Source organism: Lissotriton helveticus, chromosome 10 (assembly GCF_964261635.1).
Source record: "Lissotriton helveticus chromosome 10, aLisHel1.1, whole genome shotgun sequence".
In the NCBI taxonomy this organism is placed as follows: Eukaryota; Metazoa; Chordata; class Amphibia; order Caudata; family Salamandridae; genus Lissotriton; species Lissotriton helveticus.
The window spans coordinates 1025054400-1026207832 of record NC_136071.1 but is presented as its reverse complement, the minus strand read 5'-3'; the positions used below and the strand labels follow the sequence as shown (position 1 = coordinate 1026207832).

Below are 1153433 nucleotides of genomic sequence, written 5' to 3'. Positions count from 1 at the left end.
CATTGATGAACTATTCTTTCTTACATTTATGGTAACAGATGCAGTATTTCCAGTTGGGTCATGGGTGGGGCATCTCCAGATATGTCATGGTGTTAAAGACACCATTAGGCCTACCCTGCAGACACTGTGACAAAACTCGACATTATCTGTGACAGTATGCTGTGTTCATAAAATATTTCTTGATAATGCATCCGTCAAGTTTAAACATTTTTCTTTTATGTTGTAAATTGGGATAGTCTCTCTCTTAAATCAAAATGTGTGCAAACTTCGGTTAGACCTAATACATATAATCCACAAGCCTCTGCCCCAGGGAGACCCTCTGAAAAAGTGCAGGACCAAGCCTACAAACACTGCTCTGCAGAGCAGACCCTTTCTAATGTATGGCTTGAGACTTTTCACTGTGGAGGGAATATAAATGTACCTTTCCACACAGGTGATGGCATTTATGCGATTATGCCTTTGAGGTTAAAGGAATTATCAAAGATTTCTATGAGGGCTGCTGGAGACCTGTGACTATAACAGCCATAAATTTAAATGTGCCCCACCAAGTTGTATTGGATCTGCAGAGTGCGAAACACTGTGTTTTTTGGCGAACTAACTCCTGTGTGCAGTTTGTTTATTGATTTGTGGAGCATTGCCTTGTCTTATATCATTACTGGCTTTATCGTAGAAAGGACAGCTTCTCCGTTAGTGTCGGCTGGCATAGGTCAACTAAACTCAAAAGCGTCTTATGAATACTTGCAAAATCTCCAGACTTGCAGAAAACTCTTGAAGGATCCCTGACCTCTAATCAGAAGGTGGGGGTAGGTAGGCCTCTTTCAAAAGGCTGGTTTTCAGGTTTTTCTTTAAGGTAATTGCTTATTGTGCATCCTCCTTTGGGTTTCTGGGAGAATCTGTTTTAGGTGATGAAGTTTGCTTTGCTTGATCTAAGACTCCTACCAGGTTTGTAAGTTAAGGTATGTTCTTGTTGGTACTTGTTCCATCCATAGATTTGAAGACTTTGCATTAGAGTTTGAATTTCTCCTCTCTGCTAATAGGACCGAGTAGAGATCTTTGTGGTGTGATATTGTTGGGGTTGTTTTCAAATTAAAGCAATACTGGTTGCTTGATTCCGTATCCTGTAAATTTTGTAAAGATCTTCTGTATGTGCACCTACGTGGGCTTCATTGCAGTAGTCGAGTCACTATAAGACTAGAGCCCTGGGTAGTGCAATCAAATGTCTTTGTTGTAGAAGAGGAGCAAACCTTTTGATTATCATGGGTTGGTGGTTAGTGCTTTTGACAACAGTTGCAATTTGGTGTTTAAAGGCAGGGGTGTTGTGGCCCCCCAATTTACAGCTACAGTGTGGGTGGGGTGAACGAGTGGATGCATGAGCAGGTGAAAGTATGAGTGGGTAAAAGGATGGGGTTGAAAGGATTGATGGATGAGTGGGTGAAAGGATGGATGGACGAGTGGGTCTCCCACTCATTCGTCCATCCATCCTTTCACCCACTGGTGGGGGGATGGATGGGTGAATTAAAGGTTGAGTGGGTGAAAGGATAGATTGGTGGGGGGAAGGATAGGAGGGTAAAAGGATGGATGAATTTGTAGGTAAAAGGATGGAAGGAAAGGTTGGTGAAAGAATGAGACGGTAAAAGGATGGCAGATGAGTGGGTAAAAAGATGGGTGGGTGAGAGGATGGGTTGGTGACAAGATGAGTGGCTGGGGAGATGGGGAGATTGGTGGATGAATCAATGTCAGAATTAATGGAAATTTGAGAAGATGGATGGATGTATATGATTGGAAGGATGGCAGAGTAATTGGAAAATTGAGAGGATGGATGGGCGGGTGAAAAGATGGTAGATTGAATGGAAAACTCAGAGGATGGATGCCAAAATAAATGGAAATCCGAGAGGATGGATGATGGATTGATAGATTGGATGGATGGGTATGGGTGAAAGGATGGCAAAGTAAATGGATATCTGAGAGGATGTATGAATGAATGTATGGACAAAAGGATCAATTGATGGATGAAAGGCTCTATTGATGGATGTCTAAAATGATTGATGTATGGTTAAATGGATTTACGGATACGTGAATGGATGGATAGATGAAATGGCCAATGAATTAAAGGAATGGTGAAAGATTGATTGATGGATGACAGAATATAACGATGAAATTATGGATATTAAAAGGTAGATGGAAGTATGAAAGGATGAATGAATATATGCTTGCATGGAAGCGAAAAGGGAGGTCTTGCAGAGAGGTTGAGGCTCACTTGCTTTGTGACATCAGAGCGTTGGTTCCAAGTGGTGGGAATTTTAGTTTTGTGGCTACTCCCCTTTTTAGAGGATAGGTGTTTATTAAACCAAATCTCGCGTTTTGTCACAACTTGAGTTGGTTGGGAAATCACCTAGTTTTCCAGGCCATCTGAATGGTAAGCAACATATTGTGGCCTTGCTGGTTACTAGGATATGTTTAAAACATGTTGGAAGGTTTGTGGTTTGGTTTGAATGGTACCCTAGTTTGAGGTGGATTTGTAGGTCATTGTAGATTTGGAATTGAAGTTGGTAGAGGGAGATAATATTGTGTTAGGGGCCTCATGCAGATGCTGAACTGTATTGGGGAAAGGATGAGCCTTGGCGAACCCCATAGCTAATCAATTAAGTGGTCGAGGAGAATAAACTCATCTTGATTTTCTCGCAGTAGTTTAGGAATGAGTTACACCACTGAAATGCTGTTCCATTTCTCCCAACCCGGTTTTCTAGTTGGATAAGAGGTATATTTTGTCGTGTTGTGTTGTATACCGCTGATAGGTCAAGTACGATAAGAATTTCAAAATCTACTGCATCAGGAGAGGACAAGAAATCTTCCCTGATGTCTAAACTAACACTCCTCTCAAATCTGAAAGCAGGACTTCAGAGTTGGTGAGTTTCAGTTAAAACTAGCCTTCCCCACTCTACTCTCCGCCCCAGTTTGTGAGAGGGAAGGTTGGCTAGCCCTTATGGTACTATAGGTACACAATCCGTTGACTGGACATATTTGTGTTGTGCGACAGTGCTCAGGTTCCCTGCGTGACCTTGGATGTGATAGCAATTCTTTATGCAGGTGACCGTGTATTAGGTGATGTTTACCCAGCTCCATACTGGTCCTCAGTTGTGCCATCATTCTCTAGAGAGCTCACCTAACTCTGGCTTTTCCATCGTAAAGCAAATTGGATGGCAATGTATGCTATGATGACCAGTGTTATCAAAGCCATCTGTGGTCCGACAGACATGGACAGACATACACATGCATAATCCACACCTTTCCTCCAACCCACACACAAGATTCTCAAGGGAGATAAATTGGTGCACTCTGGCAAGAATTAATGTGCCCTGCTTGAATGAGGATCAATTAATCTCTATACTCTTTTAGTGAAAAATCAATGTTGTGTATTGTTCTACAATCCGTTTTATAACCGAAGTATTATATAGGACAAACCTTAAGAAGACCGGTGGCTCAGGAATACTTCTCACTTGACAATATCCTTTGTACATAAGACCGTTCTTACTGTTAAATAACAGTGCTCCTTCAAGCCATCAGCGTTTAGTATTGATCAACTAAAGCTCCCTTCATGACCATGACATCCAGTTTTGCCACCAGCAGGGAAAGTTCCCAATAAGCACTCAGCCTTGCAAGTCCCCCTCAAATTCGCTTGCCTCTGGGTTCTTCTTGTTCTTTTTATTTTCCATTTAACAAAGCAGTGGGGTGCTCTGGTTCCCAGAAAGATAATGTCTTGCCTTTATGGCTTAGTTTCAGGTTTGCAGAGAAGGACATTTCTACCTGTTTCAGTATTTCTGGGAGCATATGTAATCGGTAGAAATAATTTCTATCTGCTTTCTATAACTTGCGTCACAACTGGAAGAATATAGATCCTTTCCAGAATCTTCTCAATGGACATTGTGAAGTTTGGTCAAGCCATTTTCTTTTCTATTGCATCCCTCTGATGGTCCTAGCTTAAATACAATAAAACTGTATTATTGGGAACTGTATATCTCACTTTGCGAGGTAGGTTCGTTTGAAAACCCAGGTTTCACTAAGACAAGATCTGCTCTTTCCGGCCCTAACGGCAACTTTATAATATAGGACCTGATTACAAGTTTGATGGTAAGGGACCAGCTGTTGAAATGGCTTTGGAAATCCGAGCGCCTAGTTGGTGGTCTGCCCACTGTATTACGATATTGGCAGTTTGAAGAACAAAAGACTGCCGGAGCACTTCCGCCACTGCCAGGCATTTGCTCAACGCCTCGAAGGTGGCAGGGGGAAAGCAGCTACAAGAGGGCGGGACACACAAGTTCACTGCTGTTGGAATTATGAGTTGGCTTTCCGTCTAGTTGACCATGGCAGTAAGACCACCAGCTTCGAGTTGGCGGAATCTAAGGAATTGGGGTGCATACTCACCCATTTCCTTTTCCTCCCTTCAGTCTCCCACTTGGATCTCTTCCTCCAGGGCCCCTTCACAGCAGCATCTTAACCCTGAAGAAAGCAAATGTGTTGGCACCGAATTACAGGTAAGTCAGTTTTGCACTATTTACCCATTGACTAGACTGGGCAAATATGTCCAGACTCCAGCAATGGGCAAGTACTGGTACTAGCTTTTTTTCAATGTGTCATGTATACATGTACATTAAACACTGTGCACATAACATATACACATCTGCATCGACACGTATGAAAAAATATTCCTCGCTGTCAGAAACACTGCAGCTGGCCCAGCGGTAACATTGTTATGCAACGGGCAGGTGGGAGACTGCCGCCGCAGGGGTGTTCTTGGGACCACTGCCGCGGAGTTATGGCGGTATGGCCGCTGAACTCATAATCTGCCCTTTAATCTTCACACTGGACGCCTCATTTGGTTTTCCAGCTTTTCAGCTGCCTTTCTCATCATTTCACTTATCTCTCATTACATCATACTTTAGGCTAAGTATATATTTTAGAATATTTTCCAGCAATTGAGACATAACCTGTTGCTGTATTCATGTTTCTTCAGATTGCTGTCTATAAGAATTGATTTCACTTGTCTGTCTTTACATCCATTACCCAACTAGTCTTGAATTATTAAAAACTATTTTCATTAATGAACTTGTTGACTGAAAATAGACTTGGTTTCATCTCTTTCCTGGAAATTCATCGCCTTGTGCTCCCTGGGTGAGAACAAGTAGAAGAACAACTATCCTTAGCAAGGTGCAGTGAACCAGGTGACCTCTCCCAAAATATTTAGACCTTTGAGCATGTGTTATACTGTCTTAACCCCTCTCTTAACTAGATGAAGAAGAATATGAAGGGTAGTGAGATGTATTCCCCTCACCATCCCGGAGAGAGGGATGGAATGTTGGTGAATCTCCTCTGGGACAGGGGGTTCAGAGTTCATAGGGAGCTTGGTCCTCTGGTTTGGGATATCATTTCATATTTAATATGTGCTTGCATGGCTCTTTGATTTCGCTTTTTCTCCCTTCATGGCCCCCCATAGGTAACTCTGAGTTTTCTCAAACATTGCAAGATTGAGCATATAGTCAGTTCGAGGGCTTTTCTTAAATGCACTGGGGTGCATTTTTTAGAACAGAGGATTCCTGCCAACTACATGAGGAGGGAACCCAGTGTCCGGAGAAGGCAGTGAGTGAAACACTGGTAGTTCCAAAAATGAAGAGGCTGAATATTCAATTCTGCTTGTATTTTTGTGAACATATTAATGTTACCTTCCTCCAGTAAGTGATCTTGTTCAAGTAGTCTTTATTGGTTTTATTACAATAAAAAACATAAAGACAGTAATAAAACTAAATTAATCAAAAGAACGCCTTCATCCTTAAGAAGCATATCACATTGAGCAATTATATTTTTAGGCAAATGTAGATAAGGGGTACAGAAAAAAAGAAAGGTGTTAAAGGCTGTGCATAGGTCTACACTTAGATCCTGATCTGCAGTCCTTTTGGTATCTTTATATATCCTATTCATATTTATACAAAATATATATATCCTCATCATAATGACATTAAGGTGCACATAGTGTATTTATATTCATTAAGGTGTACCAGATATAATCTTCCCATGGTTGAGTGCACAGTGAAGAGAACTGTCAAAACACGACTGTTCGGTACCGCTGGTGGATATCGAGTGATTACCAGGGATGTATAATTCTCATGAGGGACAATAAGTGAAGGCGCAGTTAAAAGGTGTCTTGAGATAATGGGAATGTAGAATGAAATGTTCCGCATATAGGGAGTATCTCTGCTTTTAAGAGGGTTTGAAGTTAGAGGCAGTGTCAAGTGATTCCCACATAGGTCTCTGTGGTGGGCGGCATGGGGAGAGTTGCAATGAGGTGTTATCTGACCTCTAAGAAAGGTGACCCGTTCTAGCTATAACTAGAATGAGACTTTGTTGAAGTTTTTCCAGTTAAGAATTAGTTTGCATGTAAGGATTTAGTGAGCATCGGTCATTTTCAGATTTCAGCTGAGTATCGAAGTGACCCAGCAGCAATGCTTCATTTGAGCAGGTGCTTTCAGGTGCTCAGCACCGGCACTTCTTTCACAGGGCCGGGGCTACAATTTCTAACCCTGCAGGTGGTGGTCTCAATATTAATTGTTCAAACTCAAAATAAAAAGAATAAAATACATTGCAGGGTGACTGGCTGGTAAATGTTCATAGACAGGCTAGCATACGCCTGTCCACACAGGCTTGATTGTGTATCACCACGGTAGTGATGATGTCATCACGCCGATCACAAATCCAAGAAATCATCGACAAATTATAACTTGCATTTCATTCCCCGAGTCTGCTGCATCCTGCAACTGCCTGAGCCTCCCATTGGATAAATGTAGCTGGGGTCTGGCTCATGACGGAGTTGAGGCAAGGAAGCTGCGAGAGCGCATTTGGAACTTGGGAGTGAGGGCTCTTGAGGAAGAATAAACGAAAAAAAGTGTGGGCTTTCCACTTGCTGCGTAGAGAGGGAGATAAGACGGAACTAAGTAGAAGAAAAGGAGACCAAATCAGATACAAAGAGAAAGCAGCCATGATGTGAAGAAGAGAGCGTTAAGAAGAGAGAAGATAGAATGAAAGGATGTAGAGGACAGGACAGAGGAAAAAAAGCAGACAAATGATATAACAGAGACACAGCTAATCACTGCTAGAGGAGTTATAGTAAAGAGCCAAGATCGAGGGGAGAAAGAGCAGAGCATGGATAAAAGTGAAGAGGAAAAAGGGCAGGGATAGAATGAATAGAGGGCAAATCAGAAATACAGGGAATAAGGTAACACACCAATTGTGTGACAAAGATAATAGAAAACAATTAGAGAGGTGAGAAAATAGACTCTTAGAGCAAAGACGTAGCGGACAGACAACAGATCAAGGTTAGAAGATAGAGACTGAGGCAGTGAGAGTGTTGAAAGTGGGGTTCACCGGAGGAAGAAGTGAGTTGTGTCCTTCTTCGCAAAATTTTCAGCACCTGCACTTCTTTTTTTACAAATTAAGCACTGCCCAGCAGTGCATATGGGAATTTCTGGGTGGGGTTAATGTTAAAGGTGTGTTTTATGCATCTTAAGGTGCCGCTCGCCAAGAGGTTTCTTTTGCCCTGTGCTCGTTTCACGCCGCTACAGGAGTAGCTGTGAAGACTTTCCTCAGCCTGTTTGCTTCCAAGTGGGAGGAGGAGACCAACTGTCCGGCCGCAGAGGAGGCGAGAGGCGCGGCTCCGGGACTGCGAGGACCAGTATCCACCACCACCAGCTGGGTCCTCTTCCCGTGTGAGCCGCGCCCCCTCCCAGTGCCGCGCCCCCACCGGAATCGTTCTTCACTCCTCGCGGCCCCCGCTACGCGGGAGCCGCTCGCCAAGAGGTTTCTTTTGCCCTGTGCTCGTTTCACGCCGCTACAGGAGTAGCTGTGAAGACTTTCCTCAGCCTGTTTGCTTCCAAGTGGGAGGAGGAGACCAACTGTCCGGCCGCAGAGGAGGCGAGAGGCGCGGCTCCGGGACTGCGAGGACCAGTATCCACCACCACCAGCTGGGTCCTCTTCCCGTGTGAGCCGCGCCCCCTCCCAGTGCCGCGCCCCCACCAGAATTGTTCTTCACTCCTCGCGGCCCCCGCTACGCGGGAGCCGCTCGCCAAGAGGTTTCTTTTGCCCTGTGCTCGTTTCACGCCGCTACAGGAGTAGCTGTGAAGACTTTCCTCAGCCTGTTTGCTTCCAAGTGGGAGGAGGAGACCAACTGTCCGGCCGCAGAGGAGGCGAGAGGCGCGGCTCCGGGACTGCGAGGACCAGCATCCACCACCACCAGCTGGGTCCTCTTCCCGTGTGAGCCGCGCCCCCTCCCAGTGCCACGCCCCCTCTCCCACATTAGGAACATTAGTAAGGTTACTAACGCGCACCGCGGGACGCGCGCGGGTCGCAGCCCGGGGCGAAGCCCGGGCCAAGGGCGGGCCCGTGGTTGCTCGGTAGTGCCCGGTAGAGTCCGGTCCGGGCCACTCCCCTTGGTTCTCATTGTTAAACCTACCACCTCACAGCGCACAGGGCTATCTCACATGTCTACCATGCCTGGTAGAACCAGAAGTAAAACTAAAACCAAAACCAAAACAGCCCTGGCTGTAGCTCAATTAACCGGACCAATAGACCAATTTATCTCACGGACCAACGAGGTAACCGATCACAGTATCTCTCTTCTAGAACGAAGAGTGTCAATGGACCTCATGAACGCAAAACGCTCGTCCTTGGGCCTTCTAGCAACCGCAGTTTCCCCTATCCAGCAATCCCTACCAATCTCTTCCCTTCCCGTGTCTGTGACTGTTGCCGACATCAATACAGTCCCTTCCACAGTTGACTTATCTGTAACCCAACTCAATTCTGATTCATCATCATCAGATGACTTAGAAGCAACTCCCGACTTAGTAGCCTGTCAAACACTCGAAGGGTCAGATACTAACATAGATACCTACCTCCGAGGAGTAAGGGAAGGAGCCATTCCCAAACAAGGTAGTACGAATCCATCTGATAACGCAGTACTTCCTGTTATCCCTACAGGATATGAGAGGGAGCCTGGGAGGGATCAATCTAACCAGTCAACAAAACTCGCACAACTTACGACAATAACTCCAATAGAAACTAACCTCTTATTCCCTACTATCCCCACCGAGATTATAGATAACCCCTGTAAAACCTGTAAAACCACTTCTCACATACTAACCTCAATCAAAGACCTTCTGTCTCACCAGTTGCAACCCATACAAATAAGTATAAGAAACCTGGAAGCCCAACTGGCAATTTTATCTTCCACGCATCTTAATACAAATTCACATTCTGCTAAGCAAGGGTCAAGAAACGTTATTCAGCCCTCAAAAGCACCTCTCCAACCGCAACCAACTATAGCAATCAATCAATCAATCAATCAATCAAAGACATTTATAGAGCGCGCTACTCACCCGTAGGGTCTCAAGGCGCTAGGGGGGGGGGGGGGGGGGTGCCGTTACTGCTCGAACAGCCAGGTCTTGAGCTTCTTCCTGAAGGAGAGGTGGTCTTGGGTCAGGCGTAGGTCGGGAGGGAGGGAGTTCCAGGTCTTGGCGGCCAGGTAGGAGAAGGACCTTCCTCCTGTTGTCGCTCTTCGGATGCGGGGGACGGCGGCGAGGGCGTGGCTGGTTGATCGGAGGTGGCGCTTGGGAGCGTAGAAGTATACTCGGTTGTTGAGGTAGCTCGGGCCTTGATCGTGTAGGGCTTTGTGTGCGTGGGTGAGGAGACGGAAGGTTATTCTTTTGTTGACGGGGAGCCAGTGCAGGTCTCTCAGATGTCCGGATATGTGGCTGTTTCGTGGGATGTCGAGGATGAGTCTGGCTGAGGCGTTCTGGATTCGCTGGAGTCTCTTCTGGAGCTTGGCGGTGGTTCCGGCGTAGAGGGCGTTGCCGTAGTCCAGACGGCTGGTGACGAGGGCCTGGGTGACCGTCTTCCCGGTCTCGGTGGGGATCCACCAGAAGATCTTCCGTAGCATGTGCAGGATGTTGAAGCATGACGAGGAGACGGCGTTGACTTGTCTGGTCATGGAGAGGGAGGAGTCCAGGATGAAGCCTAGGTTGCGTGCGTGGTCCGTCGGTTTGGGTGCGGTGCCCAGGGCGGGGGGCCACCAGGAGTCGTCCCAGGCGGAGGGCGAGGAGCCCAGGATGAGGACCTCCGTCTTGTCTGAGTTCAGTTTCAGGCGGCTGGTCGTCATCCACTCGGCTACATCTTTCATCCCTTCGTGCAGGTTGGCTCTGGCGGCGGCGGGGTCGCTGGTCAGGGAGAGGATCAGCTGGGTGTCGTCGGCGTAGGAGATTATGTTGAGGTTGTGTTGTCTTGCGATGGCCGCGAGGGGGCTCATGTAGACGTTGAAGTGGGTGGGACTCAGCGAGGATCCTTGAGGGACGCCGCAGATGACTTCGGTGGCCTCTGACTTGTACGGTGGTAGGCGGACTCTCTGTGTTCTTCCGTCGAGGAAGGAGGTGATCCATTCCAGAGCCTTCTCCTGGATTCCGACATTGCCGAGGCGCTGCACTAGGGTGCGTTGGCAGACAGTGTCGAATGCCGCGGAGAGGTCCAGGAGGATGAGGGCCGCTGTTTCTCCGTTGTCCATCAGGGCTCGGATGTCATCGGTGGCAGCGATGAGGGCGGTCTCAGTGCTGTGGTTGGCTCGGAAGCCAGACTGAGAGGGGTCGAGGGCTCCATTCGTCTCGAGGAAGGCGGCCAGCTGTTTGTTGACGGTCTTCTCGATGACTTTGGCCGGGAACGGGAGGAGCGAGATGGGACGGTAATTCTTGAGTTTGGTGGGGTCCGCTGTAGGTTTCTTGAGTAGAGCGCTGAGTTCGGCGTGCTTCCAGCTCTCAGGGAAGGTGGCGGTGTCGAAGGAGGTGTTGATAATGTCCCGCAGGTGGGGTGCGATGACAGCGTCGGCCTTGTTGAAGACGTGGTGAGGGCAGGGGTCGGTTGGAGATCCGGAGTGGACGGAGTTCATTGTGCGGACGGTGTCTTCGGTGCTGATCGGAGTCCAGGCGCGGAGGGTGGTGGTGGGTGGTGTTGCTGTGGTCGTGGCGTGCGTCGGTTGGATGCTGAAGCTGTTGTGTATGTCCGCGATCTTGTTGTGGAAGTAGGAGGCGAGGGAGTTGCAGAGGTCTTGCGATGGGGTGATGTCGTTGTTTCCGGCGTTGGGGTTGGAGAGCTCTTTCACGATGTTGAAGAGTTCCTTGCAGTTGTGTGCGTTGTTGTCCAGCCGGTCCTTGTATGCGTTTTTCTTGGTGGCGCGGATCAGTTGGTGGTGTTTCCGGGTGGCGAGCTTGAGGGTGGTCATGTTGTCCATTGTTGGTTCTCTTCTCCATACTTTCTCGAGGGCTCGGCAGTTCTTCTTGGAGCTCTTGAGTTCGTCGGTGAACCATGGGGCTTTTCTGCTGCTGGGTCTGCCCAAAAATCTCAAACAAAACGTCCCCCTGCAAAACCTGCAAAACGCAATGCAGAGTGCACAAAAGGCTAAAATATCCTCGGAGCTGCCCCACTATACGTCCAGTACAGGTTTGGCAAAACCAGGAACAACAGGGAACACACCAGGCAACGTAATCACAAATCACACTATAAATAAATCGATACCCTTACCCTCCAAATCAACGGTCATACCCCAGTTGCTATCCAAAAAGACCCCAAAAATGACACCAGCAGTCAGGCGTCCAGTTCATCTGCCGCCAGAGGCCACTCCTTATACAATTATTCTTACTGGTGTACCTGAACTAATGGAAGGTACGTCAGAAACTGCCTGGTCACTTAAAAATAAGGTCATGCAATGGCTAAGTTTCAACAGGCCACTAGAGCCTCACCACTCCGGAGGGATCTCCACAGTCCGTAGAGTAGTATGGGTAGGTGAAGTACCTAAGTCGACCCGCGGAGACTGTGTTATAGTAACATGCAGAGATCCTTCTACCGTGGAACACATTTGCTCCTGGCCCTCACTGGAGAAAAAAGGTGGAATAGACGCCCAACACCTTTCTTTCTTCTATCCGCCATTGAACTCACATCAATATATCCCAGCCTGGAATTGGCACCATCCCAAAGAAGATCAGTGGAAACAGGTGGGATATACCTACGACCATGAAACCAGAAACAGATCTAGAGACTGGCAAAGGCAGCCCTGGCAAAGCAGACCCTATCATTCACAGGAGGGCTGGCAGGGTTTTCCAACAAGAAACCGCTTTGACTGCCTAGAGATGGTGGATTGACCGTTTAGGTCCCAACCAAAGAGTAAAAACATCAATACCACTCCCCCTCTAGTAAACTCTGGACACCAGCCACCCTCATGTAAATCCGGTACCCAAGCAAAACAAATTCTCCTTACTTACAAAAACCCTAAGCTAGCGACTATGATAGACACCTCTTACATCTCAACCAACGGCGCGACGACTAGAGCTTCCGTTTCTCTTAGGCATGGGATTGATCCAAATTCCCATCAACTGAATTCCCATCAACCAAACGATCCGAAAGATCCAACTAACCCTTCTCTGATCTTGATAGAGATTCCGACAGTGAACTCTTTGAGGGAAGCCCCTGTTCCGCACGTATCCCCTGATTCCAACAAATTGAACCTTTCCATTATGTACTGGAACGTCGCAGGACTGTCCTCCAAAATAACATCAGAGTCATGGCTTGATACAGTAAGGGAACACCAGATACTCTGCCTCCAAGAAACATGGTGCACAACCCCAAAACATCTAACGGGATACAAAACCTTCTTCACCCCAGCAGTGCAGGGAGCCATGGGCAGGCCAAAGGGGGGTCTCACGATCTACGTTGCTAACACTCTCCCCTGTACATCCACAAAAATGTTAAAAGAATCCTCGACTTACCAAATTATGCAAACAAACCTTACAAACAACTGTACCTATATTCTCATCAACTATTACAATAACTCTGGTACATTGGACTGTCTGTCAATCCTAGCAGAGATTGCTACATTTCTAACAACCCTGCAAAACGACTCTAACCGAAACACAGCACATCTAATATGGGGCGGTGATTTTAACCTCAATCTGTGTCCCAACCACAAAAGAGGAATCTGTGGATTGCAAAATGAACTTGGAAATCCCATCCCCCATTTTGCCCACTCGATAGGTGGAAACAAACTATACGAGATTATATTCTCTTTAGACCTGGACTTTGCAAATGAACTAGTAGAGGCACAGCATGACTTTTTGCCAACCTTTCATGGAAGAGGCTTCCTAACAACTATAGATTATATACTGTCCTCCCATTCACTTAAGGGGCAACTAACAAACTTTTTAACTGGGACAAATGTAATGAGCGACCACTATCCACTCAGTGTAAGAATCACCTCAAAATTGGTAAATGCACACCCTGTAACATCAAGTCTTTTAAACCAGCAGTCACTAAACATGAATAAACTGAATGGCTACACGGTCAAATGGGCCAAGATTGACCCGGTGGAGATGACAGAGAGGATCCTTGAAAAATCTAACCAATGGATACTGGAATGCATGTCCTCAGAGACGCCACCTCAAACAATCATTAATAGCTTCCACAATATCCAAGAAACAATAACTAACGAACTCTTTGTCAAGCTAAAGAACAATAAGCCCTCTACTATGAGATGGTTCGATGCAGCTTGTCGGAAGGCTCTTTCAACCCTAAAAGAAGCCTTGCACAGACCTATAAGAGACCATGTGGAAATTTCTAATCTAAGAAAATCATACAACTCAGCCAGAAGGGAACGTAAAAAACAAATCAAACAAGAACTATGGTCACAACTGCATGACAGCAGCCAAAGGAAGGATAGTGCCTCATTTTGGCAAGTAATAAGATCCCCTTTTTTGGCCGACACTACTGAAGGAAAACACCTAGATGTGGCAGTAACTGAAGAAGACTGGGTCACGCATTTTTCCAAAATTTTTGGTCCATCTCCCAAAGTAGCAGCAGATACTGGTCCAGAAACAAGTGAAGTCCACATATCGAAGAATAACACCTACCCGATAAAAATTCATTTCCAACTTAGCGAAGTTATCAAAGCAATCAAGGCATCGAAATCAGGCAAGGCTCCGGGCCCGGACGGAGTTCCAATGGACATCTTCCTCCATAATACAGAATTCTGGTCACCGATAATCACCCGGGTTATGGCAGCAGTTACCTCGGTTGGGCTTTTTCAGTCATGGTCGACATCAACCCTTTTACCCATCTTCAAAAAAGGCGACCGTAACGACCCAGCCTGTTACAGGCCAATCTCCCTTCTGGATTCCATGGGTAAAATTGCAGGTCGAGTGCTCCTGGACCGTTTACAATCTTGGGCCCAGGAAAACAACATCATAACCGACCTGCAATACGGCTTCCAGAATGGGCTTGGGACCGTGGAACAGGCCCTCAACCTTGCCCTTCTGACCGGAAAATATGTTGGCGCCAAAGGAGGTAACATCTTCCTCGTCTATGTCGACCTGAGTGCGGCATTTGATTGCGTCCAACTTGGGAAACTCTGGGAAATACTCAGTGACCTTGGAGTCGACCCCTCATTAATAGTTTTTTTACGTGAACTCTATTCGAATGCCTCAGGGCGAGTAAGATTTGGTACCAACGGCGAGCTGTCCCGCTCATTTCCAATAACAAAGGGAGTTAGACAGGGTTGTGTACTGGCTCCCTTCCTGTTCAATCTTTACACCAATGGACTAGAGCAGGCTATGCTGGAAGGGAGCCAGGACTTACCCCAGATAGACCACCGTCCGATACCTACACTGTTATACGCCGATGATTCAGTCATCTTAGCCCGCACTTTGAACGAACTTCAGAAACAAATTAACAAATACGGCACCTTCATGGACTCACTTGGCCTCAAAATAAATATAAAGAAAACCTTCACAATGCACATTGGCCCCAGGGTTAAAAACCATAGATCGATAATGGTGGATAACACGAAGCTGGAAAAAACCTCAGTTTACCCCTATTTAGGAATTCTGGTGGACGACGCGTTAAATTGGCGTCAAGCTATTACCGCCAGAAACCTTCATTTTCGTCGCGCAACATCGGCCTTGATCTCATTCTCGAGGAAAATGGGGAAACCTGCGCCACCGGAACTTCTGAAAATATACTACGCCAAGTGTCACAGTGTGGCTACTTACGGAGCAGGCGTATGGGGATACGGCCATATAGACCACCTACAAATAACGGAGAATGGCTTTATTAAATATGTTCTAGCCCTCCCGCAAAGTTCCCCGATCCTTGCCTCGCACTGTGAGCTCGGCATGGAATATATTACAGACACCATTCGCTCTCAACCCGTCTTACTGTGGCAACGTGTATGGACTAAACCCGAGTGTCACTTAACCTGTTCCCTCATTACAGACTGTTTAGCTTTATCTAATTGGCATAAGATCCCATGGCTTGCTTACGTACGGAACTTTTTTAACGACCTTGGTTGCAAGTCCTACTTTGAAGATCCTGCCTCGATCGAATATATCTCCAGGAAACACTTAAAATCAATGTGCTTGGCACACCTGAGAGAGCTTCGTAACCAAGCTGAGATCATAAAATCTTCAAATGAACAAATCCATGCAATACAACTTTTCAAAGGCATGCAACCATATCTGTTCTACTTTTTGTCAAACCATGAGAAATTCCTATTAACAAGATTCCGTTTTAATACCTTCTTTCGTTTAGTCTCTTTTCCGGAAACTCATAACTGGTCCCTCAACCTGTTGAACTGTCCATGTGATGGAATTTCTCCACAGACAACGATCCATGTTACCCTGTTCTGTAAATACTACAAATCTCCACGCAAATCCTGGATTATTCCACTTCTTCGATCCAGTGGCCATAGACAGTGTTATTCTGCATTCCTTTTTTTGCAGTCCTTGAATACCCCACACAAAGCTAAATTCATAGTGACTTTCCTTGAAGCAACCATCACAATACGCCAAAAAATTTTAAACTAACCAGAAACATTTAAATTGTAAACTTCTACAAACTATGTCTTTTTTTTACACTGTTTTTCTTCTTTAAACTTATGCTTATGTTGAAAACTGTTTTACTATGTACTTTTTATGATTATACAATTGATAATCGAATAAAAGTTATTGAATTGATTGCATCTTAAGATATTGTCCCAGTAATTCTGCAAGATGGGGCAATAAAAGAGCATGTGGGGCCTGTATAAGGTTAAGTTTGTGGAGTTTAAAAGACAAAAAGCTTTGGTGCACTCATATAAATAAGAAGGTACAAGAGTGGGGGGATTAGTGAAGTCACAAATTCAAAATCAATACTCCAGTTAGAATTGAAGTGGGTGAAGAGTAGTAATATTCCACCAATGTACACTTCAGAAAGATCATAAGTCAAATACATTTAAGCTATCACAATGCTCCTGTTATGTTCACATTTGTGCCTCTTCCCTTACCACAGTCCCTATCTGCATGCAACAGTAAGCAGAGTGCTTCAACGGGGATAAATGTTGTGTTTCAAGATGGTATATCTTAACAGAAATATGAAATAGATGTCTTTAAAATACAATGCTACTTAATAAGAGTAAACTGTGAACTACATAAACTGTAAAAGAGTTGGTAATGGCTAGACAAACCACCATAAGCTGTTTGGTACCTCTTGGTAATCCTGGGGCCTTAATTTGTAATATTTCACTTTTGGGGCTTTTACGTGGATTTTGCCTTTGCCAATAGCTCATTAATGCATTCAAAGGGTGCGTACATCGTCTACGTTTCAGAGACCAGCACTTAGTATTGTTGTAGAGATTTGTTTGGAGTTTTTTTCAAACGTTTATCTGAAAAGTGACAACTATGCACATATACAAATATGTGATACGAATAATGTGGAGTGTGTAGTTCATTATAACTGAATGAGGGTGGAACTTCTTTGTAAGAATCTACAGTTCATTTCCTTCATACAGGACTGCAAAAACCATGGAAATATTGTAAACATCAGGCACTTTGAACATACTGAAATATCCCAATAGATGTAAGGCAAAACAACAATTTCTCATAAAAATTGTTACCTTTTTCAATGATACATCTGAGGTCTCTGTCTCCACGCTGTGGGAGACACTAAAAGTCGTGATTAGAGGCCACTTTATAGGCCTGGCCACAGGCTACAACAGAGAGCGGTGAACCAAATGCCGCCAGTTGGAGTCACAGGTCAAAGGATCTAGAGGCCGTCTACGCCCGGTCAGGCTCGGTGGCTGTCCGCCGTCAATTGACAGCTGCACAGAAACTATTACAGGCAGTGGATATGGGGAGAGTGGAATATGCCCTGCTTAGAATACGCCAGAAATACTATGCAGGTGGTAACAAGACGGACCCATGCTGGCGCACCGCTTCCGAACCCAGGCGCTGGATCAAAGGATCCCCGAAGTACAAGGGGTGGACGGTTCCTTGTTTTAGAAGGATGAAGCCATAGCTGATGCTTTCGGGGCTTTTCATAAGACCCTCTATACTGCCGACCCCCTGCTGGAATGTAATGTCAGGGTATACCTCTCCCAGATGCTCTCCTTCAGTGCCAATTTGACTACATTCACGACCCTGGACATAGATATCACGCCGCAGGAGGTCCTGGCCACCATTCAAAAACTACAGCCCAACTAGGCGCCAGGACCAGATGGCTATTGTGCGGAATTTTACAAGGCCTTTGGTATACTGCACCTCCTGTTTTGGCAAGGCTGTTCAACTTGTTCAGTCTGACAGGTGCGCTACTTGACTCTATGCGCTTAGCCACCATTGCGGTGATTCACAAGACCAGTAAAGACCCCAAGTGCTGCGCCTTCTGCCGCCTGATTTCACTTATAAATGTGGCCGCAAAGAACTTTACGAGCATTCTGGCCCATAGGCTAGCCCCTTACGTTCTGGGATTGGTTGATTTATCCCAGAGCGAGGATTTAGCGACAACTCAAAACGACTGTGCTACCTCTTGGACAAGATACAATGCCTGTGAATACTGGCCCTACTGCTATCATTTAATGCTGAAAAAGACGTTGATCGTGTGCATCGGCCCGCGGTTCCACAGTTGGGTCTGTTCATGTTAGGCAGCTCCCCAGACTAGAAACTACATGAACGGCTGGATGTCTCCTCCATTTCCTATAGGGCAGGGAACTTGGCAGGGTTGCCCCCTTCTGATTCTCACCGACCCAGATAACTCTTTGACAGCCGTCATGACGGAACTGGTTGTGTTTGGTGAGGCCTCCAGGTTTAAGACCAATCCACAGAAGTCTTCAATCCTTGGCCTGACCACCACTGAGCCAGGCCAAGGCCCCTTCCCCGGACCCAATCCCCCTTCCAGTGCGCCGAGGGTGGGATCCCATATCAGTGGAAACAGGTTCATTCTACTCTCATGGCCACCACTGCCCACAACTATGGGAGCCTGCTAACGACTACACAGGCCGACCTCACCAAATGGAAATCTCACTGCCTCTCCTGGATCTTGCAAATAGTGGTTGTTAAAATGATGCTTCTCCCTAATTTCCTCTATCCCATGCAAACTCTGTCCCTCCAACTCCCTGCATGGATATTGGACAAATTACAATCGCTGACCTGGGACTTCATATGGGAAAGTAAACTAGCGCAGATGGCTAGAGGCCGTGCTTTCCTTCCAGTGTTGACAGGTGGGCTGGGAATTCTGAATTTGCGCTGCTACTACCAGGTGCTCAACTACGCTACATGGTGGAATGGTCTTGCACGCCTTACTGGGAAACACTGGTGTTTCATAGACCAGTCAATTGCAGCCATCCATATCTGTAAGGTACCCTGGCTACCAAAACCCCACAGGCCACCCGGTGTTTGTCTCCCCAGTAGTAAGGTCGACGTTTGGGATTTGGTACAAGGTACAATTGCGGCATGGTCCTTCTACGCCAATTTCCCCAAAGACACCATTGACAGGTAACCCACACTTCCCACCAGCCTCTATGGGGCTCAGCATTTGGGCCTGGCAGGAAGTTAATTGTAAACCAGTGAGGGACTTGTTTGATGCCAAGGGATTGGTGGATTTCTCTACATTGCTTATGCACTATGAACTCCCTAACGTGGCACGATGGCAGTATCTAACAATAGCACGTTGGGTGACTCAACCCTGGAGTCAACCACACGCTAGTAGGGTACTTACACCTTTTGAGAAGTGACTACTCACTCACTCCATAGACAAGTAACTCCTATCGGACCTCTATGTCTTTTTGAATACACCTCAGAATCCCCCACAATCACCTGCACAAGGTAGATGGGAGGGAGAATGTGGACGTCCTTTCACAGATAGAGAGTGGAGTGACATACTACACCGCGCACAAACCTCTGCTCTTCACACTTATAGTAAAGAAATGTTCATGAAGATCGCCCACTATTGGTATCTCACCCCAGCCAGGACCGCCACTTGGTATCTGTTAGATTTGGGGGTCTCTAGTTGGCATAGGTAGGTACCTGTGACAAATAGGGACCCTGGCGCCTAGTCAGGGTTAGGGGGTAAACTCCTAAAATAACCTTTGCTCACCCTGTTGGTAGCTTGGCGCGAGCAGACAGGCTTCTACCATTGACACGTAACCCAGACTTGTCGCGAGCAGACAGGCTTATCTCAGAGGCAGTAAAGCATTTGTGAACACATACAGTAATCAAGTGACAACACTACGGATGGACAACACCGGTTTTATATCAAAAATAAGTATTCGTTATATAGACTTATCACAAGACCACAAATGACAAAAATCCACAATACTGTACTTAAAATGGTAGAATTAGCTTAGTTCTCTTTAGATCTTAAGACGCAGCACTTTGAGTCAATTTACCTTAAAATGCGTGACGCAATCCAACAAAAGTGTTGCAGGGAAGGTGGTGCGTCAGTTCCTTACTGCGCTTCCGTGGCAACGTGGCGAGCAACGCCGTGATGCGATGAAATTTTGGTGCAAAGAAATAAAGATGTTGTCGTCTTCTTGATGCGGGCTGCGACAGGCCCTGCGACACGCTTCTCGGGGATGCGGCAGCGTCTGCTGCGAAGTGGATCCTCTTAGACGATGCAGGGCGTGTTGACAATGATGCGAGTCGTGACGGGCCTTGCGACATGCTTCCTGGTGATGCGGCGGCATCTGCTGCAACGTCGATCCTCTTCGGCGATGCGTGGTGCTTCAACAACGATGCGAGCTGCCATAGGCCCTGCGACACGCTTCCCGGTGATGCGGCGACGTTGATACTCTTCTCCGGCGATGCGAGGCGCTTTGTGGACCCTGCGATAACTCAACGGTTCTTCTGGGCCGCGACAGGTCCTGCGACACGCTTCCTGGTGATGCTGCGGCGTCCGCTGCGACGTCGATCCTCTTCTCCGGCGATGCGAGGCGCTCTCGTGTTGTGCAGCGGCAGTTCGGCGTCACGCTTCTTGCTCGTGAGTCACGCTTCCAGCTCCTTGCGATGCGCAATTCCTCAAAAAGTCCCGCACTACTGCAGGCACTTCCAAAGAACTCTTGGGGAGCTGGTGGGTGAAGTCTGTTTTCCCTGAGACTTCAACAGGAGGCAAGCTCTTTTCTCAAGCCCTTGGAGATCCTTACAAGTTGATGAAAGTACACAAAGTTCCTCTCTCCTTTCTTTGGCAGTCAGGCAACCACTGCAGGACAATCCCCCAAGCAGCACTTCAGCTTAGGGATAGTCTCTCCTCAGTCTCTCTGGTTCCACTCCTCAGCAAAGGTTTCTTCTTCTTGTCCAAAAGTGATGTTAAGTTCTGGGGTTTGGGTCCCCTCTTTTATGCACAGTCTCTCTTTGGTCTCTGAAGGCAGAGAGGCCTTTGCCTAGTCCAAACCAGTTCTGGTCAGTCCTGGAGCACTCTGTTTACATGACTCCTTCTTTCCTTTCACAGTGCAGGGCAGAGACATCAGACACACCACAGGAGGTGGAGCCAGCATTGTGGAGGGAAGGCTCAGCCCTATTCAGGTCCCAGGTGCAACTCCTCCCTCCCATCTAGATGCTGATCTCTCTATTCACCACTGGGCTGACTCACCCTGTCTCCTGGAATCCCCCAGCCCCTACCACTCAAATTCCAGACAAGGAATACACAACTAGCAGAGGCAGGCTTGGATAGTTAGACAAGAAAATACCTACTTTCTAAAAGTGGTATTTTCAAACACAGAATGTTAAAACCAACTTTACTAAAAAATGTATTTTATCATTCTGAGTTAAGGCATACTAAACTCGAATTTCTACCTAGTTCCCTGAGTCAGTTAGGATTATAAGATGTAATAATAAAACTGCCCATTCTGGCCAATGGGGAATAGGTAGCCTTGCAATAGTGAAAAACTAAAAGGGCTGTAATTCACTATTAGGTCATGCCACACACATCAGAGCTTCTCCTACCTTATACTTACAATGCACCCTGCCCTTGGGCCTACCATATGGGTGTCTGACATGAAAAAAAGGGAAGGTTTGGGGACTGGCAAGTGGGTGCACTCACCCAGTCAACATGGCAGTACCAGACTACCCACAGGCTCTGCAGTGGCAGACCTGAGACACACGTTTACAGGCTGCTTCTGTGGGTGGCACAACCAGTGCTGCAAGCCCAATAGCAGCATTTGATTTACAAGCCCTGGGCACACTCAGTGCACTGTACTAGGGTCTGACCAGTAAACCAAATCAGCCAATCATGAATCACTAATCCATACATCAATTTACAATATGGAGCACTTGCACTGTGGCACTGGACAGCAGTGGCACAGTGCCCAAAGCATCTAAAACCAGCAAAAACACACGAGGCAACAGCAAAAAATGGAAGGGAGGCCCACGCCAAGGTGCCAGGTCTAACAGGATCCTATGGGTGGCGGACATTGCTGGCGTCTCAGTGGACATAAGGGTACTCTTACTCAACTCTTATGGCAATGCCCTTAACTGGAATCTTTCTGGGCGGGGACCTTGGATGCAGAAAACGTTATGTTTGTGACAGATATTCCTAGATTTCAGAGTTATGTTCTCCTGGGTCTCCCTAACTCTTTCACCTACCAGCTATGGTCCAATAGAGGCAGAACAATCACTCTTGCACTGTAAGCAGCTAAACAGATTATCCTTGCTAAATGGAGTACAAATGCCATAGCTACACAGTTGGACTGGGTACACAAATTATGGGATATACTAGGGATGAAAAAGCGGACCAGAGTGGCTACGTATCACCTCCCCTGCGATGATAAGATGTGGCAATCCTGCCTTCAATACCTGTCTTATGAGTTCCGTGAGCTATCATGCCCCGATACTTACGAATACAGCGCTTAATCTCAGCAACTGTACCTTAAGAACGCTAGAACATCTTAGCTCACACATGAAGCCCTCGACACCTGGTGCTAGCCCAAACGGTACTTCCTCCCTGTCCTAAACCCCTCTAACGCTTCTTTCTTCACTCTATCCATTCTGTTCTACCTTATCTTGATGCATGCCTACACTGCCTATTATTAAGATCACCGCCGGCCACTGGATGTAGGTGGGTTGTTATCGCCTGTTCTATATAGAATCAATAAAATAGATCTAAATCCTAAAATTACTACCTTTTGCCTAAATTGTCTAGTCTACAACCAAATTCAGAATCCGCTTCAGTATCATACGACTTAACACAGAGGAGCTCGAGTGGGGGGCATAATTCAGATTTTCCTGTCTTTGCATTACAGAAAAAAAATCAATGAGTGAATGTGCCATTTTTAGAATCTACTTTTTGTGTTGAAATTAGAATCTACTTTTGTGTCAACATACAGGAATAAGGTGGCAAATAGTTCAGAAAATCAAACAGTGGGACATGGACCACTGCAGGAATCCTGGTGTTGCTCTGCCTCAGCCACCCCGCACAGACCACCCTGAGCCCGTATGATCTGATTGTCTACCGAGCAGCAAATATGAATTACCTTAATACAGAACCTAAATCTAAGGTGGCCTATCAGAATATCTTAAGCAACCTGCTGTTTCTGTCTGCTTGGTAGGTCCCTAACCAATCAGTATTTGTCTTTGTGGTTAGACCTTTCTGGTTGACAGAATCGATTACCTTAATGCACCATGTTGTGGGCATGGAAAGTATGGGCAGCCTAAGAATTACTTTTTACTGATAGAGGAAAATGTTGTCACCCAAGAAAAAAACAATCTGCCCCACAGGTGAATACTAAAAGAGGGGATTCCCTTATAGCTCCCAGTCAGCAGCACTATTGAAAGTGTAACTTCATGCACATATGATAGCAGTAGAAGGATGGAAATCTGGAGGTGTTTCACATGCACATAAACCTCTACCCACACACTCCCATGGTTTTACTAAGCAACCACTGGATTTTAGCTACAACAGAACTTCTATTTCTGGATCAGAGGCAGTGCGGATGCTAGCAGACCAAAGCGCTCTGCAACAACCATGCTTTGCATCTGCCCAAACCTTTCCTTCTTCATCGTCAGTTGGGCTTTTTGGTACATTTATTGTATCTATAAGTAAGTTTTGGCAAATAATTGAATTACTCTTCAAAGGCACAGCTTCCTGATAACTTGTTAGTTCCTACAGCTGAGGTCTTTGGTGACATTTTAATATCTCCCTTTCTTTCCAGATTGCTGTCCCTCATAATGATGAGTGGAGCCGCTTCGCCCGGACATTGGCTGAGATTCAGGCCAATAGATCAGATGGTGAAGAAGATGGAGCTGTACAGCTTTCAGCCTAGCAGATGGAGGTCCATCCTTTCAACCACTGGGTTGCATCTGATTGCCTTAACTCTTCTACTGTATCACTAGTTTTTCCTGGTCTCTCTATTGCCCTGTGCTACTCTCCCATGCTTTTGTACGATTACCGTATGACTCCATGTCACAAGAACAAGAACTCACATTTTCCAGTCCTGGAACTTCTTTGTGAAAATCACTGTTAAATGTGAACAATCCAAATTAACTAGACACACTACAAGTCCCTGAGTGCGCCAATGTTGTGAATGAAAGCCTAAGCTTCAAAGCAAGGTGTTCTTGGGACGTAGACCCATAAGATAAACCTGGTAGGTAAGGTTAGATCGAATTTACAAAGAAGTAGGATAACAATCTCCTTAGTCTCCTGGAAGCCCATATTTAATCTCGTGCCTGGGCGCACCATGGTCCCACGGTATTACTTCCACATGCAGACAGGTATGATCATCTGCAGATGCGGTGTGCTTCACTGCAAGGCACTTGATGAAACACGTTAGATGTGGTGTTTTACACTGTGACTTGCGGTATGAATGGTTGTACTATATGAGCATTTCTGTTCTTTATTTATTGCAACCTGCTGTATGGAACATATTTATATGTGAGCATAAAAATAAACGATCCTAAAGCATGTCCCTAACGAGAGCATTGCATCGTCTTTCTGTCACTGTAGACGCTACATTTAGTCCAGGAAACAATCGCAGTAGCTCAGAGGAAATAAACTATGAAAGAGCAGTGCAGCAGATTGAAGACTATTCCTTTAAAGTCTGCCATGTCTTTTCTCTTGATCAATATTTGAAATAGATTTGATACTTGTGATGCAGCTTAATAGGAACAGTACCTTGGGTTTCCTTGGCCACTATAATGAAAAGAACAGGCACTGGCAAAGCCATTATGTCATGCCTGTGGAATCTACTGGCCTTGGAAATTCCTTTTAAGATGCTGTACAGCATCAGCAAGATATTGTACAACCTGGCCAAATGTTTAAAATAAATCAATACAAATTTTAATAACGCGATGAAGCGGCGAGTCACGCCATTTTACAGACATGTGTCACCATACATGAGTGCCTATGAAATGACACAGGTTTTATTTTTTTTGTTTACCAATCTGAGATGGATCAGTAAAAAAAAAAATTGAAATTGAAGTAGCAGCCGGCAATTTGCTAACTGGCTCTTGGGGGAAAAAAAAAAAAGACCAGGCGGGTAGGGTTCGGGTGAAAGCAACGTGGATTGGACAGAGATGGGAAGCCAGGGGATGTGGGTGGGATAAAAGCAGCACCACAAAGGTTGAAGGGAGAAGCACACACGAGAAAGCAACAAGGGGGAGGTTGGTAAGAAAAACAAGCACACAAGACAACTAATAGCACACGAGGGAGACAGCAGCACTGGAAGGGGGTCAGAAGCACAAGGAGGGAGCTCTCATGCATGGCTAATGCAAAACCAACAATTGATGGATGGAATGTTGCACAATGGCAAAACATTCACCTCCAGTTAGAGATCTGGGATTAATCCATCGTTATTTTGCTCACCACACCACCCCAGTTCAGACATGGCCATATGCAAATCAGTCTTGACCCTGTGCCTCATGGGAACAGTCCAGCCCGAACTGCCAAGCCATGTCTTCCCTGGACCGGAATCAAGCATCCTAGGACCGGTTTCTGGCTATCAGTCGTCATCAGCCAGGATAGCTTGATTCCAGTGGCATAGAGAACTCTGGACTCACGTCTGAGCATACCCGTCCCACTCGGGGAGACAAATGCAAAAACAACAATTGATGGACGGAATGTTACACAGGGCTGCCTCAGGAAACTTTCAAGTTTATTAATGTTACTAAGTCCTCTGTCTGCCTCCAATATATAGGATTATGAATCCGAAACTGGTCCCAGGATGCTTGTTTCCGGTCCAGGGAAGACATGGCTTGGCAGTTCGGGCTGGCCTGTTCCCATGAGGCACAGGGTCAGACTGATTTGCATATGGCTATGTCTGAACTGGGGTGGTGGAGTGAGCTAAAGAATGGTGATGGATTAAACCTAGATCAATTGACTGGGGGTGAGTGTTTGATTTTCTCAAACGCTCCGTCCATCATCCCCTTTGGTATCGCTTTGTTCGCCCTAAATTGGAAGAGTATACCCAGACTTGGTTCCCTTGCTCACTCTACCACTGGATTCAAGATAGCCTGGCTGATGAGGATTATGAATCCAAAACCGGTCTCAGGATGCTTGTTTCCGGTCCAGGGAAAACATGGCTTGGCAGTTCGAGCTGGACTGTTCCCATGAGGCACAGGGTCAGACTGATTTGCACATGGCCATGTCTAAACTGGGGTGGTGGAGTGAGCTAAAGAATGGTGATGGAATAAACCCAGATCAGTTGACTGGGGGTGAGTGTTTGATTTGCTCAAACGCTCCGTCCATTATCCCCTTTGGTATAGCTCATGCATGGCTAAGCCCAAAAAACAAGCATTGGCAAAGCCAATAGGTCTTGCCTATGCGGGAACTATTGGTTTACGCAAGGTGTTTTAGCTATGTTATACACCACTGTAGTTGCTGTTCAGCATGGTTCAAAGGGAGTGGGGGTAGAGTGGGGTAGAATGGAGTGGGGAGGATTGGGGTAGGTTGGAAAGGGTGAAGTGTGGTAGATTAGAGTGGGGTACTTTGAATTGGGGTGTTGGTGTGGGGTGGACTGGAGTGGAGTAGATTGTGGTAGCGTAGATTGGTGTAGAGTGGAGTGGAATATATTGGGGTAGAATGGAGCTGGATATATTGGGGTAAAGTGGAGTGGGGTAGATTGGGGAAGAGTGGAGGTGGGTGGATTGGGGTAGAATTGGAGAGCAGTGTGGTAGATTGGGTGGATTATAGTAGTATAGAATGGAATAGAGTGGGCGTAGTTTGAGGTGGAGTAGATTGGAATGTGTGTGGAGTATGTATGGTGTGGTAGCGCACTGTCTTTACAGGCAATACATTTTCAATTGAAATTACCATTACATTTGCACCAAAATATGGGTTTACTGCACACAAACGATCATGTGTGCTCCATTTGTACTACCTCTGATATATTCTGAAAATCAGCACAGTTCACCTTTTTTTGTTGTGTGCTAGAAAAAAAACCATCTTACACACTCTCCTCTTATATGGGTACTCAGCAGGATTGTCACATAAATGCTCTCACTCTAAAGTCTGAGATTGCAAAGTAAATACCAAGCTCCCTCAGCTTGACATTTGATCTCGGTCTTTGAATGCACAGCAAATGTGACAAGAGAACCCCAAGATTTAAATACCCATTTACAAAAATCTATTTCGTGGAAGAGTACTGTAAACAAGTTTAAACAAGTATGGGGCAACAAGAGGGACAAACTCAAGCTGTACAGCCTAAAACAAATAAAGCTAGCAAATTGAAACCCAGGAAATTTGAGTTAAAACCACTAAGCCAATGGCCAGCATCGGACGGAATGCATTCCTAAGTCAGCTTTCTGAATGTGCCCAAGATGTCTGTAGACTTCCCCCTAAAAAGTAATTCCCTAAAAGTGAGCAGTGGAATGATGGAAGCCAGACAATAAGTGAGATAATAAAGATGCTATGGTTCAAGGGCTGGATAAACACTAGATGGACAAGCTGAGACAAGGAAAGTCATTTAAAAAGAAACAAACCGATGAGAGTGACGATAAAGGCAACCATTGGTAAGCAATGGGCAGGCTGTAAGGTATTGGTAAGCCCACAATAGGTATTTTGCAAGCTGGCAGCTGAGCTGTCTGCTAGGATCAACTAAACAAACATTTGGGCAGAAAGCATGCTGAACTGTACTTATGGTTGTGAGCATGGCTATTGTTCAAATTTGAATCATGCATAAATCTGGACTTCATCGTGAACAAAGATTATCATTTGGAAGCATGGTGCATAATAATTGGTAGAGTTCCTGTGTATAAGTGTCAGCTTATTGTCCAGCATTATAATGAAAATGAATTTGTAAATAATATATCGTAACTGCATTATAAAATATAGAAAATAAGATACGGCATCTGTAATTCATATTTTCTCTTCTGTACATTGAATGGCGTCTCTTGTATCCATTGACGAATTCTCTTCACAGGTGACCTTGCCGCAGTACTAAAAGGCAGAGAGTAAGGGGAACAAGGGTGTGTCCTGGGGCCCAAGCGTTTTTTTGGGAGCCATGTGGCCCGTGCTGCTGAATGTTGGAGATGCCTAATAAGGAGGCTGCCTAGTCTTTATTTCCAATTCATGCTTCCTTCTACAATATAATACTTCCTGTCTGTTTATCTCATGATTGCAGGTCTCTATATACTTTTTTTCCTCTGTCACTGTTTTCCCATCTTGATATTCATCCTTCCTGCTTGCTTTTCTGTCTATCCCTTGCCTGGGTTTTAGACTTTTGATAAAAAAGACGTCTTGTTCTCCATTACACACCATCTGCGATCACAGGCTCAAATTAAGCATTGAAGAAAGGAAGTCAGAGAGAGTGAATTCAGCAAGATGTGGGCCAAAAGGAGCATATGTTACGATAGATGAACTCTCGCAACTTGACAGCAGAAACAAAGTTGGACTATTATTTTCTGTTAAAGGCAGAACGACATCTAGGGCATCAAACTGTTTGAAGTGAACGCATTAACGAAAATGTGTCAACAATGAAGAAAGTAAAAAAATGAAAAATGTGTGGTAGAATTACTGTAGTGACTTCACCTGTTTTCCATGCAACCAGTCCTAGTGCTTCTGAGAAGATGGCTATAGTGGATTGCAAGCAGCTAGAGTGCACTGTGGATTAGCAAATCCTCCAATGAATTCCTGGTCTCATGATATCTAGTGACGAAAAGGAATAACCTAACCATACAAAACAATGTATTTTTAAAAAGTACGGTAACACAAAACAGTTTCACCATAAATGTGTGTTCAGAGCGACCTGCTGTTGTGTTTTTGTAATATGTTTTGTTAGTCCTTCATTTGTTTTATCATAGAACTCTACATATGCAGAGAATGCTGACAGCTTGTGATCTGGACAGGTTCTTAGAAGTTCAGTTGCTGACTGGAGGCTGAACTGAGATCACCTGTTGGAGATGCTGTAGTGAACGTAATAAATCCTGCTGTATGACTCCTGCTCTGTGTGGCCTTCGTGCAACCCAACAATGGCGACGAGTTGTGCCTGATTGGGGACAGTCAGATTTCATCATATTGTACCCATCAAGAGAAATGTTGTTACTGTAGCCTCTGGTTGCTCCTGTAGTGTGACCAAGTTAGTAATGTATCAGGTGAGGCTGATGGTGCGTGTGCTTCAGGTTGTAACCAGGGATTAGCATTAGAACCCAAGGTTGATGTTCGGAAACTAATAGATCTGGACATTTCTAGGTCAAGAAGGTACATTTAAGTTCGAACCATGTTATATGAGAGAGCACAACTCTTTTGGGTTTTAACTATGCTATGTTAAAGGAACTTCTCTGTGTTTCTCTTAAAGGCAGCTGTATTTCTGTTCATATTATCCGTTGATTAATGCATGTCTATTGTTCTTATAGTCATTCCATCATATTATTGATATGTCTGTTAGTTGTTCTCAAATTTCTGGGGGATGTCTTGTGGGTTTGAACTGTTTTGTTATTCCTTCTTTTGAGTTATCATAGAACTCTACATATGTAGAAAATGTTTACAGCTTGTGATCTGGACAGGTTCTTAGAAGTTCGGTTGCTGACTGGAGGCTAAACTGATACGACCTGTTAGTGATGCTGTACTGAGCCTAATAAATCCAGCTATATAAGACAGCTCTGTGTAACGTCTGCTCTATGTGGTCTTCGTACAGCCCAACACCTGTATGGAATGTGCTCAGAATCTATTCGAACTGCCCTACTCATCAGGATCATGGATTCCTTACCAGACTACTATCTCTTCTTCGGCAAGGGGTGATTGAGAATCAGAACTATATTTTACACTTCAGAAACTTGCAACATAGACAATATAATATTGTTTAAAGTGAAGTATATTTTTGTGTTCCATTCCAGAGATAAATAGGGGAGGAGATGCGGTCACATTTCTTTCCCCTTTTACAAGTGGTCCCAAATATTAGCCACCAAATATCAGTCATGGTCCTTGCAATTTCCTTTTATACCTTGAGTGCTTTATTCTATTGATAAAATGTCTTACTTGAGAATTTGGTTTTTTTTTTATTTTAGACTAGTTCTGCTTTTATTGATCACTTGCATGGGTTCTGCTTTTATTGATCACTTGCATGGGTTCTGCTTTTATTGATCACTTGCATGGGTTTATTTTCCGTTCTGATTTTCATATATAAAAAAACCAGAATGGTCAATATTGTGTTTTCTGGAGATGAGCAGAGGAAGAATTTCTAGTATTTGAGCAATAATGAGAGGAGCGTTAGGCTTCTAGCTACCTGAGATTAGTGTAGTTCCTTAGTTTCAACTGCATTATTTGCTGGTAACCTTGTGTCGCTTGATAAATCAAACTTAAGACCTATGTAGCTCTTGCGCCCTGTTGTGTGGCTCAAGTTCGACACAACTCTTCCATAATATATGCCCCTAAATATATAGACTTCTTTTCAAATATCGTTTCTCAAAATGATCTAAGTTTGAGTTTGTTTCTCCCAGTACGCACCCAACTATGATTGTTCTACACAGAAAAGGGCACCAACAAGTAAAATATCTCAATGGATGATCCTATTATCCAAAGCCACATGAAATGATTAGCTCGATCAGTGCAGACACCTTACATATTATATTTGAAAATGTATTTTTAATTTCTTTGGTTTTTGTTCCTTCTATTCAAATATAGCCTTTCCTTTACTAACTCCCTAATTGAGTCCAATAATGTGTTTGACCTCATTGTGTAAGAATTCAGTACCCAATTAAGGGTGGGAGGCGCACTCAATTTTAAACTCTTTATACTAACTAACCAGTTTAAACACAAGGGTGCTACACTATAATTATGTGTTGGAAGTGTGCGTTTGGAAGGGCGGCGCGCGAGCAGCAGTTGATGAGACACCAGTACACGTTGAGGGCCGTAGCGGGATTTTGTAGAAGTAAGTGTGCTTTGATGAGGGGATACTAGTTATTCACTTAATAGTAAGATTGGATAAGGTTGTAATACGGCAATATATTTACCGTTTAGGGCGGGAGATGAGAGGATTTTGAGACGCGGATAGAGCTACGAGGTAGACTGGAACTCACGTATTGAGACAAGGGTCGGAATTTTGAAGTAAGTTGCGAGGAAATGTTCCGTTTTTTCCACATCATTATCTTAAGGTTTAGAATACTAAGTAGCCTTCTATTCATTTTTAGCACTGGATCGCATCGTATAGGATTCCATGAGATTGCAGCACATTGCCACGAGTAATTAGAGGAAGCGACACGGTTGCATTTTACAACGGGTGAGTGTACCCGTTAACACAAACACTGATTATTCCACAACCTGTAATTGCAATAGGACTCACGACAATTCATATTCAGTTGCAGAGAGTAGACACGCACTGTCCTGAATAATCCAAGTACCCAGACCGTCCTGAAGGATTTCATGGTTGTTTGTAGCGGCGGTGAGTGTCAGTCATAGTCGTGTATATGTATCATGGAGGGTTTTTAGGTGTAGGAAATCCAGATCAGGTATATGGTAGGCATGTATATCTAATGATGGAATGACATGTTAGTTGTTATAACACTTAATAGGGAATAGAGTTGTGATGATATGGTTAGGAACACAAGCATTACAGGTGTTACTCATTTATTATTCCACATATGGTTATGAAGTAGTACAGCATGTATTCAGACATGTACCCTCAATATGTGATGACTGTAAGGATACCTGCAGGAGCTATTCCAGATATTAGCGTGGAGGATGTATTATTGACCAATTTTTAATGATCTAGTGGTGGACCCCACACAGATAGATAACAATTGAGTGCCTTTGTTCACGATTGTATATATGTTTAGTAATGGAAATATTTTCATTTGCAGAAATATTTCCCCTGAAGAAGGAACTCATGTTCCGAAATGCATTGGGCCAGTAACTACATGTGGTTCAACAGTTATTTTGGATTCAAAGCGTAAAAGGATGAAGTAAAAAAGTGATAACATTCATGCAGTGCATGTTACAATTAAGGGTTTATTATTATATGTGATGTAACAACATATAAACGATTTATGAATCTATAAATGTGTTAGAAAATGTATTTGTGATATGGTATAATACGGAAAATGAAATAAATCAGTTGATTTGAATTATGATGTGTATGAAAAATTATGAATACAGCTAAAAATTGGTGAACGGTTAGTTCCAGAGGAACAGTGCACACTAGAGCAGGGTATTCCTGTTCATGGTTACAATGACCTCATTGTGTATCCCTATTTTTATGCTACTTGCAACAGAAACAAGTCTGTGACAACCTAGGGTCACATCCATGCTTTACAAAATCACTAATAATGTTTTCTTTAACGGTCCCATTACTTATGCAATAAACTGAAAGCACACCCTTCTATGTTGGATATCTCCTCACTGCCGGTGTATGTTACTATTTGGATCCCTACACAGGTGTAGTTTGAGACCTCTGTGGAACCGTTCACAATTATTTGAGATCCTCCTGAAAGGAACCACTTCATGTGGACAACAGTGGGGAGTCTTGGTCTGCTGTTCTAACCACAGATTGTAGAGGTCTTTGTGAATCCAGTTCAAATTCTAGTTATTTCCAACATTTACAGGGTTTGCACTCAATGCCTCAAAGAGCACACAATGTCAGCTAGAGCCCTGACTCTTGTTGCTGGATGAATGGAAGCCCAGAAGGTGATATTGTGCATATCCTGCCCAAATCTCTAAGGGTACTGGAGGAAGATGGGATCTTCAATTTTGTGAACTGGGGACATGGATTTTTTGCTGGACTCTGTAGAGATTCTATGTGATACCTCCACTACCCAAAGTATATTGATCCTTCACAAGAGATGGGTGCATTTAGAACTGGTATTGGGTCCAGCTCAGTATCTTAGTGGAGGTGGCATCATACAAGAGAATGATATACAGACTACATGATTACATTCAGAGAGTTGAAGAAAGTTGGGGCCTGTTTTTGTTAAATGTTTCTCTGGCACACTACATGCTAGATTTAGATTTCATGATGCATAGTGCATTGCCTGTTAAATGGCCCACTGTCCCTTCTCAAACAGTAATGATGTTTCCATAGCTATTTTAATGTGGAGTATGGACTGTCCTCATATATTAAGAAACACTAGCATGTTTACCTCATCACATGCTTTCTTACTAGACATATATATCTGGCCTTCTACAGTGTCCCCTCTTCCATATATGTATCCATATGGTATATCTATTGCGCAAACCTAGCCAAAGAGCAGCGGAGTGCTGTAATGGTAAAACACAAGCATAAAGTGTGATAGGAGAGATAACTGGGTTGTGGACTGTTAATTCATTGGGATGTAGTGTTCTTTAAAAAGGTGAGTCTTCAACTCTTTCCTGAATTGGAGCAGCATTGGTCCATTCGTGGGTGATATGGGGATGTTGTTCCAGCCCTCAGTTCATATGTGGAAAAGGTATGTGGTCTTCTTTTTACCCTTCTTAGTCTGAAGTCTTGTGGTGTCCTGGCTGCGAGTGTCCTGAGAACAACCAGAGATGGTGAGCTTGTCTGTAACATAAGTGTAGGTGCTGGCCATGATGGCTTTGTAAATGACGCAGCTGGTTGGGAAGATGGTGCGTCCGGCAGATCGAGCAATTGGAGTTCCATCAAGATAATAGTGATGTGATCATAATTCTTCAGGCTCTAGTTGAGCTTTGCTGCAGGATTTTGGATGCCCTTAAGCTATGCCAGTGTGGAATTTGGGAAACTATGGAGCCAGATATGAGTACCAGGGCTTGAACAGCAGTTTTGATGTCGCCTTCTGGAAGAAACTGTTTCCCTTATTTTAGAAAAGAGAGCAGGTACCAGGCTATCTTTGTTTTTTTTTTTAGCAGTCTGTTCCTTGAGGATGAGGTCGGTGTCCAGTGAGAATCTGAATGAATTTACATTGGTTGAAAGTTGGGTTCAAAGCCATCAAGGTTATGTTATAATGGTTTATATCGCGCACAAATACTCAAGAGTGTCCTGGCGTGCAAAATAACAGTGACCTACGGGAGCAAAGACTTTAAAACGGCTGCTTGAAGAGGAAGGTTTTAAGTTGCTTTTTAAAAATTCTGAGGTCCTGAGTGTTTCGTAAATTCCAGGGGCAGAGAGTATCATGCCATGGATACTTTAACGGACAGAGACTGGCCCCCTAGCAGCGTCTGCGGAATCGTGGGATCGCCATCAGTCGGTGGGTGGCTGAGCGCAGCGATCTATTAGGGACATAGAAAGCAAAACGCTTCCTGATGTACATTGGTCCAAGATCGTGCAGGGTTTTATGTGCCAGAGTAAGAGCTTTAAATTGCACTCTGTGAGTCACAGGCAGCCAATGCATATCGAGTAAATGCTGTTTTATGCTAGATCTTCCAGATGTTAAACAGAAGTCTAGCCGCGGCATTCTGTATGGTCTGAAGTTTTGTTTGTAAATATCCAGGCATACCCAAATTCAGAGCATTTGCATAATCGATGCGGGAGAGAATGAGAGCACGAACGACCATTTCCTTGGCCGGTCTCGGAAGCAAAGGAAAGAACCTTCTTAGTGACTTGAGGGTGCCAAAGCAAACTCCAGTAAGTTTCTTAATTTGCACCGCAAACCGCAGGGCCTCGCCAAACCAGACCCCCAAGTTCTTTGCTGGAGCACCCTCTGAATTAGGTAGATGGAAGTCTGGAGCCTATAGAGTTTCTCTGAAGGCGGGTGGAAACTGACCATATAGAAGGACCTCAGACATGTCCTCGTTGCATTTCATTTGGGCATGGGCCAACCACTTAAACGCAGACGAGATACAGTTCTGGGCAAGTACGGACGCCAGGTTGGAGTCCTTCCAGGTAAATAGGAACTGGGTTCATGTCATTAAGTGAGATTTGTAATGTTTCTGTAACTTGAACAAACTATCTTTTTAGTACAATCCTCCACTGTTGCTACTATTAAGTATTTGATTCTGATCCCCCTTTGTTATTACTTTCTTATCCCCTTGTTATCCTCCCACCCCTCCACCTGCTTTACCCCCGAATACAATTGTATGAGACAAACCCACTATATTGCCCCTGGGCCATCTATATTATGCTCTTAGAAGGTTCATACTGCGTTAAAGTTGAGCAACACATGTCTTCACAAACTAGACTCTTTTGTGGGACAGAAAACCCATTAACCTGGTTGGAAAACTACAAAGCACTATACACGTTGTTAAAAGGTCAAATTGAATGCCATAAAGAATATTACTTCGTTTATAGGCTTGTTTAAATGTAATTCTAGTATATTTTTTCTGGACCTACTGGTGGATGATTTATTGGAATCGTCTGGTTACTTCTACCTGGTTTCATAATGCCTAACCACAGTCCCACTGGCGAAACAAAACTTGAGGGGGCCCCCATGCAAAGTACACAGACGTGGCCACCCACCTACCACTTTTGCTGAGGCGGCTGTAGGAGAGTAGGATCTGCTCACTATTGTTACCCCCACTTTTTGCTGGTGTTTCACTGTTTTTCAATTTTAGTCTAGCTGGAGCCCTGCTAACCAGGACCCCAGCCTAGCTCCTTCCTCTCTAAATTGATTGCATGTACATTAGGTACACTCCAGATTCGTTACTGGGTTACCCTTGAGAGTCCCTAGTATATGGTACCTTAGGTACTAAGGGCATAGGTACCCCAGAGGCCTACCAGGGGCTGAAGCACGTATTATGCCACCCCTGGGAAGCCTTCCAAAATGGCACCACAGGTCTGCTACTGCAGCCTGGGTAAGGTGGTGCATGCCCCCCGTACTAAGATATAGGTTACCTATATCTACCTTATATCACTGACCAATATAAACCTATAAGTCACTCCTATGGCAGGCCTTATCAATCCTGAAGGCAGAGTGCTTGGTTTTGTGTGAGAGGGCACCCATGCATGAGCGTGACCCCTCTGCAGCTTTCAGAATCACTTCTCTGTAGCTGTTTTGTGATGCAGCCAGACCATATACTCCAGTTCTGGTGGGGGGGGGTGGTAGAATTCCACCCTTCTAGAGGGAGAGACATGTACTCACTGACCTAACTGGTAATAGTTTAATAGAGCCCCAGCATCACAAAATGGATGCTGCAGCCACAGACAGGAGTCTGACCTGCTGCTGGACGAAACTCCGGCAGGGGAGGCCTGGACAATAGGTTTCCTGTCACAGGGAGGTGTAACCACCTCCCAGACAGGCTTTAGTGCATTGGGGCTGGGTGGGTGCATTCATAGAATGCTTTTCAGACACAGCTGGGGGCACACTTGGTGTCCTTGTGCATATCCCAGTTCAAACCGGTTGCAGGGGCACTCAGCCCGTGCTCTGGTGCGAAACTGGACAAAGGGAAATGGTTCTAACCACCCCCTCCCTTGGTCCTCCCATAGGTGGGACCCTAGATTAAGTCTAACCCCTAAACTTAGTATAAGTGTAGGAACCCAGTCCTTAGGACTTCAGATTACACCTGGACTAAACTCTGCAGCATATATCCTGGAACTTCGACATTCGATATCGACTAGAAGACCGAAGAATCTCTGTTGGGGTCAAGGAGTGACTCCCCTGTTCAAACAGGCACCAAAGAAGCATCTTGCCGGTCTGCATTTCCAAGGCTCCTGCCGGATCCCAACAGATTTGCGACTCAGGACACAGACTTCCAGACTTCTCAGAGGCCGACACGAGATCCCAGCAAAGCTGAGACCCGCAGCCCTCAGGAGTGACATGGAAACGGAACTCCTGGTCACCGTGCTCATTTGCTAGTGCATCGACTTCCCAAGCTTTCCAGAAGTTGTGCATTGGGCTACTTGTAGTCCAAAGCTCCGAGCACCATCTGCACCGAAGGTTGTGGGCCTACACTCCACGAGTGTTCTAGCATTTCCGCTCAAGGCTCCTTCGCGATCCCTAGTCCATCGACTGGTGGGTCTCCACGAGGGTAACTCTTCTGTTTCTTGAGCTTACCTGGTTGCTCTAGACGTGCCCTGACTCCCCTCAGAAAGAGTGAGTCCCCCAGACCTTGCTGGTCTGCACCGAAACCCATCTTTGCTTTCTGCATGGGTTGTTGTTGCCAAGGCTTGTTGGGTCCAATCCGGAAACCGACACTGCAGCACTCGACTTCCTTTGTGGGACATCCCAAATCCAGCTCCTGGTCATCCTCGACGCCTCCTGGTCCTCGTGGCTGAAGAGTCAAGCTTCACCTTCACCTGAAATCACCCGACATTGGTTGGCATCTTTTCATCGCCTTCCTGGTCACTGGCTAGTGACCCAGACTCTGTCCCCTCTGCTTTCAGGTTCTTCAGATCGCCGATCCACCCTTGGATCCACCCTGACACTTTCCACTTTGTCACCTGTAGCACTTTTCAGCAGCTCGCCATTGAAATCCACGACGAAACTCAACACCTATGCACCTGGCTTCCCTGGATGAGGTAACTCGAGTACTCCGGTGCTCCCATGGGTATTGACTCTAGAACTGCCTAGTTCTAAAAGGGTTTTCTCCAAGTCTTCTTCTAAGTGTCCTTAATCTGTAATTTTCCAACCGTGACTTTCCCCATAGAAGTTAATGGTGATTCACGGCTCTGTTTAGACACTGCACACATCCCCGTGAGTCCCCTGTGTCACTACCTTGGGTGGTTCCTGGTGGCCTCAGCGGTTCTTCAGGCTTTAGGCCTTGTATCTATGTCAGTCGTGGTTCTTGTATCACTTTCTTAATATATGGTTTGGTACGCCCCTAGGACTAAACGTATACTGTGCTAATTTACTGTGTGTTGAATAAGTTTACTGAATGTACTTTTGCCTCTAGCCTCATAAAGAGACTAGAGGGATGTGTATAGTGTGTGGAGTAGATCAGTCCTATTTTTATACACATGCTGGCGTGTTTCCGGTTGGTGTTTTTTGAAGGTGGAAGATATCGCGCCGTTTTCTAATTATAATACGGGCGTATATACGGCTGCCGGCTTTCGTAAGATTGTTACCAGACACTGAGTGAGGAGCTGGGACCCGTTATATTGTGGAAGCGTTACTGAAAAGAACAGTTATGCTTGTTAAATGGGTTTTTGTTGTTGCATTTTTAGAGGCTTGTTGTCGATTAGCTTGCAGGAGTGGTAAGTGCACGGCAATTGTGGTTTCACCGAGGGGCTCTTTCCTAGTTTGTTTTGAATAGTGGGATTATGCTGTTTTCATTTTGACATCTTTTCGTTTCCTACGAGAGAGCTTAGGCCAGAGCTAAACAAGAACCATGATGGCTATTAAGAGTTTTTGTGTGTAAATGAGAATATTGGGAAAGTTTGCGTTGTTAGAATATATGCAATCGAGAGTGTGTAGCCTGATTGTCTGTCTTTCTCCTATAACAGAGATTAAAAAATTACCAAGTGAAACGCCAAACCAGAGAGGTGGCAGGATCACTGGCAGGAATATTTATGTGAAGAAATGCAGAGATCTGGCAAGTAACTTACGTAGGTCAGTATTGATGAGATAAAAAATATAGGAATTGGGAAGAGATCAGTAGGACTTGGCTGAGTTTCATTGAAGGAGCCTTAATGCTTATACACCGTGTTTTCTTTTTTTAGGCTATATTGGGTCTATGATATATGTATGAGACAATGGTGCTAACCAGGTTAATTTTAATGTTGGCCATGTGATTCTAACACGGGTAAGATCTTTTGTATGGGGATGTTAGACTACATTCCACACGAAAACTAGAGAACCCTCTCTAATAAAAAATATTTTCTTATCACTGTTTATTCCTAAAATAGAAGATTTCTCTAAGAGACGTAAGGATAATTCGATTAACTATTCAGACTTCAGGATTATTTCAGTCATCTAGCTTTTGTTGTAAGTAAATATGTGAAATAAGACACAGAAAAGGTTCATTCATAGCTAGGATCTGCTCTTATTAACCCCTTTTTTTCTTTCTCTTTTTTATTTTCCTTTTCCTTTTTAAAAGCATGTCTTTTGAGACGGTGTTGGTGAAGGCTCTTTTCTAGACTGGTGGTTGGTATTCTGGTACTTTGTTACACCACAGAATTTCTTTGATTTTTGGCACCAAGGGAGTTCGTGACAATGATGTGTGTAGAGTACTGTGTTGTCTTTTGCTTGTCATAATAAAATAGTTAGTGTCTCTTGACCTTCAGCTTTACTGTGTGCTCATGGAGTGCCATATAAATTACTCATAATGTATTTTCTGGGATTTGTACCCACAACAGTGTTTTTTATTGTTGTTTTCCTTATGTGCATCTTTTAGGGTCACTGGGAGCTGTGTACTGTATGTTGATATCTGTCAAGTCCTGATGAAGGTGGTCTAATTCCCTTTATACCACCGAAACGTGCATCGACCCTTTGTTGAGCCTTGTGCTCTAAACTTTTACAGCTGTGTTACGCAGAGGCTCCGCTGGTCATCTGTAAACATCTACCATGTACAGATGCAAGGTGTATGAAGTTTTGTGAATGTGTGGATGTGTATGAATGAGTATGATATGTGTATTTATTGAATACAGTCCAGGGATATTGTTGTAATTGTTTTTGTATAGGCCTGTTTAAATGATATTGATTGTAATGATTGTATTTATCTTTTGTATTTGTTACATTTTTGGCTCTGAAATAACCAAAAGATATATAGAAAAAAGAAAGAAATTAAAAGAGATTAAATAATGAAGTTATGAGAGAAAATAAAGACAATGAAAAATCTTTTTGCTTACGTCACTGTTGTAAGCGTTTACATATTATTAATTAAGGAGAACTATGTCTTAATGTAAAGTATTGAAAGACTACGAGGGAGATTATTGAGTAGTATGTGTTTAGAATAAATACATATATTTTATATATACCTGGTGTGGTTATCCTTTCATTTGGTCATTCATGAGATTATGACTGGTAAAACAAGTTGTTTTACATTCCTTCAAGACTTAGCCTAAAGGCTGCTCTCCACAGCTAACTCCAAAACACATATTTACAAAAAAGGGTCCTAGGGAAATATTTTTTAACGACCCAGTAGTCTCTGATCCCCAACTGATACTGAAACAACAAAAGAGGGGACCACCGGTCAACAAACATCGAGACAAGAGAGATTGGATAAAAAGTCGTGGAACACGGAGCAGTTCATGTTCAGCCTCACTGAGTTGAGATAAATCCCATCAGCCCACCTCACTGGCGGAGCATCGTCATCTGGGAATGAACATGGTTGTATGAATAAGTGCAGTCCACACCTCACAAGGGGGGAACCACGCTGCACTTAGTTCACTTCCAGTGATCGGTCCAGGCAAGATGAAATCTCAAACAGTGGTGCCAATGATTTGCAGTGCAAAGAAAAGTGAATGTGAAAAGTTAAAAATTACTACAAGGACACACAAATAAATTTAATAGAAGCTATCCCGGTGTCAAGATTAAAAACACCAGCTGATAGTTTGAGAAAATAACTATCTATGGCAATAGGACAAAGGTCGACATGTTTCAGCCTTATAGGTGGTACTAACCTGGCTTTCGTCAGGACCATAAGAAGTTAACGCTACTGCAAAGTTTATTACAAATTTATGGAAAAGAAAACGAAAAAATGTTTACACTACACTCTACCAGAACCTGTTTGACGCAGATACATATTAGTATTCTGTATTCACCGGTGGTGTAATTATCTTCCTGAAAAAACAAAACACATTTTTTTTTGATTTAGTATTAAGCTCCGATGCACCCTTGTTATACCAATCTCTGTCTCTTATCACATACTGTCTGGAATGAAAATCACAACAGTAGTTAACCCAGTCTGTGGCTACAAGTAATACAATTCAACGCACTGTGTGCACATTAATTAGTTTATTAATTTAATGAGTACTCACCCAGCTATATGTGGGAATACGCCTCACCTCACCCGGCAACTGCTCGGTAAAGAAGGCCCGCTCTGTATAAAAATAAAGAAAGGGGATGGAAAACTCACGTGCCCCCTTCTCATATCATAACATTTATAACCTGATTTTTGATATAAAAATGAACTGACCATAAACCCAAAACAGAGGCCCAAGTTTGATAAAGAAGGGGGCCAAATGGTATGTAGGGGAAAACTCCTGGAGACTCCTGAGGGGAACCTCTCTACTGGATCACTCACTATATATGAGTATAGGCATTTGACCACAGCCATACACAATACACAAGGCATTGATGTTATTTTAAGATGGAACGAGAACACCCTTTGAAATGTGCGAGGTTGGTAGTGTCTACAGGGACAAAAGGCAAAGTTAGACCTCAGGAATACTAAAAACAAACCCACAGTCGAAGATAGGCTCTGATGGACTAACCTGTCCTTCGGTACCTCCGGCAGGAACCAAGCCGAATGGGAGGTAACCAGATGGCAGGCTTAGCCTCTTTAAATAGCTCAGTTGATTGGGTAGTTAGGAACAGCTGAGTCTCTCGTCGTCACTCCCAACCAAAGAGATGGCGTTAGTACTCCTCCGCGCATGCGCGTTAGTATGTGCGCGATCTACAAGGCAGCCGCATGCGCATCTGCGCATGCGCCGACACACGGAACACTGATCCTTGTTAATGCCCATGCTCTGTTTGTCAGACATTGTGCCGACCTGCTGGGAATTGTAGTTTTTTAGCAGGCCGCGCATTACAAAAGAAAGGCAACCGATGTAATGACAATGTGATGACGGATACAAGGGAGAATCTCCTTCATCAACACCTGCTAGATATGCAATTGTCAGCTAAACCTCATGACTGTTAGTTGGCTAAATATTGCTGATAAAATCATACGGGTGGGCAAAGGCGCTCGCCAGGGAATCTAGGCACAAGCGCATTGATTGGCTGTTGATCTCCGCTTGTTTTCCTGAGGTGTCATTAGAATCTCAGCGACTGCGGGTTTGATTATATAGTCTCAGGTATGCTGACTGTTACTGGATCGTCCACTGGCATCCTACCGATAATCTATCTGTAACTAGTGCTAATGAAGAATAACAGGCCTAGAATGTTACAGATGATGCGAACCGGATAATCGGTTCTTACCTGGTAGTGCTTTGCAGACTGACCCGCTGATGTGACAACACGACTGGCAGGCTCAAGATGTAAATTTATATATAGTATTATTTATAATTTATAATTATGTCCTTATCTCTCAAAGTGAAAAAAACGTCCTGGATAAAGAAAGAATCTTTTAATGCAATAACAGAGCGATAAAATAAAAATATAAATATAAAGTAGTTGGTGGACCATATAGCTAGATGTATAAGTCAAAGTACTCTTATGGGAAAATAGTATTAAACATCTGAACAATACAGAAGCTGAATCAGAAAGTCTCTCATGTATAGAAGTGATCCAGTTCTGATCACACTGGACTGACACGCTCATAACGTCACCCAGTGAATCTCATCATTAAGGCCCTCACTGTCACATTTTAATTTGTATATCCATTTTTGTTCTTTAACAAAGAGGAATCTCGAGATGTCACTGATATGTGACGGGATAAACGGTCGCTCGAGCACTACCCACTTTCGGTCTTCCGCCTTATGTTTAAGAGTGAGAAAGTGATTTGTAAGACGTGTAGAATGTTTACTACATCTAATAGTGCTCTTATGCTCGCTGATCCTCAGCTTGATTTTCTGTGTGGTAAAACCGATGTATCTACGCTAACAAGGACAATTTATCATGTAAATGACTCTGTCAGAGTTACAATTGATGTGTGTCTTCAGAATCCACGGATTCCCAGTACCATTGTCAACGTATTCTGTTTTCTGAGTTTGTGGACACGCATTACAGGAACCACAAGGGTGATGGCCGCGAACCGCAGGGAGATTCCAGAGTGTGTTGGTAGCCTCATGGGTCCTGATCATAGGCCTTGTATGTACCAGACTGTCTATCAAACTAGAGCCCTTCTTAAAGGAAAACAGTGGAGTAGGGATATTGTCAGTAGCCACATTCAAAATCCTCCAATGTCTCCGTACTGTCTTCTGTACCTGGTTGGAAAGTGTACTGAAGGTGTTCACAAAAGTGAGCCTATTTAAAGGTTCTTTGGCCACCCTGACATCCAATAAGGCGTCTCGATTGTTATTGGCAGCCCGTTTCCATGCTTGGCGTACCCGACGTCTAGGATAATCTCTATCCTTAAGTTGTTCATATAAAGGCTTAGCATGTCTTTCAAAGTGTTGTTTCACCGAACAATTCCTGCGAATACGTAAGAATTGTCCAACGGGCAAATTCTCACGCAAGGCTTTAGGATGGTAACTTCCATATGTCAACAGTGAATTTCTTGCCATGGGTTTCTTATATAGCTCACATCCTAGTTTCCCAACCAGTGGAAAAATCAGGATGTCTAAGAATGGTAATTGAGAGTTGCTATATTCTACTGTAAATTTGAGGAAACTGTTCTTGCTGTTAAGCCATCTATGGAAATCTAGGATCTCGTCTGTAGAGCTACGCCACACCACCAAGATGTCATCTATATCTCTTCCACAGCAACACCCGATGGACAAAGGGGTTGCAGTGGTCGAGAGCATATTCTTGTTCGAATAAGTGGACATAAAGATTGGCTAGGCTGGGCGCAAAAATGATGCTTATCGATGTACCGGAGATCTGTAAGAAGATCTGATCCTCAAATCTAAAAAACTTTTCCATCATGGCCAGGCGTGCACATTCCAAGATAAAGTTCACTGGAGTAATGCTATTCAAATCCTGTGTGTCTAGGAGACTTCTGATACACTCCAAGGTCTCCTCCTGAGGGATACAAGTGTATAATGACTCAACGTCAAAACTCACAAGAAAGTCAGTGGTGACATCGAAGTCGATATCCGGGAGTAATCTCAAGACATCAGTGGTGTCTTGAAGGTAGGTGGGCATTTCCTTCACCAGGGGCCTCAAGAAATGATCAACAAAAGTCGACCTTTACAAAGTTGATCCCCTCTTGTAAGAAAGACCGGAGCAAAATGGAATCTTTGGGGAAATTTTGCAGAAGTTCTGAATAGGCCAGAATCTGTATGGCTCTGGGACAACCAATCGGGGGGGAGGGAAGTCTGCCACACACAGATAATTTTATTCGGCGTTCAGAACACAAAAATAAATGGTTTGCTATGTTAACTTACCATTTATTAGAAACCACTCACCTGTAGGAACCCAAATCATTTCTGGTATCCCATACAAGGCAAGACCCAGAAGATCACATCAGGAGATTGCATGTCACAACTTACATGTTCCTGTGCAAGGTAGGCAGCAGAAAAGTGAGATATTCTAGTGGATATAAGAGAAATGTGGAAGGTTTCTTTGATTTATCATTGCCTGTCCTAATGAGGAAGACCTGTCACTCACTAATAGTTTTGTCTAGGGTTGCAGAGAGGAATGTAAGTTGTCAACTGTTTGGGGCTGATTTGGGGGGCTCGTACTCTGTTACCATACTTTGGGACCTACCTTCCTCCTTTGTTGGGCACAAGGGGCGGTAGATTGTGACCAATATCCACGGGGCTTACTGAATGTCTTAGGGCCTCCAGCGTATGCTCCCCGGTCACCACCGCTGATTGAGTGGAGGGAGCGCCACGCTACAGTTTCACTCACTTCCAGTGGGACAGTCTCGGCCGCCATCTTTGTGTAAAAGACGGTCTAGTCTCTAGCTCCACCCATCATAAATGGTGGGCTGGACGTGAAAGCGCAGCGGCGCGCCAAAGACAAGCCCGTCTGCACCCGTCCGCGATCAGCGCCAGCCACCCTGCCTGTTTAGAACCAGGTAGGAGGTATTCAGCTAGACAACTACTAGATATATATCCCAAAACCGAGTGCGCTCACTCCTTGGATGTGGACATAATCAGGGGTCCACTGACATGCCTTAAATGTAAGACCCAGTTTTCCTTTTGGGCTAAGGAGAAGAGAGTAGAGGAAGTCAAGGGAGATGGCCCTCATTAAGGGTCGTTTGATAAACACACGCTCTTTAGGCCTTCATGCCCTAGAGGTCAGGGAGTTGATTATGGACAATGACCTGGATTTCTTGGGTATAACGGAATCCTGGCTAAAAGAAGTCTCAAACCCAGACATCGCAGTCGCTTTGCCGCCAGACTTCACAATATGTAGGGTGGACAGGAAAAATGGGAGAGGGGGAGGGATAGCAATACTCCATAAGAATACTTTGCCCTGGAAAGTTATTTCACTCCCAGGTATCAGTGGAGTCGAACATATGGGCTTCAGCTGTAACATTACACACACCTTCTCCTTTTCAGGGGTATTGGTGTACCGCCCTCCAAGCAGCAGCAAAGCCTTCTTGGATTCCCTTGGTGATGCGCTCAGTGAGGCTCTGCTTAGGTGTGCCAACTTTACGCTCCTTGGTGACGTTAATCTTCACCTGGAACTTAGCGAAAGCCCAGGGGTTTCACCATTTGTGGAGACGATACAGCTTCTGGGCATGGAACAATTGGTCCAGGGCCCAACCCATAGGGCAGGGCAGATGCTGGATGTAGTTTGCTCCAACCTCAGCACGCTCCAGATAGGAAAGCCATCCCCACAGATCTGGTCCGACCACAGTTTCATTCCACTATACATCCCGGTCCCAGGGAAGGGCCATAGAGAAGGGAAGTTAGTGACAGAACCCCCTAGGAAAGAGTGGCAGCGTCTGCTTACAAACAACGCGCTGCATACAGTGGCGTAAGATAAGGCTCCTACCCTCACAGGTGTTCCAGGTGAGGACTCCAGCAGGTTCCACGACTGGATGTAGTCAATAGGGGAGGAATTTCTTCCAGCTGGTCGCCCATCTGGTTCAAGTAAAAGAAAACCCCATAGAGACCCCTGGTTCTCAAAAGAACTAGAAGAACTCCACCTGCAATCCAAGCAGTTGGAACGCAGATGGTGAAGGGGTTATGAGGAATCCGATTGCTTGATTTTCAAAAAAATTTGGAAAACATATCATGCAGCCATTAAATCAGCAATAAAGTATTACTTTTATGCTCAAATCACCAGGGCAAATCACAACCAAAAAGAAATTTTTACAATCGTAAAATCATTCATCGACCCCAAGGGGGTACATGCTGAAATTCCCCCCTCTCAAAAGTTATGCGATGACATTGCAATTTACTTCAAAGAAAAAATTAAGGCCATCCAAAAGAACTTTGTGACCCTCGACCACCTGGGGCCTTAGGAGGCACAGGGAACCCCGAATGGGGAGGGTAGTGCAGACCTCCAAGCTTTTGAACTGCCACTCTCTCCCAGATAAAGGAAGCAATCCTGACCTGTAAATCCGGCTCCACTTTGGACGCTTGCCCACCGTTGCTCTTACATCATATAGTTGACATCGTTGGCCCGGTGATAAATGAGATTGTTAATTCCTCCCTAGCCACAGGGACAGTCCCAGACGAATGGAAATTCGCCATAGTAAAACCTTTAAAGAAGAAATCAAACGTTGACTCATTAGATCTTACAAATTATAGACCCATATCTCTGTTACCCATCTTGGGTAAAATTACAGAGAAAATTGTTTACAAGGAGCTCTCAAATTACCTAGAGGCAACACAGGCTTTTCATCCCCACCAATCTGGTTTCCGACCAAAATACTCTACTGAGTCGGCATTACTGGAAATATCAGATACTATTAAATTTATCCTGGACGAGGGCAAGAGGGCAGTGCTGATCCTCTTAGAACTGTCAGCAGCGTTTGACTCGATCTCACATAAAATCTTGCTTAACAGATTAAGATCGTGTAGCATATCAGATCAGGCCTTGGCATGGATTACATCTTTTTTGACAAACAGGACACAATCAATCGCGCTGGGACCATTCATGTGACCTGTACAAGTTATCACCACAGGGGTGCCGCAGGGGGCTTCATTGAGTCCTCTGCTGTTTAATGTATATATGGCCCCTCTTGTCACTCTGATCTCTAATCATGGAATTGAGATCACGTCATACGCCGACGATACCCAACTGATCCCTTCCCTGGATAAGACCTCTACTAATGTAGAGGCAAAATTTAAAGCCTGTCTGGGACTGTCCCTGGGTTGCAATGGATGAAGGAAAACCATCTTTGTTGCAACACCAGCAAGACAGAAATTTTACCGATAGGGAAAGATAATGCCTTCTGGCCAAAAGATTGGTGGCCAGACAACACCACAGCACCGCCATCAACGGTAGAAATGGCCAAAAACCTAGGCGTGTGGTTTGACCCTGCCCTTTCCTTCAAGACCCACGTCTTGAAACTGACCGGGACCTGTTTTGGGTTCATAAAAACCTTGAGAATTTTTTTTAATTTGAAAACCGTAGCAGTGGCCCTCATATCCAGAATGGATTACTGTTATAGTCTTCTTGCAGGAACTAACAAATCTATCCTGAGGAGACTTCAAGTAGTCCAGAATGCAGCGGCCAGACTGGTTTTAGGATTTCCACGCAGGGCGTCGGCCTCGGCTGCACTGGAGACCCTTCACTGGGTCCCGGTCTGTAAAAGGGTCCTGTTCAAATTCCTATTGACAACTTTTAGAGCCCATCGTCACCTAGGCGCAGGATACCTTTCAGCAAGATTTAGGCCTTCTATCATGGCAAGACCGCTATGGTCAACCACAGCCAACCTGCTCAGTGTGCCAGCATTTCGGCTAGTTACCAGAGGTGGAAGATCAGCAACCGTCTTGGGAGCTAAAGCCTGGAACAGCATGCCCAATGAGCTCAGAACCATGGGCAGTTCAGAAAACAGCTAAAGACGTGGATCTTTGGTCTACCACTGGCTTGTTGCCAAAAGCTTATTTAGACTCTTGTCACCCACCCGACCTGTTGTTGAGAGCGCCAGGAGACTCCGTTAGGAGTGGCAGTTAGCGCTTTATAAATTACCTTTTCATTTCATTTCAACAGGTTAGCAGTGTGTGGAGATCTAAGTGTTGGAAAATCATGGATCAGCCATGCACCATATCACTGCAATCAGAATAACTGGTATTTATCTGGATTCCTTTTTTTTGTCGTGGCTCCAGCACAAAATCCTTTTTCATTTTTTCTTTTGAGCAGTGCTGGGATTGGTAAAAAATAACTTATGAAATCCCTAAATTAGGGATCAAGCTGTGGCAGAGCAAAGGGGTGTAAGGTTGGAGCTTGAAAAACAGAGTCTGACAATCAAAGTACACATTCATTTAAATTTAAAAAACATCTGCTGCAAAGAAATTGACAACAAGGATATATGTGGCTGTAAATCTGTTCTGGATTACTTCATTGGGCAGAAAGAGGCTGCATTTTAAAATATCTTACAGGGTTATTACGCCTGCTGCAGAGATCAATGTGTGCCCAGGAAGTTTGAGGAGTAAGATATTGCTTGTGGTTAACACTGTTCTGGGAGAATTTGGTGTTTTGTACAGGTAGTTTTGACTCAAAAAGTAGCATAGAAGGTTTATTTATTTATTTTATTTATAAAGTTTTATATAGCGCGAACAAGATCCCAAAGGATATCGGAGCGCTTTACAGTAGGCAGGAGGAAAGAAAAAGGGGGTAGTATAAACATCAATTGGGAAACAGCAGCAAGAAGAAAAAAAAAGGAAGATTGTACAGAGGAGATGATCCATTGTAGCTGGAAGCACCAAGGTGAAAAGAACAAAGTCAGACGAGTTGGATGTACCTCCTCCCCTTACGGAAAGAATTTGCTCATCAGGAATCATTTGGCTTCCAATTTGGACGCTGTCGTCGAGGAGAGGCTGCGTGCATCAGGTGGCAGAGAGTTCCATATCTTTGGGGCAGCCCCGGAGAAAGCTCGGTGACAAGTTCTCTTTTTGTTAAGGACGAGAGGTTTCAAGAGGAAAGCAGAGGCGCTTCTTGATGCCCTCTCACCACAAGATAGTTCAAGTTTTTGCGCCAGGAAAGTAGGAGTATTGAGGTGAAGGGCTTTGTGCGTCAGGACTGCAAACTTAAACTGAATTTGGGCCTCAAAGGGTAGCCAGTTGAGAGATTTAAGGACTGGGGATATATGCTAATTTCTTTTGGCTCTTGTAACCAATCTAGCAGCGGTGTTCAGTGATGCCCTTAGTGGGGCCAAGGCATATTTGGGTAGGCCGCATAGAGTAGCACTACCATAGTCTAACCTTGGCAAAACAAGCGCTTGGACTACCTGCTTGAAATCACTTAGACATTATCAACAATGGGGTAACCCAAAATGGTCCTGGAAACGCACTGAAATCACTTAGAGGCAGGAAAGATTTGATATTTCTGAGTGTTCTCAACAAGTGGTTTGCACCCTTACTTACATTGCTGATATGAGACTTCATATTCAGGTGCTTGTCTAAGGTAACCCCGAGCGATTTAGCTGAGTCAATGATGATTGGAATGCAATTGAAGGCAGTGAGGTGAGACAGCCAGAGACCTAGCTTGGGGATGTGGTTCGGGGGGGAGATGAGCCAGAACTCTGTTTTGGAGGCGTTGACTTGGAGATGGTTCTCAGTTAACCAATTTTGTGTAAACGTGAGTATCGAGTTAAGTGAGATGATGCTTTCTGGGGATGAAATTTTCAGATAGTTGTGTGTCGGCATACATGTGGAAGAGAATGTTCGTGGAGTTTAGTGCGTTAGCTAGCGGTTCCCAGAAGAGGTTGAAGAGGATCTGTGAAAGGGCGGAGATCCTTGGAGGACCCCCATGAGTACTGGAGAGGGCTGAGAGAGAGAATTATTTGCCTTGACTCTTTGTATTCGATGCCGAAGGAAGGATGAAAACCATCGAAGCACCTGATCCGAGAAACCCATTCTGTTTTGTAGGATGGATAGGAGGATGTCATGATTAACCGTTTCGAAAGCTGAAGAAAGGTCAAGGAGGATCAGTAGGCAGGATTAATTTTTGTATAGTATTTTCAGAATGTCATCCATAACGAGTGTGAGGGCCGATTCGGTGCTGTGCCACTTCCGAAAACCAGATTGATGCTGGTCATGAAGTTGGTAAGTCTCTATGTGAGCACACATTTTTCAAGAAGTTTGCTAGAGTGGGGATGTTGGAGATAGGACGGAAATTATTGAGATCAGATTTGTCAGATTGTTTTTTTTTTTAGAATGGGTGAGACGTGGGCTGCTTTTAGACAGTCAGGGATCGAGCCTTGAGATTAAGAGACATTTACAATCCTAGTCCAGGTGGGGATGAGAGCGCTCTTGATTTCCTTGAAGATGGCCGGAGGCAACGGGTCACTGAAGTGGTTAGACAGGTTAATAATCTAGAGAACTTTTTTATGTCACTTTCACTAAAAGGGGAAAAGGTGCACCAGGACGCATTGTTCTTGGCTGTCATGAGGGTCGAGTTGCACTTTTCAGAGAGGTCAAGGGATGAGGCAGCAATAGAGTAGGGCAATAGCGCCTTTTTAAAGGCTAGGTCGATAGTAATAAGTTGTGATTTCTCCGTGAAAAGGACCGCAAATTCCTCACAGGAGGGTGTGTTGCCACAATGATCAGAAAGGATAGGCCCGTTAGCCGATTGCTGTTTGACGAGTTCGAAGAGTTTCCTGGGACGGTTTGCTGCTTGGTCTAGTTGTAGTCTGAAATAGTCACACTTAGCTCTCTTGACTTGTTTATTGTAGAGGCTCCTGACCTCTCTCAGGAGTTTTAGTTGGTCCGAAGAGGGATTGGATCGCCAGGAGCGTTCAACAGCTCTAAGGTTGCGACGTTCCAAGTTTAAGCTCTCATTGTACCAAGGTTTGGATATTTTTGATGCAGTATTTTTAAGCTGGAGTGAAGCAGCGTCATCCATGATGACGGCCATGGTCGAGTTGTAGGAGACCGTGAGAGTTTGCACATCGACCAAGTCGGCTTGGGAGGAGAGAACAGATTCACATTGGGCAGTTAGATTGTCAAGGTTTATTGATCTGAGATCCCTTCTCTACATCTTTGATTTGAGAGGTTGATCCTTCTTCAAAACCACCTCCCTGTTGATGTAAAAGAGGATGCTGTGATGGTCCGACCAATCACACCGGGTTGTAGATTCTAAGGAGATGGTCTGTTCTATGTAGATGATGAGGTCTAGAATTTCACCTTGAATGTGGGTTGGTTGGTCACAGTGTGGAATCAAATCATGCTCATTTAGAAAGGATTTAAGGCAGGATACCGCAGGGTCATTGTGGTTGGACCAATGCAGGTTGAAGTCCCCAAGAAAGATTTGTGACACCGCAGAGTCAACATTGCTAGCGATGATATCAGTTAATTGCTCAATGAAAGGGAGATTGTCTCCCGGTTGGTGGTAAAAGGTGTGTAGCTTACAGATCGGTTGGTTCTTACTTGCAATACTAAGACAGAGGTATTCACAAGAGGACGAGGGGACGACTCCAAGTGTGAAATCGAGAGAGTACTCCTGTAAATACAGGCTAGACACCCACCCAGCTTCAGAATTCTGTCAAGCCTGATGATGTCATGAGTGGGAGGTACTAGGAGGACTAGGATAGGATTGGAGGCTGGATTTAGCCAAGTCTCCGTGAGAATGATAATATCTAAGTCATTGCGTTGGATGAGGTCAAAGATATGGGCGTGTTTTCTGGCTGATCTGCAATTTAATAATGCACATTTGAGATGTGGGGGATTTGCGGGGGAAGGGGTCTGGGTGACTTTCACCCTGGTCAGGTTGTCAAAGTTGCTAGATCTCAGATTGCGGGGAGGGACTCTATTTGTGTTGGAGAGGATGGAGTGTTTAGGCCTCGGCGGGGTCAGGATAGAGTTGGTCTGCGAAGAGCAAGAGTTGAGATGATCTTGGAGATCAGTGGATGCCGAGAGGGACTCATTGCTTCATGGCAAGGGGTGGAATTTGGCGAGGGAATGTGTTTCGAAAGGGAGGGGGCTAACAAATGACCTATGTGTTCCATGTCCTCAGTGGGGCCTCTGGGCCAATTTAAAGAACTGAACATGTTGAAGAGATCACTTGAGAGGGCTTTTTAGGTCATGTATCTCGCCGTAAGACAGAGCAGTTGTAGAGACATATAATCTAGGCGACTTGCTAGGTCTGAATTATGGGCGAGGGAAGTAGTGTGTGCCGGAGAGGCAAGTGGCGTCGGAGGGTCTTGGTGAGTGTCAGAGGGGACCACGTTGGTGGTGATAAGTTCCAGGATAGGAGACTCATCGAAGAGTACCAGAGGACATTTTGATGGTGAAGTTGGAGCCATTGCAATGGAGGGGAGGCAATTGTGCTGAGGGTTGGGTAGAACCAGGCCTATGAAGTCCACTGTGGGAAATTCATGGATAGGAGACTGATCGGCGAGTACTAGAGGGCCTTTTGTTGGCGAGGTTGCAGTCTTGGCAAAGGGGGGATCAATGCGCTGAGGGTTGGGTAGATCCGGGGCAGAAGGGGAGCGTTGCACAGGTTCTAGCCTAGCAGAGGGCAACATAAAGAGGAAGGTGGGAAGGTCACTTGACGGGGAAAGGTTCAGGAAGAGTGAGGAACTCACAGCTGTTAATGGCGGAGTACTAGGTGATCCCATTGAAGAGATGGTGGATGAGCAGGGAACAGTGGAGTCGGCGTATACTGCTTTTCTGAGGGTGGCGTAAACAATAGCCATATTAGCAAGGTGGTCATTGGAGGCTTGTATTAGAATGATCACATTATTATGGAGGGTTCAAGTTCAAGTTCAGGCATTTATAAAGCGCACTACTCACCCAGAGGGTCTCAAGGCGCTAGAGGGAGGGGTTCACTATTTATCGAATAGCCAAGTTTTCAGTTCTTTTCTGAAGGAGATGTGATTCTGAGTCAGGCGGAGATGGGTGGGGAGTGAGTTCCAGGTCTTGGCAGCCAGGAAGGAGAAGGATCTGCCACCCATGGTGGTTTTTCGAATGCGCGGGACTGCGGCGAGGGCTTGATTGGATGATCTTAGTTGGCGGGTGGGATAGTAGAAGGACAGTCGGGTGTTGAGGCATTCGGGTCCTAGATTATAAAGGGCCTTGTGTGCGTGGGTAAGAAGGCGGAAAGTAATTCTTTTGTTGACGGGAAGCCAGTGGAGGTTTTTTAAGTGACCGGTGATGTGCTCTTGGCGCGGGATGTCTAATATGAGTCTCGCTGATGCATTTTGGATGCGCTGGAGCTTTTTCTGCAGTTTTGTTGTAATTCCGGCATAGAGTGTGTTGCCATAGTCCAGTCGACTCGTGACCAGTGCATGGGTGACAGTCTTTCTTGTTTCGAGGGGGATCCAGCGGAAGATCTTTTTGAGAATGCGAAGGACGTTGAAGCAGGAGGACGATACGGCGTTGACTTGTCTGGACATTGAGAGAGAGGAGTCTAGAATGAATCCCAGGTTACGTGCATGGTCAGTGGGTGTGGGCGCTGATCCCAAAGCGGAAGGCCACCAGGAGTCGTCCCAAGTTGAGGGGGAGGATCCAAGGATGAGCACCTCCGTTTTGTCTGAGTTGAGTTTTAAGCGGCTTTGTTTCATCCATTCGGCTACTTCTTTCATACCTTCGTGAAGGTTGTTTTTGGCGGTGTTGGGGTCTTTGGTGAGGGAAAGGATTAGCTGGGTGTCGTCGGCGTAGGAGATGATGTTGAGGTTGTGTTGACGTGCGATGGAGGCGAGGGGACTCATGTAGACGTTGAAGAGGGTGGGACTGAGTGAGGAGCCTTGAGGTACGCCGCAGATGACTTCGGTGGGCTTTGAGTAGAAAGGGGGGAGTCGGACTCTCTGTGTTCTCCCGGCTAGGAACGAGATGATCCAGTCCAAGGCTTTGCCTTGTATGCCGATGTTGTTGAGGCGCTGTATGAGGGTGTTGTGACAGACAGTGTCGAAGGCGGCGGAGAGGTCGAGTAGAATGAGGGCCACTGTTTCACCGTTGTCCAGGAGTGCTCGGATGTCATCGGTCGCCGCAATGAGGGCGGTTTCGGTGCTGTGTTTGGCTCGAAAGCCGTTCTGTGAAGGATCCAGGGAGTTGTTGGATTCAAGGAAGGCTGCGAGTTGGCTGTTGACGGCTTTCTCGATGACTTTGGCCGGGAAAGGGAGGAGGGAAATGGGTCGGTAGTTTTTCAGTTCTGAGGGGTCTGCTGTTGGTTTTTTCAGAAGTGCGCTGAGTTCGGCGTGTTTCCATATTTCTGGAAAGGTGGCGGAGTTGAAGGAGCAGTTGATGACATCGCGGAGTTGGGGAGCGATGATGGAGTCAGCTTTGTTGAAGATGTAGTGGGGACAGGGGTCAGAAGGTGAGCCAGAGTGGATTGAGTTCATGATGCGAATGGTATCTTCAATGGTGATTGGGTTCCAGGAGTTGAGGTAGTTAGTTGGAGGGGTGGGATCAGAAGGGGGTGGGGTGGGTTGGTCATTGGGAGTATTCTTGAAGCTGTTGTGGATGTCGGCAATTTTGTTGTAGAAGAAGGAGGATAGCGCATCGCAGAGGTCTTGGGAGTTGGTGATGTCGTTGGATGTAGCGGGAGGGTTGGTGAATTCTTTGACGATATTGAAGAGTTCTTTGCTGTTATGGGAATTGTTGTCGAGACGGTCCTTAAATGCTGATTTCTTGGCGGATCGAATCAGTTGGTGGTGTTTGCGGGTGGCTGTCTTGAGGGAGGTCATGTTGTCTGAGGTTGGTTCTTTTCTCCAATTCTTCTCCAGGGTGCGGCATGTCTTCTTGGATTTTTTAAGGTCATCATTGAACCAGGGAGCCTTTTTGCTGAATGATTTCAACTGGTCTTTTTTCAGGGGTGCTAGTTCGTCCGCACTGTGTGTAATCCATTGCCTGAGGTTTGTGGCCGCTTGGTCTGGGTTCGTTGTTAGGGTGGGAGTGTTTTGGCTGAGGGATGCGAGGAGTTGGTCGGTGGTGATTTTGTTCCATTTTCTTCGGGGAATGGGTTGTGGACGGTTGTGGGTCAGGGTTGTTTTGTAGCTGAAGTGAACACAGCTGTGATCCGTCCAGTGGAGAGCTGTAGTGTGATCGAAGGAGATGTGCTTGCTGGAGGTGAAGATAGGGTCGAGCGTGTGTCCGGCTGTATGAGTGGGGGTGTCAACAAGTTGTTTGAGTCCGAGATTGGACAGGTTGTCCAGAAGGGTGGTGGTGTTGTTGTCGAGAATGTTGTCAAGGTGGTAGTTGAGGTCTCCTAGAAGAATGTAGTTCTCGGAGGCGAGGGCGTGCGGGCTGACGAAGTCAGTGATGTCTTCGCTGAATTGAGATCGGGTGCCTGGGGGCCTGTAAATGAGGGTGCCTCTAAGGGTGGTCCTGGGGTCGGTGTGGATCTGAAAGTGGAGGTGTTCGGCGGATGCAAGATTGTCGTCAGAGCTGGTTGTAATTTTGATGGTGTTTCTATGGACGATGGCGATGCCTCCTCCAGTTTTTTTATTGGTGCGGTCTTTTCGAATGATCTTGTAAGTGTTCGGTATGGCTATGGCGATGTCGGGGGCAGAAGATGCATTCATCCAAGTTTCAGTGAGGAAGGCGATGTCAGGTGACGCAGTGTCGATTAGGTCCCAGAGTTCGGTTGCGTGTCTGTGGACCGGTGATAGTGGTGGAGGCTTTGAGGGAGGGCGAAGGAGACGACGTTAGCTTGAGACGTGAGGAGTTCTCTTAGCACCTGAAATACGCAACTTGGAGTAGCACGGTACGCCAACAGGCACGTTTCCTGGTATAAAAGATGAGGTCATTAACCTCAGTGCCCTTATTAGTGCAGAAATAGGGGTCAGAGATTAGAGGTTCTGGATTAGCTTTGAGGATTCGATGTTTGTGTTTTTTTGATGCATTCTTAGAGAGGTTAGGTGGGTAATTGATGATGAAGGCGTTGAGACTTTTGGGATCTTGCCTTATCTCCATTTTAAAAAGATCACCTAGCGAGGAAGGGAGCTCATAGCGGAGAAAATGGAGGAGAGAGGACACAGCATCAAATCTAGAGGTCTCCGTGGAAAAGGTGAGGTGGCGTAAGGTTCACACTTTTGTAGGCGCTGAGCAGTTGCTGTGCAGGTCCAGTGACAGAACCACCAAATTAAATTAGTGGAGGAGTACCCCTCAAGAGAAGTATATATTACATCAATGTCTATACAAGAAAGTAAAACTGAGAATATCCAGGAAAGGATCCAAATTGTTTTAAAAACCCTTTAAGTTTGTAGATTGGTGGGAAGCAGCTCATGATATGCAGGCATAGCAACAATAGAAATTCCAGCAAGAGAGGGAGAAAAAATAAATAAATACAAAAATAAAAATAACTGCAGATGACACCACGAAAGATCCAATTTTAAGGTCCAATAGAAGGCTTCCAGAGCTTCCGTAATAGAGACGGGCTTGATATTGAATCAGCCGTATAAAGTAATGCATCCATATGCCCAAAAATAAAAAAAAGTTTTTGACCGGCCTGAGAAGCCAGCATCAAAAATAGACCGAGAAAAGGTATCCCATTGGAGCCATCATTTCAAAGGACAGGCACTATGGGGCGATTTCAATGCCTAAAAAAAAAACACCTCCCTTTTAAGGTCAGGCAGTGATCACAATCACTAAGACAAAAAAATGTATTGCCTTCCCTCGGCGCTTGCATAGAGAATTGTCTTGCAAAAAAAAAAAACTGCCCCCCACGAGCAGAAGACAAGATTTTGTAGTTTATGTAGATAGGTAATTGGGTTACTGCTTTTGTTACTGAGATCATTTTGATACTTGGAGTTCATAAATTGCAAGCCTTCTAATATAGCACAGTGATCTATTTACCAGCATCAATGAGATGCCTGCAAACTATAAGTCATTTGTTTAGATCCCATTAGGGGAGAGGGGTTGGCCTAACGGCTAAGGCGCTCGACCTCGGACCTGGGGAACTTGGTTCGAGTCTCGGTAACGACGCCAAAAAACCCCTGTGATTCTGGGCAAAGACGACGCCAAAAAAAACCTGTGATTCTGGGCAAATCACTTAATCTCCCTCGGTTCGGTTCAAGTTCGCGCTATATAAAACTCTAAAAAAAATAAAAATAAAAAAATGTTTTTTTCTCAGTCTGTAGTTATTCTAAGATTGCAAAGAAGGGTTCCTATGGGAAGTTATAAAGTCATATTAGTGCAGACAATCACTGCATTATGTTTTATATCCTGACGTTGTATTCCTCCCGACCATTCACTCTTAACATTTGGAGGGAGAGTCCAAAGTACTTTGTGCTGGGTTAGCATAACAAAAGGAACATTAGCCAGTGCAAAATGTTTTTTCCTGCTTTACTTTCCAGTGCAAAACGTGTTTTGCCCTGGAAAGTACCTTAAAGTAATGCAAAGCAGTGCGAAACGCTGCTTTGCATTACTTTGCGTGAAGGGGGCATTACATAGGTGGTACATGAGCTTTCCAATGCAAGCACCCATGCTTTTTGACTTTGAAACCCTATCTACTAACATCAGTAGACAGGGTTTAGCACTAAAAATTAGCACAGCTGACAAGAAGGCGTTAAAAGGATAAATGTTTTATGAACTGTGCAGTGCACGTAACAAAGTGGAAAAAAGGTTTTTCACTTGTCTAGCCATAGTATTTTGTAAATTAGGTTACCCTTCCTGTCCAAAACCGATAGTAGACTCAGGAACGCAGTCTAGCACTATAGCGCTACGGTGTGTGCCTTGTGCACAGCAGCTGAAATCAGCACCAGCTCTAGTGAGAGGGAAAGGGAGAGCCATATCGCTGTGAATATGATGTTCTCCTGCTTTCTCCTTGTCACGCAACACAGCATTTTTGGCTGCTGTGCTGCATTCCGTGACACCTTTGAGAATCTGGGCCATAATGTCTACAAACATGGATGCTAAGTGGTTCATACACCTTATAAGTTATGACCCTCATTGTCTTATGTACCTTTCCCTGTATATTGATTTACACACATGTATGATTTATTGTGTCTGTGTGTGATGTAAAGCACTCTGACACCCGCAACTTTGCAATAGTAGGGCTATAAAAGTATTTTAAAATAATAGGGGTCGTTTACTTCACTATTTGTGTAATTGGTCATACAAACTGGTAAGTCTTTCATTCTTACAGTGTAAGCACATCTTTTACATAGAGAGTTCAACAAAATTAAAAACCCTCTTCCAATAGTTTCTCCTAAGCACTTGTGAAGTGATAACACTCTGTGCACCTGTGTTTTCTTTTAGTGCATTGGCGTCTAGCTGTTAGGTGCCAGATGACTCCCAGCCAGGGTGATAATTGAACAAAAGCAGGCCTGATGTCCCTTTAAAACCAGGTCTTTGGTTGGGGCCCAGCTGGTTATTAAAATAAGGAAGTTTCCTCTCTGCATGCAAATTGCTGCATTGACCGGAATTCTGACAACATATGGGTGCTGATGAATTATGGCCCGATATTGGAAAATTACACCAGAACAAATTCAGCATGTGTCCCTGGGTCAGCCAGATCCAGATCCGGGCCAGAAATAGCTGCCGGAACAGGGACCCGGTGTGATCCCCCTACTTCCCGGCACTGCCTTTGCCTGCACTGAAATATATGCTCACTGACCAGAGAAAAAAGGTGGTGGTTTGGCTTCTTTTCATAAAAGTCACTTGAAATATGTTGAACTGTTTGTTAACAGCAATGCCCCCTCCCTTGGAAACTCTCATGGTGAAAGTTCAGGCTGGTTTTGGCTCCTCGTGGATTTTTTCCATTAGGTTACAGACCCCCTCATGGAGGTATGGATACAAAGGTTCTATTAACTGCAGCACTGTTAGTCATCAAAGGTAATTGTTCTAGGAGATTTTTGGATTCATTTTGACACTTGTCACTTTAACCTACTTACAAATACCTTTAATGAGCTTTGGGACTCTTAACTTTATCATCGGTATTCCCCCACCCAGTTCATATCAAGGGTCATGTACTAGACATATTATGTTCCAAGTCTCTCTTGTTTATCTCTCTCATCCCTCTTCCTATGCCCTATAGAAATCCCCTTTATATGTAGACTTCAAAAGAAGCAGCAATTGAGTGTGTGTCAGACTCCATAAACTAGACACGTAACGGGACAGTGGTTTCAGCAGAAACTTTAGCCTCCAACCTGAGTACTGAACTTAAGGACACAGTAGATGATTGTCAAACTAAGTTGAATATCTGAATATTTATTACAAACAGCTTGGCTCTGCCTTGGATGTAATGGACCCTTCCATCAAAAGAAGACCCAAAACTTCTCACGTATCCTTCACTTGGTACAGTAAGAAATTGAGAACCCTTATCTATGACCTGCTGTTGGCAATGCAACTATGACCCTATTTCTAAATCTGTATAGCAGAAATTTAAGTATATTTAAAAGCATACTATATGCAGTACTAAAGCAAGTTTTTACTCTCGGCTCATTTTCACAAACATCTCAGCGGAAACATTTTCCTCCATTTCCTCCATTAGAGAACTGACAGAAGTGGCTTCTGATGCTTAATGTAACCTAATAGCTGATCACTTTGTCAATAAGATCTGTGCTATCACAGAATGTATGTCATTAGATGAACCTTCTTATCAGATTCCCGAGTTACCTGGGTAAGTTCCAATAATGGCAGCTATTTACGAAAATATGCTTTGCTATCGGAGAAGGACTTTTTGAAACTCGTGAGTGAGAGTGAAACCTCCGGTTCCCCTAGAGACACTTTGACTTGAAGAATTTGTAAAGATCTGTTACAGTTAGAGTTTTCTTTTACCAAAGCCATTATTAACATCTCTTTATCGTCGGGAAGGGTTCCCAAGTGTCTCAAACATGCTTATGTAATGCTGTTGTTAAAGGAATCATCATTGGACCCTGACGACTTGTCAAATTACCACCCAATCGCACAGAGAACGGTTCACCTTCAAAATGCATCGTTTTTATAGGCAAATCTACAATAGAAGTGAATGGAAATTGCACAGAGTCAGGGTGAGCACATGTAATGAACTTACAAATCACAGTTTAGAATTATGCATCACCTAATGCCTCAATTCTAGCACTAGCCACAACTGAATCTTAATGTGCCCTATTTTAACCTAATGTCATTGGAGGTGGCAGTACCAATCTAGTTACACAAACAATCGAAGTCTTATAAACAATGATACAGGCAGGAAAAGCCTTGAATGTTGCAAAAAGGCTTTCTCTGCAGTTCTTTGAGAACAGCATGACAATACAGAGCATTTTTATACGTGCAGTGTCAGAATGAGAAATGAAAACACACATCATGGCTGCTTTAGAATCCCAGATGAAGTTAAGCCTAGTTTGGTCCTCGTTTAGGCTAACACAGGAAAATACAGATCTGCCAAGTGCAGTGTTTTCGTTTCAGTAGAAAAATGCTCATAATCTTTAGCACACATTTAATGAAGTCTATATCAGGTCCTACAAGGTCAGCATCTTCGATTAATACTTATGTATGTGATCTGGCTATGAGACTGCTCCCCACCTGATATTGCTGCTGCCATTCCTTCGGGCTTAAGCATCTCCCAACCGCCAAGGTAAATGCGGAGGTGGAATTGCCATTATCTACCATTATTCATGTTTTTGCTCTGCTCTGATAATCACCCATGGGGAATTCATCATATTCACGATTACATTTCACCCCTTTCTACTACTGAGGAACTCTAGTATCACCATCTTGTTACCAGTTGCTCGTCAGCTCTTACTGTCTGTATTTTCTAGTATGCCAACTTTCAATTATAAGATATGTCAACATCCATCTTCACAACTCTGATCCAGTCTGCTTAACAGATTCTCTAAGCACATTTGTACTCTCTTGTTCGACTGTCTCTTATTCCTTCTGACCCGTGTCATGAGGCTATCAATCACTTATACACCATCCTAACTAACCTATTCTGCTCAGAGTCTTTTCACTTGTGTCTCTGTCATGGTCAGACCATTTTGTAGTTCCTATTCTACATTTCTACATGGATTCCTCTAATGATCTATCTTGCACGGTTAGACTACCCTATGATCCATTGGTAACCTTCCTAAATTTCCTAATACCCTTCTCACTTTCCCTTTCCACCTTCAGCAGACATGACAGATCCTGGCTTGACGAAGTACCTAATCCTTTTCTGTCAGCAAAATCTAGGCATTCTCTCCGCAATACGCTGTCTGCACCTTGGTACAATAATGCCCTTACAGCTACCAGGAAAGCATGTAAACAAATTGGAATGGCTTTGGCACAGCTCCTACAACTCCTACAACAAAGACATCCATGAGCTGCCATTAAAGGTTTTTATCACCTTCTTGCTACTAACGTTATTTTTACTTGAGCAAAATCGAAATTCCGACTAAAGCCCCCAAAGAAATCATCAAGGATCTGATCAACCCTGCAGCAGAAATATTGTGCCCTCACAGGAGCTTTGCTCTAAAAGTTCCTTTTTTCCCTTGACAAAATCACTTCACTTGAAGACCACATCCCACCTCAACTGCCTCTGAAGACATGATTTATTCGCTCACTCTTCTACAGCCACTCCTCCGTCCCATTCTCTCTGAATTTAAGTCAAGGAGACTGAAAAACGTTTAGGCAATATTAAATCTGGACCTCCCAATGACTGTGCCCTCCTCATATCATTACCCTTGCACCTTCTATCTAATGTCCCATTTTAACAGAGTTTTGAAATCTCTTTATCACTGCAGCTTTGGATCCAGCCACCTGAAAGCACACCTATATAGTTCCTTTATCAGGGAAGCCTTTGGCAGACCCCAATTCACTGAGCAGCTTTCACCCCATCTCTCACCTCCCACTTCCATCCATCAATTATACAAAAAGCCATCAATTTTCAACGTACACATTTTTTAGGAGGAAATACACAAAAAACACACATACACAATAAAACACACATTGCTGTTACCAGCAACCTTTGCATGCTTTTAGGTTCAGTCGCTTTGGGTTCACCTGATCGCGCCACATCACTCGATAAGGTCTCTCATGTCTCCCTTCTGCCTTCCTTATTTAAGGGCAGCATCGGCTAGGCTAATTTCCCACCTCCAGATTTTAAACTGTTGCTCTGCACCCTTTTCGTCTGTGGCCCATCAGGTGCGTTTTAGGGTCCCCTAAGTTTCTCCTGTTAATCCTACCCTATTAAACTTGTATATTTCTGCCCTTAGTTTCTTGCTCTAAACCCTTGGATTTGATACAGTATTATAACCTGATGAAACTCAAATTCTGAATCTTCCTCATGCTTGCTCTATCACAGGTCATAACAGATCTACATTGGCTGCCAATTGAAAAACATGCAACCGCCCAAGGCTATCCGCAACTCCGGTCCAACATACTTGCAAAGTTTAGTCAAGCCCTACTCACTTCCCGACTCGCAATAGGCAGTCTATGTCAAGAGGTAGAGCCTTCTCTTACATGTCAACTAAACACTGGAACTCTCTTCCTCTGGACCTCACAAACACTACTATTCATTCAGCCTTCCACAAGAAACTTAAAACTTGCCTCTTTTAATCGTTTTCCCCTTTAGTCACTGCTTTTCTCCTTTTAGCTTCAGGACAGAATTCAGGGTCTTCGTACGCATTTTAGATCCCTTTAGCATAACACTCGGGAAAGGCTTGAAGATGTGGCTGTTCAAATAAACTCTTTCAATATAGACCGATGGCTGTAATTTGGAATTGTCTGCAGCTGTTGTACTTTAATCTTGTAGGTATGAGGGTCAGGATACCCCAATAATGGTGTCAATTTGTGCTTTACAAATGCTATAAATAAATATAAATAAGTTTATGCGCTGCTAACTGAGCATTTGGATGTGAAGCGAATATTTCAAGAAAATTAGGGAGAGTTAGGCAATATTCTAAGGGGCAGATTTGCCATTTTTGCAGGAAGGAGCACAAAACAATCCTTAAAGGCATATTCCTCTTTCTACCTGTGCTGCAGAATGCAGCACATCTGGAAAGAGGAATTAGTGAGGAAAAGTAAAGATATTTCTCCTCGTTATGCCTCTATGGGGTATGCGCATCATTTTGTCACAAACCCAGATTTACAAGTCCTTGCAAATCTTGGTTTGTGTCAAAAGGCATTAGTGAATGCATGGGAATGCCCATGTAACACCTATCAGACGCAAAGTAACTCAAGGCATTGCTATGCGCTGCATTGCGTTAGTTTGTATTTACTAAACCTAGCTTAGTAAATCCCAGTTAAGGACTTGTCGTGCCTTGCAATAACTTGTGAAGCGCAAATCCTTAGTAAATCTGCCCCTAAGTGTTTTTGGACCTAGGCTTCTCCTTCTGGGCACGATACTATCACACTGCGTAAAAAATACAGTTTTAACACTCTGGGCAGTAGTGGATTACGCGTATACAGTTCTGCATTGCAATAAAGACATTAAAGAAATTTTTGAGTGAAGTTTGTTGTGGTTGTTTGTTTTGAGAGAACAGCAACCTTTTGGCTGCCTTGCTGCATTAGGGTTAGTATTTTTTGTTATAGTATATTTACATGATGTCACGTCCACTAATAACTGGTCTTTGCATGCAGATTCAATGTTGGGATTTCCAAGCAGAAGTTATTAATGGAAGGCTTACCTCAGTCTCCAAGTAGTGAGGGCCAATGTGGTTTGGAGGGTGTGTACTAGACCCACCAATGTGCGTCGTTCATTTGACACATAGGGGCATATTTATGTGGGGTTTGCATCGCAACGGGGTGCAAGGGCAAAGCTAAACCCAAGTCGGATTTATCAAGTCATGCAAGGACACCTTGTGTGGCCCTGTATGGCTTGATAAATCCAGAGAAACGCAATGCAGTGCAAATCTGTGCCCCAGGGAGGCGTTCCATGGGTTGAGCTTGGGAATTCGGACGCATCCACCCATGGATTTTAGCTCATTCTCAGATTTACCAACACTGGTAAACCTGGGAATGCATCAAAATGTTACACCTCCCATATATTTCTCCTCGTCACTTCCTCCGTGTGCTGCATTCAACAGCACACATAGAAAGAGGAAAATGCCTCTCAGGATTGTTTTTTTTGCAGGAAGAAGTCTCTTCCTGCACAAAAATAATCCTGCTTTCAACACGCACCCTTGCACCATGATGCATGGGTTCTTGCATTGGGGCTAGGCAGCACATTGTGTGCCAGCGCAGGGAAAAGACACAAATGCGCGTTACAATGCTAAGTACATTGCATTCCTGCCCTTTCCCCATCACATAGCGCAGCACGGGGACTTTCTGCGCTGTGTTATTTCTTAATAAATAAGCCCCATATTATCTTCCATATCCTGCACATTACTTCATTCTTGAAGTGACTGGATCCATTGAACTTAATCCTCGCAGGCAAAATAATTCTAAATGATATGATGTACATCAGGATGGCAGCCACGTCTACTACAGAGTGGTTGAAAAGCAGGTAGAGATAAGCACCTGCGTGATTTACCTAGTAGAGACAGACAGACCCAAATAAATAGACCTGTAGATTTGAACAGTTTACAACAGATCAATACACTGGATAGCTAGTCTAAAACTGAGTACAAATAAGGCAAACTCAGTAGTATATTTCAATACGTTACACAGTGTGAGAATAATTACATTCCTCAATATAATGGTCTTCTTAGCTCGTAGGTGATCTTCCATGACCAATACAGTATTTAACTGGTGAAGGATTTTGGAACAATTTATTGAACTACACAGGATAGGTGTTTCTGCAATAATAATCTGTCCAGAAACTGAAAGGTTAATCTTTCAACTTGATATATGTATCAAATCTGTTATTGAGGTACGTAGACTCAATTTAGTTGTGTATTTAGATTCTTTCAGATATAGATCAAGTGATTGTAGAGTTTTACATCATCTTGCAAGAGGCGATCTACTTTAATGAATTTACCATGTGCCAGGTGATCTGTGTCATTTCTGACTTTAGTGTCCCCAACTTCCCAAAACACACCTTTTTTCTCTCTCGAGTACCCTATAGTTATGTTTGCATAATGCCATCAATGACTTGGATTAACCTGATGTGAGAAATTGAGTGTTTGGTTGGAGGGGGTGCAACAACCACAATCCTTGTCAGGGTGAACCACAAGTCACTAAAGTAACTTGTGCTTAACCCCCTGTTACCGTGGCACAAAAGCAGTCAGGTGTAACTTAGAGGCAAAATGTTGGGTATATGCAGCATTCAAACAGAAATAAAGTAAAAACACAACACATGGAAAATCTCAAACCACATTAGAACAATAATTATGTTTTAATCAATAAAATGAGACCAAAACTACAAAATCCAATCACTAGAACTGGAGATATCAAGTTTGAAAGGTTTAGATAAAAGTAGCGCCAAAAGGTGCAAAGCGTCAACTGAAGGTATCTGGTCGCGCTGGACCGCAGCAAAGTCACAAGTTCAGGCTGACCACGAAGGATTGCAGGCCGGTCACAGAACCAAGTGTGACCCGCTGAGAGTTGTACCTTATGTCATTGATGCAAATTCTGCATGCCATTGCAATGGGAGTCTTCAAGTCAGCCATCGTAGATTCCAATAAGGCTGTGTGGGGAGGCTTTGTGTCACTCTGTGTCTGTTCAGATAAAGCTTTCAGCTGTGCGCTGAGGGTTTGTGGGACTTCCCGTCACTCTGTGTCGGTTTGATGAAGGTAGCAACTGTGCAGCGAGGATATGTAGGGCTTCGAGTTGCACAGCAGTGGTTCCGGTGAAGCTTTCTGCTATGCGCTGCAGGTTTGCAGGGTTTCGCTTTAGTCCGTGTCGGTTCTGATGAAGCTGGCAGCTGTGCGGTGAGGCTTTGTGGAGCCTGCATTGCTCAGCATTGGTTCTGATGAAGTTTAAAGCAGTGTGGTGAGGCTTTGCGGGGCTCCTACCGGTTTTGCTAGTACGTTCAGCTGGGAAAGGAAAAGTTCTCTCTGATGCCTACCAAAGGGCCAGCATCTGGGGAGCACCTCCTGGGGCGCAACTCACTCCGGCAGAGGTCAGCAGGGCTCATGCAGGTCCAGGAGCAGGAGGAGATTATTGTGTCGCTGTACCGTAAAGAAGAGGTCAGCCAACGGACCTTTGGTGTCACTCTGTTAGTCCTAGGTTCAAGGAAATGTTCCTCTCTCCTTCAAGCAGCAAGTCAGACCTCCAGCAGCAAAGGAGTCATTTGAAGAACAAGGCAGGCCTCAAGCAGAAGGGCAGTCCTCTTATCAACAAGACAGGCCTCAAGTAGCAGGGCAGTCCTATGAGAAACAAGGCAGGCCACAAGAAACAGGGCAGTCCTCCTAAATACAATGTAGTCCTTCTGAAATCTTCCACATGTCCAAGAGTGCACCAAAGAGTTGGTCTGAGGGTCCAATATTTATATTTGGCTCCAGCCTTTAAAGTGGGAGAAACTTCTAGACTTTCCCCTACATCTGGTTCTGGAATTTCCTTCCTCCACTGTCCAGGATCCAAGTGGTCGAAGGGGAGAATAGACTGTTGTCAAGTTCTGTTTGAGTGTGCTGAGGCAGCCCTTTGAAATGTGCGTGGGGCAGGGAACAGCTCCGCCCCTCCCATTCTGGCAGAATGGACCATCCTGCCAACACAGAGTCCCCCCTGTCTTACTGTTGGGAGGAATACATAAAGGCCAACTGCTAACCTCACCCAGGCATGTGGCCTAAGAAACAGGCAACAGGCATCAAGTGGTGAGAACAAGAAAATACCAACTTACTAAAAGTGGACTCTCCCCATTGCTGGAAGGCATCCACCTTTCGATGCAATTGCCATTTTATTCCACTAGGCACCTCAAGCTGAGTTTGTCCAACCTTGCATCTATTGTTCCCACCAGGTGGTGTACAATCACAACTCCCCCCCCCCCAGTACATAGTGGTATAGATTAGCAAATTTAGCAGCACAAAAACAGGAATTTAGCAGCAAAAAAAACCTGAATATTAGCGGCAACTTAATTTGCTACAGTTACACATTGCCTCCAAGTTAAACCTGTCTGCTCTGTGCCTTGACTACCGGGGGGTTGATCTGAGGTTTAATAAGTTACTTTAGTGGTGCACCTTGACAAGGATTGCGATTATTATTTGAGGTTGGTATTTATACCCCTGAACTAATGATTCAATTTCTTAAAGTCGTCCTCATCCTCGGCTCCAACCCTTCAGCCTGGGACGACTCCTGGTGGCCGACGGCACGGGAGGCAGCCCCGACACCCACCGACCACAAATGCAACCTGGGAATCATCCTCGACTCAACACTCTCAATGACCAAGCAAGTAAACGCCGTCTCCTCCTCCTGCTTCAACACCCTCCGCATGCTCCGACAGATCTACAGATGTATCCCGACAGATACAAGAAAGACAGTCACCCAGGCCCTTGTCAGCAGCAGACTCGACTATAGAAACGCCCTCTACGCAGGAGCCCCAACCAAGCTCATCAAACGACTACAACGCATCCAAAACGCCTCGGCACGACTGATCCTCGACGTACCACGACACAGCCACATCACACCCCACTTGAGAAACCTGCACTGGCTCCCCGTCAACAAGAAGATATCCTTCAAGCTCCTCATCCACGCACAAAAAGCACTCCGCAAGACTGGCCCAGCCTACCTCAACAGACTGCTCTCCTTCTATATCCCCAACCGCCAGCTATGCTCCGCTGACATCTCACTCGCCACTGTCTTGCACATCCAAAGAACAACCACCGGCGGGAGATCCTTCTCCCATCTCGCCGCCAAGACACAGAACACCCTCCCACTGAGCCTACGACAGACTCAAGACCTGCTGACCTCCAGGAGGATACTCAAGACCTGGCTGTTCGATCAGTAGCCCCCCCCCCCACGCCTTGAGACCCTTGCGGGTATGTAGTGCGCTTTACAAATGATTGAGTGATTGATTGATTTTGGATACAGAATGGCAAGATGGGGGATAGTGTTTTGGGTTATGGCCTGGAAGGGGCATTGCTGTGTGGGTAGGAGTGAGGAGGGTTGGGGCGCCCACTGCAGGCCCCACTTTGTTTTGGGTATTGATGGTAAGTAAGTAAGTAATACTTTATTGTACAGTTAAAAAAAACAATACAAAGCCAGCAGCAATAAAAACAGTTATAAATATCTATAGCAGCATGGGGAATAATACTTGTGATAAGTAAAAAATAAATTGGAAAAAAAACTTAAATTAGACAATACTAAAAATTAGAATTTAAAATATAGTTAGGGAGGAATGTTCGTCCGCCACTAGGGCACTTCTGTATTTCCTTGGGGGAGGTTTCTTGTGATTATCCTGTCCTCCTTTCCCATTCTGAGTGTGTTTGCAGTCACCATTCCTTATATGAGGCAGGCCGTTCTTTTCCCTGTAGGCTCGTACCTTTTAGTAATCTGTCCTTGTTTGATCTTATGAGCCAACTGTGCCTCTATGTGGTCCGAGTGTTTTGGCTCTGGGGGTGAGGAAAGTGCACTTTCTTTATCCGATTGTTCTTTCTGGTATATTTTACCAGTCGACAGGCCATTTGGACTTCATCAAGATCTTGCTGCAACTCCTTGTAGATGGTGATGAGGTGTAAGATGTTTTCCTCAACATTCCCGCACAGGCGGCCTTTTGCTGGTTTTGGAGGACGCAGCCAGGGTAATGATGGGATAGAGGGCCTCAGGTGTGGGAGTAGTGACTGGGGCTCTTTGCAGCCCCAACGTGCTTTAGGGCAGGTGAAGTGGAAGGGGCACTACTGCCTTGGGCGGAGGGTGGGGTGATGTTGTGGTAAAGTGCCTTGGGTGGCATCTGAAGCCTACGCACAACTAAACACAGAAAGAAACATGGCATCTGAAATCTACTCACATCTAAAGTGCAGAAATGTGGCCTGTAGATCTTCCCCACACCTAAAATACTGAAAAAAAGGCTTCTGTAATCTGTCCACACCTACAACATAGAAATTGGACCTGTGAGGGCTGTCCACAAATTTTTATTGATTGAGGAAATAAAATGTGCACCTTTCAGCCTTGAGTTCCCAGTTGTGTTTTTTTCCAATGGATTTGTATTTTTTAGCAACAAATGGAAAGTACCAATGGCAGTCTTGCTTCCCATAACAGGTGTTCGTTCACGCATCCATTTTATTTAGTTCTTGATCCTAATCTGACATCAAAACTCTGCAAACTAACTAAAGAAAGAGGTTTCCATCTTCAAAATGTTTGCCAGAAAGGAATGTATTTCTGTCCAAACTCTCCATACGGATCCTATTATATTCAAGTACTCAGGTGATTAAATTGTATGTACTGCTAATGCGATCATGAACTAACACTGCGCCAATTGGTCCTTCATATATTTTTATCCGTTTTCTCTTCAAAATCTGATACTGAAGAGACTGTCTTGCTGCTTCCAGTTCCACCAAAGGCACCATTGAAGCCCCAGGGAGGAAAAGAATAGTTATCAAACAAAAACCGAGTCAGCGATGGTCCGAAAAATGCTGCACTTACTGGTACACCACTTCTGATATAAAATATTCCGAAACCTACAACTTCACTATTGAACGGAGATGCCGTAAGTGTATGGTTTAATTGAATGCAGTGAATATTGTCTCAAGTCAAGGAGAGAATCCAAGCACAAGGAGAGAATGTGGCGTAACAGCCACAACCCGCGACTTTGGAACTGGGGAACCAGGTTTGAGCGTCTTATCAGTGCAACAAACCTCCTGTGAATGTGGGCAAATAACAATCTCCTGTGCCTAAAAAGAAAATGAATGTGTGTCCTGTTTTAATGTAACTGCTGCTCACGGAAAGCCATCCAATACCTTTGGGTCGAGTCTGTGCTATATATATATATATATATATATATATATATATATATATATATATATATATATATATATATAATATAAACTCACATTTGTAGGGCACTTTTGTAAAATGTGGGACTTTTACACAAGTGTGGATTTTGCAATTTATTTTTTGCAAACTGCGACATTGCTATTTCCTGTGAGGTCTGCCTTCCGATTCTGCCAGGGCCAGAGCCACAGGGCCACTTGGTCCTGAGTCCAGGACTCCAGTCTTCACTGATTATTGCAAAACCACCTGCTAGTGGTGGTGTTTGTGAGAACCTGAGCCAGCCTCACCTTGATGGATAGCAGGAAGTCGTTCAACAGCAAGCGATTAGCCTGCAACTCCAACAGGTTGTTGTGAAGGCAGGCCTCTGCCAGAAATCTCTGAGCTCCACCTCTCCTAGGTGACCCCCCAACCTACCAGTGATGTGTTTGTCACCACAGACAGCTCTGGGTCTGCTGTAGACAATAGTTCTAGAAGCCTCAGAGCACCCTTACTGAGACCCAGGACTGAGGGTGGAACAAAACTCGAGGGTCTTGGTCTTATTGTTCTGGAGGGAAGGCTAAAAAAATGCACTGAATCCAGGATGGCCAATGAGTAGACGTCAGATGTGGCTTCAGCACAGTGATCGTGAATTCCAAAGATGTAAAGATTTTCCCCGTCGTCCGGAAATGGTTTACGACTGACTGAGGTGAACCTGCTTTCAGCAACCAGTTGTCAAGATAGGAGAACACTGGTACTCCCGACGTCCGAAGAATACTATGGCCACTGCCATCACCTTTATGAACACCTGAGGGGCAATGGTGAGGCCAAAAAGGAGCACAGCAAACTTAAAATGTTTAAGGGCTGCCTTGAACCGCAGGTAGCGTCTAAGGGCCTGCAGGACGGTGACTTGGAAATAGGCATCATGCAGGTCAAACAACATCATCCAGCAGCCTTAATCCAGAGTAGAGAGAATCTAATCCATTGTGAGCATCTTGAATTTGTCCTTCTGCTGGAAGAAGTTGAAGAGTCAAAGATCTTCAGCCATCTTTGGCACTAGAAAATAGTGGGATTAATACCCAGTTCCTATTTCCAAGGCCAGGGACCTTCTCAGTGGCGGGCAGGGGAAAGGATTGAACTAAATGAGCATTAGTCAGGGCCTTGTTAGAGGGCAGCTGAGGATCTGATGAGGCTTGTCCAGATTGCAGCACCTCCATGAGGATATTGGTCTTTACTTCGACTGAACATAGTTGTCTAGGACTTTGGCTGAACATATAATCGCCATGCAATGGAAATTAACTCTTCTGTGACAGAAACCAACCCTGTATCTCGAGAAGTATCCAGCCCACAGGCTTATTCTAGGATCCTGTAAATATAGACTTCATCATATTGTGGGGAAAATTCATCCCCATTATCACCATCATCACCAAAAGCTGGTTGGCTCTGGTCAGAGTCTGACCCAAAAAGTTGTTCAACTACTGGAGGAGGGCTCTAGGTAAAAGTAGTGTCTTGTCGGAGTGAGAATTAACAGGGGCGGGGCACGTAGAAACTGATCTTGCAGGTGGCTTCGGCTTAGGTTGAGATGGGTTCAGCTCGGAGTCAGTGAACCAGGGGTTTGACATCCTCCTCTGGTGTAGGATGTGGTGGGAACTGTCATGATGCTTGTTGTGGATTTGCCTCCAGAATCAGAGCAGAACCGGAAATGGGCTCAGAATGTACAGCCAGTGCTGAGGGCGGAGCCATCAGTGGTAACCTGGCTGGAGACAACAGTGGATTCATTCCTCTGGCCTGGGTTTGGGCCCCATGCCAGAGGGATCTGGTTAGGGGCCATAAATACAAGGCATAGCCTACTTAAGCACCTCCATTTGTTGCAGCAGCGCTGACTGGCATGGGAACTCAGGATAAAATGTAATCAGCTGTGGAATTGGCTCCTCAGACCTGAAGGAAAACTGCAGGGCATCTTGACGTCCTTGCAGCTTTGCAGGCGGAAAGGGGCGAGGCTGGGACAAGGCTTGCTTGGACATTTTGTGCTTATTGACCTCAACTTGCCTAAAGGTTTGGAGCGCGACAAAGATCTGTCACATGACCGGCCCCGAAAGCGAAAATGAGCATATGCCCTTGACTTCAAGTGGGAGCTGCCTTTATGCAACTTCCGTCGGTGTTCTATAATATATAGCTTGTCTTTTACAGTCCCAAATCGCCTTCATTAGGGCAAATTCAGCACACAACATGGGAGTCATGTCTCGACCCCAAATGTCAGAGGCATGCATTGGGAGGATCCGCCACAGATATTCATTTGCAACATTCCCTACAAGGTTTAAAACTTGTAGTTTTAGGAGGAGACATATTCTCTTCCATACTTGTAATATTTGGAAGAAAAAAATATGATCAACTAATGAGAATAAAGTAGGAGCTAGCCCTGGATCCATCCACGAGGGTGTAGAAAGAAACTGATATCATTGTGCTTGGGTGAAGCCTATATGCAGTCATCACTACTAGGGTGGAGTAGAGTCGACAAGGAGCCGCATGACGCCACCTATCTGCACATTGGAGCCACGCTAAACAATCTTCTGGATCCATTCTGGCACCTGGGTAAAGGCGTGGCCCGTGCAGGTGATTTGCAGTGGGGCAGAGGGGCGGGTTGGGGGCGGGAGTTGACAGACGACGCGAGGGAAACAAAAAAAAAGAAAATCACTTACCTTGCGCTCGCGGCATTGCATGCCTGGGGATATACTAAAGGGGTGGAATCTGCAGTTAAAAGCATCCGTCAGAATGGCCATTATAAGTCATTCAATCAGCCATGGTAAAATTCCTGATCATTTGTCTTTGTTATCACTAAGGTGTGACCTCAGCAACATCCTGAGACCTGATGAAAAGGCATCAGCCACTGTAAAGTTCCCAAACCATTTATTTTTGTGACTACCAGGTTGTGGCATCTGTCCCTTGAGGCCTGAAGGTAAGGCCTAACCCACCAGATGCTCTCTCCATCATCAGGTGATCAGTTATGGGACCTTGAAAAAGAAGGAATTTTACCTTTTAGTCCAGAAATGTTTTTTAAGCTTTAGACAGTTCGTTTCAAATGGCCCCCCTTCTCTCATTAATATACTACGTACATGTTAATTATTTTTTCAAGCTAAGTATTGCAGCTTAAGTGTACTATTGCCTGAAACACAAACATCCAAAAGTAGCTTATGATTGGCTCATTTCCTTCAGAACATATTTGACATTTAGGGCCATACTTATCAAATCGCGACGCAGCTCAGCATGTCATCTTGCTGGCACTACGTTACAGGGAAATGGCAAGAATGCACCATATTCACCACAATACAGCACATTCCTGCCTTTTCCCGGCACAGGGGCACAATGTGCTGCCTAGCGCTAGCGCACTCACTCTTGCATCATGGTGCAAGGGTGCCTACGTTGTAGGCAGGATTGTTTTTGTGCAGGTAGGGGCAATCCCCTAAATCCTTTTCAACTTTCTATGTGTGCTGCAGAATGCAGGACACCCACGCACCACCCATGGAACGCAATGTAGCAATTACTCTGGATTTATCAGGCTACTCAGGGACACTCAAGGGGGCCTTGCATGGCTTGAGGAATCACATCTTAGAGGTTGCATCCCTTTTGCATCACTTTGCATGGAGCAAAAGCTAAGGCACCCCTTGCTAAATATAGCCCTTAATATTTTCCCCAGTCAGATCAGTCTAGTGAATAATTAATTACCCAGAGCAGGGGAGTGTACTCCATATCCCTTATGCTGATGGACACAGATACGAGTAGCCAGTAGCTTGTAACGTAAACGGTTAGCATGAAGGGCGAGTTGAGAAGGATGAAGGGCGAGATGCACATAGACTTCCATTTGCGATTTCCTAATTGAGAATGTTTGCGATTCACAATTAGGAAATCGCAAACAGCTATGTTCAACAGTGTCTTAGATACTGTTTGCAATTCCCAATATGTCGCAAATGGATCTGCTTTATCAATATTCATGAGGCAGGTCGCATTGGGAATGGCTACAATCACAGGGATGGTGGCCTGCTGGGGTCAGCAGACCACCATGTCTCTCATTGCTTTTTAAATAAAGCAATTTTTTTGTATTGCAGGCCGTTTTCAAAACGGCATGCATTACAAAAATAAAAAGGAAAAGTTTTCTTTTCATTTTTTAAGAGTAGGCATTGGTCTGTGGGACCAATGCCTGCTCTTAAAAAATCTTTTCACCCACATCCACAAAACGGTTTCTTGGAGACCCCTTCCCATTTGCGAATGCTTTAGCCCCTCTTCGGTAAATTATGAATGTTTTGCAACAGCATTCCGATTGCAAAACATCCTTACATACCAGTGCTATTCGGTATTAGTAAGGGATGTTTTGAACACGCCCCTTCCTAATACTAATACTAATACTGAATCGCAAAAGCAAAATGCAATTTGGTTTCAAGTTACCGAGTCGCATTTTGCCTTTTGTACATGGCAAAATGCATTTTACTGGACCGTTTGCGACGGTAAAATGCTTTGTACATCTGGCCCTAACTTCCCTCTGCCTGCAATATTCCAGTGGTCCACGTTCATCATTTCTGTTCACTGTGGCGAAAATCTCTAGGAAGGCTTATGTGGCCCTTTCAGAAACGCGTGGAATGTCTGTATTTTCCGGATGAAACATCTGGTTTAGTAGTATTTTATCAATTGTTGACAGTCTCTTTTCCAAGGAGGAAGCCCTCTGGCGTTTTTGTTATACTCACATGTCCTCTGTGTAATTAACCAGCCTAGTACCAAACATCACAAGACTAGTATGACATAATTGTGCTGTGAGCATTGATGTTTGATGTTTGGAACTGGCAATGTGCACTCGTGGGAATGCCTTCCCGGTGACAACCTTTAATGCTTGATATATATGGCTGATCATGGAATCTTCTAAAATAAGCCTAATCGTCTGCAGCCCAAAAGCAACATTCTCCTGGTTGGTTCCGCTGATGACTTTAAGCTGTGGAAACACGTTCCATTGTAGACAACCCGGCCAGGAAGCACCAATTACAGCTTGACCCAATGCACTTATGAGTCTTCTAGATTATTGCAAATATCCTGCTGTGTTGTTCTGCTTATTAGGAGACAGAATTTCAAGGGATACTAACATTTGCAGAGATGGCAAACCATTATTTGAACAAATAATGTACATTATACATTTCACTAATGACAGAAGTGATGGATTCAAAGAAGGAGAATCATCTATTCAGCAGTATTCAAGTATGGACATTGGTTAGGGTAAAGTACACAAGGGCATATCAAGTGTCACCAACCAATATGAAGTTATGAAGAGGAGTGGGCTGTCTGATACCACTCCTACATCTTCTGGTGTTTCCGAGGGCAGCGTCTACCCTTACAGATTAGGCCTTCAATGAGCATGCATTCTATTCACGCCACGTCGCCATCCAGTTAGAATGGTAGGGTCTGCTAGGCACCACTGTAGGACAATGCCTCACTGGGTTAGTACCAGTCCCAGGTTTCATTACTGTTTTGGAAACAGTTGGCCGCTAAGGTGGAGCAGGTCTACTTTAGGGGAGTGCTAGATTCACTACCCATTTGCCCTCAAGAATGCTCCGTGCTCTGAGATTTGGAATTTTGGTTACGAGTAAAGCCTCATCCTTGACATTCTCAGATTTATGGAATTCAAATTTGAGACAGCTGGAGTTTAAGGCCACCGAACATTTTTTTCTCCACGGCTGTGTCAAATCTGAATGTAGAAATAGTTAAGGGGACAACCCCTTATGCATATCCAATGGATACGCTTGCAAGTGGGCTAAAGAGAGTGCTGACCTCCTGACCATTCCCTCTGGACGAAGAATATGTATTTATTTATTTCAGTTGATTTTAAATCTAATGCCAGATGCCATTTATTTTTACTGGTGTTATTTTCCATAATTTATGCGTTTCCATTTTTTTTATATATATGTGAAACGTTTTCACCATTGGTATTTAATAGTTATATTTTCCTTACCCACTACTTTTGTTCTCCAGATATGCCGTCCTTTAATTTTAGAATATTTTTTAAACTAGTAAACAGGTTTGTAACACCAGGAGACAGCTTTTGAGTACTGATGGCAAATTTGATAACATGCTGTTGATATGGACTTGATTTTGAAAGTTCAAGATATGGACTACATAAATAGAGCATGCTTAGAGATTCTCATTTTTATTGTTATTTGTGAATTCTGGTGGTGTTCAAAAAAATAAGAAACATAACTAAGGAGCATATTTACAAGGAGCTATCGCCCCTGCAGCATCAATTTTATGACACTGCACCAGCTTTTTTTGCCACTTTATTTACAAAGTGATACTAGAGGACTGTAGCGATATTTTTTCCACATCCAGCGCCTATTATTTCTAACCCCAGATCCTCTAGCAGCAGATTTCACTAATGATATGCAAGGTAGGCGTTCCCCCAGAAAAAGCATCACATTACTTTTGAAAAAGAGATGCAGAGTCTCAAAAGCGGCAGTTTTTTACAAATATGGAAATCTGTGCGTTAAAATGACGCATGGACACTGGTATAAAAGCAGAACATAACACAATCACTCTGGCAAGGACAACTATGCCATGGACTTACTACTATTGCAGTTCGGAGCACCAAGAAGACCAAAACCACCACAGAGGCAGTGCAGGAGAAGGGAGCAGACATACCACCAGAGGATTACCATCATTGACCTCAGGGATGAGGAGGTCATTGCCCATTACAGGCTCAGGAGGGAGTTCATTGTCCACCTCCTGCACCAGATAGCACCAAGGCTGCAGTCAACATTGCATCACTGCACCTACATACCTTCACAGGCCAAGATACTAGCTGTCCTTCACATGCTGTTGTCTGGAACTTTCCAATTCACCACAGCCAGAGTGGCAGGAGTATCCCAGGCATCCATCTCAAGGTTCCTTTCCTTCGTCCTGGATGCCATCATAATCCTCACACTCCAGTACTTCTACTTCCCCATCACAGCACAGCACCAACAGGAGAACAAGCAAGGCTTTTATAAAATTGTAGGATTTCCACATGTGTTGGGGGCAATGACCTGCACCCATGTTCAACTTGTGCCTCCAGCTGCAACATCACACCTCTACTGCAACTGGAAGCAGACCTATTCGATTAACGTGAAAGCAATCGTGGACGTTCTGGGCCACTTCATGAATATCCTTTCGAAGAACCCTGGCAGTGCTCATGACTCCTTCATCTACCGGCCTTCCACCATCAAAGAGCGCTTCCAGAATGGTACCTATGGGAATGGCCTACTGCTTGGTAAGTACTTCTCAAGCACATGACAGACCACATGACAGTCAATTATGTAGGAATACATTGACATATCAGTCTTGGGTTGAATTTGACTGTGCATATGTAGTTTTTGTGCGCCTACATACTTGTGCCTTACTACATGGTGTATGTGCAACACAATCCTAGAAGTCAAACATGTTGAGACTGCCTACGCCACTGTGGGCCACATGTACAAGTGAACTGTGCTGATGAAGTATCACTTTTCATGATGCTCTGGTGGAGTAGCTCCCCAAATCATATCAATGTGGCAATGCAAAGTCTGTCTGCATGACATTGCATGGCATCATAGGTATGCAGTAAGGCAAGCAACCGCGAAGTGCAGCATTCCTTCCCCCTACATTATGGATGTGTACCATGGGCCTTGCTCCTGGGAGGTTATGTACCTCACCCTGTATAAATAAAGACAAATCTGCCTTTCGGCTTGCAGAGAGTGTTGTGTGTGCCAGTGTAGCCTTTTGCGAAGGAGATTGGCCGTGCTGCAAGCTTAATTAGAGTACAAAGAGAATTTGTCTCAGTGACCCAGCATGCCCGAAAGAGGGAGGTGGTCGCCAGGGTCAAATGTAGTTCCTGGAGGAAGCCCACATCTATATGATGCCTGTTAAGGTACGCATGAACTAGTTGCGCCTTGTGCTGGTCATTTAGTTCCCGGATGTTACAATTTATGCATTTAAAGGATGTCATGGGGGACGAGGAGAGTGTGAGTAAGTCATATCCGTAATGGGGGGGATATCCATGGCTAACGCAGAGGTATCCTGAGGGGGACTTCTCCATCATATCATGTATGGTATGTAAAGAAAATACAGGTGACATTCAACAATAATCAAACTACCACCCACTTCAACCCTCCCAACTGGAGGAAATAGCCTGACCCGACACCCATCTAAGCCCATTTCCACATATAGTACACTGGGAAACATCCCTCAGGGACAACAGCGGGCCAGGCGTACACCCCAGACTAAGATAGCCCAGGTGGCCGAAGAAAGCTGATAGAACCCCCGCTAGAGTCGGTGCAGGAACACAAACATGGAAAATGACTGGTGGCCATGACCCAGCCATGGAACCAACACCCACACCCGTGGATCAGAGAAAATAACAGCACTACAGGGGGAGTGTCCATGCAGATGAGCCACAATCTCCCCCATAGCGTAAAGACTCTGAGATGTAGAAATAAAAAATGTTGGGTTGCAAATCATTATCGCTGACGTGTCAGCCCCGGCAGTTGTGGGGTCAGGTAGGGGGGTTGTCTTAGTGGTTGTTAGGCATCAAGAAAAGTTCATGGCATCCTTGGAATCCCTGAAGTAGTGTTGTTAGCCTTTAAGTTGTATTCGTAACTTGGTTGGGGAGAGCAGGGAGTATGCACTCTCAGACTTTTGAAGTAGGCGTTTCACTGGGAGAAACTCTCAGCGGGCAGTCTGGACCCCGATAGTGAAATCACGGTATTGCCCTGATGCTGAATCGCCCAACGTTCTCTGGTGATCCGCAGCATAGTGTCCCTGTCCCTGTAATTGAAGAATCTGTCTGAGATGGTTCTCGCCAGCATGCAAGGAGGGGAACGTGGGCTCAGTGCGCTGTGCATCCGTTCAGCAATGAAAACAGACAAGAGTGCATCAGCAAATAGGGAGTGGAACATTGTTTTGATGTTGGTTTTCATCTTGTCGATAGCCGTGGACGCTAGAACTCTCAGGATATGTAGACTGTTTCACCTGGAATGCACTTTAAGGGCTTCATCCTTGAGCTTGATAACCTCCAGTACTTTCTCCATATGTAGGAGGTGTTCACCAGAAGTGGTGTGAGAGTATTCAGTGTTAGAGGTGCGGGTTTCCAGGCGATCAAGATGTTCATCATGTTTGTCCACTCTTTCCTTTATGCGGTTAATTTGGCTGGTCAGTAAGGCTATTTTGGAGTCAACAGTACAAAGGCTGTTCTTTACGTCAATCAGCATCTCCCTGATCTCTTGGTCCAACGCATCAGGGTCAGGGGCTCTTATCTGGGTTTGACAGGCACGTCTGCTGTTTGTTCTGAAAGGGAAGCTTAGATTGCTTGGCATCCTCCTTGCCATATTGGCTGGCCACTGCACACAGTGGCTTGGCGAGTCCCTCCTCACCTGAGCATAGGGACTCTCAAGGGATCCGGGGCCATGAAGAGACTCAGTTGTAATTCTAGGTGACAATGTTGAGCAGAGGCAATCAGGGCTCAGGTACTCTGCCACTCACACAGATATTGAGGGCTGGGGCACTTCACTAGATACCATCAGTCATGTGGCAGGAAGAGTGTAGGCCAGAGACATCCCTCCTGCCTGACAACAGCCATTCACAGCTCCTCAAGTCCCACCTCAGCCCGGAACCCTCAAGGAGAGGAATCAGGGGGACCAGCAGACCTGAGGCATTGGGTGCTGGAGGGCCTACCACAGTATGCAGTCACAAGGTCATGCGGGTATAATACACATGGCTCTTGGTGTAGGCCAGGATGGAGGGTGGGAGACGCATGCCTCAGAAAAGGACTGAGTAGGTCGGCCCGCTCCACTGTGCTGACATGCTCCCCAGAGTGCTCTGACGTCCGATGGCCACGGGCACCAGAGAAAGAAATACCTGCTCCAACCACCCCCACCCGGTTGATGGCAGCAGCTGCCTCTAGCATGTTTCTACAGGGACCTGGTGCGTGAGCCCAGATTAGCCTCCGGGTCCCAGTGAGTCAAATCGTGGCTGGAGCATCTTCGTCAAGGTGCCTCACCTGGCAGCACACTGGGCACCGCGCATGACTCCAGGGTCCCAGTGCCAATCGCAGCACGGGAGTCAGGCCCATAGCTGCCTAAGTGGCAAAAGCGCAAAGCACTCCTCAGGAAGCGACAGCCAGGAAAATCAGGGGACGACTACTCTGCGCTGCAGGTGTCACTTAGTGGGGATATAGAAGATTAATTCTTCGGCTGGCGGAACCTTGCTAGGCTGGGCTGTCTGGCACCCCCAGTTCACAGGGGTGGCTCCTCCACTAGGGCGGAGGAGCTTCGCCCCACTGCTTTCTTGCAGTGCGAGAAGCAGAAACATAAAATGGTAACTACCATTTTATGTTTTTGTTTCTTGCACTGCGAGAAAGCAGAAGATTTGGTTGGGGGATGGCGGGCGGGTGGGTGGGTCTGCTCTAGGGCAGGGGATCAATCAATCAATCAGGAGTTTGTTAAAGCGCGACTACTCACCCGTAAGGGTCTCAAGGCGCTAGGGGTGGGGGGGGAGGGGGGTGCAGGTTCCATTCCATCAAGGAGGGGGTCTGTCGTAGAGCCAGGTTTTGAGGTTTCTTGCGAAGATGGGGAGCGATGTTGTCTGTCTGAGGTGGAGCGGAAGGGCGTTCAATGCTTTGGCCACGAGGAAGGAGAAGGAGCGGCCTCCCGATCTGGCCTTTCTGGTGCGGGGGATCACGGCGTAGGAAAGCTGGGCTGATCGTAGAGTCCTTTGGGGTGCGTGGAATTTGAGTCGGCTGTTCAGGTATGCTGGTCCGGTGCCGTGGAGGGCCTTGTGTGCGTGGGTGAGCATCTTAAAGGTGATTCTCGCCTCGACGGGGAGCCAGTGGAGTGTGCGCAGGTGCTGGGAGATGTGGCAGTGTTTTGGCAGGTTGAGGACCAGTATTGCGGCGGCGTTCTGGATGTTCTGTAGCTTGCGGATGAGGTTTTTGTTTATTCCGGCGTAGAGTGCGTTGCCATAGTCGAGTCTGCTGGTGACCAGGGCGTGAGTGACTGTCTTTCGGTGTTCGAGGGGGATCCATTTGAAGGTCTTACGAAGGAGGCGGAGGGTGTGGAAGCAGGAAGATGAGACAGAGTTTATCTGGCGGTCCATTTTGAGCTCGGAGTCCAGGATGATTCCCAGGTTGCGTGCGTGGTCTGTGGGGGTTGGCGGGCTCCCGAGGGCGGTGGGCCACCAGGTGTCGCTCCAGGCATCGGGGTTTGGGCCCATGATGAGTACTTCTGTTTTGTTGGTGTTTAGTTGTAGGCAGCTGTTTTTCATCCATTTGGCGACGGCTTCCATGCCTTCTCGAAAGTTGTGTCTGGCGGTGTTGGGCTCGTTGGATAGGGAGAGGATGAGCTGGGTGTCGTCTGCATATGACACGATGTTGAGTCCGTAGGTTCTGACGATGGGGGCAAGTGGAGCCATGTAGACGTTGAAGAGCGTCAGGCTGAGGGAGGAGCTCTGGGGGACTCCGCAGGTGATAGGTGTGGGGTCCGAGAGGAAAGGGGGGAGTCTGACCCGCTGCGTCCTGCCGGAGAGGAAGGAGCAGATCCAGTCGAGGGCCTTGTCCTGGATTCCTGCATCATAGAGTCTGCGTATTAGGGTGCGGTGGGAGACTGTGTCGAACGCCGCTGATAGGTCGAGGAGGATGAGGGCTACTGTTTCTCCTTTGTCCAGTAAGGTGCGGATGTCGTCTGTTGCGGCGAGGAGGGCGGTTTCCGTACTGTGGTTTTTTCTGAAGCCGGATTGGGAAGAGTCGAGGATGTTGTGTTCTTCAATGAATGTGGCGAGTTGGCTGTTGATGGCTTTCTCGATGACTTTCGCTGGGAACGGGAGCAGGGAGATGGGTCTGTAGTTTTTGAGGTCGGTGGGGTCCGCTGAGGGTTTCTTTAGGAGGGGGTTGACCTCGGCGTGTTTCCAGTCGTCGGGGAACGAGGCGGTCGCCAGGGAGCGGTTGATGGTTTGGCGGAGCATGGGTGCGATGGTGTTGGCAGCTCTGTTGAAGATGTGGTGGGGGCAGGGGTCCATGGGGGCCCCTGAGTGGATTGACTTCATTGTCTTCAGTGTGTCTTCGGTGGTGAGGGCTGTCCAGTCATCAATCGCTGGTTTCCGGGTGTCGGGGGTGGTTGGTGAGGGTTCAGTGTGTTGGTTGTCTTCGTCGAAGTTGTCGTAGATGCTCTTGATTTTGTGGTGGAAAAAGATGCTGAGTTTGTCGCAGAGGTCTTGTGAGGGAGGGATGTCGGTAGACTCGCTGGTGGGTTGGGCGAACTCCTTGATGATGCTGAAGAGTTCCTTGCTGTTGTGTGCGTGGGTGGAGATTCTGTCGTCAATCGCTTTTTTCCTCGTTTCTCTGATGAGTTGATGGTGGGCGTTGGTGGCGGCTCTGAAGTTGTTGTGGGCTTCTGTGGATTTGGTGTTTCTCCAGGCCTTTTCGAGGCGGCGGCATGTGCGCCTGGACTCTCGAAGTTCGGTGGTAAACCATCTGGCTTTCTTGGCACGGGTATTGTTGTTTTTCTTGAGGGGGGCTATGGTGTTGGTGCTGTCCGAGATCCATCTATGCAGGGTTCGGGCTGCGGTGTTGGGGTCGTCGTTTTCCGCAATGGTTGGGGTGGAGTTGTTGAGTGAGGAGGTGAGCTGGTCATCGGTGATTTTGGTCCAGTTTCTTTGTGGAAGCAGGTGCTGGTGTCTGTGGATGGTGGGAGTTCTGAAGGTGAAGTGGACGCAACGATGGTCGGTCCATGGGAGTTCGGTGGTGTGGCTGAAGGTGATTTAGTTTCCTGTAGTGAAGAGGGGGTCGAGGGTGTGTCCTGCTGAGTGCGTGGGCTCGGTCACGATCTGGCGGAGTCCAATGGTGTGGAGGTTGTCCAGGAGGGATGTGGTGTTGGGGTCCAGTTGATTGTCGAGGTGGAAGTTGAGGTCTCCCAGCAGGGTGTAGTTGGTGGATGCGATGGCCTGCGGGGAGATAATGTCCGTGATGGAGTTGGCGAAGGGTCCGCGGGGTCCAGGGGGTCGGTAGATGAGGGTTCCGCGGAGGGCGGCGGTGGGGCTGGCCAGTATCTTGAAGTGAAGGTGTTCCATCAGTTCTGTGGACTCGTCAGGGAGTGTGCTCAGGCGGAGGCTGGATTTGTGGACGATGGCGATTCCTCCTCCTGGGTGGATGGGGCGGTCCTTCCTGGAGATCTTGTATCCTTGGGGGATGGCGATGGCGATGTCCGGTCCCGAGGTGGTGTTGGTCCAGGTTTCGGTGAAGAATGCTACGTCTGGGGTTGTGCTGTCGAGGAGGTCCCAGATTTCTGTGGTGTGTTTGTGGAGGGATCGGACGTTGAGGAGGATGCATTGCAGGGTCTTCGGTTCGGCTGTGTTCTTGTGGGCGGGTTGTGCTGGATCCGTGTTCTTGGCGGTGCTGCAGGTGTGCCAGCAGCGGTGACAGCTGAAGGGTCCATGGGTGTCGGCTGGTGATGCTAGCTTGCAGTTGTTGTTGCAGCCTGGGTTGAGTGCGTGGAGTGCTGCTGGGTCGTAGCGTTGGCGGGACGGAGGTCCAGGGTTCCTGGTGCTGGTCGCGGACGGGTCGCAGACAGGCGCAGACGTGCTTGCCTTTGACGCGCCTTCGGTGCACCAGTGGCTGCCATTAAGTAGGGGTCGGGGAGGGCTGGACAGCTGTGAGGCGGGAGCGGGGAGGGGAGCTGGATTGGGCCGGTCGTGCTGGGGGGTGAGGGGCCGCGGGGGCAGCAGCGGCGGGGAAAGGTAAAGGGAGGAAAGAAGGGATAAAGAAAAGAGGGAAAATAAGCAGAAATAAGGCACAAAAGAGCAGAGATGCAGAAAAGAGCAGAAAGGTGAAAGATAGAAAGGGTAAAAAAACGAGTGAAAACGAGTGAAGGAGCAGAGGGAGAGAAAGGGAAAACGGGCAGAAATAAGGCACAAAAGAGCAGAGGTGCAGAAAGGTGAAAGATAGAAAGGGTAAAAAAACGAGTGAAAACGAGTGAAGGAGCAGAGGGAGAGAAAGGGAAAATGGGCAGAAATAAGGCGCAAAAGAGCAGAGGTGCAGAAAGGTGAAAGATAGAAAGGGGAGAAAAACGAGTGAAGGAGCAGAAAGAAAGAAAGGAGACAGAGGTCCACTGGACCACCAGGGATGAGGCGCAGGGAAACCTGCGGGTGGAGGAGGGCCTCGATCACCAACACTCAAGAGTGCAGGGGCAGGGGCACCTCACTTAATGGTGGAGCTGCGAGGGTGGGAGAGCAATTTCACTGACAATGAGTCAGTGGTCTTGCTCGCCTGTCCCCGCAGTGGCCGCCATTAAGTAGGGGTCGGGGAGGGCTGGACAGCTGGGAGGCGGGAGCGGGGAGGGGAGCTGGATTGGGCCGGTCGTGCTGGGGGGGGAGGGGCCGCGGGGGCAGCAGCGGCGGGGAAAGGTAAAGGGAGGAATGAAGGGATAAAGAAAAGAGGGAAAATAAGCAGAAATAAGGCATAAAAGAGCAGAGATGCAGAAAAGAGCAGAAAGGTGAAAGATAGAAAGGGTAAAAAAAGATTGAAAACGAGTGAAGGAGCAGAGGGAGAGAAAGGGAAAACGGGCAGAAATAAGGCACAAAAGAGCAGAGGTGCAGAAAGGTGAAAGATAGAAAGGGTAAAAAAACGAGTGAAAACGAGTGAAGGAGCAGAGGGAGAGAAAGGGAAAATGGGCAGAAATAAGGCGCAAAAGAGCAGAGGTGCAGAAAGGTGAAAGATAGAAAGGGGAGAAAAACGAGTGAAGGAGCAGAAAGAAAGAAAGGAGACAGAGGTCCACTGGACCACCAGGGATGAGGCCCAGGGAAAACCTGCGGGTGGAGGAGGGCCTCGATCACCAACACTCAAGAGTGCAGGGGCAGGGGCACCTCACTTAATGGTGGAGCTGCGAGGGTGGGAGAGCAATTTCACTGACAATGAGTCAGTGGGAGGAGTGATTTGCCCACTGCTGGGGGCGCTGACTGTTTGGTCGACCCTCTGGGGCCGCCCAAACCAGTCATGCACACTCTATAGTTCTCCATGCAGGCTGCACAGCAGCCTACATGAAGAACATGGCCTCCCCGTAAGCCCTTTCCTGGACAGCGTCCCGACCAATCACAATGCTTCCCTGGAGAGTTGTGATTGGCTTAAGTGAGGGGAGAGAGACTGCCTACTTCCTGAAGACGCGGGGCCCGGCGACAAAAAGATAGGTTTCATTTAAAAAAATATATATTATTAATTAAATTAACACCCCCGGCGCGACTCCCCCCAGCCCGCATGACCCCCCACCCATGAGACATTCCAGCTGCGACTGCCAGTCCATGGCTATTCTTCATTTCACCAATAACAGTTCCAGGTTCATAACAAACCTGCTTTTATGCTTAATGGCTCCTGTGTGTGGAAAACCCAATATGCAAACCCTGCCACAAACGTCTCATCAATATATCCTAGCTGATAACTTAGGTTAAACACTTTGGGGGGGTTGAGGAGGAGAGGTGTAGGATAAGACCTCCCACTTTAAACAAACACTAACCACAATGTGTATTGCCAAGGATTGTGAACCTTATAATTAAAGGAAGATTGTTTGACCTGGTAAGGAAACTTCGATTGCTTTTTTGTTAGACCCGCACTCACTCTATTAGTGGCATTCTTCCTCATTGGGTCTCTTTCTGGTCCCTAAAAGCCAGGAAGCATGTTGGATAATTTCCTGCCATGTTTCAACCCTATCTAAATGGCCCGTAGGTGCCCGGTCTTTCGTCAGGACTATGTGTTTTGATGCCCTAGAAATTGTATTCTTTGAGGTTTGTCAGTTTGCCTTACTATGTCAGTCAGGACATATCCACACTCATAACATTTAAAACATGCAACAGACCAGGACTGAATCACCCTATCCTAGCAACTTATTTGCTCAGTTTCTCACTTATGGGAATGTTTTTTGTCACATAGAAGGAGAGGGGACGTACCCTGTCACCTCCTGACTGCCCTCGCCTTCTCCGTGACAAAAAAACATTCATCATTTAATGAAAAGGTTGTCAATCCTTGGCAACATAACTTGTAGGGTACCTTGTGGTTAGTGAACACTGCCAATCAGCCATATCAGTGCTGCATAGGACGGTGTCACTAGCCCTCCCCAGAATTCAGAAGGTATCCAGGGCATGACACTTGTTGCAATTCCATGATAAGTACACTCACAGGAATTCTGTATTCGCTTGTTGCCTATGCTACTAACTGGAGTGCGGCGAAACGGACTATGGCTAGACAAACAAGTTATTTATTTTTTAAGATCCCTCACCCACTCTAGTGGGATGTTTCATCACCAAGTCATATCCTGTCCCTACAAACCATGATGGACTCAAACCTATCCCAGGGAACACTTTTGACAATGAAAGACGGGGATCCTTATATAAAAAATACCTTAGATATGCCCCAGTTTCCCTTTATTATTGGGCGACCGAGGCAGGGTTAAAATGGAGGATTACTGCCCAAGCACCCTTTACGGTGTCAACATGTTTCACTCTCAGAATTTGGCCTCTCTGAGTCCTAAATATTTATCAGGATGTATTTCCCTGTAGTCAGGCTATTGTTGTATCCATTCCCTATCAGCCAGGGGACATTTGTAAGAAAAGAACATAATACATAGACAGATATACAGACTTACTTTGCCAGATGTAAAGGATAACTATTAGTGCCTGGAAGGAACAAGGATATTGGTCACCATAGGTCCACATCTGACAACACATTAAGTAACATTGTCATGCTACCAATAAGTTACATACATTGTGTAGTCTCACAAGTAACATCAACACATGCACTGCACACTACATGCAAAGAATGCACGTTTGATCCCATTTCTCTAGGGGGTCATTCATGCATTGTAAGAGAGAAACATACGCATATAAATTAAATACATATATTGTGCGGACTACAAAACTTGGTACAAACTACTGCAAACAGGTGAAAACCTAGCATAGAAAAGTCATTGCATAGTCTCTCACCCTTATTAGTCATTGTGTGTTGCTTCATTGGAATTGAGGAGGAACATGACCCTGTAGTCACACTTTGAGCACAATATAATTGTGTAACAAGGATATGAGTATCGCCAAAATGTTACATATTTAAATCAAACATTAGTTACTTCGTCCATCTTTCTCACCCCAGTCTTGACTAGTGAGCTATTCCATGGCTCCTGTACAGTATTCACACCTACAAGTAAAAAGACTAATGCACATCAGTCAATCAATCAGGGCTTGTTAAGCATGGCTACTCACTCGTGAGGGTCTCAAGACGTTTGGGGGGAGGGGCTGCTGATCTGTCTGTGTCTTGGGTTCAGCCGAAGAGCCAGGTCTTGAGATCCTACCTGAACTGGGTTAACGACGGGGATTTTCTGAGGTGGAGAGGCAGGGTGTTCTAGGCCTTAGTGGTGAGGTAGGAGAAGGATCGCCCTCTGGTTCTAGTCTTGTGGATCCGTGGGATAGTGGCAAGGGCCAGTTGGGCGGAGCGGAGGTGTCTGGTGGGTACGTGAAATGAGTGAAGAACCGGGCCAAGAAGGGCCTGGCGGCGCAGGGCACGCCTGAAATCTCCGAGTTCACCTGCCTTGTTGTACAGAGACACAGAATACTCTATTAGCGTAGAAAACCAAATTTATTAGCTGCAGCTATGCACAGTTGTCCCAGAAGTACACCAATAGTAGGTTCTCAGGAGACTGCCCCTTCACTCCGTGCCTCACAGTCTTTTATAACCATATACACCCACAGAAAAATACTCTCCATGCACCAAATATTAGCCAATAGGAAAACATTCAAAACAAGACACCATGTGACCAGAACGTCCCCCTTGACTTGTGTTCTTGCCCAACACCATTAGTCAATCAATGACAGCACCTATAGGTCAATCAGTAATGGCAGAACGTGTTTGTGTGCTTCAAAGGACAACTTGAGAAATAGGATAATGCAGGGAAAGAATACCAAAGGCCAACAGATAAGATAGGGCAGGGAAAGAATACTGAAGGCCAACAGATAGTTGGGACAAGGATTAGTCAGTCTAGACAAGGATTAGTTAGTTTGGCTAGTTCCTGGAATTGGCTTCACAACAAGGAAGGGGGGGTTATTTGACACGTAGCAGTACAAAGGGCAAAAACACTTGGTTTGCCAAGCTGCCTGAGTGAGGGTAACACAAAATGGCGACGGAATACAAAATGGAGTCGAAACTGAATTACCTCAGACCCTCCTTTTGCCATTACGCAGGCAAAAATCAATGTTAATAGCCATGAGGTCGTCAAGCTGTTGCTGCAACATCATTTTCATAATTTCTGCTTTCTGTGAGACAGGTCTTGGGACCCACAGGGTGGCACAAAGGCCGCAGATAGCGGGACCACATTTTAGACAGAGGCAACATGAAAAGATAATAGCCAAAGTCACTCCAATGAAAGTCAGTACCTTCCATCCCCATGTGGACAATAATCCCCAGAACCATCCTGTCAAAGACCAGTTTCCTTCGTCCTGGTGAATGGACTCAGCGATCAGGTGCAATTTAGAGATGGCCTGGTATACTGTAGGGGCGTCGTCAGGTATGTAAATGCAACAGCTGGATCCAATCAATTTACATACCCCACCACGGTCCGCAAGAATGATATCTAAAACCATTCTGTTCTGTAATGTCATAAGGCGGTCCGCCTGAAGCTCGGCTGTGAGGTTACTCAGTGCCCCCACAGTTTCATCTATCGTTTCCTCAACAACTCGAACAAGATGCCTTATGTTTCTGCTATTTACCATAGGGCCCCAGAATGGGAGGAACCCTTTGAAAAAGTCGCCTCCCTCTTGTCCTGCTGTATCTTCTGGATCAATGACGCCTCTCCTGTACCTATTTCTGTGATGTCCTGAAGGGGCGGTATATGTCGGAGGGAGGAGAAAAGCCACGTAACATGACCCTGAGAAATTAGTTGGTAACCATGTATAGGCCCTGTCATGGCAAACAAAATATGTTCCCTGAGATGCCACTAACGGTGGAGAAGTCTGGGATGCATAGGTATATGTATGTGCACAAGAGGTCTTTCCCAATTGGGCCTTAGCATTCTGACCATTTTCTTGGAGAAACAGGTGGCCTCGGTGGGGTACAGTCCATATGGGTGGGGATCTTTTCGCCTGGCCCTATCTGTAAGGCTAGTAACGTAACGGGTCACGTTCCAGCCAATGTATGCCCGTCATTCGTCGGTGGGGAACTCATTAATTTTACTATAATGCTTAGACATAGCCACCATTCCCTTCGCCAGAGGGTCATGACTAACATCAACCCCACCCCCATATGGACCAACAGGGTGCCGGGGTTGGTTCTCGTAAGCATTAGAGAACATAGATGTATAAGCCCAAGCGGACCCCTTCAGGGAAAAAGGGAAAACTAAATATGGCATCCCTTTAGCCGTAGTATGGGGCAAGAGTCCACAAATCCAACAATCGGTGGTATTGACTACCAATTGATGTTGGTGCAACAATTGAATGAATGAATTATTAAAATATTCCATTCTCCTACTTTGCTCATGTTCTGGTAATGTATGTAACTGGTGCGGGTAGGCAGTGGTGCGGATAGGCACGGAATGAGAGGTAGGTGTAGGTGTCTGCTGCATAGTATAAGTAACCCAACCCACACAAGCTAATATAATACATAAAAAGATTAAAATACACAATGTTATACCACATCTATTATATAATAATTTGCAATATTTCTTCTTCAATTTATCCTTCTTATCATTTTCCTTTAGTATAGCAGAATCCATCCTCTAAATGTTGCTCGTGGCAGTCTTCCTTCTTCACTCAGCTGTGATTATCAGCCGTCCTATGACACTGCAAGTCCCGCAGGCCTATTGCCACTACTCGGGTCACAAACTAAGACCCTTACCACGACCCTGCAACCTAATTGGATGGTCAGTGTCACTGTAAAGTGCAATCAAAAGAAAACAATTCTCAATTGTCTCTAGCCACTCTAGCCCTCAAATTGTATCTCGTCTTATTTGGCACAGTCTGGTCCTGAAAAAGTGTCTCTGGATTGGTTGTGTTCAACCTGAGATGTGGTGGTACAGCTTCCTGTAAAACGTCATCATCCTCTTTCTCAGATCGAGTCCAATCTAGGCGTGCATTGCTAAAAGGTACGAATCCAGGCACCCTTTCACCTTCAAAATCGCCAATACCTTCACGGACCCACTGGTCATAAGGCAAAGGCAAGGGTACCTTCTTACAATGCACACCGTGGATCCAATTTTTCTTTCCGACCACCTTCACAGCTGTGCGTGTTGTCAACAATACTTGACGGGCTCTCTCCAGCGAGGTTCCAAATTCTTTGATCTCTGGAAGTTTTTCAGGCACACCCAATCACCGGGTTGTATGGTATGGCCAGGATCAGTGGAAGCCTGAGGCAAGGCGTCTTGTACCTGTTGGTGAAGGACACGCAATTTAGTGGTGAGGTCATGCAAATAATCAATCAACAACTGATGCTCTATCTCGGAATACTTCTTTGGCCTTGGGACTCCCCAGACATTTGCTGGACGTCCAAACACAACCTCGTAGGGACTGAGTCCCATACGGGAATGGACAGTTGTTCGAGTAGACAAAAGAGCCAAGGGTAAAGCATCGGGCCAGACAAGACCCGTGCTGGCCTGTATCTTCGCGAGCTTGAGCTTAAGAGTACCATTATAGCATTCCACCAAACTTGCTGACTGAGGGTGGTTTGCCGCATAAAATTTCTGTCTGACACCGAGACATGTACACACTTTCTGCATTATCTGACCCACGAATTCGCTTCCGTTGTCACTCCAAACAATTGGAGGTAAACCAAACCTCGGGAAAAACTCCTTCAAAAGGACTTTAGCCGTAGACAGAGCAGAATTTTGCCTTTAGGGGGTAGGCCTCTATCCATCTAGAAAAGGCACACACCACCACAAGGACATACTTCAGATTGTTACATCGCTCCATGTGAATGTAATCTATTTGCAACACCTCAAAAGGGTATGTTGGAGGAGCAAAATGGCCTGCTGGGGTTGGTGTTCCCTTCCCTGGATTGTGCATCAAGCAAACAATACAGTGCTTAACCAGATTATCTGCGCATTTAGGGATCCCCACATTCTGCCATACAGGGGCCAAAAGTTTGCATACCCCTTTAGCACTAATGTGGGCTGGACCATGTGCCATGGTAACTACTGGAAGCACATAGGCGTCTGGTAACAGCCAGCGCTGATGTTCCGACAATTCTCTCCAACACCCTGTCGCGTCCAACATTCCTGTACCCTCTCTCCACTTACTCAGTTCTTTCTCTGTAGCCTCTCCCTGGATAATTTTTACACTTTCTTTTGTGTCCTCACACATCCCTCCTTGTCTGACCCATCTAGCATGGCCCGCAACATACATGCGGCTTGTAACGTCTCTGGCTGTCTCTTTCGCTATCTGATCTGCAAAAGCATTTCCTCGACCCACATCATCAGTAATCCTCTTACGCGCACTACATTTAACAATTGCTATCTGAGTGGGCAAGGCAAGTGAAATGAGAAGGTCATTTACCAACTGGCCGTGCTGTATCTTAGTGCCGTGGGAGGTGAAAAACCCTCTTTCCTTCCACAGACGGCCAAAACTGTGGGCCACTCCAAATGCATACTGGCTATCAGTGTACACATTCACTCTTTTTCCTTCAGCCAATACACAAGCTCTTGTCAGAGCTATCAATTCAGCTGCCTGGGCTGAATTGTGCCTAATGCATGCTGTTTCCACAATTGTGTACAAAGTAGTGACTGCATTGGCCGAAGTCGTTTCACCATTTGGGAGCTTGAAACAGGAACCATCCACCTATAGGATCCCATCCGGGTCCAGGAGTGGAGAGTCCTTTAGATCGACTCTACCTTTTGTCTCCTCCTCTGTACGGAGGAAACAATCCTGCTGTTCCTGAGTACCTGTTTCTACTGGGATCGGTAACAGCGTGGCTGGGTTTAGGGTATTGCATCGTTTGATATGTACGTGGCTGGCCAAGAGCGTCAGCTCGTACCCTGACAAGCGGGCACTCGTAAGGTGCTGAGTCTTTGTTCTATTTAGGAGGGTATCTACTGCATGTGGTATCATGACAATAAGAGTATTATCCAATACCAATCCAGCAGACTTGCGAAAGGAAACTGCTGCTGCTGCTGTGGCTTTCAGACAACTAGGTAACGCCTTGGCCACTGGGTCTAATGTGGCCGAAAAATAGGCACATGAGCGCTGCTTGTCTCCAAATTGTTGCGTTAAAACTGACAATGCGCAACCTTCTCTCTCGTGGACGTAGAGTGTGAAAGGCTTACTGTAATCAGGAGTACCTAACACAGGAGCAGAGCATAAAGAAGTACGTAAGTCAGTGAAACTTTTCTGACATTCCGCAGTCCAAGGGAGAGGTTGGGGTGTATCTTCGAGAGTGAGTGCCAACAGAGGTTTCGCTAGCAAAGAAAAATTTGGAATCCACAGCCTACAATAAGAGGTAATGCCCAAAAAAGCACGCACCTACCTTTGTGTACATGGTACAGACATTTGAGCAATTGCTTGGATACGTTCTGGGGTCAATCGCCGTCTCTCCTACGACAAGAGATGACCTAAGTAGGTAACCTCTTGGCGACAATATTGCAATTTAGAGGGTGAAACCTTGTGATGAATGTCAGACAAGTGACGCAACAGTGAAATAGTAACCTGTTTACAAATGTCCTCAGAATCAGCAGCAACCAACAAATCATCTACGTATTGAATAAGGTTGGCACCTAGGGGCAAAGTGAAAGCATCGAGCTGAGTTTTCAGAGCTTGACTATAAATGGAGGGACTCTCACAATAGCCTTGAGGAGCACGCTTGAACCGGAAGCTTCGGCCTCCTAAAGAGAAGCCGAAAATATCCCTACTTTCCTCAGCAATGGGAATGCTGAAGAAAGCATTCTTGAGGTCAATAACAGAAAACCAAGCAGCCGAAGCAGGTATCATTGTCAATAGGGCAGTGATATCTGGGACGACAGGGAATTGGGGTTCAACAATCTTGTTGACCTCCCGGAGGTCAATCACAAAACGATAAACGGGTGGCTGAGAAGAGTCAGTACGTTTAAGAACAGGTAAAACAAGACTATTGCATACATTTCCCCTTGTCTCCTCACCCACGTCTTTCTGAACCAAATCATAAATAATAGCCAAGAGAGCTCTTTCACCATCACTGGAAATCTTATACTGGGGAATGCGAGGTAACTTAACATTGGATTTGAGAGTGACGATGTAGGGCGGAATCTGCAGGAGACCTACATCATTGGGGCCTGTAGCCCAGAGGGTGGCAGGAAGAGAGCGCAATTCAGGGGGGGGTTGGTCTTTAGACAAATACGCCGGGGAAATCAATTTCTTACCTAAAGTGAGGTGTACACCAGAAGGGGAACAATGCAATGTTGCGTACAGTCTTTTTAATAAGTCCAAACCTAACAAATTTTCACCACAACCAGTTGTTAAAATAAGCGGAGCCTCCAAATCATAAGGACCTATTGAGATGGGCAGAGGACAAGAAACTGGGTTATGAACTGGGACGCCAGAAAATCCTACAGAAACATTTGTTAAGCCAGACAAAGGTGCCCCAGGGAGTTTAGAGTGGATGATAGAACTCTTCGTTGCACCAGTGTCCAATAGAAATGGCTCTGAAACACCTAGTGCAATGACTTCAATATAAGGCCCATTTTGGTCCACTGGAACTGATATGACTCCCTCACTTTGTCTATGGTTGTCCTAGCTAGTATGAAAACCTTGACTTTCATCCTCGGTATATAATAATCATCATTGTAATAATGGGCAGACTGAGCATTCTGCTGATCAAAATAATTCATGGAGTTTTGAGGGGGAAAGGAATGCTGGTCTTGAGATGATGTACCTCGCCCCCTACCCCTGGGTGTTGACTGGTAGCCACCTCGGCCTCGCGGCCCAGGCATACCATCAGCACGCTGCAACAAAACCGGGCAACTTTTCTTAAAGTGACCTTCCTCCTTACAATAAGCGCATTGATTTGGACCCAATGGGGGCCGGGGAACAAAGGGCTCAGGTTTTTGTAACAGCTTCTGGAATTGGGGAAGCGGCTGGAACTGGCGCTGAACAGGACGAGGGGATAAGCCTGTTGCAAAAGAACTTTCGTTTTTAATTCCTTAGTTTTTTTATCAAGTTTGTCCTTTTCCTCTTTATCCCTATTTTCATAATACTGAGCAGTAGCCAATATCTGAGCAGAAGAAGAAACGGCCCATAAACTTTCAGAATCCTTCAGTTTATTAGAACGTTCAGGGAGCAAATTAAACACAAATTTATCTACAAACAATCGTTGGCCTTCCGTGCTCATATCCTGACCACTGTGATCAAGAAACGTCTCCTCAAATCGAGTAAAGAAGTCGGAAACGCTTTCATCTTTCTTTTGCTTACAGGCAGCTAACTTATCCCAATTAACTCGCAGAGGGGGCATCATAGTTTTCATCAAAGCAATGATCCTAGCGGGAAGGTCTGCAATTAAAGCATCAGGTTTAGCACCACCCACTTGGAGTCCATCTGCGGCAAGGATAGCAGCCCAATCACCCCCCAATTCTTGAGCATGGTCTTCTTTCCGAATCCTAGCCCATAATGGTTGTGGGACCACATTTCCCATCAACATGTCTATATCGGCTAAATTCATAATGCATGCATCAACAGTCTGGGACAGCTCTTTGTAATAACCAGCAGGATTTTTATGGGGGTCTGGTAAGGATTTTTTTGAGGGCCAGAACCTCAGATCTTTTCAAAAGGAACATGTACCCATACACGTTGAAAGTGAGCGGGTATACCAAGATTATTGCCCTGGGGTGCAACCGCTTCTCTCCACACTGGGGGAACCTCTCTCATAGGATAGTGTTTCGGTTTCCTTTTAACAGAAAGATCGGGTTCAGACAGAGACCGGTAGGTAAACATTGTTCTAAAGGTGACAAGTATCCTTACAGCATCCTCAACCTCAGCACCCACAATTATCCCTTTGTTAAAGTCAGCCTGAACATCTAGCAGACCCTGGGGAGCTAATCCTAATCCCATGTCCTCCCACTCTTGTCCAAGAATGACACACATAATATCAAAAACATGTCTTTGCGTTGACGCATCCCGCTCCTGGAAAGGGGACATGATATACCATACTAGGGACCATTCATGATCCACTTGCGGGCAAGGAGATCTAACGCATCACGCTCTTCAGGACCTGGGAGCTGACTACGGGTCTGCCTACGAGGAAGAACAGGAGTCATGTTGAACGACCCAAAGAAAGGGGACAAAAAGCCAGAAACGGTGTCAACCATCCGCTTACGAACTGAGGGGGAATTCGACATCAGGACAGGGTACAAGGAATTAGGCGGGGCAGAAGAGGGGGTAGAAGAGGGGGTGACAGGAATAAAAGGGAGTCTGAGGCAAAGGAGTCTGAGGCAAAGGAGGTGGCGGGATTGGCATTACCGGAAGGGGCAGTGGCAGAGGTGCAGGGACCGGCTGGGGAACAACAAGTGGCTGAGCGGGTGGCAATAGTAGGGGTGCATTAGCACCCTGTGCATAGGGCGGGGGTAATCTCAAAAGGTGGGACATTAAAGGATCCTTTTCGGGGTCAACATCTTTGCCTGCAGGGGAAGTTGACAACACCGGATAACACTTATCTATTGCCATACGATGTTGTCTATCTGAGACCTCAATCGCATAATCAGTCTCATTGTCTTTGAACTGCTGGGCAGCCCTTATGCAGTCATGCCCTTTTGCTTCCTATCTCTTTTCATTTGTTTAATTTCATTCTGTTTGGCTTCCTTGCGCCAAAGGCGAAAGGAGTCAAACATAGCCGGTCGGGCTTTTCTCTTAAACAATGTAGCTTCGAAATTATCTAATATATCGGGCTCAAAACTACCATTCTGTGGCCACTGTAAAACACCATCTTTTCTCGTATAACAGAGCCACACTTCATTAAAGGTGATGGGGCCTACACCATGTTTAGAATAAAGGTCATAGGTGGGAGTTCCAGCCGGAGGAATTGGACAAGAGTCCTCCAGTCGGGAATCCCTATCACAACAACAACAACAACACCATTTTCTAAACTTACTGAAACCAGGCATCATTATTTCACTGGCTCCTTTACAAACATCAAGGGGTTAATCAATCAACACAGCACAAATGTACTCACCCCTCGGCTTCGGCTTTTGCAAGAGCCGAATCAAAAATCAAAAACAAAGAAGTGGGAGCTACCCACTATTAATTAACCAAATGTTCTCTTACGCCAACAGAGGTCCGTCTAACATCTCGCAATACCAGTCATCACCAAAGGAACCAAGGCAGGGCGGCAGTCAGAGCAGCAGTCAGAGCAGCAGTCACCAGCAGCCGTTGGAAAGGAGAAACCGCGCTGCAAAGACCTTCGGTCCACTTTCGACATGCAGGGGTCAATCATGTGGTGCTCTTCCTCCAGAATTTCCTTGTGGGGCTCCTCACGACCCTCTGGCTCGACCGCTACCTCTGAAGCCGCCCCACGTTGGGCTGCCAGTTGAAGAACCAGGCCTAGAAGGGCCTGGCAGCGCAGGGCACGCCTGAAATCTCAAAGTTCACCTGCCTTGTTGTACAGAGACACGGAATACTCTGTTAGCATAGAAAACCAAATTTATTAGCTGCAGCTATGCACAGTTGTCCCAGAAATACACCAATAGTAGGTTCTCATGAGACTGCCCCTTCACTCCGTGGCTCACAGTCTTTTATAACCATATACACCCACAGAAAAATACTCCCCATGCATCAAATATTAGGCAATAGGAAAACATTCAAAACAAGACACCATGTGACCAGAACGTCCCCCTTGAGTCGTGTTCTTGCCCAACCCCATAAGTCAATCAATGACAGCACCTATAGGTCAATCAGTAATGGCAGAAAGTGTTTGTGTGCTTCAAAGGACAACTTGAGAAATAGGATAATGCAGGGAAAGAATACCGAAGGCCAACAGATAAGATAGGGCAGGGAAAGAATACTGAAGGCCAACAGATAGTTGGGACAAGGATTAGTCAGTCTAGACAAGGATTAGTCAGTTTGGCTAGTTCCTGGAATTGGCTTCACAACAAGGAAGGGGGGATATTTGACACGTAGCAGTACAAAGGACAAAAACACTTGGTTTGCCAAGCTGCCTGAGTGAGGGCAACACAAAATGGCGACGGAATACAAAATGGAGTCGAAACTGAATTACCTTATGAGAGACAGGGGTTCAGGTGTGCTGGTCCTGCGTCATGGAGGGCTTTGTAGGCATGTGTGAGGAGCTTGGAAAGTGATTCCTTTGGTGACTGGGAGCTAGTGGAGTTCACAGAGGTGTTCAGTGATGTGGCTTTCACAGAGGTGTTCGGAGATGTGGTAGGGAATGTTGAGGACCAATCTGGCTGCAGCATTTAGATTGTTCTGTAGTTTCCTGTGGAGTTTCTGAGTGACGCTGGCACAGAGTGCGTTGCCATAGTCCAGTCTGCTGCTGATGAGCGTGTGGGCGACCGTTTTTCTGGATTCTGTGGGGATCCATCTAAATGTCTTCTGAAGTAGGCGAAGCGTATGGAAGCATGGTGAGGAGACGGTGTTGATCTGACGGTTCATTGTGAGCAAGGAGTCCAGCATGAAGACAAGGTTTTGTGTGTGGTCCCTGGGGGTAGGGGCGGTTCCCAATCTGGTGGGCCACCAGGAGTCATCTCAAGCTGAAGGGGTGGGTCCCAGGATGAGGACATTGGTCTTGTCCGAGTTTAGTTTAAGGCAACTGTTTTTCATCCAGTTGGCAACGGCCTTCATCTCTCTGTGGAAGTTGTTCTGGTGGTTGTGGGTTTGTAGGTGAGGGAGAGGATCAGTTGGGTGTCGTCGGCATAGGAGACAATGTTGAGTCTGTAATTCCAGATAATGGCCCAGAGTGGAGCAATGCAGATGTTGAAGAGGTTGGGACTCAGGGAGACGCCCTGGGATACTTCACAGCTGATCTCTGTAGGTTTGAAGAGGAACGGAGGTGGTCTGACTTGCTATGTACGACCGGTGAGGAAGGAGCGGATCCAGTCAGGGTCTTGTCGTGGCTGCCGGAATCGTGGAGTCTCATGATTAGGGTGCAGTGAGAGACGGTGTCGAAGGTGTCAGAGAGGTCTAGAAGGATGAGGACTGCAGTTTTGCTCCGGTCGAGGAGGGAGTGGATGTCCGTGGTGGCTTGATGTGCGGTCTGTGTTGTGGTTACTTCGAGAGCCGGATTGGGAGATGTCAGTACATGCTTCGACCAATATTGTCTCTACAGGAAGTCACACTTACTTAGCCATAAAGGCGGGGCCATCCATGTATGATTCCTGTTTTTTTACTCTGTGTGCCAATGGTTCACTTCTATGAATGATCTTCTGTTCAGGTACATGATTCTTCACTGGTATTATCTGTTTATGTTGTTGCAAATGGTGAAGCAGTGACTGTTATTTATTTGGTAAAGGCGGCTTCGATGCGTCTTTATTTTGGGCTGCCTCCCCACTGAGCAACTTGGAGGCAGTCATGATTACGGCCAGTTCCTGGGACTTGTTTTAGCAGTGTCGGACCTCAAATTGTCAGTTCAGTTCTTAGTCATATCAAGGATTGAATATGGCTGTACAACATTAACAGGTCTACCTAAAATCTCCACAGCACCACTAAAAGCCTGTCTCAATGCAACCACGAGACTCATTACAGGTTCAAGAAAATATGACCTCATTTTCCCACATCTGAAGGCATTAAACTGGCTACCATATGAAGCTAGAATTTAACTTAAACGGGCATGTATTACCCACAAAGCGCTCCGCTACAAAACACCAATGTACTTAGCCCAGAAAACTGAGCTATCCGGTGGAAGTAGACCATCCCGGAATGCCAGAGACCTGTTGCTGAAACATCCCATCTTTCAGAAGAAGAAAACGTATGATAGAGCATTCCCCGGAGAAGCCCCCAGATTCTGGAATTCACTCCTTCCAAACATTAGGAAAATTCAAAACACGTCAACCGTCAAGAGGGAAGCGAAGATCTACCTAATGAGCAAGTTCCTATCCTAAACAATGATTGATCCTCATATGCATCATGGTTAATTGCCAGATGCTGCATAGTCTTGTCAAATATGGATGCACCCTGCACAAGAAAGATAACAAAGACATCAAAACAACCCAAAGAGTGGTGCTAACTAGATCGGATGTAGCTGTTTACCTCAACAGGTCAATAAGAATGTAAGGATAAACTCACCAGTTAGCTGCGAAGACACCTTAGACTGTACATTACTACAATTAATGGATCTTATTTGTAATATTGATGTAAAAGATACGAAAGGTACACATCGGAACCATATGTATAATACTATGGTTATATCTTTTGTACACCAAACTGATCCTACTCTTGTTATTGTTGAAACTGATACGAAAGGCATGTACCGGAACCATATGTATATTACCTTTGCTATACCCATTGTATTCTAAACGATTTACCTCATATAACTGTGATGCGCTCTGATACCCATGGGTCATGTTCGCGCAATATCAAACTCTATAAATAAAATAAAATGCTTTAGCTGCTGCTTGTACTGGGAGCCGGGCCATGCTGCGCTACTTCAACTTGTTCGCTTCTTCATAGAGCATTGGGAGTCAGCCATGGTGCCTCAAGGAGGGAGCAGGCACCGAGCAGTGCCTCTTTTGAGTGTGTTGTATGGTGGCGGCTGTCCTGCGATAATTTCATTACAAGAACGGAGGCTACATTATGCATATTCTTTTAATGCAGTCTCCAAGCAGCTGCGTACATCACAATATTAAAGGTTCCAGAATAGAAAATTGAAAATGCATAAAGGGCATGAGCCATCAACAATCTGCCTCTTTTAAATGAGTCTCTGAGCAGATAAATTGGCTCCACCTCTTTTACCTATAATTATTTAAATGTTACCTCTTCTTGCTATTTTATGTATGGGTTAATCTCACCCTTCCCCTTCCCTCCCTCGTATACCGATTTCCAATTTATGGATATCCACACCCCCTTTATCCCCCCACCATCGCGTGAGAGTTTTATTTCTCTCTCTGCGCCTATTTTAGCCCCCCTTTACCTCCGAGGTAGGTATTCCCTCGCCCTCTACCTCCTCTATTGTTTCAGCTTAGCGTTTTATATATTGAGGCTTTAACGTTTTAAGGCTTATCTCTGATAGCGCTTTTGGCACTTATCTTTTATTTATCTTCTAACGTCTTTAAATACGCTCCGCAGCAGTGCAACGTTATTGGCAGCGACCCCCTGGCTTCTACGCCTCCCGCTCTTCACCCGATGCAGGCCACAGACTTGTTCTTAGGCCTGCATTGCTTCCCAAATAAAAGAAGAGATCCTTGGCAGCAGAGACGTCAAGTCCTCCTGTTGCCAAGGGCCCTTCCCCTACACACCCATTGTTGTGGTAATGCTGTCCTCCAGCTGATCGCTCACGCTCGAGGCTATCCCCCTGACAACGGGATAGCACAGCAGCTGATCGATTACACGCAAGCATCGGTTACTCGGGTTCGGAATCGCGATCGGCTGCTGCCATCCTTAACGAAAGTTGCATTTCATTTCTGCATTAAAGAAAGGAAACAGGGTGGAAATCGATTCCTGATACTAAATAAGCGGATTTGCAAATGGATATCTAATATACCCATATTTTTTAGCTTACAACTACTGTAATTTATTATCACAGTAGTAAGAGCTTCATTTATTATTACATTTCTTAGAGTTTTCTACCTTTTGACTCTCTGACCTGCGCCATGTCTGACTCAGAGTCAGATGACGCTACCGCCCCTACAGCTAATGTAGACAGCGAAAACCTTAAAAAGTTCCTGCAAAAGGAGATTAGGACCTGCATGATTGAGACCCTGAACCAGGTCATGTCCTCAAAAAGGTCACTCCCAACAGAGGATGATGAGGTCACAGAGATCCTCTTTAATGATACCACCAATACGAGGGGCAAAAGCTGTGTGCAGCCACTTCACCTAAGCGGCGCAAACTGCATGCACTTCTTTTACTTTACGCGCGGCGACAAGTAGCTATCCGATGGGGAGACAGAGGGTACCAAAGTTTGCAGACTGGTTGACTGATGTGACATTTAGCCACACACAACTCTGAATATTTTGGGATCTGATGCCCCCGACTTCAAGACAAAAAGATATAGGGGAGCCCTTCTTGCAATGGGAACGTACTAGAGCTGTGTCCCCTGGGCCCAACCCCGATACAATCCCTTAATGCTATGTTTCCATTTCACACTAGACCGGTTTGCAACGGGGCTGCGTGGCTGTCGTAAGACATCCACTTGATCAGACATATGCAGATAATATATGCTCTCTGTTCGCCTCACTTTTTATTTCTTGGATGTATTATTCTTTAAGTTTGACTTGTTTTATAGAATTCTGTAACTTACGAAAGACATACTGGCTGGTTCTTGCTTGGAACTGTGTTCCTATTGTTTGTACCTGAATAATGCATAAATTCAATAAAAACAACTTTTAAAAAAATACGAGGAGCAAAAGACAAAAGAAAAGTAAAAATATAGATCCTACCCTCAAGAGCACCATGGGAGGTCTCAGCACCTCATCAGATCTGGGAGGTCCTAGCACTTCAATTTCTAATGGAGGTCATCGCACCTCCAACTCCCTGGGTGTCTCTAGCGGCACAACATATCTGGGTGTCCCAGCGGCACAAAATATCAGAATGTTCATCATAATATGGGAGACAATGATTCTTACGACGATAATTTGTCTCTTATGCCTGACGAATATATTCTTGACATAGATGAGGACAACCAAGAATTCTATAACTAAGAAGAACTCTCATCATCATCTAAGACTAATATTGACCGAGATGAAATGTTCTCACCCCTAAACCTTAAACATCCCAGAAGCTCGGAGTGGTGGCCCCAAGAACACGTGGCCAAATTCATTAAAAAATGGGTTCAAAACCTCCTTGAGCGAGACACTAGAAACATACTTAGAACTGAGTGCTCTTCAATCGAAGACAAAACATGCCATACCCCTAACTTGGACCCGGAACTGATCAACTTCCTTTTCAAAATCGGACGGGATCCAAGAAAAGGCATGGAAAGATCCCTTTAAGGGTGCCAGGACTGCCTCCTCGAGGTCCTGGAGCCCCTAGCAAGGATCCTAGACTCAGCTGAAGAAAGCCATATTAATGGCACCCCTCTAAATACAGAACTTATAAGGGAATGGAGTCAGAGAGCATTAATTCTACTCGGAAACACCAATCCAAGCCTGAATGCTGCAAAACGAAGGGTTGTTCTGACAAAAATCAACCAGAAACCCTCTGACATGGCGGATAAGGAAACTTCATCAAACCCCAAGGGTTTACTTTTTGGAGAAGACCTCATTAAATCTTTGGGGGAAAATGTCTCAACATTTACAGGCCTGGATCAGGCCCAACAAAATATGTGCAAGGTCTTTAACCCCAACCTTTTTGGCAGGGCTGGAAGAAGGGGCCTCTCTTCCGGCCTCTTCAACCAGAGGCCCTTTTCAAGATCAACTGGTTTCGGAACAGGCTATCAACAGTACAACACGCCTCAATTCTACCCTCAAAGAGGGAAAGGCTTTCGGTCCAGAGGTTTTAGATCCAGTGGATCGTCAAATACCACCAACCTTCCAAGTGAGTACTCTCCCCCTCCCCCTTCTTTCCCCCTAAAAGTGGGAGGCAGACTCAAACTCTTTTACCAGGATTGGAGCCTAATCACAGTGGGTTCTAAACACTGTGAAGGGTTTCATGATAGACTTTACAGAAACACCTACACAAACCTCTTTCCCACAAGACATTCCTCTCTCCCCAGATCACAAACACATAATAGAGGAGATCTCCTCAATGCTCCAGAAAGGAGCTATCATAGAGGTCCATCTAGAAGACTTAAGATTTATAAGTGCACTCTTTCTCGTACAGAAAAAGGAGAAGGGTTGGAGACCTGTCATAAACGTAAGGGAATTATACAAATATTTGGTGTGCAGGCACTTCAAGATGGAAGGCATCCACCTTCTGAGAGATCTGCTACAAGAAGATTGGTTTGCCAAACTGGATCTCAAAGACGCTTATTTTACCATCCCTATGGCCCAAATCCACCAACCCTTTTTCCAGTTCTTGTGGAAAAACCACCTATACCAATTCAAAGCACTTCTGTTTGGACTATCTTCCGTTCCCTGGTGTTTCACCAAGGTTATGAAACCAATTACCTCATTCCTGAGAGAAAGAGGCATCCGTCTAATCATATACTTAGACGAAATCCTTATAATGTCACAAGACCCCTCACAAATACTGCTAGATTTGAAGACCGTAATGGATCTCTTAGAAAGTCTAGGGTTCATTATAAACAAAGAAATATCCGTCCTGACTCCCTCCAGATCTCTGGAGTTTCTCGGTTTCACCGTAGATACCTCCTAATGCCTATTTCTACTAACTTCCAAGAAGATAGCCAAAATCAGGAAAGAAATAAAACACGTCTTGAAACAACAAGACCTTCCCCTGTGGAAATTAGCCAGGCTACTCTCCTCCTCCATTCAAGCGATCTTTACCCGCCCTCTAAACTATCGGGCCCTCCAAAGGATAAAAGCGAGAGCCCTAACATCCGGTCTCTGGTACAAAGAGCGGATTACCCTGGTTCAGGGAGCCCAATCAGAACTAACCTGGTGGCCAGACAACCTAGACGCATGGTATGGCAAAGCAATCTTTGGCTCCAAACCAGAATTTGACTTAGAGTCCGACGCAAGCCTCCCTGGTTGGGGAGCTTGCTTTCTCGAGCAGAACACTGGTGGGATCTGGTCGCAAGAGGATTCCTCTCACCACATAAATTACTTGGAACTAACAGCTGGTCTTTATGCCTTGATGAGCTTCAAACACTCTCTACAGGGCAGGTCAGTTATCTTGAAGATGGACAACATGTCCGCGGTAGCCTATATCAATCGCCTGGGAGGTACCAAATCTGCGAACTTCTCCAATTTAGCTAAGAGACTTTGGATGTTTTGTCTGGGGCGCAAAATTGCTCTCAAAGCAGAATACCTTCCTGGGAAAATGAACATCTCCGCCGATTGGAACGTCAGATTCCTGTTAGATCACAGCGATTGGAAACCCAATGTTTCTGTGTTCAGGAACCTGAACAGAATTTGGGGTCCCCTGGAAATAGACCTATTCGCAAGCAGACTAAAGTTTCAATTGGAAAATTGTTTCAGCTGGATGCCCGACCCGGGTGCTCTGGCAGTGAACGCCTTTCTCCAGGCTTGGAAAGGAGTCAAAGCCTACACCTTTCCTCCCTTTGCCATGATTCAAAGGGTTTTACTAAAAGTGAGACACAAACAATGCTCCCTTGTCCTAATAACTCCCTTCTGGCCATCGCAAGCTTGGTTCCCCACCGCTCTGGAACTAGTATGCAACCCCCCTTCTTAATCCCTACCCAATAATATCTCCTAACAGACGTAGATGGAGTAAGTCACCCCCTAATTCAGACAGGCAGTTTAAACCAACCTTCTTGCTTGGAGAGTGTCAGGAGATTCAACAAAATCTCAGGGCTTTCGTCAACAGCTGTAACTCTCCTCAGAGAGTATTAGGCCCCAGGCATTCATTACAAATACAACAACATTTGGAGAAGCTGGGTTCATTGGTGCCGGTAAAGGAACCTGGATTCCTTGGAGGCACCTATCGCTGACATAGTAAACCTTCTTGTTGAACAATTTGATAGGGGTCTCAGCTAGAGATCTATCAATTGCTATAGATCAGCTATCTCTGCTGGCCATATCCTTGTCAACCTTAAAATGGTAGATAAAATGTAATTGTTTGCAGAGTAATGAAAAGCATTCGTCCAAGAAGGCCTCCTAAGCCCAAATATGAGACTCTCTGGGACATTACGTTAATTCTAGACCTTTTCACTAACTGGCTGGATAATACTCTCCTGAATAGAAAATACCTTTCAACCAAGCTTGCAACCCTGCTAATTTCCTGTCGAAGAGTCTATGATGTCAAAGCTCTAGAGGTTTCAAATAGATCATATATTATGTTTGGTGTTAAATTCAAGATTTATAGAAGAACAAAAACAATGTCTGATTCAATATTCTATCCACGTTTTGATTTCTGCCCTAAACTTTGTGTAGTTGATTGTATGAGAGAGTATGATCGCAGAATGTCTGACCTTCGTACCCGGGCATAAACCAATTGCTCATATCCTTTGTTAGACCCCACAAAGCTATAACTCCAACCTCCATTGCTAGATGGGTTAAAACTGTCAGAAACTTAGCAGGTATTGACTTAAGAAAATTTCAAGCTCATTCTCTTAGAGGTGCTATGGGCAGTAAATCTCTCTGGTGTGCAGGTAAGTTGGATGGCATTCTCAAAGCGGCCGACTGGTCGAATGCTAGCACTTTTGCACGACACTACTGCAAGCCTATCGAGCATATGTCTGATGTAGTCTTACAAAACTACCAACATGCATAATGTAGCCTTCGTTCTTGTAATCAAATTCTGGTTCTCCTATTACCATGACTAGAGAATCTGGATTTTATTAATGACACAGAGGCTAAAATTATCCCACCCATCCCACCCTGGGATGACTACTTTTACAGTATAATATTTATTTGCCTATTTACTTACAGCGCTAGTATAACTTGTGATAAACAGTACTAGTATAATTTGTGATGTCTTCATACAATGTATTTCATCCAGGAAGTATTTACTTCTTCTCTCTTTCCAGGTAACCCTTCTTAACTACGAGGCGTCTCGGATCTATCTTCGCATTTCCTTCTATGTTCGTGTTGTGTACCTGAGGATCCTTTTGAAGTTCTAAGTCTAGAAGTTTGGACATTTAGAAGTTTATTATAAATTCATGGACTAATTTATTCTCTTTTCCATATTTAAAAGAGGCAAATTGTTGATGGCTCATGCCCTTTATGCATTTTCAATGTTCTGTCCTGGAACCTTTAATATTGTGATGTATGCGGCAGCTTGGAGTCTGCATTAAAAGAATATGCATAATGTCAGCCTCCGTGTCTTGAAATCCAGATTCTCTAGTCATGGTAATGGGAGAATCGCAATTTCAAATGAAGCATCCTCATTGCTAAGCAACGTTTTAGATGCAGGAACTGCTGCACCTACAAATGTCCAAACACAGACACAAAAAAGAATGCATTTTTTTTATTTTATCATAATTTTGATCACAAATGAAGATTTACTTTTTACATCATAACTTTGATCATGAATACATTTCTACGATTATAATTATGTAGTATAGTTGCTCAAAAGAGGGAAAGGTGATTGAAAAGAGTGCTCTTGAAGAAGATTAAGTGAAAGGCAAAGGATTTATACATGAAATGAATATATACAAATTAATACAAAATCAGCCTATCTGGGAACTTCCTTATCCTACTGATTAGTGACGTCTTCCTTAACACACTATATGTTTAAAAGTAAGGTAAGACGAGAATTGTAACTCTGGTACAGGTGAGAAATATGTGTTGAGGTTTCGACCCCAATTGGAAAGTAGGCCAATAAACTCCTTGAGGGGGCGTCTTCATCAGGACATATAACGAGCAATCTGTATAAACATATAGCGTACTAAGGAAGACGTCACTAATCAGTAGGAGAAGGAAGTTCTTGGATAGGCCGAATTTGTATTAATTTTTATATATTGATTTCATGTATAAATCCTTTGCCTTTCACTTGATCTTTTTAACAAGCACTCTTTTCAATCACCTTTGCCTATTTTGAGCAAATCCACTACAAAATTATAATCGTAGAAATGTATTCATGATCAAATTTATGATGTAAAAAGTAAATCTTTATCTATGATCAAAGTTATGATCAAATTCAAAATGTTTGCATTCTTTTGAATGTCTGTGTTTGGAAACTTTGGGTACTAGTAATGTTCAATAATCCCATTGGGACCAATTATTTTTTTTGTACTATTCCATACTCAGGTCCTCGTCTTTTTGTCTGGTTTCCCCCATTGTGGAGTAATGGCACCTACAAATTAGCAGCACATTTCTCCCTATGTTGGGTTCTAATGGAGGGAATATGTAGTGCGAAGAGAAAGCATTCCTCTGACTTAAATCTGGAGGAGGAGAGGCCGGGTCTAGCTTTCATTGCTTTTGAGCCTCCCCAGAATTTGGATGTACTGCAGGATATGATTAATAAGGCAGTCCCAGCTGCTTTTTCTGCCTGTGAGGATCTTTTTTTATTTTTATTAAATGTATATAGTTATACAATAGCATCATCACACAATATTGTACCAGGTTGCAACAATTTAAGAATCATGAAAAACAAATATCAAATAAAAGTCCAATAGATTTCTCCATGTTGTCAAGTACTTTGTGTGGGGGGGGACAAAGTTAAAAGAAACAAATAGACTGAACATTAATAGTTTAGAGGGACATATTTCCCATAGTGTTAATAACTGAGACAAAGCAGAGTCAGTAATAGGCTGACCAAACATCCCAACGCAAGACTTTAAAAGATGGGGGGGTGGAAGGCGACTGTAGCTAACGTCCCCCTGCGGCGCCTTCCAGACAGACCCACATGTGCGAGAGGAGGCCCACCAAGGAGTATATATTGAAAAGACTATTGGGTCGATCTCAACGGGGAGGTTAAAGATACAGGACATGAGCCCTCAGAGAAGTCAGAATCTCTGCCTCTAAGCCAGATATTAAATGGTTCCCATATGCCTGTGAGGGTTATTTGTTCAAACATCCCATGACTTCTTCACTTGTTGATTCTGATTCAGATTCTTCTCAGGAGGAAGAACACAGAGGAAAATATGTTCATGGCAATAATCTGAAGGTTTAGTCCCACATCAGTGAAAACCTTTCCTTCCCTATTCTCTGTCATCTATGTATGAGGTGGACTTTTTTGGCTAATACAAACGAAAGAGGCCTGAGAGTCTTCCTGTGCACAAAGCCATTCAGTGACTTTTAACTCATGAATGGTCAGATGTGGAAAAGACGAGGTTTCTCAGATTCCTTGGGAAGAAGTATTCCCTGCATAATTTTTCCGTGGTTAGGTTGACTCTTTTAGTGGGATTGTCATAAAGTTGCATGATCATCCAGAGGAGACTTCTCCATCAGATAAGGAGAATAAAAAGGTGGAATCAGAGGTGAAAAGAAAAGATCCAACTCTGCCTCCTATTTCTGTGTAAGGGCAGGAACGTACGCCACCTATACAGTGCAATCACTACTGAATGATTTTCAAGCTCTTGCTGAGGAGTTGCAGCAAGGAAGTGATACGTATATCAGATTGTCCATTATGGAATGGCAGATCTGTTATTAATCAGATAGTACATTTGATTCACTTTCAGTAGCAGCTGCAGCATCTGGAGCTTCCATCTCTTCCCATCGCCACATATGGATAAGATCCTGGAAGGCCAATAATTCTCAAAAAGCTTTGGTTAGCCGTCTCCGATTTACTGGGGCAAAACATTTCAGTTCAGAACTAGAAGATCTCATTACAAACTCCACTGAGGACTGCAAACTGATTACTTCAGTGCAGTTGTGGCTGGTGATATTTGAAGGTGGTGAGGTGTAAAAGTTTGGTATGAGTTTTATGTAGTAAGCGAACTTGCCAAGCTTAATGGACAAATGTGGGGTCCAGGTGGATCCTCCTCCAGAAGAAAAAATTGAAAGAAAGATCTGCACATTTTCAACCACCTCTCTTTCCTCTTCAGCACACTTCTTTTACTCTTCCCCGAATGCACTTCCTTACATCTCCTTCATTTCACCACGTCCCAACATACACTGCACTCCCTCACATTTAAACAATTTATTTTAATTATGTTCTTGCCCTGTAAATATTTTGCCATCTGTGCACCCCCTTCACAAACATTTTCACAAAATTGCAATTATAACTGAAATACATGACCATTGTTCTGTGTGTTTTGCAGAGAGGCCAACCCACTGACGGGCACATTGCTTTGGCTTCAGGGTCAGCATCAGAGCACTCAGCTCAAAGTATGCATGGAAAAAATACAGAAAGAAACACAACATGATTAAATAGCTAACTCTTCAGGGAGGCAAGATTAATTAAAACCAGAAATAAGAATGGAACTAAATCACTGACATGCATTGCCTTAACGTTTTTCACACTCATTGTTCATAAATCAATCCATGTTTTTGCCATTAAACTTGTTAAGGGCATGAAGATCGGGCCAGCTTTAATGTCATACAACTGTCTATTGGAAGCACATATCTTGTCTTTGCCCTTGACTCCGATATTTGTATCAACTTCACAAAGGAACAAAAACACTGCCTGCTCCACTTTTGTATCCATATAACGGGGGAACAAATTCTGCAGCTCCACTTCAAACAGAGAAAGCGAAGTGCAGCCATGGCCTGGGGTGTCACAGTGGGGGAGGTTAGCGTAGTGAGGGGTCTCAAAACAAAATACATAATAGGAGATTAGCATTTAAACATTTAGACACTTATCATTACCGAGGACAAGGCACCAAAACACATGTGCACAGGTGCTTGCATCCACTCCTACGTGTGGTAAATGGGAAAGGGTCGTCGTGTAGTTCCTATATATTCCTATACAGAATCGGCACATTCGGATAACATAAACTATGGGTTTGGTGGCAGACTGGCTCTGAGCACCCCCACCGAGAATGTTAACCTGTTTGCATTAGCTAGCTCACAGTGCCACTAGAATCTCTTATCGGGGAGAGAATAGTTTCTGGCAACCATAGAACTTGACAACCCTGATCCCTCAGAATCGTGGAAACCATGTACTACTTTTCGCTCAGTCATTCGTGCTCCCTTATTCGGTCTCAGAGAGGTACACAGAAGAAACAGTCGGTGTGTTACAATATGAATATTTTGCACAGTTGTTCTTCTAGTGTAAAGTAGATGTGCTGCAACAACCGTTGGACAGTAGCAGATATATATGATCAGCAGTACAGTGAATATAGAAGGATAGTACAATTCTACCATCTTGCAATAGTCATGAATACATACATGAATATAAAACGCATGATAAAAGAAAGCGCGTACTCCTACAATGCCTATCTAGATGTACCTAAGTGTACCTAGCATGAGAGTAGGTGTGACGCCAAGAATCCTTTAGAATTTAGTCTAACCTCATTACCTGAAGCGAGAGAGTGTGGGACCCCGTCCTGGTCTCGACTAGGACACCCTGCGAGGGATGTGTCAGACCACTGTCAGCTGGAGCATCTGCATGCAGGAGCCACAGCGTCTCTGGTCAGTGTGTTGGCCTGGAAGTCTCAGTTCCCTCTAGCTAACACTAGCAAGATGTGCTGTATTCATACAGAAAGTATCTAGGGCTCCTTTGTCCCTTGTTTCTTGTATTAGCCATTGTTGGATTTGAGGCTGACGTATGGGATGAACCTTGTACGTAGATATTATGCTGGTGGTTGAGCCCCTGCCTGCTTTCCAAGAACCCTTATGAATATTCATTCATACTATGCAAGTCTATTGATGAAGTCATAGAACACTAGTGTTCAGGGAAAACCCTCCTTCTGCGCCAGGACTTGAACTAGGTAAAGGTTCCACCCGAAAAAGCTTGTTACTGTGCAGTGTAGGAGAGGTAATGTAGGTGAAAGTGTATGAGAGTAACCGGGCCTATATTAGGGTACCTATATGGAACATAACAGGGTGGGATATATGGTTGTGAATGATGGACGGCTGCTGTCACGCATGGAGGGAGATTCCAACACCCCAAACCATGACGCTGACAGCATCACTGGCCTATAGAAAATACTGCCGTAGACTACAATGGCAATGATTCATTATGTAGGGCTTTAGAACAGTAAGCCCTGTGTTGTGCGTCCCAGTTCAGAAAGTTAATTTACTGCCTGGCTTCAGTCTCCTGATTCAGAGCGAGGCAGGGCAGGCAGCCCGGGACACACAGCCCAGACTTAAATACATCAATTTGATTAGAGATACAATCGTATCTCTAAATAAATTGATTTATATAATATATGTACAGGAATGTGGAGAAAATAATTTAAGGGGGGGCGCAGCCCCAGAGCCCTAATGGAAAATCTGCCCCTGCTTTGGTGAAACCGCTCAGGAGAGGTATAGGATTCCATAGAGCGTTTGGTCAATCCTCCTCCATGGTTTTCCAATCAGCCCTTTTGTGGGATGAGACGTGGCCGTTGCACTCCTTCCACTGACAACTCCTGATAACTTCCTGGTATTTCAGATGCTGTCAAAATCCTGACTATTTGGTGGGGGGAAGGATCTAGGTCTTTCTCATAGCATGGGAGGCAGAAGTTTGAGATTCTTGGGTTCTGCAAGTGGTAAGGGCTACTGAATAGAATTTTCTTCTCCCCCAATTAGGTCTTTCGATGGACTTCAGACACTCACCAATGAGACTAGGAGGAACTGGAATAAACTTGAAGTAGAATTACTAGAAGTAGAACTATTGAACACCCCTACTGAGTTAACAGGTGACCCTAGCCAGGATAACTTCATCTTTCTCCACTGGGCCACATTAGCACTGGATAATATTATCCCTAAAAAGCCAGTAAAGCGTGCTAGGAAGGAACCATCTGCCCCCTGGTTCTCCATAGAACTTCAGACATGCAAAAGTGCATGTAAAAAACTTGAGCGTGTATGGAGAAAACACTACGATATTGCAGTGAAAAACATATAAAATAGAGTTAAAGAAATGTAAGAAACTCGAACATAATTTATTTATTTAAAACATTTATATAGCGCAGCTATCACCTTACAGGTATCCTGGCGCTGAGATAGCTCCTAAGAGAGATGCACTGGGAGAACAACAGTTGAATAAGCAGCGGCTAACATTTTGGAAACAGCCAAGTTTTAACCCGTTTCCTAAAAGGGAGCAGTTCACTTGTTTGACGGACATCCAAAGGCAAGCTGTTCCAGAGTTTCGCTGCAGCAACCCTGAAAGATCTTCCTCCTGTCCTGACTTTTTAAAATCTTGGTACTTTGACAAGACAGGCCGTTGTAGATCGGAGGGCTCTGGTTGGAATGTACCAGTCAAACATCGATTGCAGGGGGCCGGGCCCGACTCCATGCAAAGCTTTAAAAACAAGACAGAGAGATTTAAAAGCAACTCGTTGTTTCATAGGGAGCCAATGAAGCTCGGCCAAAGCCGCGGTGGCCGAGTATCTCCTAGGCCAGCCCAGGGCCAGTTTGGCAGCGGCAGTTTGAACTCTTTGGAGTCTGTCTAGCAGCACAGACGGGGCCTCAAGCAAAAGCGCATTGCAACAGTCAAGGCGACTAAGAATGGTGCACCTGACTATTAAGGCCCGGGCCTGTGAGGGAAGGAGTGGCAAGATCTTACGAAGTGATCGAATAAGGACGGAGCAGGTGGACACTGTTTTCGCAACCTGGGCTTCCATGCTGAGTTTGTTGTCCATCATAACTCCCAGATTGCGAACAGTGGTGACCGGCTGTGGCTTTTCCAAGGTTTCAGGGGGCCAAAACTCTGCCGGGAACGGGCGTGGAATCCGACTTCCGGCACAGAACAGAACCTCGGTTTTAGAGATAATGCTATCAGGGATTATATTGCAGAACATATCAAATCCTCTAATAACTCTACTAAAGAGATTTTCAACCTAGTGCAAGGATTTGTCAAACCTTGGGCATTAAAGAGCTCGGTCACCCCTTCACCTACTCTTTGTGAAGACCTAGCCAGCTATTTCCAGGAGAAAATCCAAGCAATTTATAGTTCCTTCTCACGGTAGGAGAAGATAGAAAAGCCCCCCCGTCTTTCCCAATCATCTAACCACAGGTCAGAATTCTGCCCTTTTAGCCTGGATGCTTCACTTGCTGATCTAAAGAGCATAAGCTCTGGCTCACCAACCGACCCTTGTCAGGCCAGGTTTTTTAAGCTACTAACCACTTGCCTCAACCCGATCCTGAACTCTATTTGGAACTCCTCTTTGAGATCAGGCTCCTTTCTTGCATCCTGGAAGGCAGCATATGTTATATCTATTTTAAAGAAGGAGGATGCTGATCCTGCCAATCTCAAAAATTACAGGCCGATCTCTTTACTCCCCGTACCCTCGAAAATCCAGGAGAAAGAGGTCCAGAGACAGTTATCAGCCTACCTGGTGTAATTCCCTCCTACATGACTCTCAGTCAGGCTTCAGGGCTGGCTATAGCACAGAGACAGCTCTGCTTGAGGTGGCAGAGACTGTGCGTGCCACAGTTGACCAGGGAAACTGTGCAATGCTGGTGCTACTGGATCTCTCCGCGGCCTTTGACATGGTCTCTCACCGGATACTGATAAAAAGGCTGGAAATGATGGGAATAAAGGGTACTGTACTTACTTGGTTCAAATCATTCCTTGAAGACAGGTGCCAGCTAATCTCCCTTCATTCCCATATCTCATCGGCAAAAGCCCTAACATGTGGTGTGCCTCAGGGGTCGGCATTGAGCCCGACCCTCTTTAATGTCTATCTGGCCCCCTTGGCCTCTCTGGTTGAGGAATGTGATCACAAGACTGTCTCCTACGCTGACGACACCCAGCTGGTGTTCTCCTTTAAGGAGCACACTGAGGCAGCCTTCTCCAACTGCAGGCAGTGTCTGCTCAATATTTCATCCTGGATGACAGACAACTGCCTGAAGTTAAACATCTATTACACAGAGGTCCTATTTTTCAACCAGATGCAGCCACCAAGATCAGAACTATGGTGGCAGGTTGAGCTCAATCCCCCCCCCCGAACCTGTACAGGTGGCAAAAAACATAGGGCCTCAGTTATGAAAAGTGACTTATCGCTGCGTGAAAGCAGCGATGCGTCACTTCTCAGTGCGCACTCCTTGCGACATTCCTGATGTGTCATATTTAATGTATGACGCATCATGTCGCAAGGAGTTACAGATACGTCAGTATTTCTGACGTATCTGTAAGCGCAAAAGTGACGCATTGCTGGAGTGTGTCACAAAAGTGACGCAACTCCAGCAATGCGTCCTTTCACATGGGGCAAGCCCCATGTGAAAGGGCCTGCGGCAGTCTTACGCCTGCTGTGAGGCAGGTGCAAGATTTTGACGCAACGGCGTCCTAAAAGTGACGCAATGAAATCTCATAGATTTCACTGCGTCACTTCTACGACCCTTGCTTGAGTCAATACGCCCCCCTTGCATACATTATACCTGGCGCAGGTATAATGTGGCGCAGGGGTTTACAAAGTGACGCATCTACCTAGATGCGTCACTTTGTAAATATGGCGGAACAAGGTGCATTTTTTACGCCACTGGTGCGTCACAAAAAGTGACGCACCGGCGGCGTAAAAGTGACGCACAGCCTCATAAATGAGGCCCATAGGTTTTAAATTTGACTCTGCACTCACTGGCAAAGCACAGGTCAATCATATCTCCTCTCAATGTTTCTGGAAACTACAAACTTTACGTAGGTTTCTTCATTTCCTCCCTATGGACAGCAGGACGACGGTGGTTCATGCTCTGATCACCTCACAATTCGACTATGCCAACAGTCTGTATTTGGGCCTTCCTGCATAGTTAATTAGGAAACTTCAGATCATCCAAAACTCCGCCGCAAGGTTGATCAGGAACATCCCACTCATTCATCACATCTCCCCCCACCTACTGAGCCTCCACTGGCTTCCAGTAAAGAAAATAATAGAGTTTAAAGCACTAACCATAGCATATAGGGCTCTGAGGGAGAGGGGCCCTAACTATCTTAAAGCAAGAATACAGAAATATACCCAGACCAGGGCCCTAAGATCCAACCTCCAGGAACTATTAGTAACTCCTCGTTACAAAACAGCAATAATCGGTGGATGCTCGTACTCTGTAAAAACAGCTGCACTATGGAAAACCATACTGATACGCATCAGGAATGCTAATACAGAGAGATTGTTCAGGAAACCATTGAAAACATGGCTGTTCAGCCTTCCCTGAACCGCTCAGCTATCGCTATCCCTACTGCTGCTAGCGCCGGGACACCTCCGTTGGGAGTAGCTGTGGGCTTTATAAGTGGTAATAATAATCGAAAGCTCCTGGCATTACGCAAAGGGATCCAGGACCTTCAAGCAAAGGGTTCCATCATACTTCAGGATAGCTGTATGCACCACTGTTAGTGCTAGATGGAAGAAAGGCTACTCAATGGCTCTATTCCTACCTCATTCATTGGTCATAAATGGATAGCTTCATCCAATACAGCACCAGCGGATATCACTCTGGAGTACATGTAACACTTGTGGCAGATCAGCAGCAGCGTCTGCAGTGACTTCCTTGTTTTGCACGAGGCAATCTGTGCCGGGATGAATGTTCTGCATTGTTTTACCCCATGAGTAAGTGATCAGTATAGTTAGCGCAGACCCATAACACCGTAGACCTGTTATGGACAATGAAGATGATGGGCATTTATGATTATTTAACAGGAGTAATGAGATTATGATCCTTACTTGGCACAAGGATCAGATGGACTTCACCACTCAAGAGTAAGTAGACACTTGGTATAGCTTGGTAATACAAATGTTAATTGGCAATAGCATTGAGTATGCTTTATGTTTCTACGGCAGAACACTCATTTTATGTGGATATATTTATTGAATCTCTGAGGTCATGGTTAGCCCAAAGTTTTGAGTAAGTTGGCGCCGGCTACAAACAAGCCGCTTCACTCATGGTGTGAGCTAGCTTCACGATAAGGTGCATGGGCACATCCGCTTACGCAGTGTGACTCTGGTTTTGTCATAGTTGATGTACCACAGTAATGAGGTGCATGATACTCTCAGCATGATGAGGTGCCCCCCCTTTAGTAGAGTTTAGGCGCGATTTACAACTGCTCAGGACATGATGTTGGTGGAACACTGGCTGAACCCTACTATCTTTACAAGCATGATATTCATGATACGTAGGTGAGAAGCTTTAAACCATGGAGGCACATTGAGAGATGGTTATCACAAGCACATGCAGCTCAGTGGTGTTGACACACTTGTATTGTAACATTTATGTATACAGGAAGATGCCCTCTTTAGTGAACTAATTGTGCACACCCCGATGTGGATAAGGTGCACTATCAATCATGTCTAACTAGCCACAATCGACGCCGTCGGAGTATTCACATTGAATCACTTTGAGCGTGTTGGTAGTAATGTAGGTTTAAAATGCTCCTTTTCCCTCTAGAGATATCAGTGGTTTGATATGTTTTGCACTACATGGGAATTGTTTAACAAGCGCTTAATATAGTGTGAGGACACAATCATTGTGTGTCTGATTACAGCATTTACCAGATTGTAATGGAATTTTCATTTGTTTAACCGTGGATTTTTTCTTCTTGAGACACACGATTTTTCATGTACAGGTGCGTGACTGTATATAGCTGTAAGCATGGTGTAATCTGTACCACTTGCTGTGCAACTATTCACGCACATGCATATCACTAATCATGTATTCAACCAGGCACCTTGTACAGTGTCTTATGTATATTTGTTTTGCATTCATGCACTCACATGAGCACTGCGTCATCTGCACTTTTTATATACTGTGATTTTTCATATAATGTGGATAATATTTACTAGCTACAGGAGCACTTTAAGTCAGTTAGCTTTTTGTTATATGCAATTCAAGTAAGAATATATTACTGGATTGTTTATTGAATACATTGTTTGGTGGACTCCCCGAATACTTGAAAGGCTTTCGGGCATGCTAAATGATACCCTGACGCATTGTAAATATAGCTAATCCTGACCCCGTGGGCGTATAGGGTTATCCTTGTGATACTTTTCTTCATACCAGTTCAACAGCATCAATGAGGGCAAGGATGTTACTTGAGTATGTTTATGGTCCAAAAGTCATCAGGAGAGTTCAGGCCGGTGGTGGAGGTAAAGACTGGCAATCGGTTTATTCCTCATCTCAAGTTCAAGATGGTGAGTCTACAACAGATTCTTCCTCTCATCTCAACTGGCATATTTTTGCCATCAATTGATCTTCTTGATGCTTACTTCCACATTTCTATGCACCCTTCTTCCCAACAATACCTCAGGTTTTGTGTTTTTGGAATCCACTATCAGTTCTGTGTTCTCCCTTATGGGTCCTCTTTGGCTCCTAGTCAGTCAGTCAGTAACTTTATTACGATCACAAGGATCCTGAAAAGTATACAGCACAACAGAGACCAGAATGTACCGCAATGAAAAGCTAGACAATATAAAAAGTTACTAAAACAATTACACAATTTAAAAAAACTCCATAGGACAAAAGTGCAATATGCAATAGCAGCCAATAAAAGTCTGATTGATCAGAATTAAAGTGCTTAATGTGCTCGGCTCCTAGAGTTTTCACAAAGGAGTTTGCTTCCTTGGTGGGTAACCTGCATACCTTGGATCTGTTGGTCTTCCCATATCTAGATGAATAGCTAATTGCTAAATCTCCTTTTTTCAAAGGGTCTCCACGCCCTTCAGACAGTCCACAGGTGCCTGGAGGATTATGTATTTGTATTGAACATCAAGACATCCCAACTGGATCACTCTCAGACTTTTCAGTTCATTGGAGCTCTTTTCAACACAGAACTAGGGAAGGTGTTTCTTCCTCTGCAACGGCAGCAGAAGTTACTTTCCCATCTGTAGTCAGAGGATCTTCCGGCAAAGAAGTGGTTAAGGGTTCAGGGGGACGTGGTGGCCTCCCTCGTTCTGGTCCCCTTTGGCTCGTCTACGCTAGTTTCATCTGGTGGATCACCTCCTGTCTCACTGGGCTCCTTTGCACCAGAACTACAAAGCTCCAGTGCAGGTTTTTCCAGCAATAGCCAAGCAGCTCCAGTGGTAGCTCGATCCATCGAATCTCAACAAGGGAGTTATACAGTCTCTCCCACTTTCTGTGACATCCACAATGGATGCCAGCAATCTGGGGGTGGAGAGCAACCCTGAAGGACTCATCTGCCCAGGGGATTTGGACTCTGGAGGAATCTGATCAACCTCCCAACTGGAAAGAACTGGCAGCTGTTTTCAAAGCTCTGTTAGTTTTGACTTCTCAGATACTAAACAAGCTGGAACAGAATAGAATAGACAGTCAAGTGACAAGGGCATATGTGAACCATCTGGGTCGTACCTAAACATTGGGGTTGGTGGCCTTGGCAGAACAGATTGGATAGTGGGCAGAACAAAACCTCCTCTCTCTGACACCGATCTATATGCCGAGGATGGAGAATGGGCATGCAAATCAGTTGAGCCGCACATTCCCCTCCTCTGTTTCCCTGTCTCTATGTCCAACAGCGTTTCAGGGGATCAGGAAGCGGCTGGGGGATTCAAAGTTAGATCTTTCTGCCCAGTATGCTCTTCTCCCACATTTTTGCTTTCTCCTTCTCTCACATTTTTGCTTTCTCCTTCTCTGTCAGAAGGCCTGGGGACTGGATGCAATGAGCTTCAGGTGGGCCCAGAGTCTTCTTTATGCTTTCACCCCATTCCTTTGATCAGCAGAGTCCTGTCCAAAATCAGCAAGGAACAAATGGAAGTCCTCCTGGTGGTGCCTTCCTGGATGCATCAACCTTGGTACCCTTGGTTACTCCATTTGGGATCTTCCTGATTTCCCATCTTGTCTGAGTTTCCCCTCTCTTCCTGAAAATAATTTTTGCCACCTCTCATTAGGGGTCTGGAGATTGAAAGGCAAAGATTACTAGCTCTAGGTTGCCCATAGGATATTGCCTTTTCAATCCAGAACTCTAGGAAGGATAGCACTTCTAGGCCCAGCTTCTCAAAAGTGTTACAGAATGCAGCGCAGCAGCCAAAAATGCTGCACTAAATTGTATGAAAGGGCGCGAGCAGGAGATATATATATTCACAGCGATATGGCACTCTCCTCCCCTTTCCCTAGCGCCCACGCTGATTTCAGCTGACGTGCGCCAGGCACAAACCTAAGCGCCATAGTACTAGGGTGCGTGCCTGAGCCTACCATAGGTTTTGTACAGGAAGGGTAGCCTTCCTGTACAAAATACTATGGCTAGACAAGTGAAAAAAAATGTTCTACTTTGTATGTGTGCTGTACAGTGCAACACACATGCAAAGTCGGAAAACAAACAAGAAATTATAATATTTTTCCTTTTAAGTCCTGCTTTTCAGCGTCGTTCATTTTTGGTGCTAAACCCTGTCCACTAATGTTAGCACAGTGCCCAATCAATCAATCAATCAATCACGGACATTTATAGAGCGCACTACTTACCCGGAGGGTCTCAAGGCGCTTGGGGGGGGGGTGGGGGTGCTGCTACTGCTCGAACAGCCAGGTCTTCAGCTTCTTCCTGAAGGCGAGGTGGTCTTGGGTCAGGCGCAGGTCGGTCGGGAGGGAGTTCTTGGCGGCCAGGTAGGAGAAGGACCTTCCTCCTGTTGTCGTTCTTCGGATGCGGGGGACGGCGGCGAGGGCGTGACTGGCTGAACGGAGGTGGCGTTTGGGAGCGTAGAAGTTGATGCGGTTGTTGAGGTAGCTCGGGCCTTGATCGTGTAGGGCTTTGTGTGCGTGGGTGAGGAGACGGAAGGTGATTCTTTTGTTGACGGGGAGCCAGTGCAGGTCTCTCAGATGTCCGGAGATGTGGCTGCGTCGGGGGATGTCGAAGATGAGTCTGGCTGAGGCGTTCTGGATCCGCTGGAGTCTCTTCTGGAGCTTGGCGGTGGTTCCGGCGTAGAGGGCGTTGCCGTAGTCCAGTCGGCTGGTGACGAGGGCCTGGGTGACCGTCTTCCTGGTCTCGGTGGGGATCCACCGGAAGATCTTCCGTAGCATGCGCAGGATGTTGAAGCATGACGAGGAGACGGCGTTGACTTGTCTGGTCATGGAGAGGGAGGAGTCCAGGATGAAGCCCAGGTTGCGTGCGTGGTCTGTCGGTGTGGGTGCGGTGCCCAGGGCGGGGGGCCACCAGGAGTCGTCCCAGGCGGAGGGCGAGGAGCCCAGGATGAGGACTTCCGTCTTGTCTGAGTTCAGTTTCAGGCGGCTGGTCGTCATCCACTCGGCTACATCTTTCATCCCTTCGTGAAGGTTGGCTCTGGCAGCGGCGGGGTAGTTGGTCAGGGAGAGGATCAGTTGGGTGTCATCGGCGTAGGAGATGATGTTCAGGTTGTGTTGGCGTGCGATGGGCGCGAGGGGGCTCATGTAGACGTTGAAGAGGGTGGGGCTCAGCGAGGATCCTTGAGGGACGCCGCAGATGACTTCGGTGGCCTCTGACTTGTACGGTGGTAGACGGACTCTCTGTGTTCTTCCGTCGAGGAAGGAGATGATCCATTCCAGTTCCTTCTCCTGAATTCCGACATTGCTGAGGCGCTGCACTAGGGTGCGGTGGCAGACAGTGTCGAATGCCGCGGAGAGGTCTAAGAGGATGAGGGCCGCTGTTTCTCCGTTGTCCATCAGGGCTCGGATGTCATCGGTGGCAGCGATGAGGGCGGTCTCGGTGCTGTGGTTGGCTCAGAAGCCCGACTGTGAGGGGTCGAGGGATCCATTTGTCTCGAGGAAGGCGGCCAGCTGTTTGTTGACGGTCTTCTCGATGACTTTGGCTGGAAACGGGAGGAGCGAGATGGGGCGGTAATTCTTGAGTTCGGTGGGGTCCGCTGTTGGTTTCTTTAGTAGAGCGCTGAGTTCGGCATGCTTCCAGCTCTCCGGGAAGGTGGCGGTGTCGAAGGAGGTGTTGATGATGTCCTGCAGGTGGGGTGCGATGACAGCGTCGGCCTTGTTGAAGACGTGGTGAGGGCAGGGGTCGGTCGGAGATCCGGAGTGGATGGAGTTCATCATGCGGATGGTGTCATCGGTGCTGATCGGAGTCCAGGCGCGGAGGATGGTGGTGGGCGGCGTTGTTTTGGGCGTTGTGTGCGATGGTTGAATGCTGAAGCTGTTGTGTATGTCCGCGATCTTGTTGTGGAAGTAGGAGGCGAGGGAGTTGCAGAGGTCTTGCGATGGGGTGATGTCGTTGTTTCCGGCGTTGGGGTTGGAGAGCTCTTTCACGATGTTGAAGAGTTCCTTGCAGTTGTGTGCGTTGTTGTCCAGCCGGTCCTTGAATGCAGTTTTCTTGGTGGCGCGGATCAGTTGGTGGTGCTTCCGGGTGGCAAGCTTGAGGGTGGTCATGTTGTCCGGTGTTGGTTCCCTTCTCCAGACTTTCTCGAGGGCTCGGCAGTTCTTCTTGGAGCTCTTGAGTTCGTCGGTGAACCATGGGGCTTTCTTGCTGCCGGGTCTGCTGGGCGGGGTCCTCAGAGGGGCGAGTTCGTCCGCGCAGTTGCTGATCCACTTCGTGAGGTTGTCGGCGGCCTGGCTGGGGTTCGCTGAGCTGGCGGGAGGGTGCTGACTCAGGGAAGCGGCGAGCTGGTCGGCTGTGACCTTGTTCCAGCCTCTTCGGGCAACCTGTTATTGGTGGTGGTGGCTCGTCGTTCTTCTGAAGGTGAAGTGGACGCAGCTGTGGTCCGTCCAGTGGAGTCCTGTGGCGTGGCTGAAGGCGATGTCTTTGCTGGATGAGCAGACGGCGTCGAGTGTGTGTCCGGCTAGGTGGGTGGGGGTGGTCACCAGTTGCTTGAGTCCGAGGTTTGCGAGGTTTTCCAGCAGGGTGGTGGTGTTGCGGTCGTCGTTGTTCTCCAGGTGGAAGTTGAGGTCCCCAAGGAGGATGTAGTCGGCTGAGGGGAGGGCGAGCGGGCTGATGAAGTCGGCGATGTCCTCGCTGAATTGTGTGCGTGGTCCCGGGGGTCTGTAGATGAGGGTGCCGCGGAGGGTGGTCTTGGGGTTGACGTGGATCTGGAAGTGCAGGTGTTCGGCGGGTGCGATGGTATCGTCGGTGTTGGTCGTGATGCGGATGGTGTTCCTGTGAATGATGGCGATGCCTCCTCCTGTCTGGTTGACGCGGTCTCTCCGGATGATCTTGTAGCCGTCCGGGATGGCGATGGCGATGTCGGGCGCTGAGGAGGCGTTCATCCAGGTTTCCGTGAGGAAGGCGACGTCTGGGTCTGTGGTGTCGAGCAGGTTCCAGAGCTCGACGGCGTGTCTGTGGACCGAGCGGGTGTTGAGCAGGATGCACTTCAGGTGGTTGCTGCTGGTGTTCTGCTTGGTGGATGCTGGTGCAGTGCAGGTCCGGATGCAGGAGAACTTGCAGGACTGGCACAAGGCCCACAAGGCTGCCATCTTGTCTGAAATAAACCACTCCTCCACTAGCTATGGAAGATGTTCCAGGTTTAAGCTTTGATGAGGAAGCAATAGCTGAGGCCCTAAGGATCGCTCCGTCACTCCTAGGGGTGGGAGCACCTGCCGCCTCAAGCAGTACAAATGATGACTGGACAACGCTCACTACCCTAAAAAAAGAATGGCTCCGTATCACCATCCACGGAGTCATGATGACCGAATATTTAAGACCCAAGATTGCCCCACAAGGCTTAATAGTCAACATCGTACCAAGACTTTTTCTTGAAGACGGTCAATTCAAGGTAGACTGGTGCCAAGTATCATGGAAGTGTACCAAAGATCTACTCTTCCTGATTACACAAACTGCAAAAAGACTGGCAGATGCACTTATGGTCAAAATCACAGCCATCGAAGTGGCCATTCGGGGAACGATGAATAAAACCCCGTTTTCAACAAAACTAGCTGAAATAAACCAGGAGATTGCAGAGAACCAGGAATTCCTGCTAAAACAAAAGATGACTAAACTCCAGAAAGATGTGGCTAAGTTCGACAAAGAGAAAGTCTACCCTTACCTTAAGGACGGGTATTCAAATAACAAGAATAGCTACTCTTCTGATGAGAGTACAGACAACGGAAGCCGGAGGGGATCCTCTAGCAGTGACTCTAGCGGCAGCTATCCAGCCAAAAATAACCGCAACCAGCGCCGTGGTAATTGGAACACAGGGTATAACAACGGACCCATGTTCCATGGTCCCCCACAAATGATGCAACCCTGGCATTACCCTTTTTACCAACAGGGACCCCCGCAATTCTACCCCTTGAACCCCCCTTTTCACGACAGAGGCTGGGACCGAGGAAGAGGGCGCAAGCGAGGGCCACAAAAGTGTGTACAATGGCAAGATCAAACAGCCACAACATCATCAGTAGAAACCAGGAGCACGACCCGGGGCAAAAAAGCTTGATTGTTAATCTTTCTGACAGGACACTCACCTCCATTGAGACCAAGGTCCTTGAGAAAGGACTTGGCTTTGTACCTACCCCCAGACCAGACAGTTTTACCGAAATGATTGAGGTGAAACAATTGTTCAGGAAGGTCCGCCTACGCTCCTTCTTCCAGGATAGACCAGACATTGAAAATACCGACACTGGCTTAAGGAACCCCTCGACTTTTACTCCAACTGACAGCATGGTTCCTCCAGCAGTGTTAGCTTTCGAGGGGGCGGTCCTTAAAAGCCTTGATACTAGACCTATGACCAAGTGCTTTAACAACCTAAGCACGATGGAGAGACAAGCAGTTCAATCACTAGCGAATGACACCTCGATAGTCATTAAACAGGCGGATAAGGGGGGTGCCACTGTTATCCAGAATAGTAAAGACTATGATACAGAATGCAAACGCCAACTGGCTAATAACTCTCATTACCGCCCCCTTACTGTAGACCCTACTAAAATATTGACTACCACCATCACCGGTCTCATCCTAGAGGCTGAAACCAATGAATGGATCACAAGGAATGAGGCAGGCTTTTTACTGACTACTGAACCAGTAACACCCTATTTTTACACTCTCCCCAAAATACATAAGGGCGTGACACCGGTCCCGCGGAGACCCATTGTCTCAGCAGGGCCGGCTCTAGGCTCATGGTGGCCCTGGGCAGGGAGCGTAGGTAGAGGGCCCCGGAAGAGGGGGTCCGGGCAGGGCGGAGAAACGCAGGCGCAGAGGCCAGTGAAGAGGAGGGGGGTCAGAGGTTTGAAAGTGGAACAGAGCCGGAGGCCGCCAAATCCCTGCCAGGGGCCGCCTCGCAAATATGTATCCATCCTCAGAGGATTATTATATTAGGGATATATATTGCGTGGTGGCCCCTGGGGTTTGGTGGCCCTGTGCAGGTGCACAGCTTGCACATGCCTAAGGCCGGCCCTGGTCTCAGGAATAGGTTCTCTCCTTGAACCCCTTTCCAAATTTTGTGACTCCTTTCTACAACCATTGGTTAAGAAAATCCCCTCTTACCTCCAAGATACCAGGGATGTACTCCACCTTCTAGACAATATCGAAGGAAGAGAGGGAGTTGACCTGTTGCTAACACTTGATGTGGAAGCACTCTATACTAATATTCCACAACAAGCAACACTTGAAGCTATAGAGACCGTCCTCCAACAAGAAGAATGGTCTTCACCAACACCTATCTCCTTCATCATGGCGTGTGCCACCATAGCTCTCACTGAGAACTTTTTTCAATATGGGACACAATTATACCATCAACTCCAGGGAACCTCTATGGGTTCTACATTTGCTCCTAGTCTGGCCTGTATTTACATGGCGACATTTGAGGAGAGAATAATCAGAAATCCTCAGAACCCATTTCTGAATAATATAACACTGTGGCGTCGCTTCATTGACGAGATCCCCATTTTCTAGAAAGGAGACCGTCTTTCCTGTGAAACCTTTTGTTCCTGGATTAATGAGCAAAATCCTTACCTAAAGTTCACAGGTACTATCTCTAACACGTCAATCCCTTTTCTGGATCTAAAAATCTATTTGGAAATGGACAGTCTGAACACCACACTTTATCGCAAAAACACAGACAGAAATAGTCTACTTCCATACAGTAGCTACCATCCAAGAGCACTGAGGGATAACCTCCCATTTGGACAGTTTCTTAGAATTCGTAGGAACTGTTCTACCCTGGCTGATTTCAAACAGGAAGCTACCACCCTTCAACATAAATTACAGGACAGGGGCTATCCCACCAGATTAATAAAAAACTCCTTCAAGAGGGCAGCTAACAACCCAAGAGAAGCCTTACTGGAGACTAGAGTGAAAGAACCAGAGGATGTGATCACGTGTGTGACCACATTCACTAAGAACTCATCCTTTGTAAAGAAAACCATCAATAAACATTGGGGCATAATCAATTCTGGTGGTATGAACCTTCCAAACCCTAGGTTTGCATTTAAACGCACACAGAATCTTAAGTATGCATTGGTCCACACTAGACCAAAGAGAGTAAACAACAACAACCAGAGCACATTATGGGACCTCCCACGGGTACAAGGTCACTTTCCTTGTGGCGGATGTGTAGTTTGCCCTCAGAACAGAATGACTAAAGAGATCCAACTGACTGATACCTTTAAATGGGAAATACGCAAACATACGAACTGTAATAGTACCAAATGCATATACCTCCTCACCTGTCCCTGTGACCAACACTATATAGGCATGACAATGAGACAGGTAAAATTGCGTATCCAAGAGCATAAAAGCAATATAAGATGCCTCAAAACACACACCAAATTGTACCAACACTATACCCAAAAGGGTCACACAGCTGACAGCATCCGCTGGTTGGTACTTGAAAGTCACCCTGGCATCACCACCCAGGGTCTGTTCAGGATTGAACAGAGGTGGGTACACCGCATGAGACTGGATATAGTGGGTCTTAATGACTCTGTACCTTGGTCCTCATTTCGGGACTAAACCATGGGATGTATCACCCGCTCTCTGCAATGATAAGCCTGTCCTATATTGGGCATTCCCTGTAATCTATGAATAGACAATCGCTGCGCACTAGAATGTTCTTGCAAATTTCTCGCCCTTGACGATACGATCATGACCTAATAGATTACAGTGGTTGATAATAGACAACTTTACTATTCCACCTCACTAACCTTGCCCCGGTGACTTAATACACAACAGACAACCGCGTTGTTGTTATCCTTTTCCAACTCCCTTTTTCAACTCCAACATGGCCGACAGATAGACCCAACTTTTAGTGTCTGTCTATTCCACCGTCGACCAACCAATGCGCACACGCGGACATTGACCGTGCAACCACGGCCACCGCAATACTCCTGGGATCATGGCGGCGGAGAGTACAAGAATCACTCGCACCTTGCGATTTCAGAACCAGCTGCTCCAGATCCCTTCCGGATGACGCGTGGGGGGTAGGTTTGTAGGCTCAGACCGCACACCGCTTGGGTAAGTACCATCAGACCTGCGCTGTACCTCTTCGTGTTTCGGATCATGTTACCGGTCGAGGCCAATGTTGCTCTGATTCGCTGGGGTTTGTTGTACTAACTGTTAACACCTATCTGGGGGCAACACAACCTCGGCTGGATCTTTGGGTCCGCATGTTGTTACTTGTTTACATGCGGCTCGCTTAGTGGCTGGACACGGGCACAGTCTCTACTCGGGTCCTCATGTTCGCCGTCTTCAGGAGTGGCATGGGACCTGGGGAGCATGAGGGTGTCCCTTGCTTTGCCCTAGCTTACTCCGCCATAACAGTGGCACTTGCCTCCTTAAAATCGATTCGCCAGACCCGGTGTAGCCAACACTGGTGGTCTGCGGTGTGTACAGACGACACCTGCAGTGCTGTAGGGTAACCTGACCCGGTCGGTGGTGGTCCCTACCACTACCTGTTACCGACACACGTTTGAAGATACAAACTGTCCCTTTCCCTCCATTTTTCCCAGGTCCCTGACTCTTCTGTGCAGGTCCCACAGAGCAGACTGAGAAGCACCTTAGGGACACATCTAGGGTGTGCGTCTTGTTCTGTTTTTCCTTAACCAGTCTCCTTCTGATCCTTTCTATATTCTTTTAAAGAGTGTGTATATTGTTTTATGTAGAAGCATGCACCTAATCGACATAGGAGTTTTATGCTGATTCTCCTCCTGTTGTACTTCCTCCCTAGGTTGCATCACTCAAGGCAGGACCAATCGGCCTGTCACACTACAGACCTTAAGAACCAAGGTTGTATGAAGTTTTTAGTTTCACTGTGTAGTACGAGCACTAAGGTCCTGAGGAATTGCTACCTAAAGCATGAAACATGTCGACCTAAATTGAGGGTAGCAGATATTTCGCCACATATAATCGTGACATCTATCTCCCCTCCCACTATTGTAATGAAGGGAGTTAGCCACGTTAATAAATTCCATTGTGGACTAACCCACCTTTTTTAATCGATCACACTTATCCACGACTACACATTCACCTGCCCTCTCACATGCACGCATCATATGCCTGGAACAAAAGATCTCCGCTAAAGAGCCCCTTCAAGGGTGCCCGTCGGACATTGCAGCGCCAGTCTGACGAGGAGCAGGACCCATATGATGAAGCATGACACCTAGCTTGCTGGGTGTGTGAGGGTTCTAGTTCCCAAGAGGGAATTTTCCCACCCCGTCTCCCCTCCCCTTCCCTCTTGGTTTTGGCTTCTACACCACACCATACACACACACTCTCTCTCCCTTTATAACTAGTCCTTCTGGGGAACTGTGTGTACCTTCCTTGCTGCCACTAATGTTAGCGTAAAAAAGCATGAGTGGTTGCATGCGAACACCCATGTACCAACCATGTAATGCTCCCTTAACGCTTCTTTGCATCAATTTTGGGTACTTTCAGTGCAAAACAAATTTTGCATTGGAAAGTGAATCAGAGAAAAAAATATTTTGTGCTGGTTAGCTTCACTTTTGTGACCCTAAACCAGCTCAAAATGTTTGAGAGCCTCCCCCTTTGAGTCTACGAGAGACAATTGGGTACATTGGGCAGATTTACGTTAACTGGCGCATCCCCAGGGATGCGCCAGTTAATGTGCGCCACAGTGCGCCACAGCTCCGCCACCCATGGTGCGCCGCATTTACAATGCGGCGCACCATGGTGCAAGGCAGGGAAGATGTGTGACGTATCTTTCGGCGTACGGGCGGCGCATTGCTGCAGTCATGTCGCAAGTGCGACATGACTCCTGCAATGCACAGGGGCCACCCCTACATTGCATGGTGCATCACCCTTACGCCTGCTTCAAGCAGGCGTAAGGAATTGACGTAGAAAGTGACCCAGTGAAATCTTGTAGATTTCACGGAGTCACTTTCCAGGGGCGTTCCTGCGACGGAACGCCCACCCCTGCACCGTAACGCCTACATGAAACCTGACGCAGGTTTCATGTGGCGCAGGGCCTTACACTGTGACGCATCTCCATAGATGCATCACGTTGTAAATGCCTCGTAGGGATGCGCCACGTTTACGCCACCTTGCGTGACGCAACAGTGGCGTAAACGTGGCGCAAGGGCCTCATAAATCTGCCCCATTGTTTTTATGGTGTTCAAGTAGGGAAGACATTCCTTCCTCCTGTCAAGTACGTACAATTCTGGAATTCCTGGGAGACGGGTTTCAGTTGGTGTTGGCTGTCCCTACTTTGAGAAGGCAGTAGACTGCTATTTGCGCCATCAGGGGCCCGTCCATTTCCTAGTTTAATCATCTAGCTTCCCGACTGATTAAAATGTTTCTGTTGAGAAGGCCTATGGTCCATGCTTCTGTTCCTTTATAGGACCTTCCATTGGTTCTTTCCTGCTTGCAGAATTCCCATTTTGAGCCCTTCCTTCAATTTCTTTAAGAATCTTAACTGTGAGGTATTTTTACTCGTGGCTCTCACCTCAGGCAGGAGGTTGAGGGAGATAGGAGTCCTTCTTTGTCATGAGTTTTATTTTCGGTTTTTTCTTGATAGGGTTATCCTTTGTCCAGACTTGGTATTTTGTTCCCAAGGTGGCTACAGTTTTTCATGTGTCTCGAGATTAGGTTCTTCCTGCTTTCTTTCCTCGGCTCGAGATTTCTTGGCATACCCATGATCTGATAAGGGCAGTGACACTTTTGGTCTGGGCAATAAGGGTCAACATCTTACAGAGTTTAAGCTGTTGGATCAAGTTGGTTATTTGTTTGGCATTTCAGGCACCTAATGTGTCTCTTCCTTCTGCTGGTCAGGGACAGTGCACAAGGGCTGTGTCCTCTACATGGGCTGCCTTCAATGGGGCAACTCTAAAGGATATCTGTGTATCTGCCACTTGGGCGGACCATAATACCTATATATCACATTACAAGTTGCAGATGGGGGATGTTTATTCAGCAGCTTTTGAGATAGCTGTTTTTTGGCAATGATAATGTCTCTGCATGTTTTTCCGTTCTTTTGAACTTGAACCAATTAAGTCATTTTGTGTAGCATTGATATGCTCCAGCCATTTGTTCCCAGTCTCATATTTGATATAGACCCGCTACTCAGGACTGGGGCAAGGAAGACAGGCAAGGTAGGTAATGACATTTACTTACCGGAAATCTTCATTACTCTGAGTCACAGTATTCCTCACCACAGTCCTACATTAACATCCTTCCCTCTCGATGTGTGAGGGGGAAATAAAGTTATGGGGAGGAATTTTAAGAAGCACACATGGATGGCCCGCCTTTATGGGTAAGTGTCACTTCCTGTAGGGGCCATATTAGTTGAGGCATGTGTGTTCTCTTTTTTTACTCATAGGGGTGAATGCTGTGCAGGAGCCACAGAGTAGCTCACTAGTCAGGACTGTGGCGAGGAAGACTATGACTCAGAGTAATGAAGATTACCGGTAACTAACCAAGTTACTACCTGTTCAAAAGGTAAAGTGTTATTAGATACTCACTACTCCAAGTCTGCCATGTCACCTTCTCACCTATGCCGGCCCATCTGTATTCATGCTCACACATTCATAAATGTGATAAGCGTTTTCTGCGTTCTTTACGTGCTCCTTCCCGGAGTGTGTAACATCAGATATTACATGTAGCGTGTGTGGTATCAAGGCTGATGAAAAAAGTAGTTTCCTTGCTTCACATCTTTCTTGAACACTGTTTAGTGATCATTGTTGATGGATCTCGATGGGGTCCTTACAGCAATGGAACCTTTCCAAAACCAATCAAATGTGTCTGTTATTTAACTTTTATTAGCATTATCGTCCTGTATCAAACCGATTCTACTCCACTAGTTTAAAATTTGGAAAAAAGGGGAGGATTCTTGTTTTATTTTACCGGAATTTTATGAGTGCTAGTAATTGTGGATCGTGCATTCACAACAGCCCTTCTAATAGGTAACTAGCATTTAAAGACTGTTGGTGCAAAACAGGGGTGAATCCACTAATGTCGTAAAAGATAATTTTTTTCTACAACATAAATCTTGTTATGGTTATAAAGACCATTACGTATCCTGTTAATATTTCAAAACTCCTTGGCCAACAAAGTCATATAATAGAGTTCATCTGATTCCTTGAGATGTTGCCATTCAGGCACAATATAAGTGTTTTAAGTCTGTATACACGTTCTTGTTTTTGTAATTTTTCAAGGTGTTTGTATTCTGGATACGTTTCTCTACCTAGCCCAGTATAGGTAATTTTCCTAATGGACTGCTGTTAAAAAGTGGCCTGTCGTTCTTGCTGTGTTTCTTTGACACCTAAGGGTATATTTACAATGCCCATGTGGCACTTTTATGCCGCAGGAACGTCACTTTTGGGACGCTTTGGAGGCGCAGTCTGCTGGCCCATATTTACAAGGCCACGCAAAGCCACCCTGCATGGGTTTTTATGGCCTTGTAAATATGGAGTAAGGCAGCGCCTTAGTGAAGGGGCATGTTCCATGGGTGTTGCTGTGGGTGTTCCCACGCAATACCCATGGTTTTTGACACTGCCTCAGATTTACACCGTACCATAAATCTGGGCAACGCCAAAACTGACGCCTTCCCAAATCAGGCAGAACAAGTTTACATTTCTCCTTGTTTTTTCCTTTTCCTCTGTTCACGTGTGCTTCATTTGAGAACGAGAAAAACGCCTCTTTTTGCGCTGTACCTTGTAGATATGGTGCATTCCTGCCCTTTTCTTTTGACATAGGGTAGCGCTGCTAGAAGGCTTGCGGTGCTGCCCTACACCAAAATATTGTAAATATTGCCCTTAGTGTTATTTCAATGTTCTCCTTGTCTGATTTTAACCTTTCTAGAGGTCATACCGGATGTACTTTAGCCAAAGGAACAAGTAATCAGATAGTAACATTAGTAGAATTGCAGGTAATGTGATTGCGTTGTACCCATTGACGTGGAAGGCGTGGCCTATGGTTTTCGTAGCGGCCATGAACCAACACACAGTACATTGCCCGTAGGGGAAATGCCCTGTTACAGTTGGCAAATTTCATGTGGTATTCATGTCTGAAGAGGTAGTTTCTCTTGGTCTTGTGTGTATCACTATATCTCTCAAAGTTATTTATATCCCATTCCTATGAAAATAAACGTTTCTCATAATTTAGTTTGGGGGAAATTGAAGATACACCAAAGTCTGTTGATGATGTTTCCCCTTATTAAAGTGGTTACTCTATGTACTCACACAAATCAACTGTGCAGGTTCTGTTCTCTCTCTGTATTCTAACAAAGAGTCCTTGTTGTTGTTTTTGGCACATTTTTCTTCTCGCTCTGCTAAGTACTTTGGATAGCATCTGTTTGTAAATTTATTGGATGGTTTGTGCGCCTCTATTTAGAAACCTTGCATGTGAGAGCAGTGTGCACTTCAAAGTGACATAAATAGTATTTATCCGTAGGTTTATTGTATACATTATTCTGTATGATACTATTGTCTGACCTTGTGGATGGATCAAGAAAAGAGACATCTTTATTTATCATAGTCATCGTAAAGTTCAGATACTTAGCGCCATATTTACCTTTACACGGAGCAATCCTGTCCTTTTCTAGCGCTGGCGAACTTTTGGCTGCCTAGCGCCAAAGCAGGCACCCTTGTGTCATGTTGCAAGGGTTCCTGCATTGCAGGCAGGATTGTTTTTGTGCAGGAAGGAACACCTTCCTGCTCAAAAACGATGCACAAAAACAAGGCTCAGAGGTAGCACACATAGAAAGTGGAAAAATGAGAAATAAAGATATTTCTCCTTGTTGCGCCTCTGGTGGGAAGGCCTACAATTCTGACACATTCCCAAGTCTACAGATGGTAAATCTTGGAATTTTTCAGAATCCAAGGGTGGATGCATGGGAACACCCATGCTCCATCCCTGGCTTGCCTCCCCACTGCAGAGCAAAGCACAGCAGTGATTTGCACTGCCTTACTTTACTCTAGATTTATCAGTGCACTCAGGACCCCACAGGGAGGCCTTGCATAACTTGATAAATCTCATTTAGGTTTTGCGTTACCCTTGAGTCCCCTTGCAAGGGTGATGCAAAACCTTGATAAATATGCCCATTATTGTTTAGCCACAAAAGAAAAGTGTCTGCGTAGTACCTTTTGTACCCTGCTATAATACCTGTATGCAGTCAACAAACCATCACCAAACATGTAGGTTTTTTGGTAGGAATTATTCGCCCATATGTTTTATTCCTCAAATTTGGAGACACATAGGCAGGCAAGACAGGGAGCAAATGTACTGCCCATTAAGTTCCATGCAGTTGCAAGTAGATGGTTCCTTCAAGTTCAAAATACTTTTTTGTAAATGCTAATTCCCAGAGGCGTTTGCAAAGCTGGTGTAAGGTAGGTACAATGTAGGTAAATAATCTGGATCAATTAAATATCTAATTTTAGAGGCTTGTGTCACCTGCTAAATTACACTATCCCATTCTTCATCTACAATTGCCCTGCTGTCGACAGCTTCCCATTGTGTGTGTAACCCTATCAACAGTTGTCCTAAGGAAGTGATTAGTCGGATGTACATTTGTGATACTATGTTACATCCATAGCCCTATGTTAGTAGGTTCTTTTATTCTATGGGACAGAATTACGACCCTGTCACACAACACACTGCAGCACCCAAAGCTGCTGCACTGTGCTGCATGACAGGCAGAAAAAAGGAAAGCGCCAAATCTACAGAGATATGGCACTCTCCCTTGCGCTGGCGACACAGACTGCCGAGCGCTATGCACAAACCTTTGTGCCATAGTGCAAAGGTGTCTGTGGGAGTCTAGCATAGGTTCTGATAAATACTTTACCTAGGCAAACTGTAAACATTTTCCTACTTGATGTTCTGTACAGTGCAGCACACATTCAAAGTCAGGAAAGAAAGAAGAAATACAATTATTTCTCCTTTTAATGCTTTCTTCAAAGTTGCGTTATATTTTGGTGCAAAACCCTGTCTACTATTTTTATTAGATAGGGTTTTACGTAAAAAACATAAAAGGGGAGCACGGAAATGCCCAGGTACAACCAATGGAATGCTCCACTCATGTAGAATAACTCAAAGAAGTACTTTGAGCTGTGCCACTTTTAGGCAACTTTCCAGAGCAAAATAAGTTTTGTGCTGGAAAGTAAATACAACAGAAAACATTTTGCGCAAAAGGTTTGTAATATCTGACACTCTCTTCGTCAATAGTTCACTACCATGCGACCTGGCCCAGGTTTAGCCCAGTCTAGCTCTGTATTTCCTTGCCAGTGCATAGGACACCAGAATATTATAAATCCCTTACCATCTGCAGTGCATAATTCTCCCGCACGGACATATTCACAGAGGTTATTGGAGTTTCCTGATTTACCAAGCAGGCCAAAGGCTCCTCAGGCGCATATGGACAGCCTGTCCTGCTTAATTTCACCATGGAAATAAACTGAGGGACGGATTCTGGTTCCCAAATTTGATTATTGGTGTTGAGGGGTGGGGGCTGATGACATGCAAGCGCACTTGAGATTCGGTTTGGGTTAGAGGGGCCAACCATAGAGAACTTCTGTCTCCCTAGATCCTTGTGGGTATTTGGGTAGGGGCAGCCACCAAAATCAAGAATACCTCCCGACCTACCTCCTTGTCAAAACCCAATGGCCGAGGTGGAAAAGCTGGGGGACGAGGAGCCCTTACGTTTTTGTGCTCCTCTGTTAAACTCCCAGCTCAGTCCTCCATCACATTAAGCATGTGGAGGGAACATCATGGTGCAAGGCCTGCTTGTCTGAATTTGACAGCATAGACCGTGAAATGTTATGGATTAAACTGGGTATAGATATTTCTAGACCACTGTTATGTGCTAGTCAAACTTTGTCAAACTAGACACCCTGAACATTGAGATTCATCAAGGACTCCAACAGAGATGTGTGACATACTTCTCCTTTTTAGCCAGTACACAGGTGGTATGGGACCACCAATCAATTCAAAAACAGTAGATCAGCACATCCTAGAATAGGCGGTACCACCGCCCAACTCCTTCAGTATACACGTGTATCAGGTGGTATGGGGCCGCCAACGAACCACAAATAGTTCATCAGCACATCCTGGAATCGGAGGGACCACCGCACAAGAGACTTACGGACTATGAAAAAGTACACAAAAATGGGTAATTAAAATCGATACTAAAACAAATTATAAGGACATAGTCAACCTAGACGTATGCGACTTTGAAAGATAAAAAACACAACATTTACTCTGGATTTTTATATGGTGGTGGGTTCTTAACACTTTTGAATACGTCGATTTGTTGGATGGATGAACAGATATACTGGACCGACCTGCATTTGGAAGGTTGAGAGGTTTGTGTGTTCATAGTATAGTCTTACTGAGATATATGCTATGAACGGATTAATAAGGACAAGCATTGTCTTAGCCAATAGGTCACGCCTTCGAGACCTTATACGTGTTTAGCCAGAGCTATTGGAATTGCAAATGTCTTTAAACTATGTTGTCCAGCAGTGTGGCTGCTATGCAGCATGTTGAAAAGTTTTTTGTTTTTTTTAAGTTTGAGTTTATTAAAGAACAAAAGAACAGGAAAAAACAGGTAAAATGATGAAACCTTACAGGTTATACAATAAAAAGATAAAATAATAAAGGAATTTACAAAGCATATAAGAATAAATGAGAAATGCAATCAAAACTGTGCAAATAGAAAAAACAACGTAAGCATAACAATGTTCAAGTAACAGTAAATAACAATCAGTTAGAGTAATTGATAAAAGGCATTGGGAGAATCAAGGTGGTTTTCGTACTTCATCTGATCTAGTGTGAGAGGTGGTGATCGAGGGAGCAAATGAGGATAAATAATTTACCAAAGGAAGCCAAAGGAGATCTCTTTTAATTGCCAGTGAAATGGGAGAAACATAATTAGTATCAAGTCGGTGATGAAAGCAAACCGCATTCCACCAAGAGTGAAATGTAACATTATTAGCTTGCTTCCAGTTGGAAGTAAGAAGGTGAAAGGCAATAGCTATCAAAAGGTCAATGCGTATGTAATGTTGTGCAGATTGAGGGTAAATAGGAGAAAGAGAACCTAGAAAAATACGAGTAATGGAAAAGGGGATTTGAATCTGAAAAATCTTTTGTATTTAAGACCAAACGTTTCCAAAACTGGAGTATGGAAGGACATTCAAATAACACATGTTTTAAATCTGCATTAGGGCAGGAGCAAGACCAACAAGTGGAGGGAGTATCCGATGAAAAAGTCTATAAGACCAATGGAGTAAATAAAATTTGGTTATAAATGAAAAAAAGGGTTTGGGTGGTATAAGCAGCTCTAGAGGTTTTATGAATGTTGGACCAAATCTTATCCCAAAAGGCAATTGGCCAATCTTGTGAAAGGTCCTTTTCCCAAGCAAGTTCAATCTTAGTTTTGGGTCTAGCTAATGAAAGTTGAAAAGATTTATAAAGAAATGAAGCGGAGGGAGAGTCATCTAACGCAGAGGATATAGGTTGATATATATTCGGGATATCATTAGTAATAGGAAGGGACTGAAGGTATTGAATAAGAATGGGAGAAAGCAAATTATACTGTGAACGAGAAGAGGAAGGTAACGAGAATTGAGATTGGAGTTCAGAAAAGGACAGAGGCTGATTTCGGGAGAGGAGTTGAGAAATCCATCACAAACCTTTAGAGTACCAAGTCTTCCAGAAAATAGAACGATTACGAATCTTAAGTTGTTTAGTATGCCAAATAGGCTGTACGTGCGACGAGTTGAGAGAGGGATAAGAAAAAGACAAAAAGGGGATAAGGAGTTTACGAGAGTGGGAAATAATAGGGTTGCGGAAACAAGTCAGAATGGATGTAAAAGATATGATTTCGCAGAATTCAAAGGGAGCAATAAATGAAGATTCTATTTTTAGCCAAAGAGGAGGATAAAAAGGAAGAGCAGGTGAGAGCCAACGGGAAGCTTGTTTCATGGAAAAAGCGCGATGGTAAGCTTTAAAATCAGGGAATCGAAGTCCAGCCTTAGATTTATCTTTCTTCAAGTAAGCAAGAGCGATACGAGAGCATTTACCATTCCATAAAAATGTAAGTAGAGTAGAATCGATCTTCTTAAAATAGTAATCAGGGATATGAATTGGAATCATGGAGATGGTGTATAGTATAAGAGGTGATAACATCATTTTTATTGAGTTAAGACGACCCCACCAAGATAAAAAGAGAGGGTTCCATCGGGTAATGGCAGTATTCAATTTTTTAATTACAAAATCAAAGTTTATTTTAAGAGTGTCAGACAAGAGGGGAGCAAACCAAATGCCTAAGTATTTGATCTTGGATGGTTGCCACGAAAAACCATAATGTTCAAAGAGGTGTTTCTGACAAAGAGGATTTAGGGCCAAAATTTCATATTTGTCAACATTAAGACGGTATCCAGAAACATCTGAAAAGGAAGAAACCTGTTAAAGGAAGGAGGGAAGAGAAGAATGCGGATCAGAACAATAGAGAAGAATATCATCAGCATAAACCGAAAGTTTAACTTGCTGGGAACCAAAGTGAAAACTGGAAATAGTATCGTCCTGTCGAATCTTGGTAAGAAAAGGTTCCAGGGCTAAAACAAATAATAATGGAGACAGTGGACAACCTTGTCGAACACCTCTGTGGAGTGCAAAATAATCTGAAACCATACCATTAACAAATATTGACGCCTGAGGGCCAGAATAGAGTAAGGAGATAACAGAAATAAATTTAGGGGGAAAACCTGCCCATTTAAGAGCCTGGAACATGAAGTCCCAACTAATCCTATCGAATGCTTTCTCAGCATCTAGAGAAATAGCGGCCAGAGGACGATTTAGTGAAGATGCCTTACTTAGAATATTGAAAAAGACTCGCGAGTTATCAGAAGAGAGTCGTCCCTCAACAAAACCTGATAGTTCAGGACCAATTAAATTAGGTAAAAGAGGATCTATTCTAAGAGCCAAAATCTTGGCAAGAATCTTGTAGTCAGTATTAACCAAGGAGATAGGGCGGTAGTTCTTGCATAAAGAATGATCCTTATCATCTTTAGGAATTAAACAAATCAAAGCTTGTTGAAACGTGTCACTCGAAGAGCCTGTGTCAAGAAAGGATTGGAATAAAAGTAAAAGCTTTGGCAAAAGAAGTGAAGCGAAATGATTGTAAAATTCAATGGTGAATCCATCAGGACCAGGGGCCTTCCACGTCCTAACACCGAGACGGCATGAGAGATTTCTGTGAGTGAGATATCAGATTCTAGGGTTCCAAAATCAACGTGATCAGAAGGAGGTGAAGGAGTAGATTGAAAATAGGAGAGAAGGTTGGTTGAAGTAGGAATGATTTCCGGATTGTAAAGCGTTTTGTAAAAGGTGACAAACTCATTTAGAATGTCTTTGTCTTTGAAAAAAGAGGCACCAGTAGAACCCTTAATGGATTAAATTTTCGTTTGCTCTTTCGGTATTTTCAAGTAATTGGCGAGTAGTTTCCCCATTTTATTCTGACCTCCATAGTAACGGGAGTTACACTTTAATAAGAAGTTGGAGGCAGCATCTGTGGTTAATTTATTAAAAGTAAATTTGGCCTCAATAAGGTCTTTAAGAGAGGGTCCAGTATTGGAGGAATAATAAGCGTGTTCAAGTTGTTTAACTTTAGTAAGGAGTTGGGTAGATTGAGCTTCCAAGAGCTTTTTCTTCTGTGAGACAACATTGATGATAAAACCTCTAGAAGCTGCTTTGAAAGAATCCCATATCATAACAAAAGGGGAATCAGGGGTGTGATTAATCAGAAAAAACTCAGTGGCAAAAGCATTGAATTTTGTACAAAAAGTGGGATCAAGGAGTAATGAATTATTGAATCTCCATCTACCTGGATGGGGGGAAAAGGGAATGAGGTCAATAGCAACATGAACAGGAGCATGATCTGAAATTAAAATGGAGCCAATGTCAGAGTGAATAGCATGTTGAGCTAAAGATTTGCTAAGAAAAATATAGTCTATACGGGATTGTGAGTGATGGGAAGGAGAGTAAAAACTATATTCCCTAAGGTCAGGATGGCATAATCTCCAGATATCTACTAGTGCATTATGGTGAATAGAAGTAGTGAATTGGGAGTGCATTCTAGATGGAGAGAATTTAACTTTGGAATGTCTGTCCAGGATAGGGTCAAGAATTTGATTGCAATCACCACCAAAAATAATATATTCATCATTAAGTGTAACCAACTTATCAGAAATGGAAGGCCAAAAGGATTTATCAACACCAGTAGGAGCATAAACATTGAATATAACAATAGGAATCTTATCTATAAGTAATTTAAGAATCACCCAACGACCATCAACATCGCATTCATGAGAAATTATAAAAACATTCAACTTTTTATGGCACAAAATCACAACTCTGTTTTTCTTACCCACTGCAGGAGAGATAAATACATATCCCACTCAACAACGTTTGAGTTTCAAAGCTTCAGTCTTTGAGAGATGGGATTCTTGAAGAAGGGCAACATCAGTTTTAAGCCTGGCTAGATGAGATTACACCCGTTGCCTTTTAATTGCGTTATTTAAACCTTTAACATTCCAAGTAGTAACCCGGAAAGTGAGTCAGAGAAAAAATATAAGCAGTAGCATGCTTACTAGTATAAAAAAGAGAAATTGTGGAGAAAAATGCAAGAATAAAGAAGAAGGAGCTGAAATGTAGGGAGAAAAAAGGAAAAAAGAAGGGAGAAGAGGCAGAGTAAAAGCAATGATGAAGGCAAAGAAAAGAAGGAAAAAAGATTGATGAAATAAATAAAGAAGAGAAAAGGATAAAGAACAAGAAGACAGTACAAGTCAAAAATAGACGACTGAAAAACATACTTACGGAAGCAAACGAAGAATGAGGGTGACGGCGCCAAAAGACGACGACAACAACGAGAGCAAACACCAGACATCCGCTACAAAAACTTCAAAAAAATCACGAAACTAATGGGACACACCAGGAGAGATAAGAGGAATGCGACATCTGTAAAAAGAGAAAGAGAGAATAATAATAGAAGAAGAGGAAACATGAAATCAGGATATAACTCGACAAGGGATAAACACAATGGGTAAATATAACGACAGTCAGTACAGGATCAACATAACGAGGACAAAGCCAACAGGACCAAACTTTATAAAGACTAATTAAACATTTCTGGAAGTGTCCAGAAAGAGGAAAGAAGCATGAAATGTGGAATGGACATTCAAAAAGGTGGCAAATCCAGTTCAAGAAGAATGTTTGAGGGGGAAAAAATGTGCAAAGTCCAGAAAGCAGCAAAGTGATTAATAGAAAGCCCAATTTAGAAAAATACAGTTGAAAAAGTCACTTGTAAATCATTGCAGGACAAGAAAAATGTGGCAGACAACATCGCGCCTCAGAGGAAAATCACGCGAAAAGAAAACAAAATGGCGTCCGGAATCGGGAGAGCCGAGTCGCACTGGATTCCAAGGTTACAGAGCAGCCAAACATGAAGAAATAAGAGCGCTGGGCTCACCTCATGTTTAAACTTCGAAAAAGTTGTTTTTAAGGAGAATTCCGCAGGTGGAGCCGCTGAAAATCAAATAGGAGCGGAGGTCGGTGTCGGAGCATCGTCCCTACGCCGCCATATTAGACGGTGTGCAAGCCACGCCCCCAGCATGTTGAAAAGTTATAAGAAAAAAGTGTTATATGCTTTTTTGTTACCTTAATATAACCAAGAAGACACTATGTACAACTGAACAACTCTATTTAAAAATAAAAAAAAAGTACCTATAAATTTCTTGTAGTTTTTGTTTCCTTGCAATGCTAGCAACATCTTTCTGCCTGTTCTAATGCTCATTTGTTATAGCTTTTTTGTTATGGGTGGGAGGGTGAGGACATAACTGGAGGGAGGGGGTTGGGGAAAAAGTACCTGAATTGCAACATGAGCAGCGAAGGGAGAATCAACAGATGCCAGATTACGAGGGGGTACTGAGGTGGTGTACTGGTGCAGTCGTGATGCTGTGGTGGTGAGTGATGCTGAGCAGATGCTGCGCTCCTGATGAGGTAGTGCTGTGGTGCTGCTGAGTCATGCTAAAGTTGGTGGTGCAGTGCTGATGCTGAGGTGGTGCTGCCCTGATACTGACGTGGTGCTGTGCTGGTGCTGCACTGGTGGTGTTGGTGCACTGATGAGGAGATGGTGCTGATGCTGAGGTAGTGCTGTGGTGGTGCTAAGTCATGCTAAAGAAGGTGGTGATGTGCTGGTGCTCAGGTGGTGCTGAGTCATGCTGAGTTGGTGCTATGCTGAGGTGGTGCTGGTAGTGCACTGATGCAGAGGTGGTGCTGTGCTGATGTTGAGGTGGTGCTGCCCTGGTGCTGAGGTGGTGCTGCACTGGCACTGCACTAGTGGCGGTGCTGAGGCAGTGCTGTGGTGGTGCTGTGCTGATGCTGAGGTGGTGCTAAGTGACGCTGAGTGATGCTGTGGTGGTGCCAGGTCATTCTGAAGTGGTGGTGCTCCGCTGGTGCTCAGGTGGTGCGGAGCTGATGCTCAGGTGATGCTGTACTGAGGGGATGCTGTGCTGAGATGGTGCCGAGTTGCTGCTGAGGTGGGGCTGCACTGGTGGTGATGCACTACTGCAGAGGTAGTGCTGAGCTGGTGCTGAGATGATGCTGTGCTTATGTTGAGGTGGTGCTGCACTGGTGCTGAGGTGGTGCTGTGCTGGTGCTCTGCTGATGCTGAGTTGCTGCTGTGCTGAGGTGATCTGTTGATGCCGAGGTGGTGCTGTGCTGATGCCGAGGTGGTGCTGTGCTGATGCCAAGGTGGTGCTGTGTTGGTGCTGGAGTGCGGTTGTGCTGGTGCCGAGGTGGGACTGCGCTGCTGGTGGTGCACTGATGTGGAGTTGGTGCTGTGTGGATGCTGAGATGGTGCTGTGCTGATGGTGAGGTGGTTCTGTGCTGGTGCTCATGTGGTCTGTGCTGATTCCTAGGTGGCGTTGATACTAAGGTGGTCCTGCACAGGTGCTGAGGTGGAGGTGAGCTTGTGTGGAGGTGGTGCTCAGGTGGTGCTGTGTGATGCTGAGGCAGTGCTGTGTTGGTGCTTAGGTGCTTAGGTGGTGCTGATTGATGCTGAGTCGGTGCTGCATTGGTGGGAGTGCTGATGCCGAGATGGTGCTGTGCTGATGGTGAGGTGGTGCTGTGGCTAAGGTAGTGCTCTGAGGTGGGATTGATACTAAGGTGGTGCTGCGCTCATGTTGTGCTGAGGCAGTGCTGCACTGGTGCTGAGGTGGTGGTGCACTTGTGCGGAGGTGGTGCTGCATGATGCTGAGGCGGTGCTGTGCTGGTACTGCTGATTGATGCTGAGGAGATGCTGAGGAGATGCTGCACTCGTGCTAAGGCTGTGCTGCGCTAATGCTGTGGTGGTGCGAAGGTGATGTTGGAGAGACATCGAGGAGGTGCTGAGTGAAGCTGAGTTGGTGCTGTGCTGGAGTGATGCTTTGCTGGTGCTAAGTTGCTGCTGAGGTGGGGCTACGCTAGTGTTGAGGTGGGGCTGCGCTGGTGGAGGTGCACTGATGCAGAGTTTGTGCTGATGCAGAGATGGTGCTGTGCTGATGTTGAGGTGGTGGTGCGCTGGTGCTGAGTTTGTGCTGCACTAGTGGTGGTGCACTAAAAAGGTAGTGCTGTGCTGATGCAGAGATGGTGCTGTGCTGATACTGAGGTGGTGCTGTGGTGGTGCTCAGGTAATGCTGAGTGATACTGAGTGATGCCATGGTGGTGGTACTGTTGCACTGGTGCTCAGTTGATTTTGAGTTGGTGCTGTGCTTAGCTGAACATGCACTGATGCTGAGGTGTGGTTGTGCTGGTGCTGAGGTGGGGCTGTATTGCTGCTAAGGTAGGGCTGTGCTGGTGAACTGATGAGGAGATGGTGTCTTGCAGAAGCTATGGTGGTGCTCAGGTGGTGCTGTGCTTAGGTGGTGCTGTGCTGATGTGGTGCTGCGCTAAGGCTGTGCTGAGTAATACTGAGGTGGTGGTGTGCTTATGCAGAGGTGGTGCTGAGTGTTTCGGAGGTAGTGCTGAGTGATGCTTTAGTGGTGCTGAGGTGGTGCTGTGCTGGTGCTGCACTGGTGCTGTGGCGGGGCTGCGCTGGTGCTGTAGTGGGACTGCGCTGGTGGTGGTGTACAAATGTGGAGGTGGTGCTGAGTAATGCAGAAGTGGTGCTGAGTGATGTTGTGGTGGTGCTTAGTCATGCTTAGATGGTGGTGGTAAGCTGGTTCTCAGGTGGTGCTGTGCTGCGGTGAGGCCTCGCTGATACTGAAGTGAGGCTGTGCTAGTAGGGGTGCACTGATGTGGAGGTGGTGCTGTGGCGATATTGATGGTTCTGAGGGTGGGGCTGTGCTACTACTGAGCTGGTGCTGCACTGATGAGGTGGTGCTGTGCTGCGATTGTACTGTGCTGATGCTGAGGTGGTGCTTAGGTGGTGCTGTGCTGATGTGGTGCTGAGTGATGCTGTGGTGGTGTTGTGTTGGTGTTCTGGTATTGCTGAGCTGGTGCTCAGGTGGTGCTGAGTGATGCTGAATTTGTGCTGTGTTAAGGTGATGCTGCGCTGACGATGAAGTGGTGCTGAGTTGCTGCTGAGGTGAGGCTGCGCTGGTGGTGGTGCACTGATGCGGAGGTGTTGGTGTGCTGATGCTGAGATGGTGCTGCGCTGATGCTGAGGTGGTGCTGTCCAGGTGCTATGCTGGTGCTGAAGGGGTGCTGCACTGGTGACACTGAAGTGCTGATGTGCTTGTGCAGAGGTAGTGCTCAAGTGGTGCGCAGTGATACTAAGGTGGTTCTGAGTGATGCTTTGATGGTGCTCAGGTGATGCTGTGCTGGTGCTCAGGTGGTGCTGAGTTGGTGCTGAGGTGATGCTCTGCTAATGCTGAAGTTGTCCTGCGTTGATGTGGGGTTGCTGTTGAGGTGGTGCTGCTCTAGTGCTTAGGTGGTGCTGATGCTTAGGTGGTGCTGCACTGAGGCTGAAGTGGTGCTGCGATGGTGCTCAGATGGGGACACTGAAGGTGGTGGTGCACAGGTACGGTGGTGGTGCTGTGCTGAGATGATGTTGCTCTGGTGCTGAGCTGATGCTGAGTTGGTGGTGCACTGGTGGTGGTGCACTGATGAGGAAGTGGTGCTGTGCTGAGGCTGTGCTATGATGGTGCTGAGCTAGTGCTCAGGTGGTACTCACTGATGCTGAGTTGGTGCTGTGCTGAGGTTATCATACATTGATGCTGGGGTGGTGCTCAGCTGATGCTAAAGTGGTGATGCTGAGGTGAGGCTGCTCTATTGGTGGTGCACTGATGTGGAGGTGGTGCTGTGCTGATGTTGAGGTAGTGCTGCACTGGTGCTGAGGTGGTGCTGTGCTGGTGCTGCGCTGCACTGGTGCAGAGTGATACTGAAGTAGTGCTGAAGTGGTGGTGTGCTTGTGCGGAGGTGGTACGCTGTGATACTACGTTGGTGCGGAGTGATGCTTAGGTGGTGCGGAGTGATGCTTTGGTGGTGCTCAGGTGATGCTGTGCTTGTGTTCAGGTGATACTGAGCTAGTGCTGCGCTTATGCTGAGGTGATGACGCACTCGTGCTGAGGTGGTCCTGTGCTAATTCTGGAGTGGCCCTGCGTCAGTGCTGAGGTGGTGCTGTGCTGATGCTGTGGTGGGATTGTGCTGATGCTGTGGTGGGATTGCACTGATGCTGAGTGATGCTGTGCTGGTGCTACTCTAATGCTGAGGTGGTTTTGCTGCACTGATGCTGAAGTAGTGCTGCGCTGGGGATGAGTGATGCTTAGGTGGAGGTCGTGTTCAGGTGCTGCTGAGTGATGCTCAGGTGATGATCTGGTGGTGCTGCTGAAGTGGCGCTGAGTGATGCTGACTGGTGCTGTAGTGGTCCTGCGGTGGTGTTGCACTGTGTACTTACAGGATATATTGTTAAGTAACCTCACATTACATGCCGCATTTGGAGAGCACGAGGAGGCATCTCTTGATATTGGTCTTATTTCACCAACGATTGAAACCTAAAAGAAAGAATCAAAAGTTGAAAGTGTTCAACTTAAAGCCGCTTCTATTTTCATAAAATGGATCAATAACAGCATGCTTACCTCTCTATTTGTATCCAAATAATCACACTGTCAAAGGCACAATGTAATTAGGAAAACCAAACAAGCCAAGGTAAAAGAGAAAGTAGTGTGCAAAACCAACATATGGCCGATAGTGAAGTGATATATGTAAAAGGGCCAGTCTCTAGAGCGTTGCCGTAACAGCGGAAGGAGGGATAAATGTAAACTATTCTCCAACAAAAATGGATGAGCGTGCTAAAAGCTCACACAGTAGATACATCATGTCTCGAGGGACAGCGAATGCGCTGCCTAGGCAAGACCTAAAAAAGGCTGGTACAAATTTTCCATGACAGTAAAGAGGGCGCCTAATGAAGCAATTGTGAGACCAAGTAATTGCTAATCGGTCAAAGACACTAGCACATTCTCCCTTGATTTCAACTTAGTTGGCAATGTCTAAGGAAACCTTTCTGATGCTAGGTACCTAGAAAAAAAGTCTTAGTGCTCGCTGTTCCTGCCTGCTAATGAGTGATGAATTGTTTCTTGAAAGGATGGCCTACCGAGAGGGGAACATCCTTTACAATGCAACTTTTACAACAAAGTGCCTTTACAACGCAACATTACAACGCAACTTTTACAACGACTTGCGCTGGGGGGGCTCTAGGATAGGGAATAGTTTCCAACACCTTCCCTACTATCCACGGGGACTGGAGTTGGAATAGTAAATTATAATTTTCACTATCCAGCGCCCCCCAACGCAAGTCGTTGTAACGACTTGCGTTGTAAAACTTGCGTCGTAAAGGCATGCGTTGTAATAGCATGCGTTGTAACGTCATACATCCCTACTGAGAAGGGTTACAAAGAGTTAAAAGTTAAAACCCTGCAGGGCAAGAAGTTAAGGAGAAGATTCCTCATCGTCATCTATAGAGACATGTATTAATTTCTTCTCCTTTTTTCCCTCTTTCTATGATAATGATAACTGGACCCAGTAAACAGAACCTACAGACTGGGTCCAGTTATCATTATTATGTCACATTACAAATCGTGGTACAGCTTTCCAAAAGATTTTAACTACGCACAATAAAGAATAAACACAAGGCTGACCACACCGCCTCCCGTGGATTAACTGCTACAACTAGCTGAGAGAAGGATAGAACCCTTGCCCCTTCGAGCTTGCGAACTACAATTCCCATCTCCTACGAATAAACACACGAGCTCCCTATTGGCTAGTCAGATTATCTGCTGTTAGGCCTGATGGGATTATAACACATCGGCATAAACACTCGGAGTGCTTTTAGTTTAGAAATCGGCCTCCTGTTCCGATATCATAAGCCAGAACGAGATAGAGGCATGTGAAACATTCAAAAATAATAGACCCAGAACCGAACACCATATGCGGCGGACTACATTTCCCACTTTTTGTAGTTCTCACAAGAGATCTCGCGATAATACGCTTCATTACACACTAAGATTACGCCGAGCTGAAATGAATCTCGTCGGTCGGCCGTGACCACATTTTTTGAAAACAGTAAACGAAGCTTATCCACAATGATGTCATCAAGTGACTCGCCCAAATCAATTGAGACTTCTTGGCGCTTCTCCATACATGTGTTGCTCCACCCTCGCTTTGATTGGTGGATTCATGAGGAGTTGCACCAATATATGACGCTCTTTTTCTTCGAGCGGTGCCTCCCCCAACCTCAGACATAGGTCGGGGCAACGACGGAGAGGTGAGTGTAGCCACTAATTTGTGGTCTCTAATATTCTGTGAATTTGAGCCTAAAGTCCCTATAGTGAGACAGCTAAGTTCATTCTCCCACACTATGTAGTTGGAGAGTCTGTGGGTGAACACAGTTGGGGATTGGCTGAGAGATTGTGCTTCAGAGATAAGACACCTATCAGGGACTCCCTGTAGATAGAAAGGAATAATTCTTTTTCTGCCTCTCAATTTGGGTTTCCCCTTCTTTTCTAAACTCTAGAGCGTGGCCTCCCTTACTCTGAGCTTGGTCCAGGTGAGGTGAGGTATTTTCCCCTGTCAAGAAGGGTGAGTAAGGAACTGCATTGGTCCTTTTTAAATGGACGTGTATTGTTGAATATTCAATGTACTTACACCACTTTGCATTATTATTTTAGGTGATTGATACACCAGCTGACATGGAGGAATAGAAATATATATCCTTTAAGATGTCACTGTATTTATTTTCTTGATTATTTTTGAGTGTGGTTTGTGCACTAGCAGTAGCAAAAGTTTTTTTAAGAACAGAGGCCCTGAAGAAAGCCAAGGGAGTATTTCCCCTATTTGGCAGAAACATGTCGGCCCCTAAGCAGTCATTTGTTTATACTGCGTGTTTGCGCTGTTCTGGTTTTTAAATAGAAAGAGGCTTACAGCTATTAAAGTTACCTTACTGTTCGTTCTCTATTCCATATTAATTTCACTTTCCCTACACTTTCACTCTTTGCACTGCACCTGGTTCCATTTAGTGATCCCACGCATGGTCTACAAGCGATTGTGGGCTTGACCCCAGTCCTGACAGGTGGATCTGGAAGTAGTCTCAATGGTCCAGAGACACCCCAGTCCAACCCTGTGGATGACCAGATGAGAAAATAAGATCACTAACAAGATTTTGATGGTAATCCATCTCTGGATCTTGGATCTCACCTACCTTTGCAGGTGGTCACATGCGTTGGATTATCAACTCTATAATAGACCATTTAGACGTTCTAGTTAGTACTTTGTTGACGTACTGATCCATATGGTTTTTTTGAGCACATTTGTCTCTTTTGCTGTGTAGACCCCCGGGTTTTTTTTGTAGTTGCATTACGTGTATCAGGGGATGACAACCTGGGCAGGTCTTTAAATTCCCTTAGACCCTCCAACCCCCGTCTGTGTTTTCCCACCTATGCCTAGTAGTCAAAATGGGGGAGAACCTGCAAAAAGCCTGTTTACTCCCATGGTGTTTACAATATTTTCGGGACTTGGGACAGAGATGCCCCTCAGCTACAACGAATCTAGGGCAAGGTGCAGTCATAAAGGCCATATTTATGACACAGTTTGTGTCATAAGGTACTGTAAGCATGATGCGAACCTAAAGCCATCATTTTGAAGCCACTCAAAGTCACTTTGCGTGGCTTTGAATGGTTTCAAAAATATGGAGTAATGCAACACACTGCAAATCGCTGTGTTGTATTACTCTGCACAAGAGAGGCATTCCATGGGCGCTGTGTGGGTATTCCCAAGCAACTCCCATAGTTGACGCTTTCCCAGATTTATCAAACGTGGTAAACTTGAGAATGTGCCAAAAAGATACGCCTCCTCCGGTGAGGCGTAAGGAGGAGAAATATCTTTTTTGTCCTTGTTTTTACCTCAATGTGTGCGGCACACATTGAAAGAGGAAAAGCCTCTCAGGATTGTTTTTGTGCAGGAAGATCCTCCTTCCTGCACAAAACAAAAGAGAATCCTGCCTACAACACAGGTACCCTTGCACCATGGTGCAAGAGTGTCTGCGTTGGAGCTAGGCTGCTGAAACAGCACCAGCGCAATGGGACAGGAATGCTTTGTATTGGATAAATATAGCGCATCCATGCCCTTTTCCTTGTGAAGCAGGGCAGTGCAGGCTGTCCTGCCCTGCACCACTCTGGTTATAAATATGTTTGACTAGGGACTGTAAGCCAAGGCCTAGTAATGACCAAGTCATACTAATGCTGTTCATACATCTTTGTTACCTGTGTTGTCGTACCTTTCTGCAAAAGTTTCTATAAATGAAATTCAGATGGTATATTGACCCCAAAAACGTGCTAAAACCCTAGTTTATTCTCTTGTTCATCACTTCTACTGACCTAATATTTTTACAAGTATTTTAAAATCTATTATTTTTTAATGATGTATCTCTCACTGGGCATTTAATTTATTGAGTTTGATTAATGTGTTAAATTCTACCTCGGTTACAAACATAAGCCGACCACTTAGAACAAGCTCTGGCTCGGCTGCTTCACACTGAGAGTGCAAAGAGTAAATGGAATGTAACATGCTTTTCCAGTGAAAGTGTCATAGTACTTGCAGTACCAGTTGTAAAGAAAGGCGTCCACAACAGACACTGCCCAGTAATAATGGGATGCATAAGGACCCTTAGAATGGGCCTCGCATATCTTTTCACACCAATGTGTGCAGTGATCTGTAATGCAGGCATTCTCAGGTCATAGAACAAAGCTGTATATCTGGAATTGATGTGTGTGGAAGTAATGCCCTTAGTTTAAAGGCATCAGCATGACGACTTTAAAAATTAAAAAAGATATGCAGGTTTTCCAGATAGTTCATTAGGAACTTATCAGATATAGTTATCAGTGTATCCAATTCAGAAACCTCCATTTTGTGGCCCCAGCTACTGTGAGCCCCAAACAGCCCAGAGAGCCAGCTCAAACCAAATGTGGTAAGAGATCACACTGTGCAAGGCAATTTTACTTTCAGTTTTGCTCTCTGCAGGGCTGTTCAAATTTATTTTCTTGTTTTAAGCAATCTGTGCTAAGGCTACTGGAAGGCAAATCCCCTTACACCCCCCTCCCCACCCCCCCCCACACACACTAGAATCTAAAAAGGCAAATCAAATCCCTAATCTGAGGGTTTAAGAGACTGATTAACTTGTTTTGTGGTTAGAAAATGTTTTTGTAAAGTGTATGTAGGACTCGTTTTTTTACTAGAAAAACAAGGTTTTTAAGTGTGCAAAAAGCATTATTTATTTAGTAGCCCTACCTGCAGAGTTGAACAGGACCTGCAATGTGGGAATTGGACCGGTCTTTATCCAAGGAGATTCTGAGCTAAGGTACAGCTGCCACTTCCCTGCTTACAGTTTCAACTTTACGGATTGGCCCACAGGGCAACTGAAACTACTCGGTGCCTGTCCCTCTGCCCTCCCCTAACAACTTGTGTATCCCTTTAAGTTTAAGATCACATGCTCTTTAAGTAGGTTTTTTATTGGTTGTTGCATCCATGTTGTGATTGGCTCCTAGGGCCAGGGTTTCTATTGGACCCAGGGATTAGGGTATGAGTTCTGATTGGCTGATATGTCTAGGTTTCTGATTGGTTCCTTGGGCTTGGGGTTTGAGTTTAGATTATCTAGGGTTCCGATTGGTGTCTAGGATTTCAATTAGAGCTAGGGTTTAGGGTTGCGTTCTGATTAGCTGATGGGGTTTCTATTGGGCTTGTGTTTAAATTGGTGGCTAAGTCTCTGATTGTGTAATGGGGCCAGGGTTCCCATTGACTCTAACTTTTAGGGCTAGGGCTAGAGCTCTCATTAGTTAGGACCCCCATTGAAGCAAGGTCACCCTATCAAGGGCTATTTAAACTTAGGGCTCAGGGCATCTCAACTAAGGGCAGAGAGGACAAGAGCAGTTCCCTGTTTGGGACACGTTTGGCCTAAGGACAGAAAGGCTGCCCTTTTTTCCAATTACCAACCACCATCATAACCCATCCACATCATTAAACATACAAACACATCATCAGCAAATGCATACTACTCATTCACCACAAACACACTGAATCCACAATTCAATCTCTCGAAAATACTACAAAAGACATCTACACCTACTGCCTCGCAATGGCACCATTTTCTCACACAAACCACTACTCTGCCCTATACCACACCACAATCAAACACACATATCACCAACATAACACAAAACCACACCACACAAATAATAAACATCCTACACCAACTTTGCACACATATTTTCGAACATTTACAACACAAAACTCCTAAAATACACAACAATACTCATCCACTCGCCTTTCATCCATTGCACAATTTAGAGCCTTAATACATGACCCACATGCTCCACTACCCCCCACACACACACATCTTCCACCCACAACATACGTAAAAGACAAACAACACACCCCTGTTCACAACTTTGCATCTCCTTGTCTATTACGCAACAAGGATACACCACAAAAACAACTCCACTGCCCACCACCTCACTCTAAACCTTTACTCTCCCCACCTGCACACACATACCCAACAAAATGCCTTCTAGGCCTGTTGGATGAGGATAATGATATAGACAACCACTTTTGAAAATCCATAACAGTTAACATCACCAATAATCCACCTACTACAAGCCCAAAGATACTAATCACTCTTCCAGAAAACAAACTTACACAACCACTAAAATACAATTTCTAAACCGCCTACTAATAAATGCACGATCCCTTTCTAAAAAACAAACACCACTTCTACGACCTACTCACAGACACACAACCTGACTTGCTATTCATAACTGAATCATGGTTGGGGGATGGCATGGCACTAGTATTGTACAAAGCTCTCATAGGCAGAAGGAGTCCGTGGACTAGCTGTTTATATTCAAGCAAACATTAAATCTCACCAAAGCTGGAGATGTTTCCATACAAGGTCGTGAGACCCTCATCACCAGATGCAACCCTACACCAACTTTCTTCTGTAACGGTCTCCGCCTTTATTATTATTATTAAAATTTGTATTCGCCCAACGAATTATCCCCAGAGGGATCTCTCGGACCACACCTTGAAATGGAACCTCCCTAGACCCATTTTCCAACCTTCTGACACTACACTCGAATATATGCATCCTAGGTGACCTAAACATATGATTTGATAAACCTAATATAACCCATCCCAATACTATCATCACTAACCTAGACACACTGGGGCAGATTTACAATAACTGTGCATTCCTGCATATCAGCAGGGATGCGCCAGTTATTGTGCGTCACGGAAGACACCCCTTGTGCCACCATGGATGCGCCGCATTTACAATGCGGCGCACCATGGGGCAAGAATAGACAGATGCGTGACGCATCTGCTGTCGTAAAGATGACGCATTGCTGGAGTCGCGACGCAGCTCCAGCAAGGCTCGGGGTGCCCTTATGCATAACATGCTGCGTCAATCCTTACGCCTGCTTCAAGCAGGCGCAGGGTTTTGACGCATCATGGCCTTAAAAGTGACTGAGTGAAATCTTGTAGATTTCACTCAGCCACTTTTAGGAGGCGTTCCTGCAACGGAACGCCCCTCCCCCCCCCCACGCCGGGCTTTACAACGTGACGCATCTCCCTAGATGCGTCACGTTGTAAATACCCAGCAGCATGACGCTGGCTTTACGCCACCGCTGCGTCACAAAAGTGACGCAAGGGCTGCGCAAATGTGGCGTACTGGGCTTGTAAATCTGCCCCACTGAGACTACATCAAATCACCCCCAAACTGCTGAACACATCCTAATGTCACTTCTGCCATCCTAATGTTATTTATGCCAATCCAGAACTAGTCACTTTCCAAAGGATTACTCTAGTCATGTGGTTGGACCACCATCTGTCGCGTCCAACACAAGACACCACAACTCTTCACACCTAAGGCCACCTTACCAGCAAGCACATATCGAACTTGAAGCAAACTGAATTTTGAGAAACTAGAAACACAACTAACATCCAATACAGATCTGGACAAAATAAATCCAGTTACAAAACTCTAGGAGTGGCTACTTGAAGCTTTTGATATTCTTATTCAGCTAACACCTCATGCCAAAATAAAACAAGTACCTTGGATGAATGCAGAACTAAAAAATAGATAAAACAAATTGCAAAGCTGTAATGCATCTGGCTCAAAACAAACATCACTCAATAGAAACTTAGCCTACACAAATACAACAGAAAATACAAGTCACCTATCAAAAAAGCTAGCATTCAAAGAGAATTCAGAATACAAAAGGTGCAAATAAAGAATTTTATAAAATTTCATAGACCCAAATGCACAGAAGCAAACCATCCTATTTCTCAAGACTTTACTGACAAACTGGCAAATCATTTACACAACCAAAGTAGACATGTGGATTTCCTATGTAAACCTAAGGAAAACCACTAGCACCAGCCCTTTTCCATCAGCCCCCCAGGGGTAAGTTAACCTAGTCTCTGAATTCCCTCAAACAACTATCAGAAACTGATTTTATGGATCTTGTCATAGCAAACTGGCCACCTGGTTGCCCCTGTGACCCTTGCCCACCACAATTTTTCAAGAACATCCTTTAAACAACCTCTGCAGCCACACCAGTCAGAACAATCATAAATCATTTCTTGACAACAGGGATTCTTACAAAAGACTTTAAAAAGACATACATATGCCCATTATGTAAAAAAAAAAAACCTGGACCCTTGAAACCCAAACAACTACTGAACTATTGCAAATGGACTATTCCTCAGCAACTAACAGAAAGAGTAGCATTCATACAGGAGATTGCTCTTGACCGGATCATATCCTAACTTCAAAACAGAACAAATGTCATCCATTCTACTCCTTTATTATCTAAACCCTATATCATAAACTATGGGACCTCAAGACTATCATCTTAACCATGCTTTTCAACATCTACATGAAGTCATTAGCAGTAATGATCAGTTCATTTTCACGTACCTGCTATAACCACAGAGACGACACACATACTTCGTAAACTAGAAAGCCACAGAGACATTAGAAACTCAAAAACTCTTCAGTTGCTTCCGAGCCATTGATAAGTGGATGACATGGAGCCATCATGAATTGAATGCGTCCAAAAATGAAAGTTATCTGTGTGATTGGAAAAATTATGACCCACACTCTACCTGGCCTGACAATCGGGGACCACCTCCTAAAATATCCAAGGAGGTAAGCAACGTCAGAATTACCATGAACTCTAAGCTACCAATGAATGACCAAGTAGATAAGTTAGCAAAATAAGCTTCAATACTTTGAAAACTCTGTGACGCATATTACCCCACCTAGAATTTCCACACAAATGTCTAAACTTGATTACACCCATAGCCTTTTCCATGGATCACTTCTGTCAACTATGAAAAGACTACAACAAATTCAAAACTCTGCTGCCAGGCTACTGCTCCATATAAAGCCACAAGCCGACATATTCCCCACCTTAAAGGCCCTACAATTGTTACCAGTTCCCGGAATATATATTTTCAAACTGCTTTGTCTCACCCAGAAAGCAGTGCATGGAACAGGACCACTTATCATCAGAAAGACAATCACAAAATACATACAACAAAGAAGCGTTCGCACAGTTTGGCGCCCCATCTCAAACTGCCAGCATACAAGAAAAACCCATGAGGGGAACATCTTTCTCTGTTCAAGCAGCCAGATTATGGAATTCATTACCCTCAAACAAAAGAAACATAGGTTACCATCTTATTTTCAAAAGATTACTCAACAGCTGCCACTTCCCTACATGACTACCATATTTAAAATACTAATGTACAGCAGTAGTATGCACAAGACACCAATGGTGCATATGTCCATTTGTAAACTTAGATTATATGTATGTATTCAGCTATGTGCATCTCTTTGTACAAATGCACCTATTATGAATAAAACTATATAAATATAACTGCAATAATCTATCCAACTTCTTCACATCAAAATCACAAACATCTACAGCAACTTCACACACCCACCCAACCCTAAAGGACTCTACACTAATCTATGCACCTCCAACCAATACAGCCACCCAACCGAATGGCCAACCCTCATCAGAAACGACACAGTGCCAGTCATGAAGACAAACCACTCAGGGCCCCAGTGGGCCCATGAACCTACCACATTTACAACCTGGGAACATCACTAATCAGCACCACCATGACCCACATCATCAACACCTCCAATCAGGACCACCACTTTCCTGGATGAATGGAAACTTGCAGAAATTAATGCCTTCCTCAAGAAGCCCACAGCCCACCCAAATCAACTGATTAACGTCTGACCCATCTCCCTGCTTACCTAGCCTGCCTAAGTGATTGAGATGTCATTAACAAGCAACTCTGAACCCACCTCGAATCTTGCCATCTTCTAGACAACACATTCAGAAAGGACCACAGCACAGAAACAGCACTCATCGCAGCCACCAACAACATTACAATGATCGTGGACCGAGGAGAAACAGCGGCCCTCATCCTGCTCAACCTCTCTGCGGCCTTCAACACTCCCACAACACCCTCATCAGAAGAATGGCATACAAGGATCCACTCTCAAATGGAACTGTTCCTTCCTCACTGGAACAACCCAACAGTTCAGGATGCCACCTTTCACATCAGAGACCAAGAAACTGATATGCAGAGTCCAACAGGGAACGTCTTTCAGCCCCACCCTTTTCAACATACACATGACACCGCTCTTCAACATCATCCGATCACAAGTTATCACCATCATCTCATACGCCAATGACATCCAACTCTCCCTAATGGACAAGACAATCACCACCAGAACCAACCTTGCCAACTGCATGGTAGCAGACTGGATGGGGAACAACTGCCTGAAGCTCAAATCTGAGAAGACGTCAGACAAGTTACTTATCTTCAGTAACGCCTTATCTGCTAGTCATGATCTAGCCACAGATTCCTTACCTTAGAATTTCTCAGGAGTCAGACAGGATCCAGAAGACTTTTCATTGAGCAAAACCCTTGAGCTCTATTAGGTAGCATCTGTCGGCTCCACTTGACGCCATCAGCGTTGTCTCCGCTGTAGTGACATTTGCTTCACCTATATAGGCGCAACTTCGGTGCGCTGACATCAGTTTCTTTTCACAACTTTGTACACCAGGAGTGCGGAGCCATGAAGTGCACTGACATTGATGTCATTAGAATAACTAGGGCCCTGAAAGGAATCAGCCCTGACCCTAGAAACCTGTCCATAGCACAGGGAGGTTTGGTGGGTCGGTAAGGAATCTGCAGCTAGATCATTTCTCTACCAGTTAAGGCATTACCGAAGGTAAGTAAGTGATAGAGGCATCCAGCCTCAGATTCTTTAACTTCGAATAGATACCCAAGCAATACCATCTCCGTAGAAGACTGTCCAGGCACTAGAGCTTGGTAAACGTGTGCAGGTATGCCCACGTTGTTGCCTGACAAATGTCAAGGACTGGAACTCCACATTACAATGCCATGATAGCAGCCTTAGCTTTGGTGGAATGAGCCCTTAAGCCTTCAAGAGGCTGCTTTTTGGCTAGAGTGTAGCAAATTCTGATGCAGAGGACGACCCATTGTGAAATAGTCCTCCTCTGCACCACACAACCATACCTTAATCCAACGTACCCCGGGAAGAGTTGGTCGTCCACCAGGAACTTTTTTATACGATCAAGGTAGAATGACAAAGAACGTTTTGGATCCAAACGGTGGAGTCGCTCCTCTTAAGAGGGGTGCGGAGGAACCTAGAAAGTGGGCAAGGTGACTGATTGATCCTCATGGAATGGAGTTACCACTTTCAGAAAGAAAGAGGCTCTAGTGCGAAGGTAAGGAAGCTTAGATGACAGAGCATGCAATTTGTTAACCCTCCTGGCAAGCGACATTGCCACTAAAAAGTTTGTTTTGTTGGTAAGTAGCCGGAGGGGGCAGTTGTGCAGAGGTTTGAACGGCGCACACATCAGGAAGATGAGAACCAAAATAAGGTCCCACGGAGGCATGATGAAAGGGGCAGATGGAAACATATGTACAAACTCCTTAAGAAAGGGGATTTAAATAAAGATGGTAGTGTTCTGGTAGTCTCAAGAAGGGAGACAGGGCCGAAAGGTACCTTTTGAGAGTACCCAGACCAGAGTCCTGCTGGGCAAGGGTCAAAATAAAAAGTAGAACTTGAGAGAGAGGAGCAGAAACAGGATCAATAGATCTTTCTGTACAATATTTTACAAGTTTGTTCCACCGGCAGGCATTTACGGTCTTGGAAGAGGTGTGCCTGGCTGCCAAAATAACATTACAGACTTGGGGAGGAAGGCTGAATGCTATCAACTGCGGCTGCTCAATCTCCACGCAAGAAGGCGTAGAGTTGACAGGTTCGGGTGAAGAACCCTCCCCTGCTGCTGCGATAGAAGATCCTCCTGAAGGGGCAACCTGGTCGGAGAATCAATGTTCAGTTGGAGAAGCTTGGAATGCCAGACTCTCCGTGCCCACTCCAGAGGCACAAGAATGACTTGGACCCCGTCGCTCCTGATCTTCTTGAGCACTCTGGGCATGAGTATTATGGGCAGAAAGGCATATAGGAGGCCTGAGCTCCACTTGAGGAAAAAAGCATCTCCAAACAAAAGTCGCCTTGGAAACTCCAACACGCAAAAGCGCTAAAATTGCAAGTTCTCTGCGGAGGCAAACAGGTCTAACCAAGGCTCTCCCTGCTGCCGAAAGAGATCTTGATCCACCCCCAGATGAGGATGCCATTTGTTATCCGCTAGGCACCGACAGCTGAGTTTGTCCGCCCTGGTGTTCAGGAAACCTGCCAGGTGTTGAACCACCAGGGATATATGCCCTGCTGTTCCAGCCATGTCCAGAGACGCATGGGCTTTTAGCAAAGGGTTTACGACCCCACCATGTGTGTTGCCGTACCACATGGCAGTAGTGTTGTCTGTTAACACTTGAACCAGCTTTCCCTTGATAGAAGGAAGAAAGGCTTTCAATTCTACGGAGCTCCAGCAAGTTGATGTGGAGTGCAGATTCTGAAGGAGACCAGAGCCCTCTGATCTCCACCTCTCCAGATGGCCGCCCAATCCCAGGAGTGACGCATCTGTCACTACTGTGTGATTTGTTGGGGAAGCAAGAGGGGTCTACCCCTGACCCAATCGCAGTTGGTCAGCCAGCACGCCAGGTCCTGTGCAATTCCCTCTGAGATCTCGACATGTCAGAGACATTCCCCTGATGCTACGCCCACTGGAACTTCAGATCCTACTGTAGAGCCCGCATATGCCACCTGGCATGTGCCACAAGTTGGATGAAGGAGGCATAAGGCCCAGCAGCTTCAGAGTCATTCTCACCGAAATCTAGAATTGAGGCTGAAACATCTGTATCATAGTCTGAATATCCTGGACTCGCCGCTCGGGAGGATAGGCCGAAAACTGCAGTGTGTCCAGAACAGCTACAATGTAAGGGAGCATCTGAGAGGGAGGCAGGTGTGACTTTGGCACATTGATAGTGAAAGCCTGCGAATGCAGTTTCTATCTAGTCTGGAGGTGGAAGTCGACACCCCGAGGAGACCCGTCTTCAACAGCCAGTCATTGAGATAGGGGAAGATTGGCACTCCAGATCTGCGCAAATAAGCTGCGACCACCGCCATCACCTTGGTGAACACCCAAGAGGCGGTGGTAAGGCTAAAGGGGACCACCATGAACTGAAGGCGCTTGTGGTATACCATAAACTGCAAGTAGCGCCGATGAGCTGGCAGGATGGGAATGTGAAAATAGGCATCCTGCACATCCAACACTACCACCCAGCCTCCTGGGTCTAGGGCAGACAAGAGCTGAGCCCGAGAGAGCATCTTGAACTTTTCCTTTTTGAGGAAGTAGTTGAGGGCTTGAAGATGTAGGCAAGGGTGCAGGACCTTTTCCTTCTTTGGGACCAGAAAGTAGCGGAAATAACAACCACAGCTGCCTTCTTGTGCCAAAACCCTCTCTATGGCTCCCTTGGCCAATAGAGTCATGACTTCCTCCTGAAGCAAAGTTAGGTGATCCGCCGTCAGCAGTCGTAGGTTGGAGGCCTGGAGGGAGAGGCACTCTTAAAGGGGAGGAAGTAGCGCCTTTGGACTATCTGAAGAATCCACTTGCCCAACGTGATATTTTGCCAATGGTGGAGGTGATGGCTGATCCTGCCACCAACCGGCCGCCCATGAACTTGAAAGGCCGGACGAGGAGTGTTTGGAGTCTGGAGTGGCGGGGGTGGTATACTGACCCGACCTCTGGCCTCTCTGACCCATAGCGTTGGAACGTGTCGCGCCCATGGCTGTGCAGAGGTTGCTGAACTTGCGCTGTTTTCTAACTGGGGTATGGCTGGTGCGGCTGAAAGCCCCTTCTGTAGCCATGAAAAGCAGATGGGATGTGTGGCCTCTTAGAGGCCCAAGGACTTGGCCGTAGCCCGTGAGTTCTCAAAGTGCTCCAGTGCATGCCATCAAAGGGCATGTCCATGAGGAAAGCCTGTACATCCCCAGAAAAGCCTGAAGTTCTCAGCCAAGCGTGGCATTGAACAACCACCATCAATGGCATTGCTCTGCCCAGTGAGTCGGTCACGTCAAGTCCAGAACGATTGGTGAACTTTGCCTCATGTCTCTGATTTGATACTGCATTGGAGAGGATGTCCCTGGCCTCCTCTGGTTCCTGTGGCAGCACTTGTGCAACAGTTTCCCATAGGGAGTGGGAGTAACAGGCCAATAGGCATGCAGTGTTGACTGACCGCATTGTAAGGCTGGTGGAAGAAAACATTTTCTTGCCCCAACTACTCATCCTCTTGGATTCCGTGTCCGGAGGAGTAGAAGGGAACGTGCTTTGAGAGGTAGAGGCTTGGACCAACAAGCTCTCTGGGGTATGGTGGTTGGGGAGGAAATTTTGGTTGCCCGGTTCAGGGCGATGGTGGCGGGCAATTGTCCTATTCAAAGGAGCCCCTGTGCTGGGCTTGGACCAGGTTCTAAGAAGGACTTCGGTCAAGGCCTCATAGAATGGCAGGAGGGGTTCAGAGAAGAAGACATCCCACTGCAGGTCCACTGTCAAGATCTATGGGCCTCATGTAGGTAAATAGTATTTACAGATTCGTAAATACCGAATTTTACCGATTCGGTATTTACGAATGGGTAAATGCTATGTAGCTAAAAAATCGGTAAAAATTACAGAATCGTGAAGATTCCGTATTTACCGATTCGGTAATTGCCATTCATTCCTATGGTCCTGGAGGCCCATAGGAATGAATGTCAATTGCCGAATCGGTAAATACCGATTCGGTAAAAGGGGGAAACCATTGAAGGGTGGCAGGGTGTCACTTTGACACCCTGTTGCACCCCTCAATTGTTTATGGGTGCACATGTTGCAGACATACATGCCCTAAGGGCATGTATGTCTGCAACATGGCACTGAAGCAATTTCCATTCAATTGCTTTTTGTTTTTTTTCCGTTATTTTCCACCAACTTGTAGTTGGTGGTAAATAACGAATCCTAACATGGGATAAGCACTCATTTAAGTGCTCCCTAAATTAGGAATTCGGTAATAAGCATGGGCGGATTTTGCGAATTGGCAATCCGCGAACTTGCGTATTTACGGATTCGCAATCCGCGAACTCTCGCGAATTTGCGGATTTTTTTTTTTTTTGTGTTCGCAAGGATTTCTGCCAGTTCGCGAGGGTTCTGTACCAGTTCGCAATTGCGAACTTACTTGTCGGCTCACAGCGGCCGCGACTGTTGTTTCTACATCTGGTTCATCATCACAGGTTCACAGCACCCTCTGTTTCACCACTGCCACCCTCTGGTACACCCATGCCACCCTCTGGTACATCACTGCCACCCTCTGGTTGGTTTATCACTGTAGATTATGGGGGTGAAAAAAAGCAAGCACACCTGCCCTGCTTCAACTGACATGAATTAATTTGGGGTTGATTAATGTGTCACTGAATTTAAACTTCCAGTCTGGCTGGCACCTGCTTCCTTATCTGTAATTTGCTTTCTGTTGCAGTGCACTTTTTTTCACAGGACCTTTGTGGCCTATAGTTGCAAGTAGGCAACTGAACTCTGAAAGGGCCCCTCAGGAAGCACTACAGGGAATGGTTACTAATGATAAGATTGAACTTTTGCACCTGCTGAGTGCTTTCAGTTTTGTCTGTAATTGCTTTCTGTTGCAGTGTAATTTTTTTAACAGGACCTTTGTTGTATACTTGTAGCTATTCTCTGAGCCTGCTGTGAGGGTCAGAGCAGGGTCATAGAATAGTTGCAAGTAGGCAAATGAACTCTGAAGGGGCCCCTCAGGAAGCACTACAGGGAATGGTTACTAATGATAAGATTGAACTTTTGCACCTGCTGAGAGCTTTCAGTTTTGCAAAAATCCAAATATCCAGCAGCATCCACAAAAAGTAATCCTTCCAGGTCAAGATCCAAATCAAAGTGACCAGCACATGAAGAAAGCACTGGGAGGAGCCTGGTGGACAGGAACAGGAAGTTGGAGACTGTCGGGCACTTCCTTCCTCCCACCCCCACCCCCCAAAATGGACTCCTTGCAAAGAAAAAGTGCAGGCAATTGTCAACATGAGGAGTTATTCTGATAAAAATCATAATTTTCAAGGTTTATGCTGCCTGCTTGTGGATTTCTTATGTGAAATTGCAAATTTTGCAATCTCGCGATTGCGAGATTGTCGCTGCCCGCCGCATCTACGTGTTCGCAAGTGTTTACTCCCGCGAAATTGTATAGTATTCTAGTTGGCAAGTGCGACCAAGCAAAAAATCCGCTTCGCACGGATTTTACGAATTTTCGGCAAGTTCGCAAGAGTTCGCGGATTGCGAATTTACCAAAAATCCGCAAAATCCACGAGCGGAACGGATTTTACGCCCATGCTTATTCGGTAATTTAGCGAATTGGTATTTAAGAAATTGGTAATTTACCCATTCCTTAAATTACAGATTCTGTAAATTACCGAATCCTTAATATCGGACCCCTACATAAGGACAGCCGAAATTCGTTAATTTCAGCCGTTACCGACTGGTAATGAGCCACCTACATCTGGCCCTTAGTCTTGACCTCCACCAAAGGGAACTGAGGGTCCAGGACCTCAGTTGCTCTTCTCACCACCATAGCATAGGAAGCTCCCTCCTTCGTAGTCACGGTAGGGGGAGAAAGCAGGCCAGAATCTGGAAAGGTATCTAGTGCACTGGCCTCACCCAATTCATCATACCAGTCCAGTTTGTGTTAAGGCTGGTCTTGTAAAGGATCCAGCGACCCCTCCTAATCTTCCTCCATTCCTAGCCCTTCAAAATAAGGAAAAGGAATGGACCTAGGATGCAGGGTGTGATTGGCGTCTGAATCAGCATCAACAGGTGTCGATCAGGCTCCGGGTTGCTGGGGATAAGAATGGGACTGGTGCGGCCAGGGGGCACCGGGAGTCTCGGCAATGGGTAAGGTCACAAATGCATGCCCGGCTTCAGTCCGGATTCACCACCAGATCCATTGGGGGACATTGGCAATGGGGCCGGAGCCGCCAGCACAGAACCCGATGGAGACCTCTCTTAGCCTCCAGATCCCGAAGGTGCACCGGGAGCGTCAGGTCGCCGAAATATACAGGACATGGTCTCATAGAACTCTTTGAAATGGGCAGGGGTCGCTCTGGCTCCGGAGAGGTGAGGATCGACATGGTGCTGAGGCGGGCGCTGCAAGGCTCGAATCCAGAAGTCTACTTTGACATGTTGGAAAAACCTACCCTAGTATATCAACTGTGAGGTATGTAAAGTATGTTACTGTGATTGCCCTTCCTCATCAATCCCTCATGTCAGCATCCTAACTTCACATTTGGCAACAACTGGTTTACTTTATCTTACTCCCAAGTGCTCGAGTGCCTTAACCCCTTTGCGTGTACGTGCGTCAGCTAACGGCCATCGCAAGCACAACCTCGGTAGTGCTGCGCACGTCCGTTGGCAGACGCGGCCCCGCCCACTCAATAGAACTCCTGAGGCGGAATTTGCGCCGCGGTTACGGAGCTAAATCTACAGGCTGCCTCCTCGTGCCAGGGTGTCCCTCGCAATTGCAGTACGGATTACTTGCAAGCTCATATTAGTGTTTGAGACCTTAATTCCATGTGCAGTCTTCTTGCACTCTTCGGCTTGTGCTGTCTTCTCTGTGTTCTGGTCAGAGCACCTCTCTGTGGATCCTGTAGTGAGTGGGGGTTTGGACGATACCGAGGACTAGTATGGGCACATGGAATAACGAGACAACCACACTTCTTCTGAGTCTGTACCATCAGCCATGAGTGCTGACGTCACCCTCAATTTATACCTCCTGGTCCGTGCCCGGCCCAGGAGGGTGAATGTGTTACAAAGTATGGGATGGGTAGGGTGGCTCACTGCAGATACACCCCTACTGGCAGTGCAATTCAATCAAGCACATCTCCAGCTACTCAGTGTTTAAAAGCACAAAATTAACCCTGCACCCGAGAAGCACAAACAATCTATTGTAAAGGTAATAGTGCATCATATTTCAAAAACAGAACCGAATATAAGGAGGTAGCTTCCCAAATAAAAACACCAGACGATCGTAATATTTGATTGTAGAAAATGTTGTCCTTTTTATTCCAAACACTTCATTCTTTAAAATACACGACAGAATTGCTTGCCTCCGCGTTTCGACCCTCATAGGACTGCTTCAGGGCTCAAAGTATTCTGTACCTGCTGACGTTCTGTATCTGCAACATTTTCTACAATCAAAGAATACGATCGTCTGGTGTTTTCATTTGGGAAGCTACATACTTATATTCTGTTCTGTTTTTGAAATAGGATGCACTATTGCCGTTACAAATAGATTGTGCTTCTCGGGTGCAGGGTTAATTTTGTGCTTTTGTTAGTGGTGGTTTTTATTCCAACTTTTTGGGATGTATGTGGGCCACTTCCTAGCCCTGATGCACCGAGTCTTAGTAAGGAATTAAAGGCCATTACATGTAGCCACGTCTTGGGCTGGATCTTCAAGCTCTGACCCTCTTCTTTGTTTGTACTCTGTGTTTAAGCCTGATTTACACAACATCTTATCTTGGCCTGCTTGCAAGTTTAAACTAATGCTACTCTAACTTAATTTTCATTCATTTTTAGCTGGATTTGGGTACTTTTGTGGGTACCAGTGATAAATGGATTTTTCTTTTCTCTTTTTTATTATTTATTGTGATATTACTGTTATATTTATTTCTTGGTTTTTGTCTTTGTTTTTTCTTCTGCCATTAACACAATGCAACACATTACACTGCCACCTTTTTTCCTAACAACACCAGGTTCACCTTTGCACGTTAAGGTAATCCCAGGAGCATTTTGACTGATAATGGGGTGCAGTTTTAAGGCGGTGGAAGAGTTTCTGGAGTCTAGCGGCATCTTACATAAAAAATGTGCGTTGTACAACCCAGAGACAAAGGGCATTGATAAATGATTCAACAAGGCACTGAAGGAAATTATTCAAATACCTACACTGAAGGCCGTAGATTGGATTAAGATGCTGAGATGTAGAGTCTAAGAGTATAGGTACACACCACACTCCCCCACAGGGATTAGTCCTTCAAGCAATTCAGAAAACGTGTTCCACACACCATTGTCTGCATTGGGATTGTGCCCGACTGATTTCGTGCACTCCCGCAGAGTATGTTGTCCCTTGGATCAGCTACCTCACAGTGCCACCATAAGCTTCCCCAGCCTAGACAGGGAGGGAACAGTTCTGGAAACCACCATGGTGACAGACCTAGAACCTTTCACTCATACACTTGTGCTCTCGTTTGCTCAGAGAAATATACAAAGAATACACAAAGGGGCGTTTTCAATGTTTATTTAACCAAAGTGATTCTTGTATAAAAAAATATGAGCTGCAAAGTTCAATAGATAGAAGCAGATGAAAGTTATCATAAGCGTCAGGACAGTGAACAGAACAGAAAGTTTCACCATTGTGCTGAAACAACATACAGTTTTGTTTAAGAAAATCATTTATTATGGAGTTAAACAGGCCCTAAACAAAGCCTCAGTTCCCTGAACCTTCCAGTCTTTAGTTCCCTAGATAAACTTCACATCTATTGTGTCCCTCCAAAAGTTAAACCTTTTTCAGAGAGCTGGGAAAGAAAAGAAGCAGAGTAAATCAGTTTCATTTGTGTTAACATATTTTTCTTTGCAGGTGATGATGCAAGCCTATAATAAAAAATGGCTGGGTCAGATGTGTCATACTCAGAAAAATATTCAAACTTCTATGCAAATGCTTTTGAACTACCCCTTCTGGTGTAGGCCAATGTTCCTATTGTGTGAAGTTAAATACCTCACATGGAATAATAGCTTTTGGCGATATGTATCAAGCAAATTCGCATTCGCAAAAGCAGAAATTCGCAGAATTTCGGCCTTTGCGAATGCGAATTTGCTAAATGGTATGTATTAAACAAAACGTGGGTCAGAATAAGGAATCGCAAAATCTGCGATTCCTTATTTTGCGATTGCATTTAAGGAATCGCAAATTTTGCGATTCCTTAAATGCAATGTAAGAAGCAAAAAATAATAGCAAATTGGCCTTAAGGAATTGCAAATTACCACCAACTTCTAGTTGGTGGTAAGTTGCGAATTCCTTCCAAAATAATTTTTTTTTAATTTTTCAAAGTGCCCAGTGACGCACAGACATGCCCTTAGCATGTATGTGCGCCACATGTGCACCCATGCAGATTTCAGGGGTGCAACACGGTGTCCTTTGGACGCCCCTGCACCCTTGAAAATATTCACAATTTGCGATTTGCAAATTGCGAATCGCAAATTTCCCCTTCATTCCTATGGGCCTCCTGGCCCATATTCATCTGCTAGTGGAAAACCACTGGTATACCAGGTGCACTGACTGAGTAAAGTATCGTACTAGAATTTAAACAATTTGATTCATCATTGTTATCATTGTTTCTGAAATAATCAACAAAACTATATTCTCGTTATCATCTTTCTATTTATATTCATGTTGGAATTCTGAAACAAAAACATTCATATTCTAATTGCTAATATCATGCAAAATAATTATATTATAATTCATATACTTCAAAATTTACAAAGACTCATGAAATAATAGTCAATATGAAACACTGTTGCATGTGATATAAAACAAATTTACAACTGCTTCTTTTTTGATGCCCAATGCATTTCGGGATAAACTCCCTTCTTCAGGGGCTCTAATGTGGAAGAAAACAATATGTAGAACAACATGTTACGTACATATACTCTCATACAATAAGACACTTATATCAAAATCACTCGCAGTTAATTCCACTACATTGTAATAGTCAAAGCGTCAAAGCACCGCATGTACCTACTCATATTCAAATGTCAAACTTATTCACCAGTGCTAAATGCATTAAAAATAACCAACATGCAAAAAAGACCTCACCCAAGTGCAAATTAAGAATCCAAAAAGAGAAACAAAGTGTGTGCAGACCAAAATGTTCAACATACTGTTAGCTCACAGCTGAACTAGTAACCACAATGTAGCACTCCATGAGTATAACCAATAATTTAACTATCACACTCACGTCGCGATTGCAGCTGTCTGGAACTGCTCGGTACAACTAATATGGGAATTTGAGGACGGTAAATGAGTACTGCCAAATCTTAAATAATCACTGAATGGCCAAATGCCTAAAATAATAAGCAATGCTTAGTAAAACATGACCACTCATCTGAGATATGTCATCACAACAGTATGATTGCATCTGGAAAAAGGTTTTATAGTATACATGTGAAGAATCAAACACTCACCATCTGATCTATAGATGCATGTCAGCACCAACTTTCAAATGTTGGGCAGGTATCTCTATCCCAGAAGAAAATACTGCTTGAAAATAACTCTGTCAACAATGGGAAACAGCGCTTACTAGATAATCATGCAGTGTACCTAATCAGTGTAATGAAATGATCTCTAAACTTGAATTCCTTTACCTTCTAATATACTCTTCTCACTGTCACTAGTCAAGTTCCAACCCTCGATCTTGGTGGTCTTCTGTCGTGTTGTTTATAACTCTGCAAAAAGTGTGAAACAGACGTTTACTACAATCTGTTTCCCTCTTCATAAAACACGGAAATTATGCGGTTGCAAAGATAAACAATTCTCTGTACCTTAATGCCTTGTCTCTGTGCTGGAAACTGCCATACGCCAATATCGAAAATGCCGCTGCCTCAACATGCGGCGATCATGTAATGCCTTAATCCGTACCCGCTAGACTTATTCGTTTGGAAAACAAAAGAGGACTGCTAGCAGTAGCCATCTTGTAATGGTCAATGCCCGTGTAAACTACGAAAATCAAATGAAGTAACTGCCGCTGGACTGACTTGTACTCCAATGTTGGTAACTTAACCAGTTTATCCTGTGCACCTTACTCTAATTTCATCACGCATTAATCTTGTCAACAGAGAGCAATTGTTACGGACTGTACTGCACTGACTACCACTGTGCATGCGATCTAACCATACTAGCGCCAACCTCGTAGGGATTACCAAAAATTTACCATAACTAAAATGAAATGTGTTGATAAAATAAAAAAGAATGAAACAAATATTTTTAGAAATTAAATTAAAAACATAAGTGGTTGAAAAAAATGTTAGTCAACACCATCAAAAGACGTTGATTATTGCTCACCAAACGAAAAGAAAAATGAATTGTGAACTAAAAGTGCCAAGATACCCAACAATTAAGTGAATGAAAAGCTATGATCCAAACCACCAAAACCCTTTGGATTTGACTCTTTTGTAGATACATTTACAAAACTGACAACAATGCGAGGTGGACATAGTTAAGACCACTCAACACTGGAGAGACAAATGTACAATCATTCCGTTATTGAACAATGATGTTACATTCCACAAGCGACAACTCAGAGAAAACATAACAATTCCATTCTGTCATTTTAACCTCCCGGGGTCAGTGTCCCAAGGTATTTTATCCACCATGCTTCCCTCTGAGCTAACTGATTGTGAGGATTTTGATCTGTAGTTACAGCTAAGATTTCCAGAATAGTGAACCTCAGTTGTGCGTTTGAGTGCTGTTTCTCTAACCAATGAGAAGCAAAATGTGACTTGGTGGATTTGGTACGAAATGTGCTTTTATGTTCTGTAATTCTTACTTTTATTTTTCTTGATGTTTTCCCTACATATAATAGTCCGCATGGACATTTTATAGTGTAGATTACATTTAGAGAGTTACAGTCACCATTGTGTCTTAAGAAAATAGTTTTACCAGACTGTGGATGATGAATGACATTGCCTACCATGATATTGTTGCAATGGACGCAGTTGCGGCATTTCCGCATACCTAAATAATTTTGTTCTTCTCTTTTCTTGGTAGATAAAATGTCTTTGATATTCTTACTCCGCGTATAAGCGAACAGAGGTTCTTTGAAAAGTTCGTTGAAATCAGGTTCTTGTCTGAGAAGGTCCCATCGTGATTTAATGATTTTCTTTATACAATGTGATCGTGTTGAGAATTTGGAGACAAAAACTTGAGGATTCGATTCACTTTTAGTTTTAGAAACCATTAAACTTTCCCGATCTCTGCGAGAGATCTTTTCTGCTGCTTCAGTCAGGATGTCATCAGGGTATCCGCGTTCCACAACTTTCTCTCTTTGTTTTAATAAACTGTCCTGCAGTTTAACTTCCTCGGAAACTATACGTTTAATTCTCAAAATTTGCGAATATGGCAAGTTCCTGATCAGCGATGGTGGATGAAAGCTTGAATGTAACAAGAGATTATTCCTGTCAGTTGCTTTTGTAAAAACAGACGTTTCTAGAATGCCATTACAATTTGTAATCATTACATCCAAATAAGCTATCCTCTCTTGGCTTATGGAATGAGTGAACTTAATTCTCTCATGTTTGGTATTTAAATCAGAAATTAGTGATTCCAATGATTCTCTGCTGTTTTTCCAAATCAGAAAAATATCGTCTATAAACCTGACGTAAAACGCCAGGTCTACATTCCATTTTTCCTGCTTGAAAATATGATCATTTTCGAATTGAGCCATAAACGTGTTGGCGTAGGCGGGAGCCCCTGGAAAGCCCATCGAAGTTCCGCTCACTTGCAAGTAGAATGTATCACGCCATTTAAGGTAACTGTGTTGCAAACAGAAGGTGAGTAACTCTAACACAAACACTTTGTTGACACTGATTTCAGGCATTTGTAGTAGGGCCCACTCACATGCTTCAACTCCTTCTTTCAAAGGAATTGAAGTGTACAATGAAGTCACATCAATAGTACACATGTACCATGATGGCTGAAAATGATCTTGTTGATGTTGCAATAGTTTCAAAAAATGAGTAGTGTCTTTGACATAACTGTGCCAAGATTGCACAAATTTCTGCAAAAAATGATCAACTAATTGCCCTGCTGGTGCACAAATGGACTCGCAGCCAGAGACAATGGGTCGAAATGGCAGATTTGTTAAACTTTTATGCACCTTTGGAAGCATATAAAGTTTTGGTCTTCTAGGATATTGTACCGTGAGAAAATTTCTTAAGGATGTATTGATCCATTCCATGTTCTCTGCCTTCTCGAGTATTTGACTAAGTGTGTCCATTATCATCATTGTTGGATCCTGTTCCAATTTAATGTAGGTGGAGGTATCTGAAAGATGTTCCATTACCTTAGCTTCGTAGAAACTAGTGTCCATGACAACTAGAGCTCCACCTTTGTCCACCTTTTGGAAAATGATGTCTTCATCAGCGCTCAGTTTTTGTAACATGCTAATTTCATCTTTCCTTAGATTGGTTCTAACATGAGGACGTAAATTGAGTTGGGAAAAATCGTGACGTACCAATGATTCAAAAGTATCTAATAATTTATGAGAAACTGGAGACATGAATATGCTCTTGGGTTTAAAGGTTCTCAGTTCTGGATCTTCTACGATCATTGGTTCAGATATAGTAGTGTCTAGATTTGGTACCACGTTCGTGAAAAATTTTTTCAATCTCAAATTCCTCATGAATCTGAAAATGGAAATTTCTAGCTCCAGTTGATTTGTATGATATATTGGTACAAAGGATGAACCCTTGTTGAGAACAGCTTGCTTGTGTCATTTGTTTGGAAGAAATATTTATGACAAGGGTCTGCCTTTGCTTCTCATGCTCCGTGCATCCACTTCTGAATCCTTCCCTTCCTTGTCCACGTTTTTGGCTCCTCCTTGTTTTTTTGCGTCCGGTGGTTTGCCACTGGTGGGTCCCTTCTCTAAAAAAGCAGAGGTAGCAGGAGCTGATGCGGATGCAGGTTGACTGGTTGTTTCTTCCACTCTGGATGTAGATGATGCCCCTGATGTTAATTGGGCTGCTGCTGGTGGCCTTGAAGGGTCTAATTCAGTATCTGACACAATTGATTCTTGTGAGGAAGTGTTTGGTTTCTGAAAAGGACGTTTACGGGCATATACCTCTGCCCAGGTATACACCTCGTTTAATTTATAATCAATTGTATCCCTACGAAATTTGCGTTCTTGGATGTCTTTACTGTAGGAATTTAATTTGTTGTTGATGTCGTCCAATTTTATCCGCCAATATTCAGCATTGCAGCGAGTGGATAAGTCTGTTTTAATGGTGTGAATCTCTTCCTTTAATTCACTGACTGTTCTGGACAATTCTTCTATAAGAAGAAGAATCAAATCTAAGGAGCATTTATTAAGCACCGCCTGCCATTTATCCATAAAGGCTTTATTGAATTGAAACTTATATAGGAGAGGTTTCATTGGTAATCGAAGACCTCGCGGGATTCTTTGAACTTTGTGGTATTGAATCAACGTGGATGCATGTAATCTTTGACTCAAAGCTCTGCGAGTGATAAATTCAAGTTGGCCCATAGAAATGAATGGGAAATTATTCCTTAATTGCGATTAGCAATTTGCTAATCGCAATTAAGGAATATTAAGGAATCGCTAAAAAGAAGCGATTTTGTACATACATACCATTTTGCGATTTCTAAATAGCGATTCCTTAAAAATCGCTATTTAGGAATCGCAAAACGGAATGTTGATACATATCACCCTTTGTGTGGAAAACGAGGTCTGTAATGTTGAAAACAAAACATCTCTAAGTTAGATGTACGTCATATAACTCATCAGATGAAAACACCGTTGAATGTTCCAGATCTTCTAACATTTTATACACTGTATCAATGTCTCAATCATCAGAAATAGCACTAGAGGTGATAATGTAATTTAAAGACATTTTAAACAAATGTGGAATTTGTAAACGTTCAGTGGAACCGGGCACATCAAATGATACCTTATCCCATAAAATCCCATCTGGACCTCGAACAGTTGAAATGTTCACAAGGGACAAGTCGCTTTGTTCATGGTGTGCTGATGCGTATGGTTTTAGAATCAAGTTTACCCAGTGTACTGCAGAGCATTCTGTGATAACATGTTCGTTCAGAAGCAGAAAGAACACTGTCACAAAACTAGGGGTGGGCAGAAAACTACGCTCGGACAGCGTAGTGGATGAAGGCAGCCACACCTGCTCCCCGGGCCCGGTCCCAGCTTCCGAAAACTAGCCAGGCCAGGGAGAGCCTCCCCGGGCCCCGGTGGGCCCCCGTCCCCAGCGCCCGGACCCTCTGATGGCTTGCAGGACGATCGATTTGCACGTCAGGACCGCTACGGACCTCCACCACAGTTTCCTCTGGCTTTGACCCTGCCCAGGCATAGTTCACCATCTTTCGGGTCCTATCACGCACGCTCATGCTCCACCTCCCCGACGGAGCAGGGGAGATGGGCCAGTGGTGCGCCCTGCCGCTGGAAGCGCGGGGAATCCCACCTCAGCCGGTGCGCGCCGGCCCTCACCTTCATTGCGCCACAGGGTTTCGCTCGGCCCTCCGACTCGCGCACGTGTTAGACTTCTTGGTCTGTGTTTCAAGATGGGTCGGCAGGGTAACCGACATCGCCGCGGACCCCTTGCACCCTCCCTGGGGCCCTCAGGGGCCCCGGATGGAGCTCCTGAACACAGCCGAGCAAGGGGAGGCTCCCCGGGCACAACAGAACCCCAGTCCTGGGCCTTTGGCAGTGTGGCAGGCCAGGGGACTGGGCCCAGGACCGGAGCCGGGGAGCCTGGACCCAGCCGGGGCTCCCAGGCCCAGAGGCGCAGGAGACGCCTCCCCGGGCCCTCCGGACCCCGTCCCAGGCACCCTGCCACGCGGCAGGACCGAGGACAGAGCCCCGGGTGAGGAGGCCACCCTTCCCGGGGCCCCGGGACCCTGCCCATCCGTGGGTGTCTCCCCGGGCCTGCCGGAACCCATCCAGGGCAGCCTGCCATGCGGCAGGCTGAGGGAAGGACCCAGGGCTGATGCGGCATCCTGGCCCGTCCAGCTGCCGGCTGAGGCTAGGCCGAGAGGGGTCCCAGAGTACCCTGCCCCTAGTAATCCGGAGGAAGGCTACTCCTCTTTCTGGGAACCCACATGCAGAGAGTGACAGAGGGGACCCAGGGAGCGAACGTGCCCGACCTCCTGGGGTCCTCGCTGGGATTGGGGAGGCGAATGGCACCTCATCGGGACTTCCAGGGAAAACCGGCCATCTGGTCGCCCCATTGGAAAGCATTGCGTGCGACCAGATGGCTAAGGGGAAAGGTGCGACCAGATAGCAGGCATCGACGGACTCCCAGCTTCCCACCCCGAGCCTTCGCGGTAGGGCTCCTGCCTGCCTGTGCAGGACAGGGCAGGGCAGGGCTCCGGGACCCCGGCTGGGCCTCAGGCACGGGGAGGACTACCGGAGCTCTTGGGCCCGGACGCCCGGGGAGGACTGCCCAAAGCCCATGGAGCCCGTCCCGGGCACTTTGCCATTCCGTTGGCCTGGAGATGGATGCCCCAGATGGCCGGGGAGGACTGCCCGGGACCCATGGAGCTGTCCCGGGTACTTTGCCATGCCGTTGGCCTAGAGATGGGAGCCACGGGGGAGGACTGCCCGGTACCCATGGAGCCCGTCCCGGGTACTTTGCCATGCCGTTGGCCTGGAGATGGGAGTCCCGGACGCCTGGGGAGGTGTTGCCCAGGCATAGCCCATCTGGTCCCCGGCAGGGAACCGCCAGCCCAAGAGGAGTGTATGGGCATATCCTGTCCCTAGTAATCCGGAGGAAGGCTACCCCTCTTTCTTGGAATCCGTGCGCACCGAGTGATGGAAGGGGCCCAAGGCGCGCAGGCGCCCGGCCTCCTGGAGACCTCGCTGGGATCGGCGAGGCGAATGGCACCTTATTGGGACTTCCAAGAAAGCCCGGCCATGGGTCATTGAAAAGCATTGCGTGCGACCAGATGGCCGAGGGGAAAGGTGCGACCAGATGGCTGGGACCGAAATGACTCCCAGCTGCCCACCCGAGCCTTCACGGGAGGGCTCCCGCCCCGCCTGCCCATGTAGGGCTCGGGGGCTGCAGGGCTCGGTGGCTGCAGGGCTCGGTGGCTCCAGGGCTCGGGGGCTGCAGGGCTCAGGGGGGCTCTGAAATCCCACGCTGGGCCTCAGGCATGGGGAGGCCCGCAAGCGCTCCTGGGGCCCAGCTGCCCGGTGGAGGACTGCCCGGAAGCCTTGCAGGTCTCTGGGGCTCTGCACCAGGGACCCTTGTCCCGGGCAGATGGGCTCTTGGCAGGCCATAGGACGGGGGCTCTCAAACCCAGGCCCCAGGGCTGGTCCCTGCTTTCCAACCCAACGAGGCCGGGGAGATCAGGGAGTCTGCCCAGGCATGAGGGACCCCTGTCCCGGGCACACAGACCCTCAGGACAGGCCCCCATTTTCCACAGTTTTTTCCAAAATTCTGCGTAGTGGCGCTACGCAAACTACGCCCAGCCCTACACAAAACCAATCCAAAGGACCAAGAAAAATAATGCAATTGTAATCGAAAAGTGTAACCACGGAAAACAAAGTATGTTCTTTTCAGCCAAAGATAGAAAACATGCACCTTCAGTTCAAAAGGCATTTGCAGTGGGGGGTGGAGTGTGCTCCGATGTGTCGGAGGAGAAGTCATAAAAGTTGATGAAGTAGCCAGAAGCCGCCCGGTCTATCCTTGGCAGCTCAGCAGGTTGTGTTGAACTTGATGAAGTCTCCATCTGCGGTACATTGATGTAGACCGTGTTCTTTTCAGGATTTTGAATTGTAATTTGTTTTTCTGTACTTGTTGACTGTACAGTTGTAGTTTTTGCAACATGTAGAACACATACTTTATTGTTCTTCAGTGTTATCTCTTGATGAAGCGCCTCCCAAAAGAGAACATTAATGATGAAGAGAATAAGCTTAATTTATAATTAAGGCTCCCAAGATTACATCACAGACTTGGGGAGGCAGGTCAAATGACATCAACTGCCGCCGCTCAATCTCCACGCAAGGAAGTGGAGGCTGGACAGGTTCGGATGGAGGACTGTCCCCTGCTGCTGCGACAGAAGATCCTCCTGAAGCGGCAGTCTGATCGGAGGATCGATGGCTGTGTGTAGCAACTTGGGATACCAGACTCTTCGTGCCCAATTCGGAGCCACAAGAATGACTTGGGCCGGTCCCACTTGATCCTCTTCAGCACTCTGGGCAGAAGTGGTATAGGCGGAAAGGCGTATAGAAGACCGCAACTCCACCCGCGACAAAAAGCGTTGCATGGCAAGTGCCGCATTGGAAATTCCAAAGTGCAGAATTGCTGACATTGCGCGTTCTCTTCGGTGGCGAATAGATCTAACCAAGGCTCTCCCCACTGCTGAAAGAGACCTTGCACCACCTCAGAGTGAAGACGCCATTCGTGATCCATCATGCACCTGCGGCTGAGCTCCAGCCATGTCCAGAGACAAAGGTCCTCCTGACATAGGGTCCACGACTCCACCCGCCCTGTGTGTTGCAATACCAAATGGCGGTGGTGTTGTCCGTGAACACCTGCACTACTCTTGCCCGGACAGAGGAAATTAATGCTTTGAGTGCAAGACGGATCGCCTGAAGCTCCAGAAGGTTGATGTGAAGCCCAGACTCTGCCGGAGACCAGAGGCCTCTGATCTCCGCTGTGAGAAGTTGGCCTGATATATGATCTAGTTCTAGTGATCACCTTGTATCAGTCCAAACAACCCTTATGGTGATTGGTTGTAAGTCAACCTTATAGACCAGCCATCCTAATGGTAGCATGGACGAAGCAGTCTTAGGCTAAACTCTTTTGGCATGTGAAGCCAGCTGTTTTACCACATATAACCCCTTGAATACCAGATGAAAGGACACCACACAGGTTGTTATGAAAATAAACAGTATATTTATTTATAACAAACACCTCTGAACTCTTTATGAGATCAGAGGGCTAAGCACATGACAATCTCTTAAGAAAAATACGATAAGTTGCACAAAATTACAATGGTGCCCTAGGGGCACGACAAACCATATACTAAGTAAATGGGTTAAGTAGAACGATTTAGAAAATGAAGATGCCCAGAGGCTGTAGGTTCGCTGGGACTACCCTACCCTAACCTTAGGTAAGTAAAGGGAGGCCCACGGGACGCATGTACAGAGTGTGAACTCACACGTGGGATGCGGAACAAAGTCAATGGGCAGAACAAATTACGAAAAGGTAAGTAAAAGACAGTTCCTACTAGTTACGACTAAAACGACTGGATACCTGGACACTAGGAGAGTCAATCTACCCTTGAGCACCGACATGCTCTTGTTACCTCACCCACGGGCTGCGGGTGCATAGGTTTCAAAGTGTGTCGGGTTTCCGCGTCGAAGTCAATGGAGCCTTGAAGAAAGATGCTGCAGGCGACCAGGAGGAAGATGTCCGGTGCGATCCACGGGTGGATCGAGGAAGATGAAGACCTGAAAGCAGAGGGGACAATGTTCAAAGTCACTAGCCAGTGACCGGTGTGGAACCAGGAAGGAACCAGATGTCGTCGTCGCGATCAGGTGAAGAGTGGACGCTTGACTCTGCAGCCACGTGGACCAGGAGGCGTCTTCGACGACCAGGATGGAGGAACGAGCTGTCCCACGCAGGCTCTTGCTGTCGGCGGTGTCTGTTCCGGATTCGTCGTCAACAGGCCTTGGCAAAGGCAACCCATGCGGTGAGTGGAAAAGGCGTCTGGTGCGGACTAGGAGAGTCCGGGGTGCTTCTCTTTTGGAAGGAAGCAAGGGCCAGTCTGGAGCAACCAGACCAGCAGTGAAGATTTCAAGGATCGTCGTCTAGGAGGTCACTAGCCAGCCGGCAGGTGACCAGACAACGCGTCGAGCAGCAACCAAGCAAAAGTGCCCCACGCAGATCTCGTGGATGCTGGAGGGCTGGTCTTCGGTGCAGGAGCTGCTCAGGGCTGGGTCTTCTCAGTCCCCAAAGCACTTACTCGAGGATACCTCAGAAGTCGTGCTGGAAGCGAAGTGCAGTCTCTTCAAGGTGGCCGGTCCCACGTGTCTCGTCGCACCCACGGGTCTCAGCTGTGCTGCAGATGTGGGTAGAGGTCGGAGAGGTCTGGGAGTCCGGGTCTCGTCGGGCTCTGAAGTCTGGATCCGGCAGGAAGGACGACAAAGTGGACCACTAAGACGCTTGATGGTGCCTGCGGTTGCAGGGTGGACACTCCTTGCCCACAAGGGAGAATCTTCAGTCTTCTGTGTAGCAGAACATCGAAGTCCAGAGTTTCTTCTTGTAAAGTTGTTCAGGATAATCTAATTTGGAGTGGGACCAGCTCCTACCTTTTTTCTCCTAAAGGGGGCTGCACTAGTGACTAGGTCCCTCCCATGGGTGGGACCAGGAAGGGGGGTGGTTACACCCCCTATCCTTTGTCCGGTTTCGCGCCAGAGCTGGGGCTGGAGTGCCCCAGCAACTGGTTTGAACCGGTGTATGCACAGGGCACCTTGTGTGCCCCAGGCATGTCTCATTCCTTTCAGGCCTGTCCTACCTAATACACAAAATCCTGTCTGGGGTGGTGCTAGCACCTCCCAAGGCAGGAAACCCTTTGTCCAGGCCTCCCTCGCTGGAAGGACTCCCAGCAGCAGGAGGTCAGACTTGTGTCTGTGGTGGCAGCATCCATTTTGTGATGCTGAGGCTCGAGTTAACTTTAACCGGGGTTCACAGTTACATACATGTCGTGTCCCTCTAAAAGGGTGGAATGCTACCCCCGTCGCCAGAACTGGCGAGGGGGGTAGTATTCCAATTCGTATGACACCTTACTCGACATGTTTTGATAGTGCTATACCAAAGTTAGCAATAACCGCGAGGATTATAATGCACTTAAGAGTATATGGTATAGCGTTATCATGGAACAGCTATAAGGACTTGGTTCCGCAAGCTGCAGACAGGCTCAGCTCATGCTAGAGCACCATCTCACATAATTCCAAGCACTCTGCCTTCAGGATTGATAAGGCCTGCCTGCATAGGAGTGACTGATAGGAGTATATGTGTCCATTTTAGGGTTAGATATAGGTATACCATATCTACAGCAAAGGGGGGATTACACCACCTTGCCCCAGCTGTGTTAACAGCCAGCTGTGTCAGTTTTGGATGGTCAGCCAGGGGTGGCATAATACATGCTGCAGCCCCTGGTAGGCCCTGGGTACACCTATGCCCTGGGTACCTAAGGTACACTGTACAGGGACTGATAAGGTGACCCAGTATCCAATTAGATATGTACCTAAGGTACATGGAGTCCATTTTAACAGAGAGAGCAGGAAGCCTGGGGTCCTGAATAGCAGGATCCCAGGCCAACTAAGTCAAAAACCAGCAAAACACTAGGCAAAAAGTTGGGGGTAACCATAGTCAGATATCCACCTTCCTACATCCGCCTCTCCCATGTGGCTGACCCTTCCCAGAAGGGATACGTCTGTCACTACTGTGTTGGGGAAGGGAGAAGGATCTGCCGTTGACCCAATCGAGGTTCGTTAGCCACCACTGCAATTGTCGTTCAGTGCCCTCTGAGATCTGGACGCAATCGGACAGATTCCCCTGATGCTGCGCCCACTGGAACTTCAGGTCCCACTGCAGAGCCCGCATATGCCACTTGGCATGATCTACCAGCAGGATGCAGGAGGCCACGAAACCCAGCAGCCTCAGGGTCATCCTGATCGAAACCCGAGATAGAGGCTAAAAGATCGAAATCATAGCCCGAATATCCCAGACTCGCTGTTCAGGATAGACCCGAAACTGCATTGTGACCAGAACCGCTCAGATGAAGAGGAGCATCTGAGAGGGAGTCAGGTGTGACTTCGGCATGTTGATGGAGAACCCCAGCGAATGCAGGAGGTAGGCCGTAGTCTGGAGGTGGGAGATGACAGCCTGGGGCGAGCTCGCCTTCAACAGCCAGTCGTCGAGATAGGGGAAGACTGGAACCCATGATCTGCGCCGATGAGCTGCGACCACCGCCATCACTTTCGTGAAAACCCGAGGGGCGCTGGTAAGGCCAAAGGGGAGCACGGTAAACTGAAAGTGCCCGTGGCCTACCGTGAATCATAGGTAATGCCGGTGGGCCGGCAGGATGGAGATATGAAAGCAGGTGTCCTACAAGTCCAACGCTACCACCCAGTCTCCAGGGTCGAGGGCAGACAGGACCTGAGCCAGCGTCAACATTTTGAACTTCTCCTTCCGGAGGAACCGGTTGACGTCCCTGAGCCTGAGATCCAAGATAGGACGCAGGCCTTTGTTCTTCTTGGGCACCAGAAAGTAGTGGGAATAGCAACCACGACCTACTACTGGGACAGGAACTTACTCAATGGCACCCTTGGCCAGGAGTGCTGAAACTTCCTATTGGAGAAGGGCAAGATGATCCTCTGACATGTGATGGTACTGAGGTGGCATGGATGGAGGGGTAGTCTTGAAGGGGAGGGAGTAGCCCCTTTGGACTATTTGCAAAACCCACCTGTCGAACGTGATGGTGCGCCAGTGGGGATTGATGGCCCTAAAAGGTCAGACTAAGAGGGTTTGGAGGCTTCTGCAGAGGGGGCTGTGGTGGACTGGCCCGCTTGCTGGCCCCCAGAACCACGGTGTTGGTTCCCACGTCCCTGGCCGCGCAGGGGCTAAACAGCTTGTGCTGCTCTGTGGCTCTGGACGGGACGTGGCGGGGCACCCCTTCCGTAGCAACGAAAGGGTCGAAAAACAGACTGCACAAGGCGGGTGGTGGAGAGGCCCAAGGACCTGGCCATAGCCAGAGAGTCCTTAAAGCGCTCTAGCACGCTGTCTGCTTCGTCACTGAATAGGCGACAGCTAAAGGGCATGTCCATAAGGGTGGATTGGACATCCTCGGAAAAACCAGTCTACTTCAACCAGGCATAGCGACAAAGGGCTACCGATGTGTAAATCGTCCTGTCTAGTGAGTCTGCGGTATCCAGCCCACAGCGGATGGTAAACTTCTCTGCATCTCTCCTTTCAACAACTGCTCGAGAGAGTATGGCCCGGGCCTCCTCCAGGCACTAAGGCAGCACTGGCGCAACCGTATCCCACACTGAGTGGCTGTGACGGCCCAACAGACATGCCGTGTTTACCGACCGCAGTCCCAAGCTGCAGGAAGAAAACAATCTTCCCAAGATGGTCCAGCTTTTTGGATTCCCTATCAGGTGGAGCGGAAGGAAATGCGCCCTTGCTCTCAGGGGTGGGGTGTTGTGAGAAGAGAAAGTGGGGTTGCCCGGTGTCGTTGGGACATCATCCTATCCACAGGAGCCCCTGTTTTGGGCCTTGACCAGGTGCCTAAAAGGATGTTTGTCAGGGATTCATTAAACGGCAGCAGGGCTCCGAAGAGCTCGCCGCTGGTTGAAGCACCTGCCAGGTAGTTAGTCTTGAATGCCACTGTAGGTAGCTCGAGGTGGAGAGCCTCGGCTGCCCTACGCAACACCACAGAGTAAGACGCTCCCTCCTCTGTAGCCAAGGTAGTAGGAGACAACATGCCAAGATCTGGGGAGGTATCCAGACAGCTGGCTTCACCCAGTTCTTCTCTCCAGTCTGGTTCATAACCCAACTGGTCCGTCAAAGTGTCTCCAGACCCCTCCCAGTCCTCTTCACCTTCGTCTGGCTGCCAATCTGGTCTCAAAGAGCCAGGGAAGAACACGGGCACAAAAGTACCCATTGGCGCCGGATCCTGCGTCAGTAAACGCTGGTCAAAGTCCGTGTCTACCTTGAGGTGGAGGCCGGGCTGACGTCGTCTGGGGACACAGTCGAAGCAGGCTGCAGACGTGGTGCCGGTGGAGTCGGAGCCGGTGGAGGTGTTACAAGGTCGACCAGCGCCGATAGGGATCCAGGCCTAGATCCAAGGGGACCCTGCGGTGCCGAGGCAGAAGCCGCGGCGTCGGAGGCCCAGGGCGCCCTGCTGAGTCCGCTGGGCATGAAGGCGTGCCAGCGGAGTCGGGCTGCCATAAGATGGCATGCATCGCTTCGTAAAATTGACAAAGCTGGGCAGGAGTCGCTCTGGGTCGCGGAAAAGGGGGGAGCCGGAGTCGACCCTTCAGGCCTTGCACGCGGCGCCCCGGGAGGGGCACCTTCCGCATCCCTTGTCGCGTCGGCCAACTGACGGGGAGAAGTCGAAGAGCGACAAAGCTTCTTTGACTTCTTCTTGTGCTGCCACTTACCTGACACCGAGTGCGAAAACTCGGACGAAGAATGATGGTGGCTCTGCGACGGATCCCTCGACCTCCTACACGACCGGGATCTCAAGCCGACTGCCGGGCCTCAAGAAGTTTTCGGAAGCGCTCCTGCAAAGACTTCAGAGTCAAGATCCGGCAGTCGGGCACCACTTGGGGTTGTGGTGGTGCCCCCGGCAGAAGAGACACACGCGGTGCGGATGCGTCACAGGAACTGCAAGTTTGAAGCTGGGCATCCCTCGTGCACCAGGAGTCGATGGACTTGAAAACGATGTCGACAAAAGGTGAGAAAAAGTCAGTCAAAAAGTGACTGAATGTACCGCTTTCTCTGGATCTGCGCAAGCTGGCGCAGAAAAAGAAAGAACTGACAGCGCGCGAGGGCTGCCTCTATGTAGCTACTGCAATGTCATCCCGGCGACCACGATGCTGAACACAGAGTCGACCGACGCCACCTTTCGACGCGCAGGGGTACTGCTGACGGAAAACTTTCCGGATCCAGTCTGACGCCGGGGGGTAATTCTAAGGTAAGGAATCTATAACTGTTTCTTTCAGATAAAAGAATTTAGATGTTTTTGTACTACCAGGACATGCCAAACTAGATTCCACATGTCCTTTTTAATTACCATGCACCCTGCCTAGTAGGATTTTAGGGTCTGCCTTAGGAGTGACTTATAAGTATTAAAAAGGAAGGTTTGTGCCTAGCAAAAGATTGTCCCAGGTCGAAATGACACTACAGTCTGCAATGGCAGGCCTAAGACATGTTTAAAGGGCTACTTTAGTGGGTAGTACAATGAGTGCTGCAGGCCCACTCATAGCATTTACTTTATAACCCTGATTACATGAAGTCATATACTAGGGACTTACAAGTAAATTGTGCCAATCACATGTAGGACATTTTTATGTTTTAGAGAGAGTAAAAGCACTTTAGCACTGGTTATCAGTCCTAATGGCAGCAAAACCAAATTCAGAAAACAGTTGAAGCAAAAGATTAGGGAGAATAGCACACCAAGGACCCAGAAATTCCTCAGTAGTACCTATACGCATCAGTAGGTGGCATTGTGTGGCTCTGCGTCAATGTCATTCCACTCCAGAAGTGATGTGCTGAGCTGCATAAACCATCACCCATGCGTGCAGACAGTGTCAGTTTCTAGTCTGTCCACGCCACTAGACACAGGGGCACATCAGCAGATTGGTTTTACCAGTGTGCAGATCTCTAGACTTGGTCCATTTTCTAGATGAAAAAGAGTCCTGTTCAGAGGTGGCAGTGTTCGCGAGGAATCTCTGATTAGACAGGATATTCACCAGAAAGAGGGACACTGTAGTTAAGTAACTGGTTCTTCTATAGATACTTCTGATTCCTCACCTTGTGAATAGATAAAAAATCAATACCTCAGATGGTGGGTGACTCAACTGGGTCCGACCAAAAAGTCCTGAAGGAGCGAGCAGGCACATTGTCTGTCTCAACAGACCTGGTTGTTACAGACAGTAGTGCTTTGTGAACGTATTTACTGACAACCATTTAGCACAACGCAGATGTTTAGGACAGACATTCAGTGTGCCAACGGAGTGGTAACAGCCATGACTCTGGTGGGATGAGTCTGCAAGCCCTCTGAGGGGGCTGCCTCTTAGCCAGTGCATAGCAGATTTTGATATAGAGAACAATCTAGTGGGAGATTGTCCTTTCCACACTGACTTGCCCCTCTTCGCTCTAGCAAATCCAACAATGAAGGGATAGTTCATACAATGTTCCTTGGTACGATCAATGTGGCAACTTAGGGCTCTTAGGAACCAGCCTATGGTGACTCTCCTCCTTCGTAAGAGGGTGAGGAGTAAAGAATGCTGGGAGGGCGAACAGTTGCCTGACATGAAAAGGAGTGACCACTTTTAATAGAAAAGAATCTGTGGTCCTGAACACCAGCTTATCTGGAAAGAATGTTATGAACAGCAGGTTGACAGAAAGGGCTTGAGCTCACTCACACGTCGTGCTGATATCGCAATAAGAAACACAGTCGTGAGAATTAAGAGCCGCAGTGGACAGCGGGTTAGCAGCTCAAAAGCAGCAAACACTGGGAATGTGAGGGCTAAATTCAATTCCCTCTGAGGCATGTTTTTTTATTTTCAAAACCTTTATTGTTCTCTTCAATGTGTACACAGCTATTCAGCCAACAACCCGGAGGCAGGCAGCTTGTTTACGTAGCGTTACCACGCTGATGCAGATTAATGACGTACACTTGTGCATGTTCTCATCATATGTATATAACTTAGTAACCAACAGAAACAACTGTAAGCGAGTGTCGTAGAATAGCGAGTATTGCCCAGAGTGAATGTTCAAGGATTAATCTCCCATTGTCCGCTGTTCCGTATGGCTGGTCATGCACTATATCCCAATCACACACATACCTCAGTCTAACCTACCCTTCACAACTCAATCACTGTCATTCTCTTCCGCCCCAGCCAGCCAGTCCACCAATGGTTGCCATATGTCCGCCGGCCTTGAACGCTGCGGCATCAGATCCCAGTAGGCAGTCAGTTGGTCCTTACAGTACAACGCTGATCTTACCCAACTTGATATTTTTGGCGGAGCCTTTTGTTTCCAGTGAATCGCTATTTGCCGCTTGGCCAGCAACAAAAGAAGAGCTACCAACCTCCGGGAGGCGCTTGGCACTTGCATTACAAATCCCAGGAGAGCCACTAGCGGGTCTGGGCCTATATTTGCACCTACTATCTGCCCTATGTTACGGAAGACTGTCTCCCAATATCTATGGATTGGTCCACATACCCATGTCAGATGATAAAACGTAGCCTCTCTCTCGCCACATCTCCAACAAGTCGCATAAGCCTGCAGTCCCATTTTAAAAAGCTGTTTGGGTGTGCGGTATGTCCTGTGTGAGTAGTTAAAGTGTATCAGCCTTAATCTATAGTTAGGCGATAGGTGTTCAAGTTGAGTGCAGCAAAATGTCCATTGTTTTTCTGTGATGCTAATGCCTGCTTCCACCTCCCACTGCGATCTCGAGTCAGTGTGCGCAACAGGTGTTGCATTCTGTGTAGCCCTATAAATGCGTGTTATCAGTTTATGCGTGGAGTTATTCGAAAGTATGTCCTCCAGAGCTGCCAACGATGGTGGGGCCTCAGGGAACATAGGGTACCTGTGTTTGCATGCCGCCCTCAGTTGATGATATAGCAGTAGCTCTGAGGCCATCGGTTCAGAGGATGTAACCATATTTTGTAATGTGAGGAAGGTGTCGTCAGGATACAGATCGCCTGCTACCTTCAGGCCACAGTCGTACGCCCTCCGTACCACTGCCGCATCCATCAATGGCCCCAGCAGCAGATTGCCCTCTAATGGCATGCTCGGGGCATATAGTTCAGTTATACCCGCTCTTTTCGTGATGTTAGTCCAAGCCCAGCGCACCACTTCTACAGTGTCGATGTCCTCCTGCGGTCGTTTGTATTTCTGGTACCCCGCTGTCGTTAGGGGGCAGGGTGCCGCCACATCGGTCTCTATTGCCCCGTGAGGCTGGTAAGGGATCGGGTGTTGCCAGTAATGTATGTATTGTGCCTGTGCACTATATGCGAACAGCTCAAAATCCGGGGCTGCTAGACCTCCTTGGTGGAAGGGAAGTGTAAGGAGATTCCAGGCCACTCTGGGCTGCCTACCCGCCCAAACCAGTTCAATTATAGCAGACCTAAGTCGCGAAAAAACGCCATCGTTAAAGGCAATGGGATGTTGACAAACAAATAGAGAAATTTGGGGACCACCACCATCTTGGTAATAGCTATGCGGCCCGTCAAAGACACCTGCAGTTTTTTCCATTTCTTCACTTTGCTTTCGAGCCAATCCATGGCCACCCCGAAATTCGACAGCCATATATCCTGGATAGAGCGGCTTATTTTTATACCTAGGTATTTGACTTCCTCTGCTACCCAATCTATCGGGAATTCCGTGTGGCATTTGTTTGTACCGTCAGTTAGGGGCAGCATCGCTGATTTCGACCAATTTATAGTTATACCGGTGAGACCACCTCCCTCATCAGCGGATCGAAATTCTCTGCCGGGTTCATCATGTATATGGTAACATCGTCAGCATACATGGATATGAGCAGACCGCGTGACGTGAAACCAATGCTTCGCTGAGTATGGTGTTGTCTCATGGAAGTGGTTCCATCGCAATAGCAAACAATAACGGTGACAGAGAACACCCTTGTCTAGTCCCTCTGGTTATTGAGATGGGAGCAGAGATCTGTCCATTTATCCGTACTCTGGCGGTCGGGTTATTATAGAGTATGCCGATTCTTTTAGAAAACAGCGGACTAAATCCCATGCGGGTAAAGAGTGTAAGAAGAAACTTCCACTCTAGGGAATCGAATGTCTTTGTCGCATCCAATAATGCGGCTGCGGCCTGCACCTTAGGGTCCAGGTAGTGCAGGAGCCCAAACAGTACTCTTAAATGATGCGAAGTGGACCTCCCCAATACAAATCCTGATTGATCAGAGAGCGCTATCTGCGGCAACATATATTTAAGACGGTCTGCAAGCAACTTCGCATATATTTTGGCATCTAAATTTATTAGCGAAAGTGGGCGATAAGAATCCGGGTTAGTGGGGTCCTTATCGGGTTTAAGTAGCGTGATTATCATCACTTCGCGCATCGATTGTGGGAGTATGCCAGATTCAACTGCTTCTTCAAAGACCCTGAATAGATATCAAGGACCCCCTGAGGAACTAAATGCTATAAGTCCTAGGTCAGGGAAAATACAACAATTGAAGTAAAACAACCTAGGTACTTGAACGTAACACTAGTCAAAGCTTAATATTGCACAGAAAGAGAGGTTACAAAAAGTATATACTCAATATTTATTAGATTCTGCATAAGAAAACAAATATCACATACAAGCAAATACAGATTAAAATGTATCGCAATTCATATTAAAAACATGAACATCAAATAATATAACAGTAAAAAAAGGGTGGCAAATGTAATTAATCTCGACGGGCGTTTCGGCGACCAGCGCCTTCTTCTGGAGAAACCACGTTTAGCCTATACATAAAAGAAAGAAAATTAAAAAATATATAGAGCAACAATAACAAAATTCAAATCTTCATATACTATTCAAGGAATACACACACAATATCAAATAAAACTATTTATATCCTCTCAATTTTGACCAGTTTACATATAGTATTATTAGCCCTTGTTGTGGGCTTTCATTTCCTTATTCATTTTGAAGAACCCTGGAACACTGACTTATATTAATGAAAAAAAGGGGGGGGGAGGGGAAAAAACGAAGGGGGTAGAATGACAAAAGCCTCCTCCTAAGGCATCAGTTGAGTTGATTAATAATAAGCTATTGGCATCAATTATATTAAATGAAATTTAGTTGCCTTAATAAATCGAACATGACATTATAATGATGTCTATGAATTGAAGGGCAGGTTATTAGTCTATAGATAATCAAGGATATAAGATTTCATCTAGACCTGCTGTCAGTGGGTCTTAGTAAGGATTTGAAACTAAGACAGTGCTTTTTAAACACTTACATACTATTCTTTAGTGCAGTAGATAGTGTATGTTATGTCTTCGCCATAGATCAGCAAATAATTCGTAAAAACTGCAGGAAAATGTTAACAATATTTCAGTTTTTATTATTATTGATAGTAGACATTTTACCCAGGATTTTAACGATGATTTATTGATAACTCTAATTTCTTTAGCCGAGACAAAAGTGGTGTACTTATCGATCTATGTTTTATATAAGGTGACGTTGTTTCTACATAACGTGTGTTCCACCTGTGCTATAAGGAGACCCCAATTTTACTCGTGTTACTCATTCGTTATAGGTGAACTGAGTACGAATGCATATTCATTATTTAAAAATACATACAGCAATATTGCAGCCCAGCTGATCTGGTTGGCTCAAGTCAAGTTGGCGAGATTGTAGACATCAAGATAAATTCTGCAGAATGGAAGATAATTGAACGATCACTCCTATCTGATTATGTGATCGAGATGTCAATTTTTTAAAAAAAAACATATATGTTACCTGTCGTGCTTTTTCACAATTTATTCAGTTACTCTGCTTTCATAGCATAGTCACTTGCTTCCAGGACTTGCGGATATATAATGACATAAGAGCTAAAAGGTAATAAGTATAAACCATATTATTATTAACCACCCTCCTCATGCGAGCACTAATATGAATTTAATCGGCTCATTTACATTAAGGACGGAATGTACCTTTAATAACTGCAGCAGTGGCAGAAAAGGAGAGGGGAAGTTGTTCCTGATATGGAGAGTTCCCTGTATTGGTTATTCTATTCTATTAAAGAAAAAAGGAAAAAAAGACATTTTATCCTAACTTAAGGTTAGAACGTGAAGACAGCAGTATAAAATATGCTGTCACGAAGTTGTAACACGAAGCAATGATTACCTTTTAGCTCTTATGTCATTATATATCCGCAAGTCCTGGGAGCAAGTGACTATGCTTCTTTAGATCAAAAAGGTATTTGATTTCTGTTTATTTCAACCTCATTATAATACATGGGACTATATTTAGAAAGTACCGCTAATGAACATTAAATAGATGATTTATGATCGTTTTTTATCTTTAGAATCTCCGCATAATTGGAAATTAAATACCTGGTTCTACGTAACCGCAATAAGTGAAAGCAGAGTAACTGAATAAATTGTGAAAAAGCACGACAGGTAACATATATGTTTTTTTTAAAAAGATTGACATCTCGATCACATAATCAGATAGGAGTGATCGTTCAATTATCTTCCATTCTGCAGAATTTATCTTGATGTCTACAATCTCGCCAACTTGATTTGAGCCAACCAGATCAGCTGGGCTGCAATATTGCTGTATGTATTTTTAAATAATGAATATGTATTCGTACTCAGTTCACCTATAACGAATGAGGAACACGAGTAAAATTGGGGTCTCCTTATAGCACAGGTGGAACACACGCTATGTAGAAACAACGTCACCTTATATAAAACATAGATCGATAAGTACTCCACTTTTGTCTCGGTTAAAAAAATTAGAGTTATCAATAAATCATCATTAAAATCCTGGGTAAAATGTCTACTATCAATAATAATAAAAACTGAAATATTGTTAACATTTTCTTGCAGTTTTTACGAATTATTTGCTGATCTATGGCGAAGACATAACATACACTATCTACTGCACTAAAGAATAGTACGTAAGTGTTTAAAAGGTACTGTCTTAGTTTCAAATCCTTACTAAGACCCACTGACAGCAGGTCTAGATGAAATCTTATATCCTTGATTATCTATAGACTAATAACCTGCCCTTCAATTCATAGACATCATTATAATGTCATGTTCGATTTATTAAGGCAACTAAATTTCATTTAATATAATTGATGCCAATAGCGTATTATTAATCAACTCAACTGATGCCTTAGGAGGAGGCTTTTGTCATTCTACCCCCTTCGTTTCCCCCCCCCCCTTTTTTCATTAATATAAGTCAGTGATCCAGGGTTCCTCAAAATGAATAAGGAAATGAAGCCCACACAAGGGCTAATAATACTATATGTAAACTGGTCAAAATTGAGAGGATATAAATAGTTTTATTTGATATTGTGTGTGTATTCCTTGAATAGTATATGAAGATTTGAATTTTGTTATTGTTGCTCTATATATTTTTAAATTTTCTTTCTTTTATGTATAGGCTAAACGTGGTTTCTCCAGAAGAAGGCGCTGGTCGCCGAAACGCGCGTCGAGATTAATTACATTTGACACCCTTTTTTTACTGTTATATTATTTGATGCTCATGTTTTTAATATGAATTGCGATAAATTTTAATCTGTATTTGCTTATATGTGATATTTGTTTTCTTATGCAGAATCTAATAAATATTGAGTATATACTTTTTGTAACCTCTCTTTCTGTGCAATATTAAGCTTTGACTAGTGTTACGTTCAAGTACCTAGGTTGTTTTACTTCAATTGTTCTTCAAAGACCCTGTGCAACCTTGGGACCAGGATGTCCGCATACTCTTTATAGAAGTCTGCCGTCAGCCCATCTGGGCCTGGTGCTTTGCCGAGAGGCAGGCCAGCTATTATCGCTCTAATGTCCTCTTGTGTATACGGTAAGTCCATATACTGTCTGGCCCCATCATTAAACCAGGCTAAGGCTATAGTGTCCAGATAGTCTTTGAGGACCTGGTCGTCTGGCGTCACCCTGGAAGTGTATAGCGTCTCATAGTAATTTGTCATGCGTTCAAGTATGGCCTGGGGCTCCCTGACCGTGTCGCCTTCTGCATCCCTGAGTTCCAATACATAGTCCATCCCTCTAGGCGCTCGCAGCATGTTCGCTAGTGTGCGCCCAGCTCGGTCGCCCTCCCCATATCGTCTAGCCTGACTGTCTTTAGCCAGATACGCCACTTCCCTGTCCGCCTCCTCCTGATATTGATTAAGTTTCATACTGAAACCCGCACGTATTCTATCTGTTGGCGCTGCTGTTAATGCAGCTTCAAGCGTAGCTAGTTCCGCCTCTAATCTACTTAGGGTGTCTTATGGATCGCAGTACTCCTGCTTTCAGCGACATGCAATAGCCTCTCGTCACCACCTTGCAAACCTCCCACAGCGTGCCTGGGGAATCCATGGTACCCTCATTGAGCTCAAAGTATTCCTCCAATTTTTCTCTCAGCTCCTGCTTAAAAACCTGGTCACGCAGTGCCCGAGAAGGGAAACTCCAACTAAACGGCTGGACATACTGTGATGGTGTGGTCAGTGTCAGACAGACCGGGGCATGATCAGACAAAGACCTTGGCAAGTGTGTTACCTCAAGTACCAAGGCGTGGATGTCTCTGGACAGTAACCAATAGTCCAACCTGGACCATGCAGCCCTATGCATCGTTAAGCACGTACCCTCACGATCCTCAGGGTGTAACATTCTCCAGGAGTCCACCAACTCTGCATCTGTTTTGATATCGCCTAGCGCTTCTGCTGCCCTAGGGTGGTGTTCTCTGACTGCCCCGTCTGTCCATTGTGTCCGAGAGTACAACATTGTAATCCCCCCCCCACATAATCGCTGCCGGACCACGAGCCTGAATCCTATGCCATAGATCACAGTAAAAATCGGGGTTATCGTCATTTGGGCCATAGACATTCACCAGCACTATTTTCATACCACACAACGTACCCACCAGCAGTATGTATCTGCCTCCCTCATCTCTGACCTCCTCATGTGTTTTCCATTGTAGCCCTCTTTTCACCATTATCGCCATCCCTCGTGAGTAGTTGGAGTATGATGCGTGTATAATCTCACCCCACCTATTGTGCCTGAGCAGGTGTGTGGCATTAGCAGTCAGGTGGGTCTCTTGCAGGAAGCATATGTCTATCTCTTTTCTAAGTAGGAAAGCTTGCACCAATCTGGCTTTTCGTCTATCATTCATGCCTCTCACATTCCAGGTGAGACATTTTATGTTCTTCACGTCTGCAGTGGTTTTGAGATATATTTTCCCCACAGCATGTCGCATCCATACAATTCCCCAGTCGTCCGTCCCTGTGTGAGCAGTGTTACGCATCGTAATGGTCTTTCTGGCTTTATCATACCCAACCAGCCATAGTGCATTGAATGACATCGTTGCCTTCCGGGCAATCCAGGGTGCCCAGCATCTAGCGCAACATAACTACTCGCTTCATTTGACACAGCACTTTGAAACAACCATACATCATAACGCCCCGAACTTGAGTCATTGCAGTCCCCACCCGCTCCAACCCCCCAACTAGGTTGTGCAATTCCCCCCCTGATCGCCCCCTCAACTACCAGAACAGTGTCGAAAGTCATTCTCAGCAACCAAGTAATGGGAATCATCCCCTGGGGTACGCAGGTTGGTCTCCTACTGACCCTGTACTTTTGACAGGGTGATCGAGCGCTGGCCTGAGCGTGTCAGCTCGAGGACCCCCCCCACACCCCCCAAGCGCGTACATTTGCACATTCTCACCTCCACAATTGGTTGACCCTTAATACTCCAGTCAGGCATTATGGCTCCATTCCGTCTATTACAATTTAGTCACAGTGCAATGTCTGAACCGTACCTCCAGCATTCACTCTATGTCACTTAGCCTCTCCTGCGATTCCGGTTCTGCAGAGTCTGCCTGGTTCTTTTGATCTCTTGCTAGTTGTTTCGCATATTGTAAAGCCACTTTTGCGTCCACGAAGAAAGATGGTCTGCCTGGGCCCTGTACTCTAAGTTTCGCAGGATAAATCAGCAAATATTTAGTCCCTATTTGTTGGAAGATCTTCTTCGCTGGTATGAACTCCCTCCGAGCTGCTTGTACCTGGATGGTGAAGTCCGGGTAGATTGCGATGCGGTTTCCTTTATATTGCACATCTTTCATGTCTCTTGCCAGCGCAATATCGTGTCCCGGTCTCTGTAGTTTAAGACACGTGCTATGATGGACCTAGGCGGCGCACCTGGTTTGGGTTTGGGTCCCAGTGTCCTGTGTGCCCTTTCCACCAGGAACATCGGCGACAGTCCTGATCCGAAGAGTTCCTTCATCATCTCCTCGACATACAGTTCCATGCTGGTTATGTCTGTCGATTCCGCCACATCCGTGAGCGCGCCTCCAAGTCCTCATTCTTCTGTTGGATTAGCGCCAGTACTTTATCCATGCCACGTACTTTCTTGTCCAGGTCCGTTTGGCTTTCTTCTGTTTCAGACACTCGCGTTTCCAGCACCCCTACTCTTCCCTCTTGTTTGTTCATTCTTTTGGTGATGCTGTCCATGCGCGCAACCAGGTCATCCATCTTATGGTCTATGCCCCGCAAGCTCGTTTTTAATTCCTGGAACATGGATTTTATATCAGCTGCCTGTGAGCCTCTTTGTTCTTCCTTTGACATTTCATCGTCTTGCTGTTCTTGGCCAGCCGTTTTCTGTTTGGACTTATCAAAAGTGAGTCTCGGCTGCCTCGTGTCCGGTTTGCCCATTGCCGCTTTCCAATGCAACTTTTAGGCACTTGCGGCTGTGTCTCCGCAGCGGGTATCAGAGGTTCCGCCTTGTCGTAGATCACTCCACACACGTCGCCTATGGAGTTCAGCAGCAATGGCAAGTGACCACAGCGGACAGCAGGGCTCTCTCGTCTTTGTCCTTGTAGCACAGCACCTCTACAGTTTTACACGTTACCACGGTGTGGCCTTGGAGCAGTCTCTACAGCGCAGGTGGCCCCCTTCGCAGCAGCTCTTGCTGTTTCACACCTCCTACAGTGGCGCAGCCTTCTAGTGCGTCTGTGGCCACACACTTTGCCTCATCTCCCCTCCACGTCGGCTTGGGTGTAAAACAAAATGGAGGTTCGCGCCTTTTTCTGGGGCGCCGATCGCGTGTGTTCTGTGCCGCAATGGACAGTAGCGCTGACTGCCTGGGTGCCACACTGTGCCAATACGCCGCTTTTGTTTCAGCCCCAGTGCCTCTGCTGCAGTTCCCAAGTATTATCCCGCTGTAGACTGTCCGCAGCGTGTACCCGCCAACAGCTCCGCTGCCCCAACCAATATGGCCGCTTGATCGTTTTTATCCCAGGGCCCGGCTCTGTCCCGATGTCACAGCGCATACACTAGTACCACTTTAGCGTAGGGTTGTAAAGCACACTGCGCCTATCGGCGTGGCCCCAACTTAGGTCGCAAGCTAGCAGCCACCACAGTCCGCGGTGTCCTGCTCTTACCGCGTGTCCACTCTGACTCGTCCGGCTCCTCGGAGCGCAGTGTGATGCAAGGTCTTCACCGCTATCCTCCACCTCCCTTTCGTCCGTTATTCGTAGCGCCGTGCAGGCTTCTGGCTGCCAACGACTACGGTGTTAGGGTTTGTCTTGTCAGTCCGGGGCCTCAGGATCAACCCATGCGGCAGCCTGCTCCTGTGCAGTGGAGCTCTACCTCGGGCTGTGTGCCCACGCAAGCCCCCGGCTTCCGTTAGTGCGCCAGGCCTCTTTGCCGCTCACTTCACGCTGGTAATTTCTGCACGTTAGTTCCAGCCACAGGTTCTAAATTTTGGCCAGGCAGTCCCAGCAGCTCACGCTCACTCCTGGGGTTAGGGGGTCCGAGTTCCCACACCAGAATCGCCGATAAATAACGGATTTATTAGCTCGATCAGCGGAGCTGCAGTTTCAGGCAGCCATTCCGCTCTGCTGCCAAGCCACGCCCCTCTGAGGCATGTTTAAAGGTGTATGTGGGAACAAATCCAACCCTTGCAAAAAATGCATCACAACAGTTGATTTAAATAAGGAAAGCGGATCCAGTAACTACAAAAAAGTCAAAGAGCACATAAGAAACCCTTAACTGTGCCCAAAGCTAATCCTTGCTGGGCTAAAGACAACACAAAAAGCAATAATTAGGATAATTTGTGCTGAACTGGGTCGACCTGCTAAATGCCACACCAAACCACAAACTTGTCTCAACAGCAGGTGTATGCTGATTTCGTGGAAGAATGCCTTATTACCAAGATGACATTTCCTTTTTAACATTTGTTCATATAGCTTTTTGTTTTTTACAATTCTTTTTATTGGACTTTTATAATTGTATACAATATCAAAAACAAAATATAAACTTTGCTGCACGTACATCGGCTTCACCCCTTCTTGCGAGTAGCCAGTGACCTGAGTCATGAAAAGTGTTTTATCCATCAAGAGGGAGGCTGCCCGGGTGAGTCATCGATTTACCTTAGATCTTCTCATGTTCATCTGGAAACACTGGATTTGTATATGGTTTTTTTTTTGCGAGGGCACAGTAGTCCATCCCACGTGCCCATTCTTTAATAAGAGGGGCCTGCGCGGAGTGCTAGTGTCTTGCAATATCCAGATTGTCTATGGGGAATCCCATGCCAACTAAAGATCTCACATACCAGCTCCCTCCCCATTCATCCATCAGCCTTAGTAAAATCAACTTCGGTTTGGGTATTATTGTCCTGCCCACAAATTGTAAGTGTGTGGTTCAAATGTTCTGCCAGTAATTTTGTACATCCTAGCACTCCCATATTGTGTGGTAGAAGGTGCCTGGGGCTTACTGACCCCTCAGGCACCGTGGATCTGATTTGCCCTTCATCCTATGTAGCATGTGGGGCTATAGCAAACACAATGTAGATATTTAAGTTGAAGAGCCGGAGCTTAGTGTGTATCGCCAGTACTATGGGAGCCATCGAGGCCTCCACCCAGTCCTCCTGCTCCAGGGGATCCACATCCCATTATCATCTGCCCCGCTATGCCGTCATCGGATCGGGTGTATTATTTACCAGGATGCTATACAATGTGGTGATGCCTTTTCGGGCCATTTGTGACTTCATGACGTGTTTCCAGGGGACTCTGTTACCTGGATTCCCACCAAACGCTCCCACAAGACTCACATGCATGGCGCAGTTGCAGATATCGCTAAAATTATGACTTGTATATGGAATAAGTGTTGGCTAGGTGCTGAAATGTGCACATAGATTTGCCCTCCCAGTGGTGTCCCACATGTTGAAACCCCAGAATGCCACTGTGTGCTTAAGTCAGCTCTTGACCCCCCAGAGGTGTTTTTGCTGTTGGGACACCATGCTACCTGACCTAACGTAGTGCCTGATGCCAACATGTAAGGTTTGTTTGCATTTCAGGTGGGAGGGATGAGGGTGTAACTGGAGCCATGCAGAAGATTGAATATGCTATGATGTTCAAGAGCACTGATTTCTGCTGCTATGGAGGGGTTGTCTCGTCCCGCAAACAGCCAGTCATTTATAGGGACCAGGTGGCTTGCTCAGTAATATAACTGTATATCCGACATTCCTACACCTCATTCATATGGGTAAAGTACACATTAACTATAAGAGATGTGGGGCTGACCTCCCGCCCACGGGAATTTCATTGTGCCCGCTTGAAAGGTACGAAAAAAGGTGGGTGGTGTATAATGTGGGTAATTTTGTGGTGTATAAAGGAGCCTGGGCAGGGCCATCATTTTGAATAAGGTGGTCCATGTTCTTCCGCACTCAAATTATTAAAGGGGAGATGTTAAGGTCCCATTGCTGCTGCTGGGTGAGGGCAATTTGCATTCCTAGGTATTTGATGTTACCCATTGTATGGAGTAAGAGGCCTGGAGGTCTTGTTGGGGGTCAGTTAACCTCTTCGATGCGTTTGACGGCCGTCCGTCACAGTGGGAGTGTGCAGAGGACGGCCAGGGGCCGTCCAAACCACGCACGTGTCATTTTTTTCAGCACCACGGCAGAAGGTCCGCTGCGGCAAAGAGGTTAAGGGAATGTAAATGGATTAGGGCCAGTGCACAGTGAGATCCGACGCATCAACATCAATTTGGAACACTGATAGGAGACTTGGTGAGGAGGGTGGTGGTGGGTTGTGGGGAGATTTCCAGGTTGCTAATAAAGAGCAGGAGGTCATCAGCATACAATACTCTGTCCTCGCGTCCGTTGGGCCAGCAGACCCACCAAGATGACATTTCCAACTTCAGGTGGAGGATTGACTGCAGTCAACTGCTGTCGCTTAATCTCCAAGCATGAAGGAAAATATTACAGAAGCGGCTGTAACAGAAGATTCTCCTGAAGCAGAAACCTGATCAAAGAACAAATGCATATGTCCAGGAGTTCTGGGTACCGCGCTCCCCCTGCCCAATCCGGTGCAACTAGGATTATTTAGACCTGGTCATTCCAGAACTCTGGGCATGAGAGGAAGCAGTTGGAAGGCATACAGGAATCCAAAGCACCACACTAGGCGGAATGCGTCTGAGAGATCCATCTTGCTCAAAAGACAAATCTCAAAATGACTGACATTATACATGCTCAGCTGTAGCAAAGGGATCAAGCCAGGTTTCTCCCCATTTGCGGAAGGTACCCTGTGTCACTTCTGGCTGTAACTGTCATTCATGATCCGCTAGGTGTCTGAATAAGTCTTCCCTGGTTAGGTCTCGCCTGAGCCAGCGCATATGCTACTCTGACGAGACATTTAGTAAGTGGGCTTTTAAAAGTCCAACCACACGCTTTTGCTGTCCTCAAGCTTGCGGTTGCACGCGCAAGCACGCACAGAGCCGCCATCTGCTTTCTGTCATGGTTCATTAAGCCTTACAGTGCGCAAATCACTTTCATTTCTATGCTCCTCCACCCCCTGCTCTCACTATCCACTTCCTTCTCCCCTTCCCTCCTCGACAATTTATTTACACCTTCCCCACTGAGCCATTCCTAGAAGATTGACGCCCGCGAGATAAGCTTTTAAAAACAGTGGACGCTGTGAGAGTTCATCACCACAGAGCTCCAGAAATAAAAGGCTACGAGTCATATTACTCTGACAAGAAAAGGTGCGGTTAACAAATCCTTTACTCAAGGTGCACAAGTCAGGGTTTTATCTTTGTAATCCGATACTCGTTCTGAAATTATAATTTAATATAGAGGACTACATAAAGGACATGTTCACTTAATACAATTTAACAAACCAGAAATTTTGGAATACCTATGTTATACAGTGCAGCAAAAAGTGACACTGCGAGACCTTTTACACAAACTAAACTGCCTTTCTAGTCATGCTTCCTCGTCCATGAGTCAGGCAGTCTCATGTATACCATATGGCCCTCCCCCAGTAACAAGATGCAGGTTCTCTTACCTCATGACTCACATATTAGATGTGCCTCCATGATCTACACGCCTCTGAAGCAATAAACTCATCCCCCTCAGCAAAACAAGGGTCATTGAGTCTGTTCACAAACCCACGCAGTTCTCCGGCAAAGACTGGGTTACGTCACGGATGTCGGCCTCGTAACCTGCTAATGGCTGCTGGAAATATATAGGTAATGGGTCGCTGAAATGGGAAGAGGGGTTTTAAAGTCACCACAGCTCATTCCACAGAGGCGATACGGGAAGAAAAGCAGAGACAAGACACGGCGAGAAGCAGAAAGGTAAACTAGCGTCTCAGTGCAGGGGCAGGCCAGCAGCAGACTACCTCGCCTCGCACGAATGAGCAGAGGCGCACGCTTTCTCCTCTTTAAAGGCAAACCGTCTCTTTACACCTGGTTCACATAAAGCAATTTAGTAATGCACACAAGTCAATGTTTGTTTGGCTAAAAAACAAGGGAACCACCACATAGATCTTTATTTACGACGATGCCAATCCCTACAGCTGTAGTGACACATACTGACTAGAGGTCGATCAATGGGGAACTTGACTTGATAACCGGAAGATCTGTCAGGATGTGCGATAATATTTTGGTTTAAGCTGACGTTTAAACGTCATTTTCACTTAATTTGCAGAAATAAAAGGTTTTTTTATTCTACAAAAACCAAGCGATGTAATCCCTAGAGTTGATAATTTGTGTTCACTCTTGAACATACTACTTAAGAATACGTTCCAAGTCTTTTCTGGGTGTCAGTTCGGAAACCAAAATAGCATTTCTAGAGTTGTAGAATACTTGAGGTTCTTCACTGAATCATGCTACAACGAATACAGAAAAAATACACCCGTTCACTGCCCATTCTTGCAAGAGATAAATTCAATCATACATATACTTTTTGCAACTTGGCCGGTACTGCCCAGAAACCTAATGCAACTTTCTTCCACGGTGAACCCTATAAAGCTCTGGAGGACATGAGCGACCCGGCGCTGTTTTGGGAACTTGCCCCCACCATTCAACACTATCTAAAGACTTACACACGTTCATTTTGTCATTCTGACAGAACCAACTCTGAGGCATTTCCCCGTCCAACTCTGGAACATCAGAGCGGAAGGCCAGGTTAATAAGCGGTGTTGTTATCGCGGTGCTCTTGGCTTGAGACTGTAAATCTCTTAAGATTATGGGCAGACTATTGCGGTCACTTCCACCTTCTTATGTTAATTTCCTTATTTTCGAGATAGTAAACGTTCATTTAATTGTTTTCCTTATACTTTCAATTGATATTTCAAGGACACCTCTTGGTTTTATTCAATCCAGTGTATTACAATTGTGAGACACTACCAAATAATCAAAATATTGAGTGTTCGAGTAAATACATTAATTTGATTAGACATTTCAATAGAAAATGAGAGACCTGTTTTAGGTCTCCGAAGATCCTTGATCAAGGAACATTTTGGATAAAGACTTTTTACTTGCACTATTTAATTCAAATACAGAGTATTGTGCTCAACAAGAGTAACATAGGGTTTTCACACACTTACAAACAGTCACAACAGACCAGTTTTGATGACCAGGTTACAGTAAACTTCACCAGCATTGGCATAGCCAATAGGTCTTGCCTTTGGGACCTTATAAGTGTTTAGCCATGCAACAGGTGATGTTGTTGCACCAAGGATATTGTGCTGCATAACTAAATACTTATAAGGTCCCAAAAGCGAGACCTATCGGCTATGCCAATGCTTGTTTTTAAAGAACCTGCCCGGCGGTATGACACCAAGAAAATCCTCTGGCGATCCAGACACTTCCAGAGGCATAGCACCTCTTTACACAGGGCCCAAGATCCCACTTTGTCCTGGTTGTGCAGTACCACATTACAGTGGTGTCGTCCATGAGAACCTGCACCCACCCCATTGACGGTTGGCAGGAAGGCCTTCAAAGCCAACTGAATGGCCTGTAAAACCAACAAGCTTATGTGAAGCTGGGCCTCTGCTGGAGACCATTTGCCTTTGATCTACATTTCTGCCAGGCGACCTCCACAGCCAAGATGTGGTGCATCTGTCACACTGTCAGCCCTTGATAGGTAAAGGAGTGGGGTCTGGCGCTGACAGAATCGTGATCCAGCAGCCACCACTTCAGATCTTTCGTAGTCTCCTGGATGTGATTGGAGAGATCCTCCTGGTGCTGTGCTTACTGGGACGTGAGATTCCACTGCAGAGCCTGCATATGCCTTCTGACATGCTTCGCCTGCAGGATGCAGGAGACCAATAGTCTTAGCAACCTGAGAGCCATCCTCACTGAAGGCACTGGTGAGGCTAAAGGGGACCTCTGTGGCCTGAAAATGATCTTGCTCCACTGTGAAACACAGATGCTGCCTGTGGGCCTGCAGGACAAGAATGTGGAAATAAGTATACTTCAGGTCCAACACTACCATCCAGTCTACAGGGAGGGCTGAGAAGAGCTGGGGCCAGGGTGAACATCTTGGATTTGTCTTATCACAGAAAGGCATTGAGAGGGCGAAGGCTTCCATCCTTCTTCTGCACTAGGAAATAGCAGGAGTAGGATCCAGCACCCGCTTCTAATGCTTGGAGTCTCCTTATGGCCCCTTTGGCCAGAAGGACTCTGCCCCTACCAGTGACTCTTGAACTGCAGAGAAAGAGTGAGGGCGTCAACCTGCTTCTCTGTTTCACTGCAGGACTATCACCTTCAGAGACGATTCTGATTCTAATGTCAAGACAACTCAAATTTCCAGGCCCGACGGCCATGTTGCAGCAGATAGAAGAATTCCGTCAAGCCATGGTGTATCATTTAGGACCCTACTGGCTCCCTCTAGTATTCCTCCAAGCCCCAAGGAACAGCAAATCTCAAACTGGAATCCCATTGATGCGTCTGCCAGCTACAACATCTGAACCTGCTGCAGGTTCTGTAATAGCTTCGGTGTGGTCCACAGTCCCTGCGCCACCACCTGTGCCTTTTTTGCGTTTTTTTTACTTACCTGATGACTTCAACTGCGAAGGTGATCTGTCGCAGAAATGACTTTGGGAGCGGGACATACCTTTCGACCTGAACGGCCTATGGCATGCAGTCATTTGATGTTTGCCAACGTATAGCTTCGTTTCAAGGTCCCATATGGCATTTGGCTTCATCTGGGCGCAATTGATAAAGGTCTTCAAGCTGTGTTTCAATCTCTAGCACCAAAGGTATGCCTGATGGGAATCTGTCACAGATATCTGTTTGTGATAGTCCCCAGAAGGCTTGGACCCTGTAGTCTTTTTCGAAGGGGGGGGGGGGGGGGGGGGGGAGGGACATTTCCCTTGCATACTGGTATATTTTACATTTTTGAGAGAACACATTGTCTCGTCAGAGTCAAGAGGGTAGCTCTAGATCCATGTCTGGTGGTGTAGAAACAAAGGAACTGACATCACCACTAATGGGCGGCGTTAATATTCAAGTCTGCATGTCACTTTCGAAGCAGAACAACATTGACACCTAATGGCGAGCAGACGTACTGCTGAAAAGATTCCGGCTCCAATCCACTGCCTGGGGAATATTCACAAGGTGAGGAATCTGCGGTTGGAAGTTTCCACCAGAAGGAATCACTCACAGTGAAAGAGAGCCAGCTGTGAAGTGAACAGACCTCCTACCCCATGCTGCATGAGTTGTTTAGGGGAAGCAAAATGTTAATGAGAATTGAACAAATCAATGTTTGAAGACAGCTCAGCCCAAGCCTTTCCCTATGTGTGCATATATCATGTATTATTCATGTTTTATTTTTATTACATGAGGCTTGCGAGACAGCTAAAGCGGTCTATGGGCTAAACCTAAAAAGGCCAACACCTATTGTGCTTAGCCAAACCTAAAAAGATACATACAGCATTATTCAAATCTTACTTACTGCAGATGACCAAATCAAACGCAGATGTCTTCAAGAATCATTAGTATAAATGAAGTATTATTAAGGGACAAACACATTCAGAAATATCACTGGGATAAAATGTTCAAATAAGGGCAGACGACATAGCACACTGTCATTAACTCTGAAAATGATGCAAGGCGGTACTATTTATTCTGTAGTTTGACGGGTTTATTTCTATGCTCACAAACACATACCCTTCTAAACATCTTTCAAGGCACCGGAATGTGCTAAATGTAAATATAATAGACTGCGAACCACCCACATGATTTCATTGCCAAAGCCAAGGACATTATGTTCTAAATTACATTAAGGCAAATGACATCCATACAGTACATGGATTTATTATACAATTTATTTTACTAAGCAGCATTTGGTGTAATACAGTATACAAATATGAATCAAAATATCTGCACATTGTACATGTGCACTGGACCTTTAAATACCAAAGTATGGGTAACAAAATTCTAAGTGCTGAAACAGTGGATTGACGTCTTAATTTTACCACCAGTAGAACATATATCGCCATATTATTATTGCAAAAGTAGTTTCTTCAAGAAAAACATAGTTGACATACAATCCAAAAACGAGACCTGTGCGTGCAAACATTTGTTAAAATGATGAGGCCAACATGGCTATTTTATTAACTCACAATTGCTAGTAATACTTATACATTCAGTGTACCACCGATTAATCTCTTTATTACATATTCTAAATAATTCTGCTTTCACCGCCATGATCAGTGATGTGTTAACACAACATTGTGTGCAATCAATTTGCCAACCACTTTGGAATATAAAGTTCAATTTGGTAAAACATTCACGTGGCTGCAAAGGACATTCCACTTCTGAACTGCTGCAGCACCTTATTTAAATCTCTTTCCTATGAGCAAAAAAAACACAAAAAAACGAAACATCCACATGACAAACCAGGGTTTCTTTGAAATTCACCAAAACGTACATAATTGGAATGAATACATCCGAGAGCCTGACCCGCGATGTGGTCCATCAAGGCTTTCACAGTGATCTCTCTACGGAAGCACGGAGAAAGAGGCTCATTCATTAAAAGCTACTATATTAAAATCTTACACAAAACAGATGACTAAAGTGACAAATGAAAACTATGCCATGGAATATTGACAGGTGAAGAGATGCTTCTGGCCAACCTCAAGTCATCTGGAAGGGAAATCCTTGGCTAGAAGATCTCTTTATGGACTTGCGGCTTCAGCTGCCACTGAGGTAGGAGTCGATGGCTTGAATCGTGGAAGATGAAGTCCAAATTTGCTCTCAATTCCTGCAAACGTAGCAACAGCCAGTTTGTAGCCACCAACGTGGTCGGGATTTGGTGCAGGCAGTGTGATTCTGGATTTTGGAACTGGTTCCGATCCCGACGGCTTCCTACAAATTTAAAAACAAATCAAGATCACGTTCGATCAAGATTAGGTTATGAACATTTAAAAATATATTACAACTGGAATCCATCTGCCATATCATCTAAAGATGTGTAGTAGTACACAACCTGGAGCAAACAATTCTCTCGGAGCACGTGGGCAAAAAATGGGGTCAAATGATTTCGCAATATTTGTGCTCAGTTTACATTGTAGAAAATGAGAAAAAGATCTTGTTTCTTCTATAAAATATGGAAAATCTGCTTGTTTCCATCCTTATTAAGTAGGCAGCAGATCAAATGTAATTTACTTTGTTCCATAAGCAATTACAGGCCTAATTTCTATTACAAGTTTACATGTTTTGCAATGGTTTGCCATCTGTTTTCTTCATGGTTGGCCTGTAAAAATATTTAATTTATATTGGAATGGAAATAAAATCTGTATGCATAGTTCCCTAAAATGCAGGGTCCAAAAATGGTGCATTATCGATTGTCTGTTTACACCAGGGAGGAATTTTGTGAAATGTGGTCCATGATAGAATCAATGTATTTGATTATAGGAAGAGTTCAAAAGAACTAGTCTCAACGTATACTTGCTCAAAAGACTTTATGAAACACTTCTGTCTCATGAACATGCATTTACTATATACTCACACTCCGCCAAAATCAAGATAGAACCATCTCTGCAGTAGCTCGTAAGTCAGTAGTGTCACGCCAAACTGTGGAGACGATCGAAAAACGCGGGCTGGAAGCAAAAGAAAAACGGTTGCTCATAACAGATCAGCAAAAAAGGTTAACATCACAGTGAATTTCATGTTCAAATGATTTATTTGCCTACCTCCAGCCCCCTTCCATAAAGCTCTTTGGCCCTCTTCGCGAAGTATCTTTCGGAAACAGTCTATAACTCCAGTGTAAGTGGTCTGACCAGCACGTGCTGCCACCTGCAACCTAGTCTTGATGACATCAGCAGGAGTGACCAACGATGCAGCAGGCATGCCTAAAAAAAGACAAAGATAGTATATGAAGTGTAGTAATTATGCCTTTAAAATTGTTAGTGTTCAACAATGTATTATATTTATTAATTTAATTCAGTTCATTAAGTACAATTAAGTAAAAAGTTACATCATCTAATTAAAAGAAATCACTACAGGAGTAAGAGGCAATCTTTTTTTTAAAATAAATTAGCTGAACTCAAAAATTAATTACAAATTTCTACAAGCAACAAAATGTATTTTAATGTCATATACAAATTTGATCTGTTTAGTACAATCTTGTTCAATAATATCAATGTTCCTGCCATAAAAACACTTCATTCCACCAATAAACGAAAGGGTGAATACTTCTCTAAGTCCTTTTTAGGTCTCGCCTAGCAGCGCTTGTGCTGTCTCTTTGATACATGCTTATGGACTTGAATCTCAGCCCACTTTCCACTCATCTTTTTAATTGGCTCCTGTCACTGTCCTTTGTAAACTGTGGCTTTTCATTGGACAATAGGCTTAGAAGTCCCTCCTTAGTACCGCCTTGTCTCATCTGGAACCTCCCATTAGGACACTCCCTGTTACATGTATTGTTACTCAGTAGGCTTTAATTACACCCTCCGAGCACTATTTTGTTAAATGGTGTTCTCCTGTCTGCTGTTGCAGGCAGGACACGCTCTATCGCAATGCCTTCTTTTTTTTTCCATAGCACAGCACGCTTATTTGCGGCACGAATGCGGCAGCATGTTTTTTTCTTCCTAGTTATCATTTTATTTGGTTTTAAAGTGTCCCACTCTGCGCTTTTATTTTAATGGTGGCACCGCCCCTTTCTTTAGGCACGGCTTGTCCAAAGAAAGGCGCGCCGCTGCTATTAAAGCCAAAGTGCAGAATGGGGCACTTTCAGAAAAAAAAAGCATTGGTCCGTCAACTTCAGAAACAAATACTTTTTTTGTGCAAAAGCGCCCCATACCGCGTTCTCACTTTAACGGCAACCGCATCCCTTTTTTTAGGCAAGCTGCGAATGAAGAAAGGGGCGTGGAGCCCATTAAAGTGAAAATGAGGCATGGGGCGCTTTTACATTAAAAAAGCATTTGTTTGTCAAGGTGACAAACACATTTATTTATTTTTGTTGTAAAAGCGCTCCATACTGCGCTTTCACTTTAATGGGGGATGCACACCTTTTTTTAGACAAGCCGTGTATGCCACACATGCCTCCCCTTTGTTTTGATCAAATCCTCCTCACTTACTGGAGATCCCTTGTGCCCTCCCCCTCACTCATAGGCTCTGGTTTCTTTGTTTACAAGTCAGGCGCTGGGTGGTTTGTGGGGGTTAATACCTGCTCTAGAGCTTAAGAATTTTGACCGCAGTTCATTATTTGAGTAAACACCCTCCTCCACATCACCCATACCCCTCTGGCTGCAGCCATGCAGGTGCGTGCCCTCAGCCTGAGGCGCCAGTTAGACTGCTAACAGCCATTAATAAGGCCCAGAGTTCAGATGAATGTACAGCCCCATATTTTACAAAGGTGCAAGTGCTGACACCCTAAGCCACCCAGGTTTGATTTTTAGCCAGGGGCATGTTGCATTCTGAAGCTTGTAGTCTCGCTAAAAAAAAAAAAAACAATCTCCAATTTCTATTGGCTTTTGGCCAAAAATCCAAACCGTACTAAAAGTGTCACACATGACGTGGAGTAATTTGGAAGCTGTGGTTGAGGTGAACCTTACCACAATTGAAAAGGGTTCCTCCATGGGCTGGGTAGGAGGGTTAGGAATAAGAACAGATTTGCTTTCGATTAAGTCGACTAAAATACTCACATGTCCAAGGTCCCCTAGCTGCAATGTCTTAGCAAGACCAGCTTTTCTTTGAATTCTAGTAGTTGTAATCCTGAACTTATATTTGGATTAATACGGCTTCGTAGTCCCAGATTGTAATGGTAAACCTCGACTGGATGATCTACTCCAACATCTGCATAAAGTTATGAATTCTGACCTTTCCCCTAATCTGGACCAACTCCCCTCCTAACCCATCCCATCAATGGTTCGGTGGTTGTGTCATCGGTCCCAAAAAGTCTTAACGGTTGGCATTGGTTCTGGTAGAGTTTGCTGGTCTGTCATTGGTCCTAGAAGGTTCTGTGTTTGTTATTGGCCCAACAGGTTGCTTCTGTTCACAGTTGAGGGTTGTGGTTGGTTCCTACGTTGTCAGCCTCTGCTCCTGTTGGTTCCTGTGCATCTGCCACCTGCTCCATCGATCCAGCGAGCACTATGACTCTGTCTTGTGTGAGTGAGCCCTGTTGTTCTGTCGTGGCCCCCTTAGGTGAAAGCGTGGCATGGGGCACTTATACAAAAAAATAAGCATTTGTTTTTCAACTTGACAAACAAATACCTTTTTGTAAAAGCGCCTTATACGGCGCTTTCACTTTAATGGCACCTTTCTTTAGAAGCGGCTTGTCTAAAGAAAGGGGCATGGCTGCCACTAAAGTGAAAGCGCGGCATGGGGCACTTTTACAAACAAGCACCTGCAATGTAATAGGTCTCGCATTTGCGAGACTTTAAGCTATTGGCATTGTAAATGACAATGCCTCTTATTTATCGGTTTCAAAAACCAACACATAAATAAAAGGCATTGCCATTTACAATGCCAATAGCTCAAACTATCGCAAATGCGAGACCTATTGCATTGCAAATGCTTGTTTATTAACTAGGCCAGCCCTGGAAGAGAAAAACACACTTTGTGCTATCCTTTGTCACCACAATCATCTCCAATAAGAATTCTATAATATTGCTTTTGTTTGGTGACATCTGCTTGGGTTTGAGACATAAGGTGACATCATTCACTGAACGGTCCGAAGTTCAACATCCTCTCTACCTAAAAAAAAAAGATAGCACGTAATAGGATGAGCATTTGTTGTTTCTAAAATTACAATCAGAAATAGTGGATCTGTTTAATAGTAAAATTAATATAGGCTCAAAACCTAATGTTCAAGTTATGAAACCCCAAATGAAAAACACAGGGACAAATCGTCATCTGTCGATGTATATTTCGCGGTCGCGAAAACATGGGGTCTTAACATCGTTTCCTATGCTGACGATACGCAGCTAGTGGTCGCCCTAACTGAAGGCTCTGCTATGGATCATAATAGCTTCAAAACAGGACTGACAGCAGTTGCTAACTGGCTAACAGCTAACTGTCTCCAGTTAAATGCTGCTAAGACGGAAGTGTTGCTGGTTGGTAGGAAGGTGCACCTGTGGGGCGACCATTGGTGGCCATCCTCTTTGGGGACTGCCCCGATACCAAAGAATGAAGTGAAGAATTTGGGAGTCTGGCTAGACTCAGAGCTAAGTTTCTCTATTCATACCAAAAAGGTCGCAGCCACGTGTTTTGGCATCTTACGCAGCCTTAAGCCAGTTCTGAAATTTTTCGACCCCGCTACCAGACAACTAATTGTCCAGTCGACGGTGCTTTCACGGCTGGACTATGCGAGCTCATTACTTATTGGTGTTAATAAGGCGGAAATCACCCGCCTTCAACGCATTCAAAATTCTGCTGCTAGAGCACTAATAGGTCTGCCGCGTTTTAGCCCAACATCGGCCATTATCCGGAAACTTCATTGGCTTCCAGTGGCTCAACGGATACAGTTTAAAACCTTGTGTATCGCATTTAAAATCATCAGACTTTCCACCCCTAAATTGCTGAGCCCTCTGCTTAACCTGTACATGCCTACGCGGTCTCTGCGGTCGGCAGGACAAAATCTGTTGGCTGTACCCCGGTTTAAGCGTAGTAGAGCAGGAGGCCGTTCCTTTCGTTTTCGGGCGGCCAAGCTTTGGAATTCACTTCCTGTTCATATTCGAGAGATAGAGGAGGTGCTGCTATTCAGAAAAGCCATCAAAACGCACCTATTTCCACAGAACTAGTGGTTCTCCGTCTTTCTCTACCTCAGTTATGTTTCTTCACTTGGGACCAGTGCCGGGACGCCCTTTTGCTGGGGCAGCTGTGCGCTTAATAAACTGTATAACATAACATATTTTAATGGGGATTCGGTAATAGACCTATGACAGGACTTTGGCAATTCATCACGATTATTCCATCCACTCAACTCACTTGAGACAGCAAATACAACAGAAATTGATGTTATATGTGGTTCTAATGGAGACCAAAGTGCCTATACTGGATTCTGAAACTGCTTATTCACTGCTAGGTCACAGCCATGGAAAACAAACATTGGTTCCCTCTATTGTGATATTATAAGTGGGAGCAGTTGCTTCCCCTGCGGCAAATTTAAAATTTACCTAAAAAGAGAGAATGTAGAACTGCAATGACATGAATTTCAAAGCTGCGCTAGCATGGCTCTCAGAAAGCTTGCCAGCGTGGCACCTGTGGAGAGCAGAGAACCCAACTTTGGCAGTGATTGGGAGGGGGGGATGCAGCTATATCATGTGGGTACTTAACTGCAGATTCCTCACCTTGTGAATACTCGTAGGTGATGCACTGGTTCCTAAGTTTTCTCAGTATTGCTACTGCATGCCAGCATGTGGCATCACGCGGCTCCATGTTGGCTTTGTCTTACTCTGTAAGTGACATCAGAAGAGGATATAAGAACCACCCCTATGTGCAGACATCAGTCTCTTTCTAAACTCTGTCCGTGCCATTGGATGTGGAACTTAACATTCAATCAGATGAGACAGCGCGCATATTCCTAGTTTAAGTCCTTTTTAGGTGGAAAAAGACAATTCCACAGGGAGGTGGGAGGGTGGTGAGGAATCTGTGGTTGGATAGATTAGCCACAAAAAAAAGAGCATTAACAAGGGTAAATAAGTTGTTCTTCTGAAGGATGCTTCAAGCCGCAGATTTCTTTCTGAATAGATACCAAAGCAGCACCTCCCAAGGTGGTGGGTCTGTGAAATGGCTCAAACCATAAATTCCAGCATGACCGAATGAGCAAAGTGCCCTTCCTGCCAGATATGACTATCAAGGATGTAATGCTTTGTTAATGTGTGAATTGACACAACTGTTGCAGCCTACCAGTGGTCTAGAAAATGCACTCTGTGTGCAATAAAAGAGGTAGCAGACTTGGCTGTGGTCGAATGAGCCTAAGGCCCACTTGAGACTGCCTTTTGGCGTAGCAGATCTTAATAGAGGACTATTCATCGCAATATGGTCCTTTTCTGCACTATCTTATTATTCTTTGCCTCAGAGAACCCCACAAAGAGCGGATCGTCCACACATTAGTGCTTGGTATGATCAATGTAGAAATGTAAGACTCTTCTGGGCTCCAAATGATGAAGTTTCACCTCTTCCTTCGAGAGGCGAGGCAGAGCAAAGTATGTCAGAACAAAAATGACCTAGCCAATAAGAAAGGGAGAGTCAACCTTCGGAAGAAATGCCTCCAAGGTCCTCAACACAAGTTTGGGAGAGAGCCTGCAGTTTACTCGGGTGATATGCTCAAGTTATTGCAATGATAAAAGACTGGTATAAGAGTCAGGTGACACAGAGCAAAGATATACGCTGGCTCAAATGGGGTAACATAAGGAATGTGAGAACCAGTTGAGGTCCTAATGTGGCATCACAAAAGGCTTGGGTGGGAACATATGACCTAAACCTTTAAGAAAACGAATCACAAAAGGCAAATTAAATAAAGACAGTTGGTCCGGCAAATGCAGAAAGACTAAAAGAGCCAACAAATAACCTTTTACTTTGCCTGTGCCAAATCATTGATGTGCAAAAGACAACACAAAACATCCAACAACTTTGCTTGCAATGAGTCTGTATGGCGGGAACGACATCAGGCAGCAAACTTAGATGTCGTTAGAATGACATCCATGATTTGGGGATGGAGATCAAAAACAATCAACTGTTACTGCTCAATCTTCATACATGGAGGTGTACATTGCTCAGGCATGTGCAGGACCCTCCCCTGCTGCTGTGACAGGAGGTCCTCCTGAAGTGGCAGCCTGACTACAGGACAGATGCTCATGCCCAAATGTTACAGGCAACACACTCTCCCAGTCTAATCTGGAGCCGCTAGGATGACTTGGACCTGATCATTCTTGATCTTCTTCAGGACTCGAAGCAGGATAGGCAGAGGAGCATACAAGAGCCCTGAGCTTCACTACAGATGGAATGCGTCTTCGAAAGAGAGGCTTCTTGGGAACTCCAGCAAGCAAAAGTGTTGACATTGCACGGTCTCAGCACTGGGGAATACATCAGGCTAGGGTTCTCCGATTGCCAGAGAACAACAGCACCGCTTCTGTGTGTAACTGCCATTCGTGATCCGCTAGGTTTCGGTGGCGCAGCTCATCTGCTCTGGAGCTTAAAGATTCTGCCAGGTGGCTCATGACCAAAGAAATGCTTTGATGGCTCGGTCAGTTTTAGAGGTGCATAGCCTCCTTGCACAGGACCAGAACCCCACCCTACCCTGATTGTTGCAGTATCACTCGGCGGTGGTGCAGTCCCTGAGGACCTGAAGGAGTAGTTTCTTACCTGTAACTCCAGTTCTGTAGTAGGGGTATCTCTGTTATAGTCATAATCTAGTGAATAGTCCCACCCATGTGCGTGGGCCCCGGAGCAATCAAAAATAATCTCTTAAGTCGTCTTCTTTGCAATCCTGCATAGACACTTAAGAGAAAATTAAAGACAATAATGCAGCCTGTACCTACAAGGCTACACTGTCCAGTACTTCAACTAGAAATGCCAAGGATATTTTACCAACATCACATTTACCATAATGTGTCAAGTTCCATCCATAGAGAAACTTCCCCTTCACAAAAATCTTGGAATGATAGAGAGGAAGAGATGGACAGACAAGCCTCCATAGGCTGCCATTATGTGTCTGGAAAAAGGATACCGTGCCTTTAAGGAACTCTCCAGAGACCCTCGGTATCCCAGCATGCAAAGCCAAGTCCTTTTACTTTGTTCTTTTTGAAGGTGCATAAAGCAAGGCCTGTAGCATAAATTACAGTACCATTTTCTCCACCGGGGAGGAGGGCGGGCGCTTAGGACTATAACAGAGATACCCCTACTACAGAACTGGAGTTACAGGTAAGAAACTACTCCTTCTGTAGTAGGGGATCTCTGTGTATAGTCATAATCTATTGAATAGAATGGCAAGCCCATCCCAAAAACCAACCCTGCGGTGGAGAAAAGACAGACAACACCACTACTGTGCAAACAGATTTCGCAACGAAGCCTGCCCAACCTGTGCATCTGCCCTGGCAGAGTCCAGACAGTAATGCTTAGCAAAGGTGTGGACTGACTTCCAAGTGGCCGCCCTGCAGATCTCTGCAATGGGAACATTGCGGAGCAAAGCTGTTGTAGCTGCTTTGCCCCTGGTAGAATGAGCCTTAAGCTTACCCCCTAAGGTCTTGTTCGCTTTCTGATAACATAGCTGGATACATGACACAATCCACCTGGAGATGGACTGTTTAGATGTAGCCAGACCAGTCCTGACCGACCCATAGTTGATAAACAATTGGTCGGACCTACGAATATCCTTGGTCTTATCCAGATAGAATTTCAACCCCCTCCTGACATCCAGGGAATGGAGAGAACGCTCCGCTGGAGTGGAATGGTTCTGAAAAAACGTTGGTAAAGTTATAGTCTGATTACCATGAAAATCAGAGATCACTTAAGAAAGGAACTTCGGGTGAGTACGCATAACAACCGTAGAAGCATGAAACACAGTATAAGGTTCCTGGCAACACAATGCCTGAATTTCACTCACCCTGCGGGCCGATGTAATGGCCACGAGGAACTCCGCCTTCCACGATAAGTGCTGCAGTGAAGCCTTATGAATAGGTTCAAAAGGTTCCTTCATCAACCTGGACAGCACCACCTTCAGCTCCCATGAAGGCGAAGGACGCCGAACAGGAGGAAACACTTTCTTCAATCCTTCCAAAAAATCTTTAAACACAGGAATCTGGAAGAAGGATGTCTGTGAAGGGCAATTCCTATACGCAGTCAAAGCTGCAAGGTGAACCTTAATAGAATGAAAATTAAGGCCAGACTGAGCCAAATGCAAAAGGTATGGAAGAATGACATCTTCCTTGTAGGTCGTCAGATCATAGTTCTTGGAAGTGCACCAGATGCAGAACCTCTTCCACTTGTAGGCATAGGAAGTCCTAGTGGAAGGTCGCTTAGCCTCCTTGAGTATATTCATGCAATCGTCAGGCAGATTCAGGTGTCCATATTGCACTATTTCAGGAACCATGCCGCCAAACTCAACGATGAGAGGTTGGGGTGCACCATCTGCCCCCCAAACTTCGTGAGAAGGTCCGGCCGACACGGCAGCCGCAGGTGGGGTAGGAGAGACCTGTGAAGCAGGTCCGCGAACCTCCACTGTCGGTGCAACTCCAGAGCAATGCGGATCATCCGTGCTCTGCTGAGACAGCTTGATGAGTTCCGCCGGAATCAGGGGAATGGGTGGAAAAGCGTACAGAAAGCTGTTCGACCAGCTGATCCATAGCGCGTTCCCCAGAGTCCCCAGTTGGTAATACCTGGAGGCGAAATCTCGGCATTTTCAGTTTTCGGCGGTGGGGAACAGATCTACGTCCGGAGTGCCCCACCTGTTGAAGATGTTTCCTAGCACTTCGTCGTTTAGAACTCACTCGTGGTTTTCTTGCACCACCCTGCTGAGTGCGTCTGCCTGAGCATTCTGCACACCTGGCAGATGGGTAGCCATTATCGTCAGTCCTCTGGCTAGCTGCCTTCCACGATAAGTGCTGCAGTGAAGCCTTGTGAATAGGCTCGAAAGGTTCCTTCATCAACCTGGACAGCACCACCTTCAGCTCCCACGAAGGCAAAGGAAGCCAAACAGGAGGGAACACCTTCTTCAATCCTTCCCAAAAATCCTTTATCAGAGGAATCTGGAAGAAGGACGTCTGTGAAGGACATTTCCTGTATGCAGTCAATGCTGCAAGGTGAACCTTAATGGAAGAGAAATTAAGTCCAGACTGAGCTAAATGCAGACGGTATGGAATGATGACATCTTCCTTGCAGGTCGTCGGATCATAGTTCTTAGACATGCACCAGATGCAGAATCTCTTCCACTTGTAAGCGTAGGAAGTCCTAATGGAAGGCCTCTTAGCCTCCTTCAATATGTCCATGCAATCCTCAGGAAGATTCAAGTAGCCATATTGCACTATCTCAGGAGCCATGCCGCCAAACTCAACGATGAGAGGTTGGGGTGCACCTACTGCCCCCGAACTTCGTGAGACGGTCCGGCCGACACGGCAGCCGCCGGTGAGGTAGGAGCTACGACCGGTGAGGCAGGTCCGTGAACCACCACTGTCTGGCCATTCCGGAGCGATGAGGATCATCCGTGCCCTGGACTGGGACAGCTTGATGAGCACCGCCGGAATCAGGGGAATTGGTGGAAAAGCGTACAGAAAGCTGTTCGACAAGCTGATCCAGAACGCGTTCCCCAGAGTCCCCGGCTGGTAATACCTTGAGGCGAAGTCGCGGCATTTTCTGTTTTCGGCGGTGGCGAACAGATCTACATCTGGAGTGCCCCACATGGCGAAGATGTCGTCAAGCACCTCGTCGTTTATGACCCACTCGTGGTTTTCTTGGATCAACCTGCTGAGGGCGTCCGCTTGAACATTCTGCACACCTGGCAGATGAGTCGTCGTTATTGTCAGTCCTCTGGCTAGTAGCCAGTGCCAGATCGCCTGCGCTTCCTGTGACAGTGTGCGCAATATTGAGCCCCCCCTGCTTGCTGAGAGAATACATTGTGGTCGTATTGTCCGTCTGCACAAGCAAGGAGTTGGTCTGGAAGGATGGATGAAAGGCCTTCGGTGCCAAGTGAACAGCTCTGAGTTCCAGGAAATTGATGTGATCCGTGGACTCCGCCGGAGACCACGTTGCCTGGATCTGTAGATGGTCTGAATGCGCTCCCCAGCCCTGGAGAGACGCATCCATCACGATAGTTTGAGTGGGGATGTCCTTGTGGAAAGGAACCCCTCTGAGGAGATTCTCTGCTAAGCACCATCATCTCAGGGACTGTTGGGCGTGACGAGACAACTGAATCCTGTCGTCCCAGCACCCTTTCCTCTGGTCCCACTGATCCTCCAAGCATTCCAGCAGCGATCTCATGTGGAGGCGCACATGTGGAGTGAGGAAGATGCAAGAGGCCATCGACCCCAGTAGAGAAGACACCGTCCTCACTGTTGTAGATGGAGCAGTTATGAGAGCCTGAGCCTTCCGAAGGATCGATAAGCGTCTCTCCGCCGAAGGAGACACGCTTGCTGACAGCGTATTGATGGGGGCTCCCAAGTACTGCAGGCACTGGACAGGAATCGGGACAGACTTGGACGTGTTTATGTGCCACCCCAGCCAGGGTCGGATTGGGATCACAATTTGGCCCGGGCACTGACGAAAAAAGTGGCCCACATTCAAGGGGTGTGGCCCACAATTAAGGGGCGTGGCCCACAATTAAGGGACGTGCCCTTTCATGGAACACCATTTGGTTACTCTTTGAGGTCTAATTTGTAGAGAAATATTTAGTAAATTAAGCTTTTTAAAGCTTACAGAGCAAGTAACATTGGTAAAGACTAGGAGCACTGCAGTTCTGATAACTGAATACTTACTTGCAGTCTTAACGCCCTGCACAATGCCGTTAGATACTCTTTCCCAACCAGCTATGTCCTAGACTCTAATCATCACATAAATCAGAAATCTAGCACAAAGTCAAGGAGAAAGGGTAAGACTGGAATCTCTGGGAATAGAACATGTAATAACAAAATTCAGAATTCACAAACGAGGAAAAGGCAGTCTGGGGTGTAAATAATGCTGGAAAATGTATCTGTACAATCTAGTCATAAATGTATTTCACAACCAGCAGGTGATGTCCATGTACAAAAAACACAGTTCTATTTATGAGTACCAATTACAGTACACATGATCCGATTTTTTATTTAAGGGCCTGGGCGATGAAGTGATCTGCCCAGAATCATAGGTTGTTGAGCAGACGCTGGGACTCAAACTTGAATCCCGATCTCTGCAACTCTGACGTCAGGCCACATATGCCTATGCACAGACCAGAGACGTTTTAAGGCATGGGCAATGTGGGCTCTGGCCCAGGGCCCCAGCCTTTCAGGGAGCCCCCTGATAGAGCCAGCTCTGTTCTGCATAGAAGCTTGCCCTAATGACCATGCATACTCCTTAAACAGATTGTTTTAAATACCATTTTTTCAAATTTATTTTTAATATGGGCGATGAGTAAGAACCTATCACAGAGATTTTGCAGAAAAATGTGTTTATGTTCAATGCAAAATCCATAAAAAAATGTCTTTGAGATCAAACAAGCCATCACATATGAGAAATGGGAGGATGTCACAGATTATTTTCAGTAATTTTAGTGAGCTGCTACGGTGTTGTAATATTGAAGACACACGTCATTGTCCTTGAATATTAGATGTAAATACATTAAGAATTTGGTCAAGTATGGTAGTGCTCTGTCCAGTGACCAGCTGAAAGAGGGCATCAAAGAGCATAAATTGGATTATAAATTCAAATCTGTTCCGAATAGGGGCCCAAAAATATGTTTGGCCCAGGGACCCCAAAATCCTTAAAATGTTTGGCACAGACAAGGAATGAAAGTGAGAGGATACTCTTCTTGCACAGGACAGAGGACCAAGGTGACAATGGCCTACATGCTGAGCAACTAAAAAAAACAGCAAGGCCCCTTTCTGTCACAAAATTATTTGAGCCCTCCAGGGAAGTGGCACCTAATAAGCAGGAAGCCCCTGCTATTACTAACCTACTCAGCCCTCCCCAGACCTTCAGCTCAGGAGCACATGAACAGCAGTAAGGCCCCTGCAATTAGTAAATTAATCCGCCCTCCCCAGCCCTCCAGGCCTCAGGGCAATGTCCGGGCAGGGGAGCACAAACCACAGCTGCTGGGTCATCCACTGTAGCCAGGGGGAAGCTGAGGTGAAGATGGTGCAAGTTCCAAAAATCACCTGGCCCCCACAGCGAGACCCATTCTTCCTCGCCCACTATGCCCTGAATGTGAAGGGCTGTGGGCGAGGTGTTAAAACTAACGCTCTTTATGTGCTGGGTGGGCCCTTTGGGGGGCCGAGGAGAAAATGGCTCAAAGGCCTGAGCAACACCTGGCCTCCAGGGAGGCCGATTTGGCCGCACAGTGAAGCTGCATTCATTTTTTCTGTCTCTGTCTCCATGCCCTCTGTGGGCCGTTTTTTTTTCCTCCCCTTTCCTAGTCCACAGAGAGCACGGAGACAAAGAAATGAATGCAGCTTCACTGTGTGGCTGGGAAAGGGGAGAAAAAAAACGGCCCACAGAGGGCAGGAAGACACCGGCCCTTCGGCCCATGCCCGAATGCCCGCATTGCCAATCCGCCCCTGACCCCAGCTGGCTCAACAGAACAGCCGTCTTGTTGAAGTGCAGTTGCGTTTCCTGGAAGGTGGAGGCTTTGATCAACCAGTCGTCCAGGTACGGGTAGACAAACACCTTGTTCTTTCTCAGGTGCGCTGCCACCACTGCCAGGCATTTGGAAAACGTCCTGGGTGCAGACTTCAGTCCGAACGGTAGTACGGTGTACTGATAGTGATTGGTGCCGACTAGAAATCGCAGGAACTTCCGGTGTTTCTGTGCAATGGGCACATGGAAGTACGCATCTTGCAGATCTATCGCGCAGAGCCAGTCTCCCCTTTGGAGCTGAGGATAGATCTGATGCAAAGACAACATGCAAAACGTTTCCCTGTGAATCCATTTGTTTGCTTGTCGCAAATTCAGAATGGGCCTGAACTCGTTCTTGTCCTTCTTCTGTACCAGGAAGAAATGTGAGTACAGGCCCTTTCCCCTTTGAGACAGAGGGACATCTTCGATCGCCCTTTTTCTTAACAGGGTATCGACCTCGGCCTGGAGCTCGCGCAGGCGGAACTGCGAGCAAACCGGTGGAATTGCTGGAGGCGGGCTGGTGAAACGAAGACTGTATCCATTGCAAACAATATTCAGCACCCACTTGTCCTGAGTCATTTTTCTCCACTCTGCCAAGTAATGTTGGATGCTTCCCCCCACCAGAGCAGGTAACGAACGAGGGGGAAGTACCACCTCAGGGCCTAGACCCGGCCAGGCCTTTGGGCGTCGAGGAGGACTGCTGGCCGCCTCTGCCCCTTTGTCGCTTCTGGAAAGGTCGCCTCTGATACTGCTGCTGCTGATGTTGCTGCTGGCCAGTTTGATGACCTTGCCCCCTGCCCTGGGTACCAAAACACCTCTGGAAGGGGCGGAAAGACTTCTTCTGCTCCTTTGGCTTCTCTAACCCGACGGCCGTCAGGGTTTCAGCCTCCGCCTTCATGCGGGCCATCTCCTCATCAGCGTGTTTGCCAAACAATGTCGCTCCAGAGAACGGCAGGTTGGCGACCCTCTGCTGGGCCTCTGGTTTCAGCGACGTCGGGCGCAACCAGGCATGACGTCTCAAATTTATCCCGTGGCAGTAGCCATGGGCAGCCAAGAGCGATGAATCCGCCGTCGCACTGATCACCTATTTGGACACCATCATGCCCTCGTTGATGATCTCTTGAAAATCATCCCTCTTGTCCCTAGGGAGATGCTCCAGAAACTGCTGTAGGGAATCCCACAACGATCGGTCGTATCGCCCTAGGAGAGCCGTGGCACTAGCGGCTTTCATAGACGTAGCAGCCGTACCGCAGACCTTTAGACCCGAAGAATCCATCTGCTTACTCTCTTTATCAGGGGGTACCGTGGATGATGGAGCAGTAGCGTGTTGTTTCCTGGCGCCCGTAACGATCACCGAATCTGGGACAGAGTCCGATCTGAGAAACGCCGGATCGGAGTCTGGAGGCCTGTATTTCTTCTGCAGCCTGGAGGGGGTGGATCTTGTTGACGCCGGCGTCAGGAAAAGTTCCATCGAAGGTTCCTCCAGCCCTGGCACTAAGGGCAACAGTGGTGGTGACAGTTGCCGCTTATGGAGGGTCTCGAAGATCCCCCTTCACAATAACACCTCTTGAAACGACACAATGTCGTCCACTGGTGACACTCTCGTGTGGGGTGAATCTGACAGTGGGTGAATACCTCCGAGCACTGGACGAATTCGTATGACGGGATCTCGACCAATCTCGTCTGTCACGCCGCTGGGACCTTGTAGATGAACGACGGTCACTCCTAGAACGGCGTCTTCGCCTGGATCGCGACCTGGATTGTGATCTGGACCTCGGAGGTCGTGGACGATCCACCGGCCTGGTCGGGGGTGAATGCTGCGGAGGTAGAGCCGGAGTCTTCGGTTGTGGCGTCCACTTAAGCGGTGACGGGAAGCACAGCAGCGAGACTGACCTTGGAGGAGGCCGTGGTGGAGGAGGCGGAGGACGATGAGGAGGAAGTGTCGGCGGAGGAGGAGTCTTCGGAAGAGGAGGAGGAGGAGGAAGAGGGGGAGGAGGAGTCCTCGAAGTGGTGGAAGCGGTGGAGGAGTGGGACTCTTCTGCGGCAACGTAGGAGGCGTAGATGACCTTGGCCGAGAAGGGGAGTAGGTTTGAGAGTACTCCGAGTCGGAAGATCTAATCACTCTCTTCTTCTTTGCCGGCCTTCGCGGCGAAGTCCGAGAAGCAGACCTTCTACTGGACGAGCGCCGGCGCTGCCCCGACCGGGGGCTCGTGGAAGCAGAAGACAGGCTGACCACCGAGCCCGGGGACGCCGTCCTTGTCCTTGCCCTGGATCGCCTCCTGGAGGTTGACTTCTCCTTTCTAGACGTCGACCTCTTCCTTGACGTCGAATGCCTCGACGTCAACACATCCCTCGAAGGCGATTTCCTTTTCTTCGACGTCGAGTGCCTGCTCCTCGACGTCGAATGCCGAGTAGACCTCGACGGCGAGCGGCGGTGTCGCCTCGACGGCGAGCGCCAGTGCCTGGAACCATCACGACGTCTCTGACTTCTCGACGTTGATGTAGTTCTCGACGTCGACCTCGTCTGAGGTCTCGACGTCAGCCCCCTCGGTGTCAAACGGTGACGCCGCTTCGACCCAGAGCCCTGGGTCGACTGGTAGCACATGGTGGTCAACCCTCTCGATGCCGACGTCGAGGCCATCTATGTCGACGGAGAAATGTGCAGTTTCCTGGCCTTCTCTTGACTGGGGAGCCCCCCCGAGGCCTCAGCACAGGTAGAGGACTCAGATCCAGCCCTCCCATGCCCAGACCCACCTTGATCTTGAAGTTTCCTGAGCTCTAGGCCTTGGAGCCGGATCTTCTCCTTCTCTCTCTCTCTCCTGGTCCTCTTGGAAAAGGACTGACAGATTTCACAATCATCAGGGACATGGGATGAAGGGAGACAGAGGATACACACTCTGTGGCCGTCCGATTTGGCCTTCTTTCTGGCACACTCAGGGCATCTGTCGAACAATGCAGGCATTTTCGCCAGAAAAAGTGCCAAAAACTGGCAAAAAAAACTCCAGCAAATGGAAGAAGGAATAGGTAGACGTCGAGTGAAACAAAAAGAATTAAACCCAAAAAGGGAGAGCTCAATGCGGAAAAAAGAACTGAAACTAAAAGGACTTAGCTGTGCATGCTGGGATACCGAGGGTCTCTGGAGAGTTCCTTAAAAGGCACGGTATCCCTTTTCCAGACACATAATGGCAGCCTATGGAGGCTTGTCTGTCCATCTCTTCCTCTCTATCATTCCAAGGTTTTTGTGAAGGGGAAGTTTCTCTATGGATGGAACTTGACACATTATGGTAAATGTGATGTTGGTAAAATATCCTTGGCATTTCTAGTTGAAGTACTGGAAAGTGTAGCCTTGTAGGTACAGGCTGCATTATTGTCTTTAATTTTCTCTTAAGTGTCTATGCAGGATTGCAAAGAAGACGACTTAAGAGATTATTTTTGATTGCTCCGGGGTCCACGCACATGGGCGGGACTATTCACTAGATTATAACTATACACAGAGATCCCCTACTACAGAACCTAGCTTTCCTTGATGGTCGGAAGAAAGGCCTTCAACACCAAGTAGATGGCCCACAACTCCAACTCGAGGCTAGTCTGCCGCCCGTCCAACTACGGTGGAGCAGCCACCACTGCAGATCTTTGCAATCTCCTCAGAATCCTGGATGGAATCAGACAGGTTTCCTTGGTCTTGAGCCCACTGAGACGGCAAATCCCACCCGTGATATCTGGTGTAGTCCACAAGCAGGATACAGGAGGCCAAGAAGTCTCAAAGCCACTCTCACTGATACCCAGGAGCGAGGCTGAAACATCAGGATCATAGTCTGAATATCCTGGACTCGTTGAACCAGAACAAAGGCTCGAAACAGCACCGTGTTCAGAATGGCCATGATAAAAGGGAGCCTCTGTGAAGCAGTCGGGTGTGGCTTGGGTACGCAGATCAAGAACCCCAAAGATGTAAAGAGATTTGTGCAATCTGGGGATGGTCCATGACGAACTGCGGTGTGACTGCCTTCAACAGCCCGTGGTACAGGTAGACTAGTAAAGCCAACCTCTGAAGAAGCCTAGCCATTACTTTCTTGAACACCCGACAGGCACTGGTGAGGCTGAAGGGGAATAGGAAGAACTGAAAATGCTTGTGGTCTACCTTGAACCGCAGGTAACCCTGTGAGACTGCAGGTCGGCCATTTGAAAATAAGCGCCCTGCAGGTCCAACGCTACCATCGAGTCTCATGTATGGTAGCACTGGACGATTGTATGACTAAACAACTACTGCCTTAACCACAACTGCCTTAACCACGAAGGCTAAACAACGAGCATTGCTAATCCACTACTGTTTAAACAACGACTTCCTGAAGTACTAACAATCTTTACGGTTCTCTTTTTCCAATTACGCTACTATGTACTTTTTTATTTAATCATGTCCTTGACGATTTATTTTATCTTTATTAAATCTTACTTTGTCTATTTAAGCCATACTTTTCATTACCGGACGTACTTTAAAATGTCAATTATTTAAGCAAGGAGACACAAAATTAACATTCCATCATTTTTTTTCCCGAAGCGGTCTGCATTAATCACTAAATTAAAGTATTACAAAAATTAAACATGCGTTACCACATATGTACAAAAACATAACACCTAACAATTTTTCAAAAAAAATGCCGCCTACCTTTTAAAAAACTGTGCTTTCTTAAATACCCTGTTCCCACGACCAAAGCATGATGTGATCATACTGCTTGCTCACACTCCATACTGTCCGCCAGCCTGAAGTCAACATTTCCGATTCCGAGTGGGAGGGTGCTTAGAGAATTCCTGATTACCCGCCTTCCTGTTTGCACCAATGTGAAGAGGTGCCGGAACATTGAGCCAGTGCCATAGAGTGTATCAGTTTGACCTTCGGAAATGAGATGACTGACGTGACGAATCAGCTTCTTTGAAACATTGCTTTGCTGGCAAATGTAGGATGACGTGACTGTCTTCCTCGGTCTTCGAATGCCCGGAAGCAGTAGGATGAGATACTCGGTCTTCTTGTTTGAGAAAGTCGTGGTTCAGGTCTTCGTGGTTGGAATCTTCGTTGTTTGAGATTCGTCGTGATTCAGAATTTGTTGTAAAGAGAAGTCGTTGTTCCAATTTCGTTGTTCAGGATGTTTCCCGAACTGGACAGTCCCTACAAGACTCAAACTCTGTGGCTTTTGCTGGGAACAGGTTTCCTTGCACACTGTAGAAATAATTGTTTGCCTCAAAAGGCAGGGACAGCTTACAAAGGCATCAGGTCTTTAAAGCTTTCCCTTTGTGGACCCAGCCCATCCTGGGGGAGGAGGCATGACACCTCTTCCCAGGATGAGCTTTGTTCCTGGACCCAGATAGCAGAGGCCCTCTACCCAGGGGTCCACAAACCTGTCTTAGGTAGCAAATGGTGGGAAGCAATTCAGGAAGCACACCAGTTTTGGTAATTTTTCAGGGGGTATTTCTTAGATGCCCTCTACGTGCATTTTACATTAAATCCCACACCGACATCAGTGTGGATTTAATGTGCTAAGAAGTTTGCTACAAAACTTCCCAGTTTTCAATAAAGCCATTATGGAGCTGTGGAGTTTGTAAATTTGAACTCCCAGACCATATACTCTTTATGGCTCTACTGCACTTACAATGGCTAAGAATGGACCTAAACACTGTAGGGGTGCAGTGCTCATGCAACTGTACCCTCACCTGGGAGCTAGTGCACCCTGCTAGAGGGGTGACTTACCTAGGCAGTGGGTTGAAGGTATGGCATACACGGATGTGGCCATGTCGACTCTTCACTTTTATTTGTACCAAAACACACAGCCTGCAATGGCAGTGTGTGGGCGTAGATTGCAGGGTCCCTAAGGGTGGCACAATAAGTGCTGCAGCCCTTGGAGGCCTTTCCTGGTCACAGTGCTCTTGGCTCCCATGGTACCTTTAACAAGGGGTTTACCCTGTGGTCATCGATGTGCCAATTGTGGGTAAAAAGGTAGTTTTGGAAAGGAACACAGGTCCTGGGCACCTGATTGGCAGGGACCCAGGGTACATTGAGTCAAAGTGCATCAAGTGTCCGGCAAAAAGTGGGAGGGTTACTGCAACAGAAACTCACTTTCCTACACCCCCCAACCCCTCGGGAGCCGGTCGGACACAATTAACAGGGCTGCTTTGAGTTTCAAGTGCAGCCCTGTCCATAGGACCATGACTTATTCTTAAAAAAAAGTTATTTTAACATTCTCGAAGGGGTCCCCAAGGAACCCTGTTCACAGTTTTAAACTGGTGGTAAAGTGTTATTGTTTTGCGATCGGAATTTGTTCCCAAAACATGAATACATACCATTGTGATTCGGTATTTGGAAGGGACATCCCTTCCAAGAACTGTATTCGAATTTGGTAGCAAATGCAACTGGGATTAGATTACAAATTACGGAATCACAATTTGCCTTTTGTACATAGCAAAAAGATTTTTTGCGGTCGCGAACGCCCGATTCTGCAAATGGTGTTGTTTGTGACCACAAACAAGTTTTGTACATCTGGCCCTAAGTTCCCTGTTGTTGTCCCCAATTATATGCATCAATCATGCACGTTTTCATAAATAAGAACAATACACTAGGCAGCAAACAGGTTAATTACCATTGTGTTTCAGCTTTTTAAAAGCATATTGTTCATATGATTTTGTCTCAAATTACAGTAAGAGGTCAAAAACCTACAATAGGGTCATATCATTTCTCCATTCAAAACCCTGTGCAATTTAAGAAAATAGTGAACACTTTTTATATGTATGACAATCGTTGCCGAAATGAATATGCCTCTTTCCTAGAAACCTCATCTGTGTTGATAGGCAAACCCATGTTTACATACTAGATAAACCAATTTCACGGTGCAACGGTATTTCTGGCTACCTCAGACTGCAACATTTTATGAAAAGAAGTGGGAACTCTCACAACTCGGTCAACTAGTGGCTAAAAAGGGGCCTAGAGAAATAATAAGTGTATAGGGGATAAAGTGCGGTATTGCTTCCTATTATTCCGTAGCAAGTGCTCCATGTTGCACAAAGCACTAATTCACAAAAGACAAGAAAAATCAGGAGTTATTTTTTTTAAATAGTCAATAAACCATCGCGTGTAAGCACATTCTACATTTTATTACTTGTTCAAGTCATTTTATTGGGACAAAAACGCCATTATTCTAAATCCTATTTTAAGTCTGGAAGACAAGTGATTTACTAGACTTTTTTATTCTTCTCCTGCCTATGGTAGCGATTTCAGACTGAGATAGCTGGCGCTTTGAAGTCCCGCACCGAAGCGTTCTTTATAGCTGCGATATAGGATTGTAAATTCACAAGTCTGGGACTTCTTTTCTCATTCTTAAATAAAGAAAGCCACAAACGATCTTACCAACTTGATAACCTGTACTTTGATCTATGACTTTTCTTTTAGCTTTACACCACGTATCCAATGCTTTAATAAATACGGACTACCAATGACCTCATGCAGACAGCTGCGTCAGTCAGAGCACGTTTTACGCACAAGCAAGGAATGCAATGTGCATCCTAAGGTCATCTTCGATGAACTCTGGCGATCACCCTTTAGTGCCTTTCATGTTGCTTACCTCATCAACAGGATATACGGAGTTTCTCCATTATTTTTTTTTAACTTGCTCTACCACTTTAACAAAGAGCGCTTGGTAGGGAAATAAAATTAGGACTCTCAGTTTTATGTTTTTTTGTTGCATTTTCGCCTGTATTTTCCAAATTAGTTTTTCTAATTTTAATGGTATTTATCGATATTCATATTTTTGGTTGGTGAAAAACTTAAGCCGAGCCTGGGATATTTCCAGATTAAATTAGTTGATAAATAAATGTGCACTCACACTTTGATGTCTGTGCGATTTTGGTGTACTAAGTAGTTAAAGAAATGAAAAAAGCCAATTTGTCTACATCGAAAGCTGTTACATCCTTATTACAAAATTATCTTTCAATAACATCCCATACCCTGAGCCCTACACTGTTCAATCTGTATATTTCCCTACGTGCCAAACTCATACTTTCTTCTGGATTGAAGGCTGTGTCATGTGCTGTTAACACACAGATTACTGTGTCCTTCTCCAAAGATTCGGAGGAGTTTGTAGCTCATTTCAATCTCTGTATGAGGGCTATAACTGTATGGATGGGCAAGCCCTACCTGAAACTTAATGGAAAGAAGACGCGCCAATCTTCGGTCTGGAATAGCACTTGGTGGCCGGAGACATTAGAAACCCTATCGAGGCCAGCCGAAACAGTGAAGAACCTGGGCACTGTCTTAGATGGCGAGCTGTCATTGGACAGCCATATCAATCGTGTCAACTTGCTTTTGGACGATCGAAATGTTAAGGAAATCCTTACCCTACAGACCCGTCAGGGCTGGAAACGGACTGTGCTTGAACTGGTTACGTCTAGGATAGATCACTGTAACGCCCTCTACCTCCAGGCCAACAAGACGACCATTGGAAAATTGCAATTGGTGCAGAATGCAGTAGCTAGACTCATAATGGATATACCCAAGTGTCAGTCAGCACCAAAAGGTCTTGGTGATCTGTTCTGGCTCTTGGCAGAAAAGCGCATATTGTTTAGGGTTCTCTGCATAGTACATAAAGCCCTCTACTTTGCAGGCACAGCAGATTTTAAAGCCATGTTTCAGTGGTATGTATCAGCTAGAATCTCTGCTCTGCAGATCGCAATCAGTTGATCGTTCCCAGAGTCCGCAGGAAGAAATGGTAGAGCCTTTTTGGTTGTGGCTGTAAGGCTATGAACAGTCTACCCCTTAATCTTACCTCCATAAGGCCACATCTTCCTTTTAGAAAGACGTTAAAAACTTGGCGCTTCAGACTTTAGTAAGACATAGGAGAGTGTGGGAATCTTTTCTCATCTCGTTCCCGTTTTCAGCTCCTGCCTAGCAGCCTAGAAGGACTTCAGCGCCTTGACACCCATGGGTATTTTTTTGCGCTCTAGCAATTTTCAATCAAAATCATGTTATACTATCAATGCACATAACTATTTGGGCTGCCACTCGTGAAGGAACACATGACGCGACACTCAAAAAGGTCGAATTTCTAGAATTTTCCAGTTTTAAAGATAAATGCCAACCGGGATGTTTTTTGTCTATATTTATGTGTAAAATCAGTAAAAATGGGGAACTGTGAGCCTTAATTTAAATTGTTTAATTTCGGTGTCTGAAAAAAACACAGCGCCTGACTAACAAAGATTACAACGCACATAGATGCCCATAGCATGCACAAAACATGCTTGAGCAATTTAGAATTATATTTCCGCATCAGCAGCTCTTCGATGTTGAAGTCAACTACAGACTGGCCATTTCCAGACATGCTACATAGAAAATCTTTTAGAACTTCAGAAAGGAAGAACTTTAAGTGGTTTCAGAAATTTAACTATGCCAATAATGTGTGGAAAATGGGCATGCTCACAGAAGTGGAACAAGCATTGCTAAAACCAATATGGGTGGCTTTATAAGTAAAAGTGCTTCCTTACTGATGGGTGATGTTCTATATGGATGGTGGTGAGTGAGGTAATGAGTAGGAGTCAATGGATCAATGACTGAATGCATAAATGGATGGACGAGTGAGTGAATAGATGAATGGATGAAAGAATGGGTGAGCGCGAGTACGCAGATGGACTTATGAACAGGACTTTCTAAAAATGTTGAAATTTTATAAGAGTGTGGCTTGTTTTAAGAAAATAAGGACCTTAATTAAACTTTGAATGATGTCCTGACTGACCTCTTTAGAATGCGCAGAGGCACTCTATCCTCCTACATAGGGAGGAACATTTACCGCTTCTTGTTGGATGTCCCACATCTGCCAAACTCTAAATAGGGTCCAAAGACCTTCAGGGATATTGAGGCACATTTACACCTCATATATATCCCGCCTATGTTTTTACTCGCGCCCTAGGACCCTTACATTAAAACTTTTACAAGGGTATTTCCTATAGGCATTTTTATCATTCAATTTCACTTCACATAGCACTTCACTTCACACTAAAAACCTGCTCCGCTGTAAACGGGCGTCGTAGCACAGCTGGATTGCATTCGGCAATCCGGCTGGACCCCGATGATGAAGCATGCCACCAACTAGGTAAGTGGGTGAGGGGTGTCATAAGACAACGACCTGTTGTCAGCGTTCCTCTACTAGGTGACATGTGAACAACCCTGATTTTAACCTGCTATAGGACTTGTCCACATTGTTTTCTATACATTATTGGGGAAAAGGACAAGTACCAAGGTCAGTTCCAAGCTCTCTAGTTGTTATATTGTATTTGTTCAGAGACATGGCATGGACTCAGATTTCATAAGAACAGCTAACGATCATCAAATAACACACTCAAGAGAGGAAATTGCCGTTTATAGGAGTTCAGAATGTCTCGTTTAAACTCCTCTAGGGCAAGACGGCTTGGCAAGTTAAGTGCCAATGCCTAACCTCTGGCGTGACAGACAAGTTGCAAACAATTCCCAGCAGAGCAACAAAAGGGAGAACCATTAAATTGGGTTACAGTAACAACTATTATTTGCAACTCTTAGAAATGGCAAAACGGGGTATTAAGTGCTATATAAGAATATGCTATTATAATCATCACTCAGCTAAAAGGACTTTGAAGCAAACTGCAAGACCTCTCTCTTCCAGGCTATGATACAGCAATGTAATATTATCACCGAAGCATGACTTGAAATGGACAGCAACTCTGGAGCAGGGTGAAGGAGGCAACATACTGAGTCTATGTAAGATTCACAAGGAGATGCAAGATACCACCCTCACTCGCCACTGGCCACATTAGATTATTTGGCTGAAAATAACAGCATATGGGGTTTGATGCGACCTCAACCTCATTTGGCAGGCATCTGACTGTGAGGTGATGCAGGAAAAACGATGCGTAGTAATGAGTCAAGCACATTACGGTGAAAATGAACCATAAAAGTGAGCTCATAAATTTCTAGTTCACTAAATCTGAACATTCTCAACATGCACGCTATATACATTTTTCGGCAAGGGCAGACAATTACATAAACTAGATAGGCACCTGATAAATTACTTCAGCTTTAATGAAGGAGCTCTAGTATTTAAAGATCAACTTTGTAATGCACATTGGGTAAATTGAACATTTTCTACAGGGGCAACACCTGCTGGTGGAGGTGGTAGGGTACGGTTTCTATTTTTATTTAATGGTGTTAACAGACAAAATATGATTAAGATGTGCACCAGTATGATTTTCATTGTGCACCAAATTACGTTATTGTACTGTGTGGTAGGGGTCTGTAATGTTGGAGGTAATGAGGGCAGTAACAGTGGCAGACCATGTGTTTTCAATGAATCTTATATGATACCTTTAACAGTTATTTTCACTGCCAACTATTATAGTATTGAATGGAAAAAAGTAAAATTTCAACACCTAACATACTGCTTTTTATGCAGTACACATTGAAAGACAAAAACCCTGTAAATGCTTTGTCATTGGCCAAAACTAAAGAACAAAGCTGGTGCTGTACCTGGCCTGAAGGTGAATCCTAGGAATCTACAGATGCTGAGATATGTCTGCCTGGTGCTGGCTCTGGACATGCACAAATATCTGGGAATTAGGATACATAATACCTGGGGCGACCTGATGGATGGTTACCTGGGGTGTCGGTATACACGGTGGTCGGTCTATCATACATCCTCACAAAGCTTCAAACATACAACCAAGGTATAATGTTCCGAAACTACATCTGTTTTGAAGTTGCCCGTGATTAATAGGTTGATGAGGCTATGTTGAGAACACTTCCTAATTAAGGGGCGTTCCTTGTTAGGATGACGGGGCCCTTAGCCACCGGAGTGGCATGCTTTCTCACAGGCTCCTGCACTTCATCGGGTGGGGTATGTAATATGCAACGAGAATGCTATTGAAGTTCTTTATGGAGATCTCTTATCCTGAGTTCAAAGAACCAATGTGGCATATTGTTCTCCCTTCTGAGCTTTTTTTCTTACATCCAGAGGGTTGGTAAATGTAGATTGGGATAAATCATAGGGTGAAGTTTTAAAATTAGCAAAGGAAATCCGTAATAATAGAAATTAATTAGCAACTGGTCTTCATGATAAAAATTAAAAACAATGAGGGACTCATTGGACAAAAGTATGCTTTTAGTTCTAATGGATAACCTGGACCGAACACTGCTGGCTCTGCGGAGGTCAGAGAGGCTCTGGTGCACACTTCTACTATTGACTATATGGAGGGTTCCTCGTTCCAAAATGGTTATTCTAGCTGTCCTCCGGTATCTCTTTGCAAACCTCCCAATAACTGTTCCAATGTGCTATTTGTGGGAGCTAAAGTCGCTGTTGGAAGTTTTGATCTGGGATGCAGGAAGAAGCAGAATTGTGAATGGGAAAGTTTAGTTGTCGCTAGTGGATAGTATTCGGGAGTGTGGCAAGGGTGTCAGAGGAAACCTGGAACAACAGAACTGATAGGCCAGAGGTGTATCTGATCCTGGAACGAATGGGCCATGGGATAGTGGGAAAGCTGCTCCAACATGGCAGACTGGACTGGACTGTGATACGACTCAACTGTGAAACAGACACTAGTGTGAGCTGTCGATGAGTAATCAGGTTAAGGGGAGACAGTTTGTTCAAAATTTCTTCCGCAATGCAAATTTGACTGAGAAGGTTGAAAAAGATGAACACAAAAGTTAATAAAAATGTGTTAGATGGAGCCAGATGGGAACTGGGTTCTACCATAAGGAAAGGTGTGGCGCAGCGGCCAGGGCGGCTAACTCCAGAGCGCAGGGCTCACGGTTCGATCCCCAGCACCGGAGGCATATCAGCTCAGCATCATGTAAGACTGGGCAATAGCTCACAATCTTCCTGACAGCCCCCAGTGCCTTGAAACCCTTAGGGGTGATTCATTTGCGCTTTACAATACCAGGCTACTTACCATATGGTCTGGAACTGTTTTTTGCTGCAGCCTTTTCAAAAGAAGTTACTGACACTAACTCTCAACTTATAGTATCTGTCCGTTGCACCACTTTCCCAAATCCCCACCAAAAAAATAACACTTTTTGGTTTGCTGAGAGTTTCCCTGTTGTAGCAAAATAATGTATAGACATGAGGAGGAAGCCCAAAAAGGCCCAGGAGAGAGAGGTCTGGAGATGCTAGGAGTCTGAGTAGGGACCCGATAGTGATAGACTGGGCAGACTGATGGGCTGCAAGCTGACAAAGGTGATGTATGTTTCACAGCCCTGACCGGTGGGAAAGATGAATGGATAACGGTTGCTGGGTTTGGTGCCATGGACCCTTGCCATGATTTACATGCCACATTGACCCCGATGCAGTAAACGGGAGACCCTGGAAACTGCCCTAATCAGAGTAGGAGACTTTATAGTTGTGTGTGACGTGGAATCCCCACTGGAAAGATGGTTTGTATAATTAATGGACTTGGGTTATCTGAGTCTGTAGAATCATACGTCCCTGTCCAGACCATGCAGGTAAGCCATAAGCACATCGATCTATTACCTATAGTGCATATCTAACTGTACCAATGAAGCTGTGTGTGTACAATATAAAGGAAACAAAATGGTTGAAAACAATTATCCCACGTCAAAGCTAGAGCGCCAACCTCACCATACACTGCTGCCCCGGTGCGCAACTCTCTCCCGATCAGTTTCCACAAACAGGAAAGGGAAGGACTTCCTTCCTGCTCAGTGGACACCAATACAACCAGTCCTAAAGCTGCTCTCATGCTTCTTTTTTGAGTAAGCAGTTGAGAGCTCACAGATCTAGAACAGGACAATGGTCCTTGACTTTTTTTTGGACCAGAATGTAGTGGGAATAGCAACCACAGCAGACTTCTGGTGCCAGAACCCTCTCTACAGCTCCCTTGGCTGAGAGAGTCCTGAGTTCCTCCTGAAGCAAGTTCAGGTGGTCCTCTGTCAGCCAGACGCAAATCGGAGGCATGCAGGAAGAGGTAGTTTCGAAGGAGAGGGAATAGCCCCTTCAGACTATTAAGAACCCACTGTCTGATGTGATGTTTTGCCAGTGGTGGAGATAACGGCTTATACTGCCACCAACTGACCGCCCATGATCATGAAGGCTGGACTAGGAAGGTTTAGAGGCTGCATCGTATTTGAATACATCAAATGCAGATTTACATTGAGAAAAGAACAAACATTAACAATGGTTAGCCGTGCAGGTTGTGGGTAAAATGCATAATATATGAATTACGATTTAAAAAGATCAACAAATGTGAATAATATATGGGACGTGAGTTACGATGAATTGAACAGCTATGTGTTGGAGAATGGGACGTGACACTAATAATATACTCTTACATGGTAGTATAATATAATTTTCGTATGGCAGACAGTGGTTATAAACGTCTTTGGATAAAAATACGTAGTCTAGTCTTTTATCTATGGAAGCTTGCAAATTTATGTTAGTTATAATTGATGTTGACCTACCAAAAATATTTTAAATGGTGACATGGTTAGTTTGTGCAATAGTCTCTAGCGCATGAGTCGATAAATAGGTAGGAATGTCAAAGGTTCGCTTCTGCTCCATTACTTTAGGACGTCGGGAGGAATGTGGGGAAAGTTTGGCCGTGCAAGCATACTCAACTGCAGGTAAGATCTCATACAGAACACTAATGAACGGGGACATTGAAGCTTCACTAAAAAACATTATACATTTGAAACTAATGGTGATATTTTTCAACTTCAGATAATACATTACAAAGTTTCTGAGCATACTAAGGGACAGAAAGGGCACGAATCATAACACTGACACAGAGAGTACTAGACGGCGGACACTGGTGAGACATGACTCCTTATTACATCCTGTACTGATCTATGTACAACTGGGAAATATAATTAGGTTTAATCATTTACAGATACACATATCATATAAAATAAATAGAAAAATGAACTGAGACAATACCAGGACAGAAGTAGAATCGGCAGTAAGGTAGACATTTACGGATTTAATGAAGAAATAAATTGACTTGGGGGTGCTGATTCCTTATTAGAGATGGCGACAAATTGGCATTATATACATTGCAGGTTGAAGTGAGAAAGGTAGGTGGACTAATTAATTGTAAACACTGTGGAATAGAAGTGGTATTTTAATAGACTTACAATTTCAACTTCCATACTAGAAATTAAATTATTGGCACATCCTATCCCACTGATAAGGAAAAGGTGATATGTTGTTATATGTACCAGGAACATAAGGATATAATCATGACAAATCAAAGATAATTGAATTGTATAGAGATTTTGAGCATGGGTTTCCACATGTTCACTTCCAGTAATGTTACTAAATGACCGCACTATGTCACAGGTACAATGGGCTACATTATGCAGGCACACTGCAACCAGAATGGTGTTGTTTATTGCATCTTTTAGCCCTGAAGAAGTCATGGGTGAATCCTGACAGGATGAAACACATGTTGGCTAAAGGCTTAATAAAGATTGACAATAAATACAACTACAAATATTGATTGCATGTGAAATGAATCACCTAATCAATTGTGTTTTTTCCCATAAAGTGTGAGCTCAGGGATATGGTTAATATTATTAGGATTCTTTGTGTAGGTCTTGTTTGGCGGGGTTGAAGGGTGATTACCTCCTCCCTTTGAGCACCTCAAGATTACATTGCGAAGGTATAAACAGACATGACATAGTGAGTGCTCAATCATTCACTCATCTTAAATTCACCCCTTGGAGATTCTTCTAATTGACTGACTGGACCTCTGGCCGCCTGACCCACAGGGTCGAAAGGAGCCACACCCATGGCTGCGCAGAGGTTGCTGAACTTGAGCTGTCTTGCAGGTGGGATATGTCTGGCATGGCTGAAAGCCCCTTCCGTGGTAACGAAAGGGGCGAAAAGCAGGTGGGGATTGGTGGACACTGACAGGCTCAGGGACTTGGCCGTAGCCCGCGAGTCCTTAAAGCGCTCCAGAGCCATGTCTGCCTGATCTCCGAAGAGATGGGTGCCATCAAAAGGCATGTCCATGAGGGAAGCCTGGACATCGCCAGAAAAACCAGAAGTTCTGAGCCAGTTGTGGCGTCGAACGGCCATGGACGATTACATAATTCTGCCCAGTGAGTCGGTGTCAAGCCCACAACGTATAGTGAACTTTGTCGCATCTCTCCCTTGACCCTGCACCCAGGCAGGTCGCTCCCCACGCCGCGTAGCTCCACCGGTCTGCGCCCATCCTTCCACCTAGCTGCTGTCGAGTTCGAGGCCCACCTGGTAGGCCCCGATCTGCTCTGTCCCTCTCTGCTTTGTATCTTGTGCCCGTTAATACTATCTAATTCTCTCTTTAATTACTGGTTTTGTGCTCTGTCCCTCACTGTTTTGTTTTGTATCTTGTACCCGTCAATATTGTCTTATTCCCCCACTAATTACCGGTTACTGCGCTCTGTCCCTCGCTGTTTTGCATCCTGTGCCCGTTAAAATTGTTTAAATTCTCTCCTCATCTACTGTTTTTTGGTTCCCTTCTGCCCTCTGTTCCACTCGCTTTTCCCTTGTTTTTGTGCCTTTCTGCCCCGTTCCACTTGCTTTCCCCTCGTTTTTTGTGCCTTCCGGCCCTCTGTTCCACTCGTTTTTTGGTGCCCTTCTGCCCTCTGTTCCACTCGTTTTGTGCTCTTCTGCCCTCTGTTCCACTCGTTTTGTGCTCTTCTGCCCTCTGTTCCACTCGTTTTTTGTGCCCTTCTGACCTCTGTTCCACTTGTTTTCCCTGTTTTGTTTTGTATCTTGTGGCCGTCAATATTGTCTTATTCCCCCTTTAATTACCGGTTTCTGCGCTCTGTCCCTCGCTGTTTTGCATCCTGTGCCCATTAAAATGGATTAATTCTCTCCTCAATTACTGTTTTTGTGCCCGTGCCCCGGCCTGTGCCTGCCTTCTCCCGCGCCCGCTCACCCTCTGCCCCCCTCGCCAGTCCCGCTTCCCGCAGCTGCGCCCCCGCCCCCATTCGCCCGTCTCCCCCACTCAGCTGCTCCTCCCTCCCACCTCCCCTTCTTATGGCGGCCGCTACGCGACAGTGAGAGCGACCCTTGACCCTGCACCCAGGCAGGTCGCTCCCCACGCCGCGTAGCTCCACCAGTCTGCGCCTGTGCTTCCACCTAGTGTAATGTATTATTTTAGGACCGTATTGTAAATTTCCCGATTCATGCCCTTATATAGGTATAAATCACCATATCCTTATATAGGCATAGAAATCATAACCATATTTAGGCATAGCTCATGCAGTCCAAATACGGCAGGGCTACTTCCACTAGTTCCAAAAATCCACAACGATTTCTTGGAAAACTCAGCTTCAGCAGCTAGGGACTTCCCCTTGCTTGAAAATTGATTTGTCCAAGAACTCATGGAGTTTTCAAAGAACTGAGTCTCTTTGATGACGTTATTATGTCCAACTGTATGTCAAACTCGGCACCTTCGCTGTATAAATATGCCCACACTCGCCTAAGCAAACACACGGTGGTTTGGAGCAGTTTGACTATCTACTTGTCCGACGCGCCCTGCTACAGCAAGTGCTGAGGGAAGCCGACCCTACAGCAGATGCACTGAGAGAGACGCTGTCTTTTCTCCTGCCGAGAAATCCAGCTCCAGTGTTTCCAAGCTACCCTTGCTGGTTGTTAGGAAATCGAGTCCCGAGACCGACCTTCTCCACTCTAAACTAAGGTACAGAGCTGATTAGACCCTTAGAGAAATCTTGGACAGATTCTTGTCAAAAGAATACTCCATTTATGCTACACCTCACTTACTTCTTCCCTCGTACTAAGCTTAGGTTAGGTACACCGGAGTAGGCGTATTTTAGGAGCACCAGTTAAGTACTTTTAGCCTCTGTTATATGGTTTAGGAACCATACAATGCTCTTACAGTATTATTTTATCCTACTCTTTGTACTGTATGCATTATATTTTATAAACAGTTTTACGATTGTAGCAGTTCATTTCTTATGCTTGAGAAAGAAGACTGTTCAATTAATCCTTTTATTGAAAACGCCCGTCTTTCTACTTTCTCTGCACCTCTAGTGAAACGAAGCATGCACGATTGAGTGAAATATCTATCTATTGTTTCCACGACACTGAAGATACGTTTTATCTTGGGGAAACAAAGTTGTCATGTTTATGCGGTTGTCAGAGACTAATCCCTTCTTGTGAATTCAAGAAAGTTTCTAGTGACCTCTGAGCTAGCTGGCACACACAATTAAGTCTAGTATATTCAATAGAGACCTAGTCGACCTCAGTCCTACGTCGAATCTATAGGATATACTATTCCAATGCGCAGAGCCTATTGGGAATATAGGAACTACACTACATGGCGCCCAACGTTTGGTAAGGCACTAATTTATCGCTAGATACTAGAGTAACTCAGTCGTGCTTTTCACAAAGACCCCTTTTTCCCGTAAATACTCCAATAGATGTCTGGAGTGGGTCAAAGGATAAAATATCCGCCATAACCGAGTAGGACGAAAATCCTATGTATTAGTTTTTGGTTTGTTCAACGTTGAAGGATACAGTGTTCCAAAATATTGTGCACCTTATCTTTATTTCATTGAAACTTGCTCTGTAAAATTCTTAAACAAAATGTCAGACGAATACAAACCTGGAGGCAGTGGAACTGCAGTAACTGCAGCCCGACCAGGTTTTGACACTACAGGTTTCCAACAAAATGACCCGGATGCTATAATCATCCCGGAAAACGTGAGGAAAACCATAGCTATAAAGCTTATAGAAAATGGCCTATCATCAAGAGGTGGTAGAGTCATATTTGTCATAGAGGCACATGAATATCGGCAGACAGAGGTATTCTATTCATGGATTGTCTTTCCACAGGCAAATCGAACAACACGTGTTCCACTTCTACAAGATAGAGGAACCTCCAGCGGAATACGTTCCTTTCAAGGACATTGAAAATCCACTGACTTACCAAGAGCATCAGCTCTGGTTTAAAGGCGCCCCACAACATCAAAATCACATTACCAGGCTCGGTCCATTAGGTAGACCAGGAGCTACATGGCCGGTACTAGCCAGCTATACATCACATCCTGCCATTGAACAAATGACAGGTCCAGAACTATTAGCTCAGCTAAAACAATTAATTAAAATACATAGACAATTTGTACAATATGTCATGCGGACTCTAACAATCCAACCTGCTATAAGGATTCCACAGCACACCCCTCCCAAGGGGAACACAAACAAAATCACACCACAGACTATACAGTCAGTAATCTGTAAGTTGTCCGCAAAAAGGGAACAAATTCCATTCTGGTTAGCCCAGAAAATTACTAAAATAGAGGCAGTATTTCCCGATAGTACACCTCATGAGAAACACAGGATTCTAACAACACGTGAAGGACTGTGACACTTGGGGTACAGTCTTTGCTTCAATTTACACAAAAACACATGGTGTCCCGTCTATGGCGGTAATAACAGACGTTCTGAGACAGATTCAAAATGAATACGGTCCAGAACCGGCCTTAAATCTGGGTATAAAATTACTGAAAGATTTCAAACAGGTCTCCGCTATCTTATTAGCGAACATTAAAGGTGAAGCAGCATCAGTGGTAATCCGCCAGAAATTAAAAGAACTTGATATTACTGAGCAACCGTATGAACTTGCCAGAATTATTGAAAAATCCTAAGATGAACTAGGAAGAGACAGTTTGGGAGGGAAACCTGTAAAGCCTGAACTAACAGAAAATCCTGAAAAAGTTTTTATCAAAAACAATCTAACTACTCCTAAAAAGAAATGGGAAAATAGTAGACAGCCACTTCCTAAAGAGAAGCGCTCTCAGTCCAGAGGTAGATCTCCCCAAAAGGAGCACTCTGAAAAGAGGTATAACCTTAGAAATAGGGATAATTTAAGAAAACCTGATAGATATCAAGATACTGATACACGATCCTCTCGTACCTTTCAGACTTCCTCGCAGAAATCCGAACGAAGAGGACGATAAGTACACAAGGAAGAACGAGTGAAGTCTAAAGACGATCAACATGTTCCAAAAAATAAGAAAACTCAATTCTCCAAAAAGAATGTAGCAAGTCTAAAAATCAGACTTGCCGAGGATCTTGAGGACACAACTCAAGAACGGGGAGTGGGCCCAGACAATGCTGGACAGCGCAGCAGAGGTCACTATAGCTCGCAGGATCCTGAAAGATCATCTGGAGACAGTGGATCTGAATGAATACATTCAGGTTGAAACTGCAGACACCAGGGTTAGTGTACCCATAAGTTATACAAAGTAACACTCCGGATAGAGGGGAATATAACTAGGAAGGTAAAAGCACTCTTTTAGGAAAAATTATGTAAAGGTTATGACATCCTTGTAGCTGAAAAATACTGGCCACCTGAATTTGTCAGGGAGTGCCCACATGGCGAAGAGATCATTATGCCAGCCTTCTCTAATCATATTCCTATTCATAAAAAATACAACTATGCCAGAAAATGGGCTGTTGCCCAGGCTCCAGCATTATATAAAAATCATGTGGGATGGGATGAGGACTCTCCTCACCATAAAATTCAGTTACAAAATCAACCAACTGCTCAGAGACAGTATCCAGTTAAGCAGGAAGCTAAAATGCAATTCAGGGAGATCTTAGATCAACTTGAATACCAAGGGGTGATTGAAACATGCACCTCGTCAATGAACAATTCTTTGTTTCCCGTCTCCAAACCAGAAGAAACATATAATCTACTTTTGGATTACAGACATTTAAACTCTTGTTGCAAAACTTTTGAAGTACAAAATTCACACAGTGAAGCACTAATGAATAATATTGTTCGGAAGAAATATAAAACTACTTTAGATATTTCAAACGTTTTTTTTGGTCAAAACATTGCACCAGAAAGCACGTACTTGACCGCTTTCTCAATAATGGGGATATAACAACACTTCTGTCATCTCCCCCAGGGATTTAAGAACAGTCCTGGATTCTTTTCAGCCAGAGTAACAGAGTTACTACAAACGTATGATGATGAGGCATTATCTTATGTCGATGACATCTACCTTACAGATGATGATTTGGACAGGCACTTGAACAGGGTGAACACCATAATACTTGGGTTCGCCTCAGAGGGGTATAAATTCAACTTTAAAAAAATCAAGAATTGCCGCCCTCAACGTCCTATTCTTAGGATAGGAACTTTTGAGTGAAGGCAAAAGCCTGGCAGTGTGGTTCTGAAGATTCTGGATTCATGTGATCGTTCTGGACTCATGAATTAAAACTTCATCGAGACATAACGAATTTGGTATCAAAAGACCGAGAATGACAAGCACACCATGTACATATATTTTCAGCGCATTCGAGTAACGATTTCTCCTTGAAATCGTCATTATCGTTCAGAACCCTCGGCTTCCATTTTATATACTGCAGCCATCTTGTGTGTTGCCCTTTACATAGGCTTTAATCCAGCCAAATTCATTTCAGCAAGGACACGTACTCCTTAATCGACTTTCCTATGACCTGTGCAAGTTGGAACCATTGCCCCAGGCCGAACTCGTTTGGTCAGTTCCCCTCCCAGTGGCCGAATAAGATAGCATCAGGGCTCAACAAGTCATAAAACCATTTCAGCGCGCACACCTGCCGTATCTTGCTCACATCTACCTCTGCTCCTTTGCTTCACTTGCTTTATGGTGGGGAGGTGCCCGTTTTTATTGGGGGTCCACCTATATCTGATGAAATGTTAGGCCTTGCCGGATGATTTGTTGTAGGCAGCACGAAGTGAAATATGGACATGTCATTATGACTCTGCTTTTTCTTTGTATTGGAAATATGTGAACGATTTACTTTACAACCAAGAATGTTTTGCCTGAAGCCTAAAATTGTGTATAAGAAGAGAAGCCTGATTCTGTAAATTCGAGCAGTCTCCTGAGAATATACTTCCCCGTGTGTTGTACTTCTAGGACACTTGTTACCTTGGTTGCAGCCAATAAATCGATCTATGACCTCACCTAGAAGACTCTGAGTTTCTGTGGTCTGAATCAGGAAGAACCCGAGGTCTCTGGGTGTACCCTGACACCGCTGGGTTACCGGTTCTGTGCCGGTTCTTAAAAACCCAGTACCTCAGTTGGCGCCCAACGTGGGGCGATTCCAGTGGTACCAGTCAGCCAGAGGTTCGTGAGGAGCTTCGTGTGAAAATTCCGGAGGACGGCCAACCACCTCATCGACCCCTGCATGTCGACGTGGTCCGAAGGTCTTTGCTGCGAGGTTCCCCGCTTCCCGACGGCTACAAGGACTGCTGCCCTGGCTATCGCCCTGATTTGGACCCTTGAAGTTTGGTAGAGCGAAACACTAAGACGAGTCTTCTGGTGACCTCATCGACATTTCAGTTAAGTATAAGTGGAGCGTCTCCCAGTCCTTAGTTGGTCTTAGTCTTGGGTATCCTTTGGGATAATTATTGGTACTTGCAAGCACCAAAACCGAAGGACTCGTGTATTCACGAGAAATATCGTAATCGATAATCCTTTGAAGTTTGGAACTAGACTAGAGAGCGAAAATGCCTAGTCTTAGACTTGGAAATTTGTTTTGTATTGGTGGTAATAATAGGGACTCCCGATTGGAGGACTCATGTCCGGTTCCTCCAGTTGGAACTCCAACTTACGAGTTATATGTGAAACATGGGGTAGGCCCCATCACATACAATGAAGTGTGGATCAAATACACGAGGAAAGATGGTGTTTTAAAATGGCCCCAATATGGTAGCTTTGATACCAAAATCTTAGATAACCTTGAAGTTAAACTGTTCAAAAAGAAAGCCCGGCCGGCAATGTTCGACTCTTTCCGCCTATGGCGTAAGGAGGCCAGACAGAAAGAAATCAAATTAGCTAAGAAAAATAAGAGAGAAGGAGGAATTTCAGTAATGCAAGCTGCTATGCAGTTTAAAGACAATGAAGAAGAACAGCTGAGTGAGCAGTTGCACAGGCAACGTAAAATGGCGATAGATAAGTGTTATCCAGTTTTGCCGTCTCTTCAGCAAGAGGCAGCAAAAGAGCGTGAAAAAGATCCATTAATGTCACACTTATTAAATTCACCACCTCCCTATGCACAAAATCCCACGGCACCTCCACAACCCATAGTTGCACAACCTGTGGTTGTTATGTCTCCTGCTCCTTCACAGCAACCGCCAGCTACTCTTCAGTTGGCTCCTACTCCTTTGGTGCAGCCTCCTCAAGGCCCACCGATCACACCTGTACTTTCTACAATTTTGCCTACTGTACTTTCTGCTTCTCCTAATGCTCCCTCTGCGATTTTGCCTAGTGCTCCTTCTATTTCTCCTGATGCCTCCTCTGCTGGTATCTCTGCCTCTGCCTTATCTCACCCCATCTTTTCGCTCGTTCTTCCTTCAGTTTCACCTTCAATTCGGCAGAAAATGGCCAGCACTGTCACTAACCTTCTTTCTCCTCTTTTTGGGTCGCCTACTACGACCCCTAAAATAGAACGAAGACAGTTGCGAAGTCGACTGCCTGACTATCAGGAGAGAGACTCACTGAATCGTTTAGCACGAAAGTGGGTTATGGACACCGTAAAATACGATGTAGAGTCGGTCATGGAAGCTTTCCATCAATGGGAAGCACCGACACAGAGATATGTTTTTGAACAGATGTGTGTTTTCCTTTGCGAGGATTTGGAAGACAATGATCTGGAATACATCCCGCAAGAGATGTGTCGTGTACGGTTTAAGTTTGGGGAGGGCATGATTGTAGGTCCAGATGTGGAAAAAGCAGTTGAAATGTTATCATATCGGAGTAAGGGAAGCAGTTCTGGGTCACCATCTGAGCCTAGTGCATCTAGTAGGAAAAAGGCGCGACAATACCCGATGAGAGAAGTTCCCCCACAATGGAGAGAGGGCGACAACTGCTAACCCACCTATTCTGCCACACTTTCAGCGTGTATGGGTACATGTCCCATGGAAGCGAGCTGAAGTTTTAGCACTTAAACAGACATTACCTGATCCGCGTAAAAATCCTGCAGGATATTATAAAGTGTTGTCACAGACTGCTGGCTCATGTATAATGAATTTAGCCGATATCGATATGTTATTTGGGAATGTTGTTCCACAACCTTTATGGGGTAAAATTCGTCATACAGATCATGATCAGGAATTAGGTGACTCATGGGCAAATATTGCTGCTGCAGATGCCCGACAAGTTGGTGGTGCTAAGCCTGAGCCTTTGATAGCAGAACTCCCTGGTAGAATAGTTGATTACATGAAAACGATAATGCCTGCAATACGTGTAAATTGGGACAAGTTGTCTGCATGCAAACAGAAGAAAGAAGAAACTGTTTCAGATTTCTTCACCAGATTTGAAGAAACATTTGTTGACCACAGCGGTCAAGATATGACCACAGAAGGTGGTCAGAGGTTGTTCGTCGATTAATTCGTGCACAATCTGCTTCCAGAATTGTGTAAAAAGTTAAAGGATTCAGAAAGTTCTTGGGCAGTCTCATCTTCAGCGCAGATATTGGCTACTGCCCAATATTACGAAAATAGAGACAAGGATGAGAAAGATAGAGTAGAAAAGAAAACCAAGGAATTGAAAACAAAGGTTTTATTACAGCAAGCATATCCGCCACGTGGTGGTGGTAATCAAAATAATAATGGTCATAATAACTATCAGAGTAATTTCCAGCAGCCTCAACAGTATCAGAGGAACTCGCAAAGAGTCGAGTACATTCAACCCCGTGTACCTGTAGGCCCCAACCAGTGTTCGTATTGCAAGGAAGAAGGTCATTTCAAGTATAGTTGCCCTATTTTGTTACAGCGTGCCAATGGAGTTTCTGGTGTAAGAGGTCGTGGTAGTCAGCAAGCACCTAGAGGTAGAGGACGTGGAAACGTCCCTCAGAACGCACGACCCCTTCCACCACAAAATTCTATGAATAGGTTTGATCAGCAGACTAACGCATCTGACAGGACAGCTCAATACTACGTTGATGATTACTATACAGAAGATGAATATTTGGAGAATAATGATTGCTAGGACAGCCATAGACAAAGAGAGGGAGTTGTTTCAGTTCCAGTAGATCAGAGTGGACCATACGTTGAGGTGATTACATCAGGTGTGTCAGAACCTTTTCTGTTGGATACTGGTGCTACAAAGAGTTCTATTATGCACTCCAAACTCCCTGGCGCACCTTTGTCTGGCGAAATGAACGTTTCTGTAGGTTTTTCTGGCGCCCCAGTTAGAAATCCGATTTCTGACCCTTTGTCTCTTTCTGTTGGTCCTTGTGAATTCGAAGCACCCCTCATTCTGACAACAGGTTGTGGTGAAAACTTGCTAGGATTGGATTTTTTAAAAAGGTTGCATGCGACTTTGTACTGTTGTCCTTCGGGAGTACACCTTACTTTAGGTAAGAAAGTAGTTTCTCCCATGTATTTGTCGAGGGACAAACTTCCAGCAGAATTGTCAATTCTTCCAGATATTCTTTGGGCCACTGGTCCTAATGATGTAGGTCTCTTAGAAATTCCACCATATGTTGTAACATTGAAAGCCAACGTTAAAATGCCACAAATTCCCCAATACAAAATCTCGAGTGAAGGTGAAAAAGCTTTACTAGCGATCGTTTACGAATTGATTGAAAAGGATGTGATTGAAGAAACACGAGGCAATGTTTGCAATAGTCCTGTTCTGCCTGTCTTAAAACGAACTGACCCTTCTCAGCCACCTGTGTACAGATTCGTGATTGATCTGAGAGAGGTGAATAAAATAGTCGTGCAACAATTCCCAGTTGTCCCCGACATTACCACATTATTAACTATGATCCCAGCATCTGTATCTTGGTTTTCGGTGATTGACCTGAAGAATGCCTTCTTCAGCATCCCGATTGCTGAGGAAAGCAGGGATATTTTTTCCTTCAGTTTAGGAGGTCGCAGCTTCTGCTTTAAACACGCTCCTCAGGGCTACTGTGAAAGTCCATCAATATACAGTCAAGCTCTAAAAGCACAGCTTGATACAATTATTTTTCCTGAAGGTGCTACTCTTGTACAGTATGTGGATGATTTGCTCATTGCTGCAGACACTGAGGAAATTTGTAAAAAGGCAACGCTGTCATTATTACGTCATCTGTGTGAACTACATCACAAGGTGTCACTTTCCAAACTGCAATATTGCCGACAAGAAGTGACCTACTTAGGTCACCTCTTATCGAAAGAGTGAAGGAAACTGACCCCAGAAAGAATTCAGGCAATAGCGAAGTTGAATGCGCCAAGAACACAGAGAGAAGTGCGTGCTTTCTTGGGCATTACATCATACTGTAGACAGTGGATTCCAAATTTTTCGTTATTAGCCAAACCCTTGGTGGCATTAACGTGCAAAAATACACCCAATCCCATCCCTTGGTCTGAAGAGTGTCAGAGAAGTTTTTCTGAATTGCGTGATGCATTATGTTCGGCTCCTGTGTTAGGTACCCCCAACTACAGTAAGCCCTTTACATTGTATGTCCATGAGAAACAAGGTTGCGCATTATCAGTACTGACACAGTTATTTGGAGACATACAGCGCCCATGTGCATATTTCTCATCGACTTTAGATCCGGTAGCTAAAGCATTGCCAAGTTGTTTAAGAGCAACAGCGGCAGCAGCTGTTTCTATTCGACAGTCTGCTGGTTTAGTGATGAATAACACCTTGATCGTTATGGTTCCGCATGCAGTAGACATATTGTTGTACAGAACCAGGACACAGCACTTAACTAGTGCTCGATTGTCAGGTTACGAATTAACATTATTAGCAAGTCATGTGCACATACAGAGATGCAAAACACTCAACCCAGCTACGTTGTTGCCAATGGTAGAGGAATTAGATGCTTCAGAACAGCATGATTGTTTCCTTAAGACAGAAGAAGAAACGAAAGGGAGAATAGACCTCCTAGACACTCCTCTTGCTGAATGTGATGGTACATTATGGGTGGATGGTTCGTGTTTCAAGCTCCCGAATGGTGACACGACTGCAGCATATGCTGTCACAACTCTGCATACGATTGTTGAAACTACACGTATTCCACATAATTCAGCTCAAGCAGCAGAATTAATTGCACGAACGAGAGCATGTGTGTTGTCTAAAGGGATGAAAGTGACTATCTACACTGATAGTCAGTATGCATTTGGAGTGGCTCACAGTTTTGGGCGATTGTGGAGAGAACGTGGATTCCTGACTTCGCATGGAGCTAAGATTCAGCATGGTCAGTTGGTGAATGAGCTTCTTGAATCACTGACCCTGCCCCTGCAAATGGCGATTGTGAAATGTAGTGCTCACAAGAAGGTGACTGATGATGTTGGTCGTGGAAATGCGTTTGCTGATGAAATCGCGAAAGAAACGGGAAAAAATGTAATGAGCCGAATGTTCGTTGCAGGCCCTGCAAGATGGACTGGTGATGTTGGAATGTGTGAAGACACAGTAGAGAGCGTGAAGTCCATTCAAGCTGAGGCCACAGAGAAAGAGTTGAGTACGTGGAGAGAAAGTACGGGTAGAATGGATGCAAATGGTTGCTGGATTGAATGATCAGAGCATCAGAGATGGTTGTTACCCGATGCATATGTGCTTGCGGTGGTTACAATGGCTCATGGAATGGCTCATATCAGCGTGAAAGGGATTTGCGAGTTGTTGGCCCCAGTATGGAAGAATTCAGGGATTCCCAAGTGTGCAGAGAATGTTGTCAAGAATTGCATGGTATGTCTGAAGCACAATCCTGGTAGGGGAACCCCAACTCCAGCTGGTCATTTTGCACCTCCTACGTATCCGTTCGAGGTTTTGCAGCTAGATTTCATTCACATGGAGAGGTGCAACAATTTAAAATACGTACTCGTTGTTGTTTGTGCCTTCTCAAGATGGGTAGAAGCCTATCCCCTAAAAGACAACACTGCCTTGTCCACAGCAAAAGCCCTTGTGAAAGAGTACTTCCCCAGGTTTGGAATGCCTAGAATGGTCTGGTATGACAATGGGAGTGAATTTGTGGGTCGTGTGTGAAGGGCTAGGTATCCGGCAGAAGTTCCACGCTGCCAATCACCCCCAATCAGCTAGATTAGTAGAATGTTACAATGGCACTCTAAAACTTAAACTGGCCAAAATCCAAGCGAGCACAGGTCTTAAATGGCCTGACGCTCTACCCTTAGCACTCCTGTCCACTAGAATGACTGTACATTCACGAGTGAAACTTAGTCCATATGAAATAGTTTTTGGCCGGCCAGCCAACATATGGGGAGTGCCTAGACCCACCAAGTTCAGCGAGCTTGAACACCCTATTTTGCTTAATTATCTGTATGAATTGACGGCTAAATTGCGTGTTTTGCATCAACAGGTCCACAACACCCTGCCTCCGGTCTCTGAGACTCCGGGTCACGCCATTGACCCCGGTTCCTGGATACTTGTCCGCAACTTCCAAAGAACGAAGAACGACCAGCCCAGGTGGACCGGGCCTCATCTCGTCCTTCTTTCTACAAGGTCAGACGTCCGGGTGGAGGGGAAGGCCAACTGGGTCCACGGGATCCATTGTAAGAAAATCCCTTTCCCTCTGCCCTATGACCAGTGGGTCCAGAAGGGTGTCGCTGACCCAGAATCTGATACCGTGTCACATACCGTCCCTTTTCATGACTTGCACGTAGAGAGAACTGACTCTGAACAAAAAAATGAGAACATTTTGCACAAGGCTGTGACACCATCCAAGTTATTGAACACCACAGAGCCTGACCTTTTGTTCCAGGACCAGACAATACCTGGAAAGGAGCGATACAATTTGAGACCGAGAAAAACCAACTAGTAAAACACTTTCTTTTTGCAATTTGAGACTAAGATCCCTGGACTAATAAAAAATGATATTTTCCTTTTCCCCCCCCAAGTACTATTTTTTGAAAGTGCAGCTCTCCCATCTAAGAAACTTGCTTATTTTTGTTTTTCGAACCGCCATCCGGGTTCCGCTGCTAGGGCCGCGGTTGATTAAAGTCTTTGGGGTGCAGCTGACGACGTTAGGTCGGTAGTTCTGGTTGGTCCAAGGGAGTTGCCCTAGACTGACAGAAGCATCCCTTAGCAGAGGCAACCTCCCACCGCGGGCAGCACTTTAGAGAGGATGGAGTTTCCCGATGTGGAGAGACCTACCAAACGGATGAATTTTAAGCATGACTTGTGCAACGTGATGACAAGGAAAAGTTTTATAATATTGTGTATTCTTATGCTATTCAGTGTAATGATATTTTTGATCAGCTATGTTTTACTTTCTTTTCGTGTAACATTTGCACCCACTGCATCACCCATACCTCCTCCTACTGTTTCCTCTCATTCTTTCCACCCTCTGCCTGACCACGAATCAAATAGGAGATTGGAGTTCACCAATAACTCCTTTGTTCAGTTGTTACACCAACACCAACTTGTAATGAACAAAACTAACTGTTGGGTATGTGGCCTTATGCCTCACACAACGGATAAAGGTATCCCTTATTTGGTCCTGCCATTTAGTCACAATGGTTCTGTATGGGCATTTAGGACAATGTTCATATATGCACACGAAATCTACCCCCTACGTTCTGTAACAGACAATACTAGAAAGAGTGCTCTAATCAAGGGTATAGTAGACATGATTAAGGAAGGTATTTCTTATGAGACTATCCCTAGAGATGAGACACTATTATACATAGGATGGAACATGACTGGATATGGAACTACTCTGAGTGAGAAACAGCAAGCTAAGAGATCGTCCCCGATTTGGATTGTACCCCATCAGGGTCATCTGTGTCTGCAAGGTAATGGTACGAATCCCAGGGCTCAGTTAGGGAAGAGTGTCTGTACTGAAACGTATGTTTTTGGATCTCAGACTTCCCCTGCGTTTTTAGCAGCTAAGGGTACTTATTTCATCTGCCACGATAGAGCATATACATGGTTGCCCCCTGACTTTTCGGGCTCATGTTTTGTTTCCTTCCTGTTGCCTCCCACCTACACAGCAGCAGCAGACTACCACAGGACAAGGATAGTTAGAGGTGTTTTGAGTGAAGAAGACACTGCAGGTCAAGAATTTGGAGACTTTGCAAAGGGTTTTCTGCCGTTCTGGGGATCCATGGCTAACAGCAGGAACATTAGGCAATTGACAAGGGTAGTTGAGTCCACCGTGATTGAAACTACTGGTGCCCTTAGTAACTTGACCGCTGAGCTCCAGTCGGATCGACTTATGACCCTTCAGAACAGGGTCGCTTTAGATGCCATACTTGCAGACCGAGGTGGGGTATGCAGATTGATCCAATCTAGTTGCTGCATCTTCATCCCTGATAACGCTCCAACAGTATACCAGGCCATCTCCAAACTACATAAGATTTCCGAATCTATTCATGTGGATAAAGGAGATTGGTCGTTAATGGGATGGTTCTGGGAACTGATATCTGCCTGGGGATGGAAAATCCTGATGGTCATTGGGATGGTCTTAGCCATTCTTTTTCTGTTCTGTCTGTGCATACAGTGTGCTCCTGCAATATGTGGCCTCTGTGTCACATCATGTGTAAGGAAGCCTGTATCAAGAGATGAACTGAGTACTAGAATAATGTTACAGCAACATCTCAATGACTTTAGGAATATAGATCTGGACTCAGATTAACATGAGGATAGATTAATTGCCTATGTAAGGGCAAAAGGAGGGTTTGTGGTTCTGAAGATTCTGGATTCATGTGATCGTTCTGGACTCGAGAATTAAAACTTCGAGACATGACGAATTTGGGATCAAAAGACCGAGAATGACGAGCACACCATGTACATATATTTTCAGCGCATTCGAGTAACGATTTCTCCTTGAAATAGTCATTATCGTTCAGAACCCTCGGCTTCCATTTTACATACTGCAGCCATCTTGTGTGTTGCCCTTTACATAGGCCTTAATCCAGCCAAATTCATTCCAGCAAGGACACGTACTCCTTAATCGACTTTCCTATGACCTGTGCAAGTTGGAACCATTGCCCCAGGCCGAACTCGTTTGGTCAGTTCCCCTCCCAGTGGCCGAATAAGATAGCATCAGGGCTCAACAAGTCATAAAACCATTTCAGCGCGCACACCTGCCGTATCTTGCTCACATCTACCTCTGCTCCTTTGCTTCACTTGCTTTATGGTGGGGAGGTGCCCGTTTTTATTGGGGGTCCACCTATATCTGATGAAATGTTAGGCCTTGCCGGATGATTTGTTGTAGGCAGCACGAAGTGAAATATGGACATGTCATTATGACTCTGCTTTTTCTTTGTATTGGAAATATGTGAACGATTTACTTTACAACCAAGAATGTTTTGCCTGAAGCCTAAAATTGTGTATAAGAAGAGAAGCCTGATTCTGTAAATTCGAGCAGTCTCCTGAGAATATACTTCCCCGTGTGTTGTACTTCTAGGACACTTGTTACCTTGGTTGCAGCCAATAAATCGATCTTTGACCTCACCTAGAAGACTGAGTTTCTGTGGTCTGGATCAGGAAGAACCCGAGGTCTCTGGGTGTACCCTGACACCGCTGGGTTACCGGTTCTGTGCCGGTTCTTAAAAACCCAGTACCTCAGCAGCAAACTTTTTAGAAAAATATGCGCTGCTCTAAACTCCCAAAACGCTGAAAAACTTAGAGTCAATTCTAGGATTCCTAAACTTCGGAAGCACTTACATTCTGAATTACGCAGAAAGGGTTAAACCTCTACGAATTAATCAAACCTGATTTCAAACAAACTAATTGGAATCAAAAACACACAGAAACTTTGCGTTCAGTACAAACAGACTTGTTGGCAACAACACACTTACAAACACGCGACAATGTACGCAACCTTGTTATCGAATCATCCCAGGGAGATGCGGATTCACATTCCAATAGCTTACAAATCACACTTGTACACACAAGCTGAAATGAAATTCACTTCAACAGAAAAAAATTCTGAGAGCGGTTCAGACTGCTGTATTAAAGGAGAGAGCCCTAGCACAGGGCAAACATATTAAAGTTGTTACACCTGTACCTGCCTTAGAGGCAGTCACGAAGGCAAGCATTCCAAATGCAAAAGCTCTACATCCAAGATGGATACAATGGGTTAATTCTCTTGCTGCAACAGACGTTGAATACGTTTTTGACCCTTACTTGAGGACACAAGAATTTCTCCAATTCGAACAAGAATGTCCTCTGCCTACTGAAATTCTACCCCTAGAACATTACGGCTGTATAATATATACAGACGGATCAGCACAGCCCGCAATTGGGGGTAAACAAGCTTACAGTGCTGCGTGCGCGATTGTTAAAGGTCGCTGGCGCGATAGTAAATTCAGACCTATGGTCACAAAAACTCAATCACTAGGAGACTGTACAGTTCAGCGAGCTGAACTCCAAGCATTCAAGATGGCGCTTGAAAATACCGATCGCGAATTCCCCACACTCATAGTGTGAGATTCGTACTACTGTGTCCAGTCATACAATGAATATTTGCAGACCTGGGTTCAAAATGATTTTAAAGACGCAAAAGGTGGCACAATCAAGCCTAAAATGCTTTGGGAACAAGTAGTTCTTTTACAGAAAGAACTACAAAAGACTCATGTGATCCATACACTGATTCATCAGCGTGATGGCGTTCACGTTGAAGGGAATTCATTGGCTGATGAAGCCGCAAAGGCAGCTGTGCAAACGGCTTCCGTAGCTGCAATTACTCGCTCAAAAACAAAAATAGACAGTGGTAAAACACTTCCAAAAGGCTTTCCACTCAAGTACTCATATATAACCGATACAAATAATGTTCCTTTTGCTAGAATCCCTGGAGTGAGGGATAGAGTAATTCCAAACATGGAACATAGATTAGGACTAATCTTAGCAGCACATGAAGGGCTCACCTCTGCACACGCAGGTGTTTCCGCCACAGTGTTATTAAAACAAAGATACTGGTGGCTGCGCATGAGGAAAAAGACCCGAAACTATGTTTTGGAATGTGAAATCTGTCAGAAAATAAAAGTTTACACAGTGAAACGTCCTGCGCAGACACCCCTTCTTATTTCAGACAAACCACTAGCGTGCGTTTACGTGGACCACTGCGGTCCCTTACAAAGGGATGGCAACTATAAATATATCATGGTCGCAGTAGATTCATGCTCAAGATTCATTTGGATGTGGCCTCAGCGCTCAGCTGACGCCCGAACTGTTATAAAAGATTTGCGAGTCTTTATCTGCACATACGCAATCGGCACGCTACATTCTGACCAGGGTCCTGCCTTTAGCTCTAGGGCTTACAAGGAGGCCATGGCCAGCTTGGGTGTTGCATTACGATTTTGGAGTCCATTCCATCCTGAGGGAAATTCGGTTGTGGTGAGAAAAAACTGACATACAGCAATCTATAACAGCTAGGGTATTAGGTTTGGGTGATGGGTGGGTCAAACATCTAATAAATGTCTAATGTAGTCTTAAAAACCTGCCAAGAAATTCTCTGGGTGGAATCACTCCATATGAAATCCTTTTTGGTACTAGAATGTTGGTTGAAGACCTCGATCGTCACACTTCAGTGGTGGATCAAAAACCCTTTGATATCAAAGATTGTTTGGCTGTTTTACTGGACTTAAATGAAACAAGAAGAAGTCTAAGCAATACCAGCGAAAAGCCAACGACCCCTGAAGAAAAACCACCTGTCCCAGCAAGACCTGTCTGGATTCCAAAGATTGGGGACCTGGTCAGGGAAAAAATAGCGGACAAGAAGGAATTTGGGCCTTCTTACAGAAAACCAGTATCTTTACTAGCAATCCACGGATCAAGAACAGTACTACTGCCGCCCCTTGCTGGAAAAAAGGAGAACCGGTCTGTGTCAATTGACCTGGTAAAACCACACCATGTGGCCGATAATAAGTAGTAGGCCCAGTGGACTCCCAAGATGTAGCAGACGACCAAATCTTGCTACCATCCAAGAGGTTCAACCTGAAAGACTCATCACCTTTGAAGATTCTAAAGTGAGAAAAGAAGGACTATGCAACAATGCCATGGAACTTGTGCCTCTTGAAACCCAAATAACAGTTTGTCAAGAAACTCCAGTCTACAATGATGTAGCATCTGACTATGCAAACATGTCAAGGAAACAAGCAACCCCAGCGATTTCAAAGAATCCGGATGCAATACCAACTATTGACAGAACTGCCTCTGGCTATTTTATCTACTTTGATAACTTTTTTGAGGATCATAGTAAACCTGAAACTACGCCAGCAAATAAAACTTTCAAGGAAAAAATAAAGGAAATTGGTCAAGAGCTTACAAATACATATCTGGTTTCACCTTGGGTTGAACTTTGGATAGTGTTAGGTGTACTTTATCTCCTGCTATGGCCCCTTCTTGTTTTAAGTTTGGGAAAGCTGATAGATGGAAAGCACATTAAAATGGACACAGCAAGTAAGAACATCAACTTGCTCCTGAAGCCACACAAATCATCTAATCGTTTAGAACGAGACCGGTCATCAGTGAACATCACAGCGGTTCCTCTATCTGGTGGAATAGCATGGGAGACAACTGATTTTGACATTTATAGCCCTGTCGAGCGGCTGAAAATTCCACACCAATTTAAAGTTTCCATGAGTGATTTTGTTTCACTCAGCACATTTTCTGATGATTGGGACTTTGAGACTGTTAATAACATGATGGCAGACTTAGAAATGTCAGCAAAATTTACAAAACATGAATACTTAGAAGGTTCAGCAAATTATGAAGAAATGTATTGTTTTAGTCATTTTGGCCATCATTACTTGCATAAATCTGCAAACCCTAGAAATGTTTTAACTTATAATCAATGGGAACATTGTCCAACTCCTCCAAAAGGTAGCTGTAAAACGTTTCTTAGAAAATTTCCATATTTCAAAGGTTTTAATGTAACAAACCCAGAAAGTTTTTACTTTAAAAATATGAATAGGACAGGCATGAAAAGTATGTTGACAAACACTAAACAAATTTATTCTGCAACCTTTTATGCTCAATTGTCCATCTTAGGCTTTGACTTTTGGAAAGACAACTTTGAGACAAAAACAGTTCGGGGCACAAAAGAGTGGCAGGTACAAGGTTTAGAAGCATTGTTCAGAGCCTGCATCGTCCCAGAACAAATGATGTTTTTAAATGACACTGTTCAACAGACATCTTGTCTTGGCATTGCTAAGATAAAAGATTTAAACAAACCGTCCATACCTAAGCCCACACCTGATAGTAATTTAACTTCAGATGAGGAGGTAGACGTAAATTATATTTTTCAACAGAAGAAATCCTGAATGGAAAAAATGGTTAATCTGGCCCACAGACACGAATAACTGTCAAGACAGATTCCTGAATAAGACACAAGGGTTCACAGTAACTCGACCAGATCTAAGATTTATCCAAAGACAACATCCAGGGATAATAACAACTTATAGTGTAGGAAAACTAAGCCTTGAGTGGCTACAGAGATCCACACTTCCAGACATAAAACAACACTTATCTTTGCTTAAATATGACGTTGATTTACGGGTATTCTTACTGGGACCTCGTAATCCACATCAAACGTTTCATATTCGCCGGTATATACGCTGCATACAATGAAGCATGGAAAGTCACGCAAATTGAAACAGCTGAAAGAATACGAAAAATTGATCGTATTAATTTAGAGAAATTACTCTCTGTAGTTGACAATGGGTTAACAACTCTGTCATCCAGAATATATTCTTTGGACAGCATTGTATCCTCTGCCATAGATATAATGGAACAGGACTTGCTGATGTTACAACATGGCCAGTCTCAATTACGTTCTATAATGCTATTAGGCTGGACGTTGCAAAACCTTCGTTCAGGCTATGTGCCTTGGCGTCTAATCAACACTACGTCACTGATTACTGTATTTAACCTTACAGATAAACTAATCTCGTTGGCACAGAGGGGAGCAGACTATACCGTGCTGAGCATAGAAAAACTGGAGAGATTACCATTGACCGTTTCTAAGAAACCATCAGTTGAATGGATAATACATGGCACCATCACCATACCAGTGACGACTTTCCAGTTTCAGTACTGCTTAAAACAAATACCAGCAGGCCTGTATGGAAGATTGGGTAAAGAATACATTAAGTCGACCTGGAATTTACCATACACACACAAATGTTGGAGTGGGGGAAAGGAAGTATTTCTTAGGGGTAAAAATTGTGAAAACTCACTAAGCGGAACACTATTGTGTCAAGGTATAAATTTACACGGAGCTTGCGAAGGTTCTTCCAATAACATTTCTTGCCACCGGCAGGGTATGCCCACAGCGGTGATCGATCCAATTTTTAGGCAGCTTTCCAATGGTAGCTACCTTATGTTAAATGATCACAGCTGTTGTGGAATGATGCCAGGAATAAGCTATCTCGTTACTGTGTCAGCCAGGGTCACATGCTGTATGCAAGTATTGTTTCCTAAAACCCAGACAGACGGGGAGTCGCCACTATGGCCTTCACTGAACATCTCTTCTATACGAATTGATACTTTAAGCAGAATGAAAGTCATTCTTTTGCAAAAAACTGTGCCACTGACCTCGTCCAAAGAGACGTATGATCTGCAAGTTACAAGGACTTCTGCAGAGATACATGCATTATTATCAACAAACTGCCCAGTACATTTCGCAGAAATGTTAGGTTGTATCTTGAACATGTCTGATACCAGTGGTATTGCACATGTATTTAAGACAATTTTTTCGGGACTGTTAGAATCCTTTGAAGCAGTCCTGGGCATTTTTCCTAACTTCATCCACTCTGTGTTCGGCGGCCTGCCTCTCATTTTGGGACTCGTAGCAGGGATCATATTTTTATTCCTCCTGCTGGGTTATGGCACATCCGGCCACCAGCGATACCCAAGCCAGCATGGAAAATGCACTGCAGGCTATGAGGTACCGTGACAGAATAACACAGATCCTTGGCTTGGCTCGTTTGAGAGCTCTGAATACCACATGGTTCCTGTCATTCAGACCAATCTGGCAAGATTGCATCTTACCTGTTCAACGATGCCTGCTTTGTGGAGAGTATTGCGTGTTAGATGTCTGTCTAACACTACCATCGGTTATGCCAATGGATGCTGACGCATTACTGGGTCAGGTAACGGCTCATGTGTTGTGTTGCCCCCAGCAGCTACCGATCCTGATGACGGCATTCATTGAGATCTCACAGGCAAATCCAACTGGAGGTGAGATACGCGGACCATCATGCCCACAGGTACCATCTGCTATGAGCATTGCTAACGCGGCTGACGCGGACGGCGATGCTTCACATCTGTGCCCAATTGACCTTCTTAATGAAGTAGTTGAACTTTCACCTACTGTGGTAGACGATTTCTTTGCCAGCCTTGATGACTTAATGTTTTCTCCTGACACCGAGAACAACTTTTGAAATTAGCACACAGCGTTCTTTCGAACTCTGAAAATTCGACCCTCAGGTTTCTTTTTTTTCCTTTCTCAAAACAATTCTACCAAGTGTGGAACTCTATTTTTACGGCAGATTTATTTGACTTTTTCCAAAAAAACAAACATAACTTTGGCACAAAAAAGTAATCTGCTTAAAGTAGAACTATTCTTAGAGAACAAGAATTCCTTGAACACTTCCTAGAAACAATATTAGCCTAATCCACAAACCAAAACAGTTTGTATATTCTGCTATGGGATGGTCTCGACTTTTTTCTTCTGTAACTAAGAGCCATTCCATAAATGTAATTTTCGTGATTCATTCAGTTAGCATTGCTAATATCATATCATATGCTTAAAATGAAATCATTGCCTTTATGTTTAAAATATTTTTATTATTAGAAAGGTACAGTGGAAGAGGTAAACAATCATGCAAAGGGTCAGTGCTCGCGCCAGAGGCGTCTCCGGAATGCAGTTCAAATGTCCCGGCCTCTAAGGCCGCCCAGCACCCGACCCAGCAAGTCGTAATATGCAAGAAACAAAGGCTTAGAAGCCATACCCAAACCAATCGAACCCTTCATGAACAAACAAACACCCCCCCACAGTCCCTCCCCCCTCCCAACCCTACTCTGTCCAGCGCTATGTAAAACAAAAGCCTAGGTGTCGTCTCGGGCACTCACCCTCCCTTCAGCACTACCTTCCGGTCACCCTCAGTCGCTCCGCTCAAACAGCTCCTCACATCGGCGGCACAAGCCTCATGAGCCTCAGGTATCTAGGGCACGTTATTTCCTTGAATTCCGTGGACAGCAATGCGTGAAAAGGCTGCCACAGCTCCTCAAAGCTGTCCACCTCCCCAGCCAACGTGAGAGAGAGCTTTTCCATCCCCAGAACATGCCACAGCCTGTGAAGCCACCCCGTTAAAGAGGGAACGGTGGGCGTGCGCCAGTGCAGTAAAATATTCTGAACCGCTGAGCCCAGCATGATTGCAATCTGTCTCCCCCGTCTAGATTTCAAAGGATACATTAACCTATTGGGGAGGCCTAGCAGGGTATAAGCAGGAAATCTGGGCAGTTCAATCTCAAAGCACACATCAATCTCATCAAGTATCTCCGACCAGTACACCTGTATAACTGGACAGTCCCACAGGATATGTGTTAGAGTGCCTTTCTGCCCACAGTTGCGCCAGCACCTATCATCAAGCAGCCGGTTCATCTCGTGTAGCCGTTCTGGAGTGCGGTACCAGTAAGTAGAGACCTTGGTGAACGTTTCTGTGAGGCCAACATGGTAAGCAGAGTGTCGTGCTCGGTATGATATTTGTTCCCATTCCTTATGGCTAAGAGTCCTTCCCAACTCCCTGTGCCACCGCTCCCTACCGGGGATATGGAAATGTGAGGGTGGAAGCTGCAACATCTTGTACAGATCAGATATTAATTTCGCGTCCGTGGAGCGTGTCACTAACCATTTTTCATACGGCAACAGTTTCCTGTCCGCAGATTCTCTAACCTGTGGGTGAAGGGCCCAGTGCCTGACCTGCCAATATCTCATACGGTCCGTTTCGTCCATCTGGAAATCGTCTTTCAGGCTCTGAAAGGGGACAATCCCGTCAGTCGTGTACATGTGGTATAGTGCCTTACAACCCCTCTCCCTCCAGCGCGAAAAGCCCCCAGGTTCTGTCCCCGGTGTGAAGTCGGGATTGCCCACGATGGGCGTGAACGGGGAGGGGAACGTGGTGAGATCAAATGCACGATTGGTGACGTCCCACACCCGTAGCGGGACCCGTGTGACATGAGAGGCATAGAGATTCGGGGGACGGTGCGATCTGCGGAGAAACGGTATATCTTGCAATGGGCGCCCGGCCACTGCCTGATCCTGGAAGAGCCAGTGTTTGTCAGACTCCAACCTGCTCCATTCCACCAGGTATCTCAATTGAGATGCCTGGAAGTGAAATCATTGCCTTTAAAATGTGTACTGTACAAAATGCTCAATTTTTTCGTGTGCAACTATTTCAAATGCATTTTGTATGATTTTTGGGGGTTGTAAACACATGCTCTAGATTATATGTTTTAGTGCTTGAACTTAGATGAACATGATAACGTGTATTATTTTAGGATCCTATTGTAAATTTCCCGATTCATGCCCTTATATAGGTATACATCACCATATCCTTATATAGGCATAGAAATCATAACCATATTTAGGCATAGCTCATGCAGTCAAAATACGGCAGGGCTACTTCCACTAGTTCCGAAAATCCACAACGATTTCTTGGAAAACTCAGCATCAGCAGCTAGGGACTTCCCCTTGCTTGAATATTGATTTGTCCAAGAACTCCTGGATTTTTCAAAGAACTGAGACTCTTTGATGACGTTATTATGTCCAACTGTACGTCAACCTCGACAACTTCGTGGTATAAATATGCCCACACTCGCCCAAGCAAACACACGGTGGTTTGGAGCAGTTCGACTATCTACTTGCCCGACGCGCCCTGCTACAGCAAGTGCCAAAGGAAGCCGACTCTCCAGCAGACGCACTGAGAGAGACGCTGTCTTTTCTCCTGCCGAGAAATCCAGCTCTAGTGTTTCCAAGCCACCCTTGCGGGTTGTGGGAAATAGAGTCCCGAGACCGACGTTCTTCATTCTAAACTAAGGTACGGAGCTGATTAGACCCTTAGAGAAATCTTGGACAGATTCTTGGCAAAAGAATACTACATTTATGCTACACCTCACTTACTTCTTCCCTCGTACTAACCTTAGGTTAGGTACACCGGTTTAGGCGTATTTTAGAAGCACCAGTTGAGTACTTTTAGCCTCTGTTATTTATGTATGTATTTATATATGGTTTAGGAACCATACAATGCTCTTACAGTATTATTTTATCCTACTCTTTGTAATGTATGCATTATATATTATAAAAAGTTTTACGATTGTAGCAGTTCATTTCTTATGCTTGAGAAAGAAGACTGTTCAATAAATTCATTTATTGAAAACGCTCGTCTTTCTACTTTCTCTGCACCTCTAGTGAAACGAAGCATGCACGATTGACTGAGTGAAATATCTATCTATTGTTTCCACGACTCTGAAGATACATTTTATCGTGGAGAAACAAAGTTGTCATGTTTATGCGGTTGTCAGAGACTAATCCCTTCTTGTGAATTCGAGAAAGTTTCTAGTAACCTCTGAGCTAGCTGGCACACACAATTAAGTCTAGTATATTCGATAGAGACCTAGTCGACCTCAGTCCTACGTCTAATCTATAGGATATACTATTCCAATGCGCAGAGCCTATTGGGAATATAGGAACTACACTACACTAGCTGCTGCCGAGTTCGAGGCCCGCCTGGTAGGCCCCGATCTGCTCTGTCCCTCTCTGTTTTGTATCTTGTGCCCGTTAATACTGTGTAATTCTCTCTTTAATTACTGGTTTTGTGCTCTGTCCCTCACTGTTTTGTTTCTTGTGCCTGTCAATATTGTCTTATTCCCCCCTCTAATTACTGATTTCTGCGCTCTGTCCCTCGCTGTTTTGCATCCTGTGCCCGTTAAAATGCACCCACTCACCCTCTGCCCCCTCGCCAGTCCCGCTTCCTGCCGCCCCGCCCCCCAGCTCCCATTCGCCCGTCCCCCCCACCCAGCTGCTCCTCCCTCCCACCTCCCCTTCTTATGGGGGCCGCTACACGGCCGCGCAGCAGGCGCGCGCAGCGGGCGCGCCGCTGGCGTGCCGAAGGTGCGCCAAAAGCAAGCCCGTCTGCGCCTGGACCGCGCCCAGCGCCAGAACCCCTGGACCCCGAAGACACCACAATATCCAACTGCACTACGACGCCAGCACCCTCCACACACTCAACCCCGGACGAGAACACACCTGCTACCGGGCCACCCTGAAGCGCACCCAAGGGCCCTTCACCTGCCGGAACTGCAGCTTCACCAGCATCCGACTCGCAAAACCACCTACCAACGAACCCAACTACCTGAGATGCATCCTCCTCAACACTCGCTCCGCCCGCAAACACACCGTCGAACTCTGAGACTTCCTCGACTCAACCGCCCCAGATGTCGCCTTCCTGAAGGAGACCTGGCAGAACCCTGCCTCAACACCCGACATCGCCATAGCCATCCCGGGAAGGCTACAAGATCTCCCGCAGAGACCGCACCAACGGAGTAGGAAGTGGAATTGCCATGGTCCACAAAAACACCCTCAGAGTCTCGACCAACACCAACGACACCCTCAGCACCGCCGGACACCTGCACTTCCAGATCCACACCGACCCCAACACCACCCTCAGAGGAACCCTCATCTACAGACCCCCTGGACTCAGACCACAATTCAGCGACTCCATCGCAGACCTCATCAGCATCTACACCCTCGCCTCCACAGACTACATCCTCCTCGGGGACCTGAACTTCCACCTCGAGAACAACAACGACGTCAACTCAGCAACCCAGATCGCCAACCTCGGACTCAGACAGATTGTGACAACACCCACCCACGCCGCCGGTCACACACTTGACCCCATCTTCTCTGCAAGCCCCCATGTCTCCATCAACCACATCACTTAACCCCACTGGACTGACCACCGCTGCGTCCATTTCACCTTCAGGAAGCCCACCACACACCACCGCACCCAACAGATGCCTCGTCGCTGCTGGGGCAAAGTCACCGAAGAGCAGCTAGTCACCACCCTCGCCCAGAGCCCTCCAGCTGACCCTACCGAACCCAACACCGCCGCCCTCAACCTCCGACAGTGGATCGAGGACTGCGCCAACACTCTCGCTCCGCTCAAGACATCCTGCAACAGCCACACCAGCAAGAAAGCCACCTGGTTCACTTAAGACCTCCAGGCCTCCAAGCGTACATGCCGGAACTTGGAGAAGAACTGGCTCCGCGAACGATCACCAGACAAATACACAGCCCTCAAGAACGGCACCCGCAGACACCAACTCAACAGAACCGCTTTCAAGGATCACCTGGATAACAACGCACACAACAGCAAAGAGCTCTTCAGCATCGTGAAGGAACTCTCCAACCCCAGCTCCATCACCAACGACATCCCCCCTTCGCAGCACCTGTGCGACTCACTTGCCACCTTCTTCCACGGCAAGATCTCAGACATCCACAACAGCTTCAACGCCACGACTCCCCCGCCAACCACCGAGACCTCCACCCCCGCGACCACTAGCCGCCTGATCCAACATCAACGACGATGACACCATCAAGATCATGAACTCCGTCCATTCCGGATCCCGGTCTGACCCATGCCCACACCACGTCTTCAACAAAGCCAGCACAATCATCGCTCCCCATCTCCGGAAAGCTATCAACATCTCCTTCAAGTCAGCAACCTTCCCGGAGAGCTGGAAGCACGCAGAGATCAACGCCTTGCTCAAGAAGCCCAAGTCGGACCCCAAGGACCTCAAGAACTTCCGTCCCATCTCCCTGCTCTTGTTCCCTGCACCAAGAAATTCGTCAACAAACAACTGACCCGCTACCTCGAGGACAACAACATCCTGGACTCATCCCAGTCCGGTTTCCGCAGCAACCACAGCACCGAAACCACCCTCATTGCCGCCACCAACGACATCAGGGCCCTGCTAGACAACGGGGAAACAGCAGCCCTCATCCTCTTGGACCTGTCAGCCGCCTTCGACACAGTCTGCCAGCGCACACTACGAACACGCCTACACAGCGCCGGGATCCAAGAGAAGGCCCTGGACTGGACCACATCCTTCCTGTCCGGCTCTGTGCGTCCGCCTCCCACCCTTCCGCTCCACCGCCACTGAGATCATCTGCGGCGTACCCCAGGGCTCTTCCCTAAGCCCAACGCTGTTCAACATCTACATGGCACCCCTTGCCCACGTCGCCAGACAGCACGACCTCAACATCATCTCCTACGCCGACGACACCCAGCTGATCATCTCCCTCACCAAAGACCCTCACACCGCCAAAACCAACCTCCACGAAGGAATGAAGGCCGTCGCCGAATGGATGAAGAACAGACGACTGAAGCTGAACTCGGAAAAGACGGCGGTCCTCATCCTCGGCTCCACCCCTTCAGCCTGGGACGACTCCTGGTGGCCGACATCACTGGGAACAGCCCCGACACCCACCGACCACGCACGCAACCTGGGGGTCATCCTGGACTCCACCCTCCCCATGTCTAAACAGGTCAACGCAGTCTCCTCTTCCTGCTTCAACACCCTCCGAATGCTCAGCAGGATCTTCAAGTGGATCCCCACCGAAATGAGAAGAACAGTCACCCAGGCCCTCGTCACCAGCAGGCTGGACTACGGAAACGCCCTCTAAGCAGGAGCGTCAACCAAGCTCCTGAGACGGCTGCAACGCATCCAGAACGCCTCGGCGCGACTGATACTCGACATCCCCAACTGCAGCCACACCACACCCCACCTGAGAGAGCTACACTGGCTCCCCGTCAACAAGAGGATAACCTTCAAGCTCCTCATCCACACACACAAGTCCCTCCACAACGCCAGCCCAGCGTACCTCAACAGACGACTCAGCTTCTACACCCCTACCCGCAAGCTCTGCTCTGCCGGCCTCGCCCTAGTCCCCCGCATCCTAAGAACGACCGCCGGCGGCAGATCCTTCTCCCACCTCGCAGCCAAGACCTGGAACACCCTCCCAAACCAACCTACGGCAGACCCAAGATCTACTGGCCTTCAGAAGACTTCTCAAGACCTGGCTCTTCGATCAGTAGCAGCACCCCCAGCGCTTTGAGACCCTTAAGGGTATGTAGCACGCTTAACAAATGTCCTGATTGATTGATTGATTGTCTGACCTGCTTGGGAGAGAATGGCCATGGCCTCCTCTGGGACCTGTGGCAGCACCTGCACAACAGTTTCTCACAAGGAGCGAGCGTAATGGCCCCGTAGGCATGCAGTGTTAATCAACCACAATGCTAGCGGAAGAAAAAATACTCTTGCCCCAACTATCCAGTCTCTTGGATTCTCTGTCCAGGTGGGTGGAGGGAGAAACACCCTGTGAGGTAAAGGCCTGGACCACCAAACTCTCGGGGATAGGGTGATTGGTAAGGAATTTTAGGTCGCCGGAGAAGGGCTATGATGGCGGGTGACTGTCCTATTCACAGGGGCCCCCATGCTGGGCTTGGACCAGGTTCCCAGAAGGACATCAGTCAAGTCGTTGTTGAAAGGCAGGAGGGGTTCTGAGGAGGAGACACCGGGGTGCAGGACCTCTGTCAAGAGGTTTGTCTTGACTTCCACCGAAGGGAGCTGAAGGTTCAGGACCTTGACTGCCCTTCTCACCATCATAGCATATGAAACTCCCTCCTCCGTAGCCACGGTAGGTGGAGAAAGCAGACCAGAATCTGGGGAGGTATCCAAGCCACTTTCCTCACCCGATTGTAATTGTAATTTATATTTATATAGCGCATTATCACCAACGGTCTCTAAGCGCTTGCTTTGGGAACCCGTCCTGGTTTTTCCCTGTGAGATAACCCTTACTGGGCACCCCCAAGGTGAAAGCCGGGCATCCCGCCACGGGGGGCCATAGTGGAGATTAAGCAAGCTATTGCCCGGAGTTGCAGAGTGTGAACCCGTGATTCGAGCAGGCACCGAAGCGAGAATTATCGAGTCCGTGGACATTTTGGGCTCAAGACCCTGCCGCGTCGGGAATTGAACCCTGGTCCCGGGTCTGACCTCTGCTTCATGGTCTGCCTCTTCTAACCATTGAGCCACACTTCTCCACCTCATACCGCATCATTCCTCATACCAGTCCATTTTGTGCTCAGGCTGGTCTTTTAAATGGTTCAGCGACGCCTCCCAATCATCCTCCATTCCTAGCCCCTCGAAAGAAGGATGAAGAATCATTGATGCCGGAATCGGTGTCGATAGGCGCCAATCCAGCTTCTGGTTGTTGGGGATGAGATTTGGGCTGGCGCCAGGAGTCTTAGCATGGGGCCGGGGAAGTTCGCAGGGGAACGGTCAGCACCGGTCCGTATCCACCACCGTATTCACTGGGGTGCCGGAGGCACCAGAACGGAACCTGATGGAGCCCCTCCTGAGCCTAAGGGGCCCGAAGGTACGCTGGGAGGGTCAGGTTGGCCAAATATGAGGCAAATGATGTTGTATATGTTTTTTAACTGGATGGAGGTCACTTCGGCCCTGGAAATACCTCTTACTTGGCTGGCTCTACGACTTCGAGAGGGAGAATGACGACTTGGGACTCAGGAGCAATTCCAGGACCTGCCACTCAGCCTCGAAAGAGACCTCCTGGTTGAATGACGTGGGGTCAAACGCAAGCAATCACCTTTAGGGACCGCTCCCTCAAAGCCTTTAAAGCCATGGCCAGCAGTCGGAGCACAACTTCAAGTCATGGTCACCCTCCGGGCACCCTAGACAAACTAAGTGTGGATAAGTCTCCAACACAATGGCAGGCGCTGCATGGTTTGAATCCAGAAATCTTTTTCAACATCAAGGCAAAACCTACACCAAATATTTTTTACAAAATGTTTGAAAATAAAGCCTATCAAAAAGTGAGAGTTTAGTTCTCTTCAATGATCTGCGCTGGCTGGTGCGGAAAGAAAAGAACTGATGTTAGAGCACCTCGGAGGCGCCTATATAGGTGATGCAGACATCACTTTGGCGCGTATGACACTACGTGGAGTCGACCAATGTCATCAAACGATGAGCAAGAGTATTGCTCGACCAAAAGTCTTCCAGATCCAGTCTGATGCCTGGGATATTCCATGGCAAGGAATCTACAGCTAGATGTCTCTATCAGTTGCACCTATATTATTTTGTGGTAACGTTCTGCAGATGACAACTGAAACTCCACCTGTCATATCGAATGTTAATAAGGCACCTCCAACATAGATGCCCAGAGAAATATTTTCAAGGTATGTGTTACAAGCTAACTTACCAGCAATAGCTCCTGCCAAAAGCAGATATCCTGGGCTAACTTGCCCATCTTCATTTGCAAATGAACTCTTCAGATGTGCATAACATGGAAAATAAATGGCAGAAAAGGGGATGTCACGTAGAAAACATGCCTTTGCACCCTGGAATTAAAAGAACAAATGTATGAGTTTACATGTACATTTAAAAATGAAAAATGCAGCAAACGGTTCGAGCAATATTTAATTTAAAATGAACATTTTAAATTAAAGGGATAAAAAACTGATTCAAATTTTTTGCTGCATCATACTTAGCATACCCATCAATGTCCACATCATGACATATGATAAAGAAACAGAACTATAATATTGGAATATGCAAATTCTTTATTAAGGATACTAGTATGAACAAATACTGGTCTTTCTTTGCATGTGATCCAACCTGTACAAATGGAAAACAACCTTAACAATTAGGGGTATCCCAGAGGCCCTCAATAGGTCATGTAAACTTCAAATTCAGATTGTGGGAAGGTTCACAACAGACCTCAAAATAATTGTAACGCAATGATGGCATGTGAATGTCTTGGGTGAGCACATGTGCATAATGAATTGTAAAGAGAGGAAGGTTGCATTTCTTTATAAACTTCCATAATTGTGTGCTACAAACTGCCTGCATCAGTGACAGCTCACCAAAGCATGTGCCCCGAGTTGAAGACACGTAACAATGAGGAAAGTCTTTGAACACTGATAAAAACTGTTCCAAGGTCTTTAATGATATCACGGAACCAAGTTATGCATTTTAAGAAGTGCATACTGGTGTCCCACTGTGTCTGAATCAGTTTGCATGAACGTGGCACATGAACGCCCCATACGGAGGCACCAATTTCAAACAGCGAGCTCTTCTGACACAGTGAGGGCAAGGTGCAACTAGTACAGTGGTACAGGCTTTCCTTGAGTTGTTGCAAGACATTTCGTGAATCACGGGCACTGTGCCAAGACAGCATCTCTTTTGGATTCGTTGTTGAGGATGCATAGAAGGTTTCAAGCCATTATCTAATGGATATAAAGTAACAGTCCGTTTTGGAATTTGGGTTACTGTTTGAGGGAGGATGAAACCCTACTCAATACTCAAGCAGTAACCCCAATCTCTGTCAGTGTGAGACACAAGCATACCCCAAATTAACTTTTGCTCAACCTCTGGTAGCTTGGGTCTAGAGATGTGGTAATGTGGTTGTGCCAGACTTGAACAAAGTCACAAGTTTAGGCCCACCGCAACGGAGCGTGAGTCGGATACAGGGACCAAGTTAGGCCCACTGAAAATAGTACAATAAATCCGGGATGCAGAGCGTTGCAGATCCCCCATTGAAGATGCGCAGTGCACCTCACCTATGGTTCCGAGTATCTGCGGGCTGTGATGAGAAGTTCTGAGTCGTCGTTGATGATTAGGTCATCAACGAGGGGCTTGCGTTGCAAAGGCTTGTGTTGAGGATGTGTCGTGCAGCAGCAGTTCTGAGGAGACTATGGGCTGCAATGTGAGGTTCGCTTTGGTAATGCATGGCACTGCAGTGGTTCTGAAGCAGGGCTGTGAGGAGATGCGTTGTGCTGCATCGGTTCTGCCCACAAGACCACAGCTGGGCTGGCAGAGCATCTTCAGGCTCACTTCCGAGGGCGGCACCACTTGGGGATTAGGACTCACAGCACAGAGTCCCAATGCTGGGGTTCAAGGTGGCTGGAGCCTGTTCTGTCCCTGAAGCTCTGATCAGGAGGCGAGACAACTTGCCCTCGAGTCACTCTGGTGGTTCTGGGTTCAAGATGCAGGCCCAGTCCTTTCACCTGGGCAACAGAGTAGTAGGGCAACAGAATAGCAGTCCTTCTTGCAGAGCAGCACAGCAGTTCTTCTGAGTCCTGCACAGGTCCAGAGGTGTACTGAAGCCTTAGGTCTTAGGGTCCATTATTGATACCTGGTGCCCACTTTGAAATAGGAGAAGGTTCTGGAGGTTTCCACCCCCAGAGAGGCTTGGAATTTCCTAACTCCCTGCTCTGGCCCCAGACTGCCTGGGACTACCATAGACTAGTGTCAACCCTTTGTGAGTGTGCCCAGGCAGAGGTTTTGCAATATGCAAGTGTGGTCAGTGACAGCTCTATTCTCCTCATCAATTCAGGGATGGCCCATCCTGTCAACACCTATTTTCCTTTGCCTCACTGTCGGGGAGCAATATACAAAGGCCAACTGCCAGCTACACCTAGTCATGTGACCCAGGCTGCAGTCAGCAAATGGTTAGGACAAGAAAATACCAACTTTCTAAAAGTGGCATTTTCAGAATTGTGACTTAAAATCCGTCTTTACCAATAAAAGGGTTTCGATTACAATTTTTTAGACACCAAACTGAATACTTCTACTTGCTCCCAACTGAAAGTTAGCATCTATTAAATGTAATAAGGCAACTCAATGCTATCGTACGGGAGAGGTAGGGCTTGCAGTAGTGAAAACAGAATGTAAGAGTTTTTCACTACCAGGACATGTAAAGCTTAAAGGTACATGTCCAACTTTTTAAATACACTGTACCCTGCCCTCTGGGCTGTTTAGGGCCTAACCTAGGGATTACATATATATTAAAAAGGTAAATTTAGACTGGGCAGAAGGTTTATTTTGTTAGGTCGAAGTGGCAGGTTAAACTGTATACAGGATGCAAATGCAGGCCTGGGATGTCTAATTGGCTACTAAAGGGGGTGGCAGAATCAGTGCTGTAGGACCACTAGTAGTATTTCATTTTCAGTACCTGGGTACATGTAGTATCACTTTACTAGAGAGTTACAAGTAAATTAAATGTCCCAGTTGGGTGTAAGCCAATGTCAGCATGTTTAAAGGAGAGAACACAAGCATTTTAGCACTGGTAAAACAGGAGGACAGAATGCAAAAAGTTGGGGGGAAATCACGCCAAGGATGTCAGGTCCAACAGTCCTGATGTACAACAACACTATCCTTGCACACTGAGACAGAGAATCTATTCTGAAGTCAATCACTTTGCCTTCTGTAATTTAAAAAATGCTCAGCCCCATTCATAATACACATATAGGGCCAGATTAAGAGTGGGTAATTTTCCAACCTCTGCCTAAACCCCTGTTTGTGCAGGACCTTGGAATTACGAGTTTGGTTGCATTTAACGCATCAGATACGTATCAAGCGTGTTAAATACCTCAAACTTCATTAAAATTTGAACACGGGAACAATATATGGCATTTTCTGTATCATGCGGATTTTAATGCGTTAAACACCAAAAGCTGTATATTATTCCCCAAAAACGTTTAACAGGCTCCATTTATCGCAACCAATAAATATCGTTCCCTTAGGCAACATTTATGAGGAGCGATATATAGCACCTTCACTAGTTATCAGACCCATTGAGGCCATTTCTCTTCTTCATCAGTATATCACGATAGAGGAGAAATGTCAGAAGTGAGAAGAAACTGGATTGAGATAAGGAATGGAGAGCCTTGGAACAAATTTAAAGATTACATTTTCGTCACCCATGACAAAGCAGACACGCAGAAGGCAAAATATGACTCAGTCATTCAAAGTGAGGAAAGAGAAAGCCAGATGTCTGGAGAAAAGACAGCAAATCACAAACGAATGTAGAGGTCTGTACACAAGAGCAGAAAATGGAGATACATCTACATACAATTTGATTTGCAACAGAGCAGTTACAAGTAATATTCTCATTCACAGTATTTATGAATTCCAATAGACAGACTCGATGCAAAAACATGTTACTTCAATCTGTTAAAGCCACAGACAACCATTTCTCCTTACCTACATGAAATCACAGTATTTGAGCAGCTTCCTCTTCTGCAAAGTTGCAATTATAATAAGAAAGGTGGCCTTAGATCCATTTATGGTAAAGATGTAGAAGCCCATAACAGTAATTTGACTAAGCCTAGTGCTTAGGTAAGAGACAGCAGACAAAAAGCAATCATATCCAACAGGTTTTGTTTAAGCACAAAGTAACGTTGGTGCCTTCCTAGGTAATGGCACCATTCTCTTTCATAACTGATCATCGAGACTTAGAAAGCAAAGTTACAGCTGTTGGGTAGCATGTTGAAAAATGATCCCAAGCTTAGCCCAGGTGGAGGGGCGGAAGCCCGAGCAGAAACGCTGTGTAGTGAAATAAGATACTGTGCATGTCTCTTAAATATTAATAAAACTGCCAAGCACACTGAAAGGTGGTGGGGCAGGAGGTTGGTTGCATCCACACATTAGAAACAAAATGCACATTTTTAGTTGACAAAAGAACTTGAAACTAATGATATCGATACTAAAGGCAATGAAAAGGCAAAAGACGTGGCTTGCCACACAGGATGCTGGACACACGTGGTTTGAAGAGACATCCGTTGGCATTGAGCAGGTGCTAAAATTCACAATAACTTAGCAGTACAAACCACTCTTAACATGGTCTACATCTAAACATCACCTGGTAGCTGGCAAAATGCAACCACATGAATTTGTAATATATGTGAAATGGAAATGTGGCTCATTCTCAATATTAGTCTCTTAAGTGCAAACTGTGGTATGATTCGTGGGGCTGGGTGTTCAGGGTAATGCATTTGTTGCCTCACAAAATGTGTTTTTGTTCAAGAGACAAAGCAACACAAAATACCGGACGTAGGCAATGGATATAGGTATTCTGACATCAATTTAAAACAATAATACTCTTTCTTTAAAACACAGCTTCTCCAAAGCAGGTGTGAACACTGGGGATTAATGAGATTAACAACACGGAATTACCTGGAGTATATTTTTTTTTAAATGTATGATGTTTCTTAATCCCCTGATAAGAAGATACGAGGCTGATGCCTTTGGAGTTAGGTAAAATAAACTTATTTGAACACTGTATCTGACCACATTTGCTCTATCGTGCCAAAATGCCACTGTTAACAGGGAGAGTTAGTCTATATATATATTTTTTGTTTCTGAAATTATTATGGATTGTATGAATCTTATCCATATGTCGAAATCAACTAGTTAATTTCTACATTTAATCATGAATTCTATAGATTGTAATTTCCATATGAGCACGTTTAAAATGAAATCCCTATATCTCCACAAAGGGAAAGTCATTGACGAACAAGTTACTTACCTTCGGTAACGCCTTATCTGGTAGAAACACTATCTATCTGTAGATTCCTTACCTTTAATTATCCCAAGGCATCAGACTGGATCCGGAACATGTTTAGTGAGCAGTACCCCTGTGTGCCGGTAGGGCGCTGTCGGCCGCGTCAGAAGTGAAGTCTGCGTCACCCATATAGGTGTCACCTCGGCGCGCTGACGTTGGTTACTTTTCAAGACTTTCCACGCCAGAAGCGCAGAGCCATGAAATGCACTGACACTGGTGTGTAAAACTTGGGCCATGAAAGGGATCAGCCCTGACCCTAGAAATCTGTCCGCAGGGAGGATGGATGGGTCGGTACGGAATATCCAGCTAGATATTGTCTCTACCAGATATGGCGTTACAGAAGTAACTTGTTCATCTGATATAGGCATCTAGCTGCAGATTTCCTATCTTTGATTAAATACCCAAGCAATACAAGCCCCGGAGGTGGGTCTGCGGACAAATTTACACTAAGATGTCCTGAAGGCCCATATGGGCGGAATGCCGGTCCCTGCAGACCGGACTGTCCAGGCAGCAATGCTTGGTAAACGTGTGCAGAGTAGCCCAAGTTGCTGCCTGACAGATGACCAGGACTGGAACTCCACAGGCTAACAGAGTGGGTGCAGCCTTAGCTCTGGTGGAATGAGCTCTTAAGCCTTCAGAAGGCTGCTTCTTTGCCAATTCGTGGCAGATCCTGATGCAAGAGAAGGTCAGTTTCGCACCTCCTGACCTTTCTTAGCACCAACATACCCCACAAACAGTTGGTGGTCCACCCAGAACGCACATGTGCGATCAAGGCAGAATCACAATGCCCTTTTTCGGTCCAGACGATGGAGTCATCTCTCTTCTTTACAAGGAGGTGGGGGAGCGTAGAAAGTGGGTAAGGTGACAGATTGGTCCAAATGAAATGGTATTACCACTTTTGGCAGGAAACAGGTCCTGGTGCAAAGCACTGGATTATCAGGAAAAACTGATAGAAAAGGAGGCTCAGCTGATAAAGCTTACAGCTCACTAACCCTCCTGGCCAATGTAATGGCCACAAGAAAGGCTGTTTTGATGGTGAGCAACCTGAGGGGACAATAGTGTAAAGGCTCAAAGGGAGTACACATCAGAAATGTGAGAACCAAATTAAGGTCCCACTGAGGCATAATGAAAGGGGAAGGTGCGAACACATGTACACAACCTTTTAAAAATGTATTTACAACGGGAGATTTAAATAAGGAGGGTTGGTCAGCCAACCGCAAGACGGCAGATAGGACTGAAAGATACCCTTTCAGAGTGCCCAGAGCTGAGCCATGCTGGGCAAGGGTCAAAATAAAAAGCAAAATATCAGAAAGGGAAGCAGAAAGAGGATCAATAGACTTTTCTGAACAATATGACACAAACGTTTTCCATCTACAGGTGTATACAGTCTTGGTGGAGGAACGCCTGGCTGCCAGAATAACATTACAGACTTCGGGAGGAAGTTTGAAAGCTATCCACTGCTGCCGCTCAAACTCCGAGCAAAAAGCTGAAGAGTTGACAGGTTTGGTTGGAGGACCCTCCCCTGCTGCTGCGACAGGAGATTCTCCCAAAGGTGCAGCCTCTCGGAGGATCAATGCTCATATTCAGAAGCTCGAGATACCAGACTCTCCGTGCCCAGTCCGGAGCCACAGGATGACTTGAGTCTTATCGTTCCGGATCTTCTCGAGAACTCTGGGCAGGAGTGGTAAGGGCGGAAAGGTTTACAGGAGGCATGTGACTAAAAGCATCTCCGAGTGAGAGCTGCCTTGGAAACTCCAACATGCAAAACTGCTAACATTCCTAGTTCGACAGAGGCGGACATATTTAACCAAGGCACTCCCCACTGTTTAAAGGAACCTTGCGCCACCTTCGGGTGGAGACGCCATTCGAGATCCATTAGGCACCGATGGCTGAGTTTATCCGCCCTGGTGTTCAGGGTACCTGCAAGGTGTTGAACCAAGAGGGAAATGCCCTGCGGTGCCAGTCATGTCCAGAGATACAGGGCTTCTTGACAAAGGGTCCATCACCCCACCCCACCCTGTTTGTTGCAGTACCACATAGAGGTGGTGCTGTCCGTGAACACCTGTACCCGCCTTTCCTTGATGGAGGACAGAAAGGCTAAGCTCACAGAGCTCCAGCATGCTGATGCGGAGTCTGAATTCCGCCGGGCACAAGAGACCTCTCCCAGATGGCCACCCCATCCCATAAGTGACGCATCTGTCACTACTGTGAAATTTTATGAGCAAATTCGTCCCAGAAAAACAGTAGACTAGACTCAGTTAGGTTGCTTTACTGATCACACACCTTGTTAATACAAATCGATCGCTAGTAATCACCAGGACTTATATATAGGATGATGAAAGCACAAATGTTTCTCTCTAAAATCGATGCACATATACATATGATCTTCTAAGCACAATCGTTCTCTCAAAGTTTTGTACGGTTGTTATTGGCTTATGATTGTGTCAAACTTACTGTACTAATTGTAAGACTATGTAAATGTGAAGCGCTCTGACACCCTATTGGGTCATGTCCGCGTTTTAAACATTGAATAAAATCAATAAAATCTGGTTGGGGAAGGGGGAGGGGTCTGCCTCTGACCCAATAGTGGTTCGTTAGCCACCACTGCAGGTCCTTTGCAGTTCCCTCTGAGATCTGAACCATGTTGGAGAGAATCCCCTGATGCTGCGCCTACTGGAACTTCATGCCCTACTGCAGAGCCCACATATGCCACCTGGATTGTGTCACAACAGGATGAAGGAGGCCATGAGGCCCAGCAGCTTCGGAGTTAGTCTCACCAAGACCCAGGATAGTGGCTGAAACATCGGTATCATAGCCTGAATATCCTGGACTTGACGTTTGTGAGAAGTCCAAAACTGCACTGCGTCAGGAACAGCACTGATTAAAGAGAGCATTTGAGAGGGAGTCAGGTGTGGCTTAGGCATTTGGACAGTGAACCCCAGCAAATGCATAGACTGGAGGTGGGAGATGACAGCCTGGGGAGATCCCTCCTTCAACAGCCAGTCATCGAGATGGGGGGAGACTGGCACCCCTGAGCTATGCAGATGAGTTGCGACCACCTCCATCACATTGGTGAACATAACATAACATGTGTATTTGTAAAGGGCACGTTTACCTGTAGGCATCTTGGCGCTGAATAAAAGATGTTAATGGTTACCCAACTCAATGGCACTCATTTTATCGACCTCAGATGGATGACGGGCTGAATGGACCTGCCGGGATTTGAACCTGTAACCATGAGGTCGAACACTGACCCCTGCAATGGATGCATTAGTCAACTGAGCCACCAGACTCGGCTGAACACCCGAGGGGAGCTGGCAAGGTCAAAATAGAGCACGGTAAACTGAAAGTGCTCATGGTCTACCGGAAACCACAGGTAACACTGATGGGCAGGCAGGACAGGCATGTGAAAACAGGCGTCCTGCAAGCTCAACACTATCATCCAGTCTCCTAGGTCCAGGGCAGACAAGACCAAAGCAAATGTGAGCATCTTGAATTTCTCCTTTTGAGGAAGTAGCTGAGAGCTTGGAGATCTAGGATAGGACAAAGGCCCTTGTCACTGTTCAGGACAAGAATGTAGCGGGAATAGCAACCATAGCTTACTTCTGGCACCAGAACCCTCTCTACGGCTCCCTTGGCCAAGAGAGCCATGACCTCCTCGCAGAGTAGGGACAAATGATCCTCCCTCAGCCACTCGTAAGATGGAGGCATGGAGGAATGGGTAGTGTCGATAGGAAGGGAGTAGCCCCTTTGGACAATCTGCAGAACCTATCTGTCCAGTGTTAGGGGCTTCCAGTGGTGGAAGTGAGGCTGCCAGGGGTGGTGGTGGCAGCTGGACCAGACTGCTGGCTACCCGACCCAAAAGGTCAGTAGGAACTGTACACTGGTTCAAGCAGAGGCTGGGAAGTTTGCGCAGAGCGGCAGCTTCGAAAGGGTTGGCGCCGTTGAAAGCCCCTTCTGTGGCTGCGAAAGGCAGACTGGGGACATGGGTCAGCCGAGAGGCCCAAGGACTAGGCAGTAGCCGACGAGTCCTTAAAGCCCTTCAATGCCAAGTCTGCCTCGTCTCTGAAGAGACAGATGCCATTGTAGGGCATGTCCATGAGAGAAGCCTGGACATCCCCTGAAAACAGATGCTTTCAGCCAGGCATGGCATCTGAAGGCAACCGCCAGCAAAACCGATCTATCCAGCAAGTCGGTCGTGTCCAAGTCACAGCGTATAGTGACTTTCGCTGCATCTCTCTCATCTGTAACTGCTTGAGAGAGAATAGCCAGGATGTGTAGCAGCAATTGTGCAACCATTACCCACAGCGTGTGGGAGTAATTGCCCAATAAGTATGGGATGTTCACTGACCAAAATGCAAGACAAGTGGAAGAAAACATTTTCTTTCCCCAGCTGTACAGCCTCTTGGATTCCCTGTCCATGGGAGCAGCTGGGAACGTGCCATTGGAAGTGGAGGTTTCGACTACCAACCTCTCCGGGGTAGGGTGTTGGGTGAGTGAATTTAGCTGGAGTGGGGTGGCGGCGGCAGGCAATCGTCCTATTCACAGGAACCTCTGTGCTGGCCTTGAACCATGTTCCTAGAAAGATGCCAGTGAGGGCTTAAGTGAAAAGGAGTACAGGTTTGTAAGGAGGAGACTCCTGTTTGCAGCAGCTCTGTCAAGATGTTAGTCTTGACCTCCACTAGGGCAACTGAAGGTCGAGGACCTCAACTACCCTCCACACCACCATTGCATATGTTGCTTCCTCCTCCGTAGCCACGGTAGGGGGAGAAAGCATGCCGGTATCTGGAGACTAGTTCAGACGCTGACATCACCCAGTTCCTCACACCAGTCCATATCTTATCGCACTGCTATTCTAAAGGGTCCAGGGACTCCGCCGATTCCTCCCCGATGCCTAGCAGTTCAGCATAAGGCTAAAGCTCAGGCTCCAACCTAGGACACGTGCACCTGTCGGTGGCGAAATTGACATCGGTCGACATGGCTCCCGGTCATCGGGGATAACAATGAGGCTGACGCAGCTGGCGAGCTCTGGCGGGGACAGGAGCATCAGTGAAAGCACCGCTTTTGGGGAATGACACAGTGGGACGCCCATTGGAGCCAGAGGTGCGGAACCAGATGGGGCACCCTCCAACCCCGCGAGGCCAAACGTGCGCTGGAGTGGTTAGCCGCTCAAAAATTATTCTCATGGCCTCATAAAACTCTCATTTGAGTGGGGAGGGGGTAAACTCAGGCTCTCGGAAAACTGGGAAGTTACGGAGTCAGCCCAGGCGCAGGTTCCATGGAACTAGGTCTGGAACGCTGATGTTCCTTCGTTGCGTCGGGTGAGGAGAAATCAAAGCGTCGACTTGTAGTGTTTTTTGTGCCTCTTACCCGAGTGCCTGGACAATTATGAATAGAACAAAGAGGACTTAGGACTCCTGGAACAGTACCAAGATCTTTCTCTCGAGCGGGACCATGATTTCTGAGTCGCATGCCGGCCCGCTAGCAGCTTCAGGGACTGCTTCGTCAAAGTCTTCGGCGCAATGGCCCGGCAGTCCGAGCACGACATGGGATGGTGACAGGCTCCTCAGGGTTTTAAAACCTGTCTTCCTAGATGACAACCTCGACACACCAGAAGGAAAATTCCTCAAAAAGGGTTGACAAAATGTCATAAAATCCTGCCAAAAACTGACAGAGCTCTACTCTCGGATCAGCCCTGGCTGGCGCAGAAAGAAAAGTAGTGATGTCAGTGAGTCGAGGTGACGCTTATATAGGTGATGCAGATGTCACTTCTGGCACGGACGACGCCACATGAATCCGACTGATGCCACCTACTTGCGTGTGCAGGGGTACTGCTCACAAAAAATCTTACGGATTCAGTCTGATGCCTGGGGGAATTCAAAGGTAAGGAATCTGCGACTAGACGTCCCTATAAGATATTAATTTACATATATCATGATTATGCTGGTATTTACACCTAATATTTTTTTTTAAATTATTTTAGCAAATAGAGATAATAAGAGCATGAAATCTTTTGATTTTGAAACACAGGTAGCGGTGGTCTAGACAGTTACACGTCTAATTCTATGATGAGTCCGAGTTTATGCTAATTATTTCTGGACGGATTTCTATAGGTATGGAATCGGTGCCCCTCAAGGTAACATTGACATCCCACTACCACAGATGTCGGCTTCAACAAAAATCCCTCGGGATCAGTTGTAATGAACTTTCTTTGAAAGGTTGTACCTCGGCACTCCAATATTTAATGTCATAAAGTTATGTGCTTTTAAGGGAGTTTATTCCCAGTCCTGACCCGTTTAAAGTGTCCTGACTATTAATCTTACGTACGGACAGTACAAATACATATGTGTGAAAAGAGAACATCAAAGATGTAACATTCCTTTAGTACTTTAATATCTTGTTTGGTACAGTGTTTTTTCAATTCGATACTTAGGAACAATACATGATACAAAATTATTGTTGTGAATTCATCTGTGCTGTTGATCACGGAGAAAAGATGCAGGCAGCCGACACGTGTTTCATCACTAGAAGTAACTTCCTCAGGGCTTATATGTATTGTGGTTTGGAAAACGTCAAGAGCTGGTTGGAAATTCTTCATGTAAAAATGAAATATAGAATCTTATGTAGATAAGGCCTCCTTATCCTGTAAAATGGCTGGAGATAGCCCCAAACTTCAGATAAATATAATTCTCTTCTGAAATTTTACTTGTCTATGTAGGATTTTGTTTATCCAGGAGTAAGTTGCGAATAATAGAGAAGCTCAAATAGTAGTCCTGGAAGAACGATGGTGTGAGTAACAGTTCCTTTCAAGTATGGTACTTCCAATAGGTCCCATGTATTTTACTTCGTGATAACATGTAACCACCCATATAGGCATTCATTACTCCAGCTGCTTTATACTGTTTGACAGTCATAATGGTTTTAATTCATTAACATTGATATAGAGTCGCCCTACAACACAGTTGTAAGAATTTTTCAGGCCTTAATCATTTCACTTTCCCAAATTAATTTGCATTAATGTATGTTGGGAATGGGGGGAGCAACTACGTTATGGCACAAACAGTGTTTACTGAGAAGGAGGGGGAATATCGAAATGGGGCACTAAAATGCTCTGCCCTTTGGCAAGGTGTATGAGGGAATTCAGGGAGTTGATTGGGGGGAGGCGGAAGTAAAGGTAGAGCTCCACAGCCAACTGGCAACAGATGATTAGTTATTACACACCAACCCTTTCAAAAGGTGGGATGTAATTTTAAACCTGTGGTACTGGTCAGGACCAGGGAAATAGACCTTCACTATCTTTCTCAGGCTTTTTGAAAGCATATCTCAGGCCACCAAGTATGCCCAACGCAGTACTGCGTCTTTTGTTGTGCTGCTTTATTATTGCCATCTTTATTTCTTTAGATGTTACTCGGCATCCAGAGGGGTATAGCATATTTTTTGACGGGTCTGCAACTTATTGTATTTATTTTGCCTCCTCGGTCTGTGAGCATCCTGATCGCTTTCAATCAAATGTGAGGTTAACAAATTGGCTTCCATCTGAAATTCATTCACAGTGATTGCAGAGAATCTCATTCAGGGCTATTCTAGAACATCAGGAAAATTCAGTTAGAAGGCTTTTCCTTTTTTAATTTTCTGATGTTTTCAAGCAAAACAAAACATATATGTCTACAATACACCTAAGCAATTGGAGAGCTACCTTTTTTCTTTTTACTTTTCTCAAAAATGGCTGTACAAATATTAACCAAAATGGGGCTGAGCTCTACATTTCAAATTTGGTGCATTTTGTTCAGCCCTTTTTGAGAACATGCGAGTAGGAACTGGATGAGATGGGAGACTTATCGCCCCTAATTTTATGGCGGAGGGAGACACAGGAGACCAAGAAATCCTCTGGCTTGCTCTCACCACATCTTTCATCCACATAGTATACCTTATTTAACAGAATTCAATTGTATGCATTGCCATCTGCTGCCCAGCAGCCAACTAAAAAGCAGACAGGAGTGATGCTACATCACCGCTTGGGGCACTCCACTTGCACCCTAGCTGGTAATCACAACATGATAGCGGCTACATACCTTGCAACCACTAGCTGGCTCAAAGGCTAGGAAAAGCGCAAATGTGACAGGGGATCGATAAAAAACTCCAAGTGCCTATCCAATCTTTCAGGAGTCCGGCTCAGCGGCAGCACACCGATACTGTTTGATACCTCCTCAAGACTATGGTGGTGGGACTGACCTCATCCTAGGACCACAGGCAGTATTCGGTCTATCGTGCTCCATGATGTCACTGCACACCAGCCACTGTGTCAGTGAGCGGTGTCTGGTCTGCGGCCTGTACCAGTGGATTAATATCTTTAATTTTGGCTGAAGGTCAGCCTACCTGCCCTGGCTAAACGCATATTTTTAATAAGTCGAATAAAGACTATTTGAACTGAACTAAACTAATAACAAGTCATAACATTCAAGCAGTAAGCATCTCTAGACTCTCCCTAAGCAGAAAACAGCACTTAAAAAAAAGTCAGGTGGGTAGTTTGCCACTTTGCCTGAGATTCAGGTCCTGGCAGTGGTGGTTCTGCCTTCTGGCCAGTGTAGAGAGAAGAGGAGAGAGGGAGTGACTGATGGGAGAGGCCAGAAGAAAGAGGATGAAATTTAAAACAAAAACTACAAAACAAAACAGAGTGAGGCTGCAATCTATTTAATGTCTTAGTTAAAAATTGAAAAATGTAACAAATGAATACACTTGTGCACTACATAGAGCTGTGACGGGCTTTTCGGAGGTGAGGACAGAAGTAGCAGCTGCTGTTTTTACCTGCGCCCTTGAAAAGGAGCCTACAGCTGGAAGGCAAGGGCAGGCCCACAGCTTCCGGTTTGCCGATTCCACTCCCAAAACAGACAGGAGGTATGGTATTTTGTTAAATTACACTGATATGTCACAATAAATGTCTGTGGAGTGCTGTTGTGCTCATGAAAGAATGATCAGGTGCAACCAAACAGTTCACATTTCAAGCACCAGATTATTGTGTAGATTCGTCTAAGTTAATGCACGCACCCATCTTGTAAATGCAACGCCATTCGATCTAACATCTATTGGAAACACAAAGCTAAGAGCTGTATCTATAACAATACAGCCAGTGTCCGTCATCAATATGTGACCACTGATGAGTGCAAATTCCTCTTCTCTTTTGCAGCCAGTACCTCTCCCATCGCCACACGCATAGACTGGTCCCCAGTGCCGCAGAAGCCTTATGTGCTGGTAAGAGTCTCCAGACTGCCATCAGTCCAGCAGCGAACAGCCATCAAGTGGCGCAATATATGTGCAGGACAAGACAAAACCACTGCTACTACCTTCACAAAGTGTATTATGGTGCTGGGTCTGCTGAAAATCACAAATACCCTTTTACCTGATACATTTACCAGCACCATGCTGTGCTTGTTCCAACTTGGACAGAAATCAAAAGCCTTGCAGAGACATTGTTTCCCCACAGCTTTCTTGCTGCCAATTACACAGAAGTACACAGGCTTTTGAGGCCTGTTTGACCCAAGTGTCCATTTCGTGTAGCAAACGGACAACTTTCAGGTAGATTTCTCAATCGAGTGTAAAAACACATGCTGCCATCTTAACAGCTGGGTCTTCAGTCAGGTAGTCGCTGACTAGAGTGCTTTTCTTGCTGTGGAAACCCTGCATTGCCAGCTGAACCAGCTTCATAGACTTTCTAGCAAGCCTTCACACACGCTTGCATCTCTTCTCACCGTCATATCACTTTCAATGTGAAGCCTTACGCTGGAGGAGTATTCTACCCCCTTCACTCCAAGTGTTGACTATATGTGAGGATGAACATACACATACAAGACTTTGCAGCTCTCAAACTGCTAATGAGCATTCTTTATGTTACCAAATATTAATGTGTGCATGCCCCCCTCCCTTACCGGACATTTGTAAATTCTCTACAAGGAAACGGCAGCGAGAAGTGAACCAAGGTTGAAATAAAACAAACTCATCATATTGTGAAGATATGTGTGAGCCGCAATCTAGTATTCAATACACTCTTCAGGCTGTAGATTTTAAAGCACCAAGACATATGGAGCTGCCACCGCTACAGATGAGTCCATGAAAAGTTATTGGGGAGCAGTCTCTAGTATAGCGAAGCACTAGGAAATTGTGCCCCAAAAACATTTTATGGATTTTTCTACTGCTACAGAGGAGTCAAGCAACAGTGTTTTTGAACCAGAGCAGGCTTCACTATGGAGAGGAAGCACTTCCAAGTTCAATTTTACCAATTCAACCATGCAAGGGCACCATGGTAATTCAAACCATCCCAACACATTTGAAGACTATGAAAAAGTGCATAATGCATTTCAAAGGAAGATGGTTCAAAGATATCCCCCAGCTGCATTACAGCAACGATGACAAAAGAGCTTTGCTTTTACTCTGCCAAGCTGACAGAAATTGACTATGTGCTCAAAGAACGCAGAGCATTTTTTATATTACTAGAAGAAGGCATGACAAAATTTCAAAAAGCATCATACCAGTTAAGCTCCATAAGTCAACAGGTATAATAATGAAGCAGGCCAGCCAATCAATGTCCAACTGCCACAGTATGTCCAAACAGCTGAAAGCCTGGTTGTATCCTGACAAATTTGTAGACTATGCTCGGCTGGAAAAACCAGGCCTTGTACTTTGAGGGCACGGAGACAAATGAAAGTTGATGTTTGTTTCTCACAGCACAAGCCGAGCCTGTGCCTCCTTTAAAACACGGGATTAAAGAGAGTCGAGCAGAATATCTCAGTCCAAATAACCAAAATATTCTACTCTTATTTCTAAGGATTGCTTTTAGAATTCCACGATTTGGTACAATAAAGATGTATGGATTCGTAATGGATCCCTTTATTGGAAGACTTGGAGGGACAGGGGTTTGATATGGATTCGTCAATTATTCTTAAATTCAGAATTTCCGCCCTTTGATACGCTCATGCAGACATTCAACTTACCAACCTCCTTTATTCATAAATACAACACTTAAGCGAGCAGTATTGGAAGTTTATTCTCATCTCCCTGACACGTCACCCACTCCCAATGGATTAGAACCTTCTTCACAACTATACGCCTTGCTGTTAACCAACCCCAAAGCCTCTAACATTTACAAACACCTCCAAGGCATTGACATTGATAGACAGAAAACAAAGACCGAAACTGCCTGGGAAGAAGATTTGGAGGTATGCTGGCCACTCTTACTTTGGAAAGGCATATGGTCCAAATTACGTAAGGCCTCCAGGGCAGCAAACACGATACAAACATTATTTTTTGTTTAGAATAGGCTTTTATTCACACCTGAGAAGGTATTCGCGCGCTGCATCGCGCTTTGCGCATCACTGTGCCTCGCTACTATTTTAATTAACCTGGTATCTATTTGAGTTCATTTTTGTTGCATTTTCCCCTGGTTTTAACGGGACTTATTCTAACCCCCCTTATCTGCACTTTAATCGGCTCCTCACCGCTCTTTAGGCGGGTCCGGTTCCTGGGGTGGGATTCTCTTTGGGCGCCATCTTGGAGTGGTGTGCACTCTTTGGGCGCCATCTTGAAGTGGTGTGCACTCTTTGGGCGCCATCTTGGAGTGGTGTTCACTCTTTGGGCGCCATCTTGGAGTGGTGTTCACTCCCTGGGGCTGTCACTGATGAGCGTTCTAGCGCTCCAGCTGAGTGGAGGGACGCCTATTTAAGGCGACCTGCCCTGTGGTCTTCCCTGAGAAGGTATTCGCGCGCTGCATCGCGCTTTGCGCCTCACTGTGCCTCGCTACTATTTTAATTAACCTGGTTTCTATTTGAGTTCATTTTTGTTGCCTTTTCCCCTGGTTTTAACGGGACTTATTCTACCCCCCCTTACCTGCACTTTAATCGGCTCCTCACCGCTGTTTAGGCGGGTCCGGTTCCTGGGGTGGGATTCTCTTTGGGCGCCATCTTGGAGTGGTGTGCACTCTTTGGGCGCCATCTTGGAGTGGTGTTCACTCTTTGGGCGCCATCTTGGAGTGGTGTTCACTCTCCGGGGCTGTCACTGATGAGCGTTCTAGCGCTCCAGCTGAGTGGAGGGACGCCTATTTAAGGCGACCTGCCCTGTGGTCTTCCCTGAGAAGGTATTCGCGCGCTGCATCGCGCTTTGCGCCTCACTTTGCCTTGCTACTATTTTAATTAACCTGGTATCTATTTGAGTTCATTTTTGTTGCATTTTCCCCTGGTTTTAACGGGACTTATTCTACCCCCCCTTACCTGCACTTTAATCGGCTCCTCACCGCTGTTTAGGCGGGTCCGGTTCCTGGGGTGGGATTCTCTTTGGGCGCCATCTTGGAGTGGTGTGCACTCTTTGGGCGCCATCTTGGAGTGGTGTTCACTCTCTGGGGCTGTCACTGATGAGCGTTCTAGCGCTCCAGCTGAGTGGAGGGACGCCTATTTAAAGCTCCCTTCAACGCGCAGCGGTATCGCGCAGCGGGTGCGCCTTCGCTGCGCCTGAGTCGCGCCAGAGTCCTGCCCGTCTGCGGCCGTCAGCGCTAAGGCATCGCGGGTCGTGGCAGGACTCTATGCCCCTTCCTACCATTATTCCATCACCTATAATTAGGTATCAAAGGGAAGAGCTGTTGGCCATTCGGGGATTGTGCACTGTCTGATCTCCCCCCAGTGGCCCCGACTTGTGGCCCCTATCGTTGCACCTGTGGCGTTTGGGCATTGGACACTCCGTCGCGCATTCGTTCCTTGAATTTACCATCTGGCGAGAAACACATGCCATGGAAGCGGGATCTTGACATCTGGAATTTGAATGTCAGGTCACTGGTAAAACATTATCAGGAGATATATGATCTCCTTAAAACAGAGGCACCTGATGCGCTTTTTATGACCGAAACGTGGCTGCAGGACTCGGACTCCTCCATACTGAACCTCGCTTTTCCCCCTGACTATGCTATCTTTACGCTTAATCGGGGTACGAGAGGATGGGGAATTGCGATGGCTGTTAAGTTGTCTTACCCATGTGAATGGAAAGCCCTTAAACTTCCCGGATGTGAATGTGCTCTGTTTAAAATTTCGTTTAATCATCACTTCACCTTTTCGGGCCTTTTAATTTACCGCCCTCCGGGCTGCGATGCTGCCTTTAGGGCTGCTCCCCCGGATCTAATTAGTACGGAGGCACTAGGATGTGCGAATTTTAATGTCCTTGGTGACCTCAATCTCCATTTGGACTGTTTATCTTTGCCCGCTATTCGGACTTTTTCTGCCGATCTAGAGGCCTTGCAGTTTTCCCAGCTGGTGACCTCTCCTACTCATCGAGATGGCCACATACTTGACCTGTTTTTTACCAACTTAGAGGGTATTAGAGTACTTTGTCCCATTCAGATGATTTGGACCGATCATAAGCTGGTGAAGATGGTTGTCCCTATGTCCGATCCTCCTTTTAGATCTAAGGATAAAAAAATCCTTAAACGCCGTTGGAATAAATTAAAACTGGAAGACTTTTATCGTTTTTTGGAGAAAGCGCCCCTGGGCCCGGTCATTAATGTCGATGATGGGTACGACGCTTTCTGTGTGTGGATTTCTCGTGCTCTGGACTTTTTGATCCCTTTGGTATGGTCTAAACAGGGCTCTAAAGAGCATAGCCCTTGGTATGACGATGCCTTAGCGTCCCTTAAAAGAGCCTGTAGGCAGGCTGAACGGCTTTGGAGAAAATCGTTTGACCCTGATCTTAAGGCCCGCTACTTTGCTAAAACTAAGATCTACCACAGAGCAGTATGCAGAGCCCGTGCAGCTTATTATGCTCAGGAGTTTCTGAATAGCCCTAACCCCTCGAAACTTATATTCAAGGTTTTAAAGGACTTAGTGGCTAAGAGGACAACGGCTGTAGAAATATGTTCAGATTCCCATTGTGAGGGTCTGGCCTCTTTTTTTCTCAAGAAGGTGCAAGCCATATATCGAACCTTCCCTATGGTCTCGTCCAATTTAGTGCGAGACAGGTGTATCGTGAGAGATAGTGAGTGTCTCGACACCCTGCCTTCCATAACAAGTGAGGCTTTTGACCACTTGAGTTTAAAAATTAAGTCGGGCTCTCCTGCAGATCCGCTTAAACCGGCTCAGCTTAGGACTATGCTGCCGCTATGCAGCACTCCGGTGTTGTCTTTAATCAACCTGTCATTATCCTCAGGTGTAGTGCCTACTAGGTGGAAGCAGGCCATAGTCACACCCATATTGAAGAAGGCTACCCTCGATCCTCTCAAACCTGAGAACTACCGCCCGATCTCCTTGCTTCCCTGGGCCACAAAAGTTGCTGAGGCCCATGTGAACGGTATCCTGGCAGACCATCTTACCAGAGCTAACATCTTAGACCCAACTCCGAATGGGTTCCGTGCGGGCCACAGCACGGAGACGGCCCTACTTTCCATGGTCGAACATCTGCGATCTGTGCTTGATGCGGGTCGGACAGCGGCACTATTATTATTAGATCTGAGTGCCGCGTTCGACACTGTATCGCACAGGATCTTACTTCAGCGACTGGAGGAAGTAGGAGTCAAGGGCTCTGCCCTATGCTGGTTTCGATCCTTTCTTACGGATAGGTCGTTCCAGGTTGCGATTCCACCTGGCAAGTCTAAACCGTACCCGTTGTCTCTGGGGGTCCCACAGGGGTCTTCGTTGAGCCCCACGCTTTTTAATCTTTACGTGAGACCGCTGGCTGCGGTCGTCAGGCAATGGGGCCTGACTGTGGAAAAATACAAACTGGGGGGGCACTACCAACCAGAATATAAGATCCTTAATTATTGCCCGGCGATGTCGCCTCTTGAACCCACCAAGAAGTTAAACCATTGAAGAGGCAGGCGCTGGAGACTGGAAGGCAGGAAACAAGGTTTTTATTCTCTCCGGAGGAGAACACAACGAAACGGACAGAAGGTATCGTTCAGAGGTGCTCTAACTGCATCCCGGAGGCCTGGCCTCTTATACATGAGTTTATCTCTTTATTACATGTAACACATTCTCGTCGATACTTTGATGTACGGAAAGACATCCTCAGAATCCCCCCTTCCCAGCCCGTTCCCATGCAAGGCTACAGTGGAAGTCCCCGCCCCGTTCACAACAGGTGATGATCATTGCGCAGCTGGGTATTCCGCCGATTCACGGAGTGTGCGGGTTTCGATCGGATCTCGTGGGATGGGGGGGGGGCTTTGATCATCTCGGGGGTCCTTTGAGGAGGGAAGCTTCCTATTGTATGGGGAGGGGCAAGAGAATGGTATCGGCAGAGCTAGGTGTCGGCCTGGGAACGGGGAAGACAGACGGGCACACGGGAAAAAGGGGTTTGCATCAAAAGGGCCGGAGGTCATGACGGGGAAGCAGGGAGATGTCGCGCTGGGAACAGGATGAGAGCCTGGGGCAGAGCAGTGCCGAGGAGGGGTTTATGACTCAAGGCAGGTGCAAGCAGGGGGGGGGGGGTTTGCCAGCGAAGTTAGGAGAGAGAGAGAGAGACGCGCTAGCTCTCGGCGAGAGCGGGGAAGCCATGGTGTCCAAAATGGCGGCTGTTTACGCGCACAAAAGGTTTAAGGAGAGCAAGAGGGCGCCGATAATGTTGACGGTTTTCGGCCTAACTTTTAACAGTCCTCCCTTTTCAACATATCTAGCCAACTTGCTTATTCAATGTCAATTTTCATCAAATTCCTAACTTCGGTATCATATAATGCCCTCATATGTTCGCTTCCAATGTCCACAGTTTTGGGAAAAATACAACTCGCACATAAAGAACACAGAGGTGGCAAACATTGAATTCCTAAGCATAGGCCACATATTACAACTACGGGAATCAGGATAATGGTGAGCAGTCTCCAGCCCCAGCTTTTGACGGTGTCCCAGAACCAACCACCAAGCGACCATTCTTCTTGCTCTTGGTGGACTTCCGAAGAGAGTCTGTGAAGATGTTCGATGGCTTTGTACACTGAGGGTGAGTTGTCCGGTATGTATGTACAACAGCTGGCCCCAATAATGCGGCATGCTCCTCCACGGTCCGCCAGAACTACATCTAGAACGAGGCGGTTCTGAAGGGCCACCAAACGGACCGCTTGGAGCTCGGCAGTGTTGTTGGCAAAGATGCCCGCTGTGATGTTCATGGTTGTCTCGACTGCCTGAGTCAAATGTCGGATGGCACGGCTGTTTGCCATCGGGCCCCAGAGGGGGACGAGTCCTTTCATAGCATCGAGGAACTGTGCTCCTGTTGAGTCGGCTTGCTCAACGTCTTTTGCTCGTTTTTGCCTGTGGTGATTCGCTGGGGCCACATAAGTTGGAGGAAGGACGAAGGAGATGTAGCAAGTGCCCCCCCAGCCTTTGGGGAGCCAGGTGTAGGCCTTCGTGCCACAGATGAAATACATGTTTGGGGAGGACACAAAGGAAGGTGGATCCGTGGAGTCCAAAGTTCTGGTAAAGCGGCAAGCGCTGTGACCCACCAGCTGTGTCCCAAGTCCTTCTACACACATGTGGCCTGTGACGTTGATGACCGTCAGGGCTACAGTCAGAGTGGCAGCCGTTCGTTTCCGCAGATAGGAGAAGGTGGGTCTGGTTGGATTGTGGAACACCTGCATTTCGATTCGTTCTTTGGCCGGAATGTCCATTTGGATTGAGTCGCTGGGTGTCAGCGGGCAGAAGTGTGTCTTTGTCTTGTTTCGCCCGGCCCCATGAGAAGAATGTGCTGCAGCTCTGCTGGAGGTGGCATTTTCCGTATAGCTCTCTTGCAGGAGGATCAGCCAGGCAAGGCAGGAGCCGTGGACGGAGAAGGGTGAAGGGATGAATGGTATTGAATGTCCAGTGGCATGGGGTAGCAACCCACAGATCCAGCAGTTGGTGGCGTTGGTGGCAAGATTGTGCTGGTGAAGTAGCTGCACGAAAGAGTTGTTCCAAAACTCCTTTCGCCTCTCTCTTAGTTGAGGAGAGAGTGAAATTAGATAATGTTCCTTCGTGGTGGTAGGCTGAGCAGTGGTTAGGAATGTTTCGTGAGCAGGTGCGTGTTCTTCCATAATCCAGAGCGTAGTCATGAGGAGAAAACAGAGGAGGATTACGATGAAGAGTGCAATTGTCTTTGAGCTATGGAGCCTGTCTGTTCTCGGATTTCTGTAGTGGGTATTTCCTGTTGTCTCAGTCGGCTTCTTGTTTGGCGCTTCCATCACCTTCTTATCTGGCGCTTCCATCATCTTCGTCTTCAAGGTGCTCGGTAGTGGGCAGGACCACAGACTCGGTCTTAGCTTCTCTCCAGGTAACCCTTGGTAGTTTGGGTCACCGTTCTGAGATTCTTAAGCGTAGTCCGTGGCCTACTTAGCCGAAGCTCCCTCCTTTCGACGCAGGAAATACCCTTCTCGAGATGGCACAGTGGGGTCAGGATGTTTTGAAAGTTCAAGTGTCTCTGTATCAGGGTAGCAGCTCAACGATGGTCGGTCCCGGTTCAGGAGCTCTTCTTGGGTGTTGACGGTGTCTGTCGTGGCCAGGGCTGGAGAGATCTTTTTGCAGTGATGAGCGTGCAGCCAGTGTTTCTTCCCCTCCACTCGAAGTGCGGTCCGAGTGGTGATCAGCACTTGCCAGGGGCCCGTCCACCGGGGTTCCAAACTCTTTGATCGCTGAAAGTTTCGGATCAGCACGAAGTCCCCCGGCTGGATGGCGTGACCCGGACCCCTGGAAGCATCGGGGATGGCCTGCCGCACCTGCTGATGAAGGACAGACAAAGTTTCAGTCAATTTGTACAGATAATCAGACATTAGGACATCCGGAACGTCATAAATGGACGTTGGTTTCGGGGCAGACCAGACGCTCATGGGTCGGCCGAAGACAACTTCATAAGGGGTTAAGTGATGTCGGGTGGGGGTAGAGCGCATCGATAGCAATGCCAATGGGAGGGCGTCTGGCCATTTCAGGCCCGTCGTAGCCACTATTTTGGCCAGTTTAAGCTTTAGCGTGGCGTTGTGTCGTTCGACCAGCCCAGCAGATTGAGGGTGGAAGACTGCGTGGAATTTCTGTTTGATACCCAGCCCATTTAGGATGAGCTGGATAACGTTGGCTACAAAGTGGGGGCCATTATCACTCCATAAAACACGACAGAGGCCATAACGGGGGAAAAACTCTTTTAACAGGACCTTTGCAGTGGCCATAGCGGTGTTGTCGCGGGTCGGATATGCTTCCACCCATTTGCTAAATGCGCACACCACGACAAGTACATATTTCAGGCCTTGGCATCTGTCTAGCTGGATGTAGTCCATCTGCAGGACTTCAAATGGGTGGTTTGGGACCCCAAATCCCCCCCGGGGGACTACAGTTCCCTTCCCGGGGTTGTGTTGCAGGCATATTAAGCATTGTTGGACCAGGCGTTTGGCGGAATCTGGGATCTTGTCATTGTGCCAAACCCTGGAGACAAGTTCGATCATGGGGGCTGATCCTATGTGGGCTGGGGAGTGTGCCATGGATAATATGGGAATCAAGTATGAATCAGGTAGCAACCATCTGTTCGTGTCTTTTGTCCGCCAGCAGCCTTCATCGTCTTTCAATCCCACCCGTGCCCATTCAGTCAATTCATGTTGTGTGCTAGCCATTTGTATGTCTCTAATTGTGTCCTTGGTGTCAGTCCAGTTTTCTGCTTGTGACCTGGTCACGTACATACGTGTTGTCGTTCTATTTTCTGCTGTCGTTCGGGCGGTGATGTCGGCTAGTGCGTTTCCCTGTCCAATAATGTCTGTCACCTTCTTGTGTGCCTGGCATTTGATAACGGCAAGTTTGTTGGGGAGGAGGACAGCTTCGATTAAGGCGGAGACTAAATCCCCGTGCAGGATGGGTGTGCCGTGTGAGGTCAAGTATCCTCTCTCCCTCCAGAGGAGCCCAAAATGGTGAACCACCCCGAAGGCATACTGGCTGTCGGTGTAAATGTTCGCCGTGGTTCCTGTTGCCAGGATGCAGGCTCTCGTCAAAGCAATCAGTTCCGCTGCCTGAGCAGATCGCTGGGTGATGCGGGCTGTTTCTACTACAGTTCGAGCTGTGGTGACTGCATAGGCAGCGGAAGTGGTACCATCGGAGAGTTTGATGCAAGAACCGTCCACCCACAACTCCCCGTCGGGGTCAGGGAAAGCTGTGTCTCTGAGATCGACCCTACTCCTGGTCTGTTCGTCCATAAGAGTCACGCAGTCATGTACGGGGTGCACATTGGGGTCGTTCTCTGGCAGGGGTAACAGAGTTGCTGGGTTCAGTGTGGTGCATCTTTTCAGGGTGATATGGGGGGCAAGCAAGGTTAGTTCGTATCCAGTCAGTCGTGCACTCGTCAGATGTTGCGTCTTGGTTTGGTTCAGGAGGGTGTCGACTGCATGGGGTACCAGTACCGTGAGGGAATTCGAGAGTACAATCCCCTCACTCTGTCGGATAGAGACTGCAGCAGCAGCTACAGCTCGAAGGCAGGCAGGCAAGGCTCTGGCGACAGGGTCAAGAGTGGCAGAGAAGTAAGCGCACGGTCGTTGCTTAGGACCGATGGCCTGGGTCAGGACAGATAAAGCGCACCCCTCCCTTTCGTGAGTGTAAAGGGAGAAGGGCTTTCTGTAATCAGGGGTACCCAGGACAGGGGCTGAGCAAAGGGCATCTCGTAGTTCTGTGAAGGAGGTTTGACACTCAGGAGTCCAAGGGAGTGGGAAAGGGACGTCTTTGTTCAAGAGAGAGAGCAGTGGTTTTACAACGAGGCTGAAGTTTGGCAACCATTGTCGGCAGAAGGAGGTGAGGCCTAATAGGGAGCGAACCTGCTTCTGGGTTTTAGGGACAGGGGTGTCTAGAATGGTCTGGATTCGATCAGGGGTGAGTTTCCTTCCATCTTTGGACAGAAGGTGGCCTAGGTAAGTGACCTGGGGTAGGCAGAATTGCAACTTCTTCTTGGAGACCTTGTGGCCATTTTCCGCAAGGAAGTGCAAGAGTTGAATGGTGGCGGTAACCGCTAGAGGGGTGGTGTCGGCTGCCAAGAGGATGTCATCGACATATTGTACCAACACCACCCCGTCGGGTAACCGGACTTGGTCTAGTTGCCTTTTGAGGGCCTGGCTGTAGATGCTAGGGCTCTCCGTGTAGCCTTGAGGGGCTCGGCAAAACCTATATGAGCGGGATTTTAGGGTAAAGCCGAAGAGATATCGGCTGTCTGGGTGGATGGGGATGGAGAAGAATGCGTTCTTGAGGTCGATGACGGAAAAGGTGGTTGCAGTGGATGGAATCAAGGTCAGGATGGTGGTGATGTCTGAGACCACAGGGTACTGGGGTACTACCACTTTGTTGATCTCTCGGAGGTCGATGATGAAACGGTATGCTTTCTCATCTCCCTCTCCCTGCTTCTTGATAATGGGCAAGATAGGGCTGTTGCAAACGTTGCTAACCACTTCCTCTACCACCCCTGCGTCTATCAGTGACTGGATAATCATTACCAATGCCTTCTCGCCCTCTGGCGATATCCGATATTGTGGGAGTTTTGGGAGTGTTGCATCTGGTCGGACAGTAATGTGCACTGGGTCAATTAACATACGCCCTACGTCCGAATCCGCTTTGGCCCACAGATACGGAGGCAGGGTGTCAAGTAGGGACGCGTCGACGTCGGTGATGGAAAACATGTGTCGGGGGGAACAATGTTTAAGCAGAACGGGGTTGTCGTAAAGAAACACTCGAACTCCATCTTGAGAACACCTAATCGTCGCTCGGAAGTGTTTCAGTAAGTCAAGTCCCATAATGGCGTCAGGGCTATTGGAGGAGAGCAAGAACGTGGTGTCGGTGGTGTTGTTTTCTACGTCAAAGAGAATCGGGGCAGACAAAGGGTTGGTGGAGGGCGTTCCATCGAAACCTGTCGATGTTATGAGTGAGCCAGACAAGGGTGCCCTTGGAATCAGTCGTTTAGATAACGCACTACGTGTTGCGCCAGTGTCTACCAGAAATGGAGACTTGGTACCCAGGACCTTAGCAGTGACATAAGGGCCCTGCTGGTCAACATAGAGCTCGACTGGATCCCTCCCTCGCCCTTGGCTGTCCTATGCAAAGGTGTGAGTGTCGTCATAGTCAGATTGTTGATATTGGTTCTGTCTGGGTCGATCGAACGTATTCGGTCTGCTTGATCTGTCATTAGTCGCGTCATTTGGGGGCCCTCGTTGTGTTCCCCTAGGTCTCGGTCCGTTTGCTACCTCCCTGGGGTCTCTGTTCCTGATCATTTCCAGGAGAACTGGGCACTGGGATTTCCAATGGCCAGTCCCTTTGCAGAAAGCGCACTGGTCATCTCTAAGGTCTGTGCGTCCACTGTAGGGAGTCAGAGTGCGATCCTGGGGAAATGCAGTCTTAGGGGCGTTTGTCTGGTAGTTTCCCCGGTATTGGTCTCGTCCTATAGTCACCCCTTGCAGTTTGGCAATCATCACCCTCTCCTTTAAGTCTTTCTTCTTTTTCTCTGTCGCCCTATCGTTTTCATTTTTCTGATGCTCATAATATTGGGCCATTTGAAGAATCGCTGTAGGTTTGGAGGCTGCCCAACTACTCTCGCTGGCCTGTAGTTTCTGGGAGATGTCCAATGATAGGCCCTTAACATAATTCTGGACAAACAGATGGTGTCCGGTTGCAGTGGTCATGTCCTGGCCGCTGTAATCGGAGAACACCGTTTCAAACCGGGAGAAGTATTCCGACACATCCTCCTGGGGTTTTTGGCGACAGGCTGTTACTATCGACCAGTCCACTTTCTTTTCTGGGATCAGGGTTTTTAACTTCTCTACAATTTTATCTGGGAGGTCTAGAATGGATTTCAATGGCTTTTGTCCTGGTCCCCGTTGTTTATCCAAGTCATCGAGTTGTGGCCAGGTATGTCCGAACAGCTCAAGGTGGTCGACTTTCCGGATTTGCTTCCACACATCAGCTGGTAGACATAACCCGAAGAACAAGTCGATGTCAGCCAGGGTCATGATAGTCGAACCCAGGGCTGTACCTAATTCAGTATAGAAGGCAGTGGGGTTTTTACGTAGGTCGGGTAGAGATTTCCGGAATGTCAGTATCTCTTGCCGGTCCCATGGCTGGTAGACCCAGTTGTATACTACCCTTCCCTTCGCATCTTGGTTGTTTGCATCATCGTGAGTCCCCGTACCCCGAGGAGGAACCCAGTAAGGGGCAGCCTCACGTATCGGCATCATGGTGTTAGATTGCTCGGTTGGCGGTTCGGTCACTACGGGGGCCGCGGATTTAGCTCCCGGCTTTCGTTCAGTGAGGTGGCGGAAAACCTCAAGCGTACGCGTAAGGAGGTCCGACACATCACACTCGCCCTCATCCCCGATATCGACCTTCCGGTACAGAGTCCTTAGGCTCTCGGGACCTTTGTCTCGATATCGGTCCTCGTATGCATTCAAGACATGATAACACAGTCGTACGGTAAAATGTCGTCTGTGACTCCCTGTATACGAGCTGAACATATCTGTGATGTACTCTTCATCATCCTTCCTTTCTACCAGTGTCCTTGCTATTTTGTCGATCCCCGCTCGCTCATCTTTGTCTAGCCTGTTTATTCTTGCAAGGCCAGCCCCTCGAGTCTCATGTTCGTCTAACGTTGTCGTTGATGTGGGTTTTAATACCAGGGGTTCGGCTGGCACAGAGGCCATTGGGGCCGACGCTGCGGCGGTACCTTCGCTTGTACCTGGGGGTGGCGCGTGCTGCGCCAAGGGGCGTATGGAGGGGGCATGTAGATGATAGGAGGACCTAACAGCAGGTCCTCATTGGCTTGTCGTTTCGAGGGCAAGTCAGGGTAGAGCATGGAGGGGGTTCTAACCGGACACTGGCTTGGCGTTTCCCTTTCTAGTTTCTGTTTAGCTTTCTCTCTTTCCTCTATCTCCTTTTTTAGCTTCTGAGCAGCTAGGTGGGCTGCTTTTTGCAGCTCTTTTTCCAACCTACTCTCAGTTTTCTTTTTACGCTGTTCAGTTTCTTTTCGCCACATGCCGAAGCTATCAAGCATAGTGGGTGTTGTCTTGTTTTTACCCAGGGCAGTTTCTAGCATTTTTATTTTATCATCATCGAAGGATCCTGTCAGGGGCCATTGACTTTCTTGACCCTGTTTTGTATATTTATGCCATAGTTTACTATAGGCAATAGCGGTCAATCCATGCTTCATGAACATGTCCTTATTAGGGGTGCCTTCCAGTGGGGCTGGATGGTCCATCTCTAATAAGCGGTCCGGGCTAAACAGGCTACCAATCAGTGGGGAGAAGACAGACATGACGGCTCGTAACGAGGGACTAAAAAGTCAGCACTGCCTATCTTATCACTAGGTGCAAAGACTGGACAGAATATTTCTATTCTACGTTGTTTGCAGGCAGTGAATACCTCATGGATCACAATAACCAAAGACCAACAAATAACAATGGGGAGAATGAGTAGGTCCGCAAAAGATCTGCGTTACCTACCTTTTTCGCTATCTGCAAAAAGGGTGGTCTCTTCCCTGTTTGCAGACAGGGAATCTCCAGGAAACAATAATTTTGCGAACAACAGTTCAGTTTCAAGCAATTATAGGGTGAGGGAGAAAAAAATAAGCACGGCTGCTACCCTACCTATCCTCCACTGCTTGCAAAGAGAGAGACCTTTGTTTCTCCGTTTGCAGACAGTGAATCCCTCGTGGATCAAGATAACAAAAGACCGACAAATAACAATGGGGAGAGTGAGTAGGTCCGCAAAGATTTGCGTTACCTACCTTTTTCACTATCTCCAAAAAGGGTGGTCTCTTCCCTGTTTGCAGACAGGGAATCTCCAGGAAACAATAGTTTGTGAACAACAGCTCAGTTTCAGGTGACTATTGAGTGGGGGAGAAAAATAAGCACGGTTGTCTGCCCTACCTATCCTCCACTGCTTGCAAAGGGAGAGCCTGTTGTTTCTCCGTTTGCAGACAGTGAATCTCCAATTAAACAAAAAGGAGCAATACTAGTATTTAACAATCAAGCAAATTTTTCGCAATTTGTCGTGGTAACACGACCTTACCCGGACCGCATGGACAGTTTCCTGACTTCCGAATCCAGCGCCCGATCGTCCTCTCTTCTTCGTTATCCTCGCGGCACTCCTGATGGTTCCCAGTCAGGACCGTAGATCACTCGAGAGAGGTCTGTTCGGAACCAGTGAAGTTCGGATGATCGGCTGTCAGACGAGGGTCTATCGGACAGACGCGTTCCCGATCGTTGCAGTCGTTCACTTTGTCGTCAGGACCTCTCCCACTGGATCCATGGGTCGCTGATGGGCCCCACGCTTGGGACGCCAATTGTGGAAAAATACAAACTGGGGGGGCACTACCAACCAGAATATAAGATCCTTAATTATTGCCCGGCGATGTCGCCTCTTGAACCCACCAAGAAGTTAAACCATTGAAGAGGCAGGCGCTGGAGACTGGAAGGCAGGAAACAAGGTTTTTATTCTCTCCGGAGGAGAACACAACGAAACGGACAGAAGGTATCGTTCAGAGGTGCTCTAACTGCATCCCGGAGGCCCGGCCTCTTATACATGAGTTTATCTCTTTATTACATGTAACACATTCTCGTCGATACTTTGATGTACGGAAAGACATCCTCAGAATCCCCCCTTCCCAGCCCGTTCCCATGCAAGGCTACAGTGGAAGTCCCCGCCCCGTTCACAACAGGTGATGATCATTGCGCAGCTGGGTATTCCGCCGATTCACGGAGTGTGCGGGTTTCGATCGGATCTCGTGGGATGGGGGGGGGCTTTGATCATCTCGGGGGTCCTTTGAGGAGGGAAGCTTCCTATTGTATGGGGAGGGGCAAGAGAATGGTATCGGCAGAGCTAGGTGTCGGCCTGGGAACGGGGAAGACAGACGGGCACACGGGAAAAAGGGGTTTGCATCAAAAGGGCCGGAGGTCATGACGGGGAAGCAGGGAGATGTCGCGCTGGGAACAGGATGAGAGCCTGGGGCAGAGCAGTGCCGAGGAGGGGTTTATGACTCAAGGCAGGTGCAAGCAGGGGGGGGGGGGGTTTGCCAGCGAAGTTAGGAGAGAGAGAGAGAGACGCGCTAGCTCTCGGCGAGAGCGGGGAAGCCATGGTGTCCAAAATGGCGGCTGTTTACGCGCACAAAAGGTTTAAGGAGAGCAAGAGGGCGCCGATAATGTTGACGGTTTTCGGCCTAACTTTTAACATGACGATGGTCTCATATGCTGATGACACGCAACTGGCGGTCACGTTGAGTGGGGACTCTGATGTGGAGGCCCTCAGGTTCCGGGACGGCTTACGGGCAGTGGCCAATTGGATGAACTCTAACTGTCTCCAGTTGAACACCAAGAAGACAGAGGTCATGGTGGTAGGCAAGCAAGTGGGGTTGTGGGGCGACGACTGGTGGCCTTCTGAACTGGGTGTGACCCCCTCTCCGGTATCGGAGATAAAAAATCTTGGGGTTTGGCTTGATCCAACACTTAGTTTTATCTGCCACACCAAGAGGGTGGCGGCCTCTTGCTATGGCGTTATTAGAGGACTAAGGCCTATAATGAGATTCTTTGATTCCCCCACCAGACAGCTGGTGGTTCAGGCATCAGTACTGTCTCGACTGGACTACGCCAGCTCGCTCTTGGCCGGGATAAATCTGGCTGAACTCATTCGGCTGCAGCGAGTTCAAAACGCTGCGGCCAGAATAGTGGTAGGTTTGCCTAGACGGTGCTCGGTCTCCAAGACGATGCACTCGCTTCATTGGCTCCCTGTAACTCAGAGGATTAAATTCAATGTTCTCTGCCTGGCATTTAAAATCCTCAAAGGTATGTCTCCCCAAATTCTGGCGAATCTTCTAATTCCTTATGTCCCTTTGCGGACTCTGAGATCTTTGGGCCAGAACTTGGCAGTGCTTCCACGCTTCAGGCTGAGTAGAACTGGCGGCCGCTCCTTTCGAGTACCGGCAGCGAAGTGGTGGAACCTCCTCCCTTCTGAGACTCGAGCAATTGATGACCTTCTCCAGTTTAGACGCGCTATCAAAACCTTATTGTTGGTCTAAATTTAGGTTCTTCTCTGCGCCAGACTGATGTTGTGTTGTGTTTGCCTTCTCATAGCGCCAGGACGCCCCTTTGCTGGGGCAGCTGTTGCGCTGTACAAATAATAATAACATAACATAACATATGTAAGCATTTTTCAGCCACTCGGTACACATGTTGGACCTGCTCTTCCCCGAATGCTGACCTGTTTCACATGCTATTCATCGGTCCACAGGTTCAAACTTTTTGGAAGCAAGTATGGTTACAGGTTAACTTGATATATGGTACCTCATTTGCTTTTTCTGTTATTCATATCTTTTTGGGTAGTCTCTCTTCTATCTGGGATGGGGTTTCCCTCAATGTAAATATTATAGACTTCTTATTAGCGCTTGCCTTTCAACAAATTACTTCTAACTGGAAAGACTTCTCGAAAATTTCATAGAGAGCTTGGTGGTACACTGTTTACCATAATCACAGATTGGATACTTCCTTTGTATATCCACGTCAAATGACTTGTGGTCACCTGTTACAATGTTTATTGACAATAGTGCCAAAAGATGTTCTTTGCCAAAACCATCTGAACAAGAGGTTCCCAAACCACCCTGACTTCCCTAGTAGTGCCATACGTTTATGTCATATTTTTCATAGTGCATATATGATGCATCTATTGTACATGGTTTTTTCTTTTATATTTCATCTTTGTTTATTAGTCCAATTCCCTTATTTCCAAATAACGAGATTGGAATATGATATTGCAATTCTTATAACATATACTATGTATGGACAGTTGCATTTCTTTTCAATAAAAATTATTTGAACTGAAGAAAAAAAAATAACCAAAATAAAGTTCTGCAGGTTTTATCTCATGCAAGTGTAAGTCTAATCTGTAAATATATTGGTGACAAAAGTTTTGCACTAATTGTTGACAGCACAAACGATACACCTGGTCAGGAACAAGAAAGGTTCTGAATTCGATTTCTATACATTGACAAAGATATATCTCCCTTTGATGATGGTATTGAACTTACGAATACTGCTGATTTCGCAGTCTCTATCTTTGTAAAGGGTACTCTATTGATTACAGAGCACAACCACTATTAAGTTTCACAACTGACCTTGTTTTCAGATATTTTAATAAACATAAATACCACTGAGTGTATACAATGAAGACAGTACTCATCCAGGGACAGAAAAGCAAGAAAACATGTATAATCTTGATTATGTTGACAGAATAAATGTTGTTGATGCAGACCGCCGACACGCGTTTCGTCGTATAGACGACTTTTTCAAGGCTCGAAAAACTATTGGAAGAATCGGAGCATGAATCCTCTGGATCCCTCAATAGTACGGGATATACCACAGCAGTATCGATGAGCCAGATACTTAGGTTTTTTAGCTGTAAAGTAGGACTTCAAAACACTTTCCAATGTCAAAAGTTTTAAAATGTAGTCTGTGCGTTTAAAAGTTCAGTCTGTTCAATTTTTAAGTATGAGCTCTTGTGATGCATAGAGAGTCAAAAAGACAGAAACGCTTGTATTGAACCGGAACGAGCCCCAAGCTTCACTAGTGAAAATAGTGGTACAGCATCAGGGTTGAATGTAGAAATGCATTTTAACTTCAAACGGAGAAGTCCTCAGTGTAAAGGGTGTTTTATGCCACCATGGTCTTTTCTGTCGAAGCTTAGAGCAGAAACCGGAGATGGTGCAGCAAACATGGCATGGAAGTATATGGTGCACAAGCAATAACACATAATGAACAATCGCGTGCACTTTGTGTCCACTGTGGATTGCTTCGCACAAATCAAGTCATACAGGGTAATGGAAAAATCACTTCTTTAGGTTCAAGAACTTGGGCATCTGTCTGGCCAATCTAGGACACGCCACACACCATTCTCAGACCTCATTCAACGGATTATAGATGGTCCAGCAAAAGGTCTGAAAATAAAAACACTTCAAAGCACTGGTAGGTCTAAGTAAAAGCTGTTCAAAAAGTATTGACTAAACATGAACCTATTCTGCAAACCTTGGAGGAACTGTCAGCTTCCAAGAGCAAGGCTCATACATCTTTTCCGGTATATGGCTTGTTATTACAAGTTAACAAAGGAATAACTGCTGTAGGGCTACAGACGTCTGTCTCTCCAAGTAATGATGCAGATTCTAGATTGTTTCAAACTTGTTATGTAGGGATGCCGGCAAATGATATCCGTGCTGCTACAGCTGTTGTGAATGCTACAAACTGTGGCACATTCAAGCTTTGCACTGAGCACTCGAGTGACTGCGCACCTCCAAAAACTACATGGCTGCTAAGTATCATCTTAATGCCACTGAAGTGCCAAAACCGTAGGTCAGGGTGAAAACTTCATCTTACTGTTAAAGACTCCGGTCGCCCAAGCAACATCTTACATGGTATTGCTATTCGACTAAATGAGCGCTTTGACCAGAAAGCTTTCCAAACATGAAAACCTTGAACAGATGCTCTTAACAGACAAAGGCACTGAAACAACTGCTCATTCACGTTAATTGTTCTCAGCCTGATAAACCGCATTATCAAGTGTGTACAAGTCCTCATCCGTCTCGAAATTAGCAGAAATACTCTGAAAAACGCTTCTGACAGTGAGAGCTGTGTTTAAACATCTAGAGAAGTTGGTACAGATTCTGTTAGTCATCCCATTGCTTCAGTGAGGCTCATATTGATAGAGAACTTTGTTTTGTTTCTTACCCACAGACATTTTTCAAAATAAATGCCTAGCTTAGATTGTACCTTTCTAAAACATCTTTCACTGATTCTAATATTATGAACACCACTCAGGCTGCATTGCGCAAGGCTATTAACATAATGTCCAGTTCTCCTGAGAGACTTTAAAACATGTCAGACATCTACTCCTATTGATTTTCACTAAGTTTGAAGTAGAACTCGTATTTTGCGGGTGCGGGGGAGAATCACAAATTTCGGAGAGTACTGATGACAAAACACAGCACGGTAGTGTTACAGAATGCCAGGAGTCATATAGCATACAATTCACTCAGGCAGATTTTCCAAAGGGTGGAAAAGACGAGTGAAAGAATCACGCATTTGAGGCGTTCCCTTCTCTTTGCACCACTGAAAGGCACTTGCTCCCATATCTCACAGGGGTAGTTTTAAATACATCTCTTTGGCTGGAAACCACCAGCAAAACGTTAGTAATAAAAAATTCCCAAATACACAACTTTGTGGGTCTTCTAATATTTAAAGAGAGAAGTTTCCTCTTCCCCGCAATTCCGTCTTTCATACCCCAAAATCAATATTTATAATGGTATAAATCCAATCCGAACTTCCACTGTATTATGCATAAATTTGCGGTCAGAAAATGTTACTTCCGTTACTCGAAATGAGCAATTCAATGTTCTGCTTTCATTGCCACAAAGTTCAACGCGGATGTGCAAAACAGTTTTTAAATTGGACAACAAAATGCCTAACTGGGAGAATAACAGCATCTGATACTTCAGGCTTTTGGAGCACTACTGGACAAGAGCTGGTGTTAGACCTTCTGGGCATTCAGGTTTGATGCTCAAACATGCTATCTAGCTCCCAAATTTACATTTGTGCTGTATGCGAATGCTGTCCAGTCCCTTTCAACGTTTGACAAACATCTCATCGATGTAGAGTTGTGGTGGCTGCAATTATAACAAGCATTTGCAATGTAATAGGTCTCGCATTTTGAGAGTTTGAGCTATTGGCATTGTAAATGACAATGCCTTTTATTTATGTGTTGGTTTTTAAACATAAATAAAATGCATTGTCATTTACAATGCCAATAGCTTAAACTCTGGCATATGCAAGACCTATTGCATTGCAAATGCTTGTTTACTAATGCATCTTCAGAATCACACTGGGAAGGGGTGAGGGGCAGAAACAAACACAAGTCCATATTAAGATGTGCATTAAGTTAAAAGATAGAATGTAGCTTCTACCGATAACATGGAGGCACTTCTCAGCTCGAAAACCACTGCTAAATGCAGCACTATGTCTTCTACCAATTTGTTGGTTTATGCATTGAGTGAAATCAGGTGTGAATGTGTGCAGTGTGAGATGCCCCCTCCCATCCTCGGGACGTCCTACAATGAAACCCACCTAGCATGTCAGACCTGGGAAAGAAATGTTTTCTCTAATGTCTCTAGCACAGGCGCATAGAAGGACGCTCATTAATCATCTCTAAGCCATGTTTAATTATTGTCCAATTAAGCATCCATTTCGTTCAGACATGCACTTTGTCTTTCCTTAAACATTGTTTATATTCAGTTCCGCAGAATCCATTGTGATTAGTTCAGTGCTTTGTCTTCCCCATTGTACTTCGTCTTGAGCAATTTGCTTCTATTTAAACATTTGAAATTATTGTAGTAGCCAAGCAAAAATACTCCCCACTACCCCTGATTGAAATGTAATCAACGGGGATTAAGTTACTCCAATTCACAGATGTTCGTCACAAGTGGATAGTGTGTGGTAGGGTCTATAGGTCCTCCAGCTTGAAATACTAAAAGCAATAGAAGGCATGTGGGCTCTGCTGAACTTCTGGGGTCTTATGGCAGAGAGCTGCCACAATAGGGGACTCATGGGCCAATAACCTAACAACTATATTCACAACCTCAATCCACGTTGTGCGCTGCACCCCAAACTGTAGAGTCACTGCATCATAGTAGCCAAGACCAAGTCTCATTAAAGAACCACCGCCTGGTTCAGTGGACCCGTGCCCACATCACGTATTCAACAAAGCGACGCCGCCATCGCACACCAAATACAGAAGATCATCAACATCTCCTTCGAAACAGACACAATCCCGGAAAGATGGAAACACGCCGAAATCAACGCCCTCCTCAAGAAGCCCAAAGCGGACCCCAAGGACCTCAAGAACTTCCGGCCCATCTCCCTGCTCCGGTTCCCGGCAAAGGTCATTGAGAAAATCGTCAACATGCAACTGGCCCGCCACCTGGAAGACAACAACATATTGGACCCGTCCCAGTCCGGGTTCAGACGAAACCACAGCACCGAGACAGCCCTCATCGCCGCCACAGACGACATCAGGTGCCAACTAGACAACGGCGAAACGTCAGCCCTCATCCTCCTGGACCTGTCAGCCCCCTTCGACACGGTCTGCCATCGCACTCTAAAGACACGCCTCCTAGAAGCCAGAATCCAAGAGAAGGCCCTTGACTGGACCACGTCCTTCCTCTCCGGCAGAACCCAGAGCATCCGCCTCCCGCCCTTCCGCTCCGAAGCCACCGACGTCGTCTGCGGCGTCCCCCAGGGCTCATCCCTCAGCCCTACGCTGTTCAACGTCTACAGGGCTCCCCTCGCACGAGTGGCCCGCCAACACGACCTCAACATCATCTCCTACGCCGACGACACCCAGCTCATCCTTTCCCTCACCAAGGACCCGCACACCGCCAAAATCAACCTCCACGAGGGTATGAAGGCCGTCGCCGACTGGATGCAGAACAGCCGTCTGAAAATGTACTCGGACAAGATGGATGTACCCATCCTCGGACTCACCCCCTCAGCCTGGGACGACTCCTGGTGGCCGACCACACTGGGAACAGCACGACACCCACCGACCATGCACGCAACCTAGGATTCATCCTCGACTCCTCCCTCTCCATGTCTAAACAGGTCAGCGCCGTCTCCTCCTCCTGCTACAACACCCTCCGCATGCTCTGCAGGATCTACAAGTGGATCCCGAACGAAACTAGAAGAACGGGGACACAGGCCCTCGTCAGCAGCAGACTGGACTACGGCAATGCACTCTACGCAGGAATCCCAGCCAAACACCTACGACGACTACAACGCATCCAAAACGCCTCCGCCCGACTAATCGTCCCCCGCCGCAGCCACATCACCCCCCACCTGAGAGACCTACACTGGCTCCCCGTCGACAAGAGGATCACCTTCAAGCTCCTCACTCACGCTCACAAAGCACTCCACAACGCCGGACCAGCCTACCTGAACAGCAGACTCAACTTCCACACCCCAACCCGCCAGCTCCGCTCCACCAGCCTCACCATCGCCGATGTCCCCCGCATCCAACAAACAACCTCCGGCAGCAGATCCTTCTCCTACCTCGCCGCCAAGACCTGGAACACCCTTCCTACCCATCTACGTCAGACCAAAGACCTGCTCGCCTTCATAAGACTCCTCAAGACCTGGCTCTTTGAGCAGTAGCAGCACCCCCTCCCCTCAGCCCCTTGAGACCCTCACGGGTAAGTAGAGTGCTCTACAAGTATTCTGATTGATTGATAAGTTCATGCGGTTTCATCGGATTTCAATATCAACTGGTTTTTGGAACTCTACTAAACTGGTTCCGGTAAACTTCCAGTTGTATCGTGGGACTGGTTATTTATTGCGTATTTATCTTGTGTGACGTGCTTCTAGTGTGCGTGTTTCAGACGGGTAGAATATTTTATTGCAGGTTCGGAGGAGAGGGGGTAACTTTTTTGCATGATTATATAGCGCGAACTCGGTCTAAAGGCATCATAGTGCTTTAAATGAGCACTAGTCTTATTACGCAAGTTCGGATTCATGTATTTGTTAAACACAGAGAAAATAAGTGATGTGCTCAGAATCACAGGATGTTGTGCGACGCCAGGACTCAAACCTGGTTCTTCAGTTCTAAAGTTGCAGTTAACTGCTCTAGTACGGCTCGCACAGTTAAACCCCTCCGCCCTTAATTCTAACGTTGTTACTTGTGACCCTGGTGTATGTAGAGTGGTGCGGATAGCCATACAGCTGGCACGGGCCCAGCCGTACCCCAGCATCCCAGGAGATCTCAAGTGCAATTCAACAGCAGGATATATCGCACTGCCAGGTGGGCGGCAGTATGTAATGGGGGTGGGGGAGGAGCTGTGGGGCTTTCAGTCACGTGCACCAAGAATACTCGAAGAGGCATCTCTGAGCCACACACGTTGTATTGATAGCAGCACTGGATACAATTTAGCGCCTAGACGAAATTCTGAAACTCGCAATTTGGTTTACAGAGCAAGTGAGGAGGGTGTGTTTTAGGACGCTGCTCTGTGAAGTAAACCTCCTAGTGGCACGTCTAGGTTAACAAGTGCTGGCCAGGCAGCTGCTGTAAACAAGCAGCTGTGTCTCAGAGAGACAGACGGAAGGGGAAACAAATAGTGCTTCCCCATTAATTAAAGGCACTAGTGTAACGCCGCGGGTAAAAGATCCAATCCCGCTAAAAGGAGACAGGGTGGCAACAATGAGGGAGTGACATGCCTTCAGTGAAACCATTACACTGCCTTTGGCATAATTCGTGATGCATAAAAACGCGCACAAATCGAATGTTAAGGCGGAGCTGGGATGAGGCTTCTGGAATCGTATCGATTCCAAGAAGCCTCGTATGACGAGAGCAGCGCATGCGCTGCTTATGTCAGGCCGAGACCTAAAAATATGGTGAGACGCTAGCGCCAAACTCACTATATACTGCTTCCCCAGGTGCGCACATCTCTCCCGCATCAGCGTCCACAAGCTGGAAAGGAAAGGACGTCCTTCCTGCTCAGTGGACACCAATACAACCAATCCTGGAGCTGCTCTCATGCGGACAGCAGCGCTAGGATTGGTGGGGGCAGGCTAACCCAGTGCTCATTTTGAGGCTAGGGGTCTGTGCCAGCAATCCCCTGGCTTTTTCACAGACAGGGGATTGCTGCGTTTACAGTGCGCATGTCCGGTTGGCCATAGCTACAGAGTCAGCCAACCCGACATGCGCTTTGAAGGGGCAGGTGTAATCATGCAATTGCAGGATTCAACCCAGCCCGCTGCCCTCGCACTGTGGTGTTTAAGTAAAACGGCACCGACATGTCATTTTACTTATTTGTCTGTGCCTGAGTGCAGCAGGCAGGGTGACGCTCCTCAGCTCAAACGGAGGAGCCGCCCCTGGTGTAGAGACTGCTAGACTAGGAAGTAGGCATACACATACTTTTTAGAAATAAAATAGGTGATCAATGATAGACTGCACTGCAACACAATATTATACTAACTTCCTTCTGGGTTTTGTTGCTGCAGAAAAAAGCTGTCTTAAGGTACAATTCCTCAAGTGAATTGCAGCCTGCTGTTGCATGCCCTTGCTAGATTATGTGCATTTGTATTGTGCTTAGTGTTGTTTTACACACATTTGTATACTTACAGAAATTTAACATGGCTACACTCCTGGTACCACGTTATTATAACTCAAATTCAATACGCAGAACCAACACTGTCTTCTCATATTTCTGCAACGCTATCAGTTATCTGTTAATATAAACCCCCCCCCCCCCCACACTTTTTACATAATCATTCTTAGGAATCGTAGTATGACTAATAACAGTCAGAAGAGTAACATTGCTTGACATTATCGCTAATATCGGCTTGCCAGGGCCGGCGTTTAGTGTCATGTATATATGGATAAAAATGTCTGTCAGGGGTGCCCAGTCCAACAAACAAATGGGCCCTTTAAACGCATTAAAAGGGGCTTTAGCGCAAGATCCAGTCTTGGATCTTGTTCTTTAATAATCCACTTTGGCACACGTCTTGTATCGCAAAAATCTTAAATAACCCTCTTCACTCTGCATTAAAGTGTTCAAGGCAGGCTTCAGTTAACTTCCAAGGTAATCATGCAACAAGCCCAGGTCAATTAGGTAGGCTTAGAGGGATTGGCCCAGTGTCCAATGACATTATGTCTTACACCTTTCGGAGTGGCAACCACACGCCATGAAACTCAGCAGGACTCCCAGGGCCAACTAGCTCTCTCATCCAACACCTTCGGTGACCTAGGCAAAAACAGCACTCTTTACCCTGCCCTGCATTTCGAACAATCACAGACCATAATAATTCTACAATGCCCCCTTCCTTGAAAAGATCTGCTTGCGTTCCAGACGACTGTGACACCGTTCAAGGAATGCCCCTTTAAATATGCATTCGTAAACAGCTGGGTGCATCAGCAGGAAAAGCTGCCTGCTCAAACCGAGCTGCAGGCAGTGAAGTAGCAGGTTCTTTAGCATGCTAATGCCTGTTTCTTCCAGCCCAGCCATCACATACGGCTCTAAACAAACTATTTCTACTACAAGGGGAGGGTAATTACACTCACAAAGGCACCTCTGTGCTGGGCTGGGCGCGAGGAGCCAGCAGGTCTGGGAGACGCAGGCTTAACCTCGTCTCCTGCCGTCAATGCACATTGTCTCGTGCAGGGGGAAGAATGCCAGACTGGGAGACCTGCAGGAATTCAAGACAGAGGTGCACCTTGTCTGGCGGGGTTATTTAATGCTTCTGGCACCTGCGCCAGCACCAGCCCCCTTCTTTTTTTCCTACCTTACAGGTTTAGAATTTATTTGGCATCCGTAATTGTTATTTTGATCCTATGGCTGTTTACAATAGGCAACATGTCATCTCTTGATCCGTTCGCGTTCTTTATGGCATTTCTTTTTAACTAGCCATTTAATCCTTGCTTTTCCTTATTTGTGACTATGCCACGGAGCCAGGAAGCACAATGCGGAGAGTGGGCTGCGCATGCGCGTTCGTGGAAAAGAGGGGGGGGGGGGGATACACACGTATTCAAGACATGTTGTGTAGAGCTGATTAGATTGAGCGTGTTTCCCACGGGAAACATCATTTACCACGAAGGCATTACCACTACTAACATTTACCACGTGACACTTACCACGCAGGGTGCCTTCCACGCAGGGTGCCTTCCACGACGTCTTTACCACGGGCTGGGGGGGGAGATGTGGTATTCCTTCGAGTCGTTCTGCGTGGGCTTGGGGGGCAGAGGGGGGCTGGGGGGGTCTCCCCCCCCAAAAATAACAAGCGGGGGCAGAGGGGGGCTGGGGGGGGTCTCCCCCCCAAAAAATAACAAGCAGTTTACTTTAAAAAAAAAAACGAACATAATTTTAAAAGAAAAAGGAAAGAGCCTCCCCCAAAGACGTGCCGTGTACGTCAAAAAAACAGTCCTTTTTTTATTTTGGTATACGTGTTTTGACGCTTGTTTCAATGGAGGATGGAAGTAAGGGCTCGTAGAGAAAGACGTGCAGGTAAGACGTTTCTAGGCGTAGTAAAATCCTACGTTGTAAATACCAGCGTGGTAAAGCCACTTGCGATGTAAAATTCGCGTGGTAAAGCCATGCGTGGTAATTGAAATCGTGGTATAATCATATATTCGTTTCCCACTAGGAGATTTGGTCGTGAGTTATATTGACGGTGTTTAGAAAACAGAGAAGTACAGCTTCCAATTTGGAGGGGTGGTTCCTGTGAGATTAAAAATCCTTGAACTAAATGTTTTAAGCATGGTTCATGGATGTATTGATGAATAAACCTGTCCTCTCCTTGATGAAAGCAAATGAGACATTTTTAACAAAAAGCTTAGGGGAAAAAGTGTCTTGGTCTGACCTTTTCCTGTAATGCAAGAGCACTACCACAGGTACCGTGAATGACGCATGTTAAAAACACCAGTCACTTGAAGCATAACATTTTGCGGTGTATTGTGGTTAGTGCTTGTAGCAGGGTGTAGACATTTCTAAGCAAACCAGTTTCGTTTCTGCCAATAGCTGGTGCTGGCAGATGGTACCATCAAGGTTGCGAGTGTGTCCATGGAGTCTTGTATTAGACGTAGATGTCTAAAAGTTAGGACCTCAGGAAGGGTTGCGATTTAAGACTCTGAAATGTCTTTGGAGTTGAGCTTGGAATGTATACAGACACAGACGCTTCTCTGGACTGACATCTGAAACAGGACTGGATACAGAGTCTGCTCTCCCCATTTGGGGGCAATCAGAATAATCTGATGTCACATCTTTAGCTTGTGAAGCAACCACGAGAAGCAGAATAAAACGGTGCATACAAACTCTTCAGTCCAGTCAATAGAAAATACCCAGCCTCTGGAGTCCATATCTTTGCAGGTGAAGTATAGTATTTTTTTTGTTTCTGCCAGATACAAACAGGTCTATGTGGGAGTGGGAGGCCCACAAATGGAACATAAGATCCCACCACTTCTTGGTCCAGTTCCTGCCCTTATTCTGACTTGCTTAGAGTATCTGCTCGTCTTTATTTGAGCTGTCCCTAAGATAGCGAAGAACTGTGTGCCACTTTCTTTGAATACATAAAACATTTCGCAGTGTTGCCCATCTTCACTACCAAACTCTTTTCTTAAAAAAAAAAAGGATAGATGTTCTTCACAAGCTAGCTGACCACCTTCAGCTCAGAGGTGTATAAGTGCAATTGCCAACAGATCTCCAGTTGAAATCAGCCTCATGTGTGTAATCCAGCCCTCCACTGACGAACTGGTGACCACTGCGACAAGTGACTGAAGTGGATGGAAGGTCAACCTACAAGTTTGGGGAGAGGAGTTGGCCTAACGGCTAGGGCGCTCGACCTCGGACCTGGAGGAACTGGGTTCGAGTCTCGGTAATGATGCCAAACATGCTGTGATTCTGGGCAAATCACTTAATCTCCCCGTGCCTAACAAAAAAAAAAAAATGAACGTCTGTCCTCATGTAACGTAACTGGTGCTATGTAAAGCGCTCTGATACCCGATTCGGTTTGGGTCTACTTCGCGCTATATAACACTCTGCAAAAAAAAAAAAGTTGGAATATGAAAGGCATCTAGCAGGGGGGATGCTTTGGTTTCATTTGCGCTGTGGATAGTATTCGGCCAATCTTTTTTGCACTATCTCTTTCGAAGAAGTTCATCTTGCAGAATCTATATTATGAGCCTGCACAGTGACACCAGGATTATTTGAAGCCCAGGACGGAAATAAATGTATAGAGCTTAACAGTTGCAGTCTCTGAAACTTTACCTGCCATTGGTCCAATGCCGGAACTCAGTATTGCACTGGTAATCTTCTTCTCAACCTTAAGTTCATGCAGTACCCAAGAGGACAATTCCATGTGATCACTTCATTAAGAACTGCTGGTAGATTGCCACTAACCATAGATCTTGGAATAGTTACTGACAATTGCGCATTGCTTTCCACCGATGTAAAAAGGTATAAAGACGTACTTCCCGTCTGCACTGATCTATATTATTGGACACAAGTACAAGATGGAGGGAAGGTCGCTTGGGGATCAGCCCCCTTCAACCACAGTAATTTCTGAATAAAGAAATCACTTGATTTATTGAACAAATATAGTTCCTTTCTTGAAGGTGCTATTCGAGGGTCAGTAATCACATTGAATAGTTGATTTTTATACACTTATAGAGACCAGATGCACCAGGAAGCATGAGTAGTTGTTTTGGTTTCCCTCATAGAACCGTACAGTCGCTACGGCTCCAATGCAGTGCAGTATTAGGACCTTTTTCTCCAGCAGCTCAAGAGGTTGAAGTCTTTCAGGTAGCTAATTATGTAGTAATTCAGACTACACAGGAAGTAGGTCCAAGTGGATTTATTCATATGAAGAACAGCTTAACAACCACAGGTAGCAGGAGAAGTCCTCACAGCATCAGCAATACAGTAACAGTAATAATATCAAGGGAAAACATTCTAAGTTACACAGAGTATTCCAAATGACATAGAAAGATTCCATATGACATCAAGTCATGGAATACCACACACCTCCCCCCCTTTAAAAAAAATTAAAAAAATAAATAAATAAAATAAAAAAAATGCATAAATAACAAAACCCCAAAAACAACAAATAAAAACAAAACAAAACCCCAAAGAACAATAATACTACAATAAGTTAAATTCTAATGTAATCTTTATACTTCGAAGGAGCACATTTCACGCGCTCACTGCGTCTCAAGGGAATTTCTTCATTCTCTATATTTGATTGATTATCAATTTCAACACACGGATCAGGTCGAACATCAGAATTAATCACATCATCAGAATTACTTACAACCTCATTCTCTAAATTATCATAAGCTTCATGCGTACCAGAAAAACTTCCTGAATTATGGTATGTCATTAATTTTCCCGGAACGGTAGTTTTCTGAGTGGAAGAAGCAACAAAAGGAGCAACAGAAGACTTGCATAAGGAGACTCTTCTCAAATTCCATATTTTACCTCCTTCCACTCTGATAGCTTTGCTAAAGTTTTCAGTGACCTTGACCGGATCAGACCATCTGGAAACCCTCTTGTGAAATAATCCACCCATTTTTACACGAACTAGATCACCAATCTTTACACTGCAAGTATTATACTTCTCTTTGGCCGAATGTTGAATCATTTTCTCCTGGTACTTCCCAATTTTATCCTTTAACTCTTTAAAATCTACCTCATAAGGAGAATTACCTTTTAACCACCAGGGTAAAAGTCGAGAACCTGGTTTCCTCCCTCGTAACAACTCAAAAGGAGACAGACCAGTCACTGAATTGGGAGCCAACCGATAGGTTAACAAAGTGGCCTGAAGAGCTTTTTTCCATTTCAAACCACTCCTTACGGCTAATTGACAAGATTCCTTGATAACCCTGTTGAACCTCTCAACTTGGCCGTTGGCCTGTGGAAAATAATTCGAGGTTCTTTTATGCGTAATTCCACAATTCCTTAGAAAATCTTCAAATTCATCACTTATAAACTGTGGACCATTGTCTGAGATTAGTTCCTCTGGTAAACCTTCCCTAGCAAATATTTCATCAAGAAAATCAATTACCTGCCCTGAAGAAGTTTTCTCAACAATTTTCAATTCGGGCCATTTTGAGAAGTAGTCAACAAGAACTAATGCATACATTTCTTTACCAGATTGGTAACTGAAAGGTCCAATAATGTCAATGGCTAATCTCCGCCACGGGCCATCAGCATACTCAATGGGAGTGATGTCGACAGACAAACCCTTTACAGATTTGTCGCTCAAGGAGCAAGGAGAACAGTTCCTGACCCAACTATCCACCATGGCATCAACACCAGGCCACCAGTAATGTTCCCTAATCCTCCTTTTAGTGGTGGACATGCCCATGTGCCCTTCATGTGCTAATTTACAAATTGTTTCTCTCAAAATCATAGGAGGGACAATTTTATCAGATCTAACAATGATGTCCTGACATAACATCAAATCGTGTTTGACTTTAAAAAATGATGCCAAATCACCGGAAAGTTTCCTTTCCTCAGGCCATCCTTTAATTAAGAACCGTTTGACTTGATTCAAAACAGCATCATTTTCCATAGCTTCTGACCAAACTTTTTCAGAAAGAACCAAAGAGTTCTCTTGATTTGAAATTATATTAACGTCTGCAAACGAATATGCAACGTCACAATCAACCTTGTTCCCTACATCTACACTTGCTGGAAAACGTGACATGCAATCTGCATGGACATTCAAACGTCCTGGAATATATACAACCTCACAACGATATTCCTGTAATTTGGCTGCTAATCTCGCTAAGCGAGCAGTAAGAACTCTTCCACCTCCTGCAGCTAACATAGTGATCAAAGGTTTGTGATCGGTTCTCAAAGAGAATTTTGTTCCCCACAAAAATTGTCTAAAGTGCTGGGAAGCCCAAGTACAAGCGAGTAATTCTCTCTCAATAGTTGAGTAATTCTTCTCAGCATCACGTAGGGCTCGAGAAGCATATGATACAACAAACTCACCAGATTTGTCTTTTTGCATCAGAACAGCACCTAGGCCAACATTGCTAGCGTCAACATAAACTATACACTCCTTGCCCACAGAATAAGGTTTCAAAAATGGTGCTTCAACAATTTTGCGTTTCAAAATTTCAAAAGAATCCTGTTGTTCTTTGCCCCACTCAAACTTTGCATTTTTTTTCAATAAAATTCTCAAAGGGTGAACAATATCTGAATAATTTTTTACAAATTTACCATAAAATTCAGTCAGTCCTAAAAAAGAAAGTAATTGTTCTTTTGAATTGGGGAAGATGCATTGACAATATTGTGAACATGGTTAATTTTGGGTTTAATACCATACTTTGAGATTTCATGTCCTAGGTACTCAACTTTCTGTTGTCTGAACTTGCATTTGGTATATTTCAGGGTAAGGCCCCTAGATCGAACTTTCTCCAAAACCAAAGTTAAGTTCTTATCGTGTTCCATATAATCTTTCCCAAAAATCAAAATGTCATCCTGGAAAGCTACTGCTCCCTTGCAATCTGTCAGTAACTCTTTCATTAGACACTGGAAGACAGAGGCTGCACTTGCCAACCCAAAAGGCATGCGCAAATATTGGAACATACCTTCAGGGGTAACAAAAGCAGTTAGTTTTCTCGAGTCTTCATGTAATTCTACTTGGTGGTAGGCACTAGCCAAGTCAATAGAAGAAAACACAGTAGCACCTGATAATGTTGCAATTAACTCATGTATGTTTGGCAAGGGATGTTTATCTACCCATATTTCCTTATTGAGACTGCGAAGATCCGCACATAAGCGAAGTTCGCCAGAGCTCTTAAGTGATATCACAATGGGCGAAACCCAAGGAGAGGATTCAATTGGCTCAATTATGTTTCTTTTGACTAGGTCATCCAGAATTACTTTTAATTTGGGTCTATACGCTAAAGGAACATTCCTTACCCTGTGCCTGACAGGAACCGCATTATCATTTAGAATAATTTTGTGCTTGAAATCAACATATTTCCCCAACTTGTCATTGAAAATCTCAGGAAACTTTTCTAACACACTCTTAGTGAAACTAACATCGCTAGATGCATCTAAGGTTAAGTTTACCAATGAATTGGTAATAGACTTTTCAAGTCGGGGTTCATCAACATAAACTGGTGGATTGGCATTGGGATCTAATTTGATTCCTAAGTCATGTTGGTGAGGCCAACCAAGAATGGACACACCCTTGGTAGCTACATAAACTTTTGCTCTGATGTCCCAGTTCTTAAAAGATAACTTGGCCCAAAAAAAACCCTCTAGAGCAATCTTTTGTCCCGTGTACCCACCAGGATATATGTCTGGACTCAATAATTCCCTCTGATGCCACAATTGTTCGAAAATATTCTTACCAATAATGGTGTACCACGCACAAGAGTCAACAAAAATCTCAATAGGTTTGTCATCCACAAAAATTGTACAAGAAGGAAAACTCTTTTGAAAACTCTCATCAACAGAAAGAATGCAATTCAAGCTATTAAGAACTTCTTCTTCTTCAGGTGAAATGTAATTAATTTTTTGACCAGACTTACACACATTACCAAAATGCCCTTTTTTCTTGCATTTGATGCACACTTTGTCCCAAGCAGGACAACCCTTGTAATTGCCAACATGGTTGGAACTACCACATCTATAGCATAATATCATACCTCTCTTAACAAAACTCCTATTGTCATTCGCATTTCTTGCATATTCTTTTTTGAAGCTGGGTTTAGTGTTGAAAGCACTCAAAGTGGGATAACTGGTTTGATTTTTAACAATAGCTACTTCAACTTCAGGAACATGTGTTTTCTGATTTTTCCCTCTAATTTCAGAAACAAATATTTCAGAATGTTCTATACCTTTGGCTATATTTACTACTGCAGCTAATGTAGTCTCAGTCCCTAACCAGAGTCTTTCTTGGATCTTTTTACTTTTCGTCCTCATCATGATTTGATCCCTGAGGACTTGCTCATATGATATGGTTTCGAAGGAACAGGTGCAAGCAAGTGAACGTAACGCTGCGACATAATCTTCGATTGTTTCATCAGATTTCTGTTCACGAGAATAGAATTTAAACCTTTCCATCACAGTGTTTATCCTTCTACCAAACCGAATCTTCATCTGTTTAGAAGCTTTATTAAATACATCTAAGTCACCAGCATCCTCCAAAGGTGGTAGATTATCAAATTCCTTTATTCCTGCACCACCGAGACAATGCCTTAAAAGAGCAAGTTTCCTTTTTGCAGAGCAATCCTCTTTTTCTAAGACATCCACATATGCAATAAACATAGGAAACCAAAGGTCCCATTCTATAGGAGGATCACCTGCAACTTGAAGAAAATGGGGTGGTGCTGCAATATTAGACATCTTGGCAATAACAATCAATAACAAGATACAATAGAATACTATTAAAGCAGTATAAATAACTAAGTAAATGAATGTAGAAACAGAAAACTTTTTATACTTTTTTTTTTTTTTTTTTTTTTAAAAAGGTGTGCAAATCACCGTGGAGATTTGCAGGAAAGTGTTTCAAGAGGGTGTGCAAATCACCGTGGAGAGTTGCAGCAAAGCGTTTTGAAGATTCGTGAAAACAATTTCCAATTTACACTTTAAATTCAAGAAAACACGAAGCTTTTGCTTCAAACTGCACCAAAATGGCCGCCGTGAGCGTCTAATTGTGCGCGATGACGTGCATGGTGACGCTGGTATCCCAGAATGCAGCGCAAATGGTCGGTGAAGCAAACGAACTCAGGGACGCTCAAGGTGAGTTCTTGAGTATACTTTTGAAAATAAACAAGCCAGAGAAAAGCGTGCAAGTAGACAAAACTTCGGATTTTAAGAGTGAAAACCGCTCGATAAATGCGGTCGAGTATCAGTAATGAAAGCCAGACATTGGGTGATCAGTAATGAAAGCCAGAAATTGGGTGAGGATAGAGGAAGCGTAGCGTAGTAACAGTCTGAAAAAAGGCTCACCGTCTGAAAGAGGCTCACTTACGTTTGAGAAGTACTGCCCAATAAGTCCTTTATGGCTGAAAAATGCGTGAAGGAGCTTCTTAGCGCTGAAAAGGAAGAACTTTCCTTTAATGTCCTTTGCATTTAAAATGAAGAAAACAGGTGAACGCTGTCTTCAGAAATCCACTGCTCCCAACGTCGCCAGTAATTATGTAGTAATTCAGACTACACAGGAAGTAGGTCCAAGTGGATTTATTCATATGAAGAACAGCTTAACAACCACAGGTAGCAGGAGAAGTCCTCACAGCATCAGCAATACAGTAACAGTAATAATATCAAGGGAAAACATTCTAAGTTACACAGAGTATTCCAAATGACATAGAAAGATTCCATATGACATCAAGTCATGGAATACCACACAATGGTTGTGGTAATGGTATTTCTGTGAAATCTTGTGTATGATTTCAAGATGAGATATCCTGGAATCAATTTGCCAGGTAAGATTTATTTTATTTTGATTCAACTAGGCATATCCTCTTTTTTTTGTCAGTGAAACTGTAGAAAACTGGAGTAAGCTTCTAGGTGGCCTCTGGATGGGCTTCCGAGGTGGAGGGCTCAAACAAATGATTCACCCTGTAGCAGGGAGGAAAGCAGTGCTCTTAAACTAATCTTTCCCTACACCCAAAAACTATCTTTTTCTAATGGGAGGCAGCATTTCATCTACAGGTGGCCTAGAGACAGCAGGGACTTCATGGACCAATTACTGGACCTCCTCACCCACTCATCGATGCAACAGACCCACACCACCCTCCTCAGTGGCTTCTACCTTCAATGATAAAAACCAAAAAGAGAAAACCTCCTCAACCTTACGAACACGTCACTCCTGAATGACTTTTTTGAAACTATATAAACAACCATACTACATCTAAAAAACACAAGTGCAAGCTGAAACAATCACCACCCTGGAACTCCAAAGAATTTGCTAACAAATACTCTGTATGCAAATAGAAAAGATAACGAATAAAAGCACAACACCAATTACCTCACTCTATTGAATTCACTCTGAGTAACACACATACATCTCACATCAGTCAGTGCTCAGTACTTTATAGCACCTTCACTCCTGGCTTTCATCACAGATCTCATCAACATCCTCAAGATCCTCATAGACACCTTTGACAGAGATATATTACCCTTGTCCTTCATTAGCGTCCTTTTTTGGAGAAACTCACTCATCCCTGCTCGCCACTGTCAACTCCTCTTTCACTCAAGGAATGTTCTCAAAAGCTCCGAAGACAGGTCTAATCCTCCCACTCCTGAAGAAACCCACAATTACTCTGTGGCCGTTGCCAAGCGCTAGCCCATTGCTCATGTACACTATAGAGGGAAGATGATCAAAAAGCACTCTATACACAACTCTAAAATCACATCAATGCCAACCATTTACTGCATAACAGACAATCCTGCTTCAGATCATGGTGCAACAAGGAGACAACTGCAAATCATTGATGACATCCGGCTGATGACAGAGAACGATGACACCTGCTTCCTGACATGGTTAGGTCTTTCATCTTTCCTGGAAATTGCCGACCATCAGGCTTCCATTCAAATTGTGATGTCTCTAATGTGATTCACAGACAAAGTTCAACACTGGTTCTAGAATAAATGAATGAATTTGTAGAGTGCTGGATTCACCCCCCGAGGGGTATCTCCGCACTAACAGTGAAGGAAGAAAGGAGGGGGGGCACTCTGTTATTGAAAAGTTCAGTTTTTAAAAGTTTCCTGAACTTAAGGAAATTAGGGCACTTGCGTAATGAGATGGGAAGCAAGCTCCTAAAACGTTCGGCAAGGTAGGCAAAAGACTTGCCACCAGCTCGTAGTTTATTAAACCGAGGGACAATGAGCATAGCCTTCTCTCCATAGCGTAGAGATCTACTAGGATGGTAGTGAACAATTTTTTCATCCAGATATCTGGGCCCCTATCATTGATTGTTTTATGGACCAAGCAGCAAATTTTAAACCTGATTCTGTCATGGATGGGGAGCCAGTGGAGGCGTCTCAATAACGGCAGAGATGCCTATCTAGGAGCCATATTAAGAGCCAGCCATGCTGCTGTGTTCTGGACCACTTGCAACATGTTTAACACAGCATCATTTGCAGCACCCAAAAGTGCATTACAGTAGTCAAGTCGACTGACTACCAGAGCTTAGATCAAGGTCTTACAAACAGATGGAGGGAGAAGGTGGACAACTCTCTGAAGGAGCTTCAGCATGTGAAAACAGGTGCCTGAAGTGGTTGCCACTTGGTCTTTCAAGGATCAGAAGTCCAGATAAACCCCCAGAGTTTTTGCCTGGCTTGTAGGGGTGGGGGCTGGGCCTAATTCTGACGGCCACCAATCGGGGGACCACAGAATTTGTGATTTGCTGAACAGAAGACCGTCTTTTTTTTGGCATTCAAGTAGAGAAAATTCTTCGTCATTTAGTCAGATAGCTTGCATACCATCTGCAAACAGCTCTTTTGTCGCAACCGTATTATTATCAAACAAAAGAAGAAGTTGTGTATCGTCCGCGCATGAAAAGGGAACAAAGCCATGATCTCTGATATTTGCAGGGGGGGCCACATATATGTTAAATAATGTAGGACTAAGGCACAAGCCCCGAGGAACCCCCTTCGTAAGGGATTTAGCACCAGAGTGAAAGGGACCCAAATTGATGGTTTGTGTGTGCTGCTCTAAAAAGCTGGAAAGCCATTGAAGAGCAGGACCCACCATACCAATTTCCATCAGTCTTTGCAGTAGCATATGGTGAGTTACATTACCAAAGGCTGAGGACAAGTCCAGCAGCACTAATGATACCGCCTTCTTATTATCTAGAGAAAGTTTAATGACGTCTGTCACATCAATAAGGGTGGATTCAGTAGAGTGTCTTGGTCTAAAACCAGACTGTGAGGGGTCAAGACATACTTGGGATTCAATATGTTCCATAAGCTGCGAGTTGATATATCCCTCCAAAAGTTTGCTCATGAGCGGAAGGAGTAAAATAGGGCGGTAGTTAGATAACCCTGTAGAAGGCACGTTAACCTTTTTACAAATCGGAAGGATCTTAGCAGATTTCCACACCAGGGGCACTCCCCCTCGCACACATAGTGGTAGAATAAAGTGCATATTGAAGGGACGAGATGCTTTGCTAGTAGGGCGAATAGTCTGGCTCCCATGATGTCAGTAGGGGAACCAGATTTAGCCATTTCTAGCATCTCTTCTACTTTAGAAACCTACAGGTGTGGAAAGCCTACTAAGATGACAGCTTTCTTTCTGGAAGCTGTAGAAGAAGGAATGGGGAAGTCTAAGATACTGGAGTCCCTAGGGAATTTGTCATAGATTTTGTCAATTTTTTCATTTAAAAAATTGGAGATATTATCACATGAACTCTGAGGGATAGGATTAGCACAGGCAGTTGGAGATGTAAATGATTTGAGAATCTTATAGAGTTCCTTTGGAGAATTGACTGCTGCGCCTAATTGCGCATAAATATATTCTTTCCGTGTTAACTTAATGTTTTATGGTAGGAAGTTACAGTCGATTTAAATGTTTCTTTCTCTGCCTGTGATTGAGTTTTACACCAGATTTTTTTCCAACATTTTACACTTAGATTTCTTCTCCTACCTATCCCACCAATACCTTTTCACACGGGTACCTTGAGGTACCTTAAGCTTGATATCACCTGCAAAGCGCCCAGGGTTCCATCTTAACCTGTCATCTTTACCCTTTGGACAGAGCCCCTTGGTTCTGTGCTGTCCAATAATCACATCAAATTTCACTGGGACAATGACGACTCTCAACTCTACTTGAAAGACACCTCCACTCCAGACATCCAATGTCTCATGCAGTGTCTGCATAGCTAAGCCCCTGAGCACTGACTGAAATGAAGAGATAAGGTTGGAAGAGGGAGTCTCCCCTTTACACTGGTGGCTATCCCTTTGGAAAGATCCCCCACCAGGCCTGGCAAATTGCTCCACTCCCAAGCACTCAACAGGTTTTCTGCCCCCTCTCAGGTGGGCAGGGTGACGGGTTGCCCCCCACCCCCACACACAATATTTCCACAGCAGGGGGTAGAAACAATTACTAGACACCAAGGACCTTTGTTGTTGAGCAGGGGGCTAGGCCATATTGGCATCAGGCTGAACCCATCCACCCCAACAGCTCATACACTCTGCCCCCAGCTAAGCAGATTGGGGCATTTACCTCCTATCAGCGCATGGGAAACTTTTTTTACTTATAACTAGAAACAACCTCGTCAGACCCAAAACATTTAAGTTAGGCAATTGCTCTGATATTATCCAAAACTATTTGAAAACCATGTTTAATGGTATTATTGTATCTGTGTTGTACATATAATGGATAATATCAGAGCAATTGCCTGACTTAAATTTATTGGGTCTGACAAGAGGTTGTTTCTAGTTATAGTTTTCCCTTTTTCCCCCTCCTCTTGAACCCTGAAGTAACTAGGGGGTGCCTTAGCTTCACAGCAAAACTTGTTTTACTTTGCATGGTGTGGAGAGGCTGGCCCATGTTACTATCGGGCTGCATCCATCCACACTTGAGCTGCCAATTTTTCTGCCTCCAGTGGTGGTGAAGATAGGGTTTATCTTAAATCTGCCCACTCCAAGAGGGTAGAAAGCACCACTAGACATCAGGTACTTTTTTCTTGGGAAAGGCGAGGGGATGAGGGGGAGTGACTCATTTCGTCAACAGTCCACACAACTTCACGCTGGGACCTTCACACTTTTTCTGCCACGGTGGGAGCCAGGCTGGAGAGTATGCCCCCAATCAGTACATCCTGTGGCACAAAAGCACAACTACATTTTTTTGTATTAAGTATGGAGTCAGGTTACCAGAGGTGTTGGTACTAGGCTGAAACCCTCCATGTCAGAGACCACACTACCTGCCTGCCTCCAAGGTGCATTCAGCCCTATACTGCTACAGAGATGTGAAGGTAAAAGACTAGCATCCACGGAATTCCTTTTAAGTGATGGGAGGTGGTGGACCTCCCAACATGGGCAATTATTCTGCCCATTACTTGGATCATAGCACTTTTTGCCCAAAGGAGGAGGGCAGAAGGGTTCAAGCCTGCCCTGAATTTGGGTTACACCACTCAATCTCGGGTCACAGTCAGTCATTCTGCTCCTGTTTAAAAGGTAGAGAGCGGGAATGCATGACAAATGACAAAACTATTCCTAATTGCCCCAAGTTCTCACTTTTTAATGGTGATGGCTTCAGTATTCGAGCCTAGCCGGCACACAGGTAACCCTACCAATACTTGGTATTTCTTACAACATAGGACAGCAGGGAACCTATGTGGTGTGACTTCCCTGGATTCCTACAAGTGTTCTTCCCTGCAATGTGTGCAAACGTCAACAACACGCTTAACAAAAACCCAGTTCCCTCAGTTTCCATGAGGGCTGGCAGGGCATTTATGAAGAACTACAGACACTAGGAAGTCGTTGGTAGTGTGGCTTCTAGGGAATTATGCACATTTCCTTACAGAGAATGCCTGCAAATATCAAAATTATGCTTAAAACTCCAATAAAGTATACAAAGTTGATGGCCGCAGTATTTTGGCCAGGGTCAGCTGCTACCTAGAGAACCCTAACATTGATGGGCATTTCTCAAGCAACAGACTTGAAACACTGTTGCGTGGGGGCGACATGAATCCTACAACATTTCCCTACCCAATATTCTCCATGAATATCAAAGTATGGTTGAAGAAACACAATTTCCTCAAAATTAAATGACAAAAAGCCTAGAGTCAAGGTTCTACCATACTTCATTGCCACTCTTCCCCTAACGACAACAGAGCCCCACATGTGTGCATAGGGACATCTCGCACAACAGGAAATGACCTGAACTGTAACCATGTGACACCACATTGACACTAGATTGACTTCACTTGGTCACAGTTTTGGTACATTCGTGCACGTACAATAGGCCCATCCACAAATCTGGATACCAGTTTGCATCAGGAGAAAGGTGTAATTGCAGAATGGAAGGACCTCTAGCTGGAAGCTACAAAGTTTTCTGTCACATCAGTGTCAGGAAAGTGAGTTTCTTTCAATACTTTGACATTTGCAGGACATTCTTGGATGAAAAATGGGGTGGATTCCATACAAGGCACACAACCGGATTCACCAGTATATCTAGATATCAGAAATGCCTGAGATTGGTAGGTTTCCCTTGGTACTGGCTGACTCCGAGCCAAATAACACAACCATCCACCTAGAAAAGTGTTAACAAAATAGGTTTTTGTCAGGCACATGGTTGACGTTTTCTGGTCATTCTGAGAAGAATGCATGCAGGGATCTGTGCTAGCTTTGGACACACACTATGGATTCCTGCGTCTCTCTAATAGTCGGAAAGGTTCATGTTTGGTACAGTTTCCTGGGCGCCGGCCAACCCTGTACCCAGATTCTGCCATTATCTCCCATAGATACTGAGAGCACATTGGGCTTATTTGTGGCATGCAATAGATATTTGCAAGACATTCTAAGCAAGCAAAAGTGCTGACACCTATACAAGCCACCATACACTGGATTACACTCAGTCTATGGTTTGAAAAAATGCGCAGAACTGGTAGAAATTCCTGTGTGCCAGTCCACCCATGGCCTACTACCACATCTATCCACATCCACAAGAACAATATTAATATACACGCTTTTCCCATCTAAGGTGATGTGCCCCTCCACAAAAGTGGGGCACTGTTTTTATAGGGATTAGTGTAGAAATGTTGGGTAGTAGAACTTTTGATGCTTCCTGCAAATTCCTGAAGGGTGTTGGCTGAAGCTTCACCTAAGTGTACAGTGTTTTCATGTTGTGCCTGAGTCCTGGAGATGTGCTTCAGACTTATTGCAGGAGCATGAAGTGACATGCAAAGGGAGTGTGAGGAACTGGTTCAGTGGCTGTGTATACAAACCAGTATGTCTTGCAGACTTAGTCAGCCAAGACTTAATTTTGGGACAGGCCAGGTTTTCACTTCTGCTTTGGATTCTAGAAGGTTGTAGGTGATTCTTATTCTCTTTTGGAGTGAGATCCAGAGCTTGGATGACAGTACAGAAAAGGAGCCGGTACCAATGCAGGTTTTGTGAAGAAAAAAAAGAGAATGATTACTAGAGCCATTCTCCTCCTTTGCTGTACACTTTGAGTTTAGATTGTACCAAGACTGGTCCTTTTCTATGGGTCACCCAGTGAAAAATGCAGAGGCCTTTCAAGGAAATTCTTCTTGGGATTGTAATAAGTGAACAGCATTGAAGCCATGGATAAAGTGGCCCTGTCTGGTCAGGTTTAGAACTGGTGTATCAGCAGTATTCTCAATTTGTTGTAGTCTGTACATTTGGTGAGCTCATTTACATAGTCATGGTGTGACAAAACTACTGTTATTGACGTCCAAACCTGTAAGAAAGGCCTAAAGAAGGGACGATACATTGTATCTTTGTCAATGTTTAGAAAACATGTCTAGTAACTGTTATTTTGGGTTTTGAGTGATAATGTGTAATAAGGTACCAGCCTTCACTTGGTGTACGGAAGGAAGGCATTCAGAGCCAAGCAGATAGCTCTTAGCTTCAGAAGGTTGATATGGAGATGGAGGCCTCTGATCTCCACCTCTCCCAGATGGTCACCCCGACTCAAAAGCAATGCATCGATCACTGCTGTCAGCTCTGGATGGGGAAGGGGGAGGGGTCTGCAGCTGATCCAATTGCAGTCCAATAACCACCAATGCAGATTTTTTGATATTCCCTCCAAAATCTGAACATGGACAGAGAGGTCGCCTTGATGTTGGGCCCACTAAGACTTCCAATCCCACTGCAGAGCCAGCATATGCCACCTGCTCAACCAGCAAGATACAGGAGGCCATCAGTCACATCAGCCTTTGAGTCAAAGAGTAGGCTACTCACCCCCCTTTCACATCACCTCCTCACACACAACACTGTGATGTTACTCACCAATCCATAATATTCCTTCCCTATTCAACATGTACGTAACCCCCTTACCAAATAAGATTAATGGATAACCCAGAAGACCTCTGCAATTCAAAACTGGATTACTGCATGGATGACTGGATAATGAATAACCATCTAAAGGTCAATACCGTAAAGACGGAGATCAAAACATGTGGACAAAGGCAAAACTGCCAGGCTAATGCCACATGGTCTACGGAAATTGAAGCCCCTACCACAACATCAAGAGCAGGCAGAAACCTAGGAGTACCCATGGATTCAGACCTATTCTCTATACTGCATGCTAACAACTTTGCTTCTCTATCAATCAGGATTTATAAAGCACAGCTAATCACCCGATAGGGTATCTAGGCGCTTGCCTGTCCTGGAGGCTTATTCGAACAGTCAGGTCTTGAGGGCCATTCGGAATTCCAGAAGTGAGGCGATGGTCCGGAGGCGCATGGGGAGGCTGTTCCAGGTCTTTGCTGCGATGTGGGAAAAGGAGCATCCTCCACTTCTGCTTGGGTACATGCAGGGAGTATGGGCAAGTAAAAGGGAAGCAGAACGTAGTCTTCTAGATGTTTGGTGGATGTTTAGGCAGTGGTTAATGTATGCGAGTACTTGGTCGAGTAGAGCCTTGTGTGCGTGGGTCAGCTGCTTGAATTGGCATCTCTTCTGTATGGGGAGCCAGTGGAGTTGCGTAAGGTGGGGTGTGATGTGGGTTCGTCGAGGAAATCCGAGATTGAGAATGGCTACGGCGCTGCGTAGGGTCTGAAGTCTCTGTAGGAGGTGTGCAATTCCTACGTAGAGGATGTTGCATTAGTCTAGTTGCCTGGTAATGAAGGTCTGTGTCAAGGTGCGACTGGTGTGTAGGGGGTAGCCACTTGAAGATCTACATAGCATGCGCAGAGTGAGGAGCAGGCGGAGGAGACGGTGTTGATCTGTGATTTCATGGTGAGCTCGTTATCAATGATTCCAAGGCTTCTGGCATGGTCGGAGGGAGTGGGTATGGTTCCTAGGCCTGATGGAAAGAGGCATGGGGGCCCATTTGTTGCTGCTGTTGCCAAAGATCAGTACTTCGGTCTTGTCTGTGTTCAGCTGCAGGCCATTGTTCTTCATCCAGTTGGCAGGATGGGTGCAGGTGAAAGGTCCTATCGTGGAGCCTAGCAAGCTAGGTGTTCAAGTGCCAACATACCAATAAACAGCAAACCATCCTCATACTCAAAATCTCCAAGCTTATCTGTGCCAAAAGCCTATACCTTGGTATGCATAACCCAACTCATACAAAATGTTGCTGCAAGGCTTCTTCTCCTCCTTCACCCAAGAGAACACATGACTAGTCCTGCAATCGCTCCACTGGCTACATATAGTTAGAAGGGCAATGATCAAGACACAGGCCTCCCCAGCAAAAGGACTGCTATACCTACGAGTTAAATTCAAGCAATACAAACCAAAGAAAACACTGCGCTTCAGCCGGGATAGACCGGACCCACCAACAATTACACAAATACATAACCCATTGGGCGCCCTAGTACAGACTCAATCCGACATTAACCGGGCATTCCACGACCACCTGAAGGCACTTTATGCTCCTACAGGCCTAGAAGACTCTATGCAGATAGCTGAGTTTATGCGTGATCTCCCCTTCCCGTCCTTAGCAGCAGACACACAAAAGGCGATTGAGGGGCCTATCACACAACATGAGATACGCGCCGCGATTAAACACTTAAATAGAAATAAGACGCCGGGCATGGATGGGCTCCTGGTGGAGTTTTACTCGGCTTATGCTGAGATTCTGGTGCCGGTCCTGGAAAAGATCTACAGAACGGCGTTTGAGGAAGGACACTTGCCGAAGTCAACCATGCAAGCCCTGGTAATCTCCATAGCTAAGCCGGACAGGGAGGTTTTAAAACTGACAAACTATAGACCTCTATCCATGTTGTCTACAGAATATAAAATATTGAGTAAAGCTATTGCCCTGCGGATCCAACCTCACCTGCCCGCTCTTACACACCGGGACCAGTGTGGATTCCTCCCTGAGCGTAATACTTCCCTGAATACGAGACGCCTGCACGCATTGATGGCTGCCTCACCAACGGAACTGAACCGAGTGGGGTGCATCGCACTGGACCTGAAGCAGGCCTTTGACTCCCTTTCCTGGCCCTTCATGTTCGAAGCTTTGAAACGCTTTGGTTTTCCTGCTTCTTTATTGCAATGGATTCGGTTGCTATACACCGATCCCACCGCCCGGGCACGAACGGGGCGACATGTTTCGGCGGAATACCTAGTGCATAGGGGTACCCGGCAGGGCTGCCCCCTATCCCCAATGCTGTTTGTTCTGGCGCTCGAGCCCCTGGCCATTGCCCTCCGCATGCGCACCGAACAGTTGGGTATCCCAGTGGCAGGGACGTACCACCTACTTTCCGTATATGCGGATGACATGTTGCTTTACCTCCGGGATCTGGAGGCGGACCATACACAATTGTACGACACATTCCACAGGTTCAGAATAGTGTCGGGATTGGCCATAAACCCAGATAAATCGGTCGGCTTTTATTTCTGCGACGCACCTCACCCTACTTTCATACCCTTCGGGGCCTATCAGATCCCGGTGGCGCAATCCACCTTTAAATACCTGGGGATTCGAATATATAGGACAACGGAAGACCAGATTGACGGTAATATCTCCAAGGCCATTACCGGTCTCCGCAGCAGCATTGGGTTCTGGACCTCATTACCTCTGTCCGTCATGGGTCGCGTTGCGATAGCCAAGATGGTCATGCTCCCTCGCCTGCAGTATTTTTTTGTTAACCTGCCGGTATGTCTCCCACAGCAGGTATTTAACACAATAAACACTCTGCTGATCACTCTCATATGGGGGACGGGCAGACGGCGGATAAGTCTCCGCAAACTCCAGCTCGGTACCAGACTGGGAGGCCTGGGAGTCCCGGACTTCCGAGCTTATTATTACGCCAGACAGCTCCAGTGGTTGTCATTCTGGCTGGCAGGTAGGAACCTCCACGAGATTGGACTCACGACGGACCGATTAGATCGGGGAGAATTACATAGTTTACTGCTGCCAAAAAGTAAGATACCACAGATATGTCACCCATTACTTCGCACGGCCCTCACTTGCTAGAAGAAGGCACTAGCGTACACTGCGTCAGTAACACCCTATGCAGGGAATATCCCCTTACTGGGCATCCCAACACCACAGGGGAGACTCACGAGGCAGACACTGCACCACTGGACAGAGAGTGGGGTTGAGGAGATAGGGAGCTTCTTCGGAGATGACACACTTCTGGATCACGACACCTTTGTACAAGTTACGGGGACCTCTGACGGACAGTACTTGTTGCATGCCACGGTGTCCCACTATATTCGGACGACTTGGGCGCCACAACGGACCCAACCACCTAGACACGAGCTCGTGCACCTGACGTACTATATGGGGACGGGAGGCCACTTGGTGCGTTGGTTATATACCGGGATCAGAGCACACGCAGCGATATCCCTCACCACATTACGGGGCACTTGGGCACGGGATACTGGGGAAGAACTACCAGATAATATGTGGCGAACTGTACTCGAACACCCTAAAAGAGTCTCACGGAATATAAAATTTAAATTTATTCAGTCCATGGTTCTTCATAGGGCGTATCTAACCCCGGAGTGGATCCACCGGATGTTTCCAGACTCTCCCCACTGCTGCCCTAGGTGGCGGGCGGACAAGGCGGGCCTCCTCCATATGCTTTGGACATGCCCACCACTGAGGTGATATTGGGGAGAGGTATGCCAGACACTAAGAGAGGTTACACACAGGCGGATACAGGAGACTGCCTTATATTGCCTAGTGGGAGCCCGCCACCGCCCTAAAACACTGAAAGCCAAACTGAGATTTATAGATCAAGCGCTTCTCTTGGCTATCAGAGTAATCATGAGATGGAAATCCCCCAGAGCGCCCTGTGTGGAGACATGGAGGAGGGATGTTGTAAAATGGGGCCAGATAGAGAGTAATTTCAAAAAGGGGGTGGTGATGGACAGAGTATCTGAGTTAATCAGAACACTCCTACCCAGTCAACAGATCAGGGCTTGATCCATCACCGTTTTTTAGCTCACTGCACCATCCCAGTTCAGAACCTGGCTATATGCAAATTAGTCAATAGATAGAGAGTGTCACCCTTAAAAGAGAGGAGGACACTGGAAGGCGGAAAATCCCATAGCTATGGATTGGGAGGTCATGATACTGGAATTAGATAGACGGGACTCGGCACCATCCCAAGAAGATAGACCACAGGCTACACACTGAGTAGAGAGGTCCATGGACAATCAGACCAATGCCAGATTTGGAGTTTAGGTTTCAGTATGAACACAGTAATGAAGTAGTCGGTACTGTTGACCGGAGAATCATACCAATCAGAGACTCCTGCGCCCAGGACACAGGGGGGGGTTGAGGGCGGGATAGTTGGGGGGGAGTGGGAGGGGAGGGGTCTTCTTCTTCAGACACATGTATGGATATAGACGTTCTATGTCAACCTTCCCGAAGATAGGGGGCCATATTGAAGGTATAGAAATTACACAGATTCGTAATTATTGAAGGGGATTACAACTGTATTTTCTACTGTTGGGGTGAAAATAGAAAACCGTGAATGTTGACTATGTGATGATTATAGGTATGCAGGGGAGGATTGGCACTGCGGGCATTCGGGAATCGGCCAAAGTGCCGTTGTCTCAGTGCCCTCTGTGGGCCGTTTTTTTTTCTCCCCTTTCCCAGTTCACAGAGAGTGCTCTCTGCTGTCTGCTCTCTGTGGACTGGGAAAGGGGAGGGAAAAAAACGGCCCACAGAGACAGAAATGAAAGCGCTTCACTATGCGCCATATAGTGATTATTAGCTGTGGCCTCTACTTCACCCCCTGCCCCTGCAAAGCAATCACGCCAAGGGTGGGCTGGGGAGGGGTGATTGTTTGCGAAAATCGGCCTCCCTGGGGGCCAGGTGTTGCTCAGGCCTTGAGCCATTTTTACCTCGGCCCACCTGGGGCCCACACAGCCGAGAAACAGTGTTAATCTTAACACCTTGCCCACAGCCCCTCAGATTCAGGGCATAGTGGGCGAGGAAGAATGGGTCTGGCTGTGGGGGCTAGGTGATGTTTTGAACTCGCACCATCTTCACCTTAGCCGCCCCCCCAGGGCTGGGGAGGGCTGATTAATTTACTAATTGCAGGGGCCATACTGCTGTTCATGTGCTCCTGAGCTAAAGGTCTGAGGAGGGCTGAGTAGGTTAGTAATAGCAGGGGCTTCCCTTCTTTTCAGGTGCTCCTGCACTGGAGGGCTCGAATAATTTTGTGACCGAAAGGGGCCTTGCTGGTTTTTTAGTTGCTCAGCATGTAGGCCATTGTCACCTTGGGCCTGTGTCCTGCGCAAGAACTGTATCCTCCCACTTTCATTCCTTGTCTGTGCATAGGCATATGTGGCCTGATGCCAGAGTTGCAGAGATGGGGATTCAAGTTTGAATCCCAGCGTCTGCTCAACAGCCTGTGATTCTGGGCAGATCACTTCATCGCCCAGGCCCTAAAAAATCGGATCATGTGTACTGTAATTGGTACTCATGAATAGAACTCAAATAGCCTTTGTCTTGGGCTGAATTTACACTATATAAAACTGTCAAATGGTAAAACAACTATAAAAAATAACCATTTGTTCATGCTTTATGATTCTGCAAAGGGACCATGATAATTAGAGAGGACACTTTATAAAAACATGTCCATATTTTTAACACAGCTTTTCCGATACAAAATTTCCATTTAATTCCCCTTAGTGCTTCACTGTCCGGTTTTCTTATGTTGTGGAGGCTGCGCTCTGACACCCAAGTCATTCGGCACCTCTTGTTGAGTGCAACATTCTACTTCTATGTTCTTTTTGTTATTCTGGGAGAGTCTAAGCTTGCCCTAAGATAACATTTCATAGTATTCATAATTTCCAGTGACTCCCTCCTCAATGGGGGATCTTGTTGGCTGATGTTTGTGGTAGCTGGTTAGGAAAGAGTATCCAACTACATTGTGCAGGGCGTTAAGACTGCAAGTAAGTATTCAGTTATCTGAACCGCAGTGCTCCTAGTCTTTACCAATGTTACTTGCTCTGTAAGCTTTAAAAGGCTTAATTTACTAAATATTTCTCTACAAATTAGACCTCAAAGAGTAACCAAATGGTGTTTCATATAAGGGCACGCCCCTTGAATGTGGGCCACGCCCCTTAAATGTAGTCCACGCCCCCTTAATGTGGGCCACTTTTTTCGTCAGTGCCCGGGCCAAATTGTGATCTCAATCCGACCCTCTAGGTATGTTTTGCCTTGTACGTACATTCATGAATAAAGAATTTAATTTTTAAAAAAAACCACTGTGCTTCAGCCTTGCACCCCTTAACATCATAACACCTTACCATAAGAAATCAGTAGTAAGCACTGCTTTGTCAGTACAAGTACCAAAGTTCTAGAACTCACCACCAATTAGTATTAGAATCACCAAATTGAATGGGGAGAAGACCGAAATTTTGGTCTTTGGTGGAAACACTAACATCTGGATGGCCGAATGGTGGCCCCCTTCGCTGGGAGTTTGCCCTACACCTACAGATTCTGCGAAGAATCTGGGAGTAATTATTGACCCAGATCTCTCAATGGTACAGCAGGTCAATAGAACAGTCGCTACCTGCTGGGGCATTATTAAAATTCTTTGAAAAATTAAGCACTATTTGTCCCCTCAGGCTCGCAAGCAGGTCGTCGTTGCACTGGTTGCCTCGCGACTTGACTATTGTAATGTTCTTTATGCTGGTGCTAATAAAGGTCTGATGCAGCGCCTACAGACTGTCCAGAACGCGGCAGCCAAATTTGTACTGGATGCTCCTAGATTATCCTCCGCCACGGCTGCCAGGAAAACCCTGCACTGGCTCCCTATTGAGTCCAGGATTGCCTTCAAGACTCTCTGTGTGACCTATGGGGCGCTTGCTGGTAATGGGGCTGAGGGCGTGAGGAAACTGCTGCGCCCATATGTACCGGAGAGAGCTCTCCGTTCCTCAACCAAGAGTCTGTTGGTGGTCCCTCGCGCTCGTAGAACTAAATGGGGCGGGAAGGCGTTTTCAACAGTAGCCCCCAAGTTGTGGAATAGCCTTCCCTTTGAAATCAAATCCCAACCGTCGGTCCTGAACTTTCGGAAAGCCCTAAAAAAGTGGTTTTTCTCCAAGGCGTATCCGTAGTGCTGGTTATTTGGTCATTTTGATTTCTTTTTTAGGCGCCTTGATGCCTCCGGGCTTAGTAGCGCATTATAAGACTCATTTCATTTCAAGAACCAAGAACATTTCCGAAGACGGCTGAAACTTGACTATTTCTTAGATAACTGCACCACCAGCTACCCGACAACAAAGCCCAAACAAAAGTAACACCCTCAAGAGCAATCCTCAGCTTATAACCCACTAGTTGCAAACAACTTAACCATCAAACTGCTTTCATACGCAGGTAAGGACTGACCTGCAGTTCGCTGTGGCATCATATAGTTACATACTTTCGTATATAAGAGTTATGGCCCACAATAATACTAAAACCATAATATGCAGTGGTTACTGACAACTTGTAAGTTATACCTATTATATTTGCACAGGACATGTTTGCTATGAGGATTGTCCATCACCAGCACTGTACAGCCAAACATCACCAAATGAACAGGCATGGAATAACTGAAGAGATCCGTCACACATTACTGAATAACTTGGAGGGCTTTAATACAGTACATTCGCTGCAAATCCCAAATAACTGCACAAGCTGACCGCATCTATACATTGCACAAACACTTAGATATAGAATGCAAATAAAAAATGTCCATTCCAACAGATCTCTCTGCTTCTCACATCCTCCAACCATGCCAGTTTAAGACTACAACTGTATTCAAATCTCAGATTGGACAACCCACTGCAATAACCAGATAAGCACACTGTATCATGTGAAATACCATAAAGGTACCTGCAGAGCTATTCAAAGATGCTAACACTCTGAAAATCATACACCTGCATGTCTGTCTCTTACACTTCACCATCCAACACACTGCTGTGTGCTGCATCTTATAGCACGATAACCGCACGGGGATGGTCATCACGCACGACATGTAACACTTTCCACATAGGACACAACAAAAACATCATTCCAACCACACACCCCACATTGCGTAGCGTGCTACTCGCGTAGGCAAGCGCTTCAGGGCCCCACATAGGGGTAGTAGGCAATTTATAAGCAATGCAATACAACACAATACACTGTAGACCAGAGGCCTCGGATCTACATCTCGCCGACGTGGCTGCCCAGCCCAGGAGTCACGCACCTATCAACACAGTTAGATCTGGTTGGGGAAGGGAAAGGGGTCTGCCTGCTGACCTAATCGAGGTCCAGTAACCACGAGTGCAGATATTTTGCAGTCTCCTCCAAAATCTGAACTTGGTTGGACTTCAAATGCCACTGTTAGGCTCAAACATGCCACCTGGCCTGCTTGACCAGCAGGATGCAGGAGGCCATCAGTTCCAGCAGCCTCAGAGTCTACGTCATTGCAATCCAGGACTGAAGTTAAAAGATCGGGATCATAGATCATATGAATGTCCTGGACTCTCTAATCCAGGGGGAAGGCATGAAACGAAACCACATCCAGAAAGTCTCTGACGGAGGGGAGCATCTGAGGAGAAGTCAGGTGAGACTTCCACACATTCAGATTGAATCCCAAGGATGACAGGAGGTTTGCCGTAATCTGGAAGTAGTGGACGACTGCTTGAGGCGAACCTGCCTTCAAGAGACAGTTGGCGAAGTAGGAGAAGACTGCCACCCATGAACTCCAAATTGTATGCTGCCACCACTGGCATCACTTTGTAAACACCTAAGGGGCACTGGTGAGACCAAAGGGGAGCACAGCTCCTGTCCCACCACAAACCGCAGGTAGCGCCGATGAGCCGGCAGGACAGGTATGTGGAAATAGGCGTCCTGCAGGTCCAAAGCCTTCATCCAATCTCCAGGGATGAGGCAGACAAGACTCTGGGGAGGATCAGCATTTTGAATGTCTCCTTCAGGAGGAAGGCGTTGAGAGGGTGCAGATCTACAATGGGTCAAAGACCACCATCCTTCTTGGACACCAGAAAGTAGTGGGCCTAACAACCACACCCTACTTCTGGTTCAAACACAATATCAACAGCCCTTTTCACCAAATGGGCTTGAACTTTCTGCCGCAAAATGGAGAGAGGGTTCTCCGTCAGTTGCTGGGTGGATGGTGGGAGGTGCGGTGTAATGAAAGGAAGGGTAAGGCATAACTTTTGTAGACAATCTGCAGGACCGGGACCCAACTGTTAAAAAACTTGCTTGCCAATCTAGATAGAATCCATGGATTCTGCCTCCTTCCGGGTGGGCTGTGACCATCTAAGGGTCCCCTAAAACGGTTTGGCAGGTGTGGCTGTGTGGTTGGGGAGCAGGAAGAAGTGGACCGGGCAGCACACCGTTTTTGGCCACGGGAGCAGCGGCAAACTTGGCCTCTCCCACAAAAATGCTGGGCTCCCTGCCGAAGAGGAACAGGCTGGCAGTAAAGGACACTGCTGCCACAGTCACAAAAGCAAGTAACATTGTTGTGACTGGCAAGGTTGGGCAGAGAGGTACAGAGAGCGAGCATTAGTCCTAATCTCCTTGTAGGGTACAAAGGCAGCCAGCCTAGTCCCCAGACAAAAGAGTCACAATGAACGACAAGTCCATCAAGGAGAACTGGATGTCGCACAAGAACCCAGTATATTTCAGCCAAACATGGTGTCAAATGGCAACACTGTTGCCTATTTCTCACTCAAAGGGGTCAGTGGTATCCATACACAACAAACTGTTAAATTGCTGCATCAAAACCATCTTGGACTGCCTGCAAAAGGAACTTGGCTAAGGTCTTCGGAAATACCATGGAAGACTTGTGCCTCCAAGTCCCAACGGTTCTGGATCGAGTCTGACTCCTGGGAAATATTCATAAGGTGCAGATTCTACGGGTGGACGCCTCTATCAGAATATCCAATTGTAAGACCAGGTCCTCACCTCATGGGGGAGGAAGGGGCTGCCAAGTGCCAACAAAAACCCATACCAGATCCTCCTAGTTAAGGCTGGGGTGATCAAAATTAGCTGGGCCTGCTTCTCTCCACATCTTCTTTTGGGAACAATTGGTAAAGCCCAAGTCATGCAGAAGAGTCATTGTGCAGTGAGGATATTATTTGGCCATTGCCAGGGACTCGGACTTCGGGTGCTTATTTTGAAGGCTTTTTAAGTGAAGCAGCTGGTTTGGAAGCAAGAGGATCCAATGGAGTTCCGTCAGGATGGGGTGATGTGATCATATTTCTTCATGTCCTGGAGGAGATGTGCTGCGACGTGTAGGCTGTTAGGGGTGACATTGTGAAGTCTTGGAGGCCATGCAGTAGAATGTTATCACCATACCGAAGCAAGAGTACGTGGGCTTGAATAACATTTCTTAAGACGCCTTCTGGTGTAAACAGTTTCACATTCTTTTTAGCGAGCTGGTATCCGCTTTTGCTTCCTAGCTATATGTTTCTACAGGACAGGTAGCAATAACTTTACATAGTTTTGCAGACAAGCACATGTAAAAAATGCTTTTTTTAACCAAATTTATTTCTGATCAAAACAGCCTGCTAAACTACTGATGGAAGCATCAACTAATATGGACAATTTTCTAAATTCTTACACATTATCGTGTTAGATGAGACAAAAAATGTAGAAAACAAAATACTAATTGTCATTTAACTCTGAAAGTAAAAACCTATCTCTCTATATATCGCTGCTTTGAATCGGACTACTGATCAGTCTTGCTGAAACAGCCAATCAAAGAGAGGAGATAACTAAGCTAAGGCGAGACCACTCCCAGCTGCTAAGGTACCACCGATCTGTGCTTTCAGAACTTTGATGTACATCCATTGTAGTTTATCAAGAAACAGTTTCCAGTTTGCTTAAATATTACAAATAAACAGAACATTCTCATCTGAAAGCACTTATCCATACCTTGCCAAGTAAGCAGCAGTCTACAAGAGTTTGAAACGTGCTCCAATTATCAAAAATAACATTTCAAACAAAATGAAAAATGCTGCAGGTCCAGAGTCTAATGGCATCGGGCTCCCTTCGTCACAGCATGCAAATGAAAAATGGTGCTGGGTGTGCTCTTTGTAAGTTCGCCAAATATACTTCCATGTACTACATGTTTGTAATTACAATAATTGCGCCACTGGTTGTCAGAAGTCAGATTTTGGCTGCAGCATGAAATACCTTTGTGGGGCTCTAACATAAGCTCATGAATCAGGGTAGTAAAAACGGTTCTGAATCTTGGATAACAGAAATGACTGCTGTCATCTCTTCGAAAGTGGAAAGCAGTTCCCCAGCACCCGGGAGAGGTGTGGCGCCGCGGCCAGGGCGACTGACGCTGGAATCTGGGGACCACGGTTCGATCCCCGGCTCCGGCGGCAGGTTAGCCCAGCACCATGTGACTCTGGGCAATAGCTCGCTTAATCTTCCCGACGGCCCCCCAGCGCCTAGAGACCCTTACGGGTGATTGTGCGCTTTACAAATGTGGACTTTACTTTACTTTACTTCACCCGCAGAATGATGAAGATCTGGCCACGCAGGGGGTAGCGGAACTCGAGGAATTGCAATCCACGAAATTTCGCAGAATTACATAAACATTCGGTGAAATTTCACTGAGTTTTGTGAGTGGGCAGAATTCGGCACATCGCGCTGCTCAAGTTGAATTTTAGTGCAGGGAGCTTGTTCCGCACTGTGAAATCAGCATGAACAGCAGCACGTGGCATGCATAGCTGCCAAGGTTTCAGATTGCCATGTGTGACATTTTCAAAATTTGAGTGAAATTATGAGTGACATTTCAACGACTATGAGTGACACTTTCTCGCCAGCAAAAATCATGCAATGAAGACGAGGGAAACATCTAAGTATCAGAAATTACAGCCAATTGAGCAACAAGAAACTCCAAGAACTTCTTGAAACTGTTGCAGAGCACCAGCAATGGATGGAGACTAACCCTATTGCTCCCTCCTGTAAACGGACTGTACTGTAAACTAATGCATAACCATGAAATTACACAAGTTAAGTTTTCCAGCAGCAGTACTCGGTATTAGGTAAAACTAAACCAGGACTGAGGCAGCAGGCTCTCTGACTCCGGAAGGATGATCAGACAGAGCAGCCCTGCAGATCGATGCTTTTTATTATGTAAAATTATTTTGTTTCACATCATGACTCATGTTAGTAAAGGTCACGGTGGTGCTAAGGCGGGGCAAGTAGATGTGAATACCTGACGCTGTGCTTTGTAGAAGGACTAAGGGGAATGGGCTGTAATAATGCTGAAGGGTTCCTCAGTTCTTACCTCTCTGCGTAGGTGCTGTGTGACAGTGTTTCACCTTCTGGCTGGCCTACCGGTACCCAATTTCTTTGAGAACAACTGTTCCTACATTCACAGCCTAGGCTTTCTCATTCTGCCTTTTTCTTTAATAAACGCATGTCAATGGAGGTAAGCGGCTACAAAGAAGTTAACAGCTCTGAGCTCTTGCTGAGTGTAATGACTGCTGACAACAGGCCAATGTGATGTCAGCACAGTGAAAGCCTTATAGCCAGTCCGAGTTTCAGGCAACATTAACAACTGCAATGTTTTTTGATGGCAGTTTCAAAACTCACGATGGAAATAAAATTGTCCAAGAACTTAACGCCGAGAATGGAAAGTGATGAGATGTTGCTTAGACATCTTCCTGTAGTCTTATACTGCATAAGCATATCCGGTTTCAAAGTCTGTAGTAACATGCAGCTTCAGTGACGTTTTACTTTTTGTACCATCTAGTGTCAGCCAGCCTTGCAGCGCTCATAATGGCTACATAATAGTCTGGATTTGATTGCTACCTAACCTACATACATACAGCATCTCCGAGTCAATCAACAGTGCTACCTGATTAAACACAAGGGTTTCGTTTCCACAGTTGCCACTTATTTTAATCTTGCTTAGTTATGCTACTACCTGTTGTACCAAAAAGTTTTGCAAGCATTGATGCACGACGTGCTGTGGCGGTGCATCAATGTGCAATGTGCGCTGGGGCGCCTGGCACAGGTGGCAAAATGCGTGACAAAGCATTTCAGTGCGGTGATGCGGATCACCGCACTGAAATGCGTGAGCGTCACACCTGTTGCGTGACGCTTGGCAGGACTGGGCGTGACAGAAGGTGCAGCTTCTTTCTGCCGCCCAAGTAGATTTTCTCTCAACGCGAACCGTTTAGACATGCTGCAACTACCCCTGTTGAAAAATAGCGCCGGAGGAATTCTCGAGCCTGAAAATCATGCTTGAGGATGCAAATTCTTGTCGCGTGCACGAAAAAACTATTGTAACGTGGAGTGGGCAAAACTCCGCCGGCGTAGCAGAAATTTTTGCCCACCCCCGCATCGGAGCAGAGTCAGACTGGGAGAGAAAATAGGCATGGGCACCAAATTAAAAGTGGCCCACATTTGTATAAAGGGCAGTTTAAAACTTGTAAAGACAGGGTATTTTGCAAGGTATGGTAGACTGCATGTATTTGTGATTTCTACATGCAATGTTTGTGGTAATATCAGGGAAAGCAAGAAAAAAAACGGCCCACCAGACCATAAAGCAGCCTCAGAAACCTCGAAAAAAACAGCCCACGCTGACCAATCAGAGCAGCCCCTCTGCCACTACCTGTTTGCCCTACAGGACCTTCCGACCCTGCATCAGAGGTAAGAAGGTTAACCAGGCCGAGGGATGGGGTGCCCCAAGGTGGCGCACAGGGGTGTGCATTAAAACAACACTGGAGAGGAGCGTCCTGAGAGAAGGAGGGGAGAGGAGCTATCTACCAGAGACAAGGGAGGGAGTGTCACCAAACAGAAGTGAAGGCAAGGAGTGACACAAAGGCTGCCAATAGAGTAGTGCCAACTAAAGAGTGCAAAAGCACAGGATAAAATAACAGGCATGAATCCCCTGAATTAGCCAAAATGAGGCAGCAAGAGGTAAATGTAAGTATCCTCCTTGAAAAGGTGAGCCAGAGTGGCCACCCACTCGTGCCTAATGGATAAGAAATACGGTTAAATCGTAGGAGTGACATAAGTGGTAATCTAGTGACCAGGCTTGTGGTAATGGGAGTCAACCAAGCCTGCATCCTGTCTGGTCGGGGAGGATGGTTTCCAACACCTTGTTTGGGATGCTATATGGCAGGACAAGGTACAATGGAGGCAGGTGTGGTTACCCTAAAGTAGACACTGACCCCACGGGCCAGGGCCAGGCGTGAAACCCACATAGGTCTACAAGGGCTTCACCCCTCCCTCCCCCACACCTCCTCCATGTGTCTCAGCCCGAGCTGCTGTGGGATCGGCTGGGCAGTGTCTGGAGTCTTATCTCCGGCACACCTTAGTTTTTCACAGGTCTTTAAAGACCATTTAAATACTTACATACCTTTGTAAACTGGTTACCGAGGCTTAGTTTTTTTTTCTGGTTCCAGTACCCCCTGGGCCCCCACTCTGCCTATTCCTTACAATTATATTTTACTTTTTCTGCCGTAGTGTGAGAATGCATTTCATTAGTGTGAGAATGTAGTTCATGAAAAGGAATATAAAGTAGGGTTGCCAAAAGAAAAATGCCAGCCATGTGTTGTTTAAAGAGCCGGCAAAGACCTCGTCTTGACACTAAATAGGGTTATAAATTAAAAAGTAGGAATTCATTTGTAATGTGACTTTTCTGTCTTTGTTCCCTTTAATTATCAGTCAAGGATCATTCAGGCAGCCCTATAACACAACTAAAAGTGCTTTCTATTTATATTTGCTGTTCGAAGTATGCATAGATAAGTGCTGAAAATACGGCTTTAGGTCTCTGTTTATTTTTGTACCATCTGGGACATCAAAATAATGAGCTTGCAACCCTAATCGTAAGACTGGAAATTTGTTGCAGTATCAGCACATTATTTATTCCTTCCACCCTCGATCCCCGATTAATGCCATAATAGCAATAGTTTAACTTGTATCTGAAACCCTACGCCGCGTCAATAACATGCTGAGTTACTTAGTGTCTGGAAAAGCACCCTGCATTCAGACAACTCACTCCTCACTCTCGCCCTTCTCTTTCACGCTCACCCTGCACTCACAATGCACTCACACTGATCATCCTGCACTCACACCATTCACCCACTCACCCTGCACTCACACTGATCACTCTGTATTCACAATGCACTTGTGCTGTTCACTCGGTACCTCACCCTGCAGTCATACGAGAAAACTACTCACCCTGCACTCATGTGACACTTCACTCACCTGCCCCCTCACTGCTCACTCTGTAATCTCACTCAAACAAGCCCATCACAAACCATGCATTAATTCGGCCCACTCTGCACTTACATCCACACCCAAATTCATATGGTCACCTCACTCACCCTGTAGTCCCTCCTCTTACCCTACTCTCACACTGTTGCATCGCTCACTGTGTACTCACATGGGCACTCCTGCCACCCACACAGCACCGAGGGTTATATGCCTGATATAAAGAACGTGTACCATGCAGACCACAGAACTGAGTGCGAGTAAACTAGGAGTAGCGCTATAAAAAAATTAAATGTTTGTCAGAAAGATGCTATAGTGAGATGAGGTGCGCTGTTGGTGAGTGGTAGTGAGGGAATTGATGGAGGAGGAAATGGGGAGGGGGGGCAAAAAAGACTGTTGCACCGTGTGAGAACAGTCCTAGGGGCCAGCCGTGGCTGAGAGTACAAGCCCCCCCCCTCCCCCTCACCTAAGTTCGGGTCTAGTTGCGACGCTGGCCAGGCCCAACTTATTGCTGGCTACCAAGTACTAGGGTTAGCAAGTTAATGCTGCTACCTGGCGCTGGGGGTTCCTTCAAAAACACAACAACACAGGCTTCAACTTCGCTTGGTCATTGGAAGAGGATTATCGCCAAGTTTGCAATTATTTTCATCACAATTAAATATTAAAACTGCTTTACCCTGCCTACGAGCGGGCCGTGTATTGAGAAAATGTAAATAAACTGTGGCTTCCAGCACGTTTAAGTCTCTGCATCCAGGGCTTTAAGTAGGATGAAAAACTGGGGGGGGCGGGGGTGTCTCTCAAAGGGGCGTGGCCAACATGATTAAGGGGGTGGCTTAAAACACACAAGCTAAAAATCTGTGCTTAGCATGGTGTGCCGACCGACTTGTATTTTGCTGTTTCTGCATCCAGATATATGATACAAGAAGTAACATCATACCTACAACAAGTCAGGGCTATTGGCTTTGTCGGTGGTTGTTGTTAGTTGCATAAGATGAATAAGCAGTAACTATGGCTTGTATACAATTTTGAAAAAGCTTCCACTTAAAGCCCTGGTGACACCACAACAATGTTGCTTCTCCCGAGTTTCGTAAAGAGAAGGGAAATCCAGAGAGAAAATGACCCTCTTAAAGGATTTCCCTTCTCCTACAACCCTCACCTGGCATGATGTCATGCCGTAACTTCTCCACTAGTGAGAAGTGAGCAGTGTGAGCACTCGCACATCGATGTGCTTGCTGTTACGGCATTCCGGTAAAAACACAGACCGCCAAACAGAGCCCGATAGAGACCCGTTTGTAGGTTTCCTTTAAAAAAAACTGCCTGTGCTCAGCACCGGTGAGACCCGGCCCACTTCCAGCCCTGTCTGCATCCTTAAAGGATATAAATGGGGTTATTGACTGAGAGTCCCTAGTGCTTGGGTTAACCAAATGCTCATTAAAGCGCTTTGTTTGCTGCACCTCGTCCGGGCCGAACACGTCAATCCAGGCACCGTCAAGGTGTCCCGATTCAATGTGCATCTTTAGCTCGTTATCTCCCATCTAAGCCTTGGTAAAGCCCAGCAAAGATTTGCATTTATCGGAGCCTTCCCACTGTATTCGAGGAATGCAGCTGCATTGTCATTTTAACAAACCATGAATAAAGACAAGCATCTCGCCGTTAGGCCGTGTTCACCACAGTGGTGAGCACAGCAGGCCAAAGGAAACATCCACCCGCCCCCTCGGGCGCGCTCACTGTGCCGCTGCAGAGAACGCAAGGATTCGGGCGGATGCAAACTGAGAAGAAGTGTAAACAAACCGAAGCCTTCGGGCTGATCTCCTCACACCTTTTTTAATTCCCTTTAGTGTTTATGGGCCTTCTGTGTTGTGTTTCTGCGACACTTGCAACGCCCTCGCCCACAGCAGCACGTGACCTACTGGCATCGCGCGTTGTTATGCAAAATACAAGCCCTGAAAAGGGGTCACGTCACTGGGCGCCCTTACAAGCAACAGGGGCGCTACTAAAAACTTGGATGCTGCCTGGCAAGGAGCCCTTTCCGGTCACTAAGGGGCATTTGCACGAACTCATTTTCCCATGACACAGAATGGGCAAAACCCGTCATACATCTGGTCCTAAGTGAAGAAATGCCGCTAGTACACCAGATGCTAATGGAAAATGAGTTGTGTTGCCCTATGGACACAGAGAACGACTGCATCCCATTTAAATGCGTTCTTTTTCATTTCACAAAGTTTTCATTGGAAATGATACAGAAAAATATATAACAATATCCAAAAACAAACACATTTGCAAGTGTTTATAGCATATGATGCACGAGTCGTTCCACATATAATGCAAAGGACAGTATAGTATCAAAGGTTTTGATATGTTTCTTTGGTGAGTGGTGATGTCTAAGTGCAAAAGGAAGTATTTTAATAACTTTTGGACATGTTGAATTAAGACTACAGCCAAGAATCTCCAAAGCAAAACGGAGGGGAGGGATTGGGGGGGGGGGGGGTAGACGGGGATGGAGTGGTCGGCACGGATTTCAATGCGTTGCAATTACAATCTTTCGGATTTAAAGCGTCGATGCAAAAGACACATTTAAAGGACTAAATTAGGTGGCCACCAAAGGAATTTCGCGAGGCAAACATGACTATTTAAAAGAAACTGCATAATGAGACACTTGAGACAAAACAAGTCACACTGGGGAGGGTAAAACCGGACAATGCAATGGTCGCCTTGCACAAAGACTCGGAACGAAACCCGGTTCATTGCGTAGTAGTATCAAATGCAGGGACAGGTGCGTAGCTTCCCGCAGGAAACACTAGAGGGCCATAACATGCCATGCTTGGCATCTCACACCTGAACACACAGAGCCTCATAATTTACACCAGCAGTTTCAAAATAATAGCATTTTGCACAACTTAATAAGGTTTGGGTCGGGAAGGAGTGCGGCGGGTTAGTGAACCTCACGTTACTGTGCAGTCTGACCACAGCTTGTGGATAAGTTACACATTTCAAGCACACAGCGTCAGAACGCGGACCACGAGTCGACTACATAAGGGTAAACATGCGGATTTGATTGGACGCAGAAAGATGGAATCTGAAACCAGGTGAGTACAGACACGCAAAGCACAACCAACAAAAACCTGTGGATGTTTACAACACTTCCAGTTTGACAACAAAGCAGTCAACACCGATTTTTTATAATTTTACACTATGCAACGTGAGAGTTGCATAAGTAGCAAGGCCAGAGGTAGAACTCCAGGCGGAGATGGGCTCTCAGGGCAACTTAACCAGGAGTCTGCACAACTGTTGCCACCTGACGGTTGCAGGTCTAGGAGGAATCCAGGAAAAGGACATCCTGAGCCTTTGGTAAAGGGAGCTGTTATTTTGCTGCTAATGGACCTCCGGCGTTCGGTGTCATACACAGCACATCAGCACAAAATGCCGAGAAGATGCTAAGTAAAATTATTTATGTGAATATGGGAACATTTGACCAAACTGGTGCAGAGGACAAATAACGTTTCACGCCTGAGAAGAAAACTGATAATTGGGAGGTTTGCGCACATCTATCAGGAGGCACCATCACTCCCAGAGGAATGCATGAAGATTTGTATCGTGCAAACCTAGCTGAAAGCAATGGAGAACTGTACAGTAGCGGGGATAATACAAAGCTAACAAGGTTATACGAGGGGAAGGTGAACACTGAAAGATTTTAATGCAGAAAGACAGAGGGAGGAGGACAACGACCATTGCAAGCCAGCAGAGTGGGGCTCTCGATTCTGTGTTTGAGTTTCAGGTGAGAAGGACGAGCCCGCCTCTTTAGTACCTCTTCTATGTTGATATACATTCACATGTAACCTGCGTACAGATTCTTATACAAGCTGCACAGCAAATGCACTCATTTTAAAAGGTAGGCACTGGCGATTATCGCGCAAACCCATTTTGACAGAAGCTTGAAGTGGGTGTGATTTATTTACTGAGACTCACGTAGGGCAGATATATATATATATATAAAAAAAACAGGTGGAACAAAATCAAAACAAATCTAATGGGGAGGGGGAGTTAAATGGGTCAGAACCCACTTCCCCAGAAGTTCTCAATGTAGGTGACTGAATTAAAAAGGCTAATATATGCTTTGCACATTTCAAAATCATAACTCTCAAGGAACATGGCAGTGTGTTCATATGCAACTGTACTATGATGCTCTGGTAAGAAAATGTTGACCTTGGTTGTTTTACGTTTCTTAATCTTTTCCTTCCGTTATATGGTTTGAATGCAGCAGAGTCAAGAAATATAAAAACAATGTTTTACTATCTCTTCTATTTCACTATTTCAGTGCTGTAAAGAAGCATTATTTTCTTTCTTAAAGAAGAAAATATTCACTATGAACACATTAAACAACTGAATGTACATATGGTATGTTGAGCCATCTCAAACGTACTGTGAACACAATTCCGAATCTCTCAGACTGGAACTCTGTGTAACATTAATTTATTACTGTAGGTACTATAGAAAAGTGTGCACCTCAGGGCAATGGTCGGACTGGTGCTGCTTGGTTTCCATCCACCAAGCACTCTGCTGGGAGCCTCCCACTAGTCTGAAGTGAAAACTCCTGGCTCCAAAACGATAAAACCCCCATAAGAATATGCCTGACCTGCACTACGCTTCTTACAACCAAACCAGCCCAATATGTCAGCAGTCCCCCTCAGGCACACCCATAGCCCGCACAGAAGACTCTTCTGAAACTCTCCCAACAGCGCACACACCCTTGGTTGTCCTTGACAGCACCTAACGGTTTTCTGTGCCTCTAGGACACAATTTTCTGATCCAGAATCTCTCACCTTGGGATACAGTGGAATAGGAATTGTTTTCTCAAAGAGGATCTCATACTTAATTTAGAACTAAAAACATATGACGGAACTGCAAACTTATCATGAAAAGAAAATGTTATACATTTAATACTTGATTTTCCATGAACCTTAACTTTGATTTAGAAGTGCCCTAACACTTGCATTAATCTTCCCAAATAATCTTTCCTTTTGCTTCTTCATGTCAATTACCTGAAGGAAGGCAATCATTCTCTTCACTGCACATATCAAACCTATAACTCCAGCTAAACCTTTGTAGATATTAGAGTAATCCGTTCAGACAACTTTGAATGTTTTTTTCTTTATAAGACTTCATTTATCTGCCTCAGGAAACAGACAGTCACATATTACACAATGCCGCCTACACATATTACATAGTGCCAGTTGAAACGGGCTACTTGTGGTTCAGACGCACTTTCCATTAAAAAGGCATTTTTGATTGGACTATATCTTTTGACCCCATGGATGCATCTGCACAAAATCTAGTGACCATTTGGGGCAGTCAGCTGAAGTCCAGCACGCCAATTTTACCAAGCTATTGTACATTACACTTGCATGTAATCATGCAATGAAATAATCAGAATGATTACGTTTGATTGTGATGTGTATTGGTAGGTGAGGATGGGCATTTCACTGTCAACAGCAGAGGATGCAAGTGCACAACTATAAAGCAGCAGAACCACCAACTCTCAATGCAGGCTATAGGGGCAAGATGGTGGAAGGAACTCCAATTAGTGTTCAGAAAGGCCTCTGCTATGGTGAGCATTACTAAAAGTATAAAGACTGTAGTTCTTGTTCAGTCGGGGATGAGCATCGGTGCCTGAAACTAATACTACAGACACCGGCTGGGACATTTCATTTACAAAAAATACTTTTGCCTGAAACCGGTATATCCAAAATACAGACCGATCATGCATAAATGAAAATACAAAACGAGGCACCATTATCCAGCCTTTGTCTTGCATATAAAAATAAAATGCTACAGCTATGGTCGAAATTGCTAGGGCAGTTTAAAAACTGGTTTAAAAAAGATTTGCTTTAAATAAAATTTTCTGCGTTTTCTAACATATGCTTTTTAGGTCTCATCTACAGACAGCTTTATGTGTTTGTTGTCGAAGACCTACTGTGAACAATGCAATACACTGAGTTCTGGGTCCGTCCAATGCTCATGATTAGATGGTGTTCTTGTCTATCTTAGTTCCCTGGTCATGATTAAATGGTTTTCCTCTCTACCCTTGTTCTTGTCCTGCCCTGAGAACATATCTTCCTTACCATCCTTGTTACACAATTAATTGCATCCTTGTTACACAATTAATTGTATCCTTCCACTACTGAAACGAGGAAACTACTTTTCATTTATTTCAGCATCCTTGGGAATATAAGTACCTTCCTTGCTCCTGTCCCAATCTGCTCATGCTCCATTACACCTTCACTATAAACTTTATCTTGATGCTTACACCCCTCTGCAAGTCTGTTACTCTTCCACTTCTCTTTTCCGTGCCAAGATTTGTTTTCTTTCATGATTTTTTTTATTCAATTAGTTTGGCGAGGACATGCAGCTGAAACACTGATTTAAAACTACCATGAGCACCGAGGGGTCCACATAATCAGACCATACCTGACTGCAATTTTATCCTTTTGACGTATTTCTGTGAGCATTTTCTTTGGCTGACATATCCTTTTTTAAGTCCACTTCCCCACTGCTATCTTCAGACCCATGCGACAAATAGGTAGAGTGCTGTGTTTGGTCCAACGTGCATCAACACCTTTGATGTGTGTAGGAGTGTGTGAGGGGCTATGGCTAAACGATAATAAATCAGTTAAATACATTTGATTTTAGTGACAACTGGTTTAACAGCTTTCAAGATGTATTTTATTACATTTTATTCTCTTTAGGATCATCATAACTCAGGTTTTGTCTAATAGGACTGTAGCATTAATGACGCAGTACAATGACATTGGGGTCTTTTATTGTCCTGATAAATGCCTCTTAGAAATAATAAGTCATTTTTACAGGCAGACATGTCAACTTTTTTTCTTACAACAGCATAGGGTCCTAATGCATTCACAGACGTCATCGTATAGTGTTTAATTTTGTGCCAAGGAGAAGAAAAATAAGCCGCTTCATCTATTCCGTTGGCGGAAAATATTTTTATCAGGGAAAAGAGGTTTATCTGTTGAAATTGAAAAAAGCTCGATGTGGACCACTGTTTACAGTTAGGAGCGGGTTTATTGATGACATGTGCCACATAATGTGGATGAATGTCCTGCTTCCTTAAAAAGAGATTTCTGCCACAAAAAGTTCCTCATAAATATGTTAAAAGGATACAATCGCCATAATAACAATGTCTAGGAATCAGACCACGTGCTAATCTGTTGTCGTGCTGTATCAGATGTATACTTTTAATTAACTGTTGGAAAATGACTGTGGTCATCGTGGAAATTAAAGTAAAAAAATATATGCCAAAATTCTGCCAATTGTAGGATTAAAGATGCGATCTTGAAATTCTTTAGCTTGAAAAAGCAATACGATGGCAACCCATGCATTAACATGTCATGATGCACCAATCACTAGTCTATTTTACTTTTCCCGATGCCAATGCTAACAAGCATTGTCAAAGCAAACACCAGGAGATAATGGACGGAGCGCTGACATTTTTCAGATACTCACCCCCAGTTACAGATCTGGGTTGAATCCATCATCGTTCTTTAGCTCACTTCGACATCCCAGTTCAGACCCAGCCATATGCAAATCAGTTTTGACCCTGAGCCTCATAGGAACAGTCCAGCCTGAACTGCCAAGCCAGGTCTTCCCTGGAGTGGAAACAAGCATCCTGGGACTGGTTTCGGGTTAACACTTCCCATCAGCCAGGCTAGCTTGAATCCAGTGGCAAAGTGAACAAGGGACCCACATCTGAGCATACCCTGCCAACTTAGGGCAAACAAAGCAAACACAAGGAGGTGATAGACGAAGTGTTGACACTTTTCAAACACTCACCCGCAGTCACACATCCGGGCTGAATCCATCATCGTTTTTTAGCTCAATTCGCCACCCAGTTCAGACCCAGCCACATGCAAATCAGCCTTGACCCTGTGCCTCATGGGAACAGTCTAGCCCGAAATGCCAAGCCAGGTCTTCCCTGGACCAGAAACAAGCATCCTGGGACCGAAATCGAGGTAACACCCCCTCATCAGCCAGGCTAGCTTGAATCCAGTCACACACTATGTCAAACTGTTTATAAATAACCAGATAAGGTATTGCAATTAATTATTTTTGAAACACATGCCTTGTTCAAGCCTGCATGCCTGTCTAAAAAGCGGTTGTGTTACATCAAACTAAGTATGTGAAAGCCTAACTCCATATTATAGGAGGCTGGTGGATGGCACACACTAAACCACAGTCCTACTCTCAATCCTGGTGTTAAAATGGTCTTTTTTAAATTTATTTTTAATTAAAAGCAGACGCTTCAGTGATAGTATTTCAAAAGGAACTTAAAATCATCTTTTTCACCCTGGTTTTAGAGCTCAGTGAGCTATATTTGTCCAGTTAGCCTAATTGAGTCTAATTTCTGGATATTCATCATCCTCAGTCTTTTGGTAGATATAGATCCGAGTACAGTTTTTTTCAGGTATTTTGTCTGAGATGGATGCACATTCAGAATATCTGGGAATTTCTGCTGTATGTGCTTATTATATTAACATATTGTACGACCATTTTGTCTACAGGCTTTGTGTATGTTATTTTAACACGTACTTAACACCCTTTAACTGTGTATAGTGCTTAGCATTTCCTGTTAAGGAACAGCATTTTTATGAAATACCTAAAATTAAGAAAACCAACAATTTCCAAGAGGACCGATTCGTACTGCAGTGTTTTGATGTCTGTAGAAGAGAAAATAAAAATGACCTGCGCACGGTCAATAAACAGAAACATAGGTATACTGAAACCTTACCTTGTAAAGTCCAAAAAAGCCAAGATCGCGCAGAACAGTCAAAGCGCTAACACGAGGGCCCGTGGTGATCTCTCCAGCCACCTGCAATCGGATTTTGACAATCTCCAATGGATTTGTGAAAATCACCTGGGATCCTCCAGCCTGGAATAACAGAAAAAAATTATTAGAACACGGGAACCAGCAAAAGAAAATGGAATTCATAACATGCTTAGCGCATACTGGGAGCCAACTGAAAAGAAACATGCAGGATCAATAAGGAACTTCGAAACTTGCGTTTTGGTACAAAATCTGCCCCGCCATTAAGAACTCTTAACACTTCATGGGGATGAGCTTGTAGGATAGATCTTATGGTCTATGTTAAAGAAGGATGATGAAGCAGAAAATATGCAGGTTTTGAAAAATACCTTAAGTATATGCAAGATACTTATTTTCTGAGAGAGCCTCTTGTCTAACTCCATGGGATATATGCATTCCTACCTACCAACAACAAGTGTGCTCCTATTACATTCCCTGTGCTATGACATTTGATAGGGAGTTTGGTCTAAAATAATAAAATAAGTATAAATTGCACTGACTGTGACGCAACTCATTTTCTTGATGTTGAATTTGCTGCAAGATCCCAACCATCTTTGTGATCGTCTTTGTTCATCATGTTTTAAGGTTCTCTTAAAGATGCATCCTCATCAAGCCAAACAAACACTAGTTGAGCAGAGATTTCCTTCCTTTGCTAGTTCATCATTCTCACTCCAGTATGAAAACACTGCATTAGAAGAGCAAAGTACTTTCCTCTTCCTATATCGAAAAACAGAGTTCCTAGCTCATAGGGATGAACTAAATGTGAAAGACGTACATAGTTCGTAGTCATCTTCATTATAATCCTGCGTAATATTGTCTAAGAAAAAGGAAAGGCCAAATCTCGTAAGCCAAGACCTCTATCCTGCTGCCCTCAAACAAAGAGTCCAAGTAAGGCGTCCCTTTAACAAATATTTTAATTGGGTACAGTCCTCGTACTGAGACAGAACATTAGGTCAGCTGTTCTGTGTTTATTTATTACATAGCTAGGGGATATATCCATGGAGAATAAGATTACAAACATATTAGCGAATGAGCACACTGTACTATATGAAGTTTATTGGTCGCACTTTGACGGATCTCTCGGACACACTGGTTTGGGCTTACGAGTCTCTGGTATGAAAAACGATAGAATTAATCTATGTACAATATTCTATCTATGTCTGTACACCATGTGAAATGTACTGTCAGTGTAACGCTAAACGAAATGTTAATAAAATTGTTTATAAAAAAAACAACTGTAGGAGGCCTTTAAAGCATAAATCTGCTCACCTGATGAATTTGCACACATTGGCGTGAGGAGTAAGAATTTGGAATCAGCCTGGGCACAATAACCAATGCAGAAGATTTGCCTTATTTTTCAGGACTAGCAATGAGGGTGTGCAGTTCACCCATGTTGGAATAGAAGGAGTAGGGCGTACATTTGTTACTTATGGGCTCAGTAGTTGATTATCGACAGGACACAGTCAGATTCAATCTACTTACACGTGATTAAGCAACCATTAACTAGGCAGGTCAAAGTAAGATACACCTTAAATCTTGCAGACCTGGAAGGCAACTATGAAAGACGAACTGGGGCGCTCTGTTAATAAGGAGCAGGTGATGGCACTTTGTATAGACCTGCCTCAAAATGTGTTTACCAACCTTATGAAATACTATAGTGATATAAAGCAGAAGGATTAGTTACTTACCTGTAATCCTAGTTCTCTTCCAGGGGTATCCTCATCAAAGTCATAAGCATTAGAATATTCCCGCCCATGCGCGGGACCCCGGAAACAATATATTATATGTGCCCCACATATATTATAGACATATATATAAATATATATATATATAAAAATAAGCAATTGCAGCCAAATAAACAATAGAGCTGGAATATGCAGTGAAGAATTTCCACAATACAGTGAATTCTGTATTAGAAACATGAGAAACAACACCAATGCTTGTTTAGAAACTGTTTTAATGTACAGAAAACAGTAGAAATTCTCATAACACACTGTAAGCATATACAGCTCCCAGGCTGCATTGCAAAATCCCAGTCTAAAAAGACTGAAAAGCTAACCTGTAGCTGAATGCACTAAAACTGACGCTGTGCCTTTAAGGCACCTCTGCCCCTAGCTTCCCATCATGCCTCAGGGGTTACAGTTAGGTCAGTTGTTCTTTTCGGAGACTGAAAACCAAACCATGGTAATAAGAGGTTAAAAAACATCTCCTATTAAATAAACAAAGTCCTTTGCCCGGGGAGGCGGGAGGGGTGCTTATGACTTTGATGAGGATACCCCTGGAAGAGAACTAGGATTACAGGTAAGTAACTAATCCTTCTCTTCCAGGGGATCCTCATCAATAGTCATAAGCATTAGAATAGAGTAGCGAGCCTCACCTCATCCCTGCGGGCAAAGGAATCAACAGATAACATTTATATCCGTAGGCCCAAAAATAGGCCTTTTTCTACCCAAATAGGTTTCTCAAGGAGGCTTGCCCTACTTGAGAATCCGCTCTGGAATCAGACTCTAGGCAATAATGCCTTGTAAAAGTATGGACTGATTTCCATGTCGCAGCCTTGCATATTTCTGACATAGGAATGTCATGCAAAAAAGCTATTGTGGCTGCTTTCCCTCTAGTGGAATGAGCTTTGGGTGATTGCAACAAAGGTTTGTCAGCCAGCTGGTATGCTAGTTTGATACAAGAGACAATCCATCTGGAGATGGATCTTTTGGCTGCTGCAAACCCGGACCTCATTGCACCATAATTGACAAAGAGTTGGTCTGTCTTTCTGGTGTCCTTTGTTCTTTCTAGGTAAAACTTTAGCACCCGTTTAAGATCTAACGAGTGCAACGACCTCTCAGCTGGGGTCGATGGATTAGGAAAGAACGAAGGAAGGGTAATCGTTTGATTTATATGAAAATCCGATACCACTTTTGGAAGAAAAGAAGGGTGAGCCCTCATTACTACTCTGTTGTGGTGAAACACAGTGTAAGGTTCCTTGGTGCAGAGTGCTTGAATCTCGCTAACCCTGCGCGCAGAGGTTATTGCCACCAAGAAGGCCGCCTTCCAAGTGAGATGCTGCAAGGAGGCCTTGTGTATAGGCTCAAACGGTGTAGACATCAGTCTGGAGAGAACCAGGTTCAACTCCCAGGGAGGAGAAGGATTTCTCACAGGGGGATAGACCTTCTTTAATCCCTGAAGGAAATCTTTCACCACCGGGACCTGAAAAAACGATGTTTGTGTAGGTGATTTTCTGTACGCTACTATGGCAGATAGATTAACCCTAATAGAAGCGTATTTCAACCCTGATGTCGCTAAGTATAGGAGGTATGGTAGGACTACCTCTTCTTGCCCTTTGGTGGGATCAAAGCCATGGTCCTTACACCAAATGAAAAATCTTTTCCACTTGAACGCATAAGACGTCCTTGTGGAAGGTCTCTTCGCCTCTCTTAAAATATTCATACATTCCGGAGGCAGATTTAAGTGTCCATATTGCAAGACCTCAGGAGCCATGCAGTCAGGTTCAGCGACTGGAGGTTGGGATGCAGGATCCTCCCGTCCATTTTGCTCAGCAGGTCTGGCTTGCACGGCAGCCGTCTGTGTGGACACCGCGACAGATGTAACAGATCTGGATACCACCATTGTCGCGGCCAATCCGGAGCAATTAGGATCATGTCCATGCTCGATCTGATGAGCTTGGCCACCACCTTCGGAATCAGTGCCAGAGGGGGAAAAGCATAAGCGAACATTCCTGTCCACTCCAGCAGGAGAGCGTTCCCTTGCGTCCCTGGCCGGTGGAACCTGGACGCGAAGGCGTGGCATTTGGCGTTTTCGTCGTCCGCAAATAAGTCTATGTCTGGACGACCCCAGCAACGGAAGAGTTCTTCGACCACTTCGTCGTTTAGCACCCAGTCTGGCTGATCTTCGAAGTGCCTGCTGAGTGCGTCTGCTTTTGTGTTTAACTCGCCTGGAAGGTGCACTGCCACCACCGACAGTCCCCGAGCCAGAAGCCAGTGCCAGATCGCCTGGGCTTCCAGAGACAGAGGGCGAGATCGAGTTCCTCCCTGCTTGTTCAGATAGAACATAGTTGTAGTGTTGTCCGTCTGAACCAGGACTTTGTCCGTTGTTATTGCTGGAAGGAACGCTTTGAGCGCCAGATGAACCGCTCGAAGTTCCAGCATGTTGATGTGGTATGTCTGAAGGTTGGTCGACCAGCGACCCTGAATCTGAAGATGACCCATGTGAGCACCCCAGCCTTCTAGAGATGCGTCCGTTACCACAGACAGAGAAGGCAGAGGTTGCTGAAAAGGGACTCCCTGCAGGACATTCCGAGGGCGAGTCCACCACTGTATTGAGGTCAGCGCTGCTTGAGACAGGATGATTCGATCCTCCCAATCTCCAGACGCTTGGTCCCACTGATCCTCCACCGACTCTTGAAGAGGCCGCATTCTCAACCTGGCGTTCGGTATTAGGAAGATGCAGGACGCCATGGAGCCCAACAGAGACGCTACGTCTCGCACCTTTGGACGAGGAATCTGAAGTAACTTTTTGCATTTTTGTCCCATGGAAGAAAGTCTCTCTTGCGAAGGAAACGCTCTTCCTAACTTTGTGTCTAGAACTGCTCCCAGATAGTGGATAGTTTGTGTGGGCTGCAGGATCGATTTTTCTGAGTTTACATGGAGGCCGAGCCTGTGTAGCTGTTGGAGACACAGGTGACAGTCTTTGGTGGCTTGCCGAGGCGACGGACTCTTCAGGAGCCAGTCGTCTAGATATGGGTACACAAAGAGACCTTTTTTGTGTAGACACGCCGCTACCACTGCCATGCACTTGGTGAAGACCCTTGGTGCGGATTTGAGTCCGAAAGGGAGCACTTTGAACTGGTAATGCCTGGACCCTACCAGGAACCTCAAGTACTTTCGATGACCTGGTGTAATAGGAATGTGGAAGTACGCGTCTTGTAAATCCACCGAACACATCCAATCTCCGATCTGTAGATGAGGACATATTTGATGGAGTGCCAACATGCGAAACTTCTCTTTGACCACCACTTTGTTGAGGAGTCGAAGATCCAAAATTGGTCTGAATTTGCCTTCTTGGTCCTTTTTGGGAACAAGGAAATATCTTGAGTACACTCCTTTCCCCCTTTGGGAGAGGGGTACCACTTCGATTGCGTTTTTCTTTAAGAGGACGCTCACCTCCTTTTTGAGGAGCTCCAGTTGGTACGAGCGAGACTTTTTTGGAGGAGCCGGTTGTGGTTTCTTCCTGAAACGTAGCACATATCCATTGCGCAGTATATTCAGCACCCACCGATCTTTCGTGATGCTGACCCACTCTGCCAGATGTTGTGCAGCACTTCCTCCCACTGGAGTGGGTAACGGCGACAGAGGAAGCCACTGCTCAGGCCTTGCCTCCTCTAGGTGTGGTAGAGGATTGATTATGTCCGCCTCTACCTCTGCTTGACCTTCCTCCTCTGTATTGTGGCTTTCCTTGCGGCTTGTTTTGAGACCATTGAGGGGTTTGAACCCTCTGTTGGCCTCCCCGGTTCTTGTTGGTCTTGAAGCGTCGTTTGAACGGTGCTTTCTGTTTCTCCAGACCTACTGCCTTTACTGTGTCTAACTCGGTCTTCATCCGGGCCATTTCCTGATCGGCATGCTCCCCGAAGAGTGAAGATCCGGAAAAAGGCAGATTGAGTATGCGCTGCTGGGCATCTGGCTTGAGCCCAGTTAAACGCAGCCAAGAGGATCTCCTCGCACATACTCCATGCGAGTAGTTATGTCCAGCTAGAAGGGCGTTATCTGCTGATGAACTAATCATTTGGTTTGCCACCAAACAGCCCTCCGTCACGGTCTCCTCAAAGTCCTTCTGGTCCTCCTTGGAAATTTCTCTTTGAATCGTTCCATGGAGTCCCATAGGGCTCTATCGTACCTTCCCAGAAGGGCTGATGCACTAGAGACTTTTAGGGATGAAGCTGCTGTGTTGCACACCTTGCGTCCCCAAGAATCTTGCGTCTTGCTGTCTTTGTCAGGAGGAACTGACGAAGAAGGAGCGACCGTGTGATTCTTCCTAGCTGAGGCTACAATAACTGAGTCCGCTGCAGGCTCACCTTTAACGAAGATAGGATCTGAGTCAGCCGGCCTATATTTTATCTGGATACGTGCCGGAACTGCTCTGATCGTTGCTGGCGTGAGGAAAACCTCTTTGATTGGGTCCATTATTCCTGGAACTAATGGAAGCAACGGCCGTGCATATGATTTGTGATGAAGAGTCTCAAAAATCACAGTAGTGGACACCTCTGGAGTGGTCATTTCTATATTCAGCTTGTGAGCACCCCTTTGCAAAACGTCCAAATACGTGTTGACGTCGTCCAGAGGGGAAGCTCTTGAGCGAGGGCTGTCTGCCAGCGTCGGAGAGTAGTCCCCTTTAGAAGATCTAGGCGAAGCTGGAGGAGAGGATGAAGGAGTTCTTCTTCTCCTGTGGTGAGAATGCTCCTTCCTCACCGGAGATCTCCTAGGTCGTTCCTCCCTTCGAGGAGAACGTGATACCCTCTGATGTACTGGAGATCTCGATCTCACATCTCGTACCTCCTTTCTCGGTGTTCGAGATGTGGGTTGCTCCCTCCTTGGTGATCGGGAGACCCTAGGGGCATGTGACCTGTCCACTCTTCTCTCTCGTGAGCGTGATCGCTCTGTCTCTTCTGCTTGCTGAAGAGGAGACCTGTGGATTGGACTCAAGTACCTTTGAAGTCTCTCTGGTGCCTTAGAATCCTTCCAATTACTCAAAGGAGCGTACCATCTTGGCGAAAGTCTTATATGTGAAGTGTAACCCCGATGGGGATTCTTCTGAACCGGACTCCTACTCCTCGAAGATGACCCGGTTGACCCCGAGGCACTTGAGGAGGAATGGAGTGAAGCAGATTGTGTCACCAGGACTGTCGAAGGCACTGAAGGTGATCTCCGTCTCACCGGTGTTGGAGGACGTCTCAAAAGCCTTTCCCTCGACGTCGAACGCCTCTGTGGCGTCGACGGGGCGATAACTTTCGGCGTTGAATGCCTCGACGATGATCTGTGGTCCCTCGACGTCGATCGGTGATGATGTGCCGACGACAGAGTCATCTCCTTCGACGTCGAACGGCGTTGTCCTGCCGTCGACGGAGGTCTCGACGTCGAACGGCGTTGTCCTGCCGTCGACGGAGGTCTCGACGTCGAACGGCCTAGTCCTGCCGTCGACGGAGGTCTCGACGTCGAACGGTCTAGTCCTGCCGTCGACGGAGCTCTCGACGTCGGCCGACGTTGATCTGTCGGCGACGGAGATGTCATCGACCTGGCATGTGGCGACGGCGGAGGATCGGACATCCTCGACGACGAGCGCCGACGTGCCTTAGATGATCCCTTCCTCGACGACGATCGTCCGAGGGGGCTCTTGCTCCTCGACGCCGAGCGCCTCCGTGGAGACGTCGACGGAGGTGTTACACTCTTCGAAGCCTGTCGACGTCGAGACGACGGCGAGTGTGATCTGTCTCTCGACGCCGACCGTCGCCTGGTTGACGGCGGCGGAGTTGACTCATGTCTTGAAGCCGAACCTCTCGTCGACGGCGATCTCGTGGCTTCTCTCGACGCCGATCGTCGCCTAGTTGACGACGGCGGAGCTTTCCTCGACGACGGCAGTCCTCTTTTCGACGACGATTTCCTCATCGACGCCGATCTCGACGCCGACGGAGCTTTTTCTCTTGAACTGTCCATCAGATGTCGTTTTTTCAGCGCCGAGCCCGGTGCTGAGGTTGATGGACGTTCTGACTTGCCTTTGGAGGGAGTTCTGGGTCTCTTTGAACTCTTTCTCTCCGCAGATCTTCCTCTCATGGATTTCTGGGCCAGACTATAGAGTCTGTTCCTCTCTCTGTCTTTAAGTGTTCTGTCAGACAGCTTTTTACAATGAGAACAGTCTTTAGGATCATGATCCTCTGGCAAGCATAAAATACAGACCTCATGAGAGTCTGTTTTTGCCTTCTTGTGGCCACAAGAAGGGCAATCATCAAAAAGTGAGGGCATCCTGAAAGGAAAAACCTCACAAAAAATTGACTGCTAAGCAGTTATTTACTTGACTATGATGTGAAAAGTCAAAGTAAATCAAAAAAATTGTTCTTTAGAAGATTTTCTGACTGAAAAAGGCAGAAATGTGTGGAGCTGTGTATCCAGGGTCCTTCCTGAAGGAGCCGGAAAGAACAACTGACCTAACTGTAACCCCTGAGGCATGATGGGAAGCTAGGGGCAGAGGTGCCTTAAAGGCACAGCGTCAGTTTTAGTGCATTCAGCTACAGGTTAGCTTTTCAGTCTTTTTAGACTGGGATTTTGCAATGCAGCCTGGGAGCTGTATATGCTTACAGTGTGTTATGAGAATTTCTACTGTTTTCTGTACATTAAAACAGTTTCTAAACAAGCATTGGTGTTGTTTCTCATGTTTCTAATACAGAATTCACTGTATTGTGGAAAGTCTTCACTGCATATTCCAGCTCTATTGTTTATTTGGCTGCAATTGCTTATTTTTATATATATATATATTTATATATATGTCTATAATATATGTGGGGCACATATAATATATTGTTTCCGGGGTCCCGCGCATGGGCGGGAATATTCTAATGCTTATGACTATTGATGAGGATCCCCTGGAAGAGAACCGCATGTTAACCTCACTTGGCTTCAGCATTGGACAGAACACAAAATTCGAATTACATGTCGTGAGATAATAGATTTACAAGTGGTAGACCTATAAAGCAAACAATTGAAGCAAAGAAACCAAATAAAAAAATAACCTCAAATCTTAAATGGAGGCAAGTGCGCAAGTACAGCAAAGGTTAAGCCGGAGTTTAGGAGTATTCCAGCTGCGCTGCAAGAAAAGATTGCATGATTACTTTTCATTTAATCCAGAAACACTGAATGCAAATTAAATTCATTACAAAAGTCCCCCTTCAGTCCACTTGCAGACATTCTTTGTCCACTTTTGTCAGCTAATACATAATGCTAGAAGCAATCATCTTGACAGGAACCATGCCTGAAACTTTGGGTGGGCTGGGTCTCCTTTCATCTAAGAGCAGAGTTTTGGCCAAAGATGCTGTCTCATTACAGCAAGACATTTATTGTTCCTTCCAAAAGTTTGTCAATTTCGCTTGGGGAATTTTAGGGAAACACCCGTCAACGCAATCTGCCAAATAAAAAGGGGTATAGTTGTAAGGTTCAATCATGCAGTATAAAGACCTTGTTTGCCTCTCTGAGGCACATCATCAGCAATTATCCCGTAAAAGACTGGCATCTTGGGTCAGCACGAGGACTACGTTTACAGAATTATTATGCTGATGGCATACAAAATGTATGACTGCATTTTCACTAGAATATGGATATAAGATCACAAACTTGTAAGATCTTGCAAGGTTTGCCAGTATATTTACACTGGAAGTTCAAGCATGTTTTACTGATCTTAACTTCATGTAGTTGCAATTCTGAATCCTCTGCCACCAAACAGCTTTGAAGCTAGTTTTCATTTGTCCTAATGAAAGAAGCTATTTTCAAAGCCAAGCATACCATTTTGGACGTCTAGCGTTGCAAGAGAATTATTTTTGTGGGTGTTTCCAGTTATACCCACATGCCACATTTTAGCAACTTCATAGCATAAAAGTGTATTTCTTAAGTACAGTGTGTGCTGCTGTGATTGGGTAAATTGTATCCCAACATGTGATGCAGTATGATTTAGTATGGTCACGAAATATAAACAAAGTCCAGTAATTAGCTCACTGGATGTTATATTTATGTCCCGAATAGGAAAGCTGTTAGTAATGAGGTTACAAGTGAGCAGACCAAGTAGTCGGGGGCAGCACACATTATTAGTGGATGGCTGAGTATGGCCATGCACATTTATACAGTCACTATTTCTTGGAATCTCAGTTGGGGTGTGGCCAAGCAGGCCATCATGGTGGACGTGCAGTGCTGAGGCTCCTCGGCGGGCGCTCCGTCCTGCCATTCCACGGCGTCGGACCCAGTCATTTTTTAAAACAGATGCTACCACCGGAACCCCTATTGACTCCTGTGGTGCGGGGCCTGCACCGCAACGAGGTGACATTTGGGCCGAAGTTGGAGCGGACAGTGCTGCCCGCGATGCGGTGACAACATGGCGGCCACATACCTCTCGGCCTAACGTCCGGAGGCTGGGACGTTCAGGTGGCGGTGTGCCTGGTTCCTGGCTCGAAATCCCGCAATCCCTGGCCGCGCGGGCATCGCGGCACCCCTCCCATCGGCAGCGGACCTGGGTACGAGCGGCGCTGCTGCGCACCACAGACCGGCGGACGAGTTCCGACAGACCCCGCCATTTCGGACATTGCGGGAGACGCCTGGCGAGCGACCCGGCTCCCACACAGCTGGACGGGGCCGCGACTGTGCAACGCGCCGTTGGGAGGCAGCTGAGCGGCACTGATCGGACTTCTGCTGTAAATTACGGGGAGCGTCCTTGGAGCCGAGGCCGCCTGACCCCATCATGGCACCCGGCGATCGGTGACGTTCCCCCGGATGCGGTCGTGAGGTGCTGGGGGCAGCGAGCCCCATATAGACTGTGAGTAGAAGTGAGATTTCCCCCCCAGGGGTTGCTATATGCCGGGGGGGGGGTGCGGAACACCTGCCCATCACTGAGGCCCCACTAGTATTGTGCCTGCCCTCAAAATGGCGGCTTAGCTAGCCACCGACCACCTCCATTGGCAGCTCACCATTAAGCCGGCACGTCCATGGGGACCGGGGGGAGGAGGGATCGGTCCCAACAGTGTGTTCACCCAACTCGTCCCTGGAGTCCTTACACGCAGGAGAGGGACTGCGCTGACCCCCTAGCCAGCTGGATCTTCTAGGGTGCATTTCTGGCTCAGTACATAGCGGGGGTGAGAAGCGGTGGCCGTCCTCGGATCCCACAGCTAAGACGCTGAAGCGGGCACCTCCACGAACAGCAGCAACAGAGGTCCGGACCCTCTGTAACTTAGGTCAAGGGATAGAGCCGCCCTGCTCAGTGCCTGCCTGGCCTTTGCTGCACGTGACCCCAGCGCCTCACGGCCTATCTCAATCGCGCAATGGGTAGGATGCCGCGTCGTCTTCCTCCCCCCCTGGACCAGTCAATCTCGGACAAGCTAGACCGTGTCCTCGCCGCCATCGAGCACTCCCGCGTATCTATGGAGGAACGGCTAGGCGCTCTAGCCACAGACCTCAGTCTCGTCAAAGATGACCACGGGAAGCTGGCGGACAAGGTCGCCGACGGGAGGAAGATAATAGCGGATCTACAAACGATGCTGAAAGACCACCAGCAGACGATCGGCAATGTACTGACGCGCCTGTCCACCATAGAGGAGCGCGTGGGTGACCTGAAGGGGCGTTCTCGGCGCTGCAACATCCGGGTTCTAGGCCTGCCGGAGGGAGTGGAGGGGCAAGACCCGGTGGGCCACATGGAAGCATGGACGAAATCTTTCAACCCGGCAGCAGATCGGTCTGCGTTCTTCTCCATTGAGCGCGCCCACCGGGTTCCGGCGTGTCGGCCATCTTCCGGAGCGCCGCCGCGCCCGATGTTGGCTAAATTCCTGCACTTCAAGGACCGGGACGCAGTGCTCAGGGCCGCAAGACGATCTGGTCCCCTCCGAGTCGAGGACAAACAAGTAATTGTCTTCCCGGACTACGCCAGAGCAGTGCAGCAGCAGAGGTCGCTCTTCCTGGAAGTGAAGCGGCGCCTCAGGGCAAATGACATTCAATACTCCCTGCTGTTCACAGCCAGGCTCCGCATCGTTTACAATGACTCCACATTGTTTTTCACGTGTGCGGAGGAGGTGAGAGATTGGGTGGAGATGCACTGCCCACGAATGCAGAGACCGGGGCCCGAGCCAGGACAGAGACATAGGGTGCCACGGCCCAAGAAACGTAGTGAAACCAGGAGACGCACTGACAGACCACCTAGAGCGAGCAGCCACACAATCGACTCTCCGGACCTGGAACGTATAATGCAGGAACGCAGGGAAGCTATCCGAACAGTCTCATCACTGCAGGCCTCGCCAAGGTCGGACGACCTGAATGGGGCCCCGCGACTATTTTCTTCTGGGGGAGAAGACGACAGCGACAGCACATCATCCAAGGGAGACTCAGTTACCCTGCCTAGTGTGACTCCCCAGGCGGCGGATCTCATCAGTTAATTGGTCACACAGACAAACTAGTCGATGTCTCTCAGCCCCGCAGTGCCTCTGATCACTGGCGGTACACATGCACAGAGGGGGCCTCACCCTCCCTGGGTAAGCCAGGGGACCCCCCCCTTCACGAATGTAACTTACTTCGGGCACACGCACTACATTGCTATACACCTCTCAGAGGTCCAAGACTCGCATTAATCCTACATAGCCCGCCGCGGACCACCCTCGCATGCACACACCACCACCCCATGAAGTTAATTGTTCGTTGATGCTCTCCTCATTACGGAGGGCGGGTTTGGACGTATCGCTTTCGGCGATAGGTCCCTTGTATTGGGAAAGTTTCCAGACCCCAGTTCTTAGTTCACTTACCCTAATACCCATGACCTCTCACGACCTCCTATGTGCGGGGCAGGGGCGTACACCCACAACCTTATACGGCTTTCCGCAACTCCCACACCAGACATAGATGGGGGATCCTGCTCTAACTGCCGCTGCGCGGCGTTTCGTCATGACATTGCATCTAGTATGGCACATGCAGACGTGAAGTTTCTAACCCTAAATGTACGGGGGATGCACACGGCCAGGAAGTGCTATGCGGTATATGCGTATATTAAGCAACAGCAGGCGCAGATTATAACCCTACAGGAGACACATCTCACGGGGGAGGAACTGGGTAAACTCCAGAAGAAATGGCATGGCATGTTCTGCGGTACCACGTACTCCGCCTTTGCAAGAGGCACATTAATCTGGATTCGACCTGGTGTCCCCTTCCGTGAACTTAGCAGGCGGGTGGACTCAGAGGGCTGCTATGCCCTCCTCGAGGGGCTCTTGGACGGTCAACCCATCCTAGTTGGCAGCGTCTATGCCCAGAACACGGATCAAACACCGTTCTGGGCTACCCTGATGAATACCTTAGCAGGATACACACAGACCCCGTGGGTACTAGGAGGGGATTACAACTGTTCCTTAGACTTGGCATTAGATAGGTCCCCCCCACCCCAAACGCTCCCTGGCCCACGCGCACACAGTCGCCTTCCGGGCCTGGGTGGCCCAATGGTCCCTCACGGATGCTTGGCGCCATGTCCACCCGACCACCAAATTGTATTCTTTCCACTCGATACCACGCAACCTATGAGTCCGGCTGGACCGTTTTTTATGTGCACAATCTATCCTACCGTGCATCACGCACACTGATTACTTGGGCAGGGTTGTGTCAGACCATGACGCGCACACAGTATCCTTCTCGTGGCGCCCACCCACACCGCAGATTCCTACATGGCGCCTTCCCAAGGACTGCCTTCTGGATGCGGTATTCAAAAACGAACAGGCAGATTCCATTTGCCACTATTTTGCAGACAACAGGGGCACCGCGGCGTCTAGGTCCCTAGAATGGGATGCTTTTAAAGTGGTCTTGCGGGGGGCGTGCATCCGACAAATCACGGGAGTGAAAAAGACCTTAGAGAGGGCGGTGCACGCGGCGGGACAGCTAGTAGCACACTTATCTAAAGAAGAGGATAGGCGGGGGATCTCCCGAACACAATTGGCAGAAGCCAAAACCAAATATGAGGAGGCCTGTGCTGACCTCCGGCGCTATAACTTTCGTGCACACACTACTAGAGCCCACAAGGAGAGGGACCGCGCTGGCACTCTGCTGGCATGGCTCCTCCGTCAGGACACTCAAACGCCACCGATCACGGGCATCCGCAATGCCGCGGGGGATATAGTTTACACACAAGCGGATATTGTGTCTGCCTTTTATGCCTACTATACACTGCTATACAGGGAGCCAACCCAAGATAGGGCGGTCCACATCCAGCATCTACTGCGCACGGACGCTCTCATCCAGCTCACGGATGAGGAGCGCACATCACTCGATGCCCCGATTACGACAGCAGAGATCAAACTCGCCATACGCCGTCTAGCGGGTAACAAAGCGCCGGGCCACGACGGTTTTCTGGTGGAGTTCTACGCCACATTCTCCCAACAGCTGGCCCCCCATCTAGATGCGGTCTTCCGGGAGGCGCTAGAGATAGGCCTACTCCCCCAATCCATGTGGGAATCCCTCTTGGTGACGTTCCCTAAACCAGAACGGGACCCGCTGCGTTGCACTTCCTACCGGCCCATCACTCTGCTGACCACGGACTGCAAAATCCTAGGAAGAATACTGGCAGACATTCTTCCCCGGCTGATCCACCCGGATCAGAGTGGATTCGTCCCAGGGAGAAGCATCTCTCAGAATCTGCGCCGATTGTTCCAGGTCCAGGATGGGGTCTGAGATCGGTTCCCGCGGGCAGCCTGTCTAGTCCTGGACCTCGAAAAGGCGTTTGATACCCTGGCATGGCAATATCTCTTCGAGGTCCTGCGGAAGGTGGGAGTAGGACCGCACTTCATTGCATGTACGCGGTTATTATATTCCGACATCTCCACTAGGGTACGAATAGGCCGCTCGGTTTCCCCTCCCATACCAATTACACGTGGGACACGCCAGGGTTGCCCCTTGTCCCCCGTCATTTTTGCCATCGCTATAGAGCCGCTAGCGGCCCGGCTACGGGAGGTTGGCCACCACTGGGGGATCCCGTTAGGGGAACGCATGCACTGCGTCTCCCTCTATGCGGATGACCTCATCTACATCAGAGACTTTGCTGCGGACCTTACAACTATCTGGACCACACTCTCGGACTTCGAAAGGGCTGCGGGGCTGCGAGTGAACTGGGAGAAATCCTCTCTCTACCCCTTGCACCCGAACCGCCAACCCAGAGAAGTTCGCCTGGGGGAAGTCTTTCTAGCGTGGACGGGGGACCCCCCGCGATACCTGGGTATCAGACTCTACCATGTGCCCAGGGACCACCTGGAGGGAAATCATGTCCATGCCCTTCGGAGCCTTAAAAGTCAAATAGGCTTCTGGAGAACACTATCCCTGGCTCCAATCGGGAGGGTAGCCCTGTCCAAAATGATTATGGTGCCCAGGCTCCTTTACTACTTTGCTGATATCCCAGTGCTCCCACCGAGGTCCTTCTTTCGAGAGTTGAACTCGTTACTCATATCCCTGGTATGGGGACGGGGCCACAGCAGAGTGGGCCTGGCGATCCTCCAGCTGCCCCCCGACAAGGGAGGACTAGGCGCTCCGTCCTTCTAAGCCTATTTTCTAGCGGCGCAGCTACAGTGGCTGTCTCGCTGGACGGCGCAGCGGCAATTGGGTGAAACTGAAACCCTGGATGGGTGGCTGACGGTGCCGGAGCTGGCACGCCTACTACTCCCAGGCACATGGCCCAATCCGACTTATCCAATGCTGGTCCAGGTCGCTAGATCCTGCATGATGCGAGTCCACCGTAAGTCCAAGGGGGCACCAGTATATTCCTCATTGCTTCCACTAGCGGGCCTCCCAAAGGGGAGCGAATTCTACACCGCGAGGGAACTCCGTGTCTGGACTGACCTCCAGCTTACCGAGATAGAGGCCTTATTTACCGAGGGTCAGCTGGGCTCGTTTGCGGAAATGGTCGGGGACAGAGGACTCCCGGCTGGCCAGTTCCTGATGCACCGGCGACTAGTGGCGGACTGTAGACGCACGTGGGATCTTCGGAACGGGCAACCCGCAACTCACCCGGTATTGCACACAATACTTCACATGGGGGCGGGCAGACACCATATCACGTGGATTTACAAGTCTATTATTGAACTCACCCAGATATCACTCTCGACTCTACGGCTCCGCTGGGAGCAGGATTTAGGACGCAACCTTCATGACAGGGAACGGCGGAAGGCCCTAGAACACCATAAAAAGGTTTCCCGTAACCAACGCTTCAAAAATGTTCAATTCAACATACTGCACCACGCTTACCTCACACCGGCGCGACTCAAACGCTTTTACCCGACCTCCCACTTTGAATGCCCCCGCTGCAATACCCCAGACGGCCTATTCATTCACAGGTTCTGGACATGCCCCAGACTACAAACCCTTTGGGCGACGGTCCATACTACCCTACGCGCAATCACTGGCCTAGTGGATCTTCATACATGGGAAGCTTGCGCCGTAGGCATTTTCAAGCGTAATAAACATAAGAAGGTAGAGACCAAATTTGCGCTCCTGGCCATATTGTTAGTAAAGCATAGCAATGCACTGGTGCGCGACGGAGGGTCCCCCTTTGGCAGCTTGGTGGGGGGCAGTTAAGAAATGGGCAGCAGCCGAGGAAGACCTTATTCGCTCAGAAGAGGCCCGCGGCATACTCCGGCAACCAATCTCCCTGGAATGGGCGACACTCCTCCACGCTTTCCAGCAAGCACACATAGCAAGTACTGCCCCAGCACAGGACCCTCGTGTGACACCGGGTGCCCCCGCCACCGCGCCGGTCTGCGCGCGTCTCCCCTCAACCCAGCAGCCCCCCATTAGGCTTCCATTCTGACGGTGCGACATCGCCGGTGGACAACACGTAATCCGTACTCAGCGACGCTGACAAGAAACATCTTCAGACTGACCCCTCATGCTGTACAACCCCATGCAGCCCCTCCCCCCCTCCAACCCTGTATTTACCCGGTCTCTCCCCTGGTTTAGAGGCCGATGGCCCCAGTTTGAACTTGGATTACCATTTCGTGGCATCAATCACTAGGGGAATGGACATGGAGACTGCTGTGTAAATCACTGAACGGCGGTTCCTATCCCACCAACTGTATCCTTAACACCTCCCGATACACCCGGCGGGGCAGATAGGAAAGTTCCCCCCTTCTTCATTTCCAAATCCCACTCCACGATACGTTCCTCAGCTTTTGTTGAGTATAATGTATCACAGATGCCAATGCCTGCCTGCTGTATGTCATATCTGAAATGTAAAATCCAATAAAAATCTTGGAATCTCAGTTGAATGACTGAACTGTTCAGTTATCAAACTTCTGGTTGAAAAGCAGACTAGCCTCAAGGTTCAAAGGAGAATAGCAGTGGGCCCAGTATTCCTAGGCATCTGCCACTAGGTCTTCATATTCAGCTGCCCTTTTGAAATTGCAGATCAAAGATTGCACATGGGGGGTGGCCATCTTCTCAAAGTATCATGGGCCAAAGTTTCAAAACACTGCACAAGATGAAAAGTACTTGAATTGTGTCCTTGACGTCTATTGTGAGCATGCAAAATGCTTGCAAGGTAAGTTCATATGGCAATGTTTTTCTCAATCGAGGTAGGGCTGGGCCCAATTTAGCATTCCTTGTAGTTTGTCACTCATATTTTTAGGCATATATTGCGATCTCATCAGTTTCACTCTGTTTGATGGAGTGGTAGGACTTGAAGTGAGGCATTCATTTGGAGTGTAGTGAGGAAGCTACAGCCATCATAGGAAGGTTTTAAGATTTCTTATATATTTTCTTTCTTTTAAAAAGAAAAAACTAGGTCCTTCCTAAACATTTTTTTGAGTTCCCATCAGCCTTTTTACAGATGAGTCCTTCTAGCAATCACCCCTTTACATAAATGATATCATGTAAATAAATATACATGATTGGTTGAAAATGTGGCGGTACACACCAAATGGAGCATTGCCTAAGAAGCATCAATAAAAACAGTTTAGAAACTAAGGCCTGTCACTAAGCCACCGTGAATGGGTGGTCTGGAATCATGCTGGCGTCGTCCTCCTGATCATGGTCATATCTCCTCTTCATGGTCCTGGTGTTCCCGACCAGCTTGGCCTTCCTGGCCATGGACTACTTGGTCCTTCTGCAATGGTCCTCGCCCTGCTACATCAGTTTATATTCCTACTAGGGCTTGCCTTTAAGGTGTTGGCTTCCTGATCCTTTTTGCCCTGGTTCTTGTGCTCCTAGCTGGGTTTCTGTTCCTTGCGATAGCCCTGGACATGTTATCGTCATGCGTCCTGGGTGCTATTTGTCCAGGTCAGGGTCCTGGTTTTACAGCTCCTATTCAACCTAGCCATGGTCCACCTAGTACTGCTCTTCTTACTGCTCCTGCCCATTGTAATCCTTGTTATCAAGTCTTATTCTTTGTGGTCTTTACCCTCCGGTTCATCGTCACCCTGGTCCTCTCCACTCTGGTTCTGCTGCTGGTCAACCTGGTGTAGGGTCTCACTTTTCTGGTGGTCAGGCTCCTGGATTACTTACGATATAATGGTGACACCCTGCACTAGTCTTAGCTACTAATGCAGGAGACTGTCTAATGTAGGGATTTTTGAGCAAATACATATAGCACCCACAATCTTGAGTTACTACCCTGGAAATGGAAGAGTGTTTTTTGTAGCAATTATTAAAAGCAAGGTTACAAACACCAAATTGCTTTCGGCTCACCCAGACCCAACACTTTCTTTATGGGACGATGCCAAAGATTGGAAGTCAGTTCAAGATTCGTACATAGAAAACTGATGTCACTTAGTCCTGAGGCAAGGATTTTTCAGGCTCTATAGTGAATTATTCCATACCAGACTACAAAAGTGACAAAAAGATCAAAACCATCACAAAGAAGCAAATAACAGAGGAACATTTGCATCGGCATGCACAGAAATGTTCTAGGATTAAGAACTATCAGTTAATGGATTCGCCATTGAAGATTGTACAGTTAGATTTTACATAATGGCTCATTTTTACTGGAAAAACAGCTGTAAGTATGGATGTTTTGGCATGCTAATTGACCTTGTAATAAACAAAAACCCTGTAGCAGGTCTATTTGTGATTTCACGGTTAAATTACTTGAAATGCACTATCATGTATGGCTCAGTATTATTCAAAGAAAAAAACATATCTTGTTGGCAACATCAAACAAGAGAAAAATAACAGAAAAGCAAAGCTCAAAACAAGAAACAAGATATAAGAGACACTTGCCTTGCACCACTGTCACTACGGTCTAAACCCACTGTGTAAGCCATGAGGAGCGAGGGGGCTTCTCAAAACGGTAAATACAGATCTGCTAAAGTTCCAGCTGCATAAGGAGAAGAGCCTGAGGCGGTGAAGTAAAGTAAAAAAAAAAACAGAGACACTGTTGCACGTGCCCACACAGTGAGAGCAACAATGGGACACAGGCAGGTGAGCTACAGGGGCACTAAAGAGAATGTCTATAATCAATGTGTGCACTCCAGCGTACTTGTCTTTAACTTAAAAGTGTACTCCAGTCTTTAACAATACAAGAGGTGCTTCTCGAATTTGTTTCGGTGCTGTGTGCGTGCTGCTTACTTTCTCTATGAGTGGCACAAAAGAGCAGTGTGTGCAGGCAGTTAAACATGAACATAACCTTACAGATCCAAGGAGGCTGACAAGACTGAGAGGTAAAGCATCAGAGGGCCTATGTTCTCCCAAAAAAAATCATTACTACAGCTCTAAAGAATGACATCACATTTCCATAACTATCTGGGGTTGCTGAAAGGCCTCTCTCTGTAGCTTCTTGGATATTTGTAGCTGACAAACATTTCTGAAGATTTATATCAATTTTAAGTGAGGCAACCTTTTATTTTTGACCACTTCAATGCTCTACAGTAGCCCTCTTACAAATCCTGCACTGAAACCTATTTGCTTCATTGTAGGAGTGTTGCCATAGACATTCTATTTTTTATCACTTACTTTGAATGCACCAAGCTCCTTGCTGTACTATCGGATACATGTTTATGCTCTAGGTTCTTTTTTTCTCTTTTGATGGGAAAGAATATCTCCAGTGTTCTAGTACTACTATTTTAGAGAGCTCCTGGGAAGTCTACAGTTTATTTGTATCTGTGGCCATTTTAAACCTAGTCTCGTACATGTTGCAAATGTAAATATCATTTACATTGTCGAGTAACCTGATTGAGACTGGTGGTTCACTAGGGATGTCTGGTCATCTTAGAAAGATGAAGCTTAATCAGTTAATGATCTAATCATAGTTAGGACATGTTCTACAATATTCCCTGTTTTATCTCTATGTTTGTAAACTAAGTTGAGGATAGTCAATTGTTCAGTTAGGGGCACTTCACAGCTGGTTGAAGCATATAGTCGCCTCCCCATTTTATCTCACTGCTACGACCAGCTTCCAGATCAAAAGCATCTGCAAATCTAGTGGCAGCTCAAGGAGTCTGCCCAAGAACGTTTTTTACTGGCCTGCTGGATGTCAAATAGCAGGACATGTTTGCATCAAAAGCAGATCTAGGTCTAACATTCAAAATAAAAGCATGGTGTTATTCGGATGTTGGTACATGGTTGCTCCTTTGTGTACACCACTTGCGCCTCCCATCTCTGGTCCATTTCCTGGATGCTTTAACAGAATTTGAACTGCCTACAACTATATTTCGATAAGGCTTATGACAGGGTATCAATTTCCAGAGATCAGATCGTCAGCGTCTAGCGATCTCTACGTACTAGCTGCAGTTTTGTCTAACGTGAGCAGCATTTGGATTTGTTTTGTGGTGTGAGGAAAGACCTGCTTGGTTTTCCTAGTGTTGCCACTCACACGTGTTCTGCGACTGACCAATAGGTTAATTTATGTCCTCATTAACTTTTGTGATCTTACCCCCTTTCCATTCTGTATTCAGGTTAGGGTTGTAGTTCTGGTCTTTGCAACTAGGGTATGAATTTGGTTCTCTGCCACAGCTTCATGAGGCATATGAGTTTCTTAGTCAGTCTTAATGAGGTTTCACTTGTGATTTTTTCCAAGCCAGAGGAAACAAATGTGTGGGGATAGGGATATGGTGATTCTATTGGACTTGGTTGTCGAAATCCTGATGTTTATGGTCTTTATTTTGATGTGTGCAGAAGTTTAGTGGGTTGGAGTGGTTTTGAAGCGTTATTTCCGATTGCTCTTAGTATGATTCTCAAATCAAATTCACGTAGTCTTGCGATATAGTCCTTATCAGTCAGGGGTAACCGTTGCGCTATACAAAAGAATAAATAACATAACATAACATAACATAACATAACATAACATAACATAACATAACATAACATAACATAACATAACATAACATAACATAACCGTGGGCTGTTAATATATTTATTCTGCTCATAGTACATTTTAATGAGCGTGGTGAGTAAAATCGTATATGTATTAAACAATGGGAGAGTACGTTTTTTTTTTTCGGGATTGTACTCCCAGTCCCCTAGGGTCATATATTTGCAAAACAAAGAGCGTATCCCCAGGACTGAGTGTCCTCGTTATCAATAGTTGATGGAGAAAGATGCAGAAGAAAAAAGAAGACAAATTCCGTATTTTTTATATAAACCCCTCACTCATCAACCTAGTTGGTGAGATGCTTCATCATCGGGGTCCACCTGAGTGACGGAATGCCACTCAGGTGTGCTTCGACACCTGTGACTACAGCGGAGCTGGTTTTTGTGATTTGTGAGAGTGTATTGTAAGTGAGTGAATTAAAAGTGTCTGTAATGTACTCCCTATGCAATTTATTCTAGAGTCATAGGACACGGTTAAAAACAGGTGGGATACTTCTACTGGCGTGATTCGACCACAAAGTATCAGAGTTGTGAAGATATGGTCAACATGTTTCAAACTTTTGTAAAAATTGCCAAGGTTTTCGTCAGGACCAAATGTGTTGAATCAAGAGGTACGCACACGCTAAGGCGCACCCTTCTCTGACTCAATAGAAGACCGGACCGTGTACTTACGGTTCAGTGCCCTTACAGCCTTCTGTGTAAGAGAATAAATCTGAAACAATAGAGCAGAACATCAAGGTTTTCACAGTTATATACGTTTTTTACTCAAGAAAACCTTAGAAATTTTTACAAGAGCACATCTGAGTGGCATTCGGTCACTCAGGTGGACCCCGTTGATGAAGCATGTCACCAACTAGGTTGGCGAGTGAGGGGTTTATATAAAAAAGAAGGAATTCTTTTTTTCTTCAGCATCTTTCTCCATCAACTAACATCTTATAGCCATGTACTTTAAATGCTTGATGTAAAAATCAATATATACTAAATAATATTTTCATTATCTGACAAACATATCCGCTCATTTCGAAAATGTGAGAAATCCTGGGAACACATTCCCTGCCAATGACTTAGTAGTGAAGCACAGTGAAAGTTTAGCGCACCGAAAGGGCAAAACAATATTCTACACTCAGTTTTTCTATTGCACTGGCTGGTTGAGGGAATTATGAGTGATGGAAAATGATACTACCACTCTGCATCGGGTGTGCAATAATAAATGTTTTGCAGAAAATGACTGCACTTAGCCTCGAAAATGCACATATAAAATGAGATGTTTCCTAAATAGGCATATTTTCTAAGATCAGAAATCAAAAGAAAATAATTTCCAGCAGCGTGATTAAGCATCGACTGGACAGATTATTTACAAGTTCTGATCAATTTCTCTGTGCAGACACAGTAGGTGATAGTTTTTCAATTTGGATCTATGGTAGTCTCTGGAAACCTCACCAAGCAATCAAAGTAGAATTTGCTTGATTGACAATGTAAAAGCAATTAAGTTCTAAACCTGTCAAATATGTTTTACCATTTCTGCTACGCATGTTGAACATGTCTACTTTGACTGCTGCTCATATCATTTAATAAATTAAAGGCTTGCATTTGCTAAGCAAGCTTTCCAGTAATACTAGAGTGCCTCTCCCAATCGTTATTGAAATGGACCCAGCGTGCATTATATTATTAGATATACTTGTGAACAATTTTTATAGGGAAAAGTGATGCATGAAATAGCATTTTTTATTTCTCTATTAGCGAGAAAGAAGGTCCTCGGAAGAGGATATTGAAGAGTAGGAACTGTAGGGACACAAACAAACGAGCAGGCCAGATCTGCTAACCTAATTACGGGAGTACAACGAATAAGTGACTGCAAGGAGAATTAATAAAAACATTTTTTAAATTAATTCTGAAAGTGATAAGTCTGTTTCTTTGGGTATGCTTGCGAGTGGAAAGGACTAACATATTTCATGATCTAATTATTCTTGGGCATGGGGATCCAATTAACTATTCTATTTCATGGGCACTTGCATACCAACCTCAAGATTTAGAATGTCCTACAAGCTGGCCATCCTTTTCATGCAGTTCTAGGAGTTCAAGTGGTTGTCTATATTGTTTTGGGCGTGAGGGTTGCATTTTGAAAGTCACATTTAGAAATCGTTCTTATTGGTTGGAGTGAAATTAACAGGAGTTTGAGCCAGCTAAAGACCTTTGGAGATAGTTATGTATATGGAAGAATGTGCTCAAGGACTTTGTAATTTTTTTCCAGCTTGAACTGGGAAGTGAGTTGTTCAATGTTCAGCCTGTGCAGTTTGTTTTCTAGACAAGCAGTACTAGCCAGGTATACAGCTGTGATGTAACAGCGGGCACACTAGGGCACAGAATGCTTAAGCTAATGTTAACAGAGAGGTTGTAAGATTTATGATCATTTAGTGAGAAAAAAAAGTGCTGCACTTTGCATCTGTATGGCACTGGTGCGGTCATGTGTGTATGCTGGTGCTAAGGTTCTGTTTAAATTGTTATGTCTGAGAAAGACACATTTATGGAGCATTTGAAAGGTGTTGTTAAGTAGGTATTTTGGGGGAAAGTTCTTTTTGGCATCCGAAGATAGACAATTCTGGCATGCAACAATTGTGCTCAGTGCGTGTAATAAGCACTTTCTCGTAAGACATTGTCAAGTATTTGCAGTCAGCATAAGAGCAGCTCTCACTCTTAAGCAGAATAAAATGCCTATGTACCCAAATCAAACTTCAGAAACCCCACCCAAGCCCTGAATAGGATCACCTCCCTCTCATTCTGATGGACCAACATGGTAATTGTTCAACTTAAATCTGTATTACTTTCAAGACCGGCTCATCACCTTTAAAGCAGTAACAACCACCTCAGAGGCCAACGCAACACAAGGCATCATGACACTGACAGATTTGAAAACAAAAAACATTTAAAAAAATAGGGTTGGAGTCAATCCTTTTCACTCTATGTACTGAGAAAATGGAACAACATCCATCAGCTTAATAGACATTTCCAGATGTTTTTCTCTTCAAAAAGAAGCCTAAGACTTCTCTTAGATGAGTACCTCGTAAGCCAAAAAAAAGGGACCCACTGGAGTCCGCAACATTCAAGTTCAACATGAAAGAATCTCTTCCTCTTTTCCCCTATTGTGGGTGATTATTAATTACCCTCTCCCTTGCAATAAGTCTAGTTTTACCTCTCTCCTATACCTACTGAGAAAGAGAGAAGGGGTGAATTTGCAGTTATAGCTCTTTTTCCACACCTCCTTGATGGTCTACCTGTGCAGCGGGAAGTACTGATATCTGACTTTTACACATCACCTTATGTGTGCCCCACATTTTTTGAGAACTATAGCCTCTTTTACTCGAGTTTCTGCTTGCACTGCCCTAGCTACGATTCATGGTTCATGATTCTTCTACACTAGCTGGAGAATACCTTCTACAAGAGGAATTCCTCCTGTACTGAATTTCCTTGTTAATATCTGCTCCTTCACAGAAATGATGAGGCCAAACGTAATATTTCTAATAGTTAGAATTCTGAATCTCATTTTAATCTTTAACTAGAAGTGCGATTAAGGTAGAGGTCTTTCTAGGACATGATATCACGTAACGTTACAGTGGACAAATTGTCGGGACCATGCATGCTATGAAGCCAGTAGAGCTAGATGGTTTAAAAAATGACTGTTAAAGATTCTTCAGGACGGGCGTCAGCCCTAGGCTAATATCACTTTTCAACATATTTTTTGAAAGGCACCAAAATTGTAGAGAAAACAAACAATAACTGACACTATAGTGGCATAAATGAGAGGGTACAAAAATGTTTGGTACTGTATTGGGTTACCACATGAAATTTATTTACCGAGATCAGAAGGTATTAATTCCAGGGAAAGACTTTGCAGTTTAGACTCAGGTTCTAGCCGGTGGTTCAGACAAAGAAGAGACTGAGGGAGCATCAATGTGGGTTGTGGGATCAATGCTGCTGATGCAGACACCGTTTAAAAGGGTAGCATGGCCATCTGGACTGTTCTGAAGAACATTATTTATCTAGATCGAGCTGCTTATTCATATTACAACCGAGCTGCTTATTCATATTACAACTATTTAACCATCATGGGATTGTACACATTAGCGGATGGTTGCCTTCCTCTCTTATTCGATTGGTCATGACATAGCAGCAAATAGGACCCTATGTTACCAAATCTTTTTGAGCCGTATATAGAATTGTTGGCCCATATTATATAACAAACCCATGAGCTTCAATCCTTCAAATACAAAACTTGGAACAATAAAAAAAAAGAGTGTACTCTATTCACATACATTGGTGTCTCTGTTCCAAGTGATGACTGAGTTTGGTCAACAAAGCCAAACATAAAATCAATTCGGAAAGAACAAAGTTTCGGCACAGCATATGTAAAAAAAATTCACAACACTTGCCACATGTGCAATATGAGACAATCTTTACCAATGTTCTCATAAATTTTCCATGCATACAGAAAATCCGAAATTTATTAGCACTATAATAAGGAGCTGGTCTACTTCCTGCTAACGACAGAGAGGGTTACAAATTGATATTTCGACCACTTTGATATTTTTTAGGTTCTTACTATATATATATGGAAGAATTAGCAATAGCAAGTGAGTCCCAGCCTATGTAGGTATCAGTACATGCAGAGCCGAATCCATGATTAATTTCGAATGAATTAATGGTTGATCATGCATCACGAACAATGGTTTAAAATAGTGAAGAGTGAATACTTCTTTTTAATTTTAATTTTAAAATGCATTAGTAAATATGATGATTTGGGCGAGATACCTTTCCTTTATAATTACAAAATGATCATACTTTATGCATCATGAATAATGGTTTAAAAGAGTGAAGTGTAAATATTTCCTTTTAATTTTGAAATGCATTTGTAAAGATGATGATTTTGGGGGAGATATCTTTCCTTCATGATTACAAAATGATAGCATGTTTCAGCAAAATGATTTATCATGTTTGACTATGCCCATCCAGGGCTCGATATTTTCTTTTCACTTTATTTCACGTGTTTAAAAAGCCACTTGTTTAAAGTAGTTGTAATTGATAAACTCCAAGATGGCCGCATCTTTAGCATGAAATTGAGTCCATCGTTGTTGTTTATCACAGGAAATTATGTTATTCAATCAAAACTTTATTTAAATTTGAATTATTGTGTTGGAAAGTGACAGCTGGAGGAAGGCGCGAAGCCGAAACGCATCCTGTTGCTACAATTTTGAAAAAAGAACAAAAGAATAACTGACCTTATCCATCCGTTCTCTTGCTTGAGAGGGAAATTGAGCGGTGAGATATATATATATATATATATATATATATATATATATATATATTCCCAAGTAAATTATGAACGGACAAAATTCAAAACCTTTGCAGAACAACTAAAAACCAGGTACTCGGACTTCAGTTTATTTTGTAACAAAGATGCCAGCAAATTCTTTACGACTAGATTGACCCAAGTTAAATATTGTTTTGATGCTCATGTCTCTAAATCATTAGTCTATAGGCCAGCTCAGGCACCACCACCACAATTTAAATACTTCTAAAGGCATTTCTAGTTACAACAAATCAGAGCGAAGAAAATTAAATTCCTAGTTTTCTCATGCAACAGGAATTGATAGGCGTTGGAAATGTAAGCACTCAAAAAGTAGCGATTCTACAGTTTTTTTTAAGGTGGATTAAGGTCACTAATAGAATGGCAGAATTACCAAAACATATCAATGAATAAGATGTAGTTTACTAGTTCTTATGGTCTCTTTCCACCTTTCCTTAAAGGATCACCATTAAATTCATCCATGCAAGAAGCAAAGAGGTTGGCCTACCTGAAATATTTAGCAAGTTTTCCCAAAATATTATGATTATGCAAGATAGCTAAAAGAATGGAATGGATGGCTTGGAGCCACGAGTCACTCACTTAATGACAGAATAATTATTGGCAAAAATGTGTTTGTGCTATTACAGCACATTAACACAAATTGCACAGCATCATCTCAGTTTTGTAAGTGGGACATCAAAGTATTGTGAACAACACATTTTGCTAATTTGGTGATACCTTTGGGGAAGAGCCAACATGGTTTTATATTGTGGAATGTTTCTTTGATGTTGCCGGAAAGACTCCCTAATTTTGGGTGTTTAATGTAGTAACTCTTATGGCCATTATTACACTGGCTAGTGAATTTTGTGTAAAATATAATTTGTTCAATGTTACTATTGCAAGTGATAGAAAAACCCATGCAATAACAATTGAGATCGGATAAAAAAAAAATCTCTGGCAAAAATAAAGAATATAGATAATTGACCCAAGTTTACTTATGTTATGTCAAGTAAATGTAGTTTCTACAATTACATGAGATAATCCATGAAGGGATTCATATTCCCCACAGAGAGAATAAGATGTACAGCTTTGAAAATAATGCATGCGCTCAGCTTATGATTTCACAATTTCACACAGTAATATAAAAACCAATCGTGAAGGGTGCTAATGGCAGTTAACAAGGATACTCCTTGAAAGATATAGAAAAACAGATTGGGTTAAGCTGTTAAATAGATCAAGGCCCTGTTCTTAGACTATTCATAATAAATAACTCTGTTTCAGTAGCAGAATGTACTTTGGATTTTGAAAACGCATACAGAATCACAGCAGCATTAGCATTCTTTTACAGTCACTGTGCTACATTTCATAAAGAACCCTGGTATGTGGAGGCAGACGACGCCTGTAAGTCTGCCACTTAGTACAAAAGTCACAGGGGATGATCTTTAGTCAATAGGGCCCCTGAGACTAGGATCAACACTTGCCAACATTTAAAAGTCTTGGGAAATCTTTAATAATCACACAATTAATTATAGATGTTTAATTTCCATTGGGCCGTTCACTAGACAGAGAACTTGAGGCCCACAGAGAATTTAGCCAAGCAGACACATTTAGCCACATGAGGGTTTCGAACAAGTAGATGCACTATGACTTTCAGAAACTTTTATGTAGAAGCAAAATCGATAATTGAAACATTTTGAAAACTAAAATATACCAAGTACCTTTTACTAGCTTGATTTAAAATCATTTTTTAGAAGATTATTCAAAATACAGTTCAACTTCAGTCACTCAAAAAGAGTGATAAAAACACCATTATCAGTGCTTATGTCTAGAGAAGAACTGTTTAGGTGCAGAAAGGTAAAGTAAGAGGCAAAACATAGAACCAAATACAGTCTTTCATTGTGCTCCCTCTTTTACAGGCAACATACCGCTCTCCAATTGTTATATCGTAAGAGTACGAAGTACATTTATGGCTCACACATTTAAAGGTTTTTAAAGTCATTAATAAAGTTTGAACTAATGTATACAACCTCAAAGTTGTAGGTTTATATGTTATACAATTAATGTATGCTGAAGCATTTCCTCTCCAAAACTTCAGGGCTTCTCTTTGGTTAGAGTCAAATCAGTATTTGCATCGTGTGGAAGGTTTTAAGTCCTTAGTAATATGATATATTACAGTTTATGCACAGTGATCTGATCAACATAATTTACCCACCATCCAGCGAAAGTCCTCCAGCAGTCCTTTATCCAAATTTCAGCATTATAATAAAAGAGGATTCATCTGGCATTAAACAGGAGTCTGAGTTTGTAAAACACACACTAAACCAGAGTATGATTACATCAAATTCCTAGAGCAGGTGAAAAGCATTGTGAAAAATATGAAGCAATGGTGGATGTTCTCATGTAAGTGGTTAGTCTTGATCTCAAACAACATCGAAATTGCATGCCTCACGCTACACAATATACAATTTTGCACAGCTTTTATCAACTATTTCAGATAGCTGAACAAGTATAGAAAATATGATAACTCGTATTAAGCTATCATTAAGTTTAATGCAGGTCTGTTGAATGCCTTTTGCAAATGTATTAACCTTTACAAATATCTTAGATTTTCCGGCCAGTTCTAAATTGAGGACTGGGTCGTGTCAAAAGTCAGTGTTCAGTTGCGTCGCTTTGTTATGCTAAAATTACTCAGGAACATTTATTTACTCAATATAAACAATAATTATGCAAAGCTTGGTTGATGTATAGTAGGCACAGCCCGAAACACGAACACAAGTCGAGATGGAAGCAGTAGTATATTAAATTTAATCCTAACAATTTAGAAGGAAGTGATGTTCAATCATTTAAAAGAATGCAGATTTTTTTCCACCAAATGGGGGCCCTTTTTCTTTTTTAAATTTGAAAGATCACATATCATTGTGCTAGCGATTGCACTCTGATGCCTGTCCAAGGGCTAATTAAATGCTAAATGAGTGTCAAATAATAACCAAACTTAATAGATCCAGTATTGTATCCCATACTCAAAGAACATCATGTAAGGTAAATTCGATGGCCAACTGGACTAAGTAATGACAGAGCATCCTCAAAGAATATTTCAGTCAGATAAAATGTCCTACCCAGGGAAAATGTCTACTGAAATAGTGCTTGGGTAACAAGTATCTCTCTACAAATGGGCATTTTCATGTATTTTTTTCCAGGATACAGGGACTAAGTCCCAGAGCCCTAAAATGGCATCGGCAACATCTTTGTTGATGGAAGTCAATCAGATTATCTTTTGATCTGCTGGTCCCACGGTACTACAGTGTTTCTAGATATCTATACATTTTGAATCTTAACTTCTCAAAAACTCCTGAAGGGATTCACCCAAATCTCACTTTTTCGTGGCAAAGAATTCGTTTCCAGCTAAATTAGGTCTAATCCCAATAAGCCAATTTGGTTGTAGAATTGTTTAAAGTTCCTATTGGAAATTGCGGGGGCAAAACACGTTTTGGGGACACCTTTCTAGATAGATTGCTCCTTCAGACTTTGAGATTCAATTGTTTATGTGTGGTTGCTCCCTGTTCATAAAGACACAGTAAAACACAGAAAAGGAGACCATCTTGAGAGGATACATCATACCACAATAGGCATATTGTCAGTACAACATTTGTAGTTGATTAGTGATGCCAGGTTTCACATATGCTCTGTGAACAGCTTAAATTAGACATCACTGACAAAGGCCAAATAGATAGAATCATGTCTAGTGTTACTCATGTGGCTCTGTAAGGATGCCATGGTGCAGCAGATCAGGGTGGCCTCCTCATTTTAAGAGTGAGGTTACATAGACTTATAAATTAGTCTTCTCTAGGAAACTAGCATGTTTGTAACATGCATGTCTGTAATAGTACTTCTACAGTGCAAACCTTGAAAATCATAATAACATGGATCCCCATAATAAGCTTTTATAGAGTTTCTACTTCAGCATGATTACAGACAAATGCAGGCTTCAGGAGAACTGATCCAAACTTGAAGTTATGGACCCAAATCACAGACGAGGGATAAGAAAACTGAGGTAAGTAATTTACCGTTATTGCCCTATACAGCTACGTGTGCCAAAGACGAATTGTGATACAGATCAAGGACATATATTTCATCAGAAGTCACAAAAGGAGGGGTTGATCTAAATGCTGGGCTAACAAAAATTGGCATTTCTATTCAGCTGTGCTACTTTAAATTTCTCCAATGTGGCAGTATCACTCCAGTCCCTTCTACTCGATGCCAACTCCATGCCTTGAGTTTCCTGAGGGGGCATCATGACTGACCAACCTAAGAAGTAGAAAAAATGTATTTCTTTGGTTGGTTGGTTTACATTCTCAGCGAAGTAAATGGTTAAGAAGGTATACTGTAGAGGTAAAGGAAAGCAGCTAGTCTTTCATTTGCAGTACTGGAGGAAGAACAGAAAATTATCTATACACGGTTTACTTACTCTATTTGATCCACATTGTATTTTGATGAGGGACTACATTAAATATATTTATTGGGGAGACTTGCTAAGGGGTGGAAGACGGCCAGAGTCTTAAGGCAAAAGGCATATCAGAACTTTGAAAGGACAGGGAATTCAAAACAATGAAATGCTCCCAGAAAGGACCTACCCAAAACCAGTATTTAGTGCCCACAATGGAAGCACTGTGGCAGGCTGAAATCAATGCTAATATTGATTTGTTCAAGTGTTTATGCTAGCCATGTCAGTGACTGAAGGTATTTGAAGCAAGCAGGTTTGTGGAACTACTATAATACGATTTTATAAAGTGACAAGAACTAGTGGTGTGTAACTAAAGTCGAAATAGAACTGGCAGGGGAACACAGAAGTCGGATTCATACTCTGATTACAAAATAATGCAAAACCCCGTAGGATGCCATACCATAACCAATACTCTAAATATCAAGGTTTGTGCAAAAGAAATATACAACCATTGATGCATCTATATGAAGAAATTATACAGCAAAAAATAAGTGAAACATCCCAAAACCTGCATAGTAGATAGCTGGCCGAAGGAGCTAATGGAGAATGTGTAACCGTGATGCTAAAACATTTCACCTCAACTCCTTCTGAATAGACAAAGGATGGAAAGCACTGTCTCATTATCAAATGTATAGGAAAGCAGACAGGAGTTCAAGGCGCAACATCAGCCAAATATTTATTGAGCAAGCCAAACATAGCGGCCATTACTTAACCAGCCTGGAGTCCTGTGGGACTTGAGAAGCATTTCTTTGCTTTCGGCCTCCGTCCCAGCAAACATCAGACTACCAGCTAAAATGTATATAAATTTTTAATAAATACAGTATTCTGTGTGGTCAAGTTAACAGTATTCTATGTTGCTGAGTTAAGCTGTATTTTTTAAAGAACGGCAATCACAATTTCCCCTTCACACTGAGTTGGGTACTAGAGATATTGTTGGGTGCCCCATTAGTTATCAATACTATCAACCATAATCTTCAAAATTACATAAACAATTTTGGGTTAATGAACTTGGAAAGATAATGACCTGGACTTATTGAACTGATAAGACTTCAAAATACCTAAACTAGGGTGACGGGCATCAATTAGAAGCAGTACAAAAATGTAATAGAAATGACATTTTGGGTAGAACAATTCTCCTTATTCAAGCTTGCAAACCAACTTTCTTCAAGACATTAGGCATATCCAGCTGCATCATACGAAGGTATCATTTACAAAATGAAATCTAGAATTGATATCAGGTAAATCCCAAACTGGAAGATGCTGAAATAAAAATAGTAATTTGGGACAGATACCCATTTTAATGCTATTTAAACTACCAATAATGGAAAGTGGTAAGTTCTTATTTTGGCCAGAGTTTCAGAACATTCACTCAGATCTAAAGAGAAAATCTTATGAATTTTTTTCAGACATAAGAACTCCCAAACCGTTACCTGTATTTGGGTTTACATGAGTAAAGCATCATACTTCTGCAGGATCTGGGATTTGGTGTTAACAGCCTTATATCCAGGAACAGAACTGAATGGGTTAAGGATCTGAATAACCGGAGTACCTTAGAATCAGAAGGTCATCAGTGTAAAGTTTGACCTATCAAAAGAGTGGCCCATATTAGAGACCTGGTAACTCAGAGTTAGCTTGTAGGTGTGATGCAAATGGCTCTAGTAAGAGCCCGCATTAATGGAGAAAGCAAGTATCCTTGCTGGGTGCCATGTTTAATCACTGTTAACTGGAAGTCTATTCACTTTCTCGATCTTACTTTCAGCATTTAACAATTATGCATCAGGTGAGAACTGTGGATGCTTACTAGGCTTTAAGACTAGAGCCATGATAAACTTTTGCCCAAACAGCTGGGATAGACTAAAATAAAAGAAACCTTCTGGCAAACTGTAATGAATGAATACAAACCTTTGAAGGACTAATATTTTCCCAAGTTAATTGGGAGCAGAAGTGTTGATGTTTTTCGAATCATGGAAGTCTTCCCCAAGCCGTTGTACAGTTATCTTCCCAAAAACCACATTTTGTTCAACCTCATTCAAAGTGAGACTTTCCAGGTTGGACATTTCTAGTGTACACTGGCATAGGAAAGATGACTGAGGTGGGAAAATATAGTTGTCTATGTCCTTGTGTAGATTATATTTCTATTTCTTTACCCTAGGAGAGGAAAGTGCTATGTGAAAAGTGGGAAGTTGCAACAAGCATTGGCAAAGCCAATATGTCTCACCTTTGCATGAGCTATTGGTTTTGCCAATGTGTTTTAGCTATGTTGTACACCAGTGTGGCTGCTGTTCAGCGTGAATAAAGGTTAGTGGTGTACAGGAGTGTGGCATGAAGTGCCAGCATCGAATAGAGCATCAGAGAGGAGAGTCAGAGTGTCGCTTACTGGAGTGGCATAGATTGATGTGGGATAGAGAGGTCTGGTTTATAGTGCATTGGTGTAGAGCTTTGCAGAGTATGGTGGCATAGAGTGCAGCAGCATAGAATTCAGCAGTGTGCACTGCAGCGTCGTAGAATGCAATAGGGCAGATTAGAGTGGTGCACAGTAGAGTGCAGAGTGAAGTGGCCTAAAGCACCGTGGAGTGGCAGAGAGTGCATTGGCATAGAGTGGCGCAGAATTCAGTGGCATAGAGTGCAGTGCTGCAGAGTGCAGCGGTGTAGAGTGGAGTGCTGCAGAGTGCTGTGGCGGAGAGTGGAGTGATGCAAAGTAGAGTGGCATACAGTGCATTGGCATAGAATGCAGTAGGGTAGAGTGGCATAGAGTTCAGCGGCGCAGAGTGAAGTGTTGGAGAATAAAGTGGCGTATAGTACAGTACAGTGGTGTAGAGTGCATTAGTGTATAGTGCAGTGGCATAGGGTAGCACAGAAAGCAGTGGCATAGTGTACAGTGGTACAGAGTACAGCGCAGTGGCGTAGAGTACAGTGGTTTAGAGTAGAGTGGCATAGAGGAAAGTGGCATGGAGTGGGGCAGAGTAGAGTGGCATGGAGTGGGGCAGAGTAGAGTGGCGTGGAGTGGGGAAGAGCAGAGTGGCGTAGAGTGCAGGGGCGTAGAGTAGAGCGCAGTACTGAAGAGTACCGTACAGTGTAATGGCGTAGAGTAAAGTTGTGTGCAGTGTAGCTTACAGTGGAGTGGATTGGCACAGAGTGCAGGACCACAGAGTTAAGTGGTACAGAGTCAAGTCAAGTCAAGTCAAGAGATTTATATAGCGCGCTACATACCCATAGGGTCTCAAGGCGCTTGAGGAAGGGTGGGGAATTACTTGTCGAATATCCAAGTTTTAAGTTGCTTTCTGAATGCTAGGTGGTTCTGAGTAAGGCGAAGGTGAGTGGGAAGTGAGTTCCAGGTTTTAGCTGCCAGGTAGGAGAAGGATCTACCTCCCATGGTGGTTTTGTTGATGCGAGGTACAGTGGCAAGGGCTTGTTTGGAGGATCGTAGCTGACGGGAGGGGGTGTAGTAGGACAGTCGTGTGTTGAGGCATTCGGGTCCAAGTTCGTAGAGTGCTTTGTGTGCGTGGGTTAGGAGGCGGAAAGTAATCCTCTTATTTACGGGGAGCCAGTGAAGGTTTTTTCAGGTGACCAGAGATGTGTTCTTTACGCGGGATGTCTAGTATGAGCCTGGCTGAAGCGTTCTGGATGAGTTGGAGTTTTTTCTGGAGTTTTGCGGTGGTACCGGCGTATAGGGTGTTTCCGTAGTCCAGGCGGCTTGTGACCAGTGCGTGGGTGACCGTTTTTCTAGTTTCGGTGGGGATCCAGCGGAATGTTTTTTTGAGCATGCGAAGAATGTTGAAGCAAGATGATGAAACAGCGTTGACTTGTCTGGTCATCGAGAGTGAGGAGTCTAGGATGACGCTCAGGTTCCGTGCGTGGTCCGTCGGGATGGGTGCTTTTCCAAGGGCCTCTGGCCACCAAGAGTTATCCCAGGCAGAGGGGGAGGTGCCTAAGATGAGGGCTTCTGTTTTGTCTGAGTTCAGTTTCAGACGGCTGTGCTTCATCCACTCGGCTACTTCTTTCATTCCTTCGTGTAAGTTGGTTTTGGCGGTGTTAGGGTCTTTGGTGGGTGAGAGGATCAGTTGAGTGTCGTCAGCGTAGGAGATGATGTTGAGATTATGTTGGCGAGCGATGGCCGCAAGGGGGCTCATGTATACGTTGAAGAGGGTGGGGCTGAGTGATGATCCTTGTGGCACGCCGCAGATGACTTCAGAGGCCTCTGACTTGAATGCTGGGAGGCGGACTCTCTGGGTTCTTCCGGTGAGGAACGAGGTGATCCATTCCAGTGCTTTTCCTTGGATTCCGACGTTTCTGAGGCGCTGTAGAAGGGTGCTATGACAGACTGTGTCGAAGGCAGCGGAGAGGTCGAGGAGGATGAGGGCGACTGTGTCTCCATTGTCCAGTAGGGTTCGAATGTCGTCTGTTGCTGCGATAAGTGCGGTCTCAGTGCTGTGTTTGGCTCGGAAGCCGGACTGTGAGGAGTCGAGGGATTTGTTGGTTTCGAGGAAGGCGGCGAGCTGGTTGTTGACAGCTTTCTCGATGACTTTGGCCGGGAATGGAAGAAGCGAGATGGGGCGGTATTTTTTGAGTTCTGTGGGGTCAGCTGTGGGTTTCTTCAGAAGGGCGCTGAGTTCGGCGTGTTTCCAGCTTTCCGGGAAGGTGGCGGAGTTGAGGGAGCAGTTGATGACATCTCGGAGGTGTGGTGCTATGATGGAGTCTGCTTTGTTGAAGATGTGGTGAGGGCATGGGTCTGTGGGGGATCCTGAGTGGATGGAGTTCATCAGGCGGATGGTGTCCTCAGTGGAGATTGGGTTCCAGTCGTTAAGGATGTTCACGGGGGGTGAAGGTGCTGCAGAAGGTTGGGTGGGTTGGTCTCCGGGTCGGTTGTCGAAGCTGTTGTGGATGTCTGCGATTTTGTTGTGGAAGAAGGAAGCTAGGGAGTCGCAGAGGGCTTGGGAGGGGGTGATGTCGTTGGAGTTGGCTGATGGGTTGGTAAATTCTTTGACGATGTTGAATAATTCCTTGCTGTTGTGGGCGTTGTTGTCTAGTCGGTCTTTGAATGCGGCTTTCTTGGCAGATCGGATTAGTTGCCGGTGTATGCGGGTGGCGTTTTTGAAGGCGTCCCTGGTGCTGGTGTTTGGGTCTTTTTTCCAGGCCTTCTCGAGGGAGCGACAGAGTTTCTTCGATTTCTTAAGATCATCGTTGAACCAGGAGGCGTTTTTGCTGCCTAGTTTGATTTGACGTTTTTTCAACGGTGCTAGGATGTCGGCGCTGTTGGATAGCCATTGGGTGAGGTTAGTGGCTGCTTGGTCGGGGTTTGAGGAGTGGGCGGGGGGGTTTAGAAGAAGCGATGAGGAGATCTGGTCGATGGTGATTTTGTTCCAGTTTCTTCGCAGGGTGGGTTGAGGATGGTTGTGGATTGTGGTCTTATTGTAGATAAAGTGAACGCAGCTGTGGTCCGTCCAATGGAGAGTTGTGGTGTGACTGAATGAGATATGTTTGCTGGAGGTGAAGATGGGGTCGAGTGTGTGACCTGCAATGTGGGTGGGGGTAGTGACAAGTTGTTTGAGTCCGAGGTTGGCGAGATTGTCCAGAAGGGTGGTGGTGCTGCTGTCATTGCTCTTTTCCAGGTGAAAATTGAGATCTCCCACTAGAATGTAGTCCTCCGAGGGGAGGGCGTGTGGGGTGATAAAGTCAGTGATGTCGTTACTGAATTGTGCACGGGGTCCTGGAGGTCGGTAGAGGAGGGTGCCGCTGAGTGTGGTCTTGGGGTCGGTGTGGATCTGGAAGTGGAGGTGTTCGGCGCTGGCTAGGTTGACGTCTGAGCTGGTTGAGATGCGGATGGAGTTCTTATGGACGATAGCGATGCCTCCTCCTGTTTGCTTGATGCGGTCCTTACGGATGATCTTGTATCCTTCCGGGATGGCAATGGTGATGTCTGGGGCTGAAGAGGCATTCATCCAAGTTTCTGTTAGGAAGGCGACGTCCGGTGAGATGGTGTCTAGTAGATTCCAGAGGTCGGTGGCGTGTCTGTGGACCGAGCGGGTGTTGAGCAGGATGCATTTTAGGTGGTTGGTGTCAGGTCTCTGTTTGGTGTTGGTGGATGAGGAGTTGGTTTTGGTGCCGTCGAACTTGCAGGAGTTGCAAGAGAAGGGTCCATGGGTGTGTCCAGGAGCGGCTTGGACTCAGTTGGTGGAACGGCCGAGGTTAAGGGCTAGGAGGGTGGTGGCATCGTAAGTGATGCGAGAGGGCTGGGCATTACGGGAACCAGGGGGTCTGGCGCTGGGCGCGGGCCAGTCGCGGACGGGCGTAGACGGGCTTACCTTTGGCGCACCTTCGGCGCGACTGGGGCGCGACCGCTGCGCTTGACCGCTGCACGAGAATGCTTCTGTCATATATGGATGGTGGAGGGGGAGGGGCGAGGGAGGGTCAGCAGGGAGGCGGGGCGGGCTGTGGGGGCCGGTCTCTGGGGCACTAACAACACAACAACAAGCGTAAGATGGCGGCAGCTATGTATAAAGCGCTCCTTGCGTTATGCTGAGGCTGATGTCACTGACTACGCTTGCAGCTGAAGCGTCCTGTTTCAATAAGTGTGCAAAGAGAGAGCGCCGATAGTACAATGCCCCCAAGCGTTCCGAAGTCTATTTAAAAGGTCAATGAGCGCCGAGTCAGCACTCCCCTGAAGTAATTTAAAAGTCTCAGATGCGTGTGGCAGCACTCGCGCTGCAGCGCTATGCAAGCAGATCAAGTTAATGCAGTCAAAATATTGATCAAAGCACATCCAGATAACGATACCACACAGGAGCAGGCAGCGGGAGCGGCCGCTTCTGAACTGGTCAGGGCGGTCACAGCGCGATCGGGTTCAAAGCAGGCAGTGTAGTTCGTGGGAGGGAGGGTCAGCAGGGAGGCGGGGTGGGCTGTGGGGGCCGGTCTCTGGGGCACTAACAACACAACAACAAGCGTAAGATGGAGGCAGCTATGTATAAAGCGCTCCTTGCGTTATGCTGAGGCTGATGTCACTGACTACGCTTGCAGCTGAAGCGTCCTGTTTCAATAAGTGTGCAAAGAGAGAGCGCCGATAGTACAATGCCCCCAAGCTTTCCGAAGTCTATTTAAAAGGTCAATGAGCGCCGAGTCAGCACTCCTCTGAAGTAATTTAAAAGTCTCAGATGCGTGTGGCAGCACTCGCGCTGCAGCGCTATGCAAGCAGATCAAGTTAATACAGAGTAGAGTGCAGTGGCGTACAGGGCAGTTTGGCATTGATTGCAGTGGTGTGGAGTGGCATAGAGTGGAGTTGTGCAGAGTAGAGCGTGTGACCTAGACTGGAGTGGTGTAGAGTGCAGTAGCAAAGAGCGCAGTGAAGTAGAGTAGAGTGCAGTGGCATGGAGTAGAGAGGTGTAGTGTGAAGTGGTGTAGAGTGCAGTGATGTAGAGTGGAGTGGCACGGAGCGCCGTGGTGTGAAGTGGTGACAGTTGAGTAGACCGCAGTGGCGAGGAATTGAACAGAGTAGAGTGTCCTAACCTGGAGGGGTGTTGAGTGCATTGGAGAAAAGTGCAGTGGTGTAGAGTGCAGTGGTACAGAGTAGAGTGCAGTGGTACAGAGTAGAGTGCAGTGGTACAGAGTAGAGTGCAGTGGTGTAGAGTTGTGTAGAGTAGGGGAATAGAGTGAAGTGGCATAGAGTGCAGTCACTCTAAAGTGATTCTGATAACTAGAAAACCAAATGTGCGATTTTAAAGTATGCAAGACAGTTATAGGAATTTTAATGCATACTTAGTACACAACGTGCCCCAGTTCATGCTCAAAACCTCACTGGGCCAAAACTGTCCAACCATGACATTTTTCAAAACTGAGAACACTTTTACTACAGACATGCTGCACTCCCCATTCGGTCGTATGAAATGCTCAAGCTCCAAAGACCTGGTGGTGGATTCACATATGACATTCCCACATTTGCATGGGGCCATTTCCATGCACCCAAAGAAACACTCATTGCCTGGGTGTATGTTCTAATAACGAAAACCGTGGAGACAAAGAAGCCCCCGTGAGAAGGGCGTTACAGCAAACAGATGATGGACGGAATGCTGACAATGCAAACATTCTCCCCCAGTCAAAAGATTTGGGTTAAATCCATCGATCTTTTGCCCACTACGCCATCCCAGTTTGGACCCAGCCATATGCAAATCAGTCTTGACCCTGTGCCTCAAGGGAACAGTCCAGAGTGAACTGCCAGGCCAGGTCCTCCCTGGACCAGAAACAAGCATCCTGGGACCAGTGAGAAGGGCAGCTTGTGGGTTGGCGTACTTTTTTGCTCTCTCCACGTTCAGGGGCTTTGACAGGAGTCATACAATGCACCACTTGCCCTCTGAAGTGCCATCACAAGTGGTACGAAGTAAACGGAGTTGGGCGAGAACTGCAGTTATGGAATTCCAAAGAAATACTGGGACTGCGTGGCATGGGTTGGATCCAGGAAACCCCCCATACAGTCACTGACCAAAGGCCAGGAGCCATGAAGGAAAGTGGGTGCTATCATAGAATGCTATAACAGAATGCAACCGGATGCTTGGGATAAGTGCAGGGCCAATACAGTTATATTGAGTGCCAGACAAGCATGCACAAAAAAATCTATTAATTTCCTTGTTATAAAGCAAAGACACCTTTTGTAAATCATCAGAAACTTATCAAAAATGAGTATTTACACAAATTCACAACCAGAGCAGTGGTCTATTTATACCGTGGGTCTCCAATCTTTTCTGTAATAAGAGTTACTTTTGTTCAATTAAAATCAGCCCGAGCCACTAGTATTGGTGTTATAATAGTGACAGCATCAGACAAGATTACTTCAATGGCCACTCTATGGAAGGTTACCAGCAGTGATGACCTCAGTGGATAAGGAGGATTACCAGCAATACTGTAAAACAGGCGTTGTCAATTTAGAATGCCTTTTCATGGGTAATACATAACATTCTTTGCTGCAATGCCCCGTGCCGTGAGGGTAATAATATTAGTAATAAATCCCCCATCACCACATGATTTATCACTCAAGTATCAGTTTTAAATACATTTCGGGATTTCAACCACGGTTCTCCAAACATCATCTTATGAGTTCGGGAAATACACTCAGTTTTATCTCAAATAAACGCTTTTAAATTTGGGTAAACATATATTCATTCAACCAAGCAAACGTTTCTAACTTATTAGGCTGGGCTGCACACAAGAGAGCTACTTACAGCTAGCTGGAGAACCACCAGTAGCTACTCGTTGGAGAAACCCGATTATCAGTGCTTTAAATGGGAAAGAATAAGTCCAGGTACTCATCAATTTAAGCAGTGAACGGAGGAGGGGAAATTGTGGGCGGGTCTAGAGGCAGAGGTTGGAGGCAGGCATTTAATGGGAGCCACATTTTCTTTGTGCCAATTGTGCTCGATAATACAGAAATATTTCTGCTATCTGTAGAGTATTTGTTTTTTCTGCCCATGCGCAAAAAGGTTATGTTTATTATTGTGGGAATGTCACACCAATGCAGATTGTCTCTGAGCCTAGGCACACATGAAACATAAAAGTCAGGTGCCCAGAATCACAGGATGTTGAGCTGTAGCTGGGACTCAAACCTATTTCCATAGTTCCTTATTAGGCAGCTCTGACCCTAACATTACATCCTCTCAATTTTTCTATCTGGAAAAGAAGCCTCACAGTCTATGCAAACATAACACTCCCCCTCCTCCCGCCCGCCCGCCCGCCTCCCCCCCCGCCCATGGCCTGAAAGAAACTGGAGCGAAGGTGCTAACAGCAGGCACACAGCAAGGCCAATTTCTAACTCTCCCCCTTTCCAAGCAAACTATAGCTTCAAGGCGCTAGCCTGGACAAGCAGGGAAGAAAAGCAGAGAGACCCTTAGGCAGTGTGTGAAATCCCCCCCACCTCCTCGCAGACTTGTGCTGAGAGGTGCATATATCTCCGGTGTCATGCTGTAATTTGATTTGTGGGATAGGGGATAGGGGATAGGATCAGAGCCCCACACCTACAGTGTGATGGACTGGGCAGGGTCTGATAGGACCCTTAATTTTTCCTCACAGAGGGCCACAGGGCATCCACAACCCTAAAAAGCCCTTAAGTGATGCAAATGAGCCGCAGCGTGATTGCTCAGCACACTGCCCCCCCCCCCTCCATTCTGCCTTCTCTTTTTCGGTAGCAGTTGAGCAGAGCACTTTCTCTGCAGCTGCACAGTCCCCAATGCCATCGAGCCTGCCCTGCCTGACTTTCCCCTAAGAGTACCGGTACTGTCCTTGGCAAAGGAAAAATTCCATTACTCAAAGGGAGAAAAATAAAGAGTGGCTGTACTCCATACCAGTGAGTACCGGCCCATTTAAAGCACTGCAGATTATTCACTTCGAGTTTTCAAAAAGGATGACATGTTGTGAGCACCAGGCGTGCAACGCCCATAGGGCTCAGTCCACCCCCGTCGTGTGTGTCAGCCCAGTTTTTGAGCTGCTGTAGGCTGGCTGGTCTGGCGTCCGTCTTATTGCAGCCGCCCGAGTACTTTATAGGTATTTAAAAGACCATTTACTTCTCAACGAGGCTTCGTTGTTCTTTCAGCCCTTCTTAGAGTCCCTGCATCTCCACTCTGCCTATTGCTGGAAGAATTAGCCCCACCCCGAAATTTGGCCCTACTTGCCTCTGGTGAGCACTATGTGATACATATTTATTCAAAGAATACAAAGCTGATGCAATAGGCGAACTTAAACCTACACCATCCTTTCCTTTCAAAAGCTAAACACACGAAAGAGCAAAAGTATAGTGAAAAGCTAACACAACAGACAAAAGCAAGGGAAACTCCCTAACATCTCACCTGATCTAACACTGAAGTATAATATTTTATTAATTATTGATTACTTGGCAATAGGGTGCCTCCCAGTGAGCATCATATGTCGAGGAAAGCCAATTAAGCAACTATAGATAATAAAATCACAATGTTATGGTATTGGTCATTCTTTTGATCAACCTGCCTCAGAAACTACTTCATTGTTTGTTTTTATTGGTAAAATCTTTAAAAACTCTGCCAGGCATAAAAGCATTACACTTTCATCTACACATCAGAAGGGGTACGGAACAGGCTGGGATCTAATTTAAGGCCGCTAGAGCACCGCTCACAAACAAGGAAAACGCTTGTTCGCAGAAACAAGCAACTTAGGTTACAAGTGCCGAGATCAACCAGTCATGTGTGCTAATTCTTAATAATTATAATGCAAGCTGAACTCCCAGGGGACTTAAAAGTCAGCGACTCGCAATGCTTGGATGAACAGCCGAATAGAACAACTCAACTCATATGACACTGACCCTATCAAAAGTCCTAAGCCGTGCCAAGGAACAAACATGCTTGGAAGACTTTCTAGTTCTAATGCACGCTTTTTTTTATCTGGTGTAACCGTGCAGCTGCCAACAGACCTGTTGTTACCAGGTATTTAATATATAAAGAGTGGCCTGTGGCTCTACCCACAGGATTATACTCTCTCAGCTCATGCTATTGGGTGTTTGCTGTACCATTCCACCTGCAGGGAAGTGCTTCCACTACAGTGCATGAGGGACTTGGGGCAAGATGTATTACCATTGGCAATTGCGAGTCGCAAATTGCGAGTCGCAGTTGCCAATGTACAAAAGTGTCTGAGACACTGTTTGCGATTCCCAATGGGGTCGCAAATTGCATGTTTCACGCATATTAATGAAACTGTCTTAATTTGCAACCCCATTGGGAATGTCTGGCCCTCCCAGGTATGGTGGCCTGCTGGGGTCAGCAGACCTCCATGTCTGGGACTGCTTTAAACATTTTTTTTTAAATTGCAGCCTGTTTTTTTTTAAAGGGAAACAGGATGCATTTAAAAAAAAAATAATTAAACGTTTTTGTTCACTTTTTTAAGGGCAGGTAGTGGTCCCTGGGACCACTGCCAGATCTGAATTGTTGTGTGTGAATGGTTTATCACGAACATCACAGGTACCACAGGTCCAGCACCATCGAAATAAATGAAGAAATGTCAGCAGCAGGTTAACACATAGCACAAAGTACTATTAACCTCATTATCAGAAGGAGTAATAACGCTCACTGAAGAGGTATCAGACTGGTTGTGATGAAATCAAAAGTTATGGTGGGGTTGTGCGTGGCGAAGGTGGTTTTCGTGTGATTCCTGAAGAGTAGATGTTTGGGTTGCACCTTTAGGGGTCAGTCTAGTCACTGGGGTCTCCAAACTTTTCTGTACTGAGAGCTACTTATGTTCAATTAAATGCATTGAGAGCTACTAATATTATTTGTGTAGTATAATTTCAATTGTATTATATGTAAAATAATTCAACCAAGCAAAAGTGTTCTAATTTAATAAGCCAGGCTGCACACAGGTGAGCTACTCAGAAGTAGCTGTCTAGTCTCTCTGTGAGCAGCTGTCCTTCCCAGGCAGTCTCCACATTTTTCACTTTAATGTGGCAATGTCCAGGTGCAGCATGAAGGAGATGTCCTGTAGGAGTTACCGTAAATTTCTCCAAGTAGGTGGAGCTCTTGCTCTAGAGGGCCTTATGAAAAGGGCATTCCTTCAGTTCCACCATCAGGCAGTAACTACATTGAGGTTGGATGATGACTAGCCTATTTGTTCTTGGTGAGTCACGGTCTGCCTTAGAGGTCACAAGCTCTTTTTGTTTTTTGAATTGATTATTCAGATAGGGCATGCTTATTTATATAGTTATAGTCTAGCCTGGATAGCTGGCCTGGCCTGGAAAGGTGTTGTACCTTTCAGGGATTATTGACTATGAACTAAGGGTCTCTTGAGGAACATGTTTACCCATGATGGAGGAAAGCAGAGTCAGTAGAAAAATCAAGGTGTCTAATGTTTTATTTTACTATGATCCTTGAATCTCTCATGGAGTGTGAACATTCGAAGGATGGAATACCCCTTTCAGCACCATCGGGCATTAGTATCTAAGATTTAGCTCTCTTTCAGCAGAGGCAACCTTTTTTATTTTAATCCAGAAGTAGAAGTGGACTAGGTAAGCTGTATTGTTAACAGCTTCGCCATATGATCATTAGAACTTTATGGGTATGTATGTAAATGGTAATCGTTTAAAGGAGGCGGCTAACAGGCTTTGAGGTATCTTGCACGATATTCCTTACTTAGTAAATGGTAAGCACATATCCGGATTTGCTGCTGTGGACTGTGAGGCAGGAGTGGCTCCTCACCAGGGCAATATATAAAATTTGTATGCAGCAAGAAGTAAGTTGCAGGACAAGGATTGACTGAAGGGCGATAAAACAGTGGAGGCATCGGATGTGAGATATTTACATACTAAGGGATAATAGGAGGGGGGTACACTGTTTAGTTTTGCATGGGTTAATGTATACTTAAATTAACATGTATTTAGCTCTAACTACTTTAAGGTACGGTCTTGTGGTACAATTATGTGTAGCACAAGACCACACTGCCCCACCTGAACTAATTTCCTTTGGGCCTACCTTTAACATTGTGTTTAGTCTTGTGAAGAGGAAACAGAGGAATAAATTGTGAACAATCCATTTCATGTCGCCACAGTCAAGGTGCTAACTAAAGGTCCACTATTCCAGTGGTTTTGGATAGTAAACAATAAGATGTGAAAAAACAACACTTAAGCAAGATGAAATAACAAATGGTAAATATAGGACAATTTTCTGCTAAATTATATCATGGAAGATATAATTATTATTTTTTTAAATTTGTTTTATTGATTTTCCTAGAACACACAACTGCGGGACTCATCGTTGCATTAGAACAATACACATTATACTCTTATTCAACATTTGACAATCGACCATTGTTGATAACAATACAGACGGGCAATACACACAATAATAAAACATACCGTCCCCTCTTGCATTTGCCCATTTTGGTTAGCTAACAGACAGTCTAGCGTGTTGTGTTAACTTCTAGTAGATAGCAGAGGTCTGTCTTAACCAGAGAAAGAGTACGGATGACCACCTTTACGCAAGTTCTCTAACTATGTGTTAGGAAAGTTGAGTCAGTATCGCCGTTAACAGAAGTGAGTAGATCAATATTATATAATTCCCAAAACTTTTTGGGCCTGTTACGAGGGGGGAGAAGTTCACTAAAAATCTTCATTTGCGTACTGCAGAATGTCATGTCATTCTTTCATTGGGTTAGCGTAGGGAGTGGGACTCGTGACCAATTAATAGAAACCCTGCGTTTAGCCATCAGCATCCCCATGTCAACCAACCTACGCACACCTTTAGGAATTCGCTTAGAGTAACCTAGAAGAGCCAGCGTGGGGGTCAGGGTCTAATATTAGTTTCGTGACTTGACCTATTTCCTTATGGAATACATCATTACTAGCAGCTACAGTCCACTTAAATGTAGAAGAAAAACTGTAGAAGAAGTGCCTTTGCATCAAATTGCCCTGCAGGTGGAATTGCAATATCCACAAACAGAGAAACGCTGGTGCTTCCTCGAACAGGCGGTGGAGGGGATTCATATTTGGAAGATTCCATGGCTCTCGCGACAAAACCATCAACCGGGAGTATACGTCTCTCCAGTGGTTCGGGCCACCATTGGGGCTTAGGATAAATTTTGTATTTCTAAGCAAATTTCAACCCCCATTTCGCCCTTCACCCCAATCATAGGGAACGGCATACTCTCAGTGGCAAGAGGCAAACTGCAAATGCATAGGGGATCCGTTTGATGTACGGGGTCTGCTAGTGTTTCCGCAGGTACAACAGGACTTTGGGCTGCCGATTCCGAACACTGGTATTATGTTACCGTTCACCATTCGGTAACCCATCCATCAATATGCCCACATGCTAGCAGGCCGCTCACCCCATTTAAACGATGGCTTCAATTGAGGCAGGATGATCAGCGTCTGCTGTTGGACATTTATGCCCTCTTGAACACTTCTACTAAATCTCTGATTTTCCGGGCTAGGACATGGTGGGAGCTAGAATGCGAGCGCCAATTATCAGATAAGGAATAGTCTGACATCTTGTGGCGAGCTCGCACCTCGGCTTGCAGCACCTCAGGCAGGGAGACTCTCCTTAAAATTGTCCACTACTGGTAATATATACCCTCCCATCTGGTTATGGGAAGAAGGGAAGTGATGACAGATGTTGGCGTCCCTGCAATCATTCCAGTACACTTTTCCATCTATTGTGGCGCTGCCCTAAATTGAACCACTATTGGTCCGAGGTCCTCATAGATATTGATAACATGTTTAATACTGAACTTTCCCAGCTATATTTCGTTGGGGCTGCCCAACGCCTTCAAGTGCCCATTACACTCTGCAAGGGGGAGGGCCATAACCATGGCACTGTGTGCCACGAAGCAGGTTTTGCTGTCACGGTAGGACACTAGCTAACTCTCAGAAAATGTGGGGCCCCCATTTGAAATACCGGTCTACCAATTTTAGAGAGCTCTCCTGCCCAAGATACCTGCGGGAGCTGCGCCTTATGGCAGGTACAGATCCCAACCCACAGTACTTCTGAATGGTGGGAGGGGGACAGGAGTTAATCAAGGTATCATATGCATGAGCATGGTTTGGTTACTCTGTCCCTCTTGAATTTCCGTCACTCTTGAGTTCCTTGAGGGAGGTGAAGGGGGATGTTGTGCATGGCTCCCACAAGAACACTCTGATCATGCACTGCATATCTGAGCAAGGGAAAAAGATTGAGAAGCACATACATAACAAATTGGTAGCCGAGTTATCAATAATGTCTAGTTTTCCATCTTAGGGTTCAAAGGGAAAGCATACGCCCCATCTTCTCTGTCATTGCCTATTTGATGTCGCTTAGAACCGTAAGCAGAAAACAACCATTTTATAGGCAACTACCCATCTGTAAATTATTCTATGCATTGCTAGTGGTTTGAACATGATGGGACAATATCATGTAAGGTGGAAGGCGAAGATGTTTTGAGGATTGTTAAAGTGAGTGGAATGCTTTTGGGGACATTCTCAATTGACCTTGAGTGCGGGTTGGGTCGATTACCCTCATTCTAGAGGTCTTTTTCTATGGATTTTGCATCCGGTTGTGGACATGCATTATCAAAAGGAACTCCACCATAGTAAGTCTGTGATCTCATGTAGACCACATACGTCTTTGTGAAGAAAATACTTCAAAAAGCCTTTGGAATTCGTGCACAAGTCAAAGAAACATGTTGGGAAAAAGGACTCTCTGTCTATAAGGTGAGGATAATAGCAAAATTAACTTTGAAGATTTCAGATTTGAATTACCAAAGAACTCTTGTAGTCAGATCAGATTCCAAAAGCATGGTATTTGTGACATCAATAATTCTGTTTGGAAACACTGAATATTGTGTAAATATTAAGCACCTCTAGCATTTGCGTAACTCTGAAATTGACTGCGACTCTGTGGGTTGACCAAAAGGGATTGGCAATGGCATGTGGTCCCTGCCAATCTCTTTCTTCCTACTATGGGTTTTATAATGCAACCCCTGGGCCTATGTGCACATAAGGTTGACGTGTGTGCCTGGGTTCTGCATGTAGGTAAAGGAGGAAAATTTACTAAAACTAGGTTTTAAGTGTACTGTATCTTGGTTTGTGTGTGATACCTAGGCGGTTTGATAAGTAGCAAGTGGTGTGACTGTAGCACAGTTTGGTTAAGATGTGAGAAGTGCTGCATTTTCTTTTTCAATTTTCAAGCATGAACACGATTCAGAGTGGCTAATGCCTTAATTAAGATGGTATACAGTGTGTAATATCTTGTGCTAACAGTGGCACAAGCTACCCAAAAGGAGGAGTTGAGTATCAGTTACTTCTCTGTGCCATGTGGGGTGTAGCATTCAGTAGTGTTGTACAGAAATGCTGTTTTTGCAATTTCCTGAGAACATAGAGTTGGGATTTACTTTTGAGTGTCTGAAGTGATATAAGATATGTTCAGGTTTCCTCTACAAGTAGTACAAGATTCAATACAGAGAAAAGCATTTTCAGGCGAGAATACAATTTCCCTTGATCCCAATGTGCAGAAGAGGGAAAGGCATTCTCCTTGGTCCTATATTGATACACAAGGGTAAGTTCTGGCATTGTCTTCATGATGAGCAAAACACACAAGATGATGGACGGAATGTTGCACAATGGCAAAACATTCACCACCAGTCACAAATCTGGGTTTAATCCATCGTTATTTTGCTCACCAAGCCAGCCCTGTTCAGACATGGCCATTGTCTTCATGGTGACAAGGGGAGTGTATTCTCCGATTCTCTGAGCAGAAAGGGGTTGTGTAAGTCCTTGTATTTCGTGCAGCTGGGGGTTGAGAGTCCTGGTCCTTTGAGTCTAGTGGAGGGTAATTGTAGAGTACTCTTTGTCCTGTGTATGTTATAAGGTGATGCAATTATCATGGTTTAGTTTGCAAAGGATGGGCTTTTTGGTCGGTGAAGATGCATTTGCACTTTCATGTGGATGGGGTTGTGTTTAACTATGCTGTCTACATATCATTAACTTAGCCCTAAAAGAGGCTAGCATTGTTACATTGTTTTCTTTTTTTTAACTAATTCTAAGGGAAGTAGTAGCTGCTGAAGCTTTCCAAGTAACATCTCACAAGCTTATAGCCAATTAATCTTGTTCATGCCATGAAGTGGCACTTTTCACAACAATTGCACATTTCTTTTTCTGAAATCAATAAAAGCTTATTTTGCAAATTACCAAGTAAATACATAGACTAAACCACATTTCCCAAGTGCCACTAATGGAAAAGACAACCAAGAAACAAAAACAGTTCCCAAATTACCCTCCAGTGCAAGATTCACCAGTCATTTTCAGTCTAAAGTCCTTGTTTTCTTTGAAGCTAAGATCCAGATAAACACCTTTGCTTCACTCGTTTTTTATGCTTACATGCAAGCATTAGCACTTTGCAAACGTTTTCATGATAGTTTAGATTCGTACTGTAATTACCTAGTTCTGAGCTTATATTTTTCCATCAACACATAAGTGATTTGTCTGAGGAGCACGGTTTTCCTCATCAAGTTGAGCTCAGAGAGCCTCGGGATGTCGCCCTTCACTGAGCAGCTATCAGATGCAATACCACCCGCACCAGATGTTTAAGGAATCAGCAGAGTGGGTGGTCTGCCTATCAGCTCAAGCAGTAAGAAAAAACACAGGATTTGTAGGAAAAAACTTGGCAGGAACAACATGTAACTAGTGAGTCTTTAAAAATAGAGAGTAATTTCGAAATCGAACCGGCATGGAGCCTTGTCTAGTTCCCCTGGGGCAGCAGACAATGACAAAAATATTTCAAAGGGTACTGACCAACCTTTCTTGAAGCGGGGGACAGAAGAGAGTCTACCTCAGATACTTAGTCACCCGCTCCATGTTATCATGGACACTATTTCCAGTCCTATGCTTTCAGTGAACATCTTTATGCATTTGAGGGGGTGCTGTCTTTGCTTCCATTTAAATGATTGGATCCAGGGTGTTCAAAGCTGACACTATGCCAGAATTTTACGATATCTACCTAAAATACAATTGCATTATATGAATCTAAATGTAACTCATTTACATAGTGGTTATATCCTGAAAATCTAGACTGGGTCCAGCCCGACCTAGATAGGGCCCCTGTGAAAGACAAACGCCTAGGGCTGTCCTGATATGTGCTTTGTCCTGATATGTGCTCATAAGCACAGTAAAACATTTGATAGTTTGCAGCTACTGTGGAGAGAGCGCATCAGTGAAAATGTGAAACTGTGACTCCATCTTTCAATGCCAGCAGACCAGGTCTCAATTTGTAAGAGGGAGCTGGGGATCAGAAGCAGATGGGATCAGCATGTGACTACATCTGCCTTCTGTCGATGGATGCTGGGCAGGACTCTACTTCAAAGAGATATATTTGGGGGTGCACTGATTGTGCACCACCTCGTATGAGGTGCACAATCAGTGCCTGACAGCTTCTTTGCCCGAAAGCACAGGCCAGTAGCGGTAGCAAAATTATTCCCCCAAAGTAATGCACATTACAGAAGATGCCACACGTGTTTGCTACTGTTTGTGCAACGTCAATGCGCACAGAAGCACAAAAAGCATTGGCAAATGCTTAATGTGCCTGTTATATAATATGACCAGTGACAGTAATGATTTGCAGGTTAAAAGAACAGGACTAGAATGTTTAGACCAGGCGAGAACCCATCCCTGAAAACTTTTCAACATAATTAAACAAAAATGCTATACAACCACCAAAACCTTTGTCAACGCTCTCAAAAAGATAATTAAACAAAAGTCCTACCCAAACACCAAACTTTTGTCAACATAAAGTTAGACGCAACGAGATATCTATCTTTACTGAAAAGATGAGAACGATAGCACTCTTTTTACCCAGTATAACTACAAGTAGTGTTTTCCTAGCTTGGCTGTATCAAGAAAAAAGCCAGTCTATAGATTTTGGATGATGTTCTTTGCATTCTGGGCAAAGGTAGCTCCTGTCTTCTCATAATCCTCGATCTCTCAGAGACGTTTGATACAGTTTATCACAGCATCTTACTTAAACACTGAAAAAGTAAATGGGTAGAGGGCATAGTTTTAATCAGGTTCACGTCGGATCTGAACAATTCCCAACAAATCAAATTGAACAAACTGTCAAGTCGCACTCCTGTCGTCCTAGGGGTTCCACATGGCACCATACTATTCCCAACTTTCTTTAAGCTTTACATGGAACCTAACACCTCAATCCTAAATCACATGAAACTCGCCTATCATATTTATGTAGACGGTACTCCGCTCTATCTAAATGTTTCTTCCCTGGATAACACACTCCTCTTGAACGAATTGTTGAAAGACATACAAGCTTGGGTGTAATTCACACACAAAGACTAAATCTGCTGCAGACAAAATTCCTCCTCATTTATCCCAAAAATACAGGTTCAAGATTGGTTCGTCTCAATGTACTAAACTGCAAACACAAGATCATTGAAACTCTAAGGATTTCTCTGGACTAGAACCTAATCCTGAAACCTCACACCAGTGCTACTATCAGAAGTGCTCAATACCAACCCGGACTTCTGCAAAAGATAAAACCGTTCATCCCAACTAGATTTTAAAAATGTGGTTCAAGCACTAGTCATTTCAAACCTAGACTATGGCAATGCATGCATAACTGGGCTGATGTCAGCAGCTGATGCTTCGATCACATTACCTTGGTACCGATCTCTCTCAAATGGCTTCCGATTTAAGCCAGGTGCATTTTCAAGGTAGCTTGTAAGACTCTCAAAATCTGTACTATGGCACCCACAAATACCAGTCTCAAACACTCACCATACCTTGGGGAAGGTGATCACTGCGTAGTGACACTCTACTTCTGGAACCCTCCAGCAAAGGCCAACTATCGTTCCTTTTCCAGTTTGGCATCCAGACTGTGGAATTAGATTCCTCCAGGAATTTGCAAAAACCCAATGTTTGATCCCTTAATGAATCTCTCGACTGTGTGATCTATGTAAATAGATTCCATTCTTGTTTCCCCATACTAAGGGAGACCTACTTAGCTATTTAATTTACTCTACATCATGGATTGTGTAAATAGATTCTGGTCAGGCTGAAGTTTGCATGAGAATTTAATTTGTCTCACTTGAATCCCATTTCTTGGTGATTTCATTTGCTTCTGGAATCCCTTGCATTCACTGCACCGTGCTCTAACACCCAAGTCTTGTACGCCCCTTATAAAACTGCTAATTAAAGAGGAACAGCTGTGATCATCAACGTGAAAATAAAACATCATGAAATTGCACTGGAGCAACAGGTAAACCGGTCCAGACAGCTGCAAGTTCACTTGTTCGTTTACCTCCTATTCCACCCAAAAGCGATGCTATGGAAAATCTGTTTATTTCACACTCATGTTTTATTGCTTATACTCAAAATAGGTATTTATCATACAACTGGGAATTCACTCAACTGCTTGGGCTCCTACAACCTGTCGATATACCTCCACACCCTGCAGCTATCTGCTGTCATAACTTATCAGCCATGCCCTAATGCTGTTGGTTTGAGCAAGTACCTTTCGCCCACAATACATACATCCCTTCTGTCGAGGACACCACCTTTTTTGGAGACTCCACTTTTATTGACTCATCTCAAGGAGGTAACTCCAGGTTATATATGCAAACTGTGTATGAATACTCAACATAGAACCACACTGTGTGCACTGTCCTGCAGATCAAAATAAACTTTCAGCACCGCATTCCTAAAAAACCCAAAATGTGTGCTTCTAAAGATCTAACACTTCCCTACTGTCTGTTTAAACAGCTACATCCCCTAAAGAAATTCAGAGCAGCTTCCGGTTTCTATAAAGGGGACTTCACTTGGCAAACAAAGGCAGAACGGTTGAATTCATCTCTGACCAATCATTTGAAGAGCAAATCTAGCAGATAATAAAGTCAGCAAACTCTTCATACTTCTAGCTATTGAACAACAATGTTGATGATTTGCTTATCAACCATTATAACCCACGTTAAGCCTAAATGTTGGAAAAAACAGGCTAATTTTCAATACTCCACTACTGCTGGATGAAAATTTCTGGACACTTAAAGGGCCCGGGTTCTGAATCTGTGGGGGACCTATGATGTCTTGCTGTTTGAATTGCACCTTTGACTGATGATTTATGAACTGTAACTTTTGATCTTTTTGACTTGGTATCATGACCGGTTTAATCACCATATATATTTTTTTAACATTATGAAACGTTGTTAGTTTATTAGGGATTCTCTCATCCATTGCGTGTGAAGTAAGAAAAGACTTCTCACGCATTGTTATTCAGTGAAAAACTGCAAAACCCCTATATTTTATCACAATAAAGAGGATTATCCTACACTGGAAAGCACTTGGAAGTATATTCGAGAGATATGGCCATGTAACTGGATGCCCAGCATGAGGGCCCTGCTCATGCCAGACTAGCTAGAGGAAAGGTATGGGGGGATTTGGATATTCATTTACTGATAGGCCAAATATACAACGGGGGATGCTGCTAGTATTTTCCTATGTTAGATATATTCTTTGTATACAGTCTTTTAATACTTGCTTGTGCTACTGCGCTAACGATGAAAATTATTTTACTTCTGATACTCTAGGTTACTGTATGATAAAGATTTGTAAATCATAAATGCGGTATCTGTTGGCTTCTAACAACCATGATGGGGGAACACTAAACAAAATCCTCGGCTAGGGTCTCTGAGAAGTCTGGAGCAATCTCCATAAGAACTGTCCCAGTGATGGAAGAGATCGAGACAGCATTAGCAAGCCTACCGGATGGCAAAGCCACAGGTATGGATTGCATCCCAGTTGAGTTGTATAAACATTTTTCATCACAAATCAAAGATATCTTCACGGAAGTGGCTATTTCCATCTTTAACGGCGCTCCTCCTCCCTCCTCTTGGTCTCCAGCCAAAATATTATTATTCCTTAAAAAAGATAAATCACCACTGGAAATGTTGTCCTATAGGACAATTACCCATATAAACACACTCTAAAATCATGGCATCAAGAATATCTACTAACATCGAGCCTGTTGTTTCTAAATGGCAGCATGGGTTCATCCCCAAAAAGAGAACCACAGAGCACATACGCAGGACCATAACTCTGTTTGACGCCGCCAGGGTGGCAGGAGACCCGATCGCATTAATTCTACTCGATGCTGAAAAAGCTTTCGATCGGGTCGCCTGGCAATTCCTTTGGGACATCATGCGGCGAATTGGCTGTGGTCCTAAGATAGTGCAGGCCATTCAAACCCTATACAAGAATCCTTCAGCTCTTGTTTTTATCAATAGGCATCTGACGGAACAAATAAAGATCTCACGAGGGACAAGACAGGGGTGTCCTTGCTCCCCATTGCTTTTTGCCCTGTTTATCAACCCGTTTATCAACAAAATAGAACTCAATCCTGAAATAGTTGCTGTAAGTAGGTATGGCATAGACACTAAGATCATGGCCTATGCCGATGACCTTGCTGTAGTAACTCCTGAACGCAAAGCTGCCATTAAGGTTTTGGAGCAGGAGTCACACGAATTTGGAAAGCTATCTGGGTATGCTCTAAACAAAACTAAAACACAGATTATTTTAAATGAAAAAATAAAATGGGTGGATAACAGAATAGTTCAAAAAGCCAAATATTTAGGAGCTAAAATAGTTGCAGACTTCGATTTAATAGTAAAAGAAAATGTGACCTCGTTAGCAGCTGATATTAAAAAATCACTTTAAAAAATTAGACAATTTACACCTGACTATAGTAGGAAGATTCAATGCTATAAAGATGACCTTTCTTCCTAAACTACTTTATTTCTTTAGAACTATCCCGTTAGAGTTTAATAATAGCATTCTTCATTTGTTTGAACACATTTTTTCACATTCACAGTTTATTTCGGCTTATACACAGCCGAGAAGAGCTTTTAAATTACTCTCCCTGCCTAGAGACAGGGGGGGTAGAGGAGGGGCTCTCCCCAATCTAAAACTATACTATTAGGTAACAGTTTTACAATATTGCTCTGACATACTACATGAACAACCAGATTTGAATCCCATGGGGTTACCAAATATATATATATATATATATATATATATATATATATATATATATATATATATATATATATATGAAACAAGCGTCTCCTCTCGAAGAAAGAAGCAGGAGCCTCGAAGGGGATTTAGATGGCAAAGCTCTTTATTTAAATAGATGGCGGATGCATTTCGGCCAGTGTGGCCTCTTCAGCGCCTGCGGTAGTAGAAACGGTGATCCTCGCGCTCAGCAGTTCAAGTGCACCCCCACCGCACTGGATAGGTGCAATATCAGCTCCGCCCCTCTGCACCATAATCCTCAGGTGGTGTAATGAAGGATCTGAGATAATCTGCGGACTCCAATTACCAGGATGCACCAGTGGCAGGGGGGGTAGAGGGGGGGCTCTCCCCAATCTAAAACTATACTATTAGGTAACAGTTTTACAATATTGCTCTGACATACTACATGAACAACCAGATTTGAATCCCATGGGGTTACCAACTCTATATATATATATATATATATATATATATAATATTACTAGGAGAGAGTGTCAGGGGATGCCTGTGGAGGCAGCTAGAATTTGGCTACTACAAGCGGGTACGATTCAAAACTTTGCTGAATACATATAGGGTTTCTCCAACATACGCAGACTATTTGGATTGGGCAGACTAAATCATTATACCCCCATAAAAGACAAAGTAAACCTGCCACTTATCTTTGAAAAAACATACTTTCAAAAATGGTATAGAGCCGGCATTTTAGAAGTGGGGGATTTGGTGACTTCAAAGGGCGTGCAGCCGTTAAGTGAGCTGAAAGACTACTACAACCTAACCGACAATCAGATCTTTTTGTACCATACCATTAAAGACTTTTTCTCGCATAAATCGGGAGGAGCAGGTGACTTTGTGCAGATAGCCCCTGTAACTGGTCTATATGATCTAAGACCACCCTGGATTGGTTACATCTATACCACATTAAATATTCAAAAGCCGGATGATATTGGAAAAATTGGTGAAAAGTGGCAGCAGAAACTGAATACCCCCCACCCCCGAGACACCTTGAGGGGGTATTGCATCAAATTATTTGTTATCATCCAAACCACAGGTGCAATTTTACAAGTTAGGATTCTTCCTATATATTACCCCTAGCAGGATTGCTAAGTGGGGAACCGGCAGGGGCACAATATGTCCCAGATGCTCCGAGTTTTCGGCAGACTCGGTGCATATGTTTGCATCATGCCCAAAACTAAAAACTTTACTAGAAGAAGTGCAGCAGTTCTTGGGGGTAGTCTTGGTATCGGACATTCAACTTTCCCCAATTGTAATCATGTTAGGGCTATATGAAACAATCAATAGGAAAGCGGGGGGTGCTTTGATGTTTGTCGCCATGACTATCTTTAGGATCAGTATTGCCTCACATTGGAAAGACACAAACCCTCCCTCGTTCGCTCAATGGCAGGCCCGGCTGCTGGCTACATGTAAACTAGAGAGCGCTATCTGTGTTTAAAAAGGTAGAAGCGCGCAAAAAAGAGGACTGGACACATGGGAACCTTTAACCAAATGGCTCAACACTATGAATGTAGAGGACATTTAAATCGAATATTTCTTCAGTCATCTATCTTTCTTTTGCTCTTCCTCCTTGCTTATTTGAGTTATTATTGCACCTGCCTCTTCAGACCTAATTAGAATTGAATTCTTAGGTATGGTTAAACTGTAATGAATTTAGAATTTATTATTTATGATAAAATATCCACGGTTTCTTTTCCGTATGGATTATAGCAAAGGGGTTGGGGAGGGGGTGGGACGCCCTAATGAACTACTCTAATTTTGTATTCTATTATATTGAATTTTGAAATAAATAAATAAATAAAAATAAAAGAACTGTCCTAGAGACACAGCCTATGGGTGAGCAGGTGAGTCTGGGTCTATTTTCGACGCTCTTTGGGACCACAAATTAACTACCCCCACATCCTAAGTCTAATTGAATACAATACAAAGAGGTCCTTACAGCCTGTATAAAATACCAACAAGCATTTGCAATGCAACAGGCCTCGAATTAATGAGCGTTTGAGCTATTGGCATTGTAAATTACAATGTCTTTTATTTATGTGTCGTTTTTAAATTTTAACGTTAGGAGAGAGCGTGCCCTCAAAGCTATTCGAGAAAATAGTGCTCATAGGCTGTAATTAAAGCCTACCGAGCAAAAACACAAGTAACACAGGGTGTCACCATGGGAGGTTATAAAATGAGACAAGACGGTACTAAAGAGTGACTACTAAGCCTTTTGACCAATGAATAGCCACAGTTTGCAGTGGACAATGGCATAAGCCATTGAAAAATGTGTGCGGAGGGTAGGCGGAGCATCACTTCCCTACCTTAATACAGCATGCCTTGCAGAGCAGTGCATGCACTGCCCAGGCTCGACCTAAAAAGGATTAAATCACACAGGAACAAACCTAGATCATACTCCATAGTTTTCTGGCATATTTAATGATTTTGTATTTGTTTTTTAATTCTTATTACATACTATGTAATTTTTTTATAATTTCTTTTGTATTTCTTCTGAAGTTTGTCTTCTCTTTGGTAGTGTGATAAAGAATTTGTCTGATACTTCCCCCCCCCCCCTTTTTGGGCTGACACTACTGTGGCTTATAGGAAAATAAGAAATTGGAAATTTGGGAACGTCCGTGTTATAGGTATTCTCTTTCTATATTGTTTAAAATGATTGACAACCTCCCTCAGTATTAACATACTGCAAATTTGGCACAGAGCCTCTGATGAGGATCTCGTGCCTATTTTTTCTCCGTCCAGTGGCTGGAATTACCCCTAAAAAATTCCTTGACAAGAAGACATCTTTCTAAAGCTACAAATGTGAGTGAATGTCACCTGTGATGGGATATATTTATTAGTCTATGGATGTGGTGTTCCTGTGCACTCTAACAGGCCGAGGTGCATTGGGAACCAGACGCATTAGTTAGAAGCACTAAACCATATACTCAATGCAATTTTTTTAAGTCTATCTTTGGGATCTGGGCATGGAGTTATATTGTGGCATGTCACTAGGACACACATTTTCTTCTGGTGAGAATAAGAATATGTGTACAAGGGAAGAAGGTGGCGTTTTCTGTATGACGTTTCTCCTTGCATGTTTATTCCCGCATATTTGTTTTGCACTTGGGTGTTGGGAGAGTCCAATGGCATTGTACCTTGTTGGATTGGTAATAGTATTTTTGGAAGCAATGCTCATTTTAAACAAGTGTGGGAACTACCAAGATTATATTTGCTATTTATCATATGCTTTATTTTAATGTGTATTCTCTATTGTTTGTAGATATCCCTGTTGATATAATAATATATATGTGTGTGAGTGTATATATGCTCCTTCGGGGTTGGAGCGTAGGCGGGGACGCAAGGACCCTCAAGGAGGATAGCTTGGCACGCAGCGCTTCATCTTGCAAGACGCCCGTTGATAAGGATTCAGCCTTTCTTTTCCCCACACACCACCGTCGCATCAGTGAAGCATCCTGGGACTTGTAGTGCCTACAGCGCTGTTTGTGGTGTGTGACCATATGATTGGGGGAGGGCGTTTCTCTCCCCAATGAGAGGACTGCAAGAGTAATTTAAATGAGGGTGAGAATGTGTTCCTTCACAGCAGCGGCATCTGAGGAAGGCCCTACCGGCCGAAATGCATCATGCTTACCTGTTGCTCCAATAAAGGCTCCAAACCGGATTCCCCGTGTGGCCTCTTCCTTTCTCTTCGAGGGAGGTTCCTGGTGCATTTCTCTGCGTCTGCCAGAAGCGTGTCAAGAGGCCCCGCTCTTTCAATTTGGCTGGCTGCCATTCTGGTTCCTGCTCCTGCAGTTTCTTGTTGTCCGAGGTATTGGACGGGTGCCAGCCCACCTCGGAGTGCGTGTTTTGCATGGGCCGCCGCCAGTGGTGGTTTGTGACTGCACATGGAGGTTGATTTTTTTTAGTCACCTCACGGCCCGGCAGAACTTGCTCCTTCGGGGTTGGAGCGTATGCGGGACGCAAGGAGCCTCAAGGAGGACAGCTTGGCACACAGCGCTTCATCTTGCAAGACGCCCGTTGATAAGGATTCAGCCTTTCTTTTCCCCACACAACACCATCCCATCAGTGAAGCATCCTGGGACTTGTAGTGCCTACAGCGCTGTTTGTGGTGTGTGACCACATGATTGGGGGAGGGCGTTGCTCTCACCGATGAGAGGACTGCAAGAGTAATTTAAATTAGGGTGAGACTGTGTTCCCTCACAGCAGCAGCATCTGAGGAAGGCCCTACGGACCGAAATGCATCATGCTTACCTGTTGCTCCAATAAAGGCTCCAAACCGGATTCCCCATGTGGCCTCTTCCTTTCTCTTCGAGGGAGGTTCCTGACGCGTTTCGACCGGGGAACCCGGTCTTGATATATATATATATATATATATATATATATATATATATATATATATATATAGATATATATATATATATATATATATATATATTCACTGAAAAAACCATAGGTTATAGACCATATATAGTTAGGAATTAGCATTTAAAAAACCTTATTTTACTCACACAAAACCATTGAAATTCCATATATAGTTAGTTGCACTAACTATATATTGCGCACCCGCAATCCACTGCTGATGATGTCACATATTACATCATTCATGACATGGTCAGTGACATCACTGATGACATCACTGATGACATCTCAAATGACATCACTGATGACATCACTGATGACATCTCATTTGACATCAATGACCACATCACTGATGATATCATTCATGTGACAATACAATGCATCTCCTCACATTTTAATATAACCTCTGTTTCACCCAGTGTTAAAAACAGAGTATAATTTTTGAAACCATTGACACACCAATACTAGTTACTACATACGTACTCACTGATTCCTACGTCTACACACACATTCACTCATTCACCCATACAATCATTCATACATAGAATCACTCATGTTTAGAACACTATCATATGCACTCATACACCTATACAGACACTCACACTCTGCCACTCATCCATGGAGTTACTCACACACCTAGTCAGTCCTGTAAAGAATCAATCACACTTCCATTTTCTACTCTATACAGTTAAACATAGAGCACCTTACGTTTTCAACCATATACTAACACATACTTACTCTCTTATACAATCATTGATACAAGTACACATTGATCTGTACAGAGTCACACACCTCCCAGCCAGCCACACACACACTCAGTCTCCCATGCAAATACTTGGGCAATCAATCAATAACCCATATAGTTACTCATATAGCTACTGATCAACACATGCAGCAGTTTACAGAACAACAGACATAATGATGCACAAATTAAGACAGTTTAGTCACTAACCCATGCACTCAGTGAGACACATTTAATCACTCACTCATACATTCAGTCATGCACCTACTAAATCCTTCGTCCAGACACTTATACATCCACTCATTCTTCAATATGTAAGACATATTTTAACTTTACAGAAACATAGTCACTGGATGTTGTCATCAGTGATGTCATCAGTGATGTCATTTGAGATGTCATCAGTGATGTCATCAGTGATGTCACTGACCATGTCATGAATGATGTAATATGTGACATCATCAGCAGTGGATTGCGGGTGCGCAATATATAGTTAGTGCAACTAACTATATATGGAATTTCAATGGTTTTGTGTGAGTAAAATAAGGTTTTTTAAATGCTAATTCCTAACTATATATGGTCTATAACCTATGGTTTTTTCAGTGAATTTTCAAGGTTTTGTAAATGCTAATTCCTAACTATATATGGTCTATAACCTATGGTTTTTTCAGTGAATTTCAATGGTTTTTTAATAGCAAATATCATAAGCTGTCGAATGTCAAGTACGTGGTAAGTGAAAACATTTTCGTGTTTATGCACACTGATCTGCTTTGAATGGTGCCCCCCCCCCTCATTTCTATTAGGAGTACTCTCTCTTTGCAGATAGTGAAAGGTAGTTAACGCAGGCCTTTGCCCCCGTTGTAATCCGTCGTGCCTGCTTCTCTCTCCATTTGATTGATTGTTATCCAAGTATTTACTATTTTAGAATTAGTTCTCTTTGGTTCATTCTCTATTTACAAACAAACACAGAGTCGCAATACTCTGTTTAGTCTTTGCAGATAACGAAAAATCGTGTAAAAAAAAAGAAAAGGAATCGAGCAAAATCAGTAGGCCACTAATGGGATCTCTTTTTGACCTCGCTAAAATAGAAACATTAGGAACAACCCCTCATGACAAATACAAAACTAGTGAGATGAACTGAACTCCACACAATGATGGCTGCAAAACAGCTCGGCTCCGCCACCCACCCCGCCCAAAATAACGATAAAGAGCGGCTGCCATGATTGGTTGCGGAATGGCCACGACGGAGCTACGAAATGGTGCTGCTCTCATGCTAACCCCAGCTTCAGTCTGAAACATCCAGAAACACTGTAGACTACCAATTCGATCAGTTCCGGTAGCGCCCCAATGTAACCCGGTAGAGAAGAACTAGCCCTCCCCTCTTTGACTGATGGTTCTTGTTGCCTGTCCCTTCTGTTGTCATTTAACAGAACTATTTAGCCTGCTGAAAGGGGTTGTGTTTCGACCGCTGGTTGGTGGAGACATTTTGACTATATTCTGGACCTGCGTTGTCGCGTAATGCGTCATATGACGCGCCGCGTTAGCGCATCCGGAAGTCATCCGGGGCGCGCAGCGCGTAACGTAAGCATAACAAGTCATGTGACTTGTTAATAAAACTTTTCATTGGTTCATTTTACTTTTCTTATTCTAATGATGAAAGCCTTGGTCATATCACCTAAAAATTACGCTTTTAATTACTTCCGAACATTATTTTTTCTTAAATATATGTTATAATGTTCCAGGCTAATGTACTTTCCCGGAAATTTTACAACTGTCCTGCAAGTAAAATATATTCTTTTTTCGAGAAAAAGAGCGTTTCTTCGTCCCATGACGGAGCCGTTGAGCAAAAGAGGGTCGACCTGCTGTCTTAGTCGCCGATACGCCTGAATATGAGATTCTTATCGATCACTTTATGTTGCAGGAATAGAAAACACAACAGCCCTTGACCATTTATCTTTACTGCGTTCCTTCGTATTATACCTTTTACCCTTCATGTAATTGGTCTGCTTTATTTCACTTGCCTTTTAATGATTCTAAAACAGTGACTATTATTAAAAACTTTACCAATGTATATACTACTACCATGTTTTCTTTTAAAAACATTTATTGTGAAAATTTCATTATACAAATACGAGCCTATAACCACGTGGGCCTGCCACGGAGCAAACTGTAATCGTATATGATGAATAGACATTTACACTGTAGAGGAACGTAACGGGCGGGCCATTAGGTTGCAAGAACTAAGGTGTCTAACAGTTACGGAATCGGTGGACGTACATTTTATAATTAAAATACGACAGGGCCAGTTACAATAAAATTATCTAGATATACATTTGCGGGCAAGTACCATGGGTGACGTTAATTCGAACTTTCAACAGTACAGTAATCAATAACACATCAGAACTTAATATCAATAGGGATGTCGAAATATTCAATCAATTCTCGTCCCCGCCCGCCATGTGCTTCAAAACTGCATACGTATCTCGTGATTTCAAGGTTCTGCAACCAGTACACAACAAGGAGTTACGAGTCCCATTTATTCTGGCGCCATTTTGGGCGAGGACGGGCAGGTCCAGGATATAGTCAAAATGTCTCTACCAACCATCGACTATGATGATGTTCATATGCTGTATTTATTAGAGTAACACTCATCTGTCCACATGAAATTAATTTACCACAATCTAAACATGTCATTTTAATCTTTCCAAAGTTCTTCTAAATATTTGGGACCGTTTCCCTTGCCTCTGAAGCTCTCAGTGCCACTTCTTTGATGAATGTACTAGCAGGTCAGGGGTTCTCCTCCAAATCTCTCTTTTATGCAGCACTATAATTAATTGGTGCCACCTCTCCATATGACGATGCATGGTATAGTTACCACAACTATATATTTTTTCGGTTCCTCTGGAGAGTTCATCGTGGCAGATGAAGCGTGTAACGTACCGGGCATTTACCTTTTTTTGCATGTACAGGAAAGGAAAAAAAAATCGAGCGTCCAAGTTCTAAGGTGTCCCAGGGCCATTTTAGTGGACCAGGCCCAAATCCAAAGAACAGGCCGCCATTTTGAGAGTCCTCTTGCAGCCGCCTGTCGCTGTAGCATCAAGAGCAGCCGAAACTCAGCTGAATGGCAACTGAAACGGTAAATGGGCGCCCCACTACATTTCAGCATTGTAGGATGACCACACCAGTACAGCAACTTGCTAGACATCACCTCGGTGCCATCCGGATCTCGGCGCCCCACTGCAGATGAAGAGCCTCTCAACTATGAAACCACCACGGTGACATCCGGATCTTGGCGCGTTGTGCTGCCTTCGGCCTATTCGCACATCGGTCCGCTACTGACGCCATCTCACAGGCTAATGGGGTGACCCACGCCGAGTTTCAGCATTGTAGGATGACCACACCAACTTGCTAGACATCACCTCGGTGCCATCCGAATCTTGGCATCTCAACGCCTAGTGGTATCTTCCATACAGAAAATATTGTTACGCTGCCTTTGGCCCCATTCGCACATCAGTCCGCTACTGACACCATCTCACAGGCCAATAGGGCGCCCCACGCCGACTTTTACCATTGTACGATGGCCACACCAGTGGCACAACTTGCTAGACATCACCTCGGTGCCATCCGAATCTTGGCATCTCAACGCCTAGTGGTATCTTCCATACAGAAAATCTTGTTACGCTACCTTTGGCCCCATTCACACATCGGTCCGCAACTTAGACATCACCTCGGTGCCATCCGGATCTTGGCATCTCAGCGCCTTGTGGTGTCTTCTACTCCGAAAATATTGTAGAAAATATTGTTGCGCTGCCTTTGGCCCCATTCACACATCAGTCCGCTACTGACACCATCTCACAGGCCAACAGGGCGCCCCACGCCGACTTTTACCATTGTACGATGGCCACACCAGTGCCACAACTTGCTAGACACCACCTCGGTGCCATCCGGATCTTGGCATCTCAGCGCCTTGTGGTGTCTTCAAATCAGAAAATATTGTTGCGCTGCCTTTGGCCCCATTCACACATCGGTCCGCTACTGACGCCATCTCACAGGCCAACGGGGCGCCCCACGCCGACTTTCAACATTGTAGGATGGCCACAGAAGTGCGACAACTTACTAGACACCACCTCGGTGCCATCCGGATCTTGGCATCTCAGCGCCTTGTGGTGTCTTCTATTCAGAAAATATTGTTGCGCTGCCTTTGGCCCCATTCGCACATCGGTCCGCTACTGACGCCATCTCACAGGCCAACGGGGCGCCCCACGCCGACTTTCAACATTGTAGGATGGCCACACCAGTGCGGCAACTTACTAGACACCACCTCGGTGCCATCCGGATCTTGGCGCGTTGTGCTGCCTTCGGCCTATTCGCACATCGGTCCGCTACTGACGCAAACTCACAGGCCAACGGGGCGCCCCACGCCGACTTTCAGCATTGTTGGATGGCCACACCAGTGCGGCAACTTACTAGACACCACCTCGGTGCCATCCGGATCTTGGCGCGTTGTGCTGCCTTCGGCCTATTCGCACATCGGTCCGCTACTGACGCAAACTCACAGGCCAACGGGGCGCCCCACGCCGACTTTCAGCATTGTAGGATGGCCACACCAGTGCTGCAACTTGCTGGACACCACCTCGGTGCCATCCGGATCGGCGCGTTGTGTTGCCTTCGGCCTATTCGCACATCGGTCCGCTACTGACGCCGCCTCACGTGCCAACGGGGCGCCCCACGCCGACTTTCAGCATTGTAGGATGGCCACACCAGTGCTGCAACTTGCTGGACACCACCTCGGTGCCATCCGGATCTTGGCGCGTTGGGTTGCCTTCGGCCTATTCGCACATCGGTCCGCTACTGACGCCGCCTCACGTGCCAACGTATTTTCTCCGCATTTTACACCCTATGCCGCATAACAGGTCATGTGACTTGTTTATAAAACTTTTCATTGGTTCATTTTACTTTTGGTTTCCTAATGATGGAAGGCTTGATCATGTGACCTAAAAACAACACTTTTCATTGGATGAAAACTTTTTTTTTTTCCCAAACGATGAAAGCCCCACCTTGTTTCTGGATGTTTCAGACTGAAGCTGGCGTCAGCATGAGAGCACCACCATCTCGTAGCTCAGTCGTGGTCATTCCGCGAGCAATCATGGCAGCCGCTCCCCACCAGAAGCCTGCAGGAGTCGGAGCCCCCAAAACTTTTGATGAATTCTCAAGGCGGAGGGGACGCTTTCGAGAATGGGGTCCAAGACCTAGCAGACAAGCGTCCGATTTCCAAGGTGTCCCAGGGCCATTTCAGTGGACCAGGCCCAAAAAGGAAACAGCCTGCCGCCATTTTGAGAGTCCTGTGACAGCCGCCTATCGCTGCACCGCAAGAGTGGGCGCAACTCAGCTGAACTGCGGCTTTTGACACAGTGGACCAAAAACGGACGGAATGGCAACTGAAACGGTAAAGGGGCGCCCCACTACAACAGATGACACTCCACCTGGACAGGCCCGTTCACCGCCTCCCCCGGGGCGCCCCGCGCCGTTATTCGGAGCAGCATTGTAGGATACCAAAACCAGTGCGGCAACTTACTGGACATCACCTTGGTGCCATCGTTCTGCTGCCTTGGAACTATTCGCGCAACAGTTTGCTACTGATGACCCACCCCCCGCGACGCCCCATGCCGTTATTTGCTGGGTGGCAACTTACTAGACATCACTTTAGTGTCATCTAGATTTCAGCGCGTTCTGCTGCCTTGGAACTATTCGCACAACAGTTTGCTACTGATGACCCACCCCCCGCGACGCCCCACGCCGGAAATCTGGACGTTGTGCTGCGTTGGGACTATTCGCACAGCCGACCGCTACTTCGTTGTTTTTCCCTAAAAATGTTTATATGTTATTACTATTTTTGTTTTCTTGTATATATTTATAAATTATTAAAGTTTTATAATCTTACTACTTTGTCGGAGTGCTATATATTTTTAATGTGACACATAATTGTAAAAACTTTGATGTACAAAGAGTCATCCCTGGAATCTTCCGCTTCAGGCTCGGTCCCCTCCCCAATCACAATACAGGATGGTTTTCAGATAATAGCAACGCTTCTGCTGTGACGGATCTCATCGAGTGTGGGCCTTGATCTACTATAACTCCTTTGAAGAGGGATGATTCTTTACAGCTGTGGCCATAAACTACATCTGCAGGGCTAGCTGATACCCTAGGACCAGCCTGGACAATCGGACACAGAGGAAAAGGAGTATCAGAGGGTGCGGTAGTGAATAGGGCGAAAGGGAGGTGTCGGGCGGGCACAGGGTGTGATTCTCAGGGAAGAGCAGCGCAGATGGGGGGAGGTTTATTACCCATGCATAAGACAGAGAGCGGGGGTGACCACTGCCTGGGGGAGATGCTTGCGAGGGTGGGGAGCCATGCTAAGGATCGACAGCGTGCACAGAGTGGGTCTGGTCAAGGCATCTAAAATGGCTGCCGTGCACGACAAAAGTGTGGCATTTGAAAAAAGACAAGATGGCGCAGACAATGTTTTTCAACACTTCCTGATTTCCTTCGAATCGAACGTTAACAGACGTTGGGGCATATTACCAAAGTTAAGCGATATTTATCCCTAACGATGCTTAGCAACGATTTTTTTACCGTCAGAAATTATCGCAGATAAACCTTGCTATTATCAAGGTTTATCGGAAATACGATAAAAAACGACCGCAATGCATTAATATCGCTGAAAACTCAGCGATATTCATGCATTACCGAGCTAATGCTCTTAGCCATGTTATCCACCTCCCATTGGATAACATGGCTAAGAACTGCTCAGGGCAGGTGGTAGCTTTTGGAGATATTCGCGCTTATCTCGAATATTTCCAAAAGTTGATAATAGGAGATAGCGATGTTAGCGACTGTTTCCAGTCGCTAACATCTTGGCATGCCCACTTTGCATGTCATTAGTGATAAATATCACTCACATGCAAAGTGGGGCCCAAGATGGTCGCTATCTTCTACTAGCCGTCGCTAACTGGTGTTAGCAACAGCTAGGTAATACACATATAATTTTATCTCCGCGAAGCGGAGCGCTGTTACAGATATATATCTTGTTTCTGAACGTTAATTTCTCAAAATGCACTGAAGCACATATATTGAGACCTAGCAAAGGCACATCGGGCTACCAGTCCCTACAATTTTGCCAAGTTTCGTGCAAATCCATTCAGCTGTTCGATCCTACCGAGAGACAAGATGGCGGCCGCTACGGACTGTTTGGAATGTTTACAGACACCGGAGAGCTAATCAGCTTCGCTTCGCAAAGCTCCGTAACGCGAAAAGTACGCGAAGCGGTGCGCTGTTACAGATATATATCTTTTTTTGAACGTTAATTTCTCAAAATCCACTGGAGCACATATATTGAGATCTAGCAAAGGCACATCGGGCTACCAGTCCCTACAATTTTGCCAAGTTTCGTGCAAATCCATTCAGCTGTTCGATTATTATTATTTTTATTTTTTTTTGCCCCGCGGGGCCCTTTTAAAACCTCCACATCAAACCTAGGGGGTGAGCGACAATGTACTATGCCCCCTTATGGTCATTTGCCCCTTCGCTTTGGCCTCCTCTTGTCTCTCGATCCTACCGAGAGACAAGATGGCGGCCGCTACGGACTGTTTGGAATGTTGACAGACGCCGGAGAACCAATCAGCTTCGCTTCACAAAGCTCCGTTGCGCGTAAAGTACGCGTCCTGGGACGCTGCCAGGTCCGCTGTTACAGATATATATCTTTTTTTAAACGTTAATTTCTCAAAATCCACTGGAGCACATATATTGAGACCTACAAAAGGCACATCGGGCTACCAGTCCCTACAATTTTGCCAAGTTTCGTGCAAATCCATTCAGCCGTTCGGGCTAAAAGTGAGGCCAACCGCCCTATGGAAAACTCAATGTTAAAAACACGTTTTGGGACCCCCCTTTTTTCTCGGCCCCCCCTTGACGAACCCCCCCCAAATTTTCAAGGGATGCTCAGAAACAAAATGTGCCATTTTCCTGAAAATTTCAGCCAATTCCGTCCACAAACGCCAAAGTTATTAGACATAGAATTTTCAAAAAACCCATAGAGAAAAAATCCTAACTATATATACCTACTGGCGACCGCCAGTAGGTAATATATTATATATATATATATATATATATATATATATATAGTATGTCAATATGTGTATTTTGGTGAAATATAGATGTAAATGATTAAATGTAAGTTGTATAAAGAAAATTTTAAATGAAAGCACGGATGGTAATATGAATGAAAAAAAAAATATATATATCCCAAAAAATAGAGAGTATGATCTGAGTTTGTTCCTCTGGTATTTAATCCTTTCTGATGTGAGGGCCGCTTTGTATTGTATTTTCTTCTTCTTTCCCCTCGGTCCATTGACTGATTCAAAAATATTTTTCTTTTGGGTGCGACCCTTTTGCTTTCTATGCCTAGGTCTAATAGATTCATATGCGAGGGGTAAAATCGTTTGCCTCAAATCAGGCTAATCATAAACCGTCACATCATGGCCTAGTACATGTTGCTCAAGGTGAGAAAACAACTATAGACTGTAAGAGAAGAGGTCATCTCCTGCGCTGACCCTACTGAACTGCTGCAACACATTTGATAACATGGACAATTAAATCCTCTTCTACAGAAGTTCTCCTGAATGGGTGTTTTAAGATAGGTCCTAAATTTGATGCGATTACTAAGTCCATTTTTACCAGGAAGATTCACAGTTAAGATGAATTGTTTCTTTCACACAAATAAACTATCACCAAAGAAGTGAAGAAAATGTCAGCTATTTTGCAGCTTTTCATATGTAAACAGACTTGCTACCAGGGTGAATGCATCGTTTTTTCTCAAGAATTAATTGTGTCTGGATGATGCTAAATTGCAGTTTGCTCTATAAGCAGACTCAAGGATCCACTCCAAGGAGCACAAAAATGGAGAAACGAGCATTGGCATAGCTAATAGGTCTCGCCTTTGCGCCTTATAAGTGTTTAGACAGAGCTATTGGCTTTGTTAACGTTTTTAATATGCGTTGTAGAGCATTGTGAATGTTGTGCAGCATGTTTTTTCTCAAGATTTAATTGTGTCTGGATGATGCTAAATTGCAGTTTGCTCTCCAAGCAGACTCAAGGATCCACTTCAGGAAGCACAACAATGGATAAACAAGCATGGGCATAGCCAATAGGTCTCGCCTTTGGGCCTAATAAGTGTTTAGACAGAGCTATTGGCTTTGTTAACGTTTTTAATATGTGTTGTAGAGCATTGTGAATGTTATGTAGCATGTATAAAAGTTATAAGTTATAATAAAAAAAGTGTTATAACCATTTTTGTCACCTTATATATAACCTAGAAAACATGATATACAACTGAAGAACCCTAAAAAAATCCAGAATTAACACAAAAAATGTGTTCTAGTTTTTGCGTTCATGCAATGCTGTCAATTTTTCCCTGCCTGTTCCAATGCTTTTTTGTCATAGTTTTTATTTTTAGGTGGGGGCAGTTCATCATAGTAACATAACATCACGTGTATTTGTAAAGCGCACTTTTACACGCAAAGGGGCATCTTGGCACTGAATAACAGACATCTATTGGTTACCCAGCTCAATAGTACTCATTTTCTTGACCTCAGAAAGGATGAAAGGCTGAGTGAATTTGCCGGGATTTGGACCTTTAACCATGAGGCAGAACACAGTCCCCTGCAGTGAGCACAAATACATGTAAAACCCCAGAAACATGGTGTAAGTTGAGCAGAGTGCATGTGTGTATAGCACAGAGTAAGTGTAGAACACAGGATATACACCACACATGGAGCACATGGTAATATGCTGTAAAATATATGCACAGCAGAGTTCACAGTAGGACCCTGTTTTGGCAATATATACTTAGAGCTTAGTGTACGCAAAGCATGGGGTAGAAAGGATGCATGTAAAACACAGGTAAGAGGGTGGTAGATGTACAGCAACGATACCACAGAACAAGGCACGCCACGAAACACAAGGTATTGGTATATTGCACAGCAAACATGCCAAGCACAAACAGGCGCACACGACTGCCACACAGCACAGAGTACACGTGCAGCATGCAAGGTTGATATGGAAGTCATTCAGGTGGTGGTAGCACATTTAAAAAGGGTGAAAAGACATAGAAACATCCGAGTACACGTAAATCAAGTACCAGTAGAAGAGAGTACACAGAGTTAAGCACACAATACAAGGTAAATGCGGAGCAAATGCTACACGTACAACACTGAGGACACAGAATGGGTGAAGGAATGAGTGGGCGTGGAGTAAGTTAGTATGATGGGGAGAAAGGGATGAGTGGATCTTAGTGGAAGAGAGCTGGGGATGAACAAGGGCAAGTAGAAGTGATTGATGGCTGGTGGAACAGGAAATGGAGAGTAAAGAGGGTGAAGGTGAGTGAAGGAATGGGCGGGGCTATGAAGGATGTGGGGAGGTGGTAAAGGAAGAAATGAGGAATGAAGGAGGCGAAGTAGGGCGGTGAGGATGGGCGGGTAGTAAAAGGAGGGGGTAAATGTACGAGGGGAGGGGAATGGAAGTGAGATGGGGACCCCTTGTGGGTTGTGGAGGCAAGATAGGACTCAAGCAAAGAATTGGAGTGTTGGGGGCTAATGAGTACGGGAGTGCAGCGAAAGGGAGTGTGGGAGGGAATGTGTGGAAGGGAGTTAGAATAAATTTTCAGGGTGATGGGTAAAAGGGTAGTGAGGAGTGGTTTCGTAGAAGCGACGTGGGAGGAAAAGTTAGGGGTTGTGAAGTGGGCGGGGAAAGCGTCTACAGCTGTGGGGGTGAGAGAACACTTAGGGGGATAGAGGTAAGCCGGGGGAGGGGGCAAGGCCGAGCTGAGGAGGTAGGAATTTGTGAGCGGAAGTAAGGACTGAGTTAACATGAGTGGGCAGGGGGAATGAGAGTGAGGGGAAGGAATATGGGGGCATTAATTGAAGTTGTAAAGGGAAATCAAACCGAGAAAAGAGGTGGAAGTGTGAGAATACAGATGTGAAACTGCTGGAGAAGGTTGAGAGGCTGGGGAGCGGGAGGACAGGAGGGAGGCATGGTCAGAGATGAGAGGTGGGTGTGAAAGAAATTAGCGCGGACGCTAAACTGAAAGCGACTGCGCTGTGTTTAATGATCCACAACAAGGAATGCAGCTGGCACCCTGCACGCCGCTGCTCGCTCCCGACAGCTGGATGCCGTGGGAGTGAGGTGGGGAGTGTAAAAAACAATTGCAACTGCTAAACTGAAAGTGACAATACCACGCAAGCCGCCGGTACTCTGACCCTCGGCTGTTGTACCCACCACGATTCACTACGACTGCTGGTCCTGTTATTTTTTCCAGGCCCCTCGCCGCCGGAATCCATTTCCCTGCCGCGTTCTGAACCGGACGCCCTTGCCGGCGCCCCGGATGATTCAGTCCCCTGGCGGCCACACGCAGCGATCAGACGCACCTTGCCGGATCCACCGGACCGGCTCGAGATTTTACAACTCAACAGCACTCAAAACGAGACAATCCTGTCCTGAAGATGGTCCATACTGACTAAGGACCGAAACGTCGTCGACTACACAGCGCAATTATAGGCGCATCTTTCATTGTGGCTCATCTGAATTTGTGAATTGAAAAAAAAGTCACTATTACTTTGTCACACCTCGAGCCACTCACTGTATATATTTCACTTTGTTCACCTTGCGCCGTTCCTCGCTGTTCACTTACACTTGCGTCGCCATACACCCTTTGTATATATTGAGCACCAAGTCTTGTCGGTTGTCATATAAATTGTGGAACCTTGTGCTGTACAGAATTGTTTCTACATGTAATTTTTCCATTCCTTTCTCTTTTTGAATACTACTAATGCAAAAAATTAACTTTGACTTTAAAATCATTTGAAGTAGTGTCTCCTTTCTTTCGTTCTTTGTAATGCCTTGTGCATGCAACAAAAATTGCCTTGTGAATTTTACCCATTGGGATATTGTTTTGCCTTTATACCTTTGAACCCCAATCTCGATTGGTTTATGGGTCACACTCCTGTTTCTCTTACAAAAAAAAAAACCCTGAAAGTGACATCGCTGTGTTTATGATCCACGACGAGGAATGCAGCTGGCACCCTGCGCACCGCTTCTCGCTCCCGACAGCTGGATGCCGTGGGAGTGAAGTGTTACAGAAAAGGTGGGACATGCACCCGCCTTTGGCCAATTGCATGCTTTAATTTTTTATAGCCACAAGCAAAGGTCAATAGAATGTGTGGAAGTTGAAAAACCACACAGACAAGTTTCAAGAAAGTCTGGAGTGATTCCAAGAGGTCTCCCCATAGAGCAGCGCATGCGTGCTGCGCTAGGCTCGACCTAAAAAGACATGGCACAGTTAAACTGAGGGGATATTGGAGATTCTCCAGTAATCTGGTGAACAACCCATTTTGTGGCAGTGCCCATTACAGCAAGTCAGGGACCGGACGATCAACATGTATCCTCTTGGTCAACATAGGTGTAGATGTGGCTGTCTATCACTTTCATAATATGTTTAACGCTTGTCTTCTGTCTAAAGTCACAAACCAATACTGTGCGTTCCAGGTGACAATCTTGTGAGGCATCCTATCCAGCATTTTCAAAACCGAGTGGATTTATGTGGTGTGCACAAGCTGCCTACAGACAACATGCAAAGCAGAATAAGTTATATATATATATATATATATATATATATATATATAGATATATATATATATATATATATATATATATAATGATTCAGCAGCAAATTAAATTTGTGTATGTCATTGTGAATATCTGGAAGGCTGAAGTTCACCCAACATCATGATCAATTGTATGGTAATGACGACTGAATGAGAAATCTGAAAGTACTTTAATATAAACCCAAACTGAATATATTTGAGCCATGTGCTTCAAAACAAAGGTGTGCCCATTTGGAATAAGGTATCAAATGCAATGCTAAAAAAAAAAAAAAACTTTACTTCCATGAACGGAAGGGTCCTAAAACAATCTTTAAGCACAAAACAGGTAAAATGTACTTTAAATATCTGCATTAAAATATGCAAGGAAAATAATAAATGTCTATTCATTTGTTGTGATTACAACTTGGGGTGCATGTTAGCTACATTCTTCGTTATTAGTTATTATAGTGTTCTGAAGCCTTCTCAAATCAGCAGGTTGCGCTATTCTAAACACTCAGTAAATAGACACAGACACTTCTGTCCCAAATATCCCTATGGCCAAGGCAGGACAAAGAGTTACACAGAGGTAAAATTGCCTTCACCCCAGAGGTACATCAAAATGGGGTCTCTTTTGTGGCTATTCAAGTCTCCTTATTCCTGGTCATCAAAGGTTGAACAACATTTCCCCTGCTGTCCCGGACCTACTCCAAAATGTATAAAAAACAATGCCGGAACGCCTCTAGCAATGACCAAGGCAGCTAGTTTCACCTGGCAACCATAAATGAGATTGAACAGATTATGTCTTGCACCGAGTGACAGTCTACTGTGCACAGAGCTTAGGACAATGTACCTAGTAGCTATCAGCCCACAACAAGTCTGCTACTCTCAAATAAAGTAAATGAAACTGTATAAATTAGCTACATACAGGGACAAGGTAAAAGTAGCAGGTGGTGTCTGGGCAGCTACTATGTTAGTGTTGCTGAATCTGTCAACATTTATCCTAGGTGACTACCAGTCCTCCCTTTAGTAATGTGCCTGAGGAAGAGGGCACAGCACAAAAAAAGTTGAGATCTGTACCTTAAGAATGCTTCTCTGCCTAAATGAGTACTTCCCTTTGGCCTCCACAAAAGAGGACATCATCTCATTCTCTATTAACTACTGCTCCAAACTGGGGCTTGTGGTTCAAGTCCCACAATGGCGATAGACAGTACTGTGGATGCATGGCAGCCCCAATCAATATAAAATCTGAATGCATACCTAAGGAGATACACATTTGGATGCCTAGTAGTTAGTTGGCTGCTATTAAATGGTGAACAGACTGAGCGATGTGACATGGGGATAACTAATAAACACACCCACTCAAATAATCTCCAGCACACTTCTTTGGCCTAACACAAATCACTAAGGTAACCAGTATGAATATGAGGAAGAGATGCACTGAAAACGTCACAAGAAGAAAATGTTATAAGATTCTAGATCAGTACTTTCTGAAGAGCATTCATACATTTCTGAACATCCGGAGTTGCTATTTAGACATTCAAAAGCTTTTCAACATTGTCAACAAATGTGGGATCATGCGAACAGAGAATTCTCCCTAGAATTGGTCCATTTGTACATCTGAAGTTTTTTCAAATACATATATATATATACATATATATATATATATATATATATATATATATATATATATATATATATATATATATAGATATATATATATATCTTTAACATGGTTTTCCTGTACAATCCAAGCAGTGTATGGAAAGATGTCTTCAGGAATAAGACAACACTAAAAGGACATAGTGATTTTTCACAAATCCTGTCACTGTCTCCTATTAGTAAGGATCAGTCAACTGTTTTTCTTCTCCTCTACTTTGTTAAATTCCTTTAAGCGAGTAACATAGGAGGGACAAATTTACATTTCTGATTTTACATTACAATTGGGGAGGGGCTCTATAATATCGAAAGCAGTATTTACTCTGGCAAGTTTGCCAGGCATTCACATGGCAGGTCAGGGTACTATTCGTTAGAGCTTTCGATTTGAAGATTTTAGAAAGCACTGCCAACTCAGTCGTAAATATATTAAAAGGCACTTGAAGGGATCCTCTCTGCCCTAAAATATAGAATTTTGCAAATATTATGTAGGAAAGTCCGGATGCTATTAAATATATGAAGGTATGACTTAACACTACGTTTCCTACAATAATTTCCTACCCACATTTCCAGTGATATTTTTGTGGTAGGAGAATCCAACACCGAATGAAAAATCCAGGGTCAATACAGGAGTTTCAGGATAACTTGACACTATGAAAGGGAGTTCCATCCATCCACATTCATTGTATGCAAATGTTTTTACGTGGATATCCAGAATAGATCTGGGTTTCAAGGAACTATGCTGGTTGCCAGTGTTGTATAAACTGAAGAGATCCAGTAGAGGTGTAAATGTGGGGTGGCAATCTTACTAATAACTAATTTTCCAATGCATGGTGGAGAATACAATGGAGGATAATTTTGGACTGTTTTATTCATTTGCTACTGGAGTAACAGTAAAATGAGATGGATCATAACTGTCTGGATGTCCTTTTTTGCAGAGTTTTATATAGCGCAAACTTGACCCGAATCGGATATCAGAGCGCTTTACATAGCACCAGTTGCATTACATGAGGACACATTCATTTTTGTTAGGCATGGGGAGATTAGGGGATTTGCCCAGAATCACAGGATGTTCAGCGTCATCGCCTAGACTCGAACCCAGTTCCTCAGATTCGAGGTAGACGCCCTAGCCGTAGGCCAACTCCTCTCCCCATAATTATGTCCTTAACACAGTTATGATTTTCTAATATGCTAATTGGGAAAATTATAATACGTGCTTATTGAATGAGAAATGGAACAGAAAATTATGCTTATCGAATGTCAGATGTTTCTATACAGAATATTGGAAAAATATCTTGTAACAGAAAAAATCCCCTATTTCTGTACAGACCTTTAGCCCCTCAAAGTACAATTTCATTAAACAATTGCGTTTTTAAAGTACGTGTTTGTTAATAATTTCAATTTACACAATTATCAGCATGACAAATATTTGCCATGCAAAGATTTCTAATGTACATTCCTCTTTGATCTCAATAAAATGGTTTATATACAACTTACTATGCATATCTATAATGTACATGCAGGTTTACTATCGCCAAGATTATTTAAAATTATAATAAAGTATATAGGTTTTCAAAATAAAAATGCTGGTTCCATACAGTAAGCAGCACCTCTGCAAACAAGTCACCATGCAACACAACACAATTGGTACGCATTTTGTAAGCGTATTTGCTACCATGTGGTAACATTTTAAATGAACGCCATTATCAAACAGACCGGTAAACTCGCTTGACTCCCCGAGATAGTGTTCAATATTTCATGCACGAGGTTTTGATTGGAGTGCTAAGGAAGACTTATGCGTTTTGAGATGAATAGAATGCTCAGTTCTTCTATCTTTAGTCTGCAAATATGGATCGAACATTGCAGGACTCAGGCTAATATTTTCAGGCCTTCTACACAAGTTAATATTGAGTCAACACTACATTTATATTTTTTTTTACTCTTCATTTTGGCTACAAAAGACCGCTCAGATTTGCCATCATTAAACAACTGCTTGTGTATTTTTTATACATTTTTTATTGGTGACAACGAAAGCTCAAAATAGAGCTATTTTTCAGTTTAAAATGCAAAATATAAATACTCAGTTTTACCCAACATGTAAAACACTTCTTTTAAAGTATTTAAGCCCTGTAAAACAGGTGCTTCTATTACCCAACGGAATGATGCGCAAAGTGTCAGTCAAGAAAGGATAAAAAGTTGAATTGGCTGCAGGAACTAAAACTCATGGTCTGAAGGTCTCACACAAATATGTGCTTATCTGGTGGAGCCATCTTGCCGGCTAAAACAAAGGACTCTTGAAACGTTCCATGTCGAAATTATCCTCGTCTTTTGCGTGTTTGACAAAGGTTCAAATAGTAAAAGACCGCTTTTAGGCATTGCTGCCAGGCAGATTCACAAACACTTTAGGTTTGTAAGCTGCACTTCAACAAAACAATGTTTAACTGTAGTAAAAGAAATGCAAACTTAAGATTAATCACAGCATGACTGAACTGTACCCACAGTTAATCACTGCCAGTAAAATAAGAACATGTTTATAAATACGCAAAAGCATACACATATAGATGTATACACCGCCCAGATGCCCTGCTAAATAAACATAAGGTCCTTAAAATACGAAAATTGGCCCTCTACAAGCTTTAATGTCCAAAAATAAAGGGCATCAGATTCAAAGCCACGCTTGCTCATCCACCCCCCTAATGCTCCTCGAGTTACAGTACATGCGGATACTACTTGGCAGGTTGGGACGGGTCAGTGATCAAACAGCAGGAGCAGTCAGGCGACAGCCAAACCCTGCCCTCTCCAGAGAATTGCAAAAGGCCAGCGTTGCTCAACCTGCTCGGTTTGCAGCCCGCGCTAGCCGATCCTTCGATAAGGTGCCGTGAGGTCTGAAAACACCACATTAACTCTTTTATCTGCTCTGTTAAAAAGAGAGCGAATGGTAAAAGCACTTTTCTTTGTGCTGTTAAATGGTAATTCCAACACGGACAGTAAATTCCTAGAAATCTACGACCACATATTTTCCAGACCTGGGAACCCTATGTTTGGAAAACTACTACGGATCGTTCTGCAGTAGTGATCAAAGGGGCTGTAAACAGCTTTGGTCTATGAACAAGAGCTAAATGCATAGTTACACGAAAAGCAGTGTACCCCTCGGGAATTAAGCAACCAGGGCACGATTCTCAAAGGCAAACCTACATTTGACAGTGAGTCTACTTATTTTCGGTATTCACATAATACGTTTTGAGTTTTACGACTCCGTAATCCATATACTTGTGTGTGGTGTTCCCACAACTGGCGTCTCTGCAGTCGGGGTCTTAAAACTGCGCAGGTAGTTTGAGAAGTGCATTTTGTAGTACATTTTGTGATAGAACAAAACGTGCTACAAAGTGCAGTTTGAGAATCAGATCCACAGTGTTGTCTCACAACAGGAAAAAAGCTAAATTCATTGCAAAGATTATATCTAAGAGAACATTCCCTCGAAATGAGCGACTTCCTCTGGCTGCGTTTATGTCACATCCTGAGCCTCTCTAACATTTTGAGGCACATATGTACCGGGCCAATAAGTCTGGCTTTCTTACGACGTATGCATAGCCAAAATACACTTAGGCGGCACATACTTGGCCACACATAGTGCAGATGCACGGACACGCACAGTACCCACAGTCAAAAGTGCACAGAGAAAATACGTACATGCACATATTGCAAAACATCGGTCACTTTTTGGAAAGAGCAAAAACTGAAGTGCTTTGGGATTACAACGTCTGGCCTGAAGATTCTTCACTCTCAAAGAGTACATTTTTGAACGACCTTGAAGTTTTTAACTTAAGATTGGCCAACACCAAACCCACTCACAATGAAGACCATCTCTTGGATCATACATAGTCTACACCTTGGACCATATCACTGTCAAAGAATTCATTAATTTCATCTGGACTTATTTCTTCGGTTTTATTCTCTCCATTAAGGTATAAACCTCTAAATTCAATAGACAAGTCTCGATCCAGTGTACTGAAGGGTAGTGGACATATTTTAATCACTCAGCAATTGGTGTGGTACTCAAAACGAACATATTTTAGATTTTGATAACCCCTCATTTATTGACTAAGATCCATGTTCTTTGCTTTGTCATCCGAATAGTAGTGTTACCACGGTGTTAGACAAGTGGTTGCATTTTTTGGTAAGGACTGAATAGCCCCATGGAAATGGTGCACTCTCCAATGGGTTTGCAGTGGAATAAAGCGCTATGAAACTAAAATCCAACTGGCTGAAAGGGAATAATGGCTAAATGTTTCTCAATCAAGAAAACCATTATACTGCTCAGATGTTCATCTAAGAGTAAGAAAATGCAAAAGGCTAAACAAATCTACGTTTCCAACCAGATTTTATTTTCTTCTGATATGTCTAAAGAGCTCTCTTGCACCATGGAGGAATTACAGCCACTCCACTGAATGCTTTCTGTCATCCAACATTATAGGAGCTTATGGAACCAACTGCCCTCCACCTTGGAAGGCAAAGTTAGAAAAATCAACTATTCTACTCTCCATGAAAAAATTAACACTATTGAGAAATATTAATGTAGCGTGTCTTCCTCCATTTTATACAACAGTCAATGTTTAACTTAATCACCAGTGCAGGGCTGGCAGATGTTATATCGCACACCAACCCTCTAAGTTTCTCAAATGCTCTATGCCCTTCCAAGCTTATGAAGCAGCTTTGTCACCAAACAGGAGACAACCCTCTCTTTAATAGGTCTTTCCCAGGGCATAGTCGCTGTAGATTAAATGCAAGCAGTAGTCAAGTCTCTTCTAAAAAGGCCATCAATCAGTTTGTAAGATCCACCAACTTTAAGCAAATTTCGCTCAATTTGCAATTAGATAAATTGCTAGAAAAACTCCTCCGCTGCTTGTTACATAATTTCTTGACAAAGACTTTTGAACAAATAAAAGCACTTCACTATTTGTTTTTTTTGCTATTAGATGATCTCCATAGACTGGTGGACAGTGGTGGTGCACTGCTACGTTTAGATCTTTCCGCTGCATTCTACTCCAACAACAATATTATACTCACTAGTACCTTTGAAGAGCTGGGATAGTCTGGACTAGTGCTAAGGTCTTTTACGATAGACAGGGCACAATTTGTATTCTTGGCCACTTTCTCTCCTAATTCAAATTACTGACTTTTGGGTTTCCACAAGAATCCATTCTAACACCTACTGTTTCATCTGAACAAGCGCCCGCTAGCAAAACTACTCCATCAGCAGAGGACGCAATTCTATATCATCAGAGATGTCTAATAGCTTATGTTTACCATTTTCAGCTCTCCAAAATTTCACTAACCAAACAATTGATGCGGCTTATAAAAAAAACCTGCGTTTCCAGTTATTGAAAACTTATGTGAGAGCAAGCAGTGGTTCTGTGGATCACTACCTAATACTATGAAGCTCCTACTGAAAATCACAAGGGGTGAGGAGTCCAAAGGGCGCACATTCCCTTTTGCAAATCAGTTACCACCCCAACTTGGGAGGCAGTAACTGATCACAAATCCTTGATACATAAGCTGCTGAGTCACAATTTTGAAAGAAAATTCAAAACATGTTCCTTCCAATTTGCAAATGGCGAATATGGGTTTAAATGCGCACATATAAGGGTTTTTGCTGTCACAAACCATGCATTATTACTAAGGGGCCGATTCCGATCTCGGTCGGAAGGGCACCGAATCGGGTTCGGCATTAGCGCATCCGATTCGGAGGATGGATTTCCGTCCGAGTCGTACACGGGTTCGGACGTCGAAGTGCGATGCGAACAAGCGCGAAATCTCAGTCTGAATAGTTTCCGGGTCCGAACCGCTCCGTACGACTCGGTCACAAGCAAACCGTGGCGCGCAATGGAGACCAAACACGACTGAGCTAGTACGATGCTCGATTCGTACAGCCGGATCGAGTCTGAGCGTACGGCACGCAATAGCTCCCGGAGTCGGACTTCGGGGGTCTGCATCAGACGCCCGGTTACCCGCAGCCTTACGACTCGTGTTGGGTCGCCCCAACACAGGCAAGTACGGTGCGGATGGCACTGACGCGTACCCACTGTAGGAGGCGCACTTGTCCACGCCGAACCCATTCAGTCAATGGGAGCACATGTACACGTTGTACGACCGGCTCCCATGGACTCCTATGGAAGTCCGACCGAACAGAGTCAGACGGCGTACGGCCGCATCGTACTCGCTCGGTCGGACTGCAGGAGTCCGGATCGGTCGGAAACCACCCCGGATCCGGTCAGAGTGCTTTCCGACCCAGATTGGAATCAGCCTCCAAGTGGCTGCAAAAATCTTTTGTACACCTGGCTCAATGTTTGTCCACTCATGGCCATCCAGAGACCAACCCCACTCACATCTATTCAAGCATTCAGACACTCCATGCATACACTAATTAAACCACACCATACAGTGAACCATTCGTAACCCATGCATTCATTAAAATACTGGCACAGTGCCATCATCCATTAAGCCATGCACTTAGCCAGGTACCGTTACAAATCTACACAACCATCTATCCAAACACACATATCTACCAACCAATATCTTCATCTACGTAATCAGCCACAATTGTGTGTTCATAAATTCCGCAGCACCGTCAGACACCCATAGATCCTTATGTGTGAATTCAAGATTCATCGGTTTTGTCAATGTTTTACTGTTTAGAGTGCATAATATTTTGAAAAAAAGTGAATCAATTATCATTCATGCAAAATTGGACCTTAATACATTTATCCCTTTTTCCTGTAAAAGGGACAATTCCCACTCTTTGGCAACATTGTATATTTAGTTGAAAGGCCCTATGTAATATTTGTATCTCATCCCTAAAAACAAAATGGAATTTTTAAGCTTTTTATGAAGAGGGAACACTCAATATCAAACAATTGTACCATTCTATACAATGTAAACAATTCCATGCATCATTTCCAGCTTTTTGTTCCAAATATGAAGAGGGAGCCGAAATTTGATTTAAAAAAAAGTAACATCTCTATTCATTTCCATCAATACAGTAAACTTCAAACAGTACAGCCAATGCATTTCATCCTGTCAAGTACCTCATCAGGGATGTACATTAAAAAATACATAAAATGTATTTACCGCTAATATATATACAGCTTGACATAATAAGAAATTTGTGGTGCGCACATAAAAAACATTACATGCATAAAAACACAACCATCCAACCGCTCACCCTGCATTCACTGCATATTGTACATTAAGTGCACTGAAGCACTTACATTATGTAATACCTACAAGTGCAAATAACATCCATTGTCCCATACATATTGTACATGTAAGTAATACTGATTAAGAAGAAATTTTTCGCAATACATAACATTTTTCACATATAAAGTATGTCAAAAACACAACCCTCTAAGTATGCAGAAGTATGTGCTCAAATCGTTTGTAGAACTCAATCAAAAGATAAACTATATAGAATCTCTAGAGATGAGACACAGGATTGATTACCTAGTGCTCCCTTCGGTAAGAGGATGCAACATGTGCACATATAGCGGATGCAACATGTGTCAATATCGTTGTAACAAACTTAAGGAATTCTGTAATAACACAAAGAGAACATATAAATTATCACAATTTATTAACTGTAACAGCACCAATGTGGTATATGCCATCTTATGTATTTGTCAAAAGCTTTATGTAGGAAGCACCAAGAGACCTTTGAAGATAAGGATGCTGGAGCACTGGAGAACAGTTGTCCATCAGGATGTGCGCTAAGCCCTTGCCCAAAATATAAACGAATGCCACCCTAATATTCTTGGCTTCAGGTAAGATTCTAAAGGAGGTTACATGGAGCTAAGATTGCGAGAAACTGAAGCAAGGTGGATAAGTAAATTAACAACAGAACACATGGGATTGTACTTGGAGAGCAAACTGCATTATTTTTTATGATCTTGTGAAGTACTGATTGAATGGGATAGTGGAAGAAGTTTCCAGAATTCACTGATGATTGGTGCGCAGGTTTGGTGTTAAGGTCTTGATGTTCCTTAGAACTATGATTGGATTACTAGTTTTGAGGGTCTTTGAAATTAAAGAAATTCTATAGTTACAATAATTGGTGACTCTGCCTCACTATATATGTTCGGAGTGGTTCATAAGTGGGCCCCAGGTGCCTGATAGGTGACTACATGGATAAGTGGAAATTGAATAGCAGAGGTTTATTTTAGCGTAAGATTCATGGGTAAATACTGTGGATATTACGATGAGTGAAACCGTGGTGTTCATCCTTGAGAGGAAGCGATTTTCCCCTTGGCTAGGTGGGATATACTGGGCTGCGAGTGGCTATTCTACAGTGTATACCACAACACGAGTACTAAGGGCATGTTAGACTGAAGGAATGGATGATACACGTAATCAATTAGCCAGGCAAACTATGTTACAGATGTGTTTTGTTACACGTAATCAATTGCTAAAGTATACAATTTGTCTGGCTGGTTTTAAAAAAATTGATGTGCTGACATCCGTATATTAAATTGAATGTGCAGTTTCTAGCTACCTTGAGAGAAGAATTAATTTCATATGACTATTAAACATTAGTCATTACAGCAACACAAAAGGGATTAACTGATTCGTTGGATAGGGATATTAAGACAGAGCCTTGGTCGCTGTGTATCGTATACAACGGCAGGACTGTTGAGGTCATGTTTTCTCTGTGGAGCGTATACCACTAGTGGATTGGACAGCTCAAAAAACAAGGATGTTTACGGATTGGTGGCTGGCATGGTACACTGTGGTAAGGTTGAGGGTGGCTTTTAATACAAAAAATGTGATTGGTTCATTTTTAATTCTCCAAGCACAGATCGTGGGATTTGTGAACAAATAATATGAAGGGACTCAATGTATTCAACCATGAAGGGTGTTTAAAGGAATGGTATTTCCGGGAGAGCCTCCGCGAGAATTGATTGGATGTTATAACAAGACACTGAGGTTATTGTGTCTATGAGTGATTGGGTAGATTAAATTCTACGGTGATTTGATTGGATAACAAGTGCTCTATATATGACTGGCTTGCTCGGTGATTAGCAGATAAGCTTTTTCACGGAACAGACGCGAGTACACAACGCAGATTTTTGGTTAACAGGCAAGATTAGAGTTTAGTGGCATCCAAGGACTATATTACTAAATTACCATGGAGTAAGTTGGTGGGTCCACTAAACAAGGGGACAGCCCTATTTTCTTTGGATAAATAACAGGATATTGTCCGTATACATTTTGGATTTTGTAAACTATGAGCAGTAATTGTATGTTAGTCTATTAGTCTCTGTGTTGCACTTCGTTCTTCACTTTGGATCCAGCCTCTTTTAGGGGGCTTCTTCAAATAAAATAATTAGTTTGGGGCATGTAGAACTACAGTAAATACTTTTCTATTAGATATCTTTTGTTTTTTCCCTTAGACCTCACAGGGGAAGGGCTACTTGTGCATTTCCATACATATACTGATTGGATTTGGACTGTTGCCTACCTTTATATTAAGTGAGCAAGATTTTATCTTTGAGAATGTTACAGGGTCTGATAGGAGCATTTTCACTTTAATTTGTGAAATTGATGCTATAGTAAGGGGTACTATTTCTCTTTCTGTAGTTGCCACAAGGGTACCGCTGTAAAGTGAGTAGTAAGAACTTGCACCATTTATCCTGACTACTAATAGTACTCAGGAAATGAGTCTATACGTTTTAAGAATAGAGGGATTCCAGGATTGTAGGGGGTTTTGACCTATGTACTTGCATGCCGATAATGTTGCTGTGAGTCTGTGTTTTATTGGAAAGCCTGCTGCAATATTTATTGTTCATTGATGTACCTCCATGCCTGCTATTGGTCACACTTCTTGCATTAACGACTTCTTTTCCCATCTGTAAGTTCTGCTTTTCAGTGCAAAAAAAAAAGAATAAAAAAAAAAAAAAAAGAATAGAGTGATTGAATAAATGTGTTGCGATATGAGGTATAGCCTCTCGATAGCCCTCCATACTGTTTATCTTTTGATAGAGTTTTAGAAACGATTTGAGAGCATACTTCTGTATACCTGGAGATTTGTGTTTTTGACATTTTATATGTGAAAAATTGTGTGTATTAATGTGGAAAATATCTTCTTAATCAGTAATGCATGTATAATACGAATTGGAAAATGGATGCGATTCACAGATTTAGAAAGACCTTTTCATCTGCATCGTACTTTCTTCCTTCAGAGACTGGAATGCTCACACGTGTCACCCAATTTACCAATACCTATCAAATCCCTGCATCTGAACCTCAAAAGTTTACCTACTTCACACAGTCAGCTGATAAGCGTCCCAAACAGGGGTTTCCTTTGTTAACACGTTTTGGCAGCCTAATTGTTTAACTGCTACTTTTCATATCTACAAAACCACCAGCATATAAATCGGTCAGTGTCTATTGTGCGGCTTTCTGTAAATGGTAGGAGGATACCCTCCAGGCTCCAAGTACCTATTGGTTCTGACAGATGGTTCCCTCAGCGAAGTATATGCCCAACCATTAACTGCAACCAATTATATTGCCCAGTAATATTTCCTCACATCTCGAAGAGTGATGCCCACTTCGTAGACTACTCTCACCAGCTGTCTCAGTTCCACATCTATATTCATGAAGTATATATTTAGTACAAAATGGATTCCTCATTCTTGAGCACACACTCACTTGTGACTTCCTGCATTCAGTTTTCTTACACACCCCCCTCTGATCTGTGCATCCTCAGCACTCATACATGGGGCGACATCTGCCATTCCAAAGTGTCACCAGGTGTTGCCTTTTGATCTCCATCTTGAACAAGCAGTACCCCAAAAATGTTCATGTTCAATCGAGATCTTTGAACAGCATTTATAAACTGATTTTGAAATTTCAGCTTAGCTTATTTTACAAGAAACACAAAACCTACTCCTATTTAGTCAACTTAAATGTGTATTAACCATGTATTAAATCAAGTTATAGTGTAGAAATGTAACGTTTTAAAACTTCATTAGGCAAACATGTATTTGACTTTTTTACATTTTAAGGCTTGTTAGACAAACACGACTTTGACTATTACAATAACTAATATTTCAAAAATATTTACTATTTGTGTGTTGTCTGTATGTATGTACTGTATGTATGTATGAGTGGCTGCACAAGTGTGTATTTGGGCTGATATTTGTATGGGTGTCAGCTGTTTGTACATGAAAACCTGCAACCTTTTGCTCTGTACAACCAGGGCATGAATGATCATGAAACTGTACAAAAGTTAAACCTATTGGCTTTGTCAGTATTTGTGCTCTGTCGATCATTTCTGTATTGGTCAGGTTTGTGAATTTGAAACCCCTGCCAGTTGTGAGTAATAAAGCAATAAAAATCGGTTAACATAAAGATTACGTACACATCCACCAGCCATGATTTCTGCTGCAAATGGGACAGAGCCATCTTTGATTCTAAACTTGTCCCTTACAAAATCATTCACCTGAAAAACAGAAATGGGAAACAAAGTTATATTTCAAAAAGTGGAATAAAATAAGATTACATTCCGATTGTTATGCTTCAGGTGAGGGATGTGGTAAGTGTTCATGAATTACAATAAATGACATTAAATCATGATATCTTACATCAGGTTTTAGAAGGTCCCCTGCCACATAAATGACAGCCATTATGGTTGACAATCTCCTCAACTAAAGAAAACATAGGGTTGTGACCTTAGTGAACAATATAATCTTTGATCCTTAAAATGTTTTACATTCGGCAACAGTTGAATACTTTGTCTTGTTTAATGTTCTTCTGGGTTTTTACCTCATATCCACTTCAGAAAAAAAAGTAATTCTTTTACACATGGCCAGAACCAATCTCTATCAAGATTCATTCTCATACATTTGAGCAAGTCTGGGTGGACACTTTATTTAATTGCAGATTTGCCACCTTTAGAATTTTCTCAGGTGTCAGACTAGATCCGGAATATTTTACAACACAGCCTCTGCACGCCAGTAGGATGTGTCATTCAGCTCCATGTCGAACCCATTTCACCCACAAAGTGACGGCTGGAGCCTCATATAAGAGGCACTCGAATATGCTGATGTCAGTCTCTTTCTGGACTCCTCGGAATGAACCCCGAAGACCAACTAACTGTGCAGTTCTGCAGATCTGATTTGGGGCATTATAGATGGAAAAAGAGGCAATTCCACAGAACGGGGAGGTGGTAGGGCAGTGAGGAATCTGAGGCTAGATAGTGGATCCACCAGAAAATGTGTTACAGAAATGAACTTGTTCTTCTGATGGATACTTCTTACCGCAGTTTCATCACCTTTAGAATAGATACCAGCGCAGTATTCTTTTCTGCACTGCCATGCCTTTCTTTGCTCGAGAGAACCCCACAAAGAGCTGATCGTCCACCTGAGGGTCTTTGCTAGTATCGATGTAAAAGCTCAGTGCGCTTTTGGGGTCCAAACAATGAAGTCTCTTCTCCTCCAAGTAGTGGGGTGGGCATAGAAACTCAAAAGTGTAATGGACTGTTTGACGTGAAAGGGAGTTAAAACATTTGGTAGAAAGGCTGCTCTAGTCCTCAGCACCAATTTGTCCAGAAAGGTGGCACGGTGGGTCAGCTGGATTGACCGAGCTTGAAGCTCACTCAAGTAACTAGCTGAAATTATTACAATGAGAAAGACTGTCTGTGGTTTAGGAAGAAATATATAGATTAACCTGTGAGAAATCAGATCACAAGGATGATTTGAATGGACGATTGATCGAGTAAACATAAAAAGATCGAAAAAGACTACAAATAACCTTTAACCATGCCCAATGAAAGTCCTTGTTGAGTCGAAGATAAAATAAACAAGCATCCATCCGGCAGTTTGGCCTGCAACAAGTTCATATTACAGGTTCCAAGCCACAATCTTGTACCATGTCTGGCATAAACAAACTACTTTTTTTGAAGGATGCTTAGTTGCAAGGATATTTTCAAAAGGGGGTGGTGATGGACAGAGTATCTGAGTTAATCAGAACACTCCTACCCAGTCAACAGATCAGGGCTTGATCCATCACCGTTTTTTAGCTCACTGCACCATCCCAGTTCAGAACCTGGCTATATGCAAATTAGTCTGTCCCTGGCCCAGTGCATCATGGGAACAGGGCAGACCAAACTACCAAGCCAATTCTTCACTGGAAAGGAAACAAGCTTCCGGGGACCGGTTTCTGGCATTACAGCCGTCTTCGGCCCGGCTTGCTTGAATCCTGATGGTGCAGTGAGCAAGGGACTCATGTCTGAGCATACCCTTCCACACTCATAGTGGCCAAAATATTTTCAAAAGGGGGTGGTGATGGACAGAGTATCTGAGTTAATCAGAACACTCCTACCCAGTGTTTTGATTAACTCAGATACTCTGTCCATCACCACCCCCTTTTTGAATCGTTTTGGCCACCACAAGCGTGGAAGGGTATGCTCAGATGTGAGTCCCTTGCTCACTGCACCATCAGGATTCAAGCAAGCCGGGCCGAAGACGGCTGTAATGCCAGAAACCGGTCCCCGGAAGCTTGTTTCCTTTCCAGTAAAGAATTGGCTTGGTAGTTTGGTCTGCCCTGTTCCCATGATGCACTGGGCCAGGGACAGACTAATTTGCATATAGCCAGGTTCTGAACTGGGATGGTGCAGTGAGCTAAAAAACGGTGATGGATCAAGCCCTGATCTCTTGACTGGGTAGGAGTGTTTTGATTAACTCAGATACTCTGTCCATCACCACCCCCTTTTTGAATAGTTGCAAGGATGACATCCACTACTTTAGTAGGAAGATTAAATGCAGCCAATTGCTGCCATTCAATCTCCACAAATGGAAGTGTAGATTGGTAGGCCCATGTGCAAGACTCTGCATCCTGCTGTTGTAGAAGATCCTCCCAAAGCTGCAGTTTCTTCGGTGGACAGATGTTCATGCTCAGAAGTTCTGAGTGCAACACTCTCTCGGCCCAATCCACGGTCACTAGAATGACTTGGGACCGGTCATTTTTTATCTTCTTGAGAATTTGATGCTGGAGAGGTACCGGTGCAATGGCATACAAGAGTTCTGAGGTCTACTCTAGGAAGAATGAGTTTCCAAGAGAGAGCGTTCTTGGTAACTCAAGTGCATTCTGCTCATTGGCCAAAAGATCGAGCCAGGGCTGGAAGACGTCCTGTGCCACCTCTGGATACAACTGCTAACCGTGATCGGCTAGGCATGGTCGGCAGAGTTTGTTCCCCATGGGGTTTAAAGATTCTGCCTAGTACTGCACGATTAGGGGAATGACCAGACGAGTCACAATAGCCAGAGGCATGGGGCCTCCTGCAACAAGGCCAGGAACCCACTCTTCTCTGTTTCTTCTAATACAACATAGTGGGTGTGTTGTCCATGAGAACCTGCACCAGCCTTCTTCTGATGGATGGCAGGAAGACCTTCAATGCCAAGCAGATATCCCTAACTCCAACAAGTTGATGTACAGATGGGCTTCCCCTAGAGACTAGAGTCCTCCGATCTCCACCTCTTTCTGATGGCCCTCGCAAACCAGTAGCGGTGCATTTGTCACCACTATCAGCTCTGGGTGGGGTAGGGTGGCGAGGGCTTGGACAAAGTCTGCAAAACCTCAGTGAAGACATGGGTTTTTAGCTCAACAGATGGCACCTGTAAGTCTAGGACTTCAGCTGCCCATCTGATGACCACAGCAAATGAGGCTATATCTTTTGTCAAATCTTTTGTCATACACACACACACCCACTATAAATACATTTACAACTTGAAGCTAATATCTATAACAATTGAATGTGCTCTAGAAAACAAAGTCAAGATAACAATTGGCAAGCTTCAACCGTAAACTGATCATGTCCTATAGACTCAAAATTGTAACTATTTTTGTACATTTAATAAAGCATCATGCGGGGTAAGCTTTCCAAGCTAGATTTTGTGACCCCATACGAGGTCTATAATCTTTCATAAATTACAATAGAAACTTGTGGCCATTCCCCGTTTCACTAGCAAGTGCTTCTAACTCACTTCTACAAACCAAACCCATGCATTATTCAGAAAATAATAGTTCTTACGGGTAATTTAGTTTCTTCTTTACACTTTACAAGTAATCACACTCAACTACCTTCAACAATCTTGAACTTCTTACAAAAAAATCCATTCTATCCAGAATTCAGAAGCAACTGAACGTTCATGGTTTATGCATTCATTCTTCTGAAAATTGACAAACCAGGTTCCAGGGAAAGGATTCACAGACATGATTGTAGTACCGGTTAATCATTTTCAGAAGCACTAATGGTATACAGCAAATGCCCTTGCCATGTGCACATAAAGGCACAGCTTCTGAAAAGCATCTTGGAAAATGGTGCAATTACAGTTTTGTGCAAACACCACAAAGTCAAAATACTGCACAAGCTGACAAATGCTATCTAGGGTAGAAATAAACCACAAGCTAAGAAAAAGTCAATGTCCACTCCTCGTTTATGGATTACAGTCAGGAATTCGTGTTTGACTTGGCTCTGGAGCATAACTATTCCGCAAATTGCTGGTAGACTCCCACCATTACCTAGATTGCAAAAGTATGAGTATAGTTGATGAGAGCTAGTAGAATCACGGACAGCGTCTTCAATGACTAGTTCTATTTCCACGAGACCCCAGCCTCATGGAGAAGATTGCCACCAAATAGACCCTACCGGAGGTCTGAAACATGCATGTTAAGCCTTTAGGAGGCAGTGGCAGGAGGAGGTTTTCCCATTATTGGTTAGATGTTTTTGCACAGTGATCCTGTGCAGCATCTCTGAAATATGTGCTGAACCCACAATTCTGACTTCTAACGGATGAGTATCAATGTCCACCACTGCATGATGGGTCTCTCAAGTGAAGTATGGTCCTGGGCATCACAAATCATAAAGTTGCTTGAAACACCTACTCACGTCAGAAAAAAAAAGACAAGACTAAGGGAGAAAGTATAATTGCAGAGATCGCTCCATACAAACTAAGTCATTTTCTGGTACAGATAGTGTCTTTCCGAAGAAGGTGGCCAATCTGTCCAAATTTCTAAAAGGCATACCGCTTGCAGGTACAGCATGAAATGGACACCAATAAACTGAAGATACTTACACTGCTAAAGATTACACTTAACTTTGTTTATCTCGGGGCGCTAGAGAGCAGTCTGTCAAGATGGCTGCTTGATGGGAGAGCTCCCGTGGCCCGAGCGGTTAGAAACACTGCAGCTTTGCCTCACAAGGCAAAACAACTTTGGTCGATACTGGTCAGGAGAGGCAAGACATTGGCCAAACACCCGGTAATGGTGCCATCCGACTGGACAGGGTGTATCTAACAGGTGAGGTGAGGCTAGCCCAGCGGTGGAGGTGGGGTCTGCGCCTGGAGACACTTTTGATAGATAAATCACTGAAGTTTGATTATGGTGTGAGCAGACGTCACGGCTAGAACCCAGGGATATTCATAGTTGTGTTTTATTCTGTATAGGAAGTGTTTGAAACTAAGCAACGCTGTGTCCTGAGGATGGTCTTATGGATCGGACTGACAAACTAAAGACCGAAACGTCGACTTTCTTACACCCGCCTTGTTTTTGTTTGTTAGACTTGCCGTAACATTTTTATGTATATAATAGTGATAACTATGCTAAGGTGTTGAGTGACCAATACCTTGAAATTGTGACTCAGTTATGGGTACAAGAGGGTGTCGCACTGCAAATGGAAATGTAAAAGAATGTTAGTCATGACAGTGTTGCTAGATAGTTGTTTTGATTTAAATTCATTCTACAAATACAATATTTATGAATTTGTCCCTGTGTTGATATATTTTTGCTTATTCTTAGGACTTATTGAAAGACTGAATGCTAGGTTGAATACACCGATTATCAGTGGAAATAGACGTAGGGTATATTATATTTTGAGAAGACTTGATATTGGAAACTCTTTAGTTACTTGGTTGAAATTGGTTTTATCTGTGGAAATCTAGTAAGCACGCACCCAGACGTCAGGATTATATTCAGAGATTATCTGATATGGGAAGCCTTACAGCAACTTGGTTGAAATTGGTTTTGTCTATGGAAATTTAGGCAGCATGCAAATAAACGCAAGGCAAACTATACTATATTCGTAGATGACTCGAGACTGATCGTTTAACTGACAAGTTCTTAGTTGATATTGGTCTTGTCATCGGGATTATATTCAGAGATGACCTGATATCGGAAGCTTTACAGGAACTTTGGTGAAATTGGTTTGGTCTGTGCAAATCTAGGCAGCATGCACATAAAATGTAAAGACGCAACATGAGATGATCGCGATTACAGGATGCAGACCAGAGAGGGGACCGCGGTCTCGTTTTCATAATACGTTAAGCCTCGTAACAGACTGGAAAGGAGTATTGACGGCGGACGTGACAGGGAACGGAGTATTTGCCTCCGATTGATCTAGTTAAATAGACCAATAGAATGGTGTTAATGATAATGTGGCCGCCTCTTTAATTTTATACAAAGGAAGTTATGTAAACTAACCGGAAGGGAGTAAGGTGGCGGACGTGATGGGAAGCATATAGATACATTCTAAGAGGACGAGTGGTTTTATATAACCAGTAACAAGATTGGTGAGCGTAGGGTTTAAATAGGAATGATACACCTTCGCATTCCGGATTTATCGGGCCGGGAGCCAGGAGCGCGTCGCAGACTTTGAAGTACAGAATCGGTTAGATGAAGGAGGGTAGCTAAGGGGCGACTTGTGATACAGTTTTGAGGATTCGAGAAAGGACTTTTAAATATCCCTCCCCTAATTTTTTCTGGTTCAGAATGATGATATATAGAATTAGGAGCGTTTGGATTTCTTCTGAAGTATATTGCTGGGTTGGCAAGTTGGAAAGGACAACTATCACGGAAATTGTGATGACTACTTTTGGATTCAGGATTATGATTGGTAAGATTACTGTAGATATGTAATGTGGGGACTTGGGTATAGACAGAGATGTTCGAGGTTGATGATTTAAAGAAATGCACAATATTTTTTTTACAGTTTGGAATTGGGGTTGAAGTGGATGGAACTGGAATCATTGAAGGTCTCAAGAAAACCAAACCTGTGCTTGACTCACATGAGAATTAATTTTGATTATGGTGAAACCAATATTAAGCTGAGCTTAGGATTCAGGTATTGTCTAACTATATATCGGTGGGTTCAAATACTCCTCTTATCTATAGGTGGGTTATATGGTCACAGGATTATGTTGATGAATGGGACATATGACGTGCAATAGAAGAATTACTGGTTATGCTAATGTTTTAATACAAGAACTATTTGAAATGTAAATGTTTGAATATTTCCTAATTGAAACATTGAAGGTCTCCATGTCAAAGTCATGATTATAATTTGTCAAGAATATTAGTTGTTGGCTAACACGATTTCTAGATTGTTCAATAGGCAGAGTGGCATCTGTTCAATGTACATTTGGAACATTTTCATTAGAAAATAATGGTGAATAATTTATGATTTTCAGTGTAAAGTGTACTCAAATTTATGATTTTATGGGGACGTTATGTGTTTTTCCTTATTTACAGCCCTGATGATGTCCCGGATAGGGACGAAACGCGTTGGCTGTTCGCTGTTAACTGTTGTATAGGAAATAATTATGCTCTTTCTGGAAGCTGACTGACATCAACATATATTGCAGAATAAAGAAAACAAACTTTACATCTTTCGCTTGGAAGACTGCTTTTTGGAACTGTTTGTTTAATGAAAATAAGAAATTGAAATCAGATTAATTTAAGTTGTAATTTTTACGCTCCTTCTATGTTGTGAGTTTCACTAAGTTTACCAGGGGTTTTGATGGTGTGCCCCTAAAGAGGTTGAGCGTGTCCCCTAGCATTTAATTTTTGAGCACGGTATTTGATGGAATAGCCTTTTGGTGCACACAGCATCAGACCCTAAATCATCTAGGCGTAGAGTAATAGGTTGAATAAACCCTTAAGGTACATTTGCATATATGATATTGATCTTACCAGTTCCTTGAGGTATATTGGGTTGCCCTGTTTGGTAGTTCATTGTAGAAACGGCGCATTACATGCAGACACCTAAGCCTGGCCAAAATCCGTGCTCCATCATTGTGTGATTGCTGAACTATAGGGACAGGGACATTACATAGCGACTCAATAGAGAAATGCCTAAACTATCCTACAAAGGCTCTAGGATTTCTGTTTACCCTGCCTTCACACTAAAAGTCGAAGACTCTTGGTGCTCCTTCTCGGAGGTCAAGAAGATCTTGCGCAGTAGCTCTCTCAAGTATTCCATGTTGTTTCCTGCCAAGCTGTGCATGGAATGTAAAGAGAAACTTCTTTACCCATCACAGTGCTGTACTAGACTTTATCGAATAGTATATTCTGAGGCGGGGAGAATCTCCTTCTGCCTCATCTTGCCCAGGGGCTACAGTGGAAAACTGGCAGAAGTACCACTGCTCTCAGCGATGATTGATGTCTGCATATGAATCTTGGTATTACTGTATATCTGTGTGATGTATAATTTTGTAATGCTTGCAATCAGTGTTTCTACATTTGGGGTCCATTAGGATGTAGGGTGGATTGCCACCGCCTACATGGCGGTGGCGATCCGCCCTACATCATACCGCGCCATATTAGTATGGCGGGGGGGGGCAGCGAACGGGAAGACCGTCCAACGCTTTGCCGCCCGGTCGATGAGTCGACCGGGGGGGAAAAGGGTTTAATATGGTGGCAGTCTGCTAGACCCGTTCTGCTCATGCACTTCACCCCGTTTACTTTTACCCACTACAAGATGGCCGCCCTCATCTTTTTTCACTTGGTGTCCCTCATATATTTTAACCTTCACACACTCTCCCCCGTCGAACTCCGCAGTAACTCCGCGAAGCTCGAGAGATGCAGTTCACAGCTTGAACCTTTTCACAGTAAGTAATCACCATAGCGCGCCCCCCACCTTCCCAACCTCGCTAGGTTTCGATAAGATTTATTAACGATCACATTTCGCCTTCTTGCAGCTCGGATATGAGCGCCCGGCTGTTTTCACAAGCGTAAGATTCGTTTCAACCCCTACCTTTTGATACTTTGATCACCGCACACGAATTTCCCTCACAACCTTTTTTATTTCAGTTTTAATGAAAGCATGCTCACAGATGGCAGTTTCACACGCACTCCCGCATATTTAACAAATGCATGACCCCGTCTTGATTACCTTCTTTAATGCACACTATTGGACTGTTTTATACGCTCATTCACATGTGAATGCATGTTCAAGCACACACCGGGTTTTGTCACCGCAAGCTGAGACTTTTTCTCGCACAATACTTCTGTATTGGCATTCATTTATTGTTGATCTAAGTTGCATTTTTTGTATCCTTCCACAGCGCTCCTTGATAAAGGACTTTTGTTAGTCCGAAATGCATTGGAGCATGCCTTGAAAATATCTTTGGATTATATTTACCTGTTCAGCGTGATGTAACGCTCTCATACAAAATTTCGTGAAATCACTAAAAAAGACTATATGATGAAAACTTACGTATTGACTCTTCATTAACTTTCATTTTCATTGAACTATACTGGAGTCAGTTTATCTGAACTTTTCAAGTGTGCCCACTTCACGGGGATGTACCTACGTACCACGTAGCACACTCACCTTTAAGTCTGCTAGACACCGCCATCCATATTAGTATGCAGGCGGGGATCAGCGGATGAGGATTTTACAATTGGGGGCCGTTTTGGGCCCCCAGGTAGTTGGGGAGGTGCACATGGAGGGTACCTATGGTACCCCCCTGCATTTACATGCACAATATGCATTTTTACCACTGCAGCAGGTGCTGCTGAAAGCACCGCCCGCCGCAATGTTAAAAATGTGTGATGCGCCCGCCAGTGTGGGGGCGCATCCTAATCTCCCTCACGGGACCCTCCGCACATATGGCAGGCAGTCCCGTTTTCCGTCAGGATGGCGGGCGGAAAAGTCCGCCCGGCATCCTAATGATGCCCTTAGTTTGTATACTGTTGATGTCTGTGATATAACTATACAGTATACAGCTGCAGATTGGTGGACGTTCTGCTGGAATGAGACAACCTGGCTAATTTGGGTATCATTGATTGCGGCTTATGTTGAGCCTGACGCCGCCCATGTGTAGTGAGGTTACAGATATACACCACGGAGATACTGAGGCGCGGCTTAGGCTCTGCTGTGCTCTCAGGGTGGCCCCATGCTTGAATCGCACCATGTGCCTCTTGGCTGCCGGACCCCACAGTTTTTGCTTATTCCATGTTTGTAATCTCCTACATGATGTCTGGGAGATTCACCAACAATTAGGGCTTCCGGGGTGGGGGGGAGGGTGTTTTGTTAGGGATCTTTGTATTTCCCAGTTTTCTCATGACAGGTCTACATAGTTATACCAACGCACCATCATTTCATACAGATACATTGCGGTTCCATGGGATTGTGGTGTTGCTCCCTAAGCATCCCCACTACATTGCAAACACACACCGATGGCCAACTTCCGAACATGAGATGATAGGGGACTGAACAACCATAGCAAGGCCAGACGTGTACTAGCGGACCTGACCTGGCACTATATCAACATCGCCCTTCTTCAGGAAACACATTGCACCCCAATAACTAGCCCAGCTTTTGCTACATCGTGAAGAACACACCACTATTTCTCCTCCTACTCCACTTACTCCAGGGGAATGGCTATACTCATATGGAAAATGGTCAATTTTTCTGTGGTGGAAAGTCTAAAGGATTCGGCTGGCAGGATGGTGGTGGTGGTGGCTGGCGTACTCGATAAGCGAAGGCTCTTGATCACTAACATCAACAACCCAAATGCTGATGACTCATTTCTTTGACAGCATATTAGTCAATATGCTGTCGGTTTGAAATACAGGGAATGACCAACCATTTGGGGCGGGGATTTTAACCACACTTACCCCTCAATAGATCAACTTTGGCTTTGCGTCCGGACTTGCGTGCAAATCTCACCCTTCCACACATTATGCAGACATACAGGTTTGTTGATGCTTAGTGGTTACTACATAACAGAGCCGTCAAGTATACTTTCATTCCTCAGTACACAGGTCCTTTTCTAAGCTGGATTTGTGGCTCATTTCAGACACACTCATGCAGCAGACAAGAGTTGTAGTCATACGCCCTTGTACACTATCTGATCACTCCCTGGTGACACTCCCAGCTAGCCAAGCCTTTCTGCCCCTTTCTACTCCTGGCAGATGAAAGGTACAGAAGTACCAGATAAAGTATTTTGCGCCAGAATCAGGGAGGCTATTTTGGAGTATTTCTAACTCAACAAGAACTCTGTGACCAGTGTATCTACAATATGGGAGGCCTTCATGGCGTACATTTGAGGTGTATGCCTCTCCAAATGCACAGGAGTGCTAAAAAAGATACACAGGCACCTGTTGCTCTGGGACAAATGACGCAAGAGCCGTGAAAACAGCTATGCCTTAGATAAGTGGGTCCCTTTAGCACAGTTTAAGGGCACTTTGCTGGAATTTAGAGACGAAGCTCAACGCAAAACGCTATAACTGGGCGAGGCTGCAGAGTGCGAGCTTACAGGAGAGGGTGAAACACCAGACAGAACGCTGGTTTGCATCATCAGGCACGACAGGGGAGGCGTAGGTATCTCAGCATCCATTGTACAGGAGGGGGCATTACCTCTTATCCACTGCTATCCTGGCAGAGTTCTCGCACTTCTATGAGAACTAATATGCACGCACATCTCAAGCGGACCCGGCAGATATATCCAGGTACCTCGACCAGTTCGCATTTGCCTGGCTAGATGGAAAACTTAAGGAAATAGTGATCTCTTTCATTACCCTTAAAGAGATTAAGAAGGCCTAATGAGACTCCCTAGTGGCAAAGCCCCTGGTGGAAATGGTCTACCTACGGAATTTTATAAAGTGATATTGATATACTGTCCCCCAAACTCCTTGATATGTATACTGTGGCCATTAAATCAGGGAGTCTCCCGCACACTTCAATGGAGGCGTCCATAACAGTATTGATCAAACCTAACAAAGAACCCACTGAGTGCTCCTCATACAGCCCCTTGTCCCCACTCAATGCAGACGACAACATATTTGTATACGTCCTCAGAGAAAACAACCATTAATGCAATTCTTAGTCTCAGTTGACCAGTTGGGCTTCACTCCCTAAATATCTACCTCATTCAATCTCTGTACGTTAATGGCTATATTACATATAGTGGATTGTCCGCTTCCCTCGGCCAAGGTACTACTAGATGCAGAGAAAGCATTTGATTCTCTAGACTGGTCTTTTATGAGGGAGGCAGTTTGTGAGTTGAGTCTTGGATGCTATTTCTTATTGCTTATCAACTTAGTATACACAACCGCAACAGCAAGAGTGCATGTTAACAACTTACACTGTTTGCAGTTGGCAAGGGAAAAGCCAAGGGTGTCCCCTGTCCCCTCTTATCTTTGCACTGGCTGTGGAGCCTTTACTTGCTTCATACAAGTGTTACATTTGCATTGTGTACTATCCCTGGGCAATATGTCGCTGACAATCTCATTTTATGCGGACGATGTTATCCTGTATGTGAAGCAGCTGGAGATGAATCTAGCTCCTATTGCCCAAGAATTAATTTTCTTTGGGAGCTACTCCATGTTACAAATGAATTGGTAAAAATCCAAGGTATTCCCTCTCAACGATACTTGTAAGGAACACTCACTGGAACACCCTTTGCGATGGAGCCCTGAAGGGGTGAAATACCCTGGGATTTGGGTCACCCGGGATGTTGATGACCTGATACTCAGTAATTATGGTACTTCTCTCGACAAAATTGAGGCGAGCATAGAGAGGTGGATTCAGCTTCCTTTCCCCTCCTTGGGAAGATTTCCTTAATAAAGATGGTGATATTTTCTAAGCTTTTATATCTGTTTGCAAACATGACTGTATATTTCCCACATTACTTTTTATGGCGACTGTGTCAGACTCAATTTCGACTGCTATGGCATGGAGGTCAACCTCGTATGTCATGGGAAGTCATCATGGCATGCCCTATGCAGCGAGGAGGGCCTGGGTTACCTCACTTTAACATATATATTTCTGGTAGCCCAGGCTCAATACCTAAAATACTGGTCACTAACTCACCATACACCCATGCAAGTCAAGAGTTGAGCGAGTGATAGCTCAAATACACTCATTGCTGGGTCGTATCTGTGTACCGCCCTGAATGGCATGACAAGACATGAATGTGCTTGCCTTGACGAGCAAAGCACGGTGGGATCTAGCCCGCAAATTGCATTACGATATTCTCTACTACTTGAAGCTGTGGATAATCCCCTATTGCCTCCTATTAGTGAGAGGGCCATCAAGGGTCTGCTGCGCTGGACAAATATACATACCATTGGCGACCTATTTGAAAGATAGGTTTATCTCCTATAATAGTTTCAGTGACCGCTCCTATGTTACTCTGTTGTCTTGGTACTACTATCTCAGGCTCCAATCGTCGACTAGGACTAGCCATTCCACATATCCTGCACCACTGCAGACATGCAAATGCTCACAGAATACATAGGTAAGACCAAAGAGTAACTCTCCATCACACATCTCTACTCTGTGTTCCTAGCAGATCCGATGGATAAGTTACCAAAACCTAGACTTAAATGGGAGACCTCTTAAAGGCATTCCCTGTCCGATAAAATGTGAGAATACTGTTGCCCACAAGTAAAAAACACACTGCTTCCTACAAACAAAATTATACAAATTTAAATACTCACACCATTTCTACACACGGAATGCACAACTAAATTTAGTGGGGGCTATGAATTTAAATGTTCTCAATGTGACCTTCCAAATGCAAACTTTCTCCATATGGCCTGGAGCTTTCCCGAACTTACTTCGTATTGGTGTGATGTTTCTTTGTTATTTCTGAGATCATGCAGACCCCAGTTGACCCCGCTCCTCAGACCGCAATACTGGGAGACACCTCCAACCTCCCCTTCTCATACCGGCATCTTGCTATTATTCTCCTTGTTCTGGCTAAAAGATGTGTGGCCATGAGGTGGATGCAGAGAAGTGTGCAGTCTCTGTGGGAGAGGCTAAGTGGTGCTGTTTACGGTCAGGACATGTTGGAACAGTATGATGAGACAATCCACCCAACCACTCACCCCAAGGACATAAGGCACACATTTTTCTCCATCTGCAGCGTGACACTGTCACCTCCACATATCTTGCCTGATCTGGGAACTGATGTGGAGCCCCCTCTAGTGGAACACCAATGCAGCATTGAAATGCTTCACGTTGTGTGTCATGCTTTTCATTGCTTTGTGTTGCTTGCCACATATCTGTCATAACTAAAGCTCATATGTATGTACTGTGTTGTGAATTTTTGCCCCTGTAAAAAATTTACTAAATAAAGCTTTAAAAAAAACTTTGTTTATCACGAAGCAACATGCCACAGACAGATCAGAGTCAATATTTAAAACGTTCGGTATTGTCCTAAGACACTAATGTATCAATCAAGTGTCCCGGTAATTATGAACGCAGATCTCCCCGATCATTCAGGAGCACCAACCACTGGGATAATATTGTCATGTGCCCATCTAGAGGTGAGCAGTTTTGTTGGTTGACCTCATTCAGATTTATAATCATCCAGAAGTGTCAATCAATCAATCAAGGATTCATAGAGCTCGCTACTTATTGTGAGGGTCTTATGGCGCTGGGAGGGTGGGGTGGGGTGTGGAGCTCAGAGGTCATCCGAAAAAAACAGGTCTTGAGTTCCTTTCTGAATATTTGCAGTGTAGGGCTACGTCTGATGCTGAGGGAGAGTTCGTTGCAGGTCTTGGCCGCGTTGTAGGAGAAGGATCTCCCCCCCCCCCCCCGTTCGGACTCTGTGGATGCAGGGGACCATGGCTAGGGCTAGATCGGGGGAGCGGAGGTTTCTCTTGGGGGCGTGGAAGGAGATTCTTTTGTTGAGGTATTAGGATCCGGAGTTATGTAGTGCTTTGTAGGCGAGTGTTGGCCGTTTAAAGGTTATTCTCTTTTTGACGGGTAGCCAGTGGAGGTCTCGGAGGTGCTGGGTGATGTGGTCATGTCGTTGGGTGCCGAGAACGAGTCTGGCTGCGGCGTTCTGGACTGTCTGGCTTTTGCAAAGGAGCATTTTGATGATTCCGGTATACATCGCATTTCCGTAGTCCAGCCTGCTGGTGATCAGTGCGTGGGTGATGGTCCTCCTCGAGTCGGGGGATCCATTTGAAGGTCTTGCAGAGTATGCAAAGGGTGTTGAAACATGTGGAGTACACAGCGTTGATCTGGCGGTTCATGGTGAGTGAGGAATCAAGTATGATGCTGAGGTTGCAGGCGTGGTCACTGGGGGTGGGTGGGTTTCCAAGGGCAGGGGGCCACCAGCTGTTGCCCCATGCGTCTTCCTATGATACTATGTTGAGTCTGTGTTTTCGGACGATGGTAGTGAGGGGGGCCATGTAGATGTTGCGGAGCGTGGGGCTGAGGGAGGATCCATGGGGTACTCCGCATCGGATCTCTGTGGGTTCTGAGAGGAAGAGCTGGGGTCTAATTCTTTGTGCACTGCCAGAGGAAAACAAACAAATCCTGTCTAAGGCAGTTCCCTGGATACCGGCGTCGTGGAGTCTTGTGGCTAGTGTGTGGTAGGAGACTATGTCAAAGGCTGCTGAGAGGTCTAGTAGTACGAAGGCTGCAGTGTGGCTTTGATTGAGGAGGGTGTAGATATTGTCAATGACGGCTATGAGGGTGGTGTCGGTGCTGTGGTTCCTGCGGACTCCGGATTGAGAGAAGTCGAGGATGTTGTTGGTTTCAATGAAGTGCGTTAGATGGGTGTTGACTGCTTTCTCAATGACTTTGGCGGCGAAGGAGAGAAGGGAAATGGGCCTGTAGTTCTTTAGGTCAGTCGGGTCTACGGAGGGCTTCTTGAGGAGGGGTTTGACTTTGGCGCATTTCCAGTCGTCGGGGCACGTGGCTGTTTCGAGGGTGCAGTTGATTGTCCATCGTAGTTCTAGTGCGATGGCGGAGGCGGCCCTGTGGAAGATGTGCGGCGGGCAGGGGTCAGTGGGTGCTTTGGAGTGTATGCTTTTCATAGTCTTTGCGGTGTCTTCTTTGGTGACAGGGGTCCAGGTGAGGAGGGTCGGTTGGGTGGCGTCGCTGGTGGAGGGTGGAGGGTCGGTGCCATGGTCCTGGTCATCGAAGTTGTTGTAGAGTGTTCTGATCTTGTGGGGGAAGAAGGAGCGGAGTGTGTTGCAGAGGTCTTGGGAGGTAGGGACATTGGTGGTTTCGCTGTGGGGTCTGGTTAATTCTTATATGATGGTGAAAAGGTCCTTAGAGTTGTGGGAGATGGAGAGAATTCTGTCCTGAATGAAATTTCTCTTAATTGATCTGATGAGTTGGTGGTGTGCCATGGTGGAGGCCCTGCAGGCAGCCATGCTTCCAGAGTTTTGTTGTTTCTCCATGCTTTTTCCAGTCGTCGGCACGAGCGCTGAGGTCTGTGGTGAAGCACATGGCTTTCCCGTTGTGTCTTCTGTTGGAGTTCAGGCGGGGGCCAGAGTGTTGGCGCAGTTGGCGATTCATTGGTAAAGGTCATTGGCTGCAGTGTTGGCAGGTGGAGGAGTGTGGCTGAGGGCGGAGGTGAGCGATTTTTCGGTGATCTTGCTCCAGTTTCTGGATGGGAGGCGTGGCGTGGGCTTGTGTGTGTGGGTTGAGAAGGGAACGCGGTTTGACTGAAGCGGATTTTGTTTCCTCCGGCGAAGATGGGGTAGAGGGTGTGTCCTGCCATGTGGGTAGGGGTGGAGATGAGTTGCTTCAGTCCAATGTTGGCGAGATTCTCAAGAAAGGCAGTGGTGTTGGGGTCGCTGAGGTTGTCTAGATGGAAGTTCAGGTCTCAAAGCAGTGCGTAGTCCGTGGAGGAGAGTGCGCGGGGAGCGATGTAGTCTGCGATGGTGTTGGTGAACGGGGATGGGAGTCCGTGAAACAATCGCCTACAGACCACCCGGAGTGTCATTCTGGGGTTGGGCTGGAACTGGATGTGTTGCTTGGGCGGGGAAGGGGGGATGAGTCGTCCGAGTTGGTGGTGGTCAGTCGGAGGGAGCTGTTGTGCATGATGGCGAGACCTCCTCAGGGGCGGGCTTTCCTCAGGATCTTGTGTCCGTCGGGAATGGCGGTTGCGATGTCGGGAGCGGAGCTGGCGTTGGTCCAGGTCTCTGTGTGGAAGGCGACGTTGGGCAACTGTGTGCTGAGGAGGTCCCAAGCTTTTACTGAGTGTCTGTGCAGGGAGCGCACATTGAGGAGGATGCAGCCCAGGGGTTTGTGTGCGCGGACATCTGGTGGGTTGGTGGTGGCCGTCTGGGTCCAGAGGTGGGTGAAGGTGCAGCAGCAATGTGAACAGGAGAATGGGCCTTGGGAGTTGCTCAGCGTGGGGACCTGGCAGCTGTTGCTTCCAGGGTTTAGTGTGTGGAGAGTGCTGGGGTCATAGCGGTGGGAGGTCAGGGGACCTGGGTCCCTGGTGCTGGTCGCGGACTTGCTCAGACAGGCTTGCCTTTGGCGTGCACGTAGTCGCCATTATGTAGGAGTCTGGGAGAGGGAGCGCAGCTGGGAGGTTGAAAAACGCTGGGGGTAGGGGCTGTGGGGCGAGCAGTGGTGGGGAAAAAGGCAGAAACGGAGGCAAAAAGGCAAAGGCAGTAAAAAAGAACAGGAAAAAGACAGAATAACAGCAAACAGAAAAAGACTGGAAAGGCTAACAGAGCGGACCAGCAGAAGAGCAGGCTCTTCCACTGAACCACCAGGGATGAGGTGCAGACAGGAGCCTGTGGATGGAGCAGGGCCTCGAACACCTACCTGGCAGACCAGAAGGTGCTGGGGGCAGTGCCTTAAGGACAGAGGTGCGCGAGGTGAGAGCAGTTACCCCAGGATATCAGAGGTCTTGCACACAGTGTCACGCAGCAGCCGCCATCAAGTAGGGGTTGGGGGGAGGTAGAGCAGCTGGGAGGCGGGAGCAGGAACACACTGGGGGGAAGGGTCGCTGGGGTAGCAGCAGCGGGAAAGAAGCTGAAACAGAGGCAAACAGAAAAATGGGCAACAAGTCAAAGAAAGCAGAAACAGAAACGAAAAAAGACAGAACAACAGCAAACAGAAAAAACAGAAAAAGACAGAAAAGGCTGACCGAGCAGACCAGCAGAGGAGCAGGCTGTTCCATTGGACCACCAGGGATGAGGTGCAGGCACGAGCCTGCCGGTGGAGGAGGGCCTCGAAAACCTACCTCGGAAACCAGAAGGCGCTGGGGGCAGTGCCTTAAGGACGAGGGGGGGGAGCAGAAGGGGAGAGCAGAAGGAGAAGAGCAGAATAGCAAAGGTCAGAGGTCTTGTTGGTTCTTTCTCAACTACAAATACCTGAGAGTAGACATGCTTTCAGAATTATGCACAAAAGCCAAGGAAACCGATATAGGTATTTCATAGGGACGACGGATGTGTAACTAGACAAGACACAATTTGGGGCACTTGAAGGTGATCTTTGTGGCACAACACCTATAACTGGACCTCTGTTTTCTGAAAGAGGTCCTTAGAGGGGATATGACTCATCTTTCATCATGTGAGGAGCACAATGGAGGCAGCTACAACTGTCTGTTTTTAATTTTCTCAAGAAAAGCAACAAGAGGGATGTACACCCTAGTATATTCAAAGTTCCAATCTTTAGTTTTGCATCACTTCCTCTCTGGCACTTTCAAAATTAGCTTGTTGTACAAACCTGTAGGATCCCACCCAGCAGAGACGATTACACAAGATCCTGTTAATCTCATTCTAGCAAAAACAAAACATGAATCAAAAGCCCCACTATTCTGTAGACCATGTTCAGGAGGTGGTCTACTGTCATGATGCCTGATTCACATCTTATGTAAGTCACAACCTAAAGTAGCAAATTGAGACTCTGTCCATTGTCTGCAACGGGAATCTGCTAGCTGCAGAAACTATAAAGATCTTGTAGGAAGAAGCAAGACATGAAAAGAGGACAACAGTTCATCAATGAACATGAGCTGCCGTGACTAAGGCTAGCGACTGAGAAGAGGCCGGATGATCCACTTATCTAGGTATTTGTGTAGATGTTTCCTTTCCCAGGGCTGAGCATTACCACACTATGAAATGTTTGAGTGAAGGATGTATGCCAAATTGAGTACTGCAAGTGAATCACTTCACTACAAACCCGATGACCTTCCTTTTCCTGCTGAAATAGAAGTCTGAAGTACAAAACATTCAAGTCCACTGCACTTTGCCAGTTCTACAATTTCAAAAAACAAAACTGTTTGAACCTCTCTAGCTCTAGGAGGTGGTTGACTAAGCATTATTCAAAATAGATCACTGACTACAATGTTTTGGAAAACAAGGCATTGGAATCTAAAGTGGTTTACATACTTCATCTCACATACAGCAACATCAATGCCTCAGTCTCAACCTCAACAAATGAGACAAGGTTATGCTGTCCTAGAAGGGAAGATCACATGTTGTTGAACAACAACAGCCAGACTGTCCAGTTGCTTCCAGGCTTGGTCTCTTGCCCATCTAACTCCTCTGCCTTGCAAGATACTACAGTTCTACTACACGACAGAGAAGTGGGCGACCTTAATCAGAACCATTTACTGTTGAATTGCTCGTGTGCAAGGTTTGTGATGTTCCAACCATTCACGCTGAAATGAGTATAACTAATTTGCCATCTGGCACTAACACGTAGACTTTTTATGATTGTATGTCACAGTTGCATTGTGGCTTCCTCACTTAGAGGTTCAAAATTAACATTAGCCATAGGTATGTGCTATACTAACCATTTACTGCCCATGGCAGGACTGTGCATTTTTGCACTTAAGCACTGTGTCCTGTAAAAGAGGGTAGCTTGCGATTACAGATCTTCTTTGACATTACCTCTGGTACGTGACATTTTTGTGCTGCTCTATGTGATGTATAATTAACAAAGGAGTAGATAGATGTTCATGCATGCAACTGATTACCCACTGTGGCAACATTAGTTGGGTGGTTAAAGTACCTTAGCACTAACTGCAGAAGGGACAGTGGTCTAGGGATTATGCTTTTGAACTTAAGTAACACAAATAATTTAAAGCAGGAAATTATGTGAAATTATTAATACCAAAATGACTGACAGAAAACACCCTGTAGACTGTTAACCTCAAATAAAATTATAGCTGCCGATTATGAGGATGAATGAGGCAAAATTAAAAGGTTTTGTTAGAGATCCATGTTCAGTTCATCATTTCTCTAGTTTGGGCAGATCTCGTAGCAGGTTTGGTGTGTAGTTACGATATGACAGGTGAGTGAAAAAGCAGAGGTTGCTTAAGTGTAAATACCTTTAGCCGCATAATTAAAATGTTATTTATCTGCATTAAAAGGTGCCAACGACATTTGAATTTGTTGGGCAATACACAACTTACTATTAGAGATGGGGCAAGGAGTGGAAATTAGCGCTCACTTTCTAAAAGCGCAATGAAACCGCACTCTTAGTTGGTATGTACGACAGTAATGTAAAAATTGTAACAAATTATTTGGTGCAAAATCGAACACTGCGTAATTTACAAATACCAAATTCAAACAAGTTGATAATTTCTACTATATATTCCATTAATACTAACACAATTATGCTCATGTGATCCAGTCGTGAGAGGAAACATTTTAACAATGTTTATTTGTTTCAGCACTCTTAATCATGTGAGAGGACAGGTTACACAAAATATACTGCAAATATATTTTTCAGGGGGTACTTGAAAACTATTTTGCATCACAACAGCGGTCTTTGTGCATTTGCCAACACCGGTTTATGGCCACTGTGTTTTTTTTTTTTCTTTAAGAGTGGCTCTGATGGGAGCTTTTACACTGCAAACATCTGTGGCGTTCTGCGTATTTCATTCAAGGGAACGTGTCTATTCTGTTTTAAAAAACGCTATTTCAAAGAAGTTAAATGAAGTTGGGCTTGCTCAAAAACGAGCTTAATGAGAAGTGGAAACTGTTAAATTCCACAATGGAATGTTTCCGCCAGTGATCACTTCCTGCTCAAATGATAAATCTTATCTGTGCAAAGGAAACACGCCAGATGTTTGTGATGTTGGCGGGAAACCCTTCTCCCTGACACAACTAGGGTTTGCAAATACTTAAGTAACACATCCCATTACTTTGTGTTTGCATAAGTGGATACCTCCAAGATCTGCATTAAAAAATGACTTTTTCTATTTTAGCCTGAACATTAGTATAAACCATTAGCAATTTTTACTTCTTTGTAAGGTTATAGAGCAGGCCTGCTATAGAGACTGGTATGAAAAGCATTTCAAATTCATAAGGAAAATAATCCCAGCAACACATAATAGACTTACGATTTCAATATTGTACGAGAACCATGGAAGAGCTGGTACAAACAGTCTCATCATTATATTTATTTTTGCAAATATTTTGCTAAAATAATGCTACTTTAAGGATCCAACAGAGTGGCAAGAACATTCTGCCCCCAACCTTCGCTTAATCCTTTCCTTACAACCAAGTTACCCCCACACACATCAATCACTCTACGCATACTATACCCCAACAGAACAACCTACTTACCTTCAGTATCGCTCTTTCTGGTGGATACTCTATCTAACCGCATATCCTCACCTTGTGAATACTCCCATGCGCCAGACTGGATCTGGAGATTTTTCTCAACATTGTTCACACGTGCCATTAGGTTGGTTTAAGCAACTCCGTCTCTGCTTCATCCCGCCCCTGAAGTGACACCGGAGCCACATATACTGATCACCCATGTGTGCTGCTGTAATTTCATTTTTTTGACAATCAGTGCTATCGGAGGTGGAGTTTACCAGGAATCAGATGTGATACAGTTTGCAGATCTTAAATTGGGATCTTTTTATGGATAAGAGTCCATTCCGCAGAACATTGGGGCTGGGGAGTGTGAGGTTTGCTAGAGTATTCACCAGAAAGTGCATTATGAAAGGCGAGTAACTTGTTTTTCTGATGGACACTTATAACTGCAGATTCCTTACCTTGTAAACAGATATCAGAGCTGTATTTCCCAGACTGGAGAGTCTGTAGAAGGCGGAAATATGAAAATAAGGGTCCTGCAGATCCAGCACTACAATCCAATCTCCTGGATCCAGGGTAGAAAGAACCGTGAGCATCTTGATTTTGTATTTTTTCAGAAAGCAGTTGAGAAGGCAAAGATCTAAAATATGCAAAGGCCTTCATCTTTCTTCGACAGTAACAAATAATGGGGAAAAACATTCAGTCCCTATTTCCGATGCTTGAACCATCTCCATGTCCCTTTTCCCCTGAAAGAGCCTGGGCTTTCTGCTGCCGAATGGACAAATGTTCCCTGAATACCACTCTGGTGTAAAAGGAATATGTGGCAAGTCGGACATGAACGGCAGGGCGTAATCCTTTTGACCGATTTGGAGGACCCATTTATCAGATCTGTTGCTCTGCCACCCCTGAGTTAAGAAGATATACTATCTCTTACAGGGTGGCGGTCCTGCCATGGCAAACCGGGATGGGCATGGAACTGGGGAGTACGCTGACCCCATCGGCCTGGATGTTGTCGGTTAGATTCCCAACTCTGGCCGTGAAAGGACTGGTGGTCTGTCACTAGGATGAGCCTTGGCACTATTGTTGCGCCAAACCCCTTACATAGTTGCAAAATGGGCGCAATGGCTGGGGATACTGTTGCATGAGTGCAGGAAGGCACAGGAAGCTCGCTGTGGTCCTGCTTTCCCTGAAGTGCTCCAGTGCCGAGTCTTAGGTGAGTGTTGTCAAATAGCATATCTATTATTGACTTTTGGACGTCACCTGAAAAAACCCTGTGAATCTCATCCACATGTGGTGGCAAAGCACCATGCTGGGACAGGCTGCACTGACTAAGCTGTCAGTAGTGTCCATCTCAGAGTGGATGACTTATTTTGCTACATCTTGGCCATCTTGAACGATCTGCCCCAGATTAGAGAGAAATTAATCAGGCACTGCCAGCAATATCTCGTTGACCATGTTCCACAGTGCATGCTACAAATTCTACTAGAAGAGAGCTGGCACAGACTTCATGAAGGACCATACTGGCTGAGCAAATGCTTCCATATGTTTCGTCTCCCCCTCAGGAGTTGTTGTACGGAACGAGTTTGAGCTTAACCTACAGGTAGATGTCATAACCACTAGGCTCTGAGGCTTAGGGTGCTAATTGAGGAAAGCAGGTCTATGCATCTAGCCACTTGCCTATTTATTGTCGGACAATAACAAGGTTTTGCCCAAGTGTCTATCAGCATACGAGTGACAGCCTTGTTGAAAGGAAGGAGCGGTTCTGTGAAAGTCTGTCTAGGCTGTAGAACCACATTTAGTAAGTTGGTTTTCACATCATAAGTTGGTAACTGCAATTGAAGAACTTTGGATCCTTGCCAGATGACTACAACGAAAGAGGTTGACAATCCTTGATGGGGTAAGAGGGATCAACCCAGTGCTAGGGGAGTTGTTCAAATCGCTGTCAAAAAGATTATAGATGGCTTGAGGGGGACTACTGGGCAGTCATAACATGTCTGTATTAGAATGAGGCTGGATCAGCTGTGCCAGAACATGTATAGTATGTTACTTTGGTCAAGGTCATGGGAGGTTCCTTTTAGAGACAGACAAAACAATCAGGTCCTCCTCCTATGTCTTCAGAGCTGGCATCGATGTGGTAGAAAGTGGAGTGGGTTGCAGCGCTGGGTTCGAAGTCAGAATGAACATCAGGCATAGAGTTTGGACAGCCCCAAAGCGGGTTCAAGAGGCACAGAAAGCATCAAGGTGGGATCCACCAATGATAACCGTACTGGAGGCCACTTTGGATCCGTGGGGTCTGAAGGGGAGTCAGTAGGGTGCCAAAGATCAGCAACATGGCTTCTTTGAAAGCCTTTATCTGCTGAGGCATCACCAACAGACCCTGAAACTCAGGTTGCATCGGGACCAATTGTGGGATTGGTTCCTTGGTAGGAGATCGGGACTGAGGTAGAGAGGCACCTTGACATCTTCACAACTTCTCAGAGTGAGAGTGGCAGGATGGGAAAGAATTCCACTTCGTCTTCATGTGTTTCTTCTTGGACATTGACTTACCTGAGGATTTTGAATGTAAAGAGGTCTTTTGCTGGAACTGGCTAGCGAGCAGGTCTGTGCTCCCAAATTAATTCGATTAGGAGCAGGTCTTACGCTGCTTTCTTCTGTGTTCAGAGACATACAATTTGGCTTTAAGGTTTTAGATCTTCTTTGGACTCATATGGGTACAGTCGGTGTGGGTCCTTGAATCGTGCGCTGGACCCAGACACATACCTGGTGGGGTTCAGTCACAGACGTGGGGTAGATATTCCTGCACACTGTAAAAGAATTTGGAACAAAAAACTTCATCAGAGACGAGTTAAAAGTTTAGGCACAAGCTGTGGATCCGCATGTAAAGGCACGGAGAGAAAGGAACACATCAGCAATGCTGAGAAAAATCTCGAGAGCTGGTCTTGCATCTGGGGGAAGTCACAATGTAAGGAATCGGTGGTTAGAAGTAGCCATCAGAAATTTAAAACCTTTTAATTTTTCCCTAGTTAATGCAGCCACTTCACTGGTGAGAACTTTACAACATGTTTTCTGCTATAGTTTAACAGACCTGCTACTAGTTTTGCATCATTAAAACCTTGCTCTCTACACACCAGTGTCTTTGCTATTCATATCCTTCAATTCTGTTGAACCCAGAAATATGCCAAGTACCAGCATTAGGTTTTGGCATAGTGGAACACTAGTGTTACATGACGACAGGTCATAGGGGAGGGAGGAAGTAAGAGAAAACTTAATATCGCTTGATCCTCTGGCAGTTAAGTATAAGATTGATGCAATTAGCTTTTTTCTACGCAAAGAGATGCATCTACATCTTGGAGTAGGAGATACATCACAGCAACATTAGCAGATGCTGATTTGCCACTGTGGTAACTCATCTTTGTCAAGGATTATCAAGTAGGTGGCCAAAAGTGATGAATGAGCATGCTGCAACAAGATGCACCCTTGATACAGCTAGAAATGTGTTACCATTATTTCCACTGTCTGCCTTGTTTTACTGCATGAATGTCTGGTGGAATCACTGTTTTCCCCCATGGCCCAGGTGGAAGAACATTCAAAATAACTGTTTGTATGACTTGGAATTCAGTGACAGGCTCCCGTCCTGTACAGTTGTGTGGTTTACTTGTGGATGACTTCAGTCCTAGTGGAGTGGTGTGCCGGCACGACAATCGGTCTGTGGCTCATAGGTTACTTTTTATCGCCACACAACCTCTGTCTTTTGACATTGATGGATCCCACATCATCATCACCACTCTATACTCCCCTTTTCAACTATTGAAATGCTAGGCTTAGAAGCTGTAGGCACAGTGTGAACCTCTTTAATTTAAGCACAGGTGCCTGTTCTCGTCGAGCAGTCCTTTTATGTGGTATGTCTGCTGTAGAGTTCAGTGTTGGCTCTGGGGTGCACATCCAGTCAAAGTGAAACAGTTACATTGTTTGGTGTTCAAGGTCTACCAGGCTCAACCCTGCTTGCGCGATGACTGGGTCATCCTGTCACTTTTGCCCACTCCCCATGGATCACCCTCTCAATAATCATGCTCCCGTACGTCAGTCTTTACCTTACAAATGGACCTACTTCTTCAAGCTCACCTTGAAGAATAGTTCTCTCCCAGGTCACTTCACCTCATGTTGATTTTACTCTTGATGAGTCCCAGAATGGCTTTCGTGCTAATCACAGTACGGAGTCTGCCCTGTTAACAGTGACAGAACATCTAAGGGCCTCCCTGGATATGGGCGCAACCTCTATTTTGGTTTTGCTGGATTTGAGTGCGGCCTTTGACACGGTCTCCCATAAGATACTACTTGAGAGACTGTGGGAGATCGGAGTCAGGGAAACGGCCCTGGACTGGTTCGCGTCTTTTTTATCTGACCGCTCCTTCCAGGTGCACGCCCCGCCGTACTCATCCAGCAAGCTCCCTCTTGAATGTGGAGTGCCTCAGGGGTCTGCGCTCAGTCCCACATTGTTTAATGTGTACGTCCGCCCCCTGGCCTTGTTGGCTCGGGAACGTAAGATCTCATTAACATCATATGCGGACGACACGCAACTTATTTTCAACTTTTCTAACAACAATGTGGAGGACCAAACTAAATTCCAGGAAGACATCCTGGCGATCTCAAGGTGGCTATCCAATAACTGCCTTCAGCTTAATGCCTCTAAAACAGAGGTACTTCTGGTTGGCAACGGTACGCAGACTTGGGAAGAGCACTGGTGGCCTCAGGCGCTGGGACCTGCCCCTACGCCCAAGGAGTCAGTAAAAAATCTGGGGGTGCTATTGGACAATACACTCAACTTGGAGTCTCATGCCCAAAAAGTGGCAGGCACCTGCTTTGGGCGTCTTCGCTCTCTTAAACCCATTCTGTTTTTTTTTTAGCCTGCTACTCGTCAGATCATAGTCCAGGCTTTAGTTCTATCTCACCTGGACTATTGTAACGCCCTCATGCTAGGATCCAACATGACTGCAATAAATAGGCTGCAAAGAGCACAGAACGCTGCCGCCCGCGTTCTATTTGCTCTACCCAAAACCTGTCACACGTCCCCCCTTCTTCGTCGATTACACTGGCTTCCTATACAACAGCGCATCCACTTCAAAACCCTTTGCCTCACCCATAAAATCTTGTATAATATTGGCCCCCAAACTCTGCAGGGACTGTGCTCTTTCTATACTCCCACGCGCGCACTCCGCTCAGCGGATGTCTCACTGGCCTGTACTGTCAGAATTCGGAGGAGCACAGCTGGTGGCCGCTACTTCAGGTATTTGGCCCCTAAGCTCTGGAATTCTATCCCCCCTAAAGCTCGGGCTACTTCAAATCATCTGCAATTCCGGAAACTCATAAAAACCTGGTTGTTTGCATCCATCTAGCACCTCCTTTACCATACCAGGATCTGGCATGTCTGCAAGCGCTGGGACGCCCCGTTGCTGGGGTAGCCATGCGCTATACAAGCTGGTATAACATAACATAACATAACATAACTCTCAACACCCCCCCCCTGCATATCGACCCACGACCCTTCATCACAGGTCCCTCACTCGCTCAAGCCTCCCTACCCAGGAGTTAGCCTTTCACTGATCACCTTCCACAAGCATGCCATTCTTCATCTTATGGGCCACCCTCATGTAGTACTGGTCGCATCATCCCTGTCATTTCCATGGTCATCACCAATGCCATGTTGACTATGTTTGGAATCTGAGCCCAACAACAGGGACAGTTTGGCTGTGGTTCTAAATAATTTGTACATTATTTGTAAATCACAGGTAGGTTAATGGGCAACTTGGGAAACGTTTTATGACACAGGAATGTTCAATAGCTGGGTTACCTTGCATCTAGGTCCTTGGTTACAAGTGGTGTATCAAATATTCAATCCCTGTGCATGGATGTACTATGAGCAGTGTCGTGATCGCCAGATTACCTGCAGTTTTTAAAGATGCATTTTGGCAGGTCAAACTTGCCGCAATTTACCAGGAGAAAAATGCCCAGTAAATATTGAAACATGCAATATTCACTGTGTGAAACACCACATTTCTCAAATAATATCTAATTTTCACATGGAAACATCAGAAGTAAAGAGGAATTGTCAGCACCAGCTGAATTAATTTCCTCATCCCCATATGGCCACAAATATCAGGCCCAGCGCCTGCAACTGTACAAATGACACCTGTAATGTATAAATGCAGGACACTGTGTTGCTATAAATGCTGGGGTTAATTCAAAATACGTTAAAACAATATAACCAGGCTTTCCTGTCTTCAGTTTCTATTTTTGGTAAATTCTGGTCTGGTTTTTTCAGTGTTTTCAATATCTTAAAAAACAGTTGTTATCAGTGGTTACACATTTTCGCGCCACTAAAAACAACAGAAAAAGTGTTTTTCTGGTGTTTATGGAACGTTTTGCTTTTATTATTGCTTGCTTTCTGCACTGAAAGAACATGGTATATAGACAGTGTACTTATAGTGTATATGAGTTCCAAATAGATTTTTGCAAATTAATCTTATTGTAGTACACCATACAATACTTCTTCAGTGAGTCTTTGGGATATGTGCGCTCGCTCTTTCCTACCCTTGTAATCTTCAGTGAAAAGCCCCTCTCAGCATTTATAGCCCCTTGGGCTGAGAACCATCAGCTAAGGAACACAGTTGGGATGACTCTTTCTTTGATGCCACATAAAGCATGAAATGATAAATATTTGCGTTTTAGTTCCTGTGCATAAGAAAACAGTGCACTAGAATGGACTAAAAGGCAATAGCATCCCTTATTACCTCTGAAGATGGTAAATATGCTTTCAGCATACCATCTAACAAGTGGCAAGGATCTCCTACATGAAATCACTTCAGCTCGGGTATAAATTTTGACAGGTCATCACACAACTTTTTATAAACGTAGCTGAATCACTGCAAATACAAACAATATCACTCCAATCTTTGTTGAACTTGGAAAGAACCTTTTTTGCAGAGCCTTACAAGTGACACTGAGTTCAATGCTTTCCAAAAGTCTGGTGTCATGTTTTCACCACCATCCCAGATGCTTGGTGATATATATACTTGTCACTATACCTTGCATTGAATGTTTAAAGACTGAGGTGTTGGCAATTCACCTACTCTGAATACTGACCCACTAGAAACTATGGTCTGATGTATTAAGGGTTTTTACCCATTCTCTGTGGGTAAATGTGATGATACATATTAGGAAAGATTTTTATGAAACCAGCAATTTTACCTATCAGTGAAAGAATAAAATGCAGCCAAAATATCAAATATGAGTTTGATATTTTCTGATTCTCTACAGTTTATACAATAATTAAACTAGACCTAAAACATGAAACTAAACCCTGCATCTTTAGACCAAAGGCCACAAAACTGGAAAAAGTAATAGGAAGAAGAAACAACATTTTAGTGGCATCCCTAAAGAACAAAACTCGAGCAGAATAATGTTAGCCAGTCTTCCTTACTGCTAGCTTGTATAACAAAGTTACATTGTATTGACACCTTCAGGGAGAAAAAAATGGCTCTTTCACTCTCTTTTTCCTTTCTTTGAATAGCATTTAGTTTTTGGTTGTGCAGGTGTTTTTTCAGTGTTTATATGTGTTCACCGGTGAGGGCTATTTATCTTTCAGTGGGGTTTTATCAGTTATTATAGGTTTAAACCTAAAACCCCACAGCCTAAATATAACTAACCGCTCTTAAAAGGTGGAAGTCAATTGCCTACTATGTTGTCTTGAAGACGTTGAACAAAACCAAAAAAACAATGGGTGCGTTTGCTATATCCTCATAAGCATTCACTTTTGTCCAACCCCTATGTGTTTTACTGGCTGGCTTTTAAAACAATACCACCAACAGCTGGCGATAGCTCTGAGAGCGTCCCTAAAGCTGACATTTTCATCTAAAGCCATTTCCAAATATGTGGCTGTTCCTGATTGGAAGTAAAATAAATAATATTCAATATAATGCAGGAAGGAAAATCACTGATAGAAGAGCAACTACTACTGTGTCATCAGCACCCTGTGTCCCTGCCGCTGGGGATGGGCGGGCTGGTGACTTCCTGAGGCAGGTGGTTCGAGTCCTCTAAGCCTAATGTTGGTGCCATCATAGTGTGTCATCAGCTATGTAAACGTAATACGGGGGCTGGAGAAACCTTGTAGAAACAAAGAACGTTTGATGAAAGGGAGTCAACAGCAGCAGAGAGTCCCTATTACAGCTGGAGACGTTATTTTGGCTAAAGCCTAGAAGGCAACATTACTGGTGAGGTTTCCAGTGACTTCAAACAACTCGCCTGATCTCCTTAATTTCAGCTGATGCCAGATTGCACTAAAAAATGTGGATACATCAGAAAATGATGATGACTTAAGGGCTTAAACTCTTCATCGATCAGGTAGTGGAATGGTCTTTACAGTGCCAGGCATCTCCCACACTAAGTCCATCATCTTAGAGCAATCTTACTGCAATGTCCTACGTTCCAGGGGGCAACCTCTTGGTAACCTCGGGGCTTTGGAGATCTCTGCAGCTTTGCCTCATATAGTTGCGTCTGCTGCTTTGTCAGGTAATGCCTGGAAGCTGTAGGTGCTCAACGTGATGATGTAAAGGGTCTTCACCACGCTCCTGTTTGTGAAGCTCTGGATTAAGTCTTTGTGGGAGTTTAGCTTAAGTATGTCAAAACTCCACCTAGTTTTGTTAAATTTGTGGAGCATAGTAACACATGTTCGAAAATAAATGTGTTTCCACAATGTCTTACCTTTATGGATCCCTACAAATTGACACAATTTTATGACAAATGTGAATGTCTTATATGTTATCTCTCCTTTTAACTTATGGAATCTTTGTTCCATTTGTTTCTAGATTGATTTGAACTTTACTGACCAATTGATTTGAGATAATATTTGTTATTAAATTTGGTGATATAGAGCGGTTTGTTATGTATTTGGCTCTCTCAAGACAGAATGTATGAATGGGTGGTGACTGAAAAAGTTTGTGGAAGTCGAGTTGTGTGATTCAAATTCTCCAAGGGAAATTATTTTTGACTGTTACTTCAAATCTCTGGCCATTCTCCAACCCCTTAAGAGCGAGTCACTTTCGTGCAACTTAACCCAAGTAACACAGATTGCTACTCATTTCGTGCCTCACCAAAGCAATTCCATTTGTACATCTTTGCTGGGGTAGAGGGCAGAAACCACAGAAGGGGTTCATGAGAAGGAAAATATCCGCCTTTGGAAGGAAGTGAGTGTTTAGGGGAATGAACAATACTCGAACCAAAAGGAAGGCCACGGGACCTCATTTGGGACTACCTGATGCAGGGAAGCAGGTGATCGAACTCTTTCCCACTGCCATTTGCTGCTATGAATGATCGATTTTACTCAAACGTTCCATTTATAGGTAGCTCTGAGAATTTCATCAAAGAACAGCATTCTGGACGTTATTTTAGTTTTTTCTGTCAATGCAATTTAAATGACCGCTGAAAAGGGTCTCTCGCTTTCTTGACAACAGACACTTGTAGACTAGACAAAATGCAATATTAAAGAACCTGGCATGATATACCACTAGCAGATCTTGCACGTTGCAGGATTTATTTTTAAACGAAGAAACCAGCATTTTTGAAAATCAAAACAAGCAGAAGGTATGGATATGAATATAGAGACTTAGACTTAATACAGCACTTAGAAGGTTCACGGGAAATATTTACATACAATGGAATGTGTAATTTTTGTTTAAAAAATGTAAACAAAAGCCTATTTTTGACAATCTTTGCTAACACTGAAAGCATGCAGAAAGTAAATGTGCAACAGGAAACTTGTGCTCAAATCTCAACTTCCAGCCTTGTACAAATCGTGTGATCCAAGGCAAATCGCTTGGAATTCACCATGTATCAGTTCACTTAACCAAATAATTTCAGAGAAAATTGAAGTAATTAGCACCTCTCTGGGTAACTCATGTCACACATCAGGACATGGGGTAATTCTTTAATTTTTCACGTTTGAAAAAATATTACATCCAATATATATCACTTGAAGGACTAATATCTTCCTATTAATGAACCACTTTAAAGCCGAAAACATTGTTTTCCATTTTAAAGAGTATTTATCATATTGTTCATGAATTTCTCTCTGATACACATGCTGAACCATATGGCTGGGCACGTGCTATGCCTATTATAGGCAAGACTGCCCACTAGCTCGTCCTTGGCTTGGCTCCCTCTTCGAATGCTCAGCAATAAAGGCTTTACTGCTAAGCAGGAAGATGAGAACAGCTGTTCTAATTGGGAGTCTATGTTGCTGCCATGAAGTCGCTGTAGACTGTAGCCAGTGCAATACAATTTTCCCAGCAGAGGACATTAAATGTGCAAATCGTGAAATGCTGTTTTAGTACAGTATAAAAAAGGAAATACACAATCAGCACAAGACTTACTGTAAGTTTTATGGCTTTCTCTGGGGCAACCCCTAAAAGCTGTGGTAGAAGACCTAAAAGAGAAAAAAAGAAAGAAAAAATCGTAATACGAACTAGCAAACCATCAGCTAGAAGCAAGGATCACCAACCAAAAAAGCAGGTCACATTTTCTGCAATTTCCTACTATTAGATTTAATGAAGGCATTTGAGTTGGAATGTGAGGCATGAATGTGTACCGGCTAAATACAGAGCTAACTTCCGGTCCACAATGTCACTAATTTGTTGGAAAATGCAAGTAGTGGACATAAAAATGTTAGCACCCTATACTTTCTTTGCAGACTGATCAACTGTTAAACATAGGTATTTCAGGGCACAGTTTGAGAAGAAATGTGCATGGAGAAAAGGGTGTGTTTTTCCGAGTTTATCGAGAAATAAAGTTTTGTAGCAATCCTAGGATTAAAAACAGCTGTCCGATACACATATACATAGAATGCAGTTCACATTAAGAGTTCTCTTGTGCAAAATATCCGGCAATGTCTAGGCAGGTAAAACAGGTCGCCATGCTATCAAAACTATTTAGTTCGACAATTATATAAACTGAATAAAAAAAATAAGCAATTCAAATGAGAAAGCATCGGAAAAAATTACAGTAGCTAATTTTAGACAAAGACAAAATATGAATATTCTTCATTTAAAGGTTCTAGCAAACACGATGCTTTAGATAGTACAGAAGACAGATTTTTTTCACCCTCCAAGTCTCTAACGCTGGAAAATAACCCGATCTTAGTGTAAAGCAGAACACATCAGAGATATTGAAAGCCAACCTTCAGTAGTGGATAGAAAAAACGTGGAATCAGAAGGCACATCTTTTACTGAACAACAGCATTAGCTGACAAGTCCCTGTGGAAAAAAGAAAGGGAACAAATCCCAAAAGTATATCATGTTACACAACTACTGGTTCCCTTTCAGCCTAATTTAAAATTTTGTTCAATGGTGACATACTTCCGCCTTTGTACACATACAATGACATTCTGCGATAGCGGCGTTCAAAGGTTTGTCCATCTTTCACTCAGAGATGAAAGCAATCTTCTTCTCACACTTTTCCACAGCTTGTTGTGCACTCAACACAATAAAATCCAACTCCTAATTAAACAATAAAAGCAACTGAAGCCCCTTAAGACATCTTCAAAACCTACCCACTTTGAAAGCTTAAAAACAGAAGGAAGCGTTTGTTCAACCATCAAATATTGTTGGGCAGTTTCAAATACCAAGCCCTCCTCTGCTGATAAAAGAATGTATGCGAAAAGAACAATGAAGTGCTTCAGCAGCACCCTTCATAAGAAATAGTTTTAAATAAATGATACATTTATGATGCAGGAAACGTACAATGGTATGAAACATCAATATTTTTAAAAGGTAGATTATTTGTATGATATCAGAATTCCAATGGCACTCCCCCTCCCTCTCTCCCAACCAAATCTCAGGTGTGCCTATACTGAACATTTACTGTATCATAGAGGTACCTCCTAGACCCCTTTAAAGAGATAAACATTGCATGTTTAGGGGGTTTAGGACTACCAACTGGGGCTGTGTTGGTGTTAAAATATGTATAAAAATTTAAAATAAAGCGTTATGAGAGAGTGTGTCCTGCCTGCATCAGCAGGCAGGCTAAAGCTATTTGAGAAAATAGTGCTCAGAGGATATAATTAAAGCCTACCGACGTGTGGCCATGGGAGGTTACAAACTGAGACAAGGTGGTACTAAGGAGGGACTACTAAGCCTATTGACCAATGAACAGCCACTGTTTACATTGGGCAATGACACAAGCCAATGAAAAATATGGGCGGAGGGTGGGCGGAGCTTCAAGTTCCTACCTGAATACAGCATGCCTCGCAGGGCATGCGCTGCCCGGGTTCGACCGAAAACTGAAGAGAGCACTTCCATTACTGCTCTTTTACAAGAGGCTCACAGGTTAACTTCAACCTAGTCAGTAAAATAAGTGGCGTTTCTCTAAGGGGTTTGCGGTATAGGGGAGAAATGTGGCAGTAAGTAGAGGTCAGATTAGACATACAAAGTTGTATACAATAATGGACGAGTGAGTGGGGTGCCTGACTTGGTAGTACACACACATAACTCAATATAAATATTGTGACAGGGAATGAACTATTTCACTATTTGGAATCTTCTCTGGCACAAATTGAATATTGGACTGGGGTTGCAAATACTCTTAGCCCAACATTAGCAGTCCCGCAGACAGAAAGGAGGCCCTACAAAAAATAGTTGCATTCATGCTGCCTGTTTAAACATATAGACTACAAATAGCAGAGCAAGTCCTCAAACATTAAAAACATAGGTAACAGTTTAAGACAAATTAGTCTAAGAAATAATGGATTCTGTCCAGTCCAACAAACTTGCATATACAGTCTAGATGCTAAAGCAGTTTTTAGAGACCACTGAATTCTGTTAAATAGAATTCCATTCTGCTAATCGGCTACAACTGAATCTGCACCTGGACTGTGGGACCACATGCACATGCACATGCACAATATGTGGAGTGGTGGAGTGGTGTGGCTCACTGGTTAGAGGCGGCAGACCCGGGAGCAGAAGTCAGCCTGGGACCAGGGTTCAATTCCCGACGCGGCAGGGTCATGGACCAGGGTCAGGGGACTCGACAATTCTCGCCTCGGTGCCTACTCTAACCTGGGGTCCCACTCGGCAACTCTGGGCATTAGCTTGCCTAATCTCCACAACGGCCCCATCAACGCCAGGGATGCCTGGCTCCACCTTGGGGATTCCCAGTAGGGACCATCCCACAGGGAAAGCCAGGACGGGTTCCCCAGCGGTATACAGCGCCTGGACGCCCCTTTGCTGGGGCAGGTGTGCGCTTTACAAGTATACGCCATTTAACATTTAACACATTTAACATATGTTATGCAAAGCAAAAATGCAAGCTTTGATACATAAGAAGAAAAAGATGCTGGACTCTGGTAATAATTGTGGTTAAGATATAACATTCTAACAGATTCCTCACCTTATGAATTATCTCACCGGGCTTCAGACTGGACCAGTAAACCTTTCCCCAGCAATGGTTTTCTAGCTCGGCAACATAGCACCACTTGACTTCAGCTGCCATTACGCCTCCAAACATGATGTCATCTGAGTATATTAGGCATAAACTGGTGAACTGGCATCAGCTTTTAATCTAGGCTTATTCTGTGTCCCAGTGAGCATGTGATGAAGGAATCCAAAAACCAGAGACAGCGATAATACTCTGCATAACCAGAAATACCATTACTGGATGTAAGCAACTTTTTCTTCTGAAGGATACACGTTCCAGAAGATTTTCCACCTTGTGAACACATCTCAAAGAAATACCTTCCGAGAGGTGGCAGAGTAGTGGCAATTAATAAAAGAATTTGTATACCACAACTCAGGCACAAGTACCCATCACTGTGTGTTGGGCGCCAAAGGCAGTAGTGTTTGGCAAATGTATGCAAGAATGACTATTTAACCGCCTTGGCAGATGTCAACATCTTTGGCAACTCTATAGTGGATCATGAAGGCAGTCATGGCTGTAGCACAGCACACATGAACGCCCTACAGAAAGGTCTTTACTGGCCAAGGAATAGCAGATTTTGATAAAGAGTATGACCCAGCATCAAGTGCGAAGTTTGGTCACCTCTTTCTCCTTGTTGGCTTCAGCAATGCCTATGAAGAGCCAATCATAAACCCTTTCCTGGCAAACGCAGACACCACATGCCTAGGGTCCAAGGCATATAAAATTCCGAAACCACATAGGGTTAGAAGGGGGGCTGGGTACAAAGGACCAATGTAAATATTAAACTGTAAAGTGTGGGCAGACTGATACAGCCCGAAGTTCTTTGACCCTACACCCCAAACGTATTGCCACCAAAAGAACAGTCATAAGGGTAACTAGAGACATGTGCACCGGCTCAAATGGGGCTACCATCAAGAAAGTTAAAATGAAGTTCAAATCCAAGTGAGGAACAATAAACAGGTGGATTTGGTAGTAGGCTTCTTGGCCACCTAGATGATGTTTGCAATCTCATCAGGAAGACAGAAGGCTCTGATAACTGGCATGGCTCAATCTTGCATGTACAGCCACAGTGTTTGCATACTAAGAATGGAGGACTGGACTACCCTGATGCAAGAGTTGGTCTGCTATGCACCAGAGAGGAATGGGCAGCTTAGTGTTGTGTGGCAACAGATCAGAGTATCAGATCCTTTTGTACCCAGTCATGGGCAATCGGAATCAACAGAGCTCTAGACTCCTGCACCTTTGCAGTAATTTTGATGGATGCAGAATCAGCACACATATCATGTCATCCAGATCGGCACCTCAGCCAGTGAGGAGGGGTCCATGACCATGGTACCTGAGCCTTCGGAGGGATGAAGGGGCAAAACTGCAAAATGTTGAAGGGGTCCATCTAACAGTGCAGTTCTGGATGAAGAGAAGGGGAGCTCTGCGCCTGAGCAGTGAGGCCCTCCTATGCTTGTGCCAGTGGGACCTCAGGTATCACTGAAGGGCCTTTAGGGATTATCACATATGTGGAACCAACAGGATGCACAAGGCCATGAGGTCAAGCAGGTGCAAGATATGTATTACCAAAATCGAAGTCTGAGTCAGAAACCTCAGAATCGTATGAAGGTTAACTTCTGCATTACAAAGAGGTGAAGCTTCCAGACATTACTGATAACACCTAAGCAGAGTAGAGTCCCTGTGTGTCGAAGCTGTTCTCTCCTTGTGCACTCTGCTTTCACTAACCAGTCATCCAATTTTAGAAATAAAGTGACCACTGACTATCACAGTAAAGGTGTCAAAACTGCTATTACTATCATAAGGACGTGTGGAGCAGTTGTCAGCCCAATTGGTAGAACTGTGCTTGATAGAGCTAGGATCCCACATAAACATCATGTAATGTTTGTGGGTTGGAAGAATCTGAAGCTAGGAATTGTTGTCCTGAAAATCCAGGCATGCCAATCAGTCCACCGCATTCAGGGTCAGCAGCATTCCGCTCAGGGACAACATCTTAAACTTGCCCTGCCAAATGAGCAAGTTCAGCAGTTGAAGATCTACATGGATCTCAGACCTCAATCCTTGTTGGTGACCAAGAAGTGAACGTATTAGAATCTGGTGTCCTTTTGTTCCAGATAAACTAGTTCTGTGGACCTTTTGTTCAGCAGGGCAAGGATTTTGATCTCCAGAGTCTCAGGATGCACTAGAGAACATATCCTGGTGAAAGAAGGGCTTTCCAGGGGAAGAAACAGTAAGGGTCTTTGGGGTTTAGGATTAAATGGATGACTTCACATTCCGTCCTGATCGCCACCCAACTAATGGAGAAATTAGAGACACTCCCTACCCCATTGGGAAATGCATTTGAGGGTGCGAGTGGTGCTGTTAGTTTTGTTTACTTGTTCCACTCCTGTCCTGAACAAATGTGCCCTGACAAGATGAGGAGATGGTCTGTGACATGACTGTACAGCTAAAATGTTAGACACCACCTCTGGAGATGGTAAGATGAATTCCAAATCTTCAGCTGCATTAAGCACCTCTGTTGTGAATTAGTAAACTTCCTCTGAAGCAGAGCAAAAAGGAAGAGGATGTCACCCTTCTGGTTAAGAGTTCTGGCCTCTTGCATTTAAAAGTACAGATACAATCCAGCATCAGTATTATACGGGTAAGGAAGTTACTGGCTTTCACAAAATCATTATCTATATAGCCATAATCTTTACCAGGCATTGCAGTAGCGTTGGAGCAAAAAGTCTCTTCCATCAGGACAAATCTAAGCGCCTGGGAGGTGCTCTACCAAGGGAACATTTTTCCATCAACATAAGTATATCATATGATGGCTTTGAGAGCACCGTCAGAGTCAGCCCAGTGGGTGATCCAGCATTAGAGTTGAAGGAAGCTCCAACAGAATCAGAAGACTGCAACTTCTTTTTCAGGACAGAGTGCCAGAAGCGCTGAGCCTTCAACAACGCGCTTCCCTTTGGGGCACTGTTCCAGTAAATGCAGAAGCTAACTTGAACAAATTCAACACAGCAAGTCAGAAATCTTTGCTCTGTGTGGGGTCAGCTGATGTACTGGGAAGATGCAATCTCATGCGCGCCAAACCTGGTATTTGCTCATATGACGATGAAGAGTTTGGTGTTGTAATTTGCTCATATGACGATGAAGAGTTTGGTGTTGTGGATCAGCTTAGGACCATTTCCTCGAGGAAGATAACTTTGCATTCCTATCGTGTTTTTTGTGGTAAGGTCTTTTGGGAGGTTGTTCCCTTACATTATGACATATGTCTGGATGAAGGAGATCGTTTGGTATCTCCTGTAGTAACAAGGTCCACAGCCAGGATGTAGTTTTATGTAGATTTATTAAGTTCAGTTACAGGTAGTTGAATTGTAGAGATGCAGTCCCACCTGGAGCAGACTGCCTGCTGCTTAGCCCATACTCCAACTGTCACACTCAAGCATCCAGGCACCCAAACATTCCATTCAAGACCATCACACCAACGTTCCATGCATCACATTCACACTGGCTGAGCAGCTAGGGAGAAGGTAACAGAAAGTAACCGGATAAATATAATACAGGTTACAAAATCGCACTAAATGACCTTGCTAGAAACAATTTGGCCTCCTTATACCTGATAACCTTCAGGTGAGTGGAGCCACAAGACTCACAGGTCACAGAGCCATGTTATGAACTGAGACAACATGTGTCTTGTGGATCTGAAATGGTTTTTCTTTTTTACTCAACTCTTTTGCATGGTGACAAGCCAGTTCTCTGGGGCCTATCCAACTCAGTGGCACATAGGCAATCTTTCTTGGGTGTACAGCCGCTGTATCTGGAAATGCAGAAATCAGCTACAATTGCAACCCCATTGAAGCAACAAGTAACTCTTCTTTAGGTTTTGACATTCAGGAGGTAGCAACACAAGGGTGGCATAGGGTGCATCAGCTGCACATGCATTGCTTGCAGTCAATAGAATGTCCCTTCATCATCACTGCTTTATGAAAAAAAACAAGATTTCTCTTTAAGCATGCCTAATGACTTAAAATATTTCTTCTGCTACATAGCCTAAGCTAGCCTGTAACTTAGTGATTATCCTGGTTATTGTAACACTTCTTCATGTGCATATGCTTAGACAGCAGTTAAGTTAACCTGTAACTAAACTGCAGTCTAAACATAGGTGAATGAAGGGTTACATTCACAAAGTTAATCCTCATTAAGGTGCAATAGCTTAGGACAAAGCATGCTTGCAAGTGTTCAAGTTATCAAAGTTTGACACCAGACAGCCTTTGTCCTTATTGGTGTAGGGGCGGCAGCAGACACATAGTTTGTAGAGTATGTGGATTACAGTATTAGTGAGATCCACAGTTCTGGCCTTGCAGAAGTATAAACAGAATCAGAGATGTGTTTATGAGACTAAAATTCAGTTAGCAATACACAGATAAGAGGAAAGGTGAGCAGGAAAGGGTTGGGGTCTTTCATACTCAACCATCACTCGAAGAAGCTGCAATACATAAAAGTTAGGGGACAAGGGACATTTATGATCATCAGTCAAAAGAGGTGGTGCTTGAAGATGAGTCACTTTAAGAAATGAGATGTACACAAAAGTTGGTGTACAAGGACCACACCTAGTTTCGGTCCCTTTCAAGAATGATGTGGCAAAGCACGGTTTAGCTACTCGCACTCTCTCATAATTATTGGATTCTGTAAGCCAGCACGCACACTAACTGGCCTCTCAGGACGACAGGGTGCTGGTGTAGATGCTTTTGCTTGAACCGCAGGACAATACAGATCTGCTTCATGAAATGCACAAAGGAGAAAGAGGGTTGGGCTAAGCCACGGTTCACAGCTTCCGGCCTAAGAAGGCTCTGCTTCTCCAAGCTCTTTACAGAAAGATGCTCACACTGAGTTTAATATCTGGCTTAATAGGGCAGTTTTTCTATACACTGGGCAGTTTACTTTAAGAGATCCTTATGCAGTAAAGTTTCTTTTCAGTTTTTAAGGTATCCTCTGATGGAGCATGATGTTTGCGAAATAATCTTGCTCCATCAAGTCTACTCATAAGTGTGTTATTAACAAGACCAATGACTAATAGTGTGAAAATAAATAAAAACAGTAGTGTGCACAAATTTGCAAGAAAGATGGCACATTTGGTAGTTTAAAGGCTCTAATAGTTTGTGTAAAAAAAGGAAAAGATTGAAAACATGACGTTTTATGTGTAAATGAGAAGAGACTTTTTTCACATATGCTATAATTTACATAAGTAGCATAAAAGTGCAAGATAATCGAAACGCATTCAGAAAAGTTTGAGTGAATGTTGTTCCTTCTTTGCTTAATAACATGAGAGCATTAATTGTCATTGACAATATATGAAATAATTATACATACTTTAGTCTAGTTAGGATAATGAAAACGCAAGCAATGATTTTCCTCTACATTTTCTTTGTGAACATTTAACTGAAAGGTGTTTTATTTTCCTAGAGAAAGATGCTTTACAATTTCTCCAGAAGGCCTCAAAACGCTGTAGAGTTATTTTCCTTTTCACTAACATAGGTTCATGACGAATGTATTTGCCCTTCGTTATTTCTAAAAGGTTGATTTAATTGTTTAGTAATGTAAAGCGTATCTACAGAACATCATTTCCATCCGGGGAAAATATTTAGTTTCGAGGATGAACTGTGTTGCCAAAATGTTGCAAGTAGATTTGGAATATGCGAGCGTTGGAAGAATACAATGATTTCCTCCTCTCCCAATGGACGATGACGACAGCTTGCGCTAACAAAGAACTTTAGGATTCTTGGATCTGGAGGAGCGATTTAGGTGCTACACTGACATTTGGTTTCCTCAGGGTAGATTCGCTAAACGACAAGGATAGGGCACTCTTAGACCTACTTCTGACAGCAGCGGTTAAGAGTGTACTGATTAACTGGAAAGACATGCGAAAGGCGTCCTACAAGGGCTGGTTAAACTGGATCTCTAACCTAAGGGGTGTTGACAACACTGCTCTCCAGAACTCACAATGGAAGCCCCCCATCAGACACTGCGGAACAGCCTTGACCTGTACTTCAATTCACATAAACCTCCATAAAGGGTTGACATTTACACAAGTTCGCTACACTATACTTGTAGGCAATGATGACACTATACACTTTAGCCCAATAGATGCATACCGGTGATTGCATTTCTGATGCTACGGTATTCTTATTCTTTCTCCTGCTCAGGATATATGTTGTATTATGTATTTCTGTAGTTTTGAACTTTACTTTATTTTACTTTATTGTACAACAAAGGAGTGTCTAAGGTGGGTCCTATAGCCCTACGACTAAGTTATCAGAGCATATGACATGTAACACGAACTACAATGTATAGATTGTCATATTACCACCTCAAACTGTATTGCGTCCTTATTTTATGCGTCATAGTTGTGGTTTGATTTTCTGGAAACTACCAATAAAAACTTTTGAAATTGAATGGGGTGAGATGACCGATCACCTTATCTTTTTTGTGCAATGAGAATCGAGGATTTTATCAAAATGCAACATAGAGAGCGACGGACTAGCATTTAGAGTATAATTACTAGTATATGAAATTATGTTTTTTTTGCAGTAGCTGTTTTCTACGAGAGGAGAGCTTTGCTGCAGTTTTTCTATGCTACTCTGGCTGGCTGCTGTCTTTGCTATACCTGACTGAGGCTTTCCTGATACTTTGCACTTCATCGGCTGTTGATGTTGCCTTAAGCTATACTTTTTCAGCAGAAAGATTAGCTCTTCCTTCCTATTGCACGTTGTGCATTTGTTCTCTAGGTTCGTATGAAATCAAATTTCATATTGATATTTGCAATGAACTATTGCATTTTGTCTCTCTCTCTCCACTCATGCCCGTGATTGATAATGTGATGATTTCGTTATAAGCTGTATTTATCTTACTTATGATTTTACCTGTAACATTGTTCTAATTAAGATTTTTATAACGTTTTCTATTGTATTCATGTATTGACCAATCACATTCTGAAATATTTAAATAAAAGTGACTTGATAAGTTATCAGAGTTTGTCATTTATTGGTCAGATAATTTGACATATTGCAAATTGTGACTATGATTGTTAGTTAGGTATTTCCTTCAGGATAGGTCCTCATGAAGGGAATATTATCTGTCTTTTCATTACCGAGTCCTTATTAGCTCTATAAAAGGTCCATCGGAGAACGCGATAGATGTACGTTCAGTATAAATGAAATAATAATAATGTTTAAGGTTATAGAAAATTTACACTGCTACCGCTGCATCACCTCCTAAACCTTAAGGTTCCTGACTCTGGTCTGCACTTTCTTCTACAATGGTGGGCAGAAGTCACAGAAGTAAAAGGTGGACACTGGTTATGCTAGAGAGGCTGGTTCAGATCCAGCCCTGGGGACATTTGGCACAATCCAGTGTTGTGTTACCCTGACATTATTAGGATCAAATCTAGTAGATTTTATGAGGCAAAAAAGAAATTGCAATTTTTTTGGGGAAAAAGGAAAATTAGCAAGTGGCTCTTCCTCTGTGTATACTATGCTCAGGTAGGTGTAGTGTTAAAACTCGCATAAAACAATCAATCATATAAAACCAATCAGAAAATCTCTAATCCGCAGGTGATATGCGTCAAGAAATCAGAAGGCACATACTATAGTTATTTTACACTACATGGTTAAATATTATACACCATTTGTCAACACATTGTGTGCAGTTGTTCGACTGCAAATATTAATTTAGTAATGATTATACATATTGAAGGTTAGGCAAGCCCCTCTGATGTTTCATCATATATACCTATCCAATTATTCTAACCTGTAAGTTATAGCGAGTCATCTAACAGCACAGAAATCAGTCTTAATATCCAACCCATGTAAAGCCTCCCGAAGTACCTTAATGTGCCATGAAGCCTGAAGTTTGAACATCGTATTTTAGCATCCCTCTGGCTAGTGTGTCTAACCTTGGCACTTTACTGATACATTATATACGTTTTGTCTACATGATGCTCTATAGACCTAGGAGAGGTCAAGATCATGCTCGGCTCCGAATGTGCTGCACAGGATAGTCAACAATGCTTCTTGTTGAACATATAGTAGTACACAGAAGTTTACTGCTACTTTTCTTCCTTCTTTCTACAACATGGCACATCCACGGTCATTTCTCTTTGTAGCCACATTTTAGCTTTCATATTTGTAAAAATGCATCAGAGAATGGAAATGTCCCTCTCTGGCCTGTTAGAACCAGCCAGAGACACCTGTGCTCGACGTTCCATCCTGCCCACCCCGGTCCAACTCGGTAGTTAGTACCGTTGAGCGGAGGGCGGGCCAGGGAGAGCCAGGTGTTTCCGGCCAACTGGAGCGGTTAGCGTTCTAGCTGACACACGGACGGGCTATTTAGCCCTCTTGTCACTAGGAGCGCGCAGCGGTCGCACGCGGGAGCGCCTGATACAGCGCCTGAGACAAGCCAGAGAGAAGCCCGTCTGCGCCCGTCCGCGACTGGACGGGGCCAGGGGCCATGCCCCCTACATCGGCTCTCATGGCAGACTACGCTAATGTAAGGGTAAGATACTCATCTCATGACCTCATGAGATTGTGGACGCCATCTCATCTGGCTTGTGTAGGAGGGGGAGGATTATCGCCTGAGGGTCCTTTCTCCTGTCGTACATGCCGTTTTCAAGCCCAATTTGATAATCCAAAACGTAATCTATCCGATGGCCCTGTCCTGAAGGGAGCCCCACAATGTTCGCTGATAAGTAGAAATCTCTTGTGTAACATTAGGTCCTTATCTAAGCATTATAGCGAAGTATGGGACCTAATCTCCTCCATGCAACCTGAACTCTGTTACCTAACTGAAACATGGCTAAAACCTCATTCAGTCCCGGCTATCACCTTAGGGATCCCCGAGGGGTACAGAATAGCCAGGTTAGATCGTCCAACTAAAATTGGGGGAGGTATAGCGATTGTATATAAGCACAATCTCTCGATCGCCATTCTAGAAGAAAATAGTACTCCTGAATTAGAGATTTTGGTGTTTAAAGTCGCTATTTCAAATAAAATTAGCTACAAAGGGGCATTAGTTTATCGCCCTCCAGGACCTTATGCCAGTTTTAATATCTCATTGCTGGAGATTTTAGCTAGGCACATTGATAAAGAGAGTGAATTCATACTCCTAGGAGATTTTAACGTTCACAGCGACCTGAAGGAATGTTTGGACTCACTCAAGTGAACTCAGGCCCTACTCACCAGGCAGGACATACCTTGGACCTGATTTTTACAAATAAAGCTAATACCATGACATGTGCCCCGCCTAAACAAGTAAGCTGGACAGACCATTTTGTTATGGAATTCCATACTTCCCATTTTGGCAAAATTCCCGCCCAGGCGCAAGCCCTGCCGAGTAGACGCAGGCAATGGCATAAGATAACTCCGGAAGTTTTTCAGTAACAGTTTATTGAGCCCTCTATTAATCCTTCTGAGGACGTGGATAGGGTTTTAGCCAACTTTAACCAAGCTGTGCTTAAAATGATCGACAATATAGCCCCCATGAAAACATTTAAACCCCGCCAAGCTTGGAAACAGGAAGTATGGTTCTCTGAGCATTTAAGAACACTTAAACAAACAGCCAGAAAGATGGAGAAGCGGTGGAGAATGACCCACTGTGATACAGACAAGACCCACTAGTGGGCAGCTCTTACCACCTACCATAAAGAAATTCGAGGCGCTCGAAAAACGCATATTGAATCTCTACTTTCGGCCGCAGGGAATGCCCCCAGAATTCTTTATCAAACCCTCCAATCATTTGTGAAGCCGGCTGCTTGTGAAACCCCGGAAGTAGCGTCCCAACAATTGTGCAATGAAGTTGCTCATTTTTTTACCAACAAGGTAAATAGGATATACGATGACATCACCAGAGTAAACTTGTCCTCCACAGAAGTAATGGCAACACTCCTGGATGAAGGAAAAGGACCAGGACAAATGACTCTGAACACTTTCCCCCCCATCTCTTTGGTAGAGGTAGAATGTTATCTAGGCCAGATTAAGAGTGGTAGTCCTTTAGATATCATCCCGGCTAGGATTATGCCAGTAGTAGGGAACACTCTGAACCCACAGATTCAAAGCCTGGTTAATCTTTCATTAAAGGAAGGTCAGGTTCCAGGTGAATGGAAGAAGGCACTGGTGAGGCCTATTAGGAAAAACTCTTCCATTCCCTGGACAGACATGTCCAACCTTAGGCCCATATCTCTACTTCCCCTCATGGGGAAGCTTATAGAGAAACATGTCAACAAAAGTGTATCCAACTACATTGAACAGACTGAAAGGCTAGACTGTTCCCAATTTGGCTTTAGACCAAAACATGGCACTGAGTCTGCCTTGTTGTCGGTGACTGATGACCTCCTCATGTACCAGGATAAGGGATATTCCGTCATCCTGGTGCTATTAGATCTGTCGGCAGCGTTCGACGCGATATCTCACAAGATCTTAATCGAACGCTTGACCACGATCGGTATTGAGAGCACAGCCTTAGCCTGGTTAAAAAGTTTTATGTCCAACCGCTCCCAAGCTGTTAGCATGGGCCCATTTAGGTCGGCTGAGACTAAGATCTCCAAGGGGGTGCCACAGGGCTCTTGTTTGAGCCCTATTCTTTTTAATATCTATGTGGCACCCCTAGCCGGAATTCGGAGAGAATTTGGGTTCATCCCCGTCTCCTACGCGGATGATACCCAGCTCTTGTTTCCTTTTAAGAATCTCACCGACGAAGTGAGGATGGCTTTTTCCGAAGGCATGAAAGCGGTGGCTACATGGATGGCACGGAACTATCTCCAATAAAATGTTAACAAGACCGAAATCTTGCTTTTTGGGGAGGCTAAAACCCTGTGGACACCAGATTGGTGGCCATGTGAGCTTGGCCTAATGCCTGAGCCAAAACTGGTTGTAAAAAACCTAGGGGTACGCCTTGATCGCGCACTCTCTTTTAAACAGCATGGCAACTGGGTGGTTGGCCAATGCTTTCATGTCATCGGACTCCTACGGAAAGTTTTCCCAATATTACCTGACTACTAGAAAAACCTTGGTGCAGGCATTGATATTGGGCCGCCTTGATTATTGCAATGGACTGCTGTTATCAGCTAATGAAGGTGTGCTTGCAAAACTTCAGGTGGTACAAAATACTGCGGCGAGGCTAGTACTGAATGCTCCACCTAGAACTCCATCCAAACCCCTTTTAAATAAATTGCATTGGCTCTCAGTCCGTAATAGGATCAATTTTAAGATATGCTGCTTGAGCCACATGAGCCTACATGGAGGAGGCCCTCCTTATTGGAAAAATAAATTCATCCCATACAATCCCACCAGGGCCCTGAGGTCCAGCAATCAACTTTTATTGAGAGTTCCAACGGCAAAGAAGGTTAGACAAGGTGGTAATGCTTTGTCGGTTGTCGGACCCACTTGGTGGAATAGGCTTCCCCTTGATCTCAGGCAATGCCCAGAACACCTAAAGTTCAGGAAAAAGCTTAAAACATTCTTATTTCAGATATAGTCTGTGTTTCCTGGATGACCAATGAATTAAACACCAACATGTTGCACTACTTCTTTTCTCCTCTTTTTTCCTCCTATGCGCAGAGATACTCTATTAGAGTCGATTCTAGCGCGTTATAAATCCATAAATAAATAAATAGAACCAGAGTCTCAGTAAAACACAGCAATACAGCACACATTTTAATAACTACATTACAACATAAGACACTGCAAAGCCGTCTTGTCATTATGGCTCTGCGCTGAATCTGTTAAATTTTTTACTCTGGTGGCCTCATATATACACCACCAGTTTACTCTCATGATGGGCGTCCTCCTATTGAAACTGGAGCCCCCCCTATCTACTATACATCATACCGATGGTGAAAGAAGGGAGAATAACGTCTCTTGCTTACCACCCTGCTGAATTAACCTCGACACCTTGTCTTAGCTCACAGTAGTCCTAGATAGTTTTTTTATTTTAATTTGTTTAGGTAGCACCCTAGTCCCGCTTGAGTGAGCCGAACAAGCAAGCCCGGCATTGATGATCTTACCGTATTTAGTTGAAGAGGGATAACACCTATTATAGGTTTATCATTTGATAAATTGCACTTTTAGTTACTTAATTTGCACGTTCATATTGCTACATTAGTAGAGGTTTGGAGGAATTTGACATAGTAACTGAGTAGCTGCTAAAGACCTTTTCTTATAAAATCTGATAGAAGCACTTTGTATTAGCACATCACATTAACTACCCGTAGTACAGGTAGCATGAGCGAAGAGCGCCTCCCCTTCAAATAAACTGCATCCAGTCTTGCCTGGGCAATATTTGCAAAGTATTTTTAACATCTGATAGAAGCCTTTTATAATACACGTACTTCATTGTCAGTTCACCCAGTCAGCCACACAACGGTTTCATTTTAATTGAGGCGAGCCATTGCCCCCTTTTATAAGCCAAGCCTTACCCAACAGCTCATGAATTGCATATTTGTAACAGGAAGAAATGTAATTTTCTTTCCTTTCTAAATGTCCATCATGCTGACTTCGTGCCAGTTTAATAGCCTGGCTTGAGCAGCTAGCCAATTGAATTAAAAGCCAAATTACCATAGCAAGCCGATACTTCTGCCGTAAAAGCAATAACCGAGTTTGCTGAATGACCTGGTATGTCCTATGAAAATGATTTGATAAAACCTATATAGTAGGATTTAATTTAAATGTTGAATCAACGCATGCTTCACTGCGTGGTCTGCAATCGTAATATCGGTCAGTCCAAAGAAAGGTCTATTTGTACGAGAAAGAGATAGAACTTGATCCCACTTCTGTCAAATGCTTTTAGAAGACTACTTTCTAGTCCTTGCACTTATAATACACAATCGTAATACATTTAAAGCACAACATTGACCATCCAACTCACGAACAATGACCCTGTTAGTGTACAACCAGGCCTGTACTGGATTGAATTGGATTGGATGTGCATTTGTAGAGCGCGAATTGCTGCCGGAAGGCGTCCAAGCGCCAGGAATACCATGGCCCCACACAATGGCCCAGGAGGGGGGAGAAGTGGGAGTTAATTAGACTGGATGAAATAAAAAGGTTTTCAGCTGTTTGCGGAAAGCCGAGAGATTGGGGTTGGCTCTGAGGTGCAGCGGAGGAGCGTTCCAGGCCCTGGCGCCATTATAGGAAAACGTCCTGCCTCCGGATCTGGATCTTTTTATTCTGGGAGCCATTGCACGGAAAGTCTGACTAGAGACTAGAGTCTGACTACAGTACTGTATGTAACTAAGAAATAAATTAAGGGGCTTTGTCACACATGATCAGTTGTTGAGTCGGGTTGAAAACCTGCCCTGAACTCCTGAGCGAACAAACCATAGTGAGTTCATTTTCCTTTTGGATGACCATAGGTCCATAGCATCCATCGGCAGATGAAACTGTCACCTTCTTTTTTGTGGATTCCAGGTAGACAGTTTCTGCTCTCTGCACAAAGTGGGGCAGGAACCCCACTTTTTCTGTCGAGGGTTTCATGCCAATCCTTTCAGATTTCCTGGCTGTTTCAGTTTCAATCACTTGCTAAAAAAAAGTCTTTCTTCTGGGTGATGATTCAAAGTCAGACACTTCACGTCTTCACAAATAATTTCAAGAGAGCAAGGATGGAAATGTGCCGCACAAGAGGGGAGATGGCTATATCCGGCTACCAACTCTTTATTTACAACCGTTGAGGTTTATTCCTGAGCCATGAGCTTCTGCCTTTTTAGGTTCTTTTAAGATATCTTTTTTTTTATAGCAACTTTCTCTTCTGATTTAGGAACAATTTGCTCCTTTTCAGTGAGAATCATCTCAATATGGCAGAGAAAGTTCATGTAGGGGTTGATTCGACCATGAGCTCAATAGGTACGTCTAAGCATTTTGGGCACCTTGTTCACTTGGATGTGCTTGATGACCAGTGAATTAACATTTAGCCTCTTGCGTTAAGCGTTACTCTCTGCGTTTTTCGGCGTATGAAGCAAGAAGTCGGCACTCTATTAGGCCAGTGCTACCAATACACCTACAGTACACCTTAAAACATTACCTCTATACAGAAGGGGACCCGAATATGCGTACCAAAAATTACACAAGCACATAAAACTACACTCAATACAAATTCAGGTTTGAATGAAGGGGCCCAGCCATAACATGTTAATCCACGGATTTACCAGGGGAGAGCCGGTAAGCAGTGTCCTCATTGGGGTGCAGTTAAAAAGTCTCCTAACGCACTACCATAATCAGATGCCACCGACTAATATTAGAGTCCTAGCCTGGTCACGGGGTGGCTTTTGCCCATTTTAAAAGGAATATCTCATTGGGAGGGCCCAAAACATGCAGCAGAGTCTAGCAATTCACTGGCTGGTAACGCCATAATCATGCAGCGCAGTGGCCAGAAGCATCATGGCATCTTTCTCCTGCATCTGAAACATACTGAATCTGGCTGTACCTTAAAACAAGGAGTGGGTTACCATCTGTACACCACGTCAAGGACTTTTCGACCCTACACTTATTTCATCAAATGATCCAATAATAGCTTCAGCAGAAGACACCCACCGAGTCTGGAGCTGCGCAGCTATTATTGGCCAATTCAAAGCACGGTAAGCCAAGAGGGAAGAAATATAAAAGCAACTAACAGGAAAGAAAATCTGGCTAAGAAGCAAGATGCAGCCACACCTAAACACATTCTTTTCTTTCAAACTGTGCTCTCATGAGTGCATTGGCAGAGATGCAGTTTCTTTAGAATGCGGTTAAAGTAAGCAAGATTGTAAAGCCAATATTCACTCACAAATCTGTCATCTTTTTGCACTAAAAGTGCTGTAGCAATGTCATTTCCCGCTTCCCTTTGGCACTGATAAGTTTCACCACATTTCTGGTGCAGCACAAAGAACCTTTTCAAGCTAAATCATTTAAATGTAAACATAAGAGTCTGTTGTCCGCAAAGATCAACTATCTCCAACCACAGTGTTGGCAGTAGCTTTGTAGTCTTTGCTTCATGTGTGTAAAAACCTTCACCATCCACAGAGAACAGTATTAAGATAAACATTTAGAGGAACAGTGGTTGTCATCATTCAAAAAAGAATAACATAGAAAACTACTACCGGAAATTACCAGCAGAAGTGAAGCAGCTCAGACTGTTAGGTGGGGGAGTTACCAACACCTTTGTCTGGTATCAGGTAAAACCAGGTGATCAATGCAACACAATTTGGAAACATAATAAGGATTAAAACTTTGGCAAAAGCACCAAAACTAACTGAGCATACTGATGCAAATACAGCTTCAGGTGCACACAACGTGGTTTTAATTACAGATATATGTGTAGCAAAATATGCAGGATTAATTTTGCACTTTTAGCCTGCTAGGTTTCAACAAAATCCTAATGATAAAACACACATTTCAAAAGGAAATCCACGTGGGATAGGTTTTTTGATGTGTAAAATCTATTGAAATAATCATTATAACATATTCCACAGAAAGCTTTCCCCCTATCCCAAAGGTGCTAGCATTTATACTAAACCAGGATGATCAAAATGTCTCCTGATCACACAAAAGCACATCACAGTGGTATCAGGTTATAGTTAGCAATGCTAGTTACTTTAGGTCTCTATAATAAAATACACAGGGAAGTGTTTGTACAAAAAGCAAGTCGGCATTAAAGCTCCATCTTATATACAAGTAAACAGTTGAAAGACTGTGCCGGATTCATACACCTTAATCTTCGCAGTTGTAAAATAAATAAATACATAATTAAATTAGCATGATAAACATGCTTTAGGCAATGAGATAAAGGCGATCAAGGAGATAGGTTGTTTTCAAGAGTGAAGAATTCACTGGGGAAATTAGGCAAGAAGATAGATGTTACTACCAGAGCTTATGAATTGCCTTACTGATATACATTTACCTAGAACAACTGAGGAAGAAGCTTAACCAAAAACACTTTTGGTAAATATGATTTTTTGCTCGCATGGATATCAGATACCGGGAACCAAAATAAATCTGGAATTTTTGCTACTTTACAAAACCCATCCATCCCTCATAACATGGGCTTTTAGACTACATTATCAAATGTTAAGGATATCAAAAATCAATGCAGTGTAACACATTTCTGTTGGCTAAAATGTTCTAGATAAATGTCTGCTCTCTGATCATCACAGCAGCTCACAGCGTCATTGCTTCCTGGAGGAATCTTAGCAGAGTACTTCTTACCTGGAGTGGAAAAACTTAGTGGGCTTAATCGTCAGGTGATACATGAAGAACTTTAGTTACACACAGACTGATTTTTGTTTGAGAAAATATTCAGAACTTTATCTTCTAAGTCAAATTAGTTCAGTTTTTCCAAGGCTAGTTCTTGTGATCCCTTTAAAGCCTCTGCACCACAATAGTCTGAATGATATATAAAAAAATAAATCTACGTGGACAGATACTCAGGGAATCCTGCTTTGATACAAGGAAGAGATATACTTGATTGTAAGAGATATAAGAATTTATTGATCAAATAAAAAGAGGCTATGGACACATCTGGTTCAAGAAATCTAAACAGTTAATGCAGACCTTGGTGTAATCTAGGCCGCTGTGGACTTGCTATATTTTGTCCCCAACAATAATACAATAATAGTCAGAAATCATCACATTTCAAAGACAAGAAGCTTATCTTGCATGAGGAGAGAAAAACATTCTTCAGAACTTATGTTGTACCAGGGCACCTCATGCCGGAAGAACCATGACATCGCCAATTTAAATGATAAGAAGATGTTGACTCTATGCTGAAGCCTTGGGGATGCGTTAGAAAGTCACCCTTTATGGCCTGTTCACCCTATTTGTTGGTGTTGAATGGAACTGCTGTTAGCTGACTGGCTGTGTCCTGGGCTCTGCTAGTCAGGCCCAGGGGCAGTGCTATGTTAAAAACAAAGAAAATACATAGATTGAGGGACACTTCTTACTGGCATGACCTACCCTACAAGTCCCTAGTAGATAATAGGGCATGGCATTTTAGAGGCCAGCAGTCTTTGTTGCACTTGCATGTGTGCAGTGCTGAGAGCCTGAGGTCATTTTAAAAGCAGCCCTGAGTTGCAGCTCTGCTTTTAAACAGGTTATTTCACTGCAAACTCTACTTTGGTGGTATGGGCCCTTTAAAACTGATAATCTACCTTACATTTAGATTGTGGGTAGCCCCATGGTCTCCTCTAGGTGTTCCAGGGGTGGGAGTCATATAACTATAAGCAGGGTTCCTATACAAGAGGTTTTATAACCCCTGACAAGTGACAGCTGCCAATGTATTTTTTACAGTGTAGGAAATTCACTTTGCCACTGGATTCAAGCTAGCCTGGCTGATGAAGGGTGTTACCCAAAAACTGGTCCCAGGATGCTTGTTTCTGATTCAGGGAAGACCTGGCTTGGCAGTTCGGGCTGGACTGTTCCCATGAGGCACAGGGTCAAGACGGATTTGCATATAGCTGGGTCTGAACTGATGTGGCGAAGTGAGCTAAAGACTGATTATGAATTCAACCCAGTCCTGTGACTGGGGGTGAGTGTCTGAAAAGTTTCAGCACTCCGTCCATCATCTCCTTGTGTTTGTAATGTGTTCCAATGCCTTTAGACCAAGTTCACAATAAATAGAACTGCAAAAAACAGAACAAAATACACTGTATTCCAATGTGGTTTTGTGAAGAACTGCCTGAGAACAAACCCACATGCATCCAGTGTATTGGTGTGTGAATTACATGTTTTAGTCTGGCAGCTAATATTTTTTGGAGTATCTTTATGTCCACATTGACAAGCCAGACAGGCCAATTGTTGGGACAGTATAGCGGGTATTTACCTATTTTCAAAAGGACTGTCAGAGACTTATTTGAGCAGAGTGTCAAGGTATTGGTCATCTCTTCCTCCATATACATCTCATAAAGGGCATCTTTCACTTGTTCTATCCTTATTTTATAATACTACCCAGGAAATCCATCTTCCCCAGGCGCTTTGTTGGACTGCAGATCAGTAACAGCATTCGCGGTTTCATCTCTCCCCATATAAATTCACTGTCTTCTATTGACAGACTCCACATAGCTAGGGATGAGAGAAAGGTCTTTTCTGTGGATATAATGGGACTGATATATCGCAAATGTATCTGCTGTTGATTGTGGGTAGGTTTGCAGATTCGTTTCAAAGTCATATTGCTGTTATATCCACCTGTATTTCCCTGGTCACAGGTGCACTGCTAGTGCCACCTTTTTTTCTGCTCTTAGCGATAGCGTTACAGGTAGGACAGAGTATATTACATTGAGCCGGTGGAAAGGTTATCCAGGACATATTTGCTCATTCTAATCATCTTCTATTTGTGACTAAACATTGAATCATATTTTTTCAGAAATTACCCAATCTTTTCCTTTAAATGTCGGTGTTTTTCCTTTACCCTTATTTTTCTGCCTCTGATCATTTGACCTCTTACAAAGTTTTTGACAGCAGACAATAATATTTGGGGAAAGTAAACAGTCCCTGTTGCAGTCGAAATAGGATGGGATAAGCTCTCTCAATGCCTTTTTTCCTAAGGGCAACTTGCATTTGGTTCATGCATCGGACCTCTTCAGGGTGAGAACTAGTCCACACTATCGACAAAAGAATGTGGGAGTGATTTGTTAAGAGTCCTTCAAGAATTTGTAATCAGAATATCAGCTATGGGTTTGCAGATTTTAACAAGCATTGAAAATGCAATAGGTCTCGCAATAGAAGAGTTTAACTTTTTTCGTTTTGCAAATGGATGAGTGGCGTTGCGTGGATGAGTGGCGTTGCGTGGATGAGTGGCGTTGCGTGGATGAGTGGCGTGTGAGAGTGGCGTTGCGTGTGAGAGTGGCGTTGCGTGAGAGAGTGGCGTTGCGTGAGAGAGTGGCGTTGCGTGAGAGAGTGGCGTTGCGTGTGAGAGTGACGTTGCGTGGGTGAGTGGGGTTGGAATGCAATAGGTTTCGCATTAGAAAAGTTGTAGTTATTGGTCTTGTAAATGACATAATTTATTTATTTTTTCGTTGTTAAAATTGCTAAATTGATGGCTTTGTCATTTACAATGCCAATAGTTATAACTTTTGCGAATGTGACACCTATAGCATTTGGAATGCAACATGTTTTGTATTTATGTGTCTTATATGGCAGCTCTGGTCGTTATGCTACATCTCTAGATAGTTTTATCTTTCGCAAATGTGACACCTATTGTAACACAATATGTGTTGTGAGTGAGGGTGAGGGGTTGAGGGTGAGTGAGGGTGAGGGGTTGAGGGTGAGTGAGGGTGAGGGGTTGAGGGTGAGTGAGGGTGAGGGTGAGTGAGGGTGAGGGTGGGTGAGGGTGAGTGAGGGTGAGTGAGGGTGAGTGAGGGTGAGTGAGGGTGAGTGAGGGTGAGTGAGGGTGAGTGAGGGTGAGTGAGGGTGAGTGAGGGTGAGTGAGGGTGAGTGAGGGTGAGAGGGGGTGAGTGAGGCTGACTGATGAAACCCCTCTCTGATACTTGTTGATCTACTTCTGGGAAAGCTTACCTCCACCAGACAACCCAGTGTGTGCTGCACAAGAAGTGTCCTCACTCTCACACTTAATTTCCTTCCCTTGGGCCCACAACAGGGTCTTGACCTCCAAAGAAATCAAAGTGAGTCACTGTCACTGAAAACGTGCGGATTGCATAGTGCTGATGCATCACGTGCTTTCTGTTTCCACCATGTTTATTTCCGTCCCTGCTTGCAGTGCAACGCTCTGCGCTTATTTGTGCCCGTGCTCTTCTTCACAAGCCTGTCACATGCCCCCCTTGCTGTTTTTAAGTTCTGTTTCTCAAATGTCTCGGGGGATTAGTACCTTTGAAGGCTTGCACTTGAGGGGGTGCGCTCAAAATTCATAATCCCCTGAGAAATGTGCCTAACAAAGCACGGCCGGGGATGTGCACAACGCTCCGGGACAGGCGTCTTCACCTTGCGGGGAGCAAGGCTGTGTGCGAAGAATTTCGTTGCTTCGTGAAGGCAAATAACAAGCAAATTGGCCCATTGGGGAAATGAAGTGTTGTAAAATGACCAAGAGTGTGTTGTTAGAATATTAAAGTAACTGTTTGGTATTATCGTATTATCCTCTTTAACTCTTAAGACTGGGAGGAGGAAAGGAGGCTTCGAGGAAGTAATGGAGTGAGTAAAGGTTTTCTTCCAGGAATCATAATACGCCCACAATGCAAAAGTTGTGTTGTTAGAATATTAAAGTAACTGTTTGGTATTATCGTATTATCCTCTTTAACTCTTAAGACTGGGAGGAGGAAAGGAGGCTTCGAGGAAGTAATGGAGTGAGTAAAGGTTTTCTTCCAGGAATCATAATACGCCCACAATGCAAAAGTAAATGACAAGCTGCGAACAAAGCATCCGAAAGCAGCCTAAAGGGGAGAAAGGAGGGGTGAGTGTAAGCCGAGGTCACACGGCGGGCAGGGGAGGGGGCGGAGCGGGGAGAGCGAGAGCGGCATGTAGGTGTGAAGAAGCCGGGCCGGGCAGGGGAGGGGGCGGAGCGGGGAGAGCGAGAGCGGCATGTGGGTGTGAAGAAGCCGGGCCGGGCAGGGGAGGGGGCGGAGCGGGGAGAGCGAGAGCGGCATGTGGGTGTGAAGAAGCCGGGCCGGGCAGGGGAGGGGGCGGAGCGGGGAGAGCGAGAGCGGCATGTGGGTGTGAAGAAGCCGGGCCTTTGAAGTGAAGCTAAGCTTCACTTCAAAGGTGTCGGAGGAATGCGGGCGGCTGTGCACGCGCTTTTAAGCTCAATGCACATGCGCATTGAGCTTAAAAGTCACGGGCACTGCAAGGAATCGCCACGATTCCTTGCTTTGTAGTTAAAGGTTGTTTAAGCCGCAATAGGCTCGCAAGCTCGATGCGCATGCGCATCGACAGGCGAGACCTAAATATGAGTGTATGCAAGGCATAGACGTACAGTTCTTACTGTCTGGGTTTAATAAGCCCCATATACCTGTTGGGCCATTAACAGTTATATTGTCTCATACAATCCTTTTGTCACGTGTTATGTGCATCAGTGAAATAGCCCCCTATTGTAATGGTGTGTGTGGCTCTGAATTATGTGAGAATTCATGAGAGACAATAGAGCAAATGTACCATTTCTTTATCAGGTGAGTAAATGGAGTCCCTTTCCCAGTGGTTTGTGTCAGTTTGGCAAACGTGTCTTACTCCTGGGTCTGTCCAGGTCTTACTTAGCTAATCTGCATGCAAGGGTCTTTTTAATGAGTTCAGCTATCCCAAATATTTAGAACATTTTGCTAGGCAGGTGGCGGGATCTGTTGGGTCTATCATTTTACAGCTTTATAACTATTTTCCCACCCAATCCTCTTAATTTTTCAGACTCAATTTGTGACCGGTGGGTTTCTTGAACTTGTCCAATGTCTGGGTTTGTGGTGGCCTAACAGAGTAGCATTTATTATGCCATAATGTAATGGTTCATGCAGTTGACACACTGCCTTAATTATGGATTTGGGCCCAGATCTCTGTACTGGGGAGAATGTGTGACATTGCTCAGCATTCTGTCTATCAATAGTTCTTTTTGCATTTGTCACCCAGAGTGGGACGGGTATGCCCAGTCGTGGGTCCTGTGCTCGCCATGCAACTGGAGTCAAGCTAGCCTGGCTGATGAGGGGTAATGACCCGAAACTGGTCCCACAATGCTGGTTTCAGGTCCAGGGAGGACGTGCCCTGGCAGGACGTGCCTGGCAGTTCAGGCTGAACTGTTCCCATGGTCAAGACTGAATTGCATACGGCTGGGTTTAAACTGGAATGGCATGGGGAGCAAAAACTACAATGGACTTTGGCCCAGATCTCTGTACTGGGGTGAATGTTTGCCATTGATCAGCATTCTGTCTAGCAATTGTTCTTTGTGCATTAACATTAAACTTCTGCATTTTATGAGCTCCGCTGTTAAACAGTGGGAAAGCCACGTTTATTTAAGAGCCAATCATACTAGAGAAGTTAAAATGTTTTTACCTCAATTTTAACCTTGCGAACCTAGCAGTAGGAGAAAAGATTTTGCTGACCAGTAATGATGGTAAGAAATATCTGGGCTGCCTATTTTATTCTTTCAATGTCCAAGATTTAAATCTTGCATTGTTCTTTTGTCCGGGTCTCTTAACTTATCAGAAAATGTATGCTTCCTTTATTGAAGAGACAGAAGGTGCAAACTTTTTTGATGCACTATGTTTAATATTTTTTCTGAAAACAGTGAATGTAATATCCTGAGGGCTAGAGTTTGTTTACGGTGAATCGTTGTGACATGCTTACAGCTAGAGGTTTTTTATCTTTTACCCTGTTGAGATCTGGGTTCTTTTTGGTCGATCCTCAAAAGCAGTGTCACTTCATGTCAGTCCAACTTAATAGTGATGTGTGCCATCAGGTTTAGAAGTGAGGAAAGGAAGAGCGTGAAAGTTTTTAATCTGCTGAGGATGAATTCTTGAATTATACATGGGGTTTTGAAGCTGATGTGCATTCTTGGAAAATAATTTAAAGTCATTCCAGCTTTGAACATGACTATTTTTGACCTCAGCTCCCATGTCATGGCCTTCCCTGTTGTGGTTTGAATTAAGGCCAATGCTCTATTCTTTAATAATGCACCTAGCAGATAGGTGTGCTCATTTAACATTTGTATTACTTTCAAAATATGAAGACTATCATTTTTGTATTAATAACACATTTTATTTGGTTTTCCTGATGAAATCTGGGCCTTAACCCTACAAGTACCAGTAGGATACAAAATGAGTCAGGATTAACATAGCATTTAAACAATTGTACTCCTGCAGAACTTGCAGGTTAAACAATATAAACACAGTGAAGACAGTTCTGGATTCCAGTGGTTGTATAAATGTCACATACGTACAAAGGCAGACTGTTACATGATACAGAATGATATGTTCAATAGACATTTGTTTGTGTGGTGCTTTTTATCAGGCATCCAAAGATTGGGGGGGAGGGGGGAGGGGGGAGGAGAGGTCTATCTCACGGTACGTCGCCCAACGGGTCCATGTTTTTCTATGTTTCTAGGGGCAGCCACAGGCCAGAAACACCGTGATCTCCGCACCCATACACCTGTCCAATTCAGCCTTCTATTTCCTATGGTAGGAGGGGAGACCCCCTGCCACGGCTGGGCTATATCGCGTTTCGCAATGGTAAGTGCCAAAAAGAGCAGAGGTTCTTTGTACTTGTTACCCCCTATCTTGTCAGTGCTGTGTAAAAGAAAAAGTCTCAGATCGAGTGGGAGCTCCCATGAGAGTATGTTGCTAAGGCAAGAAGCCACCCTCCTCCAGAACGGCTGCAACGTAGTACAGCACCAGACCGTGTGTGGAAACATACCCTCCTCCCTTTCACATCTCAAGCAGATAGGGGACTGGATAACCCCCATTTTCCAGAGTCGGGTTCGGTTGTAGTATGTGCAATGTATATACTTGAATTGTATGAGGCCGTAGCGTGTGGACACAGCGGCGCCCCGAGGGCTGGCTATGGATTCAGCCCAGTCATCCTTCGTCAAGTCAGGAATGTCGTCTTGTCATGCTCTCCTTGTCTTAAGTGTTGTTTGAGTGTGCATCGTCAGTGTTTGATATATTTGCCTGATTTTATGCAGCCCCAGGTCTCCCATTAGTAGGCGGCCTTCAAGTGGGTGGAATTCCAGTAGGGTTTCTAGAGCATTAATCAGGGGGCCTAACGCATGGCGTAGTTGGAGATGTTTATAAAATTGTGTCCTTTGTAATTTAAATTTCTCTTCTAACTGTGGAAAGGATTTCAATGTAGTGTCCTGCATTATGTCTCCCAAAGTAGATATTCCTACCAAATCCCATTGATGAAACCCTTAAAGGCCATCACCAGGCGCAAGTATGTGCCTTACCACAGAGGTGCTGCCTAGGTTAAACTCCCGCACCACCCCATTCGCCTCACCGTGTACCGCCAGAGCTGAATAACAGTTCTACTTGCCCGGGGTAATATATTTAGGTTCCTGGAGCTATACAGGAGCAGAAGGGGAGCCCCGCCCATTGCTGCATGCTCCAGCTCAAAGGCCGGGTTGGTGCGAAATTATACCACCATTCATTTATTATTAACAGGTGAGAGGCAACATAGTACGCGTATATGTCCACTGCTGAAATTCCCCCACAATACGTGGATGGTGCGCATGTGTGTGTAGGGCCACCCGGATTGCCCCACCATTCCACAGGAATTTATGGTGTATGGCATTGACTTGTGCAACCCAGGATCGTGGTATGTTGTAAGGGAAGTTTTGTAATCGATAGAGAAATCTAGGCAGATAGACAATCTTAAAGATGGCAGACCGCCCAAGTAACGATAGTGGAAGTGAGAACCATATTGTTGTTTCATTATTGACTTGTAAGTAGCGGGTTAATATTGTGTGCCCATGAAATCTTTGGACAAGGCGATAAGAAGATGCCCAGACATTTAAAAACCCCAGTGGCTTGTGATAGCTGCGTCGCCCAGGTGCCCCGCCCCTGGTTTCCTCATACTGGAAAAAAGCACGGATTTAGCAGGGTTAGTGTGAAGGCCTGTAGTTTCCCTAATCAATGAGGATTTGTAAGAGACGTGAGCCCGAGAACCACGGGTCAGTCAAAAAGAAAAGGACGTCGTTTGCATATAGCACAATGCGATCGAATCTGGCCTGAGGCCATTCAAATCTGCAGAACACCGGGTCACTCCGAACCCATGCTGCCAGAGGCTCCACTGCCAAAGCGAATAACAGCTGGGACAGAGGGCACCCCTGCCTCGCACCACTGTATATAGGGAAGGGGTCTGAGCGATGTCCTGCGATAAGAACTGAGGCCATCAAGTTAGTGTAAAGCGAACGGACATATGCTATAAACCGAGGGCCAAAATTAACCGCTTCGAGTAATTGGAAGAGATAGACCCAGCTTAGAGAATCAAATGCTTTGTCTATGTCGGCTAATAGTATAGCCGCTAGGGGCCCTAGTTCTGGGGTTAGTGCCATGACATTATGCACCCTTCGGATGTTGTGACGGGTGGCCCGGAATAGCATAAAGCTGGATTGATCTGGGTGGTTTAAATCCGACAAAAAAGTCGGTAGGCGATCTGCCAGACCTTCCCTAAAAGTTTTGGTTCGAAGTTAATAAGGGAAATAGGGCGGTATGAAGAGGGCTCCTCCGGAGGGCGATCCGGTTTGAGGAATAAAACAATCTCCGCATGACGCAACTCCCGGGGCAGTATACTCTGTTCTTGGGCATCCTGTATTGCCGCCAGCAAGTGTGGGCCCAACGTGTGCATGTGCTGTTGCAGGTATTCTTTGGGGAATCCATTCAATTGTTTACAAAAAGCAAAAAACAACACAACAGCTGACCAGGGTCAAGCACTTCAATTCTACAGTTTCATTAATCAAGGGATAAGTGCCAATTTAAGCCAAAAGTTCATACAACAGGAAGGTGCACTTGATAGAAGTCAAGCAGGCGACAACTTTATGATCCAGAAATAATTCTTTTTATTTTAATCTTGTTAAAAAACCGGCACACAGCCAACGCATTTCATTCCCCAGTGCCACAGGAACTTTGTCAGGGCTGGTCAGATAGTGAATTTCAGGAAGGATCACAAACAGCTTGAACAGTACTTCAAGTAATATCTAAAACAATTCTTAACAAGGTCAGTTCCAAGAAACCACAATAAGGTCCCCGAGAGGGGTTGTGCCCATCTGTGCGGTCATCCCGTATCTATAACACTGAGTGTAATACATCGGGGTCTAAATAATGTGTCTGCACGTATAAAACCAATGAAACTGCCCCCATGGACCACCCGCCAAAATTCCCTTAACAACTCCCTTCCCCCCACCCGATACTGCCATGAACTAGGAGCATCTGTCGAGGTGAAGGGCGCACCCGGCCCCCCATGGGGCGAACCAAGGCCCCGCCGCTAAAAGTACCCAACCCGCCCACAAAACATATAACAGGGGGAGGCAAAAATGTCCTGGGTTAGGCAACCCCATGGCTAGGCATCCACGCCCGTTCGGAGGTCAGTGAAGAGCAGGGTAATTACAATAAAACGTATTCTATGGCTACGGTAGTCAGCCAAACATTGGCTGTCCGGCTAGTTCAGGATACATGTTCTGGACTGGAGAAGCGCCTGTTTGAACCAGATCTATGACGCCGTTTTGATTTGGTCCGTCGGGGTCTGGTCTGTAGCGACCCCAGGGACGAGTCAGAGTCCTGTGGCGGAGGCGTATGCAGCTTGAGATGAGTGCGTTCGTCTGTCCATGAAAACACAGCTTTCGGCGTAACAAAGAAATGTGACTGGGAGTTAAATATAACTCTCATCCTGGCTGGGTACAAAAGCATGTATTACATGTTGAGGTCTCGTAATCTACGCTTTGCCGCCACAAAAGACTGGCGTTGCTGTTGAACCAAGCGTGTGTAGTCAGGAAATATCATGATGGGCTTCGAGTCATAGTGGAGTTTATCTTTATGTGATCTAGCATACTGCAGGATGGCATCTCGATCTGCATAGCTCAGCAGCAGTGCGACCACTGGTCTAGGATTCTCGCCTGGGGGAGGTTTCTCTGTCAGTTCTCGGTGAGCCCTCTCAACGGCAAAGCAAGAGGATAGCATTTCCTTTGGCATTAGATCTTCAAGCCACTGGGCGATAAAGCGGGTCATGGAGAAACCTTCACATCCCTCCAGGAGGCCCACAAAGTGGAGGTCTTTGCACCTTGACGTTATACATTTTTAAGGAGAGAGGTTAGTCAACATTACCAACAACGAACGAGTGTCTCTGCTGCTGTGATTCAATTGTCCACTCATGTCTGCGGTATGCTATTCTTGAGGAATGAATCCTGCAGTTGGGTTGTTCTGCCGATGCCTTGTGTTTGTCTTTGTTCTTTCTTTTTTTTTTTTAAAACCTTTATTAGCGTCAAAAGGATATACAATTCTAGGCCTACAACCAAATCGGCCGGCCTCAATATGGAAAGCGGTCAGAGGTTCCAAGGCAAACAGTACAGATTCAATCAATAAGAAGCAGAGGCAATTCAATCGGAAAAAGGGAGAAAACACATAGGAACCAGACGGCCAAGAAAGAGGAGCAAAAAAGGTTAATTATATAATATGGGGATAAGGAGTACGATAGGCTCACTTTCAATATAGAGACGTCCGAAATCCCAGAACCATCCTCAGCGACAATAAGGGGGTATGGGGCCGTAATACAGGAGAGGCAACACAATACACACAGGGAGATAGGGATAATTTAGACATAATCGACACGTGATCATTATCATCTTTACATGCCCACCACCCAAACCACAGCCAAGCCAGGACAGAGGGATCGGATAAACATTACATCAAAACTAACCCGTCATAGTGACCTCTAGGAAAAAGGGGGGGGGGGGGCGAGGAAAAAGGGGGGAGAGGGAGGAAAGAGGGGGAGGGGAGGGGACAAGGCGGAAAAATGATAAAAAGAAAATGAAATACAAAAACGAAAGAAAGAGGACCACTCCGAAACAGGCGTCCCGTGGCGAGAGTACAGTAGAAAACCGGAGTATCAGCAACAAGGAGGGTACAGCAATCGAGATGAAACGCAACCGACCCATAAGAGGAGGATCAACGACGCCAACACCCCACCCCGAACATACCACGGGAGGCAAGGACAGACGCGGCATTACTATAAAGAGATACAAAAGGGCCATAGAACCATAAAACAAACAACAAATAGAACCCAACCCACCCATCCCACCCTGCACCCCTGTAGAAGGCTATGGCCTACCCTTCAGACAGCGTGCCTGTCGCCCTAAACCAGAACCCGAAATATAGCAAGAAAGAAAGAGAGAAGAATGAGACAAAAAGAAACAGAAACATAAATAAAGAAAACGGGAGCGAGGAGCATGAGAACAGAAATCAATATGGTCGGCCGCAGCCCTCCACCCAACCAGACAATCGCAGCAAAAAACAGACCAGGACGACACCCCTTCAAGCGCCATAAAACTTACAGAGGAGGGGACCTCCCACCGCGCTATGGGTACAAACAACTGCGCCACAAAGTCGTACACCAACAATCCACCAGGAGTCGTGCATATCACCCCCATCCCTTCCGAACCACAATTCCCACCCACCACATGACAATGTAGAAGGAGCTACTCAATACAAGACCAGCACACAATCGAAAAAAATTATGACTACCATGTAGACAAGGGGGGGTCAATCGGTCCGCAAGTGAGCAAAAGTCCGAGTAGAGAGTTTAAATGCATCAGCAATCGCAGCACGGGTGATGAAGAACAGGAGTTCAGTTTCGCTGTTTGGGAAAGCGAGGGGTTCTCTGCAATAGACAAATGCGAAGCCATCGGTGCAGGTGCAGGCGGCAGTCCACCAATATTTCTAGGCATCTGAGCCGAACAGGGCCGCGGCACAATGTCCAAGTCCCCGGGGTCAGAACCTCGAAAAGCAGGGAGCTCCAAAGTCACCGGCACACCAAATGATCGTCGATCAGCAGCAGCAACACTTGCAGCCGTCGAGGGGGGCGAGGCAGTGGAGTCTCTGAAACAAGAGGGGGGCAAGAAGAAACGGCTGCTCAAAATGGCGGCAGGTTGTGGCGGGCTCACAGGGACATCAGGGGCCAGGGATGCGCGCAGGGATCTCAGAGCTTCCAGGATATCTCTGACTGTAAGCTCACGCTCACCAGACCGGACCCCCGCGCAATCAGGCAACCCAAGCCCGCCGCCACGAGGCGATACAAGTTTCAGAGGGTCGGCCGCCATTTCGCGAAGTCAGCCCAGTCGCCACCCTCCGCGACTCTCAAACAACAGTTCAAAAATGTAGGACTTTACAGAGCACCGGGGGGTTCCCAGCAATGGCAGCCTTGGTGCAGAAAGGATGTCCGCCCAATGCGGGTCTCCGCCTACAGCAGCACCGGCGCCCCCAACAAGCAGAGTCCGGGCGCAGAGGTCCAGGGCCGCCAGACACGGCAGCGGCGGGGGGGGAACCCCTTCACAGAATCAGTCCCCGGTGCATCTCACCCACATCAGCCTCGCGGCCACCAGGGCAGGCCCGGATCAGGATCGCCGGGATGTTCGCACAACGGCTCTCATCATTGGTTCACTCTCTCGACCGGGGCCGACAGTCTTCGGATCCCACAGGCTAGGTCCCGGTCTAGGTTCCACGGAGGCCCCGGTCTTGCGGAGGGCACAACTTCGGAACCGCTGCACGTCGAAACCTCCGGGCCAAACGGTGAGTACAAGCGAGGTGTTCCGTCTCCAATTCTCCGATAATGTGTCGTCTCCGGACAGGATATGATACAGGATATATGATCAGGCCGGAGGGCTGCGGGAGCCGAGCTAAAAGGCGACCATTACGCTCGCGAGCTTGGCTCCTCCCCCTCTTTGTTCTTTCTTGAGGATCTGTTTCAATCTCTCCTCAGTTCGTCCAGGATCTTGTGTAGGCTTTCTCAGTTTGAATGTTTCTGGCTGTGCCTCATCGCTGATGACTTCCAGTTACCTATTGGTTTTGTGTCTGTACTGGTCTTGGTCATAGCTGGAGTACTCACTTCCGTACCCGAAGTTTCTAAGCTGTCCAAGAATCTCTCAAGGTCCTCTGGTTCTGTGTACTTTGAAAATCTGCACATGTTGCTGGTTCATAGAGGCTGTACTTTAGGACCCTTTTCTAGAGTTGCGGTCTCATGGTTTGGAACTCTTAACTTCTTGACCATCTCAATGAAAAATCAGCCGATATACTAACGGAGTCCATCAAGCTTATATGGACTGTGTTTTTGGGCTGCTTGTAGGACTTTCCTTCATCATGTCTCAGAAAACATACTATTATGTGTCTTGGAAAGTTGTCACATTTATAGGTCGTATTCTGTGTGCACTTTGAAATTCCAGGGCTGAGTTGACTGAATTTGAAATAATGTAGGTAAGAAAATTGGTTAAGAAAACATCACATTAGTTGCTTCTAATTTTTCAGGTGTACATAAAAGAGCATGTTGTTTAGCCTTGCGCGATATTCCAAGTTTATTACTTTGTTCTGTGAAACCAGAGTTCTCCTTTAGAGTGAAGAAAGTCTTCTGTTAAATGGTGCGAGCTCAGACCTAGTCAACCTTATCTTAGAGGCCATAGTTGCTATTTTGGATTCCACTGTTCCTAGTTTGGTTCCTATTGCTGACATTTCCTGCATACCAGCCTCTAACGAAAGCCTGTGCCAGTGGCTGTTGCCACAATTTATGGCAGTCACTGTTTCCGTAAACAGATCGAAGGCTGTATTCGATGGTGTAATTCTTTAACACGTTCAGGGCTAGTCACAGATAGTGGTCAACCACGTCAGCCCTGCGATCACTAGGTACAAGAGTAATCCATGGAAAAGAAGGAAACTTAGGGGACTTCATGCTGCTCATACGTGGGACTCAATCTGACTGACTGATATATTCATAAAGCGCACTATTGCCGAGGCGTCTTGGCGCTAAGGTGAGGGGAACCCAGGCAAACGCAGACAGATCTAGAGCTTGGCAAAGAGCCTTGTTATTTTCATTTTCCTGAAAAGAGTCCTGTTGGACTGTAGTCGGATCTGTACAGGGAGGGAGTTCCACAGTTTAGCTGCTAGGAATGAGAAACCCTTTCCTCCCCATCTGGCTCTTCTTATCTTAGGGGTAGGTACCAGACCAGCGTTGGTGGACCTGAGACAGCGTAGTGGCACATACTGTGGAAGTAGAAGTTGAATATCCGCAGCTCCTCCTCCATACAAAGCCTTATGCACTAGGCATAGGGCCTTAAAATGCACTCGCTGCCGAATAGGAAGTCAGTAGAGCTGCTTAATACTAGCGGACGTGGTATCATGTTTGGGTAAATCAAGCAGTACGTGAGTGGCCGCATTCTGAAGTGACTTAAGTTTGGTAATCTGGCTTGTGTCTTTCGCTACAAGGACTTAAGTCCAGATTTGCTCATTGAAAGAGTGTATTGACCTGAAAAGATACAGCAGTAAATTTGTAGGTTCCCTCCTCCAACATTAGGAATCCAAAATCTCACCCAAACAATATCTAAAGTGAAGGAATAGGCCACAAACATTGAGAAAAGGTTTTGGTATGCCATGTCAAACGCTTACATGAACTAGGCATTACACAATGTTAATGCAAAGCGGTTGCCAAAATAAATGTCATTTTTGTAGAATGGAAACTACTAAATGATTGCTTCAAACGCTGCATCACGTTTTCTGTGTTGTTGCAGCGCAGAAGGGATCTGTGCATTTCTCTGTCCTCTGGAGCACACACAACCGCGAAATAACTTCAAATTAGTGTGCTTTTGCTAACAGCAGCTTAGAAACAGAAAGTCACTTACTGCCCTGTGTTTCTGTGCATTTGTGGTCAGCAAAACATACACTAACTCGGAGATATTGTGAGTTAATTGATGTGTTAAAAACAGTAATAAGAAGCACGCAAACAGAAAACAGGATGATTGGCTGCAAGTGTTCACAATACTGTGCCTCCTACCACTCCTTAATTCTTCTTAAAGGAAACTGACAAAATTACCTTGAGATTTCCGGGGGGAAAAAGATGTTATAAAAAGGCAGTCACGGTAGGTGTCTGGGCGGCCGGTGTCTGGGCAAATTGGCGGGGCGGGAGGTGGAAAACTTACCTGAATCCCACTGCATCGCTGCTCTTCTGGCTCCACTGACAGCACAGGCTCCCAGACTACCCTGTGACAAATCCTAACGCTGCGCTCACAGCATCAGGATTGGCCTGAGCGCCCTCAGTTTTCTCTACCAGGGAGCAGAGACGTTTTAATGCATGGGCAAAGTGGGCTATGGCCCAGGGCCCCAGCCTTTCAGGGGGCCCCTGATAGAGCCAGCTCTGTTCTAGGGAGAGTCTTGCCTTGATGACCATGAATAATTCTTCAACAGATTTTTTTAAATCTCGTTTTCTTTTCATCTATTTTTAATGTGGGTGATGTGTGAGAGTCTATTACATACATTTGCAGAGAAATGTTGTGTTTATATGTTATGCAACATCCATAAAAATATTCCTTTAGAACAAAACAGAACCTCATATATGCGAAATGGGAGGGTGTCACAGATATTGTTTTCCGTACTATTAGTGAACTGCTGCTGTGTTACTAGATTGAAAACACACGTCACTTCCCTGAATATTAGATGTACAAAACATTTAGAATTTCGATGAATGTGCCTGTCAGTGACCTGGCCAGAGAGGACATGAAATACCTGAAATTGGACCATAAATTGTAAGCTGTTCTGAACAGGAGCCCCAAAATATGTTTGGCCCAGGGCCCCCCAAATCCTTAAGATGTCCCTGCCAGGGAGCCTATGTCTGCTGTCTCCAACCCGGCAGTTTGGTGACCGCTTCAGAGTGCATCGTGGTTTGGCCGTCCTGAGAAAGTCGGCCAAACTGTCATGCGCACTGACAACAGTGCAACTACCCCTCCCCTTTGTGCTCGTCATCCCCATGGCCCTACCCCCTAGACTTCACGGTATGGAGAAAAATAAACAATAATAAACATGCTTTATTATCGTCTTATATTTCCAGTTTTGCAGCTGCTGCTACTAATGGCTGGGCAGGTGGCGACTCTCCTCCACCATAGCGGAGGAGCCGCCGCTGTAAAAAGGCCTCGGAAAGCTCTGGCTCTCAAAGCTGGCGACAAGGTACATGCTGCCAAACACCAAATAAAAACAAACAGCTAAGATGTGCTAAAATATAACTTAGAGCAAAGAAAACAGGAAAAACGCATGAGGGAACCAGAGCAACTGTATAGTGTTGTGGAATAGAATGTAAAGTTAACGTACAAATATTGGATCACAGCCACACCATCACACAAACCCCAAACCATAAAAAAAAGTCCAAAGGAGGAAAGCAGGTGCATATTTGGTGTGTAAAGTACTGAATTTGATTAGCTGATTTGTCAATCTTTACAAAGCTCAATACTTAGGCTTAAATGTCAGCAGATATCTGCGATATATATTCTGCTAAATAGGGAACCTAGTCATTGGCGTGTGGTATAATTAGCCCAGCACACTAAGTTGTTTCAATTCTGTTGGGCAGACAACTGGCCTCTATATGTAGATTGTCTATTAAAAGTCGAGGTTTCCCTGAGCACAGGATTATAAATTATTATATATGGCATTTCAATGTCCAAAAGGATTCAGCAGTATACAGTGCAATAGCGTTATCTAAAAACAATTGCATTGTAAAATAGCATAAATAACTCTAGAGCTGCACTTAATTACACTTAATTAGAAAACCTATTGTCTTTTTACCTCTCCTATACTTCTCAATCTACACCTGACGACCTGCCACTCCTGATTGACAACAGAAAAAAACTCATCTAAAGAATGTCTATTTTTTGCATTTAAAAATAAATACATTAAAGAAAATAATTTGTTTTCGGTCTGTATTTATCTGTAAAAATCATTAAAAACGGAAAACTGGGAGCCCTAATTATAATCCAAAGAAGTCTGTGTGGAAGGAAGGCAGCAAAGGTCAGTGGAAAATATTACAGACCTTCACTTGTGAGACCGTTTGTCTTACAAAGGAACGGAAAACAAAATACATTTTAATAGAGATGGGAGAGACACTGGAAGCTGGGGCCAGACTCGAGCCTGGAGCCTGAACCCTGGCTGAGCTCGAGGTCCTGTAAGAACCTGGGGCCCATAACGAGCTGAGCTTTCAAGTGGCTCCTGCCTGCCACCCTCCCTTCACCAAAGACATGGCGTTATAAAATCATTTAATCTACGTGTAGCTACAAAAACATAATTTAATTTGACTTTGTGTAAAGTAACCAGTGCAGAGATCTTCAGGTCGAGTTTGCGCTATACATAAACATCAGAAAAATGTACCAAGACAAAAACACAAAGCGTTAACATAAAAAAGAAAAACAAATAGATGTCCACGTAGTGGCTTATTTGTACAAAGTGAAACCTGAAAGCCTGCATAAATCGTGGCTTACTCGCTTAAATTTAAAGACATATTTTACAACATCTAACTGTCATCAAAACATTGCTATCTGCCTAAGTGGTAGCCTACGGTGCAGTGGTACTTATGAGACAGCAGTAAAAGGTTTTCTGAACATCACTGAAAACCGTAATGAGCAGAAGTACAGATAACCTACCGTCTGACAGGAAATAATGACTAGAGATCCAAGAATGGAGGCACTAACGCGACAAACCATCGGGCAAACCATACTTTAGTGAAGCCTACATAGGCAAACTCCTGACTCCCCTTGAAAGCTAGCAGGCGCAGGCCTGCACATTGTCAATCACATACCCTCGAGAGGGGGTGATTGGGATGTCACTGGTTCCTAAAAAGCTCGTAATCCTGTATCATGAAACTCACATCTTCACAAAAAAATGCCAATAGGTCAAGCCTATACAAGAGCTATTGGCTTTGGTATGGTGTTTTTGTGATGTTATACATGAGTGTGGATGCTGTTCAGCATGGCTAAATGTTAGGTGCGTGGAGTATTGTGGAGTGGGAGAGTAGAGTGTTGTACAGTGGAGTGGGGTGTAGAGTGTTGTACAGTGGATTTGTTGGAGTACAGTGTTGCAGAGTGGAATGAGGGTGCAGAGTGACGTAGAGTGTAGTAAAGTTAAATAGATTAAGTGGTAGAGAGTGGCGTAGAGGGCAGTGGCATAGTGTGTGGTGGGGTGGAACAGCGTGGAGTGGGTTGGGGTGGATAGAGGTAGTGGGTTGGACTGAACTGGAGTAGAGTGGAGTCCATTGTATGGCGGTAGAGTGGGGTGGATTGGAGTGGGGTGTTCTGAAATGGGGTGAGTTGGATTGGAGTGGGGTGGACTAGATTAGATTGAGGTGGATGCATTGGACTGAAATGATAGGACTAGGGTGGACTGGAGTGGGGTGGGGTTGTTTGGAGTGGGTTGGGGTGGTTTCGAGTGGGGTGAAGTGCAATGGGGTGGATTAGACTGGATTGGGTGGATAAGGCTGTAGTGGGGTGGATGGGAGTGAGATGGGCTGGACTGGCGTGGGGTGGGGTGGACTGAACTGGGGAGGGGTGGATTAGTTTGGGGTAGAGAGGGGTGGATTGGGATAGTGTGTGGTAGATTTGGGCAGATTGGGCTGGATTAAGTGTGGTGGATTGAGTGGGGTGGATTGGAGTGGTGCGGATTGGGTGGATTGGATTGGGTGGATTGGATTGGGTGGATTGGATTGGGGTGGATTGGATTGGGGTGGATTGGATTGGGGTGGATTGGATTGGGGTGGATTGGATTGGGGTGGATTGGATTGGGGAGGATTGGACTGTAGTGGGGTGGATTGGACTGGAGAGGGGTAGATTGTAGTAGGTTGGGCTGGATTGGATTGGGATGGAGTAGGGCGGATTGAATTTGGGTGAGGTGGATTGGAGTGGTGCAAATTGGACTGAGCTGGATTGGATAGTTGTGGGGTGAATGCGGATGGAGTGGGGTGGATTAGATTGGGGTGAGACGGATGGAATTGGGGTGAGGTAGAAGAACAAGTTCCTTAACTTCGGTATTGCCTTATCTGGTAGAGACATGAACTAGCAGCAGATTCCTTACCTTTGAACTTCCAGATATCAGGCTGGATTCAGAAGATATTTCTTAGCAGTACCCAAATGTGTCAGTAGGTGGCGTCTGTTGACTTCGTGTGATGTCATCAGCGTCATGTTAGTCGTCGTCATGACATTCACATCGTCAATATAACTGGCACTCTGGCCCCCTGACGCCAGCACTTTTCACAACTTTACACCCCCGAAGCGCAACACCATGAAGTGACAGACCATGGTGTGTTAAAAAATAAACTAGGGCAGTGAAGGGAAACAGCCCGGAAACTAAAAGGCAATTCCGCAGTGCGGGGAGGTCAGGAGGGTCGGTAAGTAATCTGCAGCTAGATAATGCCTCTACCAGATAAGGCGTTACTGAAGGTAAGTAACTTGTTCATCAGATAGAGACATCTAGCTGCAGATTCCTTACCTTTGACTAGATATTCAAGCAATATCTTCCTCGGAGCTGGGACTGCCGAAAAGCTTTAAACCAGGAAATCCTGTAAAACAGAGCAGCCGAACAGGCCCTCCCTGCGAACCTGAGAAACCAGGCAAAAGTGTCTGGCAAACTTGTGCAGAGATGCCCGCTTGGCAGATGTCATTAACAGGAACACCATGCTGGAGGGCTGTGGTGGCTGCTTTCGCCCTGGTGGAATGGACACCAATGCCTTAGGGAGGCTGCTTCTTTGCCAAGGCATAGCATGTTTTGATGTAGAGGATAACGCAGTGTGATTTGGTCCCTTTTTGGACAGCACGCCCCTGCTTTGCTCCCACATATCCTATAAAGAGTTGGTCATCCACCCAGAACTCTTTTGTGCGATCAAGGTAGAACGTTAACGCTCTTTTTAGGTCCAGATGCTTCTCTTCCTTGGAAGGATACGGAGGGGGATTGAAAGTGGGCAGAGTAAGGGACTGTCCAGATGAAAGGAGTATCAACCTTGGGCAACAAAGATGCTCTAGTTCTCAGTACCATTTTGTCAAGGAAAACTGTGAGGTAAGGAGGCTGTGATGACAGTGTCTGTAGTTCGCTCACACACCTAGCAGAGGTAATAGCCACCATAAAAGCGTTTTTGATAGTGAGTAACCGTAGAGGACAATTGTGCATCAGCTCAAACGGTGTGCACATCAAGAAAGTAAGGACCAAATTTAGGTACCATTGTGGCATAAGAAAAGGAGACGGGGGAAACAAGTGAGTTAACCCCATCAAAAATCTCTGCACCAGAGGGGACTTAAAAAGTGAAGGCTGATCTGGCAGCTGAAGAAAAGCAGAGAGGGCAGAAAGCTAGCCCTTCAAACTGCCAAAGCTGAGCCCTGCTGGGCCAGGAAAGGGATAAACAGGAGGATATCTTCCTGGGAGGCAGATAAAGGCGCAATAGACAGTTCTCTACAACATTTACAAAATGTATTCCATCAGGAGGCCTGAGCACTACTCGCGATCAAGAGTGTCACTGAATGAGAGCTGCCTTGAAAACCCCAACTCTCAACACTGCTGACATTGTGCGTTCTCTTTGGAGGCCAACAGATCTAACCAAGGATCTCCCAACCGCTGAAAGAGACCTTGTGCCACCTCCGGATGGAGATGTCACTCTTGATCCACAAGGCACCTTCGGCAGAGTTTGTCTGCTCTGGCTTTCAGAGAACTGGCCAGATGCTGAACCACCAGAGAAACGCCCCATTGTTCCAACCAAGTCCAGAGGAGCAGGGCCTCTTGACATAGTCCACAACCCCACTACGCCTTGCCTGTTACAGTACCACATGGCGGTAGTGTTGCCCCGGAATACCTAAACAAGCCTTCCCTTGATGGATGGTAATTTGTTTAGTGCAAATGGGATCGCTTGAATCTGATCAACAGGTTGATATGGAGCCTGGCTTATGCCGGAGACTAGTCTTCAGATCTCCACCACCACCAGATGACCGCCCCATCCCAGAAGAGATACATCCGTCACTACTATGAGATCTGGGTGGGGAAGGGAGTGGGGTCAGCCTCTGACCCAATCGCGGTTTGTTAGCCCCCACGGCGGTTCTTTCGCAGCGCCCTCCAAGATCTCAAACAGGTCGGTGAGATTGCCTCTAAGCAGTGCCCATTGGAAGTTCATGGCCGACTGCAGAACCCGCATGCGCCACCATGCATGGTCCACCAGCAGGATGCAGGAGGCCATGAGGCCCAACAGCCTCAGAGTCACTCTCACCGATAGCCAGGATAGAGGATGAAACACAGTTATCATAGCCTGAATATCCAGGACTGGCCATTCGGGAGACTAGGCCCGAATCTGCCCAGTGTCCAGAACTGCCCAGATAAAAGAGAGCATCTGAGAGGGAGTCAGGTGTGACTTCAGCATGTTGATAGTGAACCCCAGCGAATGCAGGAGGTTCGCCGTACTTCGGAGGTGGGAGACGACTGCTTGGTACGAGCCTGCCTTCAACAACCAGTCGTCGAGATAGGGGAAGCCTGGAGCCTCTGATCTCCGCAGATTGGCTGCAATCACCTCCCTTCAACCTTTGTGAACACCTGTAGGGCACTGGTGAGGCCGAAAAGGAGCACCACAAACTGAAAGTGCTCGTGGCCCACCGTAAACCACGGATAGCGACGAAGGGCAGGCAGGATAGGGATATGAAAACAGGCATCCTGAAAGTCCGGCACTACCATCTAGTCTCTCTGGTCCAGGGCAGACAGGACCTTAGCTAGGGGGAGCATCTTTTACTTCTCCTTTTTGAGGAAGTAGTTGAGGGCTTAGAGTTCGAGGAAAGGACGAAGGCCTCTGTCCTACTTTGGGACCAGAAAATAGTGAGAAAAAGAACCACCGCCTATTTCTGGCCCGAGAATCCTCTCTAAAGCCCCATAAGCCAATAGATTTTTTAATTTTATGTGGAGTAGAGCAAGGTGATCCTCCATCAGACTATCGTACACTGGAGGTATAGATGGAGGGGTAGACTCGAAGGGGAGAGAGAAGCTCCTTCGAACTATTTGCAATACTAACCCATTAGATGTTATGTTTTGCCAGTGGTGGGAATGATGGCGTATTCTGCCACAGACTGGCCGTGAAGGATCCCGGGGATCGGACTAGGAAGGTTTTGAGATGGGGGAGGGGATCGTGGCTTGGCTTGACTTTTGGCCTCCCGACCCATGGGGTCGGGGTGAACCGCATCCATGGCCCCACAGAGGCTTCTGAACATGTGGGGCCCTCTGGCCAGAATAGGGTTGGCGCAGTTGGTAGTCCCTTCCGTAGCCACAAAAGAGAGAAAAGCAGATACAGGCCGGGGCGTTGTGGCGAGGCCCAAGGACTTGGCTGTAGCTCACGAGTCCTTGAAACGCTCAAGGGGGGCATCTGCTACGTCTTCAAAGAGAACAAAGCCATTAAAAGACATGTCCATAAGGTTAGCTTGGACATCACCCAAAAAAACAGATGTCCTCAGTCAGATGTGGCGAAGTACGGTCACCGTCGTGGAAATCGATCTGCCCAGCGAGTCTGTTGTGTCCAAGCCAAATCGGATGGCAAACTTTGCTGCATCTCTCCTGCCTGAAATTGCTTGGGAGAGTAGGATCTGATCCTTCTCTGAAACCCTGGACAGGACCTGCACAGCCATGTCCCATATCAAAAAAGAATAACGACCCAAAAGGCAAGCAGGTGTTCACCGACCGCAATGCCAGACTGGTGGAAGAAGTTATTTTCTTCCCAAAGCTTTCCAGTCTCTTGGATTCCTTGCCCGGAGGTGCGGAAGGGATGCGCCACGGGAAGTGGAAGCTTGAACCCCCAAGCTTTGCTAGGTGGGATGGGCGGTGAGGAAACTTGGTCTCCCGGTGCAGGGCGATGGCGGCAGGCAATCATCCTATTCACAGAAGCCCTTGTGCTGTTCCGAGCTGGGGACACCAGGCTGTAGGACCTCTGTCAAGAAGTTAGTCTTGACTGCCACAGTAGGAAGCTGCAGGTCCAAGACCTCCGCTGCCCTAGGCACCACCATAGCAAATGATGCCCCACCTCCTCCGAAGCAAGGTTAGCTGGAAACAGCATGCTAGAATCTGGAGAGGTGTCCTGATCACTGGCATCACCCAGTTTCTCATACCAGTCCATACTTGAGGTTGCAGGATTTCTAAGGGATTCTGCTCCCCCTCCCAATTCTCATCATCCATTCCGAACCCTTCAGAATGTGGCAGGTTGAACTGCATGGAGCCGTACGACTTAGTTGGCGCCGATCTCGGCATTGGAGGACGCTCGACCAGCTCTGTGTCATCGGGAATGAGGATTGGAGAGGCGCTGGTGATGCGGAGCACCTCGGCGGTGGACACGGCGCCGGGCAAGGACGCTGTGGAGGTGCGATCGGCGCCGGTCCGTAACTGCAAATGGGTCCAGTAGGAGGCAGTGGCACCGGAGTTGAAGGCGCGGAACCTACATGTACTCCTCCATCATCTGTGCGTGCGGGGCCTGAAAGCACACTGGCAGGGTCAGCCCGCCCAAATATGGCACACAGGACGTCATACAACTCCTTAAGCTGGGTGGGGGTCGCTGCCATGCACAGAAAGGCACGGAAACGCAGAGCCGACCAAGGTACCTGCTCCGTGGAGGAGGGCCTCGAACGCCAAGGGTCCTCTCCATTATTGCAAGACGCAGGGTGGGTGGGGCGAAGTCGTAGCACACTTCGACTTCTTGTGCTATTTGTGGATCCTCCTACCTAACTTCGACGACTTCAACGAAAAGGACTTTGACTCACTGGAGCAGTTCTCAGACCTTCCTCTGGACCAAGACCCGGACAAGGATCGAGATCGAGATCGACGAGGTGACCTGGGCTGTGATCAGCTTTAGGGACCGCTACCTCAAAGCCTTTGACGCCATGGCCCAGCAATGGGAGCATGACTGTGTTGTGGTCGCGCTCCAGACATCAGAGACACACTAAGTGGTCCGTGACCAACATGGCGCAATGACAGGCTCAACACTATTTGAACCCCGAGGTCTTCCTACTAGACATCCTACACACCAAAAAGAGTCAACAAAAGTAAAAAAAATGCCTTCGAAGCATCTGCACTGGCTGGTGCGGAACAAAAATAACAGACGTCAGCACGTCAGAGTGGTAGTTATATTGACAATGCTGACGTCATGACGACGATGAACACAACGCTGAAGACCTCACATGGAGTCGACCGAAGCCACCTACTGGAGCGATGGGCTACTGTTAAGAAAAATCTTCCGGATCCAGTCTGATGCCTGGAAGTTCAAAGGTAAGCAATCTGCGGCTAGATGTCTATCATATTCTTTTGCACTGGGATAGGGTAGACTGTTTTGGATTGGAATGGGACAGAATGTTTTGGATTGGAGGGGGGCAGATCGTTTTGGATTGGAGGGGGGCAGATCGTTTTGGATTGGAGTGGGGAAGATCGTTTCGGACTGGAGTGGGGCAGCTCGTTTCGGACTGGAGTGGGGCAGCTCGTTTCGGACTGGAGTGGGGCAGCTCGTTTCGGACTGGAGTGGGGCAGCTCGTTTCGGACTGGAGTGGGGCAGCTCGTTTCGGAGTGGGGCAGCTCGTTTCGGAGTGGGGCAGCTCGTTTTGGAGTGGGGCAGATCGTTTTGGAGTGGGGCAGATCGTTTTGGAGTGGGGCAGATCGTTTTGGAGTGGGGCAGATCGTTTTGGAGTGGGGCAGATCGTTTTGGAGTGGGGCAGATCGTTTTGGAGTGGGGCAGATCGTTTTGGAGTGGGGCAGATCGTTTTGGAGTGGGGCAGATCGTTTTGGAGTGGGGCAGATCGTTTTGGAGTGGGGCAGATCGTTTTGGAGTGGGGCAGATCGTTTTGGAGTGGGGCAGATCGTTTTGGAGTGGGGCAGATCGTTTTGGAGTGGGGCAGATCGTTTTGGAGTGGGGCAGATCGTTTTGGAGTGGGGCAGATCGTTTTGGAGTGGGGCAGATCGTTTTGGAGTGGGGCAGATCGTTTTGGAGTGGGGCAGATCGTTTTGGAGTGGGGCAGATCGTTTTGGAGTGGGGCAGATCGTTTTGGAGTGGGGCAGATCGTTTTGGAGTGGGGCAGATCGTTTTGGAGTGGGGCAGATCGTTCTGGAGTGGGGCAGATCGTTCTGGAGTGGGGCAGATCGTTTTGGAGTGGACAGATTGTTTTGGATTGGAGTGGGGCAGATTGTTTTGGATTGGGGCAGATTGTTTTGGATTGGGGCAGATTGGGATTTGAGTGGGGCAGATTGGGATTGGAGTGGGGCAGATTGGAGTGAGGCAGATTGTTTTGGATTGGGGCAGATTGGGATTGGAGTGGGGTAGATTGGGATTGGATTGCAGTGGGGAAGATTGTTTTGGATTGGAGTGGGGCAGATTGGAGTGAGGCAGATTGGTTTGGATTGGAGTGGGGCAGATTGGGCTTGGAGGGGGGCAGATTGTTTGGGATTGGAGTGGGGCAGATTGTTTGGGATTGGAGCAGATCTTTTGGATTGGAGCAGATTGTTTTGGATTGGAGTAGGGCAGAATGTTCCTTATTGGAGTGGGAAAGAATGAAGTGGGACAGATTGTTTCGGATAGGAGTGGGGCCTGGAATGGGGCAGATTGTCCTGGAGTGGAATTGGGCAGATTGTTTTGGAGTGACTGGTGTGGGTTGGATTGGATGGGGAGAACTGGGATGGGAGGAGGTCAATTGTACTGGAGTGAGGTCGATTGGATTGATGCTGCGGGGCAAATTGTTTTGGACTGGGGACGATTGTTTAGATTGAAGTGGGGCAGATTGTTGTGTGACAGATTGTTTTGGATTGCAGTGGGGAAGATTATTTTTGAGTGGGGCAGATTGTTTTGTATTGGGATGGGCAGGTTGTTTTGGATTGGAGTGGGGCAGATTGTTTTAGATTGGAGTGGGGCAAGTGGCACAGATTGTTTTGGATTGGAGTGGGACAGATTGGGGTGGGATGGGATGGGTTGGGTAGGGAGGATGTGTGTATGGCAGACTACATTGCATTGAGGTGAGTGGGTGGACTGGACTGGTCTGGGTGGATTGGATTGAGTGGATTGCAAAAGATTGGAGTGGGGTCGGTTGGGGTGTGCTGAATGAATTATTTTGAGAATTACATATAAGAAAGAAACAATGTCGCTTGGCAATATATAGAAGAAGATAATCATCTTTTGAGAACATAGCCCACAAGCAAAAAACAAGACAAAACATTAGTGCAAAATGAGAAAAGAAGGATTGGCAAAGTAACAGAAAGTTAACTATAGAAAATTCATCTTATCTTTTGAGAACAGATCTCACGAGCAAAAAACTGAACAAACAAAATGAGTGCAAAGTTAGAAAAGAAGAACTGGCAAAGTAAAAGAAAGTTAACTATAGATAATATAACTTTGCTTGTCCTACTGAATGCAAATTTGCCAGTCACACGCCCTCCGTTTGCAGGGCACTGAAAGTTAAAAAAACCATTGTACCTCGATCACATCAAGAGCAGGGGACGGGCACTAAAGAACGGAAATTATGTTAGGCCTGCAGTTACCAGTTACTAGGCTGTAAAGAAGAGTGCCACACAAACCAAAACTTGTAAAAAAAACCAAAAACAACAACAGGGTGGGCTGCAAGCTCTTTTTGTTAACAGCATCTCGCAAGTGATACCCATTTATTTTATTTAATGCATTTTTATATAGCGTGGACTTTACCCGAAGGTGTCAGAGTGCTGTACAATAGAACCAGTTACATTATATGAGAGAAATGTTACAAAATAGAACGTTACAAAAACAAACAGCAGACTAGAAGAGGTAAGATAAAACCAAAAAAGGCAAGAACACAATATTAAACACATCAAGCAAGGGTGAGGAATGCACAAAAAATATTACAAATTTACAATGATGCACAAACTTCCTGAAAGAGTCTGAAAATGAAGGTATTAGTTCTGAAAGTGTCTTTGGAAGAGAAGAGATTTGAGGTCAGCTTTGAAGATCCGGATAGAGGTGGTGGCACGGAGCAATGGAGGAAGCAAGTTCCAGATTCTCACCGCATTACCCGAGAACGATTGAGCCATCGATATTTCCCTTTTGAAGGAGTGGGGCTCAAGCAGAAACTTATCCGCATTCAGAGAAAGTCTCGAGCCTTCAGACATTTTCAGTTTATTAGCCAGGTAACGAGGGGAAGAAGTGTGCAAGGCTTTGTGGGTGATGCAAGCAGTTTTGTAAATATATCTTGCCTCAATGGGAAGCCATTGAAGAGAAGACAGGATAGGAGTGATGTGGTCACTTCGTTTGGACCCAGAAATAAAGCGAGCTGCTGAATGGAGGACGGATTTGAGGGGGGAGAGGTGAGATTTAGGTAGGCAAGTCAGAAGAGAATTGCAGTAATCCAGTCTAGATAGAACTAGCGATTGGACCGAGGTTTTTAGGGCTCTCTCCGGGAAGAACCAACGAATACCCCACAGAAGGCGCAGCTGGTAACATGCGTTCTTAGCAATGGAGTTGATGTGGGAGATTAGGTTGAGTCTTTTGTCAAGTATGACACCTAGGGATTTAGAGATGTCGACAATGATGGGTTTATTGTTGAATACATTCAGTTGATACATCCAGGATTGAACAGGAAGAGGGGAGAGAGAGGTAAATAGGAGGAGGAATTCAGTTTTGGAGGGATTGAGAATGAACCACATCAACAAGAATAAACACAATGTATCCCGAGCAGGACTGAGCAGTTGAGGTATACAAATCATGAATTAGAAGTAAAACAATATATTCCAAATTAAGTGACAGTCTTCTTCTTTATTGTTCAAAACAGCATCCCTTTGATTATGCCAACACGTGTTTCGTCTAATAAGCAGTGTATGCATTAGACTTCATCAGGGCAGCATATGTAATTACGAGGCTGGCGATGCCACCGATTATCAGTTCCAAGTGGCACGAAAAGGGAGTAAGTTTGGAGTTTAAAACTTGTATTCCACGAAGAAGTAGCACCTCAAATAAAGATTTAACGATACCCTCGTCTGGGCAAAGTTCGGTCCCGCAATCACAATAAATTTAGTGTTCCATATTTCTGTGGCAGCACGAGTACGGCGTCTTGCAAGACGCCGTACTCGTGCTCGTGCTGCCACAGAAATATGGAACACTAAATTTATTGTGATTGCGGGAAACTTACTCCCTTTTCGTGCCACTTGGAACTGATAATCGGTGGCATCGCCAGCCTCGTAATAACATATGCTGCCCTGATGAAGTCTAATGCATACACTGCTTATTAGACGAAACACGTGTTGGCATAATCAAAAGGATGCTGTTTTGAACAATAAAGAAGAAGACTGTCACTTAATATGGAATATATTGTTTTACTTCTAATTCATGATTTGTATAACTCAACTGCTCAATCCTGCTCGGGATACATTGTGTTTATTCTTGTTGATGTGGTTTTTTCTGCACTATTTGGTGACGATAGATAGACGTCATCTTTATCCCGAGTAGCAGCTCTAATAAGTTCCATTGAAGTTACTGTTGACAATTGAGCGCAAGCTTATAACCTTCTATCTGCTGTTTCTTGTACGGGATTGAGAATGAGTTGGTGAACTAATATCCAGTTGTGAATAGAGTTTAGTGTAGAGTTGAGTAGTGAGATATCGTGTGCAGAAGACACCTTGAGGTAGATTTGAGTGTCATCCGCATAGAGATGGTAGTGGATCCCAGCTTTACTTAGGAGGTTCCAGATAGAGATTAAACAAAGTGGGTGCACGGATAGAACCTTGGGGGATGCCTTGGCCTACCGCTAATGGAGACGAAAGACTGTTTGCTATCTTGATCATTTGGGATCTGTTCGAGGGGAATGAGGCAAACCATTTGAGCAGTGTGCCTTCCACGCCCATTCTCTGTTGAAGAGTGTTAAGGAGGGTGTTGTGATTTACAGTGTCAAAGGCTGCAGAGAGGTCAAGAAGAATCAGAAGGCACGATTCTCCAGAATAGAGTATGTGCAGTGCATCATCAATCACTTGCAGCAGGGCTGTTTCAGTGCTGCAATTTTGAAAGACTTTTTGAAAACAACAAGGGAACCCAAAGAAGTCGGCAAGGGACCTTGGGAGTCAATATTATTAAGGTAACAGTGGTCCCTTACAAATAATAATGCTTAATCAATGAATATAGATGAAGTCGTTGCTATATTTGAAAGCGACATGCCCAGCCGGGCAGAGGTCTTGATATTTACTTTCAGTCAATGTAAAACATGAATAACACACAATATACAAGACAGGGCACAAGCCTGTACCCAGTCAATCACACAAGAAATATCAGGTCAAGGAACAATTAAATGGAACAAACAAAAGGGCTTAGGCAAGAGCTTAACGTTCTGTAAACTTGTTAATCGCACAGTTTTGATTATAAAACAGAACAATATTGACACCTTCACACTTTAAAAAGGGCAAATAAATGTATTTATTTATTTATTTATTATAGGTTTTGTATAGCGCTAGCTGGACCCAAGGGTATCAGAGCGCTTCACAGCAGGTAAAACAATGTACCTTAACGGCGATGGAAGATTGATAACTGGACAAGTCAAGGGCATTGCAAATAAAAATCATACAGATCATAATGTCAACAAGGGTGAGGGGTACTAAGAGCATCCCCATGCAGTTCAGGTGGCCTCAAGGAAGAGGGCTTTGAGTAAAGTCTTGAATTTCAGGAAATGGGAGGTCATTCTGATGTGGGGCGGGATGGCGTTCCAAATCCTGGGTGCATTGCCTGCAAAGGATTTACTTAAAGTTTTGCGTTTCCGCGCTTTCAAAGGGATGAGAAGAAGCGTGTTGGAGCTTCTGAGGTTCCTGGACTGGCCAGCCCTTTTGAGTTTCGCGGCCAGGTATTCTGGTTTGCCTGTGTAAAGGGCTTTGTGCGTAAGACATGCTGTTCGAAAGTTGGCTCGTTGTTCAATAGGGAGCCATTTCAGATCCTTGAGCGCGGGGGAAATGTGGTCGAATTTCTTGGTTCCTGTGACCATTCTAGCCGCGGCATTGAGGGTGATTTTCAAGGGGCCAAGGTATGATTTGGCTGAGCCGGTCAGGGCTGCAATTCCATAGTCAATTATGGAGAGCACCAGTGCTTGAGTGGCCTGTTGAAGGTCCTTTGGAGGCAGGAAGGGTTTTATTTTGTAGAGAAGTTTCAGATTGAGGAAAGCGCTTTTGGCGGAGTTCGTGATGTGTTTTTTCATGTTAAGGTTTGGGGTCTAAGGTGATACCATGGGACTTGACAGATTCTTTTGGTTCGAGGGTGCCATTGAGGGCGTCGATGGCTTTGAGCCATTCTTCAATTTGGGGGTTTTCATCTCTGTGGGAGATGAGTAGAACTTCATTTTTTTCTTGATTAAGCTTTAAGTGGTTTTGTGAGAGCCATTGTTGAACGTCTTTGAGCGTGTCGTTGAGTTTGAGAATGTCGTCCATAAAGGTGGTTTCCAGATAGAGCTGCGGGTCATCAGCGTAGAGGTGGAAGGGGATGTTGGAATTCCGGAGTATTGTGGTGAGGGGTTCCATGTAGATATTGAAGAGTTGGGGGGAGAGTACTGACCCTTGTGGGACTCCTCTACTGACGGGTAGGGGGTCGGATTCAACATTTTTGATTTTTACTCTTTGCGAGCGATTGTGGAGAAAAGAGGAGAACCAGTTCAGTACCGTCAATTCCAAGCCTGCTCTTTCTTGCAGGACTTTTAGGAGCAGTGTGTGATCAACAGTATCAAATGCGGCCGAAAGGTCAAGGAGAATGAGAAGGCAGCATTGGTCTGAGTCAAGTGATTTGTGTAGATCGTCTATGACGTTTAGGATGGCAGTTTCAGTGCTGCATCCTTTTCTGAAACCCGATTGGTGGGGGTCAAGGAGCTTGATGTTCTCTAAGTGTTGGGTTAGCTGCGGGAGAACACATTTTTCCAGTGTTTTGGATAAGAGAGGAAGGTTTGAGACGGGTCTAAAGTTGTTCATATCTTCCGTGTCCAATCCTGTTTTTTTTTAGTAGCGGCATGACTTGGCCGAACTTGAGGCAGTCTGGGATAATTCCAGAGCTCAACGAGCTGTTGATGATTTTGCACCAAATTGGGGATAGGGTGCGTTTCAGGACTTTGGCCAGGTTTATAGGAAGCTGATCCTGGGAGTGGGATGATGGTTCGGCGTTGGCGATCAGGGTGAATATTTTCTGCTTCCTGAATCGGCGTGAAGACGGAACATTGAGTGGGCGGGGTCAATAAGGTGTGGTCAGTCAGTGATGGAGTCTAGGTCTCCCTGAGAAAAGAGGGGTTTGTGCTGAGAGAGAGGTCAATCAAGATGATTTTTTCGTTAAAAAAGTTGGCGAAGTTGGCGCATTGTTTTTTGGAGGACACTGAAACGGATGTGATAGGTTTGGAAGTTTGGCTTCTGATGATGCTGAAGAGCTCTTTGGGACGGTTTTTTGCGTTATCTAGAGCGGAGCAGAAGGAAGATTTTTTTTCCTTGATGAGTTTGTAGTAGTTTCTGCGTGCCGTCTTGAGTTGTTCGCAGTGTAGGAGGATGGATTGCTCCTCCAGATTCTTTCAAGGGATCTGAGTAGTCTTCCTTCGTCATTGATGTCCGTGGTGAACCACGATCTTGATGGAATGTTTCTGTTTTTAGTTTAAATGGCGCAAGGCGGCCAAGGTTGGTCTTCATGTTGGAGTGGTAGAGAGAAGTGAGGTCAGTGGTTGAGAGGTGCTCCGTTGAGTTCGGAAGGAGAGTGCTTAGTTCTTCTTCCAGGATGATCTGTGGGACTTGGGCAATGTTCCTTATCCATTTGAGGGGAGCTTGTTTTATGTGTCGAGTTGGCGCTTGTTGGTTGATGTGGAAAAGAATTAAGTGGTGGTCTGACCAGTCTACTGGGATGATATAGTCGATGGTGATTGTGTAATTGTCCACAATGATTGCGTCGAGTATCGCTCCTCTGTAGTGTGTTTCTTCAGAGCAGTGTTGTGTCAGATCGTTTTCTAGCAGAAGGTTGTCGAGGGATTGGATGAGCGGGTTATTTGTTTCGTTCCATCTAATGTTGAGATCGCCCAGGATTATTTTATTGGCGTTGTTGAGCGCGCATTGGGTGATTAGGTCAGATAGTTGCATTCCGAATTCCTTTGAATTACCTGGTGGGTGATAGAGGAGATGGCAAAGTATTGAGCTGTTTGCGCAGGGTTTGATGTTGATAGAGAGGCATTCGAAGGAGCTGCACAGGTATGGTGCACTTTCCGTGATGGCGAGGTTAGTCTTATGAATGATAGCTACACCTCCACCTCTCTGCTTTTGGCGGTCTTTGTAAGTGATTGAAAATCCTGGTGGTACCAGCATGCCCATGATGGGGGCTGACAGGGAGTTGAGCCAGGTTTCTGTGATAAAGGCTACATCAATATCATGTGAGAGGATAGCTTCTGCCAGTTCTGTTGCGTGTTTGGAGGCAGATCTGTTGTTGATGAGCATGCATCTGATGCGGGGTTCTTCCTCGGGCAGCGCCTTGCTGGGTTGGGGTCTGGTTAGAGAGGTTAGGTGTGTCGGGGGTCTGGGGAGTCTGAAGGGGGGATGTTCCCTGCCCACTCGTGTAATTACTTGAATAGAGGACTTGAGTGAGGAGATCAGCCTGGGGACCAGTGTGAGGGTAGGAGGGGTCCCTATCTGTGAATGTTGAGAGGTGCTCAGGTCGGGGGTCGCGGGGTGGGCGTAGGAACAAGTGTGGTCACTTCCTGAGGGGAGAGGGAGGGTTTCGCTCTACTCGGTCTGTCTGTTCGCTTCTCTGCCTCTGGAATGGTGACGTGTGGGAGCGATCTGGTGGAGGCGAGGGTCGGGATGGGAGGAGGTGAATTGGGCAGATTGGGAAGGGCGGGGGTGGGGGGTTCATTGGGCTGTTGGGTGGGCACTTCGATTTTGGCTAGGGAAGAAAGGGTATCGTTCATGCCTCGGACCAGCGTTGCGAGCTGAGTTTCCAGAAGGGTGAGACGGTGCGATATATTCTTTGTGTGAGTAGAAGGGGGAAGGAGGATGGTGTTCTGTGTAGGGGGTGTGAGTGCGCAAGGAGCGGTGTTACTGTTAAGGAACGGGGGGCGTGGGTGAATTGGTGTCGACTCATCTTGAGGGATATGTGAGGGTGAGCCACGGGTGAAGATAATTTTAGGGGGGATAGAGGTGGGAGGAGGCGCTCTTTCTGGTTGGGAGGTAGGCTGCAGTGTGGGGGGTTGGGTGTGAGGGCCGGGGAGCCATTGGGGATGGGAATGTGATGGGCCTCTTCTCTAGTGATCTGAATGTCACTTTTGGGGGTGTGTGGTGAAGCGGTAGTGGGAGGACTCTCTAGTTGAGGATGTGAATAGGGCTCTACTCTGGAGTGATGATTATGATTGGTGGGGGGGCGGGATTGGACGGTGGTAGGAGTTATCTCAAGAAGGGTGGTAGGTTGCGCTGTCGGAGTATATGTGGGCGGGTTTTGTGGCCGTTGTGGGAGGAGAAGGGAGTGGGGCTCTATTGTAGTGTGTTGAGTCTGAGTGGAGGGTGGGTAGAGTAGGGTGGCGGTTGGCACTTTCATGGCGGTGGACGGTTGGTGCAGGTTGGCATTCGCATGGAGGGGGTGCTCGAGCTGGGTCCTGTGGCTTGCTAGGGGTTGGAGTTTAGCCAGAGACGCGTTCCGAGCTTGAGGCGGGGTAAGGGCGGAGGTCTTCTTTAATGTGAGGAAAAGGGAGTCAAAGAACTCTAGGTTCTCATTTTTTGCCTGAATCAGGATGGTGCCATTATCGAAAATGGTTGTGGAAATGGAGCCGGTGAGAGACTGTTGTTTTTGCAGGGAGATGGTAAGTTTGCGACTGAGAGCTGTGATGGTGGTTTTGGCGACTAGGAGGTGGGCATTAAGGCTGTTGATCCAATGGTCCGGTCTGACCGCGTAAAAGATGAAGTCCATTTTAAGCGGACCTCTAGATGGGCAGTGGTACGTGTCTACGATAAGTGTGTTTGGGAATTGTCTGATAATTTTCAGTTTTAGGAGTTTTTTCGCCTTGGTAGATAGTCTATGAGGGCAGGAAATGGCGAAAGCATTTTGACCGTGGGGAGTTAGGTAGTTCGTGGTTAGGCATGGGTAATCGTCGGAATGTATGGCTGGAGGCATCTTGGTTTGGTTGAGGAAAGAAGAGGGACTATCGAATGTAGAGGGGGCGGTCGGAAGTTGCAATGCAGGGGGTTGAAGATCTAGGCATGGGTTCTCCAGAGGAGAGTGTAGTTCAAAGGGAATCAAATTAGAGTGAGGTCAGGGAAATAGATCATCTGCCGGGGGGGTGTAGATCTATTGGGGGGGGCGGGCGGAGGTGCTGTGTTCTCTAACTAGTAGGGGGTGGTGATCTGCTCCTCTCCTTCTTAGGAGATCCTGAGTGAGGGCGTCTTTAGTTGCTACAATCAGGCATAGTTGGGGGCCATTTTGGGGTCAGGCGGCCCTAGATAGAGAACGGAGAGGGGGTTAAACCTCCCAAGAGGCTTACTTTGTCCTGTCTCCTGATTTTAGACCACTATGGGGGTCGTGTACAAGTCGGCAAGTTATTTGTGCAAATTGGTCATTTTTAGTACTGTAACGCGCCGAGTTAGCTGGTAATGTTGTCGGGTGGCGGCCATCTTGAGGACAGGCGTCCCGGGATTATTGAAGCAAGACGGAGGTCGGGAGCTTCTTTCAGCGAAACTACTGTGCAATCATGGGAGAACGATTGATCAGGGGCGGTCTCCTCTTCTTGACAATACGTCGATCTGCTGGCTGGCTTGGGATACCGTTATTCGTAGTTCCTTAGATCCCGCCGAGTTACCAGGACCGGTCCGGGGCTTCTTCCGCTTTTGGTAAGTGAAGGGTGGTAGCGCCTATCTTATTCATGAGCTACGTGTAGGGAGGGATGTGCGCTCCGGAGTGATTCAGGAACTGAACACCGATCGGATAGCCAGTTCAGTCATTCGTTATCACCCTGTTTGTGGGGACTCCTCTGGTAGCTTCATCTCAGTGTAATTGTCGGTGCGGATCACCGCCCATTGAGCCGGGCTGAGGAAGGGGGCTCCGGGGGTTACTCCGGGTCGGCGATTGATCTCCTACCTTTCTCGGCGATACGGGGAGGGGTGGAGTGGCGCTCCGGATTCATCGGAGCCCGCCGGTCAGCTCTCTAGAGGCAGTCCGTATTTTCGGCGTGGCTTCTGGGGACTCCCAAGTTCCGACTCCCGGGTCAACTTCTTACCGCTGTCCCTGGTGGAGATCACTTGTGAAGCTGGTCTGAGGAGGGGTCCGGGGGGGGGGGGGGGGGGGGGGGGCATCTGGGTCGGGATGTACACTCTTGTGATCCCTCGTCCCCGGAGCTCATCCCATCAGCTCTCTCCATGTGTGTAAGGTGCTCATAGTTGTCGACGGCGTTTCGATCCGTTTAACACATTCTACGGATCTCATCAGGACATTTAATGTATGCCTAATAGTAAAGCAGCCTCATTTGCCTAAAGGGAGGAAGGGAAGGAAAATACCAAAAGACATCCGTAAGGACAATTCGGAAAGGACGCATGTATACATAGCGTGAATTTTGTGGGCATGCACTCTGTGGGAGGAAAGGTTCGAGTGCGACAGGCTGATATCAAGTACTGAACAAAGGATACCTAAACACATGCAAGAAAACGAAATTGAGTTCGGGGCATGGGCATGATGTGAAAATTACATTCGGCGCAAGGAGTGAAATAATTACATTCGGCGCAAGTGCTGAGGCTGGTTAAAAAGGTTAAAAAAGGGGGGAAAATGGGTGTGACGACGCGTTCATCCATGCTAGTGAAGATGACATTGGAGAGAGTCAATATCTACAGGAGAAGGCTAAAGCTCACCAAGAGGGAAGCCAAGTTGTCTCAGAGCCACCGATCAATGGAGCTCCAAAACAAACAAAAAAATCCAAATAACAGACTAACATGTCCACCACTCAAAAAAAATCATATTTCAGTATACTAATTCGCCACTAATCCATTATGGGTACCGGAGTGGCGTGCTACTTGTCGAAAAAGCGCTTTAACACCTCATCAGGGGTAGCAAGCGCGATATACATGCAAACCTTTTTCTCTCTTCTATCCCTCCGCTATTCTTCTCAATCCAAATAACTAACATATCCACAACTCAAATTACTTTAATATTTTACTATACTAATTTGCCACTAATCCTCTATGGGTTCCGGAGTAGCGTGCTTCAAAGCCTCTAGGGGTAGTAAGCGCTATATAAGGAAAATGCTACTTACCCAGTGTGCATCTGTTCTTGGCATGTAGAGCTCAGTGGCGTCACACGGGTTGGTGTCACCCGGTGCGGGTAACTCATGGTGTCACCCCATCACGACTTACCGCATGGACCTCCTCTCCTCAGAGTCCGCCAATTTCCATTTGTATTTACATTATCAATTCTTTCTGAGAATTTTAATCTTGGTGTAAATCAAATCAACCAATTTCACTATCACACATGAAAATTGTGAGGAAAAGTCCAGAACTGGAAAAGTTATGTTCTTGTGGCATTGAATCATTTAGTACTGCACTCTGTGTGCCTGGTCTTATTTATTTCCTTTCATAGCGCAAATTCCACTCAAGCATAGTGTTATAAAGTAGTGTAACTTCACCTGTGCTTTTTTAAAATGTTGCCAACATGCCTAATTAATGTGCGCGATAAACCTTGGGATTACTAATGATAGCTGGACTACATTTCCCAGAATCCTCTGCTGCGAGTTACAAGTTTAACGCGTTTGCCCACAAACAGCAAAAGCCACAGCAGCTCCTACATCTGTGTACAAAATGGGTCGCACTCCGACTCCACCCACCAGCAGGTGTGCCCCAGGAGCATCATGGTCGATGCAGTCTTTAGATAGCGAGTGCGCTATATCGAAGAAAAAGTGTGTCGTAGCAAGGTTGCAGCACCAACTCTGGACACCGGTGTTTCGGAATAGTTGTTCCTCATCAGCAGAGTGTAGGTATTCGGGGTTAGCTGTGCAGGCTGCCAAATGTTCTCAGGTATGTACCTCTCACGGCGCGGGTGCGGGATCCGAGCTCGTCAGCCCAAGCTCGAGGGAGCTTATCAATGTACAAAATGGGTCGCACTCCGACTCCACCCACCAGCAGGTGTGCCCCAGGAGCATCATGGTCGATGCAGTCTTTAGATAGCGAGTGCTCCTACATCTGTAACAGCCGGTACATGCCAAGCACTTTAAGAAAAGGGTGCGCCCTTGGTCCAAATTGCATAGAATTTTAATCTGGCCCCTAGTCCAAGTGAACCAAGCTAAAAACTCCCTCTATGCACAATGCTGCGACATGAAAGTCCAGAACACGGTGATCCGATTAGCCAGGGCTTTAAGTGTGATGAAAAAACTGGACGGTCTCTCAAAGGGGAGGGAGTGGTCGATATAATGAAGGGTGTTGTTTAAAAACACCTGAGCTAAAAGTCTTTGCTGAGCATAGTGTGCCACCGCACTGGTATTTTGATTTTTCTGTCACTGCAGTGCATCCAGATATATGACACAACAAGTAACATTACACAACAAGCCAGGACTATTGGCTTTGTCAATGGTTGTTAGTTGCATAAGATAGATAAGCAAAAACGATGGCTTTGTCCTTTGTTGTATATAACGTTGACAATGCTTCAGTTCTGAAATGATGAGACTGTGCATAACGAGTCTCTTTGAAGTTACATCAAAGGCTGTGAAGGATAGCACTGCTGCAGAGTTTAGATTTATTTTTCATCCAAGTGTGAAAAAGGAGAGCCCGATAGGGTCCCTTTTTTGGCACCTACTATTTAGAATTGACGGTGCTGAGCACCAGCAGGACCCGGCCCACTTAAAGCCATGCGATTAGCACATGTGTTACATTAGGATCATCTTTCTTGTCAAACTGTATATCACATTTAGAAATACCAAGCCAAGCAGATGAATGATTAACTGTAGGTGTGATGACATTTTACAGCGTGCTTTCTTTTAATGCTGCTTTAAGAGATTTCTTATGAAGGGTTGCGGGGACGGCCGGGTTGGGCAGCAATTTACGACACAGGCATACTTGTGCTTCCTGACGTGTCAGGTAAGAACTGCGAGACGAGCATTAGAGGAGCGATGCTGCGATGGTGTATCCTACGGGGGCGGTGAGTGGACGCGGACGGACCCCCTAATCCTAATGCAAAGATGGATCATCAATAAAGTCGTAGAGGGTAGGTTTACACAGCCTTACTGCAACCACCAGAAGCGGGGCTGCGGTGCCCCCCTCCCGCCTTCCAGGGACAAGAAAGTGCCCCCGGTCGTAGCGCTCTCTCGGGCACTGTTGATGGAACAATCCTGTACATGCCAGCTCTCCCCTTGCAGGGACTGTTCGGCTGCCAACTGGTTTATCCCGTAGCATTCTCCTTCTTGAAACTTCTTCCACTGACAAATTAACGGGCAGTTCCATTCCTCCGGCGTGTCTCTCAGCAACATCAAAAAGCCTAACCCCTTGCCCCTTTCCTTTAAAGTTTTCTCTCCTTTGGCCCGAGCCCTGCAAAATTTGGAAATCACACCAACCGGATGGGCTTGCACCGTGCACTAATAACTGCATGTAAAGTGAGTGTGCACTGTGCCACCGCCGCCCCCAAAATAGTGCCGCCTGGCAGAGCATAGGCGAGGCTGCAGACCTGCGTTACACAGCGTAAACAGATTGGTGTCACCCCATGTGATGGTGTCACCCGGTGCGGTCCGCACCCCCTGCACCACCCTAGTGACGCCTCTGGTAGAGCTGTAGATTCACATGCTTTGCATAGTGCCATCTAGTATTGGGTCCGGATGTTTGCACTTTGTTTTGTTCAATCGAAGAAGTCTTTTCCAGTCACGAGGTAGGTGACTCCTCCTTTCGGTGATAGTGCGCATGGGCATTGGCTCCAATGTTAGATTGTTTGCCGCAGAAGGTGATAATGGAGTTAGTAAGAGTAGTAAGAGCTGTCCATGTATATATGTATCCAAGTAAGATATTACTGCAACAGGTATAGGTACCCGGGGAGGCGGTGGGTGCTTATGAATCTACAGCTCTACATGCCCAGAACAGATGTATACTAGGTAAGAAGCATTTTCCGTTTGAGGCATGTGAGCTGTAGATCACATGCTTAACATAGACTATACAGCAGTTATCTCCCAAAGTGGTGGCTAACCTGTAGCTGTTGCAGTCGTCTGAAATAATGTCTGTAAAACTGCTTGGCACACACTAGCTTGCTGTCTTGCTAACACATCTACACAATATTGTTTTGTGAATGTGAAAGATGTAGACCATGTTGCAGCTTTGCAGACGTCATGTATGGATATATTACCTAAGAATTAGCATAAATATGGGACCCCCTCTACAAATATTTTCTAGGTCAGGGAAAGAGGGGAAAACAACAACAAAATACAATATTTCCCTCACGACCTATTTCAATTTCAACCAGACACTTTTATATCCGCTTATTTACCATACACAAGGTGACTCCAAATATAACTATTTTTAAATTTTTTTATTTTATTTATTCATTTTTTGTCATTTCTGTTAATTATTTGTTCATTTCACAAAGACATAGATTTACAAAACAGCATTTAAAATCTTTAGAACAATTCATCAATAGACATCGTACAAAACAAAGGGAGAAAGAAACCTAAATATTCATTTATAGTACATGCATACATTCATTATCATTCATACAACATTCATACTGCAATCTATGTTAGAGGGATCACGTATGGTTGTGTGATCTAATACGCAAGGTCGACGCGTTTCGGTGGGTTTGTGACCACCTTCCTCAGGACCTCTTGAAAGCACAATCGTTCAATCCACAAAACATCAAACTTTCTGTATCGACATCTATAGAAATACAGGAATGTGGTTCCACTAGTCTGTTCTGATTTTGGTTTAAGAACCAAATGCAAGCCATCCACCAAAAAGATATAAATATACGACTCTGCAAGTCAACAACTTGCTACTTGGATTTTATAAATTTCCATGGTAATGAGGAGCGTCCAGAGATGGGTGGATTCCCTGAAAACGATATAAATATATATCTTGCTTAACGCAATCTGTCTTTGCACGTATTTCTAGTAACCGCCAGGTATATCCGAGTCGGCTAAGTCGGCTTGTGGTTCCAGGCGTGTCTTTTTTTGTCCACAATAGGCTGGGGGTCGCGTAACTTCGTGAAAATAACGAGCCGCCTACAAACGCCTCCTCACATATGGATCCAACAGATTTATATCTTTTTGGTGGATGGCTTGCATTTGGTTCTTAAACCAAAATCAGAACAGACTAGTGGAACCACATTCCTGTATTTCTATAGATGTCGATACAGAAAGTTTGATGTTTTGTGGATTGAACGATTGTGCTTTCAAGAGGTCCTGAGGAAGGTGGTCACAAACCCACCGAAACGCGTCGACCTTGCGTATTAGATCACACAACCATACGTGATCCCTCTAACATAGATTGCAGTATGAATGTTGTATGAATGATAATGAATGTATGCATGTACTATAAATGAATATTTAGGTTTCTTTCTCCCTTTGTTTTGTACGATGTCTATTGATGAATTGTTCTAAAGATTTTAAATGCTGTTTTGTAAATCTATGTCTTTGTGAAATGAACAAATAATTAACAGAAATGACAAAAAATGAATAAATAAAATAAAAAAAATTAAAAATAGTTATATTTGGAGTCACCTTGTGTATGGTAAATAAGCGGATATAAAAGTGTCTGGTTGAAATTGAAATAGGTCGTGAGGGAAATATTGTATTTTATATTACCTAAGAATGCCATAGAAGCCCCTAGTTTGCGTGTGGAGTATGCTCTAGGGGGAATTGTCAGTGTTCGTTTTGCCTTTGCATAGCATGTCTGAATGCACATGATCATTCACCTTGCAATGCCCGATTTTGATATAGGATTGCCTTTATCTGATGGCGCAAAAGCGACAAACAGTTGTTTTGTCCTTTCTACATAGTAAAGTAGTGCTCTTTTCACATCTAAAGTGTGTAAAGCACGTTCTGCCACAGAATCTGGTTGAGGGAAGAACACAGGCAACTCAACAGATTTGTTAATATGAAAGGCAGAAATTAACTTTGGTAGGAATTTAGGGTTGGTCCGAAGAACCACTTTGCTTTGGTGTACTTGTAAAAATGGTTCTTCTATGGTTAGTGCCTGACGCTCACCCACTCTCCTCAGTGATGTGATAGCTATGAGGAAACGTACCTTCCAAGTGAGAAAGTGCAGTTCACATCTATGCAATGGCTCAAAGTGTGGACCCATCAGTCTGGTAAGGACAATGTTGAGATTCCACACTGGAGCAGGTGGAAGTCTTGGAGGAATGATTCTTTTAAGTCCCTCCATAAATGCTTTAATGACAGGCACTCTAAAGCGAGACAGATGTTGTCTGTTCTGTAGGTATGCAGCTATTGCAGCACGATGAAGGCATATGGAAGAGTACGCTTAATTGGAAATCTGCAGATGTAATAAATAGCAAATTATGTTTTGAACTGAAGAGTCCAGCGGATCGATTTGATTGTTATCGCAGTATATCACAAATCGCTTCCACTTTTCTGCATAGTATGCTCTTGTGGTAGGACGCCTAGCCTCTTTGATGTTGTTCATGCAGTCTGGCGGGAGATTAAGATAGCCAAACTCCAAGATTTCAGGTGCCTGATCGCAAGATTGAGATGACTGGGATCTGGATCTATTATCTCTCCATGGCTCTGAGCAAGAAGATTGGGAGTGAAATGTTGTTTTTGGTGAGGAACTACTGAGCGCTTCAACAGTGTTGTGAACAAGGCTTGCCGAGCCCATGTGGGAGCAACTAGGATTAGGGTCAGGGACGTCTGTCTGAGCTTCCGAACCTCTCATGGAATGAGTGGAAGAGGCGGAAAAGAGCAGGCAAACATCCCCGACCAATTCATACATAGTGCATTGCCGTTGGACAATGGGTGTGAATGCCTGGATGCGAAGCTTGGGCATTTAGGTTTGTGGCGAACAGATCTATGTTGAGAAAGTCCCACATTTGGAAGAATGGGAGGAGAACTTGAGGGTGGAGTTCCCATTCATGGATCTGTGGTCTGTGATGGCTGAGCAGATCTGACTCCCGAAAGATGTTCAGCAAGGAGATATATTTTGTGATGTATAGCCCATTTCCAGATGGTCTGTGCTAGTTGTGACAGCTGGAGAAAGTGTCCCCCCCCCCACCCAATTTTTGTACGTAGAACATTGCTGTCATGGTGTCTGTACAGATCAGGAGAGCTTTGCCTACTAGATGTACTTGAAACGCTTTGAGCGCAAGAAAAATCGCTAGCAGCTCTAGGCCTGCAACAATGCCGTCCTGCATTCATAGTCATGCAATCCCTTGGAAAAGAATATGCAATTTTTTCTGTTTCGCTGTTTTTAAAGTCTGTTTATAAGTGCAGAAAATCTATTCTGTTGTAAGATTTTTCACTGTATAACTTATTCCATAATTTTGTGGTTTCCAATCTTACTGTAACACGCGATTTTATTGTTTTATAAATATGCTTTTATGATTATTATATAAGCGAATAAAGCTTAACTGGCTGACTGATTTATGTGAAGCTGCTTTTGCTGCAGGCTCAACCTCCCCTGAATTGTATGCATCTGGAGATGAGCTCCCCAACCAGTGAGCGATACGTTTGCATTAGCACTATCTGTGGAACCGGGTCTATGAAGGGCCGCCTTTTTGAAAGGTTTTGTGTATTCCACCACTGCAGAGAGCTATGGTGCGGCCGTCCACCAACACTACATCTGATATGAGACCCTGAGAGCATCATTCCACTGACATGCTAAGCACTCCTGGAGGGGATGCATGTGGAGTCTTGCATAAGGGACTATTAGAATGCAAGACGCCATCATCTCTAGTAACGCCATGAGCACTCAAGCTGGGAAGGAGTGTTGAGGTTGAAACTGACAGAGTAGAGTCTGCATGTTGCGGATTCTGGCCAGATTGGGGTAGGCCAAAGGCTTTTGTGCATCTATTGTGGCTCCCAGATACACCTGTGTGTTGGATGGATGCAGATGGGATCGGGGTCGGGATTTACACTCTTGTGATCCCTCGTCCCCGGAGCTCATCCCATCAGCTCTCTCCATGTGTGTAAGGTGCTCATAGTGGTCGACGGCGTTTCGATCCGTTTAACACATTCTACGGATCTCATCAGGACATTTAATGTATGCCTAATAGTAAAGCAGCCTCATTTGCCTAAAGGGAGGAAGGGAAGGAAAATACCAAAAGACATTCGTAAGGACAATTCGGAAAGGACGCATGTATACATAGCGTGAATTTTGTGGGCATGCACTCTGTGGGAGGAAGGTTCGAGTGCGACAGGCTGATATCAAGTACTGAACAAAGGATACCTAAACACATGCAAGAAAACGAAATTGAGTTCGTGGCATGGGCATGATGTGAAAATTACATTCGGCGCAAGGAGTGAAATAATTACATTCGGCGCAAGTGCTGAGGCTGGTTAAAAAGGTTAAAAAAGGGGGGAAAATGGGGGTGACGACGCGTTCATCCATGCTAGTGAAGATGACATTGGAGAGAGTCAATATCTACAGGAGAAGGCTAAAGCTCACCAAGAGGGAAGCCAAGTTGTCTCAGAGCCACCGATCAATGGAGCTCCAAAACAAACAAAAAAATCCAAATAACAGACTAACATGTCCACCACTCAAAAAAAATCATATTTCAGTATACTAATTCGCCACTAATCCATTATGGGTACCGGAGTGGCGTGCTACTTGTCGAAAAAGCGCTTTAACACCTCATCAGGGGTAGCAAGCGCGATATACATGCAAACCTTTTTCTCTCTTCTATCCCTCCGCTATTCTTCTCAATCCAAATAACTAACATATCCACCACTCAAATTACTTTAATATTTTACTATACTAATTTGCCACTAATCCTCTATGGGTTCCGGAGTAGCGTGCTTCAAAGCCTCTAGGGGTAGTAAGCGCTATATAAGGAAAATGCTACTTACCCAGTGTGCATCTGTTCTTGGCATGTAGAGCTCAGTGGCGTCACTAGGGTTGGTGTCACCCGGTGCGGGTAACTCATGGTGTCACCCCATCACGACTTACCGCATGGACCTCCTCTGCTCAGAGTCCGCCAATTTCCATTTGTATTTACATTATCAATTCTTTCTGAGAATTTTAATCTTGGTGTAAATCAAATCAACCAATTTCACTATCACACATGAAAATTGTGAGGAAAAGTCCAGAACTGGAAAAGTTATGTTCTTGTGGCATTGAATCATTTAGTACTGCACTCTGTGTGCCTGGTCTTATTTATTTCCTTTCATAGCGCAAATTCCACTCAAGCATAGTGTTATAAAGTAGTGTAACTTCACCTGTGCTTTTTTAAAATGTTGCCAACATGCATAATTAATGTGCGCGATGAACCTTGGGATTACTAATGATAGCTGGACTACATTTCCCAGAATCCTCTGCTGCGAGTTACAAGTTTAACCCGTTTGCCCACAAACAGCAAAAGCCACAGCAGCTCCTACATCTGTAACAGCTGGTACATGCCAAGCACTTTAAGGAAAAGGGTGCGCCCTTGGTCCAAAATGCATAGAATTTTAATCTGGCCCCTAGTCCAAGTGAACCAAGCTAAAAACTCCCTCTATGCACAATGCTGCGACATGAAAGTCCAGAACACGGTGATCCGATTAGCCAGGGCTTTAAGTGTGATGAAAAAACTGGACGGTCCCTCAAAGGGGAGGGAGTGGTCGATATAATGAAGGGTGTTGTTTAAAAACACCTGAGCTAAAAGTCTTTGCTGAGCATAGTGTGCCACCGCACTGGTATTTTGATTTTTCTGTCACTGCAGTGCATCCAGATATATGACACAACAAGTAACATTACACAACAAGCCAGGACTATTGGCTTTGTCAATGGTTGTTAGTTGCATAAGATAGATAAGCAAAAACGATGGCTTTGTCCTTTGTTGTATATAACGTTGACAATGCTTCAGTTCTGAAATGATGAGACTGTGCATAACGAGTCTCTTTGAAGTTACATCAAAGGCTGTGAAGGAAGGCACTGCTGCAGAGTTTAGATTTATTTTTCATCCAAGTGTGAAAAAGGAGAGCCCGATAGGGTCCCTTTTTTGGCACCTACTATTTAGAATTGACGGTGCTGAGCACCAGCAGGACCCGGCCCACATAAAGCCATGCGATTAGCACATGTGTTACATTAGGATCATCTTTCTCGTCAGACTGTATATCACATTTAGAAATACCAAGCCAAGCAGATGAATGATTAACTGTAGGTGTGATGACATTTTACAGCGTGCTTTCTTTTAATGCTGCTTTAAGAGATTTCTTATGAAGGGTTGCGGGGACGGCCGGGTTGGGCAGCAATTTACGACACAGGCATACTTGTGCTTCCTGACGTGTCAGGTAAGAACTGCGAGACGAGCATTAGAGGAGCGATGCTGCGATGGTGTATCCTACGGGGGCGGTGAGTGGACGCGGACGGACCCCCTAATCCTAATGCAAAGATGGATCATCAATAAAGTCGTAGAGGGTAGGTTTACACAGCCTTACTGCAACCACCAGAAGCGGGGCTGCGGTGCCCCCCTCCCGCCTTCCAGGGACAAGAAAGTGCCCCCGGTCGTAGCGCTCTCTCGGGCACTGTTGATGGAACAATCCTGTACATGCCAGCTCTCCCCTTGCAGGGACTGTTCGGCTGCCAACTGGTTTATCCCGTAGCATTCTGCTTCTTGAAACTTCTTCCACTGACAAATTAACGGGCAGTTCCATTCCTCCGGCGTGTCTCTCGGAAACATCAAAAAGCCTAACCCCTTGCCCCTTTCCTTTAAAGTTTTCTCTCCTTTGGCCCGAGCCCTGCAAAATTTGGAAATCACACCAACCGGATGGGCTTGCACCGTGCACTAATAACTGCATGTAAAGTGTGTGTGCACTGTGCCACCGCCGCCCCCAAAATAGTGCCGCCTGGCAGAGCATAGGCGAGGCTGCAGACCTGCGTTACACAGCGTAAACAGATTGGTGTCACCCCATGTGATGGTGTCACCCGGTGCGGTCCGCACCCCCCGCACCCCCCTAGTGACGCCGCTGGTAGAGCTGTAGATTCACATGCTTTGCATAGTGCCATCTAGTATTGGGTCCGGATGTTTGCACTTTGTTTTGTTCAATCGAAGAAGTCTTTTCCAGTCACGAGGTAGGTGACTCCTCCTTTCGGTGATAGTGCGCATGGGCATTGGCTCCAATGTTAGATTGTTTGCCACAGAAGGTGATAATGGAGTTAGTAAGAGTAGTAAGAGCTGTCCATGTATATATGTATCCAAGTAAGATATTACTGCAACAGGTATAGGTACCCGGGGAGGCGGTGGGTGCTTATGAATCTACAGCTCTACATGCCCAGAACAGATGTATACTAGGTAAGAAGCATTTTCCGTTTGAGGCATGTGAGCTGTAGATCACATGCTTAACAGACTATACAGCAGTTATCTCCTAAAGTGGTGGCTAACCTGTAGCTGTTGCAGTCGTCTGAAATAATGTCTGTAAAACTGCTTGGCACACACTAGCTTGCTGTCTTGCTAACACATCTACACAATATTGTTTTGTGAATGTGAAAGATGTAGACCATGTTGCAGCTTTGCAGATCTCATGTATGGATATATTACCTAACAATGCCATAGAAGCCCCTAGTTTGCGTGTGGAGTATGCTCTAGGGGGAATTGTCAGTGTTCGTTTTGCCTTTGCATAGCATGTCTGAAATGCACATGATTATTCACCTTGCAATGCCCGATTTTGATATAGGATTGCCTTTATCTGATGGCGCAAAAGCGACATACAGTTGTTTTGTCCTTTCTACATAGTAAAGTAGTGCTCTTTTCACATCTAAAGTGTGTAAAGCACGTTCTGCACAGAATCTGGTTGAGGGAAGAACACAGGCAACTCAACAGATTTGTTAATATGAAAGGCAGAAATTAACTTTGGTAGGAATTTAGGGTTGGTCCGAAGAACCACTTTGTTTTGGTGTACTTGTAAAAATGGTTCTTCTATGGTTAGTGCCTGACGCTCACCCACTCTCCTCAGTGATGTGATAACTATGAGGAAACCTACCTTCCAAGTGAGAAAGTGCAGTTCACATCTATGCAATGGCTCAAAGTGTGGACCCATCAGTCTGGTAAGGACAATGTTGAGATTCCACACTGGAGCAGGTGGAAGTCTTGGAGGAATGATTCTTTTAAGTCCCTCCATAAATGCTTTATTGACAGGCACTCTAAAGCGAGACAGATGTTGTCTGTTCTGTAGGTGTGCAGCTATTGCAGCACGATGGAAGCATATGGAAGAGTACGCTTAATTGGAAATCTGCAGATGTAATAATTAGCAAATTATGTTTTGAACTGAAGAGTCCAGCGGATCGATTTGATTGTTATCGCAGTATATCACAAATCGCTTCCACTTTACTGCATAGTATGCTCTTGTGGTAGGACGCCTAGCCTCTTTGATGTTGTTCATGCAGTCTGGCGGGAGATTAAGATAGCCAAACTCCAAGATTTCAGGTGCCTGATCGCAAGATTGAGATGACTGGGATCTGGATCTATTATCTCTCCATGGCTCTGAGCAAGAAGATTGGGAGTGAAATGTTGTTTTTGGTGAGGAACTACTGAGCGCTTCAACAGTGTTGTGAACCAACTTGCCGAGCCCATGTGGGAGCAACTAGGATTAGGGTCAGGGACGTCTGTCTGAGCTTCCGAACCTCTCATGGAATGAGTGGAAGAGGCGGAAAAGAGTAGGCAAACATCCCTGACCCATTCATACATAGTGCATTGCCATTGGACAATGGGTGTGAATGCCTGGATGCGAAGCTTGGGCATTTAGGTTTGTGGCGAACAGATCTATGTTGAGAAAGTCCCACATTTGGAAGAATGGGAGGAGAACTTGAGGGTGGAGTTCCCATTCATGGATCTGTGGTCTGTGATGGCTGAGCAGATCTGACTCCCAAAAGATGTTCAGCAAGGAGATATATTTTGTGATGTATAGCCCATTTCCAGATGGTCTGTGCTAGTTGTGACAGCTGGAGAAAGTGTCCCCCCCCCCCCCACCCAGTTTTTGTACGTAGAACATTGCTGTCATGGTGTCTGTACAGATCAGGAGAGCTTTGCTTACTAGATGTACTTGAAACGCTTTGAGCGCATGAAAAATCGCTAGCAGCTCTAGGCCTGCAACAATGCCGTCCTGCATTCATAGTCATGCAATCCCTTCGAAAAGAATTTGCAATTTTATCTGTTTCGCTGTTTTTAAAGTCTGTTTATAAGTGCAGAAAATCTATTCTGTTGTAAGATTTTTCACTGTATAACTTATTCCATAATTTTGTGGTTTCCAATCTTACTGTAACACGCGATTTTATTGTTTTATAAATATGCTTTTATGATTATTATATAAGCGAATAAAGCTTAACTGGCTGACTGACTGATTTATGTGAAGCTGCTTTTGCTGCAGGCTCAACCTCCCCTGAATTGTATGCATCTGGAGATGAGCTCCCCAACCAGTTTGCATTAGCACTATCTGTGGAACCGGGTCTATGAAGGGCCGCCTTTTTGAAAGGTTTTGTGTATTCCACCACTGCAGAGAGCGATGGTGCGGCCGTCCACCAACACTACATCTGATATGAGACCCTGAGAGCATCATTCCACTGACATGCTAAGCACTCCTGGAGGGGATGCATGTGGAGTCTTGCATAAGGGACTATTAGAATGCAAGACGCCATCATCTCTAGTAACGACATGAGCACTCAAGCTGGGAAGGAGTGTTGAGGTTGAAACTGACAGAGTAGAGTCTGCATGTTGCGGATTCTGGCCAGATTGGGGTAGGCCAAAGCCTTTTGTGCATCTCTTGTGGCTCCCAGATACACCTGTGTGTTGGATGGATGCAGATGGGATTTGGACAGATTTACTATGAATCCAAGATCGTGGAGCAATTGCACTGTTTTGTGAGTGTAATGCAGACAGCTTTTTTTGCGAGCTGGTTTTTATGAGCCAGTAGTCCAAATATGGAAAGATGTGAATGTGTTGTCACCGTAGATGAGCTGCGACTACTGCCAGGCACTTGGCAAAAACCCTGGATGTGGTAGTTACTCCGAATGCGAGCACCTTGAACCAATAGTACTGGTCTGCTACTACGAAACTGAGGTACTTGTGGTGAGAAGGGTGTATTGGGATATGGAAATAGGCGTCCTCTAAGTCCGGAGTGGACAGAAAGTCGCCTTGTTAAAGGAGCGGGAGCACTTGCTGGAGTGTGACCATGTGAAAGTGATCCAACCAAATGTATAGATTTAGTACACTGAGGTCCAATATAGGCCTGAGCGCCATCCTTCTTGGGAATCAAGAAGTACAGGGAGTAGACCCCGGCCCCTTGATATCTGAATGAGACTGGTTCTATAGCTCCTTTCTCTAACAGAGAGATACCTTCTTGCTTTAGAAGGGTAAGATGTTCTTGGGACATTGTGCATGATCTTGGAGGAATGTTTGGGGGAATGTATGCAAGTTCCAGCAGTAACCATATTGGATAATTTGTAAAACTCAGTTGTCTGGGGCGATTGTGTTCCAGATAGGGAGAAATTGGGAGAGATATCCCCCGACAAGTGGAAAGTTGGGGGGTAGCGGAAGGAAGTCCCTGCTTGTTGTTTGTAGGGAAAGCGCATGTGAAGTTGCCTCTGCCTCTTCCCTTACCATTGTTTCCTCTAAAACCTCCCCTGGAATGGCCTGTTGACGAGGGCGATTGGTTGTTGCCCTTGTAAGAGGAGGAGGGATTTTCTATGGAAATATTTTTGGAGCCACCCCTGTAAAAGGAGCGACGAAAGGAACCCCTATTCGCAGGTAACTGCAAAGCCCCCATGGACTTTGCAACCTCAGTGTCTTTCTTCATCCTTTCCTGCGAGGGGTCAACTGCTGGACCAAAGAGGTGTTCCTTGTCAAATTGCTGGTTGAGAATGGAGGCCTGTACCTCAGGTTTGGACCCTGAAATTCTCAACCATGCATGTCTGCATAGCAGTACGCTGGTGTTTATTGCACTTGCTGCTGTCTCTGCTGCGTCTAGGGCACACTTGATGGAGGTATTGGTGATAAGTTTGCCCTCCTGGATAAGATCATTTGCCTTAGATTTATGCTCATCAGGCAGAAATTGCATACGTTTTTCTAACTCATCGTAATGAGCCGTATCATATCTGGCTAACAAAGCCTGAGTATTGGCAATGCGCCAGTGATTAGCTGCTTGTGAGGCTACCCTTTTGCCAGAGGCATCAATTAACTTGGACTCCTTATCTGGAGGAGGGGCCTCATCTGTGGTCTGTGAGTTAGCTCTCTTGCGAGCAATAGAAACCACAAGGGCAGCCGACCCTTAATGTAGGCAGGGTCGGTAGGAGTTGGTTTATATTTCTTTTCAACCCTGGACGTGATGATTCTTGCCCTCACACGATCTTTGAAAACCTCATCTGCATGATTAAGCATTCCCTTAAGCATTGGCAGTGTATGTGTAGTTTTTTTTTTTTTTTTTTTTTAGAGAACTTGGGGTCTCAAACAAGAAGTCCTCCTCAAAAGCCTCCTTATGTAATCCCCCCCGCCCCCATGGTAATGAGAAGCCCTGTTAAGAAGCTCAAAGTAGCCTATATTGTCATCAGGTACGGATGGCCTGGACGGGTACAAATCAGGGTCAGTATCTGTGTGTGGGTCAGTGTCATAATCCTCCCATGGGTCAACATCTTGTGGTCTATCCTCATCCCCACCCCCTTCATCCTGTGGGTCAGGTGATAGTGGTGGTGGTGAATTAGTGAGTGTGATAAGTAATTGAGGATTAGTAGGTGAAGGAGATGAAACAGAAGGTGGTGAAGGGTTAGTACCCACATTCCTTTTCTTCAGGGGCTAGTGGTGCTCATCATGTTGGCCCAGTTTCCTTTTTTCAGGCAGTTTGGTTTATGTCCAGTATCTGGGTTAATAACCAGTTCTTTCTGACTCGGATCCTAAGGTGAAACATCTGACCAAGGCTCTTTTGTCAGAGTCTTTTTATCTTTACTTGTCGTTTTCGGTGTCGAAAGCTTCGGCTCCGAACTCTTCTGTACCAAAGATTTAGTCTTCCACAAAGATGGAACATGGACCAGGACATGCTTGGATTTCGGCGCCGAGGATTTCGGTTTGGCGCAGTCATGGGGCCGACTTGGTCCCAAGCCAAAAGGCTTCTGTTAGTGGTTCGGCGCAGGCAGAGGTAGGACCGGAGCCTTTTTTCTCTTGTGTTGTTGGGGCAAGGGGGTTTCTGTAGTCACGGTACGCTGACCGGGTGTAACTTGCTCCTCTTCTTCCATGTCGGAGTCGGCCTCGGACATGGAGATGTGGTCTTTCTCAGATCCTTGAGCTTGTGTTTCTTCTCGGTCAGAATCTTCGCCGAAGATGTCCGGTACGGAGCCACCTCGGAATTGCATCTTGTGACGTCAAGCCCGACGGTCACAAAGCGCCTTCTTCGATCAAAATGATCGGCACGCGTCGCAATCTTTCTCGTCGTGTTACGGGGAAAAACAGAGGTTGCACACTTCGTGCAGGTCGGTGCGCAAAACGTAGCATGACACCCAGGACAGAGCTTGAATGGAGTCCATTCCAGCAACAGCTAGTGAACCCGACACTGGGAGGTCCAAAGGCCCTCCAATAGTTTTTCAATCAAAGATTTTTGGAGTCGAAACAATACGCTGAGAATGGGAAACGCGATTGAGAAACAATACAGTCGAGGGTAGTGGATTGCGTGTCGAAGGGAACACAAGAAACGGAGCCAAACCGGAGCGCAGCAATTCACATCCGAACCCGATGGCGGAAAAAAACTATCTAACAATGGAGCCGATGCCCATGTGCACTATCACCGAAAGGAGGAGTCACCACCTTGTGACTGGAAAATACTTCTTCGAACAAAACAAAGTGCAAATATCCCGACCCAACACTAAATGACGGGCTATGCAAAGCATGTGATCTACAGCTCACATGCCTCGAACATGCAATTATTATACAATACATTGTATTTGACCGAGATGATCTTGGTTTGCTGTATACTTCTTGCTTATGCTGCTTCTGTGTTTCACCATTGTACCCTACGTAAAGAGCCATGCTATCGATCTCTGGGGCTTGTGTATGCCAGAAAGAACCTCGAAAATAAGGTAGATGAAACAAAAAAATAGGGCTGTATTAGACTGTATACATCACATGACATACTTTGTTTTTATTTATTTACCATCAAACTCCATAGTGTATTTGAAATGAATACAATTACATATACTCTCTCGAACAGAGGGGCTGGAAGTGACTCCGCTTGTAAGTTTTGAGCTGAAGTTAGTGTTGATTAGCTTCAACTATTTTAGATGTAACTAAGAGAAGACAACACAATATGTCCATTCTTATGTATGTAAAATGTATTCTCATAACTTGCACCTTTACTGCTTACTGTTCTATAAAATGATATTGATACAAAGGTTTACACACACACTATCAGCTTTGGGAAAGACCAGCTGCAACTTGTTTCCAGAAATACTCCTAGCATGATATGTGTGTACACCAAGTACAACAGACTGTACAAGAAGCATTGCAGTCATAAAACATCATATTTTCCCTTACATGCATCCCCTAATCAACATTTGCGTTTTTCCAGTATGTGCAACTTTTTGCATGGTAAACCATTCTTGCTTCTTCTACAATACATGGTATATACCAAAAACAAGCTTTCCGAGTTCACATGATAAAAGCGAATGCACTGGGCCCACAAAGACTACAAATGTCTGGATTTCTGCAACGCTGGCTATCAACTTATGATTGCCCTTTGGGAACTAAACCCATGAGTAATGTCCTAGCAAAGTCACAAAAGGCATACTTGGGCTTCCAAACAAAGATGAGCAAGACAAATGAATACCACTGTACAAACGTAACTTGTCCATTGTTTGTGTACCCTTGTTCTCGCTTTAATTTCACTCATCTCGAGAAGCAGGGCACTTAACTGATCGCTCAAAGATAACAAACTTTTCTTCTCTTCACATTAAAAGAATAATTAAAATAACTTAGAGAAGTTATTGGTTAAAGATGTGGAAACTCATTTTCTCAAACTGCGGGCTGTAGTTAGGCTACATTTTTTGAACAGCTCTGAAACAAGGATGCTTATACTGCGAGGTAATAATACAAGGACAATGTATGTCTATTGCACAATTAGAAGGTGGCACAAGATTGTCTCTGGAAGTACCAAATACGGCTGCATTAATAGTGCCAATTGGTGCGAAAATGTGTCTTTGCCTTGTTTGATGAAAAACACAGCAGCAGTCTAGCCCTTAGTGTGTCTCAGGGAAAAGCTGTATACATATAGGACCCCAGAGGCAAGTTATTCAAAGAATCGGAAGTCGGCAGAGCTCCAGCAAAAAATAACAGTTTCAGAAAAAATAGTTTACACATAAAAGAAATTGTTAATTGTTTGTCAGCAAACAAGCAAGTAAACACTGGGCCTCATGATGTTTAGTCAAACAATTACATTTCGAAACCTAATAAAGGAAATAGGAATTATTGCAGTAAGAAAACATGAAAATTACAGGTTTCTGAAATGTTAGGTGGCAGAGTGATACCCTTACTCTTGCTTGGCCTCATACATATGTCTACTGACCTCTATAAAGTCCAAAGAAGCCTTCGTAACGCAAAACTTTCTTGAAGCAATCAAAGCTGTTCTTGTACATAAGTTCTCCCACAAATGACCCGGTGGATCGCTGGTTCTGCATTCTAGTTTTTACAAGATCAATAGGATACACAGCAGTAGCTCCAACAGCTAGAAATAACATAAGACATAACAGAAGTAGAATTCAGGAATGGGAAGAGCACACTTTATAAATTACAATAAAAAACTAAATTCACATTGGACTTATGATACAGCAATACAATATCAGAATGACATTATATGTTTATACATTTTTGTCTTTGCTTTAGATAAGCAATTACCAGCTATTCAGCTTCAATCATGTTACCCAAATTGGGTAAATGGTTTTCTCAAATTGTTATGTTCAAAGCTTATCACTGCAGATGCTCCCTTTGATTCCTATACTTCCTAAGTGAGTGAGTTCACCCATGGGGTCTCCTATCCTGTAGGCTAGTGGCTCCCAAACGTTTTAGAACTACGAGCCACATTTTAGGCCAAAAAACTCTAGTGACCCACCTACCTTTATTGAATATGAGGCAGGCGATTTTTCAATGTAACTAAAGCATCTGTGGTAGCACGTTGTCCAATCCATTGAAATTGCCACTAACTTTGCACAGACAAACAGCTTTACTGATAAAGATTTACAGCATACAGCGCACAAATGATATTGTGTGGAAACGGGGTTTCTGTTAATTTTTATCATTTGTGCATCACCAATTAAATTGGCTTCATTTGATTTGACCCTATTAAAATCTGTTTCCAGCACAATTCAGAATTACGAAAAATGTACTTAATTTTTGCTTCAATGACTGCTGAATGCATAACGTTCATTTACAGGCATTTCATGTTGCTCTGTGTTGCAAAAATACATAATTCCCTTTAAAAACTCCTCTCTTTGCAGTCATAGAAAATGAGACAGTAAGCACCAATCCCGCATTAAAAGAATAAGCAGCAACTTGTCAGAAGACACAGCCTGACATTTGTCGTTAAACAAAGCAAATATAGCAAGATAAACACATAATTTGAAGGCATCTTTACTTATTGCTAGGACTTTACTAGCCCACCAAAAATCGGCTTGCGACCCACTAGAGCACGGGTACTCAGAGGACCCGCGGGCCGCCAGCAGCCCGGCAAGCCTTCCCTGGCGGCCCGCAGACCTCGCAGAAATCTACCAGTGTGACTCGGAGACTCTGCTGCTCTGTGGGGGCCAGCCATAGTCAGAGTGGAGCTGTGGAGCTAAAAGGTGAAAAACAATACAGCCTCATTAACACGCGAATGGTCTTTTAAAGACCTGTTAAGTCCTGGGGTGCGGCTGGGTGTGTGTGTGTGCCCGGAAGCTGTCTCGGCCCAGGCAGGGTGAGATGACAGAGGGAGAGGGAGGGAAAGGGAGAGAGACAGAGGGAGGGGGAGGAGGGAGAGAGAGGGAGAGGGAGGGAAGGGAGACCGAGGCAGAGGGAGGGAGGGAAAGAGAGGGAGACAGAGAGGGAGGGAAAGGGCGAGACAGAGAGGGAGGGAAAGGGCGAGAAAGGGAGGGAGGGAGAGGGCGACAGAGGGAGAGGGAGGGAGGGAAAGGCGACAGAGGGAGAGGGAGGGAAAGGGAGACAGAGTGAGGGAGGGAAAGGGAGACAGAGTGAGGGAGGGAAAGGGAGAGTGAGGGAGGGAAAGGGAGAGTGAGGGAGGGAAAGGGAGACAGAGAGAGTGAGGGAAAGGGAGACAGAGAGAGTGAGGGAGAGGGAGAGAGGAAAAAAGGGAGACAGAAGGAGAGTGAGGGAGGGAAAGGGAGACAGAGGGAGGGAGAGTGAGGGAGGGAAAGGGAGACAGAGTGAGGGAGGGAAAGGGAGACAAAGGGAGAGTGAGGGAGGGAAAGGGAGACCGAGGGAGAGGGAGAGAGGAAAAAAGGGAGACAGAGCGAGTGAGTGAGTGAAAGGGAGACAGGCTGAGGGAGGTAAAGGGAGTGAAAGGGAGACATAGGGAGAGTGAGGGGGGGAAGGGGGAGGGAAAGGGAGACAGAGGAAGAGGGACGGAGGGAGAGGGGGAGAGGGACAGAGGGAGAGGGACGGAGGGAGAGGGGGAGAGGGACAGAGGGAGAGGGACAGAGGGAGAGGGACAGAGGGAGAGGGACAGAGGGAGAGGGGGAGAGGGACAGAGGGAGAGGGACAGAGGGAGAGGGACGGAGGGAGAGGGGGAGAGGGACAGAGGGAGAGGGACAGAGGGACAGAGGGACGGAGGGAGAGGGACGGAGGGAGAGGGAGGGAAAGGGAGGGGGAGGGAGGGAAAGGCAGGGAGACAGAGGGAGAGGGAGTGAGGGAAAGGCAGGGAGACAGGGAGGGAGGGAGGGAGAAAGGGAGGGAGGGAGAAGGGGAGGGAGGGAAACAGAGAGGGAGGGAGACAGGGAGGGAGAGAGAGACAGGGAGGGAGAGAGAGAGACAGAGAGAGACAGAGACAGAGACAGAGACAGAGACAGAGACAGAGACAGAGACAGAGACAGAGACAGAGACAGAGAAGAGAGAGAGAGAGAGAGAGAGAGAGAAGAGAGAGAGACAGAGATGTGGGTATGCCGGGTCTCGTGGCTCAGTGGACGAAGGCGTCCGTTGCAGGGACCAGTGACCAACATCATCCCCCACTGACCTGACCCTCGGACACAAACCACACTGTAAATTTGGCCACCGAGAGAAAGTTTGTGAGTACCCATGAACTAGAGGGTTGCTTCCTACAGTTTGGCAAATAGTGCTGTAGATACTCCGGCATGCTAACATTGCACAATCCCATACCTTCTGTGTGTACTGTCTTTTAATTCTTTATGTCAGGACCCGGAGGGGATGGCTTTTCTTTCTTCCTTCCATTTCTCCAGCAGCCGTTTACATCAATGATTTATTTAAACACAAACTACATTTCCCATGAGTCCTTGGGAAAAAAAAACTAAAAACAGACTATCGAATCAGAACTCCTCAGATCCATATACCAACTGGTGCAGGCACTTTATGCCCCTCTTTCTTCGCTGCTACAGCAACATGGAGATAAGTACCTTTTATTCCCCGACCTTCTAAAAACGTTGCCATATATATTGTGTGAGCGGAAATGATAAAACCTGCTGAGTTGTATGGCTGAACTGTTTAGTTTATTGTATTGCATTGCTTGTCCACGTACACGGGAATGTTCTCATTCCCATGCGATCGAGCTGCCCTGCTCTCATAAGCGGTGCGGCACGGGGCCGTAAGGGGGTACCGCGCATTTCTTGTCACACGTTCAGCGCGCCTCTACCTCCTGGAGGGTGGTGCACTGAGTGAGGCGACGCGCATCCCGCTGCAGTGTTAATTACAGGGCGAAGACTTCTTAAATAAACATTACGGCAGCCCTTAGCTTTTTCACATAAGAGAGCCACCGCCTGGAGACTGCCATCCATGAAGCGGATAAGACTGCCAGAAATTAACTATTATAGTTGTTGTGAAAATGATTTGCTGATTGGGTTTTACCCAGCCAATATTGCCTTCTTAAAATTAACTCCACAGAGAGTCATTTACATACTGTCCCAATGGAAGAGTTTTAGGACAGAGGACTACATGGAGGATGGTGTCACCTAACTGCCCATTGATGACCAAGTTTGCCAAGTAATGAATAAGTCCATAGTCAAGACGGTCCCGCAAGTGGTAGGACCCCTGGAGAAGAAGTTTATGCAGCTGCCAAAGACTCCTCCAACAGAGGGAAGAACATTTTGGGCCCCAAGCCCCTGTGCCTCCAGGGCAGTTGGCTTAACCCCCAGCAGATAAGTGCACAGACGATCAGGGGGTACATCTAGACACCTTTGCCCACCTTAAAAAGGGGTTTTATGGACTCCCAACCACTACAACCTGACCCCAGGTCCCTGGTACCACAGGGGGTGACCTCCTTGGACCCCACACATGGATCATTGAGAGGGTGATGATTCCCCCAATACGTCTGATGGAGATGGGAACCATAGAAGACCCTGGTTCCTGTCCTCTGTCCTTTTCAAGGGCAATGACCTGGTGACAGATAATAAAGCCCCCCTGACACAGACCTGCTAGATCCTGATGACCTTTTCATCCGCGCTCAGCAAAATGGTGTCCTGCACTTAAGATAGCTGCCTACATGGCGGACGATTGAGGAAGCTCACAGACAAGGAGGTGAGGAGCTGCTGTCTGGCAGAGCGCCCCAGACCATCCCTGGAAGGCAAGTAGCCCTCACACCCGAAATAGACTCTAAAATGGCCACCTTCCTTAACAAGTTTGTCCGTGAACCATAGAGGGGAATCAATAGGTCCTGGCATTCTTGCCAGGATAAGCTCTTGGATGTCATGGGACCCATGGCTAAAATAATGGCCTGGCCTCCGAGTCCCTGGTTTCGCCTGAAAGTTTGTCCAGTAGGGCCAAACGGGCTGTCAGTTTCCTCGGGAGCGCCAAATGTGCTATCTCAAGGGAGCAGTGCAGGTCGCTGTCATTCAGGCCATTTTCCCAGGGCCTCTTCATTTTAGAGCTCCCACCTCCAACGAGGGCCTTACATACTCCCAGTCTGTCCCGCATTCGCCAGAATCCCAGGAGGAAATGCAGTGGCGGGTAACACACATGGAGGCCTGTAACGGCCGGGCGATCTTCGGCTTTCAACTCGATGAGTGATAGAGTCAGATGCCTGCGGGTCGGGAAGCTCGCAGCGGGGAATTTACTACAGGAGGAAATTGGTCCACTACAGAACAATCCCTGCATATCAATTGTCTGGAATGGATGGCGGGCTCCTTCGGCCTCAAATGTTGGACCAAGTACAAAGGTCAGTGCCGAGGTCCTACAGTACAGTACATTATGTCAATCATCTGGGGGGCACAAAGACAAAGACCCTATCTGACCTGGCTCGTACCCTTTTGGAGTATTGTGTTGACAATCACATCTCTTTTTCAGCGGAACACCTCCAAGGTCAATCCAATCAAGTGGTGGATTAGTACTCCTGACACTGGTGGGATGTCACTCCATGGAAAATTCATACACAGGTAGTTCAGAAAATTCTGAGGAGATGGCGCTGGTTCTTCATGCATCTCTTTGCATCTCGCCTGGACTTTCAACTGCCCCGGTATTGCAGTTGGAGGCCAGACCCGGATGCAATAGTCATGGACACATTTCTCCAAGATTGGAGCAGGGAGTCAGCGTACACATTCCCTCTTTTTGCGATGATAATGAGGGTCTTGTTGCAAGTCCTCATGTATGAATGTGTCCTCATGTAATGCAACAGGTGCTATGTAAAGCGCTCTGATACCCGATTCGGGTCAAGTTCGCGCTATATAAAACTCTATTTAAAAAAAAAAGTCAGCAGACTGCGAGCCAATCTGGTGGTGATGACCCCATTCTGGAGGTCGCAAGCTTGGTTTCCACCAATGATGGAACTTTCTTGGGATTTTCTAATCCCTCTAGCCCTGTTTCTGGATCTCCTACGGGATCCCCAATACAATCATCACCCCCTAGTAGTGGCAGGCTCCCTCTGTCTCATGGCCTGGAGGATTACCAGGAATGATTAAAAGTCCCTGGCATTTCACCAGAAACTGCCTCTTCACTTGCCAAAGCTTAGGCAGATAGCACAAACAAAAGATACCGCTCCACTTGGTCCAGATGGCTGGGTTGGTGTCTCCATCATCAGGTGGATCCCTTGGGGGTGCACACTGTCCATGTTCTGCATTTCCTAGAGCAGTTGGCTTCTGAAGGTTTGGCCTACAGGTCAATAAACAGTTTCAGATTGGCAATCTAGGCAGGCCATCTGCCCATGGAGGGTCAGCCGGTAGGAGAGCACCCTTTGGTATGCAAACTCTTGAGAGATATCAGGTTCTCACTTTCTCCAGAACCCAGTACTTCACCTTGTGGGATGTGAATAAGGTATTGAATTTTCTCACGTCTTGGCCTTCTGACAAATATCTGTCCAGGAAGCAGTTGTCGGCAAACTGACCATGTTATTCTGCTTGATTTTGTGCCGGAAAGTCTTGAGGGTCCAGGCATTAGACCTAACAGGTAAGAGTATTCACACCAGAAGGGATGACTTTTCACATTGCACATCATACGAAGTGTAATTCAAAATTGGCGTCATACCCTGCTTTCCCGGGTGTGCCCAAGTTATGTGTGGTTAGAGCAATTAAGGACAACAAGGCAGTAACGGTGGACATGCGTACTCATGGGGAACCACAATTGTTGATCGCACTAACTAAACCTCATAAGGCGATTTCTTCCCCTACGATTGCCAGATAGGTCAGCTGGATAATGCAAGAAGCAAGTATTGAGGTTTCCAAGTTTGGGGCCCACTCAGTGAGGGGGGCCATGGCATCCAAAGCTTTTTCTTTGGGAGCTAGATTACAGGATATTATCAATGCTGCAGACTGGTTGTCTGATTCTACCTTTTAAAGGTTTTACATGAGGGGCGTGGCCAAGATGGCAGTGAGATAGGACGTGTCTATCTGTCTCTCCCGTCGGCGGCCCGGCAAAGCACCGGCCTCGGGCCATCTATAGCAGCTGGAACTTCGGGGGAAGGTGCCCCAGAGAAGCGGCTACTTCCGGGACCAGGGAAGCGTCTGGTTGCCGTTCGAAAGTGCCGCCATTCACTGCAGAGAACGGAGCGGCAGGACCACGCTCCAAACCTCAGGAATGCAGCCTAGTGAAGCAGACGCAGGAGCCAACATCGCGGCTTGCAGGGGTAGCCTGGACCCCCGAGGAAGACATGAGAGGCAGCCGCTGGTCACACTGTCGGCCCAGCAATTGAACGGAGGCGGAGCGCAGGTGGGGGTGCCCCAGGCAAGGTCCTGCAGCCGCGGGACCCCGCCGAGAAGACTTTTGGAGGGGACACGCCAGTCATTTTGTAGAGCAGCCCTGCAGCAGACCTGGACCCGGGGGAACGTTCAGGACTCGGCTCTGCTACCGGAGGCTTTCCCACGGCGAAACACTGCAGGCAAGTGAGGGGGCAACAGGGGAGTCACGCAGTGCATGATTGGCACAAGGAGCGGGCAACGTGAGTCGGATCAGCTCAGCAGTGCGTCCCTGGGAGCCCGGAGAGTGGCCACTGCAAACAAGGCTCACATCGCCCCCCCCCCACTGGCCTCAAGGTGAACGGCACGACGGAAGACTTCACATAGGAGAGAGGGTAGCGCGGGCATCCGTGCACAGCGCAATGGGGGTGACCCAGCAGACCAGACGCCGGCTGTGGTGTGCCCAATCTTAACAGCCACGGTAGCATCCAGGCAGGAACACCTGCAGCACTTCGGTGGTTCTCCCATCTGTTGGACACACCTGGCATCAACAGGGCGGCAGCCCACCCACGCAGGAGTCCACGGCTGAGACGGGGTGTTTTCGAGCGAGGCCGCCATTAGAGGTGGCCGCCGAGGGTGGGGCCTGGCTAGGCACGGGTGTGGCTTGTGGGCATACTGTGCGGCTCCCTGCTCGGCCTTGGTGCCAGATTGGAGCCTCGGGAGTGCTCACTCGCTGCCCCTCCACTGGAATCTAGCGGCCACCAAATAAGAGGCACGCGGGTCTGAGACCCATCAGCGGGGTTGGATCAACATAGCAAGGAGCCAGCCACCAGATAGCACCACGCCCGCAGGGCTTTACCAGGGGTGAGGCTCCATAACGCTTGGCTAAGAGGAGCACAGGCTTTTTGGGAGGCAGAGACTTGCGGTCCCTGAGGAGATGCGCCACCTGGCAACCCTCAACAGGGACCCCCTACAGCAGTTGGTGCCTGCCAACGTGAATAGGGACACAAGAGAGGTCGCTAAAGCCTATCAGCCTTCCACTGCAACATACTGATCTCGCCAGGACCCACACTGGGTCTCCCCAACAAGATACACTCAACAAAATCCCCAACAAAATACACTCAGAGAGAAGCCATGCGGAGTCTCCATGCACCCACGATATAGCCTGGGGCGCTGATCGGCCCTGACCTACCACTGCACATCCCATTCTGCAAGGGAAGAATATGTCCTTTACCCAAGGGAAGAAGGACAAAACGCTAAAGGAGCTCTTTGCACGTGCCCAGGGTGGTGCCACAGTGGACCCCTCATCATCGGGCGACACCTCCTCCTCACAGATGGATGAACCCAAAGAGGAACCAGTGACACAGGCTTTCCTGGAGTACCTATTTACGGCACTACTTGATGATCTATAAACGGTCAAACGCAACCTCACCTCTGAAATTAAGGACATACGCAGGGATGTGGACGGCATTGGCGAGAGAGTTGCAGCATTGGAAGATGAGACACTGAGATGACGGCCCTACAACAAGAGGTTATTTGCATTCACGATCAGCAAGTGGACCTGCAAACCCAACTCGAGGACTTGGAGAACCGTTCCCGTTGTCATAACATCAGAATTTGCGGGGTGAGAGCAAATGAGGAGGCTGGCGACATCTCACTTACCTGAGAGAACTTTTTAATCACATTCTGGGCAATCCGCTCGATGCAGACCTCAAATTAGACAGGGCACACAGGGTGGGTCTGCCACCCTCCGACAAAATTCCCCTGTTGGACATACTAGTATGCGTCTAAGACTTTCGCACTAAGGAGGAGATTATCCGCAGGGCCAATCTGATGCATCTGATCACATTCCGCAACCAGAACTTAGTTCTATACCAGGTCTACCTGCACTCACCCTGCAGAAGCGGAAGACTTTCTGGCATATCACCGCACATCTACGCCAGCGCAACAGCTCATATAATTGGGGTCACCCATTTCAACGCATTTTCCAACTGGATGGCAAGATCTACCAACTCCGCTCCCTCTCCGAGGCAAGCCGGCTGTTAGGCGTCGACATCCCGGATGATGAAGAGGGTAGTGGCAGCCCCACTTGGGTTGGGAGACACACAACCGCGATGGCGGCAACAAGGACGACAACGCCGCACCAAAAGACCGGACCCTGTGGAAATCTCGAAAGGACAACAAGCGGTGTTGGATGCCCTGCCCGAGGCACTGGCAAAGACGCAGAGCTCGTGATCGACACATGGTCCACTGATTTTTCCTAACGTTGCCACTAGGGCGGCTGGCGGGCGGGGGAGGGGGACGGCCTTGGCTCCGACATGGCTCCCATGAAGACAAACTGCGGATAGTCTACGGAGGACGGAACTATGATTCTCAAACATTTTTCGGCACCTGTTGCGCCAATCATTTTATGGGTTTTTGATTTTCTCTTTTTTCTATCATTCTTGGAGTTTCCCATCCACTATCCCCCGAACTCTGTAGCCACGCCATGGGTATATTAGGTGCAGCTACGCCACGGGTATAGTAGGTGTATCTTAAAGTTGCACAATAAATAACACGCACAGGCTCTATTCCAGTATCCTCCACCGCACGGCAGTCCTAATGTTCTAAATGCCGCTTAACAGCCTCAAAGTCCTCACGCTTAATGTGAGATGCCTCAATAACCCCGTCAAACGCTGGGCAATCCTTTCCTATTTGGAGAGTATTGGCCCTGTAATTTGTCTCCTTCAACAGACGCACCTCCTTCCGAAAGATTGCCTTCGACCCAGGTCCCGCATGTTCCCCACACAATTCTTCTTGTCGATGCCCTCCAAAACAGCAGGGGTAGCAATCTTAGTCTCCTGGACATTGAAAGGGAAGGCGACACACAAGGTTGCAGAAATCAATGGCAGGCTGGTTACGTACCAGTCCGTAACTGTGGGACACGCTCTAGTCATAGGGTCCATATATTCACCCAATGAAGGACAGGAATGGTTCTTGCATGCGGCGCTGACTGAGGCTACTGCTAAGACGGGGTGGAAAATTTTGCTAGGGGGTGACCTCAATTTGGTATTCAACAACACCCTAGATAGGTCAGCCCAACGCACAGGTCAGGTTGGCGCTCTGTCCCACGCTGGGTTGGCTCGGCGACTTAGGCTTTGTAGATCTCTGGAGATGCTTTCACCCGCAGCTCCGAGAATACTCCTGCTACTCTAGCGCCCATAAAACCTATGCGCGTTTTGACTATTTGAGAAAGCAAAAGACAACAATTGATGGGCCGAATGCAGAACAAATCAAAACATCAGTCTTGACCCTTTGCACAGTGAGTCCTGGACCCACACGTCTGGGCACACCTAGCGCACTTGGGGCGAGAAAGCAAAAGACAAAATTGATGTATGGAATGCCGAACAAATCAAAACATTCACCCCCAGTCAAGAGATCTGGGTTAAATCCATCATTCTTTTGCTCACCATGCTACCCCAGTTTAGACCTGGCCATATGCAAATCAGCCTTGGCCCTGTGCCTCATGGGAACAGTCCAGCCCGAACTGCCAAGCCAGGTCCTCCCTGAACCGGAAACGAGCATCCTAGGACCGGTTTTGGGGTTTCACCCATCTTCAGCCAGGATAGCTTGATTCCAGTGGCACAGTGAGCCCAGGATTGTCCATCAATTGTTGTTTTTGCATTTGTCACCCCGAGTCGGACGAGTATGCCCAGATGTGGGTCTTGTGCTCTCCATGCCACTGGACTCAAGCTATCCTGGCTGAAGAGGGGTGAAAACCCGAAACCGGTCCTAGGATGCTTGTTTCCAGTCCAGAGAGAGCCTGGCCTGGCAGTTCGGGCTGGACTGTTCCCATTAGGCGCAAACCAATTTAGGTAAAACCTTGGTCATGAAAGTGGGTAAAAAAAGCTGCAAAATGTCATACCATTCAAATCGAGAACGTCACTATAAATCATACACCAACGTTCTCGTACTTAGGGATTTTATTTGATCGGGAGGGAAGCTGGAAAGACACAGTGAACTCCAGGCGGCTTCAGTTCGTCAAATCTATCACGGCCTTACTCAATTTTTCTCGGAAATTAAGCATTAAACATCCAAAATACATAATTATTATGTATTATTCTAATTGTCGATCTATTGCAAAGTACGGTTCCCAACTTTGGGCTAATGTAAATGTCGATTCCATGCAACTGATAGAAAATGCCTATTTTAAAAATCATTAGCTCTTCCTAAAAGTTGCTCTACCTTCGTTTGCCACTCGGAACTGGGAGCTCCATTTTTGGTAGACCTGATAAAAGTCCTGCCAGTTTTGCTCTGGCATAAAATCTGGACATCGGACCATAAGGAGTTTAATCAAGCCATCATAAAGGATTGCCTTGGATCAGATTGTGTATCCAAAGTTCCTTGCCTGAAGTATGTCAACTAATTTTTAACTGACATAGGTCATTCTGAATATTTCGATCAACCACAAACGCCGAGTAGTATACCTAGAAAAGCGATAAAACTGCAGTGCCTAGCATTGCTCGAGGAAACAAGGTTGTCCACTGAAATTGTTAAACCATCCGTACTTAAAAATCAGATGATTTTAACCACCTTTGATTTAAAACCATTTATAGCCAGCATACATAATGCTCAACATGGATTTGTTTTGACATGATTCAGGCTGGACATTTTTCATCATTTAACCAGCTTTCCTAACATTAACAATTGATCACGTGAACTAGTGCATTTCCCTTGTGACAATTTATCTAAACAGTCTACTATGCACATATTTATTTTTGTACATTTTATCCAGATTATCATTAAGCCACTAGTAAAGCCCTTAAATTAAATGCAATGTCGTCCAGCTTTTTTATATTTACAATTACTTCCAAATGTGTATATATGTGCTGTTTTACCAAAATATTTATGGGGACAGAGTATTGTTGTTTCTCTTTAAGCTGAATCTGCAACTGTATTTGTATCTGTTTTTTTTAAACAGCTTATTGTATATTATCTTGCACACTGTATATTGGTATTATTGTGTATGCTTTTTTGATTCACACTGTGATATCGAATAAAGCTTATTTTGTTGTTGTTGTACCTAGTCTGTGCAGTAAAAAACAAGCCATGAAAAATGCTTTTATGCCCTCCGAATTTTTTTAATCAATTTAGTGTAATCAATTTAAGAGGTCAGAATCTGTCTCATGTTGCCCCAATTTGTTCTAATAGTGAAATTCATTTTTTAAAAACTTTGCTTCTAATTGGCGACAGACTTTATCAAAGAAGACATTGTTTTTTTCCCCCTTTTATTTCCCATGCTGCGGAAATAAAAACGTGATTACTTCCATAATCACTGGTTGTCAATGTTGAAACAAAATTAAATGAAATACCAGCATTTGTAAAGCGCACAGCTACCTTCGGAGAGGTGTCCCGGCGCTGGGGGCCCTCAGGAAGACAAAGCAAGCTATTGCCCAGAGTAACATGGTGCTGGGCTAACCTGCCGCTGGTACCAGGGATGGAACCGTGAACCCCTGTGGTCCGGAGTCGGGCACCCTGGCTGCTGCGCCATACCTCTTCCAGTAAAGACATTTTCAAGAAACAGTAGCTATTTTATTTATTTTAACATTTTACAATGGTTCACACTGATCATTGTGTTTCAGGAATAACTGTAGGTAATCACATGGCCGTGTTTCACTTATGTACTAGGATTTGAAGAAATTGTTTATGAAATAGGCAATCAGGTTTAGTAAAGCATTGAAAAAGCACATCCTTGATTACAGGAGAGCGAGAAACTTGTATTGGCTGATGTCACCAAATGCAGATTGCAGTCTAGACCACGAGAAAACAGGTGAAGATAATTTGCAAAAAAGAGAGTCCTTTTTTCTAGGAAAGCAACTTCCTCTGTGTGGCACAAAATCTGCAAGCTGGGCTGATTAGTGCCAAGAAACTAAGAACAGGGGATGTATTTTCAAAATCAACGTCTTATGACAATTGTGTCTATGAAGAGAGGTTTGGTGATCAGAGGGATAGTTTTCTGCAGTTTGTTTCTTTTCAGTTTTGTTACTTATTCACATCTCAAGATCTAGGTGTTGTGCCACACTGAAGGGAATGGTTGCTGTGCACATTAGTTCCATGCTGTTGAATGGTGTATGTACATTCTCTTGTCATTTTTTAGAAGTGTTATATGTGTTTTTTTCACTAGGATTACTAAATTACTAAATCTCGTTGGACACTGGGGATGTAGTAGCCTTCTGTTTTTCATGAGTGCATTGATACACGATTTTTGTAACATCCCACGCATTGGCTGGTTGGTTCACTTCTTCTCGCTGCACGGTTATTTTTTTTTGGTTTTTTGTATCTAACTGTTTATAAAGGGAGCATTTTGATTCACAACACGTTGATGGCAAGTAAAAAAACAAAGCCATATAAGTAATCTAATACGGTCTCATACTCTAAAAGCACGAGCAGCAACCATCAAGAAGGAAATGTTTCAATCTCACAACTCACCTCCTGCAATGGAACCAAGGCCAAACCTATAAGCGGACTCTGCTATTTGGATGAGAATGGACCTGGACACATCAGCTGAAGCTTGTTGCTTGGCAGGAACAAAGAGAAACAAGAAGTTTGAAAAGTGAATATTTAAATGGCCAAAAGTGAAAACATATAAACATTTTCATTACAATCTTTCACGCAATACAAAGGTCACTACGTTTTCAGTGATATGAACAGAAAAACATGATTATTATTATTATTAATAGTGTTTTGTTAAGCGCAAGCAACCCGGAGGCCTCGTAGCGCTATATTGTTTGAGTCAAGAGAGGGCCAGAGAGCCAAGTTAGATAAAAAGGAGCGTTTTCAACTCTTTCCGGAACTTCAGCAGGTTAGATTCGCCGCGAAGGGTATCAGGCAGGGAGTTCCAGGCCTTGGCGGCATTCCAGGAGAAGGATCGGCCGCCCCATCTGGCCCGTTTGGTTCTATTGACAGTGGCCAAGAAAGCTGAAATAGATCTCAGGGTTCTATGGGGGAGGTAAGGGTTTGCCAGGGAACAGATCATGGATGGAGCGGTCTTCCACATGGCCTTGTGCATAATGCACATAGATTTGAACACAACTCTGGCCTTGATGGGCAGCCAGTGCAATTCCTTCAACGCTGCTGTACCAGAATCTCGCCGGCTCAAGCCTAGGAGGAGGCGAGCGGCTGCATTTTGAGTAATCTGGAGTTTTCTTGTGGTGGAGATAGGAGCTCCCAGGTATAGGGAATTTCCGTAGTCCAAACGGGATAGAATAATGGCTTGTACCATGATTCTGCGTGCTTGGAAGGGTAGAAGAGGCAACACTTTCCTGAGCATCCGCATCAGGCCAAAGCAGGTGGCGGACAGGGCAGTAGCTTGTTGCTTGAAGTCTAGCTTTGAGTCCAGCCACATGCCCAGACTCTTTATTTGGGTCTTAGGTTGGGGCGGGTTCCCCATGCTAGGGGGCCATTCTAACATAGGACCAGGAGTGAGTGAGTTGCCCAAGATCATAAGCTCAGTATTCTCACCATTGAGCTTTAGGTGTGAGGAAGTCATCCACTGATTTATTGCTACCAAACATTTAGTAAGGTTAGGGGGGGAGGTGTTAGGCTGGTTCATGGATACAACCAATAGTGTGTCGTCGGCGTAGGTTACAATATCTAGACCAAACGAGTGCACAATGTCAGCAAGGGGTTGTAAATAAACATTAAATAGGGTAGGGCTCAAAGACGAGCCCTGTGGTACGCCTTGATCAAGGGGCCAGATTTTTGAGTGGGCGTTGTTCTCGACTACCTCAAAAGAACGGTTCTCCAGAAAAGATTGGAGCCATAGTATGGCCTTCCCTGAGATTCCTATTTGGCGTAGGCGGTGGAGAAGAATGCTGGTATTGATGGTGTCGAAGGCGGCACTAAGATCAAGCAACATAATTGCTACAGTGCCGCCTTGATCCATCTGTTTCCTTGCCACCTCAGTCACAGTCAGAAGGGCCGCTTCCGTTCCTAGCTTTGGGCGGAATCCTGCTTGGGATTCATGAAGCAGGAGGTTATTTTCCAGGTATTGAGTAATGGAGGCATTAATGTGTTTCTCCAACAATTTGCTGACCCAGGGGAGGAGTGAAATTGGACGATAATTGGCCATGTTATCTGGGTCCAAGGTTGGTTTCTTTAATAGTGCTCTAACTTGAGCGCGTTTCCACGCCGTTGGGACTATACCTGTGGTGATAGAAGAGTTTAGGACCTTGAGAATAACAGGCCTAATAATGTCTGTGATCTTAAGTAGATAGCGAGGGGGGGGCAGGATCAGTGGGTGACCCAGATTTGACCTTCTGCATCAGGATATCAAGTGAGTCCTCATTGAGTAGAGGGAATTCATCCAGTGTCTGAGGCGTCGAATATAGTGGAGTAGTGCCGTTATCAGTGGCCCCAGTGGGTGGTTCGAAAGTCGAAGTGATGTTCTGTATTTTCTTGTAAAAATACTCTGCCTGGTTGTCACACCGTAGTTGGATTTTATTGGGATCGAGGGGAATGGTCGGGGTATCAATGAGGAATTTTGCGATTTTAAAGATTTCACTTGAGGAATTAGAGGCACTGGTAATTTTGCTTTCGAAATAAAAGGCTTTTGAATTCCTAATTTCTGCTTTGTATTTTTTAATTGCCTCTTGATGGTTAAGTTTGTCTAAAATATTGCGGGAGACCCTCCAGGTTCGTTCCAGTTTCCTGCAGCCTCTTTTCAACTCTTTGAGTTGAGGGGTGTACTATGGTGAGTCTCTTGATTTAGTTTTTTCCTTGAGCTCTTTCAGGGGTGCGACATGGTCCAGAGCTGTACACAACCAATTGGTATAATTGTCATAAAGAGATGTAGGGTCTGTTCCCAATTGGGGGGGGCAAGGGACAAGGATTCAGTCCACTGGTCCATGGAAATTTTTGACCATTCTCTCCCCTGCAAGATAGTGCGGGGGACAATTGGTGCTGAGATAACTGGAGTCCATTGTATCGGAATCAAATAGTGGTCTGTTCAGTCGAGGAGCAAAGGTGTCCCTACCTCTAGTCTTTGGTCATTGCTAAATACCCAATCTAGGAGATGACCTTTTTCATGAGTGGGTTGGAAGCCCTTCTGTGTAATTTGAAGGGCTGCCAGATCCTCTACTAGAGATCTGGCCGTCATGTTGCTGGGGTCATCCAAATGGATGTTAACATCTCCTAACAGTGAGAAATGGGGACAGGTGATCACGTATTCAGCGATGTTTGAGTGGAGTGAGTCGAGAAAATCTCCTATTTGGTTAGGGGGGCGGTAAATAAGAATGCCTGAGAAAGTAGCGGTGGGATCGAGATCCAGGGAAAAGTACATACTCTCACAGTTAGATATCGTGATCGGGCTGACCCTACATTGGTAGTGGTTTTTAAGAAGAATGGCTAAGCCCCCTCCTCTACCCTGTGGTCTGTCCATCCTATAAAGGGCATATCCCAGTTGCATAAGGGAAGTAATGTCCGGGTCCGATACATCTTTAAGCCAAGTCTCTGTTAAAAATATTACGTCAGGACTGGTTTCTTCTAGAAGTAGCGCCATTTGCACTGCATGTTTAGTTAGGGAGCGACAATTTAGGAGAAACATTTTATAGTGTTTGACGCTGTGGGGAGTATCACTATGACTGGTAAGTGTGTAGTTGCAGTGGGAGCAAGTACCAGTGGTTGAATTCGGGTGAGACAAACATACTAAGCTTATATAGGAGCATTTGCTGCTAAATTATCTGGCTAATTCCTAGGATCTATTTCATACTTGAACCTTAGCAGGGATGCATGATAGAGTGGATTTTGACGTGCAACCTGCAGCTGAGACATATGTATTCCTAAGTCTCAAGTGAGTTTATGTTTTTTCTTAAGTGTGCATCCATTTGTTTAAATATGTGTGCAAAACTGTGTGTACATATTCGCTAAAACAGTTTGGTGTCCCCAAAATAGTTTAACCTAGGGTCAAATAGTATCTGGCATAAAACTGTACCCTATAACTAGCAGAACTATAGACTATATGAAAACACAGTTGACTAAATAAACAAAACACTTGAAACAACGCACAGAATGTTACCCCTCTGCAAGTCTTTTAAAATGATACAAGAATTACAAATTTGGAGAAACTAAACTACAAATGAAACTGCAATTGAACTAATTTTCAATAAAGAATGCTGCAATGGGCAATACAAAGTACAATATCAAAATAGAATTTTTAAATTCATGTGAAAATTGAGACAAAATATTTTTTTCTTAACTTTCTTAAATGCCACAGAGAATGAAGAAACTTCAAACATGGAATTCAAGCAAAAGTCTAAATTTGAATCATCTATTATGCAAAGAGTACTATATATTTTTGCAAAACTTGTAAAGACAAGAAATCTCTAATTTACTTTACACAGAAAACATGTTTAAAAATTAAGTGTTTCCGGGACTTAGCGAATAACGAGGAATTAACGTTCAAAATATCCAAAAAAGGTGGCTCTGGGGCCATGTACAAGACATTTGCATGCATGCCACAGATCAGAACCGCACCGTTGATTTCATAGGTATACTCAAAATGAGTCTGGGGTAGGCATTAACCTTAAAGTGGATGTCTGACTGCAGCAAAAAAAAAAGGGCACAATCATTTCAAAAGAAGCCAAATATATATGCTACTTAAAATTCACAAAGATTCCAAGAACATTACAGGAAGACCTAACATTTCAGCCACTGATCACTTCAAGAAGCGCTAGGTAAATGTATCAACGATTGATTAAAAAAGAGGCTCAAACATACGTGCAAAACACTTCACAATTTTTCTGCAAGATTAATGAAATGTAGCTGCATTACAGTGTTATGCTTCAATACCATATGAATAAGGCATATTATCTAGTGAGGATTAATTACATTTAAGTGAACTATTCCTGCTGGGACTCATGGTTTTTATACTATACTTGAACTATTGTCATTCCATTGATAAATACTACCTTTAAGCAACAGGGACTTCAATGAACTTATACACAGAGCCTTAATATACTATAAACTCCAGGTTTTATATTGAAGAGGGTAACATTTTCAAGTAGATAGTAGTGGAAGACTAGTTTTAGAGTCATATTCAGATCAGGGATGTGGAATTCCTATAGCCCGACGCCCAGGACATATTGTTTGGGGTCAAGGGCAACACGTTTTAATGTGTATTTTGTCCTTGGGACAAGTAGACCCATCCCTTGCAGCACAAGCCCTTTGGCTGCCAGTTTGCAGTACCACATTAAGGGTCGGGAAGGGCACTGCCTGCAGCTAAGTTAATGTTTGTGTGCATATGTTAATGTTGTTCAAACTTGTATTCATGGTTTATTATTTGAAAGCCTTTATTATTAGGGTGAGCTCTCCAAGTAAATGTAAGTTCTGACTGCACTACTGACAGTGGTTCTAGTATAAAAATGTGTACACACGGTTTCAAAGTTTAGCAATATGAGGCTATGCATAATACTCCCAGAATGCTCTGATTAGATGTGCATATTAGCAGAAGCTTGAAAGCAACATTAATGATTCTTTGCTTTCAATATAAAATGTTCCTAAACAAATGAAAGTAGGGAAAAAAACATTTTGCTAAACTACTGTAAAATTTCCGGTACCCTTTCTTAGCAGAATCCTTTAGCAAAATGTGTTGATGCATGCTAGTATTTCGCAAAAATATTTACATTGCAAAATCAGTGTAACAGTTTCAATAAGGTTATGGGAAACATAAAATTAAATGAGCATTGGCAAAGCCAGTAGGTCTGAAATTGGTGGTCGGCCTTTTAGTTTTGGCAATGCGTGACTTGTTTTGGCATGGTTTTTGTAAAACCTTATTGATGAGAGAGCTTCCAGGCCCTCACCATTATAACAAACATTGGCAAAAGCAAAAAAAACGTTGTTCTCAAAAAAGCACAGACTGCCACATTAGTATTGGCACTGAACAAAACTACTCTGTGTGCTGATATGCTCCTTGTAAAATACAGAATGCTGTCACCACAGTGAAGCCAGCCGATACAGAGGGAGTTTTAATAAACACAAACGGTCATGGTTAACGCCAGACAAAATTAGGGGCCCAATTATTAAAGAAAGTCTCAAAAGTGCACCCTTGCATTAAGTGCAGCTTTATGTCTTTCGTGAATTCACAAGAATTTACAGAAGTAGGGCAAGAAATTGTACTCCTAGGAAATATTTGTGAACTGCATTTTAGCATGAGCAAATATGCATGTATAGATTTGCTAATGCGAAAACCTGAGTGTTTGCAAGTTCATTTCCCTCCAACCACTTTTATCCCCAACTCTGGAAGAAGTTTACCTGTGCCATTGTCAGGAGTACATTTCCAACATTTCTCAGTATGGGAAAATATTAGAGAAGAGTTGTTGAAAACCCTTAAAACATGCAAGTTTGTAGGTTTGCACAGACTCATGAGGGCATTCCAACCCTGGATCTATTGCTTGCCACTACCTTTAGTCCCAGTATGTATATCTGCGGAAACGTGGCAACATATAGGGATTGCTAGTATTCAAACACTACTATGGTATGAGCCCTGCATAATCAGAGAGGCTATATAAGAGCTCCAACATAATGAGATTGGTGCCATAATGTGTTGCTGGCACTACATGGCACCAGAGGGACAAGTGGATTTTGTTACAGGACAAGTAGATTCATGAAGCAACCTGCCCCATGGACAAGTAGATATTTTAATAAATTCCACACCCCTGCAGATATATTGATATTTTGTGGTGTGGCAAGGCCAAGAGAAGACCAACTTCACATCTATTCTATACAAATTAATTGTTAAATTCCAGACATCAGTATTAGTCCATGAAATAAATAGTGACCAAATCTATACACTAAAACAATAGACAAAACAACTTGTTTCATGCTTTTAGATATCACCACACAAACTTTTTGAACATGTACGGTACTCTCACCTAAACTGGCTGATTAATAGATTCAAACAAAGAAACTGTTGAGAGAATATTATGTAACACAGACAAAAGACTTCAATAAGTCTAGTGGAAAGTTCTTTTTTTATTCCAAAGTAAAAAAAAAAAAAATTGAAAGACTCATCTTTCTTAACAGATCGTCCAATCTAAATCAGAAAATTAAAACATTCTGTATAAAGACTGGAAACGGATTGAGTCAGATGTCAAATTGTCCAAACCTTTCCCAATACAACCAATGATTGTTTTAAAAAAGAATAAAAATATTCAGAACTTTATTATGACAGACACTACAATCAAAATCATCAGTATTTTCATAGGTGAAATTAGACACAAGCCCATACTTGAATTGCATACACTGCCCAAATATCAAAGGTGCATTTGTAAATTATCATTCTATTGGTGAACAGATCAAATTTAGGCAATATGTGACAAGTGGCACAATTAATTAATTTGATTCATAGGAGAAAATGCCCATGTGGTAAGGCATATGCCAGTAAAACCTTTTGTAAAGTCAATGATACATTTTTCTGCGCATAAAATTAAAACATGGACAATAAAATCTCTGTAGCAGCACATTGAATTCTATGAACATAATCTGAATCAGATCAGAACTCAGCTTCTAACAATGACGCCATACTGAATTTGCCAGGAATGTAAATGTAAATGTATGTGTCTTGTAAAGCGCACTGCTGCCCTGAGGCGTCGTGGCGCTGTAGACCGCTGGGGAACCCGTCCTGGCTATCCCTGTGAGATGGCCCCTACTGGGTATCTCCAAGGTGAAACCAGGCATCCCCGGCGAATGTGGGGGGCCGTTGTAGAGATGAGGCAAGCTAATGCCCAGAGTTGCCGAGTTTGATCCCTGGTTAGAGTAGGCACCGAGGCGAGAATTATCGAGTCCGCTGACCCTGGTCCACGACCCTGCCGCGTCGGGAATTGAACCCTGGTCCCGGGCCGTTCTCTGCTTCCGGGTCTGCCGCCTCTTACCAGTGAGCCACACCACTCCAGGGGGGGAATGCTACCAGATAAATATGTGTAATACACCGGAACCATCAGGACTGAACGATGAATTCGAAATTAAATGTTCATGACGTTCAGTATTAACTCCAAAAGTATTATTCTCTAGCATTTAAATGTTTGCTTCCAGAAGAAACAGTTTTGGAAGCATTGAGGTTTTTGAACAAATAGATTTTGTTCCGTACTATGAGTTTTCAACACATGTTTATACAGTTGACCTGTTTTATATGTGTTAAGTGACCAGAACAGATAAAACCTTCCCATTTCCAAAATGTTTGTTACATACGATACAAATTGCTGCGAGAGTTAAACGCTAACATATGTTACCAATATGCACCTACTGATCAGGTACCTTGATCATTAATAAGCATCTACGTGTAAGGGCCAGTACACTAACATGCCTATACATTTTCTTTGGAACCTACATAACTTTTTATTCACATAAAAAATACTATTTCTTGTTGATCTATTAGAGCTTACAACAGTACTTCTCTTTACTTATTTCCCAGCCTAGCCTGTCTTTTATTATTCACAACATCTGGATAGACCTATTCCATAGTCTACATTCTAAAATGCATAACACAATGATGCTTAGATTAACTATGCTAAGCATTTAAGTAGTGTTTTGAACATCAGCAGGTGACACGCTGCATATATATATATTCCCCACCCACTGAAACACACCACAACCATCCAGAGTGTGCCTATGTCACAGTTGTCCATTGTTTATATTCATTAGGTTTAGCATATAAATACATTAAAACTGAGAAGGGAATTAGGCTTTGTTTTTCTGCATCTGATCCATAATGGATCATGAGCATTACCCAGCCGCCAAACCAGAGCTCTACTGTTAACTCTGACATGTTAGAACAATGTGGACATTTCCTATCTGTTGGGAACTTTTACACAGGTCTGTATTAACGCATCTCCAAACAACAAGGGGCCCAAAGGGGATTTGGACTGGGTACAGGCTGCCCCCTAATCACTCAACTTCTCAAAACAATGTGCCTGCCCTTACAACAAGGTGAACTATCCCTTCAGTTAGGTTATTTTGAACCACTCGAAGTAGTGGGTATATTTTACTCCTACTACCGAGTTCAGTGTCTCATGTCACTCTTTCTTTACCTGTCCATGTCTAAAAACACGTGTGTGTGTGTACCGATTAGTCCCATGTGCTATACTTCCCTCTTACTCAAACCTTTTTCTAGTGAAAAAAGGGGAGGGGGGGTTGGCAACGCCTCACGGGAGCAACCACCAAGGAGGCTGTGTCAAACTGGTTCTCGCTTGACTCCCCACTATATCATCATCAGCAGTTGCCAACCTTGAAAATAAAGGGGATAAAAATTGTGCCCAGAAAAGTAACTCTGTGTAGTTATGTGAATGACCCACCTAAGTGATAGGGCCTAACCTCCAAATTATGAGTTATAGGACCTATTCGGTTAAAAAGAACTGGGCTCCACTAGCACTTTACACTTTATTCTTTGCCGTGTGCCTGTTCTAATAAAAACCAACATGTTTCATCGCCGCGTTATACATTACCGGCGATTTCATCAGGGTTGTGTTTGGGTCAGCGTACTTCTTGCACGTATCGTATCAGTATTCTCCCTTTATTGTACCAGGTAGCCTTGTGTTGAGGTGCATACCAGGCTCCCGTAGAAGAAATTGCTGTTAAAAGAAACCCCCTTTATCCATAAGTGGGTTCGCGTGTTCGCCCTTGGGTCGATATCGCTTGTGCAAGCTGATGTGGCCTCCGCTCACCCTTCTCGCTCGCCATGTATTAACGCATGACATAACATTTTATAGTGTATCTGTCAGTAAATTGCAGAAGGTGGACGAAAGTGTTGGTACAACTGCTAATATGAACAGTTACCATGTTCATGGCTGAATGTATTTGAGGTGTTAATAGCCCTTCCAGATATATATTTGTTATGAACTTATCACTTCGAGATTTGTCATAAATTACTCATAATAATTATAAGATATTTCTTAATGATTCTAGTTTCTACATGTAAGCACAGTAAACTTATTATAATTTAGACTATAATTTTGTTTATTCTCTCAAGAATATGTTTTGCCACCACATTCGATAAGATATTCTCATTCTGTTTCACATTTATGTAAAACAGGCTTCTCCAACCAGTAGCTTTAAGTACCTTTCCTGTGTTCAGCCCAACCTACTAAATTAGACGCTTTTGCTTGGTTGAATTAATATATATATATATACATTAAAATTGACAGTGTATTCAAGACAAAAATTTGTGCATTTTCAGAACTCATAAGCTGACCTTTTAGGAAAAGTGTCTCAATTTCAGAAATATAGTTAAAGCTGATATTTGAGTGGTACATTATGTGACATTGGGCATACTTATAATTAATACCATAACTTTGCTGCCAGAGGCAGTGGGTTATGTATTATCTATGATTATGCATTTGAAATTTACAAAACATGTGTTACATTACTGCTGGACACCCTGCATGATGTACCGTGATGATCACCGCTTGTAATCTTGCATATGGTGGTGACAGATATAATCTTGACTGGCATGCCACCATTAAAGTACTGATAAAACTAGGAGCTCAGATGATTTTCATTAAAAATTAGTAGCTCTTGTTACAGAAATAGTTGGACACCTGTAATGTAAACACGATGTATACTATTAAAGTAGGGCAAAATGTCAGGAAATGCATAGAGAAAAGAAATCTATAGACAATGGCATTTGTTTCTTTGAAATAAACCCGCTTGAAACAGAATTAACTTTGGAACTTTATTTTTTATCAAAAACAATAAAAACAAATTACTAGGTATATGAAGAACAAGTTACTTACATGTGGTAACACTCTCTCTGGTGAACACTCTAACTGCTGATTGCTCACTTTTATAATATTTCCCAGGCTCCAGACTGGATCCGGAAACTTTTTGTAGCAGTCATCCTGCAAGGTGGAGCAGTTTCGGTCAAAGCTGGCTTTGATTCACACCAGAAGTGACTGAGTGGCACACCTGTGCACCGTCAGTTTCTTGCTCTACTCTTTCCACAACCTCAGACGTGGAGCACAAGAAAATTCCAGAATCTGTGTGCATCTCTTTAGTATGGGACCTTGTTAGATGGTAAAGAGAGACCAGTCCACAAACGAGGAGGCATGAGGTCAGTGAAAAATTAGTGGTTAGATAGAGTATCCACTAGAAAAAGTGTTTCCTAAAGGTAAGTAACTTGTACTTCTGATGGGATACTTCTAACCGCAGATTCCTCACCTTTAGAACTGCTGCCAAAGAAGTACCTGCTGAAGCTGGAAGGGCTGTGGAGTGGGCTCAGACCAAACCGCCTTGTGAGATTGAATGTGTGAAAAGTCCTTTCTGTAGGACCTGGTTGTTAAGATAGTAGTGCTTTTTTAATGTATTTACTTTATGTATGTCACAGCCAGACAGATGGCAAGGGCAGGCACTCCACATGCAAATGCAGTAGTGGCAGCCTTAGCCCTGGTGGAATGGACTCCAAGACCTTACGGAGGCTGCTTTTTGATTAATCTGCAACATATCATACAGAGGGCTATCCAGCTTGGCAGAGTGCTTTTCTGCATTGCCTTTCCTTTCTTCACCTCAGAGAACACCACAAAAAGTTGATCATCCACCTTTGGTCTTTGGAACGATCAAAGTAAAAGCTTAAAGTTGGTTTGGGGTCCCACTGATAGAGTACCTCTCCCTCTTTCAAGGTGAAAAGCAGAGCAAAGAATACTGGGAGAGTGATGGGTTGACAAACTTGGAAAGAAGTCAACTTTTGGCAAAAAGTCCGTCTGAGTACTGAACACCAGTGTGTCCAGAAAAAAGGTGGTGTAAGGCAGTTCTACTAATGGAGCCTAGAATTCACTCATGGTATGAGCTGAAGTGATCCCAATGGGAAAGGCAGTCTACAAGGTCAGAAGACACAACAAACAGGGGTGCATCAGCTCAAAGGGAGTATACATGAGAAATGTCAAGACAAAGTTATGGTTCCACTATGGCATCAAAAATGGCCTGGGAGAGAGCGTACACGGCAAACCCTAAATAAAGGGCAGGTAAGTAAAACAAAGACGGTGGCCTGGAAAATGCAGAAAAGCAAACAAGCTGACAAATAACCTTTAACAGTAAACACTGCAAGGCCTTTCTGGGTCAATACAAAACAAACAATATAAAATGTTGGCTTGTAAAGTGTCTGCCCTTTGGACACCACACCAGTCCACATAATTTTCACAGGGCCAAGCATAAATGGGCTTTGTACATGAATGCCTGGCAGCAAGGACGACATCCACAACTTCAGCTGGTAAATCGAAAGCAGTTAACGGATGCTGCTTACTCTCCATACATAGAGGTGTAGATAGCACAGGGTCCGATTTAGAACCCTTCCCTGCTACTGCGACAGAAGATTTTCCTGATCAGTGGGCAGACACTCAGGCTTTTAAGGGTCGAGGTAACACAACCTTCTGGCCTAATCAAGGGTAAAAAGGATGACTTGGGCATGGTCCTTCCGGATCATCTTCGGAACTCAGGAAGGCATACAGAAGCCCCTTGTTCCACTCCACCGCCAACTACAAATGCATATCCAAGCAAAAGCCTTAGTGGCAATTCCAATGCGCAAAAGTATAAACACTGCACATTGTTAACCATGGCGGAAAGATCTAGCCAGTGTTCTCCCCAATTGCTTGAAGGTTTCCTGCACCACCTTGGGATGCCGATGCCATTCGAAATCCACCAGGCGATGCCAGATGAGGTTGTCCACCCTGGCATTCAAAGATCCCACCAAGTGGTTCACAATCAGGATAAAGCCTGATGTTCCAACCAACCCCAGAGATGCAGAGACTGTTCACACAGTACCCAAAAGCCCACTCTGCCCTGTTTCTGTATTAGCACATTGCGGTGTTGTTGTCTGTGAGAACCTGCACCAGCCTCCCCTTACAAACTGTAGGTAGGCCCTCAGCACCGCATGACTGGCCCGAAATCCAAAATATTGATAAGGAACCGGGTGTCTGCCAGAGACCACCTCCACAACCTCAACTGATTACCTCTCCAACCCAACTGTGATTCATCTGTTACCACCATCAGTTCTAGATGAGGTAGGGAGAGGGGTCTGTCGCTGGTCCAATTGCAGTTTAGCAGCCACCATTGCAGATTGCATGCAGTCTCCTATGAAAACCTGGATGGCATCTGACAAGTTCCCTGGTCATGGGCCAACTGGGACTTCAGATTCATCAGCCGAGCCTGCATATGCCACCTGGTGTAGTCAACAAGCAGCATGTAGGAGTCCAACAGGCCAAGAAGCCTCAGGCAGCTCTCACAGAGATCCAGGAATTAGACTGAAACTTTAGGATCACAGCCTGAATTTTCTGGACTCGTTGCAACGGAGGAGAGTCCCTAAACTGAAAAATTTCCAAAGCAGCTACTATAAAAGGAAGCTTCTGTGAAGGAGTCGTTGTGACTTAGGTTCATTGATTGAGAACTTCAATGATGCTAGGAGGCCTTTAACAGCCAGCAGTCAAGGTAGGGGAAAACTGGTGTCCACTTGGAATCCTCAACCTCCGAAGATAGGCAGTAATCAACACCATCGCTTTCCCGATCATCTACGGGGGAACTGATGCAGTCAAAAAAGAGCACGACAAACTAAAAATGTTTTAGGCCAAACTTGAACCACAGCATCTGTAGGATTGCACGACTGGTATACGCAAATATGAATCCTACATATCCAAGGACACTTGTTTGCAGCCTGTATCGAGAGCCAAAGGAACCTGGGCCAGTGTAACCTCAGTCCTCTTGGAGCCTTGGCAGTGGAATTGGGGAAATTCCCAGAACCAGATGTAGAAAGGCCTAGACGTTACTCCCACTGCACAGGTTGGCACCAAGTATACATACTGGATCCTGAGACCAACAGTTCAGTTCACTTCTGGACTTGTGGAGGAACCCTGAAGGACTGCCTTGTATTTCAGAGGACTGCTCTGCTGCTCGAGGCCTTCTTTGTACCTCAGAGGACTGCCCAACTGCCACCAAAGGACCGCCCTGCTGTTTGAGGCATGCCTTGCTGCTTGATGCCAGGACTACCAGAGTGACACTGAACACTAGCTGGCTGGCCTCCTGTTCTGACACAAAAAGTTACAACAACCTTGAAGCGGCACCTGGACCCTGCCGCCTGAAGTGAGTCATGTCTTCCAATTGGTGCCCCTCTGGTCCTGGACCCTTGAAAGTGGTGCTAAAGGTGTCCAGACCACCAAAATCTGAATCTTGGGACTTAAAAAATGTTCTACCAAAAAGTGGCCTGAAACCGACAGGACACAGGGGCACTCGCTGATCAGTCCAAGGTGCATCGCCGGTCGTCTGGACTTTGTTGTAGATCTCATCACGTTCTTCTCTGCAGTGCCAAAGCCTGTTCAGGTGGCTCCTCTCAGGAAGGGTATCTGGCCTCGTGAAGCCCTGATCCGACACAGGCTGCAGCTTTGTCCTAATGGAAATTTTCTACTTCCAAAAAAGTACCAACGTAAAAATCTTCACTCAATTTTGTCCAGCAACTTCCCAACAATAACGCCTCCTCAGATACTGTTGGCTGCCTTGCCCCACTGAACTTTACCTTCTCAGGAACTTTTTCCTCAAAATTTTGTCCAAGTCCGAAGATAAGCCTAGACTGGGCCCAATCCACCTTGTGTAGACGAACTGCGATCCATCGTGATAGGCCATAACTTTTGGCTTTGCCCCGGTCTCGTGTGACTAGATGCTTAGGGTTGGTGCTTTGATCCTTTAGGTGCTATTTGTCATTAAACAAAATTCATAACTACGGTTCTACTGATTGGATTTCGTTTGTTTTGGTGTCAAATTATTTATTCAACTGTTCTTTATTTTTCTCAATTGGTGTGGGATTTTTATTGTGTTGTGTTTCCACTATATTACTGGTAAAGTGTTTCATAAAAACTTAACATATTGCCTGTAAGGTAAGCTTACTGATTTAGTGCTCAGGTACCAGAGTAATAAGCACAAGTTATTAAGTGACTTTTGAAGTTCATCCCAACAGGAACTGTGGTTGTAGCTTGAATATGGTTTTCACCCCCTCAATAAAAAACCTAATTTCACACAGTACTCAATATATTTCTTTTGCATGTTCCAACTACAGCCACCCCTTCTCAGACTCCTTCTAGTGATGTCTTTACATGCTTGCTGCTTATATAGCATACGAAATGCCAACTCTTGCGCCTTTATTTCCATAGCTTTAAATCTTCTTCAAATTCTTGTAAGTGGTTCTAATAGTTCTGTGAGAGCGTCAGAGAAATGAGCAGCAGGCTCCTGTGTTTCACACTGCGATACTGCTTCCTGTACTGCACCAGATCTTTATCTACCAGTACAATGAGAAAAATCAGCAAGCCGCAGAATGTTACACAAACTTTATCTCCCTTAGTTGTATTCAGACGACTTCTGTGGAGTCGGTTAAGTTGTAGGATCTGTGTCTAACCTCCCAACTTCTTTTTTTATTTATTCTGTCCTCATCCAAGATGCAATTACCTTGATGTATTTCAACAAAGGTTTGAAGCCAATGACTGCATCCAGCCTGCTGTGTCTTTCTAGAGCAGAGTTATTGAGCTTGAGACTGGTAGCCCCAGGAAAGAGGTTGGTAATAACACTCCTGACCCATGTGCCAGAAGCATGGTTTGGAAAATGGTGACTTTTTAGAGTATAGTCAGTTTTTTTGAGACCAAAAAGGAAGTGAGAGGATAAAGACTCCCTGTTAGGAATGGGGGTCTCTAGTTGGCAATGGTTTGCACCTTTGTCCAGATAGGGACCCTTCCTTCTAGTCAGGATAAGGGGAATATAATACTAAAATAACCCCTGCTCACCCCCTTGATAGCTTGGCATGAGAAGTCAGGCATTTGCATATAACCAACAGTCATACAGTGAAAACACTACAAAAGGACACCAGACCGGTTTTAGAATAATAACCTATATTTATCTGTGCAAACAAGACCAAAACAATAAAAAGCCAATATACAGTAATCCAAAATATGCACTTTGCAAGAAGGACTTTAAAATACAGTTCCTTGAAGTCAGTAGCTTCGTCCAGACCTACCATGGTGCTGAAAACCACAGAATCCAACAGTTCCGGGCGACCGCATCAATGCAGACTGGCATTAGTGTCAGTAGACTTGCAAACAGTACCTTTGGTTTCGTACGACTGCGTCAAACAGGTGGTTGTGACAACCATCATGGTTACGATGTGTAGTATAGCGGTATGACATGCGGTGCCCTGAAGTTGCATTGCAGGCAACGGCTTATTGATGGTCATCCAGCGGCATCGGTGAGACCAGGGCTGCGGTGTGGAGTGAGGTTGAGCCGACAGGCCACGGTGCAAACGACAGTGCCAGCTGATGAGAGCTGGCGTCGGCCGGCCCTAGACTGTGGTAGGGCGGTGCATCATGTGACTTACAAGCGGTGGCCCCACACCACGGTGCAGTCAAGGTCAGTGGGCAGTGTTGTAGTCGGTGAGACCAGGGTGGTGGAGTGAAGCAAGGCAGTGCGGAGTGTGGTGCCCGCAAGTCGTGATGCAAATAACTGTTTGGTGGCGGTCGTCATCAGTGAGACCAGTCTTGTGGTGCCTTCAGGACACAGAGCCCGTAGTGGTCGGCTGCTGTCCCCCTCTGTGGCAACTGAAACCCATGGTTCTAGAGGCGGTACTCAAAGGTAAGTGAAGTCTTTGCTGTCCCTGAGACTTGGTTACAGGAGGAAAGCTCTATTTCAAGCCCTTGGAGATACTCAGCGACAAGTGAAGAAAGTTCCATCCAGTCCTTTCACTGCCCAAGGCAGAAGCAGCAACTGCAGGCCAACCCAGCAAAGCAACAACACAGCAAAGGGGGCAGTACTCCTCCTGGCAGTTCTTCCAGCTCTTTTTCTTGGCAGGTTCCTGGATCCAAGCAAGTTCTAAAGTTATGGGGTCTGGGCCCCAATATTTATACTCAGTTTTATTTGTTCTTTTGGGTAGAGTGTCTGTACTCAGTCCAAACCAGTTTGGTCCTCTCTGGCCTAGATTCCCGGCACCAGGTGGAAACTGCATTGTCCAAGGCAGACCAGGCCCCTTCTGGTCTCCTCCCAATAGGCTAAATGCGGCCCAGGTCTATTCAGCCCAGCCCCGACTCATACAGGAAAGGCAGGACCCACCTCGAACCCCCGTAGCAGTTTGAAGAGAATGCACATCCCCAGCTCCTGTCACTCAAAAGCCAGACAGTCAATCCACAACCCAGAAGAGACACACAGGATGGCTAAGCAAGAAAACACCTACCTTCTAGAGGTAGTATTTTCAAATAAAGGACATAAAAATCATCTTTATTAAAAGATGCATTGATACATTCCGAGTTCAGGCATACTAAATTCTATTTCTCTATCTTGCCCCAATTGGAAGAAATACTCGAAAAAACCAATTATTTCCCATTCTTTCCTTATGGGACAGATATCCTTCCAACAGTGAAAAACAAATCACACTGTAGTTCACTATAAGGACATGTCACACACACCAGGACATGTTCTACCTTTCAAATACACTGCATCCTGCCCATAGGGGTATCTTGGGTCTACCTAAGCGTTGACTCAGATGTAATAAAAGGGAAGGTTAGTACTTGGCAAGAAGGTGCACTTGCCAAGTCAACATGGCAGTAAAAACTGCATGCAGACACTGCAGTGACAGGTCTGAGAATCCTCTGAACGGCTGCTCATGTGGGCGGTACAATCAGTGCTGCAGGCTCACTAGCAGCATTCGATTTACAGACCCTGCCACTCTCAGTGCACTTTACTAGGGACTTGCCAGTAAATCAAATATGCCAATCACGGAAACACCAATCCATAATCTGATTTACAATAGGAGCACTTGCACTTTAACACTGAACAGCAGCGAGAAAGTGCGCAGAAACAGTAAACCCGCAAAAACAGAGTCAAAACCAGGAGGTGACAAAGCAAAAACACAGGGGAAACACGCCAAAAGATGCCAGGTCTAACACTCCACAGAGGGTTGTCATTCCAGAGGGTGAAACATTAAGGATTTGGACTGGAGAAACTTTCAGTTCTTAGAAGGTACAATACATCACTTCAAATCTGTACCAGCAAAGCAGGGGCGGCGGCGATCTCAGACAACTACTTATCAACAACTTCTTTACATACATGAAAGAGCAGGAGGAAGTGGCCAATCAGAGAAACATGTGCCGATAACCGCCCAAAACTCTTACCCCCCCATATTTTCCAGTGTGTGTCAGATGGGAAGTTGTTAAATGCATCTATTAGTAACAACAAAGGGGTGAAGCAATTTACTGAAATCACACTGCAGTGACGTAATATATTTTAACTGAGTCAGTCTTTAAAACTTCAGGAACCTTCTTCCATCTTAACACCTAATGCAATCACTCGTCTTAAGCCTGATGTATTGTCCCTTTTTAAATGTCTAAGTGGGAATTTAACAGTTGATGACTTGCACAACATCTTTTGAATTTGCCATATTTCAGTGTTTAGGAGTTTTACTAGAGCCTCCCTTTCTTTATATGATGGTCTGGACTCCACAAAGACATCTCACTAGGGAGGCTAGAACTGTTGGGGATTGCTCCAATAAAAGAGGGAAGTTTTGCACCAATTGATCCACATTTAAACACTGGGCTTGTACGAGTTGTGCTAAGCCTCAAGTTAAAGCCTTCCTTCGTTTAATCATCTTTCTGTTGTCTACATGATTTCATTTGTTGCTCAATTCTCACTCCAGAATTGACACATCTAATTATAAACCGGTCATAAAAAATAACTATACATAGACACAAAAACTGTAAAATGTAGAATAGATACTTTTTTAGCACAGCCAAACAACAGTAACAATTTTCTGCTGGTTAGTGATGGAACCATAATATTTACCCAAAAGTCTTCTTTAGAAATTCTTTACTACCTAGTCAATACCAACATTTCAGCCTCCAGATGCATCACCGTATTCAACTAGGTGTCCAGACAGAAATGCACAATTTGTGGTGCAGCAAAGTACGTTCAGAACTCATTTGGAAACTGTGACTAAAAATATGAAGTTTCCCTTTTCCACATCAAGAGTCCTCCGACGTCATCAATTTACAACACAGCATTTTATTTAATTTTCAGCTCATCACGCCAGCAGAATGTAAATGCCTCTTTGATCCCAATTAATTTAGTAACCAACCTATTTTCTTTTTTCACAAAGGGTACAAAGAAATAGATAGCCTTAATTTCATACATGTAAATTGTAATCCCCATCCAAAAAAAGGATAAAGAAAGAGAAAGAAAAGATAAAAAGAAGGAAAAAGCGGAAAAACAGATGACAAGAAGAAATAGAAAGAATGGATTTACGTCATACTCCATAAAACAAAAAAAGGAAAAATGTATATATATATATATATATATATATATATATATATATATATATATATATATATATATATATATATATATATATATATATATATATATATATAGGGAAGATCAGACAAGCGGTCCCATATACAGTCTAATTTTTGTAATGACCGTATGCCTCTGACTTTGCACGTTCCCTCTTGTATAGGTCTTTCATGAAGGCCAACCATTCAAAAAAGACAGGGGGGTGGGGGGGGGGGGGGCTTGGTGAGATCCACACTCTTGCAATGCAAAGACGAGCGGCGACTAAAGCAACAGAAAAAAAATCTCATGCCTCGATCAGCACGCTCTTTAAGACCTAACATGATCTCCTTGTTATTAGGGAAAAAATCATAGCCCAGACGGTGACCTATAAAGTGCATTATTTTCCACCAAAAAGTACCTAACATGGGACCGGTACAGAACATATGGACAATATTAGCTGCAACCAATTCGCACTTTGGGCAGTGCCCCCCCGTCCCCCATACCCCTGTGTCCTTTGTGCCCATTTCCCAATCCTTTCAGGAGTGTAATACAGCATGCAGATAGTTCAGCTTCAAACTGATAGAATGGATAGAGTTACATAAAATATCTAAAGCAGAGACGATTTCTGTGGCAGCCATATTTATGCCTAAAGCTGGACTCCATTTAACAGCTAGACATTGACTATCATCACTCCTGAATTGACAAAGTTGTAAATACATTGTACTGATTCGAGATTTCAGCTTAAGATTTAGCAAGCATGCCAATAAATCGTGAGTGTGCGGTGGTTGCATCAGTTGTCGTTTTAAAATGTAATCCCTAATTTGTAAGTATTTTAAAAGGGATTATTGCGGAAGATTATAAGCAGATTGTAGACACAAAAGTGCGGAAGCCATCAGAATCGTAAAGCTGACCTAGCCATTCAATCCTGTGGTTTTCCCACCGCTGAGCGGTAGAGTCATGGAATAGGTCCGGGAGAGTAGGATTATTCCATAGTTGGAAATAAGCGTGTTGAGCTACATCTTCAGGGGACAGTGAGCAGTGATGAAGAATTTCATGCCAATAGCGTACTATGTCCCTAACAGTCTTAATTCGGACTCTTTTACAGTAATTTGAATCCTTGATCCTGTAGAGAAACATATTGCTGTCCGCACCAAGTGCAAGAAGAAAGTCAAAGTATGAATTCTTGTCAGTTAGTAAACTTTGGAAGCGCCCAGTGAATGCCGCCCAGTAACCAACCTATTTTAAAGTTGTTTGAACAACTATGTGGTAGATTCCTGGATGTGACTTACCTATAATTTTGCTCAACTTTGGATGATTTCAAACTACCACACATGATCACATGGGTGTTTGGAATGGCTAAATCTACTATAGCCAAATTTTCAAAAGGAGAAAACTGTGACGACATAAGGCCGCATGATATCACCAAGGTTTGTTTATCTATCATGTGCATGCCACAGTAGATGGCCCTCAGTGTCTCTGCATTTCTGACAAACAGATTGATATATATTTACTCTGGACTCAATATCTTTGAGCTAAATGTTTCTCTAACAACCTGGTGCAGACTAGAAAGTTGGATCTATCTGATATATCAAGTACCGCTCTGAAGTGAGAGAATGCTGGAGATTATAAATAAAACTAACAGTTTTGCGTTTTTACAAACATTTCACACAAATACATACGAAAAACAATATGTTCTCTTGTCCGTATTTAGGTTTAGAAACAAGAAAATATGGAAAAACTAGACGGCGATTTAAAACCTGCTCAACCTTTTAAGTAATAACAAAAACAAATAATTTTTGAGCACAGGGGAAATGGAATTCACCTTCCCTTAGGCGATGGAATAAGGTTGAACAATGACATGCACTGTTGAAAGATACAGCGGTAATCCAACCCTCAGACAGAATCCATTCATTTTCTCTTCAATTTAAGAACAAATTAAAAGATTTCTAAAGCACATAGTTACTCTAGAGTGTCCAAGCGCTACATATAGCCAAGCTCACAGACAGAGCTATAAGGTAGGGGAGAAGAGAACAGTTTTAAGAGCTTACTTAAATAAGGATTCCTGTGAAATGGCATGAAGGGATAGTGTGTCCCATGAAGGTAGACACCAGGAGCCAGGATGTATATTTAAGTCTTTATTAATCTTCCAGTTCAGGTTACAACAGTCTTGACTCCAGCCAGTCTAGTGTGGTACCAGACCCACCAGGAGCAACCTGTCTAGCTGCTCAGCCCATCTCTAAATGCCATAATTCATCCCACTTAGACACCCAGGCATTCCACGCATCACAGGCACACCAACATTCCAATGGCCAACTCACACTCTGGCTGAGCAGCTAGAGGCAGCAGGGCTAGAGTACATGGTATACAAGTAAGTAGGGTATAACATTATCCCTTTTTCCTTAAACAAAAGCAAAACGGAAACGGGATAGCTAAGCACAGGTAAAGTAATGGAACAAATCTCAAAGATGTAGCCAAATGGACAAAGCATCAAAGAAGATAGAACCATAAAAACAAGAAAAATCAACAATGGTACAGGGCTCAAGGATGCAGAAATAAAGACAGAACATTGCAAGAGTAAAAACCATTAAGGCAAGAAAGAATGGTTTTAGATACATACATTTGAATAGCAATATCCCCCATCACCCCTAAAAAGAGATTTTTAAACATTTTGAAGCGTAAGCTATGGCGTAACATTACAAGAAACACAGATCGTAGCATTTTGCATCATACACTGTGACGTTAAGTACTATAGCCAAAGGGTGAAAAACCCCGCAACATAAATACTCAAAAGCATAACAGAATAGCGCAAAAGGCAGAAGACCCTGCAATACGATCCCCAGAATAAGGGAAACAAAAAGTAAATGGGTAGTCACCCATAAAACACAAGTGAAGGGATGTACTATTGTACTGCGCACAACTGTAAAAGGTATTAAAACCCACATCCAACCCCGCGTAAGGGTTAACCTAGGTAGATACTTGAAAGTAACACATGTCCCAACCCCCTTGAGGAGATTAAATACCCTCATGTAGGAGTAACTAACAGTGAAACATAAAAGGCAAAAAGCCCACAACCATCCCACGAGTATGGCAATGTGATGACCATACACAGGACAACTAGGAAAAACCATCTTTAGCAAAACATACACCTGTGGCATCACGTCATATGAATATGCAGTAGAAGATAAACTCATAAGCTTATACTAAACATGCACAAAATTGTGTCCACATGTCAACAATAAACCTAAAATTACAATATCCGTAAGACACTACTGAACTGTGCCCACACCGGTGAACGATGTTTAACCAGAGTTGTGGTAAGAAAATATTTTCCCTGCACAAGGAAGAGAAAACACAACAGCACAAACCAAATAGCTAGACTGGTTTCGTCTACACCTGTGAGAAAAGTCTCACACAAAATTTCTACAAACTCTGTGGAAATTATGAGAGAAAAAAAATGCAAAACAACCAAAAAAGTGTTGAAAAGTGCACAAAGGCACATTTCGATATTCACCCACTTTACATTATACTAAATAACACCGTCTCATAAAAATGAACAAAATGCCCCATAGCAATGCCGAACAGTGTGATCTGTAAGTCTAATACCTTAACACAGAACACGGCAATAAGGCTCCCAAAGAAGGCCTAAAGGAAATATGGGTACTGTAAGATGGATCTAGAACTCCAAAAACAGATCTACAGTAAATGTTCCCAAACATGTTCTGCAAAAATGCTACTCCAGGTCCTTGCAACTCATGTGGTCTCCGACATGCTTGAAACGGAGTTACATCACTAGGATCCCATGACGAGAATCCCCCAAGCTGTTACACAACATACGGTGTGGAAGATTGAACATTGCGATAGGTCCAAGATGCACACAAACGCATGTGTGTGCAGACGTGGTTGGCACAAACAACCAGGAAGAATGATCAACAGTGTAGACTGTTGAATACAAACCCAAGATGGCTGCACGCACGTGAAGCGGTGCCGGAAAGCTCACGGCGCGTACGTGCATGCAGATGTCCAGAAGCAGGAATACAGCGCAAGCAGCTTGGAACGTCGGAAGAAATACCAGATGACATCTCAGGATGAACACCACAGGCAAGACTGCCACCGCTCGCGGTGTATGTGTCACGCGCCTGAGTCTTTTGAAAGCCGGTTGGCACGCTAAGGGTCCGCGCGGTAGGCAGAGCTTGTGCGCAGTTCAAAGATGAAAGCGGCAGTTTAATAGATTGGCAGTAAAATAACGTTCAGTGACAAAGTCTCAGCTGGGCCCATAAATAAAAAACAGTTTGGCTCACCAAATAAGTTTTCCCACCTTAGCATTATACGGCAGCACAACATGTAGAAAAGACACATCCCAAGAGCTGAAAGTAAAGCAAAGTCCAATGAAAACACCAGCAACAGAGCTTCTATTGTGACAGAAAAACACTATACTCAGCAAAGTCACACTGCTCCTGTGTAGCTCTAGTGCGCACCCACATAGCTTCTTGTACAAACATGACAAAGTGGGACATCAAGAGTTGTCCGCAAGCAGGCACCTCTAGTGTAGACATCCTGAGATTGACAAACTTGAAGCAGGTCCATTGTTTCTGTAAACAACCAGCTGCTGCAATCTCCTTCTGTGCAACAACTGCACGCTGTTTGTTTTAACATATTTTTAATGAAGAATCACAAATTGTGTCTTTTTCTAGAAGACATTGTAGACTCTGTAGAACGATGTGGCTGGAACACCAACACCTGGTTGTAGAGAAGCTACCCATCCAACTCACTTAACACTTTTGAAGATAACAATGTGGCTGGAACACCAGATGTGGCTGTAGTTGAACTACTCCTCCAACTCACTGTACTCCTTTTGTGGCTGGGACACCAAAAGCGGTTGTAATTGAACTACTCTTCCAATTCACTGTAATCCTTTAGATGGTTGTAGTATTCCCAGGCTGTAGTTTCAGTTGTTGGTGACACTGTTCGTTGGGGCTGTCCTTTGGAAGGACACTGGTGGGGCTGGCTTGCCTGGAAATACTTTCTTTGTAGATGTAGTTGCTTGTAGGATCTCTTGGTTTCTTTTGTAGTTACTTTGTATATGTGCTGTACCAAGAGTCTCTAGGATCCAATCCCATCCGTCGCCAAAATATGTGTTGCCCTGAGAAGGTAGACGCCAGGATGTATATTTAAGCCTTTATTAATCTTCCAGTTCAGGTTACAACAGTCTTGACTCCAGCCAGCCTAGTTATTTGTTATTTGTGGTTTTGTAGCGCGCTCAATTACTCTGGAGTATCCTAGCGCGTAAAAAGCAGAAAGGCATCTGAAGAGTAAGGGAAGCAAAACCGTCATTTTGAAGAGGTGGGTTTTGAGTGCTTTCTTGAAAAGGTTAAAGTTCTGAGTGGCTCGCAGCGCTGGAGGGAGGGAATTCCAGGCAGCAGCCGCCTTTACAGTGATGGAGTGTCCACTAAGGCGTGTGCGTTTGAAGCGGGGGACAACAAACAGATGTTGGGAAGCTGACCTTAGAGAACGGTTAGGTGAGTACCGGGAGAAACGTTTCCTCAAATACAAAGGTCCCTGATCATTGATATCTCTATGGACGAAAGTAAGGGATTTAAACAGAACCCGTTGAGCAACAGGGAGCCAATGCAGGTCGCTCAGATGTTGTCGGACACTGGACTTCCGTGAGATTTTAAATAGAAGTCTGGCTGCTGAGTTCTGTATGATCTGAAGACGATTGGTTAGGTAGGCCGGAATGCCAATGAACAGAGCATTCACGTAATCGAGTCGGGAAAGAATGAGTGCCCCTGCCACTGTTTCTTTGGCCGTCCTCGGAAGTAAAGGAAAAAATCTCCGGAGAGCTTTGAGAGTGCCGAAGCATCCGCATGCAAGTTTTTTAATGTGCACATCGAATTTTAGGTTTTCCCCGAACCAAACCCCTAGATTCTTAGCAGGTTTGCCATCGGAATTAGGGGGAGGTATGTCCGATGGCCACAGGGATTCTCTGAAGTTGGGGGGGAACGGACCATAGAGTAAGATTTCCGATTTGTCTTCATTGCATTTTAGTTGGGCAAGGGCAAGCCAGTTGAAGACAGAGGAAAGACAGGCCTGGACCAGTGAGGTGTCCAGATCAGTGCCGGGCTAAGTGAATAGCAACTGCGTGTCATCAGCATAGGCTATTATTTTGGCGCCCAGTCCCTCCGCCAGAGAGATCAAGGGGGTCAGGTATATATTAAATAGCAGAGGGCTCAGAGTGGACCCCTGTGGCACACCGTTCGAAAGACGTTTAGCCGCGGAAGAGTAGGCGGGTAGCCACACCTGCCGCGTCCGGTAATTCAAAAACGAGGTCAGCCATTTTAAAGCAGAACCAGTGATGCCAATGGCTGACAGCAAAGTGAGAAGAAGCTGATGGGGTACCGTATCAAAAGCGGCAGAGAGGTCCAACATTATCAGAGCCGCTCTGCCGCCAGCGTCCAGACATTCCCTGATGGCCTCAGATATTTCAACCAGGACCGACTCAGTGCTGTACGCAGCTCGAAACCCAGATTGAGCGGGATGGAGAACATAGGACGCTTCAACAAAGGCGTCGAGCTGACGAAATGCGATCTTCTCACATACTTTAGCTAGCGCTGGCAACAGGGAGATGGGCCGATAATTGGCTGGGACTGCAGAGTCCAAACCTGATTTTTTAAGGAGAGGCAGGAGTTTAGCCTGCTTCCAACAATCAGGAACTGTAGCTGTCTGAAAGGAGAGACTGATAATCTCCGAAACCTCGGCACAAACTAATTCAGCCACCCCACCAAGAACACGGGCAGGACAGGGGTCAGCGGGTGACCCAGACTTCATGGATTTCAGAACAGCTAGGGTGTCTGCCTCAGTTGGGGGGGGGGGGGGGAAGACATCTTTGAAAAACTGAGTGGGAGAGGGAAGAAATTGAGGGTGGGCCATACCCTGGATGCTTCGCCCACAACAAGTGGAGCGGAGGCTAGCCTGAATCTCAGCTATTTTATTTGTGAAAAAAGAGGACAGGTTCTCACACCATTGTGCGGAAGAGGGGACCGTTGGTTGTTGGGCACAAGGGGAAAGAAAGCTCTTGACAATAGTGAAGATTTCTTTAGTGTAGTGTAGTGTATTACCAGCCCCACCAGGAGCAGCCTGTCTAGCTGCTCAGCCCATCTCTAACTGCCAACATTCATCCCACTCAGACACCCAGGCATTCCACGCATCACAGGCACACCAACATTCCAATGGCCAACTCACACTCTGGCTGAGCAGCTAGAGGCAGCAGGGCTAGAGTACATGTTATACAAGTAAGTAGGGTATCCATAGGAGGAGTGTTTCTTGATTTGCTAATAACTTTGGCACTGTTTGACGAATCTTCACAAAATGTACAAAACTAGTTTGCCAGTCACCTCCGCTGCTGTCTGAAAAGTTTCGGGGTGATCTTTCAAGCAGGGGCCTTGAATAAGGGGGATAGATGGAGGTCACAAAAGAAATTTTCAACATGAAATTTCCCATAGGGAGTTTAGACACGACTACAGCCCAAACTATGAAATACACCAAATTTGGAAGAAAGCTAGATCTTGGTCCAGAAAGAGTACTTTTGTAATTTGGTATAAATATGTTAACCAGTAAGTGGCAAAGTTCCAGTACGCGTGACATCGTAGGCGTCATCCTGACTGACTAAATGTTTGTAAAGAGCACTATTGCCGAGGAGTCTTGGCTCTGAGGATTGTGCAAAACCGGAACAGCAGGGAAAATTAGAGTTGAGTAAAGAGCCATGTTTTTATATTTTTCCTAAAAAGCGGCCGGCTGGACTGAAGTCTTGATTGGACGGGGAGGGAGTTCCATAATTTAGCTGCTTGGAATGAGAATCGTTTTCCTCCCCATCTTACTCTTTTGATCCTCGGGAGGTGTATCAGTCCAGAGTCAGTAGATCTTAAGCAGCGCGGTGGAGGATACCGAGGGAATAGAGTTTGTAAGTCATTCGCCCCTCCTCCATATAGGGCTTTGTGAACTAAGCAACGAGCCTTAAACTCCACCGCCGTCTCACTGGAAGCCAGTGAAGTTGCTTTATACTGGCAGAAGTGGGATGGTGTTTAGATTAAGCAGTAATCCTGCTACTGCATTTTGAAGTAATTGGAGTTTAGTGAGCAGACTTACGCCAGCGCCTAGGTAGAGAGCAATACAATAGTCTATTCTTGATAGAACTAAAGCTCCGACCACCGTTTTCCTCATAGAGAAAGTGATGAAAGGCAGGATCTACCGTAGAACCCTCAGAGAGAAGAAGCAGGCTGAGGCCACTTGGTTTGTCTGAGAGGCTAGCGTTAAATCTTTGTCAATCAGGAAGCCAAGGTTTCCGAGCCGGGCATGTTCCGGCTTTGGTGGGCCACCATAATTGGCTCCATATTGATGGTTTCTGACCAAATTCTATGACCTCAGTTTTTTCAGTATTGAGTTTTGAGAAATTGGTATTCATCCAAGACATCAGCGATGTAAGCAGTTGCGAAACTGTTCGGCTGTTGTGTCCCCACTTGGCGTTACGGACACCATTAGCTGCTTGTCATACGCGTATGACACGAGCAAAAGACCGCGGCTTTTTATTAATCTGGCTAAAGGGGCCACGTATATGTTAAACATGGTCAGGGACAGAGCCAAGCTCTGGTGGACTCCACCTGGGGGAGTAAACAATTCTGACCGAAGTCCATCCAAGGGAATTATTTGATCCCTACATGACAAGAATGATGTTAGAAGGGCCAGAGCTGTACCACTAATATTGATGGCCTGCAGCCTTCGTACTAATACCGCATGATTTACGGTATCGAAGGCTGCGGTAAGGTCAAGCAGTATCAAGGCGGTCCTACCACCTCCATCCATCACCTTGCGCATCTCCTCTGTCGCGATGATCAGGGCTGACTCAGTGGAGTGCCGAGATCTTAAGCCACGCTGAGGGGAATCAAGGATGTTATGTAGATCCAGATAGGCCATCAACTCATAATTCATAGCTTTCTCCAATTTTTTGAAGGGTAGAGGTAGGCAGAAGATTGGGCGGTAACTTTTAGCCTCTAGGGGATAGAGCGTTGATTTTTGTAGAATAGGTTGAATACAAGCCTTTTTCCAACACAAAGGAAAGACCCCTGAGCTCTTGGCTTGATTTAATAGCAGGGTCAGGGATTTGCAGATCTCCTCCGGCGCCAGATGCAAGATGTGTGGGGAGCAAGGATCAAGTGGGGACCCTGATTTAGTTTGCAGCAATAAGGCTACAACTTTTTCTTCGCTTAATGCGGAGAACAGAGTTAGGCTACAATGGAATGTCTCCTCTTCCTGACCGTCTAGGTGATTCCTCCCCGGTGCTTCAGATGTATTCATGAGTTCATTGTAGACGGTCTGAACTTTATTTTGGAAGAAGACCGCCAATTTATCTACAAAATGTTGATCCGGTACAAATACAGTATCTCGCCGACAGCTCGACAAAGCAGTTACTGTTTTAAATAGTTCCTTTGAGGAGTTTGTGGCCTCCTGAATTTTGGAAGTAAAATAAGCTATTTTAGCTTGTTTTATAGCCATCTTATATTTCTCTAAGGCTAAGCAGTAGTCTTTCTTATGTACCGTACTGTATTCAGATCTCCAAATGCGTTCCTTATGTCTGCATTTGATTTTAAATTGTTTAAGCTCAGCCGAATACCAGGGAGATGACACTTGTCTTCTCCTAGCGTGCTTAGTCACTTCCGGTGCCAGCTTATTTACTGCCCGGTTGAGCCAATTCTCAAAATGAATTGCTGCCTCATTGGAGTCTGTAACGGTTGGGGGCTTCACCATCAGAGCTGATATCAGTTCTTTTTGTTGGATTGTTTTCCAAGAACGTGATTTGATTAGGGGGGAGGGACTATTCCTTCGACAATAGTTGGTGTCTAAGATCTGAACAGTGAAGTGAGCTGCATAGTGGTCTGACCAAAGTAGAGGTCGTACACTCTTCACTTCAATAAGTTCATTATTGGTAAAAAATACCATCCAACGTGTGGCTTGCTTGAAGTGTTGGCTCCAGGACAATCTGAGTAAGCCCGAAACTGGCTAAATTGTCAGTCGGGCCTATTGTGTCGGAATTATTATCAGCTTCTAAGTAAAGTTAAAGTCACCTAACACCGTAAAGGAGTCAGTATCTAAGCAGGAATCCAGATAGGTCTGAAGGGAGGTGATAAAAGAGGATCTCGACCCTGGCGGTCTATAAATCACTAGCCCCGGGAAGAGTTCACGATTATTATTTTAAACACTAAATGACATTGCCTCAGCATCCACTAATGGTTCTGGCACAATTCTCACCGTATAGCAGGATCGATAAATTGATGCAATCCCACCCCTCTTGCCCCTACCCTATCAATGTTCGCAACAAAGTAGCCTGCCGGTACTACAGCATGCCAGTCGGGATCATTTGTTTCGTTTGCCCAAGTTTCCGTATAAAAAAAACAGGTCTGGGTTTTCTACCTGAATCAAGCACTCTAGATCGTATTTGTGTTTGATCATTGACCTTGCGTTGATTAGGTGCAGCTGATAAATTTACGATTCTTGTTAGAGATGTCTTGTGTTAAGACACAGGATTGGGAGACCCTACTGTCCTGGGGGACATTATTGTGCTTATAATTGGAAGGCAAACTACCTTCCCTGTTCCTGCATGTGTAATTCATACAAAGTTTCAGGGCCACCAGGCCACATATGTTGCATCGCCTAGGGTTGCTGTGTATTTTATCCAGCTCTAGTTTAGGATGCGGGCACTCACTGGGATTAAGACTAATAAGTTCGCTTCTCGAGTAAACATACCTCGAAAAACGGGCAGGGGTTCTGGTGCTGCTTAGCTCCGGGCGCAGACGGGCTTGCCTTTGGCGCGCCAACTGCATGGCCGCGGCATCCCGTGTTTTATAGGAAGTGGTGGGAAGGGGCCGGGTGGAAAACTAGAGCGCTGACTTCAGGGTGGGTCTGCTCTAACAGGCATGCACCGCAGTCAGCGAAAGCAGCAGTAAAGGTAGGGTTTAAAAACAGCGCAAAGTCTAAAAGTAAGAAATAACAGTGTTTTTAAAAATATAGCAAATAGAATCTCCCAAGCGCTCTAATCAGCACTGTACCCAGAACCACATTACCGGGTGCGCGGTCACGGCATCCAGTGTTTTATAGGAAATGGTGGGAAGGGGCTGGGTGGAAAACTAGAGCGCTGACTTCAGGGTGGGTCTGCTCTAACAGGCATGCACCGCAGTCAGCGAAAGCAGCAGTAAAGGTAGGGTTTAAAAACAGCACACAGTCTAAAAGTAAGAAAAAACAGTATTTTTAAAAATATAGCAAATAGAATCTCCCATGCGCTCTAATCAGCACTGTACCCAGAACCACATTACGTCCACGCCGGAAATGACGTTCACGGTGCCTATAAATGTATCACCCAGGTGCGCGGATGTCAGTTCTTTTCACGCCAGTCAGCGCAGATCTGGGAAGAGTTATCTCTTAGTCATTTTTTACCAGGTTTTTGTCAATGTTTTGTCAACTCTTTTTGAGGATATCCGACTGGTGTGGCAGGAATATATCATCTAGGAAGGCCGGCTTCAAGCCATGAGCGCCCATCAACGGCAGATGTCAGTGATGGACCCACACGCTGTTTGTCTTTGGTGCCTTGAGCGGGACCACGTCTTCCTTGGGACTTGGTCTAAACCCAGCACAAGGGCTGTCCAGACTGCCACGTCATGCACCCGAAGGCCTTGAGGGAGTCCCTCAAACATCTAGCAGCTCGATGTCGCGACGACCGATGTCCCAGTCGAGAGGAAGGTCTCGGGAGCAGTCGTGGAGCCTGAGGTCATCATTGCACTCCTAGTCGTTGAGCCACTAGGTAAGTCTAAACAGAAGAAGTCAAAGAGTGCCTCAACTTCTCCTCATCCATCGGCTAATGGGATGAGGGACTGTCACCACTCAAGGCCTGGCTACGGTTTAGCCAGCGTCCCAGTCGGCTCTGCGCCTCCCCAAGTTTAAGTGAGTCAGAGCAACCTCCTTCCAGCTCCGATAATTTTATGAGGCCAAGCACCCCATACTTGGACAGCCCATGCCTGCCGGCGTGCCTTTGGACCCCATGGGTTCGGAAGAGACCTCTTCTGGATCCACGCCTGTCGCGCCAGTTGGACCCCAAGGATACACTGATGTATCCAGACCGGCGCTGGTCGTGTTGTCCCAACCTTTCCCGGCACCAGTCCGTAGGAAGACGCTCCCGGTGCCCTCCCCCATGGCAACATCCCAATGGATTTTGGTGAGACTGATTCTGAGGCTGGTGGGCCTCATGGCCTCCTGGATCCTGCTTGTGACATATGCCTGTTGGCATATGCAGACTTGGCAGTGGAACCTGAAGTTCCAATAGGCACAGCATCAAAGGAATCTCTCTAACATGGTCCAGATCTCAGACGGAACTGAGAAGGACCTGCAGTGGTGGCTTACGAACAGTGATTAGGTCTGCGGCAGACCCCTTCCCCAACCAGATCTGACAGTAGTGACAGATGCGTCACTCCTGGGATGGTGCATCCATCATGGATAAGTGGAGATCAGAGGAATCTGGTCTCTGGCGGAATCTGGACCCCACATGAACCTTTTGGGAGCTCCGCATGACCCAATTGGCATTTAAAGCCTTTCTACCCTCTATCCAAGGAAGGCTTGGGCAAGTGTTCACGGACAACACCACCGCCATGTAGTACTGCCACAAACAGGGTGGGGTAGGGCCATGGATCCTTTGTCAAGAGGCTCTGCATCTCTGGACATGGCTGCAATCGCAGGTGGTTCAAAATCTGATGGGCTCTCTGAACCCCAGAGCAGACAAACACAGCTGACAATGCCAAGTGGATCATGAATGGAGTCCCCATCCGGATGGTGCAAAGTCTCCTTCACCAGTGAGGAGAGCCTTGGTTGGATCGGTTTGCCATGGATGAGAACGCACAATGTCAGCAGTTCTACACGGTGGGGTTTCCAAGGTGGCTTTCGTTCAGAGACCCTGTTTGTCTTAGGTGGAACTCAAACCTCCTGTATACATTTCCGCCCACACCACTCCTGCCCAGAGTTCTGAAGAAGATCAAGAACAACCGGACCAAGTCATCCTTGTGGAGCCGGGATAGGCACAGAGTGTCTGGTATACTGACCTGTTGAGCATGGCCATCAGTCCTCCGATCAGGCTACCCCTTCAGGAGAATCTTCTGTCGCAGCAGCAGGGAGGGTTCTCCACCCGAACCTGTCACTGCTCTGCCTTTTTTGCGTGCAGATTGAGAGGCAACAGTGGACAGCTTTCTACCTAGCACCTGAGGTCTGTAACGTTATGTTGGCAGCAATGCAATACCCTTTCTGCCCCCTTTCACAGGTTCTCCTGTTTATTCTTTCCCTTGTCCAACAGGGCTCTGCTCTGGGCACTGTCAAAGGATATCTTTCTGCAATCTGTTTTTCTTTGGTTGCCTGACCAACCTTCCCCTTTCCAATCTCCTATTGTACATAGGGTTTTGAAAGGTTTGCAAAATATATCACCTCCCTCTCCTTTCGTTGTGCTCCAGTGGGACCTCAATCTCTGCCTCACTTTCCTTATGTGCGCTCCCTTTGAGTCTCTGCACAGTTGTCCACTCAGGCTCCTAAGGGTCAGTGAGTGTCAGGCCTTGCCATCCAAGCCTCCTTAGCTTACTATCTACACAGACAACCTGGTGCTTTGTATGATAGCTTGCTTTCTTCTGAAAATGGTCACCCCATTTCATATAGGCCAATCCATCACCTTGCCTACTTTTTTACATTCCGCCTCATCCCTCCAGAAAAGAGGTGCAAAATCAATGCCTGGACCCAAAAAGAGCGTTGTCGTTCTAACTTGACAGCACATGAGAGTTTTGGGTGGACGGCCAACTCTTCTTGGGGTATGTCAGTGCAAAGAAAGGGCAGGCTGTACAGAAGAAAACCATCTCCCGGTGGATTATTCTATGTATCAAAATCTGCTAGCATTGGCTAAGAAGCAACACCCTGAGAGTTTGCACGCTCAATCCACCGGAGCTAAAGCTGTAACCACTGTGTTAGCTCATGGAGTTCCGGGCCTGGACATCTGCAAGCAGCAACGCGGGCTTCCCTGCACACCTTTACCAGGCACTACTGCCTGGCCAGACAGGTCCGTAGGGATGCGCACTATGACTGTTCGGTCCTGCAGAACTTCCTCAAGTGAAATTGGTCTGCGGACCCACCTCCGGGAAGGTACTGCTTGGATATCTATGCTAAGGTAAGGAATCTGCGGCTAGAAGTCAAGCAGATAAACAAGTTACTTACCTTCAGTACAGATCACTATCCATGCTTAACCTAGACTTTCAGATACTCATCAAAATACTAGCAACCAGACACCAGCCATTAACACCTGACCTTATACACTCGGATCAGCAGGGATTCATCCCAAGCCGAAATACTGCGCTCAATATACAGTGCCTTATGATAATCATGGAGGCACAGGGTAGGGGAGGGGATGGTCTTTGCAGTTGATATTGAAAAGGCCTTCGACAGTCTTTAATGGGAGTTCCTGTATGGAGTCATGAAAAGAATGCGCCTGGGACAAGGCTTCTTGAAATGGGTCAGACTGCTCTATACGAGACCCTTGATGCGGATCAGGACGGGCTGAACCATTTCAGAACAGTGCGGAGTGGAGGGGGCACACGACAAGGATGCCCCCTCACCCCGCTGTTATTTGCCCTGGCTATGGAACTATTGGCCTTCCAGCCTGGATGTATTCTAAGTACCGAGGGATACACCTGGGGAACAATGTACTCTATATAGCGCTGTATGCTGATGATCTACTGATGTTTCTAGGGAGCGTAGGAGTAGACTTAAGTGGCACTAAGAGACAAATGGGGGAATTGAGGAAATGTCAGGATTAAAGATTAACCGGCAAAAGCCCAGACTTTTTCCCCAGAGACCCGCCTGCTGATCTCGGAAACCTTCAATGGGAACCCAGATGCCTGGAATAGCTAGAGGTGAAAATATACCACTCTATCCGAACATATTCGAGGGAAACCTGGGGGCGGCCGCCATACGATCTTTGAAGACCTGCATGGAGTTTTGGAAAGGCTTCCTGCTTTCATTAGCGGGGAGGGTGGCGCTATTAAAAATGGTGGCACTACCGCGATTATTATATTTTTTCACTGTGCTTCCAATATGGCTAGCCCAAATGTGGCATACTGACTTGCACTCCTTAGTGATGAGTTGCCTGTGGGGCAGGGGGCATAGAAGGGCAGCCCTGAAAACAATGCAGTGTCCGACTGTGGAAGGGGGCCTTGCAGTCCCCAACTTCGAAAGTTACCTTGCTGCTCAATTTCAGTGGCTGGCCCGCTGGCTGGCAGATCAGCAGTTGCAGGCACATGAAGAGAGTCCGTTCACCCAGACTTGCATGTACTATTGAAGTTGTTGATGAGGGTAGACAGAGGTCCAGTAGATGACACAGGCGATGTACAAGTGATACGGCACTGTTGGAGACGCTGCCTCAAAAAGACGCAAACACATGTCCCTTACTCACCTGACCTCCCCATAATGATATTAAGAATACTACCATGTGGGGGACAATGGGAGGGCCTCGCAGACTGGATAAAGGCAGGGGCATCACGACTGGGAGACCTATATAGGGACATGGGACTCCTCCAATTCGAAGACTTTCGAGAGGGATTCGACCTCCCCCATGGTAATTTCTTTTTGCACAGAGGTTGTGGCGGCGATCCGCCCACACTGAGGGTGTGGGGGGCTAATGTCCGAATCTGCCGCACCATGCCTCTCGTAGCTACATTGGTACTGCGGGGGATAGAATCAAAGCGGTCACCTGCCTGTATGGGGCTCTGGGCAGAGATATCCTTCAACCGCTGACTGGTCTCTGCGATATTTGGGCTGAGGACCTGAATACCCCCCTAGAATACAAAGATTGGGAAAATATACAGGTTGGGATCTCGAGAAATCCCAGGTTTCAATACATTTCTTTATACTACACAGGGCATACCTTACCCATGGACGAATTAATAAATTGTTCCATGGTGAGGATGCGAGATGCCCAAGCATGCGGAGAGGTGGGGGCAGAACTCTTCCATATGCTCTGGACATGCCCAGAGTTAAGGAACTACTGGAATGAAACCACTATCACAATCAGAGCGATTATAGAGCACCCAGTCCCCTGTACCCATGCGCACTGACTCGTGGACCTGTTCCCCCACAACTCCAAAACATGGGTCACCAGCAGATTTCAGGACCTGGCACTGATACTGGCTAAAAGAGAAATAACGCAACATTGGAAGTACCCTGAGGAGCCAGACTTTCAGTAGTTGGAAACATGGGCGGGATGTGAGGGGAGGATTCGCCTTAGAAACACCCATCGGGGGATTCGATCAATTGAGAGAGCCAGGGCCTGGGAAGCATCGGTGGATAATGCAAAGGACCCAGAATCTGCATCAGGGGAACCCGGTGCAACGGATCTTGGACAGGGAGGGACCCCAAGCTAACTCGGACATACCCGAGCATATCTAAAGGCCTGAGCAATAGGGTGGGAGGTAGCACAGATGGGACAGCACTACAAGTGGATATTAGAATATAATTATGTGAATCGCTAGCGTATGGAAAAGGCCTGCAACGGGGGAGGGGATCTGGGAGGGATTACAAAGTTAAGGGGTTAGTTTGCATGCTAGGAATAGCTATCTCAAATAGGAGACACTGCAATCTGATTACATACTGAGAGTGATAATGAATAACTGAACTGAACTGTTTGCCTCATGACAACTGTAAAGACCGATAAAATGTTTTTTTTTTTTTAAACACCTCTTTGCGCTCATCTGATTTTAGGATAGCAAATCTATACTCTGCAAATACTTGCTGCTTTTTGAGTTTCTGATCAGCAAAAAACATGATTGTGTTACAGTGTAGCTCCAATGTTTCTAACGAATGCAATCCTTTTTAAAACTTTTCAAATGTGTGCTTTTCTACTTTCCTGTCAAACTTCTTTCAGGTGATGGCAAAATGCGGGATTCCCTTGCCAATTTAGGTAACAATTCTTGGAAACTTTGGGATATATCTATGGTAACCAACACAAGCTGGTTTTGCAATGCTGCTTCGGTGCAAGAAGCAGAGACGCTTTAAATTATGCGTTTTTATAACCTCAACTGTTTTCAATATACTACTTGGAATAATATCGGAAATTTGAAAATTTTCAAAGCGAACGCTGCCTCAGTGAAGAAAATAAATAAAAGCTTATGATGAGTGGGGTAGTAGTAGAATTAAGTTAGCAAGTTTAATAATGAGGAGGAGGAAGATGCACCATTAGAAAAAAAAGTGGGGACGTAAAATTGGACAACCATATATTTTAGTGGTAAATTTCAAATGTACATATTGCTAAAATAAAAAAAACAAGGGAGTAGATTTGCAGCCACTTTTACTAGGCTGCCTCGAAAGTATGCATATCTTTTTATAACTAACACTTGTGCACAGACACTCACTCACAGACACTCATTTTTGCACTTCTTGAGTGTCAAGTCAACAAGGCTGGAAGCGCCTTAACATAATGCATCAGGCAATGTCAATGTATCCCATACCTGCCTTTGAGCCTCCGCTAGGTTGTAGGGCAGCGCCCCCTCTTCCAGAGGAGCTATCCTTTCAATGTCGGCTAACGTCATACGTCTAGAGGAGAACAAGCAAAACACATCAACAGATTTGACTGGCGTAGCCGAAAACAAAGAAAACCACAACAGCACTTTATTCCTTGTATTTTAATATCTTAACTCTACAATTTAAACAAGAAACAAGAGAGTGCTCCACTCACCCGCGAGGCTCATATAAATCTGCTAACTGGAACAAGATGTCTACTTCCATGGGTGTAACCTGACCAAATTTCTGTGCAGCCAGAACAAACTCCTCTGAAAATAAAAAAGGAAATGAAAATAAGCAAAGGAGTCGTGGGCATCCATCAGAAGCTTTAAAACACGTATCACTTTGTAAATCATGCCCTGGTTAAGATTCTAGAAAGTGAGGCTGTCTGTCTAAGGGGGAGTTGACAGCCGCGGCAGAATGCTTAGGCTTTGCATTACAGCCTGTTGGAAATAGTTTTCCTTGAACATGAGTCATGAACATCAAGGGGAATGAAATAATGGCAACATCTTAGCACAAGCACAGGCAGTGCTTAATTTATAACATAAATACCATACTTAAGTGCTGATGTGCAAAGTATTTCTTAAGAGTCCCACTCTCTTTTCTACCTCCGATATTACCCTTTTGTGAGCCAGCCCCACTTTGCTCAAAGTATTCGGTAAGTTCTTCCTGAGAATACTTGGAAAAAATAAAGTAAAATCAGAAAACGTGCTTCAATGGGGGAGTGAACGACAGACACAATGAGAGCCACTCCCACCCTGGGGTACTGGTGGAACTGCACTTGCTGCATCAATGGTAGCTATACCCCTAGTTTGCACTGTAAAGAAATCTTACACTGCTACTGCGAGTGGGTTTCTCTAAGGAAGGTCTGCACTGTTGCTGCATGTGCACAGCTTCCGAGAAATTTACAATATTGTCAAAAGAGCAGAACATGAATGTAATACATTAATTGACTATGCACAGTAAGGCTTGACTGATTCCTGACAGTTTTAGTACAATCCAGTGACATTTGTCCTCCTGATCCATACATTTCAGCGCTACACTTTTCATTTCTGAAACGGTTTGGCTGAAATAAATAGAGAAGGTTGGCAGTAATCAAAAATAGTCCACTGCCGTTTAAATTAGGTGCCAGTGAGGCACGTCGGAAACTTCCGGCACAAATTAAGTACTGTGCAAGGCCAAGAATGGCATGTTGTTTCTGTTGGCTCTAAACAGGACCAGTTCGAGAAAAAGACAATAATTCTGCATTCTCTGAAACAACAATTCTCTTTCAAGTGGACATCACAGGTGATAACTTTTGTAAAGTGAGTCTCGCGCCAAATTTTCCTGATTTATACAAGGCACATTTCTCTCCAATCCTGAAACCGCTAAGGAGGATCTGTAAAGATGGACACCTTTATTATTTTATTTTTTAGGTCTGCCGTTAGCCAAGGCCATCTGTTTTTTATTTAACCCCTTCGCCGCTGGCGGGATTCCCCCGCTGTGCTGGGGGGCGCGTACAGCGCCCCCAAGCTCATGACGAGGTCTGCTCGTCATGAGCCACGGCGCTACGGTGCTCATGACGAGCTGAGCTCGTCATGACTGCGCCCGTTCCAATGGAACGTTCAGCACAGCAGGGGAATCAGCCCAGCGTGCGAGCGTTCCAAATAACGGGCGCGGCCATGACGGGTTCAGCTCGTCATGAGCACCGTAGCGCCGTAGCTCATGACGAGCTGACCTCATCATGAGCGCTGAAGAGGTTAAAAATCATTATAAAGTACATACATCTATAGAAAGGCTTCTTCATGCACTGGTTTGTTAGGGTGCTATTCACGTTTTGCTTCTGCCCACTACATCATACAGAATGGAGTAGTGGCTGAACCCTCCTCAGCCACTCGGTGTCTGGAGGATTAGGCTCTTGAGTGACAGCACTTGTACCAAGTACTATCTTCTTCCACATTAAGACGAACAGGAAAGAGTCCACAGGCTGATAATATCACCACAACTGTTAGACCTGGCGCCTGGGTGTAGTTTCCCCACTAACTTACTGCCTTCAGACCCCCTGTTTTGCTGACTTAGTTCTAGGACTCTGCGCAATTTACCACTGCTAACCAGTGCTAAAATGCTTGTGTTCTCCCCTAAAACAAGGTAAGATTGGCTTATACCCAATTGGCACATTTAATTTATTTATAAGTCCCTAGTAAAGAGGCACTACAGTGCCCAGGGTCTGTAAATGAATTGCTACTAGTGGGCCTGCAACCCTTATTGTGCCACCCACTTAAGTAGCACTTTAAACATGTCTCAGGTCTACCATTTCAGCCTGTGTGTGCAGTTGTAAACTGCCATTTTAACCTGGCAGAATAAACCTTTTACCAGGCTGAAATCTTTCTTTTCAATACTTTAAGTTACCCCTTGTGTAGGCCGTGGACAGCCCAGAGGGCATGGCGCAATACATTTAAAAAGTAGGACATTTACTTTTAAGTATTACATGTCCTGATAGTTAAAAACGATTACAATTGTTTTTCACTACTCCAAGGCCTACCTCTCCCATTGACTAACATTGAAGTTACCTTATTACATTTAATAAGCTGTAAGCAGTTCATATTTGGTGTCTTTGAAATTGTAATGAAAAATCCTAATGTATGATGAAGACAGATTTTACATTACAATTTTGAAAATGCCACTTATAGAAAGTTGCAAAAAGAATAAATAGATGTACGTAATGCAGAACAATGTCAAACACTCACCCCCAGTACAGAGATGTAGGGGTAACTCCATCATTTATTTTGCTCACCAAGCAACCCTAGTTTGGACCTAGTTACAAAACAAGGGTAACCCCGGAATCACTGGGACCTGGGTACTAGACGGTATATATTAAAGTGGTCCCAGTGTATTACTGGCTTTCACAGGGAGGGGAAAACAATTTTTTTTAAAACATAAATCATGAAAATGAGCAGTCAACACTATGAGAGAGGAAACAATAATGTTCGACCAATGTTATTTAATCACACTGGGAATGCATTTTTATGAACAGTCTTAAGAAAAACCTAACAAGGTATCAAGTTCATATGGGTGGTGCCCAGGTGGAAAGGGGGGTGAAAAGGGGTGTTAGATAGTAAGTGATGGGAGAGAGAGTTTGGTGATGGTGACAAACATATCACAAACAATGTTGGTATATATTGGTCATATACCAGATAGTCAAAGTCCACATCCTATACACATATTTGCCAAATAACATGAAATCACAGTTTATTTATCACTGTCGATTCGGTATTGGCAGATGCTGTAAAGTCGACGTTTCGACCCCTATATTTGTAGGTATCTTGAGACTTACTATCGGGGTCTTCCTCAGGACAGGTGTAAGGTGAGAGGGGCTGGAACACCTACAAGAAGGGAAGGGACGATGTGTAAGTACCTGACATGTTGCTAACCTAGTCACATTCAAATCAATCTTGACCCTCCTCTCCATGGGAACAGTCCAGCCCGAACTGCCAAGTCAGGTCCTTCCTGGACTGGAAACCAGCATCCCAGGACCAGTTTCAGGGTATCACTCCTCATCAGCCAGGATAGCCTAAATCCAGTGACATGGTGAGCACAGGACCCGCGGCTGGGCAGCCCCGTCCCACTTGGGGTGACAAATACAAAAAGAAAGATCGATTGACTTAATGCTGAACAATGTCAAACACGCACCCCCAGTACAGAGATCTGGGCCTAAATCCATAATTTTCTTCCTCACCACACCACCCTATTTTGGACCTAGCCATATGAATATCAGTCTTGACCCTTGTTAGACTTGGCATCTTTTGGTGTGTTTCCCTGAGTTTTTGCTTTCTGACCTCCTGGTTTAGACTCTGTTTTTGCTGCTGTAGAGTTTCTGCACACTTTTCTCACTGCTGATCAGTGATAAAGGGCAAGTGCTCCTGTGGTAAATTGTGTTATGAATAGGTGTTTCCATGATTGGATATAGGATTTACTTGTTAGTCCCTAGTAATGTGCACTGAGTGTGCCAGGGCCTGTAAATCAAAAGCTACTAGTGTGCCTGCATTTCTGAGTGTGCCACCAACGTGAGTAGCCCTGAAAAGGTAACTGTCCCGCCAATGCGGAGTCTGCGCACAGTTTTTAACTGCCATGTCGACTTGGCCAGTGCACACACTTGCCAGTCCCTCACCTTCCCTTTTCTTACATGTCAGCCACCCCTAAGGTAGGCCCAAGGTACCCCTGTGGTCCGGGTGCAGTGTATATGAAAGGTAGGACATGCCCTGGTGTGTGTGGCATGTCCTGATAGCGAATTAAGGCCAATTTTGTTTTTCGCTATTGCAAGGCAACCTGTTCACCATAGTACATAATGGGGAGTTTGTTTATAACATCTTATAAACATAACTGGCCCGGGAATTAGGTAGGAAAATAAAGTTTAGTATCCCTGAACTGATTTTTACATTTTGTGTTTGAAAATACCACTTTTAGAAAGTAGGTATTTTCTTGCTCAGTCAACCCGTGGGCCTTTGCTGGAATGTGGATTGCCAGTCTGGGTTTTGGATGACAGAAGGCTGGGGAGCAGGAGTGGCTCCAGATAGTCTAGGTGAGTCAGGAAAGGGCTGAATAGACCTGGGTTCTAATTGGGGAAGGGGAGGAGATTACCTTGCACATTAACAGGCCTGGTCTGCCTCTCACCATGCCGTCCCCACCTCCTGCCCGGAAGTCACACCAGAGAAGGCAGAACTGGTTCTGGCTGGGCACAGACACTCTTAAAAGGTTTTGGGGCTATAAATATTGGGGCCCAGTCCCCTGAACTTTAGAGCTCTTTTGGATCAAGAAGAAGAGCTGGAGAAGCTGTGAGGAGGAACTACCACTTTGCTGTGTGCTTTGCTGTGTTAGCCGGCAGTGGCTGCTTCTGTCTTGGGCAGTGAAAGGACTGGACTGAACTTTCTGCAATCAACTTTTGTGAGTTCCGGCTGGACTGTTCCCATGAGGTACAGGGTCAGACTGATTTGCCTATGGCCATGTCTGAACTGGGGTGGCGGAGTGAGCTAAAGAAAAATGATGGATTAAACCCAGATCAGTTGACTGGGGGTGAGTGTTTGATTTGCTCAAACGCTACGTCCATCATCCCCTTTGGTATAGCTATAGTATCTACCAGAAAGTGCGTTACCCAAGGTAAATGACTAGCTCTTCTGATGGATACTTCTAACTGCAGATGTCTTACCTTGTCACAAGATACTAAAGTAGTACCTCTCAAGGTGATGGGTCTGTGGAATGGTATAAACAAAATGCTCATCTCAACAGACCTGACTGTCAAGGCAATAGTGCTCCGTGAACATGTGCACAAATGCCCGCGTAGCTGCCTTACAAATATCCAGGACAGGTACTCTTCATGCCAACACAGTAGTAGGGGCTTAGGCACTGGTGGAGTGAGCCTGCAGAACTTCTGAAGGCTAATTCTTAGACATTGCATAGCGCACAGCTTGAAGACTAGTACCTTGGGGGCATAGAGGGAGACATGCCCAGTGGCTAGAGATACATCCGGTCCCCAGTTGATGCAGGGGCAGCATTTAGAGAGCCCCCACTCTGTTTTTGAAAACAGGGGCTGTTGTGGTCTCCCCTTCACAAAACAGGGCCCAGGCCCCTGGCTGCACTTGTTGTTCCGGCACCATTGTGGTCCCCACAAATTGGCTGACATTACTTGATGGCACACCCTGTGGCCGAGTTAAACCCCACTGGCAGAGTTTTAATGCGCCATGGTCCGTAAATATCCCAAGCAACGGATCTTACAGTTTGCAAAATCCAGTGGCGCGCAAGGGTGCTCTGACATTAATAAGTCGGAGGGTGGCCAGGAGTCTGCCCAAGTGGGGCCTTCATCGATCCGTCCTGATTCCCTGATGGTAGAGCTACAAGCACGGTTCAAAGCGCTAGATGGACGCTTTGATACCCTTGAAAAGTGGCTGGGCACTATGGACGCCAGATTAGATGGCCATGACCGCTGCTTAGATGTCGCGGAAGGGAGAGTTTCCGATCTGGAGGAGTGGGCTGCACAATCCCTCAAGCGGCTGGATCGGGTAGAGAATATTTTGAAATCAGTTGCAATGAAAAATGAAGACTTAGAGGCCAGGAGTAGACGTGACAATATACGCATTTAAGGGGTTGCTGAGACAACAAGTACTGGTCGCATGGACACCTTTGTTGTGGCCCTCTTTGGTCGGGATGCCTTTACTTCCAGCTTCCTTGTAGAGAGAGCGCACTTTACGCTTGGGACTAAACCAATTCCTGGCTCTCCACCAATACTTGCTCGCCATCTGAACTACCGCAACAGAGACATTGCGCTCCGCTTGGCCCATGAGGCGGGCACATTAACTTGGCAAGGATCAACAATCACTTTATTCCCAGACTTTACTGCCATGGTCCAGGAGGCGCGGAGGAAGTTCACTGGGGTGAAGGCCAAACCAGGACGCTTTATCATGACAGCATCACCAACTGAGACTTTTGTTGTTTTCACACTTTTTTCAAGTCAAAATGACTTTTCCTTTGCGTACCTTTCTCCTCTTCTTTTTTGTACACTCTCATTATCACATTTACTTTCCTTACCTTTACCCATTTCAACAGTATTTGGAAGTCTACCACTAAACAACACAAAAGGTGTTTTACTGGTAGTAGAGTGGGGTAACAATCTGTACTCCTCAATTTTTTTTATAACTTCACACTTCCAGTCCAAAATTTGCGACTTTGCTAAAGCCATGGTTTCTTTAATCACCTTGTTGAACCTTTCCACCATTCCATTTCCTTCAGGATGGTAAAGAGCACATGTTTTATGCCTAATCCCTTTTGATGAAAGAAAACTTTTCATCTCTTCAGATACAAATTGGACTCAGTTATCCGACAAAATAGACTCTGGAATCCCTTCTCTAGAAAACAAATCTTTCAGACATCGAATTACATGACTCGATTCAATGTTAGACAAAAAGAAAACCTCAGGCCAATGTGAAAACATGCCAATTATTACTAACATATAAACCTGTGAGCTGTTACTGTGAACTGGTCCCAATATACCTAAAGAAATATCTTGCCACGGATGAGAAGGGCGTCTTCTCAACACCATGGGTTGAACCCGCACACACTTATTCTTATCACACAATGTGCACGTCACACAGTCACATACCACCCGTTCAGATTCTATGTCCATTCCTGGCCACCAGTAAGACCCACGTAATCTCTCCTTACATTTTGTCAACCCAGCATGTGATGAGTGAACCATATCAATAAGTTCCTTTCTAAGATTTTCAGGGGGAACCAATTTAGTACCCCTGAATAACAATCCATTGTTAACTGACAATTCATTACGTAATGGCCAAAACTTTTTAGGATAGTTAGAACCTTCCTTATCACTGATCCACCCTTTGTTCATAAGACTCATTACTTCTTTTAAACCAACATCATGAGACATCTCATCACTCCACCTTTTCTCCGAAATAATTTCGTGTGCTATAGCACAAACCCATTCATCAAGATCTTCTATATTGTCATCCTCACTAATACTCTTAGGAGTCAAGCGTGATAAGACATCAGCAACGTTATTCTCTGCACCTGGAATATACTTGATGTCAAAATTATATTCTTGCAAACCTATTATATACTTTGGTATTCTACTAGAAATGGCATCAAGACACTTCTTAGTGAAAATTTCAATTAAAGGCTTGTGGTCTGTCCTTACTTCAAAATTAATGCCCCCCCAAAAATTTTCAATGTCTTTATCGCCCAGAAAATTGCCAAACATTCTCTCTCCACCACTGAGTATCTTGTCTCTGGATCTTTGAGAGTACGAGACAAAAACATAATTGTTTCCATCCCTTCTGACCCTCGCTGTTGCAAAACTGCCCCCAATCCCTTTTCACTAGCATCTGTGATTAAGACAGGTTTAACCCAGGGATCAAAACTTATAAGAGAAGGAGCATGTTTCTACTTCTTTTTAATATCAACAAATTCTCTTTCAAAACTATCAGACCACTCAAAATCAACTCCTTTCTTAAGAAGATATCTCATGTTGATGGCACAGTCTGCAAAGTTCTTAACAAACTTGGAGTAATATTCAACTACTCCTAAAAAGGAGAGCTCATGTCTTGAATAGTATTTACTAAATTCGACTTAGGTCTGACTCCCTCACTAGTAATGTTATGACCCAAATAATCAATAGAATTTGTCTTAAATTTACACTTCTCAGCCTTTATAGTCAGATTATGTTCACTTAATCTTTCCATAACTTCTTTGAGCCGAGCATCATGTTGTTGGTCGTCATCAACCACAATAATTATATCATCTTGATACACGTGAACACCAGTTAATTGTTTTGAATTATGCTCATGTGCTCAGCATTACAATATTAGATAACTCTTAATTCTTAATTCTTAACATTCAGTTACATCTTGAAAGTAGTTATGCAGAATGTTACTGCTGCTCCATTTTTCCTTTCAAGTCCTGATGAACCTCAAATACAGTGGAAGAAATGGAAAGTGGTTTTCGAAAGATATGCAAGGGTGTGTGGATCTTATCTTAGTGCGGAGAGGAAATTCTCTTTACTTCTACATTGCTTGGGATCAGAGGGTCTGGATGTTTTCGATCACTTACCTAATTTAACATCTGAAGAAGAAAGTAATCTTAATGAATACGAAATATGCATTAAGAAATTAAACAAGCACTCCTTGCCAAAAGTAAGCACTATTTTGGAGCGGTATATATTTGCTAAGAGAATGCAAGGTGAGGAGGAAATTGTTGAAAGCTTTGTGACTTACTTAAGAAAATTAGCATCATCCTGCCGACTACGCCAGTGTAATAAATAAAAGTTCAATCTGGACACAGGTATGATGAGTAATCTTCAATTTATTCCAATATGAGGGTCCCATCCACAAGCTTCATAAACCAACAGCAACTGTAATAGTTTATCTTCAAAGCTCAAGAGGTACATCATGAGCTCACAGTGTGACATAATGAATGACACACCAAACATTCCAACAATGACATATCACAGCTCCAATAATCTCTTGAATAGTTACAGAAAGAAATATACAGCATATCACAAGAGGCCTCTCCTCCACACAGTGGCTCGGTGGCCAGTGTTGAACTTTTTTCGACTGAATAACTTTAATCTGCATCCATGTGGTAATCTGCCATTGATAATGTTTTATTGTTTGGTCAATTTTATTAGTTTGCTTTTCAACGTTGAGCAGATGGCAGGGTGTTGCCTCCCCTCAAGTGTGTATCACAGTATATTGCTACGTTACTCAGAATGTATGCTGTTTCACTTTGCTTTTTAGGGTTGGGTATAATTTCGATTGCATTCCACATATTGCTCATTGGGATATCTCCCTGCGGTTGGGCTAGCAGGGTTGGGTGGGGAGGGTTTGTGCACTGCGGTACTTTAATTTGGCACTCATCTACAGTCCCTCAATGTCTCTGTTTTATTGCTCTATTGTCTGCAAATACAATTTGGTTCCCACCTTACTCTATGGCGGTAAGGGATCAGATGTCCTACATCTCTAATGTCACACTGCTTACGTGGAATGTAAGGGGCCTCAACAATGCAAAAAAAAGGTAAGGTGTTAACTTACTTATTGAGGGGGGGGGGGGCTTGGCTACGCAACATGGCCGACAGGATGTGAGCTCCTGCAGCTCCCGGCCAGCCTAGCCCAAAAATCCTGTTTAAGTGCTGATCCTGTGCCCGCTCGGCGGCGAAACTTGTGGGACCGGAGGCCCGACGTCCAGGGGCACACTCCGAGGAGGTCTGACTGCGGGAGGAGCCGAGAGAAGCTTGGGCGGCAGGCGCCAGCGCCCTGTTTACGGGAGGCCGGGGCTGCGGCCTAGCATACGGGCCGCTGCCGGGCGACTTCAGGGACCGCCGCTGCTCCCGGGACCACGGCGGATCGAGGTGCAAGCGTCCCCGGGCCCGGGAGTTTGTGGTGTTGGAGGCGATTCTTCCCCCCTCTGGGGCCCGGATCCTGGCGGGCCCTATCACGTGGCGGCACGGCGGACGGCAGTAGGGCTTGGAGCGGCCGCCGGGGGAACACCGCATTGACCCGGAGAGTGCGGGGCGGAGCGGGGGCCCCTGCTGCCATAGAGGGCCGCCCGCAGAGCCGGATGCACGTTGCCCCCTGAGTGAAGTGGACGCTTGTCCCCCCTGGTCGTTGGAGGTGCGGGGAGGCGCCGTGGGATTGCGCAGCGCGCCTCGTGGCGGTCTAGAGCCTAGTGTGGAGTACCTGAGGGCCCTGGGGGGGGCCGAAGAAGATCTTGCACGGTGGACCCTGCGAGCCGGGGGTCTGGAGCTGCGTGGGGGTTCTCCCCGGGCCCCTGAGTCTTTTGCTGCCCTTGCTCTGGACGGCGGTGCGGTGGAGCTGCCCCGGGGGTGGTTTCCCTGAACTGGAGCAGCTACTTGGGATCGGGCGAGTGGCGACTGAAGGCACGGACTCTGGCCTGTGGATTCCCTCCCAGTTGTGCTTGTGGCGGAGCTGCTGGTCTCGAGTGTGACTAAGGTGGTGAGTGAACTGTCTACCCGTGGCCCCCGCCCCTGCGTGTTGGAGTTTGTGGGTGGTGGTGGCTGTCCAGGCCCGGGCGATACCCGCTACCCGCTCTCGACCCCCTGCTTTGGTCATTGGGAACTGCGGGGGCCCCATTCACGGGGGGCGCCTGAGGGAGGAGAGTTGGTGATCCCCCCCGTGAGGACGCTGCCGAGTGGATTTCTTGTGGTCACACCCTCGCCTCAACATTGCAGAGCCCGGACTGGTTGAGGATTTTTGTATTAACCCCACAGACCGGTTTAGAACTTGAGCGGGGGAACTGAAGGCCTGGAAGCGGCGGCGAGGTCCCCACTGTGTGAAGGACGACGGTCGTCTGGAAACGTGGTGAGCCCGGCCCAGTGCCCTGCAGGATCCTGTGGTCCCCCTCCCTGAACTGCAGGGGTCCCTTGCCGATTTGAGACTTGCTGGGGGGGGGGGCGTTGTTGGGAAGGGCACCTGAGGGGGCTTCACTGGGCATCTATGATGCGGAAGGACAGGATGGCCCGCTCCTCGCAGCTCAATACCATCACCCAGTACAAAACCCCACGCCTCCCTTCGCAACGTATCACCCGCCAGACAGGCCAGGAGGACAAGGGGCAGGCATCCGGTGACTCCTCCGAGCCCTCCAGGGCGGAACTGCTGAAGGCCATTCAAGGATCCCATACCGCCCTTGAACGGCAGATTGAGACAGTGTCCATCGACGTTAACCTGCTGAGAGTGGACCTCCGCAAGGTCACCGATAAAGTTATCGAGGCGGAGGGGAACATAGTTCAGCTACAGGAGGAGGTGGCTTCTCTTAAGCAGACGGTGACGCGGCTCTCGGCCACCACGGGGGAGCTGGAGCAAAGGGCGGAGGATGCCGAAGGACGGGCGCGCCGCAGCAACATCAGAGTCCTGGGCATCCCGGAACGGGCGGAGATGGGGAATGCGGAACGCTTTCTAGAACAGTGGATCCGCTCCACGCTCTGCCCGACAGGGCTATCGGAGGTCTTTGTGATCGAACGTGCCCATAGAGCGCTGATCCCACCACCGAGACCTGGGGCCCCACCACGAGCCCTCATCGAAAAATGTTTAAATTATCGCAACAGAGACTGTATCCTAAGGGCGGCAAGGGAAACTGCGGACCTCACTTTCGAAAACTCTAAGGTCGCTGTCTATCCGGACTACACCAGTCAGGTCCAGGAACAGCGCAAATCCTTTTTGGTGGTTAAGCAAAAACTACGAGACATGGGCCTCCAATATATGTTATTATACCCCGCCAAACTTAAGGTCCTCTCCCAAGGCAAGGCCCATTTTTTCGAAAGACCAGAGGAGGTGTGGGAGTGGCTTGAAATCAGGGGCGATGCACTCCCCCCTGAGGAAAGGGGTCGCTCTAGGGCTACGTGGGGGACGCGGCCTGCGAGTAAGCGACGCTCCAGACGGCGGCGATCCACTGGCGCCTCTGGCGATGCTGAGCGACGACGAGTCACGGTGGGGGGGCGATGGGGCCCTCCGCATGGAATCCGCGGGGGCCGAGGACTTGCTAGCGGCGAGTGCGGACAACCCGCGGGATGAGGTGTTGGTACCGGACACACTGCCGCCGCAGCTGGACGCCCTACCGCCCACGGTGGACACGATACCGGAGACGCTTGCTGATGCGGCGGCTGCAGCAGAGATCCGGCCCTGAGGGACATATCCTTGCATGTTAGCTGGACCTTTGAGCTGTACCCCCCCTTTTTTTCCCTTTTTTTTCCAGGGTTTTGGGTGCTGTGTTTGGTATGGCCTGATTGTGTGCGGGGGGGGGTGCTTCGGGTGCGGGGGAGGGTACGCGGGCCGCAAGTCCTTCGTATTTGGAAGTCTGAGGGGCACGGAGTATGTTCGGGGGCTAGCTGTGCCGGGGGATGCTTGGGGGGGGAAGAGGGGGGGGTTTGTTCCTCAGTACTGTTGGGGTGGTTGCTATGTTTGCAGAGATGGGGTTGCTGTGTACGTCCTGCCACCAGCGGGGAAGGGCATTTCAGCATGTTTAGTTGTTGCAGGAATATTGCTCGTGGGGGGGAGGGGGGTCGTTGGGGGGGGTTTGTTACAGACATCAGTTGTACGAAATGGCACAAAATTGGAGAATTACAGGATGTGATGATGGGGCCCTGGTGGGGCCTGGCGACTGGTCATGGGTTCTACATTTTTAACGTGGAATGTGAGGGGGCTGGGCATGTGCGCTAAACGGCATAGAGTCCTTTCATTCCTCCGTAGACACGGAGTCTCCATTGCATGCCTTCAGGAGATTCACTTAGACGATGAAGGTGCCCGTAAATTGGGTAGAAAGTGGCGAGGCCAATTGTTTCACTCTTCCGTCTCCTCCTATGCCAGGGGGGTTCTTATTTGGGTAGCACCCGGGGTCCCCTTTGCCATTCAGTACATGGAGGCGGATATACAGGGCAGATATTTGCTTTTGAGGGCGAAACTTGATGGGAGAGACCTCACGCTTTTGAATTCCTATGCTCCTAACGTAGATGACCGTGGTTTCTTCCTAACACTTCAGGAGGTGCTGGTCCCGGATCTGGAGGCCCCGCTGTTTTGGGAGGGGGATTTTAACTGCGTCCTGGATCCCATAATGGATCGTCACCCTCCCCGCGCGGGCACGCATGACAAAGCAGCTCGGCGAGGTAATGGGGAACCTGGGGGTGATGGATATATGGCGCCAGCGACACCCGACCCTGAAGCTCTATACATGTTTCTCCCCCACTCATAACACACATAGCAGGCTGGACAGGATTTTAGTCGCCAATGTTGATGCTTCCATCTCGCTGGCGATCAGACATCAGGCTCGCTTTCTGTCTGACCACTCCCCAGTGACGTGCACGGTGACGTGGGAGGGGCGGCCCGCCCGCCCTCGAACCTGGCGGATGCCGGGGGATCTCTTGCAGGATCCGATAGCGAGGGACTCTGTCCAAAATGCACTCAACAGTAACCTAGAGTTGAACTGGCAGGAGGGGTCCATTGCCTATTCCACCAAGTGGGATGCCCTGAAGGCGGTCCTAAGGGGTGAGTGTATGGGCCTCACTTATGAGGTCAGGAAGCAGCTTCTCCGGGAACTGCGGGACGCTGAGGGTGACCTGTTGCACCAGCAAACATTGCTGGACCCGGATGAGGCACAGCAGGAGGCGGAACGGGCGGTCCGAGCCGGTGTACAGGACATCCTAGATCGGCGCGATAAGTACACTTTAGGCCAATTTAGACAGCGGCTTCGTAGGGAGGGTGATAAGGCGGGTCGGATGCTGGCCTGGGTTTTACGCGGGAATTTGCCCCGGAGAGGATAGTGGTGCTGCGGGTTGTAGCGGGGCGCATGGTGCACTCTGAAGAGGCCATACTCCGGGTCCTCCAGTGCCATTTGCGGACGGTGTATGCGGCCGACTCCGCAGTTTCTGAAAACTCATACCTGCCGTATTTGCAGGATTTAAACTTGCAGACCCTGTCTAGGGACACAGTGGAGGACTTAGATGCAGCATTGACGTTGGGGGAGGTGCGGGTTGCTATGGCCGGTCTCCCGAGAGCCAAGGCTCCGGGGAGTGATGGTTTTCCCCGGAATTTTATCAAGCATACGCTGATACAGTTGCCCCTAGCCTGTTGCAGGTGTATGTCGAGGCGTTTGAGAGTGGTGTTCTACCACCTACCATGAACTAGGGAGAGATCTGCATGATTTAAAAACCGGGGGGTGACAAATGTGACCCGGCAGCGTACAGACCCATTACCATGATTAATACGGACGTCAAGACTTTGACAAAACTTTTGGCGGCCCGTTTAGCGCCGCACATGGCGCATTTGATACACTCGGATCAATGTGGCTTTATTCCGGGACGCAATACCGCCATGAACTTGCGGCGGTTGAATCATATTCTGCATGATGGTCGTGATCGGGAGTAACCATTGATTATAGTGTATCGATATCGCCAAGGCGGTCGATACGGTTGATTGGGGCTGCCTCCTGGACGTCCTCCGAGTGGTGGGCATGGGCCCCAATTTTTGTCGCTGGGTCCGCCTGTTGTATACAGCTCCCTGTGCCAGAGTACGGTTGGGCGCGGGGCGTTCTGCGGAATGGCGGCTAGGTCAGGGGACGCGGCAGGGTCCCCTCTCGCCGCTCCTCTTTGCGCTGGCTATAGAGCCATTGGCGGTCAAGGTCCGCGCGGAGATGGCACAATGGGGTATCCTGGTGGGGGATACGTGTAATGTGATCTCTTTGTATGCGGATGATGCTCTTTTCTATTTGAGGGCGCCAGATGAATCGCTACCCGTATTGTTGCACCATCTCGACCGCTTTGGGGAGGCCTCGGGTTTGCGGATCAATCGTAACAAGTCCTTGATATTTCCTCTGGAGGGTTACAGGGATGGACCGGCGGTGGGCTTCCCAGACCTTGAACTGCGCTGGGAACAGGAGGCCTTTCGGTATTTGGGAATTCAGCAGGCCCCGACGGACTCACACGTACTGGCTCGCAACATCTGTCGGATACTTACGTCCTTACAGAGTTCAGTAACCTTTTGGAATACATTGCCGCTCTCCCTTCTGGGACGGCTCGCTGTCACAAAGATGGTGATGCTTCCCAGGACGCTATATGTCCTCCAGAATTCGCTCTGCCCTATTCCACCGCGAATATTTCGCACCCTTAATACCTTGCTAACTTCACTGCTTTGGGCGGGACGACGTAGCCGGGTTGCGCTACACACCCTGGTTCGGAGCTGGGAGGAAGGTGGCCTGGAGGCTCCGAGGTTTGATTTATATTATTACGGAGCGCAACTGTTGCCGGTAGCGAGGTGGTTCGTGGATGCGGACGGGTGGGAGATGCAGCTTTTGGCTGGCAGTGCCACCAAACAGATATTGCAGGTGGCACTGATGAAGGGGAGGGGAGCGAATGCGACCCTAACATATGTGGTGCGCCACACGGCTGCCATCTGGCAGAGGTGTGTGGAACGAGTACTGCGACGGGCCCCCTTTCATAGGGAGTTGCTGGTTTGGATCTTGGTGCCCATTGTGGCTATGGAGGAGCACATGTCCTTTAGGGATTGGAGAGCTGGAGGCTGCGATACCTTGGCTGACCTCTATCCGGGCGACTCGTTTGTCTCTTACGAGGAGGCTGCGGAGGCCTTTGGGTTGGGGGGGGGAGGGGGGGACACAATATTTACATTACCGCGGCATTCAGGAGTGGCGAGGGAGTCGTGGCCCCAATTCCCGGAGACGCCTCAGACTTCTCATACATTGAACATCATTATCTCCTGTGGTAGGGGCCGTAGGTTGATTTCCTTGCTTTCCTCCGCACTGCGTCAGGACTCAGAGCCGCCGGTCCAGCCTGCGTGGAGCGCCTGGGAAACGGATCTGGGGGAGACCCTGGAGGCCGGGCAGTGCAAGCGTATAGCGGGTCTTACACGTAAAGTGTCATGTAATGCACGATTTAAGCTCACACACTTTAATTTTATGCACCGCACTTATATGACACCGGTCTCCTTGCAGCGCTTCTCACCAGTTAGGGAGGACACTTGTCCCAGGTGCGGAGCTGAGAGGGCGGGGTTTTTACACTTGGCCTGGGATTGCGCCTTGGTGCGAAGTTTCTGGACGGAGGTGGTGGGACGTATAGCCGCCGCTACCGACCTTGGAATAGACTTGACACCGCTCCACTGTCTGCTGGCTCTGGTTCCCCGGCCTAGGAAAAGGAAAATCCCCTATAAATTATTACAGCTTATGTTAGTTCTGGTGCGGCATAGGGTGGCCATTACCTGGATGGGGCGGAGGGCCCTAGAGATTTCCACATGGCTGAGGGATGTTCGGGAGTGGTCTCTGGCGGAGGAGACTCCTATGAAATGCGCGCGCAGGGATGAGAGACTGCAGGAAGTCCTGTTGGCATGGAGAGTAATGTGTACTGCTGGTCTGACCTTGAGTGATTCTGAGGGGACTAGTGCAGAAATGTTCACACCTGAGGGGTCGGGAACTGAGGGGGAGGGTAATGGGGACGGTTAGATCTGGGTTGTCGTTTGCACTCGGCTGGATGATGAACAGTCGCCTGAAACTGAACTCGGACAAGACGGAAGTCCTCATCCTGGGATCTTCACCCTCCGCCTGGGACGACTCCTGGTGGCCCCCCGCCCTGGGCAGCGCACCCAAACCCACAGACCACGCACGCAACCTGGGCTTCATCCTGGACTCCTCCCTCTCCATGACCAGACAAGTCAACGCCGTCTCCTCGTCGTGCTTCAATATCCTGCGCATGCTACGTAAGATCTTCCGATGGATCCCCACCGAGACCAGGAAGACGGTCACCCAGGCCCTCGTCACCAGCCGTCTGGACTACGGCAACTCCCTCTACGCCGGAACCACCGCCAAACACCAGAAGAGACTCCAGCGGATCCAGAACACCTCAGCACGACTCATCCTGGACATCCCCCGCCGCAGCCACATCTCCGGACACCTGAGAGACCTGCACTGGCTCCCGGTCAACAAGAGAATCACCTTCCGGCTCCTCACCCACGCACACAAAGCCCTACACAACCAAGGCCCAGGATACCTCAACAGCCGCCTCAACTTCTACGTTCCCAAACGCCTGCTTCGATCGACCAACCACGCCCTCGCCGCCGTCCCCCGCATCCGAAGAGCCACCACAGGAGGAAGGTCCTTCTCCCACCTGGCCGCCAAGACTTGGAACTCCCTTCCGACCCACCTCCGCCTGACCCAGGACCACCTCGCCTTCAGGAAGCAGCTCAAGACCTGGCTGTTCGAGCAGTAGCGGTCCCCCTCCCCCCCAGCGCCTTGAGACCCTCCGGGTGAGTAGTGCGCTATATAAATGCTTTGATTGATTGATTGATTGACCTCATGTTCACTGTTGCTATGTCCGGATTGTAATGTATGGTGGTTCTTATAGTCCCAATGTCCGATTTTTGCCCAGTGATATTTGTGTCCCTAATGTGCCTTAATGAGGTTATCGTTCTGTATGCAACAGTTCTTGTATGATGCCGCAATTGAGGGGGAATGTTTATGATACTTTGCATAACCAAAAATAAAGTTTAAAAAAAAAAATTACTTATTGAGGCATCAGGTTGATATAGCATTCCTGCAGGAGACACATTTACCAAAGTCTATGACAACTCGTTTTGCATCCTCCTGGGGCCCCCACAGGTATTTTGCCAATTATAGTACTTATGCACGAGGAACTGCTATTCTAATACATAAGCGATTGCCTTCTGTCTCTCGGAGGTGCACACAGATGCAGAGAGTAGATACACCATAGTAGTGGGACAGCTTTTATGCGCCCAATGTTGATGACCCTGATTTCTTTCATTCCTTACATACCTACATCCTACAATTAGATGTGGATTACATTGCCATGGGGGACGAATTTAATCTATTGATCGATACCGTGCGAGACAGCACCTCCACATCTCCAGATACAAAACATTGTGCGCGCTCCGCCCTAGCCGAGCTCCGTGAGACATTTGGCCTTGTTGATGTTTGGTGTAGCTGTAAGTCCCAGGATTCGTCGTGTAAGCATTATTCCACCCAACATGACACCTGGAAGAGATTTGATCTCTGGCTGGTGACGCGGAACCAGGCTGCTTGGTGTAATAACACCCTACACCTCCCTAGGACTCTCTACGATCATTCCCCCGTAACCCTTTCTCTTACGATCCCTCTGCCAGAGGGCTGCGAGCGGCAATGGCGATTTCCTAGCCAGCACTTGCAAGACCAGCTTTTAGCTCAGAACTTCATGAGGCCATTATAGAATATTTTGATATTAACAAAAGTTCCGTAAAATCTTGGGTCACCCTCTGGGAGGCTTTCGTGGCGTATGCGCGAAGGGTCTGTATTTCTAAACATGCTGGGGTGTTAAGCGACCTGCAACATACGCTATCTGACAATGAGAAGAGACTGGCCGAGCTGGATCAGCTACGGCAAGCGGGTCATGATTCGTCTCAACAGGGCCGACGGTTGACGATTTTGCATGAGCTCAAGGAGGCAGCTGAGCGCGAGGCACACTTTCTTGGCAAGTATGTCATAGCACGCAGGTATGGAGAGTGAGACAGGCCGGGCCACAAGCTGCTCGATTGTTGCGGCCGTCAGGCTGTAGTTCCTACATAACAAGCTTGCGCTCATCACAAGGGGAGATTCTAACAGGCACGCCTGATATTTAGGGCGAATTTCTTGATTATTACGCACAACTATATACTACACGAGTGGCCCATACCGGTGCGGATCGAGATGCTTATCTGGGCGAAGTGGCCATGGTTTGGCTGGAAAAAAACATGCAACAATTGCTGGCGGAACCATTCTCCTCAGAGGAGCTGATCAGCGCTACAGATGCCATGAATGGCTTGACTGCCCCGGGTTTGGATGGATTCACGGGCTGCTTCTACAAAGCCTATAAAGATATTTTAGCTCCTCACCTCATAGAAGTGTATCATGAGGCACTTGAAAGGAAAGAACTCCCCACTACCCTGCGAGAGGCGGTGATCGTTCTCCTACCCAAGCCAGGCATGGATCTGCTTTTATGTGGTTCGTATAGGCCGCTGTCTCTCCTAAATTTGGATTATAAAATATTGGCTAAAATGATAGTGATGTGACTTGCACTATTGTTAGATCGCATCATTTCACCGGTACAGGCGGGCTTTGTGCCTCAAAGATCTACTGCCCTAAATCTTCTCACCCTCTTTGCCACTATTAATAGAATGGACCCGTCCCTCCCTGCAGTTGCGGTGTTATTAGATACTGAAAAGTCTTTAGACTCCCTCGAATGGCCTTTTTTCCTAGCAGTAATTGGGAAACTGGGGATGCTGAACGGGTTCATCGAGCTGGTCTCTTTGTTATATACCTCTCCCCATGGCCAGACAGAGTTAATGGAACCTTGTCCTTTCAGTTTCGGTTAACGAGGGGTACCAGACAGGGTTGTCCGCTTTCCCCACTGTTGTTTATTATCGCCATGGACCCACTGGTTCAACAGTTTAAGGAGAGACACCTGCATAGAGGCCTGCAGTTTCCGACTGGTCCGCTTTTAGTCTCCTTATATGTGGATGATGTTCTACTTTATGTCTGCCTTTCCCATGAAAATCTGGAACCGCTTATATGTGAAATTATCAGGTTTGGTGAATATTCGGGTCTAGGTAAAAACTGGGGCAAATTGGAAATGTTTCCTCTCACAACCAGTACAGCTAGGTGGGATTGTGAATTCCCATTGAAGTGGTGCGCCAACACCACCAGATATCTGAGGATACAACTACATATTGAGGCTGCTCAAGAAGTGATGCTTAATTATGGCCCGGCCGTGCATACCCTGGAACAACAAGTGGAGCGTTGGATTAAGATTCCCCTATCATTAGCATGGAGGGTAGCAATTATAAAAATGGTGGTTCTTCCTAAATTTTTCTATCCGTTTCAAAACATTCCCATTCCCTTAACCAATAGCTTTTTCAGTACTCTCTGCATACATCTTATCAGGCTGGTTTGGGGAGGGAAGAGAGCCAGAGTCAGCTGGGATACCCTAACACTACCATACGATAGAGGTGGGCTGGGGGTCCATAAGTTTCAGATTTATTATTTCACTGCGCAATGTAGTTACGCACACTCGTGGTATCATCCTGATGCGCGAATCCCAGACTTAAAGCTAGAAGTAGACTTAGTAAGCCCGACCCCATTAAAGACCATACTACCCAAAGGGTTCCCTAGAGATCCGTAGGACATCCAAACGGTGTCCACTACTAGCTGGGCGTGGAGGAAACTCGCATGGCTAATGGAAGGCCACAAGTTATATTCCTCTGCGCTCCCCCTGCTTAATAACCCTTGGCTACCCGCCACCACAGAGAAACTAGTACAACGCACTCTCGGTACAAATTCTCTTGACACTTGTGATGAGTTGTTCCCAAAAGGACACATTTTCCATTGCTCAGAAGAGATTGGATTTAGTGACGCCTCATTTATGGACCGCTTCCTACTTAATAGGCTCCATTGCTCACTTCTGTCTCTGGTACCGGAGTTCCCTCTTGAGCCGGAGTATTTCCCACCCTTGATGCTGGTAATCTCTGATGCTGGGGGGGTGCATTTAATATCCAAGTTATACTGGGCCTGCATGCAACTTATGCCCACCAGGGATGCCAAAATGTGCGCGATCTGGGAACGAGACCTAGGACATTCAATTGAAGACTCCCACTGGTCCTACTGCAGTACCCAAATAAAAGAAGTCTCTCTAAATAGCTGCAACAAGGCGATTCATATAAACTTTTTGTGGAGAGCATATATGTCCCCTGCCAAACTTAACTCGATTGACCCGTCAAGGTCGCATAACTGCCCCAAATGTAAAGCACATTATGCCGACTTTGTCCACATGGCCTGGACTTGTGAGAAGATTAGAGTGTTTTGGAGATCAGTATTTGCGCTCCTCTCTAGGTTGACACATCTGGACCTACTCTCTACACCTGAAATGGCCCAACTAGGCTATGTTAAGAACATTCCCAAAACTTTGCCTCGTTACACTTCTCTTGCACTATTGCTGGCTAAACGGGAGATCGCATTACACTGGGGAGATATATTTACACCTACTGCCAAGGCATGGCTGAACAGCCTCGCTTATTGTAATACTAATGGGAAATTGTTTGCGTCGACACTGCCTGTTACATTTTGGCCCAAAGACATCTGGGGTCCGTTAAAAGACTATTTGTAGGAACTAGGGTCTGCTTCCGCTCAATCTCCTCCTGTAGTTGTTTTGCCCGGTGTGGGTTGAGTCCGCCCCCGATGCAGCCGTCCAAACAAGACAATAGTAAAGGAGCCAGTTGGTGTTTAGATAGCTCAAATTGCTGGATTGTAATGCCGCCATATTTATGTTTACACTGCCTGGTACTTTGGTATTGACTTATATTAAATTTACTATTGATACATGTCCTATTAAGTCATGTTTGTAATTGAACATGGGCAATAGATCCATTATTCATATTGTGGTAAACTGTAGATGACTGAAAACTATTAAATAAAGTGTTAAAAATATAAATAAAACTGGTGCCACAAGGCTGACTTGGGCCTGGACATTCCTGATCTTAAAAACTCAGGGCAGGCAACGTAGCAGTGGAAAGGTGTAAAGGAGTCACGTGCTACACTATGAGTAATGAGTCTCAAAGAGAGCTTTCTTGTTCTTACAACTAATAAAAGATGTCCTGTGCCATCTCTGGATGCAGCAGCCCTTCATGATCCTCTAGGTATTGCCAACTAAGATTATCTGTGCTGGCGTTTACCAATCGCGGCAGGTAAAGCACCACGAGGGAAATGCCCTGATGATCCAGCCAGTTCCATAGGAGGAGCGCCTCCTGGCACACGAGCCCGGACTCTAGCCTGCCCTGCATGCTGCAGTATCACATGCTGGTGGAACTCAGGGTGCCTCGGACCGGAGAAGGAATCAGGTCCCTAGTGGAACTGAAGCAAGTCCGAGAGGCACGGTGATGCCCTTAAGCATTCTCCGGAGAGTGGCAGGAAGGGGTCAAGGCCCATCTGAACTTCTTGTGATTTTCTTTGATTTAACTAAAGATTTTGAACTTAGGGTTGCAGAATCATGTCCTCAAGCTCAACTTCGACTTGGAAAGGACCTGTGCGGAGCCTTCTGTTGCTTTGCCACGTAGAGCTTCACCTCATGATGTCGGACGGCTTTCGAGTTTTTCTAGGGGCAGCTATCACAGGCCTTCCAGGCGTGTGATGAGCCCAAGCACCAAAGACACACCTTGTAGGGATCTGACAGACATCGTTTCCAACCTTGTAGTTTTGGAAGGTGTTTTCTCTTGCCCACCGCACATTTTCTAAAGTAATAATGTCTATTCACAAGTGAAGGAAAAGGAGGAGCAGAGCTCTGGATCCACATCTAAAGGTACAGTAAGAATATAACTATTTTCCTATATCCAGTCTAGCACCAGGGGATATTCACAAGGTGAGGACTCTAGGGATAGAAGTATCCATAAGAAAATATTCTATTCATTGCCCATATATGCATAACTAATGCAAATAAAAGAACATAATAAACAACACGTGCTGATGCACAGAAAGTGATAAGTTATGTATTACTATTGCTGAAGAATGGCAGGGATAGTATCAGCTCTTGTAAGATAGAGCCTCGCCCCACATTTAACAAAGGTAATAAATAACATATTAAACTCTATGGATCGGCCCACATATTTATATACGAGGCAGTGATGATGCCTCTGTAGCTCTGGTTAGCTGAAGCTTTCCATAGGTAAAGTGTTTTAAGGTTTTGCTCACCACTTTGGGGAAGCTTGACGAATCTGCAAGAGATTAAAAAAAAAAAAGAAACTCATTATTCCCCCTTTTGTCGTTTATGCACACCAGTTCTGATATGTGGGAAGCCAAACAATCTTATTGGTTTTAATGTGGCCTGAAATGTTTTTATTGCGTCTGCCCTTAGGAGACAAGGTTTGTGACCCTACCCACCCACGTTTTTCAAACACAATTGTGTTAGGGCCAAAGCCAGCACACCAAATTGCGAGGAGAGGGTAATAGGAGGAGACCCCAAAGGGGTGAAATATGTAACAGTAAAGAAATGTTAAAAATAAGCAAGTGGTTTGCAAGCCCTAAAAGGAGGATGGTGGAATCGGACATGCATGTTTGATAAAATGATCACGACTCAAAGTATGCAACAATTCAAGGACATCTATTCTTCCCAATTCAATTCAGAATGGCGATGGTTCGACTTAATGCTTGTTTTTCCATTTTTCCCCTAAAACTGTGTGTGTGGGGGGGGAGTGGCGAGGCCCTAGCAAATTTGGCTAAACGAAATATATTTTTTTCCTCAGAAAGAACATTGTCAACGCAGTCAGAGGAACTAAAGGGAACTAGTTTGTGTTCAGACGTGTTTTTCGAGAAGAAACAGAGAGCAGGCATTCACAGTTAAGGGAGACAACGGCAGAAATGGGCTGACACATTGCTGCATACTGCAGTAGATGGAATAACAATCTGAATTACACAATAACATACAAATGAATTAAGATGGGTGGTTGAAGACGTCTATGACTAAGTTTATTATAGATATCATTTTCATATCAAAAGTCTTATCAAACCCCAGACCTAAACAAATGGAACTTGCTTAAAGTCCATTCACTTTATTTGGTCCAGTAATTGTGTGAAAATTCCACTGGTGCAAAAATACATTCATCTGTAATCATTTCCATCTCTTCGACTTAGCTGACGTACCAGTGAACCATTGCTTGCCAGTATGGCTGGAAAATAACCCAATTAAACTCTAAAGTACTTTGATAGCTAGCTGCACACCATGTGTGTTCTAGATACTCACCTGATAGGACTGCTTTGCTGGTGAGGACCCCTGCAGTACTTATTATTATTAAATTACACTTGTATAGCGCTATCTACCCGGAGGCCTTGTAGCGCTTATGACTGAAATTTACTAGCGCGGACTCAGGGCAGATCAGCATGACTTCGCATACAGGTGTGTTTTCAGGGCTTTCCTGAAGGAAAGATGATTAGTAGTTTCCCGGAGGGGTAAAGGGAGGGTGTTCCAGAGCTTGGCCGCAGTGTGTGAAAAAGAGCGGCCGCCCCAACGGGTTTTCCTAACTCTGAAGGAAGTAGCCAACTGGAGGGAACCAGAGCAGAGGGAGCGAGACGGGACGTAGGGAGTAACCAAGGACTGTAGAATTGCAGGGCCAGTGTGATGAAAAGCCTTGTGTAAAATACACATCGCCTTGAATTGTACTCTCGCCGCAATAGGGAGCCAGTGAAGTTCCCTTAGGGCATTCCTAGCCGACTGCCAGCGAGGAAGATTGTAGAGTAGACGGGCCGCACTGTTTTGGGTGACTTGGAGCTTCTGGATAACAAAGGAGGGGGCTCCCATAAAGAGTGCGTTCCCATAGTCCAGGCGCGATAATATAAGGGCCTGGACCAGGATCCTCCTAGCCTGAAATGGAAGCAGGGGGAGCACCTTCCGCAACATCCTCATCAACCCAAAACAGATGGCTGCGATCTTTGTGGCTTGTACCGAAAAGTTCAAGGCTGGATCAAACCAAATCCCCAGGCTTTTTATCTGGGGCTTGGGAGTGGGGGGCACGCCCAGACATGGTGGCCAGATGGATGCAAAGACAGAGGGAGAAGAATTACCCAGCAAGATGACATCAGTCTTCTCCCCATTGAGTTTTAAACAGGAAGATTGCATCCATCTGGCGACCGCCTCTAGACAGGGGCCTAAGGTGTGGGACGATCCCTCCGCGTGGTCTAAAGAGACCACCAGTTGGGTATCGTCCGCGTAGGTGACAATACGCACACCGAAGGGTTGGACTATCCTGTCTAGAGGTTCCATGTAGGCATTAAACAGAGTGGGGCTCAGGGAGGAGCCCTGAGGAACCCCACACCTGAGTGGATGTTTAGGGGACACTGCCTCACCCTCAAAAACCTGAAAGAACCGGTCAGCCAGGAAGGATGTCAGCCATTCCAGGGCCGCGCCCGACACGCCCATGTCCGCCAGTCGTTGCAACAGCGTGGCATGGTTGACCGTGTCGAACGCGGCACTAAGGTCCAATAGGATGATGGCGACTTTCCCACCCTGATCCAACACTGCTCTTGCTTCTTCCATGACCGCTAAAAGAGCAGTTTCCGTCCCATGTAGCGGACGAAACCCTGTCTGAGAGGCACGCAGGAGACTATTTGACTCCAGGTAATTCGTCAAGGTGTTATTTACGTGCCTCTCGAGCAGCTTGCTCAGCCAGGGGAGCAAGGAAATAGGACGGTAATTCGCCAAGTTGTTCTGATCAAGATTGGGCTTCTTCAACAACGCCCTCACCATCGCGCACTTCCATGACGGGGGGACGGATTTAGAGGAGATGGAGGTGTTGAGAACGTCCAATATGATTGGGCGAATCACGTCCATAGCCAGATTGAGGGTTTGTGGAGGTGCTGGATCGTTGGGAGATCCAGAGGTAACTTTAGCAGCCAGTTTATATAAAGCCGGAAAGTCCAAAAGTGGAATTGTGTCTAGCCTACAAGGGACCGGGGCATCAGAAGTTGAGGAGGTGCAGGGTTCCAAATCATTGTTAGCATCCCCAAATGAGGAATATATAGTTTGAATTTTTTGTGAAAAGAAATCGGCCAGGTCATTGCAGCGGTTTTGAGCGCCCTCAATATTAGGGCATTCAACAGGGGGGGAAATAAGGGATTTCACAATTTTAAAAATTTCCCTAGGGGCGTTGGCGGCTGCATCAATTTTACTGCCGTAAAAGGAGGCTTGTGCCGCCTTTATCTCTTGTTTATAGAGCCTAATATTGGTTCTGTATTCTTCCTTCCTAATTTGGGAGTAGTCCTGTCTCCATGCTCTCTCATATTCACGACAGGCTAATTTCATTGTCTTAAGTGCGGGTGTAAACCATGGGGCAGCTTTGTTTTTTTTTGTAAAGTTATTGTTTTGAACAGGAAGGACCATGTCAAGTGACGAGGTGATCCAACCATCGAAATTGTTGGCAGCTGTATTGGCATGCGACGCCTTTCTGGGAGGGTCTCTAGCCAAGGCAGCTTCCCATGCAGGGAGGGAGAGAGAGGACCATTTCCTAGCTTGATGTTTGGCAATACAGTGAGTGGAGGGAAAGGTGTTTGTACGCCAAATAAAGGGTATCACAAAATGGTCCGTCCAAGGCAATGGAATGGAAGGCTCAACCGTAATGTCGTTAATGTTACTGAAAACGTGGTCAAGGAGATGACCTCTATTATGCGTTGCATGAAAGGCCTTTTGATGGAGGTCCAACGCTTGTAGGTTGGCACGAAGAGAGTTGGCTGCAGTATCGTGTGGATCATCAAGGTGCAGGTTGAGATCCCCCAACAGGGTAAAATTAGGTGAGGATACAACGATACTTGCGGCAAGCTCAGTTATTTTAGTAATAAAGTTGTTCAGAGCGCCAGGAGGACGATAGATAAGAATGGCAGAGAAGGTGGTAGTGGGGGAGAGTTCTAGCGAAAATTGAAAACTTTCGCAGGTCGATGATGTGGTGGGGGTAATTCGGCATTCGTAGCTGTCTAGATAAACAATAGCCAGTCCCCCACCTCTCCCGGTCTGGCGGTCCAGTCTCTTAAGCGTGAATCCTTGTGGAATGGCCCTGACAATAGCTGGATCATTGTCTGCCTGAAGCCATGTTTCCGTTAGAAAGAGGGCATGGGGATTAAGCTCTTCAATCAGTAGGTGTAATTCAGTGTGATGTTTGCTAAGAGACCTACAATTTAGAAGGAGCATTCTCCATTCCTGAACAGAGAGAGTACTAATAACATCAGGAGGGTTTAAAGAGTTTAATCCGTAAAAACACAGTGGCAATGTACACCATTTTAAGGAAACACCACATACGTTTCACGAGCTAGTCAAATTTGAAGGAAAATGAAGGTAACATTTAGGAGTAAAGCACCCTCAAGTCAAACTGTGACTATGTTGTTTTTTTTTTAGCTAACAACTTTGCATTCTGACAATGTTGGCTGTTTACTATAAGATAGCTAAACTACAAGTTCCAGAATACACCTTGCTGTTGGCTTAAAAGTCAGGACTAGCTAAGGTGTCACGCATAACATACAGCCATCAGTGGTTAAAAACACATTGCTTCAAAGAAAAATGCTCTCAATTTTCAAAAAACTTAATATGTGTAGGCACTATACAAGAAACAGAGACAGACGTAAAGGGCCAGAAACGCAGCAAAGCTCCATCTGAACCCCATATCACACAAACATTTCATAAAGCATATAAAACATGGAAAACCACAGGAAAAGAAAGGTATGCTAACCTTTGGTAACTTCCACGTCTTTTCTGTTGCCAGCCAAAGTACTGTAGATCTTTCTAATGAGCTCCATGTTGTTAAGGAGGGAATTAAATCCATTAAAATAGGAAAAGCTGACCTGGTGGGATATGGTTCCTCCGGCAGCCTTCAGTAAAAAGAGCAGAAAACAAGGGGAGGGGAGAGGGGGGTGGTGGGGAGAGACACTTAGATGTTTTGTAGCACTAAGGATTAGGCAGAGCTTTAGAAATCTTTGAAACAACTGTGTAATTACACAAAGATTTATTCAGACACTAATGAAAATGGTCAGGGAGAAACATTATGCTTAATAATAAAGGCCATAAAAGCTTTTCATATAAAGTGACTTTGAGACTAATCATGACCAGAATGTAGGCTTATTCCCCACAAACCTAAACAAACACACATGCAGGATTACAACAAACATGACCAGTAGGAATTTTACAGAGCTTAAGTTTCAGGATAGGTTTCAGTGGAAACAGTTGAGCTGGTTCACATATGTAATTTAATGAGCAAGAAAAGGTAGTTTTCCAGACCTCTGGATGCATACCTATTTTACAACACAAACGCAGAAATGTAAGCAAAAGAGCAATCTAAACAATATGACTAGCACATGCAGCAGCTATCAGAGAATACATAGCAAAGCGTATTTCATTGCTCTCATATTCAGCCACGTATAAACAATGCAGATACAAACGCTGGACATGCAAAACCTATAACCGGATACTGCACACGATCCGTGCAGAACCAGAATAACACAAAAAGTAGTATTGGGTAGGCAGGCTCAAATGGCGTGCAAAACCATGCTTTTGAGGTACCCAGTGGCGATGAATGAGGTTTATTTATGATTGAATCCTTTTTTCCCCATCAGAAGCACAAAATTAGACTCGCATTTAACGATTGCTATACATCTATGTGTGTGTGTGTGTGGGGGTGTGTGTGTGTGTGTGTGTGTGTGTGTGTGATATCCGAAGATCGCCAAGGAAGAAGAGGAGACTAAGTAGCTGACAACCTAAACCACTATCACTGCACTTAACTAATGGGACAAGGCTTTACACTGTATTATTAAAAGCTCCAGCCCGGGGACACATTTACTTTGACATTTTTGTAGGCCTTCTTTCACTTACAGATAATGTACTCCGAGTAAAACACCTCGTATCTACTTTGCCCCTAGTGGTGGAGACACCTCCCGTCACATCTGGATTGGCTCATCAGGCCTGATCCGGGAATGTGTTCTGCAGGATCAAGTTTAGCTCTCCTACAACAACTGTAAAGAGAACTGGGGAAGAGGGATGCAAAACCTACCACATGCCGGTACAACGATTGAGAAGAAAGGGGGAGGAAGGTTAGGTTGGTGGGCAAAACAAAAACAAGGAATAAAAGAATATGGCAGCTTCAATTATCCCGGACCACCTCCTTTGGTCAGATGAAAACAAAAACAAGCATTTACAATGCAATGGTCTCGGCAATATTATAGGTAGAGCTATTGGCATTGCTCATAATTTTTTTTTTCTGTATCCCTAAATAAATGGCATTGTCATTTGTATTGGCAATAGCTTATTTACTTGCATATGCGAGACCTATTGCATTAGCAGAGAGAGAGTGAGGTAGTGAGATCGAGATAGAGTGAGGTAGTGAGATAGAGAGAGAGAGAGTGAGGTAGTGTAATAGAGAGAGAGTGAGGTAGTGAGAGAGAGAGAGTGAGGTAGATAGTGAGTGAGGTAGTGAGAGAGAGTGAGGTAGTGAAATAGTGAGTTAGTGAGGGAGAGGGATGTTTTGAGGTAGTGGGATAGAAACAGAGTGATGTTGTTAGGTAGTGAGATAGAGAGAGAGTGAGGTAGTGAGAGAGTGAAAGTAAGTTAGTGAGATAGAAAGAGAGAGTGAGATAGAGAGTGAGTGAGGTAGTGAGTTAGAGAGAGAGAGAGAGAAGTTGTGAGGTAGTGAGATATAGAGTGGGGTAGTGAGAGAGTGAGGTAGTTATGTTTTGAGAGAGAGAAGTTGTGAGATAGTGAGGTAGTGAGATTGATAGAGTGGAGGAGAGAGGTAGTGAGAGAGAGAGGTAGATTGAGAGTGAGGTAGTGAGAGAGAGAGAGTGAGGTAGTCCAAGAGTGAGAAGTCTATGGGTCGCACACTTCTGACCTCACCAGCGAGTGGTGAGGTCAGAAGTGTGCGGCCCATAGACTTTTCACTTTATATGGTTCCCTTGAACCTTGGAGCTGACTAGCTCGGACACCGCATCTTCCCGCCACGAGGGGTACCAAACTTGTTAATACTTTGGCGACCTATCCAGTAATCCCTGAAAATACCTACACTCTGCTGATGAGGAACAACAATTCCAAAACACCGGTGTACAGAGTTGGTGCTGCAACTTTGCCTGTTACACGTCCAGAGCTACGAAAGGTGCACACGCCTAAAGACTGCATTTACCATGATGCTCGAGGGTTACATCCGCTGGTGAGATCAGAAGTGTGCGACCCATAGACTTTTCACTTTATATGGTTCCCTTGAACCTTGGAGCTGACTAGCTCGGACACCGCATCTTCGCGCCACGAGGGGTACCAAACCTGTTAATACTTTGGCGACCTATCCAGTAATCCCTGAAAATACCTACACTCTGCTGATGAGGAACAACAATTCCGAAACACCGGTGTACAGAGTTGGTGCTGCAACTTTGCCTGTTACACGTCCAGAGCTACGAAAGGCGCACACGCCTAAAGACTGCATTTACCATGATGCTCGAGGGTTACACCCGCTGGTGAGGTCAGAAGTGTGCGACCCATAGACTTTTCACTTTAGTCCAAGAGTGAGTTTGTGAGGGATAGTGTTAGAGGTAGTGAGATAGAAATAGAGAGTGAGGTTGTGAGGTAGTCAGCTAGCATGCATGCGCTGTTCTACGAGGCTTCTAGTAATCACTTTCAACTCAGACTTTTTGTGTTTTTTTTTTTTTTTTGCTCACAGGCTATTGGCCTTTGCGTACGTCTTTCTTAGAAAGGCAGCACGCAGTTGCCCGAAGGCAGGTGCATGACCCACCTTATCTCTCCTCTGGCCTAGGGAGCTCTGGAGCGAGCAGCAGCGCGTGGGTGCCAGCTGCATACCTCACATTTCTTTCATGGCTGCGCTTGTTCTGCATGAGTGTTTGTGGCTGTTCAGGTGTATTTGTATCTCAGTATGTGCCTCTTCTGCTTTGCTTCTGTATGGGTTGTAACGCAAGTCGTCCGCTTGCCTCCCGATCTTCTGTTCTCCTCCCAAAGACATTCCAAATCTCATTCATAAATGATGTTCCGTGCCCGCATTAAAAAGCTGAAGGTAAAATGCAGCAATGCACCAATCTTAAACTAATTACTCTTGTGGTAGCTTCTAAATGTCATTAGGTATGAACGCTAACTTGTTCTCAAATTCTGCCACCTGCAGGATAAAATAGCTCAACGCATAGCCCAGCAGAGAGTGAAGCATTTCCATGAACCTTGGGCGCTCGTTATCTTATCCTCTGCACAGAGCCTGGCTTGGTGATTTATAGAAATCTTTTTCTGCCACTACGAATTTTAAAAGCCGACGTATCTGGTATTCAGTGAGGAGGGCGGGGCTGGATAGCAGGAAATCTAAACAATTTAGTTAGAATATAGTCAGTCCATTCCATCAGTTTTTAAGTGGTTCAAACTATCCATGTTTCCAGATACTGTGTAGCCTTTACAACAACTTGTCATCTGAGGTTGCACTAAAGTATCTTCTCCCCCTTTCCTCAGCCTGAGCTGAGGTGCCAGTGAGTGAATGAGCACGGAGCGGAGGTCCCTTGGATAGACTTGCAATAGGTGGTGAAGGTCTGCACTGTTGCTTCATCCATACCCTACAATAATAAAAGTGGCGAAAAATGAATCAGTTTACAGAATGTGCGGTGCAAAATGTTGCACGATGAGCCATGCTCTATATGAGGGATTTATGGCAATTGTTTGCTAAACAGGCGGGAAAACGCTGCTGTTCGAATCTGCTCATTATTGTATTTCCTTAGTACATTACGTGACTTACCTTTATATCATTTCTGACCGCCAGTTAATATTATAAATCTGCCCATTCATAGACAGGCATTCACTCCTGTGATGCACTGTGGGAATATTTTATTAACCAGAACCACCCGCTGCGCTTCCATTCCCTTGCCCGTCACCCCATGGAGGGCCCAAGTACTCTAAGCAAGGTAGCACATGAATGGTAAGCTGTGGGCTGACAGCTGCTGGTGTCCAAGCGCCAACCTCCCGTACACTGGACCCCTAGAATGTGGGCTTACAGACGTCCCCGCAGGGGACCCTCATAAGAGGGCGGCCTCTTTAGTGTCACAGGATGGTGCACTGGGCTGCCTAGTGTCCGGAGACCCCTTTGGGGTCCCGCTCGTCACTTCTGGCCTAAGTGGGGAGAGGGGAAAAAATTCCTCCCCCGCCCACCTGGCGGTCTCTCTGTCCCTCACCCTGACGCCATTTGGACGTGTCCCGTGGGAGCCGCTGCATCCATTAGAACGGTGAGTGCATTTCTGCCTCCCCCCCGCGCCAGAGCATCCATCTGGGTGGATCATGGGCAGGACGGTCCAGCCAGGGCTGCTGTAGGGGCAGCAGCAGCACCCCTCGAGCATGCACGGAGTCTCTCTCGCCAGGCTGCCCCTGGGCACGCAGGGGCTCCGGGTGTGCTGGCTGGAAGTTGCGGGGGAGACTACTTGTTTTGTGGCCCCCGTTTCCCTCATGGTGGTTAGTGGTGCCAGGGCGCTCCCCCCTCTCCGTGTTGGTGGGGAGGGCAGGGGCGGACAGGACCACAGGGTTTGCAACCCACGCGGCGATGGGCCCGGTCCGCAGTAACAGTGCGCACTGGGCCTATAGAGCGCATCACCGGGCAGCAGCGCCCACTTTGCCACGACATAGGAGGCAGATAGGATCGTCCGGGCCTCCCGTAATCTTGCCCGATGTTAGCCACTACCGCATATTACCCCGGCCCTCTAGGGGCTAATTTAATCTGTGCCGCTCCCCTCCCCCCCTTGACACAGCATAGAGGGGGGGTTATCCACCCAGAGTACCGTCGGTTGTGGAGGGGAGACGAGTGTGGACAGGGGCGCACCTGGGTCGCCAACTCCCCTTGCGTGCTGCTGACTCCTTGCCCCCCCTATCCCCCGTATGGCGGCATGTTCAGGTTTCGGCAAGGGCCCCCGCGGGATGGTGTAAGAGGCAGGAGTTGCTGCATGGTGACCGGGGCAAAGCACCCTGCTGCCGTCTCTGGGCAGAAAACCCTGGAACAGACAACGTGCCAGCGAAGGCAGTGGCCAGCACTGGCAACCTGCTGGGCACTCAGCGGGCCCGCGAGCCAGCGGCCGTGCCGACGGCTGCGCAATAATTTAAATCCCCCGATAGAGATCTTTGATCAGGGTCAAGCCCGCTACCCCGTACCTGGGTGGCGGCGCCCTAGACAGGCAGGCTTGATTACCCCTGCCCCGCTCCCCATGTTTAACATGAGCGCCCCCTCACACACAAGGCGCTGCGTCTGACCGTGGCCCTCCGGGGGGCCACCTCTATAACAGTGCCAGCTCCCCCCGCTTCTGACACGGCAGGGGAGGGGTCATCGTCTATGCCGGCTTATCCCGCCCCGGTCCCCTACCTGCAGGGTCCACATGGTAGGCCAGCTTCTCCGGCATCTTTCCAGGCCGCGGGGGGTCATCTTGGCCCGGCATCTCCCTCGCCCCCAAGGGAACACTGGAACCGGGTCCAGGCTCCCTCGCAAATTAACTCAGCCTGCGAGGTCCATTTGCAGTTGCGCCGACCACAGACTCCTCCGGCATCGCGATCGTCTTCGTCTGTTCTCACCCCCCCCTCTTCAGGAAAGGCACGCATAAGACCTTTGCCTACAGCCCCCCCTCTGATGTTCCGGGGGCAGCAAGGGCAAGACTAAGGCATCAGGAGGGGGGGGTTGAGCAAGCCCCACTTTCAAGCCCCCTCCTTCCTGTGGGTGTTCGGGAGCTGTGGAGACTAACCGAGCAGGGGGGGCCAGTCTTTCTTGTGGGCGCTTTCCACTCTGTGCAGGGCCCCGTTGGGTGAGCTGCACCATGAAACTGGCAGCATAATGAATGCGGGCTCGGCAGGGCTGTGTGCGGCGGGAGTTTCAATTGCTGTTTCTGAGTTAAATTGGAGGCAATGGCACTTTCTCTTGGAAATGTTGCGAGCAAGGTAAATTGGCAGGGTGCCTCATATAAGATATTGGTACAAGGCGGAATAGAGCCCGGCAGCACAGGCAAGGATGAAGGGAGTCCTGCAGCTCGTCTTCGGGACAAAAAAAAAATGGCGGCCGCAAGCTTCAGTCTTTTTCGGAATGGGGGCGTGGTTTTCTGTTTCTGAGTGACAGACAATGTCACTGTCTAAAGAACAGCAAAACTTACGCCCCCAAATCCGAAAAGGACGGGGCTAAATCGGAGTGACGCATCTCTCCTCCAATGGCTGGCCTCCGTTTAGGAAGCCAGCCAATGGAGGAGAGACAGGGCAGGGAGGCGGGTTCTACAGCCCTACTAAGAAACATTAAATCTCCGACCCCAGACTGCGCAAGCGCAACCTTTAGGTCCTCGACCTAAAAATATGGTGTATACACCAAACAGAGGGATGTGGAAAAGAAAATCGAAGAGGAGTAAGTCCAATCTCCCTACTTTTGTTTTTGGGAAACAGCCTTTACAAAGAGGTTTTTACCACTTAGTAAAAACAAGCATGCTTAAGAATGCGTGGTAAAGTCACAATGTGTATGTCTTTACCACGCATTTAAGGTACGTTGGGAGTGTGGGGGGGGGTCTCCCCATACAAATACATTGTTTTACTAATGAATAACATTGAATACAAGATGTAACCCGTACTCGATGATATTCAGCCAGCTCTTGCCAAAAAGCTCTATTTACAGTTTCGATGTGGGGTACTTCCACTACGTGCTTTTACAAATAACTGGGGTGGTACATCAACACAGGGATGCCCAGCATGCAATAACACACCGGAGACGGATCAGCGTTTTTATATTTTTTTTGTGTCTGGCATATAAGAAGGCGAGACACCGATAGTTACTGCAGCTATGTAGAAACCTGGGAACGAACCATTGCGCTCAGGCTTTTAGGATACTAAAATAAGACACTAGTATGCCTATTGCGTATTCAGTTTCTCGATACTTATTTTCCATGCGCACGTCGAGCCATTTAAAAGTTAGGGCCTGCCTGATTTGATAATTTTATTCGATTATTGAGATTGGTCTCTTTTTAATACTATTCTACAATATTCTTTTCTATGGTGTATGTGTGCTTTTTTTGTATCTATTCTATTTTTAATCTCCATTTTTACAGGATTTTTATAAATAATATTGTAACGCACATGCACTTTATTATGCTACTTGTATCTCGAATAATGAAAGTCATACTGGGATGTTTGAAAGAATGAATTGCATTGTATTTTTTATCTGTGATTTTATGGCCGTGACAGCCGAAATAAAGAATTTCTGACTGACTGACTAATGAATAAACGATGTGTGGTAATGGCTTCCGTTGTAAAAACATACACGTTGGAAAAAAATGTCTGGTAAAAAATGGGTGGTTAAGGGTTGCAACCAATTTGCCTGCGTTGTTCCGTCGTACAACCCTACTTTTGGGCAAACTGTTGGAGAAATTGGCTGCGACCTAGCTTACAGAAGCAGGAATCCCCCTATATGCTTTCCAAGCAAAATGGTGTACATGGCACAGCACAAAGATAACGATCCTGTCATCCTTAGATGATTTAAGATTTGTGGATCCATGGTGAGGAGTTTTGATTTTGTTAAACCTGTATGGGCCCATCAACAATATTGGCAACAACATTCTATTCCAAACGCTGATCAGCATTGTTTTCTGAGATATCCCCCTTAATTGAATATTATCTTTTTTATTTGACAGAACTCCCATGCTTTCCTTTCTTAGGATTGTAAATTGATCTACAGAGTCCCATACGGTTCTATTTTTCCCCCTGTTTTTATTTAATCTTTGCAAGCGTCACCTGGCATTTCAGTGTAATCAGAAATGGCCTCTACATGTATGCTGATGCCACTCTGCTCACCTTCAGACTTCACCGGCACTCTTCTAGCAATTTCACTTAATGAATTTCCAAAGTGCTGTTGAAGTGTCTTTCCATTGTTCCCTTGTAGAAATGTAAATGTTCTCAAATTAGGGCCAACAGAGCTCTCTTTAATTTTACCTTCTCCAATTTACAGGGAACATACACCTTGGACTCATATTATGGGTCTAACAGCAGTCTCAGCCAAGATACAGAGAGCCTTGGTGTCTTTATTGATGCCACGCCCACTCTGGTCATCCAGATCTCAAAAGTTGCCTACAACTGCTGTGTCTGACTGCATATTCTTATTCTAATTCTGCCTTTCATTGAGAACAGTCTTCATATCTCAGTGAGCAATACTCTCAAGTATAGGCTAGACCAGAGGTCTTTAAACTTTTGTCGGCCGAGCCCCCCCCTTCTAAACCTTTTTACACGACGAGGCCCCCCACCACTACCACCACCTGATAAAAAAGTTCTGGAAGCTGGAACTCTGCATCATCGATGGCCATTTCCTCCTGCAGAGCCCAGGATGTATAGGGCAAATAATGTAAGTGTTTAGTAAAGTGAAGTTTTTGTAGTGCATGTGCTTATTCTAAAGTTCAAATGAAAAGAAAACAAGTAGCACAAAAAATGTATTGGTGCTTTATTTTTCACATAAAACACAACATTTAGGATAGATTAGCAAAAACACTCCCAAAACACAAGTTTGGGAGTGCATGTTTTTCTCCACAGAGACAATGTGTGGATGGATTCTTGCTTCTGCCATCCTTAGGTTGTGCTCCACTTCCAGTCTTGAGCAGTGCCTGGAAACGGGAGTGCTCACAAAATGTTGTAATATATTTTTTTCAGTTTTATATAGCGTGAACATGACCCAAAGGTATTGGAGCGCTTTACAGGAGCATCTTTTACATTATGCACTCTTCGTTGGGGTGCGCACACTGTTCAGTTTCATAGCAGGCAATGCCTTTCTCCTTGTAAAACCATCCAGCAGTACTGCCAGAAGTAGTCAACAAGAATTCATGACCCTGACTCAGGCCTAGTCCATATGCATGCAGCATTTGCAGCATGCTGTTCCCTGGAATGTAGTCCCTCCCAATTTTACTGGCACGCAGCTCAGCCCTTGCTTTAAAGGGAATCCAGAATATTGTACTTGTAAGGCTGGTTAGGCTTTATCAGTATTCGTGACCAATCAGCGTTCTTGCAGAATGGAAAACCTCCAACCAAATGTTGCATGGCCACTGGATGATTGGCTCTTGCCAGGGCATAGGCAATAACATTAGCAAAAGGGAGTGGCAGTAAGGGATACTAGAGAGCCGCACCACCAAGCTATACAGATTTGTTATCTACAGAAGCACAATTAGTGTTGCCCACCTCTTTAGTCCACTGCCATAAGACCCAACAATTGTTAAAGAATATTTTTAGATACAGAGGCAACATCACAATTAATTAAAGCACAAATGCACAATACAGTAATCAAATACAGATTCTTTCTTCGTTTCTCAATGACAAATCTTTGTAATCTTGTCTTGTGGTCACACAAAATGCCAGAAGATGTTTCAAAACCAGCAAAAACAGCCAACGCGTTTCGCCTAACACAGGGCTTCCTCAGGGCAAGCTTCACAACGTTCAAGTTCAAACAACAGATTGCTTCTGATTCCCGTTAATACTCAATAGTTTAAGCCCTAGCCCACATGGCTAGGAAAGCAGTCACCGTGGACTTGTCTCTATGTGCAGTTCTGGTATTGCAGATCTCCTGTATTATATTCTTCAAAATGTGACACAAACGGTTCAGATTAACCGTAATTACCTGCCTGGCCTCCTTCTATACCCCTACTAAAAAGTGAGGATGAAGGGGAATCTTCCGTTAAAGGATGAGAAGAGCCCTGTTTACTGCTAGTAAGGGGGGTGCAATTGACCTCCTCGATTTCTACGTTTTGCACAGTCAAAACTGCAGAGGCCATAGTATAGTTATCTGGTTCACTATGGCCTGATGCTGCAATCCTCTGCACGGGCTGGGGAGATTGCAAGGCACCCTCCATATTCAATGGTAGAAAGGAAGGTGGTTTAAAAACCAAAGGGTCCACAGGTTGAAGAGCAGGTACAGAAGCCAGCGGAGATATAACACTAAGATTTTCCAGAAAATGTAACTGTTTCGGGGTATCAAAAGGGCCGGAGGGGGAAAAGACGCACTCAGGTGGAAAGTTATCCTGGACTAAGTCCAATGCCTGGGGGACTACTTTAAAGAAGGAGCGTAGCGAGGGCGTAATCTTAGAGCTAGAAATGGATGCTGTTTTGATGGGTACTGCTTTGATTGCCCTGCTCCCCCTGTATGTGCGCTTAGCCTTAACCTCAGTTACTAATTAGGAGGATGGTTTACTGAGTGCTAGGCCCCCAGATGTTATTGAAGCAGGTTGCGCGAAATCCCTCTGCTCCTGGTCCTGCTCACAGAAGGGCTTTATGGATTGAGTTATTGAGTGAACTTTCACTCCCTTCTTTTCGCGGTTGTTTTTTGGTCTACTGACTCCCTTACTCTGCGATCCTTTAGGTGCGAAAATTACTACAGCAGGGGGGGTCGAAACTGATTCTTGGGCTTGAACTAATTCCCCCCCCTCCTCAGACCCCTTCACCTCACTCTCCAGCGTTTCATCCGCTGTATCTGCTTCTTCCGCGCCTGTTTTCTCCACGGCAGCCTCTGCCAACAGCACAGTATTGCCACAGTGAGTGGTAGATTCCCCAGGGTGAAAGTCTCTTCGGAAGCTCCGAAGGCGCCTTCCACGTCGGAGCTCCAGGGCGGCTCGAAGCCACAGCCACACGCCTCCAGGCGCCTCTCTCTGTGGGGCTATTGGGACCCTGGTACAGGAAGCTGCCGAACCTGCCCATGGATTGGTCTGCACCACGCCCCCAGGCACGTAGCACATCGGTGTAAACGTGCCGCAGGACAAACTGAAGAAAGATGCGGTGAGGTGGAGGTGGATTCGGCGTGGAAGGGGTGAGAGTTTTACCGCGTTTGCGGGGCAGTCCTGAAAGCGGGTTTTGCGGAGCTCATTGCCGCGATGGTTTAATCATCCCTCCGGACTCTCTCTGCTGGGGGCTCGGGACACGGAGCTTCGGAGTGCCGCGGCCGCTAACCTGCCGCCATGTTCCTCGTAACCACGCCCCCCAACCGTAATTTGATCCATCAACGTCCCTGCATCACCATACCACGTCTTTTGGGCAGAGTCTGGTTTTACTTTAGAATAGGGTAGTTTATTACTTTATAAGTTCATATCTTCATATGTGATTCATTCATGTACAGCAGTGTTACTAGACCAACACAGGTTCACTCTTTACCCTCTCTAATATGGCGACCGTGAAGCCTCTATCACAGTCCTCTTTTCATGTCTATCGTGCACGCCACTTGCTATTAACCTTAGTCACGCATAGGATGCACTAACAGACTGTCTCTGAACTACGGTCATCGGAACATATCAGACGGAGGAAACTCCAGTAAGTAACTAACCCAGTTTTCCCTTGTACTTTAATTAAATCGTCCATGAGACACCGTTTCTAACGTTTACGCACCGATCGTTTCTCCGGTCACCCTGAATTTTTTATTCTCCATGCATGCATGCCATTTGAATTCTTTATTGCTCACATACACACTCGCATTCCTCTGATATCGTTACAGAGGAGACCTCTTTGTAACTCACGGGCACCCTGGTCTTAATTTGGTATTTATTCACCGCAAGTTGAACATTTTATTGAACACCTACTTAGCCGGTTCACCTGATTACGTATAGTGCACAGTTCTCACATTCCGTCTAACACTTTTCAGCAAGTTCACGCAACCATGTGCACATTTCTAATGGTCTGGATGAAGCAGGACATAAACCATGCTACATCGCATATTAAACTCATTACTAATAGGTTTTAGGTAGTTAGTAGTACTGTCATATGGTCTCCTCGTGCATTCATATATACTTACTGATCCACAGATACATATTCCCTGATGAAGGGTACTATTACCCGAAATGCATTGGATGGATGTTTAACATGTTTGGAGTGAAGCAAAAACTTGATGTGAGCAACATGCATACCAGTGTTCATATGAAATAAAAAGAAGATATAAATTCTAACGACAACATTGGAGTCAAGACTGTCATTGAAACGGATTAACCCTGTTTAGGGTCATTGGTAGTGCGAAGGGGACGTTCCCCGAGCTGGGGCACGCATTTACTTATCATTGTGTAGTGTACTACGGAGTACATACCCTGTGAGCACACACAACTGAGCAAACTAATGTACAACTAGGTTGTGCGCGTACACACAACATTGATCAAGTTCATAATCTGACAAGTATACGTAGCACGCCAACCAATAACCATGTCTTACGACGAAATCGCAAGTCTCACGGACCAAAGGGCAGACACCTTTCCTTTTCTAATGAAGAAGCATCACGAATATATGCTCTAATACACGAGGACACCACGGAATCTACATCTCACCGCAATAAAGAACAAAACATAAGACTACTGCAACTATCCAAACAAGGGATCAACCAGAAACTACACGCAAGTACCTTAATGAAATACCATTGCACGCAACGTATACTGAGGGGTTTGAGAATCGCACTAAAACCATCATTGTGTAAGACTGCCCAAAAATTTAAAGAAAGATAGTACGCAACCCTCAACAAGTGTTCGCTTGACTTAATCCGATTAATAATAGAGGAGCTGTCTAATATCCTTGAGGAATTATCTAAAGAGATTGTCTCAGTCACAACAGAACTCACCAACTTAATGTCCAAAGAGGACTGGTCTAAAGTTTTAGAAGACATCAATCTACAGCTCAAACACTCACAAGAAGTGAATGAACGGAAAATTAGTAAATTCCACTGAGATACGGTGGACTACAAACTTGGGGAGGTGTACACCTGGGCCGAGGTGTAGGCACGCCGACGACAGAACAGGACCGAGTCACAACAAACAGATACATCATCCTCAGGCAGCGACATCAAACAGACCAAGGGAAGCTTTCCACAAGTCAAGAACCCCAAAACAACACCACAGCAAAGGAACAGCCACACACTTCCGGACAGGTTTACACTACTGGACAGACAGACTTGGATAGAGCCTTTTTTAGAATTAGGCCCACCAGAAAAAGACGACCCGGCGAGGCCAAAGAAAAAGAAACTCTAAATACCAGGAGCACCACAGCAGGAGGGAAGAAAGACAAGGGGAAGAAGAACTGAATCCCCACAACAATTTGATTATTAACATCTCGGACGAACCCATGCAGCAAATTGTAATTAATACATTACAGAAAGACATGTCCTTTGTACCCACCACACGAACCACAAAATTAGAGCTTGAAATAAGCCTGTTTAAACTAATGCGAAAATTACGACTTAGACATTTCTTTGAGAATATGTTACCCGATCAAAGAAATTCCAACGAAGATCAATTGCGAGGTCTCACTCCCAAAAGCACATTCATGCTCCCCACCAGTCATAAAACTCTGAGCATATTCGAAAACCTCGTAAAAAAAGATTTATCTGAATTGAACTTCACAAAAAACACCCGCCAGAACAACCTTACACAAAAGAATTGGGAATACTTAAGAGGATCGCCAACAATCCCAGGATAGTATGCCAAAAAGCTGATGGAGGGGCCATCGTAATCCTTAATTCTACACATTACGATCAAGAAGTAGAAAAACGTGTCGGATCAAACCCTCTACATGAAATTGGAATCTAATCCCACAGAATCTTTTACAAACCTACTCCAATCCATTATCAATAGAGCATATGAGAAAGGCACCATTAACGACAGGACCAAAACATTTCTGGCACCAGCACACCCAAGAAGTCGGATCATTTATATGGTCCTCAAAATACACAAAGACTTACGAAATCCTCCTTTTCGTCCAATTATGTCCACAAAGGGGAGCATACACCAACCCATCGGCCAATTTCTAGATAAATACCTGCAACCCAGTGTGAGTAAAATTAAAACTCATGTGAAAGATACTAAGGATTTTTTCAACAAATTGAAAGCTGTCGAATTGACACAAGATGAATCAATCCTACTGTGTACCATGGACGTTACCCTGTACACCTCAATACCACATCAACTGGGCATTGAATCAGTGGAGCACTCTCTGCTACATACCGATCTGGAAACGGATATGAAGATCTTTTTGATTGAATTACTATACTTCACTCTATTCCAAAGCTATTTCAAGTGGAAGTATCAATACTTCCTCCAACAGTCAGGCACTTCCATGGGCAATTCAGCTGCGCCCTGGTATGCCAACTTGTTCATGGAAAGATACGGAGAAGAGCACATACTCACTAAACAACCATGGAAAACGCATATCAAACTCAACCTCAGATATATAGACATATTCTTATTATGGAGCGGACCCAAAACACTGCTCACAGAGGCCCTTATTAATCTTAATGAAGTGGATGACAGAATACAATTCACATCAGAAATTCAAGACAAAAGGATAACTTTTCTTGATGTAGAAATTACAAGAACTACAACAGGATTCATCACGGATTTATTTCTCAAATCCACAGACCACAACAACATTCTACATTACCAAAGTTTTCATCAGGACAGCCTCAAACAACATCCTCCATATTCACAAATGCTTAGAGTGAAAAGAATAGTGTCACAACCTCAAACAGCCATCACAAGAATAAATGACATGGAACAAAGATTTACGGAAAGAGGATACCCTAAGAAAGTGCTTGAACAAGCCAAAGCGCGGAGAGCACAAAAATCAAGAAAGGAATTGTCCAAAACTCCCAGTACAGAGAACACCAGGACGGTGGTAGGCTCAAAATATTCCACCAAGAGCAGAGCATACCATAAAATCATCAAACGACATTGGCCTATACTGTCCCAGGAACACGAATTCCAATTTTTTTTTATTTTTTTTTTTTGAAAACCTTTATTGATTCGAGTAAAGCAGTACAAGCGCAGGCCAACAACCACGGAGGCAGGCCGCAAAATCAGGAGTTATATGCAAAGGCATTAAACATGTTTACGGCTCAGGAGTATTCACAATACAATCATAACACATGGTATGTATGCGCCACGAAACACTAGGATGGAAAAGGTTTCATTTTTATAGTTTAAAGAAGCAGCCGTGGCTATATCATCGGAGGCATCACACTACACGAGAAAAGGGAGAGATGGGAGGGGCGTATCCTCCATGCGATCAGAAGTCGGTGACGAGCAATACGGTCTAAAGCACGCTACGCCTGCCAGGGCAGGCCAGGAGTATAAAGCAAACAATGGTCCACAATTTAGCGAAAGCATCATCCGAAAAACCCACTCTCACGAAACAAAATAGAGGCAAGCGCAAATGCCCGATAGGGAAAAGGATAAAAGAAGAAGATACAGCCAACTCTACTAAGAAAGGAAGAGAAAAAGGGACCATAGAACAAAACAAGCTAAAATAACAAAACCCCCCCAACACCCGCCACCCTACATCACCGTAATGGCTATGGCCTACCCCACTAACAGCGTGTCTGTCGCCCCAGAAGACTACCCTACAGAAAGGGAAAGAGAGAGGAAGGGAGGAGGAGATAAACACCAAGATGGCGGAATCCATGACTACAGTAAAAGTGATGAGAAACGAAGGGGAGCCCTCCATCTGTCCCCCGGCATCACCCTCCCGCAAGTTCTATGACAGCACAGGGTGTAGAGTCCAAAAATAAAATCCAGTACTAGCAAACAATTCTCAAGGCACATAGTCGGCTTACTGCACCATCAGGCAAGTCAGCTCGGCACACATTCGTATCAGACATCGGCTAGGGTCCACCAGTCCATAGTAGGCACCGCTCATCCCTGTCCCGTCTTATCCGTTCTAACAAAGCGCACCATAGTATCGGCGATGAGGTCAATCTGTACGGGGAGTCGAAGTGTCCAGGCGAGCACGAGCAGCAGCACAGGAGCGTCGATTTGATATAACCAGACATATGCTAGATCTCTCTCACGTTGTTCCAGGGACCCTGGCCCGGCCCGAGAGCACATCTTCCACCCGATATTCAGCAGAGCAGGGCCAGGAAGAAAAGCAGCTATGTCCGACCATAGCCGGAGCGGCCCCCGGGTCATGGGAAGCACGGCCTGGGGCGGACACACCCATCGCGGTTCCAGACCAATGTCCACACGTCGTCCCAGGCACTCAGGATCCTCAACAAGAAAAGGCTCGGGAATAGGATTTTCGAGACCGCCAATGTCGTTTAGTGCAGCCATCTTGTCGCAGCCGGGCAGAGAGTGAGGCATATCATCGTATTCCCACTGACCAGACGTTCTCGAGTGCCCCAGTGTAAACACAATCTCATCCACCTTACTACCCAGGAGTCGGGCAGATTGCACCAAGTCGTGACGCAGGGCAACAATGGCCGCCATAAGATCGCCATATTGCAGGACTCTTCCAAGCCCCCTCTCGATCGAGTCTCCCTTCTCCAGACATCCACGATCACTTTGGGGCTCAGACTCTTCGCGGTTGCAAGGAAGAGGTGTGGCGCCGCGGCCAGGGCGACTGACTCTGGAATCTGGGGATCACGGTTCGATCCCCGGCTCCGGCGGCAGATTAGCCCAGCACCATGTGACTCTGGGCAATAGCTCGCTTAATCTTCCCGACGGCCCCCAGCGCCTAGAGACCCTAACGGGTGATTGTGCGCTTTACAAATGTGGATATTATTATTCCGTATTGCCCATTGTGGTCACAGGCAGGGCCACCCAGATTCGGGGCAAATTTGCAGGCAGAGGGGCCTCAGGCATCTTTGTATCACTCTCGTGTCTGCCAAGGCCCAGTATAAGCTAAAAGCAACTGCCGAGTAGAACGCTGGCCTCGTACGGTATGAAGTAAGCAACAAATCCGGGAGCCGCCCGCCGGTAGTGGGACAATGGGCAAGCAGGTTCTACGATCGTGTAATTTACACCAAGCACCATGTCAGGCACTCCTCGTAGTTGCACCCGTAGCCGACAGGATATGCTGTTCGAAAATCGGCCGCTCCCCGTCAGCCATGACCCGTCCGGCACGTCTCGGTCGCTGGTGGCCGCTGTTGTTCACTCGGTGACCAGCCTTACTGTCCACTCGAGGCTCCGGACTCAGGGCTGTTGCGGGCCGCGAACCGTAGCTGGGTGGATCCTCCAAATTAAAGCAAGCGCAAGCCTCAGGATTGTGCCGCAAGTAGTCGGAGGTGCTCGTCACCACAAGTGCGCCGTTTTAGTACAGGATTACAGGCAGGATGTGGGCTTGGGAGGAAAAGGTCTTCGGAGCCGAGGGACTATGCGGCCGTCCCGATCGCCATCTTGGCTCCTCCCCCAATTCCACAAATTTTTAAAGAAGAACCCTTATTTGCTTACTAGAGAGATCACAACTTGGGTGAAATATTGAAGTACCCGTCCAAAGAAATGGAAACAACCTCTAAAGGTACGAAACCGTGTTACAACTGCAGTAATTGTAATAACGTCATCAAGGGACACAAAATAACACATCCACGGAAAGGTAATAGCATCAAATTAAGAGTGACCGCCACATGCAACACCATGAATGTAGTTACTTACTTAAATGCCCTTGTGACCAAGGTTATGTCGGTAAAATGGAACGAAAGATTAAAACAAGACTCAATGAACATAAATCAAACATCAGCAACAAAAATTTGAAATCCACCGCAGCGAGTCATTTGGTGAAAAAAAGCATATCATCAGCCAACTTAAATTTACCATTTTGGAAGTCATCACGAAAACAGAAGGAAGAGACAACAACAAGTATCTTATACAAAGAGAGAACTATTGGATTAATAGACTGGAAACCATGAAATCTTTTGGGATGAACGATAGAATAGAGTACAGCTGCTATCTGTAGCTTGAATTCTATGAGAACTTTGTCCTAAGTCTCTGGCAGATCTCTCCATTTTTTGTATTAATACATTTATGTTGCATTGCGTTTATGTTTAATGTAATTTGATACAACAACGTCCCTGCGTCACCATACCACTTCTTTTGGGTGTAGAGTCTGAATTTACTCTAGAATAGGGTAGTTTATTACTTTATAAGTTCATATCTTCATATGTGATTCATTCACGTACAGCAGTGTTACTAGACCAACACAGGTTCACTCTTTACCCTCTCCAATATGGCGACCGTGAAGCCTCTATCACTGCCCTCTTTTCATGTCTATTGCCACTTCCTATTAACTTCGGTCACGCAAAGGATGCACTAACACACTGTCTCTGAACTACGGTCATTGGAACATATCCGACGGAGGAAACTCCAGTAAGTAACTGACCCTGTTTTCCCTCGTACTTTTCTTGATTCGTCCATGAGACACCGTTTCTAACGTTTACGCACCGATCGTTTCTCTGTTCACCCTGAATTTCTTATTCCACATGCACGCATGCCATTTGAATTTTTTATTGCTGACGTACACACTTGCATTCCTCTGGTATCGTTACAGAAGAGACATCTTTGTAACTCACGGGCACCCTGGTCTTAATTTGGTATTTATTCACCGCAAGTTGAACACCTACTTAGCCGGTTCACCTGATTATGTATAGCGCACAGTTCTCACGTTCCGTCTAATACTTATTCAGCTCGTTCACGCAACCATGTACACATTTCTAATGGTCTGGATGAAGCAGGACATTAACGATAATTCACCGCATAATAAACTCATTACTAATAGGTTTTAGGTAGTTAGTAGTACTGTCATACGGTCTCCTCGTGCATTCATATATACTTACTGATCCACAGATACATATTCCCTGATGAAGGGTACCATTACCCGAAATGCATTGGATGGATGTATAACATGTTTGGAGGGAGGTAAAAACTCGATGAGAGCAACATGCATACCAGTGTTCATATGAAATAAAAAGAAGATATAAATTCTAACGACAACATTGGAATCAAGACGGTCATTGAAACGGATTAACCCTGTTTAGGGTCATTGGTAGTGCCAAGGGGACGTTCCCCGAGCTGGGGCACGCATATACTCATCAGAATAAAGTTTAAGGCATTAATAATTGTCCACAAGTTGATTCAAGCGGTAGCTCAGATATATTACCCATCTAATTTCTTCCATTTCACTCTACTCATGGTCTACTTTCTTCCAACGATAATCTGTTAACGGCCCAAACTCTAGAATAATCACCTATGGTTAAAGACCTTTGTCAACAGCTGCAGTCAAGTTGTGGAACTCTTTACTGCTGAAATGGCATGCAGACAAAAACAGGCTTCCATTTCAGTAAATATATAAAGCTATGGCTTTTAAACTTTTTATAAAACCTCTTTTTATGTCAGTTGTCCCATTCTATATATAATATGTTAATTTAGCCTATGATGCTTCTAGACAGCAGCAAGAAGCTCTGTTTGTATGTGCTAATAAATACAAATAAAAATAACAAATATGATGTTCTATTGAAGGCCCCCTACTTCCCGCAAAGAAGCAAAGCAAACAAGTTACTTACCTTCGGTAACGCCTTATCTGGTAGAGACTACCTAGCCACAGATTCCTTACTTTGGAATTATCCTCTGGTGTCAGACTGGATCTGGAAACTTTTTCGGGAGTCGTACCCCTGGGTGCCAATATATGGGGTCGTTTGGCTCCGCCTGGTGTCGTCTGCGCTGGAAGTCATGTGCACAGTGCATATATAGGTGCCACACCAGCGCGCTGATGTCAGTTTCTTTGCGCACCCTTCCACACCAGAAGCTCGGAGTCACAAAGAACACTGATCACTAGTATGTGGAACTAGGGCCCTGAAAGAAGCAGCTCTTCCCTATAAATCCGTTTTCCCAGTGGGGAGGATGGGCTGGTCAATAATGACTATGCAGCTAGATAAGAGTTTTTACTATACAAGGCGTTACATTATCAAAGGTAAATAACCTGTTCATCTGATAGAGACTTCTAAGTACATAACATGCATTTGAGAAGCATACGCTCATCTGTAGGCATCTTGGTGCAGAATAACAAATGTTTATTGTTACTCAATTCAATGGTTCTCATTTTATCGACCTCAGAAGGATGAAAGGTTGAGTGGACTAAGTAGGGATTTGAACCTGTGACCAAGAGATCAAACACAGGCCCCTATAGTGAACGCAGTAATCCACTAAGCTACCAGAACTGGCTTTCACATGTTTACCTACTAAAATAGATACCCAAGCAATACCTCTCGAGAGGTGGATCTGCGAACCTGATTCAGACAAGGAAGTCCTGCAGGACCAAAGGGGCAAAATGCCTGTCCCGACAGACGCAACTGTCCAGGCAGTATTTCTTCCTGAACGTATGCAGCAAGACCCACATAGCTGGCTGGCAGATGTCCAGGACCGGAACTCTGCATGCTAACGCAGTGGGTGCAACCTATGTTTGTGGAACAAGAACTCAAGCCCTCTGAGTGTTGCTTCTTGGATAATGCATAGCAGATCCTAATGCAGAGCACGATCCATCGAGAGATGGTTTGCTTCGGCATGGGCTTTCCTTTTTTGTCTCTGACATATACCACAAAGAGTTTATCTCCCCCCCAGAACGATTTTGTGCGATCAAGGTAGAAAGACAAAGCTCTTTTTAGATCTAGCAGGTGGAGTCCCTCCTCTTCCTTAGAGGGATGAGGAGGAGCATAAAAAGTAGGTAAGGTGATGGATTTGCCTTCCACCTTCAGCAAGAAGGATGCTGGGGTCCAAAGGACCAGGTAGTCTGGGAAGGAGAAGACGTATGGAGGCTGAGATGACAACGCCTGTAGTTCACGGACCCTCCGGGCAGATGTAATTGCCATCAGAAAGGGCGTCTTGACGGTAAGACGTTTAAGAGGGCAGGTAAAAAGCGGCTCAAAGGGAGCATTCATTTGAATGGGAATAACTAAATTAAGGTCCCATTGAGGCAAGACGAAGGGAGCAGGAGAAAATAAGTGTAGCAAACATGTGGACTGATGGCCATGCTCAAAAGCTTGGGATGCCAAACTCTGAGTACAGTCCAGAGACACAACGATGACTTGGGCCCCGGTCATTACTCATCTTCTTGAGAATCTGGGAAGGAGTGGTATGGAAGGAAAGGCATACAGGAGGCCAGAGCTCTGCTTGAGACGAAAAGCACCTTCGAGCTAAAGCCACCGTAGGAACTCTAGAGCACCGAAGTGCTGAATTTGCGCATTCTCTGTGGTGGCGAATAGATCTAACCAAGGCTCTCCCCAGTGCTGAAAGCGACACTGCACCACCCCTCCAGATGGAGATGCCATTCGTGAGCCGCTAGGCTTCTTTGGCTGAGTTTGTCCACCCTGGTATTCAGAGATCCCACCAGCTGTTGAACCACCAGGAAAATACCCTGAAATTCCAGCCAGGTCCAGAGAAACAGGGCCTCTTGACAAAGGGTCCACAACCTAACCCTGCCCTTTTTGTTGCAGTACCACATGGCGGTGTTGTCTGTAAACACCTGCACTAGCATTCATTTGATGGCGAGTAGAAAAGCTTTCAATGCCAGCCTGTTGTAAGGTTCCAAAGAGCCCGCGCATAAGTCTACATTCTAGTTACAAGTTTAAACTTGTCATATTTTTCCAAATGGTGACTTTTTACATGTCTTGCACTTGCAGGATAAAAGGATTAGTAATCATTCTGCTTGCAGCACATTTTTTTAGTAAGCATTTTATCATGTTGTTTGTACACTCTGTCGAAGGCTAAGGAACACTGAAAGATATGCCCTTGCATTTGATTGTCCGGTTGGAGACAGCTCTGTGTCTAAAGACAAACAATTACATCAGTGCTGCACCTCTGAAACAATGTGATTGGAATAGTGCTTTCATAATATACACCACCTCTGAGCCAAATTCAGCAGAGGAGCACTTCTGCAGATTATCCTCAAGCGCTGTGCTTGTGACTGAGATGTAGCTCTGCTGACTCTAATCTCCATTTTGCAAAGGACGGTAGCCTGCTTTGCACCAGATCAGCTTCCTGATACATCATACACATGTATGGGGGGATAGGTTATCCCAAGAGATCTGGCAGAGGGTCCTCCCATTATGCTCTCAATAGTATAAGTAGCATTAGGTATGAGTATAAATCTAAATTAATCATGATCAAACTGTAGTTTTATAATGGTTGAACTGTTTATCTTTTTTACCATTCTTGTAATGCTGGTTACAATGTGTTGTTTCATCCTACTGATAACTGCAGCTTAAGCTTTTTACACAAGAATACAATTGCTTCAATAAATATTTAAAAAGCCAATTTGTATCTTTCTTGTGTCTCCCTTTGGGCATGCCTGGGAAACAAAAAAAGGGTAGACCTGTTTCCACGATTTCCTTGGGAAATTAGAGTGGTCTTCTTCTTGGGTTGCAGACACCATCTGGTACCCTGTAAGGTTAGGGGTTCAGATGGCCAACTATGAGCTAGCTAGAAATTAGGCTAACATATGCTGATATGTATAGGCTCAGTCCCCATATTCTGACGTTTATGTTGTCCAGATACACAGTCCTGCGTGACTCGTACAAACCGTATGACATAGCGCCACCAACGTTCTAGGTCCAGTACTTATTTAATGACTCTCCTGAGAAATGTTCTCTCTAATTATTTTTCTCTGTGTGCGGTAACAGCATGTTTGTGTGCACACATTTCCTGATTGTGTGCGCAATTGGGAGTTGTGATGAGCCACTGTGGAGTGATCCTAGGCAGAGTGGTACTTTGCGTGATGCAATTTGCAGTAGTATAAGGCCACACAAAAGGCAAAATAACACTGTACACTGTCAAATAACAATAGTTACACCATTTAATTACAATAATCATAAAGACTGCTTCAGAAGTACTCTAGTGTTCAATAGGGAGGATGTCTCAGTGTTTATCACGGACATAAATGCTGATCACCAGTGCTCGAGCCTAGGTAGGCGTATTTAGAGCCCGATTTAAGCTCAGCAGCACGTTACACCGTCACAAACATGAGGGATATCCTGTCTGTTGTATTTCAAGTGCATCTTAACCTATGGTACTTGTAATATGGCAGACAGGATATCCATCACATTTATGATGGAGTAACCTACCTGTCCACCGAACTCTAAATAAGGCCCCAAATCTTTCATGTACATCATTAATAAGTGGTAGGAATATGGTTGTCTAGCAGTATATCAAAAGCAAGTTATCATTGTAAAGATACACTCAAAAGAAATAGCATGGTATGTGAAAGGGTAAGTTCTGGAAGACAACTCTTGACTTATTACCTACTACTGTATAAAATTGATCCTACTGATCAAGCTAGAGTGGAAAGCTCATGGCGTTTGCACCAGGTCATGATAAAGGTTTTGTTTTCCCTTTCAAAATCATAAGAGAGACTCCCAGCACATTGGCAAATAAGGTACCTAGAAAACCTCACAATAACTCCTAGAAAAATAATGTCCATAGACACCACAAACAGTTATAACATTTGTCTGCAATAGAGGTTAAGCAGAGGTTGAAAAATGTATAAGGCACGAAGGTACTAAAATGAGGTTCATGCATGTCAATGCATGCATGGAGTACATTTTAGGTCTAGCCCAGGGTCAGCTTTAGCTGCCACACAAGCCTCATGTAAACAAATCATAAATAAAAATACAGTTATCAAATCATGGCCATTATTCTGAATGTGTACAAACCCACAGTTCTCTATTGAGGTGTCCCTCATGGCAAGAACCTTTCTCTTCTTTTATTAAATATCTACATGCACCATCTGGCCTAACTGTTGAAGAAAGTGGGTGCGCAATTGTACTTGTACACAGAAGAAATACTATTGATCTTTGGGGTTATGAATGACAAATCCTAGTGAACAGACTTCTGGTATGCCTAGGGATGTCACAGAACTGCTTGAAGTTAAATCCAGTGAAGACTGAGCTGTCAATTATTCCTGAGGGCACAGGGTCCCTGGATTCTCGGACCTGGCCTTCAATAATGGAACCCTGAAAACTACATGAAATATTCTGCCAGTCACACATCATAGACTTTATGCTCCTCTGATCAAAGCATATGTTCAGTTTCGCCTCTATTATGGCAATGTGACCTATCAGACGGTGACACATCACTGAAACAATGTGGCTGCTTGTTTGATTTGCAAGGTTCCAAATACCAAAATATTTTACTTTTCTTAAAACAATTACATAGGCTTAAGGCCCATTAAATAATTGTTATTAGGTTCATAGTGCATAAAGCTGTTTTTGAACACTGCTCACATTTTTTTGCATGTAAATTCAGCTGGGACAAGCACCCCCTGAGCTGAAGGTCGAATGAAAGGTTTCTTCTCATGATTCCTAGAACTGTCACCTTCAGCAACAGCGCCTTCTCAATGGTAGACAGTAGGAGTAATACTTCTATACCCTTTCCAATAATTTTAAATCTTCACTTATTACACTTGAAAATGTACTTATTCTTAAATTAGCTCTGCCACTGTCACTATGATTAGATTAATATAGTACCAAGAAGCTTCAGTGTACTGGAGCTGTATAAGTAACCTTTACAGGGCATTACATACTTTGAGTCATACTTCTTCATCAGTTGGTCTGTTCAGCTCTTATTCATGTTATTTGTACCCACAGCAGCATTCAGCAATGGGCCAGTCCACTGCAACCACTAGCTCTCTTGCAATGTGACTGGCATGGTTTCGCATGTTCACATATACTTCAAAAGAGTGGTGTTTCACTTACAGGGCTGGTGCACCAATATATTTGCCTTCACCAATACTTTTTATATTCCATTTATAATCTTGTTTTTTTAATTCTCGTGCCTTTAAACAAGGTATTCAAGCTGCAGCAATTCAAACGCAAAAGTCCCTTTCTTTGTGCAAATAAGAATCATATTTTCCCATTATCTAAATAACGACTGAAACATGTCTCTATACCTGTACTATGAACACATGCCTTCTAGGAAATATTCCTACTGCTCAATTAAAATTATATGCAATGGTTATTTTGTTACTTGTAAAATTTATATTGCAATCATATGGCTGCTACTTTTGGGCGGTGTCTCTTTTCCTCTGTTTATTTTTGTAGCACAGGCAATTGCATTTGTGTGTAATATATATATTTTTTTAATCTACCATTGCACCAGCTTGACAAGGCCAGAACTATTAGACTTTTTGGTTTTCTGGTCTTCTTCAAATAAGTACTTATTGTTTTCTGACTTAGTCAGTTATGTTTATTTGCGTTTCTAAGTAAAGTTGGTCCACATTTTAACATCTATAAAATGTAAAATTGGTCCTTTCAGAAATAGTGCCATATTTTACCATGTTCATTGGTCCAATGATAAGGAGAGTTATCTTGTTGAAGACGCAATGTGTCTTTTTGAGTAATTTGTCTAACAGAACCTGCACATGCCTTACTGTACCAGACAGAGGGTGAGTTGGGCTCACTTACAGGAAGGTTAAATGCTGCCAAGGAGGGGTCCGGACCTGCATTGCAAAGGCACGCTATTTAAACATTTGCTAATCTTTGGTGAGGCCGGATATGGGGTGAGAGACAGTCCTAAATCAGCAGAGAACTACTCTCCAAGTAGCGTTTAGTGAAGTGTCTGAGCGCCTTAGCTCATGGAACTAATGGCCCATTTCAGGGTGATAATTGCTTTGTGTTCCCGTTTGACTTTTAGATGCGTGCTCTCAGACTCTATGTGCGCGGCAGGAAGGCAGCAATCGTGCACCTAAGAGGATACATGGTTCCGGAGTAGATCTTGCGTGTGACCAAGGTCCCTCTTCACCTCAAATGAAGACGTTCATGGTGCTAGGAATTAATCATCCGCAGCTAAATAGGAAACATCTATTTTTGTCTAGGTTATTAAAGATTGAACCTTTTAAAGGATAGCCCCACTATATATTTTCCCTTCTTCGAATTCCATTCATTAACAAGCATTTATAATGCAACGGTTTCGCCTTTGGAAAAGTTAGAGCTATTGGCATTGTAAATGACAAAATTTGTATTTATGTGATGGTTTTGAAAACAGATAAATAAATGGCATTGTCATTTACATTGCCATTAGCTTAATCTCTCGCAAATGTGAGAACTATTGTACCCTACGGACGAGCTCAGCAGACAGCAATTACTACCACACACACACCCAGAGCCACACACACACACACCCAGAGCCACACCCACCCACCCAGGAGAGCAAGCACAGCGAGGGGGCAAGGAAGCAAGCACAGCGAGGGGGCAGGGAAGCAAGCACAGCGAGGGGGCAGGGAAGAAAGCACAGCGAGGGGGCAGGGCAGAAAGCACAGCGAGGGGGCAGGGAAGAAAGCACAGCGAGGGGGCAGGGAAGCAAGCACAGCCAGGGGGCAGGGAAGCAAGCACAGCCAGGGGGCTGGGAAGCAAGCACAGCCAGGGGGCTGGGAAGCAAGCACAGCCAGGGCGTAGGGAAGCAAGCACAGCCAGGGCGTAGGGAAGCAAGCACAGCCAGGGCGTAGGGAAGCAAGCACAGCCAGGGGGCAGGGAAGCAAGCAGAGCCAGGGGGCAGGGAAGCAAGCAGAGCCAGGGGGCAGGGAAGCAAGCAGAGCCAGGGGGCAGGGAAGCAAGCAGAGCCAGGGGGCTGGGAAGCAAGCACAGCCAGGGCGTAGGGAAGCAAGCACAGCCAGGGCGTAGGGAAGCAAGCACAGCCAGGGCGTAGGGAAGCAAGCACAGCCAGGGGGCAGGGAAGCAAGCACAGCCAGGGGGCAGGGAAGCAAGCACAGCCAGGGGGCAGGGAAGCAAGCACAGCCAGGGGGCAGGGAAGCAAGCAGAGCCAGGGGGCAGGGAAGCAAGCAGAGCCAGGGGGCAGGGAAGCAAGCAGAGCCAGGGGGCAGGGAAGCTAATTTCCTATATTAATATGTATGCTCACGTTTCTCTCCCAAGCATACACTGGTAACTGTAATCTGATGTAACTATGTAACAATGTGCTATGCAATGTCCTAACTCATGTAAAGCGCTCTGATACCCCCGGGTCTAGCCAGCGCTATATAAAACTTTTCAAATAAAATTAATAAATAAATAAAAGCTAGCAAAACCTCTCAGCTTAATTTTACATAGGTTGGCTAAAAAAGGGGTGAAAAAACACAGACTTTACTATTTGATTTAAAATCAGACTATTCATGTTATAGTAAGCGACACACTGCATGCACAAATTCCATGAGCATGCTTAGCAGGTTGAAGGATACCCTCAACAGTTGTTTAATGGCATCCATTTTCTCTTCCGAAAGAAGTGACGTCGAGAACCCACAGTAGAGGGTGGAGCAAACGTCCAATCTCCCAAAACAAAAGGGCTTCTAGCCAGAAAAGCATGCACAATCCCAGATCAATAAGAGGTGGTTGCAGATTCCATTCAGAAGCAAAGATCTTGGTCTAGCAACACATTACATTCTAGTTTTATTGAAAAAATAAAGAATCCATAATACACCCGCCTAAATTATTTACTCAGGAATTTGAAAGAACAAAAGTAAACAACCTTCGATTTTAAGAGGTGCTCTTTCCTTTTGCTTAATCCAGGACTATTTGGTATGTGATGACAATAAAATCTCTCGTACATTTGAGCAGCCCTGTTCCCTCCCCAAGACTTACACACAAGCATGGATCACATTTCACTGCAGCTGCTTTAAAACTAGGCCAGTTCAAATGAAAGTAGGCCAGATTAAACGACTCGCCAGCATTTACTGTATACCTCTTTACTGCTCGCTCCCAAAACACAATATGGGTTGCACTCTCATGCATCAAAGCATAGCAGTGCATATGGGAGAATGCAGGTATCAACGATTGGCTGTAAAATTACAGAAAGGCAATTATTGTGGGTGTATTTTAAAAGCCAGCTAAACTTTCCATCAGGCACGCTGCTCAGAACAGATAATGCTAGCAGTAAAGCGATCAGTTTGAAAGTGCAATCTGACAAGCTACCCAGAAGCCAGGGTGTTTCTGTAACACATCCATAAAGTTATAGCTCGGTTTAAACAGAGAGGGGGGAGGGGTGGGGCTAGCTTCAACAATGCAGAACAATGAGAAACCTGACAGTTCTAATCCATTCAAATCTGGAGACCAGATCAAAAATCCTCGAAATTGCGTCGATATTAAGGGTTCAAAAATCAGCTCTTACATGAGTCTTCAGCCATGTCGATGCCCTGTATCCATGGATTTTATAAAGGTGTACTGCCCAAACCACTGCCCGACGTGGGAATCAAACCCAATTCACTTCCAAACTGTGCTCTTGCTGCAGCGACAGTAAAGTTCAGTGCAGCCAACTCAGCTAGAACCAGAAACCGGACCTGCCCACACAGTCTGCTCGAGGTTATTTTTAGAACTCCCTCCGCATGTGCCAAACTTCTCCAAGCACTCATATGGAAATGCAGCGCCGGCACAGCACTTGCTCGCAGGAAATTCCGGCCCGGGTGCCATTTAGCCGAGATTCTTCACGCGAACTCAAACTCCAGTCCAGGGTAGAAACTGGGCGACAGTTAGACATGGACCCCGATACACATCTGCTCGGGGAGTCGAGAGTAGTCTAGAATAAAACAAAATGGCTCCACGAAAAGCGGGTTTGCGCTATTTCATTGGGGCCTGGCTTTCTACCAACACTGCCTTTTTAGACCCATTCCACATTCAATTGTAGGTTCTGACAACGTTGTCTATCTCTGTCTTATAAGTACAGAATAGAGAGAGCATGTATTACTTATTTTTGGACGAGAACGTCGTGTCACCAGTGCCTTCATGTGGCGTCCTATTTATTCAGTTTACTTTCAATGATGTTGCGTGAATAAAGCCTCGAGGGGAATCTGAACAGCATGCACAGCTTTAGGAATGCAGCAATTAAGAGAACATGCAAGAAAAAAAGTGTTAAGTGAAAGAATTCCTGCTAAACATAGAGAAGCCCTGGGGCGTTCTCCTACTCGGCCCATGAGATGCACTGCAACGCATGCAGGTTAAGACGACACGTTTCCTTTGTTTACCAGGACACGAACTAGGTTTTATCGTATGCTTAAAATACAGGCAATGAAGTGTAGTAACTAAAGCACATACCTTGAACAAGCACTTAAACAAGAAAGGAGAGCACAACCTTCCGGCGGCGGTCGGGGGAAATGACAAAATAAACAAGCACCTACGAGGACACGGACAGCAGGGGGGGGGGAAGCACACGGACAGCGGGAGGGGGGGGGCAAAGACACGGACAGCGGGAGGGGGGGGGCAGAGGAACGCACTCACCTGGACTTCTTCCGGCGGCCGTGGTCGGCATTAAATGAGGAAAACACACAAAAAAAAAAACGAGACTCCGCCAACCACCCAATGACGATGCAAAAAGGGTGGAGAGGGAAAAAAATGCAGGAACGCCCACGAATCTGGTCCGGCCATGACGGACAGATCTCTGTTCCAATGGCTAGCCTCCATTTATGGAGCTAGCCAATGGAACAGAGGGCGGATTCAAGTGTCCCTTACTGAAGACTACAGATTTCTCTGGAGGCGGAGCTAAAGCTCCGTGCTCCAGCGAAACCTAAAAAAGTGAACGCAGCAGTTATACCTATTAATTGCAGACAAGCTGTAACAACAATGCTACAACAACAAGGACTCCCTCTTATAGGGGAAGATGTTACTTCCGTGTTTGAGGCCCACAAAGCGTACAAAACAGAGATATTCTATTCAAGGATAACTTTTCTTGCAGGCAACGCCAATATGCATTTCACACAAACTGCAGCAGCAATACCAGACCAATCCAGTGCCTATTAAGATTTAGAAATATCATTAATGTACGAGTTACTTACCTTCGGTAACGATGTATCTGGTAGAGACATAGTCTAGCCGCAGATTTCTTAACTTAGAATATCCCAGGCGTTAGGCTGGATCTGGAAAATTTTCCGCAGCAGCACCTCTGCGCGCCGGGGGGAGACGCGGCCCGGCTCCGCCCTGACGTCGTTCACGGACAGGACGTCAGCGGAGCCATATATGCCCCTCCCGGCGCGCTGACATCAGTTTTCGTCGGAGAAACATTTCCACGCCAGAACGCGGAGCCATCACCAAAAGAAAGAACTGTGAGAATATAGGAACAGTGTGCAAAAAATGATGGAAAAATTGAAGAAATTGACAGGCGAGACAGAGCAGTGCTCTGAAAAGCCACCCCGCAAGAGTGAAGGCTCAAGCAATGTTAAAGGGAGACAAGGACGTGAACAAACAGCCTGGTTGAGGATAGAAAGTCCACCTCCTGAAAGTAAAACCGTGAAGGAGAACAGGTCTGGAACACTAGATTAAGAAGAGTTCACCACAAGACGTCAACAAAAGAGACGTCGCAATCCCAAATAAAGATCCATAAATGTACATAGCCAATAGACTTGAAGAAAAAGGCAGCAGCGGTCGCAAAGACCAAAAGGCAATGCAGAATTGAAAGCGGGGTGGGGGTGGGGTGGGGGCATGAATACATTTCACACCCTACAATCCAAGCCGAGGTTTGGAAAGAACACATGATCTATTAACATATTGCCTAATTTTTCGGGAATGGGCGGTCAGTAGCAGAGAAACAGAACGAAGCAGTCTGTTTTGGAGTGAGAGAGAGTATATCACTATGCCAAAGAGCAAGCCACCCTAAGGGAGGCGAGTATAGAAAGTTGCAACCTGAAAAGCTCCTCGCAGAACGGGGAGGACTGGTGGGCGTTAAGGAATCTGCGGCTAGACTATGTCTCTACCAGATACATCGTTACATAAGGTAAGTAACTTGTCATCTGATGGAGACGTCTAGCCGCAGATTCCTTAACTTAGAATACATACCAAAGTCATACCCAAAGAGGAGGCGGGTCTACGACTAAACCCCACTGAGTTCCCGAAAGAACGTAGTCATCCATAAGGTAACTTAACAGCACCGTTAACCTTGGGGACAAACCACAATGAGGACCGTAATGCAACGATGTTAACCACCAGACCATGAAGCTCTAAAGGGAGCGGAAAGCCATGGGAGGCAAGAGCATTAGAAGCCATCAAGAGCAGCACGGAAGAAACCCCTTTGTGTATACCGGGTTGAGAGAAGGAAAAACACAGAGCCAGAAAACTCATGGCGAAGTGAACGTTCATAACTTCAAAAAAAGGGATGAACCAACCCAAGGTTTAAAGGTTCAACAGGATCCGAGGTGGCGACAAAGCAAACAGCCATTACCGGTCGACCAAGCAAAACACTGGTAAAAAGCACTGTGGAACCTGTACCTGTAAAAGCATGTGAGGCAGCAGTGGCAATGGGCTGGCCCATACCCAGCAAGTGCCAGCATGGAGAAGAAACTATATACCAGATAAGCTGGAGGTAAGGATGAAGGTTATGACTTTTTAATAAGTGGAGCTGACCCGAGGGTGTGAGAGAACTACCGGATGCAGTGTGCCAATTGCAGCAAAGTCTCGAGAGATGGCAACTGGTATAATAGAGACATGGAACATCGGCCTGATATGCACGACAGCGAAAAAGAACCCTGTTGAAACCGGTACCAGAGGACACAAATGACAGCAGTGGCAGAATGCCAATCCATGGGCACAAGATGCCGGTAGTACAAAAGCACGCCCGGACTAGGCGGTGTTGTCACAATATGTGAAGGGCCAATGACAAGCAGTTGAGCGACAACCAACAAGAGCGAAGACCTGAAGGGACCTAAGCAGGCCGAGTGGACACTGGAACCATACGCAGTAAGCAAAGTAGGGGAGCATAGCGGCTCAGAGGCACACAACAGCAAGAGGGCAAAGGACCAAGAAGGGCACCAGCAAGCCGGACACCAAAAGCGCTGGTGGTACAAGTGGACAGGGCCAGGAACCACGGACACCCTATGAATGAAAGAGCCTGCACAAATCATTTGTGTAAGAACACAGAGCAGATACAGAGCAGGAGGAAAACTTTTAAACAATGAAACAAGACCCAACAGGAGTCTAGAGGACGCTGAACATACTCACAGACATGAGGAAACTGGGTAGGGCAATGTCCAGAGCAGTAAGTAACCCATGCCCCTTGCCTGAGAGCAACCACAGTCCCCTGCAAGACAGAGTAGGAATAGGAACTAGTCACTACATTGGCAAAAGTGAGGACAAATGTAAAGGGCCCGGACGTCAAGGAGCGAGTATCCAGGGAAAACATGCCCCTTTGAGAATGCACAGTATGAATCCAAGCAAAAGCGTGAAAACACTTGTACGGAAACAGAGAACATCTGCTAATCTACCATCTTGGAGGACAAACCCTAAGTGGCCGTACGTTCACGTTGCACCAATAAAATCCGGAAGAAGCAGGCTGCACAGCGGCAAATAGGGTGTCATTTGTGAAAGAATTGCCACAACAAGGTGTCTCACCCATTGCCGACAGAGGAGTCGGGGGAGCAACCACCAAGGGAAGCAGACTCGACGCCGGCACCGGTCGCCGCCGCATTGGAGTCGCCTGGACGTCGATGACCTCCACAGAGTACTCGACTTGGACGCCGACCTACCCCAAGTCCACTGCAACCTGCCTGGAGAGAGCACGAGGTGCCAGAACCGGCATCAAGCCTGTGGCAATATTCAGCGTCGACACGGGTGTCGCCGGCACTGCCTCCGACGTCGTAACTGGAAGCCGCACAAGGCTATGAGCTGACTGTCGGGATGGGCTGGGGTGGGGTGGGGTGGGCTGTGCTCTGGGCCCTGGCTCGGTGGCTTTGCGTCTGCTCCGGAATTGGGTTCAACGTACACAGCCGGTGCCGGGGAAACATCCGCAGAAGAAGACCCGGCATGAGTGCCAGCTACTTCTGTGGGACCCGAAGGCGCACCAGGGAGAGGGGGGCGACACAAAACAAGCCTGGTGTGCCTTTGAATAAGCCTCCATTTGGGCACGCTTTGCCTCAACACCCTGAAAGGGTGGGTGCAGAGAATGAGGCTGCCGTGTGCCCTCACCCGGCGCAGTGCGAGAGGAATGGGCAGCAGCGGCAGTGGATGAAGATCTCCGTAAGTGACGCCTGTGCTTACGCTTACCTGTTGTCGCACGGAGGTCTCAGGAGCGACCTCGGGAACGAGCCCGATCCAGAGAAGAAGAGCGGCGACAGGAGGGAGCCGGACCAGACACCTATGTGGCCAGCAACTCATGTGACACTCCCTCAAGGACTTTGGTTTTATCCTCTGACAGGCGCCACTGTCGTTGGAGTCGTGGTGCACGCCGAGCACCACATACAAATGAGGTGCGGGTCAGTGCCAGACATCTGATGCGCACAGGCTTCAAAAGCCTTAAAGCCGGAAGGCATTGCACACTGTTCCCACGACACAGAGGGTGTCATAGAAGGCCCAAAAACCAGGCCAAGGAACTGCTGGTTTTCCAGGATCCGAGCTGGAACGCGGAAAAGAAGAAAACTGACATCAGTGCGCCAGGAGGGGCATATATGGCTCAGCTTACGTCATGTCCGTGGACGCCGTCAGGGCGGAGCCGGTCGGCGTCACCCCACAGCGTGCAGAGGTGCTGCTGTGGAAAATTTTCCGGGTCCAGTCTGACGCCTAGGGATATTCTAAGTTAAGGAACCTGCAGCTAGACGTCTCTATCAGATATACGAATTGGCCCAAGACACCCGATCACATGAGAAACAATGTAAGGCTGGATCCCTTCATCAATGAGAGAGCGACATGGCTATTCCTACCCCGCTATACACCATATCAAACATCAGCACCACTAAATGTAGTAAAGCTCTGTCCTCTTTACTCAGGTCTAGTCAGACTATATAAACATCTAACACAGTTAGTTATGTGAACAATAACCGTAACCCCATCGAGAGCTGTTCAAACTGCACAACCACATTTAGCAGAGCCTACAATTAGTTCAGTAACCATCAACATAAGTATGGGTAAAGTTGCCGCCAGACAGGAGGAAACTCCGTTCTGGATTGCATAAAAACATACCAGCTTGAAGCAGTGTTTCCCTCTACGGGGACCCCAATAAAAACTTGGAATTCTCACAGTAAGCCTACGACTAAGGACGGTTGCCCCATCTGGCGCAGTTTGTGCTGCAATATATACCATAAAATATGGTAGACCATCTATCGCTGTTTTATCTGATGTGCTAAGACAAATACAAAATTAATATGGGGCGGCCCCTGCCAAGGATTTGGGGATGAAACTGCTTGCCAATTGTGGGATTGTAAAATGAGAGGGGGATAATGGAAGTGTGAGGGAGAGATGAGAGGGGCAGTGTGTTTGTGTGGGGGAGAGTTGACAGGGTTGGTGGAAGTGCAAGGGAGAGCTGTGTTGGGTTGGAATTGTTTGCTGTGGAATTGTGCCGAGTGGAATTGTGTGGTGTGAAGTTGTATAGTGGAAATGGTAGCATGGTGTGCTGTGAAATTATGTGGATTTTGTTTAAATGGTATTAAGAGTACTGGAATTATGTAGAGTGAGAATGTGTGTTATGGAGTTAATTATGTGGAATGGTATTGTGGAGTGGCATGTTGTAGAGCCGATTTATGGGGTGCGCTGTTAACTTTTGTGGCATGATGTGGAAATCTGTGGAGTTGAATTTTGGGGCGTTGCGCAAAAATATGCCTACTGGAATTATGTGTTATGGTGTGGAGTGCATTTATGAGGATTGTTGGTATGTGGTCTAGAGGGCATTTACCTGGGGTGTATTTATGTTGTATTGAGTAAAGTGTAATTATGTATAGTGTAATTATGAGGCAGTGAGTGGTGTTATGTGGAGTCTAATTATCTTGTGTGGTGCAGAATTATGCACCATAGAATTGTATGGGGTTGTGTGGAATTAGGTGGCCTGGTTTATAATGGCATTATGTCATTTTTGGCTTTACTATACAAATATTCAAAATGTGTGAAGTATGGACTGTTTTTGATATGTAAAAGTCATGTGGCTGGCTGCAACTGAAAATCAAAACGGACTTAAAATATTATTACCATATGAAGGCCCATAGGTATTTTCTGATACAAGTCTTGTAACAAATGTATAAATAACTTTTTTAAACAGGCTCCATTTGTTTACTTTTGCAAAAAAACCTTCTCAATTTAAATAGGAGAGAAAATGTAAAGAGGACTAACTTAAGTACCACCCCGATAGCCCTCTATAATCAAGCTCACTGACCACATTATGTGATAGCACAACCTGTTCATCAGATTATTCTGAGTCTATGCTATTATAAAGCCTTTTAACCTTTGCCAGAAATAGGGAGTCCTCATAAAACTGCTTCTCTATTAGTAGATGACCCACAGATTCCCATCAACGATTGTTGGAACAATTAACCTGCACTGCCTCTGGTCACAATACAGAATCTCTGTTGAGAAGACTGACTCACCGAGCATGTCAGAACTGCCTCACGATACAATGATTGCCTAGGGTCAAATGAAACAGAACAACACCAAAAAAGTCTGCCGCTGGTACACATATTGAGGACACTACTTTGAAATAAGTAGGCACTGGCACTGCTAGACATCGAAGCAGAGGTCACAATAGTTCACCAGAATCTTCAATTTCTGATTGCAAGAGCAACTAATGAATTTAAACAAGTTGATACACCAGATCAGCTGGTTAGCCCTCCCAACAGAATGCATACATTGGATATCCAAATTGAGGGTGATATACTGCATACCATTAAAGTAATTTTGGGGGGAAATTCAACAATTACCTATGACATTCTCTTTGCTGGAATGGATTGCCCACCTGAGTTTGATCGGGAAGTCTCATAAGGGGAAGATATAATAATACCTTCTTTCTCCGTTCTTGTTCCTGAATTTGTCAAACAAGCATATGCCATGGAGTGGGCTCCTGCACAAGCCCTGGCATTATACAGCAATCATGTTCCTGGGATAGAGACTAACTTTATTACATTATACCTATAGGGTCCAGCCTGCAAGTGCGACCACGATACCCACTTAAGCATGAAGCTAAATGCCCAGTTGGAGAGATTTGAACACAACTAGAATAACAAGGCATTACTGAGCCTTGTATCTCTCCAATGAACAATCCATTGCTTGCGGTAGCGAAAACAGATCATTTATACTACCTCGTCTTAGATTGTAGACATTTAAACAGTTATACATGCACATTTGCTGTACAAAATTCACACTGTGCAGCACTAATGAACACAGTGCGCATAAATACAAAACCCCATTGGATATTTCAAATGTTTTTTTCTGTCAAAACACAGGACTTGAAAGTAGGGATTTAACCGCATTCACCACTCTAGGGAGTCAGAAACTACTCGGTTGACTTCCTCTAGGGCAGATGTCTTTCAACCAGCAGGACCCGATCGCTGCTTAGGTCATACCGACCTTTTTCCCTTGACAAACAGTCAGCAGGGGTAGTAGCAGAATACCATCGGATCCATGAGCCATAATTAATTCAGAGTCTAAGTACTCCATACAGAGGATTTGTAAGTAAACAATCCATTACACTCACAGCACACTTTAGGGCGTGTGCTGATATTATCTCCACTGTGACCCCGTTTTTGGTCACACACTCTTTTCTGGTCCTGAAGAAAGCCTTATGAACCAACCCAAAGGCTGAAACTAGTAGACCCAAATTTATACAGGGATACAGAGATACATTCAAAAACCTCAAGTGGATCCCAGGAATGTTTTTACCTATGTCCTAGGGCCCTTTCATTAAAACATTCCTAGAGACATTTTTTTTTAACCCATAACTGCACTTCACTTAGCACTTCACTTTCCTTACACAAACATCCTGCTCCGCTGTAACTCAGGCGTTGAAGCACAGCTGGATTGCGCTAGGTAATCCAGCTGGGCCCCGATGAGTAAGCATGCCACCTACTAGGTAGGTGGGTGAGGGGTTTCCTAAAACTACTTGCAGTTGTTTGCGCTCCTCTCTAAAGGTTTTGAGCAGGACCGCAGACTTGAAAACCAGTAGAAGGACTTATCCATTTTGTTTATTCGTATTACTAAAATCTACATTTTGGAGGCACCATTTTATTGTAAAACTCTTTGCACGTTTTGCAGCACTCTACATTAAACTTGCATTACACACACTGTAAGATAAACTTGCATATTTACAGTGCTTTCTGTCATAGGCTGTGGCCTCGTAGCACTAAAAATACATGTCACTATTCTCCACTGCACCAATCAAGATTTAATTCTGTGGCTCTCTGGTTTCACACAGACCTCTGCAGTGCATTAACTAATAGAAGTTTCATAACGTACTATAGTGCATTTCCCACTAACAACTTTTTACACTTATTTTTCATATACGCTGCCCATTATTATATATGTAGATACCTAATAAAGAAAGACCTACAAAGGTACAGAATATTTTGTGGCTCATTTATGAGAGGCTTTCATCACCAGAGCTTCGCTTTTTTAACGGTCCGGCGGCGCCAGCGTCTCAACCGTATCTATGAGGCTGTGCAAAGACAAAGCAGCACAAGTCACTGCGTTGCCTTACTCTGCGTTAAGGAGGTGTTCCATGGGATTTGTGTGGGGTTCCCACGCAACACCCATGGATTTTGATGCTGCTCCATATTTACAAAATCACGTAAACCAGGGGCAGCTCCAAAAACAGACGCATCCCTAGCTGAGGAGAAATGTTTTCATTTCTCCTTGTTTTTTTCCCTCTTTCCATGTGTACTGCATTCTGCAGATTACACTGAAAGAGGAAAACGCCTCTCGGGATTGTTTTATTGAAGGAAGGTGCCCCTCCTGTACAAAAACAATCCTGTCTATGTTGCAGCTAGAGAGCAATTTATGCACCAATGCAAAGGAAAAGGACAGGAATGCACCGCATCTCATAAAAATGGTGCATTCCTGCTCTTTCACATTGGCATAGAGCAGCGCAGCAAGAAGACTTGTGGCACTGCCCTATGCCAATTCCTCATACATTAGGCCCTTTGTTTTTAGCTACAACTTTGACTATACTCCCACGCTCACTGACCTTTGGTTTGCTAAACACTGTTTAATATTATTTCCACACCGTAAACATGATTTGCTGTGGGAATTGGGGGTGTTTACGGTTGTCGATAATTGTCTATGATGAGGAGTACCAGGTTCTAGAATTTTTCGTCAGAGGGGGGTCCTTACGCCTAAAAACGTTTGACAAGGGGGTCTCTACATCAAAATGCTTGAAGACCTCTGCTCTAGGCTATAGGAACCACCCTGGTCAGTTCTCTGTCCAAGTAACATCAATTGTACTTGGAACGGACTCAGAAGCATTGTTCTTTGTTGAGGACATATATCTTATGGATGATGACTTAAATACACACTTAGCCGGAGTAGATTCCACTGTTTTGGGATTTGCTAAACATTGCTACAAATTAAACTTTCAAAAAAAACAAAAATTGCCTATCTCAGTGTCCTATTTTTGGTATAAGTTGTCAAATGAAGGCAAAATTTGTTTGAGAAAATACCACCAAATACAATTATGAAGCTGCAACCAGTAGCTGTGAAAGCTCATCCGAGGTCGAGGGTTTCTTCTTGGATCCTATTGACTCACCAAACAAGGAAACATTTTGGGAGCCTCCTAGTTTTTGATTCAACATCTTGTTTATAATCTGAAATTGATTTTTAATTCACTTTTAACAATTGTGTTTTTAATTGATATTGATATGCATTATGGCTTTCATAATTAAAGTGCATTTTATATTCATTTTATAATCATTAGCCTTATATATTGCTAGAATTTATTTAGTCTAGGTTTTAAGTTTCAATTTGAAGAAAGAGTCTCCCTCCGACCAAGGGAGTGGGTGTTGTAAGCTTTAAAAGGGTAAGTGCACAAGTCTCAATTTTGGTTAGTTTTAAATTTGACATCTTTTTCCAAACAGTGACTTTTTACATACCTTGCACATACACAATAACATATTTAGCCATTATTCTGCTTGCAGCACATTTTTTAGTAAGCATTTAATGATGTCGTTCATACACTCTGTCCAAGGCTAATGAATACTGAAAGTGATCCCCTTGCATTTGGTTGTCCGGTTGGAGAAAGCTCTACGTCTAAAGACAACCAATCACATCAGCACTGCACCTCTGACACAATGTGACTGGAATAGTGCTTTTCTCAGAGCCAAAAATCGGCAAAGGAGCACTTCTGCTGATTATTCTGAAATGCTGTTCATGTGACTGAGATGCAGCTCTGCTGACTCTAATCTCCATCCTGCAAAGGACGTCTGCCTGCTCTACATCAGATCGGCTTCTTGATACATCATACACAGGTACAGGGGGCTGGGTTGTCCCAAAAGACCTGGCAGATATTCTCTGATAGTGTAGGTAGTATTAGGTAGGAATATAAATCGAAATCGAATCACAATCACACCGCAATGTTATAATGGTTGAACTGTTTATCTTTTTCACCATAACTGTAATGCTGGTTCCTATGTTTTGTTTCAGCTCACTGATAACGGCAGATGCTCATGCTTTTTACACAAGAATAAAGCTGCTTCAATAAAATTTTGTAAAGCTAATTTACATCTTTCTTGTATCTCCCTTTGGGCATGCAAAGTAACAATAAAAGGGTAGATGGGTTTCCACGATTTCCTTGGTGGGCATGTTCTGAGATTGCAGATGATATCTGGTACCCTGTAAGGCTAGGGGGTACAGAATGCTCACTCTGAGCTAGCTAGGAATTAGGACACCACACTTTAATGACAGGTGTGGACTCCGTTCTGATATTCTGACGTTTATGTTGTCCTGATAAACAGTCCTACCTAATTCGTACTAACTGGTTGACAAGCCGGATCACCCAAAGCTCTAGTAGGTTGATGTGGAGTCTGCAGTGCTTAATTTGTAAAATATGAAGTGCAGGTGCTCAAATTTTTTTAGGAGGCCACACCCACTTCCACCGGTGGCTCCACCCACTTACTTTAGTTGCTCCAACTACTTCCTCAATTGGCACTGCTGACTACTTGGGAGGTACTTTTCTTCTCTGGATTATGGCCCGGGAGGCCCAGTCTACTCACTGCACCTTTACTCTCCTGGTGACATTTGAAAGTGGGGAGGTGTACTGTACTGTGGGCGAGTGAGCGTAGCAAGCGAGCATGAACAATCTTCAGGGGGTTTCGGGGGGTTCTCACCCCGAGCAAATTTTGAAAATGGGTGGACAAATGGTGCATTTTCAAGCAAACGTTCTTGCTTGATTGGTTGGAGACCAGGGGTATAATGTGGAGTCCATATCATGGGATCAGTGTCTGCTGTGCTCAATTTGTGCCAGTGGTATATAACAACAATAACTAAATAACTACCAAATGTGATTCCAAATACTGACTCGCAAGAGCCTTGAATACCAGTGTCAAGAGGCAATGTGAGTGCTACATAAAAAAAATACGTAAATGACCACCAGAGGTAAATACAATGAATTTTAAATTCTGACAGTATTTGGCGACCTCAACCATCTGTGATGCATGGCCTATTCCGCAGACATATGTTAATGATCTGGAGTGCATGTGGAAATATCAAAAGACAGCCTATTGGGGGGCAGCAAACAATCAGTGAAAGAAAGCACACGTTCCTGATTAAACTGACGCTGCCAATTTGGGACACAGTGATGCTTTCCCTTACTACTACCTATACCCAATTTATGTTAAGGGGAAGATACTATCTAGATTCTGCATTTTCTCTGTCAATCACATTGAAAATGATCTCATAATCTGAGCACAGTAGACTTCCTCGTTCTGATTACCCGTAAAAGTAAACTAGCGACCATAATATTTATCTGAGTAAAACACCAGTATAATCAAACACATAGTGATTTACAGACAACTAGGTAAACACATACACATGACACATCATTTGTAATCTGGTTTAGTAAAGGCATCTCATAGTTCTGTTGACATTTACACACGGTTTAGTGATCGCCTTTGTTGAGTGCAGGGAGAGGTCATAAAATGCTAGAAGCGGACATTAATGGGTTAAATTAGTTCGGTGTTGTGGAGTACCGTACACCTTAGGCGCAGTACTCCTTAAAGCCATTACGGATGTGTATTTGAGTACGGCCTGTCCATATTAACATGTACTTTAAATAACCAGGTCAGTACGGAGTCCAGTGCAATAACTATCAGAAACAACTGGACTTGAGCACCAACAAATGCTCATCTTCAAACACAATGGTCATTTGGACTAAAGCGTGTGTTATGACTCCAAATAATGTATAGCAGCTTGTACATTTGACTTAATGCACCAAAGGAAGCACAACACACACAAGAATATACATCCGGTCCAAAGTCCAAATAACAGAGACAAATTTACATTGTTCTCATAGCAGCGCGTTCACATAAGTCAACACACATGTAATAAGTGAACAGACTGCAAAGGACAAATTTCTTTCAGCAGGGAGGCATATCAGACATGCAACGTACTAAACCGATGTGAAAGCAGCACAAGTCAAGAGCGATAACTGTGGGATGTATTACATAACCCTGCCTGTGAATTCACTGAAAATTACAGGCTGCCCTGGGCATCTCCGCGCAACCACTGCAGGTACCGGACAGGGAGTGCGATGGAGGGGACGGGGACCAGGGCAAGGTTGGACTCTTGGAAGGGACAAAAAAGAAAGGCTGTGGGGCAGAGCTTGGCGGGCAGAAAGAAAGGGGATTAATCAGAGAGATGAATCTAGAGGTGAAATCGGGTTATAAGGCGCATTATAGAAGAGACTTGGGACTTTAGCCCAGAGCTCCAGACAGTGCTGTGGGACGGAGGAGGGTGGGGAAGTAAAGGGGTCCTGTGTCATAGTTGGAAAGTAAGAGCTGTGGAGAGGAGCATAGAGTGTCTGTCAAGCGCCTGCGATGCAATGAGAGTGTCTGTGGGCTTAGGGAAGGGCCGGGTCACACGGGCTAGGAGTTCATGCGATATGTACCATGGGCAACAGACAGCAGAGACAGGCTGTGAGTTTATGTGATATCTGCTATGGGTTAGAAGGGACAGCGTAGACGAGCTGAGAGTGTATGCCCCGGGCCTGCAGTTGTGAGCATGTTGAGTGTGAGAAAGTTTAGCAGTTGTAGGGCAGTGGTGTGCTGGGTGTAGAGCACTCCAAAGCTGTGATAATATTGGATGCCCGAAAATGCTTTTGCTGTAAAAGCTCTCCTGGTGAGAGAGCATTGGGTGTGACAGCTTTGGGTGTGAGAACGAAACAACATGCATGTACTGCTCTACCACCCAGATTGTCTTCACCACCAGTGCGAGAGCATGCTGGCTGTGAGAGTGCAGGTTTGATTGAATACTAGTGAGTGTGCTGTGACGTTCAACAGTTTGCCCCATCCCCCCAAAACACAGTCACACAATTACAACCAGCCTGCTTAAGCAGGGGATGAAATTCAGTATTCACAGCGAAGAGCGCCTCATTTTTCCAGCCAAAATGGGGGTATGTCCAAACTTGATGTGCGCAGAGGACAGTGAGAGGAGGATATATGCTAGGGTCTGAGGGGAACTTTAGCATCGCCAGCGGCTGTGCCTGCTACTACAATTACCTGGGAGAAGGGGTTGGAAAGCATTCTAGGACAGGAAGAAAGCAAACAAAAGTCGTGGAAGGTCGCAGAAAGAGGGTGCATGAAACAGGAGAGAGAGAGGGGATGAGAAGATGGGGAGGAGGAAGATTGAGCGATGGAGAAAAATGATTGTGACAAAAGAAGAGAGAATTACATAATATATATATAAATATATCGTGCACCTAATTTGTGCTGCCTCCGAGCAAGGGACCCTGAATAAGTCATGCATCCTTTCGAAATATTTGTCCCAAGTTGGGTATCTAGATCGAGACAGACTCCTCTACAAGCCTCTGTGCACTGAATGTGTCTAGTTTTCAGAAATGTGCAATAAAATAAAAAAGCTCCGGTTTCTTGTAGCCAGTTCTTTAGAAACCATGGACTCTGCCACGCACTGCTCCATCCCCCCACAGATTCAAAGAACCAAATCCAGCCCGGGCCGGCAACAACACCAAACTAAGGGCCGCGACCGCCACACCATCAACATAAAAGCATCCATGTCTTTTCTGATGACCAGACCCAGACAGTTGGTCGCACCACCACGACACTCACCAAAAAAAGAGTTGGTTTAGCATGGTGATCATGTCATGGCATATTATTGGCATCATCGTTCATGACAACTAATTATACTGTACTTAATTAATTTTACCTGTACTCTTGAACTGTACTGCCACTGACTGACTGGTTCCGTTAGGCGGGCCCCTGGAGGTGCTGCTGCTGCCTGTTAGTAACTAACGGATGACTCACTGTGGAGTGGGGTGCACGCATGCGGGTATGCTGGGTCTGGGGCATGACAATTTGAAAAAAATGTGCGCACGCTGCCTGCCGTGGCCTCCCCCCGCAGAATCAAAATCTTCATTCAGAATCCAATCCAGCACAAATACATGAATTAGTGTGTCCCACGGCGCCGGCACGCGCACGCCCACAACATCGAACTAAGGGCCGCGGCCGCCATTAATACATTTAATCCAGTTATTTCATTTCATGAATCTTTTATTGGCATCGTCGAACATGACCACTGGCTACAATTTAAAGTGATACTGGCCGTGCTTAATTAATGTACCTGTTATTTGGTGGCTTGGCCGCCGGATACAAACTGAAATTGCACTGTGACTGGTTCGTGGTTCCTGCTAGTAACTGTCTGTAGAACGGATGACTGACTCGCGGTAGAGTGGGGTGCGCGCATGCGGGTATGCTGGGGCGTGGCAGTTAGACAAAAATCTGCCCAACAACCAAAATCCAGATTCCAGTGCCCAATGATAAATTAGTGTGTCCCACGGCGCCGGCCCGCCCACCACCTGCAACACTGAACTAAGCCTGAGCCGCGGCCGCCATCAATAAACATTTAAGTGTTATTTCTAAGTAACTGGCACAGCCGTCTCTCTGTCTCACAGCGGCAAGGCCCCGATGCAACACCACTGTTAGTCCGGGACACACACGGATACTCACTCGGGACTGGATGGAGTGTGACCACCACGTGCAGCAGATGGGTGTGTAGAGTGTAGACCCGGCCCTGACAAAAAAGTGCCGGTGCTAAGCACCGGCAAGCACCGGCACAAATTAAGCCCTGGGAGTCTGAATACTGCCGGAGACCAGATGCCTCTGACCTCCACCTCCCCCAGGTGGCTGCCCCAACCAGGAGTTAAGCATCTGTCACTTCTGTCAGATCAGGTTGGAGAGGGGTCAGCCACTGACCCAATCGCAGTACGTTAACCACCACTGCAGATCTTTAGCAGTTCCCTCCAAGATCTGGACCATGTCGGAGAGATTCTCCTGATGCTGCTCCGACTGGAACTTAAGGTCCTACTGCAGAACCCACAAGTGACATGCAGGAGGCCATGAAGCCCAGCAGCCCCAGAGTCCGTGTCACAGAAATCAAGGCTAAAAAAGTGATATCCTCAACTGAATCCTGGACTCTTTGTTTGGAAGGATAAGCCCTTCACTGTGTCCCAAACAGTTCCAATAAAAAAGGAGCATTAGAGAAGGGGTCATGTGTGACTTTCACACATTTATAGTGTACCCTAGCAAATGCAGGAGGTCTGCTGTAGTCTGGAGGTGGAAGATGACTGCTTGGGGGTGAGCCTGCCTTTAATAGGCAGTCGTCAAGATAGGGGAAGACTGGCATCCCTGATCTCCGCAGAGCTGCAACCACCGCCATCACCTTAGTGAACACCGAGGGGTGCTGGTAAAGCCAAAGGGGAGCAAGGTGAGCTGAAATTGCTCATGGCCTACCATGAACCGCAGATAATGCCTGTTGGCAGACAAGACAGTAATGTGGAAGTATGTGTCCTGCAAGCCCAAAGCTACCAACCAGTCTTCCTGGTCCAGGGCAGACTAGACTTGAACAAGTGTGAGCATTTTGAATTTCTTCTTTTTCAGGAATAAATTGAGAGGGCACAGGTCTAGGATAGGAAGAAGGCCTCCATCCATTATTGGCAACAGAAAGTAGTGGGAATATCAAACATATCCTACTTCTGATACCAGCATCCTCTCGTTGGCTTCCTTGGCCAAGAGAGCTGCCCCTTCCTGGCAGAATAAGGAGATGTGGTTCTCAGTCAGCCTGTCACTGGGTGGCAAGAAAGAGGGGTAGTCACAAGGGGGAGTGATTAGCCCCTTCAATCTGGAGAACCCAGCAGTTGGATGTAATTGACCTCCAGTGGTGCAGGTGATGTCAGATCATGCCGCCCACTGGATGCTCATGATGGTCGGAAGGTAAACTAAAGAGGATTGGAAACTGCAGGTGCTGGGGGTGGTGTGGGGACTGCCACAATCTCTGATACCGAACCCACAGGTCTGTGGATTACGTCCTCAGCCATACAAGAGCTGGGAAGCTTTTGTACCGTGGTGGCTGGGCAAGTAAAGACGCTCCTGGAAGCCATGGGCCCAAAAAAAGAAAAGGGTGGACTGGGGTTGGCGAGTGGCCATGGAAAGGCCCAAGGACCAGGCTGTTACTCTAATGTCCTTGAGCATTCTAGCGCACAGAGGTGATTCTGAAGAGCTGCAGAGTCATGCTTTGGTCATCCATTACGCAGCAGCAGTTCCAATGCGGTGCTTCGAGATGTGCCGCACAGAGTCAGTTCTGCTAAAATACCACAGTGGGACTGGCAGAAAACCTTCAGGCATACTACCAAGTTTCCAGGACTGCTGTGGCACCACTTGGGGGGCTGGATTCACAGCAGGCAGAGTCCAGGTGCAGGGTTCAAGGTGGTTAGAGCCCTTTCTGTGCGAGAGGCTCTGATTAGGAGGCCAACCAACTAGCCCTTGGAGTCAATCTCGTGGCCTTGAGTTCAAGATGCAAGCCCATTTCTTCTCCCAGCAGAATAGCAGTCATTCTTGCAGTGGAGCAGCATAGCAGTCCTACTGAGTTCTCCACTGGTCCAGAGGTGCATTGAAGAGTTGGGTCTCCGTGTCCACTACTTATACTTGGAACCCACTTTGACGTGGGAGAAGCTTCTACAGGCCTCCATCTACCAAGGTGTCTAGAAATGCTTGCCTCCCTACCTTAACCCCAGCGTTGCTTGGGGCAAAAAGTCTGAGTGTAACTTTTATGAGTGTGCTGAAACAGGGCCTTTGTGATGTGCAAGTGTGGTATGTGACATCTCTGGCCCCTATCAAGCCAGAGATGGCCCATTCTGCCAAAAACTAGTCTCCCTTTGTCTCACTTTCTGGGAGCAATACACAAAAGACCAACTTGCCAGCGACACCTAGTAATGGGATCAAAGATAAAGGCTTCAGTCACCAAATGGCTGGGGTAAGAAAATGCCAACTTTCTATAAGTGGATTTTTTTGAATTGTGACTTAAAATCGAAATTTACCAATAAAGAGGGATTTAAATGTCAAGTTTTTTTTTAGACCAAACTCGACATTCCTAACTGCTCCAAATTGAACGTTATCACTTATTAAATACAATAAGGTAACCCAATGTTATACAATGGGTGAGGCAAGCCTTGCAGTACTGAAAAACGAATTTAAGAGTTTTCACTACCAGGAAATGTAAATATTAAAAGTGCATGTTCAACTTTTTTAATTCACTGCAACCTGCCCTATGAGCTGTTTATGGCCTACCGGAGGGGCAACATGTATATTACAAAGGAAGAGTTAGGCTTGGCAAACGTTTATTTAGGCAGGGCAAAAAGGCAGTTAAAAACTCCACATACAGGTTGCAATGGCAGGCCTGAGACATGATTAAAGCACAAGTTACTACTTGTGTAACGGTATATCTGTAAGAGACATTAGTTAGTGATAGATTCCTTACCTTAGAATAATCCCCAAGCGTTAGACTGGATCCGGAAAGTTTTGCTTAGCAGTACCCCTGCGCGTCGGTAGGTGGCATTGTGCGGCTCCGCATCCGTCACTGGCGTCGTGATGACGTCATGAAGACTACTTAGGCACCACCCATGCACGCTGACGTCAGTTTTGTACACGACTTTCCGCGCCGAAACACAGATCCATGCAAGATGTTGGTGCATAAAACTAGGGCCCTAAAAGGCGATGACCTTAACCCTAGTAATCAGTTCGCAGAACGGGGAGGATGGGTGGGGCGCTAAGGAATCTATCACTAACTAATGCCTCTGACAGATATATTGTTACACAAGTAGTAACATGTGCATCTGAAAGAGACACATTAGTGATAGATTCCTTCCATTAGAATAGATACCACAGCAATACCAACCCCGGTGGTGGGTCTGCGAACAGGATTACACCAGAAAGTCACGGAGCACAGAACGGCCAAAGAAGCCGTCTCTCCGGACCAGACTGTCAAGGCAGTAGTGTTTGGTAAACGTGTGCAGCGAGGCCCACTTAACTGCCTGACAAATGTCCTGCAAGGGAACACCGCGTCCCAAGTCAGTAGTGGCTGCAGTCGCCCTGGTCGAATGGGCACGCAGCCCCACAGGAGGCTCCTTCTTGGCCAAGGAGTAAAATGCTTTGATGCACAGAACGACCCACCGGGAGATGGTCCGTTTGTGCAAAGCCCAACCTTTTTTGGCACCCACGTAGCCAACAAAAAGCTGATTAGCCACCCGGAACAGCAGTGTACGCAGCAGATAGAATGCGAGCGCACATTTTGGGTCCAGACGGTGGAGCCTCTCCTCTTCCCTTGAAGGAAGCGGAGGCGGAAAGAAGGTGGGCAAAGTGATGGCCTGCCCGATGTGGAAGGGCTGACAACCTTTGGCAAGAAAGAAGGACGGGTCCTTAAAACCACCTTGTCCGGATGAACAGAAAGGAAAGGAGGTTTAGAAGAAAGAGCCTGGTGCTCACTCACTCTCCTGGCAGAGGTGATAGCTACCAGGAAAGCCATCTTCAGAGTAAGAAGACGTAAAGGACAGTTATGAAGAGGCTCAAAGGGAGCGCACATCAGATATGTCAAGACAAGGTTTAAATCCCATTGAGGCATTATGAAAGGCACGGAAGTGTGTGTAATGCTTTTGAGGAAACGGTTGACAACCGGGGACTTAAAAAAAGAACACTGATTAGGAAGCCTCCGGAAGGCGGAAATGGCAGAAAGATAACCTTTGATAGTGCCCAGAGCAGAGCCCTGTTTGGCCTAAGACAGAAGAACCTCAGAAAGAGGGGCTGAAAGGGGGTCCACAGCCTTTGCTGTGCACCATGCCACAAATCTGTTCCATCGGCAGGCATATACCATTTTACTGGAGGGACGCCTGGCTGCCAGAATGACATTACAGACTTCGGGAGGAAGGTCGAAAGCCGTCAACTGTCGCCGCTCAATCTCCACGCATGGAGGTAGAGGCTGGACAGGTTCGAGTGGAGAACTGCCCCCTGTTGCTGCGACAGAAGATCCTCCCGAAGAAGCAGTCGGATCGGGGGATCGATGCTCATACAGAGTAGCTCGGGATACCAAACTCTTCGAGCCCAGTCCAGAGCCACAAGAATAACTTGGGCCCGATCGCGCCTGATGTTCTTCAGCACTCTGGGCAGAAGTTGTATAGGCGGAAAGGCGTACAACAGACAGCAACTCCACTCGTGACGAAAAGCGTTGCCAAGCGAGTGCCGCCTTGGAAATTCCAAAGCGCAGAACTGATGACATTGAGCGTTCTCTTCGGTGGCGAATAGCTCTAACCAAGGCTCTCCCCACTGCAGAAAGAGACCTTGCGCCACGTCCGAGTTCAGACACCATTCGTGATCCATCAAGCACCGGCGGCTGAGTTCATCTGCCCTGGCGTTCAAAGAACCTGCCAGGTGTCGAGCCACCAAGGTAATGCCTTGATGTTCCAGCCATGTCCAGAGGAGCAGAGCCTCATGACATAGGGCCCATGACCCCACCCCGCCCTGTTTGTTGCAATACCACATGGTGGTGGTGGTGTTCGTGAACACCTGCACTACACCTCCCCGGACACAGGGAAGGAATGCCTTCAGTGCAAGTCGGATCGCCCACAGCTCCAGCAGGTTGATATGGAGCCGGGACTCCGCCGGAGACCAGAGGCCTCTGATCTTCACCTCTCCAAAATGGCCCCCCCATCCCAGGAGGGACGCATCCGTCACCACTGTGTTGTCCGGTTGGGGAAGGGAGAGGGATCTGCCATTGACCCAATCGCAATTCGTGAGCCACCACTGCAAGTGTCGGGCAGTGCCCTCCGAGATCTGGACATGATCGGACAGGTCGCCCCGATGCTGGGGCCCCTTGGAACTTCAGGTCCCACTGCAGAGCCCGCATGCGCCATCTGGCATGTTGCACTAGCAGAATGCAGGAGGCCATCAGGCCCAGTAGCCAGAGGGTGATCCTGACAAACCCGGGAGAGAGGTTGAAAGATTGGAATCATAGTCTGAATTTCCCGGACTCACTGCTCGGGAGGATAGACCCGAAACTGCGTCAAATCCAGAACCGCTCCGATGAAGGGGAGCTTCTGAGAGGGACTCAGGTGCAACTTTGGCACGTTGATGGAGAACCCCAGCAAGTGCAGGAGGTCGGCCATAGTCTTAAGGTGGGTGACGACTGCCTGGGGCGAGCCCGCCTTCAACCACCAGTCGTCTAGGTAGGGGAAGACTGATACCCCTGACCTGCGCAGATGAGCTGTGATCACCGCCATCACCTTCGTGAACACCCGAGGGGCACCGGTAAGGCTGAAGGGGAGCACGGCAAACTGAAAATGCTCCTGGACTACCGTGAACCGCAGGTAGTGCCGGTGGGCCTGCAGGACGGGGATGTGAAAGTACGCATCCTGCAAGTCCAACGCCAACATCCAGTCTCCAGGTCAGCCAGGACCTGAGCCAGAGTCAGCATCTTGAACTTCTCCTTCCGGAGGAAGCGATTGACATCCCGGAGGTCCAAGATGGGGCGCAGGCCCCCCCTTGTCCTTCTTGGGGACCAGAAAGTAGTGGGAATAACAACCACGTCCTACTTCTGGCCAAGGAACGCGCTTGATGGCCCCCTTGGCCAGGAGGGCCAAGATTTCCTGACGGAGAAGAGCCAAATGATCCCCCGACATGCGGTGGTGCCGAGGCGGCATGGCCGGAGGAGAGGACAGAAAGGGGATTGCGTAACCGTGCCCGATGATCTGCAGCACCCACTTGTCCGAAGTAATTTGGCACCAGTGGTGGAGGTGGTGGCGGATCCTGCCACCCACTGGCGTGGGGTGCTCCCTGAAGCCCGGATTAGGAAGGCTTAGAGGCGGAAGCAGCGTGGGTGGAAGTGGACTGACCCACACTCTGGTTACCAGACCCGACCCTGCGGAATCTGCGGCTGCGCTGAGGCTGGCTCTGCTCAGGCTTGCCGGAAGAGCATGCCTGGGTGCCCCTGCCCTGGCAACGAAAGAAATGAAACCCAGGCGTGGCAGGGTTCTTTGTGGAAAGACCCAAAGACTTGGCCGTGGCCTGAGAGTCTTTAAAACGCTCCAGCGCTTTTCCAACCCACACCTGATGGCAAACTTCGCCGCATCCTCGTCTTCCGCAATTACTTGGGAAAGGACAGCCTGGACCTCCTCGGAACACTGAGGCAAGACCTCAGCTACTGAGTCCCACACAGCGTGGGAGTAACGGCCCAATAAGCAGGTGGTGTTAACCGACCGCGACCCCAAGCTGGCGGAGGAGGACAACCTCTTGCCAAATTAGTCTAGCCTTTTAGAGCTCTTATCCGGCAGAGCCATGGGAAAGGCACTCTGCGACGTTGAGGCCTGAATGACCATGCTCTCAGGTGTGGGTTGAGTGGTCAAGAAGGCGGGGTCACCAGGCGCCGGACTCCTGGCAACGTTTTTATCCACCGGCACCCCAGAGGCCGGTAGCAAACAAGAGCAGTGGCTCCGACGACGTAGACGCCGCCTGGAGTAGCTCCGTAAGGAGGTTGGTCTTAAGGGCCACCGTAGGGAAGTCGAGATGGAGAGCCTCCACAGCCCGACGCAGCACCATGGTATAGGAAGCGCCCTCCTCCATAGTAGGCGGCGAGGCAAACCCTGGGTCGGAAGACACATCTAGCTCGCCCGCATCTTGAAGGTCGTCCACCCAATCCTGCTCGGAGTCACATTACCAGGCAAAGGGGTCCTCTGAGCTGTCCCAGTCCTTGTCCGGCTCCAGAGTAGAGGGAGCCGGCTGCGAAAGCAGGGCCGGAGCCGGAGAGGGGGCAAGCGGCGTTGGGAACAGCGCCGGTCGGGGCAGAGCCGAGCCGTATCCCAATGCGGACGGAATGAAATAGTCAGAGAACCGGGGCAGGTGTGGGATAAACGGCACCCAGTGCGGTGCCTGTGGCGGAGCCAAGGAAGGAAACGGGGGCGGAGGCAAGGGCAGCACCAGGGCCGGAGCCAGCGGCGCTGCACCTCGTGGCGCTGGGGCCGGAGCTGGCGGCGCAGGATCCTGTGGTGCCAGGAAGTGCTGGTGGCGGAGCAGCCGGGCCAACAGGATCTGGACATGGGACCGCAGGGCTCGAAGGAACGCAAGTGGGAGCCCAGGGCCTAAAAAGGCAGTCCATGGCAGCAAGAAACTCTTGCATTTGTTCAGAAGTCGCTGACGGACCCGGGTATAGCGGGTAGGCCGCGGGACTCCCCGGCTCCAGAGGAACCGCAGGGGCAGAGCCCCTGTCCCCCTCTTCCGCCTCCGGGTAGCAACCGGGGGGGGGGGATGTCTGAGAGCAAGCACGCTTCAACTTCTTTTAATGGCATCGCTTACCGGGATCTGAAGGCGAAGACTTCGAGTCCGAGGAGCGACGGCTCCGGTCCCGCAAGCAGTCCCGGGAACGGCCCCCGCAAGGCCTTCGGGGCCATGGCTCGACTCGGTCTGCAGGCAGTAGAGGCACACATCGTGGTGGTCCGCCACCGACATGTTACACCGGCACGACCCACAAGACTTAAATCCGGGCATCCCTACATGCACCAGGAGACGAGAGAAGACAAAAGTCTAAAAAAAGTAGTCAAAAAATGACTGAGGTACATGCTCAATCCGGTTCTGCGCTTTCGGCGCGGTAAAAGAAAGAACTGACTACTTAGGCGCACGGGTGGCGCCTAAGTAGTCTCCATGAAATCATCTCGGCGCTCACGACGCCAGTGACCGATGCAGAGCCGCTCGACACCACCAACCGACGCGCAGGGGTACTGCTAAGCGAATCTTTCCGGATCCAGCCTGATGACTGGGGATTATTCTAAGGTAAGTAATCTATCACTAACGTGTCTTTCAGATAAGCTACTTAAGGGGGTGGCACAAAGAGTGCTGCAGGCCCATTAGCAGTATTCAATTTACATGGCTTGGGTACATGTAGTACCGCTTTACTAGGGACTTAAAAAAAATTAAATGTGCCAATTGAGAAAAAGCCAATCTGCACGAGTTTTTTAAAGAAATCATTTTAGCACTGGTTAGCAGTGGTAAAGTGTGCAGAGTCCTGAATCAGAAAAAACAGGCTGATTGTAGGAAAAACGTTGGGTGAAAACCATGCCAATAATGTCAGGTCCAACACCCTTTCCATGTGCATTAAAGTCTAAACATGTCATCTGTAGTAGCTAATTCAGAGTGTGACATCAAGATGAAGAACGCACAACCACCAAGGGAAAAAACTTACAAAACAATTCCTTAACACTACTTAGGAAAAACGTTGGGTGAAAACCATGCCAATAATGTCAGGTCCAACACCCTTTCCATGTGCATTAAAGTCTAAACATGTCATCTGTAGTAGCTAATTCAGAGTGTGACATCAAGATGAAGAACGCACAACCACCAAGGGAAAAAACTTACAAAACAATTCCTTAACACTACTTATAGGTCACCCAGTGACTTCAGAAACAGACTTTTTTTTACGGTGCACAATGAACCTACTATGTCAAATGATCAATTGGAAAATCACTTTTCTTAGATACTTAATTTCTCCGTTAACAGAATCAGCTCATACAATTCAATCAATTCTAGATTCTGCCAGAATTTAACGCCACACGTGTAACCTTCGAAAACGTACACTGTGTGCTGGTTGTAAACTTTCAGACAGTTCTTAATCTGCACACATTTGTAGACAGAAAGAGGCTGAAAATGTTTTTAAACAGATTAGTTTGGACTAAGCATCAACCAACTGAATGTACGAGATTACTGAGTAAATGAATGAATACAGAAAGATGCTGCAGCAATTTGGTACTGCAGTTTTAAAAGTTCAAATGGGACATTATTCTCAGTGAGAACCGTAATAAACCACACGTTATTGTCAATGATAAGAATTTGCAACTTACAGCAACTAGACATTGTTCGACAAACGGAGTCAGCACGTGAGGCCGGATGGTGACCATTATATCACGAAAGTCCATTGCATTGACAGTTCCTGTCCGATCACTGTCACGCTGAACAAAAGCTTGTCTCGCATGCTCCAGCTGGATCTCCTGCAAGCAAAGAGATAATAATATTATTTAGATGCCATCTACCAAACAATGTGGTAGCCATCTTGTTTATGTCAAGGGGTGGAAGTTGAAAAGTTTGCATATTGTTAACATTTTCAATGGATACGTTTCTTTATCAGAGAGAGTTGCATTGAACAATATTGGTGAGTACCTGCCACATACCCATTTACTTAACACACATAAGTTGGAATTTCAAGAAGGCATAAATATTCATGTATTCACATTTTGTTTTAATCATGTTGTTCATGGTGCAGACAGAAAATGTACTTTTGCGCAAAAAAGAAAATGCACATCTATATGTCCACACAGGGACATATGCATGATTGAAGTTCAGCACTTTATACTTAAGGCCATTTTTTCAAAAATAAAAAAAATATTCCACAAAACGGGTGGTTAATAGTGAGCAGAAATTCTATTGGGCTTAGTCACAAACTGCATTTTGAAGAACGTAAAGTAGTACTACTGTAATACAACCAATGTACTACAAAATCCTTTTCACAAACTTACGGCCTGAGATCTACACCTCCATAATTCCATTATTTTCTGTGCGGAGATCCCTGCGATGGTTGCGGATACCTCTGCACGTGTATGTATATCCTTTAGTAATGAATGTGTCAGTGGCTAAAAAATCTGTAATACAGATTACTAAATGGGAGCGGTTATGGGACCAACATTCCCACTAACACAAAACACACCCACAAATAAATACGACCATTGATATTCTCAAACTACACTGCTAAAGTTACTACAGTCGTAAGGGTGTAAAAACATGAAAAAATATATTCACACCCAGACTTGGGGTAAGACAAGCAGCAAACAAGGCCACTCACAGGTACTTCAACAAACTCCAGGAAATAAAGGTGTCTGGAAATCAAACAGCTCACAACATAAATGAATGCTGAAATAATATAAGTATTTCAACATAAAAATTTACTACACATTTATAGCAAATTACTTTAGTAACAAAGTGTTCAACATGCCAGAAAAAAGAAATTATATTGAGAGTAGGATTTTTATATATAAATATATTATATTGAATATATTTAAATTCATTATTTAATACACATTTAATTGTATAGTTCATGTTCTGTAACATTTTATTTACATGTATACTTTCCCTATACTTTTCAATAGTGGTATCTCTGCTACGGTGGTAGAAATCTCCACTTACATGCGTAAAATTATTAGTAACTTTATACTCATGAATTCGGTTGTGGGCGACTCCACCCTCTGATTTGAAGGGTAGAGGCATGTAATTCAACACCCAATTGTAAATCTATACTTTTAAATGGGGAATGACAAAAAAGCATACAGTTACACCTCAGTTTAGCAGTAAATATACTGCTGAGTAAACATACACTTCTATATTTACCTTTGTGAATAGGGCCCTATGCCTTTCAGAAATGGAGTAAATAGAGTGAGGACAGACAGCAGTCTTCTAAAGAATAAAATTCCAGTATTTCAATATGAACTGGATTTAATTTTGCAAATATATAAATTTCAATAAAATAAATGTTTGTGAACGTGAACAGTCCATGACGGTTACAAAAAAATAAAAAAGAGCTGCTGAAGTAAATAGTGAAATGGCATCTCACTCGGCTGACCCTAATGAATTGTTTAAACACTAAACAGATTTTTAGATGTGGCCGTAATACCAAATTACAATCACTTGACAATTGAAAAACCTCAGCAACCCAATCTAATGCTTTGTTTTAGGATTTGAATTAATCTATAAAAATCTCTACAGCAAATTAAAAATATTGGCAATAATAATTGTAGTTTTCTTAATTTCAAATTAGGGAGATTCCTGGTAGCTGAATGCTGGAAGCACAGCAATCTTATGACGTTAAAAGGTGAATTAACAGAATCTAGACAGATGATCAAAGAAGAAATAATCTATCCTTTGTTAAGATTCCACATCAAATATGAAACATGTGCTAAGGACCAAGCTGAAAGAAAGAAATGACAAGTACTATTCAGGTGTAACACTTACATGATACTTTAACAAAGTTTGAGTGGTTTATATATTATTTTTTTAATTTACTGCATTTATTTAGGATTTGTACGATGTACCAAGATAACAGCTCACAGAAGATAGAGTATGCGGGTACAACAAAGTAAAATAGTATGTCTGACAAAAAGAAAATTGCTTAGGAACTTTTCTAAATTGGACGAAAATGACAATGGCATGAATCTATTCATTCAAACCAATCCAAAGTTTAGGACCACGGACTGCCAACTAACTTTATGTTGTGTCTCCTTGTCAATCAACATTGAGGCACTTGAAAATACAGCGGATACTAGATCTAAGATCATGTTTTGGGATGTTTGTAGATCTTCTCCATTAAATGTGGTGGAGCCGACCTTAAGATACAGTTGAAGATCCAGCACAAAGCTTTAAAATATAATTATACACCACTACTGACTGGCAGCATGAAGTTTAATTTTACAGAGTACAAGGCCTAAACATACTGCTATTTTGCAACATCTGTCAATGTTAAATCTCACAGAAGGACAGGCCCAGACACAGTAAGTTAGTATAGTCGGTTTAGCATTAATCTGGGCTCCCATTTCTATCTTGTGAGGTTCGGGAAGAATGAAGAGCAATGCTTGCTTCAACTGAATGAGGCTGCCAACACCCCACTGGACCACTATTTAAATGTAGGATCTAGTAGTGAGGACATTCCAAATCACTAAGTGTTTAAACATTTTTTTTTTTTAACATAAGAGCAGCTTTCCAAAAATTGGGAAAGTACAATTAACCAAGGCAGGATATATTTTTCACTATTTCATGACCCAACAACAGCACCTCCATCTTGGCTGCAATTAATGTTAGACTAAGGAATGCTGAAAAGAGAGGACAATACATATACTCCTTATTGTTCACACTACATAAAAAGGTCTTTAAAAGTCAGATAAATGGAGCTTCAAAGCAGACTACAACACTCGTTAAACAATAAAGTACTGTGTAAAGCCAAAACAGAAATCAAGTATCTCTATTACCTCAACCTACATTTCACATTGCCAAATTCGCCGGGGAGAAACATCTCACATATACATAGGATACCAAAAATAAGCAAAGGGAATGCTAATAGTTGTGGCTTTCGAATGAAATTCATCTTCAGTTAATGGTGAATTTAGGCACTTAAGTCACTGCCTATACAATACATCACTCATCCTTGCACTCATGCATCCATCCATTTATTCATCCACCTGTTGACTCATTCTTGCATTTACTTACTTACCTGTTACAGTGAAACACACGCTCAAACTCTACAAGCCAACTAACAATGAATTAAAAGAAAAGAAAATATGCCACCAACTAAAAGTGCCGGGCATATGCTTACATAAAATATTAAATAGAGCAAACAAACAACAACAAAGAGCAGTCAGACCTCTTGTAAAGGTATTTACAGAGTATCGTTTTAAAGTTCCAAAATGGCAGCTAGGTTTAGAAGCAATGTGTTGGTCATCCTGGAGTGGCACAACAATGTTAAATTATGCAAATTCCTAGAAATTGATTTATGAGTTAGGGTATGTATTAGAATAAAGCCATATGTTAAGAAACATATGCCAGTGTCACTGTACAAACTAAAATACACCAGGAGAGATAGTAATTTGTGAGATTCCATTTAACAAATTGTCTGCAGGCTTTAGAAAGTTGTCACACTAAAAGGTTCCTTGCTTTGAAATATGTTTTCCATAATAAATGTGTCTGATCTACTACTTTTGCCTTACTTATTATAATAAAAACATCAGGCCTACAGCATCTGACATAACTTCCTAATGAGCCAATCTGACCTCTAGCCTTTATCATTGGCTTATCACCATACTGTATTGTCCATACGTTTTACCACAAGGCAAAAAATCAAGTAGACATGCATGGAATTACAAACATGTACACAATTACACCCATTTAAGAAGGTTTAACAAGGATCACCAAAGTAAACATCTCCAACCAAGGTTTTTGCACCCTTAAAAGCCTTTTTACTTTAACATATAATTTTCACAACATATTAGTCAGACTTACTTCCTTTGCTATACATTTTTATACTAAAGAGATCATGCCTATGGCGTCTGACATACCTTTTCCCAATGAGCCATCGAGGTCTAAAGCCTTTATCATGGGCTTGTCACCATAACAAGTCAACCCTTCTACATAAGAGTTCCCAACAGGCAACCATCAGGAACACAGCCTTACATGTTCAAATATGTACACAATTACAATTGGCAAAACAATTTAAAAATACTTCTAAAGGACCCTAACAAGGACTCTGAAAGCACACATTTTGTGCCCCTATGATCGGTAAGAAGGGGGTCACCAGCACCAAAGCCCCCCGTTTAATATTCTAATCTGCGAGATTACATGTAATAAAATACCCGACAACAGGCTATATCTTATTATAATAACAACAATCTGCCCTGTAAAAGCCTATCACCATCAACATATGCTTTTCCAAATAAGTAAGTCAGGAATGGGGTTCAACAAGTGCAAGTTTGTTGCCTGTATGGTTTGGCAGAGAGTGTAACCAACACCAAAACTCTGTTCTGCTATCAAACTTTGTGATATTTAATGTAAAAAACACACAAAAAACAAAACGCTTCTATGTAAGCTTTAGCACAGTGGAATATCAATCCACCCTTAAATGAAGATTGACTTCAACATATACTTTTCACCATAAATAAGACAGATCTATTGTTTTTGTCACAATCGATTATAATAAACAGGGAAAGGCATATAACCCTGATCACTGGTTTGCCACTGTAAGCAACTCAGTCCTGCAGTACTGAGCTTCTCCAGTATTAGGGGTGTCTTTCATAGATTCACATGCCTGAATCATTCCCCGTCGTCGGAGTGGGAGTCCCACGGTACATAAAAAAGCAATAATATGCCATAAATATGTAGTAACACCAATAGAAATGAACCAGGAAGTAAAGCAGCCAATGCTACAGTAGGCAAAAAACTTCCACATCTATGACTCTCCTAGTCATTATGTATAGTCCAAACTACAGCCAATCAGGCGCCAGCACCCACCAGAATGTTCTCCCCAGAGGCTCAGGCTCTCAGATTTTCTACCGCACGTCGTGTGAAAGGGAGTCTCCCTGAACTCTGCTCAGTTTTCTTACTTCTAACTCCATTTGTTTCTACTTTTAAGTATGTCTTCTAAGAAATCTCTCTTTAGAGCCTGTGACTGCTGTGGTAAGCTTCGGCTTTTTGAAAAAGATCCACATAAAAAGTGTATCTATTGTCTCTACCCAGATCACCAGGCCTCTGACTGTAAGATCTGCAGAACCATGCCTCAAAAGACTCTCAGGGATAGAGAGGGTCGTTTGCTTCTGTGGTTGAAAAGGCTAAAGGATTCTTCTAATCCTGCTTCTGAGGTAGGCAGCATTGCCTCTGGTTCTACTTCAGCCTCTAGGAAGAGGCCTGCGCCTGAAGGAATGTCATCTCCTAAGGCTAAGCTGACTAAAAAACAACCACCTTCTAAGGGACTGGATAAGCCTTCAACATCTAGGACTGTCCCCACTACCAAGGGCACTGAAAGTGCTGCTGTTTCCAAAAAAGGGACAATCCTCAAGTTTCCGCAGTCTTCTGAGAGGATTTTACCACAGACATCGTCTCCACCTACTACGATGTCCTCTTCAGCTTCCTCGTCGACGAGAACGACGACTACAGTGACATCGACGGTAACATTTTCCTCTCCTAAACCTGGTATGGTTATGTCATCGTCGACGACGTCTCCAACTATGGTATTTGTGTCTGTAAGACCTGTATCGTCGACGTCCGTCGTCGACGACACCTCTAAAGGCTTTACCGTCGACAAAGAAGACTCCGTCGACGAGCTCGTCGTCAGGCTCCACGCCGTCGACGAAGACTGTCCCGTCGACGAAGACTGTCCCGTCGACGAAGACTGTCCCGTCGACGAAGACTGTCCCGTCGACGAAGGGAGTCCCGTCGACGAAGGGAGTCCCGTCGACGAAGGGTGTCCCGTCGACGAAGGGTGTCCCGTCGACGAAGGGTGTCCCGTCGACGAAGGGTGTCCCGTCGACGAAGGGTGTCCCGTCGACGAAGGGTGTCCCGTCGACGAAGGGTGTCCCGTCGACGAAGGGTGTCCCGTCGACGAAGGGTGTCCCGTCGACGGCGAGTGTTCCGTCGACGAAGAGTGTCCAGTCGACGAAGAGTGTCCCGTCGACGGTGAGTGTTCCTTTGGCGAAAAATGTCCCGTTGACGAGAGGTGTTCCGTCGACGACAAGACAATCGGGAGGGGATCCTCCGACGACGCCGCAGTCGTCATCATGCACGGCACTGCAAGTGTGGTCTCCGTCGACGGTGTTTTTAACGCCACGACAAGCATCAGGGCAAATGCGCGAAACAGCAATGCAGCTTTCACCCCTTTGTATTTCACCTCAAAAGGTGTCTTCTGAAGTGCCAGACCAACTTTTGGACTCTGAAAGTGAGGATGAGTTGGTCCAGAATACTTTTGGACAAGCTACTAGTCCATCGGAGTTGCATATTAAACTTCAAGAGGAGGAATGTGATGATTCTCAATCTCCTGTTCATGTATCAATACCAGTGAGTAATCCTGTTGCTCAAGTGCCTTTGGATTTAATATCCAACTTACAATATATGCTGGACGATTACTATCGGAGGTTCCCACCTTCAGAATCAACAGGTTTTGGGCCGGCAACTCCTACTTTGGAAACACCTAAACCCGTGATCCCACCGGTGTGTCCGCCTTCACACCCACAACCTACTCACGAAATAGATCCGCAATCTTCGGAAGATGAAGACCAACGGGAAGAGGGAGAAGTGGATGATTTATCGGAGTGGGAGGACTATCAGGTACAATCTCCTTCAACATCTCCTCAGACTGCGTCGGCCTCCCCTCCGGTGGATGTGGCTAATTTTCACTTATTGATGGAGCGTGCGACTGAACGCTTTCATATAAAGATGGAACATACGCAACAAGAATGTTTCTTATACGATTTCAAAGATCAGCCTAGACGACAGATAAGAACAATACCCATCGTGGAGTTCACCTGGAAGGAAGGTGTTAAGGTGATGTCAACCCCGGCTTCCATTCCTCCAGTCTTGCCATGAATTGATAAAAAGTATAAAGCTCCTGAAAAGACGCCTGCATGTCTAATTGGACAGGCAAAACTTGACTCAGTAATTGTCCAGGCTGCTCAGAAAAGAGCCAGAAATCCGTCCTCTGCAGTTACGGCGCCGCCGGATAGGGATGGCAGACGCCTTGACTCAATTGGAAAACGCGTCTCCACCATGGCTGCAACAACTGTTCGTGCTGCCAATGCATTGGCCATCTTAGGTCGGTACGACCGCCAAATGTGGTCGGACATCGCACCATTTATCGATCTCCTACCTGAGCAATCCAAGTCTGAAGCACTCCAAATTCCCCAAGAGGGTCAAAGGATCTCTGAAGAGATGATAGATTCAGCTGTTGATGTTGCTTCTACGGGATTTCGTCAATTAGCAGGAGCTGCTGTTCTCCGTAGACAGGGATGGTTACGTTCCACTGCTTTCAGGCAAGAGGTTCAGAACAGAGTTTTAGACATGCCATTTGATGGCGAATATTTATTCGGCCCCAAGGTGGAGGAAGCTTTACAACTGATAAAAAAGGATACTGAAACAGCCAGATCCTTGGGCACTCTACAATTCCACAAGCCGCCCTTTCGAGGTGCGAGAGGACGAGGAACGTCCTTCAATAGAGGTGGATACCAACAACAACAACAATCCACATACCGACAAGGTAATCAGCGTTATCAGACACAGCGCTACCAGTCTTATGGGCAGAAAAGATCTCAATACACCCCAAACAGGGGTAAGACTAATTACCGCGGCAAAGACAAGCGACAATGAAACTTTTCACCTGCCACCACCATCTTTCCACCCTCACAATCGACTTGGCGGAAGAATATCAAAATTTTACTCCAACTAACAACAGACAAATGGGTCCTGGATATTGTGGCCAGGGGCCATGCCCTCGAATTCGAAAAATTCCCTCCAAATGTACCGCCAAGAGGACCGCCTCCAGCTCACCTGAAGGAGCTGCTTACCCAAATCAAAATGATGATACAAAAAGGAGCGATCGAGAGCGTTCCTCAGAGGATGAGAGGAATAGGATTTTACTCCAGGTTCTTCCTGATAAGGAAGAAGAACGGGGAGTGGCGCCCGATCCTCGATCTTCGCGCTTTAAACAAATATCTAAGGAAATTGACATTCCGGATGCGGTCTCTTCAGGAAATATTGCATCTTCTAGCAGCAGGAGATTGCATGGTCACTTTAGATCTCCAGGATGCATATTTCCACATCCCCATTTTACCTCGCCACAGGAAATTCCTTCGCTTCAGGGTGGCTGGCAGGGACTACCAGTTCAAGGTTCTTCCTTTTGGACTGCGGTCAGCTCCAAGAGTATTTACAAAGGTGTTCGCTCCAGTGGCTGCACACCTCCGGCTGGAGGGAATACAAATTTTCCCATATCTGGACGACTGCCTTATAAAGGCCAGTTCTCACGAAACCGTTCAACACAACCTTCAACAGTGTCTGCACCTGTTTCAATCCCTAGGCCTGATAATCAATTTCAGCAAATCCCAATTACAATCGTCTCAAAGAAGAGCATTCTTAGGAGCGATTCTGGACACTCAAAAACTCAGAGCTTTCGTCTCCAAGGAGAGACAAATGAAGATAAGTCGGCTAGCACAAGATCTCATGCAAAGAAAGTCAGTTTCTGTCCGACTATACAAATCTTTTCTAGGGATGGCATCGGCTTGTATTCCATTACTTCCAAATTGCCGACTTCGAATGAGGCCGCTTCAGGAGGAACTAACCTTGCAGTGGCAGCAGGTTTCGGGCACTTTCGAGGACCTCATTCAAATCACGCCACTCATGAAGAAGTCTCTTCTTTGGTGGACACAGAGGTGTCATCTGAGTCAGGGTTGTGCGTTCCTTCAAGAAGCACCAAGTCTCACCATCACTACAGATGCATCCCTCGAGGGCTGGGGGGCTCATCTACAAGGCCTCACAATCAGCGGCAAATGGACTGCGCAACAGAAACTGTGGCACATCAACCGTTTGGAGCTGAGAGCCATTTTTCTTGCACTCAAGGCGTTTTGTGCCATCATTCAGGACACCAATGTGTTGATACGAACAGACAACACAACAAGCATGCACTACGTCAACAAACAAGGGGGAACTCGATCTCTTCTCCTGTCTCAAGAGGCGCAGGATTTATGGACATGGGCTCTTCACCACAATGTGCATTTGCAAGCAGTGCATGTTCCGGGGACGGAAAACGTCCTAGCGGACGCACTCAGCAGAACAACGATCACCACCCACGAATGGGAGCTTCACCAGGAGACAGTGGAACATATATTTCATCAGTGGGGTTGGCCAGATTTAGATCTATTTGCGACAAGTACCAACAGCAAATGCCAGAGCTTCGCAAGCTGGCACCCCCACAAGAATTCTCTGGGGAATGCGTTCTCCATCAATTGGTCTCTGACGTTTGCGTACGCTTTCCCGCCGATTCCACTAGTCCCCAAGGTTCTGCGGAAGATGAAGAAAGAACCTTGCCGACTCATCCTGATTGCGCCCAGATGGCCACGCCAGTATTGGTTTACAGAACTCCTCCTACTATCAGAGAGCAAGCCGATCCAGTTACATCCAATCCCGAACCTGCTCAGTATTCAGGAAGGTCAGGTCTTCCATCCGGACCCAGCATCGTTGAGATTAGCGGCCTGGCTCCTGAACACCGTGAGTTCGCACACCTGAACATTCCGGAAGACTGTAAAGAGGTGTTGGCCAAAGCTAGAGCGCCCGCTACCATCTAGACATACAGTCTGAAATGGAAACGCTTCTGTATCTGGTGCCGTTCAGCAGGGGTTCACCCTTTTTTTGGCAACACCTGAGGAAATTCTTCCTTTTTTCCTGCAATTAGCACGAACAGGTCTGTCTCATGCTACTTTAAAGGTGTTTCTGGCTGCAATATCCAGATATCGACAGGATGGTTCCAATTCTCTGTACTCAGCACGAATTATCCAACAGTTCTTTAAAGGCCTCTTTCGTATGTTCCCTCCTGTACGCCGTCCGCCTCCTTCATGGCAGCTGAATGTGGTCCTAGGTCAACTAATGCGTCACCCATTCGAGCCCATCCATAGAGCTGACTTGAAGTTTCTTTCGTGGAAAGTATCACTGCTCTTAGCATTAACATCCGCCAGGAGGGTTAGTGATATCCAAGCTTTCACTGTGCATCATCCTTTCCTGCAATTCACAAGCGATTCTGTGATACTTCGCACAAATCCTAAATACATTCCGAAGGTACCTTCGGATTTCCACCTGAACGAACCTGTTCTTAAATCGTTCTCTCCTGACCCGCAAACTCCTGCGGAAAGAGCTTTGCACTCGCTTGACATTAGAAGATGTCTTAAATTCTATCTGCAAAGAACGTCTACTGTACGCACTTCTGACCAGTTGTTCATTACCTACGGTGCGATTCGTAAGGGGCAGGCAGTATCAAAACAGACTATTGCAAGATGGATATCTGCTGCCATTGCCTTTTGCCATGCACAGGCTGGGAGACCTTTACCAGCTGCGCCCCGAGCGCACTCTACAAGAGCTGTCTCCTCATCTACGGCCTTATTTGCTGGAGTCCCTCTTCAGCAGATCTGCAAAGCGGCTACTTGGGCTAGTCGCCATACCTTTACCAGACATTACTGTCTAGAGTCGATCAGCGAGGCTGATACTTCTGTGGGTCGAGCTGTTCTACGGAATCTGTTTCATTAAGGTGAGCCTCTGTTTCCCACCTCCTTCTTTCTGCTGTCAGACGCTTCTTATATATTATGTTTTTCACATATTCCCATGATTGCATTATGTTATGCTTTATACTATATGTGTATTTTCACTTTGCATTGTTATTTGCATTACTAACTGACAAGTTTGATGTCATGGCGTCTGTTCAGCAAAAAATATGTACTGCTAGCTACTCTGATTCAGGCATGTGAATCTATGAAAGACACCCCTAATACTGGAGAAGAACAATAGTTACTTACCTGTAATCTGTGGATCTCCAGTATTGGTGTCTTTCATAGATTCACATGCAACCCACCCACCTCCCCTCAGAGGCTTTTGGCTATTATGTTTACCTTCACTCCTTGCGAGAAAATCTGAGAGCCTGAGCCTCTGGGGAGAACATTCTGGTGGGTGCTGGCGCCTGATTGGCTGTAGTTTGGACTATACATAATGACTAGGAGAGTCATAGATGTGGAAGTTTTTTGCCTACTGTAGCATTGGCTGCTTTACTTCCTGGTTCATTTCTATTGGTGTTACTACATATTTATGGCATATTATTGCTTTTTTATGTACCGTGGGACTCCCACTCCGACGACGGGGAATGATTCAGGCATGTGAATCTATGAAAGACACCAATACTGGAGAACCACAGATTACAGGTAAGTAACTATTGTTCATAAGCATTCCCACATGGCAAAATGTGCAATATAAGCACTCCTATTCAGTGGAGGCACACAACTTCTGCATAATCAAATCCTGTACTCAAGGCAATAAACATGTGGGCAAAACAAAAGCCCTTCTCTCTGAAGTGCTTCTTAAATCTCTCTCCCTATTAATCACATACGTTAAAACTACAGCTGTCTTAAGTCCGACGTAAAACAATCATTGGCAAAGCTAAAAGGTTTCGCCTTTGGGCCTACTGACTTTACCATTTCTTTTTCAGCAATGCTGTCCGCATTGAGGGGGGAATGAAGCAGCTGCTGTTGGCGGCTGCATCATTCAGTAGATGTGCAGATGTGAGCACATAATGACGTGTGTGCCATTTTATTATCACCTGCTCTATGAAGGCTAATGCCCGTAAATAGGTCTATTTAAAAAAGAACATTTAAGTGTGCAAAAGAGGTTTTACAGAGGGTTGGCAGCAATTTGCTGCCTTGCACCTCATAAAAAATATAGAAATAAAATACGTAGATAAGCGTACACATGCACACACACTCAAATATAATATATCTTTTCTTAAACAGAACTGCATCTATGAAAGAGCTAAGCAACAGGGAGTGGTGGAGATAGGGGTTCAATTAAAAAAAAAAAAAAAACAAGGAACCGTGTCAGCCAGCAATCAAGGGAGATAGTAACATGGCAGTGGTGGGTAAAGCACATGGACAGAGCAATATGGAGTGCAGGCACAAGGAGTCTGGGGGGTTGATAGAGGAAGAAAAGCACTTGGGGAAATCAGGAACGGACTCTAGAGTGAGAAAAAGAGCACAAGGGAGGTGAAAAAAATACATGCGCTCTCATGAAGTGCACAGACTAAGAAAAAAGTAGTTCCCTACAAGGAAGAATACAAGTTAGTCGAGAAAAAGAATGATAAAGAAGCTAATCTTAAGAGGGGGGCAAATATGATGGACCGGGAAAGCCTCTAAATAAGATGCAGGCAAATATGAGTGACTAAACCAACCAATGGTATGGAAAGGGAGGACTAAACACCCACTGACATTTCTTGGTTAGCCCACATATGCCTTTCCAATTGGACAGCCTTTGCTGAACGGTAAAGTAGGCCTAACATTTTAAAAATATGAAGTGCACCTTCCCTTGTTAAGTACCAAGAATCTGCCCTAAAATTCTCATTGACTCACATCTTCAAGAAATACCTAAATAACGAACATCTGTTTGTTTTACTCCACTAGAATATTGCATTCTAACCGTTGCACGTGAAGTGCTCTACTGAACACTACAACCACCACTACAAATTATAAATAATTTAAACAGGTCACCACTGTGCTGAAGATTCTCTTTTGGCTATTAAGATGCTGCTGTATTTAATCCATGTAAAATAATGCATATACCTCAGGGTCAAAATAGCAGCATCAAGGGTTTCATAAAGATGTTAAGGAGCAACAACGTAAAGGGCAGACTTTGGCACCCAGCACTGAATGGTAATGATACAAAATAAGACTTTGACTTAACTTTTTTTCCCCATCCGTGAGGAACATGCAAAAGCAGTTTTAAGCAAGCTACAATTAATACACTGTCTAACATGGGCTAGTACTTGATTGCCACTGACAGGGCAGTGGGCTGGGCACAAACCTGACTGACTAAAATCGGTGTTGCTGTATAATGTAATACTGTTAATATTAATGCCTTTGTGAAATGTAATGTCCGCTTGTTTAGTTTCTTTAGCGACAGCGCTACACTTTCCTCACATCATGGTTATATTTGTATTCTTGCTCTACATGGAACTCCAACAAGCCCTAACTAAGATGGTTAGAAGAAATCTGCTACTGGCTGCCTCCTGAGGGCTCTTTATTAAAGCTTCCTTACTTGATGTAGTTCTTGTGTGTCCTCAGGTAATTTGCAAATCTGCAATTGCCTGAAGCAGGTTCTCTACTACATGTTCCTGGATTTTAAATCTTAGGATTTCTGATTGAGAAGGATCTCTCAATGGTGACTGTAGTGAAGGCAGGTTTTTGTCACACTTCTGATATAAAAAGGGATTTCAAGTATTTATCTTCCTCCCTAGTGACTATCCTGTTTTAGTATTGGCCATATCGAAAATGCAATATTCTAATGGGGCATATTACTTAGCCAAAAGACCTCTTAATGTGAATGCAGAGGCTGTTGCACCTTGTAGCACTATTGCTTCTGCAGATGAAGTGAGAGTACCATGCGTCATGGCTCACTGGTTCCCTATGATGCCCACTGGATCCCAAAAGGGCATAAGATGTGCCCTAAACGGGTGATTTCTCTGCCTACTACAATGAGTAGTTTATAAAAAATGCTTAAAGTTCCTTAGCACCAAGCTGGGGTTGTGTCACGCCTGCAAATTCACAATAGGCAAATATGTTTCAGTAAGGGGGCCCAAAGTTCAAAAGATGAATAGGGTAGAAACACCATGGACGTTGATAGAGTTGTCCAGCAGTGGCTCACATCTTGCCTGAAAACAGGACCCAGGTGGAATCCTGCTAATTACAAACCATTTCTACACCCTAGCAGTCAAAGCCTCAGTTCTTTCATCAGCATCCTTCAACCTCCATTGGGTGTTCTGCTACATGGCACATACCTCAATTGCCAGAAGACACCCAGAAGTACCTCAGAATCTCATTTGGTCAAGGCATAAGAGTCTAAAAACCTCCCTCACAACAATCCAAGCATGGATGACCCTTCATTAAATTGTATTCCAAAAAGATTTACTTTGTGTGCTTCACAAATGAGAGCAAGCTACAAACAGAATGGCTATCAAAGGTAAGTTGAGATAGTTTCTCTCAAATATTGAAATCTGAAAATTCCTTCTAATTGCAAATCACTTTTAACCTCAGTTTGTAGATCCACAACAAATACGATGAAAAGAATGCCCAGCACCAACTCATCTTGCACCATATGCTGATGCTCTTGCTGACAGGCCTACAGTCACTGGTACTGTTCTACCTTTACGGTGGCAATGCCTTGCTGCAGTGTCCCAGAGACCCATCTAATGCCACCAAAGAGCATCCTTTATGCAATAGTCAATCTCATCAATAGCCTTTACTACATTCACAGAACTACCCATACACTAAAAAAGCCCCTAACAAGGAAGCATCGCATTCAAACGCGCCTGTATCATCTACTAGACCAATAATACTGATAGGCTACATTTCCTCACTACCAAGATCAAGGCGATAAGTGAAACTCCAGGTTAAAAATGAAAACATTGAAACTAAGAAAGCACAAAAGGCCAATCTTTTTTCTGTCTCCCAACCAGAATTTTGATCATCATCTTAATCCAAATCTAGCAAGGTAGTCTCTTCCCCAGCTCCACAAAGAGTTGAAAACTAATCGTTACACAGAACAATCTGTTTACCTCACTCTGGTGTTCCCTGAATCGCATCCTATTGGTTTTCCTACCATCACTCCTCATCAATCCCAGAATACCATTTCTCCTCTGAGTCCCCCTTTCACACCTCACAGCCAACCCTAAACCTTTCCCCCTACTGAACTCTTTTTTAATGCCGAAATCCAATACAAACATATATACAAGGTAAGGTACAGCCTTTCTGGTTCAGGCAACAAAAATACAGAATGACCTTCATCTTAGACCAAAAGGAAATACAAAGCATATCAGTTAAAGAAGCAAGTGTGATTTTTTTCCACTGAACTTCTCTTTAGTAATTAACTAATAACCTTATTTATGACGAGACATTTTGCAAGTTGGAAACAGCAGCAGCAACAGGACCCAAGTAGGGATTTACATTGATCTTACAAAATATAATCAGAATATGGCATAACACTTATAGCAGTCAAGGTGAGATCCTTTTATGAACTCGGTTTACATTTTGCTTCCATATCTGATAATTCCTTTAAATTCTCACTCTTTGTTGCAAATCATGTGTGTTCTGACTATTTCACCATATGGGGTGGATTTACTTTGTATACTGTTTTGTCAACTAGAAAGCATGTAGTATTACATTGCATAGTGTTTCTTTACGAAACATGTTTTCTAGGCGTGCCATAATTCAAGATTCAAAACGGTTATTCTGTTCTTATTACAGGTCATAGTGAAATGTATATGGTAGTGATTATGAGTTAGATAATCATGAAACCCTCAACTCAATGTCAGTACCCCTCCAGATAATTAAGATGTCAATACATCTTCCCCAGTAATGGGTCCGGTTTATCAATGAATTTTACATCTGGTCTCCAGACATGTACCCTCCAAGACTAATCCATAGATTGGTTGGCATAAAAGGGGGCAAACCTGGAGCCTATAGTAGTCCCTTGTTTCTGTCTTTAACAATTGCATTCACGTAAGACCACAACACTGATCTCCAAAATAATCATTGTCACAACCAATAACATTGCTGTGCGCTCAGAAGAATCACCCACATATCGGTTCGAAAAAATATCACACAGACAATAAAGTTAACTCCTGGTCAAGGCTAGTATAAAGGGATGCCACATCCCCTGTGACAAAATTATATGCTTATCCCAAGTCACTAAGAATATTAAGTACATGTTGTGTATTAAGAATGTATGATGGCAAATTTATAAACATTCTAAGAAATATGTAAACAAATTCCAATAATATCTCTGTAGGGGACCAAAGATAGATATTATGGGCCTTACCAGGAAGGAATCAAATATTATTGAGCACTTTATGTAAAGTATAAACACAAGTAAACAGACCGATTTCATTACATTCCTTCAATTGCTCATTGACAATTTACATTGTGAAGCCTGCAGTGTGAAAGTAGGCTCTTGAAGTAATTAGTGGAGGTCCCTGTGGCTCTTGCCATAATGAAGGCAAAAATTCTACCTACAATAACATATGCCAGCGTTGCTTTTCATGGAGAAGACGGAGAGGTTTTAAATCAACTGGCAGCTTCCATCTACAAAAAAACATTTCAGATACAAAGGTCGGCCTCCCCAACCCAAGTGCGCCTGGAATTCGGCATACTAAATGAAGTCTTGGGCAGAATGTATGCGACAGTCAAAAACTGGTATCGTTTAAAACTAAATGTAGCTACCTCACAAATCAACGAAGCACTTTGGTCGAAAGTAAATGAGGACAAAACTTCCCCTTTTCATCAATATCTATTCAAATCTCTCTCAATTATATGTACAACAGAATTATGGAACAACAATCTCCCATACCAATCATTCAAACAAGCAATAAACAAAGTTTCAAAAATTCATTCATCTCAGCTGGACAAAAATATCTTTAGAACAAGGTCACACGCTTGGATGGTGATAAATAACTATAAGTCCCTTGTTCCGGCACCTTATTTGAGCATACCGTTCTCAATGAATGTAAAAAAACAATTAATGACATTACGCTTTGGTAAACTTCCATATTTGGCAGACCAGCCAGCCTGGGCGCACACAGGTTCTAAATTATGCCGGCTGTGCAACTTCCACAAAGAAGATTTCATTCATATAATCTGCATATGCAAAAAACTGTACAATGAACGAGTTATGCTTTTAAAATCAAGTTTTACTGTAAGAGGTATTAGGTCATGCAGAGCGGCAATAACAGTGTGCCTAAATCCGGAAGATCCCCCTCTGAACGACAGACTGATTAAATTCCTTAAAGCATTTACTAAGCTTTGTTAAAAAGCTTGGAAACTCGGTTGAAGAGGAAGACGGTCGATCCTATTGTATTGTATTTTTCATAATGAATTTTTAGAAGTATCAGAAGAGATTAAATGAATGTATGGTTATTCTTCTTGTACAATAATGATTTTCTTTTTTATTGTTGGTCTTTTTAAATGCTGGTTTTAAATTGTTATGGTTTTAATTAAATAAACAATAAACTTTTTGATTGATTTTGATTTGATTGGCTGTGGCTATTGGCATGGCACACTCAGTTTTGAGTCCTTGTGACAGAGACTACAGTCTAGAACCTCCAGGAGGAGGATTCAAATAAGATATCTACTCCGCATTCTCAGTCATTAAAGGGACAATCATACAAGGATGAAGAAGATAAATCCCTAAAAATACTGTGATTCCTCGAAGAAAATATGCTGTGCAAATGGATCAAAATGCTGCAGGCTATTGACAACCACCCCTAGAGTGAGGTAATGGAATATATAGTAAATCCTGATCCAATTGGATGTCTGCTTGCTGAGGATGAGAGATTAACTCCAGTTACCTACAATCCATCAGGGAAGCCTTGCGGCTGCATGCTGGTAGGGTGCCCTACTTGGAAGTATACTAGGCTGTATGTAGGGGAGAACCCAAGCACATTCAGAACTTGACACTTTTCTGGCAACTGGAAGGTTTTCAGATTTTTTGCAACAACCCATTGTAAGAGGGTGGATGCCTAAACAGACCATGAAGTCAAAATGTGATACAATTCAGACAGCCGTCCTCTATCCTAAAGAAATTCTTATCTAGAACACAAATCTGCAGGCGGAAGAAAGGATAACATTATTTTACAGTAGCTCGATTACGCCTTGTTCATTAGCTCTTTTTTGTAATCATCTTGTCGGTACTAGCCACTACCTGACAAGGCTAGAAATCAATTATATAATTGTTAAAACATTTTCAGATGCCCATGTGTGCATCAAACTGGGACCAACCTTATTCATTACACGTATTTGCAACCTTCTTAAAAAGGAAACACTCAATGCATATTATTTTAAAACTCCCGACACTCAAAAGGAGGACCTCAATAATGGGAATGAGCCTATAACCCATAAATAGCACATTATCCCGTGCTCTCTGGCTTTTTCCCATTCTTAATTAAATTCTAGAGCAAAAAAATTGAAAAGCGGAGCAGGAGAAAGCAGCATTGGCAGCTTAAATCAAGGCTTCTACTGTGACTTGAAGGAAAGCTGGTATAATAATAAAAAAAAAGAAAAGCTCATTTCAATTGTACTCTGGTCTAGGCCGACAAATTAAAAAAGAACAGGCGATGGACAGAATACTGAACCAATCAAACATTAACCCCTAATCACAGATCTGGATTAAATCCATTGTTGTTTTGCACGCCACGCCATTCCAGTTTAGACCCAGCCATATGCAAATCAGTCTTGACCCTGTTCCCTATGGGAACAATCCAATCTGAAATGCCAGGCCAGTACCTCCCTGGACCAGAAACAAGCATCCTAGGACCGGTTTCGGGGTTTCACCCCTCATAAGCCAGTACAGCTTGATTCTGGTGGCGTGGCGTGCAGGGGACACACGTTTGGATATAACTTTCCCACTTAGGGCGACAAATGCAAAAAGGTCTAGGCTAGCCACTACCAGGGTAAGCACCAAGGTCCTCTACAGAAAGGCAGAAATTGGCAAAGAATATTTTTTCCAGAAAGCAGGCACTCCTATTTAGTGGTCAGAGGGTGGTGTAACACATTCATATTCAAATGGAAGCTTTTTCTTTTTTAAATCTTTATTCTTTTTTTTCAATCTTTTTTGTGGCCCAGTCATGTAAGACTGGCTACTTCTCGTACATTCAACAAACCCCGAAGTATCCTGTCTTAGCAACTGACCCTCTTTAAGGCATCAAGAAGGCTTCTGTCAACAAAGAAGTAATAACACTGCACAGTAAAGAAAGGTTGTAAGGGTATGTCAATATCTACCCGTAATATTCACCCTAGAGGGAAGAAACAGAATACAGTATTTAGAATAGACCATATTCTTCCGAAAGTCTCGGATTTCACCAGTCTATGCACCATCAGTTGACCTGAAACGGAAACCAATGTAATTACAATTTAGGTAAGGATTTTACCTTCGTTAGTTTTCCATGCATCCTTTTGCTATGAGTTGGACATTAGTTTTTTTCAGTTTTTTACTTCATTGAGATTCATACTTAAATGACTATCCGACATTTATCTTTCAGGTTGTTAGGCTTTTTATGTTCTTTGTAGGACTGCATTTATGAAAAATTAAAACACTAACTGGTTTAAAAAAAAACTATCAAATCCATCTCAAAGTGGAAATTCATATAGCACACTTATAATTACTTGAATGTATTTGTCACGAAAAATAGCAAATCTCTACTTGAGATGAGGTCGACATAACACTATTTTACATGCATACGTTTACGTATTTTCCTTTATCACGGAGTAAATGCCAAACAAGAAGTCATTTGACATTTTATTGTGAAGGGGAGAGCAATAAAGTCACACAGGAAAATAATTTACAAGGAAATAAAGCAGCAAACGCAAACATTTTAAGATAAACACACCATTAAACAACTTTATACAGGGCTTTTATAGGGCAGTTGGCACTTAAGGTTGTAAAAATAAAAATATATAGAGTTTCAATGCCCGGAACCAATACATACACATTTAACACGATCACTTAATGAAAAAACTGCTGATAAGTCATGTGATTTAAGCCTTGCACATCGGGTATCTCTATAAACAGTAAGTGTTTGGGAAGATTGTTAAAACTAAAAAAAAACTAAAAAGCTCTTAAGTCCTTCCTTGACTCCCCAATCCCCAAAACGTGAAAATAATTGTTCATTAGGGACTCTGTGAATGCTGAGGATTTAATGTACTTAAACGTGTTTTACCTCTGAAACTGAGAGTGGCTGTCATCTGGTTAAATAACAGTGTATTTTTTACGTTGCAACAGTAACATATCATTAATTAAATAATGTGATAGATAGGAAGAAAATCACAGACTGCTGAGAAAAATAGTACCTAACCATACCTCTAAACATCATATTAAATAGCTTATCAGTCACAAATTAACATTAGCTTAAAATAAATTTAGTTGGGGAATGCAAAGGAAAACACACTGTCAATGGCAATAGGCCTATTTGCTTGGGTTGGTTTGCCAAGGCTGTGTAACAGACTTAAAGAACAAGTTACTTACCTTCGGTAACGATATATCTGTAAGAAACAGTAGTTAGTATTAGATTCCTTACCTTAGAATATCCCCAGGCGTCAGTCTGGATCCGGAAACTTTTGCGTAGCAGTACCCCTGCGCGTCCGTAGGCGTCCTCTGCAGGCGTCCCCTGCGGCTCCGCGTCGTCGGCGTCGTGCGCCGTGATGACGTCGCTGGAGTATATAGACGCCGCCTCCGCGCGCTGACGTCAGTTCTTTGCACACAGCTTTTCCGCGCCAGAACACGCAGAGCCATGGGAGAACCAACACTGGTGCCATTTGAAACTAGGGCCCTGAAAGGGATGTCCTTAACCCTAGGTATCAGTTCGCAGAACGGGGAGGATGGGCGGGGCGGTAAGGAATCTAATACTAACTACTGTTTCTTACAGATATATCGTTACCGAAGGTAAGTAACTTGTTCATCTGAAAGAAACAGGTTAGTATTAGATTCCTTACCTTAGAATAGATACCCCAGCAATACCAACCCCGGAGGTGGGTCTGCGAACCAATACAACCTACACCAGAAAGTCCTGGAGGACCGAACGGCCAAAGAAGCCGTCCCTCCGGACTTGACTGTCCAGGCAGTAATGCCTCGCAAAGGTGTGCAGCGAGGCCCATGTAGCCGCCTGGCAAATGTCCTGCAAGGGGACTCCCCGGCCCAGGGCGGTAGTAGCCGCCGTGGCCCGAGTGGAATGGGCCCTCAGCCCAACAGGAGGCTCCTTCCGAGCCAAAGAGTAGCATGCCTTGATGCAGAGGACGACCCACCGAGAGATGGTCCGTTTCTGTACCGCCCTTCCCTTCTTCTCACCCACGTAGCCAACAAACAGTTGGTCATCCACCCGGAACTGGCGTGTGCGATCCAGGTAAAATGAAAGCGCACGTTTTGGGTCCAGACGATGGAGCCGCTCTTCATCCTTTGAAGGATGCGGAGGCGGGAAGAAGGAGGGCAAAGTGATGGACTGCCCAATGTGAAAAGCAGAGACTACCTTGGGCAGGAAAGAAGGTCTAGTCCGAAGAACCACCTTATCAGGATGAACAGACAAGAAAGGAGGTTGAATAGAAAGAGCCTGGAGCTCACTCACTCTCCTGGCAGAGGTGATGGCTACCAGGAAGGCCGTCTTTAAAGTGAGAAGACGGAGAGGACAGGAATGAAGGGGCTCAAAAGGAGCGCACATCAGGAAAGTCAGAACCAGGTTCAAGTCCCACTGAGGCATCACGAACGGAGTTGGAGGATACATGTGCGTGATGCCCTTCAAGAATCTTAACACAATAGGGGACTTGAATAAAGATGGCTGATCAGGGAGCCTCAAGAAGGCGGAAAGGGCAGAAAGGTAGCCCTTGATAGTGCCCAGAGCAGAGCCCTGCTGGGCAAGGGAAAGGAGGAAGAGGAGAACCTCAGACAGAGGGGCAGAAAGGGGATCCACAGCCTTTGCTGTGCACCATGCCACAAATCTGTTCCACCGGCAGGCGTATACCGACTTTGTGGAGGGACGCCTGGCTGCCAGAATGACATCACAGACTTCAGGAGGCAAGTCAAATGGCCTCAACTGTCGCCGCTCAATCTCCACGCATGGAGGTGGAGACTGGACAGGTTCGGGTGGAGGACCGTCCCCTGCTGCTGCGACAGAAGGTCCTCCTGAAGGGGCAGGCGGATCGAGGGACCGACTGTCATGCTGAGTAGCTCGGGATACCAGTATCTTCGAGCCCAGTCCGGAGCCACAAGGATAACTTGGGCCCGGTCGCGCCTGATCTTCTTCAGCACTCTGGGCAGAAGTGGTATAGGCGGAAAGGCGTACAACAGACCGCAACTCCACTCGCGCCGAAAGGCGTCGCCGAGCGAGTGCCGTCTTGGAAACTCCAACGCGCAGAACTGATGACATTGCGCGTTCTCTTCTGTGGCGAATAGATCTAACCAAGGCTCTCCCCATTGCTGAAAGAGGCCTCTCGCCACGTCCGAGTTCAGACGCCATTCGTGATCCACCGAGCACCGACGGCTGAGTTCGTCCGCCCTGGCGTTCAGAGAACCTGCCAGGTGTTGAACCGTCAGAGTCACGCCCTGACGTTCCAGCCATTGCCAGAGACGCAGAGCCTCCTGGCAAAGGGTCCACGACCCCACACCGCCCTGTTTGTTGCAGTACCACATGGCGGTGGTGTTGTCCGTGAACACCTGCACTACACTCCCGTTGACAAAGGGGAGGAATGCCTTCAGTGCTAGGCGAATCGCCCGTAGCTCCAACAGGTTGATATGGAGCCGGGACTCCGCCGGAGACCAGATGCCTCTGATCTCCGCCTCTCCCAAGTGGCCACCCCAGCCCTGGAGGGACGCGTCCGTCACAACCACGTGCTCCGGTTGGGGAAGGGAGAGGGATCTGCCTCTGACCCAATCGCGGTCCGTAAGCCACCACTGCAACTGTCTCGCAGTGCCCTCCGAGATCAGGACATGGTCGGATAGGTTGCCCTGATGCTGGGCCCACTGAAACTTCAGGTCCCACTGCAGAGCCCGCATCCGCCACCTGGCGTGATGCACCAGTAGGATGCAGGAGGCCATCAGCCCCAGAAGCCGCAGCATCAACCTGACCGAAACCCGGGATAACGGCTGAAAGATGGGAATCAGAGCCTGAATATCCCGGACCCGCCGTTCCGGGGGATAAACCCGAAACTGCGCCGAGTCGAGAACCGCTCCGATGAAAAGGAGCTTCTGAGAGGGACACAGGTGTGATTTCGGCACATTGATGGAAAACCCCAGCTCGTGCAGGAGGTCTGCCGTCATCTGAAGGTGGTGGACGACTGTCTGGGGCGAGCCCGCCTTCAACAACCAGTCGTCGAGGTAGGGGAAGACTGAAACCCCTAACCGGCGCAGATGAGCTGCGACCACCGCCATCACTTTCGTGAACACCCGTGGGGCGCTGGTAAGGCCGAATGGGAGCACGATAAACTGAAAGTGCTCGTGGCCTACCGTGAACCGCAGGTAACGCCGGTGGGCCGGCAGGACGGGGATGTGAAAATACGCATCCTGCAAGTCCAACGCTACCATCCAGTCTTGGGGGTCTAGAGCAGCCAAGACCTGAGCCAAGGTCAACATCTTGAACTTCTCCCTCCGGAGGTAGCCGTTGACGTTCCGCAGGTCCAAGATAGGACGCAGGCCTCCCTTGTCCTTCTTGGGTACCAGAAAGTAGTGGGAGTAGCAACCACACCCTACTTCTGGCCCAGGAACGCGCTCGATGGCCCCCTTGGCCAAGAGGGCCGTAACTTCCTCCTGCAGAAGTGTCAAGTGGTCCCCCGACACACGGTGGTTCTGCGGTGGCATGGCTGGAGGAGTGGACTCGAAGGGGAGGGCATAGCCCCTTCGAACGAGCTGCAGCACCCACCTGTCCGATGTTATCGCGCGCCAGCGGGAGTGGTGATGGCGAACCCTGCCACCCACTGGCGTCACGTGAGCCCGAAAGCTCGGACTAGGAAGGCTTGGATGCAGCAGCGGAGGGAGGCGTGGACTGACCACGCCGCTGGCCTCTACCGCCACCACGGCGGAAACCACGGCCGCCACCGCGCTGGGGAGCGTTCTGCGGCGCGTGGCTGGCAGCACGTGTGGGACCGCCCCTCCCTTGGCCACGAAAGGGGCGAAACGAACCCGTCTGCTGGCGCTGGGTCGAAAGACCCAAGGACTTGGCCGTGACCCTGGAGTCCTTGAAGCGCTCCAGCGCGTGGTCCGCTTTGTCACCAAACAGGCGACTGCCATCAAATGGCATGTCCATGAGTGTATTTTGGACGTCTGGCGAAAAGTTGGCAGATCTCAGCCAAGAATGGCGACGAATCGCCACCGTCGTGGACATGGCCCGTCCCAGGGAGTCGGTCGTGTCCAGACCACAACGGATCGAGTACCGCGCCGCATCCCGGCCTTCAACCAAGGCCCGGGTGAGCTTGTCCCGCACTTCCTGGGGGCATTGCGGCAAACACTCTTCGACCGTATCCCACAGGGAGTGGGTGTAGCGGCCCAAGAGGCACGCGGTATTACAAGACCGCAGTCCAGTGCTCAAAGAGGAAAAGACCTTTTTACCAAACTGGTCATACCGCTTTGATTCCCGATCGGGCGGAGCCGACGGAAATGCGGACTGCGAAGTGGAGGCCTGGATCACCAGACTTTCCGGGGAGGGATGGGTGGATAAAAAGGCAGGGTCGTCCGAGCATGGACGGTGACGCCTTGCAACATTCCGGTCAACCGGTGCACCGGAAGCGGGCCTGGACCAGGTGCCCAAAAGGACATCCGTCAGGGCCTCATTAAACGGCAGCAGAGGCTCCTGGGGGCATGACTGCGGTTTAAACACTTCGGTCAGAATGTTCTGTTTGACCTTCGCGACGGGGAGCTCAAGGTGCAAGGCCTTGGCAGCCCTCATCAGGACCACCGAATAGGCAGCACCTGCCTCAGACGCCACAGGGGACGGGGAGACAAACCCAGGGTTGGGCGACTCGTCCAGGCCACTGGCATCACCCAGATCACCTACCCAGTCCACATCATACTGGCAGGCACGGGATAAAGGGTCCTCAGACCCCTCCCAACCCTCTCCATACTCATCCTCATCATACCCATATTCCGGGTCGACGATATAGACATCGGGGTCAACGGGCCCAACGGCGTCGGATCCGGCGTCGGCCGACGCCGGTCCGACTCCGTGTCCGGAGTCGGGGAGGGAATGGGGGTGGCGCCGCGCGGCGTCGGTGCCGGGGACCCGACGCCGGCCGGAGCCGACGGCGGAGTCGCTGCACCACGCGGAGGCGGTACCACGGGTTGGCCCAAAGGAACCGACGCCGGAGAGGCCGGGAGACCAGCCGGCGACGAACCTGAGGGACCCAGCGGCGCCGGGACCGGAGCCACCGGCGGCGTCGGGGCAGAAGCACCCGAACCGCTCGGGCCCCCAGACGGGACCGACGGCCCCGCAGGCGCCGTAGGCCCCGCCGGAGGAGACCTCGCCCTCATAGCAATGAGGAAGGCCTCGATCTCCTCACGCGACGCGCCTTCCCCAGGGACCGACGGGTATGGGGTAGACGGCGTCGGTGACCCACGCGGGCCCGCGGGGGTGGGGCCACCCGAGCCCCCGGCCGCATCACGCGGGCGTCGGGGGGAGTCGGGGGTGCGATGGCGACGCCCCGACTTCTTGTGCTTACCTGACGAACCGGAGGAATGGTGGCGACTCCCGGAGCGCCCATGGCGGCTCCGCGATCGTTCCCTCGACCGCTCCCTCGACCTCCGACCGGACCGGGACCGCTCTCGACGCGGGGCCGACACTCGGAGCTCGAGAAGCTTGCGGGACCGCTCCCGCCTAGCTTTTCCAGTCAAGGCCCGACAGTCGACGCAGGACTCCACGTCGTGGTCCGCGCCCAGACACCGGAGGCAGAGTCGATGGTGGTCGGTGACCGACATCATGCGGTCGCACTCGTCGCAACTCTTAAACCCAGGCATCCTACCGGCACCGTAGAAAGATTAAGTTTTACAAACACTTGGTCAAAAGACCGGAGTACTGCTCTTCGGATCTGCGCTAACTGGCGCGGAAAAAAGAAGAACTGACGTCAGCGCGCGGAGGCGGCGTCTATATACTCCAGCGACGTCATCACGGCGCACGACGCCGACGACGCGGAGCCGCAGGGGACGCCTGCAGACGACGCCTACCGACGCGCAGGGGTACTGCTACGCAAAAGTTTCCGGATCCAGACTGACGCCTGGGGATATTCTAAGGTAAGGAATCTAATACTAACCTGTTTCTTTCAGATATAGAAATATGGCTGTTGCATCATTCCCTAGGTGCGCTCACGTGTGATGACTTAAGCGAGCACATGCATCACCACGCATGCGCGCACCTAGGAAGTGACCGGGAGTCATTTTGTTTTTTATTTGCCGAGCCAAAATTGGGTTTAGAAAATCATTTCAAATATGTAAAAAGTGCGTTTGTCATTGCAGGAAAGACCGGCGGCCCGCCCAACATAAAAAAAGGCAAATTTAATTACAAAAAATGGGTAGGAAGTAACACTGGAATCAGGGTGGCGTGTGGGGGGGGGGGGGAGAGAGTGTGGGTCGAGGGCATAGAGGAGGGGTGGGAGGGTTAAGCCACAGAGTGGGAGAGGAAGTACAGGAGATAGTTGAGGCAGGGCCCAGACGGGTGGCTTTAAAAAATAAAAGCTAGGCTAGGTGGGGAAGAACGTGTACAAGCTTATAGAAGAGGACTAAGGGAGCAACAAGAAGAAGGGGTCGGGAGGAGTGTGTTAGAGGGCCAGAAAACAGGTGCACTCTCACGAAGTGCTGAAAGAAAAAATAAGTTGCCTGAAAGTGGAAGGATTCAAGTCAGCCAATTAAAAGGATCTTAAAGAGGCTATGTTACAAAGGAGGAACAAAGGCAAATAGAGTTAGAAAAGAAAACAAATAAGAAGCAAGCAAATGAATGACAAAGTTTATTTACTGAAAGGGTACTGTAGACCTCCTCAAAGAGCAGTCAACCCCCGCCTCTCTGAGGGCCATCCGTCAGTAGCCATGTTACACAGAATAAATATCAAATCATAAGGTTTTATCTTGCTCAGAACAAACAATGTAAATTAGAGTAATTACTATGGTATTTTCGAGGAGGGCACGTTTTTGATTGCTCAATCATGTACATTAAGTAGTTGTGTTAGTTCATCCAGACGGAAGGGGAAGAACGGAAGTGTCCAAGCAGTTCTGGAGCAGGAAGGCGCACCTGTGCAGGTAGAGAGGTGAAAGCATGGCCTGGCCACATAGAGGATGGACATTGTATGGCATAAGCGAGAGGCGACAAGGAAGACAGAGAGAGAAAGGGTGAAGAGACTAAAAGAGAGAGAGCAGCGCTGAAAGCAACATAGCTCTGGGCACACACTTTCTAGTGGTAGTAAGTAACCTGTGATAATGGAGTGTACCACAACCACAGTGATAGCACGCTAACTCTACATTTCCCAAAAACTGTCGGTAGAACAGAATGGCTGCGGCCATACTCGATCATACACTGGTGGAACAAGACTCAAAGCGCTTTTAGAATTGTAATTTGAGGCATTTGTTTAAAGCATCCTTCCAATGATGTCCCATCAGAAGGAATTCACCCGATAAAGTCTTTTAACGTCGTTTCGTAAACAGAACAGTGACGTTTGCAAGTCTTAACAAACCTCTTAGGGAAGCTAGCCTCTAGTGAATGCCAACAAATTAACATTTTAAAAAACAGCAGTTCCAGGGGGACATCACGTTCTTCAGGGGTGTCCTCACTGACTCCTGCGAGGACAGATTAAAAAAAAATTAGCTGTATGAACATTAGCCAGGTAATGAAAAATTCTAATTTGGGCCCGTCCTCCATGCACAGTATAGTTTATAACTGCATTTAAACCTTGTTCCTTATTCACGTTTAAGTGAAAACCAAAAGGTTGATTTTATTCACACTAGCCTTCACAATAAATGTATTGTGCATTCAAGTCAAGTCAAGAGCAACGTTTATTTAGACCATTGGTCTTCAAAAAGCATAAAAACTTTTATAAATAGCCTAAAATTATAATTCTATCAATAATTCCATTAAGATAGGTAACCTATGAAGAATGTATAAAGGACAACACAAATATCCATACGAATGACATAGTAGCCTAGTTTCATAATGTTAATATTATCAGCACACCCTGCTAAGACTAAGATAAAAGGTTAGAAGTTTATTAAAAAACGTAATTTTAATAAATACGTGCAAATTAATAGAGATCATCCTTTAAAATCGCAATAGACCCAGTACAATTAGCACCTATGTTCTCAAATAAATTTTTCCATACAAAACTTCTTACAGCCTTAATTTATCTTCCAATTGCATATCAGTGAGTAGGTCTACAGCATAGGCCCATGATACAGCACCATATTTAAAAAAAATGGGACGCAAGAATAATTCCTGCTGGGCTAAAACTGTTACACAATCTACTAATATGTGCGGAATGTCACATTTTTGTTCCTAGCATGCGTATACAATTGCCATCGGGCTGCATCCTTACTGCTTTTATTTTCTCATGCGTCAACCAAGGGTTAATGCCAATTCTTAACTTAAAAATTCGCATCTGAGCCAAATTAGGTAACGTGTCCAAGTATAGGTACCAAGCTTCATTCAGCCAGGTAGCCCTCATAAATTGTACCGATTTTTTCTTGCTCAGGTACTCCACATCAACCCTCCTAGACAGTTCCTGCCCTTGGGATCGGAGTGTACTCTTAGTAATTTCTATCTGGAGTGAGTGTAGCCAAATTCTCACATTCAGGTTCTCGCAAATCGTGTACAGTTTCTTTCTAGTCTCCCTTGCCCATTTTCAACTACAGAGCTGAAACTCATTTCTACACCACTGAGAGACCTTTTGTACTGCTCAGGGATGCCGACGAGAACCTTAACAATGCCATTTGAGCCTGTATACTCTAAGATATCATTCCTAGCTCAATTCTGATGGCCTGAATCATTGCTAAGCCTGGTAACGACAGTAGGGATTTAAAACATTTCCCTTCCTCTAAATCCCAGCCATTTATACCACTTCGGTAAAGAACTTACGCTCCGTACAATTCTTGGGGGAGTATCATTGAACTATAGGCCTTTAACAACGGTCTATGGGACATCCCCCCATAGTCCCGTTCAAATTTTTTTCAACCCACATACCAATGCTTTCTGGGCTTCTAAATTCGTGTGCCACATTAGAGTACTATCAAACCAGAACCCAAGGTATTTGTATTCACCCAAAATTTCTAATATTAATGGGCCTAAAAACTAGCTACACCTGGGGTCTCTTTTACCAAAGCATAACATTTTAGTTTTATCCAAATTTACAGGTAAATGCTTTGACAGACAGTGCTCTCTGAATGCATTTAGCTTTGCTTGAAGTTCTAACTCGGTCTGATCTAAAATTACTAGGTCGCCTGCATACAATCGGGCTGGCACTTCTATCAACCTCTAAGGCTGAGGGCTAATCTGCAAGGAAAATGGCAAAGAGTGAAGGGGCGAGCATTCGACGGAGCTCTTATTTTTTATTTATTTAATTTTACAGAGTTTCATATAGTGCAAACTTGACCCGAAGGTATCGGGTATCAGAGCGCTTTACATAGCACCGGTTGCGATACACATTCATTTTTTTTGTTAGGCACCGGGAGATTAAGGGATTTGCCCAGAATCACAGGATGTTCGGCGTCGATGCCGTGACTCGAACCCAGTTCCCCAGATTTGAAGTCGACCGCCCTAGCCGTTAGGCCAACTCCTCTCCCCATTCAACGGGATGCACTAACGCCTCCAACCTTAGCCGTAGGATGCAGATATCCGTAGCTGGCCTGGCAAAGGGTGCTTAGTGGCATGCATCATGACTTCCACAGCTTTGTGAGAACAATCAAAGTGCTTAATAATACTCGATGACACTGCCCGGCTTTCCACTTCCAGAGGGTACCAGGCCTCTATAGTATAATGTTACCTGGACATCATTCACGGAAAACATCACACAGCTCCTGGTTTCTGAAAGCCCTTCCTGGGACTGTCCAGCCACATAACTGCTGTTTCATAGCAATGGTCATAGATCCCCGAATGAGGGCTCGGATGGATAAGAAGCCCAGGACGTTTTGTGGTAAGTGGGTAGAACCTGTGTCTAGCCCAACTCAGACTGCCCTGGCAGGTCATGTGGTTTTACCAATCAGTGACGCTTTAAGGCACAGAAAAAGTGGATAAATGCCCAGGGCTCCACCGTCTATGGCTCCCTCTGGGAAAATTAACTTTCTCTCTAGCTCACTTGTGTACATGTCTCTGTTGTAGCAGGTTCTGAGCTGGGATGGTGCATTGAGCTAAAAAACGGTGATGGATTAAAACCATGATCTCTTGACTTGGTAAGAGTATTCTGCATCATTCAGAAACTCTGTCCATCACCACCCCCCTTTTCCAAAATCGGTTTTATCCACACTATGTGTGGGAGGGTATGCTCAGACGTGAGTCCCTTGCTCATTGCACCATCAGGATTCAAGCAAGCCGGGCCGAAGAAGGCTGTGATGCCAGAAACCGGTCCCCGGAAGCTTGTTTCCTTCCCAGTATAAGAATTGGCTTGGTAGTTTGGTTTGCCCTGTTCCCATCATGCACTGGGACAGGAACAGACTAATTTGCATATAGCCAGGTTCTGAGCTGGGATGGTGCATTGAGCTAAAAAACGGTGATGGATTAAAACCATGATCTCTTGACTTGGTAAGAGTATTCTGCATCATTCAGAAACTCTGTCCATCACCACCCCCCTTTTCCAAAATCGGTTTTATCCACACTATGTGTGGGAGGGTATGCTCAGACGTGAGTCCCTTGCTCATTGCACCATCAGGATTCAAGCAAGCCGGGCCGAAGAAGGCTGTGATGCCAGAAACCGGTCCCCGGAAGCTTGTTTCCTTCCCAGTATAAGAATTGGCTTGGTAGTTTGGTTTGCCCTGTTCCCATCATGCACTGGGACAGGAACAGACTAATTTGCATATAGCCAGGTTCTGAGCTGGGATGGTGCATTGAGCTAAAAAACGGTGATGGATTAAAACCATGATCTCTTGACTTGGTAAGAGTATTCTGCATCATTCAGAAACTCTGTCCATCACCACCCCCCTTTTCCAAAATCGGTTTTATCCACACTATGTGTGGGAGGGTATGCTCAGACGTGAGTCCCTTGCTCATTGCACCATCAGGATTCAAGCAAGCCGGGCCGAAGAAGGCTGTGATGCCAGAAACCGGTCCCCGGAAGCTTGTTTCCTTCCCAGTATAAGAATTGGCTTGGTAGTTTGGTTTGCCCTGTTCCCATCATGCACTGGGACAGGAACAGACTAATTTGCATATAGCCAGGTTCTGAGCTGGGATGGTGCATTGAGCTAAAAAACGGTGATGGATTAAAACCATGATCTCTTGACTTGGTAAGAGTATTCTGCATCATTCAGAAACTCTGTCCATCACCACCCCCCTTTTCCAAAATCGGTTTTATCCACACTATGTGTGGGAGGGTATGCTCAGACGTGAGTCCCTTGCTCATTGCACCATCAGGATTCAAGCAAGCCGGGCCGAAGAAGGCTGTGATGCCAGAAACCGGTCCCCGGAAGCTTGTTTCCTTCCCAGTATAAGAATTGGCTTGGTAGTTTGGTTTGCCCTGTTCCCATCATGCACTGGGACAGGAACAGACTAATTTGCATATAGCCAGGTTCTGAGCTGGGATGGTGCATTGAGCTAAAAAACGGTGATGGATTAAAACCATGATCTCTTGACTTGGTAAGAGTATTCTGCATCATTCAGAAACTCTGTCCATCACCACCCCCCTTTTCCAAAATCGGTTTTATCCACACTATGTGTGGGAGGGTATGCTCAGACGTGAGTCCCTTGCTCATTGCACCATCAGGATTCAAGCAAGCCGGGCCGAAGAAGGCTGTGATGCCAGAAACCGGTCCCCGGAAGCTTGTTTCCTTCCCAGTATAAGAATTGGCTTGGTAGTTTGGTTTGCCCTGTTCCCATCATGCACTGGGACAGGAACAGACTAATTTGCATATAGCCAGGTTCTGAGCTGGGATGGTGCATTGAGCTAAAAAACGGTGATGGATTAAAACCATGATCTCTTGACTTGGTAAGAGTATTCTGCATCATTCAGAAACTCTGTCCATCACCACCCCCCTTTTCCAAAATCATGTCTCTGTTGTAACCTTTAACTTGCAATTCAATAATATTAGGCAATAAAAGGCTTCAATTAGATATAAAAAGGGTAATAAAAGTCAAAGTTCTCCCAACAGAGTCCCCCAAAACCTGGGCCCCCAAAATGCTTAAGATGATGATGTTTGCCAATGAGAGTGAATATTACTAATTTTGATTTTTATATCACCTGTAAGCTCAGTGTCGTCAGCTATTCACTTGCATGGAAGTTGTAGACGGTGCAGGTCAGCAATGACCTGCACCGGACCTACGGATGCTATGAATTCCATCCCTGAATTAAATAAATTTTCTCACAGAAGAATCCCAACTCGACTCTGGAGCCCACCTGGATATGTTGGGGGCTTGGTTATCTAGGGTCCGTTTTCGACCTTACCTAGCCAGGCAGGAGTAGAACACTTCTGCCAAAGACTACTTCTGGCTTCAAGCAGATAGGAGGAGAGATGTATTGAGCTGTTCTCGACAGAGAAAAGTGTTTCAGACACGTGCACAGTCTACTATACTAATTTCTTGATGTTTGGAAAGGCTTTCTCAGGGGAACATATTAAAGTATTCCCTGGAGAAACGAACTGCACAACAACAAAATGAAATATGGGAGGAGGGCTTTGGAATGTTAGTGCTACTACTCATGGGTTTATCAACAATAGCTGACTGGTGTCACACTTTAAAAGACCTTGTTTGCTCCCTTCAAAGAGAAGGGGGGACGAGTATACCTTATTGCTGCCCAGATGAATGTCTGCCCACAATGTGAGGTGAGTGCAGAAGGTCCTGTAGCAGAAAAAATATGTTCATCTGCCCGGAAGAAAACCAGTGGACTGGTTACAAACGGCCAAGTATCCTGCTTGTCCTGCCAGAAAATCATTTCACATGGCGGAAGGGTGCAGAGGGTCCTCTGGACAGAAGAAGCAGCAGCAGAAAACCTAGAAAACCAGTTGGAAATTGACAACTGGCGGTGGAATTGAAACAAAAGGTGCATGACGCCTTCTGCAACTCGACAGTATAGAGTTTGGATTTTGAACACAACTCAAAGATTTGAAGACACTTCGTCAATGTAGCAACTATACCAGGACTTTAGCTGCAAAGTTGGATAGTACTGCCGCAAGAAAGCAGAACTTGAGGATTCTTTTTTAACTGCTTATTTTCTGAAGTCTTGCACCTGGTGAGGCTGCCAAGAGTTTACTAACCCCTGGCCATGCCAAATATAAAAGCAATGCGGCCACTGTCCCCAATTTTTGTTATAATATTTGATCCCTACATGCAATTCTTGTAGCACTTTGCATATTACATTTTTGTCTCTCCATTAAATTTGTTTGGACATTTAAAGTTCTTAATTCGTAATCTTACCGTTTGGGATACTTGTTGCACGAATGATGCACAGTCTTTACAACGCGAGCGTTACCACATGTTACTTTTAAAATGCAGCAGTTACCACACAGGTATTTTACACGCATGCCATTTTCTGCCACTTAACAGCATGGGACATCACCACACAGAGAGAGATGCTATTTTAAAAACCTCCATTAAGCTTTTGGGCAGAAGCAATAAAAAGGAAGCAAAAAGCCTAACATACGTATGCAGAAGTCATGGTAGTCATGAGTTCTTTTAAAGTGTGGGATTTGTAACATAGCTGTCATATACAGTAAATGCAGAATGTCAGGTGCTCGGACAGCATGAGGTGGGATCGCATTCACTTTAGAAGTTCAATGAATACAAAATTATTAGAATAAAAAAAGTACTCATAATACAAAGAATACAAGCTAAAATTAAGTAATAATCAAGAGCAGGAAATTGAACAGGCTGGAATAGAGTGTAGGGATCTGGATCAACTAATGTTGTGTGTACGATTTATACCACTAGAACCACTATTATATGCTTCCCAAGCTATTCTAAACTAAAGGTGGAGGTTATTCACAGGGGCTTCATGTTTGCCATAAAAATGTCTAGCTGGACCAATTCGATCTTTCTTTTGATTTCCAGGGGTAATTTCGTAGTGAAATATTGTCGACTACCTTGATAAAGGAAATCCGGTTCTTCCAAACTGCCGATTTGAGAGCAGCTGGATTTTTCCAGTAACTAAGGCTAAGTTGACATGCCAGTGTGAGTAAAAGATCTAATTCATATCTATCCTCTTCTTTTTTCAACTGTGGATCAAGGGAGTGCCGATCTGGCTCAGGATGTACGAGAGTGGTCTCTAGCCGAAGAAGCAGTTATGAAACGTACCCGTAGGCACGAGAAGCTGCAAGCGGATCTGATGATCTGGCACGAAATGTGCACCTCTGGGTTGACGGAGGGAGAGCCCTCCACTCAAGATACGCTTGAAAGCGGGGAAAGTGGGTCGGATATGGACGACTACCCTAATCATGATGGGGGGGGGGGGGGGGGGGAAGAGTGGCTTGATCCCAGCACTATGCAGCCTGTGGGCCATTGGTGTGTCCCATGCTTATACATCACTGTTATACTTACGAATGAATATGTACCCCTGTGTCTTTTGACCTCTGATGCTACCACCTGTACAAGTATTGCCAATTACATGAACGATATGCTTCTATATGCTGTATCATTGTCAATTTGTTTTTGTTATTGTAAAATGAAAAACAAAGTTGAAAAAAATAAGTGTGGCTCAAGGGGACCCATTAGTAAGAACAGGAATTCCTTTTTGGGTTGGATCAAAAGAGTGCTCTGATGTACTCGAGAACATCCTTACACAATTTTGACAAGGATGGGCAATAAAAAAAATCATATGCGCAAGATCACCATCGCCTTGGTTGCAATTCCAACAAGTGGGTGTTTCTCGAAGTTTCTGTGTTTGCAGCCGGGATGGGGTCCAGAACGTTCCATGAATTAACATGAATTTAGTTTTGGCCAGTACTAGGGTTACCTTGTGTAAGAAAGGAGAGTGTACAATTTTAGAGCAGGTCATGTTACTTTCGGCTGACAGGCCTCCTCTCACCCAATTATCATGATGTCTACCTTTCAAGAGCTTAGAAGGAGATGGGAGAGGATGTAGCATTAAGGCTAAAGCAGTCGACCTTGAAGCTGGGGGAACTGAGTTCGAGTTTAGGCAAGGACGTTCAACATCCTGTGATTCTGGGCAAATTACTTAATCTCACCATGCCTAACAAAAATGAAAGTGTCCATCTGTAACGAAACTGGTGCTCATGTAGAGCGCTCTGATACCTGATATTCTCGGGTCTAGTTCGCTCTATATAAAACTCTAGAAATTTTTTTTTTTAATTTTTTTTTAAACGATGGCCTTTAGTATTGATATATTTTGGAGACTTTGTGTCCTGATGTGGTTAGGATGCAAGCAAAAGAGGCAGCGAGGGGACTTTATACAAAAAGATTTGTTTACGAATACAGGTCTTAAAATGTCAGGAAGTTACAGAAATCCATATTTTTTAAGGAATATGTTTGTTGTAAATTGGCAAAGGTTATAGGACGTTTGCTTGAGTCCAATTGATTAATAGTGATGATTCTTCAAGATGCCCAGTCCGCCCATCGAATGGTTGACCTTCCAGTTTAATCTTGTAGTTGTTCCATATAGAAGCTAAGTTAGAGGTGCGTATTTTGTTGTCTAGAAGAGAGTCAATTTGTAATACGACATCTTTTGTATTATTTATGATACATTTTGAGTGCAGCAGGTTCACTGGGCTGATTGAAATCAATGAGATAAGGATCCCAAGGGCAATAATAGCAGTTTCTATTTCTAGCCATAGAGGGATATAGTCCTCTGTCTGGATTGACCACTGGATACCATGCTTGAAGAGGAAGGCTGTTTAGCATTTTTTATTTTTCAAGTTAGGCAGGTTTACTCCTTCAAGGGTTTTGGGCAAGTCTGTTTTTCTCCCTTGCCACAGGAATTTCATAATGAGACCATCTGTTTTGCTTAAAAGATCGTCAGAGACTGTGAGTGGTAGCATGCTGATTAGGTAATTTATAATGGGCGCAATCATCATCTTCACTGTCTCTATCTTTCCCCACCAGGTTAGGTATTTCGGCGACCAGCCTTCCAACTTGTCTGTAATTTTCTTGAGGGTTAACAATGCATTATGCTTGAGTGAGTCAATGACATTATAGAAGAATCCCAGGCCAAGGTATTTAATGTGGTGTGGTTGCCAGAATAGTCCTGTGTCCCCCAACAATTCTCTGGAACCTATATTGTTCAGTAGGATAAACTTAGATGTATCTCTGTTAAGAGTGTATGCTAAGTTTTTAGAAAATTCAGCGAAGAGAATCATTAGGTGTGGGATCGACTGGTCTGCCTCATCTGTGACCATCAAAATATCGTCTGCATATGCTGCTGTTTTCACTGTTAGCGCATCAAATCTAAATATTGTTTGGCTTAATTTTTCCTAATATTATAAAGTAGGGGCTCAAGGGACAGAAGAAAAAGAGAAAGGGAAAGTCGGCAGCCTTGTCGGGTACCTTGTTTCTGTAAAATGGCCTCTGAGAGGTAACCGCCGCTCAAACTCTGGCACTGGGTTTAGAGTATAGAGCCATAACAATTCGCATGAAGGAGGTGGCAGGTTTGAAGTTATGTAACACTGCTTTAAGTTATCTCCAGTCTACTTTGTCAAACGCTTTTTCTGCGTTTAACTAAATGGCAACTCTTGGTGTTGTCTGGCCTAGTCAATTACGTGGCAAAGTAGTCTGGTAGTGTACCTGGAGAGCCAATTAAAAATCAAACATTTGGGAAGGGGGAATTAATTTAAGCATGTATTGCTGGATTCTGACGGCTAGCATTTTATCATACATTTTACAATCAATGTCGATAAAGGATATTGGCCTGTAGTTATTAGTCAGTCCTGGGTCTTTTCCTGCTTTGGGTAGAACCACGATAATGGCTTCCGCGGAGGTACCAGGGATTGTGCCAGAGTCAGCAAATTGAGTGTGTAGTTGAAGAAGGGGATTGCTTAGTAATAGTCTTCACAGGGAGTTTGTGTTTCTAGTTTTAAATCCTAACAATGACAGAGTTATGCATAAATGGTCGGAGCCTAGTCTTGATTTAATTGTCGTTTGATCAATTTTGTAAGAATGGTCACCTGAGACCATGATATAATCGATTCAGGAGTATGTTGAGACAGGTGGGGGAGATTGTAGTTGTTTTCTGCAGACCATTGTAGTCTGTATGTGTCCTTTCGATTACATTTTCACCGATTCATTTTAGGAGTTTGTGCGATTTAGGGAGGTGGTACCTGCATGTGGAGTCCCTGCCGACTGTGGAATCTAGTGGTGGGATGAAATCCCCAGCTAAGAGGAGGAGTGATCCGCTAGGAATGGGCAGAAGGTTTTATGCGAGTGTGGTCCAGAATTTCTGGTCATCCACATTCAGTGCATAAACGTTGGCCACAAAAATATTTACTCAATTTTTGGACATTTTAGAGACAGGACACCTCCCTTCAGAATCTGATTTGGATGAGAGTATATTAATTTTAGTGGTGTGAGAAATTAAAGTTACTACCCCATACCCCCCCCCCCCCTTAGAGTAAGGGAGCAAGCAGCCTCAGCAGAGCCACTGTATCTAACAGAAAGGGCTATGTCTTGATTAAGTTTGCATTCCTGTAATAGAACAAGATCACCATGTAGTGTACAAGTGTGATCTAAGATTTTCCTTCTCTTGACAAAGTGGTTTAGGCCCTTGATGTTTACTGAGATCACTTTTAGTGATGAGGAGTTATGCATCATGGTGTAGAGTCATTATCTAGGATGCGACTATAATGGAATCTTTTTTGGGGCACATCTCAATGGATGATAAGACCTGGGAGGGCCATGGCTGCTGTTGGAGAGAAAGTAGTGGTCTTTTAACCTTTGTTTGCATAGCTGCATTGCTGTTTTAGTCAGCCCTGGTAAGAGCGCCAGAAGGTTTACATAGCAATACATTTATCGCAGCAAAATATTCATCAGACTAAGGCATAGAAAGCATATAAACAACTATAAACAACTAAAAATAACTCTAAAACGCCCAATCAGTTCCCTTTCGTCCTACCAGAACCCCCTCCACCAACTTGTAATAAGAGAACGCGATGATCAGGGGAAGTTGTAGCTCGGAATAGGCAGTGTATAAAGAGTACTCTTCCATGGGTATGGCCATATTTGTTAAGTATTGGTTATTGGCAGTAATACCAGTATCAGGAAGTGTCCTGTGGTGTTTGTGAGTTACGTTAGGTGTCGGATGGTATCAGTGAGGTTGGGTATTATCCGATCTTAGCCATATAACTGCTCAACTGGTGCCTGTGAGTCAATCAAGTAAGCACAGCGAGAACACGGATTGGTAACAGCTTGGTATTCCCTGGGTCCTCCCATTGTGTTGGAACGTCAGGTGTGCTTTTGCTTAGGGGTGATCGGTTAACTTCACTAATAGCTAAATAATTTAACGGAACTTTTAACAGGGCCAACGTAGAGCCCCTAAACCCCAAATACTTTGGTACATCAGGTTATCATTACATTATTGAATCATCATAACATCTTTACATTGGTAATTTTTTTACATGGTTAGACCATTAACCTTTGCCAATGCAGATGACCAGATAAGGTCAAATCAGACTAGATTAGGCAAACCTGGACGAGTCAATGTTTTGGGGTGGGTTTTGGCTGCGAGATGTCCATGTCGGCTTCATCTCTTTCATCCAGAAATCTCCCCAAGTCTCTATGGTCGCAGTAGGTATGGTACTGAGAGATCTTGCTATTCACCTCTATTGAAATATCTAGTGTGATAGTAATATATTTAAAGGGCAATCTCAACTGCCCATATAGGTGCATACTTAACAATGTTAGTCTTAATATAACTCTTGCATAACATCTTTGAATACAAATGCAAATATTTCAACTCCTTGTGAAATTGCTAGACATATACAGACTACATTATTCTTCCAAATTAAATACATTCCAGTGGTTTCCAGATTAATTTAATCTTTGAAAGATCGACTGCGCTGCAATCTTTTTCAATCTGTGAATGTTCTGTAAGGAATTTCACCATTTTACCAACAATGTTTTTTTTTTACAATTGTTCCAATTACTGGTTACGACTGTGTTGTAGAAATCGTAAAAAAATCTAGGGCTTTTTTTTTACATTGAATTCTACAATGTACAAATAGAAGTAATGTTAGCACTTCATATCACTTCTCTGCATTTTCTTACTTATGTAAATTTCAGAACTCACCATTACTCAAAATATGGCACTGAAATATAGTGAATTCATGTTCATGTATCAAAAGCCTAAAGGAAGAGCTGGCTAATTTTGGTGGCTTTGGCTACCAAGAAAAGAATGAAAAACGTAATTACCAATGAGCGTGAAGAAGCAGTAGTTCGCCACATCCGCTTTACTTGATCTGACAAAATCACATCTGAAATTCCCAAGATACATCTTGCAGAAATAACCGTTTTCAAAAGAGTCTTTCAAAACACGTATTTTCTCCAGAATATCTTGAGTTAAGAATTTCTAAGAAAGTATTAGAAGGCTGTCACTTCTTGCAATAAGGGAAACTCTCCACCTTGAGAGTATAATATAGTTATTTCAAAACTTATGGTTCCACTGTTTGAACCAAGACATTATGTCTCCTCACAACATTATTGTAAGGCTGCTTTCTTGAGCACTACCACTGCAGCATGTTGGAGTTTGAGACGCAGGTTTTTGTTTTCCAGGACCTTACAGAGTTTTATATACGAACAAAACACAAGCTAACATCTTGCCTTTTTACCTTAAATAGTTGCATCTTTGCTTACTGATTATAAAATACTATCTCCCACCTTTCTTCAAAATCCCTTTATCCCCCAACCAAGAGACAGCTACACATGCTTAATACTAGGATACTCCTACGATTCTATTTAGATAAAAAACAAAGATCTTAGGAAACGGACCATGAGCGTATTTGCAAATGTTTAGCCATTGCCAAACAGTTCACCTCTAGCAAGATAATCACTGGTATTGCATTATGATACCAGAAAGGTAAAAATCCTCTTCGTGGTGGATCAAAACTCATACTTCAAGAAAGAAACTATTACAGCCCCCTGAGATACATTCTGATGTAGACAGTTGCTATACAGCCACCCATAGAAATATAAATGCTTTCCCACAACATTATTGTCTTAATTCAGAGTCCAAGGCCAACACCCATGTAGGATAAGCATTCCTACAGACTCTCTTTAACCAATATCTGTGGCCATTTATTTATCATTCCCATTCTCTTTGTACTGCGGTTTTATAGTAATCAGTTTACTGCTCCATTCAGTGTGTGTACTATTTTATTTATTCTAGGCTATCAATGAAGATCCCATGATGTAAAGGACAGGTTACTTCGTTATAATCCTAGTTCTCCATCACAAGTATCTCCAATGAAGATTGAACATTTGGTTACTCTGTATACTTGAACATCCCCAACCTACTTACAAGCCATACCGTCTGAGATCCATGAACTAAGCAAACTTACTGGACACCTTCATATGTCTACCTTCTTCACGAACAAGCTATTAGGTGAATAAGGCAGAAGTAAAATGTTATGCATAAACTAAAAATACACATTCTGTGAGATCGCTTATTCAGCAAGAGGATGGTTAGTTACACAACAACAGATTACTTAATGTACAAAAACAAAAACAAAAAGATATGGTTTTCTTTGACTATAGTCCTATAGTATTAATCCACAATCAAAGGAAATGAGCACATACCGTTCACCAGAGGATACTACGAAAGAAAAGATGTTTGAACAATGTAATACAATGAAGAAAAGAATTTAACCCATGGGTGTTAGCAACAAGATACTGAAAGAGTTAAGCTAACTATGCTTTGATAGGGCCATAGTTTTTCCCACATGGGAAAATCCTTCCGTGTTTAATAAATGTTCACTTTAAATGATCAATACTGTAGCATCAATTGCCCTCTATGATCAGTAGAAAAACACAGGGACTTCTATAAAAGCGAATTAAACTTGTGCACCTAGAACATTAAGACTCAATCAGCACATGGAGCGATCAGGGATTACATCCTTAACTTGAACCACTGGCAAATCACCCTGCATGCTGAATATTTTAGACCTCGTCAGTAAACTGCACAATCAGTAGTGCCAAGCATAGTTTACTATTGCATGAGTGTACTGTGCAAAGTTTTATGATGTGTCATTATTTCAGAGTCATGCAAGGTGTTGTTTGCCTTCCTTTGTATAGGTCTGCATTCAATTTGATCATAGGAAACCTGAACTGCATTTCTCCAATATTACTCCTTTGTCTCATTATTTGTCACTGCTAAGGATCTGCAGCACTTCGAGAAAAAACAAGCATTTGAAAAGCCAATATAGCGGCCTTTCATGAGGTAAAGCATACAAACACAGGCATACAGAAATAGAGTGGCGGTGGTAATGGAGGTGATGATAATGTTAGTGCTGGTAATGAAAGAAGATCTGGTGGCAATAATGATGCCGGTGGTAATGGAGGTGGCGGTGGTAGTGATAATGGATGTGCTTGTGGTGGTAACAGCGGTAGAATTGGTGATGGTGGCAGTGCCGTTCACATTAATTCCTACCATGTTCAACATCTACATGAGTTCTCTTGCCAAATTGGTGCATCCTAGGGGAATCCAGATCATTCCCTATGCTGACGACACCCAATTGGTGGTATCCCTCAGCCAACAGTACAAATCTGAGCCTGCCTCACATTATGCCTTGGGAAGATCTCGTAGTGGATGGACAAGTCATTCCTAAAATTGAATGGAGCGAAGACAGAACTTATGCTCCTTGGTCACTCTGCCCCCGCACGTATTGATGCTCTTTGGCCCAGCTGTCTGGGCCCTCCACCTGCCCCCAAAAAACAGATTAAGAGTTTGGGAGTCTGGCTTGACAGCAAACTGGATTTGAAAGAACTAGCTTGTAAAGTCGCAGCCAGTTGCTAAGGATTTCTTAGGTTCATAAGGAAGATTCTCCCTCTCCTTCCTTTTGCTGCTAGACGAGTGTTAGTTCAGGCGCTGATACTCTCTCGGCTGGATTATGCAAATGCAGTCTATCTGGGAGTGCCCCAGGGCACTACCAACAAACTTCAAATTGTTCCGAACTGTGCTGCCCGCCTTCTAATGAACATTCCCAAACGCAGCTCAGCCAAACCAGCCCTTACCAGTTTGAACTGGCTTCCCATCCAGGATAGAATTAGTTTTAAGGCAATGTGTATTGTTCATAAAGCCATTTCTGGGAAAGGCTCCCCATTGATTCAATCTATGGTGCAATTATACCGCCCCAACAGGACGTTGAGATCAACCATAAATGTTTACTCATAGTGCCCATGATTAAGCATGCACGAACGGGAGGTCGGCGGTTCTCATACAATGCAGCCAAGTTCTGGGACCAGATTCCCGATCATATTTGCCGGTAATCAAATTATTTTAATTTCAGGAAACAGCTCAAAGCCTTTCTTTTTCCTTGATCTGTGCTTAGTCGACTAAGGTGCTACATTAAGCGCTATACAAATGTGTATTCATTCATCCTGTCAAAATAAATAGAAAAACATGTACTGATGTGAGAAAAAAATATAGATTGCTTTCTGTATACAATGCAGGTATGGACCAAGAACTTAAGGCATTTTGAGTGTGTTTTTCAGAAATAGTTTCTTGTGTATTTAATGCAAGCACTTCATATGAGGTTGAATGAAAACCAAAACAGCCAATAATGTGAGGGTGTAATACTCCTCTAGGCGGAGCCAAAGACTGATTTTTATATATCTATCTATATATATATATATCTATATATATATATATATCTATATATAGATATATATATATATATCTATATCTACACACCAACACGAACAGCTATATTCAGCTGAAAGACGGAGAGCTCTCAAGTATCCTTTCAGTGATGTTTATTTGAAGACCCCTCACCCCCGACAGATGCGTTTCGCCTTGTGGCTTCGTAAAAAAAAAAAAAAAAAAATATATATATATATATATATATATATATATATATATATATATATATATATATATATATATAATTGGTAACAATATGTGTGCAGACCACTCTGCTGTCAAGCCAGACTTAAATGGGGAGTGGCACCCAAAACGATAAACCACATGTTTATCCTAGAAACGAACAAACATTAACATCAATTTAACAGTACACAACTCTTACATATTATGGAAGAATATTTAAACTAAAGTAATTTGGTTGGGGAACCTATTTATGCTACACTGCATGTACTTTCAGGGCAAATTGTTTGTCACACTGCTGAAAACCTTTACAGTATAGAAGACCATCACAAGTCAATCTAAGGTATATCCTTTCAAAGTAATGCAAAGAGCAACTAATACTGCACAACAAGTTGGGTCGTCAGATGTACTGAAGGATTGTGCAATCTTAAATCCTGTGATTCGCAAATACCAAAGGATTTGGAAATGCAAAATTACTTTTAGTAATATACTAAATCCCAAACCCCCATCCAATCACAATTTGGAAGGGGCATAACTGCCTAAATGGGTCTTGTGTCAGTGGTTTGCCACCAAAATTTCTGTCACAAACCACTGACCAGTTGGGAACTCCTTTAAGGAGGCGGTAACTGATTTGCAAACGGGAAGAGGTCTCCTTGGCAACCCTTCCCTTTTAGTAATCAAGTCTGCAGCCTCGGTTTGGAGTAGGCAGTTATCCAGGGGACCCACTGCCAGCTCTTTCTGATATAGGAAAATTATTGTTTTTAAGCAGCACCCCGGTTTCATTAGGGAACTCCGGGTATTATAAAAAAACAAAAAAGGTTACTTGTTGGCGAAAATAAAACAGAGTTAGAGTTTAGCTGTCCCATGCAGTCACTCATCCCTATATCTGTAGCCAATCGCGAGGGGGAGGGGAGGGGGGGGGGGTGGGGGGAGGTGTCACAAATTGCAACTGGCCTAATGAGCAAGCTGTTCAGACATCACACGCAAATTATGAATTAGCAAACCAACCTGACAGCACATGAGGTGGGTTTGCATAATCGGAGCCTACTCGCAAAACGTTGGAGCGCAATTTGCGGCCAATTTTTGCAAGAGGACTCTTAGTACATAAGGCTTTCAATTTATTTTCACAGCAAGTGAACCTAAAGGAACATTTTTAATAGCGCTGTAATAATTTTGGGAAAACACTTGAATACATGCTTAGAGTCATACACAGATTATGTTGTACTTGTTACCAGACTTACCAACAGGAACTGAGTAAACTCCGCATAGGGCAAAAAACGTTTTCTGTCTTTTCCAAAGTGCAGCTGTACAAATTCAGAATCCCAGTTGAACGGTATGTGTTGATGGATTGTGGTCTGACCAAAAACCTGTTTAACATCCTCTGAAAGACAAAAAGAGCAGGTTTTACCAACATTAAATAAAAAGAGGGTCTCACTCTACGCTCTCACTCTACTCTAGTGCAGAACACTTGATGAATGTGGAAAAACATATGTAGAATGTGGCTAGTGAGAAGCAGAGGACTTAACCAGTTTTACTAAGGGATGTTGACAGATCCATATGGGAGTGGATTCTGGCAGAAGATATGACACTAGCTTTAAAAACATGATAGAATTAGGAGTATGGCACAAAAGAAGATTTTTGTTTCAAAAGACAGATTGGAAATTATGACTACTATCGTAAGGTTTTAAATTGATTTTAGAGGGATCTATTCTCATGGACTGCATTCTATGCATTTGTGTGATGTGCTCATTGTTTCCACCAAACATGTCATTTCTGTATCAGGATATTTTTGTATTTGACATGCATGTTCCCCAGTCTTGTGACTGGTAGGTTATGTAGATCACAGTCACAACATAATACATAGAAAGACAAGTATGAACAATTACTATTTTTAATATTCAGCTTTTAAATGATTTCCATATTTAGCCGCCGGCAAATCATTCACTGCTCACAATTACCTCAAAGTCTTTCTTCTTAACAGTTTTCCTTAGAAGGTTGAGCCAGGGCTCTTATTAGCATAATGACTGTCTTCATTTAAGAGGGAGAAGTCAACATTCCAGTCTTATTTGCTTCTTTATGTCCAACTGGTGCATTTCGATTTCCTAACTTAGTTTTTTGCCTTCCGCCCAATTCTAACCACAACATCCCACTCAAGACACAGGTCAGCAGTCAACCCTGCATTATACAATTTTAGTGCTGACCCATGCAGTATTTGTGCCTCAAACAAATCAAAAAGTAGGCATGTTTTTATTTATGATGATTTATCAGCATTGAAATGATGTCATCATTATTCGGCATTATAGTTAAAACTAGGGCTTTTGGAACGGTCTTCCAGATGCCCATCGGAACCGCCTTCGAGCGGTGGGTGGGCACTGCCCTTAAAAGGCTTGCAAGTTGTTGGTTTTTATTGCCCCATTCAGTGTGGCGCTTTAAACCCAATACCTATGGGGTACTCCAGGTCTCCCCCCTGTAAGTACCACTTTGTTTAATCTCTTTGTTGTCCCTGAGACTGCACTAAACCGTTCCATTGGCCTGACCTTATTTGCTTAAGTTGATGACACAACATTAGTTATTCGCCTCAAAAGAACCCGAAATGCTATTTAAGGCCAGTTCAGAGACTGCCTGTGTTCTCTTGCACAATGGATGGACTCAAATTCTCTTCAGCTATACTCTTCCAAGAGAGGAGGATTAGTATCTGCGCTATAGGCCTTTAGGAGCCCAGATAGAAACGTGTGTCACCCCTATTGTCCATTTCTTCTTCTTGTAATCTTGAACTTAGTTTTGATCTTCAACTTACATTTGAAGAACAGGGCTGTAAAAGGACTTCTTCTTGCTGTTTAACGTGCTGAGGAACGTTCTGTCTGTACTTCCTTTCAAAGCCTATAATAGTATAGTCCAGACCCTGATTCTTTCACGTCTGGTCTACTGCAATTTCCCATTCTAGGGAATTCCTAAACACTTATTACAACTCCTCCAGCTCATTCAGTATTTTATTTTGGTGCTCATCTCTTTCTGGGCTGAAAAAAACCTTTCTATTTCCTCTCATCTTAAATCTCTCCATTGGCTTTCAATTTCTCAAAGCGCCACTTTAAATTGTTCTGTATGTGCCACTCTCCAGCCAGGCATACTCTACTTTAGTATTATTTTCTCGTTAGTGCCCTCCACATACTAACAATACTGTGATTCTACTCATCTGCTTAGAGTTACTAAAATCCGAAGTGCAAGTGTAGGTAGCAGAACATAAATTTACATTAAGGCGAAGACCTTGACCTTCATGGCACATAGTGTCCGCTCGACCCTCTCTATCATTAGGGGAGAGCATGTGCTAGTATCCGGCTTACGAGACACTGTTGTTTAAAAAAAGTGCTTGGAGCCCGTCCATTGCTCACCATTTGTGCACTTCTGCATCACTCTTCCTTGCAGCATTCCTAATTGGCTAGTCCAGCTGAAACGTCACTCCTGAAGCTTGCTGCGGAACACGGACCAAGCACAGACTGATTCAACTTAATCAGTCACCGTTCGCGGATCCCGATGTTATTGAGATACCATTTCTTCCCCCCTCCCACTCCTGCTGCTTCCACTGTAGCACTTATTTTCTTTCCCTCATCGTCAGTTCCTCCTCACAGTTGGTTGCTCTTGGGTCGCTTACTGCTTGCACCCACCCTTCCCTCTCCCCTCCAGATCCTGAGAGGCGAAACTCTGGCTGTGCCAAAACAAGCAGACTGGCACATTTTGCACTTTTTACATTTTTATTTTGCTATCTCAACGTCTTTCTCATTAAAGTCCTAAAAATCTGGCCATCTATGCACATTATTCGTTTCTATGTGCTTCAAGTAACTGCGTTGATGGTTCAGAAGAGTTTTGAAAATGTTTGTGCAAAATTGTGACAGGGGAAGTTCGAAAAGACACAGGAGGCAGCATCAGCCGCCCCTACCCCATTTCTGTTCTTGAGTTGAGTTAAAAGCCAGACCAGTCAGCCCACTTTTCTGCTTGGTTTCGGTTGTTAGGTTTCCGTAGAAAATGGGTCCATCTTTAGCGGTATATGTCAGTTTGCACACCGTTGTGATGCATGTTTTTTCTTCCCATTTGTCAGACTATCTGCTAAATTATACACATTCAGTTGAATCAGTCTCGGGTTTGTCATGGAAAAGTTCGAAAAAGCATAACGCAGACTACTGGAAAACACTGCGGTGTGATTCGTATGGCAGATAGCACTCGTCTGGTGAGCAAGCAGAAGCTGCGCGAGTAGTGGCAGCAATAGGTGGATTTATAGTAGTTTTCTACAGTATGAACTGTACCATTGTGTGCACTCCGTGTTTAAATATGTAAAGTACCCTGACACTGAAAGTACAAGTAAACATGTGCAGTAAATTCTTGAGAACTAGCGTTGAGTGTTCCATCTATATCCTTGGTAGAACGATCAGTTTTAGGTCTCTGCATGCCAATTTAAGCCAAATGTGCAGTTCTATAAAAGCACGTTACAGGTATCGGCGGGCAACATGTCTGAAGAAACATTGACAAGGCTAATAGACCTCGCATAGGTGAGACCGATTGGCTTTGCCAGTACTTGTTTTTATGAAGCTTCTGAAAAAGCATCTCTTTGCTAAGGGTTAATTAGTTGCTGGAGGTCAGTGTCCGGACACACATTACGCCATGCAATAATTGAATCCAAAACAGAAGGTAATACATTATCTGTATTTTCTTCTGCATGTCTCCAATGTGAAAACAAAGAATAACACCTGTGAAACAAAAATAGAACAGATTAGGGCTTCAAGTTACTTTACCACAAAGCAATGGTGTGTTCTACTTGGAAAAAAATGACAATGAATGGGTGATTGTGTTTGTTTCTCTGTACAGTCTGAAGTCTGGGCATCTTCCGGACGAAATCAAACAGACATGTTAGACTCATTTAGAAAAGAAAGTGAGTGGGCATTGGGAGAGAGGGAAACTGAGACAGTGAAGATGGTTGTTCAGCTACATCGTAATGAAGGATCGCCCTGAACAGAGGTAATGTAGGAGAGAGAAACAAGCAGCTGGCTACAATGCTTGCAACAACTGTAAGAACGTATAATTGATCTCATATACTGAGATAAGTAGTAATCATTAGAGCTAAAATTATATAAATATCACCACCTTTGATTGTCCAACCCATTGGCTACGTCAAAGTCTAAGAGAAGTAATTTTCTGCCCAATCAATACAAGTAGTTAAAGCATAAGCAGCTTTTCAAGTACTTCTGCATTTGAGTTTAGCAACAAATTTAGTAATTGTAATATATACACACACACACATATATATATATATATATATATATATATATATATACACACACACACGTATACATATATACACATATATATATATATATATATATATATATATATATATATACACACACATATACATGCAATTGGGAATGTAACCTTAAAATAAAAGCGTTTGTTCTAGTCTTCCACTGAAGTCAATATAAGGTAAACAAAAACCTTGACAAATGACTTTCTAGAGAGGTCTTCAGCATGTGAGAGGTCTAGGAAGGAAATGGATTCTCCTATTTAGTCCTAGATTGCATTCAGTTACAGTTTGAAAGTGAAACAATGGTACCAAACGATACCTTGTGTAAATCGAGGCAAAAGAAGATATGCTAGTTTTAGATGGGAAGAGAAGAGAGGGATAAATGCCAACTTATCCTTTCAAGAAAGCAACTCCTGTTCCAGGCATGCTGGAAGCAGAATCTGATATTCTGTGGCTGCTTTAGCACTGATAGCCCACAACCTAGTATGCTGGCATGTAGTTCTCAAGTTCGTTCTTTTGCATCATGGCGTTCGACCAGGAATATTGTTGTGTGCATTCTCAAAGAAATATTTCCTGTTTTCAGTTTCTATTTTTGGTAAATTCTGGTGGAGTTCTTTCCAGTGTTTCCAAGTTATTTCAATACCTTAAAAACAGTGGTTATCAGTGGGTACACATTTTCGCGTTATAAATGACAGAAAAAGTGTTTTTCTGATGTTTATGGAACGTTTTACTTTTATTATTGCTTCCTTTCTGAACGGATAGTGCATGGTATGTAGATCGTATACATACAGTGTATATGAGGTCCAAATACATTGTTACAAATCAAACTTATTGTAGTACACCACACAATACTTCCTCAGTGAGACCTTGGTCATGCATGCTCGCTCCTTTCCATGTAAACTTGTATCTGTGAAAAGGTCCTCTCAACATTGGCAGTTGAGATCAGCCAGTACACAATTTGCTAACTCTGGCTACTGACATAGCTTTCCATGCAATACAGGTGCACCTGAAGATTGTAATTCTCTGGGAAATTTTCTGCAACAAATGCTTTGAACTGGGCGCATATGCCCTCAGAGTTATTGAAGCGGTCAAAAATAAAACAGCACTTTCTAAAGTCCAGAGACCATTCCCCTTTTCGAAAGGGATCTCGAACTTGTGCAGAGTACCACAGTGAAGGCAAAGAATACAGGAGTAAACCCGTTAACCCAGGTGAGACCGGGTTCAGTTTATATCAAAACACAATGTCCCAACTGGTAAAACATTGAGAGAAGGCAATTTTTTGGGGTAGCATAAGTCCCAAGGGAAGGGGAAGAACAAAGGGAGACCACAACAGGAATGGTGTAAGGAACAGGATTATTTTATATATATTATACAAGTAGTTATATCAGCACTACAGTATAATTAAATAAAACAGCGACCATATCATACAAGTGTGCACTGAACGTGCAAGTGACAGTGGGCGGCGCAGTGACACAGGGTGAAATAACAGTGTGAACGACGCAATAGAAAAGTAAATAAAACGTGGTCAAATACAAAAAATATATACAAGGTCAATCTAGGTAAATTGGGTAAATAAATTTGACCAAAATAGGCGCCAGTGTTCTGAGCTAAGTAGTCAACGGTGTTTCAACCTGTTCAATTTCAGGTAATTAGGACAAAGGTCACTTGATTTGGGAGTAATGCAGGATGCAGCATGTGTGGTGGACTTAAGGGTGGCATAGGACGGTCCAAAACACGGAGGCGGTCAAGGCATAAGAAACCTTAATTGAAACAAGGTCCGGCATAGGACTGCACGGGGGTGGACTCCCTCCGGCGGTCCACGAGATTCAGGGGTTGAAGATCTCTTAATTAGGAGAGGTTTTCAGCGAAAAACTGTCTGTGCAAGTCAATCAGCGGGGTAAGTTAAGTTCGCCTGTATGAGAGACGATGAGTGATTCCCAACAAGGCAAGCCAGTCGAGTGAAGCATCTGTAAGTGCCGGAGAGTACCACAGTGAGGCTTCATTGACTTCAAATGCCATGGTTGGTGAAGGGAGATTTCTATGTATCATTGCAAGCCATTTCTAATACACTGTCAAATACAATTTCCTGAATTGCTCCTCAACATTTCTTTGCTTACCAAGTGGCAAGCACTAACATGGAACATGTTGCAGTGCCAAAGTCAATAAAAGTGTTGATCCGCCTACTCTCAAGTATATGTTTCACATGTACACCAATTATGCTCAACACTTGGTAGACAAGAGTGTTTACAGACTCTAGATTATTTTTTTTATTGTGTCCACTACAGCAGTCATGTTTTTACGTAAAAATCTAACAATGCAGTAGAGTGTACTTTTTTTCCAAGTCACTATCAATATGTGATCGAACATACTCACATTTCTTGCTTTGGCACCATCACTTAGCAAAAAGCTGTAAACGATTGCCACATTGATAATATAGCATTCACAGCCTCTAGGACTGAGAACCACCAGTGAAGTGACACAGCTGGGATTACTCTTTCTTTGATGCCATGCATAGGACACAATGAGAAATATTTGCGTTTTAGTTTCTGAGCAGAACAAAACAGTGCACCAGAATGGACAAAAAAAATAAAAAATCAATAGCATTCTTTATTAATGCCGAAGATTGTAAAGATGCTTTCAGCATACCATCTAGCAAGTGCCAAGGATCTCTTAGAGGGAAGCACATCAACTCAGTTATCGATTTCAACAGGTCATCACACAGCTTTTTCATGTACCTAGCTGAGTAACTGCAAACACAAACAATATCACTCCAATCTTTGTTGAACTTAGTAAGAACTTTTTGCAGCAGCATTCAAGTGACACTGCTTTCCATGTTTTCTAAAAGTCTGGTGTCATTTCTTCACCACTATTCCAGATGATTGGTGACAGCACTCTTTTCACATATACCTGTCACTACACCTTGCAAAAAATGTTTCAAGCCTGGGGTGTTTGGCAATTCACCTGCTATCAATACTTACTCACTAGAAAAGGGAGCGGATGTATCAAGGGGTTTTACCCATTCTCTGCGGGTGAATGTGATGGTACATATTGGGAAATATTCTTATGAAAGCAGCCATTTTAACTATCAGTGAAAGAATCAAACGTAGTCAAAATATCAAATATGATTGTTTTTTCCTGATTCTCTACAGTTTATAAAATAATTAATCAAGACCTAAAACATGCTTTAAACCCTGCATCTTTAGACCAAAGACCACAAAATAGAAACGGAAAAAGGAAGAAGAAACAATATATTAGTATATATCCCTAAACAACAAAACTCAAGCAGAACAATGTTAGCCCAGTCTTTCTTGCTGCTACCTTGTATAACAAAGTTGCATTGTGTTGTCCCCTTTCAATCTCCATTTCCTTTGTTTGAATGGCATTTCGTTTGTGGTTGTGCAGTTTTTCCAGTGTTTATATATTTACACTAGTGAAGGCCGTTTCCCTTTCGGTGGGGCCTCAAATAGGATAGCCCAAATAGAACACATTTTAGTCGCTTTAAGAGTTTGAGTCCCCAAACAGAACTCAGTTTTTAACTGTACTTTACCAGATAAACTTGTAAAAAGTTTTCAGAGAACTAGAGGCTCACTGGTTTGCTGTTATGTACAAGCTTCAATTCTTCATAGATTTAACACAGCAATTACTTACATGAGGTAAAAGCACGTGGACCTCACACACTGTTTATCATGACGAATAAAGACCTTAAATAGACAAGGGTCAGACAGATAGCATGCACCAATTGCAATGGCTGAGCATCTCAGAGAAGAAAGAGAACAAGCGCTGCACTTTATATAATATTTGAACTAGTTACTTATATTTGGTAACGTTACTTCTGGTGCATACCTTTTTCTAACTGCAGATTCCTCACCTTTAAAATAGTCAGGGCAGCAGACTGGATTCAGAAGATTATTTAGCATAGCCGGAGAACATTAGTGGGTGCCATCCAACAGCTCCATGTCGACCCAACTCTGTCCCGTAAATGATGGCTGGAGCTGTATATAGGCACCACCTATCGTGCTGACATCCGTTTCTTTTTATACACACTCGTATGGGCGTGTCCACTCTAATTTGAAGCCATTTTAGATGTAAAAGTGTGCATTCCACAGGATTGGCGGTGAGAGGGGGTGAGGAATCTGCTGTTTCTTCAGAAAGAAGGTAAGTATAGTGTTTTTCTGATGGATACATCCAACCATAGCTCCCTCACCTCTAGAATAGATACCTCACTCAGTGGCGAGTCTGTGGAATGACTCTGACTATAATGTCCTACAGAACCAAAGAGCCACAATACATTTCACGTCAGACCTAGTTGTCAAGAGTGGTGTTTTGAAATCGTATACTGTTGCCCACACTGCAACCTACCAAATATCTAGGGCAGGCACCCTGCCTGGAAACACAGTGGTAGCAGCCTTGACCTAGGTAGAATAGGCCCGCCATACTTCTAGAGGCTGCTTTTGCCCATTGTGTAGTAAATCTAAACACAGAGGACAGCGCAAAGTGCTTTCCTGAATTTCTTCGCCAACAAAGAGCAGAGTGTCCCTTTTTGATGATCTGGGTGTATTATATGATATGGGTGAAGGGCCTTACTGTGGAACACACTTGAAAAACCTTTATTTTGTCCAGGCAGGCTTGTTTGAACAACTTAAAGCCAACCCGGAGTAGCTATGGCTTTCGAGCAACAAGGCTTGAACAAAGGAACTCAAAGCATTTAACAGTTCAAAACAATGAAATAAGGAAGCCACAGAACACGAAAGAAACAACACCAATTTACAAAAATAAAGTGTATTTTGATTAATTTTCTGAGTGTAAGATGCATAAAATTGACCGGAGTCTTCCGGAGATATGATACTTCAAACATTTTATAACTTTTAATTTCAACTACAAACAAGCTTGGGTCAACAAAAAGTTTGCAAGCTTTTCAACAGTTTGTAAAAGTTAGTACTACTCCTCCAGCCCGACTTGGGTGACCAAATCCGACAGGATGGAGGTGTAGGAGGGCAATAGGGTAGATATCAGCTTGGCACAGCCGCGACAGAAAGCTGCTACTGAGACACGAGCAGCATGTAACTGGATGGATGCGTGACTGAACATAGCCCTTGCTATTCGTGCGCCTGTAGGCGTGTAAATGCTTGATCGTGGAAGCATTTAGTACTTTTATTTTCGCAGTTGCTATCACAGGCACCTGAAACCTGAAAACGCTTGATTTTAAAAAGCGGACTTGCACTTTTTTATTAAAACACGCACTGCTTGTATTCACTCACCTCCCCCTCTCACTCGGTATTGGCGCCGCATCTCCCCGGTCCACCGCAGCTTGTGCTGTTTGTGTGGAGGGAGTCCTGGCAGACGCAATACCATCGTACCCTCACTTCCTGTGGCCCGAGTTTGGCGGCCATTTTGGGGGTAGCGCTCTAGTCTTCGGCAGCCTCAGGATGTCATAAAGGAACACCATGCCACGTCCGCGCAGCGGGCGCGCCAAAGGCGCGCCAAAGGCAAGCCCGTCTGCGCCCGTCCGCGCTCGACCCGGGCTCAGGGCCACCCCCCCTGCCCGATCCACCCCAGGCAAGGTTATTCCCAAATATAGCAGGGATGCGCTGGTAATGCTTGACCCACTAGGAGGTAATGCAACCTGCCCACGCCTAGCACCTAATATAACATCCAAGGACAAGACACCCTGCCCAAACTGCTTAATCCGTCTGCCGCATATAAACCCTCTCCCACTCAATTCATTACCAAGAGCTGACCCGGCCACAATACCGGGGAAGGGGATGTACTCTCAACCCAGGGACACCGCCAACAGCCACACCCTGCTAGAGAAAACACCGCAGCCAGTACAAGGAGATAGATCAAAGGGCGAGTTGAGAAGCGGACTACTTAACGTCAGATCCTTCCCCAAACATGCAACCGAGATACAGCTACTGATAGAGTCCAGCAACCTGGATATCCTGTTTCTGACTGAGACATGGACGGTAGCTGGGCTCGAGTCAGAACTGGGTCCGGCATGCCCAGTGGGGTACAAGATTCTCCACAACCCCAGGCCTAAGGAGCGAGGGGGGGGGGGGGAAGTCATCTTCAGGGAAGAATTGAACATCGCTATGCTAGACATTGACAAAGTTTCCTGTTCAGAACTCCTTGGGTTCTCAATAAAACAGGACTCAGGTCACTGCCTTACCGGCCTGATATGCTACAGGCCACCAGGGGCCATTAATGCTACGCAACAGCAGGAACTGATCGGGGTTATTAATAACTTGACACTTACCCATAGCAGATTACTAGTGTTGGGGGATTTTAACCTATGGACCAATGGCAAATTAGACACAGCTTTCCACAACATCATACAATCCTGTGCCAACCTAGGGCTAAAACAATGGGTAACCACCCCACACACAGGGAAGGTAACATCTTAGACCTAATCTTTGCAGAAGAGGACCTTGTATCCATGGGAAAAACCCTTCCAGTAGGGTGGTCAGACCACTATCTAGTAACATTTAATGTCCATACTCTGAATAACGTAAGGCCTAGAAACAAATAGGTCAGAACCTTTATCAGCCGTGACTGGAAAGGGCTATTAAAAAAGGGGGAAAGAGGGGATGCCCTCTTTCAGCTAGAAACCCTGTTTAATCCGGAGAATGACATCACAGTGAACTATCGCTCGCTTTGTGAACACGTGACCATGAAACTTGATCATATTGCACCTCTGAAAGTAATTAGGAAAAGAGGCAACCCTTCCGCGCCCTGGTACAGGGAAAACTGAAAATTCAGAAAATCACCTGTAAAAAGGCGGAAAGACACTGGAGGAGGGACTATACAGAACAAAATAGACTACTCTGGAGGCTATCAATAACAAAATATAAAAAAAGAGATTGCCACAGCCAAAGCAGAATACTTTGCAGACATTATTTTAAAAAGCACTAATAAGTCACGCGACATTTTTAACATAGTAAGAGAAATGTCCCACCCGAACTGTGCCAGCAGCAACATCAAACCTTCCCAGGAGCTATGTGATGGTCTGGCCTCCTTCTTCCGGGATAAAATCATAAAAATAGTAGAGAGTATGGAGGACGCTTCCACATCCATAGCACAGCACCAGAGCAGCGGGAAGGAGAGAGAAGTAATGGATGGGCACCTACTGCCAAGGGCCATCCTGGACAAATTCGAAATTCCCCCAGAAAAAGAGTTTGCTCAAATAGCCCTCAGCATTTCCTCTGGATCCCCACTGGACCCTCTACCCCACAAAGTTGTAAAGGAACTCGGGACTGAATTCTTTCCCCTACTCCGTCAGCTATGCGGTGAATCCCTCTGCACAGGCACGGTACCGACGGAATGGAAGCAGGCGGTTATTACACCCCTGCTAAAGAAGCCAAATCTTGACCCCAGCTGCCACAAGAATTACCGACCCATCTCGGTCCTGCCGTATCCTATTAAGATCACGGAACGGCTGGTCAGTAGGACTCTGTCCCTCTTCTTGGAGACAAATAACATCCTAGAAGAGGAGCAATTTGGGTTTAGACCAGCCCATGGGACCGAGTCAGCCCTGCTGATTGTCCTGGACAACCTGCGAATGAGGGCGGACAGGGGTGAATCAGCAATTCTAATACTGCTGGACCTGTCCACCGCGTTCGACACGGTGAGCCATGACACCCTACTGACAAGGTTGGAAACCTTTGGAGTGGAAGGAACGGTGCTCAATTGGCTGCGCTCGTACCTGGCAGATAGATGGCAGGCAGTGGCGCTCCCTCCATACCAGTCTGAATTTGCTAAAGTCCCACATGGGGTCCCACAGGGGTCTGCCATCAGCCCTATCCTTTTTAACGCCTACATGCAACCCCTGATGGGCATCATCAAGGCCTATAATATTAGCGTGATCACCTATGCGGATGACACGCAGCTGATGATCTCCCAGATGGTGCCCATGCAGAATCACTTGAGACCTTCCACACCTGCATGCAGGAAATGGCAACTTGGCTAAAAAGAAACTCGCTACAATTTAATAGCGGCAAAACTGAGATCATGCAATGTAAAGTGGGGAGAATTGCCAGAAGCCTGCCTGCTGACTTCTGGCCCTTAGCCTCAGATGGACCACTGACACCAGTAAAAACGGTGCAGAACTTGGGGGTCAGCTTCAATGAAAACTTAAACCTGGAGACCAACGTCAATAAACAGGTGAGCAGCTGCTTCACCCTAATGCGGGGCCTCCGAAAGCTGCTGCCTCTCCTTCCACCACAGACTAGAGCAACTGTAGTCAGGAGCACCATTCTTAGCCGCCTGGATTACTGCAACGCTCTGCTACTGGAATCCCCTGCATATCTGATTTCCAGACTCCAGAGTATCCAGGCGGCAGCAGCTAAAATGGCACTCTCTCTAGCCCGCCGATCCTCCACCACTCTAGCACTGGCCGAGTTACACTGGTTGCCCATGCCTCAGAGGATCCTCCTTAAATCTCTATGTACTGTTTTTAAAGCAGTACACGGTCTGGATCCTAAACCACTACAAAACAAATTCCAATGGTATGAGCCCACACGGACCCTTCGCTCTTCATCCACTAACATCAGAATACCCAGAATCAGGAAAGCAACCCAGGGTGGCAGAGCCTTTAGTATAGCTGCAGCCCACCTCTGGAATAGCCTTCCAATTGCGATTAGGAAAACCAGTGAACTGCTGCCTTTCCGCAAAAAGGTCAAGACCTGGCTCTTCCCCAAAGTATAACCACCCTAGGAGCAACATGTCATTCCTCTATCTTGCCCCTTGCTGATCATTTTCTTAGTCGCACTTTCTCCAAAGCGCCAGGATGCCCGTAGGGTTGCAGCGCGCTCTATAAATGGTATAAATAAATAAATATGGACTGTCATCTGGCCACTAGAGAATTTTTCAGTCCAGTTCCAGCTTTTACAGCACGACCTCTAAAGACTATAATAGAGTGGTCCTGATGCTGGTGATTCGAGATAAAAAGATGCTTAAGGATGCTACAGTTGAGATGCGGTCTACAGGAGTGCATTTGTGGTGGTTCCTCGGTCCACAGGTAATGTGGGAGACTTTGGCCACAGAGGTCGGGGGTCCCACAAAGTCCACTTTCCTGGGTTCGAAGGTCAGCAGCGGCTGGGCTTCTGGTCTCCTTTAGTGAGGGATAGTGTCCCTCTGGAGTGACCAATCTGGACTTCAATGACACTCCCAGGTCCAGTGCACTTGGGTACAACTTTTGGCCATTGAAGATCGGTCTCTTGTGGTTCCCAGCAGCAGTCAGCAGCAAATCTTCCCGGGTGGCTAGCACTTTGCTGGTTTCGGCTACTTCAGCTCTTTCATCCATTGTGTTGGTTCCAGGAGATCAGCAGACTGAGCCTTCGAGTCACTGCTTTGTTCAGGGGATCAACTTTTCCCTGACCTAGGATCCACAGACACAGTACAAACTTCACTAGCCCAAAGTGCAGCAGGTACAGTCCAGCAGATGATTCAGCCTGTCTTTGTGCAATTCCAAGGCCAGCAGGGCAGTCCTTCGATCCTCTTTCCAAATCCAGTGTGATCTGAGGGGTCAGGGTACCAGGGTGTCCTATTTAGCCCACTAAAGTGCCCTTAGGAGACCACGCGGTCACTAGCCAATAGATTACCTTGCACCCTCCCTTTGCGTGCCGACTTTCCGGCGATGTGTGGCACCCGGCAAACCCATAGTGCACCATTCTGGCCACTCTAGATGTCTGGACCCTTCCTTGGATGCAAGGAGCTCGGTAGCCCACCACAGAGGTGTGGCTACCTGGGGGATAGACTTGCCCGAGAAAACCAGTTAGGGCACGGGTCTTCCTTCCCTGTCCCGGTCTCCAGCTTGTCTGCCTGAACAATGGGCAGCTAATTGGGAGAGCTATCACCATTTGCCCAGCAAAGGCAGCTTCCCCTTTCAAGCTCGCCTTTTGGGTTAACACCAGAGTCGCTTCCTGAAAAGGGGAAGTGACACCTCTCCGAGCTGCATGCAGTGTTTGAACCTAAGCCTTGGAGTCAGTAATACTACTCCTGATGCGGGCAGAAATCAGAACAAAAGGGGGTGGTGATGGACGGAGCATCTGAATCAATCAAACACTCACACCCAGTCAGAAGATCTGGGTTTAATCCATCACCGTTCTTTAGCCCACTCTGCCACCCCAGTTCAGACATGGCTATATGCAAATCAGTCTGACCCTGTGCCTCATGGGAACAGTCCAGCCCGAACTGCCAAGCCATGCCTTCCAGAAACCGGGCTGTGGGTCTCAGGTCATGTGAGGTCACTGGGGCAAAAAGTGTCAACTGTCTAAAAGTTGCTTAACCTTAAAATACCCTGCAACAGAGCTCAGGGGGCAACACTTAGTAGTGGAGCTTTGCGGGGGGAGAGCAGTCACACTGACCAGGTTAGTGGTCTTGCTCTTCTTGTCGCGCAGCGGCTGCCATCAAGTAGGGATCGGGGGAGGGCGAGTCAGCTGGGAGCAGGAAGGACACACTGGAGGGGGGAGGGGCCGTGGAGGCTGCTAAGGTGGGGCAAAACGAAGGAAAGAGCAAAAAGAGGCAAAGAGTGAAAAATTAAGGAGAGAGCAGAGGAAAGAGTGAAAATCGAAGGAGAGAGCAGAGGGAAAGAGTGGAAAACAAAGCAGAGAGACAAAGGGCACAAAAAGGCAGGTAAGGCAAAGCAGGAGAAGAGTAGAGTGCTCTCCCACTGGACCACCCGGGATGAGGCGCAGGCAGGAGCCTGCGGTTGGAGGAGGGACTCGAACACACTGCAACAGAGCTCAGGGGGCAACACTTAGTGGTGGAGCTGCACAGGGTGAAAGTAGTCAAACTGGCCAGGTCTGACTGATTCTGCCTCCCACAGGATGGCCCTGTGCTGCTAAAGGCAAACTAAAGTGACTTGGAGGCTGCTGCCAGAGGAGCGGGGGACTGAGAGGTTCGCCATCTCTTCAACCCAGGACGCTGTCTGGTGGGTCCCCGACCCTGACCCTAAAAGTACTGAAGCGCCTGCTGTGGACATGGTGGTCCTTGAAGATACCTGTAAGCAAAATCCCTGGGGATACCTTAACAGGGGGCAAAGTTTTGGGGATATTGCCTTGCGGTGTGGAGAAAGCTAGAGAGTGAACAGTGGCTGAACCTTCTTTGAAGCACTCGCTGGCAGAGTCGGCTTTCTCAACAAAAAGGCGAGACCTGTCAAAAGGCATATCCATTAGCAGCACCTCAACGTCATAGAAAAACCAATTGGATCTCATTCATGCATGGCGCCAGAGAACTACTTTAGCTCTGACCGTTATGCCTAAACGGTTGGTCGTGCCCAGGCCTCATCATTTAGCAGTTTTTCACTACCAGGACATGTAATACTCAAAAGCACGTCAAGCCTTTTAAAAACACAGTGCCCTGCCCATGGGCTACCTAGAGTCTACCTTAGTGGTGTCTTATCTGTAAAAAAAAAAAAACGGAAAGTTGGAGCCTGGCAAGTAAGTGAACTTGCCAGGTGAAAATGGCAGTTTAAAACTGCACACACAGGCTCTGCAGTGGCAGACCTGAGCCAGGTTTAAACGGCTACTCATGTGGGTGGCACAATCAGTGCTGCAGGCCCACTAGTAGCATTTGATATACAGGCCCTGGGGGCACATACACTGTACTAGGGATTAATTAATAACTCAACTATGTCAATCATGGAGAAACAAATGCCATTACGTTTTAGACACAGAGTACATGCACTTAAGCACTGACCAGCAGTTAAAAAGTGCAGTGAGTCCTTAAACCAGCAAAAATGAAGTTCAGAACGCAGTCAACACAAGAGGTCAGAAGGCAAAAAGACTGTGGAAATCACGTCAAACAATGCCCGGTCTAACACCCATAAACAAGCAGCGAGAGTACATCCTGACCCCACAGACCAATGTGAGGAGGTTCAAATACTTGTATACTGATTCGCTAAGATGTGGCGGTGGCACACTGTGTGGATTGTTATGCGTGCAGATGCATGTACCCAACTACTGCCATTTGTTCTGGTCTACTGGGAGTGTACGGTTGTCTACTGCCTGACATAAGGTGGTTGTTACCCCCATTATATGGTTTCGATGCCTTCATGTATGGCCAATAAAGGAATTGAACAGATGTACTGTTGTGGTGACAAAACACTTAAGCTTAGCTAATTAGATGGCTTGGGCATGTGGTAGGTGCTTGAAGGTGCTAGAAAACGTGACTAGGCGCACTGTTGGTTGGATGTTGTTTTTGCAGAAAAGTCACTGGTTGGTAACAGAGATCCAAAGTTTTTTTGTGCTTGGTGTTGCTGACTGAATGCATTCAGTATATTCATTTGTTGCTTATCAAAGCTCTAGAGCGGAGGTCTTCAAAATGGGGGGCCTCAGTGATCCTATGGGGTGGGGGGAGGGGGAAGAGAGTGTTCAGGCTCTGGCACGAGAAGCATCATGTGGTGTGTTAGAAATGGCTCTTTCTGCAGGTTCACCCCCAAACCTTTTGCCTTCCTCCTCCCCTGTTTGATGAATTAGTTCTTGTTGGCTTTTGGACTCTCTGCACTTCACCACTGCTAACCAGCTTTTTCCCACTAACACCGCTGTATTTATATTGTTGATATGAGTTTTAACCACTTTATCTGTGTATGATGTTATAATGTATCTATGGTATTGTTAATAGACTAAGGTCTAAATAAGCAAATATTTTTGTGACTGACTACTTACTCCGAGACCGTGCATAATTTCTAAAATAATTAAGGGCCGGGCCCAAAGTTTTGCTCACAAGCCCATGGCTCGTTCTACTGAGTGTCAGTGTACTGCATAGCAACGCTGCCTAGTCTTGAATCTACCTAAAGCCGCTTTAATACTCCTTCAGGTACTCCCTGTCCAGTTATCTTACTTTTGTAGGTTCCTAGATTCTCATGTTGACACTTTTTTATTTCAAGTCTTTCTCATTCGACCCCCTCGTGTGTCTTTCTCTCTCTTTCTCTTAGGTCAAAGTCTGATGAGGAAATGTAAGTACCAGTCCCCAAAACCCCACCTGTAACCAATGGCTCAAATTAAGCACTGCTTAGAGGACATTTCAAAACAGTGGGCATGGGCCGCGATTCACATTTCTTCAAAAGAATTTACCTAGGTTATTTTGAACCAGCCCTACACCGCAACTCATTCTATGTTCTGTTCTCCCAAAATACATCTATGTAAATATATCACTTTCTTCGTACTTGGGATATTAGACCTATGGCACAAGTTTTAAAATATTGTTACTTTGCATTATGGTGCAACATATAATCATTTTATACAGATTTTCCATCTGGTGTCTCTGGGTCTGCTGCACCAGGATGCTTAAAATCATTCACAGCTTCAAACGTAAATAGAAAAGGCGAAAAATGAAAAGTAAATGAATACCTTCTAGTACTGATGTGTCCAGGTCACAGCTTTCAAGATTGAGGACTTGGGATCTGTAGCAAATCGGGGTAAAACTTACTGGTATGAATCGTTAAAATGTAGATTAAAGAGAGGATGATTCCTCTCAGCAGCATCTGCACTAGCATTCTCTCAGTGGGAGGCAAGGTCAAGAAATGCATAGTATACTGGCAAATTTCTGCAAAACATGCCTGTGTAGAGCTCGGCCTCCCCTCTTTAATGCAAATTTCTGAACAGCTGGCACAGCAAGAGGGCCATCATTCCTTTCAGAAGCATCAGCGTGTTTATTTATATTGTAATCTGGTAGAAGAGACAGGAGCTGCAGATCATACCCATTTAATCCTCTTCAGGGACAGCACACAATACAATTCAGCTCTACACCTAAATGCATTTAAATGGCAAATTACTTCCACTGTTCGTGCAATTAAAATGCAAACATGTTTTTTTTCAGAACTGGCAGCTCATATAGGCTGCAATTGGCAGATTAAGGGAAGAATCGTTCAGGGATGTTTTCAAAACCAACCAAGGAAAGATACAAGCGATGGCAAGGCCAAAAAGTCTGGTTTTGTTAGGGCACGCCCTGGCAACAATGCAACCAAAGATAAGTACACACACAACTTTGCCAAATGATCATTTCATTCATGGTGTGTACCTTCCCACCAAATTTAAGGAACTAAAGTAAATTACACATGAAAAGTTAATCTCGCTGATATAAATGGAGCGCTGGGTGATCTAGATAGAAAAAGCAAGAACGGGATGAACACACCAATCTATTCACAGTGTACTCTCTGAAAACTCAAAAAAGCATTTGCAATGCTATCGGTCTCGCCTTTGGGACCTTATATGTATTCAGCTTTGCAGCACATTGGCCTGGGTGCTGAAACATCTACTGTTCTTTAACATGGAAGGAAAGTAAGCACCAAACTGCGTGACACGCCAGGTATGGAACACATGAAGAGAAATATTGCCTTTCAGCAGGAAAAGGTATAGTCTAAAGCTCTGTTTTTAATATAAAATCAGGGCCTTCTGTGGTAATTTCCCTGAAAATACAAGATTTAAAAAAATGTATTGTCTACGGGTGCTCATGGAAGACAAATTCGATGGACTGGAATCTACAGAATGCTAAAGTGATTCTGGTATTTTACGGACCTCTGCTAGTCGTTTTCTATCAAGAAAGTTAAATAGAGGCAGTTGCCAGAAAAATTTAAAAAAGAAAGTCCCTCAGCAAAAAGCAATTCTGGTACTTTATTGACTTCTACTGGTCGTTTTCCATCAAGACAGTTAAATAGAGGCAGTTGAACAAGTAGAAAACAATTCTGGTATTTTACTGACCTCTACTGGTCGTTATCCATCAAGACAGTTAAATAGAGGCAGATGAACAGAAAAAAAGTCCCTAAGCGGAAGTAGACAAGTCCTAGGGGTGATCTCCAGAGCCCACAAAGTACATACACATATAAGTATATACTAAAGAATATACAAGAGGCCTCGAATGCTCGAACTAAAAACGGTCAATTGCTATAAATACAAATATTCTTTAAAATTACTTACGAATATTTGATATTGTAAGCACTAGTAATTAATTCAAATGCTCTTTAAGTTTCTCCTGAACTTCTGATTTTCTCTACTGCTAAAAATGTCTCATTAGGTTAATGTAACTGCTACTGAAATGTGTTACCTTGCAGATGGTAGGTTTGTATCTCAGCAGGGTAAAGTGATCCCCATCAAGTGACCTCACTTCAGCATATCTTATGTACAGCATGCAGGCTATGAGGAGTGATCTTGGCTCTCTCAGGGACTCTGCAATGGATCTCAGCCCTTCTTTTTACTGAATTACTCGCCAGTCCACCAGTGACTCATGACAGTGGACTTAAGGAACTGCCACCCTCAAAAGAATTCTTCCTACCACGGAATTGTACAGAGATCCAACTGCACCCGTGTATGTTTTCCAGTCCAACCAACCCCAGGCATCCCCAGTCCTGATGAGACCCTATTATCCTTAAAGGGTCAAAATGCAGTTGGCACAATTACAGAGGCAGACAATGTTTCCGCCTTTTGTTGATACAATGATTGAATTTATGTATCCATGAGTGTTCTTAACTGAAACTGCTGCCTGGTATTTGTATCAGCCAGCCACCTCTTTTTGCTGATACTTAATTTCACTGTGTCTTATTTCTTTGGTTCTGGTTTGCTTACACACCTGTTGTTCTTTGCTAGTATATTCTCTCCCTATCCACTGCCAAAAATAATTGTTGAATTTTTTGATTGATTTTTAATAAAACTCGGTTTGGCTGAACGGTGTTACATACTGGCTGAGTTATCGCTGCTCCTTAATAATAATTAATACTAATAATTTTTTATATTTAACATTTATACTTTTTGGATTAAGTCTGCACAAAAATATCTGTGATATTGATAATTTGCTTCTGAATGAGTTCCAAAATAAATGTAAGCACCTGACGTTTTGGCTCTTGTGTAGGCAAAAATGCCTTTTATAAGGAGTCTGTCGCTGCTGTCCTCAGATGTGTGCTGGAGCGTTTCTCACACACTGAACATGTCCAGTTTTCAGACACTCCAAGACAATTTTAAACTGCCATAAGATGGCACCAGAGAGCTTCTGCCCTACATTGCCTCATGAAAGCGACACCCTAGCTGAAAATGATGGGCGTAGTCATTGTCCAGTGTGATATTCTGTAGAATTCAAGGCTTAATGTTCCAACAATAAGTAGTTCCAATGCAGAAAGTCATTCGTAACACCTCAGCCTGCTAGTTCTACCTTCAGAGCAGACAATAGAATAACGGTTTCACAAGATCAAAGATATACATTCCAAGCTGAAGCTTGGTAATCAGAGTTCCAGAATTCTGAAGTTAGAATGATGGATTAAAGCCAGATCTTTGTGACTGGGGGTGAATGTGTGCACTGTCCAGCATTCCGTCTATCAATTGTTTCTTTTTCATTTGTCACAATTTAACTTTAGGCAGTTGGTGGCCATCCAATCTGGAACTTGCATTAGGCAGGTATTAAGTTGGTACAATATTATTCCAGTATTAGGCGTAAGTGACACAATCGGTTTGTCATCTGCGTTTGATAGACTGAAAATCACAAAGAACATATGATGTCTGACAGTGGAAGAACATAACGAATAAAAAGTGTAGAGCACAGTAAGATCCCTGTGGAATCCCACATTTTAAACGATGAGCGGCTGAAGAAGAAAAAAAAAGTCTGTCATTCACTCAGAAGCTTTCGTTATTTAGTAAGGAGGAGAGCCATTTTGGGCACTACCACTGATTCCGGCCTCTTCCAATCTATGGAGTTGAATAAGAGACCATATCAAACGCTGCACTCAGCTCTTTCACAATGACTGCATCTGATCTACCTTGATCAAGGACCATTTTCAACTCTTCAGTAACTGCTAAACTGCTAAGTGCTGTTGCCGTACTGCAGCCAAGCCAGAAACCTGTTTGACAAGGGTGCAGTATGTTGTGGGATTCAAAGAATCCAACGAAATATTTATTAATAGATTTCTCCAATATTTTGCTCACACCAGGGAGAAGTGAAATTAGCCTGAAGCTCTCAGCTAGAGCAGGATCTGGGGGTGGTGGTGGGGGGTTATTAACAGGGGTCTGCGATCAGCATGTTTCCACGGATCTGGAAAGCTGAGTGTTAACGACAATAATCCACGTATAATGATTCGACATAAACATCCATTCTCTGGAAAAGTTCATAGTTACGAAATAAGACACAAAGTATGATGCTCTTTAAGGCTAGAAATCAGCAGATCTTTTTCTTACATTTTAAAACAAGCTTTAAACATGGACCTACATTCAAATACATAGACATTAATTGTACTACAAATTACAGACTGCATATTGCATATTGATAGACTTTCATTTCATACCACACATTCCAAATTCCAAAGGAAATTGGGATCCATGTTAAAGACTTAGATTGGCTGTCCTCTTAAACAATCCTTTGAGTTTAAGCCCAGAGCTCTTGGGGTGAGGGATACTTCAAGGCTCCATACCCCCGCCCCATTTTTGAACATCTACATGCACACACTTGTTAAACTTGTAAATAAGGTGGGTGTAAAAATTGTACATGTATGCAGACAGCACAAAGTGGATCTTTGGTTTTAAACAAGATGCTCCTCCTCCTGTTTCCCTACCAACAAAAAACCTTGCACTTGATACTTTGGTGGATGTCTCACAACTATCTTAACTTGAACCTGCCCAAGAGATTAATCTAACACTTGGGCCACTCCACATAAAACTGCCACCATTTGCTAATTTTACCTCAAGAAAAACTGCAGCATTCATCCTTTTGTGGTCAAATGTCATCATGTAGTGGTTGTAAATGCTACATCTAATCAAAATAGACCGTGGTAGTGCCATTCTCTTGGCAGCCCAACTCACAACTATAAACCACATACCACTTACTCAAAACACTGCAGCACATTTAGTTTACAGCATCTCTAAATGTCAATATATTTTCCCTATATTGAGACGTCATTGGTTTCCTGTATCCTAAAGGATCTCTTTCAAAGACATGACTATTGTCCACCAGGAAATCTACTAACATTCTTCTGACTCCATAGCGGAAACATTTGAATGGCACAAAGCCTCTCACAATCTAAGATTCACCAAGCCATTTTTCTATATATTTCAATAACTTTCTTCGGCAACTGTCCTCTAAGTCACTGCCACCACAAAAATGTAAAACTCATTTCCTCTTCCTATCCATTCAGAATCATGTATGATAATGTTCGTGACAGGCTTCAGATAGCAATTACTAACTTTCCGGATTCCATCATAATCTTGCAACTCTAATCACAGCATTAGTGGTTTAACCTAGCACCTAGAAAACAAACTTACATATCTTTAGTAATGTCTTCCTGGTGAATACTCTATTTAAAAGTAGAATCCTTAACTTGTGAATATCTCCAGGTGCCAGAATGGATCTGGAAGATTTTTTTCAGTATAGTCCCGGTGCGCAAGTAGTTGGTGTCGTAGGCTTGGGTCAACTCCGCTTACCCTGGAAACTGACGACCGGAGCCGTACGTAGGAACCACCCATTGACATGGGCATCAGTTTCTTTCTATATAGTGTTCAAGGCCTCGGACAAAGAGCTCAGTCGTTGTGAATTACGCCAGTATGAAGATCACTAACAATGGGACATTTTTAAGACATGCCCTTCTAGTTGGTCCTGGCTGATGTGGCAGTAGTGCATGGTGAAAGAGTGCCCTGATGCCTACACTGCAGCCTGACGGATGTCCAGAACACATACTCCACATGCAAGAACAGTGGTATTATTCCTGGCCCTGGTGGAATGGGCCCTCAACTCTCCCAGAGATCGGTTTTTCACCATTGCCTAGCAGACCTTGGTACAGAAAACTATCCATCCGGATAAGGTCCCGTTCTGCACTCCTTGAGGTGAGGCAAATAACTATATCCAAAGCTTTGTGACAAACTTCATCATTGAAAACTCACACTATGAATGATTGTATACATGGTTACATCCCAGATAATTACATTTCCTCTCATCCCTACAATATCTGAGAGCTCCTACATCTCTGGTTGAGCACACCATAATGTCCAATCACTCATAGGGTGATTCAGGAAGCATGTCACAATATTTTGTGGGTGGGGACCCTTTTATAACCGCAAAGGTTAAGCATGCTGGGTTTTAGAACTAGATTCCTTTCACTTATTTCACTTAGGTGAACCTCACCTTGTTTAAAAAATAATTTAAACTGGGAGATGGCAAGGCTGCTCCCCTCCTTTGAGACACTATATGGCTTGAAGTTCCCTTTTAGAATGTTACTGTGATATTGCAAGTCACTGATATGATATGTTACTAACATCTACTCTTTTGCTTCTATCTCCTTCACCTGTACTGCTCCCATAGTAACACTTTCTCGGCCTTTCTGTACGCTTCCACACTTTTTCAATGCCCTCTGTGCTGTATGACAAGTTTGAGGTCAATGGCAGTGGTTCCTACGCTCCAATGTGCACTGGTTGCACTCTGCCTTTTCTGCCGCCTTTTCTGCCTTCTATATATCAATGTGTATGTCAATGTGTTTGGGCTGTGGAAAGTGCAATAGTGCCCACAGAGGATGTGCTGCGTTCTGCATCTTGTACCCATCAGCTAGCGGAGGTCGAGGAGGACGATGGTTATACATTTTGTCTTCAACTAACGTTACCAGATCATGTCACCCAGGATGCAATTCTCTAGTCCAGGGCTTCTCATGAACAACCAATTGCATTATGGTAGTTGCATTCTTTATTTTAATCAACCAATGCCAACGGCACTAAAATTGGGACTAAAATATAGGAGTACAGACTTTTTTTTCTTTTTCTTCAAAGGAAAGCCTCAATGCCTCCTTAATGAAGCGCAGTAATCGGGTCACTTTACTTGAAGCACTCTGTTCTGTCCAATAGGCTTGTGTGGGCGTTTTCCATCAGTTAGATGAAACCACACTGGTACTCAATAACGGACACTGCGGAGACATCAGAAGTCACTTGCAATATTATTTCACCAGGTTTTATAAGACACGGGTTATTAACCTTTTGACTTCCGTGGACCCCCCACTTATTCATTATGGGAATCTGGAGAACCCACTGAATAATTATTGGAATCCGGTTGCCTTGGCCTAAGCAATTTCGATGATTTGAACTTTAAAACAATATACAAAAATCAAAAGCCATATTTCATCAAATACCTAAATTATGAAGTAGTTCATATATTAAACGACTTTAAATAAAAATTAAATGTTAATTTTAATGGGAAGGTTGAAGATTTTCTAAATTCAATTAAGGCCACCCAATGTCCACACTACACTATGTTCTAAGCACTTGCATTGCTCCCACAAATCAATCAGAAGTTACCAACTTCATTTTTATTCTTCAATTTTAAATTCCTACACATTTACAGAAAGTTTTAACATTTTAAATTTTACATTTTGCTTCTTTCTTTAGATACACCTTAAGATGCTAATATTTTTTCATTTCCTAAGAAACCGTAGACCCCTGAATATGTCTCACAGACCCCTATGGATCCCCAGACCACAGGTAGAGAACCACTGTTAATAGAATTAAAACGTGACTATTTGATGTGAAGAAATGATGCAGCAAGTCACCTCATAGATCTATAGCCTTTAGCCTTGTAACACTACAGTATTATGAATTTCATCGATGACTTGCAATACCTTTCTAAAGTAGGGGGGACTTGATCCCACAGATAATACATGGAAGTTTGTAAACTCTAGATTAAAGTCTGTTCCTATTACAGTCTAGTTAAGTCATTAATGATACTTCACAATACAAAAATGACATAACTGCTCTACTCACATAACTACTCTACCCCGATACGTTTTTACAACGTAGTTATAAAGACATACTTCCTGCTGATACAGACCCGCCTCACTGACAGCCCTGGGGGGCTTTCTGCACACCGCAGCACCTCTCATTCATGGCCAGAATAAATATGATCAGATCACCCTCATCCTTATGGAACTCTATTGCTCTCCTTGACAGCCTGCACCATCTTCAAAATTAGCTGCATCATTTACAAAGCCATAACAACCAGTACCCCAGCTTATCTTGCAGACAAGCTCACAAACTCCGAGGGTTTTCCGTACACCTGCAGCCAGGGCACAATCTGACTGCAAACTAACCAGTGTAAAAAAGAAAGAAGGCAACAGACTATTTCCAACTATATGCCCAGGTTCTGGAACAACATTCCTGTATTCACCAGAATCACCCAACATTGCTTTAATTTAGGAAAGAGTTGAAGACTAACCTCTTTAAGGAACTCTACATCCCAATACATTAACTCTTCACAACCCAACTCCTCTCCTGTTATTCTAGGACTTTATGCTAGACTCAGACCATGTACAGCGCTCCGCAACCTTTTGAATAGGTTTGTGCTACACAAATACCATATACATACATATATAAGCCTTCATTTCTATTGTAGTCAACAGTAAATCAAGAACTTCTGCTGCCCTGTGGACAGCTATAGCAAAGGAGGCACTTTCTTTTGTGGCGGCCCTGGTGGAGATCCTCTGCCTCAAAAGTGTCAACCCCACTGGAATTTTGTTGACCTATGTTGAATCCAGCACCAGAACAATAAGGAGGGAGAAAGTCGCCTGCCTGCTCATCATCGCCATGCAGCCTGTTCTGAAGCCTATAAACTGGGTCTGAATCAGAGACAAATGGGGTGTCACAAAAAGAGGCTGGAGCAAATGTTTCAAGGCTGGGACCCGCACTATGCTGTTTTGTTAAGCGTAACACAGGTCTGGTGTGGACCTACGTCACCTCCGGGTCAGACTGGTATGGGGCCAGATCTTTAATGGGCTTTGCAGGAGTCTGTGCCGATGCGACCCTGGGCCTGGAGTAATGGGCTGGCGCCAGTAAGAAGCTGGACAGAGAACCAACATAGTCGGGCAGTGCCACGGGGAACCCGCCTGAGGAAGTGCTAGTGGTGGTTCCTGAGGCTCCTTGTGACCTGAAGGTCTTTTTTAGAGTGTTTTATAGTCCGTAGAAAAAAATGGGAGACAAGCTACCATCTGCGTTGATGCAAGAGGAAACAAAGGATCCCATGCCAGCACACAGGGGTGGTCGATATATTGGACTCTGCTCAGTCACTTCTGTGGCAGCACAAGGCCGTTGCAGTGTCTGGCGGCACACCAACAGGTATATTATGGCTAGGATTCATTGCTTGGAAAAAAAAAGATGTTGCCTTAGGCATATTATTATGGGCACAATCCATTTCATTAAAACAAATGAAATTGGCAGTCATGCTGCGCTACACAATCATTAACAAGTGTGTATGACCTTGCAAATGCCAGAAGTGCCATCACTATTGAGACTGCGGACAACATCATTGTACATAGTATTCATAAAAATGCTGAAGCCACTATAACAGCTGAGGGAAAGTGTGTTGGGCTTGGCCAAAAGCCAGACATGCAGACAGAAGTTACAGGTTAAGGTAGCAGTAGAGCACAGTGGCCTATGAGCTCAAAGGTGTGAACCATACTCCCAGAGTAGTGAGCTTGCAGAGCATGTAGAAGCTGCAGGCACATACAATTTCTCGGATCTCAAGCCTTTGTTTCTATGCAATAATATCTTGCCACCATGCTTAGTCTGCGGCCAACACATCCATATGCGGTCAGTGCTAGAATCAGCAACATGCCTTTTGTTAAACAGAAACAAATGGTCGCTTGCAGATATGGCACATTGCTCTTCTAAGAAAAAACAATGTCAGTTTCCCCAATGTATAGGTATTGTGCTGAACATTTTCCTCTTTCCTCCCAAGAAAATGTCATGCCCTCACTACCAAGATAACCTCTGTTGCAAATTGTAGTGTGCAGACTCTGCTGGAGGAAACATTTAGTTTAAGTTCTTTGTTGCCAGGGGTGGTGAAGCATGCCTAATGACCAACAGTGTATTCACAAACTTTAGGAGCAAGCCACCTCCCACACCTGGAGGAGGTGCGATGACAGGTGTTGGTCTATAAGAGGCAGCTGCATGCCAAGTACATCTTTCAGAGAAGATGTTTAAGCTAAACAATTGCAAGAGAAGCAGCATGAAAGAGTCGCATTGCATAAACTACAAAGTCAATTGGTTTCAATTATGTTAAGGTGGTTGCTTCACACTATTATGGTATGGGTGATGTGTTACAGTAGGGAATTTGCTGGTCTTGAAATGTAAACACCCGGTCTCTAATATCAGCTTTGGCACTTGATCAAATAATAGTGAATATGTGCTACAGCAACACAGACGGATTCCTGAGTTGTGACTACAATATAGAAAATATCTCAAAATAAAGGGTACATAACTATTTCCTTACTATTGCTTTTCACAATGGTCCAATTGCTGCAAAGCCTCTGGGCACATAGGTGCACACACCAGTACCTCATCTATGAATGGTAAACTTACCTCTTAAATCCTGACTGTCCATTTGCCCACTGACACTTTTAATGAACTCTTCTCAAGATAACAAAGTAACAACGATACAAATCAAACAGCAGTTGGAGGAACTCAACTCCTAAAAAACTCTTACATCAAACATTCAAAATATATATTTCTGTATCAACATTTCACAATGCTTCATGGCCTGTCACTTACCCTCATATAGGTTAGTCAGGAGTGAGTAGTATTAAAAGGTACTGTCAATAATGGTCAAGTGAGAAGCTTATATATTTGATCGCATCGCACTTGGGGATCAAAGGTGGTAAACGCCACCTTGTTGGCACCGCACATCTACAAACCCATGCGGTCATGGGATCATGGGGCAGTCATGCACAAGCTGGACTTCCTTACAAGCTATGGCTTCCATCAACACTCTTTCCCAAACCCTTAAATTGGACAAATATATTCCTCCTATCCTGCTGCCCCACCATGCTAGCCTAAGCCTCCCTTCCACTTCTTTAAAGGCTGTGCTCTTCATTCCTCAAACATTGCCTGCTCTGTGTCAGCACAGACCTACAACACCAAAGGAAGACCGCAAGTTGCTGCACCGGAGCATCAATTTCTTTCTTGCGGGAGGTAAGGGGAGGCGTAAAGTCATCCTCCAGTACACTGGCTGATTGCAGTATTTGGACACCCAGGGACAGCATTGGCTCAGTGGCAACCCAAGCGCCAGTATCAGAGGCCAGTTATTCACTGCTCTGACAGATCACTGACATAACAAAAATGCCTCTCAATGAAAACTAGACCCAACAACAGAATTAAAAGCTTACCCAAGGAAAAAATCTACAGTGCAGTAACATTTCAGTTATTAACAGCATAGATTAGTGCGGTCTATAATGACTTGGACACGGAGTGTACAAATAAAAGACATGCAACATATTTGGGGTATCACAATCCAATCAATAGCATGTAAATGACCCAGTTTAGGCACGCTCTCTCTTTCTGGTCACACGTTTTAGAAGAGAAACTCTCAAACGCGAAATGTCCCAAAGATAACGCAATCCTCATGCCTGGCCCTACCGGCTTCTTCCTCCTTCTCATGTCAATCACTACTGCTCATGCACACCTTTTTATGACAGCACAGGCTTTAGTGGTCTGGATAGAAAAAAAGTCAATCCCTGGTGGTCTCAACATAGTAATTTTACTAGCTTGATACCTATCACATTTTATCCTTTCACACAAGAAGCTTTCACAGATTTAGCTGCTCTTCACATTTCTCTCAGGCAAACCAAATAGGATCATTACAGATTAATGGCATTCATGTATGTCCACTTTCCATGCTGTCAAACATGATGTCAAATCAGTGTACGTTCTCGCCTATTGTGGTTTACTTTGCATGCATTAAATGGATATAGTGTTTGTGGTTAAGTTAAACTGACGTGCATGTCTTTCGCTTCGGAAATGTTAATAGAAATACATTTAGAAACAGTTGACGCCCCATTGCTTTCCCCGTTTATTCTGTCAGATTGGCACAGCAGGTGGACACAGTTGGACAAACATTTTCCAGTGGACTTGTATCCTCTTCAAAATGATCAGCTTAATTTGCTGTCTTAAAAAGGAAATAGACGTGTCAGGAATTCAGGCCCGTGGCAGAAAACGCTTCAAAACAGGCATTTTATGACACTGGCACTTATGGTTTTGAAGAAAATTTAACAATCTAAACTATGGGTTTCCTAGAGAAAACAAATCCACACAGAGAAAATATCCCCAATTAAAAAACATGACTGGCAAATAAGGCAGTAACAGTAGAGTTCCCTGTCAAAAACCAGTGTAAGAGTAATTAACTGATACAAAAAGACTACAAGGCTATGGCCACTCACAGAAGGAACAACACTAGCAGGCAGGAAAACAGAGGTTTAACACTACAACTTAGTAAAGGGAATAACCAAGAAGACAAAGCCCAACTGGACACACAAAATAAATCCACCACTAGTTCAATCTAGATTTCTTTCAGATTTTAAACTGGTGACAAAAATCTCAAACCTGGGTGGATAGGGGGAGGGGTTGGATGGGTTGAGGGGTCACGCCATGGCTGTTCTTTAAAGGAGCTTTGCACGTTCAACACTCAAAATGGAAAAATAATGGCCTGAAGCTCCTCAGCAGTTAACCACCAATAGAGGTGAATCCCTAACACACACGAGTTGCCAATTCAGAAATCTTTAAAGAGAAATGCAGCAGGCAAAGCGGGAAAGGGAACAGAACAGAACAGATGGCACATGCTTCCATATTCAGCTGCTTATTGCAATGAAGCCAGCAAGGATGAACCTGGACTTTCAGTGCCACATCTACTGTTGGAGAATATTACGCTAACCGAAGGAGAGAAGGGTTGTGTTGCATCCTTGGAGGTGTAGGTGCCGTTTGACACTGCCCTTCTACTCAGCAGTCTCTGTAGGTGAGATGCAGCTACAGCGTAGCCTGGAATGAGCAGAGCTGTCGACTTGGAGGAAAGACATTAGCCTAGGGGCCAGCAACAACAAATACAGTGATGGAAAGACCATGTGCAAGCTACAACAAGGCCTGGAATAAATGAGGTGGGCCCTTGAATTCACTGAAAGATGCCATAACGAACTGAGGGAGGGGCTTGTTTATGGTGCCCCACATGAGAGCAGAAGCGATGAAGAAGGCATACAAAAGGAAATATAGACATCTAGAAAGTTACACTGTACACCCGATTATACGAAGGGCCTGAACACGAGTTTGGCAGATGGGCTACTCCATCACAAATATGACATATTCCGTTCACTGTATTACGAGTTCCATTATGTGCCATTCGATATAGGAATTTGGGCACAACAAAAGAGCCCAAATGAGATACCTAGGTCAATGATAGCTTGCTTGCTTAGACACCCACAAACTAAACTAATTCTGCAGAAATCTAAAAAGGGCCATACAAACCAACATTCTTCGTAAGAATTCCTTTTCACTGCTTCCTGGCCTGCTTCCTGGCCTCAAGACCTCACTATGATGCGGATAATCATAAATGGGAAAAACTGAGAATTTCATAAACCAGAAGCATAGGGAGAATACTTGGACCCATGACTCACGGACATGGAAGCTGTCCTCAATATAGCAAAACACAAGAAAGGACTGCACAGAACCAGTCTCCCAGAGGCATAGAAAATGATGAAGACCGAAATAAAGAGACAAATCAAGATCACCTCTGAAGGAATAATCAGTTTTAAACCACTACCTACAAATAAGGAACCCGCCAGCTGTCTATAAGGACTTCACAACCTTACTGCAGAATAAGTGTGCACACATGGACGTCAACATCTACTAGTCATCCGACTAAAGTTCTTTTATGTCATTTATCTGTGAGATACGGAAAGTAGAATTGCGTTAAAACTCCAAATCACCTTAAGATCTTGCTAAACTAGTATCACAGTTGTGTTTAAGATAAATACCTAATGTCAGACTGACTCCCACAAAAAATGTAGATCTAAGAAACGGGCAACTTTGCTTCACCTCCCCTTCATACCGAGCACTTACATCTGAGGAAATACACTTCACTCCGAAAATGGTGTATCTTCTGGGCTAGCACGGCTGCATACAAATCCAAAGAGTTGGTCGTTTGGTTGTTAAATGTGAATGGTGTGTCTCATCGTATTAAGAGGAAAGCAATACTCTCCCATATCACAACCAAGAAATCTGACAGTCATTTTGCAAGAGACTCACCTCTCAAAGGAATATGAAAACTTAAGAAGATACTGGGCTGGAACAGTGAGTCATTCTACAGAATGAGTCTTATGATAAAGTCCCAAAGATACACACTCAAAGTATAGGAAAAACGGAGCAGCTGTTCTTCAACACAAGCGACTTGCTGTACGATTGCAAAAAAAAAAAATGGTAAGATCATGCAAGCCACTATGCCTTCGCCAAACTAATCACAGAAGATAAATGTTTCAGAGTAGGCTCTGGGAACACTCAACTGCACAAAATGAGACTTCTTCACACTGAACAGGCTATTCTCCGAATTTAGTCAGTCAAAAACTACAGTAGGAGGAGAGTGGAAGAAAGTGTTGGAGACAATTAGTGACAAATCAGGCAGCACCCAATGCTAGAGATAACATTGACAGATGCTTGCTTAAAGATCTCATGGAGAATCATATATTACTTGACCACTCATGTCTATTCCATCCCACAGCTAAAGAATATGTTGGGGGGGGGGGGGTGGGGGAGGGGGGGAATGATATCAGATGGTGGGAGATTGAGATGGGTGTTACGTATACATCCTTTTAATTGCACAGTCGTATACCACGAGAAAAAGACCTTCCCCTAGAGATTTAAAGCTGGGCAAGTTTGCCTCGCAGTGATAAGATAACTGCATCTACTATCACTCACACTAAGTGAACACCTGCTATGGTTCGGATACTTAGGAACTGGAATTTGAAGGCATTGACATGTGCAATCTTTTGTGTCCCCCCTCCCTGGCATACGTGTATAGAACCCTAGCAGTGCGGTGGGTGTTCGCAGGGAAACGTGATCGATTGACACGGTGACCCGGACATGAGGTGTGCTGGTATGTTGGCACATTGCCACCTCGAGGTAATTGTGTTTTAAGTGACTGGTGTGTCACTACATGCAACAAATTATGATCATTGTTGCCCTGTACAGCATTTGTCTTTCTGTTTTTAAATTTGTCTGTCTACCATTGTTTACCACTACAGGTGTCGAATTGAAAGACACCATGGAATGAATGAAAGGATACACCCCTACAAGCCCTGATGAAGTTGCGCCAATTAACAGCAACAAAACATGTTGGCAATTGCATAGTAGTTTGGTTAAAACACAAACCAATTTTAGTTTGAAAGGCTCACAGCCCAGAATAAAGGTCGTAGTGGCTAAGTGAGCTTCTCAATTTTATTGATGAGAATCACTTTTTGTGTTGTTTTCTCACGAGGGGTGTGTATGTAAACTTGTGCACAAATGGGAATTATAATCTTTGTTCCTGTGGAGTGAATTGATGTGTGGACTGCACGTTCGGTTTCTTTCCTTTCTTCTTCATTTCAAGAGTGAGAGAGAGTTACCGATGATGATAAGTGGGTAAACTGGTAAATCATCAGCCAGTAACCCCTTTTGGCGGTTCTTCCGTGAGGTGCTCTCTTCGCTCCTCACATTTTTCTCACTGGATGGAATGTGGGGTTTGATGGTGGTAACTGGTGGGCAGTGCATGTTTTTTAGAAAATGGACACAGTGACATTTTTGGATAAATGAAGTCCTCAGAAAAGGGAAAGAAGAAAAGTTGATGTTCCCACAGAGTCACTTTCATACGTGATGTGCCCAGTAGGAGGAGTCTCTTTGTGTATAAACAGCACGCAGGCACCAAGCTTTGAAGTAAGTCCTGTGAAAACGCCCAACGCGTTTCATGTTAACAAACATTTCTTCAGGGGCTCACAGTTGCAAAAGAGTTACTGGGCACAGCAGTTTAAAAGGCACTAATTATTTCGTCCCGCCCTGATGGGCGTTGCCACGAGCGTGGCCTCCTGGATCATGTAGTACCTGATTTCTTTAACTCATGTGAGCCGCCGTGCACAGACTCCAAATGTCAGCAATAAAACCCAAGTGGGCAGTGAAGGTTATCCCACGCCGTTACTGCTGCTCAATTGTGTAAATCCATTGGGACTCTCCTGTCCTCGCGCTGTAACATCGGTTGAAGTCACAACAGGCATGTGTGGAACACAGTAGGGTCTCACTCGATAAACTTCAAGACCAAATTGACAAAATAGAGGAAACAGATACCAGTAAGAAATTAAAAGACGAAATGATGGACAGACTGAAAAAACATGAAAACAAAATAAAAATACAGAAAGTTAATAAATTCGCTCGAGATGCAGCTGATTATGCGAATGGTCAAATTTTCACGTTTGCACGGAAATATAATGCCACGAAAAGACAACAGTACAGCAATAAAAGGAATAAAGGAAATCAGGCTCAATCGTTAACACGTATCGCTGAAATGGGAGAGAACCAAGCAGTGGAAAATGTGAGCTCTGATTTCACTTCTTCTTGCAGTACGTCTAGTCGATCAACTGAAGATTTATCCAATGATGCCCAAGCAATGCCTATACTCAATCTAGAAGAGGAGCTTGATTTTTTAGTAGAGGAAAGGCTTCGTACTTTGAGGCCACGACAACAACAAAAAAACAAGGCAACGTCCGCAGAAACAAAAAAAGACGAGAAAGAAGATCACAAAAACAACGCTGCGCAAAAAAAGAAAAAAACAAAGAAACACTGGCAGAAGAGGACATAACCAATGAAAGATCAATAATAAACCTCTCAAATGTGGTCTTATCTAAAGTTGAAGAGCAAAATTAGCTCTAGGCCTGAACTTCTGTCCTGAACAAAATTTCAAGTATGCCTCTACCAGAATTGATGTTTATTGCTACATCCGCAAATAAAACTTAAAAAATTCTTTGCTTTACAACATCTAAAAACAAGCTCAGACATTGCTAATCCAGCCAAGGGTACATGTTCCATCACTCAGAACCTCAATAGGAGCCAAGAGGGAAATACAAACAGGGTCGCCCTCCACTCAAAAGTTATAGAACAATCAAAAAGACCCTATCTGGGGGCGTCAACAGGAGTCAGTGAGAAGAAAGAACAGCCATTACGTACTGATAACTATTCCAAAGCCAACCCCAATTTGTGGAGGTACTTGCACTGATCTGCGCCCGACTTTTCCAAAAACCGACTTTCCTTGGCAGAAACATAGAACACCCAATAGTGTGACCCACCTAGGTCTAGCACATCACTCCACCCTCAGGGTGTGGAAACACATTCTCATCAGAAAAAATGTGTGAGAAACAAGTGACACCTCACGGAAACACCACCATCGGGGTAACTGGTATGTAATTTCCAGACAAGCCCCTGTCTCATCATCGGTAGTCACTTGATTCCCAAAGAAAACGAAGAAAAGTGTCCAAACACAAACAACACAAATATGTGACGAACTGTGGATAGCAGAGACAGTCTGCTAGTGACAAACATACAACATAAAAAAGTGCGTAAAAACACACAACACCCAGTTCCCTTAACTACCTTTATTCATAGGGACAAAGTTTGGGTGCTGTATCAATAAAAAGGCTGGTAGCTAATCATGCATACCATTACCTAGTGCCAGTGCCGACATGTTTCACTGCCATATACTTTTAAGGCAGTTTCATCAGGGCTGCACTATATGCTGCCACTCCACTTTGGACACTCGTTCTTTTGTTTACCATAGACCACCTGGTTGATCATACCGGTTGCCTAGGGGATGGACAAGATGTATAGAACTCCCAACGTGAGATCACACCTTCCCTGTAGCCAATAGCTTTCGTGCACGCTCAGTCAGAGCGTGTTGACTCGTCCATCATAAATGTTCCATCAACCATCCCCACTTGGCTGCATCAGATATTCCAGTACTTCTTGCATGTCATGACCTCGACCAGGCCACAGATTCACAACCTATGGGTCAGGAACAAGACCTTAACACCCAAAGAAGGTTGGAAAAGATTAATATGGCACAGAAAGGGGCAGGTATAACCCCCTTCAAGGGAAAATCTGACTTTGTACCGCTCATGACCAAGGATGCGGTGGATGTTTTTCAAGACTGCATCATCTCTGAAATAAAAGAATTATACAAGAAAACTAACAATCGGAAAAAACATAAGTTTAATCAAAAAACAGCCAAGTACCATGAATTGATTAAAAAACTGAATGACAATCAGACATAGTGGTAAAAACCGCGGATAAAGGCGGAAATCTCGTGATTTGGCCGAAAAAAGACTACAATCAGGAGGCACAAAGACAGTTACAAGACAATGCATGTTATGTGAAATCCAATCTGAAAGAGTACAAAAAGGCCAATGAAAATTTGAAAAAATTGTTACTGAGATGGCGTAGAGAAGGCCTTATATCAGGTGACGAATTCAAATTTATGCTCAATGAATTTCCTGCTCTACCTGTCTTCTATTTAATACCAAAAGTCCACAAAGGTATAATACCAATTCCGGGCAGGCCAATCATCTCCGCAATCAACAGCAGCGGGGAAAATATTGGCCGCTATATAGATTTCTTTTTGCAGGGCTTGGTAAGCAAACTGCCAAGCTATGTACAAGACACTAGTGACTTTTTGGAAAAAATAGAGGGCCTGGAATGGCAGGAAGACATGCTTCTTATAACTTTGGACGTTGAGCAACTATATACGAGCATAGCCCATAGTTGCGGTATAAATGCAACCGCGTATTTTCTGGGACAAAGAGAAGTGGAATTTCACCAGCATAACAAAATGATTCGGAGTTTAATCGAATGGTGTCTACATAACAATTACTTTACTTTTGGAAAGGAGGTGTGGAGACAGGTCCGTGGTGTGGCGATGGGGGCTTGCTTCTCCCCCAGCTACGCGTGCTTACACGTGGGCTGGTGGGAGGAGCAGGTCCTCAACGCCACACACCAAGTATGGGTCAGAGCAAAAATTGTAAAATACCTACGCTATATAGATGACATCTTCATAGTTTGGCAGGGAGACATAATGGAAGCCCATCAGTTCATTAATGAGATTAATAGTAACACACTTAATCTGAATTTGACGTCCCACATAAATGCCAAACAGATAGAATTTCTAGATGTCACTGTATATGTTGATAAAGATAACAGGTTACAAACGACCCTACACAGAAAAGCCACTGCAGGCAACACAACCCTGCATGCGTCCAGTCTCCACCCTATGCACACCATTGACAATATACCTTTGGGGGAAATTCTCAGGATTAAAAGAATTTGCAGCACCCAATCTGACTTTCTTAAATGTGTTAAAGATCTACGGATACGATTAAAAGCTCGAGGATATTCTGATATGGTGTTTAATCGTGCTCTGGCTAGAGGAGATAAACGTTCCAGGTCCTCACTATTCCCAAAAGGTTCTGAAAACACACATGAGTCTGTAACCCCTGAGGTAGAAATCTCTAACAATTGCCCGAGATTTATCACCGCATTCAGTAACCAAGAAAAAAAGATCAAACAAATAATCAATCGTAACTGGCCCACCATCTTGACTGATACAGTACTAGGCAGTATGTTGCCAACTAAACCTTTGGTAACATTCCGGAGAGCACAGAGCATGGGAACTATACTTGACAAAAGCAGCCCAGAATTGAAGCAATAGGCTATCTGGTTACAACCAGCTTCGGGGTTTCGCAAATGCTCTACTTGTAGAGCGTGCCAATTTGGCTGCAACAAAACACATTATAGTACCCCTTTTAAAACAGAGGAAACGCCTATTGTTGGGAATCACACATGCAAGACTGATTATGCTGTATATGTTCTGACGTGAACCTGTGGCCTCAATTATATTGGCAGTACTAAGCAGCAGGTGCACGTCAGAATATTGCAGCATATCAGAGCTATTCTGCATTGTGATCAATCTTATCCGATGGCCCGTCACTTCCAGAGCACACACGATAAAGATGTTAACTGCCTATCGTATTATGTGGTAGCTTCAGTGCCACCCCTTAGAAGGGGTGGCAACCGAGAATTAAAACTAAGGCAACTGGAATCTCGATTCATTCTGGAATATGACAGTAAGTGGCCTAACAGACTTAACACTGAAGATTTGCGTAATTTTCTGTAAAAACTGTATCCCTTGTCTCCACATTCTTTATCCTCAGGTAGTCAGGTTCCCTGTTACCTAGAGTTGATCATCTGACTTACTGATTCACGCAATCCGATTCTCTATGGTACTATTCTATTTCTTCTTAGTTTGTCTACACGCCGTGGGTAGTCAAGTTCCTTGTTAGCCACGGCGAACTCTAGTCATTAAGTCCTCACCTCTAGATAGTTATTCGTATTTATCACTATTTAGGATTTTTTAGCACTTTGTATATTTGGGTGTTTTTATCACTTTTTAACATGATAATGTATTTTTACCTGTATTAAATATTTTTATCGATGCTTTTTATAAATGACAAAATTATGAGGACTCCCAATTGTCTATTGAAGCATTTATGAACTTTTTCACACAGGTCACTTTATCATGTACTTTTTAGAATTTAAATATTGTAATTCCCTATAGCACGTATGTTTGCACCTCTAGCACAGTTAGACACTGATCTAGTTCAGCACTGTATTTTGCACTTTATTGTGAACCCGCCCTAAACAATATGTTGAAATCTTACTATGGAGTTTAAACGTTCTTTTGGCCTCTTTTTTGGATTTATCCTGGTATATTGCATTCTTCAGATGTGTATATATATATATATATATATATCAAAAACACAAGCAGGTTCAGCCCCAAAGAGTTCCACCACAAGGAAATGCATAGTTTGCCTCATTTATTTGATAACTTGCAAGCAGGCATCGTTACGAACAAAGGCATCAGTTCAGTTAGAGCGCCAGTTCAGTCAAAACGCCAAACATGTTTCGGGATTCCAATCCTCCCTTCTTCGGTGGCGAAATGGCGATGCATGTGAGAAGTGAGCAGAGTTTCTCGAGCACTTAAATAATCATATCACCTGCCCTCGTGGGCGTGGCCCTCCACAGAGCCTTCTGGTAAACGTAGTGCTGCAAGGTGTTTCCATGTGGATGCGCTCAATTTCTCCATGCCATATAAAACACAGTGTTACCCTTGTGGGCTCGTACCAAGTCCGTAGGTTTGCCTGCCCTGCTTTGTAGAAATCAAACTGCAAACATCAGCTGGAACCCGTCCAGGACTACGGACTTGGTACGAGCCCACAAGGGTAACACTGTGTTTTATATGGCATGGAGAAATTGAGCGCATCCACATGGAAACACCTCGCAGCACTACGTTTACCAGAAGGCTCTGTGGAGGGCCACGCCCACGAGGGCAGGTGATATGATTATTTAAGTGCTCGAGAAACTCTGCTCACTTCTCACATGCATCGCCATTTCGCCACCGAAGAAGGGAGGATTGGAATCCCGAAACATGTTTGGCGTTTTGACTGAACTGGCGCTCTAACTGAACTGATGCCTTTGTTCGTAACGATGCCTGCTTGCAAGTTATCAAATAAATGAGGCAAACTATGCATTTCCTTGTGGTGGAACTCTTTGGGGCTGAACCTGCTTGTGTTTTTGATTAAATATATACGGCTGTTGCCCAGCCGTGGAGTTCTGCCTACTGCTCGAGTGCAGGTCCCAGTAAGCGCCCAACACGTGGGTGTTTTACATTGCGGAAAGGATTTTGTTGGAGCCTGGGCAGGACGGGTTCCAGCTGATGTTTGCAGTTTGATTTCTACAAAGCAGGGCAGGCAAACCTACGGACTTGGTACGAGCCCACAAGGGTAACACTGTGTTTTATATGGCATGGAGAAATTGAGCGCATCCACATGGAAACACCTCGCAGCACTACGTTTACCAGAAGGCTCTGTGGAGGGCCACGCCCACGAGGGCAGGTGATATGATTATTTAAGTGCTCGAGAAACTCTGCTCACTTCTCACATGCATCGCCATTTCGCCACCGAAGAAGGGAGGATTGGAATCCCGAAACATGTTTGGCGTTTTGACTGAACTGGCGCTCTAACTGAACTGATGCCTTTGTTCGTAACGATGCCTGCTTGCAAGTTATCAAATAAATGAGGCAAACTATGCATTTCCTTGTGGTGGAACTCTTTGGGGCTGAACCTGCTTGTGTTTTTGATACATATATATATATTACCTACTGGCAGTCGCCAATAGGTATATATACTTAGGATTTTTTTGAATAGGGATTTCTGAAAATTCTATGTTGAATAACTTTGGCGTTGATGGACGGAATTGGCTGAAATTTATAGGAAAATGGCACATTTTGTTTCTGAGCGTCCCCTGAAAGTTTGGGGGGGGTTTCGTCAAGCGGGGGCCGAGAAAAAAGGGGGGTCCCAAAACGTGTTTTTAACATTAAGTTTTCCATAGGGCGGTTGGATTCACTTTTAGCTCGAACGGCTGAATGAATTTCCACAAAACTTGGCAAAATTGTAGGGACTGGTAGCCCGATGTGCCTTTGCTATATATGCTCCAGTGGTTTTTACGAAAATTAACTTTGAAAAATATATATTGGGCTACATTGGGCTATATATATGTTAGAGCCCAAATGTAGCCCAATGTAGCCCAAAGATGGCCACCAGAGACCAAAAAAAACAAATGTAGCCCAAATATCAGCCAGATGTAGCCCAACTATAGCCCAATGGCGGAATGTCCCAGAGTGTTCTAAAGAACAACTAGAACGCTAACAGTCTTACTTATGACAAAAGTATGGCACACCTGAAGTCATCTTGATTGGAATAAAGTGGTAACACTTAATACATTTAATTTGAAAAGGAACAAAATGAGGGGTTTCATTTTGCTATATATATATATATATATATATATATATATATATATAAATATATATATATATATATATATATTTCTATATATATATTTCTATATATATATATATATATATATATATATATATATATTACCTACTGGCGACCGCCAGTAGGTATATATAGTTAGGATTTTTTTTGAATAGGGATTTCTGAAAATTCTATGTTGAATAACTTTGGCGTTGATGCACCGAATTGGCTGAAATTTTCAGGAAAATGGCACATTTTGTTTCTGAGCGTCCCCTGAAAGTTTGGGGGGGTTTCGTCAAGCGGGGGCCGAGAAAAAAGGGGGGTCCCAAAACGTGTTTTTAACATTGAGTTTTCCATAGGGCGGTTGGACTCACTTTTAGCTCGAACGGCTGAATGGATTTCTATGAAACTTGGCAAAATTGTAGAGACTGTTTGCCCGATGTGCCTTTGCTAGGTCTCAAGATATGTGCTCCAGTGGATTTTGAGAAATTAACGTTAAAAAAAATATATATATCTGTGACAGCGTCCCGGTTGTTGTGTTCTGTGGGTGAAGTACCAACATGTAGGTACCAATGAAGAGTCTAAAATTCAATGTACACCGTCTCCTCTGTAGATATTTTGTATGTTGTAATATGGGTTATTTAAATGTAAATGTGTGGAAAAGCACTTCATGCTTTAAAGCAATTGTATTTTTGAACTGATTGTTCTTTCCTCTTAGTCCTCCTCTTTGTTTTTTTTCCCCACACTCTTCTTCAACATGATAGTTGATAAATTTGTTCCCTCAAAAAATGTATATACATAAAAAAATTATATTAAATACATATAAAATATATTTTTCCTTTAAAAGAAGAATACATTTTACAGCTTTTGATATTTGCTATTAAAAAACCATTGAAATTCACTGAAAAAACCATAGGTTATAGACCATATATAGTTAGGAATTAGCATTTACAAAACCTTGAAAATTAACTGAAAAAACCATAGGTTATAGACCATATATAGTTAGGAATTAGCATTTACAAAACCTTATTTTACTCACACAAAACCATTGAAATTCGCATATATAGTTAGTTGCACTAACTATATATCGCGCACCCGCAATCCACTGCTGATCATGTCACATATTACATCATTCATGACATGGTCAGTGACATCACTGATGACATCACTGATGACATCTCAAATTAGCCTGCCCTGGATGGGCTGCCCTGGATGGGCCGCCCTTATTTGACAGAGCAAGACATTCTGGGCCCTGTAGTCCGTGACTGATCGTAAGTCAATCCTGCACCATTTTCCACCACCTATTTTCAGCCCACAGATGGGCCTCAGAGTGCCAGTCCCACTCTCAATCCAGTGTAGCATCCCCTCAGGCAATCCGGTAGTTACCAGTTCGCAGGTCCTCAAAAATACGCGAGGTGGTGCATTCCCGACGGCGGGACCGCCGCCTCATATCACTGCTCCAAAGGTTACCCTTGCTTGGGAATCACTCTGATGCCACCGTTGGTTAAAAACCTTTTATTTGGTATGAGTAGTTCATAGCGCTCCAATCGCTTCAGTAGTTCAAAAGCGCCCGTTTCTGCCTGACGCGTTTCGAAGTGTAAAACCTCTTTCTCAAAGGCACGGACGTGATGAATGTGTGCCTGCCACGGAGCTTTTTAATTTATGCAAATTAGCCTGCCCTGGATGGGCCGCCCTTATTTGACAGAGCAAGACATTCTGGGCCCTGTAGTCCGTGACTGATCGTAAGTCAATCCTGCACCATTTTCCACCGCCTATTTTCAGCCCACAGATGGGCCTCAGAGCGCCAGTCCCACTCTCAATCCAGTGTAGCATCCCCTCAGGCAATCCGGTAGTTACCAGTTCGCAGGTCCTCAAAAATACGCGAGGTGGTGCATTCCCGACGGCGGGACCGCCGCCTCATATCACTGCTCCAAAGGTTACCCTTGCTTGGGAATCACTCTGATGCCACCGTTGGTTAAAAACCTTTTATTTGGTATGAGTAGTTCATAGCGCTCCAATCGCTTCAGTAGTTCAAAAGCGCCCGTTTCTGCCTGACGCGTTTCGAAGTGTAAAACCTCTTTCTCAAAGGCACGGACATGATGAATGTGTGCCTGCCACGGAGCTTTTTAATTTATGCAAATTAGCCTGCCCTGGATGGGCCGCCCTTATTTGACAGAGCAAGACATTCTGGGCCCTGTAGTCCGTGACTGATCGTAAGTCAATCCTGCACCATTTTCCACCGCCTATTTTCAGCCCACAGATGGGCCTCAGAGCGCCAGTCCCACTCTCAATCCAGTGTAGCATCCCCTCAGGCAATCCGGTAGTTACCAGTTCGCAGGTCCTCAAAAATAGGCGGTGGAAAATGGTGCAGGATTGACTTACGATCAGTCACGGACTACAGGGCCCAGAATGTCTTGCTCTTTCAAATAAGGGCAGGAATGCACCACCTCGCGTATTTTTGAGGATCTGCGAACTGGTAACTACCGGATTGCCTGAGGGGATGCTACACTGGATTGAGAGTGGGACTGGCGCTCTGAGGCCCATCTGTGGGCTGAAAATAGGCGGTGGAAAATGGTGCAGGATTGACTTACGATCAGTCACGGACTACAGGGCCCAGAATGTCTTGCTCTGTCAAATAAGGGCGGCCCATCCAGGGCAGGCTAATTTGCATAAATTAAAAAGCTCCGTGGCAGGCACACATTCATCACGTCCGTGCCTTTGAGAAAGAGGTTTTACACTTCGAAACGCGTCAGGCAGAAACGGGCGCTTTTGAACTACTGAAGCGATTGGAGCGCTATGAACTACTCATACCAAATAAAAGGTTTTTAACCAACGGTGGCATCAGAGTGATTCCCAAGCAAGGGTAACCTTTGGAGCAGTGATATATATATATATATGTATATGAAAATTTTGTATGTATATGAAATTGCAAATTAAAATAGTGTACATAAAACTATTTTTATGAATGAAATGATAAATGCTATCTGTCAGGAACTAACTGACAAAAGTTTAATTATGCCAGAACGTTTTTTTTGCGTATTTGCACAGTGAATAACCTTTACTTCTTAGTAGATGTTGTCTATGTCCATGTGACCAGGAGAAGGGCGGTGTTTAAACTGGTCACTTGAGCATTATAAAAATCAAAAAGCTGCACTAGTTCTTTGCATGTGAACAAGGGCTCTTGAAGCCCGAAACGCGTATTGCCCTCCTGTTTTTACCAGCTGCAATAAAGTGAAGAGCCTGTGAACTACGTGGTCCGTCAAAAAGAGACTGAGGGGTAGCTTAGACCAGATCAGTGCTGTCCGGCACAGAAAAGAAAGAACTACCGCCCATGTAATTTCCGGCACGGACAACAACGACCAGCACAACCCCACCTACATGCAGTGGTATTTTCCAGATCCAGTCTGACACCTGGGGATTTTTAAAGGAAAGGAATCTGAGGTAGTAGTCTATCAGAGGATGTTTTTTTTGTTGAGAATTGAGAGGTATTTTTATTGTTAAAAAGCAATCACACACGGTCAGTAGATGAAAGCCTGAGGAAGCATCAATCTTCCACCAAGAATAAGCCTTGTTGTCCCTCCGCATTGATGGCACCAGACAGTAATGTGCATTAACGACCCATTAATAGGAGTAAGAATAGTATCTTTCAGTAATGAACCTCAATTACCCCCGTCTTTAATAAGCATACATTTACACAGCCGCTTAGTAGCTTTATGCCTGAGCCAAGAATGTCCACAGGCAAGTACCAACATTATGTAATGGACAGCCAGAATCATGTTCATGTTAGAAAAGCCTCCAACCACAAATGTTAAAGATGGGCCACTACTGCGCCAGCAATGGGCAAAATTGTTACATAGCATGCATATAGTACATGGGGCACTACTTGGAAAGATAGCTAGAATGTTGTGACGAATGGCCATCATTTGTGAAGGATGGGTCTTTATGTCAACAGGTAAAGCCAGAACGCAAACTCTAGTTCAAGAGTAGCTTTATTATACCAGAGATAGCTGAAGGTAGCCAAGAATGCATAGTCTGTATTACAGATGGACCTGTGCTATTCCAACATTAGCCAGAATGTGGCCAAAGGTCTCAACTGTGTGCCTGTATTATGCTGGGAATATCTAGAATGTCGTCAAGAATATTCATCATATGTGAAGGCTAGATTTCTTTAAAAACAAAGTAGCCAAAATGTCATCAAGATGACTCCCTATATGTTAAGAATGATCTTGAATCAAACAATATCAAGAATGTTCAACTTATGTTCAACATGTCAAGGATAGTCTTCCGTTATCTGAGGTGTAGCCAGAAAGCCCTCCCCAGAATGCCACTTGTATGTCAAGAGGAGCTTCTCTTATGCCTGAAACAGCTGCAATATCATGAAGAATATCCACTTCCATCTCCCTTTGTTGAAAGGTGGATTGGGGGGTTGTGTTTATAAACTGACACAGCCTTGTCGAAGGAACAGGAAGGGATGTCCATGACCACCCAAGCAGGGTGGGGTACAGTACAGTATGCTATTTAGTATACCCAGTTCCCCAGTCCTACCCAAAAGCAGGAGAGGGGAATAATTAGTGTCCCATACCACCAACCACCATGCTAAAAATGTTTAGGACAGTTCAAAGCTACTCCTTTGCAGTGTTTGCATTTGTAAATATTGCAGCAGTGCGCCAGTCTCCTTTATCAGACCTCCATCACCTTCAAAAGGATGAGGCTGAAGGAGGACCCGGACAGGTTAACAGCTGCTCTCATTTAGTGTTTGTTTCACTAACATAGTACCAGCGCAGCATAGAGAGGCTGCAAATGTTAACAGATCATCAGGGCAAATGTCAGCTGCTATGGTCATCCTAACCCTGCTACATTTTGCATGGAGGAGCAGGGCAGCAGATAGATGTTCAGCTGGCCTAGGCTAAATTGCAAACTTCGCATAAGGGCATCTGCCTCCTGTCTTGGGCTTCGGTTTCAATGCCCAAAAACCAAGATTGAAGACGGTCCGGGACCGGTGACGAAACCAGAGGGTCATATTCGTAATGGCAATCAGGATACAGGAGCAGCTGTTACCTATTACAGTCTTCCTCCACTTCCACACATTTGATGATGGAGAACCGGGACGTGGCCTAAGTCCAACAGGCTCCCTATTTGCAACTGCACACAGGACACCAAAGCAGCTGCCAGAAGGGGCACCAGGTGGTTCTTTTTTTTTTTACAGCAGACCTGCCCTTTCCTGTTTTCCCAACTTTGACTTGTGATAGTGATCATGTTTACTGTTAAATGCAAGGGCACACAAATTGACTGTCGTGAAAATATTTCCAAGGAATTTTCAACAAATTCTGTAACTCTGATTATTCCAAATCATAGGGAAACTTCAGGATGTTTTTTTATTTTTAACATTTTCCAAACGTTTGAAAACACTAACGGCAACAATTAGAAGGTGCACCTATTCAATGGCCACATGCATATACCATACAAATGGCTCAACAAGTAACCACATCAAATGGAAGGTGCAAAATGGTGCCGCGGACTACAAAGTTGTATTACCTTAAATGGTGAATTGACTATCTTTTTACGTTATATGTTTTACATCACAATAACACCATGTCAGCCTTAAACTTTAGATATTGCAGATAATGTGTTTCATTTAAAAGCTAACCGCTTTTACTAAAGATCAATAGGGAAGGTTTGTGAGAATTTTATTTCAGTTTTTTTTTGTTCAAATTTAGTCACATTTTTATTACGACTGAGCCAAAATGTTATTTTTCAGAGTTTTCATTGTGTTTCAGAATTGCTGAAAGGTAAGCGATTCTTTTAAATTAGGTGCTAGAGTTCATGCAGGCACATGTATGGTTTATAAGTCGGAGAACCCAAACGCTGGCAGAGTGTTTTGTTTAGTGCATGAGAGCATCCTGATCGTGTTTGTGTGGCGCATCACTTGTGACGCCAGATATAATGAGTAGATGTTGTAGTTGAGGATGGACATAGCACGTGCTGCAGACTTGTTAACCACATGGACTATGTGTCGGTGTAGAGAAGCAGGTAAGAGTGTATGGTACATGCTTAGCGTCTCCACATAAGTCTGCAGTGCATCATTAGTCATACAGGAGTTTGCAAAAATCACATTCCGTGTAGCACTGGCTCATAGAGTCTGCAAGGAATGGGCTTGGGCCTCATTGTGCTCCTTGTTTGTGTCTCTAGCTGTGTCGATAGTGCCTGATGTGCGATAAAGTGGTTAATAACCTATGCTTCTGAGCATCATATTGCGGGCAATACCAATTTGAAGCATCAGCAGGACATGGGCTTTGCCTACGTCGTGTATCATGTCAGTGCTAGTTTGTACCCCCATGTTGGCTGTGAATTGCTTTATTTAAACGTTATGTTTGAAAACATCAGAGTCCATGTAGTGTCAATTTGTAGTATTCTTGGATTGGATGCTTTGTTTTACTCATGAAGGCTCCATGTAGGTGTACAGCACGTTTGTCTTCGTGAACGTGTATTGCCTAGTATATGTAACTTATGCCTTATAGCTACGGTGTGCAAATATCAAACGTGATGCAGCTCCAAGTTTTCATGTCAGTGGGGAGTGGGTTCTGCCCAAATCGAGTTTATGATAGGTTCTATTTTCCATGATCATGAACAATTGTGGCACTGCTATCCTGGTTGTATGCAATGTCCTCAACTTGTGTATCTCGCAAAGACTGATCCATTAATAGCAAACAATTTCAGATATATGCAGTACAAGAACATGCTCACTGGGTGATTGGATTTACCTTACCAAAACAACAAGCAATGGCAAAACCAAAAGGTCTCGTTATTGTGGCCTATTAGCATTCCCAATGGTTTTTAGTCAAGCTACACAGGAGCTAAACGTAAAATGTTAAAAACAAAAAAAAAAACTTTAATGTAGCTGCCCGGACATTTGCATTTTGCGGACATATACCTACAAAATGGCGCGCACACTTTTTTCTGTTAGATCGGAGTTGGATCTACAACTAAAAATAATAAAATGTGCAAAAGTGTTTTTTTTACGCGGCAGTGCAGGGGGGATCAGAAGCAACACGAGGGAGAATGGGAGGGGAACGGTAAAGGAACACAGGGAGGAGTGGGTATTGTCCAAGCAAAACAGGAACAAATGCAACAGCAACAAGGGGTGGGGAAGTCAGCAAAGGTGTTAAATAACTGTGTTAGGATAGGTGCTAAGGTGGGGCAAAGGTCTTGTAAAAGGCCAACAAGTAACCATCTGGGCCCTGGGACTTCACTAATTTCAGCCAGGAGATGGCTGACATGACTTCCTCTTTACGTATCTCTCTTTCTAGCGATTCGGCCTGGTCTGGTGAGAGAGGAGTTGTGCGCGTAGATTGGAGATACCGGGTGCTGTCCGCAGGGTCTAGGTGGTGGCCTGAGTACAGGTGTATGTACAATTACTCAAAGGTGTTCGCTATGGCTATGTCCCCTGTCACCAGCTCCCCGCTCCAGTGCGTGAATGGAGGGCACCCCCAGGTCCTGCCGTGAGCGTAGCCATTTATTTGCTAAAAGCCAGCCACATTTATCTCTGCCGACATAGAAGGAACGGCTTAGACGGAGGGCAGTGTATTCTACCCGATCCATATCGATGCCCACCAGTTGGGAGTGAAGAGCTGACAGCTGACGCCAGGCTGTCGTAGCACCCGTGCGTAGGTGGGTGCATTCCAGCTCTTGAATTTGTTTGGTAAGGGCCTCCAGTTTCTCTTTTTGGACTACATTATCGGTAGCTTGGATCGCAATGAGTACGCAGCAGACTATTGTTTTGAGTGCTCCCAATAATGTGGTGGTGGAAATGACAGGGGTGTCATTGTGTGCAAGGTAATCGGGGATAGGTTGTTGGATCTGTGCTACCACCTCCGAGCGTTGCAGTGTAGAATCTAAGCGCTTCTGGCAGGTGGGGCACTCCAATGCGTGGAAGGACAGCAAAAGTATTACTACGGCATGATCTGAAAGCGCCGCTGCGAGGATTTTTTGGCGCTGTAGTGAGTGCATGTATGGCCTTCATACCCAGGAAATAATCCAACCTAGCGTACGTCTTATGTGCATTAGAGAAAAGGAGTAATCACATGTGTGGGGATGAGAGGCCCTCCATAGGTCTCTGTGCCCCATGTACCTTAGCCATACGTGCCCTGTGCCCTATGTACCTTAGCCATACGTGCCCTCCGTCTGACAATGCCCCTGCCTGCCCATGTCTCTGTACTGATCTGTCTAGAGCATTATCGAATACCAAGTTGAGGTCCCCTCCCAGTAATACCCTCCTCTCTGCGGTAGACATCGCCTCTACCAATGCTGTGGGGAAAATTACCTCTTGCCCGTCATTACGGGGTGTAGATAGAGCCCACCACCACGGGTTGGCACCCCAAACGTGAAACAGTAAGTCTGCCCCCAAGTTCGGCCTCCTTCTGTCCCACTCTCCACTGGAAGGAGCGCACCACCAATATGGCCACCTCTTCCGTCTTCATAGAGGCAGAGGAGAAAAACTGGTGTAGAAAAGCACGGAACCTGATGGTAATCTTTGGAGAGTAAGTGGGTCTCCTGAAGGAGACAGATATCTGCTTTTGAATTTTCCAAATATGATAATGGTGAAAACTCAAAGTTTTGTGATCATTATTGGGGCTGTCTACAGTGGAGTAGGGTACGGGGTTTAACGGCCCACGGAGTCTAAGGGATCTGCTGATGGCAGTGGAAGTTTCCATGATTGCCCTGTGTTTGTGTCGCTGCATCAGTTGTATAAGTGAGTTGGCACCCAACGATAAAACAGGGATAACGGAAAAAAAGGTTAACTTGAAAATTGGAACAACAACTTACTTTCAGTCCAACAGTCTAACAAGTCTGCAAGTTTGACCATAAGTTGTCCAACATGGTGCCAACATTCCCCATCTCCAACACCCACCACTGAGCCCTTCTGCTATACATGGATCTTCTGGATATCCAGCCCTCTACAGTATCTTCTGTCTTGGTAAGCACCACAAGAATTACCTCTAACCCTGCCAGTTGCCCCTTGGCTATCTCTGCAACATCTGGCCGCCTCGTTCTTTGTCATACTCCACGCCTCTGTCGCTCTCTCGGTTTGGGGGGGGGGAGGGGGGAGTGGGGGTGAGGCCCCAAAGCACGCCCTCCCGCAGACAAGTCCAACCGCAGCACTTGGCAAGCCTCTATTAGGGATCTTAGTTGATAGAGTTTCCCTTCCCAGCAGAATATGAGGCGGAAGGGATGTCCCCATCAGTAGGATATCTCTTGGTTTCGCAAGTGCGGGGTGACATGAGGGAACTCTCTCCACTTCTGCAACGTAAGTGCAGCTAAGTCTTGACAGAGGGTCGGTGTCTGGTCTCTGACCGCAATAGGGTGCATTTCACGGGCTTTGCTCAAGATTTCCTCCTGATTTCCTCCTTTACTTGGAAATCATGAACAGATACTAGAATGTCTGCTGGGGGTGCTGTGTTCGACTGAGGCAGTTCAGCACGTGTGCCCAGTCAATCTTTACCTCTGAGACCTAGGACGCGCCTAGGATGTGGCGGAAGAGGTCCCTGACGTAGCTGAAGAAGTCCTCGCCCTCCGCTTTAATAGCTATGCCCCGTAAGCAGACATTATTCCTGCAGGATCTCTTCTCGAGATTTTCCAGGTGTGCCTGCAAGTCTATATGTTCCTCGCGGAGATGAATGACCTCCTGTTGAAGGGATTCAAATTCCTTCTCCTGAAAATCTCCCTTCTTCCAGGGCTGCAACGCGATCCGCTAGTGAGTCTACGTTCCTTCTTACTTCCTTGATATCCTGTGAGGTCCCTTTTGACCGCCTGGAGGTCATTTCTCAAGGACGTGACTTGTGATTCCAGGAAGGAGCACGTCACCAGTTCCTTTGCCATGTTCTCACCCTGGCACCGCGTCAAGTCCAATGGGCAAGAGAGGTAGATGAGCCCCCGTGGGGCGGGCAAGCATTTCTTTGACAGTGCATTCTTTCTTGGTGCGGTTGGTCGCCATTGTTTATAGCGTCGTTGTAGGTTCTTTCCAACCCCTCAACACAAAGTGTCAGCTCTGATCCCCCACTCACAGGGAGCCTCCAACTCGATCCCTGGGAGGAAAATGAGGTCAGCAGCACAGAGCAGGACTCTCCCTAGGGTATGCCTCACTGGAGGTGCCCATCCGCCAGATCTGTGCTTGCTCTCAACGAGAAGGGGGTCCCTATTCACACTCCAGCACCCAGTGTCTCAAGGGCTGTCACATGTCTTAGGTCCCAGGTTAGATTCCCGCACTGCCTGGCGTTCGTAAGTTCCTTAGGTCTTTTGGGCGCTAAGCAGGAGTGGAAACCACATCCGGGCCTCTGATGGGGCGAGAAAACTAGCACCCCCATATGCTGCCTGTTAGACCTAGGGGATCCTAGACTACATAGGGTAGCCTGGCACAGTAGTGGACACAGCTAAACTCAAGGCGTTGGTTAAGTGCTTACAAGACCCACTCACAGTAACTCAGTGATTGACCACTAAAATAAAAGACTCAACACCAATTTTGGAAAAATACCAGTACCTTTTATAAAAATAATATGACTCTGTTTCTTATGCAAAATAGGTTTACAATTAGCTTAGCAACATCGCACATATGTTACACCAACCTTAGTATATTTCACACTCTAGGAAGACTAATTCATAGGTACAGTTCCCTTGTAATAAATGATTATCACTCCCACAAAATTACTTCTTCCAGCAGATATCACAGCAAGGAATATTCACTATACAGGTTACACATTTACATTACAGACCTGGCATGTACATTTCATTACCCTTCTGTTCTCAGAGATCTGTTCCAGCACGTCAGTCTCTTACCCCCAACAGCGCTGTTCTCAGAGGTCACAGCCCACTAAAAAGCTAAACAGGAGACAAGAGGTGTTAATACGGCTTCCCCTTTTGTTTACTTAGTGGCTACACCGCTCTGATAGTGAATCTAACTCCAGGGGTTTAATGGCTTGTAGAGATCCTGACAGGGAGTTCCAAACTTTAATGTATTTCTCTGGCCCAGTCCCTCAACCACTGGCACAAGTACTTAAACCTAGCGGTTCGTGTCTGGAATCAGCGGCCAGGAGTCAAGTTCCCCCAAGGTCTATTTGGAAGGCCTCAGCGCTTCGTAACCACGTTTGTTTTCCAGTCACCGGCGTTACCGAGTGCCGGCACAGCCGCCTCCCGCTCCCTCACTTCCCGGCTTACTTTTGGGTTGAAGGCGAGCTAGCTGGCGTTGCCTGCTTCACGCGGTGTCGGTGGTGTCTTCCAGCAGTCGACGTGGGCGTGAGGAGACAGGGAAGCCTACCCCAGTCCGAGGCGCTCCACCGAGGCGTCCGATGCGGCGCTTCTGCCTCCTTCGATGTTCCCGCTGACTGGGACTCCGCCGCGGCGCCCCTCTGGTGACGCGGCCGGCCCTTCCTGACTCCGCCTTGCGCCCGCCTCCTCCGACGCGCTGGGTGCTTCTTACCGGTTCCGGCTTGGCGCACCTCTTCTGACGCGACGGCGTCCTTCTCCGCTTCACAGGCGATCAGCTGGGCTCTCCACACACGCCTTGCAGGCGATCAGCTGGGCTCCGCCTCACTTCCAGTGACGTTTCTTTCAATCCTCTCACGGATAACTGGTCCCTGCAAACGCATGTGGGACAGGCTTGACTGACGGCGCTTTGAGCAGGTATGCACCACAGCTGATTCCGCTTGGCTGCAATAACGAGGGTCTTCTCCCAACACGACCCGGTTCTTCAAACTAAATACAAAGTCTCTGGTCACACTTTATGGCTGGTGTGACAGTGGGGTTCGGTCAGCCTGAAAGGGGGCACTTCCCAACACGCGACAGCCGGCCCACAGGTCGATCTGGTCACCTCTGGTGCGCAATCCTCCTCCACAAGTCGCCTCTCTCCTCACTGGTCACTCCTGACTACTACTACTACTCCACCTCCAAAATGGCTGCTGGTCACTGGCCTTTTATAGGGTGGCCTGAGACCTGCAGAAGTCACTGGATGCTTCTAGAAAAGTTCCTCATGTTAGCCTATAGGCCTGTTCTCCAGTAGTGTCCGTTATGGCAGTTGGTGGACACCATTTTAGGTTTCTGGGTGTCCCTAGATTTTCAAGGGGCATAACTAGGCCTCACAGGTTATGAGGGAAAAATGGCGTCATAACCAAGGAACACCTAGCCCCCTGACAGCACTGAAAAATCCTGGTGGACATGTATAAAAAATAAAAACAGAAACTCTGGGAGGCTAAGGGGGACAAAAATAAATAATGTTGGTTAGAGTATCCCCAGATGCAGACAGGTCTAACACGCGTCCCCCCCAGCTGAAAGTGGGGAGAGCTACCCAATCCCTTGGGAGTTCTCATCACTAAGGCGGAAATACCTGGATAGACCGTCTGCATTGGCATGGTCCAATCCAGGCCGGTGTTCCACCCTAAAGTCCATTCCCTGTAGGGAGATGGACCACCTTAACAACTTGGGATTCTCCCCCTTCATTTGCATTAGCCAACGAAGGGGGCGGTGGTCAGTCTGAACCAGGAAGTGCGAGCCAAACAAGTATGGCCGCAGCTTCTTCAGTGCCCAAACCACCGCAAAGGCTTCTCGCTCAATTGTACTCCACCTCCTCTCCCGGGGGAGTAGTCTCCTAGACAGGAAGACCACGGGTTGATCCAAGCCCTCATCATTTAGCTGCGATAACACTGCCCCAATGCCATGTTCTGACGCATCTGTTTGGACAATTAATTCTCTAGCAAAATCAGGGGCCTTGAGAATGGGAGCGGAACACAATGCTTGCTTCAAGGTCATGAAGGCTCGCTGGCAAGCCTCCGTCCAGACTACCCGTCGGGGTTGTTTCTTGGAAGTAAGTTCAGTGAGGGGTGCCACGATGGTGCCATACCCCTTCACGAAGCGACGGTAGTATCCAGTGAGGCCCAGGAAGGCTCGGACCTCAGTTTGAGTCTTGGGGGGCTCCCAGGCTATGATAGCCTCAATCTTTGCCTGGAGGGGCTGCACCGACCCTTTGCCCACCAAGTGGCCTAGGTACACCACCGACCCCTGCCCAATCTGACACTTGCTGGCCTTGATTGTCAAGCCAGCCTGTTGCAGGGCATGAAGAACAGCTTGCAAGTGCTGCAAATGGTCCTCCCAGCTGCTACTGAAGACAGCAATGTCGTCCAGGTAAGCAGCAGAAAAAGCTTCCATACCAGAAAGGACCCTGTTCACCAGCCGCTGAAAAGTGGCAGGGGCGTTCTTGAGCCCAAAGGGCATCACACGAAATTGGTAGTGTCCCTGAGGTGTAGAGAAGGCTGACCTTTCCTTCGCCCCCTCGGTAAGGGAAATCTGCCAGTACCCTGAAGTTAGGTCAAAGGTACTTAAGTATTGGGCAGCTCCCAGCCGGTCGATAAGCTCATCCGCCCGTGGGATGGGATGTGCATCAGTCTTGGTGACTGAATTTAAGCCTCGGTAGTCCACACAGAATCTCAATTCGGGTGTGGTGAATGGTGGGGCAGCTTTTGGTACCAAAACCACCGGGCTAGACCAAGGGCTACTAGAAGGTTCAATCACTCCTAGCTCCAGCATCTTGGTGACTTCACTTTTGATGCTGGCCTTCACCTTGTCTGACAGCCGGTAGATCTTAGACTTCACAGGTGGGCTGTCTCCTGTGTCCACGTCATGGGTACACAGGTGGGTCCTACCCGGGACAAGGGAGAACAGAGAAGAAAATTGCTCCAGGATCTGGCGGCAATCACTCTGCTGTTCAGGAGTCAGGGATGGCGAGAGAATCACTCCCTCCACCGACCCATCCTTTTCTTGAGACGAGAGAAGATCAGGGAGAGGTTCGCTTCCCTCTTCCTCTGCTCCATCGGTCACCATCATTAAGACAACCTCGGGCCTCTCATGATGTGGCTTGAGGCGATTGGCATGCAGCACCCTGTGGGGCTGCCTCGGGGTCTTAAGATCCACCAGGTAGGTGGATTTACCCTTTTTCTCCAATACCTCAAAGGGGCCTGTCCAACGGTCCTGGAGGGCATTTAGCTCTCCAGGTTCCATCACCCACACTTTTTGTCCAGGCTCCAGTTCCACCGGGTGAGCGTTGTGGTCATACCACTCCTTCATAACTGCTTGGCTGGCCTCCAAGTTGTCTGAAGCTTGCTTCCACAACTTAGCCATTTGGCTCCAGAAGGCCAGCATGTAGCTCCCCACGTCCTGGGGAAGTTTCCTGGGAGTCTGTTCCCATCCAGCTTTCACCAGGCTGAGAGGTCCCCGTACAGGGTGCCCGTACAAAAGTTCGAAGGGGCTGAAGCCCACTCCCTTCTGTGGCACTTCCCTGTAGGAAAACAAGAGACAGGGTAGGAGGACGTCCCATTTCCTCCGCAGGCTCTCAGGTAGACTCCTTATCATACCTTTCAAGGTTTTGTTAAACCTTTCCACAAGACCATTGGTTTGTGGGTGGTAAGGAGTGGTAAACCGATAGGTAACGCCGCACTCCTTCCACATAGCCCGCATGTATGCTGAAAGGAAGTTAGTCCCCCTGTCGGACACAACCTCCTTGGGGAAACCCACTCGGGTGAAGATCCCCATCAGGGCCCTTGCCACTGCAGGTGCAGTGATGGTCCTCAAAGGTATTGCCTCTGGGTACCGGGTGGCATGATCCACCAAAACCAGGATGAACCGGTGACCAGCTGAAGTTGGTGGATCCAATGGCCCTACAATGTCGATGCCCACCCTCTCAAAGGGGGTGCTAACGACAGGTAGTGGTTCCAGGGGAGCTTTTAGCTTCACCCCTGTTTTCCCACTGGCTTGGCAAGACACACACGTCCGACAATATGTATCAGACGCCACTTTCATTCGAGGCCAGTAGAAGTGGGGGACAAGCCGGGCAAAGGTCTTGTCCTGTCCTAGGTGTCCTGCCAATGGTATCTCATGAGCCAGTTCCAAAAGAAAGGCTCTAAAGCATTGAGGGACCACCAAGGCCCTGGATGAACCATGTCCAGGTGCCTTGGGCTCACTGTAGAGGAGTCCATCCTCCCAGTAAATCTGGTAGCTCCCTACAATGTTCCCTGCTGCCTGGGCTTTGGCCTGTTGCCGCAGCCCCTCGAGAGTAGGACACTCCTTCTGAGCTTTGCAGAACTCTTCCCGGGAAGGACCTCCCTCCACATGCCATTCAGTAAGGATGGGTAGGTTCTCCAGGGAAGCAACATTCTCCCCTGTGGACTCCAGATCCACCTCCGCAGGTGGCCCGTCTGTCTCACGAGGTGAAGATGTCGAGGCAGGGTCCTCCGGCCTCCTGTCCTTCTCCTCTCTGGCAGCCGGCTGGGCCATTGTTCCAGGCTCCAGCGTAAGTGAACTCCCCCTTCGGGCAGTCGCGGACCTTGTGCTGACACAAGTCCAGTCAGGGGGTCCCAGCATCTCAGAGTGAGTCTGGTACTCCACCCTCCTCCAAGCATTGTGCTCCATATCATTCCCTAACAGGCAGTCAACAGGCACGGCAGGGCTTACGGCAACTCGAAGTGGACCTGCAACCCCTCCCCACTCAAAGGGAACCTCGGCCACAGGGTAGTGGCCCAATCTGCCGTCAGCCATCACGGCGGGATGGAGTACATCTGGGATGACCTGCTCTGGAGACACCAGCTGACTCCTTACCATAGTCATACTGGCTCCTGTGTCTCTCAGAGCCTCCCCTCTACGGCCGTTGATGGTGACCCACTGCTCATACTTAGTAGTATTAGAGGGCAGTTGGGTCTTTGGAACCATCTCCTTATCTCCCAGGGACACTAAAGTGACACCCGCCCGCTCCCCTCCGTTACCCAAAGGCATCTCCTCCCCGAGCACTACACTAGTTATTCCCGGGGTTTTTCCTCCAGTGGGAGGGGGTGGTCTTTTTGGGCATCTCACATCTCCTTTATAGTGTCCCACACCACCACACTCAAAACAATGAACAACCCTTGGCTGCTGGCTTGGGCCAGGATTAGGGTTGCGAGGGGGGTTACTCTTAGGGATGAATCCTCTGCCCCTTCCTTGTGAAGTATTTTGTGGACCTTTTGAGAACTCCCTCCTATTATCCCCGCCCTCTTTCTTCTGGGGGGTGCCCTGTCCAGACTTCTGGGAATCCCCTCCAGTCCCCCTAGATGACACCCGGGTACTAACCCAGATGTCCGCCTCCTCAGCAAGCTTCCTGGGGCTGGTCAGCTTGCTGTCCACCAGATGCTGTCGTAGCTCGGGAAGACATTTCTCGAGTAGGTGTTCCTTGAGTATGAGGTCATGTAAACCTTCATAGTCCCCTACCTCGCTGCCTTTCACCCAACCCTCTAAGGCCTTTCGGGCATAGTCCAAAAAGTCCACCCAGTTCTGCGTGCCCAGTTTGTGGCTTCCCCGGAACTTCTGCCTATACTTCTCAGGGGTTAGCCCAAACTTCCTTATCAGCGCCACCTTCATGGCAGGGTAGTAGGTTTGCTCACTCTGCTCCAGGGCCAATAAGGTATCCCTGCCAGCAGGTGGCATGTATTTGTATAACCCACCCCCCCAGTGGGCCTCCAAGATCCCATGGGCCCTCAATGAGACCTCATAGGCGGCTAGCCATTTTGCAATATCATCACCTGGTACATAGGTTGCCATGACATCTTTGGGTAAATAGGGTCTGGGTTCTCTGGTGTTCACCTTGGTTTCGCTGCCACCATTTGGAGTGATGTTAGGGGCCTGGAATTCGAGCTCTCGTAGCTTGAACTCGTGTTCCAACCTCCTCCCCTCCCTCCTTTCTTCCAACTCCATCTTTGCTATTTCCCATCTTAACAGTCTTTCCTCTCTCCTGTCAGCTAACTCGGTTTCTGACAACCCTCTCGATGACACACTGCTGCCCTCCCTTGAGGTTGCCTTGGGGCTGATTGACATCTCACCCACCCCCGGGGGACATTCCGCAGTCCTATCAATGACAGTATCTCTGTCCGATTCCTCCTCCTAATGTGGAAAAGTAAATTTTGTCATGTTCTGTGTCACTACGTGCCATCCATCACATGTTATGTGTGCATGATCAATATGTATATGTATTCCCCATGTCCGATTAAAGACGCAATTATAGTTGTGTCCACCTCTGGTATGTCATTCCCCAGTCCTCATGAGTAATATGAGTATCAGGCCTATGTAAAGTTATGTTGCCACGTTTCTCAGTGTGCACGTTATTTCATTATAAAGTCCCCGTTTCCAGGCCTCAACAGGGCCCGGACATCAGATTCAGCTTCAGCTCCTGTCTCCTGAGCCTCGCTGAGGAGCGATCCAGCCCCCACCTGTATCCTCGACCTTTCACTTACTTCCTGCCTCGCAGTGCCCGGTGCAGCTTGGCTCTGCCTCTGAGTCTGCCAAGACTATGTTATGATTCCAGCTATCAGTTTAGCCCTCCTTCTCTGCATTCCTAAGCTACTGAACTGCATCAATAGTTTCCGTCATTGTCTAGCCTATGCGGCTCCATGTTAAGAGAAATACTGTATTTAATGGTCATTTAATATTCTTCATCACGCACTACATGTAGAATAAATGCATGCTCTAGTCTTAGAGTCAGTTAGCTTTTCCCCTCATGACTTCTAGTTTATATCAACATGTTCCCTAAACATCAGATACTAGATAGGGTTTAGGTACATGTCGCTCCGACCCTCCAGACTTTAGTCTCTGCTCCTAGCACAGAGTTCGTAGCCCCCAGCTTCTCCTAGTAACACGTCATTGCCAGTTTGCGCGCACTACCAGGTTAGAGGTCCCGGCTCCTTAGGTAGCCCCCTCCAATGTTTCCGCCCATTTATGACATATTCTGTTACGTTTACATCACATGTCTGAGTTACGCCTTCTTTATCCCTTATCTTTCGCGACTGCTACGCGTCACACCTTCTGCTCCACCCACTGCTACGCCTACTGCAATGTAATGCTATGTGTTTGCGTTATGTATATATGCTCATGTATTGTTATTAAAAGTCAGCGCGCTCATCCCAGATCGAGCCCCAGCAGCTGCTGGGCCCTGTCATCCTATTCCTATGCAGGTTGTCCTGTTCCTGTCCTTATGCTGTATTAAACCTGCAAAACTCCTACTACCTCGAATCTTGACTCTTATTTATTGAGCTATCTGTTATTCATTCATTCATTCAAAAATAGATCCGGTATTATTTATTTATATACCACATAATGGCGCCCGAATAGGGACTTGCCCTTTCCCCACGCGTCGGTGAAGCCACGCCGACCCCCTGACCCTCTGCAGTCGTGACGGAACTCTTCTGCGCAGTGGCAGATATTTCTGCTCAAGTATCCCTCAGGCCCACGGAGAAGACGGAGGAGGCGGTCCAGCATCCAGACGAGACGGTGGAGGAACGCGGCGAGTCCCGACCAGAGCCCAAGCCAAGAGTCCAAGGTCCGAGGTATCCGGAGGTCCACCTGTAACTGAAGTCCGAAGTCCGAAGTTCGTCGTCATCGTCGTAGCAGTCCAGTTCAGTCCGAGGCCTTCCGTTCTTGCTGCCCGGTGAGTACCGTTACTGGGGTGGTATCTAGACAGGGTCAATTTAATTGACTCTGGTCTGTGGGTTGGTGGTACACAGTCCCACAAACGAAGTGTTCACTTCGGTGGATACGGGTCCTGACGTGTCTCTTTAAGAGACCGGTAAGTTTCGTACTGTTTCAGCAGTGCATCTAGTTTCTGTTCTAGTCAGTTCTGTTCTCGAGAAATTTCAAGTGTTCTGTTCACGGTATTTTCAGGTAGTATTCTGTTCGAACTGTTATTTTTAAATGTTCTTCATGTATTTTAATGTTGTGGTATGAGTGCGACGTGATTTCGTGTTTTCATTGTGTATTGTATTTTGTCCAGATTAGAGTCCAGTCATGCCGCTCTTCTCAAAGTTACGTCAGTTAAAAACTAGAAAGGGTCTGCTGGAAGCAGCAGTTCCCGTCCCGCCTAGGGACAGTCCAGGTCATTTTATGTATCAGAAACATGGCATAAGTGCCATATTGTATCTAGATTTATGGGTAGAGTATACCAAACAGTTAGAAGAAAAGTATAGATGGCCCGTATCGGGTACATGGGATGCCGAGTGCATCATGAGAGTAGAGGAGGCATTATGGAAAAAGAAAGCCAGACAGTCGCAGAAAGATGCCATCGAGTTATGGCGCAAAGAAGCTCATAAGAGAACCGAAAAAGAAATCAGAAAGTCAGAACTAAGTAGAGAATCCCAAGAACGAGCCCAAGAAAGAGAATTGATCGAGTAAGTGAACAAGTCAAAGCTGAACAATCAGACAGACGGAGGAATGCCCTCATTAAGGGTATGTATCCTCTTCTTGCCGAGGGCTTGCCAAAAGCGACCCCGGAGGCATCCAGTAATTTTCCGCCACAATTAGTTCCGACCAAGCTACGTCACACACCGACCGCAGCTGATATTTTTATTTCGTCCTATCTGGACGACACAGTCCCAGAATATGCAAATCCTGTTCGCACTCCGCCAGTCCCTGTAAATCAGGTAATTCCTGCTCCTCCAGACACCGGGGTGCCCTTAACAGCTCCCCCGGGTCAGCCCGCCATACAAGTCCAGCCCACGTTACAATTACCGACCCTGCCAGGACGGAAAGCATCAGTTGATGATTCTAGTTTAGGGGCCGCAGGAGGAGGTCTTCCTCAAACCCCGCCGCCATACAAGCGTTTATCAGCACTCGAATTACATGCTCAAGCATCACAGCGTACTCCTAAAAGTAATAAGTCTGTTGCAGAGATCAGGCAAACCCTTGGCGAATGTGTCTATGACCCAGTTCCAGGCGAGTTTAATATGGTTTTATATTCCGTACGCGTAAGGAGAGTGACCGAGTATCTAGTCACCCTGCCAGGTATGAAAGAAGATCTAGACAGGATATATCGTTTCATCCGTACAGGGGATGACCCACAAAGTATTAGTGATGCCATGTCTCAAAGGAAAGCCGAGATTCAGCGCATGATATTAAAGTTCTTAATTAACTGTCTAATAAGAGAACAGGATTACCCGTCTAAAGACCCGGAAGAAATGAAAACTCTAACAAAGTGGAGTGATAATATAGCCGAAGGTAGGCACAATACTATTGGGGCCATGGAAAGCATGTACAAGAAAATCCGTAGAGAGATAATAAAGATACACGAACACAGTAAAGCAGCACAAGTAAGCGAGAAAGAAAGTATCTCTGACCCTGAAGAGGAAGACGACGAGAATACTGCCAGAATAGCGTATGTAGGAAAACCTAGATTTCCAGATCGCCATTTACGTCTAGAACCCAAGTCTATTTTCCATCATACAGCACCAGAACAAGGTTCCCTAGAACAAGTATTCCAAGCTACCGATCACATTCTGAAATCACGAATCGGTTACAGTGAGTTAAGTACCATGCATGAACAAGAAATAGCCCGATCAGCAGTCAGATGGATTACTGATTCTACCACTTTTCCAGACGAAATAGTGGCACAAATGTTTCTGAAAATGCCCCCAGCCGAGCAGCGACTGGTGGGTATGTATATGATTCAGCACCTCATTATTCTGTATGAGGGTCAGCACTCTGATCCAGGTCCGTTACACGATATCCTGAACGAGTTACTCCAGTACAAATGGAGAGGTCTAGGTACCGATTTAATTAGTGTCATTTTAGAACAACGTCATAAATATAGAACATTCTTGAACCCGCATTTTGTTCATGTCTCACCCCCAGAAAGTAAATCATTCTACATAGACAGACAGAATCCGTTACGAGAAGTCCACCCAGTCAGAGGAGCGGGTGGCGAAATGCAGCGAGTGTTTGTATACACTCCGATCACAAAGATGGAACTCCTCGAAATGAAGAAATTAATTCCCTGTCATGACAAAGATCCAGCAGGGTTCCATAGAGAATTAAAAGACATGCTCCGTATGGGAGAATACACATACCCGGATATAATTAAAATGTTAAAGGTTCTGTTGCCCGCAGGGGTGTATGAAAAGCTTAAAGAAAAAGAATGGGAGGTGGGAGAGAAAAAGATCGATTGGGCAGTCCTAGAAGCTGAAGATAAGATACGAGTACCAGGTACTGGTCTCGGAGATAAATGTAAAGAATTACCAGAATTATTGATTCAAGTTTTACCCAGATTATTAACAACGAAAAAGGAAGACTGGGATGCAATCTCAGCCTGTAAACAGAAACAAGATGAAGATATTAGTGATTTTTATTCTAGGTTTGAAAAGTGCTTTAGTATCAACAGTGGTCTCAAGACAAGTAGTGAGTCATACCCTCACCTTTTTGTTACTAAATTAGTCGAGAATTCAAGCCCACAAGTTAAAAACCGAGTTTTGAAAGTCGAAAGCACCTGGCAAGCAAATACTCCGTCCCAGATGCTCCAGATGCTCCAGTATCACCAGAATAGAATCAGGGAAGAACAGGAACACGAGAGAAAACGTATGAAAGACACGAAAATGAAAGTGCTAGTTGCACAATCTGTTCCTCAAGACAGTCAGAAGAGGGGTCCGAATCAAGCCAGTCATCCTGCAGCTCCCGTTAAAGGGAACTGCAATTATTGTAAACAACCAGGTCATTTCATAAACGAGTGTGCAGTTCTGAAACACAACATAGCTACTGGTAAGACTAAAGAAAGACCACGTCCGCCTAGACAAGAGCAAGTTTCACAGACTCCTCAGTCACAGAATGCACCACAGACAGTTACAGCACCGCAGCCTATTGCTGCAACGCAGCATGTTACATCACAGATGTACCAGTATGCACAGTCTGAGTATCCAGAGTACCAGCCATATTCATGAAACAGCCTAGAGAGGGAGGTAGGCTTGCCTCTCATCGAGATACCTGTAGATCAAGAGGGTCCCTATGTTCACAGTCAAGTATTAGGGAAAGACAGAAAGTTTTTGATTGATACAGGGGCAAGTAGGACCACAATTAGTCACGCCGAAGTTCCAGGGGCTCCGCTCTCAGGCTCAAGAAATGTTTCCCTTGGATTTTCAGGAAAGCCTATCGTTAATGAGATTTCAAAGCCAGTCACTCTAGAAGTAGGTCCATTGTCCCGCACTACTGATTTGTTACTTACTAAGTCATGTCCAGAAAATCTATTAGGCATTAAAACACTGAAAGAGTTAGGTGCAGTTATATGTTGTTCCCCGGAGGGAATACGTCTGTTCCTACGTGACTTTAAGGGTCACTATGTATTACGAGATTTTGATCCCAGACTGTCTAAAGTTCCGCAGCATTTATGGGCGCAAGGTCCAACTGATGTAGGTTACATGCAAATCACACCCCATCGTGTGACTCTCAAACCAGGTGTAGTGTTACCACGAATCAGGCAGTATAGATTGCCACCTGAGGCTGTAGCAGCCTTATCCAAAATTATAGACGAGCTCATGGCTCAAGGAGTAGTTGTAGAAACTGACTCAAATGTATGCAATTCTCCGATCATTCCAGTTATGAAACGTACTGATCCAAATGCACCCCCAGTATATCGATTAGTGATTGATTTACGAGAGCTTAACAAATGTATTATTCCTCAGTACCCAGTTGTCCCAGATATCTCTTCCCTGTTAACTGCTATTGATTCCGAAGCCATGTTCTTCACTGTCATAGACCTCAAAAACGCATTTTTTAGTGTTCCGATTCATCCAGACAGCCAGTTTCTTTTCGGATTCTGTTTAAATGGAAGGAGCTATATGTTTACACGCGCTCCTCAAGGTTTCACAGAAAGTCCTAGTATTTACAGTCAAGCACTCAAGAGACAACTAGACAACATTCACATGCCAACTGACACTGCCCTGCTCCAGTATGTCGATGATCTATTGATCACAGCCCGTTCTGAACGTGACTGCGAGCGAGCGTCACTGACGGTTTTGTATTTCCTAGCCGAGATGGGGCACAAGGTGTCCCCTTCGAAGCTTCAATTCTGTGTCCAGCAAGTGGTTTACTTAGGACACTTACTGTCCAAGAGGGGTAGGCAGTTGACACCAGACCGCATCCAGTTGATAGCGAGTCTTCCCCAGCCCAGAACCCAGAAGGAGGTACGTGCCTTTATCGGCCTTACTTCTTATTGTAGACAATGGATTCCTCAGTATGCATTTCTAGCCAAGCCACTGATACAGTTAACGACACAGGAGGCAGCCGTATCGACTGTCCTCCCTTGGACATCTGAACATACACTTAGTTTCAACGAGTTAAAGAAAGCTTTATGCCAAGCTCCAGTTCTAGCCACACCAAACTACAGTAAGCCTTTTACACTTTTCGTCATAGAACGTGAAGGTACAGCATTATCTGTTCTCACACAAGATCAAGCAGGACAATACAAGCCTTGTGCTTATTTTTCTAGCACACTAGATCCAGTCGCCCAGGCGTTGCCTGCGTGCCTCAAGTCAGTTGCAGCCACAGCACTAGCTATCAGACAAAGTGATTCCATAGTTTTAGGACACTCCCTGACAGTACACGTTCCACACTCCGTGGAAGCTCTTTTAAATAGAACACAAACACAGCACTTGACAATTGCACGTTTAACAGGTTATGACTTGACACTGTTCCAGCCACACATAGAAATCAGACGCTGCAACGTTCTGAACCCTGCTACACTGTTACCATCAGTTAATTCAAATTCTGCCACACACGACTGTGTGGAAGTAGTTAACATTACGACAAAGCCAAGACAAGATCTGACAGATATTCCGTTACCAGACCCTGACCTGACACTTTATGTGGATGGGTCATGTATGAGAACTAGTACAGGAGATTTAGTTGCCGCATATGCAGTGACTACTGACACTGAAGTTATTAAGACACACCGCATTGACACTCTGTCCGCTCAAGCAGCAGAGCTAGTTGCTCTGACACAAGCCTGTATACACGCCAAGAACCTGAAAGTTAATGTTTACACAGATTCACGCTACGCATTCGGAGTTGTTCACGACTTTGGAGTGCTTTGGCAAGAGAGAGGTTTCATGACTTCTCATGGAACCAAGATTCAGCATGGTTTCCTTATTCAAGCTCTGTTAGATGCAATACATTTACCGACATCCATTGCTATTATGAAATGCAAAGCACATACGAAAGTTACTGACATTATTTCCCAAGGTAATGATCTAGCAGATCGCACAGCCAAGCTTACAGCACAGACTCCAGACATTCAAGTTAATCCGACACAGACACAAACTCCAGATCCGACTACATGTATGACAGTTAAGGACCCTACTCAAGATGTCATAGATATCCAGTTACATGCTACTCCCGATGAAATCAAGAAATGGTCTGAACAAGGAGGGGTCCAGACAGATCAAGGATGGGTGACAAAGGGTAGGACCGCATGGTTTCTCCCCGACTCTATGGTTCAAGTCATTATAAATACCGCACATAGTCCAGCACATTTAGGAGAAAAAGCAATGTTAGACAGTATCCAGAACATTTGGTTCAACAAGCATTTACGAGCTGCAGCCAAGCAGAAAGTCCGTACCTGTATGATATGTTGTCAGTTTAATCCAGGTAAAAGTGTCCCGGTGGAACAAGGGGGATTCCAGCCTCCTGACCATCCTTTTGAGGTCCTCCAGATGGATTATATTCAGATGGAACGATGTCGAGGTTTCAAGTATGTTCTTGTAGTTGTATGCGCTTTGTCCAGATGGACAGAAGCATATCCAGTCCCAGATTACACAGCCGCGACCACTGCCAAACAGTTGGTTCGTGAGTTTTTCCCTCGATATGGACTCCCTAGAGTCGTATATTCTGATAACGGTCAGCCATTCTCATCTGAACTCATGAAGCACGTTTCCCTGTTGTTAGGGTACCAGTGGAAGTTTCATTGTGTACGCCATCCTGAAGCAGCCGGTCTAGTCGAGAGACATAATCAGACTCTGAAAATCCGAATTGCCAAAATATGTAAAGATAAGGGTGTGGACTGGCTAGTAGCTCTGCCAGTTGCTTTGTTTTATATGCGCATGGTCGCACATTCCAGATCAGGTCTGTCCCCGTATGAGGTCGTTTTCGGCCGCCCCCCTAATATGTGGGGTACTCCTAGACCCCGAAGTATTACTGATGTTTCATGTAATATGCTGACAGATTACCTAGCTTCCTTGATGTCTGCCCTCAACTCATGTCGTTCACAGGTTGCCGCCACATTTCCAGACAATACCGAGGTGGCCCCGCATGAAATCGTTCCAGGTTCGATGGTGCTCGTACGGAACTTTGACAGATCAAGTCCGCTGGAGCCTCGTTGGAAAGAGCCCCGTCAGGTCCTCCTCACCACCCGTACAGCTGTGAAATTGGAAGGACGCCGCGGCTGGGTGCACCTTTCGCACGTCAAGAAATTCTACGGATTAAAGCCGGTCTCCAAGAACATTTCCCAGGATATCAAGACTTGTCAAAACATTGTTCCTAAGGACTGTCCCGCAAATGACATTGATACAACCCCTCCCTTGGTAGAGAAAACTCCGCAGCAGGAGTATAAGCAAAAACTCCGGTCTAGTAAAATAAGTCAGTCAGTTTGATTGTCTAAGTCCTCCCCTAGGTGAAACGGTTAGACTGTTTCTGACATGTATAAAATAGACCCCCATAGTGAGAGAGTCAGTCAAAACTCAATTCGATGTATCGTTTTTCTGAGTTTCATATTATTTCTCAGCATTTTGATTTCCTGCACTAGTTACGCATTTTTCCTGTGTTTTCCAGTTCCTCATGTAAATAAGCATTCTAATGTTACAGTAGAGCACACGTTTAGTGATCTGCCCCCTCACGAATATTCATACCGCCTCGCTATGCGCAATAACTCATTTATCCGCATGTTACATTATTCACACCAGACCAGCAATGCCACTAATTGTTGGGTGTGTGGTCGACTCCCCCCTTTTCAGACGTCAAAGGGAGTTCTGCCACTTTTTCCTTATCCTTTTTCCCATAATGGTTCGTGTGGAGCATGGTCCACGTTAACGTCATCCTCAACAGATATGTCTTTTCTTAACAGCACATGTTTCCCAGACAAGCAAGGTTTCCCCCACAGAACAGGTTTAGATCTAGAAAATGAAGTGTACAATTTAGGTAACTATTCGTCGAATTTTATGGTCCTGAATGTTCAGTCTGATACTACTCCAGACTCACCTGCTATTTCAGTATTACCAGTCAAAGGCGAATTATGTGTCCGTAATTATGGTTCTGTACACGTAGGACATAGTGATTGTACTACTGTTATCCAGTATAGTGACAGTGGGAAATCTATTTTTTAAAGCTTCACGTCATTCTTATTTTGTTTGTGGTCAAACTGCATATGTTCGTCTGCCCCTCGATTGGGAAGGAACCTGTTACATTGCCTTCCTACTACCACCTGTTTTCCTAGCCCCACCTGACTACCATAGGAATTCCTACCTAGTACATACTAGACACAAGAGAAACCTCCCGATTGTCGATTATACTGAAACTGCTGCAGAGCAATTCATTGATATTGATAAAGGTGTTTTCCCTTATTTAGGTACAGTTGTAAACAGTAAGCTAATTCGTAGGTTAACAAGAACCCTTGAAGCAGTAGTAGATGAGACTGCCTCCGCTCTAGGTAACTTAACCGAAGAGCAATCCTTTATGAGAATTGTTGTGCTCCAGAATCGTCTCGTCCTTGACGTCATACTGGCCGATAGGGGCGGGGCCTGTAGAGTCATCGGATCTAGTTGCTGCATTTTCATTCCAAATAACGCGCCGTCTGTTTATTCAGCTATAACCAGACTTCATAAAATTGCCCATCTGTTACACCAAGATCCAGGCACCTGGACATGGTCCGGTTGGTTCTGGAATATAATTTCCGCATGGGGATGGAAAGTCCTGTCCTTTCTAGGTATCGCAGTAGCGATCATATTCAGCTGCTGCCTCTGTATACAATGTGGCCCTGCGATTTGCGGCATGTGTGCTACCTCTTGTATTCCTAGTCCCAAGCCCCGTTCTAAATCTCGTTCCAAGACAATTCGAGATGAACAAATGGTACTGTATGAAATGATAGATGGTATCATGAATATTGATGTTTCCTAATGGAAACGTAGTGACAAGGAGGGAATGTGGAAAAGTAAATTTTGTCATGTTCTGTGTCACTACGTGCCATCCATCACATGTTATGTGTGCATGATCAATATGTATATGTATTCCCCATGTCCGATTAAAGACGCAATTATAGTTGTGTCCACCTCTGGTATGTCATTCCCCAGTCCTCATGAGTAATATGAGTATCAGGCCTATGTAAAGTTATGTTGCCACGTTTCTCAGTGTGCACGTTATTTCATTATAAAGTCCCCGTTTCCAGGCCTCAACAGGGCCCGGACATCAGATTCAGCTTCAGCTCCTGTCTCCTGAGCCTCGCTGAGGAGCGATCCAGCCCCCACCTGTATCCTCGACCTTTCACTTACTTCCTGCCTCGCAGTGCCCGGTGCAGCTTGGCTCTGCCTCTGAGTCTGCCAAGACTATGTTATGATTCCAGCTATCAGTTTAGCCCTCCTTCTCTGCATTCCTAAGCTACTGAACTGCATCAATAGTTTCCGTCATTGTCTAGCCTATGCGGCTCCATGTTAAGAGAAATACTGTATTTAATGGTCATTTAATATTCTTCATCACGCACTACATGTAGAATAAATGCATGCTCTAGTCTTAGAGTCAGTTAGCTTTTCCCCTCATGACTTCTAGTTTATATCAACATGTTCCCTAAACATCAGATACTAGATAGGGTTTAGGTACATGTCGCTCCGACCCTCCAGACTTTAGTCTCTGCTCCTAGCACAGAGTTCGTAGCCCCCAGCTTCTCCTAGTAACACGTCATTGCCAGTTTGCGCGCACTACCAGGTTAGAGGTCCCGGCTCCTTAGGTAGCCCCCTCCAATGTTTCCGCCCATTTATGACATATTCTGTTACGTTTACATCACATGTCTGAGTTACGCCTTCTTTATCCCTTATCTTTCGCGACTGCTACGCGTCACACCTTCTGCTCCACCCACTGCTACGCCTACTGCAATGTAATGCTATGTGTTTGCGTTATGTATATATGCTCATGTATTGTTATTAAAAGTCAGCGCGCTCATCCCAGATCGAGCCCCAGCAGCTGCTGGGCCCTGTCATCCTATTCCTATGCAGGTTGTCCTGTTCCTGTCCTTATGCTGTATTAAACCTGCAAAACTCCTACTACCTCGAATCTTGACTCTTATTTATTGAGCTATCTGTTATTCATTCATTCATTCAAAAATAGATCCGGTATTATTTATTTATATACCACACTCTACCGTTCCCTCCGTGTGCGCTTCCACCCAGGCTCGCAGACTAGTACGGAGCTCTTCTCTTTTGGCCCCTCGCCTAACGAACACTCCCCTTTCCTGACAGAAATCCTTGAGCTGTGCCACAGTATAGGTCTCCAGCTCTGACATTTCGAATTCCATCTTGACAGTGAAGAGTGTGGACAGCCACCCCGAAGTAAGTTACAAGGATAGGAAACTCTGAGGGTCACCTCCACCCACCACCAGGAGTAAATTTAGAAAAAACAAAATTCAGATTAGGAAGGCCGCAGGGAGAAAACTCCAGGTGTAGTCCCGTGGTAAGCACTGCGTTACTACTAAGTGAGTGTAAGCACAAATCCGCAATCCCACCGCTGAAACACCAATTATGTTAGACCTAGGGGATCCTAGACTACATAGGGTAGCCTGGCACAGTAGTGGACACAGCTAAACTCAAGGCGTTGGTTAAGTGCTTACAAGACCCACTCACAGTAACTCAGTGATTGACCACTAAAATAAAAGACTCAACACCAATTTTGGAAAAATACCAGTACCTTTTATAAAAATAATATGACTCTGTTTCTTATGCAAAATAGGTTTACAATTAGCTTAGCAACATCGCACATATGTTACACCAACCTTAGTATATTTCACACTCTAGGAAGACTAATTCATAGGTACAGTTCCCTTGTAATAAATGATTATCACTCCCACAAAATTACTTCTTCCAGCAGATATCACAGCAAGGAATATTCACTATACAGGTTACACATTTACATTACAGACCTGGCATGTACATTTCATTACCCTTCTGTTCTCAGAGATCTGTTCCAGCACGTCAGTCTCTTACCCCCAACAGCGCTGTTCTCAGAGGTCACAGCCCACTAAAAAGCTAAACAGGAGACAAGAGGTGTTAATACGGCTTCCCCTTTTGTTTACTTAGTGGCTACACCGCTCTGATAGTGAATCTAACTCCAGGGGTTTAATGGCTTGTAGAGATCCTGACAGGGAGTTCCAAACTTTAATGTATTTCTCTGGCCCAGTCCCTCAACCACTGGCACAAGTACTTAAACCTAGCGGTTCGTGTCTGGAATCAGCGGCCAGGAGTCAAGTTCCCCCAAGGTCTATTTGGAAGGCCTCAGCGCTTCGTAACCACGTTTGTTTTCCAGTCACCGGCGTTACCGAGTGCCGGCACAGCCGCCTCCCGCTCCCTCACTTCCCGGCTTACTTTTGGGTTGAAGGCGAGCTAGCTGGCGTTGCCTGCTTCACGCGGTGTCGGTGGTGTCTTCCAGCAGTCGACGTGGGCGTGAGGAGACAGGGAAGCCTACCCCAGTCCGAGGCGCTCCACCGAGGCGTCCGATGCGGCGCTTCTGCCTCCTTCGATGTTCCCGCTGACTGGGACTCCGCCGCGGCGCCCCTCTGGTGACGCGGCCGGCCCTTCCTGACTCCGCCTTGCGCCCGCCTCCTCCGACGCGCTGGGTGCTTCTTACCGGTTCCGGCTTGGCGCACCTCTTCTGACGCGACGGCGTCCTTCTCCGCTTCACAGGCGATCAGCTGGGCTCTCCACACACGCCTTGCAGGCGATCAGCTGGGCTCCGCCTCACTTCCAGTGACGTTTCTTTCAATCCTCTCACGGATAACTGGTCCCTGCAAACGCATGTGGGACAGGCTTGACTGACGGCGCTTTGAGCAGGTATGCACCACAGCTGATTCCGCTTGGCTGCAATAACGAGGGTCTTCTCCCAACACGACCCGGTTCTTCAAACTAAATACAAAGTCTCTGGTCACACTTTATGGCTGGTGTGACAGTGGGGTTCGGTCAGCCTGAAAGGGGGCACTTCCCAACACGCGACAGCCGGCCCACAGGTCGATCTGGTCACCTCTGGTGCGCAATCCTCCTCCACAAGTCGCCTCTCTCCTCACTGGTCACTCCTGACTACTACTACTACTCCACCTCCAAAATGGCTGCTGGTCACTGGCCTTTTATAGGGTGGCCTGAGACCTGCAGAAGTCACTGGATGCTTCTAGAAAGTTCCTCATGTTAGCCTATAGGCCTGTTCTCCAGTAGTGTCCGTTATGGCAGTTGGTGGACACCATTTTAGGTTTCTGGGTGTCCCTAGATTTTCAAGGGGCATAACTAGGCCTCACAGGTTATGAGGGAAAAATGGCGTCATAACCAAGGAACACCTAGCCCCCTGACAGCACTGAAAAATCCTGGTGGACATGTATAAAAAATAAAAACAGAAACTCTGGGAGGCTAAGGGGGACAAAAATAAATAATGTTGGTTAGAGTATCCCCAGATGCAGACAGGTCTAACACTGCCCAATGTCAGTGCCACTGCAGCTTCTTCTGCGTGGGCAGATCTGCTCTCCTTCCGTAGACCGGGTGAGTGCCCTGGTACCCTTGAGGCGTCACTGCTGTTAAATGCGGTTTAATGAGGCCATACCTGGGCGGACCCAAATCATAACTCGCCTTTTCACTGTTTTTCCACAGTCCCACCTCATCTGGGTTAAGGTTCTCCTTTTCACAGCTCTAGAGGAGGTCGCATGGCCCTAGAGCATCACCTCCACAGGCCCAGGTGCCAACACCCCCAATCTACGCAGCAGGCCCAGCTGCCCAGGGGGCAGTTCATGTACCACCACTCAGTGTTACCCTGGTGACAATTCTACTTCATTACCTCCACTGCGGCCTGCCCCACCAGCTGTGTCATGTGTCACCTCGGGCCACCGCGCCCCTTATCCGGGCCTCCAGTGTACAAACTCCAGTGCTCTCAAGAGCAGAAGCAGGGGAGGGGCTGCCGCTGCATGCCAGTGGGCCATGGAGGGAGAGCCAGCCCACCCCCCAGGCCTCTGTACAATCGCCCCAAGCAGCCAACACTGTTCCCGGTCAAGATCCTCACTTCGCCCTCCTGGTCTTAGGTCTGGTGTCTGCCAGCCACCAGCCCCCGGCAGGCCTATCTGCTGCCCGCGCGCTAGCTGGGCAGCGGCCGCTCACCTTGTAAATGTAAATGTGGGATACTTGTAAAGCGCACTGTTACTCTACCAGAGTGTCCTGGCGCTGTAAACCGCTGGGGAACCCGTCCTGGTTTTCCCTGTGAGATGGTCCCTTTCTGGGTATCTCCAGGGTGAAACCAGGCATCCCCGGCGTCTGTGGGGGGCCGTTGTAGAGATGAGGCAAGCTTAATGCCCAGAGTTCCCGAGTGTGTTCCCTGGTTAGAGTAGGCACTGAGGCGAGAATTATCGAGTCCGTTGACCCTGGTCCAAGACCCTGCCGCGTCGGGAATTGAACCCTGGTCCCGGGCCGTTCTCTGCTTACAGGTCTGCCACCTCTAACCAGTGAGCCACACCTCTCCACCTCTCCACAAGCTTGGTCGGAACCACAGACCTTGCTCAGGGGCCATCTGTCTTCCAGCGTTCTGAGGCTCCTCGTCCGCTGACTCCTGGCAGGTCGCCTCGCCACCCAGATTCGGACAGCCGATTTCTGAAGCGCACACTACGGGTCCTGCCAGGATTACCAGCCTCACCTCCAGGTCTGGATGCTGCCTGAAACTCTGCACGGCGCTCATCGTGCAGCAACTGGGGCTCCCCGCCACGTATTCCCAAGGCCTCCAAGCAGTCTACAGATGCCACCTTCTCTCACTGGACAGGTCAGTGCTATAGTGCTGGGCAGGAGAGATGAGGAAAAGCATCTTACCCTGCCGCCATCTTGGACAGCCCCTGTGCAGTAACTTTAGAAATCCGGTTTGTGCATAACAATACACTTACTCTTTTCTAGGTGCATGTCCCTTCCTAAAACCCTTCATGAACCCCTCCTTACTCCTCCATAATCCTCGCCCATTTAGTAGTAAGTATGCTCCTTTTTTCAGCTACTCCCCCTGGTCCCTTCCACATTTTCTACTAATAGCAAACTTACATGCCTAAAGATTGACCCATAAAAAAGATAGGAAAGGTGGAGGTGGAGATTAACACTTGTAGGCTTGTGATTGGAATTTTGTGGTACTTTAGTAGTACTGATAAACAAACTACAAACTGCATTAATATAAAAATGGTTCAGCACCCAACATTATATAAATCAAGTGATTTTACGTTGATAAATAGTTCAGCAAAGACGCTTTAAATAGGGTAACACAAATTACATGTTTCTTAATATAAAGCATCAGTCTAGCATGTTCAATTTATGATCCTTTATTTATAATTTTTTCATCATCTTCTGTTAAGAACTGTAGCCAACGTGTTTCATCCTCTCGGCCTTCTTCAGGGCTCTCAATAAAATTCTTCTCGTTTTGGCTAGACGGTATAGTTCTGTTAATTTTTCTGTCTACGATCATATGCTTCACCAATAATTTTATCCCCTCAGTAGGAGGTGCATTCACATGGATGTTAGTCATATAGCCATGCTTTAGATGGATATAAGAGATGTCATCATTTATAATATTCAAAAAACAACTTCCACTCCAATCGGTGGCACCCTATGTTTCAAGAACAAGTTTCACTGTTTCTCTGCACACAGGGTTCAGCGATGTGATCTGGCGAAAACTACAAATTGCAGTTTGTGAAAAGGCACCACAGTGTTTGTAGTAGGAGTGTAAAGACTAAGTTTGATATTTTCAGTATACAGCAAAGAAGAAAAAAACATACCAAAAGTAACTTCTCCTTTGCCTGTTTTGTCAAATAACTGGAAGGCCACCATGAACAGAGCATCGGGAGCGCACAAGACTGATTCGAATGCAAGAAATTCTTGGAAGGAGATTAGTCTGAAAAAAAAACAGGAAAAAAAAAAAACATATTAACATTTCAATGAAAGCCCGATCCGAAATAATGCAATAGAGTAAGCAGAATTAAATAATAAAAAACGAACATTTGCATTATGGTTTTCTTTAAAAATACATTATGAATGCAGTTGTCAAAAGAGACTTCGTATGTGTTTTGTATGGAGTTTTCCAAACATGGCCATTGCTATGAGTAGCCCAGCACAGTATTCTAGTAGGGATAGCATTCATACCCGTTTTAAGTTTTCCGATGTCTCTTTACTGGGAATTATAAGGTATGCAAACTCCAGACCTGATCATTCCTGGCCCGGAGAGACCCGAACTATTGAACAGAGCTGCGGGCCGCAGGCAGCTCCTGTGTCCAGACCCTGTCCCCTCTCTGACTGTGCATGGGAGGTGGGGGGCAGCAAATTATTCCTCCACACCTGGTCAGACCTCCGCTGTACCCCTAGACCACCTTCTGGAAAGGCCTTTCAAAAGACTCTGGACATTTTAAAAGCAGACTGTAAAAGTATGCAGATTTGGACTCGCTACTTCCCCCGAATTGGGGAAAACATGCAGATGTGGATCTTGTACTCCCAGTTCAACTTAGTACTCCCCATTCCAAGGGAAGAAATGATAAAACCTTGAGTTTATGTGCCAGGATACTGGCCATAAAATACTGGGCATAGTCGTATTTTATAGCTATGAGGTATTTGGGAATTTCAAAAGGCAAACTTATAAAGAGAGCCCAAATCTACTAAATCAGGGCTATCATATTGGTTCATGAGGGCAGGAACCATGTCAAAGCTCTGTCACATTTCAGACTATTCATAGACCAAGTAAACATCTTAATATAGCCTTATAGCCCGCCGTAGAGGGCTATACCGACTATTAAAGGCCCTCTCCAGCATTAAAGGCCCCGAGCCGAAGGAGAGGGCCTTTAACAAGGGAGATGGACTTTAATAGCGGTATAGCCCATCTACGAAGGGCTATAAGGCTATTAGAACATTCTGCCACTAGAGGGTAGAATGTTCTAACAAAACAAACAAAGCCTTTTGGGAGCGTGAGGGGATTGGAATCCCCTCAGGTTCCCTGAAGCCTTTGTTCACAGCCAGAGCTGTGAAGAAAGAAACATTGGAATGTTGGTGCTCCAGGCTTATACCAGCCATTATAAGCCCGGAGCACTCCATTGTTTTCAATGGAGCTCCCAACATTCCAATGTTCTAATTCTAATTTAACCTTATAAATATTTATAACAAGTCTGAAAAACTGCCAAGGCTAAATCCCTCTTAGCACAAAAGTGGGCTTCCCTGGACTAAAGGTATACCTGGTAGGAAAGGACACTTTAGGTATTTGCCCAAGGGATATCCATAAATTAGCGTGAGGCAGTTTGAGTCACATCACAAAGTACACCATACTATTCTACGCGGCGTAATAATATTTCATTCTGCAATTTCTGTGACAGCTACCGAGAGGACTGGAGAGTGTTCCAGCCGTCTGCAAATGATTCCTGATGGCCCAGTAAATTCCAGGATAGTGCAATAGAATTTTGCACAAGAAAAGCAGAGGGTGTGCGGATGCATCTTCATTTTGAATTTCAGTCAAACAATTCAGGAAGAGCGAGTTGCTGTTTGAAGTTTATAAAACTCAACTCCTACTAGACTGTTGTTTTTCCTTTGGTCTACCCTCTCTCCCCATACTGCCTGCCTCTCTCCCTCAAGGCATCATCAGCTTTCATGCTCTTTCAAGTACCCTCAACATCATGCTTGATCAATCCCTCGACTAGAAAACATTAATGAAAAAATAACAAAACGTTTCACCCTCTCCAATAAATAACTATTTGTTTATTCGTCTGACTGACATTCAGTCCTAAGTCCAAGCTATCATATCCAAATGGGATCAGTGCAGCTCTCTTTTATAAGAAATGCCTGACTACCCCCACACATTTGCCATTCTTCTCTCTTTAGACCCCTGTTTGTTGGACTGATTAAATGCTACTATTTTTCAGAGACTTACAAATATGTACGCCAATTAAGGATTTTTGGTAATTTTATATTAAATTCAAAGCTTAAACTGCATACATTATGGTTACCTTGCGTATAAACTTATATCGGAAGACAGACTGAACATGCAGCAAAGACAAACTCTCCATTCAAACACTGAAGGAAACGACAAACTCCCTAGTATTTTCATCTTTTGCAACAAGACTCTGGTGAACTTTCTATCTAAACATTAGTTTAGCACCAGACAGCCTCGATTTCAAATTGCTCCGCAATTAGTTCAATCCTACCCTCTTTCCTCTTAATGATTCACACCCTACTACAGTTTGCTGGCCCTTCACTGGCTTTCCCATATTGGACAAAGGCCACAGAGATCATTCCTGTACATGAATGGCGCCAAGAATGAGATCCTAGCAAAGTAGTCATTGAACAAAATTCCTTTAAGCTCTACAGTCCACAAAGCTGTGAAACATCAACTCGACTCCCCAAAAAAACCAATTTTTAGACTTCAAAGGCTTTAGAAACAAAAAGGAAGACCTTGCCTAAATTTTCATAAATGGAACCACTTACACCCGCCTTTAATTCTGGCTCCCCATAAGTGCACGGGTCAAGTCTGAGGTCATGTGTACCAGCCTCAAAGCACACTGGTGCAACACTCTTGGCATACCTACATACATTGGCATCTCGGGATGCACCAAAAGATGTTAATAACTAGGTTGCATTGGTAGCCCAAGACTGAATTCTTCACTTGTACTTTTTTGTTGGAATAAATAAAAAACTGTTTGCCAATCCCGGTATTAGAAGCACTTATGGCGCATAAACTTATATTGGATTTTAAGTCACCAAAAGACAGTACACAGGTTCTGTTAGCCTAAAACTTCGCCTAGTGGGGAGGGTACAAATGTTATCTGCACACGGACACAAGCTTCAACTACCACATCTTAGTTCCCAAAGGACACAGGATTAAACAGTAATAGCACAAGGGGTTCCTATGCACATCAAGTAAACGATAATAACATTTATAGCACAAACATTAATACAGACTACAATACAGCTACAACTGAAATGAAAAATCAAAGCAGACAGCAAAGAATCACAACACTAATCACTGGCATTTACAATAAACTCGATCCATTAGCAGGAATGCTACCCTGAAGTTCCGAAGGACGATATTCAGTTCCTCTCTAAATAAAAAGGCCACAGATGAAAGGCAGCAAAGAGTTCCAAAACTGTGGAGCCAACACAGAGAATGCCTGATTGGAATAATTCATATGGAGAAACCTGACCCTACCAGGCCACATGATCACTTTGATGCCAGGTGTTTTGAACCCTAGTGACTTTTTTTAGGTCTCGCCTGTCGATGCGCATGCGCATCGAGCAAGCGAGACTATAGGGGCTCATCGACTCTTTATCCAACTTGCAAGGAATCGTGGCGATTCCTTGCAGTGCCCGTGACTTTTAAGCTCAATGCGCATGCGCATTGAGCTTAAAAGCGCGTGCACATGGCCCCAGCCGCCTGCCTTGCCTACTCTCCCGCCCCCTCACTTCTTGATTGCACGGCCGCTAGGCCGTGCCTCCCCTACTCCTCCTCCTACTCTCCTCCCCTCCCGTCTGTTCCCGCACTCCTCCCACACCCCCCTACTCCTCCTCCTACTCTCCTCCTACTCTCCTCCCCTCCCGTCTGTTCCCGCACTCCTCCCACACCCCCGCTCCGCCCCCTCACTCTCTCTGCCCGCCCGCTCTCCACTCCACGGCTTTCTTTTGGGCCTCCATAGCTACTGCCTCTCCCAGCCCCCAGCCTGCCCCGGTGTTGGCTGCATAAACACCGACCGTCTGTCTGCAACTTGAATAGAAAGAATCCCGAAAATGCTATTTTTTGTCCGCTATGCAAGGTACACGGGGCCTGTTTGTTTTGGATCTCCCCGGGCATTCCTTATCTGTCATTCATTCTTCCCCGCTCGGGGATTCCCGCGCTGAAGACGTCACAAGACTTCGCACCCACGGACACGCCTGGGCTTGTCCCGGCACCAGGGCTTGAAAAACACATTGCCACGGCCTGTTTCTTTATTTTTATATTCAGTAACTCGGACTCGGCTCTTTCTGTGTTCCAGTTCTGTAACGTGATGCGAAGAGCTGAACCGGGTCAACATTTATACAAGCACAAAACAGCACCCGCTTCCAATGTTAGAACCATATCCTATATCTGCATATGTCCCTAGTGGCTCCATGTCATGTATGACGCACTTCTCGAATTCCTGGGTTTCTGCACTTCGCACGACCCCCTACTCCTCCTCCTACTCTCCTCCTACTCTCCTCCCCTCCCGTCTGTTCCCGCACTCCTCCCACACCCCCGCTCCGCCCCCTCACTCTCTCTGCCCGCCCGCTCTCCACTCCACGGCTTTCTTTTGGGCCTCCATAGCTACTGCCTCTCCCAGCCCCCAGCCTGCCCCGGTGTTGGCTGCATAAACACCGACCGTCTGTCTGCAACTTGAATAGAAAGAATCCCGAAAATGCTATTTTTTGTCCGCTATGCAAGGTACACGGGGCCTGTTTGTTTTGGATCTCCCCGGGCATTCCTTATCTGTCATTCATTCTTCCCCGCTCGGGGATTCCCGCGCTGAAGACGTCACAAGACTTCGCACCCACGGACACGCCTGGGCTTGTCCCGGCACCAGGGCTTGAAAAACACATTGCCACGGCCTGTTTCTTTATTTTTATATTCAGTAACTCGGACTCGGCTCTTTCTGTGTTCCAGTTCTGTAACGTGATGCGAAGAGCTGAACCGGGTCAACATTTATACAAGCACAAAACAGCACCCGCTTCCAATGTTAGAACCATATCCTATATCTGCATATGTCCCTAGTGGCTCCATGTCATGTATGACGCACTTCTCGAATTCCTGGGTTTCTGCACTTCGCACCCAGGCAATTTGAGCAACGCCATTAAAGCAATTTAAAAGGCTATTGTATGTAATGCACACGCAGACAGAGCCAATAGTTTTAGCTTTTGAAAAGTGAACAATTGTTTTATTTACCTTCGCTAAGGCAGCGTGTGCAAAAGCGATCACAAACATCCCTCACAGATCAGTTACAATACTGACAGCACTATCGACTGAGGGAAAACGTGCACCTCATAGGGATCATTTACAATACTGATAGCATCTCAAAACCCTCAGTACGAAGAGCAGACACCTCTGGTGGCAGGAGACGTACTCAAAGAACAGATACAGCACTGGTAGGGAAAGTGCAAGCTTCCTTCACACACAACTCAGTTACAGTGCTGACAACCGTGGTACACATATCCTCTCACACAAAACAGATATGGAAGGAGTGCACACTTTTATTGCACTGTGAACATTCACAAGAAATACAGCAGTGTTTCAAGTACCCTCACACAACGAACAGAAACAGCACTGGTGGCAGGAGTGCACGTTTTCCTCACACAGAGACAGTTTACAACCATGTCCCCTCTTGTGCAAGTACCATCACGCAAGGAACAGATACAGCACTGGTATGAAAAGTGCACGTTTTTTTCACACACTAATCAGTTACAGTGCTGACAGCAGCGACACACATATTCTCTCACACAAAACAGACAGAGAACTGGAATGAGTGCAGACTTCCATAGCACAGCGAACATTAACAAGAATGACAGTAGTTTCAAGTACCTTCGCACAAAGAACAGACACAGCACTGGTGGCAGGAGCGCCAGTTTTCCACACACATAGATGGCTTACCACATTGGTACAAGCATACCCTCATACAAAGAACAGACACTACTGGTGGGAGGAGTGCAAGCTTCGCTCGCACATAAATATTTTACCACAGTGCCCACACTGGCACAAGTATACCCTCACACAAAGAACAGATACAGCACTGGTGGCAAAGTGCAAGCTTCCCTCGCACATATATGTTTTACCACACTGACGATACTGGTATAAGTATCCCCTCACGCAAAGAACCGGCAATGCATTGGTGGCAAAGTGCAAGCTTCCCTCACTCACCCTCAACCCCTCACCCTCACTCACCCTCAACCCCTCACCCTCACCCACCCTCAACCCCTCACCCTCACCCTCAAACCTTCACCCTCAACCCCTCACTCACCCTCACTCTCACTCACCCTCACTCAGCCTCAACTACTCCCCCTCACCCTCACTCACCCTCAACCCCTCACCCTAACTCACCCTCACCCTCACTCACCCTCAACACCTCAGTCACCCTCACCCTCACTCACCCTCAACACCTCACCCTCAACCTCAACCACTCACCCTCACTCACCCTCACCCACCCTCACTCACCCTCACTCACCCTCACTCTCACTCACCCTCAACCCCTCACCCTCACTCACCCACCCTCACCCCCACCCTCACTCACCCTCAACCCCTCACCCTCACACAGTGCAATAGGTCTCAGACCATTTCAGTTAGAGCTTTTAGAAATGTTTATGGCTTTTTTTTATTTGTAATTCTTTAGCATTGGCTACAGGAAACAAAAATGCTAAACATTTACAAAAAAACCTCATAAACAATTCTAAAAACACTAACTCTAATGGTGCGAGACCTATTGCATTTCCAATGCTTGTTGTATCAAGATATATGGTCTGTGTTAGGACATGTGCCTCGCCGCAAATATACTGGATTTTTAATCGGGTAAGAAAGGACATAGGCCTAGAACTCACTTACTATAAGAATAGAGTTGTTCGGTAAATCCGAACAAGAGTCAAATGTGACTATAAACAAGGAAGAACACAGAGAAACAGACGGAGTGAACAGCAGGTGATAACGTTGGTGAAAGTAAAGTAGGCACAGAGAGAACAGAATGCGTCACTGGGGCAGAATAGCTCAGTTTCAATTAATTACGTGGTGTAGTCCTATATGGCAACAAGAGTGATGCGACATGCGGTCCTCTATGGTATCGAAACGGTCCCTCCGGTGACAAAGAAAGTAACAGATTCAATGAATTATACTCTATATACTGGTGGATGAACCTGTCCGAATGTATGACTGACTTTGTATCCCCAAATCACGCAGTTGCTCTGTGTAGTTATAAACCAACACATGGCTAGGGTAACCCTATAAAACTGTTTTTAACACACTACATGGTTGCTAAACTAACTGAATGTTTCCAAAGTATCACCAAATCAATTATGAAGTTCAAAAGAATTTATTGACGAAAAAAATGCATTTTGATTACTGATGATGAGTTGGTGCACCAATACAAAGAAGCAAAGAGCAAATCAGTCCTTAGTAAGCAAAGAGTGGAACGTATATTAGAAAGACAACACCCACATTATATGGGGAGAATGCTAGGGTAACAGTGTCCCAAGAATTTGGACATAGGTACAACCTTTATAAGAGGCATAGTACGAGTGTCTAATGTGAGCTGGAGGATGTGGTTGGGGCTCACTGGCATTCATTTTTATGGACCGCCACTTATTCTTTTACAAATTAGGCACTGTGTAGCACTAAAAAGCATCTGCTAGATATCTTTCTTAGGGGAAACATTTGACAAACAGAATTCCTGTTTACAGCAAAATAAACAGTAAGACATGGACTGAGTTGATTCTCATTAACCAACTTGGTGCTCGCCCAATGGCAAAGACAGAAACCAGATTGACCACCTGATGATAAGCAGCACTTGGAGACGCTCACCGCAAGATGTCAGAGTGAGGAGCTGAGGGGAAGTCAGCAGTGATCACCATCTAGTTACCTCTCTTGTGAAGCTCGTTAAACAGAACGCAAAACATTAGGACAACAGCACTTTGATGTGGCAAAATTACAGGACCCCAAGACTGAGAAGCCATTCGTCCTACAAATCAAAAACAGGTTCCCACTCCTGGCAGACAGAGAAGATCCGTTAGAGCCAGCTGCAGACGCAGTTAACCAGGAATCAGAACAGGTTTCTTCAATATACATAGAGCAGTGAAACATGCCTGGGAACCAAGAAATGGAAGAGGAAATAACGGATAAGACAAGGCACATGGCATGCTTGTTAACTCGAGAGGGCAGCAACAAAAATCTCATGGCCAAATCTGAGAGGCTGTATGAGAAGTAAAAGCAACAGTGCATAGAAGCAGACGCAGCAGTCAAAAGAATGACAAGAGCAGACAAGCAGATGTACGTGGATAACCTTGCTAGCCGAGCAGACGAGGCTGTCAGAGGAGAATGTGGGATGGTCTTCAAGATCACAAAGACACTCAGTGGTAAACTTTGCACAACATACAACACCCCTATCATGGACCAGCAAGGCAGACTACTCATAACAGAAAGAGCAGGAAATAAGCGGGGCACAGCACTCTACAGATGTCTTGCACAAACTAATACCAACAAGTGAAGCTGGCATCCAAGAAGCAGAGACTGACTAGGATGTGAACACCGCCGCACCACAGAAAGAAGAAATCATCACTGCCAGCCGATCTCTCAAGAATGGACAAGCCATTGGACAAGACAAACCTAAGGCAGAAATGTTCAAGGCAGGCCCCGAAACATCAGCCAATATCATCAAACCACTGTTTACAACCATTTGGGAGGAAAAGAAGTACTAGATGACTGGAACCAAGGCGCCATTGTCAAGATTCCTAAAAAGGGAGCATTAACCAACTGTAACAACTGGTGTGGACTCACGCTTCTATCAATCGAGAATAAAATCCTGGTGAAAAACATTATACAGCGCATTTCTGATGCAGTGGATAAATAGAAAAGGACAGACTGGGTTCCACTAGGGCAGAGCATATTGATCTGATCCTCTCTTTACGTAACATTATAGAGCAGTGCAAGGAGTGGCAGAGACAAATATACATCAACTTCATTGATTTAAAAAAAAAAAAAAAAATTGTCACGGTTCGCATAGGCTGCATAGCTCTGAAACCCAGAGACTCCTGCACATATCTATTATACAATAAGAATGACGTTGATTTTTATAAAGGTGAATAAACCGCAGTGAAACAACCCCCCCCCAACTCGCCCCCCCTTGATTGCGCCCATGACACATAAGAAAACGTACAGTACATCTGGTGCGAAACATCATACCCATAAGCCACCCAGCAAATCCTGGAGTCCACATACCCGTCAGTCCAACAAACTAACCTCTCCCCCCGGAGGCGGGTCCAGATCTAGACCCCGGTAGTCTGCCCACCTTTTCCAAATCCTATAATGCTTGCGTCTGCACCCCCTGGCAATGAAGACTGGCTGTTCGAGCCCCATACAAAAATCCATCCCATTCCTCCATGCAACTAGTGGCGGAGCCTGGGGCGCCTTCCAGGCCATGGCGATATCCCTCTTTGCCAATGTGAAACCTAGTAACATGAGGTGACGCTTACATCTATTGCCCTCTACTCCTACTTCATTGATTTTGAGAAAGCCTTTGACAGTATCCACTGTGATGGCCTCTGGCACATATACTCAGTGCCTGTGGCATACCGCAGCAGATAGAAACTCTTGTGATGAGGAGAACTATGATCATTTTACCTGCAAGGTGGGAGACAGTGAGTAAAGCTTCGAAGTCGAGATCAGTGTGAGACAAGAATGCATGAGGTCAGTGTTGCTCTTCAACCTAGTCATTGACTGGGTGATACGATGCTCAACACAAGACGAGGCCAGGGAATCAGATGGACTTATATTTCTCTATAATTAGGCTTTCCTGTTTTCAGTTTCTATTTATGGTAAATTCTGGTGTTTTTTTCAGTGTTTTCAAGTGATTTCAATACCTAACCACTTGGGTGCTAAGGCTATCTCGCAATTTACTGTATATTTCCATTTAAATGAATGGGCACTCCATGACGAGTTACCCTTGTCATTAGCATCCAAGTAAAACAGTGGTTATCAGTGGTTACACATTTTCACGCCATTTAATACAGAAACAGTGTTTTTTCCAGCGTTTATGAAACTTTTGGCTTTTATTATCGATTGCTTTCTGCACGGATAGTACATGGTATATAAACAGTGTACGTACACAGTATATGAGGTCCAAATACATTTTTACAAACCAAACTAATCATAGTACACCATACAATACTTCTTCAGTGAGTCTTTGGTCATGTACACTCGCTCTTTCCTTCCCATGCAAACTTTTATCTGTGAAAAGGTCCTCTTCAACATTGGAACTAGAGACAGGCAACACCAAAATAACCATAACAATTTGCTAACTCTGGCAACTGACTAAGCCTTCCAGGCCAATACTGGTGCACCTGAAGATTGTGATTCTCTGCAACAGCTTCTGCTACATATGCGTTGAACTGGGCGCATATGCCCTCAGAGTTATTGAAGCAGTCAAAAAAGAGGCAGCAATTTTGAAACTCCAGAGAAAATTTCACTTTACGGAAGGGATCTATAACTTGTGCAGAGTACCACAGTGAGGCTTCGTTGACTTCAGTGCTCCTCAACATTTCTTTGCTTACTAAGCGGCAACACGGAACTAGAAGTGTCACCCAGCCTACTCTCACGGGGATGTTTCACATATACACCAATTATGCTGAACACAAAGCACCAGGATTAGGCAGGGAACAGGAAAGTTTTTAAAAGTTTACGAAACCGTAAAAAGCTCGCTTCCGAACGCAGGTACAGGGGGAGAGAGTTCCACAGACTGGCCACATTTATAGAGAATCTTCTACCACCTGTTCTCGCCTTCCTCGCCCTCATGACCAGCAGCAGATGTTGATGGTCAGAACGAAGAGAGCGGGAGGCCTTGTAAGACTGGACCATATCCCCGAGAATGGGTGGGCCTTTCCCCTGTAGTATCTTATGGGCTACACAGAGTGCCTTAAATTTCACACTCTCTCTGACGGGAAGCCAATGTAGCGCCTTCAGTGCAGGGCGAGCCGACTGGCGCCTAGGAATGTCCGTCAGGAGCCTGGCGGCCGCATTCTGCACTTGCTGCAGTTTGTTTAGGGTGGACTCTGGGGCGGCCAAAAACAGTACGTTACTGAAGTCCAGCCGCGAGATGATAAGCCCCTGAATAAGTAACCTCCTAGAGGCCGCTGGAAGAAGAGGTAGGATCTTCCGGGCTGATTGGAGCAGGCCAAAACACACGCCTGAGATCTTTTTTGCGTGTGTTTTAAAAGAAAGGTCCTGCTCAAGCCACACCCCCAGGCTCTTGATCTCCTGCTTGGGGGTGGGCACAGGTCCCAGGCAGCTGGGCCAACTGCTAGGTGGTAAGGAGGGAGGGGAGTTCCCAAGCAACATCAGTTCCGTTTTGGAGCCGTTGAGCTTAAGAGCTGAGCTACACACCCACGTGAAGATCTTGTCCAGGCACGTGTGCAGCCGGTCAGGATGGTGAGTTACCTGGGGAAGACCTACCACCAGCTGGGTATCATCGGCATAACTGATGATCTTGATACTCAGCGGCAGTACCACACTCTCCAGGGGGGCCATATAAATGTTAAATAAGGTAGGGCTCATTGATGAGCCCTGTGGCACACCACACTGGAGAGGTACTGAGGGTGATTTCTCATGGCCTTCCCACACCTCAAATGTCCGACCTTCCAAAAAGGAAGCGAACCACTTGAGGGCCATCCCGGAGACCCCCACCCCCGACAGCCGACGGAGAAGCACCTGATGGTCTACGGTGTCAAAGGCAGCACTAAGGTCCAGGAGGATCACTGCCACCGATCCCCCTGAATCCAAAATGCTCCTTGCACTCTCCACGACTGCCAGCAGGGCAGTATCGGTCCCCTGACCGGGGCGGAAGCCAGTTTGGGATTTGGCCAGCAGGGAATTGGACTCCAGGAAGCCAGATAGGCGACTATTCACCAACTTCTCCGCCACCTTGCCAAGGCCGGGGAGAAGGGAGATAGGCCTAAAGTTGGCGAGGTCGACTGGGTCCAGGTTAGGCTTCTTCAACAGAGCCTTCACAACCGCTCCCTTCCAGCTAGGGAGTACCACTCCTTGGGCAAGAGACAGATTTATAAGGTCCGACCGATGGTAGGGGCTACCTGCTTCAAGTACTTCATGGGTGCAGGATCTTTCGGAGAACCACATTTCATGGTTATCAAAGCAGCGAGAACTTTTTCCACGGTAACAGGACCGAGAGAAACCAGCTCTACCGATCGCACCCTGGGCTGAAGCCCTGGGCTACCATCCGAGGCAACATCCTCGGTGAGCCGGGGGAGAGATGCAAGGATGTTATCAATTTTTGTCTTAAAAAAGGAGGCCAGTTCGGAGCATTTCTCACGTGGGTCCTCGTGAATGACCTGAGGTTCGGGGGCTTTCAAAAGTTCTTTAATGACCCGAAATGATTCCTTCGAGGAGTTGGCCACAGAGCCAATTCTCTCCGCAAAGAATCTAGATTTAGATACCCGAATAGCAGATTTGTAGGTACTAAGAGCCGTCCGATATTCTCTCCGGCTCGTTTCGCTCCAATCTTTCCTCCATGTCCGCTCCAGCCTCTTGCAGCCCTTCCTCAATGTCCTCAACTCAGATGTATACCAGGGCGCAGATCCCACTCTCTTACCCCTGGTGAGTTGTTTCTTTTTGGGGAGGAGAGCATCCAGTGAGTTGGTAAGCCAGGTGTTAGGATTATCATCCGCGACTAGCGGATTGGACCCAGGGGGAGGCCGCGACGCCTCCAAATGTGCCGCCCATTTATCAACTTGGAGCCTAGACCAGGTTCTATCCATGGTGTAAACCCTAGGGGCCCGTGCAGCTGAGATGTCAAACTGCCACTGGGCAGGCACCATAAAGTGGTCTGTCCAAGGCAGGGCCAGCGGTGGAAATGCTCCGAGGCCAATCGAGTTGGAGAGTATAGGGTCCAGCAGGTGGCCTTTCCCATGTGTGGCACCCGAGTTGGCCAGGCTGAACCCAAAAGTTTTGAGGTCGCCTAGCAGATCTGCTCCCAGAGAGTTAGAAGGGTCGTCAAGGTGGATGTTGAGATCACCTAAGATGACAAAGTTACCCGTTGAGGAAGCCAGAAGTGCAGTTGTTTCTAGAAGGGAGTTGAGAAAGTTTCCCAAGGTTCCTGGTGGACGATAAATGAGCAGACCCGCCATAGATGCCGTAGGTGATAAGCGAAGAGAGAACTGATAGCTCTCACAGTCGCTCACTCCTCCATCCTGAGCTTTACAAACTAGCGAGTCCCTGTGGAGGATAGCAACTGCTCCTCCCCTCCCCACAGGCCTGTCCCGATGGGATATGAGAAAGCCTGGAGGGAGTGCTCTGACGATGTCAGGGCCCGAGCTGGAGGAAATCCAGGTCTCCGTAAGGAATAGCACATCCAGGTCATAGTCCAAAATAAGGGAATTAATCTCAGTAGCATGGCTAGGTAGAGACCGATAATTCAATAACGCCATGGAAAGCACTGACTTAACGGAAGCCGCATTCTGACCCACGGTACAAGCCCTACAAGGCAGAAACGGCAATGATCCTACCTGGGCGAATTTACAAGTAATAGGGTGGGAAGGCCGCCAGGACATGAGATCCTCCCTCCCATACACAATAGAGGTACGAGGAGGCTCCAAAGAATCGGGCATGAGGACTGGCCCTGGGCCCGTCTGGGCCCGGACGGGCACAGACGGGCTGAATTCTGGCGTAACTCCGGCGTCAGCACGGCGTCCCCGCTGCGCGTTACCGCTGCGCGTCAGCATGGCTGCTTATGTAATGTCCTGCAAAGGTAGAGGAAGGACTTACTCACGCACTGACCCACTCACCCAAGATGGCCGCCACGAGTCGGGGGCGAAGGACCCGCAAAGCGCGGTGGTTCCACAAATTAATGTGCAAGTGAGATGGCAAAGGTGGGAGAATGCGAGGCCAGGCGGGTAAAAACAGGGGATAAGTGACTAAAAGAAGAATCAAGCAAATACAAAAACGGGTAAGTTTTAAATCACAGGAGCTGCCCCAAACAAGCGCTGCATGAGTAGCGCTCTCGCTAGAATATTCAATTTGTATAATAACATTTTCGATAAAACACGCCACCGAGTTGTGCTGGATTTAGTTGCCACTGTAGAGAAACTGATTGCTGAGGTAAATATTATTTTTGATTTTATCTGGGTGGGTGATTTTAATATACCGATTTGTGCCCTGTCTACTCAGAAGGTCTGTGGGGTTAAAACAAATTCAGGAGTGGACGATTTGCATTTCCGCCATAATATATATGGGGAGTCACTTAACAAATTTATGGCGGACCAAGACTTGGAAATTTTGCAATTCTCAAATGATTCTAATGGGAATATTGTCCCCACGTTCACGGGTAGGAATACAAGCACTATTATTGATCATGTTATTGTATCCTCCAATATAGTACCCTTTTGTAAGGTCCTGGGTTCGCACTAGGTGTCTCCTTGATCCTAAATCGGGCAGGCTATCTGAGGAGTTCATGCAACATAAAAGTTCCACTTGCTATGAACAATATCTAGATGTCATCCAAAAACCTCATGACCGTGCCTTGTTTTTTGCATTTAGGGTTGGTTCCCTTTCCACTCGCGATATAACAGCCGTATCAGACACCTATCGTTTGCCCGTTCTGTGAGGCTATTCCAGAAACAATAGCACACATTATGTTTGTATGCCCAGCCTATAGAGTGCCAAAGGATTGTTGGCTCAAGCCACACTGCAGGGAGTTGGGCACTCGTAGTCATCTTGCAGCGCTACGCATTTTAAGATCTGATGCGCGTCCCCTGTACGCATGTGGCTTGGCCAAATCCCTGAGCTGGGCCTGGAACATCAGAATGAGATTGCTGAAAACTCTCCTACAGTGCTGTTATGTGCTATTTGTATTTTAGAAAACTGTACTTTTTCTGCTGCATGTTCCTATGAGCCATCTGCATTTGATTAATTCTATCCATTTTCATCTTATGGAGTATGTATCACTTTTTAACCCCATTTTTAACTTTTTAAACATGTGTATAATGGTGAACTTTTTCCATTCAGTCATTAACAGTGTTTTTACTTTATATGAACATGTTTTGCATCTTTTATTATGTAGTCTTTTAACTTGTACAATTGTAACTTGTAGCTTTTGAGATATGTTTTTATATCGAAATAAAGCTAATATAACTGACTGACCCTATTGTAAGGCTCCTATGATTGAAGAGACCTCTCTGAGCGACCATAATTACATCATTTTAGAAATTGCTATTTGGGTAAGAAGAACAGCCCAATGTGAGAGAATTGTGGAGAATCTTGAACCACATAGGCTGAATGGTGTGAGGCTAAAATGGAAAGGTGAAAATGGTACTAAGCAGTTCCGAACATTTATCAATATGTGTCTAGGGGAAATTAACGATATTTTAAGTCTTGACAATGAGCCAGAACGGGTTTTGAATAATTTCAGTGGTATTAACAAATCGATAGACGCTATATTTACTAGGCCTGGCAAAGTGAAACCCAACCATACCCCAGGTTGGTTCGACCAAACTTGTGCATCACTTCTGACTGAGTTAAAACAGGCACTAACGATAAGGCCAAGGGACCAGAATTTGATTACTCAGTTGAGACCAGATTACAAACTTGCTCTTAGGTGCAGAAAGGGTGAGTTGCAACAGCAGGCTTGGGAAGCTTTGACGCAGGCTGTGGAATTGTCAAACTGTGCCCTTTTTTGGGCTACGGTTAATTCCCCGTTTCTTAAAGATGACTCTATCCCTGTGCTTACTTCAAATGTCACTAGTGAGTCCTGGGTTTCCCATTTCTCGGAAATGTTTAAATCCAACCATTTATCTGGAACCATTCATAGCCTATGGCCGATTGTGCCCTTGGATATCAGTGTAGTGGAGGTGGAACTTGTAATTAACAACAGTAAGGGGTGGAAGGCCCAGGGGCCTGGTGGGGTCCCTATCAATGTATATAAAGCCGCCCCGTCTTTGTGGAGCCCCATATTGACAATTGTATTTAATGCCGCTGTGAGTAACGGGGCACCCTCCACGTGGGGAGAATCGATCATCATTCCAATCCACAAGAAGGGCGATAGGTCGGATGTTAAAAACTACCGGCCTATATCTCTGCTTGACTCCTCAATTAATATCATGAGTAGAGTATTACTGGTTAGATTGGAAGAATGGGCGGAGGCAAATGGAATTCTAACAAACACCTAGTATGGCTTCCGGAAAGGTCGTGGTACTCTCGATCAATGTTTAAATCTAGATCTTCTGATCGGGAAATACACGCAGGCTAAACCGGGATCTCTCTATCTCTGCTTTGCAGATTTAAGCAGTGCGTTCGATTTGGTGGACCATGCCATCTTATGGAGAACCCTGCTAGAGCTTGGTGCCCCCGAGGGTATAATCTTTTTTTTAGCCCGGCTCTATGAAAAATTGCAAAGTAGTGTAGGATTTGGTCTAAGAGGAGAGTGCACCCCTAGATTTAGTGTTAAGAGGGGTATAAGACAAGGATGTGTCCTTGCCCCCCTCCTTTTTACTTTGTTTATTAACCCCTTCCATGCTCATGACGAGCTCAGCTCGTCATGCAGTACACTGCTTGTGTGCTCATGACGAGCTGAGCTCGTCATGAACAATGCACTTCAAGGATCTGCAGCACAGAGGGGGAATTGCTGTAGCATTGATAGTGTTAATGAAATAGATGTGGTTCTAAAAACTGTTAATTCTGATGCCTCCCAGGTTAAAGGGACTGTAGTGCCGGTATTGCTGTACGCTGACGATGCCGTGCTACTGTCTAGGACCCCTATCGGTCTCCAATGATTGATGGACAGATTCTCTGTTTTTATTAAGGACAGGAAACTGCTCATCAATAAAAAAAAACTTCTACTATGACCTGTGGGTTGAGCTGTAAGAAGTCTCATGCCTTTTTCATAGATGGTCAGAAAGTGCTACACTTAGACAAATTTGGTTATTTAGGAATTACCTTCGATAAAGATAGATCATGGTCCCACGAACTTACAAATGTCCGCGCCAAGATGGCTAAAAGCGCTTACGGGGTATTTAGATTTGCGGCCAAGATTGGCGATAGACGTACCAGGGATATCATGCAGATCTATCAAGCCAGATGTGTATCAATTGCCATACATGGGGCTGGGGTGAGGGGGCACTATCCTGATAGCCGCTTGCAAACGGAGGAAAACTGTTTTCTCAAAAAGCTATTATGTTTACCTACTTCTGCCCCAACTGAGTTAATACATCGAGAATTGGGGATTAACTATTTGTCAGATTTGACGTCCCTAAGGCCCCTAATGATCTGGCGATCCATCTGGCTAAAGGAGGAGACATCTTTTAAAAGATCTGTTATAGAGGACTGTCTCACACTGGACAACTATCATAAGATTACCTGGTTAAAATACATCATTTATAGTTTCCAGGAATTTTTTGATCTAAATATACTTGTTAACCCGCATGCTGCCGCTGATATACCTAGAAGCGAGCTGAAGTCAACATTTTTATTGTATAGAGCTAGGATGCGGGGGGTTAGTAAAGGGCTATTTTCCTCGACCATGTTCTATAATAGATACACTGCCAATGAAGGTTTCCAATTATATTTAACTCAGGTGACCCGACCCTCTCATAGATTTCTGTTCACTAGCCTTAGCTTTGGGCTGGTACATCACCTGGTGGCTTTCCCCAGCCTCAAACACCCGGTCGGACCTTGTCACAGCGATGGTCTTTCAAAGCAGAGCACAATGCACTTTCTTTTGATATGCAATCTCTACACAAACTTTCGCATTGTTTATCTTAAACCGATGTTTATTAAATATGGAGTTCGTTCTGTAAATGATGCAATGAAAATGATTTTTAGCATGCAACATTCCGATGCTTGTTTTTTTACGGCCACCTTTCTTTGTAAATCCATTAACGCAAGGAAAAGCATGTTTTTTTAAATTGTAATGTTTACCTTGTATACCTCTGCAACTGTGATTTTATGTGCTTTTATGGTCATTTTTTATGCACCGAATAAAGCTTTATGAATTGAATTGAATGGCATTTAGTTTGAGGTTGTGCAGGTTTTTGTTCAGTGTTTATACTGATGAGGGCCATTTCGTTTCCGGTGGGGTTTTATCAGTTATTATAGGTTTAAACCTAAAACCGGAAAACCCATCTATAATGGAGGATTTAAACTATGCTGATTACTCAACCTTGCTCTCTGAAAGACACCAGTATATGCAGGAAAATACATCTTGCCTCAATCTCCATGCACAGCAAGTGGGCCTGAAGATCAAAATCAGAAGTCATAAAACTCAAGATTCCAACCCTTTCACCAATCAAGGTGGATGCAGGGGACCTAGCCATGACTGAAGAGCTCACCTCCTTAGGCAGTACTATCAGACATGATGAAGGGGCAGGCAGTGACATCAAGAGCAGAGTGAAGAAGGCCGGGAATGCCTTCAGGATGCTGAACAATATGTGGAAGACATCTCAGTAAATACCAATAACAAGCTGAAGCTTTTTCCAGAGGTGCATTTTTGTCCACGCTCTTGTATGAATCACAATGCTGGCTGATGACGAAAAGTGAAATCACCAAACTGTCAGCCATCCACAAGTGTCACCTGAGAAGAACCTTTCATGTTTTCTGGCTGTGAACCACCTGCAATTAGAAACTGGAATACTGAGGGTCCCTCGGGTGCAACTAGCCCACCATCTACCTCCAGTTAACGCCACACAGCTGCGCTGCAGAGAGGTGTAAAAAGGGGCGTGGCCTCAGAACACCTCTCTGCAACGCAGCTCCCTGGTGCATACTGGAGGTACCTGGTGGGCTAGTTGGCCCCAGGGACCCCCAGTATTCAAGGTAAATTTGTTCCCCCTCTGCAAATACGCAAGAGGGTGCGTTTGCAGAGTGGTGCAATAAGGGTGTGTGGCCTCCGGTCCTATCCCGTTTTTAATTTTTAATTTTTATTTTGTGAAGTGGGGCTGTGTAGCCCCCTTTCCTTTTTTGGGGCCCTGGGGACGCCATCCCCAGGGTCTGACCCCCATATTAAGGAAGGATGGATGGATAGATCAGGAAACAGTCGCCTCCACCAGGATGACAACGAGGCACTCAGCGGGCAGTGGAAGGTAATTGTGAACAAAGATTCGTAAGGCATGACGCGTTTCGGGATTCGTCCCTCATCAGATGCCTGTGCTCCCCTCCTGACTCCTTGCAGCAGTCCCTTTTGAATGTTAAATGCATCCTCCTCATTGGGGGAAATATATATATCACTTCCATATCTGTGATTACTGCTAGGCCTCCTCATGCCAGTCTGCATCTTAAAATGGCCCCTCTTAAGGCTCGTTTAACCTAAAATACTTTAACATGTGCAATGTACTCATACTCTGGGTAAACCTCTTTCCATATGCTGTTGTCCACTGTGCAGTCCTACTGACAAGAGAGGATAATACATATATTTGGTTCTCAGATAAAATCCTATGTGCTCGACGATCATTTTCTAGACCCATGCAGGACACGGTATGGTATATGTTATGTAATTATATTTTGGAATTCTTTTCATTCCTTTATTTCATTTTTTAAATACTCTTGATTGTGTTTGTAGAGATAAAATCAAACAACTTAAGGATGTGCCACTAATCGTAAGTACAATGAGTCTGTCTGGGGTGTGTGTGCCACTAATCGTAAGTACAATGAGTCTGTCTGGGGTGTGGACCCATTCCAACATCAGGTCCTCTTTTGCCTCTCACAGTCCCTGGTGTGGACCAGAGTTTTTTACATTTCTTGAGGCATCCCGACCCTCGTAAACAACCCTCTCCACCATTATACATCAGCCCATGGGGTTCCCCCATTCGATTAGCTCCGGCTCCACCTTCGACCCCCAGCAGTGGTCCATGCTCCGCTTCTCCACTATGAGCCCGAGTGCCATCCACAGTGTAGGCTACTTTGGCAGTGTTGCATCCCCCCATACATTTAACAGAAACCATTTGGCTACCCACACCATTAGACCGGTCACCTGTGACATGCTGTGTCATTCCCTCCCAAAAGATTTGCAGTTTAGGACAGTCCCACATTATATAGATGAAAGGGCTCATCAGCCCGCATTCCCTGGCGCACATTTGCTAGGGCCCCTCTTACCCATTGTGTGTAGGGTTACTCTGGAATGGCAGGCCCTGTGCAGTATCGGAGTCGGACGAACTCTAATGGCAATTTCTCTGGGGCTCTCAAAGGCTTCCTCTCATTATTCCCCCACCATATCCCCTAAACCTGCTCCCATTTGGCCTTCGGCAGACTCGAGTCATCAGGGGAATTATTGATTATTTTCTTATATACTAAGGAGGTGGTGCCCCTGCTCTCAGTCAGCAGTCTGTCCTCCAGGGGAGCAGACTTATCAAAAGTCAGACCCTGTGGAATGCAAGATCAAGATGTGCCTTACCTAAATGTAGTGAAACATTTCTGTGCTTCTATTTGGTAGGAATCCCAGAGGGTGTCAAAGGGTACAACATCTCACTCTCACCACAGGTCACCCAGTTGCGAGAAACCCCATTGTGTTCCATAGTGTGAAACCATCTAGGCACCCCACTGCCTCAAGTATGTCACTATCTCATGATGGAGGAGGTCTATTCCATGGGGGTGCCTTTACCATCCTAAGAATGCTGTTGCCTCTACCCATAGCACACTTGCTGTTTCAGTGTATAGTGGAAATGATTGTTTAGAAACCCATCAGTACCATAATGCAGGATATCCATTGGGTTGCATCATATATCTCTCCACTCGGACCATAGGTTCCTCCTGTGCAGCAAACACCCAGTCATTTCTAATTCCTAGCTGGGCCGCTCAGTTATAATTTTTCAGGTTGGGTAGGGCTATGTCCCCATCATACACTGTGTTAGACCTGGCATCGTTGGCGTGTATTTCCCCTGTCTTTTTGCTTCTGACCTCTTGTTTTTAAATGTCTGCTGCATTTCGTTTTTGCTAGTTTTAGAACTCTGGGCATTTTACCAATGCTGATCAATGAAAAAGTACTAGTGCTCCCTGTGTAAATTGTGACTATGATTGGTTATCCATGATTGGCCTATTGAATTTACTAGTAAGTAAAGTGCACTGTGTGTGCCCAGGGTCTGTAAATCAAATGTTACTAGTGGGCATGCCGGACTGATTGTGCCACCCACATGTTAGCCCTGCAGGGGGCAGGACCAGGACCCAGTGCACATGCTTAACCATAAAATAAATTGGATAGTCTCTTGGGTTTCAGTGTTTGAGTGATCAGTCCTACCAGGAAAGGTTATGCACTAGGCCCCTCCGCTTTCTCTGGGAACCCTACAACCCTGATGTTGTTCTGTCTTGCTATCCCTTCATAATCCTCAAGTTTGGCAATTGTTAATTCACTGTCTTGGGTAAGCTGGGCGACAGTCTCTTGCAGGGCTTTGGTGTTGGCCTGCAGGGCGGTCAACAATTGCTCCGCGTGGGTGACCTGTTCACTAATTTTCAGGAGATATGCCCTCAGGAGGGAGACCTCCACTGTTACCATGTCTAGTTTGGGCTTTAGCGTCTCCTTCACTTCTCTCACTGCCATCATAATGTCTGCTAAGAAGGGCTCTACCACAAGGACCATGGTCTTTTCAATGCTCACTGCGGCCACCGACAGTGTGACTGTGCATTTATCCACTGTGTTATGCTTAACAATTCAGGGCCCTTTACCACCCACCATTTGGGGACCCAGATGGGCGAAGTCCCCACAACCGCACCGGGGCTAGCTACCCTTGCTTCTCTTGGGTCTCCACTGCCCGGCCAGAGTCCCACGTGGGTTGACAGGGGCCGAATTCAGGTCACAGCATGCTCACTTACTAATTTTGGTGGCCCTGTCAGTACCCCATGCTCTCTCATGCTGTTTGCAGTGCCCAGCAATGCTGCTTCCGTGATCACTCTCCGCAGGAGGTCTTAGGGGAGAATAGGTTTTCCCTCTGCCAGCAACTCCTCCAACCCGTGCGAAAGCCCTTAGTCCCTGGCCACCAGGCACCTCACCATTCTGTATGGCTCTTGTGCAGCCTACCATGTCACCAAGTCAATGAGGTCCTCCAGGCCCTAAGGTGGAAAGCCAGGGGCGGCCAATGGTCCAATGCAGAGCGTCCCCCATAGTTCTGACAGTTTCTTGTACAAGCCACTCCGCAATGCCGCCTCAGTTGCTACACCCCCTGGGAGGAGCACCGGGATTGGAGGGAGAGGTTCCTTTCCACCCTTCAGGAACACACTCGCACCACGATCACCACACACCGGTCTACGGGTCCCACACCTCCTCACGTAGCACAACAGCAGCCACTGTGTCGTCCCATGCAGCCAGGGAGAACCCCCAGACAGGTGCCGCACGCACACCGAAACTCATTGACCATACTTCTCGGCCCTCTGGGCTCCAGCAATTTTACCTGTAGCCACAGGCCACTCTCTGCCATCAGCGGCGTTAGTCAATCCTCTCCAGAGTCATGATTAAGTACGGATTCAGAGTAGATTTTTTCAGCGGTCACTGGAACGACAGTGTCAGGCCGTCAACTTTCTCAGCACCTAGCCACCTCAATTCCTTTATTTCTTGGGCATTTATAGCAAGGATCCTCTAATCACAAAGAATAATACATTGGTAATACCAAGGTCTAAAAACAGCAAGGGCAATCAGTGGTAAGAAGAATGGGATAATGATGATGAAATAACATCTAGACAACACAGAAAAATTAACATTCAGCTGAGCACCAGAAATTTTAACCATGAGCATATAGAATGTCTGGGTGCTACAGCTTGTTAGTGGGTCTATGTGGCAAGTGCATCACGCTCTCAACTAGGGGCACTGCATCATGAAGGAGGTAATTTTCGGGATGGTTTTAAACACTGTCAAATTATAAGGTTTTCAGTCGCGGCTACTGCCACTATGGAGCGGCTATGGAGTGGCTGGGCAACAGGGCAGCAGGAGTGTCTGACTGACAGGCAGGAGTGGGAGGTAGAATTTATAAAAAATGTTTAAAAACTGTTCCTGCGGCCGCCTCGCGCTTTGGTGCTCCATTGTTTTTCTGCTCCCTGCAGTCTCTGGGACAACAGACTCCCCATCCAATCCAGACGCTGCTCTCATACTATGAGTAGCGTGGGGATTGGCCTAAGCGGGATGGTTTTACTCTCCACTCAGTCACAGGAAGTCTGTGCCTTTCTCCAACACGGCTGTAAAATACAGCCGGGGTAGAGAAACCTCAGTGCGCATGTCTGTTTGGCTGGCATAAGACGGCCGGCCAAACAGACATGAGCACTTAGAAGTGCACAACATTCCTCCTCCTTCCTCCCATGACTCGGCCCCGCCCCTCCCTCCATGCGCTGGCTCAGAGCCAGCAGCTGAAAACTAAAACGGTGGTAAAATATTGTTTTATTTTTCTGCTTCAGGCTCTGAGCCAGAGGGGCGATGCTCTTCCACCATTGCGGAGGAGCCGCTGCAGATAGGTTTTTATCTGTGGATCAATGACGAATGAGCGCGGCACGAAGATTATATGATAATTGCCAAGAAAGTACACGTATCTGCTTGAAGCTGATGAGGTAGCTCAGAAAGTGGGTGCGGCTATGAAGGGATTCAATGTGTGAAGTACCAAGGGAACAGATATGTCCGAGTAATGCGAATATGTCTAAGAATATTCAAATACCAGGAGTATAAATAGCCTTTTGTGCAAACACAGACAACCGCTCAAGTACCGTTACACGGCAATGGATTGACCAAGAAGGATTCTATGTGCTCCTTAAAGCTAGTAAAAAATATACGGTAACCTAACAAAGGAAGTATCCTTGCACACACCAATTTCATTTGTCTCCTTAACCTGTCTTCACAAACCTTTCAAAAACACCGAGAGCAAATGCTAATATGCCAAGGCACCATGACGGAAAAAAAGGAACACTTGTCGAAAACAAATATCTTATTGCTCTCTGCAAACAGAAACTGCATAACTTTGGGGCCAAATTTGACCTACACATCTAGTTTCTGCAAGCATTCTGAATACCTAAATATGAGGAATACATGTTTAACAATTGCGGATACCACTAGCAGGTGAAAAGGCGGCTATATATGGCTACTGCTGCCCAAAATATAAGAATCAACTGGCGAACGTCTACCACATTAATACTTGCGACAAAACATATAAAATGACTATCATAAACAGTGATATTCTGTTTACCCGTCTAAAACTAAAACATTGGAGTTAACAAACCGGCAATACTTTTAAGAGTCCAATTAGATCATTAAAACAAGGACAAGAAGATCTGCCATAGCAGCTGCATTCAAATTAACCCAATTTTTCGAGTTAATTAAACCAGCTATTTTCTTATTGTATTTCTGCTCTTTAAATCGGCCAGGCTGCAAGTGAATCACAACAGATTTACTTTCTATTAACAATGACGTATTCACTTACTCCAATTGTGACCCACACAATACAGTAACTGAGCAGCAATTGTTCACAGTCAATTACATATGTGGTGCTTTCTCTTTCGAGACGTGGCAGCAATGTCAGCTCGTAGCCCTGTGCTCCTCCCGCCTGGTACCCAAAAAGGCCAGTTGCCTTGGAAACGCATTTTCCCTTTCACTTAGCATAACCCTTGATTGAACATCATTAGGTGTCATTAAACAGAAAATATTAATGCGAACTTCTATATGCTACTTAAAGTGTAGTAATTTCACAATTACACGCAGGTGCTCGGTTACAATGCCCCTAGATTAACCAGATTTAATTTTCATCTTTACATACAAAAAAGCTGATGCTAACCAATGAAAAGCCAGCAAGTTAGAAAATGCTAAAGTCCATAAATATGAAGCGGCTGGCTTGAAAGTCCATTTCCAACAACAAATGCAGCAGTTTGTTAAAAAATAGAAATAAGCTTTGTGTTCTTTTAACAACACACACACACACACATGCCTGCTGATTTAATTGTCCATCAGGCTAGCGCCTACTGACTTCCACCCCTACGCCGCTTTGCTTAATGGAAAATCTTGGTTGAATACTTTATTGTATGGAGTAAAACATAAAACCCCAAAAGGTACATATTTTGTAACCTTACCACGTGAGTCAAACAAAAGCACCCAGTAGGCTAAATTCTGCAAAGCGTGTTCGATATTCACGCACCGGCGCAGCCTGCTCGCGCCTACTGCGATCAATGGGGTGGTTTGTGTAGGATGTGTCTGTGTTGTCGCGTAGAGAAAGGGTTTCTTTGTTGCATTTGACCCACAGTGTTCAGAAGAAAACTGGCTCTCCAATGGAATCGTGAGTCCTTTGTGTGAGGAACAAAGTGAACAGGAACAAAACAATTGTGCTCAGTGCTTTATTTAAATAAAATGCAGATGCATGTGAGGCTGTCCCTTCAAATCAAGACACTGCTGATGCGCCAAATAAAACAATTTGAACATCACTCCATAATGAGCCCACAGGACAGAATAGTGTGCAATTTTATGCAATCATATGGACAAACTAAAGAAAAGGAAATTATCCCATGAATTGAAGCTTCTTTGATGCAAATATCTGTTCATAATTATGTTTAAAAAAATATATATATCTGAAGCACATATCTGAGCTTTACAAATGCAGTGGAAAATATTTTCTTATGGAAGAATTTGTTGTGTGCGGAAGATAATTGTTAAGCACGACCCGTTCGTGTACTTTCTGGGTAGGCAGGCTCAGCACTTCCGCAATGCACAAGGATCAAAATTTAAAGTACTGTACCGGCAAATCAAAGATCATTTATCCATATTTGGAAAAAGCAGATCAATGAGAAAACTTTGGGAGACTGTCCACTATAACAGTTTGCATCATAGACAATGGGTCTCAGAAGCCTCTAGATAAGCGGTTCTGAACCTGTGGGGCGTGGACCCCGAGGGTCCACGCTGCCTACTCAGGGGGACCGCAAATGTTTAGAACATTTAATATTAGCAGTTTAATAAAGCAAAAACACAACACAAAAGCAAACTTCAAAACTTCAACATTTCAAAACATTCTTTAAATGTAAAGAAACTTTAAATTAGAGGCTAAAAAGTAAGTTGGTCTCCTTAGATTGATTAGTGGGAACAGCACAAGTAGAGTTTCCAGGAGTGTGGACGATTTGTGGCCTCAAGTGAAGTACTAGTATGCGTTGACGAAAGAAATGCATTAGGATCAAACAAGATAAAGTTATATGCTACAGTTTACAAGTGTAGTCTCTTATCACCAGCCCCAATGTTAACATACAGGTCAATATGCTCTAAACGACACCCTTCAATCATTTCATCCAAAACTACCTAGACCATATCCTCGAAGTCCTGGACATGTTCTAATAGCGCCACTTGATTTGCTTCAACAAATCCTAATTTTGAAGGCTGATGTCGACCGCTCTAGTACCCCTTTGCAAAATGTCCTACCTTAGAACACATTCTGCACAATACATTTGTAGTGAGACACAGTCTACCACCCTTTGTATGACGTAAATTGCCAGATCTAAAACAAATGTTTTGTAATTTATAAAACCCTTTGACTGAACTTTTATCTTACCAGACCGCTCTATATTAACAGCCCCTACTACCATTTTTTGGGAATTACTCAATTCTTTTTAAGATATTTGAGAGAGCTCTTAGCAACTTTAATGCCTTCATCCAAGGAAGGATTACCCATCGTCAGTCGTTTCTGTCGAATATGTCTATCATGACAATGGCCAACAAATTTATCTCTGATAAATTGGTCATTAATGTTTTCAAATTGGCACTGAGAAGAAAGTCTGCATAAGTCACTCACACATGCATCCACATTCTGACTTAGTGCCCTCTTAAAAATGTGTGGCGCAACACCACCAAACTGGCCTGGATGTCAAACCTTTGTTCTAATTTCTTAACTATTTCTTTTCTTGTTTTTATTGATTTTCAGATTACATAGAAAAGGAAAATAACAATAAAGAGTGCTGCAACAAGCCTCTACCCCACAGAACCCAACTGAAGAAGTTTACAAGAATTCTTTTGTTGTGTGTTTCTCATATGGCCCTTTATCGTTTTCCCTATGCTAGCATAATCACGCATGTTGTAGGCCGCTTTGCTTTTGCACAAGTTACTGAAAAATCATGCATGCCTTTGTGCCACATTATATTTTCACACAGAACCAGCACATGTTTTTGTAGTGTATTCTTTTCCTGGGATTTAGTGTTAACAGCCTAGGCAGGGTCAAACAACATTGCCTCTTGTTATTCTCCCTGGTGAGACACTAGCACCTAAACATAATAAAGGAATGCAGCTACTGTTTTTAAAAACACATATCCTGTCATAACTGAGGACATGGGTTCTGGAAAAACACAGAACGAAAGACTCGAGACGAGAGCGTGGCGTCTGTTGGGATGCAATACATCCACTTATGCATGCTAAGTTATGGGGTATGCCACTAAACCCAGAAACCTATGCTATATAATCAATTGGCTTCAGTACTACGGGAGGGGCTAGGCAGATATGGCAGATAACATGACAGGGCTTTTCATGGTATATGGTTTATTAACCATGCTGATAATATTATTGACAAGCATTTGATTTCCAATTGTGGCGCAGAGTTTTGTGTTCTGGGATGCCAAATCACTGGTCTCTCTGGAAAAGCTAGGAGGGCATCTGAGGCACTATAGGTAATCGGATTCAGTCCCATAGATATTGATGTGGTATAATGACTCAGTCCCCTATATACTGATATTCTATGGTCCCAAGCATAATTCTGTTCCTGAGCAGAATCCCAGCAAAACTTTGTATAAGAGCCAATTCATCAGCGATAAAGACTTTGACTAGGTCAACCAGTCCTCCCCTAATTTGTGGTGCTTCTCTGGGCACACCCTGGATATATAAATAATTATTTCTGTTGCGGTGGCAAAGTCCATCCCTCAGACCCATGAAGTAATGGGGGCAGTCTTGAGCACCAATGACAGCCATTGTCCCGTTTTGAAATACTGAGTCCCAACCCAACTATTCACCTGGTATGGCAGCCCACCTCTACCCCCCTAGCATCTAGTAGGCCCAAAGGAACTAGTTTTGGGTCTGGAGGGACAATTCTGTGTAAAATTCCAGACCATCTGGAAGAAGGTGCCCGCTGGGTGTCAGCATCTCCAGCACTCTGGTGGTAGGGCACCTCCCTTCCTGTGTAACTGAGGAGTTGTAGTACACTCAGTGTAAATATTTCAATTGTGCTGACCTATTTCTTGATACTCATCCAGTTCTCCTCCATCTACAGCTTCGTAATGAGGTAAGTGTTTGAACACTTGTCTACCTTCAAATCTCAGTGAATGTAGCAGTAAAAATGTCTTTCTTTCCAGACAAAAACGAGATGCACCTCTAGCCCCTAAATACATTTCAAAGGCATCATACCACTTTTTCCACTGTATCTGGGCTATTGCAGGGCTTTGGATTCACTGGATGAATGTTGACAATAAAGATTTGAGAAGAGACCAACCTGTTAATTAGTCACTAAAACTACCAAACCAGTACTAACTTGATGCTCATGGGTATACTTCCTTCAAAGTGCTTCCCTCAAGTTACCTTGAAAGATCCGATCAAGACAAGCCAAATTGGTGTGCCGGTCACAGCAAACACTTGTGAAAGTAGAGTTGACACAAAATGAATAACTCAAAGTTCTATTTTGGTGATTGAGAGCTCACTGAAGGGAAAGTGTGCCTGTCACCTCAAGCACAGGAGAATAGGGATTCGCTGGAGGATAGATGATCTTGCTTCAAATACTAGCGAATGTCAGGTTGTCCAATCTCTTAAAATGGCCACCATAGATGATCTTGCTTCAAATACTAGCGAATGTCAGGTTGTCCAATCTCTTAAAATGGCCACCATGACACCATCCTGCCTGTTTTCTACAGAAAATGGAGCCTGTGTTGGTGATCTAAATAATATGGTAGCCACGGAACGATCCCAAACTTACGAAATGGCACCCAACTGCACCCCTGTATTTAGGTGACTGAGCTCATCAAGGGGCGGGCCAACCGCCAGCAACCAACCACCTTGATGGTGACTCCTAACCCCTGTGTTGAGGGTGTGTGGTCAGGCAAATATGCAGAAAGCCTCACCCCCATCTTGGCCTACAGAAGATCGGGCTCAGGGAGGGGAAGGGTAAACCACCAGAAACCACAGAGAGTGCAAGGAAAGGGCAGACGGGTGGCTAGGTGGAAATCTTCGATCACCTGATGGGAACCCCTCATGACCTCCACGGAGCGTGTGAAGAGAGCACTGTCGGGTGGCAGTGCAGAAATCATTGATCGTCAAATTTCTGCTGGACTCGTATGGATCCGACAATCATAGGCGCAGCGTAGTTTGAAGAGGCGGCGACTGCTTCCAGCTCGTCGCCAAATGATGTCACATCATAAGTAGAAGTCGGACACAAAGCTCTTCAGTCGGGTAAGTTTTATTCACAAGTTGCAGGTATACAGTCACCATCAGACAGGAGGAAACCTTTGCCCTCAGTTCAAAAGCTTTACAATAGAACCTTCCCCATAGCAGAACAACCCTAATTTCTCAGCCCTTAACAAACATCAGGATAAAACTGAATTTTCTAAGTGACTCATTCTATGTCACATATTTGTTCAGTAACCGAGTGGGCCCATTCTTTCCTCTAACATCAACTCCATTTTTATCTGAGACTAACATTTGGGTTGGCCAATCCCAGGTGCCATACTCTTGCTATTTACTGACCAAGTGAAAGACCACAGTTATCCATCAGTGGGTCAGTATCCCAACGCACTGTACACAGAGAGACAGACACTCTCCTTCAATCATTCACCAACTCTAGTCAGCAGTAAAAAGTAGTGTCCCCTCCTATTTTCCTAGTCTAGTGGACAACTCTGTCAGTATCCTACTGTACTACTGCATAGATGTTTCACCACTGATCCTCAAGCTTGGAAACAAGTGACAACCCCATGCTTTGGCGTTCCTTCACCCCCTTCTTTGTAAACCAATCCCTGCCATGTATCTTGAATCTCTAGAACTCCTACCTCTTCAATGTGGTTGCCCGTCTCGTAGGCCCAACTCGGTCAAAACAGGCTTTTTAGTAAATTATTTTTCCATTTCATGTCGTACCACAAATCACAGTATGCTCCTTATGCTTAACATACTTTGAGAATAAAACTTTCTTAACTCCGCCTATCTCTACGCAAACAGAAAAGTCATCATCTGTCCATCAACAGGCGAGTCTATGTTTCTCTATATCCATTGTAACCCTCAACTCTTCAGGATGAGGAAATGTATTGTAACAAGTTGCTAATCTGACAACCTTCAATCTAGAGAGCTGGAGTCCAGATATGCCATCTACACATTGTTTGGGCAAATCACTATCTATTTTCCAACCTTAAATATGTACGATTATTTAATATGAATTTAATATATTTAATGTAAAAACAAGGTGAACAATATAATGTGATGTTCAATATTACAGAAACTGCACCTTCCTGCTGTCTCTCCCCATCTCATATTGGTTTTATCCAGACTTCAAACACAATGCAGCTCTTTGCACAGCACTTTATGTTTCAGAACATTATGCCACAATAAAAAAAGCTCCTTATGTAATATGATTCATTGTTTGTAGGAGCTAGATCCTGAATGAAATCTCTTCCTCCTTGGTTTTCACTTGCCCTATTCAACTTCCAATTGTGCGGTGATCTGGCCAATTTATTGCGCATATGATTGCCTTACCCTGCAGGCATTGCCTTACCTTTCTTTGCTACGCAAACCAATGATGGACGGAATGCGGAATAAATCATACATTCACCCCCAGTCAAGGGATCTGGGTTAAATCCATTGTTCTGCATTATGACCATCAATTGTTCTTTTTGCATTCGTCACCCCGAGTGGGAAGGGTATGCCCAGACGTCTGTCCCGTGCTCTCCATGCCACTGGAGTCAAGCTTTCCTGGCTGGTGAGGGCTGAAAGCCCCAAACCCGTCCTAGGATGCTTGTTTCCAGTCCAGCAAGGACCTGGCCTGGCAGTTCTGGCTGAACTGTTCCCATTGGGCGCAGGGTCAAGACTGATTTGTATATGGCTGGGTCCAAACTGGAATGGCATGGTGAGCAAAAAAACGATGGATTTAGACCCAGATCTCTGTACTGGGGTGAATGTATGACATTATTCTGCATTCTGTCCATCAATTGTTCTTTTTGCATTTACCTTTCTTTGGTTCTTTAATCCCTCCTCTCTAACCTTCATTATCTTGTTCCCACAAACTACTTCGCACTACTTCCAAATATCTTTGCTGTCTACATGCCTCAGATTATTTCCGGCATGCCACATTCCTTTCATTTTATCCAATAATTTACGTTTGACTCCTTATCAACAGACCGCTGTCAGAAAATGTCCCCCCGGGTAGACAGTCTCTAATTGTATCATCTCCTACTTCATTCTGACTTGCTTCTCCTCCTCCTTAAATAAGCCATCATTACACTACTCCTACTTTAAAAAAAAAGCTTTAACATCAGTCTTGAACACACAAATATTATTCCTTAATCTTCATTCCGCTTTTTTCTGCCAAACTCCTTAAGAGCGCAGTTAGCACATAAATGCAAACAATCAAAGCAGGAAACGTTAGAGGTCAACCAAGGATCCACCTTTCCAAAGGCACAGAGATGGTCCTCATGTATGTACTCCATGAATACTGAATGGTTCCACACACTAAGAGTCCTGCTCAACATCTCCACAGCATTTAACGCCATTAAACACCTACGTTGCTTTTACTGAAGCTTCTGTTTCTGTGGGGGCCCTGGGCTTTAATGGTGGTTCTTGTTCTTCTCGGACACCTATCTGACCTACCTCAGAATTCCAAGCCACTAATCACTTCGCACTCAGGTTCAGAAAGATGTTAGTGTCGCCTCTCTGCTTCCGTATCTTTACATTCAGCTCTTTGTATGCCCCATAGAGCAGGTCCTTTAGTCTCATATGTAGAAATCTTTCAATTTCATTGCAGACTTGACATAACAACTCTTCTCATTTGGATCCAAGCTAGCCTGTACAAGAATAAGGAAAAACCTAAATTTACACTAAAAGCGAACTCTCTCAACCAAATTTTTAGTTCAAGGTTCCATCAATCGTGCTTACTTGGCAAAGTTAATGTGGGGATTTGCGCTAGATTACACTACTTTAAGAGCCTTTGCCTTAACTCCCCATTGTCTCTCCAGGGAAATTCACACTGCAGGGCAAGACTGCTACTGAAGTACAGTATACAGAACATATTATCCCCTGCCCTTGTCTACCTTCATTGGCCCTTCCGTGACAAAGCAAATTCAGACCAACTCCCTGTATATTTTCATTGGGTCTACAGCCAGGCCTCCCTTACACTATTAGCAAACCAGCACACCCCTCTTGAAAGTAACCTCTTCTGTTCCGTCAAACATCTGTGTTCCCCACTACAACAAGCCTTACAATGCCAGTCATGCCTTCTCAGTCCTTGCATCTGGAAGTTCCTGCTACCATGAACCTGCACAATGAAGCTCACCTGATATTCTGCAAAGATATCAAGTTTTGGCCTTTCACAATCTAACTTCACTCTCCTCCCTGATCGTCCACAGCCACTGGAGAGGTACCACCAAGAACCCATCTTAGATATAGGAGTGAAACATTTACTAGGAACACATTTAGGTTTAAATCAGTTAATAATTGTACTTCGTGCAGAAATGAGGTGGAAGAGCATGGTTCGAAATATCAATGTTAAATCAGACAAACCAATGTTGCAAACGGATGCCCTTTCAGATAAAACAAGAATTTACAGGCATCATTCTCAAGGTGAGAATCCTGCTGAAGTTAAAATAGTCTCCTTCGCAGAGCATGTCTCACACCTACTCTGTCCAGTGCTTCATAACTCTTGTTCTGCAGACCCCTTGGGGTCAGCGAAGCCTACTTAGGGGCTGGCAACTGTTCTGGAAAATAAATATTAACAGGTTGAGACTCAATATATAAATAAAGAAGGAAAATGTCAAAGTCAATATTTTAAAACATTCTTTTTGAAAATGGGGCAGGGGCCCAGGCATAGCCCAACTTACCTGGACCGGTCATCCAACCAGTTAAGGCCCTTTCAGAGCAATTTCTCTCGTTTTTGAGGCCCTTGCCTCACTGCTTGCTGATCTCTCTCTCTCATACCTCTCTTACTTCTGCTCTCTCATTTTCACCCCATATTGCTCCTTCTGGAGATCCTCTTCAGCTCCTCTTGAATCTAATTTTCATGTTCCCCCATATCGCTCCTTCTAGACCTCTTCTCCTCCTTTTACTCCTCTTGAATTTCATTTTCATTCTCCCCTGGTTTGTTCCTTCTGGAGCTAGTTTCTCTTTCACCCTCCCCCCCCCCCTTTTTAGGTCGAGACCTGCGTTTGCTGCGCTTGCGCAGTCGTAGGGAGAGATCTTACGTTTACAGTGTGGGGGCTTGTACCCGCCCCTCTTCTCCATTGGCTGGCCTCATAAATGCTGGCCAGCCATTGGAGGAGAGGGGCGTCACTACGTTCAAGCCCCGTCTTTTTGGGATTCGGGGGTGTGTTTTTAACTTTCTTTCTCTTTTCTTTCTCTCCTCTTCTCATTGGCTGGAATTTTACCTTCCAGCCAATGGGAAGAGGAGAGAAAGAAAACACGCACCGAATCCGAAAATCACGGGTCGTTTCTCCGAGGCATTCCTGCCTTGCCTCAAAGAAACGTGGTGGTGTCCCGGTGCCCCCAGCTGGTCTCCTCCGTGGCTTTAGTGATCTGTGGTTATCAGCTTGTTAATCTGCACGGTAAAAATGATCAGGGAATTACTTATTATAACGCATGCTAACTTTTTTTTTCCCAAAGAGGTTTACACTAGCAGTCCCTTTCCCAGAGCTTTGCCAGGTAAATCGGATCTCTCATTCCAGAGATAGCGGCCCGGAGGTGCCGACCGCGAGGAGGAGAGCGATTCAGCAACTACGCGAGACCGGTACATCAGACACGGGCCCGGAGGCCCTGCGTTGCGATCTGAGGCGTGCCCTGCCCGTGTTGGGACCTCACACCTCGTCGCCTCCCGATCGAGTGTTTGCCTGGGCTGCTTGGAGTTGCAGTGGAGGCCTCCAGCGGTGTGCAAGCGGACTGACGCACTGTGTGGGTTCTGGTGCATGTGGCCACCCTGGAGCTCTCCTCCCGCCTCCCTTATGGTGCCAAGTGACAGAAGTGTGAAGCGGGGGCCATGTTTGAAGCCCCCCCGCAGTGCTTGTGGACTGGTGTGAGCTCGGCACCGGGGGCGGGCGAACAGTTTACCACGCCCCTCCCTCGCTGCTTCGGGCCAGTCTGAGAGGCATTTCAGCCTGCACGCAACTCAGGGGCCCCCAAGAGCGCAGGTGCCCCCCCTGATTCCCGGGTGCATTATGTTATGTTATGTTAATGGCATTTGTAATGCGCGCAGCTGCTCCAGCGAAGGAGCGTCCCGGCGCCCGACAAGGTAGCCACGCAACATAACCAAGGAACAGATTTATTTAAAAGTTCGAGTTTTAACAGGGCTAAGGAAACAAGAGAGTCTTGACGGCCTTGCGAAAGGAAAGCAGGTCGGCAAGGGTCCGAATTTCGCGAGGCAATGCGTTCCACAGAGCTACTGCCCGCACCTTGAAGGAGCGTCCCCCAGCTCGACTAAGTTTAAAGCGTGGAGCTGCTGCCAGTTCGTGATCAGAAGAGCGGAGGGAACGGCCTGGGATATAGGGGCGCAAAAGATTATGCAGTATGGGAGCAGAAGGGCCTTTTAAGATCTTAAAAGCCAAACAAAGCACCTTGAAGTGAATCCGCTGCCTGACCGGCAGCCAGTGGAGCGCACACAAGGTGCGGGAGACCGAACAGAACCTAGGGAGGCCTACAACTGCTCTGGCTGCTGCGTTTTGCACTCGCTGGAGACGAGTCAGCTCGGCCTGATTTAACCCTATAAAAAGGGAGCTGGCATAATCTAGCCGAGCCAGTACCGTCGCCTGAACCACAAGTTGGCGGGTTGCGGCGTCAAAATATTTGAGTGCAGGTCTCAGGTTACGCAGAATGCCAAAGCAGGAGGCTGCCGTCCATTTGGTATGACCAACAAAACTGTGAAGGGTCCAACCACACCCCCAGATTTTTCATCTCCGAAACCGGAGTGGGGATGGGACCCAACTCAGAGGGCCACCAGGTATCTCCCCAGAGATCCGTCCGCTTGCCGAAGACCATCACCTCTGTTTTATTGGCGTTCAGTTGGAGACAGTTGGCCGTCATCCAACTGGCCACCGCCCGAAGTCCGTCCCTGAATCGTGGGGCCTCCACCTCGGGGTCCCCGCTGATCGTGACCGCTAGCTGAGTATCATCTGCGTATGACACCATAGTCAAACCGCAGAGCTTCATAACCTCAGCCAGCGGCCTCACGTAGAGATTGAACAGCGTGGGACTCAGCGAGGAACCCTGTGGGACCCCAAACGACAGAGGATGGAATTTTGACTGGTAGGGCGGGGCGGCCACACAGAAGGACCGATCCGCTAGAAACGACCAGAACCACTGAAGTGCAGTACCAGTCACACCTGCCTCCTCGAGGCGCTGCAGGAGGATCTCATGCGAGACAGTGTCAAAGGCGGCGCTCAGATCTAACAAAACAAGCGCCGCCGTTTGACCTGCATCAAGCACTGCCCTCAAATGCTTGACCATAAACAGGAGAGCTGTCTCCGTACTGTGACCAGCTCGAAAACCGTTCTGCGTATCATCCAGAACGTTGGTGCGCGACAGATGGTCAGTGAGGGCGATGTTAACATACCCCTCCGCAAGTTTGGCTGGCCACGGGAGAAGTGAGATGGGTCGATAGTTCTCCGATTTACTGGGGTCGAGAGATGGCTTCTTCAAAATGGGCATTACTACTGCCTGCTTCCACCTCGAAGGCACCCGGCCAGATGTAAGCGAGATGTTAATCAAATCGCGGACCGGGTGAGAGAGTGTTGAGTCTCTAAACATTACTGGCTTGAGTGGATCTGCCGGAGACCCAGATTTGACTCGAAGAGCCAAAATCTTGAAAGTCTCCGGGGTTAGACAGGGGAAAGAATCTAACACCACCTGTCCAGGCACAGTATGCGGCCCGGTGCCGGCCTGCACGGCGGCAGGAAAGGCTCTGTAGATGGTACGAACCTTCTCCAGAAAAAAGACCGCCAGCGTTTCACAATGAGCATTAGAGCAGATGGTATCAGAAGCGGGCTTTTTTGCCACAAGGTCCTTAAGAGCCTTAAAGATGGTTTTGACCGGATTCGAGCTGTTGCGAAATTCCAGAGCATAAAAAGCGGCCCGGGCTCTGCAAACAGCTCGATGATAGACCTTGACAGTGGCCATATAGAAGGTTTTTTTACTCTGATTGTACGTTCTCCGCCAGTCTCTCTCTGCACGTCTGCAAGAACTTTTCAGTGCGCGCAGAGTATCATTATACCAGGGGCTGGGATCACGAGGACCGCACTTACTCGATATCATCGGGATAAGGGAGTCAAGGGCCCTGGTTACCCATTCGCAGAAATGGTCATAACCAGATTCCACATCCTCCACTACGCCCAATGGGTCTTCCGTAAGAAGGCGGTAAAAGTCTTCCAACTTTAATTTGCTCCAACGTCGCCTGGGCAAAGCTCGCGGCAAGGACTTAAAAAGAGCCTCTGACATTGGGCAGTGAATCGTCACCAACGAGTGATCTGTCCAAGGCATGGGAAGGGAGGGGGCTACCTTTACCCCCACTAAGTTTGAAAAGAAGGGGTCCAAAGTATGTCCCCTGACATGAGTGGAATCCGAGACCAGTTGGACCAATTGAAGGGCCTCAAGATCAGCCCCCAGCCTGCCCACTGAGGGTAGGGCCATGGTGTCAAAATGGAGGTTCAAATCTCCAATGATGGAAAAGTTGGCACACCCTACTGCAAGTGAACAGACAGCCTCAGGAAGAGCCTCTCGAAATGCCACATCGCTGCCCGGAGGGCGGTAAATAAGCAACCCTGTGAAAGTAAAGTGAGATGTAACAGAAACCTTAAACAAGGCGCTTTCACAGCCCGCGATGTTTTGAACTCTCCAGGTACAGGGGTAGCAAGATTTTACAGCAAGCGCTACTCCTCCGCCCCTGGAAGAGCGATTGAGCGTATAGGTGGAATACTCGAAGGGGGACGCCAGATTAAGGACCGCTGTATCGGAGTCCTGAAGCCAGGTCTCTGTCATACAGAATATGTCAGGAGGATCCTTGCCCATAAGGTCAGCTATGGTGTTTGACTAGCGACCTTACGTTCAGGTTCCAGATGGTAATGTGGTCCGAGGGGCTGTTACTGCAAATAGCAGACTTTGCTTCAATAGCCCCCCGTGAGGAAGGTGCTTCAAGAAGCCACCTACCGCACGCGCACCAATAAGGGCCACACAAGGGGTGAACACGGGATCCGGCGCAAAATGGCAGGCGGTGGTTGACAGCCAAAAGGGCTTCCCTGGTATAGCTGAGCATTGTGCATAGGTGTAAAGAAACAGAGTCACCACCGGACCAGCGCGACCGAGCGCGGACGGGCGCGCACGGGCGCAGACGGGCAGGACTCTGGCACGACTCAGGCTAAGCGAAGGCGAAGCAAATACACAATCAGCCCCCAGGCTCCCTTGAGGGTCACGAGCTTTCTCTGCACCTGGCGGTAACACTTTAACCGGGACATTGGACAGTGGAGACGTGGCGCAGAAGGTGTGGCAGCCGAGAAGCGCGTTTACAGATCTCCTGACTCTACCACAGTTGCTGATTCCTGGGCCCTCGGTGGGATTTATGTACTGTGGGTACCTAGTGGAGGCTCAGTAACACTACTATCCGGCCATGCTACTGGCAGACCCTGTTCTCTAGGACCGCACTGCTCCTCTGGCTTGGGCTCCTCACCCTATATTAAAGCTTGCCTCCATGGCTGCTGTAAAGGGCTCCAGGCAATCCCACGTGGTAAAGCTAGCGAAATTCGCCCACTCCAAGTCCGACACTGTCAGGGAGACAAACTACGCGGCCGGCCGACGAAGGGGCCCCAGTGCTGGTGGACGTAATGAAGGCCCTTCGGGGTGTTCATACTGCACTGGAACACAAGATTAACACGATGTCCAAGAAAGTTACTCTTATACGTGCTGATCTGCGAAAATTAGGTGAAAGGGTCAAGGCAACAGAGGATACAGTTTTTGGGTCGGGTGATGCCTGGGCACCAGGCGCTCCTGGTCCGTAGGTAGAATGGGCAAAACGGATATATGTAAACAGATGTGGCATAGCTGCCAAGGTTTCAGATTGCTATGTGTGACATTTTCATAATTTCTGACTTTGATTTACCACCGCGACTGTCCGGAGGGAAGGCGGCGAGGACTCGCACATCACGGCCGGAGCCAAGGGCATGGGGGCGTCACTGGGCTGGCTGATGCCCGCTTTACACACGCTGTGCCTGGTGGGGCTGGCGGCGGCCGCCCAGGAGCTGCTCCCACGCCTCACCTTCCAGTACGGTAAGCCGGCTGCTTTCTGCCAGTGTTTGTATTCATGAGCGGGCTGAGGGGAGTTTGCGGGGTTGGGGGTCATTTTAGTGTCCACTTGCAGAAGCAGGGTGCCTATGAAATGTAGTGTTTGTCATGCATCCTGCCACCGTTGTGCTATTTTGTGGAATTCGAAGCTTCTGTAATGGGATAACTCAGTGGGTTGATGGCACTGCTCTGCAAATTTACGCATGTCCTGAACATTACTAGTCCGTTCATTCTCTGTTTGCAGATAAATAAGTCCCAGTACACTAGAAGGAAGCCACGGGGCTCTGCAGCCAGTTTTGTACTATCTGTCAGGGTGTGCAAGATCTCTGGCATGAGGGCCACTTTAAAAGATGTCTAAAGGCATCATACTGGCATTTGATGTCTTTCTCCCAAGCAGATGTTTGTTCTCTGATGATAAAACGCATGTACCCAGGGGCATCGCTGACGCTTGCACTGTTCCCTCGTTGTGCTTGCTTTTCTGCCCCCTGTTCCCTCGTTGTGCTTGCTTTCCTGCCCCCTGTTCCCTCGTTGTGCTCTGTGTGTGTGTGGGGGCGGGGGCTCTGTGTGGGGGGGGTCTCTGTGTGTGTGTGTGGGGGGGCTCTGTGTGTGTGTGTGGGGGGGCTCTGTGTGTGTGTGTGTGTGGGGCTCTGTGTGTGTGGGGGGTCTCTGTGTGTGTGTGTGTGGGGCTCTGTGTGTGTGTGGGGGGGGCTCTGTGTGTGTGTGTGGGGGCTCTGTGTGTGTGTGTGGGGCTCTGTGTGTGGGGGGGGCTCTGTGTGTGGGGGGGGGGGCTCTGTGTGTGGGGGGGGGGCTCTGTGTGTGGGGGGGGCTCTGTGTGTGTGTGTGTGGGGGCTGTGTGCGTGGGGGGCTCTGTGCGTGGGGGGCTCTGTGCGTGGGGGGCTCTGTGCGTGGGGGGGCTCTGTGCGTGGGGGGGCCTCTGTGTGTGTGGGGGGGCCTCTGTGTGTGTGGGGGGGCCTCTGTGTGTGTGGGGGGGCCTCTGTGTGTGGGGGGGGCTCTGTGTGTGGGGGGGCCTCTGTGTGTGGGGGGGGCCTCTGTGTGTGGGGGGGGGGCTCTGTGTGTGGGGGGGGGGCTCTGTGTGTGGGGTGGCTCTGTGTGTGGGGGGCTCTGTGTGTGGGGGGGCTCTGTGTGTGGGGGGGCTGTGTGTGTGGGGGGGCTGTGTGTGGGGGGGCTGTGTGGGGGGGGCTCTGTGTGTGGGGGGCTCTGTGTGGGGGGGCTCTGTGTGTGGGGGGGCTCTGTGTGTGGGGGGTTCTGTGTGTCTGGGGGCTCTGTGTGTCTGGGGGCTCTGTGTGTCTGGGGGCTCTGTGTGTCTGGGGGCTCTGTGTGTCTGGGGGCTCTGTGTGTCTGGGGGCTCTGTGTGTCTGGGGGCTCTGTGTGTCTGGGGGCTCTGTGTGTCGGGGGGCTCTGTGTGTCGGGGGCTCTGTGTGTCGGGGGCTCTGTGTGTCGGGGGCTCTGTGTGTCGGGGGCTCTGTGTGTCGGGGGCTCTGTGTGTCGGGGGCTCTGTGTGTCGGGGGCTCTGTGTGTCGGGGGGGCTCTGTGTGTCGGGGGGGCTCTGTGTGTCGGGGGGGCTCTGTGTGTCGGGGGGCTCTGTGTGTCGGGGGGCTCTGTGTGTCTGGGGGGCTCTGTGTGTCTGGGGGGCTCTGTGTGTCTGGGGGGCTCTGTGTGTCTGGGGGGCTCTGTGTGTCTGGGGGGCTCTGTGTGTCGGGGGGCTCTGTGTGTCGGGGGGCTCTGTGTGTCGGGGGGCTCTGTGTGTCGGGGGGCTCTGTGTGTCGGGGGCTCTGTGTGTCGGGGGGCTCTGTGTGTCGGGGGGCTCTGTGTGTCGGGGGGCTCTGTGTGTCGGGGGGCTCTGTGTGTCGGGGGGCTCTGTGTGTGGGGGGGGCTCTGTCTGTGGGGGGCTCTGTGTGTCTGTGGGGGGCTCTGTGTGTCTGTGGGGGGCTCTGTGTGTCTGTGGGGGGCTCTGTGTGTCTGTGGGGGGCTCTGTGTGTCTGTGGGGGGCTCTGTGTGTCTGTGGGGGGCTCTGTGTGTCTGTGGGGGGCTCTGTGTGTCTGTGGGGGGCTCTGTGTGTCTGTGGGGGGCTCTGTGTGTGTGTGTGGCTGTGGGTGCAAATGCAATAGGTCTCGCATTTGCGAGAGATTAAGCTATTGACATTGTAAATGACAATTTATTTATTTATTTGTTTTCAAACCAACACATAAATAAAAAAAGTCATTTACAATGCCAATAGCTCTAGCTTTGGCAAAGGCGAGACTGTTGCATTGTAAATGCTTGTTTTACTAGTTCCCCACTTTTGCGTTTTTTTCTGCCACTCCTGCTGCTTTCAACCCTGCTTTTTTTTTTTACTTTCTGCAAGCTCATTTAGCTTTCACTCTTCGTTTGAACCTTTTCTGTCACCCATTTTAAGCCTTTTTGTGTCATAGTTTCACTCCCATTCTCTGGTCCCCGTTGCCCTGAGTTCCCCTACCATGACGTTTCCCACCTTTCGTCGCTTACCTGCTTCTTCCTGCCTCATGTTCTTTCCATGTCTCAGCGCAGCCCCGCCCACTGTGCCCTCCTGGTACCTACTTAATGGTGGCCGCTGTGCACCCACGCAGCAGACGTGCCATTGGTGAACAAAAGGCAAGCCAGTCTGCATGCATCCCTGACTGGACCACGCCCAGCATCACAAACCCTGGTCTGATAGCCCCTTAGCAATACTCTGCAGCATTTCTTCGGTTGTTCACCCGAGAACATCTCTCTTTCTGCTGATGTCGAGCCGGACCATCCCCACACTACAATAGAAACATTCACCTGCACCCAATGCTGCTACACCCACAGAAGCCTACCTATACATCCCACACAAGCAACAGCAACACCATCAACACCCCCACCTAACACCACAAGTCACAGCAAACCCGCACACCAACATTCGCTCACATGCACGCTACTCAACACACGATTTCTCATGAACAGGCGACATAGTTCTGGGCCTGTTAAGTAGCAAAGGAGTGGAACTCCTCTTCCTCATGAAAACCAGGCTCTACTCCAGATTGGCACCCAGCATCGCCACGATAGTCCTAGCAGGCTGCAAGACAGCACAACAGGACAGCCTTCATAAGCAAGGGGGAGAACTCGCAGTGCTCTACAAAAACTACATCAGGTGCTCCACAGACAGTGCCACCCTATTCATGGAACATCTGCACCTCAAGATGGAAATCTCTGAAAAGAACACCCTAAATAGAACCTTGATATACTGACTACCCTGAACACCAACTTCCTTTACCAGTCTCATCACCGACTTCATCTCCCCTCTGATCATTGACTTCAGAGCCTTCATACGCCTTAGTGACCTCAACTTCCACCTAGAAGACAGTACAGACCCCAGCTCCACAGCACACTTTGAAAGCCTGAACAACACTGGAGTAACCTAGCTCATCACAGAGCCAACACACATTGCTGGACACGCACTGAACCGCTCTTCACCACCAGCGACAGCATCCAGTACAACTCCACTTCACCACTCACCTGGACCGACCACCATATCATCCACTTCCAAATCAACACAACTCTAGCCAATGCACCCACCAGCATCAGCCTACCCCGCTGATGGTGGGGCAAAACCTCAGAAGTAGACTGGCTCAACGCCCTTGGTTTGGATCAACCTAACTCCAGGGACATCCTCAACGATGGAGTCACCAACCTCAACAACTGTATCAAGAACTTTCCAGACTCCCTCGGTCACATCAAACTCAACAAGCACAGAAGAACCAACAAGCAGGCCAGCTGATAAACAGATGACCTCTTAGACTACTAACAGCACGGCAAACAGATAGGAAAACAAAGGAAAGCCAGCCATAAAACCACAGAGAGAACCATCTACAAGTAGGCTGTACTCAGACACTACCATCAGCAACTGAGACACACCGAGAAAAGAGTGCTAGCTGAACGAATCAAAGTAAGCTCTAACAGCTGCAGGGAGATCTTCTTGATCCTCTGCCTCCGACAACAGCATCACCCCACCCAAGAACTTAGCAATGACTTCTAGACAAATTTGCAAAGTTCTACAGCCACTTTACACACCAGCCACACCTTAGCAATCTCATCACCAACCTATCCATTACAACCAAGACGACCACCTGACCAAATGGAAAACACCCACTAAAGAAGATACAGCGAAGATCATGCAGACCATCTACTCAGAGGCCCCAACAAATGCTTGCCTCCGCTATGTCTAGAACCTTGAAGCATTACCAATCAGTAATGCCCTCACCCACAACATCAACATCTCAATCACATTTACCACATTCCCAGAAGATTGGAGGCATGTAGTGGTCAACGCCCTCAAGAAGCCGTCAGCCAACCCGAGCCAATTGAGCAACTTCCGACCAATCTCCCTGCTCCCCTTCTCAACCAAAGTGATCGAGAAGGCCATCAACATGCACTCACCAGCCACCCCAACTGCACATCAATAAGCAACTCGCAAGCCATCTCGAACTACACCACCTACTGGACAACACTCAATAAGGCTTCAGAAAAAACTACAGTACCGAAACAGCGCTCATCGCAGCCACTGGCAACATCTGGACTAACCTGGACCGAGGATAAACAGCAGCCCTCATCCTGCTTGACCTCTCTGCAGCACGCTACAGACTCCCACAACACTCATCAGAAGCCTCCATGAAGCATGCACCCAAGTACCCACACACAATAGGATCTGCTCCTTTCATCACAGGAAGAATCCAAAGAGTCAGACTGCCACCCTTCTCAACGGAGACCAAGAACCTGATTTGCATAGTCCACCAAGGATCGTGCCTCAGCTCAACCCTGTTCAATGTCTACAAGATACTGATAACCAGCATCATCCAGTCCCACAAAATTACCATCCTCTCTTATGCCAGCGACAGTCCACTCATCCTCTCCCTGACGGACAAGACAAACACCACCAGAACCATCTTCATCAACTGCATGATTATGGTAGCAAAATGGATGAGAACAAACTGCTTGAAGCTCAACACTGACAATAGGGAAAAAATGGCCTCCGGAAAAAAGATCCCCTCATGGGACGTCATCTGGTGGCCAACAGAGCAAGGACCAACACCCAGCGACCATGCCAGAAATCTGGGGATCATCCTAGATGGCAAGCTCAACATGACGGCACAAGCAAAAGCATTGATTGCTGCCTACTTCTACATCCTGCGTTTGGTAATAAAGATCTTCATGTGGCTGCCACAGAACACCAGATGAACTGTCATACAAACACTCATCCCAAGCAGACTCGAATAAGGCTATGTACTCAACACTGGAATCCCCAAGCAGCTCCTGTACAGACTTAATACCATCTACCACACAGCCGAAAGGCATACTCAACCACTCGCATCTCACCCCTCCTCATAGTGCTTTACTGGCTCCCCATACACAAATGCAGCCAATACAAACTCTTCACGCACACATACAGAGCCTTGCACAACACCAGATCAGCAAACCTGAACAGACACTTACACCAGCCTGTCAGACACATACGATCGGCCTCACTCTCCCTCGTGCACACCCCTCGTATTCACAAAAGCAAAGCAGAAGTTCGCTTGTTCTCCTACACTGCATCTAAAATGAATATGCTACTTACCAGTATGCATCTGTTCTTGGCATGTAGGGCTGCTAACATTCATATCTTAGCATTAGATCGCCGCCTAGTGTTGGGCTCGGATGATTGCACATTGTTGTCCTGGAAGAGTCTTCGAAGTATCCTGAGATAGGTGGCTCCTCCCCTGGACTACAGTGCGCATGGGCATCGGCTCCATCCCCAGATTGTTTTTCGCCATTGTGGCAGGAGATGGAGTGAAAGTGTAAAGGATGTCCATGCTAATGAATAAATACAATAGTATATCTGCAGCTGCGACAGGCACCGGGGAGGAGGGCGGGCGATATGAATGTTAGCAGCCCTACATGCCAAGAACAGATGCATACTGGTAAGTAGCATATTCAGTTCGAGGCATGTGGGCTGCTAAATTCATATCTTAGCATAGAATACATAGCAGTCCCTCCATCAGCGGCGGTTGCCCGTGCCAGCTGCAGAAACCTGAAAAAGTGTCTTGAGAACAGCCTGTCCTACAGCTGCTTGCTGCTTGGAATGCACATCAACACAGTAGTGTTTTGTGAAGGTATGTGGTGTGACCCACGTGGCTGCTCTGCAAATATCCTCTAAAGGAATGTTCCCCAGGAAAGCCATGGATGCCCCCAGTTTGCGTGTGGAGTGCGCTCTGGGGGGTATTGTTAAAGTGCGCTTGGCTTTCTGATAACATATCTGGATGCACTTAACAATCCACCTGGCTATCCCTGCTTTAGAAATTGGGTTGCCTTTGTGTTGTGGTGCGAAGGCAACAAAGAGTTGTTTTGTCTTTCTAAAGGGTTGTGTTCTGTCTATGTAGTACATCAACGCCCTCCGTACATCTAAGGTATGGAGCATTCTTTCCGCCACCGTTTGCGGGTTTTGAAAGAATGCTGGCAAGTCAATAGTTTGATTAAGATGAAACTGTGACACCACCTTAGGAAGGAATTTAGGGTTAGTGCGTAGCACCACCCTATTTGGGTGAATTTGAATGAACGGCTCTTGTATGGTGAGCGCTTGCAGCTCACTGACACGCCTCAGAGACGTAATAGCTATCAGAAAGGCCACTTTCCACGTAAGGAATTGGAGCTCACACGAGTGCAGTGGCTCAAATGGTGGCCCCATCAGTCTGGTGAGAACGACGTTGAGGTTCCACACCGGAGCTGGTGGAGTTCTTGGGGGAATGACTCTCTTCAGACCTTCAAGGAAGGCTTTAATGGCGGGCACCCTGAAGACAGAGAGGTGCTGCCTGTTCTGAAGATAAGCCGCTATGGCTGAGAGATGTATCCTAATGGAAGTGTACGCCAGATTGCACTTGTAGAGATGTAACAGATAACAGATGATGTTGGGAATAGATGCATCTAGCGGGTTGATGTCATTGGACGTACAGTAGATGACAAAACGCTTCCACTTAGCAGCATAGCATGCTCTAGTAGTAGGTTTCCTCGCCTCCTTGATGATACTCATGCATTCTGGAGGTAGGTTAAGGTATCCAAACTCTAGGACTTCAGGAGCCAGATCGCCAGGTTGAGCTGTCGTGGATCTGGATGCTGAATGTCTCCATGGTTCTGCGTCAAAAGACTGGGTGTGAGGCGCAGTCTTTGATGCGGCACCACCGAGAGTTCGAGGAACGTGGTGTACCATGCTTGGCGCGCCCACGTTGGAGCAACCAGGACGAGAGTCATGGAGTGCTGCCTTAGCTTTCTTGCGACCAGCGGTATTAGAGGGGCTGGCGGAAAAGCGTATGCAAATTTGCCTGACCAGTTCATCCATATCGCATTCCCCTGCGACTGTGGGTGAGGGAACCTGGCGGCAAAGAGTCGGCATTTTGCGTTCTCCTTTGTTGCGAACAGGTCTATCTCCGGATGACCCCACTTTTGGAAGAACGGGTGGAGAACAGAAGGGTGTATCTCCCACTCGTGCATCTGATGGCTGTATCTGCTGAGCAGATCCGCCATCTGATTGTCCTTGCCCGGGAGGTGTTCTGCCATGAGGAAGATGTTCCTCTGAATGGCCCACTCCCACATGCTCTGAGCCAGATGAGACAGCTGTGGCGAGTGGGTGCCTCCCTGCTTTTGAATGTAGTACATCGCGGTCATGTTGTCCGTCCGGACTAGCACGACCTTGTTGCTCAGATGTACAATGAAGGACTTGAGCGCCATGAAGATTGCCATCAGTTCCAGATAGTTGATGTGCATCTTCTGTTGCTGCGTCGTCCATAGTCCCTGCACCGTGTAAGTGAGCACATGAGCTCCCCATCCCTGGAGAGATGCGTCCGTTGTCAGGATAATCTGCGGCACAGGCTCTTGGAACAGTCGGCCCTTGCAAAGGTTGTGTGGAGTCCACCAATGCAGAGAGTCGTATGCCCGACTGGTAACCAACACTAGGTCTGTCAATTGCCCACGAGCCTGTGTCCACTGATTCGCTAAGCACTCCTGGAGCGGGCGCATATGCAACCGTGCGTGAGGGACTATGAAGATGCAGGAGGCCATCATGCCTATCAACTGCATGAACACTCTCGCTGGCAGGGAGTGTTGTGGTCTGAATCGTTGGATCAGCGACTGAATGCTGTCGATTCTGACTTGGTTTGGCTGAGCCATGGCTGTCAGGGTGTTGATCGTAGCACCCAGGAACTGCCGGACATGTGCCGGCTGGAGATGCGATTTTGGGTAGTTCAGGGAGAAACCCAGATCGTGAAGCAGGCGAATTGTAGTCGACATGTCTGCGGCGCACTGTTGCTCCGACTTGGCTTGTACGAGCCAGTCGTCTAGGTAGGGGTAGACATGGATATTCTGCCTCCTGAGGTGCGCCGCCACTGTCGCTAGACACTTGGTGAACACCCTCGGGGCTGTTGTGACTCCGAAGGGTAGGACTTTGAACTGGTAGTGCCTGCCTTGAATAGTGAACCTGAGATATTTCCTGTGTGACGGGTGTAGTGGAATATGGAAATAAGCATCCTTGAGATCTAAGGTTGCTAAGAAGTCTCCCTGGTTTAGCAAGGGAAGAATCTGCTGCAGTGTAAGCATGTGGAAATGTTCCGATAGTATGTACAGGTTGAGGGGACGTAGATCGAGAATGGGCCTGAGAGAACCGTCCTTCTTTGGAATAAGGAAGTACAGGGAATATACCCCTGTGCCTTCCTCCCCCACCGGCACGAGCTCGATTGCGCCTTTTTGCAGCATTGCCACTACTTCCTGCTGCAATAAGTGCAAGTGCTCTGCGGACATAGGCCTTTGCCTTGGTGGGATGTTGGGTGGAGTGGACTTCAACTCTAGGCAATAACCATACTGAACTAATTGTCGCACCCACCTGTCTGTGGTGATGTTTCTCCAGACGGGCAGGAACTGCTGCAGTCTCCCCCCGACAGGTGTTAGGTGGTCGGGGGGCAGTGACAGAGAGTCACTGTTTGCTCGGAGTAGAGGTGCGGGAGCTGTTGTTTCCTCTGCCGCGACCTCTGTTGCTGTTGTTCCTATAACCTCCCTTGGTCTGCTTAGTGAACGAGGCTTGCGCCCCACCTTTGGAGAACTGGGATTGTTGACCCATCTGTCCTCTGGTGACTCCACGTGCACCTGAGCGACGAAAATTTCCGCCACGAAACTGTTGGGACTGCAGAGCCCCCATAGATTTAGCAGTTTCCGTGTCCTTCTTTATCTTCTCTAAGGTGGTGTCAACATCCGGACCAAACAGACTATCAGGATTGACCGGCTGATTCAGAATTGTCGTCTGAATATCCTGCTTGAACCCTGAGATGCGGAGCCAGGCTTGTCTTCTCAGCATAACGCTAGTGTTGATAGCCCTAGCAGCTGTGTCCGCAGCGTCAAGTGCACACTTGATGGCTGCGTTTGATATTAGCTTCCCTTCCTCAATAAGCATCTTGGTGCCTTCTTGGAACTGTGGGGGCAGGTGTTGTATAATTTGTTCTAGGGTGTCGTAGTGCGCCCTATCATAACGCGCCAGGAGCGCCTGTGTATTTGCGATGCGCCAAAAGTTTGCCGCCTGTGCAGCCACTCTTTTGCCTCCTGCCTCAAGCACTTTGGACTCCTTGTCCGGGGGAGGAGCTTCACCCGTTGTCTGGGAGTTGGCACGTTTCCTGGCATTGGCAACCACAAGAGAGTCCAGTGGCAACTGTCCCCGGATGTAGACGGGGTCCGCAGGAGCAGGCCTGTACTTCTTTTCAATGCGAGGGTTGACCACTCTAGCCCTCGTAGGCTCCTTAAAAATGTCTCCAGCATGTTTGAGAACACCTTTCAGCATAGGAAGTGTTTTTACTGTCCTCTCAGATATGGCAAAGGTGTCAAAAAGGAAGTCTTCCTCAACCGGGTCGGCATGCATGTCCACATCATGATTGGCCGCCGCCCGTTCAATTAGTGCATGAAATCCTGCTGAGTCCTCAGTCGGGGATGCACGTGCATTAAAGGTCTGCGGGTCTTGGCCCGCCCCCTGGGTGTTTTGGTCACCAGAGTCGTCGTATGAATCCGGTTGTACATCAGGGTCATCGATGGGGAAATTGTACTGTTCATCCTCATCATCTTCCTCACCCACAGAGTGTTCTGGGGAGGGAGTAGGGCTCCGTCTTGGAGGAGGCTGAATCGGCTCCGTGAGGCCTACGGCGTCAAGGGGCACCCTCTTCTTCTTCAACGGGATGACGTAGGGGTCCACCGGCTCCGAAGTGATCTTCCGTTTATAGAGGGTCAGCTTGCCGGTGGCAGCATCGATGAAATGCTCCGAATCGTCCACCGATTCGAGTACACGACGTGGAAGAGGGTCTGGCAGTGAGGAAACCTGCTTCGGAGCCGATTTCGTCGAAAACGCTTTCGGCGCCTCCTTAGGTGGCAAGAGAAAAAGGAGTTTCCCCGAAGGCTTAGCCGGAGCGTCCTTTTGCGGCTGCGGTGATGGCATCGGAGCCGATGGAGCAAGGGCCTTCTCCCTGATTCTCTGCAGTGACTCCGCAATAGGGGACGGTACACTGCCAGTTGGTTTTGTCGCCGACAAGGATGCTTTGAGCGGTCCCTCGGATCCGACGCCCTCGCGGGCCTTGTGCGGTTTGGGCGCGGAAACCTTCTTCGGGTCCTCCGAATCTTGAGTCCGGGGCGCCGACTTCTTGGGCGTAGCCTCTTTGGAGCCGACCTTGGCGGGCTTGGACGGCGCCGGAGCCGTTGATCCGAGCCGACTATCTTTCTTGGGGGCCCCTTCATCGGGCGTCGGCTTCGATTTCGGAGCGTCGGAATCGACCGACTTCCTCGGCTTCTGCGGACCGGAGGTCGACGGAGCCGACGGGGTGACGGGCACCGACTTCTTCACCGGCACGGCAGCCATCTTAGGAACACTCGAGTCCTTTGGTTTCAGTTTCGATTTCGGGTCGGCCATTTTAGGTGTTGACGACCCCGACGGTTTCAGTTTCGGTTTCGAAACATCGTGCCCAGCAAGTGAGTCCGAAGCCGGGCCTGAAGGCGGGGCTGTGGCTTGCGGCAACGGGTCCAGGGTAAGGCCGACAGGCGATCCCGTGTCCCGGTCGTCCTCGAAACATTCGGGGCAGAGCTCGTCCGCAGAGCTGTCCGCCGCGGCCCCATAAATTTCATCGTCGTCTCCTACCTCTTCGACGTACTCGAGGACCGGACCCGCGACTCCGTCGTCGTCACCCGGATCCGCCTCGACCTCCGACTGTGAGGGGGAGATTTGTAGAAGGTGACCCTGGACCTCTTCTTCCGGGTCGCCGAAGATGTTCTCCGGATCCGGGGCCGCTTGCCTAGCTTCCAAGCGCACCGCGCGCCGAAGCTTGAGAGTTTTCTTGGAGCGGAACTGTGCACAGGCCTTGCACTTGCCGTCGTCGTGGTCCGGTGAAAGGCACTTGTTACACACAGGGTGTAGATCGATGTGTGGGTACTTAGACCCACAGAGCGGGCAGTACTTGAACGGGCTCCGCTCCATGTCCGTAAAGGCTTGCTGTCGTGTCGCGATGAGAAGGCCTCAAAGTTTAGAAAGCGAAGAAAACTCCGCTTATTCCGGCTTCAAGAGACGGAAGACTCGAGACCGAGCGCAGACAATACCGACGCAAGAAAATCGAGGCCTTTTGGCCGGTAAAAGATAGTTTTACTTGGTTCCGACAGTAAGACGTCGAAACCACATCCGAACCCAATGGCGGAAAAAAACAATCTGGGGATGGAGCCGATGCCCATGCGCACTGTAGTCCAGGGGAGGAGCCACCTATCTCAGGATACTTCGAAGACTCTTCCAGGACAACAATGTGCAATCATCCGAGCCCAACACTAGGCGGCGATCTAATGCTAAGATATGAATTTAGCAGCCCACATGCCTCGAACCATGGAATGATCTCCTACAACACATCAGAGACACCTCTTCACTTTGAGTTCTGCAAGAAGCAGAAGACCTACCTCTTCGAATAACTCTGCGGGAACTGCACGCCTACATACCTGCTCAAGCACTTGGATACCCCCAAAGGCGATTAGTGTGCTATATAAATAGACATAACATTGCATAACAAACTAGAGTAAACATTTATTTGTTTGATTAGTAGAAGCAGAGCATGTACAGCAAACATAATACAGTATGGATGATAGGTAGCCTTAATTGCAGCACCAACAGAAGGAAGTAATGCATTAGTAGCAAAAAAAGAAAACCGATGCACTAGATTCCTAGCCTTTCACTTTGACTTTTAGAATTTAAAACCAAAGTTAGAAAAGCTCCAACCTTGCAATTATATGTTCAATATTCCTATATTTGTTTGTGAACGAAATACAATATTTTACTATGTGTGAATTAGTTTTATGCATACCTGTTTCTGTATTTTTGTCTATTGTTTTGAATTTCAAAAAAGGAAGAAATTGCTTAGGCATGAGTACTCCGCTCGAAATGGGGGTCCATAGAAGTCTAAAGTTTAAGAACCTCTTCTCTACGTCCCTTTATAAGTGCATTAAAGGCTTTATCCTTTCCTCCGTCATCACAAGTGCTAAGGTTTGCAATTTTGATTTGGCATGAGTTACTACAACATATCTGTCAATAAATATATACAGACTCTACCATTCTGCCTTTCCTTCACGGGTGGCTGCTCATCTGTAAGGGGTCTGCTGGCCAGACACTACCAGAGATAATGATATTTCTCTGCCAGTTGCATATTATTTGGATTTATAGACCCTTTCTTCCTAACAGGTTCCCAAATTACACTACAATCATAATATTTCAGAATTGCATATGCAACCACTTTCACTGTAACAATGTATGCTTTATTTTTTAGCTGTCCTGTGAAAGGATTCCCAGCTCAGCAGTCTATGGACAATTTGTGACTTTCTACCAAGGTTATTTTTTGCACTTCCAGTTTGATCAGTCAACATATTTTAGGTCTTGTCTACAGACAGCTTTAGCTGTAGGTTGCTATGACCTATTGTGAACAATAAAATACAGAGAGTTGTTCGCAGTCAAAGGAAGGTGCTACCACTACTGCCGATCCAAGCCAAATCCCTTGTTTTGCATAGTGCCAAACTGAGCAGATTAAACTACTGCAATACCCTGCTACTTGGAGCTCCTGAATAATTGGTTAAGAGATTGTATAGAGTGCAAGTAGCAGAGGCAAAACTGGCGTTGAACAGATACCACAGATCTTTGCATCGAATGCCCTAAAGGAGTTGCACTGGCTTCCCCTGAAGCAGAGGGTCATCTTCAAAGCCATTTGCATTGTGTTCAAGGCACTACGGGGTTAAGGCCTTGTGCCTCTATAACACAGACTAAATGGATATACTCCTGGGAGATATCTTTGTTTTGGTCTGCATAAACAAATTTCGTAAGTCAAGACAAGGAGTTGGGCCATCACAGTCAAAGCAGACCAGCTGTGGAATGAGCTACCACCCTTATTTAGATCTTCAACATAACTTGCCATTTAGGAAAGCCTTTAAGACCTGGCGGTTTCCTAAGTAACCAGAGCCCAAAGAGGTGCATGTGCATACTGTTGGCAGTATAGTACCGATATGTAAGCTTAGCGCCAGGAGTGTTAAGTAATATCCTTATGTTTTGAGGAAATCCTATAAAAATACAATCAACGATGGATGCCCCACATGCATGGTGTACATTCAGGAGAAAAACGAGCAGCAGCAAAGCCAATTTATTCACAGGCGATGCATATTTGCTGTGTCAATGCGTAGGCTTTTTTATTTATTTATTTTTTAATATCAAAGAGTCCACTTGCACAATAAAGGTGCACATCGGATTCTGCACCACCAATGTAAATACTGCACACTCATGCTTATATTGTTCCACAAATTAGAGCCCCTTCTGCTTAATTCTAAGTAGACCCTCATTCTGGAGCTTACTCGATCGTCACAAATCACATTTGTTCACAAGCTACTGGTACAAAATAGAAAAAATAAAAAACTGTCTGTATGTTTCGCCCAGCCCATGAAATCGCAAGACCACCATGCCACGAGTACCTCAAACATGAATGAACAGATGTTTCTGAAATAGAAAGAACAGTAAAAGCAGCCATCATTATATTTGGTGGTGTAAGAATATAAAAACATCACATACCCATCTTTGGTTTGATCGACCACACCCGCCAGGAGTTGCAGGGTTTTTGGATTGGGGTCAACATCAGCAGCTAGATTCAAGTACCTTTTTACAAAGTCATTGGGAGACATGAAGAACTCTCCATTTTTTTCAACACTTGCATACTGCAGGAAAAAAAGTATTTTGTTAGTTGAAGTCAACCTATATTTTTAGGAACAGAACATTTCAAAAGCAAGAATAAGGTCAACTCTAAAAAGAATGCTTAATCCTTTGCCACTCAGAAATAGATGACCTGTCAATGTTAGAAAAACTAAAATGAACTTGCCCAAGGTCAGGTTATTTAGAGTAAGAATACCAATAAATACACATTCAGACTTTACTACAGTAAAAAAGTCGGATTCCAGGTTACTTCCATAGTGCAGCATAACAACTTAACCCCTTAACTGCTGGGAGTATTCCCCCTAGTGCTGACTACGTCTCTGGTGATTTGGGGTAGTTTGCACTTAAGGCTCCATAACTTTTTTTCAGCATAAGGTATCCATACCAGATTTGTGTCCTTTTTTCTCCTCTAACATCCTGGGGAATCTAAACGGGTATATAGATTCCTCTGGAGGGGGCCGAGAAAACAGGCAAAATATAGCAAAATTTAGAGTTTTGGGGAAAAAATAGGAAAACTACTCTGGATAAAAGTGTGTTTTTCCCCTTAAAAAGGGCATCAACGAACAGTTTGCTGTACTAAAGACACCATTTTCCTAGCTATCCGGAAAAGAGGTAGTCCATTTTTCCGATTTTTTTGCACTTAACCTACTTCCCGCTTGTAGTGGAAACCAGTGTAAAAACCATGGGTGGTCCTGGAAAGGTATAGATTTTCAGAAAGTAGAAGAGATTCTGAATACCCAAATAAAATAACTGTTGAAATAAAGAAAAAATGAAAACGAGTAGGAAAATCGACAATTTGTCAAAATTCTTTCATCTATAACTTTGTCACAATGTCAAATTTACAAATGCAAAATACCATTATGCCCGCTAGAACTTTCTGTTTGCGGGATATATATAGGGTTGGTAGGTTCTCCAAGAATCCAAGGTACCCAGAGTCAACAACTGACCTACACTGTAAAATGCCACTATTGTGTATGGATTATGGACTAATTCATTAAGTGAAATATGTAGAATGAAAAATGTGTACCTAGGAAACCTATGTATTTCTGAAATGGGCAAAGGATATGGGGTTTAGGAGCAGTATTTTTTGTACATCTCTGAATTTGTGCATACCTGTACTAGCATATGATTTAGAGGGTATTTTTTTTTAAATGTTTTATTTCTTACACATTGGCTTATATTTGGAATGCACAAATGCAGCAAAATGCGATTGCTAATAACAAATGTTCTACTATTCTATGCTCCCACCTGTCTTCCAATAAAAAAGTTACCACACTTCTGTGGGCAGGTCTAGTACCCACAACAGAAAGCGGACCGAAACCATAAAGACACATCACATGTTTCCACTGAAAACTTACCCTTTATTTGCAAAGTGGGTAGCTGTGGATTGTGAGGCCTAGCTCAGCCAGCACCTAGGGAAACCTAGCAAACTTACACATTTTTTAAAACGAGACATCTGGGGGAATCTAGGGTGGGATGACTTGTGTGGCTCTCCCAGTTTTTTTTTCAAAGAATGTCATGCAAACCTCAAACTTCGACTTTAAAAAAACACATTTTCCTCACATTTCTGTGATGGAAGGTCTGGAATTTGAAGGGAGCCGCAGACTTCCTTCCACCGAGCATTCCCCCAAGTCTCCCGATAAAAATGGTACCTTCCTCTGTGTGTTGGTCTGGAACCCAGGACAGGAAACAGCCCAAAATGCAACATGAATATATACCTAGCTCAGCCACACCTAGGGAAACTTAGCAACAGATAGATATCTTACGTTCTGTTTTCTGAACCAGAAATGTAAACGTTTTTGACAAACGCACACCCTGTGGAAATATAGGGGTGCGTGACTTGTGTGGCTCTCACTAGGCAAATTTACCCAGCTTCCCTTGCAAAAGGCACATTTTGGTAATAAACGCACATTTTCCTCACATTTCTGTGACAGAAAGTTCTGGAATCTGCGGGAAGCCACATATTGCCTACCATCCTCCCGAGTTTCCCACTTGTCCTGCGATGCGAACGGAACCCAACTTGTCTGGGTGGGCCACGAGAGCACAACACAAAAAGGCCAATATGCAATAAAGTGAGAGAGAAGCAGTAAGGGTAGCAGCGGTATTTGGGGCGGGGGGGAGCTAGTGCTACGGTGCCACCTATTCAATGACTTTTGAAAACTAGACAATCATGAGATGCCAGGGTGGCATTCCTTATATGGATCCCATGAGGTGTTGTTACACACAATGCCCAGCAAAGCTCAAACCATGCCTAAGATCACATGTTTTCCTTACATTATTTCTATGATAGAGACTTCCGAAATGCACAGGAATACACAAAAGTCCTACCACCCAGCATTACCCCACTTGTGCCGATAAAAACGGTGTACCACTTGTGTGAATGGGACTAGTGCCGGTGACAGGAACGGATCAAACAAAGGTTAATGGATGGAAGCAGCCGGGAGGAGCAAGACTGTCTGTCCTCCTGATGGGGTTGTGGCATGGCCAAGCCCATGGTGGGCATCTCTCACCCCTATATTAAAAAAATATTTAAAGAAAGAAAAACAACATTCCCTGGTGTCTACTGGGCTGTCTGCTCCCCTCCCTCCAGTGTGGCAGACTGAGAGCAATCGCCCCAGACTGCCCTCGGTGGGGCAGAAAGACAGTCATCATATTTTTTTAGGTGCAAGAGCATGGCCATGTTCATAGTCGGCAGTCTTAACCCCTATATTTATATTTTTTAGTGACGCTGGTGTCTCGTGGACTTTCTGCCCCGCAGCCCTTGGGAAACAGATTGGGCGGGGGGGGGACTGAAATTTTCAATGGGTGCTTAGAGGGAGCAGAAGTCCTTGCCCATGCGGTGGGTGGATCCCTGCTTGGGGATGGATCTCCTGTGGCGATCCCAAACTTAGATCCAGTGGGCAAAGGTTTTATTGGAAAGGGGAGATTCTCCCCTTTCCAACAATACCGCCCCCAAGACAATAAGTGCAAGTAAACAAGCCCATTGGCTCATCTAAATGTTACATACATGTGTATTTGTAAAGCACACATTCACCCAGAAGGGTATCTTGGCACTGAATAACAGATGATTATTGTTACCCAACTCAATGGTACTCATGTTATCGACCTCAGAGGGATGGAAGGCTGAGTGGACCGTCCGGGATGTGAACCTGTGACCACAAGATCAAACACAGGCCACTACGGTGGACATATTAGTCCACTAAGCCAACAGACCCGCCCGGCGTGCCGATCGTCATTGCAGTAAAAGAAATAAAGCGCTCAGGCGGCTCAGAAAGCTCTTCTTGAGCAGTCCGAGATAAAAAATTAAATAAAGAAATTCTTCTGGTGCAGAGCACCCGAGGGGCCTTTAAATACCTCCCCAGTGTCAGACAATAACCAACAAACGCACTGGGGAGGGCCTGCTGATGTCGGCCATTGGCTGACACCTGCACGTAAGGGGTTAAGACGGTTTAAAATATCACACTTGGCATGTTACAATAACTTTGCATCAAAAACAAAAATAAGCTAACAGCAAATAGGCATATACAGCGTGATTGTATAAAAGTGCATAAAAGTAGTCCCTGGTTTATGTTTTGTACATTTAGTGGTCACTCCTCCACGTGACAAAACAGCAGTTCAGAAACCATCTGCACTGAGTAACAGACTACTAGACTCTACACATCTGCAAATATACAATTATGCATTTACCTTAGCCATGACAGCGAAAATAATTGTGCCCAATATCACGTCATTTGGGATAAGTGTAATAATAAACAAAGTCGATTCACTTTGTTACTAGAGTGCAAAGATAAATACCATCTCAGTACTACAGAAGGGCTGAAATTACTCAAGAAAATGACCCACTCAACATTTCACCCTTCGTCATGTAATGTCCCTTCCCTACACCCAACAATGGTACAATGGTGATTATTGATAACCTCCGCATATATTTATACATATTATCCTCACATGTACAGTGCTCAAGTCCTCCAAGAAAATACAGCTACAAAAAGGTTGCAGCAACACGAGGCTGTTTAATGTGAGGAAATATGTGCTTCCTTATTAATAGATATTGCTGTATATGTTTGGAATTTCAATTAGTTTTAGTGAGTTTTACAGCACTGCAGGCGGGCATTACCAGCTTCAGTTATACATATGAAAAAGTAACCACATCTAACTTTTCAATAATATATGAATTCAATTTGTGAGGGGAGGAACAAACTGCTGACAGCTTTTCTGCCAAACTCCATTGCAGCAGCTAAATATCAGAGTGAATCCTACTAGATCTGGCAAGAATGTGTTACAGCCAGAGGAGGGTGTGGCTCACTGGTTAGAGGCGGCAGACCTGTAAGCAGAGAACGGCCCGGGACCAGGGTTCAATTCCCGACGTGGCAGAGTCTTGGACCAGGGTCAACGGACTCGATAATTCTCGCCTCAGTGCCTACTCTAACCAGGGATCACACTCGGTAACTCTGGGCATTAAGCTTGCCTCATCTCTACAACGGCCCCCCACAGACGCCGGGGATGCCTGGTTTCACCCTGGAGATACCCAGAAAGGGACCATCTCACAGGGAAAACCAGGACGGGTTCCCCAGCGGTCTACAGCGCCAGGATACTCCATGGAGTCGCAGTGCGCTTTACAAGTATCCCACATTTACATTTACATTTACATGCAGCTGTATCGATCGGTTTATCAGCAACATCTGCCCAGCGTTGTGAAAGGCCCGGGTTCTGAACCAAGATGACAGCCAAGCAGTAACGTATGTGAAGGATGTTGGGGTGAATCCAGAGTGGTTTTGAAGTAAGTGAATGGTGGGGAGTGCCAATTCCTAATAATACCCGGACTACGAGAATGGTGTAGAGGCTGCTGCTTAGAAAACTGCCCTATCCCGCGGGAGTAGTAGCTTCACAATAGAGAAAGAGCGACTCGGTGTCACATCAGCACCTGACGGGAATGGCTGACTTAAACCGGATGTGAACCCTTAACATTTGAGATCTTGACCACCTGTGAGAAAACATAGTGGGGGTTGTCCAAAACACCCTAACAGCGGACTGATTACAGCTCTCACTAATCAAACTAGTTGAACAGGTTTTTATGGGTAGGGAGCATCGACAAGCCACAATGAGCGGTCTTCCAACAAAAAAATGAAAATATTTACAAAAAAAATAAAAAAAATACAAATCACAGAATTCACCAGGAGGGACAATGAAAAACCTCTCTCAGGGAGAAGGGTGTGTGGGTGGAGCATTCTGTATGTAGTCAACACCTGTGAGTGTGACCTAAATGGTTACGAAAGGCCCTCAACTTAAGCCAGTGCCAGATGTTTCCTGGAAGCACTCAACTTGAGCCAGTGACAATAAAGCTGCTTTGAAATTGGAGCCAATAGGAAAAGGAGTTCCCTATTCAAAGTGGCCCTATTACATAACCTAACAGGTACCAGAAGCAGTGAAGAAACAAGGCGACTGGACTACGAGCAGCCGTGAGGTGCAAACACAAAACTTCAAAGACGTGCCCATAATGTGTAAATAGTCTGACAATGACCGCAACGTGCCAACTGATTGAAAATGGTAAAGTTTGCTTAAGTTATGTGAATTCTACTGCTTCAGTATTGGAAAAGGACTAATGATATTGAACACTGCTAAGACTTACTATAAGTAAAAGAGTACCATGGGGAAAACCCAGATCAAACAAACTGGTGTAAATGACGCCATGTGACCTTCCGCAACATGCTAGATAAGAACACAGTCACATTTGAAGCCAGGTGAAGGGGACAGTGCAAGGATCAGAACCAATCAAGATTGGAAGGACATGTGTCTAGAGGCCGATACAGCATCCACAGAAGTATTAAAGCTAAAATAGATCAATATATTATTGATTGACGGATCTTAGTTGATGAGCCTTACATCAGAGTCACTACCGCACAAAATATATTGCAGATACTTTAAAATACCGCGACTAAGCTTCAACAAGTACTGGACCTAACACAGCAGACTCGCTTACTAGAAAGAAGAGCAGAAGATACGGAAGGTCATACTTGGAGCAGCAATATAGGAGTGGTGGTCTTCGCGAAAGGTACACAGACTTAAAACATGATTGAGTTCATGGAGCACTGGCTGTCAACAGTGATGGCCCATGGAGCTTGCCTACTTTTTCTCACTCAAGAAGGCACATACTGGCACATGCATAAAGCAAAAATATCCTTGCAAAAATTGCGATTTGGAAAAGTAGACCGTTAGCGCCCGCAAAACAGCTTTTTCCAATGCAGCAACCAAAATACCGAAAATGCAACAAAAAAACCACCAAAAAAAGCTAAAAAACTCTGCCGCAAATTTTGCGAGAAGCAAAATTAAGATTTCTTAAACAGCGAAACATACAACTGCAAATAGCAAGGAAAATCGCAATTAGAGATGAACAGGGAAATCGCTATTTAGCAAGTGCAGAACAAGGGAAATCACAATCGGGTGGTAAAGTTAAACAAAAAACAAACAAACACAAAAAAAAAGAAAGAAAAAAAAGTTGAAAAAAATCGCACAGGTGCCACTAATCAGAAACCCTTTAAAAATGACTCAGGAGACCCCAGAAGCCTTTCACAATGGCAGCCCTCTACGTGCTGGCGAGGAGGATGAGGATCAATGCAGCAGCTCCGCGCAGAAGGAGGATACAGGAGAGGATTTTCCGAGTGCGCATTACATTGCTGTGCCAGACTGAGGATGAGATATACGATAAGTACAGGCTGAACCGTGCAATGATCCTGCACCTAATTGCTGAATTGGAACCCCTATTGCAGCGCCAGACACGTAGGACAAATGCAATCCCCGCACATGTCCAGGTGCTATGTTGCCTGCACCTACTAGCGTCGGGCAGTTTCCAGTGCGTAGCAGCCATACCCGTTTCACAAAGCTCACTCTCACGCTTTTCCAAAAACTTTCTTGACGCCATGATGACAAGGATCCACACACACATCCCCTTCCCCACAACCCCACAGGAGTTGAATGAGACAAAACAGGAGTTCTACCAGGAAGTCCAATTCCCGCATGTGATCGGATGCACAGACTGTGCGCATGACCCCCATCTGTCCCCCAGCAGCCAACGAATATATCTTCAGGAACAGGAAGTCTTACCACTCCATTAATGTGCAAGTTGTGTGCAATGCTAAGCATATTATAACGGACACTGTGGCACAATTTCCAGGAAGCACACATGACTCCTATATATTCCGGCACAGTGGCATCCACAGGCATCTGCTCAGGGGTGAATTTGGCGACGGGCATCTACTAGGTACACACATATACCTATTTGCTACATCAATAAACCAAATGTAATTGCTTAACTGTGGCTAACCCTTTGCTTTTCACCCTGTAGGGGACAGCGCATACGCCGTGTGGGACTACATCCTGACATCGTACCTCAACCCAGCCACACCACAGGAGCAGAGGTACAATGCGGCACAATGCGGCACACATAAGCACATGGAATGTGATTTAACGCACCTTCGGGATACTGAAAAGTCGTTTTTGCATTCTTCACAAGACTGGTGGAGCGCTTCAGTACAGCCCAGAGACCTGCTTCAGGATCGTGGCTGCATGTGCCATGTTGCACAACATTGCCACCAGAAGAGGCATACACCTCAATATGTCTGACTCGGAGTCTGATGGGGACGACCAACCACCCGCACAACACCGACAGGCGCATGTGGCAAACTCAACAGAAGGGCGGAGGAGACGTGCACACATCACCCAACATTATTTCTGATGCGGGTAATAATGAGCCTTAACAACTGCATGGTGAACGTAAATGTCTTATTAACATGAGCCCATGTTAAGTAAAAATAAGAATAGTGCAAATTGTGAGGGTGATTGAACTGAGGCGTAAAATCTACAGAAAATAGTTACAAGCACTGTTTGTCAATCACCACGTCGTAAAGGACCTTGGTTACACCCCCCAGCCCAGAAATTAGAATATGCATGGCTAGTGCCTCCTGCCACGTACACCCAGCCTCCTATCGCGTGCCTCTGCAACATCAACAGGATGTGTGTGGATGTGGTGCTGCGCGAACTGCGCCTCCTGGCAGGGGTCACTGGCACCGACATGCTACTGAGGCTCGATGCCTCCTCACTCCCCTTCCAAGTTGATGGCACTCACTGTCCCGGACTGTAAGTGTTCTACCGCTGTGGTCACTTGTCCAAAGGCCCTTGCAACATCCCCAAAGACATGACAGAGGGCAACTTGCATTGCAACTGAGCGGCGTGCCAATAGCACTGTGGTGTTGCTGAGCTTGTTGATGGCCCTTGTATTATCAGAGGTGCGGATCAGGCTCTGGCAATGCCTTCTCCGTTTAGTAGCCTAGCACCGCCTGTGTGAGCTCCTGTAGGCTTGCGTTTGTTTGGCGATTGCCCTCTGCTACCACTGTTGTTAGTTCATGCACACGGTCTCCCATTGTGCTTATGTTCTTGGCAAGCTTTTAGATCTGAAGAGTGATTGTGCCCATGTGTCTCCCCTGCAGGCGCTGGACGCAAAGCATCTGTGAATCTACGCCACCATAGACATTTGTCGCCTGCTAAACACATGCTGCAATATGTGCCCTGGACCTGCGCCGCAGCCCTGGTTGGACCTGTGCTGCTGTCGGAGTTGGTGTGGCAAAAAGTGGCTGGATGGAGACTGTAGTAGATGCTGGAGTTAGTCCGGCCTCCATTGGCAGCAGTGAGGGGACATGTGCCCTGCGTTTTGGTGGTGGTGGGCTTGCTTGGACCACTGGAGTCTCTACATCGCTCTCCGCAGGTGTCTCAGAGATGTGGAGTTGGTCACTGTCATCAGAGTCTGCCTCAGCTGCATCTGTGATGTGAAACAGTGCAGTGTTAATTTTAATTAATCCTACATTTGCTGTACATATGGTATACTTTGCTCGGATAAAATCACTGACTAAATACACTGGCTGCCATGCTGTGTTGGTGTTTTTTGATTGCCCTTGCTACTTTTGAATGCACAATTTGCTGACATGACTACAACTCCCATGATGCATTTTGTGTATGGGGGAAACGTGGCCTGGAGTTTGATCTGCATACTGTGTTTGCCTCGGGGGGAGGTAAGGGGGGGATGTGCCTCATCATACAAGGGATTAACGCTTGCATGCATCTTACCTTGTGTTGTACTTGCTGCACCGGATGTGTCCAGCTGTGTGTCTCCCACCACTGCCTCAGGCTGGATTGTCACCTCAACAAGGTCCTCAAGGGCTGTGTTTGTGGGTGCAGTCGATGGTCCTCCTCCTGTGGGACCTGCATCCCTCAGCCTTTCGGCAATGCGCTCCTTGGCACTTATTCTGAGGTCGTACTACCTTTTCTTCAAATCATCAATGCTGCGTTGCGTGACTCCCACAGCATTTACCTTAGCATTGATGTGCAGCCAAATTTTTCATTTCTCAGCCTCAGGAACCTTCAGGGACAATTTACCAAATAATTTGTTGTGGCTCCTGCGGACCTCCTCAATTAGGAATTCCAACTCTAGAAGAACTTCATTTTCCTCTTCCTGAACGTGGCACCCTCCCCTAAAGTATTTTTGGCCATCCTGGGCGTGACAAGGTAGCTGGATGCAGTAATGTCAGTGATTCTGGTCAGCCTCAGTACTCTGCCTCCTCCTCTGAGCTCCTCAGGACACTGAATGAAGCTTGGTCTGTGACACTTCCTGGTTGTGATGTCATCAGCCTGCTTCCAATGCGACCCACTTTTTGCGATTTCCACTAACAGAGAGATCGCAAATAGCGAGATCGCTATATGGGATTGTCCGGTTTTGCGAGCCGCATTTGTGTACTTGCAATAGTTTTTGCGATTTGTAGCGAATCGCTATTTCTGCGAGTGGGGCTTCATGCATTCCAGATAGCAAAATTTTTAATTGCGATTCCTTATTTTTCGCAATTAAGAAATGGCTATTTCTGATTTTTGATGCATGTGCCTGATAGTGTCTCCACAAGGAACCCTCCTGCTGGAGAAAAACTGAGGCTGGTAGCAACAGAACTGACAGACTTTAGAGACAAAGATCACATTTTTCAGGAGTCCAGGAAAGTGGGGCACTATAAACAACAGCAGAGTAATTATATTTCCCAACTTCACGCTGGCTGTCCAACACCATGGAGTTTCTTTTAAAGTGGTTAGAAACTGGGTCTCTAGCTGTAGGGACCACAGTCCTAGTCAGGGTAAGCTAGAAACACACTTTAAATTAACCCATTCTCTTACCCTCTAGTAGCTTGGCACAGATCAAGAGGTAATGTGTAAAGTATTTGTGTAACACACACAGTAACACAATGAATTCACCACAAAGAGACTCGCAGGTTTAGCAAAATAGAGAATATTTATCAGAGTCAAACAAGTCCAAAACAACACAAATAGAATCAGCAGAAGTTGAGCCATGAATTTTTAAAGAATAAATGCAAAAACACTGCTTGGAAGTCAATAGTGCTAAAAAGGTTACTTGAGGTCACGAGGGACCGGGGTAAATCCAAAGTTCAGGTCTATTGTGATGCACTGCATTCCGGCTACAAGACTCATCAGGTCCCGTTGAAACAGTACCTTGGATGGAGCAAAGTGTCAATGCTGAGGGCACGATGAATCTATCTTTTCCATTCAGTCGGGTCACTGTGTCGTCGTCTAGCTCCATTGTAATGCAGGAAATGTGTCGTTGTTGAGCCGTGTACAGCATCGGCGTCGAGCCACGCAGGCTGTACAACCGCTGTTGCTGAACAGCCTCTGCGTCGAAAGGCCATGTGTCTGTTCCGGCCACCGTAGTGGTGAAGATGCATCGGTTTTGTCGCACAATAGCTGCGGGACCCATTTATGAGGCACAGGACTGGAGGGGGCACCTCAGGCAAGGGTAGGACTCACAGATGGCAGAGTCCAGCAGAATAGTAGGAAGTCTTTTGTGTCCAGGAGAATTTCAGAAAACAGGATGCAAGCCAGGAAGCCCTTGGAGTCACTCTGGGTTCAAGTGAGACGGGTCCAGTCCTTGTCCCCAGCAGGTAAGAGATCAGCAGGCAGCAGGGCAGCTCAGCAAAGTAGAGAAGCAGCTCCTTAGAACAGTCAGTCAAGGCAAAGCGGCAATCCTTACAGCACAGCAGTCTTTACTTCACCAAAGTTCTTCCCAGGTCCAGTAGTGTACTGATTTGGTAGGGTCTGAGGCCCAGTAGTTATACCCACATGTGCCTTTGAAATGGGTGGTGGGGGAGGGTTACTTCAAAGCAGCTCTTTGAAGTGTAAATGTCCTATTTTAACCCAGACCTGTCTGCCAGGCTATCTTGGGGGGGGGGGTGTAATCAGTCCTTTGTGTGGGAACAGGACACAGCCTATTCAGATGTGTGAGCTCCCTCCCCCTTCCTGCCCAGAAAGGCTATCAGAATCCAGATGCAGATTAGTCCTAGTCCTCCATCCCATTCACCCATCCTGTGTTTGTAGCGGTCTAGAGAATGCACCAACAGTAGCTGTCACCCAGCCCAGACATTTATTGGAGACAGGCTACAGGCACACAAAGCAAAGTTAAGAGCAAAAAAAATGTTCACTTTCTAAAAGTGGCATTTCTAAAATAGTAATGTCAAATCCAACTTTACCACTAAAATGGATTTATCATTACCATGCCAAAGATATGAAACAGGATTTAGTTTCTCCTTTCTAATCAGGAATTACAGTTTTAAAGTGCTTTAAGGAATTATCAATGCTAGCCCATAAGAGGAGTAGGCCTTACAGTAGTGAACGCAAACTGTAGCTGTTTGTCACTACCAGGACATGTAAACCTTAACAGTACATATCCTACCCTTCAGTTATACAGCACCCTGCCCACAGAGCTGACTAGGGCCTACCTTGGGGGTGACCAATGAGTAATAAAAGGAGAGTTTAAAGCTTGGAAAGTCAATTTAAATGCCAAGTCAAAGTGGTAGTAAACTGTACATACAGGCCCTGCAATGGCAGGCCTGAGTCAGGTTTGAAAGGCTACATATGTAGGTGGCACAACCAGTGCTGCAAGCCCACTGGTAGCATTTAGGGTACAGGCGCTGGGTATAGGGTATACCACTTTACAAGGAACTTACGGCTAAACTAAATATGCTAATCAGATATATACCAATGTCACCATGTTTCGGGCAGAAGCACATGCACCTTAGAACTGGTTAGCAGTGGTAAAGTGCTTAGAGTCCTAACGCCCAACAAAAAGATACAGCAAAAAGTGGAGGTAAGCAGGCAAAGACGTGGAAGATCACCTTAAGGATGACAGGTTTAACAAGTCGTATAGCGCAGATTACAAGACATTAGGTTGAAGTAAGCAAAACAACAAAAGAGTTAATTGGCATTTCAAAGTTCACAACAATACAGTACAGTATTAACACTGAATCAGTTTCCTGGGTTTACAATTATTAGTCCACGCAGTGTAAGCAGGAATAAGAGAGCAAGCAAAAGACCTACGGGGATGGGGTTATGGTCACTCTTTCAGGAGCACTAGATGCCAGTAGAGAATAATAACACACATTCAAATTACAAGTTATAACCGTGTGCATGCATATCTAAAGCTGATCAAAGAATAACTGACACCCCTTGCTTCCTCCCTCTGAAGCGCCCTTTTCTCAGCCTGTGTAAAGCGTGTGACATCAGACATCATATGGTTCCCTTTTAGGTCCCTTGGGTGATTTCCAAGCCAGGGTCACCCATCGCTTGGCTAGGGTCAAGTCCACAAATCTGATCCCCATCTTCTTGGGGCTCGGCCTATGGAAGAGGCCTAGTAAACAAACAGCAGGGGTATTAACGAGTGACCTAGACAGGGTATTAAGATGCAGAATTACCTTCCCCCAAAACCCTGCAAGCCCTTGGTCATGTGCCCGAAGTCAGCATCTAGTGCTGCGCAGAGACGGCAACCTCTAGCCTCCCGGCGGTAGGTAATCTAAATCCTATGAGGATTAAGGTACGTCCTGTGGGTGTAATTAAATTGTTTTATTTAAGAAGCATGGTGCCAGAGACTTTCTGTATATATGCAAGCACCATCCCCATTCATTGTCTGTCATGTTGCGGCCTAAATCAGCAGTCCCGAAATCCTAAAGGTGTCATTACCAGCTCATGTAGAGCCTTATAGAACTACAAGACTATGCGAGATCACAACCACATGTGTGGGAGGTTCCGCTTCCGCATCTCCCCCCAGGTCCTGTATGGCATGAGTAAGCACTTCTCAGGTAAGAAATTGTCCCACTGGCAGCCCTGTTTGTTCTACCAGTTCTACAAAGAGAATTAAGACATTTGTTTGGAAACAGTCTTCCAGGGTCACCAACCCCGCTTCCATCCAGGAGTCGATTTACTGCACAAAGGAAAGTCAATGGGTCGTTGTGAGGGAGGCCCACCAATGGCAGTTTAGGGGCATATTGGCTCACCTTACCAGTACGTGGCAGCCCACATTGACAGCAGCTCAGGGCAGTAGTCAAAAAGGATACCCGGGCAGGGAATCGAAGTGGCGGGAGCGACAGATTCGCTAGCAGGAGTCCCTGGTTGGGTTCAGTGCCCAACTGACCAAGTTCTGATAAGCCCACTCCATCAAGCCATTTTGTGATCAACTGAAGTGAAGCTGCAAGAAAGTACAATTCAAAGTCTGGTGCTTCCAGGCCACCCCCAAGAGGGGGGTGGAAGAGGATAGCTGATGCAACTCTCTGGCGCCCACCTTCCCAAATCAATTACAGCGGGATTGTGTTAAGCATCCGAAACCAGGATTTTCACCTGAAAGTTCACAAAAAAGTTAAGCCTCGGAAGCATGGCCATTTTAGAGAGCGCAATATGTGCCACAGTTGGTAGCTTGAGTGTGCGCCAAAAGGAGACACATCTAGAAGACCTGGATGCCCAAGTATTTAACAGTTCATGGAGCCCAAAGTATATTAGGTGGGAAAAGAAATAGGGCGACTCAATCCAGCAACCACAGGAAACACATGTTTTACTCCAGTTTACCCAGAGGCCTGAGCACTGTCCAAATTCCTCAAGGAGCCACAAAGCCTGGGGATTATTATTCACATCATCCAGAAGGTAAATAAGTAGGTCATCTGCAAATAATGAAATAACAAGGACCGAGCCACCTAGCTTAACGCCACAATCCATTCCCTCCATTCAGGACCTTTCTGCAAGCGGCTCCAAGACCAGGTCGAATAAGGGTGGTTACAGGGGGCATCCATGTCTAGTAGATCCATATTTTGTAGAATTCCAAACTTGTGTGTCCTACTTAACCCTAGCCTTTGGGTGAGTGTAGAGTAGCCTGACCCATCTCACCCAATTAGCACAGAGTCCCATGTGATAAATAGTGGCCTCAAAGTCATCCAAACGCACTGCATCGAACACCTTCTCAAGAGACAGTTGGCTGGTCCTGGGTGTACAGAATAGAATAAAGTCTACAGAGGTTATGAGAGGTGATATGGGTTGGTATAAAACCATTTGCACATGGGGTAACAGCCCGGACGCTAATACTTTACTGAGAATTTTGAAGTCAGATTTTAACAGAGGCGGAAGTCAGACGGTGCCACACGCCACAATGCAGATTTGGGCAGGGGAACCACCAGTGCTTCTCTTGTCACTGCAGGGAGGATACCCGTTTCATAGCCTCTGCACACATTTCCGCTAATTTAGGCACCAGTTTGCCCGCGAACACCTTGTAAATGTCCAAGAGGAGCCCATCAGGTGTCTTCCCGATCGCCATATCTTTGATGACATTTTTTCACCTCAACGTCTGACACTGAAGCGCCTAGTGTTCTTGTTCCACCTCTGAAAGGGACCTAAGTGCAAGTTTCTCCAAGAAGGATTCCAGTGCTGTCGGAAGGCCTGACTAAGGCAAATGATAGAGGGACACGTAATAGGACCTGAATACCTCATTTATATGCTTTGGCAAGTTAATGACAGTTCCCTATCGACACTAGGCGAGAAGTGGGGCACTGCCAATCTCTACACGAAACAACAAGAGAAGGAGCCATGCCCACCGCCCATACTTTTCATTGACCCTATTTACATAGTTTTTATAATCATGGCATCGTAGCCGTTCCAGTGCCACATTATACAGTTCATGTGTCTCCGGCAATAGCGGAAGGCTTCCCAGGCTAACACCCAGTTAGTTATCTCGCACATGGAGATCAGCCTCCAACCTCTGCAGGTCTCTGTCCAGGTCACACTGGATACCCACTAACTGACTCTTCAAGACCACAACTCGATGCTGAGCCCGGTTCAGTAGGTAAGAATTCAGCAATCCTAGTTGCTAACGAGTCTCTAAAGACAAAATCCTCCAGGAAAGATGAGTATAGCCGCCATGATGGTATGAGTGGACGTTTATTCACTGGTTGCAGTGTCAAAAAGAGAAGACTATGATCTGAAAGGGTCCAACCCAAGTATTCTGTGGGTTAAATACATTTATTAATTGACTTGGAGCATACGAAGCAATCAGTTCTCAAATGGACATGGTATGGGCTCAATAAGGAGTAATCTCAGTCAATGGGATGTTATATACGTATGGGGGGTCTTCCCTATCCCTGGGAGTAATCCAAGAGGCCAAGCCAGCAGTCGTTCTATGAGCTGTTGCCCCCGGGAGCAGAAGAGTCGAGCGGTCCAAGGACTTTTCTAAAACACAATTAAAATCATCTCCAATGAGGTACGCCCCCACCAATCAGACAAGCTAATCCCACGGGTAGGGTGTGAAGAAATTAGGCTTGGTCATGATTTAGCACGGAAACACTGCCCAGCACCAGGGGTTTCCCAAGAAATATCGGCCCTCTTCATCTAGGTCAATTGTGGTGGTCTCAAAAGGAACTTCCACCCTCACACAGAGAAGTGACCCCCTCACAAAGGCTGGGTATATAGTAGCATGAAGCTGGTCCCGCCACCGCCGGCGGAGGCGGTTTGCTTCAGCCAGAGTGAGATGTGATTCCTGAAGCAGGGTGATATGCACACCAAGTCTTAAGACACATCAGGATTTTATGACGTTTGGTCACAGAACTCATGCCACATATGTTCTATGTAATTTGTTTAGAGCTGTTATTTGTGTTAGCCACAGAGCTAGCTGCATCGCAATCTAACAAAGGGTCCCTCCCCAATCACCTTCCCCACCCAACAATTGCGGCACTTAATTCCAAGACAGCATAGGACAATAGCAAAAAAATGTTTACCCAATTCCTCATTCCCAGAGCAGCCCGCCAACAGCAGACCACCCAAACTAAACAGGTAAAAAAGTTAGTAAAACAAAGGGTCTCTGCTACAAACCCCATAAAGCAGTAATGATGGGCAAAGACAGATTCCCAATGCACAGCTGCATCGGCCTGGGCAGTAGTTATAACTAACTCCACTTAAACGTGACCAGAGAGAAAAAGAGTGGTGTTATTCAAATCATTTTGTCTGCGGTTTGGGAGGTCACAACTGGAAGCTCAAAATTCTCAATTTAAAGGGAGTAAGAATCAGAAGCGTCTTACTAGTGGTTAATCTCTTTGTCGGAGGACATTACTTCAATCAGTGACGCCGCTGCTTCCAACACGGTCACTCGCCCCACCTCTGATAGGAACTGGGTGGGTTTATTTAAAGGACGTGCTCACAAGTTTCCCCTTGACATTTCCGCGGCGTAGGGGGGCACTCCTTCAGGTTCACAGATTTTGAGAGAACCTAAGCAGTGTGCCTCCAACCAGGACCAAGCCTTGTCTGGGTTCTGGCAGAAGTGGGAGCGACCATACCTATTTATTTTTAGTTTAGCAGGGAATATGATAGAGTCCTGAATCCTTTCTTCACAGAGTATCCAATAATAAATAATATAGTTCTCACAAAGCCATACAGCATTAAACCCCCAATTACTGGCAAACTGTATGTGAATTCAGAACGTATAGACCTACCCAACAGACTTTCTAGAATTGCTCATTAAAATGTTTGTTATTCACATGCCCCTATCTTCTAGGATTTGTCCTGCCACCAGTCAATCGACCATACTACATTCATACATTCCACTTGAACTGTACTTGTTCTAGTATATAGAGCACCTATGTTCTCTTAAGGTAAAGCAAGTGTTTACATTCACGTCCCATATATTAATTTTTGGGTACCACACTTTGCATAGTTTTTTTTTCATGACTCTTTGTACTAGTTTTTGCACCCCCAAAGTTTACAGATTCTCTGCATTCACATGTCAGATGTGAGGACCTTGGTGTTACCCCAAAATCACCTGTTTAACAAATATAAGCATATGCAAGATGATCTTCCCTACCCTGATGCAAATTGGACAGATAAAATCAGCAGAGCTACCCAACAGTATAAACTCTAAACTGCTATTTAGTCTTGCTTCCTTAACGGACTTAAGCATGCACTCCGAGAACTCAGACAGTGCTGCAAATCCCCAATAATACACACAGCCAAGATACCATTTCCTATCCAAACTGGCTATCTTCTGTTCATTGTATGAAGTTGCGCTGGTGTGTAGTGCCACTAGCAGAGGATCTTTTAAAGTCTGTCCTTGGGTGCAACTAGAGCAACTGTTGACCAGTGTTAAAATGTCTTGAGCCTCTCAGTAATACTACATTCTCAGAGTTACACATTTTAATATGTGGCATGTTGCTTTGTCGTGTGGGCTTGTTTTTTTAAACATGTCTGGTGGAGAATCAAGGTTATAGTACCTTTGTCCTGTACTGAAAGGCCACTGCATGATTTCAAATACATCATATCTTCAAAAAATGGCATCTTCCAACGGCAGGCATCTACCGTCTTGGTAGAGGGACATGTGGCTGCCAGAATAACATTGCAGACTTTGGGAGGCAGGTTGCAAGCTATCAAGTGCCGCTGCTCAATCTCCATTCAAGAAGGCGGAGAGTTGACCGGTTCGGGTGGAGGCACCTCCCCTGCTTCTGCGACAGAAGTACAGCCCAAAAGGACAGCCTGATTGAAAGATCTATTCTCAAGTCCAGAAGCTAGGAATACAAGACTATACATCCCCAGTCCGGAGCCACAAGGACGAATTGTGCCAGGGCGTTCCTGATCTTCTTGACAACTCTGGGCAGGAGTGGTGTGGGATGAAAGGCATGCAGGAGGCCTGAACTCCACTCGAGATGAAAAGCGTGTACGAGTGAGATCTGCCTTGGAAACTCTAGTGCGCAAAACTGCTTACATTCCCCATTCTCAGGGGAGGCGAACACATCTAACCAAGGCTCTCCCCACTGCTGAATGAGAACCTCTAGGTGGAGATGCCATTTGTGATTTGCTAGGTATCGACAGCCAAATTAGTCCGTGCTGGCATTCAGAGAATCAACCAGGTGTTGAACCACCAGGAATATGCCCTGCTGATCCATGGTGTGGTTGTCCGTGTACTATTGCACTAGCCTTCCCTTGATGGAGGGTAGGAAGGCTTTTGATGCCAGTCGGATCGCACGGAGCTCCAGCATATTGATGTGAAGTCTGGATTCCGCTGTAGACCAGTGTCCTGTGATCTCCGCCTCCCCAGGTGGCTGTCCCATCCCAGGAGTGACGCATTTGTCACTACTGAGAGATCTGGTTGGGGTAGGGAAAGGGTCTTCCTCGGACCTAATCGCAGTTTGTTAGCCACCACTGTAGGTCCATTGCAGTTCCCTCTGAGATCTGGACCATGATGGAAAGATTCTCAGGATGATGCACCCATGGGAACCTCAGGTCCCACTGCAGAGCCCGCACATGCCATCTGGCAAGTGTCGCCAGCAGGAGGCCCAGCAGCCTCCGCGTCAGCCTCACTGAAACCTAGGATAGAGACTCAAACATGGGTATCATGGCCTGAATACCCTGGACTCACCGCTCAGGAGGATAAGTCAGAAAGTGCACTGTGTCCAGAACAGCTCTGATGAAAAGGAGCATCTGAGAGAAAGTCAGGTGTGACTTTGGCATGTTGGTAGTGAACCTTAGCGAATGCAGGAGGTTCACAGTAGCCGGGATGTGGGAGACAACACCTGAGACGAACTTGCCTTCAGCAGCCATTTGCCGAGATAGGGTCAGTCTGGCATCCATAATGTGCATAGATGAGCTGCAACTACCGTCATCACCTTGATAAACACCCGAGGGGCACTAGTAAGGCCAAAAGGAAGCACAATGAACTGAAAATGCTCTGTAAACCACAGGTAGCGCAGATGGGCAGGGAGGACGGAGATGCAAAATAGGCATCCTGCAAATCCAAAACTACAATCCAGTATCCTGGGCATAGGGCAGACAAGACCTGAGCCAACATGACCATCTTCTTCTTTTTGAGTAAGTAGTTGAATTTTCGGGGATCTAAGACCCTTGTCCTTTTTGTGGAACAGAAAATAGCAGAGATAACCACAGACTACTTCTAGCACCGGAAACTACTCTATGGCTCCCTTGGCCAAGCTAGCGATAACTTCCTTACGGAACAGGGACAAATGATTATCCTCAAGCTGGTCGTAAGATGGAGGCATGGAGGTAGCGGTATCCTTAAAGGGGAGACAGTAGCCCCTTTGGACGATTTGCAGAACTCACCTGTCCGATGTTATGGACTGCCAGAGATGGAGGGGAAGCCGGATCCTGTCACCAACTGGAAGCCAATGATCTAGAAGGGCAAGATTAGGTTTGGAGGCTGCAGCTACCGGGGGGGGGTGATGGCTGGACCAGACAGTGGACTAGTAGGAACCACACCTTCATCAATGCAGAGGAATTGGTAGCTTGAGCAGCTGGGATAGGGTTGGCACGGTTGAATGCCCCCTCCATGGCCATGAAAGGAGAGAAAGGCAGACTGGGGGCATGGGGCAGCAGAGAGGCACAAGTACTTGTTCGTAGCCAGCAAGTCCTTAAAGCGCTCCGGTGCCGAGTCTGCCTTGTCTCCGCAGAGACCGGTGACATCGAAGTGCATGTCCATGAGAACGGTCTAAAGACCACCTTCTCGAGCGGGACCGTGGCTTCAGTGGAGTCACGTGCCTAGACACTAGCAGCTTCAGGGACCACTCTCTTAAAGCCTACGACGCCATATCCCGGCAGTCGAAGCACAACTTTGAGAGGTGGTTGAGCTCTACACACCACAAACATATGAGGAGAAGGTCCGACACGGACATGGCGATAGGCACCACAGGTTTAAAATCGGTCTCCCTCAACGCACGCATCCTCGACACACCAGGAGAAAAAACCCTCAAAAGACATTGACACAATGTCGCAAAAATCCTGTCAAAATGGACAGAAGGGCAGGGCTTCTCTCGGATCAGTGCTGGCTGGCGCTGAAAGAAAAGAATGGACGTCAGCACACCTAGGTGATGTGGACGACACCGATGACACTGCATGGAGCCGATCGAAGCCACCTAACGGCGTGCAGGGGTACTGCTCACGAAAAATCTTCCGGATCCAGTGTGTCACCTGGGAAAATTCGAAGGTAGGAATCTGCGGCTAGAAGTCTGTATCAGATATTATTGTTCACAATCACGACATCTTTACAGTTGACATTTTCTTTGGAAGATGTCAGTAGGAGGCGGGCTAGTATATGGTGCACACTTAAAGGATTGCTACAGCTTGCACTAAATCCAGGCAACCCTTATGGCGATTTTAGTGGTCTTTGGTAACCTTTGAAAGCTCTCAAAGTGGTAGCTGTGGAGAGCAGTCTTCAGTGTCATCTTGAAGGAGTGTAAATCAGCTTATTTTACCACATGTAATCAGTAGTGTAGATTAGATGAAAATGAACCACACTGTGTATGAAAAATAAGTATATCTATTGCACAACACAATCACTACTACATTAATATATCTCCTAGTTGGAGAAATCAACAATAAACATGAAAATACTTCAAAGAAATCAGGTAAGCAGCACAAATATACACTGGTCTCCAGGTGGAGACCACACCATATACTAAAGAAGTGGAATGGGAACTGCAAGGAAGAACGGGACTTGGACCAAAGGACTCAGCAGAGCTGGGAGAACAAGGAACCACCCAAGGTAAGTACCCAGGAACCCCACAGAGGCTGTGTGCAGAGTGGAAACACAGCCGCGTGCCCAATGGAACTCCATGGAGAAGTTGTGGTTACAGTTTTAAAGAAAAGGGACCCTTTCCAGAGGACTCCGAAGAAACCCTTTGGAGGACAGAAGGTTGGAGAGCCACCCATTCGTGGATGCTTCTGGAACTAGGTCACCTGCACCAGGGAAACCGGGTGCATAGGGGTGAAATGATGTCGGAACCTTCCATAGACAACAATGGAAGAATTTGGAAGAAAGGTTTTTGGAGAAGTCTCTGAAGATGTCCGGTGGAATTCAAGGATAGATTCTTGAAGAGGAGAACCTGTAAGCAGAGGGGACAGTCTATGCCACTCGGAGGTGACCAGGAGACACAGAAGCACAATGCCCACCCTTGGTAGGGAGATCAGGAGAGTTGACAAGGACTTTGTTGCTGCATCTGCAGGGACCAGACGATGCTGAGGAAGACCAGGAGCCATGCACCACCTGTCCCACATCGACTGTCCGTGTCTAGGTGGTCGGTATCTGATGGGAGCACCAACAAGCCTTGGTATCCACAATTGGTGTGGGGGAAAACCAGATACAATTGTTGAAACCAGCAAGGTCTAAGGGACTCACCAAGTACAGGAGAAGCAGAGCAGTCCAGGAGCAAGCAGGGGAGCCCATCAACACAGAAGACCTTCAAGAGGACCCACAGGCTGAAGGCACAGGAATCGCAAGAGGACCTCGGGCAGCTCATCAAAGATGGAGGCCCACAGTGCAAGGGATGATCTTCGAGGGATGAGCTGCTGGTGGCTGGAGCTTCTTGTAGCCCAAAGATCTCTGGAGTGAAGAGCCAGCAAGCTTTGGCAACCGCAAGTCAACACGGTGCACAGGGGTTAGGTCACAGTGGCTCCGACAAGGGATATTGTCCTTCAAATTGAAGGAAAGACAGGTCAGGCCTCTGGAAAGCTGACAAACCACCACCTGTGTTGCTGGGCCTCCGGAAGTCTGTAAGGACAACAGAAGCAGCAGACCGGTCAGCTTCGTTGTGGTGCCTGCTGATTAACAGGGGTGACTCCTTTACTCCAAGGGAGATTCCTTTGGATGTCCTTGATGCACACAAGTCTGCTGGAGAACCCGAGCACATCACAGACACAGAAGAGGCAGAAGACTTGAAATACAGCGAGACCAGGAGCAGTAGGAGTCTTCCTTGATGCAGTCTTGATTCCAGTCGAAGTCCAAACAAGTCCAAGTGCCCAGATGGTCAAAGAGGGTCTTCGTTTCAGTGGGGAGTCTTGTTCCATGATGTATCTGAGGGCCCACCCACAGAGGAGCCTTAAATACCAAAGGAAAGGGATGGAATGACTCTGGGATCTCTCACAAAGGAGGAGCTGGACAGAGGGGAGGATACTCCACTGTCTTTTATCCGGTTTCTTGCCAGAGCGGAACCAAGGGGTTCCTGAGCTGTCTCAAACCGGATTATGCACGAAGGGCACCAAATGTGCCCTTCAATGCAGTCTGGTGGTGCTGAAAATCACCCCCACCCCAGCCCAATACACTAAGTCTTGTGTGGGAGGTAATCACACCTCACAGTGACAGGAAACATATTGTTCTACCTGCCCCTGCACGTGCTCAGCTCAGCAGCTGGAGTGCAGAATCATGTCTGTGGTCGGCAGCAGCACTAGCTTGCTGGCAAACCCCAAAAGGCTGTAACCAGGAGTACAGGGGGCTCCCTTAAGGGTCCCCCCCAGTACATGGGATCATACCTCCAACATCAGAATCAGTGTTGGGGTATGATTCCAAACATGACCATGTTTAGCACAGCTATTAAACAGTTAGATATCTTGTAATGACTGATGTCCACTATATGTCTTAAAATGTCTGAAAGCACTTATAAAGCCTTGAGCTTCGAATCTGGGGTTTGTAGGGGTGTCTTGCTCATGCAGGGGCACCCTCACACTTATAACCAAGAACCTTGCCCTCAGAACCTGAAGGACCTTCCATAGGGGGAACTTAGAGGTTTTAAGTGTAAAGACCTCAGATATAAGGAAACTTATATCAGTCGTGAGAGGCGCAAGCACCACCTCACACAGGCTGCAAGGGCAGGTCTGTAGTCTGAGTTTAAGTGGATTCCCATGGGTGGCACAAAACATGCTGCAGCCTATGGGAGACCCCTGTTGTACCTATGCGCTGGGTACCTTTGTACCATATACTTGGGACTTAAAAGGGTACACCAGTAGCCAATTGTGGAGATACAAAAGTACTTACCAAAGCCATTTTGGGAGAGAGCGTACAGATGCTGGGGTGCTGAATAACAAGATCCCAGCAAACTGCAGTCAAAACACACCGACAGCAGGCAAAAAGTGAGGGTAACCATGAAAGCAGATCCTACTTTCCTACAATGACTTTTTACCGGTCTTACTATCTAGCTACAGCATCCGTTAACAGATGCTTTGAAGTAAATTTGTTGACTCTTATTGATATTCTCTAAACCAAGAGCATCCGCCCCCAAATCACAAAGTCAACATTTTGGGATTTTCAAAGCAGATACCAGATTAAGAAAGTAGCCTTTATCCACACATTCTACATCTGCTAGTACCCAACACGTGCTAAGTTGTCTTTTAGCAATGGTAAGGACGTACTAGGCTTATAATATGATTAACAGTCGTATCCTGAACTCAATACTTCATCCCCTAAAACCCACAATGCGCCGCTTTTGGCTACACCCAGGAAGTACCGACCCCCTGTTGTTGCCGTGGCACTCCGCTCCAGGTGCCAATTGATCCAGAGATAAAGGTCATAGCAATCGGTCATGCCTGCAGGCATTGCCCACCATTCAGTAGTGACTGGTAGCGTTTTTCAGGCAACAGCTTTTTCATCCTTGCTCATCAATAATGTACTTTTGAGGATTTCAATGAAAAAGTCAACATTACAGGCATCGCAAAAGTCTTCCCATCTTTACCAATCCACACACAACACTTTCAATTATTTATCTTAAGTAAATATATTTGTTTTGATTTTATTTGCCGGGCAGATTTTCCATGCCAGACAATAGTTACAAGCAATGCAAAAAAAAGTGTTTTCATTCTACAACTGCATGTACTTCTAGTATCTATCAATACACAATTGTACAGTGAATAGGACAAGGCACTAAGTGCATTACATTGTCGTACCAATGCAGAGTTGAGACTAAAATAGACTCACAGATCAAACATCCTTAAAGAAAAGTGCAATCTCACCATAGGTTTTCTTTGAGGGAAAATGCTAAAGTTGTCGGACCTGTGACCATCTTACACCACTCTTGAGGAGCACACAGAGCCATCTCTGAGACTGCAGTGTGCAGCCTGAACGTTAAGCTTACAAAGTGTGCGCACTACAACACTATAAAAGACGGTCTCAAAATTACCGACATACAAGAGCTAAGGTGTTATTTACAAGTTGTTGTGGTTCGAGGTAGAGTTAACTTTCAGAAGTATTTCTACACCATTAGCACTAGGCATGGTGGCGGTTTTCAGGGATGAGCCTGCCTTCCTCAATATTTGCTTTAGACATAGAACCAGAACACCAGCGATACCCGGGATGCCTTGGTGGCTGTAGAAACCTGTAGGGAAGGCCTCATCTGCCTCAAGCTTCATATCAATTCCTGGTTCTGATGTTAGTGATCATAAGGCTACCTACTGTGTCCTGAATGACTGCAAAGCTGAAATCTTGGGACCAATTGTCTACCAAAATGTGTAATATCAGACTCCACTCAGAGGCCACAGGGCAGGCAAAGCTACTGGCCCTCTATTGTATTGGTTGAGGTCTTTCTCACTGGTGTCTTGAGATTTGTCCTACTATGGTTATGCAAAGTAGGCCAAGTACATCATTTTCTGTGGACTCTCAGGGTAGCAAGGCCAGGCAGTAATAGTCATCTCAAAGTTTTAGTGGGGAATACCAGCTCAAAACTCTACAAGTCAACAGACACAATAAGTTCAATATCCAGTCCAGTGCCTATCTTTTTTTTTTTAAGAAAACCCATATCCATGTAGAAGTGAGAAAACAATCAAGAACACACTTTCTCCCTAGCGGAAACCCATCTGACAGGGATATACTTACTGAATAACCTATAAATGTGCTTACCTCCACAAAATGGTAAATGACAACCTAGAAATGCATCTTTTTTCCCCATTTGTTTCTCCTATATATCCATGGCAATTCAAACAGTTAAAATATTTTCAAACAGTGATCAGTTTATAAGGGGACATACCTTTAAGCACAAAATAAATTTCATCTTACATACCTTAATAAATATTGTTTTCAATTCAGCTGGATCTGCTCTCTTAGTTAAAACGACCTAAAAGTACAAAAAAGGTTTCAAATGGTTTACATTTTTAGTATTTTTAAGTTACATACGTTAACAAAGCAAAATATTTGAAACTAATGCAATATATTCAACGGGCACATAACTCTATACACACAATGATCAGAATTTCTAAATTATGTGACTGAAGTGTCAGTAAGTAGTGATAGGCAGACTAAAGATTCGCATGGGAAACTGGTGAATTATGTATTCTACATGGGTTTATGGGTATGGTCAGGTTGTGACAACTGTTCAGTTCAGGGGTTTCCACCGGGTAGCTCACCAGCAATGTTTCCTCTAATTGTTTTCCTTTATGTGTGGCACAAATGGTGCTTCGTGCACTACTAGCAAGGCTGCGTACACTGTAGACAAGCAACAACTTAATATACAAGTATGTGCCACATGTAAGCTACCAAAATCATTGGCATAGCAAGGGTACCATTGGCCCTAAACTAAGCCAGAAAAAAAAATTGCTTCACCTATGGGTTAGTATTAAAAGATACCCATCACAGCAGGGTGCAGTGGGCTACTTGACACAGATTTGTGTGCTCTAATCCTCTTTAACTTTCGTCATGAGTCTCTTATCTCCTCCTGGCACCTTTTCTTGTCCGATCGACTTCATCTCTCGCTTTTCCTCATCTCGTGCCTCCTTTTTTTACAGTTTGTCTTGTTTCCATGCACCTCTTTATACTGCCCACTTTTCTTTCCGCTTTCCGCTCTCCTCCTCTTCTCCCTCATCCTGCCTCCTCTCTTCAATCTACATCCTACCATTCTTTCTTCCCAAACTCTCTCTAATCTCCATGTCCTCTCTCTCATACTACCCTTTTTCTCTCAAATCTATACCTCGACTATGCTTCTCTCCTACTCATTTAGTTCATTATCTCTGAACTCCCTAGTGTCACCTTTGCCTACCCATCACCCTTTTACTCAAAATCTGATTTATTCAAGTTTTCAATTTGTTACAGTTGAGGAACACAACTACAAAACACCCCTCCCCCCCTTTGGATGACCGCTCTCTCAGCAATCATGTGCAAAGCCACTTAACTACTGTACTAATGAATTTCGCTCTCTAGGAGATTAACTAATTGGCCTACTGTGTCTGGTGTTGCCCAAATATTCTTATAATTGTCCTTTTCCCTCCCCTCGTTACCCATCGTCATTTGTTTGTTCGTATCATCCTTCCTTCTTTCCTTCCCTTTTTTCGCTCCTTTCTATGTTTCGCACCCCTTTCTTTCTTTTCCTCAGCATTTCTTGCTTATTCACTTCTTCCTTTTTACTCTCACGCCTTTAGTTCACCTTCTCCATATATGCCCCCTTTTCTCTCTACACTCAAATCTCCCCTTTCCCTCTCCTGCAAATCGTCCTCGCTCTCAATCTTTCTATTATTTCCGCCCTTCCGAATCAGGGCGTAGCTTCAGGATGGTGTTTGGGGTGTTACACCCCTCTAATAAATGTATTATGAAGTAAATAGTTGGGTACAGGTGCTTTAAGTTGGGTATGGGAAGGTGTTTTTCGGATTTCACTTGGGATTTTTACATACACTTGCAGAAAAAAACCACTCACACTCTTCTCTATTTTAAAGGTCTTAAAAATAGTTATTTTACAAAAAATTGAGTTATATGTACCCCTCACAATCCACACTCTTCTCCCTTCCTACTGCTTTAAGGCCCTTTATGGCCCTGCTTCCTGTAGCGTACTTTAACCTGTGTCAATGTTGGGTAACCTGAAGCGCACACCCTCCCACCCCTAATCTTATTGACTAAGCTACGCCTCTGTTCCTATTATTCTGCTTTCCTATCCTGCACCTCTTCTTTCCTGTTCCCGTTTTCATCTTTTCTCTACTCTCCCTTCTTTACTTTCATTGTGATTCTGTGACTCCCCTGCCTTTATCCTTTTCGATGCATCGGATAGCCGGGCCGTCCGACGTCACAGTGAGCATCTACGTCGGACGGCCATGGGCCGTACAATCTGCACACACGTAGGATTCAGCCGCACCCCGGTGGAATGTTCGGTCTACTTCATATCCCATTCTCACCTATCCTTCTATCCCCTTCCTTTATTTCACTCCTCTATATCACTCCTCCCAACCTCTTACCATCCAGCTCTATTGCATTCCAATCTTCTGTTTTCCTTCATCTCTGTTGCTTTTTTACCTCGTCTATCAACTTCCACCCTGTCTCCTTGTCCTCTTTTCTAACTCATGACAAGTTCTTACACAAACCCAGTGAATAAACGTTTGGCCTGAGCAGTCGGGGTGAGTACCCTCGTCCCTGATGTCCTTCCCCAGTCTGAGTAGCCATTCTTACGCAGGTTCCCAGCTTCTAACCATTGTAGGTATATTGGGCCTAGGTTGCAAGCCAGCTCTGTGGACACCCTCAGCATGTGCCAGGCCTCGGAAGGTACCTTTACCCGAGTAAGCCCCACAGCGGGCATATCCATGCCCTGCATTTCACGAAATTGAATACGTGAAAGGCAGTGTGTAGGCGTGAAAATTCAGCTTTCAAAACCCAGGTCCTGAGTTACTCCTCATCAAAGAGCTGTAACTCCATCCAACTGTGCTAAAAATGTTCCTTCACGGAGTCCTCCAGAGCCCAGCACTGATGTCCCCATTCACTCAGAGTTCTCCACAGTACTGATGGGCTTCTTCTTTGCGATCCTTTCAAGCTAATCTATATGTCCTTCATATCCCTGCCCCTGTACTGACATGCCCCCCTCTGAGCCATCCAAACTCTACCTCTAGTTGAGAGCAGACTTATTCTCAGAACATGTGCTAGGCTATCTACTGTTTTTTTATCATGTGCACAAACAAAAGCGTACAGCCAAAAGTTGCACCTGGAGGAACTGTTACCCAACTCATTGGTGCTCAGTCTATCAAGCTCTGAAGGATGAAAGTCTTACCTTACATCAAAAGCCCAAAATTCTCCTTCTTCTGGCTAACTATTCAAAGAATACAGCGCACCCCAACCTGCCCTCTGCGGGTCTGGTGTTGCCACAAGACACAATCTGTTCCCAAGACCGCACATGTGTCCTCTCCCTGCCGCCTCTATGATGCCCTGGAGTATGATGGACACTGGGAAGTGGAGGAAACGTAGAGCATTAGCAACACACTGCTGGAAGTGGGAGAAAGGGGTAACAGGGTGAGGTAGGGGGCGGAGCCAAGACCACCCTCAGGAGAGAGGCTGGGACAGGAGTGTCGGCAGTCGATTAGACCCAACAGAGGTGTTCTAAGCTGGGCCGGCCTAATCAGACCTACTCAACTACTGCCTTGTGGCCTTAAATACTGCACAACTGTCTTTATTTGATCTTCAGTGATATCAGCTTAAAGTAGGACTAGGGCATTATCTGGAGTTGTTTGACTGACATGGTTTGTCCAGTTCTTCTGGGCAACTATTTAGTAAACACGATTCCGTTTCCAGGCAAAACACAATTTTTTTAGCAGCGTCTGATCACACCTCCCGGCCCCTTCCAGACAGAGGCACACAGCACAAGCAGATCCTGGAGCTGTGCTCATCCAGCCCTAGCTGTGGCTGCCGGTAGAAATGCAGGGCCCGGCCTGGATCAACGCGAAGTGCAGTAATAATTTTACATTAAGACAAAAAGTCAATTTTAAATAAAAAACATAGATTTTGTTTAAAAAAACATTTTAATTAAGTATTTACATATCAATTAAGGGGGCACTATTAAACCCTTTGCAAAGAGTTTAGGTAAATTTTGTTAAATAAAAAAAATAAAAAAAGCCAACTGACTTATTAATGGGAATGAGACCAGCACAAATCTTAAAAAAGCAGAGCCATCAAACACTGAGCTCATGGTATATATGGCAGTGGTGGCGCACATGCAACTTTCTTTTTTGTCGATACCCCAATGGCTTGTTTCTCCACCCTTCGTCTCACAAGTGTCCGTCTCTAAAACACATTTAATTTGTTGCATAGCACTATTCATACTAGTGTAGAGTTTCAGAGCAATTTACATCACACAAACATATAATACAGAGACAATGAATCATATGTGTGGAAATCAGTCTTTAGGAAATGTTATGTATGACACGGAGGATTAAAAATTATAGGGATCACACATCATTGATACTAGTAGGCAGTATGTCTTAAGAGTAAGAGTGCTAGTTCTGGAGAAGCAAAAACTCAGGATTTAAAACGTACCCCAGTGGTTGGGATTGGCCTCAGTAATTGGGGAAAAAAACAAAATTCTAAACTATACCATACAGTTTGCAAGCAGCTCTTTGATAACAATTCATAGGTCACTATGCTATGTTAAGATTGAAATGTATGAATTGCAAATAACAAAAAGATCTGTGACCAAAGCAGTAAACCACTGAGCTATCCCCATAAATACAGTTCTGTGATTTGCATGGTACACTTTTTTTGCTGCACGCATATTAACCCTTTGCGACAGACATATTAACCCTTTGCACTACTTATTGAGAAGTGAAAACTGTCACTAGTCAAAGATTCATGGCTCTCCAGTAGGAACATTAATCACCAGAGTTATCTTGACATTTTTATTGATGCCTAAAAACTGCTGAACACACAGCACAAACCTAAAACCACCCTTGCTCCATAAGCATCGTGAACTCGCGTATTTGAAGGAGCTTTAGTAAGAGATCATGAATAAAAAAGATGCTCAGTAAAAAGGTATTTGCCACAACTGTGAACAAAATAATCCAGTTCAATGTGTTTATTTAAAACAGCCCTGTACTGGCCTCCTGAAATGCTCCATTCTTAAATTAAAGGAAGCAGCAGCCTCTGTGTCTATGGTGCATGTCCTGGGTCTCCTGCAGCGCAGCCAACCACACATGAAAGAGGAGTTTTCACACCGGCCGCATGGTGCCTGCGAAATATCCTATTATCATACCTGTTGGACCTGCAAGAGGCCAAGGCGCTCCCAGAGACAAGTCTGGACGCAGGAAGAGGCAAGCGCAGCCTAAATGGAACATAGCTCACCAGTACCCTGGTAGCAGCTCCCTGAAGTGCAGCCTAAGACAGTACTTAATTCAGAGGGTCTATGTAGTATTGAAGAAGGGACGCTCCAAGCCAGGTACTTTACCACGTACAATGACAGGCATGAAATATGCAGACTGGCGATTGATACTACAGATGCTGGGTGCTGCCAGGCAATCCATAGCTTTAACGTTGAAGTAACCCCACCCTCCACCAATGCCCACTTGTGGCACGTTCTAGTCCTTGAACTGCTCATTGCACACATCAACAATGCGGATGCCAAATTTACCCGGGTTTGGCAGGCCCTAATACAACATCTTTCTAGTATGGAATATTCTGGATTGGTTCCCCCTAGGCCCTGCAGTTGTTTAATAACTCCCTCAAACCTTATGAGAGGCAAGACTCCCCTGAACAGATTCCTTCGTAGAAGAGGCCTCATCTCTCCCTATGCGCCAGGACTGCTGCCCCCCACAATCACAGGTTATTCTTAATGCAGCTTCCATAGCTCCCTCGCTTAGTCGAGCGGATTGATCCCCTCTTCTTCTGTTATCCTTTTCCTCTTTTTTCTTCTTGATTAATGTGAGATATGTGCCCCTGGTGTTGCTCAATTTGACATATTGGGTTGGCTGGTGCACGAGCCAGGTGAGCAGACTATTCCACAAGTTGCTTTATATAAATCGTCTGATTTCGGTGGCGAGACAACCTTCATAAAATCCCAGCTATGTCTAATGCCTCCCCTGTGTTTTTCTCGAACGGTGAGAAGAAACCATGTAATTGTAACAGAGTCAGTAGCATATTGTTTTGCTTCCCGATTTACTTCCTTCCTCTCCTTGGCAATGTGGGCTAGGATGTGAAGGTACCGACTCTTTTAGTTCTGTTTTATTCGAAATGCTTTGACATCCTACTTGAGTGACAATGTTTTGTTTTTATGTCTTTTAGGTGGGGCTACATAGGCTTCACTTGTGTGTTATGTTTTCAATAAACTTCAATTTATAAAAATAGAGACTCATTTAATGAACAAGATGACACCAAAAACAATAATCATCCAATAAGGGGAACCGGAGAAATGCATTTTTAAAGTTACAATAGCACCAAAAAGCACACGAGCAACAACCGCGTGCAACAGGCCGTGGTACACTGGGACAAGGATAGGTGTTGAAGCCGGCCGTGATGGAGCACAGATAGGATACACAGGGTGGATTTGTACTGGTCTGAAATTTACCCTCACACTTAGAAAATTTCAGGGACGGTAGAGTCTTCAGTGGAGCAATGCTGAAGGCTGGATCCGATTACAGGCTCGTCGACGACAGGATGAGGTCTTGGTGAAGCCGTCAATGTCGACAGGATGCTGGTCTGCATCAGGCCCGGTGAGGCTTTCTACCCTCAAACATAAGACTTTTTTTCTGGAGGTCAGATTTCCTCAGCAGGGCAATGTTGCAAAACTGTAGCGGAGGCGGGTTGAAAATCATCAGATGCTAGTCAGCGTCTATCCAGCTAAAACCAATCTGCTGCTGCGGAGAAGAACATAGCAAGAGCTGTGGCAAAGTCAGACCCACAGGCGTTGCAAATTTGGAGGATCACCTGGCAGGTTGGTCCCCGGTTCCTCAACAGTTCTCCAGGCAAACAAATGTTAGCAAAAAGGCAGCATCCCTCCCCCACTGGATACCTGATGGACTAAACGGACACAGGAGTGATAGGCTTAGATGGTAGTAGCTACATTTGCCTGAGACAGGGTAGGCTTCTCAAGTTAATTAACTTCCTTGGCACTGTCCAGATGGTTATCCTGTCAGAGGAACTGAACACCTCTGTACACTCAAGACCTTTGTCTCAGCTCTGGGAGCAAGTTCACACCCCATCAAAGGGGCTAGTCAGCTTCTGGGTCACAGTTGGAAGCGAATGGGCTTCTAGAAGTTTTAAGCAGAGAAAAGGTGACTTTTTAAAAGTACATTTCGCAAAATATGTAGTACAAATTTGATAGCCCAATAATTACCCTTTCAGCTGGTTCCTAGATGAAGAGAGCATTATTTAGATTTAATAACGTATCCCAATTCTTCCTTATGGGACAGATAACCCTGTTACAGAGGAAATAACTTTTGGGACCTTGTCACTGAAAGGAAAAGTTTTCCATAATACTTTTACAAGCCCTACTTTTCAATACCAAGCGGCCTCCCTTATGGGCATTTAAGGCCTACTTAGGAGTGACTTAATATTTAGGAGGGTTTAGGTCCGCCAAAAGGGGTTATTTTGGCAGGGCAAATTTGTACTTTTTAAAACTGAACAGACAGGCTATAGCAGTAGGCCTACAGTCATTATTTCCTTTATCACACTAGTGGTGAAACAAGGTGTGCTGCAGTAAACAAATAACATTCCACTTTGAGGCCCTGGGTATCATGTAATAGGGACTTGCAGGTAAGTCAGAGCACATACAGTGGACAGCATTGAACTAGTGCGTAGAGGCCAAAACCCAGCAATACAATCTAGTAAATTATGGTAGTGGCCATGCAACAAGGGGTTGTTTCCTATAGTGCTCAAATGAATTCCAAATGTCGTCCGGCCAAAATATTTTTTTGCAGCACACAGACTACAACAATATCACGACCGTAAGTATGTAAAGGTAAGTATAGCTTTCTTTACGTTCTCTTTTTTTATAACCACATTTTATTATTTTTTAATAGAGCATGCCAATACACAAAAACCTAAATCAAAATATTACATTTCCCCAGTAGCAACTGACAAGTATTATACTCCCTTACGCACATTGTCTGAATCCATGATAACCCCACCACTTGCCCCATATTTTCTTATGCTTCAGAGTATGGGTTTCTCTTGCTTTTCACAACAGTCTATTGCTGAATGCAACACAGGTAAGGAACGGGGAGTTGCAGAGTTCCAGTTCTTTTAGTAATCATGGTGCAAAGCTCTATCCATTCTCCATGGCAACACACCAGATCTTCAATAATACCCAATAGTGCAATCCAGGGTGATGGGTCTTTAAATACACCACTCTCACTCTCTAGGCATCAGAGTTCTGTGCGCTCTGAGAGATTCCCCACCTGCCATAGTCATTTAGGTGTAAGATAGTTTACACGCAGATAATTGATGGATGAACCAGAGGCATGTGGAAATAGCGGTCACCCTTGGGTCCACACACGCACCTCTCCAAACTTTATCCTGTAACAGACTAGCCACCTTTCCCAACATACCTTTAGTTCTGAGAAACGGTAAAAGTTATTAATGACCAGTTTCTTATAAATCCGAGATATTCTTCCTTTCCCCAAAAGGTCCAGGAGTACCTTTGCTTCAAGTAAATCATATTTGGGTATGTCAGAGAGCGTATTTACTTTCTTATCTGCACATCTATTTGTATTGAAGATATATACCTTCAAGGTAGATGTAGAGTTTAGAATTGTAAATACTTGTGTAAATTCTCGATATTGTTTTAGACAATATTCTGGATATAATATTGTGGCCTTACTCAAAATTGAGACATACGTTTGGGTGGCCATTACTAGTAGTTCTGCAAAGTGTGGCCACTATTATAATGGTCTCTGATGTGATCACTACTGTAACAGAGTGGATTTGAGTCAATGATAGCTGGGGACGGGAAAAGAGAGAAGAATGGACAGCAGGAAAGATGGAGAAAGTGTCAAAGCGAGGCAGAATCAGAAAGAGTAAGAATTGTCTGAAGACTGGCCCTTCCCCTAGGAAAACAAGATTAAAACAGGCTTAATGCAGCATGGGTTAAAATTCTTGGGGATGACTAGAATAGAGACAGAGGGATCTCTTCCCAAACATTCAATGAACGAAGCAACAGATATCTTCCTCACTGAATACTTATGGGTGGTGTTAGAGTGTAGCTTTGCGGTGTTTATTGCTCCACCATACCAATGGTACAGCAATCAAGCACTTGTAAAGGCAGCATGGACTTAACTACTGACGTAAACATCACAGAGGTAAATCCTGGAGCAGTCCATGGTTGTTGGGCAGTATCCTGTGTGGGTAATGAGAACCACAAGAGTCCCTGGGTCACCAGTAATACTGCACTCCAGTTGCATGATCAAGTTCTCCCGTGGGCCACTGAAGTCTCTCTAAGAAGTCCGGACAAAAAGGTAAAGATTACACTATGAAGAAGTAGAGTGATTAATCTCAAATAGTTTGAAAAGTAAATCAAACTTAGTTACACTGTGTCATAACATCAAAAACAATACAACTGGGGCGTGGCCAAGATGGCGAGCGGTTAAGACGTGACTCGCTTGTCTCCCCGTTCCAATCGGCAGCACGCTATCTTCCCAGCACTGTTGCAGAACGCCGGACCCTCGGTTGTGCTCAGTGGATGAGCGAGAACCTTAGGGTATGTACCACAATGAGTTTCGCTGTTGGGAATGTCTCCAGAAGCGTTGCCCAGCGGCTCTTCCCCGGCGAGACAAGATGGCGGCCTGGGAAGCAGAGCTGCGCAACAAGACAGAGCATCAGAGGCCCTCGAGCCGATGAGACCCGGAGTCTCTGGGGTGCTCCCTACAGCGGACTCTCTAGGCCCATAGAAGGGGTGACGTGCCTTCCCCCAGGAGAGAGTGGGTTCCAGAGGGCGCAGCGACAGTGGAGCACCGGAGTGCGGATGCCGGAGCGGAGCCGGAGCAGGCGGGTGTCTGAGCCCGGAACCACGCGCCCGCATCCACTGCTGACGGCGGACCAGCTGCGAGTGTCCTTGAGGGGCCTTATCCGGCTGGAGGGGAAAACTGGGCAGCAGGACGCAGCCCCGGGCCTGCGGCCCCAACCGGACCAGCGGGGCCCGACGGCAGAGGCGGCGCCCCTGGGACTAGGGAACGGGGGGCATGAAAGGGGCACCAGGCAGCCCATGACACTGGACTTACTGGGGGACAGAGAGCTCGAGTGAGCTCCGACAAGCCAGATAGGCCCGTACAGGCAGCAACTCACTGCTGCATCGGACAGGATTAGCTCGCCAGGCTCTACGTCTACGGCCTACTAGGGTTGAGACCCTGGCAGTGGGCAAAGACAATTGAACATGCTAGCGGCCCCAGAGGCGCCTCGTGGAATTGACTAGCCCCCTGCCCAGAACTTACACACCCCCCACTATGGACTGCACAGGCTGCGGTTGACGGTGGGCCGACAGATGACATTGCTGAGGCCTAGGTCGAGAAGTGCGCGACTTGGTGGTGTCGCATGTGTGGAGCAGCGATTGGGGTGGCCTTCCTGCTGTGTAGCGAGATCTACAGGGCGACTTACACCCGCACACAGACATCTAGGTGGGGTCAGAAGGAACAACGCAGGAGCGACCTACGGAAGGGCTTCAACGGTCTTGGGAGTCCTGATCACAAGGCCCTCAGGCCATGTACTACTGCCTCATACGGAGCAATTGCCACCGCCCGTATAACTCAAATCACTGGCTTCGACCCTGGGACGTACTCCCACACCACAGCTTCCCATGCCAGGCCGCAGATCAGACATGTCCTTAACACGCGCAAAGAAAGACAGGAACGTGAAGGACATGTTCACCAATATCTCGGAGGCGAGCGGAGGAGACGAACGCGCACCCCCACCTGCAACCGGAGGGCGTGAGTCAGACTCCATGGAGGAACCAGTCACAAGAGCATTCCTGGCCCAATTATTTTCAACCCTGCGAGAAGATTTCCAAGATCTCAGACAAGATTTCTCCAACAAGAAAGAAGACGGATATGGACACAATTGGAGAGAGAGTGGCCTTAATGGAAGACCGGGAAGACTCGAGGGAGGGGGAAGTGGAGCACTTGAAACAAGAGGTGATCCGCCTTCAGGCCCAACAAATAGACATTAAAGCCCAAGGGGAAGATTAGGAAAATTGTTCCCGCAGAAATAGTATCCATGTGAAAGGCGTTCCCTCTAAAGAAGAAGGTACAGATATTACCACATACCTCCAGGACCTCTTTCGCCACATCTTGCAGGAATCGCAGGACTTTCCAATAAAAATTGACAGGGCCCACAGAGTAGGCTTGAAAAGGAAGGCGCCAGCACCACCTTCCGACATACTGGCTTACCTCCCAGGCTTTCAACTCAAAGAACTCATTCTGAGGAAATACAGGGACGCACAACCACTAACCTATGGAGGGCATGACATTGCCTTATATCAAGACCTAGCGGCGATCACGTTGCAAAAGCGCAGAGACTTCCACCAGTCACAACTCACCTCCATAGCTAAGGCATCCCTTACTTGGGGGAATCCATTTTGCATCATCTTCAAGTGGGGCGACAGGCTTCGGCAAATCAAGTCACTACAGGAAGCCTGTAAGGTCCTGGGCATCGACGTCCCTCCAGCAGGCGAGACCGACGATGAAGAAAAGAGAGATCAATGAGAGAGAATCCGAAAGCCTCCTCCAGACCAGAGTCGGAGACCATCGCTCAGGAACGCCAAGCAGTGCTGGCCTCATTGACTGCCGAACTCACACCCTGAGCTGAAGATTGATCTACTTGCTGGGTCAGATAAGTGGTCCAAAGCTTGCTTGGAGATGGCGGGTGGTTGGGGACAGAGGAGGTGGGGGAACGTTGATGGCCACAAGCTGCACCCTACAACCTGTCTCACCAGGGAGACGCGGAGGAACACCGCGGTTCCGGGACAATTTCTAGAGGTAACTATTGTTCTGTTGGTTGGGGTGGGGAGGGTCGGGGGTCCGGTACACACCCACAATCTTTATCATAGGGGTCCTTGTTGCTCTGGGAACAATTTCAATCGCACCCTCACACTGATTCCTATCACTATCCTTTAAGGGAGGGAAACTCAGGTTTAATGGGAAGAATGCTACACTTTGGGGGCCATAATAAACCACCTCACAACCATCTACCATGGCCACGGAAGAGGTGAGAATACTTACGATCAATGTAAAGGGGCTCAATAACCCAGTCAAGCGGCAGGCGATCCTTTCTTACTTAGAACACGCAGAGGCGGACATCTGTCTCTTGCAAGAGACACCTCCTCGCTAAGGATGCCACCGCATGAGATTGAAAGCATTCGCACAGCAGTATTTTTCCTCCACATGGGGAGAAGAAGGCGGGAGTAGCTCTGCCCATATCCAAACGCTGTAGGGTGGTGGTAAAGGAGAAGGTGGCTGAACTAAAGGGGAGACTGCTGGCATACACCATACAATTTGGCTCCCAGCCCATAGTAATAGGCTCCCTATACACTCCAAACTCCGGACAGGAACAATTTCTCACAACAGCTCTGGCAGACGTCATGGTCCCACAAAATTGCATGACTAATAGGGGGGGACCTGAATATGGTGATGGGCGTGAGCAGGGATAGATCACAGGCCTCCTCCTGGCTCAAAGGAGAACTATCCTGGGAAGGGAAGAAATGGCTGCAGGAACTGGGCTTCGTGGACATCTGGAGGGAGGCACACCCAAACTCGACCCAATACACCTTCTCGCATGCACATAGGTCTTATGCCCGCATCGATTATTTCCTGGGGACAAGGGAGATTACTAGGGTAGTCACAGCGGTGAACATAGATCCTATGGCCCTTGCAGACCATGATGCACATATTGTTGCCGTCAAGCCCCCGCCAGGCTGGCTGCTGGAGACTTAAAGAAAATATACTTCACAAGAAATCAGTGGTTCAGCAGCTCACTAAAAGTATCCAGGAATATTTTGCCATCAACACTACACCTGACAGATCAACAGCGACACTATCAGAAGCAATGAAGATGGTGGTGTGTGGGGAGCTTATAGCACTGTCAGCAGCCGAAAATAGTTATTGAAAGGAACTGAGAGCTAGCCTATCGGCCCAGATACATGAATTAGAAAGAGTACATAGCAGGACAGGCGCACCAAGGGTCTGGAAGCAACTAAAACCAGCTAGGGCACAGCTAGCCGGAATAGACCTGGATAGGGCCGAATATGCGGTGGTTAGCCTGAAGCATACTTGTTACATCAGGGGGGACCGTACGGGTCATCTCTTAGCCAACAGGTTGAGGGTCCAAAGACAGCAAACAAAGGTCTCCTCACTAATGGAGAATGGACAGAGGGAAGTCAAAAATGACCAGGAGCTAGCCTGCACTTTCAGGGAATTTTATGAAAAATTATACACAGCTGACATCACCTCAGAAGCCGCCACCATAGATTACTTGCAATCTGTTGCCATGTCCAAACTAACCCCCCGAACAGGCATCAGCACTGGATGCTCCCATTCGAGTCGAGGAAGTGGTCACAGCGATTTCGCATCTCAAGATGCTCAAATCCCCCGGCACAGACTGCTTTTCTGCCACATTTTAGCCCGGGTTTTGACGAGACTGTTCAATTCCTTTGGGACTGCAAACCCGATTCCTGCCACGACGTTAGCGGCAGCAATAGTGGTACTGCCCAAGCAAGGTAAAGATAGACAACATTGTGGTTCATATCGACCCATATCTTTACTCAATGTTGATTTTAAACTCTTTACCGGATTCCTCGCCACTCGGCAAGGCCCCTGCATGCTAAATTTGATAGAGCCTGATCAAGCGGGTTTTATCCAATCCCGTCAATGCGCGGACAACACCAAGAGGGTACTCCAACTAATAGACAAAGCCCACCAAACACATATGGATGCACTCCTACTGACGGTTGACGCTGAAAAAGCGTTCAACCGAGGGGACTGGAGGTTCCTTAGTCATACAATGTCCAAAGTCGGACTGGGTGAGAAATTCAGGGAGTGGCTGAGTTGTTGCTATAACTGCCCTATGGCGACCATACAAGTAAATGGCATTTCCTTGCGCCCATTCGCCATTCAGAGGGGCACCAGGCAGGGCTGTCCGTTGTCCCCCTTGCTATTCGCTCTATATTAAGCCTCTGGCACAGAGGGTCAGGGATAACCCCAACATAAAAGGGATTCTGTTTGGGGGTGAAACACATCCTATAAGCCTCTACCCAGATGACGTAATCGCGGCATTGACAGAACCTAAAGATTCCCTCCCCGCCTTCTTAGAAGAATTAGACGCATTTGGCCGGGTTTCAGGTTACCTTGTTAACGTTGGGAAATTATTGATACTGAATTTGAATCCAACATCCCCGGCCCCCGGGCCCGAGGAGGGATGGCTATCTGGAATCCGGATGGTGGATTCGATTCCCTACCTGGGCCTAGACCTGGCAGCATCTGTGCACCAAAAAACCCAACTGAACTATGCCAGGCTGACACAGCAAGCGAAAAAAGACCTAGGCGCCTAGAGTAAACACCACCTATCGCTACTCGGGAGAATAGTGGCCGTAAAAATGTTCCTTTTACCAAAAGCACTTACCTATCCAGACCTTGCTGGCGCTGCCTTTCCCAGGTGTGATTAACTCGCTTCAATGAAATCTTAACCACTTTGTCTGGTCAGGAACGTAACCAAGGATGAGTAAAGCTCAGGGATATCTGCGGCCTGAGGCAGGTGGGCTGGGAATCCCAGATCTCCTTAGCTACTATAAAGCTGCACAACTGAGGTACTTGGTGGAATCGGAAAAAAGATGGCTCTTTCAGGATAAAGCACTTCCCCTTAAGGTCCCATTATTAAAGAAGGCTCATCATCCTGGGGGCTTGATGGGGTCGGCAATTATTAAATCAGTGATGTCAGTGTGGGATAGAGTGGCGACAGAAAGAAATTAACTTCATTCCTGTCCCCCTTGCTCCCTCTCTTTGGAAACCATGAATTCTCACCCGGAATGCCCGATAAAGCCTTCCCAGCAGGGCGAGAAAACTCCTTGCTGCTCAGTGGGTCATTTATTTGACCTATCCGCAGAATGCCCTTTTCTCAACTGAGGCTGGACTATGGGATTCCTGAAGCCGAGAGACTGAGATATTTACAACTTCGCTATTGGGTACTTCAAGGAAGGGTCAGAGCTCTGGGGTCCCGCCGATTGATCAAATATGAAAAATGGTTGATAACTAAAACCTCAGAAAAAGGACTGATAACGGACATATACAACATGATTAGACATAGCCCACAATCGCAGGCCACACCGACTCAAAGGAGGTGGGGGAGGAAGTTGGGTGGGGATCTTATGCAGAAAAACTGGGAAGGGATTAATTACAGGGCGAAGCACACAGCACGTAACATGGCCAGCATAGATACCGCTACGAAAATAGCTACATATTGGTATCTCACACCGGTACGCTTACACCGAGGCAACCCACAAAGGAGCCCTACTTGTTGGCGAGGTTGCGGTAATGAGGGCACACTGTTGCACATTTTGTGGGATTGCCCACTGTTGTCCAAAATTCTGGATGTAAATCGACGAGCTATTTGCTACACAGATCCCAACGCTCCCGGTTTATGTTGTCTTAGGCCTTCCCAATCCAATTACATTCCGACTTAAAAGTAGGAGAGGCCGTCAGATGAGGTTAGCACTGGGGGCAGCGTTGCAAAATATATTGTCACATTGGGGTTCCCCACGCGCGTAGGTTGGCTACATAGTCTCCGGTATATACTGGGGATGGAACGCATTTCAGCTACTCTACAAAACAACACAGACTCCTTCCAGAAGGTATGGAGCCCTTTCCTCTTGGAGTTCAACGAAATAACCCAGCTTAAATACCTAAGAGTGTTGCACCTATCGGATCTTTGGAATGAACAAACAGTATCTCCCACTGCTTAATACATGATGTTACCAAGGCAGAATGTGGACTTGTTTATGGTGTTACAGAGATCACCGGACCGGGAGGGTGAGGGTGTTTATGTTTTTGGTTTGATGCAGAGCGTTTACTACAGACATCCACCTTAAGATGGGCAAAGATTCCGCTCATAATATATACTGTGTTGCTAATATGCTTTTTTTTTTGGTAATCTGACTGCAGGTGGATTGTACATTCTAATGCAATGCGTCGCTCATGTCTCTGTAATGTTTTTCAATTCTTGAAAATGCTAATAAACATATTTAAACATAAAAACAATACGACTTTGTTATCTCCCTCTACGCTGATGATGCGCTCTTCTACTTGACTTCCCCGGTGGAGGCCCTCCCCGCCTTGATGCGCCTTTTGGACCGCTTTGGCACGGCCTCTGGACTGCGTATGAATGTCAACAAATCTCTGGTGTTTCCACTGACGGATGCTGTCCCTGTCCCGGACGCGGATCCCCAACATTTGGGCCTCAGGTATGAACGGCTGGCGTTTCGGTACTTGGGTATTCAGGTGGCAGCCTCCGACGAAACCCTCCTAGCTTGCAATATAGACAAAATCCTCGCGGCCCTCGGTAAATCTATTGCCTTTTGGAACACACTTCCCCTTTCTCTCATGGGGCGACTGGCAGTTGCCAAAATGGTGATGCTCCCTAGAGTCCTTTATGTGTTGCAAAATACTCTATGTCCGTTGCCGCCCCGCGTGTTCCGAACCCTGAACTCACTCCTCACCTCCCTGCTTTGGGCGGGTGGGCGCAGCAGGGTCGCGCTGCATACGGTAACGAGGTGCTGGGATGAAGGCGGCCTCGAGGCCCCGAGGTTTGACCTGTACTACTATGCAGCGCAGCTTCTCCCAGCCGCCAGGTGGTTTGCTGACAACGAGAACTGGGAGCTGGCATTGTTGGCTGGCGCGACTGATGTTAAGGGCCTACAGGAGGCCTTGATGCAGGGTCGAGGCGCTGACGATACTCTGCCCTATGCGGTGAGGCATGTGGCCAGCATTTGGCAGCGCTTTGTGGAGAAGGTTCTACGGCGCGCGCCGTTCCATAGGGAACTCCCACTTTGGATATTAGCCCCGATACTCACGCTGGAGGCGAATATGTCCTTTAGGGAGTGGCGTTTGGGCGGTTGTGAGACCCTTGCGGATCTCTACCCAGACGACTCCTTTGTGTCCTTTGAAAAGGCCATGGACTCTTTTGACCTCGAGGAGGGCCAATACCTACACTATGGAAGTCTCAGGGAGGTGGCCAGGACGACGTGGCCCCAATTCCCAGAGGTGCCCCAGCTCACTCATACTCTGGACATTATTTTATCCTGTGGGAGGGGTAGGCGCCTGATTTCCCTCCTTTACTCCGCCATGCGCAGAGACTCGACTCCCCCGTTGGCGCCGGCCTGGGTGGCATGGGAGGCAGACCTGGGGATAGAGTTGGACCTGGCCCAGAGGAAGCGGATTGGCCTGTTGACTCGTAAAGTATCCTGCAATGCACGTTTTAAGCTAATACACTTTAATTTTGTTCACCGTACCTACATGACACCGGTCTCCCTTCATTGTATATCGTCAGATAGACGTCACAATTGCCCTAGATGTGGGATGGAAAGGGCGGGGTTCCTACACCTAGCGTGGGAATGTCCATTAGTACAGGATTTTTGGCGCAGGGTGGTGGTATTCATTGCCCGTGCCACGCATCTTAGGTTGCAACTGGACCCACTTCCCTGTCTGCTAGCATTAGTGCCTAAGCCGAAGAAGAAAGGTCTGTCTTATAAATTGTTGCAACTTCTACTGGTGCTGGCGAGGAGACGGGTGGCTATTACCTGGATGGGTCAGAGGGCACCTGAAATTTCTCATTGGTTACGGGATGTCAAGGAATGGACCTTGGCGGAGGAGACACACATGCAGCGCACTCGCAGGGACGAGAAGCTCCAGGATGACTTACTCGCCTGGAGAACTATGTGTATGGAAGGGATGAGAGAGGATGACTCAGACGCCACCAGCGCTGAGTTCTTTTCCTCTGCGTCCTCAGAGTCTGGAGATGGGGAGGGGGGGGGCCTGGGGCGGGGTGTTTGGGGCGGTGCAGCAGCCCCCGGTAGTCACGCCGCTGTTCCTTGACAGCCATATTTGTATTTAGCTGTGATTCCCATTAGGCCACGCTACATTGTGATGACTGCGTCCTAGCTGGCCCTTGCATGCTTCTCCTCCTATATTCGGATCAGCACTAGAATGTCATTCATGGGGTATTTAGTTATTGTTAAGCTGTTATATAGTGTAGACATGCAACATAAGAAAACTGGCGTGGGCATTGATAATGTTTTATTATATATATATATATATAAATTCTTTATTCGGACTTTCAGTATTAGAAATCCATAAAAGCAATATTAATACATAGTAAGTAAATCGTAAAAAAAGAAAAAGAATAAAGAAGAGAACAATTTTTTTTAAGCATGAGTTTTAAAATGCAGAATAATTTCATAAAAATTGCTAAGTTTTCACAAGACTATTTACAAATACTCTAAGTTGGAAAAACTTACTTTACAGATTTTTTCTGTGTCTATATATGCATTTTAAAAAATTAAGAACATGATAACAGGTAATTTCAGTATCTAAGAGCTGTAAGCTTAACATAGCAGGGCGACACTGCCTGAATCCCCAAGATTTCAACAGGGTCAATAACCAGAGTTTACGATGTTCGTGATAAAATTTACAGAACAAGACTGTATGTAAAGTGGTTTGGAATGACTTTTCATCGCAGGGACACAGGGGTAGACTCGTATCCCATGCATTTGCTACTGGGAATGCCACTAGCCTATGAAAAAGGTTTAATCTGAATCTTACCAGAAGAAAACGATCAAAAGCACTGATTTCAAGTTTTAAATAAGGCTGGATAGAAAAAGTGGATTGGACCATTACAGCATGTTGGACAGACGATTTGCCTGCTTCGATTTGTAGTCTCAGATTTTGCAAATGTCCCAGGGCTAGTGTTTGTAGTTGTTTTTTTGAGAGTTCACTGATTTTTTCGGGGGTAGAATAGTATTTTTCGGCTCCAAGGTCAATAAAAAAGTTCCTGATGTAAGCTAGCCATTTTATTTTTAGAGCATGGTCTAGTGTCATGGCATCTGCCACTATTGTCTTGGTGAGGGCGTTTTTTTCTGAGGTCCAAATACGGCGCCATAGGAGTAGCGGTTGTATTCTTGCCAAGTCCTCAATGTACGGGACGCCTAGTTCAACATGGCATGCATACATAGAGGATCGCTTTGGGGCCGTTAAGAGGAACCTCAGAAAATTATTTTCTGCAATTTGCAGGGAAGAGACATCCATATGGCCCCATACACTAGCTCCATATAGTGCTGTCGATTGGCACTTGGCTCTGTAGATGGCTAGTAATTCCAGGGGTGGTCGTTTTCCCAGTTTTTGCGAGAAAGACACCAAGGCCGCTATCGCTCTCTTAAAGCAATGTTTCCTTGCTTCCACTGCCATTTTCCAGGACAATTTGTTATCTATTGTGATACCCAAGTAGCAATATTCAGTGGCAAACTCTACTTTTTGATTTTTAAGGATTAAATCTTTAGGGTGTTTTCTCCCGGCCCCTGCCGTCATCACAAAGGTTTTTTTCACATTTATATGAAGGTCTAGGGTACCCATGAAATGAGAATATCTGTTGAGTGTCCTCTGAAGTTCGCGGGGAGTCCGCGCCAGCAAGACAGCATCGTCCGCATAGAGTAGAGCGGGAATCGGGCGTTGTTTTGCCTGTGGGAGGTCCTGGGCACCCCTCAAAAGCTCAACCTCCAAGTTGTTAGTATAGAGGGAGAAGAGGAAAGGGGCCAGGACACATCCTTGTCTGACTCCACGCTCCACTCTAAGGGGCGCTGACAGCTCTCCATTTGTGCCGTAGCGGACTCTGGCAGAGGGTTTGGAGTACATTTCTTTCAAAAAGTTCAAGAGTGATAAATCGACTCCCATTTGTGACAAGAGGGACCACAATTTGGTATGAGAGACGCAGTCAAACGCGGAGGACAAGTCCACGTAGATCATGTATAGTTTGTCCTTCTTTGCATGTATATATTTACCAATGATAATCGAGAGGTTTAGGGCTTGTTCCACAGTGCCGAACCCCTCCCGGAAACCGAATTGTAACTCAGACAGGATGCCTCTCTGCTCCACCCATTTTTGGAGTCGCTCCAGGATCACCCTGCCTGCTATCTTTCCCAATGAGTCCAGTAGAGATATTGGGCGGTAGCAGCTGGGGTCCTGGCGATTGCCCTTCTTGAAGATCGGTACCATCACGGACCTTGTCCAAGACTCCAGGATTCCTTTCTTTGCCGCTGCCGTGCATACCCTGGTGATGATAGGAGCCCAGAGATCTGTGTTGTATTTAAAAAAGTCTACCGGGACTCCGTCCGGTCCTGGGGCTTTTCCGTTTTTGCTTAATTTCAGGGCCAAAAGGACCTCAGAAAGTTCAAAGTCTATTTGGATGGGGTAGGATGGAACTACTAAGTTTCCGTCTTCTTTTTCTTGTTCTTGTTCTGTTGATTGTTTTTGGAAATTTTTTGTAAAGTGTGACACCCATTCTACCTCGTCTATAGCAACTTCAATTTTGGGGATTTTATCGTCAGCTAGAAATGGGGCTCTCACTACTCTCCAAAATGCCTGGCTGTTTTTCTCCTGGGCACTAGAGTGGAGCTCGTCCCACAAAGCTTGCTTTAGCTCCGCCTTTCTCTTTTTCCTGGTGGCAAAGTATTCCTTTCTTAGTGCGGATATGGCGTGGGGGTCCCTTTCATCTTTGTTTAGTGCTATTTTGAGGTTTGAGTGAGCCTGGGTGCATTCGTGGTTAAACCATCCTTTCATTTGTCGAGGGCCTAGTTTATGTTTTACTGTAAGTAGAGATTTGGTTTCTTCCATAATTTGGGCAAAATTACTAAGAAGTTCCTCATCTTCTGTCTGTATGTCTAGACACTTCTTGATTTGGGGATATACCAATTTTATCAGATCTTTGGTAAGTTCCCCCGGGTTTATTTTTCCCCACTTTATTGTGTACCCATTTATTTGGCCCAGATTTATATTATCCTGGGTCCGTGCACTAGCTAACGTCACAGGTAGGGATTGTTGATAATTTAGGAGCATTTTCAACCTAAGGATGGAATGATCACTCAAGGTGTTAGATAAAACTTCAAACTGGTTGACTCTAGATTGTAAGCTAGCCGATATTATAATATAGTCGACTGTAGTGCTAAAACCCCTTCCTACATATGTCGGTTCTAAAGAATTAGTTCTATCATCTGGAGTGTTTACTACTTGGAGGTCCAGATTTGATAGAATATCGTTCATTATTCCACCAATATTATTGTGAAAAAAGTGAGTAATGGGGTTACCTTCCTCTGTCATCATTCCTGCGCATTTTTGCTCTGGCTGGGTACAGTGATGCAGGTTGAAGTCCCCTGCCCATATTATAGATACTGAGCCCTTTGCTCCTTGTTTCTGTCTTAGGGTGGTTAATTTCTCATGCAAGTGCGCCAACACTTTCTGGAGCTGTGATTCCTCGAGGTTGTTGTAAAAGTTGACGAGGACAACAGACTCATTTTTGGGTAGGGAAAGACAAATGATCTGGAAATTATGTTCCAGTTCAATGATGTTTATTTTTATATTTTGGATGGTATTAGCTATATAAATGATTAGTCCTCCCTTTGGCCTACCCTTATGTCCCACTAATGCTGGAGAGAAGTACGTCTTGTAACCCAACAGGTGGAATTCTATTGGCGACCATGTCTCCTGTAAGCAGACTATATGATGTCTGTCCACTGGATGCATGATACTCCCATCCTCAACCTTTGGTCGCAACCCTGCGATGTTCCAGGAGATCACGGACAAAGATGGAGGATCGTTATCAGGGCTATTTTCGATTTGTGAGTTGCCAAGAGTAACGGGGTCATCAAAGATTAGAGGGTTATCTAGGGTTGGGGGATGGTCTGGGGGTTTGTGGGCCTGTTCATCTAACTGTGATGGTCAGTCCACGCATTCCAGGCCACTATACCTATTTGTTAGTGGTATTCCGTTCCAACCCTCCCAACGTGGTGGTTCTCTGTAATTTCTCCACTGCTCTTGCCCTCTCCACTCTTCCCTTTCTCTTCCTCGATAACGAGGACCCACTGTATACCAAGGTCCATCATTTTGTGAGGGACCATTCGGAAATCTAGGTGGGTAAAAGAAAGAGAGGCGCTTTATGCCTATCCCCCCATTTAGGTTTAATTCCTCCTCTGAGCAGATATATTCCACTATTCTAGGGTCCTCAAAAGTAATTAAGATGCAGTCGCCCTGTATTGTTTTTTTACCATGGCCAACCCAGGGGGCTCTTCTAACCATTAGAATTCTGGTGGAGCAATAGGCAGGTGGTGGGCGATTTATAGTAAGCCAATGCTGTATCTTGTTTTTTAAGGACCAATTTGGTTCAAATTTTTGGTCCGTCAGTTCTGGGACACCGGTCATAATAACAACAAATGGACTCGCTTCTGGTGGAAGAGTTACTGGTCGTGCATCGCCCTGTTGTTGCCTCTCCCTCTCTCGATGTATTTGGGGTTGTCTAGGTTGGGGTTGTTTATTTTTCATGTCTGTGGTGACGGTATTACAAGGAGTGCTATTTTTTCCTAATAGGGTATTTGCGGATAAAATCTCATCTGTTTTTAGGGCTCGGACTCCATCCCCTGAAAGGGGAGGAGTTAGAGAACTAATGTTAAAGGAGAAAAAAAAAGAAGAAGAGGGCCTTGGAGAGAGAAATTCCAGACATTCCTTAGCGTTTTATGTCATGTGGCCAGTGATTCGTCTTCCTTGTGTTTTCTTTTTAATAGGCTTGAAGTGATAGGGTAAATGTAGTTTTGTTCCGCCATTTTGAGGCATATTTCGTGCGTGCTCGCGCAAAGAAGTACATTAATTCTAATTAGGAGCTGTCAGGGTGCCTCCGTTAGTGAATCCAGATGGCCGGGCGCGTTCACAAATCTGCAGCGCTCATTGCGCGCAGCTTCCTTTTCTGTGATGCTGGCGGCAGCTACAGGTAGCTACAGGTGGGGGGCCGTTCACTGCTCACCGAGTTGCACCGCTTGGCTTGCTTGGCCGGAGAACGGCCGCGGCGGACAGTTAGCGGTGGTTGTGGCGGGTACGAGTGATGCTACGATCTCCGCTTACCGCTTGCTGCACTCCGCTCTCTCCTTTGCCGGTGGGCTGTGGTGGGCTGTGGCGGCGGCGGCGGTGACGGTTCTGGTCACCGGCCCCCGGCTACGGCTCCAGTTCTTGTTATTAACTCGCCAGTGTTATTTTGGCATCGAGTCTCAAAGCTTACTAGAAGGAATGCCGTGACTGGAGGAGCGCTCACATAATGTTACATAACAATTCAAGCATCATAAAAGTGATCATGTGCTCGGTGTATACGGAAAGGCCTCCTCGGGTGCGCAGTTTATCAAGGCAGCTGTTTGACTCCCTGGCTTTGGCGCGAGCCAGCCTACTGCTTGGCCCTGGGGTTAGATAAAGGGGGAGGGGGGTTAGTAATAAAGACTAGCTTCTGAAAATTCTTGACAACTCTTTGCTTGTTTAAAGATTCCAGAGGTTGTGACACATGCATAACTATCTTACCGCATACCATTTCGTCTTGATTAATCCTGCACTTTTTCTTGGTGCAAGTGTTGTGTGCCTGGTGGACCGGTAATGTTCCTGAACATGTTCGACTCACTAGCACTGTTCTCTGCCGGGTCGCTTCTGTGAGATCGTGCACTCACCCAGGCATCTCGTTTGGGGAGCGGGAGCATCAATACCACACGTTGGTTCTGGCGGTGAATGGGTCGTGCAGGAGGGCACCGAGGCAGTGGCTTTCGGAAAGGAAACAATACTCCACTGTGCACGGAGTAAGTACAAGGACATCCTGAGCCTGCGAATCTATTCCACCATCCACCCACTGGAATGAGGCGGATGTGGCGGGCCAACGGTGCGGCAATCAGAGCAGCCATTTAAACGCAGTATTGTGCGTTAACGTAAACTTAAAGTGTCAGATAACACTCCCCCTGCCCCCCTTCGTCAGGCCCTACATACTGCAGTAAAAAATAAAAAATAGTTTGGAGTGTTAACAATCGACACTAAAATGTAAGTGCAAGCACAAAGTGTCCTGGTGTTTTAAAACGAGTGCCGGTTCGCCACACCGGCGCAAATAAAGCACTGCTTCCTCCCCCGAAAGAGGCCCTCGGGTGCCATGAACCGCGAGGCTTTTGTTATGAACGCTTTCTGTAGCAGGTGTGCTGCTTTCCGTCTGCCTTGTGCGTGCGCAGACGAACAAGACTATCCGCATTGTGATGGATGGAGGCTTGACATCTGAGATGTCTCCTCGGTGCCAGGACCCGTCTGAGGGATGCGAGGACTACATCCGCACTGTGAGACCGACATCTCCTGGCTGGGACGCCCAGGGGATGTAAGGACATTGTCAAACTGGTCAGTGCTGTCTGTGAGGTGGCAGGCCTCGACGAAGGGAAGGCAATGCCAGGGCCCGGCACTCAGCAGAGAGTGCTGGTCAGACTAACATAAAGTGGCCGTGGTTTGCACGGTGAAGCAGGTATTGTCAACCACGGCGGAAACTGCCTGCAGGTCACAAGAGGGGATGGATTTCCCTAGTGGGAAAGGAGGTCTCTTGCCATTACAAACGCTCGAAAAACCTTGCCAACCGAAGGAAACTGACGATGCTTGGACGTTGTCAGAGGGACTGAAAGTGCCTGGTTTATAAGTGCTGTGTCAATAGAGGGGAACTCTGGCCATTGCACAAGCTGTAAAGGTGTTTTCAGACTGATGGGAGGTGTTTGTGGATGACACCGCTTATAGAGATACTATCGGGCCGAGAATGGCACTGTCTGTTATTCACTGCAAGTACATCTCGGCCCCGGGAGTCAAAGCAGGGTTCTACTGCAGTGAGGTAAAAATGCTCACTTCTGGAGACGGCGCCTTCCTCCTTCAGACCACGTTTCTTTCTTTCTTTAAAATACCAGAATTAGAAACACCTGCTCACAATATTAGACCAGGCCAGCCTGGAACCGATTTCCGACAAAAAATTGTGGATGGATAACTGCGAATAAAGGTGATTTTTTTTTTCATCCACAGAATCCAGTGACAGTGTAGACCATGCCAGCTTCGATCCTGTCCATTTCATGCCGCTCAGACTCCTTTGGCGAAAAACATCCCAGTATCCACAGCTATCCAAATATAATTCTGAACCTCAGACTGACAGGAATTGAATATTCATTACGAGAGACGCAGACAGGTCTTCGGCTGAGAAGGGGGATTCTTTTTTAGTTACTTGCAATTTGGAGACACTATCAGCAGGGCCACTCGAATTATGTGGCGGGGAGCACCAAATTATACTGCAGGGTTAACTAAATTATGTGGCAAGAAAAGGTTAACTATGCGACATAATGCAGCACATTTTTGGTAGCATACCATCATGATTTTGTAATTTTTACACCTGGTAATACATTCTGGGGATAGATTTTCACCTCATTAGTACCAGTTTAACAACCAAATATAGAACTAAGCAGCTGAAAGATGACCAGTTAACCTTTTTGTAAAGTGCTTTCCACTGTGGACAAATGTCACTTTATTTTAGAACACTTTTTATTCAATTTGGCATAGGTTTCATCATGAAAGAGAAACAAAGCAATAACTGTACATCTATGGTGATTTTCTCCCCAATCAAAGGTTGTATAACAAAACCACGCATGCCTAAACCACGCAGTCTTTACAGCAACCGCGTCTTTACCACGCATGCCTTTACCAATCATGCCTTTGCAACACATTTTCTTGTAAATGGCATATGTAGTAAAGATCCGTCCCCAGTCGCCCCAGCCCGGAGCCCTAAAGTTCGGCCCAACTTACCAAGCTGTGTCCCGGTCCTTCTCCCTGCTGCGATCATTCCGGTTCCTCTCCCCGCCCATCTGCTCAGACAGCTAGAACACCAACTACCTAAGGCACGCATTCACGTGTTTAAGGCATATGCATAGTTAAGGCACGCGTTAGCAGTGTGTCAGTGTGCAGGGTCAGCAGTGTGTGAGTATGCAGGGTGAGCAGAGTGTGAGTATGCAGGGTGAGCAGAGTGTGAGTATGCAGGGTGAGCAGAGTGTGAGTATGCAGGGTGAGCAGTGTGTGAGTATGCAGGGTGATCAGTATGCGAGTATACAGGGTGATCAGTATGTGGGTGTCCAGGGCCAGCAGTGTGTGAGTGTGCAGGGCGAGCAGAGTGTGAGTGTGCAGGGTGAGCAGAGTGCGAGTATGCAGGGTGAGCAGAGTGTGAGTATGCAGGGCCAGCAGTGTGTGAGTGTGCAGGGCGAGCAGAGTGCGAGTATGCAGGGTGAGCAGAGTGCGAGTATGCAGGGTGAGCAGAGTGTGAGTTTGCAGGGTGAGCAGAGTGTGAGTATGCAGGGTGAGCAGAGTGTGAGTATGCAGGGTGAGCAGAGTGTGAGTATGCAGGGTGATCAGTATGTAAGTATGCAGGGTGATCAGTATGTGGGTGTCCAGGGCCAGGAGTGTGTGAGCATGCAGGGTGAGCAGTACGTTGGTGTCCAGGGCCGGCAGTGTGTCAGTGTGCAGGGTCAGCAGTGTGTGAGTATGCAGGGTGAGCAGTATACGAGTATACAGGGTGATCAGTATACGGGTGTCCAGGGCCAGCAGTGTGTCAGTGTGCAGGGTCAGCAGTGTGTGAGTATGCAGGGTGAGCAGAGTGCGAGTATGCAGGGTGAGCAGAGTGCGAGTATGCAGGGTGAGCAGAGTGCGAGTATGCAGGGTGAGCAGAGTGCGAGTATGCAGGGTGAGCAGAGTGCGAGTATGCAGGGTGAGCAGAGTGCGAGTATGCAGGGTGAGCAGAGTGCGAGTATGCAGGGTGAGCAGAGTGCGAGTATGCAGGGTGAGCAGAGTGCGAGTATGCAGGGTGAGCAGAGTGCGAGTATGCAGGGTGAGCAGAGTGCGAGTATGCAGGGTGAGCAGAGTGCGAGTATGCAGGGTGAGCAGAGTGCGAGTATGCAGGGTGAGCAGAGTGCGAGTATGCAGGGTGAGCAGAGTGCGAGTATGCAGGGTGAGCAGAGTGCGAGTATGCAGGGTGAGCAGAGTGTGAGTATGCAGGGTGAGCAGAGTGTGAGTATGCAGGGTGATCAGTATGTAAGTATGCAGGGTGATCAGTATGTAGGTGTCCAGGGCCAGGAGTGTGTGTGTGTGCAGGGTCAGCAGTGTGTGAGCATGCAGGGTGAGCAGTACGTTGGTGTCCAGGGCCAGCAGTGTGTCAGTGTGCAGGGTCAGCAGTGTGTGAGTATGCAGGGTGAGCAGTACGTTGGTGTCCAGCGCCAGCAGTGTGTGAGTGTGCAGGGTGAGCAGTGTGTGACTTTGCAGGGTGAGCAGTGTGTGAGCGTGCAGGGTGAGCAGTATGCAGGGTTAACAGTGTGTGAGTGTGTAGGGTGAGCAGTGTGTGAGTGTGTAGGGTGAGCAGTGTGTGCGTGTGTAGGTTAAGCAGTGTGTGACTGTGCAGGGTGAGCAGTGTTTGAGTATGCAGGGTAATCACTATGTGAGTATTCACACACACCACCAGCCGTCACTGCAAGCTTTCACCAGGCGCACACACACACCATTAACCATCAGTGCACACTTTCACCAGGCATACACACACCACCAGCCGTCAGTGCACGCTTTCACCAGGCACACAGAGTAGTGAGTGCAGAGTAGTGAGTAGAGTAGTGAGTAGTGAGTGCAGAGTAGTGAGTAGTGAGTGCAGAGTAGTGAGTAGTGAGTGCAGAGTAGTGAGTAGTGAGTGCAGAGTAGTGAGTAGTGAGTGCAGAGTAGTGAGTAGTGAGTGCAGAGTAGTGAGTAGAGTAGTGAGTAGAGTAGATTAGTGAGTAGTGAGTGCAGAGTAGTGAGTAGTGAGTAGAGTAGTGAGTAGAGTAGTGAGTAGTGAGTGCAGAGTAGTGAGTAGTGAGTGCAGAGTAGTGAGTAGTGAGTGCAGAGTAGTGAGTAGTGAGTGCAGAGTAGTGAGTAGTGAGTGCAGAGTAGTGAGTAGTGAGTGCAGAGTAGTGAGTAGAGTAGTGAGTAGTGAGTAGAGTAGTGAGTAGAGTAGTGAGGTGAGTAGAGTAGTGAGGTGACTAAAGTAGTGAGTGCAGAGTAGTGAGTAGAGAAGTGAGTAGTGAGTTGAGTAGTGAGTTGAGTAGTGAGTAGAGTAGTGAGTAGAGTAGTGAGTAGAGTAGTGAGTAGAGTAGTGAGTTGAGTAGTGAGTTGAGTAGTGAGTGCAGAGTAGTGAGTAGTGAGTAGAGTAGTGAGTAGTGAGTAGAGTAGTGAGTGCAGAGTAGTGAGTAGTGAGTAGAGAAGTGAGTAGTGAGTTGAGTAGTGAGTAGAGTAGTGAGTAGAAAGTAGTGAGTTGAGTAGTGAGTAGAGTAGTGAGTAGAGTAGAGTAGTGAGTAGAGTAGTGAGTAGAAAGTAGTGAGTTGAGTAGTGAGTAGAGTAGTGAGTAGAGTAGAGTAGAGTAGTGAGTAGAGTAGTGAGTAGAGTAGAGTAGTGAGTGCAGAGTATAGTAGTGAGTAGAGTAGTGAGTGCAGAGTAGTGAGTAGTGAGTGCAGAGTAGTGAGTAGAGTAGTGAGTAGTGAGTAGAGTAGTGAGTAGAGAGTAGAGTAGTGAGTAGTGAGTAGAGTAGTGAGTAGAGTAGTGAGTAGAGTAGTGAGTAGAGTAGTGAGTAGAGTAGTGAGTAGAGTAGTGAGTAGAGTAGTGAGTAGAGTAGTGAGTAGTGAGTGCAGAGTAGTGAGTAGAGTAGTGAGTAGTGAGTAGAGTAGTGAGTAGAGTAGAGTAGTGAGTAGAGTAGAGTAGTGAGTAGAGTAGAGTAGTGAGTAGAGTAGAGTAGTGAGTAGGACATCACAGGCAGCAGCTGTGCAAGCTTCTTACACTCACAAGGAGACCACAGGCAGCAGAGGTGCAAGCTTCTCACACTCACAAGAAGGACATCACAGGCAGTAACGGTGCAATATTCGCACACTCACAAGGAGATCACTGGCAGTACACACCACATGAACACACTCCATAACACATAGCAACAATACATTGGCATTTACAATGCCATTAGCTCAAACTCAAATAAATCCGAGCCCGATTGCATTTCTAATGCTTGTTTTATTTGACGCTGTCGTGGTTGTAGATTTCAGTACTATAGTGGGCACAGGAGTCGAGCTTTTAGCTTGAACCACGGAGATTGGGTTTAACGACTTAGCCACCCCGGGCTTCTGTACTTTGGATTGCTCTTGAATATGGTTAGGAATATACTTTATTTTCACCAGGGCTGAGAGTTCCGCTACAGCTTTTTCTAAATTTGTCAGAGTGACTTGAATCTGTACAAGAGTTTTCTGTAAGAGGTCTCCGATTTTAACTAATAAGTCTGTGTTATAATTATGTTCAGGTTCCTTTGTTGAGGAATCCTCTGATGTTACCACTAGGCTTGTGAGAAGTGAGGCCTCGTGTACATGATGTATCATCGTAGTATGCCTGTTCGGATTTTCCGACGAAGGGGGGCTAAGTGTGTTCCCTATTTCTTCTGTTGTGGCTGGGGTTGGTTGGGTCGTTGGTAGTTTACTTATTGCTAGATGATTCTTCTTCCTTATAGCTCCCTCTCTCCTCCCTCTTGCCTGTCTTACCTCTTCAGGGGTGGGGTGTGGAACTAGGTCTGGGGTTTTTTCCAGGTCAAAATCAGATGTTAATTGGGATTCTGAAAGTTGTGACAATTTCGAGACCGATAGGTCCACTATGTTTGGAAGACTCTGTCTTTTATCGTTCCCACCCTACTCAGTCTTTGATCCTTTTGAGGAACCGGCGTTCTAGCTGTTGCCAGATGACCCATTGAGGATCTTCTAGCCTCCAGGAGATCTTGGGATACCCTTCGTTCAATAAGGCTGATGCTCTGATCTATAAAAGAATTTGCTTTTGTAATAAAACTGTCTAAAGGGCCAGTTAATTGCCCTTTTTTTGCCGCAGTCTTACTCCTGGATCCTCTAGGAGACATACCTGTAGAGATGGAGGGGTTTATGTGATCGGTTTGTGAGCTAGAGATTAGGGGGGTGGCCCAGCCCAGCCCCAATCGGCCTCGAACGGCCTTAAACGGCCCGCTCTTAGCCCGGTCTTCGCCCCGAGCTGCGTCCCGCGCTGCGGGAGTAGTGACCCTAGATGTAGAGGGCGGTGGGCGGGCCAACAGGGAGAGCGGACCGGAAGGTCTCCCACGGTCACGCAGGGACTCCTGGGCAATGGAGTCCCTGCAAACGCTCGCAGCCCCGCTGAAGCCTCACGCCCAAGCCCAAGACCTGCCCTAAGCCGGTTGCAGCGTCCAAGGTCCAGCCCCTCACTGGGACGGCAAAGCTGAGAATGCTTATTGCTTAGGCAGCAAAAGAGTAACAAGCAGCCTAACACGCTCAACGACTGCAAAGTAGTTCTTGGGCCAACTGCTTTCTCTTGGCTTACGCTGTGTCACAAACTTCACTCAAACCATCCTGCCCGGTCCAAGCCATTGTCTTTGGTATGAGAGCAGCATTTCACACCTCAAAGGAATCATTGACAGGCCAGCTGCGGGCAAGCATATACCAATCAGACTGCTGGTGCTTCAGGCAGGGATAGTATGACCTTCTAAAAGTCACTTTTGCTATATGTGTATCAAAAATCAAACTACACAATTGAACTGGATTTTAGTAGATCTTAAAAAGGGTGGTTGAATGGACTTTGTGTCTTCCTTTAAACTCAACTTACAAAGTTAGTACTGAAAATGTGATTTAACTTGTTTTGCAGAAAAGCCACTGCACCTATCCAGTGAAAAGAGCTTATTTGGTAAGGTGCGGTAGAGAAGGGTGGGGGGTGTTTTTATCAGCCATGCCAATGCTTACCTTTTTACATATTGTACTTTGAAATAAGAATACAACCTACCTTGTGGGCTGCAAGGCCTACAGGGAGTGACTACAAATACTTATAAAAGTGAATTTCATACCGCTTAAAACGGGGTTCTTTTGGACAGGCCTGTCTGCAGGGTTAAAGCTGTAGCAGTCAGGCTACAGATGTAGGCCCGAAGGCATATTTCATTGCCAGCCTAGTGGATGACACAAAATGTGCTGCAGTCTTTAGGTGGCATTAACCTTTCATGCCGTTGGTGTATTTTCTGCACCATACACTAATTTACTGGAAAGTTTAATGTGGCAATTAATTTAATCAGGTTTCAGGGGGGCAGAGAAAATTCAATACCAGTCTGCAAAAAATGGAAGTAACCATGCAAAGAGACACATTTTCTAACAGACAGCTCACCTGGAGAGTGATCCAATATGGTTGATCAGTCATTTAGAGCGGATAGCACACCTGTCTTATTTGGTATTCACATATGACCTGTCTCCATTATTGAGCTAGTCCTACGTTTTGATAAAGAGTTTGAGGTTCCAGTTTCTTGGAACTATGTTAATATGGTTTTATTATGGTTAAAATGGAATCTTAATAAAAAAGACTGCGGTCTTATAGACAGGCTCATATAGTGGTGATAAATGCTGAAGCTAAATTTCATTCAAAGTCCGTAGCTAAGGGTAATGGAAATATCATGGGATAATTCACAACATGTAGAAGGAGTGCTTCCCACAGAGGCTAATGATATTCTGATGCATTATGGTCTTCCATTGTTTGAGGTAGTCAGGGATGTGCATTGCTTTCTGCTAGGGGAACCACCAGAGGGTCCCTTTGAGCCCCAACATGTAGGCAGAGATTATGTTGTTTGAGGAGGGATACCAGCTTGGTGTGCTTGCACTTCTTTAATATGAAATTGCAAGCTGCACTTGTGCCAAACTGCCGAAACAAAATACAACACACAACTTGATAAAACCTGAAGCTGCCAATCAGTCATATGCACTCTATAGATTCCTTGGCTTCGAACTGTATTCACAGTGTGGAGCAGACGTGCTGACACTCTCTCATGGCTGAGGCTATGCCAATGCATGCAAATAAATGCTTGCCTGTCCAGCTGCAATTGCTGTTTAAATCCCTCAGCCAGACCAAGGAGGCTAAACTTATACTACTGAGAGACTGCAGAAAATCTGGCCCAGATCTACACCTTAACACTAGACAGCAGCAGGCTGCTGGAGATTTACCCTCATCGATGACAGATGGCTGTGACATCTTCAGAGACAGTTTTACCCTATATACCAGGGAAAGATCTGCACCCAAGAGATGGACCACCGCAGGTTAAACGTTCCATTCTTTGCGACACCTTTAATTACTTTAATAATTTGCCTCAGTGCTCCCTTGGATTTGCCCTATGCCATCTTACTGGACTCAGGGACTTTTGTGATAATCCTGAGCCTTGGGTGCTTTGGAGTGAAGTCCTGGTATGCCTGAGGCAGTCCAGTGTTAGATTATACTAAGTGAATGAACTCAAAGACACCAACTTCAAAATTTACCGGCACGCTTGACATTTGGAGTTTCTTTCTGAAGTTCTGTTTAAGTGTTTATGAACATATAAGGCTATGCATGTTATTTTAAAAATAAGGTAACATATCTGATGCTGTGGGTGGGGTGGAGTGTGGGATGATCCTCCATTCTGAAACCAGTGCACACATTCGTAAAGAACATTATCATTTTGCAAACCTTGGGATGCCACATCCAAAATACTACGACTGATTCCCTGTCTTTTCCATTTTAGGTACATCTGAGCTTAGTGAGCAACAGAGTTTTGAGATAAGAATAGTTTGCGTATTTACATAGCGTGTAGCTCATGACTCAGATCTTAGTACTGAATACTGATCTCCAGTAAACCCACAAGATTACCAATCTATTGGAGTAATTTTCATGTAATTGTACCATATTGCGTAACATTGTCTTTTTTATATTTGCAATTCAAAGTGATCCGATTTATACTGTAATATTTTTAAAATACAAGTTATTATTTAAAAGTGTTGTTTACACACAACTCTTGGCTGGACATTCATACTTTACTATTCCTGAGATAAATGTATTGTACTGTATCTACACTCATCTCGCTCACCTTTAGAAGTCAAGACTTGGATTGCTTGCTCACATTTTCATCAACAAGCATTTGCAATGCAATAGGTCTCGCATTTGTTTGAGCTATTGACATTGCAAATGACAATGCCTTTTATTTTTGTTTCTGTTTTTACAACATAAATAAAAGGCATTGTTATTTACAATGCCAGTAGCTAAACTGGAGTAAATGCGAAACCTATTGCATTGCAAATGCTTTTTTTTTGGGCTGCCTGGGCCGAATTGTGACTCCAATCCAACCCTGGTGCGGGGTCCCGGGATGAGTGCACGCACAGGCGAATGGTTCACACGTGTGCACCCCCAAGGTCCCCTGGCATGCTTTGATGAAGCTGGCAGTGAATCAGTGCAAGTGGGTGCGTGAATCAGAGGGGCACGAGTGCAGCTCCCTCCGCTCCCCCACACTAACCGAGAGCTTGAAGGCACTTGTGTGTAAATCAGATTGTATGTCCCTCAGCCCTGTGTGTAGGTCCTCCGCGTCAGAGACCCCCCAGCCCAACAGTGGTGGGGAGGGAAGAGGGGCTTGCTTATTAATGTTAATCACAGACTTACCTTGTCATTTTTACTGTTGCCTGGCAATCGCTGGTGGCAAAGAATCTGCAGCAGGCGCTTTTACATCCACAATATATTGTGGAAACACAACGCCGACCCGAAGTCAGTGCCCGGTGCCGTGGCACCTTTCGCACTGCCCTAGTGCCGGCCCAGGATTCCGAGGTCTACAGAGATACACACAGTATAAGTGAATCGGGGTGGGGCACCGACAGAAGCAGTTAACAACGGACACAGAGACATGCACTCCCTCACACATAAACCCCGTGGGTGGGCTAGCGCTGCTACCTTCACCAGACACCCTCTCTAGGTGCTGGCATATTCTCAGGGGCCCTCTGAAAAAGCCCTCGCCTTACTCGGGTCCTTGCCCCCACACTCACCTCTAGTCGTCTCTCCAAACAGAATATGGATCCGCCAGGCACCCGTCTTCTAGCAGCCCCTCTAACACCCTAAAAACATTCTTTAACCAACACGGTCTGTAGAAAGAACAGGTCGTTGTAGGCTCTCAGCTCAACCAGCCAGTGCCCCCCTGAGTTGATGAGAGGCCTGCTTGTGCCAGTGACGGCAAGCGGTACCACCGCCCCACTGCACAACAGTGCCCAGCACTGGTGCCACCTGGGCACCCAGGGCGCCGACAGCCCGGGTCCGCCAGCCCCATCTTCTGCCAGGAACCGTGGACCACTTGCACAGCTGCCAGTGCTATTAACCAGCTACCTGGTACTTTTGTTGCTGACCGACCTTGGAAGTATAAAAAGCGGAACTGGCCCCACCGAGACATCATATTAGTCAAAAATACACATCACTAGAATGAACATAATACACAGAGATGCCCACAGACGTTGCCACAATGAAAACAGCAGAGCCTGCGCACGGCCCTACACATCTTTAGGACTCTGCCCACTAATCACTAAGAAACGCGTGTCAGAGAACACCATTTCACTCAAGATCTCCTGCTAGCGCCTTACTGCAGGGACTGCCCGCTCCAGGCACTGGATGTGGCTGCTATAGATACAATCAGAGCTACTCGGGGTTGGACTCGATAGAAGAAAAAACAGACTCCGAGAAACACAGTGCTGTAGGAGGTCTAACAATCCCAAAATGGATAACCTGCTCCTGCCACAAGGGGCCACGAATAACCATATTCCTTCAGAGGTCAGTCGGAAGCACCAGTGTATGAGTTGTACGTGCCAGGATGTGGTTCTGTAACACACAGAACACACAGAGCTCGGCAGCAGGCACCTTCACGTGGATAGTTAGACCGGAACCCGTGCATAATAGATCAGCAGGGCCGCGGAGCCATCGGACAGGCACTGCAGCTGGGAATCTGCGCGCCGTTGGAGCAGGTACTGTAACCCCTGGAAGCAGGAAGGTTACACACAGCGCTCCTAGGACGGCGCATGGATTCGTTAAATGAGCTCATAGTGGCCCCTTGAAGCTGTACACCGCTCTCTGCAGTGGGCACACAGATCCACCGAGCTAGCTTTCTAAGACTAAAAGCCATTGCAAGCAGGGCACACGCATTTCTGCAGGAGGTGCCCAGACCCACTCCGCCACCTCCCTGCAGCCGGGACCAGAGGCCGCCAGCTGCACATAGACCTCTCTCTGCACATAGACCTCTCTGCACACAGACTCTCTCTGCACACAGACTCTCTCTGCACGTTGGAGGGAAAGATGCAACATAACAGATTCAACCAGGCATAAACAGCGAAAAATAGATAGATATATTACGAGTGACAATGAACTAGACGTACCTGGGCCTGTCTCTGCAAGTCTCGTGGGCATCCTCGAGGGTCGTTTTTTTTGCCTCCTCTCGGTAAATAAAAAAATTACAGTTTTTTTAGGGCTTGGCGGACACGTCTCCGGGGAGGGGGCTGTCTCCTGATGGTGTCATTCATTGACTGGGGAAGGAGACAGACACTCTTAATTGAATTTCCCTGGGGGGAGGTGGATTGTCCTCTGCTGGAGGGGTGGCGGTGCAAGCTGTCCGTGTGTGCGCAGTACGGCTTACAGTGATGCAGCCAGGCTAATGGCCCAAGCTGGATAAAGGATCGCCCCCTGGGAGGCCACAGCACACCACAATACCTCCTATCCACTTCCCAAAAGTCTTATTTTATGTGCAGACTGTGCCTTAAAAAACTAGGCTGCCCTTTTAAGGTTCACGTGGGTGGGGTAATTAGATTCATGTTCTTAATTGGCGCTAATCGTGTGGGAAACACCCATTCACCGCGCCTTTGTGACATGTGAGCTGTATTATACAAACAGTAATAGGGGGGGATGCCTAAATAGCGCCTGAGAGCTCTGCCACAACAGCTGTTACTTTTCTACAAATCAGTGGCAATACATAGCGACCTCCGAAGATAAAAGCTTAAGTAGGCCCAGCAGTTGTTCTCCAGACTAAATGATTCTGCGGTTGATGCTTGGCTAAGCCGCAGCACCACAAACTGAAATTGCTTTTATTGTGAGATATTTTGGGATACACCTACCTGCGGGCTTTATGTCCGCAGCCCGGATTAGAACGGAAGCCAGGCAACTTGTTTTGGGACGGGGCGGGGCCGCAAACAGTAAGTGGACGGGAGCCTAACCCGCGCTCCTGTAGTCAGCCGGAAGATTTGCCTGTGAACTAGCGGAGCTCCCGTGGTCGTGGAGAGCCCCGCCTGTTGTCAAGACTGACCCACAGGCTGCCGAGGGAGACAGGGACACACGAAAAGACCCCGGTAAGTGTGGGCGGAGGGGGTGCGTGCGCGTATGTGTATGTGCGTGTGTCTGTGTGTGCGTGTGTGTGTGCGTGTGTCTGTCTGCGTGTGTCTGTCTGCGTGTGTCTGTCTGCGTGTGTCTGTCTGCGTGTGTCTGTCTGCGTGTGTCTGTCTGCGTGTGTCTGTCTGTCTATGTGTGCGCGCGCCTGTATGTGTGTGCATGCAGAGGGGTGGGGGCTGGCTGGCTGTGTCTGTGTGTGTGCCATTAATGCATGCGAGCGAAGCGAAAGCAGGGGCTGGGAGTTCGTCTGCGCAAGCGCGGCTCAGACGCGCGCTCCCGCGGTCAAAACTGAGACTGCAAAAGCGCGCGTCTGAGTCGTGTCCCACATTCCCAAAAACGGATCACAATAGTTGTCGAAGCACACTGCAATCAATGCTTACGCATTGAATGCAGGTCGTGCTTCGACCTAAAAAGGGATGCTCAAATGACCACAACATTCTACTGCTTACGAAGTACAGTAAGTGTTGTTGCTAGCAGCCCTGAACTTTATCTCAACTAAAGAGGCAGGAGGATGCAGCAAAAATTCTTGCTGTGGAATTCAACCCGTCAAGAAGGCTACCAAAAATCATGTCTTAAAAATATGAAGTCAGAAATAATACAGTATTTATCTATACACTGTTAAGCTAATACCATTATGCCACACAAGGTCAAAATCGAAAGGTCTTGCATAAACTATAAGAGAAGAAGAAAATAATATCATTCTACATCCGATTCACAGATATAGCTGTTGAAATGACAGTTCAACCAATATTATCCTTTGAAAGGGTTTTGCCTGAAAGGTCCATGACTTGTTCGTAAACTTGGTCAAAGGAAATAGGATTGTGCAATGAAACTTAATAGCACATGTTCACTTCTCCTGATCTACACCCAGTGTGCTGAATCACTAACCAATTATTCAAGTTTTACATTATATGTTACAAAATAATATAGGTTTTAATTTTTCCTACCACCTGTCATTTTTTTTAAATGTAACAAAGCACAGAGAATAGTAGCGGTGGAATACAGGGTAGCACATCAATTATGAAACAGTATCTTTCTAAAATTATTCTGTAGTCAAATACCAGTGTTGGTGCCACTCAAGGTAACACAAGACACCCCATTACCAAGGATGTCACCCAATATAGGTACTAAAGAACTCCTATGCTAGTTTAAACAACACAGATTTACCTCGGCACTCTTCAAGTCTTTATGTCACTATTGTTGAATAGTGTAGCTAGTTTGTGAAAATAACAATGTGACAGCTCACAGGTAAGTATTATAAGTACATTTATGCAAAAAAATGTATTTTATGACATTATTCCATTTCCAATTGTGGTGACCTCATACTTAAAAGTACAATCCAAATATATAAAATAAGACGCTACAAGTATTTTCGGTGATGATTTCACGGAGGTCCTATTCATATAGTCTCTATGTTGTGACACGTGTGTCATTACGTCGGTAACTTCTTCAAGGTTTATGTGTCCAAAAACCATCAGTCCAAATAGTTGTGAATGCTCCCATAAGTAAGAGAAGCACCCGTAATTTGCGCAGCGATACTATGATCATAATATGGTGCGCTGCGCCGAAAATAGGGGGGCATATCAAAGCCCTCAACACCATACTAGAATTACAAAACCTACATCTGAACCTTTTTATCTTGCAAGCCTACGCCAAATACATGAAGTAGGATTTACATATATTTGTCCCCTAATATTGTTACGCAAATTACAGTTGCTTCTCTTACTTATGGGATCATTCTCAACTATTTGGACTGACGTTTTTTGGACACCTAAGCCTTGAAGAAGTTCGTAAAGAAACACGTGTCAGCTGTTTCCATCAGTGACAACATAGAGGCTACATGAATAGGACCTCCGTGAAATCATTAACGAAAACAACGCTTGTAGCATCTTATTCTATATATTTGGATTGTACTTTTAAGTATGAGGTCACCACAATTGGAAATGGAATAATGGCATTAATTTTTTTGCATAAATTTACTTGTTGGACTACTTACCTGTGAGCTGTCAAATTGTTATTTTCACAAACTAGCTACACTATTCAACAATTGTTACATAAATACTTAAAGAGTGCCGAGGTAAATCTGTGTTGTTGTTTTTATAATGTATTGGGGTGTGGAATGTTTATCTCCTGTCGCCCAGGAATATCGTTTGTGGTCAAGGACAAGTCAGCATGTTTATTTTGTCAACAGGACCAAAAGGCTCAACACCCCTTTGGCTACCAGTTTACAGTACTATGGTACGGTCATGGGAAAGAGGATTGTCTTTTGCTACTGCAAGATAAGCACCCAAACGTACAAGATTCAAGATGGTATATTTGGTTCATCTATTCAAAGCCTTTACTATTAGGGTGAATGCTCAAAGGATCTAGAGTTCTCAGAAGTAGACCTGGATACCTTTAACAGGTATATGTTTCAGGCGTATTCCTAGCAAGCGTTTGTGAATTCAATATTCGCATGAGCAAATACACATACATCCTTATGCTAAATGCAGCTGAGCAAATGCAGATTCACTTGTAAAAACTTTTCTTTTTTCTCCAGAGGGAAATCTTTTCGCCATGGAGAAACTGCTTTCTCACCCATAACAAAGTTTTAATGAAATGAAATGAAATGAATGATTACGCTCTTGTATAGCGCACGACTACCCGTAGGCATCTCGGCGCTTGCTTAGGGAACCCATCCTGGTATTCCCCTGTGAGATACCCCAGCAGGGTGTCCACAAGGTGAAAGCCAGGCATCCCGCCGCGAGGGGCCGTAGTGGAGATTAAGCAAGCTATTGCCCAGAGTCGCAGAGTGTGACCCCGTGAGTTGAGTAGGCACCGGAACGAGAATTATCGAGTCCGTGGAATTTTTGAGCCCGAGACCCGCCAAGGCGGGGAATTGAACCCTGGTCCACAGCTGATCTCAGCTTCCGGGTCTGCCGCCTCTAACCACTGAGCCACGCTTCTCGATGGTGCCCCTACCAGAAGTACAGTTCTAACCTTTTCCAGGAAAGGAGGTGGTTGGAGGGGAATTTGTGAATAGTCTTAAACATGCAAGTTTGAAGGTGTGCACAAACTGACCGTACGCTCCAGCCTTGGAATAATCATTTCCCATCTACTTCTAGCGTCTGAGTAGACATGTTCGTATGAAAATCTTCATGCAGGACAATTCTTTTATGAATGAAAAACCAAATATTTCAAGTGTAAGTCAAATCGGCACCATAGAGAGCCCATAACATGTTGGCTATGACAAGACTGGGCAGTTTATCTAATTGCAAAATGTAAACACCCAGTCACATATACAGCATTTAGCATGAGCTCACAAATATGGCAAGCATGGAAAGTGTGGCACATGAGATGAAATTATATGTCCAGGAATTACATAATGTGGTCACTGAGGTGTACTCCTTGAGCCTAAGTTGTCTATCTAAGCGTTAGACAGCTAGCATTTACAGTAAAAAAAAATGAGAACGAATGAATGAGGTAAATGTGCCAGAGAAATTCATATGATGCTTCCTTTGAAATTAATGTAAGAAAGAGAGCGATGGCATATTCTGAATTCTGCTAGAATCAGAACTCTGTCATAATGAAATGCTGGCATAGTCAGAGTCCAAATGTGATCATAAGGGCAGTCTAAACTAATTCCATTCATTAAGACTTTCAGCGAATGTAGAGCCTATGAATATTCAAAGATTAAGCACATATAGAGCCCTTGCATGTTCAGAGTTAGGTATACATCAGAAAAGTGTATAATCAGAGCCTTGATAGAACCCTAACCTAAGGATGCATGGCATTATCAGAAAAACTATTCTCACAGCTCTGATACAAAAATGATGTCATCAATTATCACCTCATGGCACGGGTTGTTTTTTTAACAGAACACGTATGTTTCTGAAGCATCTAGTCTCGTGGGCAAGTAGATATTTTATACAATTCCACAGCCCTGTGGAAGTTGAGAGGAGGAGAAGGAAAATCAGTCAAATTTTTCAACAGTCAGTGCAAGAGTGTCCAAGTAAGTTGCACCAACAAAAGCATGCACTTTTTAACTTGGCAGGTGGAGTCCCACACAACTTTCAAAAACACCCTAATAACACCACAATTTGGGCTGAGAATCTCAGGAATTGCCAAGCCTCACATATAGTATTACATTCTATATTTCTGAAGAAAAAAGCATGCATTTATTTTTTCAAATCATTTTATTTAGGAAGATTTGTAAATCGGGAACCTATCTTGGAAAGAATAACGGTTACTGTAACCTAACTGGATTACAGTTTGCAAAGTAGGGGTTCAAGGTATACATCTCAGATTATTTCAAGGAGGTCTGGGAAAATCTATGTAGAAGGCCGAGTCCATTGTGCTTTGGCTCCCAGAACACAATTTCAAGGATGCTTGTGTTTTACTGGTAAGGTGTGTGGCATGCAGCCAGTGGCTCTGAGATGCCATGATCAATCGATGATCAGTCAAAGAAATGTTTGAAGAGAAATGGTTACTACTTCCCTTAAATTGATTAGTGAAGGTGCAACTCTGATGAAGAAGGCTATTTGTTTATCTTTAATTTATCACAATTGGGTATTTCAAGCCTCATTAATGTTTGGCTTCTAGCAGCATGAGCGCATTCTGAGGCTTTGAACTTATTCAGGGAGAAACTATTTTGATGAACAGCACTTTCCACCTGTTACATGATAAAGAAAAAGAAAGGAGTGTGATTCTTGTGGGAGTGAAGTGAGCTGAAATCACTCTCGAAGCAGACTGATGCATGGAGGGTGGATTTTATAGGCAAGATGGAGCAATTTGAAAAACTTGTAAAGTGCATTGCCACCATCTATGTACCTAGGTTATGCCCTGGAAGTCTAAACCACTGACAAAATGTCCTTTTCATAAGCAACTTAGTTTAGTATCATGTGGTTCAGAAATGTCATAATGCTGGGCTTAGAATTTTCGTTTCAATAAAAAAAACATTATTTGAAGAAGAATGCAAGTGTGGGTAAGAGGTCATTGCAGTGTGTCATTGGAATAATGCAAAAAAAACACTATCAATTAAAACAATCTACGTAGCTTCCCTTAGTACTAGTCCTCTAGACAAGTATAAGAATGATCCTTCTCAACTAAACAACTGCGACACAATTACTCTGCAAGATGACACCACTACCAAGGGCATCATCCATCTCTGAAAATTGCACCAGCTAATTCAATGTAGATCTTTCAATGTGAAAAGTCGCTCTGAAGTGGAATTGCAGTATAGGAAATACCCAAAACAAAGGTTTTTATTAACAAAATAAACATGAGTGTCCTACAACAGCGACAACAGGGACCACTAAGGCATTAGAAAAAAGTGGGCATATAAATAGAAGTGTTGATACAGCATAACACCACTTGACAAAGACTCGGCATATGTTAGAGTAAATCAAGAAAAGTATGTCAAAGAGGCCTTTAAAGAAAACAAATCTTATATTGTCCCTCTTTCCCACAACACAACATTTGTGTTGTTTCGCAAAACTGGCCAGCTGAAAATTGACTGCGAGTCATACCAGCCCATTTCCATATTAAACAAAATCCTGGCTACAGTTCTTGCAACCCATGTGAATACATTAGTCACGACGTTAATACACTCAGACCAGCATGGCTTTATCCCCCACCAGATGCAATAAGCATAATGTCAGGTGATTGTTTAGTTGTCTGGAAAAACAAGCAGAATTATAAAGCCAACAACGATTTGGGCTCTTGACGCAGCTAAAGTTTTTGACTGTCAAATGGACGTATGTAATGGCTGTGATTTGGAAAATGGGCCTTGGCTCGCAATTACAGTCCTAGATTGAACTCTCAAATGTTTCCCCATGACACAAATGCAAGTTAATGAGCTCTACTCGGAACCATTCACTCAACAAAGGAGAACATGGCAAGATGCCCCCTCTTGTCATCACCCTTCGTATCAGTATTATAATATTTGGCAAACTGTTTACATGTGAAGGTCTAATCTGAGGGCTTCAAAGGAGCACACAATGAGATGAGTATATATTATTGTATAAGGCTGAAATCCTACTATATATTGCAGACCCTGCCACATATATTGACACGATGTTCTAAGGCTTTAAACTGTTTGGGAAATATTCCCGGTATCAGCATCAATTGGCACAAGTTTGTACTGATCTGCTTTTGGCCTGGGATCATACTGTAGAATAAGTCTCTGTTTTCTCAGTTCCAAGTGAATGTTTTTCATACCTGAGATTCCAAATCACAAAAATGTGGAAGAATTCCACAGACATAACCTGGGCAAGATCCTGTCTGAGAATCAGAGAGATGATCAATAATGGTGCTTTGTTTCCCTTTCACTTTTAGGGCAGGCCACCCTGAGGATCATGCTCCTAAGGTCTGATACATGCTGCATGCAGACCATGATGTATTGAGCGCTACAGACATTCTTTTAAAGACACATTATGCACATCACTGTGGACCAGGCACACCCATGCATTTTTCTAAAGACACTGACAAGTGGAGCATATAAAAAGAAAATAACATTGCCAGATTTCCAAATGTAGGTGTCCCATCTACTTGCAAGACATTAATGGACTTTCATGCACCACCATGAACCCTTGATATGCTATGAAAAGACTGGGTACCAAGTGGTACTATATCGCCCCAAGAAACATGATGACCTGTCACAATGCACCACCACTGTGACTAAGTTGTGGAAGGTGCCCAACAGATGACTAGGATCGGAAAACAAATTGACTGGATTATATGAACAAGTAAGGGACTAAGAAAAGAAAACAGCTGCAATGCTTTCACAGATGGGGTATTACAGAAAGATCCTAATAAGGAGATAATGGGGGCTTGACCAACTGAAGCCCTTTGCGCAGGTAGCCAAGACGTTCAGTTCTGAGCCCACAGAAGCCTTTCTATAATAAAGACACTCATACAAGTTGCAAACTCATACTTGAGAGGATGCCCAAACACCAGCCCATGGGACTACAGGCTTTCCTCAAAAGAACTGGTCCAAAGCAGTCTCCATGATTTACAAAATACTAATTAATAAATCTCTAGGAGAAGCAGGAAATTTGAGGGCCAAAAGGGAAACAGACTTGGGAGACTGAAAAACACAGACTGGAAGGAAGCACTGCAATACTCACAAGAAATTGCTATCTGCATAGGTTTTCGATTGGTACAAATAAATGTGCTGCATAGGGTCTACTATTTAACATGAACAAAGGTCCTGAGCTTAATTAGACATATGAGTAAATTTTCAATATAGAACACAATAGGGACTATATACTTGACCTGTCCAGCCGGACCAGGATTTTTATTTTTACAATCAAAGACAATGAGTAGAAATACAAAGGGGATTACTTATGATAGGGCACAATCCTGTACCCAAGCATTAGAAGAAACAGAGAATAGAAATAAGAGTTAGAACAGAAAAATTCACAGGCAAGGAGAAGAGCAATCTGGACACTTTAAAATCAGTGTAAGCAGTGTTCTCCAGAGTGGAACATACAAACAATTACACAATGGTTACATGTATGCCCACTAAATGAAGTCGACGTTTCGATCCTAGTGCTCAAGCACTTCACTAGGATCGAAACGTCGACTTCATTTAGTGGGCATACATGTAACCATTGTGTAATTGTTTGTATGTTCCACTCTGGAGAACACTGCTTACACTGATTTTAAAGTGTCCAGATTGCTCTTCTCCTTGCCTGTGAATTTTTCTGTTCTAACTCTTATTTCTATTCTCTGTTTCTTCTAATGCTTGGGTACAGGATTGTGCCCTATCATAAGTAATCCCCTTTGTATTTCTACTCATTGTCTTTGATTGTAAAAATAAAAATCCTGGTCCGGCTGGACAGGTCAAGTATATAGTCCCTATTGTGTTCTATATTGAAAAATTACTCATATGTCTAATTAAGCTCAGGACCTTTGTTCATGTTAAATAATCTATACCCATGGTCCTTTGCAACCTTTTGGGTCCCCCTTGTTTTCATAAAAGCATAGGGTCTACTATAACCAAATTAGGCTGCAGATAATAGGGAAAATGGAGCCTGATCAGTGTCTGACTGTAAGTGGTCAGGTGCAAGATTTCAGTACAGCTTAAAGCTCTGCCCCCGAGTGATGACGTAGTGGGATGAAATGTATAAATGCTTGAATGAAACACTAGGGGCCAGTTAACAACCAATAATACAGTACTGGGAATACGGAGGGATGTTACGATACAAAAATACAACAGAATGTTCTATAACCTGGGTCTCATGATTGCCTAATGGGGCATAGCCAGATACTGGGATTGGCCAGAGATTCAGGACCCGACACATTGCTATATCATATGAACTAGGGTGTCAGCTCAAAAGTATGTGTACGAATGCAGAGGCAGCCTCAAGAAATATTTAAAAAATGAGGGACCTAGCAGGAAAGTCCTTGAAAATAACAAGGGACTAAGAGTAATTTTATTAAGGAATTATACTAACCAATAAGAGGCGAAAGGAGGCTGCCTCTTCCCGCATATTTACTCTCAGAGACAAAGATAATATAGGTTTCAATGATCATTCCAAGTCTCTAACATGAGTGTTGTAGAGCAGAAGGTTAAGTGAATTGACTGATGTAGAATGTGTTTTGTAATAACAAATCGTTTGAAAACCCTAAACTCCTCAAATGCACTGGTAATGGTAAGTAAGTCAAACCAATTCTTCTTGGACTTAAGATCTACAGCCACCTGAGTTAGACCCATTACCAAGACATATAAAGGTAAGAGAAGAAATCAGAGCAGGATACTGCAGCTTGGAGCTTCATATACAGCCCATTAGTTGGATGGAAAAGGGGGTGAGGAGTGGAAGATACCACAGAACCAAATACATTTTTCCCCTGGTACTGATAAACCTCACATCAATTCTGACAAGGCCCATGCTTCAATCATGTTAAACAAGTAGGAAAGTTGAGCTTGTATTTAATAAAGATGCATCCGTGAACCCTAATATTTCAAGAGCTGAAATTATACCTACAAAGCTTTGTCCTATGAAAGCTACCTCAACTGAACTGCCTTTGAGAACACCTACAAACACTCCAACAACTCACCCGGTTTTCCCATGAGCAACAGCACAGAGAACATGGGACACCAACACTTATTAGCTACCAGTGAAAAAGAGATCTATTTTAATAAGCTCTTTATCCCTCAAATATGACCAGTAATATTTACTGACAGAAACAACAGCATTATTAAATGGCTAGGCATCTGAATACCTGTCCGGCGACATAAGAGGCATTTCAGGTGAATGTGTGCTCAACAAATAAGTAAGCCCAAATGGGCCAGTCAAAGACAACAACTACCAGTCCCATGTAGATTCACACAAGGTTCCAGTGTTGTCCCTATGGTCTTTAATCTCTGTAATGAGCTGGAGTGCATCAGATTGCCAATTACGCCATGACATACATAAAAAGGTAATGAGCCTGCAACGTTTACATACCTTAACTTGACCGGAGAATAAATGTTTATAACCTACCTGAAACTCAATACAACTAAACCAGAATTGGCAGTTATCGCCAAACACTCAACTCCATCACAATTCAAACACAGCTCAGAGATACAGGATTGAGAGAATTCAGACCCCAGCTTACAAATCGCCAATGCATTGTTCCTGCATCAGGTCCCCCAGATATCACATTAGCAGAAATTTGCCATTCATAAACAACTCACTATGAAAACACAAACTGCATGGCGTCAGCTTTTGGCTCCACAACCCAAGCCATACCTTCCAGAACTGGAAATGTAAGCGCTGGTGTTCTTGCTTAGATAGTGGCAGTACCCCCAACACAACAACTGCACTGCTAAAAAGCATCCTTAACCCGCCCACTGAGGGAAAAAGGAAATGTGTTTTCACTCGATCCAACTACGATTGAGCCTCAACACAATATGACATGAACTCCTTACCATCCTCTGACAAAACTATGAAGATAAACCCTCTAATACACCTAGCCAAAGAACTGTCTATCACTGGCGTCTAACACAGCACCAAAAGTCACAACCTCAGATGAAAATGGCACCAAAATAGCAAAAAAGGAAAATTGGAAGTAAGCCTATCCCTCTAGGCACATAGGCTGTGGGACAACAGTCTTCCTAACATTAGATTAGTTAGCACCTTCTCTCTTGCATTTCACTCCATCAGAACACATTGAGAAGTGGTGGAGTATGATGTCACTGGCAGAACTGAACGGTAAAGTGTGTTTATGGCTACCTTATGTGGAAGTTGAAGATAAACTGAAAGTAAGTCTGCTAATTATTTGATCTGCAATGAAAATGCATATCTGAAAAACTCAAATGTTATGGTTTAGAAAGCCAATTTGTAAAGTAATGTTTTTGAAAGACGTTTTGTTGACATAAATAGGTCTTCTCTAATTTGTTGAATACCATTTTAATGTGTGCAACATAGGTCACTTTTAAATTCTATTTCATAAATTCTGGTAGCATTCCCAGACGCTTCGGCATCCCTGTCTTGATAGAAGGCAGAGCGCCAATTAGACCATAAAAACCCTTATCAGCTAATGATTGGGAACCAATAAAGTTAGTTCGAAGATTCTGAAAAAAGTCCGTCAGTGAGTTTGCATGTTTTCGATGCATGGAAATGATTTTACAACTTTGTATTGGTTGGGCAATAATCATTGCGACAGAAGAACCATGAGTTATCAAAGAACTGATAACATGCAAATGTGTGTTGAAAAAAAACGTCACGCTCCAGCCAGAGCAATCACAAAGATCACCCTGTCCCTCGGATTATTATGTTTTTTTACAACATTCAAGGTAAACGCTAAAAACTCGGGATTTGTACAGATGCAGATCTCTTGTACATATCCCAATAAGAATCGATAAAGCAAGGCCTTTGCAACTTGGGTCGATGGTAAACTATTTTTTAAACTGCAAACATACCGAAAAATACAATTTTAAAAGAAAAATTCCATGTCTAAACCTATGCTTAAAAACTGTCTTACAGAAGGAAAGCATAAATTTGTTTATCAGGTCCCTGCCACTAAGAGACTGATTCTTTATGGGATTTGAAAGAATCCAACGTCATTCCTGTTTTGCGAGGATGGAAGGCATCTACTATCAGGTCTTAGTCAGGTGAAATAATGTAGCGCCTTCAGACCCCCTTGGTCTGTGACTAGGTCTTTACAAAAATGAGCTCTTAGGAGTAAAGATATCATTTTTGTAACTGTGTGAACAAAGTGGTCTCGCACCTATACTAATGCTCTAGGCTACTGCCAGTGTTCCAGTGCTTAATCTGACCTATGTCTCAGTTGCTTATATCACCTTATTCCTAAGCACAGATGCCTCATGAGGGCCTTCTTGAAAGGTATTTCTTCAGGTATGTTCCTCAAGGCAAGAGGCAATTGCGTTCCATTCTCTACAAGCCAAAACTGAAAAGGAACATCCACCCCATATTGTATGCTAAAATTGTGGCACTCAAACTTGGAGTACAGACGAGGACAAAGCGGGCAAGACAGATGGTGTTGATGGAACCTATTAATCAGATATTATAGTCACGTTAATATAAGGCCTGCAGCACAAAAACCAGAGATTTAAAAAGGATCTTTTCCATAACAGGAAGCCAATGTAGACTGTAAAGGTGTCTAGTAACCAAGTCCCACCTGGGATTGCCCTAGTATGGTGAGCAGACGCATTTTGTATAGATTGCAATCTTTTGACCCATTTGTCCAGGATGCCCAGAAGAAGTATATTCCTGTAGTCCAGCCTGGCAGAAATGGATACACAGACAAATGTCTTGCGGGCAGATAAAGGAAGAAGATCCATACATTTTCTGATTCACTGCAATACATCAAAGCACGCCCCAGGCTACAGAAAAGACCTGGGAATTATAATCATGCTTGTTGTCAATTCGGACCCCGAGATTACAGGCTACTGAGGCAGGAGAAGGGGGAAACTTCTTCAGCCACTCATCAGCATAGACGATAGTAACTCTCTTGAAGGGGTCAATAAGTTTAGCCTGGGGTGCCATATAAATGTTAAATAATGAAGGGCTAAGAGACAAGCCCATGCTTTAATAAGGAATTGTTATATGTCAGTGTGTTATAAATAATCTTATGATGCACAGTCAAATCGCTTATCTAGGTTAAAAAAAAGTTCTAGAGATTTAACAAAAACGTTACCACTAGTGGTCAAGTTTTTATTTAAATTTACCTTTGCTTGTGCACTTTGGCCATTATTTAGGGGTTTAAATCTCATGAGCTACATCTGTCATTCGACTGGTGACCAACATTTTTATACATTTAACCCTTTCTAAGCACCATCATTGATAATTTATCGCACACCAACAATCAATCCATCAGAATGTAATAGTATAATGTCTGGAAAAACAGAAAAGTCTTCTTCAAATTGTTTGTTACAAAAAGTCTGATAGCAAAAAATATACCAACAGATCCCCTGGGAAAACAACCACTGTCCAGTAAATCCAGTAAAAGTTTATATTGCTCACTAACCACCCATCACCAGCGAGGGAACTGGACGGGCAAACTGGGACCTAATAACCCACAGGCTTCATTCATCATCAGTTATATCAGTACAACAGTTGACACAATGGGTCTTCTGGGCAACTGTGGTTTATGGAGATACACAAACCTCTGCGTCTCGTAAAGGTCTCGCATTGGAGAATTTCTTCTGAGGAGAAAAATATCTAAAGAGGGAACTGCACAGGAGATGGAGTGTGGTTAGAGATACAGCTTCCTCTTTTGATTCGCATGAAACTATCTCAAAGAAGAGACACGTACTGGACCAAGCTCTGTATATCTGTACCTATTGACATCCAGTGAAGAAGACTCCATAGACCCACAGAACTATTGGCTGAGTGGATTTCCAGCAGCACTGGTTACAGTGAGCATTCTTACCCCGAATTCTTAAGTACACCCTAGTTCAGTTTTTCTAAATATGGCTAATTTCAACCCTAAAAGGATGAAGGTCCAAGACAGCCACTACTTGGTGGCAACATTCAGGTTCTTATAAGGAGCATGAGTGAAAAGGTTCAGGCATACTATTGTTTTCAGATAAATGTCCAAGTATTTTGGGGGTCAAGGTCACATTAATTCAAACACTTTCGTTAATAAGAAATGAAAATCAAAAAGAACACTCCCCTACTGCTCTATTTGTACCCACTCCTTGCCCTCGAGGTCATTCAAAAGCCCTTACGACTTCAGAGATTGCTGGGGGCAGGATAAGGAGCTTGCCTTGCCTACCAGAATTTGCTACTGAATGGTCAATTTCACCACATGCCCAAATAGTTTTTTATGTCCGCAGAATCAAAGGCATTTCAGCCACAGTGTGCTCAAAGGATAGGAAAGGGGAGTGAAGTGGCTGTTTTTTTTATATTAAGTACCTTAATTGAGTAGAAATCCGTGTATTTTGATTAAGCTTAAGGGCTTAAAGAAATACCATGAGGCACTCTTGTTTATTTAAAAACTGTTGATATATCTCAAACTCCTACACGTAAAACAGACGGAGGTGCAGCAAGCGGCCTCTCGTGAATAAATGTGTTACATGTCTATACACTTGCATCACATCAAAACGTTCATTTATATTCTTTGTGGCGCAAAAGAAATAACAACAAACAAGACGTTGCTGTCTGTTTTACATAATATTATACTGCCAAATGCATGAAGTATGCCAGAGCAGGAAAACAAGTGCGAAAAACAACATGTTACGTTTCTACCCAGGGAGATAAATCCCCGTTCATAAACAGAAAAGGGAACCGTTGTGTTTAACAACAATAAATAGCTATTACATGAAATCTGTTACTTGCCAAATCGTACAATCAGTGGATTCTGACAGCTGTGAAGCACACCACTGTTTGGCCTGAATTATTTCAGAGATTGGAACACCTGTGTAGTATGTCACAATTACCATGCACACCTAATTAGTCAACTAGGAGTCGTCACAAACGGTAGGGCAAATAACCCAAAATGACAACTCGGCAAGCGAAATTAAAGGGGCTGTAAGTTTACATTGCTGAACATGAACCAGACGTCCTCTCGCGTAAATTTCATACTGCAATGGCTTCTGACATATGCATCTAGTCTGATATGGCCAAGTCACAGGCTTTTCATTTTGTCCATCATGATAGTCTTCGGGTGTTAAGAGAAAGAGAACGCTAACCAGCTCAACTTTACTTGAAAATAATGCTCCGGTTACTTACCGGTAATCTTCATTATCCTTAGTCCGTATTCCTCGTCACAGTCAATTACTTGACCGAGACGGGGATCCGGTCAAGAGGTGGATTCACCTCACGAGTAACTGACTGTGACCAGGACGTAAGGATAATGTAAACCTTCTTCTGAATTTTTTTTATTAGTGGTCACAAAACGAGAGTTAATATATCACGAATAACCTTACAATAATAGCTTTGCAAAAAAAAAAAGTTAGAAGACTGCTGAAACGTTCACAGCGAAAAAGGAAAGTAATCAAATAGACAACTGCAGCGGTGAGACTTCCAGAACACTGTGGCAGATATTTCATTTAAGGTCTTTTTCTGAAAACTGCAATCCACTTTGAAGCAGGATGTGTTTCCCTCCGCCAGGTACTACTGTGAAGTAATAGATGGGTTCAACTAGAGCAGCGAGTGTTTCTTATCAAGGGGAATTGCGACGTGAAGGTGAATTGTCAGCTGCTATGCGGTGCTTTGATGGGATAATTTAAATTCACATCCTTGCATAAAACCACTTACGTTAGGGAAAGCCTCATATCCACGTTGTGCGCAAACCCAAAGAAACTGCTTCTCATCAAAATGCAGTTTATTTAGGATAAGAGGGCATGACCCCTCCATCGTCAAAAATGTATTATTATTTTTAAACATTGGGCTGTTATGAGGTTTGACGAATATTCTGAGTTCGTGTTGGCAGTGTCTGTGTCAGTGCTGCCTGACTACTGTGAGCACCTGCAGCACAGCGAAAAACGTCTGCTACTGTCTGACCCTTATGACAGTAGCACTGCTAGACTTACCTTGGCAGCCATGCTTCCCCACTTCACATCCGAACGTTCCCCGGGACGCTGCGTGCCTCCGCTTTCGCGCTACGTACATCTGAGGAAGACGCGACCTGCTGATTGGCTGAGGCCCTGTCTAATTCCACCTCCCACTGTTTGCTGCCTGATCACGTGATGGCACAGCGTCCTTCGGCTGGGTGTTTGAGGGCACTGGCAGGCGAGTGGAGGTTTCTGTTTGTGCAGACCGGTGGTAAACCGTGTGAAAGCACAAGCATCAAAAGGTCTCCCAGGACGGCCTTTCCCGGGAACAAAGGTTGAGCAGGTAGCTGGAGAACTTGCTGTGTGCTGCCAGCTCTGTAACCTCAGATGTCACTACAGGGGCAGAGAATTGCAGCGTGTCTTGTCTGTGCTCCGAAGGGACAAGCATGCATCTCAAAATGCCGAGGTCAATGTTTAACGTTGCTGGAAATATTCCATCTTCGGTGAATTGCAGTGTTTTGAACTATAACTCGGTCTCGGAGCAAGAACGGAACAGTCCCAAGAAAGCAACTTCCCAGAAGTTGTTACTCCTAGGGCTGTGTCCCTTCAGAGTGCTGTTGGATAGTAAAGAGTCTAAATATAGAGAACGGTAAGAGTACAGTAGGTGTTCGAGTTATAGACAGATATTTTTAATTGTAGTTCTTGAAGTTCAGTTGAAGGCAATTCGCAGTAGTCTGGTTTTCAGACCCTCATACATGCCAAGGTTTTATAACCGGGAGCATGAAAACATCGAGTGCATGTATTTATTTATTTATTTATTTATGCATTTTTATAGCGCGGACTTTACCCGAAGGCGTCAGAGCGCTTCACAATAGGAACAGAAATGAAACATAATGAGAAACATTACACACTAACAGATTACAAAAGCATACGTTACGTTACATAAGGTAATAGTGACAATTGTGAGCAAACAAAATACATGAGGTAGTAAAAATTGTGAGCAACCAAAAATACATGAGGTAGTAAAAAGTGCACAAGAGGAAAAAGTGACAAGTGTGCTGTTACAAGAGAAAAAAAAAGTATCATTTTAGGTATAATACTGCAAAAGGTGCTAGACACTCACGCACAAAAAACAGGCGTTACGTAGGCAAAGGTGGCACTTATGCAGGTATCAAAGGTAGAACATGTGAGAGGTAGCAAACCGTGTGTTACAAGGGCAAAGTGGTGTGTGCATGTTACAAAAGGGCACCAAACACAAGTACATGGAAAGTACTACAAACAGGCAGACACTCCAACCACAAGAACACACTGGGAAGGCACTTCCATGGTCATGGAAGGTAGAAATTTTCAGTAGTGGGAAGTCTTCCTCCAAATAACATGAGGACGTGAATTACTTTTGGAGGTGTCTCTGGAGGAGGAGAACTTTGAGGTCCCTTTTGAAGGCCTGGGAGGAGGCGGTGGTCCGGAGCTGAGGCGGAAAAGAGTTCCAGATTCTCACTGCGTTGCCTGAAAAGGATTGGGCCATTGTTCTCTCCTTCTTGAAAGTGGGAGGTTCAAGCAGTAGATTTTCCGCATTGCGTGAAGGTCTAGAGCCTCCAGAGAGATTCAGTTTTGCTGTGCCCGTGTGCTGACTATTTTAATATCTCCCGTTTTTTGTCCTTGATTTAATTTTATTTTGAGCAGCGTTTTACCTAGCTTTTAAATCCCCTGTGCGCATACTTGCAGATTAAATTGTCTCCCTCACCGCTACTTTGGCGGCCCGGTCCCTCGCGCTTTCGATTTTCGGACCGCCATCTTGGGTAGGTTGCAGGAAACGCTGGACACTCCCGCGCTCTAGCAGTCAGGAGGACTGGCTAGAGCTCCTCTTAAACCGAGGGCGATGACGCGCAGCGTGTTCGCGCAGCGTGTTCACCGCAGCCACGCCGGAGTCACGCCAGAGTCCAGCCCGTCTGCGCCCGTCCGCGCTGAGGCCGGGCTGGACGGCTGGACTTCTGGCCAAAATAAGGTAGGCACCCCCGTATTGAAATATTCTCTACAGGATATATTGCGGCTTAAGCCCCTACGTGCCCCATGCTCTCATTGGTACAGACCTGAGGATTTTTCTACACGCCCCGGCTGTGCTTGCTTTCAGAGAGATGCGGATGAGCTTAAACTCTCTCTCCCTCCTGCTCCTCCGGAGCCTTGCCCTTTCTCAGCACCTAAAAGTTCAAGCGAAACTTGTCTTCTCCTAAATGCTCGCTCGCTTATTAAGAATAACATGGTTTTTAAGGAGCTTGTTTTAGATAAATTGCCATCCTGGGTTTTCATCACGGAGACCTGGGCGAAAGATTCTTCAGGTCCTGACCTTGTTGAAGCGGGCCCTGATGGTTACTGCTTAACCCGACTTGACAGAATAGGCCGTGTTGGCGGTGGCCTGGCCATTTTGTATCAGGACAGATTCCACTGTCATACTGTACCTCTCTCTGACCCCAAGGATGTATTTCAAGTTTTATATTTTTCCCTATTTGACTTTGCTAACCTTGCATTTAATGGAATCTTGGTCTATCGCCCCCCCGGCCCAAGAGCAGGTTTTGGGCTGAAACTAATGCAGGTTTTGGAACCCTACTTTGGCCGACAAAATTTTACTATTCTAGGTGATTTTAATTTCCACCTAGAGCTACTGGAGGCTCATGACACTATCTCTTTGGTGGAAATAATGTCAGCCTGTGGACTCACCCAATTGGTGAATGGTCCCACCCACCGAGCGGGACACACGCTCGATGGAATCTTTTCTAATGATCTTAGGCTGACAGTCACCAACCCTTTCCATCTCTCTTGGTCGGACCACCTGGCCGTTCCCTTCAATTTGACTTGTCTGACACGGGATTCTGCTAGAAGGGCCTCGAGCACTATGGAAGTGCGAAGGAACCTTAAAAAGATCAGGGAAGATTCTTTCCACCCATGGACATCTAGTCTGTCCATTACTTGGGAGGTGGACGCTTCCACAGCGGTCTCTATATATGAAAACACCATTTCTGAGGCACTAGAGGAGCTGGCTCCTGCTAGGTCCTGTTACTCTGCTAGGAAAAAACCTTCTGCTCCCTGGTTCTCCGAACAACTAAGGCTTCGTAGACAGGAAGTAAGGAGGCAGGAACGCCTATGGCACTCTAGCTGGGCCCCTAAGGATAGAGAAGCTCATAAGGTCCTGCTTAAAAACTATAAATTGGAAGTGATTAAGACCAAGCAGGAATATTTCACGGCCCTCACTTCCTCACTTTCATCTCCTAGAGAACTTTTTAGGATCGTTGACTCCCTCACTTCCCTCCAGACCCCGGATCCTGTGGTTGCCTCACAGGAACTATGTAACAAGATAGCTGCCTTCTTTCAGTCAAAGATCGCGGACATCTACACTGCTTTGGAGGCCCAAAAATCTTTGACCGCCGTGCCCTCGGTGCCTGTTCTTTCTGAGCCTGTTGATGCTGAATCATCTCGACATCAGGATCTGGTATCCTTTCCCCCTCTTTCCTGTCAGGATCTTGAGATCCTGCTTGACAAAACCAAATCTGGCTCTCCACTAGATGTCTGCCCGCTAAAGATCCTCAAGCAGTGCAGAGAATCTCTCCTTCCCCCTCTGGTCGACATCATGAATAGGGTGATGGAGGAAGGCATTTTTCCACAGCAGTGGAAGAATGCTGTAGTAAAACCACTGCTAAAAAAGCCTTCTCTGGACCCTGGGGTGTTAAAAAACTTTCGCCCCATTTCACTGCTCCCGGCTCCCGCGAAGATGCTAGAAGCCCATCTGAACAAACATCTGGCTGCATTCGTGGAGAGTTCGGGCTGTTTGGATCTCTCCCAGCATGGATTCAGGAGGGAGCATAGCACCGAGTCTGCCCTCACCATAGTGCTGGATAATATCCGCACCAGGGTTGATGAGGGACAGACCTCCCTCCTGATCCTTCTAGATCTCACAGCGGCCTTCGATACCCTATCCCCCTCGGTGTTAACATCTCGCCTGAGGGAGATTGGGGTTCGCGGGTCAGCCCTGGGACTCCTTTCCTCTTTTCTCGATCACAGAGAGCAAAGGGTCATGCTGGGACCGTTTCTATCTCCATCCCTGTCTGTGCAATGTGGGGTCCCCCAAGGGTCAGCGCTTAGTCCTACCCTTTTTAATATCTATGTGACCCCCCTTGCCAGACTTATTAGATCTTTTGGGATGGAGGTAGTTTCCTATGCGGACGACACCCAGATCCTAGTCTCTCTCTCCCAGTCAGTTACGTCGACTGCCGCCAATTTTAGATCTTGTATGGAGGCAGTCGGACAGTGGATGATTCATAATTCACTAAAACTGAATGGGGAGAAGACGGAGGTGATGGTATTCGGAGGAAAAGAACAGATCTGGTCTGCTGAGTGGTGGCCGAACTCGCTGGGCCTATGTCCCGAGCCTACCTCCTCAGCAAAAAATCTGGGAGTCATGATTGACCCCACCCTTAGTATGTGCCAACAGGTCAACAGGACTGTATCGACCTGCTGGGGGATTCTCCACATCCTAAGGAAGATTAGGCACTATTTGTCACCCCAGGCAAGAAGGCAACTTGCTGTCGCACTTCTGGGCTCGCGACTGGACTATTGCAATGCGCTGTATGCAGGACTGAACAAGAGTCAGCTACAGCGCTTGCAGGTGGTCCAGAATGCTGCAGCGAGATTCGTTCTTGATCTACCTAAACGTGCCTCTGTCACCGAAGCCCGAAAGCAGCTTCACTGGCTCCCTGTTGAGGATCGGATCCTTTTTAAATCCATGTGTATGGTGTATAAAGCTTTAGCTAAATCTAGCTCTACAGGCATTGGATCGATCCTATCTCAGTATAACCCTGGCAGAAATCTCCGTTCCACTCAGAAACTTCTTCTTTCTGTACCTCGTGTTAGAAAAGCAAGATGGGGAGGCAAGGCCTTTTCTAACTTGGCCCCTAAATGGTGGAATGCTCTCCCTTTGGAAGTAAGGTCCCGCCCCACTCTACAAGCTTTTAGATCTGCTCTAAAGACCCACCTTTTCACACGTGCATACCCTTAGTGGCGCTCTGCAAACTTTTTGATTTGTTTTGATAGGCGCCTTGACACCTTCGGGTTTTGTTTGCGCGATACAAGTCGCTTAATAAATAAATAAATAAATTCGCCAGGTAGCGAGGAGAGGAGGAGTGCAAGGCTTTGTGGGTGATACAAGCGGTCTTGTAGATAGCTCTAGCCTCGAAGGGAAGCCAGCGGAGGGTAGATAACATCGGTGTGATGTGATCGCTTCTTTTGGCCCCATAAATGAAGCGAGCTGCTGAATGGAAAACAGACTTAAGTGGGGACAGGTGAGATTTGGGGAGGCCAGTAAGAAGAGAATTGCAGTAGTCTAGTCTGGAGAGGACCAGTGATTGCACCAGGGTTATAAGGTCCTGCTCCGGGAAGAAGCGTCGGATTCCCCAAAGAAGGCGCAGTTGGTAACAAGCAGATTTTGCAATAGAATTGATGTGGGGAGTTAGATTGAGTTTTTTGTTTAGAATGACACCAAGGATAAGAGTGGAGCTTAGGATGGAGAGATCATGAGTGGAGGCAACCTTGAGGTAGAGTTGTGTCGTCTGCATAGAGATGATAGTGAATCCCGGATTTGCTTAGGACGTTTCCCAGTGGTTCTAAGTAGAGATTGAACAATGTGGGTGCAAGTATAGAGCCTTGGGGAACACCTTGACCCACCGCCACAGGAGAAGAAAGACTGTTCGCTATTTTGATCATTTGAGATCTGTCAGAGAGGAAGGATGCAAACCATTTAAGCACAGTGCCCTCCATGCCCATTCTCTGTTGAAGGATATTGAGGAGGGTGTTGTGATTGACAGTGTCAAAGGCTGCAGAAAGGTCAAGGAGAATTAGCAGACAGGACCCCCCTGAGTCGAGTATCCTCAGCGCATCATCAACCACTTGCAGAAGGGCTGTTTCAGTGCTGCAGTTTTGGATGAAGCCGGAATGACAATTGTCAAGAAGATCATTGTCCTTGATATGACGAGAGAGTTGTTTTGCTACACATCTTTCTGTGATCTTCGCAAGAAAGGGAAGGTTAGTGATGGGGCGGAAGTTGTTGAGGTCCTTTGCATCAGCAGTGGGCTTTTTAAGCAGAGGGGTGACCTGCCCAGTTTTGAAGGAGACAGGAAGGGAGCCTTGCCAGAGGGAGAGGTTGATCAGAGTGGTCCAATAGGAAAGGGAATGGGTAAAGAAGTCAACGGCAATGGCACTGGGGATAGGGTCAAGAGAATGGTTGGAGGGCTTTGTTTCGCGTATGCACTTGAGAAGGGCATCTTCAGATATGGGGTCAAAGCTCTGCCAAATGGCTAAGGATTTGCGCAGATGTATTGTTCCATTGACTTCTTTTGAAGTAAAGGCAATTTCAGGCGGGCTACAGCTAAATCGAGTCATTTTGGGCTTGGAAAATCTGGAGAATCCAGACAGATTTGGGTCTGTTGGCTCGTTTTACTGCTTGTTGCAGTTTTAAATACCACAGACTTGGCATTTTACCTTAGCAACATATTACCATTAGCTTTTTTTAAGGCATGGATGAATTGCGTGTTTTGTCCAGAATCACTGAATGTTAAGCCAAATTTAGGACTTAAACCTAGTGATGTAAGATAAATCAGGAAACCCAGCGATGTCTTCTTGGGCATAAGATGTAGTTTAATCAAGAGCACAGATTAAGGCATACAACCTCTCAGGTGACCAGACTCGTAACTGCCAAGTCTGGAATAAAAAATTAGCTAGCATTCACACCAAGAATTTTCAATTCTATTAAGGACACGGAGGCGAGGATTATGCTATCTATTTTTTTACTGTATAAAATCACAGCTGACAATAAACATACAATTTAGTATAATAAACTACATAGTCCATGATGCTTAGCATCAGCCACGCTCCCTTAGCCCTCATAAGAGCCCTGGGAACAGTCCCATCCTCCTCTTTCTTTGCTCAAATTGTAGAAAAAGTACATTAAACCAACAATATTACGAACAACCTCCAACTTGGAAGTTAACAGGAAACCCAGTTCCATCGCAATTCTTCAACCGGAAGAAACTTGCTATTCAGCCTTCTTATCTGCACCTAGTAAAAACAAACATGAACAACCCGTAATTCCTCCTTATTACTAGCATTCAGTATCATATAAACGGGTGGGAAAGCATGAACAATCACATTGTAACATAGCCAGGTGGGATAATCCCCGCCTCCGTGTCCTTAATAGAATTGAAAATTCTTGGTACGGATGCTAGCTAATTTTTGATTCTATTACAGGACCGGAGGCTTCGGATTATGCTAGTTTAACGCTTTATCAAAAACAACAGAAGTTATATCTCCCACCGGCTTATAATAAAATTGTTTGAAAGTCGACTCAGACGACCTATCAGCACAACGCATAATATCTTGGATATTAGCTCCTAACATATAGGACCTTGATGCCATGGCACCACGCACAGAATGTGCACCAAACATTTGAATATCAACACCAGCTTCTTTCATAATGAATTTAAGCCATCTGGCAATTGTCGCAGTGGACACTGGTTTAAACGGTTTCTGCACAGCAATCAGAAGTTGGGTAGAACCCTCAGCCTCAAGGGGCGAGTACATTCCTCATAAGTTTTCAAGCATTGGACAACACATAGCTTAGCATTACTTGGAAAAGCATTATACTCAACATGCCTGGATAGAGTTTTTGTACGTCCTATAATAGTAAAAGAAACTTCTTCCAGGGTCAATACTATACCTGTAATCTTCAGTGTGCGTACATCCGGTGAGCGTCTACAAGCTGACAAGCATAAAAGCATTGCTAACTTTGCAAACAACTGTTTTCTTGAAAGAAGATTATCTGATGGCCAACTATTGAAGAGATTAATGACTAAAGAGACATCCCATAACCCCGAATACTTGGGTTTGGGAGGATTCGCCACTCTTATGCCTTTAAGAAGTTTGCATATCATAGGGTGCATACCAACCGTTTTCCCGTCTATCTTTGTATGCCCCGCAGAAATGGCCGACCCGAAGTTATTCACTGACCTATAGACCAAACCGCCAGCTGCTTTCTCTTAAAGAATATTCACAATTTTGGAAAGTCCTAACCCCACGGGATCCAAATGCCGTTCCACGCACCAACCCATCCAGCCTTTCCAGGCTGAAGAGTATCGCTTCCTAGTGGAAGGGGCCCAAGCCTGCTTGATGAAGTCTGAAGCTGTTTCCGAAACGCCAGGCAACTCCCACTGTTGCCTGAAAGCCTCCATTCCATCAGCGACAACCGCCTCGATAGAATCAGCGGGTGTTGCTCCCCGAGAGGTCCCAGGAGAAGAGACTCCGACCAACGAAGCATCCTGGAGAGATCGCAGCACATCCCTAACAGTACCGGAAACCAAGGCTGCAATCTCCACAGGGGCGTCACCAATATCACTTCAGCCCTCTGTTTGAGAATGTGAGAAGTCACTCTCGGAATGAGAAGGAAAGGTGGGAATGCATAGTTCACTGACCCGACCAATCCTGAAGAAACGCATCCGTCGCTTTTGCTGCTGGATCCGGCCTCCAACTGAAGAAGTTGTGAAGTTGCCGGTTCAGCCTGGACGCAAACAAATCCGTCCGACACGGACCCCATAAGTCCTGCAACCATTGGGATATGCTCGGCAGTAATTTCCAGTCACTATAGTCCTTGAGATGTCTCGAGTTCCAATCCACTATGACATTGGACTGTCCCGGAATGTATTCCACTATTACCGTAATTTGACGACTCAGGCAGTAATGCCAGAAGTCTTTGGCAATCTCCACTAGCAGAGACGATCTCGTTCCTCCCAACTTGTTTATGTACCTCACCGCAGACACGTTGTCCATCCGAAGCAGGATGCAACACGAGGTCTGCTTGGGAGACAGGATTCGGATTGCAAAGACCCTGCTAATAGTTCTAGACAATTTATGTGCAATGCTAATTCCTGGGGAGACCACCGTCCGCCTGTGGAAACATCTCTGCAGGGCGCTCCCCTACCCAAGCGGCTGGCGTCGGATTCTATGACCTCCTCGAGCTGCGAGCCGAAAATGGCTCTGCCGTTCCACGCTTCCACGTGGCCTAGCCACCAGCGCATCTCGTCCCTCACCTCCCGTGAAAGGGGAACCAGGTCTGTATAAGCCAGATCCTTCTGTAGATGTTGTATCTTGAGCCTCTGTAATGCTCTGTAGTGCAGTGGTCCTGGAAAAATCGCCTGAATGGACGATGCCAATAAGCCCACTACTCTGGCGATCGCTCTGAGTGAAACTACCTGCTTGCTGAGAAGTGTCACAATCTCTTTCTTCAGGTTCTTGAGTTTTGATTTCGGAAGGCTCAACTGTGCCTTCTGGGAATCTTTCACAAATTCCAGAAACTCCTTCGTCTGCGAAGGAATCAGAGCAGACTTGGCATGGTTGATTACAAACCCCAGGCTCTGTAATAGGGAAATGGCCATCTGCAGGTGTTGTGACACTATCTCTGGACTGCGAGCCATGATCAGGATGTCGTCCAGGTAAATTATCAAGCGCACTCCTTGTTTGCGTAGATGCGCAACTATCAGCTTCATCACCTTGGTGAAGCACCGAGGAGCCGAGGAGAGCCCGAAAGGAAGGGCCAAATACTCGTACCACCGATCGTTCCATTGAAATTGAAGGAAACGGTGATGCAGAGGAAAAATGGGAATAGACAGATAAGCATCCTTGAGATCTAGTCTGACTAGCCAATCCCCTTGTTGTAATAAATCCGCCAAAAGGTGGATTCCCTCCATTTTGAAGTGATTGTAGACTAGGAAATGATTGAATTCTCTTAATTTCAACACTATTATGTGTCCTCCACCCTTCTTCTGAACCAGAAATATATTGATGCAAAAGCCGTGAGGTTTGCTGTTGCAAAGCGCTATTGCGTGCTTTTGTAGCAATTCTGCTATTTCGCTGTCTATAAAGGAGCTCTCTTGTTGGGAAAAAATGGAGATGCATTGGGAGTGTGTCTTGAGTGGGCGTCTCGTAAAACTCTAGATGGAAACCCTGAACCGTCTTCAGAACCCAAGAATCTTGGGTAAGGTTGCGCCACTTGTGTAGGAAAAATTGTGTGTGACCCCCCAACGGTAAAAGAGACAGATCTGTTACGCTCACCTGCGGAATTCTGTGCGTGGAAGCCTGATCTGTTGCCACCTCCGTGGAACCTGCGCCTGCTAAATCGATGACGAGTGGGGTAGAGCGTGCCTCCTCTAGTTGAGCCCCACTCTCTTCCACGAAGTAGTCAGTGGTTAGTGAAGCGGCTTGACGAGTGTCCCCTGCCTCACCCAGCCCTGTTAAAAAGGCCTTGTTGAAAAACACACTTGATTCCTGATTGAGCCTTTTCAAGTGAAGTGAAGGTGCTGACGTATTTCAACACATCCTTCACAAAACGGTCCACAAAAAGGTTTCCCTCGGCAAGGGGGCCTGGTTCTGCTGTCGCTAGATCGCGAAAGTTAGTGTCCAGTCGCATGAGTAAGGACTTGTGTCATTCTGTGGATATGGCGCAATTGGCATTGCCTAGCAGACAAATGGCTCTCTGTGTCCATCCTGCGAGGATATCGGGGTCCACTGGGGTGTAAGCCTCCTTAGCCACTAAGGCCATCTCCAGAATCTTTGCGAGTGGGCCTACCACATCAAGGAGCTTGTCCTGACAACCGCGCCATGCGAGATTGATCCCTTTCTTTGGATCTTTGGCGAACATTTTTAGAAATGTGAGTAAGCTGACATCTATTTCAGGGGTTTCTGCGACTTTATCCAGTAAATCAGGTCGAGGGCACTAAGTCAGTTCCGTACCTCCTTATCAAACCCTTTTCTGAGGTTTTCGTGTAAATATTCCGCAACCTCTGGTCCTGGGGCCCAGTCTAATGATGTGGGATGTACAATATCGCTAGGATTGAAGTTGAAAGGGTTGATGTTGGTAAAGAAATGGCGCAATTATTATTGTAAGGTCTCTGTTGTCTACGTTGAGCTCGTAGACAACAGAGACCTTACAATAATCCCTCATCAGACGAGGGCAGTTCAACCGACGGATCGACATCTCAAAGAGGAGGAACATCCCATGGAAGACCCCCCAGAAACACTCCACCATCCAGAACCTCTGAGAATGTTTCTCTGACCACTGCTTCAACATCTGGTGTCTCTTTTTTAGAGAAAGGTCCCGTTATCGCCGTCGAACCCGGAGGAGCAGAAGCCACAAAAGAACTAGCAACATCCATAGCCCAGGCAACCAGGAGCAAAAAACCTTAGTTATTAACATTTCTAAAGTGGCTTTGACTAACTCCCAAATGACCGCACTTGAACGAGGCACATCATTTGTCCCGACCTACGCCACCGAATTGGAAACTGAAGTGAGTCTGTATAAATTCATGCGGAATTTGAGATTGCGCCATTTCTTTACCAACATCAACCCTCCAACTGGTCCGTCCATAGTACACACATGCAAAGACTTGAGAAGCACAAGTACTTTTCTGGCTCCCGCTAGCCACAAAATCCTTGATTCGTACGAGACCATCACCATGAATGCCATAAAAGACTGTTTCAGAAACCCAGCCCCTAAGCGTAAAAATTTCAACCGTAGGGAATCGAGAGCATTAAATCAAATCTCCAGCAATCAAAATATTGTCTGCTGCAAAGCCGATAAAGGGGGAGCACTAGTTATTCTGGACAACGACTTTTATCAGAAAAGTGTGGCAGAGCATGTACATGACACGAACCTGTATATGAGGTTAACCCAAGATCCGACTGACACTTTTTCCACTATTTTGAAAATCATCTTGGATAAAGCTGTTGTGATGGGAACTATCACTGAAAAAGACCGCAAATATTTGACTCAACCATACCCGAAATGTCCGAGCATCCACATGCTACCAAAGATTCATAGAAATCTACAGCAGCCTCCATTTCGTCCCATAGTATCTTCCAAGAATTCCATACACGAGCCCACTGGTAAATTCATTGACCTGTATCTGCAACCCATCGTCAAAAGCATGTCCACGTATATATGTGATACTACAGACTTTCTAAATCGGCTCAGACAAGTCACCCTAGAACCCAACTCCACACGCACTTTGGTCACCATTGATGTATGCGCTCTATATACATTCATACCCCACAACAGAGGCATTGAAGCAATATAATTCTTCCTGTTGAATCATCCGATCGACGATGACCTAAAAGTTCTACTACTAGAGTTGATACAATTTACTCTCTATCATAGCTATTTCTCCTGGAATAACGACTATTACCTACAGCTAGTTGGTACCTCAATGGGTAATTGTGCAGCGCCCAGCTACGCGAACCTTTTCATGCACCACATGGAACTGAACCACATTTTGAACAACAACAAATGGATTACCAACATCCACACGATGTGGCGGTACATAGATGACATTTTTTTAATTTGGATTGGTCTACCAGAAGAAATCGCAGATTTTCTTTCCTACATGAACAACCTTTACGATCATATACAGTTTACCCACACTGTAAGTTCCACAAGTCTACCTTTCTTGGATGTACAAGTCACACTACAGGACAACAAACTTGTGACTGATTTATTAACCAAAGCAACAGACAGGAACAATGCTTTATTCTTCACCAGCTGTCATCCCACATCTCTGAAACGACACTTACCCCACTCTCAGCTACTAAGAGCCAAAAGAATTTGTTCTGATCCTGAATCCTATGAGAGGTCCGAGCAAAAGATTCTTCAGCAATATAGAGATTGGAAATATCCTGAATCCACCTTACAAACAGCAAAAACCAGGATTTCATTGAATAACCGTGAGGATCTGTTGACTCCTCACTTTGAACAAACCAACAACCAGAGACCGGTGCTTGTGTCGAAGTACTCCACCAGAAGCATGGCCATTAAAAACATCATTTTGAAAAACTGGGATATGATCCAATATGATCCCGATTTTCAGGGTATCTTTAACCACAGACCATTGTTCGCATACCAAAGGTCTAAAAACAGCAAAAACATGTTGGAGTCTCGACCGCCAGAGACATCCACCTGCTTCACGGGTACCAGACCATGTCAGAACTGTAGTCAATGCCATAACATCATCAAAGGCAATACCGTTAGTCATCCATCATCTGGCAGAACCATCAAACTTATGACTAATGCCACATGTGACTCCAAAAACGTGTTGTATTTACTCAAATGCCCATGCGGACTCCCTTATGTAGGGAAAACTGAGAGAAAAATTAAAGTCCGTCTGACGGAACATAAGAGTACCATAAGGAACAAGACCACGAAAGCACCTCTAGCGGCCCACTTCACCGCTCACCATCACAACGTTAGCCAACTACGGTTCCTTGTATTGGAGATTGTACCGTTGAGATCAGGCATTGACAACAAGAAGAGACTCTTACAAAGAGAGACTGTTTGGATAAAAAGACTCGATACCTGTCAACCGAAAAGCCTTAATGACCGAATTGAATACAGCTGTTTTCTTTAAATGTGTTCTTTATGTTGACATGTTCACACTAATATTGTTTCCCTCTCATGGGTGTTTCACTCACACACTGTGCTTTTTCCGTTGTTTTCTTTATTAACATTTTTCTAAGACCCATGTTTTACCTCTTTTACCTATTTATTGTGTTTACTCTTTTCAAATTAAATTTCTTCACCCTGTTCCGAATTTTAATTCCAGTCTTGTCTTTCATCCCCCCTCTAACTTTCTGATCCGTTTTTTCCTCACCCAAGATGGCCGCCCCCAGGAGTCTGTTCTTTACCTCCACCTTTTATCTTTTTATAATATGATTTTCTTTATATGTTTGAACAACAACAAAAGTATTATCCCCGTGCACTCTGTTCTTTACTTTATATTCCGTATATTTAAAACTTTTTAGATGGCGCAACTTATGTCACACGGCGTCCATCCGTGTCTTATGAACAAGTTGTGTGTTGTGGGGAGTGGCCCCTTCCCACTGACAAGTGCGCGCTATAATCAATGAAACATGTCAGTTTCTTCACGAATTTCCATTTATTTTTCTCCAAACTTTTTTCAACATGTAGAAGAAGCGATACTTCATCAATTTTTAACTTCCATGATTATTATGAACATAATATTCTTGAATATCACAGTTAATATCCAGTGATCAACAGATAACATCCACCCAATGCATTTCAGGTCAACTGAAACTGACCCTTCATCAGGGGTCTATAAAAAATGAAACAGGACCAATTAATTCACAGTCCTACTAGTCTATAATACAGTGCTAAAGCTTAGCTATGAAAATGAAGTTTCTACATGATTAAGATTAACTTGTATATATAGTCTGAGTGACATGGCTAGTGTCAATATACGCTATAAATGAACCCTACGAGTTTAGTTTAACTAACTCAATATTATATTACACAAATAACAGCAATAATGACTCATGTTCGTGACTTCAAACTACTCCGATTTCTCAATGCGTGCTTTACGCGCAGTGATACTCCTTAACGCGCTAAGACGCTAGCAGTTTTACTTACAAAGGACCGGGGGGTCTCAGTCTGCGAATACACCAACTTCTCAGTATCTGAAAGTTGAATTTACGCGCCAAATGTTAAATGTGTACAAAAGTCAGATGTCCGGTCACGTGATCAGCAAAGAGACCAATCAGCCGTGACTTGCACGAATGACATTAATCATGTGATGAGGTATACGAAGGCTTCGCGGAAGTGAAAGGTTCTGCTTCGTGATCGAAGACTACGAAGTGCGCATAAACATAACGATGTTGAGTGTAATCTATCACGCGCGTACTATTACATTTTCAAAGGTGCATTATATACAAAGTGAATACATGACATTATTACCACTGTTTGGTCGAGCCCTGAATATGTTTTAAGCTCAATGCTGAAATAGCTTGCATTCTAGAGAAAACATGAATGTTCTATACGATCATTAAGCCCAATGGGGTGGGCAGAGTTCAATTTTTTAATCCAAAAATATTCTGATTTCAGTCTTTGTTTGACAGGATCCTGGTCTTGGCGTTGTGTGATTTTCTCTAATACCATGAAACGTAGTTGAGCGATTTGATGTTTACCTTCCATCCAATAGCATGCTATGGTCGACTTAGTGTTCATTAATCTTATGTTGCTTTTGTGTTCTGTTATACGTATTTTGACTTTCCTTTCTGTTTGTCCCACATATACCTTGCCGCACGGGCATTTGATAACATAAACGCAATTGGTGGTATCTCAAGTGTTGTTGTGGTTGAGTTCAATTTGGTTTCCTTTAGTGGGATGGGTGAATCGATTTCCGACCACTTTCTTTATATGTTTCTCATACACCCAGTATATCTACTTGATGGACATTTGCGTCTCACAGACCCAAGTGTTTCACTATTTACTGCTTTAGTCTACCCAGTTACACCTTTGGGTACTCATGTTGACCACAGTCCTTTGTTTGTTTTTTCATCTTGTACGTCACACCGCTGGGTCTAACTATTTACTTCCCCGTTTCGTACTCGGAATGCTTACGAGTTCGACTGCATACCACACAGCTTTCCTGAACACGCCGGTAAGATCAAACTGTTTCACCACAGACACGCCAGATTAGCAATTTTCTAACTTCGCGGTGTGCACCGTTCTCTTCTGTTTCCTTACCCGCCCACACTAGATTGTGCCGTCACTTTGTTAATTTCAGTCGACGTTTTCTGATATGTTTCCGAATGTTGTCCTCCACCCTGGGACCCCGCACTATTTTAGAACTTTGCGTTTTCTCCCTCAATTTCGCCCCCACCCGGTTTTCTAATAATATGACCCCGCATAATTTAGACAGCACTTTGTTTTAACCTTGATTTTGCACCCACCCGACTTTCCGAGATTTTTTGTTTTCTGCATGTACCCTTTGTCACACCCCATTACCCTTTTTATTCTCTTGTCGTCTCAGACTCTTCACCATCACGAACCCTTTCGATACTTGCTATATTCCTGCACAATCCGGTACCTTTTTTCTCCGTGTTCATTCACCCATATTGATGTACTTTTCCTGTGCAGGTTCGCCTACTTCCTGACTTGATGCATTTTCATCCACAGATTGCCTACTGTCCCCTGATGAAGGGACGTTGTCCCGAAATGCATAGGGATATTTCTTTTGCAATTGGATCTTCTGGATATGTTTGAAAACCATGAGGTTACAATTTGTATTCGAATAAAGTCGCTATGATTATAATACGTGACTCTTCAAATAAATACTTCATTATGGACTATTAAAAATTGTGATTACTACTCTGGTAACACTCACAGAACTGCTTTGAAGGAGTTATTCTCCATCTGGAGTGCCATTGGAAGCAGTGTAGGTGACTCCTACACTCCCCCCATTTTTTGTTCAAATTTTTGTGTCCTGACTGGCCAGGAAGGACCCATTCCTCGGCACCCGAAGATACCTACCACTCTTTATATTTTGCTTACCTGTGTTATTACTTTACTAAAGGGTGGCCCGCACCCCTACCATATTGCTCAAACAAAATTCTAACACATATAGTCATTCAAATACACAGGAGGTCTCTGAGGTCTTACACTTCTAGATACAACAGACGTTTCAACAGATGAAGAACAACTCTGAGAACTCTCACCTGGTTTCTCAGTTCCAAAGTTGGCAACTCAAGCTGTTAGGCCACATCTCTTCCCAAATGCCGATATGTTTCAAGGGATGGGGAACTGCCCCGGGCCATGACCTTCCAAGGGACCCCTGGTAAAGTGAACTGCATCTCTAGTTCACTATTGTGTGTGTTTTTTTATCTAAACCTTTAATGTATAGTTTAATAATGTTAGGGAACATAGGGCTCGAATTGGAAAACAATTGGTGATAAAATTCATAGCTGTCCCAAATAGGCCCACACAAAAAGTTCTGTCTGGGGGCTCCTAAATCTTGAGGATGAGACTACCTAAATGCATGTTCTGCTATGCGACACAGGTTAACTGCTTTCCACATTTTAGGTACACGCACTTTGAAGATCTGCTACAGTGTTTGTTCCGGTTGAGTGCTTTTTAGGTGATGCATATTAAGCATGCAGATGAGTGTCAAGGATCATACTTGTTTTTTTTACCAGAAGATTTTGTGGCCGGTGCATAATAAAATGTTATGAGAAGAATGAAAACTCCAAAGGGTAAGTAACGTCCTTTATTCACTGGTTCTCAAGCACCAACTGACAAATAGTGTGCCAACATTCTAAGTTGAGCTTCACATTCAAAGTTCCAAGGAGGGAGATACCAAGAGTAGAAGGGCAGAGGGGGGCGAAAGGTAAGACGGGGAAAACCAAGGTAAAGAACAAGGATACTTACAACTTATTACAACATAAACCTTGACATCTACTGTGAGCAAATGTAAAGCTTTCAAACCTAGTGTAATATCGTTTTGCATCTTTAGGGTTGAGCGGCCTGGTTTTGGAGCTTTTTTGTGGATTGCAGTGTACACTATTTTGCAGTGATGCAATCATGCTATCACAAGTGATTTTTTTTCACCACCACCTATTAGGCTAATTAGAGAAGTGGGAGAATTTCTTTGAAGAAAGGACAGTTGCAGGTTGATTCCCTTAACGACTAAGTTAACTTAAGGCTCTAATGAAAGCTCTGCATTAAAAGAGATTGCCAAGTTCTTTACTTTCAAAGCCATTTGAAGCAACTCATCCAAGTTAGGAAGGCATTGAAAAGCTGGACTCTTGATTTCTGTTTAGCCCAGCACCAAGTTTTCAGTCCTGCCTCCATTCAAATTGGGCTCTTCTTTATCCGGTGGGTTATGTGGTCAAGACGCAGGATGTTGACTTGTTTGAATAGCTCAAAAACACACAAGGTAGCGGTTGTCAAACTAGTCGCACTTCAAAGCAAAGTTAACAGATACAGGTATAATCGGATTGGCCGTCATATAGGTGTAACTATACACCAGAGAGTCTGGTAGGTGCCACTCAGGATAAGCTACCCCACTACCTAGAGTAACAATAATCACAAAACACACAGTGATTTGTACAGTAATATACACAAAACAGGTACCCCGGCACTCTAATCATTTATATCTATGGTTTAACAGATCAATCTTTGGAGCTAAAACAACACCACGATGATGAGTGAAACTTTCTATCACAGGAATTATGTATAGAGACAGATTTCATTCATTTCTTACAAATGTTTGTTCGCAAGTAAATATCAAAGGAAGGTTATTCTTCCTCACTAGTACCACAAACAAAGTTTAAACATTCACAAAAAATTATTTCTGTGGTTTCTGTGATGTATTCTTAGTCCCACGTCTTAGTCAGGTAGAATGAGAAACCACTGTGACTTCCTCAAGGCTTATATTGTGTAATCTACAAGCCCTAATATCATTTTCTTTGGCTCTGATATCCCTGAAAATGCTGTGGGTTCTTGGTCCTGATTCACAAATAGACAACAATGGGCAAATTGTAGTGACTGCTATCGATCCCCGCTTCTCCTGTTATATTCCGGGCATCAAAGGTATCAATTGTGCATCTACTTCCACCACCGCAAATACACGGGCCCCAGTCAGAAGTACTCGGCCTGGCTGGCGTCGAAACAAGACGGGATCAGCATGCGGGAACTATTGCTACTAATTAACAGGGTCTTATCATAGTACCCAGAATACTGCAATTGAACTGCGCCCTGAATAAGATGGCAGTTCGTATATTTTTGGAATGGTCTTGGCTATGATACTTCAAGGGCGTGGACATTTACATGTTTTGAAGACTCTGCTAACATAGATTCTTTCGCTGTTGTCAAATTTTACCGACTATAACCTTGTCCATACGGCTTTTTGGGGGCATATGTATACTTTGTTTCAATGCCAGCTAGGCCGAGTACTTCTGACTGAGGCTCGTGTATTTGGAGTGCTGGAGGTAGATGCGAAATTGATGCCTTTGATGCCCGGAAATAACAGGAGAAGCGGGGATCGATAGCAGTCACTACAATTTGCCCATTGTTGTCTATTTGCGAATCAGGACCAAGAACCCTTTGCATTTTCCGGGATATCAGAGCCAAAGAAAATTATATTAGGGCTCGTAGATTACACAATATAAGCCTTGAGGAAGTCACGGTGGTGACGAAATGCGCGTTGGCTGTTTCTCATTCTACCTGACTAAGAAGTGGGACTAAGAATACATCACAGAAACCACAGAAATCATTTTTTGTGAATGTTTAAACTTTGGTTGTGGTACTAGTTAGGAAGAATAACCTTCCTTTGATATTTACTTGCGAATATTTACTTTGTAAGAAATGAATGAAATCTGTCTCTATACATAATTCCTGTGATAGAAAGTTTCACTCATCATTGTGGTGTTGTTTTAGCTCCAAAGATTGATCTGTAAAACCATAGATATAAATGGGTAGAGTGCCAGGGTACCTGCTTTGTGTATATTATCGTTTGAATAGCTGTTTTCGTGCTGGAAGTGTCTTTGAATTTGTTGGGTTTACATTTCAATCAGCATATTTACTGGAAGGCCTCAGTCACTGTAGAAAGAAAGATTAATGCCAATTGCAGACATTGTGAGTAAGAAAACGCCATAGGAATCCAAACGAGGCCCACCAGCCTAGACTCCCCTGGTTGGCCAGTTTTCAGAAATGCTTGGGTTTAGTAGGTTCCTCTAGGTGGAGGATAAACTCCAGAACCAATTACCGCACCTACCTCTATTGCAGATATCTTCACATTGCAATCTGGGAACTTTTGAGTTGCAGGCGCTAGGCTAAGCCACACAAGTGGGGTAGTGTTTTCATTGAGGCAAGTGGAGGAATTTTCTGGATGGCTGTGGATTCCACAAGTTTATGTCACATAAATGCAAGGAAAATGCATGACTTTAGACAGTTTGAGGTTTGCAGAACATTGTGGGGAAGAAACTGTTGTGACATTCATGGAATACACACCTCCCTTGACCCCTCCAGGAGTCTGGTTTTTAGAAATGTCTGTTTGGCAGGTTTCCTCAGGTGTCAGTTGACCTAAGCCTGAAAAATGCAGCAATTCAACATTGCAAGTTTTATAATATTGGGATTTAGCCCCTATCTGCCCCTGGTCTGATAGAAATACTACTTGTGCCTGGGGGAGGAGTAGACAGAACTGGCCCATTGCCAGGGTTGCCACTCCCCCCTCAAAATCGAATCCCTGGTGTCTGTTGTATTCCCCAAGCAGGTATCCACTATGGAGAGAACATAGGAACTGTTAAAAGAGATTGTGGATCAAGAAGAGGTTGAAAAAAATGTCTACACCATCTCAGATTCTAAGGAACAACTAGCCCGCATCCAGAAATATCTCTCTAAATACAAAACATATTGTGAACCAGAAAATGAGGGGTCTTAAACAGAATCTTGATAGGTTCTCCCAGAAGTGATCTCTCCGGTACATAGAGGATAAGCATTATCAAGCTGAGACAGGTCCCGCACAGAATCGACAAAGAACTACAAGAACAGCATGGCATGGAACTGGATCTTTGCTAACACCAGCAGTGAGGAGGAGGGCTATGGTGTACAGCTATCCACCTTGAAGCTCCAAGAGTGCACTTTGGGCCAGAGATTCGACAGACTGACGATCTAGGACTTTTTAGGACAGGACCAACAAGAGAACTGACGAGGAGGTGGAGGGAGAGACGGAGACCGAGGCAAACCAGACCCGGCATGACAGAACAACTCTCCAGAATAACGTGCGACAGGGGAAGGGTTCCCCAATGGTTTCCTTTATTGTGGTCAATTTGTCTGACCATGTACTATCAAAGTCTGTGCTTCATGTTCTGAATAAAGGGTTGGGGTTTGTTCCCACACCACAGCACCACCCTTTTACATGTAGGACAGAATTGTTCAAGACTATAAAAAGTCCGCCTTTATATATGTTTCATGGGCAAACAAGGGACCCCCCCTTTGGTGTTTTCATCCAATCTCCATAAACCATTCTGTTTCTGCCCTTCTTTCCGCAATAGGCCTGGAGGTCATGGTGTTCGAACAATGAGTCTTGAATGAGATTACTGCACTTGAACAAACTGTTCAGACTGAACATTTCCAGACCATGTCCAAGTCTGACTGGTCAGCGATAAGATTACTGCAGGAAAATTAGAATATAATAATCAAACCGGCGGACAAAGGACAGTGGTTGTGAATGTCCATGACTATGAGGCCGAAGTGCAAAGATTATTGGGGGTCCGAACCAACTATGTGTCACTAATGAGGCATCCAATTGTGGAATTGTAGGGAATAATTAAAACCATGGTGGAAGAAAAAGGGAACTCGTGGATTACTGCAAAGGAAGCTGTAGGAATGTAGGATCTGCTTTTATGCCCAACCCTGCTTTTTGCTGGTGTTAGTATGTTTTTTGACTAGCCTTACTTTGATCCTGCTAATCAGGACCCCAGTCACTGTGCTTCTTCCCTAAATTTGTCATGCTATGTACTTCTGTACCTCCACAATTGGCTGCTGGTGTACCCCTGTAAGTCACTGGTATATGATTTATTTATTTATTTATTTATTTTAAAGGTTTTATATAGCGCTGGCTAGACCCGGAGGTATCAGAGCGCTTTACATGAGTATCAGATCATAGTTACAGATTACATCGTTACAACGGTTACACAGTTATTAGAGCATGGCAACATAGTTACTTGTAAGGTCGAGATAAACAATAAGCACAAATACGTAAGGGGAAAAGCAGGCAAGGTGAGAGATTCAGGGGAGGGGGTAGGAGCAGGGGAGTAGACAGATAAGGCGGGAAAGAGGAGAGGAGGGTGAGAGACACCGCATGGAAAGAGGAGGGGAAGGGCGACGGGGACACAAACCGGTAGACGAGTCAAAGCAACGTCCAAAGTGCAGTAAGTTGTGATCCCAGGGGAAGTGGTATCACTTCCCTATCTCTGTTGCGAGAGGCTCCCTTTACGCAGTCGACTCTCTCAGAGGGGTCTCTGAGGCTCCAAGGCCTACATACTGGATCCTTCCCCAAAAAGGGGAGAGGGAGTGCTTTGGCAAGGGGTGCCATTCCATACCTCAGCTGTGAGTGGCTCCCTTGGCGCAGTGGACTCTGTCAGTATAAATATTGGATCTTTCCCCAACAAGGGGCGAAGGAGTGCTTAGTTAAAGGGCACAAAAGACAGGGGGTAAGGCAGAGTAGCAGGCAAGGGAAGAGATTCAGGGGAAAGGGGATAGGAGCTCGGGAAGTATACAAGGAGACAAAGAGTACAAAATGGGAACATATTTCATTAATGAGTTATTATATAGCACTGGCTAGACCCGAAGGAATCAGAGTGCTTAACATGAGGAACAATAATGTTGCAATTAACATCAGTTAAAAGTTGCATAAGTATCAAGAAAAGCATTTAAAGAACATAGGGGACAAGGTGAATGGAGCAAGGAGAGGAAAGGGGATAGGGTAAAGTGGTAGGAGGAAGATAAGACGTAGAGACGAGGGGAAAATCGCCCAAGGTCAGGCTGGGTACGTGACAGCGGGAGTCCATAACCCATCTCATCTTTAGCTATCTGGTAGTTCCACCGGGCATCAGCACATAGGTGAGTCGCTGGTCTTTCTCCCTCTGTTTCTTGCTGCTTTCATTCACTGGCTAGGATGCGTTCCTGTATCGTTTACGTTCCCAGCAAGTAACTGTGCGTATATCAACTGCGCAGCCCTGGTTCGCCAACATTCCGGTTCTCTTGCCCTCTGAACACTGCTGCAAAGTTGTTCTCTTCTGGCCTTAGGATCAGAGACCTCCCTACTGGAGCGCGGCAAAGATGAGGAAGATATGGCACTCACCAGATTCTGTTGCGACATTGCTCAACCGTGTACCTGTGCTTCCTTGTCACAGCTATCTGTGTCTGTAGGGGCATAAGCACTATCCGCTGCATCCAGGGGGCTCACTCTCCAAGCAAGCTGGTCACTGGGGGTCTGAGGGGACTCCAGTGGTGTATTATTGTTGCAGCGTAGGGCCTCTGCTGGATGCAGATTGTTCTTTAGAGGATGCTCCTGGGAGAGGGGTACCACACAGGGGGGGAAACAGCCTCCGTTCAGTTGGTGCAGGGAGCCCCCAAGCCGTTTGCGCCCTCTTTCATTCTGCTGCGGACACAAGTGTGGGGCGTCATCTTAGGGTCAGGCGTGGGGTCTTTGAGAGCAGAGAGTCCCTTGGAGGCCGCAAGAATCACCGCCCCTGTGTAAGTGCGTGTAGAGGATCAATCAATCAATCAATCAAGACATTTATAGAGCGCACTACTCACCCGTAGGGTCTCAAGGCGCTAGGGGGGGGCTTGTCGTTACTGCTCGAACAGCCAGGTCTTGAGCTTCTTCCTGAAGGAGAGGTGGTCTTGGGTCAGGCGCAGGTCGGTCGGGAGGGAGTTCCAGGTCTTGGCGGCCAGGTAGGAGAAGGACCTATATGATCCTCAGTTGAGGTGTACAGCTCCCAGTAATTAGTGGTGCTGCCCGAGCACATTCCCCCACCGCTGCTCGCGGGACTCACTGAGCATCGGCTGTGGTCATTAGCAGCAATTGCACTCTCGCTGTCCTCACGGCGGGGGAGATTGGACACCTGCTGCACTGCAGACAGGATCGCAAGGATGGGGACAGTCCCCCCGCGATGCTGCACCCTCCGCCGGTCACCGCCATTAGTATCTGCTTGCGGCCGCCATTTTGCCTCTTTATGCTCGGCCGCCTGGCAGCTGCCAGCAGCCCTCTACATTTCCAGCCGGCACCTCCACTGGCCTCGTGACATTCTGCACGGAGGTCAGGCACTCTTCACAGCCCGCAGAAATGTCAGCAAGCTCAGCTTTTCCCGGTTGCCTCAATTGTCTTCAGCGCGGAGGCCAGGCAACTCCATTACGGCGTCAGGCATGCAGCTCGCCCCACGAATTCTTCAATTTCACTTCCCCCTTTGGTACGCTGCAGCTGCCCTTCGTTTTCAGTGCCGCTGGACTGCATACCTTTCAGCAAGTTTTGGAGTTGCTTGGTCGCTGGTTCCACCAGGATTAATGCAGGATTAATTGTTTGGGGGCAGGAGCTTCGCTTTAGCATGTCCACCCGGCCAGTGCAGGGGCTCTGCCTTGGACATAGGTACACCAGGGGTCTCCCATGGGCTGCAGCATGCATTGTACCACCCATGAGAGACCACTCAAACTGTGACTACAGGCCTGCCATTGCAGCCTGTGTAAGCTGATGCTAGCACCACTTGCGACAGATATAAGTTTCCTTATATCTGAGGTCACCACACTTAAATCCTAGAAGTCACTCCTAAGGAAGGCCTTTCAATCCTGAAAGCAGGGTGCTGGGTTATAAGCGTGAGGGTGCCCCTGCATGAACAGGGAACCCTTACAAACCCCGGAGTCGATTCTTCAGGCTTTGTAAGTGTGGTCATCCATTTTGATACATATAGTGGTCATGCGTCATTACGCGAATGCTAACTATATAGTGGCTGTGCCGAATCTGGTATCAAACATGTTGGAATCATACCCTAACACTGTTGCAGGTGTTGAGGGTATGATTCCATGCACTAGGGGGCTCCTCAGGAAGCCCCCAGTACTCCTGGTAACATCATTTCAGGGTTTGCTAACAAGCTAGTGCTACTGCCTACCACAGACACAACTCTGCTCTCCTGCTGCTGATCTGAGCTCAAGCAGGGAAAGATAGAACAATACGTTTCCTGCACTGTCTAATGATCCCCTAAGATCATTAGTACGCATGTCACCCCTCTTCTAGAAACCGGGAAATATCCCGAAGGTTGGAAAACGACCTGTGTTAGGCCAATCATCAAAAAAACAGCCCTTGATCCTTTAGAGCTCAAAAATTACAGGCCAATTTCCAGGATGCCAATAACAGTAAAAAATACTGGAAAAAGCTATAAACAAGGAGCTGATACAATATCTGGAAGGGAATACCCTACTGGACCTGACACAGCATGGTTTTAGGCCATGTCACTCGACGGAGACAGCCTTACTACTAGCTACTGAGGGGATTCGGAAGACAGTGGATGGGGGGGCAGAGTGGTCCTCATCCTCTTGGATCTCTCAGCTGCATTTGATACCATGAACCACATGGTGTTGGTACAGCAGCTGAGAGATGTGTGCCTAGAGGATACCTCTCTGACCCTCCTCTCCTCCTTCCTAGAAAATAGGGAGCAGAACATTCATTGGGAGAATTTACAGTCTGAGGTCTTTCAGCACCCATGTGGCGTCCCGCAGGCATCTGCCTTGTCACCAACCCTTTTTAATATATGTGTGTCCCCGTTGGCCAATCTGGTCAGGAAACAGGGCGTTTCCCTGATCATGAATGCCGATGACTCTCAGCTTATGATATCAATATCTAAACAACCAGAACTAGTGGCTAACAGCTTTCATGCATTTCTGAAAGACATCATAATCTGGATGAGCCAAAATTTCTTGAAAATACACACTGACAAAACTGAGGTCCTGGAGCTTGGTAAGGGACCTTCTCCATGGAACAACAGCTGCTGGCCAACGGTGGCGGGAGTTTGTCCTCACCTGGTTACCAAGGTTAGGAACCAGGGTGTGATTTTTGATGATCAACTCAATCTCTCGGCCCAAGTCAATCAGCTAACCTCCGCTTGCTTTTTCCTTCTAAAAACATTGAGGAAAATCTTCCCTTTCATTGCATATGAACTTCAAAAGACTGTTGTAGTGGCACTATTCCTTTCAAAATTAGACTACTGCAACACGCTCTTTGTGGGAATTGATAAGGCGCAGAGGAGGAAGTTGCAATCTTTGCTAAATGCAGCAGCCAGATTTCTCATGAACATCTCCAAGGGTCGCCACACCTCGCATGCCATTAGAGCTTTAAATTGGCTTCTTGTCCAGCAAAGAGCCAATTTAAGTCTCTTTGTCTGGTGCACAAAGCACTCCATGGAGTCATTTCGGGGGAGCTACAGAAGCTGTTTTTCAGGTATCTCCTCCCAAAACACTTAGATCATCTAGGAAGGGTCTCATCTGTATCCCGAAGATCTGTAAGGCAAGATGGGGGGCCGCACCTTATCATATTGTGCAGCCAAATTCTGGAATCAGATGCCGTCCGCAATGCACCTTCAATCAAACCTTCGTATTTTTAGGAAGGAGCTGAAAACCTGGCTATTCTCCATGATCTAATGTCTTACCGTTGATGCTCTCAGTTCCAAGTACCACAGTCGTGCGCTTAACCTCTTGCATGCTAATGACAAGGTGAACTCTTCATGAGGCACAATGAATCTGTGCTCATGACAAGGTCAACTCGTCATGTATAATGGGGAACATAAATCTGTAGCGCAGGAGGGGAAAACCCCTTAGCAGCCAAGTGGTTAATAAGTAATAACTCAACTCAACTCAACAGGGAGGTGTGACCACCTCCCAGACAGGACTTGGTGTATTGGGCAGAGCTGGAGGATCTTTCCAGCACAACCAGACTGCTTGTAAGGGCATATTTGGTGCCCTCCTTGCCTACTCCTGTTTGAGGCAGTTCAGGGAACCCTTGGCTCATGCTGTGGCGCAAAACTAGACAAAAGACATGGGAGTATCCTCCCCTCTGTCCAGCCCCTTCTTTGGGAGGGACCCCTGAGTCATCCTAACCCCTTTCTTAGGGAAGGTGGGTCATGGGACAAGACTCCAACCTTCTGTCTTCCACAGAGTTTCTTCAGGGTCCGTGTGCCAGTTTTTTTTAGTACAGAAGGAACTGTACCAAAGTGGACACCTTCGCCATTCAGTCTACAATGTTGGCTGAGCGCATGAAACAGAGGGCCTACCTGATAAGAGTAGTCAATTAGGCCTGAAAAAGAGCGCTAAACACTCCTTGCATGGCACTACTGGAGACAAACAGAAAAATTAACATTCCCTGTATTCAAGTGTTATCTATATTTGATCCTTTATCCATGAGCGTCAGACCAATGACACGAAAATAACCTGCCCTTTTTACATGATGTTGACTCTAATAAATGCCACAGCCAAGGTACGCCTTTCAACGAGCCCCGAATCTTAGGGATTGATTGGTTCACACATTTCCCACAGATCCACAGAAGAGCTCTTCTCATGTGCTGTCCGAATTCTTTGCATGTGGTGGTTGCACTGTGTGTAAACTGACCGCAGCCTAAAAAAGCATGGTCCTCAACAATGGTCATACATGGTTTCAAACCAAATTTAGTCATTACAATTCCAGTTATGTTGTGTACAAGCTAACCAGTGGATGTGGTTTGCGCTGTAGTGGACTAGCGACTCATAAGGTGAAAATCAGGATCCAGGAGAATTTTAGCACATTCAGGGCAGGAAAACTTACAACACGTATTTAAACATTTCCAAGAAACAGGACATGAGCCCCAGAACTTCAAGTGGACAGTCCCTGAGAAAATGGACCACCGATGTGTGGGACCAGCAGAGGCACTATTTAGGAAAGACGCCAGTTGGATTTTCTCTGAGCAAACAGACCAGAGGGGCCACAATCATGTGGTTGAATGGCATGAACTTCGGGGTTAAATGACTGTTGGTCAACCCAACCACAATATGTACCTCCTGATATGGAGATGGATCTCCCTTACAGGCAGTGTAATGGAGATCCATCCAGTGTAACTGGTCCTCTATATAAAAGACTGATGTGTTGACAAGTCTGACCTTGGTTGTGGAAAAAGTAGTGAATTATAGAAATCATTCACTGAATGTGTGGTTTTCCCTCTTTCCACCCACAACCCTAGGTACTCTTGGAACCCCACCCACCCACTTCCCCTCAAAACAAAGGGGTAGAAAATATGCTATACGTCTAATACTATATTTGCGGGGCAATAATACACCCCTTCCAGTAGGCATTGATGGTTATGATGTTATATCCCTTTGAAAGGCATCATGAGAGGTGTTCTAGCAGCCTCTTAGTGTGGGTGACTCGCCCAATGACCCTTTATATGGAAGCGAATGCGAGTACGCGGCTGGGGCTCAGATTGGCGTGGATTTCTGACACCGGCAGTGCATGAGTTGGAATGGGAGGGCTGCTGAATAGGGTCTAGCCAAGGTTTTGTGAGTATTGATAATTTTGCATGGTTTTTAACCAAATAGATTGCCTTCTGGCTACATGTAGCTGGTGTGAGTCACATATGATTGTGTGGTATGACTAGCCATGATTGTGCATGATTTCTAAACCAAAACAGAGCGCCTTCTAGCTTTATGCAGCCGCTGTGACTCTCAAGTAGGTGATGGGAGTGTGTATAGCTAGTGTGCTGTGGCTCATTGAACTGCAAGTTGACAGATGTGCTGATAGTTTTAGAAACTGTGGGACCGAGAATGGTGATGAGGTGAGTTTTTAAAAGCTATCTTGATTTTCAGATAAACAGTGCATCCCCACGATGACTAGCACTAAGGGGGTATGGGATGTGATGCTTCTGATTACAGTTAAGCAAAAGTCACCTCAGGTCGTATATAATATGAATGGATGTATATCGTTTCTTTTTTGGTGACTCACTGCCTCATCCAAAAGCTTTTTCCTCCCCGGTGGCCATATGGTAACTATCCTCCTATTAATTTGATATAAAGTATTTGGGTGATACTCTACAGGATTTGACTCACGTGTACTTGTTTTTGTTGTCATCCTCCTTATTCCCTGTTGACCTACTAGTCTGGCGTACACATGGATGAACAATGGACCTCATTTCCTGATGAAATTGCCAGTAAGTAAGGAGTAGCAATGAAATATGTATGTCGTTCTTTTTAATATTGTCTAAACGTGGCAGTCTGTTTTTAGTCATGAGTGTAGGCATATAAATTAAATATGGATGCTTAATGCCACACACAACTCATTTTTAATCTCTTTTTCTTGTGAGGAAGGGTTCTTTCCTTCCCATATGGGGACCTAGGTAAGCTCTTGAGATGTGTACCATTTACGATAGGCCTACATATACCCACACAAAATTCTTCTGACCTTGTTCGGGTGTTGGTTCCTCCGCATATATAGGAAAGTTGCCAATGAAGAAAGTTACCAAATTGGTGAGAACCTGCACATTGGCTCCGGGTTGGTTACTTACGTGAGGCACTTCCTATATTTTTCCATATTTTTTCACAGTGGTTATACCTAGACACGGAGCCTGTTTTTAAATGTAGAACACACACTGGATGTTTCTTGATGGACACTAAAACCGATCCCTTCCTGAATGGATGAGTGGAGGAGCCCCTGAATTAAGAATTTTATGTGTTTCTTTTACCAAGAGGTTCAATATAGTTAATTGATTTGAGTTGAGGGTGCCCTTGCTGTTTTTCCCTCTGTAGCTCCCCTTTGTTGTAGAGTCTAGTGGGTAGATCTCTGCTCAGGGAGCTCTGATTAAGGGAAGAAAGGCCTTGCCATCTTTGGTTTAGGTAGGGAGGGGCACTGTGGGATAGTTTACATTAAAACACACACAACATGGTAAAATGGGTTGGGTCTCCTCTGGGAACTCACCGTACTGACGAGGGTGTCGCCAGTGGCTCCCCCTCTCCCATGCTGGCACTGGGCATAGATGTTGCCTCCCCAATTCCCTCCTCAGAACACTGCTGGACTTGGGAAGAGTTACAGAAGAAGGGTTGCCCTGCTGTCAGATGTATTACTCGTCCTGCTTGCCTTGAATTCGAGAACCACAGAAATTACTCTTATGTGTCAGTTGGCTGAACTCCTGTTTGAGCTGCAGGGCCACAACAGGCTTCCAGATGACTCCTCCTGCTTTCCGCCTGACCAGTCCTGAATGAGTGAGATTCCCCAAGTACTGTCCCCAAGGTCCTGGACTTTTGGTTGTGGTTAGAGTGTACTTCCCCCTGGCTAAATGAAACTTCAGCAGACTCGAAGCCAACAATTTTCATTGATGGCCTCACCAGATTCAACTCCGAGCAGCACCCAATCAACAGCTCGCCCGGACTCAACGCCAAGCAACACCTATAACCGTCATTGATGGCTTCACTGGACCCGATGCCTAGCAGCCTCTGAGAACTTATGTAGAAGCTCCCTATCATTGATGAGCCATTTCTTGGATACAGTCAGTTACCTGGTCCTGCCGTAGGCTTTCTATCTCCATAAAAGTTTCCAAATGATAAGGTAACTTTGTGATTGTATAAACCTGGTCCTTGTATCTACGCATGCTCCATCGCAATGGACCTTCATTCTTACCCTTTTCCTGGTCCAGGGCGACCAGTTGCCCCAAGTTGGTGCTGAGTGCTTTTTGGCTCTATTTGTAAAAACAAACTTTAAAAAATCATAACTGTGGTTCTCCTAATTGGATTTTGTCATTTTGGTGTTATTTTATTTATTAAAATATTCTGTTTTCTTAATCTGTTTGAAATAGTTCTTGTGTTGTGTTTTCACTTCATTACTGTTTGAGTACTGAATAAGCACTTTACATATAGCCTTTAAGTTGGGCCTGTCTGCTCAGTGCCATAGTTGTCAGTGAGTTTAGTATAGTTTATTTAGTGACTTTTTTTCTCTCGCAAGGAATGTGATCATTATATGAGGTGATTCTCGCACCCCTCAACAAATATTCCAATTTCTTACACTGCTCTTATGCCATTAATGGTGTGGGCTGACTACATCAAAACAGAGTGCTCTAGGAGCAGTGTGTAAGTGGCTTGCCCTTTTGTGTGCTGTTATCTAGTCCATATTTAAGGCAAGAGTAGGTCAAGATGGTGTTCATAGATACAAAGTTGCTCTCGCTGCTGTAAAGGTTGGAGGCCCCTGTTGAGTCCTGTGGGGGAGCATTTCCTGTAAGGTGATAACCAAGGGTGGGTGTAATTGGCAGTATGAGTCTGCGGAATGACCTTAAAATTCTGCGAGATTACGAGGAATTCTGTCACTGGACAGAGAGGGCATTTGGTGCTATTTTTATGCCACAAAATGCAACATTGGGGTCATAAATGGATGGGAGGTGCATGTTATGCTAAGAAATAATGCAACCAAATCCACTGCAGTGCATACCCCTCGGTGCCCTTACATACTCTGCAGTGTAAGGTCGCTGAGGGGTATACAGTGCTGGGCCGTGGTTTCGAAACCAGGCCGGAAGATGGAGCAGTCCCTCTATGTTTAAAAAACTGCTGCAGATTAAGGTTTAATCTGCAGTGGTTTTTAAATATAGAGGGACTACTCCCTCTTGCCGCCCCTTTTAGAAATCACAGCAGTGCATAACCCGTGTTGCCCTTACATAATCTGCAGGAATCACTGCAGAGAAGTGTAAGGGTGCCAAGGGATATGCGCTTCAGGGCATACCCCTTGGCACCCTTACATAATCTGTGGTAATCACTGCAGAGTATGTATTGTCACTGAGGGGTTTGCACTGTGGTGTAGTCATTGGTTTTTAAACAGCGCCGGAAGAAGGAGCAGTCCCTCTATGTTCAAAAACCACTGCAGTTTAAACTTTATTCTGCAGTAATTTTTAAACATAGAGGACTACACCTTCTACAGGACCTGTTTAGAAAACATCCAGGCCCCACCTCACGCATAGCCGTACAACCTTCACGGTGAGGCCATGTCCTACCTTCATGGTAGAACATGCATTCTCAAGCATACCATGTTCTCATCTGGGGGTCAAGAATGAGTCAATATGCGCTATAAACAAGGGGTCTGCTTCTGGAAACATGTCTCACCATTTAGTGAACAAAGCAGTTATTAAAAATGTAAGCAAAATATTTAACCAGCCACTGAAGATTCATTACGCTGGTGGAGCTGGGGAATCCATTAATAATTCCTCATTACAAGAGTGTTGTGGAATTACCAAATTCGCTGGTGGGATTGAAAAATCCTCCCAGGCCTAGGGATGGCTGTAGTGGCCTTGAACTGCCTTTGTTGTATGCCTGTAAGTTGCCACTTCATTGCAGAGTTTAAGGATAGTATTTAAAACAGATGACTCCTTAAACCATCTCTCCACACTTTCTGTTCACCTGCTTCTCCTGGTCAGAAGCAAAGCACCTCAAGATAATTAGGGCAGTGACAACATGGAACTACAATCGGACTAGGGGAGAACATGGCGGCCGCTAGCCGTCAGAGACGACAAGCTGGCAATACATCATGCCAGAGTAAGTTGGAGGGGGGTTTCCAGGGGTGGGGGGGGGAAGGCAAAATATAAAAGTCCTCATAAACCGAATCTTATAACCATGAAGAATATAGATCCAATGTTCTCTCAAAGCTGCTGTTTGGTTAAAATAGAAAGAGATATAGCTAAGGTCAGGCAGTCTTGCAAAAAAAAAGTATCAGAGTTGAGGGATGGAAATCACGTTAAAGAGCTTACAAATTAATGTCAGATATTAAATTCCTATCCTGGAATGTAAATGGTCTGCGGGTTAGGGCTAGGAGAAATAGAATTCTACAATATTTACGAGATTCACCCGCGCAGATCATAGCGATCCAGGAAACACACTTAAATAAACAGGAGATTACAGATATATTAAAACAAGCATTGGAAATGCAATAGGTCTCGCAGCATTAGAGTTAGTGCTTTTAGAATTGTTTATGGGTTTTTTTTGTAAATCTTTAGCATTTTTGTTTCCTGTAGCCAATGCTAAAGAATTACAAACAAAAAAAGCCATAAACATTTCTAAAAGCTCTAACTCAAATGCTCCGAGACCTATTGCACTGTCTGAGGGTGAGGGGTTGAGGGTGAGTGAGGGTGAGGGTGGGTGAGGGTGAGTGAGGGTGAGTGAGGGGTTGAGGGTGAGTGAGGGTGAGGGGTTGAGGGTGAGTGAGAGTGAGGGTGAGTGAGGGTGAGGGTGGGTGAGGGTGAGTGAGGGTGAGTGAGGGGTTGATGTTGAGGGTGAGGGGTTGAGGGTGAGTGAGGGTGAGTGAGGGGTTGAGGGTGAGTGAGGGTGAGGGTGAGTTAGGGTGAGGGGTTGAGGGTGAGTTAGGGTGAGGGGTTGAGGGTGAGTGAGGGTGAGGGGTTGAGGGTGAGTGAGGATGAGTGAGAGTGCAAGAAAGTTGCAGTTTGGCTTTGAAACGGATCTGAGAGGTGTCTGCGTGATAAATGAATGATGCATAGGAATGGACAGAATGGAAATGTGTTTCGAGGACGTGCTCGGGGTGTGCATACTGGAAGCAGGGGCAGACAACATGGTAGCCAAGACATATGCAAACAGGCAGGGCGGTACGAAATCTGCTACCCTGAACCTAACAGCAAAGAAGATTGGTCGCAGGGCAGAGAACCACCCTCTAGCCCTAAAACTGTTCACATAAGAGCAAAGGACAGTGTTGAATTAGACTGCCTAAGAAGGGTGTTTCTGGCTTCTCAGGACCTCAGCTCACAGCAAGAAGCTTTGCGAGGAATTTTGTTAGAAGTTCAGAATCCCAACATTAGACATGTTTGCACCGCCTGAGAAGAAACAAGTACACAACTTCTCATGCTTTCTTGGTCTGGAATTTGGGTGGGTGCTCTATTCCATGGCCTCTACAACCTCTCTTTACCATTACAACTTCGATGCTCAAACCTCTGCTTTCACCCTCATAAGCGCCCTATAAATTGAAAGCAATCGTATAAACCACCATTTACTCCGCAGGCCAACACTTACCTTCTCTGACATCTCTGGAGATTGGCGCTTTGCTGTGGAAATTATGTTTCAGCGACTTGCCTGCAAATAAACAAAGCGAATAAGGCAAAAATCACCCAGAAACCCCAACTATGAACACAATTCCCTGAAAAAAAGCTTCATCAAGGTACCATGCGTGTATCCCATAGGCATGCGCAACATGAAATACTGATCGCATGCGCACAGCGTGATTCGAGGGAGGAGGCTACACTGTGATGAACTACTCTTTCAGACAAGCGCGCAAATATACTTTACTCTTTTGCACCTGCGCACAGCTTAAGACACTGCTCACCTAGCCCTGTATGGATGGAATATAAGTGGACAGGGCCCCGAGGTTTAATTTAATATAAACTCGAGACTCCGGTGAAGTAAAATGTAACTGTTAAAAACATAATGAAACTTATACAGATCCAAAAATCTAAAACACCGATTGAATCCAGAGGAAAACATTTGAAGCTGACGACAACTGAATCGCTTTTGGGACGACTCTCAAGACAGACCCATTAGGTGTGTTCTCCCGACACCCATTATACGTGTTGATACACAACGAACTAACTGAGCACGAGCTTTTTGGTTACATTAGTTTGTCAATATACCGTTTACAGGCAGAGCAGATTAAAGAATGATACAGACTAAAAGAATGCCGTACAACACGGGTATCCTTGACTCGAGCTCCAGCTCCAGCTAATGTTTTTCCTAATTGGAACGTGACTTTATTTTACCTTTCTGTCACATTTGTTTACAGGTAGTGGTGTATAATGTAAAATATCCTACCTAATGAGAGGGAATTCAATTCTCGTCTTGTCTCGAACAGACTGCGGGCAGGGGAGGGGGCGGAGCGGGGAGAGGGAACAGACGGAGGGAAGGCCAGATAAGGGGAGGGGGGAGGAGAGTAGGAGGAGGAGAGTAGGGGAGGCACGGCCTAGCGGCCGTGCAATCAAGAAGTGAGGGGGCGGGAGAGTAGGCAAGGCAGGCGGCTGGGGGGAGGGGGGAGGAGAAATGCGACGCGACATGGCAGGCAGAGAAAATGGGGAGAGGGCGGATCCGGAGGTGCGTCGTGACACTCGTGAGGGGGAGTGGAGAAGGAGGGGGGAGTAGAGTAGGGGAGGCACGGCCTAACGGCCGTGCAATCAAAAAGTGAGGAGGCGGAGCTGGGGGAGGCTGTGACAGAGAGAGCAGGCAATGCAGGCGGCTGGGGGCTTGTGCACGCGCTTTGAAGCTCATTGCGCATGCGCATTGAGCTTCAATTTCTCGTGCACTGCAAGGAATCGCCACGATTCCTTGCAAGTTGGATAAAGAGTGGATAAGCCCCCATAGTCTCGCAAGCTCGATGCGCATGCGCATCGACAGGCGAGACCTAAAAACTCAAATGGGTTGATAAATTTGTAAGTACGGACCATAACGCAAGTATTCGTGGCACTGCCATCATTTTTAAAAAAGCAACAAGGGCTCAGATCACGGACTGGAAAACAGATGCGAGCAGTGGATGGTTGATAGTCAATGCTCAACTATACTCGAAGAATTTCACCATTATTAGTTATTATGGACCTAACCAGGATGACTCTTCTTATTTAAATATTCTGCAGAATCATCTGATTACATGCACTGATCCCATAATATGGGTGGGGGATTTTAATCTCGTTCTAGATCCAAAACTAGATAAATCACCTACTTCCAGGGCTGTAGTCCACAGTAATATGAGGGACACACTGCTCAGATGCATGTCGAATCTTGGCCTAATTGACTTATGGAGACAAAGAGCTGGCAAAGCCATGGGCGTTTCTTATCACAACTACAAATATAGGCATAAATCACGCATTGATTACGCTCTATTTAGCCTCTCCATTAAAGATCAGGTCAAAAGCATAACATATCTACCTCTGCACTTGTCAGACCACTCTGCTATTTCTTTTTCGTTAAAATTAGAGCAGAAACCCGCTCATTCATCTTGGTCTTTTGATCGAACAATTCTTTTGGAGGAAGAGGAGAAAGACTATCTGATGCAGGAAACTGTCTCCTTTTTAGAGCAAAATCTAGGCTCCGCATCATTGGTTATCGTATGGGAGGCCTGGAAGGCGTTCATAAGGGGCTGTATTACTGGAAGGGCCTCATACAGGAGGAAAAAGTATGGGGAGGCAATTCGACATATTGAGCAAGAACTGACTTATTTGGAATCATTAGACCAGCTCCCCTCAGATAATCAAGAGGAGAAAATAGAATTAAAAGCCAAGCTAGACACACTACTGCAGGAGAGGTTAAATAAAAGATGGCAGGCAAGCAAACTTGCGCACTTCGAATATGGTGAATCTGCTGGAAAACTGCTGGCCTGGAAAATAAAAGCGGATCAGTCCAGAAACTTTATCAAAGAAGTGAGGGTCGCAGGGGAAGCTAATAATAGGTCAACAGATACTGGTATTGGTGAAGCCTTTAGGGACTTTTTCCGGAATATCTATGCAGAGGAAATTAACGGTAATTCAGATGAAAAGAACGAATGGTTGGATAATATGACTCTCCCGAAATTGGAAAGCTCCCAAACTGAAAATATAGATAAAGATATAACGGAATTAGAAGTCTCTAATACCATCAAACAACTAACACAGGGTAAGGCTGCGGGACCGGACGGTCTCCCAGGAGAATTATATAGGGTACTTAATTCCATTCTTACCCCAGTCCTCACGAACCTTTTTAATGACATACTGATTAGAGGGGAGTCAGCACCAAGCTCCGGGGGGGAAGCCAATATAGCCTTAATACTAAAAACAGGCAAGGATCCAGCCGAGTGTGGATCATATCGCCCAATCTCGCTCCTCAACAATGATTATAACATTTTCACCTCAATATTGGCTGCGAGATTGGGAAGCGAGATTGGGTCGATTATCCACCCCGACCAAAAGGGCTTTATTAGAGGCCGGCAATTGGCCGACTTAACCTATGACCTGGTGGGAGCCGCTGACATCGCCTCAACTTTTGGTCTACCCCTGGCCATCATGACCCTCGACGCCACAAAAGCGTTCGATAGGGTAAATTGGGCATATTTAAACCTAATAATGAATAAATTCCATCTTGGTCCCAAATTTTGTAGGGCCATAGGCTTACTATATAACAACCCCAGAGCATCCCTACTAATAAATGGTACGCGAACAACTCCTTTTAAAATTAGCCGAGGAACAAGGCAGGGCTGTCCTCTATCCCCCCTTCTTTTTAATTTATATGTAGAACCGTTTGCGCAGTCTATTAGGGAGGACACCAATATTCCACACTTCACTTTTTCGGGTTGGGAAAAGAAGGTTGGCCTTTATGCCGATGATATACTTATTTATATAAGCGATCCCGCGTTGGCATTTCCTATAATTATAAAGAAAGCGGAGGTTTTTGGAAAATTCTCGGGATATGAAATCAACGCAGGGAAAACAGAAATCATGACCTGGAACATTCACAATCTTCAACTCCCGGTAAAATCCTCATTGAGGTACCTGGGAGTCACAATAACCAAAAATTTAGAACACTTGGCCCAAAACAATTTAGCCCGTATCTCCCGAGAATCCCAAAACTTGATGAAAGCCTGGTCTTTTCTCCCGCTTACCATCTACGGGAGAACCAGCTTGATAAAAATGAGTATTCTCCCGAAATTTACTTTTATTTTCAATTCTATCCCTCTAGCCTTTGATACCAAACAGCTTGCAAGATGTCAACAAAACATTAATTCATTTATTTGGGGATATAAATCCAGCAGATTGGCCTGGAAGAAACTGAGAATGAGGCGGGAAAAAGGGGGGCTTGCATTGCCAGATCTGGAATACTACGCCTGGGCATTTCATCTGTCCCATTCCAGGATGCTACTCAAGATCCCCTGGGAAAATGCAAATGGGTTTATGTATAAAGCAATGCTACTGGGTTCGGACCTTCCAGTGAACGGCTTTCTTTTTAAGTTTGGCCACCAGAAGTTCTTTAAAAAAATTAGATTAAAGACATTATTGAGCACTGTAAAAGAATGGTCACAAATAAAATCTACGGTTGGGATAGGATATTTATCTAAATACGCCCCGATTTGGGACCTATCTGGGCTAGCTTCACAAGAAGCCAACACTGTTAAGAGAGTTTTATTAGACGCAGATATAACACAGTGGGGGGATTTGTTGGTAGAAGGATCAATCATGGACTGGGACATGTTCAAGCTTAAGGCAACGTCATCACTCTCTTGGATAGTATACTTACAATTAAGTAGCTGGCTTCGATCCCAAACTAAGAAGAAAGCAATGATGGGAGAATATAGTCCTTTAGAAAACATCCTAGTGGAGAGACCTGCGGGAAGAAAGGAAGTCGCACTCTTTTACTGGCACATCATAGAGGATGGAGAGCGCGACCTCAACCTTCCGGAAAAACTTTGGGGCGCGCAGGGAGAACCACATATGGAGGACTTATGGGAGGAATCTTTTACCCTCCTCTATAAAATCATTAAGCCAGCATGGTTGAGGCGCAACCATTTCTTCACACTTCACAGAGCGTATTATACACCTAAACGGCTGTCGAAATTCCAACCCGGGAAGTGTTGTTGCAAATGTATGTACCCAGCAGCCTCAGATCTTCATATGTTCTGTGAGTGCCCGAACATTGCCACCTTTTGGCAAGAAGTTAAGACAACATTAGAATCCATCCTCAGAGCACCTATCCCTTGCTCGTGGTCTTTAATGATTTTCGGACTAAATAACAACTTCAAGGGGTTAGAGAGGGATTTCCTGTTTTACGCCATCTTACTGGCAAGAAGAGAAATTTGTAAAAACTGGGTCAGTATAAATCCTCCAACACATGTTGAATGGCTATCGTCACTATATGCAGCATCAAAGCTGGATCTATCTAGAACATGTAGCCCTCGATCATTGAGATTTTGGGACCTTTTGATCAATTGGAGAAAAGATAGTTAGCCAACCCGGGTTTTTTTTTTTTTTTCTCCCCTGGTCCGATGATTAGGCCTAAAAAATCTCTCTGTCCAAAGGGAGGTACCGTACAGTTCTTGGACAACTGGCCAAATTGGTCCGAAGAGAGAACGTCCGTCCAAGCTCTGCTGGTGACATCGGGGCTGACCTCCCTGGGCACTTGGAGCTTAGTATTGGGCTTCTTCGTGCTATAGGGGGGTCGGGCCTCGTGTTTCTTGCGGCTAGGAGCATAGGTGGATCAGCTTAATGGCTAATGAGGACAAAAAAAAAGAAAAAAAAAATAATAAAAAAAAAAAAAAAAAGATAATTAGGGCAGTAAGTTGTGTTGCTCACGCCGATTTTAAGCGCTGAGAGTTTAGCCTGCACTGTAAAATCAGCATGAACTGCACTCGGCATCACGCCAGAGGGCTGCTGCTTTTTGCGGCTCGAAAATACATTCCACTCGAGTGGCAGTTTCCTCTATGCGAGCAACAGATTTATCAAAGCGAGCTATCGCGACCGCCTGCATTGAGAAATCTTGCCGAGAGGAAGTCCTGCGCAATTTGTGTCTGAACGCTCGCCAACTTACAGTTAGTGAGCCGCATGAGAGAAAAAACTATGCTTCGCAGAACTCCGCGCGAAGTGGGCAAAGCTCCGCAAACTCTGCCGGCCGGGAAGAATTCGAAGCCCACCCCTATTCCACATCCCATGTGGAAAAGATTAACCCAGAACCCCTATGGGAGTGGCCTTTCTTATGTCAATAAACAATGTTTTTAAACCGCTCTTTAATTGAGTTTATATAAAAAGGCAGTGTATTCTGGCATCACCACAAAAGTGTGAAGCAGCTCCACATAATATTCCAGATATGGAGGGCTGAGCCCCACAGCTCACCAGTCAGATTCTTCGTGTACCGTGGCTGTAGCATTTGATGTTGAAAACCTCATCAAGTGCCTTAACCGTTGATGTGTAGCCAGCTGGCTTAATCCATACAGAAAAGTAACTTTATCTTGTGTGAGTGGATCTTTTCCTTTCCAGAGACATGAACTGACTGTTCCGCTTCATCGGGCATACAACTGCCCATATCTGACTTCTAAGAAGGGGCAGAAGACCGCCAGTTAGTTGCTTTTCAATAGGACTACAAACAGTTGAGTTCTTATTAACGAGCCTACTTAGTGTAGAAATGCTCATGTTATTTCACACCATATAACTCCATGAAAAATCATGCATGTTGAAGGTGGTAATAAAATTGTCATCAGGACTACAGCGGTTAAGTTTCACATATGCATTTTATACCGCATAGGTCCATCCGCCATGTGTTCTAGTGGACCTGGAGGTTGGACTCGTGATGTCGAAGTAATGGGCTTTTCAGTCTTTGGACTCCTTTAGTCTGTTATATAAGGGTTGCTACCATTTCCTAAAGACATCCCGAAATGTCAAAATGTTAAAGTGCACATTCCAGTCTGTGCTTGCATTAAGCCAGATAGGAGGGCGCTAGGAGACGAATGAAGGTCAGTCAAATGCAATTCGGGTTGTTTGTCCCTTAATTCGCTCCACTCCACCCCTCATCTGCAGACAAAAGCCCTTTCAGATGAACAAAACGATTCGGCCTTATGTGCGACGCAGACTGCCATTTACACTTCCAGCTGTAGGGGTCGCCACAATGGCAGTCCTAACCTTCCACCCAGGGGCAAGAAACAGCCTTCACTTTTTATATTGCATTAGGGAATAAAAGCAGAAGGTGGGAGATGAGGCACTGGCAGCCGCCGAAGTGACCGTGGCGATTCGGATGGCAGTTGATGCTGAAAACGGTTGGAGCTGTTGGCAGGCCTGGGACGGCGCGCGCTCTTAGAACGTCAGAACAGCGGGTCACGTTCATTACGTTTTCTCAGGATGATGGAAGAGCCGCAGTGGCTAGACAATCTCACAAGCAAAGGCATTAGGTCCCTGCAGTGACTTTTCAAGAGCATCAAAAACAACCCCAAAGTACTGATTAGTCATGCTGGTCAACTCCTGACAAAATGTCCAGAGTGGCAGAGCACTGAAAACTCTTTCATTTCCAGCCGAAATCTTGCTACAGCAAAATATCGCACTTTTCGTGTTTTCTTCCATTGTTTTCTTGGTACGGAAATTTAGTCACAAGTTCATAAACATCTTTTTATTATCACTAAAGCATTTCTCTTTTCAAAAGGGCTGTATCTTGAAGATATCAATGTGGGTGCACTGGTGTATTCAACCGCTGTGTTCTGCACATCCCGTTTACTGGACCTGATAGCCATGCTTTAAACAGTAATGCAGACAGGTTGGCAATTTCTATTTAAATTAATAACATTAGCGGTTTATTTTGTTTAGGTAGTCAGTCCAGTGAGGCAGACCTAAAACGAACTGGCAGCAGAACAGCTGCTTCAGGCAGCCATTGCATGTTAAGTGTGATCTCTCGAATGGCAAGTTCAAATGATGCAACCTTTGTATTATTTTAGTATTAAGTAAATGAGTGATATTTTTGGTTATATTAAGGATCCTGTTGAGTAAAGGCAGATAATAGTCCGACTCTATACAGAAACCATGATCATACATTTTGCAAATAGTAAAAGAGCGCAATATCGCCAACCAAATAGACGGACAGTAAAGTCCTTATGTAGCACACACAAAGTTCTGAAGAAACATAATAAAGACGTGCCCTCTTGTATATTACGATATAGGGACTTCTGTGTTTGAAACATAATAAAGGCCAGACATACAAATATTCTAACAAAAAAAATAGCAGAGCAGACCAGGATTGAAGAATAGCACACCCACATATTGGTCCCCGTTCATCAAGAAGCACTGTGCCCATACCCCTCCCACTGTAGCTGGGTATCAGTAAACAAACCTGACCACGTCCACCAGGAAACAGTTGCAATGAAGAAACTTCAATCCATGGATGCAAATACTGGAAAAAAGGCACCTCGCAAATGCAGTTATGAAAAACGATGCTCACAAACCACACCACAGAGCCTGTATAAAATAAAAGCATACTTTTCCTCTGTCTCACTCACAGACATGCACTAATATGCAGTGAGCACAAGTCATTCAGTGTACCAAAACACAGAAGATATACGTTTTGTAATTAACCATGCAAATCATCCCCAATGTGCATCCCACTCTGTCCTGGGAGCCTAAAAAAGACTCACTAGTCACCACTCACAAATCTGAAGAACAAAGAGGGTACCTTGGCATGATGGAGCTGGTGCCACAGCGGCGTGGACATTATATAAATAATCATGCATCCAACAGTCCCTGCCACCTTTTTGTCCAAGAACAAACTAACGCAGGAACTGTGCTGCTACTTTTCCAAGCAGCTCTGTACAGGTGCAGATGGACCACAGTACACAATTTAATGTGTGTAAACAATCAGCAATTGAAACTTGCCAGTAGCTTCCCATGTGACAATACACTCACCAAGCTCAAAACTGGCCAGCAGAAATTACCTAAAATCAGGATGACCTAGAAGACAACTGCTGGGTCCTCACGATGTTATACTTTGAAGTGAACCATACCCTGGAACGACCAGACCGATTGTCAACAGCGAACCAATGTATCTGCTACAGCAAATGCTCAACAGCTCATGAACGCATGCATGTGCATGTTTCTATGTTACATTTACTGAGCCAGTGGCTTCTGGATAGGATAAGTAAACAGACTCGTAAACATTTTAGTGACAAACTGATTCTACCATCAAGCAGTCCCTTCAGCATCACTTTGCTGAAAAAGGTACTTCCCAAAGTGGATTGGGCATCACAGAGATTAATCAAACTGTGATGCAAAGGCCAACCTGTAACTAGATACTACAGCCCTGTGTGACCAATGACCATGATGTGTTCAGCTTTTGGAGACTGCAACTGAGCATGTTTCTAGTGATCTGGCACTTCCTGCTTACTCTTCCCTCTAAACAAGGTAATTTATACTCAGTAAAGTGCTGGCACTTACGTGATCGAGCTCTATACAATCACTGTACAATTGTCATTGTCATCTCCCTCCAAACCACCCAACTCTGCCCACGTACAAGAACAGGCACACACACAGCATGTAGCAGCAGAGACCAAAGTGCAGTATCCCATTCTGGTCTCTATCAACTGGGTAATAGCACTGAGCTCCATATCTAGACCCCATGAAGATATCAGAGACCCATCTCGCATCTCCCTCCACGCCACGGACCATTCAAAATCAACAGGAGGCCTGATTCCTCTTTTATACTTCTAGCTCTAGAGCAGCCCTTGCTTCATCAGACACAAAAATAGAAAGCAAGGGTGAGCTCCATTTAGATGCTGTCTGCTGGTATGTCGTGGATTTGGCCTTTTTACCATGAGCAATCATTACATGGTCCAAACGTAAAAAGGCATACTCCTGCAAAACTGTGCTCAGCTAATGAAACACCAATTGACAACAGTGAACCGTCCATGTCAGTCTTACAGTTATTACCTCTATGTCTAATTCTCACTTTCCCTTCTGAGTTTTCTCTATTCTCTATGTTTTGTGGCGACAGATGTGATGTACGTGGACACTGGATAGACAAGGACACCGCCGAGTAAATTAAAAGCGAAGGCACCACTGTATTTGGTGGAACTTTGTACTATGATCTCTTAAGGCCAGTACCCCCTACCACTGACTTTGCTCTGGGCCCAATACACCATTTTTGTAATATCAGTACAGATCCAATGCCTTCTTGAGCCTTTTGTGATACTTTTTTTTTTGTGAAAAAGAAATTCCTAAGAACGGATTTATACTTTTCCCTATACGTTGATTCCCATGGGGGAATGCAATCTGTCTGATTCATTTTGTACAGCGCTGGCCTGCAGAGGACTCGTGTACAGCTATTTTTCCTCATGCTGACATTTTTCTACCTCCCATTACAGTGAATGCTGCTTCCAATATTGTGTACTCTGGGCAACACTGAAAGGGTTTGGTTTCAAGCTGACATAATCACTATCCACAGCGAGATATATCGGCGCCCGGGCTCTCCTGCGGCTCTCTAGTAATCTGGCATATCAAAGCCTGTTTTATGATATTCAGCGGAGAAGGGAGGTTTTATTAGATCAGACAGCAATATTACCTACGAAGAAAGTATAGGGACAGCAATACAGGAAGCTAATTATCTCCGGAGCCAGTCTGTGAGCAATAAAAAACTGAAAATGTTTTCATGTCAGCCCTAAATAATCCCTGGGAACTGGAAATCCTGCAGGGTTGATTTATCAATGGCTTTTGTTTGTCATTTGCTGGCTGTGGAATCACAAAGAGAGCCCTGGTAAACATGATTCCAACTATTAAACAGCCGGATCACTTTTCAAAGTTTTGAGTTCATGAGTGGCTCCTACTTTCCATTTTAACATTCTCAGAAGAGATAAAGAACTGAGAACGTGATCTTCTGCCCTTGTTTGGGAAAACGTACATCCCTAGTGAAAGCGCTCAGAGGACATCTTAGGGAGGCATGCAGCGCTTTACATACTTCCCTCCAGCCAAGTAAACAAAAATGGCATGTTTCCTCAACCATGCGTTTCTTTTTATTTTGTACGTTTAATTTTTCTGGGGTTATTGATGCATTTTAGGGTGCATACGAACTGCAGAGAAATCAATAAATAAAAATAAAAAACAGGTCACAGTACTTATATTTCTCAAGTGGTGTAAATCTGCTCCGGAGCACTCCGATATTAGCTAGCAACAATTGTTCACTGGAAACTCATTTTCAAGAATTAAAAAAAAAATTGCAACTACTAAGGATAGTCTAAAAGCACCAGAGAAAAATCTGGTCCTTGGACTAAAATAGTGAATCAGAACTATGAAAGATATCCTTTAAATACTCCAATAACCTGTAACCTGAATTTTAAAGGCCCTATATGCCAACTTCACTTGTCACAATTGTCACAGTTTTTTTCTTTTGAACAAATTTACGAATCACTACTTTTGCATTGTAAATGTATATTGGTGTTTTATTTTATAATATATTTGTAATCATGAATAAATCTATTACTCATTTCGGCTGAAGTGAGTAAAAAGTATTATATCCCTCAGGCTTCTCAGCGTCAATATTGTCATTTTATAATTGATTAAGGTAGATGGAGTCTGCCATATGCCAAACTCCATTTTTTTTCTGTTTATGATTAAATCAACGCAAGGTCAAAACTTGAGAAAAAATAATATACTTGAAAATAAGTTCCCTGTGAACAATTGTTGCTAGCTAATAGTTAATACCCAGTTCACATAGACATATGGGTGTTTTTTTTTAAATACCTCAGTACTCTTGTTGGACTTGGCCCTTTTTGCAGGGTCATCCCTGAATTTTTTGCCTTCCTCCTATATTTTTCTGACCTGTTGTTGGCTATTTTATTACTCTGGGCACTTTACCACTGCTGATCAGTGCTAAAGTGCATATGCTCTCCCTATTCTAAATTGATGTATTAATTAGTGATTCCATGATTGACTATTTGGTTTATTTGTCAGCCCCAAGTACAGTGCCCAGGGCGTGTAAATCCAAATGCTGCTGGTGGGCTTGCAGCACTGGTTGTGCCACCTACAGAAGCGACCTGGTAAAATGTGTCTAAGGTCTGCCATTGCAGAACCTGCATGCAGTCTGGTACTGTCATGCTGACTGGGCAAGTGCATCCACTTGCCAGTCCCTAAACCTTCCCCTTTCTTCATATTAGTCTCCCCTATGGTAGGCCCAAGGGCAGGGTGCATTGTAAGTATAAGGTAGGACAAGCCCTGATGTGTGTGGCATGTCCTAATAGTGAATTACAGCCACATTCGTTTTTCACTATTGCAAGGCTACCTGTTCTCCATAGGCCAGAATGGGCTGTTAGAATTATTACACTTTATAATCCTAGCAGACTCAGAGAACATGGGTGAAATTCGAGTTTAGTATGCCTGGACTCAGAATAATAAAACACATCTTTTAGTGAAGTTTATTTTAATATTCTGTGTTTGCAAACACCACTTTTAGAAAGTAGGTATTTGCTTGCCTAACCATTTGAGTCTGCCTCTGCGAGGTTGTGTATTCCTGGTCTGGAGTTTGAGTGACAGGTCTGGGGGATTCCAGGAGACCGAATGAGTCAGCCCAGTGGTGAATAGAAAAATCTGCATCTAGATGGGAGGGAGGACTTGCACCTGGGACCTGAATAGGACTGTGCCCGCCCCCCCACAGTGCTGGCTCCACCCCCTGTGGTGCGTCTGATGTCTCTGCCCTGCACACTGAAAGAAGAGAAGGAAGACTGTCAACAAAGTGCTCCAGGGCTGTACTTGCCTTCCACAATGCTGGCTCCACCTCCTGTGAGGCGTCTGATGTTCCTGCTCTGCACTGTGAAAGGAAAGGAGAAGTCTGGTAAACAGAGTGCTTCAAAACTGGCTTGAACTGGGCACAGGCCCCTCTCCCCTAAGAGAACAAAGGATTTTGGGGTATAAATATTGGGACCCTGATCCCGAGAAATTAGATCACTCCTGGAACTGACAAGACAAAACCTCTGCTGAGGAGAAGGAACCTGAAGAAACTGAGGATAGACTATTCCCAAGCTGAAGTGCTGCTTAGGAGATTGGCCTGCAGTGGTTGTCTTGCTGCCAAAGGGAGGAGAAGATCTCCACGGGCTTGGAAGAGAGCTTGCCCCCTGACCGAAGTCCCAGGACCAGTGGACTTCACCAGCCTTTGTGAATTGCTGCTGGAAACAAGTGGCTACAGAGGCAGGGAGCTATGACCGACTCTCATGACCGGCCCAGTGTCCTGTAGGCACTGCACCAAGCAACGTCCGCCTCGAGCAACGCAAGCTCTGCGCTCACCGACTCCGTCCTGACGCCGTCAACGAGCCGTAGCCTGCACCGCGACTGGAAGGACACCGCGACGAGCAACGCCTCGCTACACCGAATCGGACTGGTCTGACCGACGCGGTCACTGCTGTTGACTTCGAGTCCTGTGACGGCACCGGAGTTGGGCACCACCTCGCACGCTTTGCGACGCACCGCCCGACTCGCACCACTGTCCGGACTGATCGACGCCAGCTCCCGAACTCCGGCTCGTTCGCCGCACCGTAAAGCTGAAGCACCGCAACGAGCAACGTCCGCCTCAAACAACGCAAGCTCTGAGCTCACCGACTCCGTCAACGAGCCGTAGCCTGCACCGCATCGAGGGACAACGCCTCCTGCAACGCTTCCTTTCTGCACCGCGACGATCACCGGAACCGGCTCGCACATCCGTGCTGGCTGCCCCAAGTAAAAGGCCTGTGACTGAGTCTGTCGACCATAGAGTGGGTCCGGACCGACGCGGTCCGTTGGATTTGCTAGACTCTGTTATTTTCAACAACGCTGTAGCCCCTCTGGGCTACCGACTCGCATAGAACCTTGATTTTAAGCCTTTTTAACAAAAACTCTAGAAAGCTAATAGTACTGTGGATTCTTTTTGTCGTTTGTTGGTCTTGTGGTAACTCTATATAAAGTATAACTTATTTTTGATATAACATCTGTGTGGTGTCCTTTTGTAGTGTTGTTACTGGGTTACTGTATGTGGTCACAAATGCTTAACTTACAACGCCTCTGAAATAAGCCTAGACTGCTCGCGCCACGCCGCCTAGAGGGTGAGCAGGGGTTATTTTAGGAGTGTAATCCCCCTTACTCTGACTAGAGGAGAAGGTCCCAATTTGTCACAAGTACCTACCTGTGCCAACTAGAGACTCCAATTATAACATTGGTAGTCAGGGAAAAGGATTCTGAATTTGCATTTGTGACTCATGTACAGTGATTGGTGAACACTACTTAGTGAGTGCAGACCATAACGCAACCACTTACTTCTGATACTTGTTTTTGCCAGGGATCTCCATTTTTGCAAAGTCATGCCTGATTCGACCATCATGGAAGAGGCATTATCTGTTGCATCTGTGGACCGTGATTGGGAGGAAGAGAAAATAGAAAGCTACACCAACAAAAGGCTCAGGAGCTTCTGCAAAAAGTTTACAATTTCCGTGACTGGACTCTCCAGAAGGGAACAGTTCCAAAAGGCACTGAGGGCCTGGGTCGAGGCAAGGAATGCCCCTGGAAATGAGATTGAATTTGAGGATGCAGAACAGCAGCTGGAGGAACCACTGGGTCCAGAAGGGAGGGGTGCAACCTCCCCATTGGGTAGCAGTGTTTCTGCCCGAGGCCTGTCCCCAGAAGAGTTGGCAGTCATAAGAGAAAACAGGATGCATGAAATGGAGATGGCCAAGCTCCAGTTGAGTGTGCACAACAAATGCTGCTGGTGGGCTTAAAGCACTGGTTGTGCCACCCACAGAAGCTGCCTGGTAAAATGTGTCTAAGGTCTGCCATTGCAGAACCTGCATGCAGTCTGGTACTGTCATGCTGACTGGGCAAGTGCACCCACTTACCAGTCCCTAAACCTTCCCTTTTCTTCATAATAGTCACCTCTATGGTAGGCCCAAGGGCATGGTGCATTGTAAGTATAAGGTAGGACAAGCCCTGATGTGTGTGGCATGTCCTAATAGTGAATTACAGCCATTTTCGGTTTTTTCACTATTGCAAGGCTACCTGTTCTCCATAGGCCAGAATGGGCTGTTAGAATTATTATACTTTATTATCCTAGCAGACTCAGAGAACATGGTAGAAATTCGAGTGTAGTATGCCAGGACTCAGAATAATAAAATACATATTTTAGTGAAGTTTATTTTAATATTCTGTGTTTGCAAATACCACTTTTAGAAAGTAGGTATTTGCTTGCCTAACCATTTGAGCCTGCCTCTGCGAGGTTGTGTATTCCTTGTCTGGAGTTTGAGTGACAGGGTTGGGGGATTCCAGGAGACAGAATGAGTCAGCCCAGTGATGAATAGGGAGATCTGCATCTTGATGGGAGGGAGGAGTTACACCTGGGACCTGAATAGGACTGTACCCGCCCCCCACAGTGCTGGCCCCACCCCCTGTGTTGCGTCTGATATCTCTGACCTGCACACTGAAAGAAGAGAAGGAAGACTGTCAACAAAGTGCTCCAGGGCTGTACTTGCCTTCCACAATGCTGGCTCCACCTCCTGTGGGGCGTCTGATGTTCCTGCCCTGCACTGTGAAAGGAAAGGAGAAGTCTGGGAAACAGAGTGCTTCAGAACTGGCTTGAACTGGGCACAGGCCCCTCTCCCCTCAGAGAACAAAGGATTTTGGGCTATAAATATTGGGACCCTGATCCAAAGAAATTAGATCACTCCTGGAACTGACAAGACAACACCTCTGCTGAGGAGAAGGAACCTGAAGAAACTGAGGAGAGACTATTCCCAAGCTGAAGTGCTGCTTAGGAGATTGGCCTGCAGTGGTTGTCTTGCTGCCAAAGGGAGGAGAAAGACTTTGTGGACTTTTCTTTTCAACTTGTGCAAAGATCTCCAAGGGCTTGGAAGAGAGCTTGCTCCCTGACCGAAGTCCCAGGACCAGTGGACTTCACCAGCCTTTGTGAATTGTGCTGGAAACAAGTGGCTACAGAGGCAGGGAGCTGTGACCGACTCTCCTGACCGGCCCGGTGTCCTGTAGGCACTGCACCAAGCAACGTCCGCCTCGAGCAACGCAAGCTCTGCGCTCACCGACTCCGTCCTGACGCCGTCAACGAGCCGTAGCCTGTACCGCGACTGGAAGGACACCGCGACGAACAACGCCTCGCTACACCGAATCGGACTGGTCTGACCGACTCGGTCACTGCTGTTGACTTCGAGTCCTGTGACCGCACCGGAGTTGGGCACCGCCTCGCACGCTTTGCGACGCACCGCCCGACTCGCGCTGCTGTCCGGACTAATCGACGCCAGCTCCCGAATTCCGACTCGTTCGCCGCACCGTAAAGCTGGAAGCACCGCAACGAGCAACGTCCGCCTCAAACAACGCAAGCTCTGAGCTCACCGACTCCGTCAACGAGCCGTAGCCTGCACCGCATCGAGGGAAAACGCGTCCTGCAACGCTTCCTTTCTGCACCGCGACGATTACCGGAACCGGCTCGCACATCCGTGCTGGCTGCCCCAAGTAAAAGGTACTGTGACTGAGTCTGTCGACCATAGAGTGGGTCCGGACCGACGCGGTCCGTTGGATTTGCTAGACTCTGTTATTTTCAACAACGCTGTAGCCCCTCCGGGTACCGACTCGCACAGAACCTTGATTTAAGCCTTTTTAACAAAAACTCTAGAAAGCTAATAGTACTGTGGATTCTTTTTGTCGTTTATAGGTCTTGTGGTAACTCTATATAAAGTATAACTTATTTTTGGTATAACATCTGTGTGGTGTCCATTTGTAGTGTTGTTACTGGGTTACTGTATGTGGTCACCAATGCTTAACTTACAACGCCTCTGAAATAAGCCTAGACTGCTCGCGCCACGCCACCTAGAGGGTGAGCAGGGGTTATTTTAGGAGTGTAATCCCCCTTACTCTAGCTAGAGAAGAAGGTCCCTATTTGTCACAAGTACCTACCTGTGCCAACTAGAGACTCCAATTCTAACATTGGTAGTCAGGGGAAAGGATTCTGAATTTGTATTTGTGACTCATGTACAGTGATTGGTGAACACTACTTAGTGAGTGCAGACCATAACGCAACCACTTACTTCTGATACTTGTTTTTGCCAGGGATCTCCATTTTTGCAAAGTCATGCCTGATTCAACCATCATGGAAGAGGCAGCATCCGTTGCATCTGTTGACCGTGTTTGGGAGGAAGAGAAAATAGAAAGCTACACCAACAAAAGGCTCAGGAGCTTCTGTAAAAAGTTTAACATTTCCGTGACTGGACTCTCCAGAAGGGAGTAGTTCCAAAAGGCGCTGAGGGCCTGGGTCGAGGCAAGGAATGCCCCTGGAAATGAGATTGAATTTGAGGATGCAGAACAGCAGCTGGAGGAACCAAAGGGTCCAGAAGGGAGGGGTGCAACCTCCCCATTGGGTAGCAGTGTTTCTGCCCGGGGCCTGTCCCCAGAAGAGTTGGCAGTCAGGAGAGAAAGCAGGATGCATGAAATGGAGATGGCCAAGCTCCAGTTGAGTGTGCAACTGGAGTTAGAGAATAAGAAATTGGCTCTGGAGGAAAAGAGAATGCAAATGGAGCATGAGTTGATAATGAGGGAGCTTGATTTAGAGCTCGAGGGGCTGGAGGCCAAGAGTGTCTCAGCCTAGCAACAAGAAATATGTTTAGCTCAGAGATTGAGATTTGCTGAGTTGGAGGTGGAGCCCAGCTCAGATGGAAGCAGCCAAATTAAATTTTATAGTGCTGAGGGAGTAGTACACACACCCAGAGATGAGGCACCTGACTTGGAGGGGGTTAACATACACCAGGAGGTTCAAGGACGTGATGTAGCTCCAGTAGTGCGCAGTGTCCCTGAAGGGAATAGGGTAACTGGCGTAGGGGTACATGGTCCTAGTAGTGGGAGGGACACTCTACTGACTCTAGATGAGAGGTGCAGGGAGAGGGGTCCCCCCAAAGTTGAAGTCCTGGTATGTGAGTGTGGAGACCGCCCAGAAGAGTGTGGGTTGTGTGACAGAGACAGTCAGATACTGTCTTGCCAATCTCAGGAGAATGGTGTGGAGTACGTGTGTGAGGCACTGGGTGGTGAGATGAAGGATAGTTTGCTTAACCCCTGTAGGGGGCTGTGTGATCCAATTGTGGGAGAGAATATTGTAAGTCCCTGTTTTCCAGAGCTATGCCAACACCTGTTGGAGAGTGAGTTCTAGGACCCCAGGGAGCTCACATTGGAGGCGGACCCTTTGGTGGATTCCAAAAGGTCTGAAGAAGCATTGGGGAGTGATTCCAACAAGAGTAGCTCAGGTAACTTCCAGTCCTGTGTGATGGAAGCGGTTCAGTGTAGCCCAGCTAGGTCCCAGTATAGTGGGAGGGGTGTAGGGGCTCACGTCCTGTCTCAGAGGAGGAGGAGTGAGTGTGGGTTCTGTCCCAAGGTACCCGAAACCCCGTCTCAGGGCCTGGATGGTTTCTTAAGGGAACATCAGGTTGGGGGCCTAGGCTGTACTTGTAGGCCATTTGAGGAGGATCTCCCAGTGTCTAGAGAATGTGGAGCCTCTGTAAGCATAGCTCCAGTAGTTCTGGTGTCTGGCAGTGCCGCTCCAGTTGGGAGGGTGCAGAAATCCAGATGGAGGGGTGAGAGGGGGAAAGTGTCCCCAGCGGAAGAACCAGTGGGTCAGGGGCCAGCCAGAAGGGCTGTGTCACCAGTGAATGACCATGGTGAAACCACTTCTGTCCTGGGGGATCTTCGCGCACAGAATGAGCCAGCCCAGTGATGAATAGGGAGATCTGCATCTAGATGAGAGGGAGGAGTTGCACCTGGGACCTGAATAGGACTGTACCCGCTCACCCCAGTGCTGGCCCCACCCCCTGTGTTGCGTCTGATGTCTCTGCCCTGCACACTGAAAGAAGAGAAGGAAGACTGTCAACAAAGTGCTCCAGGGCTGTACTTGCCTTCCACAATGCTGGCTCCACCTCCTGTGGGGCGTCTGATGTTCCTGCCCTGCACTGTGAAAGGAAAGGAGAAGTCTGGTAAACAGAGTGCTTCAGAACTGGCTTGAACTGGGCACAGGCCCCTCTCCCCTCAGAGAACAAAGGATTTTGGGGTATAAATATTGGGACCCTGATCCCAAGAAATTAGATCACTCCTGGAACTGACAAGACAAAACCTCTGCTGAGGAGAAGGAACCTGAAGAAACTGAGGAGAGACTATTCCCAAGCTGAAGTGCTGCTTAGGAGATTGGCCTGCAGTGGTTGCCTTGCTGCCGAAGGGAGGAGAATGACTTTGTGGACTTTTCTTTTCAACTTGTGCAACGATCTCCAAGGGCTTGGAAGAGAGCTTGCCCCTGACCGAAGTCCCAGGACCAGTGGACTTCACCAGCCTTTGTGCATTGCTGCTGGAAACAAGTGGCTACAGAGGCAGGGAGCTATGACCAACTCTCATGACCGGCCCGGAGTCCTGTAGGCACTGCACCAAGCAACGTGTGCCTCGAGCAACGCAAGCTCTGCACTCGCTGACTCCGTCCTGATGCCGTCATGGAGCCGTAGCCTGCACCGCGACTGGAAGGACACCGCGACGTGCAATGCCTCGCTACACCGAATCGAACTGGTCTGACCAACGCTGTCACTCCTGCTGACTTCGAGTGTTGTGACCGCAGCGGAGTTGGGCACCGCCTCGCACGCTTTGCGACGCACCGCCCGACTCGCACCGCTGTCTGGATTGATCGACGCCAGCTCCCAAACTCCAGCTCGTTCACCGCACCGTAAAGCTGAAAGCACCGCAACGAGCAACGTCCACCTCGAACAACGCAAGCTCTGAGCTCACCGACTCCGTCAATGAGCCGTAGCCTGCACCGCATCAAGGGACAACGCGTCCTGCAACTCTTCCTTTCTGCACCGCGACGATCACCGGAACCCGCTCACACATCTGTGCCGGCCGCCCGAAGTAAAAGGTACTGTGACTGAGTCTGTCGACCATAGAGTGGGTCCGGACCGACGCGGTCCGTTGGATTTGCTAGACTCTGTTATTTTCAACAACACTGTAGCCCCTCCGGGCTTCCGACTCGCACAGAACCTTGATTTGAGCCTTTTTAACAAAAACTCTCGAAAACTAATAGTACTGTGGATTCTTTTTGTCGTTTATTGGTCTTGTGGTAAATCTATATAAAGTATAACTTATTTTTTATATAAAACCTGTGTGGTGTCCATTTGTAGTGTTGTTACTACGTACTGTATGTGGTCACAAATGCTTAACTTACAACACCTCTGAAATAAGCCTTGACTGCTCGCACCACACCGCCTAGAGGGTGAGCAGGGGTTATTTTAGGAGTGTAATCCCCCTTACTCTGACTAGAGGAGAGGGTCCCTATTTGCCACAAGTACCTACCTGTGCCAACTAGAGACCCCCAATTCGAACAACTCTGAAGCACCATATTGGGTACCGAGAGAAAGTGCTCCCTTGCATCATTTCTTTGAGTTGTGCAAAATCTTTGTTCGGATTATATTTTTTCTAAAGGAAATAAGAAAATTGAGTTTTATTTCCAGAGATGACCATGACTACTACAAAAAGTAATGGGGAAAATCCGCACTGATTTACTATTCAGCACCACATTGGCTTTGTGCGATGGATAATGTTTTGCAGAAATAAAAATCAATCTGTGTAGACAAGATACAAACATTGACTGGAAAAAGTACTGGAGCAAAATGGCACATTTTCAAAATATGTAATTTGGTGCCAAAGTGCTTCTTAGTGTAACAGTATAAATTAACATCATCCAGGCAGTTCATGTAATCCATGCTCCTAAAGTTTGGCAAATATTTATCCAATAAATTAATTTCAAATATCTTTATTCGGCACTTAAAAAGATACTATAAAAGTACATAAAAACATTTAAAAAACCACATTAAAATGATTAGAAAAAAGGAAGGGTATTACATTCATATCTGAGATTTTCTGTTATCAGTCTCTATTTACAGGACATTACAATCATTTGCTTCTCTTGCATTCCTTAACCTCATAGCCACCTTAATAAAACTTATTATACAGAACAGTGTGTGAGCATCTGAGGCGTTCTGCAAGAACAATAGAGCTGCTTTTGCCTGTTTGAATTTATCTTTTTTAAGAACCCCCACCAGGAACTTACGTCTGGGGGCTGAATAAAATTAACATAACAGTACAAAGTGAAGGGTATCCTGCGGAGACCTACTGTCGCAGCCGCAGGTACCCTTCAGCTCCACTGATAAAGTAAATCCAGAGGGGACAGACAATAAAATATGTAACATATTAAGTCTAAAACGGGTCATATAAAATCTGTCCTGTGCGTTGTACATCACTGATAAATAAGGTTCCATTCCATGTTCCGTTTTCAATAATTTATAGGACAAAACTGTAGATTTGTGCTTTTAGGTGACAGCTCTGCTTGAGGATGTCCATTCACCAAACAGTTTTTTGACCAAAGTTTTGTTCTGGGCATTTAGCGTTTCAGGTGCGGTATAAAAATTCTTGCAGCCGATTGCCTCCAAGGAGTCTTTTACGTATTTTATCCAGGGGATATGACTCCCTCTGTCACGATTCAGACAGTCTTTAATTATTTGTCTGCTAAGACCGGCCTCTGGATTAGTCCAGATTTTGATCCAGGCCAGGAGCGGCCTGATCTTTATATGGTCTTCAATGTAGGGTTCTCCCAGTTCTTCATGTGTAATTGAAGATGGGGTATTCTGTGGCACTTTCAATATCCTTTTAAAGAACTTGTTTTCCTCCCCCTGAATCTCGTGCATATGCATGTTTGTGAAGCCCCACACTTCTGACCCATAGGCTGCTTTAGCGCAGCATATCGACCTATACAAGTTAAGTACTTGCTCCGGCAACCATCTGCCAAGTCTTCTCCCATAACCCATTATGGCCCCTGACGACGCCACCAATTTTGCCGCGTGTTTGTCCGTCAGGGATTTAAAATCTAAGCGCTCATCAAATAATACGCCTAGGTAGGAAAAGGACTGGACCACGTCGATGTAAAGATTTATTCTAAAATGCTTGCCAAAAATTATCACGGGTTATTGAGTGTCTGGTCAGCCCCTCCCAGCATGGGTTTATCCCAGGAAAAGGTACGACACAGCATGTCAGGCAGGTGATTACTATGTTTGATGCAGCAGGTACCCTGGGAGACCCTATGGCAGCGCTGTTTTTAGACGCAGAGAAGGCGTTTGATAGGGTCTCCGGGGGCTACTCATGGTCAGTGGCATAGGGGAAGGCTTTATAAAGGCAATACAGACGCTATATAAAAATCCGACGGCTAAGATTAGGGTCAATAGGGGGCACTCGGCAGCAGTTTCAATCAGCAGAGGGACCAGACAGGGCTGTCCGTCGTCTCCCCTGTTGTTCGCGCTGTATCTGGACCCCTATCTGCGCAGATTAGAAAGGAATCCAGAGATCCCGGCAATGAATATAAATGGCTGCTTGATAAAAACTTTGGCATACGCTGATGACGTGGCCATTTTGACTCCCAACCCCATAGCCGCTATTAGGGCGACAGAAGTAGAGGCTCAATGTTTTGGACAGGTTTCGGGGTATAGCCTGAATAGTTCTAAGACACAGATTGTGGAAAATAGTTATTCTAGATGTAATGATGCTAGGGTTGTCGGGTCAGCGATATATTTAGGGGTGGCAATATCGGCGAATTTGGAGCTGTGGTGGGAAATAATATGGCTCCACTAATGTCACGGGTAAAAGCAGATTTAGAGAGGATGAATAATTTACATTTGTCGCTGGTGGGCTGCACCAATGTAATGAAGACGGTGGTTCTCCCCAAGTTTCTTTATTTTTTTAGATCCATCCCTTTATTTTTTGAAGCGAGTTGGTTTAACGCATTGGAGGCAATCTGTTGAGGTACTGGGTTTTTAGGAACCGGTACCGAACCGGTAACCCAGCGGTGCCAGGGGATCAACACACCAAAGACCTCGGGTTCTCCTGAGTCAGACCCACAGAAGTCAAAGATTAGTTTATTGGCTGCAACCAAGGTGACAGGGTCCTAGAAGTACAATGCCAGTATATTCAGGAGACTGCACACTTTCACAAAGTTAGGCTTCTCTTCTTATACATAACATTTACCCTTTGGCGAAACATTCCTTGGGTGCGCGGTATTTCATTTATGGTTACTGATTACAAAAAGGAAGCAGAGTCATGATGACATGTACATATTTCACGTCGTGATACCCATAACAAATCATCCGGCAAGGCCCAACATTTCATCAGATATCGCTGGACCCCTAATAAAGATGGTCACCTCCCCACCATAAAATAAGTGAGGAAAAAGGAGTGAAGAAAGATGTGAGCGAGATATGGCAGGTGTGCGTGCTGAAATGGCTTTATGGCCGGTTGGGCCTAGATACTATCTTGCTTGGCCACTGGGAGGGAACTGACCTAACGAGTTCGGCCTGGGGCAATGGTTCTAACTTGTACTGGGGTCAGGAAGAAGTCGATTAAGGAGTACGTGTCCTTGTGGAATCAAATTCGACTGGATTAAGGCCTATGTAGAGGGCAACATGCAACTAAGGGTTCAGAAGGTAAATGACGATTTCGAGGTGAAATTGTCACTCGAATATACTGAAAATACATGTACTTGATGTACTCGTCATTTCCGGTCTTTTGATACCAAATTCGTCCTATTTCGACGAAGTTTTTATTCTCGAGTCCGGTACTATTACGGATCCATATTTTTCAGAACCACAGACCCTCCTTTTGCCCTTACATAGGCAATTAATCTATCCTCATGTTAATCTGAGTCCGGATCTATATTCATAAAGTCATTGAGGTGTTGCTGCAACATCATTCTAGTGCTGAGTTCGTGTCTTGACACAGGCTTCCTTACACATGATGTAGCACAGAGGCCACATATTGCAGGAGCACACTGTATGCATAGACAGAACAGGAAAAGAATGGCTAAGACCATCCCAATGACCATCAGAATTTTCCATCCCCAGGCAGATATCAGCCCCCAGAACCATCCCATTAATGACCAATCTCCTTTGTCCACATGGATAGATTCGGAAATCTTATGTAGTTTGGAGATGGCCCTGTACACTGTTGGAGCATTATCCGGAATAAAAATGCAACAACTGGACTGGATCAATTTGCATACCCCACCCCGGTCCGCAAGTATTACATCCAAAGCGACCCGGTTCTGAAGGGTCATCAGTCGATCCGACTGGAGCTCAGCAGTCAGGTTACTAAGGGCACCGGCAGTTTCAATCACGGTGGATTCAACTACCCTTGTCAATTGCCTTATGTTTCTGCTGTTAACCATGGCTCCCCAGAACGGCAGAATACCCATTGCAAAGTCACCAAATTCTTGACCCGCCGTGTCTTCTTTACTCAAAACACCTCTAACTACCCTTGTCCGATGGTAATCCGCCGCTGCTGTGTAGGTGGGAGGTAACAGGAATGAAACAAAACATGAGCCTGAGAAGTCAGGGGGCAACCATGTATAGGCTCTATCGTGGCAGATGAAATAAGTACCCTTTGCGGCTAAAAAGGCAGGGGAAGTCTGAGATCCAAAAACATACGTTTCTGTGCAGACACTCTTCCCTAGCTGAGCTCTGGGATTCCTACCAATACCTTGCAGACACAGGTGACCTTGATGGGGTACGATCCAGATAGGGGACGATCTCTTGGCTTGCTGTTTCTCACTTAGTGTAGTGCCATATCCGGTCACATTCCAACCTACATATGCAAGTATCTCATCGTCTGGGGTATCTTCGTAAGAAGTCACTTCCTTGATCATGTCAACTATACCCTTCACTAGAGCGCTAGTCTTGAGGTTGTCTTTTACAGAACGTAGGGGTTGGATTTCTCGTGCATATATGAACATTGTCCTATATGCCCATACTGACCCATTGTGACTAAATGGCAGGACCAAATAGGGGATACCTCTATCCGTGGTGTGGGGCATGAGACCACACACCCAACAGTTGGTTGTGTTCATCACAAGTTGGTGTTGGTGTAATAGCTGAATGAAGGAGTTATTAATGAACTCTAATCTCCTATTTGATTCGTGGTCAGGCAAAGAGTGGAAAGAATGAGAGGAAACAGTAGGGGGAGGTATGGGCGATGTAGTAGGCGTGAATGTCACATGAAAAGAGAATAAAGCATAGCTTATCAAAAACACCATTACGCTAAATATCATAAAAATACACATCATTATAAAAAATTTCTTTCTCATTGTTTTCAAAAGTCTCTGCTTAAAGTTCATTTGTCTGGCAGTTCTCTCCACATCAGGAAACTCCATCCTCTCTAAGGTGCTGCCCGCGGCGGTAGGTTGTTTCTGCTAAAGGATGCTTCCGTCAGTCTAGGGGGGCTCCCTTCGACCAACTGGAACCGGCAACCTATTGTTGTCAGCTGCACCCAAAAGGCTCTCCTGTTAGTAATCAGAAGGTCTTTCTTTTCCAACTCAGCCCCATAGCATTAATCCAACACACCATCCGCTCCCATCACTTAATCTGAGACACAGCCAAAGATGGCCGCCGCCTTTACTATATTTCCTCCATATATTGGACCACGAGTGTTGTAGTGCATCCTCCAATAATATGCCCTTACGTCCCGTAGAGACTATTGGTAGCTTTTTTGTGCTTTCTCCTCTGGTTTAAACCACCGAAAGCATTTGGCAATACAAACGACAGCCTTTTGATAATCGTTTCCATTACCCTCTTCGGAGAATAAAATAAAAAAATTTTCGTTTCTCACATTTATACTTTGAGGCAAACATTAATTATGGCTACCCAATTTTTTCCAGCTGGATACTGGGGACGGTTGGTATGTCATACAACCACTTCATATCGGGCATATTGGCTCGAACCTGACACTGAGTAAGGCAACCACCTTGGACACTCTAAGATGGCTGCTATCATTGCGCACAGATAGACCGCGAACCATTTGTAGACGCCCCGTCGCCACGTTTGCCGATATCCTTCACTTATCCAAAAAGCGGCTTTTTATCCTTGGCGGAACCTTACGAAGGATCGAACTACACGCATGATGGATACAAACAATTATCCCAGACTCCGTTCGCCCTTTGAGTTCGTATACTGATGCGGTCACTAAGCGTAGAAATGTTATAATATTGTGATCCCCTAAAAAAATTCATAGTGGACGATATGGAGGATGTAATTAGAAAAACGTTTTAGGCAGCGAACATGGAGCAATAGAGAGCCCAGTGCGCCCTTTAGACATTCTAAGATGGCCGCCTGTTTTATACAAGTAGGTATCGCGTTTTGCCCCTGTCATTTTACACAGCGCTCACTCGCGCCGGCGGGAAACTTGACAGGTGTAGATCCTCAATCAATTAACTTGAGCTATAAAATGAATAGCGAGGGCTCACAAAACTTGAACACGACGTCGCTACGGGTGTGTCAGCAGGTCGAGGGCTGTGGATGGGTGCCGGTCGTTTTATCAAGAACGGTGAGTACTTTTGCCTGCTAGTAACCAGTGGATCCTTTCTGGGATGCCATAATCTCTATTGGTCCTCAGATTAGATCAGGGGTTGGGCATATCTGCCTTATTGGAATGACTGTGTATTTTGGATATTGGCAGTTACTAGCCAGAACATCACCTTACTTAAGACACTGGGGACTGTCAATAGCCTACTAAGCACTTAAGGTTTAGCCGTTGGTTCTTGTAACCTAGACTCCACCCATTGGGGCAATGTGTTTGGGGACCATGCTCATATGGGTTATACCCACTCAAAGAAAGTAATTCAGAACTCGGTGTTCTTATATGCTTGGGGTTAGACTCCTCTTTTAAACAGAATTCCTCTCACTTCTTATTAACAGGCCTACTGGGACACAGTGCCCACTCCCTCTTCCATTGGACTATTAGGACCTTTAGTCCAACACCAGTTCTAACCTTGACTCAGGTAACGACTATATGTCAGTTATTTATTCTTTTTGCACGTGACCCTTGACCACTGGCTCTATATTGTCTGTATACAGTTATGCTACCATTCCCAGCACATGTTACAAGCTGGCTATTTGCGTCTTTATATCTTTTAGCATACGGACTGAGCATTCATTAAGAGCAAGGTGACACGAATCTCCACACTTTCGAAAAAGAACTCCATTGACACTTCTTCCTCTGCTAACCACTAATAAACTCATAGTAAGTAGTTGCTTCTCTTACTGAACTGGACTGGTGATAGGGAGCTTAATTTCCCCTCCAGGCTGATGACATTAGGGTTATTGATCTGTGCCATTCTGTTGTCTAAAAAACATAATAACATTGTATGTTATTGCAAAATAGATTTCCCCTTTTTCTTTTCATATCCCAGTTAAACTAATCAACCTTCGATAGAACAACTATAGAACAGGATTATATTAGCCGGGAAGGTGACCCCTGGACCCCGTTTCCTCATTTGTTCGCCCACATATGCGACGTCCAACTGATCTAAAGGTAAATGGACATTGGACCATTGGTATGATCTGTCAGGCAAATGTAAATTAGGATTATATACCTTATTTGATCCCTTTTTCTTTAAGACGCTTTTTGTGCTAGCATAATCCACAGTACAATATTGCTTTTATGTATTGACATCATTTTGATAATGGGCTGTTCCTTTAATGACATACGATTTTCATACTAGTTCTCCTTTCACCAATTCACCCCCCATTTAGTATCATGGTCAGATACAAGGGCCTTATACCATGTGTACACTTCTGCTTCCTTTTTTGGAAACTGCAAGATGTATGTGGAATTTTCTAATATGTAATTTTTGTCTTGTAACTGTGTAAATTTGAATTGTAAACATTGTACATATTCTTAGGCCATCCTACACATCCCTGTAAAAAATTGACGTTGGGTTAGTCCCAACACATAATGCATGCATATGCTCCACGTCTATGATAGCAATGCTTTTAATATGTTTCGGTCCTGTTAATGTCTTTTAATTGTAAGTCGAGTTTTGTACATAAAGATTAATTGTATATATATATGTTTCTTTACCGACAGCCCTGAAGAAGTCCCAGTTTGGGACGAAACGCGTCGGCTGTATGTGTTTTATTGCCTCTTGAAAATAAAGATTCAAAGAAGAACTTCAACATTTCTGAGGAATATCTTGTTATTTTGCTCAGATATTGTTTGCACTTACTGTTTTGTGTTTTGTGGTGCACCTTTGCTGCAATTTGTTCTGCACCCAAAAGTCTTTAGTCAACCGCGACCCTAGCAGCGGAACCCGGATGGCGGTTCGAAAAAAACAAAAATAAGCAAGTTACCTAGATGGGAGAATCTGCATTTTCAAAATAGCATTTTGGAAGGAAAAAACTCATGATTTTATTAGTCCACAGGTTTTTCTCTCGGATCGAAAAATGAATCACTTTTACTTTAGTCTGTTTTTCTCGGTCGGAAATTATAGTGTCTTTTCCCGGGTGCTGTCTGGTCCGGAAATAGTAGCTCAGGTTCCACAGAGTTCAATTGTTCTGATGGCGGCGTAGTTTCTTGAAAAATGTTCTTACTGTCACAATCGCGTTTAGCTTCTTCTACGCGTTCATCAGTTGTGCGCTTTGAGTCAGTGCCTCCTGTCCGGACCCATTGGTCATGTGGCAGAGGGAAGGGTATTTTCTTACAATGGATCCCGTGGACCCAATTTGCCTTCCCCTCCACTTTAACAGTTGACCTTGTAGACAGGAGGACGAGGTGCGGTCCGGTCCATCTGGGCTGGTCGTTTCTTGTTCTCTGGAAATTCTTGACCAGAACCCAGGAGCCAGGGTCAATGGAGTGACCCGGTGTCTCGGAAACCGGAGGCAAGGTGTTGTGGACCTGTTGATATAAAACACGCAATTTAGCCGTCAATTCATACAGATAGTCGAGCAAAATGGGGTGTTGCAGCTCGCTAAACTTCGTGGGCCTAGGCACTCCCCATATGTTGGCTGGCCGACCAAAGACTATTTCATAGGGGCTGAGTTTCATTCGCGAATGCACAGTCATTCTGGTGGATAGGAGTGCTAAGGGTAGAGCGTCGGGCCATTTAAGACCCGTGCTCGCTTGGATTTTGGCCAATTTAAGTTTAAGCGTGCCATTGTAACATTCCACTAATCCAGCTGATTGGGGGTGATTTGCAGCGTGGAACTTCTGACTAATGCCTAGCCCTTCACACACTCGTTTCATCACACTACCCACAAATTCACTTCCGTTGTCCGACCAGACCATTCTAGGCATTCCGAACCTGGGGAAGAACTCTTTCACAAGGGCTTTCGCTGTGGACAAGGCAGTATTGTCCCTTAGGGGATAGGCTTCTACCCACCTTGAGAAGGCGCAAACAACCACGAGCACATATTTTAAGTTGTTGCACCTCTCCATGTGTATGAAATCTAGCTGCAAAACCTCGAACGGGTACGTAGGAGGTGCAAAATGACCAGCTGGAGTTGGGGTTCCCCTACCAGGATTGTGCTTCAGGCATACCATGCAATTCTTGACGACATTCTCTGCACACTTGGGAATCCCTGAATTCTTCCACACTGGGGCCAACAACTCGCAAATCCCTTTCGCGCTGATATGGGCCATCCCATGAGCCATTGTAACCACTGCAGGCACATATGCATCGGGTAACATCCATCTTTGTTGCTCTGTCGATTCAATCCAACAACCATTTACATCCATTCTCCCTGTACTTTCTTTCCACATGCTTAACTCTTTCTCCGTGGCCTCAGCTTGGATGGACTTCACACTTTCTATCGTGTCTTCACACATTCCAACATCACCAGTCCATCTTTCTGGGCTCGCAACATACATTCGGCTCATCACATTCTTTGCCGTTTCTTTAGCAGTTTCGTCAGCAAATGCATTTCCACGACCAACATCATCGATCACTTTCTTGTGTGCACTACATTTTACAACTGCTACTTTCAGGGGCAACGTCAGCGATTCGAGAAGCTGATTCACCAACTGACCATGCTGAATCTTAGCTCCATGCGAAGTCAGGAACCCACGTTCTCTCCACAATCGACCAAAACTGTGAGCCACTCCAAAAGCATACTGACTGTCGGTATAGACAGTCACTTTCATTCCTTTTGATAACACACATGCTCTCGTCAGTGCCACGAGTTCGGCGGCTTGAGCCGAACCATGTGGTATTCGCGCAGTTTCAACGATTGTGTGCAGAGTTGTGACAGCATACGCTGTAGTCACGTTACCATTTGGGAGTTTAAAGCATGAACCACCCACCCATAATGTACCATCACTTTCGGCGAGAGGAGTATCGGATAGATCAACTCTCCCTTTGGTCTCCTCCTCCGTCCTGAGGAAACAATCGTGCTTTTCTGAAGCATCCGATTCCTCAGCAATTGGTAACAATGTGGCTATGTTCAGAGTATTGCATCTTTTGATGTGCACATGGCTCGCTAGTAGCGTCAATTCATAACTGGACAGTCGAGCACTAGTTAAGTGCTGTGTCTTGGTCCTATTTAACAATGTATCTACTGCATGCGGAACCATCACAATTAGTGTATTATTCATTACTAGGCCTGCAGACTGTCGAATAGAAACAGCTGCTGCTGCTGTGGCCCTTAGACAACTTGGCAATGCTCGTGCTACTGGATCCAAAGTTGACGAAAAATAGGCGCATGGCCGTTGTCTATCTCCGTATAACTGAGTCAGCACAGACAATGCACAGCCCTCCTTCTCGTGGACATATAATGTGAAAGGCTTACTGTAGTTGGGGTTACCTAACACAGGGGCCGAACATAATGCTGTGCGTAATTCGAGAAAACTTTTCTGACACTCATCGGACCAAGGAATGGGATTGGGTGTATTTGTACACGTTAGTGCCAATAAGGGTTTGGCTAATAACGAAAAATTTGGAATCCACTGTCTACAGTACGATGTAATGCCCAAGAAAGCGCGTACTTCTCTCTGCGTTCTTGGCACATTTAATTTCGCTATTGCCTGAATTCTTTCTGGGGTCAGTTTCCTTCCCTCCTTCGATAAGAGATGACCTAAGTAGGTCACTTCTTGTCGGCAATATTGGAGCTTGGAAAGTGACACCTTGTGATGTAGATCACATAGATGACGCAGTAGTGCCAACGTGGCCATTTTACATATTTTCTCAGTATCCGCAGCTATGAGCAAATCGTCCACGTACTGTACTAGAGTGGAACCTTTGGGCAAAACCATTGCGTCAAGCTGACTTTTCAGAGCTTGACTGTATATTGAGGGGCTCTCACAGTAGCCTTGAGGAGCGCGTTTAAAGCGGAAACTGCGACCACCTAAACTAAAGGAAAAAATATCCCTGCTCTTCTCCGCAATCGGGATACTGAAGAAAGCATTCTTCAGGTCAATCACCGAAAACCATGATGCGGATGCTGGAATCATAGTCAATAATGTTGTAATGTCGGGGACAACTGGGAATTGTGGCACCACTATCTTATTTACTTCCCTAAGATCAATCACAAATCTATACACAGGTGGCTGAGAAGGGTCAGTTCGTTTTAAAACAGGCAGAACAGGACTATTGCAAACATTGCCTCGTGTTTCCTCAATTACGTCTTTCTCAATCAACTCGTAAACAATCGCTAGCAAAGCTTTTTCGCCCTCATTGGATATTCTGTATTGGGGAATTCGTGGCATTTTGACATTCGACTTAAATGTTACAACATACGGTGGAATTTCTAAAAGACCTACATCATTCGGACCAGTAGCCCAAAGAATATCCGGAAGAAGTGTCAATTCTGTTGGAAGCGTATTTCTCGACAAATACATGGGAGAGACCACTTTCTTACCTAAAGTCAGTTGTACTCCTGAGGGAGAACAGTACAAAGTCGCATACAATCTTTTTAGCAAATCTAATCCTAGCAAATTTTCACCACAACCTGTTGTCAAAATAAGGGGTGCTTCGAATTCACAAGGACCAACAGAAAGAGATAAAGGGTCAGAAATCGGATTTCTAACCGGGGCGCCAGAAAAACCTACGGAAACGTTCATTTCGCCAGACAAAGGTGCGCCAGGGAGTTTGGAGTGCATAATAGAACTCTTTGTAGCACCAGTATCCAACAGAAAAGGTTCTGACACACCCGATGTAATCACCTCAACGTAAGGTCCACTCTGATCTACTGGAACTGAAACAACTCCCTCTCTTCGTCTAAGGCTGTCCTAGCAATCGTTATTCTCCCACTGCTCATTTTCTGTGTAATACTCATCGACGTAGTATTGAGCTGTCCTATCAGATACGTTATTTTGCTGGTCAAACCTGTTCATAGAGTTTTGTGGTGGAAGGGGACGTGTGTCCTGAGGGGTGTTTCCACGCCCTCTACCTCTGGGCGCTTGCTGACTACCACGACCTCGTACACCAGAAAACTCGCTTGTACGTTGCGGCAGGGCAGGACAGTCATATTTGTAATGGCCTTCTTGTTTGCAGTATAAACACTGATTGGGACCTACGCGGTTTTGATTGTAATCGAATCTCTGCAAGTTTCTCTGCGGCTGCTGAAAAGTGTTCCGGTAGTGATTCGGACCATTATTATTTCTATTACCACCACCACGTGGAGGATATGCTTGCTGTAGCAAAACCTTCGTTTTGAGTTCTCTAGTTTTCTTCTCTACTTTATCTTTCTCATCCTTGTCTCTATTCTCGTAGTACTGTGCGGTAGCTAATATCTGGGCTGAAGATGAGACTGCCCAAGAACTTTCTGAATCTTTCAATTTTCTACACAAGTCTGGAAACAGATTGTGCACAAATTTATCGACGAACAATCTCTGACCACCTTCTGTGGTCATATCTTGACCGCTGTGATCAATGAATGTTTCTTCAAATCTGGTGAAGAAATCTGACACAGTTTCTTCTTTCTTTTGCTTGCATGCAGATAACTTATCCCAATTTACACGTATCGCAGGCATTATCGTCTTCATGTAATCTACTATTCTACCAGGTAGTTCCACTATCAGGGGCTCAGGTTTTGCACCACCAACTTGTCGTGCATCTGCAACAGTAATATTAGCCCACGTGTCACCTAATTCCTGGTCATGATCTTCATGACAAATTTTTCCCCATAAAGGCTGTGGAACAACGTTCCCGAATAACATATCGATATCGGCTAAATTCATAATACATGACCCAGCAGTTTGCGACAATTCTTTATAGTACCCTGCAGGATTTTTACGCGGATCTGGTAGTGTTTGTTTGAGTGCTAAAACTTCTGCTCGCTTCCATGGAACATGTACCCATACTCGGTGAAAGTGGGGCAGGACAGGTGGGACAGCTGTCGCGTCACCCTCTCTCCACTGTGGGGGAACTTCTCTCATAGGGTATTGTCGTGCCTTTTTCTTACTAGATGCACTAGATTCTGATGGTGACCCAGAACTACTTCCCTTACTTCGATGTGATAATAGCATTTCAACTGCTTCTTCTACATCGGGACCTACAATCATACCCAGACTAAACTTAAACCTTATACGACACATCTCTTGTGGGAGGCAATCCTGATCATTGTCTTCTAAATCCTCGCAAAGAAAAACACACATCTGTTCGAACACATATCTCTGTGTCGCTGTTTCCCATTGATGGAAAACTTCCATGACAGACTGTAAATCATATTTCGCAGTGTCCATGACCCATTTCCGAGCTAAATTATTCAGGGAATCTCTCTCTTGATAATCGGGCAGTTGACTTCGCAACTGTCTTTTTCCTATGTTAGGGGTCGTAGCAGGCGACCCAAAAAGTGGTAAAAGAAGATTAGTAACAGTACTGGCCATTTTTTGCCGAAGGGAAGGTGAAACGGAAGAACAAACAGATGAAAGAACGGGGTGAGGTAAAGCGGATGCAGAGATGGCAGAAGAGGTATGAGGAATAATAGATGTGGTACTAGGCAAAATCACAGAAGGGGCATTTGTAGAAAGTACAGTAGGCAAGATCGTAGAAAACACAGGAGCAACAGAAGTGGTCGGTGGGCCTAGAGGAGGCTGCACCGAAGAAGTAGGAGCCAGCTGAAGAACAGCTGGTGGGTGCTGTGGAAAAGCCAGAGGCGCAGCTTGTGCAACTAAAGGTTGCGGGGGTGCGGTAGCATTCTGTGCATAGGGCGGTGGCGAAGTTAACAATTGCGACATTAATTGGTCTTTTTCACGCTCTTTTGCTTTCCCTTGCTGAAGAGACGGCAAAACTGGATAGCACTTATCTATTGCCATTTTACGTTGCCTGTGCAGTTGTTCATTTATCTGCTCTTCCTCATTATCTTTAAACTGCACGGCAGCTTGCATTACTGAAAGTCCTTCTTCTCTCTTATTTTTCTTAGCTAATTTAATTTCTTTTTGTTTGGCTTCTTTGCGCCATATGCGGAAAGAGTCAAACATCGCCGGCCGGGCTTTCTTTTTGAAGAGTTTAACTTCAAGGTTGTCTAAGATTTCAGAATCAAAGCTACCATATTGGGGCCATTTTAAAACACCGTCTTTCCTAGTGTATTTAATCCATACCTCGTTGTAAACGATGGGGCCTACCCCATGTTTAACGTATAGCTCGTAAGTCGGAGTTCCAACTGGAGGAACCGGACATGAGTCCTCCAATCGGGAGTCCCTATTATTATTACCAAGACAAAACAAATTCCCGAGTCTAAGACTAGGCATCCTTCTTCTCTAGTCTAGTTCCAAAACTTCAAAGGAGTTATCGATTACGATATTGCTCGTGAAAACACGAGTCCTTCGGTTATGGTACTTGCAAGAACCAATAAAAACCTTTATGTATCTCTAAGATATCACAAAGTAAGTCCAACTAAGGACTAGGAGACGCTCCACTTATACTTAACTGAAAATTATCGATGGCTTCACCAGAAGACTCGTCTCAGCGTTTCGCTCTACCGAAAATGTCAAGGGTCCAACATCAGGGCGATAGCCAGGGCAGCAGTCCTTGTAGCCGTCGGGAAGCGGGGAACCTCGTAGTAAAGACCTTCGGACCACGTCGACATGCAGGGGTCGATGAGGTGGTGGGCCCTCCTCCGGAATTTTCACACGAAGCTCCTCACGATCTTCAGGCTGATTGGTACCACTGGAATCGCCCCAACGCTGGGCGCCAAATGAGGTACTGGGTTTTTAGGAACCGGTACCGAACCGGTAACCCAGCGGTGCCAGGGGATCAACACACCAAAGACCTCGGGTTCTCCTGAGTCAGACCCACAGAAACTTCAGAGTCTTCTAGGTGAAGTCAAAGATTAGTTTATTGGCTGCAACCAAGGTGACAGGGTCCTAGAAGTACAATGCCAGTATATTCAGGAGACTGCACACTTTCACAAAGTTAGGCTTCTCTTCTTATACATAACATTTGCCCTTTGGCGAAACATTCCTTGGGTGCGCGGTATTTCATTTATGGTTACTGATTACAAAAAGGAAGCAGAGTCATGATGACATGTACATATTTCACGTTGTGATACCCATAACAAATCATCCGGCAAGGCCCAACATTTCATCAGATATCGCTGGACCCCTAATAAAGATGGTCACCTCCCCACCATAAAATAAGTGAGGAAAAAGGAGTGAAGAAAGATGTGAGCGAGATATGGCAGGTGTGCGTGCTGAAATGGCTTTATGGCCGGTTGGGCCTAGATACTATCTTGCTTGGCCACTGGGAGGGAACTGACCTAACGAGTTCGGCCTGGGGCAATGGTTCTAACTTGTACTGGGGTCAGGAAGAAGTCGATTAAGGAGTACGTGTCCTTGTGGAATCAAATTCGACTGGATTAAGGCCTATGTAGAGGGCAACATGCAACTAAGGGTTCAGAAGGTAAATGACGATTTCGAGGTGAAATTGTCACTCGAATATACTGAAAATACATGTACTTGATGTACTCGTCATTTCCGGTCTTTTGATACCAAATTCGTCCTATTTCGACGAAGTTTTTATTCTCGAGTCCGGTACTATTACGGATCCATATTTTTCAGAACCACACTGTAACAGGTTTATTTGGGCGCAGGGTAATGCTCTCATTAATAGGTTGGTGGAATTACTGGTCAGTCAATTTTTGCAGTTTTACTGAAAGGCAGGGGCTACTGCCCTATTCTAAGTTTTTGAAGTCTAAATGGGGAATTACATCCAGGTGCAGTTTTACAGCTCCATGGGCAAATTCCTCCAGCTAACACAATACATCTCCACATGAAAATGATTCCATTAAGTAATTCAATGGATTCGTTTGGGGGAAACTCTTGAAGGCTACATAGGTAACTGTTCTTATGGTTAGGAAGATTTCGTGAATGTTTTTCCCTAATTTTAGGCTATTCGTTCTTGATTTGCTTTTACTATACAAAGGCCCTCAATCGTAGAACTGTACTAAATGAAGAAGTAGTACCTCGATGTGGTGATAATGTTATGACAATCGGAAGCTGTTATTACCCATTGATATAGGAGTTTTGGGCCATACATTGGGAAACTCCTACATACAATAATAACATTACCACACTTTTGTTCAATAAGGTATGTACAATCAGCCTAGCACTGGGAGTATCACATATTTTCTACAACACAAAGTGGTAATAATGCATTTCCTTTTAAGGTACATTTTAAATAACTAAGTGGTAGAAATGTGTGCTAATTTCATTACTGTGTATTCATCACATTTCTGCAACAAACTAAATATGTTTCTAGTGGCACTTTTTTTTCTTAATTATTCCCATAGTTTAGGACTTCTTTATGATTTGCATTTTTTATGTCACCTATGAAAAGTGAATTAATGTGGTTATGTGCATCGGGTTCTCTTTTGTAACATTCACAATTTGCTGTTATGATTGAGCTATTGCTAATGTGTAGTGGCTAACATTTGTTAAAAATGTATTCTGATTTCTTGAGTAGCATTTCTTAAATATTCTGGAACCAAAGTGAAAGGGACAGTACGTGAATTTCTCCTATCCATTGTGTTCTGCACTCCGAAACAGACTTGAGTGTGTTGAAATAAACGCCTGCGATTGAATAGTACCATTGTTAAAACACCTGAGGTGGGGTTAGTCACCAAACTGAGCTATTTGATTGTAACATCGGCTGCCAGTATTTTCTAAGATGTCAGGTTAGCTGCCTCATACTGTTTAGATGGATGAGAACATGTTTATGGTCTGGCTTTACAGTGCAGTTATCACTAGACAATTATGTGAGCATCAGTACAGAGGTGCTTTGGCTACACTCACATGCTGGGACCCAGGAGTAAACTTTTTGATTAGATAGACGTTGTGTGCTTCCACAAAAAAGGTGCTTGCCTCCACTTAGCTATGATCATTTTGTTTATGTATCCAGCTGACTATACTTAAACTTTAAGGGGCGCACAGATGACATTGAAACGCTTTTAAAGTTTCTTAGAGAATCAGATAATTTATGTTTTTCTCTGGCAGCAGCACAGGTGAGAGGAGGGAAGTCCTTTACCTATATGGATCTCTAGGTCTGGTTTGCCAGTGCAACTGCCACCCGACATTTAGACCTACACCAATAGTATTCTACAATTCTGTGCTTCCACACAAATATCTATTCCCGTGCTACTTACTTGTAATGCAGCACATTACCATACAGCATTCCTATAAAGCCAACCTTTGGGTATTGCTAATGCTTGTTTAATACTTGACATCCATCTGAAATAGTCTACTCTCTTTTATGTTCCTTCTTCTCTTTCCCGCAGCATCCCCAATCCTCATCTACCCCTGATGGGGCAAAGGCTGAGGGCCCTACTCTGGCTTTAATCCCGGAGATGTCTAGCAAAGACCTCACTAGGTTATGTGGCAAAATTAAATCTGGGTCCCCGTTAGATCCTATGAAACCAGCACAATTCATCGATTCACTTGTGCTTTTCCTACTGCCACTAGGCGAGATAATTAACCTGTCCTTCTCCACGGCCATTGTTCCGGACGCCTGGATGCAGGCCTGGGTCTCCCCTATCATTAAGAAACCCACGCTGGACCCCTCAAAACCGGAGAATTTTAGACCTATTTCTCTCCTCCCATGGGTGGCGAAGATTGCTGAGGCTCATGTGAATAATGTGCTATCCCAATACATGAGCCTCCATAATATTCTGGACCCATCTCAGAATGGCTTTAGACCTGGCCATAGCACCGAATCTGCCCTGCTAGCCACATCTGAACATCTGCGATCGATCTTAGATGCTGGTCAGAGTGCAGCGCTGATCCTACTGGATCTCAGCGCTGCCTTTGATACGGTATCAAATGCCATTCTTTTACATCGCCTAGAGGCAATAGGGATTACCGGATCTGCCGTGGAATGGTTTAGGTCATTTCTGAGGAACAGATCCTTCCGGGTATTGGCCCCGCCATTTCTTTCCCAAGCACATTCCATAGGCCAGGGGGTTCCTCAAGGCTCAGCGCTAAGCCCGTCTCTGTTCAATCTGTATGTCCAGCCACTGTCGGCTGTGGCAAAGAACTGGGACCTAACAATGGTATCATATGCCGATGATACCCAGCTTGTGATCACTCTAGCTGAGGGGCCATCTAAATCGGCCACTAGGTTCAGAGACGGGCTGCCAGCTGTGGCCCAATGGATGGCAGATAATTGTCTTCAGCTTAATGCGACCAAGACTGAGGTCCTGCTGGTGGGGGGAAAAAACGCCCTTTGGAATGAGCATTGGTGGCCGGCATCCTTAGGTACTATGCCAATACCTAAGACCTTAGTTAAGAACTTGGGAGTTTGGATGGACTCCTCGCTCAGCTTTCAGACCCACACTAAGCGAGTGGCTGCCACATGTATGGGCTTGTTAAGAGGCCTTAATCCTCTTTTGAAGTTCTTTGAACCAGCAGTACGACAGCTTATTGTTCAATCTACCATCTTATCTCGATTGGACTACTCTAGCGTGCTACTCCTAGGGGCCAATAAAGCCGAGATTCAACGACTCCAACGAGTCCAAAATTTGGCAGCTAGGATTTTGGTGGGACTTCCCCGCCGATGTTCGGTCAGATCTACGATCAAGGGGTTACATTGGCTTCCAATTTTTGCCCGGATTCAGTTGAAAGCTCTGTGTCTGGTGTTTAAGATCGTCAAACTAAGGAGCCCAGAACTTCTATGTACCCTTCTGACCCCATATGTCCCTCACCGTAACCTGCGCTCGCTAGGACAACATCTGGTGACGGTACCACGGATTAAACTCATCCGCATTGGTGGTCGTTCATTTCGATTCATGGCAGCCAAGCTATGGAACTCCTTGCCGGCCCATATCCGGGGAATGGAGGACGTGTTAGTCTTCAAGAAAGCAATTAAAACCCTCCTTTTCCCTTTAACATAGCCTTTGGATGTTGTTTGGTGAGCTCTCAGGGGATCCTGTTCCAGTTAGATTTGTTAGCGCCGGGACGCCTCTTTGCTGGGACAGCTGCGCTCTTTAAAAAACACTTAACATAACATAACATAACATAACATCATGACAAAGTTGACTTTTTGTTAAAGCTAATGATAGCAACTATTTTTCAGATGCATCTTTTATTTATTTATTTGCAGTTTTATATAGCGCAAACTTGTCCTGAAGGTATTGGAGTGCTTTCCATGAGCACCAGCTACATTATACAGGGCACATAATTTTTTTGTGTAGGCACAGGGAGATTAAGGGTCTTATTATGAGTCTGACAGTCCATAGATCGCCAGACTTGTGGGAGTGCGGCGGTGGCGGTCCAGGCACCGCCACACAGACATTTCAACCGCTGTATTATAGGTTTGGCGGTCTTGCCGCCATTTGACCTCCGCAACCACCAGATAACCGCATTCCCTGGTGGTGGCGCGGCGGTCAGAGTCTCAGAATATGCTGACGGTGCTGCGGCACCGCCATGCATATTTAGAGTTTCCGGACCACCACCCTTACATGCCGGTCAGCACTAGCATGTAAAAGCTGGTGGTGGGGAAATAAAGGGGGCCCTACAGAGCCCACCACTCCCCATGCAGGTAGATGCATTCAGGGGTTCACATTTTGTGCCCCCACTGTATGCAAGCACCCACCCAGTTCCAGCATGGTATGCCGTGCTGGAACGCGCTATGTCGGTCTAATGGCAGGGCAGTATTAAATGCTTTTTACTGCACCGTCGCGGGACAGCCATGCTGCCCACCGGTCCACCAGACAACGATTTGTATCTTAAACTTTCGGCGGGCAGCGTTCGGGTTTGGCGGTGCAGCCGCTCCCACACCGTCAAACTCGAAACTGAAACTAAAGCAGGACTATCCTCTACCTGCTTATAACGTTGCAATAATGGTGGCCATCTTTGGTTGTCTATGTATGATGCCTGTTATTTATTGAATCTTTCTGGGGGGTTTTCTGGAGGATCACGCAATTGATACGGTCCAATACTCCATCCTCAGGCTTAGTTTGGCTCATGCATTATAGTACTCATTACTTTAATCTTATTTTGTATTAGAACAACAGAAGTAATAGAAAAAGGACTCACTTTTGCATCTTCAGCACAGCCACGATCCTGTTGATACTAATGTGTCGGCCATCTTAGAGTGGAGCTCTGATCCACTCCCCTTAATAAGAGCCTCCTTTATGCGCAGTATCTTTTGGCACTGCTTACCTATTTTCTTCTCTCAAATTTGATCACTAACCAGTCCTGATCCCACGCAGAGTATCAATAAGAAGTCCCTGATTCATCTTCAACCTTGAGCTCCAACTAGTAGCCAAATGTCATAATGAGGATCTCCCTTGCTAAGTTCTTCTCTGTCAACTTGCTTAAGAGCTCTTAAATCTGCTCCCTTCCGCAAAAGAATTTCTCCTTGGCCCTTCACAGAATGGATACAAGACTTGTCCCCTCCGGTATCCATGCCTTCATGATAAACTACCTTCCTAACCTCTCTAAATATGTGGCTAAAAAGCACAAACATCGGTTACTCAAAACCCGACCTGAAACACTTATCTTTGACCTTTACTTCTGTGCCAACTAGGGTAAACTAACCAATGACCTTCTCTTCGAATCCAGAAAACGGGCATGATGGAGGAACATCTACTATGCAGGCCTGGACTTGCCGTTATGGGCACCGGGCAATACCCCGGTGTGCTGCAAGGGTGGGGGCCAGTTTTGGGCCCCTGGGGGCTGGTTTTGTTGCAGGGCCTTTTTTGCAGCGTTGCTGCAAAAACGGCCCTGTAACAAAATCGGCTGAAAACCGGCCTGGCAAAGAGCGCGCCGGGGATGGGGGGGGGGGCCGAGCACTTTGCCAGGGCCAGTTTTGGTTCCCAGTCCGGCCCTGCTACTATGCTATGCTTCATTTAACGGGTACCAGGAAAACTCTGTATGGCCTCAAACTATCAGCTTCGCCCTCACCCTTCTACAATGTGAATGCCACCATCTCCCTTTACAACAAGGAGATTATCCCAAATCGAGCCTCGAATGACAATTTTGCTAAAATGGATAATATCTTCCCCACCCTCAAGACAGATGTGAATTCTAAGTCTTCTCATTCCCTCTTAAACAAGGTATTCCAAATGATATCACTCTCACACCCCTCCTCACGCCCGGGGTGACTCCAACCGCACAATCAATCAATCAATCATGCCATTTGTATAGCGCACTACTCACCCGGGAGGGTCTCAAGGCGCTTGGGGGGAGGGGTATGCTACTGCTCGAACAGCCAGGTCTTGAGTTGTTTCCTGAAGGCGAGATGGACCTGGGTCAGCCGAAGGTGGATTGGGAGGGAGTTCCAAGTCTTGGCAGCCAGGTAAGAGAAGGATCTTCCTCCGGCGGTGGCTCTTCGGATGCGTGGTACGGCTGCGAGGGTGAGGCTGGTGGACCGTAGCTGGCGGGTGGGCGTGTAGAAGGTCAGGCGGTCGTTGAGGTACTTGGGGCCCAGGTCGTGGAGAGACTTGTGTGCGTGGGTGAGGAGCCGGAACGTGATCCTCTTGTCGACGGTGAGCCAGTGCAGGTTCCTCAGGTGGCTGGAGATGTGGCTGCGTCGGGGGACATCCAGGATGAGTCGGGCGGAGGCGTTCTGGATGCGCTGGAGTCTTTTCTGTAGCTTGACTGTGGTTCCGGCGTAGAGGGCGTTTCCGTAGTCCAGTCGGCTGGTGACGAGTGCCTGGGTGACAGTCTTCCTGGTCTCGGTCGGGATCCAGCGGAAGATCTTGCGAAGCATACGCAAGGTGTTGAAGCACGATGAGGAGACGGCGTTGACTTGTCTGGTCATCGAGAGGGAGGGGTCCAGGATGAAGTCCAGGTTGCGTGCGTGGTCGGTTGGCTTGGGTGCGGTGCCCAGGGCTGGGGACCACCAGGAGTCGTCCCAGGCGGAGGGCGAAGATACCAGGATGAGGACTTCCGTCTTGTCCGAGTTCAGTTTCAGGCGGCTGTCCTTCATCCACTCGGCGACGTTTTTCATCCCTTCGTGTAGGCAGGTTCTGGCGGTGTCGGGGTCTCTAGTGAGGGAGAGGATCAGCTGGGTGGCGTCGGCGTAAGAGATGATGTTGAGGTTGTGCTGGCGTGCGATGGCTGCGAGAGGTTTCATGTAGATGTTGAAGAGGGTGGGGCTGAGTGAAGATCCTTGCGGGACGCCGCAGATGACTTCGGTGGCCTCGGAGCGAAACGGGGGGAGGCGGACTCTTTGTGTTCTTCCGGCGAGGAACGAGATGATCCACTCCAGTGCCTTCTCTTGGATACCGATGTTGCTAAGGCGCTGGACTAGGGTGCGGTGGCAGACGGTGCCGAACGCAGCGGAGAGGTCCAGGAGGATGAGGGCCATTGTTTCCCCCTTGTCGAGCAGGGTCCGGATGTCGTCGGTGGCTGCGATGAGGGCGGTCTCGGTGCTGTGGTTGGCTCTGAAGCCGGACTGTGAGGGGTCGAGGGATCCGTTCGTCTCGAGGAAGGCGGTCAGCTGTCTGTTGACGATCTTCTCGATGACTTTAGCAGGAAAAGGGAGGAGCGAGATGGGGTGGAAGTTTTTGAGATCGGTGGGGTCCGCTGTAGGTTTCTTCAGGAGGGTGCTGATCTCGGCGTGCTTCCAGCTCTCTGGGAAGGTGGCGGTGTTGAAGGAGGCGTTGATGATGTTCCGGAGTTGGGGTGCGATGGTGGAGTCGGCCTTGTTGAAGACGTGGTGTGGGCAGGGGTCGGTCGGTGATCCGGAGTGGATGGTGTTCATCGTGCGGGCTGTGTCTTCGGTGGTCACCGTGGTCCAGGCGCGAAGGGTGGCGGTGGGGGGCGTTGGTTCGACGGTTGGGTGCGTGGGTGGGGCGCCGAAGCTGTTGTGGATGTCGGCGATCTTGCGGTGGAAGAACGAGGCGAGGGAGTCGCAGAGGTCTTGTGACGGAGTGATGTCGTTGGTGCCGGTGCTGGGGTTGGAGAACTCCTTGACGATAGTGAAGAGCTCTTTGCTGTCGTGGGCGTTGTTGTCCAGTCGTTCCTTCAGGGATTTCTTCTTGGTGGTGCGGATGAGCTGGTGGTGCTTGCGGGTAGCGCGTTTGAGGGCGGTCATGTTGTCGGTGGTCCGGTCGAGGAGCCAGGCTTTCTCGAGGGTGCGGCAGGTCTTCTTGGAGTCCTTGAGGTCGTCGGTGAACCAGGATGCCTTCTTGCTTCTGGGTCTGCTGGGAGGGTTCTTTAGTGGCGCGAGGTCGTCGGCGCAGGCGGTCAGCCACTGTGTGAAGTTGCGGGCTACTTCGTTGGGGTCCGTTGTGTTGGCGGGTGGGCTCTGGCTGAGGGAGGTGGTGAGCTGGTCTGCGGTGATCTTGCTCCAATTCCTGTGAGGTACCTGTTGCGGGTGGTGGTGGGTCGTGGATCTTTTGAAGCTGAAGTGGACGCAGCTGTGGACGGTCCAGTGGAGTCCGGTGGCGTGGCTGAAGGTGATGTACTTGCTGGAAGAGAAGACGGGATCAAGCGTGTGGCCGGCGTAGTGGGTGGGGGTGTTGACCAGTTGCTTGAGTTCGAGGTTGGCGAGGTTTTCCAGCAGGGCGGTGGTGTTGCGGTCCTTGTTGTTCTCCAGGTGGAAGTTGAGGTCCCCGAGGAGGATGTAGTCAGTGGAGGGGAGGGCGTGCGGGCTGATGAAGTCTGTGATGTCTTCGCTGAATTGTGTGCGTGGTCCCGGGGGTCTGTAGACGAGGGTGCCTCTGAGGGTCGTCTTAGGGTCGGTGTGAATCTGGAAGTGGAGATGTTCGGCTGCGGCGAAGGAGTCGTTGGCGTCGGTCGTGATGCGGATGGTGTTCCTATGGACGATGGCGATGCCACCTCCGGTCTGGTTGATGCGGTCCCTCCTGATGATCTTGTACCCGTCCGGGATGGCGATGGCGATGTCGGGTGCAGAGGAGGCGTTCATCCAGGTTTCCGTGAGGAAGGCGACGTCCGGTGATGTAGCGTCGAGGAGGTTCCAGAGTTCCACGGCGTGTCTGTGGACGGAGCGGGTGTTGATCAGGATGCACTTGAGGTGGTTGCTGCTGGTGTTTGTCTTGGCGGGTGCGGGGCAGGTACGGAGGCAGGTGAACTTGCAGGTGCAGCAGGTGAAGGGTCCGTGGGTGCGTCTCGGGGTGGCTCGGAAGCAGGCGTGGGTCTGGCCGGCATTGAGTGCGTTGAGAGTGGCGGCGTCATAGGTCAGTCGGGTCGTCTTGCCTCGGCGGGGAGGGCCAGGGGTCCTGGCACTGGGCGCGGGCCAGGCGCGGACGGGCGCAGACGGGCTTACCTTTGGCGCACCTTTGGCGCTCTGTGGGTGCTCCCGCTGCGCGCGTCATAAGTAAGGAGCCGGGAGGGAGGAGCAGCTGGGTGGCGGGAGCGGGGCGGCGAATGGAATCACAGGGGGGCGGGGCCGCAGGGAGGCAGCGGCGGGAAATTCCAAGAAGCAGCGGGCAGCGGGAAATTCCCAGGAGCAGCGGGAAATTCCCAGGAGCAGCGGGCAGCGAGCGAAGGAATCTGCAGGCAGGAGGCGGCAAAGGCAGGCAGGAGCGGCAGCAGTGAGTGGGGCGACCAAGCCCTGTGGAGGGCTGAGCGGTCACACTCTGTGGTCCCCTACGGTCCCCTTAAGTAAGGAGCCGGGAGGGAGGAGCAGCTGGGTGGCGGGAGCGGGGCGGCGAATGGAATCACAGGGGGGCGGGGCCGCAGGGAGGCAGCGGCGGGAAATTCCAAGAAGCAGCGGGCAGCGGGAAATTCCCAGGAGCAGCGGGAAATTCCCAGGAGCAGCGGGCAGCGAGCGAAGGAATCTGCAGGCAGGAGGCGGCAAAGGCAGGCAGGAGCGGCAGCAGTGAGTGGGGCGACCAAGCCCTGTGGAGGGCTGAGCGGTCACATAACACTCCTCACTCCTTAAGCGATCTCTGTTCCATCCAGTCCCCTGACTTAGTATCATCAGAACTACACTGTCCACACTATCATTGAATCAAGCGGCTATTGTACCTACAGCGTCATACACTACGCCGATCTCTACACGGATACATAATGGGTCCCTTGCCAGGGAATCCTCTCTCCCTTCACTGATTTTCTCTCTCCTGGTGAATTTCCTTGCTTGATCTATCCTAAAAAGCCATCAGCCCAGTCTGTGTGCAGGCTATCACCCTCCCTGGGACCTATCCCGCTCAACCCATTCTACCGCTCGTCGTTTACATCCCATCCGCCACACATAAGCCCTATCACCCGCCATACACCCCGGGCTCCTCTCTCCTTGCTAATTGGTAATCCACAAGACCGCATTGAGTCACTCGTTCCCCCTGACAATCTGAATGCCAGCTCTGTCCCTTCAGCTATCCCTTGAAGACCCACCCCGCTGGAACTCTCCACACAACCCTTAACCAACAACCAACACTCTGACTGGGCCCCTCGTCTTAATGAAATCTCAAGCCACCTGCGCCTTCTCATGGAGGAATTCCAGGAATTGAAAGCCATCATTATCGAACATCTCCCCCTGCTCAGGACTTTTAGTACTCTAGGGAACTGACTCATCATCCTTACTGGCGCAGCTCCTGCCCTTGTCACGGACACCGTTTACCATACCTTGAAAACTTTACCCCTCCCAAATGCCTCCACCCGCCCCAGAACACTGGTCTCTCAACCAGTGATAGCCGGGATCTACTCCTCTCTTATTCCCACCCATTAGACTCTGACAAGCCCCTAATAGGTCAATCCAAGCCGTTCACGCTAACCCTTAGAGAGAACCCTCCCACAACTTTAAAGGTATAAATAGTGACAACCTCAAGCGCGTCAACATCCTTCAGACTCCAACTTCCCACTCAACTGACCAATTGAAATGCGTACTTCTCAACTGCAGATCAGCCAGCAAACACGCCTGAAATCTATGATCTCATCCTAACATGCTTGATATCATTATCCTCACGGAAACCTAGCTAAATTGTTCTTCCACCCCTATCCATGACCTACTAGTCAGCCTAGCCATGACATAATTCGTATGGATAGATCTATGAAACAGGGTGGAGGGATCGCTTGTATACACCGAAATATACTCTCGGTTTCACAATCAGAAACAACCACTCCGACCTCCTGCAAATATCTATACATCAACATTTCTAGCAAACACCTCCCTCTCGGCAAACTACACACATTCTACCAGCCCCCTGGAGACAAACTTTCCTTCATTGAGCATTTAATGGAAATCATCTCATTCAAAGACAACCTTCTAGTGTCCCAAATCTTCCTGCGAGACTTCACCCTCCACTGGTCTAACCCAAATGAGCATGCAGTGAGCTGTCTTAAATCCTTCCTATTGGATCATGAGCTGCCACAATTCTGTGACAGCCCAACTCACAACAAGGGTGAAACTCTTGCCCATATCATATCCAAAGGTAACACCATCACACTGGACTCCTTTATTCCATGCGACTGGTCCGACCACTAATGCATCTTCTTCTTTATTAACAGGGAGGTGTCCATGAGGGGGAGCAACCCAAGAAAACAAAGCAATGGAAAAGGAACCTCAGAAATATCAACATGGAAGAGCTAGCAGCCTGTTGTAAAAATACCTTGAATTGCCAAGCGGACATGAATGATGTTCATGTCCTCAAAGATTTCTTTAATTCCTCTATCTCTGGCATCATGGACGGTATAGCCCCTTTACAACAAAAAAATGCCTCCTCCAAAATCTCCAAACCTTGGTTCAACAACAACCTAATCTTGGAACGCTGTAAACTAAGGGCAGCAGAAAGCTCCAGGAAATTCATACGATCCACCTTAGAGCGGTCAGGAACTCTTACAACAAACAAATCAAGATTGCAAAAGCCGACTTCTTCAGATCCCATCTTTATCAAGCCAAAAACCGCCCCAAGAAACTTTTCAAAATTGTTAAACAACAATCGATCAAGGCACCCAACCACCCTGATCCTGGTGATGGCTCTCCAACATTCGACAAATTGGCTGCCTTCTTTGCAGAGAAAACAAAAATCATCAATATCGACCTAGAATCAAAGAGGGCTTTTCTTCCAACTTCTGGGTTCACTGCTCCACCTGCCCACCAGGAGTGGCTTCTCCCCCCTAGCGTGAGCCCCAAGAAAAATGCCTCTTGGCACAAATGTATTCCCTTTTGTGACAGCGACATCTACAACACACTTATTGCGATCAACCCATCTAACCATTTCAGCGACCCTCTACCACCTCCCATATTCAAAGAAATAAAGGCAGCCTTCCTCATATGGGCAAAGATTGTCCATGCCTCACTATTGCAAGGCACGATCCCCAACTGCCTAAAAGCAGCGCAGGTATCCCCATTCTGAAGAAACCTAACACAGTCATTTCTGACCTGAATAACTTCCGTCCTATCTCCAACATCCCCACGCTAGCGAAATTTCTAGAAAAGAGCGTGCATTCACAGCTCTGCTCACACATTGAGAAATTCCAACTGTTGGATCAACATCAATCTGGGTTTTGGAGAGGTCACACCGAGGAATCTGCACTCACTCACATCATGGAAGACATTTTAAAGTTGCTAGACCACAATAAATCATATAAGGGCCAGACCTTTCACCCATACTCTTCAATTTATTCTTGGAACCATTAAGCAAATGCTTTGAACTCCGCAAATATTCTTTTTCATATGTATGCAGATGACACTCAACTTTATCTGAAAGTCACCTCCCCTGTAGACTTTATCTCACTCAACTCCATCCTGATGAACACTCAAAACTGGCTCACTGATTACTACCTCATGCTGAACACTTCCAAAGCAGAATTCCTACTCATCGCTCCCCCTAATCACCCAAGATTGACCTCTGGGTGAGACATTTTACAGCCTTCAACTGCTCCCCCCACATTATTGAGTCAGCTCAATCCCTCGGAATCACACTAGGCATACACTTGAACTTGCAGAATCATATCAGCAATGCAACCAAGGGAGCTAAACACCATATGAGAATACTAAGAAATCTCAAACCATTCCTTCAATAGGAGGACTTACAATTGGTGGTACAAGCTCTAGTATTGCCAAGGCAAGACTCTGGTAGTTCCACGCTCTGTGGTCTTCCCAAGCATAACTTGTCCCCACTAAGGGCTTCCATTAATGCAGCAGCCAGATTGATTACTGGTACAAAAAGCAATGCTCACGTCCCCAGCCCTAAAATCCTTAAACTGGCTACCATACGAAGCAAGAATACAGCTATAGATTACTTGCAATATTGACAAAGCCCTTCCTTTCAAGACCCCCTTTTATCTCATTCAAAAGCTAGAATTATCAGGGGGTTGCAGACGTCTCGGAGTGCAAGTTGACTGTTCCTGGAACCACAGGTTTTTCACACATAGAGAATGAGTAACAGAGTTTTCTCAGGCATTGCCCTGAAGATTTGGAACTCTCCTCATTCGGAAGTCCATTGAATCTGATCCACCGTTTCTTTCAAAAAGGAAGTGAAAAAATGTGTAATGCTCAAGTTTCTGCCCTAAAGGCCTTGTCCCCCCGCTTCATTACTGCCCCCTATTTTGATGCCTTAATTGACCATTACATTGTTGTACACCTGGGAATAACAGTGTTAGCATGCTATGCATATATATGTATCGAATGGTCTTCTCCCATTACTTTATCCGTCCGACCCTAAATGTGAAGCGCTCTGATACCCTCCGGGGTCATGTTCGCGCCTTGCACATATTTGTAACAAATTTACTTTCCCCACTATTGTATCCTACCTACCCTAAGTGTGAAGCGCTTGGATACCCGCCTGGGTCATGTTCTCGCTATACAAAACGTAATAAATATATTTTTTTAATAAAACAAGTAATGAGGCCCTAAGTGGTATTGCCAAGAGTCACAGGATGTTGAGCCAACATCAAGACTGAAATCTAGTTCCCCAGCTCCAAAGCCAGCAGCTTTGCTCGTTACACCACATCCTCTCCATTATCTTTTATACATCAGCAATCTTCTAAACAGAATCTCCTAAAAAGGGTATTAACTTAAATAAAGAGTTAAAATTACATTTTTTCTTTAATACAGGAATCAAATGAGAGAAAACATGTTTTCATCTGTATATGGAGGGTTCTAGGCTAAGCCTTCACTGAAAAGGAAGCTGCAGCCTAAAGAGGGAGTTCAGGTGCGCTGCTGTGGAGCTGCAGCCATGGTCAACAGCTTTCGACTGATGTCTTTTTCAGAGACATGAGAATATGCTAACGCTTTCATCCTCACTCCTCTTCCTCTGCCTTCTATGGTTTTTCTACACCACCTGGATAATACAGGACAACATGGCCTCCTCATGGCAACAGCTAATCTTTGGTAGGTTTAGTAGGTTGCTGTTGTATGCTCTGCTGGCCCACCTCCTCAGTCGTAAGAAAAGAGAGGAGTGGGGCAGAGTGATTCTAATCTTTGGTAGGTTGATGATGGGAACTCCATATCCCCACTCCCCAGTCCTGAGGGAGTGAAGCAGGAGAGCTGCTAATCTTTGGTGGGTTTGTTCGTTTCTTGCTGTACGCTCTCATGCCACACCTGTCATTCCTATGAGAGAAGAGAGGGGTAGAGCAGGAGGTTGCTGTATGCCTTCTTGCCCCTTCCTCAGTCCTTAGAGAGAAGTGTGAGTGGTAGCACTTCTCCTCTCATATAATGCAAGAGGAATGCAGCGGGAGCCAGGTGTGCACATCAGTCTCTCTTAAGCAGCATTCAAGGAAAGACAAAAGGGCTGTTCTCAACCAGATTCTTCCTGACCTTCAACAGAAACTGCAATCCCACCCTTCACCCCACCTTCCACCAAATGGCAGCTCTCAGAGAGAACAAATCAGCAGCTCCTTGCTAACAAACATTTTCATGGAATTTCTAAAGGATGCCATGTCTTCATCCTCCTCACTTCAGTTTCTAAATCGCCCCCCTCTGTCTGAGGAAGCTGCCCTCATTCTACATCTTGTGCTAATCAAACAATGGCGTGTTCATGGCATCTTGTGCCATGACAAAGAGGAACCCACTGGTTTCAGCCTTCAGATTCATGCACAGAGTCCTGCTACAGCACACATGCTACATGCACACAGTGAACATAAATGCAGAATGCCAGGACATGGTTCTATTTATTCACATAACAGTGGAACTTTACATGTGAGAACCAGTATGCCAAACTCTCACTGGCTCAAAAAAGAAGTCTGGTCATACTACGAATCTCAAAACACGGTATGGTGCCCTCTCCACTTCAGGTGCTATACCATTGACCGTGACATTTTCCCTTTGTGAATTTTAAGGGTGCGTAGGCGGGGGGGGGGGGCTTGGGACACAGCCATTTACCATACATGGAACATTCTCTTCCCAAGTACTCCCTTTTTGATTGCCTCCCTCCAAACCAAAGCTATCTGAGTTAGAACTCTGATAAACTGCTCCAGTATTCAATACTTTGACAATGTCCCCAAATCCGAGCATCCTTAGAGTACATTACTGATAAACTCAACCAAACCTATCAAAAGCCTTTGCGTGCCATTAGAAACCATTGTGATGCAGCTTTCATTGTCTCTGGTAATATTATTTAAATCTATAAGTTGATGAATGTTATCACCTATATTTGTCCCTTTAATGAAACATGTTTAAGGTGTTAGTCAGTTTCTCAAAAATGGCGTTCAGAGAAGTCAAACAGATTTTTGCCAGCCATTTTATGTCTAAATTGAGACAGTGACACTGGTCTGTAATTTTCGCTTCTCTCTAAATCTTAATATGGCCTAGAATTGAAAGGGATCAAGGCTTATCTAGAAATTCAGAAAGTTACATGCATCTTGTTCTTATATTACATATTGTACATAACAAGAGGTCTCACTCTAATTAAACATTTTGTCAAAGTCTGCATTTACCATCGTGCAGTTGCTCAATATCCTCAAAAGTTTCATCCATAACAATTTCCTCTTCGAAAAGGTGGTGGAATTTTCCTGGTTCTAAATCAGGACATTCAAACGTTACAAAAAATCAAATTGGTTTGGACTGAAGTCAATAACCTTTAATTTTTCCCTTGAATTGGCAACATGTTCCTGTTTGCCTCGGAACTCTTTAATCCAACTGCTAATAATTTACCAGAATAGTCTGCTGACTCCCAATTAGGTTGTCAACTACTGAAAGCACTCTTCTCCACCCGTAAACACAGCACATATTACAAATATTCTAAACCTTTATTGTGGTCTCATGTTATTTTCCTTTAAGATTGCTGGTAGAGCTGCAGAAAAATAATTCACAGCCTGATTGGTGTGTCAGTAGGGCAGAGTCAGGCACATGTTAGGTGCACCTCTTACAGTGAGAAGATAAGGCCAGAGTAAGTCACATGTCAAACGGGCCCCAGAAAGACCAGTCACAAATCATGTGAACATGTAAGAGGTTAGTTTGGGTGGGGTAGAGCCTGGTATGGGCCAGGCACACACCTGAAAAGTTAGCAGGGTTGTGCATTGTCAATTACATGTCAGACAAATATCTGGCAACCAAATGAGCTGAGGCAGAGTCAGTGACATGAACGCATCTCTGATAAGCAGGTAGCACTTTGGGGAGAACAAGTCACATGACGGCAGTGGCGGCTCACATAGGGCGTGCTGCGGGGCGGGGGAGGGCCAAGGTGGGGGGTAGTAAACTCGGGCATTCGACGGAATGGAGGAAAGTCATTATTACTTTCCTCCGTTCCGTCGTATGTCCGAGTTTACTAAACTCCCTCGCAGGATGCCCTATGCGAGCCGCCACTGCATGACGGGTATACTATGCACCACATAAGGGCTAGCCAGAGTATCAAGAAACCGTTCATGTCCCTAATCACCTGTTTTTATTTGCTGCCATTTCTTAATATGCATTGTCAAAGTTGATGCATGTGACTTTATTATAGAGTCTGCACCTAAAGGGTCTCATGAGCATATGTGCACACATGCAGTTACAAACTAAGCTGCACATAAACAGACCTACATTCACTTATAGGCATCCATGCTCTCATGCCACATTTCTGTTGGCACCCATGCATAGAGACAACAGAAATTGACAGAAGCTTACCCAGTAGATGCCCCTGTGGTGCATGGCATCAGTGCATGTGTATGTGCGAGAAAGCAGGTACTGCTGATGCATGGGCTGTACATGTTCTGTGTGCACAATCTGAGACTGCACTATCTTTACCATATACTCCCCATTTAGCCCCACATTCCCTTCTTGTACCTTATACTGGTCCTTTGCACCCCATGGTCTTAAGATGTTTGCACTCTGCACTCCCAACGCCAGCATAGTGCCAGGCATTTCGGCATTCACTAGTGAAAAAGCGCTAACCAACCTACACATACAACAGAGACACAGCATGGGTAGTGATGTAAATTTCCATAACTCTAAGAAAAGTTACAGGCTAGATGGCAGTAGCCTCCTCACTCTCAGAACTGGCACAATATGTGCAACAGGTGTGTAAGATTCCCTACATGTGGGGAAAAAATCATTCACTAGTGTGGGCCATGTACTACCCTCGTTTAAGTGGGGTCCAAGTTTGGGGACATATTTGCTTTGTCTTCCTCCACTCTGCATTAGCAAACTGATTTTCCATACAGGGTACTGCATACATGAGTTACTACATGCAACGTATACTGTTATGCTCACATAACACAGTTGACATAGTTTAAATACAATTGTGCCTATAAGTGTACTCATTTACTGAGTACATGTTATGTTTCCTACATGTTGGAGTGCAACTAACAATAAACCATCTAACAATACTTCTGTTCCAATGCTAAGAGATTCTTCCACTCCAGAAGCACTCCCGAGGTGGACCACCCCCCACCAGATCCAGCGGACAAGACGGCCAACCCCAAGCCCTCCCACATCCAACCCCTACTCTCCCTCAAGACAAACCGCCCTCCACCCCCTAAACTCCACTCACCACCTCCCCAAACCACGACCCAAGTAGTCGCCCAAACCCTATCAGACACCCTAATTAACCCAAGCGCACACCACAACCAAAACATCCCCCAACCGCAACCCCCCCCCCACTCAAGAGGGGCCATACTGCCGCCTCACCCGCATCGAAAACTAAATAGACACCATAATACAAGGCCTAAACCTTATCCTCACCAACCTCTCGACTGGACACAACCCCAACCCCAAGACCCAGCCCCCACCCCCCTACACCTATACCCCCCCCAGCCAAACTAACTCTCCTCCCCACTCCAACACACAGCCCCCCACCCCGCCCTTGGCCTGGAGACCCAACAGTACGGCGAAAGCCATGACCTGGGAAGAGGCGCTGAGGTACTGGGTTTTTAAGAACCGGCACAGAACCGGTAACCCAGCGGTGTCAGGGTACACCCAGAGACCTCGGGTTCTTCCTGATCCAGACCACAGAAACTCAGAGTCTTCTAGGTGAAGTCAAAGATCGATTTATTGGCTGCAACCAAGGTAACAAGTGTCCTAGAAGTACAACACACGGGGAAGTATATTCTCAGGAGACTGCTCGAATTTACAAAGTCAGACTTCTCTCTTTATACAGAATATTCGGCTTCAGGCAAACATTCTTCGAATTTGCAATATATCATTTACAGGTTTTGGTTACAAAGGAAAAGCAGAGTCATGATGACATGTACATATTTCACGTCGTGCTGCCCTCGACAAATCACCCGGCAAGGCCCAACATTTCATCAGATATCGGTGGACCCCAAATAAAACAGGCACCTCCCCACCATAAAGTAAGTGAAGCACAAAGAGTAGAGACAGATGTGGGCAAGATACGGCAGGTGTGCGCGCTGATATGGTTTTATGGCCTGTTGAGCCCTGATGCTATCTTGTTCGGCCACTGGGAGGGGAACTGACCTAACGAGTTCGGCCTGGGGCAATGGTTCCAACTTGCACAGGTCATAGGAAAGTCGATTAAGGAGTATGTGTCCTTGTGGAATTGAATTCAGCTGGATTAAGGCCTATGTAAAGGGCAACACATCAAGGGAGGCCACGGGTTCAGGACGTGAATGACGATTTCGAGGTGAAATCGTCACCCGAATATGCTGAAAATATTTGTACATGGTATGCTCGTCATTCTCGGTCTTTTGATACCAAATTCGTCATGTTTCGACGAAGTTTTAATTCTCGAGTCCAGAACGATTACATGAATCCAGAATCTTCAGAACCACAAACCCTCCCTTTGCCCTTACATAGGCAATTAATCTATCCTCATGTTAATCTGAGTCCAGATCTATATTCCTAAAGTCATTGAGATGTTGCTGTAACATCATTCTAGTACTTAGTTCATCTCTTGACACAGGCTTCCTTATACATGATGTAACACAGAGGCCACATATTGCAGGAGCACACTGTATGCACAGACAAAACAGGAAAAGAATGGCTAAGACCATCCCAATGACCATCAGAATTTTCCATCCCCAGGCGGATATCAGTTCCCAGAACGATCCCATTAACGACCAATCTCCTTTATCCACATGAATAGATTCGGAAATCTTATGTAGTTTGGAGATGGCCTGGTACACTGTTGGAGCGTTATCTGGGATAAAAACGCAACAACTCGATTGGATCAATCTGCATACCCCACCTCGGTCTGCAAGTATGACATCTAAAGCGACCCTGTTCTGAAGGGTCATAAGTCGATCCGACTGGAGCTCAGCAGTCAAGTTACTAAGGGCACCAGCAGTTTCAATCACGGTGGACTCAACTACCCTTGTCAATTGCCTAATGTTCCTGCTGTTAGCCATGGATCCCCAGAACGGCAGAACACCCTTTGCGAAGTCCCCAAATTCTTGACCTGCAGTGTCTTCTTCACTCAAAACACCTCTAGCTATCCTTGTCCTGTGGTAGTCTGCCACTGCTGTGTAGGTGGGAGGCAACAGAAATGAAACAAAACATGAGCCGAAAAGTCAGGGGGCAACCATGTATAGGCCCTATCGTGGCAGATGAAATAGGTACCCTTAGCTGCTAAAAACGCAGGGGAAGTCTGAGATCGAAAAACATACGTTTCAGTACAGACACTCTTCCCTAACTGAGCCCTGGGATTCGTGCCATTACCTTGCAGACACAGATGACCCTGATGGGGTACAATCCAGATCGGGGATGATCTCTTGGCTTGCTGTTTCTCACTCAGTGTAGCTCCATATCCAGTCATGTTCCATCCTATGTATAATAGCGTCTCATCTCTCGGGATAGTCTCATAAGAAATACCTTCCTTAATCATGTCTACTATACCCTTGACTAGAGCACTTTTTCTAGGATTGTCTGTTACAGAACGCAGGGGGAAGATTTCGTGTGCATGTATGAACATTGTCCTATATGCCCATACAGAACCATTGTGACTGAATGGCAGGACCAGATAAGGGATACCTTTATCCGTGGTGTGAGGCATAAGACCGCACACCCAACAGTTAGTTGTGTTCATTACAAGTTGGTGTTGGTGTAACAACTGAACAAAGGAGTTATTGATGAACTCCAATCTCCTATTTGATTCGTGGTCAGGCAGAGGGTGGAAAGAATGAGAGGAAACAGTAGGAGGAGGTATGGGTGATGCAGTGGGTGCAAATGTTACACGAAAAGAAAGTAAAACATAACTTATCAAAAATATCGTTACACTGAATAGCATAAAAATACACAATATTATCAAACTTTTCCTTGTCATCACGTTGCACAAATCGTGCTTAAAATTCGTCCGTTTGGCAGGTCCCTCCACATCGGGAAACTCCATCCTCTCTAAAGTGCTGCCCGCGGTGGGAGGTTGCCTCTGCTAAGGGATGCTCCTGTCAGTCTAGGGCAACTCCCTTGGACCAACCAGAACTACCGACCTAACGTCGTCAGCTGCACCCCAAAGACTTTAATCAACCGCGGCCCTAGCAGCGGAACCCGGATGACGGTTCGAAAAACAAAAATAAGCAAGTTTCTTAGATGGGAGAGCTGCACTTTCAAAAATAGTACTTGGGAGGAAAAAGAAATATTTATTTATTAGTCCATGGATCTTGGTCTCAAATTGCAAAAGAAGTTGTTTTACTAGTTCGTTTTCCTCGGTCTCAAATTATATCGTTGTCTTCCTGGTATTGTCTGATCATGGAACAAAAGGTCAGGCTCTGTAGTGTTCCATCGATTGGGTGGCGGCACAGCCTTGTGCAAAATGTTTTCACTTTCTCGCTCACAGTCAGTTCTTTTTACATGCAAGTTATTAAAAGGGACGGCATGTGACACGGTATCAGGTTCTGGGTAAGCGACACCCTTCTGGACCCACTGGTCATAGGGCAGAGGGAAAGGGATTTTCTTACAATGGATCCGGTGGACCCAGTTGGCCTTCCCCTCCACCCGAACGGCTGATCTTGTCGAAAGAAGGACGAGATGAGGCCCGGTCCACCTGGGCTGGTCGTTCTTTGTTCTTTGGAAGTTCCTGACAAGAATCCAGGAACCGGGGTCAATGGCGTGACCCGGAGTCTCAGAGACCGGGGGCAGGGTGTTGTGGACCTGTTGATGCAAAACACGCAATTTAGCCATCAATTCATACAGATAATTAAGCAAAATAGGGTGTTCAAGCTCGCTGAACTTAGTGGGTCTAGGCACTCCCCATATGTTGGCTGGCCGGCCAAAAACGATCTCAGATGGACTAAGTTTCACTCGTGAATGTACAGTCATTCTAGTGGACAGGAGTGCTAAGGGTAGAGCGTCAGGCCATTTAAGACCTGTGCTCGCTTGGATTTTGGCCAGTTTAAGTTTTAAAGTGCCATTGTAACATTCTACTAATCCAGCTGATTGGGGGTGATTTGCAGCGTGGAACTTCTGCCGGATACCTAGCCCTTCACACACTCTCTTCATCACACGACCCACGAATTCACTTCCATTATCAGACCAGACCATTCTAGGCATTCCAAACCTGGGGAAGTACTCTTTCACAAGGGCTTTTGCTGTGGACAAGGCAGTATTGTCTTTTAGGGGATAGGCTTCTACCCATCTTGAGAAGGCACAAACAACAACGAGTGCATATTTTAAATTGTTGCACCTCTCCATGTGAATGAAATCTAGCTGCAAAACCTCGAACGGATACGTAGGAGGTGCAAAATGACCAGCTGGAATTGGGGTTCCCCTACCAGGATTGTGTTTCAGACATACCATGCAATTCTTGACAACATTCTCTGCACACTTGGGAATCCCTGAATTCTTCCATACTGGGGCCAACAACTCGCAAATCCCTTTCACGCTGATATTAGCCATTCCATGAGCCATTGTAACCACTGCAAGCACATATGCATCGGGTAACAACCATCTCTGATGCTCGGATAATTCAATCCAACAACCATTTGCATCCATTCTACCCGTACTTTCTCTCCACGTGCTCAATTCTTTCTCTGTGGCCTCAGCTTGAATGGACTTCACACTCTCTATTGTGTCTTCACACATTCCAACATCACCAGTCCATCTTGCAGGGCCTGCAACATACATTCGGCTCATTACATTCTTTGCAGTTTCTTTCGCGATCTCATCAGCAAATGCATTTCCACGACCAACATCATCAGTCACCTTCTTGTGAGCACTACATTTCACAATCGCCATTTGCAGGGGCAAGCTCAGTGATTCAAGAAGCTCATTCACCAACTGACCATGCTGAATCTTAGCTCCATGCGACGTCAGGAACCCACGTTCTCTCCACAATCGCCCAAAACTGTGAGCCACTCCAAATGCATACTGACTATCAGTGTAGATAGTCACTTTCATTCCCTTGGACAATACACATGCTCTCGTGAGTGCAATTAATTCATTCTGCTGCATGAGCCGAATTATGTGGGACACGTGCAGCTTCAACAACTGTATGCAAAGTCATGACAGCATATGCTGCAGTTGTGTCACGACTCGGGAGCTTAGAGCATGAACCATCCACCCATAATGTACCATCACATTCAGCGAGAGGAGTATCGGATAGATCTACTCTCCCTTTCGTCTCTTCCTCTGTTCTGAGAAAGCAATCGTGCTGTTCTGAAACATCTGATTCCTCTGCAATTGGCAACAATGTAGCTAGGTTTAAGGTGCTGCACCTTTTTATGTGCACATGCCTCGCTAGTAATGTCACTTCGTAACTGGACAGTCGAGCACTAGTTAAGTGCTGTGTCTTGGTTCTATTAAACAACGTGTCTACTGCATGTCGGACCATCACGACTAGTGTATTATTCATTACTAGACCAGCAGACTGTCGAATAGAAACAGCTGCTGCTGCTGTGGCTCTTAAACAACTTGGCAATGCTTTAGCTACCAGATCCAAAGTCGACGAAAAATAGGCACATGGACGCTGCCTACCTCCAAACAACTGAGTCAACACAGACAATGCACAGCCCTCTTTCTCGTGGACATATAATGTGAAAGGCTTACTGTAGTCGGGGGTACCTAACACAGGAGCCGACCACAATGCTGTGCGCAATTCGAGAAAACTTTTCTGACACTCTTCAGACCAAGGAATGGGATTGGGTGTATTTTTGCACGTTAATGCCACCAAGGGTTTGGCTAATAACGAAAAATTTGGAATCCACTGTCTACAGTACGATGTAATGCCCAAGAAAGCACGCACTTCTCTCTGTGTTCGTGGCACATTCAATTTCGCTATTGCCTGAATTCTTTCTGGGGTCAGTTTCCTTCCCTCCTTCGATAAGAGGTGACCTAAGTAGGTCACTTCTTGTCGGCAATATTGTAGTTTGGAAAGTGACACCTTGTGATGAAGATCACACAGATGGCGCAATAATGACAGCGTTGCCTTTTTACAGATTTCCTCAGGGTCTGCAGCAATGAGCAAATCATCCACTTACTGTACAAGAGTAGCACCTTCAGGTAAAACAATCGTATCAAGCTGTGTTTTTAGAGCTTGACTGTATATTGATGGACTTTCACAGTAGCCCTGAGGAGCGCGTTTAAAGCGGAAGCTGCGACCTGTAAACTGAAGGAAAAAATATCCCTGCTTTCCTCAGCGATCGGGATGCTGAAGAAGGCATTCTTCAGGTCAATCACAGAAAACCAAGAGGCAGAAGCTGGAATCATAGTCAATAATGTGGTAATGTCGGGGACAACTGGGAATTGTGGCACAACTATTTTATTCACCTCTCTAAGATCAATCACGAATCTGTACACAGGTGGCTGAGAAGGGTCAGTTCGTGTTAAAACAGGCAGAACAGGACTATTGCAAACGTTGCCTTGTGTTTCTCCAATCACATCCTTTTCAATCAATTCGTAAACGATCGCTAGCAAAGCTTTTTCACCTTCACTCGAGATTTTGTATTGGGGAATTCGTGGCATTTTAACGTTGGCTTTCAATCTTACAACATATGGTGGAATTTCTAAAAGGCCTACATCATTAGGACCAGCGGCCCAAAGAATATCTGGAAGAAACGACAATTCTGCTGGAAGTTTGTCCCTTGACAGATACATGGGAGAAACCACTTTCTTACCTAAAGTAAGCTGTACTCCTGAAGGAGAACAGTACAAAGTCGCATACAATCTTTTTAACAAATGCAATCCTAGCAAGTTTTCACCACAACCTGTTGTCAGAATGAGGGGTGCTTCGAATTCGCAAGGACCAACAGAAAGAGACAAAGGGTCAGAAATCGGATTTCTAACTGGGGCGCCAGAAAAACCTACAGAAACGTTCCTTTCGCCAGACAAAGGTGCGCCAGGGAGTTTGGAGTGCATAATAGAACTCTTTGTAGCACCAGTATCCAACAGAAAAGGCTCTGACACACCTGATGTAATCACCTCAACGTAAGGTCCACTCTGATCTACTGGAACTGAAACAACTCCCTCTCTTTGTCTTTGGCTGTCCTAGCAATCATTACCCTCCAAATATTCATTTTCTGTGTAGTAATCATCAACATAGTATTGAGCTGTCCTGTCAGATGCGTTGTTCTGCTGATCGAACCTATTCATAGAATTTTGGGGTGGAAAGGGACGTGTGTTCTGGGGGGCGTTTCCACGTCCTCTACCTCTAGGCGCTTGCTGAATACCACGACCTCTTACGCCAGAGGTACCATTTGCACGTTGTAACAAAATAGGACAATTATACTTGAAATGACCTTCTTCCTTGCAATACAAACACTGGTTGGGGCCTACAGGGACACGTGGCTGAGTGTACTCGACTCTTTGCGAGCTTCTCTGATACTGTTGAGGCTGCTGAAAATTATTCTGGTAGTGATTCTGGCCATTATTATTTTGAGTACCACCACCACGTGGCGGATAGGCTTGCTGTAGCAAAACCTTCGTTTTTAATTCTTTCGTTTTCTTTTCTACTCTATCTTTCTCGTCCTTATCCCTATTTTCGTAATATTGTGCAGTAGCTAATATCTGCGCTGAAGATGAGACTGCCCAAGAACTTTCTGAATCCTTTAACTTTTTACACAATTCTGGAAGCAGATTGTGCACAAATTTATCGACAAACAATCTCTGACCACCTTCTGTGGTCATATCTTGACCGCTGTGGTCGACAAATGTTTCTTTAAACCTGGTGAAGAAATTTGAGACTGTTACTTCTTTCTTCTGCTTGCATGCAGATAACTTATCCCAATTTACGCGTATTGCAGGCATTATCGTTTTCATGTAGTCAACTATTCTACCAGGGAGTTGTGCTATCAAAGGCTCAGGCTTAGCACCACCAATTTGTCTGGCGTCTGCAGCGGCAATATTAGCCCATGAGTCACCTAATTCCTGATCATGATCTGTATGACGAATTTTACCCCATAAAGGCTGTGGAACAACATTCCCAAATAACATATCGATATCGGCTAAATTCATTACACATGATCCAGCAGTCTGTGACAACTCTTTGTAATATACTGCAGGATTTTTACGCGGATCAGGTAATGTCTGTTTAAGGGCTAAAACTTCAGCTCGCTTCCATGGGACATGTACCCATACACGCTGAAAGTGTGGCAGAATAGGTGGTTTAGCAGTTGTGTCACCCTCTCTCCATTGTGGGGGGACTTCTCTCATGGGGTATTGTCGCGCCTTTTTCCTACTAGACGCACTAGGTTCAGATTGTGATCCAGAACTGCTCCCCTTACTCTGATATGATAACAATATTTCAACCGCTTTCTCTACATCGGGACCTACAATCATGCCCACTCCAAACTTAAATCGTACACGACACAACTCTTGCGGGTTGCATCCCAGATCATTGTCTTCCAAATCCTCACAAAGGAAAACACACATCTGTTCAAAAACATATCTCTGCGTCGGTGCTTCCCATTGATGGAAGACTTCCATGACAGACTCTACATCATACTTTACGGTGTCCATAACCCATTTCCGTGCTAAACGATTCAATGAGTCTCTCTCTTGATAGTCAGGCAGTCGACTTCGCAACTGTCTTCGTTCCATTTTAGGGGTCGTAGTAGGCGACCCGAAAAGAGGTGAGAAAAGGTTAGTGACAGTGCTGGCCATTTTCTGCCGAATGGAAGGTGAAACTGAAGGAAGAACAGGTGGAAAAACGGGGTGAGATAGGGCAGGGGCAGAGACAATAGCAGAGGAGGCATCAGGAGAAATAGAAGGAGCACTGGGCAAAATCGTAGAGGGAGCATTAGGAGAAGTAGAAAGTACATTAGGCAAAATCGTAGAAGCAGGTGAGGTCGGTGGGCCTGGAGGAGGCTGCACCATAGGGACAGGAGTCAGCTGAAGAACAGCTGATGGGTGCTGCGGAGGAATAGGAGGCACAGGTTGCACAACTAAAGGTTGCGGGGGTGCCGTGGCATTTTGCGCATAGGGGGGTGGTGAACTTAATAAATGCGACATTAATGGATCCTTTTCACGCTCTTTTGCTGCCTCTTGCTGAAGAGACGGCAAAACTGGATAACATTTATCTATTGCCATTTTACGTTGCCTGTGCAACTGCTCACTCATCTGCTCTTCCTCATCGTCTTTAAACTGCATGGCAGCTTGCATTACTGAAAGTCCTCCTTTTCTCTTATTTTTCTTAGCTAATTTGATTTCCTTTTGTTTGGCCTCCTTACGCTATAGGCGGAAAGAGTCAAACATCGCCGGCCGGGCTTTCTTTTTGAAAAGTTTAACTTCAAGGTTATCTAAAATTTCGGTATCAAAGCTACCATATTGGGGCTATTTTAAAACACCATCTTTTCTGGTGTATTTGATCCACACTTCGTTGTATGTGATGGGGCCTACCCCATGTTTCACATATAACTCGTAAGTTGGAGTTCCAACCGGAGGAACCGGACATGAGTCCTCCAATCGGGAGTCCCTATTATTACAACCAAGACAAAACAAATTTCCAAGTCTAAGACTAGGCATCTTTGCTCTCTAGTCTAGTTCCAAACGTCAAAGGATTATCGATTACGATATTTTCTCGTGAAAACACGAGTCCTTCGGTTTTGGTGCTTGCAAGTACCAACAATTATCCCAAAGGATACCCAAGATTAAGACCAACTAAGAACTGGGAGACGCTCCACTTATACTTAACTGAGATATCAATGACGTCACCAGAAGACTCGTCTTAGTGTTTCGCTCTACCAAACTTCAAGGGTCCAAATCAGGGCGATAGCCAGGGCAGCAGTCCTTGTAGCCGTCGGGAAGCGGGGAACCTCGCAGCAAAGATCTTCGGACCACGTCGACATGCAGGGGTCGATGAGGTGGTTGGCCGTCCTCCGGAATTTTCACACGAAGCTCCTCACGAACCTCTGGCTGACTGGTACCACTGGAATCGCCCCAAACGTTGGGCGCCAGCTGAGGTACTGGGTTTTTAAGAACCGGCACAGAACCGGTAACCCAGCGGTGTCAGGGTACACCCAGAGACCTCGGGTTCTTCCTGATCCAGACCACAGAAACTCAGAGTCTTCTAGGTGAAGTCAAAGATCGATTTATTGGCTGCAACCAAGGTAACAAGTGTCCTAGAAGTACAACACACGGGGAAGTATATTCTCAGGAGACTGCTCGAATTTACAAAGTCAGGCTTCTCTCTTTATACAGAATATTCGGCTTCAGGCAAACATTCTTCGAATTTGCAATATATCATTTACAGGTTTTGGTTACAAAGTAAAAGCAGAGTCATGATGACATGTACATATTTCACGTCGTGCTGCCCACGACAAATCACCCAGCAAGGCCCAACATTTCATCAGATATCGGTGGACCCCCAATAAAACAGGCACCTCCCCACCATAAAGTAAGTGAAGCAAAAAGAGTAGAGACAGATGGGAGCAAGATACGGCAGGTGTGCGCGCTGAAATGGTTTTATGGCCTGTTGAGCCCTGATGCTATCTTGTTCGGCCACTGGGAGGGGAACTGACCTAACGAGTTCGGCCTGGGGCAATGGTTCCAACTTGCACAGGTCATAGGAAAGTCGATTAAGGAGTATGTGTCCTTGTGGAATTGAATTCAGCTGGATTAAGGCCTATGTAAAGGGCAACACATCAAGGGAGGGCAAGGGTTCAGGACGTGAATGACGATTTCGAGGTGAAATCGTCACCCGAATATGCTGAAAATATTTGTACATGGTATGCTCGTCATTCTCGGTCTTTTGATACCAAATTCGTCATGTTTCGACGAAGTTTTAATTCTCGAGTCCAGAACGATTACATGAATCCAGAATCTTCAGAACCACAGCGCTTGAACTGGCCGCCTCTTACACCAGCCCCACCACCCTCCCTCCCCAGTCCTCTATTCAGGTAATTACCAGTCTTAGAAACGATAATCCCCCCGCAAACCTCCTAGACCCCCGATCTCCCTCATCTCCATCCCCACCGAACCTATAAAAAAAGACTTTCCCGGGACCAACTGCCTGCTCATAAATTGCAGATCGGCCTCCAAACACTCCACAGAGCTAGCAGAGACCATCCTCAACCATAACATAGACATAGCATTCATCACGGAGACATAGCTCAACGACTCTTCACCACCTACTCTAGATATGCTTGTCCCACCAGGCTACACCATCATCAATAAAGACAGGAAGAACCAAAAAAAAGGCGGAGGCGTGGCAATCATCCACAAAAACGACCTCTCGGTGGCCGAAACAGACGCTTGACTACAACTCCTTTGAATGCCTTAAAACTAACATCAAAACCAGCGACAATCATTTAACGCAATACCTACTATATCACCCCCAGGTAACAACGCCACTTTCACGGAACAACTTTCAAGCCTGATCGCCAACTGCTCTCTCAAAGAGTCCAACACTCTCATTCCAGGGGATCTTAATCTACACTGGAACAACGAGAACAATGTCACGATAAAATCCCTAAACGATCTTCTGCACTCCAACAACCCCTCCCAACACTGCACAGAAGAGACCCACTACAAAGGGGCGATCCTAGATGCCATCATCGCCCGCCATGATGCAATCTCCATCGATCACATCCTCCCGGTAGATTGGTCTGACCACCACCTAATCCTATTCCAACTCTCCCAAGGGATCCAGTCTCGTCCCCCCATCGCAGACCCCCCACATGGTCCAGGAACCTATCACAAATCAACACATCTGAACTAGAAGAAAGAATAGCCTCCTCCCTGCCAATCTCTACAGAAGGACTCTCAGCCACTGAACTCACCTCACACTACAACACGACCACGTCCGACATCCTAAACCAACTGGCACCCCTAAAACAAAAAAAACAAAGGAACATCCCATCAAGAACGTGGTTTAACAAGGACATCAACAAGGAAAGGAGATTTCTCAGAGCCACAGAGCGACTCTGGAGAAAGAACCCCTCCACCATCCATCGCAGGGAACTCAGGGAAGTTCGAAGCAGGTACAAAAATCATATAAACAGAGAAAAAACTAACTTCTTCTGCAATGCGCTTGACAAGGCAAAAAACAGACCCAGAGAACTCTTCGACATCATCAAAAAACAAACATCCAAGCCAACCACTGCCCTTGTACAACCCTCCAAAACTCTATGTGACAACTTCGTCACCTTCTTCAACGATAAAATAGCCAAGATCGAACTATCCCTAGACTTCAGCCCTCCCGCGTCGACCAACATCGATCCAACATCAACAGACACCACCTCCACAGACCCCACCGCTACCGCATGGTCCTCCTTTGACCTCGTCCATGAAGCCGAGATCCTCAATCTAATCTCATCCTCCAAACCCTCCTCCCACAACCTCGACCCCATTCCCTCCCAAATGGCCAAAGACCTCAAACTCACCCTTGCCCCACTCTGGTGTGAAATCATCAACAGCTCCCTAAAGACTGGCACCATCCCGGACTGTCTCAAAGTCGGCCAGGTGACTCCCCTCCTGAAGAAACCAGGCTTAGACCCCAACGACCTCAACAACTTCAGACCAGTCTCAAGTCTGCCTTTTCTAGCCAAAATCCTAGAAAAATGTGTACAACGCCAACTCAACAACCAGCTTGACAACATCAAACTTCTTGATCACAATCAATCAGGCTTCAGAAAAGGATACAGCACTGAAACCGCAATCCTGAACATAGTAGATGACATCCGCAAATCCCTTGACATGGATCAGTGCTGCCTACTCATCCTCCTAGACCTGTCAGCGGCCTTCGACACGGTTGACCACAAGCTCCTCATCAAGGCCCTCAAGGAAAGAGTGGGTGCAAACGATGTGGTCCTGCAATGGTTTGACTCCTTCTTTCAGAACCGATTCCAAAGAGTCAAAATAAAATCCTTCACATCCGACCCTCTCCCCGTGACCAGAGGGGTTCCCCAAGGATCCGTTCTCTCTCCTCAACTGTTTAACATATACATGGTACCCCTCACCATCATACTGAAGAAAGCCAACATCCCCTTCCATCTCTACGCAGATGACACACAGATCTACATAGAAACCACCTCCTTCAACGACATTCTAAGGCTCAACAGCACTCTCAAAGAAATCCAAGCCTGGCTTGGGACGAACCACCTCAAACTCAATCAAGGAAAAACCGAATTCCTCCACATCTCCAACAAGGACGACAACCCCCAAATCACGGAATGGGTGAAAGCTATTGACGCTCTCAATGGAAATCTCACTCTGACTAACTCAGTAAAATCTCTGGGAATCACCCTTGACCACAAACTTTCAATGACAAATCACATTAAGAACTCCCCAAAGAGCGCCTTCCTCAATCTGAAGCTCCTCAACAAAATCAAACCTCACATCCCGCAGAGGGATCTCCAACTAGCCACCCAATCTCTGGTGCTGTCCTGACTGGACTATGGATTCGCAACCTTATCAGGCACAGCCCTATCACACCTAGCACCAATGAAAACCACCCTCAATGCAGCTGCCAGAATGGTCTCAGGGGCAAAGAAATTCGACCACATATCCCCCGCACTCAAAGACTTAAAATGGCTCCCAATGGAAATGCGCACCAGCTTCAGAACGGCCTGTCTTACACACAAAGCCTTGCACACAGGGAAACCGGAATACCTAGCCTCCAAGCTCAAGAAAGCAGGCCAATCCAGAAACCTCAGAAGTTCAAACTCCCTACTACTGATCCCCCTGAAAACCCGGAAACAAAAAACCGCAACTCGCTCGTTTGCCGGCAACGCCCCAAAAATCTGGAACTCCATCCCAGTGGACATCAGGACTACCCTTTCCTTTCCAGATTTCAAGAGACGCCTGAAAATCCTCTACCTCAACCGTGCATTCCCGAACTCTACCTCAGCAGCCCTCCCTGCAACTATGACTACCTCAAAGTCACTACCTCAAACACGCCCCTTAGGCGCCAAATAACAATGTTAATCCTTGAACTCGTATGAATCTTTTTCTTGATATACTGTTCTACACTTGTGCCCTCCAGTTCGATTGTAAAGCGCTCCGATACCCTCGGGTCTGGCTAGCGCTATAGAAAACTCCAAAAATAAAATAAATAAATAAAATCAGTGCCTATCTGTGCAAATCTCCATATAGAAATTAAAATCGAGAATTATTGGAGTTGTTTCTGCTTGTTCTTGGATGTGTTACATCTAGAAAAAATAAGTTGATACAAAGAGTGTAGCATCCTAACCCAGCCCGGGTACATGCAAATGACCATGCCACACAGGGAGCTTAGTATTAAACGTCTTTATTCCTCAGCATGTAACTGTTAAATCAACATTCCACATCATGAATTCCATCACCCACACACTTACGTCACTGGTCTATGGAGTCCATCAGGAACCAAAAGGGTCCCGTTACCTCTAACTCACAGGACACTACATCATCCCCTTTGTTAGGTAAAAAGTACCAATAATACATATATATATTTCACAACTCTTCAATAAGTCATTTTGGCGCTCGCATCAATTGCCTAGATCTGGTCATGTGAGGCTGTGGAGATACTGCAAAAGTCTCTATGACTGGCATTAGTAACACAGACATCAATATCATTGGTCTCCCTAGATTCTCAGGTGGACAAGTCTTACTCCTGATATCTGGAGTTGGCGAAGGTCGAGGCAGGTGCTTGAAATGCGAAGAATCTTGTGTAATGGACTTTCCAGGGCAGTGAACAGTCACCATGTGTCCTTTACTAGACACAAACCTCAGTGGGTCACCATCAAACGGAGCATCAGACTTGCGTTTCTGTTTCTGATAACCTGGTCTCCTCTGTAGAACACAGTGCTCTGAGCACAGCAGTGTCTGTCCACATAGGTCTTTATTTTGCGTTGTGAAACAAACGAGGGGTTCAAAGTTTATCAATGTCAGTAGATCTCTCAGTAGTCCATTATGACAATGTGGTTCTAAGGCTCTCCAATACCTTAAGGTAGCACGGTTCTCACCTATGGTTGAATGGGGAGTTGACCTGTATGAATAAAGCTTAGATGGAAGAACTGATTGAGTTCAAGCTTTTCCAGCACAGCGCGCTGAACAGTCTTCTTGAGGCTACTCATAAATCTCTCGACCACACCAATCGCCTGTGGCCAGAGAGATGTGTGTGCTTTTCTGATGCTTGGCATTTAAATGAGTGAGAAGAACTGTAAATTCTTGACTATTTAAAAGCGGGCCATTGTCAGATTTTAAAATGGAAGGAACGCCCCCATATTGCAAAAATACTTTATAATCTCTCACTGACTTGGTCATGAGAAGTTGACGACAGATCTTACATAAGTCGAACATGGGAATATTCATCAACAATTACCAGCAGATGATGCCCATTGTGAAGGGGTCCAAAGACGTCAATTGCAATCTTCTCCCATGCATGCTTTGGGAGATCTGACATTTTTAACACATGTTGGGTTGTCTTAGATGACAAACAGTGGAACAAATGAAATGCCTTTAACTTATTTTCAACTCTTTCATCAAGACGCGCGAACCACACTTGGTCCCATAAAGCTTGTTTCATAGCAACAAGTCCACGGTGTCCCTCATGTGGCAGTTCAATAACTTGTTGTCTCAGACTCTCGGGTATGACAAGTCTCACCCCTTTTTAAATGATGCCTCCTGGGGTAACTGAAAATTCTTCTTGCTAATTTTTGATTTTCTGATATTCAAGGTTGTCATGAAGAGTTTAAGGGTGCTTTTGTCATGATTGGTGTGGAAAATGTCTTGAGTATGAGAAAGTCTCTGTCAGTACTCATGGCAGCTATGATGTGTTCTATGGATATGGCAGCAGTGAAGTTAACATAAGCATCAGCTGCTTTAGAAGTAGTGCCATGACACGTTTTTTGCTTCACAGTTGCTATGAATGAACCTTGACTTTGCAGTAGCGTTGAAGCAGCCCATGTATACACTTTGGTTTTCGAGGGGGTTAAACAGGGAACTGGACACAGTTCATTGTACTTTTCCTCTTGCATAATGTTTACCGACGTGCTACTGTCTATGATAAAAGGTATGGAGCACCCATTCACTTTCAGTGTGATCTTATGACCATGTCCAAGTGAAGTTCGCTCTTTTGCTTGTCGAACTAGCTTTGACCAGCATTTTTCCTTGAAAGAAGCTAATCCTTCATGTATACGTTGTCAAGCAGTCAACATTGACATCGCACACCCATCTTCCTCACTGTCGCTTGACAGTGATGATGGTGAACTCTTAGACAAAGAATTTTATGACAATCAATGTCGTTCACTTTCTACTTGCCTCACCTGATGTTGCCGATTGGCCATGTGGGAGTGCGTAGAGTGTCCCATCTGAAACTTTCTGACATCTATTTTGTTTTCCTGATGTGATGCACTTGATCTTGCCTCCATTTTGTTTTCTCAACGTGACACCCATTATCTTTCCCTCCCTTTGTAGACAGTTACAAAATGTTTCTCTTTCCTGCAGCCTCTGCATACCTATCCAATGGCGGGTTACCTTCATGTTGAAAGGAAAATCCACATCAAAAACCTAACTTCTTTTTCTTTGAAGACATTACTTTATGGCCTCTGCCTTGTGTTTCGACTTAATTTTCACACTCAGTGCTGATTTGTTTTGGGCTGTTCCGGTCTCCATGTTAGCTGCCTGTCTGTCCGCTCTTTGTTCTCCTCTGATAGCATGAGTACTCGCTCCAAACTGATTGTCTCTTTTAGCATCCGTCGTCAGAATAAATCAAAGAGGCAACCATCTATTACTCTGAGATGCATGCCCTCTACACCATTGAACTCATTTAACTTGCAATTCTTGATAAGCGAAACAAGTCTTTCTACAAACTCAACCATTGTTTCACCAGCTCTCTGCCTTTTCTGACTGAAGATGTACCATTCATAGTCAACATTCGGCATTGGATTGACCTTAGTGTTTAGTGCTTCTTTGATTCGACGGTACTTCACTTCTTCACCTTGTCGTATTTTCTTTATCACTTCTTTTATGCTTTCACCTGTTAAATTATTTAGATATTTAATTATTTTTTGTCATTCGCTTCTTCCAGTGCATCAATGAAATCATTGAAGGTTTCAGCCCAGGCAGTCCATCTGTCGTCAATATTTAGCTTTTTGGTGGTAATGAAAGGAGTCGGTAGTTTGAAGATGGCGGTGGCACCATAGTCTGTGCTTTTTTAGCAACCATTGAAAGATTTCACTATTCCGACCACTGCTCAGTCGGTCCACCGTTATTCACCAGCCTCATAAGCCCTACCCCCTGCTTCTGCTTGGGTTACGGCACCTGGTGCTGAGTTCGGATGGCTCTCTTTAGTCAGGTTCTGGTAAACATGATCATATTCTCTGTATCTGATTATCGCCATCTCTAATATTTCTCTGGGTTTACCTGCTCCTGCTCTTGCACCTGGCTGTCATCACTCATTGCACTTTATGTATCTGGTTGTCACTGGCTTTAGTGGTTCTTGGTATGAGAAATATTTCTGCTGCTTGTATCGCTTTTTGCACTCGGTTATCACTGCCTTTAGCGTTTTGCTGTACCTGGTTGCTGTTGCCTTTAGCGTTGTCGTACTGTATGAATGACAGGTCTGTGTTGCGTTGTGGCATAGTACCTCTTGTCTTGACTTTATCAGTAAATTTCTAGCCAACGACAAACAAACTTTCTGTAAGGCCTTCACTTTCTTCACAGGCCTTTCAGTGACTGAAATAGCGCTTTGACTCCACATATGCCAACTGTCGATTTTTACCTCGACTGAGGCAAAGCGGCATGCACTAGCAATTTGCTGGACCATAGCAAACTCCTCAGGAGAGCACTCTCAGTTCTTCAGATCATGGGGTTTATGTTATCCCCTATCTTGTCACCAGTTCTAGCGTCCTACCCCAGCCCTGGTACATGCAAATGACCACGCCACCCACGGAGCTTGGTATTACACATCTTTATTCCTCAGCGTGTAACCGTTATGTCAACATTCTACATCATGATTTCCATCACATGCACACTTTTGTTGCTGTCTTTTGGCCCAAATAATGTGCAATACCTAACATTCCTCACTATTCAACCAACAAATTGCTACAAAGTAACATAGTAGGTGTGAGTTCACAAATCTCAGCTTGCAAAGCGCTGTTCTTTAAGAAGGCTGGGTTGGTCAAAAAACGATGGGTCAGTTAGTAGCAATAAAAGGGGGCCGGGTGCTGTCTGTGCCAGTAGACTAGCCTTTATTCTGGTGACACTGTAGGGTTGGAGGTGCAATCCAAAATCAAGGATGATGCTTGTTATGCTTACCGTGGTCAAGCTAACCAGACATTGATGTGTGGATGCAGTTCTTGATTTGTATATGAATGAGCAGCCCACAGTTGGTGCTATTGCATATTGGGGTACCGAATACCAAGTGTGCTTATTCTTGATTCCACATCATGCCTCTTTTATCCACCACCAGAAATTTCCTGACTCTGATCTCACTCTGCTGGTTCTTATTCATCCCTGTTTTCTACCTTTGTCATGTTTTCCCATAGTTCTCTTTTTCCTTCTTTCCCCATCGCATGTTTTTTTTTCTCTCTTGCTATGGGTCAAAGTCTGATGAGGAAAAAATAAGTGCTGATCCTCAAAAATGAGTGTCAGTGCACCCCACCTGCATCCAGAAGCTCAAATTAATCACTACGTGGGAGGCTGATTGGCTGCTATTGAAGGATGAATGAAGGGTCTTTCCCATGCTGCTGCAGCTGCAGTTCCTCCTACTGAGATCATTCAGCCTGGCTCTCAGCATGCTATGTATGACAAGCAATCACAGCGGCGAATCCCATGTCGAATAAAGGGGAGAATTCAAAAGCATCTTCTTCAGAGAAAAAATGGCATTTGTGTCCTTTACTTCGATCCAAAACGTTCTAGCAGTATTCTTTATAAATAACTGTGCAAGTATTTTGATGCAGTCGTCGTTGTTATTACTGGAAAGTCTCAACTTTTTTGAAAACATTAAAAACAAGGCTTTCAAAATGATACTGTCGTCCCCTCCCCTCTCCCGACTTTCTCGTGCCCAATAGATAGAATGGAATCAGACAAGAATACTGAACGGTATGTAGAGATGTAAAGGATGCAAACGAAATAAATATCTTTTTCCCCCCGTGGTGAATATATAAACCTGAGTAGGTCGGGAGAGAGGAAAAATATTAAGCTTGCAAACAACCAGGGACCAACAACAGTAAATTGTGATAGTGCAAAAGGCGCCGGAAGGCCGGCGATGAAGATGGTTCAGCTGGGTACCAGTAGTGATGGAAATACACATGAAAGATTGCACCTCATTTAGGGACCGATAAACCAATTTTTTTCCTGGTAAACGTTAGACCTCAGCAGGTTTTTAAGTGTGGCTACAAACAGGCTGCGCCATTATCAAAACCTCAACACAACATACAGGAAGGGGCTCACGGTCAGCTTCCTTCACCACTGGCTTGTTTGGGATGAGCCACCTTCAGGCATTGGCTGGATGGTGTGTTTGTCGTGCTTTGGCTGAGGCTGCAGCAATCTGCGGTTGTTTACAATATGCAATGTAACCTTATAATGAGTGTTTGGTGATGGGGAAATAAAGTAGCTTATTTCTGTGGCCTCAGCTGTTACTGTGCTTGAGAACATGCATACAATAAGAATGATCTCAAGAGGTTAGGCGCTCACCCACATGCTGAAAAAAGCACTGTAAATACACTTAGAATGACGTCAGCAGGGAGGTTATGCTTACACTTAGAATGATGTCAACAGGGAGACACACAGGGGCCAGGGGGCACCGCAGGCAAGACTCAATTACTTGGCAACCCCCTTATCTAAGACAATACCCTCTTCAATTCGATGGCACCATGGTCTTAGAAGAGGGGTTCCTCTGGGATCAAGACTCCCCTGCCTCCCTGCCCGGTCTCTCTCAGCTCTTGTCCCTCGCAGGTGCTCTACCCACCCGCCCTCTCTTTCACTACAGTCCCTCCTGGAGTTCAACCACACACTAGATTCTGAGGACTGGAGCCAGGGCCGGACTGGCCATAGCGGGCACCGGGCAATCCCCCGGTGAGCCGCACGGGTGGTGGCCGGTTTTGGGCCCCTGGTGGGCGATTTTGTTACAGGCCCTTTTTCGCAGCATGGCTGCAAATCGGCCCTGTAACAAAATCGGCCGAATACCGGCCCTGGCAAAGAGCTCGGCAGCACCCCCAACCCCTGGGGAGGGGGGGCAAGCACTTTCCCAGGGCCGGTTTTGGTTCCCAGTCCGGCCCTGCCTGGAGCAAAGACCAGCACAGCTGCAGCCCGTACAGGTAAGAGCAGCGGGGCCGGATAGGGGGTATTTCGACAGACGACAACGAGGGAAAATTAAATAAATAATTAATTTCCCCTCATTGTCATCTGCTGAAATCTCCCCCACCGGGCTGCACTGCCCCACCACTGCTCTTACTTGCACGGGCCGCGGCTGGAAGAGCAGCAGCTGCTGGGGTATTGAACGCTAAGTGTGCAGGACTGAACTAATACAGCTCTTCTAGTATGCAGTATGCCAGTACCCACATCTCTTCCAGAAAACATAGTGCCCAGGGCCACAAAATTGGCTCCGGGGAGCTTTTCCCAGACAGCAGTAACTGCATAGAGGTGGAATGTGTCCTGTGGCTTCCTTGTCTTTTAAAGTCGCTATTTGAACTTCACTGACTGAAATATAAGGCTCTGTAGACTATGCAGAGTGTGTGAAGGAAACAGCCCTAAACGCTCAGTATTGTGTGCAGTTTCTTTTCTGGTTCCATGGCTCCCTAAGCTTGCTGCCCACCTCTCTCTTTCTACTTCCACCTAGAATCGGAACACTCCTACCTACTTTCCATTGTAAGCTACTGGAACTGGATGCAGACCCATTCACACCCAATTAACACGCTGGCACGCCCTGTTGCTGGCTGTCTGGCCAACTTGAGACCTTGTTGCCTGATGAAGTCTCTAGTCACTATTTTTTCTTGAAGCTGATATTGTCATGAATGTGTCCTCCAGTTATGACATCTTGCACTTCCTTGGTCACAGAAATAGCAGCTTCACAGAGAAGAGACCCCTCGCTCCTCCTGCTGCTGCTGCCAGTTTCTGCTTCCTGTTGTGCATTTTCCGCCGCTGCAGGCGACCCAGCCGCTGCTGACCCACCCGCACTCGTGTTCCCGCTTTTCCCGCCGCTGCCTCCCTGCGGCCCGCCCCCCGCCCCCCACCAGCCGATTGGGCACCCCGCTCCCGCCACCCAGCCGACCTTCCCTCCAGGCTCCCTTCTTATGACGCCTCCTCGCACGCGCAGCGGTCACGCGCAGCGGGCGCGCTGATTGTGCGCCGAAGGCTCGCCAAAGGCAAGCCCGTCTGCGCCCGTCCGTGCCTGGCCCACGCCCAGCGCCAGGACCCCTGGCCCCCGCAGAGGCCATCCCACCCGCCGGACCTACGATGCCGCAACACTCAACGCACTCAACGCCGGCCGAAGCCCCGGATGCTACCGAGCCACCCTGAGACGCACCCACGGACCATTCTGCTGCCGATCCTGCAACTTCTCCTGCATCCGAACTTGCACCGCACCCGCCAAGACGACCACCAGCAGTAACCACCTGAAGTGCATCCTGCTCAACACCCGCTCCATCCACAGACACGCCGTAGAACTCTGGAACCTCCTCGACACCGCATCTCCAGACGTCGCCTTCCTGACAGAAACCTGGATGAACGCCTCCTCAGCGCCCGACATCGGCATCGCCATTCCGGACGGATACAAGATCACCCGGAAGGACCGCGTTAACCAAACTGGAGGAGGCATCGCCATCGTCCACAAGAACACCATCCGCATCATGACCAACTCCGACGACACCCTCACGGCGGCCGAACATCTTCACTTCCAGATCCACACCGACCCCAAGACCACCCTCAGAGGCACCCTCATCAACAGACCCCCAGAACCCCGCACACAATTCAGCGAAGACATCGCCGACTTCATCAGCCCGCACGCCCTCGCCTCCGCAGACTTCATCCTCCTAGGGGACCTCAACTTCCACCTGGAGAACAACAACGACCGCAACACCACCACCCTGCTGGACAACCTCACCAACCTCGGACTCAAGCAACTGGTCAACACCCCCACCCACTACGCCGGCCACACACTTGATCCAGTCTTCTCATCCAGCAAGCACATCACCTTCAGCCACTCCACGGACTTCACTGGACCGACCACAGCTGCGTACACTTCAGCTTCAAAAGAACCACGAGCCACCACCACCCGCAACAGGTTATCCACAGGAGCTGGAGCAAGATCACCGCCGAACAGCTCACCACCTCCCTCAGTCAGAACCCACCCGCCAGCGCAACGGACCCCACCGAAGCAGCACGCAACCTCACGAAGTGGCTGACCGACTGCGCCGACGACCTCGCGCCACTGAAGAACCCCACCAGCAGACCCAGAAGCAAGAAAGCCTCCTGGTTCACCGACGAACTCAAGGGCTCCAAGAAAAACTGCCGCACCCTCGAGAAAGCCTGGCTCCTCGACCAGACCACAGACAACATGACCGCCCTCAAACACGCCACCCGCAAGCTTATCCGCACTACCAAGAAGAAATCACTGAAGGATCGACTGGACTACAGCGCCCACGACAGCAAGGAACTCTTCAGCATCGTCAAGGAGTTCCCCAACCCCTGCACCAGCAACAACGACATCACTCCCTTACAAGACCTCTGCGACTCTCTGGCCTCGTTCTTCCACCGCAAGATCGCCGACATCCACAACATCGTCGGCGCATCTTCGACGCACCCAACCACCGAACCAACAAACTCCACCACCACCCTCCGCTCCTGGACCACGGTGACCACCGAAGACACAGCCCGCACGATGAACACCATCCACTCCAGATCTCCTACCGACCCCTGCCCCCACCACGTCTTCAACAAGGCCGACTCCATCATCGCACCCTAACTACGGGACATCATCAACGCCTCCTTCAACACCGCCACCTTCCCGGAGAGCTGGAAGCACACCGAGCTCAGCGCCCTACTGAAGAAACCAACAGCAGACCCCACGGACCTCAAGAACTTTCGCCCCATCTCGCTCCTCCCCTTCCCTGCCAAAGTCATCAAGAAGACCATCAACAGACAGCTTGCAGCCTTCCTCGAGACGAACGGATCCCTCGACCCCTCGCAGTCTGGTTTTCGAGCCAACCACAGCACCGAGACCGCCCTCATCGCAGCCACCGATGACATCAGAACCCTGCTCGACAACGGGGAAACAGCGTCCCTCATCCTCCTGGACCTCTCTGCAGCGTTCGACACCGTCTGCCACCGCACCCTAGTTCAACGCCTCAGCGACATCGGCATCCAAGAGAAGGCACTGGAGTGGATCATCTCATTCCTCACCGGAAGAACACAGAGAGTCCGCCTCCCCCCGTTTCTATCTGAGGCCACCGAAGTCATCTGCGGCGTCCCGCAAGGATCATCACTCAGCCCCACCCTCTTCAACATCTACATGAGACCTCTTGCAGCCATCGCACGCCAGCACAACCTCAACATCATCTCCTATGCCGACGACAGCCAACTGATCCTCTCCCTCACCAGAGACCCCGCCACCACCAGAACAAACCTACACAAAGGGATGAAAGACGTCGCTGATTGGATGAAGAACAGCCGCCTGAAGCTGAACTCGGACAAGACGGAAGTCCTCGTCCTGGGACCATCGCCCCCCGCCTGGGACGACTCCTGGTGGCCCCCCGCCCTGGGCGCCACCCCCAAGCCAACAGACCACGCACGCAACCTGGGCTTCATCCTGGACTCCTCCCTCTCGATGACCAGACAAATCAACGCCGTCTCCTCATCATGCTTCAACACCCTCCGCATGCTCCGCAAGATCTTACGATGGATCCCGACCGAAACCAGGAAGACGGTCACCCAAGCACTCGTCACCAGCCGACTGGATTACGGAAACGCCCTCTACACCGGAACCACAGCCAAGCTACAGAAAAGACTCCAACGCATCCAGAACGCCTCCGCCCGACTCATCCTGAACATTTGTGATATTTGTGATATTTGTGAGGTTATTTGTAGAGCGCGACGTTCGCTCCGGAGGGAGCATCTTGGCGCTAAACATCCCCCGACGCAGCCACATCTCCGGCCACCTGAAGGACCTGCACTGGCTCCCCGTCAGCAAGAGGATCACGTTCAGGCTCCTCACCCACGCACACAAATCTCTCCACGACCTGGGCCCCAAGCACCTCAACGACCGCCTGACCTTCTACACGCCCACCCGCCAGCTACGATCAACAAGCCTCACCCTCGCCGCCGTACCACGCATCCGAAGAGCCACCGCTGGTGGCAGATCCTTCTCCTACCTGGCGGCCAAGACATGGAACTCTCTCCCCATCCATCTTCGGCTGACCCAGGACCATCTCGCCTTCAGGAGACAACTCAAGACCTGGCTGTTCGAGCAATAGCAGCCCCCTTCCCCCAAGCGCCTTGAGACCCTGCCGGGTGAGTAGCGCGCTATACAAGTTTATGATTGATTGATTGAAGAGGTAAGTGGAAGCACAGTAAGAAGCAGCTGCAGGATTGTGTGCATGCTTCGCAGCCGAAACACAGTACAAGACCAGCAGCAAACGGTTACTAGGAGAGTTGATCTCATCACTGCTCCAAACTTGGTGCACTGAAACGCACAGCCACACCCTCTGCCCTATGAAGGTTTTCTTGTTATGTTATGTTATTTTCACTTGATATGGCACATCGACTCATACCCGCAGGCATACCTTGGCGCTCTGCTAAAACTGAAACAACGCAACAGCCTAAAACAGCCAGCTCTTCAAGAGTTTTTGAAACTCTGCAAAGTTGGAATAGTAGGGAAGAGGTGTGGGGCAGCAGCCAGGGCGACTGATGCTGAAATCTGGGGGCCACGGTACGATCCCCAGCAACGGCGGCAGGTCAGCCCAGCACCACGTGACTCTGGGCAATAGCTTGCTTAATCTTCCCGACGGCCCCCTGCGCTGGGATGCCTCCGGGTAACTGTTCGCGTTTTACAAATACTGGATTTATTTATTTAGTAGCGGAGATAGTACAGAAGTTGATTCTAATGCAACTGAAAAGCTGTCAGAACCTTTGCTTCACAAATAAACCGATTATGAGACACTTTGAGTAACCTATGAATAAAAGTGCTCCATCTATATGTTAAAGAAACATGAGAAATACATGTAAGAAAACTTAGTTACTGCATTGTAAAAATATGCAGCTAATTGTATGGTAGACGAAATGATAGTCATTTGCATAATATAGGTTTATATTTCATTAACAAGCCTTAGCAGATTATTTCAATGCATATTATAAAGCTTAAGTGATGTACTCACATGTTATGAAATTCTTAATTATCCTCATTGAAATACTAATGAGTGTTAACAATTAATGAAATCTAAGGTAACTTACATCATTTTATATGTGATATTGAAAGGGTTTCATTCTGAATTTTGCATATGTGAAATTGTGCACCATATAAGAAACGAAAACAGATGCTGCATAGCCATATTTAGTGCAAATGTTCTGTAATCGTCTGATAATAATCTTCATATATGTACTAATGTAAAACACTTGAAACAATATTAATATTTTATGACTTGAAATTCTTTTATTTGTTAATACTTTGAAAATGCAGTAATGTGTCATAGTTACATGTGATCTTTGCAACCCCAATAATAGCATATTCTGAGTGCTTATAAATTGACAAGATTATTAGAAAACTGATTTCCGTTATGGAATGTATATTTCCATTACTTTATATTCTGCATATTTTAAATTGACTTTATTATGGGCGAATATTTTTTCCTACTTTGCTTTGTCTTACACTCAGATGTTTCCTAAACTTTCAATGTGAAGTGAAATTTTGTCTTACTGGAAGAGTCCTCACTCACTTACAAGGACTATTGCAACAAACGTTTATACTTTGTGAACATCTGCTATGAGAAACTGTCCTCTTGAACTCACTCATGTGCCTGTTGCTAAAGATCATTGTTTGGAAGTTTACGTATACCGGATGATCTGACAACTTACGTGCTCAGTACCACCTCTTCTATATTTGTGTCTTACTTTACGCCATATGACACTCATCTTATACAAACTGACCAATGGACTGAGTGGTATGACACCATGAAGTGATGAAGGAGGTGTCACCAAGGAACTAGAGGATTATATTATACATTGGTGTGATGGATGGGCAGTCGCACACTGACCCCAGAGACTGCTTTTGATTTTCCTGCATCTGTCTGTTGGGAACTTTTGCAAACTCTACTTTATCTTTCCAGCTGACACATATGTTGTGTGCACCAATAGTGGACTCCTTCTTGATGGGACACTGCCATGAGCTGTCGTAGCTCATGTCCTTGCTGAACTTTCCAAAGATCCTTGTCACTTTATGGCAAACCCAAACTAATTACGACTGTCCTCCACTCTTTCGCTCCTAAATGTTTATTAATGAAGTATTTGCCCTTTTGAATATCTTTGAAAAATGTACCTTTAACAATGTTAGACTCTGGTTTATCATGACTTGTCTCCTTACGTTGATTGTGCATTCCAATTGATGTATGAATGACAGAGAGAGATCAGCATAGAGAAATCTCTCAACATCAGGTGCTAATGTTATTGTTTTGTATTGTCTTATCAGGATTAGTGGTTTGCATGATTTTAGTCCGGGTAAATTTCTTCAGAAGGTTTGAACTAGCTGTATTGATCTTTTACTTATATAGTCTTGCGTTGAGAGTAATATACATGAATTTAATTACAATTTGTGAATTGGATTTCCAATTCCGGATCCTCATTGGATATCTGGATGTTAGATCTGTTATATCCAGCCCCTCAGTGGCACAATACAAGATCCATCGGAGGATCATGTGAGTGGCAGCTAATTCATATGGAAGAGACAATAGTATTGAGAGGAAAAGTTAATTTATCAAAAAGGGCACAGTATCCGCTACAACAATTCCAAGCCGAGGGGGCGGCAAAGGAGAAAGCTCTGATGCCAAATCTGGAAGAGCGGATGCTGGAATGCACAATTTCACACAGTGCTATGAATCCAATAGTAAAGGGTGCTAATGGCAGTTAACAAGAATAGTCCTGGAAAGATACGGAGAAGCAGATAGGGTTAAAGCTGTTAAAAATAGACCATGGCCTCGTTCTTAGACTATTCATAATAAATACATCTGCTTCAGAAGCTGAATGTAACTTGGATTTGCAGAGTTTGAGAAGGCACTAGGGACTCGTGCCACAGTTCCTTTCCTGACTTCAAGTCTCACCCTCCCTTGAAACAAGCTTGGCATCAGCAGCACTAATGCTGGTCCCCTAAAGCCAACCACTTTAAAACACTGTTCAGGCACATTGTGGCGCAGTGCTAGTAGCAGCCTCAGGTCTCCTGCAACAAGCTCATTTTCTTGCTGGGAGAAGGGGCACAGGACAAGCAAGCACAACCGAATCCACTGAGATAAGCAGAGGATTGCTGGAAGCAGCACCCTGAGCAAGACTGGGCAATGACAATGGAGGGCACCAGTACTGTCCATGAACTCCATCTGCTGTGTGAAAAGAGAGGACACACTGACTGACTGCTCTTTCACTTTGCGTATTCTGCTTTAAATCTACTCAGGCATCTCACATTCAGCTCCCCCAACTTCTTTGAAGGCCTTCCACAAGCTGCTCCTCAGCTTTTTCAAGCTTCTAGAAGTAGAAGTGGGGTTAAGAACTCTCCTCTTCTCTGCCGCCAATTCACCCTCCTCATGTCCTAGATTTTTTTTTAAGGAAATGTTGATTCCATTATATCCCACAGCCTCTAGATCCCAGCAATTGAATTGCAGAGATAAGCATGGAGCAGGCTGTCAAGACTAAGATTACCAGCTGACTTCATATCACAAAGGACACAATGCTCCATTCCTAAGCTTTTGATCAACAATTTAATGCATTGTCAGAGTTGTCCCAGTTCGCTTCATGTGATCAGTTGATGTACTACACTGGAAATAGTGATATGTAAGTGAAAAGCTCATAAGCTAGAGGGGTCAATCCCGAAACTGGGGAACAGAGTTCATGCCTCAGTAAGGGCTCTCAACATCCTGAGATTCTGGACAAATCACTTAATCTTCCCGTGCCTAACAAAATAAATGTATCCACGTGTAACACAACTAATACTCTTGTAAAGCCCTCTGATACCTTCGGGTCAAGTTTGTGCTATATATAACTCCCCACCCTGCCCCCCACCCCAAATACGACCTTGGTGACATTTGTCATTTAGTAATATTAGGCAATGTACTCGTTCCTACAGCCTCAGAGTCTGATTATTGTTGTGAGAAGTTATCCTCTATGTAAAATTCTTGCATCTACTTTATCTTCTGCAGTTTGTTGCACAACAACAAGCCAGGAACATGATGCTAGTGATAGCAGCATAGGATGGCTGTGCACAAAGGCTACCATCAGCTCCTGCACACCAACAGCTGTGTCAGTACAGTCCAGTACACTAGCCTGTACTTCTGAACCCCTATCTCTCATGCTGTGCCACGACCAAACACTTACACAATCACCTACTCCTGAGTCGTCATCTGTTTTCTACGCCATGTGCTCTCCCATCAACTGATGTGCTTTTTCACCTAAGACCTTCCTATCTCAGCTTAGCTGTCTCCTATGATGTATTATCACCTGCCACCTGTCATTCTCTGTTACGCGCTCACCTAGAGTATTTATAATGGATATGGTTAATTTAAACATTCATTCAGTTACTGTTTTTTTTATTTCAGTGAGTAATACGATGATGGACTTGCTCTGCCCAAAAGCGGGTATGATATCTTGATTCGCCAAAGGACTCAGGCTGCACTTCACTGATGAGGCCTAGCAGGACTTAAGCATGTCTGGAGTTGCTTGTGTTTCCATACAGAGGGGAAGAGGTCTAGCAGTCTGGCATGGACGTTCTCAAATGGGGTTGGTGCTAGACTAAGTGGATTCAGATCCCCAGTCACATATCCACTACTGACTGCTGACCATGGGTAGAGAAATTCAAGGGCAGCACCTTGGACCCCGGGTGGCACACCTGGCCATGGAGAACACCATTTCTAAACAGCAAGAACTGCTGGTAGGAGGAGAAATTGACTAAAGCTTGAAAAGGTAAGTAGGTGGGATATATAGGGGTGTTTCATGATGCCCAGAGTGATGAGGAAATATTTGATGGATAAATCAGAGCGATCCACTAAAACAATACCTAAGAGGTGCACTACCCATTTTGGATTGAAGAGAATCAGACCAGATAAAGGTCTACTACCCATCGCTAAATGTGGCAGCAACACTTAGAGCTTTGCAAAGTCAACAACAAAAACATGAATAAAACTAACAAAGGTAAGGTAACCACCACAGACAAATGTGAAGCTATTGAGCATGTTTATTTTCTAAAGATTAATATAAACAAAATAACAATGACATATTTAAATCACATTCACTATCGTTTCGGTCCCTCCATATGATAATCATACAGTAAAACATCCCTAACCTACCTATGTCTCTTGCAACGTTTTCAAAATGGAGGTAACATTAATCAGGGACCATGGCACGTGTAGTGTTCCAGAGCTTCACACTTAGATACTCAAGTATCACATTGCCCAAATGTACTAAAATGATCAAAGTCTACACTATTAAAAGAATCCAGAATCTCTGTTGATACCTACCTTAGTGACAGAACGGCCAAAACATTGGCAGACCTCCTCTTGTATATAGTGAAAGCTATAGCTTGGAAACCTTCAACCTACTACATAAAGTCATATAAATAGTAGACCTACCTGATTGAGGTAGTCTGAACATATGAAGAAGTACTCATGTTGTTCAACCACCTAAAAAGAATGAACAAAACCCCCATTCAATGAGCAAATACACCCCCATAACAAACATCAATGTAGATGACCCAGTACAGGCACAACCCCTGAGACAAAAACAAAAACACTATCATGAAAGAGAGTGGGAGAAAATTGAAGGATCCAGGGTCGCAATCCAAAACATAACAATCAATATCCCGAACAGACGCATTCAATAGTACGGCACCCAAATATCTGCAAATTAAGCACTCTGACGACAAACTTGACAAGACTCAAACAAATTCAATCCGCCTGAAAATTGAAATCTGTCAACTAAAGCTTCAGTTAGCACAGAAACAATTATCTGGCACTCAAACTTTAGTTAGGGGGAATGGATGCCTTATAGTAACATGGTTCATGGACAGTGTATTGTATGGGCTGTCTGTGCATGGTGTTAACTATCTTTGAATAAGGAACTCCAACACACAAATTCCATCATAAAAAAGAATTAATTTTGCTGCCACTAGATGCACAGTGCATGCACACGTTTTGCATATTAAAGAAATTAATTACGAAATATAAGATTATGACAAGCCCTTTGTGGATGAGATCCTAATACTTACCTTATAAATACAACAGTGGCCATGAAAAGGTTATTGGAAACTTCAATCTATTGGTGGCCATCCCTCAAAACAAAAAAGGGTTCAACTAGTGCAGAATGTGGATGACTTCATTTTAGAATAACACAGTTTGGACCTCGCCATCATGGCTAATTTCTAATGTTGGGAAACTCCTTGTATCACCCAAATAAGGTTAGGCTAAACAGGTATTATGTACCAAGTTTTAAAACAGTTACACATCACACGCCTCGCAATAAACTACAGTACCAACCAATTTGGTTCAGTAGACTCCATAACGTAACCAACACCTGCTTCCAAAAAACATGTAAAACAATGTTGAAAGGAGAAAAGTAGAGACAAACAATGCAAACTATTCTGCACAATCAATGAAGGAAATTCAAGCAGATAGGCAAACTACTAGAGATGATCTCACTGTTATCTGAATATGCAGCAGGTGATGTAAGATCTCCCTGCGAAACAACATTGTTAGTCTGCAGATAATTGAAACACCATGTCTTCATATTTAACCAGCAGGGCACTGGGCTGGGTGAGTAACTGCATGAGACTCTTACACTCCTGTATCCTTTTGTATCAATGTAACATTGAAATAATTGAGTAATAGTGATTATGATATTCCCCTGGTTACACAGACCATTCAAAGTTCTGATGAATGTGTGAAAGCAGGGATGCAGTAAAAAGTGTTGAAACATATCAACATTACCATGATATGAGGGGGCAGGATGCAAACACGAGTGAGGGGGACTAGGGAGTGCAGAGAAGCTTCCATTGGAATCAGATACTCTATCATGGTGCGATGTAACTGGTTCAGGAGCAGACCCAATTATGGTGCACAATACATGAAGTGGGAGGGGGTTTGATGTCCTTATTAGTTATTCCTGATTCAGTCGTACTGCACAAGGCACAGTTGTTGGCCATTTCCTTAATCCAGAGGTAGGCGATATTGAAGAGTCACTTTATGTTTTCCGCTCAGCTCCTTGGTAGGCTTTTTAGTGAATGCTGCTGAACCATTTAAAGACGCTAACTTTTTCTGCATGCTTGTGTCTTGGGTTCCATGTGCCTCCATTTTTAGGTATTGGCAAAACATGCCCAAGCAGGACCTTTGTGACTGCAACCATTCTGTTATTATCCTGTAGGAAACGCCTCTTTAATCCTATTTAAGCATCACGTGGTTTTGGCAATTCACACACACTTACTTGCTTTTAGAGCAAACAGTTTGAAATTCTTTTCCTCGACTAAATCGCCGCTATTTTCCCTGGGTGTATTTTGAGAATCCCACAGTGTTCCACAGCGGTATGTTTGGTGGGCAAATATTCAAAACTGAACCTGGACAATTTATGGGACGATTGTCACTGATATGATTATGGTTCGAAAGCCTGGAGTGTGGTGGTGAAGTAACATAATGGATCTTAGAACTAAAATACTCTAATAGAAAACCAAAGAAAGGTTCAAGGTGGTCATGAGCGGGCCAAATGTTGTATATAGGCTGGAAGGAGAGAAAAGATAAGCGCATTAGATGTAAGAAGGATATGAGTTTGCATAATGCAAAAGAGATGTAGCGATACTTGCGAAGTCTCTTTGTAAATTGTCTAACTTTTTACCTAGTGATTGGTTTTATAATGCTTAGTTCTTATCAGCATGCATCAGCATGCACGCATCTATAAGCTGCAGGTTACGGTAAATTTCTTCCATTAGCATAAAAATCAAGTTAAGATTTTTACATCACCACCACTGAGAAATAAAATAGACGTATATTCATAAATGTTGATGAAAGATATAGACAAATTACTGAAAACCTCACCCGTGAAAACTGAGAATCTGACTTCATAATGTATGGCTATAATAGATCTTCCAAAGGGCAAACATATTGTAGTGATAGCCGGTGACAAAGGTGGTAGATTTTCTGATCTTACGAAAGAGCAAAATCTGAAAGTCCTTGAGGATGTGAAATGTTACTACTGGAAAACAGAAAAATATGATAATTGAAATCAAGGAAAGACGTAATATAAAATTGGAATAGTTTGAGAGCTCAAGTAATTATACTATTACACCAGCCACTCTTTAAAAGCACGTTGTAAACCTGGGCTTGGAAGGACATTGTATACTGAACTAATAAACCATTTTATGTTATAGGTTTAACTCTCTATTGAAACTTTCTTTAACAATTGTAATCCTTGTACAGGTGTTCTATTATGGGATGTACTCCTCCTCGCTTCCTGTCTGTTCGGCTTGTTTTAGTTCATTTTTATATTCACCTCAGTAGCTGGACTCTTACCATTGTTATCCCCTGCACTTTCCTACTGTTACTGAGCAGTTCTCCACACCTGAATTTGCTACTTCTGCACTGAAATAAAGACATTGTTTTTTTTTGTTTTTTTTTTAAAAACCTTTATTAGTCGTATGAGCAATTATAAGCAGAGGCCTACAACCATCCTGGCCGGCCACAAAGCTAGTCATAACGATAGCAAATCAATGTTAAGAAAACATGGCAGCACATGGTCAGGTGTTCCAGCAAAATCAGGACAGAACGTATATGCAAGTATGTAGGTAGGCTGTCAGGATTAAGGAAGGTTCGTTTTCGAATCTAAAAATAACAGGATCAATGTCAAACAGGCGTTCCAGGTCCTGCAGTTAACCAGCATAAGGTGGAAGGTCAATTAGCAACACAATTGCATTAGGGGATAAGGGCTACGCATACAAATCAGGATAATCCCCAGCACAGTCACGTTTCATAATAATCCAACGCCCAACCCCTCAAAAACCGAAAATACTACAGGAACCATAGGAAACGGGAATGCTGAAAAAGAAAAAGAAAAAAGGGCCATAGAACCAAGAAGGAAGCAAGGAAATAGATAGAAAAATCCCCCCCCAACCCCCCACCCCGCACCCCTGCAGAAGGCCACGGCCTACCCCCTCCCAGCAGCGTGCCCGTCGCCCTAAATAGAGACCCGAAATGTAGTAAGGCAAGAAAGAAAGCAGGAGGAGGAGAGAAATCAATATACCAGCTCCCAGCAACCCACCCCCGAGCCCCGGACCAGCAAATCAACACAGAAGCGAAATCAGTTTCAGTCAATACAGTGCGTGCCCCACAGAGTCACCAGGTTATCAAACACCAATAATCAAGGAAGCAATCTCAACCCTGTCCCGTGCGATCGAGTGCACCAACGGAGTACAGCCGGCCACCCTCCATGTTAAGCGACGCAGGCGACAAAGGTGACCAGGAGAATTCGGTGGGCTGCCCACCAAAGCCAGCCATAAACAACAGTTTGCAGTCAAGGGCACCGTGAGAGAGTTCCATGCGCAACAATAAGCCCCAATCCCCATCGGCAGCAAGCAGTCCCGAAGTCGTTATGGAATCCTGGCCCTCCAACATCACCATACCCACCGGGAGAATCATGACATGACGCTCAAATGTAAAGTGTAACTGCAAACACAACAATGATGGACAGAATGTGGATCAATGTCACACATTCACCCCAGTCCAAAGATCTGGGCCCAAATCCATTGTTTTTCCACTCCACACCACCCTGGGTTAGACAATGGCGATATGCAAATCAGCGCTGACCCTGTGCCCCATGGGAACAGTCCAGTCCGAACTACAAAAGCCATGTCCTTCCCAGAACGGAAACAAGCATCCGAGGACCGGCCCGGTTTCGAGGTAACACCTCTCTTCAGCCCGGCTAGTTTGATTCCAGTGGTGTGGAGTGCCTGGGACTCACGTCTGAGCATCCCCAGTACACTTAGAGCGGTAACTGCAAACACAACAATGATGGACAGAATGTGGATCAATGTCACACATTCACCCCAGTCCAAAGATCTGGGCCCAAATCCATCGTTTTTCCACTCCACACCACCCTGGGTTAGACAATGGCGATATGCAAATCAGCGCTGACCCTGTGCCCCATGGGAACAGTCCAGTCCGAACTACAAAAGCCATGTCCCAGGCACTCCACACCACTGGAATCAAGCTAGCCGGGCTGATGAGAGGTGTTACCTCGAAACCGGGCCGGTCCTCGGATGCTTGTTTCCGTTCTGGGAAGGACATGGCTTTTGTAGTTCGGACTGGACTGTTCCCAAGGGGCACAGGGTCAGCGCTGATTTGCATATCGCCATTGTCTAACCCAGGGTGGTGTGGAGTGGAAAAACGATGGATTTGGGCCCAGATCTTTGGACTGGGGTGAATGTGTGACATTGATCCACATTCTGTCCATCATTGTTGTGTTTGCAGGTACCGCTCTAAGTGTACTGGGGATGCTCAGACGTGAGTCCCAGGCACTCCACACCACTGGAATCAAGCTAGCCGGGCTGATGAGAGGTGTTACCTCGAAACCGGGCCGGTCCTCGGATGCTTGTTTCCGTTCTGGGAAGGACATGGCTTTTGTAGTTCGGACTGGACTGTTCCCATGGGGCACAGGGTCAGCGCTGATTTGCATATCGCCATTGTCTAACCCAGGGTGGTGTGGAGTGGAAAAACGATGGATTTGGGCCCAGATCTTTGGACTGGGGTGAATGTGTGACATTGATCCACATTCTGTCCATCATTGTTGTGTTTGCAGGTACCGCTCTAAGTGTACTGGGGATGCTCAGACGTGAGTCCCAGGCACTCCACACCACTGGAATCAAGCTAGCCGGGCTGATGAGAGGTGTTACCTCGAAACCGGGCCGGTCCTCGGATGCTTGTTTCCGTTCTGGGAAGGACATGGCTTTTGTAGTTCGGACTGGACTGTTCCCATGGGGCACAGGGTCAGCGCTGATTTGCATAACGCCATTGTCTAACCCAGGGTGGTGTGGAGTGGAAAAACGATGGATTTGGGCCCAGATCTTTGGACTGGGGTGAATGTGTGACATTGATCCACATTCTGTCCATCATTGTTGTGTTTGCAGGTACCGCTCTAAGTGTACTGGGGATGCTCAGACGTGAGTCCCAGGCACTCCACACCACTGGAATCAAGCTAGCCGGGCTGATGAGAGGTGTTACCTCGAAACCGGGCCGGTCCTCGGATGCTTGTTTCCGTTCTGGGAAGGACATGGCTTTTGTAGTTCGGACTGGACTGTTCCCATGGGGCACAGGGTCAGCACTGATTTGCATATCGCCATTGTCTAACCCAGGGTGGTGTGGAGTGGAAAAACGATGGATTTGGGCCCAGATCTTTGGACTGGGGTGAATGTGTGACATTGATCCACATTCTGTCCATCATTGTTGTGTTTGCAGGTACCGCTCTAAGTGTACTGGGGATGCTCAGACGTGAGTCCCAGGCACTCCACACCACTGGAATCAAGCTAGCAGGGCTGATGAGAGGTGTTACCTCGAAACCGGGCCGGTCCTCGGATGCTTGTTTCCGTTCTGGGAAGGACATGGCTTTTGTAGTTCGAACTGGACTGTTCCCATGGGGCACAGGGTCAGCGCTGATTTGCATATCGCCATTGTCTAACCCAGGGTGGTGTGGAGTGGAAAAATGATGGATTTGGGCCCAGATCTTTGGACTGGGGTGAATGTGTGACATTGATCCACATTCTGTCCATCATTGTTGTGTTTGCAGGTACCGCTCTAAGTGTACTGGGGATGCTCAGACGTGAGTCCCAGGCACTCCACACCACTGGAATCAAGCTAGCCGGGCTGATGAGAGGTGTTACCTCGAAACCGGGCCGGTCCTCGGATGCTTGTTTCCGTTCTGGGAAGGACATGCTTTTGTAGTTCGGACTGGACTGTTCCCATGGGGCACAGGGTCAGCGCTGATTTGCATATCGCCATTGTCTAACCCAGGGTGGTGTGGAGTGGAAAAACGATGGATTTGGGCCCAGATCTTTGGACTGGGGTGAATGTGTGACATTGATCCACATTCTGTCCATCATTGTTGTGTTTGCAGGTACCGCTCTAAGTGTACTGGGGATGCTCAGACGTGAGTCCCAGGCACTCCACACCACTGGAATCAAGCTAGCCGGGCTGATGAGAGGTGTTACCTCGAAACCGGGCCGGTCCTCGGATGCTTGTTTCCGTTCTGGGAAGGACATGGCTTTTGTAGTTCGGACTGGACTGTTCCCATGGGGCACAGGGTCAGCGCTGATTTGCATATCGCCATTGTCTAACCCAGGGTGGTGTGGAGTGGAAAAACAATGGATTTGGGCCCAGATCTTTGGACTGGGGTGAATGTGTGACATTGATCCACATTCTGTCCATCATTGTTGTGTTTGCAGGTACCGCTCTAAGTGTACTGGGGATGCTCAGACGTGAATCCCAGGCACTCCACACCACTGGAATCAAGCTAGCCGGGCTGATGAGAGGTGTTACCTCGAAACCGGGCCGGTCCTCGGATGCTTGTTTCCGTTCTGGGAAGGACATGGCTTTTGTAGTTCGGACTGGACTGTTCCCATGGGGCACAGGGTCAGCGCTGATTTGCATATCGCCATTGTCTAACCCAGGGTGGTGTGGAGTGGAAAAACGATGGATTTGGGCCCAGATCTTTGGACTGGGGTGAATGTGTGACATTGATCCACATTCTGTCCATCATTGTTGTGTTTGCAGGTACCGCTCTAAGTGTACTGGGGATGCTCAGACGTGAGTCCCATTCACTCCACACCACTGGAATCAAGCTAGCCGGGCTGATGAGAGGTGTTACCTCGAAACCGGGCCGGTCCTCGGATGCTTGTTTCCATTCTGGGAAGGACATGGCTTTTGTAGTTCGGACTGGACTGTTCCCATGGGGCACAGGGTCAGCGCTGATTTGCATATCGCCATTGTCTAACCCAGGGTGGTGTGGAGTGGAAAAACGATGGATTTGGGCCCAGATCTTTGGACTGGGGTGAATGTGTGACATTGATCCACATTCTGTCCATCATTGTTGTGTTTGCAGGTACCGCTCTAAGTGTACTGGGGATGCTCAGGCGTGAGTCCCAGGCACTCCACACCACTGGAATCAAGCTAGCCGGGCTGATGAGAGGTGTTACCTCGAAACCGGGCCGGTCCTCGGATGCTTGTTTCCGTTCTGGGAAGGACATGGCTTTTGTAGTTCGGACTGGACTGTTCCCATGGGGCACAGGGTCAGCGCTGATTTGCATATCGCCATTGTCTAACCCAGGGTGGTGTGGAGTGGAAAAACGATGGATTTGGGCCCAGATCTTTGGACTGGGGTGAATGTGTGACATTGATCCACATTCTGTCCATCATTGTTGTGTTTGCAGGTACCGCTCTAAGTGTACTGGGGATGCTCAGACGTGAGTCCCAGGCACTCCACACCACTGGAATCAAGCTAGCCGGGCTGATGAGAGGTGTTACCTCGAAACCGGGCCGGTCCTCGGATGCTTGTTTCCGTTCTGGGAAGGACATGGCTTTTGTAGTTCGGACTGGACTGTTCCCATGGGGCACAGGGTCAGCGCTGATTTGCATATCGCCATTGTCTAACCCAGGGTGGTGTGGAGTGGAAAAACGATGGATTTGGGCCCAGATCTTTGGACTGGGGTGAATGTGTGACATTGATCCACATTCTGTCCATCATTGTTGTGTTTGCAGGTACCGCTCTAAGTGTACTGGGGATGCTCAGACGTGAGTCCCAGGCACTCCACACCACTGGAATCAAGCTAGCCGGGCTGATGAGAGGTGTTACCTCGAAACCGGGCCGGTCCTCGGATGCTTGTTTCCGTTCTGGGAAGGACATGGCTTTTGTAGTTCGGACTGGACTGTTCCCATGGGGCACAGGGTCAGCGCTGATTTGCATATCGCCATTGTCTAACCCAGGGTGGTGTGGAGTGGAAAAACGATGGATTTGGGCCCAGATCTTTGGACTGGGGTGAATGTGTGACATTGATCCACATTCTGTCCATCATTGTTGTGTTTGCAGGTACCGCTCTAAGAGTACTGGGGATGCTCAGACGTGAGTCCCAGGCACTCCACACCACTGGAATCAAGCTAGCCGGGCTGATGAGAGGTGTTACCTCGAAACCGGGCCGGTCCTCGGATGCTTGTTTCCGTTCTGGGAAGGACATGGCTTTTGTAGTTCGGACTGGACTGTTCCCATGGGGCACAGGGTCAGCGCTGATTTGCATATCGCCATTGTCTAACCCAGGGTGGTGTGGAGTGGAAAAACGATGGATTTGGGCCCAGATCTTTGGACTGGGGTGAATGTGTGACATTGATCCACATTCTGTCCATCATTGTTGTGTTTGCAGGTACCGCTCTAAGTGTACTGGGGATGCTCAGACGTGAGTCCCAGGCACTCCACACCACTGGAATCAAGCTAGCCGGGCTGATGAGAGGTGTTACCTCGAAACCGGGCCGGTCCTCGGATGCTTGTTTCCGTTCTGGGAAGGACATGGCTTTTGTAGTTCGGACTGGACTGTTCCCATGGGGCACAGGGTCAGCGCTGATTTGCATATCGCCATTGTCTAACCCAGGGTGGTGTGGAGTGGAAAAACGATGGATTTGGGCCCAGATCTTTGGACTGGGGTGAATGTGTGACATTGATCCACATTCTGTCCATCATTGTTGTGTTTGCAGGTACCGCTCTAAGTGTACTGGGGATGCTCAGACGTGAGTCCCAGGCACTCCACACCACTGGAATCAAGCTAGCCGGGCTGATGAGAGGTGTTACCTCGAAACTGGGCTGGTCCTCGGATGCTTGTTTCCGTTCTGGGAAGGACATGGCTTTTGTAGTTCGGACTGGACTGTTCCCATGGGGCACAGGGTCAGCGCTGATTTGCATATCGCCATTGTCTAACCCAGGGTGGTGTGGAGTGGAAAAACGATGGATTTGGGCCCAGATCTTTGGACTGGGGTGAATGTGTGACATTGATCCACATTCTGTCCATCATTGTTGTGTTTGCAGGTACCGCTCTAAGTGTACTGGGGATGCTCAGACATGAGTCCCAGGCACTCCACACCACTGGAATCAAGCTAGCCGGGCTGATGAGAGGTGTTACCTCGAAACCGGGCCGGTCCTCGGATGCTTGTTTCCGTTCTGGGAAGGACATGGCTTTTGTAGTTCGGACTGGACTGTTCCCATGGGGCACAGGGTCAGCGCTGATTTGCATATCGCCATTGTCTAACCCAGGGTGGTGTGGAGTGGAAAAACGATGGATTTGGGCCCAGATCTTTGGACTGGGGTGAATGTGTGACATTGATCCACATTCTGTCCATCATTGTTGTGTTTGCAGGTACCGCTCTAAGTGTACTGGGGATGCTCAGACGTGAGTCCCAGGCACTCCACACCACTGGAATCAAGCTAGCCGGGCTGATGAGAGGTGTTACCTCGAAACCGGGCCGGTCCTCGGATGCTTGTTTCCGTTCTGGGAAGGACATGGCTTTTGTAGTTCGGACTGGACTGTTCCCATGGGGCACAGGGTCAGCGCTGATTTGCATATCGCCATTGTCTAACCCAGGGTGGTGTGGAGTGGAAAAACGATGGATTTGGGCCCAGATCTTTGGACTGGGGTGAATGTGTGACATTGATCCACATTCTGTCCATCATTGTTGTGTTTGCAGGTACCGCTCTAAGTGTACTGGGGATGCTCAGACGTGAGTCCCAGGCACTCCACACCACTGGAATCAAGCTAGCCGGGCTGATGAGAGGTGTTACCTCGAAACCGGGCCGGTCCTCGGATGCTTGTTTCCGTTCTGGGAAGGACATGGCTTTTGTAGTTCGGACTGGACTGTTCCCATGGGGCACAGGGTCAGCGCTGATTTGCATATCGCCATTGTCTAACCCAGGGTGGTGTGGAGTGGAAAAACGATGGATTTGGGCCCAGATCTTTGGACTGGGGTGAATGTGTGACATTGATCCACATTCTGTCCATCATTGTTGTGTTTGCAGGTACCGCTCTAAGTGTACTGGGGATGCTCAGACGTGAGTCCCAGGCACTCCACACCACTGGAATCAAGCTAGCCGGGCTGATGAGAGGTGTTACCTCGAAACCGGGCCGGTCCTCGGATGCTTGTTTCCGTTCTGGGAAGGACATGGCTTTTGTAGTTCGGACTGGACTGTTCCCATGGGGCACAGGGTCAGCGCTGATTTGCATATCGCCATTGTCTAACCCAGGGTGGTGTGGAGTGGAAAAACGATGGATTTGGGCCCAGATCTTTGGACTGGGGTGAATGTGTGACATTGATCCACATTCTGTCCATCATTGTTGTGTTTGCAGGTACCGCTCTAAGTGTACTGGGGATGCTCAGACGTGAGTCCCAGGCACTCCACACCACTGGAATCAAGCTAGCCGGGCTGATGAGAGGTGTTACCTCGAAACCGGGCCGGTCCTCGGATGCTTGTTTCCGTTCTGGGAAGGACATGGCTTTTGTAGTTCGGACTGGACTGTTCCCATGGGGCACAGGGTCAGCGCTGATTTGCATATCGCCATTGTCTAACCCAGGGTGGTGTGGAGTGGAAAAACGATGGATTTGGGCCCAGATCTTTGGACTGGGGTGAATGTGTGACATTGATCCACATTCTGTCCATCATTGTTGTGTTTGCAGGTACCGCTCTAAGTGTACTGGGGATGCTCAGACGTGAGTCCCAGGCACTCCACACCACTGGAATCAAGCTAGCCGGGCTGATGAGAGGTGTTACCTCGAAACCGGGCTGGTCCTCGGATGCTTGTTTCCGTTCTGGGAAGGACATGGCTTTTGTAGTTCGGACTGGACTGTTCCCATGGGGCACAGGGTCAGCGCTGATTTGCATATCGCCATTGTCTAACCCAGGGTGGTGTGGAGTGGAAAAACGATGGATTTGGGCCCAGATCTTTGGACTGGGGTGAATGTGTGACATTGATCCACATTCTGTCCATCATTGTTGTGTTTGCAGGTACCGCTCTAAGTGTACTGGGGATGCTCAGACATGAGTCCCAGGCACTCCACACCACTGGAATCAAGCTAGCCGGGCTGATGAGAGGTGTTACCTCGAAACCGGGCCGGTCCTCGGATGCTTGTTTCCGTTCTGGGAAGGACATGGCTTTTGTAGTTCGGACTGGACTGTTCCCATGGGGCACAGGGTCAGCGCTGATTTGCATATCGCCATTGTCTAACCCAGGGTGGTGTGGAGTGGAAAAACGATGGATTTGGGCCCAGATCTTTGGACTGGGGTGAATGTGTGACATTGATCCACATTCTCTCCATCATTGTTGTGTTTGCAGGTACCACTCTAAGAGTACTGGGGATGCTCAGACGTGAGTCCCAGGCACTCCACACCACTGGAATCAAGCTAGCCGGGCTGATGAGAGGTGTTACCTCGAAACCGGGCCGGTCCTCGGATGCTTGTTTCCGTTCTGGGAAGGACATGGCTTTTGTAGTTCGGACTGGACTGTTCCCATGGGGCACAGGGTCAGCGCTGATTTGCATATCGCCATTGTCTAACCCAGGGTGGTGTGGAGTGGAAAAACGATGGATTTGGGCCCAGATCTTTGGACTGGGGTGAATGTGTGACATTGATCCACATTCTGTCCATCATTGTTGTGTTTGCAGGTACCGCTCTAAGTGTACTGGGGATGCTCAGACGTGAGTCCCAGGCACTCCACACCACTGGAATCAAGCTAGCCGGGCTGATGAGAGGTGTTACCTCGAAACCGGGCCGGTCCTCGGATGCTTGTTTCCGTTCTGGGAAGGACATGGCTTTTGTAGTTCGGACTGGACTGTTCCCATGGGGTACAGGGTCAGCGCTGATTTGCATATCGCCATTGTCTAACCCAGGGTGGTGTGGAGTGGAAAAACGATGGATTTGGGCCCAGATCTTTGGACTGGGGTGAATGTGTGACATTGATCCACATTCTGTCCATCATTGTTGTGTTTGCAGGTACCGCTCTAAGTGTACTGGGGATGCTCAGACGTGAGTCCCAGGCACTCCACACCACTGGAATCAAGCTAGCCGGGCTGATGAGAGGTGTTACCTCGAAACCGGGCCGGTCCTCGGATGCTTGTTTCCGTTCTGGGAAGGACATGGCTTTTGTAGTTCGGACTGGACTGTTCCCATGGGGCACAGGGTCAGCGCTGATTTGCATATCGCCATTGTCTAACCCAGGGTGGTGTGGAGTGGAAAAACGATGGATTTGGGCCCAGATCTTTGGACTGGGGTGAATGTGTGACATTGATCCACATTCTGTCCATCATTGTTGTGTTTGCAGGTACCGCTCTAAGTGTACTGGGGATGCTCAGACGTGAGTCCCAGGCACTCCACACCACTGGAATCAAGCTAGCCGGGCTGATGAGAGGTGTTACCTCGAAACCGGGCCGGTCCTCGGATGCTTGTTTCCGTTCTGGGAAGGACATGGCTTTTGTAGTTCGGACTGGACTGTTCCCATGGGGCACAGGGTCAGCGCTGATTTGCATATCGCCATTGTCTAACCCAGGGTGGTGTGGAGTGGAAAAACGATGGATTTGGGCCCAGATCTTTGGACTGGGGTGAATGTGTGACATTGATCCACATTCTGTCCATCATTGTTGTGTTTGCAGGTACCGCTCTAAGTGTACTGGGGATGCTCAGACGTGAGTCCCAGGCACTCCACACCACTGGAATCAAGCTAGCCGGGCTGATGAGAGGTGTTACCTCGAAACCGGGCCGGTCCTCGGATGCTTGTTTCCGTTCTGGGAAGGACATGGCTTTTGTAGTTCGGACTGGACTGTTCCCATGGGGCACAGGGTCAGCGCTGATTTGCATATCGCCATTGTCTAACCCAGGGTGGTGTGGAGTGGAAAAACGATGGATTTGGGCCCAGATCTTTGGACTGGGGTGAATGTGTGACATTGATCCACATTCTGTCCATCATTGTTGTGTTTGCAGGTACCGCTCTAAGTGTACTGGGGATGCTCAGACGTGAGTCCCAGGCACTCCACACCACTGGAATCAAGCTAGCCGGGCTGATGAGAGGTGTTACCTCGAAACCGGGCCGGTCCTCGGATGCTTGTTTCCGTTCTGGGAAGGACATGGCTTTTGTAGTTCGGACTGGACTGTTCCCATGGGGCACAGGGTCAGCGCTGATTTGCATATCGCCATTGTCTAACCCAGGGTGGTGTGGAGTGGAAAAACGATGGATTTGGGCCCAGATCTTTGGACTGGGGTGAATGTGTGACATTGATCCACATTCTGTCCATCATTGTTGTGTTTGCAAATGTAAAGTGTGGCACAGTGTCCTGGACGCACGAGCAGTCCCGCAGAGCGTATCCCACGGCTGAAATAATGGCATCTAGCTTCCTCCCCAGGTCGCGGGCACAGCAGTCCAGGGCGACGCGAAGGGCACCAAGAGCAGCAATAACATCCCCGGGCCCTAGCGTCTTCCCATGAGCACGATCCACGGCACCCGTCCTCACCAAGGGCCCCTCAACAGGCCTCGCCACAATAGTCAGGATGTCGCTGTCCCATGCATCCAATCGGGCGCCCTCGAAACGCAATCGAGTCACGACTGCAGGGGCGTCGAGCTCCATGGTGTCTCGGGAAATGTTACAGAGATGGTCTCAACAGGCGACAGGATCTCTACCGCACGCTAGAGCCCTCAAAGCCCAAGTATAGATCCCGAATTGCACAAAATGGCGCCCACATTTACATCGGGAGAGACGGGAGGAATATCCGGGTTGTGCACAGGCGGAAAAACCCCAATAAAGTGTAATCCACCGGTTCTTTGATGTTCCGCCGGCACTCGACCCGCTTGGAGAATTGCAGCAGGGGTCAAGCAGTGCGGGTGACTCACTCCGGTCGGCCGACTCCTTCCCGTTGCAGGCGGCCGTTGTTGTTGCATCGAGGGCCGGCCATCCCTCACACGCAAAGCCCCGGTTGCACGGCTGTGGAGGGCCGGACTTAGAGCGGGAACAAATCTCCGGTTCTACCGCTGGTGGAAGTCTCGGGAGCACGCCACCGTAAGCTGCAACACTTCCCCTTCACGAAAAAGCGGCTCGGGGTCAGGATTAGTTTCAGGATATGTGCACAAATCAGGAAAGACGGCGGAGCTGAGGCCTAAGCGGCCATCGCGGTCGCCAGCTTAGCTCCTCCAATAAAGACATTGTTGAACTTGTTGCTTCGTGTTTTCCTGATATATTGTGATGGAACTTATAGCATCAATGTGTAAAGCTCAGTAGCGTAGATAGATCATTTGCCACCCGTGCCGGTCCCTGCGTTTCCGCCCCGCGCTGCCTGCATGTAAGAGGAGGGGGCGGGGCTGGTGATTCCTTCCTGCATTTGCCGCCCTGCGACTGCCACAAGCAAGAACTCGTGCAGCCCAGGGCGCACCGCCTCCTGCGGCCCTACCCCCTACTCCACTGGTAAGGCTACTGCTTAAATTAAGCAAGAGTGATTCATACGAACTTTTGCAGTATTGCTGGAATAGTGGAGATGTAGATTTAGGCAGAGATTGACCGGAATGGCATTGACCTTTTGTGATATTTTCATGAGGATGTATGTCATCACAATGCATGCTTTTACTGCGCATGCCTTTACAACGCAGGTTTTACAGCGCAAGTCTTTACAACGACTTGAGTTGGGGGGGCTGGATAGTGGAATAGTTTAATTTACTATTCCAACTCCAGTCCCCGTGGATAGTAGGGAAGGTTTTGGATAGTAAATTAAACTATTCCCTATCCTACAGCGCCCTCCAGCGCAAGTCGTTGTAATGACTTGCGTTGTAAATCCTGCGTTGTAATGGTAGTGCGTCGTAAAAGTTGCGTTGTGATGGATGTTTCCCTTTTCATGATGATACTAATTCAAGTGCCACTAAATTATTTATAAATATGTTTCTCAATATGTCAGTAGAAATCTGCACAGGTAGAAACCTAACTATGAGATATTTGGCGTGTTCAGACACATTCGCTGACCTGCAGTAGATGCAGCACAGTGCAAAGGACCGATAAATGAGGTCCATGTGGGGGTGCAAAATCCTAGGAGACAAGATGGTAAATCATTTCCCCAGAGTAACAAATCCCTCTGCCTGGGCTCATAAGGGCATATGTGATGGCAGATGAGTCCCACCACCAACAATGAGTAGTTGTGGAAAAAGTTTCTTTCACTGGAGACAAACTAAGGGAACCTGCGTGATTAGAAATACCTGCAACCATAGCACACAGTTGTAGTGTTTCAAATGCACTGGGTAATTATATGAGTGCTGGAGACTTACTCTAGGCCTGAAGCATAGTGGCCAACCGAGCTTGCTTCAAGACACTATTCCAGGTTCTGTCAAGCTTGGTTGCGCTCAGTGACAAGACAGCAGTCATCATTTGCACATTGATTTGTACTGTCTACTGCTCACCATAAACATCCCCGTACGCCCTTACGCTTAGTGAAATGTCAGAGTGGAGCAATGATGCAGGTGGAGGGAAGGTGCTGGGGGTCTGACTGGGTGCTGAGAAAGTCTTAGCTTTTAGTTCAAATATGAGCAGAAATATTCAAAATGGTGGAATGTTGCATTTTAAATCGAAATGCAGTAAATGTGTTAAGTAATTGGAGTGCGGCATGAATAGGAAAAACTAGCAAATACAATCAGCTGTTAGTCTGGGATTAGCCTGATTGAACTTGTTAGTCATTAAATAGGGATTGGCGGGTAGGACTGAAGAAAATGATCACTGTTGTATTGGACAAAGTGCTAGTAGTAAATAAGAGGTTAGCGAAGACTCCATTAAAACATAAAGATTAAGGCGCAAAGAGGATCTCATAGGTGGCTTTCTCGAATGGTAAAATTAAGAAATAAGTATTGATCAAGCCAGTATGTCTCACTTTTAGGATCTATTAGCTTTGCCAATTGTTTTAGTCATGCTGTACAGCATTTCCAATGCGTGCAGAATGGCTTAACAATAGTGGGGAAAAATCTATGATGTTGCCAACCAAGTCATTGTGTAGAAACACGCAAAAAGCATGTATGAGCCTCCAAGCTGATGTGAGTGCTTGTAAATAATAGGCTTGCTTGCCAATCTGAGTTGGAGCAGTAAACAAAAAGAGACAAAAATAGGCGCAGTTGTAGGGGTGGAAGCAAAGCAGGTGGGGAAGCAACACGGAAAGTGAGCACGAGGAACATGTGGGCACGGGTGGAGGAATCAATATTGAGAGTGTGAGTGGGAGGAAACAACACATGGTTGAATGTGGGAGGACGCAACATGGGAGCACGGGTGGGGAAGTAAATGGAGAGAAAGCAACGTGAAGTGGGAACAGGAGAAAGCAAATGGACAAAATCTACAAACAGAGCTGGAGGGGAGAAACACATGGGTGAGAAAGCAATACATATCAGGGGAGAGGCACTCGATGGTGAACACAGCACAGGGAAAGCAGGGAGAAGCTCACAGGCAGCGAAAGAGTAAAACAAGTGCAGAGGAGGGGAAGAAGTACATGAGGGAGAAAGCTGAAAAACAAGTGCACTCTTTTGGAGTGCCTAAACAAAAAGAATAATGTAGAGCTTGAAAAGTGAGCAATGGAAGGTCGCAAGTAATGCATCCATGCTCCACGTGAGGGACAAACACATGAAGATGAAGTAAAGCCCACACAAGCAAACAAATAAGAAACCAGCATGTGAGAGTGGCAATAAAGCCAAACAATGGTAAATAATGTGTGGGCTCTAAGTCCACCGTAAGCAGACCGTACGTCTCACAACTGACAGTGTGTGTATTGTCTAGTAGGCGAGATCTAAAAATAGTCAGGAAGCAAACAAATCTATGCACATCAGTTCGGGGGAAATGAAAAGAGCAGAGAGCAGGGATATTATTGACTGCTACAATATGAAGGAATACATTAATTTAATATTGAAAAAAGAGCGATCAACACCAGTCTATGTTTATTAGCTGTCAAATAAAACTGTTCAAATATTTCAGCTTATCCAAGGCACATTGTTCTATTCCTTTTTACTTGCTCTATTTCTTAATTGCTTTTCCCATGGCAGGAGAAAGTACTTGTTTTACTAGAATGTGTCCTATTAAATATCCTATCAATCATTAACATGAGACCAATGTCTGATTTCAAGACAGTCAGTAGGCTATTATTAATCATTGACTACTTGTGTAAAACATTAGAAGTATAGAGGCTTCCCTTTAATGTGCATTGTATTAGATAAAGCAATGTGTCTAAGTGTTAATAAATTAAACTGCCATCAATTCCAAACAACTTGTAACTACATTCAAAAATAAAGAATGATGATAATGTATGTTTTACAAATATTACATCTCTCTTTGTAGACTGAGCGTTGCACTTTAAAGAGTGAAACACAACAAACCAATCTTTAGAAATTATTTTAATCTTGCATATGTTCAAAAAGGTGCCGGCTTATTTAATGTTGTGTTGCACAGTAGCTGATAATAACAAAGACGAACAGGTTTCCTTGTGCATGATGCATACAAACACACCAATGCAACTTACAAACACAAATGCACACAACTCAGAGCAAATCAGCTAAAGGCACCCTATGCAGGCACGTGCACAAAGATCACCCCGTGCATAGTCCGAATACAACAGACCAACTAGAAGATAGGTTCAATTGCAGATACCACTGTATACACATAGCACAGAAAAAAGCACCCATGTACACGCAACATGCCTACAGGAACCAATGTTCAAAGAAACCAAGATACCTCAACTAACTTGCACTTGACCCTGTACAGCTCTCCAATGCTTTTTGGCCAGGTTTGTTCTATACAGATACCACATACAGACAAATCTAAACTCATACATTCATAAACACATATGCAGTTATACATGCTCTGACATGTGGCTGCATGCATTATTGTGTTGGTGGATGGGTGCACGAATGAATGTGTATATTAAATGCATGAGAAATATTGTGGTGTGTACATTTGGTTGCACTGTTTAGTAGATAAATGGGTAATTCAATGGGTGCGGGCTGGGCGGTAGGAGTTTGAAGGCACGGGTATCGGTGGATGGGTGAATTGGTGCGTGGGTGGGTGGTAAAGAGATAGACACATGGATGAATGCATGGGTGTTGAAGGAAAGATAGATGCATGTGTGTGCACAAGTGCTGATAATAATAATAATAATAATAATAATACTAGTATTTCTAAAGCGCGAACAGCTGCCTCAGCTAGGAGGCGTCCCGGCGCTGTGAGGGCATAACAAGAAAAAACCAACTGAGAGTCTGCAGCTTAGAGAGGCACCGAAAACAGCCACGACTTAAGCTGTCTCCTGAAGCTTCTTTCTGATTGGGCCTTTCGCAATTCAGGAGGTAGGGAGTTCCAAAGCCGAGCCACGTTGGCTGAAAAAGTCCAGCCTCCTAATCTGGCCCTTTTAACTCGTGGCACACTCAATAGCACCTGATCATTTGAGCGAAGGGAGCGAGTCTGTGTATATCTGGGCAGCCGGGCTCTCAAATAGTTAGGGCAGGTACCATAGAGGGACCTGTGGGCCAGAGTAAGAATTTTAAATTTTATTCTACTGGCTATCGGGAGCCAATGCAGGGCTCGAAGATGGGGGGAAGTATGCTCTTTAAAAGGAATGTGCTTAAGCAGCCTAGCTGCCGCATTTTGCACCGTCTGCAGCCTTTGGACCAAGTATTTTGGAAGACCGCTGTACAGACCGTTAGCATAATCCAGCCTCGATGTAATGGTGGCATGAATCACAATCTTCTGGCAAGGCTCAGGCAAGAGTTTCAGGACTGGACGAAGGTTCCTCATTTTGCTCAGGCAGCATCCTGTAACCTGATGGATCTGGGGCAAAAAAGAGAGATTTTCATCCCACCTGACCCCCAAATTTTTTGCCCACTGGGAGGGGGGGGGGTACCCATCTCAATCGGCCACCATAGCTCAGCTGGAGGGTGGCTGCCTTTACCAAAGAAGATCACTTCCGTTTTTCCCGGATTCAGTTTCAGCTTATTAGTATTCATCCAGGATGCCACATCCTGAAGGCACCCCTTAAAGTTTGCAAATGCCACTTCTGAAACCTCTGAGTAGGGGAAAACCAACTGGGTGTCATCAGCATAGGATATTGCGGTGACTCCCCAGTTGGCAATGAGGGAAAAAAGAGGGGCAAGATAGACATTAAACAAAAGGGGGCTTAGGGCAGATCCTTGCGGGACCCCACATCTCAAAGGCTTACGCTCTGAAGTGCAAGTACCTAGAGTCACTCTCTGCGTGCGATTTGACAGATAGGACTGCATCCAGCCAAGTGCCTGATCTTGCAGGCCAATCTCTGCCAAACGTTGGACCATCCTAACATGATCCACCGTATCAAACGCGGCCGAGAGATCCAGGAGCATCAGCATAGCCGAGTCTCCTGCATCTAACGACCACCTCAAAGAATCAGCCACCTCGATCAGCGCCGTCTCCGTACTGAAGCCGGGTCTGAACCCGGACTGAGTCTCATGAAGAATATTATTAGATTCGACATGAGCATTCAGCTGGCGTTGAATTAGTTTTTCCAGCATTTTCCCGGGGGCTGCCAGCAGAGAGATAGGACGGAGGTTAGTTAAATCCTCCGCATCCCCGTTTGGCTTCTTCTTCAGTGGCAGGAGCGTCGCATGCTTCCAACTCTCCGGAAATTCCCCAGTATCTATGGATGTGTTCCAGATATGTTGGAGCATAGGTGCGATAGCGTCCGCTAAAGGAACCCACAATTTGGGTGGGCATGGGTCCTCAGGGGAGCCAGACTTGCACCGGGTAATCTCTAGCCTTGCCGCATCTAACTGAATTGGTAGAAATTTCCTCAAGGGGGCTGGGGACCGACCCCCACTCTCTCTATCCTCCTTGGCCGTAAGTTTGTGCGGGCCAAAGGAGTCATAGACCATCTGTATTTTGTTATCAAAATATATAGAGATCTTATCACAGAGTGCTATGTAAAAAAACAAGGACCCCCTGATACGGATAATTATCCTGGGACAGGGTAAGCAATATGTATGAAATAACAATCCCAGGCATAAAGCAAAACAACCAATAGATAAAACAAACGAACTAGTGCAGTATCAAAATATGCCACCTAACCTCCTCTCTTTTAACTAACAAAAACATTTTATGAATACAAATGTATCACTGTGAATCTTTTTATTAATAATGATCAATGTACTGTTTTATATTTAATCCTTTTGTCATCAAATTAAAAATGTATATATTTTGATACTGCACTAGTTCGTTTGTTTTATCTATTGGTTGTTTTGCTTTATGCCTGGGATTGTTATTTCATACTTATCACAGAGTGCTACAGATGAGGGAATGTCCCTTTCAATGCATTGGGGCTTCACAAAGGATTGAACCAGTTTAAACACTTCTTTGCTGGGGTTCTCTGCCTGTTGAACAACGGAAGCATAGTAGCTCTTTTTTCCTTTCCTAATATGCTTATGGAACAGCTTGGTAGCCTCTTTAAATTGTTTTTTTACTAGAGGGCAGTAGTTTAATCTCCAATGCCTTTCGAGTTTCTTACACGCTCTTTTTTCCAGTCGTAAATCAGCTGAGAACCATGGGGCCGTGGGGGAGGATCTCAGCGCTGTCACCCTTTTAGCTGGCGCTACAGCCTCTACCATATTACTAATCCAGTTACTTAGTGCCAGGGCATCCACGCTGGCACTCATAGTACACTTAGGCGGGCATCCACGCTGGCACTCATAGTACACTTAGGCGGATCATGGGACAGCATCAAACTCATGGTGGCCGGAGTAAGATTTTTCCATTGCCTTTTCATATAAGAGTGTTTGCTTTTCCTAGGCACTACATCTTTTAATACCAGTGTGAAAGGTATAAGCCAATGATCTGACCATGCTATTGGAAGTGCATCATCCACTATTATGCTTTCTAATGTGGAAAAAATTAAATCCAGTGTGTGTCCAGATCTGTGTGTGGGACCTTTATTATGGAGCATCAAGTTTGCAGCACTCATTTCTGCCAACAGGTGCTCTGCCGCTGTGTTGCCGTCCTTATCAATGTGGACATTAAAATCTCCCACGACCAAAAAGTGCACGTGTTTCAGCGCATTCAGCGTATTTACATCTAAAAGTCGAGCAGTGCTGCTCTCAGCGCAGTCCGGGGGACGATAAACCACCATCCCAGCAATGGCTAGTTGAGGGCTTAGGAGAAGGCAGAAGTATAAACATTCCATTCCAGGGATTACAACTGGTGTTGCGGAAGATAAGGAGAAGCAGTCTTTGAAAATTACTGCCACCCCACCCCAATGATTACATTGATAAACACATTGATGTGGGTGAGTAGGCTGAAGTAATGGTGAGTGTGAGTAACTGTAAAGATTATGTGGCTGGATAAAGGATGAATGTGCGCTTGCAAGTGGTTAAGTGGGCGAGTTTACTCCTATCTTTTCTATCTGCCCCTCCTGTGCCTTAGTAAGCTTTTTTTCTCTTCATTACTCCATCCTCTCTACAGCGTCTTCTGTCCCTTCACGTGCTTTATCTCTCAGTCCCTCCTCCATTTGAGAACTTTCTTCTGTATTTCTTTCTGTTTTCTTTCATCTCACTTCTCTTCCGTTCTTTCTTCACTCACTACTGTTACCTCTTCTTTCCTCTCTAAGGAGATCCATCTGTATCTCTATAGCATCCTCTGCCCCTTTTCTTGCCTTCCCTCAATGTCTCTTTTTCTTCACCCTCTCTTTTCCCTTCCCTAGCTTCCTTTCTCTGTCGCTTTTCCCTCTCTATGACCTCTCATGTAATTTCTATGGTTTCTGATTTCTACATATCCTTCTACCGCTTTAGAGCCTCTACATTCCCTACACTCATTCTGCTTCTCTCCAACTTTCCTTCTCCCTTTCTCTATCCTCTTCTGCCCTCTGTTACCTATTTTTTCTCTCCCATCATCTTCCCCTTGCATTGTTTTGTTCAACCATTTTTATCATAGTTTCCGATTTCCCATTTATTTCATACTTTGATTTCCAAGCCATCAACCTCCATTCTTTTTTTTATCATCTATTCCGTCTCAAACTAAACTCCTGCTCCAGTTTTCTTTATCCAGTCACTTTCTATTTGTCTGTCACTAGGTTCTATCTAACCCTTTTTTCTTTCACTCCACCTATTTTCACCTCTCATCTTCCCATCACTATACCGTCTCCTATTTTCTTAAACTCTTTACTGTCACTGCCCCGTCTGCATATATTTCTTGTTCCTTCTCACGTTTCCCCTCTTCACTACTCACTGGCCACTCCTTTTATCACTGTCTTCAACCTTTTGTATCCTTTCTCGTTTATTCTTTTTTAAACACCTAGAACCAGTCCATTCCTACCTTCTCGTCGATACCCGATGAAACTGAGATAGAAGAATATCTCCTGCCAAAAATAAATTAAACTAAACACAGTGAGACTTAACAGGAAAATCCTACATTCTTTCAGATTGTCCTTAAAGAGAATACATTCATTCATTCACCTGCCAAAATATTAATTGAAGTATATGCATGTCATTAGCTGTATTGGAGAGGGAATTTCATTTAAACTTTTATGACACGAGAAACCAAATTTTGACACGTCTGGGAGAAAATAATAAACGTGCACCAACTACATGTTCAAGAGAGACTGACAAGACAAGAGAATTTAGTTACTGTATCGCATGCAGAAAAGATGTAGATTAGATCATATTATTTGTAAAATAATATAGATTGTGATTTACTAATTAACAGAACACTATATTTAATTAATGTGTGCTTGAAATGTGCAAATGGTGAACTCTCAAGTAATAGAGTTTACCACTAATGAATTCTTCATTATCATTTATATGCTTGAATAACTATTAAGAATTTATCAAATATGATTAATCGTGATTATGATGGTGAATTTGACTAAAACGTATCTTTTGCAGGAGTAAAGTGTGCACTGAAATGACAAAAGAAAAGTGGGTGTTATATGTTCTGAAGTAACAATGCCTCTGTGAAACTTTCAGGGATCGTATTTTAGATATGTCCTAATGATAGGCACCTAAAACGATAATTTTAAGATGTAATTTCAAATATATTTACACGTTAGCACATTTAAAAAGTAGTAATATACCATACTGACACGTATTTGTAACCATACTACATGATTTCAAATGCATCAGTGTTATAATAGAATCATAACATCGTTATATTCACTTTCAATGTATGCTTAACATTTTAAAATATTTTACGTTATATTAACTTAAATGAATGTGGCCTGATTGCATACATGAAGATTCTTGACTTGCTGAATCCATTACTCATGAGAAAATTCCTCAATGTAACAAATAATGCGAAACAGTGTTTTCTTTCCTGAGTTCTCATGTACTGTGCAAGATAATTTGCTACATTTTGGTTACAGTGAAAAGCATCTGCCTGGGAAACAGTTCTCTTGAACTCGCTTATGTGCACCTGCTAAAGGACCATTGTTCCGACGTTTCACGTATTGGATTACTTGAGGACTGTGTAATTGTCCCTCCTATTTCTCTATATTTGTTGTGTTCTTTATGTAGCCTGGCACTCATCCTATACAAACTGGCCAATGGACCGAGTGATCTGCTCTGATGATTCCAGGAGGTGTCATCCCCATAACAATAGGAATATAATATTGCCTGAATTAAAGGACAGTGGCTCTCACAAGCTGTCTGGCTGAATTCTGACGATTGAGCTTCTGGCTATTTCCCTGCTTTCGGTGTTCTGCTGAATCGAGTGGTGGAGACTTTATGGAACATTCCTGGCAAACTTGACTTGCCTGATGCTGACTCACCTGGCTTCCTTTCCAGTTGATGCATATACCATATGTGTCTGGTGGTCTTTTCTCTTCTCTGGAAGAGTGCTTGAACTGGCATGCTCATGTCCTTTCCTGCACTCTTGAGCCTTGGTATATGAGCATTAGATTTTAACATATTTGTCATATAACCTGATGCAAACCTACTGATGCAATTGTCTTTCCTCAAGATTTGATAAACTCAACTACATTTATCAGATTGACTCAGTTATCATGATTTATTCCTTCCTATTTGAGTGTGCGTTCTTAATTTGGGATTACTAATGACCAGAAGCGATCATATTAGGGAGATCTCAGAGCATAAAATAATAATGCTATTATTTTGTCTAGCTTTACTGAGCTCTTGGAATTCATGATTTTGGCTTGCTTATGTTTCTTTAGGAGATTTGGGCTTGCTATAGTAATCGTATATCTTTATAGCATTGTTCTGAGGTTAATTGGCATGAATCTGATTTCCTGTTTGTAGTCCAGTTATCCAATTTCTGGTCCTCATTGGATGACTGTTGGGACCCTTATATCCAACCCCTCTCGGCATAAAACAAGGTCCATCGGAGGACCAAGAGAGTGGTACAATTTATAGAAATAAAGACAAGGAAGAAAATTGTGGACCCAGCAGTGCTACAGCAGCTGCTTTGATTCTTCCACATCAAGCTAGAGTGCCTGACCCTAACATGGTCACTTTGAGGCAACAGACTCCTTTAAAATCAATTACCAATAATGGGAGAAAATGCCATAGCCTAATGGTGTAGTAGCTGTATTTTCTGTGCACAGATAAGTAATCAAGAGTGTGTCTCACGCGTATCTCATCATCAATTAATATTCCAATTCCTCCCATTCCTTTTCAGTTTTACTTACTGGAAACCATTGTATCCAGTTGGATTTTATTCACTTTCTACCCTACTTCCCTTCTGAAAATCATAATTATAGTGTTTTCATTAAGCACCCCAATGTGCTCCCATTCTACACTGTACTGATGATGATCCTGGAAATATGTACATGCACACACTTGATGTATATAAATGATTATCTGTGGAAATTTGTATATATAAACTTTCATCGTTTTATTGCTTGTGCACTGTGTGATCACCTATGAGCAAAAGGTTATTTTGATTCTCAACCCGTCTGTAAACAAAACTACTATTTATATTCTACTTAAATGGGTGGCAGTCATTTGATTTCTTCTATGTCACATTGATTGTACACTGGCCTTATCGTACCAGCCTAATTACATAACTATGTTAAATGAGTCCATAATGAACCACTGTACCTGTATACGATGCAAGTAACCAAGGTTCCTATTGGAAGTCCTTCCCATTGACTCTTCTAAACAGATCCTAATAACTATGGAGATTAAGTCCCTCTATATAAAGAGCCCTCAAAAACAAGGTATAGAGGTTATTGAACAACTCCTAAATTCTAGGCCTGACACAGTCCAGGTGCCCACACCAGTTATTATTTCCCTATACCTCATCACCCTCACTAGGAATGTTTTTCGATTCAATGGCCATTACTATGTGCATTGTAAAGGGGCTTCCATAGGAGTTGTCTGTGCATCCGATTTATTTGTTTATGTCTTGGTAACGAAACATTCCTTAGACAAATCAAACCCATTCAAGACTCAGAAAATGGGTTAACATCATACCTTCTTGGAAGAGGAGAACATGGCAGTCAGCTATTAGCAGGAGACGGATGCACCAGGAGTGAGGGGATCATTGTCGGAGATGAAGGCGGCAAAAGTTCCCCAAGCACAGTGCATTGCAGAGTAAGGGGGAGAAGAGTGCCTTGCACTGTAGGAGGGCCATTAACTTTCTGCGGACGTGGCTGAGGCGCAGGGAGGAGAGCTCTGGCCAAGGGCTGCCCAGAAACTGAGGAAAGCCTCTAAACTCTCTTCCAGGGTCGCACTGAGATTGAAGAGCAACTGTGGCGGATGCAGCACTGGTGGGTTAGCTGCGGAGGGTTCTTTCCTTCTGCTGCTGCGGTAGAGAGGAGACAGCGACCAGGAGCACCCCAGAGCAGCAAGAGTGTGATAGAGATTGGGCCAATGACCACAGCGGTGGCAGAGGAGGAAGAGAGTAGAGCTTAATCCTGAAGAGACAAAGGTAGGGGGATTGCTAGACTGGGGGTTGGCTGATGAAGGGGAAGGCTCACAAACAAAACAGACATGCACTTGAGGAGTACAGTAGGCGTAGGAGATAAATGTGACAACATTTGAGACAAAAACTCCCTGGGCAACAGCATGCTGGTTATTGACCCTGTTAAAGTGCAAGCGAAGGTGCTTGGGGAGGCAGTGGGTGGGAGGAGAGAGACAGTTTTGTGCCCCCTAAGGAAGCATCTCTGGTACCACCAGGAGAACAAGGCTCAATTGACTCAGCAAGTCAAGCCCCCATGTGGAAGATTTCTAGAGGGCGTGCAAGCTCGGCACATCCTAACCAAGAACTAAGGATATCTCTCTCCAACCTTTTTTTAAAAATGCGAGATAAGGTCACAATGTCTGGTGAAGCAACATTGATATACCCCCGGCCCAGCTATCGGCAGGTTGTGAAATAAGTCAGGGGGCCTCACCACTCATTATGGTACAGGAGTCTGACGCAATTCTGAAAGTGCGGATCCAAGAGGGTGAGGAGGTTGAAGAGCCCAGACACCCTGGGGGTCAAATCAATATCAGTGATTAGCTGATATGGGTGATATAGGGGCAGCGCTGGACCAAAACTGGGTGAGGAAACCAATGCTAATTTGCCTGTGGGACCCACGACATCTGATATGCTAGCTGGTCCACGTGATGGTTACCTGGATGGTATTCCGGCTTCCTAAGACAGGAAGAGTCGCTCCTCCCAACCCTCAGTTAATAATGATATCACCTCACCACCCACTAACTCACCGCAATATCTGTCGAAGCCCCTCTCGGATGAGGTCAAACACATTTTTTCCACCTCCCATGCTAACCAGAGGGATAAACGGGGAGTTTGTGAGGGTTTGCCAAAAAATTAGATTCGCAGTCACAGAGAGCCCAAGCACTGGAAGACTGTGGCAGAGTTAAAAGCAAATGCCGCCCTAGACAGACAAGAAATGAACAGGATGAAAACAAGATACGAGGAGAGTCAAGGTAAATTGGAATCATTGGAAAATACTGCTAAAAGAAACAATATGACTGTTGAAAATGCTTGAAAGTAGTGAGGGGGAGGATATTAAGGCCTTTATCGTGGATCTGTTGAGGATCAGTGGCATCTGGGAAGGGCCAGAAGAAATCTTGGTTAACGACATCCAGAGGGTTCACTGGGATTCCTTTAAAAAGGTTGATAGTAGAACTAAGCTACACTGAATCCTGGTGAACTTTCTTACATATTCTTTCAAAGAAAGCATTTGAATAAGGCACTAAAAATGAGCTCCCTGAATGGAAAAGGCTTCTCCTTTCAAATTAGGTATGACATCTCCCTCGCTACTCTGAATAGGCAGTCGGATTTGGGGAAAAGGATGGAAGAATTTCAGAAGTTAGGGGCTACTGACCAGCTGAGGTTTCCGGCTATGCCTAGAGTGATATTTAAAAATAGACATGCACATTTTAGGGACCACAAAGAGGCTGATGACCTGCTAGGGAAGATCAGATCTAACCCAGATATCTGGAATGAAGTAGTGCCTTCGGCAGATCTTGCTAAAACCTTTGTACATTCTTAAGCTGCAGCTTAGCTATCGTGTCTATTTCTCTTTTTTGTTATTTGTTATTTTTCGCTAACCTTCACTTATTTTCTTTTGCCATTTTTTTGTTTTAGGTAATACCCCTGTTACCCCTGGCTGTGTTTCCAAATATGGCTCACTCAGCCAAGAAGATTCAGAGGAGGGTTCTCCTGTGAGTGGGTGAGGTGGGGTGCAGAGTGGGAGAGCATGGAGTAGGGAGCATAGATGAGAAAAATAAAATTAAAAAGAGTCCACTAATATTACATGATCTCCGAGAAAGTGGTCTGGTTCGCAAAAAGCCCTTTGGTAGAATTAAGTATGGGGGTATATGTTAAAGGAATGCACATTTTGTCCTGGAATGTTAATGGGCTACGGGTAACGAACAGAAGAGGAAACATTTTCAATATTTTAGAGAGTCACTTGCTTAAATAATAGTCCTACAGGAGTCCCATCTGAAAAGAGTTGATGTCTGGATGTCTTTAAGTCTCAGAAATGGGTTCAACAGGTAGTGTGTACGGATCCACTCAGTCACATCAAAAGGAGTGGTCATTCTGATTAAAAAACAATCAACAATCTCCCTTAAGGAATATAAATCTGACTAGGGGACGATAGGTCATTGCAGCTCCGAGAATAGTTTCTAATCGTTACACACTGATGGGTTACTACGGTCTGAATGTGGATGACGTAGAATCCCTCCAAAATCTGTGTCTAGACCTGGTAGAAACTTCCCATCCGATAATTTTGTCAGGGGATTTAATGCAGGATTGGATAGTTCCCTGGACAGGTCAAGCAATAATAGTTCACAAAATGCTCTAAAATGCAAGGTTATATCAAAACTTTGATGAAGCAGCTGGGTTTGTGCGATTTGTGGAGAGCAAGGGCAGGCACTGCACGAGGGTATACTTATCACAACAAGAAATATAAACATTCATCTAGGATAGATTGTTTTTTGGTGGACCAGTCAATCAAGGCAGACATTCTACATGTGCAACACCTAGCAGCCCACATGTTCAATCATGTGGTGGAGGTTTTAGAATTGAAAATTAAGTCAGGCTAAATGACAAGAAGGTAGATTTTAGAATGAATTCTGCTAACAGACCGTGAGGTGCTAAATAAATTAAGAGCAAGGGCGTTGAACTTTTTTTTAATACAAATAATAACTCGCCTCTTCAACACATAGTCTGAGACTCCTTCAAGGATTTTATGAGGGGCATCTTGATCTGTTTCTATACCCAGAAGAATAGAGTTCTTATGAAAATCATTGTGAGGTTAGAGCAGGAGATCACAGTCCTAGAAAATAAACTCTGGGATCAACATTACTAAGAGGAGGCAAATGAGGCACTTCTTAAGGAAATTCAGGATCAGGAGGCCAGGTTGTTTGCAGTCCGAAAATATAGAGTAAGGGCACATTAGGAGGTGAGTAAGTTAGCGCATTTCGATTATAGTGAAAACGCGGGTAAACGTCTAGCCTGGAAAATCAAGACAGAGCTAGTGAGGAATGAGGTGAGGGAGGTAAAATATAGGGCCACAGGGAAAACCCTAATTGAGACTATGGAGGTGGAAGAGGCATTCTTGGCATTTTTTGCTCCCTTTGTAGAGAAGATTTGAAACAACAGAGGTTAATGGGTGGTTAAAAGGCCTGACAGTAGCCAAGCTTTCAGAGGAGTAAAAGGAAAGCTAAGACTATGAAATTACCTCGGGAGAAGTTCAGCAGTTGATAGATGAGGGCAAGAGAGGGACGGCAGCTGGCCCCGATGGGCTCCCGAATGAATTCTACATGGTGCTAAGGGATGTAATAACCCTGTTTATGACTCCGCTTTTTGTGGGGATTTTGGAAGATGGGGCTTCCCGCCCAAAGTCATGGGAAGAGGCTACAGTCACTTTGATCTTAAAACCAGATAAAGACCCCTCTGTGTCTGAGTCCTACAGGCCTATCTCTCTCTCCTAAATGGTGACTTTAAGCTCTTTGCAAACTTACTGGCTAATAGGTTGAGTAAGGTAGTTGGAGGGGTGATAGCTGAGGACCAAAAGGCTTTATGAAAGGGAGGTTTATGCATGTTCTGACTCATGAGCTAATAGGGACAACAGATCTGGCCTCGGTGAATAAGGCCTCTCTTTCTATTATAATGATGGATGCCACCAAGGTGTTTGATATGGTGAACTGGCAATATCTGAATACTCTCCTGGGCCACTATAACTTGGGGGACACGTTTTGTATGGTAATACAGGAAATATATAAAGTGTCCTTGGCTAGAATTCTGTTGAATAGTAATCCAACGGCAAGTTTTTAAAAAACAAGAGGGACCAGGCAGGGCTGTCCACTTTCCCTGATATTATTTAACCTGTACATTGAGCCCTTAGCCAGTAAGGTTAGAGAGGAGAGGGAGATAAAAACCATTCAAATGTTGCTTCTGGAAAAAGAAAATATCTTTGTACTCCAATGATGTGATGATCTATACGGAAGACCTAATCCCCACTTTAGCCAGTTTGAATTGCCTGATATCTGATTTTGAGAAAGTGTCTGGATATGAGGCAAAACTGGCAAAGATAGAAATAATGGTGTGGGCTATGGAAGAGGGCAACACCTTGATAGAAAGAGAACTTAGGGGCATATGTATGTAATTTACATTTTGTGATTCTCAAATAGCGATTTTTAAGGAATCGCTATTTGAGAATTGCAAAATGGAATGTATGTAATAAATTGCAATTTTTGTTTACAAATCTCTAAAATTCCTTAATTGCGATTAGCAAATTGCAAATCGCAATTAAGGAATGAGTGTCCCATTCATTCCTATGGGCCAAGAGGCCCATAGGAATGAATGGGGATACATTCTCAAATTGCGATTTTCTATAGAAAATCGTAATTTGAGAATTGCAATTCCAAGGGTGCCCCTGGAATGTGCATGTAAGTACATGTGGCGCACATACATGCCCTAAGGGCATGTCTGTGCGCCACATGGCACTTTGAATAAAAAAAAATGCATTTTAACAGTGAATTGCAAAATACCATCTACTTGGAGTAGGCAGTATTTTGCGATTCCTTATGCCAAAATCGCAATTTGCAAGGCACCCCTACATAGCATTTAAGGAATCGCAAAATTGTGATTTCTTAAATGCTTGAGCAAAATTAGGAATCGCAATTTTTGCGATTCCTTATTTTGCTATGTGGCCCATACATACCAAAATGCCGTTTGCGATTCGCAAATGCCGGAATTCTGCAAATTACGGCGTTTGCGAATCGCAAACAACTTCTTACACATGCCCCCAAATTATCTGGGCTTCAGAATTAGTCCATCTTCGGATAAAATTGCAGAACTAAACTTTAACAGTGCAATGATGGAAATTAATAGGTTGCTAATGAGTTGGTCACATCTACCATTAACATTATATGGGACAGCAAACTTAATAAAGATGTTTATCCTTCCAAAATTCACTATTCTTTTTATTGCCATCCCTTGCACCTTAAGAGTGCTTGGCTACAAAAGCTACACAGAAGAATTCATTCTTTTATATGGGTTCAACAATTGCGAGGAGAAAACTGTGCAGGAAATATGATAAGGGAAGTATCACGTTAACGTTAACAGGCTTCCAACTCTACACCTGGGCCTTTCAATGTAAAAACTTTAGATCGTTATTGATTGACTTGAGTGGCTCTCAGGGTAGCAATTTAATTAAGCTATTGCTAAAGGAGGTGAAGGGAGAAGAGAACAAGTTTGTGTGTAACTTTGGTAACATTAGGTATATCAAGAAGGGTAGGTTAAAAGTTCTTCAGGGGGCAGCCCTACTGTGGGCACAGATCCGGCAAGCACAAGTCTTCTGTACTACAGTAGGTATACTCCAGTTTTCAAATCTCCGGGCACTTCTGAGTGTTTGGAAGACAGGTTTGCAATTCAACCATTTGATGTGGGTAGACTGTGACCAGCTGCTTCAGGCCAGGAAACTTTGCTCTTGAGAAGAGTATCAAACAATGACAAAACGTCTCAGTTGCATAGGTGAGTACGGGCTCTGGTAGAGAACAGTGGCACAAGTGAGTTGGAGGAACACTTTATTAATGGTCCTCAGCGAAAGAATGTGGTATCAGTATGGTATGGGTTGATTTGGGATATCTTGGACGGAGTTTTCTGATTGCCTGTGATGATGTGATAAGAACTATTGCTGAAGCCACAGATAAATCAGTTATGGCAAGTAACTTTGTGTATGTTGTGTAGTATGGAAAAAAATCGCCTATGTAAGAAGACATAATTTGTTTTCCTTCCATATAGATTTTGGTCACCCAGGAGACTAGCCAACAACTAGAGACAGAAGTGGCCTTCTGCAAGAAGTGTGGGCTGTATGATGCAGAGGATTTTCATATGTTTGTGGCCTGTCCCAGTATACAGAAGTTCTGAGAGAGGTTGGTAATGTTTTGCGCGGCATTTTTCAAACCCGCATGGAGGTAAGCCCCAAATTTATTATTTTTGGATGTTCGCCTGAATCGGTGGTACCCCAGAGAAATAGCAACAAACTGTTGTTTTACTTAATTTTGCTGAGGAGAAGAGACATTTGCAAGCGGTGAATATCTACTTCTTGTCCTACTAAAACCGAACGGTTGAACATTTGCAAGATGGACTTGGGTCAAACCCACGCAAAAAGAGCTAAAGCATGGGCACCCTTGATCACATGCTTGTGAGGAGGAGGCGGACAGTAGACCCCAGGGGAAAAGCTCTTGAGTAGAACTCCCAGTTTTCCATTTTTACTGATTTTACATATAAATGCAAACAGAAAACAATGTGTTTCCTGTCTGTATTTATTTTTAAAAATGAAACAATTCAGAAAATTGGATTTCTTTTGAGTGCCTTTCCATACTGTCATTCATTATTTCCAGGCCAACAGTTGAGCAGATGTCATGGGGAGTTACAAAATAGGGTGAGGTTTCATTAAATAACAACATATGTCAACATCCATTAGTATTATAACGCAAATATTTACCTCTGGGTGTACTGTTTTGTTATATTTGAACACTCCTTAGCACTCGTTTACAGTATTCGGCACAGATTCGCACATGTGTATTTCATTCATACATAAATTATGCAAGATTTAAAAATTGAGGTCCTCGTCATTCAGGTTGTTCCGCAGGTGTTGTTTTTTAATTTTGATAGATGTTACAGCCAACACGTGTTTCGTCAGTAGGGAATGTAACCCTTGACTTTTTCAAGGCTGTTAAGTGAAAAAAATGACATTTGTAACATTCATGGTTTGGTCTAATTATGTAATTGTTATACATCACTGTATGTTACATAGGTAAATAGTGGTGGGTCTTGTTTACAGTGCTTATATACATTTGTGAATGTTAGTCTAATGGAAGTTGTGTTCAGAGATCAACTTCAATTATACATGATTTACCCTCAGGATATTGAGGGTTTTCTTAGGTGCACCCATTGAGACATGGAGAAACCAGTGATTCGTCGAGTCATGCTTCTCAGATGTGATTGTGTATTGTGAGACTATTTTTTGGGGGGGTGAGGGCTTGAATTGTGAGGTTGAGAGTAAAGCTATAGTGGCATGCATACTATTAAACTGAAGTAAGTGCTCGGGGTACCTATTTTCCTCGAGTGTTCCTTTTTCTGTGTGAAGAAAAGGAATCAAGAAGAAATACTTTAGATATATTCGCATTTCTTTTGGGCGTAACAACTTTGTTGTATTTTCTCTAAACTGTTTAGTCACAGTTACTCACCTTCCTTGAGGTGATAATTCCAACCCTCGAAGGGGTTTCTGTTAGGGGACTTCGGTCCGTTAGTAGGATTTTCTTCTGTTTATTGCCACAGTATCGGTATATATTAAGGCAGCTGGAAGTCAATATGAAGTTTGTTAGGGGTTAATTTGTTATAAGTTTCTAAGTAGTACTTTTACGCAATTTTACTGAAGAGTTTGTCAGCATTTGCTATGGTAGGAAAGGAGCCCTTGTATGACTGCTTATATCGCCAGGTAGCCCATAACGAGTGCCCCTTTAGGTAGGCTTGAGTGTGGTTTCCATCGGTTATAGGGGTGATTATACAGGATTATTGTGATTTCTATATCTGACCATTTCTTAATTAGTATCCTATAATAATTTCAAGTGTCCTTAGTTTGCAAGCTCTTTTTAATGAGCAATGCGTGTAGAATGGTTGTGTGACCATCCTAAGTTTATGCTAAAAATCGTTTTGCCCCTCGTACCCCTTTCACCCCTTTCGCCGTTGTTGTATTCGTATGCTCAAAGTCCCCGCTTAGTTAGTTCTTTCTCCCAAGCTATTAGGAGATCAGGTTCCAGGTCCTCATAGGTTGGAATAATTTGTGATCTGAGGCCTCTTGGAACTCTCTTGACTTTAATGTATTGTTTTAAAGTTGCTGCGTCCCACCACCTAGAAGTCAATTATAGACTTCAAGGGCTGGACTATCCTGTCAATACAGACCAGGATAAGATGGCCGCCGTGTTTACTAGGATACAACCCAATAACATAGACTACTACACAACAGAACCGGAAACAATCACGAATCACGTGATACGGGGCGTTCCCGGTTAAAATTAAACAGCGCGAAAGGCAGGGGTCGGATTACTGCATCAAACACGGAGCAGCGGGGACTTTGAGCACACGAATACAACAACGGCGAAAGGTAAGCCAATAGGAGGGATTTGAATAGCGAGTAGTACGGGGTTTTTAGAGAGCACGAACACGAGAGAACCGGCAATCTAACCATGCTTAACCATGCTGCCATGGCTTTCTGCCTATTACGAGGGGCAAAACGATTTTTAGCATAAACTTAGGATGGTCACACGACCATTCTACACGCATTGCTCATTAAAAAGAGCTTGCAAACTAAGGACACTTGAAATTATTATAGGATACTAATTAAGAAATGGTCAGATATAGAAATCACAATAATCCTGTATAATCACCCCTATAACCGATGGAAACCACACTCAAGCCTACCTAAAGGGGCACTCGTTATGGGCTACCTGGCGATATAAGCAGTCATACAAGGGCTCCTTTCCTACCATAGCAAATGCTGACAAACTCTTCAGTAAAATTGCGTAAAAGTACTACTTAGAAACTTATAACAAATTAACCCCTAACAAACTTCATATTGACTTCCAGCTGCCTTAATATATACCGATACTGTGGCAATAAACAGAAGAAAATCCTACTAACGGACCGAAGTCCCCTAACAGAAACCCCTTCGAGGGTTGGAATTATCACCTCAAGGAAGGTGAGTAACTGTGACTAAACAGTTTAGAGAAAATACAACAAAGTTGTTACGCCCAAAAGAAATGCAAATATATCTAAAGTATTTCTTCTTGATTCCTTTTCTTCACACAGAAAAAGGAACACTCGAGGAAAATAGGTACCCCGAGCACTTACTTCAGTTTAATAGTATGCATGCCACTATAGCTTTACTCTCAACCTCACAATTCAAGCCCTCACCCCCCAAAAAAATAGTCTCACAATACACAATCACATCTGAGAAGCATGACTCGACGAATCACTGGTTTCTCCATGTCTCAATGGGTGCACCTAAGAAAACCCTCAATATCCTGAGGGTAAATCATGTATAATTGAAGTTGATCTCTGAACACAACTTCCATTAGACTAACATTCACAAATGTATATAAGCACTGTAAACAAGACCCACCACTATTTACCTATGTAACATACAGTGATGTATAACAATTACATAATTAGACCAAACCATGAATGTTACAAATGTCATTTTTTTCACTTAACAGCCTTGAAAAAGTCAAGGGTTACATTCCCTACTGACGAAACACGTGTTGGCTGTAACATCTATCAAAATTAAAAAACAACACCTGCGGAACAACCTGAATGACGAGGACCTCAATTTTTAAATCTTGCATAATTTATGTATGAATGAAATACACATGTGCGAATCTGTGCCGAATACTGTAAACGAGTGCTAAGGAGTGTTCAAATGTTTTGAGGCTTAGCCTATGTTAGAAGAGGAAGTGTGGTTCTCTTCACCTTATAGCACCGTTCCCAAGATAGTAGAAACAAATATTTATAGGTGTACAGTCCCCTGAGGCGCCGTATCCTAGTACAATACCACCAACCCAACCCTACTGTTTTGTTATAGTTGGCTGCTTATGACAGGTGTCAAAGTATGAGTGCATATTTATTAGTTAAATTATGTAGTATTCTTGCGTTATGATTCATGCCCTATGTTATCTTGTTTCTAGTTGCTCAGCCTGTGTGTCTGCATTCTGTATGGAATGTTGGTGAATGGGCCATGAGTGGAATGTTTGGGTGACTGGATGAGGGATGGCAGTTGGCGGATGGGGCTGAGCAGCTAGCAGGCTGCTCCTGGTGGGCTGCCCTACAGCACTTACAAACCTGCTGATGAGACTTTATACTACCTGTTTACTTACCTGAATATACCTACTTGGATTACATCATACCAGCGTGGACTAAGTTACTACATTAATTTTGGCAACGAGGATTGGATGACGGGAAATATACCATATTAAAACTTCTTTTATTCACAGAACACAAAATAAATATGGATAAATACTGATAAGATGGTTAACAAAATGTGGAAAAATGTTTAAGAAATAAATACCATGAAACCGGGAGCCCTACTCATGAGTCATTTTGGCTCTCCACTTGGTCCAATGATTACAGCCAATTGTGTTTTCAGCTGTGGTGTCAGGTAAATTTTAGGTTTTGAAAGTTGGATACTTCTTTCCAAACTGAGAAACATATTGCTCTTTGAGGACGGATCAGTTTGGCTGATGGAAATCTAGGTGGTCAGTCAGAAGTGAGGATGGCAAAGGAGGACTGGAAAAAAAGGCTCAGATCTATGGAAAAGATATATTGATGAATAATTTGTAGGTGGAGAGGTGCACTTCTTTTGATAATACTCAAAGAAACTAGCTTTGTTGTAAAATTAAACTAGTGGTGCCACACTGCTGCGCGTGCTGGCTACACGTGCTATTAAGACACATATACTATAGCTAGCCTGTGAACTTGAATGCAGTGTGCACTGTTCACTAACTTAATGAATCACTGTATTCACAATTACCTCATGTATTTACAATTTTAATGCTTTGTTTGCATCATCAGTTCTCATATTTTACATTTCTTTAATGTTTCATAGTTGTTATTAACAAATACCTTTCCAAAACCATAAACTTTAACAAACATAAATGTACTATCAATGCTGCTTTACAACAAATATAATGCTCATGATTAGCTTCAAAATACATTAAGTGCACATCCTATTCCTTTTCATGCCAGATGCATTTTGGGACAATTAAGTCCCTTCCTCAGGGGAATACCTAAAAAACCAAATAAACATAATTGTATAATCACTTCAGATGCATGGAGTTACACAACCAACCAATACCTTGTTTTTTGCATGCCGACGTTCCATTGCCCATCTTAGGACAAGTGAAATCACTGTGCGTGGAGATAAACACATGTATCAACAAAAGTGCTTACTGCGCTTAACGTTTACTGTGTAAAACTCAACATATTTGTATATTCTGGCATGTGGACTTGCTCATACTCAACACCCTCCTGTTCCAACTAATGCCTACCTATTTGCAACCAAACAAGAATTGATGAAATCCTTTCCAAATTCCAGTAAACCAACGGTGCAAAATAGCTAAAAACAGAAAACCAAAAGTCTTTAGAATAACTATTGCAGAGAACCATACTTGTCAATAAATATGTGCCCGACGTAAGCTCACCTCCTGATATTATTATTCCCAACTCGCCATAGTACATCCTCTTTTCTGAGTCTCCCTATTAAGAATGCCCAAACGACTTTCATTAGGCTCAAAACAATATAATAACCGCTCGTCTCAGGTAACATCATACCGGTAAAGGGCTTACCACTCAAATGAATGTAGTTGTTCTTGAATACCGAGCCACCACGGACGATGTCCGCACCCTTTTGGACCAGGGCCACACCGCAGCCCTCATCCGACTAGACCTCTCAGCAGCCTTCGACACCATCTCCCACCACACACTAACCGCCAGACTCCACGACGCCGGCATCCGAGGAACTGCCCTTGACTGGATTTGCTTCTTCCTCACCGGCCGAACCCAAAGAATCAGACTCACACCCTTCCTTTCCGAACCCACAGAGATCAGCTGCGAGTACCCCAAGGATCCTCACTCAACCCCATGCTCTTCAACATCTACTTTACCCTTCTCGCAGCCATCGTCAGAAAACACAGACTCAGCATAGTATCTGATGCCGATGACACCCTGCTCATCCTCTGCCTCAACAACGAACCCAACATCACTAGACACAGCTTCAAGGAAGCTATGAAAGACGTCGCCTCCTGGATGAGCAACAGCTACCTAAAGCTCAACTCGGAGAAAACGGTACCCTCTGATCCACCCCCTAGGCATGGGACAACACCTGGTAGCCCACCGCCCTCAGCGAACCTCCCACACCCACAGACCACGCTCGCAACCTCAGCATCGTACTTTACTCCTCCCTCACTATGCACCGACATATCAACGCCACATCCTCCACATGCTTCAACACTCTGCATCCTCCGCAAGACCTTCAAACGTATCCCCCCGAATCCAGAAGGATTGTCACCCAAGCACTTATAACCAGCAGACTGGACTATGGGACGCCCTTGACGCCGGAATAAACAGATCTCTACTTGCGACTATACAGAACGCCACCTCGGCATCCCACAACAACACCACATCACCCAACATCTACAAGCACCCCAATGGCTCCTTTCAAAAAGAGTGACCTTTAAGCTCCTCACTCACACCTACAAATCCCTCCACAACATCGGGCCCCTGTACCTCAACGAAAGAACCTCCTTCTACGCACCCAAGAGAAGCCTCCGCTCCGCAGATCTTGCCCTAGCCAAAATCCCACGCATCCATAGAGCCAGAACAGGGGGGAATCCTTCTCCTACATCATAGCCAAGACCTGGAACGAACTCCCACTTATCATCAGACAAACCCCCACACTGCAATTCTTCAGGAAGAGCCTCAGGACCTGGCTCTTCGGATGAGACGAAGATGCACGTAACCCCCCTCGTGCCTTGAGACCATCCCGGGTGAGTAGCGCACTTAAAAAATCCCTGATTGATTGATTGATATTTATTTATTTATTTATTTAATGGTTTTGTAAAGCGCGTAGTAACTCAATGAGCATCCCAGCGCTGACCTGTTTCTCCTGGGGCTTCCAGCCATCTGACTGGAGTTATGTTTGCGGGAAAAGGAGGGTCTTTAAGGATTTCCTGAACTGGAGATGGTTTGAGTCTGTCCTCAGACTACGTGGTAAGCAGTTCCAGTGTTTGGCCGTGTGGACCGAGAAACGACGGCCACCGGTTTTGGCTTTTTTGACTCTGGGCACTGCGATGAGATTTTCTCCATTGGACCGGAGGTCTCTTTTCGCTTTGTAGGGGATTAAGAGTTCTTTGAGAAGGGGGGGGGGCGTTATTATTGAGGGTCTTATGGGCCAGGCAGAGGGCCTTAAAGATGATTCTTTCTCTGATTGGCAGCCAATGCAGAGACCTGAGGGCTGGCTTGGCAGAGGATCTCGCAGGGGTGCCCGTGAGTAGGCGGGCGGCGTCATTTTGAACTTTCTGCAGCGCATTTGGGGTAGCTTCAGGGGCTCCCAGGTAGATGGCATTACAGTAGTCTAATCTCGCCAGGATTAGGCCCTGTATGAGGAGCTTCCTTGCGGTGGCCGGGAGCAGAGGGAAGATCTTCCTGCAGGCTCGGAGGAGACCGAAGCATGTCCCTGCTGTTTTTTTTGCCTGGGTTTTAAAGCTCGTGTCCTTGTCAATCCATACACCCAGGCTTTTGACCTCGTCCTTAGGTGCGGGGGGGTCACCCAGGCAGCTGGGCCAGAGATGAAGTGGAAGGGCAGGGCCTGTGTGACCTAGCAGTAGTATCTCGGTCTTAGAACCGTTCAGTTTTAATGCAGAAAGATTCATCCATCGGTGGACTTCCAAGAGACAGCCGTGGAGGTCAGAGGGGGCGTGATGGGGGTGGGTGAGGGTGACAACCAACTGGGTGTCGTCGGCGTAGTTGATTAAGGAGACGCCGAACGGAGTGATCCTCTTCTCCAGTGGAGCCATGTATACGTTGAATAACGTAGGGCTCAAGGATGAGCCCTGCGGTACTCCACATCGGAGGGGGATGATTGGTGAGTGGCTGTCGTTCTCCCAAACCTGGAAGGATCGACCTGCTAAGAAGGATTTTAGCCACTTCAGGGCCATACCCTTTAATCCTATTTCTCCCAGTCGTTGGACTAGGGTGGGATGGTCTACAGTGTCGAAGGCCGCACTGAGGTCCAGGAGGATCACTGCCACTGATCCTCCCGTGTCCAGAATGCTTCTGGCCTTCTCTACCGCCGCCAGGAGGGCGATGTCAGTGCCCTGACCTGGACGGAACCCTGTCTGGGAGACCCCAACAGGTTGTTATTTTCTAGGAAGAGTGATAGTTGTTTGTTCACCAACTTCTCTGCGATCTTACTATTTCCTGGGAGAAGGGAAATGGGCCTGTAGTTGGAGAGGTCCTTCGGGTCTAAAGAGGGTTTTTTTAGAAGGCCTTTGACCGCTGCCGCTTTCCAGCCGGGGGGACTATACCTTCCGAAAGGGAGGAGTTAATTAGAGCCGTGAGGGGAGGGATGATGGTACTGGACACTTTTTTCAGGAAGCGGAGGGGTGCGGGGTCGAGGGGAGAGCCGCTTTTAATTGAGGCCATCGTTGACTCTACCTCCTCCATTGTCACTGGGCCAAAGACGTTCAGAGAGGGTTGAGGGTTGTCGACCGGACTAAGGGGATTGATGGTAGTGATGGTGAGATTCTGATCCGTGTGGGCCGGTTCAGGGAGGGGTATGTCCAGAAGGATTTTTTGGATCTTCTCATCAAAGTATGTGGCTAAGTTGCTGCATTTACTTTCTGCTTCCTTGGGATCGAGGACTTTGAGGGGGGGGTCAGGGGCATGAAGGAGTTCTTTGAGAACAGAATAGGTTTCGTGAGCCGAACAAGCAGCATTTTTAATTCTGCTCTCATAGAAGGAAATTTTGGTGTTGCGTAGCTCCTTTTTATAAGATTTTATGGAGGTGCGGAATGTTCCTTTATTTTCCTCTGTTTTGCTTTTCTTCCACAGGCGTTCGTTCCTTTTACACATCTTGCGCAGAATGTTGAGTTCAGGGGTATACCAGGGTGAGGGGTTAACTCTCTTGGTGTGTTTTAGCCAGTGGGTTTTAGGCAGGATGGAATCTAGAGATTGGGTAATCCAGGTGTTAAACTCTATGTCCCCAGTTATGGGGTCTAAGAGGGGGAGGGGAACGTGTTCCCTTAGTTTGGCTGCCCATGTTTCCGGTTCTAGTTTCTGCCATCGCCTGGTGTGAGTTTTGACTTTGGGGGGTTGAGGGGACGGAGTGTCGATGTCCCACACGAAGGGGACTAAAAAATGGTCCGTCCAGGGAAGGGCGGTGTGGTCAAGAGTTGTTAAGCCAGAAAAGTTTGAAAAGATGGGGTCAAGCAATTGCCCTTTTACATGGGAGGCCTGTGGGTTTTTTAGATCAAGGCCAATAGAAGTGAGGTCCTGGAGTAGATCACTGGCCTGTTTGTTACCTGAGTCCAGAAAGTGTATGTTAAGGTCTCCCAATAGTATGTAATTGGAGGAAGACGTACACTTAATGGAGGTCTGATCAATGATGTTATTTGGAAAGTCTCCTAGGCTGCCCGGTGGGCGATATACCAGCAATCCTGATAGAGAAGTGACTGGGGAGATTTGAATAGTGAAGTGGCAACTTTCGTGCCCCTTGATGTTACCGTCCGAGATTCTGCAGGAGAAGCCGTCTTTAAGGATTATGGCTAGTCCACCTCCTCTGCCTTCTGGTCTATTCTGTGAGCACATAAAGTACCCGGGGGGAAGTGCCAGGACGATGTCGGGGCCACTGCTAGGGGTGAGCCAGGTCTCCGTCAGAAACAAGATATCTAGGACGTGATTTGTGATAAGCATGTTAACTTCGTGTGAGTGCTTCACGAGCGACCTGCAGTTGAGTAAGCCTAGGTGCAAGCCCTTGTGCGCCGGGGTTGAATCTCCAGGAATGCAGGAGTCGCATCTGGCGAGATGGTTGTCACTCATCAGGGTGTGCGTGCTCCAGGGATGTGTATGGGTGTTTAGGGCTAGTAGCTCCTCCCGGGAGTAGGTTCGGGCGTGCTTGGCTAAAGCGGGCAGAGTGGCAGGGCCTGGGGCCGGCTGGGCCCGGACGGGCCCAGACGGGCTTGCCTTTGGCGCGCCTTCGGCGCGCTGACGGCGCGCCCGCTGCGCCCGTCCGCTGCGCTCCCTGTGCTGACACATAATTTATTGAGGGGATTCTGGGCGTTAGGGGGGTGGGCGTGGTCACCAGGAGTGGGCGTGTCCCGTGGCTCCTCGAGGTGAGTGATGGCGCCGTCCAAGCGATTCCTGCCCTTGACAGCGTTTAAGATCGGCTGTTAAGGGATTTACAGGTAAGCGCTAGCGAGTGGGTGCCTAGTAAGTTTTAAAATACACAAATACAGTTTTTAAAATCAGAAATTGCAGTTTTTGAGCAAACAAGACTCCCGGCTTCCGCCTCAGGAGGATTTTAGTACAATGCTGCGCTCGCAATCAGGGCACGCTTATGTACAGGAAGGGGGTGGGCGTGGTCACCAGGAGTGGGCGTGTCCCGTGGCTCCTCGAGGTGAGTGATGGCGCCGTCCAAGCGATTCCTGCCCTTTACAGCGTTTAAGATCGGCTGTTTAGGGATTTACAGGTAAGCGCTAGCGAGTGGGTGCCTAGTAAGTTTTAAAATACACAAATACAGTTTTTAAAATCAGAAATTGCAGTTTTTGAGCAAACAAGACTCCCGGCTTCCGCCTCAGGAGGATTTTAGTACAATGCTGTGCTCGCAATCAGGGCACGCTTATGTACAGGAAGGGGGTGGGCGTGGTCACCAGGAGTGGGCGTGTCCCGTGGCTCCTCGAGGTGAGTGATGGAGCCGTCCAAGCGATTCCTGCCCTTTACAGCGTTTAAGATCGGCTGTTTAGGGATTTACAGGTAAGCGCTAGCGAGTGGGTGCCTAGTAAGTTTTAAAATACACAAATACAGTTTTTAAAATCAGAAATTGCAGTTTTTGAGCAAACAAGACTCCCGGCTTCCGCCTCAGGAGGATTTTAGTACAATGCTGCGCTCGCAATCAGGGCACGCTTATGTACAGGAAGGGGGTGGGCGTGGTCACCAGGAGTGGGCGTGTCCCGTGGCTCCTCGAGGTGAGTGATGGCGCCGTCCAAGCGATTCCTGCCCTTTACAGCGTTTAAGATCGGCTGTTTAGGGATTTACAGGTAAGCGCCTTAATCTCCACCTCCCTTTCCCTGTGTTTCTTCTTACACTACCCAGACCCCCCCCAAACTGCTCCATAGGCCCACTGTGAGCAACTGGCATGTTAATCATCCCTCGGTATTCGTTCCACTTTCCCCAAACCTTGATCCATTTATTGGGACTACCCCAACTTTTGTAGACTGCCCTCTCTACTAGCATGCACAAGTCCATATCCATATGCCACTCTCTCGGTGTAGGGGCCGGTGTAACTCTACACATTTTGGCTGTTTTGCTATTGGCTAATATAAACCTCAATGTCACCCAGAGACGCTCTTTGCTATTTAAATCTGTTGCCTCCCATATATTCAGAAGGCACCACTTTTGGTGATTTAATCATGCCAATGTTGCATACATTCCACATACAGGACATCACCACCTCCCAATATTCCTGAAACACCGGCCATCTCCATATCATGTGGAAAAAGGTCCCCTCCTGCACACACCCCCTAGGGCACCATTTTAACAAATTTTGTGAGGCGAAATAGGTTTTGTGTAAAACCTTAAACTGTATTGGTCTGAAGCAAGAGTGTATGGAAAGGTCTCTAAGGGGGGGCATAGCCTCCTGCCATTCATCCTCCTCTAGGTGTTCCATGTCCTCCTCCAGTGATCCCAAAGGCTTGACAAGAGTTCAAGGGAGTTATTTAGGATTTTACGATGTGCTAGGGAGATCGCCTTCTTCTCCATATATTCGTGCAGCAGTCTGTCCTCCAGCAGCGAGGACTCAGGAAGCTCCTCTCCTTTTTGTTGGACCCCCCCTTAGTGCATGACTGACCTGGAGGTAAGAAAAGGGCTCCGAATGTGCAAGCCGATAGTCCTTCTGCAGGACCACAAAGGACAGTACCTCTCTCCCAACCCACAGGTCATGCACCCTCGAGAGGCCCATTAAATCTCATTTGTTGAAACCCTGCTGTTTCACCAATAGTCCCAGTTTCACGTAGTCCCACAGCAGGGTCGTTAGCGTTATCTCATCCCACCAGCACAAGGGTGCCAACACCTCCTTCCACACCATAGATCGCTCTGAGGTAACCTCCTGGTTGCATATTATGGCGATCCATTCTGTATGCTGTCTCGTCTTGGGGCAGATGGACCCAATGATTGACTACTGTGACCTGGGCCGCCCAGTAGCATCCCTGAAGGGCTGGGAGTGTTATTCCATCATCATACCAGCTTCTAGTCAATTTCGGGAGAGAGATCCTGGGAGAACCTCCATCCAAAACATATGTACGAACTATGCATCTACTGACTGAAAGTATGCAGGCTACATCGAGTGCTGAGTGTTGAGTACAGTGTAAAGAAAGTGGGGCAAGGCCATCATTTTAAAGAGTGACGCTCTTCCCAAGAGGGATAACGGCAGGGTCCTCCAGTTTTGAACATCGATTCGTAAGTGTGACAGTGGGGGTTCTAGGTTGTACTTATAATTCTTGTGATAGCTTTCTTTTTACAGACTTCTCTATTCATGATTTATTTTTTCATGTCAGGCCCATTTTAGTCTATTGATCCATGCGTTTCCATTGAAAAATACTCCTAGATAGTTACATTCTGTGTGTCTTCACTCTTCCTCCAACCCCATTTTGCTTAACTGGATGGCTGACATTCCATTTCTGATTGTACGGTCATCCTAATGACACGATTGTGTTGAATGTGCCCATAGTGAACAACGGTACCTGAATGCTTAATTTATAAAAAATGAAAAGTGCCAGGGCCCACGTCAGAAAGTTACTGCAGGTTTCACCTCCCATTACTCCTGCCTACGCTACCAATGACAGTACCAACACAACTAATAACCATCACATTCTTCCAAGTGTTACAATTCAGACTATTTGAGGCCCCCAAAGCTAGAAGAATAGCTAGGGTGGCAGGAATTAGTAATTTATGTTTTTTTAAAACATATTTTATCAGGTTATCGAGGTACATAGTGAGCCAGTGCTCGCAATAAACATTTGAAGCATCGGATACAGCCAAAGTACCTGCATTAGTGAAAACACTGGAACTCCTGCATAACCTGCAGGCAATAAAACATAAACATGACACAGAGCATTTTAAACCCCTCAAAATTAAGTTAATTAGGGCTTTTGACCACCAGAGCATTTGTATATTTTCTGAGCTGTTCAGGGACTTGCATCTCATTAGGGAGCCATTCTATACTGGGTCTATGTTTGGCAGAGGCGGTAACTCTATTCCTCGATAGATCACCCATCTAGACCACATTTTTCTGTGTTTTCGCCTGAAGCACCACTATGTCTGCCCCCATGCACGTATCTAAGGCTTTCCTCCAGCCACCAATTGTCGTGGGGGATGCAACCTTCCACTGCTGTGCGATGTCTCTCTTAGCCAGGGTGAGGGCCAGGAAAAGCAGGTGCTGTTTATATTTGTTTTCACCAATCCCATCCGTACTATGCAATAAGAAGAGCCTCGGGTCGAATGGGAGGTCCCAACCCAGGACATGATCCAGGCAGGGTGCCACACTATGCCAGAATGGCTGCAGTGCACTACAATTCCATACGGTATGTATAAACGACACCTCGTCTGTCTCACAGCAGAGACACACTGGGGACTGAATTCCCCTCATCCGCCACAGTCCGGATGAAGTGTAATACATTCGATGTACTTATTTGAACTGGATGAGGTGATGACGCTAGGACACAGCCACCCACGGGGACTGGCCCGAGCCTCTGCCCAATCATCGTCTGTCATGTCTGGTAAATCCCTGAGCCATGCCGCCCGTGTCTTTTGTATAGTGGTTTGGGCATGAGTAGTCAGCGTCTGGTATATCTGGTGTATTTTGTGTGCCCCAATGTCCCCTGTGAGCAGTCTCCCTTCTAGTGGGTGAAATTCAGGCAGGGTCTCCAACGAGTGTAGTTGGGGGTGAAGTGCATGTCACAGTTGGAGATACTTATAAAATTGTAACTTGTGTAGTATGTCATAAGGAAAATTCTGTACTCTATATAACATTTTTGGGAGGGAGACCATTTTAAAAATCGCTGGTCGGCCATATAGTGACAGCAGAAGGCGAGACCAAATTGTCGTTATATTCTGGGCCCACAAGATTTAACGCAGGGTGAGACATACATGCCCAGGTATTTGAAGCCTGTAGTCGCATGTGACAGTTGTGCCGCCCAGGTGGTACAGCCCTAGTCCCTACACACTAGGAAAAGAATCGACTTGGTGGGGTTAGTATGGATGGACATCAGACTTTCACTGAATACTCAAAGTATTTGCAGGATACTGGGGCCCGAAAACCAAGGGTCCGTCATAAAGAACAGCACATCATCAGCATATAGTGCTATGCGATCCGACCACAACTTTGACAATTCAAAGCCCCTAATCACCGGGTCACTTCGAACCCATGCCGCTAGGTGCTTCACAGCTAGGGCGAACAGTAGCGGTGACAGGGGCAGCCCTGTCTCGTGCCACGGCCGATCATGAAGGGGGTCAAGCTATGTCCCACCACCCGGACGGAGGCAGTTAGGTCTGTGTATAGGAGTTAGTCATTTTTTATATTAATTTAATTATTAAACTACTGTTGTTGTGCTCATCTCTAAATTAGACAAACAGCGCCACATGTGGCAGACTGTCATAACTGCTGGTGTTAACAATTAAATGCCGATGCCACGCATTGGAAACTAAGGGCTCAAATTAAGCACTGCAGTGTACCCAAATATGTTGATAAGAACCCCAGGCTCCTTTCTTGGCATACTGCTCAGCCCTTATTGTTTGTAAACGCTCATTACTTGCTACGCATTAATGATAGAGGGAATATGTTTCCCCTAAAAATGGTATTAGAGTGTCATTAAAGATTGTTTTAAATGGGGATGAGGTGTTTCAAAATATTACTTTTATCAGGGTTTGAAATGGTTACTAGTTCAGGCTTTCAATGAACATTCCCTAGACTAGGAGCAGTGGCGAATATGCAGATTGTTGAATATGGAACTCACCTAGTGTGCCTGGAGTATTCCAAGCGACGCTATGCCAAGCGTATGGCAGAGTCAGACTCACAGGATGGGAACTCGCGGACTACCTCTGGGGTGGTGAAGATGTGAGAAGGGGAGGATTCCTAACAAAAAGTACATGTCAGACCCGCTCAAGATTCCCAGATTGAGTATCAGAACTCTTGATCTTGCCATTCTGGTCAGGCTCGGGACTCCCATGCTGCTTCTCTGTGCTCCATCTGCCTAGGACCTCATTTTAAGGTATCGTCTACCAGAAATAATTACATTTCTGGTTGCGAAAGACCTCTTGTGAGCTATCCTAAAAGCTTATAGTGGGCTTAGAGCCCACCCATTACTACCATTAGTTGACTTTATTGTCACATTCAGTGGCTTTACTTCCTGTTTTTATATTTGTTCCTCCCATGGAGCATAGCCTTTTTACCATCCTCAGCTAACCTGTATCTTCCCACTGCTCATAGTTAGAAAACAACATTTTCTTTCTTTTATGAGATTGTTGTATTTTCAGGGTCACTCACTCGCTGCAGCCTCCTTCCTGCCACCTATCCTCACCCCTTCCCCAAATGCTCTGTGTCATTCTTTGCTCCCTCCTTCGTGGGCTGCTTGTTCCTCCACCAGCCACCATGCTCCATGTTTCTCAGTCATCCCCCACCTTGTCCATTGCTTTTTCCACCATAGCTTTATTTATATTTTTTTAGAAATGATTCGCCTCATTGCGCCCCTGCATGCTCTCCGTGACTTCCCTCTTACCTGCACCTTCTTTGATACCCAGTCATCCTATTATTTTAATAAAACACTTTTGGAGGACCCTTTGCTGCTGGCCCGCTTCGCAATTAACAAAGCACTTTTGCAAAATAAAAAATATTTTTCATTTATCAATCTAAAAGTGGTTCTCCATCCTGAATCTTTAAATAAATAAAACAAAGAAAATAGTACCCATACCAATAAGCAGGCATGAATGTACATGGTGATTTATGCACATTGCATGGTCTTCAATAGTGTCATGATTTGTACGCAGTGTGTATGCATAATGCCTTGACGCATTTTTTCTTTTATGTTCCTCGATCTGCATCAGCACACAGCATGTTCCTTTATACCAATGATGTACAGCAATGCCAGGAAACATTGGCAAAGCTAGTGGGTCCCAAAGGCGAGACTTATTTGTTTTGCTAATGTTTGTTTTCGCTATGGTGGTGCATCTTCGGTTTCCCAAGCTGCTTTCCAATGCTTTGGCACTGGTGCCATTGATTTTCACTCATGTATAGTGGAGAAACCCTGTTTTAATGGAAACCTGCGACTCCATTCTGCCTCCTCCAGTCATCACACTCTTTCTCAAGCCTATACCTTCTCAGGCCTGTTCCATTTCTGTATTCCACTCTGAAGTCTTCTGCTTAGTTTAGTTTTTCAGGGTCTTCCAGGTCACCTCTGTCTGGACGGAATTTCTGAAGTTTAAATTGGTTGTATTCATGGCTGACTAACTGTGGTTTCCCTATTGGCCTTCAGGTGCCTCTCAAGGTTGCTTGTTTCTTAGGCTTTTCATCTGAATGCTTGCATTCAATGGCTTTGATCCAGCGATCCTGGACTGACAAAATTTCATTTCCAGGACCCAATTCATTACCCAACAAGCCCCTTCACGCTGGGTGAGTGTGATTACCAAAAATTACCAATATCCAAATACCATGTCATCTTCGCATTAAATTTGTGGCGATGTTATCTTTATTTATGTAATCAGGGTTTGGCAAACTAATACCTGGATCTAGAAAAACTCTCACAAACCCAATTCAACACCTCTAAGAAAGACAAACGTGTTTGTGTATTTATAATGCTTTATCTAAATAATGTTAAATGCTCTTCAGTACAACACCGTATGGATCATAAATCTTCACACAAGAGAAAAATATTAAGAAATTACTAAGAATATCTCAAATCAAATACATGAGTGAGTGGGTAGGCATAGAGACACAAGTCAAAGTCAAATAAACATTTGCCACTTGATTATGCAAATTCAGATTTCGGCTATACTAACCCAGTAGAGAAATAGAAAACTACTCTCTGGCCATAAGAGCAGTAAGCCCCCTCAAGTAGATTTGAAGAGGCAAAGACTAAGTCAGGAATCACCAGACAAGAACAGCCAGCTCAAAGGAATAGGAGACAGCAACACTCACCAGGTAGAAATCACACAACTCCTAACCCCTTCCTCCGTGGACCTCAATTATACCCTAAACCCAAAAAGACCAACCCACGTTTGTGTTGGAACAGGCACATTTATCTTCATTCTATTGGTTAAGGAAGGGGGTGTACCGTCACACCACTCTCGTCATGCCACTTCAGTAAGGCATCTCATTGTTCTTTTATTCATCTTATCAACTTCCAACCCAGGAAATACAAATTCGAGCCACTGTCACAGTACACATTTCCTCTATTCCGGTCATGTAACAACTTTTGTGCCTCGATTTTTCATTTGCGCCGCTCTATAAGGAAGTGTTCTTCTTCCGAAGATTATTTTGTTTCTCCATTCAAACATTGGCTGGAACATAGGTCCCGTGAAGGACGAACTGTCTTCCACCTTCCCCTTCTCGCTCAGATTAAGCCTGCATTTATTTCTAAAATGATTCTCGTGCCTTTTCTGCAGAGCTGAGAACCATACTTCTACGGAAAACAAACGCAGTCATTATTAATCACTTATAACGCTATACCATAACGCACACACCCTGTGTGTTGCCTTTAACCATGCGCATCCCAGAATAATGTTATTTTGCAACATATATTAGTATAGAGCAATCAAGCAACATTAGTCCTTTTTATTTCTCATTAGCCATAAGCATTTGTGGCCTACTTCAGCATTTTAGTTTACACTTGCGCTGTTTCATTCTCCCTCGTGTTAGCCCTTTTTCCGCATTAGTTTTGCACACCACACGATTAGTAGTTAATCACTAGGGGGTTCAATCCGAGCAGGTTTCATTTCGTCAAAACCCTGCTCCATCAGCTTACTCAGTTTTTAGGTCTCGCCTGTCCCATTCCGCAAGGAATGGATAAGGGAGAATTATAGGGTTGCATCAGGAAAGCTAAACCAGCCGGCCGATTTCCACAAGTGCATGTGATCGTGAACGCGCATCCGCCTGCTGGTTTAGCTTTCCTGATGCGACTCTAACCGTCACTTCAAAGGGATCCGCTCCGCCCCCTGCTGCACGCGCTTTCCATCCAGCGCGCGAAACGCGTCCACACCAAAGCCATCTGTTGCTTCCCCCAGCGGGCTCGGCCTCACTTACTTCTCCTCCCCCCTAATTAACATGCCTCACGGCCGTGAACCAAAGGGATCACTTATAGAAGTGATCAGGCGAGTGCAGCATAGTTCGTTGGGGTCGGCATTAAAGTGTTTTAAATCCTATCTTAATGAAGGCAGACAAACCCGCATCTACTTACTCCTAGTAATTACCTCTTGTCATGCTCTACAGTGGCCAATGCTTGCTGTCCAGCCTTTCACAAAAATATGAACAGAAATGCTCAACATTGTCAAACATAAACCTCCAGTCACGGATCTGGGTAAAATCCATCGTTTATTTTTGCCCACCATGTCGGCATTAAAGTGTTTAAAATCCTATCTTAATGAAGGCAGTCAAACCCGCATCTACTTACTCCTAGTAATTACCTCTTTTCATGCTCTACATTGGCCAATGCTTGCTGTCCAGCCTTTCACAAAAAGATGAACAGAAATGCTCAACATTGTCAAACATAAACCTCCAGTCACGGATCTGGGTAAAATCCATCTTTTTTTTTTGCCCACCATGCCACTCCAATATGGACTCAGTCATATGGAAATCAGTTGTGACCCTCTTCATGGGAGCAGTGCAGCCCTAACTACCAAGCCATGTTCTCCCTGCATTGTAAACAAGTATTCTGGGACGGTTTCGCGGTAACGCCCCGTATCAACCAGGCTAGCTTGAATCCATAGGCGCAGTGATCATGGGACCCGCGTCTGGACATACCCTACCAACTTAGGGCGACTATAGCAACGGTATGCTGTACATTGTCAATCATCCAACCTTTCAGCCTAGGTATGCAGCTGCCAAGAGATTTTCTTACAGCACCGGCCCTCATTCCACCAGTACTCGGCATCACACAGATTCACATAAGACTCCACGGTAACTTGTGCACAATGACCCCACACACGTTCCTGCGGGTAATACAAGAGCTGGCGTTGCCACATCTCTAGCATGCAGGCTATTTACTTTTACTCCCCCACCCTCCTGTCCCTACTTACAGGACCCTCACTATCCCGAGGCATCTATCTGCTCCTGTTTCACACAGAATCTGCTTCTATCTTTGCCCAACGGACCGTCATACATGGGGTAAATGGTCATCAACACATCGCTTTCGCCCGTGCTCCAGCACACACTTTCAGCGCTCCAAGGGGTCCCTTGATATTTAACGTGACACCATACTAGGCCATACAGGAGCATCACAGCCTCCTGTTCAGTTTCTTTCTCACCTACATCCCCCCCTGCTCTTTCAAAATGCGCATGCCAGTCCTTTTTCTTCCTGCGTTCATTCATTGCTCCCTTTTAATATTATCATGTAACACTGCGCTGCGTTGCACACATGGGGTTCTTCTCCGCACGGGACCACTGCCCGGTGCCCACATAATTCAGGTTCTCTGACAATGCGTCCTGATTCACTTGCAGAATGTGTTTTTTTTACCTCTTTCTCCCTGTCGGGATAGCAGAGGTGGGAGGAGTGACATCTCCCCCACCCCCTAGGAATCACTGCACTCGAGCACGCGCAGGCCTCTGTGAAGACAAACCAGAAGCAACCACACCTCACTGTCCACTCTCTGCTACTCCCTGCTCGCCCTTTCTCCCCAGTCGACGTCTGTATATTCATTCTTTCATTCATTGTCCGCTTTTTGTGCCTCAATGGTTCACTATTCACTTTCCACGAGACAGTCTAAAATCCGGTAAGCAGTCCAGTAGGGAAGAGGATGTGGCCGAACGGCTAGAGCAGTCGAACTTGAAGCTGGAGGACTGGTTTTGAGTCTCGGCGAGGACGCTCAACATCCTGTGATTCTGAGCAAATCCCTGTGCCCAACAACACAAATGAATGTGCAGCTGGTGCTTCGGGTCCAGTTCGAGCCATATAAAAGTCCATAAAAATATTAAAATTCTCTCCCTATAACCAACACGCAATTCGTCCCTGCCCGTAGAGGATCTTCCGTTTCAGTGCTAATTAATCGGTGACTTTTGTAGCACGCATTTCACTCAAGCGCCAAGAGGCTGCCAGAGCCGTTAATAAACATTGCCTACTCCTCTGCAATCAAATTTTTATAAACAGTTTTGTGCCCATTTGACAATGTACTGTGCAAAACTGTTCCGGTTTAGTCAAATTAGTGCCGTATTATTTTCATGTGCAAAAAGCTTAAATTAGGGCGTGGTCTTCCGGCACGCTTAACACTGTATTTACACTTTTTTCTAGAAACATTGTACACATGTTTGTTTGGCCTCCTTTTCTATTTTAAAAATTACACATAACCAATAAGGCTTATACATATACAAAGCATCCTGCCTTTAAAATTTCCTTTTGCAACCCAGCTCCTTTACAGTTCCTGCAGGCATATGCTGCACACTTCCCCCACTTGCAATAAACCTCCACCAAACGCCAAACTTTCCTACAAATGTAATCACGGCCTCGGGCACTCCTACTAAAATAAATTAACAAGTTGTTGTCACAAAGCTTGACAGGAAAGACCAGCGACGCCATATGGACAGCAGGCAGCCACAACACATCTTCCCCACTACTCTTTTCCTACCATTTGTTTCTCCCGTCAGTGATTTGTTCCTCATATGTTTCCTTCCAATCTGGCCCTATCTTTCCACACAACTTAAAGTACTTTCGATAACATCCTCCTGTGTCCTGCACCTTTTCTCTTCCCTCAAACCCCTATTTCCCCTTAAACTCTCCATTTTTTTAAAAACAAAAATTCTCCAGTTCTCCTTGTTTGCTTGTCTGCCCTTCTGCCCTCTGTTACAATTGCTTTTTGTGCCTTTCTGCCCCTGTTAGACTCGTTTTTTGTGCCTTTCTGCCCCTATTAGACTCGTTTTTTCCCTTGTTTTTCTGCCCTTCTGCCCTCTGTTAGACTCGTTTTTTGTGCCCTTCTGCCCCTGTTAGACTCGTTTTTGTGCCTTTCTGCCCCTGTTAGACTCGTTTTTTGTGCCGTTCTGCCCTTATTAGACTCGTTTTCTCCCTTATTTTTCTGCCCTTCTGCCCTCTGTTAGACCCGTTTTTTGTGCCCTTCTGCCCGTTAGACTCGTTTATTGTGCCTTTCTGCCCCTCTTAGACTCGTTTTTTCCCTTGTTTTTCTGCCCTCTGTTAGACTCACTTTTTGTGCCCTTCTGCCCTGTTAGACTCGTTTTTTCCCCCTTGCAAACCCAGCATGACTCAGCGCAACCCCTGCATCACTCCGCGCAACCCCTGCATCACTCAGCGCAACCCCTGCATCACTCAGCGCAACCCCTGCATCACTCAGCGCAACCCCAGCATCACTCTGCGCAACCCCAGCATCACTCGGCGCAACCCCAGCATCAATCAGCACCACCACATTATCAATCAGCACCACCACAACACCACTCAGCACAAGCCCAGCACCACATTATCACTCTACAACACCACAGCGCCACTCAGCACAAGCCCAGCACCACTCAACACCACCCAGAACTACCACAACACCACCACTGCATCACTCATAACCACCACAGCTTCACTCTAAACCACCACAGCACCACTCAGCACCACCACAGCATCACTCAGGGCCACCACAGCACCACTCAAAATCACCACAGCTTCACTCAAAACCACCACAGCACCACTCAGCACCACCACAGCATCACTCAGGACCACCACAGCACCACACACAACCACCACAAATTCAATCAACACCACCCAGCACCACCACAGCACCACTCACCACCACCACATTATCACTCAGAACCACCACAGTATCACTCAGCACCACCACAGCACCACTAAGCACTAAACAGCATCAGTCAGCACCACCACAGCACAACTCAGAACCACCACAAAACTACTCAGCACCACCACAGCAACACTCAGCACTCCACCCTCCAAATCCACCCTACAAATCCACCCTCCAAATCCACCCTTTGACACCAACTACACCCTCCACCCTCCAAATCCACCATCAAACAACAGACTCAAAAAACAAAACCACAATCAAACTCCACCCTCCAAATACAAGTCCACCAAGTTATTTGCAAAGGTTTTACCAATTACCATTATACATTACAATAACTTTTATTTAAAAATAAATTATACATTTCATTAGAAGCCATTGTTATTTGTAATATCAATACATATAAGTCACATACAAACAACACATATTGTATTACAATTGCAAAAGGTGTCACATTAAAAAAATTTAAACTATTGGCATTGTAAAATACAAAACTATTAATTCCTATATTTCCACTATTAAAAAACATAAATAAATGGAGAATGGGAGGGCATTCAAAGAGCATGTGTTTCAAATCAGCCAAAGGACAGGGACAGGACCAACAAGTGGAAGAGGTGTCTGAGGAAAAAGAAGATAAACTTACGGGAGTATATAATGTACGATTATAGACAAAAAATAAGGTTTGGGTAGTATTGGCAGCTCTAGATGTACTATGAATTTTAGACCAAATTTTATCCCACAGATTAGGGGGCCAGTTTTGAGACAAATCTTTCTCCCAAGCCAACTCAATCTTAGATTTAGTGCGGTCAGCAGACAATTGTAGAGATTTATAGAGAAAAGAAGCAGAGGGGGATTGGTCGAGAGCAGTAGAGATGGAATGGTAAGGTAGAGGAATAGAGTTGGTAGTAGGGAGGGAGGAAAGATATTGAAGAAGGGAGGGGATCAGTGATAAATATTGTTTACGAGAAGAGGGAGGTAACGAAAAGTGTGTTTGGAGGGAGTGAAAAGGAAGAGGGCGAGTATCAGAAATAAGTTGAGAAACCCATTTTAAACCACGTGAATGCCATGATTTCCAATAGATTGAGCGATTCCGGATTTTAAGGTGTTTATTATGCCAAATAGGTTGGGTGTGAGTAGACGAAGCAGAAGGGTAGGAGGATAACAAGTATGGATGAAGAAGAGAACGTGTGTGAGAGATGATGGGAGATCGGAGAGAGGTGACGTTAGAGGAGAAGGAAAGAACTTCTTTGAAATCATAAGGATGAAGGAAAGATGATTCTAGCGTCAGCCAAAGGGGAGGATAGTACGGAAGATCTGAAGAGAGCCAACGTAAGGCTTGTTTTAAGGAAAAGGCAGTGTGATAGGATTTAAAATTGGGAAATTTGACTCCGCCCAAAGATTTATCTTTCTTTAAAATAGAGAGAGCTATGCGGGATTTTTTGTCTTTCCATAAAAACTTCAACAGAATAGAATCAATCGACTTGAAGAGGTGATTAGGGATGCGAATGGGAATCATAGAAATAGTGTAGAGGACCAAAGGAGCTAGCATCATTTTTATGGAATCCAGGCGACCCCACCAAGAAAGAAAGAGAGGGTTCCAACGATTGATAGAAGAAGTGAGCTTAGTAATTTCTGGCAATTAGTTTGGTCCCAACTTCATAAAATTTTCCAACTCACTCTCCCCTTTTCAATCCTTCACATTTTTCTAGGTTCCCTTTCCCCTGATCTCTCTGGACCCCGCCATAACCACAAACTTCTCGATCTCCTGATAGCCATTGCTTTTCATCATATTACATCGCATTGGAAACAAGCTAAGGATGTTTCCTTCTCTGCGTGGTGGAATGCAGTTTGTTTTAATCATCGTCTGGATACCAATTTTGTCTCCCCTATTTCCCTAGCAATTAAACGTGACCTTCTATGGCTTCCCCTTACCGAATATTTATCCAGAGTTACCAGACCATCTCCTACTTCTCCACTATGTAATGTTGAAGTTCAAAAACCACCGTGAATGTTTTACCTTGGTATATGTCAATTTATTGATACATCCTATGTTTTATTTTTTGACACTTCTACGATATATGATTCTGATGTATTCCCCTTACCCTCAAAATTCCTGAAATTTTAATGTATATTGTTTTTGTTTCACGCTATTTCTATGATCAATTCCATTCTGTTGTAAGAGAGATTTCTTGTTTTTATAACTTATGATTGTTTCTTCATGTACTGTCTTTTCTTCTTTATGCCTTAATAAACTTCAAACTTAAAAAAAAAATAAAAAAAAAATAAATAAAAAATAATTAATATCATTTACAATACCAAAACATCAAACTTTCCTAATGCTAGACCTATTGCATTGCAAATGCTTGTTGGATTTGCTAACATATTTGTGCTGTTGTATAAAGATTCTTACTTCCTAATGGTATTGGGCAGCTCCTTTTCTTCCTCTTCATTGCACAGTACTGACAGGGACCGCCTGCCAGCTTTTCTATAAAAGCAGCTTTTGCAAAGTGCTATCTTAATTGGCTCATGTGTTTGATGAATCCTGCCTGCCCTTTCATTGCTCAGGAGGTCTGTTCCTTCTCCCTTCATTGACGATTGTTTGAACCCACATTCTGCTGTTTGCCTCGTCTGTTCTTTTATTGATTCTTACCAGATTCCTTCCCAGAGATGGTTTTATGGCTTCCATTCCACCCAGTTAAGCTGCTACTTCCTATTTGTTTCTTCCTAAAAGAGAAAGAAAGCTGAGTGACATCGGAAAGGGAGGAATGACCCTCCAATGGAGATCTACACTTCACCATAAGCTTTGTGAAATTCTGGAATTGTGAGGAAGTGCAATGTGTGACTTTAGACCCATTAAACCAAACCTCTCATTACTGTGAAGTAAAAACTGTAAACACTGTAGTAAAAGGAGATGACGTTCAGTGTATAGAAAGTAAAGAATTGTTGCCTTGGCGGCTTGAAAATAGCACTGAAACAAATAAAGCTTTCTCCACAAAAATAGAAAGCTGAACCCATACAGCCATACAACACCTTTTAATCAACCAGTTACCCTGGCTGCTGTTACAAGATGCTGATAGGAGATGCCCCTGTTGGCCGCCATGGATGGCTGATGCTCTGGCATCTGTGGAGTTCAGGAAGAACACGGGAACCAGAGGCGAGCAGATAATACTTCTTGAATCCTGAAGCTTGACTGTTACAATCATGACAAGAGGCCATGAGCAAGAGCCACGAGAAGGGCATTATTGTCCTTCTGCTAATGCATATCCGGAACAGTCCTGTCTGATTTGGCTGATTCCAAGTCCATATGGTTGTAGAATTCCTGCAAGCAATTCACAAACATTGGCTGACATTGCCAGTGGAAAAGCACTATTATTCAATAACTAACCTTAATTAAACCTCTGCAGGACCAGGATAAAGCATAAGTATCTTGCCTTCATACTGTCTTACATTAAGTAGGAGCTTTTTAATTTTTTTACAAATACTGGCTATGACAGGCTTTTAGATATTAAGAGAAAATCTGTGGAGCCCTTCTGAGACACTGCTTTGTTTCACAATCACAATTCAATGGCAACTTTGTTAACTAGAGGAAGCACACATATCCTCACTGCCTACAAGCACTCATGAGTCATCCTGACTTTTGCCCTAGTAGTGCTAAGAAGACGACAAGTGACACATATTTATCTCATGTTTCAATTGTTTCTTTTAGATCCTTAGACTTTAATTTTAGTCACAAGCCCCAACAATTACAACTCATGGCTCCATTCGGCGATTGACTCCTTGTTCCCTTTGAAGTAACAATGCCCCACTCATGGGCAGCCAACAACCGAGTACTACATGATGGAGCTTACTACAGCAAAACTTCACGGCAAGTGAATGTAGTGGATCTCCACTTGATTCTTGTCCTTTCTCAGTTATTATCGAAATTGCCACTACTGTCTTTCTGATTCCCACTCACATCTTCAATCTTTCTATCACTTTTGCCACTGTGTCTTCCATCTCGAAGTCAGCCTTTTGACAAAGTCTACTGCAGAACCTTTCATTCCTTTCTGCTCTCAACATACCTCACTTCTTTCCTACCCTCATATGCATATTAATGGCAGTCTCTCTTCGTAACTTAACTCTCACTCTTCTTCAACCTCATTTCAATCTGGCTTTCACAACACTGAAACTGCTCTCCGTGCAGTGGTCGATGACCTTTGTCTGATTCTGGACCAAGGTGGCACTGCATCATTGATCTTATTAGACCTGTCGGACATTTTGGACACTGTGACTTACCCCATGCTGATTCATCAGCACCCATCAGATCAGAACCCAAGGCTAAACCTTTGCCTAGTTTTCTTCCTTTGTCTCAAATCGTACTTGGGCTGTTAATATTCCTACTTCACACTCCAAATTTCTTATGGCATTCTTCAGGGCTCCTCTTTAATCCTCGCTATATTTAATTCCCATGTTGCCCCCGAACCATTTCATTAGGTCTTCTGGTCTGCAACTCAGGTCCTAGAACCCCAACATCAAAGGACAGGAGTCACTGGTTTGTTGTGGAGACTTGTATTGCAATCCAAAATCCAGCCGACAAATGTTTTGTCACACAAGTGACATCTTCAAGGCTAAATAATATGAGTCTGTTGTCATGGCCCCATTGGTCAACAGGCCTGGCAAAGGAGATTTTCCTTGAAGTCAAAGTCTGGGGCAGTGTGATAATCCAGGTCAGCACAGCACATTCCAATATTCCACACTGTAGTGGGATCTTTCAGCCGATCATTGTAAAGTAAATTAGGTAGTAAAAAGAATGCCATATAATTCCATAGTGTTCCCAGTAGTTATGCTATACTATCTTCCTCAAGAATGTCCAGAGTAATCTAAAATGTTAGAGGAAACCGTGCTGGTTTGACTTCAAGGAACATCTCTTTTGCCAGGCCCGTTGACCAATGGGACCGTGACAACAGACTCATATTATTTAGCCTTGAAGAAGTCACTTGTGTGACAAAACACGTGTCGGTGTCGGCTGTATTTTGGACTGCAATGCAAGTCTCCACAACAAACCTGTGACTCCTGTCCTTTGATGTTGGGGTTCTTTTTTAACAATACTGTGCATGGCAATAACAACATTGATTTACTAATAGTGAGTGCTTTGGTACATAAGTTTCTAATGTGAACAGAGGTATTTTCACCAATGTAATTGATGCATTTTGGGTAGTACAATGTATCTGTACCTATTAGCACCCCAACCACATTTCTTTTCGTGCTAATCTTTTGAAAATTATATGGGCACATGCCAAATAGTGGTGCAGCCTTAGAAAACCATCACTACCCACCCATAGTCTTGTAACTTTCAAACCAACAATGATAATTTTAGGCTCTGTCTTTTCAGACTAACTGCTTGGATGAGTGCATACTGGCTCAAACGTTATTTGGGCAAAGCCAAAGTCCTGCATTTTGGCGGCTTGCCTTCCATCTGGTCTTCCAACTGGTGGGCAGCTGATCTGGGCCCTAGACATTATCCTTTTGTCCACAGTTCATAGCCTTGGATTTCTCTTTGATTCTTTTCTTTCTCCTCCCATACCTCCCACTCCCCTGGTTCTATTGCATCTGTTATCCAGACTGTTGTGCTACTCCGCACTAAGGGGTCGATTACGATGGCGGACGGAAGGACGACCGGCGGCCTGGAGTAGGCGGAAAATGCCTTTTTTCAGTCCGCCTGCCGCGGGCACTCCGTCCGCCATACTAGGATGGGAAACACTGTCAAAAGTCCGTACACGGCGGAAGAGCACGCACCGCCGCGGAAGTACACCCGACCCCGCGGCGGACGTAACCAATCCAGAGACACCGCCGTACGGAATGACGTCTCCGACCGTCCTCTAAATCACGATGGCGGAAAACACACATCAAATTGCTGCGGAAAAACAACCTGCCTGAACACGGCGGAATCACCACAGCGGAGAGACAACACATTGCAGAGATACCCACCACAAGCAGATCGCCGTCATGGATCCAGCGCTACACGCATTTCCGATACTCTTCGTGCTCCACCACCTGCAAGTCATGGCACATCGCCGACGACGATGCAGGTACGCCAAAACACCAATTGCTGTCAGAAGGGGAATACCTGCCAGGGCTGTGACGTAGGGAGGGGGAGTGTCATGTTTGATACACTGCATGTACGATCGCACCAAGATATCAACAATTCAAGTACACAACCAGGAATGACAACGACAAACCACGACACATGATTGACTTGTTTTATTAAACATTATAGGGGTTTAATCGTACACTACCAAATACCCATGAGCATGGACACTGGGTAGAACAGGGCAGGTCCATCTGAAGCAGCACATGAGGGCACAATGCAGTATCAAAACAGCAACAGGGCAGTGTGTACAACAGAGCAGGTACATCAAAGGCAGCACATGGGAGGGCACAATGCAGTATCAGAACAGCAACAGGGCAGTGTGTACAACAGAGCAGGTACATCAAAGGCAGCACATGAGAGGGCACAATGCAGTATCAGAACAGCAACAGGGCAGTGTTTACAACAGAGCAGGTACATCAGAGGCAGCACGTGAGAGGGGCAATATGCATCAACAGTCCATGGCACAGAAGAGGTACATCTGAGGCAGCACGTGAGAGGGGCAAAGTGCATCAACAGTCCATGGCACAGAACAGGTACATCAGAGGCAGCACGTGAGAGGGGCTAACTGCATCAACAGTCCATGGCACAGAACAGGTACATCAGAGGCAGCACGTGAGAGGGGCAATGTGCATCAACAGTCCATGGCACAGAACAGGTACATCTGAGGCAGCACGTGAGAGGGGCAAAGTGCATCAACAGTCCATGGCACAGAACAGGTACATCAGAGGCAGCACGTGAGAGGGGCTAACTGCATCAACAGTCCATGGCACAGAACAGGTACATCAGAGGCAGCACGTGAGAGGGGCAATGTGCATCAACAGTCCATGGCACAGAACAGGTACATCTGAGGCAGCACGTGAGAGGGGCAAAGTGCATCAACAGTCCATGGCACAGAACAGGTACATCTGAGGCAGCACGTGAGAGGGGCAAAGTGCATCAACAGTCCATGGCACAGAACAAGTACATCAGAGGCAGCACGTGAGAGTGGCTAACTGCATCAACAGCCCATGGCACAGAACAGGTACATCAGAGGCAGCACGTGAGAGGGCACAATGCAGTATCAGAACAGCAACAGGGCAGTGTCTACATCCGAGCAGGTACATCAGAGGCAGCACAAGTACGTGGGTCAACCGCCCAGTCCCAAGGACAGTAACACGGCAAGGGTGGTTACAATGGACAATCGATACACAAAGTCCAATTACATGTGAGTGATGGGAGCTACACCTCAAAGCACAGAATCTAGTGGACTGCTTGAACTAGTCGCCTCGGACACACTGCCAGCACCAGGAACAGGAGTGTGAGACACAGCCACAGATGTAGTGACTGACACATGAGCCATAGACCCAGACACACTGCCAGCACCAGAAACAGGAGTGTGACACACAGCCACAGCTCTAGTGACTGACACATGAGCCATAGACCCAGTCACACTGCCAGCACCAGAAACAGGAGTGTGAGACACAGCCCAGCTCTAGTGACTGACACATGAGCCATAGACCCAGGCACACTGCCAGCACCAGAAACAGGAGTGTGAGACACAGCCACAGCTCTAGTGACTGACACATGAGCCATAGACCCAGCCACACTGCCAGCACCAGAAACAGGAGTGTGGCACACAGCCACAGCTCTAGTGACTGACACATGAGCCATAGACCCAGGCACACTGCCAGGACATGTCCCTGTACAGTGACCAACAAATACCATGCCAGCATCTGACACATGAGAGCGGCTGACACACACAGTGGCAGTACCTGAAACAGGAGAGGGCACAACTGACACAGTGCTACTACATGATGCATGACATTGAACAACAGACACAGTGCCACTACCTGACACATGAGAGTGAACGGCAGCTGACCCACTAGGACCACTGAAATGATGAGCCACAGGGCTGTATAGGCCAGGAGGCAGGGTGGCTCTGGGAGCTGGGGACAGCTGGACTGGAGCGACATTGGGGTGGTCAGGTCTCACTGGTGTGTGTCTCCGTTTCTTTGTGAAATGTAGGGGCACCCTGGACATGACTGGACTGGTAAGTGTTGTGGCCTCATCAGACATCAAAGAAGGATCATGTGCTTGTTGTGGTCTGCTCTCTGGGGACGTGCTAGACCCTGCTTGATGTTTGCTGTGGCCCTGCCTTCGGCCCTCTGCATCATGTGTAATGGGGGATGCAACAAAAGTGTACTCCTTATTCTGCTTCTGCGGGGTGTGGATGGGAGTTGAGGTATGTGGGGACTCCACCGCTGACACATGTGTTGGGAGTGTCCCTGCTCTTGGGAAGTGCCCTTTCCTTTGTAGTGTCCTTGTCCTTGGGAGTGTCCCTGCTCTTGGGAGGTGCCCTTTCCTTTGTAGTGTCCTTGTCCTTGGGCGTGTCCCTGCTCTTGGGAGGTGCCCTTTCCTTTGTAGTGTCCTTGTCCTTGGGAGTGTCCCTGCTTTTGGGAGGTGCCCTTTCCTTTGTAGTGTCCTTGTCCTTGGGAGTGTCCCTGCTCTTGGGAGCTGCCCTTTCCTTTGAAGCGTCCTTGTCCATGGGAGTGTCCCTGCTCTTGGGAGCTGCCCTTTCCTTTGTAGTGTCCTTGTCCTTGGGAGTGTCCCTGCTCTTGGGGGCTGCCCTTTCCTTTGAAGCGTCCTTGTCCTTGGGAGTGTCCCTGCTCTTGGGAGCTGCCCTTTCCTTTGTAGTGTTCTTGTCCTTGGGAGTGTCCCTGCTCTTGGGAGCTGCCCTTTCCTTTGAAGCGTCCTTGTCCTTGGGAGTGTCCCTGCTCTTGGGAGCTGCCCTTTCCTTTGTAGTGTCCTTGTCCTTGGGAGTGTCCCTGCTCTTGGGAGGAGCCCTTTCCTTTGAAGCGTCCTTGTCCTTGGGAGTGTCCCTGCTCCTGGGATGTGGCCTTTCCTGTGTAGTGTCCCTGTCCTTGTGAGTGTCCCTGGACTTGGGAGGTGCCCTTGCCTTGGGAGTACCTTTTGAGGGGGATGCGTCTGTTACATGTGATTTGTTTTTCCCCAACACCCCTTGAGGATCCTGTGTGTCAACTCCAGTGTAGCTCATGTCGTGATGGGTGAAAGATTTCCCTGTCCTAGGGGATGGTGTTTGTGCCCTCTGTGCCCTGCCTTGCTGGCTGTGGCTGCTTCTAGTGCAATACCCCGAAAATGAGGCCTGGTCTGAAAATTCACTCTCCACTCAGACATCTAGTGGTGTGGATGGGGGAACAGAAGCAGCACCCTGTCCATGCGACTGAAGAATGGCTGACGACACAGTGTTTGCTAATGACTGAACTGTTCTGTGGAGACCAGCAACATCGCCATGCATCCCCTCCATGAATGCCACCACCTGCCCCAACTTCCTATCGTGGTCTTGGAATGCATTGATCATGTTGGTCTGCCCTACACACATCTGTCACAGCAGATCAACAGCCTCAGCACAAAGTGCACTTTGTGGCACAGGGGCAGGGGCAGCGGTGCCTGCGCCAAAGGCAACTCTGCTCCCCCTACTCTGGCGAGCACGAGCTGTACTTGTTGCAGTTGGTAGCAGTGTTGGCCCTGTGTGCTGTGTACCGACTGAAGATGTTGATTGCCCACTCCCTGTCTGTGACAACAGTGCTGACTCACCACCACTGTCTGAGGATGAGGATGATGGTGTCTCCACATGTGAGTCCTCAGGGACGGTTCTGTCCCCCTCTCCGGGGCTGCCCTCATCAGTGTCAGTCTGCGTGTGTGTCATCTCGGATCCGGATGCATTGCCACCACTCATCTCCGTCGTCTGTGTGTCAGTGCCCTCGACCAAAGCTGGAAGAGAGGGAAGAGATGTTAACCTAAGTGCCACACTCACGTACTTAAGGTTACAAAGTCACACCTTTCCTTACAGTCGATTGACATGTAGCACCCATCGTGCACACGAACCACCCCTACCAGACATCCTCACATCATAGAACCGTGGGTGTCTGTGAAACATGTACATCATACAAACAGGGCAAGTGCATGCAGACCACCACACATGTCATGCCATGGGACCACAGACCTCAACGGCATGTCCTGGAACCCTCAACTACAAATCAACTGGTATGTCCACCTGGCGGACATGGGTGCTAACGCTCACTCCGCTAATGGCACCAACATGCAATTACTGCTAAACATACGCACCACGGATGTCACTACTGTGTCTGAGCACGAATACATGCATGCACTCACAAGTTACAGACACATACGGTCTGCTTACCGCTAGTTTGCTGTTGATCCCCTCTCAGCCGGGCGGACAGGTCAGGATGCGTCACAGCAATTATACGGTGCATCAGAGGGGTCATGGTGCGTCGGGCAAGGCGGCTTGTTCTTGGAATAATCCCCAGTGTCATCTCCGCAACATTCTTGCTGAGCCTGGATATGTCGTCCCAGCGCTTGTGGCAGTGTGTGTGTCGTCTATTGCACACCCCCACTGCCCGTACATCACGTGCTATGGTCCTCCACACGGCCTTGCGAAGGTGCAGCTTGACCTACCAGGATGGGAGACAAGAGGGGAACGTCATTGCACAGTTTGACATTCATAAACATCGTAGAAACACGTATCTTCATGCAGCCATGCTCAGTACAACATATGTGAAGGACCCACAGCACACCGCCAAGCTTGCAGAAGCCAGGAGTCAGTGACCACCTCCGCCCACCAACATGTTACCCACTGCACTTACCACCTGTCCGGGGGCACCGTAGAGCCGTTCATAGTGGCTGAGCACACCGTCCACGAGGACATCCAGCTCCGCTGCGGTGAAGGGACGAGACCGGATCTCTCGCACTCTCTGCATGACAAGGTCCAGGACTGTGGCACAACAGCAGCAGTTGTTGGAAAGCTCAGGAGCAGCAGGTCGAGGTGACGGTCGCAGGCAGCAGTTGTTGGATAGCTCAGGAGCAGCAGGTCGAGATGACGGTCGCAGGCAGCAGTTGTTGGATAGCTCAGGAGCAGCAGGTCGAGGTGACGGTCGCAGGCAGCAGTGGCTGGAAGCAGTGAATGTGTGCAGAAGATCTTCACACATATATAGGGCCCTGAGCTCATATCAGTGGCACACGTCTGCAGCAATTGGTTTTCCCTGGATGCATCATTCAAAAAGAGCCAATGACTTGCCCTGGTGTGGCGGTGCACGGCTTCCGCTATTTTTGAATGCGCTTACGCGCCCCGCGTAACCTGCTCCTATTGGCTACATGTGCACGGACCGTCACGTTCACACACCGGCAACCGCATGTGCGCGCTACCGCGACGGTGCATCATTTGAACATTATCACTCACTGGCGCCGCTATGGCGGTGCACGCATTCCGCGGGGGCAGTGCAGGCTAACACATAAATATGATTATGCAATTTGAAATTGCAGTTGATAACCCCCCTTACAGTCACATTGCGTCACCCACCGCCAGTCCTGGCCGGTCACCCACCGCCAGTCCTGGCCGGTCACCCACCGCCAGTCCTGGCCGGTCACCCACCGCCAGCCCCCGGCGGTGGGTGACCGGCCAGGACTGGCGGTGGGTGACCGGCCAGGACTGGTGGTAGGTGACTGGCCTAGACTGGCGGTGGGTGACTGGGCAGGACTGGCGGTGGGTGACCAACCAGGACTGGCGGTGGGTGACCGGCCAGAACTGGCAGTGGGTGACCGGCCAGGACTGGCAGTGGGTGACCAGCCTGGACTGGCGGTGGGTGACCGGCCAGAACTGGCGGTGGCCGACCGGCCAGGACTGGCGGTGGGTGACCGGCCAGGACTGGCGGGCAGCGGTGGGTGCAGCAATGTGACTGTAAGGGGGGGTGTCAACTGTCATTTCGAATTGCATTTCAAATGTATGTGTTAACCTGCAGCGCCCCCGCGGAATGCGTGCACAGCCATAGCGACGCCAGTGAGTGATTGGTTTCAAATGATGCACCGTCGCGGTAGTGCGCACATGCGTTTTGCGGGGTGTGACCGGGATGGTCCTTGACCATACAGCATATGTCATGCTTAATTGCTGTGTAAACGATCATCTTCTGTGTTGGTGGAAGGTGTACACAGATGGCGTATGTACACACACTGCATGTCTCCGCACACATGTAATTTTCATAGTTGTACATGTGTGTCAAAACATGTCCGGAATGCTGCAAGAATAATGATGTCAAGTCAATGGACCGTGTCCACGTGTGACATTCATGTCCATTTGTTGCATGTGTGCTCATACTGTTGACCTTGCCAGTGGTTAACAAAGGCTAGTGATGTGCACCCAAGTTGCGTCAGATGTGCATGGCGACGTGTTGACGTGTTGGTTTTGCGGACACACGTTTCAATTTGTACACATCTACACAGTACATCAAGGGTGTGTACCCACATTCATAAGCTGTTGTGAGTGTGTGGTTTGTGTGTGCAAGTAAGAATGATGTGGGTGTACATGCATTCTGTGTATGCGTGTCTGTTGTTGTGTGCCCATGCATGTCATGTGAGGAGGCACAGCATTGTAGGTGTGGTCATGGCTGCATGAAGACAAGGAGGGTGTGTTCCATGTTCATGTTGTGTGTGCACGTACATGTGTGTCTGGGGGGATGCTTGTCCACATATGGGCCCTCAGTCATGTGTTGTTGCCAGATATTTCAACGTGTGTGCACGTTACATTGGACATGTTTGCACACAGTATGTTGTTTGTGGTTGAACAGTATGTGTGTAGTTAGCTGTATTGCCTTATATATTGGTCACGTCACACATATAATCACTGTCTGCAACATGTATTATTTGCATTGTGTTGGTGAAGATGTGATAGTGTGGCACAACTATGCGTTGTTGGTCAATTGACATCTGCTACCATCTACTCCCACACAGGAGGGCTCCAAATGTGCATCGACCATACACTGTGCTGGAGGACATGGTTAACGAGGAGGTGATCTGCAAATTCCGGCTTGATCGACGTAGATTCCAGGAGCTTGTAACACAATTGTCACCTCATCTGCAGCCACGCAGGACATATCCAGGAGCTATAACACCCACAGCAAAGGTGATGGCGGCACTTCACTTCTTTGCAACTGGCACTTTCCAGTACACAGTTGGTCATGACGGGGGGATGTCACAATCCATGTTCAGCATGGTACTGCGGGATATTCTGAATGCCATGATGCTTTACAAGGATGATTACATCCATTTTCCACGTCCGGCAGAGTTGGCAGCAGTCAATGGGGACTTCTATGCCCTGGCCCAGATACCACACGTAGTGGGTTCCATTGATGAAACACATATTGGTCTCATACCTCCCCAGGCACGTGAACCTGTATATAGGAATCGGAAGCACTACCATTCGATCAACGTGCAAGTGGTGTGCCTGGCTGACAACATCATCTCCCATGTGTGTGCCAGATTTCCCGGTTTCGCCCATGACTCCCACATCCTGCGGAGCAGCATTGTCCCCCAACTGATGGCTAATCTGCGTCCAGAACATGCGTGGCTTGTAGGTGAGTGTGCTGAGAGGACAATTGTGTTGTCAGTGTGTTGTGAGGACAATTGTGTTGTATGTGTGGCATGGTGTTCCCACCAATCCTGGTAATGATATTTGTGTCTGTCATCCTCCCACCTAGGTGACTCTGCGTACCCAAACCGGCCATGGCTGCTGAGCCCCATACGGAATCCTACTACCCCTGGTGAAATGCGTTATAATGATGACCATGGGAGGACACGTCGAGTGATAGAACGTACTTTTGGACTGCTGAAGGCTAGGTTTCGCTGCCTTGATAAAACCGGAGGGGCCCTGCCATACTCACCAGGCAAAGTCTGCAAAATCGTGATTGCCTGCTGCATGCTCCACAACCTGGCCTTGCGCAACAACATTGAACTGATTATGGACCCTGAAGACCAACAGGTTGCTCTGCCTCCCATCCCACCCATGTCCACTGATGAGGATAGTGGGGAGGAAGAAGGTGCGGACCAGAAGCGTCAGCTCATTGATCTTGAATGTAAGTAGCTACCTCTTGTGCAGCTAGACAATGTGTGATGGATGTTTGCTGGTGATGTGTGGGTGTGGTGTGTCTATGCTACCTGTTCTGTTATGTTCTGTTAGCAGATGTGTGTGTGAGATGTACATGCATTGCTCCCTGATGTGTGTCCTGTGATCCACTTAATTGTTGATGAGTGTGGTTTGTGGGATGTTGCAGTACATTGTGTTGTGATGGGTGTGAATCACTTTCCTGACCTGTGTTTGTTGTTCTGTCATTTTCCCTAGGTCACTACCACAGTGCCATGATTCTCAAGAACATTGATCCCTGCACCTGGTAAAGACAATTTATTAGACAAACATGCGATTAAAACATGGAGGTCACACAGCATAGAGTGTTAAAGTGGTGTTTTATTACAGGTAGTGGATTGATGTTGGTGCATATTTACAAGTAGGTGTTGGGGGGGAAGTGAGAGTTGAAGGTCATGGCAGATGAAAACACCGTGGGGACACCACATTGTGTGATGTCCACCTAGTCCAACAGACGTGTGCCAATGCTTGGCATTGTGGGGCAGGATAGTTGACAGGGTGAATGGCAGGCTCAAGGAAGGGTGAAGTCACTGGCGGCCCCTCTTCGAGCGGGTAGATGGTGCACTTCCACTGCTCTCAGCTGCATCCAGCCTCAGACGGCCCCTCCGTCTTGGAACCAGAGCGGAGACAGCTGTGGGGGCAGGTTGGTCAGGGTCCACCTCCCTGTCCGTCGCCTCAGGTGATGGTGGCGGTGGTGTTTGTGACCTGTCCCGCTGAGCAGTTGGGTGAGGGGGTGGTGGTGTGGCGCGGGATAACCAATCCCTCCACAGAGCAGTTTGCTGGCCCATGAGGTCCACAATTTGGCCAATCCGTGTGTCAATGGACCGCAACAGCTGGCTGTTCTCTTGCGAGCCTTGGTGGGCCCGATCGGCCTGGGCCTGCGACCGCTCATAGGAGGCATTGACTCTGTCGATGGCTTCCAGGGTCTCGGCCCCAGAATGGGGTGGGTCTCCTTCCCGACCTCCCCGAGCAACTACACTCCTGGTTGTGAGCTGTGGCCTCACCTGTGTCCTCTCCCGCCCACTCTCCCTGCTAGCCTGGGATGTCGATGGCCCATCATTGGGCGATGGGTCAGGCAGGGTGGCACAGGCAGGAGTGGTGGTGGTGGTAGCTGCACAGCTCACAATGGCAGGTGTTGGTATAGTGACACAGGCCAAGGTGATGGTGGCCGGGATGTCCTGGGAGCCTGATGGCCCTGGGAGTCTGCTTGGGCCAGCTTCGTCCTCTGCACCCGAGCTGTCAATGGGATCGTCCCAGGAGAGGCCTGGCTGTGAGGGGGGCGACTGGTGCTGGTGGTTGCTGTTTTCACCAGTTAAGTTGCGATCACCTGAGGGACAAGAGTTTCAAAATTAATTCTGTGGACATGACATGTTTTTTGTAGCAACATTACAAATCACTATGGAATCAGGACATAGTTGTTGTTGTCATCATGCTGTTGTGGTTGACAGTACAGGGCAATATGGTGGCGTGGAGTTGGGACGGCAATACTTGGATATGTGTGGTCCTGTCCTGCTATTGGATGTTCCCCCTGAGAAGATGTCTATCTACCCCATCAGTCAGTTTGCAGGAGGAGATGCACTGGTCACCAAATGGTGGGCGGACTCAATCTTGCTCTGGGGTGAGACATGGGTGCTGGTCTCTCACACACCCCACCCACCACCACCCTCCCTGTAGACATGGGGGCCTGTTGGGAGTTGTAGTGCTGGTCTCTAACACACCCCACCCACCTCTCTCACACACCCCACCCACCTCTCTCACACCCCCCACCCACCACCACCCTCCCTGTAGACATGGGGGCCTGTTGGGAGTTGTAGTGCTGGTCTCTAATACACCCCACCCACCTCTCTCACACACCCCACCCACCTCTCTCACACCCCCCACCCACCACCACCCTCCCTGTAGACATGGGGGCCTGTTGGGAGTTGTAGTGCTGGTCTCTAACACACCCCACCCACCACCACCCTCCCTGTAGACATGGGGGCCTGTTGGGAGTTGTAGTGCTGGTCTCTAACACACCCCACCCACCTCTCTCACACACCCCACACACCACTCTCACACCCCCACCCACCACCACCCTCCCTGTAGACATGGGGGCCTCTTGGGAGTTGTGGTGCTGACTGCTTTGACAACATGCAGGCAACATTTGTGATTGGTCATGGTGGGTGCATTTGAGCCCAGGACTTCACATTTGGGTGACTATGTGGCCCACATGCATGGATTGGAGCCTGGGAGATGTGTGTTGGCAGTTGTGCAAGCCAGACCATGGCAGTGTGATAGTGGTCATTGGTTTGTACTTACCAGCCTCTAGTCCCTCCTCGATTCCTTCCAGGCTCTCAGGGTGCAGTATGCCCAGCACCTTCTCCTCCCATTCTGCAAATGGTATGGGCGCCAGTGTGGTGTGCCCGCAGGTGGTTCTTCGCCCTGATGCCTTTCACCCTTGCCTTGAGGTCGTGCCACCGCCTCTGGATCTCGTGTTTGGTGCGTGGCACGGTCCCTGACGCATTGACTCTGGTCACTATCCTGTCCCACATGTTGTTTTTGGTTGCCAAGGTGGTCTGCTGGACTAGGGTGCCGAAAAGATGTGGTTCGACACGGATGATTTCATCCACCATGACCTTCAACTCACTGTCTGTGAACTTGGGATTTTTCTTAGGTGCCATGGTGTGTGATGTGCAAGGTGTTGGTGGGGTGGGGTGGGGTGTGCAGGTGTGTGGTGTGTAGGGATGGTGTTGTGGGTGTTTGTGTGGTGGGTGTGTTTGTGTGCAGGTTGTATGTGTGTTTGTGTGTGACTGCTGTTGGTGGTTTTGTGGCTCTTGCTTGCAGCTATGCTGTGATGCAAAGGACTGTGGTAGTGGGATGGATTCCTTTTATGCTCTGTGTGGTGGTGATGTCCCAATGGTTGTTGGCAATCAGGTGTTCTGTGGGTGTGGTGTTTTTGGTGCATTTTTCGGTGCTTGGGGGGGTGTCATTGGGGCTTGTAGTTGCTGGGGGTGGGTGTTTCAGGTGGTTGGGTGTCCTGTTTAGTGTGTTTTCTATTTACTTCCGTCTGCCATTTTGTAATCGGTTTGACGGCAGGGATGGTGTTTGTGTGGTCCTTCCGCAGTCATGGTCTGTTTGGCGATGCATTGTTTCCGCGGCGTTCGGGGACGGTGGTGTGTTCCGTTGGAAAGGTGGCGTTATCCTAATCGCGCGGACGGACCCTCCGCAGGTATAGCGGCGGTTGGGCCTGTTCCCGCAGTCATGTTCGTACGCGGCAGAGGGTGTTTCTTTGGAACCGCCCGCTTACGGCGGTCTTTGGTGTGCTCCGTCCGCCATGGACGGTGTTTGTTATGATCCGTCCGCCGCAGTCGGAGTTCTCCGCGGTGCGGTCGGGAGTGATTTTGCCGCGACCATAACGCGGTCATAACTGTTAGAAATGGGGGTCTCTTATTGGCAGAGGTAGGTACCTTTGTCCAAATAGGGACCCTTGCTTCTAGTCAGGGTAAGGGGAATACACACTTTAGATAACCCCTGCTCACACCCTTGGTATCTTGGCACGAGCAGACAGGCTTATCCCAAAGGCAATGTGTAAAGTATTTGTCCCAACACTCACAGTAACACAGTGAAAGCACCACAAATGGACACCACACCAGTTTAGAAAAATAAAATATCTTTATCTAAACTAAACAAGACCAAAACGAGAAACATCCAACATACAGATACTCAATAGAATGTCTTTAAAAATGGTTGTTGCAAAAATAAGCTTGTAGATCGTAAATTCAACACTTTTCTCTCAAAGTACCTTAGATGCATAACGCAGAACAAGCAAAAGGGTTGCATTGAAGGCGATGCGTCGACTCTTTCCGCGCTCCGGTTGCGATGCAACAAGATGGTGCCTCGATGCGTTGCGACGATCCGGTGCGATGCTATAATATGGCGTCTCTGCGATTTAACATAAGTGGATGCGATGCGTGCACGCCCGATGGCCATGCAGTGAAATTGGTGGTTTGAGCCGTGACAGGCCCATCGACACACTTCGCTGGTGATGTGATGGCGATCATAGGCAGCGGCGACAAGCTTTGTTAGTGATGCGACGGTCTGGCACCACGCTTCTCCGGTGATGCTATGGCGAACAGCGGCCGCAGCGACATGCTTCATTAGCGATTCGATGGCGGCTGCTGCGGCGGCGTCACGCTGCTTCCTCATTGCTTTGCGCTTCCAGCACCCAGCAGCAAGGGCCTCACACACAGTTACAGGCCCCTCAGGGCAGGTCAGAACTTCCAGCAAGGAAGTCGGGGAAGCTGGGTGTGAAGTCCTTTTGTGCCTGGGTCTTCAGAAACAGGAGGGTAGCTCTTCTCTGGCCCTTGGAGACTTTACTTCAGATGGACACAGCACACATCAAAATCCTTCTTCAAGCAGAGGACACAGCACACAGCAAAGTCCCTTGATCCTCTACTCAGCAGAAACAGCAAACTGCGGGCCAGCCCCAGACACACAGCAAGGGCAGTGCTTCTCTTCAGTCTCTTCAGTTGTGATCTTTGGCAACAGGTTCCTCTTGATCACGAAGTAGCCTTGGAAACTTTTATATCCCTGTGTTTCCACAACAGGAGGCCAGGTCTTCTCAGGTCCTCAGAGACTTTCTTTTCAGGACACATCACACAGCAAAGACCTTGTCAAGCAGGGGGACACAGCACACAGCAAAGTCCCTTGTCCTTCCTTTGGCAGATATAGCAACTGCAGGCCAACCCCAGACACACAGCAAGGCCAGTACTTCTCCTTCAGCTCTTCAGCTTTTCTCCTCAGCAAAGGTTCCTCCTTGGTTCCAAAGTAGTCTAAAGTTCAGGGGTTTCAGTTCTCATATTTCTACCCCAAAAGTCTTTGTTCTCTATGTGTGAGGGGTCCTGGACCCAGTCCAAACCAGTTCTGGGTGCACTCTGCCAGTGCACAACTTCTTCCTTTGTCAGTGTGGGCCAGGGTCATCAGACGCACCACAGGAGGTGGAGCCAGCATTGTGGAAGGCAGGCATGGCCGTATTCAGACCCAGGTGCTACTCCTCACACCACTCCAAATGCGGATAGGTTTATTCAGCCTACTGCTGATTTATCCAGACTCCTGGAGCCACCCCAGCCCTGTCACTCTCAAACCAGACAGTCAATCCACAAACAGGCAGAGGCACACAGAAAGGTTGGACAAGAAAATAGCCACTTTCTAAAAGTGTTATTTTCAAACACAGGATTTAAAAACCATCCTTCCTACAAGATGTGTTATTAAATTCTGAGTTCAGGGATACCAGACTCCTAGTTTCTATCTCGCTCCTAAGGAGCACGTTAGTCAGGGGCACGCCCTGAGGGCATCAGAGTTCTTAAGATTGCCACATTGTATTTGCGTTTTGCACAGTCCTCCTGCATTTTTAAAAAGTTTTATGTACCTGCCGTAACTGTTTAGTTACTCATATCATTTTACTTGCAATTGCTCACCTTGATGTCCCACTGTAATCCTCTCACGCCCCTCCTCCCCGTTACGCCGCGGGTTTTCCAGTTTGTGCGGAGGGAGACCCGGGCCACATTGATAGTTGGCGGGGACGCCATCTTGGGGGTCAGGGTTAGCGCTCTAGTCGCCCGCCCCACTCGAGGCATAAAAAGACATCAAGCCCGGTTGCGGCACTGTTAGTCAGGGGCACGCGCTGAGGGCATCATAGTTATTAAGATTGCCACATTGTATTTGCGTTTTGCACAGTCCTCTTGATTTTTGCACAGTCCTCCTGCATTTTTTAAAAGTTTTATGTACCTGCCGTGACTGTTTAGTTACTCGTATCATTTTACTTGCAATTGCTCACCTTGCTGTCCCGCTGTAATCCTCTTACGCCCCTCCTCCCCATTCCGCCACGGGTGTTCCCATTTGTGCGGGGGGAGACCCGGGCTACATTGATAGTTGGCGGGGACGCCATCTTGGGGTCAGGGTTAGCGCTCTAGTCGCCCGCCCCACTCGAGGCATAAAAAGACATCAGGCCCGGTCGCGGCACTGTTAGTCAGGGGCACGCGCTGAGGGCATCAGAGTTCTTAAGATTGCCACATTGTATTTGCGTTTTGCACAGTCCTCTTGCTTTTTGCACAGTCCTCCTGCATTTAAAAAAAGTTTTATGTACCTGCCGTAACTGTTTAGTTACTCATATCATTTCACTTGCAATTGCTCACCTTGCTGTCCTGCTGTAATCCTCTCACGCCCCTCCTCCCCGTTCCGCCACGGGTGTTCCCGTTTGTGCGGAGGGAGACCCAGGCCACTTTGATAGTTGGCGGGGATGCCATCTTGGGGGTCAGGGTTAGTGCTCTAGTCGCCCGCCCAATTCGAGGCATAAAAAGCAATGCCCACCTGGACGCGCAGCTGACACGCCGCTGGCGAGCCGAAGGAGCGCCAAAGGAAAGCCCGTCTGCGGCCGGCTGGGGCTAGGGGACACAGACCCTGGTTCCTGAGACGTCCAGCGGCTTTGCTATAGCCCAGAGGCACTTCGTCATCTGAACTTGTCACTGGGGGATGCATGCAAACATACTACTGCACCACAAAATCTTCGTTCACTTTGCCTACATTGTGGCCTCCAGCTACGTCACAAGGTACCTCCTTCTGATAAATTGAATTTTAAAATGTTTTTAATAAACTGTATATCTCTGCCCCGCCATGCCACCGAAATCTATATTCTTCTTGAAGAAGAGGCGCCGGAGGCAATCTTTCTCACGGAAACATGGCTTTCCCCTGACTCAGACCCTGGCCTTGTCCAAGCTTTGCCCCCGGGCTATGCTATCATACGGAGGGATCGCTCCGTAGGGAGAGGTGGCGGAATCGCCATTATCTATAAACACAAGCTGTCCTGCAGAATACTAGAAAGCCCTGTCATAGATTGTGAGAACGTTATATTCACCATCGAATTCAGCCCTGTTCTTACGTTCACAGGCATGTTAATCTATAGACCCCCCGGCCGCCCATGCACTTCTGCAAATCTCTTCCAGACTCGGTTGCTAACCCAGCCAGTTTATCTGCCAACTTCTCTTTACTTGGGGAATTTATTCTTGATTTTGAAGACCCCTCACACACTTCGGCGGCAGAACTAATCAAAGATCTTGCTGTCTTCCAACTGTCTCAGAAAGTCTCTAAACCCACACATATAAAAGGTCATTCGCTGAATGCGATTTTCTCTAATCTGGATACTTTGGTCGGGGAAAACCCCATACCGGTTCCTTGGTCCAATCATTTTATTATTCCATTTACATGGTCCCCTCTAGGCAAAACTACGAAAACAGCCCCCATCTCCGTAAAAGCCAGGCCTTGGTCCGAACTGTCATCCGAACAATGGGCCATTACCTTAAAAGCCTCTAAGCCGGCACCCTCGGCAGACATAGTGACAGCCAACCACAACTTTAATCGCTGGATCACAGGCTCCCTGGACTCCCTCATTCCCGAAAGAGAACTTAAAACCAAGGCCAAGAACCAAAAAAAACATGGTATACGGATGCTCTCCGAATCCTAAAACAGAATTGTAAAAAAAGCGAGAGGGCGTGGAGGAATTTCTTTTCCTTAGAATCAAAAGAAAAATATAGGAAAAGCATTAACCTCTACAAAGCCAATATTAGAACCACCCAGTTACTACGAGGGAAAAATTCTGGCAGCAGCCAACTCTACACGAGAGATCTTTAAGGTCGTAAATTCCCTTTCAAAGCCTCCCCCTAATCCTGCCTGCTCGGATACTGCAGGCTCCCAGTGTGACAACCTTGCCGAATTCTTCGTCACCAAAATCAATTCCATTTTTTCCTCTTTTCCTCCGGTAGGAAAAAATGCCTCACCGATGTACCCTGTCAATGGGCAGCCCAGCCTTGACTGCTTTCCTCCTGTAGATATGCCAGAACTGGAAAAACTGTTCCTCGAAGTTAAAAGCGGTTCCACCAAAGATCCCGCACCTCTACACAGGCTTACACAGGTGGCAGAAGTAATCCTTCCGGTTATTCTTGATTTAGTTAACACCTCACTCGCATCAGGAATTGTTCCACCCGCCTGGAAGGAAGCTATGGTGAAGGCTCTGTTAAAAAAAAACACTCTTGACCCTTCTGTATTAGGAAACTACCGGCCCATCTCTCTCCTGCCGGGGATAAGCAAAATCACGGAAAAATATGTTAACACAATTCTATCCTCCTTCTTAGAGACTCACAATCTCCTCCATCACACGCAGACGGGTTTCCGCCCGCATCAGGGAACAGAAACTGCCCTGATTTCCGTAGTAGAGCATGCTAGGAAAATAATTGACTTAGGGGGCACAGCAGTAGTCCTGCTTCTTGATTTAAGCGCGGCATTCAATGCTGTCAATCACCATATCCTAATCCAAAAGTTGAGCAGTATAGGTCTTTCCGGCGCAGCTCTGGTGTGGCTCCAGTCGTTTTTAGAGAACAGATCATTTCAAGTGTTCCACAATGAATCATCCTCCAAAAGTACCCCTCTCCAATACAGAGTACACCAGGGCTCCTCTTTAAGCCCTACCGTTTTTAATGTTTACACTCATTCCCTTGCCGAAACAGTTCTCCCCTTTGGAGTCCATATTATCACATACGCTGATTACACCCAACTTGTGATTGGATTCAACAGCACCGACAGTAACCCCCCCAACCTCAATTCCTGTCTACTAGAAATGAAATAGCTACCTGGATGAGGGACTCATTCCTGAAATTAATGGGGAAAAAATGGAAATTATGGTTTTAGGAAATCGTTCCCCACTTGATATAAGAGAGATCTGGCCCGCTGTCCTGGGTCCGGCCCCCACCCCTAAGTCCCAAGTCAAGAGCTTGGGTGTTTGGCTGGATCAGGACCTATCTTTCACATCTCAGGTGTGGAAGACTGCCGCTACTTGCTACGGCCTCCTCCAAATCTCGCGAAAACTCCTTCCACTTCTGTCAATCAGGGCAAGGAAGACCATGGTACAAGCCCTAGTCTTGTCCAGGTTGGATTACGCAAACGCGCTCTACCTGGGCACCCCTGTGTCCACCATCTCGAGGCTCCAGACCGTCCAGAATCTGGCTGCGAGATTATTACTTGATATACCTAAGATGCAGTCTGCAAGACCGGCGCTCAAATCCCTCCATTGGCTTCCGGTCGAGCAGAAAATCAGGTTTAAATCACTTTGCATTGCTCATAAATCATTTCACAACCTAGGTCCCCCCATCCTTAGAAATGTCATCCAGCACTACCAGCCCAACCGAACCCTCCAATCCAAATCTCTGAATCTTGCTTCCATTCCCAAAGTAAAAAAAAAAACAGAAGTGGTGGCCGTCAATTTTCTTTGCTCGCTGCTAAACACTGAAACTCTCTCCCGCCCCATCTTCGCGCCGAACCCAACCAATTCTCTTTCCGTAGATCCCTTAAAACACTGCTGTTCCCTTAATGTGCTCTGACCATCTGCCTCTGTTAACTTCAAGCGCTGGGAGGCCTCCGAGTAGCCATGCGCTATACAAATACCACTCAATTTCAATATATGCAGGTAAACATTTCACACAGCATTCCCCATTCTGGCCTATGGGTAAGATAGCCTTTTAATAGTGAAAAACGTATTTCACTATCAGGACATGTTACCCACACTAGTACATGTTCAACCTTTTACATAAACTGCACCCTTCCCAAGGGGGTGCCTTGGGCTTACCAAAGGGGTGTCCTAGGTGTAAGAAAAGGGAAGGGTCAGGCCTGGCAAGTGGGTGCACTGGCCAGGTCAATATGGCAGTTAGCAAACTGCACACAGGCACTGATGTAGCAGGCCTAAGACATCTCTTTGGGGCTACTCATGTGGGTGGCACAATCAGTGCAGCAGGCCCACTTAGCAGCATTTGAATTACCAGCCCTGGCTCACTCAGTGCACTTTACTAGGGATCTACTGGTAAAGCAAATATACCAATCATGGATAACCAATCACAATAAGTATTTACACAGCGAGCATATGCACTTTAGCACTGATCAGCAAAGGTAAAGTGCCCAGAGTCCTATAACCAACAACCACAAGTCAGGAAAAAACAAAGGAGGAAGAAGCAAAAAGTTTGGGGATAATCCTGCAAAAAGGGCCATTTCCAACAAATGGACAAAAACTGGACTTGTCAAATGCACTCTGTAGCTTCTGCTGGTCACTTCTAGGATAATGAGGTCACTGGGTAGTTAGGTTTCACTTTTTAAAAGTGCATATTCACTGCAGGGTATTTCATGGCATTCAAACACTGGAGAAGATATATGTCACACGCCTAAAGAGAAACAGGAAGAGAGTAAGCAAGTATTAAGTGACTATAGTGGAAGGTCAATAAAGAAAGGACCAGAGTGCAAAGGCTGGGCTATTGCATGGAGTTTGCCTCTCATTCTTGAACATACTTTGGTGGACAATGGACAGGACGTTGTTACGAGGTCCCTGGTACTTCATATGTAGCAGTTAACAAGACTTACTTTCCTGTCACAATTAATAAGTCAATGACGGCTCAGTAGCCCTGTTCTTTTTCACCTGGAGATGCAGTCTTCAGTTGAAACTCTGGGGAAAAATATTCAATTACCTGGGGAATCAAACCTGGAATTACTGATTCTCTCGATTATTCTTCATTTAAAGGGGTATTGTCAGGATCCAACGTGTAGTCACCTTTTAATCTGACTCTCCACCCCCTTCAGAGTTACTAGCAACTCATTATTGGTACCTTTGGAAAGAGAAGTCACTGAATCGCACAATGTGAACCTTGTAATGAGGCCGATAAAGTTTTGAGAGCCATACAACTCGAAGTTGGCAACCACTGGATTGTTATAAGTAGTGTGGTTGCTTCGTTGCACATGGAGGTCCCAGTCACCAGCACAAGTCAAGCATTTTGAACAACCAGATGACCTTTGTTGAGGCGCAGGATTTTGGCTGTTACAGTTAAAATCCAGTTAGGGGGTAAATCATGGAAAGTTCGATTGAAAAAGAGAATCTTGGGACACTCCTAAGATTTGGGTAGTTGGCGGGATTGCATTCATCTTGAAGTCTAAGGGCCAGATGTACAATCATTTGAAATTGCAAATCGCAAATTGCGATCAATTGCGAGTCGCAATTTGCAAGTCGCAATTTCAAATGTACAGCAGTGTCTGAGACACTGATTGCAATTCCCAATGGGGTCGCAAAATGTGAGCTTCATGAATCTTAATGAAGTACTCGCAATTTGCGACCTCATTGGGAATGGCTGGCACTCCCAAGGATGGTGGCCTGTTGGGCTCAGCAGACCTCCATGTCTTTTTAAATAAAAAAGTTTTTTTTTATAAATGCAACCTGTTTTCCTTAAAGGAAAATTGGATGCATTTAAAAAAAAACAAAAAACTTTTTTGTTTCATTTTTTAAAGGCAGGTAGTGGGATCACTGCCTGCCCCTAAAAAATATTTTCCCCTGCATATTACTGCTGTGGCCAAAACGAATTCTGCCCTCTACCTAGATAATTAATAGTCATAGCTAAGATGGTTCCCTGATAAAGGTACACATGCTGAAACACGCGTAGTTCTCATCCACCGCTAGCCTTCCCATGATCTACAATAACATTGGATATGCCGACTGACACCAAAATGAATACCGTATTGTGGTTTGATTGTTTTGTATCTTTTAGATAAATGATTGTATTTTTATGTCTTTTTATTATCTCTTGAAGAAAATTCACTAAAAAAACGTGTGCACTGAATACTAAACTAAAAAATATTAAATATATACATTTTGGTATGTATCACCTTTTTCTCTGTGTTGGTGTTTTCTGAAATTATATACATGACTGTATGTTTAATAATTTTTTTTTTTTTTTTTAAAAACCTTTATTTGCATCAACAGGATATACATGCGTGGGCCCACAACCAATCCGGCCGGCCACAATTAAAAAAAACGATCAAAAGTCAAAATAAGCAACACAAGGCCAGCTGGCAGGCAGGCAAACATATTGAAAACAATGCTAAGGAAAGGACAAGCGACATTAACGGCCCAATATCAGAATCAATGAGGTCCATTTTATAATAAGGAACAAGGCTCATGGCAGATTCATAAAATACGGAAAAAACAATAACCAGAAATACACCCACGCCAAAATGGGAAAGGAGGGGGAAGGGAAGGGGGACGTGAAGACACGAGTCGGTCGTAGCACAAAACAAACGTAAAATATAGTAGATAAGCATACAAGTACTACCAGCATCTCATGCCCCCCACCCAATAACACGCTAACGAAGGCAAGGGGAGCAGATAAACTGCACGATCGAAACCTACTCGCCATACGAGCCTGGGGAAAAAGGGGGAGGGGGGAGGGGAAGGGGGAAAAATAGGGGGGAAACAGAGGGGAGGAAACCAATAAGGGCAAGAACAGGGAAAGGGGAAGAAGGAGGAACAAAGAAAAAGAAATATAAAAGGAGAAACACAATCTTGCAAGATGGGCGCCACCCCGGGCCAGGCATCCCGCGGCTAATAATACAGAAGAAAGTAGAGAGCTGGCGAGAAAAAGGGTATGGCAGTCGCGACGGAGCATCGAAACAGATAAAAGTGGCATAGCGACAGACCCCAACCCACTCATGCCAGAGAAGCGAGGACAGAAGCGGCACCGCTATAAAGGGATAGAAAAGGGCCATAGAACCAAGAAAGGAAACATCTAAAAGACCCCGCCCACCCGTCCCACCCCGCACCCCTGCAGAAGGCTACGGCCTACCCTCCAAACAGCGTGCCTGTCGCCCTAATCCGAAACCCGAAATATAGTAAAGAAAGAAAGTAGAATAAGGAGACAAAAAGAAGGAGGAAAGGGAATATAAAACAAAAATAAAATGTGAGGGAGGAGCCAGAGGATATGAACAAACACACTCGGCTACGACCCTCCCCCGACCAGCAAATGAATAATTATCAAATCAGTGCTACACCTTCACATACAGCAAAAACCCGCAGGGGGGGGGAGGGGGAAATTTAAAAGTTTCACAATGTCGAGAGTACAAGCATCAGTGCAACGGACAGGTAAACCAGCAGTCTATCAGTGTCGTACAACTTACCCCCAGCCCTTCCTAATCACGAAACCAACCCAATAAAGGATAACATGGAGCGGACCACCCAGCACAGAATAATCGTAATGTTGACCAGGGTTACGGCAGTGATGTAGATTAGGGAGAGCCACCATACTAATGGAATACAAAAAATCAATGAAGCAAGTCAATTGTAGCAACAACGACAGGGCAAGCAAAAGCAAGCCGGAGTCCAGTTTCGCAGTTCTACAATGCAAAGGTACCCCACCAGGACAAAAGCTCGAATCCATCGAAGCGGGAGCAAACAGCGGTCCACCATAGTTCCCAATGGTCCGGGAAGGAGCAGATCTCTGCGTCGTGTGCAAGTCCTCGAAGTCCGGACGGTGAGAAAGCGGAGGTTCAAAAGCCACCGGCCCATCAAGCGGCCGAAGAACAGCGGTAGCAACTCCTGGCGCAGCCGAAGGGGGCAAAGCAATGGAGGCATCAGGACGATAGGGGTGCATGAAAGAGCGATGACCCAAAATGGCGGCGGGCCGCATGGGGTCGGTAGAAGCACCGGGGGCCAAGACAGCGTACAAGGACATCAAGGCGTCCAGGACATCTCCGAGCGTGGGCGCTCGAGTACACGCCCAGGCCTCCGCGCAATCCGGCCAGTAAGGTTCGTCGGTGCAGAGCGGATCACCCCCCACGTTGTTGGTAGCCATTTTGTGAGTTTCGCCGCCCCGCACTCCACCGCGGGCCCCCAAACAGTTCCCAAATGTAGGACTTTACAGACCTCCGGAGGCTCCCAACAACGGCCTCACCGGCACAGAACGGGCAGGCGCTCAATGGGGGGGCCCCCTCGGAACAGTGGCGGGCCCCACAAGCGAGAGCCAGGCGCGGGGTCGAGGGCTGTCGGACAGAACAAAGGCGAAGGGACCCCTTCACACAGTCAGCCCCCGACACATCTCGTCCCCCTCCAGCCGCACGGTCCACAAATCGGGGCCAGTTCAGGATCGCCGGGGCATACACACAACGGCTCCCACCAGTGGCTCACTCTCGCGGCCGGGGCCGGCAATCACAGCACCGCCGGTCGGGTCCCACAGGCGAGGTCCCGGTCTCGAGCGCCCGGAGGCCCCAATCCCACCAAGGGCACAACTGCGGACCCACAGCACGCAGGAGCCTCCGGACCAGACGGTAAGTAAGAGTGGGTCGTTAAATTCCAAAATCCGTAGTGAAGTATCGTCGCAGTACAGGATATATTGCAGGATATTCGAGGTTGGCCGGAGGGCCGACGGAGCCGAGCTAAAAGGCGGCCATTACGCTCTCGAGCTAGGCTCCTCCCCATTATGTTTCATAATTTATACTATTTTGTTGCTTAGAAAACGTCTAGCTTATGTACTGCTTTTCATCAGGATGGTATGGTTAGTGGGGTAAAACTGTGTAGAACGCTGCTAAAAATACAATAATGAGGTATATTGCCCTGAGACATCCACAGGATGGTGAAAAAGCAGATAAGGGAGATCGGTGGTGGACTGGTGTATTTGTATGTATAAAGGGGCATTTATTGCTACTTCCATGTAGCTTCAGCCATTTACTTGTCCTTCTCAGGAAGGCTGTCAACTTTTACCTCGGGTATTATTTCCAGTAACAATATTTTTAAATTGGGAATTATTCAAATTTAATAGATTCTCTTTAATGGATTCTATGGTTATGTAAGACAGAATTTTTGGGTATTGTGCAGTCCTGAGAAACATATGTCAAAATCTATGAAATACTCTTAATTACAAAATAAAGTGTATTTCCAAAATAACAAAAGCAACTTGAATATTATTATACACTTGACAACTAAAGTACTGGGAAAAGCGATAAAGGCATAAAGCAGCACAATACATTTGTGATTAATTTTACCTTCTTATATGCTGCTTGTTTATCTCAACCACCATCTAAAAAGGTTTGCTCTATCAAGTATATAGACTTTGCAACAAAGTTTGCAAAAAATCTGCTTTTCTTTTCATAGTTCTCACCATTAAAGGCAAGTTTGAAAATAAGCAAAAGACAAGCAAAAATATTTTCTAAGAAGTACATGATTTCAGGTGGTTTCAGGGGAAATTTGTCAACCTTAGGTGGCACAATTTCCGCTTGCACCAGAGCAACAGATGCTGTAGCTAAATGTTTCACCAGCTTGGATCAATGGAAATTCTGCCCACGCTGCTATTTTTGGTGGACCGCTAGACAGTATCATCTATATAGAGCTCTGCACGGATGCGAGTCATATATGGGCGCGTTAAATCTGCATGCCAGGAGAATCAAGGCAGTGAGATTTGGTTAGCGAAAAGTTCAACAGATGGAAGCAATGCAGCAGAGACTACCATTCAAGGCAAAATGCTTTGGGGGTGTTTTATGAATACCTGTGGTGGCTCAGCACAGACTGAGCATTTGTTTCACGTTTGAGACATCTAAAGTTAATACATGTGACTCAGAATTTCTCAGATTTGATGCATTATATTCCTCCAAATTCTGAAGGAAGCTCTAAATATCGAGTATAGCCCGTTGGCTAAATATTGCTCCCAAAGAGATATTGTTATGGATTCAGAGTTTTCTCTAGAAGCTGCAGAATTCACTCCCTCTAGATAAGGCCCTCTGTGTTTTCCCCTGACTCAGTTGCAGCCATGTTATTGTAATCCAATGGAAATTACACAGTACCACCAGTGCACGTTATACAATGAAATAATTCATTTTTCTACAAACAGAGGGCCTGATTACAAGTTGCTTATTAAATTCCATCCTGGGTGTAAATCCCTGTTTACACAAGGGTTGGAGTTACTAGTTGTTAGGTATTTAGTAATAATTATCAGATGTGTTAAATAACTCAACCTCTGTTAAATTTCCTCACTTCAAACCTGCAGATCTTTAATGGGGGGGGGGGGGACCCTATGGTATTTACCGTATCATGCAGACTTAGTGCATTAATTGGCAAAATTCCCATGTTCTTCCCCACCAACTCGTGTGGGGTTTATTGAACTCAATACATTACGTAACCCGTGGCATCGTTATTTACCATGTGTGATAAATGCCGCCTATACTCGTAATCAACCCTTCGAGTAGTACTGAGCGACTAAAGGAGTACAAAGCTGTAAACTGAGACCCTTTTTCGAAGTACCACTGAGGTAAGCATTACATGACTAACCAAATGACCAAAGAGACTTCAATGCCTATATTTTCCAGAGATACTGCAAGTGCTTTAAGACATGAACTTGACAGTGTTGAAAGACAGATTGACGTGGTGGAATCACGTCACAACAACCTTTGAGCAGTTAAGGAATCCACGTGCTGAAAGCATGATAGGTAAATATCCTTTGGACTTAGCTGTCTGGAAATCAAAAGATACAAAATAACAAAGCTATTTGTTTTGGCACAGAATGAAGCAACGTTGCTCGTCATCCAAAATTATGTTTCAGACACTCACGTACACAGGAACTTGTAAAGTAAGACAGCAAAAAGGCGGCGACGGATGATGAATACCCCTTAATTAAGGAATCTTTTTTTCCCATACTGTAATATTGCTTATAAGCGGTGGTTAAAGTGACTTTGAAATTATTATTGTAAAATGCAGAATTGAAATAATTTAATATTCAATGCTCATTGAAACGATCTTTTTCTTACTTATGGCAAAACGTGGAAAACTGGGTCTAATCGCCATGAACTATGCTGCAAATATATGTGCTTGTCTTTTAAGCTATTTCGCTTCATGAGTTGCGGTTCAGGCAAGGCCCAGGAAAACTGAATTCACAACTGCCTTTTACAGCTGCCCAATCATGTAGTATGGCTACTTCATTGAGTTTACAAAGGTTTCAGGAATATTTTCCCCAAATACTGTTGCAGAATTAACAACGAGTTCTGCACTATATCTTTGGAAAGTTTTGGTCTAAATTAGATTTACAGCCCAGATGTACGAATATTAAGAAAAGCGATTTTCAAATAGCCATTTTTATCAAATTGCTATTTGATAATCGCTATTCTTAATTTACTAAACTTTACATTTTAAATTAGAGATTCCCAGTGGGACTCAAATCGACCTACTTCATGAATATTAAGCTAAGTCCCAATTTGTGACCCATTTGGATTCACAACAATCATTGGGATGGTCCATCGGCCACTTCCTGCTCTTAAAAAATGTGTTTATTCAACATTCTCTAATTGGCCCCTGCCCATTTGCCAATGGGTAGCCACCTCCTTTGAGATGCAAGTAAAATAATAATGTTTCGTGACAGGAATTCGGTCGCAAAACATTAATACATACCAATGTAATTTGGTATTTGGAAGGAATGCCCTAAATACTCCCCTTCCAAATATCAAATTGCAAAACCAAATTGTGATTTGGTAATAGGATACCAATTCACAATTTAGCTTTTTAACATAAAAAAAAGCTTTTTTGCTTTCACAAATGACCCGAATCTGCAAATCTGCGATTCTGAGGACTCTGTCCTGAGTCCAAAGAAAAAGGTAACAAAAAGACATAAGGGGGCATGGTAGGAATACCCTGACCCCTAGACCTAGCAGTAGGGTTCCAGAGTGACCCAGCCTTGGGCCAAAGGATTTTTTTAAATATTTGCCTTAATTCATGGAGGATATGCCAATCCATTGGCAATTTTTTTTAAAGTTCAGACTCTTGTGTGTTAAAAGAAAACCCTATCCCCGGGGCTGATGTGTAAATGAGGCCCCCCTCCTGAGCTTTATTAGGCCTTGGGAACTCCATCCCCCAGGGCCAAATTCTAATTTTAAAAGGGGAGCGGGACTGCCCGGCCCTCCTCCCCGAGCCTTAAAAGACCCTCGGGACCCCATCCTCCATGGCCATGTACCATAATGGCAATTGGCCCCGGGGGATGGGGATCCACAGTGCCTAATAACACTCCGGCAGAGGGGTCTGGTGCCCCACTATACTCTGTTATGGCATTTGTCCCCAGGGATTGGGTCCCCAGGGAATACTAAGGCTTTGGGAGGGGGGCTGCATGGCCCCCCTCCTCTTTTATGGCATTCGGCTCCAGGGATGGGGTCCCTAGGGGTTATTGAGGCTCAGTGAGGGGGCTGCACAGCCCCCTCCCAACCATCTTGCCTTTATAAAGGAATTCCATCCCGGGGCAATGGGTCCCCAGGCCCTATTAAGGCTTTGGGGGATAGTGTTGCGTGCTCCGCCCCCTTTATTTAAGTAATTGCCCCAGGCGTGGGGCAATATTAGCCAAGTGGGGCATGCGTCCCCTCTGCTTAAAGGCCCTTGTGGTTTGGGGAGGGGAGTCACATGCCCCCTGCCCTATAGATATATCTTTTAGCCCTGGGGGATGGGGACCCTGGTACCCATAGTGGCTCAGGGACGGGGACAGGTCAGGCCAGCAGCCTATGTCATGCTGTATATATGCCTGGCTGGGAGATGGCTGCCTGTGGGAGTTGGAAGCAGGCCCTGCAGACAACCCCCACCGCACAAGGCTGAAGTTGTGTGTGGTGTGGGGTCAATGTTGTGTGTAGTAACAAACTAATACTTTATGTTTTTTTTTAAACTGGAAATTTTATGACAATAACAAAGGTTAAATTATGGTTTTAATAGGTGAGAATATCAGTGAGAATGTAAAGTTTTCAATATACAAAAGCAATGAAATTCATCAGTTATAATTATCTCAAGTAACTATAACTCATGCCCTAAGGCAACTATAACCCTCTTCCACACCATGCACTGCTATTTACCCCACAAATTACAATGAAATTATTGATGAGAATACTATGCAGGGCGGGGCGCAAGTTATAGTTATCTTAGGGAACAAGTTATAGTTACCGTAGGACACAAGTTATAGTTACTTGAGATAATATGAGCCCTGTATTGGCTCAGGGGACGCGTGATGCCAGTGCCATTAAATATGAATACAGTCCTGGGGATGGGGTCTCTGGGGACTGTAAACCCTCAGGGACGGGGACTGGATCCGCCCCTTACTTTAAACATGAATACAGCCCTGGGGAATGGGGTTTCAAGGGCCTTTTAAAGGCTCAGGGGCACATGCCCCCTTCAAGTAAAAAGAATTGCTGGCTCCTGCCGACACCAAGATAGGCACCTGCAGAGGAGCTGGATGGGCCGCAGGGGCCCTGGGCCCTACCCCCATGGCCTCCAATGAAAAAAAAATGTGGTGTGTGTCTTGGGTGGGTCCAGGATTACCACACGGTTATTAAAAACTAAAAAAATGGGAAAGATGAACAATAAATGAATGTCAAGAGCTGGATATTTATTATTCACTGATCCTAGCAATGAGCATGCCAAAATGTAGTAGGGTATTTTTCAAGTGCATATTGTATTTCTGGTTGTGCCCATAGTAGAGGCATGGACACCAACAACCTTTTTTAATGTTGTGGGTGGGCTGAAAGCAGTGCAGTAACCCCCAGCAACATAAAAAAAACAGTAAGTGTCTTGGGCCATTCAATATATGACCCCAAGAGAGGTTGCTATATTTTTTAAAAGCACTCTGAGTTGGAGCTGTATGTTCTTCAGCTGAAATATGGAGAACTCTAGTGGTTGGTTCTATGGTTGCACTTTGTGCCTTGCAAAATGATAAAATAAAGACTCAAAGACTTGTTATTGTTTTCTTTTAAAAAAAGTAATTAAAAATATTTGACAACAATCACTTTTATTAATCATTGCAATGTGTGAATTTATTAAATATACATTTGATTATAGTTATTGCTGACTTTTTAACAAAGCCAGTTTATTTGCCTTATTTAAAATAACACCCTTTATACCATTATACATTGTAAGCTGTGCACGCCAGTTCCGGGGAGGGGGGAGTTTCGGGACCTGACCGCAGGCTAGACCCTGCACTCAACTTCTTGTTGCGCTGTGCGCAGCACTCGCCCGGCACCCAACCCTCTGTTGCACATGGCTGTGCACAGCGTAGAGTTGGCTGCCAGCAGATGGGTTGGGCTCAGGCCCTGTGCAAACCAACCTGTCATGCACAGCTAAAGGCCGTGCACAGCAGGTTGTTGGGTGTCAGTGCGGGTTCAGGCCTTGCATCCAACCTCATGCCATGCATGGCAATGGACATCTTACTTTATGTTAAAAAAACTATAGAAATTCACTGGAAAAAAACAGAGGTTAAAGTGACGTTATAGTCAGGCATGGTAATACGTCATTCCCTATGGTTTTGCTTTGTTCGCCCTAAGTTGGCAGGGTATGCCCAAACGTGGGTCCCTTGCTCTCTTTACCACTGGATTCAAGCTAGCCTGGCTGATGACCGCTGATTAGCCATAAACCGGTCCCAGGATTCTTGTTTGCGGTCCAGGGAAGATATGGCTTAGCAATTCGGGCTGGACTGTTCCCATGAGGCACAGGGTCAGACTGATTTGCATATAGCCATGTCTGAACTGGGGTGGCGTAGTGAGCTAAAGAATGATAATGGATAAAACCCAGATCAGTTGACTGGGGGTGAGTGCTTGCAATGTTCAACACTCTGTCCATCATTCCTTTTGGTTTTGCTTTGTTTGCCCTAAGTTGGCAGGGTATGCCCAGACGTGGGTCCCTTGCTCACTTTGCCACTGGATTCAAGCTAGCCTGGCTGATGACGGCTGATTAGCCAGAAACCGGTCCCAGGATGCTTGTTTCCGGTCCAGGAAAGACATGGCTTGGCAGTTCGGGCTGGACTGTTCCCATGAGGCACAGAGTCAGACTGATTTTCATATGTCCATGTCTGAACTGGGGTGGCGGAGTGAGCTAAAGAATGATGATGGATTAAACCCAGGTCAGTTGACTGGGGGTGAGTGCTTGCAATGTTCAACACTCCGTCCATCATTCCCTTTGGTTTTGCATGTTAATAATATCTTCATTTGCATTACAAAAAAACATTAGAAATTCACTGAAAAAGCCAAAGGTTATACAGACATTCCAGTTAGGTGAAAATGTCAGTTAAATCATGCTGTTCTAAATGAACAAAACCTTAGAAATTCACTAGTTATAGCTATCTCAAGTAACTGTGGCTTGTGTCCTAAAGTAACTATAACTCGAAGCCCTCCCCATGCACTGCTTCTACCGTCACTCATGAGATGTTCAATGACCGTATTGATAACATCCCTAACAACATCTGAAATTACATCATTGATAACACAGTGTATAGCGGGCTGGAGATAAAATATAGTCCCAGCAACAGCACGTGGTCTGTCTTACTCAGACTCTACTATGCTTCAAAGAGAATTTCCGTTGCATGATTTATTTAGCAACGCACTGCATTTATAACTACAGTCTGAACAGTAGCCAGAACATGTTTATCAGGGAAAGTTTATATCCCCAGTCTCCTGTGAATAACAAGAGGAGGAATCCCCAAAACTGACCATGGCCTTTGCCGAGCTCAATTTATTCAAACCATTTTTGTCTGTTACCCTCAAAGTATCTAAACTTAATGAGAGCCGAGGAGCACCTAAATGATACAATCCCAGATTCTCAAAAGAGAAAATAAACCATTAACTGATTAAAATGGTCTACAGCCCACAGTTAATCATGTCATAGACATTCCAACCTAGTAACATATTTCTTCCACCACTTTCAAATTTTTTGTGAATATAAACCTAACTGCCAAGATTAAACTTTTAGAGCAATTAAACAGCGCCAATCGGAATTCAACAGAACCTACTTAGAGTTAAGTACTTTGTAAAGAACAGGAACTCAACAAAGTATCCTTGAGAAGAGAAAAATAATACATTAATCGGCTCTGAGAAGCCAAGATTAGTTGCAGGTGCAACTCCCAATGGGTAACACCAAAAGGGAGGAAAGATGCAAGAGAGCTTTGCATCGTGCTCATCCTCCAACCAAATAAATGCTAATTCCTGAACATAAACATGCAATGGGATTGAAATAGCCACAGTGGCAATGCTTTTGATGGCTTTATCAGCTCAAAAACCATAGAACCCAGCTGAGACAAACTCCTCGAAGCAAGAGGCATCTAAAGGTCCTGACACTGAAACTGTCTGCAGAACCTCACTACCACCCTGGTAAAAGAAAACAGGTCCTCAAATAATATGAATACTTAATATAGCATATTATTTAAAAAACATTATGTACAAAACTAATTGATGATTCTTTAACAAGGATTTGAAGTATATATATTTGTTAGATCATTAAAGAAAAAGAGGGAAAATAGCAAGCCGGGTTTTCCTGAAAGGTAGCCAGCTCTTAGGTCTGCTGCATGTGGCAACACCGCAGTAGACTGGATACCAAATTGACACTGTTGTGTGATGTTTTCTCTATGAATGTTGCTTGTTTGTTATTGCAACTGTTTTGTACCTATGTTTGCTGTTAGTGTTTATTCAGTAAAAAGAACGTTATTCATAATTGAGTTTCCAAGGTGTTCTATGATAATATAGATGACATGAAGAATAAAAGCAGAAACTGTAACACACAATTTAACATACCAAAAATCACTTAGGGCCTCATTTAGATCATGGCGAACAGGTTACTCGGTCAGAATGGTGATTGATATCCCGTCCGCTGAATTATAAATCCTATAGGATATAATGGGATTTATATTTCGGCAGATGGGATATTCGTCACCATTGTGACAGAGTAACCCATCTGCAAAGATCTAAATCAGGCCCTGAATAATTTGTTGCAAAATAATATTATAATCACTTTAATGTAAATCAGATTAAACACATTCAATATCTCAGAGTGCACAGAAACATGCAGATATTCTATCTTTGCTATAAAGACCCACAGTATGGAAACAAATAAATATATTGCCATAAATATCTCAGTGATATTAGAGAAGGGTTGTTATACACGGATTGGCGGGGTAACCATGTATTATATATGGTACAAAGCACCACCTGCATTACAATATAATGATATTGCAAGTGAACGAGGAGTTCCTTAACCCTGAACTCTGAAGTAACTTGCAATATCTTTTTTGCCATGCTGCAAGGGGTATTTTGTTAACTATAATAGATAATCATACTATCACTCTTTCCACAAACTCTTAAGTCCCTGGGGTCTTGCATCTTCATATGAAAGATATGCTTGGCTTCAGACATGAAGAATAAAAGCAGAATCTGTAGTGCAACACTAAACACACCGGAAAGCAGCTAGTAATTGTTTAAGATAGTAATCATTTTAGGGCAGTGGTTTTTAACCTGAGGGTTTGCAAAACCTACTCAGGGGGACCGTGACTGCTTTGAAATGTAAATAATATTAACAGGTTAATACAGTGGATATAAATAAAGAAGGACTATGTACAAAACGCTCTGTGAATGTGAAGGAATTTGAAATTGGAAACTAAATATTAAATTAGCATCCTTAGATTGATACGTGGTAGCAGGGCAAGTGCACCAAACTGATTGAAGTATGGACGAGGTGTGGTCTCAGATGAATTTAGAAAAGCTCCAACCTTAACAATAAAATTAAAATGCTGATTTTCCTTTATTTTTGTATATATATAATGTTTTATCATTTGTTTATTTGTTACATGAAGGCTTGTTCATGTATTTTTCTGTATTTGTTGTATATTTTTTTGTGGCTCAAATCATTAGAAATGCTTAGACTGGGCTCCCCGGCTTCCAGTAATGACTCACTTGAGGTCCTGGGATTCCAATAAACATTCGCTTGGGGTCACCAGGTTCCAGTACTGATTACGCGGGGCCCGGGGTCCTCAGAAATAAAAAGGTTAGGAACCACTGTTTTACGATAAACCAGATTAAAAATGGCTGTAACTCAGAATAAGTACAAATATGTCGTGACTTCTTTCTTTCCTCTAATGAACTATGTGCAAAAATAGATCTTCCATGAATATCTAATATCTGTGCATTATCGAAAAACAGACCAACATAAGGTCTTGTTTGCTTTGCTGCAGTTATGCTCTCCTCTGTGACCCGAATTTCACCATGGCTGCTGCCTCTTGCAGCAGGCATTATGACTTCATAGCTAAAATAAGTTACTACCATCGACCAGGTACGCCATTTTCATAGTACAGGTGACTAGCGACGCCACAACTGGACAGTAATCATGAAACTAGAGACAGGCTTTTATAATGCGAATGCAGGTTTCCATGTATTATTTGTAAATAACACAAAAACCTTCAAACACAAAGACTTGAGCATTCCTGGGCTAAGAGAGATGGTAGCAAAATAACCTCTTCTAACCTCTTCTAACTATACCACTGTCGAACATGACTTTTCAGCAAGACATTTGACTCCCATGCTCTTTCTACTCTGCAAGAGAAAGGTGTAGCTCAACATAATAATCGTTATTCGATTTTATGGATAAAATCACAAAAGATAAATCATTCAAAAACAGCATACAGAGTATCAGTGTCAAAGTCATCCATATTTTAAAACTCCCACCAGGAAATGTACAATAGAAAAGCAGTTAAAAGGTGAATTCAACAACTGTAAAAAGAGTAAGGCTGGCCTAACTTGGTTAAAATTGAGCGGTAATCAAATTTGGGGTATAAAATTATGTCGCAGGTAACTATATTTTGGGCAAAACATAACCCCATGTAATGTGTCGTTGATCGAGTTGTTATCGCAGTTGCAGGGGGGCACAACTGAGTATTTAAAACAGCCACGGTTAAAAGGGACCAGTCGGTAAAATAAATTCAATATTACTAACTGTTTTCACCAGCAGCGCGTGTCGTATAGAGTGTTTTGTTAAAGCCACATCTTTGCATTCTGACCTGAGCTTGTCCATTAATGCAGATTCAACCCACTTACCATTGGCGCGAGTTGCAAACTTATCCGTCCTCCCTATAACCCTCAAGCTACGTGCCACATACCCCAGCCATAGAATCTGTATGGGCTTGTTTAATTGTAAACTGTCTTGCAGGATCAGTCTACTAAAGCCCAAGTCCTCCTTTGACCAGATAGAGTTCAAGAGTTTTAATGGACTAAGGCGAAGCCGTTCAGTTAAATAATCCAAACCTAGTTTTTCATGAAGAATTTCCTAAGGTGTACTTTCACAAATGCCCGGGAGACTCCTTATTTTCTACAACTTGGAGTGGGGTCACCTGACCGTATGCCCAGATTCCGCTGCCAAAACACACTAAGGGGATACATTTAGCCCTGTAATTCTTCAGACCCGATTGGATATGAGTGTGCCCCAATCAGCAAGAAAAATCCCTGACACCAAAAATTGCCCTGCTAAAAGAGGAAACATTTTGATTACTGAACGAGCGCCAATTGAGCTCAGAATACATTTGTATCCCCAGGTACTTGAACTTATCCACCTTCAAATGTACTAGCAATCTATTACATACTTCATTGTTCACGTTTTTAATGGACCAAAATTCATGACGTGTGATTTAGAAAAATTGGTGGATATGTCAAGGCTGTTTATAAAATGAATGAAAAGAGAAAGAAGCTTGTTCAGGCTTTTAGCAGTACAGGCCATTACAACTGTATCGTTCGCATACAGTAGAGCCGGAATGGGGCGGCCATCTACTCTAGGGACATCAACACCCGCAACAGTCAGGACCAGGTGTAGCTACAAAACTTTCTATAAGATCTTTGAAGCAAAGCCATGCATTTACAGGCAGGCACAAACATAAATCTGGCCTGATGAGTAATGGTAAATATGTTTATGGATTATGTTTATGGACTTTTATATTTTCTAACTAAGGATTTGGTGAGTTCTATATCTTAGTGGATTTTTAGAATGACTTATATATATCAAGATACAAATCGTTAATATCTGGTCAGTTCTTTCAACCCATAAGTTACACTAGGCATGGTTTTCTAGCTGTAGGATAATCACTATTTGGATACTCCCTTACATGATGTTTGTTAAATGTCTATATGCTCATTGTGATACCTCTCATATCGCTGTCATTCTAACGAGCTCAGAGATATCTTCTGCTTTCAACAAAATGCAGATATGAGTCTTGAGCAGGCGAGCAACTTCACATAAAACGTGGTTAATGTAAAGGAGGGCTTAATGCAGGATGTAGAGTAGAATTGGCTAACGTATTTGAGGTATGTGGTTGTGTGTGGAAGGAGAGAGACTTGGAAAAGCACACCAGAGTAGGTTCTTATTACTAGAGACAGTGGCTTTTGACATTTGAGCACCAGAACTACGGAATTTAATGCACCCAGTCATTTTGGGAGCTCTGCCTGTGGTTGGATATGCTATCGCCTTTGAACAGCCGCTGCTGGTGCTTCTGTGTATGCTGATGGCGGTCGGTATGCCCGGGTCAAACCATAAAATAAGATCTGTGACACTTCCTGTACAAGGGCCAGCTGCTGAAAATAAGATGCACTGCCAGTCCTATGCGCAACCATTCATTTAACTAAGATGTTTGTGGGATGTAAAAAGCATGTTTATACCCTAAGTTAAAATGAATTTCTTTGTTTAAATAAGTCTTACAGTTGTATTTTGCAAAACTATTTACTCTTTGCTTTTGCTGAGTTGCCAGCATGAGGCGTCGCTGGTAGCTTTGGACAGTCACCCTCGTGCAGTTTATGTTAGCTTGGTGCCAACTCACAACCACATGAGAGTGTGGGTAACTCCGACCACTGCATGAATCCCTTGATTCCTGACCGGAAGTTAAAGGTAACGTACATTCTGGCGCTCTCCTGAGGGAACCTCAACTAGAGAGTTGGTGTAAACATGGCAGGCTCACTTTAGTGCCTGATTACAGGTAGGCCAGTAACCTTGTTTTGTCTGAAAAGTCGTTTTCAGCGGGACCTGGATTACCATTGTCCTGCTATTGCCATGCCAGTAAATGGTGCCATTATACCAATTGTCACATGTTATTTCGAATTCCAGATGTGAGAACTCACAATCGCTCGGTACAGATGCGGTAATACTAGCCTGTTTGGTAACACCATGCATGATATTCCTGCACCTACTGGAGCTCTCCTAATGGGGTTCTCAGTCTGTGGAATGTGAACAGGATGCACTCACAAAATTACAACTTGACATCATGTATTGCAACCTAAAATTTTGTTTGCCTCCCAATGTGGGAAAATATAAACCCTAGAGCAACCTTTGCATAACCAATTAAACAAATATTACCCCAAACGGTACATCAAAGCAGCTTCATCCAAGCTTGGAGGCAACATAACCCCTTCCCTCTACATATAAAGATACCTCAAACCTGAATTTAGGAACGGGGATAGGAGGAGGCAAACGCATAAACGCATAAATAGCTTTGACTAGAACCCCTCCCTGTGCACCATGCCCAAATGTCCCAATTGCCTCTTAGAATCTGCCCCTTACTCAAAAGGCCCAGGGGCAGATCTGGTCTGCCTCAACTCCTTGAAGCCTCTGCTCGATAAGACAGAGTAACCACAACATATACACTTCTTAGAATGTAAAAGGCCCCTTATTGTAACAGGTCAGCATTGGCAAAGCTATAACCTGATATCATGCTTTACATCCCAAAAATTGCATAGCGAACTAATACAGAAATACATTGGACCCCAATTAGCCTTAATACACTTACACCCCACCCATTTGTGCCCCAAACCCCTTTTCAATTCTATTTAACTCCTTTACTCAACATCATTCTACCACTGAGTATATGTCTTCTGATTGGCCTCCTATCACCCTGTATATTTCTACTTACCTATTATCCATAGAATATCAGCTCATTATACCTTCCTCAGCTGTGAGATGCTTATCCATTCAGGAAGTCAAGCCAATGCCCCAAAGGAGAGAAGACAGCGGCCACAGTGAACCAGAAGAGCAGAGAATCCATACTCTCTGCAAGTACACATACAAAAGAGAACAAGCCTGGTATCAGACTAATAACAACATAAAGCAAGCAGGAAAGGGAGTGTGATCTCTCACCTGAGGAGACGTCAGGCAAAAACCCCAACAAGGACCCCAGGCAGTGTTTTAAATGGAGGGGAAAAGGTGCAGGTACTCACCAAATTGAGCTGTGTCCCAAGGGGCAGGGTGAGGAGGCAGTTTAGGGGTGGGGCCAGGGGCGGGGCTACTGGCAAACATTTACAGGAATCGGCGTGGTATGTAACTGGTGGTGGATAGTGTGGCAGCGCACAGTGATTCAGAGACAACACATTTTCCATCATTACCATTAAATTTGCACAGACGTGGTTTTACTGGCATACTATGCAGCGCACCAATGATTGTGTGTGAAATTGGGTACCAGCCAGTGGCATAGCCAGTGTGTCATGGGCCTGAGTGCAAGAAAGGAAATGGGCCACTTACCCCTGTTTGATCTGTGAAATATAGAAATAATCTGGTTTCAATTGACCCCCGGCCTCTGTGCCACTGCACCTTCAGCACCTATGGAAGCTAGACCCCTGGCTCTAGAGAATATTTATATGTTGCCATCACCTATGGCACTTCAGTATAACAAAATAGCTGCTTCATTAGTCCTTTCTTATTTCCAAATTTGAAATATTTGTACAGTTCATTCATAGGGATTTATGTTTGCAAACTTTCAAAAATGCTCTCATCCTGCAGTCAGGGAAAGAAAAGTAAACATCAGTCTCCATGTTAAAAGAATAAGCAGCAATTTGTCAGATGGTATAGCCTCACATCGAACCTCTGTGGCAAGAGAAAAAACTAAATTTAAAGGCCTCTTTTTGGTCTTTCAGCTTAACTTCAGCAATCAATCAATCAATCAATCAAGAAATTTGTATAGCGCGCTACTCACCCGGAGGGTCTCAAGGCGCTTGGGGGGGGGTCCGCTACTGCTCGAACAGCCAGGTCTTGAGTTGCTTCCTGAAGGAGAGGTGGTCTTGGGTAAGACGGAGGTGGATGGGGAGTGAATTCCAGGTCTTGGCTGCCAGGTAGGAGAAGGATCTTCCTCCCATGGTGGCTCTTCGGATGCGTGGAACGGCGGCGAGTGCGTGGCTGGTCGATCGTAGTTGGCGGGTGGGAGTGTAGAAGGTCAGGCGGTCGTTCAGGTACCTGGGGCCTAGGTTGTGGAGGGCTTTGTGTGCATGGGTGAGGAGGCGGAAAGTGATTCTTTTGCTGACGGGGAGCCAGTGCAGGTCTTTCAGGTGTCCGGAGATGTGGCTGTGGCGTAGGATGTCCAGGATGAGTGGTGCGGAGGCGTTCTGGATGCGTTGGAGTCTTTTCTGCAGTTTGGCTGTGGTTCCGGTGTAGAGGGTGTTTCCGTAATCTAGTCGGCTGGTGACAAGTGCCTGGGTGACCGTCTTCCTGGTTTCGGTGGGGATCCATCGGAAGATCTTTCGGAGCATGCGTAGGATGTTGAAGCAGGGGAAACAGCCTTCACAAAGCATTGGGAACCACGCCATACCTTTACCATTAGAACCCATGTGACTATCACGCATGTCTTTCCACACAGATGATAGTGTTAAGGTGAAACAAAATGTACTTAATATGCCATTTGATCAGTAAAATCTGTGTAGTCTCCAAATAGAACAAACACTGAACCAAAATATTGGCTGTAAGGAGTGCACTGAGCTACGCATCAAAAACCTGACCCATGGGAGAAACCAATGCTGCCAACAAGTACCCAATCCTGCCATACATGCTTACGACCGAACTGGGAACGCTAACCAGCCCTGCCATTGCCAATTAAGTCGGACCAGCTGTGGGGAGGGGGAGTCCCAGCTCTCGCACTTGACCATACTGTGTGTGGGGTCGCAACTGAAAATATTATCCACGGTTGGTCATTACACACATTAGCCCCGCTCGAGCATATGTCTGTAGTGTAGCACAAAAACATCTTTTTTTGCAGCCAGCGTGTAGTCTTAACCATGGGTAAAAGACGAGCTCCGTCCTCGACGCCCCTTGCCCACACTCTGATTTGTGCGGCGCAAGACATCGCAGCTATTAAGCATGCAGAGAGCCTAACATCATTCATTATGCGTTATTGTGACTGACTGTGCCCCCACCCGCTCCGCTGCTCGTCCTTTCTCTCTGCCTGTCTATGGAGCTGGCACGGCCCCCCTCTCTTACAAATGTGCTCTCAACCATCCTTTATGATTAGTTGTCCAAGCGCTCTCATTTTTTAACTATGAAATACGTTGAAAAATATCAATAGCAACTATTCAGGAATCTTTGCACTTGGAGTCACAGTCATCCATGATCCTGGCGCCCCCGGAAAGCCTGCAGAGCACTGGAACTGATGCCTCATGCCTGTCGGCGACAGACTTATGTTATGGACAGTAACTATCAAGGTCAACACATTGACAATAATGAATCGCTGAAAGTAGGGGAGCTGGAGGATATCAAGGTTCCCTGTTGGCTCAAAGCCCCTGAGACAGAAGACGCAGCCTTGCCTCCCTGACATGATTACAGTCGACCATACTTTTGAAACAAGTTTGTATCTGAGAAATTCACTGTCTTTTTAGATTTTTGCTTTGGAGAAGCCGCGGGCACTAACGGGCTTTAAAGCCCTCTTAATGATGGCTGAAAAACCTCACATGAAGGTGGTAGATAAGATATACGGTACCCAGAGATTCAGCCAATTGAAATGGCTGGCCTCGTGGGCCAGAGAAGCAGCGAGGAGTGCTGTTAAAATGCATAATTTCACTATCCCTGGCCTGCTCGTGTATTTTACTCCATTTCCAAAGTCCCCCGTATTCTAAATGGGTCTGTGTTGAACATAATTAACACCACCCTGAAGCGGCAGCCTTTCATTCGAATGCAGTCTTTTTCCGAGCAAACATTTTAGGAGTTGTGTTTGCTTTTGGAAATATACCACTCTCCCCCGTCCCTGTAGGTCCTCAGTCCGCTCACCTCCTCGCCCGAACACGAACCATGATCTTGTGAAATGAAATCAGAAACCGGACTGTTATTACATTTAGACACAAACACAAATGCAACACACTCTCTGAGGAGGGCGCTGCTGCCCGGGCTGTAAAAGAACGCCCTGTGTCTAAAGCAGCCACACTGCACATATTTCCTGACTGTTTCATGCACAACTCCTTCGCCTTTGTTTTCAGAGCAGACGCAGTAGCGTTGCCTTCTGAACAAAGTCATAGAGGAAAGGATTTAGCTAAAAGGCCCCCATCACAAAGCATTTTACACATGCAAATGATTCGTTTTCATGGTTCACTAGAGGTGAATTTGCACTTGAAAATGGATTTCCTCCTCCTAACGAAAGTCCAGCATGGTGTAATATTTTCTGGGTAGTAAATCTGTTCCTGAGGGAGAGTGGTAGGCATTCCAGAGAGGGGGTGCCTTGTGAAGTGTGTGCACTCTAACAAAATCGTGACGGTGTGATTGTTCACAAACATTTTATAGCCCATTTCCACCATGGTTAAGGTCTGAGAGTTATTTCTGTGAGGGCAAAAGTAAATATTTTCCTGGGTGACGACGGGCAGGGAACTCCTCCAAAAATGTTAATGGTGCATGTGGGTAAGGAATTTCTCCAGAGGTGAAAATTTCGCTGTGGATATTTAGAACTAAATTAAAAGTGCAGTTGCACTCTCGTAAAGCTATTTTAAGTCGCACAATTTGCACATTGTTCAATTAAGCACCCGGAACGTTAATGGGAATTAAAAATGTTTATTCCCTAAGTACTTTAGATCGGGGGCTGTGTTGCTGCAGCGTTTCATCACCACTTTCGAAACAGTTAGTACAATGTGGAACTCCACCGGCCACTATTAAAACCCCATAGATAGCACGCACCGCAGTATATATCCGATTCCGACCGAAGTTAGGACGGAACTCAACTGCATATACACCCCGCCCCGGGCCCCGGCCTCTAATGAGTCATGACGTTTTTATCCTCCTAAAAAACAAGTTCAACTGTCTGAGATACTCACTAAAAGAAGAGTAGTCGACTTCTGCTAGTAACTGGTGATGACGACGAGGCGACCCGAGAGAAAGCAAAGCAGGCTGAAGATGCGCACAGGACCACTCTACACAACACCACGAGGCGAGTCCCAGGGTCCCAGAACCGGATCCTACGTCATCAGCAGCGCCGCGCGCCGCAAATGGCCAATCACTGCATGACTACATGAAGTCAGACACAGTGATTGGCCATTGTGCAGTGCGGCTGAGCCACCCACGCGCGGCATCCAATAATGGATTGCCCTGCCCTGCTGCGCGGTGACCGGCCAATCCTGGCACTGCATGCAGCGCCAGGATTGGCTTGGGGGGCACACTAACTGCTCGCCCTGTCGCCCTTGTTAACGCCGGGGCTCCTTCCCGTTTTAACCAGCACCCCCCTGGTCACTATTGTAATGGGGGAACTTTTCATGCGCATGCTCGGGCTAGTTTCAGCCCCAAGCAGCACTTGCGCGTTAGGTCTGCCTGCAGTGTCTGACTCTGACGTGGACTCAACTCGACTGTCACTCACACTCAGACCACCCCCCTGCGCAGAGCACTCCTGTTTCAGTCGGGTGCTGCCCGGATTCCCGGCGACGCTCGGATAATCCTGTTAATTAATTTTGAAAACACAGTGACAATTATTTTACTTGCAGCCGCGGGTCCATGGGCTGGTGGGGCTACGCCCCTACGCCCCAATGGACGCACCGCGCCTGGAAGGCGCAGCTGCATCCTCTCCAGGAGATGGACGCTGAGCAGCAGACCCCAGGGAAAGGTGACTCGAATGAGATCGCTGTGACTAGTACAGAGTCACGGCCTCAGGCGAGCTCCACAGTGTGGCTTACAGCAAGCTGTCCGGCGGGTTTTTAAAAACAGATTAGGCAGCGTCGACTTGGTGTACAAGACGCCATTATTCTTGTCATGAAATTATATCACCACATGGGGAGCGCGGAGAGCACGGAAATCCCAGAGCACAGTTTGCAGGAAAGCATAGTAGGAGGAGCACCCCACAAGGAGGGATAACCAGGTACACTAGGAGGTTGGTGACGTTAGATTCTCTCTCGAGTTCTGAACTCTTTGGTGTGGTGGTGGACTCCAAGACATTGGAGTAAGCTTGAGTTCCACGGTCTCTCCCTGTTTATGTTTCCCTGAGGGCAGTGCTTTGAATGGGAAAAAATAAGCGCAGGTACCAATTAAAATGAGCAAGAGGTGTGGCAGGTGGGCGGGGCTAAGGGCAAGACATAATTATAGATAAAGACTTTTATGCAAGTTGCAGTACTTATTAAACCACGAGAAATGTGTTTATGTAAACAAAACAGTTTACATCATTACACAAAAGCCAAACATGATATATTTATATACATTTAATTTATAACGTTTTCATATCCTTCACTTTATGACTAAGTGTATCTGTCTTCTAGCTCCGGCATGTTTAAAGATGCCTTTTAGTCTGTTCACTATGTCTACACATAAGGTGAAACCATGTGATGTTTATTTAAAAGTTCTGAAACACTCAAACTCGCACTCGTGAACAAGAAGGCAAGTCTCGACCTGAAAAACAGTCAAATGTGAGGCAAAACCTACTGCAAATTAACATAAGCCTTATGTACAGGGCAATTTTATCATAGAAATAACTCAGTAGAAGCCAAATGCTAAACCGCATTTTATCAGGAAGCATGATTGTCTCATTAAGTTCCTTATGCCGGTAATTGGCAAGCAATCATAGCGGGAAAAACGGCAACTCACAACTCCGACCTTTTCAGGGGAAATGCCAAAATGTCTCAATGTATGTATGTATGTATGTTTGGATTTATATAGCGCTTATAACCCAGGGGTCTCTAAGCGCTTTGCCTTGGGAACCCGTCCTGGCTTTTCCCTGTGAGATAGCCCCTACAGGGCATCCCCAAGGTGAAAGCCAGGCATCCCGCCGCGGGGGGCCGTTGTGGAGATTAAGCAAGCTTAATGCCCAGAGTTGCAGAGTGTGAACCCATGATTAGGTCAGGCACCGAAGCGAGAATTATCGAGTCCGTGGACATTTGAGCTCGAGACCCTGCCGCGTCGGGAATTGAACCCTGGTCCCGGGTCTGACCTCTGCTTCAGGGTCTGCCTGCTCTAACCAGTGAGCCACACTTCTCCACTCCGGAAAGCAGCATACAAAATTAAATAGCATTTGTGAAGGTCACAAGTACGGGGTCAAAGGAGGCCAGTAAACAAACAAATGAACATGCCAACCAAACCTCATTGCTTCACGTAGGCTTCCAAGGTGCCCAGTCACCAGTGAGACGCCAGTTTGCTGAGCCAGACAAGGACAAGGATAATGCAGACCTCATGCTGGCAGTTAGCACTTTCACCTGAATGCATGTTGCACGCCTAATTAACAGTGCAGGGTCTGCCTACACCCTGCACTGTTAATCACAGCAGGATGCAAGCGCTCTCAAATCCCTGCAGTGTGGGGACATTCAATGGGGCACCTCTGGACTGTAGCAGCATCTCTGCAAAAGTCGACTTCAGAGGCTCACTGCGACTGCGAGATCCGGAATCAGAGCGCATCTGGAGGAGATACCGAAGCCGAGCCCGCCATGCCATCAATCAGGGTACAGGTACTCCCCATGACTAAAGAAAACTACCGGTACTGACGGGTAGAAAATTTGGAAGTGCCGGTACTCAGTACCGGTGAGTACCGGCTCATTTAAAGCACTGCCTGAGGGTGATTCTGGGGGCCTGGTGAAGTCAGATGATTAAGACGGAGAAGACCGGACTGAAAGACGCTGAGAAAGATATACTGAACAGACATACAGTCATACCAAGTCCCACAGTGTCTATAACAAACTATAGCAGTCTATATAAAAGCCTAATAAAAATCTTTATATCCTTCATAACTGTTCTGAGTCCTACCTTACAGGGAGCTACGAGCCATGATTTCGGGAACACTGGCACTTATTCAATGGGGATCCAATCTTAGGTCATCTTCTATAACGTATAGGAGAGATGTTTTACAAATCTTCCGAAAAATTTCAAAACTAGTACGCCAATCACTTCTGACACTGTCTGGAAAGTTTTGGGGTGATTTGTCAAGCGGGCAGAGGAAAAGAGAGGGTCCCAAAACTCATTTTCCACATGCAATTTCCCATAGGGGCCCGGCCGATACTAAACACGGGAAGGGGGCAGCGCGGTCAACCACTCCGACCAATTTTGTCCCGGGGTCCACATCCCCCGGGGCCCAGCCACATTTGAGAATGGGGAGAGGGGCTGTGTGGCCATCCTTCTAGGCTGATTTTGGCCCTGGGACCCCAACCCCCATGGCCCAGCCAAAATGTAATTGAGGGAGGAGAGCCATCTGGCCACCTTCCTGGACAGTTTTGGCCCCAGTGATCTCATCACCTGAGGCACGGCTGATATGCACAATTGGGAGGGGTTCATGCAGCCCCCTCTCTCGGTCGCACTTGGCCCCCGGGACCCCATTCCCTGGGGCCCGGCCGTGCACTATAAAGGAAGTTGACCATGTGGCCTACCTCCCATAGCCATTAATGGCCCTGGGGACCCCATCCCCTAGGGCCGGGCTCCTGCTACGCCCTTGAATGCCCACCAAGAGGACATAGCAATTTCCCTGCCCGCACTAGGGTGGGCAGGGAAACCTCTGATTTCTCTTGCTTGGAGGGAGCAATTTAGAGCTCCCACCAAGCGAGGGCAAACAGTAAGTCTGCTTCCAGTGGACGGAGCCAGGAAAAATGGTCCTATCCGCTGGGAGCAGCCTTTTCATCTATTTCCCTGCCGGCTGTGATTGGTAAAACAGCATTGATTATGTTCATCCAAACACACAGTCACTTTAAATTGGAATGGTCAATCTGGACATGCTAATGATTGGCTAAACTGCACTGACCATGTTTATATCGGTAAACAGCCATGACAATGCAGGCTTTACCCCGCGCTGCCATTACGACGCTGCCATCACAACGTAAGTCGTTACAACGACTAGCGCTGGAGGGCGCTCTTGGTAAAGGAATAGTTTTATTTTCTATTCCAACACCTTCCCTACTGTTACGTGGGCTGGAGTTGGAATAGAAAATTAAACTATTCCACAATCCAGCGCCTACAGTGCAAGTCGTTGTAACGATTTGCGTTGTAATGGATGCATCGTAATGGCAGCCCGCGTTGTCATGACACACATCCGTTTATATCCTGAAGCACCAGCACTTTATACTTGACATGATTTTCTGGGCCAGGATTGAGAATTGGGCGTTATCCCCCAAACATGCCATATCATCGGCGAGCTCTATATCAAAGACTGTACATTCTGATACAACTTATTATTTGCTACAGAAACTGAAAAGAATAAGGGATTTTATGCATTTCTTAACTGCAATGGTTATGTTTTTACATTGTGAGTTTTAATTAACTGAACAATACATTATTTCCTTACTTACTGCGGGCTGTGAAGCGCACAGGGAAACAGATACAAAATGTGCCCCTGCATGCAGGGAGCAGCATTTTTTGCTGCTCCCTGCATGCAGCAGCAATTCCCGCTTCCTCTGGAGGCAGGTAGCCGGCTGGGACCACGGAGCATTAGGACTCTACCGCAACCCCCAACAAAAAGACACCGGGTACCCTAGGTGTGGCCAGGGTACCCACCATTGACTGGTCCAGCCTCGGCGGATTGTATTCCTGGGGCCGAAAACACAGGTTGGCTGCCTTTGGAGGGTTGGCCACAGATCCTGGCTGCATGTGAGGTGTTGACTGCAACAGGGCCTTGCGGCCAGTGATATTATTGATGAGAAGGCTGTGCATGGCGGGGCGCAAGTTATAGTTACCTTAGGGCACGAGTAATAATTTATTGAGATAACTCTATAACTGCTGAGAAAATGCAAATGTTAAAGTGACATGATAGTTAGGTACTGAAATGAGAAAAACCAAACACTCTAGAAATTAGTTTTTTTAGTTTAGTGAACTAACTATAACTTGCACCCCCGCATTCACAGTTTATAATCTCAAATATTGCATCACTCATGACATGTTGAATGACATAATTGATGACAACACTGATGGCACCTTAAATGGCCTCATCTTTGTTACTGTGATTCACAGAAACAGATAGCTCAGGATAGTAGCTGTCTTCCTGTGTCATGTTTGAAGATATTAATCAAGTATCTTTCTGTTATTCCTATTAACCTAATGGTCTGAGAGCTTTGAAAATGATTCTAATTTGTTCCATATAGATAAGTTACCACTGGCAACTTTTGAGGAAAAGTAGATTACATAATTTTATCACATTAGTTGTTTCATACTATAACAATTTATAGTGTTCCCCTCAAGATATCTAAGACATACCTTGAATCAGTCGAGTCAGTGCTTAGCATTTTTTATATGCCACATATTCTTATCGATCACCAGATGAAATGGTATTAGCCAAGTGGCAGTCAGTCAGTCATAATTAATATAGTTCAGCTAAATTGTAAAAGATAACCATAAGGTCACAAATCCAAAAGTAGCCTTATTGCAAGCTACAACTAAATAAGAGCAAAAAGATTGGCATTAAGATAAAATAACATTGCATTCATCTTGTGTTTCCCGCCAAAACTCAACTCCCATTGTTTTTCCTTGGTGATGAGTGCCTGGTAATGAAATGATCTGAAGTGTAACCAACCCATCCACAATTTATTTTCTAAAACCAGCATACCTTAGTATCTAAGGTCCACATTATGAGTACCTTGTTTAATTCTGTACCTTTTGTTACGGTACATACCAAAACTAAGTGCCAGATGTATGCAATGCCATTTTACGAGTCGAAATTACGCCGTTTTGTGACTCACAATTTGCGACTCGCAAAATGGAATGTACAACAGTGTCTGAGACACTGTTTGCGATTCTCAAATGGGTTGCAAGGGACCTGCCTCATTAAGATTCATGAGGCAGGTCGCAATTTGCAACCCATTGGGAATCGCCTGCAAACACAGGGATGGTGGCCTGCTGGGGACAGCAGACCCCCATGTCTGTGTTGAATTTTTCAATAAAGCAACTTTTACTTTCAAATACAGCCCATTTTCATTGGGACCACTGCCTGTTCTAAAAAAATATTTTCACAATCATTCAGAAAGGGAACGGGGTCCCACTGGGACCCCTTCGTGTTTGCGTGTGGCTAATCACTTACTTGAAGTAGGCAGTAAACTGCGAGTGTTTTGCAGTCGCAATACAATGGTACATGCCATTCTGACTTTCTATTAAAAAGGGACGCCCTTGGCACGCCCCTTATTAATAGCGACTAGCAAACACTATTTTGAGAGTCACCGACTCCCAAAATAGCGTTTGTACATACCACCATCCTTTTTTACAGTCCAAAACGGGCTGATATCCAGTTTGGGACTGCAAAAAACAGTTGCACATCTGGCCCTAAGAGTTTTGCAGAATGCATCACACTGCTGAAATTTTTCCCCAGGTACATTTCTACTGGTAAAGCCTGCTTGAATTTACAGGGGAAAAGTTGCCTGGTAACTCTAGGATATGAATTTTGGCATGGTAAGCCCCAAATCATAATGTGAAGCCCTGTAACATGTGACACTTGTACTGAGGACCTTAGCAACAATAAAAGACTGAAAGAGCATGATGGGCTTGAATATTGGTTCATGTGTTGTTTCTCCAACCACTAATAAGTTGTTTTTGTTGTTTCCAGATTTGGAAATGCAGCAGCTCACTACACAGTAACAGCCTGACAGCCCCGCCTAGCCTTTTTAGCAAACTGGAGGTTTTGCTGATCGTTCTCCCAGGCGCTTGTCCGGGGATGTGCCATGGAGAGTGTCTGCCATAAGATGCCTCAAACACTTACTAATTTCGCTCATTTCAGTTCTTCCAATTTTGCAAAAACCAAATGTAACACCATGGAAAGTACCCAAAGGGCATTACCAAATAGTTTAAATTGTCATCAATAAACATGGATCCATATGTCGGCAGGTACTAGCTGAAAAAATGCACCACAAACTTGACTAAAGAAACACACTACAGTAAATTAGTATTGCTTATCTGAAGAGTCATAAAGAACTGCTTATCTACGGCACCCTTTATGTTCTTCTTGGATTAGATAAATCTGGATGAACATATAAAGCAGCACTTGAATTGTGATCCTTGTGTAAACACGTGCGTAAGGAGTGAAGGGATCGGAGGTGTAAGTGTTGCCATGCCGATTTCACCCAGTAAATACCAGGCGTGATAAAGAGTGCACCCCTCATTACATTTCAGTAGGTGAAACCTGTCAGAATTTGAAGAGGAAAACATGTCTGGTAAATATCTGGTCATGTTGATTTTGGTACAGTAAGCATCAAAGTCTGCATGTTATGCCCCATTTTCAGGGCAAAGCTGGTAATAGTCTAAAATGATTGCAGCCAATAAATTCAGAACCCCACAATGGCGGATTTTATTGGGTGCAGCCAATATTGCACCAAACAGGACCAATGCAATCGTAACGTGGGCCTGAGTCTAAGGCAAGAATATTTTTGCCTCTCAATTTTTTTTTTTGTTATGATACCTGTTTGTTATGCTGCTATTCTATCAATGTGATGTTACCCTTCCATGCTTAAGTCAATAAAAAACTGAAATATTCTAAAAAAAAAAAAAGAATATTTGCCCCCACCGTGCATTTTCAACATTTATGACAATGTTATATAGTATGCAGAGACTTCTTCTTTAAGGGCAACATCCTTTACCCTGCAGTCTCAACAACGACTAGCCTTTACAACGCAGTTATTACCTCGACTGAGAAGTTACCACATGTTACTTTACCCGCAAGTCACAACAACGACTTGCCGTAGGAGGCGCGTTGTTGGACTGGAGTTGGATTTTTAAGTCCAGTACCTTCCCCACTGATGGTAGACGGGAGTTGGAATACTAATTTATACTATTCCAACGTCCAGTGCACCCTAAAGCAAGTCCTTGTAACGACGTGCGTGGTAAAGTAACTACGTTGGAAAGGCATACAGGGTAAATGCTTGCGGGGTTCCATCATACGACCCTTCTGTAAACATCCTTTAATTAACTCAATAAACCATCCATTTACTGACATCATAAACAAGTGCACATTGATTCTGGGCTAGCTGCTGTGTTTCTAAACATGCTCTGCTCACATGGAAACCAAGGGCAGCCATTTGTTCGCCTAAACATCTCACCCCTGCTGTCATTGTAGTAAGTGTATACGCAGGTACCCCTGACTTTAGCAGCGGTAGCTCTGACACTACTACCCTTATCTAAGAGCCGTCACAGCAGTGGTAGGAACATAAAGTAAATAGGGTCCAGAGTAAGCCCTGGAAGGATTGAGTTTACAATTGTACATTTGAGTTGCAGTTATTCAGTGGTAGTAGACATACTCTCACATAGGTGTAGTAGTTGCTTTGCTCTTTCCGAATGTATTTAGGCACAGTGTGTTTATGGCCCTGTAAGTAAATGTGTGCTGTAAAGGAGATTCAGAATAGTCGTTGTTTTTACATGAAGACCACAAATGTTAATTCTTTGCAGACACATAGATGTCTGCGTTTGTCACAAATCTTTTGGATCTTTAGCAAAGGAAACGAGATATATGTATTTAAGTTGCCACTGAAGTCTTACCATTGCTTCTTTCAGGCTTGCCGAGTAAATTAGTCACAAGTACTGAACAAGAATTAAAAGGAAATTTGCAAAGAGATATTTACATTTGCTTTGTGGCGGGTTACATGGAATGATTACAAATAAGGACAGTGTGAGTGAGTAGAATCCATTACAGGGATGCACCGGATTTTGTTGCACTTTTAACTGAATATTTGCCAGTGGGGTTTGTTTACATGTGATAGTCATGCTTGTGTTTGTACACACCATCTATTCTATCATACTATACTATATAAGATGTGCTAGAAGCTGCATTTCATATTTATGGTTCTCTATACCTCCCTGCCCCTTCCTCCATCTTCTTCCGATTGCTCATTCAAATTTCTATCCGCATTTATCTCCATTTTCATCTGCAACATTTGCTATCACTTTGTCACAGCACTGCATCTTAATATTGGTATGCATTTTAAAGTTTTATATTATATGCATACAAATTAAAGAACGATAATCTCAATAAAGAGGCCAGCTGTTCACAGATATAATTGATATTGTCAGAAAGTGAATACTGGCAGTGCACCTTTGGTACATGGGTCATTGCTTCAGTTTGTTGGTTGACCTTTTTCTCAGTGACTGTGATTGCCTAGTTCAATGCTTGTTAGTTCTTCTGTTTGATTCAAGCTTGTGTAATGTGTACAAGCTACTTTGTAGAATGACTTCCATTGTTTCTCCGGTTTAATCATTGCTACATGGACACAATTCTGTTAGCGTCTCTCCCTACCGAGGGAGTCCTCTAGTTAGAAATTTTACTTGGTCACGTAAGTGGATACATTTGTTTGGCAGGTTTCTTACCTATTTGCAGGGTTCTTTTGGTACCCCTAGGAGGTAGTTCTGCTCATGTCCCGGAGGGGACGAGTAAAGTATAGGTTTCTCTTTGTAATGGTAGGGTAGGTTGATGCAGTGCTTGGAGAGAGCCTGGCTGGCAATGAGCTCATTTCAAGATTGCGATGGGCCAAATAACTTAGAGAGATGTTGGTGTTGGAGCACCTTTGACAAAGAGGACCCTGAGGTGGCTAGCGCTTAGCACCACTTAGTATGTGTTTCCTTGTGGGATCTGCTTGGTAAGACCATTCCAAGTTGCATAACAGCAGGGCAGGTAGTGGGCATTAGCACATCCTGAGACATGGGCAGGAGTTATTTTGGGTTGCATGGTACCTACTACTCTGGAGGATTTAGGATTTAGTGATTTTGATGTGTCGGTAGCAAGAGGGCCATGGAGAGGCTGCAGGTTGAGTCACCAGTAAAGGGCTACATAAGACATGGTTGGGTTTCTGGCACCAGAGAGAGCTTCTTTGTGTCCTTGGTAGGGGTTGGCCCCTAATTCTAGTGAAAAGCCATATGTAGGCCTAGATAGGGCCCTATATCAGGAGTACAAGGAGCAAAATCACATAGTTATCCTCCTAGAAATGGGGAGGGAGGTTTTTCTGTCTTGATATCGACTCTCATACTACCTCACCCACGGTGATGTCTATCATTTTCTCTGGATCAGGGCGATGCTCCACACTTGGAATGCCTTGAAGATCCTAGAGCCGGATATCAGGAATAGCCCAAATATTTCAGAGGTCATTCTACCTGGACTCTTCGACTTGAAGTGGACAAGCTGTAGGATTAGGATTTGTGTCTATATACCATATATACATGCATGTAAGTGTTATGAAGTGCAATGGCTACCTAAAGTGCTAGATGGGCTCCATCCCTCAAAAAGTGATACCCCATGTATGTACCATTGGGAGAGCGAACTATGCTCATTTTCATTCTACTGACTACAATGAGCTTGGCACTTAAAATACTGTGTTTGTGCTCATTTGAGGCAGAGTAGATGCACGTATTCGTGTATATCTTTGTTAATAGTGTCGCACAAGTCCATGGAAAGACAGTAGACCAATGTACATAGTCAAAAGCAAAGATCTAGTGAGCAAGCGATTAAAGGAGTAGCTGGGGCCCAAGAGCGAAAGTGGACTGTTACTGCATTGCAGTGTGGTGTTCTTTAAAGAAGTGAGACTTCGACTCTTTCTTAAAGTGGACCAGGCCTAATTGATACAGGGATGCCATTCCAGATCCCCAGTGCATAGATGGAAAAGGTGTGCTGCCTTGCTTTTCCTTTTTTGCATTTGTTTGTTTCCAGTTTAATGGTATCTTGGCTGTTGGTGTGTCAAGAGTACAAGAACAAATTCTATTTGCAAACAATTTTTTTTATTATTAATGAGCAACACATTCTGTTTAAATAGCACCTATACTAAACACGAAAATTTGTAGTAGGTAATCATACTTAAATGTTAGAGGTTTTCAAGTGATGTAAGTAAGTGCTGATTTCAGTTAGCCTAAGTGTCGATGTTAACTGAAAATAATGCATTAACATTCAAAGTCCTGTTTTCACATTACATCGTTATTTTCTATTAGATGGTTTTCCCTTTTGCTGCATATGTTTTAATTTTCCAGAAGCCTTCTGTTAGTTAATGAATAAGCTTTTGTTTTGTATTAGACATCTGACAGATTATCACCAGGAGGAGAGGAGACAACAGGAATGATGATTCATGAGAAGAACAGTCTGGACTGCAGTATGTGAACATTGTAATTTTTCAAGGACTCACGTCTAAAGACTATTATACGAGTGTGAGAATAGAATGAAGAAGACAAATTAAAATATGTTGCTACTTAGCAATTGTGTGTTTGTATTAGTGCCTGTTTCTAGAGTAGCAGATGAATTTCCTTCTCCGAATCTCTGATAGCACTCATCTTTGAGTTTCTAATACTTCTCTACATGAGAGGCTACTTAGTCTTTTTTCATTTATTATCTGCTGATTTAGAGCTGGGAATACTTTCCAGCTTGACACGCAGAGGCTTTATGCTTATGCATTGATTCTCTCATCAGAACTCTTTGTTGAGTATGTGAGCAGACACCTTGTTTTCATCTTATTCTAAAATATTTAGATGAGGAAACTTCCTTTATGGAACACGCTTGCTGCATCACGCTTGTTGTTTTGACTAATATTTTATTTGACCTTATATTGAATATAAATTATTGAATTGTGTTCATTTCTAATACTGATGCTTGAAAAAACAATTCTTAGTAAATAGAATGTTTTAAAACCTAAGACATTGAAAAATAAAACTCTTTAACTCAAACAAAACTCTCTTTATTGACTGGTCTAAAGTCATTAACAAAGTAATGCATTGTAGGATTGATATAGATCATCGCTCCTTTACAATTCTTCTTGTCGACGAACAAAGGTCCATACGACCAGTGGCGGGAATGGTTTAATGATTACACCTGAAGATTGTGCTATAGAAAACCTAGCTTCATCAAGAGCTACTGGAGCTATTGAACTTGTCAGTCAAGAAAGCAGTGGTGCCGGTCGTCATGGATTTGTAGATGATACAACTGGTTTTGAAGATGGTGCATACCACAAGAAGTGCAAGGGGAGCTCCAATAGTGGGGCAGTAATGTCAAATTATCTCAGGCCAGTGATGAGGCATACTGTGGCATATATTGTACACTTAAGAGGGGACAGTGCAGAGTCCAGGTGATCATTGAGAAGCGCATCCCCACCATCCAGATGTGGGAACACATGGGCTTGAAAAACAGCAGGGTAACTTTTCCGGGAAGACATTTTTCTATTTGTTTCTTAGTGAGTGCTGGTACCAGGCCATCTTGTTATCTATGCAGGTTCATGTCGTTGAGCCAGGTTTGGACCTGGACTATGTTATTTGGTGCTTTTGGTGGGTAGCAGGAATTCTGTTTTAGTGTGGTTGATATTCAGGCAGGTGGTGGACATAAATCTGGAAGAGATGCCGGCTGTGTGTGAGGCATTGGATATATGGAGCAGAGAAGAATATCATGCAGAGTTGTGTGTCAATGGCATATTGGTGCATTTTCAAGCTGTTCTTGTAAGGTAGAGGATAAAGATGATGGGGCACAAGATGGAACTCAGGGAGAGCCTGCAAGTGATAGGGATCTTCTGGGACCTGGATTTGCTGGTGTGAATGAACTGCTGCAAGTTGAATAGGGAAGAGGAGAACCATTGACATATGATCAGTGGTGTCAAAGGGTGATGAAAGGTCCAGCAATATCAGAATGCAGGAAGCCATCTCTCTCTGTGGTTAGCAGGTCATTGAGTATGATTTCTAAGTTAGATGTGTCTGTGCTGCAGCGTGACATTAAGCTGTATTGATAGTAGTGCAGGATATCATTGGAAATAATGTGATCTTGAAGTTGTTCATGGCAGGCATCAAAAAGTTGTAATGCCTTTATTACCAGAAATAATAATGTTCCATCACTTTAGACACCACGTGCTGGCCACAGGATGATGTCATCATTGACCTTCAGTCAAGCTAGGCCCACTTCCGTTATGCCATCACAGGTTACCTTTACTGCGACTGAGTGGCACAGTCAGCTGTGGGATCCCCCTTACCCACATTCCACTGAGAGGTATTAGGGGAGTTAAAACAATACTACTTCTATGATGCATTCCTTGTATCATTGTACAGGCTATGTTTTCAGTGCTGGTATAAGGCTGAGATTTTAGTGGGCTCTTCTTCGCACAGCTGGTTATTTGCCAGGGCTATGTAGCTAACATTTGGCTGGGCAGTGCACCTGTTGTGATACTAGTTAGTAGCACCATCATTGATGGCTGAGCACTGCCTGTGTAATGGACCATTGCAAATATAACTGGCACATAACCGGATGCCTTCAATGCAAAAGTTCATAATTTCTTTAATTTGTAATAGATCTTTGCAAATGTGAGGCTAGGGCCTCATCCCATACGAGAAAATCCCACATCACATTATACAGAACATCCTTGTATGGCTGCCAATGGCTGTTAGTATTACCTTGGACTCCCTGTTGTCTGTCAATAACTGGCACATAACCGTATACCTTCTATGCAAAAGTTAATATTTTCAAGAATCTTCAACTTAATTTTCAAAATTCAAGACTGTTTATGTCCTACTCTGCATCCAGTATCAATGCTGTGTCTTTATGGCTCCTTCTCCATCTTATTTATGTGTCACGTTAATGGATATGCACATGGTGACAAGAGCCTGTTGAGGGTAGGGCTCTGCACCAATGTACAATGAATACATGAGTGAAAAACGAATTGGTTCATTGTTAGAAATGGGGGTCTCTAGTTGGCAACAGTTTGCACCTTTGTCCAAATAGGGACCCTTCTTACTAGTCATGATAAGGGAGTTACACTCCTAAAATAACTCCTTGTCACCCGCTTGGTAGCTTGGCCTGAGCAGTCAGGATTATCTTAGAGGCAGCGTGTAAAGTGTTTGCACATAACCAACAGTAATGCAGTGTAAGCATTACAAAAGGACACCACACCAGTTTAGAAACATATTCAATATTTTTATATACTCAAGACAAGACCAAAACGATAAAGATCCACAATACAGTACTTAGAAATCTTAAGTTATCAAAATAACCTTGAAATACATTTCCTTGAACTCAATAGCTCCGTCCGGGGCTATCACGACGTTGTGAACAAACAAATCCAAACAGTTCTGGCTGACCTCGGCTTTGCGGGCCAGCTACGGTGTCGAGAGACCTGCAAAACAGTACCTTTAGAGATGCGGGGCATCGGCGACCTCTCGCTGAGCTTCTGAAAGTACGGCGTCCGCAGGCGCCAGTTCCGGAGGTCAGTGCAGGAGTCGTCGGGCCCTCGACGTCACACGCGTTGCAGATCAAACTCCTCGTGGTTGAGGTCAGGAGCGCTGGCGTCGGCAGGCATCGGGTGCCGCGACGGGAAGTGCAGCAGTGCGGCATGCGATATCCTCAAGTCGCGGTGTGAGCAGCGGCACGGTGGCGGTGTCAGATGGCATCGTTGGCGAGACCAGGGTCGTGGTGCGAAGTGATGCAGTGCTGGCAGGTCACAGTGCAGGCAGCGTTGTCGTCGTTGCTGAAGCGCTTTCATCGGCTGACGAACTGGAGTCAATGGCACCGGCGTCGGTAGGCCAAGGCTGCGGTGCGGGATGAGGACGGTGCGTCGTGTAACTTACAAGCGGTGCCCTCGAACCACGGTGCAAGCAACAGAGTCGATGTCGGCATGAAGAGGCATTGTCGGGGATACCAAGGCGGCATCGTGAAGCGAGGCGATGCGGAGTGTGGTGCCCACAGGTCGCGGTGCGAGCAGCGGCTCGGTGGCGACATCAGATGGTATCGTCAGTGAGACCAGGGTCACGATGCGGCGGTGCCCTCTGCGGTGCATTCAGGACACAGAGTCGGCAGCGGCGTCGTAGACGGCGTCGGGTAGCTTCTTCTTCTGCATACAAAATACACAGTCCCCAGTGCTGAAGGCAAAAAACTTGAAGTCTTTCCTGTTCCTGAGACATCTGAACAGGGGGCAAGCTGTACCTCAAGTCCTTGGAGATACTCAAAGAAAAGATGTTGCAGAAAGTTCAAGTCCAGTCCTTTCACTGCCCAAGACAGAAGCAGTCACTGCAAGCCAACACAGCAAAGTGGCAGTTCCTCCTCACAGCGTCTCCAGCTCTTCTTTTTGACAGTCTTTTTGGTCCAAAAGAGTTCTAAAGTTCAGGGGTTTGGGCCACCACTTTTTATAGCCCAACATCCTTTGCCCTCTCAGGAAAGAGAGTGTCTGTGCCCAGCCAGAACCAGTTCTGCCCTCTCTGGTGTGGCTTACTGGCAGGACCTTTCCTGACCCACCTAGACTATCTGGAGCCACAGCTCCTCCCCAGCCCCTGTCATCCAAAACCAGGACAGTCAATCTACAACCCCAGCAGAGGCCTACTGGATGTCTGAGCTAGAAAATACCTACTTTCTAAAAGTGCTATTTTCAAACACAGAATGTACAAATCACTTTCACTAAAAGATACATCTTTAGATTCTGAGTTCAGGCATACTAAACTTTATTTTTCTACCTTGTTCCCAGGGCCAGTTATGTTTATACGATGTTATAAACAAACTTTCTATTCTCTCCTATGGGAACAGGTAGCCTTGAAATAGTGAAAAACGAAGTTGGCAGTAATTCACTATCAGGACATGTCACACACACCAGGACATGTCCTACCTTTCACATACACTGCACCCTGTCCACAGAGGTACCTTAGGCCTACTTTAGGGTTGACTGACATGTAAGAAAAGGGAAGGTTAGGGCCTGGCAAGTGGGTAAACCTGCCAAGTCGAGATGGCAGTCCCAGACTGCACACAGGCTCTGCAATGGCAGGCCAGAGTTACACTTACAGGCTGCTTGTGTGGGTGGCACAATCCAGTGCTGCAGCCCACTAGCAGCATTTGATTTACAGGCCCGGGCACACTCAGTGCACTTCACTAGGGACTGACAAGTAAATCAAATATGCCAATCATGGAAACACCAATCCATAACACAGTTTACAACAGGAGCACTTGCACTTTAACACTGATCAGCAGTGAGAAAGTGCACAGAGACACTAAGCCAGTCAAAATGGGGAGGTCTGAAAGCAATAACTCATGGGAAACACGCCAAAAGATGCCAAGTCTAACATTCATAAAAGATGTAAACAAGTAACAAGATCTTTGCAAAAGTTGACTGGTCTCCTTTCTGTTGCATATTTGGGTGTTAACCTGGTGCTAACCTTTGCACAGACAATTTAACCCATGTAAAAATGCAAAAAAAAGGAAGTTATACTATCACATGTGCCACACTATGCTGCGTAATTTTTTTCTTGCTGTATAATGTAGTCTATATAGTCAAGTCGGCCGCATAATCTAGTTCTCCTCTGCCACATAATTCTAGTGGCCCTAAATATGTTTTTCATGGTAATGTCGACTAATTTGTCAGTATGCACAGCACTCGTGGGTGATTCAGAATGCTAAAAAATCTTCCAGAGATGCAGGCCTTTGTTTAGTCTGTTGATGGAAATAACAATGTACTGTAACATTATTCCTTTTCATGGTGCACATGAACGTTCATCGGGTAAACTGGTGCAAAGAGCTGACAAAGAACATCTTTCATAGAGTTTTTACAATGACACTCTTGTCATAAAAGGCTTTGAGTTTCCTCAGATAGCTCTAGTTCTTTCCATTACATGAGGGCGATTGCTTGAGGACATCTGATCAACAGTGCGGTACAGTTGTCATAAAAGGGTTTGATTTGACTATTTCAGCCTAGTTGCCCATGGAGTTTCTGTAAGCAGTAAGCAATCAGATATCTCGTAGAGAAGGCAAAGTGCATGATGGATTTTGGCTGCTTTTAAAGTTTTCATTTCACAAAGGGTTCTTATGTGAAGCATACATTCAAATAAACACACTCAGGCCTGTAGTCTGGAGAGGGATAAACACAATGACGTTACCCTTTGTTCTGACTGGAAATTGTGAAATGCGTACTTAGTCCAAAATTACAACATGGGAGAACTGCGTTTTGCCTTCTATAATGTTCAATACATTTGAAAACTTGTACTTGGCAAAAGAACCAAATGAAAGCGAAATCTGTAAAAAATAGAAAATAAATATAAAAAGGCAGGCATTGATGCTGAGACATGTTATCTCTATAGCATACCCTTCAAAAACAAAGGAGAAAAAAATCTGTAACCACTTTCAAAGAGACACGAGTATATAAACTTATCATACACACAGTTTATTAACAAGCATTTGCAATGCAATAGGTCTCGCATTTTCAAGAGTATGAGGTATTGCATTGTAAATGACAATGCTTTTTATTTATCTGTTTTAAAAACCTGCAGGCGGTGTGTAAACACACACTTTGTATTTATAGTAATTGCTTACAAGAAGCATAGCTGGCAGTAACTGTTCCTCTTATTGGCAGCCTTGCTTTTCGTAAGCGCGGACAAGTACTAAGTGCGTGCGTCTTGCTTGCAGAGTTTCAAAAGACATAAATACAAGTAATTGCCATTTACAATGTCAATAGCTCAAACTCAAGCAAATGCGAGACCTATTGCATGGCAAATGCTTGTTTTCTGTGTTGGGAAACATTGTTTCTAATGGAGAAAGCACTTCCACAGTGTTTGGTTACAATCAGTATATATAGGCGCTATCAGTGTTCAAATGGACAGGCTGAGCAGTAGGTATACTTAATTCAATTTTAGGAGACAAGGTATTTGGCATTAAGTGCTATTTTCTCCAATGTGTCTGGCACTTCCATTATTATGAATGTTATGGAATCTGGGAAGGGTTGTAATTTAGCCCGCGTCCCCAATTTTGTGGTACTTCCGGGTACTTTATTGATTTATTGCTCAGACAGGATGCTGGTCAGTGACAACCGGAGCTAAAGCAATCATTGATAAAGCCTATTGGTCTGCTTTGGTAAAGCCTATGATAAAGACTGTATGAGCAACAGATTCAAGGTGGGTATGGGAACAAGAGGACATTTATTGATTTAGGAGAGATTGAAGAGGGCACATTTAAAATAACTGCATGAACAAAAATAGCACCTTTTAGGCAACACTACTACCCCCTCTCGGCAAAATATTAACCTGTTCAGGTGGCGAAGCAGAACCAAAACCGGTCCCTGCGCTCAAATCACAAACACGGATACAAATAATTCACTTTAAAGCCTATTAATACAGATTCCGTTTTTTTAGCCATTGCGTATTACTGCCAAACACCAGTTCACTACTTTTGAGAGTACCAAATGCCACCAGTCACTTTATTATAAAAATTACCATCCAACAACTGTTAGACAACAATATATACTGTACACGGAAATACCAGCGCTCTTCACTAATACCATAATACTACTAACCTGATGTACGTTCCCACAACCTTGTATGGCTAGCCATCGGGACCTTCATTGGGTTTTGCTGGGTTTGTGATTAGCGTCCCTTTACAAAGCGCGCCATTGTCCTAAGGATCCTCCAACTGTTGAATCTCATTTTAGAGGGGGCTTGCTCTGAACCATGCGTGCTCCATCCTCTGCCTCACGCTCTATTGTTGTTGTGACATCGACATAGATGGGGGCTGTGAGGCAGAGTCGGCTGACCTGGATAGAGCGGGATCCTAGTTTGTGCATAATAAAAGCAGAAGAAAAGCAAGGTGTCGCTCCACTGGCTCCCTATCAGAGAGAGGGTGATGTTTAAGGCACTCTGTGTGTGCCATCGCATCTCCCATGGCAGGAGCCCTGCATACCTGGCGGAATTGGTCTCTCACTATGTGCCCAACAGGCAGCTGAGACAGCTGAGATACTGTGGATCGGGTCTGTTGATTGTCCCTAGGATTTCGAAGTCCAGGATGGGTGGCAGATCGTTGAGTCTTAGGTTGGAGGCAGCGGAAACCAAGTTCAGGAAGGACTTGAAAACTCACCTTTTCCGTGTGGAGCTAGGTCACTACTAATCCCTGCACTCGCTGTTTAGCTCTGTGCGGTCCCCTCCCAACACAGCGCGGGGACACACCAGCTGGTGTAACCAGGCGCTCTACAAATCTCTTTTATTATTATTATTATTATATTATTAGGCGCGTGGAGGCTATTCTTAAAGCGCCCGGTGCTGCAAAAATAATAAAAAGAATTTGTTCAATGAACCTGCATTTTAAAAAGTAAACACACGGGCGCCATTGCGAGCCACACATTTTAAATTGAAGACGCACAGGCACCATTACCGCTGTGCTGCGTTGTGAGATAAAAAACATACACTGCTTAAAAAATAGAGTAAACAAAAGAAAGGTGCAGACTGCTATGGGTGAACCAGGTGCCATGGTGCTTAAAAAAACCAATCAATTAGTCCCTAAATGAAAAGATTTGGCCCTGAGCAAAACGAAACTGTACTTGGTCGGTGCTGCCTGCCATGAAAAAGAAGTGACGTCTGGGGAGCGCGAGCAAATAAGGAACTAGGAAAGCTGAGCAACGCAGGAGAGACCCAATGGCACGCAGCAGGCGGGATTACTCTCCGTATAGGGATTACGCCAGGTCTTCCAGACAGCGCATGCGCGCTGCCTAGGCTCGACCTAAAAACACAGCATGAAAACATCAACTACATAAGTATTGCATGTCCTGTAAATCAGAATAATTTTTTTTCAATCCTTGTTTAACAGATTTTTCGATAAAAATCAGCATATGTATTTTGAGAGTTATTTTAAATTCATATGAATACTATGAGTTTGTGAAATTGATGTTCATATTTAGACTAACTATGTGTGTATTTATGTATGTGGGATTTGTATAGTGCAAACCAAGGCGAAGGAAGGCGGGGACTGTATTGAGTGGAAGGTGGAGCTATAATCAGTTATGAATCTAAGCGGGCTGCAGGACTCTCAGAGGTGAGGGGCACTGTTTACTGGTTAAGAAAGCTTTAAAATGCAAAGTCACAGAGCAAGTGACGCTGCAATGATGATACAAATAATACATTGGGATTTTGTCAGAAGCAAACTTGAAATGAAAAACAAAAAAGGTTATGCTTCTTTACTAGTAGTACACTGTCCAGCTAAGATGTTAACTTTTATTAACAGGTTGAATGGGATTGGGATCTGAATTCGACCAGCGAATCGCACAAATTTGGCTTGGCAAGTGAGTCACATCATGAAAGTGCTCCACACGTGTATTGGGGAGTGAAATGGGGCTGGCTCAGTCAAACCAATTTGAGGAACATTGATTATAGAACTTCAGTCCTTGAGTCCTGTGACAGGGGAAATGACTGAGTCAGCTCAAGACAGATGGTATTCACAGATCCAAACTTAAACTGATGACCACATAGTTGAGGAGATAAAAGCTCTATTGTACAGTGCCTTCAGAATCCATTGAAACAGCTCAAAGATGAGCCTATATAGAAAAAAATATTCTTTTGTAAATGTCTGCTACATCAGCATTGATAACATGTGATCTGACGAGATTCAATCCAAATAGATAAAACCAGACTGTTCAAATGTGTCTTAAGGCATGATAAAATAGTGCTTAGCTCACGTTGTACTTAGCCCTTTTTGCAAGGTTACCCTCAGACTTTTTGCTTCTTCCTCCTATTTTTTTCCTGACAGGTTGTTGTTGGCTATAGGACTCTGGGCACTTTACAACGGCTAATCAGTGCTAAAGTGCATATGCTCTCTGTGTAAATGATGTTTATAGATTGGTGTATCCATGATTGGCATATTTCATTTACAGGGAAGCCCCTAGTAAAGTGCACTAAGTATGCAGGGGCCTGTAAATCAAATGCTACTAGTGGGCCTGAAGCACTGACTGTGCCACCCACACGAGTAGACGTGAAAAAGTATCTCAGATCTCCCTCTGCAGTGTCTGTGCGCAGTTTCCAAACTGCCATGTCGACCTAGCGAGTGCATCCATTTCTCAGGCCCTAACCTTCCCTCTTCTTACATGTAAGGCACCCCTATGGTAGGCCCAAGGTAACCCCATGGGCAGGGTGCGGTATATGTGAAAGGAGCACATGTACTGGTGTGTGTGAGATGCCCTGATAGTGAAATACTGCCAATTTCATTTATCACAATTGAAAGGCTATTTGCTCCATAGGATAGAATCTGAAATAGTTTGTGACATCTTACACGTATAACTTCCCATTGGGACAAGATAGAGAAATAAAGTTTAGGCTCTCTGAACTCAGAATTTAATAACACATTCTTTTAGTAAAGATGGTTTTTAAATTGTGTGTTTGGAAATGCCACTTTTAAAAAGTAGTCATTTTTTGGTTTAACCATTCTGTGTGCCTTTGCCTGTTTGTGTATTGACTGGTTTTGGAGAGACAGGGGCTGGGGATGTGCCTTCACTGTAGACAGCCTGTGGGGTGTCGGGCGTGGAAGTAAATCCTGGCAGAAATCCAATCTCGTCGGAAGCGATGACAGTATCACTCTCCTTCAAAAAAATACCACCCTCTCAGTGTCTCAAGGAACACCAAGGAGAGGGTAACTATCTCACCAAAAGAGAGAGACCAAAACAACAGGTCTGCCAAAGGGTGAGGGAAGTAGTGCAGGCAGGGCTTCCACTCAGCGCAGCTCACTGCAGTGTGGAGAAATACAAACACAATATAACAATAGTTAGCATAAGTACAAGAGTACACAGAGTGACTTAACACAGAACCCCTAGTAGTGTGCTGTCCCACACTCACCTGACCTGGTGACCCAAGGTGCATAAAAGGAATCCGAGATTTTTTTAATAACTTGAGCAAAAGAAAGGGGTTTTAACTTGGTCTCTCCGTGAAAGTAAAAGCAGAGTTGCTGCTATACTCCTTGAAGGCGTGAAAACGCTTCTTCACGTTTTTTCCAAGGACTGGGGAAAAAGAACCACGCTATATCACGTTCCCAATCCTTCTAAATAAGTCCAGCAGCAAGACGCTTCCTGCGTCTACAGTGGAAGAGGCATGCACGCCTCTTAACAAGGAAACAATAGAAACGCGTCCTCGCGTTTCAGAAAAAAGCGGCATAATATGGGTTCAGGTCACAGGAAATAAACGCGTCCTTGCGTTTGCAGGATTAGGCACAAATGAAACACAAACCACGGTGCTTCCAAATACAAAACGGCCAGTGATAAAGTTCCAGAGGCGGCAGGCACCGGAGTACATAAAAGGCAGCAAGATCCACGTAGCAACGCTACCGACGAAGTCCATGCAGCAGCGTTGTCAGATTCAATAAAGTTACATTGAACAAAAAAAATGCCTCGTGAAGTTTGTTTGTTTTTGGGCAGCAGGGAAGCGGGGAGAAAGGAGGCTCCTTTCTGGATGACCTAAGTAGCGCGAATACTCCGGGAAAGGATTTCCAATTATGACGGTGTAACCACAAGGAATAGAAGAGTCTTCATGAACCAAACACAGGTACCGGGGATTTCAGGTTGGAGTTCAGGGAGAGCGGGTGATGATCTAAGGGAGGGTTTAGCGTGGAAAACCAAGCACCGCCATCTTGGTAGGTGAGGCTTATGAACCTCCCCTCAAATCACATGATTGGTCCCTAGGCAGTATGGGACAGCACACAATCTCTCTCCCTGGCAAGGCATTCTGGGACTTGTAGTGCGGGGAGAGTTTACCTGATTCTAGTCCTAACAGGGGGGGAGGGGTTTGAGGTGTGACTGGCCCTTCCCGGATGACTCAGAGCTGAACTGAATGGGCTTGGCTGCATTTAGAGTAGTGGGAGGAGATGATGTTGCCCCTGAATAGGGCCTGTCTCCCTTGCACAATGCTGTCTCCACCCCCCTGGTCATACTGCACCAGTGAGGACAGAACTGGTTTGGACTGGGCTCAGAGACCCTTGCACAAAGGGAACAAAGCCAAAATGGGATATAAGTAGTGGACCTTAAACCCCAGAACTTTAGATTACTTCTGGACTCAAGACAAACCTTTGCCAAGAAGAAGAGCTGTGAGGAGGAGTACTGCCCCTTTGCTATTTGCTGTGTGGTGTTGTCCTGCAGTTGCTGTTTCTACCAAGGAGAGGACAAAGACTAGAACTTTGCTTTGTCCTGCTTGAAGAACATCTCCAAGGGCCTGTGTGTGGTGGCCTCCTGTTCTGAAGTCTCAGGCACACAAATACTTCACCCCCAGCTCCCATGAACTCTGCTGCTGAGAGTTCTGACCTACCAGGAGGTTACTGTTCCAGTTCTGGGCCTCTGGAGGTTGTACCTGCTGTTGGGAGCTGGACGATAAGTAGAACTGAAGAAATCAACGCATTGATCATCTTGCGGCTGGTTTTCTGTCGCAGCACCGCCAGGCAAGAAGAATCTCCACACATCACTGCACGGCTGCCGAACTGACACAGCACCTGTAGTTGCTGCAATACCCGACGCATCGCGAGGGTCGTGGTTGAAGAAACTGATGCAGAACCGCTTGACGCTGCTGCATCGATCACCAAGTAGTAAAAGGTTACAGGAGTGTTACCCATACACCAAGTCGGGACTGGGTTAGGAAGGAAAATCAAAAGAACAATGTCCCAACAGGTACTAGTATTAGTCAAATAAGTATGTATGCACAAAGCATTACAATGACGGAAATGAGGAGAACACTCGTTTAGTCGATTCAAGATTGTAAATCATCTTATATTGTAAATCACAAGTTCATGGTCGGGCATATACAATTAAGGCAGCACTGCATAAAACAAATTTTGTGACAACCATATTGAACTTGGTGCTCAAAAACGTGTCTGTGGAGAACGTGACGACGCAAATGAAAGGGTGTACAGCATCAACGGCGCACAGTGAACAATGGTGTAAGTTATGTACAGTGGGTGGCTCAAGTATTGTGACAAAGTGACATCACTGAATACAGTTGTTTTATAATTTGTATTGAGCCACGTTGAGAGGTACGCCTATTAATGCGCTGTTGAGTCGACGGCGTTTCGATCCTCTTGACTTGGGATCGTCATCAGGACTGGGTTGTCTGATTAGGGGAGTGCTGTTGGGACAGCGCGATAATTCGTGGAGTGCTGAAGTCATCTGCGAATGATGGGGGCCATGTCCGCACGGGGGCAGAGAATTAGGCAGAGAGAGGCCGTCTGCGATCAGCCGGGTCCTGAGTAGATCGGCGTGCCGGTGAGGGAATCAATCCGGGTGTTGGTTACCAACACCCGGATTGATTCCCTCACCGGCACGCCGATCTACTCAGGACCCGTGCCTGGCCCCCGGCTGATCGCAGACGCTGAAGCGGTGCTTCCTGAATATTGCCTTGAAATGCAGCAGTCTGCTGCACACACACCCTCATTGCTGGAACTATGGGTGCAACTCCTCCTTTAATGCACAGCATGCTTCACTTTGCCACGTATTCCTTCTTTTCATGGTCTTCAGGAACTGCGGGAGCAGTTTCTCATCATCTCACACATGTGCGCAACATATGTCTCTCCTTTGATCTTCAGAGAACAGGTTAGAGTGCATGACTCAAAGATAATCTTTATCCTGTCTACTCTCCTTGTTACCTGTTTGGAGACCGCTTCAATTTTGCGCGTCCTTTTTTATAGCTTATTTTTTGGTCAGTGCACTGTCCTAATGGACATATAGTGTTACTGTCTGAATTGCGGGTATTTTATTTCATCCTCTTGCGAGACAAGCTAATTGTGCACCATCGTTGGGTTCTTTCTGGACGCCCTAGAAGTTTATTCCTTCTTTCTTTGCTGCCTCCGCTGGACACCAATCCCCTATGGCTTGTAATAGAGATGTTTGCCCATGTTCATCAATCTCCTTCCTTGGATGCATTCTTGGTGATTGCATTTTGCTCTTTTGAATGTGGTGAGTAGTCTTAAAAAATGAGGGACAAGGGGAGAGTTAGGGTTAACAGAGAGTTAAAAATATGTCTCCTATGTTGCATGGTTTGACCTCATCCCGTGTCCTAGTCCTCTTAAAGAGAGTCCTGTAGCCCTACTGTGCTGACGTTTTCTCCCCAGCTGATAGCTTCCTTTTTTCCCCTTCCTTTCCCCTGGAGACAAATCACCCTTGCTGCTTTATCAGCGTGAAGGGTTAGTCTGAAGGTGAGAGGGGGGTTATCTCCGTTTCGGCGGCTCTTGGTTTTCAGGTGAGTGGGATCGCGACACTGTTGCATCGCCTCCCCAAGGTCTCAGGAACTGATGCATCTCTTTGTTTCACGACACTTCCCATCTCTGTGGCTGGTTGGACTTATGAATTTTGATGGATCTACAGGTACTTTGTGAGAAATCATGCATCCATAGTTTTCCATGGAGCCAGTTACTTGAAAACTTTGAAAATTCATTTTCTTATTACATGTATGTTGGAGTTTTGTCATTTTGGTCTTTTTGAGTTTAGCTAAAGATACTTTATTTTTCCTAAACTGGTGTGGTGTCTATTTGTGGTGTTATCATTGTATTAGTGTGTATTTTCAGTACAAATACTTCACACATTGCCTTTGGGATAAGCCTGTCTGCTCGTGCCAAGCTACCCAGGGGGTGAGCAGGGGTTATCTAAAGTGTGTATCCCACTTACCCTGACTAGAAGCACGGTTCCCTATTTGGACAAAGGTTCCTACCTCTGCCAACTAGAGACCCCCATTTTTAACAGCTCAAATGAGTGCAAATTGTCATCAGCAAAGACCAGGATCCTATCATCCCTTCGAGTGGGAAATCTTAAACCCATCAAACTTTGAGATGGAGATAAGTCTCAGTATGGGACCAGGATTTCCTGGCCAGAGGAGAAACTGCTGCACTTATCCTGCTTGACCACGCATCAGCATTCAGCACTGTCTCTTCCAGCACCCTCATTGCCAGACTTCATGAATTCAAGTCCTAAGTTGAATTGCCTCCTTACTCTCCAACAGGACACAACCAGTCAGACTCTCCACTTTCACCTCCGAACACAAGAAGATCATGTGCAGAGTCCATCAGGGCCCATCCCTCAGTCCAACCCTGTTCAACATTTACATGGGACCTCTCACATACATCATAAAACCCATAACATCAACATCATCACCTACACAAATGACACTCAGCTCATCCTCTCCCTCACCAACACGGACAACACCACCAAGAACAACTAAACCACCTGGATGTCTGACATTGCCAACTTGAATGATAGAGAACTGCCTCAAACTTAACACAATAAAACGGAGATCCTGATCTGCAGAGATAAAAACTCCAATTGGGACTCCTCTTGGTGGCCACCCGACCTGGGTCCCATGCCACCCCAAGAGACCACACCAGAAAGCTCAGCATCATCATTGATGACAAGCTCTCAATGAACAAACAGGTCAAAGCTGTAATTGCATCCTGCTGCTACATCCTCAGAATGCTTTGCAAAATGGCTCCCATGCACACAGGCCGCATGGTCATCCATGCCTTCATCACCAGCAGACTTGACTATGGCAACGCACTTTATGTCATCATCTCAAACCAACTCACAGTAAGACTCCAAACCAGCCGGAGCACCACTCATCCTAGACATCCCTAGAAGCACGTACATCGCACTCTACCTTGCAGAACTGCACTGACTATCCATCCAGAAACGCTGCAAATTCAAGCTTCTCATCCACGCCTGCAAAGCCCGCCACAATGCAGGGCCAGTCTACCTCATTGACTGACTCCAACTCTGCCAACCCTCCAGACAGCTACACTCCACCTCTCTCCCTTGCATGAATCCCTCACATCAGCAGAAGCAAGACAGGGGGACACGCTTTCTCCTTCATCACCACGAAAAGCTGGAACGAACTCCCTCTACACATCATGCCCATCACTCCACTCTTTAACTTCCACAATGAAGCTGAAGACCTGGATGTTCAACTAGGAGCACTGACAGACCTATGATCCTGCTTGAGTGCATGGATAACCTCAAGGTTGATAGACTGTATGATAAAAATCTACATAACATAACATTCCCTGTGCCCCACTACCCAGCACCAAGCTCTCAATGCTTCAGCAATGTTGCTGTATCTCTGGTGATGGAAGGGACGCCTAGGATGCCTCAGCTCTTGGGTAGAGTCTGTCGCATGATCGTAGGCATTTGTGTTAATAGCTAAAACACAGACATCATGAGACTGAAATGTGAATTTTACACTGGGACTCCCATGCTTTAATTAGACAACTGATGTATCCCTCTGTGTTAGAACAAATAACAGAAGAGCAGGCAGAGCAGAGTGGAGAGTTGTAGGGAAACGGTATGCCGACAACATATTCTATAAAAAACATTGTGGTTCACAGACATCATGTCAAAAATAGCATGAGTCAGAATACAAAATATAAGAATATTGTGTTTTTAGTTACTTAATGTGATCTTTTAAATTTAGCTGTATATAATATAATTTTAACTGATATAGTTCAAGAAAATATGTTTTTTTAGTTTGTTTGATAATGATCAGTTATTTTAGTGTTATCAATTATTACTGTTATAATAATGTTTGCTCAATTTGTTTTATTATAGTTTGTAGCTTTCATATGATTTTTTTAAAATTGAATTTTAAAGTATTAATTTATTAGCAGGTTTTTGGGTTTGTAGGAGATTACACTGGGAAGATTTTTTAATTGAAATTATTGTTTTCAATCTAGTATTCATTTTTATTTAATAAAATGTTTTAATTGGTAATCAGTTGTGTAAATTACTCAGTCAATTGATTGGTATTTTAATTATTTGTTGTTTTTAATTGTCAATTGGTTGACCGGTTTATATAACTCAATTATGTTATTTTATGTTTATTACTTTGTTTTAATATTGTTTTTATAAACTTTAATGCACATAATGTTTCATTCCTATAATAACTTTTTTTTATTAATTGTCATTGTATGTCTGTGTTTGTTTTTTAAGGTAGGAGGAAGGGAAATGTTTTCGTTTTAAAAAACATTTCATATTTTTTAAACTTTACTTTTTAATTTGTAGTATACAATTTTTATTTTTTAAATGTTATTTTGTTATATATTTACTGATAAAATATTGTTGGTAATATGCTTTATGTTGTTTTTCTTTATGGTCTATACATAAATGATGGATTTAAAAAATAAAGGAGCAGGATTTAAAAGTCTAACCCCTCCACAGTCCAACATTATAGCCACTGTTGCTTAGAGTGGGATGGAAATAATAAATCTGATCCCTCCAAAATCCAACACTTTCCTTACAGTTACTTTAGTGGGAGTCGGAGTCATGAATTTTAGAACTCTATTTGTTTTATCTGATTTTTTTAAGTTGTTTCAATATATATTTTTGTTTGAATTGTAAGGGTTAGTTAATGTTACTCATTTTTTATTTATGTTTTATTACTTTTTGTAATTTTATTTTTAATGCTTTTTCTTGTTTTTTTATTTTTGCATTATGTAGTGCTAGGCATTACAATGTAATATTATTAATATTTAGCTATATTTATTTTTAAATATTATCTTTTTTAAATATGTTTTTTGCAATTATTGTAAAGTATATGTTTTTATTTTATGTTTGTCATTTGTACAATTTTATATATTTTTATAGTTTATTATATTTTTTTATGTAACATTGTTATTGAAGATGATATGTTTTATAGTTAATATAGTGTATACTAGTTAAATCCATTCTATTCTAAAATTCAGTAATTTCAGTAAATTCACTATTCCTATTAATTCGGACAATATTGTAGTATTTTAATTGTTATTGTCACTATTTTTGCCTTTACATACAAAGTATATACATTTGATATTTGTGTTCTTGATATCTTTTTGGCTATCATTTTTCTTGTCACTGTGTTTTTGTTGGTGATATTTCATCAGACAACCAGGGTAAGCACCACATAGACAGGAACAGAACAATATGTGTGTTTACGGGGAATAACCCTCCAGTACCAAATAGGGCACTTTTCATGTATTTTCTTCTTTAAATACATTTTTCTGGCTACTATGTTGAAAATCATGTCAAATGTTTTATTATTTAGGGCCTCAGTATGATATCAGTCTGACCGATTGCCCACCACCCCGATCCAATTCTGACTGCAGAGGCAGTAAAAGTTCCCCACCCCATATTACGATGCAACTGCCGCTACCGCCACGGTTTCACCTGCAGCGGTGCACATACTCCTGAATATGTTGCTGCAAGTGCATACAAACTCACAGGAACATGTGGTATGTTTACAGATGCATGACATATGTAGGGATATGCCTTGTGCTGTATTTACCCCATTGATGTATTGTGGCAATCTGTGCACAGTCCAGTCAATGGGGATACATACTACCTACAGACTTACCTGCATTCCGGAGCTCACAGGGTCGTAGTTTTCGGGGTTCAGCTGCCGCGGTGCAGGGGGGACCTGGAAAAAGGGATCCATGACAGAAACTGTTGGGGTGAAGCTGATTTGGGTGAATATGCACTCCAAACCCTTTGTTACCGATGAGTTGAGGAAGCCGGTCGGACCCCCACAGTCGGTTGGACCACAACAGTCGGCTTGCTTGAAATGCACATCATAATCCGGACAGCTGTCAGACATCCCTGCACAGCTCTATGGCTGCTGCTTTTCTCCTACCGCCATCTCAGTGGTCTGAGAAAGACTGTCGGAGTCAGCTGTCTATCTGCTGTCGGTAAGATTACACGATTCATGCATTGTAATCCAGCGGTTTGACCAACTGATTCTGACGAGACTGCGGTGGTCTGACAACCTATAAGTGGACTGGGGAAGCCGGTCCGACTGGCATTGTATTGAGGCTCTTAGTTCTGAGCTGATGCCGCCTCTCTCTCAGACAGTTCCATGGCTTTTAGTGCTGGATACAGCTGCCTATGTGATTTTCCCCGGTCACAGAGAAATGATCAGTACAGAGTCAAGTGGATCATCCTTGCACCTTTGATTAAAGGTGACTTGATTTGTCAAGGAAGCTATGGTTACTTTTTATGTTCATCTTTGTTATCCCCACAATGCTGCCTCAGTGTTTTGTCTTACTATGCCTCACTAGTCAGAATCCAGGTTAGATTATTTATTGTAAGGATGCAATAGCGAATAGGATCCATATCCTTAGAGATGTTTTAGGAATCTCAGTGTTTAATATTGTCTTGTATTGTAATTGCGTTTATATAGCGCTTACTACCCCTGACACGGTGTCAAAGCCCTTTTTCGCCAAGTAGCACGCTACTACGGAACCCATAAAGGATTAGTGGTGCATTAGTATAGTGAAATATGAAAGTAATTTGAGTGGTGGATATGTTAGTCAATTATTTGGATTGAGAAAGATAGTGGATGGATAGAAGAGGGAAAACGGTTTGCACTTATATAGGACTTGCTATCTCTGTTGGGGTGTTGAAGCTCTTTTTAGGCGAGTAGCACACTACTCTGAAATCCATAAAGGATTAGTGGTGAATTAGTATAGTGAAGTATGAAAGTAATTTGAGTGGTGGATATGTTAGTCAGTTTTTTTGACTGAGAAAGATAGTGGAGGGATGGAAGAGGAAAAAAGGTTTGCATTTATATAGCTCTTGCTATCCCTGATGGGGTGTTGAGGTGCTTTTTCAGTGAGTAGCCCGCTACTCAAATGGAAGCTGATTTGGAGGACGAATGATCATGTAGAGTTGTCCTGTAGATTTGCATCCATCTAGTGAGAGATATACGACTCTCTTGTGTTACAGGAGTTTGCTATCTCCTATTTGGCAACACTCTCATTCTATGAGACTCACAACCATGATACCAACAAGCATTAATACTGCTGGAACACACAAAGGTAAGACGCAATACCTCAGTATGACTGGCAATTCTTCAGTTTTGTTCCTTACTTTACATTGTTGTATCTGTCCTTGGTTACGGTAAGTGTTTGTATAAGTTACAAATTACTACTTGTTTATTTTAGGTATCTTATATACTGTAAATGTAGCTAGTGGGACCAGGGACACGCTTTGCATACAAAAGTTTGGTGGGAGGGTCTGATTGAGTTCACAGACACTGGAATGCGATCGGAGGCCAACATAGAAATCTTCAGTTCTTGTTTTACATGTTAACATATTATTACTTCAAAATTAGGGCAGAACTGAGGATCCATTTCACTAGGCTATACTGCTACAGTACCTGGTTGGTCTTGGACTACTGTCTTTGGCTCTCCTGGCCTATTATTGCTAGGATGTGTGTCTTACTGGGAATACTAGCCCCACCTAGCCAAACATTCACAAAGTCATCCTCCCTTTTCACTTGTTACAGCCCTTCCTCATCCTTATTAACTGGGCACACATGCTTACTTGTAGGAAAATCCCAAACTCAGCACCACCCCTAATACCTATGTTCACAATGTACCCCTTGCAAGGTAGTAGGAAAATGTGACCTTTACCCCAAGAATCCTTTCACTTCTGTCTAATCAGACCACATGTTGGTAAAATATAGCACACAAGTAAATCCCTCTTCAGCTGAACAGTCTAGCGCGGGATGCCCTGCAAAGGTTGGAAGCATCCATAGGTGGAGTTTCTTCGACCTTCCCCACCCCGGAAGTAGTTGAACACTTGCTTGGGTCAAAGAAAAAAATTAATTGTATTCCAAGGTATGGAAGCTCTTTCACGTATGCAATGTTATTTCTCTATGCGTAATTGTGTGGTCTGTACAATATGACATATGGGTTGTCTTAATGGTGAATTGACTCCGAAGTGTGATCAGTGGTGGCTCCTCCGCTAAGGTGGAGGAGCATCGTCCAACAAAAAAATAAAATGATAACAACAATGTTATTCTCATTTTATTTTTCACTATTGCCATGCGCTTTAAAGGTGCGGGCGGGGTGGGGCTGTGCCGGCCGCAGAGCAGGGGGAGGAGTGAGCACACTCTAAAGTGTGCATGGCTGTTTAGCTGGACGTTTTTCACCGGACAAACATCCATGCGCACTGTGGGGCATATGTACCTTGCTCACTTTGCCACTGGATTCAAGCAAGCCGGGCTGAAGACGGCTGGAATGCCAGAAACCGGTCCTCGGAAGCTTGTTTCCGGTCCAGGGAAGGCATGGCTTTGCAGTTCGGGCTGGACTGTTCCCATGAGGCACAGGGTCAGACTGATTTGCATATAGCCATGTCTGAACTGGGGTGGCAGAGTGGGCTAAAGAACGGTGATGGATCAAACCCAGATCTTTTGACTGGGTGTGAGTGTTTGATTGGTTCAGATGATCCGTCCATCACCACCCCCTTTTGTACCGCTTTTGGCCGCCATGAGTGTGGCAGGGTATGCTCAGACGTGAGTCCCTTGCTCACTTTGCCACTGGATTCAAGCAAGCCGGGCTGAAGACGGCTGGAATGCCAGAAACCGGTCCTCGGAAGCTTGTTTACGGTCCAGGGAAGGCATGGCTTGGCAGTTCGGGCTGGACTGTTCCCATGAGGCACAGGGTCAGACTGATTTGCATATAGCCATGTCTGAACTGGGGTGGCAGAGTGCGCTAAAGAACGGTGATGGATCAAACCCAGATCTTTTGACTGGGTGTGAGTGTTTGATTGGTTCAGATGCTCCGTCCATCACCACCCCCTTTTGTACCATTATTTAACGCCTCCATAGCGGCAATTTTTTGACGTTACAGCTTGTTATTTTATCGCAGTATTCTCAGGTTGCCGCTAACTACATATGTAAGTAGGGCCAACAAGTGAGTAGCCCAGAAAATCAAACCACGATGCCACTCTCGGAAGATAGATTTTGCAGCACTTCCCAGACAAAGATTTTAAGGAATTAATGCAGCCATGTGCCACAAGACATATGCTTCTGCCATCCTGAAAGAAACACATGTGCAATATGTACAACAGGATGACAGTCCACCCTGCTCTCACCTGAGATGGTGCACGATTAGCGGACATGCAAAAACACAGTCAGCCATGCACCATGCGGCAAGGGTACGTGCCACATGGGGTTGCAAATTTTGCTGCATATGAAGAGCATACAAACAGT

The 1153433-nt window shown here is 45.5% G+C and overlaps 2 protein-coding genes across 4 annotated transcripts in view; one reads left to right on the top strand and one right to left on the bottom strand.

The window, feature by feature from the left end:
* The window catches only part of DYNC1I1 (dynein cytoplasmic 1 intermediate chain 1), a 2048030-nt gene extending 2023767 nt beyond the window's left edge, over positions 1–24263 (top strand). For all 3 annotated transcript variants that reach the window (XM_078663722.1, XM_078663723.1, XM_078663724.1), the window contains exon 17: positions 23525–24263. In XM_078663722.1, the coding sequence (XP_078519848.1) occupies positions 23525–23635 (111 nt within the window). In that variant the 3' untranslated portion in view covers positions 23636–24263. The remainder of the gene's footprint in view (positions 1–23524) is intronic.
* A 173556-nt stretch (positions 24264–197819) lies between these two features.
* SLC25A13 (solute carrier family 25 member 13) lies at positions 197820–905264 on the bottom strand. Its single transcript, XM_078663721.1, has 18 exons — positions 905157–905264; positions 854209–854262; positions 828902–829044; positions 776404–776519; positions 703875–704014; positions 659542–659688; positions 606465–606603; positions 579365–579458; positions 579138–579222; positions 542734–542821; positions 529512–529670; positions 456425–456477; positions 424825–424905; positions 339433–339573; positions 258689–258827; positions 199895–200053; positions 199711–199801; positions 197820–199067 (listed from the first exon to the last, which is right to left on the bottom strand). Exons 1-18 carry the CDS (start codon positions 905166–905168, stop codon positions 198878–198880), a joined length of 2031 nt encoding a protein of 676 aa, XP_078519847.1. The 5' UTR covers positions 905169–905264; the 3' UTR covers positions 197820–198877.
* Between the last annotated feature and the right edge of the window lie 248169 nt (positions 905265–1153433).

Bases quoted from the DNA above. Each gene is read 5' to 3' on its own strand.
- SLC25A13 (XM_078663721.1), bottom strand. The intron at 606,604-659,541 runs GTAAGTTGCAAA...TTTTTACTGAAG, and splicing joins TCGAACAATGTCTAGTTGCT to GCTGCCGGAGGAACCATATC. The intron at 339,574-424,824 runs GTACGTAATCTT...CTGTTATTCCAG, and splicing joins AAATCATGGCTGGTGGATGT to GCTGGAGGATCCCAGGTGAT.